Source organism: Bos indicus, chromosome 9 (genome assembly GCF_029378745.1).
Source record: "Bos indicus isolate NIAB-ARS_2022 breed Sahiwal x Tharparkar chromosome 9, NIAB-ARS_B.indTharparkar_mat_pri_1.0, whole genome shotgun sequence".
NCBI lineage: Eukaryota > Metazoa > Chordata > Mammalia > Artiodactyla > Bovidae > Bos > Bos indicus.
In genome coordinates, this window is record NC_091768.1 from 91,538,380 (window position 1) to 92,691,812 (window position 1,153,433).

Here is a 1,153,433-nt window from a genome sequence, read left to right on the forward strand (position 1 = left end):
GCCTCCAAACTCACCCACATGATTGTTGGTTCGATTCAGTTTCTCAAGGGCAATAGGATTGATGACCTCGATTCAGTGCCAGCTGTTACCCCGTAGGTCTCCCTTCAGTCAGTTCAGGACATGGCGGCTGGCCTTATCAGAGCAAATAAGTGAGAGTGAAGGAGGATGGGAATGAGGAGTCCAGCTCCTCTTAAATCCCCATGTGTCACCTTTTAGACCTGATCACAGGCAATTATGAAGGCTCTCCCTGGAAGGTTTCATAGGGATACTGCCTTCCCCACCCCAGACTTGGTGACAGCAGGACCTCACAGGATCTGAGGGGAGTGGTGGTCAAAGTCCCAGGCTCCCTGTCAGTCCTGCTCTGTGGCTTAGTTACATTCCAGAGTCATTTTACCTGAGGCCTTGGGGCAGGGTTCTCTTCTGGGGCCTCTGCTAGAGGCCTCCTTATGAAGGGAGGTAGGGAAATCCCCATTACTCAGTTAGGACCAGTCTATTCCTGGCCCTCCTCCCACAGACCTGCTTGCACCTCAGGGGCCATAAAACTGCCAAGTCTTTCCTTTGGGGATGGCAAACAGATGGGGAAACAATGGAAACAGTGACAGACTTTATTTTCTTGGGCTCCAAGATCACTGTGAACAGTGACTGCAGCCTTTAAATTAAAAGACACTTGCTCCTTGGAAGAAAAGCTATGACAAACCAAGACAGCATATTAAAAAGCAGAGACATGACTTTGCCAACAAAAGTCCATTTGTCAAAGCCGTGGTTTTTCCAGTAGTCATGTATGGAAGTGAGAGTTGGACCATAAAGAAGGCTGAGCACTGAAGAACTGAAGCTTTTGAACTGTGGTGTTGGAGAAGACTCTTGAGAGTCCCTTGGACTGCAAGGAAATCAAACTAGGCAATCCTAAAGGAAATCAGTCCTGAATGTTCATTGGAAGGACTGATGCTGAAGCTGAAGTTCCAATACTTTGGCCATCTGATGCAAAGAATTGACTCATTGGAAAAGACCCTGATGCTGGGAAAGATTGAAGGGGGGAGGAGAAGGGGACAACAGAGGATGAGATAGTTGGATGGCATCACCGACTCAGTAGACATGAGTTGAGCAAACTTCTGGAAATGGTGAAGGACAGGGAAGCCTGGCGTGCTGCAGTCAATGGGGTTGCAAAGAGTCAGACACAACTGAGCAAGCGAACCACAGCACATCAGTCCCAACCCTCCCCATGCCCCTTCCTAAACCTTCCTCCAGTTGTAAACTCACCTGTGCCTTCACAGTGAGTGACCTTTCCTTTGTGGCTTGTTACTCCAACCCCTGACAACTCAGCTCTCCCTTGCCCAGCTCAGTGGACCTTCTGACAGAAAGAGACTGTGAACAAGACAGAAGTCACAATCTTTTGTAACCTTTTCTCAGAAGTGATATCCTAATACTTTGTCACATTCTGCTTGTTAGAAGCTAAATTCTTGATCCAATCTACACTCTAGGGGACAGAACTCTATAAAGCATGCGTTCCAGGAGGTGGGGCTCACACAGGTTGTTCCTGTCCATCCAAATATTAACAAAAGGGAAGACTCACCTAAAGATATAATCTTCAGTATAGTCATACCAATAAGGGAAAATCTGAGACTTTCACCCAGGCAGTAAATCAGCCTGCAGCCCACTCCAGTCATTACCAAGATTACACTGCTCAGACCTGGACACCTAATGATCTTCATGATTCCATCTCCAAGAAACAAAGTACCACATAAGAACATCATAAATGACACTATAAAAGTAGCCTAGAATCTGGAAAGTGGCTGAAGCAATTTCAGTGGGAAAAAAAAAAAGTATAACTTTTTACCTAACCACAGGCATGAGAAAACCTCAACACAAGCCCAGAGTTGGACCTTTCTGTAAGTTTATATGGGTTTATATAATCACCTTAATCATTTGTCCCATTAGGATCAGAACTCCCTGACACCTGGCCCTTCTCCTCTTAAGGGTCAATGAATCTGCTCCTTCCAAGGATGACAAGGCAGAGTTTTATTGCATGGAGCCCCCACCAACCCCACCAGACACAAAAGCAGGTCACTCCTTCCATCTTCCTTTGTGAACACGAACTACTTAGACCAGCACAAACAGAGGGTCTGTTTCCTAGTCCACAGCCACTGGGGATGAGGAGAGAAGGGTCATTCTGGGAGGAGAAGTAAATAATTCTAAGACCTAAATTGACTTTGGATCTTCCTCATGTGAAGAGGTGCTGATAACAGCTGACAGAGACCAGTGTCACTGGATTAAGGGCAACATTCTCAAAAGCAAAGTGGAAATCCTCTGTAAGGCATGGTTTGTGTCTCTGTTTTTTCAGAAGTTATTTAATTTATTGATTAAACATAGTCTGCATTCCAACACCTCCCATACCTCACCATCCAATGTCAATAAAAACTGCATTAAAAATAAATAAGTGTTGAAGGAATGAAGAAAGAGAATATATAACCAAGTTACTACCTCATTCAAAGCTTTGCCTTTGAGGAATAAATAAAGTTTGAAAACTAGTTCAGTTTCTGGTCTCAGACATCCTTTCATTTCTTTATATTAATTTCATGAGATGATAAAAATTAAATCAAATCTGTGGAGGAGTGACGGGATTATAAGAAGACGCTGTACATTTTGACCAGGGATACAATGAAAGTTCTCCCAGTGGCTTCTTGCTTTAGAAACATCTGTTTCTAGGCAGTTCTGCCTCATCTTTTCCCTGTGCTGAGTTGTCCTCTCGTGCTTTGCATCAGGCAACAGCAGTGCAAAAGTAACAGATGATATGGAAAGTATTTAGTCACATCAGTAGCAGGACCTTGTTTCTCATCAGGCTTTAAATGCCATCTTCAAAGACATCCTCAAAGGGCATGCAATTTACAACTGTGGGGACAGGATTGAAGCTACTTAAATCCTCCAAGCATAATCACCTGATTTATAGAAGTGGAATCCTCTAGTCCTTCCAATTCAAGATGGGTTTATCACAGATTTCTTTTTTTTTTTTTTTTTTGCCCCTTTCCCTCCTTCCCAAGACTCCATTAAAATGATAGGAAAAGTAGAAAAAACATATAAGCCCATACTACTACTTCTGCAGAAGCAGAAATGGAGGAAGAGCATTAGAGCTTGAAAGATCTCAACAAATTTCTGGAAGATGGGATGACGGAGGAGGGGAAAGAGATGAAGGAGGGCAGGGGAGTCACAGAATTCCATCCGTGAGTAGGACACCATGGTGAAGAAACAGGTCATCTGTGATGCAGAATGCCTGAGAGCATCAAAACTCAGAAAGCCAAGAGAAGGCGGAACATCTAAGTAAGCAAGGAGGATGAAAATTGGAAGATTCGTTGAAAATCTCTAAGAACCTAGCCTTCTCCCATACCCCTCTGCCAAATACCTCTATCGGCCCAGCCTTTACATATCAAGTACACACAGTCCTCCAGGCAGCATTTCACTCTACCCTGAGCAATATCATGAGGGATTCTTCTTTTAAAAAATTTAAAGTTATACAGAGAATACAGACCATATGTGCATATGGGTGCTTCAGAGGGAAAGCACCACATTCTGGAATGACAGTGTCACTCAGGATGTGCTGAGGCATACCATATCACCTTTTTGGGTAAACAAGAAATGTGAAGAAGAAGGGAAAATGATCTTCTGATAGGTATTCTTACAGATATTTATGAAGATGGTATATCCATAAAAAAATAAAAGGCTGTTGCTGCTGCTGCTCCTGCTGCTAAGTCGCTTCAGTCGTGTCCGACTCTGTGCGACCCCATAGACGGCAGCCCACTAGGCTTCTCTGTCCCTGGGATTCTCCAGGCAAGAGTACTGGAGTGGGGTGCCATTGCCTTCTCCAAAAGGAGTAGAGTACTGGAGTGGGGTGCCATTTCCTTCTCCAGTGCATGAAAGTGAAAAGTGAAAGTGAAGTCACTCAGTCGTGCCCGACTCTTGGCAACCACATGGACTGCAGCCTACCAGGCTCCACCGTCCATGGGATTTTCCAGGCAACAGTACTGGAGTGGGGTGCCATTGCCTTCTCCAAAAGGCTGTTAAGAAACATAAATAATCTGAGAACAAGAAAGAACCCCTCAGTTCAGTTCAGTTCAGTCGCTCAGTCGTGTCCGACTCTTGGCGACCCTGTGAATTGCACCACCCCAGGCCTCCCTGTCCATCACCAACTCCCGGACTTCACTCAGACTCACGTCCATCGAATCAGTGATGCCATCCAGCCATCTAATCCTCTGTCGTCCCTTCTCCTCCTGCCCCCAATCCCTCCAAGTATCACGGTCTTTTCCAATGAGTCAACTCTTCACATGAGGTGGCCAAAGTACTGGAGTTTCAGCTTTAGCATCATTCCTTCCAAAGAAATCACAGAGCTGATGTCTTTCAGAATGGACTGGTTGGATCTCCTTGCAGTCCAAGGGACTCTCAAGAGTCTTCTCCAACACCACAGTTCAAAAGCATCAATTCTTCGGCGCTCAGCCTTCTTCACAGTCCAACTCTCACATCCATACATGACCACAGGAAAAACTATAGCCTTGACTAGACGAACCTTTGTTGGCAAAGTAATATCTCTGCTTTTCAATATGCTATCTAGGTTGGTCATAACTTTCCTTCCAAGGAGTAAGCGTCTTTTAATTTCATGGCTGCAGTCACCATCTGTCGTGATTTTGGAGCCCAGAAAAATGAAGTCTGACACTGTTTCCACTGTTTCCCCCTCTATTTCCCAGGAAGTGATGGGATGGGATGCCATGATCTTCATTTTCTGAATGTTGAACTTTAAGCCAGCTTTTTCACTCTCCACTTCCACTTTCATCAAGAGGCTTTTTCGTTCCTCTTCACTTTCTGCCATTAAGGGTAGTGTCATCTGCATATCTGAGGTTATTGATATTTCTCCCGGCAATCTATTATAAATATGACTGCAAAATAAAGATTTTAATGGAAGGCTTGGATGATAAATTCAAGTAAATCTTTCAGGAAATGTTACTCAATGACTTCATCAAAGAAATAGCATGAAAGATTTCCAATAAGTGAGGTTCAAGAGTATTTGGATTAAAAAGCCTCATTGAGGGCCCAGGAGAAAGTTTCAACTCACAATCAAATTCCCAAACATAAAAAAGAGAAAATCCTAAAATCTCCCAAGTAGAAAAAAAAACAAGTTACTTCCACAGAAACTAGAAACAGAAGGGTTCCAGACTTCTCTGGAAGTAGAACTGAGGGTTAGAAGGCAAGTGAGTAAAACCTCTGAAGTTCTGCAGTATCTTAATTTTACACTATTTTCATTCATTCATACGATCAGCAAACATCTTGGTGCACCATTCCAATGGTTACAGCAGGGATTGAATGATAGAACGCTGCCGTCAGGAGCCTTCCAATCAGGATGGTGTGCTCTCTACACAAAATAAGCCACATCCAGCCTGGATGGAAAGGGAGTTTGGGGGAGAATGGAGACATGTATATGTATGGTTGACTCCATTTGCTGTCCACCTAAAATGATCACAACATTGTTAATTGGCTATACTCCAACACAAAATAAAAAGTTAAGGTTAAAAAAATAAGCCACATCTAATGCATTAGGTAGTAATAAGTGCTAAGAAGGAAAAAGAAAAAGCAGGTTAAGAAATTTTAAAACAGAAAAAAAAGCAGAGACATTACTTTACTGACGAAGGTCCGTCTAGTCAAAGCTATAGTTCTTCCAGTAGTCATGTATGGATGTGAGAGTTGGACCATAAAGAAAGCTGAGGATCAAAGAATTGATGCTTTTGAACTGTGGTGTTGGAGAAGACTCTTGAGAGTCCCTTGGACTGCAAGGAGATCCAACCAGTCCATCCAAAAGGAAATCAGTCCTACATATTCACTGGAAGGACTGATGCTGAAGCTGTAACTCCAATACTTTGGCCACCTGATGTGAAAAGCCAACTCATTGGAGAAGACCCTGATGATGGGAAAGATTGAAGGGAGGATGAGAAGGAGACGACAGAGGATGAGATGGTTGGATGGCATCACTGACTCGATGAACATGAGTTTGAGTAATCTCCGGGAGTTGGTGATGGACAGAGAAGCCTGGCATGCTGCAGTCCATGGGGTAGCAAAGAGTCGAACATGACTGAGTGACTGAACTGAACTGAAGAAATACATAGGATACAGGGAGAGAATCAGGCTAAAAATTAGATGAGGTGTCCGGGGAAGAACTCACAAAGAAGATGACCTCTGGGTAAAGATCTGAAAGAAGTGGAGAGAACCAAGAGACATCTGAGGAAAGAGAATGACTGGAAGAGGGAAGGACAGATGCAGAAGTCCAGAGACCCTGAAGCCTGAGTGATGATAGGTGAGAGGACTAGCCAGGAGGTGAGTTTGACCAGAGTAGAGGAAAAGCATTCAGGAAAGTGAAGGAAGGCCATCCAGAGTTATGGTTTGATTGCATCAAGTCAGTGAGAACTTGGCTTCTGACTCTGACCACCTAACTAGCAATCAGCAAGCTTTGTCTGTAAAGAGTTAAATAGTAAATATTTAGGTAATAAATGGTCACAGATCACTATTCACCTCTGCTGCAGCCTGAAGGCAGCCATAGACATATATCAAAGAATGAACAAGACTGTGTTACAATAAAACTTTATTTATGGTCACCAGAATTTGAATTGCATATCATTTTCACGTGTTACAAAATATTCTTATTCGTTTGATTTTTTTTTCATTCATTTAAGAATGTCAAACACTATCCTAACTTCTGAGCTGTACAAAAACTGGACAGCAGCTATGTTTGGCCCATGGCAGAAGCTTGTTGATCCTGAACTAAGCTATCAATTAAGCATGAAGGCAGAACGTGCCTATTTTCAGACCCAGAAAGGGTGACTCAGAAAGATGACCTCCCACAACCCTTTCCTAGGAAGTTCTTTGGTGAGGTATCCTGGCAAATGGGGGGAGTAAACCAGACAACGAAGAGGTAGAATCCAGGAAAGAGAAGACCAAGCTAGCAATGGAGTGAAAAGAAGTGATGAAGTGGCTGATGTAGACAGCAATGCATCAGACAAGCAAGGGGGGAAATATCTTCAAAAGCAAACTTTCTGGGAGAAAAAAATGGAATCACAGATTGTGGTACTATCCTTGAAAATATGGAGTAAGCTAAGGGTCAGTAGAGAATTGAAAATACAAATTGAAAAAGTAATTAGAATACATCAAAAATAAAAACAGTGAAAGAACTGAACGTTGATTACTCTATATAATTTGGCTGTAAAATAAGCAATACTTATATAGTCATGACAATGCAATATTCACAGCAGATTTCCAACACTGAGAATAAAGGTATTGAGAAAATATAAAATTAGGAAAAACAGTAAATAAGCCTTGATAATATAAAAGTTAAAACATGCTAGGCTATACAAAACAACAGCCACTAACTATTGAAATATAATTTCAGTAACTAAGATGAAATGAAATTTAAAACTCCAGTTCCTCGGTCACACTAGCTGCATTTCAAGTGCTCAAGATGACTTGCCAGTTGCTACCAGGCTGGACAGCACAAGTATGGAACATCTCCACTAATGCAGAAAGAGCCACTGGAGAATTTGGGAAGTGGAAGGAGAGCTTTGAGGTACTAACTATGTGAAGAGTCAGGAGATGCTACATAGGCATCTTTACAAAGTGTAAGCATATTGTTTAAAAAGGTCACCCAAGTTATAGCAGAAACTAACACAATATTATAAAACTATTTCTTTCCAATAAAAAAAATGGGGGGGGAAATGGGTGAACCTAGAGCCTATTATACAGATAAGGGAAGTCACAAAGAGAAAAACAAATATTGTATATTAATGCATATATATGGAATCTAGAAAGATGGTACTGGTGAATCTATTTGCAGGGCAGCAATGGAGATGCAGACAGAGAGAATGGACTTATGGACAAGGGTGGGGGAGGAAGAAGAGGGTGAGATGAATGGAGAGGGTATCGTGGAAGCTTATACACCACCATATGTAAAACAGATAGCCAGTGGAAATTTGCTATATGACTCAGGGAACTCAAACTGGCCTCTGTAACAACCTACAGAGTGGTTGGGAAAGCGTAGGAGGTGGGAGGGAGGCTCAAGAAGGAGCGGACACATATACACCTATGGCTAATTCATGTTGATGTGTGGCAGAAAGCAAACCAATATTGTAAAACAATTAGCCTTCAATTAAAAATAAATAAAATTTTTTTAATGCATCTAAAACGCACACACCAAAAAAAGGAGCAGGAGGAAGTCACCCAAGTAACCAACACTAAAGCACTGAAGATGGAGATTGTATTATCATGGGATGAGGAAGGTGTTCTCAAGTGAGCCAAACCCTCACCTCTTGTCCTCTGAGGTCAAAAGGTAACATTTGAAATTGACAGCAACAACAAAAAGACCAAGAACATGGTGTAAAGAAATCACAAGAAGAATTCAAAACAGAAGAGCTAAGTGGGAAGCCTATCCTCAGGTTGGAGTGGAGAGGGCTGACACAGAGGGCAAGTGCTGTCCCTTAGCTCCGCTTGACTGATCCCTCAGCCAGACCTAGCTACCATCCTTCAAGGTTCAGCCCACGAGTCATTTCCTCAGGGAAGCATTCCCCATCTTTCAGACTGAGCTATTCCCTCCTCGTTGCTCTCACAGCATTCTGTACAAAATCTCGAATTATGTTTTATTATAATTATGTTTATAAGCACATGTGACATGTGTCTTCTCAAGTCCTGGTCCTTAGAAAGGCCCCCATTCTGGTTTAACACTCACCCTTTCAAAATTCTCAGTAATCCTCAGACAAGGGTTCCCCTGCTCTCACTTTGAACTAGGACCTGCAAACTGTGCAGCTGCCCTGTTTGGAAGTTTTCTTCCTAACTGGACTGTCAGCTCTTCGAAAGCAGGGATGGATTACTGTTTTTTAAAATTGTATCCCCATAAACTAGCATAAGGCCCTCAGTAAATCACCATTCTCATAACTGATATTTATGCGTATTTTACTGGTGAGGGCTATAATTTTATACTCTAAGATCCAAGAACATAATCTATCTTTCAGGAAAGCTGTGATTTGTAGTATGCCAGGGGTCACCCTAACACCATCCATAAAACATCTCTGACTCTTTCTTGGGCGGCTGAAATGCCATAATTACAGGTTTATTCCTATCTTTTTAAGACGTTTCCTTCTCTTCACTGTCAATCCCTCTGGGAGGGCAGCTTTTAAGCTCCACTAGTGAACCTGAACCAGTATGAATTTGTTAGATCCTTTCAGTTCAGACAGAAACAACCCTATTCCAAAAGCAGGCAAATCATTTCAAGATCACATTTTGAACACAACCCTCAGCTGTGTTACTGATTTAGGGCCATGTTGGTAAAACATATATACAAATAACTCAACTTTCTGAACCTCAGCCACTGCATATCAGTTAAGTGTGATACATAAAAATACATCAATATTCAAGATTCCAAAAAAAAAATACATCCATCTAAAACATATGCCATCATCTCTAATTTCTGCCTGACCTGAAATATTTTTTCAACCTTTTCCACTAGTCAATATAATTACCCTTACTTTATTTATTATTTATTACTATTATATACTATTCAAGATTGAAGGCAGGAGAAGGGGGCAGCAGAGGATAACATGGTTAGACAGCATCTCTGACTCAACGGAGATGAGTTTGAGAAAACTCCAGGAGATGGTGAAGGACAGGGGAGCCTGGCATGCTGCAGTCCATGGGGTCACGAAGAGTCAGACACAACTTAGAGGCTGAACAACAGCAGCGAACAGTATCTGACTCTGTGACCCTAGCCCACGAGGCTCCTCTGTCCATGGAATTCTCCAGGCAGGAATCCTGCAGTGTGTTGCCATTTCCTTCTCCAAAGGATCTTCCCAACCCAGGGATGGAACCCAAGTCTGCAGTGTCTCCCGCATTGCTAGGCAGATTCTTTACCACTGGGCCACCTGGGAAGCCCAGTTTACGAACAGATATTCATAGAGATGAATAGTATATTTTCACCTGAGTCTAGAAACAAAGTATTTTTGGCATGGCTTTAATATACTTTAAAGTATCATCACTTCCGAATGTATCCTATAAATCTCTTTCATTTAGAAGTTTATAAAGAACAAGTTACCATTTCAGAAAATCACAATAGCACTGGAAGGCTGGCTTATGGAATCAGTCTTTTGTACACTTGTGTTAGTAGCCATCAGGTTACACAGATTTGACATACGTATGAGGATACAGTGAGTTAGGTGTTCTTCAAAAGCCAGATATCCTTTCAAATGTCAACAATACTCAGTTGAATATCTTGCTTAAATAAAAACTTACTCCTTATGAATCGGAGTAAGGGTCTGACTATTTCATTTGTTTTGCTAATGTGATCATGTCTGAGCATTCATATATTAAAATATAAATTATTTTATTATAAACTACTTTTATTTCCTCCTTATATCTCACCGAGGACATTATGAGGTAACAGAGAGCTTATTGTGTGCCATATGTATTTTAAGAGCTGTACATATGACTCACTTGTGATCCTCACAATAACCCTTTGAGATGGGTATTCTTACCCCCATCTCATAGAGGAGAAACTAAAGCACAGAGAGGTCAGGTAACTTGCCCAAGGTCCCATGGCAGACACTGGATTTGAACCTGAGCAAGCTGGCTCTAGGCCTCCTGCCCTTAGTCAAATTACTGTACTGTGTTGCATGGTTTGTTTGTTTAAGTTTAAAGGTAAATAAGGATTTCCTGGTGGCTCAGATGGTGAAGAATCTGCCTACAATGCAGGTGACCTGGGTTTGATCCCTGGGTCGGGAAAATCCCCTGGAGAAGGGAATGGCAACCCACTCCAGTATTCTTGCCTGGAGAATCCCATGGACAGAGGAGCCTGGCGGGCTACAGTCCATGGGGTCTCAAAGAGTCGAACACAATTGAGCAACTAACACACACACAGGATTTTTTTTTAAGCTTATAAGTATGCTGTATCATTTATGAATCTCATTCCAAGCTAGTAAAGAGGACATTTCTACATATTTTTATCAAGAAAAGGAAAGCATTGAGCTGGGTAAGGAGGAGAATCAGTGGCACAGTTGATAATTGAAGCTGATGAGAAAGAAAAGTAACAAATAAAAGCAGAAGGACAGCTGGAACTGGGCACAGCTCACCTGCCAAGCCAAGGGGTGTGGGGTAAGTTGTATAGAAGGATCCCAGCCTCCTTGAATAAAAACCATCCTGAATATAATGTAATTTCTTAATATTCTATTATTTTTCTCTGCAGAAATCTTCTCCTTGTTAAAATAAGGAAGATTTTGAAAGGCATGGATTTTTTTTAACTATAAACCCCAATATACAATGCGTATCTAATGATCAAGTAATGTTGGTTGAATTATTTATATGTAAAAGCTCGGTGCTTGGCCTCTCTCTCTCTTTCTCTCCCAATCCTCAGTCACTTGCTTAATAGGAAAATCAGTAGCTCCAACCTGATTCCTTTGGAGTCTTCCTCTTAGCCAGCAAAGATCCCCATATCAGTCTCACCTAATGGGTTGTTTTATCAGCTTTCAGAAACCCCTATGCTTGTGAATTAAAAGTTTAAAATAACCATTCCCTGTTTCGGTGAATGAATTGGTAAATGGGGCAATTTTAGCCTTTTAGCAAGCTGCTGACAAATCCCATGGAGTCTGCAATGCTATTGGTTGAGAACCTTATAAACCATCTTTGAATCAAGCAGTAATCAATAAGAAGAAGACCATGCCTAGGTGAGACACAACATCTCAGCCATACTTATCTTACTCAGTTTTGAGGACAGGACAAAACCAATATTCTGTAGGTGAGGCCAGGGCCCACCCAAGGCACACAGTAGCTGGTTGGCGAAGCAGGCCTTTGACAAGTGAGGGTCGCATCTCTCAGCCACAAATGCTTCTCCCGAAGGACTCCTTCTAACACTTCTGAGTACTCTTTACCCATCTCCTACATTTCCAGCCATGATTATGGCTCAGAGGCTCAGCGCCACTGGATTTTCCATGCCATGTATGAGTGCCATCCATCAGCAGACAGTCTGGAGCCTGCAAGGATGGACAGTGGTGGAGGCAGGGTAAGAGACTCTCACAAAACAGATGATCAAAAAATTTGACATACAAGCAATGGGGTAGGTGCTGGAAATATTTTTAAACATATATCTGTGGCAAGTTTTCTAGTATACATTGTTGAATTTTCAAGATGTTACTAGCAACTAGAGACAGTATAGAATGAAGACAGAAGTGTTGAAGAACAAAGTTTCGTCTAGACATAGGACTTACTGATAGTTTCTTCAAAACCTACAAGTCCAAAAATTCATGATACAGTAAATTGAAGTACTTCTATGATAATAATTCACTCTACACTATAAATTTCTAGAAGCCAAGGCCAGTCTCTTCTTCACTGATATATCTCACAATGCTCAGCACGTAGCAGACACTCCATAAATATTTGTTGAAAAAATGAAGGAAAAGAGGGACGAAGGAAAGAAACAATGTAAGTGGACGCGTCAGTTTTCCATTGCTCTTTTTTTGAATTTTTTCATGTGTTCCATTTTTAAAGTCTTCATTGAATTTATTACACTATTGCTTCTGTTTTATGTTTTGTTTTTTTGACCTTGAGGCACGTTGCAGCCCCATGGACTGTAGCCCACCAGGCTCCTCTGCCCATGGAATTTTCCAGGTAAGAATACTGGAGTGGCTTGCCATTTCCTACTCCAGGGGATCTTCCAGACTCAGGGATTAAACCCGTGTCTCTTGCATCTCCTGCACTGGCCGGAGGATTCTTTACCACTAACACCACCTGGGAAGCCCATTTTAAAGTCTTTATTGAATTTATTACAACACTACTTCTGCTTTATGTTCTGGTCTTTTGGCCCCGAGACATGTGGGATCTTACTTCCCTACCCAGGGATTGACCTCACACCCCCTGCATTAGAAAGCAAAGTCTCAACCACTAGACCACCAGGGAAGTCCCTCCCATTGCTTTTGTAACAAATCACCGGAAACTCAGAGACTTAAAGCATCACAGCCCTATTACTGTCCTACAGCTGTGAAGGACAGAAGTTCCAGACTGTCTGTCAGGGCTGGACTCCTTCTGGAGGCTCTAAGGAGAGCCACTTCTTTGCTTTTTCCACCTCTAAAGGCTGCCTTCACTTTCGGCCCACTGTCCCCATATCACTCCAACCTCCGCTTCTGTTGTCAAATCACCTCTTGCTCTGACCTTCCGACCTCCCTTTTGTAAGGACCCTGTGACTGCACCGGGCCCACTAGGATAATCCAAAATAATCTCACCATCTCAAGATCCTTAACTTAATCATGTTTGCAACGTCCCTTTGCCAGGTGAAATAACATATTCATAGACTACTTCCCAGGTATGCTAGTAGTAAAGAACCCGCCTGCTAATGCAGGAGACATAAAATGATATGTGCACTGATCCCTGGGTCGGGGAGATCTCCTTCCTGGAGCAGGGAATGGCAACTCACTCCAGTATTCTTGCCTGGAGAATCCCATGAACCTCTAGAGAAGCCTGGCAGGCTACAGTTCATAGTGTCTCAAAGAGTTGGACATGACTGAAGCAACTTGGCACACACAAGGATTAGAATATGGACATTACTGGGCAACTCAGACAGTAAAGAATCTGCGGTTTCAATTCCTGAGTCAGGAAGGAAATGGCAACTGACTCCAGTATTTTCCAGCTGGGAAATCCATGGACAGAGGAGCCTGGCGGGCTACAGTCCATGGGGTCGCAAAGAGTTGGATACATCTAGCAACTAAACAACAGCAAGCCAAAGCAAGAGAGACACTAGATTTTTGTTTTCCAGATCCCTATCTATCCTCAGGAGTAAATCACCAAATTTTATTATTTTAATCTCCTTCCAGCTCTGCCAACCACCTCATTCCACGTGCAGCTCTCATCCTCGGCAGAGCTGTGATACCTTTCCAACCAACCCCCTCACCTCTAATGGGTCTCGCCAAGTCATCCTCCCTGATTCAAGTAACCCCTTAAAGACACACATCTGTCCCTCCCCAGGAGTTGCATATAACACCAAAGAAATATTTGCTGAAATAGTTGTTGAATATAACTAACTGGTGATAATAGATACTGATTTGAAAAAAAAAAAAAATTCTTTGAAAACCAGATCCTATCATCTGGAATCTGCCACTTCTTTATTATTTTGATTTTGTGTGTGTGTGTGTGTGTGTGTGTGTGTGTGTTCGATCAGAGTGCAGTTTTTTTTTTTAATTTATTTATTTTAATTGGAGGCTAATTACTTTACAATATTGTATTGGTTTTGCCATACATTAACATGAATCCACCACGGGTGTACACGTGTTCCCAATCCTGAACCCCCCTCCCACCTCCCTCCCCATACCATCCCTCTGGGTCATCCCAGTGCACCAGCCCCAAGCAACCTGTGTCCTGCATCGAACCTGGACTGGTGATTCGTTTCTTATATGATATTATACATGTTTCAATGCCATTTTCCCAAATCATCCCACCCTCTCCCTCTCCCACAGTCCAAAAGACTGTTCTATACATCTGTGTCTTTTTTGCTGTCTCGCATACAGGGTGGATTTCACATGTTTCATTCTATAAGGAAGCCTGTCACTGGTCTATTAGTTTGTATGTAATTCACATGAGTGGATACTGCATATTTATACCATCAGATTTCCACGATCCAGATGAATCACAGGAGTCTGTGATCGACTCCTCAGGCAGGTCTGATCACTGCCACCATGTGGCAAATGCTGTCATTGAATCAGCGAGCCAGACACAGCAGCCTCTCAATCTTCCCATTAAGCCTTTGAAGCATAAGGAAGGTGGTGAAATATGTCTCAGACCTTCACCGGTCATGAGCTGAGACTTAGAATAGCAATTTGTGGGGTTTTTATATCACAGTAGGAAAAAAGATGTAAAAATTCTTTTGAGTGTCACCATAGAAATCAGTTTTTTCCTTCTGTTTTCCACATTCAACCTTGCAAAACACAGTAATGCCTCATTTTTTCTTGATATTAAAGGGAATATGACAAACTAGAAGGTTATTTTCAAGGTAACTTGTTTGTGTCTTCAAGAATTATTTTGACAATTTAACCATCTATAATGTTCTAACTTCGCTGTCACAGAAGTTAGAATAACATGATGTGTCTGTTTCCCTTGGTGCAGCCATGAAAAGCCAGTCACTGCTTGGAGGGCTGGCTCCTGCTATTATTGTTCAGCTGCCCAGTCATGTCCGATTCTTTGTGATCTCATGTACTTCAGCATGTCAGACTCCTCTCCCAGAGTTTGCTTCACCATCTCCCAGAGTTTGCTCAAATTCATGTCCAGCGAGTCAGTGATGCCATCCAACCATCTCATCCTCTGTCGTCCCCTTCTCCTGCCCTCAATCTTTCCCATAATCGGGACCTTTTCCAGTGAGTCAGCTCTTTGAATCAAGTGGTCAAAATATTGCAGGTTTAACTTCAGCAACAGTCCTTCTGATGAATATTCAGGGTTGATTTCCTTTAGGATTGACTGGTTGGATTTCCTTGCAGTCCAAAGGACTCTCAAGAGTTCTTCTCCAGCACCATAGATGAAAAGTGTCAGTGCTTTGGGGTTCAGCCTTTTTTATGATCCAACTCTCACATCCATACATGACTACTGGAAAAACCATAGCTTTGACTATATGGATCTTTGTTGGCCGAGTGATACCTCTGCTTTTTAATATGCTGTCTAGGTTTGTTGTAGCTTTCCTTCCAAGAGGCAAGTGTCTTTTAATTTCATGCCTGTAACATTGTAAATTCACCAACGTCCAGGATCAGGCCCATCCTTATGACAAAGAAACTCCACTTTGTGCTTGCCTTGGGATTTTCCTGGACACAAGGATGCTGACTCACCTCAACCAAGTCACACACAAAAATGTGAAAGCAGATTTATGCATTTGTTTGAGGAAAGAAATGCAACACATGACTTTAACCTAATTTTTCTTTTCTGTACCTGCAACAGGGATTGGGGTTCAGGGCAGGAGGAAAGAAGAGGGGGACACAAAGATGCCCCCCTAACAGAGAGAAGCAGGGAGCTGGGTTCCAAAGGCATTTTTCCTCCTATTCTAGTTCCCGTAGCGTAGCAATCTGTTCCCCTATTCCTGAGATAAATTACAAGAATCTCTGATCCTTGAAAACAAAAGAATGAGCTAAAAATAGTATCAATATTAAACCCGAAAGTCATTAGTGGGGATGTCTTGGTTTGCTTTTTTAAGTTTGGAGCACTGATCATTTTTTAATCATTGTTTTGCTATTTATCTCTAGATCTACCACAAAATAATAACTAGATTGTAAGATGTACAATTTATGCTATGTAAAATAGATTTGTATTATCTGAGTTTATGATTAATTATCATATATGTCCCATGAATGCTTTTTAAAAGGTCAGTTCTTTGTACTGTAAATAATTTACATCTATTATTTCTACTTTCAAATTATGTCATGCTTTTTAAACCTTTATTTACTTTGTCTGCTTGATCTGTCAAAGACTGAGGGACATTTGTTAACTTTGATGACATCGGGTATTTGTCAATTTCTTCTTATATATCCAGTAGATGTTGTATAATATGTTTCAGGTTCATGTACTTGGGATAGCATAGGTTTTTGAGTATTATGTCTTCCTTGTAGACTGTATCTTTCATCTAAAATGACATTCTGTCTTACCCAATGCTTTTGCCTTGAAATTTATCTTATCCGAAACTAATACCGTCATTACCCATTTTCTTGGGTCTGTTTTCTAATCTTTGCCCACCTTTTTTTTTCCCTGCACCTCTAAGTAATTTCATTTTAGGTGTTTTTTGTTGTTCATAGGATATTGTCTGATGCTTTGTAGAAACATACTTTAAGACTTTATGTCTGCTTCTGTTTCTTAAAACTGCTGTACCTACTCTTCTGTCAGCTTGTTTTATCCTTTATGCTCCTTTGTGTTTCATTAATGGTCCAGAGCCCAGGGCTAGAGCATGTGACTAGGCCTAAGCCAATCAGAGACTTCCTTGTGATCTGAGCAGGTCCAGTCAGCCAGCTTCCAGCATTTGCACAGGAGTTCTTGGAAAGAGAAGCTCTTTCATGCTGAACTTAAGTTTGCTAAGATGTGAGATTACAGTCACTATGGCCACCTTGCTGGAATGAAAACGGAGCCAACACAATAGAAAAATAGTTGAAAGGTAGAAAGAAATGAGTGTCAGAGGTTTTGTTCAAACACCCAAATTCAGTTATACTTGAGGAAAACTCTACCTCTAGTTTCTTCCTTCAACAGAATTTTCCTGCAAAGACAGAAATGTCTCATGATTTACAGTGTCCAGGATGGCAGCCACTAACCTCACCGTGACTATTCCACACCAGGAACTGAGATCCTACAGGCCGCAAGACCAAAAGAAACAAAGAAGAAGAAGCATCTTGACTACATTCACAGAATTAGTGGCAATGCCAAACTAGTGGCCAGGTGTCCTAGAATCTATTACTGTGGTCTGAATATATGAGCTGGGAGAGAAAGTGAAAGTGTTGGTCACTCATTGGTGTCTGACTCTGTGACCCCATGGACTACATGTAGCCCACCAGGCTCCTCTGTCCATGGATTCTCCAGGAAAGAATACTGGAGTGGGTGGCCACTCCCTTCTCCAGGGGATCGTCATGACCCAGAGATTGAACTCTGGTCTCCTGCACTGCAGATTCTTCACCCATATGAGTCACCAAGAACTTTGCGAGCTGAGATATGCAGTCATTAATTAACAAGGCAGCACTGAGGAACTAAAAATTAAGATTCTGTATTTGATCTGTGGACTTCTGACTTTTCTCTTCCGTTTTTTCCTTGGTTGTGGCCACTGGCATCAATCTAAACAACAGTCTTTGGAGGGAAATTATCTCTAATTATTACAAATATAAACAAATTGGTCTTATTATGTTTTCACCTATAAAGCTGATGTGCCAACTGTTTTTTAAAATATGGTTAGGAATCCTGTTCAGAAAACTTTAAATGATTCTGATTCCTCTTTTAGATCAAATATTTCTTCCGACATCTAAAATTACAGGATGGAAAATATGATTCTTGAAAAGAAGAGTTCTGGAATAGCCCCTCTAAGCTACTTAGAAGTATCTGATGCAAAGAACTGCTAATACATGCATACAGATGGGCCTAGTATCAGAATCACAACATGGTTCATTTTTCTTTTTATACAGGCACTGTCCATTATTTTTTGCCTTTGCCTTTCTCTTTTTTGAGTGCCTGGAGAATCCCAGGGATGAGGGAGCCTGATGGGTTGCCATCCATGGGGTCGCCAAGAGTCGGACATGACTGAAGTGACTTAGCAGAGATTTTTTTTTAATATTTATAACAACATTGTGGTATATTTAGATTATAATTCTTGGTAAAATGCCACCCCTCAATTATGTTTGAAACACAGCTATTAACTCAGGGAATTTCAGGAAATTTCTGAAGCCCAAAATATTCACTTACAACTTCTCAATCATTATGCTGTTACTGCCTTCCCTCTCTTTCTCTCTCTGCTCAGTCGTGTCTGACTCTCTGTGACCCTTTCAACTGCAGTCCACCAGGCCCCTCTGTCCATGGGATTCTCCAGGCAAGAATACTGGAGTGGGTTGCCATGCCCTCCTCCAGGGGATCTTCCTGACCCAGGGACTGAACCAGTGTCTTCTGCGTCTCCTGCACTACAGGCAGATTCTTTACCACAATATGTTCCGAACAGGTTCTTCACACCCAGGAAATCTAGGTAGCCACAAACATTGAAACAAGGTAAAATATAGCTGAGTCTTTTTTTTTTTTTTTTTAACGTGGCATTTCTGATTTAAATTTCTGCAGACCCAAGTAAAGTGGAGGAGATTTTCACATGTTGATTGTAATTGGGAGAAAAAATTGAACATCAGAGCCAAACCAGTTAGATTTAGGGCTCACACTATGACAGCCAGAGAGCAGAGAAGCATGAGAAACCCCAGAGACTGGATATTGAAAAGACTATTCTCCCCTACAAGTTGGGCAAAAAAACCACCCAGGGCTTAACATCATTCAACTCTCAAGTCAGCGATTTCTACAGTGAAAACTTTCATAGAAAAGTTCCACCGTTTATCATCAGTATCCTAGCTGTGGGGCAGATCTAACCCTGTTTGTTTTCCTACAGAGCTGACTGTGGCTCTAATCTCTGCTGGAGACAGAGATGGCAGCTCACTCCAGTATTCTTGCCTGGAGAACCCCATGGACAGAGGAGCCCGGCGGGCTGTAATCCATAGGCTGCAAAGAGTTGGACATGGCTGAAGTGACTTAGCACGCACACATGCTAAGCTCTGCATTTCATGGAGAAAATTCCAGGGCATCTTCCTGCAGGCTCACTGTTCTCAGCCTTGCATGACCCCCTGGGCCATGCTGCTCTGATATCCTTCCAGACAGCAAGCAGGGACAGAGAAGGAACCAAACGCGTGACTAAGCTCACAAAACATACCCCAAGCACCACCACTGAGCCAGACAGAACTCCAGTTCCCATCAAAGGCTGCGCAAGCCCCCTGGATCTGAGCAGCCAACACCAGACAGCCCTCCTGCAGAGTGGTCCAAGCATCTCTCTCTGGAATCTGCACATTTTGCTCCTGGCGGGAATTCACAGAAAAACCCTCACAGGCACTGGGAGAAGGAAAACAAAGCCAGAAAACCCTGGCTCTGTTTGAAAAACTGAGTCCAAACTAAGACTATAACTATAAGGCTGTGACTGGCAGCAAAGTGCATCTAAGAGTAAGTTAACATGAAGTTGAATGTGGAATTCAGGGTCACATCTGTAAGGGACACCTCAGTTTTTAAAATTATGAGCATGGGGGAAAATGCTACTGGGATCATTTGTGACCCAGAAAAAGAAGCCTGAAGAAATGGGCCTAAGGCCATACTACCCTGAACGCGCCTGATCTCATCTGATCCCAGAAGTTAAGCAGGGTAGGCCCTGGTTAGTATTTGGATGGAAGGAGAAATGGTGTCAGAGATTAACTTAACAGCAGCGATAGCATTTTATAAATAAACTTAAAATTTTGTATTAAGATGATAACATGTGCTTGCATGCTAAGTCGCTTCTGTCATGTCCACTCTTTGCGACCCTGTAGACTGTAGCCAGCCAGGGGTCTCTGTCCAGGGGGAGTCTCCAGGCAAGAACACTGGAGTGGGTTGCCATGCCCTCATCCAGGGGATCTTCCCGATCCAGGGGATCGAACCTGTGTCTCCTGTACTGTGGGTGGATTATTTACCGCTGAGCCACCAGGGAAGCCCCAAGGTGATAATATATGTGGTTTTATTGTGTTAATATGATTTTCCTTATCAAAAAGTAAGAAATAAAACACATCCAGATAAAGAAATTTTACATATACACAAAATTATATAATGCAACAGTTCCAATATGCCTAAACTTCTATGTTTTAATTAGATGACACCAGATGTGCAATTACATGGCACAAATAGCAGGTTACTGAAGTGTATTAACTGCGGGCGACTGCATAAACTTCACGGCTAGGCTTTCCGTCCCCTAATCACTACGTAACTAGCAGGCACACACCAAGAGCAGTGATCTGACTTCTACCACAGTCTTATCAATGAGGGTCACTGTGCATCTGTTGTTATTCAGATCACACAGAGCCAGCAAGGTGTGTACCAAAGTGGACAGTGAAATGTGCAAACGCTAAAGTGCAGCAAAGAAATAAGAAGGAATAAGGCTGGAAGTCAATTTCCAAGCAAATGCAGGGTTAGAGAAGAAAGAGTCGATCATAGGAACATAGATGTGGCCTTGGTTCCTGAGACTTCAGACATGCAGCCAGAAGATTAAGGAGGATGAAGTTAGTCACGATGAGTGAGGACGCAGCTGAGACGCAAAACAGGGAAGCAAAGTGATGTAGGCAGAAAACAACGGCAATTGAAAGAACTCTGAGAGCTATTCCTCATTAACACACAAAGGATAAAATGCTGAGAGTTGCTTCAAATTTTAAAAGGAGTATAACAATTCTTTAAGACGGAGAAAAGATCCAAAGAAGGCAAGCCGTACAAACTATTCTTGACATAGCTTTTACAAAGAAATAAAATATTTTCATTCTCAATCTTTCTAACATTTGAAATTACTGGGTACTAAATATAAATATATATGTACCATACATACATACATCAATTTTACAATTTTTTTCGTTTCTCTATAGTCCGAGGGAAGCCACGGGACTTCCCTGGTGGCCCAGACAGTAAAGAATCTGCCTACAGTGCAGGAGACCCAGGTTCAATCCCTGGGTTGGGAAGATCTCCTGGAGAAGGGAATAGCAACCCACTCCAGTATCCTTGCCTGGAGAATCCCATGGACAGAGGAACCTGGCAGGCTACAGTCCACGGGGTCCCAAAGAATTGGACATGATTGAGCAATCAATTGACAACATCAATATATTCATAACTTACAGAAAGGGAGCGTTTGATGTTCTGACAAATAAATTTGAGAGTTCACAGAAGAATTATAACTTTGCCCCTTGATTATTAAGATCACTTTGCAATGTGTCGGTCTACAAGATCGTACCTATGGTCCTGCACAAAGCAAGAACTGTCTACCCTATTGTAAATGGGAAAGTAAATTGCTCTTTTTGCCCAAGGCATTGATGCGTATGCTCTTGATGAGAATTCCGAAAGCAACATCACCTCCTGCCTACCTTGCATTGCCACATGTTCTCCCAAAAAGAAAAAAATAAATGGTCAGCAACATCATCCTTCCTCCAGATCAACAAAAACACACTGTTAGAGTGAAAACTCAATGCCCTTTTTCAGGGATCATCATCCTTATTTCACATATAAAGAAAACTATTTCAGTAACCACCCCTGGGTGACCATCTGCTATTCAAAGACAGATTGCTAAAACTTGGGGTGCCCCCCACCTCAAGCATCTTTCCCCATAACAAGCTGAATATACCTGGAATGTAGCTGCCATCTTCATGCCCATTCTTAGCCTCAAAATAAGGGATGTGCATGAATTTCTCCCCTCAGTCTAGTCTCACATATTACACTTTCACATATGCTGTTTCTATGCTGAATGCCAGCTGCTCACTCGAACACCTCTTTCTCTGATGGCCCAGATAGTCACAGAGTCATTTCCCCTCTAGAATGTCTGCCCTGCCCCCACTGTCCAATTGCCTCACTCAGAGGTCTGTCTGTTTATCTTTACAGCCTTAGCCTCTGCCACAGCCTAGCCAGTAGTACATGCCCAGTAAAATCTATTTTGAATAAATGAATGGATGACTGAGTCCTCAAGTCTCACCTCAGACAACACCTCCTCCGAGAAGCCTTCCCACCTCCTCCACCAAGTGGACCATGGACCAGCCCTCTCCTCGCCTCTGCAGCTCGTACTTCCATATCTTTGTACTCATCAATGCTTTGTCATCAAAAATGAGTTAAAATCATTGCATCTCTCCTGCATCCTCAATATCTCAGATAAAGTTCAAACTCCTTAGTTGACATTCTTCGTTTATTTCATTCTTTCACTCAACAAGGATGTTATCAGTCATTGGATGTGTCAGGAATAGGTTAAAGGTGATCTCAGAGTCAGCTGTTTGAACTAGCTGACAGATACACAAACAAATAATTACGGCCCAGTTCAGGGAGTGCAGTGTCAGAGATCTGCCCAGTGTATTTTAAAAACAGAGGGAGGGACATCTAATCCATCTTGAGAATGAATGGGAAGCACATGTATTTCCCTGAGAAGCAAGTGCTTGTTCAGTTCAGTTCAGTCGTTCAGTTGTGTCTGACTCTTTGTGACCCCATGGACTGGAGCACTCCAGTCTTCCCTGCCCATCACCAACTTCCGGAGCTTGCTCAGACTGATGCCACCCAACCGTCTTATCCTCTGTCATCCCCTTCTCCTCCTGCCTTCAATCTTCCCCAGCATCAGGGTCTTCTCCAATGAGTCAGTTCTTCGTATCAGTACGTAAAGTAGTGGAGCTTTAGCTCCAGTGAATATTCATCTTCCAATGATTATTCAGGACTGATTTCCTTTAGGATTGACTGGTTTGACCTCCTTGCAGTCCAAGGGACTCTCAGGAGTCTTCTCCAACACCACAGTTCAAAAGCATCAATTCTTCCGCGCTCAGCTTTCTTTATGGTCCTACTCTCACATCCATACATGACCACAGGAAAAACCATAGCTTTGACTAGACGGACCTGTGTCAGCAGAGCAATGTCTCTCCTTTTTAATATGCTGTCTAGGTTGGTCATAGCTTTTCTTCCAAGGAGCAAACATCTTTTAATTTCAAGGCTGAAGTCACCATCTGCAGTAATTTTGGAGCCCAAAAAAATAAAGTCTGTCACTGTTTCCGCTGTTTTCCCATCTATTTCCCATGAAAAGATGGGACCAGATGCCATGATCTTAGTTTTATGAATGTTGAATTTTAAGCCAACTTTTTCACTCTCCTCTTTCAGTCTCTTGAAGAGGCTCTTTAGGTCTTCTTCACTTTCTACCACAAGGGTGGTGTCATCTGCATATCTGAGGTTACTGATATTTCTCCCAGCAATCTTGATTCCAGCTTGTGCTTCATCCAATCCAGCATTTCGCATAATGTACTCTGCATATAAGTTAAATAAGCAGGATGACAATAGACAGCCTTGACATACTCCTTTCCCAATTTGGAACCAGTCGTTGTTCCATGTCCAGTTCTAACTGTTGCTTCTTGGCCTGCACACAGGTTTCTCAAGAGGCAGGTAAGGTGGTCTGGTACTCCCGTCTCTTTAAGAATTTTCCTCAGTCTGTTGTGATCCACACAGTCAAAGGCTTTGGCATAGTCAATAATGCAGAAGTAGATGTTTTTCTGGAACTCTCTTGCTTTTTCAATGATCCAACGGATGTTGGCAATTTGATCTCAGGTTCCTCTGCCTTTTCTAAATCTTGCTTTAACATCTGGAAGTTCTCAGTTCACGTACTGTTGAAGCCTGGCTTGGAGAATTTTGAGCATTACTTTACTAGCATGTGAGATGAGTGTTATTGTGCAGTAGTTTGAGCATTCTTTGGCATTGCCTTTCTTTGGAATTGGAATGAAAACTGACCTTTTCCAGTCCTGTGGTTCTTGTTTGTGGGGACAGGTAAGGGAGGCATTTTATTTGGTTTAAATAAAAATGGTACACAATTACATGTGCAAACTCTAGGTAACTAATGATGTAAATGAAAACACAATCCATGCTGCAATTTAAAAGCTAGACTATCACAATATCCTTGAAGCTACCTGTGTGTTCTTACTTGATCCTCTCTCCTTTCTTTCCTTCAGGCCTCTGCCAAAGAGGGTGTGTGTTTGCTTTTGCTAAGAGCTGAGTGATGACTTGGGGCCACCTTTGCCTCCTCTGTGTCCTACTGGGTGAGACTCTGTGTTATACAGACAAGGCTTAGGCTCCACATGTCAGGACTAATGTAAGAGTTTGCCCTCAGGAACACTTCCTTGTCCATTCTCCTCATTCTGAGCTCACGCATCATTACAAATATTCCAGAGCCTTATAAAATATCTTCACGATGATGAATGCAAGATTTATTTGTTGTGTAGCAAGAGGGTTCTTCGTAGTAGCTAGGGGCCCAAACTGTTATGAGTGGAAGTCTGTGGTTTCATAATTCTAGGCTCTGGTCTTGCAATGGAATCTCCCTTCCTGGCTATATTCTAAGGAAGGATTACAACAAATCCTATTTCAAATTCTACTACCCCTTAAAAGCGTTATTATCTATGACAGTTTCGAATAGTTGGTAGTAGTTACCGGAAATTCTGTCTTGAAGGAGTTTGGATTGTTTTTTCTAAGCCCCTCAGGAATGCATGTTCAATTTCTACCGTGAGTAGGCATGCAATGAGTGACATCCCACCAAGAATTCAGCCTTGACAGCCTCAGTTGACAGCCTCTGCATTTTTCAGATGAATGTATGTTGGTTGGTATTTCACTCTTCAAGGATTAGTTTTTGATTACCTAAATCTACCTTCAGAGCCCAAGTTACTAATGAGATTGTAAGAATTTAAAAACCAAATGTCTTCTCTCCCTGTGCTGTGCTTAGTTGCTGCTCAGTCATGTCCGACTCTCTGTGACCCCATAGACTGTAGCCTGCCAGGCTCCTTTGTCCATGGGGATTCTCCAGGCAAGAATACTGGAGTGGGTTGCTGTGCCCTCCTCTAGAGGATCCCAACTCAGGGATTGAACCTAGGTTCTCCATATTGCAGGTGGATTCTTTACCATCTGAGCCACCAAGGAAGCCCAAGAACACTGGAGTGTACTGGGGTGGGTAGGCTATCCCTTCTCTGGGGGATCTTCCCAACCCAGGAATTGAAGTGGGGTCTCCTGCATTGCAGGTGGAGTCTTTACTAGCTGAGCTACCAGGGAAGTCCCTTCTCTCCCTACCCCATTTCTTATTTCATCCTTCACTCACTCAAGCCCTGCTGTAACTCATGCACTGCTTACAAAGCAGGCTTCTCAAACTCAAGAGCTTTGCATCCCCTTGATTTTTAAAATCCTAGTAAAAATTATGCAGTGAAGAAACACTTTTTATCTGAACTTGTGTCTCATCTCAGGTCCTATTCTCATTATTCTTAATGACTGACTCTAATTTCTAGCTCATAATCATCACTTAGTATCTGTTATCCATTGCTGTAGAACAAATCCTCTAAAATATAACAGTTTGGAAAAGCCATAACCATTTATTTTCTCATCCTGTTTATATTAGTCAGAAATCTGGGGATGAGCAGTTGAGGGACTCCAGATCTCATGTGGGGTTACCATCACAGTGTCAGCTGGGGCTGTGGTCATCTGAAGACTTGACTGGCCAGAGGATCCACCTCCTAACTGGCCCACTCTCATGGCTGGTGAGTCAGTGCTGAGTGCTGCTGGGAACCTCAGTTTCTCAGCACGTGGTCCTCTCTGTAACAGGACTGCTTGAGTATCCTCACAACATGGCAGCTGGCTTCCCCCAGGTTGAGTGGTCCAAGAGAGAAGAAGGTGGAAGCGTCCTCATCTCCAATGACCTACCTCAAAAACCACAAGCTGTCCTTTCCACTATATCACTATTGCTATCACAGGTCCTCTCTTTTCAGGGTGGGAGGAAATTACACATGGGGTTCAACACTTAGTGATGGAGATCACTGGAGGTCTCCCTTAGGCTGCCTACCAAGCCTGGCAAATATTTTTCCTGTAAAAGGGATTTAAAACCAAAGATCCACAAAACCTGAAGCTTGCTAACTTGTAAACTACTCCAGTATGCTGCATAAAGAGCAGAAAGAAAGCTGTTACATTTTCTGTGCAAAAGATGATGACTTTACATTTTTGCAAGAAACCTCATAGCTTTGGGGCTTATCTTATCACCTACATCTTTCTGAGATTCCAGAAATGAAATTACATTTCATGACTAAAGACTGAGGAGCAGCCAAGTTGACAGAAACAATAGGATCATGGCAGAAAGTTGTTATTGGAAGGTTCCTAAGTATGTCTCTTGAGAGTTTTGGGGGGTTGGTTATTTTTCCACAGAATAATAAGTTCCATTCAATGAAAAAAAAAAATAGTCTTGCCCTTGTACTTCTGACAGTAACCGTAATTGTGGAATCATGGCCGACTCCATTTCTTTGTCTTGTTTTGCTTTCAGGAATTCTTGATAGGCTAGCACCTGCAGGGATTTTGGAATTTCCTTGCCTTAGTCTAAGGAGGTGGGAAGTCCTAAACCTAATTATAAAACAATGTTAGCCTTGTTACTGCTCGGTTAGCAAGCCAGAAATCTGCCAAAGTTCCACAAAGCAGTGGTTATAAAATATTTACATAAAACTGCAATTGCCAAACCCATAAAGAAGCGGTGGATCTTTCCACAAGGCACATCAACATTACTAATATCTTCTGAGCCCCTCCTCCTCCTGAATAATCAAATTCAAGAGATGTGTATGAAGCTACCACCAGAATGTGTCAGACAATTTTCTAGAATTCCAGGAGATAATAAGAAAGTTAAGACTTGCCTGCCCTTCAGGAGCCAACACATCACAGCTCAGTGTGGGAAACTCCTTTGACCTCGTGATGTGTGTTCATGATGTCCCCTCCCTTATCCACTTGTAAGAAGACATAAAATCTGGTGATATGGGAATTTAAGGACACCTCTGCCTTACTCTTGTATTCTATGCACCATGCCCCTCACTGTTCCTGGGAACAGCACACCTGGAGAGGGCTGGCTCTAGAAATATTTTTCCCTCCAAATTTTAGATGTTTGGAATCTGATTTTGTTTAAATCTTCCCCAAATCTGCTCAACATCTATTGTGAGCCTGTTTGAGCATTACTTTCAGATTTTAGACTTTTCGTCTTGCCAGTGTTTTGGTTTTATGATATAACAGTATCCAGAAGCAAGTCTCAGCCCCTGGTGATTTACACAGGAGGGTAGGTCCAGGGCTCCCCCACAGTCTTGTCTGCAAGGAACGCTGTCCAAGTGACAGAGAATGACAACCTTCTAGGGAAAGGAGAGTATGAGTGGCAGGAACAATGTCTTTCCAAATAGACTCTTTAGGTGGCTCAATGGTAAAGAATCTGCCTGCCAATGCAGGAGATGCAGGAGACACGGGTTCAATCCAGATGGCTCAGTGGTAAAGAATCTGCCTGCCAATGCAGGAGACGCAGGAGACACAGGTTCAATCCCTGGGTTGGGAAGACCCCTTGGAAGATGAAACACCAAATAAACTCTTCAGGATACATACATCCTAGGAACTTTCTTCTTTTCTTGAGGAAGGAAAATAATCCTACCCCATCCAAACTAAAGACTCACTCAAATGCTTAATCCTGTTTATATGCATCTACTTCCCTCCATTTATCTAGCTCTCAGAATTCTTTGAAAAGAAAAATGCACAATGAAAAAGCAGCTAAGTTTATGGAACAGAGCTCTGCGTCTTTTCCATCTTGCAATATCTACATTTCTTAAAAACGGCATCTTTCTTCTTTGAAATATAATTGACATATGCCCTTATATTAGTTTTAGGTGTACAACGTGAGTCAGTATTTGTATGTATTATGAAACCATCACCACAGTAAGTCTAGTTAACACTCATCACCAACATAATTACAACATTTTTTTTCTCGAGAACTTTTCTGGGGGGCTCCAGAATTTCCCTGGTGGCTCAGATGGTAAAGTATCTGCCTGCAATGTGGGAGACCAGAGTTCAATCACTGGGTCAGGAAGATTTCCTGGAGAAGAAAATGGCAACCCACTCGAGTATTCTTGCTTGGAAAATTCCATGGATGGAGAAGCCTGGTAGGCTACAGTCCATGGGGCTGCAAAGAGTCTAACATGACTGAGTGACTTCACTCTCTCTCTCAAGAGCTTTTAAGATCTACATTCTTAGCAACTTTTAAATATGCAGTATAAGATTACTAACTATAGCTGTCATTAAATCCCAAGACTTACCTATTTTATAACTGAAAACTTGCGCCTTTTGATTCCCTTCACCCATTTTGCTCACCCTCAACTCTCCACCTCTGGGAACCACTGAATCTGTTCTCTACGTTTATCAGCTTGAGTTGTTTTTTGGTTTGTGTTATTTTAAGATTCTACATATAAGTGAGATCATATGGTATTTGCCAAATATACCTTGCTGCATTGCAGACTAGCAATCCCCAAACCTTCCATTTAAAACTAATTTTAAAGTCCTTATCATCATTGTTGTTAAGTCTCTCAGTCATGTCCGACTCTTTGGCCCCATGGACTGCAGCAAGCCAGGCTTCCCTGTCCATCACCATCTCCTGGAGCTTGCTCAAACTCATGTCCATTGAGTAGATGATGCCATCCAACCATCTCATCTTCAGCCGCTTCCATCTTTTGCCTTCAATCTTTCCCAGTACCAGGGTCACAAAGATTCATAAGAAATTATCAGCATCCCGCCCTCCTGTGTCCCTCCTCCCTAACAAAGAGCACATGTTTCAGACATCATCCTTCCACCTGTTTGTCCCCAGGATCAAACATGGTAACAACCGTCCCCTGAAGCCCAAAGGCAAGGTCCCCCTGGGGAGTGCTTCCCTTTTGAAATTGGACCAAGTCACTAAAACCTAAAATTTTAAAGGGGGAAAAAAAAGTCTCCTGACAAATATGGCAATTATCAAAACATGGAGAGTAAGGTACTTCTTGAATGATTAAAAATGTGTTTAGCCCTGGAGAACTGCCCTGTAAGTGTGTCAGACGCTTTCTGCTTGTCCCTTCAGTTCTACCCTGCGCTCCCTCGAACCTCCTACCAATGCCAAGAGCCAAGGAAGCTGCTCTCCATGGATCACTCCATCACTAGGGCTCTTCAGCCCTCTGGCTTCTGTTTGGGTCCTGCCAATCAGGGGGGAACTGACAGAAGGAGAGAAAGGTCAGGATTCATTTTCTCCCCTCTCTTTCTCTCTCTCTCTCCATCCACCTCCTCTGCACTGGCAGAGATCTTCTACCAAAGGTCATGGCTCCTGATGGGTATCCCCTACTCCAGCTGCCACATTCTCCCTGGGTTCCGGGGACCTGCCCCTCCCCTAACCCTCCATCCTCTTGCTGAGTCTGGGATGCTTCACCACCCCTTCTGGAATCTCTGCATCTACTGGCACTTCTGCAAATCACCCATTCATGAGACTCACCCGTGACCCTTTCAAGGGTGCCATCTGTTTCCTGCAATGACCATGACCAGCACTGGGCATCAATGACTTTTTTAGCCTTTGTATCAATACATCAAGTAGTCCACTCTCTTCCAAAGGAGAGTAAGTTAGAAAAGAATAAGCCAACCGCAGGGTGCACAGCTTTACATAACTCATGAAATAACGAAGGCACTGCTGCAAAGAAAATGAAAGAAAGCTGTTTCACTGTGTACATTACGAATCGAGGCAGTAGGAAAGGAATGTTAAGAAAAGTAGGAATGTTTGCCATGTTCAGGGTCCATGATAACCATGGATTGTTGCCTGTTGAAGGCATGTGAGTAATTCACAACAGACTTGAACGTGCACATGCAACAATTCTTGAGTTTTTAATGAAACATAAGAACCTGGCAAGCAGTGGAAATTAGGAACATATGTATTCGATTACTTTATTAGGCCTTATTTAATGACAAATATTTTCTATAATCAAATGTACATTCTTTTTTTAACATTGGGTGGGGGGTTTAGGAGAGAATGGATAAACGTATATGTATGGCTGAGTCCCTTTGCTGTTCACCAGAAACTACCATAACATTGTCAACTGGCTACATCCCAATAAAAAAAAATTGAAACTTTGGGAAACAATAAAATAATAAAATTAAATGAAAAAAAAAGAAAGAATAGCTCATGAATAAAACTGGTCAGAGACATAATAGTTGAATTTTTACCAGATATTTGACCCCTTTTGTCCCCCAAATAGGTTTAAATTAGCTTTTTAAAATAACCAACCAATTTCCTGGATGTAAGGAAGAGTAAGGGATTCTCAGAATTGAAAAGCAGCTGCTATTCTCTTTCGAACAGAAAAACACACATACTCAGAAACACAGGATTGAATTAAGCATCATTTAGCCTTTGATTCTTTGTACATCATCATTACCATCATTGTCCTCTTACTTTTTAGATTTTATTTTAAAAATAATAAAATGAATACCTACAGACCCACTATCCTAACCAAGGACTAGCATATGACTGATGAGTCACAAAATCCAACCCAGCTGGGCTCCTGGAGTCCCTTGTCCAGGGCCAGTCAGGGCAGAGCGTCTCCTTAACCACTGACCATGGCCAACCAGGCCAACCTCCTGCATATCCAGCTATTCTTGCCCTTTGTGGACTCAGGTGAAAGGCTACACTGCATGGCATGGGGGCTGGCATTTTGAGCACTCACTAAAGAGAAGTAGGTGACACAACAAAAAAGTACACGGACTTCCCACAGGCTGCCCTGACCCAGAAGATAAATCCTCCCTTCAGCCTCCCCCTTTAGAGATTCCAGATGAGCCTCACTGAGTGGAGCATAGTTGCCTGGAGACCTGCTGTGTGTCTTCTGGGGTAATCTGAGAAGTGACTGTGGGTATCTCTTTGTGTTTTAGTCTGCTCAGGATGCCTTAACAAAGTCCCACAGACTGGGCAACTTACGCAGCAGGAATTTATTGTCTCACAGTTCTGGAGCCCAGGAGTCTGAGATAAGGATGTCAGCGGGGTTGTTTTTTACTGAGGTCTCACCCCTTGGCTTGTAGACGGCCACCTTCTCCCTATGTCTTCACATGGTCCTTTCTCTGTGCACATACATGTCTGTGTCCAAATTCCCTCTTATAAGGACACAACACTGAGGGACCCAAGTAGGGTCATCCTACTTGGACCCTAACTGAGTAAGACCTCATTATTTCTTTGAAGATCTGATCCCCAAATCTAGTTCTGTTCTAAGATACTGGGGTCAGGACTTCAATACATGAATTTGTGGCGGAGACACAATTCAGCCCATAACACTGTGTTGCTTCACATCTTCTGCCTCCCTTCCTTTTCTTCTCACTCCAGTTGCCCTGAGCTTTAACTTGCAATTAAAGCATCAATACTTTCATCCTTGACTCCAGAGAGAGCTGAGTTAATACGAGAATTCATTATGTACATCTGCCAGTGGGTTCCTTCATTTCCTATGCTCTTGCCATCCCACAAAAGATAATCAACAGCTCAAACTAAATATTTTCATCCCCTCTCTTTTCTCTCTTCACTTATACATTATGTCTAAATAATATTTTCTTTGGTGTTGCCTGTCTTAGAATATGATAAGGAATGTTACACTATATGCTGCATTCTGGTACTTACTTTTTCCACTCAACATTACATTGATAAAATTCATCTCTTTGATGTGAACAGCTATCATTCATTCATTTTCACTGGCTGCAGACTGTTCCATTTTAAGAATAAGCCACAGTATAAACATTTTTTGCTGATGGACATCAGCTGGTGGTTCTGTAAACAAAGGCAGGTGGCCAAGCAAGCACGAACAGACCTTTTAGAGACCATGTGCTGAGGACCCTCAGGAAAAGCAGCAGAAGGAATGTGGGTCCTGCTGTCAGTTTCATGGAGAGCAGCAGACAGAGGTCCGACAGAGCCCACCCTCGGTCTCTGGAAGAGAGTCCTTAGATCTGTGGGCTTTCAAGCTTCATCTTTAAGGAAGCAGCAGGCCCTCCCTTGGCGTGATCAGGGTGCAGGATTGCAGCTGAGCCGCAGAGTTGCTCCCTTACCATCAGTGGTCAGGGAAGAACCCACCGTCCGTTCCCCTGGTAGACCCAGCTAAGTAGGTTCGAAGCCTTGCACATGATCAGATTTTACTGCCCTAAATGACAGGTCATAGTTAGCTTCTGTGGAGCTCTGCAGGAGCCCACCTCCTTTACTGGGATAAGAGCTTAGGAGGAATCAAGCTTTGACCTGTTAGTATTTATGTCTCCTGCGTGCATGTTTAGTCGCTCAGTCGTGTCTCTTTTGCAATCCAACTCCATGGAGTGTAGGCTCTCTGTCCATGAGATTCTCCAGATAAGACACTGGAGTGGGTTGCCTATCCCTCCTCCAGGGGATCTTCCCAACCCAGGGATCGAACCCAGGTCTCTGGAGTCTCCTGCATTGGCAAGTGGATTCTTAACCACTGAGCCACCTGGGAAGCCCATTCACATCTCAAGTAGTTAGCATTTGTTCTCCAGCATATATTCCCAGGAGTGAAACTGCTAGATCGACAGTATGAGCATTCACTGCTAAGTCAACCTCGTACCAGCCATGATCCTCTGAGTACATCCCCCTAGCATGTCTCAGTTACTCCATTTCTGATAATCAGTTAGATACGGAAGACTATCTCCCTGTGGTTTTGACTTAGACTTCCCTGATGAATAATGAGTAGCTTTTCACGTGCATGTGGATGATTTGCAGGGTTTTGTGTGAAATGTTTTTTGCTCATTTTTGTACTGATTTGTCTTTCTCTAACCAATTTGTAAGGATTATTCATATACTCTAGACTAATCTTTAAGATTTGCTATCTTCCCTCAATTTTTTATTTATTTTTGGCCAAGTTGTGTGGCATGTGGAATCTTAGTCCCTTGACCAGGGATCACATCTGTAGCCCCTGCTTTGGAAGCACAGAGTCTTAACCACTGGACCTCCAGGGAAGTCTCAATGTTGTCTTTTATAGTTGGCCTTTTTATTGTCTTATATAAGAAATCCTTCCCTATCTCAATGTCATAAAAATATATAAACCTAAAAATGATGTGTGGACCAAAGACTAAATAATAACAGAAATTTTAAATTAGTTGGAATTAAATGGTAATGAAAACATTACACACCAAACCTTGTAAAATGTAGCAAAAGTAATGCTTCGAAGGAAATTTATAGCCTTGAGTGTTAACATTAGACAAGAAAAATCATATATTAATGAACTAAGTATCCAACTTAGGGAACATGGCAGAGACCATTAGTTCTCACCAATATCCCTTTCCGAACCTCCCTTGTAGTAAGGTGGCCACGACTGTCATTTCTAGGCCAACATAGTTAACTACTCAGTTTCACTTTCTCATGTCTCATACCCCGGTCTACCAGATGGATAATGCCAGGGAAAGCTTGAAGCCCCAAGTTGGAAAAACCAGAGACAGAAGTGTGGCCTGAGTCCCTGAGTCATTGGTTGGAGCAGGGCCATGGTAGAGTGTTTTCCATCCTGGAACACCCACCATGGACTTTGCATGTGAGAAAATATAAACTCTTCGTGTGTTAAGTCAGTGAGATATTGACGGTGTTACGGTATGAATCTAAAACAAGAAATTAAAAAAAAAAAAAAAAAAACAGCAAAACCCAAAGGAAATGGAAGGAGAAAATAAAAAAGCAAAGAGCAATGAAATGGAAAACAAAGAATCATCAAACTCAGCAGAGGAACAACTGTTCTTTCCTGAGCCTTAGAAAAGCCATCAGGTAATTGATTGCCCAACCCTGGCCTTGGACCCCTTGTCAAACGTGTTTCCATCTCTCCACACTATTCGAAAGAACACACTGAGAGCCGACATATATGAAACTGAATGGGCCGGAGTACTTGTTTCTTGTTCTTCCAATTGGCAAATAAATGTGCTATGTTTTCTCAATGTGGGAAGAAAGAGTTGAGGTGGACTGAGCAGACAGAGCAAATCCGAGGAACAGAGGTGGCCAGGGTTTGAACTGCATCAAGAAATCACAAAGGAAAAAAGCAGAAAAAGAGGCCAAAAGTAGAGGGTGAAGGTGAGGAAAAGGCAAGAAGAAGAAAGGCAAGCAGAGCAGGAAGCAGGGTTTCCTGGGGCACTCAGGGCAAGGGCTCCCCATGCAAGGAGAAGAGACAGAGTAGGTTCTGTCATTTGAGTGCACAAAGTATTTGCCACTGCCAAGAAGAGGATCCAATCCCACTTCCCATGTAATAAGCATAGTCCACATTTTCAGCTAATTCAACAAGAGCACTTTTGATCAAAGTGAAGAAAAGAAAAGTGAAAGTGAAAGTCTCTCAGTCGTGTCTGACTCTTTGCGACCCTGTGGACAGTTCATGGAATTCTCCAGGCCAGAATACTAGAGTTGGTAGCCTTTCCCTTCTCCAGGGGATCTTCCCAACTCAAAGTACATAGCTGTATTCATCGGCGCAAGCAGCCCTCCAGAGGCCCAGGCATCAGCACCATCACTAATTTTGGTCTGGAAAGGAGTTTACCTAATCATCTGATACTTCTTCCTTTTTAACTTTATTGTTGGTCTTTGAGCTACATCCTAGTGGAATGTCTCCTGCTACCTGTCATCCGTTTGGAGAGTCAGATTCCAGGAGGGAGCAGATTTTCTGCTTGTCTTCATACATCAACAGAGTAGATTTCCACAGGCTCAGGTGAGTCCCGTGTAGCCTCAAGCAGAGGACATTATTTTAAAGCTAGACTTTCAGGTCTGAAGACGGTATGGGCAGCATTTGCTGGTTGTCTCTAAAACACAGCAACAATATTCTCAGTAATTCTATCACTGAATCTCCTAGGATGAACTTCTAGACAGAATTCCACTGTCTCATCAACAGCTTTAATATTTATACACTTGATTTTCTCAGGTCAAACTACTCTCCTTTGACCAAACCTCACAACTGAAATTGTCCTCCATCTTGCCTGAATTTCTAAGAAGGTCCCCAACTCCCCACTACTAATTTTCCTATGGTTAATTTGAAACTGCCTGTACAATTCTTAAATGAGTCCTCTGTAGACTTCTGCAAGTGCTTACATTCTCAGCAGTTACTGTAATCCTGTAAGCAAAGGAGCTATTGCTGACAGCCTAGGTTTATTCTTCCTATAAATATGATGAAGTTCTGACACCTGGTATAATGTTTTCCTTTGGAATGAGAGCTTATGTCATGAAATTCTATATGTAGTAGTATGCAAAAAAATCTTAATATAAAATCTTTTTTCTCACCTAAAACTTCAATATTTTTTTAAATTTTTTCCCAACTGTACAGTCATTAATTTTACCATCTAGTTACTTCAATAATATTGACTCTACCTACCATGTGAGTTAAAGGGACCCTGCTTTAGGAAGGTTCATAATCCAAGCTGGAGAGCCAAACATTTAATAGGAGGAGTCAATGCTACAGAAAAACAGCAGAGACCAGTGAATTCTGTCCAGAGCAAGTTCAAGGAAGGCCTCATAGCAATGACCTTGGGAGTCACCTTGGGGGCTGGACCTAGAAGGACGAGTCCATCCTCAGGATGAAAACCCAGAAGGAAGTGCTAAGTCAGGGGTTTCAGGAATAGCATTAACTAAAAAAAACTAGTTGTTAACTAACACACAAACAAAAGCTTACACCCTGATCATTTGTATTTTATGTTATCTAAAGAGTAGCATTCAATTAACATCCATGAATGCCCTCTGGGCATGGTGGGTTCAATGACATTCCTTCCTTGAGGAGAAATCTGAAAAAAAGCAATAGCACTTTCAAGTAAAATACAGTATTCTAAACAAGACTGGCTTAAATATTTTTCTATTTATTAAACTGTCACAAGAGCTAAAAAGAGAAGTAAATATTGAAAGGTCTGGGTTAATTTCTTTTCTTCTCCAAAAATCAGGTTCCAGGGTGTTTGTTCTGTTTTGTTTTGTGTGCTTTTTTCTTTGTGTGTTAATTGCTCATCTGAGCTAAATAGCCATGGCCAACCCTTGCTTATCCTTGGCAGTGCCATGAGCATTATAATGTAAAAATGCCAGTTTAGTCATTCACCCATAATCGTCTCCCTTCTTCCTAGGAATTAAACAGATTATTTTCTAGGAAATAAACAGATAAGTAAAGTCAAATTTGAGGGTCATCTTTGGATGTTCAGGGCAATAGGGATGAGAGATCCACAGAGGCAGACAGTCATTACAAAGTGGAACTAACACAGGACACAGAACAGAGTTGAGTTTTGCCAGAAAGTAAAAAGAAACAAACATGATCTCTGATCTTGGGGCATCTGTAATCTACTAGATCAAATCAAACTGACTGCTGGCTCTGTAGGTTTTTATTCTAATATGGCCAAATAGTCACGACTCATATGATTCTGCTTAACAGGTGAGTGAGACAAACACGAGGATGGGCAGGAATGGAGCTGCAATGTCTGTATTAGCTGAACATCTATCTCTTGGTCTGTGTGCTCACTGATACATTTCATGCGTCCAGATGGTTGACAAGCAAAATGCCAAAAAAAAGAAAAGAAAGTAAGCCTAACAACCATTTTCTAGTTCCCCTTGACCCTCTCAAGGAATCTCTTTCCCTATGTCTCCCTGGACCTACCAGAGCATTAGTTGGGAGTAGCACGTGAGGACAATCCTTTTCACCTCCTACAGAGGCAGCACAGTCTCTTAGTTTTACATGTATGAAGGAGTCCTTTTTCATGAGACTTCAACACAGAAATCATTCCACGTGATTCCCTTTTTTTTTCTAATTATATGAAACCCAGAAATAAATTTAGGGTGCTGCTTCAAACCAGGGATGGGAGGCAAAAGTCATTCAGTCAACTAGGAGATGGGGAAATGCTCAGATTTCCTTTATTTTATACATTATTCTGTTGAAGAAAGGTGGGGGGGGAGGTGCGGTTAAAGAGAAAATATGCTGATAAATCAAGCCAATATTAAAATAATACTCTATTATTCAACGTGCATCCAATCATAAACTTTTATCATTTTTTTAGTTTTGACCCATCCAAAACTTCTGAATAATTGAGATCTGTACCAGTAAAAGCCACATTTCCAGGCTGCAGACTACCTAGCAGCCTTCTAACAGTGTGGCCATAGCATAATTTTGCTGGTTATGGACAAAAGCCTATTGACCAGCTCTGAATGCCTTATTTAACTAGAGGTTAGGATAGAGCACGGAGAAGGCAACGCACCCCACTCCAGTACTCTTTCCTGGAAAATCCCATGGATGGAGGAGCCTGGTAGGCTGCAGTCCATGGGGTCGCTAAGACTCAGACACGACTGAGCGACTTCACTTTCACTTTTCACTTTCATGCCTTGGAGAAGGAAATGGCAACCCACTCCAGTATTCTTGCCTGGAGAATCCCAGGGACAGGGGAGCCTGGTGGGCTGCCATCTAAGGGGTCGCACAGAGTCGGACACGACTAAAGCAACTTAGCAGCAGCAGCAGCAGGATAGAGCAAGGAGCTTCCCAGGTGGTTCAGTGGTAAAGATTGCACCTACCAATGCAGGAGACAGGTTCAATCCCTCAGTCTGGAAGATTCTCTGGAGAAGGAAATGGCATCCCACTCCAGTATTCTTGAATGGAAAATTCCATGGACAGAGGAGCCTGGTGGGCTACAGTCCACAGGGTCAAAAAGAGTCAGACATAACTGAGCATGCATGCAAGATGGAGCAAACACTGCTACTTGTGTTCCAACAAGAGTGGACATCTCCTAAGTGCTGGGTGCTGGAGGATCCTACAGGCCTTAGGAACACTATCTCATTTAATTCCCGTAAGCCTATGAATGAGATTCTATTTTTATCCCCACTTCATAGATAACTGAGGAGCAGAGAGATAAGTAACTTGTTTTGTGTCACAGAGCTTGTAAATGCTTCAGTGAGGCAGCTGGATTATCTAACTTTAAAAGCTGAGCCCTCAACTGCTTCTAACTACTGGATGCCAGCTTCCAAAGGTCAGCGACTTCTAAATTAACACTAATTCCTAAAATCCCTCCATTCTTACCCTGGCATGACCTCAGCTGGAAGGACACAGAAGTGCAGATGAGTAAGAAAACAGAACCCCACACTCACAAAATTAAAATGGACAATTTCTTACTTCAGACAAAATATTACTTTATATTAAAAGTTCATTTTTAAAGTCCTTCCTGTTTTCTTAAGATAAATCAAAATGTTCACCCAGAGATATGTCAAAATGTTGAAGGATCATCCTCAAATCCAGTCTTCGTCATCCAAAAAATAAAGTCAAATGGAAAATCCCTTTCAGTGGGTCTAGACAATGAAAGAACAAGGGAAAAAATACGATTTTTTTTATCCTCTGATGTTTTCTCTCCTTTTAATCATTCCTTTGCAAACATTTGAGGATTTACAATGCTCCTGGCAAGGGGAGAGAAAATGATAAGACTATCAATATCCCTGGATTTGAGGGGGTGATGGAGTCCTTCTTTTTAAAACACCTTTGAGGTTGATTTCTTAATTTTCTCCTACAGCTTCAGTTTCACAACTTTTCTGAGAAACAAGAAGCTTGGGAAAGGAGAGCATGTGTAATATTCAGCTGCAAGCATGACATGAAGACCTCGGGCTGGGAATTGCCTTTCTCTGCACAGTGACTCCAGGGCGGTCGGATCCAGGAAAGAGTGAGGATTAACATCCTCTTCTTCAGGTGTTTCCTCACATGTTTTAACCCCTGCCGGCTGTTGTAAACTGGCATCCCATGAACAGTAAATGTTTGACTTAGAAGATGTGCTTCATAAACACTGCCACAGAGTTTTACCACACGCTGAGGAACGACCGGGTTACATCCAGAATCTAGACCTTAAAAGCTCAACCCCAGGTGCATTTCTAGGTAAGGGGAGCCCCAAAGGTTCTGAAATACTGTCTGTGACAGCCTGTTGACAGAGTGACATTATTTTGTTGCTTATAGACAACTCTTACCGCTTCTATTTCCAAAATCAATAGGTCATAGGACACCGTTTCAGGACTTTTGTAGTAGGAAAAAACTCTCTTAGAAGAAACAAGAAAAAATTCTCTCTTTATCTGTTTCTCTGTCTCTCTCTTACACACACACACACACACACAAAGGGTTTGGGACAGGCCTCAAGTTCCTAAAACTAGAGAAATACATGACCCTCCAGTAAATTCAAATTTGATGTAATCATTTTTTCCTTTACTTCTCTTTGCCAAACCTCAGTCACACACCAGAACACTTCTAGCAACAATTCTGGCCCCAAATAAAAAAAATCCCTAAGTCAAAACTTAGCATTTGAGAAATTTCCAGAGAATTATAATTTTTACAATAAGATTAATAATTTTTTTTCTAATCTCAAATTCTACAGTTTATATAATCTACTTTATGAGTCCCTTTGTGAAATGAAAGTGTCTAAGTCGACCCCACAGACTGTAGCCCGCCAGATTCCTCTGTTGATGGCATTCTCCAGGCAAGAAGACTGGAGTAGGTTGCTATTTCCTTCTCCAGGGGATCTTCCCCACCCAGGAATCGAACCCAAGTCTCTTGCAATGCAGGCAGATTCCCTACCAACTGAGCTATGAGGGAAGCCCTATGAGTCCCTTTCAGTTCAGTTCAGTTCAGTTCAGTCGCTCAGTCGTGTCCGACTCTTTGCGACCCCATGAATCGCAGCACGCCAGGCCTCCCTGTCCATCACCATCTCCCGGAGTTCACTCAGACTCACGTCCATCGAGTCGGTGATGCCCTTTAGGTATCAGTAAACTTGCATTAAAGTCCTCCTGGGCTTGATTCGTCACACAAGGTCTTCCACATATGTGAAAAAACATCAGAAACGTCAGCTTTGTATGATCTTTACCGTCCGAGCCATCAGGGAAGCCCTGCTTTGCATACTCTTTAAGCCAGTTTTTCATCAGCAGATTTTTAAATACTCACCTTCCGGGTGATTAGCATGAACATATTTTTGAAAATAACACAAGAAGGAGGGCCTTGGGTCCTGGAGGATACCAGCTGGCATCACGGTGCAGAAACTTAAGTGCCACAAAGCAGAAGCTGCTGAAGGAGTTGGACTTCCCTGAACTGGGAGGTCAGGGATCACAACCTCCACGAGCTGCGTGTGTCGCGACGATGTCGCTGCAGCTGCGAGAGAACTACACGCTCCAAGCCGCGAGGTGGGGCGGGTCGCGAGCTTTGCACGGCGCCTGCGCAATCCTCGGCGCCTGCGCAATCCTCGGCGCCTGCGCAATCCTCGGCGCCTGACCCATTTTGAGTGCTTCTGCTGCCGGCTTCGTGCCCGCACGGGTCGGTGGAACCGTGCGATGTCCTCACGGCCTCGACCCTCTGCCCTGCCCAGTGTGCTCCTCAAGCTGCGCGTGACACAAGCACCTCCAGGCCACCGTGGCATTCCTGGAGCAGGGCCACGTGTGCGTGGGCCGCCACGTGGTCACTGACCCTTGTCTCGCGCAGCCTGGAGGGATTTCGTGTCCCCTGGGCCGACTCGTGTGAAACGTGCTGGACTATAATGACGACCTCGATCCAAAAGCTTAGAGGGTCTTCCCTCTCCAGGCCTACATGTTACAGATGGAGAAGCTGAGCTCCGCGAAGCCTGAGGTTCTGTGACGGCGCTCTCCCCGAAAAATGGGGTGTCAGCCAGTGGTCGGGTCTGAACAACTTGGCTCCTCAGCAACAGATCACACACGGAACCAAAGGGTACGCCCCTTTCCCACGAAATTTTCTTAGCCTTTGGCGATTGGTAATTAAATTACTGCCTTAAGAGACAATGGGAAGCGGTTTTGTACTGCACCGGGGAATTGTTAACATTCTTACAGCAGAAATACTGAAGTGTGAAAGTGAGGACTTTGGAGGGGGGGGGGGGGGGGGGAGGGGGGGGGTGTGCAGGGCATAAGCGGTCCCCCAGTTTTCATTTCCTTGTAGCAGGACAGTTTGGTTTAATTTATTTAACTCGACTTCTTGCTCTTGTTCATGATTAAGCTGTGTACAGATGCTAGAGAGTTTGGTCTCAAGTTTTCATAGACTGGGTGAGATTTTAGTGTTCAGAGTTCTTTCTTTTGTTTAAAGGAATGCTCTCCTAATGCTAGTAAATAGCCTAACTGCCTTATAAGTAGAAAACACACACACACACACACACAAGCAGGGGAACTACAAAGGTGAATGAAATCAAATGTCAGTGAAAGTGAAAGTTGCTCAGTCCTGTCCAACTCTTTGAAACCCCATGGACTATACAGTCTATGGAATTCTCCAGGCCAGAATACTGGAGTGAGTAGCCTTTCCGTTCTCCAGGGGATCTTCCCAACCCAAGGATCGAACCCGAGTCTCTTGCATTGCAGGCAGATTCTTTACCATCAGGGAAGCCCTCAAATGTCATTGGCCAACCCCATACCAAGAGGAGGTTTTTCCTTTTCAAGGTGCCCACCTTCCGTATAACCTCCAAGGAAGAATTGGGCAGAAGTCTCATCCCAAAGCAAACCATGCAGTGATTCTGTTCATAAGGGTGGAAGCAAAATGTGATCAATGTCTGGTGGCTCAGACAGTAAAGAATCTGCCTGCAATGCAGGAGACCTGGGTTCAATCCCTGGTCGGGAAGATCCCCTGTAGAAGGAATTGGCTACCCACTCCAGTATTCTTGCCTAGAGAATTCCAAGGATAGAGGAGTTTGGCGGGCTACAGTCCATGGGCTCACAGAGTCAGACACGACTGAGTGAGTTAACACTCTCTGCAAGTACTAACCACATATTCAACAGGTGGAAACAGCCACATTAGGCCTGCATGGTCATTCCATTTATGCCTGTGGTGGCAAAAAAGCAATATGCTCAAGTGTCAGAGATTTACTTATACCAGCTCTTTAGGGGGATGAAAAGGTAAGTATAAATACCTCTAAGAGTTCTCTGAGGGCTAATAAACTGAAATGTGGGAATACTGATGGTCTTCAGGCCAGGAGGCAACTGCTTTACTTTCAGGGAGGAAAAACAAAATGATAGTAAACCCCCACAAAACAGATACATTCAGTTTGGTGGAGAGAGACGTAGAGAGAGAAAGTCCCCATCTTAGGACTTCAGGGAACAGTCTGAGAAACACCAGTCTAATACAGCTACTTGAGTTGCGCACTGAAAATTCACTTGAGGATGGTCATTTGATCACAAAGGGCATTCAGTCCACAGCAAAGGAGCTGACCTGCAGCTAAGACCGCCACAGCCACTGAACTCATGACTCAGGGGATCTAAAGCTCCCCTAAAGCTAAGGAGTGAGAGGAAGAGTCGTCCCCTGCCCCCACTGTCTGGGCTTAAAGCCAGCCAAGCCAACATACAAAGGCCGGGCCTAGCGCTTCCCCTTTGCCACAGTCCTCCCATCACCCGTCCCCTAATTACCAGACACCCCCCCCCACTCTGCCCCTACACTGTGCTGTCAAGCACCCGTGAATCACGCACTCCACGCCTCTTCTTCCTTCCATTTGCCAAACCCCGTAACCCCCGTGAAACGGCTATATCTTCACTGCAGTTCCCTTGGGGGTTGGGTGACACCAAAACAGGCTGACTGAATTCATTCACACAAATACACAAGTGGTTGCCAGTTCCCTGAAGCTCACCAACTCCCTCAATCGCATCTAAAGGAAGATGTTTGCTAACTCCAAGAAATCTCTGATTTCAGGCAGTTCAGCAAAGTAGACAATTCAAGACAAATACCAGCTTTGTCCAGGGGTACAGCTCAGAAAAGTCCCCAAATGTAAACTCCACACATGCCCCCTCCATGTCCCCATTTCTAATCCATACAATTCTAAAATTGCTTCAGAGGGTTTATTTTTTTCTTTTTTAACAATAATGCCCACGGTGGCAACAGCCATGGTGGTCACTGGTAAACCTGAAAACATCTTGAACACTTTTTCATTAGCTTCCTGTAGGACACCAAACAGAAATATACCAATTACATGTGACTAAGGTAAGAAAAATATACAACTATATTTAAAACACTTAAATTAACAAGATAGTACTTTTCATTCTAACAAAGTATCATACATTCAGTTTAAACAAGAGTTAATACAGACACACTTTTCCAAAATACCATATGCTAGTTGAAAATGAGTGACCGTGAGATTTTTCCAAGAGGTTTCTAATTAGCAAAATGTACAATTTTGAAGAACTGTCCATTCTTTTCTGGAAGATAGTCACTGAACAGGTTAAAATGCAAATTGATGTCTCTCTCATAAACCTAAGTATGCTTGCTTCATTTTTCTGAATGAGACTTTGGCTGTCAGCAAGTCTATTATAGCTTCTTTTCCCTTAAAGACAATAATATACACCATTAACAATGACACCCCTTACAAATAACCATAAACTTTGTGTGTAGTAAGCCCTATCTAAATGTTTTCACGTGTTTCTGTATTAACTGACCTACACTGATTGTTATGCAAACTGCGTTAAACAAGTGTAACAGGCCTACATTTATACCTCTGCTCTGAAAGAACATCAGATGCTGCCCACGTGTTATTTCAAGGTCAAGGCTGCTACACGTTTGCATGTGGTACAAAACAAAACTTTTCTCCACTGGCTTTTTCAGGTGAAGAGGTTGGACCAAAATCCAACACATCTGTGTGACAGCGGCCACCAATTGTAGTTCGACCCTCAAAACGAACAATGGCCTGTTCTCTGTAATGATCATACCATTCCTGGCCAAGGCTCTGCTTTACAGAATGTGTCTCTGTGTTCTGACTCTTAAGGAAGCAAAAAAAAAAAAAAAGGTGGGGGCGGGGGGGCAGACTCTCCCCATTTCTCTCCTTTGGCCGCCACAAGTCAGCATCTGATCTAAGATTCTCTGGATTTATTCCCATCCAATGACTTCAAAATTCCAAGAAGTGCAATACACAACTTTCCAAAAAAGAAACCCACGAAATTGCAAAAGATGGCTACATAATACTGTGAATGAGAATCACAACAAGATTGCCAACCGAGGAAACAAGGCACTTGGTAGCAGGAGTCCAGGAGGCCCCAGGGAGCGTGGGGCTCAGTGAGTCAACAATTTCAGGCGAGTCAACCAGCTGACCAGCAGGGATGGTTCTGGAGACGAGGACTTGGCGGCCGAGGAGCCGGCTTTCTTTTTGGTCCCTTCTTCCGGGAACGGAATCGTGGCGCTGCTGTGGAGATCCGAAGTGATGTAGCACCTGCTGCCTCGGATGTAGTCTGCGCCTCGGACCAGCTGCCTCTCGGTCCCGGGCCTTGAGAAGCGGTACGTGGGCGAGGAGCTTTCTTCGAGGATGGGAGGGATACGCTCGTTACTGAAATACCGGCAGAGGGCATCCTCACCTGTTATCGGATAAAGCCCACAAGCGGTCCATTAAAATAACCATCATCCGCACACCCGCTGCTCAGACTTGCCCTGCTTCTGAAACAGACACCGCACCCTGCCTTCCACTCACGGATGGGCTACCAGGTCCCCCAGGCGGCTGGGCCCATCCCGCAGGGCTTTGAGAAAGCAGAAATGGAAGACATTCACACTTCAGGCTGCTTTTCTATCTGAGAGGTAACACGGGGGCAGAGAAGAATCAGTGAGCCTGCCCTTTTTAATCAGTATAGGATTTTCATAATTTCACTTGAGATCAAAAAACAAAATCTTGTAATGCTGTCACTCCTTCCACACCTGTGCTTGTTCAATACCTGCACCCTGGAGCACCGGCCCTTGGAACCACGGTTCTTACGCAGGAGCATCCCTCAGGGGCATTCAGGAAGGTGGGGTGCCTTTGCTTGTCACCCTGACTGCAGGGCAGGCACTCTCCACCTTTAATGGGTGGGGTTCAAAGATTCTACTGCTCTGCAAGGCTTGGGACATTTCTGGAGAAGAAAGAATGATCCTACCCTAAAAGTCAGCCCCCCTGGGCTGGGGAGCAGGGCCGGGGAGGTAAACGTAAAATACAGGGTACGCTGGCAGCATGCAGCCTTCTTTTGATCAAGAAGTTCCACTTCTAAAAATGTATGAAGATTGGGACTTCCCTGGTTAGGGAACTAAACTCCCCTGGTTAGACTCTGCTCTTCCACTGCAGGGGTCACAGGTTCAATCCCTGGTTAGGGAACTAAAATCCCACATGCTGTGAGATTCAGCCAAAAAAAAAAAAACATAGGAAGATCTATGTACAAGGTGTTTCTTGAAGCATTATTTACAATTGAGAGGAAAAAAACAGAAATAACCTAAATGTCCAACCATAGCAGACTGAATAAGTGGTTCAAATGGTAAAGAATCTGCCTGCAATGCAGGAGGCACAAGTTCAATCCCTGGGTCAGGAAGATCCCCTAGAGAAGGAATTGGTAACCGACTCCAGTATTCTTGCCTGGGAAATCCCATGGATAGAGGAGACTGGTGAGCTACAGTCCATGGGGTCATAGAAGAGTTGCACAGGACTTTGCAAATAAACCACCTACATTGATGAAAGTGAAAGAGTAGAGTGTAAAAGTTGGCTTAAAGCTCAACATTCAGAAAACGAAGATCATGGCATCTGTTCCCATCACTTCATGGGAAATAGATGGGGAAACAGTGGAAACAGTGTCAGACTTTATTTTTCTGGGCTCCAAAATCACTGCAGATGGTGATTGCAGCCATGAAATTAAAAGCTTACTCCTTGGAAGGAAAGTTATGACCAACCTAGATAGCATATTCAAAAGCAGAGATATTACTTTGCCAACAAAGGTCTGTCTAGTCAAGGCTATGGTTTTTCCAATGGTCATGTATGGATGTGAGAGTTGGACTGTGAAGAAAGCTGAGCACTGAAGAATTGATGCTTTTGAACTGTGGTGTTGGAGAAGACTCTTGCAAGTCCCTTGGACTGCAAGGAAATCGAACCAGTCCATCCTAAAGGAGATCAGTCCTGGGTGTTCATTGGAAGGACTGATGCTGAGGCTGAAACTCCAATACTGTGGCCACCTCATGCAAAGACTTGACTCACTGGAAAAGACCCTGATGCTGGGAGGGATTGGGGGCAGGAGGAGAAGGGGACGACAGAGGATGAGATGGCTGGATGGCATCACCGACTCGATGCACATGAGTTTGGGTGAACTCCGGGAGTTGGTGATGGATAGGGAGGCCTGGCGTGCTGTGATTCATGGGGTCGCAAAGAGTAGGACACGACTGAGCAACTGAACTGAACTGAACTGATTGCCGTAAGACAGATTACTAACGCAATTATTACAAAAAATGCACGTGTTCCTCTTACATAGTATTTCTGAACATCTATCTATTCCATTTTGCATATTTTTCCTAAGTGTATAATATGTAAATACAGAAACAATTAGAAGATATACAGAACACTCAGAGTGATTATTTCTAGGTTGGGGAAGCAGATTACAGGAAGTTTTCTTATATTTTTTATTTGTTTTGCTTTTGTAATCAAAGGGGGAAAAAGTTACTTTTAAAAAGCGCCCGTAGGAGTCTATTCATATGAAATGCCTTAAATAGGTAAATCAAGAGATAGAAAGTAGATTTTTGGTTGCCAGGAGCTGAAGGAGGTGGGAATGAGGAATGACTGCTTACAGGGTTTTCTTGTTGAAGTGACAGAATATTCTGGAATTAGTACAACTCTATGAATATACTGAAACCCACTGAATTGTACATTTTAACAGGGTGAGCTTTATGGTATGTGAGTTGTCTCTCCAAAAAAAGGTCATGTTCTGTTTTGTTTTGTTTTCCTGAAGTATCCATTATTTTATGCAGATAACTTTCCTTCTAAAATGATAACACCAGGAAAATGTGGAAGGTGGGATAGAGGTCAGGTATCTTTCCATTTTCCCAACCTCACACTCCCCACCCCTACACCCCGTATCTCAAATATTAAAAGACTACATCTGGGGCGTCAAAGCCTAAAAAAGACTGGCAACAAGGCTGTGGACATCTCAGATCTAAACAAAGGACTGCCCTGCCCCCTGCTGTCTGCTCCACAGATTTTCCATGTCAGCTAAGGGTGTCTTGGACCTCAGATGGCATCTTCTTCCTTTTTCCAATTTAGTATCATCCAGGTAATTCAGCTACTTAGGTGACAAACTTTACCAAGTCCCAGGGAAATGTCAGGGGTTGAGCACTTTGGCAGTTGAGGCACCAGAATTTATTTCTTCTTCCTTTTCCTATCTCAGGCCAACCTGCTGTCTATCTTTTCAACAGCTCTTTGTTCTAGCACTGCAAAATCAATGTTAGGCTGTCTTGACAATCAAACGTAATCTGGGTCAACATTTCCCTTAAGAGAAGCATCATCATCAGTAACTTGGAATAGAGTGTAAATTAAACACAAGTTTCTTTTCCAATAGTAATTATTCTCTAATATAAGGACGGGGAAGAAAAAAAGCTACGCCTGTCCATCAAAAATAAGACAGACTCCAATAATGAAAAGCTAAAAATTGAGGATGGGATTGTTTAATGAATAAGGTATTTCTACTTGTTTAGAAATTGGACCATCGATGTCTACAGCCGGTGTAAAGCACACGAAACTAATTAGGAGATTTACAAGCACTAACTAGGATTCACTGATTCAATGGACCTGAGTTTGAGCAAACTCCCGGAGACCGTGAAGGACAGGGAAGCCTGGTGTGCTGCCATCCATGGGGTTGCACAGAGTCAGACATGACTGGGCAGCTGAACAAAGACATAGGTAGAAACTTAGAGGCCTTCAGCAGCCCTGATGTAGATGAGAAGATGACTTCTGTGGTCACTGACCACACTTAGGAAGAGGCCCGAGATGAAGGCCTGGGCTTTACGTTTGGTGCTTTTCCGTTTGCTTAAACTTACTTTTCCTCCCATGACCTCGAGGTCTAGCAAAAGGGTCCACGATGCCCATCCAGCTCGCGTCCGCAGGCATTGACAGAGGCCGGGGCTTGCCTTCAGAGGAAGGGGAAGAAAAAGGAGAAGTTGAGAGTTTCTGGACTCCAGAGAACCCTTTATTTAGAACTAGACCATCCCGCACCCCAACACCACACTCACTGCAACGTAAGCAAAACCTAAAGTAAGGAAAAAGTGTTTTAAAGCGGTGGGTTTCCTCAGCACGCCATGAGGACAGAGGCGTGCTGAACTTGAGTCTGTGGGTCCCCGGAGCAAAACAACTGCAAGTTGAAATGCAGGCACTGAAAGTTAAAACCGTAACATGATCTCACCCCACTGGGCCTGGATGCCAGGCGGTGTGATGACTCAACCAGCCTTGGCTTTGGAGAGATGAATAAAGGTCTCATACTTGGAATTTCATTGAGGTTTATGTTTTCCTCAGATTACCCTGCAAGTCTGCCAAATTCATCCAACAGTCCCAAATAAGGAAGGGGGAGGGGAAGAGGACAAACACCCCGCAGCGTACCGTAAGATGGCGTTTTCTCTCTCATCTTTGCCGGCAGAATGTTGGTTTCCACGGAATAGCCAGGCAGCTGATCAGAATCCGCGATGGTGAATCTCCGTCTCCGGCTTTCCTGGTCCAGGAAGGAATTGGGGGACTCGGAACCCTTAGGACCAGGCTGTGGCTGTTTACATTTACTGAATCCGTAAACAGAACCCCCATTCTCTTCCCTGCAGGATGGAAGGCAATAATTAAGTTGCTTACAAAGATCCTCTCAAACAAAAGAATTATGAGGCATACTATTGCCAGCACACAGAAGACAACTTAAATTCTCCTTTTCCTCTGGAGGAAAGAGCAATACTTTTTCAAGCACAGCTGCTTCTCAAATACATAAAGATCCTATTAAATAAAAGTAAATATCATGATCCTACTAAATAAGGGGAAATGAGACTTTTTCGTATATGTAGTTTAAAGGATACAAATATACCTTTGAAAAGCTAGCTCTGGTTTCCCTGTACACCTATCCTATAGTAGAACTGGATCTCCTGTTTACTACAGACACCACAAGTGAAGATATAACCAAACCTTTTTTCTCATGCCAAGATTAGTATCTTTGCCAAGATCAAGCAAAGAAGACACTTGAAGTATGGCAGTTGTTAGATTTGAAAATGATGTCAAAAACTACAAAGGGGCCTTTATAGTGACCAATGGAAACTGTCTATTTTCTGAACTAAGTACAGAAAATCAGCAAAAATTGGACCACTGCCTGCAACTTAATTCTTTCTGAATGCCAGCTTATACTAAGACTTATAAAATTAATTTTAGTTGAGTCCAAGTTACCAGCTGGTTAACTTTTTTGCATTTAGTAAATTCCATTAGGGGATCATTGCAAAACAACTATATAAATACAGAGTCTACTAAGTCCAAACAGTCTAAAGATCAGCCTGGCCTACTGGTATTCCCAGTGAGTCTGCTACTTGTACCCACCCTGACTGCCACCATGAATCTGTCTCCTTCTATACTTTTAAACCTGGAATACAGCTTCCCCATTTGCAACGCTTTCCACACTCACCGCTTGTCCTCTGTGACCATTTGCATGTTTCATTCCTAATAAAATATGCTTTATTAATGGTGTCTTTCAATATGTATGTGTCCCCACATGTCTTCTCCAAATACATTAAGAGCCCCAGTTCCCTCTTGCCCTTACTATGTGCATACTCTTTTTCTTGCCATGGCTCTTGTGACCCCCTCGCTGAGACTCAGGCAAGAATATTCAGGATTAGGGGTGTTGGGGTGATCCTCCCTACAGTTTCTGATAGAACAGTTCACATGCTGGTCATCAAAGCAACAAACAGCTCCTTATAGTTTTAAACGCACTTAAGATCCAACAACCACAGGAACCCTTGTCTGTGAATACGGGGAAGAGTCTTATCTACCAACCGGAATGCCCTGATCACTGAGGTCACTGCTCCACCTGCTGTAATAAGTTCTGGGCAAACCAAGACTCAAGGAGGAGGATAATCATGTTACTTCTTTTTTGTGCCCAGGAAAGAAACACAGTGGATGCAAAGAGTTCAGCTTAAAACAAAAACAAATGAAAAACTCCAATATAAAGTGAAACATCACTACAGGTTCAGTCCAGACTTCTATCTTATGAAATATTACAGCATGATTACGTATTTCTCAATTTATTCTTGAACAGTTGACTAAGACACTGGCAGTTCTCTAGGGGCAAGAACTACATCTGTTTTGCATAAGATGGTAAATCAGGCCCAACTCTCAGGAAATATATGTTGAATAAATGAGCCAGATTCTCTAGTTTTACTAGCATATGTAAATATGTCAGATGGTATAAATAAGCCTGTATTTCATACCTCAATCACCCCCTATATAACATCTGGCATGACCATCCTCACTTCACCATAAACATTTAAAATAGCCATTAAGAAAGCAATGATCTTTAAGAATTCATAATAGATAAATACACATAAACACATATGGATGCACAAATACAGGCCATTCACACCTGTTTTCACGTTTTTTAACTCCTATGAAGAACACGTGTCTCTCTCAACAAGATAAAACTAACTTTGATCTTGCAGAAATATTTATTATCTTCCTCCCCAGAGTTAAGTTTACCATGTAGTTAATGAAACTTCAGCTTCAGAGAACCCCCAAACAGCCCATTCCACTGCCCAGTGAAGAATGAAAATGACATGACCCAAAAGCACATGCTTTAAGGACCACCCTCCTCCCCATCAAACTGTCTGACTATCTGGATCTATCCCTACACTTCCCCTTTAAGAATTACACTTCCGTCCCCCAGTTTTTCTGAGATATAATTGACATATAATGTCATATTCATTTCAGATGTGCAACATAATGATTTATGTATATATTGCAAAATGATCACCACAATAAGCTTAGGTAACATCCATCACCCCACACAATGACTAATTCCTTCTTTCTCCTGATGAGAACTTTTAAGATCTAGTCCCTTTGCAACTTTGAAGATACACAACACAGTATTGTTAACAGTCACCATGCTGTTGACCCCAACAGTCCATTCCCAGGACTCAGCCTGTAACTGGAAGTCTGTACTTTTCTGAACCCTTCACCCATTCCTGACCCCCACACTCAGGTCGACGCTTTCTGACAGTGGATTCGGGCCTCAGCCTCCTCTTGAGATGCTCGTGGTCTTCCCACCACCAGCAGCATCCCCAGGCCCAGGAGACGAGCACACCACGAAAATGGGCACGGACTTACCGGGGCGAGTAGGGAACACTTGGTGGAGGAGGAATATAAAGATCCAGGATGGCTGGCTTCTCCTTCTTCAGCGAGGCATCCATCGTGCTGTCCGGGGACTGGGTGGTCGTGGTGGGAGGTGAGGTCTGAAAGGGAGCAAGCGTAAAAGCTTGGAGGTTAACTCAGAGATCGTTCTCCACAAAACCAACCCCAGCCTCTGGGTAAACAGGGTCCTGGGTCATTTGCGTGTCTGCAGCTACTAGCAACATTCAACATATATTCTTCTTTGAGACACTTACAATCTCTTTGTTTCTTGATATGGTTGATTTACAATGTTGTCTTAGTTTCAGGTGTACAGCAAAGGGATTCAGTTATACGCATGTATGTATGTGTAACTGAATATATTTCTTTTCAGATGCTTTTCCATTATAGGCTATTACAAGATATTGAATATCGCTCCCTGTGCTACACAGTAGGTCCTGTTGGTTATTTTATGTATATTAGTGTGTATGTGTTTAATCCCAAGTTACTAATTTATCCCTCCTGCCCTTCCCCCTTTGGTGACCATAAATTCATTTTCTGCCTGTGAGTTTACGTTCTGTAAATAAGTGCATTTGTATCATTTTTAGACTCCAGATTAAGTGAAATCATATGATATGTGTCTGACTTACTTCACTTAGTACGACACTCTCGAGGTCCGTCCATGTTGCTGCAATGGCATTAGTTTATTGTTGCCTATGACTAATGTCCCATGGTATGTATAAACCATTTACCAAGAGTTTTGAAAGGCTAGATGCATTGTGAGAATCCGAGGCCTGGGAGTCAGGTAACCAGGAGGTTAGAATTCTGGCTCTGAGCAAAGCACCTAAACTCCCAATCCTCGGCTTCCTCCTCTGAAAAGCAATCATACTGACAGCACCTCTCACGGAGGGCTGCGGTGAGGACAGAATGAGTTAGTTCACACTGATCACTGACAGCACTGCCACTGACTAGGAGTGTGGCCTCGGAACTCGGACTCTCTGGGTGCAATCCTGGTTATACCTCTGATTCGCTGTGTGTCTCCAGGCAAATCACGCAACTTCTCTGTGCCTTATCTACAGAATGGGCATAAACAGGAACAAGCATAAAACTCCCATGGACAGAGGAGACTGGCAGGCTACAGTCCACAGGGCCACAAAGAGTCGGACACGACTCAGTGACTGAGTGTGCACGCACACACATGCACACGCACACACACACGCACACACACGCACACACGGTAGCAACAAAGGGCAGCTGTGAGAATTAGGTAACACATGTAACGGGCTTTAGCACAGGCTCATCACACAGTAAGTACACAACCTTATGCTGTTTGAGTATTCACGAGCTAATTTTTTAAATTTAAAATTCACATGGCTTCATTTTAATCGTGTTATTGGTCTCAGGGGACCTATTTTTTTTTTAAATCTTGTGAGACCTTCAATCGTATCTCTCCTATAGTCTAACAGTGACGATCAGCCCTTTCTGGTTGGTAAAAGAACAGTGAGAAGGCCATGGCAACCCACTCCAAAATTTTTGCCTGGGAAATCCATGGACAGAGGAGCCTGGCGGGCTACAGTCCATGAAGTTGCAAAGAGTCGGACATGACTTGGCAACTAAACAATAACAAAAGGAACAACAGCAAGGAAATCTGAGTCAAGGCACGAAGATATGTGGGGAAGGCCAGGGGGAAGCACCATGTGAGAACTGCGCTAGGCCCTGGGGAGACAGAGAGAGACACCGAAGCCCTGTCTGGCCCAGGTGATGATTGCTGGAGACCCTCCCAGAAGTGAGAGTGTGAAATGGAGTCTGAGGCTTGGCAGGATGGGAGTAGCAGTGCTCACAGAGCGACGGCACCATTTGGGGGAGGACGTTGAGGCTCAGGGAAACAGACTCCCCAAGCATATACAGAGAGCCTGTGAGCTCTCTGCACCAAGGAATGGATCCACACCTCAGCCTGACCATCTTAGACAACATCTGAAGACACGGGGCCCAGGACCCAGGCTCTCCACAAACAGAAGTAGAAGGAAATGGGCATTTCCATAGAGCGGGTATTTCCCTAAACTCCAACACTGATCGTTACTTCTAAATCAATAACCTTCGTTTACCAGGGTGGTGGCCTAAAAACAGAGCACTGAATACCTTTCTAGTAATAACATTAACGATACGGACAAGAACTAGAGATGCTCCCTCCCAGCAGAGGTGGGCACCCAGGCATACAGACCCCTGAAGAACAACACAGAGGGCAAAACCCAGGATGGGGGCTGAGAAAGTGTACAGAGTACTGGTCTACCAGAGTTCTTGTTCTGAGAAAATCGTGGACTCAGTGCCAGGATACTAAGCTATAAAATGGCCTCTGAATTTTGTTTTTGGCTGCATCAAGTCTTAGCGGAGGCACAAGGGGTCTTTGCTGCAGTGTGCGGGCTTCTCTCTAGTTGTGCTCATGGACACACAGGCTCCAGAGTGTTTGGGTTCTGTAGTTTGTGACACATAGGCTCTTGAGTTGGTATTCTTGCCTGGGAAATCCCATGGGCAGAGGGGCCCCGCGGGCTATGGTCCATGGGGTTCCAAAGAGTTAGACGTGACTTAGCGATTAAACTGAAGAAGGCAATGGCAACCCACTCCTGTATTTTTGCCTGGAGAATCCTGTAGGCAGAGGAGCCTGGTGGGCTGCTGTCCATAAGGTTGCACAGAGTCAGTCACGACTGAAGCAACTTAGCATGCATGCATTGGAGAAGGAAATGGCGACCCAGTCCAGCATTCTTGCCTGGAGAATCCCAGGGACAGAGGAGCCTGGTGGGCTGCCATCTATGGGGTCACACAGAGTCGGACACGACTGAAGCGACTTAGCATGCATGCATACACTGGAGAAGGAAATGGCAACCCACTCCAGTATTCTTGGCTGGAGAATCCCAGGGACCGAGAAGCCTGGTGGGCTGCCGTCTATGGGGTCGCACAGAGTTGGACACAACTGAAGCAACTTAGCAGCAGCAGCAGCAGGCTCTTGAGTTGAGGGCTTGGTTTTCCTGTGGCATGTGGGATCTTAGTTCCCCAACCAGGGATCAAACCTGGGTCCCCTGCGTTGGAAGGCAGATTCTCAACCCCTGGACCTCCAGAGAAGTCCCCAGCATCTGCATTTTGATGGCTGTGCTCTAGCTGGGTTGGAAGTGAAGCTACATGTTTCATTCCTCACCTTCATCTCTTCCCCCAAACTGCACAGTGAGTGGAACCTGGCAGGAAGGTAGACAAAGGAAAAAGGAAGCATGTCCCTTTTTAAGTGAATTTCCAGAGGTCAAGGAACTGACTCTAGCCTATACTTAGAAATAATGTTCGCTTTCCTTCTGAACACATCCACCTGATTTTTCCTCTGTCATTTCAAACTCAGTGATGATCAGAAGACCTGCGTTCTCTGCTTCCTAGATGGTTCTCTTCTGATTGTGTGATTTCTGTCACTGGTATCACCACGCAAGGTCACTGCCACATTTCACATCTGCTTCTCACTTTCCCTGCCTGCCTACCTCTAACCCAAAGACTTTTCTAAAGGTTACTATGAATAATTAGAATTGAGATTTAGAAAATACTAACTACTTGTCTGAGGTCTCACAGCTAAGATGAGTCAGAGATTGGATTTGAATGCAAGGAGTTCAGTTCTGGACCCCCTTCCTCTGTTTTGTGAGTCCTCTTGATACTTCTTCCAAAGGATCTCTTGAGTTAGTCTTTCACAGAATCGCCCCTGTCCCAGCCTCACCCAGAAGCCAGGTGGCTCAGTGGTAAAGAGCCTCCTGCCAGTGCAGGAGATGAAAGTTCGACTCCTGGGTCAGGAAGAAACCTGGAGAAGGAAATTGCATCACCCTCCAGTATTCTTGCTTGTGAAATCCATGGACAGAGGAGCCTGGTGAGCGATAGTCCATGGGGGTCACAAGAGTCAGACATGACTTAGCAACTAAAAATCAAAAACAACAAAAGACATGTAGCACCTCCCACCTGCTGTTTCAAGTTTAGATAGTGTCATGGGCTAAACTGTGTCCCCGGAGCCCCCAGTAGCTCAGAATGTGACTGTACTTGCAGTCTTTAAAGATACGCTTAATTTAAAATAAGGTCACATGAGTGGGCCCTAATCCAGTCTGACTGGTATCCCTGTAAGAAGAAGTGATTAGGACACAGACATACAGAGCAAGCTCCAATACTCTGGCCACTTAATGTGAACAGCCAACTCATTGGAAATGATCCTGACACTGGGAAAGACTGAGGGCAGGAGGAGAAGGGGGCAACAGAGGATGAGCTGGTTGGATGGCATCATCGACTCAATGAACATGAGTTTGAGCCAACTCTGGGAGATAGTAAAGGACAGGGAAGCCTGGAGTGCTGCAGTCCATGGGGTTGCAAAGAGTCAGGCACGACTTAGCGACTGAATAACAACATACAGAGCAAAGACCACATGAAGACACAAGGAGAAGATGGCCATCTGCAAGCCAAGGAAAGAGACGTCACAAGAAGCCAACCTTGCTCTCAGATCGCCAGCCCCCAGACTTCTGAAGGAATACACTTCATTTCAGTGACCTGGTCACTGGTACTTGGTTATGGCGGCCCTAGCAAACCAACCCAGACATTAGTGTAAAAACCAACTGTCAACCTGTTGACATTACCTGCGGGATGAGGTCCATGCTCCCTAGCCTAGAACTCTATACCCACCTGTCCAGCCCAGCCCACTGGTCCAGCTTTCTCTCCCACCCCCTGCCTGAGAGTCTGGTCTACTTATTCGTGCCGGAGAGCTGTGATGTTCACCCAGAGCCCCTCTGGTTAGTCAGTGAACCCAGCTGCTGCGAGTATCTATTGCTAAAAGCTCACAGTCACCCCCTGCTCCGTAGAATTGCTCTCAGCCGACAGCAGACACCCCTGCGTATAGCTGCCAGAGCCTGTGTTGTGTGGTTACACCTGGGTAACAGCCCAAGACTAGACTCTACCTGAGACAGCACCTTTCGGGCTTCCCCTCCTTCGTCTGCCTCCCTCCCTCCTTGCCAAGTTTTACGGGAAGTACCTGCCCTAAATCATTTCACAAGAACGTCTGCCACACTCTCTGCCTCCAGGAAATCCTATCTGGGCACCACCCGCCCTGACGGCAGTGTATCCTCCCTTGGTGGCTGTGTGAACAGCATTCATCTACTCCACCAAGAGCCTCCCATCTGCCTACAAAATCCCATCGAGTTTTCCAGGCTCCCACCTTCTCGGAAGAGGCGCTTTCGCTCACCTATTCATGCCCATCACCCCTTCCTCAGAACCCAACATTCACCCCCCTACACCAAGGAGCTGGCAGAGCTGGCTGGCGGGAAGCCCTCCATCAACTACCGATGGTAAAGTAAGACCTCTTCTGTGTTAAGTAACACATTCTGAGAAATCCAGAAGTATTGAAAGACAGTGCCCTGTGTGCTGAGTGATGCAAGCAGAACAACAGGGAAGGCTGGCGAGCTGCAGTCCATGCAGTCGCAAAGAGTCGGACACGACTGAGCAACTGAACTGAACCGAAGCAAACAGAAGCTGCTGGAGTGTGATTGATACGTTCCCTTTTTATTTAAGAAGTGGCTTTAATTATGTGCCCCTCCTGGCTCCACTGTCCACATCCTGTTCTTTATTTTTATGGGTCCCCTGCCCCGCTAAGGTACACACGCAGACAGATTTCCAGCGCTCTGTGCATCACGAAACAGCCATTGATAGTGTGAGGTACTGCCGTTCCTTCCATTTGAAGATGGACAGTAAAATCACAGAGAGTTACACATAAGTGGCAATCTCAATCTTATAAAAGAGCTTTAAAGTGTGCTGCTTTTCTTTCATGGTTTAGAAATTAAACACAAAGAACTGATGATATAAGGAGAGGGTTGGTGGGGTGCATGTCCACCCAAGTGTAAGCAGTAAGGAGTGCATTGTCTGTAGAGAATTCAAATAATAAAACTAAAAGCCAATAGGCTTTTTATTCTCATCCAAGACTACTAAATCTAACAAAGGAGTGACGGAGCTCCCTGCCTGGTGGGTGGGTCTCACAGTCCCTACCCCTGCCTGGATAAACCGATGTTGAGGACTCTACCCCAGGCGGTCTCAGAGCAGTGTTCAAACTGGATTCCTTTATGGGAGTGTGTGTTTGAAACGGTAGAGGAGAAGGGCCAGAAGGGCCAGAAGTCTGCCACCGTCTGCAGCGATGACAGACAGTTGCCGCAAGCAGCTACCCAGCACCTGAAATGTGGCTGGTGAGACAGAGGAACTGAAGCTTTCCTTTTAATTATTGAAACAGTCACAGGTGGCTAGTGGCTGCCATATTAGTCAGCGCAAATCCAGCAAGTCTGCTCTCATGTACGCAGGATTATTGGATGGGCTTCCCAGGTGGCACAGTGGTAAAGAATCTACCTGCCAATGCAGGAGATGGGGGTTCGGTCCCTGGGTCGGGAAGATCCCCTGGAGGAGAAAATGGCAACCTGCTCCAGTATTCCTGCCTGGGAAATCCAATTGACAGAGAAGACTGGCAGGTTACAGTCTATGGAGTTGCAGAGTTGGACTCGACTGAGCAACTGAGCACCTGTACATACGGGATTATAGAATAATTATCCGTTCACAGATAATCCATACACTCCCGAAACCAATCAAACTGTAACCTTTTTTTTTTTTTTAGACAACTCAGGTATTATACATTGTTCCTGCACCAATGTCAAAGAAAGGCTTTCAACCAATAACAGTACCTGCACCAGAGGCGGCTTCCACCGTAGGTTTTTCAGGGGGGCAGGAGTGAAGTTGAAGGAACTCGTGGGGCGCTTCTTAAGCAGTAACACAACTCCAGTAGGATTCTCTCTCAACTTTCTCACCAGATTTTTTAGCTGCCATCCCACCTTCAAAGAAAGATAGTGAGGAGAGGGGACTTACTCATGAATAATGAAAACTCAAGCCTATTTGAGTTCAAGGAATTCAAATTTCCTTGAATTCATCTCAAGGAAATCAGCTATGAGCAAATAGGCAGATACAAATCTGTTCATTCTAGCACTGCTTAAAATTATGGAAAGCTGGATATAAACTGCAAATTTTTTAAATGCAAGCAAAATGGTTTAGAAGTTTTAGAAGGGGAAGATGAAGTCTGAAGCTTCAACGAACAAACTCACCACAGTTTGCTGATTAACCTGAATGACTTCATCACCAGCATGAATCTTCTGAGATCTGTCTGCAGGAGACTGTTAGAGACAAACAGAGAGAGACCTGTCTTATTTTTTAAGCCTCCTTTTTCTTTCTGCTTCTATTTCGTCTCCCTTCTTTCTTCTACACAAAACAAGCAATGGGAAAACAATTTTCTCAAGAACAGTTATACAGTGTGCTGGAGATTCCTAAAACTACACAGCCTGTAGAACTTGGCATGTGAATACACGTGTTATCTCCAGTGGTTTGTTACAACAGATAATCTGTCAGTAGGAACAGCCAAGGTTCATCTAACCTACCATGAAGAGTGGGACGCACTGTCCACCTAACAGGCTGATCAAAGCCACTGGTTCATCTAAAAAGTACCTTCCCTATATTCCTGTCAAAATTAATCTTGTAAAAGCTGACCAACTGCTTAACATGTAAAGATGGTCACTGTAACTCTGTCACATAATTGCTTTTTATGTGATTATTAAAACTAACTCTTTATTTTACTCAAACTTGTTTTACATGTTATCATCACATTGCTAAAATAGAAAGATAGTGAAAACAGAAGATATTTAGAAAAAATTTAAATTTTTTTTGTCTTCAGGTTGAATTCTAAATGGATGCATTTTCACAGTATCAAAACAAAGTCCAGACTTCGTGTGCTTCAAATAACAATTTGCTACAAATTTGCAAATATCTGTGTATGTGTATATATATATATATATATATATATATATATATATATCTCCCCACATATGTGTGTATAGGCAGATAAATATATGTAATCTATTTGTCAAATATTTTCTCATGGTTTCTTGTTCATTTAATCAAATTGTAACTCAATGTGTAAGAAATTTCATACGATTTTAAAATATGTTTAAAAAATTCTGCCAACAAACTTTACAGATATCATTAGGCTTATTTTATGGAGTTTTGAGGAAATTGACATTCAGTGGTAAATAACTCAGTTATGGACACACAGTAAGTGAAAGATGCAGAATATAACTTTATGCTTATTAGGTGGTTTTTAACATGAAAGTAATACCTTAAAAATTTTCCCCTGATAAATTGTAACTATATGTCGAAGTATTATTTCATCTTAAAGGGAATCTGTGCCATAATTTCTTCTCAACTTTTTTTCTCTCATTAATACCTTTTACAGACTAAACATTTTGACAAAGAATTTGAAAAGTATTTTAGGATAAGTGTAATGTCTAATCCTACCTAGAAGTATAGGTTTATTATCATTATTTAATTGCAAAAACAATAAATTCATGGAATAAAATAAAACAGAATTATGCAAAAAAAAAGATACTTCATATGATCAAAAGAGAAGGAAAGGATGAAACTTTGATTTCAAATTCTAATCAACTGTTATTGAAGCCAGAATGTTTTATTTTGTGACTTATATAACTGAATCTTCAAGCAATTTACAACCATCCTTTATAAATAGCACCTTTGAACACAGTGATGGGGGTAGCAACTAAACTCAAGACACCCTTGCTGAACTTTCTCACTCAGCTGTTGTGATAGGCTCAACAAGAAATGAGCAGGGAAAAGAAAAGAAATGAGCGAGTAGCACTAAACTATCGGAGAAGGCAATGGCACCCCACTCCAGTACTCTTGCCTGGAAAATCCCATGGACGGAGGAGCCTGGTAGGCTGCAGTCCCTGGGGTCGCAAGGAGTCGGACATGACTGAAACGACTTAGCAGCAGCAGCAGCATTAAACTGTAGAAACAATCTCTTGGATTCTGGGCCAACACAAGGCACAGGTAACTAGGCCAGCTACTTTTGAAAACATTTAACTTGCCACCGTGACTACCGGCTGTGCCTCACCCGTGAGACCAGCATCGTGGGTACCACGGGGAGATGGTCTGTCTCCAATCCCCTGCTCCTGAGGCACTTCTTAAACAAACAAATGTGTCAATGCTCCTTTCTTGCCCCTGGTGTCAGATGCCGAACCCATGGTTACAGGTCAACTTTAGCAAGTCTGATCATAATCAGTCCAGTCCCAGTTAATCTTCCTGGGCTGGGGATTCATCTAAGGTAAGCGTCACTTTCTAAAAGATAGCCTTGAAGCCAGAAAGTCCCTGTTTACAGATAAGCAATCTTAAAAAAAAAAAAAAAAAAGTCCCAGTGTCCTGAACTGACTTCCATTCCTAAGGATCTTCACATATTCATTTCTCCAATGTCCTACCAAGTGATTAAGCGTTGTGCTTGGCAGAACACTGGTAAAGAGAGAGCCTGATACCAAAATTCTTCCTAGGGTAGTTGCTCTTGATGATCTTCACCGTGTGCTGGACTACTGAAAAATGATGCTTGATCTAGCCTACTGCAGAAGAGTGATGCCCTGGAGAAGAATGCATCCATTCTTCAGAGGCTCATCTATTTCCCAACTCATGTCAGGGGTAGGGAAGAGGAGTAGGGCTAAGATCCCATCAGACTTCTGTCAAGGTCCTGAGCAACATCAAAAAAAGAAGATAGACAATCACCAGATCCTGTTTGTCTGATCTTGGAATGATCCTGACTTCTCAGGTAACCTCAAAAAAAAAAAAAGGACTAAAGGCCTGAGATGACCTGCTGGCATTGCTGGCATTGCGTCAACTGGAGTCCAAGATAGAGGAGTGTGGAGACAATTCACATGAGAAAGAAGTTGGTGAATTCTGTCCACTCTAACCCTCCAACACCAGGCTTTTATAAAAACATTCTGACTCTAAAATCATAGCAACCTTCAGTGATAGACAGAAAGCTGTCCTGGAACTGGCATTTTCTACTGGCATTTAACATTTAAGTGTAAAATATCCAGCACTAAGTATAAAATATTCAGATCAAGTCCTTGAGAAGTGGGCTCTTACCTAACTCCCCACTGTCATCGACAAGAATTACAGAGTATGTAGCATATTCCAGACAATGAACATAAGGTGACTGCAAGAATGAGGGACATTTTCCAGCAGATTACCAGACGGAATAAGACCAGTTTCCCCTTCTCTGATTTTGAACAAGAAGGAAACCATTTCTCTCTAGGATGACTTAGGTACCATCCTACGTGGAGGCACTAGGAGCAGCCACATCCAGGTAAATCCTGAATCTCTCACCCAGTCCTAAGAGTCTGGTAGGAATTCTACGGAATGTATCAGTAGACATTTGATTTGATTCAAAGCTGGTTTTCTTTAGCTTACAGTGCGTGGGGGGAAAGCAGGCTAGGGATGAGGTAGACAGTGAAAGGAAGTAACATTATAGTGTTCTATATGTTTATCCAAGATTGAAATTGGTTCAAAGACCTGACTGAGTCTGGAACTGCACAGGTCTGGGTTGTTAATGCAATCACCAAATTACTAGATGCAAAACTTCAACTGTTTAAAAGCTAAAATAGGACTTTCCTGGTGGTGCAGTGAATAAAAATCTGCCTGCCAATACAAGGGACATGGGTTCAATTCCTGGTCTGGGAAGATTCCACAACTAAGCCCTAGTGCTGCAACTACCGAAGCCGGCATGCCTAGAGCCCCGCTCTGCAACAAGGGAAGCCACCAAAATGAGAAGCTGGAGCAGCCAGCGAAGAGTAGCCCCGCTCACCACAGCTAGAGAAAGCCCGTGCAAAGCAACGAAGACCCAGTGCAGCCAAAAACAAAATAAATAAAATGTAAAAACTGAAGTGACATTCACCATCCCTCTGAATCTATCCAGCTTCAGAACAATGTACTGAGTGGTACATGAGCATATTCATGTCATGGTGCTGCTAAATACACAAAGTCTCTGACAAGGATGAGGGAGGAACATTTGTTGTGATTTTTTTTTGCACCGGCCCCAGCCTAAAAGGAGAGGATCCTAGGCCATTTTTGCCTCTCGGGTGCCATGGTATAAAAATTCCCAGTGGTCTGAGTGCTCTCACTGTAACTCAACAAACAATGCTTAAAGACACTACCAGCTTCCACTGACTTGTCTGCCAGAACCACACAACTTATTTGTAATTCATTGAATGCCTTACAGTGCCACTTTCTTTCTTATTATAAAAATCAAATGTGTCACAAACTCTCATCAAAGATCATGCCATTTTATTTTATCAACAGACCTAGCAGCTGAAGCTCAAACTTCGACACATATTTCCATCAGATCAGAAAAGTATTTCCCTGGTGGCTCAGTGGTAAAGAATCTGCCCACCAGTGAGGAGACCCAGGTTCAATCCCTAGGTCAGGAAGATCCCCTGGCGAAGGAATCTGCAACCCACTCCAACATTCTTGCCTGGAGAATTCCATGGACAGAGGAGCCTAGAGGGCTATAGTCCATGGGGTCGACAAGAGTCCGACATGACTCAGCGACTAAAACAACAACGATGAACAAAAGTAGTCACCAAGTTTCTTGTGTCTTGAATTACATCCTCTTGTCTTATTTGATTAAATAGCAATTAATTCCATAGACACATGCTATTTTTACACAGATGCAGAGAAGTTTTTCTGACATTTCAAGCTCTGTATCAATGTCATTCAAAAGCTAGCTGTATTGTAGGTGGCATAAAGAAAGCATTCAATTAGCTCTACTTTTCACAAATTCAAAATGTTTGAGGAACTAAGGGAAAACCTTTTATGTAGCAGAATTTTCTAAAGGATGATAACAGAGTACAAGTTCCTCACAACAGAAATGGCCCTGCTTTTTCTATTCAAATGATTAAGGGGGGAAAAACTAAATTTCAGTATCATGCAAGTATTATGAAATACAGCTCTATAAAAAGAAACTTCGTCATGCAAAAACCCGAAAATAGTTGCTTTGGTGACACATATAAATTCCACTTTAAAAAAAAAACACTATATTTAACACATATGGTCACCAATTCCAGCTCTTATAAGAGTGATTCTCAACAACAAAGAGATCACTGCTTTTGTATTTATGGGTTAACACTTCCAAGAGCGCAAAAAAAATAACACAGGATGGCAAAAGCTGGGCAAAATGTGTGAATGAGAGCAATAAAGGACAATTTAAATAATACATTGATGACAGCTGGTGATGAGCAGCACACTAGCAACAGAAATAAACAAAACAGGCGCCCACACTCCCTTACAGATAATAGAACAACATACACATAGTTAAATGAAAGGAATAGGGACGCTGTCAAATCTGCTTGAAGGTACAATAGCTTTTGCATTAAATGGATATGCACTTACATTTTCTGTGGTTCCAGTAATCACGTGCAATCCATCATAGGTCGATTTGATGTACATACCCTAGAGTGAGTCACAAACATATTAACTCATTACTCCAACGTTTAGAAACAGAGCCACAAGTGAGACTTAGACTTGACAAAACATTAAAGGCAGTCATTTCTGAACACCCCTCATTCTTCAGCCTTCTGAAACACTGTAAAACGAGATCCAAAGAGCAGTGAAGGGGAACTAACCAAATACTAGTGAAGGAGATCAGAAACGAGATCTCTTTGATATTATAATTTGTGTACCAGGCACACAGAATTTTGCTCTATGTCTGAGGACTCAGAAGGAATGTTCTCAGATCTGCTGCATGAATGAGGCAGTTCAAACAAGGCCGGTCCTCTCCCGACCATCTCTCTGTGTAGTGACACAATATATTCACTTAATTTGGTCTCAGCAGTCACTGCACGGTGACTTATTCAAGCCACGAACAACCAAACCAGGATGTAAGAGCAGAGACTGCTCAGGAACACAATATAAGAAATAAATTAGAAACAGGCATTCCTGCATTTTAAGGGAGGCATAAATATTAATACACTCCATCCTTAAATGCCCAGTGGGCAAACTCAGAGGTGAACGCAGAGCCTGGAAGAAATATCTCTGCAGTTTGAGGCACTTTGTATTATTTTTAAAAAATGTTTATTAAACTTTTATAAGACGGGGAAAGAGCAAAAGGTAGAGAGAGCAAAGAGTGGTTGCTCACCCTGGTACCAATGCTGTAATAACACAGAACCTCCTCAGGAGTCATTTTGACAGTGAACTTGCCCTGCTCAGCAATCTACAAGCCTCTGGGGATGAGTATCTCACCCAACACTAACACCTTCGTTTCTGCCCAGGCTCTCTGTTCCTGCTATTCACTATCAGAGTAATCAGCCTCTCCCTCTGCATGGTATTCCTCTTCACAGAGCTTTGCTTGGGTAACTTCACCATTTGGAACGGCAACTCCACTTCTGCCCACTCGGGCACTTCTCCACTTCAATATGTGGATAAGCCCACCTCCAGGAAGCCTTCCATGTTTACTTCAGTATAACCAATCATTTACTTTGAATTGGAGCAGTCTCGGTATATACATTTCTCCTTACCAAGAATGTGGACCTAGGTGCTGATCTAGGTATCCACCTGCAGACTCTCGGGGCCTGTTACTACAGAGCTCATACATTATGTCTAAAACATTTCTGAACTTTTTTAAAACCATCATTTCTTTCAACCTGTCTCTTCTCACATAAAGCCTAAGTGCTAATAGAGACGTCATAGCAGACGTTGTTTCCTACCCAGAGACCATCTTTACTTTGTGGAAATGTGCTCTATCTCCTTGTATTGCTAAGACCTAAAAATAAAACTGTTAAGACAATTCCTCAAGACACGAGTTTACAGTTTTAAAACTGTATTTATTTTTATACTTTGAAGACGCTTTGATATAAAACATATCAACAGTTCAAGATGGCAAATTCTTAACCGCATAATGGAAATCAGTCTAATTCTACTATTCAGAATTCTAGTGAAAGCAATATGGAATTATTGTTTTTAAAAAAACACAGCAACTTTAATAAAACAATGATGCTATCCAAAAATAAACAAATGCTGTTAGACGCCTTACCAAACCTTCCCCAGGTTTAATGTTTGGTAGGTGAACTTCTTCCAGACACGCACACTGGCTCATTACAGGATCCGTGGTAGATCGGATGGTCTTGTCACAGATGCCATTTAAAACCTTGACCTAGAGTTGGAGAGGCAAATAGAGGTCAATCATTAACCAAGTTTATCTCCGGCTGAATTCTTTTTTAAAATGCACTTCACTGATCATCCTTAGCTCTGGCCGTAACACTGTGATAAAACCACCCAGTCCACGTGGCACGTGGCTTCCATATTTGCAACGTGTAGAATAGTGCCATGAGTCCAGCTTTGCTTTAAAAGTGCAGCTTTTAGATTAACTTATTTACAGCCACTGAAGTGCACAGGCTGGGCGGAAACCCCCTTTCAGCAGCTAAAGAGAACCATGTATTCCCAGCCATCTCTGCGTTTTTTTAAGAATGGCTCACATTCTCTGCATACCAACTACTGACAACATAAAAAAATAATCATCTTGTCCTGCACCTTTTTTGAAAAATGCATTTCATATTTTAAAATAGTTTTAAGGACTTCCCTGATGGTCCACTGGTTAAGACTATGTGCTTCCAATGTGGGGGGTGTGGGTTCGATCCCTGGTCAGGAACTAAGATTCCACATGTCACTGGAGTGGTACAGCCAAAATATTAAGTAAGTAAATAAAATTAAAGCTGTTTTCATTTTAGAGAAAAAATAAGCAGAAATTACAGAGTTCCATCTATTTTCTTTTCCATCTCAACAGTTTCTAACACAGCTATATTATTATAATGGTTAATAATAAGATACTATTAACATCAGGACTTCCCTGGTGGCTCAGACAGTAAAGCGTCTTGCTTACAATGCAGGAGACCTGAGTTCGATCCCTGGGTTGGGGAGATCCTCTGGAGAAGGCAATGGCACCCCACTCCAGTACTCTAGCCTGGAAAATCCCATGGACAGAGGAGCATGGTAGGCTACAGTCCCCAGGGTCGCAAAGAATCAGACACAACTGAGCGACTTCACTTTCACTTTCATTAACATCTTGCATTAGTATGGTGTATTTGTTACAACTGATCAAGCAACAGTGACACATTATTGTTAACTAAGTTCCATAGTTTACATTAGAATTCACTCTTTAGGGTGTACAGTTCTACAGGTTTTGATAGATGCACAATGTCATATATTCACCATCACAGTGTCATAGAGAATAGCTTCACTACCCTAAAAATTCCCTCAGTTCCACCCACCTGTCTGTCCCTCCTCCCCCAGGATAAACCCCTAGCAATTACTGATCATTTTATTTTCTCCATAGGTTCTCTTTTTCTAAAATCTCATATGGTTAGAATCATACAGCATATAGATTTTGGATTTTCAGATCAGCTTCTTTCACTTGGTCATATGCATTTCAGGGCCCTCCATATCTTTCCATGGCTCGATAGCTCGTTTCTTTCTATTGCTGAATAATATTCCATTGTCTGGATGTTCCAGGTTGTTTATCCAGTCACATACTGAAGGACACCTTGGCTACTTCCTAGTTTGGGCAGTCATGATTAAAGTGGCTAGAACAGTCCATGCAGCTTTTGGTGAATATTAGTTTCTTTCATTTGGGTAAACACCTAGGTGGATAACTGCTGGTTTGTAGGGTAACAGAATGCTTAGCTTTGTAAGGAAAAAAAATGCCACAACGTCTTCCAGTGCGGCTGCACCATTTTGCATTCCCACCAGCAATGAACGAGAGTTCCTCTTGCTCTACATTGGTGTCATCACGAGGTAGAGTTTAGTTACCCTATTAAGTGTGTAGTGGTACCTCACTGTTATTTTAATTTGAAATTCCTTAATGAAATGTGATGCTGAATATCTTTTCATATACTTACCTGCCAACCGGTATATCTTTTATCATGAGGTGTTTGTTCGGATCTTTCACCTGCTTTTTAATTAGGTTGTTTGCTTTCTTATTATTGAGTTTTGAAGAGTTCTTTGTGCATTTTGCACATAAGTTCTTTATCTGATGTGTGTTCTGAGAACAACTTCTCCCAGTCTGCGCCTTGTCTTTTTGTTCTCTTAACATTGCATTGATGGAGCAGAGATATTAATTTTAATGCAGTCTACCTTACCCATTTTTCTCTCATGGATCACACTTTTTTATTTTTTCACTCCTGAGTTTCCCAGTGGACTCAAACATCCAGATGTGCTCTCTAGCTGGGATTGGCTCCATCCTTCATTAGTAAAAAGAGTCAACAAGTTGATCTATCCATAATCCAAGGCATTCTTTTTTTTTTTTCAAGCAGACTATTCTAATCTTCTTATTTGTTTTTATTTATTTATATTTTGGTTGTGCTGGGTCTTTGTTGCTGCATGAGCTGGACCTTTCTCTAGTTGCAGTGAGAGGGGGGTGCTCTCCAGTTGCATTGCGAAGGCTTCTAACTGTAGCGATTTCTCTTGTTGCAGAGCATGGGCTCTGGGGTATGCAGGCTTCAGCACTTGCAACGCATGGGCTCAGTAGTTTCAGTGTCTGGACTCTAGAGCACAGGCTCAGTAGTGTGGTGTGTGGGATCTTCTCGGATAAGTGATATATCCCAAGTCCCCTGAGTTGGCAAGTGGATTCTTATCCACTGCACCACCAGGGAAGCCCATGGATCACACTTTTCACATCATATCTAAAAACTCATCATCAAACCCAAGGTCAGCAAGATTTTCTCCTGTTGCTGCTAAGTCGCTTCAGTCGTGTCCAACTCTGTGCGACCCCAGAGACAGCAGCCCACCAGGCTCCCCTGTCCCTGGGATTCTCCAGGCAAGAACACTGGAGTGGGTTGCCATTTCCTTTTCCAATGCATGAAAGTGAAAAGTGAAAGTGAAGTCGCTCAGTCATGTCCGACTCTTAGCGACCCCATGGACTGTAGCCTACCAGGCTCCTCCATCCATGGGATTTTCCAGGCAAGAGTACTGAAGTGGGGTGCCATTGCCTTCTCCTTTCTCCTGTTATTTCTAGGCATTTTATAGTTTTGCATTTTACATTTAGGTCTGTGAGCTTTACAGTGACCACTCACATTCTCTGAACACCAAACACTGACCAGATAAAATTACTGTAGAGACATGAGGATCCCTATTAAGTGGTCTCCATGTAGAAATCCTAGTGGCTACGTGTGGTTATTTCTCCCAATCCCAGATTCATCTAACCTTTCAAAATTAAACAACCAAAGAAATCAGGATTTTATAAAGAGTGATGTTTTTCTTCTAAGGGGGAAGAATCTAAGAAGTGACACTCTTTGCATGCCTCCAATGTGTTTAACCTCCCTATTTATGGAAAATATATTTATAGCGGTTTCATTGCTAAATTCCTCAACATCAGTAGGAAGAAGGCCTTATCAAAAGAGCACAGGCTGGCTTATGTCAAAAGGAGGAAGTGATGATGAATAGTTACAAAATGCTCTTTAAACAGTCACAGTACATCCCCCTTCCATCATAAGATTTTTGCCAAGATTTTTTTTAATTAAAAAAAAAAAGTGAAATTTGCACATCAGTTTAACCCTGAGAGCTGACAGTTAGCTATCTAAATATAATTATACCTTGAAGAAGTGTTGGGGGGAGCAAAGCAGAGACCCTAATATACCCAATTTAGTTGGTCTTGTTGTTAAATAACTTGTATTCTTGCCTTTCTACCTAAATTAAGAGATTCATATCCTAAAAGTCAGTATTTCAAAGCATATCCCGAAATACCTAACCACAATACATTTACTTTAATTAATGTGATTCCCACTGTTTTGGGAAAAGGAATTTTACAGTAACTTTTAGAAGGTATACTTACTACAGCCAAAACTTTATCCTCCATTTCTGCTACAAGGCAATCCTAAAGGAAGAAAGAAGAAAATTAAGCTATAAGAGATAAAAACTTTCAGATACAATTGGCTTAGCTTGCTAGCTATTTCCTGGGACCCAAGGAGGTCCCTGACACACACACCCCCGACCCTGCAGCCTGTAGTCCTGAACTTCAGGGAAGAGAAGACTTCGAAAAGAGGGCAGACATTAGATTCCTCCTAAGACTCTACTGTCTCCAGATCCAGGATGCTAATCATCCAAGGAACCCATCTGACCAATTATTTAATCAGAAAGCCTATAGAAATCACCTGAACTAAACTCTACCCACTGTCCAGACTGTACAGAGAGTAGGAAGCCAGAAGTCAGAGTCCAGGAAAGTTGATGATGGTTCTCAAACCTGACCCCAGGCTGAGTTAGCACTGAGCCAACAAGCCGGGAGCCTTTAGTTCTGGGCCTGCCCATAAGAATAGCTTTCAAATAAGGGTTTGAGTAAACTTAGCCACAAAGTTTATTTTAAGCACCACTGAGATTAAATCAGATATTTCAGTCCTTAACGGATGAAAGAGGCTCAACAAAACATTCATTAACACGCTGCCAAAAAAGTGGTCTTGAAGTATGCTATTGATGACATTAAATAATGGGCCGGAATGCAAAGCATTGTTTACTCAGCTTAAGAACAAAAGACTCAGAACCCTATGAACCCAGTTAGCTGATTATAGGAATCACCATTGTCCTGACTGAAAGCAGCCAAAGTGAAACTGACAACGTGAAACTCTCCGTTAACCTTCTAGAACAGGATCTACAGCAGAAGAGCTCAAGCTACGCAGCACTGTGCATGCCGAACAAGAGGGAGACCAGTGAGGTCCTGAGAGTTTATCTGGCACCACTGCCCGCCAGTGATGAGAGATGGTGGTTCGCTCCCCAGTCTGGATGATCCCCTGGAGAAGGAAATGGGAACCCACTCCAGTATTCTTGCCCCATGGACAGAGGAGCCTGGCAGGTTACAGTCCATGGAGTTGCAAAGAGTCAGACACGACTGAAGCAGTTCAGCACCCAGCATGCACTAAATATAATCCCAAACTGCGGCACCCTAAAGAAAATTCAAAGTATTTCATGTACGGGAAGGACACTCATCAACTCTGTTGGAATGATCAAAGATTTTTGCTTCAGTCAAAATGTCCTTTTAGGTCATTTTTTTCTGCCACTGGGAATAGGGGTTAAGATGTACAGCATTCTACCCTATGATTTTATAATCAGATTTTAGTGCTTTCTGAAAATTTTGTTTAATTTTCTCTACTAGATAAAAATGTGGGAGATCATAGTCACTTTACTGCTCTTAAAATTTACACTGACTCTCAGGCAAAGAGCAGCCTGGAGAGAAAATACTTAAAAAAAGAAATTCAGGAGTATGTTTTTGCACATGTGAGTCTGATGTAAATTCAAACTCCAGGAGCAACTTCTGTAAAATATGAGTGATGACAGCCCAAAAATGTGCTTTTCATCCTCCATCTTGTGCACGAAACCAAACCATCAAATACCATGACGACCCCTCCCCTAATTCAAACCAGCTGAAGGACAGAAATATTAAGTAAATGTCAACTTGAGCAAAACAGAATATTTACAAGGTCTTGTTCCGGAAATAAAACTAATGGTTTGTGTCTATGATTTTTCATTTTGTATATGTGTGTGCACGGTCGTGTCTGACTCTTTGCACCTCTGTTGACTGTAGCCCACCAGGATCCTCTGTCCCTGGGATTGTCCAGGCAAGAACACTGGAGTGGGTAGCCATGCCCTCCTTGAGGGGATCTTCCTGACCCAGGGATCGAACCCGTAAGTCTTACATCTCCTGCGTAGGCAGGCGGGCTCTTTACCACTGGCACCACCTGGGTAGCCCAGCATTACAAATCCCCAAATAACAGGAGGACTGTCATCCTGGTGAGGCAGAGAGCTCCTCTCCATACACCGGGGCCCAGACATCAAGGTGCATGTGTGACCTCGTGGTTCCTCACATTTGATTCTTTGACGGATCCAAAGAGCCACCAAGAAAGAAAACGGGCTCCCGTGGTGATGGAGCCAAGTTGGGTGAGGGGTGCTCCTGCATCCCCGAACCATCCAAGGCAGTGTGTGAAAGGGCGCGCTTTTTACCTTCCGCCCTCGGGGACGTGGGTTCCCACACCCATTCCTACCGGGAGGAAGCAGCTGCAGGCCTGACTTCATGCTGTTTGGCATGAAGGCAACGGAATGGAAAAGAGAAGCGCTGGAACCAAGTCAGGCCCTCGGGGCTCCGACAGCAGGGCTGAGGTCTGTCACATCCCTTGGTCAAGTGGATGAGCCGAGCCCCAGTTAAGGATAGCATCCGCTCCCCTCCCTCCTTATTCTCCCTTCTTACTGACTGAGGAGCCTTGGAAGATGGGTTTAACCTCTCCACACCTGAGCCTCCTCCTCTGCAAAGCCAGGAGGAGAACAGCTATCTCAGAGAATTGTTGAGAATTAAATGTGATAAGACACGTCAAGTGGGGTAGTCCACAGCTGAGACCCAACCAATAAAAGGCCCAATAAATGGTCCCCTGGCTCTCCGTTCTCTGGGGATGGTCCTCTCTCCTTCTCTGTTTCCTGGGCTCTCTAGGACTTCCCTGGTGGCTCACATGGTAAAGCGTCTGCTTAGAATGCAGGAGACCCAGATTCAATCCCTGGGTCAGGAAGATCTCCTGGAGAAGGAAATGGCAACCCACTCCAGTATTCTTGCCTGGAAAATCCCATGGATGGAGGAGCCTGGTGGGCTACAGTCCATGGGGTCACAGAGAGTTGGACATGATGAGCATCTTCACTTTCTAGGGCTCATTCCCCCATTTCGTTCTACACTGGGACCCAGCGACTGCCCTGACATTTTGTCCCTCGCCAGCACAACACGTGTTCACGTCCTCACAAAGAGGAGAGAAGGAAGATAGAGGTCAGAAGGCCTTCCCACCACAGGAGGCTTCCGCTGAAATACAGCCTGAAAACTGGATGGAAGGTCTCTCCGTGGACTCGGGTGGGGTGGCTGGGGACTCCAGCCCAAGCAGGCTTAAAAGAAGTGTGCAACAGGACTGAATCACTTTGCTACACACCTGAAACTAACATGACATGACAGATCAACTGCACTTCAATTAAAAAAAGAAAAGAAAAAAATTACTGAATACGCACACACAAAAGAAGTGTGCCGTTTCCCTGCAGGCGAAAAAAACAACTCTCTATCCTTCCAATCAGGAGAGACGCCCACTGTCATGGGAGGGAAGGATGCAGAGAAAGTTACAAGAGGACAGGAAAGAGGCAGCATGTGGAACAGAGGAACAAGAAAAGGGACAAACGCCTCTCTTCACAGACAGGAACACCAAAATAAAGACTCCAGGAGAACGTGTCCCTTGTCACTAGAAATAATAGAGACCCAGCTTTTACTCCTTCAATTCCCCAGGAAGAAAAAGCAATAAATGGAAAAGGCAGGCTTCTTCCTAAAGAGTCAAAAGATTCTCTGCCAAGAAGTTCTGAGAAAAACTGCACGTCCCCCAGTTGTGAGAGGGTGTGAAATCCCTGGCAAGGTGAGCCTTGCGGCTGCCATGACACCTCCCGTGGAAAAAGACAGTCCACACATCCTTCCACTGTGCACGCAAATTTTACCATTTGCCAAAGCACCTATGCGCTCTAATCTCTACAGAAAACACATGTTCCTCAGGAGCTAAACATGTTTTTTCAACCCAAGTTCATAAAATGGCATTCCATTTTATGATGTATATATTTATACATATATATATGTGTATATATATACATTTATATATATATAAATGTATATATTTTATACATTTCCAGTCTTAATCTGTAACAATTGTTCAAATTTCAATAAGCTAGAAAATACCAGAAATACTAACATATGTGGTAACTTGGTCTCCTTCTTAAGCCAACAAGTTTGGTTCCAGAAAACTGGTACCAGAAAAGACTTTTATATTTCCTACTATAGGTTATTATTTCTTAAGTAGACATTGTGCTTTTCATATATCTTCTTTAATCTGCATAATCTTTTTGAGGTAGATTTACTATGTTTTAAATATTTTATATTTCTCTTCTAGATCCATTCTTACATGAATACATAAACATGATCACATACATGCTTTTTTGTAAATGACAAAATGTTTTCTTGTTTTTAGCTTGACTCATACATCATTCTCTCTCCACTTTTCTCCCTGCCAAAGTAAACCCAACTTTTCTTCCAAATTTCCCACTGTATTTAGATATTTCTTTGTATATAGGTTTTCAGATGTATATGTGTATTACAAATACACATACATTTTAAAATGTGTCTTCATATTACACTTTCTTCCTCCTTTGTTCTTATTCCACAATAAATTGTAGAAATTGAAGCAAATCATCTGGTAAGGTAATTGTTAGTATTCCCAATTAACACATGGGAAAATTGAGGTTCATAAGTTTTAAGTGAATTGTCCAAAGTCCCAGGGCTAATTAATGGTAGAGGGAGAATTTGAACCCACAGCTATCTATCTCTGAAGCATATGCTCAATGCGTACCAATGGGAAAACAAAATAAACACAAAAACAATACCTCTTGTGTCCCTTAAGTCTGGGTTAAATTTTTCATGTTAAGAAGTAAATTCTCATCAGCTTATTTGTCAAAAGCATTATCTCATTCATTTCAACACACATTTAGAAAGCGCCAATAATCATGGACCAGGCATCACATGGCCCCAGTGAACAAGGCCAAACGCAATGAGTGGGTACCCTTCTGAACAGGATCTGTACACCTGGGCACCCTCCACCAGAAATGCCAGGACATGATGGCTACATAATGAATACAGCATGACTGGTATCCGATTTTTTGTCAAAATTACTTTATACACCATAAAGAAAGAGCTGAAACTCAGCATCTCTCTATTGCTCTGGGCACTTTTCTAAAAACATGGCCTCAAAAGCATATGATGAAGTCACACATGCCTCAAGTTCAAGGGCCGCTCAGGACTGGACCCGAAACAACAGCCAAACTTCACTCTTCATGTTCCAGGAACAGTCAGAAAGCACGTGGCTTTTCAGAACTGCATCATTTTATGGCGTGGTTGGAACTGAGGAAAGGATGTTCTTTACTCTGCCAAATCAGCAGTGAGAACAAACGTGCAATCTCAGAATATCTGAACCAAGTGGGACATGAAAAAAGAACAAGCTCTTCCTTACATTTTTATGGCTTCAACTCAATTTAAGAATAATTTCACAAGAGTCTGCTACGTGCCAGTTAATATCTTCCTGGCCTTCACTAAGGTTTGAAAGTCTGGCCAATGAATGGTGCGTGAAACGTGTCACTTCCAAACCAGAACATCTGTCAGTGTGAAAATCACCCAGGTTCTCTATCCCTCTGCCCTGGGGAAAAACAACGTGAGATTCTGTCAGCCTACATCCTGAAGTGAGGAGAGCTGAAGCAGATCTCCCAGCTGACCCATATACACGTAGATAATCCAGGAATAAGTTGCTGAGGTGTGAGGGATGCTTGTTACTGCATCATCACTGACTGGTAAATCCAACTACCACAGCTCAAACCAAAAAGAAAATTAAGAAGCAGATACAATAACACTGCAGATGGTGACTGCAGCCATGAAATTAAAAGATGCTTACTCCTTGGAAGGAAAGTTATGACCAACCTAGATAGCATATTCAAAAGCAGAGACATTACTTTGCCAACAAAGGTCCCTCTAGTCAAGGCTATGGTTTTTCCTGTGGTCATGTATGGATGTGAGAGTTGACTGTGAAGAAGGCTGAGCACCAAAGAATTGATGCTTTTGAACTGTGGTGTTGGAGAAGACTCTTGAGAGTCCCTTGGACTACAAGGAGATCCAACCAGTCCATTCTGAAGGAGATCAGCCCTGGGATTTCTTTGGAAGGAATGGTGCTAAAGCTGAAACTCCAGTACTTTGGCCACCTCATGTGAAGAGTTGACTCATTGGAAAAGACTCTGATGCTGGGAGGGATTGGGGGCAGGAGGAGAAGGGGACGACAGAGGATGAGATGGCTGGATGGCATCACCGACTCAATGGACGTGAGTCTGAGTGAACTCCAGGAGTTGGTGATGGACAGGGAGGCCTGGCGTGCTGCGATTCATGGGGTCACAGAGTCGGACACGACTGAGCGACTGAACTGAACTGAACTGAACAATAACATACTCAGAACAAAGATTAGGGTGAAATGTTGTTACTCCAGAATTTCTATTTTTTAAAAATTTAGTGTTCTAACATTTTAGAGAAAGCACAGGATTATTAGGTCAACTGTTTTGAAACAAAAGAAGGCAATCTTTGATGTAAAGGCCACTGGTCATTCTTTACAGAAACTATCTGTATAACACATCTAATTTAAAGCCTTTCATCTCTCCCTAGCTCTGATGGGGAATAGGGGGGAAGAAGGAGAGAAATACAGACTGGTACTTCATACCTGAATGTAAATCCTTTGAAGAAAAGGGAAAAGGAAAAAACTTTTAGAAAACAACAGTGATGCACTGACCTTCTGGACTGTAGTGGTCAGGTCCAAGCAAAGCTGAATAATTTTATTCTTCGTCACTGAGAAATCAGTGATCCCTGTAAATGGAGCCCTAGAAAGCAATAAAAATTCTCTTTAAAAAAAAAGTGAAAACACTGAAGCCACCAGGATCCCACACCGTGTATTAACAACCACAATATACAACAAGCCAGTTTAAATTGTTATGTAAGTTTCCTCCTAAGTAACACACAATATAGGAATCTGAATAGCAAAGAGACAGAGAAGTTCTAGATTAAAACCCAACCAAAAATGAGCCAAGGGAATGAACATCCCTTCAAAAGTCAACTAATAGCCTTCATGGAACCAGATAATCAGTAATGTTTAACCTCAGTAAAGCTCAAGTCTTCTCTAAGCTGAGGTTAATCGTTCCTGCTACTCACCTTCTCCAAAACTTCCAAAGGGACCCTAAAATGGACCCCGAACTCCTGAGGCAAAGGACAGACTTCTACGTGCCTCAGACCTCCTTTCACAGGACAGTAAAGCACACCATCACTTACCTGTCTAGCCAAGCTAACAAGGCCTTGGCAGCACCTATGAGCTCCACCACAGAAGTCAGGAACTCATTGGGGGGCTTGTGGGAGGTGTTCCCATCATAAGCTGGACTTTTCCTCCTGCTGCTTATGTAATTCTGTAAATTGTGGGAGGACGCTCGCAGTTTCAAAACCAAGTTCTTCATATTGTCAGTTTCAAGGCCATAATTCTGGAAAACAAAATCAAAGGGAAAAATTCAAAACAATCAACAATGTCCAAACTCTCATAATAACTCAAAACCCACTGAGTCACTTGAACAACTCCTATGTCAGCCACAAAACCCTACATGATTTACCCGCAGTATTGATCTCACCCACATGAGCCACACCAGCCTTCCCTCCGTTACTTCCATAGCCTACTCTTGCCTTAGGAACTTTATTCTCGATAGTTTCTCTTCCCAAAATGCTTCTCCCACAAATTTTGTCAAAGACAGCTCTTTCTTATCACTTCCATCTTGGGTGTTCAGTTGCTTAGTCATATCCAACTCTTGGTAACCCCATGGACTGTAGCCTGCCAGGCTCCTCTATCCATGGGATTCCCAGGCAAGAATACTGGAGTGAATTGTCATTTCCTTATCCAGGGAATCTTCCAGACCCAGGGATGAAACCTACATCTCCTAAGCATCCCCTGCACTGCAGGCAGATTCTTTACCACTAAGCCACCAGGGAAGGCCATTAACATCCTAATTAGCTCAAATATGCCCTCCTCTTCAAAGCTTCCAGGACCATCTAGAGCAGGTTCTCAACCTGGACCCTACTGACATTTAAAATCTAATAATTCTCTGCTTGGATGGTAAGGTAGGATTCCTATAGCCATAGAATGTTTAGCTGGCCTCCACTTGTTAAAATCGGTAGTATCCCTTCTCCAGTTGTGACAAACAAAAATGTCTCCAGATATTGCCAAGTTTCTCCTGAGGTCACTCTCTAGCCCATCACCTCTCCGTCATCTCTAGACCACCTTGTTCACTGTCTTCCTCACTCAGATACATGGTCCACCAGAGCTTGGCTCTGCATACATCCCTCAGAACTGCTCTTCCAGGACAGCAGACATAAAGCAGTCAGTGAGTAGATAAATGTCCATCAAATGAAACTCACGCAGAAACACAGCAGCACTGTCGAAACACCAGTTCACCTGAAAGGTCATTTCTGTCCCATGAGCTTCTAATCTCTGTTCCCTCTGAACAACGTTCAACCTATGTGGGTGCTTTTAAAAAATTCATTGTGTATGACAATATTGCCCTAGACTACTCCTTTCTCTGCAAGGAGATCAAACCAGTCCACCCTCAAGGAAATCAACCCTGCCTATTCATTGGAAGGACTGTCGCTGAAGCTGAAGCTCCAATACTTTGGCCACGTGATGCAAAGAGCCGCCTCATTGGAATCTAATGCTGGGAAAGATTGAAGGCAAAAGGAGAAGGGCACAGCAGAGGATGAGATGGTTGGATGGCATCACCGACTCAATGGACATGAATCTGAGAAAACTCCTGGAGACAGTGATGGACAGGAAAGCCTGGCATGCTGCAGTCCATGGAGTCGCAAAGAGCTGGATAAGACTGCGTGACTGAACAACTCCCTTCCAGATAAAGAACAAATCCCAAGAAACAACATGAAATTTGAGACAACCTTAGGGGGGAGGGATGAATTTCAGTATTTCATGTACATGTCCTAAATTGGTGTTCCATCACTCTTTAACAAAAATAAATAAATAAATATCTCTGGGGTATATTAAACTATGTCAATAGCATCCCAAAGCAAGAATGTGGTACCATGTAAAATTTGGTCATAATATATGGCCAACACTATCGAACATGTTATGCCAGAAACTGGGCTAAGTGCTTGGCAAACATTATCACAGGCAAACGGCTTATGAAGGTGGAAGTGGTATTATCTATATTCTGCAGGTAAGCAGACTGTGGCACAGGGACATTAAATAAATTCTCCGAAGGTACACAGCTAATCCGTGGAGGCGGTAGAATCTAACCAAGGTGATCTGCATCAAGGTACAAGCTTTGGATCCCAAAGCCATATATCCCCACTTCATTACCCCCTGTCCAAGAAAGGGCAAAGTGATGAGACAGAAAACAGGATGGATACGGGACAAGGAAAAAGAAGAGTGGCCAGTCACCCCGGATCCAGCCCAAACTTAACCTCTCTGAGTTCTATCCTGACCTGCTCCATTCCCTGTGATATGTTAGAAGCTTCCTTGACAGGCTTCGGCCATCCGGAACCTCACCCTTCTGGAAGGCCAGCAGATTTTCTTTGGATCTAACTGCTGCTTCTGTCCCCCCTGTATCTAGCCTGTCTTTTCGCCCCTCCTCTGTTACCGCCTTCATTTCTTTTTTTTTTTCCACTTTTTTATTTTTTAAATTATGAAAGCATGACAACATTTACAGGAGACTTGGAAAACACAGAACAAAGTTACATATAGTTCCTCTATATATTATGATTATATTTTAAGTAGTAAAATAAGATTTTTTTTAGTTGGAGTTTCAATTTCAAAGTCTTAAAAATTAATAGAATTAATATACTGAAAAGTAGAAGGATATAGTAGACCTGAAAAGCACCATGAACCAATTCAACATAATTAAGATTTATACAATTTTCACACAACAGTAGGATACAAATTCCATTCTAGCTACCATAGACTATAAACCAGGAGACAGACACTGGAACATATCCAGGGACATTAAATAAGGTACAAAAAGTTCATGGTCTTAAGGTATTGAAATTATACAGTCTTTTTCTCTTACAGCCCTCATTTCTAATGTCTCCAGGAGGGGTGAGCAATGGCCCCAAGTCAAGATACATAAAGTATAAATATACCAGGGAGTCTGTGAGAACTTTTTCTTTTGGCAAAATGAGCAATAGCAAATAGTAACAGTAACAAAAGACAATACCCTGAATGAAAACATTTCTAACTCTAATTAGATTTTATGTGAAGTTTAAATTTATGTGGCATCTTACTTCTTAGTAAAATTTTTAAAAAAATTTTAATTTAGATAGAGGGAATTCCCTGGTGGTCCAGTAATTAGAACTCCATGCTCCCACTATAGGGAGCATGGGCTCAGTCCCTGGTCAGGGAACTAAGATAAGATTCTGCATGCCACACAGCGCAGCCAAAAAAAATAAAAGAATTTAGATAGAAAAAAATTAAGAACAAATATAAAGACAAAAACTCTTCAGCTGCATTAACTGAAAACTCTTTGCAAGTTTTTACAAAAATCTAAATTTCGTAACAGAAATGAGTCTTCTGTATCAACAGGAATGTTCCATCTAAACCTTACATTCATCCATTCTTTTTTTTCACTGTCATTTTCTGGAAACCAAAACATGTCATCGTCCTTTAATAGAGAAGACGGAAATAAAAACATGGATTTTCACCGTGGCTTTTGAAATTCAGAGAATCAAAGACTCACAACTGAATGGATAAACAGCCACCTGACGCAGCCTGTTTGAAGGACCTGTGACTATGATTAAAAGGAACTGTCCCCTTATTCAGTTAATTACTCAGCCTGCCAACTTATGGCAGGAGTTCTGAACTAAGAGCAGGAAGCTCGGCTTTCTATGGCTAGTGTCACCATGAATTACTTAGAACCTTTATTACTGTACAGTATTTATTACTGTACAGCATTTATTTCTTTAATTCAAAGAGGATTAAATGCATTTTAGTGTTACAGAAAATTTTAAACCTCAATCTTCTATTAAGCAACCAGTTTTAATATTAAAGGAGGAATGTAGCTTGTTAACTGGTTCTTTTCATTTCCACTGAGATGAAAATTGTTTTTCATTTCCCACAAATCATGGGACTAGAAGGATGAACAGATGTAGTATGACAGATTATAATTCTATTTTAAAGGTACTTTAGATATTTTAATAGGCTTTATTAAGGTATACTTTATGATCCATAATATTTACTAATCTTAAATGCACAACACAGTCACTTTTAACAAATGTATAACAAACAATTATAGAACACTTGCATCACTCCCAAACATCCTTCACACCACTTTACACTTTCCCTAACCCCTCGTCCCCAGCAACTTCTGATGTTCTTCCTGTCAGTCACTATAGTTCTGCTTTTTTTACATAGATTATGATTTTAAGAAGCAGTAAAGAAGGAACAAAGGAAGAAAGGAAAATGCCTTCCCCTTCCACCCTATTCCACAATAAGAAAACAAGAAACTGATTATATTAGTTCCAAAGAGCTACTGTAGAAACATAATCAGGAAAGGATTATTGACTTAAGTGCCCCACAAACAGAGTAAATGAATAATTTCCCAGACCAGATTTGATCATTTTCACTAACCTTTTCCTTAACGTCTATCTCCTTCAGAAACTGCTTAATTGAAGATAAGGTATCGAGAAGGTACAAACTAAGAAATGAAATGAATCTCCAGAAATTTAGACATGTACTAAACACTTTCCACCAAGATCCCACTTCATTAGAAGCTATCCATCAGGGGTCATTTCATGGTCTGGCCAGAGAAACAATAGATGAGACAGGGAGAAAGAGGCAGTCCGCTCTTCTGGTGTCATTAATTGCACACATTTTCGCTATGGACAAATCTTGCACATCTTCTCTTCTACTTTCTTTTCCCATTCATAAGCAAGACCAAGGTAAACACAACAGCCAGCAAAGATTCCTCTTCTTGAGTGATTTCTCCCACAAAAAGGATATTTGGTGGGAGGGCGGGCGGTAATTCTCTGGTGGTCCAGTGGTTAAGAATCTGCTTTGCAATGCAGGGGACGTGGGTTCAATCCCTGGTTGGGGAACTAGCCTCCCACGTCTCAGAGCAATTAATTAAGCCCACTCACCACAACTAGAGTCCATGCACCCCAGTGAAAGACCCCACATGACACAAGAATCCTGCATGCCGCAACTAAGACCCCATGCACCAAAGAAATGAATACATATTGAAGCTTTAAAACATTGTTTTAAACTGTTTTGCTGAATGGTAAATGATGAATGATGGGTCATCTCTGGGGTACACAAGTGCACAGAAGCCCCCTGGGCAGGTAGACACATCACAGGTATTTCGTTTTAAGCACATATGTAGATGGCATCACTTGATATGTGTATGACTTCCAACTCTGTTCACTTTCCTCAGCCTACTCCAACCTTAAAAATATATCTGTCCCTCTCTTGGTCTTCAGGAAACTAGGGTCTGGTTGATCTGGAAAGGAAATGGGTTTTACAGTTATATTAGTACCTTCTTATTCTTCATCCCACCCTAGAGATGAATGCTGTCCAACAGAACCTTCTGCAATGATGAAAATGTTCTCCAGCTGCACTGTCCAAATATGGTAGCCACTGGCCACAAGTACCTACCGAGCACTTGGAATGTAGCTGTGCGACTGAGCAACTGAATGTTACTCTTTCGTTTTAATTCATTTTCATTTAAACGGTCACATGTAGCAGCTACTGGACAAAAGCAGTTCTACAGCCTGTCCCAGTCACCCCCTGCCCCAGATAAGAGGGAGGAAAAGCTGGATTCTGAACTCAGTCCTGAGAAGTGGTCTTGGTTCTGCCTCAGAAAACAAGTCTCTCTCCTAAGCCACTCTAGCCAGCTAAGGCCAGTGTTCACAAAAGGGAGTTCTCCTTGTTCTGTATCCAGAACCAGAACCAGTGGCCCATCTGTTTGCTGGTTTCGGGATCTTAATAGCAGTTCCTTACTTTAGGTTCAATAGATTCTATCTGCCCTTTTCTTTCCAAAACTTTCCAGTGTTTTTGTTTTTTCCTCCCTCTCTTGCTTCTAATTCTACTCATTTCCTGTCCATCATAAAATCAACATCCACTAAACTGTTTACATAGAAATGTCTCTCATAATACCAGGGACAATTGCAAATACATATTAACTGTCCCAGGGATGGACTAGTTAAGGCAAAGAAGTTATTTAAATATAAGCTTATTAAATATACTCTTGTTTAAATATACAAAGATCTATATGGTGTAAATGGATTAAACATGGTATTGATATAATAAACAGATGTATTATAATAAGAATATTTTAAAAGGAGATTATAGCCAGGCTAAAGATATTTTACTGAATGCTCGAAAACCCTCCCTGACTCAAAATAGGCACATTCATTTAAGACCCTTCCATGACCCTCCTGTCAAATGCATTCACTGGCACTCTGCTACACGAAACATGCCCAGAAAGAGTCTGAGGTCAAAACTTTGTCTACAAAGGAAATTAGAAGGAAATTGTAGGAGATAAAACACAGCTTTAGGTTCTGGCATTTCTCCAGCTTTGTTCACTTTAGTCTAATATTTTAAGAGGTAGAGAAGGGAGGGGAAGCAGAGAGGCAGCTGTTATGTTAATTATCCTGCTTGATGTCCACAATGTGCCTGTAGTCCATCCTGCCTCCTCTCCTTCCATCTTGTGGATTTCAAAGTAATTTACCTGCCCTCCAAGCCCTACCGCAAAGCCAAAGAGATGATCTGAAACAGCAGAAAAAGACCAAAAAGCAATATTCCCAGAAAGCGCAACATGAGTAAACTCAAACATGTCTTACTGGATGAAACACGTAAGTTTTAATCATAAACAGGACTAGGACATCTTCTGGGCAGCGCAAAACACCTACGTGTTACTACACAGCTAAATGCTGGTTCTGCTGCCGTACTCTGTGGGGCAGGGAGGAAGTCTCCCCGACCCCGAACTCCCGCCCCCATCCCTCTGACCTCTCTTTGCCCAGATACACATGATCCTGTGTGATGAGCAGCTGTGTCTAAAAGCTCGCACCAGGCTCTAGAGAAGCAGACTGGCATGCTAGTACGGAGGATGGACACCTTGATCGAGCTGCTCAGCACTGTCCTGGGGCCATGGCCACTTCCAGAACCAAGCCAGAAGGCCATGTAGCAGCTGGACCCATCCAGGAAGAACCAGGCTACTTTCCCCAGGGATTGAAGTCAAAGACAATCTCCCTGCTGCTCCTGACGCAGCCCCACGCATGAAGCCCCCAAGGTGTGAGGACCACAGGGGGGCCCACCTTGGGGTGGATTGACTCCCTGATTGGTGGATGCTGGACAGGTCACCGGCTGAAGAAGGGAGGCTGGGGCCCATCTCCTACTGAGGCTCCAAACGGGAAATTGATCACCCCTGTCCCATATGCCCTCAGCAAAAACCTCCTCACTCTGCTGCTACAGAGTGTAGGCTTTCACATCTAAGGGAGTGTCACTGCACAAATGGGGAAAACAGACACTGCGGTCTCCCTGGAGGTCACAGAGCCAAGAGTGTGCAGCAGAGCCTGGATTAAAATGCAAAACCCTGCCTCCCAGGCCAGCGCTCACACCACTTGGCCACAGCGTGTCCCTGGTGGCAGCTCATTCATCAACCACAATTTCCCCCGTTACTTTCCTAAACAAGTGTAGGGCATCTCAGAGCAGAAGACAAGGCTCTGTCCATTTTAAGAAGAACACGCAGAATGCAGCAAGTGTTATGTAATCAACGGGACGCAGACTGCCAATGGCAAGCAATCGGCAGCACATTTTTTCCCACCATTCTCAGTGATGTAATTGTATATGCCCTTGGCTCAGGTTCACAGCAGAGCAGTCTGAATGCTGCCGACTTTGTCCAAAGCAAGACAGTTAAGGAAATGGCATCCTTTGCATGGCACCACAATTGACGTGGATCCCACCCTATGCCAGCCAGTTTATAAGCACGATGCCCTTGGAGGTGGTTTTAGCCCACGCCTAAAAGAGCTATAAATACTCGCCACATCACAGATGCAATGAAGAGTCAGAACCTGGCCAGATTTAACTCACTCATGTTCAAGCCAAAACTCAGTCAACTGCGAAATGTAACTAAGTTCACATTTCTTTTTCCCCATCCAGCTGCCATTTCATAGGCTGAATATTTCAAGCACCAGCATCAGTTATTAAACTATCAAAAATATCTGTAAAATATAAAAATGATTTTTACGTAACAAAAACAGACCAAAAAAATCAAACCCCATTTGTCATTTCAATGGAGAAGATGACATGTTCATTCAGGACCATCTTCATCTTTTTATTCTTTATAAAAGATAGGAAAATAAAATGAATACAGAATTTTTTCCATAAAAGGAAAACTTTTTCTGTAAAGGCCAAGAGAGCAAATATTTTCAGCTTTAAGTGGATACACTGTTCCTGAAACAACTACCCAACTCTACCACAGTAACATAAAAGTAGTCACAGATAACACTTAAATGAATGGGCATGGCTGTGTCCCAATAAAACTTTATTTACAAAAATAGACAGCAGGCCAGATTGAAGGTTCAGGCTATTGTTTGCCAGCTCTTCCTAGAAAATTATTTCTTTTCTTCCCTTCTGATATTATCTTCAGCTCATGCTCTACTTCAGCGGATCATTAAGAAAATGATGACAAGCAAGATAGCAAAACCAAGGAGACTTAAAAGGTGAGACCCTTAAAAAACCATCATCGCAGTACAGATCACCTTTTCCTGAACTAACCAGTGCACAGAGAAGGTCGACAGCCTCCAGCACAAGTTCCTGGTGTCCAATGCGTGTGACACCCAGCTCCTCGAGATCCTGGTGGGAAATCTGTAGCAGCTGCTCTCCGTTAATCTTCTCTCGTTCAAACTTGTGGACATACTGCTGCAGGCAATCATCTAAGCCTACCGAGAAAGCAAAACAATCCATTATTGTCATTTTGTTCCCTTACTCCAAAAAATGCCCACATTTAAATCAACCTCAGGAATCACCGGTTACGCTCCATTATTTGATGGTCCACACAATCAAGTGTGTTCTCATCTTCTTAAACAAGTTTTAAATCTAAATTTTAAATTTAAATCACAGCTTAAATTTCCAGATGGATCCCACAATTTTGACAGTTATCTTTCCATTCCCTTTTAGCTAGAAGAATAAACACTAACCCCTGGTGGTTTGAAAAGCTAGTTATCTGTGCTACACATACATTTGTCTGTTGGCTAAGCAGTCTTTCTCTGGAACATCAGCCCTCTCCCAGCCCATGTGATTCCAGTGGACATGCCAATGAAGATGCTCTGCCACAGTGATTGGTCACACTATTCTATCCACCAGACAGTAATAGGTTCAGGGATGAACATGTGATTCAAGCAGAACCAATCAAAATCTCCCCTGAGATTTGATATGTGAACAAACGAAAACAAAGTCTCTCTCTTCTTTTCCAATTAGAAGTCATAAAGATACAGTCTTAGGGATTTTGGGAGTCACTTTTCTGATTTGGTTTTTTTTTTTTAATAAATCCATTTGAGGCAAAGAAGATGCCCCAGTAATATCCTACGTGTCCCTGGATCTAATCCTGTTTAAAGATACTTCTAACCCCAGAATATTTTTACTTATATCAAAATAAATTTCCGTTTTAGCTTAAGCTTATCTGTGTTGAATTTCTGTCCCTTGCAAATGAAAAGTTTTGATGAATACAGAACCCAGAGGAGAAGCTTTCAGGAGTGGAGCCAGACAAAGACAATGTTCAATGGGTTCACTTATGGGAATTTTTCCAGGTCAAATACTATGGCCAACAGGGCTGTATTTTAATATTCTTATACAATGATTGAAATAGGTAAGCCCAATAGAACTTGGGATTCTTTATTCCTTTATAGAGAACTCTCTTGTCAATATGTTTTAATGGTTTTACTAGCATATTTCACTCTAAATCAGTTTATCTATTCAAGCCTAATAAAAGCCACCTGAGTGTTTTAAAAGACTAGATTTATATAAATTCAATCCCACACAAAGGAGGAAAACTCAATTTAACCTGAAAAAGTATGTGGAAGGCATGTTGCTCTCCCCTCCCCCGCTAAACACACACACACACACACACACACACACACACACACACAAACTTCATTTACCCCTCCCGAAAGCTATGTGGGTACTCTGAACCAGGAAAGTAGACATAGGTCTGGCACTTACTTTTGGCAATACTAGAGTCCACGAATCTCAAAATCTAGAGTCCATTTAGCACTCAAAATGTGTTAAGTGATATCTCTGTCCCACTATTTTGAAAGTTTTTAAAGGGGCAAAAACTTTCACCATTTGCCTCCTGATAAGATGTAGAAAGAGAAACAGATGCTAACAAGTATGAAAGGAGAAATTAACAATAACACAATAATAGTGGGAGACTTTAATACCCCACTCACACCTATGGATAGATCAACTAAACAGAAAATTAACAAGGAAAAAAAAAAAAAAGAGGTGTGTAAGGCAACTGGAAATTTAAACATCACTGGATATTTGATGATATTAAGAATTTATTCTTAAAAAAAAAAAAAGAAAGAAACCAATATTCATTGCAATACTATTTACAATAGCCAAGAAATGAAAGCATGAATAAAGAAGATGTGGTACATGTATACAATGAAATATTACTCAACATTAAAAGGAGTGAAATAATGCCATTTGCAGCAACATGGATAGACCTAAACATGATCATACTAAGTGAACAAAGTCAGAGAAAGACAAATACATATGATATCACATATGTGAAATCTTAAAAAATGATATAAATGAACTTATTTACAAAACGGACAGACCCAAAGACATAGAAAACAAACTTATGGTTCCCAAAGAGGAAAGAGGGAGAGGGATAAATTAGGGATATTAGATTAATAGATACACTCCTATATATAAATCAGAAAAGCAACAAAGTCCTACTGTATAGCACAGGGAACTCTACTCAGTATTCTGTAATAACCTATAAGGGAAAGAATCTGAAAATAATATGTGTAACTGAATCATTTTGGTGTATACCTGAAACTAAAGAACACTGTGAATCAATTATATTTCAATTAAAAAAAAAAAAAAAAAGAAATACAGAGGACCATAAGAGACCACCGTGAGCAACTATAGGTGATAAAATGCACAACCTGAAAGAAATGGATGAAATTTTGGAGTGGTACAATCTTCCAAGACTAAACTAAGAAGAAACTGAAAATATGAACAGATCAATCACAAGCACTGACATTGAAACTGTAATTTAAAAACTCCTGACAAACATGCATCCAGGACATGATATATTCTCAGTTAAATTCTATCGAACATTAGAGAAGAGTAAACACCTATCCTTCTGAAACTTCCAAAAAACTGTAGAGGAAGGAAAACTTCCAAACTCATTCTTAGGCCACCATCACCCTGATGCCAAAACCAGCCAAAGATGTCACAAAAACAGTTAATTATAAGCCAATATCACTAATGAACATAGATTCAAAAATCCTCAACAAAATTCTACCAATCTGAAATCAACAGTACACTAAAAAGATCATACACCATGATCATGCAGGATTCATCTCAGGGATACAAGTATTTTTAAATATCTGCGAATCCATGTGATACACCACATCAGTAAATTGAAGAATATAAATCATATGATCATCTCAATGCATGCAGAAAAATCTTCTGACAAAATTCAGCACCAATTTATGATAAAAATTCCAGAAAGCAGGCATAAAGGGAATATACCTCAACATAATACAGGTAATATATAAGAAACCTATAGCTAGCATCTTACTCAATGGAGAGAAGTTGAAAGAACTTCCTCTAAGATCAGGAACAAGACAAAGACATCTACTCTCACCACTTTTATTCAATAGAGTTTTGGAAATCCTAGCGAAAGCAATCAGAAAAGAAAAAGAAGTATAGGGAATATAGATTGGAAAAAAAAGAAGTTAAACTGTCACTATTTGCAGATAACATGATACTATACATACATCTTTAGAAATACTAAAGATATTACAAGAAAACTACTAAAACTTATCAATGAATTTGGTAAAGTTGCAGGTTACAAAATTAATACACAGAAAGCTGTTGCATTTTTATACATTAACAACAAAAGATCAGAAAGAGAAACTCAAGAAACAATTCCATTTACCATCACATCAAAAAGAATAAAATACCTAAGAATAAAAAAAATAAAAATAAAAAAAAGAGAGAAACAGTCCTATTAACTATTTGGGACTTATATCTCTGAAGCAGAGATTAAGAAAAAATTAATTTTATGGTAACAAGTTACTATGGTAACTAGTAGTAACTAGTCTAACCCACCCTCCCTGAAGAGACATCTGTCTAACAGAGGGGTTCTGTCACACAGCAGCGAGGTTGTGGCAACTATATAAACCCACCTCCACTTTGATGGCCTCGGGGGCCTCCATTGCATGTGAGTCGAGCAGGTAGTGGAGGCCACACCAGCCAGCAGGTATCGAGGGTCACCGTCCAGGGTACCCAGGGCGGTCTGCAAGGGGGCAGAGTCTATCTGCAGGGCACAACAGTGATAGTCCTAGAGACAAGGAGAGCCTCCTTACAACTCCATTCCCATTTCATGGATGACTAGATCAAGGCTCATGGAGATTCTGTACCTTGTCCACGGTGACATAGCTGGTACCATGCCAAGAGGATGATTTTGTTAGCCATTTTCTTCAGCCCAATAGAGAAGAAAAGAGCTCAAATTCAAATCAAGGTTTGTTGACACAAGCCCCAATCCTTTTGCATTCTACCCAGCAAACATGGGACTATAAAAATTCCTCTCCAAGCTTGCCCCTAAATAAGGAGTAAGGTCTAATCACAGCTATTAAAACAGAAGCATGGAAACCCAGGGGTCCTGAGAAGGTACTTCACATTTCATTGACCCCAAAACTGGGAAAGTATGAACAAAAGACTAATCACTGTGAATTTTACCCTAAATTACTTAGCCACTTTTAAGCCAGATTGATTCAATATCTTATACCCTCCCCTCCTTCAGAATGTTCTCTTTCCTTGCCTGCACTTAAGCTTTAAATAGATGTTTAGGACAATTATATTAAACATTTAAACCCTGTTACAGCTGAATCAATCTTCCCAAGATACATATGTTGAAGTTCTAATCAGCAGTACCTCAGAACATTACTGAACTTGGAGGTAATGTTTTTAAAGAGTTGATTAAGTCAAACGAGGTCATATGGGTGAGCCCAAACCCAATATGAAGGAGGAAATGGAAACTAACTCCAATATTCTTGCCTGGAAAATCCTATGAACAGAGGAGCCTGGTGGGCTACAGTTCATGAGGTCACAAAGAGTCGGACACGACTGAGCGACTGAGCACACAAACCCAGTATGACTGGTGTTCTTATGAGAAAAGGAGACATACGTACCCAGAGAAGAGCATGTGAAGACATATAGGGGAAGGTCTCTACAAGCCAGGAAGAGAGGCCTCAGAAGAAACCATCTCTGCGAATACTATGATCTCAGACTTCTGGCCTCCAGAATTTGGAGAAATTAAATTCCTGTTGTTTCAGCCACCCAGTCTGTGGGGCTATGTTATGACAGCTCTAACAAACCAACACAAACCTAAGGATACTTTACTTCATGTTCACCCACACGTGATAAACTTTTTCCTAAAATAAGCAAGGCCCAGTGACCAACAGAATTACGATTCATGTTTACTGTGCCAAGCAAGTTATTTGCTCAAAATAGGAGAATGAGACCGGCTCACGTGACTTCTCATGTGGAGAATAAACTAGTCCATTACACTTAAAGTGCAGGACCACACGCACCACAGGTGTTCACAAAACTCCATCCTTTAATAGTAAGTAGAAAGAAAGATGAGGCCAGGTTTCTCTTTTAACTGTGAAAAGTTCCACTGAAGAAACAAGATTTCAGAAATAGCTTCAGAGCATTAAGTAAATATTTTGGACACAAAGAAGAAGGCTGATATGGGAGATGTAAAGACGTTTCTGGATAGGACGAGAGAGAAGTGAAGAAAAGAGCAGAACATTTGCCTGCGAAAGGTCCAGCATCTCCTGGAGGATTCAGAGGACTATAAATGATTTGACCTCGACTAATCAAAAGATCCCCAAGATGTAGTAGAATTACCAAGTAGAAACACCATGTGATTACCTGCCCAAATACAGAATCTAGAGCGACTTAAAGACTCCCCACTGTAGAAGCAATTTAAATGCCCATCAAAAGACAAATGGATAAAGATGTGATGCACACACACACACACACACACACACACACACGCACTGGGATATTCAGTTCAGTTCAGTTCAGTCGCTCATTCATGTCCGACTCTTTGCGACCCCATGAATTGCAGCACGCCAGGCCTCCCTGTCCATCACCAACTCCTGGAGTTCACTCAAACTCATGTCCATCGAGTCGGTGATGCCATCCAGCCATCTCATCCTCTGGCATCCCCTTCTCCTCCTGCCCCCAATCCCTCCCAGCATCAGGGTCTTTTCCAATGAGTCAACTCTTTGCATGAGGTGGCCAAAGTACTGGACTTTCAGCTTTAGCATCAGTCCTTCCAAAGAACACCCAGGGCTGATCTCCTTTAGAATGGACTGGTTGGATCTCCTTGCAGTCCAAGGGACTCTCAAGAGTCTTCTCCAGCACCACAGTTCAAAAGCATCAATTCTTTGGCGCTCAGCTTTCTATATAGTCCAACTCTCACATCCATACATGACCACTGGAAAAACCATAGCCTTGACTAGACAGACCTTTGTTGGCAAAGTAATGTCTCTGCTTTGAATATGCTATGTAGGTTGGTCATAACTTTCCTTCCAAGGAGTAAGCGTCCTTTAATTTCATGGCTGTAATCACCATCTGCAGTGATTTTGGAGCCCCCAAAAATAAAGTCAGACACTGTTTCCACTCTTTCCCCTTACTCAGCCATAAAAAAGAATGAAACAATGTCATCTGCAGCAACATGGATGAACTTAGAGATACTAAATGAAGTTAAGTCAGAGAAAAGCAAATAAATAATATCACTTATATGTAGAATAAAAAAAAAGATACGATGAACATTGAAAGAGACTCATGAAGAAAACAAACTTACAGTTACCAAAGGGGAAGGGATAAATTAAGAATTTGGGATTAATAGACACAGTACTATAAATAAATAACCAAGAAGGACTTACTGTATAGCACAGGGAACTATATTCAATATCTTATGATAACCTACAATGGAAAAGACTCTGGAAAGGAATAGAAAAATACATATATATGTATAACTGAATCACTTTCCTGCATACTCGAGACTAACACACCATTGTAAATCAACTATACCTCAATAAAAAACTTCAAAAATAAAAAGACTTTCCCCTCAAGGGACACATATATTGAATATGCTATGTTTTAAATAGTATTGTCTCCAGTTTTATTATTCCAATACATCATGGCCTATTGTTCAGTTATCCTATTGTTTAGAATACAATTAAACATTCACAAACAGCCAAATCAAACTATTATGCAGTCCCACAAAGGAGGGGAAAATCCCCAATTTAAAATGAACCAGTTTTAGAATTTGTAATACACCTTGCACTTTAACTTATTTGTCAAATGTATCTATTTACCAGTTCTTTGCTTCAAGGAACTTACAGAAAGTCTAGCAGAGCTGAGAGAAAGACATAATTACACAAAATTAGATTAAAGACTATTCCATTTATACAAATTAAATTAAACACACAATTCAATGTGAAAAGAACCACGAAGGAAAAGGATAGGGTTCCCACAGAATGGAAGCCGCAGGGAGAGACACCCAGACTCCCCCCATTCTTAAACCTGCAAATAATCCTACACTCTCAAAGAAATCCCAAAGGCAAAAAGGAAAAAAACAAACATCTCATGATTTTTAAAAATACTGTTCTCTGATTTATGTCAGAAAAGCCAAGAGGGCAGCGGTTAAGAGCCCGAGTCCAATCTCCATCCACTTCCTGCTAACTGGGTACCTAGAACAAGTAGCCCAGTTGGCTCACTTGTAAAACAGAGATAATAACACTACCTACCACCCAACTCTATGCTTCTGGAATTACTGTTCTTTGTCACCCCGTTTTGTCAAGGTTTGTTGGCCTTAAGTTTAAAGCTGGTTGATACCTGGTTTAGGTACAGCTGTCTGAGTTCCGGCAGTAACACCATGTTTGAAACACAGGGTGTCCTGAGTTTTAACTCAGTTAAAGGACTGAGGAATACTTTTTGCTTTATCAGACAAGCCCTTGACCCACTGGCCTTTCTTAATGAGTCAAAAGAACAACCAGTGTCTCTAGAAGGAGAAAGGGAGGTGATTCTGTTGCTGACCACGGTGTTTGGCCTCCTTAATCAATAGAAATTGATAAGAGATCAGACAAGAAATTCAGGAAAAGGCTTTACTGGGGCCCCTGTTGCAGCAAGGGGAGCAAAAACAGGTAACATGTCCCCTTACTCCCTCCCCGAGGCGGGCAAGCTGGTTCCTTATATGGAGGGAGGGTAGGGGCGGGTCCAGGGCTGGTTTGGTGGGGAGGCTTAGCGGTTTGCCCAGCACTTTGGTGCTCCTGTGTGCTGGGGGCAAGTGCAGTACCCTGTTTTGCTCCCAGCTCTTCAGAAGTGGCAGTTGGGAGTTTTCGGTCTTTTTGTATCTTACTGTCCCTAACTTGCCCCAATTGGGCATGCACATGCTTAGTTTTGTCCCTTCTAGCTTCTTTGTATTCTGTTGCTCCAGGAGATGTTTGTCCAAGCACTGCAGCAAAGGGTCCCGGGTCCCAGCCTGGCTCAGCCCCAGGGACAGCCTGAGACAAAAGGGCACAGCCAGCCTTTGTACCTGCCGATGGAAGCACAGTTCCTCCCCTCAACGTGGAAGAAGCCGGTTTCCTCCCAAGCCATCCTCTTTCTCCCCATCATAATATCCCGTATCCACTCTAAGGAGAGAAACTACAGCCATGACTTCTCTTTTTCGGCTCAAGATCCTCTGTCTTCCCCTACTGATCTGAAAAGCAAGAAAAGCAGAATGAACTGCACACTGAAGGTAACCCAAGCACAAGCTAACTATTACAAGGGGTGAACTGATGCTTTTAACCTAATCATGACCAAATCTAAGAGAAATACAGTATCACATCTCATGTTAATGAATAGTCACACATTAAACAGGTATTTGTTTTGTGATTTTTAAAAAAAAATATTTCTTACCCCTTTGGAAATGCCTATTTCTTAAACTGGGGCTTCCCAGGTGGTACTAGTGGTAAAGAATCCACCTGCCAATGCGGGAGAAGAGGGTTCCATCCTTGAGTCAGGAAGATCCCCTGGAGGATGGCATGGTAACTCACTCCGGATTTCTAGCCTGGAGAAGCCCCATGGACAGAGGAGCCTGATGGGCTACAGTCCATAGGGTCCCAAAGAGTTGGATATGACTGAAGCAACTCAGCACACTTCTTATATTGAAGGCAAAAGGAGAAGGAGGCGGGAAAGGATGAGGTGGTTAGACAGCATCACTGACTCAATGAACATGAATCTGAGCAAACTCCAGGAGACAGCAGAGGATGGAGGGGCTGGCGTGCTACAGTCCATGTGGTCCCAAAGAGTCAGGAACAACTTAGCAACTGAACAGTAAATTTCTTATATTAGGTTTCATAATATGCACACTAGTCCAGCAGAATGTGTGCATTGCTTATAGTTAAGTATCCATGTATTGCTGATGCGTGCCCTGGGAAAGCACCATCAAAAATCTCAAAGCTACAGGGGCTTTCCAGGAGGGCCAGTGGTGCTTCCACTGCAGGGGGCACAGGCCAATTCCTGGCTGGGGAACCTAAGACCCCGCATGCTGTCCACTGTGATAAAAAAAGGAAAAACAAAAAGCCTGAAAGCCACAGATCTCTACAGTGATGCCTCCCAGGTTCTTTTAACTAATCTAAAACTCAAAACAATTCAAACCTGAACTCCTCATCTTTCTCATCAAGCCTGCTTCTCCCCCACTTTGATCATTTTGGTCAATGACTCCAAGACTTACAGAGTTGTCCAAGCTAGAAAGTGGGAGCCATCCCCCTCCTCCTCCTCCAGATTCTTCCTCCCCAGGACTTCCAGTCTTCAGGCCTTTGCATTCTCGCCCTCTCAATGTTGAGTTGAGAGGGCCTCCACCAGAGCCCTCCATCTCATCTCATTGTCACAGCTGCCTGGGTGTCTACACTCATCTAGAAACTGGTTGCCCTGTGCAGTCCCTTCTTCCCCTTAGTTCAGCCTCCACAATCCCTGAGCAAAAACCATCCTCTGCTTAACAGATCCAAATCCGTGAGCTTAGCAGGGCATTCCAAGACTTTCAGGAACTGTCCTCTTCCAAACACCTCTACAATCCTACTTTTCTATAATATTCCTCCTTCTGCTGATGATGGAGAAAACACCCTGAGTTTCTCTGAAAGGAACAAAGGTGTAACTCAGAGACTGGCAAATACAACTGATGGGCCAAATCCAGCCCACTGCTCCGTTTGGGAGGTAAAGTTTCATGGGAACACAGCCACGCTCTTTTGTTTACATATTGTCTCTGGCTGCTTTCGAGATACAGTAACAGAACTGAGTAGTTGAGACAGAGACCAAATGCCTCCAAGGCCTAAAATATTTACTCTCTGGCCTTTGACAGAAAAGGTGCGCCAAGCCTTGGTATAACCAACAGCAGCAACGAGTAAGTAGTTCTGAGGGATGATAAATCTGCCAACTGGAAAAACAAACAAGACTGGGAATGAGGTGACTCTGATTCCTTTCTTTTTGTATTTTTAGAAGAATCACTTGATATAATTACACCGAATTAAAAAGCAGGAAAAAAAAATGTTATCTCCCTTCCTCTCACCCCAAAAAAGTCCTGAACATGTTTTAGGAGACACTTTACAATTTTTTTTTAATAATTTTATTTTTATTTATCTGGCTGCACCAAATCTTAGTTGTGGCACGGGGAATCTTGAGTCTTCACTGCAGCGTGTGGGATCTAGCTCCCTGACCTAGAGATCAGGAACCCCTGCATTGGGAGCGTGAAGTATTAACCACTGGACCACCAGGGAAGTCCAGACCTCTTACAATTTCTATCCACTTTATATACAACAAAATTCACCCCTTTTCAGTTTACAAGTCAATGAATTTTGACAAATACATACAGCCATGTAATGACACCTCAATCATGATGTGAACATTTCTATCACCCCAAACAGTTGCCTTGGGCCCTTTTGCTGGGTCAATTCTTTCTCCATGGCCCCTGGTAACCAATGCCTAATGGTTAAGGTTATGCCTAAGGTTCCCTTCTAATGAAGGGAACCTGGTTTCTCACCTGGCTTTGGTCCCTGTCCTGCCATGCACAACACTAGCAAAATCACTTTATTTCCAGTTGTTGGGCCCCTCGTGTGAACTAACAGACTTCCATTAAGACTGATACCCCCACACACTTTTTACTCACTTCTTTGATTTTCTCAGTCATCCTACTAGGCTTCTGGTTAAATATAATTTGAAAAAAGAGGACCAGAACTAAAGATAATGTCTGAAAAGAACTCTCAGGGGTGGGAGAGAGGTTCAAGTAGGAGGGGATACATGTACACACATGGCTCTTGTACAGCAGAAACTAATACAGCATCATAAACCAATTATCCTCCAATTAAAAATAAACTTAAAAAATAATAAATTTTTAAAAAGCTCTCTCAGTACTTTTCAGATCTAAAAGTCTACACTTCTCCACTTAGTACTGATACCTGCACTTAGAGTTGCAGAGTATAAAAAAGGAAATAAATTGCTCAGGAACTGGAATCCCAAACCTCCTTAGAGCCAAAGACAATCATCAAAATGAAAGAATCTGGTCTTGAGAAAAATTCCATCAGGGTTTCTGCCCTCATTAGAGCTGTGAGTATACGAAGTCATGCCCAAGGCTGCCGCCGCCTTGAAAGCAGAAGCTGCTTAAAATCCAAACACATCCAAAGATGCAGCCACAGGGATACTAGAAGCTCAACTGCGAACCAACAAAGCCTCTTCACTATGTTCACGGGATGGAGCAGCTTATTTTGAGGAGGAGGGACACTCTGCTGACTATCTAGGGTGGGGAGGAGGCGGGCAGGTACCAAGCTGAAAAAATAGAAATACCGAAGACAAAATAAAAGTCTGTGCTTTTCTGTTTACAATAGCTAGGGCATGGAAGCAACCTAGATGTCCATCGGCAGACAAATGGATAAGAAAGTTGTAGTACATATACACAATGGAATATTACTCAGCTATTAAAAAGAATGCATTTGAGTCAGTTCTAATGAGGTGGATGAAACTGGAGCCTTTTATACAGAGTGAAGTAAGTCAGTAAGAAAAACACCAATACAGTACATTAACGCATATATATGGAATTTAGAAAGATGGTAACGATGACCCTATATGCAAGACAGCAAAAGAGACACAGATGTAAAGAACAGACTTTTGGACTCTGTTGGGACTCTTTTGGACTTCTCTGTGGGAGAAGGCGAGGGTGTGATGATTTGAGAGAATAGCATTGAAACATGTATAGTACCATATGTGAAACAGATCACCAGTCCAAGTTCAACGCATGAAATAGGACACGCAAAGCCGGTGCACTGGGACAACCCAGAGGGATGGGATGGGGAGGGAGGTAGGGGGTGGGGGGATTTAGGACAGGAGGACACGTGTACACCTGTGGCTGATTCATGCAGATGTATGGCAAAAACCACCACAATATTGTGAAGTAATTAGCCTCCAATTAAAATAAATAAATTATTATTTTTTAAAGTCTGTGCTTTTAAACATTTAGGAGAGGCTGGTCTACACATCATGGAAGAGCTGCAAAAGAATGTAGCTTTGATGTCTTATGGAGAAGCAACCAAAGTTTCTAAAGCAAACCAAGTTTCTTGCTAGTAACCAACCTCTTCTAAGACTTACATCACTCTGAGGACATCAGAAGATGGAACCAAATAGCCAGCCAACTCCTTGGGTTTTACTATATACATGGATTTATGACTGAAACAAAACTTGGAAATAGCAAATATATCCATGCCAGGATAATTTAAGAAAGTGAAAATAGGAGTTCAAGGATTCAAGTTACCCAGAAAACAACAGTCAGATGAGCTGCCTTCATTTGAGGTTTATGAACTAGGAAAGAATGCAACTCAACTGAAGACTTTCACCAGGAAACTCTGGCTTCCAAGATGCAGGTCTGGCAACTCCTCCCCTGTCCCCTCCCCTGTCTGAAGTTGTGTCAGACTCTGCACAACTTCTGATGCTGTGAAAGGGCAGCCTGCTATGCCCCCAGCATCCTGAGTCCAGCCTCAAAGGGGAGACCAGAGTGGGGACAGGGGAAAGGACAGAAGTTACTGTTGTCTGAAACCATCGTTTGGGGAAGATATTTATACTGCTCTAAATCACTGAAAAAGCACTGACATGCGAATCAGAATCAACCAAAGAACTGATGGTCTACAGGGATGATGAAAATTCAGAATGTAATAAGAGCTCAGCATTGCATTCCCCTTCCCTTGCCCCCAACCCCCAAAAGTATGATAAACTTGAAAGATAACACCGAGGGCAGGAAAGAAATTCAACAGTGATGTAGACGTCTGCAGCTCTGTGTGTGCGTACACAGACATATAACCGTTGTTATTAAACAAAGACAGCAAGGCAAGTGTTCAGATGCTAAAAACAAAAAAAAAAAATTGTGAAGATGAACACAAAGCAAGCCACAATACTCTGGGGTAAAAGAAATGTGAACTTTCCAAGGCCGGTGTTGTAATTCAGTAACCAAACCGCTGTATCCAATTCTGGAACCATGGACCGAGACGGGAGGGAGGGGGGGCAACACGTGAAAGATGAGAAAAGAATTTACTGTCCTTTGCCCAGTGAATTATACTCTCCCCCACCCCCAGCACAGTTTATTTTTCCAAAACTATAAATTAGATTTGGTCTAAAAACCAAACATTGGCTAAAAACTATTGTCACTGGCAAGCTTACCCTGAACCCAGTTTCCTGGACACACAGCAAGTTCAAGTTCATGGTGCTACAGACAAGCCACTCAAGAGTGTGGACCAGGTGGTGGCCACAGGAGCAACCTGGAAGCTGCACTCATTGCTTGAGTGTCAATACCACCCAGGAGCACGTTCTACCTTGAGGAGATGAACACGCAACACAGTCACCTCCAGTTTGCCTGAGTCCATTGAGATATCCATGGAAAAACTACAGTCTGTCCGATCCTCTGGGACTCCCAGGTGGTGCAATGGTAAAGTAATCTGCCTGCCAATGCAGGAGACACAGGAGACATGGCTTCGATCCCTGGTTCAGGAAGATCCCCTGGAGGAGGAAATGGCAACCCACTCCAGTATTCTTGCCTGGAGAGTCCCATGGACAGAGGAGCCTGGTGGGCTACAGTCCACAGGGCTGCAAAGAATTGGACATGACTGAGCAACTGAGCACATGTACACACACAGTCACACACACATGTGAGCCATGTGAAAGGACAGTATGGAAGCCTGTATGAGATTGGAAGACCTGAGGGTTTTGTTACCCTCCAGAGTTCTTCGCCTCCTTCAACAGAAATTGATCAAAGGCCAGGCAAGAAATTCAGGCAAGGCCTTATCCCCCCTGCTTCAGCAGGGGGAGTGAGAACAAGCACCAGGGTGAGAATGGGGTGTGTCCAGGGGTCGGGCTGGAAGGAAGACAGGGGGCTTGACAACCCCTTAGGTGGTGTTGAGGGCGGGGGGCATGCGCAGTATCTGCTTTTGTTCCTGACCGCCTACTTTCACTCTGGACTCTTCAAAAGGGGCAGTTGGATTTCTTGGTCTCTTTGTATCTTCTTGTCCATAATTTGGCCCAATTGCTCAAGCATGTAGTTATTTTTAGTCCCATACAGTTTCTTTGTATTTTGTTGCTGGAGGAGAGGTGTGTCCAGATGCAAACGTTGCAGCAAGGGGTCCCAGGTCCCAGCCTGTCTCAGTTTGATGCAAGAAGCTGACAATATCAGCAGCTGATGAAAGGGATGTTCACATATAAGGAGAGTGGAGAAAGGCCCGCACAGCTGCAAAGTTGGTGACAGATGCCTAGGACAATGGAGCGGGTTTGTCAGGCGGCATCAATCTTTTTTTAATAACAGCTTTATTGAACTAGCATGTACAGAACCTACAATTCACCTATATAGAGTGTACAATTCAATGAGTTCCGATATATTCCGCAACCATAACCACAACCAAATTTACATTTTCAATCCTACCACCCCCAAAAAAAAACCTCTGGACCCTTAAAGTATTTACTGCCCATTTCACCACCCCACCCCCACTAGTAGGCCAAATGAACCTACTTTCTGTCTCTCTGGCTATAATGGAGTCTAGATATTGCACATAAATCGGGTCATATATGATTCTTGGTGCTTGACACCTTTCACGTAGACTAACATTCTCAACGCTCACTAAAACCTTCTCAACACACAGTTTAAACGTTACTCCCTTGCTCCAAGTCCTGCTGGCTCCCATGGCACCTGGGGTAAAATCTGCAACCAGCAAAGTTCAGACTGGTCTGTCTGGGTCCTGCCCGCCTCTCCAACTTCATGTCCTGCATTATCCTCCTCAGACCACCATGCTCGACATGGAGGATATTTGGTCCTTTCTACCTCAACACCTGTCCCCATGATGCTCCTTGAACCTGGAATCCGGATTCCTCCTCACCCCTCATCTCAGCTCAGATATCACATTACAGGGAGACCCCTGGAAGGTCTCCACTGAACATCACCATTGTTCATCACCGTATGTCCTGTCTGCTTCCTTCCTAGGACTTAGCGAGCCTGTGAGCACCTCTTTGTTCATTAGTCTGCATTTGCCTCTCTCTCTAAAACATGAGGCCCGTGCATGCTTCTGTTGATGGCCCACCTCAGATACTGGCTGGATAAAATAGAAAACAGAAAAGAAATCCTGGCTGAGGTTGAAGACCCCAACTCCGAAGGGGTGAATGGTGAAGGCTGTAGGAGCCCACCTCCCTCCATCTGCCATCCTCCTCTGAGGGACGCCCTCTGGCTCTCACCTCCTCATCTTTCTTTCTGGAACCCCCTCAGACCAGAGCTGTGGACATTCCTGATATTCCTGATGGGAAAACCCAAACAGAAGGTCCTAGCCCTTGCAGCTGTGATGTAGCAGGGGAAGAATCTTCTGGGTTCTTTCACACAAAATCCCCACAAGTTTTCCATAATCGTGGCTTGAGAAAATGTCCACTCTGGTTTCCTGAAGGATTAAAGTGACACTTTCTCCTCATTCTCCAGAAAAATCCCAATTTTCACTACTCTCTGGTAAAACATGAAACGTCCCACGTCCTGTGCTACTGAGTGGCACTGATCTCATAGTCGTCAGCCTGCAAAGTCACTTTTGTGTTGTGCGGAGTGAAGAGCATGCAGGCCTGTGACTCCAGGTCTCAGGAGCTGGGCGACCTCCAGCAGATTGTGTCGTCCATCCCTCAGCATGCAAAGGCAGGGGCTGAGAAGCTGGCCCTGTGTCAGAAAAGCACCACATTCCTACAAGTCTCTAGTCTTTTGTTTTTGTCCTCAGGGCATGGCTTACAGGATCTCAGTTCCCCAACCTGGGATCGAACCCAAGCCCACAGCAATGTACACGCCAAGTTCTAACCACTGAACTGCCAGAGAATCCCCATACAATTCCGTAATCTTGGGGCTTTCCTGGTGGCTCAGACAGTGAGGAATCTGCCTACAGGGGACCCAGGTTTGATCCCTGGGTCAGGAAGAGCCCCTGGAGAAGGTAATGGCAACCCATTCCAGTATTCTTGCCTGGAGAATCCCATGGACAGAGGAGCCTGGCAGGCTAAACTACATGGAGTCCCATGGATCTTAGGTCACCAGCTCCTTCTTCCCATCCTCAAATTAGTAAAACACCACCATCATCCAACCCCCTGTTAAAAGAAAGGGCAAGGGCTCAAATACCAAAGCCAGTCCAGTCAGTCAGTTCGATCACTCAGTCATGTCCAACTCTTTGTGACCCCATGGACCGCAGCACCCCAGGCCTCCCTGTCCATCACCAACTCCTGGAGTTTACTCAAACTCATGTCCATTGAGTCGGTGATGCCATCCAGCCATCTCATCCTCTGTCGTCCCCTTCTCCTCCTGCCCTCAATCTTTCCTAGCATCAGGGTCTTTTCAAAGGAGTCAGCTCTTCACATCAGGTGGCCAAAGTATTGGAGTTGCAGCTTCAACATCAGTCCTTCCAAAGAACATTCAGGACTGATCTCCTTTAGGATGGACTGGTTGGATCTCCTTGCAGTCCAAGGGACTCTCAAGAGTCTTCTCCAACACCACAGTTCAAAAGCATCAATTCTTCTGCGCTCAGCTTTCTTTATAGTCCAACTCTCACATCCATATATGACTACAGCTCCCATCCAAAGGACAGGCAGTTAGCACTATTAATACACAGTAACTAACATGGGGAAAAGAGTACTTTGTAATACCTTATAAGATCATATGGGCTTCCCTGATAGCTCAGTTGGTAAAGAATCCACCTGCAATGCAGGAAACCCCAGTTCGATTCCTGGGTCAGGATGATCCCCTGGAGAAGGGAATGGCAACCCACTCCAGTATTCTTGCCTAGAGAATTCCATGGACTGTATGTATAGTCCATAAGGTCACAAAGAGTCGGACACAACTGAGCAACTTTCACTTTCACAAGATCATAAGGACCAGAATGAAGGCGGAATTGTAAAGTGTATACTCCTTGCCTTTGTTTTGTATATAATTTAAGGACTGGCCCTGTGCTGGCTCAGTGAGGACTCGTTCAGGACTCAGTGTAACCCACCTCCCTGGATCTACTCCCCACTCATGAAGCCGGGCCAGCCATGCCCACTCTGTTGATGTCTCATTTCCTAACAACACTCTAAGACACAAGTGAGACAAATTTGTACTTTTATCCTAAGAAATTTTAAGTCTTTTCTAGCTCTCCCATTTTTTAAAGTGACTCTGGAAACCAGCCTTTTAGGCCAGTGATGACCATAAGAGGGTAGCAATACACCAATAAAAATGACTGCCTTTAAAGAATTAAATATCTGTAGGATTCACCAAACTCAGAACACCTATATTTCTCAGATAACTTTTCAAAACCTTGAACTTAAGAAAGGCAAGCTATCTCTTTCTGAGATCAAATAAAAATAGGGAAGATCAGGCAGTATACTTCAAGTTTTCTGCATGCCATTAGCATCCCAGAAAAAGACAAAGGCAAAGAGAGTAAATACAACAAAAACAAAGAGAAAGAAAGAGAAGGGGAAAATGAGAAGCAGCTGTCAGTACAGGGCAACACTTAATTGTATATCCTAAGGGCGACAGAGAAAAAAAAAAGGTATGCACCCCAGTGTTCATAGCAGCACTGTTTACAACAGCCAAGACATAGAAATAACCTAAATGTCCATCAACAGAGGAACGGGTAAGGAAATACGGTATACATATACAATGGAATATTACTCAGCCATAAAAAAGAACAAAATAATGCCATTTGCAGCAACATGGATGGATGTAGAGACTGTCATACTATGAAGTAAGTCAGACAGAGCAACACAAATATCATACGGTATCACTTACATGTGGACTCTAAAAAAGTGATACAGAGCACCGGGTTGAGCCCCCTGTGCTGTACAGCAACCTGCCGTTAGCCATTTATTTTACATGTGATAACGTGTGTGTTTCGGTGCTACTCTCTCCTTCCCCTGCTGTGTCCAGAGTCCGCTGTCTATGTCTCCATCCCTATTCCTGCCCTGCAAGGAGGTTCATCAGCACCACTTTTCTAGATTCCACCGTGACAACCTAGAGCAGTAGGATGGGTGGGGGTTGGGGGGAAGGTTCAAGAGAGGGGGACATACATACACTTATGGCTAATTCACACTGTTGTACGGCAGAAGCCAACACAATATGGTAAAGCAATTATTCTCCAATTAAAAATAATTTTTTTAAAAAACTGATACATTTCTCCAAAGAAGACATACAGATGGCTAACAAACACATGAAAAGATGCTCAACATCACTCATTATCAGAGAAATGCAAAGCAAAACCACTATGAGGTACCATTTCATGCCAGTCAGAATGGCTGCGATCCATAAGTCTACAAGCAATAAATGCTGGAGAGGGTGTGGAAAAAAGGGAAGCCTCTTACACTGTTGGTGGGAATGCAAACTAGTACAGCCACTATGGAGAACAGTGTGGAGATTCCTTAAAAAACTGGAAATAGAACTGCCTTATGACCCAGCAATCCCACTGCTGAGCATACACACTGAGGAAACCAGAAGGGAAAGAGACACGTGTACCCCAATGTTCATCGCAGCACTGTTTATAATAGCCAGGACATGGAAGCAACCTAGATGCCCATCAGCAGATGAATGGATAAGAAAGCAGTGGTACATATACACAATGGAGTATTACTCAGCCATTAAAAAGAATACATTTGAATCAGTTCTAATGAGATGGATGAAACTGGAATACAGAGTGAAGTAAGCCAGAAAGAAAAACACCAATACAGTATACTAATGCATATATATGGAATTTAGAAAGATGGTAACAATAACCCTGTGTACGAGACAGCAAAAGAGACACTGATGTATAGATCAGTCTTATGGACTCTGTGGGAGAGGGAGAGGGTGGGGACATTTGGGAGAATAGCATTGAAACATGTATAATATCATGTATGAAACGAGTCGCCAGTCCAGGTTCGATGCACGATACTGGATGCTCGGGGCTGGTGCACTGGGACGACCCAGAGGGAGGGTAGGGGGAGGGAGGAGGGAGGAGGGTTCAGGATGGGGAACACAGGTATACCTGTGGCGGATTCATTTCGATATTTGGCAAAACTAATACAATATTGTAAAGTTTAAAAATAAAATAAAATTTAAAAAAAAAACTGATACAAATGAATTGATTTACAAAACAGAAATAGACTCATGGACATAAAAATCAAATTTACGGTTACTAAGGGGGACACTGTAAATTTGATTTTTATGTCCATGAGTCTATGTCTGTCTGTGGGGTCGCACAGAGTTGGACACGACTGAAGCGACTTAGCAGCACCAGCAAAGGGGAAAGGCGGGTGGGGAGGGTAAATTAGTTGAGGATTAACAGATACACACAAGTACGTATAAAACAGATAAACAGCAAGGGCCTACTGCATAGCATGGGGATATATTCAGTGTCTTGTAGTAACCAATAATGGAAAAGAGTTTGAAAAAGAACAGAAGTTTATTTATATATGTATAACCGAATCACTTCTCTGCACACCTGAAACTAACATAACGCTGTAAATTGACTATACTCCAATTTAAAAAATCAGCCAAGTAAACCACAGGGATGGGGAGAGGGGGGAGCCTGTGTATGTTGCACTTTCTAAGCAGAGAACAGCTCAGTTCGCTGGACTCCTGTATGGACTTGCATCTACCACAGAATCAGAAACAAAGAGAAGCACCTGCCCTCCAGAAGCACGGGCAAGCACGAGCAAGGATGGTGCAAAAACTGGGGAACAGCACAAAAGTGGAGAGCTCTACCGCAGTCTGGGACCCAGGCTCTGTTCTCAGGGCAAGACTGGAGAACTCCCAGGAAGAAACCCTAGTGGGGAAGAAGAGGAAGAGGGAGAAAGATGTCCTGAGCTGTTGTCTTGCACTTGCATTTTCTTACAACACCAAGAAAATGTAGGGGTGCTGCTCCATGAACAAGAGTTAACTCAAAGAGAAAAGCAGGACAGGGAGGCAAGCAGGCAGGCTCAGTGAGTTCCCTCCATACAAACGCGGGCCACTCCAAGAGCACATTTGTAAGCCCAACAGAGTTAGCCAAGGAATCCAACTTAACACAATCCTATCTATACAGTACTGCACTGTAACAGGTTTATAATAATTTTCACCTAAATAATACAGAAAGAACAAACAACCAGAAAAAAATAAAGAAGACATTTTTAATCTTACAGTCCAGCACAACAGCTGGCATACAGGGGCTGGCATCGAGTGAACAGACAAGAAGAGTTACTGCCTGGAGGAGAGACAGGAGGCGGGAGATGTTAGAGCTGAAGGATCATCAGCGACAGAGAGCAAGTTGCATCTCACTCGTGCCTGACATTGATGGCACAGTTCTGGTTCCTTGCTGGATTCAATTCTATCTGCCCCCTGGAAAACACGATCAGGTGATGTCTGGGTAGCCCTGCACTCTATCCAGTCATCGCTGCCATTGTTTACTGTACAATAAAGTACACAAAAGCACAACCACTTGCCGAGGATGTACGTATGTAACAGACACGTGACCTGACTTACATGATTGAACTTGCAAACGCACGTCCACATCTTTGACAGTTTGCAACTTGAAGGTGCATATATAGGGGACTTGGGCTTTCCTGGTGGCTCAGACAGTAAAGACTCCGCCTGCAATGTGGGAGACCTGGATTCGATCCCTGGGTTGGGAAGATCTCCTGGAGGAAGGCATGGCAACCCACGCCAGTATTCAGTATTCTTGCCTGGAGAATCCCCATGGACAAATGTGCCTGGCAGGCTACAGTCCATGGGGTCGCAAAGAGTCAGACACGACTGGGAAACTAAGCGCGCGCACGCACACACACACACACACACACACACACACACACACACTCTTGGGGACGTACGGTCCTGGAAAGTAAAGAGAGAGCTGAGGCTTTGAGAAAGAGGAACTTCAGATTCGATGGCTACTCTGTTTCCACTGAGAGCCCCCAAAAAGCCTTGACAATCATCATGGAGACCAGACCTTAAAGACAACAATGGCTACTGAAATCCTTTTCAGGGGACCTCCTACCTCATCCTCCCCAAATCCCACCGCACCACCACTACCCCCTGCCCAGAAGCTCACAGTATTTGACTCCAATCACCTCTATCCTTTCATCAGCCTGTTTCTTATTTTAGAAAAGCACGGTACTACCAACAAAACACGGGCTTCCCTGGTGGCTCAGATGGTAAAGAATCTGCCTGCAATATAAGAGACCCAGGTTTGATGCCTGCGTCGGGAAGATACCCTGGAGAAGGGAATGGCACCCCACTCCAGTACTCTTGCCTGGAGAATTTCGTGAACAGAGGCACCTCATGTGCTGAGATCACAGAGTTGGCTACGACTGAGTGACTATCACACATACACACCAACAAAACACAAGCTTTCTGCTCGTAAGTCCTGAACGAGTGACATTTTCCTCAGAACAATGAGTTCATTCTATCTGAGCCAACTTTGATCTATTCATTTAGCATCAACTATTTGCTGCCTGGGGCTTCCCTGGTGGCTCAGATGGTAAAGAATCTCCCTGAAATGAGGGAGACCTGGGTTCAATCTCTGGGTTGGGAAGATCCCCTGGAGGAGGGCATGGCAACCTACTCCAGTATTCTTGCTTGGAGAATCCCTATGGACAGAAGAGCCGGGAGGGCCACAGTTCATGGGGTTGCAAAGAGTTGGACACAGTTGAGCGACTAAGCACAGCATAGCACATTCACTAGCACTGATGTATAGAGGGTTTGCAAATGCCTTCAGCGTGCAGGGGTTTTGGGGGTGGGGTGTAGTCTCATGAAATATATGGTCAACAGGTGGTCCTGATGAGGGCCAGCAACTGGAGACGTCACCTTCTTCCACAGTCATCATGACAACTGTTCAGTCACCCAAGCAAAATCCATTGGTCAGATTCCTAAGAGGGAACCGCTTCAAGTGATTTCATAAAAGGCTTATGCCTGATGGGAAAATCACACCTCCAGATTATCTTTCTATTGAAAACATATTTAATTTGAAATTGATTTTTATAATTGTTTATTATTTATTCATTGATACTATATAGCATCAGATCAGATCAGATCAGTCGCTCAGTCGTGTCCGACTCTTTGCGACCCCATGAATCGCAGCACACCAGGCCTCCCTGTCCATCACCAATGCCCGGAGTCCACTGAGACTCATGTCCATCGAGTCAGTGATGCCATCCAGCCATCTCATCCTCCGTCGTCCCCTTCTCCTCTTGCCCCCAATCCCTCCCAGCATCAGAGTCTTGATGCTTTTGAACTGTGGTGTTGGAGAAGACTCTTGAGGGTCCCTTGGACTGCAAGGAGATCCAACCAGTCCATTCTGAAGGAGATCAGCCCTGGGATTTCTTTGGAAGGAATGATGCTGGGGCTGAAGCTCCAGTACTTTGGCCACCTCATGCAAAGAGCTGACTCATTGGAAAAGACTACATAGCATACCATGTGTGTATATCTATAGATACACATGTAGATACACACACATAAGTGACATCATATAGAGAGATATACACACATACACACACATATGTGTGCGTGCTCAGTCACTTCAGCTGTGTGAGACTCTTTACGAGTTGGTATGTAGGTGTATACTTCAGTCACTTTCTACTTTTTCGCAGTATAGATATACACACAGTATATCTGGCAGTATAGATATACCCAGAAGACCAGAACAGTGGTCTGTCTCAGAACAGCGGCTCAGAATCTGCTTCCTAGAAGAGCACAGGAATGCTGAGGGTCTGCATTACACCCCATGTTCTATAGTCTTCTGCCAGATCTTTACCCAGCTGACTTTCTCAGGTCCTTCTGATCTCAACTTGATGTCACTTCTCAGAGAGGTCCTCCCTGACCACCTAATCTTTAAAAGTCCAGAGACGTGTCCCAGTCACTTCTATCTTACCATCTTATTTTCTTCTGAAGACATCACTCTGAAAGTGCCTGCTTTACTAGCTAATGGCCTCCCGTCAGTCTCCTCCCTCTAAACCATCTAAAGCCTAGGAGTTGGAGTCCTTATCTATCTTATCACCTGCATGACTCCACCTCCGAGAACATTTTTGCTCCTACGAGGCACTCAGTAACTGTCAAATGAATGAAGAATGCATGGATCCACATGCTCCAAACAAAACATGAGGAAAGAACGGAGAGACGAAACACAGCAGGCATAGAGTCAGACAACCCAGCTTAAAATCCAGCTTGACTCTGCCATGTGTCCAGGGCCAACTATTTAACTTTTAGACTTCAGTTAGCTTTGAACTAATACAACAGAAAGTATTGAGCTTGAGAGTACTTTGCAAATTATGAATTATTCTATCACTGTTATGAAAGACATCTTGAGTGAATATTTGTAGTGGCCCCAATGAAAAGGTTCATGAGAATATATCTGTAAATGAGTTAATCTGGCAAGAGAGAACTTTTCTCATCTTCTGAATTAAACACATTTTAATTAAAAATTTTAAAAGTGTAAAATTCAGTGATATTTAGTCTATTCAAAAGGTTGTGTGACCACCATCTAATTTGAGAACATTTCCATCACCCAAAAAAAAAATCCCACACACACTGGCAACCACTCTCCACCCTCCCTCTACCCAAATCCTGCAGTCACTAATCTATACTCTGACTCTATGGATATGCCTTTTCTGGACAGTTCTTATAAATAGAACCCTACAAGATGTAGCCTTCTGTGTCTGGCTTATTTCACTTAGCACGTTTCCAAGGTTCATGCATGTTGCAGCATGCATCAATACTTCATTCCTCTTTATGGTTGAATAATAACCCATGGTATGGATATACTGTATATTATCTTTAATTGATTCAGCAGTTGATGGACAAACGGGTTGTTTCTACTTTTTGGCCATAATGAATAATGCTGTCGTGAGCATTCATGCACAGGTGTCTACCTGAGCATATGCTTTCAAACCTCTTGAGTATATACCTAGGAGTGGAATTATTGAGTCATACCATGACTCTATATTTTAACTTTTTGAGAAATTGCCAAAATATGTCCCAAAGGAATTGCACCATTTTTCATTCTTACACTGAATTTATGAGGGTTTTAGTTTCTCCATATCTTCACCAACACTTAGTATTATCCATCTTGTTTTAGAGTCAAACTAGTCAGTGTGGTGTAATATTTTATTGTGTTATCAGATTTTAACATCCAAATTATTAATAAGTCCTCCAACACAGAATACAAATGCCAAATAGCAGGAAAAAGCCCAGATGATACCAAGGCAATGTTTCCTAACTTCAGTCATTCAAGAACCACCTTAATGATTTTGTCAACCCTGGGTGCCATTTCTACTATTTCATACTTCATTTTTTAAAAGTCAGTTCACTTTTCACTTCATTTTTTAAAAAGTCTGTAAATCACTACTATAAACTAGTATCACTTGCCACAAGCAGAAAGTATCATAAACATTATAAGGAAAACAAAAAGCAAAGTTAGCTAGCTATTAATCTCCGAGGGCTTGCTTCTTCATGTTAAAAGAGAACTTGCAAGGAACGGGTGTTGAAGAAAGGCTAGCTACAAAGACAGTTCCCTTGACCTGTCAGACTCTAAAATCATCTCTAAGACTATCATGAGCTCCTCACTTTGGAAAAGTCTACTGCAACTTTTCAGGAAATACCTCTCCTGAAAGAGGTCAGGAAATGAGTCCCATCACGATGATTAGATTGGAGGGGTGTTAAAAGACTGCTCCCTAACAGCTGTCATATTTCGGTAGCCTGTTACACTTGGTTGAGGGGTGTCCCTTCTCTGTGTTAACGAACTTCATTCAAATTTCCAATAAGTTGGCCCATACTCCAGCTGCAAGCACCTGGCCCTCCAAGTTCCAACAAAAACAACTTTCCGAGCAAACAGACGTAATGCGAATTAGAACTAAAGAGCATCTGCCCCTGGGCAGACAAGTCCAGACAGCGCGACCAGTAATGTGACAAAGTGCCTGGAAGAGCCTGACTGACGGCGCTGGCCCCGAGTGCAATGAAAACACACGCCTGATTGCACTCAGGTACACTCAACCTCCCTCTCCCAGCCCGACACATGCACTATTTACGCACAAGTGAGATAAAAACAGTCAATGACAGCATATCCAGGCACCTCCAGGTTTGAACACTAATTATCATCCGTCATCATCCAAGCTTCCCAGAACACTAAATTGCATCTTACTTTAAGAGGAAACGAAGGAGCAGTCCATCTGAAGGTTTCCTCTGCCTCTTTGGGTACTCCGATTCACCCCTCAGATCTCAGTTGAAACATCTCTTCCAGTGGGAATATTTTCTTGGCCCTCAATACTGAATCCCCTTAGCACGCATCTCCCAGCACCTTCACTTGCCCCTCGTGACACATCTCGCTTTATCATTTAATATTTGCATGCTGGTGTCTGTCTCCCCAGCAGGATGAGCTCCAGGAGGACAGGAAGCAGGTTGGTTTTGTACATCATTATTCCCGCCACGGTTCAGCCAGTTCTTGGCACAAAGGAGGTGTTCGAGGATTATTTGTTGAATGAATGAGTTCAAACAATGTCAAAATTTTGCTATACAGTATAAGGCTTGCCTATGTTTACAAACATAAGGGGGAAAAGCAGAAGCAGTGATAGATTTTATTTTCTTCGGCTCCCAAATCACTGCAGACGGTGAATGCAATCATGAAATTAAGACACTTGCTCCTTGGAAGGAAAGTCAGGACAAACCTTGACAGTGTATTAAAAACCAGAAACATCACTTTGCCGACAAAGGCACGTAAAGTCAAAGCTATGGTTTTTCCATTAGTCATGTATGGATATGAGAGTTGGACTATAAAGAAAGCTGAGCACCAAAGAATTCATACTTTTGAACTGTGGTGCTGGTGAAGACTCTTAAGGATCCCTTGGACTGCAAGGAGATCCAACCAGTCAATCCTAAAGGAAATAAGTCCTGAATATTCATTAGAAGGACTGATGCTGAAGCTGAAGCTCCAATACTTTGGCCAACTGATGCGAAGAGTTGACTTACTAGAAAAGACACTGATGCTGGGAAAGACTGAAGGCTTCCAGGATAAGAGGGTGGCAGAGGATGAGATGGTTAGATGGCATCACTGACTCAATGGACATGAATTTGAGCAAACTCTGGGAGATACTGACTGACAGGGAAGCCTGGGTGGGCTGTAGTCCATGGGGTCGCAAAGAGCTGGACACGACTTAGTGACTGAACAACAACAACGTTTACAATGACCATCAAAACTGTGTTTCAAAAAGACCAAAGGGCTCAGGACAGATGTTCTTCAACTTCCTAGCATTTCCTGCTACTGGACTGCAATCCAGTTCTTTCCATACAATAGAAGCCTCTCTTTCTTTCACGTAACTTCCAAACAATGAAATTAGGACTGGAGTCTATCAATGAGCCTTTATGGGGACCTGTTGGTCAGTGGTGGAGGAACTGGCGACCAGGGAGGGGAAAAAAGGCACAAAAACTAAAATTTACAGAACGTTTACAATGTGTCACATACTTTCTTTAATATACAAAAAAATCCTTTTTATCACATGAGACAACTGAGACTTGTAAAATGTAGTAACTTGCTCAGTCACACAGCTAATAAATGGTCAAAAAGAAGCAAGTGTCTGGTTCTCTGTGAGCTGAAGAAGTTACGTAAGTGCCAGGTAGATGATGCAAACTGTGTGTGTGCTCAGTCGCTCAGTCGTGTCTGACTCTTTGAGACCCCAGAGACTGCAGCCCACCAGACTCTTCTGTCCATGGGATTTTCCAGGCAAGAATACTGGAGTGAGCTGCTATCTCCTCCAGGGGATCTTCCCGATCCCAGGACGGAACCCACATCTTCTGCACCTCCTGCACTGGCAGGCGGATTCTTGACCACTGCGCCACCTGGGAAGCCCAGTGCAAGTTGGAAAAGGCCTGAAAGAACAGACGAAAATGAGCTGAAAGAGGCAGAGGAGGGCACTTAATACAACTGCTTATAAGAGCTAATAGGTACGGACCCTTTTCCATATGCCAGGCACAGAACTAAAGCATCTGGCACACGTTATTTCACTGGTTCATCATATCAGCTTTATGCAGTGGCATTACTATTATTCCCCTTTTATGGAGTACAACTGTGGCTTCAGAGAAGTGGCCTGACCAAGGTGAGACAGTGGGTACAATGTCTGAGAGCTGAATCTGGTTGTACGAGTTCAGGTCAGAGCACTAACCCCTTCCTGAACTTCCTACCATGATACTGGGAGAGAACGGTGTGAACTAGGGCCCAGAGGAGGGAGGAGGAAGTCATGCAGTGAGTGCCTTCAGCGGTGTCTACTGTTTGTCAGGACACGGCATGGAGCATAGTGAGCAGAGATGAATCGCATGGATCCTGCTCCCTAGGAGTTTATTTGGAAGGAAGACAGTAAAGGTCTTAAGGCAGGTTTTAAGGCAGGTCTTAAAAGTGTAGGGTCTGGAGCCAAGTTGCCTGGGTTCAAACACTGACTAAGTTGTGCAAAGTTGAGGGCTGAAATAAAGAAAATGGTCTAAGTCCTTAATACATACCTGGCTCACAAGCAGCATAAATCAATGTGAGCTATTATTACTCTAAGAGCTAATGAAAAGCAAAATTAGATGGAAAAGGTATGGCTACACCAAAGGACTGTGGAAGGACGGAGGTGTTCAGTGAAATCTAAAGGATGCAAGCTGGACAGACTGACCAAAGTCAGAAAGCTTCTGAGAAATCCATTCGTGACCCGATGTGAGCCCAGCACAGATGGAGACAGTAACATCACAAGAGAAAGACATTAGCTTCGCTATAGATGTCATATGAGGAGGCTTACCTGGTGGTCCAGTGGCTAAGACTCCATGCTCCCAATGCAGGGGGCCTGGGTTCTACCCCGAGGTGGGGGGCCTAGATCCCACATGCTGCAATTTAAAAAGTTCACAAGCTGCCACTAGGACCCAATAGAGCCAAATAAATAAATATTTTTTTAAAAGAAGAAGAAATGTCACATGAAAGGCAAAAATTAACCAAAGATGACACCAAGGGTTTGAGCTGGGTTAACTTGTAAGAACTCAAACTCTAAGGAGAAGGGGGTGACAGAGGACAAGATGGTTGGCTGGCATCACCGACTCAATGGACATGAGCTTGAACAAACTCTGGGAGATTGTGAAAGACAGGGAAGCCTGGCGTGCTACCGTCCTTGGGGTCACAAAGAGTTGACTACAACTGAGTGACTGAACAAGCAGATTAAAAAAAGAAAAAAAATCCCACCACAGAAAAGGGCAAATGGGAAAGACCTGATATGAGAGAGGAGACGTTTAGAAGACGACGTAATGCATTTTGTCCCGCACCGACTGAGTTGACTGCACCTACAAGGGAGTCAGCAAGTGGGCACAGCCTGTGGGCATCAGGAAGCTGCAGCGCAGGGCCCCGAGGAAGGGCTAGCCCAAGGAAACGAATAATGACTAAGCACATACTGTGCTTCTGTGGTGCACAGTCAAATATAAGGCTCGTACTCTTCTGAAGAGTCCACAGACCAATCTTATTATCTCCCTTCCTCTTACAAGGAAGCTGATATTACAGGGATGAAGAAAGCTGCTGAAGGGGACGCAGCTGGAGAGTTGTAGAACTGGTCTTGGGACCAGTTCATCCAACTCCAGAACCCATTGTCTTTCCACTGGGAGGCTCAAAGAGAGAAGCCTTCTTCTTGAGCAGAACAGAGTCATGACACACACCTGGCCTTTCGACACCCCTCCCCTCCCCATCCTAGCCCTCTCCTCCTCTGGGCCAGCCCTCCCACTCCTGTGATTCAGCAACAGCACTCAAATCATCAAGATCCAGCAGTAACCCTCCTGGGAGAATGGACACAGGTATATGTGTACCTTCGCTGACCACCTCAAATTATCACAAGGTTGTAATCAGCAATGTCGTTGTTCAGTCGCTAAGTCGGACTCTTTGTTATCCCATAGACTGCAGCATGTCAGGCCTCCCTGTCTTTCACTATCTCCTGGAGTTTTCTATACTTCCATATAAAATAAAAAGTAAAACAAAAAAAACCCTCCCACTCCATGCAGGTTTCACAAACCACTCCCCGTGCAACGTGGACATGATCACCTCCCTCTGACTCCCGTGGCCCTCGCTGTTAACGCCACCCTCCAGGCACATGCAGACAAGCTTTAATTAGGTATGCTGACCTGGTCACTATGCACCACCCTGTTGATGGACATGGCCGATTGGCTGCCGAGCCTTATTCAGGGCTCTTCCTTCCCCTTGGCTCCATCTGAGTTGTCTTGTCAAGCTTCTGGAGACACGTCTCCTGTTCAGCCCTGGTCTTTCTAGGGGTACACCACACTGCTGCGTCCCCTTTCAACGTCCAAGAGCTGCAGTTGTTTATTCTCCACTACTTGCTCTTCCAAACTAGGGTTTAAATCTCTAGGAAGAAGGCACTTCCTGTGTTGTGTTGTTCGCAGTGCCTTATGTATGGTAGATGCCCAGAAAGTCATCAGAGATGATGACAACCTTTAGTACAGAAACACTTCAGTGACCTCATCTCACACACCTTCGACCTAAAGGAAGCAATGGGTTCTCTGGACAAACACTGTAAGAGGCTTGGGCATTTTTCTTTCCCTTTGCAAACCCAGTGTCGATACAGTGGAAGAGATAATATTATAATCTTTTTTTTTTCAGATATAGATTATTTGTTAGGAAAACTTGAAAAATAAAAAATGAGTCCTCTTTCTTTGAAATGTTAAAGCTATGATAAAGTCAGGACTTCCCTGGCTGTCCAGTGGTTAAAATTCTGTGTTTTCAAAGCAGTGGGTACAGGTTCAATCCCTGGTCGGGGAACGAAGATTCCACACGCCTTGTGGCATGGCCAAAAAAATAAAAATAAATGAATAAAATAAAATAGATAAGCAACGAGGATTTAGTGTATATCACAGCTATATTTTTTTAAGGATATGAGAAAGTCTGTGCAATAAAATCCACTCACTTGACCTATCCAGGTCTTCTGAGACGGAGCCCCACACACAGCCTATTTACTCTCATTTTACAAAGCAAATGAGCTATCTTGTCTCCCAGGCTTCAAGAGGAAGGTTGAATTAATTCAAGAAAGGCACACGTGGGTATGCTGCTGGGAGCACCCACTACCTAAAAAACAAGGATGGTAACTCTGAAAACCTGGCATTCTGGAGTCATTTGTCAGGACTCACAAGTGGCCAATATGTTGTTGTTGTTCAGTCACTAAGTCATGTCTGACTCTGCAACCCCATGGACTGCGGTATGCCAGGCCTTTCTGTCCCTCACTATGTCCCAGAGTTTGCCCAAGTTCATGTCCATTGGGTCAGTGATGCCATCCAACCATCTCATCCTCTGTAGCTCCCTTCTCCTCCTGCCTTCAATCTTTCCCAGCAGCAGGGTCTTTTCCAATGAGTCAGTTCTTCACCTCAGGTGGCCAAAGGATTGGAGCTTCAGCTCCAGCATCAGTCCTTCCAGTGAATATTCAGCCAATCAATTATCATTACAATAACCATGTGCCTCAATCATGGTGCAAAAATTCCTTCTTTCCCAAGAAAGGAATGCTGAATACACTCTGCTTATGAACACAAGAAAGTAAGTAATTTTAGGAAAATTTTCATCCAAAGTTGAAGAAAAAAATAAACATCCAGATCTTAAAGTGATGAAGTTATGTTACCAGGAAAAGTTATATATGGGGAACTGTTCACTCCTTCCTCAAGTCCAGTCAACAGGATGATACATCATATTAATGCTCTCAGAAGAACTGCAGAATGTCCTCTCTCTTGTTTTTTAACTTTCCAGACAATCTAACTGCAAGACACAAATAGCTATGAGGTCAGCTGTCTTGAAACTACTAAACCTATCTTTACATAAAGAATCCATTTCATATTAAAGCATTCAAGGCATTTCAAAGAAAGATAATTCATTAAGATTTCTCAAATGTATCATGGAAGTATAAATAAATGAAATAAATGATCACCATATTCTGACATCAACCTATTTTTATTTTTATTTATTTATTTGGCTGCCCCAGGGTCTTAGTTGTGGCATGTATGATCCAGTTCCCTGACCAGGGATCGAACCCAGGCCCCCTGCATTGGGAGCCTGAAGTCTTAGTCACTGGACCACCAGGGAAGCCCTCAAACCTATTTTTACATAAAGAATTCATTTCACATCAAAGCATTCATGCATTTCAAAGAAAGATGCTTCAGTGAAGTATCAATAAAGAAAGAAAGTGATTACCATACTACTGTGATTATTATCATATTAGTGTGATTAAAGTGATTATCATTATCATATTATGACATCAGGACATCTATTGGAATGTTCAGGCAGCTACTGGGTTGTAAAGGAGGAAAAAGAAAATTCTTGGAGCTTCTCTGTAACATTTATTAAAGTTTCAAAACATCTGCTGTAGAATGAGATCAATACTGTGGGTGTTAAGTCACTTCAGTTGCGTCCAACTCTTTGTGACCCTAGGGACTGTAGCCTGCCAGGCTCCTCTATCCATGGGTTCTCCAGGCAAGAATACTGGAGTGGGTTGCCATTTCCTCCTTCAGGAGATCCCGACTCAGGGATCGAACCCACGTCTCTTGAGCTTCCTGCACTGGCAGGCGAGTTCTTTACCACTAGTACCACCAACTGATAATTAACCAGGGCAGCAAAAGCTGGGCCCCATCCAAGGCAGCCGAGGAGCAGGATCACGGCTTCCTTCCCTTGCCCTCCGTATGCACCAAGGAGCTTCCTTCCTCACCTGTCATCAGCTGGACGTGACATTCACACTGCTCTTCCCAACACCCCGGTCACTTGTGTGACCCCACCCCACTCCTGGTCAGCATCTTCAGTGGTTCTCCAGCACTCAGAGGATGAAGTTCAAACTCTGTAACATCACTGGTGTCGGCACTGGGGACAGCCATCCATCCACACAGGAGGAAGCCCCTGCTCTCCTGGGGTCTCCATTTGAACAATGGGGCACAGGCAACAAACACACCAGCCTATGAGAGGTCAGCGGGTAAGAGCTGGGATGAAGGCAGGGAAAGGAAATCAGATAGGTACTAATCAGAGAAGGCCTCTCACGTGAGGGGAGCAAAGTCCAGAAGGCAACAGCAAGACCCTGTGACCTACAAAGGCCTTTGGAAGTAAGCCCTCAGGCTTCCTGACCAGGCCCCTCCCCTGCCTGCTGCCTCCCGCATCAGGCAGCTCAGGCCTCCCAGAGCTGGAGTTCCTTCTCCTAACACATCCTGCTGCTTCCTACGTTCATGCCTTCACATTTGCTCTCCTTCTGCCTGCAATGCCTCCCACACTCCTATGTGATCTGGCAAATTCTTCCCCATCTTCTGAGATTCACCTGAAGCTTCCCTTCCTTTATGAGGTCGTCTCTGGACACCAGCCACCCACCACCTCCCACCCCAGTAGAGTTCATCACTCCTAACTTCCTGCCATCTGGACGAGGTATTCTGACTCATGCCTCTGACTCCTGAGTAAAAGGGGCTTCTCTGATGGCTCAGATGGTAAAGAATCCACCTGCAACTCAGGAGGTGCGGGTTCAATCCCTGGATGGGGAATATCCCCTGGAGAAGGGAATGGCAACCCGCTCCAGTATTCTTGCCTGGAGAATCCCACGGACAGAGGAGCCTGGCAGGCTATAGTCCATGGGGTTACAAGAGTCAGATGCAAACTTAGCAATGAAACTGCCACCACCACCACTTAAAGGCCAAAATGACACTCATCCATACACTGCCAGCACCTGGCCCTTGGAGACAGCAGTACCTTAGGGACTCAGTGAATGAATGAATGAAATGTATGTCCTCCTTTAAGACTGTCATCTTTGAAAAGGTCTGCCCGTGAGCAAAGCATAAATCCACCAATACCCTTTTATTTAAAACTGTCTTTGTAAAACTGACTTATTTTTTCCCCTGAAAGCTGCATGCTTTAACAGTCTTTGGGGGGTTTTCCTCCCATAAAATGATCTTGACACCTCGCCATGCGTCATGGCACATGAAGCAGTTATAAATCTGCAGTTGGAAAAACAGTCTGCTGTGAAGGACGCGCCCCTATGTGCCAAGACACTTTACAAGGATTGCTAACGACGCGACGAGAATGTGGCGTTGGACCCAATGAGAGCAGCTAATCCTTTCTTTCATAGCCTGGAATCCTTCCTTATCACAAAACTTTCTTTTTCAGGAGGATCAAAACACACTCTTTTTCTGGTTTTTTCTCTTTGTACAACTAAACTCTGGACCTGTAACAACTCAGGCTATACCTTCCCCATCCTCATGGTACCCAAGCAGTTGAAGGAGAAGGCAAAAAAAAAAAAAAAAAAAACAGCAGAGACCAAGACACAAGACATATGGGGCTTGATAAAAAAGACAGATTTTAGGGTAAAAAAACTTCTTCCATCAGTGCAGATTTCTCTACCACTATTTTAGCTTCCACTTTGTTTTCAGGGTTGGACACATCAGAGTTTTAGAAAGGAGGGCCTCCTGTTTTGGGGTAAGGATGCCGGATCCAAGGCCAGATCGCACGAAGACCAGCCTAAGCCACACTGCCAGCTGTCCCGCTCAAGCCCAGACTGGAATTCTGAAACTGAAGACCCTTTAAAAATAACAATGGAAAACAACTCAGCGGCTGTATCCCAACTCAAGCACAGAAGAAAGAGGGAGGAGAAATCGTTTCCATATTTCACATAAACACAGATCTTACTGCGGCCGCGAGGAATGCATGAGTCAAACCAGGGCTGACAGTGATCACCACACAAATCGAGCCCCCTGCGAAAGATTAATAGGAAGATGTGCAATTCAGAACTGTGACGGCTTTGTGAAATGGTCGTGTTCACGTGTTGCAAAATGGCTTTTTAAATAACCCAGTGTCTTTTTTCTGTGGAATTCTATCGTCTTTGGTCTGGAGGAAGCACCTGGAAGAGACTTACAAATGTAAAATTTGTGCCAAAGTCATAATTTGAGGTTGTGTGCTTGCAACTTACTGTAACTCTATATGGTAGGTTCCCCCACCCCCACATGCCTTCACACTGTGGTTAAAATTAGTTCTTCCCTTGAACAGACCTGGGGTTTACTGCACTGCAGTGGTCAGGCTGGGGGAGCAACAGAGGGAGACAGATGGCGGGATGGCTGCAACTCCAGGAGGGTGATTTTTAAAGAAATGAACTTTCGTTTTGTTGACTGTAAATCACAGAGAGTTATCCCTGATGAATGACAACCAAGCACCAGAATGTCCAGGGCCGGGGCCATCTCATTTAAGGACAGGGGAGTATGAAAGACAAAGAAAGAAATCACAAGTTCAATTTCTGGATCTTTCTGTATTCGTAACATAAGCTGGGCACTCACTCCCAGGGTCTGATTAATCCTCAGAAGAACGCTATGATGTATTATTATCTCCATCTTCTTTCTTCTCTCTCTTTTTTCAATTGGAGGAAAGTTGCTTTACAATGTTGTGTTGGTTTCTGCCATACTAGAAATCAGTCAGTCATAATTATACATATAATCAGTTATAAATATATACATATATCTCCTCTCCCTTTTGAGCCTCCTCCCCTCCCGCAGCCCACCCCTCCAGGTCATCACAGAGCAACCAAGATGTCCATCGACAGATGAATGGATAAAGAAGATGTGGTACATATATACCATGCAACGTCGCAGGCAGGCATGCTCAGTTGCTTCAGTTGTGTCCAACTCTGCGACCCTATGGACCATAGCCTGCCAGGCTCCTCTGTCCATGGGATTCTCCAGGCAAGAATGCTGGACTGAGTTGCCATGCCCTCCTCCAGAGGAATCTTCCCGACCCAGGGATCGAAACTGCATCTCCTGCGGCTCCTGCATTGCAAGCAGATTCTTTACTGCTGAGCCACCACGGAAACCCCACAATGGAATGCTACTCAGCCACAAAAGGAGCTGATCTGAGGCAGCTGTAGTGAGGTGGATGAACCTAGAGCCTCTACTACAGAGAGAAGTAAGTCAGAAAGAGAAAAACAAATATATGTTGAACACATATACATGGAATCTAGAAAAACGATACTGATGAACCTAGTTTCAGGGAAGCAACGGAGAGGCAGATGAAGAGAACGGACTTATTATCCCCATTTAAAAACATATACGTATTTGTTTAATTTTGGCTGCATCAGATCTTAGTTGCGGTGTGTGGGCTTCTCTCTGGTTGAGGCTCCCAGGCTCAGTAGCTTAGTCATTCTGAGACATGTGGGATCCTAGCTCCCTGACCAGGGATCAAACCTGTGTCCCCTGCAGTGGACGGTGGATTCTTAACCACTGGACCACCAGGGAAGTCCTTATTAGCCCCACTGGCACATGAGGAAGCACGCTCTGAAGGGCTCCACGTGTAAGGTTATCCCCCCAGGAAGCACCGGAGTGATAACTCCACACAGGGTTTTCCATTCCGCCCAACGCTGGCTCAGCCTTCTCCCTCCCTCCCTGTGGTGTGACCTCCCCGGGCAAGTACTGCCCTCAAGTGTGGGAGGATCACAAGAGCAGGAAGGATCCAGGCAAACAGAGCTGTCTCCCTGATTGGTCCTTCATGTGATCAAACTGGCTGATGCTTCATTAAGCAAAGGAAGGCAATGGGTGACAAAGAACAACACACGAGCCTGTTCCTCTCATCCACTGTGACATGACACCACAGAGCTGCAAAGCTGACGGAATACCACACTCCTAACCTCTTTATCTCCCACCAACCCCAATTTCCTTGAAAACCAGAGTAAAATAGTTAACTATGCACGTTCCCTTACAGCTAGAAATTAGGATTTCTTTATAAAGCCACCACATGGCCCCACATGGTCAAGAAATGTGAAGGTCACTGCAGTGCTTATTTGATAATAGCTAATTCCAGTAAAAGATCTAAGTAACTGTCCCATGAAAGTCCACCTCTCTTCTAGAATGTTCCCTTTAAGGCAGCAACTGGCCACATGAAATATGAGAGACTGATGCCGTCAAGAAAACAGATGAGGAAAATAGGCACCCATTGCCATGTGTCCTCTGTAATGCATCAGCGTCTTGGACTTTGTGATTTTACGCATGCCCATGTTGTTATTTTTACAAGAGGCCTGATGACCATGTTCTGGTCACTTTCAAAGCACTGAAGAAAAAGAATGACAGCAGGTGGCTGGCAAATTGTCAAGCCGAGCAGGCATCTTCCCCCTTTGTCTAAACAACATGCACAGAGGTCATAATGACAGCATTCCAACAGCTCCTGGGACAATTGCTGCTGTACTTTGGGGAACGGCCACAAATGCCCACAGTCTGTTTGGGTTTGGCAAGCTCAAATGAACAATTTTAGCAAGAGGTCATCAACTGCTTCCCATGATGTCAGCAGCCCATGAATGTATCATAACAATGACTGGTCCCATTTCCCCTTCCAAAGGTTTCCCTCTCATCATTTCTGGGTCCCAGTTCGCTGGGTTATAATTCAAAGTTCCCTTGTCCCTTGGGTCAACTTCTCTTAAATAAGCTCTGCAAAATTATGAAGCACGCTTTGAGGAAAGAGTCAAGTCCCACATTCTCTCGATGAAGTCAGAGATCTTAAAGACTGTATCGGCCATCTCTCACTTTAATATGATTCTGGCAAGAAAAGACCAACTGTGTGCTTAAAACCAAGCTGGTGTCACAGTAATAAACTCTCACAGCAGGAGATCAGTTTTCCCGTCAGGCTGACCCAAGATATTTTGCCAGGTGCCAGCCCGTCTGCCATAAAACATCCTGAATCCTTGTTGGGCACCAACATATAAGCCACCACAACCTCCTGTTCCTAAAAGACACCCAGATCTCTATACCTCCATTCCCAAGTTCCTGACAAAGTTAATTAAGTTTGATTGTATAAACAAATTACTTCTAAAATGGATTATCTAAATAGAGTGACAGACCTTTAAAACAGTATGAAATGTGAAAAAAAAAAAAAAAAGAAAACATGGATCAGATTCAAACTATATGTAAATCCATTTACATAAATGAAAATAATTATACATGAACCTGTATAAACATGTATGTAAACGTCTAGGAAGGATTCTAGAAGGTGCTCACACCCAACTCTGACAAAGGAAAAGGGTTTAGCACAAAGGTGGAAGTTAGATATACTTTTTAATTATCTGGTGTGTGAGCTTAGTCTCTCAGTCGTGTCTGACTCTTTGTAAACCTCTGCACTGTAGCCTGCCAGGCTCCTCTGTCCATGGGATTTCCCAGGCAAGAATACTGGAGTGGGTAGCCATTCCCTTCTCCAGGGGATCTTCCCAACCCAGGGATGGAACCCAGGTCTCCTGCATTGCAGGTGGATCCTTTACCATCTGAGCCACCAGAGAAACCCTAATTATCGAGAGTCAGCTTGTTTAAATTTTTTTACAAGGAAACATTTCTGTGTTATTGGATGAATAAAAATAAAAGCTGCAAGCAACAGAAAGACAATGGGGGGAGGGGGTAAACAGACAAAAACAAGCCACATTCCACAGCTCCCAGTGTTTAATCAGAAAGGACTTCGCATGAATATTCTCGTGATGACCACGCTGCTCCATGAGGCTGCATTTCTGGCTGCCACGTTAGGAGCAGCTGTTTCCTATCACCCGTTATCTGTTTCCTCCAAAGCCATGAAAACTGAAAGGCAACGGTGTCTGGTTCCAAAAGCTGAACGTGTAAACCTGAATCCACACCTTCACCCACCGGCCTCCTGGAGGAAGGGCAGGAAGGCTCTGGACACAACCTGCTGCCTTTCTGAGTCCAAAGCCAAGCACTGTTCCTGAACCTTCTTCCCTGATGACACCGGAGCCACAGAGCCCCCAGGGACCCGGCAGTCCACACTCGCCACCGCCTCTCCCGGGCACACCAACCGTCCTATTCAAAGACACTTCACGTTCTTTAGCCCAAAAGGAAACTCAGTCACTGATGAACTTTCCATATCTCTCTCCATTCTGAAACCGACTGGAGGAAGTGAACAATGTGAGTACCACCTAGAGACGTCTGCAGGCGGCCGTGGTCCCACCCCCAGTTCATCCTCCAGTGCCGCCAATGGACTGCTATTTAGTTCCCCAAAATCTTCACCTAGAAGACTCCATCCTCAACCTCCATCTGGCCGGCAAACTCCCCTTTATCCTTTAAAACCTTCACAAACAACTGTCTCCTAAACACACGCACACACACACACACACACACACACACACACACACAATGCATTCTCTGCTTCTCTGTACAGCTTCTGGACCTGTAAACACCTGTAAATCACTGAATGCACTGCACCATATGGTATAATAATCAGTATTGCCACCTCCCTGCTAGACGGAAAGCTCCTCCCCACTGGACCCCCCGTAAGCCCACACTCAGTCTGCATCACAGATGGTTAACCAGGCTCACTGCCCTTGACTGCAATACAGACGGGCAAGTGACGTTCCACACCACTGCTGGTAGGTGGGACCTACAAGGTTATCAATTTTATAGGATTTGTGGGTAGAGGGCAATTAGGGTAAGGTTGTGGAAATACTATAATCAGAAACATCCAGAACTGGGAATCCAGAGAATTCCCTTTCTAGTCTAGGTCCTGCCGTTACATCTTAGCCATGGGACTCTCTGGGCCACAGTTTCTTTAGCTTTAAAATGAAACAACTTATTTATTCAAAAGAACATGTATTTGGACTGCATGACCTATGGTTATTGCCAACCCTCAATATTAGACAGCAATGGGGAAAAACAAACATGAAAATCAGAGTGCTGGAAGCACGGTAGTACATGTACGTGCTAAATCACTTCAGTTGAGTCCGACTCTGCGATTCTATGGACTGTAGCCCTCCAGCCTCCTCTGTCCATGGAATTTCCCAGGCAAAAATACTGCAGTGGGTTACTGTGCCCTCCTCCAGGGGATCTTCCTGACCCAGGGATCGAACCTGCATCTTCTGTGACTCCAGCACTGCAGGCGGATCCTTTACCGTGGAGCCACCAGGGATGCCCACTGGAACCATAACCCTAGGGAAAAAAAATACCCTTTTCTTTATACTCCCAGCTTTCCTGGTGGCTCAGGAGTAAAGAATCCACCTGCCAATGCAGGAGACGCAGGAGATGCAGGAGATGCGGGTTCAATCCCTGGGTTGGAAAGATACCCTAGAGAAGGAAATAGCAGCCCACTCCAGTATTCTTGGACAGAGGAGAAATTCCATGGACAGAGGAGCCTCAAGAGCTACAGTCCATGGGGTCGAAAAATCAGACACGATTGAGCGACTGAACACACACGTTCTCAAGGGGGAAAGGGCCTGATACAGATTTATCTGGTTTTAAGAGAACTCGTCTACATTCATCACTGCTGAAACCCTGTTCTGGAAGCAAGTAGAAATGGACTAAAACAAAAAGCACTCCCTCCACTCAAAGATGCCTGACAGAAAGTACTCTACCCATAGATAGGCAAGTGAGGTCAACTCCAAGCTTTCTCTTTAGCCCCCTGTGCCTTCCTAAGAAACATCAGGGATGGGTCTTGCCCATAAGTCCAGGTCTGCTCCAGCATGGTCCACCTCACTCCAGGTACCTACCTGCAAAGATGCCTCTTTGAGATCCATGGGGACTGTTCTTTCTCCCTCTGCACGGGTAACCCTAAAAATCCTTTGAAAAGTTTGCAACTTTCTGTGGTTCTCAAACTGAGGGAATCAACCCTGGGGACTAAAGAACACAAGCAATCACCATGCTGACAGCTATTCCCACAGTGCTTACAGGAGCACATCTTACGAAATAACTCCTTGGCTCCCAAGAAGAAACTGGGCCGGTTTCCTTAATTGGGGCTTGGCGAGACGGAGCACCTTCCATGTGCGGCTAATGGAGGTAGTTGATGACAGAAGACGATTAGTCAGTGGAATACACACTACGGCAGGGACACACCCAGGGATTACTGTCACACCCACCGGTTATCAAATGCCACAGCAGAGCAGGCAGTGGAGTAAGTCGTGGACTTCAATCGTGATAAAACAGAAAATACGAACTGAAAGGGCCCGTCGCCGGTGACAGCCTTTCTTCTGACTTTTGTGACCATATCCTACAGATTGCTATTGGAAGCTCTTAAGCCTCCCAACAAACGTTGGTGGAATAACTAGGGAGAAAGATTCATAAATCGCCCTACCTTAAAGTTTCAGAGGCAGAACTGGCATCTCCCATTTTCAGTGCCACCTGATATCAACACGCTCCCCAAGGGGTGTGTGGGCCAGTTTCTCTCTTCACCATTCTCCTCACTGAGTTGCAATTTACCATTTGTCAAAAGCAGAGTATGTGTTCATGCACGCATGCTAAGTCGCTTCAGTCATGTTCGACTCTTTGCGACCCTCTGCACTGTAGCCCGCCAGGCTCCTCTGTCCATGGAATTCTCCAGTCAAGAATACTGGAGTGGGTTGCCATTTCCTCCTCCAGGGGATCTTCCCAATCCAGGGATTGAACCTGAGTCTCCTGTGGCTCCTGCATTGCAGGTGGATTCTTTATCACTGAGCCACAGGGAAATTCTCTCAGAAATGTGAAAAATGTTTTCTCCAGGATATCCCTGTCACGTATGTAACAAAACAAGGGCTAGAGTATTTTTAAAGCACTGACTATATGCCATAGAGTTTATTTCATCATTTATTGTGGGAAATACTTTACCAGCATTATCTCACTGAATCCTCAACATAAACCCTAAGAGTTTACTAACAGCGTGATCCCAAACTTAAAAATAAGTTAGTTGAAGGATCTCTCAGGCGGTCCCAGCGGTGAAGATTCTGAGCTCCCAATGCAGGGGACATGGGTTCGATGCCTGGTCTGGTAACTAAGATTCCAGATGCCACGTGGTGTGGCCATGAAAACTAGAACAAACTAAAAATAAAAATAAGCTAGTTGACTAAACAAGGCAAAAAACTGGTGAACATCACACATCTCGTAAGTGACTGGTAGAGGATCCAGACGTAAGCAGCCCTCCCTGGTCTTAACCACCATGTATCGCTGGAGCAGCCACAAGTGTTTTTAGGATGAGAAATGGCCCAAACACAAACACACAAATTTAGACAATCATAACAGACAGAAAAGAGGGAGGCTATGAATGGGTACACGAATACATTTTCTCTCCGGGCAAACTCCTTAAAACAGTTATTCCTCTACCACAGGCAATTACTTACAGAGTAAACACATTCCATTGACAGCCATGATTTTTAAAAGCTGACTCCAACTTTGTTAGATTTTACCTTCTCCCCCATCCAAGTGCTGACCAAAGAGCTTTATTGCACAGGCAGGCCCTCATTTGAGTAGAAAAACACCACGCCTGACCACCTCAAGTGCAAATGTTAATCCTGTCATGGGGCTTTGGAATGAAACTGTGTTGTTATTTTTTAAAAGAGAAAAAGAATATTAACTGCATGAAACAAAAAACAAAACAACTCTACTCTTCACATCTCACTGCAACAATGTCACTTTCATTATACTTTTGGATCTATAAAAAGCAAACAAAACCAACAATTATAACAAGGTCTATGAATGAAGTCTGCTTTTACAAGAAAAATAGCCTAGCTATGTTTTTATAACATTATAGTTATCACCTATCCAAGTCTATGCCCCAACCAGTAACGCTGAAGAAGCTGAAGTTGAACGGTTCTATGAAGACCTACAAGACCTTTTAGAACTAACACCCAAAAAAGATGTCCTTTTCATTATAGGGGACTGGAATGCAAAAGTAGGAAGTCAAGAAACACCTGAAGTAACAGGTAAATTTGGCCTTGGAATACGGAATGAAGCAGGGCTAATAGAGTTTTGCCAAGAAAATGCACTGGTCATAACAAACACCCTCTTCCAACAACACAAGAGAAGACTCTATACATGGACATCACCAGATGGTCAACGACGAAGTCAGATTGATTATATTCTTTGCAGCCAAAGACGGAGAAGCTCTATACAATCAGCAAAAACAAGACCAGGAGCTGACTGTGGCTCAGATCATGAGCTCCTTATTGCCAAATTCAGACTTAAATTGAAGAAAGTAGGGAAAACCACTAGACCATTAAGGTATGACCTAGATCAAATCCCTTATGATTATACAGTGGAAGTGAGAAATAGATTTAAGGGCCTAGATCTGATACATAGAGTGCCTGATGAACTATGGAATGAGGTTCGTGACATTGTACAGGAGACAGGGATCAAGACCATTCCCATGGAAAAGAACTGCAAAAAAGCAAAATGGCTGTCTGGGGAGACCTTATAAATAGCTGTGAAAAGAAGAAAAGCGAAAAGCAAAGGAGAAAAGGAAAGATATAAACATCTGAATGCAGAGTTCCAAAGAATAGCAAGAAGAGATAAGAAAGCCTTCTTCAGCGATCAACGCAAAGAAATAGAGGAAAACAACAGAATGGGAAAGACTAGAGATCTCTTCAAGAAAATCAGAGATACCAAAAGAATATTTCATGCAAAGATGGGCTCGATAAAGGACAGAAATGGTATGGACCTAACAGAAGCAGAAGATATTAAGAAGAGATGGCAGGAATACACAGAAGAACTGTACTAAAAAGATCTTCACGACCCAGATAATCACGATGGTGTGATCACTGACCTAGAGCCAGACATCCTGGAATGTGAAGTCAAGTGGGCCTTAGAAAGCATCACTACAAACAAAGCTAGTGGAGGTGATGGAATTCCAGTTGAGCTATTCCAAATCCTGAAAGATGATGCTGCGAAAGTGCTACACTCAATATGCCAGCAAATTTGGAAAACTCAGCAGTGGCCACAGGACTGGAAAAGGTCCGTTTTCATTCCAATCCCAAAGAAAGGCAATGCCAAAGAATGCTCAAACTACCACACAATTGCACTCATCTCACACGCTAGTAAAGTAATGCTCAAAATTCTCCAAGCCTGGCTTCAGCAATATGTGAACTGTGAACTTCCTGATGTTCAAGCTGGTTTTAGAAAAGACAGAGGAACCAGAGATCAAATTGCCAACATCCGCTGGATCATGGAAAAAGCAAGAGAGTTCCAGAAAAACATCTATTTCTGCTTTATTGACTATGCCAAAGCCTTTGACGGTGTGGATCACAATAAACTGTGGAAAGTTCTGCAAGAGATGGGAATACCAGACCACCTGATCTGCCTCTTGAGAAATTTGTATGCAGGTCAGGAAGCAACAGTTAGAATTGGACATGGAACAACAGATTGGTTCCAAATAGGAAAAGGAGTCCGTCAAGGCTGTATATTGTCACCCTGTTTATTTAACTTATATGCAGAGTACATCATGAGAAACGCTGGACTGGAAGAACACAAGCTGGAATCAAGATTGCCGGGAGAAATATCAATAACCTCAGATATGCAGATGACACCACCCTTATGGCAGAAAGTAAATAGGAACTCAAAAGCCTCTTGATGAAGGTGAAAGTGGAAAGTGAAAAAGTTGGCTTAAAGCTCAACATTCAGAAAACGAAGATCATGGCATCTGGTCCCATCACTTCATGGGAAATAGATGGGGAAACAGTGGAAACAGTGTCAGACTTTATTTTTCTGGGCTCCAAAATCACTGTAGATGGTGACTGCAGCCATGAAATTAAAAGACGCTTACTCTTTGGAAGGAAAGATATGACCAACCTAGATAGCATATTCAAAAGCAGAGATATTACTTTGACAACAAAGGTTTGTCTAGTCAAGGCTATGGTTTTTCCTGTGGTCATGTATATGAGAGTTGAACTGTGAAGAAGGTTGAGTGCCGAAGAATTGATGCTTTTGAACTGTGGTGTTGGAGAAGACTCTTGAGAGTCCCTTGGACTGCAAGGAGATCCAACCTGTCCATTCTGAAGGAGATGAGCCCTGGGATTTCTTTGGAAGGAATGATGCTAAAGCTGAAACTCCAGTACTTTGGCCACCTCATGGGAAGAGTTGACTCATCGGAAAAGACTCTGATGCTGGGAGGGATTGGGGGCAAGAGGAGAAGGGGACGACAGAGGATGAGATGGCTGGATGGCATCACTGACTCGATGGACGTTGAGTCTGAGTGAACTCCGGGAGTTGGTGATGGACTGGGAGGCCTGGCGTGCTGCGATTCATGGGGTCGCAAAGAGTCAGACATGACTGAGCGACTGATCTGATCTCATCTGATCCCTTCTCCATCGGATCTTCCCCATCCAGGAATGGAACTAGGGTCTCCTGCATTGCAGACAGATTTTTTTTTTTTTACCAACTGAGCTATCAGGGAAGCATAGTTACCAGCAAGAATGATAATTACCTTCATGGCGATGGTTTAGTTGCTAAGTCATGTCCAACTCTGCCACCCAATGGAGCCCACCAGGCTCCTCTGTCCATGGGATTTCCCAGGCAAGAATACTGGAGTGGATTGCCATTTCCTTCTCCAGAGGATCTTCCTGACCCAGGGGTTGAACTCACATCTCCTGCACTGTAGGCAGATTCGTTACGGCTGAGCCACCTGGGAAGCCCAATTACCTTCCTTAACCCATAAGACTGTTTTCAGATATTCTGATGACAATTATGTCATTACAAAAGATTGATTTCACTGCATTTACCACTTCCAGGAAGCCTACCACAGCTACTTTTAATGAGAGAGCTTTTCCTTAGTTCCTTTGCGTTCTCCCTGAATTTCTATGGTTGCTTCTAGGCATTTGTACTTTTCTTTTCTTTTGTCATTAGTCATAATGGTCATAAATGTTCCTTTTCTCCTTGATTCGTTATAACATGATTTTAGAAGCTGGAATTTCTATAGCAGAACTGGAACATTACATACTATCTCAAGGTAACTAGTTTTAAAACAGAAAATAGGAAAAAGGTATCTATATACATGCTACCTTAATAAAATGCTTTTTTAATTTTTATTTTATATTGAAGTGTAAGTGATTAACAATGTCTTATTAGTTTCAGGTGTTCAACAAAGTGATTCAGTTTTGCATACGCAAGTATCTGTTTTCAAATTCTTTTCCCATTTAGGTTATTACGAAATATTGAGCAGAGTTCCAGTGCTATACAGCAGCTAATAAAATACTTTTGCAATATCCATTCTAAGGCTTTTTTTTTTTAAGACGAAGGAGAAACAGGAACACCTTCAGTGATGCAAAAAGAATTGATATTACAGAACTTCCAATTGCTAAAACATATAGTGAACGATGTGAAATTGATTACAGTAAAAGCTGTAAAGATCTTCGAAGAGATCCCCATACTCAGAAATCAAAGGGAAGCAGGCAGGGAGGATAGAAGCAGAAAAACTGGCTGGGATTTTTAAGTGGTAACTATTAAAAACTAAAATTTTACCTTGTTAAATTATTTTTAAAACCACATTCCACTGAATGATCACTGTGGACTGTTGAAGATGGAAGCTTTCCCAGAACTGGGTATATGTTTAACCCTGGGAATGATGTGGCCACATCCACCACCCAGAACAATGCAGAGCAGGAGGAAGGGCAGCCACGCCCTGCAGAGGTGGGTCCCCATTTGTTGTTCTTCACCCTACCATAATCAAGTCCCATTAGTTTTAAGTATAATCTGCGTGTCCTTCCAGAGTTCAGGACCTCAGAAATGAATACCCATGCAGCCGCTTCTGGTAGAGCCAGTGTGATTCATCTGGGCTTGCATCTGAAATGTTCGTAGTATGTACTGTTAAGGTTTCAGTGATCAACTGCACCAAACTAAAACTGTAATCGGGAGTAGGGGACAGTATTTCTTACATGCTCCAGCATACTTTTGGGTTGCAGGGATGGGGAGACTTGCAAACCCTTGGATGATATTTATGGCCACTTCTTTTTTTTCAAGGTTTTACTGTAAAAAAAAAAAAACTTTTTATTTTATATTGGACTATAATCGAAAACCAGTGTAATAGTTTCAGGTGTGTGTGTGCATGCTGAGTCACTTAAGTCGTATCTGACTCTTTGTGACCCCATGGACTGTAGCCCGCCAGGCTCCTCTGTCCATGGGATTTTCCAGACAAGAATACTGGAGTGCGTGGCCATGCCCTCCTCCAGGGGATCCTCCTGACCCAGGGATTGAAACCACGTCTCTTGCATCTTCTGCGTTGGCAGGCAGGTTTTTTACTACTAGTGCCACCTGGGAAGCCCCAGGTTTCAGGTGCACAGCACAGCAGGTCATCCATACACACACAAGTATCCATTTTCCCCCAAAACTCTTCTCCCACCCAGGCGGTCACATTATGACCACTTCTAGAGCGTAAATTCCTACAAATAACTCTGCTCTTGCTTTAGCTCACCCACTAGAGTGAAAACTCTGACTCACATAAAGACTACATTATATCAGAGCTAGGACGGATCGTTAATCATTAATCAGCCACGGGCAGCAGACTGCAGGTGATAACACACTGAACACCCACAGCTTGAGGTGTGACCTCCAGGCCACACCCCCTTAGCCTCACTTCCTCCTGCTCCCCGGCCCCCTCCTCCTCCTCAGACGCCTTTCCCCTCCAATCCTCACCACCTCCTCCCCTCTCCCACTGCCTTGCTGCCCAACTCCTATCTCTTTTTTCAATCAAGTCAATGTTTTAATAACTTCTTTTTTTTTTAATGAAGAGTTATGTTCCCTTGTGCTATAAAAGTCTGGTCTATTTCACATTTACAGATCAAAGGAAATAAATACCCAGGAAGTCAAGTTAATTTTTGTACAAAGGCTTTAACTGCTATTTCTCCTTGAGATTCAAGGGTTTCCCGTACATTTCGTGTGTGCTCAGTCATGTCCAACTCTTTGCAACCCCACAGACTGCAGCACGCCAGGCTTCCCTGTCCTTCATCATCTCCCGGAACTGACTCAAACTCATGTCCATCGAGTCGGTGATGCCACCCAACCATCTCATCCTCTGTCATCCCCTTCTCCTGCCTTCAGTCTTTCCCAGTATCAGGTCTTTTCAAATGAGTTGGCCCTTCGCATCAGGTGGCCAAAGGATTGGAGCTTCAGCTTCAGCACCGGTCCTTCCAAAGAATATTCAGGATTGATTTCCTTTAGGATTGACTGGTTTGATCCCCGTGCAATCCAAGGGACTCTCAAGAGTCTTCTCCAACAGCACAGTTTGAAAGCATCAATTCTTTGGAGCTCAGCTTTCTTTATGGTCCAACTCTCACATCCATGCATGACTACTGGAAAAACCACAGCTTTGACTAGACAGACCTTTGTCGGCAAAGTAACCTCTCTGCTCTCTAATATGCTGTCTAGGTTTGCCATAGCTTTTCTTTCAAGGAGCAAGCATCATTTAATTTCATGGCTGCACTCACCATCTGCAATGATTTGGACCCCAAGAAAATAAACTCTGTCACAGTTTCCATTGTTTCCCCATCTACTTGACACACTTCCTCCCAAAGGAAGGCCACTCCAAGACATAAAGTCCTCCATTGTCTTCCACCTGCTCAGAAGCATAAACAGGTCGCTGGGGACGCAGCCCACGTCACACACACCACTCCTCCAGGCTCATCTCTCGCCACACCATCTCTGGACAGACCCAACACAATCAAGTTCTTTCAGTTGCAAGTAAATGCCATGCCTCACTGGTCGCCCAGTTTTCTCCCAAATCTTCTCTTTCCCCTCCTCTCTTTCCTCTCCTCCCTCCTCTAGGCCTGGCTACCTTCTGCTCACCCTACAGGTCTGGACTTCAATGTGGTTTCCTCCAAGAGCCATCCACGCTGTGCCCATTCAAATACTCGATTACTCCTCTGCACTCCTAGGATGGCCTGGAGCTGAAGTGCCTATGGGCTTGCCTGTAAACTCCACTCAACAGAAGATGCCAAAGACACAGGGACCCCATCACTGCACCTACTAGAGACAAAGGATAGGTGCTTGATGAATGTTTGATGATTTACATTTAAAGTTGACTGGTTTATCTCTATTTGCACCAGTTCTCCTGCTAACAAATGGCTTCCACCTCCAGGCTGTAATAAACGTCATTTATACATGATTTCAGGACTTCCCTGGTGGCTCAGACAGTAAAGCGTCTGCCTACAACACAGGAGACCCAGGTTCAATCCCGGGTTCAGGACGATTTCCTGGAAAAGGAAATGGCAACCCACTCCAGTATTCTTGCTTGAAACATCCCATGGATGGAGGAGCCTGTGCGGCTACAGTCCATGGGGTCGCAAAGAGTCAGACACGACTGAGCGACTTAGCTTTCACTTTCATACATGATTTCACTGCATTCAAAACATTCATAAAAATCTTATATGAAGGTGAGTATCACCAACAAGGGATTCTTCTGAGGTCTTGGGTCCATCCATAACAAATATTTTCTACCTAAGTGGGTAAACTATGGAATAACACAAAACTATGGAATAACAAAAAATAACACAAAAATATGGAAAAACTTGAGGGATTCCCAGGAGGAACAGTGGTAAAGAATCCACCTGCCAATGCAGGTGATGCAAGAGACACAGATTCCGTCCCCGGGGAGGAGATCCCCTGGAGGAGGAAATCGCTACCCACTCCAGTCTTCTTGTCTGGAAAATTCCATAGACAGAGAAGCCTGGCAGGCTACAGTCCTTGGGGCCACAAAGAGTCAGACACAATTGAGCACGCATGCATGAAGCAGAGAGAGAGTTTCTGTGGAATAACTCTTCTCTATAGAAGCCACTGGTCCATAGTCATTCAGTGAATGAATAGCTTTGTTAGTATTAAAAGTTAAGAGACTCCATAATCTACAGTGTTCTGTTACCCAGTTCAGGGAGGGCAAAACATGTCTTAATTCATCAAATATCTAGTTACCAAGCAGTCACCTATTCCAAAAAATGGTTACAGATTTTAAACAATTAAAATGCATTCAGCCCTTAAGTCATACTCAGACTAAAACAGTGCTGTATTCATTTGGGAAGTCACTTTAACACTGCGTGGTCTCTCGGGACATCAATGCCTCTTCTTCCATTTGCTCTTGAGTTTATTCAGGCTTTTGCATCCATCAACCAACCAAAACTGTCAAGTTCACCAATATCTCCCACACACTAAATACTCTGGTCAACTTTCAGTCTCCCCTTATTGGCCCAGCAGCAGTACTGGGCCCAGCTGATCACTCTGTCCTGTACGTCACCCATCCACACACACACAAATGTCCTTCTATTTGCTGGCAGCAACTTGCTGGTTGCTCAACTCCTCCAGACTGGTTAAGGTGGGGATACCCTAGATTTCTTCTTTTCTCTTGTCTCCCTCTGCCCGCTCACTGGGTGATATCATCCAGCCTCAGAGATTTTAACACCACATCATATACCCCTGCTGCTGCTGCTGCTAAGTTACTTCAGTTGTGTCCGACTCTGTGCGACCCCATAGATGGCAGCCCACCAGGCTCTTCTGTCCACAGGATTCTCTAGGCAAGAATACTGGAGTGGGTTGCCATTTCCTTCTCCGATGTATACCCCAGTGGCCACCAAATGTTTTTCTAGTCCCAAGCTCCCCCATTAATGCACACACACTCATCCAACCACGGGCTTCATTCAGCAAACCAGTAAGCACTGGATATTTCAAATCCGGATATTCCCTTAACCACCTCCTCCCACATTCTCCCACCTCTCTGTGGACAGCAACTCTGTCCTTCCAACTCCCCAGACCAAAAACATCATGGGTATTCTCTCATACCACCACTCGATTTCTTGGTAAACCCACTGGCCTTTCACAACACCCAGGATATGGCCACCTCTTGCAGAGGGGCCACAGCTACCACTGGGTCCCAGCATCACCTTTCAGATGATTATTGCCCCAGTGTCTTTTTTTAGTATTATTATTTGGGGGCCATGCTAGGTCTTTGTTGCTGCATGGGCTTTTCTCTAGTTGCAGAGAGCAGGGGCTACTCTCTGGCTGCAGTGAGAGGGCCTCTCATTGCAGTGGCATCTCTTGTTGCAGAGCACGGACTCCAGGGTGCACGGGCTTCAGGAGTTGTGCCTCCCAAGCTCTAGAGCACAGGCTCAACAGTTGTGGTGCACAGGCTTAGTTGCTCCACAGCGTGTGGGATCTTCCCAGACCAGGAATGGAACCCGTGTCTCCTGTAATGGCAGGTGGATTCTTTATCACTGATCCACTAGGGAAGCCCACCCCAGTGTCTTAAGTAGCTCCCTGATCCCCGCACTTGCTCACTTCTGTCGACTCAACACAGCAACCACTGTAACCTTAAAAACATACATCTGATATCACTCTTTGGCTCCAAACCCTCCAAAGGCTCCTCAAACACCAAATTAAAGCCAAAGCATACACAACGATCCCTAAGGCTCTGCACGATGTGGGCCCCGCTCTCCTCTGACCTCATCTCCTGCTGCTCTCCTCCTGGCTCCCTCTGCTCGAGACACCCTGGCCTCCTTGCTCCCTCCACATGCCAGGACCTGGCCCGTCTCAGAGCATCTTCCCTCTGCCAAGAACATTCTTTCACCTGTTTAGCTGAGGTGCCCTCCCAAAGCTTTCCCCTGGTCATCCCAGCGAACGCTGCATCCCTGACTTCCCCTGCATCCACCTGTGGGCCTGGCCAGCAGCATGTGCCACACCCACATGCTACAAGTTTTACTTACTGTCTATCTGCCCATTAGAACGTCCGCTCCGGGAAGACAGGAACTACACTTTCTTCTCTTCGCTGCTGGACCCTCAGCTCTCAGAACAGCACCTGTACAGGGTAGGCACTCGATACAAATCTGCTGAATGACTGCCCGGTGACTAGCTACCCTCACCAAGCCTGGTGCATGTGCCAGCTAACAGGGCACTCGAGTTAATAGATGGAAAAGTTAAATGCAAAAGAGTTAGGGTTGTATTTCTCTTAACATGGCCTAGTGACACTACTTCATCCAAAACTTCATTTCCAGAGCTACACTTAATGTGAAAGACATGTGGCGTCATTTCAGAATACCAGGTAGGGCAGCTAGTATTTAAAAGTCACAGTTGAGAAATGAGTAGATTTTAAGAGAAATGTCAGGTGTGCAGAATACCAGGCGAGATGTTGTAAGAAAGATCGCCCATCATTTTATGGTGGTGTTAGTCGCTCAGTCATGTTCCACTCTTTGTGATCCCATGGATTGTAACCCACTAGGCTTCTCTGTCCAGAAGGATTCTCCAGGCAAGGATACTGGAGTGGGTTGTCATTCCCTTCTCCGGGAGATCTTCCCAACCCAGGAATCGAACTTGGGTCTCCCACATTGCAGGCAGATTCTTTACCATCTGAGCCACCAGGGAAGCCCCATCGTATTATAGTGGTTCCTGTTAAGTAAAGAATCTATTAGCTTTACCTGAAACTCACAGAAAAGATCATATTATTTCTAAGGGTTGGTAAAGCCAATGACGAATAAGAAAACAGGTCATGGCACGCCTGTGGAGGACAGACCTGTCATCCCCTTGAGTGCCAGGCCCTGGACAAGACCTACACACCCTTGGCGCTTTTCCAGCCGCTGTAATGCAAAGGAGCCACTAATCTCAGGGAACCGGCTCCTCAACCCACACAGGAATGGCAGCCAGAAACGCTGATCTCACTAAGCGTTGAACAAGACTGAAGGGATTACTCTAAGATGCCTTTTCTGCACTGAGCGCTGACTGTGTATCTCCACCGACATGCTGTCCTGTAGGACTCTCATCTTCTCTACTTCACTTCGTGTGCCATGTCTTAGACTGCGCCGTACTGAAATAATTCAGGGTGTCAAATTCATGTGTATTGCATCATTTCACACTCAAGGTGGAGGACCTAAATTTCCACTAACACTCTCCTATTTTAACACATTCTGTGTGCCAATCTGCATGATATTTACACCTCATTAAAACATGAGACGATCAGAGTGCCGCCGTGAGAGAGGGCACTCTGTTTTCCAGAGTGTTTGAATCATGCGAGATGCTGGTCCCGTGCAAAAGATGTCTCCTCCACAAACCAGAACGGCTTTTGAGGGTGGTCCCTGTAAGGTGCGCTCACTCCCAAACCCACAAAGCAGCTCTTCCCCAGAATTCCAGAGACTCCAGGGTGGCACTGCCATGCTAAGGCAGGGAGACACAAATGGTCCCCTTCTCTCCATCTCCAAGAGCAACCTTGCCAAGGCTTCAGGACCGCTCATGGGCCATGCCTCTCTCAGCAGCCCTTCCTCCCACCCCCCACAAGACCCCTGCTCTTACACAGGCCTCTTTAACTCTCTCCAAGAGGCCAGATCAAATGCCTCCTGGAGCTGGTCTCAGACTCCAACCACTCCTCCATCCAAAGCCCACCCCCACCCGGCAACATCCCACAGTTCTGCCAGCAATATGCCTTCTTTCAAACCCCTGTATTACTTCTCCATTATCCACTGAATTAAGAACAAACTTCCTAAAGGCCAGTGGCTCTCAAACTGTCGTTTATAATTGGTCTTTCTGTTCCTCGCATGAAGCAGAGGAACTAGTACCAAAAAGGAAATCTATATATTTTTTTCATTTTAAATTTTCAAAAAGAATAAATAGTAGAAATAAACACTTAATGAAAGTTTAACAAAAGATGATCCATGATGAATATGTGTATATATTTTTATAAATACAGCCTGTATACTTACATTTATGTGTGTGTGTTTATACACACATACATACACTGTTCATTTACAAATGGACTGTTTATTTACAAAGCAAGCTAGGACACTGAAATACCCTGAAATCTTTGTCGTGAAGTTTTGTGGACTGCATTTTGGGGTGAGTACTGCCCCAGCGTGAGCACTGACTACTGCTTTCCCTGTCTGTCTCCCAATTCAGCACACCGGGAAGACAGAAAGACCTTGAGTAGACTGGTAAATTTTCAAACACGACCACAAAAGCCCACAGAGAAGTTAGGAGCAAATGCCTTATTTCAGGGTGTATGTTTTATTTTATACATAAAATCTTACTGTACAGACAGAAACACTTTCTGTCAGGCACCAATACCACAAACCCAGTGGCAAAGTAAACTCAATCAAGAGAAGCCAAATTCCTGTTTTCACACTAAAGAGTAACTACTCCATGGTCTGCTGGGTTCATCAAGGCATTGGTATTTCTGGCTTAATAATACTTGTAGGGAATTACATATTACAATACTAGAAATAAGAGAATTCATAAAGTAGCAACACGAAATTAAAGATAACAGATTTGCTAAATCATGAATGGACCACTATGCAGCTAAGTGTATTCACATCTTATACGTCTTTTTCTCACTAAGACCATTAACATCTGACCACAACTGTCCACAGGCTTCCCAGATGGCTCAGCAGTAAAGAATCCACCTCCCAATGGAGGAGACATGGGTTCAATCCCTGGGTAGGGAAGATCCCCTGGAGTAGGAAAAGGCAACCCACTTCAGTATTCTTGTGTGCAAAGTTCCATAGACAGAGGAGCCTGGAGGGCTATAGTCCATGGGATCACAAAAGAGTCGGACACAACTGAGTGACTGAGTAGGCACCACAGCTATCTGCAGGAGAATCAACACACTAGCCCATAGCCCATGCCAAAAAAAAAAAATGTTGACAGATTCCTAAAAACTGGAAAATGACACAATAAAGCCAGACAGCCAGCTTCATTCGAAAACAAAAAGAACAACAAAAAAATCAGAAGATTCTGGAAAGTGTAGGTTCATGGTCAGCAGAGACTGAGTAGCACATGTATCTTGGGGTTTGCCACAGTCTCCACCACTCCCTATTGCTCACTTGCCCCCACATTTCAATCTCTGACATTGCCTCCAGGCCCCTGTAGGCATCTAAGTCTGCAACTCTTGTTGCAAGTCTCAGCACCACCCCTGGTCCTCAGGGTTCACTTCTGTAGCAGTTTTTTACTTCTGGATTCTCTGGGCCTTTGTCAACTGCAGGAGGGGGCTCTCAAACTGCACTGACTCATGTCCATGGACTAAAACAAAAGAGCTTTTCACCTTGGACTGCAACATGTTTGCCACTGTTTTCTGCTTTTTCTTTACCTCCCTGCCCTTTACAACTGCACGGCTTGTTCAAAACCAGCCCGCTCAATGAAAAAGAAAAACTATCCTCTCTCCCTCAAAGTGGAATGGGGGAGGAGGTGTCACATTCTGCTCCTGCCTGAGCACCAGGCCTGGAAATCCCATACAAAAACCTAAACAGGTGCTGCCTGGCCATAAAACATTCCCCTCATTCTGTGTTTTCCTGGGGCTGAACACTCACCTGGGTGAGTTACACAACCAAAGGATCCCCTGGGCCTGGGGTGGTGCAACTAGCTAGGAGCCCAGAGGTGCAAAGGCTTTGACCCTTCCCTGCCTACTCTGTGGAAAGGATGCTTACAGACCTCGTTGCCTTGACGCACCTACCGAAATACGTAACAATGGTCCCTGCTAGAAAAGTTCTCTTTCCTAATCAACCATGATGTACTAGCTGAAAACCAACTGGAGACAAGAATTATGGAGGATGGTCTGACATACATCATTTATGGTTCCACACGAGTGGTAAACATCGGTGGTTCTCAAATTTTAGCCGGCACCAGAATCACGGACAGATTGGTTAAAACAGAGCTTCCTGCATTCCACACCCAGAGTCTCTGAAACTGTGGGTCTCAGATAGGGCCTGAGAATTTACATGTCCAAGTTCTGATGTTGAAAAGGGAAGGCGAATGGATAAGCAACCAGGCCCTACTATATAGCACTGGAAATTATACTCAATATCCTGTAATAAACCTGAATGGAAAAGAATATGAAAAAATGTGTATATAGATACACCTGAGTCACTCTGCTGTACAGCAGAAATTTGCAAATCAACTATACGTCATTAAATTTTTTAAAAAAACCTTACGCTTAATTAAATTAAAACAGGATCCAGCTTTTAAATATATACACTTGTTTAAAACAAAAAGTAGATTGCAGTTTGTAAACACTAAAAAAGAAAAAAAAAAAAGAAAGTTCAAGAGCAGTGGTGACAAGACATTGATCCACATTATGCCTACTTCTTGTAAATGTCAGGAACCACAGACAATTGTCACAGATTTACAGGTGTTCATTAAGTATCCCAACTAAGTGGCCCAGTGGTAAAGATTCTGCTGGCCAAGCAGGAGACCCAGGTTCGACCCCTGGGTTGGGAAAATACCCTGGAGTAGTAAATGGAAACCCATTCCAGTATTCTTGCCTGGGAAATCCCATGGACAGAGAAGCCTGGTGGGCGACAGTCCATGGGGTCCCAAAGAGTCGGACACGACTGAGTGACTAAGCACAAGTAAGAACTAGTGTTTCTCCACTTCCAAAAAGAGTCTTTCTTTGCATATCAGTTTTAGATGAGATTCTTAAACCTGGCTGAGGGGTTCAGTTTGGTCATTCAGTCAAGTCTGACTCTTTGTGACCCCATGGACCACAGCATGCCAGGCCTCCTTGTTCATCACCAACTCCCAGAGTTTACTCAAACTCATGTCCATTGAGTCGGTGATGCCATCCAACCATCTCATCCTCTGTCATCCCCCTCTTCTCCAGCTTTCAATCTTTCCCAGCATCAGGGTCTTTTCCAATGAGTCAGTTCTTTGCATCAGGTGGCCAAAGAATTAGAGTTACAGCTTCAACATCAGTCCTTCCAATGAATATTCAGGACTGATTTCCTTTAGGATGGACTGGTTAGATCTCCTTGCAGTCCAAGGGACTCTCAAGAGTCTTCTCCAACACCACAGTTCAAAAGCATCAGTTCTTTGGTGCTCAGCTTTCTTTATAGTCCAACTCTCACATCCATACATGACTACTGGAAAAATCATAGCTTTGACTAGACGATCCTTGTTGGCAAAGTAATGTTTCTGCTTTTTAATATGCTATCTAGGTTGGTCATAACTTTCCTTCCAAGGAGTAAGTGTCTTTTAATTTCATGGCTGCACTAACCATCTGCAGTGATTTTGGAGCCCAGAAAAATAAAGTCTCTCACTGTTTCCACTGTTTCCCCATCTATTTCCCATGAAGTGATGGGACCAGATGCCATGATCTTAGTTTTCTGAATGTTGAGTTTTTTGTTTTTTTTTTTTGTTTTTTTTTATGCTTTCAATTTTTCACCATTGAGGATAATGTTTGCTGTGGGTTTGTCATATATAGCTTTTATTATGTTGAGGTATGTTCCTTCTATTCCTGCTTTCTGGAGAGTTTTTATCATAAATGGGTGTTGAATTTTGTCAAAGGCTTTCTCTGCATCTATTGAGATAATCATATGGTTTTTGTTTTTCAATTTGTTAATGTGGTGTATTACATTGATTGATTTGCGGATATTGAAGAATGCTTGCATCCCTGGGATAAAGCCCACTTGGTCATGGTGTATGATCTTTTTAATATGTTGTTGGATTCTGATTGCTAGAATTTTGTTAAGGATTTTTGCATCTATGTTCATCAGTGATATTGGCCTGTAGTTTTCTTTTTTTGTGGGATCTTTGTCAGGTTTTGGTATTAGGGTGATGGTGGCCTCATAGAATGAGTTTGGAAGTTTACCTTCCTCTGCAATTTTCTGGAAGAGTTTGAGCAGGATAGGTGTTAGCTCTTCTCTAAATTTTTGGTAGAATTCAGCTGTGAAGCCGTCTGGACCTGGGCTTTTGTTTGCTGGAAGATTTTTGATTACAGTTTCAATTTGTGCTTGTGATGGGTCTGTTAAGGTTTTCTATTTCTTCCTGATCGAGTTTTGGAAAGTTGTACTTTCCTAAGAATTTGTCCATTTCTTCCTCGTTGTCCATTTTATTGGCATATAATTGTTGATAATAGTCTCTTATGATCCTTTGTATTTCTGTGTTGTCTGTTGTGATCTCTCCATTTTCGTTTCTAATTTTATTGATTTGATTTTTCTCCCTTTGTTTCTTGATGAGTCTGGCTAATGGTTTGTCAATTTTATTTATCCTTTCAAAGAACCAGCTTTTGGCTTTGTTGATTTTTGCTATGGTCTCTTTTGTTTCTTTTGCATTTATTTCTGCTCTAATTTTTAAGATTTCTTTCCTTCTACTAACCCTGGGGTTCTTCATTTCTTCCTTTTCTAGTTGCTTTAGGTGTAAACGTAAATGGGTTGAATGCCCCACCCAAAAGACAAAGACTGGCTGAATGGATACAAAAACAAGACCCCTACATATGTTGTCTACAGGAGACCCACCTCAAAACAGGGGACACATACAGACTGAAAGTGAAGGGCTGGAAAAAGATTTTCCATGCAAATAGGGACCAAAAGAAAGCAGGAGTAGCAATACTCATATCAGATAAAATAGACTTTAAAACAAAGACTGTGAAAAGAGACAAAGAAGGTCACTACATAATGATCAAAGGATCAATCCAAGAAGAAGATATAACAATTATAAATATATATGCACCCAACATGGGAGCACCGCAGTATGTAAGACAAATGCTAACAAGTATGAAAGGAGAAATTAACAATAACACAATAATAGTGGGAGACTTTAATACCCCACTCACACCTATGGATAGATCAACTAAACAGAAAATTAACAAGGAAACACAAACTTTAAACGATACAATAGACCAGTTAGACCTAATTGATATCTATAGGACATTTCATCCCAAAACAATGAATTTCACCTTTTTCTCAAGCGCACATGGAACCTTCTCCAGGAGAGATCACATCCTGGGCCATAAAGCTAGCCTTGGTAAATTCAAAAAAATAGAAATCATTCCAAGCATCTTTTCTGACCACAACGCAGTAAAATTAGATCTCAATTACAGGAGAAAAACTGAATGTTGAGTTTTAAGCCAACTTTTTCACTCTCCTTTCACTTTCATCAAGAGGCTCTTTAGTTCTTCTTCACTTTCTGCCATAAAAGTGGTGTCATCTGCATATCTGAGGTTACTGATATTTCTCCTGGCAATCTTGATTCCAGCTTGTGCTTCATCCAGCCCAGCGTTTCTCATGATGTACTCTGCATGTAAGTTAAATAAGCAGGGTGACAATATACAGCCTTGACGGACTCCTTTCCCTATCTGGAACCGGTCTGTTGTTCCATGTCCCGTTCTAACTGTTGCTTCCTGACCTACATACAAGTTTCTCAAGAGGCAGGTCAGGTGGTCTGGTATTCCCATCTCTTTCAGAATTTTCCACTGTTTGTTGTGATCCACACAGTCAAAGGCTTTGGCATAGTCAATAAAGCAGAAATAGATGTTTTTCTGGAACTCTCTTGCTTTTTCCATGATCCAGCAGATGTTGGCAATTTGATCTCCAGTTCCTCTGCCTTTTCTAAATCCAGCTTCAACATATGGAAGTTCCACAGTTCACGTATTGTTGAAGTCTGGCTTGGAGAATATTGAGCGTTACTTCACTAGCGTGTGAGATGAGTGCAATTGTGCAGTAGGTTGAGCAACAGTATGAAAATGCCTAGGGGTGCTTGTAACCAAATCACTTCATACCATCTACCTCTGGATGTCTTACCAGCAAGGAGTATTTGTGTTTTTTATTTAATACTTATTACCAACAATTTTAGCTTCTGGTGTAGACAGTCATTTCATAAACTCTACTCACAGCTGTGTCATCTGCTCACAGCGAGTTTAAGACTCCAGTTGAAATCCATGCTAAGATGGTGCTGACGATATCAATGACGCTTCGTGACGTCTGGTCCCACTCTACATCGTGAGCTAGTTCTCCTGTTTCAAAGGTCATATTCCAGGTAGACTTTTGACTTGATTCTCTCCAAGACATGGTAATATAAAATTACTCTGAGAACACAAAAGTCTGTTCAATTAACATAGGTTAAAGTTAGAAACACATAAACACACACTTACTCACGTACACACACATCCACTCCTAAACCCCAAACTTCTGAATTTCCCCTCTGCTGCAAATCTCTGAAAATAGGAAATAGAATATTTCCTTTCACTAAAAGGTCTTCCTCAGGAAGGCATGATTCATATGGTCATGCTCACCGCCTTTTCTGACTGATGACACATAGGGGGGGTTTCCTCTAAAAGCCTGAGAGATACCCTCCTTAAAGGGGTGGGGCTGACATCAGGTGTGTGAGGTAAAGCTTCTAGGTTATTCTAATATAAACCTGTGCTGCTGTGCTAAGTCACTTCCTTCGGGTCCAACTCATTGTGACGCTATGGACCACAGCCCGCCAGGCTCCTGTGTCCGTGGAATTCTCCAGGCAAGAATACTGGAGTGGGTTGCCATTCCCGTCTCCAGGGGATCTCCCCAATAGAGAGAGCAAACCCACGTCTCTTATGTCTTCTGCACTGGCAGGTGGATTCTTTACCATTAGTACCAACTGGAAAGCCCCAGTATAAACTTGTGCTGTGCTGTGCTGTGCTTAGTAGCTCAGCCATGTCCGATTCTGTGTGACCCCCTTGGACTGTAGCCCACCAAGCTCCTCTGTTCATGGGATTCTGCAGGCAAGAATACTGGAGTGGGTTGCTGTGCCCTTCTCCAGGGGATCTTCCCAACCCAGGGATCAAACCTATGTCTCCTGCATTACAGGCGGATTCTTTACCATCTAAGCCACCAGGGAAGCCCAAGAATACTGGAGTGGGTAGCCTACCCCTTGTCCAGGAGATCTTCCTGACTCAGGGATCCAACTGGGGTCTCCTGCATTGCAGGTGGATTCTTTACCAGCTGAGCTACCAGGGAAGCCTCAGTATAAGCCTACTGACCTTCAGTTCTCTCCCACTCACTCCTTCACTGTTGGTAAGTGATGCATTGCAGTTTTTTTTTTTTTAATGTGTTCAACTCTCACCTGTTGAAAATTTCTCAAAATACCATCTGCTTAATCAAAAATATGGTGACTCAATTTTCTAAAGTAAAATTATGATAGTCTTTTGGTGGAGCAAAATATTTTCCATTAGATCTATTGATCAGCTTCCTTTGACTCAACTATTTTCAAGTTTTCATACAAAAAGCTTTCTGATTTTTTACAACCTACTGAATTTTAAGGAACTGTTTTGCTCTAGTAAACACAACTGCCTCTGCCCTCCTGATCCCAGGTTAAAAACTGTTCAGTCATTTGATGTCAAAGAAAACAAACTAGGCTAAGTCCACTTTCACAAAAACCCTATTCATAGATGGATAAACAGCCTCAGAAACTGTAGCTCCCAGCAAAATGTGCCAGAAGAAAACAATGACGTGAACGAAGCATGTGAACGCAGAGAGTAGCCCTGCACCTCCCTTTTAAATGACAGGAGAGTAATCAGGATGCGGGGAGCGGAGGGGAGCTCTTAACCCTGGCAGAGAAAGGAGAAAAAAAAAGAATCTACATCCCAGCTTCAAAGATAATTTTTAAATTATCCAGATGTGATGTTACCAGTGAACCAACGGTACCTAGACCTTGGCTTCTCAGATGCTGGAGTCACTAATACCTTCACCTAAGACAGTAATAACGTTATCTCCAGAATATCGCAGTGCCTTCCAGCGGGCCTCCCTAAACTCATTCTGCCTCGAGAATCCAGATACGATCATGTCACTCCACTGCCTTCCATAGTAACTAGAAAATATTGCAAACGACTAAGACCTGTAAGACCCTCCATGATCTGACTGCTGTGTCTCTCTCTCACCCCAATCCCATCCAGCACAGCCCCACTGTCCTTGCTCTTCATGACTCCACCGTGCTTCCACTCCTCAAAGGCTCCAAGCTCACCTCAGGGCCTTTGCACTGGCTGTTCCTTGGCCTACAATGGTCCTCCCCCTAATTTTCCAGTGACTGGTTCCTTCTTGCCTTTCATACCCAAGTATCGTGTTCTCAGAGGGAGACATCATCCAAAGAAGCCTACCAACCAGTCATGCTCCTTCACCTCTCTGCTTCACTCTCTTCTTAGCGCTGATCACGACTGGATATTTTCTTGTTCATCTGCTTTGTTCAGAGAAGGCAATGGCAAGCCACTCCAGTACTCTTGCCTGGAGATCCCCAGGGACGGGGGAGCCTGGTGGGCTGCCGTCTATGGGGTCGCACAGAGTCGGGCACAACAGAAGCGACTCAGCAGCAGCAGCACCTGCTTTGTTTGGGTGGTGGTTTTGTTACTGTTGTTTGTCATCCCTACTTCCACCCCATTAAAGCAGGCACCCAGCTGGACCCCCGCACCTAAAACACAGATGGACCTCCAGCACCTGGAACTGGAGGTGTAAGTTCCACAATGCCTGGAGCTTAATAGGTCCTCAGCAATCAGCTGCTGAACGAAAAAAAATTCTCTTTTTACTCAGCACGGAATTTGACATCAAGGAAAGTGTTCTTCCTGAGCTCTCTCCAAGAGAGCCACGACTAAACCTTTCCATGGTACCACCTTCCTACAGGACATGTGCTCAATTGTTCAGTCATGACCAACTCTTTGCAACCCCTTGGATTGTAGCCCACCAGGCTCATCTGTCCACAGGATTTTCCAGACAAGAATACTGGAGTGAGTTGCCACTTCCTCCTCCAAGGGATCTTCCCGACCCAGGGATCGAACCTGCACCTCCTGTGTCCCTGCATTGGCACATAGATTCTTTACCACTAAGCCCCCTGGGAAGCCCCCTACAGGACACACAAGGTCCCCAAAGGAAGTGAGAGAAAAGTGCCCAAGGAAATAACAAGGAGAAGGCAGAGAAAGAAGTTAACTCACCACCTGTCTATCAACACAGAGGAGGATGGAACTGTCATAAATTATTAGTAAGCATGAAAGGTGACGATCAGTCACAACAGAATAAAATATTTAAGCAATAATAACCCAATTATAGTACACATTAACTTGGGGGTTCAGATGGTAAAAGCATCTGCGTACAATGTGAGAGACCTGGGTTCAATCCCTGGGTCGGGAAGATCCCCTGGAGAAGGAAATGGCAACCTACTCCAGTATTCTTGCCTGGAAAATCCCATGGACGGATGGAGGAGCCTGTTAGGCTATAGTCCACGGGGTCGCAAAGAGTCAGACAGGACTGAATGACTTCACTTTCACTATTATGAATTAATCAGTAACAAGTTTGTGAACACATATACGCCATAGATTATGCAAAATGCTTTCCTTACATTACATGTTTTTAACTCTAACAAAAACACTGAGTTAATTAGCAGTCCCATTTCACAGATAAGAAAACTCAGGCAAGCTTCGGGAAGATAAGATACTTAACCAAGTTTTCAAATCAGTTACTGTCAAATACAGAATCTGAATCCAGCTCTATTTTATTCCAAACCATGCATATTATTCACCAGGCCTGATCTCTCCCATAGCAGTTACAATGAAAAAGCTGTGAAGAATCAAAGGCAAGCAGAAAATGAAGCCATAAAAATCACAGGTGCTGTTGAAGAAAGTTAAATGTATGGATGGATGGATGGATGTGGTTCCATCAAATAGAAATGTTAATTGTAGCAGACAAAAAAAAAAAAAAAAAAAACTATCATATGACACTCAAAATAAAATAAAAATCAGATTAAGAGAATCAAAAAGTGAAATGATTCATTCCATTACAGAGCTGCATTCTGAAACATTACAACACAGTCAGCAAACTACAATAAAAATAAGTAACTGGCAAGAAGTGTCTCAAATGCTTAAAGGTCAGGTCCCAAATATGTAGGGTTCTGCTCAAGGTGTGAAATAAAGAAAGAAGGAAAGAGAAAGAAAAGGAATGCATCCCAAGAGCGGAAACCCTGAAGGGATCCTCAGGAAATACAAAAGTCCAAAGTTCTTTGAAGTTGCCCCTCCCATCACTTGTTGATGGAGAGAGAATGGAAAGCACCATCTTGACCAGAGGAGGCATAGGGGCTGCACAGAACAAGAGAACAAGAAGTCTGTGGGGTCTGGCCTTCTGACCTGGGACAACTCATTTCATGTCCGAAGCCTCTCTCCTCATCTGTGGTAGAGGGATACCTTCACTGTGCCCCTCTGGGGCTTGTACAAATGTCAGATGAGCACAAATATGGAAAAGCTTGGGTAAATAAAACCTGCTTGAAAGCCCCGCTAATGGCTAAACCCGGGGTGAAAACCCCAGAAACCTCATGAAATGAGAGCAAAGAGGAAAAAGAGGTGAGAACACGGATGTCCCAGAGCTGGAACACAACAAGCTAGGAATGGACAAACATCGAGGTGGTGACACAGAAGCAGCGAGACAGAAAAGAGGAGCGCCGCAGCTTTCCGCAATGATGTGATTGCAGAAGGGCGGCGTGCAGGTGCTGTGCGAAGTCTCCACCGTCACAGAGCTCAGACACCCGCCCTCGATGAGCTTCCAAATTTTGAGACCTGCCCTGAAATGACATTCAGTGTCATTTACCAGCAACAAAGAAGTCTCCCTTCAGAATCATCTAAGTTCGGTGAACCTGGTTCAGTAGCAAACGTTACGGCCCAGTGATTGGCTAAAAGGCCATCTCATCCTCCTGAGTCCACTTGAGGATCTTAAGAGCACACTTCAACCATACACACCCACGGCCACCCCACGACGCCCCCCAAAAGAAAATTAGGAAAAAAAATGTTGTTATGAGAACGCTTCATGTCCCAAGAAATATGGAAGAAAGCTCAAGAGAAATGTCTATTCAGTTTGCGGAGAAACACCTGATGCTGTTGCTAGGTGGCGCTTATAAACATAAACACACACCCTAAGATTGCTTTTCTGCTTTAATTAGTGGCCAAGTCAAGCACCCTGAAGTTAAGTGTCATCCCTGGGGAACTTAAATGAAACAGATGGAGCCCAAGTCCGATCAGACCAGCAGGACCTACCAGCGAAGGGAGAAATTGCGTTTGCAGTGGCTGCTAGAACAGAGCTCTCCGGCGGCATTGAGCACAGGGATCACCAGGGCCTCTTGTTAAAATGCAGATTCTGAGTCAGCAGGCTTGTAGCTTCTGCATCTCTAACAAGCTCCCGGGTGATGCGGGTGCCACAAGTCTTGGACTAGGCGCCAGACAGGAGTCCACAGTCCAAAGCAAGAGCCAGTCCTAACGCCATGGTCAGTGGAAGTCCAGTTACTGCAAGGAAACAGTTGAGAAAACACAACTGAAACTTATTTACCCAAAGAAAGTGCATGACGTTGGCGAGAAGCACCTATTATCACACGGCCAACTAAGAATCTTCCCCTGATTAGTGATGTTGAGCATCTCTTCATATACTTGCTGGCATCTGTGTGTGTGTTGTCACTTTTTATTATTTCTGCATTTTAGTATTTTTAAAAGAAATTTGCCTAAGATGAATTAATAGTCTTTCATATGCTTTTTTCTAATATTTTTAAGGTTACTCTTCTTAATTAAGCTTTAGCTACACCTAGAATTTACTTTGCACATAGGAGGCAACAGTATTGTTATGAGTATAAAATGTAGAGAATTTCATAAAATATCAACTTAGAAAAAGCCAGTGGGGGAGGGGGCAAGAAACAAGAACCTTCTTAACAGCTACAAGTCCCACCCCGGGTCCTCTGCGTGCCTGGCAGAGACATCTCCACGACACCGACTGGTGTCCCTGAATGGCAAGAATCAACGTTTTGACAGACAAGGCAGCTCAGAGAGAACAATTTATGTCCTGGAGCTATAGGATAAAAGAGGAGAGGAAGCAATAAAAACAAGGAGTAGTAATATAAGAGCTTATATAAGCTCATACAGGCAGAGGAGATACCAGGATACAAACCCAGAGTCTGATTCCACAGCCCCTGCTCTCTCTGTTCCAATACCTGGTATAAGCCACAGAAGTAATGAAATAATGGAGCATCACCGCCTATCAGCATGGGACCAAACACTCCCTCTCTCTGCTTTAGTTTCTTTGTCTTTACTAAGGGCTAATAATGGTTTATACCCCTCTCTGGGTTTTCTGAGGATGAAATGAAGAAGCCTAAATGAAGTATGTGGCCGACTGTCTGATACATAATAAATGAAGTATGTGGCCCACCGTCTGATACATAATAAATGCTTCAATGAATGTTTTTCTACTATTATGATTAAGAAAACTCTATGGCTGGAATCCAGGAGATAGAACTGGCAAGAAATTGGAATAAAGCAAAGAGTTCTTGACCCACGGCCAAATGGTAGACCTACAGCTGCCAAAAGAAAAGGACCTTCGTTTTTCAGCAACCCTAGAGGCTAAAGGAAGAAGAACAGCTAACCGGAACCAGGATGACAAAGAGCCTGGGATCCTGACAGCACCACAAAGCCCCCATGAAGTCCTAAATTCCCTATCCCCAGACTTCTTTTACAAGGAAAACCAAAACTCATTTGGTTAGTCCACCAAAAACTGGGTTTTCTGTTACACACAGTTGACCTTTTTTTGCCTGATACGTACTGTAAAAGCTCATTTGCTTTGCAAAATCCTTTACCAAATCATCTGGAAGGCATGGTGCCATGAAACGATGAATAGATATGACTTACAAATAACTTTCCTGACACATACAGAATACGGAAAATAAGACACACACAGCAGATGAGTCTTCCGCATTAACACACGACAGAGAACTCATGATGGGGCTTCTGATGGTCTCCTCATCAGCGTGGTAAAGATGCTGCCAGTCCTCTACAGGTGACCCTGGGAAGAACCTCCTGAGAAGATAGAAGGAAACAAAGCCAACCCGTCTGTGGTCAAACACTTCTCAGCTATGGTCAGGATACTTAACTTGCCTGTGCCTCAGTGTTCTCAATTGCAAAATGGAAATGACAGCTCCTGCCTCAAAGGGTGCTTACGTATTTAAGTGAGCTAACACAAGTACAATGCTTAGACCTGCGCTAACACTCACTGAGGATCTACTAATATTATGCTACAGTTTCCCTGGTGGCTCAGAAGGTAAAGAACCTGCCTGCAATGCGGAAGACTCAGGTTCGATCCCTGGGTTGGGAAGATCCCCTGGACAAGGGAATGGTAACCCACGTCAATATTCTTGCCTGGAGAATTCCATGGACAGAGGAGCCTGGGGGACTACAGTCCATGGGTGTGCAAAGAGTCAGACACGACTGAGCGACTAACACTTTCGTTTCATTTCACTTCACTACTAATATTGCAACACTGGTGGTGGTAGTGCTAGCGATTAACAAATAAAAATAGTAACAATAATAAAAACCAGATGAATTACTTCATTCTGTAGACATCAACCTTTTTCCTAGTGTATGCGTCTGCCTAATAACATCAGCATGAAAGCAAGCTGTAGATTGTGGTTGGATTTAGACAGTTTTAAATCTAAGGCTTTCTCCAGTGCTCACCATCACTGCCGCCACACTCATACGATGCCAAGAGTGGTAAAGTCTACACGAAGAGCTGCTTATCAGTAGGATGTATTTATAAAATGGGGGTTGGGTAGAAAGGTTAACAAAGACAGCTAAAAATAGTCCTATAAGCAAACAAGTTTGCATAAGCCAACAGTTCATTAAAAAGTCAATACTTTCACATCATGACTCTTGAGAAATATTCAAGTAATGTGTCACACAATTTGGGAGAATGTAGCCTCTTGTCTAAGAGTTGGCTACACACTTGCTCTTTTTATCTTTTCTAGATTCTAACAGGGAAAGTATCCGGGTAGTTCTATGGGGCTGCACCTAAGGGTCTAAAGGGCACAAGCATTTTGTATAAAGTTGCCACGTAGTAGCCACAGGTATGTACCCTAATCAGCACCCAATGCTCCAGACATCAAGACACTGAAAACTGAACCACCCATAACTGCTCTTGCAGGCCAATAGGAAACTTTCCCCCAGTGAAAGCAGTCTCAACTAAGTCACAATGTCAAGGCAGCAGGATCCCAAAAGCAGTTTAATCTGCTCTGCCTTTTAAATGCTAAACAAGCATAACAGATTGTGAATTTACACTTCTCTCCCAATCCCAAGGGGGATCAAAAAAAAAAAAAAAAGACAAAAATCTTGAGAGTGTGAAGACCTCCAAAATCCCCCTGTGTGCCTGTTACTGCTTTTCTGGTTGTACATTATCAGGTAGGCTGGCAACTGCTCAGGAAAGCCAAAGACTGGTAAGTTTAACCCTTTCTTTCACTCCGGAGCAACACTGTCCACGGAAATACAATGGGAGCTGCAGAAGTCAGCCACTTGTGTAACTTCACATTTTTCAGGAGCCACCTTTCAGAGGGTAAACATACACAGTCAAAACACTATCAACATGCAATGACTATAAAAAAAAACTAGTGATGAGATAGCTTATATGCTGTTTTCACCCTAGTATGTATTTCACACTTACAGCACAGGGCATCGGACCAGCCATATGTCAAGAGCCCAAGGCCCATGAGTGACTACTGGCTACCATATTAGACAGAGCAGCTCTCCAGATCAAAAACTGATGTCTTCAGTTTTTTAGGTTGCTTCTCTGATGGACACAATGGTAAAACAGATCAACCAACTCAGACCAGGCAAGTCGCTAGACAAGGGACCTAGTAGTATCTTGGATGGGGGAACACATCCCATTTCAAAATAGCATCTGGGTCTCTACAGATTTTATGTTTTATATCAAGCACGGACATTGTTAGTTACACATTACTCCACATAGAAGTATTTGGTGTTTTCATCTTCGCTTTAAATAAGAGCCCCCAAAACTTTGGTCCCTGGACAAACCTCTTTTCAGGAGAGAGTGTATCCTGTCCCTTCTCCCAGAATGAATGGTCAGACATGCCCCCCACTGACACCCCACATCTCCCACAAGTCTGGGACACCCCATTGCACATGGTCTGTGTGTACTCGGCAGGCAGGAGAGATGAGATGCAGAGATGACCGGGGTTGGAGATGCTGCAGCCATGGGTGAGACAGAAAGATGACCTGATCTTACCCACATTACCTACCTCTCAGGCTTACGGATGACCAAGGGCAATAACAGAGACAGAGCTCTTAGCCAACTGTAAAGCGCTACACAATTCTAGTTATTATTATTGAGAAAGGACACCATTCCTCACCTGAAAGAGCAGATAGAAGAAAGAAAACAAAATAGTAACTTGACACAGAGAGATGCTGAGCTGGGCGGGGGGTGTGGAACCCACGAAAACACGGGTTGTTCTTGGCGGACCCGTTCTCTTGAAGGGTTCATAGAGGCTGGAGGAACCTCTATCACTTTTGCTTCGAAATCGTGGGAGGCACCTAACAGTAAGAGTGCCAGCTCAGAGTCCAAGCCCCCAGCCTTGGTCCAGCACCCGCGGCCTCTCCAACCCACGGCCTGTCCTCGTCCCCAAAAACGGCGTAACTCAGGATAATGGTTCCAAGCAGACTTCTTCCCAGGGTTTAAATGTGGCCTAAGACTGCGGCGCCAGCGCGGGGTACTGGCGCCTTCCCGGAGCAAAAGTCACCGAGTCCCGGGGAGTCTGGCTCCAGGCTTCTCGCCGGCGCGAACGCCTCAGTGTTGGCTCCGGTGCTGCCCTGGCTCCGGTGCTGCCCTGTCTCCTTCTCCAACAAAAACAGAGGCTCGCCGGGCCGCCGGAGTCTCCCTGTACCTGTCCAACCGCCTCTTCATGCTGCGAACTGCTCTGGGCAGGCGGCGTTTTTACGAGGTCCGAGGGGAGTCACCCACACAAAGGCGCCTTGTGCTTCTGCGCTCCCGGGTGGGTACCCGGGCCTCCGGGCACCGCACCCGGGTAGGGCAGGGCGGGCGCCCCGGCCCGATATCCGCGCCCCCAACCCTCATCCTCCATTCAGAGGCCACCCGTACCCCCCGGGTTTAAAGATGAGGCTCCCCTCGGCTGGCCACAACCCTCACCCCCGAAAGCGGGCACCAGAGTGACAGGCGCAGAGAAGTTTGCAGGCTCACCGCGCTGTGCTCTCAAAGCTTCTCGCGGGCAGAGGGGCTGAGCGCCACCCCCCACCCCGGATCCCAGCTCCCCGCCGGCCCGATCCCCCGGGCTGGAGACGCCGGGGTACCCCCAGGCTCGCTCACCTCTAGTCCAGTCCACCACTTGCTTGGGGCTCCACTTGGTCACCGGTTCCATCTTGGAGGGCCGGGAACCCAGCGGAGCTGGAGTCGGCGGTGAAGTCCTGCTGCCCTCCCGGGAGGGCGCGCCCCGCGGCCGGTCCCCGCGCCCGAGCGCCCTGTCAAGGCTGCATGGCCGCCGCCGTCAGCGGGGCATCCCAGCGCGGCGCGGCCCGGGCGGCGCGGCCCGCTCCCCGGCGCACGGGACAGCGGCGCGGCTCCTCCTCCGGCTGCCACCGTCCGGCTGCAGCTCCTCCTCCTCGTCCCCCGCGGCCGCCGCCGCCGCCGGGACTCCAGACACAGCTGCCGCTCCTAGGCTACGGCCGCTGCGGGAACGCGGGGCAGGGAGTCCAGATTCCCCCGGGCTCAGTTCCGAGCGCGGGACCTTTCCTCCGCCCCTCTGCGCCCCCGGGCCGGGACCGCTGCCTCCGGTTCTCTGGCCGCACGCTCGGCTCCCAGTCCAGCTCCTCCTCTGGGCGGCTGAGCTCTCCGAGGTCCCCGATCCTCGTGCGCTGGCGTCCCGAGCCTTCCCGCCCGCAGGTCCCACCTCCTGCTCCTCCCCGGAGGGCCGCACCGGGGCGGGGAGGAGCGCAGAGCCAGCGCGCTCGGGTTACAAAGTTCCAGCTCCCGGTGGTGAGCGCGGAATAAAAGAGGGGGCGGGGCCGGACACCCGGCGAAACTCGTGGGAGGGGGCGGGGCTGCCCCGGTCGGCCGACTCCGGTTACTTTCGCCCTGGAAACCTGCGTTCGCTCACCCGGAGAGGTCCCTGCCGACTTTCCTTTTAAGGGGGCGCATTGTAGATGCGCGTGCATCCTGGAGAGCCCGTTGGGCTTGGGGGAGGCCAGGGTCTTATTTAGTACCTGTTCAGTTTGTCTGACTGTGAGCAGCAACACAATGAAAAATAATAAAGTCAAAAACTAAAGTTCAGATCTCCGTGTTTCAGTGTTTTGCGTCAATATTGCTCTGCGATCCCGACCTCCTCCTTTCACATTTCTTTAGGAAAAAATATTTTATTTATATCTTGGATGACATTGTGGCAATTTAACTCACTGCTCTTCTGTAAATTTATTTAAGTATGGTTGATCTGCTGCTGCTGCTGCTGCTGCTGCTGCTGCTGCTGCTGCTGCTAAGTCGCTTCAGTCGTGTCCAACTCTGTGCGACCCCGTAGACGGCAGCCCACCAGGCTCCCCCGTCCCTGGGATTCTCCAGGCAAGAATACTGGAGTGGGTTGCCATTTCCTTCTCCAATGCATGAAAGCGAAAAGTGAAAGTGAAGTCGCTCAGTCGTGTCCGACTCTTGGCGACCCCATGGACTGCAGCCCGCCATGCTCCTCCATCCATGGGACTTTCCAGGCAAGAGTACTGGAGTGGGGTACCATTGCCTTCTCTACCATGTGTTAATTTCTGCTGTGTGGTGCCATGGTAAAGAACATGCCTGCCAATACAGGAGACACAGGAGACTCTGGTTCAATTCCTGGGTGGGGAAGAGTCTCTGGAGGAGTAAATGGCAACCCACTCCAGTATTCTTGCCTGAAAAATTCCATGGACAGAGGAGTCTCGCTAGGTATAGTCCATGGGGTTGTACATTCTTTTTCATATTCTTTTCCACTATAGTTAATCCCAGGACGTTGAATATAGATCTCTGTGCTACACAGTAGACTCTTGCTTACCCCTTCTATGTATAATAGTTTGCATCTGCTAACCCCAAACTCCCAGTCTATTCCTCTTTCACCTCCTCACACCTGGGCAACCATAAGTCTCTGTCTGTAACTCCTCTTTTAACGCTGTTGCAATATTTCAACTTCGCAACTAAAATGAATCATAATAACCTGGTAGCGTTTAGCGTTCTATATTGCTGTATTGTAATACTCATCTTTGCGAAGCGAGCTAATGCTCATTTGAATTAGTCATCAATCGTGAAGGGAAAGTTGTTAGCCAGCTCTTTAAAAAAAAAAAAAAAAAAAAAGCCTGTGCACAGTTTCAGCGACTGACAGAGGGCCCTTTTACTTTCACGGACTCTGTCTGAGGCCAGAGTTAACCCGGAACTGGAAGTCCTAAATTGGAATATCTACCTCTCCTCCCTCAAGTCCCACTGCACCGCCCCCCACCCCAGTCCCTGTGTTCTCCACCTCCCACTCACAGAGATTCTTTGGCATTTAGTGATTCTTACCTTCAATTGCATTATTCATTCACGTCTTCCCCTTGGAGACTGGTAACTCCTTGTGGGGAAGGGGGGCAGAACTTACCTGATATTATATAGCGCTTTTCTCCTCTCCCTCTTCCTATCACTTGGCTGGTGGCACCTAGCAGGTGCTGGTGTTTATCCATTCACTTAATATGTATCTGTGAATGCCTCCTCGGTGCCAACCAGCCACTGCATTCATGAACTATCTGTTGAATTGGTGACATGTACTATTTATACAGGTCTGCTTTAATGCACGTGTTGGAAGGATGACTAACAGAAGGCCTACGCTTCTGTTGTATGGTATGATGAGCTGGAGTCCCCAAGAAGAAAAAACATATTTGGAAAAGTGAAACATCAGACCCACCTTCCATGCAACTTACCTATAGGACAGAGAAGCCATAACAACACCGATATGCAGTTATCAAATATAGTGATTTTTGTTGTTGTTGTTTGAGCAAGAGTTACCGGTAGACCAGGAAACTTGGTAAAGGCAATGACAAAATTCCAAATCGAGTAGTTGTCTTTCAAAAAAAAATGACTTTTTAAAATTAATAACATCAGTTATTAACCATCTTTTCTTTATGGCAACAGATAAGGAGGCTCTCAACATTTGTCACTGAATTCACTGGAAAATGTAACCAATCTTATCCACAGCTTTATTTACAATAATCACTGAATTTTGTGACTTCTTTTAGTCATGATTAGCATGACCACACAATTTATCTCCAAACCAAGATATTCCTGAATCTGAAAGGGGATTTATCAGTACTTAAGATGGAATAACATGAATTAACTAAGCCATATGGTCCCTGTAATTATGAAGAAAACGTCAAATGATTTTACCATAGCGTCCTACTTGTTGTTTTCACAGTGTTTTCAAACTCGTTTGCATTTGTCACTACCAGAGAGTTAAAAGCTAAAATTCTGAGAGTCAAACAAGAGTTTGCAAAATTTCATCCCACACATTATCTGTGTGTTGATGATAAATACATCATTGCTGAAAAGGAAGGCCATGTGAAGATCTCTAACCCGGAAGACCAATTAACTACCTAAATGAATTAGCGTTCTGTTTACACTTCAAGTCCTGAAGGCTAATTGCTATTTAAATAAGGCCTTCTACCTTAATTACAGCTGTTAGCATGTGAAAGTTTGAGGGAGGCCTGCCTTTCTATCTGAAATGCAGACTTGAAGATGTCCAGTCACTAATGGCAGATAATAAAGGCAGAATCTTAGGTAAATAACTTTGGAAATTAAAGTGGATACAAAACGATCATTTATAAATGTGCCAATTTTTCTTCTCTGCTTGCTATAATCTTCACCATTCTATTACACTGTGCTTGCATGCACATTACCAAACAGCAGCCAGGCTAGATTCTTGAGAAGTAGAATTTCTCACCGGCAGCTTGATGTTTACCGCAATCCCTGACACAGAACAAAGAGCTAAATAGATCCTTTTTTTAATTGAATTTGTAGAACTGATACTAGAGCCCAGGCTCCCTAGATTTCTCTTTTCAGCGCCTTTATTTTTCTGCCTTGGGGTCGCCTTACACACATAGGTCATTTATTCAGTCAATGAGATATTTACTCTGTATTAGTAAAGCACAAAACTAGGCACAGAAACAAATGCCAAGTAGCCTTTGTCAGTTCAGTTCAGTCGCTCAGTCGTGTCCGACTCTTTGCGACCCCATGGACTGCAGGCTTCCCTGTCCAGGCTTCCTTGTCCATCATCCACTCCCGGACCTTGCTCAGACTCATGTACATTGAGTCAGTGATGCCATCCAACCATCCCATCCTCTGTTGTCCCCTTCTCCTCCTACCTTCAATCTTTCCCAGCATCAGGGTCTTTTCCAATGAGTCAGTTCTTCACAGCCTTTGTAGAATAAAGATATCATGTGATTTTCAGAGGGGGGAGTTTCTTCTCTAATCTTTAATCAGAGGAAAGTACCCTGCTTGACCCAAAGAGTTCTAAGGATCAATACGATATGAACATTTTTGACCTAGTCCATACATTATTAATTTTTTGAGAACTAGAGATGAAACAATTTGTGTTAGTAGTTATTACCATAATTTAGTTGATAAACACAAGAGAAGCAAAATAAGCAACCTGTGCAAATTAATCTGTAAAGACCCAGGCCCCTCCCCCAATCCAAAGCAATGCTTTCCAGAATGAGAGACAAAAAGTAATAAAGTGAGCTTCTCCAGTCTACTCTATGTCACAATTTACAATCCTTCTTTTGATTCATTTTTTCCTATCACATTGGTTTTTTTTTATTATTTTCAGAACATTTGAAATTACTTAATATTCTCTGCACATATAATTGTCTCATTATATCTCTTATGTTATCTTTCATCTTGAGAGATCCCAAACCATTCTTCAAAATGCTGCCTGGGAAGTATTCTACTTGGTTTGCATTGAGCATTCTTATCTGTGGCATGACCTCACTGCAAAGTCATTGGTTAAGTAAATTATCCAAGCTGTTGATGATCTTGTCTGTCAGTCAGTTCCATTTGGTCTGAACTTCACACCACAATCATGCAGTTACCCTCCTAAATATTCCAAGTTTCCTATCAGATATTTCAAGTAGGAAAGTCCTCCAACTTTTTTTGTTTTGTGTTTTTAGTTCTCACAAGGGCTGCCCTACTTATCCATATTCTTCTGATCAGTTACATTAACTCCTCCTACAGTAGGAAAGTTGATATTTGGCTTTCTTTTACTGAGCCCTATTTGTAACTCAGATCAATTTTGATTGGATAAATGTTCAGAAACCTCATCTTTTGAAATCAGAGTTGCAGAAATTGGTGACATTTTTCTAACACAAAAGAGAAGTGTTGACACTGTTAAATCCTCTTTTCCAGGACTTAGAGCTGTATTTTGAAAGAATTGTTACATGAGGCCATACTCAGAAAAAAAGTTCTTTATGTGCAACTATTAAATTAGCCATTAGGGGAGCTTGCTATAGACCAAGAAGAAACACTCAATCTTACACATTCCCCCACAAAATTTAATGCTACTTTTCCTTCCAGCTCTCAAGCCACCAAGAGTCCAGAAGGGAACCAAATGCCATTTGTATTAGTTGCTCTTGCAGTTTCCATTTAACTTTGTGAGACTCATCATCTCTGAACATGAAAATACAATGCCAAGAGTTTCAGATCCAGTGATTTCTGTTTCAAACACAAGTTCCCTCTTGATGATAACAGACAAAAGCTTAGGGTGAAAAAATACTTTTGTTTGTCATAATAAAACTTAAAAATAAAACTATAATTAAACAAACCAAGTAAAAACGTTTCTTTATATTTTTTAAATTGAGGTATAGTTGATTTACAATGTTTCAGGAATACAGCAAAGTGATTCAATTGTATGCACATATATTTGTATCTATATATTCTTTTCCAGATTCTTTTCCATTTTAGCTTATTATAAGATATTGAATATAATTCCCTGTGCTATATAGTCGGTCCTTATTGGTTTATATACAGTAATGTGTATACTAGTGTGTATACTATATACTATATACAGTGTGTGTACTATATAGTATATGTGTATAGTAGACCCATTTTATATATAGCAGTGTGTATCTATTAATCTCTTCCTAATTTATGCCTCTCCCCACCCCTCTTTCCCTTTGGATAACCATAGTTTGTCTTCTATGTCTCTGAGTCTCTTCTGCTTTGTAAATAAGTTAATTTGTGTCATTCTTTTAGATTCCACATATTAGTGATATCATGTGGTATGTTTCTTTCTCTGTCTGATTTATTTCACTTAGTATGATAATCTCTAGGTCTGTCCATCTTGCTATAAATGGCATTATTTCATTCTTTTTTACTGCTGTACAATATTTATTGTACATGTATACCACATCTTCTTTGTCCATTCATCTGTCAGTGGGCATTTATGTGGCTTCCTTGTCTTGGCTATCATAAACACTGCTGCTAAGAACATTGGGGTGCATATATCTTTCCTATTAATGTTTTGTCTTTTCTGGATATATGCCCGGGAATGGGATTGCTGGATCCCACTGGTAACTCTATTTTAGTTTTTCAGGGATCCTCCATATTGTTCTCCATAGCAAACCAAGTAAACTTTTAATGTTAGATATAAAACACAGATTTGAGAATCATAAACACACTATGCCACAATTTCACAAAAATCTCTAAAGTGTTAACAGGAAGGACATACAAGTAATTGTTTACTTACTATCTTATGTTTTCCTAAGTTGACTTTGGCATAACAGCGATATTTTATAATGTCATTTTACATCAAATAGAAATATAAATCCAAGTGCTCAGACTATAATTAAGCAGCTTTAATGAACTTTGAGTTCATTAAAGAAGTTTGCTGTTTCATTATATAGCTACAATTGCACACCAAAGAGGAAAATTTCTTCTAGTTGTAACCTATCAGAATATTTAAATTCTTCAGGCTCTGCTATTCAACACACCCAGATTTTCACTAAACGCACGTTTATGCCTTCTATTCGGGATCTTTTTTGAGGATCTGTAATGGGACCCTATCCCTTAATTTTCCACAACCAGGCCTTGTATTTGGAAATACTGTAGTCATTGGGGATGGAGGAAAGGTAGAAATAAAAGGAACATGTTAGAAAAGCAGGAAGTGTTTCAGGCTACTTCAGCATCAAAAGGGAAAGGATGAAAATTAATACCAATCAGTGTTTTCCTGGAGGGAATCAGATGATTCCACAGGATTTTAAGAGCACTCCCAAAGATCTAATTGAACAGGAAAACTCACACTTGCTGCCAAAAAGTCAGTAAAATGGTTGCTAAACCCACAACCAGCTCACAAATGCTAGCAACAATAATTGTTTTACAGTAATCATTTTACAGTATGCATGCCACTCTGGGGGAAAAAAAGAACCTCCCAGATCAAATCTCTTTTTCCATTTGAGTTCCGTATAAGTTTTGCTTCGAGTTACAAAGGAATGAGGTTGTATTTGTTCATTTTTCATGTTCTTTCCCTTCTTCTGGGTTTGGTCCCAGTGAAAGAGCTGTGGGGTGGGGGTGGGGGCTGATTCCAGAAGCTAAAGGAACCTCAGTTTAAGGGCCAACAGAAAGCCCTTTGCTGCTCGAGCTTGTGATGCCTGGGTCCTGGAAAATCCTTGGTGTTTGTAGGAAAGAAACAAAGGAAGGACCCGCATCACACCAGAGAGGCCTCACCTCTGTCCTGCTCCAAAGAATGTCCACTGTGGACGCCAGCTAGGTGGAGCAAGAGATAAGAACAGGAGAAATACGATGCTGGCCTCATGTGTGAGGACCCAGGCAACACGGTCAGGAGGCAGGGTTTGCCTGCCGTCTGCATCGCCTCTGCTTCCAAGGCCACCTCCTCCCACCGTGTGCCCATGTCCTGTGGTTAAAATAACCTCATCTCTACTAAGGTGCTGGCCCAGGATGGTCTTATTCTTAGTGAATCCACATCTTGAAGGGAAATTCTTTGAGATCCTAACTGACTTGATCACCCCAGTCCTGAAGCAGTCTATAAGCCACCCTGTAACCTTGAGCAAGCCAGCTTCTCTGGGCTTATGTATTGAAGATTTAGGTCTAAAGGAACTTTGGGGATCCTTCTAGCTTCTAAATTCTCTTTTCTCGGACTTCCCTGTGGCCCACCTTCCCATGCGGGGAACCCAGGTTTGATCTCTGGTCTGGGAACTAAGATCCCACTTGCCGTGGGGCAACAAACCCATGCACCACAACAGAGAAGCTTCCATGGCACAGTGAAGAGCCAGCACAGAAGAAGAGATGAGAGGGACCCCTGGACCGACCAGTGCCCACATGCCCCTGCATGTCCGGGTGCAGCATCTACCTCCCGCCACCGTCATCACCATGCCCAAGAGAAAGGTTGAAAGTAATGCTACACGAGATTAAAGCCAAGGTGAAAGACGAACACAGAGAAGATCTGCAAGGTTATCTGCTAAACCTGTTCCTCCAAAGCCAGAACCCAAGCCTGCAAAGGCCCCTGCAAAGGAGGGAGAGAAGAGACCCAAAGGAAAAAAGAAGAAAGCTGATGCTGGCAGGGATGAGAATAACCCTGCAGAAGATGGAGTTGACAAAACAGACCAGGCACAGAAAGCTGAAGGTGCTGGAGATGCCAAGTGAAGGGTGTGCATTTTTGTTAACTGTGTACTTCCGGTGACTGTACAACTGGAAATATGATTTTTTATGAAGTTTTATAAAAATGCAGAATTTTTTCAAGCTCTGTTGTTAGCACAAAGATCACTTCATTGTTGTTTTGGGGGTTGTGGGGGTGGGGGAAGGATACATGTCACTAACGGAGCATCTTCAAGGCTGGGTTGACATGGGGGGAGAAACATCTTTCCCATCTAGCTTTGAGAGACTTCTTGATTCCCAGGAAGGAGGGATTCCCTGATGTTGGCACACATTAGCCACCTTGGCACATGCGCCTGGTGGTATGGAAAAGCTAGAGTTAGCTGTTATGTCCTCTTCTTCCACTCTACTTCAGCACAGACTTGACTCCCCTAACCCCAGAGACCTGTGGAACCTGACCCCCCCCAAAATTGGTTGCCAGTATGTCAGGCAATTTGGACTTTCCAGTGTCAGCACTGAGATGGCATTCTTCGAAAGAGCGGGGGTTCCTTTTTTAGACTGTGGCTCCTCGGATTGATACCTCCCCCATTTTCATTCCCGTTTCCTGAAAGGCAGGGTCAGCTTGTGAAAAGCTGTTAAACAACATGCGAAATGTGAACTGTCAGCCCTCACTCTACACTTTCCCTGTTCAGAGCATCGCACGAAGACTTTACTGGGTTTCATGGTGGCTTTCTGATTTTGGTGGTCCATTGAAAAAGGGAGTTTGAAAGTTGTATGCTGTTAACGATTGCCCATGTCCTGCCTGAAATACCATGATTGTTTATGAAAAGTATCTTTAATAGAGCTAGATACAGTTTGGCTTGGGGGGAAAAAAAGGCCCAGAGCAGACAAAAAAAATTTTTTTTTAATTTTGTTTAAATCATCAAAATTCTCTTTCCTAATGCTGCAGTATCAATTAGTCGGCAGATGAGAGGGAGGGCAGTTTGGCATGAGGAACCTGACACCCTGTTTCCTGGCTTCTATAAATCTGGACGACTCATCGTGATTGTGTAAACTGACTTGCTGACACTGAGTTTCAAAATAAGATATGAAGTAGTGATAAGAGGAGAAACAGAGGAGATTCAGTATTCTGTACATTGTTTATAGATTTTAACTCGGAGTGGAGATAGAAAAGTGAAAGAGGAGAGTGAAAAAGTTGGCTTAAAACTCAACATTCAGAAAACTAAGATCATGGCATCCAGTCGCATCACTTCATGGCAAATAGGTGGGTAAACAATGGAAACAATAAGAGACTTTATCTTTGGGGCTCCAAAATCACTGCAGATGGTGACTGCAGTCATGAAATTAAAACACGCTTGCTCCTTGGAAGAAAAGCTATGACCAACCTCAGTTCAGTTCAGTTCAGTCGCTCAGTCATGCTTGACCCTTTGCGACCCCATGAATCGCAGCACGCCAGGCCTCCCTGTCCATCACCAACTCCCAGAGTTCACTCAAACTCACGTCCATCAAGTCAGTGATGCCATCCAGCCATCTCATTCTCTGTCATTCCCTTCTCCTCTTGCCCCCAATCCCTCCCAGCATCAGAGTATTTTCCAATGAGTAAACTCTTCGCATGAGCTGGCCAAAGTACTGGAGTTTCAGCTTTAGCATCATTCCTTCCAAAGAACACCCAGGACTGATCTCCTTTAGAATGGACTGGTTGGATCTCCTTGCAGTCCAAGGGACTCTCAAGAGTCTTCTCCAACACCACAGTTCAAAAGCATCAATTCTTCGGCACTCAGCTTTCTATATAGTCCAACTCTCACATCCATACATGACCACTGGAAAAACCATAGCCTTGACTAGATGGACCTTTGTTGGCAAAGTAATATCTCTGCTTTTGAATATGCTATCTAGGTTAGTCACAACTTTCCTTCCAAGGAGTAAGCGTCTTTTAATTTCATGGCTGCAGTCAACATCTGCAGTGATCTTGGAGCCCAAAAAAATAAAATCTGACACTGTTTCCACTGTTCCCCCATCTATTTCCCATGAAGTGATGGGACCAGATGCCATGATCTTCGTTTTCTGAATGTTGAGCTTTAAGCCAACTTTTTCACTCTCCTCTTTCACTTTCATCAAGAGGCTTTTGAGTTCCTCTTCACTTTCTGCCATAAGGGTGGTGTCATCTGCATATCTGAGGTTATTGATATTTCTCCTGGCAATCTTGATTCTATCTTGTGCTTCTTCCAGTCCAGAGTTTCTCATGATGTACTCTGCGTATAAGTTAAATAAGCAGGGTGACAGTATACAGCCTTGATGACAGCATATTAAAAAGCAAAGACATTACTTTGCCAACAAAGGTCTGTCTAGACAAGGCTATGGTTTTTCCAGTGGTCGTGCATGGATGTGAGAGTTGGACTATAAAGAAAGCTGAGCGCCGAAGAATTGATGCTTTTTGGTGGTGTTGGAGAAGACTCTTGAGAGTCCCTTAGATTGCTAGGAGATCCAACCAGTCCATCCTAAAGGAAATCAGTCCTAAATATTCATTGGAAGGACTGATGCTGAAGCTGCAACTCCAATACTTTGGCAACCTGATGCAAAGAACTGACTCACTAGAAAAGACCCTGATGCTGGGAAAGATTGAAGGTGGGACGAGAAGGGGATGACAGAGGAGGAGATGGTTGGATGGCATCACTGACTCAGTGGACATGAGTTTGAGTAAGCTCCGGGAATTGGTGATGGACAGGGAAGCCTGGGGTGCTGCAGTCTATGGGGTCACAGAATCAGATATGACTGAGCAACTGAACTGACTGACTGGAGATACGCTGTTTGTCAGGATGAAGTTTGTGAGAAGCTATCACAAATGTAATGATACAAATCATGCTTTTCTTGTTAAATTAGGGTCTCATTTGTGCAAGTATCAAAATAAAATAAATATTAAATGCACAGAAAAGTACTTACTACTATCAGATGCCCACTCTGGCCTCACCTTGAGGGTCTGGCTCCCCATGAAATAAATCACCTGGTGTGAAGGGAGTTACCCCAGTTTCATTTAGGACCCAAACTGCTGCCTTACTTCCTGCCCATTCACCCTATCTTCTTCCCAGCCCAGGAGGTCCCACAGGCAAACACTGTTTGAATTATGATTTCAATGGATTTTTTTTTTTTTACAATTCCTATTCTATTTAATTCTGTGGCTCTTGTTTCTTTTTCTTTCTCCCTCTCAGATGAAAACATATCCACACAATAGCCTCTAATTAAATTACTGTTTTATAAAATGTAAAAATCCAAAAATCAGTGGTTGGGTTTCTTCAGGAAAAAAGTGATGTACTGGAAGTTTCTAGAACTAGCTCTGACCACATCCCTTCACCAAGTAATGATTCATGAAATCATTCCATCTCTCTGGGGTCAGAATCAAACCCTCTACAAAGTCTCTTCCAGCTCTGGGTCATCATGAATTTAACCATTGCAACACTGTATAACGTTATTTAAAAACAAACATAAGTACTACATCTGAGGATTGCTTCATCTAATTCAAAAGAACCCTGGATCCAACTATGGCTTTATTCAGCACTTGTTTCCCGGCCCCCCACCCCCCACCCCCAAGGAACCATCTAACCTGAGTGAGAAGTCAGGGTTCTTTTGGGGGAGGGCAGGAGGCTATGCCAAGTCTTGGTTACTTTGCACGGGTTTTCTCTAGCTGCAGTGCATGCGCTTTTCATTGTGATGGCTTCTCTTGTTGTGGAGCACGGGCTCTAGGCATGCAAGCTTCAGTAGTTGTGGCTCATGGGCTCTAGAGCTCAAGCTCAGCAGTTGTGGCACACGGGCTTGGTTGCTCCACAGCATGTGGGATCTTAGTTCCCCAACCAGGATTCCAACTGGTGTCCCCTGCATTGCAAGGCAGATTCTTAACTACTGAACCACCCAGGGAGCTCCCCCAACCCTTAATATGGTTCATCATTTTGCTCTCAGCCTTTCCAGGTGTCGAAAGTGGTAAAGAACCCGCCTGCCAATGCAGGAGAGGTCAGAGGTGCAGTTTCAATTCCTGGATAGGAAAGACCCCCTGCAAAAAGGCATGGCCACGCACTCCAGTATTCTTGTCTGAAAAATCCCATGGACAGAGGAGCCTGGAGGGCTACAGTCCATAGGGTTGCAAAGAGTTGGACACGACCGAAGTGACTTAGCATGCCTACATATGTAAACTAGTATGTTTTTCTGAAACAAATAGCTTCCATCCTTCTCTACAATTAGAAATGTCTCAGATATTCAAGACAGTAAACTCCCACCAATACAGGGGGAGAAAAACTGCCTCTTTTGTTCCCCCTCTCCTCAGCACCTGACTCCATCAGTAGCTTCTTCTATCTGGGGCAGGATCTAGAAGTAGGGATGAAATCTTCACATAAATGATAAAGTCTGAAATTTGATCATCTTTTATTTGTTTTTCTCCTTCTGATGGCACTTGTTTCTGCCGTTATTTGTCGTAAAAGTGGGAAGAATTCAAAGAATGGTGCTATTTTCAGTTACTAATTAATCCACTAAGAAACTTAAGAGCATTCTTCCCTTCTGAGAAAAGGAGGCTTTAAACAGTTGACAAGACTCTTTTATCTTTAAAGGTCCAAAGGCTAAATCATTGTCCATCTCCAATAGAGCTGCTGTACTTTTAAAGACTCACTAAAGGCTTCCCATGGAAGACTGCCCAAAGGGGAAGTCCAGTCACAGAGAAAAGTTAAGCTTGATGAATTCCAAATTTATCATTTCAAGTCATTAAGAGATAAGCCCTGGAACTGTCGCCACACACGGGCCACAAAGGGGTGCCTCTCATCTGTTCCAATCAAAATACAAATATTATACCACGTAGCCAGAGAATTACCCATGCTTCTCTATATGTTATTTGCATCCTCTGAGCAACCATACACAATCTCTCACCAGGTTTCTAAGCTAAAGTGTTCAGTTCAGTTCAGTTCAGTCGCTCAGTCGTGTCCGACTCTTTGTGACCCCATGAATCGCAGCACGCCAGGCCTCCCTGTTCATCACCAACTCCCAGAATTGACTCAAACTCACGTCCATCTAGTCGGTGATGCCATCCAGCCATCTCATCCTCTGTCGTCCCCTTCTCCTCCTGCCCCCAATCCCTCCCAGCATCAGAGTCTTTTCCAATGAGTCAACTCTTCACATGAGGTGGCCAAAGTCCTGGAGTTTCAGCTTTAGCATCATTCCTTCCAAAGAAATCCCAGGGCTGATCTCCTTCAGAATGGACTGGTTGGATCTCCTTGTAGTCCAAGGGACTCTCAAGAGTCTTCTCCAACACCACACTTCAAAAGCATCAATTCTTCAGCACTCAGCTTTCTCCACAGTCCAACTCTCACATCCATACATGACCACTGGAAAAACCATAGCCTTGACTAGATGGACCTTTGTTGTCAAAGTAATGTCTCTGCTTTTGAATATGCTATCTAGGTTAGTCATAACTTTCCTTCCAAGGAGCAAGCTAAAGTGTAGCTGACCACAATTTTAAATTGTCGTCTCATGGTACAGCATTTATGGTTAGACAAGTTTATGTGGGTTCTATGTAGGAGTTATGTTTCCATAGACTTTATTTTTTTAATTAATTCATTTATTTGGGGCTGCTCTGGGTCTTTGCGACTACATGAGGCCTTTCTCTAGTTGTGACAATCGGGGGCTACTCTCCTGTTGCAGAGCACGTGCTCTTGACGTTCGGGTTCCATTACTTGAGGCACACAGGTTTCATTCCTCCGAGGCATGGCTTGTGGGATCTTCCCAGACCAGGGATCACACCTGTGTCCCCTGCACTGACAGGCGGATTCTCAACCACTGTGCTAGGGAAGTCCATGTTTCATAGACTTTAGATGCCCCACCAAAAGTAACTTATTTGAGAACCAAAGGGGATTTTAGTTTACTCTTGGGCCATGCAGCTCCAGTCTTCCAGTCATTTAGACAAATCATGTTCAATACAAATGTGGAGTAATATAAATAACCTTAAATTCATCAACTAATTCCAGAAATGAAAAAAAAAAAATCTAGAGTATTTTCACCTGTGGAACCCTAGACAGTGTTGACAGCATAGTAACAAAACAGCCAAAACAGTAAGAAAAAGGTAAAGTTCAGGAAACCTAAATTTTCAATGATTTTTTTTTGTCTAAAAATGATAGTAATAAACAATTTTTAAAAACCAACAGCTGCAAAATAAGGCACAACAAGGCATTATATACTGACAATGCATATTTAAAACGGCATAATTCATTATGGAATAGCTCTGTAACATATTTAATTTGCTTAATTTGCTCTTCAATGTATCTAGGTAATTATGGTGGTTTTTAAAAAATGTACAAATTCTTAATACTACCCCTTTAAATGATAAACCCTAATTCTCCCTCCTTGAGTGAGTGACTCTCTTCTAACAGAATATGGCAGAGGTGATAATGTGTTATTTTGAGACCATGGCACTTTAAGGACATGTGGCTTCTGCCTCTTCCTCTTAGATCAGCCTCAATGGGGGATCTCCGTGTTGCGACGACCCCCAAGCCCTGCAGAGGGTCTACGTGGTCAGGAATTGAGGCAGCCTGCAGTCAAAGACCAGCACCAATTTGCCAGCCCTGGGAGCTTCCTTGGAAGGAGTTCTTCATGCCCAATTCACCTTCAGATAACTCCAGCCTTGGTCAGTATCTTTATCATGACCTCATGAGAGACTCTGGGCTGAACCATTACCTAAGCTAGTCCTGGATCCTGACTCATGGCAAGAGGGTAAGATAACCTTTAAATTATCAGCTAATTTAGGGTTAAGCTCTGTAGCAATAGATAACTCATACAGAATATTTAAACCATTTCTACACAGACTTCTTTCACATATACAGTGTGTAACTATCTCAAACTTTATTAATTTGCCCACTGTCAAACCCCTCTCAGCAGAATATAAGCTGCATGGAAGCAGAAAATTCTATTATGTGCTGTGCACTTACAGTGAAAAACAGTGTATGGCACAGAGTGGGTCCTCAATATATATTTCTCGAGTGCACAGTTCATTTGATGAATTTGTCATAATCTCTATCCAATGAAGAGTGCAGGATTTTAAAAAAATGTTTTCAACTGCTGTTTCATCAGTAGTAAACTTAACTGTGGGCTTCCCAATTTAGTTTGGGAAGGTGGTGCAGTGGTAAAGAATCCGCTTGCCAATGAAGCAGATGCAGGAGACATGGGTTTGATCCCTGGGTCAGGAAGATCCCCTGGAGGAGGGCATGGCAACCCACTCCAGCATTCTTGTCTAGAAAATTACATAGACAGAAGAGCCTGGGGAGGTACAGCCCATGGGGTCTCACAGAGTCAGACACGGCTGAGAGACAGAACACACACACACTAAATAAATATCAGCAAAGGTGCTAAATGGTAATAATATTTATACTAAATATGGAATAACCTTTCTAATGTTCAGATAATTTTTATTTTATAGGCATAATATCTGTGAAGTCTATCTGTTGACAAAAGGAACAGGCTCAACTGGAGATAAATTCTATAATCTTTCCACATAATGTTAACCAACAAATAAGTATGAGAAGAGAGTTTAAAGAAACAAACGAAAACCAAAATAGTAACACACATGCACACCACACCCTAGAATCCAGTGTGGGAGAATGGACTAAAAGTTCTCTAGGTCATGTGATTAACTCTATTGATAACTTGAAAAGGCTGAGAGGCTGTAACATTACACAATGTGGTAAGTCTTCTCAGAACCAAAATAAATAGTACAGTGTTCATTTTCAACAATTACAAAGCAGCTGCTTTCCTGAGTTTACTACAGACTCAGAAAAATCCATTGGCTTTCTCCATTTCAACAGCTTTCCTATTTGCATCTAAAGACCCATCTAGTCAATCTAATTATTTTCCACTTGTGTCCAGCTAAATCTTTCTCTATTAAATTAACTCTTTATTAAAGTTGTACAATTTCTCTGTGCTCTTCCATGGCACTCATTGTGCCATTTTCTTTTTTTTATACTCACTAGACATAAAAGAGATGCTTAGTAAATGACTATGCTACATTTTTACCCTTCGGGTCTAAGACAGCTTTAAAAAGTCTATGCTTTATCTTATCATTAATTCATGAAGGAGGTGAGATTCTACCACCAGCCCCTACTGCTCTAAGTAATTTATTAAATGAAATAAGATTTTTTTAATTAAATAATCTTTTCTAAGAGGAAATAAAACCCACTCCCTGAAATGTTATTGTAATAGACAGGATTATCACACTAGTCTTCTGTTAGGCAATTGGAGAAATTGTATATTGATTAATTCAATTTCCTGACTGAATTATGTAACAGAAATGGAAACTATAGAAGCTTGGCAATATCAAAAATACATAAACACCACTGCAGTATTCTTGCCTGGAAAATCCCATGGACAGAGGAGCCTGGTGGGCTACAGTCCATAGGGTTGCAAAGAGTCAGACATGACTAAAGAGACTTAGAAAGCAGCAAAATGCAAATATAAGTATCTAGAAATCCTCTTTAAGATAAATAAGTAACATATAGTCATCAGTTTTTAGGTAATCTGGTATTGGCAAAAAGATATGGATTAGCAGTCTGAGGACTGGTTTGTTCAAGTACACGAGTGACTGGGCTCCGTCACTAATTGGCTATGAAGTGAAGTGGCTCAGTCTTGTCTGACTCTTTGCAACCCCATGGATTGTAGCCTACCACACTTCTCCGTCCATGGGATTTTCCAGGCAAGACTACTGGAGTGGGTTGCCATTTCCTTCTCCAGGGGATCTTCCAGACCCAGGGATCAAACCCAGGTCTCCCGCGTTGTAGGCAGACGCTTTACCGTCTGAGCCACCAGCTATGGGACCCTGATAAAACCTTTACCTCTCTGCCTTTATTGACAAATAGGAATCTATCATACAAGAACCACCCTGATGATTAAATGCTAAAGGTGCTTCATCAACCATAAAGCACTGCACAAACGTCAGTCATCTCTTGCACTGGAAGCTCCAGAGCCTGGTGTGAGACCTGACACAGAGCTAGAATTCAAAATTCACAGAGCTAAATGAGTAACTGATGAGCTGTGTGATCTCAGGCAACAAAAATCTGTCCTCCTCCTCTACTTCCTCCTCCTCCTCCCGTGATATCATTGTCACCCTTGTTCACTGCAGTACAGTCATACTGTCCTTTTTCCTGTCTTCCTAAACAGCAAGCTGCCCCCTGCCTCGGGGCCTTTGCACCTGCTGTTTCCTCTGCCTGGATCACTCTTCCCCAGCTCTTTGCACGGCCACTCCATTCTCATCAGTCAGGTCTTAAGCCAAATGTCATTTATTCAGAAGCTTTCTCTTACCACCGTGACTAATGTTCCTCTCCTATCATTCACCCAATATATATTCCTGTTTTATTTTCTCTACCTGTTGACATATTACATTGTCCTTCATATAATAAAAAAACACTCTACTAGGGAAAAAAAATACATAAACATTTCAGGAGAAAACTTTAATGCCAGGTCTTGTATGAGTTGTTCAAGCTAAAACCAAATTGTCTTACACATCTTGAAATAAACAATCTTAGAAAATAAAGAGAAAAAGAACCAACAGAGAAAAACAGTGGCATGCAAATCAGTTAGTTACATAAAAAGTAACTAAATAGTGAGATTCTTCCTTTAATAGAAAAATAACAATTGATTCTTTACTAATTATTGGTGCCAGAGGAAATAATGAAAATTGTTTTATGATCTTGTGTTGGGAAGAAGAGGGAGTGAGTTGAGGGGTGTGTAGGTAACCAGAGTGGTTCCTGGATGGGTATGGTCAGGAGACAACCACAGCTCTCTGTTGGTCAATTATTTTGGAAATGCAAACACCAATAAACATCATGAGCCGGGTGGAAACAGCTCTCAAATAACCATAATATTAGGGGGAAGGAAAATAATGGTAAAGACAGAATAAGATGATAAAATTCAGCATCACAAGTAATCTGATGTATGAACACTACTATCTATACATAGTATAGATATGGACAGAGGAACCTGGCGGGTTAGTGTCCACGGGGTCACAAAAAGCTGGACACAACTGAACGGGCACACACACACACATTCATAAAATAGATAACTAATAAGAACCCATTGTATAGCACAGGGAACTCTACTCAATACTCTGTAATGACCTATGTGGGAAAAGATTCTTTAAAAAAGTGGATGTGTGTATATGTATAGCTGATTGACTTTGCTATACAGTAGAAACTAACACACTGTAAACCAACTATACTCCAATAATATTTTTTTTAAAGTAACCTGAACTTGGCCTCCTCGCCTTCCTCCCCCGCCCCCTGAGTGCTGTCTTTCTCCCTCATCACCCACATTCCCAGATGGCACTGCTCAGCCTCCTGTGTGCCAGGCCCTGTGTTGGCTTGGGCACCCAGCAGTCAACCAAACAAACAAAAATCTCTGTATTCTTGGGGCTTACTCTTTAATGTGGAGGAAACAAACTAGATAAAATACATAAGAAAAAAAAATGTCTATATAGGACAATTCAATGTTATTTTTTCACATTAAACAAATACCTTTCAATGAAATTTTAAAATGGGGTGCAGGGGAAATCTGTGATAGTGACCTACATACTTACCCTTCCCACAGAATTATCCTTCCCAAAGAACTAAGAACTTCAGTATCTGTGTCCCAACCATCCTCGTCATGGGTTGAGGGCTGCTCCCCGGGGAGTGTTAGTTCCCTGGCACAGAGCAGGCTCCTTTAGCCAGAGATAACCTGCCGGCCAAGGGAGGTAGATGCTGGCAGTAGCTCATAGACCCAGCTTGCTCTGGAATGGCAAAGGCCAGAGGAAAAGGTGGGGCAGAGTTTGGTACAGTTTATAATTACATATTGGAGAAGGAAATGGCAACTCACTCCGGTACTCTTGCCTGGAAAATCCCATGGACAGAGAAGCCTACCTAGTAGGCTACAGTTCGTGGGGTCACAAAGAGTTGGACACAACTGAGTAACTTCACTTTATAATTACATATGCTACATTACAGAGTACATTGTTCACAGGCACATTTCCCACTGGGCCCCTGTGGTCTTCCTCTGTATAGGTCCGGGACCTTCCTCTGCTAAGAAGACTTGGCCACATGGAACCTATAGACCCTTCTGGGCCATGCTCCATGGAATCCCAGGATTTCTGTCTGATAAGGGTAAATCACGTCCTTCAAACAAAAAGCAAGATGGGATCCTAATCCCCAGTACCACAGAATGTGCCCTCATTCAGAGACTGGGTCTTTACGTAGATGAGTTAAAATGATGCCATTAGATATTTACATGTTTGTTTTATTTGTTTGGCTGCGCTGTGTGGCATGCAGGATCTTAGTTCCCTTACCAGGGACTGAGCCCATGCCCTTGCAATGGAAGCACCAAGTCTTAGCTACCAGACCACGAGGAAAATACCAAAATGACATCTTTAGACTGGACTCTACTCTAATACGACTGGTGCTCTTATTTAAAAAAAAAAAAAAACAGGAAATTTGAGTACAGAAGCAAACCCAAGTAGAGAAGAGATGATGCAAAGACACCCAGGGACAAGATGGCCATCTACAAGCCAGGAGGAGGGGCCTCCCAGCCCTCAGAAGGAACCAATTTTGCCAACATCTTGATTCAGACTCCAAGCCTCCAGAACTACGAGGCAATAAGTTTGTGTTGTGTAAGCTGCCCAGTACCCAACATATCCAAATGGTACTTTGTTATACCACCTTTTAGTTTAGGAAAATGTGTGAAAGTCGCTCAGTTGTGTCCAACTCATTGTGACCCCATGGGCTATACAGTCCATGGAATTCTCCAAGCCAGAATACTGGAGTGGGTAGCCTTTCCCCTCTCCAGGGGATTTTCCCAACCCAGGGATCAAACCCAGGTCTCCCACATTGCAGGCAGATTCTTTACCAGCTGAGCCACAAGGGAAGCCCTTAAGAAAATAATACCGCCCCAATAGACCCAAGTCTGCGGTCAGTGCCTGTGCAAAGCTCTTCCTCGAGCCCATCTTCCCAAGTGTGGAGAGGCTGCCAGCGTGCTCCATCAAGTTGTAAAGTGGGCTATGTGTAGGGGGTGGAGATAAAGTTTGGGTATCCACATACTCACAGCGTTAGCCTGTAGGTGACAATAAAACAAAGCCAAACCCTGAGAGATTCCCCAAGCAGTTAGATTTCAGCTCTTTCTTTTTAAGGGATCTAATCACAAAACTAGATTCAAATAATAATTCTGTTCTCAATATTAATTATTATATATAATTTAAGAGCAATGGACAAAGGCAGAAACCATAATAGAAGCATTTAGGCTAAAAAAGATCTTCACGACCCAGATAATCACGATGGTATGATCACTGACCTAGAGCCAGACATCCTGGAATGTAAGTCAAGTGGGCCTTAGAAAGCATCACTACGAACAAAGCTAGTGGAGATGATGGAATTCCAGTGGAGCTATTTCAAATCCTGAAAGATGATGCTGTGAACGTGCTGCACTCAATAAGCCAGCAAATTTGGAAAACTCGGCAGTGGCCACAGGACTGGAAAAGGTCCGTTTTCATTCCAATCCCAAAGAAAGGCAATGCCAAAGAATGCTCAAACTACTGCACAATTGCACGCATGTTACACGCTAGCAAAGTAATGCTCAAAATTCTCCAAGCCAGGCTTCAGCAATACGTGAACCATGAACTTCCTGATGTTCAAGCTGGTTTTAGAAAAGGTAGAGGAACCAGAGATCAAATTGCCAACATCCTCTGGATCATGGAAAAAGCCAGAGAGTTCCAGAAAAACATCTATTTCTGCTTTATTGACTATGCCAAAGCCTTTGACTGTGTGGATCACAACAAACTGTGGAAAATTCTTCAAGAGATGGGAATACCAGACCACCTGGTCTGCCTCTTGAGAAATTTGTATGCAGGTTAGGAAGCAACAGTTAGAACTGGACATGGAACAACAGACTGGTTCCAAATAGGAAAAGGAGTACATCAAGGCTGTATATTGTCACCCTGCTTATTTGACTTCTATGCAGAGTACATCATGAGAAACGCTGGACTGGAAGAAACACAAGCTGGAATCAAGATTGCCGGGAGAAATATCAATAACCTCAGATATGCAGATGACACCACCCTTATGGCAGAAAGTGAAGAGGAACTAAAAAGCCTCTTGATGAAAGTGAAAGAGGAGAGTGAAAAAGTTGGCTTAAAGCTCAACATTCAGAAAACAAAGATCATGGCATCTGGTCCCATCACTTCATGGGAAATAGATGGGGAACAGTGGAAAGAGTGTCAGACTTTATTTTTTGGGGCCCCAAAATCACTGCAGATGGTGACTGCAGCCATGAAATTAAAAGACACTTACTCCTTGGAAGGAAAGTTATGACCAACCTAGACAGCATATTGAAAAGCAGAGACATTACTTTGCCAACAAAGGTTCGTCTAGTCAAGGCTATGGTTTTTCCAGTGGTCATGTATGGATGTGAAATGGACTGTGAAGAAGGCTGGGCGCCGAAGAAGTGATGCCTTTGAACTGTGGTATTTGAGAAGACTCTTGAGAGTCCCTTGGACTGCAAGAAGATCCAACCAGTCCATTCTGAAGGAGATCAGCCCTGGGATTTCTTTGGAAGGAATGATGCTAAAGCTGAAACTCCAGTACTTTGGCCACCTCATATGAAGAGTTGATTCATTGGAAAAGACTTTGATGCTGGGAGGGATTTGGGGCAGGAGGAGAAGGGGACGACAGAGGATGAGATGGCTGTATGGCATCACCGACTCGATGGACGTGAGTCTGGGTGAACTCCGGGAGTTGGTGATGGACATGGAGGCCTGGCATGCTGCGATTCATTGGGTCGCAAAGAGTCGCACACGACTGAGTGACTGAACTGAACTGAATGGGTTGAAACGTGTCTGCCTAAAAGGTACACTGAAGTCCTAACCCCTGGTACCTTGAATGTGACTTTACTTGAGAACTGGGTCTTTGCAGATGTCATCAAGTTAAGATGAGGTCATTAGGGCAGGCTGTAATTCAATATGACTGTTGTCCTTTTAAGGTAAGAAGACACAGAGAGACAGAGACATAAACCAGGAAGATCATGTAACAATGGACCTAGAAATTGGAGTGACACAGATAGAAGTTAAGGGACTCAAGGACTGCTGGCAAATATCAGAAGCTAGAAGAGGCAATGAAGGATTCTCCCCTACAGGTTTCAGAGAGAGCATGGCCCTGCCAGCACTTTGATTTCAGACTTCCAGCTTAAGAGCAAGTTCAGTTCAGTTCAGTTGCTCAGTTGTGTCTGACTCTTTGTGACCCCATGAATCGCAGCACACCAGGACTCCTTGTCCATCACCAACTCCCAGAGTTCACTCAAACTCACGTTCATCGAGTCGGTGATGCCATCCAGCCATCTCATCCTCTGTCGTCCCGTTCTCCTCCTGCCCCCAATCCCTCCCAGCATCAGAGTCTTTTCCAATGAGTCAACTCTTCACATGAGGTGGCCAAAGTACTGGAGTTTCAGCCTCAGCATCAGTCCTTCCAAAGAACACCCAGGGCTGATCTCCTTTAGGATGGACTGGTTGGATCTCCTTGCAGTCCAAGGGACTCTCAAGAGTCTTCTCCAACACCACAGTTCAAAAGCATCAATTCTTTGGCACTCAGCTTTCTTCACAGTCTAACTCTCATATCCATACATGACCACTGGAAAAACCATAGCCTTGACTAGACGGACCTTTGTTGGCAAAGTAATGTCTCTGCTTTTCAATATGCTATCTAGGTTGGTCATAACTTTCCTTCCAAGGAGTAAGCATCTTTTAATTTCATGGCTGCAGTCACCATCTTCAGTGATTTTGGAGCCCCCAAAAATAAAGTCTGACACTGTTTCAACTGTTTCCCCATCTATTTCCCATGAAGTGATGGGACTGGATGCCATGATCTTCGTTTTCTGAATGTTGAGCTTTAAGTCAACTTTTTCACTCTCCACTTTCACCTTCATCAAGAGGCTTTTGAGTTCCTCTTCACTTTCTGCCATAAGGGTGGTGTCATCTGTATATCTGAGGTTATTGATATTTCTCCCTGCAATCTTGATTCCAGCTTGTGCTTCTTCCAGCCCAGCGTTTCTCATGATGTACTCTACATAGAAGTTAAATAAGCAAGGTGACAATATACAATCTTGAGGTACTCCTTTTCCTATTTGGAACCAGTCTGTTGTTCCATGTCCAGTTCTAACTATTGCTTCCTGACCTGCATTTAGGTTTCTCAAGAGTCAGGTCAGGTGGTCTGGTATTCCCATCTCTTGAAGAATTTTCCACAGTTTATTGTGATCCACACCGTCAAAGGCTTTGGCATAGTCAATAAAGCAGAAATAGATGTTTTTCTGGAACTCGCTTGCATTTTCCATGATCCAGAGGATGTTGGCAATCTGATCTCTGGTTCCTCTGCCTTTCTAAAACCAGCTTGAATATCTGGAAGTTCACGGTTCACATATTGCTGAAGCCTGGCTAGGAGAATTTTGAACATTACTTTACTAGCGTGTGAGATGAGTGCAATTGTGCAGTAGTTTGAGCATTCTTTGGCATTGCCTTTCTTTGGGATTGGAATGAAAACGGACCTTTTCCAATCCTGTGGCCACTGCTGAGTTTTCCAAATTTGCTGGCTTATTGAGTGCAGCACTTTCACAGCATCATCTTTCAGGATTTGAAATAGCTCAACTGGAATTCCATCACCTCCACTAGCTTTGTTTGTAGTGATGCTTTCTAAGGCCCACTTCACTTCACATTCCAGGATGTCTGGCTCTAGATGAGTGATCATACCATCATGATTATCTTGGTCAACACCGAAATCAGATTGATTATATTCTTTGCAGGCAAAGATGGAGAAGCTCTATACAGTCAGCAAAAACAAGACCAGGAGCTGACTCTGGCTCAGACCATGAACTCCTTATTGCCAAATTCAGACTTAAATTGAAGAAAGTAGGCTAGTACTTCATACTTTTGTTTCAGCAGCCCTAGTAAACTAACAGAAGAATCTTTCGTGGGTCATCATTTCACCTAATAGGAAATGGCCAGCCAGTGAAATGAAAAGATTTGCCAGAGCTCCCACAGCACAAGCAAGACTAGAAGAACCCAGAGTTTCTGACTCTTTTTCTAGTCTTGCATGAACTTACTGCCTCCAATTCAAGCATAAGAATTCATTCATTCACTCACTTCACAAATATTTATTAAGCACCTACCAAGTGACAGCCATTAGTATAGACAAGGACATACACTGGTCCAGAGAAAGTTTTTTTTTTCCCCCATGCCGTGTTTAGAAGCCCTGGGGAAAATAGATGACAATTAATACAGATAATCATAATAAAAAAACAATTACAAGAAAATGTAGCAAATGTATATAAAAATTCAGTATTCTGGTAAGGGAAACAAAAAGTGAAAGAATGAAAACAAAAAATTAACAATAATAAGATATTTTCGCAAAACGAAAAAATTGAAGAAGGAAATTAAGTCCAATATTCTTGCACCCATTTTGCTGAAAATTAAGTTAGACTAAACTGTTATAAATTTACAATGACAAGACCAACAGTCTTCAACAGGAGGTGATTTTCACCCCCAGAGGACATTTGGTAAAATCCAGAGATATCTGTGATCATCGTGGCTAAGGGCGTGCCATGGCACCCAGCAGGTTGGACCAAGGAAGCTGCTAACCACCTGACAATGCACAGAACAGCCCCCGACAACATTGAATTAGTTATCCACTCAAAACGTCAGTGGTGCTCAGGCTTAGAAACTGAACTAGACTAAAATAAAGGCTATTTTCTCAGCTATACTTCTTAAGCTTACCACCACCTCGTTATTGAAAAGGACCTAAAGATCGATATCTGAACCCATTATAAACCCATAAGAATTTAAGAAAGGTCTATAGGAAAAGTATATATTTCTCATTTCAAACTCAATAAATCCTTCTGTCTTCCCAGTAATTTCATAGCTATTATTTTATACATGTGTCTGGACTGGGTGAACTCATAACAGTTGCTACCAAGATTCTGGCAAACTCTAATATGTATCACCCTTTAGAGGGTGCTGTCTCAACCAAAGCCATCTCTGCTAGGGGACCCCATGTATTTCACTTGTATCAAGAATCTGCTTCTCACATAAATCTGTGCATTATTGAGATAGGCATGTTCAGATTTGTTGCTGCTGCTGCTGCTGCTGCTGCTAAGTCGCTTCAGTCATGTCCGACTCTGTGCAACCCCATTCCTGGGATTCTCCAGGCAAGAATACTGAAGTGGGTTGCCATTTCCTTCTCCGATGCATGAAAGTGAAAATTCAGGCACCAAGAACTAGCAGATGAAGCTTAGACACTTGTGAAGTGACCATCAAGGAGCCAACCCCAAAAAATTGGATGTGAGGAATGCAGAAAATAATCATATAGATATTAGGTTAAGTAGGAATGCATTAATACAGTACAGGAATGAACATACACAGAGGGACTTCCCTGGTGGTCCAGTGGTTAAGAATCCACCTTGAAATGCAAGGAGGCAAGTTCCACCCCTGGTTAGGGAACTAAGATCCCACAAGCTGCGGAGCAACTAAGCTTTGGCACTGCAGCTACTGAGCCCACTCACCACAACTAGAGAGTTTGTGCATCACGACGAAGGTTCTGCATGCCGCAACTAAGACCCAATGCAGCCAAATAAATACATAAATTAAACAAAAAGAGAATATATACGGAATCAAAATCAGAGGAGCGGGAACTTACAAATTTAGCCTAGTTGAGCAAGAATAATCAGGAAATTAAAAGTTTACTAAAAATAGATAGCTCCAAATCCCATACAGGAATAACAGGGCAGAATGAAGCACATTCAAGCATAGCACAGGCAAAAGGCAAGTTCAGACTGCTTGCCTGAGAGCTAGAGATTCTGCCTCAGAGTTAAGCAACCCTGGACTGATGAGCCAGGCCCAGCTTAAGCGTGACCAAGGACAGGAGTGAAACATAAGATGTATGGTCATGCACGAACAATATTAAGCATAAAGATAAGAAGATGTAGTCAAAAGTGATAGAATAATCTAGAATTTTGTAAATAATTTTGTATTTATTTATTTTTGTTTTTGTCTGTGCTGGGTCTTCGGTGCTGGGTAGGCTTTTCTCTAGTTGCAGTGAGCAGGGGCTACTTTCTAGTTGTGGTGTGAGGGTTTCTCTTATTGTGGAGCATGGGATCCAGGGCTCATGGGCTCAGTTGCAGTTCAAGAGCTCCAGAGCACAAATTCAATAGGTGTGACGCTCAGGCTTAGCCGCTCCACAGCACTCGGGATTTTCTTGGACCTGGGATCGAACCCTAGCTTCCCACATTGACAGGCAGATTCTTTACCACTGAACCACCAGGGAAGCCCAATCTAGACTTTTTAACAAGTCTTCAATGAGCTGATCATGATTGCAATTATATTATCATAATTGTCTAATGAAACTTCAGAATCACCCAATAAAAGGAAAATTAAAGAATGATTAGCAACTTTCAAAATAAGTCTTTGATTCATAAAGTGATGATGATTATGATTAGCAATATGTAAAACATACGCTTCGATGGGCCAAGGATAAGATATTATTTTTACTTTCTCATTTAATAATCACAGTAGTCTTATGAGGTAGATACTAGCAGTAACTTCAACTTTCAGGTTAAAAAACTTGGTAAGAAACAGGTCAAGTAACTAGGTCAAAGTTGTGTGGCTTCCTGGTAGCTCAGACAGTTAAGAATCTGCCTGTAATACAGGAGATCAAGGTTTGATCCCTGGGTTAGGAAGATTCCCCTGGAGAAGGAGATGGCAATCACTCTCAGACTTTGTGTGGGTAATAAATGGTAGACTAAGGTTCTAAGTTGAAGGAGATCAAAACAGTCAATCCTAAAGGAAATCAGTCTTGAATATTCATTGCAAGGACTGATGCTGAAGCTGAAACTTCAATATTTTGGCCACCTGATGCGAAGAACTGACTCATTGGAAAAGACCCTGATGCTGGGAAAGATTGAAGGCAGGAGGAGAAGGGGATGACAGAAGATAAGATGGTTGGGTGGCATCACTGACTATATGAACATGAGTTTGGGCAAGCTCTGGGAGTTGGTGAAGGACAGGGAAGCCTGGCGTGCTGCAGTCCATGGGGTCGAGAATAGTGGGACATGACTGAGTGACTGAACTGAACTGAACTGAAGGTTCTAAGTTAAATCTTTCTCATTCTAAAGGTTTTGTTGTTTTTTCCTTTTGTTATTAGCTACATCTTTTAATTGAGAAACTATTACATGCATCTGGTTAAAAAATGGTGGGGACTTCCCTGGTGGGCCAGTGGTAAAAAGACTCTGTGCTTCCACTGCAGGGGGCACAGATTCAATCCCTGGTCAGGGAACAAAGATCCCCCCCATGCCACATGGCATGGACAAAAAAAATTTTAATAAAAAACAAATCATGAACCATAAATGGGAGGTTTGTGTGTTTGTGTGTGTGCGTGTGCACTCAGTCATATTCAACTCTTTGAGACCGCATGGACTGTAGCCGGCCACACTGCTCTGTCCATGGCATTTCCCTAGCAAGAATATTGGAGCGTGTCACCATTTCCTACTCCAAGGGATTTTCCTGACCTAGGGATTGAACTTGTGTCTCCTACATTGGCAGGTGGATTCTTTACCACTGTGCCACCTGGGAAGTCCATAAATAGGAGGTAATCATGCTTTTCTACTCCAAGATTCTGTTCCCTAGGCATCACGCCAAAAAGAACCACTATTCCTAGTTTTTTATATATTCTTCTAGAAAGTCTATGAAAGTCTCTCTTCCTCACTCTTTACTTTTAACACAAAGGGGAGCACATAGTGCTCTGCACCTTGTAAAGCAATTTTTCTTAACCATTGCATTATGCTGTTTACTGCCAAGCATCAGGATTTTCTGAGAGCATGTAAATGATGAAATTCACACACACACACAAAAAAGGAAATCCTCAAATGCAGTCATGGAAAGGCACCGTACAAGCACACCTGTGGATAGCTAACATTTTGAAGGGGTTTACGGATGACTGTCAGACTTTACTTTTTTGGGCTCCAAAATCACTGCAGATGGTGACTGCAGCCATGAAATTAAAAGACGCTTACTCCTTGGAAGGAAAGTTATGACCAATCTAGATAGCATATTGAAAAGCAGAGACATTATTTTGACAACAAAGGTCCGTGTAGTCAAGGCTATGGTTTTTCCAGTGGTCATGTATGGATGTGAGAGTTGGACTGTGAAGAAGGCTGAGCGCCAAAGAATTGATGCCTTTGAACTGTAGTGTTGGAGAAGACTCTTGAGAGTCCCTTGGACTGCAAGGAGATCCAACCAGTCCATTCTGAAGGAGACCAGCCCTGGGATTTCTTTGGAAAGAATGATGCTAAAGCTGAAACTCCAGTACTTTGGCCACCTCATGCGAAGAGTTGACTCATCGGAAAAGACTCTGATGCTGGGAGGGATTGGGGGCAGGAGAAGGGGACGACAGAGAATGAGATGGCTGGATGGCATCACTGACTTGATGGACGTGAGTCTGGGTGAGCTCTGGGAGTTGGTGATGGACAGGGAGGCCTGGTGTGCTGCGATTCATGGGGTCGCAAAGAGTCGGAAATGACTGAGCGACTGAACTGAACTGAACTGTACCTATTAGAAATAGCCTCTTAGGTTCTTCTAAGCCTTATCATGGTGGTTGAGTGTAGCTGTTATCAAAGTGTGGTTTGGAGACTATCATGGTCCCAAGACCCTCCTGGTGTTTCATGAAGTCAAACCATTTTCATAATAAAACAAAGTTATTTGGGCTTTTTGCAGTGGAATTTTCCAGAGGCTACATGATGTGTGATATTGCAACACATTGAAGCAGAAGCAGATATGAGAATTCAGCTGTCTTTTTAATTTATTTATTTTTAATTGAAGGATAATTGCTTTACAGTATCAACTGCCTTCTATTAAAGCAAATAGTGAAGTCATTTGCCAGAGTGTAAAACAATGCTGTTCTCACAAACTCTTTTGGTCTGGTATATTTTTTTATTAAAAAATAATGTTGCTTCAGTTAACATTATCATCGCTACTTTAAATGAATTATAAATAAACATATCACAATTTTCTCAGTTTTAATTTCCATTATGGGTAAACATTGGTGATCTTCCTGACTTCCCTGGTGGTCTAGTGGCTAAAATTCCTTGCCCCCAATGCAGGGAGCCTGGGTTCAATCCCTGGTTGGGAAAATAGATTCTACATGCCACAACAAAGATTGAAGATTCTGTGTGCTGCCACTAAGACCTAGCATAGCCAAATAAATAAATTAAGATATTAATAAACTTATTTTTTAATTGGTAGTTACATCCCATAAAAAAAACACATAAAAAGATCCCAAGACTAAAGAGTTTGAGAACCACTGATTTGGTCATTTAGAGACTTGCTTGTACCTTATAAGTAACATAAACCTCTCTCAACTTAGAGAAAAATGATCTGAACGTGAAATTCAGAAGGCAAGCTTAAAAAGCAAGAGAAAAGTCTTTAAGAGCAACTATTCCCCAGCTGTGAAGAGTGGGCTGAGAATATTTTGCCATCTAAAATCAACAGATTTTTTAAATCTCATTTAAAAATTAAATGAACTTTTTTTCTTATTTTAGAATTAGAAAAGCGTAGGATTAGCAGGGCAGCAGTTCAATATTTAATAAGCTATGGTGGAATGTTTTATACATGGAAGAAGGCTTCCTAAGATGACTCATAGATGCAACAGGCCAGATGTCAGCACAGTTGAGGATTTTTACGGTTCCTTCAAATTCAGAAGGATAAACAGAATGTGATAACATGATTCGAATGAAAACTGTAGGAAACAATCTCCAAAAATAGGGTAGTCTTTTTTTCATGGTTTGAAAATTGCAGTTAATAATCCTTGCTGAGATGAAAAAGTGGACCCGCCTCCGAGGGCCCAGTCTCCCTTTGTTACGGTTCTCCACGACTGCACAGAGATGCAAATGAACTGAGGCCAGGGCAACAAGAGGGGAGGGGAAGACAGGAATTTCCTTCTCAGGTCTCCACCTTCCCTTTTCTTTCCCTGCGCCTCACAGCATCTCCTCTAAGCCCCCCACTTCATGAGCCAGGGTTCTGGCTCAACCACCAGCTAGTTACAGGATGGCTGCTCTCTGAGTCCAAATGAATTGTTTAAAAATAGGTATAATTGAAATTTCTTAAGAGAGTAGACTTTATTTTCTTGAGCTCCAAAATCACTGCAGACAGTGATTGCAGCCATGAAATTAAAGACACTTGGCTCCTTGGAAGAAAAGCTACGCCAAGCCTTCAGTTCAGTTCAGTCACTCAGTCATGATTGACTCTTTGCGACCCCATGGACTGCAGCACACCAGGCTTTCCTGTCCATCACCAACTCCCGGAGCTTGCTCATACAGAAGCAGAGACATCGCTTTGCTGACAAAGGTACATCTCATCAAAGCTATGGTTTTTCCAGGAGTCATATGTGAGAGTTGGACCATAGAGAAGGCTGAGCATCAAAGAACTGATGCTTTCAAACTGTGGTGCTGGTGAAAACTATTGAGAGTCCCTTGGACAGCAAAGAGATCAAACCAGTCAATCCTAAAGGAAATCAATCCTGAATGTTCATTGGAAGGACTGATGCTGAAGGCGAAGCTCCAATACTTTGGCCATATCTTTGGTGAAGAGCTGATTCATTGGAAAAGACCATGATGCTGGGAAAGACTGAGGGCAAGAGGAGAAGGGGGCAACAGAGGATGAGATGATCGGAGGGCATCAGTGACTCAATGGACATGAGTATGACCAAACCCTGGGTGACAGTGGACAGGGAAGCCTGACCTGCTGCAGTCCACGGGGTCTACTAACCAACAAAAACCAAGACAGTAGAACTTAAATGTTCTCACCGAGGAAAAAGAAAGATAAATATGTAAAGTGATAAACCTGTTAATTAACCAAATGGGGGAATTCCTTCACAATATTATGTTGCTGTTTAATTACTAAGTAGTGTCTGACTCTTTGCGACTCCATGGACCATAGCCCACCAGGTTTCTCTGTCCATGGGATTTCCCAGGCAAGAATACTGGAATGAGTTGACATTTCCTTCTCCAAGGGCTCTTTCCAACTCAGGGATTCAATCTGCATTTCCTGCACTGATAGGCAGATTCTTTACCACTGAGCCACCTGGGAATCCCTCACAATATATAAAAGTATATCAAATTATTGAGATGTACGGTTTAAATATCTTACAATTTTATATGTCTGTTATACCTCAATGAAGTTTACATTTTTAAAATTATTTTTAAATGGGAACAACAGTTATGCTTATCTGAAAACACTGGTTTTATAGTTCCAGACCCAACTGGCATGTTATTACTGGGTTGGCCCAAAAAGGTTGTTTGGGTTTTTCCATAATATTCTAGGGGGAAATGGACAAACTTTTTGGCCAACCTGCTGTCATTAACCTCCTTAAATTCAGTCCATGTAGAATATTCGCACTAGGCATGCAACATGGGGGTGTCAGAGACACTATGTGAGTCCTAATGGGAGATGGGTGAGAAGTCTGTGGCTTCAGATCGGGGTGGGGGATGGTGTTGAGCAGAGGGTGAATAAGGTGCTTATGAGGATTCTGGGGATTCAAGGATTCTGGGGAGCCAGGCTTCAGTCTCAAAATGGGCCCTCTTATTCCTATATGACTGTCCTTGAACTTCGGCTTCCTTCCCTATTATATCAGGTTGTTACTTTCTTACTCACCCTTTTATGATGGATTATTATCTTCTGGCTCACCCACCATAGAGTCCACAGGCCTCGTGCTCACCCCTTGGTTTCGGGGTCAGGAGGCGTGGTGTAAGGGCCCCCTAGTAACGGGTAGTGCAGCAGGATGGAGGAGGCTGGGGGAGGGTCCGAGTGTACAGGCAGGATGTTGGCTGGGGGAGACAGAAGGGATGCTGTAGAAGGCAAGGGGTCCCAAGTACTCCGTGAATAAATGTGGTTGGAGTTGGTGCTGATGATGACAAAAAGGAATGCCAGGTTTTACGGAGAACATTCTGGGCTGATTACAAATACACCAAAGAAGCAATTAAAAACCTCTGCTTTTTATTTAATAAAAAATTATTATTTTAGTAATTTATGTAAGATGCTAACCATCGCTGCTTGCTTACCATGTGTCTCTGCGGTGATTATATTTCTTGCTGGGCATATGCGAGCACACCTGTGTTGTTTTCTTTGACAATAGAGCTCAGCTGCATCTGGGTGTTCACGGGTCACCATGCGGTGTGCTCATCGGTTCCCGGTCCTGAGCAAGACAATGAAGGCCATAAAACACCGAATGAGCCTGCAGGGTGGTCACAGAGGCAGCTGTGTGTGTGTGTGTGTGTGTGTGTGTGTGTGTGTGTGTGTGTGTGCGCGCGCGCCCCTTCTTCTCTGTGTCTTCCATCTCTCCCTTTTATTGACTTGCTTTAGTTTGAAGAAGAGAAAAGGTTGGCAAGTCCTGAAAACTTGCCCACAATAACTGTGTCTCGGGTAGTGATTTAAGAGTTCTTTTAATGGTAGCAGCAAACTAAAACATTCAGACAAAAGGTCCTTGTGTGATTTTTCATCTATAAAAGAATTTGGAGAGACTGTCCTGATTTTATATTCCTTATTTGTTTTGCAATTTTTCATGCTATTGAAATAAATGACTAATTGGCACAAAATAAATTTTATCTTTTTTAGAAGGTATATACTTACAATGACCTTACTATTTTTTGTAAATCATCTTCCAGGAAGAAAAAAAAAAAAAACCAGTGATGAGAAACATTCTCCCCCTAATAATTTATTAAACATGTTAAAAGCCAAGGAGAAATGCAAAAATAAATAAAACTCTAGCCCTGATTTCAGAAGTATTACAACATAGTACCAGGGTCAAACACCCGCGGATACTGTAATTGTGATATAAGGAGACACTGTGGCCTTTTCCCTTATAGCAATGCACTAGGAAACTGCAGAACAAAAAGCTTATGTTTTCATTAAAGTTTTAGGTTAAAAAAAAAAGAAGAGGAGGGCAAACAATGCTTAATTACAATATGTGATCAAAATCTGCTGAACAGATTTAGCAATAATCATGATAATTTTTTAAGCACTAAATCCTATATTAAGAAGCTCATCAGTGAAATGAGAGGGTTTTGTTTTGTTTTGTAGTATGTGTCTATTTGTCAATTTGTTTTTAGTTTTTAAATACTAAATTCCTTCCCCAGCCACACATTCCTTGATGCCATTATCAAGTACGGTGGACTCGCTTTACTAACTGTAGCATTTAGATCACAGCAAAGATTGCAAGAGACACAGGTTTGATCCCTGGGTCTGGAATGTCCCCTGGAGTAGGAAATGGCAACCTGCTCCAGTATTCTCGCCTAGAGAAGCCCATGGACCGAGGAGCCTGGTGGGCTAGAGTCCACGTGGTCACAAAGAGCCGGACACAGCTGAGACACACACAAGCAAAGCAGAAGCTGAGATTTTTGTGATCAAGTCAGGTGCAAACCTTGAACATAATGTGAGAGTTTATGGGAAAGCAAACCTGAGACTCAGAATGCTTACAGGGGCGAGAGAGATTCAGGCACGTTGGCAAGAAGTAATCATGAGCAGAGCTGGGCCTGTACAACCTGTATCCTGGTAGCAGTGAGGATAGGGCTTTGGGAAACTGAGAAATGACTAACTATACCAAACAGCTTTAGTAAAAGTTTCTCCAATTTTTTCCCATTGCAACTATTCAGGTCTGCACCTCCTGGGATCATATAAGGACCCCAGAGACCAGCATTCATAGCTCTAGAGTATGAAGCCAGAAGAGGCTCTGAACGTGTGACTGGAGAACCAGAAAGGGGGAAAACTATTAGGATCTATTTCGTTATAGAGTAAATTGAATTTATTTAAAATCTTAGAAAAGAAGGAGAGAAAGAAAGCGCCTAGCTACAGTATATGACAAGAAATGGTCCCTTGAAAGTGACTCAGTCGTGTCCGACTCTTTGTGACCGCATGGACTATACAGTCCCTGGAATTCTCCAGGCCAGAATACTGGAGTGGGTAGCCTTTCCCTTCTCCAGGGGATCTTCCCAACCCAGGGATCGAACTCAGGTCTCCTGCATTGCAAGCAGATTCTTTACCAGCTGAGCCACAAGGGAAGCCCAAGAATACTAGAATGGGTAACCTATCCTTTCTCCAGGGGATCTTCCCAACCCAGGAACTGAACTGAGGTCTCCTGCATTGCAGGCGGATTCTTTACCAACTGAGCTATCAGGGAAGCCCCTGTACTCATTATTATTAATTTAACATGTATAAGATGCCACCAAAAACATTTTAATTTAGTGTATTATTTTCTTTATTTAAATGTAAAAATAGGCACAAGGGGCTGTACAGACTAAGTGAATTTTCAGCACACAAAGATTGTTACCAATCAGATCTTTGTCTGCTCTGTAAAGAATTAGTTTTGCTTTATACAGAGAAGCCATGCTGAGCCTCTGCTATAGAGACAGCAAACACTGGCATTCCAGTATTAACCGAACAGTGGTGAAAATGCCTCCACTATTTAAACACAAAGCAGATTGTTGATACTTGGTGCCTTCACCAAGTGTTAGGACTAAAAAAAGAGACTCACATCCCAGATATACATATAATATTTTTTAGGTATGATAGTGAAAACCATAAACCATTAGGTAGACATTGTATGCTTGTAGTAATGTTCTTAACAATACCGACTTTTACTTTAGCTATTTCCAACAATGCACTCTTGAAAAACTATGTTGGTTAAAAACCCAGCCATGATTCTTTTACAAAAAGTTCCTAATGTCAGTCTGCTAAGAAGAAGAATGTGCCACCTCGCAGCTGCCACTCTCTTCTCCCCAGGATTCTCCTCTCTTTTAGGGATGTCATCGAGACGTCTCCTGGTATTTAAACAGCCAGGTTGAGAGCGCCCAAACTAGCAGACCTGGTAATGATTCCGTTTGCCTCCATGTTTTGGAAGCATCTGTAGAGCATCATAATCTTCTGAGAAACTTTGCAAAATGTCCCAACTATAGATCTCCAACTACAGGGGATCTGTTTAAAAATCTGCACATATTTATTTACCTGGCTGCGCCAGGTCTTGGTTCTGGCACACAGGATCTTCAGTCTTCATCGCAGCACCTGGAATCTCCTTTGTTTCGGCCGGTGGGATCTAGTTCCCTGACCAGGGATCACACCTGGGCCTCCTGCATTAGGAATGTGGAGTCTTAGCCACTGGACCACCCGGGAAATCCCCAACTACAAGTGATCTTACAACAGCTGCAGAAGTTTTTGGGTGCTTTTGTGCTGATTAATGTTCCAAGTTTGATTGTTATTAGCTAGAGTCGGTAAATCTGAGGAAAGAATTGATTGGCTTATGGCCCAGTCTCTGATCTCTATTTTGTTATCCCATAAGGTATTGCATTTCTGAAATGTGAATTCTTTCATATCTTCTGGAACTCTGGAATAAGGGGAACTTTAGATCAAGAAAGGCACAACCTGCTACTATGATCACAACTAACAGAAAGGATCTACAAGTGAGCCCCAGAGTCAAAGCACCTGCCCAAGCTACCATCAGGGGCAGGAGAAAACACTCCCGCCGAACACACTTTAAAGAAGAGGAAAACAAAGCTCTATTTTGGAATTTACGCTGCGCTCAGTGTACTGATTTTCATTGGTTTTTTTTTTTTTTTTTTTTGCCTTACCGTGAGACTTGTGGGATTTTAATTCCCTGACCAGGGACTGAACCTCAGCCCTCGGCAGTCAAAGTACTGAGTCCTAACCACTGGACCACCAGGGAATTCCCTTCATTGTTTTTGAATGAAGCAAATAGGCCAGGCATAAAATTAAATTTTCTCATGATGGCCAAATTGTGTCCACTTGAAATACATAGGAATTAATGTCTCCATATACAATATTTTGGAGAAATAAATTCAATTCAAAACGACTCTCCTTAATCCCAAAGACTGGGAACACAGTTAAGCTAAACCAAAGAGTTTGGCTAAGGCTGTGCATTCACTTTACATATTCTCCTCAGGCCTAGGTCTCTTTCTTGGTTTTTAGGGATCTCTTTTCAACTAGGGTGACACTTCCTCATGATCGTGAAGCCAGAGACCACATCTTACTCATCTACAGCGATGACACTCATTTTATATGGCACAAAGTGCTATGCAATCATTCTTAATAACTTTTTATTAAATGAATTTCTTTAGTCACTTTTAAAATGAATCTTATTTATTCTTAATACGTTTTCTTGAGGGCTTGTCAGTCAAAAATCTTATGTGCTGTTTTTGTCCCATTTCACAGCTGAGGAAACTGAGGCTCAAAGAGGCTGAGTAATAAAAGCAAGGTCCCACGGGAAGAGTTGGGCCTGAATTCACAGTGATACAGAGGCTGTGCTCTTAATAACTTTACTGTATGCCTATTTCCTACTGGTTTGCTCAATTAAAAATACATAGAGGGATGGCAGAGCCTGGTGGGCTGCCGTCTATGGGGTCGCACAGAGTTGGACACGACTGAAGCGACTTAGCAGCAGCAGCAGTAGCAGAGTTCCTGCCACGTGCCAAACTCTGTCCCAGACGTTAGAGACAGAGCAACGACCAGACAGAGCAGGCCTGGACTGTTATGGAGCTTACACTCCAGGGATATGGGAAGAAGGGGGAAGGAGAGAGAGATGGGGGAGTGGAGCTCCCCAGTCACACAGGAACTCCGTGTTTACGCACTTACAAAGTGCCAGACTGTTTTCCAAAGGGGCTGCATCACTTTGCATCCCTTCAACAAAGTATGTGGGTTCCAATTTCTCTACATTCTCACCAGCATTTGTTATTATCTGACTTCCAAAAAATAACCATAATGAACCTCATTTTTAAACTGATATATTTACTTCTGAAACAAAATCACAGATAGTGTCACAAATCACCCAGATTAGGGGGAAAAGAGGGAGCTTCCCTGGTGGTCCAGTGGTTGAGACTCCACGCTTCCACTATAAGGGGCACAGGTTCAATTCCTAGTCGGGAAACGAAGATCCCACATGCTGCACACTGCAGCCAAAAAATAGAGAAAAAAAAGGAAGGAAGGAAGGAAGAAATTCTTGAATTCCGGAGCCCTGGTGAAGCCGGACACCGTCTCGCAGAGCTTCTCCGTGCTATGTGGGGCTACGCGGCTCAGCACTCGGTGTTCAGGAGGCCCACCGGCTATCTGCAGGCAGGTTTCCCAGATGGTCTTTAAAGGATCAATCAGGCTACCTTTCAACACAAGACCCTTTCTCACACAACTTGCTCCCTGCTGAGTCTGTGAAAAACCAAGTAAAACACGGCCTGTTATACAGCCAACAGAAAGCCAACTGGGAAGTATAGGTTCATTTTCTTTCTTTCCTTTGCATTTGTGTTTTATAAGGGTCATATCTCATTAGGACAAAAGCAGATCAATAGTGTATTCGATCTTTACCAGAAAAAGCAAGTCACCTCTTTTTAAGCGGCTTACATCAGACTTGAGGTTGTTTTAAAAGACATAAAAAATAAATTATTTTATTTATGGGGTGTATTTTTACACCTAAAAGTGCAACTTTTACCTTTTAAAAGACATGTTCCAACTCTTGGGAATATTTTAAAAGCTGGCCTAAGACAGTGTTTGAACAGTGTGTCCATTTGGCAATTACATTACATATGGTACAAAATGTACTATCTAAAACCTCAGCATAGCAACCTCAGCCAACATATATTCCTGCAAGAAGATGCTGCAATTTGTAATAGGCATGAAAACTTAGTACACATTTGGACTTCCCCATTTCTCTTTGTTATGATTAAAGAACTGCCAAACTCAATAGAACAACCAACAGTATTTGTACTAAAATTTGAGAAAGAAGTGGAGTGGGATTAAAACCATGACTTCATGCTCTTTTAACTCTGAAAAAACATCAATAAAATGTAACTGAAAATTCTTACCCTCAGAATTCTTTAGATAGAAGTTACATAAAATTCTTATTTCCTGGTTTTTCACTTCGTGCTTTGATCTTATAACTGTCTTTTCTTGTCGGGAACTCCCACTGACTCTAATTTAAATAAATAAGGTTTGTTATGAGCTTGGCTTCCTTGGGCAGGCACCCCTGAGAAGTGTGTGCTCAGTACCTATAGTACAGTCATTCCTTCCACAATTTTCTTTTGCCACTTACATAAAACATCTCACGCTCCTTTTCCTACAACATTTGTGACTTTCAAAATAATACTATTTTAAAATCATACTGAATATAACTTGTATCTTTCACTTGAAGACCTCACAAAACTTAATTTCTCATACGAATAAAATCTCTCCCTGCCCTTGTTTTCCAAGTGCCATGAATGTATAAACTTTTGTTTGTTGAGAAAGTTAAGGTAAGAAGGTTAAGAATTTTTCATGCAGGATCTATAGTGGAAAAGATCCCCAAAAAGAATATATATGTATATATAAAACTGAATCACTTTGCTTACACTTGAAAGCAATACAATGTTATAAACTAACTATACTTCAATGTAAAAACTGGTTAAAAAGAAAAAAGAAAATCACACTGACTTCAGCAGGGCATTGGGGAGCTTTTTGCCCTGATGGGAAAATCTTAATACCTTGCTTTTGGTGGTGATTACACGCATGAATATATTTGTCACAGCTCACTATTTCCTTAAGATTCATGCATTTCACTGCATATAAATTATACCTCAATAAAGATTTAAAAAAAAAAAGAATGCTTTTGTGCAGGAAAAGACCTTTAAAATTATCTCTAAGCCACTAGTTTTCAAAATGTGGTTCTCAGACGACCTGCAAACCTATCAGAAAGGCAAATTCTTGTGCCTCACCTGGACCTATCGAATCAGAAGCTTGGGGACTGAGCCTACACAGCTAGTTTTGAACACATTCTCCAGCTGATGCATGGTAAAGCTTTGAATCACTGATGTAGGTTAGCGCCCCCCCGCCTTTTTTTTTTAACAATTGAGGCATCTAAGCCTAAAATCATTAATGTCAAAATTGGGATTCAATTCCAAATCTCTTTCGGGCTTCAAGGTGTGAAACATAGCAAGGCGAATCTCATCTGCATTTCCCCCTGATAACTGCTTAGTTAGCTCCCTTTGGTTCAGAGTTGTGAGTTCCAAAAAGGCTGGACTTAGCAAAGAGAACTCGGTGCTAATTGCTTTCAAAATCCTGCCCAGCCCGCCTTATTCTTCCTACCTCCACTTACATGATTTGTGGGCTAATGTGGAGAACATTGAATCTGGAGGCCTGAGTTCAAAGCTGGCTCCAGGGCTACCACTAAAAACTAAACATCTTCAGACAAATCACCTCGTTCTTCTGCTTCCATCTTTATAAAAATAGGAGAGTTGTATTAGATCATATTAGAATTAAAGATTCTCCATACCTCAGAAATTTCATGATTCTCTGATCTGGACTTCCAAATTTTCTCCCCATCATCATGCTTGATGGGGGAAAAAAATATCCATTTCCTGGTGGCCAGAAAATCTAAATCCCCAGTGCTGTTACTTCATATTTACCCTCCATCCTAAGCCTATGTTCTTTAAAATAACATATAGGCTAGGGAATTCCCTGGCGGTCCAGTGGTTAGCACTCCATACTCTAATGGCCGGGACATGGGTTCAATCTCTGGTCAGGGAATTCCCACAAGCTGTGTGGTGCAGCCAAAAAATAAAAAAACTAATATGTTGTCTTGTTCAAATATCAAACTACATTTTGTTGTGATCACTAAAGCAGAATTTAAAGCCTAAATTATAAAACCATCAAGAGAAAACAATTGCCCAAAAGCAATGGCTATTTTAACTTTTCCAAGAGTGGAAATTTAACTTGCATAGAAATTTAGTCGAATATAATATTTGCATCATTTCCATTGAGAATTTGATCACAGTCCAAAGACAGCAAGAAAATTGTAAAAATACTTAAAGCAAATAGTGTTATAATATAAATTAAAGCATTGGTAATTGGCAAAGGCAGCTGCTTTTCAGTCATGTGGTGGCATATGTTTACAGACTTGATATTCAGTGCATAGATGCTATTTATTATATGTGTTTAGTCGCTCAGTCACGTTTGACCCTTCGTGACCCTTTGGACTGTAGCCCACCAGGCTCCTTTATCCAAGCAATTTTCCAGGCAAGAATACTGGAGTGGCTTGCTGTTCCCTTCTCCAGGGGATCTTCCCATCCCACAGACCGAACCTATGTTTCCTATGTCTCTTGCACTGCAGGTGGATTCTTTATCCACTGAGCCACTGAGGAAGCCAGATGCTATTCTATAGCTACATAAGACAACATACAACTTCAGTTAAAACTGAAGAGGAATAGTCCAGAAAGTGGAGCCACTTGGCCTGCCAAAAGGAGTCACAGCAGCAGTGAAGGGATCTAGATGGTACAAGGATTGCAATTACATTCAACTCTGGTCAGATTTTCAAACCAACATCTGAAATATTGATGTAAATTTCTTAGACTTAATATCAGGGAGCCTCATTAATAAACCCCGTGCAGTGTCTTTCCATCTCTTCTCATGACTCTCCTAATAATAGCCATTTAACAGGAAAAGGTCACTTTCTAAGAAAAGTCAAAGACAGCTACTTGTGTGAAGATCGTCCTTCTACTGATCAGCAATAGATGTGTGTGTGTGTGTGTGTTAGTTGCTCAGTCAAGTTAAACTCTTTGAGACCCCATAAACCATAGCCCTCCAGGCTCCTCTGTCCATGGAATTCTCCAGACAAGTATACTGGAATGTGTTGCCATTTCCTTCACCAAGGTATCTTCCCAACCCAGGGATTGAATCCAGGTCACCTGCATTGCGGGCAGATTCTTTACTGTCTGAGCCACCAGGTAAGTCCCAGCAATAGATACTGCCTCCTAACTTAAATGCAAGTCTAAAGCCATAAATATATTCTGGATTTTTAATTTCTGTGTAAGAAAACTTTTTTAAGGATAAGAACCTTAACAGTTAGCTACCAAAATAAAGATGCTGCTAACTTCCAAACTAAATTTGCAAGTACGTGAGAAAAAGGAAGAGAAAGAAAAATAACAGTACTTCAGGAAATTTCACAGGTTATTTCATTAAAACAAGCAACAGCAGTTTATAGAAAAGAAACATTATGAAATCAGTATCACAAAGGATTAAATTAACTTCTTTTATTAACAGCTACATGAAAATACTTGTATATTTTATTTTTTATATAAAGAAAACAAGACATGCAAAAGAAGTTTAATTCACGTAATGACTTCAAAGACAGTGGACATTAGGAAAATAAAAGCATAGTATTTGAATGGTGAAGTTACCTATTTTTGTTGAGCAAGGAAAACTAGTTACAAAGAAAAATAGCACAAAGTTTAAGTAATTTTTTAGGATAGGAGTATTATAGACATATTCTATGCTTTCAATTATGTTTTCAAATTGCAAAAAAAAAAGAATGAACTGGGTATTTAAATCCATCAAAAATATATCTTAATTGGATCTTCTACCATATAAACTGTATAGCAAAACATTACGTATCAATGGCTACTCCTCAGGTTCTTACTGGATGTAACCAAATCGCATAGCTCTTCCCAGGTAGCTCAGCGGTAAAGAATCTGCCTCCAACGCAGGAGACTTGGGTTCGACCCCTGGGTGGGGAATAGCCCCTGGAGGAGGAAATGGCAACCCACTCCAGTCTTCTTGCTTGGGAAACTCCATGAACAGAGGAGCCTGGCAGGCTACAGTTCAAAGGGTTGAAGAGTCAGACACGATTGAGCGACTGATCAGGCACGACACACATATGGATGGGACCTAGATGTAAACTGGCATGGCCACCGTCAGCATCACCAAGGCCATCCTTTCCAAGGTGAGGTCCTGTTTCCAGGTACGAGTCTTCAGGTTGGACCAGACTCAGGTCAGCTTGGGGGATGAGCAGGGAGCCCCTCCCAAACATGTCCCCGGCCAGCTCTCTTGGGTACTGCTTTCCTGTCAAGTCTTATGATTGTAATATGACTTCTGTTGTTCTTGGAATCAGTACAGAGAGACTTCACTTTTGGATACAACTGTTGGCTTATAAAAATACTTCCAGGGAAAAAAACATCACTCAACCACAGAGCAACAAGAACCTTAGCAACCGTAGCAGTTCCTGACCCCCCCTTGGCCTCCTCCCCAGCAGCTTTCTAAATGTTATCATTCTCCTCCTGGCCCCATCCTGCTCCTCCCTCCAGGCCCTCACTCTCAGAGAAGTCCCTCAAGTGGTTCTACAGGACAATACTGTTCATAGGGGAAGAAGCCCTTCAGCTCCTTCTGCCCTGTTTCAGCATCTTTCTCCCCTGTATACAATCTACTGGCTACCTGTCTGCTATGGTGCCAGGCATTATGCCAAGCCCTTAGCACTTGAAAGCCGAATTACCCAAGGGTAATTCTCTAATCTGTTGACTTCCCTGGTGGCTCAGACAGTAAAGCATCTGTCTACAATGTGGGAGACCTGGGTTTGATCCCTGGGTTGGGAAGATCCCCTGGAGAAGGAAATGGCAATCCACTCCAGGACTATTGACTGGAAAATCCCATGGACAGAGGATGCTGGTAGGCTACAGCCCATGGAGTTGCAAAGAGTCAGACACGACTGAGTGACAATTACAAAAAAAGACTCAGAGAAGTTCAGGAATTCACCAGAGTTTCTTCATTTATGTATCCCTCCTCTAAGTCTAAAAAGAAGCATCCCATTGTTGTTAGACCTCTGTTGCATAATTGCAATTTGCTAGAGCTTCCCTACTCTACACTTGATTATAGAGTGCCTGATGAACTATGGACTGAGGTTTGTGACATTGTACAGGAGACAGGGATCAAGACCATCCCCATGGAAAAGAAATGCAAAAAAAGCAAAATGACTGTCTGGGGAGGCCTTACAAATAGCTGCGAAAAGAAGGGAAGTGAAAAGCAAAGGAGAAAAGGAAAGATATAAGCATCTGAATGCAGAGTTCCAAAGAATAGCAAGAAGAGATAAGAAAGCCTTCCTCATTGATCAATGCAAAGAAGTAGAGGAAAACAACAGAATGGGAAAGACTAGAGACCTCTTCAAGAAAATTAGAGACACCAAGGGAACATTTCATGCAAAGATGGGCTCGATAAAGGACAGAAATTGTAGGGACCTAACAGAAGCAGAGGATATTAAGAAGAGGTGGCAAGAATACACAGAAGAACTGTACAAAAAAGGGCTTCACAACCCAGATAATCACGATGGTGTGATCACTCACTTAGAGCCAGACATCCTGGAATGTGAAGTCAAGTGGGCCTTAGAAAGCATCACTACGAACAAAGCTAGTGGAGGTGATGGAATTCCAGTTGAACTCTTTCAAATCCTGAAAGATGATGCTGCACTCAATATGCCAGCAAATTTGGGAAACTCAGCAGTGGCCACAGGACTGGAAAAGGTCAGTTTTCATTCCAATCCCAAAGAAAGCCAATGCCAAAGAATGCTCAAACTACCACACAGTTGCATTCATCTCACACGCTAGTAAAGTAATGCTCAAAATTCTCCAAGCCAGGCTTCAGCAATATGTGAACTGTGAACTTTCTCATGTTCAAGCCGGTTTTAGAAAAGGCAGAGGAACCAGAGATCAAATTGCCAACATCCGCTGGATCATCGAAAAAGCAAGAGAGTCCCAGAAAAACATCTATTTCTGCTTTATTGACTATGCCAAAGCCTTTGACTGTGTGGATCACAATAAACTGTGGAAAATTCTTCAAGAGATGGGGATACCAGACCACCTGACCTGCCTCTTGAGAAACCTATATGCAGGTCAGGAAGCAACAGTTAGAATTGGACATGGAACAACAGACTGGTTCCAAATTGGGAAAGGAGAATGTCAGGACTGTATATTGTCACCCTGCTTATTTAACTTCTCTGCAGAGTACATCATGAGAAATGTTGGGCTGGAAGAAGCACAAGCTGGAATCAAGATTGCCAGGAGAAATATCAATAACCTCAGATATGCAGATGACACCACCCTTATGGCAGAAAGTGAAGAAGAACTAAAGAGCCTCTTGATGAAAGTGAAAGAGGAGAGTGAAAAAGTTGGCTTACAGCTCAACATTCAAAAAACGAAGATCATGACATCTGGTCCTATCACTTCATGGGATATAGATGGGGAAACAGTGGAAACAGTGTCAGACTTTATTTTGGGGGGTCCAAAATCACTGCAGATGGTGACTGCAGCCATGAAATTAAAAGACGCTTACTCCTTAGAGGGAAAGTTATGACCAAACTAGATAGCATAGTCAAAAGCAGAGACATTACTTTGCCAACAAAGGTCCGTCTAGTCAAGGCTATGGTTTTCTCAGTAGTCATGTATGGATGTGAGAGTTGGACTGTGAAGAAGCTGAGCGCTGAATAACTGATGCTTTTGAACTGTGGTGTTGGAGAAGACTCTTGAGAGTCCCTTGGACTGCAAGGAGATCCAACCGGTCCATTCTAAAGGATGTTTAGAATCCTGGGATTTCTTTGGAAGGAATGGTGGTAAAGCTGAAACTCCAGTACTTTGGCCACCTCATGCGAAGAGCTGACTCATTGGAAAAGACTCTGATGCTGGGAGGGATTGGGGGCAGGAGGACAAGGGGACGACAGAGGATGGGATGGCTGTATGGCATCACCGACTCGATGGACGTGAGTTTGGGTGAACTCTGGGAGTTGGTGATAGACAGGGAGGCCTGGCGTGCTGCAATTCATGGGGTTGCAAAGAGTTGAACACGACTGAGCGACTAAACTGAACTGAACTGAGAGCTTCCCTGGTGGCTCAGATGGTAAAGTATCTGCCTGCAAGGCAGGAGACCTGGGTTCAGTCCCTGGGTTGGGAAGATCTCCTGGAGAAGGAAATGGCAACCCACTCCAATATTCTTGCCTGGAGAATCCCAGGGACAGAGGAGCCTGGTAGGCTACAGTCCATGGGGTCGCAAAGAGTCAGACATGACTAAGCGACTTCACTTCACTTCACTTCTTCAAGAGAGTAGAATAGAAATGTTCTCATCAGAACCCCCACCCCCGCAATAAGTAAATAAGTGAGGTGATGGCTGTGTTAACTCCATGGGGGGATATCTTTCACCATATATACACCTATCGAATTATCACATTGTGCACCTGAAGAACCTTACTTATATTTGTTCATTATATACCTCAACAAAGCTAGTCGGGCGGGGCGGGGAAGTTTTTAAATAAAATAAAACAGGACTTCCCTGATTAAGAATCTGCCTTCCAACTCAGGGGACATGGATTCGATCCCTGCCCTGGGGAGAGTCCACATGCCGAGAAGCAACTAAGCCCAGGTGCCACAACTCCTGCATGCTGCAAGGGTCCACATGCTGCAGCTACTGAAGCCCACCTGCCTGGAGCCTGTGCTCCGCAACAAAGAAGCCACGGCAATAAGCCCAGCCACCGAAACTGGAGAGTAGACCCCGCTCCCTGCAACTAGAGAAAACCTGCGCTCAGCATCGAAGACCAGATGGCCGAAAGGAAATAAATAAAATTATAGGGAAAAAAAAACAAAGCATCTCTATTATACACACACACACAAACACACCTGTGAATGCACACCCATGCCTCCCACCTCCTCTGGGGGCTTTATCGATTACTCCATCTGTGAGGATAAATTTTAATGTGTCAACTTGATTATGCTGAGGGATGCCCACATAGCTGGGAAAACGTTATTTTTGGGTGTGTGTGAGTGAGGCTGATTATCCAACAGTCCTTGCTGCTGCTAAGTCACTTCAGTCATGTCTGACTCTGTGCGACCCCACAGACGGCAGCCCACCAGGCTCCCCCGTCCCTGGGATTCTCCAGGCAAGAACACTGGAGTGGGTTGCCATTTCCTTCTCCACTGCATGAAAGTGAAGTCACTCAGTCGTGTCAGACTCTTCACGACCCCATGGACTGCAGCCTACCAGGCTCCTCCATCGTTGGGATTTTCTAGGCAAGAGTACTGGAGTGGCTTGCCATTGCCTTCTCCGAACAGTACTTGAATCTGTGTAAAGAGGAAAGACATGCACGTCCAGGTAAGGACGGCACCCTCAGCCTCCCAGGGGCCCCTAGAGAGCAGAAGCAGAAGGAAGGTGAATCTCCGCTCACTGCCACCCTCAGCACATCAGCGCTGCTGTTTCTCCAGCCTTCGGGCTCTGGGCCTTAAACCAGCCCATGGGCTGGGACAGAACCCCACCTCTGACTTTCCCCGGTCTCCTGATGGCCTTCCATTCCAAAATGTCCTAAATGCCACCACTTGGCAACATCCTGGTGCCCAAAACCTGGGCCTGGTCCAGACCGGGCACTCAGGCCTCACCCACCATGCCTGCCTCCTAAGGGTTCTCACTGCCACGTCTCCTGTCCCAGTACTGGGGGAAACACACTGACTGGAATCACCTACCCTGGCCAAGCACCATAGTAACCATTCATGTGAGTTATTTTATGACAGGAGAACCTAGTAAGGAGCACGGAACTAAAAAGCCAGCGCCACCCCAAAGAGTTCAGGAAAGGTCAAAAGGAGACACCATGTGTCCTACCACCTCCCAGAATCCTTCTGGCTGGAATCTATCTTGTCTGAGCAAGGCGTGCACCACCAGGAAGGACCCTGAGTCAGAGTGATCGGTCAGAAGCAGCAACCCGGAAACTAATCCCGTGTGTGCATGCTAAGTCGCTTCACGGGTGTCCGACTCTGTGAGACACTATGGTGGGCCGAAGCCTGGCAGGCTCCTCTGTCAGTGGGATTCTCCAGGCAAGAATGCCGGCGTGGGTTGCCATGCCCCCCTCCAGGGGATCTTCCTGACCTAAAGATGGAACCCACGTCTCTGACATCTCCTGCATTGGTAGGCAGGTTCTTTACCGCTGGCACCACTTGGGAAACCCAAGAACTGAAGCCACGTGGCTGCGCAGTCCTCCTGGGTTCCCTTACCGTGTTACTCTCTGCCCAGGTCTTCCTTCCCAATGAAGTCTGTTGCTTTGGCGGCACCTGTGTCTCCTCGGATAATTCATTTCTGAGTTAGACAAGAGCCCCCTCTTGGGCCCTGGAAGGGGTCCCCCTACCTGCAATACCAACAGACTCTTTCCATCAATAGCCAACAAGGAAAAACAATCCATCCTCTCTCTATTTCAAACCTCCAGTCATTTTCTACTGAAATTCAAACAAAAGCCAAACACTTTGTTTTGACTAGCTGACCCTGCCTGGGTTTTCACCTCCCCTCCTGTAGCCCTGCTCCTGCTTGTCCTTCCTTCTCTTCCACCCACCTCCCCGTCACCCCCAATCCCCTCCCCCCACTCCCTGGCTGCTCACCTGGATGCCTGGGTGCTGCCCCTCCCCCTCATCCCAGCCTCGGCATCCGCAGGGGTCCTAGCCTCTGGACAAAGGGCTCCTCTCCCACATCACCCGCCTTGTAGGTTGTTTATGCTGCTGCTGCTGCTGCTGCTGCAGCTAAGTCGCTTCAGTCGTGTCCGACTCTGTGCAACCCCATAGACGGCAGCCCACCAGGCTTCCCTGTCCCTGGGATTCTCCAGGCAAGAACACTGGAGTGGGTTGCCATTTCCTTCTCCAATGCATGAAAGTGAAAAGTGAAAGTGAAGTTGCTCAGTCATGTCTGACTCTAGCGACCCCATGGACTGCAGCCTACCAGGCTCCTCCGTCCATGGGATTTTCCAGGCAAAAGTACTGGAGTGGGGTGCCATTGCCTTCTCCAAGGTTGTTTATAACCTTCCCCAAATCTGAAAATGTTTTCACATGTTCAGAGCATGTATCTGTCTCCCCCACTGGAATGGGGCCCCTAAGGGCAGGGTTTTGTTGTACTGCTCCATGCCCCCTCACCCAGTAACAGTATCTGACACAGGAAAGCTAGTCCATAAATATTCACTGCAAAAATCACATTCGATCCATTGCCTTATCCTCTCAGTTTACACTTATGCTCTTGTTTCTTTTCCGAAGACATTCTGCCTCCCAATATGCATTCCACAGATCCCCACTGCTTTCCTGAATGCATGCTAAGTCACTTCAGTTGTGTCCAACTCTTTGTGACCCCATCGACTGTAGCCTGCCAGGCTCCTCTGTCCATGGGATTCTCCAGGCAAGAATACTGGAGTGGGTTGCCACTCCCTTCTCCAGGGGATCTTCCCGACCCAGGGATCAAACTCGCGTCTCTTTCTGTCTGCTGCATTGGCAAGTGGGCTCTTTGCCACTAGCGCCACCTAAGAAGCCCAGTGCTTTCCTGCATTTCACCCCAAATTGTCTTGAAGGAAGCTCTTCCCTTCCAGCCAGCCCTCAGCTGCTGTGGCTTTACCCCGATCCCATCACTTTGTTAAAACTGCATGAAGGAGAAGAGGGTGTCAGAGGGTGAGATGGCTGGGTGGCATCACCAATGCAATGCACGTGAAGTTGGGCAAATTCCGGGAGATGGTGAGGGACAGGGAGGCCTGGCATGCTGCAGGATCCCAAAGGGTCAGACACGATTGGGCGACTGAACAACAACAACAAACCTTCCTGGGGGCAAAATCCAGTGACCTCTCCCAAATTGGCAAGCCGCCAACGACTTTGCAGCCTTTGTCTTTTCATCTTTGTATCCCCGGAGCCTAATTCCCCGCCAGGCACAGGAAGAGCGCTTAATTGTTGTTGAATGAATTAATAATTAATTAACTAATTTGACCCAGGTTGTCACAGACCAATTCCTGCCTTCCACAACTTTGTCTTGCTTTCTCCCAACTGAACACTTTACGAGCAACATTCTTCTTTCTCAGTCTTTTTTACTGGTTGTCTCCTCCATCGTCAATATATATTCTTCTTATTGTCCGAAATGGAGTTTTAATCATGTTTCCCGTTTCAGATCCATTCTAATCTCGAGTGTGTTAGCAGCAGCCTCACCCAGTCAGTCGCCCAAATTTGGAGCCTCAGAACATCGCCCTCAGTTTTCTCCAGACTTTGTAAAACATTCAGAGCAGAAGAAAGGGGGGGAAATGAGAAAGGGGAACTGAGAATTGTACGTTGTACTCTTCTTCGTGCTTTACAAATACCAACAGTGAGTGGACTATTTCACACATTCCAACGGGGATGTGCAGAAAAAAATGTAATTTCTTTACACTGGTCTTTTTCATAAGTCTGGTTAATAAAAAAATAAATTCAGTTAATGTTCACATCTGTTAAAAGCATAGCTCAATGCAGTAATTGAAATAGCACGTGTAGGAATGCCAAGTCTCTCTTTGGAAAAGATACTTAAGACGCCTGCCCGTCTCCCGCTTCTTTCTTGAAGTGTTCTGGGTGAACAGAAGCAGAGGTATGGGACAGAGGTGTCTCTGAGGTTTGGGGGAGATACTGGGATTCCCCGATCCACACAGCATCATCCAGAGTTCCTCCGCATCCCAGGTGCTGGTGGGACCCGTGGTCGGGTCCTCTGGGCCTGGCCAGGACCAGACGTGGCTACCCCACCTCGTCCTGGGCTCCTGCCGCCACCTTCTCTGACCCGAGTGCCCTGGGCTCCCAGCCCCACAGCAGATTGCCCTGTTGCACCTCAGCACCCCAGGCTGACTTAGCTTCACCCTCACACAAAAAGGAGGCTGAACCTCAAAAAGTACCCACCCTACTGTATTTTTTCGAGGCCATACACCACAGTGGCTATGGCAATAGCTCCCCAACTTGCCCTCAGTGTAACCCACTGGTTTCATGGGTCCCTACCCTCTCAGAGGAGCTTCCCTAGTGGCTCAGACAGTAAAGAATCCTCCTGAAATGCTGGAGACCTGGATTCGATCCCTGGGTTGGGAAGATCCCCCGCAGAAGGGAATGGCTACCCACTCCAGTATTCTTGCCTGAAGATTTCCATGGACAGAGGAGCCTGGTGGGCTACAGTCCCTGGGGTCGCAAAGAGTTGGACATGACTGAGCGATTAACATTTCCACTTTCACCCTCTCAGAAGCTTGGGACTGACATCTGTCTCTCCTCCCTCTCCTTACCCTTCACACAGGTGGATCCTGAGACAGCAGGCAGCCCGTCTGTCTGATAAGACATCAATCAAAACAGGAGTTATCTGCTGACTCTTCCTTAACTCTGCCCTCCCAAGTGGCCCTGGGAAGCCTGGTGAACTCAAGACTCCTCTTCAGTCCACTCAGCTAAAACTCATCATGATCCCAGCTTTTCCAGCTAACAGTCAGTGGACCTGGTTTCAAAACACCTTTTTTTTTTTTTTAAAAAGGCCAGAGTTTATTTCTATTTAAATCATTAAAATATCCAAGTCCCAAGGATTTCCAGGTTTAAGATGATATTACAGTCAGGTGGCAACCGTTGGTTGTTTTTCTTTCTAAAGCCTTACAAGGATCCTGAGCAATTCTCCTCCTTGAAAATTTTTCTTGTGTGAAAGCTGATACCTTGTTTGCTTCACACAAGTACATCAGTCCAGTGAGGATGAAAAACACAATGCCGGTAGCAATCATTGTTGTTACCAGGGCGAAGGGTGGATGATCAGAGGACAAAGTGATGAAAACACCGCCGAGTAGCAGTGCTAACGTCACAGCGTATGACAAATAGAAGCACAACCAGCATCTACGCGAGACCTCTTCTTGCGAGATTCTTTGAAACCAGGTCCACTGACTGTTAGCTGGAAAAGCTGGGATCATGATGAGTTTTAGCTGAGTGGACTGAAGAGGAGTCTTGAGTTCACCAGGCTTCCCAGGGCCACTTGGGAGGGCAGAACTCTAGGTCTCCCTTCTCCTCCCCATGCTCCCCAGGACCAGAAAACAGGTGGACTTTCCTCGTACTTTGCACCATCCTGTCCTCCTCTTTCTGACTCCATCTACAGTTGAGGTAGGAATCTCTCCTCTACACTGTGGGAGAGTTCTGTAAGCTCATTTCTCCAAGCTTAGTTAGTTGTTGGTATGCTAAAAAAAAAAAAAGGCATTAAAAGAATTTGGAAAATATTTTCTCAAGATAGCCTGGCAAGTCTGATATAAATTAAAGCTGATGAAGCAAACTTAATCTGGCCAGCTAAAGGAATTTTGATTGATTGTAAAGGCAATATGAAGAGCCACTGACTGTTATAAACATGATTATATTTTCTTTTAAAGGTCACTTTGGCTGCAATGTAGAAAGCGGATTAGATGCTAGTGCTTTCCAGATTTTGTACCCATGACACTCGTGGAAAATAGTAATACTATAAGGCACAATGAGGGAACAGAAAGAGGTCACTCTAGGCCCTGCCGTGAGAGATGAAGAGATGAACACACCTGGAGTCTATTCATGGTTACACATTGATAAAGCAGGAAGTACAAGTCTGGAAGGTTCAAAGCAGTTAAAAGACAATTGCCATATGATCCAGCAGTCCATTCCTGGGCATATACTCTGAGAAAACTCAAATTTGCAAAGATACAGGTACCCCTATGTTCATAGCAGCACTATTTGCAATAGCCAAGACATGGAAACAAACTAAATATCCACTGACAGATGAATGGATAAAGAAGATATGGTACACATATACAGTGGAGTATTACACAGCCATAAAGAAGAATGGAATAATGCCATTTGCAGCAACATGGATAGATCTAGACAGGATCATACCAAGTGAAGTAAGTCAAACAGAGAAAGACAAATACCATATAATACCAAATATGTGGGAATCTAAAAAAGTGATGCAATTGAACCTCCTTATAAAAGTAAAACAGACTCACAGCCATAGAAAACAAACTTATGGTTACCAAAGGGGAAAGGACAGGAGGGATAAATTAGGAGTTTGGGATTAGCAGATGCAAACAACTATATATAAAATAAAAACAACAAGGTCCCACTGTATGGCATAAAGAGTTACATTCAATATCTTGTAATAAAATATAATGAAAAAGAATCTGAAAAAGAATATATATATCATATATGTATGAATAAATTAATATATATATGTATATATTATTGTTGTTATTCTGTAGTTAAGTCGTGTCTAATTCTTTGCAACCCCATGAACTGTAGCCTGCCAGGCTCCTCTGTCCATGGGGATTTCCCAGGCAAAAATACTAGAGTGGGGTGCCATTTCCTTCTCCAGAGAATCTTCCTGGATCAAGGATCAAAACTGTGTCTCCTGCATTGGCAGGTGTCAACCATATGGCTTCCCTCAGTGGTGAAGAATTATGTATACATATGGGCTTCCCTGGAGGCTCAGATGGTAAAGAATCTGCCAGCAATGTGGGAGACCTGGGTTTGATTGCAGGTTGGAAAGGTCCCCTGGAGGAAGGCATATCAACCGACCCCAGTATTCCTGCCTGGAGAATCCCCATGGACAGAGGAGTCTGGCAGGCTGCAGTCCATGGGGTCACAAAGAGTCAGACATGACTGAGCCACTAAGCACAGCACATTATTTTTGTGCTTATATATATGCTGAATATATATATGTATGTATATATATGTGTGTATGTATTTATATGTATACATGTGTACATATATGTATATATGTATGTGTATACATGTGTGTACATATATATACATATGTGTGAGTGCTGAATATATATATATGCTGAATCACTATGTTGTACACCTGAAACTAACACATTATAAATCAACTACACTTCAATTTTTTTTAAAAAAAGGCAATTGGAACAATTAATGCAAGAGATAATCATTTAAGTTTCAGACAGTTCTCAAAGTAAAACAAACAGGAAATTCAGTACTTTCATAAGTGGATGAAAGTTGGAAGAGAAACTTAGATTTCTAAATGAAATTTAACAGTTCATACACCAAAATGGCTTCGAACAGCATATAATCCTAGGCTATTAGATAGCAACTGACAAGATTAGTGGAGATGATGAAGAAAGGGGGGGAAAAGAGAGAGAAATGATATAAACAGTAGTTGTTTATGGCAGTGATGATTTGGGATAAAATGAATGGATTTGAGGGATACTATTAATACTATTAGTACTATTAATACCATTAGTACTATTAATTATTAGATGGAGGGCTTCCCCGGTGGCTCAGAGGTAGACTCTGCCTGCATTGCAGGAGAGACAGGTTCAATTCTTGGGTAGGGAAGATCCCCTGGAGGAGAAAATGGCAACCCACTCCAATATTCTCGCCTGGAAAATCCCATGGACAGAGAAGCCTGGTGACTCATAATCCATGGGGGTCGAAAGAGTTGGACACGACTTAGCTACTAAACCACCACCACCGATTAGATTATAAAAAGACATTGTGTCTGATTGAACAGCTAAATAAAAATGGCACCTATTAATGGAGGTTAGGAGTTTCCAAAGCAATGGGGAGCATGTTGTTGTTCTTGCAAAGTCTTAAGTAAGGAAGGTATTAATTACTATGGGGCAAAGGAGTTGCTGCTAACAAAGACCCTAGAGGTAATGTTACCCAACTTGTCCATATTGTAAATAATAAGATTTCTTATTGTTTACTGAGGACCTCCTACTTTTTAGGCAATAACTCGGTTGCACAACAGGTATCGTGGCATTAATTCACAGGAAACTCTATGAGGTAGTTGTTTTTATTTAAGAAGTAGTGGAATCCCTGAGAGAGTCCAAGGGTAACTTGCCTGGACGATTCAGAAATTCATTCCCAGAGCCAAGGTTCAGACCTGATCTCTCTGCCACCCAAACCACTCGTTGGTCCCCTTATCCTACATGATTTATTTTTAGAAGTTGCAAATCTACATATGTTTTATCACTTCTAAAATGCTCCCATTTTCTGCATAAAGTCATAGAGACAGTTCAAAGTGAGCCAGGATAAGACCCAGAGTTCTGCCTGCCCTTCAAGTTTCTGTCCTGGCCCTGTGCCTTTTGCTTCCTGAGCAAAAAGGAACGTTGGAAAAAATGAGACGGTTTTGTTTGTGACACATGGAGACTCAACATTTAACCCACAGCCACACAATTATCTCTAGACCCTCCCCACGGCCATCGTGTTACCATGCCAAGGCTCTCTGCAGAGACAGGAGTTCTAGGCATCAGCCACCCCCTTTTGTCACAGAATCCCATTTAGTGGTGTCAAGAGTATCAGAGGCAGATAAAGAATGGGGAAAGGTGGGCCACTTCAAATTTTCCCCTGATCCAGTTCACATATAGACAACTGCTTCATTGAGTCCAATTCTAGGAGCTCCAGTATGGGGGAGTGAGAGGGTTGGCTGCACCACGTGGCATGCCAGATCCTAGTTCCCCGACCAGGGAACCAATGCCCCTGCAGTGGAAGCCCAAAGTCTTAACCCCTAGATCGCCTGGGAAATCCAGGAAGCCCAGTTTGAAGACTTTGAAAATGATCTGCATTTAATTTGATTTAAACCTGACATCTTTCCCTCTCACGGTGAAAGACACAAGATAACGCTCTCCCTTATTAAGGATGCAAGCTGTACTACCCATGTGGCCAAATGCCCAAAGGAGAATAATGTCACTTCTCTGTTCAACCTAACCATGCCCTAGCCCAAGGGAATGACTCCTTCTACTCATGATAAAAAGTCACAGTTTTGCACCTGGGTTAAGCTATGCTCATCTGATATGATTTCACTTTTGAACCATGACATTTTCTAACACCTTACGTTCATGCCAACTTAAGCGGCTTAATGGTGTATGTTGTTGGTGTAAACAATGCCAAGCTTAGCACCAGCACTGTCGAATTCCTTAGATACCTCAGCACAATTAAGAGAACTAAGTTGCAAGGTAATTACATAGTCTGGATTAATGCGTAATCTTGGAGCCCAGTAATACCCACCGCAGGCAAGCAGGAACTCTGTTTTGTTACTGCGATGGGGGGAGGTGAGAAGTCAGAGGGGTCAGAGGTCGCTGATCTGAGCAGGCTGCAGTGAGGAGTTGGTGTTTTGGTAACAGGACATCTAACACTCCTGAATTCTTCAGCTGCAGCTGGAATGCCCTGGGAAACGCATTCCATCCGAGGCCTGGCACAATACTGAAAGGGTTTTTCCAACAGAAGAGAGGAGACAAGCATCCTTATAAAACTTATTCTAGGGTTTAAACTGGCAACTGTTCCTGTAACTCTCACTACTTATTTTCTGGGGAAGAGAAAGGATTTTTTTTATTTGTCTTTCTTTCATATGGACAAAAAAAAAAAAAAAGCTCTACAAATATTTGCTATCCCTGACCAGGTACAAGGACAGCAAATCAGAGTAAAAATTTGGTTATAATGTTCTGATGGAAGTGTTTTCCATTTTGCTACATGTAATGACTCTGTAGAGGACAGGGTAAATAAACCACATTCCCCACATTTAAAAGCAGGGTTGAGGGACTTCCCTGGTGGCCCAATGTCTAAGACTGTGCTCTCAAGGCAGGGGACCCAGGTTCGATCCGTGGTCAGGGAACTAGATCCCATACGCTGCAGCTAAAGATCCTCCATGATGCAACTAAGACCCAGTGCAGCCAAATAAATTAATTAAAAAAAAAAAAAGGCAGGGTTGATGTGAGGGAGAAAACAATTACCTATATACAAAGCAGATTATCAGCTATTCAGAATAACTGTCTGGAAATTTACATCTTTGTGCCCCATTAGAACTTTTAGGAGCCTGGGGAAGAAAGTGTCCACAGACTGGTAGGTTACGAGTGGACAGGCCCACGGGTGACCTGCAGTGAGTGTGCTCCAGAGACTGACCAGGTTTCATGAGCTTGCCCCCTTTGTGGCCTCCCTGTGTGCCTACCCTGTGTGGCACTCTGTGTGGTCACTCTGACCACACCTGGCACGGCCAAATGGGGTAATCTTGGAAAGGGCTGCCTCCTTCCTGATGCTTCAGGGGACTGGGTGGCGGGGGGAGGCACAGATGTCTCCCTCAATTCACCCAAGCTCCCTGCATTCTCCTGTGCTCAGGGTCTAGCTACAACTCAGGATGAGCAATCGTGGAAATGACCCGAGAACTCAGACTGTCAGATGTGGAGAAAAGGCATTTTGAAATCCTGGGATAAGTTTAAAGCCAAACATGTGCTGTGCTCAGCCACTTCAGTCGTGTCTGAATCTTTGCGACCCCGTGGACTGTAGCCCACCAGGCTCCTCTGTCCATGGGATTTTCCAGGCAAGAACACTGGAGCGGGTTGCCATTTCTTTCTCCTGGGGATCTTCCCAACCCAGGGATCGAACTTGCAGCCCCTGCGGCTCCTGTATTGCAGGCAGAATCTTTAGCACTGAGCCACCAGGGAAGGTCAAAACTCAGACCCAGTTCACATATTCACCAGAACAAGCTGCAGGCAAGAACCAAGGAAACATGTCAGGAGACTGGTTTTGTCCTTTTCTGATTTCCTTATTTACCAGCTTCACTGCACTCATGTTTATAGTTATTTGTTCCTTCGTGACCGCTAGGTAGCTCCTGCTTATCTCCCCAAGTTCACCTCTTGCTCTGGGCACACTGCTGTTGTTCAGTCACTAAGTCGTGTCAACTCTTTGCAACCCCATGGACTGCAGCACACCAGGCTTCCCTGTCCATCACCATCTGCCAGAGTTTGCTCAAACTCATGTCCATTGAGTCAATGATGCTTTTCCCAGCATCACGGTCTTTTCCAATGAGTCGGCTCTTCATATCAGGTGGCCAAAGGATTGGAGCTTCAGCTTCAGCATCGGTCCTTTCAGTGAATATTCAGAGTTGATTTCCTCAAGGACTGACTAGTTCAATCTCCTCGCAAGGGCATACTGAACTGTTTGCAAATTCTCAAACACTCTCCTCTTCCCCTTCCTGTCCCCAGGGCATCCTCACTTGTTCAACTCTGAAATTAGCGTTCACTCTCTGCCACCAAGATGGGGGGACATTACTCCTTCAGTGCTCTGTGCTTCATGGACCAACCATGTTAAATTACACGTCTTTCTGTCGTTTAACAAAAAGCTCCATGAATTACAGGGACAGACAAAAAAGCTGTCCTTTTCATTATAGGGGACTGGAATGCAAAAGTAGGAAGTCAAGAAACACCTGGAGTAACAGGTAAATTTGGCCTGGGAGTACAGAATGAAGCAGGGCAAAGGCTAATAGAGTTTTGCCAAGAGAACACACTGGTCATAGCAAACACCCTCTTCCAACAACACAAGAGAAGACTACACATGGACATCACCAGATCGTCAACACCAAAATCAGACTGATTATATTCTTTGTAGCCAAAGATGAAGAAGCTGTATACAGTCAGCAAAAACAAGATCAGGAGCTGACTGTGGCACAGATCATGAACTCCTTATGGCCAAATTCAAACTTAAATTGAAGAAAGTAGGGGAAACCGCTAGATCATTCAGGTATGACCTAAATCAAATCCCTTACTATTAAACAGTGGAAGTGAGAAATAGATTCAAGGGAATAGATCTGATACACAGAGTACCTGAAGAACTATGGACAGAGGTTCGTGACATTGTACAGGAGACAGGGATCAAGATTATCCCCAAGAAAAAGAAATGCAAAAAAGCAAAATGGCTGTCTGAGGAGGCCTTACAAATAGCTGTGAAAAGTAGAGAAATGAAAAGCAAAGGAGAAAAGGAAAGATATACCCATTTGAATGCAGAGTTCCAAAGAATAGCAAGGAGAGATAAGATCAGTGCAAAGAAATAAAGGAAAACAATAGAATGGGAAAGACTAGAGATCTCTTCAAGAAAATTAGAGATACCAAGGGAACATTTCATGCAAAGGTGGGCACAATAAAGGACAGAAATGGGATGGACCTAACAGAAGCAGAAGATATTAAGAAGAGGTGGCAAAAATACACAGAAGAACTATACAAAAAAGATCTTCATGACCCAGATAATCACGATGGTATGATCACTCACTTAGAGCCAGACATCCTGGAATGTGAAGTCAAGTGGGCCTTAGGAAGCATCACTACGAACAAAGCTAGTGGAGGTGATGGAATTCCAGTGGAACTATTTCAAATCCTAAAAGATGATGCTGTGCAAGTGCTGCACTCAATATGCCAGCAAATTTGGGAAACTCAGCAGTGGCCACAGGACTGGAAAAGGTCCGTTTTCATTCCAATCCCAAAGAAAGCCAATGCCAAAGAACGTTCACACTACCGCACAGTTGCACTCATCTCACATGCTAGTAAAGTAATGCTCAAAATTCTCCAAACCAGACTTCAACAATAGGTGAACTGTGAACTTCCAGATGTTCAAGCTGGTTTTAGAAAAGGCAGAGGAACCAGAGATCAAATTGCCAACAACCCTTGGATCATATAAAAAGCAAGGGAGTTCCTGAAAAACATCTACTTCTGCTTTATTGACTATGCCAAAAAAGCCTTTGACTGTGTGGATCACAACAAACTGTGGAAAATTCTTCAAGAGATGGGGATACCAGACCACCTGACCTGCCTCTTGAGAAACCTGTATGCAGGTCAGGAAGCAACAGTTAGAACTGGACATGGAAAAACAGACTGGTTCCAAATTGGGAAAGGAGAACGTCAGGGCTGTATATTGTCACCCTGCTTATTTAACTTATATGCAGAGTACCAGATGAGAAATGCTGGGCTGGATGAAGCACAAGCTGGAATCAAGACTGCTGGGAGAAATATCAATAGCCTCAGATATGCAGATGACACCACCCTTATGGCAGAAAGTGAAGAAGAACTAAAGAGTCTCTTGATGAAAGTGAAAGAGGAGAGTGAAAAAGTTGGCCTAAAGCTCAACATTCAGAAAACCGAGATCATGGCATTTGGTCCCATCACTTCATGGCAAATAGATGTGGAAACAGTGGAAACAGTGACAGACTTTATTTGGAGTGTGGGGTGGGGGGGGGGGGGGCTCCAAGATCACTGCAGATGGTGATTGCAGCCATGAAATTAAAAGACGCTTATTCCTTGGAAGAAAAGCTATGACCAACCTAGACAGCGTATTAAAAAGCAGAGACATTACTTTGCCAACAAAGGTCCATCTAGTCAAAGCTATGGTTTTTCCAGTAGTCATGTATGGATATGCTGAGCACAGAAGAATTGATGCTTTTGAACTGTGGTGTTGGAGAAGATTCTTGAGAGTCCCATGGACCGCAAGATCAAACCAGTCAATCCTAAAAGGAAATCGGTCCTGAACATTGAAAAAACTGATGCAGAAGCTGAAACTCCAGTTCTTTGGCCATCTGATGCAAAGAACTGACTCATTTGAAAAGTCCTTGATGCTGGGAAAGGTTGAAGGTGGGAGGAGAAGGAGAAGACAGAGGATGAGATGGTTGGATGGCTTCACTGACTCAATGGACATGAGTTTGGGTAGGCTCCAGGAGTTGGTGATGGACATGGAAGCCTAGCATGCTGCAGTCTATGGGGTCACAAAGAGTCGGACACAACTGAGCAACTGAACTGAACTGGACTGATACATATATATATAAAGAGTATTTGCTTTTGTGAGTGAGCAGATGGAGTTCTTCCTTGTGATCTGCAGTTTGTAGATGACATGAGCATGGGAGGCCTGTAGGTCAAGACCACCATGTCCCCTGTGCTGAAAGTGGTGAAAACAAAATTCTCAAGATCTTCTCTGGAAAAGAAGGTATTGCTCCCCATTGTTCTAAAGGAGAAAGACTGGAAGGTGTGTCTGGTCTTACAAATGGCTACAAGAGTTTCCAACAATTCTCTCCCCTCCTCCTTACCTCTCTATCTCTCTCTGTCTCTTCCCATATCTTATCTCTGCCCTGGATAAAGTAGGCAGCTTTCTCCAAAGATTAAGAGAAACAGGAACAATCACCAGAAACAATGAACTTGCATCCTGCCAACTTCCCAGGGAAAGCCATCTTCTTGTCTTGGTCCTGGTTTGTGTCCCGCATAGAGCCTCTTGCGGCTTGGGTCACGTGCTTCCCTGCATTTATTGCTGAGTCCTCAGTTTTCTAAATAATTCACCCCTCTCCTTCCATTCCCACCCCATCCCTTGTGTTCGCTGTTCTCTCAATAGTTAGGATAACTATTGATTGGTCCTCTAATTTCCTTTCCTCTTCCCTTTCTTTATTTCTTCCTTTTTTTTCCTTCTGTTTTCTATCCCAGTGTCTTTTTTACTTTGGGGAAGTTTTCTCAACTTCATTTTTCTTACCTTCTATTTAATTTTTTAGGAATGCCATCTTTGTTTTAATACCCAGGAGTCTCTTTCTTGTTCTCTGAATGATACTTTTTTTTTTTAAGTTTTCTCTTTTTTATAAGAACTTTGTCTCTCATCCTCTCCAAGTATATTAACTGACAGTGATTGGTTTATTTCTTTGCTTGTTTTCATGTTTCCTTCTGCTCTTTTTCCAAGTTGTCTTTATCTGGGATCACTCCTGTGTCTTAAAGACTGTCCTCAGATGCCTGGCCATCCCTGGCTGTCTGTTTATATTTGGGTATAAAACACTCAAATGCCTCTTAAAGGTTCTGAATGTTGCTGGACTTACAAATAGGGCGACTGTGATGGTTAATTTTATATGTCAATTGGCTGGGCCATAGGGTGCCCAATATTTGGTCAGTTATTATTCTGTGTATTTCTTAAGGGTGTCTTGGCATGTGATTAACATTTAAATGGATAAAATGAGTAAAGCAGACTGCCCTCCCTCATGTGGGTGGGCATCACTGACTCAGTTGAAGGCCTGCTTAGAACAAAAAGCTGACCTTACTCAGAATAAGAAGATTTCTGCTGCCTGACTACTTGCAAGGGGGTACATTGTTTTCTTCGAACTTCAGGGAGTCTTCAGCCTCAAACTGAAACATTACTTCTTCCTTTAAAAGTGTTTCAACCAGTTTCCAATCATCAGAGTTTAACCGCAGCCCCACCCAGCACCTCTACTTCCGGGTTGCTTCTGCCTCAAATTTCTGAGACTTCCTGGGGTCCTGCCATGGCAATTGGCTTGTTGCTGATTGGCTGCCACGTACCACCCCTGGCAGGTACTTAGAGTTCAGGGTTCTCTAGTCTGAGACATTTACACCTCGTCCATTCACAGTTCAGTTTCCAAAATCAGTTAGAATCATTTACTGTTATCTCCTCTCTTCTTTCTATTTGGTTTTACGCTTTAAATTTTTTTCTTTACTATTATTTTAGTGGGGTTTTGAAAAAAAGCAGAGATGAAAACATGTATTAATCTTCTACATTTAAGCAGAATTTACGGGGTTATACCAACCTAGGTAGCATATTAAAAAGCAGAGACATTATTTTGCCAACAAAGGTCCATCTAGTCAAGGCTATGGTTTTTCCAGTGGTCATGTATGGATGTGAGAGTTGGACTGTGAAGAAGGCTGAGCACCAAAGAATTGATGCTTTTGAACTGTGGTGTTGGAGAAGACTCCTGAGAGTCCCTTGGACTGCAAGGAGATCCAACCAGTCCATTCTGAAGGAGATCAGCCCTGGGTGTTCTTTGGAAGGAATGATGCTAAAGCTGAAACTCCAGTACTTTGGCCACCTCATGCGAAGAGTTGACTCATTGGAAAAGACTCTGATGCTGGGAGGGATTGGGGGCAAGAGGAGAAGGGGACGACAGAGAATGAGATGGCTGGATGGCATCACTGACTTGATGGACGTGAGTCTGAGTGAACTCCGGGAGTTGGTGATGGACAGGGAGGCCTGGAGTGCTGCGATTCATGGGGTCGCAAAGAGACAGACACAACTGAGTGACTGAGCTGAACTGAACTGAACTGAATCACATACAGACGATTGTCCATGCACTGCTAATGAGTATGGGATTTCTTTTGAGGAGGATGAAATATTCTCAGATTGATTGTGGTTATGGTTGCACAACTCTGTAAATATACTAAAAACCACTGAATTTTATACTGCAAACAAGTGAATTGTATGGTATTTAAATTATATATCTATAAAGTCATTACAGTAAAAAAAAAAAAAAAACAAACAAACCAAGAAGGAAAGACTTCCTGTGTAGCTAAAGTCCTCAGTAATGACAAGAAGCAAAGCTGCATACACCACGTTCAAACATGGATCATGGACGAGTGAACAGATTAGTGGATCTATAAGAAAAGAAAGTGTAACGCAAAACCTTTTCTAAAATCCATTGTAATTCCTAAGAAAAGCACAGTAAGGCATCTCTATATTTTGTGACTGTAATACAAGACAAAAACTTGGGTTTGAAAATATGAACTCGAACAATAAATGAAATCAGGTGATTCAACAATAAATTCAATCCATCGATTTAAAAGATATAAAACTGAGGGTGCTTGAGTGGGTTCACTTTAGCTGCCTGTGTCCTAAACAGCTGTCAAAATAGCATTTGGGGGTGGGTACTTTTTCTGATAAATGTTATTGAGTGATATTTTCAGCTCTTTCTGTATACGCCAGCGGTTAGGTTTGTGGGGGGAAGCATCTTGTAATCTGAGGACATGTCAAAACCAGAAGGCAAGTTCATTTCATATTTCTGCATCAGTTAAACTGTTGCCAGGAAGTAGATGAGCGTCCAGGAAAATTTCAATCAGGTACCAGAAACCTACAGGGATAGCTTTGTGTTTCAGTAACCATTTTGTGGATACAATGAGGGGAAATAGCCCAACAGAAGAATAACATCTGGAGTGGTCCGAATGCACGACTCTAGACCTGGTCAGTTTAATGCCACCAGATGGATGATAGTATCATTTTAAAATACGTTTCTACTGAAGTGCCAAATGGGGTTGGACACAGTATTATTCTACGTGGCATGGAACATTTGCTCTCCTAACATCCTGGAAAGTGATATTTACTTTTTGGTTTGTGTTTTTATGACTGGCTGATACTATGTTCTTTGCGGGCCAAAACCTCATCTCCCAAGAAACAAAACAGGATCCCCCAAACCCAGCATTAAACAGGCCAGCTGGCCCTGAGTCTAGTGGAAATGAACTGAGAGACTCACATGACCTGGCTTCCAGCCGGTGGCACATTCACCACAGATGTGAGCTTACTGTGGTCATAAGGTCCCTGACCTTGAGTCTCCTCCTTTGTTAAACATGTGGAATCCAGGGTAAGGTCAAGGAGCCATAGAATAAGGTCTGCACATGTGATCTGTCAACAACACAGTGTTAGAAGTTATCATTTTAGGTGGACAGGAATATCGTATGTAGGAGAAAAAAAGAGGGGGCGAGAAACAGCAGGACCTGCCCAATAAAAAAAAATCTCACCTCTAATCCAAACCATTTTAGGGTAAAAGGGATACTTGGACATATTTCTTGGGAAAATTCTTGATGCCTGGTTGCTTTTAAATGTCTATTGGCCCTGATTCTCTCACACCATTTCAGACACACACATACAGAGGTCCCCCAAATGCAAGAGCCTCGTGTTGTTGTTCAGCTGCCAAGTCTTATCCAACTCATTGCGACCCCATGGACCACAGCACACCAGGCTTCCCTGTCCATCACCAGCTCCCAGAGTCTGCCCAAGTTCATGTCCATTGAATCGGTGATGCCATCCAACTATCTCATCCTCTGTCACCCCCTTTTCCTCCTGCCCTCAATCTTTCCCAGCATCAGGGTCTTTTCAAATGAGTCAGCTCTTCGCATCACGTGGCCAAAGTATTGGAGCTTCAGCTTCAGCATCAGTCCTTCCAATGAGTATTCATGGTTGATTTCCTTTAAGATGACTGGTTTGATCTCCTTGCTGAGAGAAGGCTCTCAAGAGTCTTCTTTAAAAGATGGTAATGATGACCCTATAGGCAAGACAGCAAAAGAGACACAGATGTAAAAAACAGACTTTTGGACTCCATGGGAGAAGGCAAGGGTGGGATGATTTGAGAGAATAGCGTTGAAACATGTATATTATCATATGTGAAATAGATTACTAGTCCAGATTCGATGCATGAGACAGGGTGCTCAGGGCTGGTGCACTGGGATGACCCTGAGGGATGGGATAAGGAGGGAGGTGGGAGGGGGGTTCAGGATGGGGAACACATGTACACCCATGGCTGATTCATGTCAATGTATGGCAAAAACCACCACAATACTGTAAAGTAATTAGCCTCCAATTAAAATAAATTTTTTAAAAAAGAGTCTTCTTTAGCACCACAATTTGAAGTTTGCCAGATAGTCCACACAAAAACCCTAATCTTTACAGATGTTTTGATGATGGCTGCAACAAGCAAATCAACTTACAGAAAATGCTGTAGGATATAATTTTGTTTACCCAGTTCTGAACAGCCTGACACTACCCACACTGTATATCCTCTGAGGAACTAAGGGGATTCTTGTTTGCTGAGAGTTTAGGTACCTCAGTCATGTGAGAAAGGGCTGCTTGAGTCAACAGTGGGTGTGGTGGGCAGGAGGGAGCTTCCCAAGCCTAGGGCTCATGGCTACTGAGTTTTGGATTAGGCTCAAGGTGACTGATTTTGAAGTCTGCAGAGACACAGAAAATGTTTGCTGTATTGATTATAATCATGGTCAACCAAGAACTATATTTATTTTGTATTTAATAACTAAAACCTAATACCTCCAACAGTAGGGGAACTGTTTCATTGATCGAACTGGCCCCTTGATAATATCCATTAGGAAACAGGAGAAATAATGGCATTGTTATATTCCGTATTTGGTGCAGGAGTCATGGATGAGTCAGTCAAACTGTAGATGGTTCATGGAATACAGGTGATCAGGGGGACCCCCAAAGGCCCCTTGATTTAAAGCATCAGTGCCCTCCTGGGAGAATCAGGCAGCCTGAATACAACGTTGGTGCAGGGGGGATGGGAGAGAAGGAGATCAGAAGAAGGTGACAAAATCGCATCATAAAATATTAGTAACAACATTGGAGATATTAATAATTGTCTATTGATAAATAATGTCATAATAATATTAATAACATATACTGAATAGAAGGTGACTTAGTGGCTAAGACTCCACACTCCCAGTGCAGGGAGCCTGGGTTCAATCCCTGGTCGGGGAACAAGATCCCATATGCTGCAACTGAGACCCAGAGCAGCCAAATAAATAAACGTGTGTGTGTTCTTAAAAGAGTTTAGAAAGGAATTACATTTTAAAAAATTAAAGATAACAAACAAGGACACTGGATACTGACGCTGCTCCTTCACCATCAAAGCTCAGTCTCCCACTGCCTGCTTTGCCACCTTCCCACGATTGCTACCTTTGACTTGAACAAGACTTCTACGAGATAAAAATGTCAGAAACAGGGACACGGGATTTCTCACCCGGTGTTATTTGGGAGTTTCCTTTAACCCTCTTTGGAATATTATAGGACTGTCTAGAAAAAGACCGTGTGGACTCACATCCCATCTTCCTCATTTCCACTCATTATTCAGATACTCAAGAGCAAGTCACTTAACTCACTCAAGCTTCATTTTCTTCATCTATAAAGAGGAGTCTGCACATTATAGTGCTCATCTTAGAGGGGGGTGTGTGTGTGTACATTAAATGACATATAACCCATTAGGCAAGTACTCGGTACATGTTCAGAGAAGGCAATGGCAACCCACTCCAGTACTTTTGCCTGGAAAATCCCATGGACGGAAGAGCCTGGTAGGCTGCAGTCCATGGGGTCGCTAGAGTCTGACACGACTGAGCAACTTCACTTTCACTTTTCACTTTCATGCATTGGAGAAGGAAATGGCAACCCACTCCAGTGTTCTTGCCTGGAGAATCCCAGGGACGGGGAAGCCTGGTGGGCTGCTGTCTATGGGGTCGCACAGAGTCAGACATGACTGAAGCGACTTAGCAGCAGCAGCAGCACATGTTAAGAGCTATTTTTTTTTTTTTTTTGAGTTATTATTGTTCTTGCCTTTACTAATGGGCTTTGTATTAAGGGATTATTTTTTTCAGGAAAAAAAATTAGAGTGTTCAGGGACATTTATGGTTTTCAAATTTAAAGACAAGTATCTTATTTGAGGGCTTATTAGCCTATTTTCTGTGAGTATGGTTTCAGTGTGTCTGCCCTCTGATGCCCTCTTGCAACACCTACCATCTTACTTGGGTTTCTCTTACCTTGGGTGTGGGGTATCTCTTCATGGCTGCTCCAGCAAAGCGCAGCCACTGCTCCTTACTTTGTCTGATTCAATGAAACTAAGCCATGGCCATGGGGCAACCCAAGACGGGCAGGTCATGGTGGAGAGATCTGACAGAATGTGGTCCACTGAAGAAGGGAATGGCAAACAACTTCAGTATCCTTGCCTTGAGAACCCCATGAACAGTGTGAAAAGGCAAAATGATAGGATACTGAAAGAGGAACTCCCCAGATCAGTAGGTGCCCAATATGCTACTGGACATCAGTGGAGAAATAACTCCAGAAAGAATGAAGGGATGGAGCCAAAGCAAAAACAATACCCAGCTGTGGATGTGACTGGTGATAGAAGCAAGGTCCAATGCTGTAAAGAGCAATATTGCATAGGAACCTGGAATGTCAGGTCCATGCATCAAGGCAAATTGGAATAGGTCAAACAAGAAATGGCAAGAGTGAATGTCGACATTCTAGGAATCAGTGAACTAAAATGGACTGGGATGGGTGAATTTAACTCAGATGACCATTATATCTACTACTGCAGGCAGGAATCCCTCAGAAGAAATGGAGTAGCCATCATGGTCAACAAAAGAGTCCAAAATGCAGTACTTGGATGCAATTTCAAAAGCAACAGAATGGTCTCTGTTCGTTTCCAAGGCAAACCATTCAATATCACAGTAATCCAAGTCTATGCCCCAACCAGTAACGCTGAAGAAGCTGAAGTTGGATGGTTCTATGAAGACCTACAAGACCTTTTAGAACTAACACCCAAAAAAGATGTCCTGTTCATTATAGGGGACTGGAATGCAAAAGTAGGAAGTCAAGAAACACCTGGAGTAACAGGCAAATTTGGCCTTGGAATACGGAATGAAGCAGGGCAAAGACTAATAGAGTTTTGCCAAGAAAATGCACTGGTCATAGCAAACACCCTCTTCCAACAACACAAGAGAAGACTCTACACATGGACATCACCAGATGGTCAGCACTGAAGTCAGATTGATAATATTCTTTGCAGCCAAAGGTGGAGAAGCTCTATACAGTCAACAAAAACAAGACCAGGAGCTGACTGTGGCTCAGATCATGAACTCCTTATTACCAAATTCAGACTTAAATTGAAGAAAGTAGGGAAAAGCACTAGACCATTCAGGTATGACCTAGATCAAATCCCTTATGATTATACAGTAGAAGTGAGAAATAGATTTAAGGGCCTAGATCTGATAGATAGAGTGCCTGATGAACTATGGACTGAGGTTCCTGACATTGTACAGGAGACAGGGATCAAGACCATCCCCATGGAAAAGAAATGCAAAAAAGCAAAATGGCTGTCTGGGGAGGCCTCACAAATAGCTGTGAAAAGAAGAGAAGCGAAAAGGAAAGATATAAGCATCTGAATGCAGAGTTCCAAAGAATGGAAAGAAGAGATAAGAAAGCCTTCCTCAGTGATCAATGCAAAGAAGTAGAGGAAAACAACAGAATGGGAAAGACTAGAGATCTCTTCAAGAAAATTAGAGACACTAAGGGAACATTTCATGCAAAGATGGGCTCGATAAAGGACAGAAATGGTATGGACCTAACAGAAGCAGAAGATATTAAGAAGAGGTGGCAAGAATACACAGAAGAACTGTACAAAAAAGATCTTCATGACCCAGATAATCACGATGGTGTGATCACTGATCTAGAGCCAGACATCCTGGAATGTGAAGTCAAGTAGGCCTTAGAAAGCATCACAACGAACAAAGCCAGTGGAGGTGATGGAATGCCAGTGGAGGTGATGGAATTCCAGTTGAGCTATTTCAAATCCTAAAAGATGATGCTGTGAAAGTGCTGCACTCAATAAGCCGCAAACTTGGAAAACTCAGCAGTGGCCACAGGACTGGAAAAGGTCAGTCTTCACTCCAATCCCAAAGAAAGGCAATGCCAAAGAATGCTCAAACTACCGCACAATTGCACTCATCTCACACGCTAGTAAAGTAATGCTCAAAATTCTCCAAGCCAGACTTCAACAATACATGAACTGTGAACTTCCAGATGTTCAAGCTGGTTTTAGAAAAGGCAGAGGAACCAGAGATCAAATTGCCAACATCCACTGGATCATGGAAAAAGCAAGCAAGTTCCAGAAAAACATCTATTTCTGCTTTACTGACTATGCCAAAGCCTTTGACTGTGTGGATCACAACAAACTGTGGAAAATTCTTCAAGAGATGGGAATCCCAGACCACCTGATCTGCCTCTTGAGAAATTTGTATGTGGGTCAGGAAGCAATAGTTAGAACTGGACATGGAACAACAGACTGGTTCCAAATAGGAAAAGGAGTACGTCAAGGCTGTTTATTGTCACCCTGCTTATTTAACTTATATGCAGAGTACATCATGAGAAACGCTGGACTGGGAGAAACACAAGCTGGAATCAAGATTGCTGGGAGAAATATCAATCACCTCAGATATGCAGATGACACCACCCTTATGGCAGAAAGTGAAGAGGAACTCAAAAGCCTCTTGATGAAAGTGAAAATGGAGAGTGAAAAAGTTTGCTTAAAGCTCAACATTCAGAAAACGAAGATCATGGCATCCGGTCCCATCACTTCCTGGGAAATAGATGGGGAAACAGTGGAAAGAGTGTCAGACTTTATTTTTTGGGGCTCCAAAATCACTGCAGATGGTGATTGCAGCCATGAAATTAAAAAACGCTTACTCCTTGGAAGGAAAGTTATGACCAACCTAGATAGCATATTCAAAAGCAGAGACATTACTTTGCCAACAAAGGTTTGTCTAGTCAGGGCTATGGTTTTTCCTGTGGTCATGTATGGATGTGAGAGTTGGACTGTGAAGAAGGCTGAGTGCCGAAGAATTGATGCTTTTGAACTGTGGTGTTGGAGAAGACTCTTGAGAGTCCCTTGGACTGCAAGGAGATCCAACCAGTCCATTCTGAAGGAGATGAGCCCTGGGATTTCTTTGGAAGGAATGATGCTAAAGCTGAAACTCCAGTACTTTGGCCAGCTCATGCGAAGAGTTGACTCACTGGAAAAGACTCTGATGCTGGGAGGGATTGGGGGCAGGAGGAGAAGGGGACGACGGAGGATGAGATGGCTGGATGGCATCACTGACTCGATGGACATGAGTCTGAGTGAACTCTGGGAGTTGGTGATGGACAGGGAGGCCTGGCGTGCTGTGATTCATGGGGTTGCAAAGAGTCGGACATGACTGAGCGACTGGACTGAACTGAACTAGCCTATTTAGAGCTTCACTGGTGCCTCAGATGGTAAAGAATCTGCCTGCAATACTGGAAACTCAGGTTCGATCCTTGAGTCAGGAAGATCCCCTGGAGGAGGACATGGCAACCCACCCAGTATTTTTGTGTGAGAATCCCATGGACAGAGGAGTCTGGTGGGCTACAGTCCACGGGGTTGAAAAGAGTTGGACATGACTGAGACAGACTAATACTTTCACTTTCATCCTGTTTAAAAAGGCGGGTAATTCAACATGAGCTTTGTCAAGAGAGCTCTGTATATCACACAATCAGCTTCTTGTTCACTGCTGCTCTTCAGTAAAAGTACACAAAGTCCTTAGAGACCTGATAATAAGTAAGAATTTTCACCAGCTTCTTCCTAAAGCTCCTTTTAATGACTGACTCAATATTTGGGTGGTCTTTCAACTGGCTGCCTTTGTTGTTTTTAAATCTTCTCTAGTTCTCAGTCTGGAATAAATGGGGAAATTTCTAAATCAGAACATTCGTTACACCAGTGTCCTTTCCTATTCTGATTTCAATAGTGAGATGTTATTATTCTAGACAAACCTTCTAGAAACTGAATACTGTTTCAAAATCTGCTTATTTATATTTTTCCTGGAACTTTCTGCAGCACGCTGCGTTCCGTAGGAAACATCTGTCTTCAGGGTTTTTATCACCGAGAGGCAGTTTAGCACAGGGCATGGCGGACCTGGGTGCAGGCAGATAACTCCCCCGCAGGGAGCAGCCCGCACACGTCCAGGGGCATCCACAGCCGTACCCTCTAGGGAACACTGGTGCTCATGGGCTGAGAACACACCAGGGTGTGGTCCAAGAGGAAATGACCCCAGAGACTCCAAAAAAGTGTCTCTTAGTGATAAGAGACTAGCCTGTTGCTAGGAAGGAGTCCTCAGTACTTCCATGATGTGGTGACATTGGGTACTCTTCTTAAAATGAGCTTGGGTCCTTTGAGGGATGTGTGCTTTGGAAAATTCTGACTAATCAGACTACTGACTTTCCACTAAGATCTCTCATTTTGATGGGACTCCTGTGTAAGAAATATGATTAAAATCTTTTCTTGTTCTTTGTTTGCTTAGACCTGACCTTCACGTATTGGACTAACAAGTGAAATCCACAATTTTTTAAGACCTGTAGTACCTTACAGAGGCCAAGGATTTAAGAGAAAAGGAAGAGTACAAAGACTGCTTCTGCTGCTGCTGCAAGTCTCTTCAGTCGTGTCCGACTCTGCGCGACCACGTAGATGGCAGCCCACCAGGCTCCCCCGTCCCTGGGATTCTCCAGGCAAGAACACTGGAGTGGGTTGCCATTTCCTTCTCCAGTGCCTGAAAGTGAAAAGTGAAAGTGAAGTCACTCAGTCATGTCCAACTCTTCGAGACCCCACGGACTGCAGCCCACCAGGCTCCTCTGTCCATGGGATTTTTCAGGCAAGAGTACTGGAGTGGGGTGCCATTGCCTTCTCTGTATTCAGAAGGCAAACCTTCCCAGATGGAGACCAATACTCATCAGATATTTTTTTACATCTATAGATGTTGTTAGTTTTTAATTGAATTGACTGATTAAAATTTCCCACTGTGATTGCCGTACATCCCTGATAATCTGGAGCAGTATTTGATAAAATAAAAAAATTAAATGAGCCTCTGCAGTTCTTTTTTTTTTTTTGGACGCACCACGTGGTACACGGGATCTTAGTCCCCTGAGTAGAACCCACGGTGCCTGGAGCGGAAGCACAGAGTCTAAACCAATGAACCGCCAGGGAAGTCCTCGAGCCTCTTCACTTCTAAAATGCTGTTACCAGCAGTGGCCTTTTGGAGCTGGCCCCACCACCGTCTCTTCCCCAAGCCACATTCTATGCATCCTATCAGAAGCTTGAAATCAACCTTGGCAGAAGTAGTTCTGCCATGGATATACGCATGATGCTGCAAATCAAGGCTTGCTCTTTCCCCAGACTGCCGGCTGTTAATGTTTCCAGGCACATCCCTGGTTGTAGGCCTCCTCTGTAAAGCTGAGGCCACGGGAAGCATGTCAACCACAGTGAGGCTGTGGAAACAGCTGAAACAAAGTTGTGTAAGATGTCAAGGATCACTTAGGATGTGGGAATCACCCTCTGCAATACCCAAGCTGCCTACTGAGCAACAACCACCAGAATGAGGGTTGGGTTATTTCTTCCCATTCTATGTATGTGTGTATAAGGTTGTTGTTGTTTTTTTTTTTTTTTTTTAAGCCTAAGGCTTGTCTTTTTTTTTTTTTTAATACAGAGAATCTGGCTAGTATTTTATTTTTTTATTTACTTATTTATTTGGCTGCATCAGGTCTCAGCTGTGGCACCTGGGATCTTTCCTTGCTGTGCTCATATTCTCTAGTTGCAGCCCACAGGCCCAGAGCATGCAGGATTAATTAGTTGTCACACATGGGCTTAGTTGTTCCATGACATGTGGATCTTAGTTCCCTGACCAAGGATTAAACCCACCTCCTGTGCATTGCAGGGCAGATTCTTAACCACTGGACCACTGGAGAAGTCCCAATCCTTGTCCTTTTATAGTTTTTCTTATTTGATTTCACATCTTGAATTTAGCTCATTTTTCAAGATACTTCAGTATTTTATTTGGCTTGTTATTCTGTGAGGCAACTTGTTAATCAGCCTAAGTTGAAGCATTTGGTACCTATAAAACCCAGTGTAAACAAACAAGATTGCTAATATTCATGCAAATTTGACAGAGTCACTTCTGAATCCCTGACACTCGTATTGAAGAGGACCGTGCCTTGGTTTGGGTTTTCCTGATGCAAAGATTTGAGGGCAAATAGTTTAAAAGATGACCCAAGGATGCCCCATGGGGTCACAAAGCATCGGACGTGATTGAGAGACTGAGCAACAGCAAGGACGCCAGAGCATGGAAGGCGGAGGAAACGCCATGAAGAGGGCTTCTGAGCTGCTCGCCGATGTGGACGCAGCCCTGCTGGAGACTCGGAGCAGCTCTGGAGAAGGGACTCGCTGTCCCTCTGAAGAAGGGCACCCTGGCACTTACCCCTGACTCCCTTCCTGGGGCTGGAGGATTGCCTCTGGGCTGTAACTCTCCCGTACTTCCAGGCTGTGAGGCAACTCCACACACAGTTTCTGAGAAAGCCTGATGCACAGAAACAGGGGACTCAGCCTGCAGGTGAAGTGAACCAGAGTCCACCTGCACAGAAATTCCACTCCCCCCATCCCACCCCCACCACAGCTATAGGCAGAGCTGGGCAGAAGGGTTGTGGCACAGCGTACCAGCAGTGTCTGCTGCTGATGGGATTGAAGGAGGCTTTTGTGAATTCAATAAATCTTAATTGAGTCATTTATTCATTGATTGGTGATGGTTTAGTCACTCAGTTGTGTCCAATTCTCTGTGACCCCATGGACTGTAGCCTGCCAGGCTCCTCTGTCCATGGGATTTCCCAGGCAAGAATACTGGAGTGGGTTGCCATTTTTTTTTCCAGGGCTTTCTTTCCCGACCCAGGAATCGAACCCAGGCCTCCTGCATTGCAGTTGTATTAATTGATTAGATCATCAAATATTTACTCAGCACCTACTATCTCCAGGCACAGTTTTAAGGACTACAGATTCAACAGGAAATAAAATAAGTCCCTTCCCTTGGTTAGCTTAGCAATCTAGTGAAGGAAGACAGACTTTTTTTGTAAGTAATAATATAACATATTATATCAGTCAGTGATTTGTGCTAGGAAAAGCAATTTTTAATTTAAAAAAAGCAAAGGATTCAGAAGTGATGGACTTGGGGGAGGGGCAGGGAGTGTCATTTTAGAAAGGGTGGTCAGGGAGGGCTCTTGAATAAGGGACATTTGAGCAGAATCTTGCATGAGATGAGAGAGGGGCATGCAGGCACAGTGGGGAGGAAGATGGCTTTCCAGGCAGAAGGAACAGTTGGCACAGATACCTGGAGTCAGGACCAAACCTGGTGTGTTAAAGAACTAGGGACCATTAAGTACAGGATTCAGGGCCAAACAAAAGAGAGATGCTCCCTGCCCATATGGAGCCTAGAGTCTATTGGGGGAAAGTGAAACTCACTCAGTCCTGTCCACCTCTTTGTGACCCCCATGGACTATACAGTCCGTGGAATTCTCCAGGCCAGAATATTTAAGTGGGTAGCTGTTTCCTTCTCTGGGGGATCTTCCCAACCCAGGGATCGAACCCAGGTCTCCCACATTGCAGGTGAATTTTTTACCAGCTAAGCCATATTGGGGGAGGCTGCCATTAACTTAAGAACAATGACACAGATGAAAGCAAATTTATACATTGTGGTCAAGGCATAATCAGACTTGTGTTTTTGAATGATTACTCTGGCTACTGAAAGGAGGTCTGAAGGGAGTCAGAACATGGAGTCCATCTACCATTTGATACTGTTCATGGTATTTGTGTTTGCTTCTCACTATCAATATTATCTGGACTAACTCTGGGTGTTTAGTGAAATTCATGACAATCTGCTTCATAGTGTGCTTTCTAGAAACATGTTGGTTTGTAAAATTTGAAACCACCTGTATCCTATCATCCAGCCCTGCACAGAGAAACTAAAAGGAATCTGAGCTTAAACTCAAAAGATAGTGATGATTTCCAATGCCATGCCAAAGAGTAACTAAAGATTCAAGATCCAGAATGATACAGTGAAAAGAATGTACTCTTGGATTTAAACCTACCTAGATTTCAATTCCAGGTCTAATAATTACTATGTAGATTTAAACAAACTGTTGTACCCTCTAAGCCTCATGGATAAAAGGGAGATAATAATGCCTACTCTGGAACATTATGGGCATTAAATCAGATCATGTGTATAAAACATCTGATTGACAATAGAATCTGGAAATGGATTATTATTTTATTATTATTGTATTGATGGAAGCATTACGATTTGTATACTTTTTTAAATCTAAACCAAAAAAAAAAGTATTAACATAGCACACACAGAATTGAAGTTTAGCAAACAAATAAACTAAAAGGAGCCTGTAAGTAGATCTGACACACCAGTTTAGTCCAATTAGCCTAAGATACATATTTACTATTCATGGGAAACCGCTGGTGGGTAGTGAGGAAGGGCTAACAGTAGGAAGTAAAAGTCAATAGCATGTTTATGACTTCTGGAAAAGCGTTTTTTCCAGATCTCTTGTTTGAGGACAGGTCGACTGACGATGAAACCCAGATGTTGAAGCCCCAGATCTAGGAGTAAGATTCTACAAGGTCCAGTCCCCAAAAGGGAAATAAATGCCTTTTGATGATCCAGCAAGAAATTCTTGTTAGCACAGGAACACATGCCTGCCATCTGTCAAGGGAGGCTGTCATCACGTTCCTGCCTCCCACACAGCGAGCAGGGCCATAATCATCTTTTACTGGCCAGCCGAGATCACAGGAGTAAGCATGCCCTCTTAGCCCCAGGACTGGCACCACCCTGCAAGGTAAGGAATTCACAGGGGTGTCTGGATCTCCTTCAGGTTGGCCAGTTTGTGGTAGCTACAAGGAACTACTTCCAACCCAGAGATGGAGGTCAGTCCTGGGCGGAAGCTCCCACAGCAATGAAGGAAGCTGGGTACCACATGCACCTACTTCTCTGTCTCTTGGGCATTGCTTAATCACATTTAGATCAGACCATAAGCAATGACTATAGATCCAAAAGGGACATGAAAACTGTGTGTTTTCAGTTTCAATACTCTGAAAAGAGTATTGAGAGCAAAAGTTTATAGTTGTTTGATCAGGAACAGCAGCAAAACATTACATTCAGATGTACTGGTCAGCACATTTCAGACCTTGGAGTCTTTCAACAGGCCCCCTGCCCTGCTCATCATCACTGGCCACAACAGCAATGCACACATGGATGGTGTGTGTAGGCACATGTGCATACGATGCTCTGCGGCTTACAACTCACTCTGACATACATTGCATTGTAATCCTTATATCAACTCATGAGCAAAGTTGTTATTGTCCTCATTTTAGGGTTGGAGTCATTGAGCCTCAGAAAACAATTAATTGGTTTTCCCCCAGGACCCATATGAAATAGATCTTGGGTCGGGCATTTGAACCTTGGGCTTCTAACAACAAGTTTTCTTTTTGTGGCTATACATTCCATAGAGTTGCAGATCCCAAATTTCCCATCACAGCCCCACGGTGGTATTGCAGCTACTTCACTGTCTGGAACATTGGATCTATAGTCATTGCTTACAGTCTAGTCTAAGTGTGATTAAGTACGATGCCCAAGAGACAGTGAAGGAGGTGTGTGTGGTACCCAGCTTTCCTTGGGGTTGGGGAGGGGGACAAAGTGCATTTTACATGAGGCCACATCAGAGAGTAAACCAGAGAATCCGTTCAAACAAGCCAAGCGGTCATCAATCCACAATTCAAATTTGCCAGATCTAAGGAATTGTGTTCTGAAAGTGGGATCCCAGCCAAACCAATAATTCTTCAAAAGCCAAGGTGATCCGGGGCAACTGGGTTCTGTGAGAGAGGAGTCTTTTTCCTCTTTCAGGAAAGCACCATGTGGATTGAGCAAGATTATTTTATAATCTCTTTGAATCTATTAATGTATTTGAAGCAAACATCAAAACTGGATTGGACACTCTGGTCTTCAGCTTTGGTTATGCACTTCTTCGGAGCCATGATTTTTTAAACATGGAATTTTTTTCAAAGATTTGGAAAGAAGCTTTTACTTCCATTTTGTAAACTCTAAAATTCTCATAACCTGTTTTACTAGTTAACGGGAAGTATGTGATGTGGAAACTCTGTCTTTAAATTTGAGGAATATGTGGGACTTCTTTGGGAGTCCAGTGGTTAAGAATTCACCTTGCAATGCAGGAGGTGCAGGTTAGATCCCTGGTTGGGGAACGAAGATCCCACATGCCACAGGGCAACTAAGCCTGCACAATGCAACTAGAGAAGAAACCGGCGTGCCACAATGGAGAGCTCATGAGCTGCAGCGAAGACCCAGCAGAGGCAAAAAACAAAAAAAGACACAGATTGTTAGATTGAAAATAGCAAGACCTAACTACAGTGCTGTCTATGAGAAAAGCACTTTAAAAAAAAAAACCTGCCAATGCAGGGGACACTGGTTTGATTCCTGGTCTGGTAAGTTCCCACATACCCAGGAGCAACTGAACCCATGTGCCACAGGTGGCTCACTGGTAAAGAATCCGCCTGCTAATGCAGGAGATGTAAGAGATACCAGTGCAATCCCTGGGTCAGGAGGCTCCCCTGGAGAAGCAAATGGCAACCCTTTCCAATATTCTTGCCTGGGAAATCTCTTGGACAGAGGAACCTGGTGGGCTACAGCCCATGGGGTGACAAAGAGCCGGACGTGACTTAGCGACTCAACAGCTTAAAGGTGGAATTATACAGTATTAGTGACTGGTTTGTTTCACTTAGCATAGTGTTCTCCAGGTTGATCCTCGCTGTCTCATATGTCAGAATTCCTTCCTTCTTTCCTTTTAGATTTTCTTTCATTGACTTATAAATCATAGTTTTCGTCTACTGTGGGATTGTTGTTTAGTTGACAACTGAACACTGTTTCAACTCCATGGTTTTCTACACTTGTTCTAATGTGAACTCATTGAAAGTTTTCTTGAAGTTCATTAGAAAACATACTAAGATATATTCATTTGTGCTCATGTACACATCATTGGGAGAGCTTGCTTTCTATAAAGAAAGATTTCTATTTATCCTGCCAAAATGTCCCATATTTGTACAGTAAGTTCAGTGTTTCTAGCCTATATCTATTATAGGTGTTAGACAAATTAATGATGAAACTTCTAACAATCATAGCCTGCAATTTGTCATCTGATATTTATCTGAATGGGATGATTTTAGTATGGGTACTTTTGAAGATGAAGAATAGACATTTTCTTTTGCTGCTTACAAAATTCAAAGATTAAGAAACAATTGAAAGTGTAATGGTAATAGGATAAAAGAAGCATTATTTGAGCTACAGTATTTTTTAAAATGAAGAAGATTTTTCATCAGGTTATAAATTCTCTAAAGGCAGAAACGCCATTCATTCAACAGAGATTTCTTGAGAGCCATTTCATGCCAGACCCATTTAATTGCTTGGAGTAAAATAATTTAATTCTAGAACCATAACCTTAATTTGTATCTAAGTCTAATGGTTTGCTTTTTTTTTTTTTTTTTACCTTATACCTCTTTCCTCAAAGGAAAGCTCACATAGAACTCCAATAAACCCAGTAGGTGTAAGTAAAACTGTGTCATTTGAGCAGGTACTATAGGATTCCAGAGCCCCAGGGTCCTTGTGCCCACTGCCTCCATCCCATGCGGAGGTCTCTAATAAGAGTACCCACAGTCACATCAAGGCTTTATAGTGCACAATTTGAAAACCATTGATCTATTTATCCCCTAGTTTACAGATAAGGAACTGAGAACTAAAGAGACAGAGGCCAAGAGATTCAGCTATCCAAGGCCAAACAGCAGATGAGTAATGAAATCGCCTAGAACACAGTCTCTGATGACAGAGGCTCATGGGATCATAGATGTAGCAGATCCTGGGTCTAAAGGGTTTCCAACTTCAAACCTGGCCAAAAGGAATCCAAGTTATATATAAGAGAGCAAGAATTTTTTTAATTAAAAAAAATGAGCTATTTTATATTTTGTATGGCATATCTGTTTACTCACTCTCATTTACAGATTTTTGTCATATTCATCAATTAGAATAGCTAATAAAAATGTGTTCAGTAAAGAGGTTTGTAAGAAATGAGTTTTAAAAAAACAAAGCTGGTATTTCATCTTGATATATGACTTGTTTGTAGTTAAATATAACATTTCTGTTTGGTTTCAGAGAAAATATACCAGATTTGTGGATTATAAGGATAGTTGGACATGTTTCCTATTTGGAGGTGAGTAAAGTTTTATCAGGCTGATCCTTAAGCTGAAACTCCAATATTTTGGCCACCTCATGAGACGAGTTGACTCATTGGAAAAGACTCTGATGCTGGGAGGGATTGGGGGCAGGAGGAGAAGGGGACGACAGAGGATGAGATGGCTGGATGCCATCACCGACTCAATGGACATGAGTTTGAGTGAACTCCAGGAGTTGGTGATGGACAGGGAGGCCTGGTGTGCTGCAATTCATGGGGTCGCAAGGAGTCAGACATGACTGAGCGACTGAACTGAACTGAACTGAAAGTTTTATCAAAATGTGAAAGTAATTTAAAATAATTTTTGTATGATATAATTAGAAATTTACTTTAAAATCATTACCATCTACTGAAACTTGCTCTATGTAGTAAGCTTTTAGTAAAATTTATATTATGCAGGCACATGAGCTAGAATTGCAATTATATGTAATCGACTTTGCCAATGTAACTGAAATGCGTAGCCTTACTGTATAATTTACAAATCTGTACACAATTAGTTCTGTGTGATCTTTTTGATCTCTTTTTACAATGCTATACTACTCTAAGTTATGTGAAATCCAAATGCCTATTACTAAGGTCATTTGTAGCTTAGTACATGTCTCTGCCACCCTTAATAAATCCATCCCTTTGCCATTCTGGCTCTTGGTTCAACTGATTAAGCAATAGCTCTAGTTAAGAGAGCCAAACTGGTTCTCTGCTTAGAAGAAATTATGTTCATCCTAATTATCTCCACTTTCTGTGTAATCCTCAACAGCCACCACTATCACACAAAGCATTGATTAAATATTTCTCTGTATATTTCATAAAGAAAAGCTTTACAAGTGCATATTTACTGCCTTCCAGAAAATAATACCTTAAATGGAATATATGTTAATAATCTGCCTGAACTTATCAATACTAGCCAAAACTTTAATGCCTCTAATTTACACTCAGATTACTTGGAATTTTAAACAACAATTCCAGAAAACCAAAAGCTTTTTGGCCATGTGTGTATATCATAGGGAAGGGACTTCCAACTCTCCTGTAACAGTTGATGTTATAACAATGTAAAAGGATTAAATAATTAGTAGAACTTCAATTTCTTTACCTTAGCCACACCCTGTTCAGTGATTTCAGTTACTCTTGGTATGGTCACTTTTGCATGGAGCCATCTAGGACTGGCTGGTTTGTTGTTGTTGTTCCGTCACTAGGTCATGTCCTACTCTTTTTGACCCATGAACTGCAGCATGCCAGACTTCCCTGTCCTTCACTATCTCCTGAAGTTTACTCAAACTCATGTCCATTGAGCCAGTGATGCCATCCAACCATCTCATCCTCTGTCGCCCTCTTCTCCTACCCTCAATTTTTCCCAGGATCATGGTCTTTTCCAATGAGTTGGCTCTTTGTATCAGGTGGCCAAAGTATTGGAACTTCAGTTTTAGCATCAGCCTTTCCAATCTGATTTCCTTTAGGATTGACTGATTTGATCTTCTTCAAGTCCGAGGGACTCTCAAGAGTCTTCTCCAGCACCACAATTTGAAAGCATCAATTCTTCAACAATCAGTCTTCTTTATGGTCCAACTCTCACATCCATACACGACTACTGGAAAAACTATAACTTTAACTAGATAGAACTTTGTCGGCAAAGTGATGTCTCTGCTTTTTAGTATGCTGTCATAGCTTTTCTTCCAAGGAGCAAGTGTCTTTTAATTTAATGACTGCAGTCACTGTTCACAGTGATTTTAGAGCACAAGAAAATAAAGTCTGTCACTGTTTCCATTTTTTCCACATCTATTTGCCATGAGGTGATGGGACTGGATGCCATGACCTTAGTTTTTTGAATGTTGAGCTTTAAGCCAGCTTTCTTACTCTTGTCTTTCACCTTCATCAAGAGGTTCTTTAGTTCCTCTTTGCTTTCTGCCATAAGGGTGGCCCTGGAATAAACCTTTCTCTGCTTCAAACTCCCATGTTTTAGTTTGTTTTCACTGTATGTCAGGCACGTGAACTTGGGTTTGGTAACAATCAAACTGCTTAACCTTGTCTTCTGCAATCAGAAATCAGGTTAGACTACCCTGCTTTCTGCTAACTTTCTAGTGTCATTAATTTAGGAAACATACAAACTTCAAGTCCTGATTCTCAGCTTTTGGAATAATATTTTTTTTAAGTTTACTACTTGAACATGTAATAACCACTAAGATTTCTGAAAGTTTAAAAACTAAATATATTTGAACTAATGATTAGTTTCTAATCATTTCTCCTCCATTCTTTTCAAACCCCTGCTACTTGGGATGATGTACTTCTTCAAAAATAAAGATGCTGTCCAACAATGTTCAGTGGTTTCTCAGTCAAAAAGGATACTGGAAAAATAAACCTTGCACTCTCATTAATAGCAGTTTGGAAGTAACACTTCCTACTCATTATAGTACCATCATTTTCCTTAAAAATGTGCAGTGAAATATGTGTTATTTCTCAGTTCCAAGAAAAAATGGAAACTGACATGAAATAAACAAGTAGCTAAAAACGAATCCAATATTGTGGGGTCAACAAAGCCTGTGTTATTTTGATCTGATGATAGCACCACTGCACTTAAATTCTATGCATCTGCTTCTATCAAATATGTTCACATATTTACTCTGAGGAAATGAGAAAGCAAAGCTGGCTCAAGAGCAGTTAAAGTAAACAGCATTGCACCTACTCTCGGCTGGAATCGTTTGCACACCTGTCCTTCCTGGAAATGTTTCAGCTGGTTGTTTTCTCAGGTTCATGTACAATTTTATTAGGTTTTGGAAACACCTACTCTGCGTCAACCGTGCCAGCCATTAGAGAGACAGACAGAAAACATTCAATACTCGATTCAGTCTTCTAGATGCTTGTTCATGTACGTCGGACACAAATATAAAACCTTATAACTGTTACTGAATCCAAGCTCATACTGCTCCTCACATGGTCAACACACCAGTAGATCAAAAGACAAGTTGTTGGGGCAAGAAACAGTAGCTTTATTCAGAAAGCCAGCAGACAGAGAAGATGATGAACTCGTGTCCCAAAGAGCCATATTCCCTGAGTTAGAATTTAGACCTCTTTTTCACTAAAAGGGTAGGAGGTGTGGATGGTTGCTGCAAGCATCTTGGTGCTGGTGTTCTTTGCTCTTGCAGCTGTCCACATTGGTCTGGTCACAATGTTCCTATAAACCTCCAGCAAGATGGAGTTATTCTCTGTTCTGCAACTTAATCTCTGTATAAATGGGAAAGTGTTATACCTTTAAAAGTCAGAACCTTGAGAATGGGCTTTCCTGGATATTTCAGGCTATAGACCACATTCTTAGCTTGTAGGAAAAACAATAGAATACAAAGGTCAGAGTAAAAAGAAACAGATTCAATATGGAGTCAGATTTGTTTTTCTGTCTATATAACTATAAGATAAGACAACACATAGGAATAGAGAGTTGCATGCATATTAAGGAAGCAGAGAAAAGGAATCCTAAAGTAACTAAGGGAGAATTAAGGAAAAGAATTAGGAAAGGCTTCCTGGAAACAGTGACCACTGAATGTTTAAAGAGGAGGAATGAATTAGAAGAAAAGACATTTTCTAAAAAAGAACATAGCAACAAAAAGGACTGAGAGATAAAGAGCTGTTCAAAGTCTCTAAAATCTTCTCTGTGGGACACAGGGTACTACAAGATGTTTAATATTGCTAGAATTTACAGTGTGAGTCAAGCAAGGATTGAGAGATGAAGCTAGCGAGATAAGCAAGACTAAAATCATACACAGCCTTGCACACCACCTTGTTTGGAAAAGGCTACATGTTAGGAAAAGCTGTTCAATACAATGTAATAAAAACTAATTATCATGGACTCATGAAAGCTTATCCAAGACACAGCCTGTCATTTTAATACCCAGGCAGGATATTAAATATACTTTCATATTAAAAATCTTTGTAACTCTCATCTCTGTGATGTTGCCATCTCCTCTTTCATTTCCAAATTCTAGCTACTTAGAGCAGCTGGCATTAGGCAATGGCAACTTTAAGAGTGTAGGAAAAGGAAGTACAAGCTATTTTTTAAAAATTGTAATTAAAAAATCAATAAAAGAAATAACCAAAAGAGTCCACTTAAATTTTGCTTTCTGAATTGCAAAGATCATGGTAGATTTAGGAAGCTTAATTGAAGAAAAGTCCTATTTGTCCTAACCAACTTTTTCTCTAAATATGAGAGGCTGAATATGCTGCCATTGTGCAAGGATTTGCTTATATATAACTCTGATGTTTCTCAGGACAAAGGAATAAGAAAAGATTCACCCTAAGCTCTTACAGGGAGTAATCAATCCTTGTCACTGGTGGCTGACTTGGTCCTTGAAATCTCTGAGTAATCCCTGCCTTCCTTTCTTCACCTCCACTGTCCACTTCTCTTTCCAGCTCCAAGTAAAGCAAGTTCACCAGATGGACTGAGATCTAGCCACCTTGGTCTGTATGCACATTGCTTTACTCCCCAGCACACAGAAAGGGTGACCTGGGCTCATCAATTTCTACTTTTAGAAAGTCAAAGAGTCTTCTAGGAGGGTGACCAGGAACAGTCCTAGTTTATGTCTTTGCTGCCAACATAGATACCAATCAATAGTGGCTTTTTTAACTCTCAATATTGTCTCTGGGTAATAAATTACATGGTCACCCTGCTTCTAATCAATTTCAGTAGGTGCTCAGCCTCTGCTTCTGAGCCTCTCCCTCATTTATTCCACACAACAGCTGATAGGATGAAATCCCATGAATTCTTGTGAAACATAATTTGAGCAGTGCCTTAGATTTATGGTCAAAAGCTTGATCTATAATTCACACATTCCAAGAACCTTCAGATCAATTATAGAATTATGTTTAATAAACATAAATCCTTGCTGCAGTCCTCTGAAAAATAAATGGGTAATTTTTTTCAAACACAAGGAAGGCCCATCTCCTCTGTTAGGCAGAGATGATCAAGAAAGCCTAAGCAAAGAGTTTAGAGAAAGCAGACCCAAGAGGAGGCCTTTGGAAGTGCCACTCATAAGGAGATGGCAGTTGCTCGTGGTGTAGGTCTTCCGACCTGGTGATCACCTGTGAACTGAGTGGGCAGCTTTTTCAAAATAATGTTTTCCATATGCTCTCTGGTCATTTGGAAGAGTTTGGTCAGCAGAGTTTCTGATTCTTTGGCTTCCTCTCTTTCTCTAACTTTTTACACAGTCTTTTTGTGAAATGGTGTTTCATTTGTTTCATTTTTTATAAACAATCTTGTTGAGCTATAATTGACATAGAACAGACTGCACGTGCTTAAATCGTATGATTTAATTAGTTTTGAGGTATGTTTGCTCCTATCAGGATGATGAACATCCTCATCGCCCCCCAAAGTATCCTCCCACTCCTTGGTAATTCTTCCCACCACCCCTCCCACACCCCAACTTGCATCCCCAGGCATTGCTTAAAAACTAATAGAAATAAGCCAGAGTTCACCATTTTTCCTGTAACTATGGGAGCCTGTGAGCCCTTTCACTTTGGCTTCTTAGGACTGAACTACAAGAATCTTCAAAGTCTCCTCGAGAGACTTTGGCTTAAAAACAAAACAAAAGAAACAAAAAAAATTTTTTAAGTGATTCTTTACAAATACTCTTTTAATTGCTTCATCTAAACCTTCTGACACTCTAAGGCTTTTTGCTAATCCATGTGCAATTTACACGACAATCTGCCTAGTTGTCTGGCATGCTTCACCTTCAAAAACAAATAAAATACAAGAAAATTCCAAGGAAGCGAAGAACGTATTTGGCCCATTTAGCAAGCATCGGGGGGAAAAAAGTATTTGCTTTAGCTTAAAGCCATTAAAAGCATTCTTTCCTATGGAAAAGGGAATGCCAGGAACAGCTAGACACTCAAATGGTCCAAGTTTTTGTTAAAAAGTGAGAGATGGCATTGCTAAAGGAAATACCCACTCAGACAATAGAAATAAGCCAGACTTTGCCATTTTTCCAGTAACTATGGGAGCCTGGGAGCCCTTTCACTTTGGCTTATTGGGACTGAACTACAACTGTCTTCAAAGTCCCCTCAAGCTCCCAATTTTAGTGTGTGTGACCTATTCAGGAATATTTTTGTCCAACAAAGGGCTCAGTTGGCTCAGATTTACCCTGGAAGGGGAAGAAGTATTCAGTACTCTCCTACCTGGTTCCCCTCTCATAGACTTTCTGTGTTCTGTTACGGTACAGCTCTTCTGGAATGTTGACTGATTGAAACAGAAAATGAATCTATTAAAAAAATGTTTAAGTGTTAGCTGAAGGGATGAGAACTATGTTGCAGAAGTGATCCCGGGAGAAGACATTCCACCCAGGGCGACCCATGACCTGGTCTCTTGCAGCGACCATTGAGTCACAGAGAGAACCTCGGATTCCAAGGTCTCCGTAACTGTGCCACCAGATCCCAGTTCAGTTTCCTAGTCCAGTGTCTCACAGCTTTTTCATGCCACAGCCCTACAGAAAATTGTATTTTTACAGTGCCTGGGGTACAACGAGGATGCTGTAGCCAGAGGTGATGTGTCCAAGAGCTTTGACACTTCCAGGGACTGAGGAACTCCCTGTCTCGGGCTTCCTATGACCTGTTCACAATCTATCGCTTTGCCACAGCTTGGTGGTTGAGAAGCTCTGCTCTAGGTAGATGCGTCTGCTTGGCTGAGTATAGGTCATATTCCCTAGGTGCAAAGGAGTCTGGGAAAGCAAGTGTCAACTGTCATCTTTTACTTCTATAATAAGGGGCAGGTTCTCACAAACTGAGGAATTCCTCAAATAGATGCAAGCAGTTAAGGGGTGGGCAGGGATGGGACATGTTGCCCAAAACCTATTCGTGTACACATAGCTATTTCAATGGACCCTGCCATGACCAATGGTGGGCACCCTACTTGGGCTTAGAGACCTCACTTTAAGAGGGTTTAATATCTCATGATCATGAGATCTGGCTGCCTCCCTGGAGCTACTCAAAATAGCAACCCTGGATTTAGTGAGCCCTTTCCTTCAAGGTTATAATGCTAAGCTGCAGACTATAAAAGAAATGCCCCCATGGACCCAGGTTCTGGAGCCCTTGCTTTAGAGAGTCCTGTTCTGGCCCGTCTCTAGCCACACCCCTTCTGTTCAGATACACTCACATGGGCGCGCACACACACACAAGACAAAATAAAGCAAAAACACTTGATTTCACCTAAGCACCCTTGAATATGTCCAACCTGAAGCCCAGAGAAACTTAACTGGAAGTCTCTGCGGTTCAAAGTTGCCTTTCAAGATTCCGTTCATACAAAGCAATGTTCCCAATGTCTGCCATTCAAGTTCCACATTCATTCCATATGGAATGCATGAACCACCTCACCCTGATGACACTTGGCCCAGTGACCTTTGCTCATAGGATGATGGGTCACTGCCTTCCAACCCTGACTTTCCCTGAAACACCATCTATTTCCTCTACACTGAGATCCTGGCACAGAACACCCTCCATCACCCAGACAAGATCCCCCCAACACACATGCCACAGAAAAGAATGGAGTCTGGTCTTAGTATGGTTCCTCAGAGAATGGCTGCATCACACACCAGGCATCGTGCCATCAGCTCCTTCTCGAAGAACTGCCTGTTATACCCATTCCTCACACTGCACTCTGTCCTGCTTTAAGTACTCTAACTAACTTTTTTTCTTTCGGCCACACTGAACAACTTGTGGGATCTTACTTACCTGACCAGAGATTGAACCCGGACCCTCAGCAGTGAGAGTGTAGAGTCCTAACCACTGGACCACCAGGGAATTCCTACAGTCCTTAAACTTCCAACTTTTCAAATGTATCTATTTCCACACTTTGATTTAACACCACGTGCTGCCCTTCTGGGCTTCCCAGGTGGCACAGTTGGTAAAGAACCCCTTGCCAGTGCAGGAGATGCAAGAGACACAGGTTTGATCCCTGTATCAGGAAGATCCTTTGAATAGGAAATGGCAACCTGCTCCAATACTCTTGCCTGGAAAATTCCATGGAGAGAGGAGCCTGGTGGTCTTCAGTCCTCAGGATCACAGTGACCACACATGCACACTATCCTTCTGGATACATCCTTGGCATCTCAATATTTAAAATCAGAGTTCACACCAGCTACTCTTCTCTGAACACCCTCTACAGACCCTCTGATCAATAGCAACCCTCTCCCATCCCTCCCTGATGGAAGTGTATTTCTCCAGTGTATTTCTCCAGTGTAACCCAGACCAGGAGGCAGGTACCAACCACCAGCCTTCACTCTTCCCTAGGCACAAAACTGATCATTTGTCTAAAACAGGAAAATCATTCCTGCAAAACTGTAGAGAATCAAAACCCTCTGAGTCACAGCTGTGCTGAACACTTCTCATACCAAACTTTAAAAAATCCCATTAGACACATAGCTTACACAAATTCACCTTTCAAATATAAGCTGTCACAATGAAGTTCACAGAAACAACAGTCCAGGGAGAATGTCATTATCTGCAGTTGAAGGTCTTAATCTGACTGGCGATGAGTGAAATTATCCACAAAGAGTAATTCTCCAGAGACAGCCTCTAGTGACCTGAGTTAAGCAGCCAAAGAGTCTTTTTTTTCCCCCCTGGTAGAAAAGCTAAACCTAAAAACTCCAATCACTGATGATTAAGGGCATGGCTCTTCTGAGCGATACCCAAAGGGATTCAAGGTTTATAGAGTTAAACAAACTGGCCCCCCAGGATCATCATTTCTCTGCTTTTCAACTGAAGCCTTCTGAAAGCTGCTAGCCATTCTTATCTAGGAACTCAAATTCTCCTGTAACACAGAGGCCACCTGAAAGCCGTGGAGGCTTTGGCCAGATCGATAAACCTGAAGCTCTTTGATGTTATCCAGAGGTGGGCACCTCCTCGCCCTTCCAGCTTTGTTCGCGCCACCAACCCTGCTTGTGGTTTCACCCCTCCTCTCCTCCTATTGAAACCCCAGCTCTTCTTCAAGGCCCAGCTCAGATTCCACACTATTCAGCAGTGATTTTCTCACAGCTGTGGGTTCTGATAGGGCTCGCTGCCCCTGCCGCTAATTTGGGATCTGTCCCGGATCGTGTTATGCTGCTGACTTTCAATGAAGTCAACTTTGTCCCTCCATTTCATTTCTTTGGAACTCTGGTATCTCTCGGCAGTCAGCCCTCTTTGTTCAGTGATATCAAGATAATTAGGGCTCCGTAAACTAATTTTGCCGTATATATCATGTCTATGTGGAATTTAAAATATGACACAAATGAACAGAAAAGACTCACAGACACTGAGAACTGACTTGTGGCTGCCAGGGGGAAGGGGACGCAGGAGACGGATGGGTGGGGAGCTTGAGATTAGCAGATGCAAACCGTTATATATAGGAGAGATAAAGTACAAGGTCCTATAGTATAGCACAGGGGACTATATTCAATATCTTGTTATATATCCCGATAGAAAAGAATATGAAAAAGAATGCGTATGTGCACAACGGGATCACTTTGCTGTACACCAGAAACGGACAGTCCACTGTAAATCAGCTCCATTTCAGTTTTTAAAAATTCATTTTGATTGATTGGAATAGAGTGTTAATGACATATAGGCTGATTTCTAAATATATCAAATTTTTATAAGGATTATTATAATGTTTAAGGACAAAGGTTTAAGCTGATGAGCTTCAAAGCAGTACAAGAGCCTCAAGTATCAAAGAAAGATTTAATTCAATGGATGGTATAGACATAAAGCAGAAATGGATACAGGCATTTGAGAAAGATTTTGAGAAACAAGATTTGAAATAAATTGGTTTGTTCAAATCCTACTCTTGGGTTTGGAAGGGCCTCATAATATGTTGGTCAGTTGGAACATCCTCAATCCTGGGTCTGGCTGAACTGGGACAGGAGTTAAGCCAAAGCAGTCTGAGCAGGTGTAGATGGACAAAAGCTCTAACTGTGGCCCACAAGAACCCGGGGTCTGAACACCAAGTTCAAGTTTCAAGATTAATCCAGAGAATGGAAAAGCAGAAGGAGGAAAGAATGTCATGTATTGAATAGTTTAAGGCAACTGTTTCAAAATTATAGCTGTTAACCAGCTATAAAATTCTGCCGAACCTCTCCATTATGATGCCTGGCACCATGACTTGGCAATAGAAGTGGAGAATTGATGTAACCGTACAAGACTGGGCAATGATTCTTAAGTGTTAACACTCAAAGAAGCAGAAAACTGTCTTTACTGGTACTCACATTCTCCCCATCTGTGAATATATTCCATCATTCATGTATTTCCTATACAGCCAGAACTCGCTTTTTCCTTGGTGTATCTCCAGAGTACAGTTTAGTGCCTGGAACGCAGGAGGCCCTCAGTAATAATATATTTAGCTCCAACCCTAAACTTAGCTGCCTTCTTCACAGTTGTATGTTCAGCACCTGAAACATGCCTGACTCACAGTAGACTCGATAAATATTCCTTGAATGAATAAGAATGAATGAATTGGTGAATGAATGCTTGCCCATGTGCCAGAGCTTCTCTAGGATGGGGAACGCACGATTTTTCTCTAGTAGGTTAAAGGAATTCAATAATCGTCATATATTTTATGGATGAGATGGATATACCATTAAATAGAGGTGAATGTGAAATGACCACTGAGTCATCTAAGACCAAATGCCCCCAGATGATCTAGGTCTAGTGCTATTAACAATTAAACAAAACACTATGCAGTCATCAGCTCATGGCAGACATTCACAGTCAACATTACTATTTAATATACAGGACAATCAAATTTTAGTCACAGAAAGGCTGGGCTAGTCATCATAGCTCACTCCCACAATATTAACAAGAACTAAACACTTCTCAGTAACAAACAGATGCCATGAGTCAGGCTGATAACCACCACCCCCAAGGACCTCCAGATCAACTATAAAAACACTTGCACTTCTCTTCACATCTGTATCACTGGTGAAAATTAACTTCCAATGCAGTTTATACCTTGACATAGACAACAGCCATTAACCTCACCTTCAGCACGCATGTATGTGCACATACGGTCATGCACACATTCACACAAGTGTGCACACACACACACCAATGTATCTCCTGAAGGCAGTCAAGTAGTACTTCTCTGAAAAAACATCAGCTTAAGGACTACTGAATTAAGATATATCAGTTAATTACTCACTTATTAATTCATTCACTTATTCTTTCTTCATTCATTAAACCATTATTGAGTCCCTTCTCTTGTCAAGTATATTTCTAGATAGTGGAGAAGATTCTAAGATAAAATTAAGATACCTTCCTTATCTTCAAGGAGACTGCAATCAGTTGGGAGAAAGAGACAATCAAAAACTCACTGTGGAGTGGGATCTGTGATCACACAGAGGACAGGAACCCACTTTTCCTGAGGGCATGCCCTGTGGGAGGCGCTTTTCTGAGGGTATATCATTCATTCTTACAACAATCTAATGAAGTAGGTATTATTACATTCATTTTCAAAGTTTCAAAAAGGAAACTTTGAAGAGTATTTGTTCATAGTCACACAGACACCAGAATTCAGAACCAGGATAACAGAAAGGATTCTAATCTAGTTGTATTTGACTCAAAATCTGATACCTGGAGTACTGCGGCATGGCCTCACTGAGCAGATGAAGCTTTAATCAAATATTGAAAGATGAAAATTCATTCACCAGGAAGGACTTGTGATTTGGTGAGGGGACAGTCCAGTGTAGGAACTGCATGTCTGGGGCCTCCAAGGAGGAAGACTAGTTACGGTCCAGCAAATAGACCCAGTGTAGCTGAAAAAAGGATCAGGTAAAAGATTGCACTTCATCTGGATCACCTCCCTACATTTCCTTGTTCCTTATGGAAGTTATTATTCTGGACCAAATATACCATCTCATCCTGCATAACGAATCTGAGTTTGCAAACTCGTGAGCATGGCTAGCCAAAGGAATTCTGTTTCCCTCCCTTCGCTGTCAGCTTAGATATGTTTATTTTTCATCACTACCTCTAACTCATTAACCTCACTGGGAGGAATTCAAGCTCATCAAAGGAGCATTACCAATATTTACGTCAGTTTTGAAACTTAATTTCTCAGTGTGAAGGAGGAAACAATACTGCTGTGGAATGTTTTCATTTCATGAGCACAGAATTTCTAAAATTGCTTCTCATTTGGGCTGTGGTTACAGAGATGGCCCTGTGTTTCCAAATAGTAAACACTTCCTCGGACTTCCTGAATAAGAAGATAAATAATAATGACTCTAACAAATTTCATTACAATGATCCATATTTTAAAACTCATTGTAGACGCTATGTAGTACATCCTAGGTGAAATAAGATCGATGAAGAAAATGATGATTCATCTGACAGTCTAGTTCCACCATATCCCCATCCCAGCGGCTGGGCCATCTCCAGCTACTTTCCACTTTCAGGTTGGGTGTTGATGGAGCCTGCAATGGCCTTAGCATTCCCGCACCTTTATTCAGCTCTCTCTCTTCACAGACTGTAAGCCCCCTGAGGGCAGGGTCTGCCCCCTTGTTACCGCCAGCATCTGTCATAATGCCTGATACACAGTAGGATCCTGGAATTTTTTAATATTTATTCATTTATTTGGCAGGACCAGCTCTTAGTTGCGGTATCATCCATCTTCGTTGTGGCATGCAGGATCTTTTGATTGCTGCATACAGAATCTTGAGTTATAGCATGCACACTCGAGTTGTGTCAAGTGTGTTCTCGTTCCCTGACCAAGCATCGAACCTGGGTCCCCTGTACTGACAGTACGGAGTCAGCCACTGGACCACCAGGAAAGTCCCAGATCCTGTCATTTTTTTTTGTTAAATGATTCAGTAAATTATCCCCAAGTGTCTCTTCTACCATTTGCTGGTGTTTGACAAAAAGTTATGTTAGTAACACATCGGAAGAATCTTATAGAGTAGTTAATTTAGGTCAACCTCCAAGAGGAAAAAGTCAGTTTTGATCAAGGGAGAATGAAAGAGAAACATGCTTGGACAAACTGTAAGACGTGACTACACCTGATTTCTACCTCCCTCTGCTTTTTACTGCATCATGAATAACACAGTCCTTTGTCTCTGACCCTGGAGTTTCATGTCTTCTGCCATTTATCTATAGAATTGTGACAGGCTAACTCACTAACTTGTAGGAGGGATAACACCTCAGACCCATCATAGTTCTTGACACTAGTTGGGAGCAGAGGCAGAAGGAGATGGCTGATACTCAGTGAAGTGAATGATTGTACTGATTTCCTTAGTGGCCTTTGCATTTTATTTTTTTGTGAATTAATTTATTGATTTTAATTGAAGGCTAATTACTTTACAATATTGTGGTGGTTTTTGCCATACATTGACATGAATCAGCCATGGGCGTACTTGTGTCCCACATCCTGAAGCCTCTCCCACCTCCCTCCCCATCCCATCCCTCAGGGTCGTCCCAGTGCACCAGCCCTGAGCACCCTGTCTCATGCATCAAACCTGGACTGGTCATCTAATTCACATATGGTAACATACATGTTTCAATGCTATTCTCTCAAATCATCCTACTCTCGCCTTCTCCCACAGAGTCGAAAAGTCTGTTCTTTACATCTGTGTCTATTTTGCTGTCTCACATATAGGGTCATCATTACCATCTTTCTAAATTCCATATATATGTGTTAATATACTATATTGGTGTTTTTCTTTCTAACTTACTTCACTTTGTATAATATGGCCTTTGCATTTTAAACAGGGGCTAGCTGAAGAGAGATCATTCTTATTAACCTTAAAAAAAGAGTCAAATAATGAAATTGCTATCAGGCTTCCCTGGTGGCTTAGTGGTAAAGAACCTACCTGCCAATGCAGGAGAATGTGGATTCAATCCCTGGGTCCGAAAGATCCCCTGGAAAAGGAAATGGCAACCCACTCCAGTATTCTTGCCTGGGAAATCCTATGGACAGAAGAGTACGTTGGGGTACTGACCATAGAATTGCAAAAGTGTTGGCACAACTTAGCAACTAAAGAACAACTGCACATTAAGAGGGTTGTTTGAGCATCCCTCAGGTGTAAGCATAACTTCATGCAAATGAATAGACTAGTTGTCATATAAGTCACCTAACCCTGATCTGGATGTCTCCCCACTGCTCACCTACTCTATCTGGAGAGAATCCATGCCCTGCCTCGAAGGTGAGGCCCTTAGCTTCAGTCTTCCTCCTGCAGCTGCCCAGCTCAGAGCCTAGAGGCTGCAGGACAGAAAAACAGAGCCGAGGAAGTCCTGTGCTTTCTGCGTCCTTTTCTGGGTCCCACTGCTGCTGCTAAGTCGCTTCAGTCATGTCTGACTCTGTGCGACCCCATAGACGGCAGCCCACCAGGCTCCACCGTCCCTGGGATTCTCCAGGCAACAACACTGGAGTGGGTTGCCATTTCCTTCTCCAATGCATGAAAGTGAGAAGTGAAAGTGAAGTCGCTCAGTCGTGTCTGACTCTTAGCGACCCCATGGACTGCAGCCCACCAGGCTCCTCCATCCATGGGGATTTTCCAGGCAAGAGTACTGGAGTGGGGTGCCATTGCCTTCTGGGTCCCACAACCACTGCTAAATGGCAAAATAGTGCTCCTTCCAGTCTCTCTCCCTTCCCTACACGTGTCCCTCCCCGCTTCAGCCAGAGCCGGGCAGGTGGGGCTGCAGAGCAGTGCTCCCTCCCCCAGCCCCTGTCCTCCTGCTAAAGCCCTCATCTGGGCCACTTTGAATTGCAGTTGTTTTCCCATCTCTGTTTCCCTTATCAAGTTGTTAGCTCTTAAGGACTCCACTTTACTTACCTCTTCTCAGTAAAGCTTAGTACAGCATTTCACTTGGGCAAGGCACTCTGTGACACAGACTGCATCACCTCAGACCTGGTCTTTATTGCTTTGGATCTGTGGCCATGCTGCACAGCTTGTGAGATTTTAGTTCCCCGACTGGGGATCAAACCATGCTCCTTCCCCTCCCCCCGCAACACACACACACACCCAGCAGCGAAAACACAGGAGTCCTAACCACTGGACCACCAGGGAATTTCCAAGCTACAGTTTACCATGACAACTACTGAGTTTACAGGAATAAACCTTCCGAGAAAACACTGGAAAGAACATAATAGCATTTGCAAGAAATGCATTAGCAGACATTCATCAGAGAAAAGAGAGGCTACAGCTGCCCAGAAAAGCCTGAAGAAGTCTGTGAAGGGCCGGAGTAGAAGAAAGTTACTTTGCCTTTTTCCCTAAGATGAAGCCAAGAGCCAACTTGTACTTGAGAGTGAGACCTCCCAGACGCCTCCTTCCTTTCGGCTAAGAGGAGCTGTCTAAGAAGCCAGTCTTCAATGTTTGTGTTTATTTTTCTCGCAAATCTAAACTCTGCTTTTTATCCTCTGGTTTTATCAGCTTTTCTCACTTTTGTCTTGTGTTTCTTTCTCCCAACAGAGGTAATGGTGAGGAAGCGTCCACATGAATCTTGCCTTGACTTCCCAATACCACCTCAATCTGGTATTGCAACAGCTTCCAAATTCCTTTGCTTCATTTTTATTCAGTGCTGCTTCTTCCATAGGTAGCAGTTTCTATTACAGCCATAAATCAGTCATTTGCAGATGGCCTGGCACCTTTTTCTTCATCATAAAATACCTTACACTAACAAGGTTAACATCATCCACTTGCTATTTTCACTGGGTGTATATATTTTAGCTCTGAGTCATAAGACAATAATATAGCCAGCAAAAGACACATTCCCTATGGCAGATGACAAAGAAGATTTTCAACGCAGATTTCATTGGGTTGAGCCAGCCCACTGCAGATACTAATAATCCCCTTTGGTAGACTATTTAAAGCCTATTTCTATGATTTTGAACCTGGAAAAAAAAATGGTAGAGTTAATCATTTTCTATCATTGAATTTTCCAAAAGAGAACACTGGAACTTGAATGTGAAATTTCCTGCCTGATGCTCGAAGCAAGGAAATGTCAGAGACAGGAGAGAAAGGCAGATATCTCCATTAAAAAAAAAAAAATATATATATATATATATATACACACACATACATACATACATATATTTGGCTGCACTGGGTCTTGGTTGCAGCACGTGGGATCTCTAGCTGTGAAACACAGGCTTAATTGCCCCACTGCATGTGGGATCTTAGTTCCCAGACCAGGGATGGAAACTCCATCCCCTGCATTAGAAGGCAGATTCTTGACCACTGGACCACCAGGGAAGTCCTCTCTTCATTTATAAACAAGTTGTTTCTGAGAAAACCAAAATGTTGTTCAGCAAAAATGTGTTATGAATGCTTTGCATTTAACAGGACTTCAATAAATATCATTTTACTGAGTACATGTTTCATGGTAAATGTTTAAAAAAAAATCACTGGTGACAAATCACTAAATGGAGAAGAGAAAAACCTTTTGCAGAAAAATTCCAAGTAATCTATAAGAAATTCTGTCCCCAGAGAGATGGAGCATAACTTCCTATTGCTTAAGTATGGGCTGCTCAAGAGTGACTTCCCTCCAAAGAGGACAACGGGGAAAGGCGCAGGGGAAACTAACAAATATGACCTCAGCCAGGATATCAAGGTCAACATCGACCACGGTGATAAGTCAGGTTGGTAGCAGGTACCTTGGATTTGATGTCATGAGAAGGATACTTCCTGTCTGTGCACTTCCTTGCCAAAAAACAACCCCCGGTCTAACCATGAGAAAAACATTAGATAAATCCCGATTGAAGGACCTTCTACAAAGCACCACACTAATACTTCTCCAAACTCTCTCAAACTAGGAAAATCTGAGAAACTGTTACAGCCAAGAAGAGTCTAAGAGGCATGACAAATCATCGCCACGTGCTCTTCGGATGGAGTCCTGGGACAGAACAAAGGCATTAGCTAGGGAGCTCCCTGGTGGTCTAGTGGTTTGGATTTGGTGCCTTTACTGCCAGGGTCTGGGTTCCTAGCATCGCATCACCGCCACCTCAACAGAATTAACACTGTTTGGTCCTACCTCAGCCCCTATTCTCTCCCTGATCACGAGGAGTTGTGTTTTTACGTGTTTATCTTTGTTTCCTGTATTAGCCTGTGAGCTGCTCTTGAAGGTGGGAGCTTGGTATCACCCATCTCCATCTCCATCTCCACTGTCATCTCTAGCTCCATCTTCATCTCTGCCACCTCCTGCAGAGATGCCAAGGCCCAGTAAGTGCCTGTTGAATGGAATGGAACCAAAGTGTAATTAATCCCAGGTCAGATGACATGTTTTTCTAATAGCCCCAGTGTTGGCAAATTTAAATGTTCTGAGGATGGACACATGATGAGAAAAAGACTAAAGCCGTTTAGCTCCTAGCTTGATGAACAAAGTGGGTAATTGGGCTGAACAATGCTATGTAATACAAACCCAGAAATATCTACAAATAATGAGATTAATGCCTTTATATATTTCATAAGGTAAATAGATGCAAAAGTCAGTCTTAATATTTTATAAATAACTAAATCTGTACCTACTACAAAAATGCTTATGTATGTATATAATAGAGTCTAGTTGTTGCAATAATTCATTCATTCATTCAACAGAGTACTTTTTAAAAAAGTAATAAGAAAAGCATTGTCTAGGTCTGAGATACTGCAAGAATGCATTAAGACCTGGTCTCTGACCTAAGGAACTCACATTCAAGGGTAGAATAACCAAACATCTACCTGGTTATCACTCAAGTCAGATTGTGATCAGTAACAAATAAAGATGTGATCAAAATATACTTTGGAAACTCAGATTCTGGAGTAGGTCCTTTTTAAAATTTTGGTAATAATTAAAGATTCTATCTGGTTTAACTTTTTTATTGAGGAGAACACTTAACATACAATCTACCCTCTTAACCAAGTTTTATGTGTACAATACAATCTTGTTGACCAGAGGTACAATGTTCTTTAGAAGTTGTTCATCTTGCTTAACTGAAAAGTTGTGCCAATTTATTAGTAACTCCCCATTGCCTCCTCTCTCATTAGTCCTTGATAACCACCATTCCATTGTTTGATTCTATAAATATGACTGTTTTAGTTAACTCATGTAAGTGGAATCATACAATGTTTATCTTTCTGTGATTGGCCTATTTCATTTAGCAAATGTTCTGAAGATTTATTCATGTTGTCACATATTGTAAAATTTTCTTTCTTAAGACTGAATAAGATTCCACTGTATTTATAACACATTTCCTTTTTTTTACTATAAATTTATTTATTTTAATTGGAGGCTAATTACTTTACAATATTGTATTGTTTTTGCCATACATCAACATGAATCCACCATGGGTGTACACGTGTTCCCCATCCTGAACCCCCCTCCCACCTCCCTCCCCATACCATCCCTCTGGGTCATCCCAGTGCACCAGCCCCAAGCAACCTGTGTCCTGCATCGAACCTGGACTGGTGATCCATTTCACATATGATAATATACATGTTTCAATGCCATTCTCCCAAACCATCCCACCCTCGCCCTCTCCCACAGAGTCCAAAAGACTGTTCTATACATCTGTGTCTCTTTTGCTGTCTCACATATAGGGTTATCGTTACCATCTTTCTAAATTACATATATATGTGTTAGTATACTGTATTGGTGTTTTTCTTTCTGGCTTACTTCACTCTGTATAATAGGCTCCAGTTTCATGCACCTCATTAGAACTAATTCAAATATATTCTTTTTAATGGCTGAGTAATATTCCATTGTGTATATGTACCACAGCTTTCTTATCCATTTGTCTGCTGATGGGCATCTAGGTTGCTTCCATGTCCTGGCTATTATGAACAGTGCTGCGATGCACACTGGGGCACACGTATAACACATTTTCTTTATCTATTCATCTATTAGTGGATGCTTAGGTTGTGCCCACATCTTGGCTATTGTGAGTAGTGCTGCAATGAACTTGAGAGCTGTGGGTTTTAGGAGGACTAGGAGAGCTTTCATTTTTTATGAGAGTAGTTCATTGACTAGGAGGATATTAAGGAAATACACCCAGTGAATTGTCATTCATCAGCCATCTTTGGCTCTGGATGTTTCGGGTGTAGGTGGTGTGGTATATGGTAGGAGATGGAACTAGAAAGGAAGATTTAGTCCAGATTGTGACAACATTTCAATGCTAGTATACGGTATCATTCAATTAATTAATAAATAAACAAAGCCATTGTAACTATCTAAGTTCAAGTCAACTAGTAGGCCTCTGTCTCAGGAAGAAGACTGTTGTTTGTATGGAGGATGATCAGGGTAAGGACAAGTCTAGAGAAGCATGAGAAGTAAAGACATTCTTTGAGGCCGATAATTCTCATACTAATGACCTCAAGACCCCTTTACCATCTTAAAAATTATTAGAGACCCCAAAGAGCTTTCCTTTATGAGAGTTATATGTATCTAAATACTACTGTATTATAAATTTAAGAGAATTCTTAAATACAAGAATACAAGCACTCATTCTGTTAGCCATCATAAACATGATATCATCATAGTTCCTGTAACTTCTGAAAACCTCCACTTTCTACTCCTCAAAAAATGAAAGTGAAAGAAGATATTAATATTTCATAATTGCAATGAAAGTATTTTGATCTCACAGCTCTTCTGCAGGGGTTTTGGGGGCCCCAGGGATCTTGAGAACCTACTTTGAGAACCCAAGGCACAGAAAGCGTGGATGAATAGAGCACAGACAGATAACACTTCAGAGGTGGACTCGGTGCGACTTGGGGACAGATTGAATTTCTGGTGGGGTTGAGTAGGGTGGTTTGGGAGCAAATGAAGGAGAGAAAAAAAGCTAGGACTTTTACTTGGAATACTGCATCGAAGTTGAGTCTCCCCATCCCCTTCACATTTAACAATTAATAGATAAACTGCAATAAATAAAATTTTTAAATGCACACATGCTTACGTAGTACTTTAATTTTTTAAAATCTTTCTCTTGAGATTCTGAAGCAAGCTTGTGACATCGACCCATGAGAATCTATGAATCTCTTCCTCCTACTGACTTAGTACCAAGTACAGTAAAGGTGAATGAATGGGCATTGACTAAACTAATTGAGTCTATTAAATAATTTTCTTAGCCCTCAGATGAAAAACATAAAAGTGCAAATGTTTGATCTTAAACAATGACTCACCTTTTAAATATTTATTGAAGTTATTTTCATAAGGGGACAGCCTTCAACACTGCCAGTCCAAGAACAATAGTGATAAACCAACTTTAAGAAACACCCATCCCTTAACTGTGCTTTTCTTTAAGTAGGGCATGTTCATTTAATTAGCTTTAATTTAAAGCCTAATTAATGAAGTTTCAACATAGAACAACAGGATAAAAGTCAACTTTTTCTTTCCCAAATTACTGAATCGGTCTCTGATGATTCTGACTGAACCTGAACTCCTTTTTTAAAATGTAATTTTTTAAATTGAAGTACAGTTGATTACAATGTGGCATTAGTTTCAAGTATACAGCAAAGTGATTTGGTTATACGTATATACATATATGGGCTTCCCTGGTGGCTCAGATGGTGAAGAATCCACCTGCAATGCAGGTTCGATCCCTGGGTTGTGAAGATCCCCTGGAAGAGGCATGGCAACCCACTCCAGTATTCTTGCCTGGAGAATCATGTGGCCAGAGGAGCCTGGCAGACTACAGTCCATGGGGTTGAAACGAGTCAGACACAACTGAGCAACGAAGCACAGCACAGCATATGCATGTGTATATCTATATTCTTTTCTCTATTCTTTTTCCGTTACAGTTTATCACAAATGTTGACTACAGTTCCCTGTGCTATACCATAAATTTAAAATAAAATTTTATAGCAGAATTTTTATGAAGCCCATTTTCAGTTAATCCTCCCCATATTCAGTTTCCCACCCCTCTTTTAGCCTATTAGCCTCAATAAGTGTGTTTGGTTTGGTATTTGACTCAATCAGCCACTTTAATCCATTTTTTTCTGTCCTCCAACTGTAGTGTTCCAACAAACCCAGATACACTCCCAGAATCCCATGCTATATCTTGTGATGTGGTATAGTAATTAACATGTTTTTAAAATTCAGAAAATTTTTTGCTCAGAACGTGTAGAGCCATTATGAGGCCTTAGGTCACGTACATCTAAGTCCTCCTCCAGCTTTCCATGGACCCTGCATGGACACAGACCCCTGTGTCCTGGGGGTCTCGTCACTCTGTGACCAGCTTATTCAAAGCACACTTCCGTGCCTTTCTTCATGCTGTCTCCTTCATCTCGTTGGCTTTTCCCTGCCCCTTATTTCTCTCCTTCAAGGGACAGTTCAACTGCTCCTTCCTCTGGAAAGCCTTTTCCACTCCTTCTGGCCTGGTCTAATCACTCACTTCCCCACAGTTCTTCTCTGGCAGTTTCACTGTCCTTTACCGCATGACTCATTTGGCTGTGGGCTGCTTTTATCCATAACATCCTCTGTATAATCAGCTCTTCAAAACTGTTGTTTGGATGGCATTGGACACCCAGCAAGGATAAGAGGAGATAAACGCAAACCTCGTGACTCAGCACATGTGTGGGAGTTTCCCCAAGTCCCTAGTCTGTATTTGATCTCTTTCCTTGTCTATAAGAAAAAGCATTCGCTGGGAGTCCCCTGTATGTTATTACAGACATATACATATATCTTTGACTACAGGGCATGCAGAATTTTAGCTCCCTTCCCAGGGATCCAACCCATGTCCCCCGCATGGAAGCACACAGTCCTAACTTCTGGACTGCCAGGGAATTCTTGTGTCATTATATTGTAAGACATTAAGACATTGTAAGACATCTCGTCATTAAATGATTAAATTTCCAATTCGCCTTCTCAGAGAGAAGATAAGATACTTTTAACTGGAGGGAAACCAGATTAGATGAGATCCAGAACGAGTGGGCTAAACATTGCCCTCCAAATCCTTTCTGTTTTGGCATTGCTCTCACCCTCTGTCTAAACTGTCCTGTACTTTGCTCTGTGAATGAACTTATGAGGTCTATTACTGACCCCAGGAACACAGCTCATCTGAACTCATCGCGGAGCTTAAGTTACTCCCCTAATCTGAACTGCCGTTTCATAATTCCTTCACTTCTCCCTTCAAGATCAAGTTCTTATGATTTTCCCTCCAAACTTCCTTGATTAGAATCAGAAAATGTTAGCAATTCTACTTCTATTGCTCACACTCTTTTTTTCTGGCCACTCAGCACAGCAAGTGGGATCTTAGTTCCCCAGCAGGGATGAAACCTGAGCCCTTTGCAGTGGGAGCTGGGAGTCTTAATCACTGGACTGAAGTCCAAATTACTCACACTCTTTATTATTATTATGATTTATTTTTCAATTGAAGGATAACTGCTTTACAGAATTGTGTTGGTTTCTGCCAAATATTAACATGAATCAGCCATAGGTATACATATGTCCCCTCCTTCATGAACCTCCCTCCCATCCCACTCCTCTAGGTTGATACAGAGCCCCTATAAACACAGAATTATATAATTCTGACAGCATATTCCCATGGGCTATTTTACACGTGGTAATGTATGTTTCCACGTTACTCTCTCCGTGCTCACACTCCTGACTGACAAATGGGAGACTGAGTCCAATTAGGTGAAGTCACTCACCTAAGAGTACACAACTGCCTTGGAATCGAAGTCTCTGGATTTATCATCCTCCTCACCATTCCCAACTCAATCATTTCTCACCTTGTTCTTTTCTCAGCAGCTATATCTGGTAGAGTTTCTTTTTATGTGGGATAAATACTTGGATTTCCACAAGCTGGTACTATTCTGGCCCTGGATTGTGGGGGTCAGTGTGATGCAGTGGAGAACACATGGCATTTGGAGTTAAACCCAGACTCCAAGCAGGCTCCATCAGACTCCAGGTATCAGACCTTGGGCAAGTGATGTAACTCTGAGCCTCGATTTCCTCATCAGTGAAGTAGAACTAAATGTGAGTAGGGCCCAGTATGGTGTCAGGACATTGGAGTAGCCATCCAAAGATCAACACCTACCAGAACCTGCAGTGGAGATGAGGGCAAATCCCTCATGATGGATGTCCTGGAGGTGCAGACCATAACCCTGTGGTCCCCTTTTGGTTCTAAACAGTTCCTTAACTCTGGGACCCAGGGTAATGTCTACTAACGCAAAACCCCAGCTTGTTTTCAAGAAGGGAAGTGTTTATGCTGCCTCTGCATAAGTCATCAGGAAAAACAACAGATAACCTTCCAAGGATGTGGTCCAGAGCATAAAAATAAAAAACTTCAGCTCTCTGCCAAAGTGACTTTGAAATATTCTTGAAGAGTCCAAAACGCTAAAGCCTGACCTCATGGTCAAGGGTGTCAACCTCCCAATGCAGCTCTTTTGATTCTCTTACCCTGACCAAGGGCCACGCTTCCTTCTTGACCGGATATGACATCCTGTAACCCTCGCCTCTGGGTCCCCGTGTGTGGAATTCAACTTTTTATGATTTTCAAGCAGAGCTAAGCACAAATGGTGCTTACTGAACCCTGTGCTGCAGTGTGTCATATGTCTACTTTTTTTTAGTTAATCCTTTTTATTTAAAAAGTAGAAAAAGAAACTTTAAGTGCTTCATGTTTTATGTGTTCAGGCTGGTTCAGAGACAGAAGAGACGAAATGACTGTCTCTTTGTTTAAATACCTTGCATACTCCAAATTGTACCATTAAACATGCATTTTATTTTGGCATTTAATAAAATAAATTATTATTTTTAAAGACATTCCTTTTAGTTTTTAATAAAATGGTGTCAAATGCTGTTTTTAATTCCAGCTATTGGTCACTTCCCTAAAGAGTTACAAAAGCAGTTTCAGAGATGGTGGACAATTTGATCAGGGCTTACCAGGTTCAGTGGCAAAGAATCTGCCTGCTTACGAAGGAGACACAGGAGACACGGGTTTAATCCCTGGATGGGGAAGATCCCCTGGAGAAGGAAATGGCAACCCACTCCAGTATGCTTGCCTGGAGAAATCTCATGGATAGAGGAGCCTGGTAGACTACAGTCCACGGGGTCACAAAGAATCAGACATGACGGAGCGACTAACACAATGAGGGACATTTATATAATTATATATGCCTTTATCCTAGAGGAGGAAATGGCAACCTAGTCCAGTATTCTTGCCTAAAGAAACCCTATGGACAGAGGAGCCTGGCCAGTTACAGTCCATGGGGTCACAAAGACTGAGCATGCACATACATGCACTTACAGTTAACATATAAATTTATGTAATTCATACAGTTAAAGGATTTCATAAAAAATTTTCATAAAATTGATAGTTGGTTGAATCCTAATTTTTTTTAATTTACAATGATTATAAAAAGCAATTAACTTCCTAACCCACTTAGGCAGGTGTGACAAAATCCAAAATGTTGTTTAGATTCACAGCAAGAACCAATGCTCCAAAGCAAAGAATTGAGGACCAAATGCAAGCCTGGTACCTGGCTCACATGATGGATGTTTCACATACACTTAACAATTGAAGACTTTTTTTTTTGCCTAAATGTACTTGATTGAAAGAATGACAGTGACTGAAAACTGAATGTCTTTTAAAAATATTTTTGAGACTTATGAAATTTTTGGATCCCAGAACACTCGGTAACTGTATCCCTCAGGCAATAGATGAAAGGGAGTTTTGGCCACAATCTGATGTTCAGCTAGCCATTGCAGATTCCAATGTGATCCCAACTCCATTTCCTGCCCAGAATGGATCCTGTCTGGTCCCAAGAGAATCCTTTGTATCTCTAAGAGCACCTTGAGAACAGGGCTAACCACTATACAAAATCATTTTTGAAATCCACAAAAATGTATCAACTTTTTTTAAGAGAAAATTTTGTGTTTGTTTTTAATTTATTTTCATTTGTTTGTTTATTTGGTTGCACTAGGTCTTACTGCAGCATGGGGGATCCTTAGTTGTGGCATGCAAACTCTTCATTGTCGCATGTGGGATCCAGTTCCCTGACCAGGGCGCGAACTCTGGCCCCTCGCATTGCGAGCTTGGGGCCCTAGCCACTGGACCACCAGGGAAGTCCCAAAAGTGTATCAACGTTTTATAACTGAACTCTTTGAAATTTTAGTTGATAGATTAATAAAGTGAAACAAGAAAGAGAAAGAAAATGCTGACATACTGGTCAATTATTCAAATAGAAACTATTTTTTATTCATAGGGTAAGTTGGAATTTTCCCTTTTTTCAGGAGAATTATTTTATAGCATGATCTTGATCCAAAATAATTGCATATAAATAGGACTTTAGGATAGAAAAACAAATTATATTCTTACCCACTGTAGATTTAGAGTGATAATGCTAACAACCAAAGGAAAATCTATTATGTAATTTTTCATGAAGAATGCAAGCAAACGACAGAAATTTCATTTATTCCAAGGAAATGCCAACCCACTCCAGTATTCTTGCCTAGGAAACCCCATGAACAGAGGGGTCTGGCAGACTACAGTCCATGGAATCACAAGAGTCAGACATGACTTAGTGACTAAACCACCATTACCACCATGAGTTCTAAAGATAAAACAAGCCATATTTTAAAATATGTACTTATAACTTAAACATCTGAAGAGACTGTGTATGCTTGCAGGAGTCAGTCCAGGAAAATATATCCTTTTTCCCAGTGAGGTTGCCATTATTTAAGCAATTTAGACAGCTTCTTTTAGAATTACCTCTGCAGACTACAGCATATTCTCCTAAAAGTTTTCAATGATGATAAATCTTTGCCTTTGGAGGTTGGATTTGACCTTCAAAAACAAGCAACACCTATTTTCAGACAACCCTGAGGAAAACTGAATAACAGACAATCACAGATGTGTGGTAATTTACAAGAACATTCATGCAGAGGAGAAGTTAAAAGAGAGGTGGTCACTATACTCTTACCTTCTACATCCTGGCCCTGCTGTCTATCTCTGCATGTCTCCATGATATTCTTTTCCCAGATGGATGTTAAAATCTGTTGAGTTTTCTGTATAGCCATAAAATTCACATCTCAGGATATAAATCAAATCATAGAATATGCTAATACCATGCTCAGCAGAAATCTTTCCATGATACTAGCTTCGAGTTTGACTCCTTGCAGCCGATGTGCTAGTCAATTCCATCACCATAAATCTTTATGGGACCAGGATGTGTGCTAAAAGTATGGACCCAGGGTTGAAATCCCTGTTCCAATACTTGATATAAAGGCCAATTGCTTAACCTCTCTGGGCTTCCACTTCAGTCAGTCCAGTCTCTCAGTCGTGCCCAACTCTTTGCAACCCCATGGACTACAGCACTTGGACAGGCTTCCCTGTCCATCACCAGCTCCTGGAACTTGCTCAAACTCATGTCCATAGAATCGGTGATTCCATCCAACCATCTAATCCTCTGTTGTCCCCTTCTCCTCCCACCTTCAATCTTTCCCAGCATCAGGGTCTTTTCAAATAAGTCAGTTCTTTGCATCAGGTGGCCAAAGTATTGGAGCTTCAGCTTCAGCATCAGTCCTTCCAATGAATATTCAGGATTGATTTCCTTTAAGATTGACTGGTTTGACCTCCTTGCAGTCCACTTAATCCTCTGTTAAATGGAGTTAATAATTGTACTTCCCTTATGTTGTTCTTCTACTGTGAAAGCCATAGCTTTTCTTGTGAAGATTAAGTAACTTAATATCGCTCAAGTGCACACAACAGTGCCTGCTGCAAAGTCAACACTAAATATTTGTTGTTGTTTAGTCGCTAAGTTGTGTCCGACTCTTTTGCGACCCCATGGATTGTAGCCTGCCAGGCTCCTCTGTCCATGGGATTTCCCAAGCAAAAATACCAAAGTGGTGTGCCATTTAAATATTAGTTATCATTATTTATGTGATGGCTATAATAGGCAAAGAATGAGAAGCTAGCCTTCAAAAACAAAACAGAAAAACCAACCCTTTTTTGACTCAAACACTATATACTCTTAATCCAAGTCAGAGGACCTTAAGAAAATCAGAAGTATATAGGGAATGACAGGCCTCTGAATATACAGGACACAGACAGCTGTTGAGAGGGAGGAACATTAGATGCCATGAAACTATAGATTGCAGTGTAATTTTCAATTCAGTTCAGTTGCTCAGTCATGACCGACTCTTTGCGACCCCATGGACTGCAGCACAGCAGGCCTCACTGTCCATCACCAACTCCCAGAGTTTACTCAAACTCATGTCCATTGAGTTGGTGATGCCATCCAACCATCTCATCCTCTGTTATCCCTTCTCCTCCTGCCTTCAATCTTTCCCAGCATCAGGGGCTTTTCAAATGAGTCAGCTCTTCACTCAGGTGGCCAGAGTATTGGAGTTTGGGTTCAACATCAGTCCTTCCAATGAACATTTAGGACTGATTTCCTTTAGGATGGACTGGTTAGATCTCCTTGCAGTCCAAGGGACTCTCAAGAGTCTTCTCCAACACCACGGTTCAAAAGCATCAATTCTTTGGCGCTCAGCTTTGTTTATAGTCCAACTCTCACATCCATACATGACCACTGGAAAAACCATAGCCTTGACTAGACAAGAGAAGACTCTACACATGGACATCACCAGATGGTCAACACTGAAATCAGATTGATTATATTCTTTACAGCCAAAGATGGAGAAGCTCTATACAGTCAGCAAAAACAAGACTGGGAGCTGACTGTGGCTCAGATCATGAACTCCTTATTACCAAATTCAGACTTAAATTGAAGAAAGTGGGGAAAAGCACTAGACCATTCAGGTATGACCTAAATCAAATCCCTTATGATTATACAGTGGAAGTGAGAAATAGATTTAAGGGCCTAGATCTGATAGACAGAGTGCCTGATGAACTATGGATGGAGTTTCGTGACATTATACAGGAGACAGGGATCAAGACCATCCCCAAGAAAAAGAAATGCAAAAAAGCAAAATGGCTGTCTGAGGAGGCCTTACAAATAGCTGTGAAAAGAAGAGAAGCCAAAAGCAAAGGAAAAAAGGAAAGATATATCCATTTGAATGCAGAGTTCCAAAGAATAGCAAGGAGAGATAAGAAAGCCTTCCTTAGTGATCAGTGGAAAGAAATAGGGGAAAACAATAGAATGGGAAAGACTACAGATCTCTTTAAGAAAATTAGAGATACCAAGGGAACATTTCATGCAAAGATGGGCTCAGTAAAGGACAGAAATGGTATGGACCTAACAGAAGCAGAAGATATTAAGAAGAGGTGGCAAGAATACACAAAAGAACTATACAAAAAAGATCTTCACGACCCAGATAATCACAATGGTGTGATCACTCACCTAGAGCCAGACATCCTGGAATGTGAAGTCAAGAGGGCCTTAGGAAGCATCACTACAAACAAAGCTAGTGGAGGTGATGGAATTCCAGTGGAGCTATTTCAAATCCTAAAAGATGATGCTGTGAAAGTACTGCACTCAATAAAACTCAGCAGTGGCCAAAGGACTAGAAAATGTCAGTTTAATTCCAATCCCAAAGAAAGGAAATGCCAAGGAATGCTCAAACTACCACACAAGTGTAATTTTAGGAACCTCTAAGGATATGTCATTACCACCATTTTCAGAAAGTGTGGGTCATGGGACTTCCCTGGTGGTCCAGTGGCTAAGAATCTGCCTGGCAATGCAGGGAACTCAGGTTCGATCCCTAGTCAGGGAACTAAGATCCCACATGCTGCCAAGCAACTAAGCCCAATCACTGCAACTCAAGAATCCATGCTCAAAAAAAAAAAAAAAAGAATCCATGCTCACAACAGAAAGATCCCCCAAGTTGCAACGAAGATCCTGTGTGCTGCAACTAAGACTGGAAGCAGCCAAATAAATAAATAAAAATAAATAGGCAATAAATGCTGGAGAGGGTGTGGAGAAAAGGGAACCCTCTTACATTGTTGGTGGGAATGCAAACTAGTACAGCCACTATGGAGAACGGTGTGGAGATTCCTTAAAAAACTGGAAATAGAACTGCCATACAACCCAGCAATTCCACTGCTGGGCATACACACCGAGGAAACCAGAATTGAAAGAGACACATGTACCCCAATGTTCATCACAGCACTGTTTACAATAGCCAGGACATGGAAGCAACCTAGATCTCCATCGGCAGATGAATGGATAAGAAAGCTGTGGTACATATACACAATGCAGTATTACTCAGCCATTAAAAAGAATACTTTTGAATCAGTTGAATCAATTCTAATGAGGTGGATGAAACTGGAGCCGATTATACGGAGTGAAGTAAGCCAGAAATAAAAACACCAATACAGTATACTAACGCATATATATGGAATTTAGAAAGATGGTAATGATAACCCTGTATGGGAGACAGCAAAAGAGCCACAGATATATAGAACAGTCTTTTGGATTCTGTGGGAAAAGGAGGGGGGGATGATTTGGGAGAATGGCATTGAAACATGTATAATATCATATAAGAAACGAATCGCCAGTCCAGGTTCGATGCAGGATACAGGATACTTGGGGCTGGTGCACTGGGATGAACCAGAGGGATGAAATGTGGGGGGGAGGTGGGAGTGGGGTTCAGGATTGGGAACACATGTACACCCATGGCGGATTCATGTTGATGTATAGCAAAACCACTACAATATTGTAAAGTAATTAGCCTCTAATTAAAATAAATACATTTAATTTTTTTTAAGTAAAAAAAAAATACGTAAACATTTTCATTTTATAAAAAAGGAAGTATTGGTCATTACACTGTATTTTATTGAATATAAGATGACACAGATGGAAATAAGCGTCTCTGTGTCAGAAATACTGATAAGAAAAACTGTGTACCTCAGAATCAGTGAAGAAATAACAGAGGTTCAGAAAAGGATATTGTGCCTGCCAGCTTCAGCGGATTCTTCCCCATTCTAGGTGGAACCCCAGCCCCGCAAGGGAAACAGTTGCAAACGTCAGGACTGAGCTCTGACTTCAGCAGTGAGAAGGGGGAGGCCCTCAAGGGAAGGCTATATTTTATACAAGGTGAAAAAAATTGCAGAAGAAAGTGGACATTTTTGAATGAGCATAAATTGTTCTACTGCAGGTGTTAAAATCTATGCAAGTAGATTCTGAAATTCAGATCTAAATTTCCACCTGTGGAAAGAGTACATTGTTCCAGTCGGATGTGACACAGCCACCTGAGAGGGAAACTTTCAAACTTCTCAAGCTTCTCTTCCATGTTGCCCTTGGTTTTCTGGTAGCTCCAGGTTTGCACGGCAACCAGGATTACTCTTCCCTGGGCAGGCTAGTCTTCATCTAACAGCACCAGAGCCCAGAGACCTGGTAAGTAGCATTCAGTTCAGTTCAGTTCAGTCACTCAGTCGTGTCTGACTCTTTGCAACCCCATGAATTGCAGCACGCCAGGCCTCCCTGTCCATCACCAACTCCCAGAGTTCACCCAGACTCTTGTCCATCGAGTCGATGATGCCATCCAGCCATCATCCCAATCCCTCCCATCATCAGAGTCTTTTCCAATGAGTCAACTCTTCACATAAGGTGGCCAAAGTATTGGAGTTTCAGCTTTAGCATCAGTCCTTTCAAAGAACACCCAGGACTGATCTCCTTTAGAATAGACTGGTTGGATCTCCTTGCAGTCCAAGGGAGTCTTAAGAGTCTTCTCCAACACCACAGTTCAAAAGCATCAATTCTTCAGCGCTCAGGTTAAATGAATGCAAATGTGTCAGGAGCCCCAAAGGCTCAGATCCCCTTTGTAACCAACTGTTTATATTCTGATTCAACAAATATTAATCAAAGCATCTGGACCACATGCAAGGTATTGTTTTAAAGATGGAGCCAGGTGCAGAGTATTTGGTCCTAAGGGACAAGAAAATGATTCAAATTTGGCATCCACCTGGAACTTCATTCCGTGCATGGAATGAAGGGAATGTGAACAGGGAGGGAGGTATTGGGGGGAAGAGGAGAGGGAGAGCTTGACATCTGTAAAAGGTCCAATTTTCCTAGTGTCTTACCCTTAAAAAGAACTTCACAGAAGTGTAAGGAAGCCTGCCTTCTGGTAATCCTTTGTGAAAGTGTTGGTCGCTCAGTCGTGTTCTACCCTTTTTGACCCCACGAACTGTAGCCCTCCAGGCTCCTTTGTCCATGGAATTCTCCAGGCAAGAATAGTGGAGTGAGTAGCCATTCCCTTCCTTGTAATCCATCACAAATTTGTAAGAAACTGAAAAAGTAGTTCCAAGTTTCTTTGCATCTCATTCTCCACTACCCTCACAAGCCTATGACTGTCTCATTTTAAAATACATACCACATTCCCTATATAAGAATGTGACTTTTTTTATATACATACCACATTCCCTATATAAGAATGTGACTTTGGGATCCATTTCCCCAGCTGGTTTGGAGGCATTTTGGGCATAAAGTTTAATCTTCTGAGCAAGTCTCTGAGTGAACCTACTGCTATTTTGCAGACGAATGGAGTATCATTCAAGGTTGATTCATTTCTTAGTATGACAACTAGAAGATGATCAGCAGCATAATTTATCATCATTATAAAATTAGGGTAGAAAAAAGGTAATCTATTTTATCCATTCAAAAATAGCTTCTTTGTAAACTATATCCATACATTCAATGGAATATTATTCAGCCATGAAAAAGAACACTTTTGAGTCAGTTCTAATGAAGTGGATGAACCTAGAGCCTACTATACAGAGTGAAGTAAGTCAGAAAGAGAAAAACAAATATCATATATTAACATATATATATGGTATCTAGAACGATGGTACAGACAAAATTATTTTCAGGGCAGCAATGGAGACACAGACATAGAGAACAGACTTATGGACATGGGGGTTTTGGGGAGAAGGAGAGGGCGGGATGCACGGAGGAAGTAAGGAAACATATATCACCATATGTAATTAGATAGCCAATGGGAATTTGCTGTAGGACTCAAACCAGGGATCCGGAACAACCTGTGGGGGGAGGTGGGGAGGGAGGTGGAAGGGAGGTTCAAGAGGAAGGAGACATATGTATACCTATGGATGATTCTTGTTGATGTTTGGCAGAGACCAACACAATACTGTAAAGCAGTTATCCTTCAATTAAAAATAAATTTAAAAACAGAAAAATAGCTTCTTTGTAGAACAATTAATAGTTATGTTTCTGTACTTTCACAAAATAATAGTATTGCTCTTTCAGCTCAGTTCAGTTCAGTTGCTCAGTTGTGTCAGACTCTTTTCACCCCCATGGACTGCAGCACACCAGGCTTTCCTGTCCATCACCAACTCCCAAAGCTTGCACAGACTCATGTCCATTGAGTCAGTGATGCCACCCAACTATCTCATTGTCAACCCCTTCTCCTCCTGCCTTCAATCTTTTCCAGCATCAGGGTCTTTTCCAGGGAGTCAATTCTTCATATCAGGTGGCCAAAGTATTGGAGTTTCACCTTCAGCATCAGTCCTTCCAATGAATATTCAGGACTGATTTCCTTTAGGGTGGACTGGTTGGATCTCCTTGCAGTCCAAGGGACTCTCAAGAGTCTTCTCCAACACCTCAGTTCAAAAGCATCAATTCTTTGGCACTCAGCTTTCTTTATAGTCCAACTCTCACATCCATACATGACCACTGGAAAAACCATAGCCTTGACTGCTGCTGCTACTTAGTCGCTTCAGTTGTGTCTGACTCTGTGGGACCCCATATACGGCAGCCCTCTAGGCTCCTCTGTCCCTGGGATTCTCCAGGCAAGAATACTGGAGTGGGTTACCATTTCCTTCTCTAATGCATGAATGAATGCTAAGTCGCTTCAGTTGTGTCTAACTCTGCATGTCCCTAGGAACAGCAGCCAACCAGTCTCCTCCGTCCACAGGATTCTCTAGGCAAGATTACTGGAGTGGGTTGCTATTTCCTTCTCCAATAGCCTTGACTAGATGGACCTTTGTTGACAAAGTAATGTCTCTGCTTTTTAATATGCTGTCTAGGTTGGTCATAACTCTTCTCCCAAGGAGCAAGCATCTTTTAATTTCATGGCCACTGTCACCATCTGCAGTGATTTTGGAGCCCAAGAAAATAAACTCTCTCACTGTTTCCATTGCTTCCCCATCTATTTGCCACGAAGTGATGGGACCGGATGCCATGATCTTCATTTTATGAATGTTGAGTTTTAAACCATCTTTTTCACTCTCCTCTTTACTTTCATCAAGAGGCTCTTTAGTTCTTCTTCACTTTCTGCCATAAGGGTGGTGTCATCTGAATATCTGAGGTTATTGATATTTCTCCTGGAAATCTTAATTCCAGTTTGTGCTTCATCCAGCCCGGCATCTCACATAAGGTACTCTGTATATAAGTTAAATAAGCAGGGTGACAATATACAGTCTTGCTCTTACCCTATTACAAATAATTTTAAATTGTTTAATGTCTTCCATTTATGAACTGGATCTAATGTTACTTGAATTAGATCACTGAACATCTGGGACTTGGAGATCTGATATTTATATAGAAATTTTTAGAAAGTAAGATTGGTGTTTATTGCATCAGGAATTGGCAGGCATCTATCAGGAGACTGTCTCATATAATCATTATCTAACTCAAAGTTTCCTTGATTTTTCCCCCATCTTATGTATTTTTAAAAGACAACCGTACAAAAAATAGAAATGAATATGCTTGGTTAAATTGTCTCTAGTCTTTTTTTTATAACTAACCTGTCGATGTCATTGTTAAAAGTTTTTGTTTCATGTTTTCCTCATTGGCAAACTGAGTAGTAACATATTCAGAGCCTGCCAGCTCTAATTTTTTTATTATCTCTCAAGTTTACTGACCTCATGGCAAAGAATTTGAAGTCTTCTCTACCACCCCCACACTTCCTGGTATTTTTCTGACATGCCTGAGTGCTAGGGTTTATGCCATTATGTCTGTGTATCTAAAAGATGGAAACGATGAAGCACATGACGTCATGTAAACTATGTAATTTTGACCTTTAAGTTTTCCTTCAGTATAAATCCTGGCCCAGGCTGCCAAGAGGTCTGACAAAGGTCAGCCTGGTTTTACTCTAAGTGGGTGAAACCGGAATTCCTTGGCCTTATAAATTCCTTTGGTCTCCACAAACATCTCCTCTTTTCTAACATCAAGTTCATATTCCATGTTTACTCAAATGTGTTTGGCCCACTAATACCTCTTTTAACGAGGATGCAGTTCTCTGCCAGAAGTCCCATTTGGATCATTTACTTTTCCTTTGTTGATCATATCAAGCATCATTACAAATAATAATACTGTAATCACATAGTTCTTTCCAGGAAATGTCATCTTGCTGATGGCATCTAAGACTGGATATTATTAAAAATCTGCTTTGTTTTTTCATCCTGACTGCACTGCACTTTAACACCCTTTGAAGAGAGACGACGTGGAGAGATTTTTCTGGCTTGCGATCAGCATTTCAGGTTGGTGGTCAGATGAAAGCTCTGTTAGAGTTCTTTCCAAGGATTTGTTGTGCACACTCAGATTTCTTGTTCTATGTTGACTCAACCTTTTTTTTTTTTTTTACAAGATACCTCTATAAAAACAGGTCACAGAAGCAGTTCAGAATTAAATAGAATTTTTTCATTCTTTTTTAAATTTTTGGAACATGCATAATCCAAGTGAGTTTATTATCCCTTAATGAGAAATTAATGCAAAATATGCCAAGCTTCATGCAAAAACTTTCCAAAAATCTCCATTCTGAAATAAAAGCATTTGCCTCAATCTTATGTTTGAAGAGTCTCCTGAATGAAAGAGTGGAACACAGCCGGTTTCGATGAACCATACAAAATCTGTCCAAAGCAGTATTTGTTTCCAACAGAACTTTGTGGAGCACACTTGTAAATCACTTCTCAAAAAAATGGCAAGAAGTGCTTCTTTGGCAGTAGGTAGACAGCAAGAAAAAAAGAGTCTTGGGGGATAAAAAGCACATATAATCTTAATATCAGGATCTATTTGGCTATAATCACAGAATACTCAATCAAAAATGACAAATAATATAAGAATTTCTGTTTCATTTAACCAGAAGTCTGTTAAAGGATTGCTAGCACTGCTTAACCATATCAGAGCCCTGAGTCGACAACATCTGTTGAGTTCATTCATTCGTTCATCCAAAATGCCTTTCAGTATTCTCTTGGCCTCCTAGGCACCCGATCATGGATCAGGAGAAGGTGGCACCTGGTGCCCTGGACCAGTACCTTGCAGGACTCCTGGGCTGATACAAACAAAAAGCAAGGTAGGTCCTTCACAGTTTCAAAGTTAGCTTCCTCTTCATCAGGAAAAGGCTCATATAAATGAAACCAAAGTAAAACAGTTTGACATAGTACTCAGACATTCATCTGATTGTCACAAACAATATCCATCTAGGTATGGGTTCTAACAAACTTAAGGTAGAAGGATTTTCCAGAAGGTTATTGAGTGGCTCACAAAACTGACTAGAGGTTTGGAGGACTACATTTGGAAAACAGGACAAAACCAAAGGAATTCACAACTGGGATCAAGTGAAAAGAACTGCTTGGTTGCCAAGCCACCACCAGACTCCAGGTACAAGACAGCCACTGTCAGATGGGTTCTGAGTTTCTGTTTGGTTGCCCTGTTGGCCCCTTCACAGTAAGAGTTCACGTCTGCTGTGAGTTTACATTCTGTGAAGTCTGTTCTAAGCAAGTTAACACTATCTCATTTAATTGTCCTGATAACACTTGGAAGAAAATAATTGTCCCATTTTATACGTGAAAACTAAGATCACGGCATCCAGTCCCATCACATCATGGCAACAGAAACAGTGAGAAACTTTATTTTCTTGGGCTCCAAAATTACTGCAGATGGTGACTGTAGCCATGAAATTAAAAGATGCTTGCTCCTTGGAAGAAAAGCTATGACCAACCTAGACAGCATACCAAAAAGCAGAGACATTACTTTACCAGCAAACATCTGTCTAATCAAAGCTATGATTTTTCCAGTAGTCACGTATGGATGTCAGAATTAGACCATAAAGAAAGCTGAGTGCTGAAGAATTGATGCTTTTGAACTGTGGTGTTGGAGAAGACTCTTGAGAATCCCTTGGACTGCAAGGAGATCAAACCAGTCAATCCAAGGAAATGAGTCCTGAATACTCATTGGAAGGACTGATGATGAAGTTGAAATGCCAATCCTTTGCCACCTGAGGCCAAGAGCTCACTCATTAGAAAAGACCCCGATGCTGGGCAAGATTGAAGGCAGGAGGAGAAGGGGATGACAGAGGATGAGATGGTTGGATGGCGTCACCGACTCAATGGACATGAGTTTGAGCAAGCTCCTGGAGTTGGTGATGTTGTGGGAGACCTGGTGTGCTACAGTACACGGGGTCTCAAAGAGTCTAACATGACTGAGTGACTGAACTGACTGACTGCCGGGTGAAGCTACTGAGGCTCACAGAGACTGGGCACCTTGCCTAAGATCCTCAAACCCAGGCAGGCCAGCTACACCACTTCATCTGTCTCTCAAAGTCTAAATAGCAACCTCTGAATTCCTGAGCCAGTGGCCTCTATCCTAACTGCCAGAAGTCAGGAGAAGCACATACATGAACTTTTTGGCTTCCTAAACTTACACATGGCTGATTGCTGATTTTCCAACATGTGAAGGCAGGTCAAATGCTGACAGGGAAAGTTTTACAAATATCACTCCAAAGACTACAGAGAGAAACATAAAAAGCAAAATAAGTGAAACATCCAAACTGGGAAGAAATATCCTAATTATTCTCAGATTGTAATTTTCTATGTTTAGCTATATTCTGCGTGCTTCTTTCTGCTTAAGAATACCTCAAGGGAAGAAGGAGGAGGGTTCAGGATGGGGAGCACGTGTATACCTGTGGCGGATTCATGTTGATATATGGCAAAACCAATACAATGTTGTAAAGTTAAAAAATAAAATAAAAAAGATACTCAATGTTTTGTTATGTTTATGGAAAGACAAATTGAAGTCATGTATGACACTCTTCCTTTCGGCTCTCTTTAAATTATTCCAAGATAATTCTGGTAAAAATAGCTATCTAGTTTGGCTATTCAAATCAATGGAGATAAAAGTGTCCTTATTCCATCCTACTTCTCAAATACCTAAATGATTTTCAAGAAATCATATATGCAAGCATGAGCTCAGAGATGATCTTATTAAACACAAAAGAAAGAACAATGAGCAAAACCAAAGAAGCTTATATGTTTATTCTCCCCTATATCTTTGGCTCTGGAGTGGAAGGAAAGAATGACCATTTTATGGAGGGAAAGTTAAGCCAGCCAAGTTGAGGTCATATTTTCTTTCTAAGAGACAGAGTTAAACAGCTGTGACCAGAACTTGCTTTTGTCTCTCTGCTTAGCATTTTTCCCTGAATCTATGGACTGTTTCCGTTTACATTCTAATACTAGCACAGAAATGACCCAAACTGTCAGTGTTCACACAGATCAACCCTATTTGTTTCCAAATATAGATAAAAAGAAATTGTGTTATTCCCAAATTACAGGCTGAATTTTTGTAACCAACATACAAGATATTGATGTGTTTTGATAGAAGAGATAGGGAATGCAAGAGATATCAAGGGAAATTTTAAACTCTTTAGAAAAATGGAGCCCTATTCCAAATCACAAGGACAAAATTTCAAAGCAAATGCTGTCTTCTTTGACAAAATTATATACATAGGTATCCAAAGTATATGTGTACTAAGTCACTCCAGTCGTGTTCAGCTCTTTGCGACTCCACTGACTGTAGCCAGCCAGGCTCCTCTGTCCATGGGATTCTCCGGGTAAGAATATTAGAGTGCGTTGTTATGTCCTCCTCCAGGGGATCTTCCCGACCCAGGGATCAAACCTGAGTCTCCTGTGGCTCCTGCACTGCTGCTGGATTATTTACCACTGAGCCACAAGGGAAGTCCCATCCTGAGTATATGCTGCTGCTGAGTCGCTTCAGTCACGTCCGACTCTGTGCGACCCCAGAGATGACAGCCCACCAGGCTCCCCTGTCCCTGGGATTCTCCAGGCAAGAACACTGGAGTGGGTTGCCATTTCCTTCTCCAATGCATGAAAGTGAAAAGTGAAAGTGAAGTCACTCAGTCGTGTCCGACTCCTAGTGACCCCATGGACTGCAGCCCACCAGCCTCCTCTGTCCATGGGGTTTTCCAGGCAAGAGTACTGGAGTGGGGTGCCATTGCCTTCTCCATCCTGAGTATATAAGTACTCAGTATTCTACTCACAGAAGAAAGTCTGCTTGGCAAAAATCCCAAATGTAAACTTACAAGAACATGTGCCACAGGAGCTGGCTTAGCTAAGTTAGGAACACAATTCAGAAAGAATTCTGCTTCATATTTTCCTTTTCCACATTTTGCAGACAATCTATCCTCAATTTCCTAAAATGTAATTACTCTCCACTTCATTAATAACAGATAAAGAGCAAGTTTTGAAATAAGTGACAAATAGTCTTTATTTGATTTTTTTTAAACCCATAGTTACCTTTAAAGGTCATTTTGATTTTAAGCCTAGAGCCAGTGACTTTTTGAGAAGTTTCCTGTTTTCTTTTTAGAAGAAAAACAACCAGCATGAATGATAAGAATTTGTGGTGAATTCTAAACATAAAGCCTTTGGCATTTAAATATTTCTACAGATTTTAGTTCTCACCACAGGACTCTTGGCCTTCAAAACTTCAATTCTTTTTATAATTCCACAAATATGAATTTCCCTGAATCTGCTTCTTGAGAGATTTCTAATAGCCAAAATGGGCAATTGACTTTATTGTTTGTCTAATCACATGGACAGTTAGGACAAAGGAATTTCATTCATATCTGACTGTTCCTAATATTTGTTTTTCATTTAGAAGGACAGATATTCTGGAGGGAAGTTTTTGGTGACTGGGAGAGACATAATGTTATTTCTATCTAAACTGACGTTCACTAAGAAAACTTCCTACCGAGTTAAACCAACCTATTATCCTTTTCCTGACAGGGATGTATTCTGAAAAGCCATGGTTACCTTCCACGAAGTTAAACTCAAAAGGTTAAAAATGTACTCAGAAAAACTCTAGTTTTTTTTAATAATTATAATCATTCATAAACTTAATCTATTTGTAGTTTAACAGGGAGCACTTTCTGTGGAAATACGTTCCATGAACTTATTCTTCACGTAGAAAAATCATTTTTGTTTGCCCTAAAATGACACAGTTGAGCTTTTCAAGCAGCCCCTAAATCTTTCTAATATTTGAAAACTTATTTCAAGTAATTTATTTACAAGGCAATACATTTTACGTTCTCTTAGGAAGATTGATGAATTAAATGATTTTTATTTTCTCTCCCTATTTTCTGTATTTTTATGTATTCTTATAAACCAACGGTCTGCCTTGGTGTCTCAGTGGTAAAGAATCCACGTACCAACGAGGGTGACACGGGTTCAATCCCTGGGTTGGGAAGATCCCCTGGAGGAGGAAATGGCAACCTACTCCAGTATTCTTGCCTGGAGAATTCCATGGACAGAGGAACCTGGTGGGCTTCAGTCCATGGGATCGCAAAAGAGTCAGACATGACTTAGCAACTAAAACAATAGCAAATACATCCATACATACTTTGTTTTAAGCCTAATAGCTAGTAATATGAAGTCTGTAGACCTGTTATCTGATCTTTTTGATCCTTGATTTCTTTCTTTTTTTTTTTTAATTTGACTGTGCCACTTGGAATCTTATTTCTCTGACCAGGGGTCAAACCCACAGCTGCTGCATTTGAAGCACAGCGTCCAGGGAAGTCCCCATCCTTGATTTTTTAATCAGCAAAATGAAAAGATTGGCTAGAGATGGTCTCTAAAGGAACTTACAATGGTTAAACTAAAGTTTCAATGAAAGCTTAAACTTATTCACAATATGAGTTCTACTTCAGTCCTACATTGGCTTGAAAAACAAACAAACCAACCAACAAACAAACAAACAAAAAATGCACAATGTTAAGAGCTGTAAGTTGAGTCTATTCAGTGTCTTAAGAAGGTCTACAGCCTAGGAGACAGCCTCTCAGAGAGCTTGGAGAAACTGTTCCAAAGAAGTAAGTGTAAGAGTCAGCATATGTGTGATTTTGGAGAAGCAGGTACATGCAACCAAGCACACCTCTAACAGGTTCCTACTAGTCACAAGTAACAGATACCTTTGTTCTTGCTGTTCAGTCGCTCAGTCGTGTTGACTCTTTGCAGCCCCATAGACTGTAGCACACCAGGGCTCCCTGTCTTTCCTAAGTATGGGAAGATGCAAGAAACCAGGTTCATGAACCATGTCTTATGAAAATATGTAACTTTTTGAAAGCCTGTTCTGCTGGTTTTCCCAGAGTACAGAATGCCTCATTCCTGATTTCTGTCCTGAATTCCTTTCAGGGTGTGTTGAAGGTCAACGACTGCTCTGGCTAATGACTTAATTCTTGTAGAACTAGGCGGCAGCAGTGACCTTCTTTAGCTAGCACACTGGAACAAAAACAGCAAACCCCAACCAAGGTTACTTGGGTAGACACAAATCCAAAATGTTTTACTTAATTGAATTATCCATTTTTACTTCAAATTCCTTAATTTTGTTCAGTGAAACTTAGCAAAATGATAGAGAACATTAACAATTTTTCTTCTGTCTTTGGCCCTGAAATCTGTATATTGAAATTTACTATATTTCCATGGTGGTATCCTTGCAATGCCCCCATTTAGGCAAAGTTGAAAGTTGCTGAAACTTTCTGATGATCTGGCTTACAAAATGACCTTTCACATGGAAAACATCCTAAACACATCAATTAAAATTACTTTACCTAATATGTTAAACACTGAGTCTTTTGCAAGAAATATTTATTTTGAGAAGTGCAGTTAAGTTCAACCTCAAATGATGCAAATTACATTTTTCCCACCATAATATTAAGATTTTTTCAGGATATAATGGAAAACAATGTTTATATGGTTTGCAATCTACTAGGTAGTGCTTTCAATATTTCATAACTTTCAAGGGCACACTGATTTATTTCTTACTAGATTCAAGATTTTTCCTTCTAAAAGACTTTGTTGGTTCTATAAACGTCACTTATATGATAACTAAATTCATGACAGTGGGCATATCAACAGCAAAGTAATCATTTGATATGGCAACAAATTTAAGTTAAAAGATCTCACAAATTATACCAAAATAAATTTCATGTGGATCAAAGAGTTAAATGTAACTGAAGAGAGAAAAAGTCTTAAAACACAGTGAAGGTCTTTTTAAATATGACTCAAATATAGAAACCAGTGAAGAGTTGCTAATTTTGGCTACATGAAAGTAATACTAATCTGGAAAATACTTGCAATTCTTGTCACTGACAAAGAGCTCATTTTCCTAATATATAAAGATATCCCAGAATCAATATGAAAAAAACAAAACAACAGAAAAATAGATTAAAAACATTACCAGATAGATCACAGAAAGAGAAATACAAATAGCTTTTTAGCATAGGGAAATATAGGCTATCTCACCTGAAGTAAAGGAAATGTTAATTCAGCTTTTGCTGTTGTTCAGTCACTAAGTCATGTCCAACTCCTTTCAACCCCAAGGTCTACAGCACACCAGGCTCCCCTGTCCTTCACTATCTCCCAGAGTCTGCTCAAACTCATGTCCATTGAGTTGGTGATGCTATTCAACCATCCCATTTTCTGTCACCCCCTTCTCCTACTGCCCTCAATCTTTCCCAGCATCAAGGTCTTTCCCAAGGAGTCAGCTCTTTGCATGATGTAGCCAAAATATTGGAGTTTCAGCTTCAGCATCAGTCCTTCCAATGAATATTCAGGGTTGATTCCCTTTAGGATTGACTTTTTTGATCTCCTATCCAAGGGACTCTCAAGGTCTTCAGCACCACAGTTCAAAAGCATCAATTCTTTGGCAGTCAGCCCTCTTTATGGCCTCACATCCATACATGACTACTGGAAAAACCATAGCTTTGACTATATGGGCCTTTCTTGTGAAAGTGATGTCTACTTTTTAATATGCTGCCTAGGTTTGTTTTAGTTTTCCTTCCAAAGAACAAGCATCTTCCAATTTCATGTCTGCAGAAATCATCCACAGTAATTTTGGACCCCAAGAAAATAAAATCTGTCACTATTTCTCCACTTTCTACCCTTCTATTGGCCATGAAGTGATGGGACTGGATGCTATGATATTAGTGTTTTGTTTTTGGTGTTTTTTTTTTTAGTAGAAAGTATTTTTATTTATTTATTATTTATTTATTGGAGGCTAATTATTATACAATATTGTATTGGTTTCGCCATACATTGACATGAATCCACCATGGGTGCACATGTGTTCCCCATCCTGAAGCCCCCTTCATGTTAAGTTTCAAGACAGCTTTTTCACTCTCCTCTTTCACTTTCATCAAGAGGCTCTTCACTTTCTGCCATAAGAGTGGTGTCATCTCATGATCCTCTACATAGAAAACCCTAAAGACACCACCAGAAAATTACTAGAGCTAATCAATGAATACAGTAAAGTTGCAGGATATAAAATTAATACACAGAAATCTCTTGCATTCCTATACACTAACAATGAGAAAACAGAGAAATTAAGGAAACAATTCCATTCACCATTGCAATGAAAAGAATAAAATACATAAGAATAAATCTACCTAAAGGAACAAAGATTTGGACACAGCTGAGCGAATTCACTCACTCACTCACTCAAAGAAACAAAAGATCTATATATAAAAAACTGTAAAACACTGGTGAAAGAAATCAAAGATAACACAATAGATGGAGAAATATACCATGTTCATGGATCAGAAGAATCAATATAGTGAAAATGAGTATACTACTCAAAGCAATCTATAGATTCAATACAATCCCTATCAAGCTACCAAAGGTATTTTTCACAGAACTAGAACAAATAAATTCACAATATGTATGGAAATACAAAAAACCTTGAATAGCCAAAGCAATCTTGAGAAAGAAGAATGGAACTGGAGGAATCAACCCACCTGACTTCAGACTATACTACAAAGCTACAGTCATCAAGCAGAACGGTACTGGCTCAAAGACAGACATATGGATCAATGGAACAAAATAGAAAGCCCAGAGATAAATCCACGCACCTATGGACACCTTATCTGTGACAAAGGAGGCAAAAATATACAATGGAGAAAAGACAATCTCTTTAACAAGTGGTGCTGGGGAAACTGGTCAACCACCTGTAAAAGAATGAAACTAGAACACTGTCTAACACCATACACAAAAATAAACTCAAAATGGATTAAAGATCTAAATGTAAGACCAGAAACTATACAACTCCTAGAGGAAAACATAGGTAAAACACTCTCTGACATAAATCACAGCAGGATCCTCTATGACCCACCTTCCAGAGTAATGGAAATAAAAGCAAAAATAAATAAATGGGATGTAATTAAACTTAAAAGCTTTTGCACAACACAGGAAACTAAAAGCAAGGTGAAAAGACAGCCTTCAGAATGGGAGGAAATAATAGCAAATGAAGCAACTGACAAAGAATTAATCTCAAAAATATATAAGCAGCTCATGCAGCTCAAGACCAGAAAAATAGAAGACCCAATCAAAAAATGGGCCAAAGAACTAAACAGACATTTCTCCAAAGAAGACATACAGATGGCTAACAAACAGGTGAAAAGATGCTCAATATTATCAGATCAGATCAGATCAGTCACTCAGTCCTGTCCGACTCTTTGCGACCCCATGAATAGCAGCACGCCAGGCCTCCCTGTCCATCACCAACTCCCAGAGTTCACTCAGACTCACGTCCATTGAGTCAGTGATGCCATCCAGCCATCTCATCCTCTGTCGTCCCCTTCTCCCCCTGCCCCCAATCCCTCCCACCATCAGAGTCTTTTCCAATGAGTCAACTCATGAGGTGGCCAAAGTACTGGAGTTTCAGCTTTAGCATCATTCCTTCCAAAGAAATCCCAGGGCTGATCTCCTTCAGAATGGACTGGTTGGATCTCCTTGCAGTCCAAGGGACTCTCAAGAGTCTTCTCCAACACCACAGTTCAAAAGCATCAATATTATCAGAGCAATGCAAATCAAAACCACAATGAGGTACCATCTCACTCTGGTCAGAAAGACTATCAAAAATTCTACAAACAATAAATTCTGGAGAGGGTGTGGACAAAAGGGAACCCTCTTACACTGTTGGTGGGAATGCAAACTAGAACAGCCACTATGGAGAACAGTGTGAAGATTCCTTAAAAAACTGGAAATAGAACTGCCATAAGACCCAGCAATACCACTGCTGGGCATACACCAAGCAAACCAGAATTGAAAGAGACACATGTACCCCAATGTTCATCGCAGCACTGTTTACAATAGCCAGGACATGGAAGCAACCTAGATCTCCATTGGCAGACGAATGGATAAGAAAGCTGTGGTACATAAACACAATGGAATATTACTCAGCTATTAAAAATAATCAGTTCTAACGAGGCGGATGAAACTGGAGCCTATTATACGGAGTGAAGTAAGTCAGAAAAAAGAACACCAATACAGTATATTAACACATATATATGGAATTTAGAAAGACGGTAACAATAACCTTATATGTGAGATAGCAAAAGAGACACAAAGAACAGACTTTCAGACTCTGTGGGATGATTTGAGAGAATAGCCTTGAAACATGTATATTACCATATGTGAAATAGATCACCAGTCCAAGTTTGATGCATGAAACAGGGCACTCAAAGCCGGTGCACTGGGACCACCCTGAGGGCTGGGATGGGGAGGCAGGTAGGAGGGGGTTCACGATGGGGGACACATGTACACCCATGGCTGATTCATGTCAATGTATGGCAAAAATCACTACAATGTGGTAAAGAAATTAGCCTCCAATTAAAATAAATTAATTAATTAAAAAAAGAGTGATATCTGCATAAATAAGGGTGTCAATATTTCTCCCAGCCAACTTGATCCCAGCCTGATTCATTCAGCACAGCATTTCTCATGATGTACTCTGCATATAAGTTAAATAAGCAGAGTGACAATATACAGCCCTGTTGTACTCCTTTCCTAATTTTTACCTGCCCATTGTTCCATGTCCTATTTGACCTATTGCTTCTTGACCCAAATACAGATTTCTCAGGAGGCATGTGAGGTGGTCTGGTACTCCCATATCTTTAAGAATTTTCCACAGTTTGTTGTGATCCACACAGTCAAAGGCTTTAGTGTAGTCAGTGAAGCAGAAGTAGATGTTTTTCTGGAATTCCCTTGCTCTCTCCATGAGCCAATGAATGTTGGCAGCTTGATCTCTGGTTCCTTTGCTTATTCAAAACTCAGTTTGTACATCTGAAAGTTCTCAGTTTATGTACTGCTGAAGTCTAGCTTGAAGGATTTTGAGCAGTATTTCGCTAGCATGTGAAATGAGAGCAATTGTACAGTAGTTTGAGTATTGTTTAGCATTGCCCTTCTTTGGGACTGAATTTGAAAAAAACACTTTTTTCCAGTCCTGTGGTCATTGCTGAGTTTTCCAAATTTGCTGACATATCGAGTGTAGCTATTTAAGCATCATTTTTAGGGTTTTAAGTAGCTCAGCTGGAATTCCATCACCTCTACTAGTTTTGTTTATAGTAATGCTTCCTGAGGCCCACTTGACTTCACATCCCAGGATGTCTGGCTCTAAGTGAGCAATTATACCATTGTGGTAATCTCAGTCATTAAGACCTTTCCTACACAGCTCTGTATATTCTTGTGACCTCTTCTTAATATCTTTTGCTTCTATTAGGTCTTTCCTTTTCTGTCCTTTATTGTGCCCATGCTTGCTTGAAATGTTCCCTTGATATCTCAGTTTTTCTGAAAAGATCTCTAGTTTTTCCCATTCTATTGTTTTCCTCTATTTCTTTGCATTGTTCATTTAAGAAGGCTTTCTAATCTCTCCTTGCTATTCTCTGGAACTCTGCATTCAGTTGGGTATATTGTTCCCTTTCTCCTTTGTCTTTCAACTTCTCTTCTTCACTCAGTGATTTGTAAAGCCTCCTCAGACAACCACTTTGCCTTCTTGCTATTCCATTTCTTGGAGGGTTTTTTTTCCCACAGTAGTAAATAAAATGGTCATCTGAATTAAATTCTCCCATTCCCATCCATTTTTAGTGCACTGATTCCTAAGATATGGATGTTCATTCTTGCTGTCTTCTGTTTGACCATGTCCAGTTTACCTTGATTCATGGACCTGATATTTCAGGTTCCTTTGCAACATTGTCTGTTACAGAACTGGACTTTACTTTCACACCAGACACATTCATAACTGAACATCATGTCTGTCTTGGCCCAGCTGCTTCTTTCTTTCTGGAAAGTGGAAGTGTTAATCGCTCAGTTGAGTCTGACTCTTTGTAACCCTATGGACTATAGCCCGCCAGGCTCCTCTGCCATGTAATTCTCCAGACAGGAATACGGGAGTGGGGTACCATTCCATTCTCCAGGGGATCTTCCCAACACAGGGATCAAACCCATGGCTCCTGCATTACAGGCGGATTCTTTACTGTCTGGAGTTATTTGTTATTGCCTTCCACTCTTCCCCAGTAGCATATTGGAAACTTTCTGACCTGGGGGAGTTCATCTTCTGGTATCAAGTCCTTTTGCCTTCTCATACTCTTCACAGGGTTCTCCTGGCAAGAACACTGGAGTGGGTTGCCAATTCCTGCTCCAATGTATCAAGTTGTGTCAGAACTTTTCACTATGACCTGTCCATCTTGGGTAACCCTGCCTGCCATGGCTCATAGCTTCATTGCATGACTCAGAATGAGTTATGCAAGCTCCTTCACCACAACAAGGCTGTGATCCATGAAGGACAATTCTAATTTTACTGAGATATTTTTTCCAATCTTGTCAGATTTGTCAAGATGAAAATTTTAATGATTCCATGTGTTAGTGCATACATGAACAATAGTGACTTAGTTGTACTTGATGTTTCCATGGAAGGAATTTAGTAGTGACTACTAATATTTAAAATATGCATACCCTTTAACCTAGCCAGTTAGACATACACACTCTACATATATATTCACACCTCTGTAAGATGATGTATTTTAGGCTATTTATTAATTACAGAAAGATATTAAATGACAAATGGCAGGCGTGCCATAAAAGTCAATCAAGGGTTGGTTGATTTGGGGGAATTTCTTGGCTGTCCAGTGGTTAGCACTCTGCACTTTCACTGCTGAGTGCTTGGATTCAATCCCAGGGGACTGCTGAGGGCTTGGATTCAATCCCAGGGGACTAAAGTCCCTCAAGCATGTGGGATCTTAGTTCGTTGACCAGGGATTGAACTCATGCCCCCTGCAGTGGAATGGTGAAGTCTTAACCACTAGACCACCAGGGAAGTCCTGAGAGTTGGCTGATTTAAAAAATTTGACACTCCCTGTGTTAGAATGGAATGCTTAAAGAATTATTTAGAGAAAGGATGAGGAAGCTCCTTATATTCTGAAGTGAAGCAAAAAAATCAAGATGTATTTTCAGATAAAAAAAAAAAGCAAAGTGCAGAATATCTTTTGGGTGAAAATGAAGGTGGGGGAACCGTACATGTAATTATTTGCATATGCAGTTTATCATTGGAAGGACATCCAAGAAAATGCTAATATACTCCTCTGAAGAGGGGAACTGCATGGATGGGGAACAATGTAAAGTGAAACTTTCCAAAAATTGGAGACCAGCTGAGTACTTATTGCTTGTATAGTACTGAAACCACACAACTCAGATGGGACTTGAATCCATGGCCCAGGACTCCAACCCTGCCAGAACCCAGGTTGGGACTTGAACTGTCTTCTAATTGAGATCACATACCTGGTGTCAGGACATAATGAAGCTTGAGTTCTTTATGTCTCATTATAGAAAGAATTCAGTCAGAGACTGAAATAGATAGATAAAAAGCAATAGATAAAAAGTGGATTTGTTTAGAGGGAAACACTCTCCACAGACTGACTGTGTGCCATCTCAGAAGATAAGAGGCCCCAAAATATGGCATGGTTAGTTTTTATGGGCTGGGTAATTTCATAGGCTAACCTTCCTCATATGAAAGTGAAAATGAAAATCACTCTGCTGCTGCTGCTGCTGCTGCTAAGTCGCTTCAGTCGTGTTCCGCTCTGTGCGACCCCATAGATGGCAGCCCATCAGGCTCCACTGTCCCTGGGATTCTCCAGGCAAGAACACTGGAGTGGGTTGCCATTTCCTTCTCCAGTGCATGAAAGTGAAAAATGAAAGTGAAGTTGCTCAGTCGTGTCTGACTCTTCGTGACCCCATAGACTGCAGCCTACCAGGCTCCTCTGTCCATGGGATTTTCCAGGCAAGAGCACTGGAGTGGGTGACATTGCCTTGACACGTCCAAATCTTTGCAACCCGATGGACTACACAGTCCATGGAATTCTCCAGGCCAGAATACTGGAGTGGATAGCCTTTCCCATCTCCAGGAGATCTTCCCAACCCAGGGATCAAACCCAGGTCTCCTGCATTGCAGGCAGATTCTTTACCAACTGACCTATCAGGGAAGCCATGTATGTATCTATGTGGGTTATTCCAACTAGTTTGCAGAAAGGGGTGAAGATTTCCATGAGTTGGGCCACTGCCAATACTCTGGCCTTTTGTCATGGCACGCCACGTTATGCTGTGTCATGTCTCAGGACTGTCATGGCACTGGTGGGTGTGTCAGTTAGCTCATGCGAGTCTATTTCAATGATCGTGTAATGAGGCTCAAGGTGCCCTGGAAGTTGAATCATTCACCACCTTGGACCTAGGTTTCTTCTAACCAGTTTATGTCATACCCTCAAGGGTTATGTCATTCTTTTAAAGGTTATGCCCTCTCCACTTCCCTCCTGTTTCAGAATCACCAGGCACTGTGACACAGGGAGAATCTCTGCCCTTATGAAGATCGTTGTTGTTGTTGTTGTTTAGTTCTCAGTCGTGTCCAATTCTTTGCAGCCCCATGAACTCCAGCACACCAGGCTTCCCTGTCCTTCACCATCTCCTGGAGCTTGCTCAAATTCATGTCCATTGAGTCAGTAACGCCATCCAACCATCTCATCCTCTGTCATCCCCTTCTTCTCCTGCCTTCAGTCTTTCAGAGCATCAGGATCTTTTCCCATAAGTCAGCTCTTCACATTAGGTGGCTTGAGCTACCTATTAGGTACTGGAGCTTGAGCTTCGGGATCAGTTCCTCCAATGAATATTCAGGATTGATTTCCTTTAGGATTGATTGGTTCGATCTCCTAAGTGTTTAGGGACTCTCAAGAGTCTTCTCCAACACCACAGTTCAAAAGCATCAATTCTTTGGCACTCAACCTTCTTTATGGTCCAACTTTCACATCCATACATGACTACTGGAAAAACCATAGCTTTGACTATGTGGACCTTTGTAAGCAGAGTAATGTCTCTGCTTTTTACACTGCATAAGATACAGTGTATTAAAAAGAGAAGGCTAGCAAATATATTAGAAAAATACTATGTATTTAGTTCAGTTCAGTCTCTCAGTCATGTCAGACCCTTTGTGACCCCATGAACCGCAGCACGCCAGGCCTCCCTGTCCATCACCAACTCCCGGAGTCCACCCAAACCCATGTCCAATGAGTTGGTGATGCCATCCAGCCATCTCATCCTCTGTCGTCCCCTTCTCCTCCTGCCCTCAATCTTTCCCAGCATCAGGGTCTTTTCAAATGAGTCAGCTCTTTGCATCAGGTGACCAAAGTATTGGAGTTTCAGCTTCAAAATCAATCCTACCAATGAACACCCAGGACCAATCTCCTTTAGGATGTACTAGTTGGATCTCCTTGCAGTAATGTCTCTGCTTTTTAATATGCTGTCTAGGTTGGTCATAGCTTTCCTTCCAAGGAATAAGCTTCTTTTAATTTCATGGCTACAATCACCATCTGCAGTGATTTTGGAGCCCAGAAAAATAAAGTCAGCCACTGTTTCCACTATTTCCCCATATATTTGCCATGAAGTGATGGGACCGGATGTCATGATCTTAGTTTTCTGAATGTTGAACTTTAAGCCAACTTTTTCACTCTCCTCTTTCACTTTCATCAAGAGGCTCTTTAGTTCTTCACTTTCTACCATAAGGGTGGTGTCATCTGCATATCTGAGGTTATTGATATTTCTCCTGGCAATCTTGATTCCAGCTTGTGCTTCCTCCAGCCCAGTGTTTCTCATGTATTAAACTACTTGTAAATGCAACTGATATGCAGAGAAGCTAGAGACAGAAACACTCAAGGAAAACATCTCTGTTGTCATAAAAGAGTCAATATTTCAGGCCAAGGTACTAGCTGAAAAATGTGGAGCCAGCCTACCTATGCCAGGAATTTGGCAACAACTACTCATACTTAAAATAGTGGGAATTGGTAATTTATTTCTTTTCTTCTTTCTTTCCTTTTCTTCCTTCCTTCCTTCTTTTCCTGGCCTGCTTCTGCCACTTTCTCCTCCTGCTCTTATTCTCCTTTCTCGTCCTCCATCTCCTTTTTCTTTTTCCTTCCCACAAATGGGGCTTTACCCATTCATATTTCATGGCCATGGGTTTTTCAAGCACTGTAAGAGAGGTGAGTACAGGCCAGCCTCCAGTGATCTTGCCAGCACTTTCCAGGGAATAGAATGAGATCTTTATTTTTTTTATGTTTTGAGTACATACTTATCCAATTGTCATGAGATCATTCTTATGTACCTAAAACATTGGATATGGCCAACTGCTACACACACTCACACACACACACACACTCACACTCACACATACACACATATATATATGTGGGCTTCCCAGGTGGCTCAGGGGTAAAGAATCCAACTGCCAATGCAAGAGATATCAGTTTGATCCCTGAGCTGGGAAGGTCCCCTGGAGGAGGAAATGTCAATCCACTCCAGTATCCTTGCCTGGAAAATCCCATGGACAGAGGAGCTTGGCAGGCTACAGTCTATGGAATCACACAACTGAGTGACTGAGAACACACACACATACACAAATACATAGTGAAAACAAATTAATTAAAAAGCAAGTATTAGGAAGTGTCCATATTTAATAACATCAAAATTATATTCACAGCAAACAAAAGTACAAGAGAAGCTTCTGTCTCTCCCACTCTTGTTCTGTCTCTCTCTCCCTCTGATAAGCTATTGTGAATGAGAAATTTAATTAAAATACGTGTATTTGGTATATGGAAGAGAAAGCAACACAGTTAAAACTTCACTGCTGGCTGTGATTCAGCAGGTTAGAGGAACCAAACTTCTGGGTTGTAGTCACTTTTCTCATCATAATATTTCTTCCATCTTCCCACGTCAATTCAGAATTGAAAGTTCCTAATAACTGTCCAAGTCTCCAACAGACATACACACAAACACAGCTTGCTTCCTACTCTGGAAGTCTTTCTGTGCCCTTGGCTGGAAAGAAGGCAGCAATCAAAGCATTTCCTTGAATAGGGGAAGCCAAGATAAATCTACTTATTCTGAGAAACAATAGAATTTCCACTAGGATCAAACTCCACAGAGCTGATTAGCATTTCTTTCATGCTAAGTATTTGGCTTAGATGTCAGGTCAGGGGTTAGTAGAGGTGAGTCCATTAGCCATTATAGCAAATAAGAACATTCACATTCAGCTTCCCTGGTGGCTCAGATGGTAAAGAATTCAACTGCAATGCAGGAGACTCAGGTTCTATCCCTGGGTTGGGAGGATGCCCTGTAGGAGGGCATGGCAACCCACTCCTGTATTCTTGCCTGGAGAATCCCCATGGACAGAGGAGCCTCACAGGCTACATGCCGTCCACGGGGCCACTAAGAGTCAGGCATGACTGAGCGACTAAGCACACCCACAATTCACATTCAATTAACTTGTGTTTTATTTCTTCAAATGCCCTTTCTCATTCTTAATGATCAGTATTATCTTATCTTGGGCCATATTTCTTGTTTAGTTCTTTCATTTTTCCAGTTTGACAGTAAGAGGCTTATCTATGACAATCAACAAGCCAGACCACCCACCAACAGCCAACTGGTAATATTTTGTTGTATTTTATGTTGTGTGCTTTAATCCATCTTTAGGAGAATTTATATTCTGTTAATGAAAAGACTGAAGTTCCTTGCTGTTTTTTCTGTTCAACATGTAATCTAAGTGGACTGGAAGAGGAATCTAAGAAAATACCAGAAGATGTAATCTGTTCTTGGGGATGGGGGGAGAGGAGAAGTTTAGATAAATAACTTTGTTTATGCATCCTGTACCAGGTAATTAAAGCTTTTATCTTCTTTTCCATGAAGACGGTACTTCAAACAGAACCAAGTGCAGTCTATCTGGGTTTGCTGTTCTTGTGGGTTCTGTGCGTTTCAGAATTATATCACATTTCCTGCATTTATATTTTTTCATCTTGAGTGTCTGTTCATTATTGTTCCCCTGGCCATCTAACCACAAGTACTCAACCTTAATATCAAACCTCTGATGCCAGCAGTTACCAGTGCTTCATTTTATCCTTCTTCATTCTCTTTTAGGACATTTATCTCTCATCCCCTTCTACCCTGGATTCATCTCTGTTGCCCAGGTCTCACATTCCTGACTTCAAAACCTGACCTCTTTATCTTCTGCTGACTTGCTTCACCTTTTTAACCAACCTCCAAATTCCTCTCTCGGTTTATAGACCTGTGCTTTCCTTTGATCTTTCGAACTCTACACACTTCCTTCATTTTTGGCATCCATTGTTACCTCCTGTGAGATCCCCCTCGGGCAGCTCTCATCGTTGGGCAATCAGGGAATCAGGAAATACCCATCTCAGGAACTTGTTTTGAAAGGAGCAGTCTACACTCACCTTTACACTGAAGTCTGTGTTCACTGAGATCCAGTATAAACATCATGTTCATTATTGTATCTCCAGCATCCTATACAATGTTGCACCTATTAGATTCTCAACCAAAAAATTACCCACTGAATGAATTTCAAACATAACAACAAAAGCTCTTTCTGCCTTTTGCCCACAGAGTTAAACCTATGATTCTAATTTGTTGATAAGATTCAGGTTACTGTCCCTGACATTTATTTTTCTGCTTTATGAACATAGCTACATTGGGTGGCACAAAATCAAACACAGTGGATTCCATGGATTCAACTAGACCTCATTAAATGACCTTCCATCAAGAAAACTGTCTGAAGGAAATCATAACACTCCTCTGAAGTTGCAATAAAATTCTAAGATTCCCAAATTAATAGCAAGTAAGAAAATGAGAAAAGGCTCAGAAAATTGGCTTAAAGATAATAAAAAAAATTTTAAATAAGATTCATAATTTATCTGGGAGGCTGTGAGAAGAACTATTATTTTCTTTCCCTAAAGCCTCTATTTCCTTAAACCAGCTTTCATAAGTTTCTAAACTATAGCACCAAACATTCCTTGTCTGAGACAAAGATGTGTAAGAAACTATATTGCTATGGAAAGAATTTTTATTATCCTTTCAGGAATGACTTGTCAAAGCAGCATCAGTTCAGTTCAGTTCAGTCGCTCAGTCGTGTCCAACTCTTTGTGACCCCATGAATAGCAGCATGCCAGGCCTCCCTGTCCATCAGCAGCTCCCAGAGTTTACTCAAACTCATGTCCATTGAGTCGGTGATGTCATCCAGCCATCTCATCCTCTGTAATCCCCTTCTCCTCCTGCCCCCAATCTCTCCCAGCATCAGAGTCTTTTCCAATGAGTCAACTCTTCGCAAGAGGTGGCCAAAGTATTGGAGTTTCAGCTTTAGCATCAGTCCTTCCAATGAACACCCAGGACTGATCTTTAGAACGGACTGTTGGATCTCCTTGCAGTCCAAGGGACTCTCAAGAGTCTTCTCCAACACCACAGTTCAAAAGCATCAATTCTTCGGCGCTCAGCTTTCTTCACTGTCCAACTCTCACATCCATACATGACCACTGGAAAAACCATAGCCTTGACTAGACAGACCTTTGTTGGCAAAGTAATGTCTCTGCTTTTGAATATGCTATCTAGGTTGGTCATAACTTTCCTTCCAAGGAGTAAGCGTCTTTTAATTTCATGGCTGCAATCACCATCTGCAGTGATTTTGGAGCCCAAAAAAGTAAAGTCTGACACTGTTTCCCCATCTATTTCCCATGAAGTGATGGGACCAGATGCCGTGATCTTAGATTTCTGAATGTTGAGCTTTAGGCCAACTTTTTCACTCTCCTCTTTCACTTTCATCAAGAGGCTGTTTAGTTCTTCTACATTTTCTGCCATAAGGGTGGTGTCATCTGCATATCTGAGGTTATTGATATTTCTCCCAGCAATCTTGATTCCAGCTTGTGCTTCTTCTAGTCCACCGTTTCTCATGATGTACTCTGCATATAAGTTAAATAAGCAGGGTGACAATAAACAGCCTTGACGTACTCCTTTTCCTATTTGGAACCAGTCTGTTGTTCCATGTCCAGTTCTAACTATTGCTTCCTGACCTGCATATAGGTTTCTCAAGAGGCAAGTCAGGTGGTCTGGTATCCCCATCTCTTTCAGAATTTTCCACAGTTTGTTGTGATCCACACAGTCAAAGGCTTTGGCATAGTCAATAAAGCAGAAATAGATGTTTTTTCTGGAACTTGCTTGCTTTTTCCATGATCCAGAGGATGTTGGCAATTTGATCTCTGGTTCCTCTGCCTTTTCTAAAACCAGCTTGAACATCTGGAAGTTCACGGTTCACATATTGCTGAAGCCTGGCTTGGAGAATTTTGAGCATTACTTTACTAGCATTTACTTTACTAGTGAGATGAGTGCAATTGTGCGGTAGTTTGAGCATTCTTTGGCATTGCCTTTCTTTGGGATTGGAATGAAAACGGACCTTTTCCAGTCCTGTGGCCACTGCTCAGTTTTCCAAATTTGCTGGCATATTGAGTGCAGCACTTTGCACAGCATCATCTTTCAGGATCTGAAATAGCTCAACTGGAATTCCATCACCTCTACTAGCTTTGTTCGTAGTGATGCTTTCTAAGGCCCACTTGACTTCACATTCTAGGATGTCTGGCTCTAGGTCAGTGACCACACCATCATGATTATCTGGGTTGTGAAGATCTTTTTTGTACAGTTCATCTGTGTATTCTTGCCACCTCTTCTTACTATCTTCTGCTTCTGTTAGGTCCATACCACTTCTGTCCTTTATCGAGCCCATCTTTGCATGAAATGTTCCCTTGGTATCTCTAATTTTCTTAAAGAGATCTCTAGTCTTTCCCATTCTGTTGTTTTCCTCTATTTCTTTGCATTGATTGCTGAGGAAGGCTTTCTTATCTCTTCTTGCTATTCTTTGGAACTCTGCATTCAGATGCTTATATCTTTCCTTTTCTCCTTTGCTTTTCGCTTCTCTTCTTTTCACAGCTATTTGTAAGGCCTCCCCAGACAGCCATTTTGCTTTTTTGCATTTCTTTTCCATGGGGATGGTCTTGATCCCTGTCTCCTGTACAATGTCACGAACCTCTGTCCATAGTTCTTTAGGCACTCTATCAGATCTAATCCCTTAAATCTATTTCTCACTTCCACTGTATAATCATAAGGGATTTGATTTAGGTCAGACCTGAATGGTCTAGTGGTTTTCCCGACTTTCTTCAATTTAAGTCTGAATTTGGCAATAAGGAGTTCACGATCTGAGCCACAGTCAGCTCCCAGTCTTGTTTTTGCTGACTGTATAGAGCTTCTCCATCTTTGGCTGCAAAGAATATAATCAATCTGATTTCGGTGTTGACCATCTGGTGATGTCCATATGTAGAGTCTTCTCTTGTGTTGTTGGAAGAGGGTATTTGCTATGACCAGTGCGTTCTCTTGGCAAAACTCTATTAGCCTTTGCCCTGCTTCATTCCTTACTTCAAGGCCAAATTTGCCTGTTGCTCCAGGTGTTTCTTGACTTTCTGCTTCTATAAAATTTACAGAGGAAAATATGTGGAAAAGTTTAAAATTGATATGTAAAATATATATACAGCTAAGTGCACAAATCTCATACAGGTTGATGAATTTTTAATTTGTATACACCCATGTGACTACACTAATCGCATAAAATTCCAGGACATTCCCAGGACTCCAAAAGACTCCCTCGGGCCCTTTCTCTGAAGTGTGTGTGTGCTCAGTTGTGTCCGACTCTTAGCAGCCCCATGGACTGTAGCCAAGCAGGTTCCTCTGTCCATGGAATTCTCCAGGCAAGAATACTGGAGAGGCTTGCTATTTCCTTCTCCAAGGGATCTTCCTGACCCAGGGATCGAACCCATGTCTTTTACAATGCAGGCAGATTCTTTACCACTGATGCCTCCTGGGAAGCCCTGTTCTCTGAAAAATGTTTCCCAAGACATTGAGTGGGCATTCTACTGAAGGAATTTTAGGGGATTTTCAACTTTCTTCTCTACACTGTTCTGTTGCTAGGGTTTTCTGTATTAGTATTACCTATATAATCAGAAAAACAACAACACCATTTTCCTTGTTGACTTTTGGAGCAGCAGAACTACTAAGGAACCAATCTCAAGGAAAGAGACTTGAGGCATCCCAGTTCCTGACACCAGCATTTACCTAGCTTTCATTATTTAACTATTATTTTTGTGCTTTTTTATATGTTCCTTTTTTTAAATTTTTTGCAGTCTGAAAGGTTACACTTCATTTACAGGTATTACAGATCATTGGCTTTAGTCCCTATGTTGTATGATACTTCCTTATAACCTTATACTCAGTAGTTCATACCTTCCACCCCTCAACTCCTTTCCTGCCTGTCCCCACTGATAACCATAGTCTGTTTTCTATACCTGTGAGTCTGTTTCTTCTTTAAGTATTCATTAATTTGTTTTATTTTTAGATTACATGTATAAGTGACATCAGCTTCCCAGGTGGCACTAACGGTAAAGAGTCCACCTGCCAATGCAGGAGACGCAAGATTTGCGGGTTCAATCCCTGGGTCAGGAAGACTCCCTGGAGTAGGAAATGCACCCCATTCCAGAATTCTTGCTTGGAAAATCCCATGGACAGAGGAGCCTGGTGGGCTACAGTCCATGGGGTCACAAAGAATCAGATATGACCAAGCAACAGAGCACAAGATCACAAAACTAAGTGATATCATACAGTATCTCTTTTGCATATTTCTTGCATTCCTTTTCTGATCTCTCCTTAAAACTTAGCAAAGCTTTCTTTTTAGTCTAACAATCTAATCTGTTCAACTGTTCAGGGCCATAGGGCCCTGGTTTCTGAGCCTCGCAGGAAGAACAGCACACTCCTGGACGCTGTGTGATGCTACAGACTGAATGTTTGTGTTTTCCAAAATTCATGTGTTAAATTCTAGCTCCCGATGTGATGGTTAGGGTTAGGTATTTGGAAGGCGGAGCTTTGGGAGGTTGATTAGGTCCTGTGGGCAGAGCCCCCATGAGGGAGATTAATGCCCTTTTACAGAGAACCCCGAAAATTGCCTTGCCCTTTGCAGCATGTGACAGGACAGCCCTTACCAGACATCAAATCTACTGGACACTTGACCTTGGACTTCCCAGCCTCCAAAACTGTAAAAAATAAATTCCTGTTCTTTATAAGCTACCCAGTTCGCGATTTCATGATAGCAGCCTGAACACACCAAGAAACGCGACCATTTGAAATCAAGGTAGAATAAGACCAATTAAGAAAGAGACGGAGTCAGAGAGAAAAACAATCAAAGTATAAGATAATTGCTGTGTGTGTGTTACTAGATCAGTCGTGTCCAACTCTTTGTGACCCCACGGACTGTAGCCCGCCAGGTTCCAGGGTCCATGGGATTCTCCAGGCAAAAATACTCAAGTGTGTAGCCATGCCCTTCCAGGGTATCTTCCCAACCCAGGGATCAAACTCTGGTCTCCTGCATTGCAGGTGGATTCTTTACCATCTGAGCCACCAGGGAAGCCAGATTTATTACTGACGAAAGCATATTGAAGGAGACAGCCTGGACCCATAACCACAATCAACTTCCTGGTGCCTATGGCCAGGAGTTCAGCTTATACTCCCACAAGCCCACCCTCTGCAAGCCAGCACCATCTTAAGGAAGGGCTGCATCAGATGAGAGATAACGCCAACAGCCACAGGACCCACGGCTCTGAGAGAGACAGGGAACCAAGGCACTGAGGACTCCGAGTTCTCTTCCAGTCTCATCAAGCAGATAAGTCATCAAGTGCAGGTGGATGACGGAAGAGCAGGTTCCTTCTAAGAAACTAGAGGGGAAGTTCTTCTTTATGGAAACAAAGATTTGGCCATATGGTCCCCTCAACTCTCTGCACACATGATTGACTGAATGATCCTTAAGGACTCCCTCAATCGAGATTCTGCGATTCCTAAGGAAAGAAACGTAGTCTTCCTTTTCGGTCTTCCACTATGTGCATGTCAGCCACTCGGTTGTGTCTGACTGTTTGCAACTCTGTGGACTGTAATCCCCCAGTCTCCTATGTCCATGGGATTCTCCAGACAAGAATACTGGAGTGGGTTGCCATTTCCTCATCCAGGGGAACTTCCCAATCCAGGGATCTAACCATCATCTCCTGCATTGGCAGGCAGATTCTTTACTGGCAAGCCACTGGGGAAGCCATCTTTCACTACAGGCTTTTTAGAGCAAGTTCTTCTCTGTTTACTTGGCTGTGTTGGGTCTTAGTTGCAGCATGTGGGATTTTCCTTGTGTCATGCAGTGTCTTTTCCTGCAGTGCACAGACTCCAGTTGTAACGTGGGGGCTCCAGAGCACATGGGTTTAGTAGCTGGGGTATGCGGGCTTATTTGTTCCATGGTACATGGCATCTTCATTTCCTGACCAGGGATCGAACCCACATCCCTTGCATTGCAAGGTGGATTCTTAACTACTAGACCACAGGGAAGTTCCTTAAGCAAGTGTATAAACAAGTAAACAAGCAATTTCAGGGAGTTAAAAAGAAACACTCAAGAACTTGTGGAGTCTTATATTCGGAGCACACCTTCAGCCATGCAGACGGCTGAAAGCCATCTGCATCTGAGAATACCTGCATTATTGAAAAGACAAAACAGAGAGAAACTAGTTTACCACTAACTGATCCCCTCTGTGTCTGAACGTCCAGACTCACCTTAATGTCATTGTCACAACCTGAAATGATGAGTCACCGAAGTGTCTCTGTCAAGTGCAGTTGGCAGTAGATTAAATGCTGAGGCTGAAAATCCCACCATGCCTGTTTTTGTAACCCATGAAACACATTCAATTTAGGACGCATTTCCGGAAAGGATTTTCTCAACTTTCCAGCTACTCTGCTAACTTAAAATTGGAACCAGCCTTCAGCTGAAGAGTATGAGGACCCTGAAAAGGAAACAATTCTTTTCTTCAAGTAAAAAACTACAGGGTGGGGTAGGAAAGGGAAAAGGTCACAAGATAATGACTTGCTTCCCCTTCAAAGATTTCTCAAAAAAACTCCAAAGTCGAAGTGTTAGTTGCTCAGTTGTGTCTGACTCTTTTCGACCCCATGAACAGTAGACCACCAGGCTCCTCTGTCCATGAGATTTCCCAGGCAAGAATACTGGAGTGGGTTGCCATTTCTTTTTCCACGGAATCGTCCCCACCCGGGGATTGAACCCAGGTCTCTTGCATGGCAGACTGATTCTTTACCACCTGAGCCACCAGGGAAGCCTCCCGCAAAACACTCCATGCATTTACTTATTTTGTAAGTTCATTTCATTTCACTGAAGTATAGCATGCCTGTAAGAACGTTCATAAGCCATGAGAGCTTGTTGCATGCTTTAGAATGAATACCTGTGTGTAACCAGCCCCAGATCAAGATCTAGAGCATCATCAACACTGCCAAAACTTCCCATGCCCTCTCCTGCCCATTACCATCCCCAAAAGGACCGCTATTCTGGCTTCTAACGCCATACAGTAATTTTGCCTAACTCTGAGCTTTGTGTAGTGGAATCAGACAGTATGTACTCTGCATTACTCTGTGTTACATTTGAGAGATTCAGTTGTGTAGTTACATGGAGTAATAATAGTAGTTCCTTCATTCTCATTGCTGTAGTTATAAATAAATAATATTTACTTTATTATTACAGTTTATTTATTTATTCTACTGCTGCTGGACATTTGGATGGCTCCAGTCTGGAGCTATTCTGAATAGTGCTACTCTGTGGATTCTAGCACATGTCTCTTGATGAGTATTGGTACACATTTCTGTTGGATTTATTCCAAGGAGTCAGGCATAGATTTATCAGAAAGACTCCATACCTGTTTCTGTAATTATTTAATAAGTTAACTTTATTTCACTGAAGTATAGCATACATGTAGGAAAGTTCACAAGCCTTGAGAGTTTGTTGTGTGTTTTAGAGTGAATGCTCACTAAGCTTGTGGCAACTTGTTACAGCAACAATTGGAAGCTCATGTAATAACCTTTTCATGTGTTTATTGCCTATATGAGTGAGTGGTGAAAGTCACACATTTGTGTCCAACTCTTTGCAATCCCATGGACTGTAGGCCACCAGGCTCCTCTGTCCTTGGAATTCTCCAGGCAAGAATACTGGAGTGGGTAGCCATTTCCTTCTCCTGGGTATCTTCCCAACCCAGGGATCGAAACTGGGTCTCCTGTATTGCAGGCAAATTCTTTTGTGCCACTAGGGAAGCCCCATATGTATTCCTTTTTTGGCCATGTGGATACGTTTTTTTATGAAGAGGCTATCTGGTTAAGTCCTTTGTCCATTTTTTTAAACTGTTTGTTTTGATTTGTGGGAATTCCTTATATATTCTGCATTCAAGATCTTTGTAAATTACAATACTTATTATGCTTTCTCTCACTTCATGGCTTATGTCTTTTATTCATTGCTAGATTTTGGTGAAACAAAGTTTCCAATTTTAATCATGTCCAACATATCTATCCTTTTCTTTTTGGTTACCCCTTTGGGGGAATTTTCAAGAACACTTTGCCTATAAGCTCCTGATGACATTTTTCAAGTTGTCTTCTATAAGCATTATCATTTTGACCCGTCTGGAATTGATATTTGGATAACACATAAAGAAGGGGTCCAAATCTACTTTTGTCCATTTAGATAACCACATGATCCAGCATCATTTACTAAAAATTCTGTCTTTTCCTTACTCGATCACAGTGACACCTTTGTCATATATCGGGAGTGTGTGTACATCAATTTCTGGACTTCCTTTCCCATTCTTTTGTTCTATTTACTCATCTTTGCACCTGTTCAGAAAAGATTTAACAAAACAGGCCTGGGGATGCTATTCTTTGAGAGGCCAGCATATAAGGTTGGTCGTTGACTGGAGTGTGGGAACTTAGATTTGGGGAGAGTTTCTATCACTCCCAGAAGTAAGGAGTGCCTCACTGTGTCAAAAATGTTTGTACCAACAGTATGGTTTTCTGTTATCTTTGTCTGTTTGCTTGGCTGCATCTGATCCTGCATGTGGCTCACAGGATCTTTTGCTGTGCTTCACGGGCCTGTCTCTAGCTGTGGAGCACGGGCTCAGTAGCTGCAGCACACAGGCTTAGTTGCCCCACTGTATGTGGGATCTTAGTTCCCCAATCAGGAATCGAACCCCCATGCCCTGCACTGGAAGGTAGATTGTAAGCCACTGGACCACCAGGGAAGTCTTCAAACGATACGGCTTAAGCTGAACCCTTCTAGGTGTTTGGAACTTGGGTGTATGCTTGGCAGAATATGCATGCATGACAAGCCCCCAATAAAACCCTGGGCAGTGGATCTCTGAAGGCTTCTGTGCAAGACGCCATCTCACACGTGTTGTCATCCTTTGCTGGGGGACTTAAATGTGACTCCACTAGGAGAAGACTTCTGGAAGCTTGCCCCGACTTCCTCTAGACTTCATCTCCTGTGCCTTTTCCCACATCTGATTTTGTTTATATCTTTATATGGGTATGTGATAAACCATACCCATGCTGAGTCATATGTGCGTCCCCTAAAAATCTTCAAACCTCAGGATGGTCTTGGGGACCCTTGATGCAGTGCAAACTACTACAGCTTTACAGTCATGATATCTAGTAACATAAGTTTGTCAAATTTGTTCTTCACTATGCTCTTAGCTATTTTTCACCCTTTGAATTTTTATATAAATTTAAAGATCAACTCAAAGTCCACAAAATTAAATGTGCAGTAATTTTTTTATTGGGATTTTATTTGACCTACAAATCTACTAGGGAGAATTGATATTTCTGCTATATTGAATCATTTACGTGATACAGTTACATCTTCTTTCATTTCCTCTAATTTTCTAAACAGCATTTTGTAGTTGCATTTTTTTTTAGGTAAAAATGTTTTTGTGCATCATTTATCAGATTTGTTATTATGAATTTGGTGGTCTTGATACTAATAAATCATATTTTAATGTCTATACTCTTTTTTGCTATTTTATAGAAATACAATGATTTTTATACATAGACTTTATATCCAACAGCTTAAATAAATTCATACATTAATTCTAATAGTTTAACCATAGAGCCTTTATCTGCTGTGTAAACAATCATGTCACCCATGGATAATAAGAGTTGTGTTTCTTCCTTTCTAATCATTGTTATGGACTGAATTATGTCCTTCCAAAATTTACATGCTGAGGAGGCCGCTGAGAACAGAGGGGGTCTGCCGGAAGCCGTGCGGCAGAACTGGAATGTTCCGGACAGAGGGCCTTTCACCCAAGCTGGACCCCGAGGAGATGAAATGAAAGATGTGCAAGGATGTGATCTCCACCAGATGCAAATTCCTCACCTGTGTGGCCCTGCTGCAAGTCACTCCTGTTATTGGACAGCATGTGAAGAGTGGGCATCATGGGTAAATGCATGATGCGAAGAGCCTGGTTACAGTTTCTGCTCCTATCTGTGAATGAATGGGCCCAGAAGGACGTAAGAGACTCTTTGAATGGATGTAAAAATTCTATTTGTTAAGAACAAGTTTGGCTCTGGTAACTGAACTTTATAACTAAAAGATAAGACAATTTGGGAAGTGTCAAGAGTCATTTTATGGTCATGGTACTCCATCATGGCTGTGATATTCAGCCTCTACGAAAGTTGGTGCAATTGTACATGATGTCAAACTCCATTTTCTAGCAAGCAATAATTATAACGGAAGGATATCTGCAATGGCACTGTCTTCTGAGTCATTTCTGTGTGCTTTTTCACTTCTGTCTGGAGTATATTTGTTGAAGAGTTCCTTTCCATTAGTTATGTTTTATGGCAGCCAGCGCACAACCGTGTCATTTAAGCACGAAATCATTAGTCTATATTTTTAATAAATGTACCAACTAAGGAAAATAGGGCTTTTGTTTTTCTTAACCCACTTTTTGCTGCAAACCAACCATCACTGGTGAGACTACTATAATCTTGTGATTATTACAAACTGCAGTAAATTGAGTTTGTCTTGTTTTGGACTGGAAAAAAAAATTTTTAGGAGCTGAAATCCTAACCACCAATACCTCAGAATGTGACCATATTTGGAGACAAGGCCTTTCAAGAGATAATTAAGTTAAAATGAGTAGCGCTGGAGAAGACTCCTGATAGTCCCTCGGACAGCAAGGAGATCAAACCAGCCAATCCAAATGAAATCAACTCTGAATATTCACTGGAAGGACAGATGCTAGTAGCTGAAGCTCCAATACTTTGGCCACCTGATACGAAGAGCCAACTCATTGGAAAAGACCCTGATGCTGGGAAAGATTGAAGGCAGGAGGAGAAGGGGGTGACAGAGGATGAGATGGTTGAATGGCATCCCTAACTCAATGGACATGAGTTTGAGCAAACTCAGGGAGATAGTGAAGGACAGAGAAGCCTGGCCTGTTGCAGTCCATGGGGTGACAAAGAGTTGGACACGAGTTATCTACTGAACAACAACAGAAGGGTGGACCCTTATTCAGAATGACTACTTCTTAGAAGAGCTTAGAACACATGTAGAGAGGAAAAATCATGTGAAGACAGGGAGAAGGTGGATGTCTACAAGCCAACCCTGCCAACACCTTGATCTTAGACTTCTAACCTCCATAAAAGCCACCCATGGAAAGCAAATGTGCACTTACATTGTGCTGTAATACGATAGCTTTAACTGAATGTATTGGGTTGTGAAATCATCACCACAATCTAGTTTTAGAACATTTCCATCACCCTAACAAGTTCCCTGGTGCCTGTTTACAGTCAAACCCCACTCCCACACTCAGTCTCAGGTAACCGCTGTCAAACCTATAGATTTTCCTTTTCTAAACATTTTTATATAAGTGGACTCATACAGTACATAGCCTTTTGCACCTTACCTTTTTAGCTTAGCATAACGTTTTTAGATATAATGTTCCTCAGTGCTATAGCATGTGTTGTTTTCTAGTCACTAAGTTGTGTCCGACTCTTTGTGACCCAGTGGATTGTAGCCTGTCAGGCTCCTCTGTCCATGGGATTTCCCAGATAAGAATACTGGAATGGGTTGCCATTTCCTTCTCCAGGGGATCTTCCCGAGCCAGGGATCAAACCCGAGTTTCCTGCATTGGCAGTCGGATATTTTACCACTGAGTCATCAAGGAAGTCCCCCTATACCAGGTAACAGTAATTTAGTCCTTTTTATTACTGAATTGCCTTTCATTGCATGGATATATTACATTTCCAGCAGGCACATAGAAAGATGCTTCATATCACTAATCATCAGAGAAGTGAAAATCAAATGAGTTATCACTTCACATTTGTCAGAATGACTATCATCAAAAAGACCACAGATAACAAATGTTAGAGAGGATGTGGAGAAAAGGAACCCTTACATACTGTTGGTAAGAATGTAAATTGGTATATTCACTGTGGAAAACAGTATGGTGATTCCTCAAAAAACTAAAAGTAGAATTACCATATGATCCAGCAATTCCACTCCAGGTTGTATATCCAGAGAAAATGGAAACATTCTAAAAATTCTAAAAGATATGTGCACCCCAGTGTACATCAGATCAGATCAGATCAGTCGCTCAGTCCTGTCCGACTCTTTGCGACCCCATGAATTGCAGCACGCCAGGTCTCCCTGTCCATCACCAACTCCCGGAGTTCACTCAGACTCACGTCCATCGTGTCAGTGATGCCATCCAGCCATCTCATCCTCTGTCGTCCCCTTCTCCTCTTGCCCCCAATCCCTCCCAGCATCAGAGTCTTTTCCAATGAGTCAACTCTTCGCATGAGGTGGCCAAAGTACTGGAGTTTCAGTTTTAGCATCATTACTTCCAAAGAAATCCCAGGGCTGATCTCCTTCAGAATGGACTGGTTGGATCTCCTTGCAGTCCAAGGGACTCTCAAGAGTCTTCTCCAACACCACAGTTCAAAAGCATCAATTCTTCGGCGCTCAGCCTTCTTCACAGTCCAACTCTCACATCCATACATGACCACAGGAAAAACCATAGCACTATTTACAACAGCCAAGAAATGGAAGCCACCTAAGTGTCCACCAGCGGGTGAATGGATAAAGATTTGATATATAGATATAGATGTACTGGAATACTGCTGCTACTGCTAAGTCGCTTCAGTCGTGTCCGACTCTGTGCGACCCCAGAGACGGCAGCCCACCAGGCTCCCCCGTCCCTGGGATTCTCCAGGCAAGAACACTGGAGGCGGTTGCCATTTCCTGGAATACAATTCAGCCCTAAAAAAGGAAATTTTGCCATTTGCAACATGGATGGACTTGGAGGGTGTTACGTGTAATCAGACGGAGAAAGACAGACACTACGTGATATCAGTCATATGTGGAATCTCTAAAAAAATCTAATGAATATAACAAAAAAGAAACAGACTCAGAGACATAGAGAACAAACCAGCGGTTACCAGCAGGGCAAGAGAAGGGTGAGGGACAATACAGGGATGGGGATTGAGAGGTACAAACTACTGTGCATAAAATAAACAAGCTACAAGAATACATTATAAACAGCACAGGGGTCACAGCCAATATTGTATGATGACTGCAAATGAAATATAGCTTTAAAAACTATGACTCAGTATTATTATATACCTGAAACCATTATATAATATTGTACATCAGCTAATACCTCAACTAAAAAACCACTGTATTACCATTCAATGTAAGTGCAGTCGGTGAATTTATACCTCAATAATACTGTAAGAAAAATAACCAACACAGGATTAGAGGTAGGGACATACCATTAAAATAAGATAGATGATGGGTAATGGTGTTTCGTTAGTCTATTCCTTCTACTTTTATGTACATTTGAAATTTGTCTAAGTTAAAGCATTAATAAAGGTAATGAGAGATTAAGCTAAAATTTCTTTATAAAGACATACTTTATTAAATACTTAATATAACTCAAAATATATTTACTTTTCAAACCATTCCATTAAATGTGGGAATATTTAAGAGAAACTTGGCCAAGGAGATGCAAATGACCAACATGTTAGCCAGATCTGTATTTATATGTTGCATCCAACATCCTTAACTGACTTAATACAACTCAAAAATCATGTCAAGAAACCATGAAGCTTAAAGAGACTTAGAGAAGTCATCATATGGCCTCTGCTTCTTAAAAAGTTTCACACAATAACGTTATCTTTTTAAGTATTCAGAGATACACATAGAAGAGTTATTCAAAATCCCTTTGGTATTTTATTAATTGTTGTTATTGTTGTTTAGTCACTAAGTCACATCAGACTCTTTGTGACCCCATGGACTGTAGCCCACCAGGCTCCTCTGTCCATGGAATGCTCCAGGCAAGAATACTGGAGTGGGTTGCCCTTTCCTCCTTTAAGGGATCTTCCCAACCCAAGGATCGAACCTGTGTCTCCTCCATTGGCAGGCGGATTCTTTACCACTGAGCCACCAAGGAAGCATTTTGTTAATAGGTCAACACAATCCAGCTGTGTTAATAAATACCTTGCTTTAATCTACTGACAGCCAAGTCAATAGAACTAAGTTGTGCACCCATTATATGTCTGGCTTTCAATAAAGAGAAGAGGCTCATATAGGAAAACTACTGAGAAATTAAACACATGTATTATTAGAGAGTTTTTAAGAGACTTTTTTCTGAAGCTATTATGATACTGGCTTGGCTCATGGGGCAAAGATACCTGAACCAGTGGTTGATAAGTGGAGAAAGGGATTTATTTTATTTATCTGAAGGGTTTGTCCTGGAATAGTTGGCAGTAAGATAGCACCATCTGTTGGAAAGATGCAATGTCAATCATCAGTTAAGCATTTTTGATACATGAAAAAAATGTTTGTCTTTCCAAAGTGCTTGATAAAGAACCATATTAGGATCAGAAGCCACAAGTTCAGTGGAACAAGTAATAAATTGCGTTTATATATCACATCCCCCATGGAAACAGTCTATTTGTGTAAGCTGGGCTGTTAAACGTACACAAAATATAAATTATTTTATACATAATAAATAACTATATATAATTCACGTATTGTTTATATATAATATACAAAGTCTTCATTAACTGTTGTAGCCTTGTAGATCTCTTTGAAAGTTACCACCTTTACTTCCTCCCACTTCTTTAAACTCTTAAACAATTCCACTTGTCACACAGAATCTGTTCCCCTGACTTCTTGGAAATTTCTGGTTTAGATAATTCCTACAAACCATGACCAGATTTGAAGGGACTCAATATTATTTTGCACAGTATATTAAAACCCTCTTTCCAAAACAAATTAAAACATAGACACTTCCATTGCAATACCAGTTCTTAGGAAAGATGATATGTTTATTTTGTATTTTGAACAAAATTCCTGGCCTATTACAATGCATCAAGATCTAAACACCAGAGTACCTGATCTTCCCACTTGAGTTCAGTAAGTAAAAGAAGGAAAGAAAATGCATTATCACTAGTCACAGTGATCTAGAAGTCCATCTTTTAGATCCAAATTCTCTCCTCAACCTTTCAAGGTCCCTGAAAACTCAGTGCTTCTAAAATCACTTTCTATGATAAAGATAGATAAAACTTGGGTAGTTCCAACCATGAACACAGAAAGTTCTCCAGTCATTTTCTGAATGATATTAACTATTATGCGAAAAACCTAGTAGCTTCTGTCCTTCAAATTTATGATTCCTAAGCTTATAATTAGTTTTGATAGGAAATGTTGTAGATGAGTCAAAGCGCATTTACTACAAAAAGTTCAGGCATCTTTCATATTGTAGAAACAATGTATGAAATCTTACAGATGCTATTTATAGTTTCTGGATCCAATTTGCTAACCGTTCTGTAACAGCTTGCAGTTGTGAACTTGCAGATGCTTGTAGATTCCTCTGTGCAGTTATCCACTTGATCCAGCTTAGGAAAAACCAGCTTGAAAGAGTCAAGGAAGAGTTGTCAAGGGGTGTAATTTAGCATGACCTACAAATGGAGACCTGGGGTGGGATGTCTTGTGATAATAGGAAAGACACAAAAATGCATGTCGAGTAGCCAACTCTTGCAAGAAAATCCTAACTCTAATCATTGATGTCAACCATCTGGAGCATATATCGTTCTCCCTTTGCTTGACAGATATTGCTACTCAGTAAGAACTGAGCCTTAATCTGACCTGAGAATCCAGTTCAACAAGTGCTAAAGAACTGTTGTGTCCAAAGTGGACAGATAAGGTGGTTTTTAATGGGGTAGGAAGAAAATATCAGATTGCTTATTTCTAGTTTTAATTTCTATTCTGTCAATGACTTTCAGCATATGCGATAGATAGTGTACGCGTTTAGTTGCTCAGTTGTGTCTGATTCTTTGCCCACCAGGGTCCTCTGTCCATGGAATTCTCCAGGAAAGAATACTGGAGTGGGTTACCATTCCCCTCTCCCAGAGCTCTTCCCAACCCAGGGATCAAACCCCAGTCTCTGCATTGCAGGCAGATTCTCTACCATCTGAGTTACCACGGAATAATTAAATATATATTGCATTTCTTACTCCAGAGGATCTTCCTGACTCAGGGATTGAACTCACGTCTCTTGAGTCTCCTGTATTGACAGGCAGATTCTTTCCAACTGCACCACCTAGGAAGCCTATAGGGATGTGAAAGTAAATAAGTTACATGTTTTGCCAATAGAAGGAAGAAATCAAAGAAGTTTGGAGTCTGCTATTTTAAGGTGCCATACCAATAAATTAAAATATTTATAGAAGAAAAATCTAGTTGCCATCACTACTCTAGAATCTCCCTAATATACTACCACATCTTCCACACACACACACAAAAAATATGGCTTACTACTTTACTTCCTGTTCAAAAAAAGAGCTTCCTTTCCCCTAAGCTCATGACCAACATCTAACGATTATGTTAACATTCCGTTTTTCTCCCAACCTTGAACCATACTTCTCATTTAGTTATTATAGCTATGAACAAGCATCTTGGAATAGTTCATTTTTCAGATAATTGTATCCTCAACATCACTAGGAAAAAAGATGTGATTTACCAGGGTCGCATCTATTTATCTGTGGAGTGTGATAGCCATTAGCACTATTTACCAGTATTTCCAGTTCTCTGCCTTCTGGACACAAGGCAGAACTGGACTTTCTGTTCTCGGTAACTATGGAGCCACACCACTGATCTGGCCAGTGGACTATGAGCAATGTCACTTTTCTAGAGCACTTGATTTTCAGTGTGAAATTTCCTGGGTTCTCTCTTTACCCTCCCCCCACCCCACCCCCACTGTCACAGTGACCTTCTCCATCGGCGTGAATATTTGAAGGACCACTGGAAGCGAAGTCCCTCTGCCAACCTACTAGAACATGAAACACAGGTGAGAAAGAAACCTTTGCTGTTTTCAGCCACTGAGATTCAGGGGTTGATTGTTACCAGAGCATGATCTGGTCTGCCCCCATGACAGCCTCAGAGATACCTGAAATTCCACTCAAAACCCAACAAGCCATAACTCAAAGTTTTGGTCAATAAGCTATTGTATATTACAAGAGATCTAGTCTTAATATAAAAACTACAGGAGGTTCTATCAATAAATCCCCAAAGAGACAAGTGGGTCCTACCTCTTCCTGTGGTTTGAAGGGAATTTCTCCCTTTCAAATTGCAAACAGGAGTCTTTGGTAGCAGGTGCCAGGTTGGTCTGCTCAGAGAGCAGCAAAGCAGGAAACTGTCCTGTTTGACCCCAACTTGGAATTTTCAACCTTGAGACCTCATGTCTCAAGGTGAGAGCAGATAAGATTTGCAGAATTTTCAGAACCGGTTCTTCTTCCGCATTTTTCCTTGATGTCACTTTACGTGAAAAGAGAATTAATCTGGTGAAATCAATTCCTCCCCCCAAAGCCCATCTCTATTTCACAGGGGATTAGTGTCTAAATATACTCTTGAGAGTCTCTTGGACTGCAAGGAGATCAAATCAGTCAAATCTGAAGGAAATCAGTCCTGAATAATTGAAAGGACTGATGCTGAAGCTGAAGCTCCAGTACTTTGGCCACCTGATGCAAAGAATTGACTCATTGGAAAAGAGCCTGATGCTGGGAAAGATTGAAGGCAGGAGGAGAAGGGGTCGACAGAGGATGAGACGGTTGGATGGCATCACTGACTCAATGGGCATGAGTTTGAGCAAACTCTGGGAGATAGTGAAGGACAGGGAAGTCTGTTGTGCTGCAGTCTATAGGGTTGCAAAGAGTTGGACATGACTGAGCAAGTGAACAACAGATATTCTCATATGGACTTTTCTGGTGGCTCAGCAGTAAAGAATCCACCTGCCAATGCAGGAGACATGAGTTTGGTCTCTGGGTCAGGAAGTTCTCCTGGAGAAGGAAATGGCAACCCACTCCAGTTCTCTTGCCTGGAGAATACCATGGACAGAGGAGCCTGGTGGGTTGCAAAGCCACAGGGTTGCAAAGAGTCAGACATGGCTTAGAGACTAAACAACAAGGCATATTCTCATGGTGTTTTATTTTCATCCTAGGTCACTATGTTTCTTTCACCCCAGGAGAAGAGGAAAGAAGAGATCTGTGCTAGGCTTTTCCCCAGAGTTTCACTTAGACATAGGAGGCAGAACCACACGGTGGGTGAGGACTGAACTCAGCACCTACGTGTTCAGGTCATAGCTCTGTCACTAGCTGTGTGGGTTCAGACGCCCACTTGTGTCCGACTCTTTGTGACCCCATGGACTACATCCGCCAGGCCCTTCTGTCCATGGGATTCTCCAGGCAAGAATACTGGAGTGGGTTGCCATTTCCTTCTCCAGGAGATCTTCCCAACCCAGGGATCAAACCCACATCTCTTATGCCTCCTGCATCGGCAGGTGTGTTTTTTACTACAAGCACCACCTGGAAGCCCAGCCAGCTATATGACTGCTGAAGTCTCTCAACCTCTATCGGACCATCTTGTCTTGTGAAAAAGCTACTCTTAAAAACATCTCTGCCTAGCTTTGAGACTTGTCAGTTTCTAAAGAGCCTTTACATCTGAAAACAAACAGTTGAGCTACATTATTGGAAGGATCATCTGTTTGTGGATATTTACTTTGTATCAACACAGATTTACCATCTTCTCTTAACATTTTAAGTGAAATTGTTCCTGACACTGCTCTATGGTTGCTAATGTTGTATTTCTCCTTTCTAACACTTCTCATCTCTGTCTACAGGGCCAGACATTCTGGTTTATCCCCTAAGCAGGAGAGGTTGGGTCAAGGCAAAATGGAAAGCTTCAAGCTCTCAGATGCCACCACCTCCTTCTTCTTCTGGGTACCTTCCTTTGTGCTCCGCTGTACTTAGTTGCTTCAGTCATGTCCGACTCTTTGAGACCCCATGGACTGAAGCCCACCAGGCTCCTCCATCCATGGAATTCTCCAGGGAAGAATACCAAACTGGGTTGCCATGCCCTCCTCCAGGGAATCTTCCTAACCCAGGGATTGAACCCAGGTCTCCCGCATTGTAGGTAGATTCTTTATTGTCTAAGCCACTGGGGAAGCCAAAGAATACTGGAGTGGGTAGCCTACCCCTTCTCCAGGGGATCTTCCTGACCCAGGAATCAAACCGGGGTCTCCCGGTTTGATTCATCGCAGGCGGATTCTTCACCAGCTAAGCTGCTAGGGAGCCCTCCTTTGCTTTGGTTCAGTTTCAGGTGCGGACAGTCACCTGAAGTTTTTCCTGTCTGTCCGTTGTCCTTACACCTTGGGATGTGACTTTCTGTATTTGCCCACTTGCCAGTCAGTTGACCTGACAGGATCACGTGTTAACGAAGCCTCTCCTGCCTCCAGGGTGGCATTCTGCCCCCAACTGCCTCACTAACAAGAAAAGCAATTCTGTGGTTCGGGTTTGGGAGCAGATGGAAGGGCAGAACAGTATTTGGAGAAAGGAGAATTTGAATCACATTCTTCAGATCACTGTGTTCACAGCCCATAAACAGGGGACACTGGCTAAGCCAGTTTGAGACATGAGCTGGAAGCCTGGGCCAGACCCAGGAAACAGGCAGGCGTCAAGCTCTGTACCAGTCACTGCTGGAAACAGAAAGAATAACCCCAGGGACTCCGAGAATGCAAAGGAAAATAGTGCTTCTTGTTTCTTTCTGTAAGAGATGGAAACTGTATCTTTGGTGTCTGCCTGCCAAAGGAAACTTCTGGAGTTTGCGCGGCTGGCCTTGAGCAGCAGAATGTCAAAGGAGTGAAGGGGATGCGCTTGTTTGATTTTTAAATGATCGCCACGGGCTGGTTAAGAATTCCTGGTTTTGTGATGCGGTGTCCTGCTGTCATTTGTTTTGTTTTTTAACGACGTGGAAAACGTGCCATTTTCAGGGAGGAGGGTCTGGATAATAGGGAGGTTCATGGAAAAGAAATCAAAACAAGATTGGAAACTCCCCGAATGTTCAAGCATCTCAAAGCACATGACCGCAGAAGCAGCGGCAGCTGAGGAATCAAGGCGGCCTTTCCCATGAATCATGTATTTCTTTGTGATCACAACAGCGCTTCCTGTCCGAGTCAACAGTGCATTCAGGGTGGAGTTCACAAGAAAATCTGTCTTAGTCACGAAATATCAGTTTTCAGCTCTTTAATACAGCCAGGCAACATCCCTGGAAGAATATTGTGTCCAGAGTTTGCCAAAAAGGTTTTTGAAGAAGTCTTGAATCTTATGTCCGGCACAGAAGGGGTTACAAAGTTATTAATAATTCAAGGCACGTCCCCTGCCCGGAAAGAGCTGTTGGAGGCCTTCTGGGAAGGGCGGCCCTACTGAGAACTGCGACGGGAGGATGAAGCGCAGAACCACAGCGAAAGGCATTGGGCCTGACGCGGTTTCAATAGCCCCCATTGAACCATCAGTCTCTCTGGAGCCAGACCCGCTGAGCGCATCCACTCTGCCTGCCGGTCCTCTGGTTTGCTTTCTCAGCAGACAAGGGCAGGATAGTTCAGCTGTCACTACAAATGGCTGGTCTCACAAGCATTTGCCTGCCTGGATGACAAAGTGGAAGCTGGGAGGGCTCCCTGCCCAAAATACCAGCCCCTCACCTATTATAGCATCTGAGATGCTATAGAGAGTTCTTCCGGTAGGCAGTGTGATGAAACAGAAAGAGCCTGGACTCCAATTTTAAGCAGACTCGAGCTCAAGCCTCAGCGCTTCTGCACACTACGGACCTTTAGCAGGCCACTTCTTCTGTGACCCCTTGTTTCCACATCTGTTACCTTAGGATAATGTATGTGAGAATGGTGAGACAAGAGGAACTTAAAATATACTATTTCCCTTTCTATCTTTTCTGAGTCTAATAGGGTAAACACGCCAGAGCTGAGTGACATCCTAAGCTCTTGCTGCTGCTGCTGCTGCTGCTAAGTCGCTTCAGTCGTATCCGACTCCATGCGACCCCATAGACGGCAGCCCATCAGGCTCCCCCATCCCTGGGATTCTCCAGGCAAGAACTCTGGAGTGGGTTGCCATTTCCTTCTCCAATGCATGAAAGTGAAAAGTGAAAGTGAAGTCACTCGGTGGTGTCCAACCCTCAGCGACCCCATGGACTGCAGCCTTCCAGGCTCCTCCGTCCATGGGGTTTTCCAGGCAAGAGTACGTTGTGGCAAATTGGAAGTCCCTGTAGGGAAATTACTTACTACCTTCAGCTGTTATCCACATACTGGTACTCTAACCACTCAAGGATGTAATACCTTTGGCAAAGATTTCTCTCTTGTGGTTTTTTCCCCCTTATTGTCATAATCTTCTCACTTCATTAGACCATCCTGGAGACCAAAGACTATCTCTTCTTCATTTTTGTTCCTGATGCATGGCATAGAACGTGCTCAATACGTGTCTGCTGGATGAATGAATACATGTATGGAAATGACTTCTAGGGAAAAGAGTCAAAGGGAGGCAATATTAGTTAAAGGAGAAAGGAACCCAGGACTAAGAAGAGGAAGGTGAGAAAGTCCCCAAACAAAACCTTTTTTTTTTTTTTTTTTTGCCTAATCTAAACTTTTATCCAGAATAAGAACTGCTGCTGCTTACTAAGTAAAACAGCTAGGACATGGAAGCAATCTAGATGTCTATCACCAGATGAATGGATAAGAAGTTGTGGTACATATACACAAGGGAATATTACTCAGCTATAAAAAGGAAGTCGTTTGAGTCTGTTCTAATGAGGTGGAGGAACCTAGAGCCTGTTATACAGAGCAAAGTAGGTCAGAAAGAGAAAGACAAATACTGTATATTAACACATATATATGGAATTTAGAAAGATGGTACTGACGATCCTACATGGAGGGCAGTAAAGGAGACACAGGGATAAAGAACAGCCTTTTGAACTCAGTGGGAGAAGGAAAGGATGGGATGATTTGAGAGAATAGCATTGAATCATATACATTACCATATGTAAAATAGATAGCCAGTGCGAGTTCGATGTATGATGCAGGGCACCCAACCCGGGGCTCTGTGACAACCTGAAGGGATGTAGGGGCAGGGGCGATTCAGGATGGAGGGACACATGTATGCCTATGTCAGATTCATGTTGATGTATGGCAAAACCATCACAATACTGTAAAGTAGTTATCCTCCAATTAAAAGTGTCTAAAAATTGCTGCTGCTGCTTTAAAGAGTAGTTATATCACTTCTCCAACTCCCCTCCCCCCAGACAACCCCCTGCAGGGTCACAGGTGCTGCTAAGTGTGATGATGATATGGTGGAACTGGACTAGGAAATCACCTTTTCTGAAAATGACTTTGGCAATTTTTGCAACTATTTTGCTGTTGATTTTAGGAAGCCTTTTAAGCTACACTTGCTTTCTAAGCCACACCTGCTTTCAATATCTTGACTACACTAAGTACAGAACAGGTTGCTGCTGCTAAGTCACTTCAGTCGTGTCCGATTCTGTGCGACCCCATAGACGGCAGCCCACCAGGCTCCCCCGTCCCTGGGATTCTCCAGGAAAGAACACTGGAGTGGGTTGCCATGTCCTTCTCCAATGCATGAAAGTGAAAAGTGAAAGTGAAGTCGCTCAGTGGTGTCCAACCCTCAGCAACCCCATGGACTGCGGCCCACCAGACTCCTCCATCCATGGGATTTTCCAGGCAAGAGCACTGGAGTGGGGTGCCATTGCTTTCTCCAACAGAACAGGTAGGACTTATTATAATACAAATCCAGGCTCCCTGGGGATGGGATGAGTGCCTAAGGGGGCGTGCAGCATCTCTCTCAGGCTTCATGAGCTGTCCCGCTGCCCCTGGGGCACCCAAAGGTGCATCAGTGCAGGCTGACCTGTGTCCTGTGTTGAGTGCCAGAGCCTCATTCTATTTCTGATGGTGACGGCCAGTCAGACATTACATCCCAAGACAAAACTTAAAACAAAGCTTCCCACCCGTCATCAGAATGATCTGTATCTCCACCTGAGTCACAGATCAATGTGGTCGTATTTTATAAACACGGCCATCTCATGGACATGCCCTGCATGCAGGAACTGGAACTGTGACTTCCCTCTCTGAGCACCACTTCACTTTAAAACTCAAGTGATGGGAGGCAGGATGGAATAGACTATGCGATGGAATCAGTACCCCTAAAGTCCGGGGACTTGAAAGCCCCAGAAGTTTATTTCTTACAACATACTCTGATGCCGGTTGCATGGCTCTCTCTCAAGGGGTGAATCAAGAACATATATATGCTATGGGACTTCCCATGTGGTCCAGTGGTTAAGAATCCATCTGCCAAGTCAGGGGCCACGGGTTCAGTCCCTGGTCCGGGAAGATTCCACATGCCGAGGGGCAACTAAGTCCAGCACCACAACTGCTGAAGCCCAGGTGCCTACAGCCTGTGAGCCTAGCTCCCGCTCGCTGCAACTAGAGAAAGCCTGGACAACAGACACCCAACACAGCCAAAAATAAATAAACAAATAGTGTAAGAGGAACATGTACTTTCTATACAAATTAGTGGTTTCAAGCTATCTCCTATTGATGCTTTTACAAACAATCCTGCATTTTCCAGAAGGGGAAGGGGGCAATAGGGAGGAAGAGGAGAATGGAAGCTAGATATCTCTGGGTAATTTTTATAAGTGACCTTTATTAAAAGTCTATGTAAAAAAAAAAAATCCTACAAAAATGACCATTGTCTCAGCGATGGAGTTAGCTTTGCTAACGAGGGAGAAGGCAGATGAACAATGGGTGAGCGAATATATTTGTGATTCAGTGTGTCAAGTCTTCATGGGAAGGTCATCTAGTGGTGACGCTAGGCGGCAGTTTGGACCTGGCAATGCAGTGAATGCGAAATTCAGCCCCCACCTTCCATCCTCAAGCCTCAGTGAAGATTGAGCGAGACTTCATGGAGGTCCACGCCCCACCTCATGTGGCTCAGTGGCCGTTAGCAATAAAGGTTTTTATTTATAATGAGAAAGAGCTGAAATATGGAAGGAAATGACAGAATGACAGGATTTCCTGTAAAGTGCATGCACAAAGCAATAATACACAAGGTACCTTTACAAACAGCTCTAATAAGTTTTACATAAACACCTGACATGACCTTCCGTGCGTCTGAATTTCTTCAGTTACAGTAACATCAGAGACAGAGGACAAAGCATTTACTCTAAATTTAAATTTACCATAGATTCAAATGATGTCCTAGTAATGGGAATCAGTGTATGAAAATCAATGCATACTTCATGTTTAGACACACTCAGAAACGGTAGGAACACACACAGGGGGAAGAGAGTACCAGTGCCCTGATCTCGTTTTCTTTGAAAATGTTACACTCAAGGAGCACCAGCAGACTGGTGCTCAGCAAACTGTAGACTTCATTAAGCAATTAAGAAATGCAAGTTGACAAATCAGCATTCCTAAATCGTCTGGGAATGACTTCACTGAGGTTTTCCCAAATAATTAACAAGCCCAACACTTTTTCCTTAAGAGCCAAGAACTCTGCAGTATTAAAGAATCATTTCATTAGTTGACTTTTTAAGATTCTCGGACGTCTCATTTATAAACGTATTTGTCTGTAAAACTCTTTTTGGTTCAGCTGCTAAGTCATGTCCCACTCTTTTTTTACGTGTAAAACATTTTAAGTTTAAATTATTTAATTTTTAGAAATAAAGGGGAGATAATCTCATTCCAGTCTTCACTCTCAAAGCTTTTTTTCTTCCTTTATATTAGTCAACTGATCGCTATCAAAGAAAGCAATTTCCTAAAACATTTTATTCTACTCTCAGATGATTTTCCAGTACTTTATCTGGAATAGATATCTTGCTGTTGCCTCAGCACCCACATCAGAGTGACTGGAAGGCAAGACATTGATGAAAGGGGCCAGGTGAGAATAAGGAGAAGGGTAAGCCTTAGGGTCTTGGTGTATCAGAATAACATGAATCGCTATTCAAAATGCATGTCCGGGGCTCACTCTCCGAGGTTCTAGTTCACTACAAAGCGCATGATGGGCACACATTTCTTCGCCACAGGGACTGTCCGAACACTCTGGGGTTCACCTCCTTCCGTGTGCAGAAGTAGCCAGCATTGCGCATGCCTCCATCAACGTCCCTCCTGGCCCCGCCTCTTTCCTCCCCACGTTTTCTATTCCCCTACATTTCCTTACTTATTTTCAGTTGATCTTGATAAATGATGTGCATCTTTATAAGAAGACTTGAATTCCTTTCATTGGATAATTTTTAAGTAAAAATTATTCAGTGCATAATTTTTAAGTAAGTGAATAAATAATAATGATGCTAGGCACGCTTTTCCCTAGGCAGAGTTTCTATTCGCTATTACAATTCTGTCCTTTCCATGACCGTTTGGGTCGTCATTACAAAATTCCACCCTTGTGGTTGCCTCCTCACACCCTCAACACTGTTCTCCGCAGAGCACCTCAGACTCGTCATTTATACTCAGAATAAACTTAAATCAACATACTACCCCTCCCACGGGTATTTGCTTTTTCTCTAATTGCAAACTAAGATGTACTACCTCGAATGGATTTTAGATATTGAGGCAATGGGCGAAAATAGAGAAAACCATCATGAACCAAAAGGTGTCTTCTCAAGATTGCAAAATAATTTCACCCACATAGGATTATTTTTGCTTGTGACTTTTTCTGATGTGGATCCTTTTTAAAGTCTTTATTGAATTTGTTACAATGTTGCTTCAGTTGATGTTCTAGCTTTTGGGCCAAAAGGCCTATGGGATCTTACTTCCCCAACCAGGGATTAAACTCTCAACCCCTGCATTGGAAGGCGAAGTCTTAGCCACTGGATCACCAGGGAAGTCCCACTTGTGATAGTTTAAAGCAAAATGCATTGTCATGTGGGTTCTATACCACTCACGCCATATACCCCTCTGTGTAATTCCAGCTGGACACCTCGAGAAGATAATGACAATATCTGAGGACCTACAGGGCAGGCGTCCAGTCCTAGCCCTCTCCAATGACTAATCACTTCATGGCGTTTTATCACTGCCCACCCAATAACCATACACATTAATCCAAGGCCATCCTTGTGACTGCACATTCACTCACAACAACCAGACTTCCTGTGATAGCCAGAACCACCCCATTCGTAGCGCTAGGATGTCTTCGTCTCCATGGAGTCTCCATCTAGGTGGTATGAGGTGACAAGCACAAACGTGAATCCCCCCTTTTGTAGAATGGCTCCCTCATCCTTGTGATGAGTCATCTGTCCTCCACTTATTCCTGCCAAAGAGATTGCTAAGAGATTATTTTATCACAGAATGATAGAAACTACAGGGACTGTCGTGTTGGAGAAGACTCTTGAGAGTCCCTTGCACTGCAAGGAGATCCAACCAGTCCATCCTAAAGGAGATCAGTCCTGAGTGTTCATTGGAAGGACTGATGTTGAAGCTGAAACACCAATACTTTGGCCACCTCATGCTGACTCACTTGAAAAGACCCTGATGCTGGGAAAGATTGAAGGCAGGAGGAGAAAGGGATGACAGAGGATGAGATGGTTGGATGGCATCACTGACTCAATGGACATGATTTTGGGTAAACTCTGGGAGTTGGTGATGGACAGGAAGGCCTGGCATGGTGCGGTCCAGGAGGTCGCAAAGAGTCGGACATGACTGAGCAACTGAACTGAACTGAACAGGGACTGTATTTATTCTTGTAATAAAAATGCTGACAGTTGTTGAGATTTTACTTCCTGTCCGGCAGTGTTCTCATCTCTCTGATGTAGGTACAGTCGTTCACATTTTAAGCCTGGGAAACCAAGTCACAGGAAAGTTAAATAACCTGCTCAGGGCCAAAAATTTAGAAAGTGACAAATCCTGTGTTTTAACCCTGGCTCTGACTCCAGAGCCTTTGCTCCAAACGACTAAATTATGTAGCTTTCAGTATAAAACGACACGTGAATGCAAAACGATAAATCCATAAAACAGGCTACAATCATTAAAATTGAATTCTGGTACATCTCTTCACAGGGAAAAGAACTGAACATCACTGATGAGTTTGAATATACTCAGTACTTACACTCTCACCCTTCTTCCTTCTAATTGCATATTGTCCAAATGATATTCTGAACCTTTACACATTCAATGACAAAGAACATTTCCAAGGCTTTCTCACTAGAGGTCACTCTCCTGTGGGGTATGGGTGTCTTATTCAATGTGTCCAGCAGGTGTCAGCAGAGTCCCACAGATCCTGAGGTTGCTTTTTTTCACCAAATACACTTCACTGACACTAAATAAAGCATCTCACTTCTGTAAAGAGAGATTATGCTGTTTATTCTTTTAATAAAGTTTGAACTTGGTTGTCAAGCTGTCTGTCTGTGTTAGTTGGTCAATCCTGTCTGACTCTGAAATCCCATGGACTGTAGCCCACCAGGCTCCTCTGTCCATTTGATTCTCCAGGCAAGAATACTGGAGTGCGTTGCCATTTCCTTCTCCAGGGGATCTTCCTGACCCAGGGATTGAACCCAGGTCTCCTGCATTGCAGGCAGATTCTTTATCATCTGAGCTATAGTCTACCCAAAACTCAAACACAACTCACTTATCTTCTGGCAACACAAAATAGGATATCTTGTTTGCAATCACAAGGTAATGGAGGGAAAGATAAGAGGGTTAATGGACAGGAATGACAGCTCAAGCTGGGTTCAAGGTTGTTTTCTCAATAGCTTTCACCAAAAACCACCCTACACCTCAGACCACAGACACAAATGAGCGCTCCAACATTTCCATTGTTCTCTCAACAAGGTGCTCCCAAGCGTCAGTTTGGGCTGCTGTAACCAAACACCATAGGCTTAACAACAGAATTTATTTCTCAGGGTTCTGGATACCAGGAAATTCAAGATCAAGTTGACAGCCAACTCAGTTCCTGGTAAGGACTCGTCCTGGCTTGTACACAGCCGCCTTCTTGATGCATTCTCACCCAAGAGAGAGAGGAAGAGAGCCCTCTGAAAGCTCTTCTTACTAGGGCACCGATCCTGTCCTGAAGGTCCTGCCCTCATAAACCTCATCTTTGTTGTTCAGTCGCCCAGTCATGTCTGACTCTTTGCGACCCCATGGACTGCAGCACGCCAGGCTTCCCTGTCCTTCACTATCTCCTGGAGCTTGCTCAAACTCATGTCTATTGAGTTGGTGATGCCATCCAACCATCTCATCCTCTGTCACCTCCTTCTCCTCTTGCCCTTAGTCTTTCCCAGAATTAGCGTCTTTTCTAATGAGTCAGTTCTTTGCATCACGTGGCCGAATGATTGGAGCTTTAGCTTCAGCATCAGTCCTTCCAATGAATATTCTGCCAAGGACCCATCTCCAAATACCGCCACATTGGAGACTAAGGCTTTAACATGTCAATGGGGGAAAGGGGAGAAGGGACACAATTCAGTCGATAGCACCAAGTTAAGTGGTCAGCAGAGGTGGTCAGTGCAGCCCAGGTTAAGTGAGGACTTGGCCGTGTCAGAGGAACCCAGAACGCAAGTTCACGGTCTTTTACACCATGTATGAAGGAGGCCAGGTCAGCCTGGAAGGACCAACCCTATTACCTTATAAGGAGCGTCTTGTGGCACCAAGTGCTTGCTTTCGAGTTCTAGCCCCATGCCTTCAGCATACCAACAGCAGCTCTACCCACACAGTTCCTCCTGGACTTGACTTGACATCTCTGGAGAGCTACCTCGGTTTACCACATCATATGCAGATGCAGCCTATAGTAGACATTCGTGAAGGTCCCTTGTCAACAGCCCCCGGAGTCTGGTGAATCTCACCCTATTCTATTTACCGCTCATTTCGTAAATAAATAAATATGACATTCCAAGAACAAAAGTCTCTCCAGTAAGGATGGGCATGGAGATAATCATTAACATCTTTTTTAAAAATTATGACAGCCTTTTAAATTATTATTTTATTACAATAAAAATATTTTATTTTTTATTATTATGACAGTTTTATTATTAAAACTTCTAGTCCCAGTTACGAAGACTCTTTTACCTGAGGTACTATCTACCCCAATTTATCAGTGCTGTGGCTTAGAAGAACCAAGTACTAAGAAAGACATGGCCAAAACAGTGAACAAGGGCTTCCATGGGTATGTTTACTCATTTTAGTTTTAAAAACATGAAGTATATGAAAACATATATCTATGAATCTTGAACTATTAAGATGAGAGAGGAGAAAGCCCTGAGGAAAAGTGGACTTTTTAGGCAGGCTGGGACATTGAGAATAGATCGTTCACAGGTAAAGGGTTAAAGGAACTGGAGAACTCACCCAAAAGACAGAACACATTTCTGGAATATTCCGTGCCCATCTTTTGAGTGACTTTTCAGAGACTATCTCTTTTGTTTGAACTGTCCTCTCTATTTATAAATCATATTCATCATTTAAGGTTAAGTTCAAATAGTTCTACCATTGTAAAATATTCCCCAACTGCCTCAATCACGGTCAAAATCAACAGCTCTGACCTCCTTCCATATATTTCACAATCAGCCATCAGGAAAGAGCTTGTCGAATTAAGTCACTCAAGGTAACTTGAGGCAGTGTGTGTAGTGCTGAGAAACACGGGCTCCAGAGCAGACTCTGGTGTTGATGCTTGCTTCTTCCACATTCTGATGCTCTAGACTTGTTCAGTCACTCAGTGGTGTCCGACTCTGCAACCCCATGGACTGCAGCACTCCAGGCTTCCCTGTCCATCACCATCTCCCGGAGTTTACTCAAACTCACGTCCATCGAGTCAGTGATGCCATCTAACCATCTCATCCTCTGTTGTCCCCTTCTGTTCCTGCCTTCAATCTTTCCCAGCATCAGGGTCTTTTCCAATGAGCTGGCTCTTACACATCGGGTGGCCAAAAGATTGGAGCTTCAGCTTCAGCATCAGTCCTTGCAATGAGTATTCAGGGTTGAATTCCTTTAGGATTGACTGGTTTGATCTTGCTGTGCAAGGGACTCTCAGTAGCCTTAGATATGTCATTAAACTTTGTCCTGACTTGTTTGATCATTCATAAATGGAAGTTACAGTATATTCATCCTATTAGGTTATTGGAAGAATAAAATGATATAAAATATGAAAAAAGAATAATGCCTGGCATAAAGCAGTCCTCAATAAATGTTAAGTTGTATTAGCTCACCTATTAGGTTAATTGGTCTTCACCATATATTATTAATAGAATCACCTGGGGAGCTTTTGAAAAAAATACTGATGCCCAGACTCCACCCAAGACATATTTTTTAAAAAAGATTTTGAATGTAGCAGCTCAGGTATTGATATGCTTTGGCCTCTCCAAGTAAGCAGCATGCCCTAGGTTTGGGAATCATTGCCTTATATTGTTACCATTGACAACAGAAACGACTCATCTTTGCATCTCCATCACTTGGGTTAACATTGCACATATGGAAGAAATCGATAATGTTTGTTGAACTGAACTAATATGAGAAGATCCAGAAGGACATCAAATCAAAAATATATCCTCAAGGCACCTCCCAAGACCTAGAAATGGTTTTACATGTCACTATTTCCCAAGGCCACACCTATGTACCCAGGAGTGGAAGGTTTACCAGAGTACGTTTAAGGACATTCAGGGAATAAGGAAGGGAGGGAAAACATTGATCAGGTGCAAAGTTTTCCATACCAAACCCAGAATTCACACTGATGGAATGCTAACAATTGTACGGCTAAGTTAAACCCTCATTTGGAGGGCTTCGGCATAGTAAAGATACTGTCCAGTCTCCGGAACTACTCACTAGTTGTCTCCTGATTCTTCCAGCGGGACTGGCTGTACCCCGAACAAGCAAAATGTTCTACCCCTGGGTGCAGGATGGCTGATAGAGCTAACTAGCTCAACAGAAAAATGCTGACTATTAAAGGAAAGACAAAGGACGTGGATTTTAGGAGCTGAAAACAAAATCACCCGGAGTTTTCCCTCAAGAATTTAGATGCTGTTAAGACTATTGAGGGAATCACAGGGGAATTTTTATACTGCTTCACAAAAGGTAGATGCTGGGAACCATGCAAACTGAAAGATAAAGGCTCAGATTGCTGAAATCAGGAGCTATTATGAGGTCCTCTTCTTTCTTGTGTGTCTGCTTTGCAATGGTTATTGTAACCACAAAGGAGACAGCATTTTGAATCACTTTGTTGTTTTTGAGTGTTCTTTCACCTGACTATCCCCAATTCAATAGAGCTCAGTTTTAGTAGTACAGAATTGTGCTAAAGATTTTCTTGGAATCAATCAAAAAGCATTTATTAAGTACCTAATACTCAAAGCACGGTACTAGATACTTCAGAGATTGGATTACATACATGATACAAGCTCTCAAGTGTTTCATAATATCAATAATTCAACTGCAAAATGGTTCAACTAACAACTCAGAGCTTGAACAGACTGTGATAATACATGTAGCACTTTGTGCTTACATGGCAATTTCTTTGGCTTCACGCTGAGGGAATTCCAGAGTGTCTCAAACCACGTACCACTTATTATAAGCCTGAAAACATATTTCAGTGGGAACACCGAAGACCATACACTTTTTTCCCCTCACCTAAAAGCTCTATTAACAGCTGGCCATGGATATGCCAACCAAGTGAGTAAATCAGATGACTGTACATGAACTGAGTGAAAGATTATTCCTAATAAACTGATGGAGAGCTATCGCATTATCATCTGCAGTGAAATAAACATCCAAGCTCTTTCACTCTTAACCCTGAGGCCTGTACCACCTTCTTGCCCCCGTGCAAACCTCTTCATTATCTTTATATGATCACCAGCCAGAGGCAGAAATCCAGACTTCCCTTCTAGAAAGTGAAAAGTATCAAGTGAAACTCTGGATGCTGTCATCTTCGGCATTTTCTTGTTTCCTCCTAAGTCTCTAAATGTAAGAGGCTGGAATCTGGGGACCTCAGATGGCACGATTTCTATTTAGTCATTACAGGGAAGAATTTCAGAGTAAGGAATAGGGAATGAACAATACAATTACTTGGCAATGAATCATTTTATTCAAATCTAAATCACGCTCATTGGGCGTTGCTGTCCTAACTTTCTTCAGTAATTTAAAATGTGTAGGAAGCCCACGTCTAGTATCTTCTAGCGACCTGTGGGTTCTTTGCTCTGCCTCAGGTTTAAATTGTAACTTAAATCATGGCTAATCAGCTCACCAATCTGGAGATGTGGGTGTATTCAAACTTGTTCGGGTCGATCCTTCCAGTAGCCATGACCTAGACTTTAACATAGACCATATATTCTCCTTTTAATCATCTGAGAGCACATCAAGGGGGCTCAGATCCACCTTCTCATTGTTGAAATCCCTTACATATTTGTTTCTGCCTTCTCCCATTTCTAACCTAAGTAGTATCTGCCTCTCCTTTTTCCTCTGATTTTCTTATGAGCTATGACTCAATTATAATTTACAAATGAAACTTTAAATACATTTGCATCTACTTGTGACTGCATATAATAATCAAGTCACAGAACATAGCAAAAAAAAAAAAACCACATTTACTTACAAGAGTAATTTTTAAACACATACACAGGGACATTCCTGGCAGTCCAATGGTTAAGACACTGCACTGTCGGTTCACAAGGCACAGGTTAGATTCTAATGGGGGAATTAAGATGCCACAATCCACACTGCTCAGTCTAAAAAAATAAGTAAATTTTAAAAATGTAAATACATACATATATATATATACACACATACATGCAGCAGTGGGGAAAAGAATCTGTCTTTTCAGTAAATGATGCTGGGTCAGTTAGGCAACTAAATGGAGCAATCAAAGTTTTCCATACCTCACACCGTTCACAAAAATTAATTCCAGGTGGATTATAGATCTAACTATGGAATACAAAGCAATAAAGTTACTAGAAGATAGCAGAGGAAAAAATTCATTACCTTGGGATAGAAAAATCTTTCTTAAACAGGATACAGAAAACACTTTCAATTGAGAAAAATGATAGAAAAATTATTTATTAAATAATTAAAATCAAATTAATAATTAAATTAATAATATTATTAAATAATTATTAATTAAGTTATTAATAATTAATTATTCTCCATAAGCGGTTTTATCCAAGGAAAGTATTTCTTAAAAATTTGGTCCTGAAATTGCCTGTAAAACATAAGCAAAAAACTTTCTGCATTTCTTTTTTTTAAACTTTTTAAAGGAACTTTTTAAAAGATTTTTTTCATGTGGATCATTTTTTAAAGTCTTTATTGACTTTGTTACAATATTGCTTCTGATTTATGTTTGGGTTTTTTGATCATGAGGTATGTAGGATCTTAGCTCCTTGACCAGGGATTGAACCCACGCCGCCTGAATTGGAAGCACAGTCTTCCCTGGACCAACAGGCAAAGCCCAATAGAATTCTATATTTGCGATGCAAAATACACTGCTGCTGCTGCTAAGTCGCTTCAGTCGTGTCTGACTCTGTGTGACCCCATAGACGACAGCCCACCAGGCTCCCCTGTCCCTGGGATTCTCCAGGCAAGAACACTGGAGTGGGTTGCCATTTCCTTCTCCAATGCATGAAAGTGAGAAGTGAAAGTGAAGTCGCTCAGTCATGTCCGACTCAGCGACCCCATGGACTGCAGCCCACCAGGCTCCTCCGTCCATGGGATTTTCCAGGCAAGAGTACTGGAGTGGGGTGCCATTGCCTAAATACACTAGCTGAATAATAGAAATGAAAATAATCTCTTTAGCCTCAATGCTCTGAAAGTCTACAGTGCTGTGTTTGCGTGTTGGCTTTTGCTGGCCCTCCCACGACTCCTATAAGTCTGAAGACGCACACTATCACTCTGGGAAGCTCTCCTTTCCTCGCCCCTGTTGTTTCTAGTCTCTTATTTCAGGTCCGTCTTGAACGTCCGGTACACGTTGTGGACCGCACAAGCCGCACAACGACAGACAACTCGCCTGTTGTTGGATCCGCTGCAATGATTCTCACCCTTACTTATTTTTTCCATCTGGTTTTACTCAACTTCCTGAGATTTCTCTTCAGCTTCCCCGCCCCCCACCCCACCCTCAGGTATTCCATAGCATTTTTGTTAAGAAAATCTTTCTTCTGATTGTCGCTTTTTCAGGGTATCTTTCCCTTGTGTTACAAACCTAGAATTTTAAAGAGATTAGTCATTAGAGAAAAATAAAATCATGTTCTAGTATGTTTCCTGTGTCCATTTGTTTAGTCTCAGATCAGTTTTCCTGCTTGCTATCTTGTTCTTCCTCATTCATTTCCATGATCTTGAGTCATCGTATTTAAGACTAGAGAACTGGAAAAGCTGATGGGATGTTCTGAATCTATGGCTGAGTCTGCCAACCGGCAGGTGTTGCTTAAAGATGGACACGGAGGAAGCCCCATGTTCCAGAATGCCAAAGGTGCCCTGATTTTGCCCAGACATTTCTTCTCCTCCAGATTGTGTCCACTTTATTTACTGTCTCCAGAAAAAAAAAAAAAAAGAAGACCCTCCATTATTCCTCACATTACTTTCGCTGCTGTTAGCATCCCCTACCGTGCATGGTGGGGTTTCCCTGGTGGCTCAGTTGGTAAAGAATTTGCCTGCGATGCAGGAGATCCAGGTTTGATTCCTGGCTTGGGAAAAGCCCCTGGAGAAAGGGATGGCAACCCAGTCCAGTATTTTTGCCTGGAGAATCCCATGGACAGAGGAGCCTGGTGGGCTGCAGTCCATGGGGTTGCAAAGAGTCAGACACAACCAAGTGACTAATACATACACACGCTGCGCATGGTGTCTGCAAATTCTGAGTGTCTGCAACGTTCAGCATGGCCAGTAGGCCGTCTTATGACAGCAATGTACATTGTTTTAGGCGATGGGCCACCTATTCTACATGATCAGCTGTTGTTTCACCTGTTTCCCATCTTACCTAATAGGTTAAAATCCTTGTCCATCTTTCCTCTCCTTTGCTGTGATGATTTTACACATTTTTTTCATTATTACAAGTTTTCACTGGGATGGAAGAAAGAAAAGTTAAAAGGCATGAGCTCAGCTCATCTACTTGAAACTGGAAATCTTGAAATTAATTTGAATATTAAAAGGAAATTTGTATCCCAAACTAGACTACATTATTTGTACATAATTAAGGTAACATGTTGGAACTTCCTAATTGATAACCCATCATGTAATGAGCACAAACAAATAGAATCTAAACTTTTTTCTGATTTTATGTAGAGAAGAATACCAGGAAATGAAAGTAGTGCCTGAAGAAGGGGGATCCATGAAGACACTGGGGAACTGCTCAGAAAATCAGGGCTGGAAAGACGGACAAACTGTCAGACAGCTCTCCTTAGGGTTGGCCTCACTGGTTTCCAATCCTATAATGACACCACACTTAGGGAAAATATTTTCATATGATTTTGGAAGTTTCTTTTTTTAATATGGAAAATATTATAGAGGTTCTTGGTTACCAGGGCACTTATGGATCACCAATGGTTTCTAATTTCCATTCATTCACAATCTATTTCTTGATGACTTCTTACTGTTGGACAAGTGCAACTAACTGCTCTAGATACCAAAAAGAGCAAGACCAATAAAAACCAAAAAACAAACAAATTCCCCCCTCACATTCTAGACCTATAATTGTTTTACAGTCTTATGGTAAAATGGAGAGATTAAAATAGACACATTTACCTCAAGACACGCCATGAGACCATGGAAGAGGAAGCTCCGGAAGTTTATCTTGAGATAAGGAAATAATTGTGGGCAACCCAGGTGGCTCCGGAGAAGGCAATGGCAGCTCCCACTCCAGTACTCTTGCCTGGAAAATCCCATGGACAGAGTCGGACATGACTGAGTGACTTCACTTTCACTTTTCACGTTCATGCATTGGAGAAGGAAATGGCAACCCACTCCAGTGTTCTTGCCTGGAGAATCCCAGGGACGGGGGAGCCTGGTAGGCTGCCGTCTGTGGGGTTGCACAGAGTCGGACATGACTGAAGCGACTTAGCAGCAGCAGCAGCAGCAGCAGGAGGTGGCTCAGTGATAAAGAATCCACCTGCTAATGCTGAAACTGCAAGAGACACGGATTCAATCCCTGGGTTGGAAAGATCCCTTTAGAGAAGGAAATAGCAACCCACTCCAGTATTCTTACCTGGAAAATTCCATGGACAGAGAAGCCTGGCCGGCTAGAGTCCATGTGGCTGCGAAGAGTTGGACACGACTGGGTGACTGAGCACACGCATGCACACACAAGGAAATAATTGTAGAGGCCATAATATTTCAGCCTAGACTTAGAAGAGCAGGAATCTGCAACATGTAAGCTGGGACGGACATACCAAGCAGCGCTGGAGAAACGCGATGTGCTGGCTGAGCACGTTACACTTGCAGACTTACAAGTGGTTTGATATTTCTGGAGCATGAAGTGTAACGAGAAGAATTCTATTTGGCACTACATATAGCAAATGCAAATTAGTGTGATATGGACCGTTGCTGTCACAAAAGTGTTTATAAAGTAGATTGTTATCAAGTGTATAAAAATACTTTGCAAATAGTACAGAAACCCTGGCATTTCCTCCTAAGCCAAACTCATATTTCAGCTTCTTTAAAATCTCCTTAGGTTATCTCTTAGTTTCTTCTATTAATAGCAAATTATCTGGCACAAAAACAGAAATACAGACCAATGGAACAAGATAGAAAGTCTGAAGATACATCCACTCACCTATGGACACCTTATCTTTGACAAAGGAGACAAAATATACAATGGAGAAAAGACAGTCTCTTCAACAAGTGGTGCTGGGTCAACTGGTCAACTATGTGTAAAAGAATGAAATTTAAAACTTCGTAACACCATACACAAAAATAAACTCAAAATGGATTAAAGACCTAAATATAAGACCAGAAACTATTATACTCTTAGAGGAAAACATAAGCAGAGCACTCTCTGACATAAATCACAGCAAGATCTTCTATAGCCCACCTACTAAAGTAAAGGAAATAAAAACAAAAATAAACAAATGGGATCTTATTAAACTTAAAAACTTTACACAACAAAGGAAATCATAAGCAAGGTGAAAAGACAATCCTCAGAATGGGAGAAAATAATAGCAAATCAAACAACAGACAAAGAGTTAATCTCCAAAATATACAAGGAGCTCATGCAGCTCAATACCAGAAAAACAAACAATTCAATCAAAAAGTGGACAGAAGACCTAAACAGACATTTCTGCGAAGAAGACATAATAAGCACATGAAAAGATGCTTAAAATTGCTCATTACTAGAGAAATGCAAAAAAAAAAAAATTACAATGAGGTATCATCTCACATCAGTAGAATGGGCATCATTAAAAAATCTACAAACATGAAGTGCAGAGAAAAGGGTCCCACCTTACACTCTTCGTGGGAATGCAAACTGATGCAAGCGCTATGGAGAACAATATGCAGATTCCTTTAAAAGCTAGGGATAAAACTACCATATGACCCAGCAATCCCACTACTGGGCATATACCCTGAGGAAACCAGAATTGTAAAAGATACATGTACCCCAATGTTCATTGCAGCTCTATTTATGATAGCTAGGACATGGAAGCAACCTAGATGCCCACCAGCAGATGAATGGATAAAGAAGTGGTCGTACATATGCACAATGGAATATTACTCAGCTATAAAAAGGAACACATTTGAGTCGATTCTAATGAGGTGGATGAACCTAGAATCTATCATACAGAGTGAAGTAAATCAGAAAGAGAAAGACAAATATCGTATATTAACACATTTAGAATCTAAAAGGATAGTACTGATGACCCTATGTGCAGGGCAGCAAAAAAGATAGAGACATAAAGAATAGACTTCTGGACTCAGTGGGAGAAGGAGAGGGTGGGATGACTTGAGAGAACAGCATTGAAACATAGACATTACCATATGTAGAACAGATAGCCAGTGGGAGTTAGACATATGACTCAGGGAGCCCAAAGCTGATGCTCTGTTACAATCTGGAAGGATGGGGTGGGGAGGGAGGTGGGAGGGGGGTTCAGGAGGGAGGGGTCACATGTATGCCTATGGCCAATCCATGTTGACATACGGCAAAGACCATCACAATATTGTAAAATAATTACAATATTAATATTAATATTAATCTATATATATAATATATATTATATATAGTTAATATATATAATTAATATAAATATATATAAATTATAATATATAAATATATATATTATATTTATATAATATAAATAAATAAAGTTTTTTAAAAAATAGCAAATCATATTGGTCAGGTTTTCTTCTCTCCTAGAAATGCAGTTTTCTCCTCCTCTTAAGAAATTCATTGACGCTAAAACTAACCGCTTATACACCCATCCTTTATCAGACAGTCAAGGGTGTATACCTATAAAACTTTGTAAACAGCTATTTATTGTGTCATTTTCATCAGATCAATGGCACATAGAGTGGTTGAACAGAACACTTAATTCTATTTCAAGCTGGCGAATAGGAGCTATATGTACCTTTAACATCTTACGAAACCAGAGGTAACTTCTATTTTCTCATTTTATACAGGGAACACATGAATTATGAAGATCAACAAATTCACAAAAAGACACCCAATAGTAAAGACTTTCAAAATAAAATGAAGTACCGGTACAACTCAAACTGAAGAAGACGCTTTAGTGTTAAACCAAGGTTCCATTCACTAAACTTTTTCTTTAAATATCAAAACTGATCATGTAATTTAAGATGTTTGACTCCAGTTTCAAAGGCCTCACTTTTCCATTTCACATTTCTGGCATACTTAAGTACTCATGGAGGATTTTTTAAAATTTATTCTTGAATTTGTTCTAACATTGTGCTTAAATATAGAATCTCTGGTGAGTAAGTATTTCACCACAGTTTACTCCTAAACAAGCCCATATGCCCTTTTTCATTTTTAACATTGAATCTGTATATATTTAGATTCTTTTCGTATCTAAATAAAAAGGAATGGTTTAAGCTAGAAAGTGTTTGTTCTTCACAAATACTTCTATTAGGGACCAATGTTGCAATTAGGGACTAATATTGCACATTAAAAAATTTTTTTGTTTTGTATTGGGGTACAGCTGATTAACAGACAATGTTATGATAGTTTCAGGTGAATAGCAAAGGGACTCAGCCATACACAGACACGTATTCATTTTCCCCCAAACTCCCCTCCCATCCAGGCTGCCATGTAATATTGAGCAGAGTTCCATGTGCTGTACAGTAGGTCTTTGTTGGTTATCCATTTTAAATGTAGCAGCGTGTACATGTCCATCCCAAACTTCCTAACTATCCCTTTCCCGCTTCCCTCCCCCACCCCCTTCCCAACTATAAGTTCATTCTCTAAATCCGTGAGTCTCTTTCTACATTTTAAGTAAGTCCAGAAAATCACATTTTAAAAAAACATTTCCCTTGGCAAAATCTTTACTGGATGATCCATTCAAATAACAGGAACTGGTAAATCATCTATCATCAGCATAATGTTCAGCATGGAAGAGTAAAAAGAATGAACATAAATATAATCCCTATGCATTAAGAGCAGGCTTCCCGGGTAGTTCAGCTGATAAAGAATTCGCCTGCAATGCTGGAGACCCGGGTTTGATTCCTGGGTCAGGAAGTTCCCCTGGAGAAGGGATAGGCTACCCACTCCAGTGAGTATTCTTGGGCTTCTCTGGTGGCTCAGACGGTAAAGAATCGGCCTGCAATGTGGGAGACCTGGGGTCGATCCCTGGATTGGGAAAATACCCTGGAGGAGGACATGGCAACCCACTCCAGTATTCTTGCCTGGAGAATCCCTGAGGACAGAGGAGCCTGGTGGGCTGCAGCCCACGGGGTCGCAAAGAGTGAGACATGACTGAGGAACTAAGCACGCACGTACATCTTCCTGAGGAGACAGACAGGTAACAATAAAAGGCTATCAATGATTCCAGGACAAAGGAAAGCGTGATATGTCAGTTTCCTAAACTTTCCAGTCAAAAGTATCTCCCGGAGGAAATTTCCAGAATCCTCCTCTGGAGAGCTTATTGATTAGGTCTCGGGAAGAGTCAAGTCGTCTGCATTTGTAAGAGCCAGATATTGACGATTGTTAAGATAAAAGCAAGAGCAAAGCAAGCTGCTATGCCCAATGAGTTTTCATGAAGACAATAAGCGCCCCACAGAAGCTGACAGGATGCTTTAATTAGGTTTGAGAGGTGGGACAGGTTGTGGATGTGCGCGCGCGCATGTGTATTTTAAGAAGTGTGCTAAATAACGTGGTTGGCTGGGGCAAGAGGACTCATTTATTTTAGAAGTAGCAATAATTAAAACAGGATTTTGTTCAGGCCAACATTTTTAATTTGAGTCAATAGATAATGCAAGGGTATTTGAGCAGAGGAGTGACGCGATGAAATCAGCTTTTTAGCGATATTAATACAACAGGGGCATTTAAGATAGGTGCCTGGTGAAAGCCAGGAGACCTAGCCATTCATTCCCATAGCAAGTATACATGGAACAACCAAATATTGTGAAATGCCCCAGGCTTAGTGGGTAGAATGCACAGCTGTAGGCCCCAACGGCCAGAACTACAGCACCAATTCTGTGAATTCTCTACGTTTAATCTTTTTTGTTCACTAAAATTTCCTTTTGTTGCCTGACTTAAGTTAGGACCATCCTAACGGCTTTCACTTCTGTATTTATGCTAATTTGCCTAGCTATTTGGAGTGGCTGCATTTGCAATTAAAATGTTTTATGTTGTTGTTAGAAAACTACTCTGGAAGTGAGATGAAAAACAAATTTGTTCCATCCAAAATACACTTTAAAGACTCTGAGGAAAAAAAACTAAATCCGTATTGATGGGTAGCCAGATCTTGAAATACAGAGAATAGGTAAGGAAACTGGTTTAATGCTAATAATGCACTTATCAGAACAAAAAGGAATCAATCAGTATTTATAATCATGACTAGTGAACTGAAAAAGATTTAAGTTTATAAGCCTGGTGAATCACATTCTGATTGGAGACTTGGTCTCTGGGATAGAGCTTAGTAAACATCAGGTATCTCACGCAGAACTTTTGAACTCAGTAAGAAGAGGCACCATCAGATACCAAAGTATTATTTGTGTAATGAGTTACTGTATCACACATGCCAACCTGTAAGAAATAGCAAATTTCTCCATTTTCTTTTAATCAATTTAAATCTCATCCTGAAAACCCCATCCCCACCCCATTAAATGATGGGAAATTTAATCTGAATTATCTTGCCTGGTCAGACTCAGAAGGTATTTATTTTCATTGGAGTATAATTGCTTTACGATGTATTAGTTTCTTCTGTACAGTGAAATGAATCAGCTATATGTGTACCCATATCCCCTCCCTCTTGGACCTCCCTCTCACCTCACCCCTCCATCCCACCCACCTCGGTCATTGCGGAGCACAGGACTGAGCTCCCTGTGCTACTGAGCACGTTCCCACTAGGTATCAGTTTTACACATGGTGGTTTATTTATGTCAAACCTAATCTCCCAATTTATCCCACCCTATCCTTCCTTCTTTGTGTCCACAGGTCCTCACTTTATGTCCGCATATCTATTCATGCCCTGGAACTAGGTTCACCTGCACCATTTTTCTAGATTTCCACATACATGCATTAATATGTGATGCGCGTTCATGCTCCCTCACTTGTGTCCAACTCTTTGCAACCCCAGGAACTATAGCCCACCGGGCTCCTCTATCCAGGGGATTATCGAGGGCAAGAATATTGGAGTGGGTTGCCATTTCTTCCTCCAAGGGATCTTCCTGACCCAGGGATCGAACCTGCATCTCCTGCATCGGCAGGCAGATTCTTTACCACTGAGCCATCTGGGAGGCCCAAGGTGTGGTACATATGTGCAATGGAATATTTCTCAACCATAAAAAGGAACAAAATTGGGTCATTTGTACAGATGGACCTAGAATTTGTCATACAGACTAAAGTCAGAAAGAAAACAAAGATGGTGTGTTAACACTTGTATGTCAGAAGGTATTGAGCGCTGAAGAATTGATGCTTTTGAACAGTGGTGTTGGAGAAAACTCTTGAGAGTCCCTTGGACTGCAAGGAGATCCAACCAGTCCATTCTGAAGGAGATCAGCCCTGGGATTTCTTTGGAAGGAATGATGGTAAACCTGAAACTCCAGTACTTTGGCCACCTCACGCGAAGAGTTGACTCATTGGAAAAGACTCTGATGCTGGGAGGGATTGAGGGCAGGAGGAGAAGGGGACGACAGAGGATGAGATGGCTGGATGGCATCACTGACTCGATGGATGTGAGTCTGAGTGAACTCCGGGAGTTGGTGATGGACAGGGAGGTCTGGCGTGCTGCAATTCATGGGGTCGCAAAGAGTCAGACATGATTGAGCGACTGAACTGAACTGATCTGATCTGATGCAACGGAGGTCGCAAATTGGTACCCACTGGCTTGGATTTAGTTCACTGGTGTGTTCTGTTGGCCTTCTAAGCATATATATTATAAATAAATAAAATTTGTAGATACTAAAATGTTTCTAAGTATCAATAGTTGCAAAAATTGACACAGGAAGTATTCATGTAAAATTTGTATTTGGGGCTTCTCTTACAAAGTCATAAGATCTCGCAATATTTGCAAACAGTTTTTGGCCACAACTGCCCAGAGGTGGAAAAACCCTATCCCTCTTACAAAGGGTATTTTTTTGTGTGATCGCCACAAACCCAGCCTCCTTCATTAGCTCACTCACAGTGCCTCAGTCATTGTTTTACCTCCAGACCCTTATAGGCATGAGATTTTTGCCACTGTGGCCTAGTGGGATTTTGGGGAGAAATGTGACCTGTGTTCCTTGACTAGGTGCTCTGAAAACAGGACCCTAATACATGAGAATTGTTTTTGAAATCTTTATGTTGTTAAACCACTGAAGTCAGCATGAGAAATGCCAGAATTGTATTGGGTCTCCCAATGTCTATTTTACAGTTTAGGATTTTTTTTAATTAAATGGAGAAGGGGCATATTGATGATTTTTCAGCACTAGGACAGTAAAAAAATCATGACAAGGACCCTAAGTTGGGATTCAGGAAATTTTCTTGCCCCAAGATTCTCAGGTATGTTGAATCAGAAATTATAGCCTATACAGTTGAAATCACTTGGAGTCCTTTGCCAGAGATCACAAATAAAATTAGTCCTGTGCCATGAACTCCCATATTCAGTGGTACGGGTATAAAAATACCCAAGGGTTGGTGGCAAGAAGCTCTTAATTTTGTTCTTCATTAATTGGGGTCAACGTGAAATATATATGAAACACCCAAAGCTATGCCTAATCCCTTTGATCTTAGCCTGTAGTCATATCTTCCCTCATATTTTAGTAAGATTTAAAGTTGCTTTTTGCTTCATGCCCAGACAAAGCAGCCTTCAGGGCACAATAATGAGTGGTAAGAACTGAAACAAGCTAAAATATGCAAAAATAGAAAACTTAAATTCACTATAGAACAAAACACATATTAAAGATTGCTCTCAAAATGAGATTAGCTAATATTAAAAGTAACTTTATTTTATTACTTTTATTAATTATTTTATTATTAAATGTATCTAAATTAATTTAAATTATTAAAACAAGAAGAAAAGAAGAAAAGAGGGAAGGGGAGAAGACTGAACAACTTATACTGAAATTGCTTGCCAGAAATGAAAGGGATTCAAAAGATTTTTCTTTCATGATTGATGTTGACCATTATAGAAGTGTTGATTAAGGACTGCTTTTGAAAAAAAAAAAAAGGTCACTAATGGTCAGAGAAGGTGGGAGGACTAGGGGATGACAGAGGATGAGATGGTTGGATGGCATCACCAACTCGATGGACATGAGTTTGAGTAAGCTCTGGAGTTGGTGATGGACAGGGAAGCCTGGTGTGCTGCAGTCCATTGGGTCACAAAGAGTCAGACACAACTGAGCAACTGAACTGAACTGAACTGAATGGTCAGAGACCTAAAAAAAGTATTATAGATATATTTAAAAGAGCAAGTACCCTACATCAGTAAGTTTTAAGTATTTTTGGAATATTTATAAAATGTTCTATCTTAAGCCATGAAGAGCCTCTCATGGTATAGGCCAACCTCCCAGTTCCAGAAATGATGGCAAACTCACTCAGCTTTAAAGGCAAATGGAGCATTAAGGCTAAGAGTATAACCAAGAAACAATTTCTAACGTCTTAAGAGATATGTAGCAATAATTGGTAAAATTACAGGGGAAGATTGGTAAATTGATAAACATAGCTGAGATTTTAACAGATCTTCTCAGAAATTTAATAACAAAGCATAGGAAAAGTAAGTGAAGACACAGATTCTTTAACATGATTAATAATTTCACATAGTTATATAACCAACCAGCAAACAAAACTTCTTTTGGAGCATACAGGAAACTTGGACCAAGTTCCGCAGAAGTATCTTCAGCAGGTCTTTGCCTACCTCTCACTGACAGACAGGTGTCTGAGGGCCACTCCCTAGCTGTACAAAGCTTATAAGCAGGCACTGGGATTTACCAGCCTCTGTTTGGTGCAGTGGTGAGGAATCCATCTGCCAGTGCAGGAGATGCAAGAGATGAAGGTTTGATCCCTGGGTTGAGAAGATCCCTACTAGCAGGAAATGACAACCCACTCCACTATTCTGGAAAATTCCATAGACAGAGGAGGCTGCCGGGCTACAGACCATGGGGTAGCAGAGTCAGACACGACTTAGCATGCATGTGCGTATGCACACACACACACACATTGGAAAGGCAGGTGGGAATGGAAATGTTATCAGCCAAACTTCAATGTCTGTCACACCTTAGTTATGTCTTGGACCTACCCTGACTTGAATGATCAAGAGTAACTGGATCTAAAAATTCACGTCCTAAGTGTTTACACGCAGAATTTCGAAGGCATTGCCTGCTAGCATCCAATCCATCTAATAGAAATGTTATATACGTCTCTTTCAAACTCTTTTGCAGTCGTCCTACTTTTTACTCTCTGGAAGCTTTTAGGATCTTTATATTTACTCATTTTCTAGCATTCTGAAATTGCGTGTGAATGTGTCTAGAAGTGAGCCTTTTAAAAATTCATCCTACTCAGTAATGATCCCTTTTAATCTGATGACTTGAATCCCTTTCCAATTCTAGAAGGTTTCTTCTATTATTTCTGTGACACATATTATCCATTTTCTTTTCCTGCCACTTTAATTAGTTCCATATGTTGGCTCTCCGAGATTGTCTTTCTGTCCTCTTTTTTTAAAAAATTGTATTCTTCATTCATGTGGCTGCGTTAGGTCTTAGCTGCACACACGGGATCTTTCGTTGCAGCACACTGGCTCTCCACTTGTGGCGCTTGGGCTCCAAAGCACACAGGCTTTAGTAGTTGCGGCTCGCGGGCTCAGTTGCTCCACAGCATGTAGGATCGTAGTTGCCTGACCAGGGATCGAACCTGCATCCCCTGCAAAGTGGATTCTTAACCACCGGATCACCAGGGAAGTTCCTCTCTTCTTTTTCTTGTTTCATAATTTTGGACTCTCTCTCATTTTTTAAAACTTCTATACCTATGGCCTTTCTACTCAAAGTGTGTTCATGGCCCAGCAGCATTGGCCTCACCTGGGAGCTTGTTAGAAATGTAAAGCTTCAGGTCTCACCTCAGAACTACCGAATTAGACTCTTTGCTAATAAGATCCCCGGGTGATTCTTATGCACGTTAATCCTTGAGAGGTACATGGGATAATTTTCAACTTTTATCTTCTAGTTCTGTTGAAATACTTTTATTGTCGCATTCCTATTATTAGTTAATAGTAGCTCCTTCTTGTAGTGTTTCTTTTTCAAAGCCTTCTGTTTTGTTTTATCTATATAATATTTCTGAGACTAATTATTTTATTTCAAGCCCTTTTTTGTTTCTTGAATTATCTATTTCCTCTGGGATTAATTTTTTCTTGTGTATGTTGATCTAGCTCATTCATGTGTTTTTTTTTTTCCCTGATAAATCTGTTGATCCTTGTTAGTTCCTTTATTGTTGTTGTCGTTTACAATATCAGTAAGTCGTATCCGACTCTTTGCGACCTCATGGACGGTAGCCCACCAGGCTCCTCTCCGTCCATGGGATTTTCTAGGCAAGAATACTGGAGCAGGTTGCCATTTCCTCCTCCAGAGTATCTTCCTGACCCAGGGATCAAACCTGCGTCTCCTGCATTGGCAGGTAGATTCTTGACCACTGAACCACCAGGGAAGCCCTAGTTGCCTTATATTTAAGGATAAAAGAGGTGATGGATTATTTCATCTCACGGGGTGAGTTTCTCCTTCTACTGCCTCCTGTTATGCCTCTTTCCCTAAATGGGAAGCTGTTATGTATTGGAGAGACATTTAGTGTGGCTGCTGTACTTCTTCTTTAGGGAGTCCAACCCAGTACTTATAGTGGAAAACATAGCCTTCAAACAATTTAATTTCCTTAGGTATCAGGATATTTTTTTTTTTTCTTTTGGTGATGCAGCCTCTGGCAGGTAAGGCAGAAAAGCTAGGAGTAGATTAGCACAACTCTTTCATATTTTCAGCCCCACTCTGCTTTCCTATTCTCTGATTCACAGATTCTGACTGGTCTCCTAACTACACAGCTACCCCACCTGAGGGGCTTCCTTGGTGGCTCAGCGGTAAAGAATCCCCCTTACAATGCAGGAGCTGCAGTTTCGATTCCTGGGTTGGGAAGATCCCTTGGAGGAGGGCATGGCAACCCACTCCAGTATTCTTGCCTGGAGAATCCCACAGACAGAGGAGCCTGGGGCTACAGTCCATAAGGTCACAAAGAGTCAGAATCGGCTGAAACAACTTAGCTCACACCCCAAAACCGAACTGCGGTTTGAGCTCCACTCACCCATTACGTTAAGACGCTTCTGTCCACTTTGGCCTTCCGGATTTGTTTGACATTTCCTATCTGCTGATAAATCCCCTCACCATTTCCCCTCTTACAGTGTTCATATGACTTTTTACAATTTCATAGTGAAATATCAGTGGAGTCTCTGAAGGAACATGAGGCAATTGCTCGTGTTCAGTCCATTATCTTGAGGCAGAGGTTTTCAAAGCACTCTGTGGTACTGTGCAGTATTTCAGTCATAAAAGGGAGGTCTTTAGCTGTAGGCTTAAAGCCATGGTACCCACCATGGAGTTGTACTTAAAGATGATTTCTGAAAAGAGTACTACAGCATTTAGAAGGAATGTCAAGCATCCCACGATGCTTTTGTAGACAAGATGATGTGACGTGGGTGGATCTGTATTCAGTGAAGTAATCAGAAAAGGCTGAAACAAGGGCTGAGAGACGGCTTTAAAGCTAAAGAGCAGACTGCTTAGTAATCAGACTTTTTTATATCATTATTGACATAATGACATTGAGAATGCACTGATTACATCCTTAGATAAAGTAAATGTAGAAGGCTAATAGATTTGACAGAATGACAGTCAAAAAGGTAGTAGGTTGAAATGATGGGCTTAATCCAGGAGAACAAAGTTTAATATAGACAAATGTAATGGCTGGAACTTGGCCCAGGAAACCAACCACACAGGAGTACAGTTTAAGAGCAACAAATGCAATGTGATACAGATGCTATAAATAGCAAATGGGATTTTAAGTCCGAATGGAAGTATAATAGAGGCCTTCCTAGGTCTGGTCTTCTCTGAGGTGGGCCATCCTTATTTGTAGTACTGTGTTGGGGGCCACTGTCGAGGAGGTAAACCACCCTCTGGAGCTGATCTGAGGACAAGGGTTTGGCTCGTGAGAGGATCATATGAAGAATGACTAAAAGAAGTGAGGAAAAGTATAGCTGTTTATGTCAAGTAAAAAGTGTGGCCGTTTTTTAAAACATTCTTTGAAGGATTACACTGTGTGAGAGGAGTAAAATCTATGGAGTGTGACTGTGGGTACAAGCCTGAGACAAATGGGTGAAAATTTTTATGGCAGCGTATTTGGGCTCAGTTTGAGACAGAACTTTATAGCAAGCAGAGCTGAAATCAAATGGACAATCAATCGGACTTCTCTACCACTGGCACTGTATGACTCCTTGTCAAATTCCACATAGGGGCCGAGCACTGGTGTATGTTTACACTCTTTTCAACTCTGAGATTTTATGAAGAATGGAAGGAAATACAGGAGGAGGAGGAGGAGGAAAGGAAATACAGGTTTGATGCTTTATTGAGTTAGAAATGAAAAAAAGTCAGCTTAACTATATCTCGACAATGAATCAGTACTTTATAAATTATGGCCTTGTTTTCAGAGAGGCCTAGGATTTCTCAGATCCCTTGCAAGGGAAGAAGGAATATAAAATGGTGATTAATCAGATTTGCTATCTGGTATATCAAAAATCAAAAAGGCTTGGGCTTCCAATGGAGCAGTTATCTTAACTGTTCTCCAAAATTTTCCCACTTTATGTGAATTAAATTTTTTTTTTTATTATTTCATTTTTCTTCGTCTGTGTCCCACAGCATGTGGGATCCTAGTTCCCCAAGCAGAGATCAAAGCCATGCCCCTCACATTGGAAGCATGGAGTCTTAACCACTAGACTGCTCGGGAAATCCCCACCTTCTGTCAATTTTAATTACTCGCTCCAGGCCTGTATTTAACATCATAAATCACCAAGAATTATTTGAGTATTACAAAGGTCAAGTTCCTTTTATGATTGATGTTGAAGTTTAATAAGAGAATCTTTAACCATTGTTATATTCTTGGTTATATGATAACTTCTAGGGATAGGTTTGTAAGAGTACTAATAATTAAGTTTTTTAATTCATTCAAATAATTAATGACCTCTTCACAGAAATTATAGTTTGAAGGATAATCTCTAAAAAGATAGTTTTACAGTATACATTTTACAAAATAATTCTGATGGGCTAGTTTAAAAGACTTAAGAAAGGTCACGGTCCCTTGCCTCCTTCTGTCCTACTTCTCTCCTTATCTGGTGGAAATTGCACGGTCACTGTTTCCGTATTCCCAAACACTTCATCCTCCGTTTTCTTGTCCTTCTGTTGCCTTGTGATTCCTTCTTGGTTAAATCACAACCCTGAATAAGTCCACCTCTTGCCTCCTCCGAGCCTCTACCCACGTGGTTGAATGTGGCTGAGAACTGAGCACAATTCTTACTGTGAATTACAGTCACTAGTCTTGAATAGGCCCTTCATGCCACCTGTTAGAAAGACCACGGTCCCCTTCTCCTCTTTGTATTCTTTTATTTTTGGCTGTGCTGGGTCTCCGTTGCTACATGTGGACTTGTCTCTAGCGACCAGGGGCTCCTCTTGAGTTGTGGTGCAGGGGCTTTTCTTGTTGCAGAGCACAGATTCTAGAGCTGAGGGCTTCAGGAGTTGTGGTGCACGACATTAGTTGCTCCTCTTCATGTGGGATCTTCCTGGACCAGGGATCGAACCTGTGTCCCCTGCATTGCAAGGCAGATTCTTAACCACTGGACCACCAGCAAAGTCCTTCCCTTCTCCTCTTAACACTGCCTTTCAGATCCTCATTCTGCCCAGCTTTCTATTTCACCTAGAAAACAGGAGACTGTCTACCCCAGCCTACCACTGCATCTACCCATCAAACTGCGTCTCGGCAGGACACTCTGCCTTGTCTCCTGCAACTATGGGTGAGCTGTTTGTGTTCCTAGCTGAAATCAATCCCTGAGGGCCTTTGAACTTGCCACTCCCTCTATCTGGAACATGAACTCCCTTCCTCACTTCATTAGAGTCTATACTAAAATATCATCGGGGGACTTGCCTGGTGGTCCAGTGGCTAAGACTCCATGTTCCCAATGTAGGGGGCCTGGTTCTGACCCCTGGTCAGGGAACTAGACTCCACACGCTGCAATTAAGAGTTCACATACCGCAACTAAAGATCCCGCATGAGGCAATGAAGAGGGAAGGTCCCATGTGCTGCAACTAAGACCCAGCATGGCCAAATTAATTAATTAATTAGAAAAAATATCAATAAGTCTATCATTTAGAATATCAGCCTCTATCCCCACCATCTGGTCTCATTCTCTGACTTATTTAGCACTAATCATCAAAAAATATGTCTATCTTATTTTGATTATTATCTATCTATACACAGAAGACTAAATTTAAAAAGGATGTCAGTTCCTTTTGAACTTATTTGTAAATTTAATAGGATCCCAATAAAAACATCTATGGATATGTATGAGAGTAGGTAAATGACTTCCAGTTTCATATATAAAAAGAATCAAGAAATAAGACAGTCAATCTTTTAAACAGAAGAGCAATAAGGTGGAACCAACATACCATGTAATGACATATAAAAGCCTAAAATATTAGAATAGTATTATGCTGTTCAGTAGCCAAGTCGTGTCCAACTCTTTGCTATCCCATGGACTGTAGCCCGACAGGCTCTTCTGTCCATGGGATTCTCTGGGCAAGAATACTGAAGTGGGTTGCCATTCCCTTCTCCAGGGGATCTTCCCAACCCAGGGATCAAACCCAGGTCTCCAGCATTGCAGGCAGATTCTTTACCATCTGAGCCACCAGAGAAGTCCATAGGCACACATACATACGTAATAAATCTGTAGGGGAAGATAGCAGGGACACAGTAAATGCTCATTAACTGAGTGGTTACTCGATGGATGGAGGGTGAGTGTTCGGGATGGAGGTTTCAGGATTTGGAATGCGCATAAACAGAAAGTGCATGCCAGAATCAATCGCAGGCCTGGGATGCTATCCTTAGAAAGACCTGCCTGCAAGTTTGACCTTGGCTGGTGTCTGGGAGGGTTAGATTTCATCTTGAGGGGAGGGGTTCCCACCACTGCCTGGTAAGAGTGGCTCACTGTGCCTAGACAATATGGTTTATCCCAGACACTTGCTTTCCATCCAGAAGTCTTGAATTTTGGTTTTCAATATATGCTGGGCAGAGGGAGCCTGCATGTCCAGTTCCCAGGGAAAACTCTTGGGGCTGAGTCTCTAATGAGCTTCCCTGGTAGGCAACATTTTATATGTGTTGTTACAACTCATTGTTGGAAGAGTTAATCACATCTATAAGACTCCCCTGGGAGTGGACTCTTAGAAGCTTGCAACTGGCTTCCTTGTGCCTTTTCTCTTTGCTGATTTTGTTTTGTATCCTTGCTCAACCACTCAGTCATGTCCAATCCTTTGTGACCCCATGCACTGCAGCCTACCAAGCTCCTCTGTCCATGGGAATTCCCAGGCAAGAATACTGGAGCGGATTGCCATTACCTCCTCCAGAGGATCTTCCTGACCGAGGGATCAAACCCACGTCTGTTGCATCTCCTGCAATTGCATGTGGGTTCTTTACTACTCTCACTTTGTTTACCACTAGTGTTACCTGGGAAGCCCCTTACACTGTAATAAATCATACTATGAAAATGACCATATTCTGAGTGTTTGAGTTCTCCTACTGCCAAGTTATTTCCGTCGTGTCCGACTCTGTGTGACCCCATAGACGGCAGCCCACCAGGATCCCCCCTCCCTGGGATGCTCCAGGCAAGAACACTGGAGTGGGTTGCCATTTCCTTCTCCAATGCACGAAAGTGAAAAGTGAAAGGGAAGTTGCTCAGTCGTGTCTGACCCTCAGTGACCCCATGGACTGCAGCCTTCCAGGCTCCTCCATCCATGGGATTTTCCAGGCAAGAGTACTGGAGTGGGGTGCCATTGCCTTCTGAGTTCTCCTAGCTAATACCAAAGCTAGGGTTGATTTTAGAAATCTCTTTCAGTGAGGGTTACACAGGTGTTCTTTCAAAAAATTCTTTAATATATTATAAATATTGTAATGTGAAAAGGTTAGTCGATTAGTCGTGTCTGACTCTTTGCAACTTCATGGACTGTAGCCCACCAGGCTCCTCTGTCCATGGACTTCTCCAGGCAAGAATACTGGAGTGGGTAGCCATTCCCTTCTCCAGGAGGTCTTCCTGACCCAGGGATCGCACCCTGGTCTCCTGGGTGTCAGGCAGATTCTTTACTATCTGAGCCACAAGAGAAGCCATAAATAATGTATGTATTTGCTGATTAATCAAAAGAAAACTAGAAGAAATATAGGAGTTACCCAAATAAAGAATAAATGTGATTGTGTAGAAAGCATTTCAGTAAAATGAAATAGCATGGCATTATCTAGAATCAAACCATAGAATATCTCATTCAAGGAGCTGGAATATAGACAGAGTAATCAGAGGAAATGGTGAAACTGGAGAAGTAACCAGAAGTAGCCATCGTTGTGACTTCCATGAAATGATCTTCCCAGTTCTCCCCAATCCCATCCTCCCTCCATGTACTGTTCCATCTCCTCCTAATTTTTATCTATTTTTAATATTGAGGCACATTTCCTCTCATATGGATCCCCCTTTTTTCCACTGCTATTTCTTGGAAAGACGATGAATTACGTTGATACCTTTGTTGAAAATAATAAACTGGACTTCCCTGGTAGCACAGTGAATAAGAATCTGCCTGCCAATGCAGGAGACACAGGTTCAATCCCCGATCCAGGGAGATCCCACATGCTGCAGAGCAACTGAGGCCCAGCACCGTAACTACTAAGCCCGAGAGCCCACGAGCTCTAGAGCCCACGAGCCGCAGCTGCTGAAGCCCATGTGCCCTGGAGCGCATGCCCTGCAACAAGAGAAGCCACGTCAGTGAGAAGCCCTGGTCACCGCAACCAGAAAAAGGCCCATGCGGCAATGAAGACCCGGAACAGCCAAAAGTAAATAAATAACTCTAAAAAAAAAGAATAAACTGTATATGTGTGGGAATATGTATATACAACATCTATTTCCAAATTTTCTAATCCCTTCTAGTGAAATATTGATATATAGATTTATACCACACTACCACATTGCCTTGAAGCTGTAGCTTTATAATAATATTTATTTATTTATTTTGGCCACACCAGACGACTTGTGGGATCTTAGTTCCCCAAGCAGGGATTGAACCTGGCCACAGCAGTGAAAGTTCCAAGGCCTAACCACTCTCAGGGAAATACCCTTCCTCTTTTTTAGATCATGTAGTAGCTGTCCTTCCAATTTTCCTTAAAATTGTTGTAGTATTCTAAATCCTTTTCATCTCCATATAATATTTGGAATCAGCCTGTCTATTTCTAGGGGAAAAAAGACCCTGCTTTTTTAGAAAAGTGCGTTGAACATTTAAAACATTTTGAGAACTGATATCTTAACAATACTACCTTCACTCCTTGAATGGGGTTATCACTCTTGGATTATAATTCAATAATATTTTATTTTGTGTAAACTGTTCCTGCTTTGGCATTGGGAACTCTCTCAGTTGGTTCCTGTGTTACTTGGATACACACCATCATTGTGTGTGCATGTGGGTGTGTATTTGTGTGTCTATAGTTTTTCCCAGCTTTTCAGTAAGGTTTCTCTGCTCTGGTTGATGAGAATTCAGTATCTCCTAGTTCCGCGAATTATTCAGCTTTGAGCTCCCAAAAGCTTTGCTTTGCCTGACCTTGTAGTGTTTTCTCTAGACACGTGTTGCTTTGTGTTCAGCCGAAACTCAAGGTGACCTTTATGTGAATTTCTGGAGCCCTTTCTGCACATAGCTCTCTCCTCTCGAGTATCCCGCCCTCCAAACTCCAGCCGCTTTTTGAAAACCTGAACTCCGTCTACTCAACTCAGTAAGACTCTCATGCTGTTTGGGCTCCTCATCCCCCCATTGTGGTTCAGAAAGAGCCACCAGGAAGAAACTAGAGGTATTGCTGGATAACTGTTTTAAAAAGATTAAAATATATTTATGTATTTGGCTGTGCCGGGCCTTAGACGCAGCAGTTGGGATTTCATCTCTGTTGCGGCATGCAGGACCTAGTTCCCTGATCAAGGATTGAACCCAGGACCCCTGCCTTGGTAGCAGTGTCTTATGCACTGGACCATCAGGGACATTCAGGATAATATTTTTACTATCCTTCTCTATTGCCCAATGTCTGAAAACAAGTGTTGCTTATATTTTGTACATCCTTTAGTTGTTACTATAAAAAGCCAAGTGTGGTTCCAATATTCCATTACAGCAGGAAGCACAACAGCCTCTACTGTTTGGGTTGCTATTTTACATGGTATATATTTCTGTAACTTATTACAGTTGCTAATATAATCCACATATGCACATATAGAAACACAATTGACTTAAACTATTATTAATTCTATAACTTATCTGGAGATGTTCTTAAAGTTTTCCATTCAGATAGTTATTTTAAAATAATATTTTTGTTTTTCTTTTCAGTTCTTAGAATTCTTATGTCTTTATCTTGCAGTGTTGGTTTGGGCTTCTGGGATAATGTAAACAGAAGTGGTAATAATGGGCATCCATTCCTATTCCTGGTTTTAAAAGGAATGATTAATATTAGCTTTAGCTACTGTTTTTAGATCCTGATTAAAATACAAGTTAAGGAAGTTGTCTTTTATAATTCCTTTGTGGTTTGTTTTGTGGTATGCTGAAAAAAGTGTCTCCTCCCCCCCAAGTTATATTTACTTCCTAATTGCTGGACCATGTGAATATCATCTGACGCAGCAAGAGTGAAAATTAATTTATATGGCAAAAGATGTGATTAAGGATCTTGACTGGAATTTATCTTGAATTATCAGGGTTGGCCCTAAAAGCAATCACATGTATCCTTAAAAGAAAGAGGGAGAGGGCGATTTTATAGACAGACACAGAGGAGGGGTCCACGTGAAGACACACTGAGGTCAGAATGATGTCACCATCAGTGAAAAAACACCATCAATGACAAAAGTCGTGAGAGGCAAGAACCAACCCTCCTCAAGAACCTGAGTGGAGCCTGACCCTACTGACGCTTAGGTCTTTTATTTACAGCCTTCAGAACTGTGAGAGAATTATTGCTTTAAGCCATGAAAATCAGGGTAATTTGTTATAGGAGCCATTGGAATCTAATGTTTTTATTTAATTGTGATACTGAATCACAGGCTTCCCAGGTGGCACTAAGTGGTATAGAATCTGCCTGCCAGGAGATGTAAGAACGTGGGTTGGGAAGATTCCCCTGGGGTAGGAAATGGCAACCCACTCCATTACTTTTGCCTGGAGAATCCCATGGACAGAGGAGCCTGGTGGGCTACAGTCCATAGGGTTGCAAAGAATCAGATACGACAGAAGCGACTTAGCACATTCAACTACCTCAAAGGTTTTTTTTTTTTTAATCCACTGGAACAAGCATATAGTTTTTCTCTTTTAATCTCTCAAAATGTGAATTACACTAATGAGATTCTCTGATGTTAAGCCATGTTAAACCAACCCCCCATTCCTACAATAAACCCAACTGGTTCATGATATATCAATATATGTGCAGGCATGTATGTTTCATCTGTCTTTTCTGCTGATTCTCATTCATGGTCTATAATTTTCAAATGTTGCCCCTAGAGTCTCTAGCTAGAAGAAACATAGCCCTGTTCAGTTCAGTTGCTCAGTTGTGTCCGACTTTGCGACTCCATGGACTGTAGCACCCAGGTTTCCCTGTCCATCACCAACTCCTGGAGCTTGCTCAAACTCATGTCCATCGAGTAGATGACACTCGCTGTAGACACCTTGATTTTAGCACAGTGAGACCCATCATTGACTTCTGACCTCTGGAACCGTAAGACAATAAATTTGTGTTATAAGCCTCGACCAAGTTTGCAGTAACTTGTCACAGCAGCAATGGGAAACAAATACACTCATTTGCCTTATGAATTCATTTGAAGGATTTCCTTGAGGCCTTAGAGGAAGGACCAGTCTTTCAACGAGGACTTGTGTTTCTTTCTCCTAGTCGTTTCGGGGCACTAGCCTGGAAATGCTTCAAACTACATTAAGGGCTTAAGGTAATGTGTTTTGAGCAAGTCCATGTAAAGGCTAAGCTATGTTATACTTTTCACTATTTTCTTTCTCTTTTTTTTGGCTGCACCATATGGCACTCAGGATCTTAGTTCCCCAACGAGGGATGGAACCTGTGCCCACTGTATGGAAAGCATGGAATCTCAACCACTGGACCACCAGGGAAGTCCCTCCTCTCTCTTCTCGCTCTGTTAGACAAGGAAAAATTTCTCAGAGTCCCTGGGTGGAGAAAGAGAGAGTGAGTTTACTTCTGTTTCACCCTAATCCTGAGTTGTCACTCTCTGCGGGTCCAGCTCAGTGTAGTGAGACCCTCCTCTTAGACTCCTCAACTTGGGGCCACCAGGCTTTGATTTCTGCCCCTTCTACCCCAGAAGGCTGTCAAAATCCAAAGTTCAAGTTTGCCCAGAATAGAAAATGCACCCAAGGCAAAAGCAATTTCAAGGTTCTTTCTGGTTCTCTTTCTTTAAGCCTTGTCCTGTTTGCAATGCTTTCAGAGTTTTTCTCACTTACCTTTCTTTTAACCAGCATTCACTGCGGTTTTTAGTGATGGGGCTGATCTGAATAACCTGGCCCAAAATATTCCTGGACACCTGTTAAAACTTTGTTTCTTCCGAATCTGTCAATTCCACCATCTAAACTTTTGGCTGGTCTGATTTTGCTGTCTTGTATTTCTGTTGGCTCCCACTCCTGATGTTCTGTTTTCCTGTTCATTCGTTTGTTCATTTAATTATAATCTCATTTTAAAAGACTTTATTAAATTTGTTACAATATTGCTTCTATTTTATATTTTGGTTTTATTTCTTTTATTTATTTTTTTTGGCTACAAGGTATGTGGGATCTTAGCTTCCCAACCAGGGATTAAAGCTGCAATCCCTGCATTGGAAGGCGAAAACTTCTGGACCACTGGACCATCAGAGAAGTCCCCATAGACCTGGGTTCAATCCCTGGGTCGGGAAGATCCCCTGGAGAAGGAAATGGCAACCCATTCCAGTATTCTTGCTTGGAAAGTCCCATGGACGGAGAAGCCTGTTAGGCTACACAGTCCGTGGGGTCACAAAGAGTCGGACAAGACTGAACGACTTCACTTTCACTTTGATTATCCTCAGTAAACCTGTATTTGTCAAACTTCTTGGAAGGTTACATTCATGTCACTTTCCCGCAGAAAAAAAGGACTGCTGTTGTGCTTTCAGTTGCCTGGAGGCAGGCCAACACAGTTCCGATTTAAAACAATTCCTTTGCTTGAGGTTTTTCACATTACCCAGGTATTACGAGTTAGACCACAAACATGCAAGAAGTTTGACTTGTGGTTATACATTCTCAGGGGAAGTTTTTTCCTCTCTTCACTCAGTTCCTGTTGATACAGATGCAGGAATGTCTGTGCTTTTCCCTCGTCCCTATAATTGTGTACAGTTATCAAAAGCAAAGTTTAGTGACTAGAGATTGGCAGAGCTCTACCATTACAGTGCTCATTAGTTTTCTAACTACAATGGTGTGAAACTAGAAATTAATTACATAAAGAAAACTGGAAAATTCATAAGTATGTGGAGATTAAACAACATGCTACTGAACAACCAATGGGTCACTATGTTTTATGTCTGAAACATATAATATTGTACATCAACTATTTCACAATTTATATACATGTCCCCCAAGTTCATCCATGTTGTTGCAAATAGCAGGATTTCCTTCTTTTTTTTTTTTTAAAATTTTTTTTGCATGTATATGCAAAGAATACCTAAAAAATAAAAAGAAGGAAATTCTGCTATTTGCAACAACATGGATGAACTTGGGGGACACTCTGAAGTGAAATAACCTAGACATAGAAAAAAATATGCAATCTTACTTATCTGTGAATTTTTTTTTTTTTAAAGTTAAACTCACAGTAACACAGAGTAGAATGGTTATTACCAAAGGCTGGGGATTGGGGGAGGGGGGAGAGGATACAAACTTTTAGTTACAAAAATGAATAGGTTCTGGAGATAGCATGATGACTGTAGTTAATAATATTGTAATACTATAGTATTAGTATTTATTAATTAATAGTGTATAATATAAATTATAATTAATATATTAATTATATATATAATATATATTAATATTATAATATAATAAAGTATAATTAATAGTGTATACTATAAATTACACTTGAAATTTGCTGAGAGTAAATCTCAGGTGTTTCCATTTCCCCAAAAAAGTGGTTTTTTTCCCCAAAAAGATAGCATGATGACTGTAGTTAATAATAATGTAATACTATAGTATTAGTATTTATTAATCAATAGTGTATACTATAAATTATAATTAATATATTGATTATATACATTAATGTAATAATATATATAATATATAATATTAATATTATAATAAAGTATAATTAATAGTGTATACTATAAATTATACTTGAAATTTGCTGAGAGTAAATCTCACGTGTTTCCATTTCCCCAAAAAAGTGGTTACTGTGGGAAGTGATGGATATGTTAATTAGCTTGATTGTGGCATGCATTTCACAATGTACATCTAAACCACCTTGAAACTTTAAATATATATAATTTTGTCAATTATGTCTCAAGCTGGGGTGCAGGAAAGACCTTATTTCCACATACAGCCACACTCTGAAGTACTGGGGGTTAGGTCTTCACATATGGATTTTGGGGAGACACAATATAGTGTATTAGTTAGTTAGTTCAGTCGCTCAGTCATGTCTGACTCTTTGCGACCCCATGAATCGCAGCACGCCAGGCCTCCCTGTCCATCACCAACTCCTGGAGTTCACTCAGACTCAGGTCCATTGAGTCAGTGATGCCATCCAGACATCTCATCCTCTGTCATCCCCTTCTCCTCCTGCCCCCAATCCCTCCCAGCATCAGAGTCTTTTCCAATGAGTCAACTCTTCGCATGAGGTGGCCAAAGTACTGGAGTTTCAGCTTTAGCATCATTCCTTCCAAAGAAATCCCAGGGCTGATCTCCTTCAGAATGGACTGGTTGGATTTCCTTGCAGTCCAAGGGACTCTCAAGAGTCTTCTCCAACACTACAGTTCAAAAGCATCAATTCTTTAGCGCTCAGCTTTCTTCACAGTGCAACTCTCACATCCATACATGACCACAGGAAAAACCATAGCCTTGACCAGACGGACCTTTATTGGCAAAGCAATGTCTCTGCTTTTCAATATGCTATCTAGGTTGGTCATAACTTTCCTTCCAAGGAGTAAGCATCTTTTAATTTCATGGCTGCAATCACCATCTGCAGTGATTTTGGAGCCCAGAAAAATAAAGTCTGACACTGTTTCCACTGTTTCCCCATCTATTTCCCATGAAGTGATGGGACCAGATGCCATGATCTTCGTTTTCTGAATGTTGAGTTCTAAGCCAACTTTCTCACTCTCCTCTTTCACCTTCATCAAGAGGCTTTTTAGTTCCTCTTCACTTTCTGCCATAAGGGTGGTATCATCTGCATATCTGAGGTTATTGATATTTCTCCCGGCAATCTTGATTCCAGCTTGTGCTTCTTCCAGTCCAGCATTTCTCATGATGTACTCTGCATGTAAGTTAAATAAGCAGGGTGACAATATACAGCCTTCACGGACTCCTTTTCCTATTTGGAACCAGTCTGTTGTTTCATGTCCAGTTCTAACTGTTGCTTCCTGACCTGCATACAAATTTCTCAAGAGGCAGGTCAGGTGGTCTGGTATTCCCATCTCTTTCAGAATTTTCCAGTTTATTGTGATCCACACAGTCAAAGGCTTTGGTATAGTCAATAAAGCAGAAATAGATGTTTTTCTGGAACTCTCTTGCTTTTTTGATGATCCAGCAGATGTTGGCAATTTGGTCTCTGGTTCCTCTGCCTTTTCTAAAACCAGCTTGAACATCTGGAAGTTCATGGTTCACGTATTGCTGAAGCCTGAAGCTAAGCTAAGCCTGAAGCTATATAGTGTATAACACTGGAAAAGGCAATGGCACCCCACTCCAGTACTCTTGCCTGGAGAATTCCATGGATGGAGAAGCCTAGTAAGCTGCAGTCCATGGGGTCGCACAGAGTCGGACACGACTGAAGTGACTTAGCAGCAGCAGCAGCAGCAGTGTATAACACCACCCAAAATTGATTTTTAAAATCTGCCTTGAAGGGCTTCCCCTGTGGCTCTGCCTGCCAATGCAGGAGACATGGGTTCAGTCTTTGATCCTTGAAGATCCTCCATGCTTGCTGAACAACTAAGTCCATGTGCTACAACTATTGAGTCTGTGCTCACCTGGGAACCCCAACTACTGAACATACACGCTGCAACTACGGAAGCCTGTTCACCTGGAGCCCATGCTCTGCAGCGAGAAGCCACCACCGTGAGAAGCCCACACACTGCAACCAGAGAGTAGCCCCACCGCTTGCGGCTGGAGAAAAGCCCACGCGGCAGCGAAGACTCAGCACAGCCAAGATAAACTAAAAACATTTCTTTTTTAAAGTGTCTTGAAACTTTTGGATTTAGATTAAAATCTATACAAATTAATATATAAGGAATAAAGTCAAATCGTCAGAAAGCCATGGTTTTGCTTGTCGTATTATAGGCTTTGAATTTAGCCAAAAGATATTAGCGTAAAAACAAAAGAGGTATCAGAGAGATGTTTGCAGTGTTATTCAACATGGTGTAGGAAAAAGAAAAACTGATGCTGGGGTATAAATCAGGGGGAAGGATATAAAAGTTCTAGTCACTAAAATTTTCTTTTTTACAACTTAATAATTCAAAGCAACTGTCAGATTATTAGTTTCCCAGGTACCTTGGTGTAGAAGACTTTGACCTGAATAGCTGACATGAGAATTCTAGTCACTTGAATGAGATAAATGATACAGCAAATTAATAGACTTGCATTCTGGGGGGCATACATCAGCGTCTTGTGTTTGGTTGTTGTTGGTTTGTCCATGAGGCTCTGATCTAATCTGGGTGAATTACATTGGGTTACTAGTCCACCAACATATGAGGAATACAATGGTCACAAGATATTGTCACCACGTGAAGCATTATTTGGACAGCCACCTTGATGCCACTTGTCATAATGCCTTCAATTTATAACAGCTGTTTGTACCAGGAAGTTAAACTGAGTCTAGGAATGTAAGGCAATGCCTTCTGGCCGATATAACTTCTTTCGTTACACCCTGAGTCTTCTCTCATTCTATTGCAACAAAATAATTTGGTCTCCTTTTCAATGATCTGAAATGAATGAAAATTTCTATAGTCAGAAAATTCCTGTCATTTCACAATAGCTGCATAAAACTTTAAGGCACGCAAAACAGCTTCCTCTCACCAGCAACTTGAAGTAGTGTCCATTTGGAAAGTCTGGGGAAACACTGAAGGATGTGTATGTGGGTTGGGCAAATATATTGGGTCAGGAGTGTGTCCAAGAAGTAAGAAAAGATTCATCGTGAACGAGAAAAAGACACAGATCTGTTGGTTTACTCATTGAGGAGCAAATGTTATGCTTAAATCAATATTCAAACTACAAAGCCTGAAAATCTAGAGGTTTTTTTTTAATCGTTGATCACTATTACTGACAATGTGTGATGTTTTACTTTTAGCTGTTTGAAGAACCACTTCTTTAACGCGCAATAAAACACACCTGCCAAAATCAAAATTTCTAAAAGTGAAACTGGTAGAAGTAAAATATTTACTATGTACCTTTAACATGTTGTGATTCTTTCAGGAAATATACTTGGTTTCAGTATCAAGTTTGGTGAGTTATTTTGGGTCCATCTAAAATAATAAGATTGGGAATTCCCGGTGGTCCAGTGGTTAGGACTTCATGCTTTCACTGTGTGGGTCTGGGTTCAATCCCTGGTTGGGAATAAGATTCCACAAAATGCATGGCACAGGCAAAAAGAATAAAAATAAAATGTATGTGTGTGTTAGTCTCTCAGTCATTTCTGGCTCTTTGTGACCCCATTGACTGTAGCCCACCAGGCTCCTCTGTCCATGGGACTTCCAGTTCCTTCTCCAGAGGATCGTCCCAACCCAGGGATCAAACCCAGCTCTCCTGCATTGCAGACAGATTCTTTACTGTCTGAGCCACCAAGGAAGCCCAAAAGATACAAATTACTGAATTACTGAAACCAGGCAAAAATATTTTTTAAAAAACCTTTGCCAACTCAGCACGCTAATATAACTATTTTTGTATCATTTTCAATCTTTGCATATATATTCTTAAAACTAAAATATATTAGTGATTTGATTCACATTCCTTTGTATTTAATAACATAAGTATTTAACATATGCATTTATCCTTTCCTATATTTCTAATCTTTTTCTAACCATTAAAATATTTTAAAAATTGTAATTAAATATCAATAACCTCAGATATGCAGATGACACCACCCTTATAGCAGAAAGTGAAGAGGAACTAAAGAGCCTCTTGATGAAAGTGGAAGAGGAGAGTGAAAAAGTTGGCTTAAAGCTCAACATTCAGAAAACTAAGACCATGGCATCTGGTCCCATCACTACACGGGAAATAGATGGGGAAACAGTGGAAACAGTGTCAGACTTTATTTTTTCGGGCTCCAAAATCACTGCAGATGGTGACTGCAGCCATGAAATTAAAAGACGCTTACTCCTTGGAAGGAAAGTTATGACCAACCTAGATAGCATATTCAAAAGCAGAGACATTACTTTGCCAACAAAGGTCCGTCTAGTCAAGGCTATGTGAGAGTTGGACTGTGAAGAAAGCTGAGTGCCAAAGAATTGATGCTTTTGAACTGTGGCGTTGGAGAATACTCTTGAGAGTCTCTTGGACTGCAAGGAGATCCAACCAGTCCATTCTAAAGGAGGTCAGTCCTGGGTGTTCATTGGAAGGACTGGTGCTGAAGCTGAAACTCCAATACTGTGGCCACCTCATGAGAAGAGTTGACTCATTGGAAAAGCCCCTGATGCTGGGAGGGACTAGGGGCAGGAAGAGAAGGGGACAACAGAGGATGAGATGGGTGGATGGCATCACCAACTCAATCGATGGACACGAGTCTGGGTGAACTCCGGGAGTTGGTGATGGACAGGGAGGCCTGGCGTGCTGCGATTCATGGGGTCACAAAGAGTCGGACACGACTGAGCGACTGAACTGAGCTGAACATAGTATTTACCATTTTAACTATTTTTAAGTGTACAGTCATATAACACTAAATATAAATACTTCATACTCTTGTGCAACCATCATCACCATTCATTTATAGAACTTTATCATCTTCCCAAAATGAACTCTATGCCCATCGAGTACTAATTCCCCATTTCTCCTCCTCTGGCAACCACCATTCTACTTTCTGCCTTCATGAATGTGACTATTCTAGGTACCCCATGTAAGTGGAATCATACAATATTTGCCTTTAAGTGAAATAAGCCAGAGGCAGATATTGTAGGATTCCAACTTATATGGGGTACCTAGAATAGTCTTCAAGTTTCATTCATGTTGTAGGGTACATCATTATTCCTTTCATGTTAAGGCTTAGTGATATTACATTGTATGCATATACCCTAGTCTGCTTTGTTTATATAAATGTATATACTTACATAAATGTATCTGGCAGTAGTGGCTTTCCTGGTGGCTCAGTGGTAAAGAATCTACCTGACAAAGCAGGAGACTTGGGTTTGATCCCTGGGTTGGGAAGATGCCCTGGAGATGGAAATGCCAACACACTCCAGTATCTTGCCTGGGAAATCCCATGAAGAGAGGAGACTGGTGGGCTATAGTCCATGACGTTGCAAAAGAGTTGGACACGACTTAGCAACTAAACAATGTCTGTCAATGGACACTGGGGGTGCTGCCGCCTTTTTCAGTTCTTTTGGATGAATACCAGGAGTGGAATAGCTGGAGCATAGGCTAATTCTATTAAAATTTTGAGGAACCATCCTGTTGTTTCTCATAGTCTCATCATTTTATTGGCTGTATAATATTCCATTTTGTTTCTATGCCCTAATACTAAACCACTCCAGAAGTGTTTCCTGAGGAATCTCAAGTTTTCATTTTCTCTGTTGGATGGAAGTTAGTTCTGGCTTAGACAATGCTTCAGATTTTTTTGCCCTAGTTTAAAAATAACTCATATACATACATTTTACTGAAACGGAGCAGGACCCTATGGTTCTTGCCCCCACCCCCCAGCCCCCAATGTCCTCTGCCTGTCTTTCATCTATGGAAACTTTAGTCAAAGAATATGTTTGATCAGAGACATGAGAACGTGCAAAAGAAAACCAAAAAAATAGAAAAACTGTCAAAGACCAAATAATAATAACATAGTCATTTCAGTTCAGTCGCTCAGTCATGTCCAACTCTTTGCAACTCCGTGGACTGTAGCATGCCAGGCCTCCCTGTCCATCACCAACTCCCAAAGTTTACTCAAACTCATGCCCACTGAGTCATTGATGCCATCCAACCACCTTATCCTCTGTCGTCCCCTTCTCCTCCTACCTTCAATCTTTCCCAGCATCAGGGTCTTTTAGCATAGTCAAAGACCTTTAGTTCCTTCTCAAGGGCTATCAATAATATTCTGAGCCATATCCAGTGAGCTGTCCTAAAAGTGATCCCCGTCCCCACTCTGCAAGGGTGAAGAAGTTAACTACATGATGATCAGACTGTACCTGAGACATAAGCTGCCACAGTTCCAAGAACTGGCCTCAAGGACATGGAAACAAACTGACCCTGGAACTGAAGAATTAACTGTACAATCAAGATGAGGGTGGTCAGACCATCAGTGATCAATCTGATGACTGTCAGAGCTGACTGTGCTGTTTCTGCATGTAGCCCACCCCACCCCCGGCTAGAAAAGCTCTTGCACAATTGATCGTCAGTGGAGAGAGCTGGCCTTTGAACACATGTCTGCCCTCCCTACTGGTTGCTGGTAACTGAAATAAAGCAAATCTTTCTTTCTACCAGCCTGGCCTGCTTACTGGCTTTTGAGTGGCAAGCAGCTGCCTCCCACCTTCTGGTAACATTACCCCTGATAGCTGATAACTGTTTTTGCTTACTGCCACCTCAAAATGACTCCCCTTCTCAAGGATGTGCCCCATTGATGGGAGTAAATCCTGTCTAGCTTGATCTCTGCTTTCCCATGTGGGGGCCACTAGCATATATTTAAACTTGAGTCAATTAGAGGGAAATAAAATTAAAAACTCATTTTCTCAGTCGCACCTGACATATTTCAAGTACATGACAGTCACAAGGAGCTTGTGCTACTGAATTGGGCATCATGGATACAGAACATTTCCACCATCTCAGAAAGCTCTATGGCGAGTGCTGCTCCAGACTGTTTTTGACTCTGACCACTTTGTTAGCTGAATCAGAGCCTATGAGTTACTCCCCCAAATGATTAAATCCTAGGAGAAAGGCCAATGTTAAACACATTCAGAAGAGAATACCATAAACTCTGGAATGTGAGTTTCAAAATTCACCACTGGGAATATCTCTTCCAGTGGCTGGACTACCCCTGCCTGCTGTTTCCCACGTCAAGTGTTCTTCAGAGTATGAATTCCTGGTCTTAAATTTGTTACTGATGGTCGCCTAATCCAAGCTGGGTCAATCCAGTTCCTTACTTTTCCCTTAAGGTATTTGGAACTGGGAGAGATTGTCAGTCAGGTGGTCCTCCAGCTGTTTAGAACTATAAATTTAGGAGAAACAGTCATATCCCACTATGTAAAACTGAGCTGGATATAGCAATGGAAAGAAAGCTCAAGCAGGTAAGCGGAGATTAAATTGCTTTGGACTTTCAAATTCTGGGTTCAGGTTCCTTTCTCAGGCCCATCAGCATCCATAACTTTGCGTTACAGGAGACAAGTCTGCATCCTAACAGTAAATTATTTAATGCTTAAGCTAGCTCCAACTGGCTTATTATCTGGGACCCAAGAGTCCTAACATACATGCATCCATAAACTACACACACAGGCATCGACATACAACACAGAGGTGTGCATAGTTGTACACAAACTTTGCATTAAGTCATCACACTGGGCTCCCAGACTACTTTTCCTTTTCCTACTTTTAACCTCCTTCTCACTCAAAGTGTGCTTAGGTTGTCCTCTGCTTTCTTAATTCTTTTCCTTCCCTTGATCAAAATATGCCTTCTGCAATTCTGGCTATGGAAGCTTTAGGAAATCAAGTCCTGTACTACTGTTAACAATGGATTTAAATCTTTTTTTTTTTTTAATGTAATTCTTCAGCTTGTATAGCACTTTAATCTCTCAGGCCTAAATAATTCAGTCAACATTCATCAACGACTGAATCGATAATCCCTCACAGGCCAGAGCAGCAAATGGTGAGTGTTAGGATCCCACGGGACCAGAACTGAGTGGGCACCTCTGCAAGTCCCAGCATGCTACTGCAGATGAACTATTAGGAGAAACCTCCTCTGGCAGGAGGGAAGAGGATGAGGAGTCAGGTAGTAAAGAACAGAGCAATAGCACCCGAGGGCAAAGGCACATCCCGTGGCCTAGGTAGGAAAGCGCTCAGTGTGGTCAAGCAACAAAGGAAACCAGAGTGGCCAGAGCAGACAGCAGGGGGAAAAGTAGTGTGAGCTGATAGGCAGGGCCTTTAAGCCAAGGTAACTGGATAAGATAAAACCTGAAGTGCAATGGGAAAGTCTTAAAAAAGATTTAAAACAGGGAGTGAGCTGATCTGATTTGGGTCTTAAAAAAGAATTACCCATTCTGGCTAGAGGAGGGATAGGGACCAGTTTAGGAGGCTACTGCAATTGTTGGCAAGAGATCACAACGGCTTAGCCTATGAGGATGGGAGGCAAAAGGAGCTCTGGAAAGTATCTGAGATTTTTTAAGGTGGAAATAGAAGCTCTTAAGAAGTTTTCCATTTTACCTTCTAAGTAGCCAGCGGCCATATTAAAGTTGTCAATGAAGAAGACTCATAAAAACTAGGCCCTACCAAGTGAAGAAGGGTCTGTCTCCCTGTTTCACAGGGCTCAGGGCTCAGCTCTTACCTTGATTCCAATAATCCTATAGAGAAAAATCCCGCAGTCATCTATCTCCCTTTCCTTTGACGAGCAGCAACTGCTGAAAAACGACTCCCAGCAAAACGACAGTGGTGTCTGGGGTTCACTGATACACACCTAACTTTTCATTTAAATGCTCACTTTTAATTTGGTATCGGTTATCTTACATCGCATCAAGTGACAGAGGAGGCATTTTGCTAGCAGCATCTCCTACTTCATCTAGAAAAACTGTATTCACCATCTGATTCTCAGCAACCTGGGGCAAAATTCCTTTAGAATAATTAACTGTTTATAGAGGACGGGTGCCCTTTCGCCTATGCAGATCTCGTGCGTTCTGGGCACCGCTTCCCGCCGCGCAGACAAATGCACTCATTGTCTGCACCACGCCAGTCCCCCCCGGATTTTATGCAGCGTGCATTTCCTGCACCGAGAAGCTGGCTGCAGGCGTGCTTCCCTCGTTCCCCTGCCCCCGCCCGAATCCCAAGCTTTTGTTTCTAAACGTTTTCTCCCGACGCTATTAAAAATGCTTGGGCACATCGTTCCCAAATAAGTGACCAACTAGGAAGTTTTCTGCCTATTAACCTCGAGGCCAACGTCCAGTAAAGTTTTGAAAAAATCAACTAAACCTCGTGTAAAGAGGCCAGTCCCTATGGAAACAACGGAAACGCGGATATTATTGCCTAAACTTGCCAGGAGGGCAGTGGGGGCGGGATTTGGGTTTTTCTTAACATCTACGCTTTGCAGTGGCTCTCTCCCCCTGCAAGGGCGCTCCAAGGGGCTGCAGCCCGCATTCCCGCAGCGGCGAGGAGGTGGTGTGTGGGGGGGACGCGGGGGTGGGGGTGGGTAGAGCTGAGCCCGGCCTCCCGGCGGCGACGCTCTGGCCCGCCCGCGCGCGCGCGCGCGCTCGATGGTTCCGCGCGGCGGCCCAGGCCCGCGCGGTCCCGACGCCAGGGGGCGCGCTGGCCGGCGCCGCGGATCTCCGAGCTGCGCGGCCCGACTCGCGTCCGCCATATTGGATGCCGCAGCCGCCGCTGCCAGCGCTTCCTCCTCCGTCTTCGCGGCGCGCCGCTGGTTCCTACGGGCCCCGAGCGGCGGGGAGGCGAAACAGGAGCCCGCCGGAGGAAAGAGGAAGGAGGGGGTGGAAAGAAGTCGGGGACCGGGGCTAGAGGGTGGAAGCCCGAGACCGAGCGGGGCGGAGAAGAGAAGGCGCCGCGGCCCGGCCCCTCCCCCCCCGTCCGCCGCCGCCGACCCGCCCCGGCAGCGCCTCTGTTCCCCTGCCCGGCGCTCCGCCTGCCCTAGCGGCCATGCCGGGGCCTCGCCGCCCCTAAGGGAGAGCCCTTCCCCACCAGTGCTTGCCTCGCCTTTTCCCTCGGGCCCGGGGGGGTCGCAGCGGCCCGGCCCCCCACCCCCCGTCCCCGCCGCCGTCGGCGCGCCCGCCCCCTCACACCCCCCACCCTCCTCGCGGCGCCGCCGCCGTCCCCGTCTCGCTCTCCCCACCCAGTGCAGTGGCCGCCGCCTCTTCCGCCGCCGGGCTCCGGGCCTCCGCACCGACAACATGGAGGCTGTGAAAACCTTCAATAGCGAGGTTGGTATTGCAGTCTTCGCCTCTCCTCTTCCCCTCCCCCGCTCCTGCCCACGCTCCCCACCCGACCTCCGACCCTCGACCCCCGGCCCAGGACAAGGCCCGCCGCGGGAGGACTGGGCACGGGCCCGCAGGGCTTTCTCCAGGGTGGGGCGAGCGGCTGCTGGCCGTGCCCGTGGGGGAGGGGTGTTTCTCGGTCCCGGCGCCCCTCCCCCGATCCCGGGGTGGTGGTGGGGGCGGGGGAGGTTCCGGTGTCTCCAGCACCTACTCCCGAGTGGCTGCGGGGGTGGAAGGGGAGGCCACCGGTTGGGCCCTCCCCCGGAGGCTCCCGACGGGTCTCTCTGCGGGTCAGTTCCGCCGAGGCCTGGCCCGCCCACCTCTTTTCCTGGGCCTGCGGGATTTTTAACTTGGAGGCCAGGCATCCCCACTTCAGGCCTTCCCCCGGTCCTTAATGAGGCAGGCACTGATGGGGGTAGTAGGGGGTGGGAAGTGGTGGAAAAGCACCTCCTGGGATGATCGTCTGTGGTCACATTGCAAGCAGTGTTTGTTTATAACCGAGATATTGTTGGCTAGGTAACCTGCCAACCGGGGACTTAAGCTTAAGGGGATGGTTGGTCGGGAGGCGAGGTTATTCTGCAAATTTCCCCTGTCTTTACCCCCCCCCCCCCAAACTCTTCTCATCATCACGACATAAAGCAACAGAGCTGTGCATGCCGAGAGGAAAGATGTGGGAGAGGCATTTCCCACGGGTTCCTTCACGTGTCATACATAAGGCTAGATTTTAAATAAGCAGCTGTCCAGTTTTCACTATTTGATTGAGTTTGCTAGTCTGAAGGGAGACACGTTTCGATAAAAATAGTCGTGTCCGACTCTGCGATCCCATGGGCTGCCAGGCTCTATCCAGTCAAGATTACTGGAATAGATAGTTATTTCGTTTTCCAGGGATCTTCCCCACCCAGGGATCAAACCCGGGTCTCCTGCATTGCAGGCAGCTTCTTTACTGTGTAGCCACCCTGGAAGCCCTAAAATATTTTAAAACCTTTTAAACACTCTAATGTGAATAGACTTAATTATGTTAAACATTTAACAAGTAGATGTCTACACAGCTTATCCGTACTTGTATGCCTTAGATACAAATATTTTAATATGATGTTAATTAGATTTGCATCAATTTTATGAACTTTTCATGTGGAGGCACTAATACTCTGTTCAGTATAGTCTAATAGTGATAGTCTAAACAATTCTTCTTTTCTTCTTCCCTCCTCCCTCCCTCCCTTCTATCCTTCCTTCCTTCTTTGGAGAATTAGCATTTGAGAAACTTAGAAGAGGCTAAAAGTTAGATCTAACAATCATGTGAATTAGACTTTCCATATTAAAGCAGATAGCTGTGACAGTTATATGAAAGAAAGCCTTTTTTTTTGAAAGGATTTTCATTTGAATACAAGGTTTTCTTTACTGCTTTTTGATAGAGATTAGAGTGTAAACTTCGGAATCTTTTCCATTTTATTTATGAATTTGTAGCTGATAATTTGGATCAAATTTATAAAATCTGCTTTCACTTGTCCTTAAAATCTGAAATAAAAAATAAGCATACTATATGAAATTTATTGTTGATAATTTCACAGCTCTGCAGGGGAGGGGGAAAAACAGGTCTGTGTAGCTTTTTTATTTGCTACATGTAGTGCTACAAGCACTAAGTAGTGGTCTTCATTTAAATTATATATAAAAAAGGTTTCTCCTGTTGCCTTCCAATTATTTGATGTACCCTAGACTTTTTTGATGGGTGTCTCCTGTTTATCTTGGGGGTTCCTAATATGTACCCTCCATTCTCAGCCCTCCCTGCCATGTGATAGATACAAACAAGTGGTTAGTACACTGTGGTTGATCACAATGGAGCAGGGAGGAGTAGAAATGTTACAGTTGGTTTTATTTATTTTACTGTTGACATGAAGGATAAGGAGCCTAATATTTACATGACTAGCTTGATGTTTCAGCTCTTTTCTCATCTAATCTTCACAAGAACTTGAGATTTGTAGTGGTATTCCCACTTTAGTTTATGTAACACTGTCTCCTTTCCCCGTATGTATTTTTTCCCCCTTATATATTTTCAAAGAACTTAAACCATCTTTTTACTCTCTTGTTTACTAGTATTATGCTCACACCTCTGAAAATGGGGTTGGCGCACAGCATAGTTATAGAATTGAGGAAGGGAAATATATTTTGAAGAAGATTCAGAAGAATGTACTTTTTAAGGGGGTTTAAACTCAAAATAGATAATTTTTTTTCCTGATTTTTGAAAAAAGTTTCTGTGAATATCTATGCTTGCTAGTATAGTAAAAATTTGTGGTTGAAAGTATATAGTGGGAAATAGTTCAGTAATATTTTTCCATTAAATCATATGTTACAAAGTGCAAAAATAAAGGAATCTGAATTACAGAATTAGGAGACAAGGATGTTTTAGAATGTTTCCTTAAAATTAATTTGGCTTTTAAAGGCATTTATCCTTGGGCTGAGCCCAACAAAACTTTCTCTGGCAAATTTAAAATTATCTTTGAAGCACTGAATTGTCAAATGCCACGTACTTGATAAGGCAACACAATTTATCTGTAAGCATAATGTTCAAAATATGAAATGCTTAGCTTTTATGACTTGCTTAAAAAAACAAGCGAACATTGGCTTGAAAACAGAAATGTGCCATGGATTTGTAAAGTTAAGAATATAGGTCTTTAATCTGAAAATTGTGGCTAAGTTTCGGTCCGAAAATCTGGTCTTATGCATAACGCTAGGAAGCAGTCATGATTGGCATGTCTTCCTGCCTGCCAGCCTTCCCTCCCCTTTTGTCAAAGGCGCTTTATGGCCTCCCCACCCCACTTTCACATTCACTGTCGGAGGATCTTTTTTTGTGTGTGGTAAATTCCTCTTAATTGTCATCAGTGAAATGAGATTGAGGCTCAGGAATTGATTAAGTGCCCTCTGTGCTGGTTTTGTTGGGAAACTTTAATTTCCAGTTAAGCATCATTGTGATGAAAGTTTAATCCCATGACCACTAATGTCAGTTCTGAAATGATGAAAGAATATTGTCCAGATTGAAATACAGGATTCCCTAAGGGTCAGTGCTTGACCCGAGCAGTTGACTCCAGAAGAGTTATCATCATTACAAGGTATCGCAGTTGCTGCTGCTCAGAGATGGTGGCGCTTACTTGTTAGGATCGTTTAGAGCCCTCACCTCGGTTGGAAGGGTCTCCTGTTCATCTTTTTAAATCTGTGTATTCACCTTAGGACCAGTTTATTACTGGAATGCAGCAGTTTTATACGTGAGTTGCATATCTGTACTCAGTCCTTAAGAATGCTTCTTTATGGAGGTCATTATGGTAGGTTTTTTTTTTTTAAAGAAGGAAAATACAAAATCAGTTCATAACCCTTTTCTTAGAAAATTATAATTTAATTGGCGAGGGCACTTTAGTAATATAGGAACTCTTAATATGTGGAAAATATAAGAATTATTACATTAAGAATATAAGAATCTGTTATGCTTGTGTGTGTAAAATTATTGCAGATTAATTTTTGGATTTACCTTGGTTCTTAAATTCTTTACTCATCTGTAGGATATCTAAATTATTAGTGTCTTTTGTTCTTAGGATCCTTTGGTTAGTCACATAGCTCACCCTTTAAACTGTCAGGTTGTAGACTTTCCAGAGTCAGTTTAACACCCAGTATATTTTCCTCTTCTCTGCCTTGTCTTTACACCAGTAGTGAAATCCCTTCTTTGTTTTATTCCATTTCCAAGTTTGTATCCAGGGTATTCGTTTGCCTATCTAGAGGACTTACAGTCTTTCCACCAGTATCTGGTAGTAGGCATGGGGTGGTAGAGGACAGTGGCAAAGGTAGTGGAAGTAATAAAAGCGTGTGAAATGTGATTTTATATTTTCCCCTTGCAGTTCAGGAAGGGGAAGTTATGTGAAGCAGCTATAGACCATTGCCTTTTTCTTTGATTTTCATGTATCAGGGAATATCTCTGTCTCTTCTGGTTTAACTTTCCAGTGGGAGTTTTGGTTAATTGTAACGATTAGAAGATTTTTTTGGTTTCTACTTTGTGAAAATCTCTTAAAGATGTAGCAGTCTTAGTATTAGAAAAGAAGCCTTCACTGCCCTCTCCCTGCCCCGGTGTTCAGGTTAGGGATCCTCAGCCTGGGCTTTGTTGGTCTTTTCCGCTGGATAATCGTTTGCTGTGAGGAGCTGATTTGTGCACTGCAGGCTGTTCAGCAGCAGCCCTGGTCTCTACCCACTAGAGTCCCTTGTTGTGACAACCAGAAATGGCTCCAGATAGTACCAGGTGTCCCTTGGGGGCCAAAGTCAACCGTGGTTGAGAATCACTGATTTAGGTCCCCTGTTAAACTGCCTTGAAACATTGTGTTTTTCCTTGTAATGATGACTACAGTTTTAAGTAATTAGGAGTAATTTCCCCCACCTTATAAGTTCCATGAGGACAGTGACCACATAATTTCATTGCTTCATATCCTTGGTACATAGCATAATGCCTTGGTATATGCTAAATAAAGATTCTCAAATGCATGGATTGATGATATAGTAGGCAGCTGAATGACTTGGACCAAGGCAGTTAACATTTTTGAACATTTGGTTTTCTCTGGTGTAAAATAAATGATATGAGATTTTTAGGTTTCCTATTAGTTGCAAGATTCACTGACTAAATATGAAATTAATACTTTGGAGGACTTAGTAGGTATAAGCATTGTTTTGAGGGTCATTTTATGAAATTGTAGGTTTATAGTAGTTTAGATGGAAAATTTAAAATAAAAACTCTGCTTACGATTCTTACTAAGGGGAGAGCAGGGAGGGGACTATTTCATTGAAAGTTCCAGTTAGGCTGAATCAGTCCTAAGTTTTATATTGTAATTATGGTATTTTCAAGCCCTTTATGCTTTGTTTTTTCATTTTAAAACAACATATGGTAAAAGTTTTTTTAATGAATAAAGTTAGAGTACAAGCATAATTGAGGTTGATAATGATTTGGGGGACTGTATGATTTGAGAGTGTTTTAGTCATTTTCAGGATTAAGCATAAAATTTTTTTGGCAACATTGAAATTCATGAGATATATATAGTTCAGTCATTTTTATTTTAGGCTAGCAGTGAGTTTGTTACAGTAATTTGATTGGCATTTGGGGGACAGTATTCCCCAGTCTTCTAAATAGTCATATTTTATGATCACTTGCTCCTCTTTTTTTAGAACTATAGTTGGCATAGAATTAATGCTGATATTGCTGCTTGTACATGAAATTTTAGGTATTTCTTTCTAGGGCCAGTTTTCCTGTACTGGACAACTGCTAACTCGTAATGGTATGAGAGAATGTAATCAACCTTGACCTTGAACACTGGCTGGGCTCCTGAACTCTTGAGTGAGCGCACTTTATCTGGTTTTGTTTTCTCAACATCTTTCTCTGCTCCTTTCTCTCAGGATTGTGCCTCTCTACTCCTGCTTGTACAGACTGCTTTCCAGCAGCATGGACACAAGAAGCATAGTAAGATGATTATAACCCACATAAGGCAGGCCCTTTGGAAAATGATGAGGTTTAAATTGGTAGTCAAATGATGTCTTGATTGTATGGGAAGTGCTTGGGAAGCAGAATGAAGTTGTCACTTAGAATATATTGGTAAGCTTAAAGCAAGCATGTAGGGAATGAGTTGAATTTCTTCACAAAAAATAGGTGAAGTGAAAAAAAAGTTGTGCTTACGAGTGAGCATCAATCATATCTAAACTCTTGTGCATTTACTTGCATTCTGCTCCACGTAATTTTTTGTAAAAGAAATATTACTTATGTGAGATGGGTGAATTGCTAATTTCTGAATTTGATGGTTGGAAATGAAATACATCTTATATTTTGAGGAAGTTCTTCAAACTATAAGATGATAACTGGCAGATACTCTGTAGTATTGGAGACACAAGACTAAATCAAATTTTGGATTTTCTAATTATAGAGGAGCAGATTTTGTTAGAGGTACTATTATAAGACATAAATGCCCGTGAGAAATGTTACCATGGCTTCTGATTCCTTGTCTGAGTTAGTTCTCTTAAGTTTGGTGGTAAACACGATGTGTTTGGTCTCTCTGATTTTGATTTTATGCGTTTATTTCATCTTTCTATTTCTGCTGTACCAGTTTCTGATACACCATATTTTAAACTCAAGGAAGAGTATGTAAATATGCTATCTACTATAGGTCAGGAGATACATTAGGAACTCTGACATTGCTGTAGTTAGTCAGAATGGGGAATAGAGATGATTTGTTCATGTTTTTAAAAAAAGTTTATGGCTTTTAATTCAATGTATGTTAAATTCATTAAGATAATTCTGCAACTTAGTATGATTTGTAGAGGCTGACTTGAAAGACCTAGGATTTGATTTATTTGTTTATTCATTTAACCAATACTTAATGAATACTTACTATTTACCAGGCACTTTTCTATCTGCTGAGGTACAGTTGTAAACAAGACTGGCAAAAAGCACACCGTCTTGGAGCTTATGCACTTGTCATCCTTTCTCTTTCACCTCATCAGCGTTGAGCGCAGTGCCCTTGCTGCAGAGCTGGTGCGGCTGCGCAGGCGTTACTGACTCCGGGCTTGCTTCTTTGCTAGGGCCGGGGTGGCTGCAGCACTTCTCTCTATGCTCAGTTCTGCCTGGTCTACTCTCAATATTTCACTTTTACAGAGTCCAGGTTGCTTGTCTACTGTTCAAAATAGAGATTGAGGGAGTAGACTTCTTAAACATGAATGTGATCTGATCTTTTCAACAATGGGGAAGGAAGACAAGCTACACTGTTCCATTTTATACTAATTTGCCTATCCTATTGAATCTCCATTTGGTATTTTGGAATCATAACTGTTTTTAGAAAGTATAGCTTTAGGGATATTTTCTTTTGTCATGATATATTAATTAGTCTCTGCAAATATTAAATAATTTTAAGTGGTGATCAAACCCTTATGAATTGGGGAGGATTGATTATTTTTATTTCTAAAACTTTTTCTTTAATTAAGTACATGAAAAAAATTTGGTGTCTCTTTCTCTTTTATGAACACTGTTTTCTGAATTTGATTTGATTCCTTGGGGCTGATTTGAGTAGCTTGTAAGTGCAGGATGAAAGTTTGGATTATGTATTTTATGATTTTGGAAACTTGGGAAATGATATAATGGTCTTTTTATTTTGGGTCATGGTATCTAAAAGATTGACCAGTACCCTTGACACTAATACAGGTTTTATGTCAACTGTATCTTATTTTTTTTTTTAAAAAGGTTGATAATGCCTTGGTTAATTACTTTCTTTAGTAATGTCTTGCTACTATAAAGTTTTATGGTTTAAAAAAGATACAGGTATTTGAATTTATTGAAATGGTAAGAAGAATGTTGGATAAGTTAAAAATTTTTCCAAACCAAAACACATAGCAAATGTCTAGTTTCTAAAACAGCCGCTTGCTGTGATGAAAAAAAAAAATGTCTGGCTTGGGTAATTTTAAAGTACTTTTTATTTACCAAACATTTAAAAAAGCGAACCACTTTATAATATATGGTGTTTTATATGTGCTTATTTTCCCCAGCCATTATTATGTTTCAGTGGGTCTTAGGATAAACTTGTGAGAAAGGTAGGATAGGTGCTGTCCTCATTTCACAAACGAGGACTCTGAGGCCGGCCAGTGTGACCTTCCCAAGGAAGCGCCGCTTGTGTTAGAGCCGAGACTGGAAGGACCAGGTCTCACTCAGCTCCTGGTTGAGATGTAAAGGACAGCCAGCTGTGTACAGGGGAGCCATCACTCGATCTTTCACAATTCTGTTTGCTGGTATGATGTCCAAATATAAATTAACGGTTCTTCCCCACTTTTTAAACTTTATTTGTACAACTTCAGATTTACAGAAGAGTTGCAAGAATGATAAAGAATTTTTATATACACTTCATCCTGATTTCACTATTTAGTACATGTAATCATATTTGCTTTCTTATTCTCTTTGCAGTGCACATAAATGACTTGTAAACCTTGTTTCTGAACATTTGGGGAGTAAATTGCAATTAATGCCTTTTATTTCTAAATATTAACTGTATTTTCTGAAAACAACCACAGTACAGGTATCAAAATCAGGAAGTTGATGCAGTTGTCTGCAGACCTTCAGATTTCACTAATTGTATCAGTTAAGTCTTGAGTAGAAAGGAAATCTAAATCACATCACACTTGTCTCTCTAGTGTCCTTTAATCTGGAGCAGTTGGTTATTTGTCTTTTATGCCCTTTGATGATTGATGAGAATGGGCCAGTTATTTTTAGAATTCCCTCAATCTGGAATTGTCCTCTGATGCTTCATGATTAGTTTCAGGTTAGGCGTTTTTGGCAGGAGTAATCCAAAAGAGATACTGTGTCCTCAGGAAGCGCATGACGTATCCCATTAAAAAGGATGTTAACTTTTTTCTGCAAGGTTTTTCTGTTGTAAAATGTCTTTTTTCCTTTTGTAACAAATATTTCTTTAAAAAATGGATTTATTTATTTTTGGCCATGCTGCAAGGCTTGCAGGATCTTACTTCCCTGACCAGGGATTGAACCTGTGCTCCCTGTAGTGGAAATGTGGAGTCCTAACCACTGAACTGTTAGGGAATTACCTGTAACAAATATCTTATGGGAAGTCATTTTTGAAACTATACAAATAGCTTGTTACTCATCAAACTTTCACCCTTTATTTTTTTAAGCATCCAATTCTTGCCTGAATCAGTACTCAGATGGTCATTTTCTGAGTCTATTGTTTAATTATCGGCCTCCTACAATAGCTGTTTCTTCTCCCCGTTTATGTATGTATGCATATCAGTATGAATTCAAAGATTATTTTTTATTCATTGGGGTCTTTTGATGGCACAGCTCCTTCACGCTGGCTCCTGTATCTTCAACATGTGCTCATCAGTTTTTGGGTATTCACTTCTTGTATAATAAGATATTCCCACCCCAACTCTAGAATCAGCCATTTCTCTGAGGAACCTTAGTTTCTTTTGGTGGTTATTGAGCTAGAAATTGTGTATTTGTTTGAACATGCTTATATATATATATATATACATATATATATATTATATCAATATACAAGAAATTTTTTTTGTCCATCTGTGTCTCTAAAATGCCATGAATTCATCCTGTCTCCAGTAACAGTCCAACACTGTTCACTGGTTCATTCTAGTCTTTCCCCTTTGCAGATTTGTAATTCCTTTTTCGGTAGTGAGAAAACACTAGTTTCCGTTGTCCACAATATATTTGTGTATTGTTTGATCCTAAAATACACAGAAAGTAGTTTCAGAGTTGCTAACCCATGTATCTCAAAACAAGCCTATTAACTACAATTGAGTATTTGTTCATCTTTTTTAGCCTGAGGGTATAAAGTCAAAATGCTGCGTTCAAAGTTGCTTGGTTAGTTTTTTCCCTCTTAATGTATTCTTGCTATTCCTTTGAAATATAATTTGGCTTCTTTTTTTCTTTTTCTGTTTGTATTCCATTTTGTTTTTTTATCCATTTTTATGTTTTAGTATGTAAAATATTAAATGTAAATCAACTGTAATCCTTCTTTACTTATTATCTTTGTCATTATAACCACTTATCCTCTGGTTAAAAAAAAAAAACAAAGGTCATTTCCTTGGTATTCTTCAAATCAAATAAGCTAATTTAGAGATTTAGACAATGGAGGTCTTAAGTGAAAGATGTTTCTGGTAACACAGATTTTCAGTTCATAGGTGAAAGTAAGTTAAAGCTTTCATTCTCTCTCTCTCTCTTTTTTTTTTTTTTAATTTTTTGCTGCACTGTCTAACATGCAGAATCTTAGCTCCCTAACCAGGGTTTGAACCCTTGCCCCATGCAGGGAAGCATGGGATCTTAATCACTGGACTATCAGGAAAGTCCCAACTTTGGTTTTCTTTTGAATGAAATCTCAATTCACAGGGTCAGTAGACTTTCTGTAGAGGGTCAGATGGTAAAAATTAGGTTTAATGGGCTGCTTAAGGTCTCTTTTGCATAATCTTGTTTTTTTCACAATTCTTTTAAAATGTAAACCAGTCTTGGCCTGAGGGGCTACAGAAATGGGCCCTGGGCCATAATTTTTATGACCCTGCTTTAATCTGAAACCTGAGAACTTGGTTAATAGTATACTATTTGCAAATCAGAATTATAATTGAGCTTTATAAGCCTTATTTTAACATCAAAAACAGAAACAAAATACTTTTAAAAGCTGCCTTAGTGAAAATATTTATTCAACATGGTTTTTTGAACACCTGCCACCATGTACACATGTGCAGACACTTACTCTAGGCTCTAGAGATGTAAGTGTACAAAACAGACCCAAAAAAAAAAAAAGCCTCCGCCCTCGTGGAATTTGTACTAAGTTTTGGTGTGTGGGTGTGTACTGGAAACGCATGTTTCTTATTTTTCCGCACGTAGTGAGATTGAGCAACTAAATTCTTTTTCATATTAACTGCAGAGCGAGCATTCTTTCTTGAAAACGTGACAAACAATGCAGCCAAAGGGGCAAACTTTGAAAAGCTTCGTTCCTTTCTTCTGATCTCCCATTTGTGACACTTTCATTATGTAGCTACACTGACTCATTAAAGGAAGAGAAGAGAAACCCCATTAACTGGGCACAGAACGCAGACCTCATTTAGTGATAAGGACACATGTATTCTCCTTGGCTTAGTGGTAAAGAATCCGTCTGCCAGTGCAGGAGATGCAGGTTCAATCCCTGGGTCAGGAAGATCCCCTGGAGGAGGAAATGGCAGCTCATGCCAGTGTTCTTGCCTGGGAAATCCTATGGACGGAGGAGCCTCCGTGGACTACAGTCCTTGGGACTGCAAAGAGTTGGACGCGACTGAGCATTCATGCAAACATGTACAATGGACTCTTAAGAAAATACTGTTTAAAAATATTACCCACAGTTGAGGGACTCTGAAAGTAGTTGGCTTGTGTAGTTTTCTTGAAATAGGAAGTTTCCTGATAATGCTAATGTGCATTTACCTAATAAAATCTTAAAAACTATATGCAGGTTATTTATCTTGTACCTGGCTAAATGTCAACCCCTTTGAATAAAAATCATCAAAGTGAGTTTTTTTTTCCATATTGCATGTTAGTTGCTGAAATGACTTCTTTCTCTGAGTAGTTTTTCTGTAAGCATTTAACAAGCCAGCAAGTGCCCTCCACCTTTAAATGCTTTATTGAGGTTTGTGTGTGAGTCGCTTAGTCATGTCCGACTCTGCAACAACATGGATTGGGGCCCTGCCAGGCTCCTCGGTCTGTGGGATTTTCCAGGCAAGAATACTGGAGTGGGTTGCCATTTCCTTCTCCAGGGGATCTTTCAGACTCCAGGATCTAATTTGGATCTCCCACATTGCAGGCAGGCTCTTTACTATCTGAGCCACAAGGGAAGATTATTGAGCTGTAATAGTGACTGCTTTTTGTTAGGATCCTTAGCATATTTGGCTTTTTTTTTTTTTAATATGCCATGTAACAATTTCTCTTATTGGACAGGAGTTTCTCAATCCCAGTTCATGTTCTTGTTCTGTCAGAGCACTCAGAACCTCTCATAGAGATCTATCTCTGCTTTGGTAGTTCAGATAGTTCAGTTCAGTCGCTGAGTCGTGTCTGACTCTTTGTGACCCCATGGACTGCAGCACGCCAGTCCTCTGTCTATCACCAACTACCGGAGTTTACTCAAACTCATGTCCATTGAGTTGGTGATGCCATCCAACCATCTCATCCTCTTTCGTCCCCTTCTCTCTCACCTTCAATCTTTCCCAGCATCAGGGTCTTTTCAAGTGAGTTACCTCTTCGCATCAGGTGGACAAAGTATTGGAACTTCAGCTTCAATATCAGTCCCTCCAGTGAACATTCAGAACTGATTTCCTTTAGGATGGACTGGTTGGATCTCCTTGCAGTCCAAGGGACTCTCAAGAGTCTTCTCCAGCACCACAGTTCAAAAGCATCAATTCATCGGGGCTCAGCTTTCTTCACAGTCCAACTCTCACATCCATACATGACCACTAGAAAAACCATAGCCTTGACTAGACGGACCTTTGTTGGCAAAGTAATGTCTCTGCTTTTTAATATGCTGTCTAGGTTGGTCATAACTTCTCTTCCAAGGAGTAAGCGTTTTTAATTTCATGGCTACAGTCACCATCTGCAGTGATTTTGGAGACCCCCAAAATAGTCTGCCACTGTTTCCCCATCTATTTGCCATGAAGTGATGGGAACGGATTCCATGATCCTTGTTTAAGTCAATTTTTTCACTCTTCTCTTTCACTTTCATCAAGAGGCTCTTTAGTTCTTCTTCATTTTCTGCCATAAGGGTGGTGTCATCTGCATATCTGAGGTTATTGATATTTCTCCTGGCAATCTTGATTCCAGCTTGTGCTTCATCCAGCCCAGCGTTTCTCATGATGTACTCTGCATGTAAGTTATATAAGCAGTGTGACAATTTACAGCCTTGACGTACTCCTTTTCCCATTTGGAACCAGTCTGTTGTTTCATGTCCAGTTCTAACTGTTGCTTCCTGACCTGCATGCAGGGTGTCTCAAGAGGCAGGTCAGGTGGTCTGGTATTCCCATCTCTTTCAGAATTTTCCACAGATTATTGTGATCCACAATAAAGGCTTTGGCATAGTCAATAAAGCAGTCAAAGGCTTTGGCATAGTCAGTAAAGCAGAAATAGATGTTTTTCTGGAACTTGCTTGCTTTTTCCAGGATCCAGCGGATCTTGGCAATTTGATCTCTGGTTCCTCTGCCTTTTCTAAAACCAGCTTGAACATCTGGAAGTTCACGGTTCACGTATTGCTGAAGCCTGGCTTAGAGAGTTTTGAGCATTACTTTACTAGCGTGTGACATGGGTGCAATTGTGCAGTAGTTTGAGCATTCTTTGGTATTGCTTTTCTTAGGGGTTGGAATGAAAACTGACCTTTTCCAGTCCTGTGGCCACTGCTGAGTTTTCCAAATTTGCTAGCATATTGAGTGCACCACTTACACAGCAGCATCTTTTAGAATTTGAAATAGCTCAGCTGGAATTCCGTCACCTCCGCAAGCTTTGTTCATAGTGATGCTTTCTAGGGCCCGCTTGACTTCACATTCCAGGATGTCTGGCTCTAGGTCAGTGATCACACTATTGTGATTATCTGGGTCATTAATATCTTTTTTGTATAGTTCTTCTGTGTATTCTTGCCACCTCTTCTTAACATCTGCTTCTGTTAGGTCTGTACTGTTTCTGTCCTTTATTGTACCCATCTTTGCATGAGATGTTCCCTTGGTGTATCTAATTTTCTTGAAGAGATCTCTAGTCTTTCCCATTCTATTGTTTTCCTCTATTTCTTTGCAGTGATCACTGAGGAATACTTTAGTATTCCTGCCTTGAGAACCCATGAACAGTATGAAAAGGCCTTGGTAGTGATTACAAGAAAAAGGGTTGTGACGAACTTAGCTGAAGACAATTAATATTCTAAAGGAGTTGCCCTAAAGGAGGCTACCACTACCGCAGTTTTGTTGCTAGTACAAAATTTCCCAGTCAGTACTTGGGTTGATTTGATCCTTTGCAAAAATCAAAAGATTAGCTATCTCAGACCTCTTAGAGCTGTTAAGCAGGGAGTAATTCCAAATAATTCTGTGAGTGCTTACTTTGTTTTGCTAGTCCTTCAAGATTGGAGGAGAAAGGGGCGACAGGATGAGATGGTTGGATGGCATCATCGATTGAATGGACATGAGTTTGAGTAAACTCCAGGAGATTGTGAAGGACAGGGAAGCCTGGCATGCTGCAGTCCATGGGGTTGCAGAGTCAGACATGACTGAGCGACAGAACAACAGGATTGTCAGACTAATTTTTTCATTCTATTTTAATTATAATACAGTTGTCAAATTGCTAGAACACAGTAATAACCCATGAAAGTTCTAATGTAACAGCAACTAGTGGTTGGAAGGAATACTAGAATGTAGTTGGCAGGTCCTTTGAGCTTTGTTATTTATGCGTGTTTGCCATCTATCAGGCATTGCAGAGTGGTTACCATGTTTATTACATCCTTTTTCTCAGCTCATATTTTAAAAGGGTTGGGGTTGTGAATGGATTATCACAAAGAATAAAGATAATATGAATCCTATGATACAAAGAGTAGTGGTGTAGACATTTGTAGTATGTGTACACTATTCTCTGTATATAATGTTGGACAGAGTATGAGACATGTATAAGGCAAAGTCAAAAGATCTTTTTCAGGGAAATGGGTAAGGATCTTCAGATGAAGGGTCTTTGTATATACAATGCCCGAGATTTCCTTTTTAATCAGGAGAATGGAGATTCTGAAGGGTTTTAAGGAAGAGTGTGGTGCCATGGCTTTGAGTTACAGGGTAGATAAGATGATGTGGTCCAGTTACAGTGATGGTAAATCAGGAGGAGCAAAACGTTTGAGGAGGAAGGTAATTTGGCAGGATGGGTCAGATGAGGGGGCATTTTTTTCCCACCTAGAATAAAAGAGTTGGGGTGGGGAGAATTGAAATCACCCATATATCTCAACCCCCAAAGACCACTGGTTTGTTAAATACAACAGTAGTTCCATGCATCTGGACAATTTGATGTCATCAGGGTGGAGGTGGATATAGGTCAAGTACTTAAAGAATAGGCTAGAGATGGAGATTAGGGGGAGATGATGAAGACAAAAAGGCTTAAGGCAAAATGTTGTAGACTCTTTTAGTCAGTTTTTGTTTGTTTTTTAGGCTTGACCTTTTCTATCATTTTGTGTTTGTGAATATAAGGACATCTTAAAGCAACTCTGCTTGGAATTTGCTTGATTTTAAATTCTGTTTATACAAGCATCTGATTCTTATATATAATTAAAAGTTAAGTAGTGAATTGTGTGAACTAGAAGTAAAGATTTAAATTTTGTTCAATGAGATTTTATTAGAATTCCTTAACATTGAGCCTACTCATATGATCACGTGTTTCATTAGCTCCTCTTGGTTACATAGTTTTTTATTTTAACCCTGTCTACAATAACCAGTTTATTGTGAGCATGGAATTGTGGTGAATTTAAATGCTATATTATTAGAAATAGAACCCAGTAAACTGAAGTTATTTTTATATATGTGTGTGTGTGTTTATACCTTTTGTTTTCTCCCATGGAGAATCATTTCTGTTCTCTGATTTTTAAAAATGAATTATATTTATTTTTGGCTGTGCTGGGTCTTTGTTGCTGTGCACAGGCCATCTCTAGTTGAAGCAAGTGGAGGCTACTACTCTTCCTTCACTGCACAGGCTTCTCACTGTGGTGACTTCTCCTTTTGTGGCACGTGGGCTCTGGGGCACGTGAGCTTCAGTAATTGCAGTGTGGGCTCTTTCTGGGCTCGGTGGTTGTGTTGCATGGATTTGGTTGCTCAACAACATGTGGAATCTTCCTGGATCAGGCATAGAACCCACATCTCCTGCATTGGCAGGTCTTATCAACTGTACCACTGGGAAAGTCCTGTTCTCTTTGATTTTAGAATGATGTAGCTAGAGACCCTTGGCTTCCCAGGTGGCACAGTGGTAAAGAATTTGCCTGCCAATGCAAGAGATGGGTTCAGTCCCTGGATCAGGAAGATCCCCTGGAGGAGGAAATGACAATACCCTCCAGTATTCTTGTCTGGAAAATTCCATGGACGGAGAAGCTTGGTGGAATACAGTCCACGGGGTTGCAGAGTCAGACGGGACTGAGCACAGCACCCAGCAGAGACCCTTACACTCATGTTACACATTTGTAGTTATCAGTTCTATGATTGGGTTCCTTGTTTACTTCCTTGTTAATGCTTCAACTTGATTTCCAGAAATTACAAGTTTTAGACCAGAAACACTTGTGATAGTATATCATTTAATAGATGGGTGAAGAATCAAGACCCAAAGATGATGAAATTTGTTGAGTCACAGCTTATGAGAGGCACATAGTTAGCAGCCAAATTAGAAGTTTCTGCTCTCTGTCTTGGTTCATTGTTTTCACTTTTTCAGTATAACTGAGTGAGATTTTTCTGTATGTTGTAGGTGGAGGCGGAATAGGAATTGGTGATTTGTAGTAAATTATTATTGCATTATGCTGAACTTGGACCAGAATGAGCAACAAACTCCTGGGCTGCTGCTTTCCTGCTCATAGAATAAGATGCCATAGGAAACCTGCATTCCTTGGCAAAGACGTATTATACAACAGGCAGTACACCCTCTGCAGAAAAGTGAAGGGAAAAAACCCTTTGAGTAACATGCCTTGTAGCTTCCTTGTAGGAGAAGGATACAGTTACTCTGTAAGCCTGTATTGGTAGCACGTTTTTGATTTTAATAATGTGACTACTCTGTAACTTCTTTCTTAATTTTTCACAGACTGCTGTTTAGAAAGCTGCTAGTACAGGTATTTTAAAGCACAACAATGCTACAAAATTAATAATAGCTGTTTTCAAAGTAGAGTCAGACAGGACTGAAGCAACTCAGCCTAGCAAGAAAACTGCCTTTTTTTTTTTTTTTTAAAAGAAACAAATCTGGGACCATTTAGTGTCATTGTGGATGTCTTTGCGGCCCTGGAAAGTATTTTAATATTGTAATATTTTGATAATGGGTAAAAGTTTTGGAAAATATGAGGTATAAAGAGCTAGATTATATTCGGCATATTTTCCAAGTTGGAGAAATACTTGAACAAAACTTTTGAATGTCAGACACTAACAAAATACAGACCATGATGTATTTTGGATCAGTGTTATTATTGGTCTTCATTTATAAGAGTTTCAGTGTTGTACTAAATCCAGCAAGGCTTTTAAGAGAATCAATTATTAAGTAGTTAATAGTATAATTTTGCACCAGATTGTATTTAAAGTATGTATGTCGCATACATACATGTATACATTTACCTTTATACACACACACATACATACATAGATGCCTATAGAAAATTCTGATAAGTAGCCTGTCAGCCTTTAGCAGTGGTTATTTCTTAGGAGAGAAGCAGGTGTTTAGGAGAATGAGAGTTTTCAATGTTTGGAATTTTTCACATTCCATGTTTATTGCCATGTTAGTTTTGTAATACTGCCTTCAAACCCAAAATATCTTGTGTCTTAGCTTTGGTGAGAAAGATGGAGTTGGTCTGTGATAATGTTAATTGACTTAAATCTTTTAGAGAAAGTGAGCTTCCTTGTTAAGGGTTGGACGACTTAAAACTTAGCTGTTATTTGATCAGTAGACATATAAGCTTCGTAATGTGTTGTCTTCAGATCTTCTTGGTTATCAGTTAGGTTGATGCTGTTACGTGGTTGTCTCCACAGTTGTCTACCATCAACTCCATGACTCAGTTGTGTATATCTAGTTGGTTGCTACCTGGTGGACTTTGCTTTATTTTGGAAACTGAATGTTGGGGGGTTAGCCAGAATAATTGGGTTTGAGACATGCTTCTGAAGCTTAATACCAGTTTGAATTTTGTTAGGTCAGTTACCATAAGTTTATATATCTATAAAGTGACAAAATGAGAATAATTAAATACTAATCTTACTGGGCCATTCTGAAGCTAAAAGCGATACAGTACATATGATCGTGCGTAAGAGTTAACAGCGTGCCATAGAAGTAAAAAGTAATTATTACCCTCCTTTATTACACTACTGCCTGTCTCTCTTTTTCAGTCTTTGTATTTGTTGCTCATATTTCAGAAATGATTTTACTCTAAGGCCTAGTATGCTTTTGGTCTATTCTTTTTCTGATATTTAGTTTTCATTATTTATTCTTCATCGCTTCAACTCTTAGCTCTTTAGGAAAGACTGTGTTTTTTGCTTTTCTCTGAATTCTTAGGGAATTTAGTCCCATATCTTCTGAGTACTGTGTGTACATAAAATGATACTGTTATCCCCCAATCTAAACTTCTCTTTCTTCTAAAACTTACTTTTAGATCTCCTCTTTATGTTAGTAGTAAAAATGTGTTCCTGACACTCAGACCTGAAAACTTGGATTTTTCATAGGTGCCTCTCTTTGATTTGTATCTTTTCAGTTGTGAAATTCTATGAATTACTTTTAAAAACACATTTTCTGTGCTTCCCTTCCTTTTTCTTCTTAGTACGAATACTTTAGTACAGGTTCTCATGGCTCTCTGCTTGGTTTAATTGGTTTTTAATGTATTATTCTTTGTTCTCTTCAGTTCATACAGTAGGAGTACATTTTTTTAGATTACTAAATTAATCTCAACAACTTAGCTTTTAATCACCTTGTATTTTGAGAAACCTTCTAGGTTCCTTTGCCTTCAAGTGTACAGATTTTATTTTCTTAATATATATATTTTACTGAAGTGTAGTTGATTTACAGTGTTTCAAGTGCACAGCAAGGTGATTCAGTTATTCAAATACACGTTATTTTTAAAATTATTTTCCGTCATGTTATTACAAGATATTGCCTGTATTTCCGTTTTATACAGTAAACCTTTGTTGCTTGTTGCATATCTGTTTTTTAATTAAAAATCTAGCATTCTACTCATACTGAGTCAAACAAGTAGAATCAAAAGTCATAATTTTTTTAGTTAGGCAAAAATTAATGTTTTCTAAAATACATATATTACACATATTTATATGTCCGTATCAGAGAAGGCAATGGCACCCCACTCCAGTACTCTTGCCTGGAAAATCCCATGGACGGAGGAGCCTGGTAGGCCACAGTCCATGGTGTCGTGAAGAGTCGGACACGACTGAGCGACTTCACTTTCACTTTTCACTTTCATGCATTGGAGAAGGAAATGGCAACCCACTCCAGTGTTCTTGCCTGGAGAATCCCAGGGACGGGGGAGCCTGATGGGCTGCCGTCTATGGGGTCGCAGAGTTGAACACGACTGAAGTAACTTAGCAGCAGCAGCATGTATCCATATACAAAAGCTTTTCTACTACACTTGATAAAATAAAGGTTTGAGAAAGAACATCAGAAAAGAAGGAGTTGGAAAATATTGGAAAAAAATTGGAAAACTTAATGAAATGGGAGCACTGAATATGAAATAGAAAAAGTGAAACAAACTAGGTAAAAGTAAAAGATCATCATACAGTTTAGTGGTTTTTAAACATGGCTGCTCATTGGAAACATATGGAGCTCTGGAGAGAGCTATACCTGGGCATCTGTATTTTTCAACAAATTTCAAGATAATTCTGGTATGCATCTGGATTTTAAAAAGTGATTACAGGTTTTTCTAGTAAATCATATAATTTTTCTATTGACCAGTCATGATACAGTAGTTTTAAGTAATAGTTGCATAATCACAGTAGTAAAAGATTTATCAGTTTTAAAAGTTTATCAGCTTTCACAGTCAAGAGCCGGACAAAAAATAAAAGATAATTACAATTACAAGCCATAATGGGAACATGATTAACTTAACAATGTAAAATAATTACATACAGTGTGAGGGGGGTCAAGCAGAGTGATGTGATAAATGAAAGAGCTTGTGCTGTGCTTAGATGCTCAGTGATGTCTTACTCTTTGCAACTCCATGGACTGTAGTGCGCCAGGCTCCTCCTCCAGGCAAAAATACTGGGGTGGGTTGCCATGCCTTCCTCCAGGGGATCTTCCCAACCCAGGGATCAAACCCAGGTCTCCCACATTGCAGTCAGATTCTTTTTACCATCTGAGCCACCAGGGAAGCCCGTGGAAAGTGCATACGTGCATATTTTTCATCCACCCAGCCAGTCTACATCTTTTGGTTGGTGCATTTAATCCATTTACCTGTAATTATCGATTTGTTGTTGTTGTTCACTCAGTCATGTTCCACTCTTTGCGACCCCATGGACTGCAGCACGCCAACCTTCCCTGTTCTTTACTATCTCCCAGAACTTGGTAAAACTCACGTGCATTGAGTTGGTGATGCCATCCAACCATCTCGTCCTCTGTCATCCCCTTCTCCTCCTACCTTCACTCTTTCCTGGCATCAGGGTCTTTTCCAGTGAATTGGCTCTTAGCATCAGATGGCCAAAGTATTGGAGCTTCGGCCTCAGCCTCAACATCAGTCCTTCCAATGAATATTCAGGACTGATTTCCTTTAGGATTGACTGGTTTGATCTCTTTTCAGTCCAATGGACTCTCAAGAGTCTTCTCCAACACCACAGTTCAGAAGCATCAGTTCTTCGGCGCTCAACTTTCTTTATGGTCCAACTCTCACATCCATACATAATTACAGGAAAAACCACAGCTTTGACTAGATGGACTTTGTCTGCAAAGTAATGTCCCTGCTTTTTAACACGCTGTCTAGGTTGGCCATAGCTTCTTTGATTTCATGGCTGGAGTCGCCATCTGTAGTGATTTTGGAGCCCAAGAAAATAAAGTCTGTCACTGTTTGCTTTTTTTCCCATCTCTTTGTCATGAAGTGATGGGACCTGATGCCACAGTCTTAGTTTTTTGAATGTTGAGTTTTAAGCCAGCTTTTTCACTTTCACGTTAATTAAGAGGCTTTTTAGTTCCTCTTGGGTTTCTGCCAGAATGGTGGTATCATCTGCATTTCTGAGGTTATTGATATTTCTCCCAGCAATCTTGATTCCAGCTTGTGCTGGAATCAATAAGGATGCTGGATGAATCTTCACTCCAGCTTCTGCATATAAGTTATATAAGCAGGGTGACAATATACAATCTTGACGTATTCCTTTCCCAATTTTGAACCGTATTATTGATATATATCCTATTTTCTTAATTGTTTTGGGTTTATTTTCTGTAGGTAGGTCTTTTCCTTCTCTTGTTTTTCTACCTAGAGACGTTCCTTTAGCTTTGTTGTAAAGCTGATTTGGTGGTGCTGAATTCTCTTAAATTTTCCTTGTCTGAAAAGCTTGATTTTTCCATCAAATCTGAAGGAAAGTTGCTGGGTAGAGTATTATTGGTTTTAGGTTATTTCCTTTCATCACTTTAAGTATATTATGTCATTCCCTTCTGGCTTGTAGAGTTTCTGTTGAGAAATCAGCTGATAGCCTGAGTGATGTTTCCTTGTGAAACCATTTACCAGGGATTGAGATTTGAACCCATGTGCTAGAACTCGAACCCAGCCGAAACCCAGTTTGGGACTCAAACCCACATGACTGGGACTCGAACCCAGCCAAAACCCACAGTACTTGGTTTCAGGACCTAATGAAGCTCAGGTTCTTAATGTCTCACCACAGAAACAATTAAATGAGAGAGAAAATGAAAGGTGAGAACTGGATTTTTTCAGATTAAGAGAGAAGCACACTCCACAGACAGTGTGGGCCATCTCAGAGGGTGGCCAGGAAATGTGGCGTGGTTAGTTTTTATAGGCTGAGTAATTTCATACTAATGAGCGGGAGGATTATTCCAACTGTTTTTGGGAAGGGGCGGAGATTTCCAGAATTTGGGCCACCGCCCACTCCTTGGTCTTTTAACAGTGCCTTGGAACTGTCATGGCACCTCTGAGTGTGTCATTTCACTTGCTGAATTGAGGATCAAGGTCTAGTTTTGTCTGCTATCTTCAGCTCAGTCATATCTGACTCTTTGCGATCCCATGGACTGCAATACCCCAGGCTTCCCTGTCCTTCACTATCTCCCAGAGCTTGCTCAAACTCATGTCCATCGAGTCAGTGATGCCATCCAACCATCTCATCCTCTGTCGTCCCCTTCTCCTCCTGCCTTCAGTCTTTCCCAGCATCAGGGTCTTTCCAGTGAGTCAGTTCTTTGCATCAGGTGGCCAAAGGATCGGAGCTGCAGTCTGCCATCTTGGTCCCGATCGATTCCAATCAGTTTATGTTCTGTCCTGGACTGTGTCATTCTTTGAAAAGCTGTGCTCTGCCCCTTTCCCTTTTGTTACACTTGCACATTATTTGTCATTTCCCCCTTGTTGCTTTTAATATTTTATCTCTGTCTTTAATTTTTGTCAGTTTGATTACTGTGTATCTTGGTGTGTTCCTCTTTTGGTTTATCCTTCCTGGGAGACTCTGCTTCCTGGATTTGGTTCACCATTTCCTTTCCCATGTTAGGGAAGTTTTCAGCTGTTACCTCTTCAAATATTTTCTCAGGTCCTTTCTCTCTTCTCTTTCTGGGACCCGTATAATGTAAATGTTGGTGTGTTTAATGTTGTCCCAGATGTCTCTTAGGCTGTCATTATTTCTTTTCATTCTTTTCTGTATATTCTGTCCTGTGGCAGTGATTTCTACCATTCTGTCCTCCAGGTCATTTATCTGTTCTTCTGCCTCAGTTATTCTGCTATGGATGCCTTCTAGTGTATTATTCGTCTTTATTATTCATCTCTGTATGGTTCTTTAATTCCTGTAGGTCTTTGGTGAACATTTCTTGCATCTTCTCAATCTTTGCCTCCATTCCTTTTCTGAGACCCAGAATTATCTTCATTATCATTATCCTGAATTCTTTTTCTGGAAGTTTGCCTGTCTCCATTTCATTTGATTGTTTTTCTGGGGTTTTATCTTGTCCCTTCATCTGGAACATAACTTTCTGCTTTTTCATCATGATTAACTTCCCGTAATATGGTTTTTGCTTCAGCCTCTGTGAGGCTGTGCAGATTCTTCTGTCTGCCTTCTGATGGATGAGGCTAAGAAGCTTGTGTAAGCTTGTTGACGGGAGGGACTGGCAATGGGAAAAACTATTTTTTGCTCTAGTGGGCAGGGCCTTGCTCAGTAAAACTTCACTCCAGTTATCTGCTGATGGGTTGGGTTGTTCTCCCTCCCTGGTAGTTGTTTGGCCCAAGATGACCCAGACTGTGGTAGGGTTAGGAACTCCAAGAGGATTTACGCCAAGGGAAACCTTTCTGGCCTCATCCCTGTGGCAGCCCCTACTGACCCTTGCCTCCAATAGGAGGCCCTCCAACACAGCAGGTAGTTTTGGTTCGGTCTCCTCTGGGTACACTGCTCCTTTCCTCTGGGTCTTGGTGCGTGCAAAATTTTGTTTGTGGCCATCAAGACTGGAGTCTCTTTCCTCCAGTCCTCTGAAAGTCCTATAATCAAATCCCACTGACCTTCAAGGTCAGATTCCCTGGGGATTCCCAGTCCCTTTTTTGAATCCCCAGGCCTGGAAGACTGGGATTCAGAACCTTCAGAACAGTGCTAGAACTTTTGTATTATTGTTCTCCAGTTTGTGGGTCACCCACCCGGTGGTTATGGGATTTGATTTTATCGTGATTGTGCTCCTCCTACCAACTCACTGCTGTTTCTTCTTTGTCTTTGGACCTGGGGTGTCTTTGATGGTTTCCCATGTCGTCCTGTTGATGGTCGTTCAACAGCTAATTGGAATTTTGGTGCTCTCAGAGGAGATGAGCGCACATCCTTCTACTCCACCATCTTGAACCAGAACTTGTACAGATTTTTAACTGTGGATTCAAGGTGTCCACTGAAAAGAGCACAATTTGAGAGTTGTGAGTTAAGTTTATCTGGGGCAAAATGATTGATTGCAGCCAGGGAGGCAGCACATCAGATAGCTCTGAGAGACTGCTCCAAAGAGGCAGTGGGAGGACCATCAATACATGAGGTTTTGGTGAAGGTTGAGTTCAGTACCGTTAAGCACTCGTTTTACAAAAGGTTTTCTGCTAGTTCCAGAGCATCAGATGTTACCATGAAGGGGTTTAGTGCTTTTCTAGGTATGAGGGGCCGAAAGGATTGAGATTATAATGTTCCTAGAAACTAAAGACACAGTGCGTCACTCCCCTGAATTCCCTCAGGGGATGTTGAGGGTCAGCAGCTGCAGCAGCACAGGGTTCAGTCTCTGCAGAGGCAGATGGCAAGTACCCTTGCTCAGCTGTTGGCAGTGTAATTGGTAAGTGCCAATTTGTAGCTGACAAAGGCTTTTTATAAGACCCTTATAAATAAGTTATTTACATGTAAATGTACTTATCATATTGGAGAAGGCAATGGCACCCCACTCCAGTACTCTTGCCTGGAAAATCCCATGGACGGAGGAGCCTGGTAGGCTGCAGTCCATGGGGTTGCTGAGAGTCAGACACGACTGAGCAACTTCACTTTCACTTTACACTTTCATGCATTGGAGAAGGAAATGGCAACCCACTCCAGTGTTCTTGCCTGGAGAATCCCAGGGACGGGGGAGCCTGGTAGGCTGCCGTCTGTGGGGTCGCACAGAGTCGGACATGACTGAAGCGACTTAGCAGCAGCAGCATACTTATCATATGCAATGCATATTTGCAAATGCTGTGAAATGGGAAGATTTACCATATCCAAAGCTATACAGTATATATTCCCATCCTTGTGTCTTATTTTTGGCACTTAGTGATCCTCCAGTAGGAAAGCACGCAGTCTGTTGAGATTTTAATGCATTCCCATTAGAAAATAGCCACTTCTTCAGTCCTTTGTGAACATTACTGCTTGTCAGGAGAGGTTTGTTGATGAATATGCTGTACATGTAAACCGTTTAGAAGCAGAATCATAGCTGTCACAGGCATGCTCTCTTTTCCAGTCCATTTCACTTCCATTTTCTTTTTTTTTTTTAATTTTATTTTATTTTTAAACTTTACAATATTGTATTAGTTTTGCCAAACGTCGAAATGAATCCGCCACAGATATACCTGTGTTCCCCATCCTGAACCCTCCTCCCTCCTCCCTCCCCATACCCTCCCTCTGGGTCGTCCCAGTGCGCCAGCCCCAAGCATCCAGTATCATGCATCGAACCTGGACTGGCGACTTGTCTCATACATGATATTATACATGTTTCAATGCCATTCTCCCAAATCTCCCCACCCTCTCCCTCTCCCACAGAGTCCATAAGACTTATCTATACATCAGTGTCTCTTTTGCTGTCTCGTACACAGGGTTATTGTTACCATCTTTCTAAATTCCACATATATTCGTCAGTATACTGTATTGGTGTTTTTCTTTCTGGCTTACTTCACTCTGTACAATCAGTTCCATTTTCTTTATTAAACCTTTTGTTATTTCTGACTACATTTCATTTGTCTGAATGCCCTTCCCAGTAGCATTTTTTATTTTGGCACTGAAATATATTCCCTGTGTTCTTATTTTCATGAGGCAAAGTCTTAAGGTTCTCATGGATCCCGCAGTTTCTGAATACTATTTTAGTAAGTTACTCTTTTTTAAAATGCATGTGGGAACATGAGAGGGGAAAAAATAAAGGTGCTCAGGCACTAATTGTTGACCTTACACAACTTTTTAATATATGCATTTCAAATTAGTGTCTCCAAAAAATTACCTGTGAGTCAGACACGACTGAGCAGCTGAACATCACCACCACATTTCAGAGACCTTTGAAATCATTAGTGAACTATCAGAGCTGACAATGGTAAATCTCAGAATATCGAGAATCTATTGTTGTTGTTCAGTCACTCAGTCGTGTCTGACTCTTTGTGGCCCCATGGACTGCAGCACACCAGGCTTCCCTGTCTTTTCACTATCTCCTGGAGTCTGCTCAAACTCATGTCCATTGAGTTGATGATCCATCCAACCATCTCATCCTCTGTCGCCCCCTTCTCCTCCTGCCCTCTATCTTTCCCAGCATCAGGTCTTTTCCATTGAGTCAGCTCTTGGCACAAGGTTACCAGAGTATTGGAGTTTCAGTCTCAGCATCACTCCTTCCAATGAATATTCAGGACTGATTTCCTTTAGGATTGACTGGTTTGATCTCCCTGCTGTCCAGCTGTCCAAGGGACTCTTCAAGAGTCCTCTCCAGCCACCACAGTTCTAAAGCACCAGTTCTTCAGTGCAGTATGCAGCCTTTTTTATTGTCCAGCTCTCACCTCCATACATGAATACTGGAAAAACCATAGCTTTGACTAGACGGACATTTGTAGGTGAAGTAATGTCTCTACTTTTTAATATGCTATCTAGGTTTGTCATAACTTTTCTTCCAAGGATGAAGCGTGTTTTAATTTCATGGCTGCAGTCACCATCTACAATTATTTTGAAGCCCAAGAAAAGAAAGTCTTACTGTTTCCATTGTTTCCTCATCTGTTTGCCAAGAAGTGATGGGACTGGATGCTATAATCTTAGTTTTTTAAATGTTGAGTTTTAAGCCAGCTTTTTCACTCTTCTCTTTCACCTTCAAGAGGCTCTTTAATTCTTCTTTGCTTTCTGCCATAAGGATGGTGTTGTATAATACTACAGCAATTGTGTGTCTATTACCCTCCCTTTCCACTGTAGTAGATTGTTAGATAGTTGGGGTGAAGGTCTTCATGTTACCTTTTATCCCCTCAAGAGCTTAATGTATTGTGCATATCTACAGTGGCTTATCAGTGGATATTGATTTAAGTCACTGATTAGCTTTGACCTGTTAATTGGTTCAGTTTGGCTTCATATTTCTCAGTTCTTTGTTTTAGTTGGTTTTACCTGGAAAAAACTTAGTGATCTGAGAAAGGTTATTTTGTGAGTGCTTATGATTAACTCTCAAAGTAAATTTGAAAATAAGTATACAAGGGTGATTATGATACATCAGTCATAAATTATGTTGGCGATTGTTTCAGAGACATTCTGCTTCTTTGAAATAATTCTTTATTTCCATGGATACTGGCATAGGGTTGTAGATACAGGGTTGCAAAGATTATTAAAAGTAAAGTTTGGGGGAATGGCGAGTTAAGAAATGTACACCATCAGTCTGGCCTTGGCATTCTGCTCCTTTGAGCCAAATAGATCTGTTGCATTCAGGTGCATTTAGATATGAAGAAGCTGGATACATTTCTTTTTCTAGCTGGAATTTGTTTACATGATTATCTTTAGAACCTAGTAAGCTAATTTATCATTTAAATCAGTTTCTATCTGACTGATGTGTGCAAGGAACTACTTTAGACATTGCAGAGGATATAAAAAAAGACTGATATTGGTAAGTGTTTATTGAGAATTTGTAGTATGTAATGTCATTGTTTTCTGAAGTGGATGGATGAATGGAGATATTGGGAAATGGACCAAACAGGAAACAGATTATGGGCAAAACAATTTTACATTGTGATTAAGTTGCCATGAAGAGAGTGAGCAGGGTGTATAACACTTACAGGAGGAGAAGGATCTGTGTCTATTTTGTCTGCACACATATATAAATACATACATAGCACTGTTGGCGGGGTATGGTTTTATTTTATTTATTTTTTAGGGTATGATTTTAGATACGAAAATTTCTCCCATTCCCATTCTTCTGATTACAACTAAGAAAAACAACTCTGAATTTTATACTTGTGTCTTTTGCATCTTTAGATCTTTGCTAATCTTTTAAAAAAAGAAAGAAAACAAAGATTGCCCTTTAAGCCTATCTTTTGGCAAGCTGAATTATCCAGAGAGAAGTTAATCATGTTTTATTTTCTGTATAATTAATTTTAGTATTACTTTCTACCTACAAGTGTGAGCTAGAGCAGTGCTTCTCAAAATTATTTTTTTTGCTGCAGCCCATTGTAAGAAATATAGTTTGTATCATGAGCCAGTAGTTACATATGTAAATATATAACAGGGAAAAAAATCTCATCAGGGATTAGTCATTGTGCTTTATTATTTTCCATTTTGTTCTGTTTTGTTTGAATTGGACTAGAATTACCTTGAGAACCTTTTTATTTAGTAGGTTAAATTATAACTTGAAGGAAAGTAAAAGATGAAGAAAAGATATATTCTATGGTGGAAGGAATGGTGTGAAATGGAAAAAGAAATGTGTGATAAGACTAAAAAATTGTCTATGTCGAATAAATCGTATTCAGTTTTTAGAAATTTTTCTGAACATTTTTCCTGGTCTTGTTTTTGCACTTCTTTTATTTATGAAGTTGCAATTATATAAAGTGAAAGTGAAGTTGCTGAGTTGTGTCCGACTCTTTGCGACCCCATGGACTGTAGCCTACCAGGCTCCTCCATCCATGGGATTTTCCAGGCAAGAGTGCTTAGTAAAATTTACAGCTATTGGATACAATGGTATACTATCATTTCCCTCAAGATATTGTATTTTTCACTTCTGACATTTTCATTTGGTTCTTTTTTGTAGTTTCTCATTCTTTGCTGAAAACATAGCATTTATTGGAAGAGTTTTCTCCTTTACCTTATTTGTAATGATTATAACTTCTTTAAAGTTCTTAGTGATAATTGCAACAGAAGCACTATCTTGTTGTTAGCATCTGTTGGTTATTTTTTTTCCCTTGATCAGTGTGGACAGATTTTCTGGGAGAGTGGGTGAGTGAGTGAGAGCGAGAGAGCGAGACAGAGTGTGTGTGTGTGTTTTGCTGTGTCAAATACATTTGGCTCATATACTGGATATTTTCAGTATTGTGTTACTTTATTCTCTGAAAAATGTTGATTTTTGTTTAGCAGACATTTAGGTTGGTTTGATTCAGGATGCAAGTTCTGTCTTGCCTTTTTCAGTTCAGTTCAGTCCCTCAGTCATGTCCCAACTCTTTGCTACCCCATGGACTGCAGCACGCCAGGCCTCACTGTCCATCACCAACTCCCAGAGTTTACTCAGACTCATGTCGATTGAGTCAGTGATGCCATCCAACCATCTCATCCTGTCGTCCCCTTCTCCTCTTGCCTTCAATCTTTCCCAGCATCAGGGTCTTTTCAGATGAGTCAGCTCTTCGCATCAGGTGGACAAAGTATTGGAGTTTCAGCTTCAACCTCAGGCCTTCCAATGAACATTCAGGACTCATTTCCTTGGATTGACTGGTTGGATCTCCTTGCAGTCCAAGGGACTCTCAAGAGTCTTCTCCAACACCACAGTTCAAAAGCATCAATTCTTCTGCGATCAGCTTTCTTTATAGTCCAGCTCTCACATCCATACATGACCACTGGAAAAACCATAGCCTTGACTAGACGGACCTTTTTGGCAAAGTACTATCTCTGCTTTTCAATATGCTATCTAGGTAGGTCATAACTTTCCTTCCAAGGAGTAAGCGGCTTTTAATTTCATGGCTGCAGTCTCCATCTGCAGTGATTTTGGAGCCCCCCCAAAATAAAGTCAGCCACTGTTTACCCCATCTATTTGCCATGAAGTGATGGGACCGGATGCCATGATCTTCGTTTTCTGAATGTTGAGCTTTAAGCAAACTTTTTCACTCTCCATTTTCACTTTCATCAAGAGGCTTTTTAGTTCCTCTTCACTTTCTGCCATAAGGGTGGTGTCATCTGCATATCTGAGGTGATTGATATTTCTCCCAGCAATCTTGATTCCAGCTTGTGCTTCTTCCAGTCCAGCGTTTCTCATGATGTACTCTGCATATAAGTTAAATAAGTAGAGTAACAATATACAGCCTTGACATACTCCTTTCCCTATTTGGAACCAGTCTGTTGTTCCATGTCCAGTTCTAACTGTTGCTTCCTGACTTGCGTACAGGTTTCTCAAGAGGCAGGTCAGGTGGTCTGGTATTCCCATCTCTTTCAGAATTTTCCACAGTTTATTGTGATCCACACAGTCAAAGGCTTTGACATGGCCAATAAAGCAGAAATAGATGTTTTTCTGGAACTCTCTTGCTTTTTCAATGATCGAATGTCAGTTCAGTTTTCAAAGCATTTCTTACGCTGTTTGGATGTGCTCAGCATTTGTGCCACTCAGTTGTCTGGGTTCTGGGTAGTGGTTTACATAGGTATTAATTCTCAAAGCCTTTTCACGGCTTCTTTGGGTCTGTTTCACGCAGGCGCATTTCGGATGAGTCCAGGACTTCAGTTGGTGCACAGATTCAGGGGCGCCCCTTCTCTAGTTCTCTCTGGGATTCCCCTTCTCTCTCCAGATCCCAGTGCATCCTTTTCCCTGTTCTCTGGCCAGAAAGTTAGCCTTCAGAGAGAAGTGACAAGAAAAAGAAAATGGTGTTTTTTGGGTAGTATGGGCCTTTTTTCCTGTCTGGAGATGGCTTTTCTCTTGGGTTTTTGGTGCTGAAGTGGCACCAGTGGCTCACCTTTAACACTTAGCAGGGCCTGGGAAGATCAGGGGGAGCAGGAGTTTTTCTTCCCTCACCCCAGCCTCCCCCCAGTAGCAGGGAAGATTCCTTTTACCTAGTCTTTTGGGTGGCTGAAGGGGATTTCCCTTCAGTGCTTTTGATTGTAGTATGGGCTTCCCTGGTGGCTCAGAGGGTAAAGCGTCTGCCCGCAATGCGGGAGACCTGGGTTCAATCCCTGGGTCAGGAAGATCCTGTGGAGAAGGCAGTGGCAACCCACTCCAGTACTTTTGCCTGGAACATCCCATGGATGGAGGAGCTTGGTAGGCTACAGTCCATGGGGTTGCAAAGAGTTGGACACAACTGAGCGACTTCACTTTTTGATTATAGTATTGTCTGCACCATTTGATAACGCCAGCTCTGGGATCAAAGCCAGAGACAACAGAGGAACACAGAAGACCGTGAAATTTACTTCAACATCCACACGCAGCTCCCTCCCCCGCTGTAACTAGTCATTATTCAAGTTTAACTCCAGTCGGTCTGGTGTCCCCTTTTCAGAGTTCTCGTGTAGCTAGTTACTTTTTTATATTAGTCTGTAGGGTTTACTTTTGACAGTAGGGGAGAGACACCACAGTTGCTTACTCCGTTTTGACTAACTCCTGTGTACTTTTTTAACTTAAACTTTTTATTTTGTACTGGAGTAGAGCCGATTGACAGTATTGTGGTAGTTTTAGGTGAACAGTGGAGGGACTCAGCCATGCATATGCATGTACCCATGCTCCCCCAACTCCCCTCCCATCCAGGCTGCCACAGAACATTGAGCAGAGTTCCGTGTACTATATGGTAGGTCCTTGTTGGTTATCCATTTTAAACATAGCAGTGTATATATATATTCATTGGGCTTTCCTGGTAGCTCAGTGGTAAAGAATCCACCTGTCAATGCAGGAGACCTGGGTTCGATCCCTGGATCAGGAAGATTCCCTGGAGGAGGAAATGGCAACCCACTCTAGTATTCTTGCCTGGGAATCCCATGGACAGAGAGGAGCCTGGAGGAGCCTACAGTTCTTGGGGTCGCAAAAGAGTCAGACGCAACTTAGCAACTAAATAACATGTCTATTATAAACTCCCTAACCATCCCTTCCCCACACCCCCCCACTGCAAACCCTAAGTTCCTTCTCTAAGTCTATGAGTCTTTTTCTGTTGGTAAGTTCATTTGTATCATTTCTTTTTAGATTCCACATGAAAGGGATGTCATAGGTTATTTCTCCTTCTCTTTTTTTTAAGAGTGTTTTTTAACCCCATTTATTCCAGGCACTTGGAAAGGTTGTATAAATTTGAATGTTGAATGAAAGGACCATGCAGATAAGTTCTTGTGGCCTGTATTTAGTTTTCTAAAGGATAACCTTTTGGGGGAGAGTTGATAGTTTTTCTTCGTTACTAATGCAGTGTTAAGTGTTCCTTTTTGACAGTATTCAGAACTGTAATATTAACCTTAGATGTCTGTCATGCTTGAGAAATGAGGTATTCTGCTTTCATGCATTGGAGAAGGAAATGGCAGCCCACTCCAGTGTTCTTGCCTGGAGAATCCCGGGGACGGCAGAGCCTGGTGGGCTGCCATCTGTGGGGTTGCACAGAGTCGGACACGACTAGCAGCAGCAGCAGCTTAATAATAAGCTAATTATTTATGTGAAACTGCTTGTAGCTGATAGTTAAAGATAATTATTATGAAGGATATAAACATTTGTGTTCGTTACAGTACTCTTGTTGGCACCTTTATATATATATATGACCAAATTCTGGCCCCGCCCCCCGCCATTTTTTAAACTAGAGAATTTCTCCTTCTCTCTCCAAAAGCTTGGTATATAGATTTGATCTTATTGGATAGATTTTTGCATAATTCAGATTTAAAAATTTTTAAATAGGCGTTTCCTTTTTATAATATCTTATAATTTAAAGGGATTCTGGTTTTGACATTCTGAGAAAGATGTACAATACTCTTCCCCATGTCACGTTGTTACCTTCATTGTTTACTCAACTATACTGTCCAAGGTGTGTCTGTTTGTTCATTGGAACGTTGTCCATCTCCAGAAGCAGCCCGGCAGTTCGTGAGAAGGGACTATATATACTTGCGCTCTATTGGACCCATAGTGCCTGGCATTAATTGAGTATCTTTGGAATGAGTGATGAATTGTTGGATTATGGGTGATTTCAGAGAAGGCAATGGCACCCCACTCCAGTACTCTTGCCTGGAAAATCCCATGGATGGGGGAGCCTGGTGGGCAGCAGTCCACGGGGTCGCTAAGAGTCAGACACGACTGAGCGACTTCACTTTCACTTTTCACTTTCATGAATTGGAGAAGGAAATGGCAACCCACTCCAGTGTTCTTGCCTGGAGAATCCCAGGGACGGGGGAGCCTGGTGGGCTGCCGTCTATGGGGTCACACAGAGTCAGACACAACTGAAATGACTTAGCAGCATGGGTGATGTGCATATTTTGCCGTCTACATGCTTTTTTTTGCATTTTTCAGTTTTTCCATTCTAAAATATTTTTATAACCAGAAAAAAAACTTATTAAGACTTTTTTTTAATATTATTTTTTATGTTCTCTCACTGGTTTTTAGATGTCACATCTCAGGTTTTGTGCTTTGATGTTTGCAATTATTTTAAGGGCCCCCCCCCTTTTTTTTTCTTCCTTTAAGATGCATTTGAAACTTTGTTCTGAAGTTGTCATAGTGTGTTAATGTTAGTCCCTCAGTCTTGTCCGACTCTTTGTGACCCCATGGACTGTAGCCCAACAGTCTTCTCTGTCTTTGGACTTATCCAGGCAGGAATACTGGGGTGGGTAACCATTCTCTTCTCCATTTGAACCACCAGGGAAGTTTCCATACTGTCACAGGATTCAGTATAAAATTGGGAGTGCTGCCTTGGTTAAAAGCCTGATGTGATGGTCCTCACAGAATCTGTGATATGTCTTTTACTTAGCCTTTGCTCTTTAAAACATTCTGTTTGCTCAAGAATATTGCTGCTTCAGTAGAAATTAACCCAAGTTTTTGGAGAGTTTTGTTTTACTTTTTACAGAGATATGCTTTCAGAACCTTAGGAAAAAGTCAATATTGTTCACATTATTCTTGCAGAATATGATTTTCTTCATGTTGAATCTACTACTGTTAGTCTAATGTTAGTGTTCTCTGGTCACATTTTGTTATGTCCTGTGTGTCTGATTTTATATGTCACTTTGTTACATGCTTCTGGTATCAAACTTTTTTTTTTTTTTTTGGTATCAAACATTTTTATGTTGTGTTCCAAACCAAAATTAATATGGAAGATTGTGTCATATAAAGAAAGGAGACCTTATATATTAGGGAGTGAGAAATTTTGGATATAGAGAATATATAATTTTTGATTTGTTGAGGCAGAATTTGTAATGAAGTGTATTGATTTTCAGGTATTAAAGTTGGTGAATATTATGCTCTTTAAAATGACTATCAGTGAAACTAGACTGTTACTCAACTTTTCATTCCTATATGCAGAATACTGAGTTTCTGTTTTTTAAAGTTATTTAGGAAAAGGCAGAGAAGTTTTTTATTTTGAAGTTATAGTTTCTGCTTTGAATTATAAAAATGATTTTTTTTGCAAAAATATTTATGTAAAGTAAAAAGTCTGTACAGTCAAGTTAGAAAACTTCAGATAATCACTCACAGCTTTCTTCTGCTTTATTCATTTTCTGTTGCTGTGTGACACATTGCCACAAATTCAGCTCGAGGCTTAAAGCACCATGTGTTTATTTCACAGTTTCCATGGATCAGAACCAGGTACGGGTTAGCTGGATCCTCTGCTTATGGTCTCAGCAGGGCGAGGTCAATGCGTCAGCAGGGTTGTGCTCTCATTTAAGATTTGTGCTCTCCTCTCCCCCGGTTCATTCACATTGTTGGGAATATGGTTTCTTAGCGTTGTAGATGGATCGAGGCCTCATTGTATTTGCTGGGTGGGGGTGGAGGAGTCCCTGAGTTCCTAGCAGCCACCCTCGGGTCCTGCTTGTCATGTAGCCTTCTCACGTGTGTATTCACATGGCCATAACGGGGCTAGTTCTCTGGTGTCTCTCGTGTGCATGTGCTAAGTCGCTTCAGTTGTGCCGGACTCTGTGTGACTTTATGGACTGTAGCCTGTCAGTCTCCTCTGTCCATGGGATTCTCTAGGCAAGAATACTGGAGTGGGTTGCCGTTTCCTCCTCCAGGGAATCTTCCTGACCCAGGGATTGAACCTGTGTCCCTTATGTCTCCTGGATCGGCAGGTGGGTTCTTTACCACCAGTGCCACTTAGGAGGCCCAGGAGTCTCTTCTTAGGAGGGCATAGTTCTGCTGGATGAGGACTTCACTCTCAAGACCACGTGCCTGTGTGCTTGCTCACTCGCTGAGCTGTGTCTGAGTCTCTGCGACCCTGTGGACTGTACCCCACCAGGCTCCTCTATCTGCGGGATTTCCCAGGGAAGAGTACGGGAGTGAGTTGCCGTTTCCTTCTCCAGGAGTTCTTCCTGACCCAGGGATCAAACCCTGCATCTCCTGCATTGGCAGGCGGATTCTGTACCACTGCATTGCCTGGGAAGCCCACCCCTCCATCAAGGCTGTTTCCAAGTACAGTTGACTTTAACAACATAGGTTTGAACTGTGAGGGTTCACTTACATGTGGAAATTTTTCAGTGGTAAATAGTACAGTACTACGCAACCTGTGGTTGGTTGAACCCATAGATGTAGGACCTTAGGTAGTAAGGACTGACTATAAGTTGTGTGTGGATTTTTGACCATGTGGAGGGTCATCATCCGTAACTCTTGGGTTGTTCAGTGGTCACTACACAGTCACACTAGGGGTTGGGACTTCAACATATGAGTTTTGGGGACAGATACACTCTGGAAGGCCAGGATTGGCCTTAGAATTAGAACAGGGTTGTATTAAAATATAATTGTTATATTTTTCAGAATAATGTATGCATGTAATTTTTTTTCAAGTACAAAAGAGATTTTATTGGAATCTCTTCCTTCTCATCCTATGGTGGATCTCCAAACAACTTCAGTTCTTCTGATAATGTTCATATCACTAACCAATAATTTTATATGTGTTTCTTTAATGTTCAGTTTTAGACATTATTTATTGACGTTTTGGATGAGGTGTTAGTTCATTGTGCTGCTCATGCTCTCTGAGTACCTTGATTTTAATGGATGAGACTCTGGATTTTTGCAGAGCAAGTTATTTCCCTCTTTGGCTGTATCTTGTGTATATTGTGGCTTGTGGTTTCCCCTTTGTTTCATCAGTTAACCAGTCCTCATCACGTTTCCACTTTCTGGAAGTAGGTGACAGCTTAACCTTTTCCCCTACTCGTAACACCTGTAAGAGATTATTCCTTTTTTACCGTGCCAGTAAGGGGAAGAAAAGGAAAAAGTGGTTAGCATGCTATCTTGGATCGAAAGTACTAAAATTGCGTCAGTTCCAGGAACTTCTGTGATTTCTGATTTCTAAGGGCATTTGAAGGATCCTGACTAGTATCCTCAAGGCCTAACGGACCACTGTTGGGAAGAATAAATTGGGTTGATTAACATCTTAGGTTCACACTTAAGTTTAATTCCTATTAGACCTAGAATCAGCAGTCTTGAAGCATAAGATTGATCTGTAAATGAGCAATACTTCACCCTAATTTGCTGGTTCTCTTGGATTTTTCATGTCATAAGTTTTTTGTTGCATTCTTTTCAGGGTCATAGTAGAATTCATTTACTATTGCTTAAATTGGAAAGGCACTAAACTTTTTGTAGTGAAGCGTTTGCTTGAAATAGCAAGCATGAAGTACAACATTTTGTTGAATTTTGGGTAATGAGCGTTACTCAGTACATAGATGAGGGAGCACCTGAATACACTTTGCAGGACATGAGATCGTTGTGTTTATTCAAAGGTAGACAAGTGAACGAAACTGTTTATAAGATTAAGAAATAAAATTGCCTGCTGTCTTGCCATTTCCACCACATCTGCAGTTAGCTTCCTCCATGAAGTCTTGAACCCCTCAAAGTCAAATACCATGAGGGTTGAAATCAACTTCTTTCAGACCCCTGTTAACATTGCTATGTTGACCCCTCCTATGAACCATGAGTGTTCTCAGTGGCACCAAGAATGGTGAATCCTTTCCAGTAGGTGTTCCGTTTACTTTGCCTAGAACCATTAGAGGAATCACTATCTGTTGCAGCTATAACCTTACTAGATATATTTCTTATTAAGACTTGAAAGTTGAAATGAATCCTTGGTCGAAAGTTGAAATGAATCCTTGATCTATGAGCTACAGAATGGATGTTGTGTTAGCAGTCATGTGAACACCAATCTCCATCAGAGCTCTGGCATGATCAGATGTGTTGTTGATGAGCAGTAATATCTTGAAAGGGTTTTTTTCCTGAGCAGTAGATCTCAACGATGGATTTAAAGTATTTTCAGTCAGCCACATTGTACATAGATGTGCTGTCATCCAAGTGTTGTTGTTCCAGTTAGAGAGCCCAGGCATAGAGGATTGAGCATGATCCTTCAAGGCGGTAGAATTTTCACAGGGTGGATGAGTATTGGCTTCTACTAGTCATTGGCTGCATTGGCCCCTTACCAGAGTGTCAGCCTGTCTTTTGAAACTTTGAAGGCAGGCATTGATTTCTCGTTAGCTATGAAAGTCTACCTGACTTCTTCCAGCTTAAGGCTGTTTTGTTTACACTGAAAATCTGTTGTTTATGGAGATTCCTTCATTAATTATTGAAGCTAGATCCTCTGCATAACTTGCTGCATCTTCTCCATCAGCATTTGGTGCTTCACTTGCGCTTTTATGTTGCGAGATGACTTCTTTGCTTAAATCTCATGAATCAGCTCTGCTAGCTTCACACTTCTGCAGCCTCCTCACCTCTCAGCCTTCAGAGAATTGAGCAGAGTAGAAACTTGCTCTGGCTTTGGCTTTCCGGAATGTGGCAGCTGGTTTACTCTTCTCTCCAGACTAAAACTTTCTCTGTATCCGCAGTAAGGCCACTTTGCTGGCTCATCATTTGTGTGTTCATTGGAGTCGCACTTAATGTCCTTCAAGAACTTTTCCTTTGCATTTACAGCTTAACTGGTGCAGGAGGCTTATTAGCATGTCCTCTTCACTAACTAACCCAGAGTTGCCACAGCCTTCAGTATGTCTGCAAAACACAGTGAAGTGAAAGATGCCTCTTATGTGATAGCAGCTGTGTAGCCTTCAAAGACTAAAATACGTGCTGTGCTGAACCCTGGCCTACTCAGTAGTGGACAACTTTAAAAGTCTTTGTTAGAAATAAGCTTTTTGGTGGGGTAGCCAGACAGCAACTAAGAAACTGTTTAGGTTAAAGATTCCTCAGGCCTTGATTAAAGTCATTAGAAACGGATTTGATTTGAAGTTATTTTCAGATCTAAAAATACTCATTTCATATGGTGCCTACAAGTGATAAAGTAGAAAATTTAAATGTTACTGATTCTTCAGTGTACCTGAAGGGAGTTGGAAAAACAAAAGAATACCTGAATTGGACTGAAAAGCCAGGCTGCTGTTTAGTATCTTTCCTGTGAATCAATAAGTCAATCTTTCCTGTGAATCAATAAGCCAAAGAAAGGGCAATACTGGGATGTTGTTAAATCTGAGTAAAGGCATTCTGTGAAGAATTAGATGACATGATCTATGCCTCTTCTCTGGTGATTAGATTTTAAGAAGAAGTGAGATTTTAGAGAATCTTGTTGGATAGTTAGTTGAAAGCATATGTATTAAGTGAACCTTTGAAAAGTACTTACTAATTGCTTAGTATTTCTCTAAGTAGTACTTTTAAGTTTTTGCAGTAGGTACATTTTTTAAAAGAGCGTCTCTGATAAGAGCTGACTTTTGACACTGTTGAAATGTTTTGTAAGTCTAAATTACATTTCCCCTACTTGGTTCTTCCCACCCCACCCCCAGCGCCTCCCTCCCTCCCAAAAAGAAGAAAGCTTTTGATCTGCTAGAATATGGACTAGTGCTTGATTGAAACTTTAGGGTGATTGAGACTTTAGGGCTTTACCACACAAAATGAAGTGAATTGTCAGCTCTGGGAAGACCTTGAGGCGTCTTCGTTGTCCCAGTAATATAAATTAGCGTGGAATGTCCCTTCAGGAACCTGAGGGAATAGGTGTTTGATGCACACTTGAATATTGTTCATTTAAATGGAAAATGCCTACCAAAGATAATTTTAATAATGGCTAACCCTGTTGAGTGATTTAAGTGTGTTTTAAAGCTTTATATGCAGTGTTTCTGTGAAATTAATATTTTTTCTATTTTGTAAATGAGAAAACTAAGGTTCAGAGGTTTGGCAGCTTGTAACATAGTTGGAATTCAAATTCAGGTGTTTCTGTGCAAAGCTTGTACAATCCTGTGTCTTATATGTATTTGTCCGCTTAAATTTATTCTTAACAAATTCTTATTCTCTATCAGACACTGAGGATAGAGTGGATAAAGGGAAACAAAGATGTAAGCAGAAAAGGCAGAGTTTCTGTTCTTAGAGCTTGTTTTCTAGTAGAGTAGTAGCAGCAGAAGTAGAGTGGTGCTCAGTCATGTCTGACTCTTTGCGACCCCCTGGATTGTAAACTGCCAGGCTCCTGACTGTCCATGGAATTATCCAGGCAGGAATACTGAAGTGGGTTGCCATTTCCTTTTCCAGGGGATCTTCCCAACCCAGGGATTAAACCCAGGGCTCCCACATTGCAGGTGGATTCTTTACCACTTAGGAGAGGGCAGGTCTGGATCTCAGATGGGCTGCAGTCTGTACCTGCCAACAATTTCTGGGAAATTGAACTTTGCTTTACACAGTTTACTGTAGATACTGCAGAACGTGTTCATGTTATTTTGCTCCTGGCGAGTTGACTTGCATGCAGTTAGATTTTATAAAACAGTCAAGTAGAAATTGAGGCCATGAGCATATTAAAATTTGGTGTGAGTTTAACAGAGGAGGCTTCTTAAAGGATATGATGAGATTGTGACCCTGGTTAGGATTACATCAACAAGTGGACACCTCTGTGGGAACTTAAAGGGAAAGATGTTTATATTTCTACCAGGGTTCATTTCAGCTTGCATAGTTCTTGGGGTACAGTTCACCTCTTACTGCTTAAACTCCTTTTAAAGGAACTTATATCATTTGTCTCATGATTGTCAGTCTTTGTCATCCTTTGGAACAGTCCTTTTAAAAATCAGATATTTGTTAAATAATCATACAAGTGTCACATAACTGTGATGAATGTTTCAAAGGTGAATGACAGTACAGTGAGGGTATAAAGGAGACAGTTCTGATTGGGCACATGTAGGGAAGGCTTTCCTCATTAGGAAAACCAGTGGGGATACCCTGGTTCTGTACCAAATAGAGGAAGGCTCTGTGGTAGGGAACTGAAAAAAGGCCATTGTGCCCAGGGCAAAGAGCTGGGGAAGGGCGCATGGCAGGAGATGAGACAGAAATTAAACCAGGCACGGGCATTGTTTACTTAGATTTTTGTTTGTGTAGCGAGTGGAAAATCATTGAACTTTTTAAGGTGGTAGAGGAGGTGGGTGAGTATCAGTCACCTGATCAGATCAGTTTTTGAAAAGATAGGCATGCTATCTCCATGTGAGAGCTGAAGGTAATTTGGATGTGGGTCATGGTGGTGGATGGAGGAAGAAGAGATAAATATGGGGAAAACTGGGTAAAATTCAGTAGAATTCAGTGATAAATAGGTTATAAGGGGTGCTGGAGCAAATACGTTAGAGGACTACCTAGTTGGTTAACCAGCTAAAGCTGTTTTGAATTGCTTTCATAGTCTGTTCCAGTTTTTTTTTTTGGCTGCGCTGGGTCTTTTTGGAGAGGGCTTTTCTCTTGTTTGGCGAGTGGGGCTGCTCTAGTTGCAGTGTGCAGGCTGCTCATTGCTGTTGTCTTGTTGGGGAGCACAAGGGCTTTAGCAGTTTGGGCTCGTGGGCTCAGTCATCGTGGGTCCTGGGCTTCTAGAGCGCAGGCTCAGTAGTTGTGGCGGACGGATTTAGTTGCTCGGCGGCATGTCACATCTTCCAGACCAGGGACTGAACCTGTGTCTCCTGCTTTGGCAGGCAGATTCTCTACCACTGAGCCACCAGGGAAGCCCTGTTCAGGTTGGTTTTTCAGGATCATGATGGCCAAAGCTTGGTCTCTCGACTTCTAGTTAATTGTAGTTAAATTCCTAGCATTACCTAGTACCCACTTTTCATCCAGATTTGTTTAAGCTTAGTTGTCTTTTGGTTAATTCCCCTACCTTGTCTTCAATTGTTTTCTCTCTAAGCAGTAGTATTCTTTGCTTATATGAGAAATTTTAAAACAAATTTTGGGGGGAATGGTGGGATTGTTGCTAAACATGAGGTCTCTTGACTTCTGAAAGCAATTATATGGAGACATCCTTCACATACCACACAATTAACCAATTGAAAGTGTGTAATTCAGTGGGTTTTGGTATGGTTGTGCAGTCTTCACCTCAGTCCATTTTAGAATATTTTCATCACCTGAAAAAGAAATGCTGTACTCATAATCATCACTCCTCATTTCTCCCCAACTGGCCCAGCTGTGGACAGTCCCCAGTAGATTTCTTTTTCTGGACATTTCATATAAATGCGTTTCTATAACGTGGTCTTTTAAGTGCGACTTTTTTAACTGAGCCTGTTTTCAAGGTTCATCTGTGCTGTAGCATGCATCAGTACCTCATTCCATTTTCATGGTTAATATTTCATTAATTCGGTAGAACACATTTTGCTTATTCATTCCTCATCTGATGGACATTTAGCTACTTTCCAATTTTTAAATGAATTTTTAATAATGCTGCAGTGACTGTGTACAACTTTTTATGGGAACATATATTTTCACATCTGTTGGGTATATACCTGGGAGTGGAATTGTTGCCTCATACTGCATATTATTATGTTTAATTTTTTTAAGAACTGTCAAACTGTTTTCCAAAGCTGCTGTACCATTTTGCATTCCATTAGGGATATGTCAGGGTTCCAATTTCTCTACATTCTTGCTAACACTTGTCTGTCTCTTTGATTATAAGCAAGTAAGTGTAAAGTGATAATCTCATAGTGGTTTTAATTTGTATTTGCTTGATGGCTAATGATGCTGAACTTGACTTTTAAAAGAAAAGCAGCACTTTTAATTTCACTGAGGATGTAAAAATAGAAATGTTTGGTAATTTCATGTAATTGCATAGAGACCATTAGTTTTACTGTGTTTAAAATTTGTTCTTTTTCATCAGTTGTATTCCCTGAATGACTACAAGCCACCCATTTCTAAAGCGAAAATGACCCAAATTACTAAGGCAGCCATCAAAGCTATAAAGGTGAGTAACACTTTTTACTCTGCTGTTTTCAAAAGGAAATACTCCACTAATATTTTGGAGGAAGGTTAATTTTTACAGATTATGTATTTTCTTCATCTTTACAAAGTTAGTACATGTTCCAAGGTTGGAAAAACACAAAAATGAAAATCTGTCACGTACATACCCTCCCAACTAGAGATAAACATTTAATATTTTCATAAATATTCTTACACAAACTTTGAAGCAGTCATTTTCCCTTTTCATAGGTAAGATTTTGGATTCAGGCACATTGTGGAGAATGTGTTTAACACTGTTATTTGTCACACTGACTTTATAGAATCTTGAAATACTAGTTAAGAAGAGTTTTCTAAATAAAACTTAATGTGTTGGTTTTTTTATCCTATTGATTATACTATAGATTTGAAAATGGACCTTTATGGAAAATAATTGGATTACATTGTACATAGGACATTTAAACTCTGGGAAGAGGCCACAGGTATTTAGCTGTTACTTTGACACAGTAGTTTTGAACCTGTGTTGACATATGGGTACTGCTACTGCTTTGTCGCTTCAGTCGTGTCCGACTCTCTGCGACCCTGAAGACGGCAGCCCACCAGGTCCCCCGTCCCTGGGATTCTCCAGGCACGAACACTGGAGTGGGTTGCCATTTCCTTCTCCAATGCATGAAAGTGAAAAGTGAAAGTGAAGTCGCTCAGTCGTGTCCAACTCTTAGCGACCCCATGGACTGCAGCCTACCGGGCTCCTCCATCCATGGGATTTTCCAGGCAAGGGTACTGGAGTGGGTCGGCATTGCCTTCTCTGTGACTTATGGATACTTCTGAAAATCTCAGACGATTGGACTGTCCAGAGAAATACACACATATAAAAAATTTTGCCTCAGAAGGTTGGACTGTTTCTAGAGAAATGCACATATGTACAAAATTGTGAATAGAAGTTCTTGGCTTTAGGGACCTTCTGAAGCTCAGCCATAGACACCTCTCCACAATGTCCTTGTCCCCAAAGCTAAGACTCCCTATTCTAGTCTGGTTGTTAAAAGTGAGTATGAGTGAGTGCTTATTTTTAATTAAGTAGATCTGCTGTAGATTTTCAGTGATATGTTTTTCTACTCTGTGTAAGAACATCAGCCATAACCAGAGGCACCATTATTTAAGTAAGTTACCTTTATTTTTTTGTTTTTGTTTGTGTTTTTAGCCTCACAGAGGAGCTTTTTGAATTTTGGTTCCTCAACCAGGGATCCAGCCCTCGGCTCCCAGCAGTGAAAGCGCTAAGTCCTACCCACTGAACTGCCAGGGAATTCCCTGGATAAGTTATCTTTGAATAACAGCATTATCTGTTAGATTTAACAGATGATTCTTCATAGACAGTCTCTATTAGGAGAAAATTTAGATAGTTGATTTTGCAGCATTCTAACGGCCAAACCTTAGTTTTCATACTTGTAATCAATGTCTAAACAGTATTAGAGTTCAAATGTAGAATATGAAAGAGAGATAAGGACAGTGAGCAATAAACACGTTTAACCTGGAGAATTTTCTTCAAAGAAGTGATTTTTCAGGGACTCTGATGAGTAATAGTTTCTTGTGCTTTCTTTTTGTTCTCCATCTTTGTGGTCTGATTTCTGTGTGATCCTGAGAGTGTGCAGCATACATATTATCATTTTTGTTCTGTTAAATGGTTGATGCATTTTTTTTTTTCCGAGTTTTCATTCTCGGAGTGGTTGATGCATTTTAATAAAAGCTTTTGTTGGACAGAATACTTTTTAATTCATGACCTTTAAGGAATAGGTATTAACATTGTTTACATTTTTCAGATGTTGGAAGTGTCTAAGAAAATTAATTTGCAACAGTCAGAATAAAAACAGCTAGATTTTAATTTTTCTCTTAGTCAAGAGAGAAAGCATGGTTTACAGTCTAAACATGGTTTACTGTACTATTTTGATTTACTGGTCTTAGTTTTTTTAATTTTGAAAAAATAAAAGCATGTTGCAAAATACAGTGAGCAGTACATAGCCGCTTAGCATTGCCAGGTATTAGCATCTTGGCTAGTATATCTAGTTAGTTCTCTGCATGTACACACAGACACACACACATACTTTGTCAGGTTTTTTTGACTGAGTCATTTGAGAACTCATTTCAGAATTCATTTAGAATAGTACATAATCCCTAAATACTAGAATTTTAATGTCCTAAAACAAAGAGATTTCATAGATCAGCAAAACACATCCCATGCAAGAAATTTTACTTTGATGCAACATTATTATCTAATATAATCTACACTTTGATTTATCAGTTGTCTAAATACTAACTTTAGTAGCTAATCCCTGCACTTGTGCATTTTCTGGATCCGGTCAAGATCCTGTCCTGTATTTGTCCTTTACCCAGCCTTTTGCTTTGTTTTTCTTTTGTTTTTCATTGACGTTTTTGAAGAGTTTAGACCAACGGTTTTGCAGTACTGCATTACTTTAAACTGAATTTGATGCATATATAAATTGATATTTGAACTGCCTTTTTCAGTTAAATGACACTGTGTTTCATGTTAAGGTAAGTCATTGGTTTTTTGTCAGTGTTAAGAGATGATTATTTTGATGGGTGTTTGTTACCATTGCACGCTGTCAACAAAACCTCTGATCACCTGTTATGGAAAAAGACCTATGTGAATAGAATCTTCGAATTAACATTTAGTAAGCTAACATTGGAAAAGGCAATGGCACCCAACTCCAGTACTCTTGCCTGGAAAATCCCATGGACGGAGGAGCCTGGTAGGCTGCAGTCCATGGGGTCGCTCAGTTGGACACGACTGAGCGACTTTACTTTCACTTTTTACTTTCATGCATTGGAGAAGGAAATAGCAACCCACTCCAGTATTCTTGCCCGGAGAATCCCAGGGACAGAGGAACCTAATGGGCTGCTGTCTGTGGGGTCACACAGAGTCAGACACGACTGAAGCGACTTAGCAGTAGCAGTAGCAGCAAGCTAACATGGCAGAAAGTGAAGAGGAACTAAAAAGCCTCTTGATGAAAGTGAAAGAGGAGAGTGAAAAGGTTGGCTTAAAGCTCAACATTCAGAGAACGAAGATCATGGCATCTGGTCCCATCACATCATGGGAAATAGATGGGGAAACAGTGGAAACAGTGTCAGACTTTATTTTTCTGGGCTCCAAAATCACTGCAGATGGTGACTGCAGCCATGCAATTAAAAGATGCTTACTCCTTGGAAGGAAAGTTATGACCAACCTAGAGAGCATATTCAAAAGCAGAGACATTACTTTGCCAACAAAGGTCCGTCTAGTCAAGGCTATGGTTTTTCCTGTGGTCATGTATGGATGTGAGAGTTGGACTGTGAAGAAAGCTGAGTGCCGAAGATTTGATGCTTTTGAACTGTGGTGTTGGAGAAGACTCTTGAGAGTCCCTTGGACTGCAAGGAGATCCAACCAGTCCATCCTAAAGGAGATCAGCCCTGGGTGTTCTTTGGAAGGAATGATGCTGAAGCTGAAACTCCAAGACTTTGGCCACCTCATGTGAAGAGTTGACTCATTGGAAAAGACTCTGATGCTGGGAAAGATTGGGGGCAGGAGGAGAAGGGGACAGCAGAGGATGAGATGGTTGGATGGCATCACCGACTTGATGGACATGAGTCTGAGCAAGCTTTGGGAGTTGGTGATGGACAGGGAGTCCTGGTGTGCTGCGATTCATGGGGTCACAAAGAGTCGAACACAACTGAGCGACTGAACTGAACTGAAGCTAACATTTAGTTTTAGTCTGAATTACAAATCATACATAAAGTAACTAGAAGTAAGAAGCTCTGGCAAGGTATTTTCCAGAAGAATTATTATTTAATAAAAACCACTCAGTGTGTAAATAACATTTTATATATTGATTTAAAATATTTAGTTATTTATAAAGTGCCTGATAACTTTTAAGTAGTTGTTTTGGCAGGTTTTTTTTTTTTGCTTAACTTTCTGTTGAGTAGACTGTTACTTTGCAGTAAGGAAACTGTATTGTAGATTTTGATTTGGTGAATATGATTAATGAGGGTTTCCTATGTTTTTTACTTTATAAATGTTGGATTTTATGCTGCAGTTGAATGGTCTTGTGTCTCAGTCTAAGTGGATGCGCCTTAAAAGCCTAAATTATGGGATCACACATATAAAACAAAGCACAATTGAGGCTAGTTTTTTAAACAAATATGTTGATTATGCGATTGCCACTGAGCTATTAGGTACAAATTCCAGATAGTTTTTGTTTAACCTATAATTTTTATTTTTTCATTTTCAAGTTTATTCATAGTGTTGTTTTATAAAACTTAAACATAAAGGGTTTTCTCAAAATTAATAAAAGCTCATTTCTGATTTTTAATCCATGTGCTCCCTTCTCTTCTGCTGAATTCATTTTGACTGATCCATTCAAACATTGTACATCTCTATATTTTGTTATATATACTTGCTAGCTTAATATTCTAGGAGAAGCAGAAGATAATGAAGTTGAAGGCAACTCCCTTGCATACATTTATTAATGTTCTTTATTTTCAGTTATTTGATTTTTCTATGGCAACCCACTCGAGTATTCTTGCCTGGAGGATCCCAGGGACTGGGAGCCTGGTGGGGTGCCGTCTATGGGGTCGCAGAGTCGGATACGACTGACGCAACTTAGCAGCACTAACCTAATTTAGCCAATAAAACGTTACTACAGGAGATCTTTACTTTTCCTTCCAGGAAGGAAGAGTGTATATCTACCAGTGGCCTACCACCGTATTTTGCATGTAACACACTTTGGGTATATTGACTGTATACCTGCTTCAAGGACCTTTACTGACCATAGCTGGTGCTCATGTTTATGTTTGTTTATGTTACGTTTATCTCAGAATTCATGATTAAAATTCATTGCTTTGTTGATAATGAATTTTGAAGATCTTTGAAGCTTTTTTAAACCGTAAATTTAGCAGGAAAGTTCTAATCAAACATTTAAAACCTCTTTTTTTTTCTTTTAGTTCTATAAACATGTGGTACAGAGTGTTGAGAAATTCATTCAGAAAGTAAGTATATAGTTTTCCATGTACATGCTAAAGTTCTGTAACTGTAGACTAACACCTTGTGCTATTCTCTTTTCAAATACCCAACTTTAAATTGTTTTGATGACTGTTCAAAAGTGATTCCATTTGTTTTAATTTCTAATTAAGAAATAAAATGAAACTGCCTTTCAAATAATTCTAAAAACGAAAGCTTTCAGGTAGATGTGTTTGTTAATTTGCATTGCCATAGTGAGCATCTGTTCCATGAAGAAAATATTTCAGTATGATTTTTTTAATGAAATTTTAGATTCATTGCTTTTTATATAGCCTTTAGAGAAATTCTCCTTATTCATTTCAAGCTTAATGCCTAGAGAGCAGTCTTCCTTGTAGATAAGATGTAGTAAATGTAGTAAAAATGCTAGCCGCTTTTCTTCTGCTGATTCATTTTGTTCATCCGTTAGGACAGTATGCATCTCTACTTCTTATTATTAGACCTGAAGTTCCATTTTCCAGGGTAAGCAGAGGGAGACAAAGTTGAAAACAGCTGTTTCTGCATACATTTAGTAATTTTTTTGGTAACCAAAGCCCAAGGTGGCTAGGTTATATTTCTTTGCCCCTTGTGATCAGTGCCTTATCTCTGCCGCTTTTTTTGGGCAGGAGTACCATAAGACTTAGGATTTGTAAAATGATACTGTAGGAAATCTGTCACTGAATTGAGGTTTAGTATTCTGCCCTTTGTTCACTTGCCTAGATGTGAGCAGAACCAGTGTGACAATCAGAGGTGAATCAAAGGACATAAATTGCAGTGTGTTTCTTGAGTGAAAATAGCTGACCGGAGGAGGGTGCGTGGATCAGAGTAGTGTTACTGCGTCTCCAAACTATCTGGATAATCTTGAATAAATCAGTTAACTTTTATTTGATTCAGCTTTTTTCCCCTCTTAATATCTTGTTTTCTCAAAACTTAAAGTGTTGATAAAACATATTTTGAGATGAACAGCTAGTGAATTGAAGCTTAAGGTATGGGGTAAAATAACAGGTATGCTGTATGACTAAGGTAAATCTAGCTGTAAGATAGAAATGTTGGTGGTTAGAAAGTTTCATTGTTATAAAACTTTAAAAAGATTCAAATGTCTAAACAGTGTGTCTTAAACTTTTTTTGTGCATAAGAAACTTGCACAGATTACCTAGGGATCTTGTTGAAATGCAGGTTCTGATTCCCTGAGGGTGGGTCATTTAGACTCTGGAAAACCAAAGCAGATCAGGCTCTGATTAAGTGTGTCCTGAGAGTTGTTCAGTCTCTCATTGGTATCCAACTCTGTGCGACCCTATGACTGCAGCACACCAGGCTTCCCTGAGAGTAGACCTTGTTAAAGCCCTGGATGCTCTGACTCTCTTGGAAAGGTTCCTTTTCCTCTCCTTCTGTTGGAAGCATGCAGTATTCACTTCAGAATTCGTTTGGTATCAGGTATAACTGTGTCCTGAGACAGCCCTCTTTTCTTACATGCTGCTGTCAGCATCATTTAGTGCTTTGTAAGTGCCACAATTAATTCAAAGTATAAAAAAATCCCTCATGATATTGGAGGCTTAGGAATTCTTGTGTTTTTGCTGATAGAACTTGAACAGTTGAAAAACATTTCAGATTTTTTTAGTCTTAATTCTTCTCTCAAGTTTCTAGTTGGTAACGTAACCAAGTTTACCAAATACTGTTCTTTTAAAGCTTTTCTACATTTAAATCATACATAAGTTTTTTTTTTTTTTTTTTTTTTTTGCCATTTTATGTGGCAGGCACATAAAAATACCTAGTGTTACCAGTGAAGGAAATTCCGTACTGTAACATCATAATATGGTGTTTCTAAAGGTTATTGTGAAAGAAGTGTTCATCTTTATAGCTTAATACTAAAACCCCTGACACTTTTGAAGCTTTGGAATCTTCATAGTAGGGAAGAAAGGCCCATTCATTGTGTTGTGTACTCATGATTCTTATGTACTGTGAGTTTATAATCAAGAATTTTTGTTATAAATCAAAGAAAAAGGTGTATTTGTTTTTTTTTTAAACTCACTACACTAATCGCTTTTATTACTTACCACTCAGTATTTAAAAACTCTTACCAGCAACTTAGCAATTTTATTTAGCCTTACTCTCAAGATAATCATTTCTATAAAATAATACATTAAATATGAGATTATTTTGTCTGTTTTTTCAGCATTGAGGAATAGATGACTTTTAACAAAGAAATGTGTTGGGTTTTCATTAAATTTAAACAATTTTTTTAGTGGATGTATTATTTGCCTGGCTAGGTAGATAATTATTTGCTTGTATACCACCTTATGACAGAAAGTGAAGAGGAACTAAAAAGCCTCTTGATGAAAGTGAAAGAGGAGAGTGAAAAAGTTAGCTTAAAGCTCAACATTTCAGAAAACTGAGAACATGGCATCTGGTCCCATCACTTCATGGGAAATAGATGGGGAAACAGTGTCAGACTTTCTTTTTTGGGCTCCAAAATCACTGCAGATGGTGATTGCAGCCATGAAATTAAAAGACGCTTACTCCTTGGAAGGAAAGTTATGACCAGCCTAGACAGCATATTCAAAAGCAGAGACATTACTTTGCCAACAGAGGTCCGTCTAGTCAAGGCTATGGTTTTTCCTGTGGTCATGTATGGATGTGAGAGTTGGACTGTGAAGAAAGCTGAGCGCCAAAGAATTGATGCTTTTGAACTGTGGTGTTGGAGAAGACTCTTGAGAGTCCCTTGGACTGCAAGGAGATCCAACTAGTCCATTCTAAAGGAGATCGGTCCTGGGTGTTCTTTGAAAGGACTGATGCTAAAGCTGAAGCTCCAATACTTTGGCCACCTCATGCAAAGAGTTGACTCATTGGAAAAGACTCTGATGCTGGGAGGGATTGGGGGCAGGAGGAGAAGAGGACGACAGAGGATGAGATGGCTGGATGGCGTCACCAACTTGATGGACATGAGTTTGAGTGAACTCCGGGAGTTGGTGATGGACAGGGAGTCCTGGTGTGCTGCACTTCATGGTGTCGCAAAGAGTCAGACGTGACTGAGTGACTGAACTGAACTGAACGGTAGTCAAAGGAAAATAAGTCAGATATATGAACTGAGGAACAAATATGCTAGATTTGGGGGGAACATCAGTGAAAACTATTTCAGACTTCTAAAACAATAACTTTGAACAGAGCAGACAGTTTTGAACCTTTGGTTGGTTAAACCTAAAACTTTAATGTCCACACATCAACATTACTGCCCTTTTATTAAATATTTCAAGTACTAAACAGCCAGAACCTTGCAATAGATACTTATAAATTGGTGGTATCAGTCTCTTCATTTTTTTAATAATGACCTTAAGAAGAAGGGATTTGAAGGAACAAGTGATGGATCATCTAGTCTTTTTGCAGAATGAAGTCACTCATTGTCTTGACTGAAAATACTGTTTAGAAACATGTATCTGTGTGTTGGAGGTGGATTGAAGATCCTTTACTCACTGGTCCTTGGGTCTAAGAAATTTTTCAAGAATGCAGTTTTGATTTAGTGCTATATATGATTTCTATGAAATGATTCTGGGTGAAATGCTTACCTAATTACACTCAAAATTTGAACCTGCTTTTAGCAGCCATAATTTCATTTTAATTAGTATGTATTTGGGAGGCAGGTTTTCTCATGCTTCTGGACATGGAAAAAATTGAAGCAGTGAAGTTGATGGTGAAGGGTTCTTCGTTGTGCTTAGGGAAGGTCCCAGAAGACTGTCATGTTCTTCAGACTATAAGAAGGATAAGAAACACTGATCAGTGAAGCAGCTAAAACATATTTTCGTAGGAAAGATTTTTAGAATCATAATGGTAGTGTCTTATCTTTCATATAGGTTTGCATTTGAGAAAAGTTTTAAAACTTCAGGCTCACTGTGTTTAGAATGTTGTAATTTGCCATTTGATTCCTTCCTTCATTCATATAGAGATCCTTTTCCTGTGTGTTTTTTGGATGAAGTCTAAGGCTTGTTGGCAGTAGTTTTTTACCAGAGCTTTTCTTTCTTGAATTCACTGCTTGAATTCACAAGTCATTAAACTATATATATATATATATTTAATTTTAACCACACCTTTTATTTGTTATTGTTCAAGCCAGTTACACAGGGCTGTTTTGGAACTTAGGTGATTGGCAGTTGAACTGAATATGTAGAGTAGCCAAAGTAGAGTCTTTCAAATGCCATTCCAGAGACAGATGGTGTGGAATGGTCAACCTCTGAGTGTTCATCACCTCAGTGTGAGCAGTGTGTTTGTGTTTTTATAGATTTATGGTGACATTTGTCTGTTGAGAATTTTAACCTTCTCATTTGCTTCCTTTCCCATTCTTCTTTTTTCATCAGTGTAAACCAGAATATAAGGTGCCTGGACTTTATGTTATTGACTCTATTGTACGACAATCTCGACATCAATTTGGTCAAGAAAAGGATGTGTTTGCACCCAGATTTAGTAATAACATCATTAGCACTTTCCAGAATTTATACCGTTGCCCTGGAGATGACAAGGTATGCTGCCTAAGTTGGTGAAGTAATTACCTTTTTGGTCTTAATAAGACTTTACATTATCATAATTTATCATTTTATATTACCATTTGTTATCCTGAATTTGAATAGTTATTGCACTGTCCATGTTTCTTTTTGTTATTAGACTTTTCTTAAACAGAATGAAAGATATAGTTGATTTTGCCACTTTTTAATTTATTAAAGCCATTGGTATTAAAGAAACTGGCTCTAATAAGCATTTTTAATTATCCTAAAATCTTATTTACTTACATGCACAACCAATTCATAATTTTGGTCATTTGACATTAGCTGATATGTACCTACTTAGTTGTCTGTGGAAAATGATTTTACCAAGTAATTAGTAGACCATAACTGCATATCAAAATTCCTTTGTTATGGAAGCGTTTTCTTAGTGCTGGAAACCGGGATAGTAGAAGGTTACATTTCTTGGATGCTGACTTGGAAATTTAGTGTCCTTATTCTGACAGACTTGATTGCAGTGTTGATTGTGTAGAAAAGTAAGAACAGGTGAAGACTTACTCTGAAGAAGAGCAACCAGACTTAAAAGCTTACCACAGATCTTTTACCTCCTCTCAAGTACAACAAGATTAGGTAGTTTTTATTTTTAATAACTGTTATACAGTCTGCAATCAGAACAAAGTCTTGTTAGAGTGGATCGATGTGGAGAAAACACGTTATTGTGTCAGGAGTTGTAAATTGTTCTTGGATATGCCTCTAAAGTCAGGTTTTTTCCTTCTGATTAACCTTGGTACGTTGATTCTTTGCAGGCAGAAAGAATGCTTCCAGTTTTAATGTGATCCATCATGATTGAGTCTTAAATACCTTAGAACGCCACCTAAAATAACTCATTTGAGATTTTATATAAACATTTTTGAAGTAACTTAGACACTTTGATTTAGGAATTTCACTAATTTGGACTTGGATTTATGTCAGTTACAATGAATAAGTCAGTCTTGAATTTGTAAACTTCATAATAATAATATTTGTCATTTATAATGAAGTTTAGTGTTTAGGGATTTTTTGATAATCAGAGTCGGAAAGATTATACTGATACTGTAATCTCAGTGCCTGAACTCCATTAAGTGCCCAAGAAGTATTTTAATCCATCCTTCCTGTCCATGGCCTGAGGAGCCTCTATGATATGACTGTTCTGAAGTTTTGAAAGCAAAAAAATAAAAATAATCGTTTTCTTTTTTCCTCTAGAGTAAAATAGTGAGAGTATTAAACTTATGGCAGAAGAATAATGTATTTAAGAGTGAGATTATTCAGCCTCTTCTGGATATGGCAGCAGGGATTCCTCCTCCAGTTGTCACACCTGTTCTGGCCAGTACTACTGCTGCTATGAGCAATACTCCAGGTATGTTGCTTTGAGAGAGATTTTCTGAGTGTTCTACTCATGCATTTCAGGCAATTATTCATATATGAAATAATAATTTGACAGTGCAGGATAATTTGTTTCACTTTAAGTAAATGAAAGGAAGTCTTAATTTGAAGGAAAAATAAAATCAGAAATTATATTTGTGTTTCATTCTTTTCAAAAAAATTAAAAAGCTAAGCTTTTAAAGTTCCTAGAAACATAACATAATCATCTTGGGAAGTTGGTATTTCAGTTAAATTTTTCCTGATATAGACTGTAATCTTCTAAACTTGCATATATATCAACTTGATATTCATAGTGAGCTAAGTGTACTTAATATATAAAGAGAACCCTGAAAAGATTTATTTAGTGGATCCAAGAATGAGTAATAATCTCAAAATCATGGAGGTTTTTTTGAGGTATTTAAATGACATTTGAATTTTTTTTTTTTTAACCACAGTCTAAGAATTATATTTGTTATCATTTTGATGTATGTTTATTTTGGAGTATGTACATATACATTTTGGAACAATAATAATTTTATGTACACTTTTATAATACTTTTTTCATCAGAGATTGAATATTTCCTTATGTCATTGAATTTTCTTCTTTAGTAAAGTATTTAATGATTTCCGAGGATTGTAAGCTCCTTTAAAATGGTAGCTTAGTTAATTGAAAATAAGTATGAAAAGCTCTTTTTGGTCATTTTTGTTGTTGCCATTTTGTTTTATTTAATGAACCTAATTCTGTAATGGTTTTTAAAGATGAAGACAGTAAAATTATATAAATTTGTACATATTTTTTAAAAGTGACAGAACAAATCTAATTTTCTACATCTTATTTATTTACTTACATATTTATTGGGGATGGGTTTGATGTCTTTCTAAAAGGAACTCCTGTGACACCTGTTACTCCAGCCAATGTGGTCCAAGGTTTACCTGATCCGTGGGTGTCTCAGATAACAAATACAGATACACTTGCAGCAGTAGCTCAGATCTTACAAAGTCCTCAAGGCCAACAGGTGAGCAGCTTTTTTTTGTTATGTCAACATGATTTAGAACTCATTGTTTTCCTAATGCATTGTTTGATTATGTACCACCTAAAGAGTGTTTTTTTTTTTAAGTTTTTTTAAAATGACCACCCTACATACAATACTTTGTAACTTGCTTTTTTAAATTTAATAGTGTATCATGTACATTTGTATCATTGAAGATTATTTTACAAATAATTCATTCTACACCAGAATAATTGATTTAGTTTAGCACATAGTTTTACCAAGCATTATTAGGTGCTATTGTTAATCCAGTAATGAGACTGGGAAGCCTTCTGCCTTGGAGAAGATAGCTTTCTGTTTAGGGGAGACAGACAATAAAGAAGTATAAAACATTATTTAGATAGAGATATATGACTTAAAGGGACTTCCCAGGTGGCGCTAGCAGTAAGGAACCTGCCTGCCTGCAATGCAGGAGATGTAATGAGATATAGGTTCGATCCCCGGGTTGGGAAGACCCCCTGGAATAGGAAATGCAACCCATGCCAGTGTTCTTGCCTGGAGAATCACATGGACAGAGGAGCCTGGCAGGCTACAGTCCATAGGGTTGCGCAGAGTCGGACACTACTGAAGCGACTTAGCACAGATGACTTAAAACGGCAGATCTTTAGAGTGACTAGGTTTGGAGGAAGGGGTCAGAGTTAGGGTAACCAAGAGAAAGCATCTTTGACAAAGTGACATTTGAAGAACCTGTTACGGCAGATATGAGATTGTCTTTCCTTAGCATCTGTGGTTTTTTGTTTGTTTGTTTTTAAGCTTATCCTTTAAACCCAGGTTAATTGTGATCTATATAGTAAAACTCCCCGAGCTGTCCTTCCCGCATGTTCACACATTTCAGCCTCCTGTCTTTGTTTAAATGCTAGCCCAGTAAGGCCTTCAGACAGCTATTTAAAACTGCAAATGCTGCCTTTCATCTGGTCTGCTCCCTTTCTTTGTCACCTGCCTTCTTTTCTTCCTAGCACCTAATATCTCATGTACCTTCCTCATTTGTTCCATTCACTGTCTCTTTCCACTGTAATGTATGCTGTACACGGGCAAGGGGTTTTTCTGTTTTGCTCACTCCTGTATTTTCAGTGTCTAGGTTATAGCAGGTATTCAGTATATTTTGTGAAACGAATGACTGATGTATAGAGGCATAACAATGTTGGGGTATAGAGAAGATATCTTAGAATTGAGTTTTCTAGAGGATAAGATAGTCTACGTATGTAAGTTACTAGTCATGACATTGAAGTGGTAAACCTAAGTGTGGGACCTGGGCTGAGAAGTGAAGGATTCATGTACTAAGCAGGGAGGAGTTGCCAGAGATTTTTATGTTGAAGTCACATGATCTGAAGAGTACTTGAATGGATGGGAAAAAGGAGAAATCTAGAGATAAGGAGTATATTTGTTGGTAACAATGATAATAGAAAGGCAGTAATACACATGTGAAAAATAGTACAGTTGTGGACTCTTTAAAAAGACAATCTTTAAACAAATGGAACCAGTTCATTTATTTAGCCTTAGATTGGATCCCGTTTCTACATTTTTGGGACAGCTGTGAAATCAAATTGAATATTAGATTAAATTGTAGAATTTACTAACTTTCTGTGATTATGATATTTTGAAAAGAACCCATAAAAGCAAATCTAATTTTAAAATGTATCTATTAAAAAGTGCTTTTGGCAGGAGAATCGGTATTCCAGAAAAATAGTACAAAGAGTCAAGGGGACACAGTAATCTGAGATGTGAAGTCAGAGTAGAGGAAGAAGTAGGACGCTGCAGCCTTCGAACCTGGGTGACGGAAAGGATACTGCTGTGGGGGCGTGGAGGGGGGTGCAGGTGTCAGGAGGAGCGTTTAGAAGGTGTGAAGACGTTTCCTTCCTTCCTTCTTTCCTCCCTATAATGCTCCATCTTTTAGTCACCCATCCTGTCTGGCTTGGAGCTGCTTTGGTGCAGTAGCTCAGCTATCATATACTTTTGTACTTTGTTTCCTATCACAATTAGTACTTTGTAGTAAATGTTGATTGATAGGTGGAGACTGGTTTGTTTTCCAATGTTCCTTTTTGGCGATAGGCAAGGAATTGTTTCACTACTGTCATCATGCATATTTTTATCTTCTCTCACTGTAAATTGAACTTAATACAGATGTCTTGTTTAGCAGTAGCTTTGCTATTTTTATATTCCAAACTGATAATTTTCAGATTTAACTTCGGTTTACATCTTAAGTAGAAAAGTAATTACTTGTGGGATATATGTAGGGCTTACTTACCTGAAATATCTTTAGGATTTTATTATTATTTCTATTTTTTAAGAGAGAAGGTGAATAGAGGGGGGACAAGGGTTGCTTTCAACTCTTATTGACACTATTTGTCTTTAATTTCCTTAGTTTCAGACTGCTCCAAGGGAAAGATTCCTTATTTTCTTTCCTCCTTTCAGGAATGTGTTGTCAGATGGTAAATTTGAATGATAGCAAAAGCAGTTGTTGTAAGTGCTTGTCGTTTTACATAGATTGAGTTCATTGAAGAAGGGAATGAAAAGCCTAGTGAAAAAAAAATTAAGTCTGCTTGTGATGAGTTTTTATTTTGTTGTTTGTTATGGTATGGTCATTTTATTTTGTTTAAAGTTCCTTGACTTTCCAGAAGTAAAGACAAACCTATTTAGAACTGTTCCATAGGGCACACACACAAATCTTATTTTAAAAATGAATTGTGTTGAGTCAGTATATATTTTTTCTTGGTCTCTAGACTGTAGAACGATAAATTTTATTGACTAAAAGTTTAGATGAGCATTCTTATGGGTAAAACCCAACACCTGTTTGTAACAATTTTCTTTTCTCTCCCCGCACCCCGCTGCAGCTTCAGCAGTTAATACAGACTTTACAGATACAGCAGCAGAAGCCTCAGCCCTCCATCCTGCAAGCCCTGGATGCTGGTCTTGTCGTCCAGCTGCAGGCTCTTACAGCACAGCTTACAGCAGCAGCTGCAGCAGCCAACACCCTTAATCCCCTAGAACAGGGGGTGTCTTTTAACAAGGTAGAAATTAGGATAACCAATCTGTTCTATATGAATAACTGAATTTTCTATACTATCATGTAGATTGCAATTATGTAAACTACATTTTACCGTAAAACTGTTTTATGTTCTAACATCCATTGTACTCTATAAGGGTTTTCCTGGTGGCTTAGACAGTAAAGAACCCACCTGCAGTGTGGGAGCCCTGGGTTCAATCCCTGAGGGTTGAGAAGATCCCCTGGAGAAGGAAATGGCAACCTTCTCCAGTATTCTTACTTGGAGAATCCCCATGGGCAGAGCAGCCTGGCAGGGTACAGTCCATGGGGTTGAAAAGAGTCGGTCGGACATGACTGAGCGACTAAACACAGCACTGTATAAGGGGCTTCCCAGATGGCTGCCAGTGTAGGTGACATAAGACGTGCAGGTTCATTCCCTGAATTGGGAAGATCCCCTGGAGGAGGGCATGGCAACCACTCGAGTACTCTTGCCTGGAGAATCCTATGGATAGAGGAGCTTGGCGGGCTACAGTCCATAGGGTTGCAAAGAGTCAGACATGACTTAAGCGACTTAGCACATGTGCATGTACTGTTATTAAGTAAATGTTACTTAATAACTTAACAATTATTAAGTAAATATTACTGTTTATTAAGAAATACATTTTACAAAAGATTCAAATTTCTGAAAGGAATTTAAGTAATTTTATAAATCCACTTGAAACATTTATTTTCTTTTGACTAAAGAAAACTAGTCAGTAAAATTGTATATTCACTATTGAGGCAAATGATTGTTTTTGAGCTGATTTTTATGGATGTTACAAATTAATTAATTATAGTGTCTAGCCTGTAATTTTAACCTGCTAAAAGTAAAATTGTAAAGTATGTGAAAGTTCAAAGGAAAGCTTCTTTATAAGTTGCTACTATAATATGATAAATTGAGATATAACTGGAAAGAATAGTGTTTTCAAAGTTGAAAATCTTGGCTGTTTAACTCGGGTGATATCCTCAGTATTCTTGCTGATTATAGGAATATTATCCCTTGGAAATGTTATCTATATTCTTTTTATTTCTGCTGTTATTTTCATAGAAATATAAATATTGATTTATTAGATTATATTACTTAGGCTTGTTTAGCCCACAGCTTTCAAAAAGCCTTTATATTGATCATTTAAAAGACAGTGGAGCATTCTGAGAGAACTGTACTAGTAGTAGATCTGTTGATTATAGTTCTGTAGATTATAGTTCTAGATTTTTTTTTTAATAAAATTGTTTTACATTTGACAAGCCACTCAATTATTTAAACCCTAATCTTCTCTTCTATAAAGTTAAAGTATTGGTAATTATCCTATGTGTTATGATTGTTCTGCTTCATAAGACAACGTCTGTCAGAATTCTTTGAAGAGAAGTAAAGGTCCATTCAAAATGTTTTTATAGTATAACAATAAACAATAAAATTATATGAAATAAACAGCATGTAACAATAAAATTATATGAAAGAAATAGTTACATTTTAAATGATAGAGATAAGTTAATGGAATGTCAATGATCTTTAGAATAGCATTTGTAACTTGTATTTGTGTAAAGTACTTTTAAATTTATCTCTTTCTCTCCCTCTTTTTTTTTTCCCCACTTAGAAGTTGATGGATAGGTTTGATTTTGGAGAAGATTCTGAGCATAGTGAAGAACCCAAAAAGGAAATTCCAGCTTCTCAACTGTAAGCGTTGCTATGTTTTTCTTCATAAACCATAACTTTTTTCTGTTATCTTTATAAATATTGCCATCTGAGCTACTCAGTATACTTTGAGCATTGTTTCAGGCTCTCACATAGGAAGATGGGGGAGTTGCTGCTTGTTGCCTCCCTATATTGTTTTGACTCTAAGAACTTTGCAGATAGTTGGGATATATAAAAATTCTTTACTGGAAAATTGATAAGTACTGATAAACTTGGTTGTAACATTTGCTGTTGATATAGTAAGCTTTAGGTTATTTAGCTCAGTTGAAATAGTAGGAGAAATAAGTTGCTTCTAGTGTCCATGGCTGCTTCTAGGAAGTATATAGTAAATTCTGGGAATGTATCAGACTGATTAGAAGTAAGGAACAGGGTTGTAGGGATTTTGTTTGTTAAAGAAATAGATTGTGAGTTTTGATTTAAATCAGTGATTCCCCTGCTTCCTCACCCGAAACAATTGTGCAGAGCCTTGGGTTCTGTGAGGGTTCAGGAGAGGACCAGTGGGAAGGAGGATGTTGGAGAGGAAGGTGGAAGGTGGGAGAATAGGAAAGAGGTGATGAGTGGGGAAAGCCTCTGGATGTCTTATTTCAGCAGTTATTAGTTTTCTATATTGTGATAATATATTAAAATATATATATATAAATGTAGTTATATGCTGATGATAAAGAGATTCTACTTGAAAAATTAAGAACTAATGTTTTAGACTACAAAGCATTTGAGATCATGTAGATCAGTGTCCTGAGCAATGTAAGAATCTCCTGTAACAGTCCTGATAGGTTTTTTAATCTGTTGTTTTAATGCCTCCTATGACAGAGTTAAGTAGTTGTTAATATACGGTTTGATCTTTTGTTACTGAATCCTACGGGATTTGCTTTCTACACACTGATCCATTTTGCTTTCTGAAGCAAGGAAGCAAATTTGCTCCATAATCTATTGAGACATAGCCATTCAGTATTTGAAGATAGGTATCATTCTTCCCCTTAGGTTTATTTGCTCCAGATGAAGTACACTTTTTTCCAACTGTTTCAAGACTTCTCACCATCCTGATTGCCCCTTTTGGGGTGCCCTCTTTTTTGTTCATGTCTTACCTTGTGGCACCCAGAATTCCAGGTGTATTCCAGGTGTGAATTTCCCAGAGTATAGTTAAATTATTATTTCCTCTTATCTAAACACTCTTTCTGTTAACATGCCTAATAATGTGAAAGCAGATTAGTTTTTTTTTAAGTGTATGATCAGTTTTGATTGTAGATTGCATATATACTGATTGATGGAACATTTTTCCCATTGTGTCATGGTTTATAAGTGTTTCATTAAGATTTTCTTAAAATGCTCTAATGTAAAAAGGTACTAATTTATAGACAGTAATAGCAGATTTTCATCAGAGTATGTCTAACATGTAGTCAATCTGTTGAAACTATTGAAGAAGTATATTTCTATTTCAACATATTAATGTTCCGAGTTACTCTGTTTTCTGTATTAATATTAAAAGTAAACGCTGTAATAGAGTATATTCCATTTGTTGGCATTTTGGGGTGTTTTTGAATATTCTTTTACTTTCATATTATCTTTATTGAGTTTTAAAATATATTAACACTTTTTTTTCATTGTAGTTCTCATGTTTCGGAATCTGTGAACAATTCCATCTTTCATCAGATAGCAGAACAATTGCAGCAGCAAAACCTTGAACATCTCAGACAGCAACTCCTGGAACAGCAGCAGCCTCAAAAGGTTGGTAACCCCACCTTGTGGTCTTTCTTGTTACTGCTGTCTGCTGTCTGTCACCTGGTGATTTTTCTTCAGCTGGTTGTTACTCGGAAGATGAGTCTTTTCAGGACCTTTACAGTTTTTGTTTGTTCTGTTTTTTTTTGTAATCTTGAAATGTGTTCTGGCAGCTTATATATCTGTTGAGAAATTATAGAAATTATTTTCAGTATACTGGAAGGAATTAGAGGACAGAAGACATGGTGGTGTTTCAGTATTACAGTGTGAAACTTTTCTTTCCTCTCAGTTACCTGTTAAGCAAGATCATGGTGATTTTGCTGTTGTTGTTGTTGATGATGACAAAGTAGGTTGCTATCTTTAATTAGACTCTTGGTAGATGGCAAGAGCTTTATTAGGCATGATTACAGTTAATGCTTATCAGATAGTTTTTTTACAGTTCATTTTTATCTTTCATTTGATCCTTTTCTTTAAAAAGGTATAGTTTCTTTGACCACATCTTTTATATGCTATCATATAGGTATTTTGAGTCTCATTTACACTGTAGGAAATTGAAGCTTAGTGAAATGAAGCATCCACTGTTAAAGTGCACTGCTAGTATGAAATACCTTCTGTCCTAAGACTCACCATTATTTTATATATACCCAAGAAGTTTAGAATATTTCTGAAGTATATGTAGGCTTCCCAGGTTGCACAGTGGTAAAGAGTCCACTTGCCGACGCAGGAGACACAAGAAATGGAGGTTCAGTCTCTGAGTCAGGAAGATTCACTGCTCCAGAATTCTTGCCTGGAAAATTCCATGGACAGAGAAGCCTGGCAAGCTACAGTCCATGGGGTTGCAAAGAGTCAAACAGAACTGAGTGAATGGACACACACACACACAAATTACATGTAACATTCCGTATAGTTTTAAGAATCTTCTAAATTTCAGGCATGATGAAATGTAAAGTTGTACCTTAGAATGGATAACATGTCAAATTATTGTGAAGCTAAGGTTAAATCCATTGCAAAGCCTGATTTTTCTCTATTTGAGAAATAGTTATGGATGTAAAACTCTTTACATTATGAGTTTCTGGGAATCTCATACTTCTTCTAATCAAATCTTTCTGGCGCTAATGAATTTAATACAATACCACAAATGTTTTTAAAGTATGAGCATTGTTAGACTGATGATACATCCAGAGAAGAACAGAGAAGCATTTTGCCTCAAGTAAGCTCTTCTCTAGTAGAGCATGTATATCTGTTTGATTACAAGGCAGGATACTGGTTTCGTAATAGAGGTATAAATGAAGGACTATGGGAATATGGAAGAGGGAAGATTAGTTTCGATAGCAAACCTTAGACGCTGTTAGGGTCTGACATTGTCCTTTCAATGCAAATGGTAATGGATTTTGTTGATATTTGTATGTTGGAACTTGTACCTGGAATCATGAGAATGAAATTCCATACCTTGTTTTGAAGAAATAATTCTGATAGAAGTAGGTGCATTATTTTATGTCAGGAAAATAAAATATATCTGCTTGAGAATTTAGGAACTTGAGGACAAAGAGTAAAAAACATTTGAATATTATTTAAAAGCACAAGTTGTGATTCAAGGAAAGGAAACAGATTGTCAGTGATATAAGAAACTTCAGAGCTATTACAGAGCCAAGAGGTAGTAGTAATGGACGTTTACTCACCTATAAATGTGACACCTTTGAATTTCCTTAGTTCTAATTTCATTTCAGAAGTTTTAGCAGAAACAATAAAATGAAGGTTTAACAGAAAAAGAAAAAAAAGAATTCTGGTCATAGTTGATTGCCTTATATATCATCTCCACAATTTTAGAAGGTATAGTAATAGAATCTCTTTGAAAGGAGTAAATGTTCTTAAAAGTTTCCTTGTTCAAAAATGGCAGTGAAGAAAAAAAGCAACTTTTCTTAGGCATAAGATGAATAGTGTTTAAAACCTATCACAAATTTAAAATTGAAGAGTAAACATCAACAGAGTAGCAGTTAAATTCAATCAGTTGTGTAATTGGCTCTACCAAACCAGTTATGTATTTAAGATGGGGTGGAATATGCAGAAAAGCTAAGTGTTTCTAGTCACCGCTAAGCTCAGTGTGGCTACCTGAAAGTTTCCATAGTCTCAGAGTGAAGAGGGTATTAGGATTGCTAGTGCTGCTCTGTTTCTCGCAGCCCTGACCACACTGGGGTAAGGGCTTGAAGTCTTTTGTCTAATGATGGAAGGCTGGTGGAAGACGGGAGAACTTTCTGAAACTGGTTGAATCATGAGGAACTAACAATCATGTCATAAAAGGAATGGTTTCTGTTGTCTTGAGTAGGTTAGAGTTGTGCTTTTGATAATTGTTTTATCAGATATCCAAAAGATGTCAGATAACTCAGAATGAAATGCTCATGATGAAAGTGATAAGACTAATAAAAGAACTTTAAACAAAGTGTTAGAAATAAAAAGATTAGAAAAGATTCAGCCAATTAATAATACAGCGCTATCAGTGGGATATCAGCAATATGTAACTTAACTTTGCTTCAGTAGTTTTGTACTGTTGTTTTTGGTCGTTGTCTTTTCCAACACTTTGCGACCCCATGGTCTGCAGCACACCAGGCTTCCCTGTCCTTCACCGTCTCCCGGAGTTTGCTCATATTCATGTCAGTTGAGTCAGTGATATTATCTAACCATCTTATCCTCCGTCGCCTGCTTCTCCTCTTGCGCTCAGTCTTTCCCAGCATCAGGGTCTTTTCCAGTGAGTTGACTCTTTGCATCAGGTGGCCATAGTATTGGAGCTTCAGCTTCAGCATCAATCCTTCCAGTGAATATCCAGGGTTGATTTCCTTTAGGATTGACTATCCAAGGGACTTCCAAGAATCTTCTCCAGCACCACAGTTTGAAAGCATCCATTCTTCGGCTCTCTGCTTGCTTTATGGTCCAACTGTCACATCCATACATGACTACTGGAAAAAACATAGCTTTGACTAGATGGACCTTTGTCAGCCAAGTGATGTGTCTGTTCTTTAATATGCTGTCTAGGTTTGTCATAGTTTTTCCTCCATAGCTTAGACCTTAGATGTAGTTAAGGGTCCAGTTGTCCTAATGCTAATTGCAAGATCATAAAATAAATTATAGTTGAATTTTATTGTAATTTTTAAATACAGTTTTATTTTTTGGCTGTCCTGGGGCTTCCTTGCTGCTTGGACTTTTCTCTGGTTGGGATGAGCTAGCTTCTCATTGCAGCAGCTTCCCTTGTTGCGGAGCAGAGGCTCTAGGACACTCGAGCTTCAGAAGTTGCAGCACATGGGCTCAGAAGTTGCTACTTCCCGGGCTCCAGAACACAGGCTAAATAGTTGTGGCGCACGTGGAATCTTCCTAGATAAGGGATCCAACCTGTGTCTCCTGCATTGGCAGGTAGATTCTTACCACTGAGCCACCTGGGAAGCTCTGTAGTTGAATTTTTAAAGTAAATTTTCTCTTTGTTCTTCATAAGATTTCAAAGAAAAAATAGAGTCATGAACCGCAGCCTTTTCAAATAGGTAAAACTGCTCAAAAAGAACCTCAGAATCTAACATTGGTTGCAGTGGATTCTGCTGGTTATACCAAGCAGACTATTACACAGAAAATCAGAGATGAAAGACAGAGGTGGGGTGGATGGTAGATGGGATGCTCCAGGTGGGTGGCGAGCTAAGAAGTACATTATGTGAGGGGTGTAGCAGTACTGAATTAGGGCCAAACAGTAGGGCTCGGGATAAAATGGAATATAGTCTTGCTGTGTTAAGAATTTTATTTTTATTGTACCACTTTGAAGGCTGGGACTGTGCTTAAAACACACTTTGATTTGTTCTCAAAAGTATACTAATTTACCAACTTTTTGGTCAATAGTGTGGAATAAAGCAGGCATTTAATTAACAAGTTTTTTAGCTTTAATTTATTTCTAAACCTTGAAAATGTTACTTGTCTTTGGGGAGCCTGTTCCTTCATAAATTAATACATTGGAATGGTTATTTTATGCTTTTTTGACTCAGTTTTTCTACTGCTTGCTTTTCTTTCAGTTTAAATGTCGTTAGAATAAGAGTAATTAAAAATTTTTTTATGAGATATAATTGACATAACATTGTGTGAGTTTAAGGTGAACAACATATTGATTTGATATGATTATATATTGAGATATGATTACCTCTATTGTTAGCTAACACCTCTATCTTGTCAAATAATTATTTCTTTTTTGCGATGAGAACAATTAAGATTTAGTCTCTTAGCAACTTTGAAATTTATAGTATTCTCTGTAATCACTGTACTATATTCCTTTTACACACAGAGACAAATTCATAGCAAGAGTAGCTTTGTTCTTCGTAATAGATTTGTAGGAAGGGAACAGTAGTTTGAGTTATCCTTTTCTGTTAATAATTATGATATTCAATAGTTCCCAACTTGTGTACTACCAGGGACTCTCTTTATTCATTTTTAGCACCCGTGAGATCATGTTTTAGGATGTTTAATTAGGGAGTCATTTTTTTTTTCCATAATAATCAATTTCTCAGTTTTAGTTAACATCATCAGTCAGTTCAGTTCAGTTGCTCAGTTGTGTCCGACTCTTTGCGACCCTATGAATCGCAGCACGCCAGGCCTCCCTATCCATCACCAACTCCTGGAGTTCACTCAAACTCATGTCCATCAAGGCGGTGATGCCATCCAGCCATCTCATCCTCTGTCATCCCCTCCTCCTCCTGCCCCCAATTCCTCCCAGCATCAGAGTCTTTTCCAGTGAGTCAACTCTTCTCATGAGGTGGCCAAAGTATTGGAGTTTCAGCTTTACCATCATTCCTTCCAAAGAACACTCAGTTCTTCGGAAGGAGCAGCAGCAGCAGCATATAAGCAGAGTCCCTGTATCAAGTTGCTGTAATTGTAGTCCCAGGTTGGGGGGTGGGGCGGGGATTTAAATTTGTTTTTTTCGTATAGTTAGGCTTCATTGCCTAACTTTTGTTTAGTCTTTCTAAAATGTTTTACATATCTGCTGCTGCTGCTGCTGCTGCTAAGTCGCTTCAGTTGCGTCCGACTCTGTGCAACCCCATAGATGGCAGCCCACCAGGCTCCTCCATCCATGGGATTTTCCAGGCAAGAGTACTGGAGTGGGGTGCCATTGCACCTCCTAATACTGTTTTGTGAATTCGTAGAAGTGGAGGTTGAAAAAGACCCAAGTTCTAAACTGATTTTACTGGATCAGTGATTTTGATATTCAGGTTTGAGCTTTGCTTTTGCTTGTGTATATATAGTGGGTGACTTAGTTCTTTATATATCATTCATGATACAGTCCCTTTATTCACGATAGTTTATCTTTCTCACAATGAAAAATTTTGTTTGGAGACTTTCTTAATCTTACCAGTCTCTTCTAGTGTTACAGTATCCCCCTTTATGGAGGTATTCTGTGCTTTCAAGTAAACTTGGATTTATACAAAAGAGCCATTTTAGATTGATCATTAAGGATGTAACAGAATTTTTTTGGTATTGGGTTTCTTTTTAAAAATTTGATTGTGATGTTTGCATGTAAATTTTCATTTATAATGTTATTCATTATTTCCCAATGCTTGTGTGTTTGTGTACATACTCAACAGGCAACTCCTCAGGATAGTCAAGAAGGAACATTTGGGTCAGAACATTCTGCATCACCGTCACAAGGGAGCAGTCAGCAGCATTTCCTTGAACCTGAAGCAAATTTGGATGATTCTATAGATATTCAGCAACAGGTAAAAAGTAAATGTTTCCTTGGGTCATAAAGTTCTAAAATTGATTTCAGAAAAAAGTCTTAAAATATGGTAATATTTTTTATTTTATGTAAAATAATATAAATGTGAATGTTTTTTCCTCCATGTTAAGCTGTTCATTGTAACCATTTTACTGTTAGGCATTAATGTTATTATGGTGAATATTTTGGGATGCAGAAATAATCAGTAAAAACTGAATCTCAACCAGGCATTTTGTTTGTGTTCCTTTGACTTTCAAGGATATGGATATAGATGAAGTGCAAGATGCAGTGGAAGAGGAGATCTTTGAACAGGAAGCAAAGAAAGTGGCTGTTCGTTCAAGATCAAGAACACACTCCCGATCTCGTTCAAGGTTCTGTAGTACTATTTAAAAATAGCTGTGTGCAAACTTTTAAAATGTTGGCTTTTTCTTTTTTTGCATCCTTTGTTTCTTTGCATCAAGGTAAAAGAAAATGTTTCTCTCAATATGTTTTGAGAGAAAAGAAAATGTTACTCTCAGTATGTTTGAGAGTAACATATTGTCTCATGAGAAAGTAGCTCAGAACTTCAAAAACCGAAAATATGTTCTGTTTTGTTTTCAGTTGGACATGTCTGTGGCTTTTTATTTGAATTATTTACATGAGTCACAGCAATATCGTGAGTCTTGGATTTGGGGTTATATATGGTTGCAGTTAATAATAATATGATGATAGTCAGCTTAGGACGTAATTGTCCCTGAACAGCAGTTAAATCACATGATAGAGGAATAGTATTAGAAATTCCATTGTTTTTTTTACATTCTGTTTCATCTTGTAATACCAAAAATGATCATGAAAATCAAACTATAAAAATTGTTTTTATTAACAGTAAGCATATCGGACTCTCAAAAAACATATCCTAGAAATGGTTTTCTCTGTGGGCTTAGCCATGTTAAGGCCCATTAATGTACATGCTCAATCAAATTTGAGTTAAGGTACATTATTCTTAATCTGGTAAATTTTCTTGTTTTTGTTTTGAACTGTCTTAAATATATGTTGTATTTGCTATAAATTAAAACTTTAAGTCATTAATCTGTAACATTTTTATGCTGTGTTTTCCACACATGAATGCCCCACGAAGTCTGAACAGTAAATGCTGGAAGAGGGACAGTATCTTTGATGTTTTTTTCAGTCATTTCTTGTGTGTTTTAAGAACTTCCTTGTATTTACTTGAAAGTTTCAGGAATTTATTTTCAAGAATTTCCTTGCAAGTGAGAGCTTGTCAGTTCATCTTTCTCTAAACTGACTTCTCTCCAGGGAATTACAGTGCTAGTCCTGAAAACATCTTTGTCTTAGCAAATTCTTTGTCTTTGCAACACAGGAGTATTTTGAATAGAGTTCAGTGGCATATGACTAATAGGAAAAAGGAAACAGTATTTCAGTATCACATTATAAAGTCAAGTACTATGAGATATTAGATGAAAACCTATAAACTGAATTGTTTAGTGGTCTACTGTTGAAAACACTGTTTCCTAATTTTAAGAATGCAACATCTTTGTCACCTAAAGAATCTGTTTTCTTTCATCCCTGTTCTTGACCTCTTGTTTGTAAATTAGACACTAAGAGAAAGTGAGGTCCTAACTAGATTCTCTTTCTCCTCTTCCTTGTATCACCCAGACTCAATAAGAATCATTGCAGACACACATCTGTGTCTAATGTGGACCTAAGCAGTATAGAGATTTAAGTGCATGTTTGATGCTTTAACATTGTCGTTAGTAAAATAAGCGTTTTTTTTGGTTACTGTTAGATCACCAAGAAAACGAAGGTCTAGGTCACGATCTGGTTCTCGAAAGCGTAAGCACAGAAAGCGATCACGCTCCCGCTCTAGAGAAAGAAAAAGGAAATCATCACGTTCATACTCAAGTGAAAGGAGAGCTAGAGAAAGGGAGAAAGAACGGCAGAAGAAGGGATTACCTCCAATTAGATCTAAAACATTAAGTGGTAAGTGATGTACTTTATGAGCTTTGGTTTCAGTAACATTGAGAAAATAGTTACCTGCTGTTAATACACAATCTGTCAACCTGATTTTTCAGACTGAGAAGTTGAAAACTGGTTTGGTTTTTGTAATGTGACAGAGGAGGAAGATAAGTAATAGGTTTCTACTCAAATACTAAAGTCATTGAGAGTTGATTTTTTTTTTTGATACTAGTTTAAAAATATGACTTGACTAATGATTTACAAAGCAGAATAGGCCTTGTATCTATAATGTTTCACTGACACCATGATTTCCACGTGTGGTGTCCTAACCAGTTTTGAACACCAGGTCTATAGGAGTAATTATTATGGGAAGCATGCCAATTTAAAGCTAATTATAAACTTGATCAGTACTCAAAGAGAGAGTTCTGTCGTAAAATCTTTCCCTCCTTTATAGTTAATCTATAATGTATGATTAGACCAAATTTGGTACTAGTGGGGGTTTGTTTTGGGAGAAACCTCCAGGAGAATTGACTTGACAGGCACGTGAAGTGTAGTAAAGTAAGTCATACTCAGTGTGGGATTCTGCCTAAACGATATTTAGAGGGGTATGACTTTTAGGGTAAACGAACAGGTTGCAGATGGGTGAAGTACATAAAGTGGAGCAAATTGTCATTCTTTGCCAAGAGCTGAGCACTGATCAGGTTATCTAATTTCTGAAGATCTCCAAATTCTTTCTGCCATGGAGATAGATGGGTAACTGGTACAGCTTACATTGCTGAAGCATCCTGGAAACCCAGGCATTTACATGGCATTTACATGGCATTTACGTGGCATTAAAGGTGACAGCATCTTCTTAGTACATTCCAGCAATCTGAACCAGCCTTGGCTGTCTTTCCAGAATCTTACCTGATTATGAGAACCAGTAGTAAATGATTAATAATGTTGGTGCTCGTAACCCTGATTCAAACATGAGGGTTGGGATCATGAGCGGAGGAGTGCAGATAACTTGTAGAAGCTAGCCAGCAAAGGTAGGAAACAGATTTGCTCTGAGGGCCTCCAGAAGGAGGGCAACTTGTTCACTGATTTTAGACCACCAGAGGTGTAGAAGACTACCTTTTTGTGTTTTAAGGTACTGATTTTGTGGTGTTTTGTTACAGTAGCAAAAGAAAACTAATACATTGCCCTTTGAGACTTCGGTTGAATGGACAGGTGAACTGCATGAGACCCAGAACAAACAGCAGGGAGAGAACAGTCTTTAGGATCTATTAACTGAATGATTCCCAAAGCTCTCTTAGGTCTGGAAGACATTCATGTTCTGACCAGCCAGAGTAGAGAGGCCTGATTGAAATCCACATTTAGTAGATATCTTGCAATGGTCATATTTTAATGTAGGGCTGAATTAGCTTTAGAGTAAAGCAGTAACCCAAAAGCTGGAGACTTTTTTTAAATAACCTTGACACAAATCCAAATATAATAAAACTCTGCAAATATATCAGCTGTAAGTATTTTTAAAATAAATGTTTTCGGGGAAAGGAGATGTTTCTGAAGGCATGAACAGTGCAGCCAAAAATAGGCCAGATGTGTCTCCTGTGTAGGACTTATTAAAGGGAGGTGGCTTCTGGCTTTTAGTATCCCTGGGTCTTTCATGGTAACAAGTTAAGTTCTGAATCAGCCTTTTCCTTTTTTTTTTTTTTTAATCTAATTATTCTTTTCTTAAGGGTAAGATACTGTTTTCATATTTAACTGTTCATTTCAGCACAGAAAGATACTTAAAAGGTTCCCAAATAGGACTGCAGTGAAAAGGGATTTTGAAACTTTGTTGCACATTAGAATCACCTACAGAATTTTTAAACTACCCCAGTTCCCAATTTTCTGTACCACGTATCTTGGATTATCTTTTAGAGTGTGTCTCAGATATCCACAAATGTGTGCTGTCAAGCTTGAGAATATGTGATAATAATGCAAGATGTTGTCTTGGCATAGATGTACATGGGTACCTGGCATTTTAGTTGATTTTAAACATAACAAATAAAAATATCAGTTAATAAGTATTTAAAATATGCTATCTTAAATTTTAATTTATTACTGTTCCTAGTGCTTTTCCTTAGCTACTTGAAAGAGTAACTTCTCTGCGATTTAGGTAATCTGTCTCTTCTGTCTTGGCAGTATGCAGTACTACTCTGTGGGTCGGTCAGGTGGACAAGAAGGCAACACAGCAGGATTTAACCAACCTGTTTGAAGAGTTTGGACAGATTGAGTCCATTAATGTAAGTATCAATTCTTAAATATAATAGTGTAGGGTTTGGAAAAATATAGGGAGTTTTTAGTCACTTTACATCTGCCTTTAATCACATTTTTGTGAGGATTATTTGACTCTGATCATTTTTGTGTTTATTCTCCTGCTGTCTCCATAATTAATTTTTCTTTTTTTAATGGAATTCTTAACAAAATATTTTTAGGGGCCTTACTACAGTGTGGTAGTACTTGATTGCTAAAAACATCAAATGAGTTAGCAGGAACCATATGTATGATCTGGTTTAATTCTTTTTTTCCCTTTTTTAATGAAAATGGAGAAACTGAGTTAGAATTATCATTATTTGCACCTGAGCATGTCGGTGATGGTGGAGACACAGCTGGACGGGAGGTCCCAGTCTTCTGCCAGCCTCCTTCCTCCCCTTCCCCACCTCGCCCTCTCAGAGCAAACCCCGAGGCAAGAGAACCTATGTGGCCTGAGCACAGTTCCCTCTCTCCTCAGTGTGATTCTTTCCCTGTACCCAGTCCCCTTCTTTGAATATTTTCTTCTTCCTGAAGGACTAGTGTTTCTCCTTGGAGCTAAAACTAAGCCATGAAATGTTTTGTAGTCATTTGTTTGAGGAGACTTCAATCCTGATTTTATTCACTGTTACTGTACATTAATGTCTTTTGGACATTTTTCATCATTATTTACCAGGAAATTAACTGGTTTTTCCTTTCTAGTCTTAGAGTTCTTACAGTCTCAATGTTCCTTATATGGCCAAATTTGACTTTCTGGTATAAGTAACAGCAGTGTTTATTTAAATTGAATTAGACCATTTTGAATTTTACTTTCAGTGGAGTGTGACCACATTGGAGCCTCACAGGAAGCTGGTTAATAATTATTCATATATTGTTACTTTACCAGGGAGGAACCTAAATGATTTGACTGAGTTACATGGATAGTAAATAACTGATTAGTTAATAAATAATAAATAATTGGTTGAATGTTTCAACTTAGGTATTTCAGATTCCTCTTTTTATACCATAAAAGTGTTGAAGGCTTCTCTTTTTGTCTTTTTAAATTTCACCTGTCAGAATTTAAGTAATCTTTCAGAGTTTGTAATCATGTAACCTCTCAAATTTTTTCCTGATTTTGTACTACGTTTAAACTAATGGTTCTCAGCTCTAGCTGCATATCAGACATGGGCTGACATTTGAAAAAATATGATGCCCATGATCAGTATCTTTAGATTCTTATCAAAGTGCCAAAATTACACGGGTGAATTTGATACAAAACCAGGAATCATTGCTCTGCACAGATCCTGAATCCAAGTGGCGTGCTGTATTTCACATTGTGTATGCCATGTCTAGGCTTTCTCGCACCACAGTCATTTGGACATCAGTGTGTCTCCCTCTTCTTCTGTCTTACCTTATAATAGTGTATTATTTACAAGTAATAGGCATTAAGTTATTTTGTGAAGTGAAGTGTACTAAATGGCTAGTGATAAAATCCAGGATTTGAAACACTGATGGAAGACTTAATAAACCTTTCAGTTGGTTTGGGGGGAATTTGAAGACTGAGAAGAGTCCATTAGATTTAGAATTTAGTAGGTCATTAGCTTGAAGAAAATATTTTTGGTGGTTTGGGGAGGGTTTGGATCTACATTGCGAAAGATGAAGAATTATGTAAGGGGTTAGATAAGCTTCTCTTTTGAGAAGTTTGGAATTAAGAGTTGATAGCAGCAGCAGCAGCAGCAGCTTGAGATATTAGCAAGACTGAGGGAAAGGTTATTTTCACAGCGAAAGCTTATGTGATGACTACTAATAAAGGGGTAGAAGACCTTGTAAGTTCTTTATAAACTGAAATACTCCATGTATTTTTCTGAATTAATACGTTAAAGATAATTTTATGATTTGGCAGTTCATAGAGTAGTTAAATGCTACAAAAATTGAGATCCTTATGGTGAGGCTATCTTCCTATTCATACTAAAATCTTTGGAAGTAGTTGGGCAAAGTAAAGTTTTATAAAATTGAAAAGCTTTCATTTTATTGTTGTAGATTTTGGACTTTAATATTAAAGATAAAATATTTTGGCCAAACAAAAATCCTTCTCACAATACCCAACATAACATTTGTAAAATTATAAATACTACTGTAAATAAATTACATGCTTCAAATATTCATTGTGTAGTGAAACTTTGATTGATATGTGATATTTAAGATTTCGTGTATATTAGGCTTAGAATGAGTCCCAGCTAGCTTCTGAACTTTTCTTTTTAAGTAATTGTATATGAATTGTACCAATAAACAGCCAGAGGAAGAAAGGGGGAAAATGATTCATCAGTAATCAATGTTCTGTTCTATTAAAACCATAAAATGCCAGAAATGACTTGCCCTCCTAATACCGTTTCTAAAGAAAAAAAATTTTTTAACAGATGATTCCTCCCAGAGGCTGTGCGTATGTCTGCATGGTTCATCGACAAGATGCATTTCGAGCTCTTCAGAAACTTAGTTCCGGGTCGTATAAAATTGGATCCAAGGTCATTAAGGTGAGACTGGGGGACACATGCTCTTGTTTTATTAGATTGTAGAATTCTGTTTCCTGTATTGGATCCTTTCTTAGCATTATGGGTAAACCTTGACAGAAATTTATTATTTCAGTATTATTAAAGTATAGAATTAGCTTGAGGTTAAACAACAACCAAACAAAACCTTATTCAAGCAGTTCTTTGAAATCGCACCTGCACAGTGCTCTTTAGTCGACCAGGACCCCATTTTATGAGCAGAGCTTTATCAGGCTTGTCTTTCATTCCTTTCTTGCCAGTGCTTCCTAATCCTAACCCAAAATTATACTATTGATGTCTCCTTTTTAACATCTTGTAATTCACATTTTATTTCTCCTATTTTGAAGATAATTTATTTTATCAATTTCTGTAACTGAATTAATAAATTTAAAATTACTTTCAAAGGAGTTAATACACCCATACTTTGTCCTTTTATGGCAGAGAGTTTCTCTTTGTAAGCTGAAGTGTCACTGGTCTCTTTCATGGAGTACCAAGATTTTGTTTAGCTAATTATCTAAGTATCTAATTGCTTAATTATAAGATTTTTTCTAAATAATTATATCTAAGTTGAGATTTTTATGGTGAAAAGTAGATTTGGATTATATTGAGGAATGTATTGTTTTAGGATCATACTAAGAAGTGTCAGAAAGTGAAGAGGAACTGAAAAGCCTCTTGATGAAAGTGGATGAGTGAAAAAGTTGGCTTAAAGCTCAACATTCAGAAAACTAAGATCATGGCATCTGGTCCCATCACTTCATAGGAAATAAATGGGGAAACAGTGGAAACAGTGTCAGACTTTATTCTTTCGGGCTCCAAAATCATTGCAGATGGTGATTGCAGCCATGAAATTAAAAGACGCTTACTCCTTGGAAGGAAAGTTATGACCAACCTAGATAACATATTCAAAAGCAGAGACATTACTTTGCCAACAAAGGTCTGTCTAGTCAAGGCTATGGTTTTTCCAGTGGTCATGTATGGATGTGAAAGTTGGACTGTGAAGAAGGCTGAGCGCCGAAGAATTGATGCTTTTGAACTGTGGTGTTGGAGAAGACTCCTGAGAGTCCCTTGGACTGCAAGGGGATCCAACCAGTCCATTCTGAAGGAGATCAGTCCTGGGTGTTCATTGGAAGGACTGATGCTGAAGCTGAAACTCGAATACTTTGGCCACCTCATGTGAAGAGTTGACTCATTGGAAAAGACTGATGCTGGGAGGGATTGTGGGCAGGAAGAAAAGAGGACGACAGAGGATGAGATGGTTGGATGGCATCACTGCCTCAATGGACATGAGTTTGAGTAAATTCTGGGAGTTGGTGATGGACAGGGAGGCCTGGCGTGCTGCGATTCATGGGGTCACAAAGAGTTGGACACGACTGAGCGGCTGAACTGAAGAAGTGGAAATAAACCCCATATTACAGACACCGTCACTGTCTAATGCAGGTTTCATTTTACAAACAAAATCAGGAAACACATGGGAAAAAATTCTTTGATTATTATTATTCCAGCAGTGATTTTTGTCCAGCTGATTTTTGAAACTAATTTTATTTGTATTTACATCATTAGCTTATAATTTTGTATGTTTTAGCTTTTTTTTTTAATAGTATAAATGCACTTTTTTTTTTCTTCTCTTATAGATTGCTTGGGCTTTAAACAAAGGTGTGAAAACAGAATACAAACAATTCTGGGATGTGGATCTTGGAGTTACGTATATACCATGGGAGAAAGTTAAAGTGGATGACTTGGAAGGTTTTGCAGAAGGAGGCATGATTGATCAGGAAACTGTAAATACTGGTAAGAACCCTATGGGGAGTTTTATTGTTTAAAAAGTACGCTGAAAGTGTAACTGCTAAACATTTTGCATGATGGGGTGAATTGTGTTATTTCCTGGATTTTTTCCCCCTTGCACACAAGTGGGGAAAAAAATGAACCATTACCCTGTTCCATGTATATGCTTACTGTGATCTATTCATAAGTGTCAAAGTGTAGTGTTCTAAAACTCTGAATGTAGCATTTCTTATGTATGCCTTTTTCTAAAGCTTCAGTCTTTGAGAGAGTTGTGAATATGGAGGCATCTTTAGACTAATTATTTTATTTACTTGAATTTAAATAAGAACTGGGGATTTAGGATGGTGTTTCTTTAAAAAAAATCTTCCAAGATTATAATATTTTGATTAGTATCTGTGTTGAGAATGGCAGGAATAGAACCTTGGTTTAGAGAGCTGTAGTTCAGATTGATGGAGCTCTATAAAGCTTATAACCAAGTGATAATCTGACCTGTTCTTTTTAAAAATTTGTCTTTTTAGTTTTAAAAAATTCACAGGATAATGGATACTTGGGAAAGAGTCGAAATATGATATACCTCATTTCTTGACATCTTAGCTCTTTACTAAAGTTAGCTTAATTTTAGGAGTAGTGTTTTTGTTCTCTGGCCAGTGCACATGTTTTCAAACACTTTTTTTCAGTTGTTGTATTCTTGCAATTTCCTTCTCTCTCTCATTTGGATAGCTGCTCTTCCAGAACATTTATTCATTCAAAGCATGTTTCAGTTCCTGCTGTGTGCCAGGCATGATTTTAGGAACTGTGATTATAGCAGGGAGATAGACAACAATCCTTCCTCTCAGAGTGCGCACTGTAGTACAGGGATGGACAGCAGTCCTTGGGCCAGATCTTACTGGCTGCCTGTTCTGTAAATGAAGTTTTATTGAAACATAACCATGGTCAGTTGTGTTTACCTATTGTATATGACTTTAAAATTCAACAACAGTTGAGTCATTGTAATGGAGAACACATGCCTGCACTGTCTAGAATACTTACAGCAAGAAGTGTTTGCCAACCCATGTTCTAGTGGGGAAAAATGGATAATAAACAAAGTAAATAAACTTAATAGTATTTCACTGTTGGTAAGCCCTAAGAAAAAACAGAGCAAGGGAGAGGCAGCATGATTGTGGTGCTTTTGCAGTTTTAAGTGAATGAAGAGGGTCTAGTGGAGCAGGTGATTTTCAGAGGGATGAGATGTGCAGCTTTCTGGGAAAGAGTGGTTCGTACAGAGAGAATGCAAAGTCTATTAAATGGTTACAAGAGCAGAATGGCTTGAGTATAGTGAGAAGTGAGTAGTAGGAGATGAAGTCAGAGAGGCAGAGTGGCAAGGTCATGTGAAGTCTTACTAGCATTTTGATTACTGATGGGTGTGCTCTAAGGGAGATGAAGAACCTTTAGAGGACCCGTTGGAGCTTCTTTGTGCTGCTTTTGCATTTTTCAGTATTTTCAGGAAGATTTTTCTATATTGGGTTAATGCTTTCCTTGTTGGCTCCCCTTGTACTTTGTGACAAAATATAGAATAAGGTTGGTTCCTCTTATATCAGGCAGCCTTGGAGATATGTCTCTTATTTCCCTTTTATGTGTTTTCTCTAGACTAAATATTTTAGCATCTTTGATTTGTGCCTCATTTCATGTTGTTTTGAACTCCTTAGTATCCTAATTGGATTTATCTCAGCAGAACCAAATAGTTTGTCCACAACACCTAGAGTTGTGGACACTTCTGGAAGATGAGCCGTGGTACAGGAAGGACCATTTGGACCTGGAGTAAATGTATTCATAGTAATAGAAAATGAAAAAGTGCATCCACTCAAAGGAAATCAATTTCAAATATTTTATTTAGAGTGGGAAACGGTGAAAAGCTCAGAACCTGTTAAAGAGACGGTCCAGACAACTCAGAGCCCACCTCCAGCTGAAAAGGAGACAGTGGTCACAACCCAGGCAGAGGTTTTCCCTCCACCTGTTGCTATGTTACAGGTTAGTGCTGGGTGTTTTTTTTAACTGTTCAAGGTGTTGTTTTACATTTCTGTTTTTACTCATTTTTTTATTTTATAAAACTTGGGAGAAATTGTGCAAAATAGATTAACATTAAAATATAAGTATTTTGAAAATTTTCATTTAGGTAAGAAGTAATTCATATTTAAATGTTTATTTACTGAACAAATTTATCGAGTGCCTGCTCTGTGACATTCACTGTTCAAGTCACCTGGGATAGGGGAGACCTCAGGGAAAGAAAACACGCATAAATCCCTACCCTTCTGGAGCATTTGTTCTCATTATGAGAGACAGAAACTAGGAAATTAGTAAGTTTATAAGATACTGTGCAAGGGAGAAGGTAGTATAAAACTATGATGTCAGGAGTGCCTCGGTAGGAGTTTAAAATTTAAAATAGGGTAGACTTTATTGAGAATGACATTTGAGCACCACTTACAGTTGCTGAGGCAGTTAATCATGTGGCTATCTCAAGAAAGCTTTGGAGGCAGAGGGAACAACCAGTGCAAAGGCCACAGCTGGGGACATTATGGGTGTGTTCCAGGAAAAACAAGTGAGCAAGAATAGTGAGTGAGAGGCAGCTTAGTGAAAGTGAGACTTCTTGGAGGACTTTGGTTTCACTCTCAGATGGGGGACCCCTTATTTTGAAGAAAGAAGTGACTCTATCTGGCTTTAAAGGATTGCGCTGGCAACTGATTTGAGAATAGAATAGTGGGCACTTATTAAAGCAGAGACAAGTTAAAAGACAATTGCAGCAATTCAGACAAGAGATGATGGTGGCTCGGACGAGACTGATGGCAGTGAAGTCAACAAGAGGCTGACAGATGCTAAGGCTGACAGATACTAAGTGTATTGTCATGGTATAACCAGTGCACATAATTGGATTTGAGTTGTGAGAAAGAACAGAGGCAAGGTTTTGGTCTGAGAAATTGGAGAGATGGAGTTACCATTACCTGAGAATGTGAGACTCTGGAAGTGTGGTTTTGGGAAGGACAGAGGGAGTTCAGTTTTGTGTGTGTGAAAGTTTGAACTGTCTTTCTGGACAACAAAATTGAGGTGTTGAATAGACCATTGATATAATGTGAACTTCAGGAGAGAGGTGGGCTTCCCTGCTGGCTCAGCTGGTAAAGAATCCACTTGCAATGTGGGAGACCTGGGTTCGATCCCTGGGTTGGGATGATCCCCTGGAGAAGGGAATGGCTACCCACTCCAGTATTCTGGCCTGGAGAATTCCATGGACTGTATAGTCCCTGGGGTCGCAAAGGGTCAGACATGACTGAGAGACTTTAACTTTTCTTCAGGAGAGAAGTACAGCCAGCCATGCCAAAATGCAGATAAATATTTGGGAATTATTGTACCTATTATGAGTAAAAGAATTTATGGTTAGGAGTAGAAAGCAAGTTAATGAGAAATTGCAGCCATTTTAAAGCTGATAGTGAGTGATGTGCTTCCTAATGGTGATTAGAGTGCATAACATAGTTAGGTGTTACAAACTTAGTGGGAGATGGCAGTTTAAAATTGAGCATGATATTCACTGTTGAGGAGGTGCCCATATTTTTGCATCACCTGACTATAAGGTAGATTTCACAATCTCCACATAGACTCTGTTGAAAAATACTGTCTTCTACTTCAAGTAGGTTTACTTGTAAGAATACAGAAAGAAAAAAAGCAACTTAATATGATGATGTTTTTACCTTTCTGTGAAACAGAAATCATTTACCTTGGTTGTCCTAAGATGTAATCGTTGCAGATGGATAACATGGTGCATGGACTTTTTTATTTTCTACCCCCAAGATTCCGGTAGCTCCAGCAGTGCCTGCAGTTAATTTAGTACCACCAACATTTCCTGTGTCAATGCCAGTTCCTCCTCCCGGCTTCAGTCCAATCCCTCCGCCTCCTTTTCTCCGAGCAAGTTTCAACCCTTCACAACCACCGCCTGGTAAGAATTCATTTTGTATATGAACTCTGTTGAGAATTCTGTCATTTAAATTGTTCTGTTTCGAAGTTCAAATGCTGTAAGAGCAGTGATTCTCAAACCAGAGCTTACATCCGAATCACCTGTAAGGTGTGTTGAAGCACAGATTGCTGGGCCGAGCCACCTTCTGAATCAGTGGAACTGAAGTGGGGCAGGACAGTTCCATTTCTAACAAGTTCCCAGCTGATGCTTGTTGTTCACAGACCACACTTAAGAAGCATTTGACAGAGAAAAGATTTAAATGAATCTTTTAAAATCATTGAAATACTTCAAAATAATTTAACATTTATGTTGAAGTTTTTTATATAGAAGTCTACAGTTATCACCCATTTGTCAGAAAGTATGCATCAAATATATATAGATTGAAAAAAGTGAAAGTGTTAGTTGCTCAACTGCGACCCCGTGGATTCTAGCCTGCCAGGCTCCTCTGTCCATGGAATTCTCCAGGCAAGTATACTGGAGTGGGTTGCCATTCCGTTCTCCAGGGGTTCTTCCCTACCCAGAGATTGAACCCAGGTCTCCTGCATTGCAGGCAGATTCTTTACCATCTGAGCCACTCTGGATCTAATAATATGTAGATTATTTCCAGTTTGACATTAGAAATTAAAGTATATCTTAAAGTGCTAATTGAATTTGTAGTAATTCTTTTGACCTAATTAATTTTGGTAAACAAAAAGGCCCTTAAATCATTGTTTCCATGTAAAAACTATGGATTACCTAACACATATCAATTAAATATGATTAGTTGCTTATATGTAAGAGATACAGAGAGCTTAGAGCTTTTTATTATTAGATCATGGGAGGTTTAGAAGAATAAGGGATCAAATGATATATGTTGTTTTTCAAAATTGTTTCTTTTTTTTGAACTTTATGAATTATTTGTATATTATGAAAAGAATGACTGAATTGATTTCTGTAATTTAAATCCTTAGCCATTGTTGAATACAGTTCCTAAAAACTGGAAACAAACCAAAAATTAAACTCATTGTCTGTTGTAATTTATCATGTAATGTAAAATTTTTAAATTATAGTTTAATATATAACTTGAAGTTGATGAAGATTTTAGTAAGAACTGTACCTTTTTATATTTTAAATATTAGAGAATTACTCATAAAATATCTTCTGTATTTGTCATTGAAAATTAAACTTAGATTTGTTTTCTCAGAAGAAATACATGGTATTTCAAAAACCATATACACGTTTGCATTCACTTGTTGAAAATCATATTTTTTTCCCCATTATTTTTAGCCACTTTTTCTAATGGAATATAATGATAGCTCTGTATTTTAAAAATACAGAGAAGCAGGTTTATAGTTGGATCATGTGATATTATTTTTATTAAGGTTTGTTTCAGTGCTAAAAACAGAATCTATATATATATCAGAGAGATACAGGAGCACATTTTACAGGTGACATTATTGCACATAATATTACAGCAGCTTGAAATACAGTGCTTAACTCCCCCTCATGCAGTCATCAAGCTAACATAGAAACAGACTGCCTGGCTTGAATTAATGTTTGATTTGAGAGTATCACAGCGCGTGCCACAGGATTTAGATGAATGAGTAAACAAATAGTATATGTTCATGACAGGGATCTCTGTGCTTTTACTTTTTAGCCTACTGAGTGTCAAATAAGGTTGTGTGTATAAAAATAATTATTTAAATGGAAAATATATTCATAAATATGAGGTTGTAGTAAGGATTATATAATGAATGTAGAATTTCATTTATAGCTATTGAAATCTTTGATTTAAAAGAAAGTAACTTTTTTGTTATTTTATTTTTGGTCTTTTTTTTCCCCCATGCAGGTTTCATGCCTCCTCCAGTTCCACCCCCTGTTGTACCACCACCTACTATCCCACCAGTAGTACCAACATGTGAGTTTTCTACATTAAAAATTATGTGTTGGTTCTCATTCCTGTGAATTATTAATTTTTTTATTCTGAAAGTTGTCAGATAGTTGCATTTTTTTGGTTTTTTGGGTTAAATGATTTCTGACAAATCAGCAGTATTCTATGACAGTCCAGATTTGCTCTATTGTATCAAGATTTTTTATAATTGTTTTATTTTAATCAAAAGTTCTCATTGTTTTTTTGTTTTGTTTTATGTATAAAATGTCTTAATCTGGAGCAGCTCCACCCACATTCCCTTTTTAAAAATCCTTCATGTCTTTGACTTGTTGAAAAGTAGTTCATTTTTATGTGCCTGTGTGCTCAGTAGCTTTAGTCGTGTCCAGCTCTTTTCAGCCCTATGGACTGTAGCCCACCAGGCTCCTCTCTCCAAGGGATTCTCCAGGCAACAGTCTGGAGTGGGTTGCCATACCCTGTTCCAGGGGCCTTTCTGACCCAGGGATTGAACCCCATCTCTTACATCTCCACATTGGCAGGCAGATTGTTTACCACCAGCAGCACCTTGGAATTCCTCCCTTCTCTATATAGGATCCCAAATAATGGATTTGGGTTTTTTGCTTCTTTGTGGTATCGAATTTGTTATTTTGTCTTCTTGAACCTCCTGCAGATAGAAAGTTTTTAGCACCATAGGCTTGTTTAGAACATGCTTCAACTTTTTTGGTAAGAAAACTTAACAAGTGGGGTTCTGTGGACTTGATATCACTTCACATCAAGAGCCATGCATGCAGTGCCTTCTTGTTCATGTTAAATGATGTCAGAATGGGTCAGAGCATTCAGATGGTGGAACCTGGTCATTAAAAGTCGCCTTTCACATTGTCGTCTGATGCTTTCATCCTTTGATTATTATTGCCAGAATCTACCTTTTATTAGTTGCAAAGTGATCTTCTAAATTTTATGATCCCTTCCACATTTCTTAGCAAGAATTTGTTCTGTAAATTATATTTCATTACCTTGAAGGACAGGAGACCCAGGGTAGATGCTAAATTCTTTACTGCAAGTGCCATCTTTCAGAGTAACGAATTCTATTATCCGTGATACCCAGTGGCTGAAGGTAGGGGAGAATTTCTCTTATTTCTTCTCTACTCCCTTCCCTCTATGTGTTCCCCCTGCGTTTTTAGTAACATGTATGGATTCATGGATTTATGCTTTCAAATAGTTAAATTCACTTTTCTTTTTGAAGTTGTTTGTTCATCTTTGTACAATGAGACCTTTCATGTTACTGCTCTATCCTTTTGGGATGACTGTTATCAGTTTTGGGGAGCTTCTTAGCTTTTTGGCATAATATTGGACCAAAGGACTTTATTGTAAAGAGAGTATATTATAGAGCCTACCTTTTGATATTGTAACTCATTTTTATTATATTTTTAAACTCCTTTTTCTCCTGGTGCTGTTAGACAACACGAGGATCCTTTTTATGTTACTGTTGATTAATTAGGAAGAACTGTTCATTTTTTCTGAAAATTAGAAAAATGTTCAGAAGCCATTTCTGAATTCACTGTTTACAGAGACTTATCCTACTTACTTAAGAGCCCCTCTACCAAGTTTACTTCTCCTTATTTTAATTATTTTGGAAAATCTGGGATCAATTAAAGGAAAAAAAGAAATACCATGTGTGCCAGATACTCACCTGATTGTTCACACTGTCTCATTTAATTCTCACAATTCCCATATGGGATCTCAGGTCATTTTTTCCCTGTTTTACAGCTTTGTTCTATGTTAACGGTTTGTCTAGGTAGTCTGGAGTTAAATGTGAGGATAAAACATTTTTTAGAATCCCAGAGTACATGACTAAATAGTGTTGTGACATAAATTTGACTAGAATTTCTAATTGTTCAATTGTAATTTTAATATTCCTCTAGCTTAGTTTTTAACATACACGTGACATATAAACAGGACATTTCTACCCATTCTTTAAAACGAAATCTTTGTACCTTTTTATTTGTAGTTCTAATCTGATGAGTTTCTAACCTCATTTGACGAAAAGTAGTGAATGTAAAAGACCCTAGTACTTAGAATTTCTAGAGAATTGGGCAGGTTTTCACTCTCATTTGTTCGTCTTTGTATTTACACCAATCATTTCTGTACATTTAGATAGTCGCGTACTGACATCCGTGAAAAATTACTAGGTTTTGTTTTCATTGATTCACTTTTGGCTGTGCTGGGTCTTCCTTCATTGCTGAATGAGCGTTTCTCTAGTTGTGGCAATACTCTCTAGTTCTCGTAGGTGGACTTCTTGTTGCAGTGGCATCTCTCGTTGCAGAGGACAGGCTCGCGGGCTGTAGAGCACAGGCTCAAATAGTTGTGGTGTACAGGCTTAGTTGCTCCATGGCATGTGGGATCTTCCTGGATCAGGGATTGAACCAGTGTCTCCTGCATTGGCAGGTGGATTCTTTACCATTGAGCCACGAGGGAAGCCCCATCTTTGAAAAATTATGATTTTAAGTGTGGGTCCTTCTCTACTAAATATTTCTAAAATATTTTTAGAAATTTCTTTTTTTTAGAACCTATTTTTTTAAAAGAGGTTTCTAAGTATAATTTAGCCTCTTCATGGTGTCTTATTTATCATTTTGAGTATCAGTTACTATATTTATAATGTGCTGGGTAATACAGTTCAGTTCAGTCACTTAGTCATGTCCAACTCTTTGCAACCTCACGGACTGCAGTGCGCCAGGTTTCCCTGTCTATCACCAACTCCCAGAGCTTGCTCAAACTCATGTCCATTGAGTTGGTGATGCCATCCAACCATCTCATCCTCTATTGTCCCCTTCTCCTCCTGACTTCAATCTTTCCCAGCATCAGCGTCTTTTCCAGTGATACAGAGATGCCATTAAATGAAACACTCAGGCTCCCAGAGGTTAGTTTTCATCATAAATGAAATAAAGGGACCAGAAGAGAATTCACATAATGTCATGTCAACTGAGCAGTCTCACCATATAATTGGGAGAAGAGGCTAGGAGGTGATTTAAAACTTCAAGACCAGTGTTCGTCATGCTTAATATTTTAACTTGGCACATTAATTGATTAGCTAATTAAATCTGAACTGTATATTCTCCTTCTTTAAACAGCTTTAGTGCAGCCGCCATTATCTATGACTCCAGAAACTGTGAAAGATGTTGGATTTGGTAGCCTTGTTTTACCAGGTGGTTCTGTTGCCAGCAGTCTTGCTACTGCCACTCTACCAGCTGGAAATGTTTTTAATCCTCCAACGAAACAAGCAGAGCCTGAAGAAAAAGTACCTCATCTTATTGATCACCAGATTTCTTCTGCAGAAAACACCAGATCAGGTAAAAAAAAAAAAAAGTAAAAAGAAATTCCCAGAAAGACATAGTTAAATCATAAGTACTACTTCTCTGTATTGGTGTTTAATTCTGAGGTGTCATGCATATGTAACCGATTCAGTGCATGGATATTGCAGCTTTTAAAAAAAGAAAAAAAAACACTGTCCCCTAAAATTTCTATTAAAAACAAATTTGGCATTCTATTCAGGATAGTATATATTTTGACACCTTTTTGTTAAGACTTCTCAGTTTTTTTGGCCTATTGGGACTTTTTTAATGTGTTGTTATCAAAATAAGATTGCACAAAATATGTATACCAACAGAAAGATTAAAACAAACCAAAGGTATAGCTTCTATCAGATATTCAGCTAGGTCTAGAAGATAAGTGTGTTGTTTGAAAGCGGCAAGTCTTTTTTCTTTTTAATGACATTACTGTTAGAAATGCTTTTGTTAAATAAAGGTGGAGGATTGATATAAAACCTGATGTTTTAGTTTAACTTAAAAAGATATTATATAAAGATTTTAGGTAAGAGGTCCACTTTGTTTTCATATTTAAATTTTACTATGTGTGGTATTTATAATTTTAGCTTTAATTTTTATTTAATATCTGGTATACCTTGATTCTTGGGGAGATACAAGTAGCTGACTACTGGAAATTATAGCATGAATAATTATAAATAAAGTAAGTCTTCTGTATACAAATGAGTTCTGTTCTGAGAGCACGTTTGTAAGTCCAACAAAAGTTAGCCTAGGTACCCAACCAGCACCATTGGCTACATAGTACTGTACTGTAATAGGTTTATAATACTTTGTACACAAATAATACATAAAAAGTAAACACTGAAAATGTTTTTAATCTTACAGTACAGTACCTTGAAAAGTACAATAGTACAGCATAACAGCTGGCCGACAGGGGCTGGCTTGAGTGAACAGGCAAGAAGCGTTACTGCCTAGAGGAGGATGGAGGGATAGTGCTGCCCTCTGTATGCAGCACTGGGCATTCAGGTACACGGGGGTGCATGCAGGTGACCATGCTAGACGTGTGAATGAACCTAGTGACTGGGCGTGAACACACGTTGACATCTTTGAAAGTTCCCACCTTAAAGGTTCGTATGTAGGGGACTGAAGTGTATCATTTCTTTTTCACACCAGGGTGATTGATTATGTTATTGTTTTCCTTTCCATTTTAGTGATTCCAAATGATATTTCAAGTGGCCCTGCGATTTTAGGACAGCCGCCAAATGTGACAAGCAATTCTGGAATTCTGGGAGTCCAAAGACCAAACGTATCCAGTAATAATGAAATTCTTGGAGTCCGGCCATCTAACGTTTCCAGTAGTTCTGGGATTATTGGACCCCAGCCACCAAATATTCTAAATAACTCTGGAATTTTGGGATTACAGCCACCAAATGTGTCAAGTAGTTCTGGACTTTTGGGAGTGCTCCCCCCAAATATGCCTAATAATTCCGGACTTATCGGAGTACAGCCACCTGGTATCCCAAGTACTTCTGGGCTTTTGGGAACACAACCACCAGCTGGGCCTCAAAACTTACCCCCTTTAAATCTTCCTAATCAAAGGATGCCTGCAATGCCAATGTTAGACATTCGTCCAGGACTGATCCCACAGACGCCTGGACCACGATTCCCTTTAATACAGCCTGGAATTCCACCCCAGCGGGGACTCCCTCCCCCAGCAGTACTTGATTCAGCTCTGCATCCACCACCCCGTGGTCCTTTTCCTCCAGGAGATATTTTTAGTCCACCTGAAAGACCTTTTCTAGTTCCTGGAAGACAAAATGTAGACAATGTTCCTAACCCAGAGAAAAGGATACCACTTGGGAATGATAACATTCAGCAGGAAGGTGACAGAGATTACCGGTTTCCTCCCATTGAACCCAGGGAAGCCATCAGTAGACCTCCCCCGGTGGATGTTAGGGATGTGGTTGGACGACCTGTTGATCCACGAGAAGGTCCTGGAAGGCCTCCGTTAGACGCTAGAGATCATTTTGGAAGACCTCCTGTAGATATCAGGGAGAATCTCGTGAGGCCAGGCATAGATCATCTTGGCCGAAGAGACCACTTTGGCTTTAATCCAGAGAAGCCCTGGGGGCCCAGAGATTTTGATGAGCGAGAGCATCGAGTTCTACCTGTCTATGGCGGTCCGAAAGGCTTACATGAAGAAAGAGGTAGATTTCGGTCTGGAAACTACCGGTTTGATCCTCGAAGTGGTCCTTGGAACAGAGGATTCGGACAAGAGGTTCACAGAGATTTTGATGACCGCAGAAGACCCTGGGAGAGGCAGAGGGACAGGGATGACAGAGATTTTGATTTCTGCAGAGAAATGAATGGGAATCGTCTTGGACGAGATAGAATTCAGAACACCTGGATCCCGCCTCCTCATGCTCGGGTTTTTGAGTTTTTTGAAGGGGCCACTTCTCAACGAAAAGGTGATAACGTGCCTCAGGTTAATGGTGAAAACACTGAGAGACACGCCCAGCCACCGCCTTTGCCAGCGCAGAGTGATCCTGAACTGTATGAGAAACTGGCCTCCTCAAGTGAGGTAAACAAGAAGAGTGACACAGTTGCTGATGTAGAGAGTGAACCAGTGGTAGAAAGCACAGAAACTGAGGGGACATAATCATCACTCAGTAGGTAAAAGATACATTTTGTAAAGTTGTCATCTCTCTGTAATAGATTAATGGCTGACCGGACCATAGTTGCTCACTTTCGTCCGCCAGAATTAAGTTAATCTGATGTTCATGTTCACCTTTCTCTTAAAATAATTGTACAACTGACTTGTATAGACATTGTTCTTAATATGAACATGGTAGGTAAACATTTTTTTATTTTTCTGATAAAATATAAATGTTGCCCCCTGATTCTTTTAACTTCAAGGAAACGAATAACAGCTTGTCAGAGACTTCCTATGGAAGAAAGAATTTTTTTTAGATACTACCATTAGGTTGGATATGGTAATAGATATATTTCAGAATAGCAAGTGATGGTATATCTTACCCATATCTTTAGGCTGCTGCAGAATTTTAAGGTAATAGACAAAGCTGTGATATTTTATGCAAAGACTGGCTCTAAATATTTGAGGAGCACAATACAGAGATTTTAAAAAGTGATTTTGTAAAATCTACACTCTGGTCTCTGTTTCTCCAAAGTAAGTGTTTGTCATTTGTTCCTCATACTGCAGTGAGTTCAAAAGAAAAAGAAAACAACATCAATATTAAAGTACGTTTCAATGTTGGGTGAACTTTGTTTTTAGATGCCAATAAAACTTCTTTGTTTGATAACAGTGTTCTAGGAATTGTATTTTTTTAACCTACAAATTCTTAAAACCATGAATCATTGGCAGCATGTGCTTAGTTGTTGCAGAAGTTTTCTATTACTCTTAGTAACAACAAAGAACCATGTGTGGAAAAAGCATGTACTTTGATATAAAAAAATCATGCAGTCTCATTAGTATATGTGTAATACCTGTGCATTTTTATTCTGTAAGTCATATGTAGATTTTTCTGTTTCTCTGTATGTCTGTTTCATGCACATACAGAGAAAAATAGAAAGTTGATAGTTCAGATAATAAAATATTCTTTAAAACTAGGTAGAAAATCAGAGAAATTTGGCTGACATTGCTCATAGTTACAGCTCCTAGCCTCTATGATGGTAAAATAAGAAATATTGTAAAGAGATAACACTGACAGTATGGCAGTTCTTTTTTAGTACAGTGAAGCATGAAGTCAGATTTAGCATGGAGCCGAATTTCACCTAAATGCTTGCATTGCTTTCTTTCACATTATATTTGCTATTCTGCATAGATAGTGCTTGTACTTACTGATACTTACTGGTCACTTGCCTAAAGTGAATTCCTTAATTGCACAAAATGTAGAGTTGTGGGTGTTGATGGATTTAAAAACATTCATTTGTATTCCAGAAACAGTGTGTCCATCATGGGTTTTGTAGGCTCTGGGTGACACTGTTTCAGATTAGCCTCCAAGGTAAACCCGAGTAGCAGAAAAATTGGGGATTAGTTTCCTGTTATATTTATTATTATTTGCTTTTGCATTTCATTTATTTGCTGATTGTTTCTCCTTTGGGTTTTACATATATACACACATATATAAAACCATTGGTGTTTTTTTGTTTCTAATGAAGGCTTTCATTTGGTCCTGTGAATAGTCATTTGTTTCCTCTTCCGATAATTCATCATTGGTTTTATCTAAAATTCTTCAGTTATGCTTGTCAAGCTTCCCCCAGAAATGATAGCCAGACACCAGCCATTTAAAATTGGGTGGTTTTGCTTACCTCTTGTGATCTAGAGATCCTTAAGGTTCCTCACCAGAAATATTCTTTTCTTCTTACATGTTCTGAAATAGAAATAGTATGTTATTTATTTTGTTTTTTTGGAAAAGTAGATGAGAATGGAAATCTGATGTTTATTTCTAAGGTCATTGAATTCAGTCCAGTAATTTGAGTTGGTTTCCTGTCATTTCCTTGGGGTAGTGGGGAGAACTGACACTGGTACAAAGTTTTAATGTTCTGGAAAGATTTGTCTTGCCCTTAAGGAAATTATATTAAGTGGAATTTCTTTCAAACTGCTCAGTACTTTGGTTGCATTTATCATTATTAAAATTGACATTGTATTAAGTAGCCACAAAAAAAGTGAGACTTTTCAGTGAATTTTGATCCCAAGCTTTTTTCACCCTTGGGCTTTCATGTGCAAACTTGAAAACAAAATGTGTACAAGTATTGCCCTGGCTTGAAGATTCTGATGGTGGAAGTTTGCTGATCAGCTGTCAGTACTGTTATCTTCGAGACCCATCTTGAAAGTGTGCGACACTCTTAAAACAGCTGAAAAACATTTATGTCTAGTTATGCTCACTTTATCTTTTATTGTCGTGTAATGTTTGAGTGAAAGGATAGTATTCATCCTGATACCAAATTTCCAAAACTGATACTTTCACTGTTTTTTTTAAGGTGATGGAGAGAAAAGTTAATTGTCTTACTTTGCTAAATTTGACTTAAGACCTATCACATTTTTGACCCTTTTGTTCACAGTACTGCTGTCACTAGAATGCTAGCAATTCGAAACGGGCAAGGAGTAACCTAAATATTTCAGTAAAATAGTTTGAACTGCCACAGGCAGTAATTACGTCAGACATGAGGTCACATAGTTTTTATTTGTGATAGAGAATGATACGGCTTCCTGTGGTGTTAGTAGATTGCAACATTAATAGATATTCATCTTTAAATTTTCGTCTTTAAACATTCCATTGAACATTGGCTTCTGTTAGCATGAATGCATATACTGCACTTTGATCATCTCTGTTGTAGGTAGAAACTTCTTTTAGAGCAGGTAGTCTTTATAGCTTATCATCAGTGAAATGTTACTTTAATTTTATTTCATTGTATAGGGTGGACAGAAGACTAGGAAAGCATTGTAAGATGGAATAGTATAAAGTTGCTTGTTTAAAACTCTGGAAATCACTTCCTATAATAATTAATGTAGTTATTATTTAAGCTATACATTCTTACCAGGGCAGTTTCCTTTGTTCTGATAATTTAGTTGCTTCCACAAATTTGTTGGCCATTTTTCACTCAAACAAAATACAGCTTTATGGAGTGACACATTTGGGATTGTTTTGGGAATGGGGCAGTTTCGTTACATTTAAAAAGAATAAGTTGCCTCTTTTAACTAGTTTTAAATAAACACTAGTTCATCAGATCTAAGGTGCCATTAATTGTAAGAAACACCATTCAAAAATTTAAAAATGCTCCCAATATGACATGTCAGTGATTATAAGATGCATTCGTAATTCAGGAATGTCAAATGTAAAACGGGTCTTAGAATCAAAGAAATACGGTATTTCTTTGGTATGTGTATATATATATATATGGAATATATATGTGTGTGTGTATATATATTCTTTTACTCATTAATGATTTAGGAAAATTTTTGATTTTTTTGTCATTGTATATATTTTAGATGGGCACAACATTTAGTGAAAAAATTTAACATTCAGTTAAAAATAACTTTGTTATACCTTATGTGCCTTCATCATTATTATTGGGTGCTATGTTAATAAAATGTTTTAAGGGCTTTTAACTCTTTCAAAGAAAAGCATTAACATATTACTCTTTAAATATAGGAGAGGAGAGCAAGTGTATGTTCATTTTTAAGATAGGCAAAATAAATTAAAATTATGTAAGCAATCTTAAATACTACAGTGTGGCAGAGAATTATAAATGTTTCCTTAATTGATAATGCTGTGGTTTTATAGGAAACATATTTTAAACCATAAGTAGGCTCTAAATAATTTATTTTCTACTAATGAAAAGTCAGGTTACTACATTTTTTAATGGGGGATTTAAAAACAAGATACCTTGATGCAAACTTTCTGGAACTAGAATTTAAAATTAATGGCCCAGATGGTTTTCTTTGGGGGGCATACTTTAAATAGAGGGCATGGGTACTGAAAGCTGTTTGAAATGCACTTTCTCTGTGGCTCTTAGCCAGGAAATGTGTGACAGAGTCGCCTGTGGAGCTCTTTGAAAATACGGGGTTGAGGGGTGGTCACTGCAGACTTACTAATGCAGAATCTCCTGGGGAGATACATGTTTATACACATACACAAAGACACACACACACCTTCCATGTATTACCACTTTAGATATGTTAAAATCTGTAAACACTTAATGTACCATACACTTGAGATTTTTAAGGTTTTGTTTTTTTTTTTTAAAGTAAAACAGTGATACAGAGTTTTTACTGTTTCAATAAAGTATATACTTAATTGTGGTAATTGGTATTGGCGGGTGAATAAAGTCCATCATCACAAATGTTTTACATTCGAGTTAATCTAAAAATGAACTATAGCAAGGGATGGAAGGAAGTATATAGGAGATGGTTTTATAAGAAGTATTTTTGACTCAACTGAAACCTTGGTATAGGATACCTCTAGATACCATGTAATTAAATGCTTTGCTTATAGAAAGTGCCCCTTTGGAACAAAAGTCCTGGTCTTATCAGGGAATAGGAGAAAGGTTTCTGGTAGGACTACTTAGACGTGGGTTGCACATCAAAAGCTAATGCGATCCAGTGCTTTGTTTTGGCATGAGCTTTGCTCATTTTTCTTCCCTCTATTCACCAGGAGGCTCTTTGCCTCGTATGGACACTTGGAATCACTCTGCCTTGTTCTAGTCAAAATGCAGAACAGATATTCCAAGTAATTTATAAAAAATACATGCAGGGTGTCACAGGGTGAAATGGTGCTCGTGGGCTAACTTTAGATTGTGTGAGAAGCATTAGGTGCTTCAGGCAGTAGGATGACCTACTGTCTGAGAAGCCAGAACCCTGGAGGTGGTGGAGTGCGCTCTTGGAACTCGTGACCTTGGGCCCTTAGTTCAGTGAGAATAGAGGGGTTCGTTTCATGAGCATATTGAACTTACACAGCAGTGGCAGGATGTAGAACTTGGCTGGCCTGTGATGCTTGTCCTTGCACCACTATCTCACATACACACCACACCCTTACACCAGCCACGGGCTGCTATCACTGTTTCGTCTTATTTTCTCTGCCTTTCTCAGAATTCTTATCCTTCTCATAGTGCCTCCCATCCTCCTTTTTAACCCATCATTCCAAGCAGAGACTATCAGTTTGGGTTTGTCTGTTGAAAGCAGTTTGCTGCTCCTTTGCTTAGTGATTTCTAAGGTCATTTCCAGCATTTAAATACCTTGAGTCATTAAGTTTTGTCTTCTGTAAAAGACTAGCTGAGGAAGCAGGCTGGACAGAGAGAAAGGCTAATAATATTGGAACACTTTTGAAGAGAACACAGTTCTTACTACCTTTAGGTTTTTGTAACTGGCTTTTAATGTTTCTAGATGTCTGTCTTTGGCCAAGTGATTGCATCTCTCTCAGCATCATTTCTTAACAGCTAGCCTGCAGGCTGTCTTGTTTTTTTTTTTAAGTTGATAATATTAGGTAATATTTAATAGATATATACCATGTGACAAGAACCGGGGTGATTTTATTAGCGTCATAATGTAATTCTCATTGACAGTCCAATGAGGTATTTGTTATTTTAATATCTCTTACAAAAGAGAGGCACAGATTTAATATCCTAAGATCTCACAGCTCGCAAATGTTTCAGCAAAGATTGAAACCCAAGTCTGTCAGATTAAAAACTTAACCACTTAATAAAGTGCCAGACACATGCGGCAGAGGCTCACCAACTATTAGTTCCTCTTCTCTTTAGAAAAGGCAGATAAATTTGGTGCAGAGGAATGTAAACTTGAACAGCCCTACCAGGCTTATCCTTAAGTAGGGAAAGGCTGCAGGGAAGCACTCAGCTGGTGTTTGCGTTGTTCAAGTGTCTGTGGCGCTTTCTTCTCTTCCAGCGGCTGAAGGTTCACTTCAGGTTCATTTGCTTAGATTCTGCTTTCAGGATTTGTTTTTTTCCTGAAGTGGTACCATAGCATAATATTGTTAACTTTTAAGTAACTTGCTACTCCAGAGGCAGGTTTGTATTGCATTGATATTTAAGATTTCTTTTTGAAAGCACCTTTTCCCACAAATTAAATAAAATTTCAAAACTTTTTTATTTTAATGTTTTAATGTATGTAAAGCAGAACCAGTGATAGGTTGCAAATTTATATTTTAGGTTGTGGCTTTGGCAGCTCCTTTCTGAACTGTGCCAGTTATACACTGTATATTTAGCCAAAACTTAGTACTCAGTTTTCTTGTGTATAAAACTCCTAATTAGGAATATTTTGTGACTTGAAATAAATGAAATATGTAAAGTTAGTTTTAGACATATATAGTAAGCGTTCAGTGTTAGTCTTTTATTCACTTGAATTCATGTAGTCTAGAGGTTAGCTGTTGTCTTTGGTAGCAGTGGATAATTTGCAGTTATTTTACTTTCTTAGAATATATATAACCTGATTCTAGGTTTTCTTCAAGTCACTAAATTTGGATTCTTGTGAGGTTTAATCCACAGCACGTCATGGTGCTGGTCTTTGATGACCTTTTCCAGGCTTTGCTCATGTGGTTCTAAACACTGTGGCCATATTACTGCCTGATGCACACATCAGGGGAACATGCTTACCATGTCTGTGAATTATTCTCCTATTTCTACTAATCTTGCCAAAGTTAATTACCATTTTGCTTATGTTATTATTTGAAATAAAAAGTTCTTGCTTTTGAACAATTGATTTTTAGTGACATGAGTCTTGTGTTTATTACTGAAGTCGGGTCAGTTGGCACATTAGTAAGGATATTAGTAAAATCAGAAGACTTGTACTAAAAAATAAAATAATCTTTGAAAGTACAAAAGATAACTTAGGTAAGAATTGTTCTTTCCTTCTCTGGTGATTGAAACTGCTTTGAGCTTTTTAGATAGGCGAGGGTAGCATTTACCATCCTATAAAACTCTGAGATAATCACAGCATATAGCACTGTGGTCATACCCACCACAGGAAAGATTTAGAGATTTCTAAGTAGTGAAGCTATTGGGGCTTCATGTAGAAAAGCTTTTTTTTTTTTTGTAGAATATGTATTTAACAATATATGAATTACAGCCTTTATTTTTTTTTAATCATATTACTTTCTGCATTGTTAGCCAAATAGTCTGTTGACCATATGTTAAAACTCCTTCTCATTACAGGGAGAAGGGTTTGAGAGTGGAGAGAGAAAAATTTTAACCTCTGTGTCATGGACATTCTGAATCATTTATCTTCAGAAACATACCATTCTGTAGGAGCCATTTCCCTTCTTTACAAATAAGCAAACTGAAGTCCCCAGTCACACAGCTTTTGATTTGTACAGGTATTTGAACTCAGGTTTTTGCTGACCAGGCAAAGCTGTGCTTTACTTTAAAAGATACTCTTGGACGTGTGCTAAGTCACTTTAGTTGCATCCAACTCTTCAAGACGCTATGGACTGTAGCCCCCTCAGGCTTCTCTGTCCATGAGATTCTCCAGTCAAGAATACTGGAGTTGGTTGCCATGCCCTCCTCCGGAGGACCTTCCCGACCCAGGGATCAAACCAACGTTACGTCTGCTGCATTGCACTTGGATTCTTTAGCACTAGCGCCACAGATTTTAATTTTAACACATGGTCTGTATAATGCCATAGAGCTGCTGTAACAACATACCAAAAAGTGTGTGACTTAGAACAACAGAAACGGAATCTCTAGATTCTGTTCTAGAGGCTAAAATCTGAAATCGAGCTGTTGGCAGGACTGTGCTCTCTCTGAACACTCTAGAGGAGAGCCTCTCTTGTCTCTTCCCAACTTGTGGAAGTTCTCAGCAGTCCTTGTCATTCTCAGCTTGTAGACGCATCACTTCAGTCTCTGCCTCTGTCGTCAAGTTGCTGTCTTCGATCACGTGTCTTCATATCACCTTCCTTTTATGTCTGTCTGTAAATTTTCTTCTTCAATTAGATACTAGTTATATTGGATTAGGGGCCCACCCTACTCCAGCATGACCTCTTCTTAACTAATGATATTTATAATGACTCTGTTTCCAAACAAGGTCCCATTCTGAGGTACTGGAGGTTGGAACTTACACATTTTGGGAGGACACATTTTGTTAACAGCCTATGACTGAATTCTGTGACTATTTAAGATCTAAGTAAATAAACCTTGGTGGCTCAGATGGTAAAGCATCTACTCCAATGCAGGAAACCCAAGTTCAATCCCTGGGTTGGGAAGATCCCCTGGAGAAGGGAATGCTACCCACTCCAGTTTTCTTGCCTGGAGAATTCCATGGACAGAGGAGCCTGGCAGGCTACAGTCCTTGATTTCCCAAAGAGTTGGAAACGACTGAGCGACTGACACTTCCACTTTCAAATAGACGTTGAATAGTTTAAAACATACTTAGGGAAAATAGTCATATTTTAGAGTGACGAAACACATCTTTATAGAATTTCATTGTTAAATATGATAGACACTGCCTAGCTTTTTAGGTGAATTTGTAATACCCATAATTTTATGTTTTTTAGTCATACTTGAACTAACATAACAAATCAGCAAAGAAGATCCAATAATATTAACATTATATAGCAAAGCATCTCCTGCAATTTTTTCTTGCACTTAAAATGATTCATGCTGACTTTTAAATATGAAGGTTTTTTTAGACTTTATTAAATATAGCTCACTGAAAATATGCAGTGTGTTTCATTTCTACTGTTTCTTTTTTATAGTATGTTAGTATTTTTTGTTTTGTCCAGATTTTCTGTTAAGCAAGCGATAATGACTATCATTTTGCTATTTCAGTGGTTTGTTAGAAATAGCTTTCTCATTTACCAAATAAGTTAGCAATTTGTTATTTTCATTTAGTAGTATAACCTTAATATATTTCTCTTTTTTTTCATATAATTATTCAGCAAAATCTTTGTTGAAAAACAGCTTTGTAGCTGACTGAATCCAAGTTGTCTGAATATATAGGTCTTTACTAAATAGGTCTTTTAACAGTGTTCCCTATGACTTGTGGACACTTGAACAGGCAATTCCCTGATTTTCATTTGAAGAGCACCAAAGCACTTAGAACACTGCCTGGCTTGTAGAGTACATTGGTGTTGGCTATTGTTATAATTGTCCAAAATGGCTGAGACTTTGTGCCTGTTAAGTCGCTTCAGTCATGTCTGACTCCGCAACGCTATGGACTGTAGCCTGCCAGGCTCCTCTGTCCGTGGGATTCTTCATTACAAGAATACTGGAGTGGGTTGCCATTTCCTCCTCCAGGAGAGCCGCTCAACCCAGGGAATCGAATTTCTTAACCTCTCCTGCATTGGAAAGCAGGATCTTTACCACTAGCACCACCTGAGAAACCCAATAGAGACTTTGGGGGCATGCAAATCAGTGGTTTATATTAATTGCAGATAATGAAGGGATAATTTATGCAGGTTTTGTGTTACAGCCCCATATCAGGGAGGGAATGGGTGAAGTTACAAGTTCTTGGAGCTTTAACGCTCCAGAGTTTTCCTGCCTCTAAAGCTTACTTAGTTATTCGAGCTGTATTTGTGTTTCTGGTCCAGTCTTGAAACACAGGAGGTCTGATTCACTAGGCCAGTGGCAGGCCTGCTGGCGCACCTGGCTCACCAATCAGGAAGTGATGGCGGTTTTCTAAGAACAGTTAGAAGGCTTCCTTTCTTTGGTGGTGGTTCTGTTGCTAAGTTCACGTGCGACTCTGTGACCCCACAGACTGCAGCACACTAGGTTTCTCTGCCCTTTCCCATCTCCCAGAGTTTGCTCAGATTCATGTCTGTTGAGTAGGTGATGCTGTCTAACCATCTCATCCTCTGCTGCCCTCTTATTTTGCCTTGAATCTTTCCCAGCATCAAAGTCTGTTCCAGTGAGTCAACTCTTTGCATCAGGTGGCCAAAGTACTGGAGCTTCATTTTCAGCATCTTTTGTTGATTGTCTAAATATGGGAAGGGATACAGAGACCAGGGAGAAACAGATAGACTAGAGTAGCCTTGGGGCAAGGTCCTGTTTGCCCATCAATACACACAACAGTATCTTCGAGCTATTCAGCAGATACTGAAACCCCTTCCAGGTGGGAGAAGTTAACAATGGTATGCAACCCACAAGCATGTAGAGCCCAGGCCAGTTAGACCTGTGTCCAGATAGGAAGAATTCAGTGGCTAAAAAGTGTTCCTGATTTTCTTATTCAATGAAGTAGAAACTCAAGTTTTAAGAGTAGATATTTTTTCATGAGACTTGAAAAAGGCTGATTAAGGTGAAAAAAAGATTTATACTTTTCCCATGAATGTATTCATACTAAAAAAATGTTGAGAATTCCTTGGCTGTCCAGTGGTTAACACTGTGCTTTCACTGCTGAGGGCAAGGGTTCGATCCCTGGTTGGACAACTAAGATCCCACAAGCCACACCATTCAGCCATTTGACCAAAAAAAAAAAAAAAAAAAGTTGTTAATTGTGGAAATAAACGAATTAGCTTCTTAAAAATTGTGTGTGACTCAATCCATTATATGGGGAAACCACATTTAGAAAAATGATTTGAAAACATTTCTATTAGACCTCTTTGTATAATACTGAGAATTTTAAAAACACGTTTAGTGTTATTTTATCCCAAATGAAGTCTGTCAAATAAAATTTGAGATCTCAAAAGAGATTATCTATTTGAGAGAAAGAAGTGAGGTTATTTTGGTCATTCATAGCAACCAGTTTAGGAAGACCTAGTAGGGATCTTGGTTTCGTTGGAAATCATGAAACGCCACCATAGCCATAGTTACCTGTACTTCCAAATGTAAAGCAGTAATTTAATTTCTCATCAGAGCTTTAAAAAAATAATAGCTAGACTCTTAAGAGGATAATGTAAAATTGAATTGTTGATGTAGAAAGTTCACCTTGGAATGCAGCAACCCCTTCATCTGTGTTACAGCCGTACTCTTTCCTTGCCACACGCTACACACATGCAGATCTAGGACTCACAGAGGTCTAAGGACGAAGTGTAGTTGTCACCAGGTTCACAGTTCAAAGCCTTTGTTGTAACTTGAGCTGTGTGTTAAATGCTCTCTTCATAACGTGACTCTTAGACTCTGAGCAAATAGAATCAGTAGTGTACGTTTTAGTTAATGGTAGATGCGGAGTGATTTCTAAACTAGTGTCAGTGTTCAAAGGGCTTCCTTCACACCGTATTTTTCATTTAACTGATAGTAAAAGTAGGGTATGTGGGAATGTTTATGGATGAACAAGAATTCTGATTCATGGGGGATTCGGCTGAGAAGCTATGGGAATAAAGGCACTGACTAGCCTTTAGATCTCATGAACCTCCAGGTGTGATTATTCTAATTCTCCAAGGATTGTAGAGTAGGGTATGGCCTTGACTGTTTCTAAAGCACTAAATATCAGATGGAAATTATTTTAAGAGTATATGGTGGTGGTTTAGTCGTGAAGTCCTGTCCGCCTCTTGTGATCTCGTGGACTGTAGCCTGTCAGGCTCCTCTGTCAGTGGGATTCTCCAGGCAAGAATACTGGAGTGGGTTGCCAATTCCTTCTCCAATTAAGAGTATACAGAAGTAGTATAACCAGGTCTTGAAAACTGTCATGACATCTAAGTTGAGAGAGTTGAATAAGGCTGACATTTTGTGATGACTTATTAAGCCCTTTCAAGGTGTGCGTTTCTAAATTTCTCCAAAGGAATACTTTGCTACTTTTCCCTTTGTTCCTAAAAGTTTAGATAGCTCTGTATTCCTTTTTGTAGCTCTAGTGGTTGGTGGTCTGGTGGAAAAAGAAAGTGAGTTATTGACTACTTACTCCTTGTTGTTGGGATTGTTGTCAGATACCTACTTTGGCACCTTAAACAAAGCACCTCTTCTGGCTGGACGTGGTGGAGCCAACTTGATTTTTAACAGTAATTTTTTTTTTTCCATTGCTCAATGAGTAGTCTTACTTTGCTTTTGTTTCTGTCTTGACTGTTTACAGTTTTAACATTTGGAAATGGTTTCCAATAATCTAATACAGCTTACAGTCTAACACAGTATACACACATAAATATATGCACAAGCATATGTGTATATATCAGACACCTTCTCAAAGAACCTTTTTTAGCAAGCCTTGTAGATTTTCTTTTGATCCTTTGTAATGGTACTTGAATATTCTTTCAGGAATCAGACAACTTAAAACCATTCCTTTTTCTGCTTTGAGTCACATCTGCTTATCAAACTTGTAGTTCCTAGGAATTAGATCTTTAAAGCTGGACACATCCTCATCAGATTCAACCCAGTCTTGAAAAAAAAAAAAAAGACTCCTTTAATTGCCCCAAGAAGAGGAAATTAATATGTGTGTGTGTCTGTCTGTGTGTGTGCATGCACACGCACATGCGTGCTTAGTCACTCAGTCGTGTCTAACTCTTTGGGATCCAGTGGACTGTAGCCCACCAGGCTCCTCTGTCCATAGGATTTTACTCAATACTACATGTATTCTCAGAGACCAAGAGTGAATAAGAGAACTGCCTTTAATTTTTAAAGCAGTAATATTTCTGATAGCTGGCTTAAAAAGAAAAAGCAGTAACTTTAAATGATTTTTGAGTTAATGATTCATCTTCTGGTTTACTATAACTTAATCAGTTCAGTTCAGTCGCTCAGTCATGTCTGACTCTGCAACCCCATGAACTGCAGCACACCAGGCCTCCCTGTCCATCACCAACTCCCAGAGTTCACTCAAACTCATGTCCATCAAATTCAGTGATGCCATCCAGCCATCTCATCCTCTGTCATCCCCTTCTCCTCCTGCCCCCAATCCCTCCCAGCATCAGAGTCTTTTCCAGTGAGTCAGCTCTTCGCATGAGGTGGCCAAAGTACTGGAGTTTCAACTTTAGCATCAGTCCTTCCAAAGAAATCCCAGGGCTAATCTCCTTTAGAATGGACTGGTTGGATATCCTTGTAGTCCAAGGGACTCTGAGTGAGTGAGTGAAGTCGCTCAGTCGTGTCCAACTCTTTGCGAACACGACTAAAATTATCAGGACTGTCCACTGCTCTCCATACCATCAGTACTGTGGTTCACTTTGTGGATTTTCTCCAGCTTCTTTGGACTAGCTGGTTCCAAATAATGCCAAAAGTTAATTGAGACTGAACGACTTCAGAGAGAAGACAGAGGAGTGAGAGGAATACAGCAGTGGGCACACATGTGCCCCTTCTTGGCCTTCTGACTTGTTTGATATTCACTGTTCTGCCAAAAAGAAACCTTTTATTTTTCTTTTTTGTTAATTTTCTGAAGGCTGTTTTATGGCTGTTCTTTAGGATGTTGTAACTTGTGAACCACCATTCTGAACTCCTTTTTATCAAACTGATAAATTCAGAGTAAAATACATGATTTCATTGAGCCATTGGTGCATAGCAAGGATTGATAGGAATAAGGACAGTATGTTTGACTCATCATGTATTTAGAGTTAGCATTTGAAACCCAAGCGGTAGACCTCTTGGGGTGATGATAAACATGCAAAAACCCCAGACATTTACATGGTTTTAGAATTTAGCCCAGGAAAGAGAACTTCACAGGTGCTCCTACACACAGTCTGATGTACACCCTTTGCGTGCTAAGTCGCTGCAGTTGTCTCTGACTCTGCGACCCTGTGGACTGTAGCCCGCCAGACTCCTCTGTCCATGGGATTCTCCAGGCAAGAATACTGGAGTGGGTTGCCATGCCCTCCTCCAGGGGATCTTCCCTACCCAGGGATTGAAGACTCATCTCTTAGTCTCCTGCATTGGCAGACGGGTTCTTTACCACCAGCATCACCACACCCTAGGGCCCTCTTTAACATTACAACTTATCCTAGTAGATGAGAACTGGTAGTGTTTTCAATGGTTCTTCCCACACCCCTCTGCTCTAAGCATTTTACAGTGTGGAATTCACTTCTGTTAACGGGATTGCTGAGGACTTAGCAGCCTTCTTGCTTCTGGCTTTCATGTATTCTTCTGATCTTAAAGCTTTCATTGTTAATTAAAAATCTGTGAAGCCCCAGGAGCAGGACTTGACGTATTTTAGAGTGCCTTTTTCCTGTAACTTGCACAATACAAAGAACCCTGAGTCTGGGAAAAGTTAGCGTTGTAATCCTCTTCAGTGACAGAATTTGTTACCGTGCATTGGTGCTCTAATTTTTATCTAGAGCAAGGTTAAAAAGTATGGAAGGTGTACCAGCATTTTCCTTTTTTCCTCAAAAGACACACATATTTAACAGGTACAACTATGACAGATACTGTTAATCTATCCAGGGAGTCTTTCCTGCTAAGCCGTGAGTTTTCCACTTCTCTCTCGGCAGCCACTGCTAGTCACGGTTGTTAGCGTTAGAACTGAAACCACTTCATTGTGGCACTGAAATATTTTAACATTGAAAACTATGTGCCTGACTTGGATAGTTACCCCAGGTCCTCTCAGTTCGCTGTGTGCGGTTTTTAGTTCTTAAGTGACATTGCATGATGTTACTTTCCATTGATTAACGCTGTTCAGATATTATTCTGTTTGTGGCCTCATTTGAGATACAGTCACATCTTGTATCATTTAGTCAATTAGCTGTTCTGTTGCTGAATTTTAAGTAGCTTACAACAAAAATAGTACTATAGATAAGATTATTGACTCTCTTGAATCTTAAAGTGTACAGTGAAGTTTTATCTGCTTAATGTTCCTCATGAAATAATTATTGATGCAGTAGCTTGCAGCAATAAATAGATGATAAGGGTTGTTTCATCAATAGCTGAGTTTTGAGCCAGGTATTGAAACCCTTAGATTTGTTAAATATAATTGAATTGTTTATATCTAGGCTGTTTTTTGAACGTCCTTACATTGCCTTTCTCAATTCTTAACACCTCTCAGCATGTTTCCAGATCATGTGCGCTTTTCATGTGTATTTGGAGGAATAAAAACATAACCTGACAGCTTTAGAGATAACCCTGATTGCTGTATGAACATGTTTGCCTCCAGTAAATGTTTTTGCTCACTTGGCTGTAGGCTTATGTACCATTTGTAGTCAGGTTTTGGGTGAAGTGCATGGGCTTTTCCATATGTTAATGCCCATTATCAGAGCTCATCATACAGAGACCTCAAATGTGCAGAAAGTGAAAGTGTTGGTTGCTCAGTCTTGTCCAACTCTTTGCAATCCCATGGCCTCTAGCCTGCCAGGCTCCTCTGTCCATGGAATCCTCCAGGCAAGAGCACTGGAGTGGGTTGCCATGCTGGGCTCCCTGATCTGTTTACCTTTCCCTGGCCCCCTATCTGATATCTGCCATATTCACCATGTGGTATGGCAATTTGATGTAATCTACAGTTCCTCGAGAGTGCTTTACAGCCTGTCTTGCTGTACCTTCTGCCTGAGTAGGAATGCCCATTTTCTCCACTCTGCAGACTCCTTTTTATCTCCAAGTCTCTGTACAAGGGCCACAGCTTCAGCCTTTTCTGCTTCCCCTGGGAAAGTAGCCCTTCTCTTCCGTAAGAGCTGAGATCAGATCTTATTTATCCTCCTAGTGAATTGCCTGCCTCATAATACACATTCAGTAAAAACTTCGTTGAAAGAATAAGTGAACGTTGAAAAGAAGTTAGAGTCAAAACAAAAAAAATCACTGAAATCTATAGTGAAATCAGTTCTCAGCTATACAAAGCCTTAGACCTGCAACTGCAGTAACACTCTTGGAAGCTTGGTAGAAACTCAGAATCCCTACTGACCAGCAGGTTCCCTCCCAGACCTGCTTACTCATCAGTTCCTTAGGTGATTTGTAGTAATTATAAAATTTGAGAAATAGGATTCTAGGTCATTTTTTCCCCCAAAAATGTGGGATTTCCTATGTTCAAACGGAATACATACATATATATATATATATATATATACACATACATACACACACACACATATATATATACATACACACACACATATATATACACACACACACACACACATATATGTGTGTGTGTGTGTGAGCTCAGTCATGTCGGACTCTTTGGGACCCCATGGGCTGTAGCCCACCAGGCTCCTTTGTCCATGGAATTCTCCAGGCAAAAATACTGGAGTGGATTGCCATGTCCTTCTCCAGGGGATCTTCCTGACCCAGGGTTTCCGGGTCTCCTGCACTGGAGGCAGATTCTTTACCATCTGAGCCACCAGGAAAGACTGTGTGTGTGTGTATATAATGTATAATATATATATAAATCTTGGGATGAGGGTGGGCCTATGGATGTACGGAATTGGATCAATTCCTTGATTCCTTTCGGCCCTTTCTGATTGGGAAGGGGGAGGTCCCAAAGTTTATCTTGGCCTCACTTTACCCTGTAGGTACTGGCAATGTGCCGCATAAGGAATGGATGTAATAAATTATGAAAGGCTTAAAAAAGAAAAGTCATTGGTAAATGAGATGAAAAGATTGAAAACTATCAAGGCTTTATTTAAACGTTACTGTAAGCAGTGTGACTCTGCTCTAAGATGAACACACAAAGGTGAATCGTGTTAAATAACACAATTTTGTGTAATAGGACTTCAGTTGTAGTATTAAATTTTTTATAGCATAATTTCCAAAAGTTTTGGGAAATCTGATAGTTTTGAATAATGGTTCTAAAAAGAAAAACCATGAAGGCTCAAAGTTAGATGTTTTGACCAGACATCTAAATTTCCGAGTTTCCTTGCCAGATTCTTTGAAACTGTTTTCAAAACTTTAAATGCTAAAATTTAAATTGGACTCTATTCAGAGCCCTCATCTGTGGATTTAAAGGAGGCTCTCTAAAGTTTTTAGAAGTCAGGTGTAGATTTCTTTGGAAGTTCGTTTTCCTTCATTGTTCTCCTCCTTCATTATAAATAACCCCAGTCTGTCTCACTTTTTAAAAGTTTCCAGAATATTAGTGGTGTGGCCCTTTTATGGAACATTGCCTCTCATTCAACATCTGCACTGTCCAACAAGGAAGTGCTTAGTCATATGTGGCTATTTAAGTTACTAAAAATTTAAAATTCTCTTGGCCAGTCACACCACCCACACTTAAAAATGTCCAGGAACCACGTGTGGCTGTGGCTCCCAAATTGGACAGCCAGAAAGTTCTGTTTTGTAGTGCTCTTCTAAAAAATGGTGATTGCTGATCGTAGTGGACCCAAAAAGTGGGCTCTTTATTTCCTTGAAGTTTTAAGAGAAAACTTTTAGACATCTTTAAAATGCTATTTCTGATAACAGACAACAATGTTGCATTAAATTAAATATATTCAGTATTCATTTAGAGTTTTCATACTGCAACTAGGGCTTCCCAGGTGGTGCTAGTGGTAAAGAATCCGCCTGCGAGTGTAGGAGGTGCTGCAGACGTGGGTTCGATTCCTGGGTCTGGAATATCCTCTGGAGAAAGAAATGGCAACCCACTCTAGTATTTTTGTCCGGGAAATCCCATGGACAGAGGAGCCTGGTAGGCTGCAGTCCATGGCGTTGCAAAGATTTGGACACAACTGAGCATGCACACATATACCCTTTACATTATTATTATGGCAGACACATCAACAGATATGCTGTGATTTTGAATAAACCAGCCAAAATAACAAAAAGGCTAAAAAGTTTCTCTACTGACTGCTTCTGGCAAATTTACAGTGAATAGAAGTAGTCAGTTATACAAACATTCCAGATTGATTTGCCAAGAACCAAACTATAAATCATCCCAGAAATTTCCACATGAGTGCTTATCAGGATCTTCCTTTTTTAAAAAAGTTCTGGAGCCCCCAAAATGATACTTCTTATTTGCTGATTTGTTTTTATAAAAGCAAATTGGGTTTATAGATATGTAAGTAAATGCCGAGTTCATTTTCATAGTATGAAATCTATTATTACTATTGTTGCCCCATTTAGTTTACTGTATAATTCCTGATATGAAGCCATATTCTCTAGAATATGGAGAGATAGCAACTGTAAGTAGTAAATGTAGTTGTAGGACTTATTCTGAGAGATTGGGAATCAGATAAAAATTGAAGAGAAAGTAAATAATCCCCTGTTGTTTAGTCGATAAGTCAGGTCCGACTTCTCTGTGATCCCATGGACTGTAGCCCGCCAGGCTCCTCTGTCCATGGGATTTTCCAGGCGAAAATACTGAAGTGGGTTGCCGTTTCCTTCTCCAGGGGATCTTCTCCAACCCAGGGATGGAACCCTTGTCTCCTGCATTGGCAGGCAGATTCTTTACTGTCTGAGCCACCAGGGAAGCCCCTTAATGCTTTTGAAAACAGCTTGAATGAAGATCATTGGCTGTATTTTTAAAACATGACAAAATTTAGAAGATTATGACTTTTACCCATGATAGCGGACAGAGGTGGCAGTTTTTAAAAAAAAAAAATACATGTGTAGCTGACCCTTGGAAAATCCCATGGACAGAGGAGCATGGTAGGCTGCAGTCCATGGGGTTGCTAAGAGTCGGATATGACTGAGCGTCTTCACTTTCACTTTTCACTTTCATGCGTTGGAGAAGGAAATGGCAACCCACTCCAGTGTTCTTGCCTGGAGAATCCCAGGGACGGGGGAGCCTGGTGGGCTGCCATCTATGGGGTCTCACAGGGTCGGACACGACTGAAGCAACGTAGCAGCAGCAGCAGCAGCTGACCCTTGAACAAAAAAAAGGGGTTTCCATACATTCAAAGATTTGTGTGTAACCTATAATAGGCTCCCCATATTTGCAGTGCCACACTGGTAGATTCACCCAACCTCAGGTCACACAGTACTGTGTTTATCTATTATTGCAAGAAATCTGAGTATAAATAGACCCGTGCAGTTCAAGGGTCAACTCTAGTTGCTTCCATATAGAAAGTTTGTATATAATTCTCATAGTGTTTATACTTTCTACATCTCCACTGAGGCAGTGAACTAATTAGAATTCAAAGAGGATCAAGAAGGGCAAGTTATTTCATCTCTCAGTCTAAGTTCTTTTGTGTACCAGAGCCAGTTGAATCTGCCTCAGGTGTTTACTTTGAGGTCTTAAAACGTAATGCTTGGTACTAATACAGGCTACAATATGGTTGAATCTGGAAAATACCCCGTGAGTGCACAGTTGCTCAGTTGTGTCTGACTCTTTGTAACCCCACAGACTGTAGCCCACCAGGCTCCTCTCCGTGGGATTTTCCCAGGCAAGAATACAGGAGTGGGTTGCCATTTCCTCCTCCAGGGGATCTTCCCAACCCAGGGATATTACTGTGTCTCTTGCATTTCCTGCATTGGCAGGCGGATTCTTTACCATTGAGCCAGCTGGGAAACCCCTTGGAAAATATTATGCTTAAGTAAAATAAGTCAGATGCAAAAGACCACATAGTGTATTTATTCTTGTGAAATGGCCAGAGCAGGCTAATCAGTAGAAACAGAAAGTGGATTAGTAGTTGCTAGTGGCTGAGGGGGAACGGAGGGTGACTACTGGTGGGTGCTAGTTTATTTTTGGAATGATGAAAATGTTCTAAAATTAGATAATGGTGATGGTTGCACAACTTTGTGAATATGCTTCAGACTACTGAATTGCCCACTTAAAAGGGTGAGTTTTATAGTCTGTGAATTATACCTCAGTAAGAAAACAAAAATCTGAAATGCATGTAAAGTGCATTATTAGCAGGACCTGAAACATACTCTAAAGAGTATCTGCTACTGTTACTAGGAACCATTTGTGAATTTGAAGAAAAATGCAGGAAATCTAGCAGGTATAACACTTAGCATTTTATTTTACTCCTAAAACATTTATAGGTGACTTAACCATTCAATAGTGTATTTTAATTTTTTTTGTCAGCAGTAATAGTATGTATAATGTGAAGGAGGTTTTTGCTAACACTAGATTCCAAATTCAGATGTTGTAACAACAGGAAAAAATTCCACATTTTAGTCAGTATTATTTCAACAGTTTTCTTAGTATAAGAATAAATGTCATTAAAATGGTAAAATTTAATATTCTGTGTATTTTATACCACAATTTAGAAGATGATAAATACCAAGCCTAATAATGATTTTTCTATCCTTGGATAGTCTCCATTTACCATGTTTATAGACCTATTCTTTTTATTAATTCAAAAAAGATAATCATAGAGATAAAAATCTTTAATGATGACAGATGGTATGTATCCTTAGTTTTGAAACTGTAAAACCAAAATCATTAGCAGCTAACACCTCATGATCATATATGCCAGGTACTGCATAGGGCACACAGGAAATAAACTCCTTACCTTAAATTCATCTCCAAGTGTTATATGATTAAAAAAAACAGATTCCGTGCTTTTGGTTCTGGGCCAGGGGGTGGGCGGGGAGGGAGCGCATAATGCCCTAACTTCTCCTATTAGTTGTAGTATCAGTATTAAGAACTTCTACAAGTAGAAAACTCTGACTTTCAGAGAAGAAGTATTATAAAACTTCATGTAATGCCAGAAATGGGAAAAAATCATTTTTGTTTTAAAAGACTCAGCTAAGAGGGGATTGAGGACACAGACAGTTTACTAAGTGAAGCTGTAGTGCCTACAAATACTCAGATTATCTTTGTGGTGATTTGCAGGTATTCCTTCAGGAAAACATGAAATTGTGGTAACTATTATCCGGTTGATTATATGACTGGTATTTTGTTTGAGTGGGAGTTGAGCGGGTTGGGATGGAGACAGTGAGAAATTCTTTCAGTGTTACTGCATTCAGGGAACTGGAAAGTCACCAGGGGACGGAAGGGTGTGGAACTCTACAGAGCAGCTGTAGTAGACGCTTCGCTATTTGGTGAAGGTGTTTGACATGCTGCAGCTAATCAGAAAAGGGATGCAGTGCAGACTGAAGTCACGGTAGTCAACCGTTCAGAGGCTGATAAGATGTAGAATCACCCCATGAGTCAGGTGACTTACGGTTTGGTTGCTTAAGTGAGACTGGGTTACGCAGAATCTTTAGCATCAGGAGCTGAGAGGTTCCTATTTCATCACTTAGCTTGTGGGGAACCACTTAGTATAGGTTCTCAAACTGAAAAATGGTCTGATGAAGTGGTGTTTCAGGAGAGGGTGATTTCGGTAGTCGCGTGTCGAGAAGGCGAATGGTAGTGGACAGACCTGAAGAGTCACTCCGCAGTGCCCCGTGTGGGTGCTGGTCACTGCTCTGTGACACAGAAATCTGGTCCCAGCAGAATTCTAAGTGCGTTGTCAGCTTTCTTTTTTTCACTTTTTCCTTTCACGACAATTTGCTGTTATTTATTAAGTTGGTAATTAACAAAAAAATTACTTTCGTAAGTGAATTTTATAAACAGAGCTTTCTTTGTCATATTTTCGTTGGACAAGGCTAATGATAAAATGGTAGGAAATTCATACTTTTGGACAGGGCTCACTGCTCAGTGGAGTCACAGTAAAGAAGGGACCACATGTCACTTTTTAAGGTCAGTGCTTCTCAAAATGTGGACCAAGGGTAACCTGAATTAGAACATCTGCAAGGATTGTTCAAAATGCAAACTAGCTCCTCCCAAGACCTATGCTATGCTATGCTAAGTCACTTCAGTCGTGTCCGACTCTCTGTGACCCCAGAGATGGCAGCCCACCAGGCTCCCCTGTCCCTGGGATTCTCCAGGCAAGAACACTGGAGTGGGTTGCCATTTCCTTTTCCAGTGCATGAAAGTGAAAAGAGAAAGTCGTGTCCGACTCCTAGCAACCCCATGGACTGTAGCCCACCAGGCTCCTCCATCCATGGGATTTTCCAGGCAAGTGTACTGGAGTGGGGTGCCATTGCCTTCTCCGTCCCAAGACCTAGCGGAGCTAAAAGCTTTGGGAACAGGTAGAGGAAACCTGCCTTTCAAACCAGCAATCCAGGTATATTAAAGGCATAACTAAATTTTGAGAACCACAGATTAAAGAATTGTAACTTTTTATGGAATTATTCTATCAGGTAGTCTTAGATTTCATTTCCTTCAGATCAGTTTCTGTCTTAATGGAACATTTCTCAGTAGACCAAGTTATGTGTGGCATCTTACTCTCAGCTGGAAGCTAAATGAACATTAAATAATCTAATTTGGGGGACACAGTTCTGCAGTTTTTCCTAGAGTGTAAGCAAGTTTTTGTTGCGTAGTAAAGCTAACAGTTCCCCCTTGGAAGGACTGACTGCTAGCAACATAAGCAGCCTTTCTGGTGTTGCTGGTGTCTGGTTTGTCAAAGCTCGTTAAATCAAATTCCTTTTCTATAATAATGTCAGTGTTACCAGTGTTTGGAGTTGAATGATTCCTATTCTACCTGTTAGATTGTTTACTTCAAAAGTGAAAAAGTGAAAGTGTTAGTCTCTCAGTTGGGTCCAACGTTTTGTGATCCCATGGAATGTAGGCCACCAGGTTTCTCTGTCCATGAGATTCTCCAGGCAAAAATAGTAGAGTGGGTAGCTATTCCCTTCTCCAAGGTATCTTCTCTTCCCAGAGATCGAACCCATCCTCTGTAATTATTAGGTTCCAACTTAGAGTGTGTTATAGTAACCACTGAATATGTATTCTTCAGTTCAGTTCAGTCGCTCGGTTGTGTCCAGCTCTTTGCGACCCCATGAATCGCAGCACGCCAGGCCTCCCTGTCCATCACCAACTCCTGGAGTTCACCCAAACTCATGTGCATCGAGTTGGTGATGCCATCCAGCCATCCCAGCATCAGGGTCTTTTCCAATATGTCAGCTCTTCACATCAGGTGGCCAAAGTATTGGAGTTTCAGCTTTAGCATCAGTCCTTCCAATGAACACCCTGGACTGATCTCCTTTAGGATGAACTGGTTGGATCTCCTTGCAGTCCAAGGGACTCTCAAGAGTCTTCTCCAGCACCATGGTTCAAAAGCATCAATTCTTCGGTGCTCAGCTTTCTTCACAGTCCAACTCTCACATCCATACATGACCACTGGAAAAACCATAGCCTTGACTAGACGGACCTTTGTTGGCAAAGTAATATCTCTGCTTTTGAATATGCTATCTAGGTTGGTCATAACTTTCCTTCCAAGGAGTAAGCGTCTTTTAATTTCGTGGCTGCAGTCACCATCTGCAGTGATTTTGGAGCCACTAAAAATAAAGTCTGACACTGTTTCCACTGTTCCTCCATCTATTTCCCATGAAGTGATGGGACCAGATGCTGTGATCTTAGTTTTCTGAATGTTGAGCTTTAAGCCAACTTTTTCACTCTCCTCTTTCATTTTCATCAAGAGGCTTTTTAGTTCCTCTTCACTTTCTACCATAATGGTGGTGTTATCTGCATATCTGAGGTTCTTGATATTTCTCCCGGCAGTCTTGATTCCAGCGTTTGCTTCCTCCAGCCCAGCGTTTCTCATGATGTACTCTGCATATAAGTTAAATAAGCAGGGTGACAATATACAGCCTTGATGTACTCTTTTTCCTATTTGGAACTAGTCTGTTGTTCCATGTCCAGTTCTAGCTGTTGCTTCCTGACCCTGTATACAGGTTTCTCAAGAGGCAGGTCAGGTGGTCTGCTCTGCCCTTCTCTTTCAGAATTTTCCACAGTTTATTGTGATCCACACAGTCAAAGGCTTTGGCATAGTCAATATGTATTCTTAAATTCTAGTAATTTAAATTGCCAGAGTTGGGGGAAAAATAAAAGGTTAAAGCAGGAATTCCAAAACATTGCCTCAGAAGTTACAGGAATAACTGAAATTAGCTTGCTGTTTGCTGGTAAAAATTTCAACAGTTGACCTTTTTTATTGCACGTGGCTTCTCTTTACCCTTATTGACCTCTGTTTACTATAAGTATGAATAAATCTGAACTATTATCATTTTATTACTTACTTGACTGAAAAGCAAATTAAACACTACTTGAGAAATACTACTAAGATAAGTGGATTTCTTTATGTTCATTTTTAGGTGGGTTTAGGTTTGGAACTAGAAATGTTTGTTTGTTCCCCATGAATGTAATACATAGTATGTTATTTTCCATTTTGGTTTCTGATAACATTGAAACTAAAATATTTCTTTCTAATGTGTCCAGGCAGATAGTCATCCTTATACTGGAACCTCTTATTTATAGTGTGAGAAGGAAGGAAGCAATTTATTTACTTATATTCTAATTAACCTGCAAAGTCTGAGAGTAGTATTTTAAGAAGATAGATATATCTTCTTAAATATAGCAATCACATGTTTTGCATTTTGGGTGGATCAGTTATCATCTCAGATGCAAGCGTGCATCCTGTCTTTTTTCCTGAGGGAAGCATTTTCACAAGGCAGATTTGTCCCTGACTGCCCCCCACCCCCACCCACACACACACCTTTTCTTCTCTATGTCTCCTATAATAATTTTTAATTTGGATTGTTTTCTGCTAGCCTAAAAATATGTTTTTTAAAGTAGGAAAAGGGGTTTTGTAGTTAAGTGTTTTGGGAGTCCGTCATAATACAGATTCATTGTATTATACATCGGACTATAGTAGAGACTACGGTGTTGTAGTTTGCAGCTTAGTTGTGTATTTAAATGAAGAGTAAGAAGCTGACCAGGTCCATGAAGGTGAGTGTTAGAGCTTCTCCATTAAAGGGCTAATCAATCAGTTTCCCTGGAGAAGGGAATAGCAACCCACTCCAGTAGTCTTGCCTGGAGAATCCCATGGACAGAGGAGCCTGGCGGGCTACACCCCATGGGGTTGCAAAGAGTTGAACACAACTGAGCAATGGCACCCCACTCCAGTACTCTTGCCTGGAGAATCCCATGGGCGGAGGAGCCTGGAAGGCTGCAGTCCATGGGGTCGCTAAGAGTCGGACACGGCTGAGCGACTTCACTTTCACTTTTCACTTTCATGCATTGGAGAAGGAAATGGCAACCCACTCCATTGTTCTTGCCTGGAGAATCCCAGGGACAGCAGAGCCTGGTGGGCTGCCGTCTATGGGGTCGCACAGAGTCGGACACGACTGAAGCGACTTAGCAGCAGCAGCAGCAGAGCAACTAACACACACAATCAGTTTCAACAAGAAGGGAGAATTTTGAAATTCCAATCAGTTGTCAAAAAAAAGTGCTCATGACACAGCGTTGCTGCTGCTGCTGCTGCTGCTGCTAAGTCGCTCGATGCAACCCCAGAGACGGTAGCCCACCAGGCTCCCCCATCCCTGGGATTCTCCACTGGAGTGGGTTGCCATTTCCTTCTCCAATGCATGAAAGTGAAAAGGGAAAGTGACATCATCGCTCAGTCGTGTCCGACTCCCAGCAACCCCATGGGCTGCCCCATGGACTAAAGCCTACCAGGCTCCTCCGTCCATGGGATTTTCCAGGCAAGAGTACTGGAGTGGGGTGCCATTGCCTTCTCCGGACACAGCGTTACTATACAGTAAAAAAAATGTCATTGCCATAGCAAAAATTAATTTTCAGTTTTTCCAGAGATCTTTTGATTTTTAAATCTACTGTGAGGTTACGTTGTGCTGTTAGTTATTAAGATAGAGGAACTATTCCCTGGTCAGAAATGAAGATGTCTCCATTTCAATTTGGTACTAGAGCAAGAGAGCTCCTAGCTGAATATAAAATATTTTAAACTCTTTAAAAGATAAATCTTCATTTCTTCAGGATTGTCAGGTCATTTGGCTGTTTATATGGTGCTGGTATACCCCTTTGGGTCATACCATCGTTTCTAATTTAAAGTTGGGTTGTTTTTTTTTTTTTTAATTTGAGAGGACTTAGCTTGGAGAGTTATTAACATTCCTCTCATTTTGTAAGCTTCAGCAGAATTTTGCCATTGCCAGATGAAGTGATGTTGAATTTGACTCTAATAAATAGTCATGAGGAGCAGATTTTTTAATCATTTGGTGATAAGCTTTGCCAGAAGATGAAGAATGTTTTAGTCTCCCGAGATGATAAATCTAAAAGTGGGCAAGTGAATTGACTTTAAAAATCAGAGTCACAAAAACACCTGCGTTGTAAACTTACTCTCATGCTGACGAAATTGACTGTTTTTTTAAGATCAGTAAGGACTCAGTGACAGGTTTGCTTTTGCTTCCATCGTGCACATGGTTTTCATACAGCTTCTAAGGGGCATGCACACACGTACACACGGACACTTGGGGAATTTAATCTGTTAAATACATAGTTAGCCTCCGGTGATGTTGTAAAATCAGTGAAGTTTGCCTTTTCCTATCTTTCTTTTTTTTGCTTTCCTCTGTTGATTTTTAAATTATCTAACCCTGAACCTTTCAAGAATTAAAAAAAAAAAGTTACTCTTCACACCCCTCAGTGAATTGTCAGTGTCGCAAGCACATTTGTATACAGAGCAAATCTCCCTTGACTAAAATGAATGACTAATGAATGATCAGCAGCTCACAAGTTCAAACTGCAGTTGCTGGTGATCACCAGACCTGCTTCATTCTCTCTTCGCGCACAGACAAGGGAGCATAAAGTATCTTTTAGCCACAAGTCTACCCAAGTTTTGTTTTCTTCCTCCTGGTTGCTTTCTCCAGTTAATCTCTACCTATCATGTGTGTGCGCGCTCCGTCGTGTCTGACTCTTTGCAACCCCATGGACGGTAGCCCACCAGGCTCCTCTATATCCATGGGATTTTCCAGGCAAGAATACTGGAGTGGGTTGCATTTCCTCCTCACAGGGATCTTCCTGACCCAGGGATCAAACCTGCATTTCCTGTATCTGCTGCACTGAAGGCAGATTCTCTACCTGTTGAGCCATCAGGGAAGCTCAAACCTCTACCTATACTAGTTGGTAAATTAAAAATTTGTATTGTGAAATTTCATACTAGGTAACATAGTTGCTTTTGTTGTTGCTTGGTTTTTTTTTTTTTTTCTTCCTACAATATTTTCAAAAAGCAAAGGAGGAAATGATCTCTCAGTTATGACATCTTGGAGCCTTCAAATTTGATCTACATTTAAAAGCAGTGTTTGGTGTTTCTGAATTGTGGTCGTTTTCAAAACCATTTTTACTGCCTTCTTAGTCCCCATAGAGAATTCTGTCCCGGGGGTAGAATCTGTCACAGAATTTACTGCAAGGACTTACACAAATTCTTCACGCTGTGTTACTGTGTTTACCATTCTGAAGTGTTTGCAGCAAAAGCTTCCTCAGGGTGAGGAGTATGGAGCACTGCTCACAACTTAATTCTTGGAGTGTTAACATTTGGAGCAAAGTGTTGAATAAAGCAAACAAACAAGGAAAACTTGTGAGGATAACTGTGGAAATAGGAAATATTTTATAAACCATTCTAACCAGGTGGCTCAGAGGTTAAAGTGTCTGCCTGCAATGTGGGAGACCTGGGTTCGATCCCTGGGTCAGGAAGATCCTGTGGAGAAGGAAATGGCAACCCACTCCAGTACTCTTGCCTGGAGAATCCCATGGACGGAGGAGCCTGGTGGGCTGCAGTCCACGGGGTCGCAAAGAGTCAGACATAACACTCCCACACTCAGTACCTCTCATGTAAAGGTTTATTTCCTTTTAGGAATACTGGTACATTACTGAATCGGGTTATTGGGTGTTTTGTTTTTGTTTTTTGTTTTTAATTTGACATTAGTTTATATAGATGAATGAATTTATTAGAGTATTCACTTGACAAAAAAGTTATGTATTATATGTCGTTTATTTTTTTTATTGTTGTGAAGATCTCTCACACTCCTGTTTTCATTCCACTCCTCACAGAACTGTGGTTGGGCTTTTGTCATTCAAAAGAGTATTTATTATTTTTTTCTATTTTTTGAATACTGCATCTTTATCATGAAAAATTCAACAAGTACAAAAGCATATGAAATAAAAAATATAAAATTAGTAAGCTAGCCAGTTGTATGTATCCTTCCAGACACTTGAGTGCAGGAAAGCATATCATTCTCTTTAATACATCTATAATACTCCAGTTTAGTTACCTGTAATTTAATTAACCAGTCTTCTGAGGAACGTTGCAGCCATCTCCTGTTTTTCTTTTAGTCTCAGCAGAGTTTTAAATGACCTTTCAGTACTCTCCTGAGGAATATTTCAGTTGTTTCTTGTTTCTCTCTTTTACACATGGTTTTGGTAGAGTTTTAAATGACTGTATTGCTTTTGGGGACATGCTGTTTTAGAGTACTGTCAAGACTTTAGTATTTACATAGAATTTTGTGACATAATGTTTATGATTTTGAAAACCATGAATCCTTTCAGTGAGTTAGAGCTACCTTTTAGGAAACTGCTTTTCTGTAGCGTCATTGGCTATCCTGATGTGAGTTAGCATTGTCCTGTAGGCTGAGAGCAGAGACTGTGACGGACTCACGATGGGTTTTCACTTCCTGCTTAGTCTTTCTCTACTAAAAATGACGCCTCCGTTCAGTCTGTAATTCCAGGCATCCATTCAGTATTTGATACCAGGGCATATTTTATGGGTATGATTGGTTGAACAGGAGGAGCATTACATGGTAGGAATTGCTTGAACAACTGTGTATATGGACAGATGTTGGTCCAGACGCATAATTTCCATCTAATCCCCCAAAGAAGAGAGGCAGCAGAAGCAGCCCTCTCAGGTGGCTGCAGGTACTGCTGTATGTGGTGGGGGTGTGGAGTTCTACAAAAGTCTTAGATAGCTTTTGAGGATAAACTTCATATTTAAAGACCAAATTATTTAAAATGTCTTTATAATTGTATGTAGCAATCCTCTTTTCCCACTAACTGCTAGTTCCTTAAAGCAAGAATAGTGCTGTGCGTGTGTTAGTCCCTCAGTTGTGTCAGACTGTTTGTACCCCCGTGGACTGTAGCCCACCAGGCTCCTCTGTCCTTGGAATTCTCCAGGAAAGAATACTGGAGTGGGTTGTCGTTCCTTTCTCCAGTGGATCTTCCCGACCCAGGGATCAAACCCAGGTTTCCTGCACTGCAGGCAGATTCTTGACCATGTGAGCCACCAGGGAAGCCCCAATAGTGCCATATTCACCTTTTTATTCTTGATTGTGCCTTAAACATGGACTACAACAAATACTGACTGATCAATTAATAAGTAGAAATAAGGAAGTATAGTGTACAAATATTTAAATCCTAGTTATCCAAGTTAAATAAAATGTCTTCATTTTTCCTAACCCATTCATTACTCTTACTTAAGCAATAGATAACATTTCTTGAAAAACAGCTCTCCATTTAATCTGTGTATATGTTTTGTGTAAAACCCAACTTACTCACCAGCCCTCAACTGTTTTTATTAAGCTCGGTTAAAAAGAAAGAATATGAGCAAGATTAGAGAAGTTGTATTTCCCTGTCATTGGAATAAAATTTGGTTTGCGAATTCATCACTGAAAAGTACCATTTTGAATTTTTTCCTGCTTCATTTTCTGCATTGGAAATTTATGGAAATGAAGTTTCAAGGAAATTGTTTCAGCCTACAAGAATTCATATTGGTTTTTTCAAATTCTTACTTTTGTATGAAGTTGTGTACAGTATTTCCATCATAATTGCATGTGTGCCTGTTACGTAACAAAGCATATTAAGGCTGCCTTTAAGGTCAAGTGCAATTGACCCTTGAACAACACGGAGCTTAGGGATGCCTACCTTCCCCACGTGTAACTTTCAGTTGCTTCTAGTTGGCTGAGGCTCTGTATCTAAGATTCAGTCAACCTTAGATTGTGTAGTTCTGTAGTATTTACTCTTGAAAAGAATGTGTGAAAATTCTGTGTATTAACTGAATCTGTCCAGTTCAAACCCGTATTGTTCAAGGATCAACTGTATTATTTGACATTTTTTCACATGTAGTAAAATTTTCTCATTGGAAGTTTTTATAAACTTAATAAGCCTGATCTATAACTAATTTTATTTCGGATAATCCTTGAGACTTAAAAGAAAAAAAAAAAGCTTCAAGTTTTATTTCGGAAACAACAAAGCAAAATAGTCATGGGAATGTGGGCCATGTAATATTTGACAGCTGAAAGTTTCAATTTCTTATCCTGTAATCGGTGCCTTTAATAACTTTTGGGTTTATTAGAGGTATTTCCAAGAAGTTATTTTTTTATAAGAGCTTTGATATCATGACACTTAAATTGTATTGCTATCACCAGCAGGGTTAATTTTTTAATGAAAATACTGTTTAGTTCTTTCCATTCTGTGATATTGTATATGTGGTCTGTTTTAATTGGAATGTTTAATACTAGTAGAGGAGGAAATTTCTTTTTTAATTAAAAATTTTAAAAGGTTCCCAAAGGATAAGTATTCTTAATTGTGCCTCTGAAAATGTACGGAGAAAATTGCCTTTCAAGATTCCGCATTCACACCAGCAGAGGCCACTGTGCACCCATGAGAGGAATGCAGTGCTCTGTTCTTGTGATGAGCTGGTCATCTTGGAACTAGGATTTACCAGTTGGCACTTCTGGGAACCTAAGCACATTCCTCCTTTCCCCTTCAAGTCACTTGCCTGTTATCTACGAGATGGTCCCTCGTTTTCCCCATGAAAGGAGCATATCCTGATGGTGTTTAGTGGAGTCCTGACACACCTTCCTGTCAGATGCTTGGGTACAACATCCACTAAATCACTAGAAAGTATGATTTCACAAAATCATGACATCTCTGAGTTTAAAGGAACTTTAGTATTCATCAGACGCAGCATCTATTTTAACATTTAATTTGCTAGTTGAAAATAGTCTGAAAACAATTATTTTCGGCTACAGTCATCTGCTAGTTAGTAGTATGGAACTTTACTTGTTAAAACTGCTCGTACCTTTACACCATTATGATGTTCTTATTACATAATGTTTCATTCCCTGTAAATAAGATAAACAGATTATTTCACAGGGGAATATTATTCTTAATGTTATTCCACAGATGTGTCTGCTCACTGTAACAGAGGAGAATTAAAGACTTAAAAAAAAAACTAGTTATCAGTCAGAGAACACCTTTAGCCTGTATACTGATCCAAGTCACTGTGAAGGTGGTCATAGCAGGTGATAAGGAGTCTTGTGAAAGGAGCAAGCGGGTAGGAATCAAGGATCACTTTGTAGACCTGTGTGACGAGGCCTCAGTTTATAGGATGTGAGAATATTGTTCTCGATGCTTTTACAGGTTCTTTTAGTGCTAACATTCTAGTTGTTCATGGTCAGTGTATACTGCAGTGGATCCTGGAGGGTGATCACCTTTCCTGACTCTTCCACTTGCCAGTTCTTAGGTTATCGTGTAGTTGCCCTCGCTGCCCCTCAGCTTCCTCGTCTATAAAGTGGGCTTCTTTTGACAGCAGCTGTAGTATGTAGTTATTAGGTTAATTGGTGTAAAGTACTTAGAATAGTAAGGACCTGCTGCTGCTGCTAAGTCACCTCAGTTGTGTCCAACTCTGTGCAACCCCATAGACAGCAGCCCCCTGGCTTCTCTGTCCCTGGGATTCTCCAGGCAAGAACACCGGAGTGGGTTGCCATTTCCTTCTCCAATGCATGAGAGTGAAAAGTGAAAGTGAAGTTGCTCAGTCGTGTCCCACTCTTAGCGACCCCATGAACCGCAGCCTTCCAGGCTCCTCCGTCCGTGGGATTTTCCAGGCAAGAGTACTGGAGTAGGGTGCCATTGCCTTCTCCAGTAAGGACCTAGAGCATAGTAAATGCTAAAGCGCTCAGTTTTTCTTCAGAGAACCCATGCTGTAATATGATAACTGAATTCTTGGACCTTACTCTGTTCTTAACTGCTCCCTGAGGCTCAAAATAAGAATTTATTCTGTGTTTTCTCTAATTGAAAGTGAATGTCACTCCATCACATCCAACTCTTTGGGACCCCATGTACTAAACAGTTCATGGAATTCTCCAGACAGGAATACTGGAGTGAGTAGCCTTTCCCTTCTCCAGGAGATCTTCCCAACCCAGGGATCAAACCCAGGTCGACCCACATTGTAGGCAGATTCTTTACCAGCTGAGCCACAAAGGAAACCCAAGAATACAGGAATGGGTAGCCTATCCCTTCTCCATTGGATCTTCCTGACCCAGGGTCAGGGTCAAACCAGGGTGGATTCTTTACGAACTGAGCTTTAGCCCTCAATTAATGGCATCTATATCAAGGAACTAGCCATCTATATAATTTCTAATGATTTAAGCTTTCTCCTTTGTTTTCTTTAAATTTGTTCTCATATTAATTTAGTGAGTTTCCTTCTTTTGATCCAGTATTTTGGTCTGGAATTTTTCTTGTGGTGTATATAGTCACATTTCAGTTGGTGTTTTAATGATTCAGGGCTTCACTTTTTAAATATTTAAATGTCCTAATTTCCTGAAAATCATAAGACACAAGTTTCTTTTAAACAGAATTTCTCTGTAACATTCATATGTTTACAGAATGTTTTTGTCAAAATCCATTATGTTGTTTATGAGGCATTTGTATTCAATCAATTTATTAAAAATTTTACAACTGTGATCTGACCATTTATCTGTTCAGATAAATCTATTAACTTTCCAATTCTTATATAATAAAAATATATACCCACATATCAGTTCTGAGTGAGGGAACCAGTATCTGGCACATAGATTTTTACAGGTAGAGATTTTTGATCTTGAAAGGTGAGACCAATAAATGGCACTACTGTAGGGGAGGAGTGGAAGAATTCCCTCCTAGATAGAAGGCCATAACTAGACTTTCTCCATTAACCCAAGAACCATCTATGTTTTTGAGCTTCCCAGGTGGCTTAGTGGTAAAGAATCCTCCTGTCAGTGCCGAGACACAGGAGACACGGATTCAGTCCCTAGATCGGGAAGATCCCCTGGAGAAGGAAATTGCAACCCACTCCAGTATTCCTGCCTGGAGAATCCCATGGATGGAGGAGCTAGAGGGTTACAGTCCACGGGGTTGCAACGACTAGGACACCACTGAGTACACCACAGACAGACAGACAGACAGACACACACACACACACACACACACACACACACACACACGCCACTGGAGGAGGAGGCAGCCTTCTTTCCTTACATTTCTTCCAGTGATATTGGCATCTGCTGTGTGTGATGAACTCAGTATGTTGAATTAATTTAATGGTAGGAGACAGAGGGAACTTTTGCCTGAAGATAACATGCTCTGTTTTGTTCAGTTACAAGCCTTTTTTTTTTTTTAAAGTAAAAGTAATCATTCTTTTTTTTTAAACATTTTCATGCATGAGTTTAATCCATAAGACTGTTATAGATACGTTTTAAGTTTCCTAATTTCTGTTAGTATTCCAGAATGACATGGTGTCAAGGTTTGTTTTGTGAACTATTCTTTTGTGGAAACTCAAGAAATAGCCAAGAATACTATTTAGGTCCCTTTTCATTATTATTTTTTCCTCACCATACTCTTTTCCTTCTATCCAGACCTATCATCCATGTGAAAGTTTAGCTCAGCAATTTTAAATTAGGGCATCAGGACGATGCAGAGGTGAAGAACATAACTCTGGAGCCAGCTTCTCCTTTTCCCCAGGTTATGTGACACTGAGCAGGTTACTCCATTTCCCCCTTCCTCATCTGTGTCAGAGGGTTTATGACGGCACTTCACAGGGCATGTGGCGTTTAGAGTAGGATTGGCACCTGGTGCATCCGTGCAGCTCTTATTTTCATTGTTATCCAGATCCTAGAGAAAAGGATTTTTTTCTTTTTCTTTTTTTGAGAAAAAGATTTTGAGACTGCAGACATTAGGAGTACCAGGCCCTCTTCACTCATAATTCATTCTTAAGAGAAAGTTTCCTGTAAAATATATGGAAATAACATGGGGCAGGGGTATGTTTAAGTCTCGCTCGCTTTGTCGCAGCATTTTGCCTTCAGACCATATATTTTTTACAAGACGTGTGTGATAACATGCTGGATATGAGATAAGGCCAATAAAAGCTCTAGCCTCTGCCATTTTGTCTTATTTATTCAAAAGCGGATAGCATGATTGTTCATAAAGATGTAGGAAAGAAGGGAGGTAAAAGGCAGCCGTTCAAGAAATAACCCAGCACCCAGAACTCAATGGGCATAGCGGTAAGAATACTCTTTGAGAGTATTACTCTCGAAGTTCATGCATTGTTTTTTACTCTGCCTGCAAAGGCAGAGGTGGAGACCTGTGTCTGCAGAGGGAAGGGAGGCTGCTGTGTGTAGAGGGAAGCCACATGGCCTTCAGAGATCCGGCTCTAGGGAGACCGGTGATGGGGAAGGAAATGATGAGCCAGAGCGTCACCTGCACCCGCAGGGAAGCTGGGGTCTGAAGCTGACTGCAGGTGACACGCCGCTCGGCTGCAGTGAAAGGTTCTGACAGGCTCCATGGGAACCTGGCATTCCTTTAGTGCAGTGCAGCTTGTCTTGCAGGCTGTGACGATGCAGCGTGTGGAGGTACAAATTCCGTTTGAGATTCTCAAAACAAACAGACCTTGGGACCTAGCAATTTCACGGGTCATAGATCAAAGAAAATTAGAGACGATCTAGTCTGTGAATGAGCATTTGGGTATGTGAAATTGAAGAGAACAGGAGGGAGTTGGGAAAGCATGTTTAATCTGCTTTGGGTCCTAATGCAAAAGTCTTCAAATATTCTCGACTGAGGGAAGGACTGTAGAATCTGATGATGTGCCAAGGATCGGGGTGGGCTTGGGATGACAGCCGTGTCTCTGCCGTGGTTTCTCATCCACAAAGCAGAGTGCAGGTACCAGGTGTTTAGAATGAGGATCCAATAACATCCCAGTCAGAATTCCTTGGAAGCTTGGGGAAACATAGAAAAACTTTTGTATATGAACGATGCTGTTTGTTGCCCTGCTAGAAACCATCTTCTCAAGTCTCTGGGAATTGAAGATAAAGGCTCCCCTTAGTTGAATTAAGAGAAAAGAGGCAGTAGAAATAGAGTTGCCAGGTTTTGCAAATAAAAATACAGGAAACCCAATTGAAATTTGAATTTCAGGCAAACAGTGAATGCTTTTTTTTCATATAGGTGCGGTATGTCTAAGATTCAGACTTAACTGGGCATCCTGTGTTTTTTGTTCCATCCCTAATTAATTAGATACGTAGAATCACAGCAGAGCCAAGACCCTGGCTGCAAGCTTGATGTCCTGGTATGTGTGGGGATTTCACTGGTGGTCTTGGTCTCCTTGGATTTTTCTAGATTCCTAGGAATAATGTCTCATTTCCTTTCTTCTTGCTCCTTCCTCCTCGTCCCCAGATGGGGAGTGTTGGGATGAGCACCTTGATCGCATTATTGAGCCATGTGTGTTTGTGAGTGTTACAATAGAACGTGCTGTGTGCTAAGTCACTTCAGTTGTGGCCAGCTGTTTGTGACGCCATAGATTGTAGCTCTCTAGGCTCCTCTGTCCATGAGATTCCCCAGGCAAGAATACTGGAGTGGGTTGCCATACCCTCCTTCAGGGCATCTTCCCGACCCAGGGATCGAACCCGCATCTCTTATGTCTCCTGTATTGGCAGGCAGGTATTGATCACTAATAGTAATGATTTTCCTATAGTGAAAACCTGCTATTCTAGACCTTTTACATAAATGATTTATTCTGCAAGAATATTATTTCACTTCGCAGATCAAATAAGCAATTCAGTCCAAGCTATGCAGCTAATTTGGGCAGAAGTTGGGTTCTAAAGCCAGCGGTGTGTGATGATAAATCCTGCGTCCTTCACAGCCTCTCTGTGTCCTTCGGGTCAGAATGATTCATAGCCAAATCTAGGCCAGAAAATTACCAAGAGCTCTTTTTGTGTTCCCCCGCTGTCTGTCGTGTGAACCCTCTTCGGAACCGTGTCCTGTGTGCTCAGAGGCCTTGCTCTGTCACGTGTCTCTTCACGTCTAGACTTGGTTCACTCCGTTTGCCTAAAATAGTGTTTCATCTTGGTAATTAAAAGAGCACACTTTGATCCCCGCAGGAATGTTTGGGATCTGTCCTCACGTCTGTAGAGATCAGCGGGAGATAAATGAATTCGTGGCAGGCATCACATGTGACAACCTGGAGAGAGGCATACAGGGGCCTGCAGCATCACGTGGGGCTGTGATCAGCATTTTATCGATTCGCTCTACACAGCTTCTAAATGAGTTCCATCCACTTAAAGGATGGAAATCCACGGTTGAAAGATATTTTATCAATCAGATTATGTTTTAAGTCATTTTTGTCTTCTTTCAGCTCTCACACACAGCCCCCTTCTCCATCTGATTTCACTTCTGCCATTTTCTCGGCGACAGAGATTTTAGAAGCATGACAGTTGGTCGACTATGAAATGTAGAGTCTATTTGTATTCACGATTATTAAGATCATTGATTTAAGTGTGACAAACTAATGTTCTATTCATTTACATGATCAGTACCTGCCCAGTGAGTTCTTCTAATCTAGCAAAGTTTCCATTTTTCTGGTGAATAAAGATTAAGTTTTGACCTAAGTGAATGTCAGGAGATTTTAGTTACAGGAATAAAACTCATTTGCAGCCTGACCAGCTTTCACCTCATGGGCCCACTTTTCCCTGGATAGCTTGACTCTTACCTGTGTGCTGTGTCCTGTAAAGACTTATCTTTGTCATCATTCGCAATTTTTAACCCACTTTTGACCGCTGAGTGTGACGTTTGGGGAATTGCTTTCATAATTGCTTTTGGGTTTTATTAGTCTATTAACCACATCTTTTATATATTTTAAGTTGAAGGCATTTGCATTCAAAATTTTTAAAATAAGAAATGGAGTGAATAAACAGTGATAAAAAGGATCCAGTTTTATTAAGTATATTTCAGTAACACTAGGCTAAGGGACATGGAAAATACTCAAATTCACTGAATTCATACAGTACTCCAGTAGAAACTCAAAATATAACCATTAATAGCAGTAAATTGAAATTCGTTTAATTTTGAAATCTAGTTAAAACATTTAAGTTAGGATATTTTGCGGAACACTTTTTTTAAAATGGAGAGAAGAAAAGAGTGGCTTGATTTCTTTGCCAGGCAAAGGGGGAACCCACAATAGGCTAGCAGAACCCATTTATATGTGGATTCTTAAGTAGAATTATGTTAAGTAATGATCATTGCTGTGACACAAATGATCAGGAGAGAGATTTTGCAAGATACTGACAGCAGAACAAGTGTAGGAATCCCACCACGTGAGCATGTTGGTAACTGTTCGTCACAGTCAGAGGTATTTGCCCGTGATCACTTTGCTGGGTCATGTCTGCCTACTGATTATTTGTTAGATAATTTCCACTGATTACCGTATTATCAATCTGGGAAATTATGGAGCCAGCTTTTTTGAGTTTGGTGTTATTGATATCCTTGAGCTGATTTTATTTAATCATATGATACTACTGGTATGCAGTTTGTTTTTTTTTTTATCTCTGGTACTTAGCAAAATGCCAGGCCATGCCTGGCTCTCAGTAAATATTCGTTGAGTTGAAATTAAATTGCCCGGCTGGGGTGTTCATGTTTATTACTTTTAACAGGGAAATAGAAAATATCCTTTATTTGTTTCACTTTACATGTTCCCCTTATTGTTAAGGAATATGGAAACAGAAAATTTGAGGTTCTAAAATGTTTTAGTGAACAACCAAGACAGGTAACATTTTTCGAAATATTACAAATAACAAAATTATTTGTATTTTTAAAATAAAATATTATTTTATTTTTCTCAAAAAGCATTTAAATGTACTCACCTCTTCGTATGTGTTGTTGCTTAGTTGCTAAGTCAAGTCCAATTCTTTTTCGACCCCATGGATTGTAGGGGTCCCCATTCGGCTTCTATGTCTATGGGATTTTTTGGGCAAGAATACTGGAGTGGGTTGCCATTTCCTCCTCCAGGGGATCTTCCAGACCCAGGAATCAAACTCAGGTCTCCTGCATTGACAGGTGTATTCTTTACCACTGAGCCACCAGGGAAGCCCAATGAACATCTATATACACTGCTGCTGCTAAGTCACTTCAGTCGTGTCCAACTCCGTGCGACCCCATAGATGGCAGCCCACCAGGCTCCCCGCCCCTGGGATTCTCCAGGCAAAAACACTGGAGTGGGGTGCCATTGCCTTCTCCAGCTATGTTTAAAATGGATAACCAACAAGGACCTACCATATAGTACACAGAACTCTGCTCAATGTTCTGTGGCAGGCTGGATGGCAGGGGAGTTGGGGGGAGCGTGGGTACATGCATATGTATGGCTGAGTCCCTCCACTGTTCACCTGAAACTATCACAATACTGTCAATTGGCTCTACTCCAGTACAAAATAAAAAGTTTAAATTTAAAAAGTACACAGGAGTTAGTCAAAACAGAGTAAGCAACTGTAGCCTCTCTCCCCCAGTGTCACAAGTAAACCCTACAGACTAATATAAAAAAGTAACTAGCAAAAAAAAAAAGTAACTAGCTACATGAGAACTCTGAAAAAGGGAACACCAGACCTACTGGAGTTAAACTTGAATAATGATCAGTTGGAAAAGACAATGGCACCCCAGTCCAGTACTCTTGCCTGGAAAATCCCATGGGTGGAGGAGCCTGGTGGGCTGCAGTCCATGGGGTCGTTAAGAGTCGGACACGACTGAGAGACTTCCCTTTCACTTTTCACTTTCATGCATTGGAGAAGGAAATGGAGACCCACTCCATTGTTCTTGCCTGGAGAATCCCAGGGACGGGGGAGCCTGGTGGGCTGCCATCTACGGGGTTGCACAGAGTTGGACACGACTGAGGCGACATAGCAGCAGCAGCAGCAGCAATCAGTTACAGTGGGGCAGGGAGCTGCGTGTGGATGTTAAAGTAAATTTCACAGTGTTTAGTGTTCCTCTGTTGTCTCTGGGCTTTGATCCTCTGGAAGAGGAAAGTGCAGATGGATTCTTTATCACTGAGCCACTAGGGAAGCCCCTCTTCATATATATATACATGTTTATTTTCATCAGTATCTTTTGCATTGTTTACCCATTTTTTTCCTGGTTTCCCAAAACACATACGATAGAATGCTCTAGGTAGTGTTATATAGTATAATGATAAATATTCTGCTCAGAAGGCAAAGCTTCCTGTCATTAAAAATTTGCTCTTATATATAAACTATATCTCAGATTTTAAAAACTTGCTCTTAAAAGCAAGAGTCATAGAATAGCATTAGCTTCATATTTGAACATTCCTTCAAGTGGTATTTTTGGACCCCGTAACAGTTAACATCTCTATTCTGTGACTGGGCACCTAAATCACATCCTGTGCCCAGTGACATAACAGTAAAATTTTATGACTAACAAACAGTATAGCTTTTTCATCCAAATATTAGCTAAAAGTCATCTCGCAGACTTGTCCACTGTATTCCACTTGTTTCACTGTATTTTTTTAAATAGAAGAAATCCCATTTTTTAAAATTTAAATGAGTAAAAAAAATAAGTAAAAATTTGAAGCATAACAAGTTTTTGATAGAATTTTTTTTCTCCCAAGAGTTATGCCTGTAAAACAAAAGTGAAAGTGAAGTCGCTCAGTCCTGTCCGATTCTTTGTGACCCCATAGGCTGTAGTCTACCAGGCTCCTCCATCCATGGAATTTTCCAGGCAAGAATACTGGAGTGGGTTGCCATTTCCTTCTCCAAGAGATCTTCCCAACCCAGGGATTGAACCCCCGTCTCTCCCGCATTGTAAAACAAAGTAACTGACTAAAAATAGGCCCACTGAGTATAAATAGAAAAGCATTTTAGAAAACTGTGTTTCTGCTCAGAAGTTTTACTTAGTAACTAACAACGTTGAGTCCAGTTCTCCTGTCTTGACTGTTAATCTTCCTAATAATTTAACTTCAATGAGGGGATTGTAGAGGGAAGTTTTGGGCTGAAAGGTTCTGGCCTAGGTATCTTACCTGATTACTGAGACAAGTATAAGGTTCTGTGGGGAAAATGTTGTAACAGAATTCTCTAAAAAATATTTTATACTTGCAGTCAAATGCAAATTGTTTTCTTCTTAAGCCGTCTTGTAGCAGTTCCCTTAGAATCTGCCAGTCTTCCCATCTTGTAACAGTTTTGCTCTGATGGTATCCTTGTCATGTTTAACTTTGCGTCAGAATTGCTCTAGTCCAAGATACATAGTTGGGAGTCACTTGGCCAAGCAGAGATTCTCTGTCCTCTTACTTAGTGTGACAGTATGCCTGGTTTGCCCCAGAGAACCTCAGCTCGTGCCTGCTGTCCCAGTGTATTGCTGGTGCTACTTTTCACTTTTCCATGGATGATAAATTCTGAATTCATCATGCTTTTAACTGTGATCTTGAATGAATACAATGCATTCATCACAAGTCACACAGCAGCACGTGAATTCTGAAAGATTTACGAGGGAGAGTGGGACTTGACAGAATTTGGCTCGTTAATCTCCCATGTCTGAAATGGAAGGAATAGCCACTTTGAGATGTGTTTGAGGAGGATTGATGCTAGATGGCTGAGGCCCCAGACTGGCTTCTAATCTTGAGTTGAACGTTGCTGTCACCAAACGTTGGCTGAGTCCCTGCTGTGTGCCCGGTGCCACGGGGAGCCTTGGGAATATGACAGAGACCTGGCTTATCCTCAAGGAACTGCCAGGAATTGCCCTGTTAGGTCCTGTCCAGCTCATGTAAACAGGTCACTGCAGAACTCGGCTTTCCCTTTGTAAACCACAGACGTAGGCTGTATGTGTGTAGTCGGCAGACTTTGTGATATTCCAGCCTCGTGGCCTCGTATGCTCTTTTATTGGCTCAGACATGCAATGTGGAGCTTCTGTGTGAAGAAACCCCTGTAGGAACTCGGGATCCCTGGGTCAGTTCGGCATCTGCAGCGCCTGAACTTGGGGTACTAGTATCATAGCAGTTCCTTCAGAGAGACGGTCAGAACGTCCCTGCTGAGAAACCCTGAGAACGAAACCAACTGATGATTTTACTTCCAGAACCATTTAAATCGAGTTCAGTTCACTTCAGTTCAGTTGCTCAGTCATGTCCGACTCTTTGTGACCCCATGAACTGCAGCACGCCAGGCCTCCGTGTCCAACTCCTGGAGTCCACCCAAACTCATGTCCATCGAGTTGATGATGCCATCCAACCATCTCATCCTCTCTCGTCCCCTTCTCCTCCTGCCCTCAATCTTTCCTAGCATCAGGGTCTTTTCCAGTGAGTCAGCTCTTTGCATCAGGTAGCCAAAGTATTGGAGTTTCAGCTTTAGCATCAGTCCTTCCAATGAACACCCAGGACTGATCTCCTTTAGGATGAACTGGTTGGATCTCCTTGCAGTCCAAGGGACTGTCAAGAGTCTTCTCCAACACCACAGTTCAAAAGTATCAGTTCTTCGGTGCTCAGCTTTCTTTTAGTCCAACTCTCACATCCGTACATGACCACAGGAAAAACCATAGCCTTGACTGGACAGACCTTTGTTGGCAAAGTAATGTCTCTGCTTTTGAATATGCTATCTAGGTTGGTCATAACTTTCCTTCCAAGGAGTAAGCGCCTTTTAATATCATGGCTGCAGTCACCATCTGCAGTGATTTTGGAGCCCAGAAAAATAAAGTCAGCCACTGTTTCCACTGTTTCCCCATCTATCTGCCATGAAGTGATGCGACCAGATGCCATGATCTTCGTTTTCTGAATGTTGAGCTTTAAGCCAACTTTTTCACTCTCCTCTTTCACTTTCATCAAGAGGCTCTTTAGTTCTTCCTCACTTTCTACCATAAGGGTGGTGTCATCTTCATATCTGAGGTTATTGATATTTCTCCCGGCAATCTTGATTCCAGCTTGTGCTTCATCCAGCCCAGCATTTCTCATCTGGTACTCTGCATTTAAGTTAAATAAGCAGGGTGACAATATACAGCCTTGACGTACTCCATTTCCTATTTGGAACCAGTCTGTTGTTTCATGTCCAGTTCTAACTGTTGCTTCCTGACCTGCATACAGGTTTCTCAAGAGGCAGGTCAGGTGGTCTGGTATGCCCGTCTCTTTCAGAATTTTCCACAGTTTATTGTGATCCACACAGTCAAAGGCTTTGGCGTAGTCAAGAAAGCAGAAATAGATGTTTTTCTGGAACTCTTGCTGTTGATGATCCATCAGATGTTGGCAATTTGATCTCTGGTTCCTCTGCCTTTTCTTAAATTGAGTACTTCTAAAAAAATCCTGACTTATTTATAAGTCTCTTATGCAGTACCTTCCACTGTTCCTAAACCCAACCACTAAAAACCAGGAAGTGAGGCATAGGGGCCCCTGAGTGGCCCAGGCTCTTGAGACAAGGTCTGTTTTGGAGGATTACGTAGACCTCGAAGGGCTAGGCTGGCGTGTGTGGCTTGGGCAGGCAGTCACGGTGGGTGTGGTCAGCCAAGTCTTCGTTTAGGGGGCATCGGGCTTCCTGCAAGTCAGGTGTGTGTGTGTAGGCAGGTTGAAGGGCAGGGCCCATGTGTCCAGACCAGCTGTGGTCTGCTTAAGTGCAGACAGCTTGCCTATGAAGCCCTTGTGTGACGTCAGGGAGTAAATTCAGGTTCCTATCTCATTCACAGCTATAAGAATCTCCATCCTCTGGTTGTCTGCTCCACAATGATTGCAGAGGTGAGGCTGACAGGTGTTCTACTAGATGAAGAAATTCCGCCCTAGTCCAGCAACGAGACCAGCCTCTGGTGTGGAGCTGACAGCAGCAGGCAGTGGCAGCTGGTAGCCATAAGGCAGAAAACACTTAGTGAAGAGCAAAAACCGGCCAAAGGTCATGCCCTGTATCCAAATATGCCACTGCAGACTGAGTCAAATTTATGTTTCATGTGCAATTATAGTTCTGGAAAAATACCTTGTGTGAAATATCTCATTTCTCAACACTGTAGATAACTGAGATTTAGTGTTTATTGTAGGCAAGTCATCTGTTTTCCCTCTAAGTTCTTATGTCTGAACACAACCATAAATTCACATTTAATCTGAAGTCTGGGGTTGGGAGGTATTGTTTTTGGTTGTTGTTTCATTTTTTTCTGGTTGATTTTCAAGGGACCAGCTTTCTTTCTTTTTTTTTTTTAATTTTAGGCATATGAGGGGTTACAGCTATGGCCTTGAATTTTTCTTGCGTATGTAGAACACTGAGGATCATTCTTTTTCCTCTCAGCCCCAAATGGCTTTCTGACTATATGCTGCTTTGTTGTTTTCATTTAAAAACACTTTGAAGTTCTTCCAGTGTAATGAAGAAAGTTTTCATTGTTGAATGAAAACAGTAGCAAGCCTGCTTTTATTTGAAACTAAGTGCAAAGGTTGTCCCGTGTAAAACTTGCAGGATTATGTCATTTTAAAAGCAAGGCTGATTTTGAGTGTTGATCTGATTCGAAGCCAGGATCTCGCATGAACACTGCTGAGACGGCGGGGAAGACACATGGCTTCTCCAAGCCCCGGTTCCCGTGTGTGGAACAGGTGAGCTGGTGATGGTGCCTTCCTCAGGGAGCCCTCTGGGAATTGTAGGACATAATATATGTCCAGTCTTAGCGCAGTGCCTGGCATGTTCTTGAGTGCTCGTGACTCATTCTTGTGTTTAGATGTTTCTTTCGAAGGCTCCTGTATGCTTTGTTGCTGTTGTTCGGTCGCTAAGCCCATGACTGACTCTTGGACTGCTCTGTGGACTGCAGCACGCCAGGCTTCTTTGTCCTCCACTATCCCCCAGAGTTTGCTCAAATTCAAATATAGACTTAAAAAATCCCTTTAAATAGCAGGCAGTGTGTGCCTGCAGGAATCCACCGCTGTTGCCAAGTCACGAGCTGACCCTGACTTGAGGAAGGACAGGAAGTAGAGCATCGCTGTGATGCCTTTGGACGCGGGGATCTGGGCCACAGGGAAAGCCGTGAGGTGTTCGGGAGAGTTCAGTGGGTGCCTGGGAAAATGCACATTCGATTACCTGGCCAAGGAAGAGCTTGGTTTTTCCTCTGAAGGATGAAAAACACTGAAGCACACTTGAGTTTTCCCTAGAAAAATCACTTCTGACCATCAGCAGTTCTGTCTGGAAGCAATCGTTCCCCCCGCCCCCCTGACTCCCATCCCCGCATACACACACTTAGGTCTTACATAGCTCTCTAACAGTTATTTGGGTGGATATTTCATTTTTCATTTTATGGCAGCCTTAGAGTGTGTATGCGTACGTTGTATGTATTTCTGTCTGAGGCGCCAACAGAAGGCATCTTGTATTTATTGGACTTGATGGTTCTTCAAGAATCTAAATGGGAAATGGGTGTGGGTTGCATGCTGACTTGTTTCCAAAGTCCACATAGCTCTGGTCCCCCGAGCAGGCTCTTAGGGATCAGCACCGCCCACCCTTAGTGGGGAGAGCCCTGGGCAGAAAGCAGTTTATTAAAGACACGTTTTTGGAAAGCCCTGAACATTCCTTATATTCCCCAAGGAAATTCTATTCAGAATGGCCAGTCTTCATTATACTTTGTTGAAAATATTCATCACCTATCATCGTAAGTGCTCAATTAGGTTGAATATTTATGTGCATTAAAACTTAGCCTTGACTCTATTTATCCAGTGTAAAGGGAGCACTGAGTAAACAGTCTCTTCGCTTCCACTCCACTGTGGAAAGGAAGCACCGTGCACGTTCGTGTTTGGGGGTGGGAAAGTCTGTCTCTTCTGCTCACGTGGTGTTGCACTTCCCTTGTGGAATGCAAACACCGGGCCCAGTGGAGCAGGGAGCAGGGTCCCCCTGGGGGTAGGAACCCAGGGCAGGTGATGTGGGTGGAGCCGGGAGAGTATCCGGGGAGGACTGCCGCTGGAAAGCGGTCCCCCTCACAGGAAAGGTGGGAACAGTGGGGTGAGGACCGACCGGAAGTGGATGCAGGTGTCCGTCAGGAGGTCATTGGGAGCCCGCGGGACAGTAAGCCTTGAGGGCAGGGCTGGAAGAGTGAGGGGAGCACGGGCCATGGATGTGTTCAGCGTCAGCCCGGAGACTTAGATGTGGCAGTGTCGGCTTTCTGTTCTAGCGGAAGGAGCCATTCCGGGGAAGGTTGGTGGTGAACTGACTGAGAATTCTCATTACTCCGCCTGCTTTTCAAGTGATAGTACTTTTTAGCCGTATGCTTCTAGTTTGGGGGAAGGAGTTAGTGTATAGTTTTAATTAGTAGTTTCCTGCCGGGCAGAGGTGGGAAGGTGGTCCGGTAACTGGGATAGAGGGGAAAGAGCGTCGGACGGTCAGGGTTTGAATCCTGGCTCTGACAACCTGCCTTACGCTGTATGCACACCCGAGACTGTCCTCCTCCTTGGGCCCGCCTTCACACCTGCCTCACGCTGCATCCGTACCCAAGAGGTACGTGTTCTCCTCCACGAGCCTGCCTTCACACCTGCCTTGGAGAACCGTGAGGCTCACAGGAGGCTTTGTGCTGGAGACAGGCCTGGCCTGTGCTCTGCTAGTGTTCCATCAGTGGTGTTGCCTGTGATGAGACCATCATCACCCAGGTTCTTCCATGTGGCCAGCATGTCAGCATTAACCCTGTGGTTTGTCTGATTGGGGTCACAAGGACAGAGAGCTGTCCTTTCCTGTGGCAGTAGAGCTTAGGGAGGCTCCCATCATGGCCAGCTGAAGCAGGCAGAGAGCATCCTCAGTGTTAAGGACTTCGTACGAAACCATTCACTCAGCACATAGACACTGAGTACCCGCCTCACACTGCAGCATTTCAGCAGACACACATGCTCCTGTAATGGTAAAAAGGCATATCCCAACTTGGACTTAAGAAACAGTGAAGGAGACCTCACATCTGTTCTGTGCTGCTGTGGTGTTAGAGAGCAACTTCACCTGCAGCAAATCTGACCAAAATGGTTGACGGTTTTTAGCAGCCTGTGTATATCTGGGCTCCTACAGTACCAGTGTCATGCTGAGAGCTGTAGGCATGTGACTGTCCCGAAGACCACCTGACCAGTGACCTACAATATCTGCCCTCCCCACCTCTCCCTAAAGCCACTTGTGCTGTCCACAGTGGCCTGGATCAGCGTGTAAAAGAGATACTCCTCACTTCCTGCTTTTTCTTTCCAAGAGGTTAATAACACACACCGTGCTTCCCATTTCCTCCGTCTTTCACTGCTTGTACTTGTGCTAATTGTAGTCATAGTCTCTTGTGTATACACATATTCTCTTTATCTTCTTCTCTGTGTTCTCTTTCCTATCCAAGGAAAGCAAAGAACATCCTGCTCAGCCTTCTAGGCATTCCCCCAAATAATTATTGAGATCTCATGCATGGCAATATACTGGCTTTAAAGCTGATACGAGGTTGAGTAAAACCTTACTCCCATATGCGCAAAATGGATAGCCCCATAGAGCTGATGATTTCTAAACCAGAAGCTCTAGGGCAAGGTAGAAAGCCAGTGCCAGAGTGTGAGGCTTTTTTCAATCATATTTTCAGTTTTCAAATGAAAAAACAAAACTGCATTAGTATAAACTTTCAGATGTTCTATGTTATCGTTCGAACTCGTACAGGAAAAGGAAAAGTTGTTAACTATACAGAATGAGTACGTGTTAGTCATCAGTTTGGCTTTAGGCTTTGTTTACTTATTTATTCACCCAACAGATAAGTGGGCGGCCAGGCCCTGCTGTCCTTTTAGAAGCTCTGAGTGTAGTAGTGACAGGAGGCAGGAAAGGACAGAAACCAAATATGTACCCTGTGCGTCTCATGTGACTTCACGGGATCCAGGTCTGATGGCTAAGGGGTTTATCTGAAAGGTGTCGTAAGGACCGTTCACCTCAGGACTTTTGACGAGGGTAGGGGCTGCGATTTTACAGACAGATGGGTGACTGGGGACAAGGGAGCCAGCCTCTGAAAACCACGTGAGCCGCTTTAGGAGGGTGAATGTTTGTAAAGTCCGATTCCAAGTTTGCCACGGGCAGAACACAAGGGAAATTGTGTAATTCTAAAACAGGGAATGATGTAAATATAATGTGATGTGGTTTTAAGTGTTTTTATGACTTTATCCAATAGGTTAGGAAAGATTAAAGGCAGGTTACCTATTACAGAGTCTCAGTTAAGCTTTTTTAGAAATGCAGACAAAACGTTTTTCAAGACATTCTGCTTATTAACCTTTTAGATGTGAAAGATTTATAAAAGGCAAAAACTACACTGATGCTTCATATAACCAAATCCCAGAAAAATCTTGGCTCTGGTTCTAAAAATCTTGAAATAAAAATGTTTTCTGGAACATTAATTGGAAGACAGCTTGCTATCACCAAATTGTTAGTCTGCGGTAGAAACTCAAAACCACGAACAGATGCACCCCACAGATTTTTAAAATATGGAATTATTTCAGCCAGCTGCCAAACCATTGATCTATATAGCTTTCTTAAGCTATGAAATATGCATCTAAATCTCCATAACTGTTCAACTGAGAAAAAGGCTTCCTCTTTATACTGTAAACATCTGATTCCCAAACGGCCTTGCCTTCACTAGAATTAAGCTGTTGGAATTAACTCAGAAGTTTATCTAAAAATAACTTAGATTAAATTCAGGTTTTAAAAATTAGAACTTAGGTTCTAGTCCTTGACTCTGTCAGTAACTGTGTATGTAACCTTGTATAGCTTTCTCAGCATGTCTACAAAATTTCCAGATTTCCTTTAAGTCCTCATTTCTGGTTTGTGTACTTGTGATCAGTATAATGCGCCTATAATCAATATATGTTGTTGGACTATATTTAGGAAAACTCCCAAGGATTTGCTTTAGTTAATGAAGTTACTAGGGCGTGGGAGCTCAGGTCCACTCTCTACCCATCTGGGTTAGTCCTCCTTGCTCCCATGTAGACGTTGAAAAGGGTGGGAGAAGTAAACAGAAGGCTTTTGAGAGTTAGACTCCACTTCTCGGCACACCTGCCAGTGAGCTCGGAGTGGGAGCTCCAAGGAAGCCAGCAACAGAGCCTCCCTGGACCAAGGGTGGTGGAGGGTGAAGCCCTGGCCTCTGCAGCAGGAGAGTGTGGTTCAGGCTGAGATACGTGATCACCCTGGGTGGAGTCCTCCTGCCCCACACGAATCTCACCGCGTCTGAAGTTTTAAATTCAGTTCCGGTTTCCACACATTGAGGGACACATTTTGAATGTGTCCCTTGGAGAATGACCCAGATTCGAGGGGCAGGGTATATGTCAGATGAGAGTTAATGGGCTTGTCCTGGAGAACATTTTGTTGGTTGTATGGCCACTGGCTTATGCGAAACGCAGTTGGAGGGTTGCTTACCCCTTGGCACAAACCTGGGCTTCCTGCCCTTGGAGATGTCCAAGAAGCAGCAGAAACATCAGGAGAGAGGCCCAGCCACTGGGGAGGCTGCTGGACACAGGCCATTTTCAGAGACTTTAGACAATTTGGGGGTCCAAGTGGACATCCGTCTGACGACATGTAAGACCCTCATAGGCTTGAGAGTCTGCTTCTGGTTCTCTCATACTTTCCTGTAGTTGTGGTCACCTGCAGTTGTGTGTGCCCGTTTCGAACTGTTGCTGTCAATGTGTGCTGTTCGAGAGTGTCTCCTCCTTGTTAGGAGTATGGCTCAAAGCTGAAAAGTCTGGGTTGTCTTGTATGAAAAGGACCTCAGTTTCAACCTGGTCCATTTCACGGGACCCATTGTTATCCTTCAGGGCGGTGGAACTCGACTGAAAGTCAGAGGGAGGTGCAGTGACCCTGCAGGGCCTCGTTATCTGTGCTTCTCAGTGCCAGGGAGCGGAGCGGTGCTTACAGGGTAAGGGAGCTGCGGTTTTCCCTTAATTCTTAAGCAAGTTATTAAGAAGAGATGTGTTCATATATTTTGAATTTTTTTTTTAAATGATTTATTGTAAATGTAAAAGGAAGACCTTCCTTAGAACTTTGGGTGCAAGCCAGAAGCCCAGTGTCCTTAACTCTGATGGCCGGCTCCCTAGTTCTGGACTCTGCTATGTGTCCCTGTCCTTTTGAACAGGGGAACGGATTCCAAAGCCATGGGAGCCTTGTCTCCAGCGTGTTCCCAAGTGGAGACAACAATCCGCCAGTTGCTCCGATGCAGAGTGTTGGTCCCCTTAGCGACCTTCTTCCTGGTTACACATTCCTCCCCACCCAAACTGGACATGCCCTTCAAACACCAGGGAGTTGTTTTCCTGGTCACAGATGCATTTTTAAAATTTTTATTTTCAGTACATTAAATTTACTCATAAAAACATTCTAAAACCGTACAAGTTTTCCTTTTTAACAAAGTATAATAAAACATAAAAACCCAAAGTGTAAGAAGACGTAAACCAGCAGGGCGTAAAAGTATCGCCTTGCTAGTTTTACACACTGATAACAGATGCACTTTCTTAACGCAGTCTGTCATCAAGGTTAACTGTTGACTTCCCCCAAATACACTGTAGATGCTCAGTTCAGTCGCTCAGTCGTGTCTGACTCTTTGCGACTCCATGAATCGCAGCATGCCAGGCCTCCCTGTCCATCACCAGCTCCCAGAGTTCCTTAAACAGAGCAGACGCTGTCTCCTCCATAACGTGGGGTGCTGGGTTCAGATGCTGTAAGTTTGCTCCAAAGGCTCTCGCTTTTCTGCACTAAGTGGCTGCAGAGTGCTTTGTTCTGGGAATGTTAGATGATCATGTCTCTGTCTTCCTCCCCTGCCCCTGCCACACACCCTCTCTCTCACTTTTCCATACTCCACATCCTCTCTAAACACACATTCCTCTCTGTACTGATTTAGAAATGGCCAGAAGAGCATCCTGTCTGAAACAGTGCCCATCCCTAGGCCCTGCGACTCTCTTTCTTCCTACCCCGCTTGCTTTAACAGCACATGTCTGTTCACTTGTCCATTCAGTTCTTCTTGAGGACTTCCCTGGTAGTCCAGTGGCTAAGACTCCCCGCTCCCAATGCAGGGGGCCTGGGTTCGATCCCTGGTCAGGGAACTGGATCCTACATGCTGCAACTAAAGATCCAGAGTGCTGCAGCTAAGATCTGGTATAGCCAAATAAATATGTTTCTTTTTTTTTTTTTTATCTCCCTCTCTGGATATGCAAGCTCCCTGAAGAGAGAGGCTGTGCTTTATTTACTGCCTCATCTCCACTTCTAGAGCATCCAAGGCCCATGGGAAGCTCAAAGTAATTCTCCGAGGGAGACAAAGGAGAGAACTTTTAAGGGGATTATTCTCAGCATCCTGACAGACATGCATTGTTATGGAGCCCACCTCGCTGTGGACCTGAAACAACCTGTTACGTCAGCTCAGCGTCTCTGAGGTCCCCACCCTCACTCCACTCCCTGGTAGGATGCCAGATAAGAAGCAGGATGCCCAGTTAAACTGAATTTGGGGTACACAAGAGATCTTAGTATAAATACATCCTGTGAAATATTTGGGATGTACGTATACTGAACATTACTTCTTGTGTATTTTCATTTGCTCCGTTTGACAACCATACCCCCTCATTCCCTGATATGTATTGATTTGCCTTAAGTCAGGCTGTTTCCATATTCTTCATGGTTTTCCTAAAAGAAATCGCCTCTAGTGTCAGCTTCCCCTGGTGATGGAGCACCGATGATGGAGCCGTGGTTCATTCAGAACCTTTCTTTGACTGAAATATGCATGAAGAGCGATACTCATGTGTGCAACCCACCCCCACCAACTTCTCCTCTCCCCCCTCACCCACTCTAAAAATCTTATTGAATATAAATGATAAGGACTGTTAGTAGGGAGAACTTTGAGTCCTTTCTGATTGATTGTTTAAAACAAGTAACTTGCAGATTTGGACTTAATTATTGTAACTCCACCTAAGAAATGACGTAGGTACGTCTCTTAGCTCACTGCAGATTTACTGTGAGGTTAAGGATGAATGGGCTAGAATTTCGTGTTAAAAAAGAGGATTGAGGAGTTTATTTTCTTTGAAAGGAAAAAAAAATCTTGGACTCAAAGAGGACCTTTCTGAAGTGCGAGAGATGGCTCAGTAAAAGCCCACCTACCTGCTAGGATGGATGTCCTTGATACTGAGATGACAGCTTCCTTTTTACATGTAACAAGACAAAACAGGACTCCGTCTAACCCCACTGGCAGGGCCATTGAAGTAGCTGAATGAAAAGCTTTTTGAAAACACGGAGGGCCACATAAACGAGAAACGAGAATATCTTTTCTCAGTTTATAGTCACCACCAAATGTTCAGTTGTTACTTAGCTGTAAAAATTGCCTGAGTAATTTAAGAAACAGCAGAGATTTATCAGCGGCCCGAGGCCAATTGAAATAAACCAAAAACAAAGAATATGCCTTAGTGCCCATTGGGATAGTTTTTAAATGTAATTTAAAGTAGTTTTTCAGAATGTAATTGAGTATTGATGTGAATTTTAAAAAAATAAGAAAAACCTCTAATATACTACCACAAACTATCAAAATGTCGCTCAGCTTCATTTCTTGTTCTGAAGAGATAAGTGAATAGACATTTATTTGGATCCTTCGGTTGCAGTCAGGTATCCATCGTTAGTGCTCTTTATGGAATTTATCTATGTTTGGCTGTGCTGGGTCTCCATTGCTACATGGGCTCTTCTCTAGTTGCAGCAAGCAGGCGGTGCTCTTTGTTGCGATGACTTCTGTTGTTGCAGAGCAGACTCTAGGGCTCACCGGCTTCAGTAGCTAAGGTGTGTGGGCTCGGTTGCTCCGAGGCATGTGAGATCTTCCCAGATGCGGAATCAAACCCGTGTCTCCGGCCCTGGCAAGCGGATTCTTCACCACTGAGCCACCAGGGAAGCCCCTATCGTTATCAGTGTTGAGACCCCTGAAGCGTGGTTACTTTGAGTATAAGGCAAATGAAAAAGTGGCACGTGACGCCCATCGTGTTACCTGGGACGTCCTGGTTTTACGTCTTTGTCCCCTGTGTTACGACCCTGTTCTGATGTGTTGGTGTAAGTCCAGCTACTACTCTGTAAACCTTGGACCACTTCTCTAGAGTGACATTCTGTTAAGCATCCTCAGAGACGTTCCAAGGAGTGGATTATAGAAATTAAAAAAAAAAAAAAATCGAAATTTGTCCTAGTTCCAGAAAGAAGGAAAGCCAGAAATTTTGACAAAATTTTTGGCAAGCAGATCTTCTCCAGATGATTGGCTCACATGTGCTTCGCTGGCATCACAAACCCAACCATGGGTCATCAGTGCAGAGAAAGGCTTTATCCGGCTGGGTTCATCTGACAGCCCGGCAGAAGTTTCCTGGCACTTGACCTGTACTTAAAGCCATCAGCCACCACACAGTCCCCTGTTGGGTTGAAATGCAGTCCTCTATGGAGGAAACATCCCAGGGAAGAGACTGGACTCATTAAGCGTGGGCTCCAGCTTACAGTAGCAACACGAGCTGAGGAGCTCACGGTCTCTAGGAGCTGACGGTCTCCAAGAGTTGATCGTTAGGTCCATGGCAGCTGCTGGAATGTCAAGAGAAGGACCAAGGCCCAGCCCCCACCTCACACCTGGCATGTGCCTGCACGCTCAGTCACTTAGTTGTGTCTGAGTCTTGCGACCCCATGGATTATAGCCCTTGAGGCTCCTCTGTCCGTGGGATTTCCCAGGCAAAGCGGGTTGCCAGTTCCTTCTCCAGGGGATCCTCCCAACCTAGGGATCGAACCTGTGTCTCTTGCATCTCCTGGGTTGGCACGTGGGTTCTTTACCACCAAGCCACCTGGGAAGCCCCAGCCCTGGGCACAGGTGACACAGACCTGCGTTTCTTCCCCTCCTTGCTGCCATGAGAAGGGTTTACAAACCCATGTTGGCTCCCTTGCCAGGGTTTATGAAGGCTTGCCAAGTTCAAGCAGTCATTGAAGGAGAAGAACAACTAATTAGGGCAAGGTTGTCCCAAAGAGACAGGGATATTTTCTCGGAAGTTGCCAGAGAGGATGCAGGTGTTTGGATGTGTTTCGTGGCGAGTGGTTTGAAAAGTAAGTAGTAATTTCTTTTGAAGATGTAAAGAGATAACTGAATTGCAAACTCATGAAATTGGCCGTCTCAAAACGGACATCGTTTTCTTGTTGTGTAATACTTTCTTATAAATAGTCGATAGTCAGGACTCTGCTCAGACTGTCCTGGGACCTGTTAGAGTTTGGTTTTTAGTCCCCCTGTCTCCCAGCCAAGCCACTTAGGCGAAGAACACTGAGCCCTGTCCTAACTTCAATCAGCTTTACTCTGCTTTGTATCCATCATTATCAGCAGGGCTGGCCAAGTGCCGTTGTTCTCGGGGGCCACAAGAGTTCATTTACTTTCATAGTTCCTTTACCCACTGTATACAAATGATAAATGGACCTACAACTTGGAAGTTTTCAGTGACCTCTTTCTCAGTGTATGTGTGATTAGGGGGAAAGGAGGGAGATACTTGAAGAGAAAGAGGTGATTTAGGATCAGCTTGTGTAAACCCTGATATTTGTATCGTGACTAACACTGGATGGAAGAGGTTATTTCATCTTGAATTATTATTTGTAGTGCAGATCAAGCTTTCCTTCAACACCCATTGTAATTGCAGGGAGAGATCCGTTCCCAGGGCAACATTTCAGTTTCCCAAAATGTGGTCTTGATGTTGACAAGAATCTGGCTCTTCAGAGGTCTTAAGAAATCTCGAAGGGCCTCAGACGTCAATCAGGAAGGTGGCCCCTGAGTTGACAGGAAGTGGGGTTCACTGTAGAGAGTTTCTTTCCAGGGAGTTCTCGTGCAGATCCAGAGGAGGTGGTATCTGGCACACCCCTCATTTAGCCTGACTCGTTGGTAGTGCTTAAAATTGTTTCAGCACAAGGCTTTCCAAACAAAAGCTGTATATATTAGGTTTGAGTCTTTTCAGACTCTGTCCATGGGGCAGAGGGCTGCAGGGTCCCCTCGGGGATGGGGAAAACCTGACTTCTATTCAGTTTTCTACTAGTACTGGTTTCTACTAGTCCATCTCACTTGACGGATCCTCATGGGGATGAGTTACAAGCTAACTCTGGGGTTCCTTGGTGCTAACATGTCTGGTTTGGGCTGTTCAGGCCAACTTATAGCATGTTATAATCTGTTGTTTCGCTAAGACACAGGTATGAACAGCCTTGACCCCAAGGCAGGTGGGTGGCCGTGTGTCTTAGGTGGTGAGTGGGCTCTGGGGACTGCAGTCACCGTTTCCCCGTTCAGCTTTTTTCTACTCATCACCGAATACCTGCCTTAGGGTAAATTATATACGATCATGAGGCTTGTAATTTGGGGGTTTGCTGAAATGTGCCATCACCAACGTCTGAGGTCTTCTGTGAAAAGGCCCAGAACTCGACAACTGGATGAAATGTGGATGCCATGGGTACCATTTTGTGAGACGAGTCCTGAGAGCGTCCATGTCACACTCCCTGGTGAGCACACGAGGGGTCTCTGGTGGGGTACACGTCAGCTCTCAAGCACTGCAGGTCAGGGACATCCTTATCCCAGATCCTGGGCTTCCGAGGAGTATGATTATGGAAAACCACACAGCTTTCAGATACAATCGCCTCCCTTTCTCCTGTGCTTTCGGATCTGCCCAGGCCAACACAAACGCTCCTGAGATTGTGCTGTGTATGTAGACAAAGAATGTCTATTAGTGGCTCATTATCTTGGGTCATGTTCAAAAATCTCTGTGAGCTTGTTAAAATAAGACACTGTGCCTTCCTGAAAACTGCTATTCTGTTAAAAGAAACCAAAAAAACCGACATGCAGTACAAGTGTCGTGTTTCTCCCTGACCTCAGAGTTGTGACTTGAGGCGCTGAGGGGAACCCAGGCCCAGGTTGGTGTAGGTTGGGTATGGACTAGCTGGTGGGGGTCTCAGTGGGTCCTCTCTGCTCTGGGGGTTGAATTGTAATGTGACCCAAGTTGTTGCCTTTCCTGCCACCTCTGTGGCGGTGGAGCCCCACTTCCTGTCTTTATCATTTTAAGAGCTCGTGAGAGAGAGATTGAAATGAAAATAGATGGATGTAACTGAGATAACCTATCAAAATAGGCATGAAAGCAGTTTCTAGTTGTTGTTTAGTTGCTAAGTTGTGTCCGACTCTTTGTGACCCCAAGGACTGTAGCCCACCAAGCTCCTCTGTCCATGGGATTCTCCAGGCAAGAATACTGGAGTGGGTAGCTAGTTCCTTCTCCAGGAGGATTTCCCAATTCAGGAATCGAACCCACGTCTCCTGCGTTGGCAGGTGAATTCTTCACTGCTGAGCCACCAGGGGAGCCCTAGTTTCCAGTTGCGTGCATGCATGCTAAGTCTCTTCAGTCATGTCTGACTCATTGCGACCCTGTGGACTGTAGCCCGTCAGGCTCTTCTGTCCGTGGGATTCTCCAGGCAAGAATACTGGAGTGGGTTGCCATGCCCTCCTGCAGGCGACTTTCTAGTTCAGTTCAGTTCAGTTGCTCAGTCGTGTCCAACTCTTTTCGACCCCATGAATTGCAGCTCGCCAGGCCTCCCTGTCCATCACCAACTCCCGGAGTTCACTCAAACTCATGTCCATTGAGTGGGTGATGCCATCCAGCCATCTCATCCTCTGTCGTCCCCTTTTCCTCCTGCCCCCAATCCCTCCCAGTATCAAGGGTCTTTTCCAATGAGTCAACTCTTCGCATGAGGTGGCCAAAGTACTGGAGTTTCAGCTTTAGCATCAGTCCTTCCAGTGAACACCCAGGACTGATCTCCTTTAAAATGGACTGGTTAGATCTCCTTGCAGTCCAAGGGACTCTCAAGAGTCTTCTCCAACACCACAGTTAAAGAGGATCAATTCTTCGGTGCTCAGCTTTCTTCACAGTCCAACTCTCACATCCATACATAGCCACTGGAAAAACCACAGCCTTGACTAGGCGGACCTTTGTTGGCAAAGTAATACCTCTGCTTTTGAGTATGTTATCTAGATTGGTCATAACTTTCCTTCCAAGGGGTAAGTGTCTTTTAATTTCTGGCTGTAATCACCATCTGCAGTGATTTTATGCCCCTCCAAATGCACATGAGGAGTAAAAGTCTTTTCTTCTTTCTTTAATTTTATTTCACTTTTCCTGGTGATGCTTTGAAATAGCCAATTCCTGATTTTAAATGTTAATTCTGGATAAGGAGATAAAGCATATAGAAAGTGAAGTGAAGTCACTCAGTCATGTCCGACTCTTTGAGACCCCATGGACTGTAGGCTACCAGGCTCCTCCGTGCATGGGATTTTCCAGGCAAGAGTACTGGAGTGGGTAGCCATTGCCTTCTCCAGATAGCATATGCATGCATGCAAAGTAAAGACCTCAGGGAGGGCAGCTGAGCCCACTCAGAGGGGCAGCCTATGTAGGAGGCCAGGCGGGGTCCCAGGTGTGTTTTTTCCAGCTGCCTCTCCCCTTCAACCTTGGGGCTGGGAGCTGGGTGTTCCTGTCCTGAGAATCTCCATGGTCACCTTTCCTGGGTTCGTATGTTTTGGCATCCAAGGAACGTGAGGGGCTCATCATGTCGTTGACTAAGTCACGTCAATTCACTTCCACTGGTCCAGTTTGCAAATTAAAACGAAGAAAAGCATCTGCTCAACTGAGTGGCCATCTAGTCTGTCCAATTGTCAGACAGCTGAGGGCACCAGATTGAATTTCCCTGAAGCAAAATGGATATGTGAAACTTGAAAATTTCTAAAATGGATGATTGTTCACTTTTCAAAAGTTCCTTTGCCCTATAAAAGATGAACAGGAGGATTTCTTTGAACAGCAGCTTCTTCCAGTACTCTAAAAATAAGATGTAATTAAGGTCCCATCTTTCTGGAGCATATGTGATACATAAAGCTGGCATGCTGGTAAAAAATGTTGAAAGTCTTTTAAAATTAACTTTTTCAATTAGTAGAATTTTTTATCTGATGGGTTCAATTTTGCTAGTAGATATATACCTATCTAGTAGATATAGTTTTTGCTCTGGACTGGGGGAGGGGAAGAATACATCCTACTAGTTTGAAGATGAAAAAGTTAACAGTGAGGGCGGTTGCATCATGTGACCTGCCGCTCATTAATCTCACAGTATCTCTTCTTGGGGAAAAAAATGTCAAAACCTTTTAACCTTTAAGCTAGCAGGAGTGATGTGTTGAGCAAGCTGTTGCATAAAATTCATAAGCATTTAGCGTCAGCCCCCAGCCTAAGGGCTTCCAAGGAGTTGAGCTGATTTTTGCCAACGGAATGAATGTCATAGGACGGTTTTATATAAGTTGTCTAGAATGATTGAAGGTTTAGCTGGTAGACATTATACTTCCAGGATGACTGTGTGGACTTCTTTCCCTTATGTTCATGCAGCCCTTCATTCAATGTTGAACGTCCATGGAGAAGCCCCAGGCCAAGGAGTCGAGATTTCACAGCAGCAAAGACAGGCCTTGGCCCCGCTCACCCGGAGCCCACACACCCGGCAGCGCACGGGCTCCTTTGACAGCCCTTTCTTTTCCTCTTTCTCCTTCCTCTGCTTGTTGTCTCTCCTACCCACTGTCCCAAAGCTCAGGGGGTCAAAGTGCAGACTTGTCACATGTAGGTTGTTAACACAATTTGGTTTTGTTTTTGTTGTAGCTCAGCAAGGGCATCAGCTTTGACTTGAAATATATGGAAGTCCTGATTCCTTGCTGTTTCTAATTTTTACTGGAGTATAGTAGCTTTACAATGTTGTGTTCGTTTCTGCCGGACAGCTAAGTGAAGTAGTATACGTGCCGATTCCTTGTTGGCTTGTGGTGATTCTGTTTGAGTAGGAGTGGCCCAGGGAGAGAGAAAGGTGTGGTGGGGAGAACATTGGGAGGTGGAGGAAAAAGGAGGCTAATTAATAATTTGGCTGATGGGAGCAGGTGGAGAAGGGAAGGGTCCTGACTTTGTCGTGGCCAGAGTAGCACGGAGCCTGGGGTAGAATCACTGCTGCCTCCATGAGCAAGGCGAAAGGGAGCAGGCCTCTTTCATTTACTTTTTCAGTCAATCACAGAGGTGCTCATAACCCAGACAAGGAGGGCGAAGGCGATGATTAGGCCAAGGCTCTGCCAGGGTTGTGGAACTGGGGGCCTCAGCCAATGGAGAAGCTTCCAGGGAGGCAGCCGTCAGGTAGAGTGTTTTCGATGGCTGCCTAAGCACCGTCAGGTGGAGAAGAGTGAAGAGCATTCCGCACAGAGGGGATGGCAGACGGCAGCCTGGTTCCCAGCGCCTGAGCATCGGTGAACATCTCTGCTCTCCGCTTGTGTTCCCGGGGTTCCCTGAGAACGTGGCTGGCAGAAGGGAGACTCCATGCCCTTCCTGCCCCTTCTGCGATGGACACTTCCAATGCAGTCCCGCATGCCCTCCCCACGGTTAGCCTGGCTGGTGGGCAGGAATCTCCATTTTACAGTTGAAACTCTCAGTAGCTAAGGAACTTGCCCAAGGATTGCATATTCAGTGGAGAGCAGCTTCAGAGCTTCCAGGGCAAGTGTCAGGTTCCAAAGGGCACACTTTAAACCAGAATTCTGAACCTCCTTGCCATAAACGAACTCTCTGGAGGGTTCTGCCAGACCCTGGGCCCAGGGACCCTGTGCCTCCCACCCGCCAGCTCCCAGGAAGTTGGATTTCAGCACTGTTTGCAACAGCTCAGTCCGTCTGTGATGGTGCAGAAATCTCTGTTATATTTGGATCATTCAAAAGTCTGTGTTATATTTGGGTCATTCATGCCAAGTGGCACAGTTTTTCCGGATTTAGTATCTGAGCGACTTGATTTAAATGAATGCGAGACATCGTGGGGTATACAGGGTATGGAAGACAGGAAACCTGAACATTGTCTAGACGCCCAGCCTTTGTGTGCCCCAGGCCAGTGTGAAGTCCCTGCGCTTCAGGTTTCTGATGTTCAAGGATTTTGTGCCCTGCCTTTCCCAGGGTCTGTTTTAGCGCTAATATGGTATATATGATCCTTCTTTCCATCACATTGGAATTAAGAAGCTTCTTTGGGGAATCCAAAAAATTTGTATGCATCGTATATGTGTGGGCATGACACATGAAGCAAAACGTGATCTCAGTTTAAGAGAGGAGCCTTGCATATCCCCCGTCATAGGAATGAACTTCTCTAGTAGGAAGGTTTTTTATTTTTATCTATCTTTTATTTTAATTATGCTTGGTTCTTGGGAAGACCTGACTTCATACTGTTCTACCCTAATAGGACGCGTGTGGCTCCACACATTTTTAGTAGGCTTTTAACTACAGAACAATGAAACATTTAGCAAATTATGGTAGAACATGTCTGCACACACTGCTCCTTTTAGATCTGTGCCAGCCATCCTGCTCCCATATGGGCTGACCAAGTGGATCAGCTGGACGAGGCAGATGGGGGCCTGGCATCCCTGAATAACTCTGGCACCTTCCCTTCAGCGTGGTAGGGCAGGCTGGCTGAGGTCTGGATCTGAGAGTGTTTTCAAAGGGCCTGGTTTTCTTGGTATTGCTCCATCTCCTCCTTATTTAGCCCACTGGTGGTTAAGCCATGAGTATCAGTGCCAGGACAGAGCACTTCCTGGGTAGGTTTTCTGTCCTGTGGTTTCACAATCGCGTGCCTCCTGCTTTGGGGGAGAACAGCAGACAGGACGGTGGATTCCAGTGTGCCAGCTTGGCTGATCACTGAGCTGCTCTGGTGAGAGCTTTACTGGGGGAAGAAATGAAGGCCTCAGAGCCTCTGTTATAGACGCTCTTTCTCAACTGTAATTTATAGAGAAGTGATTCTTCAGGCTGTAGGCAGGTTTCAGCTTGCTCCTGTTAGTAGGTCATTTGGAATCCTGTGTACTAAGTCACTTCAGTCGTGTCCAACTCTTTTGCAATCCTATGGGCTGCAGCCTGCCAGGCTCCTCTGTCCATGGCATTCTCTAGGCAAGAACACTGGATTGGGTTGCCATTTCCTTCTCCAGGGGATCTTCCCGACCCAGGGATCGAACCGGCATCTCTTAAAGTCTCCCGCGTTGGCAGGTGGGAGCACAGATCACATTTACTTAAGGAGGAAAAAATGGGAGATAGAACAGAAGCCTCAACACTGAAGTTGACCTAATTCCTGTTTCTCCGTGCCGTTGGCCCACCTGTGGTCATTCCTGCTTGTCCTTACCGCACCCCCCACCCTCATTCTGTGGCCCTGCATTCATGGAAGCCTGGCCCCTATTTCCAGAGCCAGGTTTCCATGAATAAGAAAGGGCGTGGCTGCTTTGGGAGCCCTGGGCCTCCCTGCAGGGCTGGTCCCTCTGCAGCCTCGTGACCCACGGGCCCTGGTACGGGGTGGCCATTCGCTGTGTGGAGCTCAGGTATGTGGGGGATGCATTCTGCATGAGGTATGAGTAGAAAGGCAAGTAATTGGGGGCGGCACACACGTAACTTCAAAGTCAGTCTCGGCCACTATGTAGCTGTGTTGTCTTTGAGAGGTTATTTCACTTCCTTGAACCTCATTTGCTAGTATGCATCATGGCATTAATGAGTTTGCCAGACTGTTTGCACAGATTGAGACCTGGACTTGGACTCACATATCCAAGGCCTGGACTTACATATGAAAGATCTCACTTGCCTATGTGAGTGACCTGCAACCCAGTGGGTTTCTGCTGGGTGAGGGTTGCCTCCCAGTCAGCTCACCTTCATTGTGCCCAGTTTATAAAAGATTGCATTTCAAAATTAAGGACAGTTGCAGCAAATGCATCATTTATGGCAGCTTGAGCTACAGAAGCTCAGATGGTAAAGAATCTGCCTGCAATGTAGGAGACCCAGGTTCGATCCCTGGGTTGGGAAGATCCCCTGGAGGAGGAAATGGCAGCCCACTCCAGCTCTCTTACCTGGAGAATCCCATGGACAGAGGAGCCTGGCGGGCTACAGTCCATGGGGTCACAAAGAGTCGGATACGACTGAGTGGCTGACACTACTAGGACTTTCACAGTGACCTTCCAGGTATAACTTACACCTCCAGGCACTGCTGTCTCTCAGTTTACTTACAAAAAAAAAGAAGATCTTTGCACCATATTCTCATTGAAAACTATGGTGCTTGGCCTCCTACTTTATGAAATTATAGCCAGTGTTAAGGGTGATCATGTAGCCCACTGGTAACTGTAAAGAGTGATCCCCAAACGAGCAAGAATGTGGTTCACAAAAACTCTCTGTTTAAGGAGTTTGGAGTAAGCGTACCTGCCTGCAGTGTCTCTTGGTTGTTGGTCTCTGGAGTGGCCGGTGTCTGTCTGTGTGACTAGGTTTTAGATGCAGGAGCTCGTTTTGGATTTGACACGTAAAGATGGGGCTGCATCGCACGCATAGACACTTCTGCCAGTGGGCACCGCAGCGGTGTGGCCGGGAAATGAGCGGGAACTGGGGAACCACAGATGCCAAGGCTCTGAGTTCTGGCTCTGCTATTTGCTGGCTGCTTTGTAAATGACACTGGGCAACGCGCTTCTCCCAACCCAGCTGCTTTGTGGAGGTGCTTCGATCTAGTTTGTAGGGTGTTGTTTATGAGACAGTCTATGAGGCGTAATTGTAGGAGCAGAAGAGATGAATAATAGATGAATAGTGCGTTCATCCGTGTCAGCGTTACCAGCCAGAGGCAGCACGTGGAGGAGAAAAGGCTGGTCCTCCTTCTACCCAGTGACTTGGTGACTCACATACCCGTGCAACGCCAAGCAGGTCCCTAACCCTCAAACTGCAGCCACCTCTCGTGTCAGCAGGGCTCCCCACCATGTGAAGGGGCTTTGAAAATTAAAGCGCTTTCCAAACATGAGCTCTGTGGCCATCCTCTGGTCTCTCTGTACTGTTCCTTGATGTTTCCTTTTTCATCTTGACCTTCACCAGTGGATGGATCGGGTTACAGGCTCTTGAAACGATTCTATCAGACGCTTATGATCTATGCTAACACATCCCAGAAATCCATGGTCGTGAAAATACTTGCCAGAACACCATAATAAATTTCACTCACTGTTTGTTTACTTCAAGTTTGTTTGTTAAGACAGAAATATTTATTTCTCTTACTTGGCAACAAAGAAACCCAGAAATTTAGTCTGTAGATGTATGTGCATGTGTTACTAGATCATTCTCATGGGTCTACACTGGACGATTTGAGGAATTTTGTGTCTTTTTCCCTTTTGCTTCCTATTGTGGGTCTCCGTGCCTTTTATTCTCCAAATGCTGATTTGCTCCAGATAGCAACCCTATTGTGTTACAATCTGGCAAATCTTACCCAGATTTAAGAACACAGCTCTGTCCCTTTAGAACTTGTAGCTTATTTTCATTGTCATTTTTCATTCTTGAGTAGCTTTTAAGTCAGTTTGAAGGATAAACTCATTAGCAAAATACTTGGAATACTCCAATAGATGATATCTCGATGCCAGTTTTGTGTGAATCATTCACACATTTCATAAAGTTGTATCTCCCCTTATGCCAAAGCCACAGTAGAAAGATTAAAAAAAAATTATTGAGCTATTTTTTGTCATGCATATAATGCCATGATGCCTTAATATATTTATATACATATATATTTATAATGTAATAATGACATACTGTAATAGTACTGTAATAGTATGAAATGATATAAACAGTTGTTTCAGCATCGTCTAAGTTTTACCAGCCACAAAGACACAAAGATCAAATCAAAATTGCTAAATACAGTCTTTCAATTACTGAAGCTTTTCATTTTGTTGCTAATAGCCCTAAATTTCCAAATATTGACCCTAATTTCTGGTTGAACCTAGGACAGCTGTGCAAGTCACAGTAAACTTTCCAGCCCCAATTCACTATTGTTTTAACAAGGCGTGGTAAGGTGATTTGCATGGTGGTTAAATGCATCAGTTTTAGGGTCAGACTTTCTGTGTCAGGGTCCCATGTCTGTTCACCAGTGTGGATATCTTTGTAAACCTATTTGACATATTTACTTAACTAGTCCAACTAATTGGATTTTAGGTTAGGTACTATGCTTCTGAGCTTCCCCAGTGGTTCAGTGGTAAAGAACCTGCCTGCCAATGTAGGAGACACAGGAGACAGTCCCTGGGTTGGAAAAATCCCAGTCCAGTATTCTTGTATTCCTTTTTTTTTTTAATATTTATTTAGCTGTATCAAGTCTTAGTGATGGCACTCAGGCTTAATTGCCCTGCAGCATGTGGAATCTTCCAGGAACAGAGATTGAAACTGCATTCCCCACATTGCAAGGATTCCTCACCACTGGGCCACCAGGGGAGTCCCACTCCAATATTCTTGCCTGGGAAATCCCATGGACAGAAGAGCCTGCAGGTTACAGTCCATGGGGCCACCAAGAGTCAGACATGACTGAGCAACTGCAACAATAACAACTATGCTCTTACAGAATACATGCATGTTGTTATATTTATTAATGATTTTTTTCAACTTTTACAAAGCTATGTCTTAATTTAAGAAAACCAATAGGTACCAAAAAAAAAAAAAAGACACTTCGTAGATTTTAAGACCGTAAATGATGTGGAAATGTGTATTTCCAGAATTTTACACCCCTCACATCACCATTTAGGAAGATTTAATTGACTGCAGATATTAACATATATGTTGAAAAATTCCCCAGTGGTTCATCGGGTTCTCATCACCAATCTAAACCAAGACGGTAGGCACCCCAGGCATAGATATTTTGAAGCCTACCCATTGCCCACAGACTGAAATGGTTCTGCCTGGTTCTGCTGTTTAAGGACCTGGGAGGGCAAGACCACATGGACCCACTCAAAGTTAGTTAGTGGCTTTCTCGTTAGACTGCATCCGTTGAAGTCCTCTTAGTCTACATGTGACAAAACTAAGGCCCAGCAAATTTAGGTGACCTTAGTTACTGGCAGAATCACGTCTGGAGCTTGGGCAAGCTGACCTCTGAGACAGGGTCTCTCCTAAACCATTCCCCTACGAGGAGAGAGCTGAACACCCTAGTTCTTCCTGCTCCACTGGAGAAAGACATGGCATTTTAGAGCACAGAAATTCATCAAACATTGAACCATGGGCTGTTTTATTCACTCCATCTCTTCTTTAGGAATTATCTTGGAAAAAAAAAATAGAAAAAGTTATTCCGTTGACCAGTGATGACCAGTTATTGTTCCTTCTGTCAACAGGCAAGATGATGAATGAAGTCCTGGCAGCTTCCAGTGTCCCAGGCCTTGTAGACATAAGTGAGACGTGCTTCAAAGTTCCCATGTGCACCACATCGGATCTTGTTTAAGGAAGCGTTAAAAGGAACCCACCGTTACTATTGAAGGCTCTGTGCTCTCAGACATTGTTTCTGATTGAATCCAGAGGTTGCAAGCATGCCTCCCTGTATTACCTGTTGGAGCAGGTTTAATTTTATAAATTTTAAACACAAACTCTATGAGTTTCTAGTCCATAATTGTTCTTTTTGAGGATCCACTCAGATGAACAGTATTGCATCTGTAAGAGATATGCACTTCCACAGGACCAGAATTTTTTTTGTTTTTTTTTTGGAATATAAATGGCAACAAGCTCCAGCTGTAGCATCATCCCGTACCAGTGATGAGAAGGACAGATTGCAAGGAAACTGTTCAGGGAGAAAATGTCATGTTGTGTTGGAACTACAGATTACTGGAACCATAGCTGTAGTAAACTAAGGCTTTTTTGCTTAAACACAACATGCAAAAACTGTGGTTCTTGACTGGTGGCTTTCATCCATCGTTATGAGTCATCTCCTTGGACACGCAAACGTTGAACTCTTCCGTTTTTATTAAAAAGGAAAAGAGATGCAGTTTGAGAAAATCCAGGTTCAATGTAGTCTTCCAGGTATCTCACCCCAGCTTTCGTGTCCTGATCTTATGAACAGCAGGTACCTGGTGGTAGGGGAGAAGCCTAGGGAGAGAGGAGGGAAGGGAGTCATCCCATTGTATCATAAACATACTTTATAAGTACGTTTTTTAATCACTTCTTATTCAGGCAGAGATTATAAAAATTTGTTGCAAGTATTCAGACCAGGTTCTGGGTTTTGGAAATTATCAGTGTTCACAATACCTGCAAGGGGTGGGGGGTTGAAAAAAAAACCCACAAACTCGAATATGAACACTCTTTACACTTAAAAGAATATTTTTATCATTCTTTTATTTGTTTTGGCTCTGTCACGAATTAAAGTGCTTGGAATGCTGTATCTGTGGTCTCTTGACATTTAATCAATGAGAACCTAACACTTTCACAGTATGCTGTCGCTTTGGACATTCATAATAAAAATTGAAACGGATTCTGGTCGGTAGTCGTTTATTTTGCTCTGTAGCTTAGTGCCTCTTCCGTGGTTCGTCTCTGCCTGTCATCCAAGCGCTTTGTGTGGCCGCATACCTTGACATAGATACACGTACATAGTAAGGCTTTGCCTGTCATCCGAGTGCTTTGTGTGGCCGCATACCTTGACATAGATACACGTACATAGTAAGGCTTTGCCTGTCATCCGAGTGCTTTGTGTGGCCGCATACCTTGACATAGATACACGTACATAGTAAGGCTTTCAGTCCATCAAATCACTGTTCTCTGTATTTTGACAATCACTCTCTCTTTGTTGAAAGGCTGGGATATTTTTGAATGCTAAGTTAGATTATGCATTCTACAACACAGATTAAAGGTAATTCTTGAGGACTCTTAGCTTTCTGCAGTTTCTGATTATACCACATTTTCTATTAAATGCATTATAATATATTTTGATATTTTCTGTTAAATAAGTAGGTAATTGGAGAAGGCTGTGGGCAATCCAGCTATGAGCTTTTCAGTCACATCTTGTTGGTTTGGCTCTGCCCCATGTGTTGTGTGTTAGAGTATATTTTTATGTATTCCATAATATTATAGTAAATTAAGAAACTCCAGTGAAACCCACACACGTGAGCCTGCGTAGAAGACTTAGACCTTGCCTGGCACTTTCACGGCATTTGATATGGAAATAAGAAGAAAAGGTCCCTTTCCTTTTTTTCTTTTGTAACTAAACCTGCAGTTGGCAGATACGCCATTCATCTGTCTCCCACCTACCATCATCCCCCCAGAAAGGAACAGCAAGGGTTGGGAGATAAATGTGGACGTTCTAGTGCATATTTGAGCGAATGACGTTGGGACTCTTCAATTAGGGGAAGGGAAACCTAGCAGGAGGTTCTGGGTTCTTTGCAGTGGGTGGGTGGCAGGAGAAGGAGTGGAATAGTGAACCAGCTTAAAAATAGGATCATTCCTTTAGACTGAGTTTTGTACAGTGTTCTCACTTAGCTGGAGGTGCATTTCTGTGATCAGGCGTCCATCCAGGACCCAGCTGTTACAAGAGTCGTCTTTTCTAAAGTCCCAAGACACTATAATAAGGTCAGAGGTTGATGCTTTTGTTCCATGGATGAATTCCCTTTTCCGAAGCCTCTACTACCCTCTCTCTTCTGAGCATCTGGACCTGCATCTTTCTTTGTGAATCAGCGTGAATATTTACCAGTCCGCACTGCAACCCTGCCTTCAGTCAGCGGCAAAGGGAAGCTTTCAAAAGTCACTGTTCTCTAGGGACCTAAGACATTTTGAGCTGGTTTTAAAGACAGTATTAGGTGACTTTGACAAACTGAAGCTATTCTGTATTTACACGATTAGAAAGAATCCTTGATGTGGGTTGTTTAGTTTTATCAGTAGATGCTGGATTCTCATGTGAATTCTAATACTCAGGTCTCGTTCAGATGAGACGGGTGGTCTTAAGCAATGTCTTTGTGGTTAATAAATTCTTCAGAAAGAGGAAAAAAAAAACCCTAAACGTCTGTTTCAGAATGGTTCCCTGCATGGGAATTACACATAGATGATTACTTATTTTCAAAGCAATCTGTGTTTTAAATGATTGAAGAACACAAGTAGTTAAGAAAGCAGTTGAGTTTGATGCTTTAGAAGAAAGCCTCTTTCTGGTCATTTTTAGTGATTTTTCCTAAATCTGCTATTTCTACATCCATTTGTTAAAATTGGGGAATATTCCACACTATTGTGGATGGCATCAAATCACATCATTTTTACGGCTGGAGTTTCCCTCGGGGGACCGCTTCACTATGACCAGGAGAGGAGCCTGGTGCAGTGTTTAGACTGGGCATATTTATTGTTTTATAGATTCTCACTGCACCTTCTGGTGTCTAGAAATGTTATGTTTACTTCTTTTATTTCTTCTGAGGTATACATCTCTTTCAAACATTTTTAAAAATACCATAGCAAATGAGTCTACCTGTGGGCTATCAGGAAATAAAATGAGGGACTTCCCTAAAGGTCCAATGATTAGGACTCCGAGCTTTCACTTCAAGGGCGCAGGTTCAATCCCTGGTTAGAGAACTAGACCCTCCAAACTGCACAGTGCAGTCAAAAAAAAATGAAGCTTATTTTCACGTTCTGGTGTTACTGAAAAAATAAATTATGTATTTTTTAATCCAAACATATACAAATCAAATATAAACGGTTTAGGAAAGAAAATTGTAAACTAGAAAATATATATATACACATTTAATTATCTAAACTGTTTATATACAGGCCCAAGTATAATAGTATATTTTCTAAAAAGATAATATGAATACAAATTTTTAAATCCACTGTACAATCCACAATCTAGAAGTAAGTGTGGCTGAGTCTAACAGCTTGTGTGGCTGGGAAAGAAATTGATACGCCTTTTAGAATTTTGCTTGGATAATCATGTGTGGGAAGATTATTACTGAGTAGAAGCAATTGCCATTCCAAAGATTTTTAAAAAATTATATGAAGACTGAGCCAAATTCTTATTTTATATGATCTTAAAGGATCCTTCCTGAAGAGTTGCATTAATATTTAAAAGTCTCCCACAAAATATCAAGCAAATGAAAAGCCACAGCAAACAAGACAGTCAGTGGTGGGCACCTCCCTCCTTCCCACCACATCATTCCTGCCCTTCCATTACAGACAGGAAAAAGAAATAAGCTAAGAAGGAAGAGGAAGTCATTTTCACCAGAAAATATCCATGTTACCCAGAGTTTTGCTGTGCCTGTGTAGATGTAAGCATGTGTACACACTTCACAGGCCTGGAGGCCAGGGCAGAGAGAACTGGATTCATCTAGACCACAGAGAAGTTAAACTTGCCAAGAGGAGGCCTGGCTGGGCAAGTTCAGGAGGCCCTGGGCAAGGAGACAAGCTAGGGTCCTGCCACGAGAGCTGGTGGGGAGACGTCTCCCCAGAAAACGACCAGCAGCTCCAGAGATGGAGGCCCCCACTTGTGTGCTTCGGCCAAACTGCAGCTGAAGCCCTACCTCCTTCACACTGTCTGACTCCAACTAAGTTGGCTTTTTACTAGAATGTTAGATGTGTGTGCCTGCTTAGTTGCTCAGTCATGCCCAACTCGTTTGCAACCCCATGAACAGTAGCCCACCACGTTCCTCTGTCCATGGGATTTCCCAGGCAAGAATACTGGAGCAGGTTGCCATTTCCTTCTCCAGGGGATCTTCCTGACCCAGAGATCGAACCTTAAAAGGATATTTTTATTTGCCAACGTCTCCTGCGTTGGCAGGCAGATTCTTCACCACTGAGCCACCTGGGAAGCCCAGAATGTTATACATTTGTCTCCAAATACGAATACTCCTTTGTGATCCAATGCGTATTTATTCAGTGCTCACAGAACTGATTAGTGATCAGAGGTGAAGGGATGAATGAAAATGACGCTTCTGCCCATCACTCGGATCTGCCAGTTAGGAAGGCAGGCAGGTGTGCATTGTCTGTTAAACAGAAGCTGAATGAAAAGGAGGCCCACGTGGGTGGGTTTCAGCCAAGAGTTTCCCTAAAAATGACCACTTTTTTTGTTAGCTCAACTTTGCACTGAAGAAGAAAGAAAACAGTTCTTACAATTTATCTTTTTCTGTTTTCTAGCCAGTGATAAGCTTATTGTTTATTTGGTTTTGAGAATCTTGGGTTTATATTTGCTTATAATAGTGAGCCATGCCTAGTCAGAAATATACTGTTTCTAAGGACTTACCTGATTTCTGTCGCCTGGCAGCAATGTTTAACGTTTTGGTTTGAGATTGAGATTTCACAAATAGGTTCTCCAGCTGGAGACTCCTCACAGCAGATCCTAAACACGATCATTCTTTTTTAAAATCCCTAAACTTTAGCAAAGAAAAGTGACACCATCCACGGATGCAGTCATTAAATTTGACCCAAGAAGTGGCAGGTTTCAGCTGTCAGTAGACGGGGCGAAAAACTCAAACTACTCTCAGTGACTTTGGCTTTACAAAGTGACAGAACTGACTATACAAAATGACCTTGAGAAAGTATACATAGAGCACGAGAAGCTGTTTCTGCATTCAAATTCAGAGTTTCTTGAGAGATCTCTCTTATTTCCAAAATATATGTATATTTCATGAAAGGAGGACAGACTATAATGAGAGGGTGGGTGGAGTACGTGGATTCTTCACCCACGTCTTCCCTGGAGGGGGTTTGATCTCCCTGGGCCATCTGAGCTGTACACAAACAACACGCCTGGCCTTCCGGGTCCTTGTCACCGTCAACAGACACACGGAAGTAAGTTGACTCAGAGTTCTCAGTCCAGTGAGAGCATGCTTAAGAAGATGTTGTTATTAAATACAAAAGAGGAAAACAAAACCAATAGCAAATCAGTGAATTGTGGATGCCATCCATCATTAGCTCACGTCTTTATCTGAGGCAGGAAAGTGAAAGTGTTAGTCACTCAGTCATCTCCGACTTTTTGCGACCCCAGGGACTGTAGCCCACCAGGTGCCGTCTGCCGCCCTCTTCTCTGTTTACAGTCCGACTAAAATTCCGCAGGATGCTTAACTGGGCCATCAAAATTTTCACACTGAGTTTCTGCAAGATGGTATCACAATAAGCTCTCATTTCCTAGCATAGTAGGGTATTGAGGCTTTTCCAATGAACCTCCTGTTTTTAAGGAATTTGAATGTATTTGTTAAATGTGCTGTGCTTAGTTGCTCAGTCATGCCCAACTCTTTGTGACCCCAGAGACTATAGCCTGCCAGGCTTCTCTGTCCGTGGGGATTCTCCATCCAAGAATACTGGAGTGGGTTGCCATGCCCTCCTCCAGGGGATCTTACTGACTCAGGGATGGAACTCGGGTCTCCTTCACACATATGCCCTACTGGCTATAACCCTACTGTCTTTGCTGATGCAAATGGCCAGCAGAGGGCTCACCTTACCAGTGATGCCAGCCACAGAGCCTGGTATACAGCCTGGTATACAGCTTCTAACATAAATAGAAAATAACAAAACAGTCACTCCCCTAAAAGCAAAAAGGAACCCCCCTTTAAAAGAAGAGTTTTACTTAGTGCATTTTTGTTCAGCCCTTACACATGGAGTCACTAAACACCAGCATCCCATTGGAGTTAGTTGTGCTTGCATTAAGAAAGCTTCTCCTCTTATCGAATCTCTTCCTTTGCCTGCAGAGAAGATTGTGTGTTTCCTTATCTTGTGTCTCCTCAGCTACTTTCAGTTCAGTCTTCACTTTGCTCCATCTTAGTCGTTGCTTGATTTTCATGTAGCTTATTTGGCACCTGTACTGGCAAGCCGAAGGTGCCCCCAGATGCTAACATGGCAGTTCCCAAACGTGTCTGCACTTTACAATCACCTGGGGGGCTTAAAAAAATTAGCTGAGGCCCGCAGCCATTCCTGAGATCTGATTTGTAGGGTGTGCCCTGGGCACTGGGAGTTTTAAAAAAGATCCCCAGGGGTTCCTACTGTGCAGACACGTTTGGGAACTGCTGGGCTACAGGGAAGGAAGGAAAGGATTGGTGAGCCGGAGCCTGAATCCGAGCCCTGACTCCTGTCTGTTGTGCGAGCTGGGGTAAGTTACCTAACCTCGCCCAGCCCTGACTTCCTCGTCTGCAGAGTGGAGATAATCATGCTGGTGATTTTCTCATCTGTGTAGTGAAAATATCATGTACGTTACACCATCAGTGACAACGCGCGTGATGTGTCTGGCACAGGAAATAGTAGCTGGCGTCATCTCTCCCAAGGGTAAAATAACGTTTAGTCCACTTCAAAGACAGTGAAACGCCCTGTGGATGATTAAGTGAGGTTGGCTTTATGAAAGTGAGAATAGGTAGGGTGACAGGCTCGCTGCCCTCACACTTGCCTTTTTTTTTTTTAACCCCCCACCACCCACAATTGAATTGTTCATCTGTTGCTAGCTTGTTGGAAAGAATGATGCAACCTTATACTCAGAGATAAGGCCATTGTGTTCGTCTATTTTCCCAGGATGGGGTGAGTCTCCCTAGAGTTTTGTGACTAGGATCTGCCCGGCAGATCAATCCGAGAAAAACTGGGAAGTGAATGTTTTTGGAAAGGCCAGCTGGACTCCCTGGGTTGGGTGGGCACATTCACTGATTAGAGCTGGCCCCGACGTGGTGGGAAGTAAGGGGGTGGGTCTGTCATTATGTCCCCACACCGTGCCTGTCAGCTCCTTGGTCCTCAGCGAGTTAGAGTCTAACCCCTGATTGTAATTTTTAATCTAAGAACTCTCTTCCACTCCTTCAATCTTTATTCACTTCTTTTTTGTTTTGCCTTCATCTCAAGAAAACAAAAATTAACTTCACAGAGAAAGTAAAGATCAATCATGTGAATGTATGGCAAAAACCACTACAATACTGTAAAGTTATTAGCCTCCAATTAAAATAAATAATTTACAAAAAAAAAAGAAAAGAACCGCAAACACAATGCCTATTGAGATGAACGTGGTTCCTGCATGCAGACCCCAGGGGCCGGAATGGGGCGGGGAGAGAAAGACTGTCTTATTTTGCCAGGTGGCCCCGGGGAGGTGGTCTTTGTGGAGGGAAGGGGAGGTGAGTGGTGTGCATTCCCCCGAGATAAAAATCAGAGGAAGATTGAATGTCAGAGCCCAAAGGAGCCTGAACAATCATCTGAACCCCAGGGGTCCCTAACTGGGAGCAGTCTGAAAGTATACCGGCATCATAGGCAGATGGAAATGTGTCTTTGATGGGGGCCATGGCTTTTCAGCAGATTTGCAAAGAGCTTGGTAACCCTCCAGTGTGAACCAATTTTACTAATAGGAGAATGGAAACAAAGAAAGCTGTTCAAAGCTCCCAGGCCATCACAGTGGGCACAGACTGGCCCATGGACACAGGTGGCCATCCTTCTCCCCCAGCTCCGTTCCCAGGTTTCACAGCAGGTTTTAAGCGTCATTGGTGGGGGGCGGGGGGTGTGCATGTGGTGGGGGGAATGTTTTAGCCACAGGTTCTGCTTGTTCCCCATTTAGTACAGCCCGAGCCAGCACCAATGTGATACACAATGAGGTTCCCACTTTCCTGTAACCAGGGACGTTGTGTCCCAAAGGCACTTAAGGAAGAAGTCAGGGCTGCTGGAGCTGCTGAAAGCCCCTATTTAACCTGCAGGAAAAGATTCGGTCTGGCTCAGAGTTTTAGCAGAAATCAGGCCTAAAGGAATTCAGCCCACAAATAGGGGGAAGTAGGTGTCTTGGTCTGTCCTGCTCCTATGGATAAAATAATACCATCGACTGGGGGGTTATAAACAACAGAAATGTATTTCTAACCGTTCAGGAGGCTGGGGAGTCTTAAGATCAAGGTGGTGGCAGGTTTGGTGTCTGATCAGGGTCATCTCGCTGAGCTCTCATGTGGGAAAAGGGAGAAGGCAGCTCTCTGGGGTTTCTTGTTCATTTGTAAGGGCTCCACACTCACAACCTCATCACCCCCCAAAGGGCCTCCATCACAATGGGGATTAGGTTTGTTTTTTAAAATGCCAATATCATTTTAATAGACATAAAGGTGAATTTATTTTTTTAATTATTTTTAATTGGAAGATGTGTGTTAGTCACTCAGTCCAACTCTTTGCAACCCCATGGACTGTAGTCTGTCTGGCTCTCCTGTCCATGGAATTCCCCAGGCAAGAATACTGGAGGGGGTTGCCATTCCCTTCTCCAGGGGATCTTTCTGACCCAGGGATCAAACCTGCATCTTCTGCATTGCAGGCAGATTCTTTACCGCCTGAGCTACCAGGGAAGCCCCAGTTGGAAGATCATTGCTTTATAGTGTTATGTTGGTTTCTGCCATACATCAGCGTGGCTCAACCGTAGGTATGTCTCCTCCCTCTTAAACCTCCCTCCTGCTTCCCACCCCATCCCACCCCTCCAGGTTTTCACAGAGCACCGGGTTTAAGCTCCCTGTGTCATACAGCAAATTCCCACCCGCTATTAATATAATCTATTAACATATAATTGATGTGATATAAAAATGTATATAATATCTATTTTACGTATGGTAATGTGTATGTTTCAATGCTACCCTCTCAATTCGCCCACCCTCTCCTTCCCCCCCATATATTAATGCACTTATATGGTATCTAGGAAGACGGCACTGATGAACCTATCTGCAGGGCTTAGGTCTGTAATTTATGAATTTGGGGGGATCCAAACGTGGTCAATCACAGTAGGCAAAGACCTACAAGAAAAGGGTGTTTCGTGTTTCCTTTTCCTTCTTTCATGTAGTTTCACGAGGGCTCCTTAGTCACACAGGTTTGGCAGGATGGAGCCGTCTGACACCTCTCTGTGGGGTTCTGTTAGACCAGATACCAGCAGGACTACCCGGTTATAGTAAGACTGTGGTTAGAGAGGAAATGTGAGCACACCGTCAGTACTCCCTTCTTGTGGTTGGAGCTGTAGGTGGGAGGATTTCATGGGATCCAGAGAATGCCTTGTGGGAAAGGCTTTGAGGGGACCCTGTGCCCCCCAGGAGAGAGTACAGCCTAGTGGTCAGCAATGCAGGCTCCGAAGTCGATTTTGCGGAGGTTGTAAATCCCAGCTCCCACATGCACTCGTGTTTAACTTATCTTCCTGTGGGCCCTCGCCTGTCTGTCAAATGGGAACAACTGTGCCTAACTTAATGGGACTATCTTGAGGACGAAATGGGAAAATGATTGAAAGTGGATTCTGGGTCTGACAGATCCCATCTGTTTATTCTGTTGAATGTATTCTGCATTGTAAGATTATATTGTCACTTTCAAATTATCTTGAAAACGAATACTTCTAACTACATGAGGAAGGAAATCAGGTCTGATCATTCAAGTTCCAAGTTGATGATGAAAATAGGAGACTCTTGAATGACCGCCTCCTATTTTACCTCTTATATCAGCTGCTGTGTCATATGATTGACCTCAAACTTCTTTTTCTTTCTTTTTAATATATGTATTTATTTGGCTACACTGGTTCTTAGATGCGGCATGTGGGATCAAGGTCCCCAATCAGGGATCAAACACAAGGCCCCTGCATTGGGAGCATGGAGTCTTAGCCCCTGGACCACCAGGGAAGTCCCTCAAACTTTTCCTGATTTGTTTTTTATTTTCTCAAGTCAAGAAAGAATATATGCTTGTTATAAATGATTCTAACCAGTACAGGAGCTTATAGACTAGTCCATATTTTTCTAAAACAGCTACTCATAAACTTTCTAGGTAGACTGGTCTGGCCCAGCCCTCCGTGTGGAAAAGCCTAGAAAATATCCTTGATGTGCATCATTTTTACACGTGCCTCCTGACCTAGCCGCATATCATGGTTTCCTTGTGACACATGTTTGAGGAGTTTTGCGCTCCAGGAAATAGTGTATCAACAGGATTACTTCCTGCTTTAGAACGTGTCATAGCCGCTCCAGCTGTGTTGAGCACAGGAAGCGGACTTTGACGGGAGAGGAAGACCTGTGCCCCAGTTGGGATGTGGAAGGAAGGAGCGGGGAGATGCAGAAAGCTCTGGGGCGTGGAGAGTTCTCATGGAGGCAGAGAATTTTGTGTTAGGTCGCTGGAGACAGTAGGAGCTGACTGGGAATGTGGTGGTGGGGACCGAGGCCAGGCTATCCCCAGAGAGGGCTGGGCTGCTCCTAGCACGACCTGAGCCTTGTACAGATACAGAGGGAGCCCCATTGCCTTGAGGATACACAGCACAGTGAGAGGAACCAGAGCTGGATTTCAGTCCTTGCTCACCCGGCACAGGTGCTCTTGTGCAGTGTGCAACGTGAGCAACTGTGCTCAGCAGCCCCAGGAGAGATGCGCGAATTCAGTCATTTCCACCCCCACCCCCCTAGTCAGGGAGAACAAGGGTAACCCTGAGGATCAGGATCCTGTTCGTTTAGGCCCAGGTTGTGGAAAGGATGTGGGAGGGTGGAGAAGGTGCTGGAAAGATGGAGAGGTTGTGGATCTTCCTGTCCAGAATCTGGAGAGCATCCCCTTCAAGCTTCTCCAGGGCTCTATGGACATTCATAGCCTCTGTCCCCGCCTTCCCAGCTGCCCTCGCACATTCTTTGTACGTTCAGGCCCTCCTCCCCTCCTCATTCGAAGTCCCCTCACTCCCTGAGCCCTGGGATCTTGATCTTGGCTGTGAATGGCCACAGAGTGACCTTCCACAGGTTGGGGCGGGAGAGGCTTGTCTGGAGCCCAGCAGAGGGAACACCGGTCTCAGCTTCCTGATGCCCAGCCTTGTGTTGGGGGCCCTCTGGGATGTTACGAGTAAATGAAGACAAGGAGCAGAGTTTGGGTCCCCGCCCCGCCCAGAGCAGCCTTCTCAGCCTCTGGTTCGGGGTACACCAGCTGTCAGTTTCCCAGGCTGCCTCTGTCTTTGATGCCTGCCTCCTCTTATGTGTCATCTCCCCTCTGTCTCTTATGAGGACTCTCGTCTTTAGATATAAAGCCCACCCAGATAATCCAGAATGATCCTATCTAGAAACCCTTAGCTTCCCTACAGCTGCAAAAACCCTTTTTGAAAATATGATCCCATTCAAGGGTTTCAGAGGTTAGGACATGGATGTATCTTTTGGGAGCTACCATTCAACCCATAGCAACCATGATCCCAAGCCTGCCTTTGGTCCTGATGTATTTCTTGTATTTTCCTTAGGTCGGCCACTGCCTTGACCCCTGCACTAGGTAGAATATGAAGTATTCTAGAATATCGCTTGAACGGTGCTAGGACACATTGACTGTGGAATAGAATTCCGTAGAAGGGGAGGGTCTAAGCTCAGGCCCAAGAAGTTGGTTTAAGGAAAACCTTAAATTTCTTGTTTTCCATCCTGGTTCCTAATCCAGACGACCTCCGTCTCTTACCTGAGTTACTACAGTACCTTCCTAACAGGCTTCCTGCCTCCAGCTTTGCCTCCTTCAATTTCCCTCCACACCACCGTCAAAGTAGTGATCCTTCCAAAATGTAAGTCTGACTGTGCAAAGACAAACACATCACACACGGAGACAACCCGCATGCCCGTTCCCATTGCTCGTAAGAATAAAGCCCGGATCCTTGACCTGCCCTGCACTGGCCGCCTTCCATCCCCCGACCCCAACCCCGAGCTTAAGCTGCACTGAGGTTCCCCAGCCTGCGAAGATGCTGTACCCCGGGCGCTGGGTTGAGGCTTGGAGGCTCATATTTTTATTTTGAAGGCTCCCAGCTTGTATCCTATCAAACATTAAAATGCACCCACGTGCCACATTGAATATTTTGGGGTGCAAAAAATATTTTAAAGGTTTTCATATTTCAAGTAATTTTGGAAAGGTTGGATTCTGAGTGACTCCTTTGAGTGCATCAGATTTCTCAGTCGTCTTGGGGAATCTGATCAAGCGAGATAATCTAAACCTGCACGTTGCTTTCCAGATACAGTTGAAGATTTATGACTGCTAGGCCCTAAGGCGGTTGCCAGAGTGCTTTGTTTCATTTGCATTTTATTAAACAGAAAAGTCAACTTGGCAGTTTCCTCGCATATTTGGGGGGACAGTATATTTTTTCAGGCCTCACCCCTTTCTCTAACCCTAGCCTGGCCACCTTCTGCTCCATCTTCAGATCTCGCCTTAAATGTTAGTGCCCTGCAGGGAGCCTTCCTGACCCTCCTTCTGGGTCAGTTCCCCCGTCCCATTGTCTCATAGCATGGAGTCACTTTCCTGCAGAGCACACCTCAGACTTTAATTTCAGGACTATCTGTGTGACCTGCTCTTCAGAGTGTCTTTCTAGCGCCAGACAGATGGTGAGTGCCACAGGTCAAAGGTCATGGCTGGCCTGTCCCCATCCCACCCGGCACCTACCTCGAATGGTGGTGACTCAAAAAAATTGTTAGCGTTCTTTTCCTTACGTGCCCAAACTGTCTGACCACACTCTGAGCATCCCTCTTGACCTTTTGTTACATTAGAAGAGAATCTGACACTATTCATGACCCTCTGGAGCGACTTAAAATGATCCTGTGTATGTGTGCTCAGTCGACTCTGTGACCCCATGGACTGTAGCCTGCCAGGCTCCTCTGTCCATGGGATTCTCCAGGCAAGAATACTGGAGTGGGCTGCCATGCCCTCCTCCATGGTATCTTCCTGCATCTCTTAATGAGGGGTCAAATCCACACTGGCAAGCGGGTTCTTCACCCCTCTCGCCACCTGGGAAGCCCCTAAGGGCACACAGCTTGAAAGTTCAAACCAGGGAGACGTGTGATCTAGAGGTTTATTCAGTCTCAACTGTCTGAACATGGACACTTCCGCAGAGAGAGTACACGTCCCTGGTCGTGGCAGATTGGTCACCGTTAGCCTGAACCCCAAGCCCGGGGCTGACTATCTTACAGAATTCTTGTTCATCCCCATCAGTCATCTCCTGTGAGCAATCCTGAGAGGCAGGGTGTGGAAGGGACGTGCCCTCTACACAGTGACTTGTGAGGCACGAGCTGTGTGCTGTCTGGGGAGGACTTAGCTCTGGACCTGGAGCACGGGAGCCTGTAGACCTTTGCGGCTGCGGTGCCCTTGGGCAGTTCATACGGAGAGTGCGTGCATGTCGGTTTAGTCAGGTTTTATCAGTGCCTGATACTCAGTCCCAAACGCACTGACATCACTTGGTACCTTGGCCTCTGTGTGGCCCAAATACATGCCAAGAGCCTTGGAAAGCCAGTAGAACTTCCCGTTTGTAATCTGGAGTCTAACCCTGTAAAACACGGTTCAGTCATCAGCCAAACTGCTTATTTTAACTGTTTCTAGAGAAAAAGCCAGGCTCTGTAAGTGATGTTACATAACCATGTCATCTCATTGAACGTTGAGAGTTTCACTGAGAGTATCTTCCTGGGGTCCTTCTGGGCCCAGCACGCTGGTCCTCCCCTTATAGAAACTGCTTCCACGTGTTCTCTGCTTCTCACTGATCAAGTTCCTACTAAGAGCTGCACTTGCCGTGTAAGAGAATAAAATGCTGAAATAAGCAAATGATTGCTTGTATTTTAGTCAGGGTTTGTAAGTTTAGATGGTCAAATTTATATACCCTGGTGATGGAAAGTTCTTTTTTATTTTTCAGTATTAAAAAGGCTCTGTATTATGGTGGGGCTATGTAAATAGTCTTTAAAACTATGGCCCTATTAATCTTACAAGTGTTAGTTACAGGTCAAGCAGTGGAAACTGTATAAATGTAAAAACAAACAAACAAAAATCTCCCCACATGTTCCCCTGGAGAGAGTGGTCTTGTTCTGGAGATGTTGGGAAGAGCAGCAGAGAGCTTCTGAAGGCAGGATGAGGTCAGTGATTGAATGTTGCTGTGCAGTTGCTCAGTCGCGTCCAACTCTTTGCGACCCCATGGACTGCAGCACGCCAGGCCTCCCTGTCTATCACCAACTCCCAGAGTTTACTCAAACTCATGTTCATTGAGTTGGTGATGCCATCCAACCATCTCATCCTCTGTGATCCCCTTCTCCTCCCGCCTTCAATCTTTCTCAGCATCAGAGTCTTTTCCAATGAGTCAGTTCTTCCCATCAGATGGCCAAAGTATACGAGTTTCAGCACCAGTCCTTCCAGTGAATATTCAGTGATTGGACAGAGGAACAAGAAGCATTGTGCTGCAGAGGAGAGTGATTATCCTGAAGGCAGAGGACAGGGTGGAGGGGAGTTAGGGACGAGCTGGGCTCTAAGCTGATCTCTGGCTTGCAGGTAGGGGTGGAATGGGATTCCGAGGTAAGGAAACCCAACAGTAAAGGCAGTGAGTAGCTCTCGGGTAGAGGATGGAGTCTGTGCACGGATGTGTTTAATGGGAGCCAATGGTCTGAGCCTAGAGGGTTGGGAACGCTGTACCAGGCAACCCCACATCTGCTCTCTTTGCCTGTAGGGCACATTTTGTTCATTTTAAGGTTTCAACAAATGTATTCACTTATTTAATAAGTCACATCTGTTATGGACCAGATGCTGTCTAGAACCAGAAATACAACAATGTCCAGAACAAAGTCCATGATTTCATAGCTCTTTTAATCTAGTAAAAAGAGATGGGTGACATTAATATAACATCTTGGGTTTTTACACAGAGATGAATTGGGGTGAGGAGGGCAGAATAGAAAGTGGGGGGCATGGCCAACACTTTACGTGTAGTGGTCAAAAGGATATAGGAAGCAAGCTATGGTTGACTAGCTGAAAAAAATTAATGAGAAAATGGGTTAAGTCGGATATTTGACACAATTGAGTCAGTTTCCATGGCTTATGGGTTTCTTTTTCCGTTGCCGCAAGAATATCTTAAACACATCACTGAGAGTTCAACTTTGGAAGAAGGGGAATAGTTATGACTTAAGTGCATTTCTGGGAAGTCTGTTGCTGTCCTGAGTGTTTATAAGTTGTAAGAGTTCTAGCTTTGGAGTCACCCGGACCCCCTGGAGGAGGAAATAGCAACCCACTCCAGTATTCTTGCCTGGAGAATCCTATGGACAGAGGAGCCTGGAGGGCCACATCCATAGCGTCACAAAGAGTTGGACACGACTGAAGGGATGAATGCAGACATGGTCTCAATTCCGTCTCTGCCACTGACTAGCTCTGTGACCAGGGACATGTGATTTAACCTTCATGAGCCTGTTTCTCTAAAATGGGGATAAATAAGATCCATACATACAAAGCACTCAGCTATGATAAAAGCCATTTCCAATAAATGTTGGTCCGTAACCATGGCAGCAGCTGTCCAGTGAGGGTAGTGCCCAAAGCAGGGGTTGCCCTGTATGTGTTTGTGTCCAGAAGTTACTTATATCCCCATGGTTGATCTATGGCCCCTTTCCTTGAGCAGCCGGGGGTCCTGATGAGGACAAAATATGAGCCTGACCTTTGCATTCCAACAATGCTCTTGACACACAGTCGAAGCTAAGTAGCCATTTGATGGAGAAGTGAATTATTGACGATAATGTAACCAAGCTGCTGCTGCTGCTGCTGCTAAGTCACTTCAGTCATGTCCAACTCTGTGCGACCCTATGGACAGCAGCCCTCCAGGCTCCTCTGTCCACAGGATTCTCTAGGCAAGGATACTGGAGTGGGTTGCCGTTTCCTTCTCCAAGAAAGGACCACAATGGAGAAAGTTATCTAGTAGGGAAAAATGTCTTATCAAAATCTCAGTAAATGAATTTCTTTTTTATCAACTCTGTTTCCCTAAATTTTTCATCATTGCTTCCAAATGGTTTTTCATCATTGCTTTCAAATGATTTTTTGTCATTGCTTTCAAATGAGTAGCATTTTTAAATGTTACTCTCCTTAATGTAATGAGAGTAACATTAAAAAGAAATAAGAATTAAGGATAATCAGTTTTTTGCTGGGAAGGATCGAAAGGCGGGAGGAGAAGGGGATGACAGAGGATGAGATGGTTGGATGGCATCATCGACTCAGTGGATGAGTTTGAGTAAGCTCTAGGAGTTGGTGAGGGACAGGGAGCCCTGGCGTGCTGCACTCCGTGGGGTCGCAAAGAGTCGGACACGACTGAGCAACTGAACTGAACTGAACTGAGCTCTGGATTTTAGTGGTAAAACATGCCCAGCATATTTGACCAAAATCCACCGTGTGGCAGAAGAAAGAGGCGAAAGACACCCTGCCTCTGTCTGGTTCATGGCCTCGGCCCCCACCTTTGCTGCTGGTCTAGTTGGGAATCTTTGAGGCAGAAGCATCAACCTCAGAGTTTTTAAACAATCACTAAGAGTTTTTAAACTTCCATGTAAAGGGCCCTTTCCTTTGAGATCCTTAGATGAGGGTGGCGTGGGAGCTCCACCTGTCTTATGATGATGACTTTTAAAGCCTCTGGGCCCAACTCTGGCATTGGGCATCAGGGGACAGATGCTGCCTAGGGTTACCCGGACCCCTGGCCTGAAAGCAAGGCAGGGAGGGGGACCTGATGGCACAGACAGGCCAGGCCTTGAGAGTGCCTCCTGTGGGCAGTCAAGGGAGCCAGACCGACTATTTCCTGCCCTTGTGGGGATGACTTAGGATCAGGCCAGCCAAGAGGAGTCGAGATCTTTTCACGCAAGTCAGGTCACTCTCAGCCATGTGTGACCAGGGCTGTGACAAGACTCTGGCATGCTGTGGGGGAAACAGTGCCTGCTTGTGAACCAGCCACCAGAGTGCTTGGATGAAATGTCAGAGGAAGGCAGCTCTTTTTCTTCCTCTCTCCATGCCTGCAGCGTGTTTCCCTTTTTCAGCACAACTGTTAGGAAGCGAGTGCACACAAAGTATGCATTTGAGGTGTCAGCAGCTCCTCTTTGCCAGAAAAGCCACGATCATTCCTCTCCTTGGACTGAACAAAGCCTGTGGGTAGGTAGGACTGAGGGAGAACACGGGTGTCTGTAATCGAAAGTGGTCATCTCTCAGTCGTATCCAACTCTTTGAGACCCTATGGACTTGCCCTGTAGCTCGCCAGGCTCCTCTGTCCATGGGATTCTCCAGGCAAGAATACCAGAGTGGGTTGCCATTCCCTTCGCCTAGGGGGTCTTTCTGAGCCAGGGATCGAACCTGGGTCTCCTGCATTGCAGGCAGATTCTTTATAGTCTGAGCCATCTTAAGGGGAGATTGAAAACCTTGCTTTTAGTCAACATCAAAAAAAATTTTTTTTTTTAACTTTTTTTAGATTTCACGTTTTCATTTACTCATCCCAGTACATAGAGAAATGTTTAGGAAGTAGGAGGTGGGCGGATGGAGGGGGATGGATATAAGCGGCCCTCGCTCAGAATCTTGGAGCGATCAGGGCCGGTCGTGTGAGCCGCAGCCAGGCTGGGTGGCATTTTCTTTTCACAGTCACTGGACTGTCATGCATTGGCCTCCTGTCAACTTTGATTTAAGAAGTTCCACCATCTTTAGAGAATCAGCATGTTACATTCCAGTAACAGAATGTAAATAAAGACGCATAGTGATTCAGTGTTAGTATTTTATGAACCCAAAGCGCTGGAGAGGTCACCAAAGCAAAATCCACCCTCCCCCATCCTCGTCCATATCATCCCCAGTGTTCTGAGGACACTGAGAAAGGCACACTCGTCAAATTCACGAGGACCTTGACTCAGCGAGACCCTTCAGAAGACTTCACTAAAAATCCAGATGACCTCTACTAGCTTATGAAATGTTCACCCGGAATGAAATTCTGTAGGATAAATGCCAGGTGATTGGTCACAGTGAAACCCTTCCCTTCCCTCTGCCCCCGCTTCCCCACCGAAGGAAAGGACGGGCAAGTGGCCAGCCAGAGGGGACTGTGGGACCCCTTGGGGTGGCTGACCCTGATAGGGATCAGCCTCCTGCAATCATAGGCTCAGGATGGAGGTCCCCAGGGTCGGGGTCTTCCAGTGAAAGAATGCATCCACCTCCCCTCCCACCCCTCACACATACCTGGCTAGTGACACACACAAGGAACAGCTCTTGTTTGTGGAGTAACTTCTGTGTGCCAGGCTCCACCCCAAGCCCTTTGGATACGTTTTCTCCCTTAATTCTCACAGCTTATCTAGCAAATATTCTCTCTGTGTGTGACAGCATTTAGAAAGATAAGGTAACTCACCCGTTTCTGCCTCCCTACCTATCTACCTGCTCCCCCCACCCACCAGGATCACCCAGACAGACCGAAAAAAATAAGTGGTGTCATTTCCCTGCTCAAAGCCCCAGTAGACCAGGAGCCAGGTGGAGGGGAGCAGGGCTTTCATGCACTCGGGCGAGTTCCCAGCCAGGATTAACCTACTTCCTCTCCTGAGATTCTTCAGCCATATATTTCAGCAACCTGGTAAAGAAAATGAAGAACGTGCTGTTGGTTTAAAAAAAAAAAAAAGTTCAAGCCCCATGAATCATAGGAAGCTCTTTATCATTCTGGGGCCTCCTGTTTCAGGATTGCTGGTAACTTGTCTCTTGAAGCTGCCTTGAGCAGACAGAAACGTAGCCCAGGAATTCCACCTCCGGCTTTAGACACAGCAGTTCTTGAGGCAAGTGCTCAGGGAGGTGGGAACAGGAAGCAAAGGTCTTCAGTGGGATGTCTGATCTCCTTCCTTTGGCAGGAAGGCTACCGGGGGAATGTTTCGCTAACACCAAGCGAGCTGAAAAGTAGAGAGTTAAAAGAGTTACTGGGGGAAGCAGGGAAGGGGCAGGACAAAATTCAAGTACCCAACAGGTTGATTATTCAGCCTTTGTGTGTGTGTGTGTTGCTCAGTCGTGTCCGACTCTTTGTGACCCCATGCAGTGTAGCCCGCCAGGGTCCTCTGTCCATGGAATTCTCCAGGCAAGAACACTGGAGTGGATTGTCATTTCCTCTTCCAGCGGATTTTCTGGATCCAGGAATCGATCCCTGGTCTCCTGAATTGGCGGGTAGATTCTTTACCTTCTGAACCATCAGGGAACTCCATTCAACCTCTAACAAATACTTATCAAGGCCCTGGGATAGTCATGAAGAAACAAGCACGCTTCTCACGTAGGACGTAGGTTCTGATGCATGAGCTATGTGCATGGTCTGCCTGTTCCAAGACAGAAAGCCACAAACAAGTGGCTAAGATCATTTCAGTTGTAACAAGTGCAATGTTGAAAGTCAGAGTCTGAGGGAGTTTAAGGGGCGGGGTGAGAGGGAATATAAAGTACTGACAATCACTTCAGCTGCCCTTCGAGGAAAAGATGGAAGAGGGCCCAGCGTGTTGGCTGGGAGACCAGCCCCAAGTCTCTCCCTGAGGTCAGGGAGACTGCAGGAGGATGAGAAAAGGAGAAATGAGAGAAGCGGGGGGTTCTGTATTTTTAGAGACAGCCTCAGTAGTACTTCTTAGTGGACTGGGGATGAGAGTGCGTGGTGGGGGTAGGGGAGCAAAAGGTATCTGTCTGCATAGACGTGGTGCCATTTTTCTAGTTGGGAAAAGTAGCCATCTAAGCAAAGGGGCCCTGGGGTGGCTGTATGGGGTCTTGGAGAGCCAGGGGGATGCAAAGCTGGGGAGCACTGAGGGGCCACTGGTCAGGGGTGATGTGCGTGAAAAGCAGGGGTGGGAGTTCGTGAGAGGGTTATTCAACTGCGGTAAGTTAGATAAGACCATCAGCATAGCGCCGGGAGCATCGTGATGACTCGGGAGCTGTTATTTCACTAGGAACAGGCCAAGTCCCTTGTAGAAGCCAGGAGAGGACAGGGGCGAGGCGGCAGGGTCATGTGTACCAAGGGTTGGTATTAGGGCTCAGCAGTGCCTGTCTTCTTAACCAGAAATTGAGGGTAATTCTACTTACTTGTTTCACAGGAGCTGAGCTGCAATCATGGAAAACTAATGTTTTAAAAAACAGAACTTGAGGTTTCCTGAGGGATGCTTTTAAACTCAGTCTGTTTTAACACACACTCATGTGTCAGCTCAGATGGTAAAGGGTCTGCCTGCAATGTGGGAGACCTGGGTTCGATCCCTGGGTTGGGAAGATCTCCTGGAGGAGGAAATGGCAACCCACTCCAGTATTCTTGCCTGGAAAAATCCCATGGCCGGAGGAGCCTGGCGGGCTGCAGTCCCTGGGGTCGCAAAGAATCGGACACGACTGAGCGCCTTCACTTTCATGTGTCCACACACACTCTCTTACCCCTTCTCGTGAGACCACATACACCTCCACGAGGTTCACTAACCATCCTAATGAAAATGGCTCAAAGCGGCCGTGACCTCGCAGAAACAAAGGCCAGAGCCGCCAGCTTTAAGGTGTGTGTCCCTGATTTTAAAAGCTGACGGCTTATCACCTTCCTTTCTCAGTTTTCCCTCGAGGACAAATCAAGACCTGAAAAGATGTCACAGTGGGGAAATTGGGAAATGCGACGCGTGGCTTCTGTTGTCACTTTGGGGGAACTTCCCAGACCTTCCTGGGTCCCAGGAGGCAGGTGGGAAAGTGCACAGCCTGCCCCCAGTTCCAGCCCATCCTTCACTGGGCAGGAAGCCCAGTCTGCCCCTAGACCCTGATCCCCAAGACCCCTGGAGCCGGGTGGGGTAGAGGAGTTGGGGTGCCCCACATGGGTGCTGCCGGAAGGTTCTGAGCATCTTCCTTGTACACCTGGTCCCCAAGTGAAGACTGCCACTGGGAGGCACTTTGCAAGGCCAGCCGGGCAGTTTAAAAAGAACTTTCACAAAACCCAAATGGCAATGCGGGCCTTTTCCAGATGTTCTTAGGATAGGACGCCATGTTCTTTCCCATCCAGTTAATGATAAAGGGGAAAAAGTAAATCCACATCCCCCAGGGGCCAAGGACACAGCAGTGATCGTCACAGGCACTGAAACAGCTTGTTTTATCACAGAACTCCTGGGTGACCATAAAAACGTGCCGACTCTGTACCGTATTCTGACTGTAGGTTTGATTAATTACACAAATCATGGTTTGTACTGTGTCAAACCACCTGACTCTCTGACTGCCCCTCCCCTTGGTCTTGAAATAAAATCAAGGCTCTACTTGAGTGTTCTATTGCTTCTCCTAGGGAGAAGGCAATGGCACCCCACTCCAGTACTCTTGCCTGGAAAATCCCATGGATGGAGGAGCCTGGTAGGCTGCCATCCATGGGGTTGCTAGAGTCGGACACGACTGAGTGACTTCACTTTCACTTTTCACTTTCATGCATTGGAGGAGGAAATGGCAACCGACTCCAGTGTTCTTGCCTGGAGAATCCCAGGGACGGCAGAGCCTGGTGGGCTGCCGTCTTTGGGGTCGCACAGAGTCAGACACGACTGAAGTGACTTAGCAGTAGCAGCAGCAGGGCTCAGGGTGCCCTGACTGACCCTGTTTGCACTGCTGAGCTGTGGCCCTGAGCCCCCCAGTGGGGGGTCTGTCCTGTGGGGACAAGGAGGCCGGGCTGCTTACAGAGTTGTGTCTATACTGTCCCCTGGACCTCCCTGACTCCTAACTCAGGGATCTTGTTTTCTCCCTCAGGCTTTCTCCAGCAATGACCTTTCCCCTACACATTCCGTTTACTCTGTTGGAAATGGAGATCCTTACCTCCAGGTCTCCTTTTCCTTCTCGTTTTCCTGAGACTGTTCAGATCTTATGGACTTTCTTGCCAGCTTCCCAGCTTTGTTTACTTTTGGAATCTATATGGGCAGAGGGGGAGACCAAAAACAGAAAAATAAACAAAAATAAGTAGGAGACCGATGAGTAAGTTCCCAAGAGTATTTCATTGGCGGCTACATTAGCAGAAGAGTATGCATGACCTCTGTTCTGTGCCAGGTTGGGAGGTGGAGGGAGTTAGAGGAGCTTCAGAGATTGCAGATAGAGTCTGTTCCTTCTCTGTCTCCATCATGTCAGGAAGTTCATTGCAGCTTCAGGAGGAGATACAGCACAATGCCCTTGTCGATCAATAGGTTTAGTTGAACCATGAAAATCAGGCAAGTGACTTAACTGACTCTTCCACTGAACTGACTGTCCAAGAATCTTATGTACACTGCCTTAAAGAAGTTCAGTGATTATTGTTTGAATTCAGCAGATCATGCCCCAAATGATAAAAAACCTAGGAAAAATACTTTTTTCTTAGCTAAAATAGGAAAGCAAGAAGCATCCTGGTGAGTTTTTAAATGGTATCCTGCCCTTCATTTGAGGGTCTTATAAACGTGGGTAACAGGGATGCTCAGCCCCCAAGCCTTTCCTGTGCACTGCGCCCTGTGCTGAGGGCCCTCCTGCTGCCCCCTGCTTTCTTCCCTTCACACCTCCCGGGTAGATTCTTTTATCACTCTCATTTTGCACATGGCCTGTTGTTGTTCAGCCACCAAGTCCTTTGTGATCCTGTGAACTGCAGCACTTGCCAATCCTTCACTATCTCCCAGAGTTTACTCAAACTCATGTCCGTTGAGTCAGTGATGCCATCCAACCATCTCATCCTCTGTCGCCCCCTTCTCCCTTTGTCCTCAATCTTTCCCAGCACCAGGGTCTTTTCTAATGAGTCTGCTCTTCGCATCAGATGGCCAAAGTATTGGAGCTTCAGTTTCAGCATCAATCCTTCCAATTCAGGACTGACTGGTTTGATCTCCTTGCTGTCCAGGGGATTCTCAAGAGTCTTCTCCAGTACCACAGAGATGGCTTTAAAAACTTCCCCCAGACTCACACAGCTGCTGAGTAGCCGAGTCAGTCTCTGTACCCTGGTCTCTCTGACTCAGCAGACGCACCCAAACCCATAGCCAGCACCCCTCTCTCTGGAGAAAGCTTTCCTTTCCGCAAGATAAGGAATAATATCTAAAACCAACAGCTAAAACCAGAACTCCAGAACCACGTTTATCTTTCTGATCGCTAGTGTATTTTATATTTAGGGCGTGCATTTAGTGAGGCACGGTGTTTATTTTTCTGCCGGAAGTTATATGGTCTTTTAGGAGATAGAATTACCTATAATGAGATATTTGCTTCCATAATTTAGCTGACATATCTTCTGGATTAATTTTATTAGCTCCTGAAGCTGAAACTGCTGCCAATTCATACAAAGGCAAAGTTTTCAACATCTTTATCAAGACGACCTCAAGAGGGCGCTCCTAGCAAGCCTTTGATTTATTGTTTTCCCAGGCCTGAAGCTTGATTTTAAAGCATATTTTCAGAGAATGGATTGCAATCCTGTATAAATAGAAAATTCATGGCAGAGACTCAAAAAAACACAAAACAGAAGTTCAGGAATTAGAATTTCTAGGTTGGTGGCAATGAAGATCCAGGGATTTAAATTTTATAAAAATTGTATCAAGAGAAATTAAAAACTTCTACAGTCTTTCAGAATGTAGAATCATAGCACTAGAAGAGATCTAAGAAAACAGGGAGATAAGGACTTGGGGGTGATGGGATGGTGGGGGCAAGATTCTCAACCCTCGTCAGCAACCGATAATGTAGTTTCACATACTGATACAATATCCTGAGTCAGAGGGCATCAGGGCATTTTAAAAATATATATTTACTTATTTATTTGGCTCTGCTGGGTCTTAGTTGTAGCATATGGGATCTACTTCCCTGACTAGGAATAGAACCAGAGTCCCCTGGATTGGGAGCGTAGAGTCTTAGCCACTGTACCACAGGGTAAATCCCATCAGGGTATTTGGTTTTATTCTCTATAAAGTTGTATTAGCACTTCCAAAGGAAATATAGTGAGGCATAGTTAAAAGACAAAGTAAATGAGAATGGAAATCTAAAAAAAAAATTTAATTATTCCAGAAAAAAAAATAAAGGAGGGGCAGTGCCTGGAAAATCCCATGGACAGAGGAGCCTGGAAGGCTGCAGTCCATGGGGTCGCTGAGGGTCGGACTCGACTGAGCGACTTCACTTTCATGCATTGGAGAAGGAAATGGCAACCCACTCCAGTGTTCTTGCCCGTAGAATCCCAGGGACGGGGGAGCCTGCTGGGCTGCCGTCTATGGGGTCGCACAGAGTCGGACACGACTGAAGTGACTTAGCAGCAATAGCAGTGGAATAAAAAAAAAAACCCAAAACACCCAGATGGGGCCAACAGAAAATAAATCAGAGCAGCAGACTTTAATCTAGTCACATCAGTTATGTATAGTAAATGTGACTGGACTAAATGCTCTAATTTAAAGGCAGAGCTTATTAAACTGGAGAAAAGAAGGACCCAAGGATATGCTGCCTTTAAGTATAAATGTAAGTAGATCAAAAGTGAAAAGATGGAGTTAGTATGTCTTACAAGCAGTATGCTTTAGAAAGCTGGAGTGGCCATATTAATATAAGATAGAGTAGATTTAAGGATGATGGATATTGCCTGAGATAAACGGGTGGATTCTCCTGGAACACATAACAATCATACATCTGTAAACGTCTAGTAATAGAGGTTAAGATATAAGAAACAAATATTGACAGAATTTAAGGCAGTAATAGACACATCTGCAATTACAGCTTTAGCATCTCTGTCAGTAACTGATAGAAGAATTCAACAAGAAAAGCATTTCCATTCATCTAGATTGGCCATCCACCAGGGACTGAGCTGGTGTCAGCTGATGGGTGCTCTGCTCACGATAGGTTTTTATTTAATTTTCTCAGCTAATGAAGAAGCAGCTGTTTCTGCATCCTCTGCTGCCCAGAGGACGTCTCGAGATGGATTGTAATTGCTGTGAGTGTGAACCTGAGGTCTTTACCTTGGCAAGTGGGCTCCCAAGGATTTCCTCATCACTCGTACGCTGGAGAGCAACCCTGTAGTCTAGACAGGATGCGTTTCTCGTGAACAGAGTAAATTACTTCTGCCCAAATAAGGCGAGGCCCCTTTTCTCTAAGGAGCATTTTGTAACTGCTCCAATACCAGGCTATCAGGGAAGCGGGCACCATCAAGGGTCCTCATGTTCCATGCTTGATTATGCTGATGAGTTTGGCATTGGAGTTTTACCTCGACAGCTAAATGACTCTTAAAGACTCATTCATTATCTTGCAGCCACTTCAAGCCCAGACTGTGTTGTGCCGGGAGCTGCTTAATAGGATTATTGCAAGACAAGGAGCAGTCTTGCTCTCAGGGCTCCAGGCTGATCCCTGTCTCACCCTATCGCTTACCAATTCTCAGCCTAGCCGTCTCCTAAGAAGAGAAATTTTCAATTTCCTGCAGTGATCGGAACTAACAGTTTTCCCAGCCTGCAGGAAAACACAGATTGAAAACTGTGGATATGCAATCAGGATAACAGAGGAGTTATTTAGGTTAAAGCATCTTGTGTTCCTGGATCACTTAAGATACATGTAGTTGTAAGTACTAGATTCCCTGGACTGGTCTGAAAGTAATTCTTATTTCGAATTTAAGTTTTTTGAGTTCAACTTAAGCTTTATTTCCTTATTTTCTAAATTAAGGGGAGTTAGCTTCCCTGATCGGAGAAGGCAATGGCACCCCACTCCAGTACTCTTGCCTGGAAAATCCCATGGACGGAGGAGCCTGGTAGGCTGCATTCCATGGGGTCGCTAAGAATCGGACACGACTGAGCGCCTTCACTTTCACTTTTGACTTTCATGCATTGGAGAAGGAAATGGCAACCCACTCTAGTGCTCTTGCCTGGAGAATCCCAGGGACGAGAGAGCCTGGTGGGCTGCCATCTATAGGGTCTCACAGAGTCGGACATGACTGAAGCGACTTAGCAGCAGCAGCAGCAGCAGCTTCCCAATGGCTCAGACAGTAAAGAATCTGCCTGCCAATACAGGAGACCAGGGGTCGATTTCTGGGTCAGGAAGATCCCCTGGAGAAGGGCAGGGCAACCCACTCCAGTATTCTTGCCTGGAGAATCCCCATGGACAGAAGAGCCTGGGGGGCTACAGTTCATAGGGTCGCAAAGAATGGGACACAACTGAGCAACTAACACACAGAATAGATCGGTCGTCCAGCTCTATGGTGGCAATAAGTGCATTCAACCTGAAGTTGAACTAAGAAGCCAAATGAAAGTACACATGTTTGGTGGTAGGCAGAAAATATCCTAGATCAAAATTTTTTCAAAAAATGGTTCAAATGAACCTGTTTACAGGGCAAGAATAGAGACTCAGACATAGAGAATGGATATGTGGACACTGAGTGGGAAGGGGAGGTGGGACGAATTGGGAGAGTGGCATTGACCTATCCTATGTACATTATTACCATGTGTAAAATAGACAGCTAGTGGGCAGGTGCTGTATAGGGCATAGACCTCAGCTCTGTGCTCTGGGATGACCTAGAGGGGCGGGAGTGGGTGGAGGTGGAAGGGAGGCCCAAGAGGAAGGGGATATGCATGTATACATAGAGCTGATTCCCTTCGTTGTATAGCAGAAGCCAACACAACACTGTAAAGCAGTTAGAGTCCAATAAATAAAAAATAATTTTGTCAGGCAAAGGAAAGTAGTCCTGCTGCTGCTGCTGCTAAGTCGCTTCAGTCGTGTCCGACTCTGTGCGACCCCATAGACGGCAGCCCACCAGGCTCCCCCGTCCCTGGGATTCTCCAGGCAAGAACACTGGAGTGGGTTGCCATTTCCTTCTCTAATGCATGAAAGTGAAAAGTGAAAGTGAAGTCGCTCAGTCGTGTCCGACTCTTAGCGACCCCATGGACTGCGGCCCACCAGGCTCCTCCGTCCATGGGATTTTCCAGGCAAGAGTGCTGGAGTCGGGTGCCATTGCCTTCTCTGAAAGTAGTCCTAAAATGTGTTTAATAAATAGGGAACTGGTTTCCAATGAGTTTTCATTTATAGACCAATAACATATATTATGTACAGTCTCACCCAGAGCAGGAAAAAGTCAGAAAGACATTAGGGATTAATCCATGGAAAAGAGATAAGACTGAGTATTCAGCCTAGTCTATGAATCATTCAATCCCTTTGCCCTGAGACGCTTGGGTTCCCAAGTCAATTCTTTTATTTTTAGAATCAAGATTGTGGTAAATGCAATATGCGTTTCTTTTGTACAGTAGTACATTTTGCATGCATTGTTCCTTCTATCTGGTTTCCTCAGATGGCTTAGTAACTCTACCTGATGCCAAAGAAAGCCTTTGAGTGCTCCTTCAGTCCTGGTTGGTCCCAGTGGTGGGTCCCCAAATAGAAAATGGCATTTTTTTCCATTTTGTCTTTAGTGAAAGAAACAGAACATGAAAGAAAGGCTTTTCACTCCAGTCTCTTAAAAGGCCCTACCGTTTCCCCCTAACTTTTATTGTCGTTTAGATAATAAGGGGGTAGGATGGGGTGGTTAATGGTATTGTTTCAGAAATATTCTGACAGATCATCTAAACTAGTTGCTTTTCTTCTAATGGTTTAAATGCATCTTCCAAAGAGGAGCAAGACATTTGGAGTCTATTTATTTTTATGTAATAGATGTAGGAAAGGGGGAAAAGGTGACAAACTGCTTTTACTTTTTCCTTTGAGCTCTTTAATGGAAAAAGAGCATAGGACTTGAGTCAAGTAGGTCACCAGTTATTAATTTAATCCTGTGCCCTTGGGCATGCAATTCCCTTCTGAGTCCGTCTCCTTGTCTCTAGATGGGAGGATGTGGGATATACACGGGAGAGGCTGACACAGTGAGAGGCCTCATGGATGGTCAGACAAGCCTGATTTACAAGTTTTCATTATAATCTGTCCGCTTGGTTATCCCTTCCCCTTGCTAATTTTTCTTTGCCCTAATTTCAGGCCATTATTCTTACTATGGCTACTTCCTACTTTGCTTTCTTTTATTTACTTTGGCAGATCAGCTATTGTGTTTTTCACTATCACGTAACCAAGCTTCATTTGATTTTATCATCATTTAAAAAATTGAAGTACAGACAGTTGATTTGCAATACTGTGTAAGTTTCAGGCCCAAAACATAGTGATCCGCCATTTTTAAAGGTTATATTCCGTTTATAGTTACTATAAAGCATTGGCTGTATCCCCTGTGCTGTGTCACACATCCTTGTAGCTTCTTCATCTTATACATAGCAGTTTGTACCTCCTAACCCCCTGTCCTTATCTGTCCCCTCCCCCTCCCTCTTGCTATTAGTAACCACTGGCTTGTTCTTTATGTCTGTGAGTCTGTTATTATATTCATTAGCTTGTTTTACTTTTCAGATTCTGCATATAAGGGATATTATTTCTTATTGTCTGCGTCTGACTTATTTTGCTTCATACAATACGCTCCAAATCCATCCATGCTGTTGCACATGGTAAAGTGTCATCCCTTTTTGTGACTGAGTGCTATCCCATTGTATGTGTGTGTACACCACATCTTCTTTATTGAGTCATCTGTCGATGGACACTTAGGTTGCTTCTGTATCTTGGCCACTGTAAATAATGCTGCTACGAACACTGAGAGGTGCATATATCTTTTAAGTTAACGTCTTAGTGTCACCAAGCTTTAAATATGAAATTCTTGTCTCCAAAACTATCTTTAAACATTTCACAATAGCCGTCCGATCACCTTCCTGTTTTAAGGGATGAATTCTTGGGACTTCCCTGGCCGTCCAGTAATTGGGACTCCATGCTTCCACGACAGGGGTCTGGGTTCAATCCCTGGTATGGGAACCAAGATTCTGCAAGCCACGTAGAGTAGCCCCCCTACCCCACCGGCAAAAGGATATATTCTCCACATTTATTCTGCAGTTTTCTAATCTTAACGTTCTGTGGGTTTGCATTTGGTACTGAGAACCCAGGATTTGGTCTCTGGTTAGGGCTTCCCTGGTGACTCAGATGGTAAAGCATCTGCCTGCAATGTGGGAGACCTGGGTTCGATCCCTGGGTTGGAAAAATCCCCTGGAAAAGGAAATGGCAACCCACTCCAGTATTCTTGCCTGGAAAATCCCATGGATGGAGGAGCCTCGTAGGCTACAGTTCATGGGATCACAGAGTCAGACATGACTGAGCGTCAACTTCACTATACTTTCCTTTGGGAACTTGACTAATGACCTAAGGACATTTCTTACCCCCTCTTTTCCCTGGGGGCGCTGGGTGCCTCTGACTTCATCTTGGGTTAGCAGGACTTCTGCCTCCAGCAACAAACTAACACTCACTGGATTCCAAAGCTCCTTTTTTTTTTTCTTCTAGCTCCAGATGAAGGTCTCTTTTCAAAGGATGTTAACACCTGATTTGTTGTAAGACATTCTGGAAAGTAGTCTTATCCTACACTGCTCTTACTCTCTAGTGTTTGAGGGTTGGTGGCCTAATTCTTCTTTTGAGGCCGTGTCTCACTGATGTAATTCTAAAACAATTTTAAACCCACAGATTAAGAACATGTGTTTCTTCATGTCACATGTTAAGAGAGACTTTAATTCATTCTGAAATCTATATTGAAGAGTGTCTTAAAGCAAAATTGCAACTTTACAGCTATATTAACTACAAATTGCATAGAGTCTGAGTTTAGTGATACAGAGACTCAAAGCCAACTAGAATTCTCCTTTGACAAAGGCCTCAAGCTTTTCATTGTTGTACAGGAGGGTAGGTGAAATGGGCCATGTGATAAGGTGGAAAGATATGTTTTCCTTCTCTGGTCTCAGTCTCAGAATGTCTGGAATGTTCTTCAAAGGTGGATCTGTCAGCATGACCTTTGCTGGCTCCTTCTTGAATCCCTTTATATTTTATCTACTATCTCTCGGGACACAAGTTTCATATTTTTATTATCTACAGTAACACAGTACTTCCTCTTTTTGTCCTAAAATTACCTCTTTCAAGCTTTAAGGAGTGCCCTCTGCCTTTAGGACTGGGAAGCAATGATTCCATCTGCATTTTCTCCCTTCAGTTCCACCCGATCCTGGAGGCTTTGATGGTATCTGCTGAGCCTTTGTTGTCAAGACAGAGAAAGCTAATTTGGGTTCAGAAAACAGAACAGTTTCAAAGGAGCCTACCTCCAAGAACCAAACAGTTTTTGAGCCAGGGTGCAGTGGTCCTCACTGTTGAAATGCAGGAACACATTGTGGTGACTGTTGACAAAGGGTTAAGCATCACAGACAGTCTTCGTAGAAGCAGAAAACAGGACTGATCCAAAACATATAACGTATACTCCAAAATAAGCCAGGCTCGCCCCTCTTAATGGGATCGCTACAGACATGCCAAATGCTACAGCTAGTCAATTGTATACATATGGTAAAACTTTTCATACCATTCAGTGTTTGCCACAATATGATTTTAATTACGTACAGATTGGGTAGCTGGAAGAAAGCACTGGAATTGAATAAAGTTAAACACAAGCCCTTTTATAAATGGCCCTGGTTTAGGTTAGAACGTATGCAAATGACCACCAGGGACGGTAGGAGGAGTGTGTGGTCTGGGACAGTCTCTGGGGACAGGACGTGACTCGTCTTCAAGCTGGGAACCTGGTTCGTCTGCAAGGAGAGAATTTACAGAACGGTGGTTATACTCCTTTTGAAGTCGGGACTTAACGCGAATGCTTGCGCCCTGTTACTCACATTCTTCCTGCCCCGGGACAGGGTTTGTCTCTACAAAAAGAAATTGCTGTCTGGGCAAACATCACCTTCAACTTGAAAGACTCTGGGGTTGGATACGGCAGAGATCAGTATTTTTGAAACTTTTTTTTCGTCTTCTTTCCTAATGGTACTTTTGTGGGCTGTGTTCTTTGTTTCTCTGAAGTCAATTTGACATAGCAAATTCAAAAGCAGTGCTGTTTACCTCATTCAAGAAAAGAAACAGGGGGCAATTTTGCTTGAGCCAGGCCTTGGCTGTGCAGAGGAGAAAACCGCGGGCTTTGGAATGTGCTTTCCTCAAACTTGAACAGCCTAGTTTTGGTTTTCCTCAGAACTTACCAGAAGAGCTTGGACTTACTGAATATCTTTTGGGTAAGCCGCTCTAAATTCCAGCTTCTCTTTTCTGAAATGAAGATACACCCTGTGCACCCCCCGCCCCACCCTACCCTGCAAAAGCCAACCTACTGAGGTTTCAGGACCCAAAACCTGGCCCCTCACAGACCCTGTCCACAGGGCTGTTGGACATCCCTGAGGAGAGAGGATAGAGTTAGTGTAATAGGGCTAAAAATGACACCTGACTTTTTGGGAGCCTCTTGGATGATATCAGACCATTCCAAGAATGGGCAAACCCGTATTCTGTGTCTTTGCTGGTGAGATGGGAGTACCAGGAATTGAACCTGTTGCAAGACGGGGGGCCCCTTCCAGGGCCCAAGAGTGGGCTTTTGTCTAACACTAGGAAATGGATTGTCTGAGGAGACACATGTGCTGGCAGAGCAAAAGGCTTTATTGGGAAGGGGCACCCGGGCGGAGAGAAGCGGGCTGAGGGAACCCAGGAGAACTGCTCTGCCACACGGCTCACAGTCTCTGGTTTTATGGTAATGGGTGAGTTTTCAGGTTGTCTCTGGCCAGTCATCTTGCTTGATATTTTTGGTCTTAGGGTCCTTCCTGGTGGTGCAGACCTCGTTCAGCCAAGATGGATTCCAGCACAAAGGGTGCTGGGACGTTGGTAGGACAATACTATTGGCTGGCATCTCCCCCTCCTCTTGGCTCCTCCTGAATTCTCCTGGTTAGTTTTCGGTGGCAGCACCTTGTTCCTTATCAGGACTTCCTGTTGTGAGACAACTCATGCATGGGGTTATCATTGTGCCTGGCCAAGGCAAGCGGTTTTGGTCAGTGGTTCCCTAACAAACCTATTATAGGAGCAGGGTGAGGCCTGGATCAGGCATGGAAAGGTCTTCTCCCCTAATACCCATGAAGAAGGAGGCAGAATGAAGGGAACCCCCAGGTCATGGGGAGAGGGGGATGGACTTCGGGATCCCTATTATTCGAGAGGAAACCACACCCCTCCAGCACTGCTTTTGGCCTTGCAAGCAGCAGTGATTTCCATATGCTCCCAGCCCCTGGGCTGATCAGGATGGTGGCCACGGCAGCCATGGGAAAAGACTGTCATGTGCCAGCCCCTTCTCTTTGTATCTGTGAATATTTGTATACAGATACTAATCTGTAGACATACACACTTGAGTTCTAGTTTTCTACTCTTTGGGCTTTGGTTCAGTAACTTTTCTTGGGAAAGTCACTGATTTTAGCCTAGAGGGAGTTTTGAGCTAATTAATTAATTAGCTAATTAAAGTTCTTTGGTAATAACTATCTATGGATTGAAATGTCTCACTCTGGGGAGAAAAGGCAGGGCTACCAGTGAACTAGACTTGACCTCTAGACTGTGAATTTCTTGAGGGCACCTTTCACATCTTACCCTCTTTTGTGGGATAAATGAAGACCAAGTGAATGACTCTAAAATTAATTAATTTCACTTCGTTGAAATGGACTTTGTTAATGGACCGTTTAATAACGCGTTCAGATATACAGAAACGACATCTGTAGTACAAGTACAGTCATATAAGTTAGTTCCTCCATGTTTAGGAAGGAAGAAAGGGGAGAGGGAAGAAGGAAGGTCATTTGTACTTAATTTCAAATACTGATTCCTCATTTCTTCTTTGATGTTTACTTCAGTGGCCTTAAAATATTGGCTCCCCAGATAAAGTTTACTGCATCTTGAAATCACTTCCATTCTTAGTTACCAAAATCAGAGGAAGCATAAATACTAGGGTTAGCTGCAGGGGATCTTTACTGCGCTGGGCAGCCCAAAAAATCAACCTTATTCCTAGAGTGATGCAGTCCTTTCCCAGCTGCTGCCCGACTCCATTCCCTGTTGAGACCACAGCCCTTGGTGGCCTTGGATGAGCTCAACCACAAAGGAACCATCCCCCACCCCCCAACACTAGGAAGTGGACAAGATCATAGGAGTGAGACAGGGGCTTGGGTAACACAGAGAGGGTGACTTCTTTAGGTGGGGTCTGGCTCAGGCCCTTCACTCTGGGGGCTGATATTCTCTGGCTGACCCTTTGCCACTCTGCATTTAGTTCTTAATCCACTTGTGTGCCCAGTGGTAGAGGAGGAGCTAGAAAAGCCACAACTCCTTGAAATATAGGGGCTGCCATCAACGTAGTAGGAAGCACAGTCATTTAAATGATGGTTGCAGTTTGTACAATGTAATACTTTGATAGAGTTGAGTTATAAACTAAGAAGCTGCTAAGTTGCTTCAGTCGTGTCCGACTCTGTGCGACCCCATAGACGGAAGCCCACCAGGCTCCCCCATCCCTGGGATTCTCCAGGCAAGAGCACTGGAGTGGGTTGCCATTTCCTTCTCCAATGCATGAAAGTGAAAAGTGACAGGGGAAGTTGCTCAGTCATGTCTGAGTCTTAGCGACCCCATGGACTGCAGCCCACCAGGCTCCTCCGCCCATGGGATTTTCCAGGCAAGAGTACTGGAGTAGAGACAGCCCTAAAAAAAACCTAACATTTATGCCTGAGAGTATCAGGGAAGGCTTTATGCAGGATCTTGAAGGATGAATAGGGGTTCACTTGGTAGAGACTCAGTGAGGGCATTCGAAGCTCTGCAGATAAAGTAAAGATATGCAGGTATCAAAAACGTGGCACATTTCTAAACAGCAAAAAGTTCAACGTGGTCAAAATACAGGAAAAATGGGTGAGTGGGGATTCACTGGATATGAGACTGTTGTACCAGATTGGGATCAAATTGCCATCAAAATGGTTGATTATAATTATATATATGTCTGTATCTCCTGCCCAAGTGTCTGCACCCTCAGATCAGGGATTAGGTTTTACTGACTTTCTTCAGACAAGGTTGGGTACTTCTGCGGTGATATGACTGTAAATTTACTGACTTTCCTCAGTCTTCCTGAATCTGACAGTGTTTTTAAAAGGGCCCCATGAATTTTCATTGAATGGATATTGGGTGATATTGGAAGTTATTTTAGCCTAGGCTGAGGAACTGGTCATATATCACAGTAATTTGTTTAGACTTTACCTCTTGGGGAATATAGAACCATTAAATAAGAATGATCTAAATCTGCAATCTGTGTTTGACAAAGTAATTCTGACTATAATGTGACAGATTCATTGAGAGAGACTGGATGTTGGAAGGCCAGTTATAAAACTACTGTAATGATCTGGAGGAAATATTAGAAGGTTTGGGAGGGTGGAAACTTGAGAGATATTTATAAGGTAGCATTGACAGTCCATTCTGAAGGAGATCAGCCCTGGGATTTCTTTGGAAGGAATGATGCTAAAGCTGAAACTCCAGTACTTTGGCCACCTCATGCGAAGAGTTGACTCATTGGAAAAGACTCTGATGCTGGGAGGGATTGGGGGAAGGAGGAGAAGGGGACGACAGAGGATGAGATGGCTGGATGGCATCACTGACCCGATGGACATGAGTCTGAGTGAACTCCGGGAGTTGGTGATGGACAGGGAGGCCTGGCGTGCTGCGATTCATGGGGTCGCAAAGAGTTGGACACGACTGAGCAACTGATCTGATCTGATCTGATGATTGACAGCTAACCCCAATTTTTGGTGACCAGTGGAATAGGAGGGGGAAAAACTGAAGATCACTGTTGACTCAAAACAAACTAAATCTGACTTTCAAGTGGATTTATACTCAAACATGAAAAGGAAAAGAATATCCTAATACTTGGGCACTGAATGTAATTAGCTTACTGATATCTATTTAGAATAATGAAATTAAGAGTTGACTAACCAATAAGATTTACATAGACATTGGAGAGAAGGAACTGATTTATATAGCATATGTAATATACATATTGGTTTTGTAACACACATAAGATGTAAATACACAAGTAAAGAGTGTGTTCTGATGTCATAAATATAATCAGGGCTGCCACGTGTGGTCTCACAGGTTGTGTACTGCACAAATCAAGGAAGTAGCACCAATAATCGGAGAAGGCAATGGCAACCCACTCCAGTGTTCTTGCTGGAGAATCCCAGGGACAGGGGAGCCTGGTGGGCTGCCGTCTCTGGGGTCACACAGAGTCAGACACGACTGAAGTGACTTAGCAGCAGCACCAATAATAGCAACAGGTCACCCTGCAAAGCTACTGTCATGTCCGTCTTGGCCTTCACCTCAACAGATTCAGAGACTGTAGCCACAAAAGAAGTTTAAGATGGGAACTTGATAGACTTGCAAGGTTTAATCATCTGATGGAGGCCCTTCTAGAGCTGGGTAATTAGTTAGTTAGATGTGTGTTAAATGAGAGAAGTTTTTCTCCTTTTAAAGGACTTAAGCTATGTTCTTATCTCGCCTTCTGACAGCAGTGGGAAAACCCAGCTGTTCGTACGTGGTGATGTTTTAAAGCCTCCTAGAATGTGATGTGTCCCACTCCACGGTGCTCAGTGTTTCTGAGTCTTGTTCATAATGAATGATGCAACATGACACGTGGATTCAGCCTTTAGAAGGGATAAACTCACGGAAGCAGATGAAGAAAGTACAGTCCTTTATATTCTTTCACAACAATCCAGTGTTGCTTTAAAATTGTTGTGGATTTTGCTCACATGCTTCAGGGGACATAGCTTCCAACGGTGGCAGGCCAGACTGTAGGTTAGGCTTGTCTCTGCTGTGACCTGGCTTGCCATGGCTGGGGTTTCTAAACCATCAGAGCAGTTCTCCGCGGCCAAGACTCAGTTTGGGGGAAGTGGGAGGCTCTGTAGAACATGTCAGAGAAGAGCATCCTCTTACAGGTCAGACTGCCTAGGGCTCCCAGAAAGCAGCCCAGACGACTGCGTCATACACAATCTCCAGATGCTTGGGCCCTTGGGACCCAGTTGTCAAACTGAGTTCTGGACCAGGGCCTGGGCAAGCGCAGGTAGGGTGTACAGCGGTGCCTGCTTTCCCGCACTTATTCATCTAATGGAAACATGTCAGGCTGCCTCCTCCAGGGCCCGGCATTTATTTTAAAGAACGTTAGAAAGGAAGCAGATCGCTTCCCATCTTCCTCCCTCTTTGGGCGTGTTTATTGTGATTGGAAATCATTCTCGGCCACGTGGTTGTGGCTTTCACCCCACTCTTTGTGCTCCTAGGTTAAACAGCCCTCTGTGCAAATAAACAGAAAAGGCGAGGGATTTTATTCAGCGACAGAAAAAGGAGCGAAGTGAGAGCCTGGAGAAGTGGGAGGGGAGGTCCGCGGGCTCGGGTCCTCTGCAGTGAGCGTTTTCCTCGCTCGGCTCGCTCGCGGAGCCAGGCCGGCGGCAGGGTAGAGGCCCTGGCGGGGAGCCCAGCCCCAGGTGTTGGGCAGGAAACCGGACTGCCGGCCCAAGGCTGTTGTTTGCTAGGACTTACTTGGGGCTTATCTTGAGTATTCCTGTTGCGGGGGCGGGGGGGCGGGGGGAGGAAATTTGGAGCTGCTCTCAACTTGATTAAAACCTGGAAGCAAGAAATAAAGCTGAAGAATTTGTGCAGTTTTGGATCACGTATATTTCAAAATTTCGTTCCAAAGCTCATAAAACCTCCAGCTGTTGGCACAACTGATGAGACTTATTTGCCATCAAAATTGTTTTGAACACATTCCTTTTTTATATATATCTTTTAAAACTTTTATTTATTTTTGGCGGCACTGGGTCCCTGTTGCTGCGTGCAGGGTTTCTCTAGTTGCGGGGAATGGGGACTACTCCCTAGTTGCGGTGAGCGGGCTTCTCTGCAGTAGCTCCTTGTGTTGCTGAGCTCAAGCTCTAGGGTGCACGGGCTTCAGTAGCTGCAGCTCTCGGGCTTAGCTGCCCCTTGGCATGTGGAATCGTCCCAGACCAGGGACTGAACGCATGTCCCCTGCATTGGCAGGCAGATTCTTAACCACTGGACCACCAGGAAGTCCCTGGACACATTCTTAGAAGGAGCCACATACAACCTAAGACCACTCAGTGACTGACACAGCATGCACTGCGTCAGAGCCCCTCAAAACTCGGCTTTTTGTGTCCGAGGGACCGTAGGCTTAAATTTTCATTCTTCTTGTCCTAGTAGACCTGGAAAAGACTATTTATTGTTAGTTAGTTCCCTATTTCAAGCCAATACACGCTTCATGAAAATCACTTTAAAAAGAAAAAGACTTCCACAGATACAGAAAGCCAGCACAAGTCAAGTGGATGGCTTAATGAATTACTGAGGTCAAAAAATAAAACCTGACTCCTGCCCCCTGCGGTCCCCATCTCAGACCCTCCTCTCCCCCAGGAATAACCTCTCTTCCAAACTTCTATGGTGACTGCTTTCCTGTGTCTAACTTTATTTCTTTAATTAAATGCTCTTTCTTTGTTGCTTTTGGTGCCCAATGTTATATGAAGCTCCCCAACCCAACAAGTCAGCCCCTTCATCACTCTTAGCTAAGGCAGCCTTGGGCCGGGAGGTCTTCTACCCAACCTTCTTTCTGGAACCATTCTCTATAGGCCCCTTCATAGTTCCGAGCCCCTTTGTATCCAAGGTTCCAGGCCAACTGTGTGGCTTGTAAGCCCCGCCTGCCCACCCGACAGAAGAAAATGAGATTCTCGTCTTCTGGCTTTGGCTTCTCAAAGGAGTACAAAGCCTTGAAAGCAATTGGCTCCATCAGCTGGGCACTTTCCAACCCTGACCACCTCCACCGAGGGTGCTCTATGCGCTCCGGAGGCCACACGTTGGCCTAGACCAGATCCCAGGTCTCCCCTGCTGGTACCTCCAGCCATGGTGCGCACAGCAAATGTGAGTTTCAGGAATGTGGCCCTGGCCCACCCCCTGGGAGCGGGCTGTGTGTTTAACTTTAAAAAGTTATTTTATATAAAATTATTATATAAAGTATTATATATTATTATATAAAAATTTTGTATTACAGTTATTTTATAGAAATAAATTTTTATTTTTGGCTGCACTGGGTCTTCTTGCTGCACACGAGCTTTCTCTAGTTGCAGCAAGAAGGGCTACTCTCTAGTTGCAGAATTTGGGCTTCTCACTGTGGTGGCCTCTCTCATTTAGGAGCACAAGCTCTAGAGTGCAGGCTTCAGTAAGTTGTGGCACACGGATTTAGTTGCTCCGTGGCATGTGGGATATTCCCAAAGCAGGGATTGAACCCATGTGCCCTGCATTGGCAGGCAGATTCTTAACCCCTGGACCACCAGGGGTGTCCCTGGGTTTAACTTTTAATAGTTTTATCACTCAATTATGCATCATCTCTAGACTCAAAAATTTGATCTTGCCTGTTTCAGTTCAGTTCAGTTGCTCAGTTGTGTCCGACTCTTTGCCACCCCATGGACTGCAACACGCCAGGCTTCCCTGTCCATCACCAACTGCCAGAGCCTGCTCAAACTCATGTCCATCGTGACAGTGATGCCATCCAACCATCTCATCCTCTGTCATCCCCTTCTTCTCCTGCCTTCATCTTTCCCATCATCAGAGTCTTTTCCAGTGAGTCAGCTCTTTGCATCAGGTGGCCAAAGTATTGGAGCTTCAGCTTCAGCATCAGTCCTTTCAGTGAATATTCAGGACTGATTTCCTTTAGGATTGACGGTTTGGATCTCCTTGCAGTCCAAGGGACTCTCAAGAGTCTTCTCCAACACCACAGTTCAAAAGCATCAGTTCTTTGGCACTCAGCTTTCTTTATAGTCCAAATCTCACATCCATACATGACTACTGGAAAAACGATACCTTTGACTTGATGGACCTTTTTTGGTAAATAATATCACTGCTTTTTAATATGCTGTCTAGGTTGGTCATAGCTTTTCTTCCAAGGAGCAAGCATCTTTTAATTTCATGGCTGCAGTCACCACCTGCAGTGATTTTGGAGCCCAATTTCATGGCTGCAGTCACCACCTGCAGTGATTTTGGAGCCCAAGAAATAAAGTCTTTCACTGTTCCATTGTTTCCCCATTTATTTGCCATGAAGTGATGGGACCAGATGCGATGATCTTAGGTTTCTGAATGTTGAGTTTTAAGCCAACTTTTTGACTCTCTTCTTTCACTTTCATCAAGAGGCTCTTTAGTTCTTCTTCACTTTCTGCCATAAGGGTGGTGTCATCTGCGTATCTGAGGTTATTGATATTTCTCCCGGCAATCTTGATTCCAGCTTGTGCTTCATCTAGCCTGGCATTTCTCATGATGTACTCTGCATAGAAGTTAAATAAGCAGGGTGACAATATACAGCCTTAACTTACTCCTTTCCCGATTTGGAATTAGTTTGTTGTCCCACGTCCAACAGTTCTAACTGTTGCTTCTTGACGTGCATACAGATTTCTCAGGAGGCAGGTCAGGTAGTCTGGTATTCCCATCTCTTTCAGAATTTTCCAGTTTGTTGTGATCCACACAGTCAAAGGCTTTAGCGTAGTCAATAAAGCAAAACTAGATGTTTTTCTGGAACTCTCTGGAGTTTTTGATGATCCAGTGGATGTTGACAATTTGATCTCTGGTTCCCTTGCCTTTTCTAAATCCAAAAATTTGATCTTGCCTGTTTAGAAGTGTTTAAAGTACCTTTTAATTATTTTAAAAACTACAGATGCTTCCTTTAACTCCTTAAAATTTACCTATTGAACGACATTTAAGTAGGACTTAAAGTATTTAAGCCAAATTATACTAGCAACACATTCAATTACCTTGTGTAAGCTATGATTTTAAGATTTTTTTTTTTTTTGCAAACACAGTGGTAATACCTAATTTTAATTGAAATGTGGTAAAACCTGAAAACAGACATAATTTAAAATGCTAAGAAGCCAGAAAGTTGCATTTGAATCTATACTAGTGGTTGAAAGGTTGAGGTTATCTGGGTAATGTACAGGGGAGCTTTTCATTTTCTGATACCATTGATCTTGTGATGTGTGCTTATATACAGGGTTCCAGGTGGTGCTAGTGGTAAAGAACCCACCTGCCAATGCAAGAGACATAAGAAAAGCAGGTTTGATCCCTGGGTCAGGAAGATCCCCTGGAGAACAGCATGGCAACCCACTCCAGTATTTTTGCCTGGAGAATCACATGGACAGAGGAGCCTGGTGGGCCACAGTCCAGAGGGTCTTAAAGAGTCGGACACAACTGAAGCAACTTAGCATGCGTGCGTGTGCTTATATAATCATTACATCACATAGCAAAAGTGAAAGTCGTCCAGTTGTGTCTGACTCTTTGTGACCTCATGGACTGTCCCTGGAATTCTCCAGGCCAGAATACTGGAGTGGGTAGCCTTTCCCTACTCCAGGGGATCTTCCCAACCCAGGGATCGAACCCAGGTCTCCTGTATATTGCAGGCGAAATCTTTACCAGCTGAGCCACCAGGGAAGCCCTATGTCACATATGATTATCTCTATTCTAGGCAAAGAATAGAAAAACAGCTATGGCTTTGTAAGAAAAGCCCCAAACCAAAATCACAAGCAAGCTTAGAAGTTAAAGTGACAGGATCTGCCTTTCAGTTCTGGTTCTGCCACCATGGAATGCTGGGCACGGCAACAGTCTCTCTGCGCCTGATTCTCACAGTCCATCCACACTTTTGTTATGAAAAATGATTTATTTATTAAACTCTCTACCTTATTATTAATCTTGATTCTGGAAAAAGTTAAATCTGAGTCTTTGGTGTGAAAAATAAAAAGGGGTGAAAAAAACATGTACTCCCAGGGTTCATCAAATATAATTTCATTTACTTGCGGGTACTAATATTTTGCATTTTTACCTGATAATAGTTTATTAGCGTTGGTAATAGTAACTAAAATGGCAGGTACTTGCAGACTAACTTTTAGTTCATGAGATGCTCTTTCTTATGAACTGTCTGTGTTTTTATAGAATAAAACCATCCCACACAAAGTATCTCTTCTGCTGTCATCGTATGCTTGTGTTCTCTCTTCAGCCGGCAGCGGAGAGGAACTTATTAAAGTCATAGGTGTTGAGTGAAAAAACATAAATTATAAACATCTAGTCATTATTTTTTTATACATTTCTGGAGTTGTTTATTTTGTATAATAGCCAATTCTTAAGTCTGTACCATGAAAAATATGAGTTAAATAATGGATAATTAATCTTTACATAATCTCATGGCATTGCTTCTTTAAAAAAAAAAAAAAAATGTAAAAACCAAGTCACCAGGATGACACCGAGAATTTAACTGCTGTCCTGAGCTGCCTTATTGCACAGTCACTTAAACCCACATGAGAGAGGTTTACAATATGAGTCACTCAGGTTCCTCTACAGGAAGATCATTTTTCTCTTGCCTTGAGTCCGTACTCAGATACCATGTGGCCATCTGGTGGATTGCCACAAATCCTGTATCTGTAAGCATAGTATCTAGGATACATCTGAAGGAAATGTATTAAAAGGAAAGAAAATTGAGTCACTGTTTTATCCTGATCAGGAAGGTGACAGTAACCTGTTGTCCCAAAGGAGGCACTATTCTTGAGAAAATTACAGGGGGATGGCGGGGGTTAAGAGGCCTCCCAGCAGTTCCCACAGTCTAGCAATCAGGCTAGATTTGGGTTCCATCTCCTTGAATCCCCTCTTCTGGCTCCATTGGCGTTACTGTGTCTTGTGTCTTCACAGGTGCCGTCTTCTTTCCCAGACTATGCAAGAGGGGGACTCTGCTCTGTTTTCCTTGCTAGTCCTAGAAAATTCACACCAGCCCTTCTCAAGCTCTTCCTAGCTCTGAGCGTTAGGTGTGAGCATTCCATCCTTAAGAGATGTGTCTTTCATGAGGAACCAAAATTGTCCCCAGCTTACTCTGGAACTAAGTGAAAATTAATCTGCGGGCAAACACTTCCTCTTGTTCACACTTACCATTCTGTATAGCCTTCTAACAGAGCACTTGTCACTTTGCTCTGTAATTTGAGAGCTTTCACATTTCCTCTCACCATCACCTACAAAAGAAAATGTATTTTCCATTGCAAACCATCACACACAGATGTGTGTGTGTGTGTGTGTGTGTGTATATATGTATATATATATATGATTGATACAGAGATATAGACACATATCCATGTGAGTTGCCTTACCTTGACTGCTCGCTCTCTGATATTTTCCATTCTGTGCTACTCTGTTCTACTTTGTTTGTTCATTTTTGTCTGCGCTGGGTCTTCATTGCTGTGTGGGGGCTTTCTCTGGTTGTAATGAGTGGGTGCTACTCTTCATTGCAGTGTTCGGGCTTCTCACCGTGGTGGCTTCTCTTGTTGCAGAGTGTGGACTCTGCAGGTGTGGTGTACAGACTTTCTGCATATGGGATCTTCCCAGACTAGGGATCGAATCTGGTTCCCCTGCATTGGCTGGCAGATTCTTAACCACTGGACTCCCAGGGAAGCCCCTATCTATTTATTCTGAGTGCTGATCAAGACCCATTAAACTGGTTTCATGATTCTGTCTGTTTGGGTCACACGTTGCTGTTGGAAGCACACAGTTCTGGTTAATGTGCCTGACACCCCTGGCCCCATCCCTGCTAGACTCTGATCTCCCTGTGGGCAGAAAGTGAAGCTTGTCCCTTCCTCTGCATACTGAACATCCACCTTGGTGCCTGGCAGGTAGCAGATGCTCAGGTTAATATTAGTTCCACCAAAGAACTCAGCCTCATTTGTAAAATCTGTGAAACGGAGAGGTGCCCAGGCATACCCGGGGGGCAGTTGTGAGAACAGAATGAGATCATATATTTAAAGCACAGAACATAGGGCCTAGTACCAACAGATGCTCAGTTAACACTTGCTTCTCTCTGATTTTCTAGAACTGGCTCTCCCTTTAATGGAGCATCGGAACTGTGCTGCACTTTAAGTATAATGAGATGTTTGAATTCCGTTAACCTAAGGCCTTCAGCCACTCGGGCATGCTGAGATTTTCCAAGATGCCATGAAGCCAGGGACGGATAGCCTTCAGGGAGCGCAGTTTCTTCTGGGGTTTAGCACAGGCCAGGCCTTGGCTGGAAATAGGGAAAGGTCACAGGGGTGAGTTGGTTTGCCATATTCTGTGTGTGCATGCTCAGTCGCTTCAGTCATGTCCGACCCTTTGGGACCCCATGGACTGTAGCCCCCCGAGGCTCCTCTGTCCATTGAATTCTACAGGCAAGAATACTGGAGTGGGTTGCGTTGCTCTCCTTCAGGGGATCTTCCAACCCAGGGATCAAACCCACATCTCTTATGTCCCCTGCATTGGCAGATGGGTTCTTTAGCATTAATGCCACCTGGGAATCCATTGCCATACCCTAGTGGGACTCATTTCTCCATAAAGAGTGGGATGAAATCATTATTAGAATTTCATGGCAAAAATGAAAGTGACTTCCACATTTAAAAAGACTATGCATTTAAAATCAACGTGAAATTTAGAGTATTTTGTAACTCAGAGGTCTTCATAAGAACTACTATATTAGAAAGACTACTCCTAAATAAAGTCTGATGTAGCAGAGAGGGAACTAGTGGGAGAACTTCTGGTTTGATCCACAGTATCTGGCCACCAGACTGTGAGTGGGACAGCCTCTCTGGATCTTATTTCTTCATCTATGAAAGGAAACCCCTCTCCATTCCCAAAATCCTGTGATTACAAATATGGGCTTTCAAATCCATTTTACATTCACTGGATCATATTAATCAACAGGGAGATAACATTTCACTTTTCTCAGCTGCAGAGTCTGAATCAGATACAGTGCCTGCAAGCTTTTCTCGATAATTGTTGCTTGCCACTCTCAGAAGTGCCGAACGGTGCTTAACTGACCTGATCACCAAAATGAAGTCAGATTATCTGTTATCTTCAGAGATAGAACTTCAAAAATCAGAATTTTGCATGCATCATCACAGTAATAGTTTGTTCTAAATTGTGTGTTACTTGGTCCATGAAATGTAACCTCTTCATTTAATGTGTTGTGAATTGATCATTCACATATGAGTAATGTAATGAGCCTGCTTGCTGTTTTCTTCTAGGACAGAATGACTCAGAAGATAATGGAGCTTTGAAGTCTAGCAGAATATGAAGTCTTCCCTCTTCTGGTTTAAATTTAAAAGGTCAGTAGTGAGTTTCTTTTGCTACCAGCTGGTACTTGCCCATCTTCCCCAGTTCTTAACAAGCAGGCTGTCCTGAAGTTAGCAGGGCGGTTAGGAAGGCCTTCGCTGCATCGGTATGGAAGTCAGGATTTTTTCAGATGTCTGGGAGTAAAATGCTTAGTGTGGAGAGGTTCGCAGCGCAGTTCTGTGCCACCAGCTCCCTAATACAGAGCTTCTCTTTTGTTTCTTCGCAGTACTACCCTCCCAGGTACCCCCCACCAAGGCTCTGATGCAAACGAAAATCAGATAATAAGTGACTCAGCTTGAAAGGTCAAGCTCCTCACCAGAAATGTCAAAAAGGACTCCGTTACCTTTGCTGTTTTCACAGTGAACAGAGTCAGCTTCCACAGGGCACCAGGGTGGTGGCACATTAGTTCTTAAATAAAGAGAAAAAGGAGTTGGTGTCAGAAGCGGTCTTTTTCTGACTCATTTGCTCTCCATTTTTTGCTCCTGTTTGGCTGATTATGTTAACCTTCTGCTCAGTCTCCATGCCCTATCTAATTTTGCCACTTTCCACCTAAAATTAAATGCATGTCCAACCCTGTCACTGCTCTGAGCAGCCCTCTATCTGATTAAACCCAGCCCCCCTGCCTGGCTTCCAAGGTTCTGTGGCCTGACATCCACCCCCATCCTCATCTCGCGATGCTCCTTCCTCACTCCTAGACCTGCTGGGTCCATGTCTTTGCTCTTGCCTGTTCTCTGTCTGACATTAAGCCTCCTCTTCCCCTGACTGCATTGTGAGACGCACTCAGGGATCAGCCCCTCTGAGCAGCCTTTTCGGGACCCCCACCCCCACCCCCATAGTGGGCAGCAGGCCTCTCCATGATCCCGTGATCCCTGCACACACACCTCCATACCTACACTCACCACTTCATGTCCATTTAACAGTTTTACTTTTCTCTCTCTCCTGCTGGAGGGAGAGAATTTTAAGTCATTATTGCTGAAAATTCGGGGACTCTCCAGCGAGATCAGATTTCTGAAAGATGTATAAAAACATAGAAAGAGAAGGATGAATAACCAAGGGTGAACATGAGAAGAGATTTAGGACAGCAGAAGCCTTAAATGAGCTTTGACTTGCAAAGATGCAAAAGCTGGTATTAATAGAAAAGACTTTGAAAACTATTTCTAGCCAAAAGAAGAGAGAATAGGGGCTAACAAGTCAGGCTGGAGAAATTGAGCATGATCAGGCCACTATCTTTGTAGATATCACAGGGGGCATTTTAATGAGCAAAAGCTGCTGGACCCCTCCAGCCCTGAGAGGTTGATTCTATAAAACAGGTTATTGATTCTATAAAAACAGATGTTGAAATTCTGTATGAGGTCCACACACATCCCAGGACGTGAGCTAGTAAGATAATTCTAGAGTTGGAAAGACAGCCTGCTGAAGAGTTAACAATAATTACTGCCTTTCACCTAAAATGTTGAAAGCAGCTTCTAGAGTTAGTGAGTTTGTCCCCAGGACACGGCTTACTCTCTGGGATGATCTGACTCGTCACGTGTGCACCATCGTTAGTGATAATGCTCTGCACTCAAACAGCCCCTTTCATCTGTGGATCCCAAAGATTTTTGCAAGCATCCATTAGTTCTCACACATAACTCTGAATTCGCCTGCACACTTGTGAAGTGGTTGTAAACAGTGTTACAACCCAGGCAAAGCCAGACCACTGTGACGGCATCTCCTGGGTGTCCAGTTGTTGCTGGCGGCTGAGATACCTCAATGAACTCCAACCTCCTCCCGCCACTGATGTCCGATCTTCTGACATTCAACTATCAAATAAGGTACGAAATTTGCAGGAGATTTCTCGACTTCTAATCAGCATATGAGTTTGAGAATGGTATATCCCGTCTGGCTTTGTCTTGTGTTCTGTCCCCCTACACAAACTCACACACAAAGGGAGAGCTGTCTGGAAGGTTCTGGGACAAGGTTGACCACTTTACTGTTGACTTGCCATCCGCCCTGCCCCCCCAGCCCATGGCCCACCAGCTCCAGATCCAGTTAACACTTAACACCATTTAACTAGTAACAGGGAATTCCTCTGGGGTTGGAGATGAAGGGAAAAGCTTACCTTCCACCCCCTGTGGTTCTGACTTTGACACATTTTAATAGTTAAAAGCTAAAGAAAACCTGATGCCTTCATTTCCTCTCCATCTGTCCCTTCATAACCCCCTACAGTCTAGCTTGCATCCTCTCCCCTCTTCTGAAGTCACTTTTTTAAAAGTCTTCAAGGACCTCCTCGTGGAATTCCACAAGGCATTTCTGGGGGTCGTTCCACTTGACCTCCCTGGTAATTCTACCCACCCTGCCCTCCTCCGAAGTCTCTTTCCTCTTGACCTCTGTGGCCCTGGGATCCCCACTTTCCTTTCCCCTCTCTGGTCATTTCTCTTTCCTGTTAGGAGGATATCCGTCATTCCTGTGGTCCCTGAGCATCTCTGAACCTCCTGTAGAATAACCCTTATCTCCCATGGGATAGAGACTGGAAAACCTCCCAGACTGGAAAACCCAGAGACCACGTTCTTTCCTCTCTTCCTCTGGTTTTCTATATCCAGTGGCTCCCGGAGGTCCTACCTTTTCTCTGAAGTAGTTCTTAGCACTCACTGCCTTCTTGGTTGGGCCCCAGCACCCAGAGCCTGGCTGCCCAGACTCTTTTGATCCTGTGCATTAACAAGATATGTTTGTACAATTCCCTCTTCCAGTTTTTGATGGTTTCCATATAATGTGCTGGACTGGGTGGCTTAAACAGTAGAATTTTATCTTCTCACAGTTCTGGAGGCCAGAAGTCCAAGATGAAGGTTCCATCAGGGGTTGGTTTCTGATGAGACTCTTCTGTCTTGTAGACGGCCACTTCCCTGTGTCCTCACATGGCCTCTTTGTGTTTGCAGAGAGAGACAGAGAGAAACAAGGAAGACAGAGAGAGAGGAAAGAGAGAGAAAGAGAGGCCTGGTGTCTATTCTTCTTTTCTTCTTTCTTCTATCAAAATCAGGGTGAACACTTATGACCCTATTTAATCTTTATTACCTCCTTAAGGACCCATCTCCAACTACAAGTCACATTGGAGCTTAGGACCTCAACATACAAATTTGGAGGTGATGCACAAGTCAGTCTATAGTATATATTTTTTCTATTACACTGGTATGTTTATATAAAATATACTCAAAAAAAAAAGATGAGAATTTAAAAAGCAAGTACAAATACAAACTCTGCTGTTTTCTCCCCATATCCCAGGGCATCACCTCAGTGTACCTGGGCTACATTCCCCCTGTTCAAAACTGCGGACCTGGGCAATGCCTGCAGTGTCCTGACGCTCAGTCCACGTCAGGCTTTCACATCGTCTTCCCATCCGGCTCAGCCTCTGTATCAGCCTTTGTGAAACACTGGTTCCTTCTCCTCCCCTCCCTCTGAGAGCACTGGTACCCTGGGTTGCCCAGGAGAGGCCAGGCCACTGCCAGCTTGAACCTCAGGGTCCTCCCCGTCCCAACACGACGTCTGCTTCAAGCCGTCGTTCCTCTCACCGCCTCCCTTGGAACGCGCTTCCTCCTCCTCTGCAGGTCCGGGGCCTCCAGCTCACATCCTCACCACGCTCCCCGTTCACTCCCACCTGTTCGTCTCTCCCTCCCTGAAGCTCCGTCCCATCCTCTGGTTCAGGGGCCCCAGCGGCTCAGCAGTGTTAACTTCCGCATTCACGGGCGCCATCTTTCCTCCTCGAATGGATTACAGGCTCCAAGAGCTCTTGGAGGCTTCTTGCAGGCTTCTTCCTCATTTCACGTCCTCCGCTGAGCACAGCCTCTGAGCTTGCCTCTGTCGCTGCCGTGCTTCTCTGGCCTTCCAGGGGTGGTGGTTGGGCAGAGACCACCGTGGAGGCCTTGGAAGCAGCAAGGCCATCTGACTTACTGATCGCGGGTATGCTTGTGGCCCAGATGTGTTTGGGGCAGACAGCTTAACACGATTGAGTTCCTAAACGTACTCCAGCTCAGCTTCTTGCCAATGGTATTTCCCAGAACTTGGTAATATAGTCTCCTAAAAATTTAATAGAAGAAAAGTTGGCTGCTTATTGAGAAGTGGACTCTTGACTGTCGACTCAGATTACCTGAAATGAATGTTGACAAATGCAAGATTTATTAGGAAAGCATCCCTCTGTTTAGTGCCCAGTGGGGTTCAGGACATGCGTGTAAATCATTCAGATAACAATATTTCTGGGTTGAGCACTTGGCATTCGCCCACCAGAAGTCACCTATAAATAGAGCACCTGTTCACAGATGGCAGAGCTGGGATGCTGGCAGTAAACACTCAGGAAAAGAATGGCTTTGAACTCTGAAAAGGCAGCAAGCCTGGAGCTGTTTCCAGATCTCGAATTCCCCTGTAAAACTCACCAGCTCATGCTGACCTGAGAATTTCAAACCAGTGCACTAAAGTGAAGATACCAACTCACTTCCTGAACTTTATCGCCCCATGGCTGCGATCCAGTTTCCAGATACGTATTCAGGGGCCATGCCATTACTGAGATGAACAGCCTTGGAGACCCTTTAGCTGAAACTCACTCTTCTCTGTGCCATGAATATGTGCTGGCTGCAGATTGGTTTCCTGATCCCCTTGTGGGTCCAATTGCTCTGCAAATTGAATTGTTTAAGGTTTAAACTATGTATTTTTCCCCCTCATCTACAAGGTGAACTTGGCAGACTCAGTGTGTGTCATAGTTGTGTTCAGAGTCCACAAGTCATTGCATAGTATGTGTTTCAAGTATGAGGTTGTTCAGGGTCCTGAACCAGGATTATCTCTCCAGCCTCTTTGAGTGATAGTTGGTTGCCAAGGATACTAACTGGCACTGTGGGTGACACCCACTTAATCTGCAGAGACCATGCAGGTAACCTTCAGACCACGTTGCTCAGATTAAAGTGTAGCTGTGGTTCTCCTCTAATGGTTCATTGTTGGATTTTCCTCTTGGTTTCTTTTTACTTTTGCATAGGAGCTACCTGTGTCTCTGATGTGGAAAGCAAAGGTCTGAGTTGGAAAGAGAGACGGACCTGGGAGAGGCCAGTGCTGGCCACAGAAATGTCTGCTTCATGAATATTTCTTTGAGATTTTTGAGCCTTTTCTTTTCACAAGAGACCCACAGAGAGGGATTTCCCTGACGATCCAGTAGTTAGGACTCTGTTCTTCCATGGCTTAGGGCTCCGGGTTCAGTCCTAGGTTGGGGAACTAAGATGCTGCATACTGTGAGGTGAGGCCAAAAAACATTTTTTTCTTTCAAATAAAAATTAAAAAATAAAAAGAGAGACCTGCAGAGAAAGAAGGAGGGCACAGGAGGGGAGAGAGGAAGGGAAAGATCAAGAAAAGAAGAAAGGAAAAGGAAGAAGGGAGAAAGAAAGCAGTCTCCCCATGGGTCCCGTGTGGTTTTGTGAACCCGCCTCTCTGAGCAGAGTTTAACTCGGGACACAGCCTCCCCTAGCAGCCTCCCTCCACTGTGGCTGCTGGCAGGGGCCACGGGGACATCACAGATGGCACTGGGGAAGGATGCAAGGGCCGGCCTTCTCCCTTCCCCGGGCGCTGGGCTGAGGCCCATGTGGGAATACCCACGTGGGTTGCCAAGTCAAGCATTTTCATGGCCTGAGTCACACAGACAAGAGTTTTACTCTGTGAACACAGACCAGGCGAATAAAGAACCAAACGCCAATCCCAGAAGGCAAGGAAATGATCATTAAGTGCCATTCTGTGCACTCAGGGTAATTGTCCATGCCACTCTTCGGTGGCTCTGTTCTGGGCAAGGGCAACGCACGCTTCCAAGGCCTTGTTGAGCATCAGGCCCCCTCACTGTTTTCTTTCAACCCGGCTTTGAAGCTGGACGGTGCAAACCAGGACGGAGTTTGGAAAGTCTGTGTTCATCGCTGGGGTTTAATTAAAATACACTGAGCCTTGCAAAAACTTGTGGTTTGGAGTAATGGAAACTTTAGGGAATCAGAAACAGAGACTGATCCATGGAAGAAAGGTCTGATTTTCTCCTCAAGCTTTGGGTTTCTTGCCATCCATTTCCTCCCAGACTTGTAGTTGACGCCTTCTTAAACATATGAATTATTTTTCTTTATTTTTTTTAAACATGTGAATAGTTTTTTAAAAATTTATTTTTAAATTGGAGTATAATTGCTTTACTTGTGTGTGTGCTAAGTCACTTTAGTCATGTCTGACTCCTTGCGACCCTATGGACCATAGCCCAGCAGGCACCTCTGTCCATGGGATTCTCCAGGCAAGAATAAGGGAGTGGTCGCCATGCCCTCCTTCAGGGATCTTCCCAGCCCAGGGATGGAACCCAAGTTTGTGTCTCCTGTGTTGGCGGGTGGGTTTTTTACCACTACCACCACCTGGGAAGCCCCATAATTGCTTTACAATGCTGTGCTTGTTTCTGCTGTTCAACAGTGTGAATCAGCCGTATGTATATATTATATCCCCTTCCTCTTGATGAATTATTTTTCCAGTAAGAGACCAACCAATTGTATTATCACAAGTAGTCACTTATACAGAAGAATTATGCAAATATTCATACTATTTCATATTCCCCTTCTGTTGGATTGATTTATAAATATATATTTATCACATACCTATTATGTGCAGAGCATGTGAGAGGTGCAAGGGGTACAATTGTGAGCGCCGCTGGACCAGCCTGGCCTCTTTCCTCATGGAGCTCCTGACAGCTTTCGGTGCCTCTTGGTCTTTCTATGTTAAGAGCATGGCATTTAGCTTGGTCTTGAGGAGTGAACTTGATATTCACAAAGTGTCAGTTAGTTAAGAAAATGAAATGACTTTGAATATAGACCTTGTCACCAACATACAGTTGTATATAACTGAATATATATCTCTAATAGTGATGACATAGCAGTGTTCTTCAAAGCACGATTTATACATGTTTCTCCCACATGTCAAACTTCATTTCAGCAGCTCTGTAAATCCGTCAGAGGGGGGCTTTCCATGGCTGTTGCTGAGAGGCGGGTCTTGACTGACCTCAGGCTCTTGAGAACGGTGCTTCTCAAAGTAATTTTTTGCATCCAAGTCACATGGATGTGTTTGTTAAAATTCAGATTCTTTAGCCTCACTCCAGATCCACAGAATTAGACTCTCAGGAGTTCAGGATCAGAAAGATGCATTTCTTTTCTTTTTTTTATTTTAATTTTTTTTAAACACCAAAAACATTTTCCATTGGGGTATAGCTAATTAACAATATTATAGTTTCAAGTGAACAGCGAAGGGACTCAGCCATACATATACATGTATCCATTCTCCCCCAAACCCCTGCTCCCATCCAGGTGGCACATAACATTGAGCCGAGTTCCATGTGCTATACAATAGGTCTTTGTTGGTTATCCATTTTAAATATAGCAGTGCGTACATGACCTTCCCAAACTCCCTATCTATCCCTTCCCCCTGGCAACCATTAAGTTCGTTCTCTAACTCTGAGAGTTTTAGAAATCCATTTCTAACAGGCATTGCCCCAGTCATTTTTGTGCAAAGTAAAGTTTTAAGAACATTATTTTCCTAGCATTCTTATCAAAATCAACGTAAAAGCAATCAGTGGATTGGTCAAACCAAAGAAACTCCATCCAATATTTGGGGGTGGGGAGCTGATATCAGGCAGGTCTATGATAAGTTTATTTAGCATCATATAGCCCCTCCCCCCAAAGCAATAAATAATAAAATGATACTCCTTACATTTAGCTGGCTATGCCTATGACCTTAGTCAAGTCATTTGATTTCTTGCTTTCCTCATCTGCAAAATGAGAAGCTGGTCTTCATGATCTTTAAGCACATTTTCTTTCTTCTTTTTTACTAATATCAACAAACTAAGTAGGTACCTGAAGCTGAAACTCCAATACTTTGGCCACCTGATGTAAAGAAATGACTCACTGGAAAACACTCTGATGCTGGGAAAGATTGCAGGCAGGAGGAGAAGGGGACGCCAGAGAATGAGATGGCTGGATGGCATCACTGACTGAATGGACATGGGTTTGAGCAAGCTCTGGTAGTTGGTGATGGACCAGAAGGCCTGGTGTGCTGCAGTCCGTGGGGTCACAAAGAGTCAGACATGACTGAGTGACTGAACAACAACAACAAAATAGGTGTCTGCAGTGGCGGCTAGTACTTTTACCCTTTCCCGTCCATGCACCCTCCCACGTGTGATGCAAATACTGGTCACCAGGAGATTAAAGGCAGAGACAAAGAAAAAGATTAGCACAGCAGAAACAGGTCAAGTAAGCGTTCAGACTCTAATTTTAATTGTTTTCTCTTGTCTTCCTTCTTCTACTGAATAATATTCTTTTTTCTTCTGTTATATAGTGATTGAATTCATCATCTTTAAGTCATTGATCCACTTATGTAATGCTTAAGGAGCATCCAGTATATTCCAGGACAAGGCTGTATGTTGAGCACGTGGACATGAACAGTCTGACCTCATATGGTTTTCCCTCTACTAAAATCAGTACATTTGAACCCAAATAGTTCATTGATACCTTTTCAATTTAAAGTTCCTTCTCCTGAAAGGATAATGTAGAAAAATTGTTAAAAACATAATGACCAAAAAACAAAAAAAGACAAGGGTATTTTTTTTTTGTTTTGAGCTATATCTAAGCTATGGTTTTTCCAGTGGTCATGTATAGATGTGAGAGTTGGACTGTGAAGAAAGCTGAGCACCAAAGAATTGATGCTTTTGAACTGTGGTTTTGGAGAAGACCCTTGAGAGTCCCTTGGACTGCAAGGAGATCCAACCAGTCCATTCTGAAGGAGATCAGCCCTGGGATTTCTTTGGAAGGAATGATGCTAAAACTGAAACTCCAGTACTTTGGCCACCTCATGCGAAGAGTTGACTCATTGTAAAAGACTCTGATGCTGGGAGGGATTGGGGGCAGGAGGAGAAGGGGACGACAGAGGGTGAGATGGCTGGATGGTATCACTGACTCGATGGACATGAGTCTGAGTGAACTCCGGGAGTTGGTGATGGACAGGGAGGCCTGGCGTGCTGCGATTCATGGGGTCGCAAAGAGTCGGACACAACTGAGCGACTAAACTGAATTGCTTACATTTGAAACTTAAATTTTTGAAAGACAAACCCTATACAGTCATATATTACTCCTGTCCATGTGAGTAAACAAACAAAACCCACAGTTGTATCATTGTATGTGCTGTCCCATCCTCTATAATGTTCCCTGGGAAGAAGGGAAGACAGGTGGGTTCTTTAAGGTTTTTGAATCTTTAGTGACAGAGGTGCTTATGCTCATTTTATATTAATAACACCTCCTATATAACAGATAATAACTGTATGCTGATTTGTTTTCTATTTTTGTTATCTTTCAGAGAATGGCAATAAATCTTTATAGAATGATAGATGAAGAACCTTCCTTTAAAAAGACTATTTCAAACTAATCTCCCCCTAATTATATTGGAAGGCTTTTCATGATAAAATTCCTGGAAGGGTCACTGAAGTGAAGTGAAAGTCGCTCGGTCGTGTCCGACTCTTCAGCCCCGTGGCCTGCAGCCCGCCAGGCTCCTCTGTCCATGCACTCCTAGAGGCAAGAGTACTGCAGTGGGTCACTGGAGTTCAGAAATTCTCCTCACTCCGTAGGTATGATTTAAATGTTTAAATTAAGAGTTAGTCGCTCAGTCATGTCTGACTCTTTGCAACCCCATGGACTGTAGCCCACCAGGCTCCTCCATCCATGGGATTTTCCAGGCAGGAATACTGCAGTGGGTAGCCCTTTCCTTCTCCAGAGGATCTTCCAAGCCCAGGGATCAGACCTGTGTCACCTGCATTACAGGTGGGTTCTTTACCATCTGAGCCACTAGCGAAGCCCTTCAACTAAGAGGGTACCTGGATTTATGAGCTTCTGCCTACATCTTGGATTTAAGAGGAAAAAGGGTATTTGCATTTATCTTTGTGATCTATTTTATATTCAGGAGAGGACTCTGTCATGAGGTTGCTTTCTTCAACTATTGGCCATTTCACACAATTTGAAGAGATTTCAAAAAATGTATCTTATTCAAGTGGAGTTGGTTGACAGTATTGCATTATGAACAGATTTTTAATTAAGGTTTATAGGTGAGTCACCATAAAAATGATGCAAACTTTCTCCCTCCACTCCTGCCCCTGGAGAAGCCACTGAAGGATGCTTCCCTTGTCTCGTGTGAAGAGACCACGGGTGTCGTAAGGCCCTTTCCCCTGACCTTAGATCTGAGAAGGGCCTTCTCTGCCATTCCTCCTCCTCAGTTTGGAAAGATCAAGTTTGGAAAGATCATTCCCCATCACTGAGATGCTCACCTGTCTTTATTGTGTTTTTCAAACAGGCAGGATTTATTAAGCAAGCAGCCTGCAGCCCACCCTCGAGACATGAGAGCAGATGAAGCCCAGTAGGACTGGTCTCATCTGTTTTTTGTTTTTTAATATATAATTTTATTTATTACTTTCTTTTACTTTTGGTTGTCCTGGGCCTTTGTTGCTGTGTGGGCCTTCTCTCCAGTTGCCGCGTGTGGGCTTCTCAATTGTGGTGACTTCCCTTGTTAGGAAGCGCGGGCTCCAGGGCACACAGGCTTCAGTGGGCTCAGTGGTTGCGGCTCACGGGCTCTAGAACACAGGCTCACTAAGTTGTGCTGCACACAGCTTAGTGGCCCCACCGCCTGTGGGATCTTCCCGGATCAGGGATTAAACCCGTGTCTCCTGCATTGGCAGGCGGATCCTTTACCACTGAGCCACCAGAGAACCGCCCTGCTCTCATCCGTCCTGAGGACTAAATGAAGACAACCGGAAGAATTGTATTGGCTTCTTTGTTTGCATCAAGTCGCACCCCAAGACCTTGCGGGGAGAGTTTGAGGTGTGCTAAACTGCACATCCTAAAGGAGATCAGTCCTGGGTGTTCATTGGAAGGACTGATGTTGAAGCTGATGCTTCAGCTTTGGCCACCTGATGCAAAGAGCTGACTCATTTGAAGACTCTGATGCTGGGAAAGATTGAGGGCAGGAGGAGAAGGGGACGACAGAGGATGAGAGGGTTGGATGGCATCCCCAACTCCACAGACATGGGTTTGGGTGAACTCCGGGAGTTGGTGACGGACAGGGAAGCCTGGCATGCTGCGGTTCATGGGTTTGCAAAGAGTCGGACACGACTGAGTGACTGAACTGAACTGAAACCACACATGTGACAGCCAGACAGAGGGGCAGGTCTCCTGTAGCGTTTTCCCCAGAAGGTCAGCAGAAACCTGAACTCATGGCGGCTTCAAGAGACAAGCTGTTGTGTCTCAGAGGAAGAAACAGCACAGCTTTCAGCCTCTCTGGGCCCCGAGATGCTGGGTGGGCAGCACCTGGGCTCACGGTGCTCCTGGTGCCCAGTATCACGCCTGCTTCCTGCCTCTGATTTCAGGCCTTTCAGAAAGCTTTCTGTGAAATGGAAATCCTGAGTGGTCTTTTCTGATGCTTTCTTCCTTTGTGGTAAAGAGCTAATTTCATATACTTGAGGAAGCTTTTTCCAAAGGGACTAAAACTGGGCTGCTGGAGAAAGAATCAAAACACATGTGCGGGAGACAGATGAGCATTTAGGTACTGGAAGACTGTGAACACTTCACACTCCACAGAGAAGGTCGGGGGCCCCGGCTCCAAGCCCTGTGCAGGGCACCTCTCAAAAGCTGGGGTGGGCCACTTCTTTTTACTTTGAAAATCACCTCCTGGTCTCCCCCATATCACAGTGGATAGTACAGCGCAGGGGACACAATTCGATCTCTAGTCTGGGAAGATCCCCCCGCCCAGGCCACAGAGCAACTAAGCCCGTGCACCCCAACTCCTGAGCCTGGACACCCGAGAACCCGTGCTCCACAACAAGCACGGCTGTGGGTGCCGGTGCCCTTCTACACCCCTCCGCCCCGGGACTGCGGCCCCACCGCAGCGCCACCCAGCTCTGCCACGTCTCCTTGCCAGGGAGTCAGGGTGGTGTGCCGACAGGTTTGTGTCTGGAAGCCTTCAGTCACTCGATTGTGACAAGTTCTTTTTTTTTTTTTAATTTTGTGTATTTATTTATACTGAAGTATCGTTGATTCGCGATGCTGTGTTAGTTTCCGGTGTCCAGTACCATGATTCAGCTACACATTTATACATGTATGTACCTGTAGTTTCTCTATTCTTTTCCATTATAGTTTATTGTCAGTCTCTCCATCGTGTCTGACTCTTTGTGACCCCACAGACTGTAGCCTGCTGGGCTCCTCTGCCCATGGGATTCTCCAGGCAAGAATACTGGAGTGGGTTGCCATGTCCTCCTCCAGGGGATCTTCCCAACCCAGGGATCAAACCCAGGTCTCCCACACCGCAGGCATGTTCTTTACTATCTGAGCCATCAGGGAAGCCCATTATCGTTTATTACAAGATAGAAAATATAATCCCCTGTGTTAGACAATAAATCCTTGTTGTTTATCTATTTTATGTGCATTTATTAATCCCTATACCTACTCTATCCCTCCTCTCCTTCCTCTTCCGTAACCATCAGTTTCTTTTCTCTATCTATGAGTCTGTTTCTGGGTTGTAAATAAGTTTATTTGTGTCAGTAAAAAAATTTTTTTTTGTATTTCTGTATTTGGCTACATCTGGTCTTAGTTGCTGCACGTGGGATCTTTAGTTGTGGCAAGTGGAATCTAGTGCCCTGACCAGGGACCAAATCCTGGCCCCCTGCATTGAGAGCTCAGGGTTGTAGCCACTGGACCCCTCGGGACGTCCCTGTATCATTTTTTTAGATTTCACGATTAAGGAATTTGATATATTTATCTCTCTCTCTCTCTGACGTACTCCACCTAGTATGATAATCTCTAGGTCCATTCATGTTGCTGCAAATGGCATTATTTCATTCTTTGTTTTTTATAGCTGAGTAGTATTCTATTGTGTATATATATCACAACTTCTCTATCCATTCCTCTGTTGATGGACACTTAGGTTATTTCCATGGAGTGTAACAAGTTCTTATATTAAAAATATTCAGCTAACCTAGAAATTGTGGAAAATTCTTAAAGAGATGGGAATACCAGACCACCTTACCTTCCTCCTGAGAAATCTGTATGCAGGTCAAGAAGCAACAATTAGAACTGGATATGGAACAACAGACTGGTCCCAAATTGGGAAAGGAGTACATCAAGGCTGCATATTGTCACCCTGCTTATTTAACTTATATGTAGAGTACATCATGAGAAATGCTAGGCTGGATGAAGCATAAGCTGGAATCAAGATTGCCGGGAGAAATATCAATATCTCAGATATGCAGGTGACACTACTTTTAATGGCAGAAAGTGAAGAGGAACTAAAAAGTCTCTTGATGAAACTGAAAGAGGAGAGTGAAAAACTTGGCTTAAAAACTCGACATTCAGAAAACTAAGATCATGGCATCTGGTCCCATCACTTCATGACAGATAGGGAAACAATGGAAACAGTGAGAGAGTTTATTTTCTTGGGCTCCAAAATCACTGCAGATGGTGATTGCAGCCATGAAATTAAAAGACGCTTACTCCTTGGGACAAAAGCTATGACAAACCTAGACAGCATATTAACAGAGACATTACTTTACCAACAAAGGTCCATCTAGTTAAAGCTATGGTTTTTCCAGTGGTCATGTATGGATGTGAGAGTTAGACCATAAAGAAAGCTGAGCACCAAAGAATCGATGCTTTTGAACTGTGGTGTTGGAGAAGACTCTTGAGAGTCCCTTGGACTGCAAGGAGATCCTAAAGGAAATCAGTCCTGAATATTCATTGGAAGGACTGATGCTGAAGCTGAAAGTCCAATACTTTGGGCACCTGATGCAAAGAACCAACTCATTGGAAAAGACCCTGATGCCAGGAAAGATTGAAGTCAGGAGGAGAAGGGGATGACACAGGATGAGATAGCTGGATGGCATCACCGATGTGATGGACATGAGTTTGAATGAACTCCAGGAGATGGTGATGGACAGGGAAGCCTGGCATGTTGTAGTCCATGGGGTCGCAGAGTCAGACACGACTGAGCGACTGAACTGACTGACCTAATTAAAACAAGCAAAGTCTGGAGCTGAGCTCAACTAGGTGAAGTGATTTGAGTGATCAACTTGAGCAGACCTTGCCTGAAGGCAAATATTACCTAGTCGAATTATTAGACCTAAAAAGCAATTCCAATCTTAATAAAGTTTATATCCCATTTAACACAAAGATGAAATGTACGAGGAGTGATAGCTCTACATTTCAGTGTCAGGAGTCTATCTGAGAAATGTTTGTTTTAATGATATTTTTATTACAGTTGCATAAATACAGCAAAATGCACTGAACATATGTTACAGTTTTGTGGGTTTACTCAAATAAACACACCTGTGTAACCACAGTCCTCTTTAAGAAACAGAACATAACCATAATATTTCCCTCCCTGCTGCCCTCCCCACCCTGACCCCCGACATAGTCACCACAAGTAACCGCTAGCCAGCCAATGCAGGAGATACAGGTTCAATCCCTGGGTCAGGAAGATCCCTTCGAGGAGGAAATGGCAATCCAGTCTAGCATTCTTGCCTGGAGAATCTGGTGGACTACAGTTCATGGGGTCACACAGAGTCGGACATGACTGAATGACTGAGCCATACACACACACACATTTTTGAACTTTACATCAATGGAACCACATAGTACCTAATAATTTATTTCTGCTGTCTTTCTCACAACGGTATGCTTGTAAGATTCTGGTAGGAATTGATTCCCTTACTGTGCTGTATAGTAATAATTATAGTAACTCCATAATATGAATATGCTATACTTGATGTAGCCTTTCTACTGTGGAGGGACATTTGAGTTGTTTCTCCTTTGGGCTCTTTCAAATAATGACTTCAGAAACATTTTTATACCAGTGGTGTGCACATTTAAGTGTACTTCCATTGAGTGTATACACTGGGGAAGAATTGTTGGGTCATGGCATCTATTCAGTTTTTGTGGTTACTGTCAAAAAGTTTTTCCAAAGTGACTATATGTATTTACACTCCCACAGGCAATTTATGAGATTCATACATATCCTTGCTAACACAATGTTGTCGTCTTTTTTGTTTTAGCCATTTGGAGGGTATGTGGTGGGGTCTCTTTGTGGTCTTATATATTATTTATTATTATTTCCCTGATGACTGAGGTGTAGCATCTTTTCTAAATGTTTATTAGCTTTTAGAACATCTTCTTTTATATAGTAACACTTCAATCTTTTGCCTATTTTTAAATTGCAATGAGGGCTTTTTTGAATTGATTCCTCAGAGTTTATCTGGGTGCCAGACCCTTATGGGGTCCATTATCACAGACACTTCTCTGACTGTTTTGGCAGTCAAAATGATGATGGGGAAACACCTCAAAGGGAAGAGGAATTCAAACGCTGGGCTCCTCTCTCCAGAATCCCCTTTCTCAGGGATTTTGGTTTAAGACTTCAGTGTCTGGGCAGCTTTTTGATGACTCCCAAGCAAAGAAGAGAAGCGAAAAGCAAAGGAGAAAAGGAAAGATATAAGCATCTGAATGCACAGTTCCAAAGAATAGCAAGAAGAGATAAGAAAGCCTTCCTCAGCGATCAATGCAAAGAAATAGAGGAAAACAACAGAATGGGAAAGACTAGAGATCTCTTCAAGAAAATTAAAGATACCAAGGGAACATTTCATGCAAAGATGGGCTCGATAAAGGACAGAAATAGTATGGACCTAACAGAAGCAGAAGATATTAAGAAGAGGTGGCAAGAATACACAGAAGAACTGTACAAAAAAGATCTGCACGACCCAGATAATCACGACGGTGTGATCACTGACCTAGAACCAGACATCCTGGAATGTGAAGTCAAGTGGGCCTTAGAAAGCATCACTACGAACAAAGCTAGTGGAGGTGATGGAATTCCAGTTGAGCTATTTCAAATCCTGAAAGATGATGCTGTGAAAGTGCTGCACTCAATATACCAGCAAATTTGGGAAACTCAGCAGTGGCCACAGGACTGGAAAAGGTCAGCTTTCATTCTAATCCCAAAGAAAGGCAATGCCAAAGAATGCTCAAATTACCGCACAATTGCACTCATCTCACACGCTAGTAAAGTAATGCTCAAAATTCTCCAAGCCAGGCTTCAGCAATACGTGAACCGTGAACTTCCTGATGTTCAAGCTGGTTTTAGAAAAGGCAGAGGAACCAGAGATCAAATCGCCAACATCCACTGAATCATGGAAAAAGGAAGAGGGTTCCAGAAAAACATCTATTTCTGCTTTATTGACTATACTAAAGCCTTTGACTGTGTGAATCACAATAACTGTGGAAAATTCTGGAAGAGATGGGAATACCAGACCACCTGTTCTGCCTCTTGAGAAATCTGTATGCAGGTCAGGAAGCAACAGTTAGAACTGGACATGAAACAACAGACTGGTTCCAAATAGGAAAAGGAGTATGTCAAGGCTGTATATTGTCACCCTGTTTATTGAACTTATATGCAGAGTACATCATGAGAAACGCTAGGCTGGAAGAAACACAAGCTGGAATCAAGATTGCCAGGAGAAATATCAATCACCTCAGATATGCAGATGACACCACCCTTATGGCAGAAAGTGAAGAGGAACTCAAAAGCCTCTTGATGAAAGTGAAAGTGGAGAGTGAAAAAGTTGGCTTAAAGCTCAACATTCAGAAAACAAAGATCATGGCATCCGGTCCCATCACTTCATGGGAAATAGATGGGGAAACAGCGGAAACAGTGTCAGACTTTATTTTTTGGGGCTCCAAAATCACTGCAGATGGTGACTGCAGCCATGAAATTAAAAGATGCTTACTCCTTGGAAGGAAAGTTATGACCAACCTAGATAGCATATTCAAAAGCAGAGACATTACTTTGCCAACAAAGGTCTGTCTAGTCAAGGCTATGGTTTTCCTGTGGTCATGTATGGATGTGAGAGTTGGACTGTGAAGAAGGCTGAGCGCCGAAGAATTGATGCTTTTGAACTGTGGTGTTGGAGAAGACTCTTGAGAGTCCCTTGGACTGCAAGGAGATCCAACCAGTCCATTCTGAAGGAGATCAGTCCTGGGATTTCTTTGGAGGGAATGATGCTGAAGCTGAAACTCCAGTACTTTGGCCACCTCATGTGAAGAGTTGACTCATTGGAAAAGACTCTGATTCTTTGAGGGATTGTGGGCAGGAGGAGAAGGGGACGACAGAGGATGAGATGGCTGGATGGCATCACTGACTTGATGGACGTGAGTCTGAGTGAACTCCGGGAGTTGGTGATGGACAGGGAGGCCTGGCGTGCTGCGATTCATGGGGTCGCAAAGAGTCGGAGACAACTGAGCGACTGAACTGAAGCATATGAGTGTGTGTGCATAAAGTTTCATCTGGATATCCTGCTAGCTTTATTTTTTTTTTTTTTGGCCATCACAAGGGCTGGTCTAGTATAAGCCGTTCCTTTATATTCTGAAGCCTAAGTCAAGGATGAGACTGTTGATTTGGGGGCAGTTCCGAAGGAAACTGTAGAATGAGAAGCATGTCTGGTGGCCTGAAGGCCAGCCCCAAGCACTGAGCAGAGACAGCCTTTCCTGGGCTGAGCTGGGATGAAGGGAGGATGTGCGGTGCTGGGTGAGGTTCTGCCCTCTGACCATCAGGCCTTGTCCTTGGGGATCTCAAAGTGTGTCCATCCAGTTCAGTCCACAGAAACTTTTGGAAGCCCCCTGCCAGTGAGTGGAACAGTGAACTGAAAATAAATAAATGAAGGCCAGTGCTAGACTGACAGAGGTCAGCTCTTCAGTCCCATGTGCCCCAGAGGTTCCAAGCGCGGTGGGGGGTGAGGGGGGAACCTTCCCAAATCTGTCTGTTCATCTTTGTGTCTGCAAGGCTTAGAGCCAGGCTGAAAACAGCCCCGCAGACAGGAGGCCTCCCAGTTGAGAGAAGGAGGACACAGCCTGTGGAGTCCTAACAATGCGGGCCCAGGGTGGGACAGGATGGCAGCATCTGCAACAAAGACCAAGGTCCACTAGGTCCAGGCAAGAGCGACCTGCGGAAGACTGGGGCCAGCATGCCTCACCCAGGCGGGCTCCAACCTGCTTCTCACCTGGCCTGACCCACGCCCAGCCTCCTCCAGAGAGAAGAGAAGGGATCAGAACAGGGAAAACTCTGAAACAGACAAAATATGGGAAGGTTTTTTAAACTGGAAGGGACTACATTTCTTGGGAGGGGTGAGATTTCCTTTTCCATGACTGTTCTGGATTGAATCACGTCTCCTTAAAAGGTATGTTGAAGGGCTGGTACCTACGAATGTGCCCTTATTGGAAAGAGAGTCTTTGCAGAGGTAGTCAAGCTGAGATGAGGTCATTAGAGGCGGCCCTAACCCAATATGACTGATGTCTCTTTAAGAAGAGGAGAAGAGGGGGAGTTCTCTGGTAGTCCAGGGGTTTGGACTCCAGGTTTCCACTGCAGAGGACGCAGGTTCCATCCCTGCTTGCTATGCTCAGTCACTCAGTTGTATCTGACTCTCTGCAGCTCCATGAACTGTAGCCCGCCAGGCTCCTCTGTCCATGAAATTTTCCAGGCAAGAACACTGGAGTGGGTTGCCATTTCCTACTCCAGGGGATCTTCCTGATCCAGGAATCGAACACTCGCCTCCTGCATTAGAAGGCAGACTCTTTACCATTCACTGAGCCACCTGGGAAGCCTGAATACGGTGGGGCAAAAAAAATAAAAAAATACAGGAGAACAGAGACAGAGATCCAATAAGAGACGCCGCATGATGACAGAGGCAGAGATGGGAGTGATGTATCTGCAAGCCAAGCAACTCTGAGGATTTCTGGAAACACCAGAAGCTACCAGTGTGAAAGAGATTCTCTCCTTGAGCCTTCACGGAGGCCTGGCCCTGTGGACACTCATTTCAGGCTTCCAGCCCCTAGAACCATGGGACGTAAGTTTCTGTTGTTAAAACCACCCAGTGTGTGGACATTTTCCCAGGGCAGCCCTCGGGAACGAATACAACTGCAAACTGGAAATAGGGGCTGGTACACCAAGTTGAGTCCAGTTACGGAAAAGGAAAGACATTAGGTTTCTGTATATGTCTTCACATTTTATATGGAACTCAGGCATTGAGCTCATATTATATTCCTTTCAAGGTTACCTTTCATGTTCCCTTTACATCTGGGCAGCCCTCATCTGCTTCTCTCCATGTGGGAATTCCCTGAGTTCATATTGCATCAGTTGCCCTCTGTGAAAGTGAAAGTCACTTAGTCGTGGGCGTCTCTTTACGACCCCATGGACTACACAGTCCATGGAATTCTCCAGGCCAGAATGCTGGAGTGGGTAGCCTTTCCCTTCTCCAGGGGATCTTCCCAAGCCAGGGATCAAACCCAGGTCTCCCGCATTGCAAGCGGATTCTTTACCAGCTGAGCCACCAGGGAGGCCCAAGCTCTACATCAGTACACAAGGCAACTGCCAGAAAGCTTTTGCTTTCCTGGTTCTTGTTTCATTAAGCTAGCCTGAATTGGCTTGAGTCAGAATTCACAGCAACTGAGGAAATATATACAGTTTACCACCAAGTATACTTTGCAGTTAAATAACAGCTCAGGTCAAGGTCTCACCAGGAAAGGAATTAGTGACAGCTACAGTGTTTTCTCATATAAATGTGTACCATCAGGGTGGACCTGTTGGGAGCATTGAAGAGCTCCAGGGAGGTCTCCTCAGTCAGATTGCCTCCTTGCTTCTACGAGTGTCTGTGATCCATTGGGTAGCATCATTCCTCTGCTTCTCGAAGGCATTATTAGGTTTACAATTAAAGTACAAATCTCTCCCAAGAAAGTTCACAGCTTAAGTTCTTAGCAACAGATGACCGTTATTGATTGTGTGATTTCTGGGATTGGGAAGAGATGAGGATGGAAGGAGGAAGGCCATGTCCTGCTTCCAGTATGCCCAAGGACAAGGTCATTGTAATCATCAAGAGCCAGTATTCAATGAGCATTCATGTCATGGTTGATGGTTTAGTCTCTAAGTCGTGTCCAACTCCTGCGACCCCATGGACTGTAGCCTGCCAGACTCCTCTGTCTATGGGATTCTCCAGGAAGAATACTGGAGTGGGCTGCCATTTCCTTCTCCAGGGGATCTTCCCAACCTAGGAATCGAACCCCGGTCTCCTGCACTGCAGGCAGATTCTTTACTGACTGAGCTATGAGGGAAGCCTCATCCATGTCATAATAATGACAGTTAGAAAGCATGAACTACATTTTCAAAACAGAAAGGAGTTCATGAATGGCTCGTAGACTTATGGCTTGTTCTTTGGCTTGCTTTCACAGGAGCTGGTAGACAGATAAGCTGACAGCAGGTCTCCACCACTGCCGTCGATCACTGCTGTGTTCACCTTGCCCTCGGGATGGTGCTGGGGAGACACAGAAGTCCCCCTAGTACTTCTTCAGGACGGCATGTTTCTCATTCCCTCATCATAATGAAAAGAAGATGGATTTCTCAACCACTTCCTCCTGGAGGAGGTAAATCTGGCATGTCTTTGGGTTTCTCTGCAAGCTGGTAGCCACGAGAACACTGCTGGTTAACAAGAGTCGTCAGGACTGGGTGCCTTTCTCAGTTAAATTTCAGGTCCATGTAGGACTCTGCACAAATTGATGCTATCCTGTTGTAGGAAATGGTACTTGAAGCAAGAAATTGTCGAAACCATGTGACAAATTAAGTCCCTCTATTTCAAAGAATCCAAAATTGCTTTATACGGACTTCCCTAATGGTCCTGTGGCTAAGACTCCATGCTCCCAATGCAGGGGACTCGGGTTCAATCACTGGTCAGGGAACTAGATCCCACATGCCACAACTAAGACCCAGCATAGCCAAATAAATAATAAATATTTTTGAAAACTTGCTTTGTAAGTTCTCTCATGGCCCTGGGGGCTGGGAGTGTATATTCAGATGATAAAGACATCTGTGAGGCAAGAGGAAAAACCCAGTCAGCTCCTGCACCAGCTTCTGCTGCTTCTCCTGTTCCAGAGGCTGCTTGTTCAAAACAAGCTGTCTGTTTTTATTAGGGAATTCCACAAGAGAAAGTGTGTTTGCTGAGACTCTCATTCCAATGACGTGAAATAATAATAAAATATGCAAACAGAGTTCCCATCCCTTGTTGGGAGAGGGGGAAGGAAGGTGGGAGTGAGCAGGGTATTCCAGAAGCATGAAGAGTAGACAACAACAAAGTTCTTTTTTTTTTCTTTCTTCTCCTTTAAAAAAAAAAAATGGTAAAATAGGAATGTTTTTAAAACTCTTAACCCAATAGCAGGGAAAAGACTTCATTAATCCTGTAACTTTGGGGAACCACTGCAGACGGTGGTGGTAGTTTTAAAATCTAGAAGAGAACACTGCAATGCCAAAATGATTGAAAAAAAAATTTTTTTTAATGGAGATGTATTCTTTACAGTATAAAGATACAGACCTAACTTGTTATAGAAAGGTTATACATAGTCCTATCAAAAACTATATCTGATTTAAAAGCCTGGCATGTGAATTTTAAAGCTTATGGCTTATTTAACCTTTCTTTTTTTTTTATTTTATTTTATTTTTTTTTATTTAACCTTTCTAATGAGAAAGTTTGGGTGAAAAACCAAACAGTAGCCATGAAGTCAGGGTATTATTGTCCCAATTAAATAATAAAGATTTATTAATTTATGTGTCTGTTAATTTAATAAGTATTTATGTAATGTGCTAGACAAAAGGCAGATGTTTTTCTGCATGACATAATTTCCTCATTCTATTACTAAAGTTTGTAAATTTCTTAAAAATGCATTGGAATGAAGCTGTTTAAAAGAATCAAATTGTCTATATGTATTGGCATGCCCATATGTTTATTTCATATCTATGTAAGTGTGCAGAGTATAGGGTGCATTTGATAAACATTTACTATAGTTGTTATAGGATACCCTAAGACTTTCTTTTTCTTCCTTTTGAGATATATTGGACCAAGGAGAAGTTGGCAAACATGTAAATCTGAGCTCAAGGTCATATTTTAGCTCATTTAATACCCTAGCTTTGAAACTGAAACCCACAAATTATATATCATCGTCAAATAGTAACTTTTAGTAACAAATTATATATCATCATCAAATAGTAACTTTTAATAACATAACAGTTAATGTGATTTATTCTCACTACTCACAGGTATGGGCTTCCCAGGCTCAAATGGTAAAGAACCCACCTGTCAGTATAGGACACCTGGCTTTGATCCCTGAGTCAGGAAGATCCCCTGGAGAAGGGCATGGCAACCCACTCTTGCCTGAGAAATCTCATGGACAGAGGAGCCTGGCGTGCCACAGTCCATGGGGTTGTAAAAGTGTTGGATATGACTTAGTGACTAAACAATAAACACCACCACCACACCTGTATACCTAATTGGATTTCATAGCTCCACTTATGAGGAGAAAGCTGCTAGTTCTAACATAATGGTGGAAATCCATTCTCTACGTAGTTTAAGTTCAAAACTCACTTCCCATGTGAAGATCTTGTCCGTATACCAGATGGCTCCATGCCAACAACCCTCAACTTCAGACGTGGCTTAAATTGTCTTAGCCCGTGAACGGAAGTTGATCTGTTTTTCCTCCCTTCCCAACTCACTCAGAACTGTGACATCCAAACTTCAAACCCCGAATACTTTCAATAATAATAATAATAATAAGCAGCACTTATATAACAGAAAGTTACGAAGACAGTGCTGTTGAGGGGCAAATGGAAATGACCCAACATAGTGAACAGGGCTGGGAGGAAGTACAAGGAATTCAGGAAGAGTCCAACTAGAGATCCTGCGACGAAGTCCAAGAACAAGTTTAATGGGACGAGGGAATTGAAAACATGGAACTCAGGGCCATAAAGGGGAACTGGAGAGAAAAGGCGTGCTCTTGTTTTGTATGTCTTGCATTTCATGGAAAGTTTATGGGTTCAGCAAACACATTTCCTTGGCTGAGGGCTCCAGTGAAAATAAAGGCTGGCTACATAACCATCTGTCACTCAAGAATTGACTGGACCTCTTTAAGGTATATAAGCATTAAAATTGATATTTTATGTTGATTCAGAAAATGCTTTTACATTTTCAGATATGCTTATCAGATTTCATAAGTTATGGAAAATGAAACAAACTTACAATAACATGAGTTTTATCAACGTAGAACAATCAGGGAATTCCCTGGTGGTCTGGTGGTTACAGTTCCATCCTTCCACTGCAGATGGTATGGGTTTGATCCCTGGTAAGGGAACTCAGATCCTGCATGCTGCACCACTAGGCCAAGAGAACAAGACAAAACCCAAAGCAACAAGATCAACAAAAACAGTCAATACCACAGGCATGTTTTTCCCCAAGGGTATGTCTTTTGAGGGGGAAGCCCAAGATTGCCCACATGTAAGTTACACGGAAGCCAGACCAGGGCGTTGGTAACTCGGGCTGATCACTCAAAGCTCACTCACAAATGTAGGAGTAGCATGCTTTCCAGGAAGCACTGAGGACCTCTGTCTCCTTTTTGGGGATACGGGGAGATGCTTTCCATCTCAGGGCTAGAGCAGAGACAGTGTCAGCCCTGGCCAAGACAGATCCTCTGCAGGATTAAATGTGTTTTTTTAGACCTGGAATCTTGAGCAACCTTCTAAACAAGCATTGACCTTTTATTATGGGGTAGTAAAATTACCTTTTGTTTTTTAACAAAGTAATCTTACCATTTTTTTCTTTCAAGAATAAATTAGTTCCAGTCTATACTTACTTGTCAGTGGGAAGGAAAAAATGGGTCAGATGAATCCAAGAGAAAGAAAAGTCCATCACCAGTGTGAGCGGGTGTGCCGCCCCACCCCACTACACATCAGACACACATGCAGCTGGTTTGCAGGCAGTGCAGGGTGGATCCAGATTATCAGAGTACACACAGCTTTTGGGAATTGTAATCAGGCCTAATGCCTTCTTTCTTTCAGGAGTTGGAAAAGTACTGTGAAGTGGCTCGTGCAAGCTCCTGGAACGGCTGAAAGAAACTATTTGCATTGGGCCAGTGATCTTCAGAAAGCAAGGCTGCAGCCTCCCTTGAAAAGGCTACCCGACCTCCACCCCCCCACCCCCACCCCTGACCCCCTGCCCTGGGAAATCTCGACTTTTCCAAACTTAGCCTGACCTACTGGCAACACACTGCCTGCAGTGCTGGAGACGCTGGGCTGGAGTCAGTGTGGTCTTTGTCTGTTTAGTGGGTCCTGGGGCGCTGGGAGGGAGGCTGTATGGAGCCTGTTAATTTGGGGCGTGAAGCAATAGAAAAGCTCTTAGAGGAAGTAACCATCGCTCGAATCCTCCTTCTTGCCCACAAACAGGCCGTAAAAGTGAATTTGAGCTCCGTGGAGACAGGTATTAAATGCAGCCGTTCTTGAGTGGTATTAACCATTGTGTGTGTGTCTAATGTCATTTCTGTAACCAGCGGGGCCCAGGCTGAGGCGGAGAGTTTACTTGGCAAAGAAGACTCTCTTCCCTTAGGTTCTGGGAAAGGGAGAAAAGAGAACAAAAAACTGCAACTTCCAAAACACACAGAAAAGTTCCAAAAGCTAGAAAGGTGTTTTAAGAAAACTCTTTCTGACATAGAACAGGGGAAGGATGACTTGTTTGTTGGAGCTGTCGACTCAATGTTGCTACCAGAAAGTCCAACGGAAGATTCTGGCAACAAATTTCAATTCTGCGAACACTGCTACACACCCTTTAGGTGCCAGAAAACATACAAAATCACTGGGGGTAAAAAGATGAATTGGGTTGATCCCTTCAAGAAAATTAGGTTTGAGTAATTTAAGTATGAAAAGTCTGCAAAAGAATATGACAGAAGAGTTTTCTCTTTCCTAGGGAGTGGGGTTATAGCTAATATTATTTTTAACTTTCTAGTAAATACTTGGATGCTATAACTGAAACATCTTGGTGGGGATGATATGAGTGGACAGTGAGAACACTGGGGCTTGCCTCTTTTTTTAAAACCAGGCTGTTCTGTTCTTTGCGGGGATTCAGTTTGAATACTTCTTTGCGAGTAGGTAGATTTGCTTTAATTGGGCCTTGGGTATTTCTAAAGGGAAGTGATCTTGCTTCTCATCGAAGATGATAACTTCCTGATGGTTTCCCAGGCCCCTGGCTCTCTCCCCTCAGCTTTCGTTGCTGATTGCACTCTATCTCACAAGAGTCCTGTCTCTGCCCAGTCTTTGCCAGCGGAATCTCAGCCAGGCCCTGGGTTAGACCTTCTTTCTCCCGGCCAGTTAGTTCTCTGTCTTCGTCTCCAGGTCCAAACAGTTCTGAACACTAGTCTCATATATTCTCCACATGCTCTTCCTCCAATTTCTTCTCCACCCCCCGCCCCACCCTCTACCCTCCAGCTACACTGGTGCTTAAAACCTTCAGAAGGTTCTCATTGTTCTAAGGATAAAATCCAAAATTCTTAACATGCCTACGAGAGCATGCGTGACTGGCTCTTCTTTGGCCTCCTCTCTGGTTGTTCTTTCTTTGGCCACCTCTTACATTGGAAAAGACTCATGCTGGGAGGGATTGAGGGCAGTAGGAGAAGGGGATGACAGAGGATGAGATAGATGGCTGGATGGCATCACTGACTCGATGGACGTGAGTCTGAGTGAACTCCGGGAGTTGGTGATGGACAGGGAGGCCTGGTGTGCTGCGATTCATGGGGTCGCAAAGAGTCAGACACGACTGAGCGACTGAACTGAACTGGTTGTTCTGTCCGTTCTCCCTTCCTTTCCGCCGGGCTCAGCTCTGTCCCACGTCAGAGCTTCAAATTAACCGCTCCCTTCACCTGGATTGATGGAGCCAACTCAGTCGTCCCTTAGAGCTGGATTAACTCATTATTCTATGCTCTGCATCTTAGCAGAGACACAAAAAGCAGTGTTTGTAGAATGATTTATTTACTATGCATCTCCCTCACATTGTAACGATGACATTGATTATATACCCACGACCTGCTACAGGGCCAAGTGCTAAGTAAATTCTCCATAAATGGATTAAAAGTCTCCATAAATGGATTAATAACTGAGAAGGTTTTAGTTCTGGAGGGTAAAATTTCTCTCCCTAACGATGTGAATGCTCACCTTTACTACAGACAGAACTTCATCTCTGCAGACTGATTATTTTTTTACTGAATGGAGTGGGACTAAGATTGAGACCTCTCTCGCTAGGCCCTGATAGCATTGCAGCCTGGATTCTGCTGGGGGTCCTGTTGGGGGGTTTGGGCCCAGGAGAGAGATGCTCTGGATGGTTTCACATCTTTGGGATCATTAGTTGGTTTCAGTTCTTTTATTTTCCCCTTCTGCAATTCCCTTTCTGTTGCCCCAAAATGTCTGTTCAATTTTGTTGACCCTCTCAATGTGGTCACAGCTGTGGTGTGAGAAGCTGGGCGAGGAAGCTAGCCTCCCCCTTGTAAAGCCATAGGAGAAAATGCTGAGCCAACTTGCAGCGGAGGGAGTGGGAGTCAGGAACAAAACGTCAGGCCGAGGGGAGAAAGGGCAGTAGGGTGGGATTCGGAGAGATAACAGTGGCCACCGGGAATGTGCGGGCATGTGTGGGGAGGGGAAACCAGACAAGGCCTGGACTCTGCTGAGGTTACATAGTGTGCCCGTCACTGTCAGCTCCAAATTCTGCTGAGGTTACATAGTGTGCCCGTCACTGTCAGCTCCAAACTCACCCTTTACGCCTTCTTTGCAAAAAGGGGTCTGGGCCTTTTGCGTAGCTTTCTCTGCCAGCTGGCTTGTGGTTTAGCGTTATCAGTGCAGGGTGTCGGGGAGGCCTTGTGAGAGGGCACAACTCTGCCTGTTGGTTGCTGTGACCTCTCTTGACTGGTTCCTGCAGTACCAGGGTTCTGCAGCGCCAGGTGGCATCCAGTGACCACGGGCTCCTTCTGACACCTCTTTTGGGTAGTTTTTGCAGGGAAGTGCTTTTCCATAAGACACTTCCTTTTGAACAGCTTCCCCACACCCAAGGGGGTCGATATTCAGTAAGTTTTAGGGGGTGGATTTCCAGCAAGTCGCACTGGCATGAGACCACAGTGATTTCCCTACACTCGGTGAGCCAGAGCCACCTTCTCCCAGCAGGGTCTGGGCTCAGGCTGGGAAAGAGGAAGGCTCTATCACAGTCCCAAGGGTTGCGGCTGCCTAAGAAAATATTTATATCTGCTGTCCCTATTCTGAGTTCTCTTTACTTCTAACTAATCAACCCTTCATTGCTCCAAATCCTGTCATATAGTTAATAATTTGCTTTTCCTATTTATTAGCCTGCACAGGACCTTTAGTTGTGGAATGCGAATGCTTCATTTGGCATGTGGGATCTAGTTGCCTGACGGGGGATCGAACCTGGGCCCCCTGCATTGAGAACACAGAGTCTTAGCCACTGGACCACCATGGAAGTCCCATTAATTCTTTATATTAAACTTCTACTGCTTAATTACTGTGTGGTTTCTCTTTCCTGATTAGACCCAGACTGGAACACATAGGTTGGGGCTCAAATTCTGATTATCCTGGGAAGGTGTCTCTTGAAGGGGGGTTGTGGGGAGGAGTTGGAGACATTTGGGTTACATGTACTTTCCCAAGTCTGCAGTAATCAGAAAAAAAATTTTTTTGGAAAAAGTGTGAAAAAACATGACACAAGAAGCCAGGGTGACAAGCATGTAAAGATCCCAGGGTCATAGGCCTGTGCTAAGATGATGCTTGAGTTGGGAACTGGAGAGTGAGTGGGGTGGGAGATGTTTCCCCGGGCAGAGTCACGTGAGCCCCAGTGGAGACAGGACCAGGGAGGGTCTATGCAGGGAAGAGGGGTCCATGTGAGCAGAGCCTGTGGCAGTTGAAAATGGACAGCCAGGTGTGTCTGAGAGCAGGAAGTCCTTGGGACCTCATTTAAAAGTTGCAGCTGTGTGTGGGAAGGTTGCTTCCACCTGTCTTTAAGCCTGGCGCCAGCTGGCAGAAGCTTCCTTGAAGATCTCCGACCCTCTCCAGCTTTCTGGAGTTTAACTGAGGAAGGGCCCTGGCTGGTGTGCCCTGAAATTCATGTCTGGGTTTGTGCACAAGGCCACACTTCTTGTCTGCCTGCTCCCAGCTAACCACTGGTGGAGACACGGGTATTAAGGCAGGTGGGTGCCAAGGAGAACTGGGCCCCCTGGGATGGGTCACTTTGGAGTAGGACTCGCCCACAATCTTCCGGAGGCTGCCAGGAGGTCAGGACGGTTGCTGCTGTCTCCTTAACTGGGGTCAGACTTGCAGGACGCCTGCCTCTCCGGGATCCCTTCACATTTCATCCCACCGCCATCCCCCCTAAGCAAATCCTTCAGTATCTACCCCTGCCTTGGTGCCTGCTTTTTGAAGGACCCACACTAGTACACGGACTAAATCTTCCCCCTTCCTTCTCTCTCCGGGACAGCCTTTGTAAAGGCAGAGACACCGATCATGGCAACAAAGCCTTCATTCCTGGTTCTCCCGAGCGTCCTACCCCTTTCTCCATCACCCCGGCCCTCTGGATTCCTCAGGTTTCTCTAATAAACTCTACAGCTTTCACCTGGAAGGTCCGAATTCTCCTGAACCCCCGCCCCCGCCCCCCCCGCCCCCCTCCCCTCGTCTCCTCCCTCTCGCTCTTTTGGGAAGGTTAGGAGACTAGCAGTCTCTCCTGTCTGCACGGGGCTTCGGATACCGCCTGCTCCTGCCCTCAGTGGTACCCAAGTTAGCACTTTCCCTCTCTTGGCTCTATGGGGAAGGAACTGGATCTTAACGCTTCGCATCCTCCGAGCAGGCAGAGCACGGAGTTCACAGGAAGGCGCTTACTCGAAGCTCGCGGAGTTCTCGCTGCTGATTAGTTGGGGACGTCCTAGAAAGAAAGGGCAGTAGGCGATCGCGAGGTACGGGGGCGGGAGCGGGTGAAGGAGGGTCGGGGGGCTGGTTTGGTGGGCGCAGCTGCGGATGCGCGCCGGCCTGGGGCTGAGGTGGGGGCTTTTGCTGGGGAGATGGTGGGGGGTGGGCTGGGCTGGGCTGGGCGGCGGGGGCGGGGAGGAGGCGGGCCCAGCGGCCCCGGAGGAAGGTGCGGCTCCTCTCGCCACCAAAGGCGCTGCGCGCGGGGCGAGGGGTAGTCGCGGCTGCCGGAGGCTGAGCGCCCGCGCGTGGACGAAGTGACCCCGGCAACTTCTCCAACTCGGCCGGCGCCGCCCTGCGCGCACACGGGACCCCGGGGGAACGGCCGTGTCGCCGATCGGGGGCCCGGGCGGCTGTCGGGCTCTCCACCCAGGTAAGGGGGGCGATGGGGAGGGGTGGCGTGGGGGCGAGTCCAGACGCCCGGGGCTCGGGGCGGGCGGCCCACCGCCTCGGCTTTGTTCCCCGCGCCCTCCTCCGCCTGCCCCGGGCAGGGAGCCCAGGGTGGCGGCTGCGGTCGCCTAGCCGGCGGTGCCCGGAGCACCGGGAGCGGCGCCCTGGCGCGCCCGGGACCCCGCGCAGGCTGGCGGCGCGGAGGAAACGCTTTCCCGACCCCCGCGGTAGGGCGTCGGGGCCTCGGGGGTGAGGCGGCCCAGCGCCCGGAAGGTCCTGGGAGAGCGGCCCCCCGCGCCCACGGCTCGGATCTCCGAACTCAGGGTCCCCCGAGCCCCGGGGCCGCCGGGCGGAAGGGCTGGAGTCCCGCCGCCGCGCCCCCGCCCGGCTCCGCTCCGAGGGGCCCAGGTGCCAAGTTTCTGGGAAAACCGACACGTCGTGTCGCAAACGGATCATATTTACCAAAAACAGTTTGGAAAGAAAAGAGGCCATTCTTCCAACAATTGACGGCCGGGCCGCCGCCGCAAAGGTGAGGGGGGTACGATTGCACCGGGGTCGTTTCTCTTTAAGACACGGTGAAACTTAATATGTTGAGCTTCCCTGTGCTTAACTTTTTAAAATAGCAAAGTGGGGTAACTTTACTTAACTAGGGGGAGGGGAGTCGGCTTGGTCCTGAAGATCATTCCCTTCGCGTTGCTTCTGCGGAGGCCCCGGAGAGGCTGCCTGGTGACAGTTGTAATCTACGCAGCCTTGGGTCGCGATAAGACCTTTATTCACCACGTGGCCAAGGTCTTGGGGTTCTCTTCTCATGCTCATTCAATCCGTTCTACCTCCCCTTCCTCAAAGGCCGCTGAAAAATTATTTTAACCGACAGCACCTGGTTATCTCCAATCCCTCTCAGATAGATTTAAGCTGGAGGGTGGCTAATAAGTCCTTAAGTCTTCCTAGTCTTACAGGTGCTATACATATTTCAGCCCTAGGCTCTCAATAAAATTTCAATTTCTGGTCTTATCATTTGAGCATAACCAATAGATCTTGTGTACATACACACTTACAAAACATTGGTGTTCTTTGAGGTTTTTTTATGTTCTAAAAATGTAGTATTAAGATTGGTGCAGTTCTAAAAGCAAACTTCTTTTCCATTGACCTTTACCTGTTCAGTTTATAGGATGAAACTTCTTACTTTGGAATCAGAGTCCCTAATTATCTTGTGATTGGTAAATGTTAAAAACAGGGCAAGGTATAATTGAAGAGTTTATTATGTATAGTGGCAAAAGGAGCCCCTAATGGTGTCGGAATCAATTTCAGCACCTTAATTTGCCTATGTATAAGATGCTTCATCATCTCACTCTCTCTCTCTCACACACACACACACACACACACACACACACACACGTCTCTCCCTCCCTCACACACACACACACACACCTCTCTCCCTCCCTCTCCCCTTATACCCACACACAGACTCATCAGACGCTTTCCAAGTTGTCGTTTCCAGACCACTGTCTGGAATGAATGAGCATTCTGTTTATACTGTGCTCACTCCATTCATCCATCTGTTGATTACCCACACGTCCGTCATGTGTCAGTCACATCCCTTCTCGGGCAGGCTGTCCTCCCTCCTCCTTGCTGGGCAGTTAAGCTCTTTCTTCTCTAGTAGTCAGTATCTCTATTAGAACAGCTTGTTTTTTGTGACACCTCTGGCCACGCACATGTGCATGCATGTTAGCTGCTCAGTTGTGTCTGACTCTTTGCAACCTCATTAACGGTAGCCTCTCAGGCTCCTCTGTCCATGGAATTCTCCAGGCAAGAATACTGGAGTGGGTTGCCATTTCCTATTCTAGGGGTCTTCCTGACCCAGGGATCGAACCCAGGTCTCTTGCATTGCAGGCAGATTCTTTACTGTCTGAACCAACAGGGAAGTGACCTTGTAAAATTGTGTGAGTTGTTCACTGTATGAGGTCATCCTGTCCAATGGGCAAGTGGAGGCTGAAATCCAATTTGCACACTACTTCCCAAGCCTCTGGTGCCTGCCTCTCCACTGGAAGAAGTCACTTTCTTTAATTTATCTGAACGTCCAGGGTGGGCTAGCTGTGGCCCTACTTCACCCTCTCTCCACTACTAAACTCAGCACCCACCATGGAGACTGACTGGCCAGGAGCTCAGTTAAGTCTCCTTAAATGAGAGAAAAGAAAGCATCTCTACAGACATCTAGGAAGCGGGAGTTTGGGGGCAGATTTCTCATATAAGTCAGGATATAGGAATGGGCTTTAGTTTGCTCTGATGTCTGGCTCTTCAAGTGATTCTTAGAAGTCTTCTTGATTACAGGGGAGAATCTGGGGGAATGAATTCACACGTGAGCATCAAAGATGTGTGCCAGCACGTGGTGGGCCTCCTCAACTGACTCCCTTTCAAGGCAATAAGTATCCATCTAATCATGATGTGCTGAGAGAGAGTACAGGACTCTTAAAAGTAAGGCTATAAAGAGCTCGGCTCACATGAACATGTGTTAGTACATTGGATGAAGTGCCATGTTGTACATAAGCACTACAGTCATCTTAAAGTGACATATCACAGAGTTGAAAGAAGGAAGAAACAAGGCTTTGAATCAGATTTATTTAAATTCTCCGATTGAGATCAGCATTTAGGGTTGCAATTTGCATGCGAAAAAATGGAGTTTGTATGTGGGACAGTTTGCAAACTCAGTTGGCTGTAAGATTCTTAAAAATGCTCCAAATTTGTGTGGTGTTAAAAACTTCTAACCATTTGTGGGCAATCTGGAGATATTTTTCAAGCTAAAGTCAATATGTGGATCATCTCACCAAGATTTATAAAATTGTGTAAAATCATATCCCGTTACATATCAAAAGAACTTGAGAATCATATAGAATCCTGGAATCTCTAGAATTCATTGCATAGAACTTTAAAGACAATATGGACCAGTTTCCCCGTTTTATAGGTAAGGAAAGTTAGGACTAGGAGCCTGTCCCAGGTCATAGAGCTCAGCTAGGGGCACAGCCAAGACAGGCGCTCAGGTTTTCTGGCTCTCAGTTCATTGCTTTATTGATTCAAGTGCTCTTTGTATTCGAGCTTCTATATCTTCCAGTATTGGCTTCAGTTGGGAGATCTTAAAGGCATAGACTAATTATTATAGCTCAGGGAAAGGGAGGATTCCCATCACCAAACACAATGCCTTGTTGAAGTTAGGCAGGTGATACATGTTTGCTGGATGATGAATGGACGAGCTAGTTGAAAGCTTGCTTATTTAAAGTAATTATTTGATATAGCACAGACTGAAGTCCTTTGGAATCCATTATAGTGGAATTTGGCCCACGTGTTTGTGTTTCTTAAATTCAATAACAGTGTTGGATAAACTTGATGGAGGAGATGGGTAGGAATTGCTTTCTATAAAAGAAGCCAGAACTCCTGACCCAAGAGGCATCAGTAGAAAAAGTAAGGGTTTGGAATCAGTAGGTCTGTCCACCAACTAGCCTTCTTTGTGATAACCTTGAACATCACCAACCTCAGTTTCTTTCTGGAACCTCCTGAGTCTCAGAGTTGGTAGCAGGGGCAAGTGAGCTCACACATATGAACCCATTTTGCAAACTTTGGAACACTGAGGAGTAAGAAGAGTTAGAATCGACGGCAGGAGGTGCTTCCTAGGCACTGTGCTGAGCTCTCTGTCCATCACCCAGTTTATTCCTCCAGTAGAACAGCAAGGCTCTTGTGTAGTGAGGAAGAAACCGAAGCCTAAACAGCTACCCTACTACTCTCCCCATGAGATAAGTATTTGGTGACCCCTGAAATGCTTCCCAGGTGGCGCTAGTGGTAAAGAACCAGCCTGTCCATGTGGGAGATGTAAGAGATGTGAGTTCAAAATTCCTGAGTTGGGAAGATCCCCTGGAGGAGGGCATGGCAACCCCGCCCAGTATTCTTGCCCAGAGCCCCATGGAAAGAGGAGCCTGGTGGGCTACAGTCAGTGGGGTTGCAGAGAGTCAGAAACGACTGAGAGACTTAGCACTGATGCACATAGTAATGGTTACTTTGGGTTTAGGATTCCCTGGTGGCTCAGACAGTCAAGAATCTGCCTGCAATGCAGAAGACCTGGGTTCAATCCCTGGGTCAGGAAGACCCCCTGGAGAAGGGAATGGCGACCCACCCCAGTATTCTTGCCTGGAAAATTCCCTGGACAGAGGAGCCTGGCAGGCTAGAGTTTGTGGGGGTCACAAAGAGCTGAACATGACTAAGCAACTAACACAAGCACAAAATGTATTGAGTATTTTTAGTCTCTGAAGGCCAGTAAGAGAACTGCACATCGGAAAGAAAGGCAAGTGATGGAAAAGCAAGTGTGGCGAGTGGATTTAAGAAAACCAGACTGGCAGAAAAATGATCAGTCATAACTGGGTATATGGTCACAGGCAGTGTAAGGTGGTGGAAACGCAAGGGGACAGAGTCCTGAGATTTGAAGGGGGGTAGGATGGACTTGGCAGGTAAGAGTGCAGGGGGCAGTGCATTCAGCTAAGAACCATCACAGACCTCGCATCACAGCCTCAGCAATGCAGGAGGAGAAGGTTGGGGGCCTGCAGGGGACCCCTCACCCAGGTTCACACAGGAAGTCACACTGCTGAGATTTGAGCCTGGGTGTCCGACTGTGTGTTCCTTCTTCTTGCCCGCCCTCTCTCAACTGTTCACGTGCCTGTAATGGTAAAGGAATCGAGGATTTTTAATAAAAACAGTGTAGAATCTGAAAGCTTTTATGAGTTCAGAGTTTTAAGAAAGAACAAAAAGTGCCCTATCTGAAGCCCTCTCAACAGACTGAGGCCAGTAGATGCAGGCTGGTGCCCGAGAAGGTTCCTTGCCAGGACCGTCTAATGTATTTCCTATCTTGGACTTGGTCTGGTCTGGGATCCAGCCCGCTCCTCTCTGGGCGTCCTGTCCAGCTGGAAATGGGTCTGCTTTGTTTCCAGTTAGGAGGTTTGCAGATTGAGGAACAGAATCTGGGCTGCAGCTTTCATTGTGTTGCAGGTGGCGTTGGGTTACAAGGTTTCTTTTAAATCCACCGGTTACATTTCTGAGCTTGTCTCTTGGACATGGTTCTTTAAGAGTTCCCACTACTAAGTGACTTTTTGCATTGGGAATAGGGTGAGAAACTAGAATTTTGGATTTTGGCATCCATAGTTTGGGAAATGGCATAGTAAATAAGCTTGGAAAGCTTCTCAAACTGGTAAAAGTTAAGGATTTCCAAAATCCTTTAAAGAGTCTTCATGGTGATGAATTTTTGTGCAACATTTTGTTGTTTTTTAAATTCAAAATAGCTTTTTGTCTTGTGAAAAGTGTTCTCTGTGTTAGGATTTTCATCTACAAGGAAGGTAACAGTAGTGCTTTCTTCATAGAAGATTATTTGGAGAACTGAGAAATTGATGAAGTAATTAACATAGGGTGCTTAGAACCCTGCCTGCCAGGATGCGAGTTCAGGAAGCGTTAGTTCTTCCTTCCCTGTGGATGGGATCAGCTTTATCAAATGATGTAAAACGAGGATGATGAGCATGGAGCTGTGAGTTGGGCTGCAAAGTGGAGTTCACAGTCCACTCGTTTTCCATGAGTTTACCTCTCTCTGTCCTTCCCTCTGATGCTTCTTCCCTGTTTGGCCAATGATTCCTCATCATTCACTGAGACTCAGCAAAGCGTTTTCTCGGAGCACTATGCACTCTGTCTTGTGCTTCCAGGCACTTTGTCTGTATGTGGTCTGTATCAGCTGAGGCGTTCATTGTGGGATATTTAGTTGTGGGTGACTTCTCCATCACATGGGGAGGGCTTACTTACTTTTCGTACCTCTTCCAGAGCCAACATGGTGCCTTGAAAGGCCGTTCTTAAATGGTGGTTGATAGAATGCATGAAGTGTCCATTAAAATTGTTCTCATATTTCTTCATGTTTGACATTATACCATGATTATGAAGTTGAGTGATCCTTTGCCGAATATTTGACTCTCTAAGTGGACTTTATGAATAATAAAGTGCTAAAAAACAGTAGTTTTCTCCATCTTAAGTGTGCAATAGTAACAACATCATTATACTGTGTATTAATCTAGACCCTTGTCTGGAATACACTTTTTACTCATTTTGCAACTTGGCTAAATATTGGAGGGCCTTAGATTCTTCAAGGAGAAAATAAAATTTTTCTCCAGTGATTGCCAGTGTCTTCTATCAGCGGAGGTGTCAAATTCCTCTCATGGACTTTCCTCTTCAGGAGGAAGTGCTAGGAGATGGTTGATAGAATAATAGTCATATTTACCCTCACCACTATGGCTAGCCATGAGACTGATTTAAAATGGATTTTACTATGCTCTCAGAGAGTGTTTATACATATAAACAGAAACCAAGGAGGACCATATCTGGAATGTGCTGAAATGAATTAACTTATCAAGTGTGTTGGTGGCATTTGAACTTGGGGATCAGTACCTACCATATGAAGGCATGAAACCCTGATGAATGTTAGCCAAACCGGAACCGAGATACTTACTCATTAAACGGTTCCTTTTTGAACTTTCCCTCTGGAAGATCCTAATCATTCTATGGAACTGTAGTCATCGGTTGTAATTCTCCCTTCATGACTGTCTGTCGAACTTCTTGTTGGGAAGTGCACTGCATGTCATGTGGGGAAATTACTTCATTGTACATGAGATGTGGAAGATGAGAAATACCACAGAATGGATGCATTCATTATGTATACTTCCAACCCCCGAGAGCAGCTCACTTAAAAAAAAAAAAACTGTCTTCTGTATCAGAATTCTGTTGTTATAACTAGAGAGCACTGGTCTCCTCCAGGCCCCAGGCTCACCTCACATGTCATCCTTCTGAGGCTCTCCCTGGCCTTTTCCTAACACCTCATCTTTTCTTGAAATGTTACCACTCCGTCCTCACCATTTTTGGAATTCATCTTCCGAATGGCTGTGTTGCCAAACAGCGGTTGTATGTGTATCTGCATCCTTAATCCCTTCTCAGTTGGAGTCCTTATTAATAAAGTAAAAGTGATCAATCCATAAGGTTTACTTTTTGAAGTGTTCTGGAACATACATGACTTTTATCAATGCCTTCACTTTTCTCCATTCTGATAAACAACAAGGATTAACTGTTTGAAAGATACTTGTATGTGTTTGTTTGAACGATTCTTGTATTGTCCAGTCAGAGATGATAATCATACTATATTGAAAAAAAACTGGGGTTCTGGATTTTGGATAGATTTAAGAGCTCTGCATTTTGGGTAGTTTTGCCAAAAATAGCTGTGTGATCTTGAACAAAACAGGACATTCTCTCTGGGTTTCTGTTTCCTAATTTGCAACTTTGGTGGCCAGGGAAGTCACATTGGACTAAATGACTTTTTGAGATCCTTTCAGCTACAAAACTCAATGATTCTGTGCCGTGATAGGATATAAGAAAGCAGAAGAAAAATGTATAAAATTTTAAAAATAGTCCTTATATTATGCTATTATGCTCACTAGCATTTGGGCCTTTCTAGATGACGGGTAACCATCACCCTGCACTAGTAAGGAAGGCAAGATCTGTGAACCTGTTCGTCAAGAATATATATATCCAGAATGTGTAATTAGACATTGCTGACCCACTCCAGTACTCTTGCCTGGAAAACCCCATGGACGGAGGAGCCTGGTGGGCTGCAGTCCATGGGGTCACTAAGAGTCAGACATGACTGAGCAACTTCACTTTCACTTTCCTGCATTGGAGAAGGAAATGGCAACCCACTCCAGTGTTCTTGCCTGGAGAATCCCGGGGACAGGGGAGCCTGGTGGGCTGCCTTCTATGGGGTCGCACGGTTGGACATGACTGAAGTGACTTAGCAGGAGCAGCAGCAGCCATGTAGAATAGATGTAGCACAAAGTCCCCAGGTAGAATATAAGTAGGAGGTGTATACACTGGGTCAAGGTTAAGCTATATGAGAATGTTGATAAATGATGGCACTGCTGAGTCTTAGTAGGACAGACTGTGAAGAGAAGCCAGAAGAGACTTTAGAGAGAACGGTCAAGTCTTGTTACCGTCTCTTCCAGATGGAGAAAGACAGACAGGAGTTCTCAAGCTTGAGTTTGTATAAATACCCCTTTGGCAGTGCACGTTCCTGAAAGTCACTCTGAGATGATGTTTCTGGAAATTGAAGGTGCAGTTATTGAAGCACATTGAGCTGTGGCTGGTGGCTCTTTGATTGTACCTCGACAAACTCTGCCCTTCAGGGGAGATTTGTACTCTTAGGACAGTTGACTTGGAAAGGGAGCATGGAGAGCTGAACCCATGCTTTCCCTACATCTTTCTGCTGCAGGATTCTCATATGACATGACTTGTATAAGGCTGTGCGTACCTAACCATGTTGGTTAGTTTTTGCTAAGGTTGGGCAAGAGATTTGGAGATTATCCACAGAGAAATGCAGTACAGTTTTACTTATTTCAGATTGGATCTATGATGTGTGGTTTGCCGGGCGTTATGGTGGCTCAGTGGTAAAGGACCTGCCTGCCAGTGCAGGAGTTGCAGGTTCGATCCCTGGGTCAGGAAGATGGATCCCCTGGAGGAAGAAATGGCAACCTACTCCAGTATTCTTGCCTGAAAAATCCCAGGTAAAGGAGGAGCCTGGTGTCCATAGGGTTGCAAAAGAGTTGGACATGATGTGACTAAACGAAGGAAACAAATTTTTAGAAAGGAACTCAAGGGCTCTAAAGAAAAAAATTTGTTAATATATTAACTATAAGCATATTAATAGTAAGTGTGTTAATGATAAGATATTAATAATGAAAGGTAGGGAAAATTTCAGTCTACATAGACCCATCTAAATATTTTGTAATAACTATGAACAAGGAAGCATTTTTGCCTTTTCAGTAAGCCATTTTCTAAGAAATACTAATAGGCAGTGTTTTGCTTAGTTCCATTTCAGTTTTCTATGTAATTGGAATTTTTAGATGACCTGTCTTTAGAAATTTCAAGATGTCACTAAATCCAACTGTAATAAGTTCTACCTTGGCTGTTAGTCTAAATATGTGAGGAAATTGAGTCCAGAAGGATGTCAATGTTACTGGAGTTTTGGTGTATGTTGAGAGGAGAATGTCATTGCAATATGGCATTTTCTGAAAAGCTATCTGTCACAGAAGCTAAATTTTGATGGCTTGATAAATCTCATTAGTTAGAAAATTCACTAAAACTTGAATGATATATACAGAGCTGGCAGCCAGCACTTGGAATTTTCAGCAAATCAGTTAATGAGTAAATCTGAAAATAGATGGGCACATTCATATTTTATTGTCAACATTAAATAACAACCCATACAATCTTCCTGTGATCTAAAGAAAAACCTTTAAACATTTATGTGCAAAGTTGCTACAGTCATGTCTGACTTTTTGCGACCCCTTGGACTGTAGCCCACCAGGCTCCTCTGTCCATGGGATTCTTCAGGCAAGAATACTGGAGTGGGTTGCCATTTCCTTCTCCATTAAACATTTATAGAGTGCATTAAAATTTCTTGAATAATTTCAAAATATAAAAGTACATTTATATTTGTGTGGAATAGAAGAGATGACAAACTTTAAAAGAATATGTAAAAAGTAGCGATACAGTCATGAGGATTATACTTACATATGCATATTCAGAATGTCGGTCCCATATCACAAATTGTGCTGTATTCCTTTAATAGTTGTCATGTATCAGTAAGCATTCTAGAACAGAATAACCTTTAGAAATCTAATTCAACCCATGTTTCAGAAGAGAAATTTGGTGTTTTGGGAAAGTTAAATGACCTGCTTTAATTCCCCATCATAAGAAATGAATGGCAAGCAGAACAAGGTCTACCTCCCAGATTCTTTAGACCTTTTTCTCTGTCCTTAAAAATTAGAAGGACCTACTAGGAAGACTGCATCAAAAAGCCAGGAAATGTTTTAGATTTTCCATGAGAAAGGAAACTAAACCTCTGAATTTTTGGAATTAGCAAAGGCAATAACAACTTCTTGGCTTGTGTATTTTGTTGCAGTTGTTCAGCCGCTAATTCGTATCCCACTCTTCGCGACCTCATGGGCTGCAGCACGCCAGGCTTCCCTGTCCTGCACTACTTCCCACAGTTTGCTCAAATTCTTGTCCATTGAGGCAGTGATGCTATCTAACCATCTCATCCTCTGTTGCCCTCTTCTCCTTTTGCCTTCAGTCTTTGCCTGCATCAAGGTCATGTTCAAAGAGCTGATTCTTCACATCAGGTGGCCAGAGTACTGGAGCTTCATTTTCAGCACCAGTCCTTCCAGTGAACATTCAGGGTTGATTTTCCTTTCGCATTGACTGGTTTGATTTCCTTGCAGTCCAAGAGACTCCCGGGAGTCTTTTCCAGTACCACAGTTTGAAAGCATCAATTCGTTGGTGCCCAGGCTTTTTTATGGTCCAACTCACATCCATACATGACCACTGGAAGAACCATAGCTTTGACCATATGGACCTTTGCTGGCAAAATGATGTCTCTGCTTTTTATTACGCTGTCTAGGTTTGTCATAGCTTTTCTCCCAAGGAGCAAGCGTCTTTTAATTTCATGGTTGCAGTCACCATCCATGGTGATTTTGGAGCCCCCAAAAAATCTGTCACTGCTTCTACTTTTTCCCCATTTATTTGCCATTATATGATGGGACTGGATGCCATGATATTAGTTTTTGAATGTTGCGTTTTAAGCCAGCATTTTCATTCTCCTCTTTCACCCTCATCATGAGACTCTTCAGTTCCTCTTCACTTTTTGCCATTGGAGTGGTATCATCTGCATATCTGAGGTTGTTGATATTTCTGACAATCTAGAGCCTACTCAAAGGAATGTACAACTTTACATTGTACATGGAGAGGACAGCCTACAACTCAAGCTTATTTTGTGGGTTACAGCAGATTGTGTCATCTGCACAAAGATAAATAGGCCTTTTCCTAATGAAGTGTGAGTGGGAGATTTGAGGGTAGTACTATATACATTATTTGAGTTGAAAGGAATCTTAGTTTACTCCTTTATTTTCTGTCAGGGGGAAACATAGCTTTGTCCCAACTCTATGTTATAAATAGTGAAGTGAATCTTGCTCAGTTGTGTCTGACTCTTCGCAACCCCATGGACTATGGAATTTTCCAGGCTAGAATACTGGAGTGGGTAGCTGTTCCCTTCTCCTAGGGGATCTTCCCAAGCCAGGGATCAAACCCAGGTCTCCTGCACTGCAGGTGGATTCTTTACCAGCTGAGCCACCAGGGAAGCCCATGTTATGAATGACTATGATGTTTTTGTTAATAATTGTTTTAAAATGAAATAACATCTTTCAAGTCTATCAACTTGTATTATAAGCAAAATAATTATAAAGCGCATGTCCATGAAGTTCAAAATACTTTTTGGTTTTGATTATAGCCAAACTAATGGAAGAGGTTAGTAATGTGTCTATAAAGATGGTAGTTTGGGGCCTATGACTGATTTTCTGTTGGAAGACAGTGGGCCATGCTCCCAGACACACCCTCAATTTTAAGGGCAGCCTTGCAATGACAGCATCCAAGAAAAGAAACACTGAAAGTGAAACTCACTCAGTTGTGTCCGACTCTTTGCAACGCTATGGATTATGCAGTCCATGGAATTCTCTAGGCCAGAATACTGGAGTGGGTAGCCTTTCCCTTCTCCAGGGGATCTTCCCAACCCAGGGATCGAACCCAGGTCTCCTGCATTGCAGGTGGATTCTTTACTAGCTGAGCCACAAGGGAAACCCAAGAAAAGAAAACTTACTGTTTCTTTTTAAATAAATTTATCTTCCAGTGTAAGCATTGTCCATTTTTGATCAGTTTAACCATTTATTTTTGACTCTGCTGGGTCTTCGTTGCTGCGGGCCGGTTTTCTCTAGCTGTGGTGTGCAGGCTTCTCGCGGTGGTGCCTTCTCTTACTGCACAGCAGGGACTCTGAGTGCGGGCTTCTGTAGTTGTAGCCCATGGGCTTAGTCGCCCGGCGACATGTGGAATCTTCCTAGGCCATGGATTGAACCTGTGTCCTGTATATTGGTGGGCATCAGATTCTTCACCTCTGGACCTCCAGGGAAGTCCAAAACTTACCGTTTGGTCAAATAGAAAGCATGCTTAAATTGTGGTCTGAAGTCTGGTTTTCAAGTCTGTCTTCACTGAATTTGTATGTAAGCTTTGGCAAGTATAGCTAGATTTATGTGAACAGGTAGGACCTTGGGTAGAGTGGGAGTGGGGAGATGCTGCTAAGAGACGAAGAAGGTTCTACATATTACAGCATCATTATTGCAAGTGTGTGTGTGTGTGTGTTAGTCACTCAGTCATGTCCTACTCTTTGCGACCCCATGAACTGTAGCCTGCCAGGCTTCTCTGTCTATGGGAATCTCCAAGCAAGAATACTGGAGTGGATTGCCATTCCCTTCTCCAGAGGATCCTCCTGACCCAGAGATCAAACTCTGGTCTCCTGAATTGCAGACAGATTCTTTACCATTTGAGCTACAGGGAAGTCTTTCATTATTGCAAGGTATCCTGTTAATCCAAATGAATTAACAGAGGATGTGGCAATGTCTATGTTCTTTTTTTAAGCCAATCACACTATTCATATTATTCAAGAAATTAGCCAAAAAGCCCCTTCTCCCTTATGGAACACCCCTGTCTCCACCCTGCAAGCCTCTCTACGTTAGTGTATTCTTACTTTTCAAGATGAAGGTTCATCTAGTGAGTGCTTAGTAGGGACTAGTTGAAAATCTTTTCCTAAAGGAAAAAGGAAGTCCTAAAGGAAAACCAAGTAGCAGGTTCAATAGGTTGATTCTCACAGTGTCTCAGTTTTTGATGTTGAAGCTTCATGTAGTTTTTTATTTGGGATCCTTGAAAATTGTTAAAATAGCATTAAATTGAGATGTGGCTTATAATTGACAGCTAGCCAGCATGGCGGCTCTTCCCTGGTTTGTCGAAGGTCAGCGAGTTCACCCGGGGAGATGGCTGACCTGTGCCATGAACCATACAGAGAATGTGGTGAAATCAATTATCAAAGGCTGGGGCCCCTGCACTGGGAGCTCATCTTAATCACTGGACCATCAGGGAAGTCCTATGAGCAATAGTCTTATTCCTGCTTATTTGAAGGTATCCAAGCCAGGTTTTCCTGGAAAGAGCTGTCTCATAGTTTAATAATCTTCCTGTTTGGTCACTTTGCTTCTTCAGTCCTCTTTTCAGTGGATATTGGTCACTGACAGCCCAGGGTACCATGATCCTGGTTTTCTGGAAATAAGTTTCTTGGCACTGCTCCATCCTTTTGAGGTTTAATTTCTGAAATACTGGTAAATTCTGCCTTCTTGAATTATTCATTGAAAGCATTAAGACTTTTGACTGTGGATGTGTGTCTTATAGTGAGAAAAGAAATGTATAGCCTACACTGCTGCTGCTGCTGCTGCTAAGTCGCTTCAGTCGTGTCTGACTCTCTGCGACCCCATAGACGGCAGCCCACCAGGCTCCCCCGTCCCTGGGATTCTCCAGGCAAGAACACTGGAGTGGGTTGCCATTTCCTTCTCCAATGCATGAAAGTGAAAAGTGAAAGTCACTAGCAGTGAGTAAATACTTTCTCATGGCATCTTGACTTTTTCAGTGGGTGACTCTCCAGTTAGATTCAGCGTTTCTGGGGCAGTGGCTGAATGTTTACTGCGGTTAGGATGTTGGACTAGAATAAGAAGAGAAAGAGAATAATGGAAAAATATTGGGACTGCTCCAGGGTTCTCAAACTTTAGGGTATCAATATAACGTGGAGGGCTTGTTAAAACACAGATTGCTCAGCATCCCCTCGTGGTTGCTGGTTCAGTAGATCTGGGATCAGCCGGAGAATTTTCATTTCTAAGAAGTTCCCAGGGGATGATGCTTCTGTTGATCCTGGACCACATTTGGAGAACAGCTGCCCTGGAGATTCGGTGAATGGGGATGTAGCTCTGTGGATACCAGTCTGCTTCTCAGGGGCTCTGTTTTCCTATATCTGAGAAATGGTACAATATTTGTGGTTTTCAAGTATTTGAAATCAGAGGAGTCTTTTGTTCCAAACTACATATTGTGTGAAACTCCAAAATGCAAAAGAGAGAAACTGGAATTATGTTACAGCAGAGGTAGAGAATAAAAAGATTTGTGTATTTTGTGTATCTTTGGAGTGGAGAGGGGGGACAGCCCTGGGCTCTCTCTGAAGAACCTAAAACAGTGATAAATCCAATGGAAGAGATGATTTCTGAGGCTTCTGGCATTTGTCATTTTCCCTTTGATTGTGCATGCTCTTGAAACTGGAGACTATTACCTCAATAGCTGGACAAATCTGATCCAGAGACTTAACTGTAAGGTTGTGCCTGTGAGAGACTATGTTTAGTCTATATAAATAGGAATTGAGTCTGTATAAATAGGAATTTATATTGCCACTCAATTCTCATGGTACTATAAAAAAAAACAAAAAAAAAAACCCGAGCAGTTCATTTCAGGCAAGAAATGGGGAAATTCTAATGAAAAAGGAAATGGGTGGAGGGTCAGGGGACATGTCTTCCTGCCTTTGGTTTCAGCAGGAGTGTGTAATTCAGTTGAAAGGCTATTCTTGTAAGCCTGGCGGTCAAGCCTAAAATTGGATTTCCTAAGCTTTAGTGGAATCTTTCCTGGAAAATAGATAAAAAGGAGAATAGCAGTACCAACTTTTTAATCAAAGAATGAAACATCTCAGACATCACAGATGTCCAGAGAAGATGTCTGCCTATTGCTCTTGGTTTGTTTTGTCAGCTACTTTATGGAAGCCCTGAAACCAGCCTTAAGCAAAATTATTAATTAGTTTAAACTTGACTTTGGTACTCAATGAGTCCCTGTTCTGGGTTTCTTCAAACCTTTATTTTCTCTCTTCTTCTTTGGCTCATCCTCCTTATAAGAAAAAGTTTAGATATTAATAAAAAGAAGCAAAATGCCCATAAGTATGGAACAATCTCCGTGGTTTATTAAGTGAGAAATCCAGGTGCAGACACTGTAGAAGTGCTCAGCCTTTTGAAGGAAAGTGTTTTTCAGACAATGAATCACAGGTAGTGACCTCTGTTTGGTGGTGGATTTGTTTTTAATTCTAGTGATAGACTTAAAAAGATTCCAATACCTTTCTGACTTTTTTTTTTCTTTACTAAGACCCATATTCAGGCACACATGAGATGGAATGACATAGCCTAACATGGAATAGAAAGTGTCTAAATACATTGCATGTAGTAAGGATATTGTTTCTTGAAACTTGAGTTTGATACAGACCTGTATATACATGCACACTTTAGATGTATGTAGGATATGTATGCAATATCATATGGTATAGATAGGTAGAAAGATAGGAATATATGGTATATATTATATATATATATAGTATTAGTTAAACTTCTTCAGAAAGACAAAATCAATAGGAGATGTATATATGCAGAAAGAGTTTGTAGGAGGGAAATGGCTCATGTGATTATGGAGGCCGGCAAATCCAAAATCTCAATGCGGGCAGACAGCCTGGAGACTCAGGAGGGGTGATGATTCAGACAAAGTCTGAAGGCAGTCTGCTGGAGAATTCCCTCTTGATCTGACTGGTCTTTCTGTTCTAGTCAAGTCCTCAACGGATTGGATAAGGCCCACCCATATTACGGCGAGCAGTTTGTTTTATTCATGGTTCACTGATTTAAATGTTAGTCTCATTCTCAAACACCTTCCAGGTTGGCAAAATTAACCATCATGTAGATATAAGTCACAAGGCAAAATGTCTTACTTATCAAAGTTATACACAATATAACTATGGATATCTATATGGATATCTATATCTATATCTGTATGGATATCTATAAACAAATTTACACACACCCCACACAGGTGTGCGTGTGTGTGCGCATACAAGTATATCCATTCTAGGGATCTCTCTCTTCCTGTCTCTTGATATTCCTAGAAAGGTTGGTAGATAAATTAGGTAGGTAGATACAGATGGATGAATAGCTAGCTAGATACCCCTAGAATCTCTCTGAAGCAGAGGTTCTGAGTCTGGGGAGGAGTCTTTTTCATCACCTGGGGAGTTTTTCTATAATGAATATGTTGTGCTGCTACCTCTTCCTGCTTCTTTAAGAATAAATTCTAAAATGGTGGAGGGGAAGGAAGACGGGAAACAGCAAACTGTTTTTGAAAAAGTTTGGACTGAAGCAAAGAAAAGACTAGTGCTCTGAAAGTGGATTTCTAGGCGTCAGTAATCAGCTGGGAGGTGATGAGCTCTTGGGGGCTCTGGGCTGAGGTCCCTGAGATCTCAGGAGCTTGGATAGCCAGCCAGGGTACCTGATGCTCCTGCTGAGGTTTGCTTTGCTCTTCACCCTTTAGAAACAAGTGCCGCTTTACAACCCTCCACATTGACCAACACGTTGATGTTCCTACTAAGTGACTGAAAATACAGTTGACCCTTGAACTGCATGGGTTTGAACTGCACAGGTCCGTTTCTCTGCAGCTTGTTTTTCAATCAACGTGTACTACACTCTCCATGGCTGGTTGACTCTCTGGATGTGGAATCACAGGTGAAGGGCTGACTGTAAAGTTACACAGGAAGTTTGACTGTGTTGGGCTTGGTGCCCTTCACCCTCACACTGTTCAAGGCTCAACTGTGTATGTGATGATAATGCCTAAGGTTTCTGTAAGCCCGTGCTTGCTTCTGGGAGACCCACGACTCCCCTTCCGATGTTACTATTGTGTTACTGTAACAAATCTTGTGAAATGCCATAGACGTACCCTTTGAATCACACACAGGTGACCGGCTTTGTTCTAGATGGAGTTTCCCTAAAGATGGGGTCTGGGGGATCTGGGACATATGGTTATATACATAAATCGACAGGTTTTTCATTTTCTTAAGTCTGGGAAGGAGGTTAAAAAAATTAATTTGGGAGCAGTTCTTTTCAGGTCATGTTTCTGTTGGGACAGCACTGCATGACGCCCTTAGATACTGCAGGAACCACTCGATCTGTAAGACACGGCTGTCATTAAGGGATGAGAGTGTCCTTATGGAACTGACATTTGTTAGAAAACCTTTTGGACAGGTGATGGTTTAGTCTGTGCTCTCTCCCTTGATCATAGATAAAACTGGTGCATTCTGAGTGTCAACTTGAAATTCAGAGGAACCGAACAGAGATTGTATGACTTTTCAGATGTTCTTATAGTAAAATGGGTATGAAATATTTATTTTGAAAAATGTGGATGGTCGTCAGTCACTCCCAGGACTGGACTGAAATGGCCTATCTTCAGAGCAAACTTCCTTGGGTCATTTGATCTATCTTTCTCCTCAGAGGTGTGTCTGACAGTGGTTTGCCTTATGATGAGTATATTATTTAAACATGTGCTATGCATAAGCTTCGTTCCTTTGGGATCACCCTCGGTTTTTAATACCTTATCTGGCTCTCAGAAATCCATTTAATTACAAGCTATTTTGATATTTGGCCAAGTCACTAAAACCAGTGAACTCTCCTTGGGGAGACAGTAAATTTTTGATAGGCATGCCAGTAAAAATGGAATTCTTCTGCAAACAGACACTTCTTCAAGATTAGTCTCATAAATTTGTGGAGAAACTGGCAGCCTTGTGATATTTTCGGAGACGTTCTGGTGGGTACCAAATGGTGCATAGCTACCGTGTGCTTGGGAAATGTTAACAAGAGGCTCAGCTTTTCTGAATGTGTGTTTTGGCTTTTTGAGATAGCTTCTATGCAGGAAGAACCTTCTTTTAAAACCAAATGTAGACTCTGGACTTTCTCCAAGAGGGATATTGTAAATATATCAAAGCTGATACTGTACTGAATTTCTTTATACAAAGAAAAAAAAGGAGTGGTTCATAAATAATATATAGTGCTTGAATAGAGCCTGCAAATTCAAAGAGATCATCTTTTCTTCTGGCCAGCTTATTGCAAACATTTTTTGTTCAAGTCCTGTTTCTTCCTCCCCACACCCCAGCCCCCGTTTCATCCTGCTCACTTTACACTGTCCAGATTCTCACCTGGGCCTCGCTGCTTACCCTGTTCTTTACTGTGAGAGTCCACTGACGAAGGGGAAGTTCACAGAACAGGAAGAAAAGGAGAATTCTGCTTTGATCTTTGCCCCCTTTGAGATTTACACCGAATATACACCTAACACACACACATTTTTTCTGCCCTTATGTTAGGTGAGTATGAAGTGATACGAAGTTAAAGGCTTTCAGTCATGTCCGACTATTTGCGACCCCATGGGCTGTAGCCTGCCAGGTTCCTCTGTCCATGGGATTCTTCAGGCGACAATACTAGAGTGGGTAGCTGTTCCCTTTTCCCAGGGGATCTTCCCAACCCTTCCCACCTTGCTGTGCACCCGAAACAGTCTAAGTCAACTATGCTGTGTTGAGTCGCTCAGCCGTGTTCAACTCCTTACGAACCCATGGACTGCAGCTTGCCTGGCTCCTCTGTTCATGGGGATTCTCCAGGCAAGAATACTGGAGCAGGTTGCCTATTCCTTCGCCAGGGGAACTCTCCGACTCCAGGGATCAAACCAGGGTCTCCTGCCTTGCAGGTGGATTCTATACCAGCCGAGCTACCAGGGGAGCCCATAAGTCAACTATACGTCAATAAAATAGATATATTAAGGAAAAAATAATCCAAAGACGCTGTCCTTTCTGATCGATGGTAGTTTCAAAATATCTATGATTCTGCCATGCATGTGAGCGCGCTAAGTCACTTCAGTAGTGTCCAACTCTTGCAACCCTATGGACCATAGTCCACCAGGCTCCTCTGTCCACAGGATTCTCCAGGCAAGAATACTGGAGTGGGTTGCCATGCCCTTCCCAACCAGGGATCAGACCCAAATCTCTTATGTCTCCTGGATGGATATTTAATTTGTATTAAAAAGATAAAACTGTAGCCTAAGTTCTCAGAGAGCAGCACTCTCACACATGTCCACTAATAAGCCTCACAAGTGTCCTGTGCTATAAGTCACTTTTTACCTCTCATTTTGCCTCTTGCCGAATTTTTTCTGCGCAGAAACAGAACTGAAGCTCCTCAGAGCCTCTAGAATGCCAGCCACCTAGCCATTTCAAAACCATCTTAACCATCTGCCGACCTGCAAACCCCAGCTGCACTAGCGGAATGGGAGAGGCGTCTTATGCTCAGAGAAAGCCTGGGGCCACCAGCATGAAATGGGGAGTGCACCAAGGCCGAGCACAACTCAGCAGCCCTAGAGGGCTGTCCACACTCACCTGGCGGGAGAAGCTGGGCAGGGAGCTTACCTCTCTCCTCTCCATCTACCTGAATCAGAGCTCATTCAAAGGTCTCTCCTGTTATTTTAACATTTGAATAGATCAGGGACTCCAGTGTTGTGGTGTGAGATTTTAAGGTAGGGTGTGTGTGTGTTAGTTGCTCAGTCATGTCCAACTCTGCAACCTCATGGATTGTAGCCTGACAGGCTCCTCTGTCCATGAGATTCTCCAGGCAAGAATACTGGAATGGGCTGCCATGCCCTTTTCCAGGGGATCTTCCCGATCCAGGGATCGAACCTGGGTCTCCTGCATTGCATGCAGAGTCTCTACTATCTGACCCACCAGGGAAGCACTTTAAAGTTGCGGGGCGGGGGGGTGGGGGTGTATATATTTCCATGACAGCTTTGCAAACTGACCTGTGGTGAATTCTGTGAAATATCATTGTGTATATCATATTAATATTATAGAATCACGACTTCGAAAGCCTGGTTGATGAGTATGCTTTTGTTTTTTAACATCCCCCACTAACCTAACATGGTGACTCAGATGGTAAGGAATCCGCCTGCAAGGCAGGAGACCCTGGTCTGATCCCTGGCGAAGGAATAGGCAACCCGCTCCGGTATTCTTGCCTGGAGAATCCCCATGAACAGAGGAGCCAAGGCGAGCTGCAGTCCATGGGTTCATAAAGAGTTGGACACAGCTGAGCGACTCAACACAGCATAGTTGACTTAGAGTGTTTCGGGTGCATAGCAAGGTGATTCAGTTAAGAAAAAAAAGGTTTTCTGATCAAAGGAAAAGTGGGGAGGGGGAAAGAGACCACCATCTTCCTCATCCTTGAATAGATCAGCCGTTCCTCCTCCACATGGGGCTGGGGAGTTTTGTCCCTATGTGGTCAAGCTGGGATTGTCATAGTGCAATAAAAATGAGCCAAAAGGGGGTAACATATGCTAAAAATGGTAAGTCATCTCAGGTTTTAGTATGTCACCTTTCCTTATATTTCTGCTTTTAATGTGTGCAGAGGAGCGTGTCCTAGAAACCATTCATTCACTGAGCTCACTGGGCAGGGTGTGGGTTTCATGCCATCATTGTTTTCTTGTTGAGGGGGATGTCTCATACTTCTGTTGCATGACTTTGTGATGAAGAAAACCTGCTTTCTTGAGTGACCATTAATTCACAGGGGTCTCCCATACTATTTTCTTTACTTAGGATCCCCTAGTGGGATTAGCTATTTAATCACCTACTTTGTCCCTTTGCTCTGCACCGCCAAAGGTGTGTGCACGCCATAGGTAAGCCACAAAGCAGATCCTAAAAAACCTCTACAAATTCCCCATTGGCACAGAGTTTTCTGTCTTTTGCTTTAGAATGTGTGCCCGAGAGAGCTCTCTGTTCTGCACATGGCATGCCATGAGAGGTGGGAGGAGCTGAGGGAAGAGAAGAAAGCCCTGGTTGCTAACATTTCCTGCATCTCTTGTGTTGAGCACTGTGCTCGGGCTTTTAAAAATTCATGCTCCCCAGGACTATGTGGAAAGGCTATTGGAAATCCATACTGTAGAGGTGAAGAAGGCATAGAGCTGGGAGTGGGTCCTAGTCTGCCTGACTTCATACCTTTCCTCCTGATTCTTTCTTAGGAAGGGGGCAGGGTGAGCGCACATGTGCGTTTTACAAGCCATATGGAATTCTGAAGCGCCACTCGGCTCTGACAGCTGTTTAAATTATCTGGGACACTGCATCCAACATTAGCATGTATGATTGATTGTTGACAGTTCCCATCAGAAGAGGCTGGAGGCCTGGTCGCTGGAGCAGTGCTCACAGAATCTTTCCAAAGTGCTATAAGTGTGATTGAAACTTGGATTCTAGTCATTTTCGCTGGGCTGGAAAACACTGAAGATACTGTTCGGCAGACTTTTTTTTTTTAACAACTTAGGTGGAGCAGATCATTATTCTGTTCGCTTTGACACAAAGAATGTGGGGATCTTTTTTCATGTGCCAGAGTTCAGGAAATCCATTTTCACTAATCTCAGGCTATTCATATTCCATTTGTATTGACTTTTTTGCCCTTGAAAATTTGTTTCATCATCTCTTATCTCATTTCCTAGATGTATTAATATGTTTCATCTTTTAGTATTTGTACTCTCTGAGGTCACTGAGCTTATCTCTCTGTTTTTAAAAATCCTCAATTATTCAGGACAAAATTTAACTCATAAGCATCAACTGAAGGTTTATTAAGTAGTCATTTTCATTGTTTTTCAAATGGCTAGTCTAAACGTGAATTATTGTGCCAAATACTTTGAGTTTTGTCTCTTCAAGTTTCATTTAGTAAGTTTTATTTAGTTCACTCTAGTGAATTTTTTTTATACTATAGTATAATATAATAGAACTCTGCTCGCTTGCTGAGTTTTATTGCCAGCCATTTATGAATATCAAATTCATGAAACTCTATCATGAGACAGATGTGATTGTAAAATGATTCTATGGTATTAGGATAAATGTAGGATGTTCTTGACATGGTGGATGGTTTTCCTGTTCTGTCTTTGAAGTGAAAGTCGCTCAGTCGCGTCCAACTCTTTGTGACCCCATGGACTGTAGCCTGCCAGGCTCCACTGTCCATGGAATTCTCCAGGCAAGAATCCTGGAGTGGGTAGCCATTCCCTTCTCCAGGGTATCTTCCCAACCCAGGGATTGAACCCAGGTCTCCCACTTTGCAGGCGGATTCTTCAGTGTTTGAGCCACCGGAGCAGGCCTCTTCGTCTTCAGTTTGGGGCCTTGTGGAGTGTACCCATGCATCTTATTATAGTTCTGTCAGTTTATATTATGTTTCATTTACTTAGTTTCTTTTCCTAATATTTTTCCTCTTTAAAGCTGAGAGAGAGAGACATTTCCTTGGCAGTGCCAGGGCAGCAGAGGGAATTCCAGTAAGCATCTGTTGACTGTTTCTGTCCCTTCTCCACAAATTCTTCTCCTATCAGAAAAAGATCTTCCTCGAGGCTACCAGACTTTGCTCCTGTTGAGTTTGGAGTATAAGGGGTTGTCAGCAGAAAGGCTGGAGAGTAGACTGGAACAGAGCTTAGAAGATCGTGAGAATGTGGTAAGGTTGAGCTCAACTTAGTGAGCAGCTGGGGAGGTGTTGGCAGGGTCAGGGACCCCTGCTGAAACTACGGTCCTGATGATCTGAGGAGATTCTGTACCCACTGAATAAGAGAACAGAGAACTACCCAAACTAGGCACCTGCCTGGACATGGGAGCGAAGTGTCAGAAAGAGTCAACTATGATGTCCAGGTCTAGGTACCTGTGATGAAGATGGTGCTGCTAAGAGCATGGGGAGACGGGATGGGGGGAAAGTTGGGAGCAAGTCAAGGAGAGTTTGGAGACAGTCTTCCTGATTTTTGAAACTTTTGAGTTTTGAGGTGTCAGTAGGCACTGTGTCCCATGAACAGTTAGAAATATCCTCCAAAGAGTTAGAAATCTGGAGCTCCAGAGAGAGGTCTTGGGTGCGTTTGTCGATCTGGATTCAGCTTCTAGAAATAATGGCTAAACCCTGTGCAAGAATGAGGTTGTCAGGCAAGTACATGTGAAAAGAGAGGAGAAAATGACAGGGATGCAGCCTTGTTTGGGGTTTAATTTTTTGAGGGAAAAAGACTAGGAGACTAAGGTAGCTCAGAAATGCCCTCAGAGAGGGGAGTTAATTTCCTGAATGCCATGGACTGGGATGGGTGGTGAGGGAGAGTTTCTCAACTGTATGTATAGTAGATCGTCAGACTGGCAAACAGTTTTAAAGTGACACTATCTCTTGCTGGCAGACACGCTGGGGAAAGCCACTATGAAAAGAGTCTGGCAGAGTCTCTTAAAATGTAAAATGCACACAGCCTTTGACCCAGCAGTGCTTCCCCTGGGACTCCATCCCATAGAAGTAAAAGCAGCTGTGTGTAATTTGTTTGTACAAGAATATTTAATACAGCATTGTTTGTAGTGGCAAAGAACTGGAAGCTAAGTGGGTGCTTTCAACAAGGGGTGGTTGGATAAAACGAGGCGCGTCCATGCCTTGGGTTTCTGGACTACTCAGAAGGATTCCCACGAGAAAAGAAGAGGCAAAGCACCATGTATAATAGGATCCTGGTTGTGTCGGTTATAAAATGACTTAAAAAATCTTGTATATATGTTAACGCTGCTTGGGAAGAGAGAAGTTGACACTATGGGAGGTGGGTGGTGGTCAGTTGCTCACTCGTGTCCAACTCTTTGCGACCCCATGGACTACAGGGCGCCAGGCTTCTCTGTCCTTCACTATCTCTCACAGTTTGCTCATCTCATGTCCATTGAGTTGATGGTGCCATCCAACCATCTCATCCTCTGTTGCCCCCTTGTCCTCCTGCCCTCAATCTTTTCCAGCATCAGGGTCTTTTCCAATGACTCAGTTCTTTGCATCAGGTGGCCAAAGTATTGGAGCTTCAGCATCAGTCCTTCCGATGAATATTCAGGACTGATTTCCATTAGGATTGACTGGTTTGATTTCTTCGCTGTCCAAGGGACTCCCAAGAGTCTTCTCCAGCACAGTTCAAAAAGCATCAATTCTTTGGTGCTTAGCCATCTGTATGGCCCAACTGTCACATCCATACATAACCACTGGAAAAACCATAGCTTTGACTAGACGGACCTTTGTTGGCAAAGTGATGTCTCTGCTTTTTAATATGCTGTCTAGGTTTGTCATACTTTTTCTTCCAAGGAGCAAGTGTCTTTTAATTTCATGGCTGCAGTTGTCATCCGCAGTGATTTTGGAGCCCAAGAAGATTAAGTCTGTCACTGTTTCCATTTTTTCCTTATCACTTTGCCATAAAGTGATGGGACTGGAATCCATGCCACCTGGAGGTGGGTGGGAAGAAAATAAAGAACAGGACTACTTACAAAATATCTAAGATGAAACATCATGAAACATCACTTGTATGTATGTATAGACAGATACGGGAAGGATGGTCACCAGCATGTTATAGGTGAGTATCTCACGGTGTGGAGATTTTTTCTTTTTTGCTTTTTTCCTTATAACTTCTTCATGTTGCAAATCAATGAGAAAAGGCCATTGAATTTAGAGTTTAGAAATTGCTGGAAACTTTTCTGAGAGTAATTGGGAGTGGAAGCTCCATTTCTTGCTGTGAAGAGTAGTAACAAAGTAGGGATAGTACAGGTGTGATTTTTTTTAAAAAGAAATTTTGAAGGGGAAAAAATCTTTGGTGGCAAAAAAGAAAACTGGCAGCTTGAGAGGGTGACAGTGCTGAGAGAGGCTAGTGCAGTGCAGGGGAGATCCAGGCGAGTTTGGAAGCGGGTGCAGTGGAAGTGGAGGGGCTGAACTGAAGATGCCCTCCGGCGCGGATGGCGGTTCATCCGGGCCAGCAGCGCAGGCGGATAGCTGGGGGGCAGTGAGGACGTGACTCTGGGGCTGACTGGCAGGCAGGACCAGGTGAAGACAGCTTTGGAGGAAAGAAGTTGAGGGAAAGGGTTTTTGAAATACAGGAGACGGGGTTATTGGCCAAGCATCAGAAGCTTTTAGGGTGGTTTTGGATATTTTGATAGATGCAGAAGTTTGAAACAGCCTCTGTAGGAGATGCTAGAAAATTCATAACATGTCAAGAAAAAGAGTGGAAAGCTACAGGGGGTCTGTAGTAAAGTTAGAGAGCTGGACCCCTAGGTAGTCCCCTCCCTGACCTCCAATGCAGTAACATTTAAGGCAGTCTGCAGGGGCTCCGGCCAGTCCCAGGAGCAGGGGTTAAAAGTGTTTTAAAAAGCAGAGACATCACTTTGCTGACAAAAGCCCATATAGTCAAAACTATGATTTTTCCAGTCGTCGTGTATGGATGTGAGTTGGACCATAAAAAAGGCTAAGCACTGAAGAATGGATGCTTTCGAATTGTGATGCTGGAGAAGACTCTTGTGAGTCCCTGGGAGTGATCTCCCAAGGAGATCAAACCAGTCAATATGGGAGGAAATCAACCCTGACTATTCATTGGATGCTGAAGCTCCAATACTTTGGCCACTTGATTGGAAGACCCAACTCATTGGAAAAGACCTAGATGCTGGGATAGATTGAGGGCAAGAGGAGAAGGGGGTGGCAGAGGATGAGATGGTTGGATGGCATCACTGACGCATTGGGATGTGTTGGAACAAACTCCGGGAGACAGTGGAGGACAGAGGAGCCTGGCATGCTACAGTCTATGGGGTCATGAGGAGTCGTATGCAACTTAGCGACTGAACAGCAAAACAACAAGGAAAATTAAGGGGCCAAAGGACTTCCGGTTTGTTATGACATCATCGTGGGAATGACTGGGAATGAATAGTGTCCAAGTGATAGAGAAGAGGTGGTCAGCGGGGCCCCTTAGTAAGGGCCTGCGGGAGAGAGACCTTGGGAGGAAGGTTGGGGAGGGGAATCCCGAGAGTCTGAGGTCTTGGGTGTGGGGCAGTAGCTTCAGTGTTCGGTACAAGACTTGACTTCATGTCCTCTGTTCTATAACATCACCATCTTCCTTTCACTCCTGGACAGATAGAGTTCAAACCCTGCCTGACTGTTTAAACCCTGTCTTTAGGATTTCTCCTGAAGTCCTTGCTTTGACGTCATTGGTCTAGTCACTGCCTTCCAAAAACAAACAAACAAACCCCAAACCCACACCTGGGTGATTTGCCTCTGGGCATGTGTGTCTTCTTGCATGTGGCTGTTGAGCCCTGGATATGGCCAGTGCAGCTAAGCTGTTAAGTGCAAAATCCACACCCACTGAGTTCTGAGACCTTTGCACAAACTCAATTATAAGCTCATTAATAATTTTATGTTGTTTTCATGTTACCGTGACAGTAATGTGGGTATATTGGATTCCAATACATTATTTAAATTAATCTCATCTGTATCTTGCTTTACCAAAGTAGTCACTGGAAGAGTTACTTACACACATCAGTTCAGTCGCTCAGTCGTGTCCAACTCTTTGCGACCCCATGGACTGCAGCATTCCAGGCCTCCCTGTCCATCACCAACTCCTGGAGCCTATTCAAACTCATGTCCGTTGAGTCAGTGATGCCATCCAACTATCTCATCCTCTGTCATCCCCTTCTCCTCCCACCTTTAATCTTTCCTAGCATCAGGGTCTTCTCAAATGAGTCAGTTCTTTGCATCAGGTGGCCAAAGTATTGGAGTTTCAGCTTCAGCATCAGTCCTTCCAATGAATATTCAGGACTAATTTCCTTTAGGATGAACTGGTTGGATCTCCTTGCAGTCCAAGGGACTCTCAAGAGTCTTCTCCAACACAACAGTTCAAAAGCATCAATTCTTCAATGCTTAGCTTTCTTTATAGTCCAACTCTCACATCCATACATGACTGCTGGGAAAACCACAGCCTTGACTAGACAGACCATTGTTGACAAAGTAATATCTCTGCTTTTTAATATGCTGTCTAGGTTGGTCATAACTTTTCTTACAAGGAGTAAGCGGCTTTTAATTTCATGGCTGCAGTCACCATTTGCAGTGATTTTGGAGCCCCCCAAAATAAAGTCTGACACTGTTTTCATTGTTTCCCCATCTATTTGCCATAAAGTGATGAGACCAGATGCCATGATCTTAGTTTTCTGAAGGTTGAATTTTAAGCCAAGTTTTTCACTCTCCTCTTTCACTTTCATCAAGAGGCTCTTTACTTCTTCACTTTGTGCCATAAGGGTGGTGTCATCTGCATATCTGAGGTTACTGATATTTCTCCCAGCAATCTTGATTCCAGCTTGTGCTTCATCCAGTCCAGCATTTCTCATGATGTACTCTGCGTAGCTGACATCTGCATAGCTGACTTACATGCATAGATGACATTTTATTTCTATGAGTCACCCAGCTCTAGACAGGGGTAGATGGGGTTACCCTGAAAAGTGAATGTGAATGTGAAGTCACTCAGTCATGTCCGACTCTTTGTGACCCCATGGACTGTAGACTACCAGCTCCTCCATCCATGGGATTTTCCAGGCATGAATACTGGAGTGGGTTGCCATTTCCTTCTCCAGGAGATCTTCCCTGACCCAGGGATTTAACCTGGGTCTTCTGCATTGTAGGCAGACGCTTTATTGTCTGAGCCACCAGGGAAATCCTAGGGTTACCCTAGGTTGAAGCTTTCCTCGTTGTCATCCACTTCTCCATATCTTCATGTCTCAAGGCCAACTTCAGTCTCCTTTCTCATCTGTGACACTTAATGTCTTACCTCTTGTCACTTATTTCTAGCTTAGGTTGGGAATGTCCCAGGTTTCCAGTTTTGTATCTTTATTTGAAATCTGCTTGCAAGCATCTCTTATCTTGTTTCCTAGGAGATAAGATTGATATTGCCTTTACTGGACGGTAATCCCCTTGCAAGCAGGACTGATAAAATAAGTGTGGTTTTAAAATATGAGTAGTTTTTTCTTGCTTCTGGCTGTTTCTATTTTGGGGCTCTGTCCCTGTAAGGAGCTCAAAGTTTTGTTGAATGAGTAAATAGATAATACATCCACATTTCCACCAGTCTTAACAAAATACACATGTTAAATCCAAATGAGTCAGCCATGGGCATCACTGACTTTCAGATAGACCTGTGATTGAATCTAGAATGGTCATTCTTGCTCTGACCTTCACAAATTATTGAATTCTTTGTACCTTCGCATCCTTTGTAATTGAGGCACTGATACTTATCGCATACAGTTGCTTTGAGAAAAGTCCAAGTGCTGTGCTGTGTAAATGCTTAGTGGTGCCTAGTCCCTGTTACTAGGAAAGCTTGTTTGGAATGTTGAAATTGTGAGTGAAAGCTGCTGGTGAATTTACATGGACTTTCTCCTCTTGAGCTGGTAAAACTTATCTGTGGTGCCATGCATCATCTCTTGGCTGTGTTCTGATGGTGTTTTTGTTTGCCTGCTTTGTGATATTTCTGAATAGTGGCAATGGTTGAGGATCCCTCTGTCTTTGCCGGAAACACATGTTAATAGCATCCAAATTAGTAGATGACCGAGTAAATAAATATTTGCTGACTGAGTAATGAATGGATTGCTTTTAAGGGAGAATGTGTGTGCAGGTGACTTTTTTTTTTTTTTTTAAAGAAAAACTAAGTCCTTATAAATGATTTGTTGAATGAATGAAAGTGAAAAGTGAAATTGCTCAGTCGTGTCCAACTCTTTGTGACCCCATGGACTGTAGCCTACCAGGCCCTCTCTGTCCATGGGATTTTCCAGGCAAGAGTACCGGAGTGGGTTACCATTTCCTTCTCCAGGGATCTTCCCGACCCAGGGATCGAACCCGGGTCTCCCACATTGCAGGCAGATGCCTTATCCTCTGAGCCACCAGGGAAGACCGAATGAATGAGAAAATGAGAAAACAAGTGATTTAAATAAAATTGAAAATTAAGTAAGCAAAGTAAATGGAAAATGATGGAATGAAAGTCCTTCCTGGGAGAAGGTTGAAAACGATGGAGGTGGCCTGCCTTGAATATGCCATGGGCTCCAGAGGTACTCTTTCTCCCCAGATGTGACTTTCTCTGATATTTGGAGAGAATAGCAGACTGATAACTGGTTGGTCTGACTTCTTGCCTTGAGCCTCCTGACCAGCTGTGGAATCCTGGGGAAATGACTTAACCTTTCTGAGCCCCTGCTTCCTCGATTGCAGAGCAGGGCAGGCAGATTAGAGAAGTCAGCAAAGTGGATGGTCAGACATGGCTGGGAGTCTGACCCAGGGATTGAACCTGGTCTCCCGCTTTGCAGGCAGAAGCTTTGCCATCTGAGCCACCAGGAAAGCCCGTAGGTATTAACCTATGCTTTTTATTTTCTAGTTATGTTTATCGTCTAAGAATATATTTAAACAATTTCTACCAAAAAAAAAAAAACTGAACAGAGTTGGGCATGCTGTGTGATGCGTGTACCTGGCCAGTTCTTGAAGAGCTCATTGACCTCTGGAATCTTTAATGCTGAGGAGAGACATAAACAACCACCGAGCCTGAGCTGAGTTAGTGCAGCTTTCCCTCGCAGGGAAAACCACCTGGGGCTGTCTTGCAGAAGCAATACAATGTCTTTTGTTGTCAAATTCCTTGAGTTATGAGAAGTTAAAGCTTACTCTGATGGTAGAATATGGTTACTGCTTAAGTTTAAGCTCCCCTCAGTGACCTTGGAACTGAGTTGGTTTTTTCAGGCCTTACTGGGCTTACTTGTGTCATGTTCTGGGTTTGGTTTTGGCTCTGCAGCTGTGGATATGTATAAAGTGAATTCATTTCCATATCCATCTTAGGTTTCTTCATTTCTGGCTTCTGTTTTGAAGGAGTGGTTTTGCAAACAAAGGGATTGAGAGAGAAAAAGGAATCCAGTTTTTGCTCCTCACCCCCCCAAACCCCCGGCATATAAATTTATTTTGAGATCTGCATTCTTTTCCTCTTTGTTCAAGATGTCTGAATTTGACTTGGATTTACTTGCAGCTACTGCAGGAAATGGACTTTGGAGGAAAATCTGAGCCCAGGGGTGGATCTCAGCTAGAGATGCTGTCTGTACTTGGCACCTGGCACTCTTGAAGACAAATCTTAGCCTGGAATGAGGTCCGAGGTGCCACACTCTGCCAAGATGCAGAGTGTTGAGGGGTTGGTGTGAGGGATCTTTATGATTTAGAAGTGAAAGAATTCTTAGGAAAATGTGCAGTTGAGTAACTGAGAGTTATCTTTCCATCATAAGCCTGTGTTCTTTTCAGCTACTCCCGTCCAAGACCGCCTGGTTGGTGCGCAGGACCACGTGCAGGTAGAAATGGCGCCATGTCTGTGTATCCTCTGTTGCTCTTGCAGTGTGATGTGTTGGGCGACCTCCCAGCCTGAGAGCAACTAGAAGTGAATGGTCATAAGCAGCCAAGCAAAGATGAAGAGAGATTTGAAGTCAATAAAGGCAGGTGTTGGAGAGGGAAATGGCAACCCACTCCAGTATTCTTGCCTGGAGAATCCCATGGAGGGAGGAGCCTGGTGGGCTACAGTCCACGGGGTCATAAAGAGTCGGACACGACTGAGCGACTGAGCACACAGCACAAAGGCGGGTGTTACCCATCAGTCTTTGGAGGCCTTCTTTTGTGGGGACAGTTCTTGTTTTGCTATACACTTGGCAGTAGTGAGATTTGGCCAGCCTTCCTGGAAGGCAAAGCTCCTCGTGAACGTGAATAGTTTTGTGCTTTTGTTCATCACATCTAAAAGTCCTTAGTGAGGCCTGAGACTGTCCTGCTCCATAAACCACTTCCTGAGATGCAGACTGTTGGGTTGTGTGGTAATTTCTCTGGTCCTCACTTATCTTCATCTGAGAAATGAAAGGATAGGAGAAAGTATTTCCATGACTCTTCATCATCAGCAACATCCTCATCTCGTTGACTCGTAGGAATCTGCGATGCCGTTGTCTCAGTCCTGCCAGGAGGACATGAGCTTGGAGAGGGTGAGGAATTCAGCAGTGGGGCTGGGGTTTGACCCAGGCTAATTCCAGAGCACGTGTTCTTTGTACCACGCCAAGCTTTTGTTTCCTGGGTAGCTCAGCTGGTAAAGAATCCGCCTGCGATGCAGGACACCCTAGTTTGATTCCTGGGTTGGAAAGTTCCCCTGGAGAAGGGATAGGATACCCACTCCAGTATTCTTGGGCTTCCCTGGTGGCTCAGACGGTAAAGAATCTGCCTGCAATGTGGGAGATCTGGGTTCGATCCCTGGGTTGGGAAGATCCCCTGGAGGAGGGCATGACAACCCACTCCAGTATTCTTGCCTGGAGAATCCCATGGTCAGAGAAGCCTACTGGCCTACAGTCCATGAGATTGCTAAGAGTCGGACGTGACTGAATTGACTTAGCATGCACATGGGCTTTTGTGACCTTCAATTACATGATTCTGGGGAAATGACTTATTACTGTTTTCCTTTACTATGAGGTATAAGTGAAGAATGAAAAGTGAATTCTATATCTGTTTTCTGAGAATTGATAGACATCTAGAATAACTGCTTTTCTAACTGTTAGATTTAAGTACCAATATCTGAACCAGAGAATATAAGAGCTCACAGACATAAACCAACATGATATAATTTTTTAATCTCAGATTTTTCAGACCACAAATTTCCAGGAAGAGATTGTACATTTTTTTTGAGAGTATCATAAAAGCTGGGTTTAGGAATTGTCTTTAGGTGGCAGATGGATATGTTATGTTTGATCACTTTAATATTTTTGCTTTATAGGAAAGAATCCTATCCCTAAATTGCTGTTATATTTAGGTCTTCAGGGGTGGGATCTTATGAATTTGCTATTATAGTAGACCGAAATCTATATATAGGGGCATTCAAATTAAATGTGGTGTAAATCCATGCCTTTAAAAAAAGAAAGCAATTACTATGTTGGAAAGCCAAGCTATAAAAAGTAAGTGAAATCATAGGAGAGCCAAGACAGGATTTCATTTTACTAAGCCAGTGGCCCTGACTTTCTTTTCTCTCTGAGTCCTGCGGGGACAGAGTAGAGAATACAAATATTTCGGAATTAGGATCTTAGACCTTTATAGGTGGTCGAACCTTGGGGGGCTTCCTTGCTGGCCCTCACCCTGCAGATTAAGATGGATCTGGCAGGATGAAGGGCTCAGATACTCAGCTTGTACTTTGGTAAATGTCATTTTAGTTACCGAGCACCCCATAGAAACTTTTTTCTTTAAAAAGGCTATTTTTTATTTAATGTGTCTCAAACACATTGTAACACTTTGTTGTCAAATTAAAATTAATTTCCTGGACAGTGTATGCATCTTTAGCCACTGGAGCTAGATTCGTACCAGCCCATTTTACTGACCACATTTAAAAATCTCTTTCCAGTGCAAGTACACAAATGCATGTGGCCCCTTGCTCTTGCCTGCTTCCACCCCCACTCCCAAAGGAGAAAAGGGAGGGAGAAGAAAGACTTGGGGAGCCTTCTGAAAAGTACCTGGACCTTTCCCTGTTGGGTGGTTTGGAAGGCAGCCTCTTTGGCAGTTGTGAGAATGAAGGACATTGAGCATTAACTGGTCTGTACATTCTCAGTGATCCTGTCTCAGAATATAACCGGCTTCTTTTATAGGACTTTCCTCCACAGAGGCGCCTCGCAGCCCTGTTAGAGCTCTGATAACAATAGGTTGGATTTCCACCTGGGAACATAAGAGCTCCTATCCAGCATTTTGCTTTGTCCTCTGATGGTGCTCCATGGCCTTGGCTGGGTACTGGATGAAAAAGAGCCTCTAACGAGGGGAATACTTAAGACTGGGGGAAGCTGTCACATCACAAAAGTCTTTCCCTTGAGGACATGTTCCACATTTCAGATAATAAAAACCTTCATTTATTCCAAATGCAGATGATCTTGGCATCCTTTCTGACCTGCTTTCCCCAGGCTCTTCCCAAGCTTCGCATTAAGGACCATCATCCTTTTGTGATGGGAATTGATTATTTCTCACCATTCTCTGCCCCACCCCACCCCTCCCCGATCCTCTCTGGAGTAGAATATGACTTTTCCTTGCAGAATTCACTGTGGTTAACTGTTACACTCGAAAGGGAACAGACGAGTGCTGAGAGAGTACTGGAAGTGTTTTTGTAACAAAGAGGCTGCCCGCTGGAGGTGGAGGCGTCCAGGAAGGGCTGGTAGGCTTCACAGGACTGACTCAGCCATGACTCAGATGGCAGCCTGTGTGGCCCCTTGGCCCCAGTGCCAGTCTCTGCCAGTGGAGAGGTGTTATCTTGGCTGCTCCCGTGAGAACCTAAAGGTTAAAATGAACGACTATGATGCTGGCTTTGGTTTAAGTGTGCATTCGTCTCTCCTTAGGGACTTGGTAGGAAGCTCTTGGACTTCCCTGGTGGCTTAGACGGTAAAAGCGTCTGCCTGCAATGCGGGAGACCTGGGTTCGATCCCTGGGTTAGTAAGATGCCCCTGGAGAAGCCAATAGCACCCCACTCCAGTACTGTTGCCTGGAAAATCCCATGGATGGAGGAGCCTGGTGGGCTACAGTCCATGGGATCGCTAAGAGTTGGACACGAGTGAGCGACTTCACTTTCACTTTTCACTTTCATGCACTGGAGACGGAAATGGCAACCCACTCCAGTGTTCTTGCCTGGAGAATCCCAGGGACGGGGGAGCCTGGTGGCTGCCATCTATGGGGTCGCACGGAGTCGGACACGACTGAGGCAACTTAGCAGCAGCAGCAGCAGCAGTGTGCTGCTGGGTTTTCACTAGTGAAGCTATTTAATTCAGTAGAGAGTTGGGAAGAAAGCAATCTGGTTGTTCAAACATTGGTTGTTTTAATGCCTCTTTGTTTCCTTGAAATGCCACCTCATGTTTCTGAGTCTCCATACAAGTTTGTATCTATTTCTGGACTCTGAATGTTTCTGTTTGGTAGCAAGCTACTACGATTACGGTAAATTTATATCAATAGAATATTGTGCTGTCTGATAGGGCCAATACTCTCATGTTTGTTTTTTGTTTTTTTTCCTCAAAATATTTTTCTGGGCTATTCTTTACAAAATTAGTCATCCAGATGAACTTTAGGATGAACTTTAAAAAATCTATTTGTGATTGCTCTGCGTATATCGTAATTTCAGAGTTTGAGCTCTTGTGATTTGAATCTTCCTACCAAGACTGTCAGAATTTTTCAGGTCTTCTTTGTGCTCTTTAGTAAAAATTTAATAGGTTTTTATTATAGATATTATGCATTCCTACTAATTTACAATTATTTAGTAATTTTTGCTGGTGATGGAAAAGGATTTTTCCTCACTTTTTTTTTTTTTTTTAACACCTAATGACTTTAATATTAGGTATTATTGTTTTAAATGAATGAAAGTGACAGTCATTCAGTCATGTCTGACTCTTTGTGACCACATGGACTATATAGTTCATGGAATTCTTCAGGCCAGAATACTGGAGTGAGTAGCCTCTCCCTTCTCCAGGAGATGTTTCCAACCCAGGGATTGAACCCAGGTCTCCTGCAATGCAGGTGGATTATTTACTAGCTGAGCCACAGTAATTTCTAAATCTCTTCAACTTTAAATTCCAAGAAGGTAAATAGCAAGACACAGAAACTCCTTGGGGCCTCAGTTAATGACAAGGCCCTGGAGTTTGGGATCCTCTTGCCTTTTAAGTGGTTATTACTCATATGTAGAGCCTACTCATTTTGTCTCTTCACGGTATGGTCCTCTTATTGAACTTGCTTAATAATTTCAACACATTTTCATCTGACTATCTTGAATTTTCCAGACTATCATATCATTCATTAAAGTAGGAATAATAATCATTCCTCATTTCCCTGGTGGCTCAGGTGGTAAAGAGTCTGCCTTCAATGCAGAAGACCTGGGTTTGATCCCTGGGTTGGGAAGATCCCCTGGAGAAGGAAATAGCAACCCACTCCAGTATTTTTGCCTGGAAAAATCACATGGATGTAGGAACTTGGTGGGCTATGTTCATGGGGTCTCAGAATCGAACACGACTGAGCAACTCATTTCTCAATGGTTGCTTTAGGGTTCATGAAAGGAATTGGTAGCCTTTCTATCTTTTTCTATACTCAGGAACTGGATATAGCATAAAGATTTGCTGCTCTTTGAGAGTTTCTTCCTTATTGCCCATTAGAAGCAAATGGGGTCGAAGTGATTTTTATATTACTTTATAATAACTTTCTAAAGTTAGAGCTTGAGAAAAGGAAAGCAATGGGCTGGTAGCTGGAGAGGGATGATGAAAGATTGGGGATGGGATATGAGGCCGGTTCTGATCCAGAGGGAGAAGCTGGTAAATTGTTTCTAAGGAGCCTTTGGGAGACTGGTTGTAATATGCAAGTAGAGAGATGGTCCAGGAATAAGACCCGCCCCTCACCAGACCATCACCCTCTCCGGCAGTTCCCACTCCTCACCCCCCACCCCCCTGTCTGTCCAAACCCCTTCTGGCCCTTGAACTTCTTTGAATGTCATTTCACATAGAGGAGAAAATCCACAACATCTACTTTATGCCTCAGTTGCTTACAGCCAACTTGCGATGAATCTTAGGGTTTTTTCGTAGACAACAAAATAGAATATGAAGGTGTAAAAGTTAAAACTGAACCTTCTTCTGTAGGTAAGAACTTGATTTTTCAAAAGTCTTAGGATGACTGCTCAGATTTTGTTACTCTGACCCCTGAAGGTTCAGTTGGAGCAGGAGTGCTGACTAAGGCTCTGACCCTGGCCAGCGTGAGAAGAATTTAGGTGATGATCTCTGCTTTTGTCCTGCCTGCAAGCCCCAGGTCTCTGGGTACTGTCTGTCTGCTGCTCAGAGGCTGTCGGTGGAGGCCCTGGGCGCCACTGGGAATGCTCGCCATGATTTCATCTGATTCATCACGTGCTTGTGGAAAAATCTGTTAGCTAACTTGCCCTCATTTCTGTGGAATAATGCTCATTTGTAAGTCTTGGAAGAAAGCTATGTTTCTATAAGAGGGGAACATTAGATTTTGGATTCCACTATTCACAATGAGTGTTTTTGTTAAGTGTGGCCTTGAGTTTAGGGCTCAACCAGGGAGAGTCCAAGCTTCCAAATAATGAGATCAAACCTTTCATTTCAGTTTTTGGATCAAGATCCGTGCTGTCTCTTTTTAAAAGACCAGGGAAATAAGTCATCTCTGGTCTGGTCATGTTGTGCAGTAGACTGCCATAAGATTTAAAATGTGAGAATGCATTCATGGCTTTGGTAAAGTGAGTTCCCAGGAGGGTTTTGTCCTCCCCGACAGTTGTGATTTCTTTCTCATATGTGGCTAAGAGTTTTATTGATTTATTTAGCTACTTCTAAGGTCCTGTTTTTTTTTTTTTTTTTAATTAAAAGATAATCGCTTTACAATGTTGTGTTGGTTTTTGCCTGGACAGCGTGAATAAGCCATAGGTATACCAATGTCCCCTCCCTCTTAAACTTTCCCTCCTATCCCCTACTCAAGAGTTTTCATGAAATGCCAAACAATTGTATTCACAGGATACCTTGTTCTTACATATTTAACCCTTTGGCAGTGTGCTGGAAATTCTAGTGTGAAAATGCACATTCATAAATACTTCCTGTTGTTAACTAAGTTAGCTGATTATAGGTGGTACTTGATTGTTCTGTTGATTTCTTTGTTTTTGAATGCGTGTGTTAGGTATGTATTAGAATTAGTCAAGTCAAATCCAACTGCATTTTTGTAAATAATCTAATCACTGCTGCTGGTATGTTGAATCATTTTTTCTTACAATTTATCTCCAATTTTTAATTCGTTGTCTCAAGTTACAAAAGAGTTTTTGTTTTTGAAAATAAAGAGATGGTTCATCTGGATATGATTGTGACTCTCTAGCCTTTTAAAAGTAAGAACTGCATAGCATTTATTTAAATAAAAAGAATTAAATGTTTCAGATTTCTGTATCATAGACTTAACACAATATTATTAATTTGAATTCTCTAATTCACTTTTCTTTTGATGGAGTTGAGAGAAGGAAAGTTGCTAGGAGTAAATATCAATATATATTTATTAATAATGTTAGTGATCTATGAAAATTTATTTTAATTCATATTTTAAAAGAGTATGGGGAGATCAGGGGCTATATTAATTCAGATAGAAAGTTCACTGCTCTTATAAATCCTGGAGAAGACAGAAGAGTCTCTCAAAACATAGAATATATTTTATATATGTCATATTCTTTATAAAGAATATGAAATATACTTTATAGCCATAGAAGATCCATGCTGCTGCTGCTGCTGCTAAGTCGCGTCAGTCGTGTCCGACTTTGTGGGACCCCATAGATGGTAGCCCACCAGGCTCCCCCATCCCTGGGATTCTCCAGACAAGAACACTGGAATGGGTTGCCATTTCCTTCTCCAGTGCATGAAAGTGAAGTCGCTAAGTCGTGTCTGACTCTTAGCGACCCCATGGACTGCAGCCTACCAGGCTCCTCCGTCCATGGGATTTCCCAGGGAAGGTCCATGGAGTGGAGGGAAATGTGTGATTTAGTGAAATTTTGCTAATGTGAGAAAGGAAGTTATGTTCAGGTAGAACAATCTAAGCCATTTTGCTAAAATGTTTTCCAGTTCCTGTGTGTTTTTTCCTCGTACACATGTGTCTTAAACCTGTGTGAACCTGCTTTTCTGTGGACAGGAATTAAAGCTTGGAAAGATTGCACTGTGGTCCTTTCTTCACCACCCACTCACCATGTGGTCCATCAAATGGACCACTCAGTGGGTTGCCATCAGAAAAACGCAGATGCTGACAGTAATCTATGTCATGAGTGGCGTTAGTCATTAAATCTTCGTTTACACAAAAATGACATAAAATGGAGTATTGAGGCATTGGCCAAAATAATTTAGGGAGAATTCTTTGAGGATGAGAATTTTTTCCCTTCATCTCTGCATTTCTTTATCTCTTTGGGATGCAGGAGATTTTATTCTTAATCTTTGTTATATATGGACTAAAGAAATTTTTGACATAGAATCATTTCCCCTAAAATTTTCTGTCTTTGCATTTAAGAAAGCCTATGTGTTAAGTTATTGTTGTTTGAAATTCCAGAACTGGAGTGTATTTGCCTTTCCTCTTTGTGTTGGTCGTGTTGGCTGTCTTGCAGGTGTGGCTGTTACACTGTATCTTAAACACACATTTGGTCATGCCAGTTTTGATTGTACCTTGTGCCCAGGTCTTTTGGTTCCCTTACTGGGAATAGGCTAGTACAACTGGGTCCCATTTTGAGTACACACTGGTGGCCGCAGGACCTCTGGCACTGCCTAAGCCCTGCTTGAATGCAGCCCCAAGAGACCAAATATTGTGTTGTGACCACTGTGCCCCTTCTGTGACCTTTCAGGAATTGTGGCTAAGTTTTCTAATCCTTAGGGACTTTCTCATACACCAGGGGGTTCCCTGGTGGCTCAGAGGTTAAAGCGTCTGCCTTCAATGCAGGAGACCCAGGTTTGAGTCGTGGGTCGGGAAGATCCCCTGTAGAAGGAAATGGTAACCCACTCCAGTATTCTTGCCTGGAGAGTCCCATGGACAGAGAAGCCTGGTAGGCTACAGTCCATGAGGTCACAGTCAGTCAGACAGGACTGAGCAACTTCACTTTCTTTATACTACTACTAATTCCCTCAGGGCAACTGTCTTCTCTCTTCCAGGCAACAGTTAAAAAGATAAAATGTAGCCTTATGTTTCTGAGCAACCTTATCTTTGGCCTCTAGTATCTGTGGCTTAAAATATCCATTTTATTGTGCGAGACTCCCTAATCCTGTAATTTCCATAGCCCCTTGGTTCTGAAATCCAAAATAGAAGACCAGCAAGTGCTTCAAGTTTAAAGATAACAAGTTAAAGCATAGAAAGCCTTAACTTCTTATTCAAAACTGTGCCAGATATGAGTTATACTCAGAACAAGAAATTTTATGCAGAAGGTTGTTTCCATGCATCTTTCTCAGAGCAGCTCTGTCTACTTCTTTGAGTACTCTTTATCTCTTTTCTGCTCCTTTTTTGTTTTTAATTTTATTTATTTTATTTTTGAGCGTGCTGGGTCTTCATTGCATGCAGGTTTTTTATCTAGTTGCGGTGAGCGGGGGCTGCCCTCCAGGAGGGCTTCTCGTTGTGGTGGCTTCTCTTGTTGAGAGCATGGGCAAGGTTTCAATAGTTGTAGCTCCCGGGCTCTGTAGCACCGGCTCAATAGCTGTGGCACACGGGCTTAGATGCTCTGTGGCATGTTGGGTCTTCCCAGATCAGGGATTGAACCCGTGTCTCCTGCATTGGCAGGCAGATTCTTTACCACTAAACCACCAGGGAAGCTACCTCTTTTCTTCTCCTTGAAGCGTCTTCTGCCGTTGGCTTTAGGGTCAGCCCCTTTCTCCTGGCTTTCTTCTGTATTTGCTCATCATTCCTTTCCTGCTGCCTTCAGTTTGTCCTTCCAATTCTCACTGTCAAATTGACGTTCTCTGCAGGGAACCATCCCGTATCCTCTTCAGTGAATAAGCATGTTTTTGCCAAACTTCACCCACCATTTATGCATGTCATTATTGCCCAGTTAATACACCTCTAGTTAAGACTTCTCTTCTGGGTTCAGTGATTTTAGTTTCCAGCTGGATATCATTATTTGAATGTTTGCGACACTCCTATGCTTCCCTGGTGGCTCAGACAGTAAAAAATCTGCCTGCAATGTGGGAGACCTGGGTTCGATCCCTGGGTCAGGAAGATCCCTTGGAGAAGGGAATGGCAACCCACTCCAGTATTCTTGTTTGGAGAATTCCAGTCCATGGGGTCGCAAAGAGTCAGACACGACTGAGCAACTAACACGTTCACTTTTCACTTTCTTTTACACTCCTACAACTCAGTGTGTCAAAAAAAAAAAAAAAAGCCTTTTTTCTTTCAGAGTTCTTTCTTTTCATGGAGCTTCTGCTTCAGAGCGTAATGGAGTCTGAGAGTCCCATGTTTGAATTCTGCCTTAGTTAGTTAACCAATTTTTCCTCCCTTATCATATTGGCTAGCACCTACAAGAAGATAATGTTGCCTTGTTCCCGTTCTTGGGTAGAAAGCATTCAGTTTTCACCATTAAGTGTGATGTTATCTGTAAATGTTTTTGTATATGCTCTTCATTATGAAGACTTTTACATAAATTTAAAAACATTTTTATTAGCTAATTATGAATCAATATTTTTAATATTTAGAGAACCTCCACTGACAACAACAAAGCCAAAATCCACTGGAAGGAAATTTAAGGAAGTTTAAAATTGTATTTCAGTGAAACTGGCAGGGGTCAAAGAAACTGTCACCAATGAAGGAAAAAAGATAAAATATGGTTTGGAAGAAATGAGCCTATAATGCTGCTGCTGCTGCTAAGTCGCTTCACTCGTGTCCGACTCTGTGCGACCCCATAGACGGCCTCCTACCAGCCTCCTCTGTCCCTGGGATTCTCCAGGGAAGAACACTGGAGTGGGTTGACATTTCCTTCTCCAATGCATGAAAGTGAAAAGGGAAAGTGAAGTCGCTCAGTCCTGTCCGACTCTTAGTGACCCCATGGACTGTAGCCCACCAGGCTCCTTCGTCCATGGGATTTTCCAGGCAAGAGGACTGGAGTGGGGTGCCATTGCTTTCTCCGATAATAATAGGTGCTAATTCTTCATTTGCTGAATGGGTGTGCAAATGATGCAAATTTAATTTGGCTAACATTTTATTCTTTGCATTAAATCTTTCTGCTCATAATTTAAATAAATCAGGAGAGACAATAATTTTGGAATGTTGCAAATACTGTGTTATTCCTGTGTGCATGTATAAACAGCATCACTGGAATTGTAATATCTGAGAAATTTGGAGTTTAATTTAGCTCCCTTCTTTCATTATTAGGAAAATTAAACCGGATTTAGTCCCCAAAGAGGCCTCTGGGACAGCCTGAAAATTCTTGTCCTCATCAGAATCATATGTTAAAACGTGAATCTTGTTAATACAAATGACCATTCAGTGGACCGTGGTTAATTCTGGGACAAGGTCATATACACAGACCTTGCTTGATTGGTGTAGGTGACCTTTGGAAGGCTATGATGGTAGCAAGAATGTACTTTGTTAAAATAAGAACATTTTTGTAGTTAGAATTGTAATTTTCCTAGAACTTTAGAGCTTATGTTCAGTGTTTCTTAAATTGTTGATTATTATTATTATTTGTTTTTGTAAATTTATCTGGGCAGGTGAAAGAAAGAATAACTGTCTACAGAGTGTGCATTATTTAGGTCTTTTAGGTGGAAAGTTAAGGGAGATGATTAATTAGAATGTTAAAGATGCTCTAGAGTATACTATGTACTCAGCAAACTTTTATTAACACAATGCTGAATGAAAAAAAGTGTTGGCGGGTGGGCAGGGAATGACTTGTGTTGAAATATATAATTCTGTCCTTTTTTTTTCCCCCATCAAAAATGAGTTGGTCCCTGTTAGCCCTAAAATTCTTTGAGTTCTGAAATAAGAAATTATTAGTTGTTCAGGGCTTTATTCCAAGAGATTTGCTTTCATCCTTAAGCAAGACTTTGCTATAACTCTTTCCATTCCTTCTTGACCTAATTGTTATCTATAACTTTTCTCCATTAACTGTTTATTGTAAATATCGCTCACTTTTCTCGTGCAATAAAACACATATCTCAAATATCATGAGCCTTAATGATGAGCTTGGCACTATACATGGCATATATTGGGTTCTAAGTAAACTGAAGATTAACCATCTTTACTTTCCCCTTAGTCAAATAACTGCAATTATCTTTTTCCAATGATTGAAACTGTAATTTCTCTGGGTCTCTATTGTCCTAAAAAAAAATTTCAGCCCACTCTTGTTACCCACAACTAAATACTCTTTTCCCCTGATGTGGTAGGTCGGCACGAAGGAATAGTTTTCTCTGTGTTCTTCAGGATTTGTTTCTGAGTCCTTACTTCTGTATCCATTATGGTTCTGCATCTTTATCTGAGCTGTGGTTGGCTGGGTCTTTGTCGTCTATCCTGTTTTTTATGATACCTAGCTGGCCCAAAGGAATTCTTTGTTTCTCCATTTTTACTTTTAGGAACAAAAGAGCAGTCTTTTTCTCCAGTCATAGGGGAAAAGAGAAGCTTGGTTTGGAGAGTGTTCTCTCTTGCTGAATTACTAAGGGAAGGGCACATGGAAAACTTTTTCTTCAAATGTAAAGGGCACACATCGTAGTGGGGAGCTTGGTGCATTTTCCTAAAGTGAACATGGCCGTGTAATAGGGGTCCTAGTAAGTTCCAGAGAAGTCTCGAACTGCTCTGAGCTGCATTAAGCCTTCTTCCCTCCTCATCCTTCCGACTACCCACCTGTTGTGAGAAGCATTTCAGCCCCCTGATGCCCTCTGACCTGCCATCTGCCAGCTGGTTCTGTGTGGACCGGGTTTTGCCTGCCCTGCCCTGTCTCCTTTGTCCCTAAGATGAGAAGTTTGGCGTTTAAGAGACAGGCTCTTTGTTCTTATTGCCGCCTGCCTTTGAGTAGATGGCAGAAAGGGAGAGACAGAAAGCTGCGTTTCCACTTTGCCTTAAACAGTCTTCCCTTGTGGCCAACTGGAGATGCGATGCACGAGGCAGAGACAATGCTGAGTGGAACCCTGGCTGACTGCCTGTTTCCTTTGCTTTCTTCTCTGTTCAGTATAGCATTGAAGATGAGTCACATGGCAGTGTGAAAGTCAGAAGCTAGTGCGGAAAAAAAACAAACCATGTGATTTTTATGAGTAAGGTTAAAAAAGCCTAAATTAGACTTTAGAAATGTAGAGTAAATGGAAGTGTTATGAATGGTGGGAGGAGGGTTATATGGTCTCTAAGTGCAGAGGTCAGAAGGAAATGGACTAAGGGAAGAGGGATATAGGTTATGTTAAGAGGAACTTCCTGAGAGGGGCTCTGAGATATTGGAATGAGGAGTCACTGAGATTTTTTTTAGCTCTCTCCTGGATGGATGGGGCTGTGTGTCTATAGCTGCTGCTAAGTCACATCAGTGGTGTCCGACTCTGTGCCACCCCACAGATGGCAGCCCACCAGGCTCTGCCGTCCCTGGGATTCTCCAGGCAAGAACACTGGAGTGGGTTGCCATTTCCTTCTCCAATGCATGAAAATGAAAAGTGAAAGTGAAGTCGCTCAGTCGTGTCCGACTCTTAGCGACCCCATGGACTGTAGCCTACCAGGCTCCTCTGTCCAGGCAAAAGTACTGGAATGGGGTGCCATTGCCTTCTCTATAACAGCCACCAGCGAAGGTTGGAGTTGACCTTCTGATTTTCATTCTTTCATTTTAGGTGGTTTCCTAAATATGATTACAGATACCAGTACTTTTTTTTTTTTTTTTTTAACTGCCATTCATTTAATGAGAAGAAATGGATTATTCAGGTATTCTGGTATGGATTGGATATCTTTCAAAAGTGATATGCTAAATATTTTCAAACTAAGATATGAGTTTACATCCTAGCTTCCCTACTTAGCAGTTGCAGGACTTCAAAAAGAGGATTGTTGAGAATACTTAAGAGATATTATTTATGAAGGACTTTATAAATTGCACATTTGCTGCATGCTACAGTGGGCTCTTAGACTTTCGGGAGAATTTCCACGTGAGTGTTGACCTCACATCTTCTCTGCCTTCTCTTTGACTTCCAGACCTCCTTGTCTCTAGTGTCGCTTGGGGCAGTGGAGGAGAAGGATCTTGTTTATATTCTCCTGTTTGTTCTAATTTTCAGAGCTCCCCCCGCCCCTCCCGAAGATAGTGAAGGTGGGGAGGTGTGGGGAGGTTTTGCATTATTGGAAAGTAAAGTTGATTTTGAGAAAGTATAGGTTTAGAGAAGAAGGAGAGGTGGAAAACAAAGCTGGGAAACATAAACAGGCTGCCATGATCGTGTAGGTGTGGGGTGCATCAATAAAATCGATTTCAAATTTAATGTATATGTGTGTGTACATCATGTTCTGTAACTACTCAAAAATGTACTGATGGTTCTTCCATCCATCCCTCTGTGTGAGATGCATTTTTCAGAGCAGCAGAGCTTAGGGAAAGGCAGTTGCAAGTAGCTTCCTGGAAGGTGTTGAAGATAAAAATTTGGTCTGTTTTTCTCTTAATGTAAGTAATGAGAAGAAATGTAAGCCTTTTTGATTTGACTCATTGCCTTTGTTAAATTAAGTCTGTATGTTGCATTTAGGGAAGGACCATGGATTCTCCAACTGTTTTGGTGGAGGGTAGTAGGTCAGGCTGAGTGCTGTGCTTCTTCTGCACCAAACACCACCCTGACCCCTTACAAACTCTTACTCCCTGACCCCTTTACAAACGGTGAGCAAGGCCCCCAGGCTCTCTGGGCCGGCCTGGCCAGGGCCCTGCCTTAGGCCTGGCCAGCTGCACGCTCGTCTCTGTTGCCAGGGCACTGACTCAGGAGCTGGATGGCCAACTGGGGCCCCTATGACCCCGACTCACTTGCTGCTGTGAGTTGGGAGCGATGGCGCGGGTCTCGGGGCCCACCTCGGTCCACCTTCTGGAGGCCTGACCCTGGTGCTGCTGGGTCTCCTTCAGCGGTTTGTCCCCGGCCGCCTAGATTGTGATCTTGGTCTCAATGCCAAAACAAGCTGCTTCTGCCTTGGCTAGATGATCAGATCTGTTTTCAGTGACCTTATCACATTTTGTGTCCTAAAGTGTGGCCTATCGGAAGTAAGTTTTGTTTTCACTGATGGTGTTGACAACATAAATGTTTTCTCTCTGTTCTGGAGCCTGAAATTCTAAGATCAAGGAGCTGGCAGGGCCGGCTTCATCTGAGGCTCTCCCTGGTATGCTCCATCCTCACATGGTCCTCCCTCTGTATGGGCGCAGCCTGGTGTGTGTCTGTGTATCCTGATCTCTTCTCACTGTTCTTCTTTTTCTCCTTTGAATCAACTTTTATTAAATTCAGTTCTTTGTTTGCAACATTCACACAACATAAGTTAACTATTCAGTTCCGCAAGATAAAGAGTATTTCAAAGGCAGAAATGTAAATTTGCACACTGAAAGAAATATAAGCCTTGTATTTTGATAATGTTTTAAAAGGGCAACTATTATTGTTGTTGTTCAGTCGCCAAGTCCTGTCCCACTATCTGCGATCCCATGGACTGCAGGACGCCAGACTTCCCTGTCCTACACCATCTCCCAGAGTTTGCTCAAACTCATGTGCATTGAGTCAGTGATACCATCCAACCATCTCATCGTCTGTCGTCCCCTTCTCCCTCCTTCAGTCTTTCCCAGCATAAGGATCTCTTCTAATGAGCTGGCTTCTTGCATTAGGTGGCCAAAGTATTGGAGTTTGGCATCGGTCCTTCTAATGAAAATTCAGGACTGATTTCCTTTAGGATGAACTTGTTTGATCTCCTTGCAGCCCCAGGGACTCTCAAGAGTCTTCTCCAACACCATGATTCAAAAGCTTCCAGTTCTTTGGTGCTCAGCCTTCTTCTTTATGGTCCAATTCTCACATCCGTTCATGACTACTGGAAAAACCATAGCCCTGACTATTCAGACCTTTGTCGGCAAAGTGATGTCTCTGCTTTTTAATACACTACATTTGTCATAGTTTTTCTTCCAAGGAGCAAGGGTCTTTTAATTTCATGACTGCAGTCACCATCCTCAGGGGTTTTGAAGCCCAAGAAAATAAAAGTCTGTCACTATTTCTATTGCTTTCCCATTTATTTGCCATGAAGGGATGGGACCAGATGCTGTGATCTTCATTTTTTGAATGTTGAGTTTTAAGCCAGCTTTTTCACTCTACTCTTTCACTTTCATCAAGAGGCCCTTTAGTTCCTCTTCACTTCCTGCCATTAGGGTGGTACTATCTGTATATCTGAGGTTGTCGATGTTTCTCCTGGCAATCTTGATTCCAGCCTATGAGTCATCCAACCTGGCATTTCACATGATCTACTCTGCATATAACTTAAATAAGCAGAGTGATAGTGTACAGTCTTGACATACTCCTTTCCCAGTTTGGAACCAATCTGGTTCCATGACTGGTTCTAACTGCTGCTTCCTGACCTGCATCCAGGTTTCTCAAGAAGCAGGTCAGGTGGTCTGCTCCCGTCTCTTGAAGAATTTTCCACAGTTTGTTTTGATTCACACAGTCAAAGGTTATTGGGTAGTCAATGAAGCAGAAGCAGATGTTTTTCTGGAATACTTCTCTTTCTTTTTCTATGATTATTTTTCTACTGCTGTGTAGCAAATGGCTAGTTCTTCTCACAGTTTCTGTGAGTCTGGTGTCATAGCCCAGGGTCTCTGGGAGGCTTTTGCTCCAGTCTGTTGGCCAGAGATGCTGCCATCTCAGAGTTCAACTGGGAGAGGACCCATTTCCAAGTTTACTTGCATGGTTGATGGCAATTAGAATCATACTTTAAATGATGTAGGAAATCTATCTCTATTTAGAGATCTTGATATGAAGTGTAGACTTCTTTTGTGTAAATCTGCAGTTTGATATTGGAACTTGCTCAAAGATGGCTGTACTTTAAAAGAAACACACACCCAATTTTATCGAGGTATACTTTGTTGTTGTTGAGTCGCTAAGTTGTGTCCACCTCTTTTGCAAACCTGTGGACGATAGACTGTCATGTTCCTATTTCCAAGAAATTTTCCAGGCCAGGCAAGGATACTGGAGTGAGTTGACAACTCCTTCTCCAAGGAGTCTTCCTGACCCAGGGATCGAACCCCCATCTCCTGCTTGGCAGGTGGATTCTTTACCACAGAAGCTCTAGGGTTTGAAATGTATGGGTATACTTAAAAAAATATGGTTTTAATTCTGATCTTACTGAAGCCAATGAGAAGAAAAAACTGCTCCCAACTACTTACTCTCATGTAATTACAGCCGTTATTATATCATAGCATTCTTTACCTGAATAGAGTGTCTTGATTCCTAAGTATTTTGTATTTGTCAAGCTAAGTTCTGAAAAAATTGACTCATTTTGATCGGTAGAATTTAGAGCATGGATTTTCAAACTGTGCTTCTCTGGAAAGAAAGTGGCACTCAAACAGGACCAGGCTGTTTCTCCGTCCTTTCCTCATGTACTCATTACACAAGCTTCAGTTTCACATACTGTCATGGTACACATTTACAGAGTGTCATGGTACACGCTTACAAAGATATATATTTATAGGGAAATATAATCTACACATATAACATACATAATCTATTATCATATGTAAAACTTTATGTATAGACTGCATAGAATCCTCTGTTACGTATTACATATATGTAGTAGAAGTACAGTTAGTTGCTCCTTCATGTCCAACTCTTTGTGACCCCATGGACTGTAGCCTGCCAGGCTCCTCTGTCCATGAAAGACAAGCACACTGGAGTGGGTTGCTAGTCCTTTCTCCAGGGCATCTTCTCAACCCAGGGACTGAACTTTGGTCTCCTGCATTGCAGGCAGATTCTTTATGGTTTGAACCACTGCTGCTGCTGCTAAGTTTCTTCAGTCGTGTCCAACCCTGTGTGACCCCACAGACGGCAGCCCACCAGGCTCCACCGTCCCTGCGATTCTCCAGGCAAGAACAGGAGTGGGTTGCCATTTCCTTCTCCAATGCATGAAAGTGAAAAGTGAAATGCAAGTCGCTCAGTCGTGTCCAACTCTTTGCGACCCCATGGACTGCAGCCTACCAGGCTCCTCCATCCATGGGATTTTCCAGGCAAGAGTACTGGAGTGGGGTGCCATTGCCTTCTCCGTTGAACCACTGGGGAAACCCCATTTTACATATACTATTTTCTACAATTATCTAAATAAAATACATAATCTATTATATAATCTATTATCTAGTTCTCCTATATATGATGTATGATCTATTATATGTGATATAAAATCTATTATGTATAATCTTCTACTACAGATAATGTCAATATATGTATAATATTCCTATCTGAAATATAAGCTGATGGGAAGCAGATGTCATAAATCACTCTCATACCCTGTAGCACCCAGAACAGTAAGTTTTTTTTCCCTCAGCAAATACTTAGAAGTTTGATTGCAGTTGATTTGGGGATGGACACTGTGTTTCTCAGCTATAGGTGACTGGGGGAAATGGGATGCAGGTTCTCCTGGGCTTAGTGATGCCCAAAGGCAGCCAGGCCACCGTGCACCCCGGGTCACCCCATCTACGACTCGGGGGCACTGCTCACATTTGCTTCTGCTGAACCCCTCTGACCCACACGGAAGGATTAGAGAGCATGAAGTGGGCATAAGGTGACGAGAAGGTTCTTGTTTGTTCAGTCACCTCGGCTGCAGTTCCCTCCTGGGCTGGTCCTGGACGTGAGGACCTCCTGCTGGGCTGTGTGTGGCGGCCTGCTCTTCACTAGACGTGCCTCTGTCCCCTGACTGTGATGAGATTGGAACAGAGCACCGTGACTGGTGTTTCTGTAGGTTGTGTAGTTACTTTCCCTTGATAAAAAAGCCTTGATTTTGATGCCTGAGCTGTCTGGCTTTATTAAAATTTCCCTTCTGTTTTCTGGAAAACCCTTCATGATGCTGCTTCTAAGTGGGTCTAATGGTCATTTCTTGGCTCTTTGGGAGCCCAGGTGGAGGTTGTCCAGGCTGGGCATGGAGCTTAGGACGGTCCAGGTCATTAGAGAAAGGCTTGGGAAGAACGAGATGAAGAGCTGTAGGCAGCCATAGTAGGTGATGTCTTAGTTTGGGCTGTGACCCAAATGCCATAACTAGGTGACCTAAACATGTATTTCATAAAGCTCCAAAGGCCTGAAAGTTGAAGATCAAAGCACCAACAGATTCCAAGTCTGGTGAGAGCCTGCTTCCTGGTCCATAGACTGCGGTCTCCTCACTGTCCTCAGGTGAGGGTGAGAGTTATCTGGACTTTTATAAGTGTACTAATTCCATTTGTAAGGGCTCCATCCTCATCACCTATCCACATGTCAAAGGCCCGGATTTCTAATACCATCATCTTGGGGTTAGCGTTTCAACATATGAGTTGGAGGGGCCCTCAAACATTCATTCATAAATTTGCCCTCGTCCCTTCCCCAAAGTCATGTCCTTCTTGTCCGCATAATATACTCATTCATCCCAACAGTTTCTGAAGTTTTCACTCTTTTCAGCATCAGCTTTAAAGTCTAAGTCCAAAATCTCATCTGAACAGCATGTAAATCAGATACGAGTGAGACTCAGGTACCATTTTATGCAGAGCAAATTCCTCTTCAGCTGTGAGTCTGTGAAACCAAATGAATTATGTGTTTTTCAGACATAATGGTGTCACAGGCAAAGGGTAGACATTCCCGTTCTAAAGGAGAAATAGGAAAGAAGAAAAGGGTAACAAGTCCCATGTCATCATGTCATAACAGTTCAACCTTAAGGCTGGGGAGTAATCCTCTTTGACTTGATGCTCTGCCTCCCAGGTGCAGTGGCTGTCTGTTGGGGCCCCTCTCTTGTGGTGATTCTCTGCCCCCAAGGTGGCTCTCTGCTGGGGCCCTCAGGTTCTCCTGGGTTGAGATGGCTGCCCCGTGGCTCCATTCAGCCCTGTCCCTTGATATATAGGTGGAGGCATATATGGTATGCTTGTGTGCTCAGTCGTCTCAGATTCTTTGTGACCCCATGGACTGTAGCCCACCAGGTTCCTCTGTCCATGGGATTTCCAAGGCAAGAATACTGGAGTGGGTTGCCATTTCCTCCTCCAGGGGATCTTCCTGGCATAGGGATTGAACTCATGTCTTTTGTATCTCCTGCTTTGGCAGGCGAATTCTTTACCATTGCATCACCTGGGAAGCCCCCATAGGTGGAGGAGACCATGTTTTCCTCTCCCACCCTGGGCCCCTGCTCTCAGGACCTGGGGATCTCTGAATTGTCTTTGAGGTTGTGCTTCCACTGTCTTGATAGGGTCAATACTAGAATCTCCTTATCAAAGGGTGACTTGACCTTCCCTCAGTGCTCTCACTTTTTGCAGTATAGATCGACTGAGAGACTTTGTGCCCTCCAAGAATCTGTTTCCCCCAGTCCTGTGGAAGTTCTCTAATCAAATCCTGCTGTCTTTCAGAGTCAGATTCCCTTGGGATTCCTAGTTCCTTTGCCAAATACCCAGGTTCGGAAGTCTGATGTGGGGCCTAGAATGTTTGCAACAGTGTGAGAACTTCTTTGGTATTCTTGTTCTTCAGTTTGTGGGTCGCCCACCTGGTGGGTGTGGGATTTGATTTTAATGTGATCTTGCCCTTCCTGCCACCTCATTGTGGCTTCTGCTTTGTCCTTGGATGTGGGGTATCTTTTTCTTGGTGGGTTCCAGCATCCTCCTGTTGATGGTTTTTCAGCAGCTAGTTGCGATTTTGGTGTTCTCACAGGAGAAGATGAGTGCATGTCCTTCCCTGATGGTCTAGGGGCTAAGACTGCCAGTACAGAAAGCCCAGGTTTTGATCACTGGTTAGGGAACTAGATCTCATATGCTGCCATGAGAATTGGCATGGCACAACCAAAACAGGATTCTACCTGCCGCAACTAAGACCCGGTGCAGTCAAATCAGTGAATAATAAATAAAAGAAAATACATTGGTAGGAGGAGAATTTTCCAACTCTCTAAGTCCTTCTTCCTTTTCTTGTTTAACAATTCCATGGAAGTCTTTTACCTCTTGCATTTTACTGTAAACCATCAGGAGCAGTCAAGATGTACCTTCAATCATTTACTTAGAAATCACTCTAGCTAAATGTCCAATTTTGTTGCTCCCAAATTCAACCATGAAACACTGGAACAGGAGCACAGTTTATCCAAGTTCTTTGTCCTTTTATGATAAGGATTGTCTTTTCCTCATCTCTGTCTGAGACCACATCAGATTGCCTTTTACTGTTCATATTTCCACCAGCATTCTGTTTGTGATAACTTAAGTAGTCTCTAGGAAGATGGGATCTGCCTGTCTTGGTCTTGAGGAGTGGCAGTGGGAGGTGGGGAGGGAGGCAAGAATGCTGGAGTGGTTTGCCATTCCCTCCTCTAGGAAAGATTGAAGACAAAAGGAAAAGAGGGTGGCAGGGGATGAGATGGTCAGATAGCATCACACTCAGTGGACATGGATTTGAGCCAATTCCAGGAGAGTGTGAAGGACAGAGAAACCTGGTGTGCTGCAGTCCATGGGGTCACAAAGAGTGAAACACGGCTTAGTGACTGAGCAACAACTGTACAGAGGACTCAAGGATGGGCAAATGGCCATTAAGCACATAAAAAGATGCTCAACATCACTGGTTACTAGGGAAATGCAAATCAAAACCACAGTGAGATACCTCTTCACACCCATCAAGATAGTATTACCAAAAAAATCCCCCCAAATCAAAAACAGAAAGCCAGAAAACAGTAAGTGTTGGCGAAGATATGGAGAATTTTGTATCCTTGTACACTGTTGCTGGACTTCCCTGGTGGCTCAGATGGTAAAGCGTCTGTCTACAATGTGGGAGACCTGGGTTCGATCCCTGGGTCGGGAAGATTCCCTGGAGAAGGCAATGGCAACCCACGCCAGTACTCTTCCTGGAAAATCCCATGGACGGAGGAGCTTGGTGAAGGCTACTGTCCATGGGGTCGCAAAGAGTCGTGCACGACTGAGCGACTTCACTTTCTTTCACTTTCACACTGTTGCTGGAAATGTAAAATGATGCAGTTGCTATAGAGTAGCATTATTGTGGAGTAGAGTTACTATATCATCCAGCAACTCCACTTCTCAGTATATACCCAAAAGACTTGAGAGCAGGGATTCAGACAAGTATTTTTGTGTCCACATTCATAGCAGTGTTATTCACAATAGCTGAAAGGTGGAAGCAAACCAACTGTCCATGGGCAGATAAATGAATAAACAACATGTGGTGTATACAGACAGTGGAGTTTTATTCCACCTTAAAAAAGAAGAAAATTCTGACGTTTGCTACAACATGAATGCACCTTGAAGACATTATGCTCAGTAAATTAAGCCAGTCACAAGACAGATACTGTTTAATTTCACACACTTGCATGCCTGTGCTGTGTGTGTGTTAAGTTGCACAGTCGTGTTCAACTCTTTGCAACCCCATGGACTGTAGCCAGCTCAGCTCCTCTGTCCATGGCATTCTCCAGGCAAGAATACTGGAGTTTGATCCCAACCAGGGATCAAACCTGTGTCTCCTGCCTTGGCTGTTGGATTCTTTACCACTGAGCCACCTGGGAGGCCCCATGAGGTACCTTGAGTTGTCAGATTCATAGAGACAGAAAGTATTGGGTTGGCCCCAAAAGTTTGTAAGTTGAAGTGAGTTCTGGCAGTTGGTGGTGACGATTGCTCAACAGAGTACATGTGCTTAATGCCATTAAGCTATATTTTAATAATGGTTAAAATGGCAAATTTTATGTTGTGTATGATTTACCACCATTTAAAAAATTCATTGGAAAAAAAAGCCATGTCCCCCGTACGCTGTTTACCATGGGGAGTTAAACTGACATATACTGAGTTTTCAATTTAAGAATAATGTTCAGGTCAGTTCTATGAGAAAGTTGAGATCACCAGAATTTCGTTTTCATCCACTTTAGCAATAATCAAGTCTCCCTCTTTTCTCTGCCCTCCTCCCTATCTGAGAAATAAGGCTGTTCTTGAGGTCAGCCTGGGCCCCGTCTGGAAGGTGAAGTCCTGACGGCCATAGTGGAGTCCTGAGTAGTGTGCTGCTTTGTGTGTGTGTGTGTCTAACATTTGCAGAAGCTGTTGGATAAAGAGGTGAAGGCTGAAGAGGAGAGGGGTTGTAGGTCTGGGAGAATCCAGGTTTTGTTGGATATGAAGCTCATACAATTTGGTATTCTCCTTAAAAAAGAAGATGAAAAGATCTTTCTTCCAAAACTTGTACAAGAGTACTGGTAAACATGTGTTGGGGCCTGTCCCAGGATTTTAGAAGGAGCCCTGAAGCTTAAGCATCGTTAATTTAATGTAACTTGTCTTTGTTGAGGAATAGAGTAGAGAGTGTCCAGAGCAAACCACTCACCACCTCTGACCTTTATCCTCGGAAGCAAAAAGATTTGGCAAGACGTGTCACATCCAGAAGACGGACAAGTAATTAGAAAGCCCCTAGGGATGGAAAAGGGTTTATTCCATTTAAACTCACTCTGGTCCACATTTACTTTAAGCATCTTCCCAGATAACCGTTTCTACTGTAATTTACCATGACAAAGTGACCTTTGACCAAAATCAATTAACTTTTAATTTCTCGCCTAGACTGTTGCCTGATAAAATTTTAGAAGCACTTTCTGAGGAATTGGATAAAATTTCCATGATAATTATGACCTTGAGGTAGTCTTGTGTCAAAAAAGATGCATACTCTTCTTTGGCTAATTCCTTTCTCATCTTTCCCCCAACTCTGATTAGTCTCCGTATCTGTTTCGGACTTAGATAAATACTTCATCAATCAGAGATTAGAAGAATCTCATTACCTCTGGGAATTCCTCAGTGCCACTCAGGCCTTTAATGAAGCTGTTAGGAGCCTTTGTCATTGAAAGCAGGGCTTAAGTGACCAGATGGACTCCTTGGAAGCAACTTGTACAAATGTCAGGCGAGAAGACTTTTAATGAGGCTTAACATGTGCAGCGGAAGGCAGAGTGGGTCCTGAGTTTCTTCTTGTTGAGTTCTATCACCTTCAGTAATAGCCTAATTTCTTCTTTTTGTAGGAGAAATGGAACTTTCAGAAGTAAAACGATATGAGTTTATTCCATATCAAGAAAGCGAAAATGAAAGCAAAAAATCACAGCATGCTTCACACTTTCTTTTGTGGCAGGACGCATTATCCTGAGGGAGTGCAGACCTTGTACTGCCAAACAGGGTAAGGGCAACCGCCATCCAGGCTTCTCAACTTGGCCAGATCCCTGATTTTCAGATGTAGATTTCAGGGTCCAGATTGCTCATTGTCCAAATGCCAGTTGGGCACTGGGATGGATTTGCCAGATTCATTTTCACTTCTTAGACAAAGCTGGAATTTGAATCTGAAATTAAAGGTGAAAAACAAGGTCTCTAAATCAATCAAACCCCATTATCATTCGAGTGGGGCTTTTATACTGTTTCCGGCCTTTTGAATAATAGAAAACTGTTGGCAAAAAAATCGTCCCTCCCCTTCCCTGGAGACTTCGGGGAAACTTTATAAAACTTCATGTTAGTCATGAATCGAAGGCTGCTTTGCATTATTTTGATCTCTGAAAAGATGAAAGGAGGAGGAGCTCCAAATCTGTTGAGAATAGCCGTTCTTTCCATGGGTTTGAATGTAGCCAGATTATTTTTGGCTTTATCCTAGTATTCCAAAGAAAAGGGTGTGGTTGAAAAAAAAGGTATTGAGAATTTGTAAAACAAAGAGGAACTTTGTATTGTTCTGAGTTTTTTTGTTTTTTTTTTTTGTTTTTTTTTTTTTGGTCATGCCTCGTGGCTTAGGGGAATCTTAGCTCCCTGACCCAAGATTAAACCCGGGCTGTTTGCAATGAAAGCACAGAGTCCTAACCACTAGACCACCAGGGAATTAATTCCCTATTCTGAGTTTTAGTGTGATCAGTGAAAAAAAAGGAAGAAATTTTTAAAAGAAATAATGCCAGCTAAAAAATAGTTTTCATGTTCATTTCACAGCTTTGGTCATGACTGTTTTCATATGCATGCCTAAAATGTATAGGCTTCATTACTACCAAATAGTTGGTTTGTAGGCATTCTCTCATCTAAATGATGCTGAAAACTCAGCTCCTTTGTACAGTGGTGCCAAATCAAATAGTGGGGTTTTTGAGTGAAGTAGAGAAGGCAATGGCACCCCACTCCAGTACTCTTGCCTGGAAAATCCCATGGTCGGGGGAGCCTGGTGGGCTGCAGTCCATGGGGTCGCTAAGAGTCGGACGTGACTGGGCAACTTCGCTTTCACTTTTCACTTTCATGCATTGGAGAAGGAAATGGCCACCCACTCCAGTGTTCTTGCCTGGAGAATCCCATGGTCGGGGGAGCCTGGTGGGCTGCAGTCCATGGGGTCGCTAAGAGTCGGACATGACTGGGCAACTTCGCTTTCATTTTTCACTTTCATGCATTGGAGAAGGAAATGGCCACCCACTCCAGTGTTCTTGCCTGGAGAATCCCAGGGACGGGGGAGCCTGATGGGCTGCCATCTATGGGGTCGCACAGAGTCGGACATGACTGAAGTGACTTAGCAGCAGCAGCAGCAGAAAAGGATAGCTTTATTACTTTGCCAAGCAAAGGGGGCCACAGTAGACTATCCCCTCAAAACCACGTGTCTTTCCTTGGAGAAGACAGCAAGAAGTTTTATGGTAATTGTTCAAAGAGAGGGTGATCAGCTGGTGGACATTCTTCTGCTGGGTTGGTGATGAGGTTAAGTCGGAGTCAGCATCATCAACCTTCAGGTCCAACTGGTCTGGGGTCTCCATGCTTGTGCGCAGCATACCATCATTAAGTTAATCATTAACGTCTCCCACCTGGAGGGGGTTTCAGCATTTGCAAAACAGCTCAAAGATAAAGGCTGTTCTTGACTGTTTCACCCTCTTCTCACATTCCCTCCCTTCCCTAATTAACTGTTTGAATCTGCCCATTGGAATTCGGGAAAGGTCATGGAGGCTCAGTGAAGGCTGTTCCCTATGATCAAAGAAATGAGGGACACAGGAGGGCTTTGTGCCCAGGAGCCCCAGAGGCCCCCTGTATGGTATCATAAATTCTTGTAACCCTTCGGTGAAAGTAAGAACAATAAGGTTGGTTTTAAAATTAACTTCTTCACACTTTTCCCTTCTTCATCTGAGACAGATCCATATTGCCTGTGTGATGTTAGTTCCAATTAGGGCAGTTTGGAAACTTTTATTTTTAGTGTGAGAGAAAAAGTAGCTTGCTTTGAAATAAATTAACAGATAGACTCGGTTGAAACAGTTTTGTATGGGAAATGCGTTCCCTCACCCTGGCAAATTGGCCAGAAGCCAGCGTTTACAGCTTTATTCTGTTTCTTTCTTTTTTTTCCCTAACTTTTTATCTACAGCGTTTGTTCATTGAGGGAGAGGAAAGCCTTTTCCTGTGGTTCCCCCACCCGTCCTGTTGCAGGCGGTTGCCCGGCCCCCATCCCCCTGCCCTCCAGGGCTTGGTCCACTTGCACGGCACTTGGGCCTCTCAGCTCTTTTATTAGCAATTGCCTCCTCAGCAGGGTTGAATGCAGGCAGGATCCCACTGGTCATCCTATGTCAGGGGGGAGCTTAAGGATGTAGTACTTCCCTGGTGGCTCAGATGGTAAAGAATCTGTCTGCAATGCAAAAGACCCGGCTTCCATCCCTGAATTGGGAAGATTCCCTGGAGGAGGGCATGGCAACCCACTCCAGTATTCTTACCTGGAGAATCCCACAGTCAGAGGAGCCTGGTGGGCTACAGTCCATGGGATCGCAAAGAGTCGGACATGACTAAGACTTAAGGATGTCTCTGACGTTTTTAGCTCACTCATCCCGTAGTTACATTAAACACTGGTGACTGTATTCGGGTTCTTCCCCTGCATGATTTTATTTCCACCTCATAACATTATGGAGGAAGCATTGTCATCTACATGATCAGATGAGGAAGGCGTGACTCTGGCAGGAGAGAGACCTACCCAGAGTAACATGGACAAAAAGGGGGCGGAAAGTGGGTTTAAAACCAGGTTCTGCTGACTGCTCTCCCCACGTCCTCTGCTGCCTTCATAGAGCTGGAGGGGCTTTTAGAGACCTTCTTGTCCAGTGGTCTCAGCACTGGCAGTACAAGAGAGCCACCTGGAGAATTTAAAATGAAGACACCATTGGGCTCGTCCCTGGCTGGCTAGATGGAGTCTCTGGAGGTGGATCTCAAAGTGGGCGGGGTGGGGGGGGCTCCTGGGGTGATTGTGCTATGCAGGTCTCGCTGCTCTAGTCCAACTCCCTCGGCTTTCTCGGAGGAACCTGAAGCCCAGCAATTTCTCCTTGCTCTAGTTTGCAAGGAGGGAGGGCTCTTTGCCCTGTCTGTAGTCTAGAACTGCAAGGGAGACGGGCTGGAGAATGCGAGTGTGAGGAATTGGCTCACACATTGTTCTCCAGGGTTTCTGCTCTTCTCAGAGCTTCCCCTGGGAACCCCGTGCCTCTCTGGGATGGAGAGGGGGATGTGTGGACTCTGACTCTGCAGGACAGTCCCCTCTTCTGTGTGGCAGATCCCCCCCCCGCCGACCCCCAACCAGCCCTGCCTCCATTGCCACTGGCGTTTGGATTTGTTGCTATGGCTTATTCTTGTTGGAAACGCAACATGAGCTAGCGATGGCTCTCAGACTTGTAGGGGGTCTGTGAGATGCATCTCGAGAGAGATTTTCTGGTCAGACTTGTGAAGTCGTGGGGTGAGCAGGGGAGATGGGGAGATGGCGGGGGTGCTGAGCTCCCGATGGGTCTGGGGTCGGGATACCCAGGTTCTTCTCTCCTTTGTCGCCCATCCACCTCCTACCTGTGCTGTTTGTCCTTCTCAGGGTTCCTTGTCCCAGGTTTGCCCAGGAGGCAGCAGTGAGTGGCTGTCCAGCCCCCAAAGGTCTTTCTGTGCCCCACTCCAACCTGAGCTTAGTGAGGGCAAGAAGTCCCAGCCACCTCACCTCCTCCTCCTCCTCCTCTTCTGTCTTTTCAGCCCGGCCCCGAGGCCCAGTGATTGAAAACACAGCGGGTAAAGAGAGTGGACGGTGAAGGAAAGCACTCAGTCTTGTGAGGCAGAGAGGAGAGGGGTGTCGGCACACAGACGCTCTTGGTGCCTTCTCGTTCAGGCAGCGAGGGAAACAGAAGCAACCGGCAGATGAGCACTGTTAAACACAAACCCAGTGCTACCAGTTGAGTCACATAGAACTGGACGGGAGACATGGGCATTAGGTGGGCCAAGCCGGCATGCTTGAAAAATTCTCACTGGGGGGACTTCCTGGTGGTCCAGTGGTTAAGAATCCACCTTGCAGAGCAGAGGACACAGGTTTGATCCTGGTCGGGGAACTAAGTTCCCACGTGAGGAGAAGCAACTAAGCCTGCACAATGAGAGAGTCCATGCTCTGCAAATGGAGATCCCAAGTGCCACAGCCGAGACCCGACACAGCCAAATAAGTAAAAAAAAATAATTCTGATTTTTGTGGTTTGCTGCTGTCCGTTGTGATGAGAGAGATTGTTGGAGCAGATCATGCACAGAGAAGAAAAGAGCAAATGAATGAACAAGGCTGCGAGGAAAAAAGTGGGACCCAGACGGGAGGAGGAAGACGTAGGAGAAGGGAGGATGTGAGCACAGGTGAGTTTGGGACAAGGGAGTCAGAAAACAGCACCATGAGGCAGGGTCAGAGGCGGTAACCAGAGCCACAAGGGAGCCTGGAAGGCCCGCACGTCTCTGTGGGAGATTGGCTGTATTGCTCCAGAGTATTTTTACAAGGTGATATAAACGGTGCAACAAACAAACAGGCGTGCCTGAACAGAAAGTGCTCCGAAACGCTCCATCCACTCGTTGAGGGAGCCCCCGGCGCCTTGTCTGAGCCCCAGACACACCTGTGAACTCCAAACGGGGCCTTTTATCACCTTGACCTTGGAGACCCTGGCCTTGGACGCCAGGGCTGCTTTTCTGCCTGGGGAACCCAGAGAGAGGTTTCCAGGGTGGAGTCTGGGAAGGGAGTGCGTTTTCAGGTCGTTCGTTTCATACCTAGATTTTGTCGAACTCTTAAAAAAGAAATCAAAAAGATAATGGGAAATGGCCTGGTTTAGTCTCTGTGTTTTCCTGATTTACACCTACTTTAGTTGCCAAGCTTGTTCATTAGCGACGGGTCATTAGTGCTGTAATTACTAGATTTGTCTGTGGCTGGAAAGTTCGTCTGACTTTACTTGCAGTTGAATCTTGGCGTGTCTGTTGTGTTGGCAGCAGCTAACCTTGTTTAGAGTGTGTGTTTTAACCGCCTGTTCTGACCTTCTGTTTTATAATTGGTGCACTGATCAGAATAGTTCTCATTTGAAGCAATAACTGTCCTTAAAAAACAACACGAATTAAAAAAATCTGGTATAAACATATGTTTGGAAAGGAAATTTGAAAGATTGATTTCTGGACAAACAAGATGCTTTCATTTCAATTTTTTTCTTAAATTACAAAAAATTCGAGTTTGCCTGAAAATTATGTGGTAGTTGTAGGAAAATATTTGTTTTAAATATATATCATGATAAGAGAAATGACACTATGATGAGTGTCTGATTTAGGCAAAAGCTAAGTCGTTTTTTTGAACTGTGGTGTTGGAGAAGACTCTTGAGAGTCCCTTGGACTGCAAGGAGATCCAGCTAGTCCATCTTAAAGGAAATCAGTCCTGAATATTCATTGGAAGGACTGATGCTGAAGCTGAAACTCCAGTACTTTGGCCACCTGATTCAAAGAACCGACTCAATTGGAAAAGACCCTGATGCTGGGAAAGATTGAAGGCTGGAGGAGAAGGGGATGGCAGAGGATGAGATGGTTGGATGGCATCACCGATGTGATGGACGTGAGTTTGAGCAAGCTCTGAGAGTTGGTGATGGACAGGGAAGCCTGGAATGCTGCAGTCCATGGGGTTGCATAGAGTTGGACACGACTGAGTGACTGAACTGAAGTTTTTGGTAGTTTTAGTAATGTTACACTTTCTCAACATACTGCTTCATTCTCTGTAACTGAAGCAAATGTTCGCCAGTGGAGAATAAGAAAACTGGGGATTTTGGATTCAAAGACAATCTGGACGGAAGACCCCAGCGAGGGTATAAATACACAACCAGGAGGGAGAGCTGTCTAGAGGCTCCATGCCCCCAGGAGGAGACCCCATCGGGACTCCTCTACTGGTCCTGGTTTGCTATATTTCATCTTTTTACCAATTCAAGTTAGGTTTTATTCTCCACATTTATTTTACTTAGGGAAGGAAAGCATCTCAGGAACTTGCCCAAGGGCAGAAATGCACTATTAGTAACCAGTAAGCCAGGAAGGAGACCCGAGTCCACCTGGTTCCAAAGCACATGTTCTTTCTACTAAACCATTGTTTCCTGGATGTCTCCTGGCAAGGTGTTCTTGGCCTAGAATGCCCTCGTTTCAGTGATGGGTCTTTTCTATCAGATGTTTTCTGAAATCTTACCTCTTTCAAAGACTTTAGCAAAGCAATTTAAAATGAGATGGTAGTTTCCCCCCTGCTGTTCTATTTAAAGGTGTAGTTCTCACAGCTTATTTAGCAGTTGCCGCCGTGGAAAGTGCATTTACTTTTTTAACTTGTCACCTGTGGCTCACGCAGGAAAGGAGAGATAGGAGGGATGAGGGGAGGAGGTGTGTGGGGAAAGATTAGTGCTCCTCTACATGAAAAACTAAGATGCACACAGATGCAGGATGTGGTTTGAACTCCTCTGTCTATTATGGTGACTTTACTTGTACCATTAAAAATAATACCAGTGATTGATTTTACAAGACAATATTTCACATTAACATGCCATTTGTAATGATACACAAGCTACTCGATCTATTGATTAGTCACAGATAGAACTTTTACATACTCTGTCTCCTGACTCCGCTTAACAAATATTAAGTTTTTGAAGGATTATGGGATTGATTGTGTGATATGTAACATGGGAATATCTCTATCCTCCTTGACCTGCCTAGCCACAAATTCTATGACAAAAGTCAATCTTAGGAAAATAGTTCGTAAGGTCCGTTAAGTGCGGGACTGCTTGTTGGCTCTTATAGATTTAGTATCTGTCAGAATAGAGTCGAGACTATCCTGCTATTACTTCAAATTCTTTTCAATCTTCTGTACCTTTTATGGTATAATGAAAATGGGTTGTTACCATGACATTGGGCATCCAAAGTACTGAAACTTTAAGGAGATATTGTTTACATTTAGAAAGTTCAGTTGATAAGAATGCAATATATTTATCAAGATAACTACTCTGAAGCTTGCATACAAAGAGGGAGAGAGAACACAAAAATGGTAAAATGATGATACTTGGAGAAACTGGGTATCTGGATGAGGGGTGTGTGGGAGTTCTTTAACTGTTCTTACAACTTTTTTTTGTTTTTTTGAGCCATGCTGTGTGGCATGCAGGATCTTAGCTCTCCAATCAAGAATCAAACTCTTAATATGCTTATCTGAGAAAAATCATTGTGTAAAGAGACAGAAAATTTTGGGTTGATAATGAACCCCAGAGAAGGCAATGGCACCCCACTCCAGTACTGTTGCCTGGAAAATCCCATGGATGGAGGAGCCTGGTAGGCTGCAGTCTTGGGGTCGCTAAGAGTCGGACACGACTGAATGACTTCCCTTTCACTTTTCACTTTCATGCATTGGAGAAGGAAATGGCAACCCACTCCAGTGTTCTTGCCTGGAGAATCCCAGGGATGGGGGAGCCTGGTGGGCTGCCATCTGTGGGGTCGCACAGAGTCGGACACGACTGAAATGACTTAGCAGCAGCAGCAATGAATGAACCCATTAGAGAGAAAATGTTAGAGAATTGAGCCTATATGGCCATAAAAGCTAATCAAAACGAACTGTGTTCTTCCAGTCTCTCTATTTCACCAGTTGTTGAGTCAAACAATCCTTTGGATTTTTCCTGTACGCCCTGACTAGTTCTGATGGAGCTCCATGTTACTGCTTTCCTGGGTCCTGTTTGTTCATACCTGCCTTTCCCTATATCTCAGTCCTACCCTTTTATGAAAATTTTCATGACTCTTCAGTTTCTTTGCACTTTAATGACAATGTCAAGATACCATCCCCTCACCTCTTGATTGGCTTTTGTTTTCTTTTAATAAACTTTTTGTTATGGGACGGTTTTAGATTTACAGAATTATTGCGAAGATGGTATAGAGAGTTCCTGTATACCCCACACCCATTTTCAACACCTTTCACTGTTATGGTGTATTTTTTTTTTTTATAACAAATGAAACAATATTGATACATTACTAACATCACTCCCCCTAGTCAGAATTTCTGTTTTTCCCTAATGTCCTTTTTCTATTTTAGGATCCCACACAGGATACCACTTTACATTTTTGTCATCACGTCTCATTAGCCTCCTCTTAGCTGTGACAGTTTTTTCTGACTTGACTTGTTTTCAATGGCCTTGACAGTTTGGAGGAGTTCTAGTCAGATGCAATGGCACCCCACTCCAGTACTCTTGCCTGGAAAATCCCATGGACAGAGGAGCCTGGTAGGCTGCCGTCCATGGGGTCGCTAAGAGTCGGACACGACTGAGCGACTTCCCTTTCACTTTTCACTTTCATGCATTGGAGAAGGAAATGGCAACCCACTCCAGTGTTCTTGCCTGGAGAATCTCAGGGATGGGGGAGCCTGGTGGGATGCCATCTTATGGGGTCACACAGAGTTGGGCACTGCTGAAGCGACTTAGCGGCAGCAGCAGTCAGATGTTTTAGAAAATGTTTCTTAATTTTCTGATTAGACTGGGTTCATGTGTTTTGGGGAAGAAGATTACAGAGATAAGAGGCCATAATTATCACATGCTATTGTACATACTATCAATATGACTTTTCACTGTTCTTGTTAACCTTGACCATCTGGCTTGAAGTAGTATTTGGCAGCTTTCTCCACTGGAAAGTTACTCCTTTTCCCTCTCTCTTTTCAAACTATACTCTTTGGAAGAAAGTTACTTTACATAGCCTTGCCTTAAAGTGTGGGAGTTATGCTCCACTTCCTAGGGGTCAAATGATCTACATAAATTCTTTTAATTCTGCATGGGAGAGTTTCTGTTTTCTTACATTTACTTATTCATTCAATCATTTATATCAGTATGGATTCATGTATATTTATTTCATACTTTAGGTTATAATCCAATACTACTTTATTTTGTTGCTTAAATTATTCCAGATGTGGCCGTTGGAAATGCTTTTAGTGGGCTTTTATATTCCTACGACACACCCTCATCATGGTGAATTTTCCTTGTACCAGATCTAGAATTGGCCATTTCTCTAAGAAGCCCTGGTTTCTTGGCATTAGAAATCAAGACCCGGGTGCTGGATGTGCGTACTGCTACTGGGGTACTATTACTTCTTTATATGTATTTTAAAGTTTATGTTCTGGTCCTCCAACTAGATGAGTTTTTCAACCTGTCACATTTCAGACCAGTTAAGATAGAATTTCTGAGTGTAGGGCTTGGGTATTAATATATTGTTAACATTCCCCAGGTGATTTTAATGTGTAGCCAGAGAAGCAATTCTAGCCTGTAAAACCCTTGAAGATAAAGACTATTAATATGTGAAATAGATATTGCATAAATGTTTATTACTGTTAATAAGTAATTACTAACTTTGGTTCAGTTGCTCAGTCATGTCGACTCTTTGTGACCCCATGGACTGCAGCATGCTAGGATTCCCTGTCCATCACCAACTCCCAGAGCTTGCTCAAACTCATGTCTATCGAGTCTGTGATGCCATCCAACCATCTCATCCTCTTTCGTCCCCTTCTCCTCCTGCCCTCAATCTTTCCGAGCATCAGGGTCTTTTCTAATGAGTCAGTTCTTTGCATCAGGTGGCCTAAGTCTTGGAGTTTCAGCTTCAGCATCAGTCCTTCCAATGAATATTCAGGTCTGATTTCCTTTAGGATTGACTGGTTTGATCTCCTTGCAGTCCAAGGGACTCTCAAGAGTCTTCTCTAACATCACAGTTCAAAAGCATCAATTCTTCGGACCACAGTTTCTTTGTGGTCCAACTCTCACATCTATACATGACTACTGGAAAAACCATAACTTAGAAAATAATTAAATATATTCTAATTAATAATTAATAATCATGTAGGAAAAAAATCACCTACTAGGCACTATACCGGAGAAGGCAATAGCACCCCACTCCAGTACTCTTGCCTGGAAAATCCCATGGATGGAGGAGTCTGGAAGGCTGCAGTCCATGGGGTCGATGAGGGTCGGACACGACTGAGCGACTTCACTTTGACTTTTCACTTTCATGCACTGGAGAAGGAAATGGCAGCCCACTCTAGTGTTCTTGCCTGGAGAATCCCAGGGACAGGGAAGCCTGCTGGGCTGCTGTCTATGGGGTCTAGCAAGTCAGACACGACTGAAGTGACTTAGCAGCAGCAGCAGCAGGCACTATACAGATCACTGAAATAAAAGTGTTAGTCATTGACATTGATAAAAGTGACAGCAATTGATATTGTTACTGAAAACATACTATATGCAAGCACTAAGCTAATCACCTTATGTGTACTATTTCATTAAGTGCTCAAACAATTTATTGTCCTAGATCTGTTTTACCAATGTGCACAACCACTCCAATAGTTTTGCCCAGAGAATGGCTAACCACTCCAGTGTTTTTGCCTGGAGAATCCATGGGCAGATGATTCTGGATGGTTACAGTCCATGGAGTTACAAATAGTTGGACACAACTGAGCGGTTTTTGTTTCCAAGTCCAGACTCTCTTTGCTCGCCCCAGAATGGGCCAATGAATCTGAGAGACAATATGTTGAGTCACGGAAGAGACGTCATTCGGGGAGCTGGCTGACGGAGAAGATGATGGCAGGCTAACACCTCAAAACAACCATCTTCTCAGGGTCTGGATGCCAGGTTCTTTGATAAATCAGAGATGCAGGGCAGGGCAGGGGAGGTGAGGAAGCAAAGGCCATTTATCTTGCACACATCTCCTAGAATGGCAAGCCTCAGGCAGAGGATGTGTTAATTTCTTCCTGCCGTCTACAGTGGACAGGGTTCTGAACAAAGGCAGTTTAGTTTAACAGTCAGGCAGAGGGGCAGGATTCTCTGAGGCTGGCCCTTCTGTATGGTTATAATAGCAAAAGCAAGGAAAAGCAAGTCAAACGGTTCCAACATGGAGTCAGAATTGGCTTCTTCTCTGCAACACTTTCACTCACTCACACACTCACATGCAAAATGGAGAGGAAGAAGATATTTCAGGCAGCCATGCTCTGAAATTAACATTGATACAGTACTATAATTAAATGAGAGACATTTTCCCACTAATACTTGTTTTCTGTTCCAAGATCCAGTTCAGGACTGTACCTTCCATTTAGTTGTCATGGCTCTTAGTGTTCCCCAGTCTATGACTGTTTCTTGGTTTTTCCTTGTTTTTTTAATGACTTTGACATTTTTGGTGAGTAATGATCAAGAATCTCATGGAACCTCCCTCCCTCTGTGTTGGCCTGATTTTTTTTTTTCATATTAGACTGAGGTCATGGATTTTGGGCAGAATAGCTTAAAGGTGATGATGTTCCCTTTTCTTTGCATCATTTTAGGGACACATGATGTCAATGTGATTTATACTTTGATCACTTGTTTAAAGTCATGTCAGCCAGCTTTCTCCATAGTGTAATAATTATCTTTTACTTTCTGTATTCTGTTAGAAGCAAGTTATCATGTCCAGCTCCTGTCAAGGGGAGGGGATTTAGCTCCACCTTCTGGAGGGAGGAGTATCAATTGATTTGTGGTCATATCTGCAAGTTAGCACAGTGTTTAATAAATTTGGCGTGATGTACTTTGAGGCATTGAAAATCCCTGTTTCTCTATAGCATCACTTACTGCCCACTGCGTTTAGTATTTATCTACCCTGAGCCGAATGCATGTGCAGTTCTACTGAAGATTTTTCATATCCCTCATTCTTGTAATTCTTTTGTCAGGAAGATTTGTTCCTTCTCTGTTTGTTATTCAGTTACTATGTTGGTATGGACTCATAGTCATTTACTTTATTCTTTGGGTTATAACCGAATACTGTCATTATTGTTCAAATTGTTCCAGATATGGGGACTGAAAACTCTTTCAGCTTGGCTCCTGTTCCCTTTTGGCGTTCTGGCTCTATAGGATATGCCTGGTTCATCTGCGGTGTTCCCTACTCCAGCTCAGAATTTTAGTTGAGAATGGCATTTAGAAACCAAGACCTGGGTACTGAGTGTGCTCATTGCTAGGGGATGTCACTACTTTTCTTGGGCACTCTCAATGAACAGAGCTAGGAAATAAGTGTTTACATACTAATCCATATAGATATCTGTATTTCTTTCTCCATCTTAAACATGAGTTCATACTGATATCACAGAATCTACATGCATGTCTGTATTTGTTTTTATAGCTATTTGCCTGTTTATGTACATCTATAATCCAGAAATACAAGGTTCATTTTATTCTTTTCCCTTTCCTTCTTCTTGGTTTCTGTTTTTGACAGTGAAAATCCTGGCTTCCCTTTCACAGTTTATGTATGAATCTGTTCAGTCCTAGTTTATGTATAGTTGCAGAATTGCCAACTGGCTCTCCTGAGAGCAACAGATTCAACAATCACAACACAGTGTTTAGTGTTTATGTACTTTTAAAAAAATCTCGCCATGAGCTTATAGCGTCAGGTGGAATACTAGGCTCCAGAGTTACTCAGAGCAGCTCCTTTCCCCTACCCGCTGCAGTGAAGTTGTGTCACCCATTGATTCCTTTCTTACAGTCTTCAAGTCATCCTGAGATCCACTGACACCCTGGTCGATTTTTTGAAAATATTGCATAAGAGTTTATTTCACTCTTTGTGATGTAGTTGTATGTGTGTGTTTGAAAGTCACTCAGTTGAGTTGTGCCCAACTCTTTGTGATGCCATGGACTGTAGCCTGCCAGGCTCCTCTGTCCATGGAATTCTCCAGATCAGAATACTGGCGTGGGTTGCCATTCCCTTCTCCAGGGCATCTTTTCAACCCAGGGACTGAACCTGGGTCTCCTGCATTGGAGGCAGATTCCTTACCATCTGAGCCACCAGGGAAGCCCAGTGTAGTTGTATGGGTTCTGACAAAGGCATAGGGTCGTATGTCCACCACCCTCGTGTCATAATGAACGGTTCCATCATCCTGAAACTCTGTGTGGTCCCCTACTCCCTGGCAACATTTGATTCTCCTTCTAGAATTTTGTGTTTTCTTGAATGTCATATAAACAGGGCTATAAAATACACAGCTCTTTTCTTGGAGAGGGTCTGGCTGCTTTAACCACTGTTGAATTTTCCAAATTTGCTGGCATATTGAACACAGCACTTTAATAGCATCATCTCTTAGGATTTGAAATAGCTTAGCTGGAATTCCATCACTTCCACTCGCTTTGTTTGTGGTAATGCTTCCAAAAGCCCACTTGACTTCACACTCCAAGATGCCCAGATCTAGGTGAGTGACAACACTATCGTGATTGTCTGGGTCATTAAGACTTTTTTGTATAGTTCTGTGTATTCTTGCCACTTAATCTCTTCTGTTTCTGTTAGGTCCTTATCATTTGTATCCTTTGTTGCGCTCATCCTTGCGTGAAATGTTCACTTGATATCTCCAGTTTTGTTGAAGAGATCTCTAGTCTTTTCTGTTGTTTTCCACTACTACTTTGCATTGTTCATTTAAGAAGGTCTGCTTACTTCTGCTCAATACTCTCTGAAACTCTGCTGTCGATTGGGTATACCTTGCCTTTTCTCCTTTGCCTTTCACTTCTCTTCTTTCCTCGGCTATTTGTAAGGCCTCCTCAGACAACCACTTTGTGTTCTTTTGTTTCTTTTTCTTTGGGATGGCTTTGGTCACCATATAAAGGGGGTTACATGGCAGATGTGTGTTTAGCTTTATAAGAAACTGTGCAACTGTTCCAAACTGGCCATCACTTTGCATCCCTACGGCTCCATATCCTGACCAGCTTTTGTGTTATTCGTTAGTTTTACTTTTTGAAAATTTTAGCCACTTTCTTAGTATACAGTAATATCTCCTGATGGCTTTAATTTGCATTTCCTGAATGACTAATAGTGAGCCTCTCTTCATGTGCTTATTTGCCATCTATGTATCTTTTTTGGTGAGGTGTCTGTTCAAGTCTTTTTCTCATTTAAAAAAACTGGGTTGTTTAGTGTTTGGTTTTGACAACTTTTTGTACATATTTTGGAGACAAATTCTTTATTGGATATGTGATCTGCAAATATTTTCTTCCACTCTGAGATTTGTAACTTTTTTTTTTTCTTAAGAGAATAACTGGTTCAGATTTAGTGGCAAGGCAACATAATTTAATAAAGGGTAATGATTCAAGACTTAGAAATGCAGTAACAGCCTCTCTGCATCAAATTTAAGTGATACTTTGAATACTTTTTTTTTCTGCAGTCAACTAAAAAGCATTGTTTTAGCAGTTGATCATATTGTGGTTGACCTGTTTTCTGTTTGCTTATACCACAGCTGTAATGTGACCCCTAGGATGGAGGCAGTGTGTGGGTGTGTGTGCACATCTGTGTATGAAGGGGAACAATCGTATGTACATTTCTTGAAATATATCTTGATCTGAATGATAGTTTCATGAGTATATACATATGTAAAATTTGTGGAGAGGTGCACTTAAGGTTTGTGCCCTTCAATGCATGCAGGTTATAACTGAATAAAAAATAAACAATGTAGATGTGGATATGATGTGGAGAGGTCTTGGGTAAAGGGGTAAGTGAAAGACAAAATGATGTAGAAATGGTGGATAAATACAAACAGCAAAAATATTTATTATCTGGAATACCGAACAACTGTCCTTGGAAGATAGACGCTTAGAAGGAAAATAATAGACTAGCCTCATGCATAAAGGCTAGATATCCTACAGGCTGGAAAATGGATTATTTTCTCTTGATAATGTGAATAAGTAGCTTAGTGTCCTGGTTGTAGGATTTTAATAATGATCTACAAATTTACCTGTACATTTTTAAAAATACTTTGTGTTGTGCCGATTTGGTAATTCCTGAGTTCCTTAGCCAGTGTGGGAATATTGATAACGTTGGTGAGTGTTAGGATCACATAATGTGAGATACAGTACCGTACTTTTAAGAACTAAGCCTGAAACTTGTCTAGCTTTTACAGCCTTAAGACATGAAAATCACATAATTCAGAGAAAAGCGTATCGTCTCATGAACATTGCTGAAACATTAAACCCAGAGTTTATGTATCTGGCTTGCCTATGCTCTAATTGTGAATTGTGACTATATTTTGGGCTGGGATTTGAAGAGCTGACTTCCTCAGAACTTTCCATTTGGCCCGGAACCAAATGCAGCATAAGAGCTGGCAGATACCACAGAGAAGCCCTGGTTCTGGAATTTTATTCCTGAGTCGAGACTTGATTTCTTTGTTTCTCAATGGGGGCAAACTGCTTTTGAGTAACTCCAGGTGGAGGCTTGACAGGGTTCGAACATTAAAGCTGAGTTCCATAATTATACTTCATGGCCAGTGTAATTAATAACTTGTGTGCGAGCATATTGAAAGTAAACAAAACATTCTTCTGTTAGGTTCTTTATTTCTCCCCAAGTCTAGTTTCTATCACGGTGAAGATAAACATCTCATTTTCCTTCCCTTCTCCATCTTATACCCCCTACTTCTTCGCCTCTAACTCCTTTTCCTCCAACCCTCCCCTCTCCAGAGCCCAGCTCAGTTCAGTTCAGTAACTCAGTCATGTCTGACTCTTTGAGACCCCATGGACTGCAGCACGCCAGGCTTCCCTGTCCAGGCACACCAACTCCCGGAGCCTACTCAAACTCATGTCCATTGTGTCGGTGATGCCATCCAACCATCTCATCCTCTGTCGTCCCCTTCTCCTCCTGCCTTTGGACTGGCAAAATTAATTTTGTTCATAGACACACAATTAAACCATTTCTTTCTAATTCTTCTTATATTGCAACAATGCAAATTCTGGTACTACACATAACCCTGTGCAAATAATTGTCTATTTCCTTTCTCTTGCACTTGTGTGACCTTCTTATTTTCAAGGGAGAATAACCTTTTTTTTTTTTTTTTGGTAATACAAAAGCAGAACTTCCCTTTCACGCATTCAAGTGCAAATTTATATTTGAAGTCAAATAATGATCTAGTGCGAAGGAGAAACAGCTTCTTTCTTGGCGTGGTGACTCTGGCTTGAAATCTGGGCAGGAGCAGGCGCTAAGCGGATTTGGCAGCTGGTCAGGCTGCTAATTTGTGTTTATAACCTGGCCCCCTAAGGCCAACCCGGTATGGGTGATGTGGAGACAAGTTACTGGATGTGTGTCTGACAGTCCTGCTGCTGTCCTTTAGGCGGGGGAGCATTAAACTTTGGAAACCCCAGCTGCTCTCTGAAGGGGTTCCAGAGTATTGAGCTATCTCGTGGCATCCATCGTGGGTTCTGGGCCCTTGGGAGGAGGATGCCTCCCTGCAGCCTCCATGCCCGCCATCACTTTCAGCCTCACCGTGAAGATGCCACTGTTTCCAGTTCTGAGCTTCTCTGTCAGGCTCCTGTTTACATATTTTGTTGGTATTTGTTGTTCACTGGTCACATCACATCAAACATGAGACCGTGAAGGCCTCGAGCATGGGCAGAAATCAAAGCGGTGCGGTGCGCCTAGGCCCTGCCAGAGCCCGGAGCTTTTCCTCCGTGCGACGCTGCCGTGTGTGCCTGTGCGGACTTACAGAGGGGACCCACCAGGGATGCTCTGGGTGGACAGGCTTCAATATTTGATGGGACTTCTGCATATTTCTGGTGTGTCTTTCCTGTTTGGCCCTGGGTTTCCTTTAGTTTTTATCCTTTGTAATAGACTTTGATTTCAGAAATGGGAAGCAAGCCCAGATTGTAACAATAGACTCAGAAAAAAATATTTGGTGAAATTCTTCTTTGCATACCTTCCTGAGGCCTAATGGTTACACTGAAGTAGAACATTTTTTTGGTTAGTTCTTTACCAGTATTTCCATTTATGATCTTCCCAGCCTGCTGGAGCTGCAGAGTTCTCAGAAAAGGACGCCCACTGTGTCTTAGGATGCGCTGCCACACCATACGACTCCAGTTAGCCGGGCCAGGGGAAAACCCAGTTGGACTGTGGGAACTCCCTCGAGGCTCTAGATCTGGCACAGAGGTTAGTTTCTGCCTTGTTCACAGGCAGCAGTGTGACGTCTTGATGTCGAAGTTTGCATTGTCAGTTGTTCTTAGAGACCTCTGGCTATCCCACAGCGGGGATTTTAAAGCTCCCAGGCTCTTGCCTGGGGTGGATACCCTGTTGTCCACAGCGTCGACCTTGGTAACTCACCCTCCTTCCCTGTTCCACTCTCCCTGCTCCCTCTCATTCCTTCTTTCCGAGTGACCTCCATGATGACCCAGCTCAAGTCCTGCTCTTAGGCTCTGTTTCAGAAACACCAAACTAAGATAGTGGCAAGACTTGTTAGTCTCTGCCTGCCTTTGAGTTTAGAGTGAAGTACAAGAGAGATACCTTGATTAATCATACATTGATTAATCATGTAAGTAAAAATATACTATCTCAACTGTAGAACGTTCTTTGAGGAACAAAGTATTTAATTCGTTGCAAGGTGGGCCTGACCTAGCCTTGAGGATCAGGAAAGGTAGTAATTAGGCTGGGTGTGGAGTTGGGAATAGGAAAGATCCCCCACTTCAAGCAAGGAGTGGGGTGTGCAAAGGCCTGAGGTAGGAGGCAGTGTGCTGCAGTGTCAGGAGTGAGGGGGTGAGGGTCACCCTTGTAAGCCGTTGCAGAGCCTAATGAGGATCTTGGTTTTCATCCAAGAGCAGGGGGAAGACTCCAAAGGGGTTTTAAAGGTAGATTCAGGGAAGCTAGTGGGGAGGCTGTTGCATTAGCCTAGGAGAGAGTTTTGGTGTTGTGGACTGAATGGCAGCAGAGGAGATGGAGGGAGGTGGAAGCACTGGGAAAATACTGAGGAGGAGCCATCAGCAGGCCTTGGAGGGGAGCAGTGGGTGAAGGAGTATTGAGCTCTGATTGCCTGGTGGAAGTGGCAGGTAGACTTTCTGGAGCTTGGAAGACGGGTCTGTGTTGGGTGCTTAATATACACTGACCATCTAATCATCTCAGCCCTGAGGTAGGAAATCTCAGTCCTGATTAAGAAAGTGGGGGAGGCAAGATGTGAATCCAGGACTGCCCTTCCTTGGAGAGCACTGTTCTCTTCTTCTGACTTCGCAGTTGCAAGCTACTCTATTTTGGTTCCATTTTCCCCTTTAGGAAATTTTGTGAGTGAGAAGAATCTGCCTAGTATCTTACCATCCTTTATAGCCACTTTATAGCTATTAGTAAACATTATAGCCTGATTTTCTATTGTTTGATTCAAGTTCAATCAGAGAAGAACTAGAGCTCCATTCAGTTCAGTTCAGTCCACTTTAGTTGCTCAGTTGTGTCCAACTCTTTGCGACCCCATGAATTGCAGCACGCCAGGCCTCCCTGTTCATCATCATCTCCCAGAGTTCACTCAAACTCACGTCCACCGAGTTGGTGATGCCATCGAGCCATCTCATCCTCTGTCGTCCCCTTCTCCTCCTGCCCCCAATCCCTCCCAGCATCAGAGTCTTTTCCAGTGAGTCAACTCTTTGCATGAAGTGGCCAAAGTCCTGGAGTTTCAGCTTTAGCATCAGTCCTTCCAAAGAACACCCAGGGCTGATCTCCTTCAGAATGGACTGGTTGGATCTCCTTGCAGTCCAAGGGACTCTCAAGAGTCTTCTCCAACACCACAGTTCAAAAGCATCAATTCTTTGGTGCTCAGCTTTCTTCACAGTCCAACTCTCACATCCATACATGACTACTGGAAAAACCATAGCCTTGACTAGACGGACCTTTGTTGGCAAAGTAATGTCTCTGCTTTTCAATATGCTATCTAGGTTGTTCATGACTTGTGTCTCACTCTTTGTGACCTCATGGACTGTAGCATGCCAGGCTTCCCTGTCCATCAACTCCTGGAGGCTACTCAAACTCATGTCCATTGAGTCGGTGATGCCATCCAACCATCTTATCCTCTGTTGTCCCCTTCTCTTCCTGTCCTCAATCTTTCCCAGCATCAGAGTCTTTTCAAATGAGTTAGCACTTCTCATCAGCTTTCTTGATAGTCCGGCTCTCACATCCATACATGACTACTGGAAAAACAATAGCCTTGACTAGATGGACCTTTGGTCGGCAAACTAATGTCTCTGCTTTTTAATATGCTGTCTAGGTTGGTCATGGATTTTCATCCAAGGAATAAGCATCTTTTAATTTCATGGCTGCAATCACCATCTGCTGTGATCTTGGAACCCCCACCCCACCCCACCCCCCGCCAAAATAAAGTCAGCCACTGTTTCCACTGTTACCCCATCTATTTGCCATGAAGTGATGGGACTGGATGCCATGATTTTAGTTTTCTGAATGTTGAGCTTTAAGCCAACTTTTTCACTCTCCTCTTTCACTTTCATCAAGAGACTCTTTAGTTCTTCACTTTCTGCCATAAGGGTGGTGTCATCTGCATATCTGAGGCTATTGATATTTCTCCCGGAAACCTTGATTCCAGCTTGAGCTTCATCCAGCCCAGCGTTTCTCATGATGTACTCTGCATATGAGTTAAATAAGCAGGGTGACAGTATACAACCCATTTGTCCTCCTTTCCCAATTTGGAACCAGTCCATGTCCAGTTCTAACTGTTGCTTCTTGACCTGAATACAGATTTCTCAGGAGGCAGGTCAGATGGTCTGTTATAACCATCTCTTGAAGAATTTTCCAGTTTGTTGTGATCCACACTGTCAAAGGCTTTGGCATAGTCAATAAAGCAGAAGTAGATGCTCCATTCAGTGGAAGATGATAATGGCGCAGTTTGTGCCTTATGACCCAGCAATCCCACTGCTGGGCATACACACTGAGGAAACCAGAATTGAAAGAGACACGTGTACCCCAATGTTCATCACAGCACTGTTTATAATAGCCAGGACATGGAAGCAACCTAGATGTCCATCAGCAGATGAATGGATAAGAAAGCTGTGGTACATATACATAATGGAGTATTACTCAGCCATTAAAAAGAATACATTTGAATCAGTTTTAATGAGGTGAATGAAACTGGAGCCTATTATACAGAGTAAAGTAAGCCAGAAAGAAAAACACCAATACAGTATACTAACGCATATATATGGAATTTAGAAAGATGGTAACAATAACCCTGTATGTGAGACAGCAAAAGAGACAGTGATGTATAGAACAGTCTTTTGGACTCTGTGGGAGAGGGAGAGGGTGGGATGATTTGGGAGAATGGCATTGAAATATGTATAATATCATATATGGAACGAGTCGCCAGTCCAGGTTCGATGCACGATACTGGATGCTTGGGGCTAGTGCACTGGGACGACCCAGAGGGATGGTATGGGGAGGGAGGAGGGTTCAGGATGGGGAACACATGTATACCTGTGGTGGATTCATTTTGATATATGGCAAAACCAATACAATATTGTAAAGTTAAAGAAAATAAACAAAAAAACAGAAAAATAATGGCGCAGTTTGGGGGAAATAGTTATCAAAGATTATGTAAATTAGCATATATTTGCATATAATCTTTGTAACCACCTGTGCCTGTTTGAAGTTTAGACACAAAAAGAAAATAAGAAATGTACATAACAAAGAATTATGTTGTAAAAGCATAGAAAGAGATTGGCCTGTGTAGTTGTACACAGTAATTTTAGTATAGAAGAGACATCCTATTTTACATTAATCTTGTGTATAGCAGCTAAAATATATTAGAAAAATAAAACAAGTGCAGATGATTTGCTTTGTTATCGCTTCCCACTATGATTTAAGTAAAGAAAATTGAAACAACAGAGACATTGAAGAAATTGTCTTGCTGTTTTCTAACTGCCCTGTGAGTTCTGCCACCAATGTGTTGTCCGGAGTTTGCTGTTTGGACAGTTCTTTCTTAAGTTGAAATTTGGCTTACTGTAGTTCTTAAAAAAAAAAAAAAAAGCCTATAACCATGTAGTCAGTATTCATTGAAACGTGTTTCTGGTAAGCATATTCTTCCTGACTTGAAGGCAGTACCTCAGGAATTTCTTTAAGATGAGTTAAACAGGGAAATGATAAATAACAAAGGGCAAAAGGTCTTAAAAACACTAGGGCAAATTGATTGTCTTACTCTTTAAAGGGAAATTTATGTTGGGATGATGATGTCCTGAGGTGGGGGTGGAGACTCAGTTCCCAAGAAATCACCTTTATTCATTTGTCTTCACTATGAGCTTTGTGGTTCAGCTTGGCCTTTGAAACATATAAGAAATATTTTCTGAACGTGAGTTTATGTGCTATAGAAATGAATTGGGATGCCCTGGCTTTTCAGACAACTTGGGGACATATTTGCATCTAATCTTCAAAAAGATGGGGAGACTGTTGTGTCAGAAATAACTGGATGTATAGATGATAGGAAGAAAGTGGAAGCATTTCAGAATGGATTTATACCTTAGGACAGCTATCTGCTGGAACTTGACTGTTTGTTAGTTTGTTCATTCAGCAGATACTCTGTGTTCATGTCACTTTTTTTTTTTAAGTAAGTCAGAATCCAAGATTCTTTTTTCATTTAAAAACTTGTTTATTTTTGGCTGTGCTGGGTCTTCCTTGCTGGTTTTCTCTGGTTGTAGTGAGGGGGTGTGGGCTTCTGGTGGCTTCCCTTGTTTCAGAGCACAGACTCTTGGCACGTGGGCCTCAGCAGTTGCAGCGCGTGGGCTCAGTAGATGTGGTAGACAGGTTTAGATGCCCTGTGGCATGTGGGATCTTCCCAGACGTGGGATCGAACCCATGACCCTTGCATTGGCAGGAGGATTCTTATCCACTCGCCCACCAGGGAACCCCTCATGTAGTGTTCACCATGCCCTGTGTTAGGTGATGCTGTGGTAAGAACAGACAGCTCAGAGTTTGTGCCCTAGTAGAACAGATAGGCATATGAGCAAAGAATTTGTGTAGTGTGATAAGTGCTTAAACAGAGATTTGTACAATATGCAGTGATGCATCTGAAAGGAAAGATTTATTAGCCCTTGTCTGTGATGTTAGGGAAGACATCTCAGAAGAACCATGTAGGCTGATTTTGAGAATGAGAAATGTGCTGAACAGTCACAGGAGAGGGGAGCACTCTGGTTGCAGGAAAGGCGCTTAGGCATGGAGAATATAGGATGTCATGGGCCCTGAGGAGTCTGCATTGGCGACTGGCAGGACAGAAGCTGGAAGCAGCGGTTGAGTTTCGTGTGCCCAAAGAAGTTTGGGGTTTTTAATTGTAATGGATGAAGCGTCTCAGAATCTGATTTTTGCTTTAGAGTTTTCTTCTGACTACTGGAGAAGACATTTGTGGATGGAGGAGGCCTGGAGTATTCCTGTAGGAAACAGGAGGGTCATCTGGAGTATATATGAATGCAGAACATCAGAGAGGAAACACACATGGAAGAGACACGAGGGAAGCAAAGGGCTTACTGAGACCTGCATGTGCTAACTGAGGGAGGGGCCTGGCAAGCCTAGGGTGGCTGATGGGTTGCATCTGGTGAGACTGGCCTGCTGGAGGGGCTGTTACCTCAGCTTGGGCACCCAGACCCAGGTAACTTGGGTGCAGCGCAGGCCTGGAGCAATGAATAGCTGTTGTTTGGGTCATACTGAGTTTGAAATAGCACATCCAGTAAGTCCCTCAGTGTGTCTGGAGCTGAGACGAGCCATCTCTTCCATTTAAGCTGGAGAAGGAGACTCGGTGTTGATCCGTGAGAGCGGAAGCCATGACGTCATCAGAAAGAAGATCAAAGGTGAGGAGATGAAGACTCAGCCTGGGACTGAGGAACATCCAGGGAGGTGGGTGGAGGTGGAGGAGCTCAAGGAAAAGGCAGAGAATTGAAATTGAGCAGGGGAGTCAATACAGCAGAGGATGGAGGGTCCAGAAGTTTCTAACAGAGTGTTTCTTACAGATTCCGTGGTAAATGAACAAAATCCATATTCCCTATTAGGAACTAAACCTTTTTGATACCTCTCATAAGGTGATATTGGTTATGCCTAAAGTTTGTCACTAAAATTTAGAAGTTAAAGGACTTTAGAAAGACCCTGTAGTAGATTGTATTATCCGTTTTTGGTTCTACATGGTCCTTTTCCTATTTCCGATTGGCTCCTTTCATAGAAGGGCCTAAACTATAGCCAAGCCCCATTGTGTAACTGATAGTATACACGTTTCCATTCCAGTTCAGCTTCTGTAGCCACTCTGTGTACTTAAGCTGGATTCCCAAGAGCAAGAGGGTGAGGCTCAAGGCCACACCCAGTGTGGCACCTGAGGGAAAATTAGAATCGAAGGGTCGCTGGTCTCTGCCTGCAGTGAGCAGCCCTACCTCCCGATGATTAAAAGTCCATCATCAATTCCACCTCAAAGGTAACCTTTTCCCACCTGCGGTCAACGCCCTTGGCAGAATTCTGAATCTCCTCGCAGGGCATGTGTGGGAGTGCTTCCCAGCAAATACTCATCAGCACCTTTCATCTCCAGAGATGAAAGATTTTCAGACACCAGAAATCCCTGCCAAGTCCTTTGGGGCTAGTAGGTAGAAAACACAAAGTGATTTTGGACAGAGGAAGAGACTTATGTTTTTCCCAAAGCAACTTGTTAGTTGATCCACCTAGAACCAAAATACTAATTTAAGTGTCTGAAAGACGACCCACTGCAGGTGCCACCCTGTATGGAGGAAACCATCAAGACACCAGGTCCTATGCAGATCTTATTCCTTCATGTCCCATCAGCAACTGATACTATTATCGACTCTCTGATGTGGATAGAAGGGTTCTAACTGGAAGACAATGCCTAATGATAGACTTAGTCATGAGCTCCTCTCTATAACAGAGTTAATTTACTTCTGAAGTTAGTCTTTTGTAAAATAGTTAATGTACCATGACTGTATAGCATCTGGAAAAGGTTTAAGCATATCTGGCTCAGCAGACATGAGTTTGAGCAAACCCCGGGAGATGGTGAAGGACAGGGAAGCCTGGCGTGCTGCAGTCTATGGGGTTGCAAAGAGTTGGACACAACTTAGCGACTAAACAACAACAAAAAATCTTAAACGTTGAGTCTGTTGATATGTTTTATTTAATTTTTTTTCCAAAGTATTACCAATACATCTTTTTAGAATTTTTACATTTTTATTGAAATGTCGATTTACAATGTTGTGTTTCAGATGTACATCAAAATTATTCAGTTATACATATATATATGTATCTACTTTTTAAATTCTTTTCCATTATAGGTTATTATGAGATATTGAGTGTAGTTCCGTGTGCTACACAGTAGGCTCTTGTTGGTATGATACACCTTTTCTTGTATGTTAAGTGCTTCCGAAGGGACTAAGGAGTTGGTGATAGGAAGCCTGGCGTACTGCAGTCCATGGGGTGGCAAAGAGTTGAACACGACTGAGTGACTGAACTGAAGGGACTAAGACTGTTACTGCTTAAACTGTGATTGATGTACTTTTCTATCTTGAGGACTGATCCCAGGGCTGGTTAAAATGTTATTCCAATCTTAGAGGATTGTCAGTAGAGCTGGAGATGGATCCCCAGTGTCCATCTCATGAGCAGGGCCTTGGGGAGTGGAGGATGGAGTGGGTATCTGGTAAAATGACAGAGATGCTTTGGATCTCAGCAGTCTAGACAGGGATGCTAGAACAGCCGCAGCTCTGGATGCGGACAGCAGGGTGCCTGCAGGATATGGAGCAGAGCACACAGGCTCGGGGATGTGATTCCAGCTCCTCCCAGATTGCCCTCTGCTCCTACTGTGGGGAGGGAAGGAGTGGTGCCTGCAGGAAATGGAGCAGAGCACAGGCTCGGGGATGTGATTCCAGCTCCTCCCAGATTGCCCTGTGCTCCTACTGTGGGGAGGGAAGGAGTGGAAGGTAGTAAGGCAAGACTGAGTTGATAAAGAACCTTCTGGGTTATTTATACAGAAGATTTTCAAGAGCATGCTTACTGCATTAGAAATATTTTTTAACGATGTCAAGGCCTGTTATAGCAACAAGATGAGACGTAAGCTAAATAGAATATTGGCTTTTTTGTGTCACTACATTAGAACTAAAAAAAAAAAAAAAAATCCAGCAACCAACTGTTGAAGAAAACTTTCATCTTTGTCTTTGTCTTTTTGTTTCCTTGGGAGTTGAGACTGTAATGACTCTACCTCTTCTTTCCTTTCCTAATGTCAGTTGGGGTCCCTAGGGTTTCACCTGAAGTGAGAACAAGACTTGATAATGGAATTCATCATAAAATGCTGGTGAAGGAGAGAATACAGATAATAGTGGGGCCAGGAGAGGCAGGACACCTGAGGCATTAGAAGTGAGGTGGAGAGCAAGGCTGGGCGGCAGCCAGCAGTTTAGGTTCCAGCCAGAAGGAGGTATGTTTTAAAAAAATTTATTCTGGACGGTGCCCAGTCTGTGTTGCTTTGTGTGGGCTATCTCTAGTTGCGGTGCCCAGCCTTCTCTCTGCGGTTGGCTTTTCTTGTTGTGGAGCCCAGGCTTCGAAGCTTGGGCTCAGTAGTTGTGACACAAGGGCTTAGTCGCCCTGAGGCGTGTGGGATCTTCCTGGACCAGGAATTGAACCCGTGTCCCTTGTGTTGGCAGGCAGATTCTTAGCCACTGGACCACCACAGAAGTCTTGGAAGGAGTTATTCATTGTAGTTGGGTTGAGTTTTGAGGCCTGGGCAGTGGCATTCCTATGGGTGGTCTAAGAGGTAGAAGGGGAATGGAACATTCATTATGGGCCCTGAAATTTTGATTCAAATTATATTCCTAGACTGTGTCCCTGTAAATGTGTTTCACATGGTGAAAACCCGTACATGTGTATGTCATCATCCTCTGTCCAACCCTCCCCACGTATAGCCCTCTTCTAATTGACATTTTCGTTGTTCATCCACATGAAAAGAACAGGTAATAAAATACCTGTGGGAAATAATGTTGCTGATTCCATGCTGAAGTAATTATAATTAAATGTCTGCAGTACCTCCAGTCTAAGGAAATTCTGTGATTATGGTTGTTCAGGGATGTACAGATAGTTTAGAGCTGATAACTGTAATTTGTTGCTAATTGGACTCTGATTCGGTCCTGGGAGAGAAGGTGGAGCTTGATTGCTGGATGGTTGGCCATAGAAGAGCAAAATTAGGAGAAGAGCATAGCTACGCCCTCAGTCACATCCACCTGCTGAGAATTTGAAATTCATATCCTTTCCCCAAATCCTTGTTATCTTGCATACCCAGAATTCACATTTAATAAATTTGCCATAATTTATGCTCATTTCTCAACAATCCCCATAGATTATTGTACATTGGGCCCGAAGGACCAGAAGGTGATTATTCTATAAACTCCGAATGTGTGCTGAGCCCCTTTCGTGGTGATGGATAATTATTTCTAAAGAAGAGAAGCCCTGTAGGGCTCAGTCTTGCACTAAACTCAGACACAGACCTGCAATTACCTGCCTGTTCAGAGGCTGCCTTGCTGGTCTGGGGTTGGAGAAGGCCTCTCTGCCCTAATTATTTACTCTTGATTTTAGAACATTGTGAAAATAGTTTCAGAATATTACCATTGATATTGAAACACAATAATCACCAAGTCAAATTGTGCCAGTTTCTTAATTGACATTTTCCTTTTGATTTTTAATTTACCCACTTACTCAGTTCCTGGAGAGAGACTTCTTTTTAAATGTTTTACAGTATTTGTTAGTAACGGACATTGAGGCCTGGCCTTGGTATTACTGAGTCATCTCGCTAGCCTTGTGCTTGGTAAAAATAATTCAAAGTTTTTTTTTATTCACGCTGCTCCCTTGGACAAGTCTACATTTCTTTCTGTATCCTAGAAACTGGGACAAGAAGAATTAACATCTAATATTTAACATTTATTGACTTGGACTAAGCCCCGTGTCAGGTAATTGAAAGATGTACTTTCTTATTGCTTTTGCAACAGTCCCGGGAGGTGGGATCATCACCTCCATCTTGCATGGAGGGGAATCACATATGGAGAGGTCGATAAATGACCCCAAGTCAGGGATTACGGAGGGGTTTGCTCCTGACTCCAGCCTTCTTGTGAATGAACGCTCTTGTATTTGACAAACACTTTAGGATTTCCCTGTGAATTTTCGTCATCATGTGCTACAGTTACTGCTTGTTCCACACTGGTGGATGGTGCTGGGCTAGTGCCGGTGGGTGGCTGGCTTGTGACGTCTGCTGCTGTCTCATCACGAAAGGGCAGGTGGCAGCCTGGACTTGGAGGAGCTCCATGCTCACCTGCCTGTCTGTCCACCTTCACTCCATGCTATGCTTCATCACACTGGATGCTGCTCTGTGTCTTGTGTCTCCGGCCTCCTGGTTTCTCTGTCCTTCATCTGTGCTGTCGTCCTTATAACAGTGCAGGGCCTCCCTGGTTCCACGTCCAAGTCAGACAGTCCTTGAAGTCCGGGTCCCTAGGCAAGGCTGTCTTGCTCTACGCAGCCTGGTGTCATGTCCTTCTTGTCCGAGCTGCTCCCCAGTGGTATCTGGTGATGCTCTGGGGGGTGTCACCCCTGGATGGTCTTCCTTGATCCCCACCTGCTCTCATCTGGGGATGCAGGGTCCGCTGTTATCTTTGAAAACAGATGCTCTGCAACCTCCAAACATTTTTAAAAAGGTCTGTAGTTTCTCTTGTAGAGGTTAATGTTTTTGGTTTTTTTCCTTTTTTTTGGTTTTGTTTTACGTGTGCTTGTTTGCTTCTCCTTTTAAGCTGGACTCCAACTCTTTCTTCCTCTAGTTTGGCTTGCTGATCTGAGTGGCTTTGCTTCTGAGAATGCCTGTTTTGGATAGATTTAATGGATTTTGGTTTTCTTTGGTGATTTTTCCTTTACTTTTTAAACCAAAGGAAGTTTCTGGCATTCTTCACAGTGTCGTCTTGCTCCCATCCCAGATGGGCAGGTTATCCTGCCCCTTTATATGATGTATGAGGGCTTTGCTGTCCTTTCTCCCCTACTAACTCTAGGCCCTTGGATAGGTGGTGCTGGGTCTGATTCATCTTTGGTTCATTCATGGCACCCTGAATCACACTTTGCGGCTATTGGGACTTAACTGTTACTGAAGGTGAATGAGTTCTTTGTCAGCTACAGTCGGTCCATCCACAATCATCCAGATGGCCTCCACTCCACACTGTGTTAAGTTCCTTTTGTACGAGGTGGTTGCCTGACTGTCTCTAGGTGCCTATGACACCTAGGGTTGTGTCATAAAGGGGGTGTGAGCCCACCCTGATGCTGAATGTAATTTGTGATGCACAGATGCCGTGGTTTTGGGGGGTGATTAGGGCTTCCCTGATAGCTCAGTTGGTAAAGAATCTGCCTGCAATGTGGGAGACCTGGGTTCGATCCCTGGGTTGGGAAGATCCCCTAGAGAAGGGAAAGGCTACCCACTCCAGTATTCTGGCCTGGAGAATTCCATGGCCTTACCATGGGGTCACAAAGAGTTGGACACGACTAAGCGACTTTTTCACTTTCAGGGCCTGTTACCTTGCAGTTATCTCTTGAAGAAAGTCGCTCTCCACGTGACCGTCAGGCAACTGGATGAAGGTCATCACTTCGTCTAGAAGCCAAAATCCAGTGATGGCTCTAAGACAACGGTGCTAAATCAGTTTCTGTTGCCTTAGCAACAAGTGGGCTGGGATGCTTGGTAGCGTCTTCTCATGAGCCACCCCTGTGGGCTTCCGTAGCATCTGCCCCTCTGGACCATGATCGTCTCTACACTGAGTGGTGGCTGGTGGCCTGTTTGTTCACAGGCTGGTGAGACTGTCTGTAGGCTTTCGATCACCATCGTACTCCCGACACTTAGCGTGGTACCTCGAACACAAGTGCTGTTCATCAGATACTTCCTGAATTGAATTAACTTAATAAAGGTCTTGCACATAGGCATTCAAGGTATAATGTGCCAACTTTTGCATCCTTGGGTTTTGTCCCTGGAAACATGAACTTTGTGGGAATCCCGGGGAACACTTATTCTAACCAGGGACCAGATTGGCTGACAGGGTCACCACCCTGGGGAATACAGTGACCCCAGAGGGATATGCCTTGTCCTTCTTCTAGCTGCTTTTTGGTTTTGTTTGTTTGTTTTTGGTGTTTCACATGAGCTGTTTTATAAATAACAAGGGACTTGCGGTGACTTGGTGCATGGTAAGCGCTGTGCTCCGTGGGTGCAGAAGTCTGCCATTTGAGGAAGACTGACTGAAACTTCCATTTTCAATGTAATCAGCCATCCCTTTGTCAGGAGGATGGATTCTCTAACAAGCTATAGCCCCTGGGCGGCGGTACCTGCTGCTTTTGTTAAGGGCGGCATTCGACTGCATGGGTTCTCTGTGTGGGAACAGTTGTTCATGTCAGTGTGAGAAACTGGTGACAACTGTCACTTAGTGAAGGTCTCCAGCACACCCCTCCTCCCGCCTTGGAGTGGGAGTCACACAGGGGTTTTGTTCATTATGGCTCTGAAGTCTCTGTGGGCCCAAGAGACACAGGTCAGAAATAATTCCCCTGTGACGGACATGCTGCTGGGCTCGGCCAGGGTCACACGAGGAGTTCACGGAGACAGGAGTTCCCTTCACTCCAGGACCCTTTCTGCCTCTTGGGAAACCTCCCATGGGCTGTATTGTTTTAGCACAAACGCCAGGCAGAGACTGATTCGATAAGCTGCCTCGCTGATAGATAGCAAGGCCAAAGGAAACCCGGAAACTTGCAGACGTGAGTGTAGTCAGAGAGATGGTGGTTACAAAGCGGATTTAATTTGAAGAAGTCATGAGTTTTTCAGCGGGGGACTTCTCTAGGGGTCTAGTGATTAAGAATCCACCTACCAGTGCAGGGGCCACAGGTTTGATCAGTAGCCTGGGAAGATCCCACGTGCTGCGGAGCCCATGCACCGCAACTGTTGAGCCCACACTCCACAACAAGAGAAGCTGCCACTCGAGAAGCCCACACACCGCAATAAGAGAGTAGCCCCCGATCGCTGCAACTAGAGAGAGATCTCGTGCAGCAACAAAGACCCAACACAGCCAAACATAAATGAATAAAATTATATATATAATAAATATTAATATGCATGCACGCATGCTAAGTCACTTCAGTTGTGTCCGACTCTGTGCTACCCCATAGATGGCAGCCCACCAGGCTCCTCTGTCCATGGGATTCTCCAGGCAAGAATCCTGGAGTGGGTTGCCATTTCCTTCTCCAAATATAAATATATAAAGGAAATTTCTCAGCAAGAAATGTACTCTTCTTACCAAGCTGGGCAGCAGGCAGCCTATTCCCAGGGCATGGTGAAGTAGTCATCTCTTTCTTCCCCAGCACTTTCTCCTTGCCCTGGTTGGCCCAGCAGTGAAAGTTTTATAAACACTGGGCACTGTGCACTTAGGCCAGGGCTTGACCACAGACTTCTCGATTGATGAATGCTGTAGCCATTCTTTAGATGTGGGCCCCTCCCTTTTTTTTTTTTTTTTTTAACTGATACAGCTGAAGGTTCAACTACATTCAGCTTCTAGGGAAGGCATGAGGCCAGCTTTTCATCATAAAATTCAAGAGAGAAAAGTGTAAGCCATATTCATTTAAATTAAAATGATGTCATGGTGGCAAGCAGGCAGCTCAGGGACTCTAGGATAGCAGGATTTCATGCTGAAAGAGCGTGAGTGGATCTGCTGATGGACAGTTCTGTCCACACAGGCTGCCTACGTTTGGTCATCGGTAATTAGCATACTGTGTGTAACTAATAATATAGAATCACTAGAGTTTTATGGTAGGTGTGATCTACCCAGCAGTGCCTAGAATCGCACAGACTACACACAGCACCTCTCAGACCTTTCTGGAGTTGCAGGAGATTGTGATACCTGTCCCATTGTTGACTCATCTGAAAACATGACACTCACGGGCAGCTGAATCCAGTCTACGCTGTTGAGAGCTTATCCACTTATCGAAGGTAGTTGAGGTCCACCCAGCTAAATCAAAGTGAACTGTTCGTGTGGCCCTGGAATTCGTACAGAAAGGGAAAAAGGTCAGGCGGGGACCCTGGGATCGAAGGAAGAGTGCTTTGGTGACCGCTGGTTTGTCACTGTGACAAAACCAGTGTCGTCCGTTCTGGGACCAGAACTGAGGCAGTTGTTTGGGGATCTGAGCTCTTGTCCAAGTTCCTTCCCATGCTCTGAGTGACAGGTCTGATTTATCCTTTCTAGGCCTCTCTTTCTTCCATCTGCAAAGTGAACAGAGTTTAAACTGATGTACTCTGAATTTAAGCATCCTATAATCCTGCCTTAAATCATTTCAATCCAAAATGATTAGTAATTAATCAGGATATAAAGAGAAACAGAACCAACAGGCTTCATTTGCTGTGTGTGTGTGTGTTTAGTTGCTCAGTCGTGTCCGATTCTTTGCGACCCCGTGGACTATAGCCCACCAGGGATTTTTCAGGCAAGAATACTGAAGCAGGTTGCCATTTCCTGCTCTGGGGGATCTTCTGACACAGGGATTGAATCTGTGTCTCTTCAGGAGTGAAAAATCTGATCAAGAGATTTGAAGTTCTGTACTTCTGTTCCTCAGTCTGTCCAGATGTTACCAGATCACAGACCCTGGGCTCAGGGTTTTGACTCTGGGAGAAGGGCTGCTTTATTTGGAGCACTTTAATCTCTCTGGTTGTCTTACTGTGACTGGTGCAGGCCTGTAGGATTTGGTTTCAGCATGTCCTTCTGTAAGTGATGAATACTGTTACTACTGTGACAATGTTAACGATTCTCATGCTGACACCACCAGTGGATGCTAGAATTCACAGTGTGATTTTCGAGCCTGCTGCTGCTCTGATGAAGCACCCATCTCTCTCTCTCTCTCTCTCTCTCTCATAGATATATACATATATGTATCAGTTCAGTTCATTTGCTCAGTCATGTCCAACTCTTTGAAACCCCATAGACTGTAGCATGCCAGGCTTCCTGTCCATCACCAACTCCTGGAGCTTGCTCAAACTCAATGTCCATAGAGTTGGTGATGCCATCCAACCATCTCATCCTCTTTCGTCCCCTTCTCCTCCTGCCCTCAATCTTTCCCAGCATCAGAGTCTTTTCCAATGGGTCAGTTCTTCGCATCAGGTGGCCAAAGTATTGGAGTTTCAGCTTCAGCATCAGTCCTTCCAATGAACACCCAGGACTGATCTCCTTTAGGATGGACTGGTTGGATCTCCTTGCAGTCCAAGGGACTCTCAAGGGTCTTCTCCAACACCGCAGTTCAAAAGCATCAATTCTTCTGTGCTCAGCTTTCTTTATAGTCCAACTCTCACATCCATAAGTATACACACACACACACACACACACACACACACACACACACACATATATACACACACCTTTATGTCAATTTTAAGGAATTGTTTCACCCGATTGGGAGAGTTGGCAAGTCTGAAATCCACAGGGCAGGCCAACTGTCTGGAATTTTAGGCAAAAATTGATGTTGCAGCCATGGGTCCAAAGTTCAGCATGACAGGAGCCCGGAAACCCAGGCTGGGTTTCCATGTTGCAGTTTGGAGGCAAAATTCCTTCTTCAGGAAACCCCTGTCTTTGCTTTAACACATTCAACTGATTGGCTGAGGCCCTCCCACCTTATGGAAGATAATCTGTTTTACTCAAAGTCTGTTGATTTCCGTGTTGATTCCACCTAAAAAATGACCTTTACAGCAACGTCTAGACTGATATTTGAACAGACATCTGGGTACCATAGCCTAGTTGAGCGGACCCATACTGTTAACTATTACAGAAGTCAAACTGTAAACTTTTTATTTGTAATCTCAGTCATGGCTATGAACTAGAAAAAAACACTAGTCTGAAATTAAATCATGTTGTCTTAGTATAATGTGTCAGTTCTTGCATTGAACCATTCGTTGGGTGTTATTAAGCACCCATGTGTAAGGCACTGTGCTTTAGAGCAGGAAAACAAAGACAAGCCCTTTACTTTCAAAGCAGTCAGTATCTACTCCAGAGGACAGACAGACGAAAAAAGAGATGATTGCAACGTGGTTGTCTGTACTAGAGCAGTGAGGTGAGGTAGGGGGTGGTCTTGGCAGGAGAAAGGTAGATCAGGGAAGGCTCCGTGGAAGAGGAGACACTTAAGCTCGATCTTGAGGGGTAATTCCGAGTTCTCCAGGGAGACATTCCCAGCAGGACACAATGTATGCAAAGGTGTAGGCAGTAAAAGGCTATCACACTCATGAAATGGCCAAGTATTCAGAATGTTTGGAGACTTCTGTCACATAGTAGGTGCTTGAGACTCAGTATCTGTTGTTATCATCGAAAAAAATTAAGGTGTGGCAGGTGTTATATTTTATAGTTTCCTGGTTAGGAAATAACCATCACTATCAGGCCATCAGTAAGGTATGATGATTCTCGGCCTTTAAAAATTGTCAGTATAATGTATTTAGATGGAGTCTATCAAAACTTGTTTAATTTTCCATTCTACCTAAAAATATTTTCTTGTCCAAACTGGATTAATTACAAAGAGAATTAGAAGTTTATGTCTAGGATTTATCTTATAAGGTAGGGACTCTAGACCAAGTCTATTGTTTAGGTTTCTAAGATTTTTCTCTGAACCAGTGATGTCACCTTGAGCGAATCAGTCTACTTCTTCAAGCTTTAAATTCTCCTCTTTAGAGAAGGGAGTTGGGCTGGTTTTTAAAGGTCCGCCATAGGCAATTCTATGATCTCTAAAAGGAAATTGTTATCTCCACTGTGCCTGGTTATACAGGCGTATTTCTGCAGCATAAATCGTTGATAACCACACCTTTCTCAATAGTTACTGGTTGCAATGCAAGTCTCACCACTTTGAATATTACACATTTTTCAACCACTTTATTAAGTATTTTCTCTGTGTGTATGTAGAATAACCCTGCAAAGTAGATATCATTTCCATTTTATGGTTGAAGAAAACAGAGGCTCAGACAACTTTAATAATGTCACTCAGGTGGTCATGGGGAAGTTAGGGGTTGAACTCTTACCCTTTGGCACCAAAGTCTGCATTCTTTATCAAGGATTGTGAACTGTGAGCCGTGGTATACGGTTATTACTATAAGAGAGTGTCTTGTGTATATAGCAGGGGTGAAATGATGTTTTGTAAAAAGACAAGTCTCCACCTGAAACTTACAATGTTGTAAATCAACTATAGGTCATTAAAAAAAAAAAGTCTCATTCTCTGAAAGCCATCTGTGCAACATTTTAAATGGTGAAAGAAAAGAGGTACTTTTTGGTATGTTGACCAACAGGGCCATGAGTTCTAATGTCACTGTGCAGCATTTCAACCATAGGAAGAAAATACTATTTCCATTATAGGAGAAGAGCCAGAAGCCACCTGCTGAATAAGTAACAAAACTCTGATCCTTTGACTCCATGCCCTTGCATGCAGCTTCTGCCCACAGTCCATGATAATTCCTCTAGACAACTGCTGCTTCTTGGGGTCTTGGCTACTCCCTCTGTCTGGGGGATCATTTCACTAACTTTGAAACAGCATTCAGGTCTCAACTTAGTTGCCGTCTTGAAAGGCCATTTCTTGGTCTTCCAGTTTACATTAGACACTTGTCCCTCACAAGCTCGTCATCCTGTTTTATGTCTCTGTTACTCTAGGATATTTTTCCTTGTTTATTTACCTGTTTGTTTGACTGATTCCTCCCATCTGAGTAAAGCTCAGTGAGAGCAGAGACTTTTGCTCTTCTTTACTGCTCTAGCCTCAGCATGTGGAGTAGCGGCCTATTCTGTCTCTTTAACCATCCATCCAACCATCTCCCCTCACTTCTCTTCCTCCCTCCTTCCTTCCCCACTTTTCCCCTCCCTCCATATATCTGTCTATAAAATGGTTTGGCTTTATATTTATAGGATGAAGCAGTATAGCTGCTTCTCCAATTAGAATGTGGGAAGACCCTCACATTTCCTTTATAGTTAACCACTTAATAGCTGGGGCTTCCCTGGTGGCTCAGTAGTAAAGAATCAAGAATCTGCCTGAAATGCAGGAGACATGGGTTCGATCCCTGGTTTGGGAAGATTCCCTGGAGGAGGGAATAGCAACCCACTCTAGTATTGCTTGGAGAATCTCATGGACAGAAAAGCCTGGCAGGCTACAGGTCATAGGGTCACCAAGAGTTGGATACAACCGAAGCAACGGAGCACACACACACTTAATACTTGTGTTTTTCTCAGATGCTCCCTTTTTGTATTAAGTCCAAGATAGGGCAGAATGCTGAGAAATTGAGCTTTAGTTATAAAACTCTGATTTTTGAAAACTTGTTTCTCACCACCTATTTTTTTGTTTTGCTTTGTTTATCTTGCCAGGGTTCTGTGCCTGAATTACAAAGACAGCTCTTCAGCCAGCTCATTCCAGATGAATGAATGATTACGTGAAGTGTGGTCTACACTTCCTCTGGGGGTAAGTTCAAGGCCCTTGTACATCTCGAGAGCGATAAGGTCTGGTGGTGTTTATGTGCCTGTTTCCCATGTCGCTCTATTAACTGCTCTTTGTGTGCAGACCTGAGCAGGGAAAGCTGGTGTGCATTCCTTTAGTGGCTGGTGGCCAAGGTTTCTGCAAGCAGCGGGCACCAAATCTGAGTGGCTTTTTACAAATGCCCCTTAATTTGATGTGCTGACTGATCCTGTCTCTGTGGAAAAGCGTATGTCCATCTTTGCTGAGAGTTTAGGTAGAGAAGCTGAAGTCAGGGAAGTCTGAACTCCAAACCAACTAGGACCTCCTGCTGAAGAACAGATTGTGCATGCTAAGTAGCCTCAGTCATGTCCGACTCTTTGCAATACTATAGGCTGTAGCCCACCAGACTCCTCTGTCCATGGGATTCTCCAGGCAAGAATACTGAGTGGGTTGCCATGATTTTCCAACTGAGGGATCAAATCCATGTCTCTTACCTCTCCTACACTGGCAGGCAGGTTCTTTACCACTAGGACCACCTGGGAAGCCCTGAGAGCAGACTAGAGAGTATCATTTCTCATGGCAGTTGTAAGATCTGGACAGCTCAGAGGACTTGGGCACTGGGAAGCCACCGAGGAGAGGTCAGGTCTTACCCCCGGTGTTGAGGCTGTTTTCGTTCTGACTGGTGCATCTTACTAGTTGGTGTATTGGTTGTTGCAGGGTAAATGTTACAGCGGGAAATCTGAGCAGTTCCCAAAGCCCTGTTTGGAATGATTGCAGGTAGTTCCTTGGAAAGGTGTGCAGTGTCTGCAGTTCATGCTTGTTTTGGTAAAACACACACACAGGCAAAGCTCCCCAGGCTGAAGTCTGTCTCATCTCTCCTGGGCCCCTTTGTGCCTTGTGGGTCTCAACTCAGGGTGCTGCCTCCAGAGACTGTCCCCGAGCACCCAATATGTGGTGGCCACCCAGCCACCTGCTAAACTATTACTTTTTTATTTACTTTTATATTTACTGAAATGTTTTTTAAATTGAAGGGGGCTTCCCAGGTGGCTCAGTGGTAAAGAATCCGCCTGCCAAAGCAGGAGACGCGGGTTCGATCTGTGGGTCAGGATGTGTATGAACATGCTTAATCACCATCACTCCATGAGAAAAATGTTTTTCTTATTCCCATCTTACAGAAGAAACTGACCCAGGAAAGGTCAAAGGCAGGATTCAAAAGCTTAGGCCATGTCACTCCCCCAAAATCTAAACTTTAGGCTTTTCAAACAGGTGTCTTTCAGTCCTGGCTTTTGAACTTCGTGGAAACATAAGTGAAACACCCCTCCGAGGCTAAGTGGATATTCCTTCTGAATATTCTAATGTAGATGACACAAAGGCTGGTCAATACAAAGGTTACCAGCTGCTATTAAAATGTGTACCTTTAGTGTGTGCTGTATTTGTAAATAAACCCAGAAATGTTAGAAAACTTCCTGCTTGCAGGGAACATAGTGTAAAACGTGATAATTCTACGAAGGAGCATTTCACATTTTTAAAACAGTAAGAAGCAAATTGAATCTTCAAAATCTCCTCCAGAGCACAAATTTCTCACCATATGACACTAACTGTGCCTCTGGTGTCCTAGGCAAGTTGGTCGTGCAGACGGATGCCCCTCGAGACCTAGGATTTAGCCTTCCCAAGTCAGGGAGTCGGGACTGTTGCTTATGTGAAATTGTCTTCTTTGTGGTTTATCATTTACATCCAATATTGCAAAGTGGGGGGGCTTCTGGCTGGTTCTGGGCTGTGGATAAGCTCTGGTTGGCCTGCAAAATATGTCCCTGACAAGTATTTTCAGGTTATGTAAGTTAGCTGCTGACCTGTAAAAAGTGGAAAAATTTACATGAAAGCAGCATTTTCAGTGTTTCTTGAAAAGGAGTTTCGGCTGGCGCATCCCCAGGCTTCTGCATTCCCAGATGGCAGTGATGAGCTGGCCCTTCGGGATGGGTTGTCATGGGCCAGATGGCCACAGTCCCCGCTGCTGTGCACAGTCCCGAGGCACTGAGTGTCAATTGCCATTTTTCATTGACTTAAGTAGTTTTATTTCTAGTAGAACTGGGAGCAAAGTGAAAAAAGTGCAATCTACTTCTGTATCTGTAATGGAAAAATAGAAGATGTTTCTGGAGAGTTCCTTTTTTTTTTGGCCACACCTTGCAACATGTGGGATCTTAGTTCCCCAACCAGAGATCAAACCCGTGCCCTCTGAGTTGGAAGCAAAGTCTTAACCACTGGATGGCCAGGGAAGTTCCTAGAGCTTCTTATTTTAAGGAAAATAGAACAGAGCATTTGTGTGTGTGTGCTGAAGGATACTTGTACACATTTCATTTGCTGACAAATGGTTTCTGTTTCTTAAGAATGTAGCTCCCAGTCCTGCTTCACTCATACGTTTCAAACAGCCCTGTTAGGAGACTGATCCGTCCTCTGGACGGTAAAAAATTTCCTTCTGCATTCAGACACCATTCTTTTGCTTCATTTTAGGTCCTTTCTTTCGGCAGCAAATTCTCCCTCACCTTCCTTGAGCTCAGTTCTTGGGCCTCCTGGCTGGTGGACTGGGAACCGTCTATACACGCGTGGGGACTCGGGAAGTAGGTTCCATCCTGCCTTCGCCCCTGGGGCCCCAACGTTTCCCAGACTTCGTGGCACCAGAGAGGGCCTGTGGCCTCTTTTACTCTGAGTGGGGTGACGCAGACTGAAGCCTTTAGGACTGTCTTCCATGTGCATTTGATTTTTAGCGAAAAACATAATCTGGTGTTGTCCATCTGTTCTGTTTTACACGGTGGCTCTGGCTTCATTGTGAAGATGGTCTAAAAGGAGGGGGAGAGCCGGGAAGAACCGTGAACCTGACTGCTGCTGTTTGTAGGGTGACTGGGTAGAAGGGGGGTGTAGAATGCGTGTGCGGATAATGATGGAAAGGCTGAACTTAATTAGTGGAAGTTTTAGGATGACTCATCTGAAGTCCGGGGAAGGAGTTCTCATCTATCAATTGGTGACTTAACAGTGGAATGTGCTTTCTAATAGAGCTGGGAACTTCCCATCCCTCCGTGTATTTAGGGAGAAGGGAGGGGTCCATCTATCAGGATCCTGGAGACGGTTCTCAAATTGGAAGCGGGACCAGGACCAGGCTTGATAGATGGATGACCCCCAGGGTCTCTTCAAAAACTCAGATTCAATTATTCTGAGTTAAACTGATTAGGAACCTTTCAGCTAAAACAGTTTCACTTTAGTCCACGAAAAGAAAATATTGTGAGTGGAGTGAGAGGCAGAATTTAACACTTTTTAATTACATTGAGTTCTGGGCAGATTACTTGTATTTTCTTAACTTCCAACATAACCCTTCAAAAATGTTGTAAACAGATGTGTCTAGTGATTAGTATTTATAAGACAGGATTTTACAAGCATAGTTCCTATTAATAAATGATTTTTTTCTACTAAAATTTTTTATTTTAATAATACCTTATCTGAAACTCATTTTGTAGTTTTATTTCCATTGGTAGCATGATTTTTAATACACATTTTGTCATTTATATAAAATATTACCTGTTAGTTGTTACAAAGTATTCTATTTAGTTTCAAAACTTAGGATTTGGGGGAATTCCCTGGTTGCCCAATGGTTAGGACTCCATGCTGTCACTGCCAAGGGTCTAGGTTCAATTCCTGGTCAGAGAACTAAGGTCCAGCAAGCTGAGCACTGCAATCAAAAAGAGGGAAAAAAAAAAATTAACTCCCAAAATTTAGAATTTTATACATTGTCAATAATTATTAAACATCAAAGTGTATTTAATTTGGATATGGGGACTCAGAGAAAAAAGATCCTTTAAAGGAAAGCTTTTTTAAAGAATTTGCTCTAAATCTTAATTTTTATGTCACTTAATATTTGCTCATTCTTAAAGTAACTAACTGCTCATTTGGTTAAATTGTTAGGGCTTAATTGTTATGAAATGTAAGGTATTACTTGGATTTCATAAATATTTACACTGTAAAATCTTTCATTTTCATGATAACTATCTTTATTAATTTTATTTTTTTTGCACATTTGATGCCTTCAAAACACTTAGAAAAAGATTGTTTTGTGAAATTTAGATGTTCTGTGGTTTTAAAGCAACCACATATCATGTTAGTATTGCATCTTGAATTATCTTAACATTGACTGTAGATTTTGTAGGCACCTCCAGTTTGCTTTTGAAAAACTTGAAAGTTAATTTTGCTCTCTATTTTGTCCTCATTTTGTAAATACTAAGTTTTTCATTGATTTACAGGAACACTGTTGTCTTCTTAATCCACACTTGTGAAGTTGTGGTTTTAAAGCAACACTTTACCATGCTAGCATTGCATTTGGAATTGTCTTAGAGTTGACTGTTGACTTGAAAGGTGCATGACCGTGGGCTGTTCACGCATCTCTGTGAGGCTAAGGCAGCCTGGAATATGCAATGCTACAGGAGAACAGCTGGACAGTTTCAAGTACAATCTCTCTGGAAGATGTGCTTGGTGGGCATTTATAATGTGTGAATGGCTTATTTTAAATGGGTTTTAGAGTCTTCTGACACAAATATGTAGACTGCACTGGATGCTCCTTTTTAAAAAAGTTTTTATTTTTATTTTATCTGTTTGTTTGTTTATTGACTGTACTGTGCAGCTGGCAGGATCTTAGTTCCCTGACCTGGGATTGAACCCCGGGCCCTCAGCAGTGAAAGTGTGGAGTCCTAACCCTTGGACTGCGGGGGAATTTCCAATGTTCTTTTCTTTGCCTGTTCACCCCCACTGCCATCATCATCATCACTCCATTCACTCACTCACTCATTCACTGACTCAATGGATATTTATTGATTTATTAGGTATTCACCATGTGCCAGGTACTTTTTATAGTACTAGATGTAACAGTAGGCACTTCGCAAGATCTCTGCTCTGCATTCTCTGGAAGGTCTTGTATTACACAGTCTGCACGTATTATTTTACTTAATCCTGACAACAGCCCAGTGAGGTAGGTAGTAGTATCTCCCTTTCGCAGATTGAGAAGCTGAAAAGTGATGAGTCTCGTGTCACGCCGCAGGGTCTGAGGTCAAGGAAGAGGGACCCTAAGGTCTGGGGCCTGAGCTGCTTTGCTGGCGCCTGGGAGCAGTGGCTGGGTTGCAGAGGAGTTCCATGTGTCAGTTGTGTGGGTCTCCCGTGTCCCATGTGGGAGGGAAACCTTTCAAACTGTGGGAGTTTGGATATGAAGGCCAGCCACGTACAGTTTCACTCAGCTCTGGGCTAATTCAGTTGCGTTTGGTTTTAGAAACAGACTTGTTAAGATTTTTGCCTTTTGATGAAATGGGGAGGAAGGCCACCTCAGGTGGATTTTATTTGGATTTATTTGGATTTTAGGGTTTTCACATGAATATTTTGCATGTTTCCTTTTCTTCTGGTGTGGCCTTCATCTAGGACATTTTTGCAAAGGCATCGCTCAATTCCGTGTCTTTTCAGCCCATGTTATTTGAAATACTGCTTTTCCATCATGACGAAGGAGCAGACTGAAAGCTCTTTTAGCACGTTAGCGTATGGTGGAGGTTTTCCTCATTTGTGTTATTTCCTCAAAGGTGGATGTTTCTATTTCTGAGAGATTCTTCTATCTTTTCGGAGAAGGCAATGGCACCCCACTCCAGTACTCTTGCCTGGAAAATCCCATGGACGGAGGAGCCTGGAAGGCTGCGGTCCATGGGGTCGCTGAGGCTCGGACACGACTGAGCGACTTCACTTTCACTTTTCACTTGCATGCATTGGAGAAGGAAATGGCAACCCACTCCAGTGTTCTTGCCTGGAGAATCCCAGGGACGGCAGAGCCTGGTGGACTGCCGTCTATGGGGTCGCACAGAGTTGGACACGACTGAAGTGACTTAGCAGCAGCAGCGTTCTATCTTTTGCGATCCTGTTTGGATAAAAGTAATTTATGTTTTTAGTCTTTATTATTACTACTATACATGTGTGTGTGTGTTTACTCATGTGTGCATAGTCATGTCTGACTCTTTGCGACCCTAAGGACTGTAGTGCACCAGGCTCCTCTGTCCATCGAACTTTCCAGTCAAGATTACTGGAGTGGGTTGCCACAAGCCCGCATCTCTTAAGTCTCCTGCATTGGCAGGCAGATTCTTTATCAACTGTACCTCCTGGGAAGGCAGTATGTGTGTATGTGTGTATATGCTTTTTTTTTAAACCAGGTGAAGCCCTTAGAATTGACTACAGATTATTAATAAAAAATGATGCTTGATGGGATATTCTTTCTGTATCATTGTGTGTTTGATGTCAGAAGTGAAGAATATGGCAGGAATTGAGTGTCTTGATTTTTAAGTGAAGAGGTTATTTCTGAGAGTTCATATTCCTTTTTTTTGTTCCTGACTTTCTTTTATTGTTGTTATTATTATTTTAATTTATTGGAAGTGTAGACACATGTTGTGTTAATTTCTGTCACAGAACAAAGTGAATCAGTCATATGTATTCATGTATCCCCTCTCTCCTGGATTGCCCCTGTCCCAGCATACTCCTTTTAAAATTGTATTCTTAATGTCAGTTTTTCTGTAACTACTTATAGATTAACTACTTATATCTTTTTATGTTTTTATTCTAGATAGACATTATTATCCACCCCATTTTATGGTGAGGGTAATGGGATTTCAGTTCAGTTCAGTCACTCAGTCGTGTTCAACTCTTTGTGACCCCATGGACTGCAGCACGCCAGGCCTCCCTGTCCATCACCAACTCCCGGAGCTTGCTTAGACCTATGTCCATTGAGTCAGTGATGCCATCCAACCATCTCATCCTCTGTTGTCCCCTTCTTCTCCTCCTGCCTTCAATCTTTTCTAGCATCAGGGTCTTTAGAAGGCTTCTAAGTCACGAAGAGGTGAATTTCTAACTCATGTCTCCTGTGAAATCTGAGATATTTCCACTACATTTTATGTTTATTAAACATTTCTTATTAGCTGAAAGTTTGTTCCCTTTTACCAACCTCTCCTATTTCTCCTTCCTCCATCCTGGCAACCATCTTTCTACTTTGTGAGTGTGTTTGTGTCACTTCTTCTAACCTTTTATTAGAAATATCTGCAAAAATACAGAAAAGTTCAAAGAATTGTATAGTGAATAGTAAACCTAGACAGCATATTAAAAAGCAGAAACCTAGAGACATTACTTTGCCGACAAAGGTGCGTCTAGTCAAACCTATGGTTTTTCCATTGGTCATGTATGGATGTGAGAGTTGGACCATAAAGAAAGCTGAGCACCAAAGAATTGATGCTTTTGAGCTATGGTGTTGGAGAAGCCTCTTGAGAGTCCCGTGGACTGCAAGGAGATCCAACCAGTCCATCCTTAAGGAGATCAGTCCTGGGTGTTCATTGGAAGGACTGATGCTGAAGCTGAAACTCCAATACTTTGGCCACCTGATGCAAAGAACTGACTCACTGGAAAAGACCCTGATGCTGGGAAGGATTGAAGGCAGGAGGAGAAGGGGACAACAGAGGATGAGATGGTTGGATGGCATCACCAATTCGATGGATGTGAGTTTGAGCAAGCTCTGGGAGTTGGTGATGGACAGGGAAGCCTGGCGTGCCGCAGTCCATGGGGTCTCGAAGAGTTGGACATGCCTGAGTGACTGAACTGAATAGACCCATAACTTGAATTCTACTCTGTAATTGTTACAATTTTGCTATATTTGCTTTTACATGTGTCATTTTGCACTGTGTGTTTGCAGACAGAATATTTCTTTAGTAATTTACATAATGCTCAGATCTTTGCCAAGGAATTCAGTTTTAATGATTATTAATGCATATATCCTGTTACATTATAATATTATGTCAGAATGAAGCATTAGAAAGATAAAGTCTAGGTTTTATGATGTGGAAATAATGCTGGGTTTTGTAATTTTGGGATGAAGTACTAAACTGAGAATATTTTGCTGTAGTTGGACGAAGTCTAAGGAACTTGAAAAATCTAACATAGTTTCAAACCCCAAGTGACTCTATAAATTCATAGAACAAAAGTTACTTGGGTGACCTCAGTGATAAAAAATGGAATCAGACAATGCAAACCCATTGGAAGTGTCTGAGGAATGTTGGAGATAAGTCAGTCTTCTGAGCAGTTCTGACTCGGAGTGATCTGTGTGTATACAGAATATCAAAAGGTCAGAATTGCCTTAATAGGGATACAAAAATATTTCCTTGGAATTACTTGTTCTTCTGATAAGTTTTCCACCTCAGAAACATATTCGTTCTGATGTAATTCCCTTTCTCTCCTTTGTATCAAGGAGTAGTTGTTCTGTCTCAGGGTTGTTTGGAAGAAACATGCTTGTTTTCTGTTGGCTGATACTTTATTTTTTGGGTAACAGAAATGATGGTGCTGGGTCTAAAGGAATAGGAGCTCAGTGACTTAAACTGCACCCTTCTTTTGTATTTATCTAGACTTTTTTTTTTAATACAGACACAGGTCAAATGAACATTTTGGGAATTCCCATGTTTTCTGTTATATGACTTGGCTTCCGTGGCAACCTTCTGACTTCAGTCCCAGGGCTTGTGGTTACTTGGGTGGCAGGTCTTGGTGTGGCCTTAAGCGAGTCACTTGAAGCCTTGTTTCTGATGAGGGGCTTGGAGACGGGAATTTTTTATTCTTATTTCTCCACCAGCACTAAAAATTCCTTGGTTCTGTGTTCACTAATACAAATTTTTGTGGAGGTTAGATGGCTTTTTATAACTATTGGGCTATTGACGTTTTGTGATGGCTCTTATTATGTGTCAACTAAGGTTAGAAAATTTATCTTCAAACGTGTATGAACTACATGGAAACTGTGTGGAAACAGAATTCAGTTTGCGTGTGTGTGAGTGTGTACCTGGGTGTGTTGATGTATGTATGTGTACATAAATACTCATTTTTTCATGCAAGATGAGGAATTAAAAGCTTGTGTGTCTAAAGCAGAATCTTGTCTTTAGTATTACTTAAAAATCTTGTCTGCTGCATGTATGGATCCACTCATATTTTTTTAAAACAGGTCTTTTTAAAACAAATTTTTGCTTTTTAAAAAATATTTATTTGGCTCTACTGGGCCTTCGTTGTGGCACACGGGATGTTTGGTCTTTAGTTGTGACGTGTAGAATCTTATATGCAACTTGTAGGATCTGGTTCCCCAATCAGTGATCGAACCAGGGCCCCTGTTTGGGATGGTCACCCACTGGGTGACCACTTAGCCACTGAGTCACCGGTGAAGTCCTTCATTCACATTTTTCATGAGAAGTGCTTTCTGAAAAAAACTGTTGTCATGTGTTTGTCCAGAATAACTGGGAAACCTCTGCTTAAACTGTTTTCTTCTATGAACTATAATTTCGAAGATTGAAACTTAAAATGGAAAATCTTACTGCAGAGATGGAATCTTATTCTCTCATTCAGCACCCCCTCCCCAATACCTCACCTTATCTTTTGGGGATCTTGAAATGGGGGGTCTTTTTTCAAAAGCTACAGCAAGACTTCAAAACCTGTGAAACTCTGGTTTAACACTTTTTTTTTTAAGGGCAGTTAAATGCATTTTTTTTTTTGGAGAAAATAGCCACCTTTTGGAATAACAGGGACTTCTAGTGTAAGGCTCTGTAGTTTTCAGCTCTCTGGAAAACGAAGTAACTCCAGCAAGGCACAGAGAGTGCACACCCTCTATTTTGCAAATCACAAAATGATTTTGAACGGCTGCTCTTGAGGCAGGGTTTTTATGGCCGACATTCCAGCTGTGGTTTTGGAGACAGAATGTTTACTACCGCTCAAACACCAGGATGGTAGGTGTATATTCTTCCTGCCAAGGGGCTTAAAAAAGCAGCTGAGGCACCCTTCGAGTGAGTAAACCTTTATTCAGCAAACTGGGGAGCCGCGTTCCTATGGAACTTTGGTGGTAATTCTGGAATGCGGAGCCCACAGCAGCGTAGTCATGGGCGAGCCCGGCGGCTCCAGGCCTGATGGCAGGCTGTTCTGGCTAATCGCTGCCGGCAGCCCATGGAAAACCACTTTCTGGTTAAGCCTGCATCATACTCTTCCACCAATGGAAAAAATTGAACATGATGAGGGTGTGTAGCTAGCAGACAAAAATATATCCAGCATTGCACAGAATCTGTTTTTAGCTCTTAACAGCCGAGCATTTGAAGTGTTAGAACGTTGTTTCCTGCCTTACCATGGGCAGAAAGAAGAGGGAGTCTGTGGATGTATAGAGAGACCCTAATTAAAAGAGCCTGAGAAGCACTGGCTACATCCAGAGTTCTGGCAAAGGTAAGGCTATAAATGTTCATTTCCCCCCTTTTGCAGTTGAGGCTTCATTTTATGCGTGAGAGATCAGCGTTTCTTGAAATATTCCTTTTTATTTCATTGGGTGCTGTACTTGGGCAGCCCACGTTGGTAGGCACAAGGGAACAGGCCCTTTCAAGCTGGAGTGTGTGGCTGCTTTCACTCACCTATTGGTGATTGATGGCAGTTTCCCTACCTGTTTTACTACTGAACTCTCCCAAAGTGGATGGGTATATGCTGTAGGGATTTCTTTTTTCTGGTATGTCAAGGAAGTTCCATTTCTCAGTCTGATCACGTTAAAGCATTAATGGCCATGACCTTATCTTTACCAGTTACTTCTTTGAGGGCCCAGAAAGAAATGAAAAGTGTGCAGAGATTATATTTTACAGTTTCCTGGTTATTACATAACTTTATCAGGCCTTACTTTGGAGCTGAGTAAGCTCTTTCATTGAAGAATTTCTTTTCAAACTTGTAATTGGATGTTCACTCTTTATTCATGTTTATCCTTAACTTTTCCTCAAACTTTCTGAAAAAGAAATAGAATCCCTTGTAATCTGTGTGTGTTGGGAGGGGAACCTTATTGTAAGTAGAAGACTGATTCATGTCATAATCCCTCCAAGGTGGCTCATTCATCGGGCATTTGTCTGAGCTCTGAATTTATCAGCAGCGCTGGAGGGATGGATTCGGCAGAGTACCTCTCTCAGCTTTACGTTAATTTGGGCAAGCGTGTAATTCTCAGAAAATTGGTAGGTGGAGAGACAGAAATAGGAAGCTTTATTGAAGTCACTGTAAATTTGGAAGGTTATTTATAGAATTTCTGAAAAGTCAGTATGCTGCAGAACAGCGACTGGAGTTTTCCCTAACTCGTTTTCATCATTTCACCATGGCCCTCTGTCCATCACACTCAGGAATTCTAAAGTTTTATACTTTCAGTAGAATGAGATAGTGCTATGAGTTATTTCAGGGAGGGTAATGTGTGGGCCTCTTCAGTGGGTGTCTTCCTTTATAGAGAAGTGTTTGGGGGCTGGAGGAATGTGAGTGTTGCCCAGGTAGGTTAGAATTAATAGGGACGTTGGTAGAAACGTAGTAATAAAGGTTTTATTTATTACGCTTCCTTTGCATGTAGAAAGTGAAGCTTTGGCAGGGCTGGCAACCATTCAGAGCGGGGAAGAAGGAAGCCCCAGCTGCCGTCTTGTGTAGTCACATTAACACTTGTCAGCCCCTTGATTTTCACCAGAGCTTGTAGACAGAAGCTGAAGTCTGTTGAAGAGCCTTCTGACTCTAATCCATACCGACGTGGTGTTTTGAAGGCAAGCAGATAACACCTTCCTTTCGGTACTTTTAGTGCAGGGGGAGTGACTCACAAAGCCGCCTTCTTACCCCAGGCCTGGTCTGGGAGGCTTGGAAGTGCAAGATAAGGGCTGGGCTCCTTGCCAAGAGATTATCCTTCCGAAGTGGTCCTTCACTTAACCACTAAGTAGAATAGATGATGCTGTCTTGGTGGTCCAAGATTGTGCTTGAGAAGAGCCATGTTGCCCTTTTCCAGAAATCTGAAGTTGGTGCAGGGCCCTACAGCCTCTTCCTACAACAGCTTTTGAATGGATGTGGGAACAATACAGAGAGAAACTCACACTCCTTAAATATCTGTGGGGGGAGGGCACTTTTCTGTGTCTGTCTGTGTGCCTCCAGGTTTAGCCCACTTTGTAAGATTAATTTATGTAGGGAAAACAAATAAATATGAGCTGAGATTCCTTAGCTCAACTGTTAAAGAAAAAGCATTTTCTTTTGACGGAACATTCAGAACAAGGTCTCTTTGGACACATTCAACTGGAAAAAAAATTTCTATTAAGCCCTTAAAAATGTATTTATTGGTTGCTCTGGGTCCTTGTTGCTGTGTGCAGGCGTAATCTGGCTGCGGCGAGTGGGGACTGCTCTTCACTCTGGTGCGTGGGCTTCTCATCTTGGTGACTTTTGTTGCGGAGCACAGGCTCAGTAGCCGTGGGGCATGGGCTTAGTTGCTCATGACACGTGGAATCTTCCTAGTGAGTGAGTGAGTGAAGTCGCTCAGTCATGTCCGATTTTTCACGACCCCATGGACCGCAGCCTACCATGCTCCTCTGTCCATGGGATTTTCCAGGCAAGAGTACTGGAGTGGGTTGCCATGTCCTTCTCCAGAGGATCTTCCTGACCAGGGATCAAATCCATGTCCCCTCCCTTGGCAAGTGGATTCTTATTCACTGTACTATCTGAGATGTCGTGGTTGTATTTTTTAGTTTTTAGTGATAATTTGTGTTTGTCCTTTGAAATTGTGTACCTTAAATAAAGGCCAAGGTAAAAATGGCTTTGCTAGAAAGACATAAAAAAAAAAGGATTAAGGTATGGAATCAGAGAAACAGCAATAATAAAAGAGGCAGGGAAAATAAAGTAGATAAACCTGAATTTTTGACTCTTGAAAAGTACTAAGCACTATGTTTGTAGTAGTTTGGATTTTAGTGATGGTGTGTTGAGTGTCTTTTGATTATTCAGTTCCATGTTAGATGGACTCCCAAATGCTAGGAGGTGTTAATGTCAGTGTCTCAAGGACTATATCTCAGACTCTAATGTTAGCTATTTATAGTCTGTGGTGTTGTGGAACTGAAAAGGGCCTTAGGCAGTTTTTCAAATGGGAAAGCTGAAAACCTACAAAACTGAAATGACTTGTCCAGAGTTACCGAGATAGTTAGTTGCGGAGCTGAGATGCGATACCAGTTGTCTTGTTGATCTTTCTTTATACTATCTGCTTATTTAATTGGGAATATTTTGGCTCATCCTAGTGGTGCAGTGGTAAAGAATCCACCTGCCAATGCAGGAGATGCAAGAGACAGTGATTCAGTCCTTGGGTTGGGAAAATCCCCTGGAGGAGGAAATGGCAGTCCACTCCAGTATTCTTGCCTGAAAAATCCCATGGGCAGAGGAACCTGGTGGACTACAGTCCATGGAGTCACAAGAGTCAGGCATGACTGAGCATGCAGCACGCACACATTCATAGCTCATCTTGATATCTTTATAAACTGATAGAGACATGTATACATACATATATGTACACATACACATATCCATCTGTTTTCCCCCTTCACTTCCTTCCTGTCTCTCTCTGACTTACATACCTATTTACTTACCTACTTACCAAACCAGACAAGCTTAAAGCTATAGTCAAAGACAAGACAAAGACTTGTTTTTCTTGGATCCTAATCAAGTTCAGAGCCATACACTCAGTCAGTGGTCATCATTCCCATTAACTATTGCCAGAGAGTTTTTGGTGCCCACATATTAACCTGTGCGATAAGGCAGCTTTGGCTAGACTTCACCTGTCAGTCTGTTCCTGTTTTGGCCTTAGATTAAGATGTTTTTTTTCCATGATCCCATTCTGGTATGAGACTGCCGTTTTCCTTAGTTCTGGGCCTGACAAGAGAGGCTCTGGAGGGGAACAGAAGACAGCAGATGGACTCTCGCTTTGGTGCCAAGGTAATGTAAGGCCGCTTCGGAAAAATAAACTTTACGTGTGAAGTGATAGACCAGGTTATCATTTCGTCCTAGGAAAGGGATGTGGCCAGTGCCTCAGATAGTGTCAGGAAGAAGTCGGTCCAGGGCGTTCCTAAACCTTAAAGATAGGTTTGGAGATCCTGGGTATCTTTAGGACAACACTGGAAAGTGATAATGGTCCCCATCCTGTTTTTGTACTTGACCGTGACACATCTCTCATTGCAGAATTGTTAGAGTAGGATTGCTGAGATGGAAAGAGCTCAAGGGATATGTGGAGGGTAGGGGCTGGGAAGGACAAAAGCTAAAAAGCCATATCATTCGAGCCCCTGAAGAGAAACTGAGTGGATAGACTTGTTTTCAAGTCGTCTGTGGCCACTTGTGGAAGGTGGAGTGACAAGTGAAAAGAAGCATTGTTCACAGACAGTCATAAATAAGCCAGGAAAATCCATGATATCAAGAGGTCATAGCGAGTAAAGAACTCCATGAAAGCAGACACACATTCACAGAACAACACACACAGACACACACACACACTGTCACATACATGTATCTGCATATATATTCTGTTGACAGTTGATAGGATGGTCACAAATGGATCAAAAGTTAAGTACAAAACAGGAAACCCCCAAACTCAGAAGTAACTGCAACCTGGCGAAAACCTTCATGATAAATCGTCAGAGTTCCTTACTAGAGTTGATGCCCTTTTGTCCTGGTGCCTTATCTCACGTGTGTATTATCAGTGGTTCTCAGATGCTTTCCTGAAGTCTAATAGTGGAGGGTCATGGCTCCACGGTCCATTCCCCTTCTGGTGCCTGAGCAGTCCTGGGAGGAAGCCTCCTTCCCCTTTGGCTGATGAAGGACCGCGCAGGTCTCCCCTCTCTCCTGCCACAGCTGATTCTCTGCAGTCACCCCCATTCACGTGCTGGGGTTTCTCCTGAAGACAGACAGACACCCACCCACCCTACCCACCCACCCACGCTCTTTAGGATTCCTAGCAACCACGGGGTTCTCTGCTCTTCATGGTAGAACTCCTGGCCAAGTTGTCTCTATTCACCATCTTCAATTTCATGGACCTCACCTTCAGACTCATGTCAACCCAGGTTTCTCCACCTGGACCTGCTCAGGTCAGGTTCACTGAGAGCCTCCACGTTGCTAACTTCAGAAGGGCTCTGTTCTCAGTCCTTATTACGTGAACCATCAAATGCTCACAGTCTCCTCCCTGAAAAGCCTTTTTTCAATGGGGCTTTGTGGGCAACATATTTTCTTGGTTTCCTAATTTTTTTTTAAATGTTTTATTGGTGGACAATTGCTTTACAGTATTGTGCTGGTTTCTGCCACATATCAACATGAATCAGCCACTGGCATACATATATCCCCTCCCTCTGGAACCTCCCTCCCATCTCCCACTGCATCCCACCCCTCTAGGTTGTCTCAGAGCCCTGGTTTGAGTTCCTGAGTCATGCAGCAAATTCCCACTGGCTATCTATCTTACACATGGTAGTGTGTATGCTTCCATGCTTCTGTCTCAATTCATCCCGCCTTCTCCTTGGTTTCCTCTTAACTGGATTCACTGACTTCTGTTCCTCCTGATTTCTTGGCCTTTTGGTCCTGGGGCGCTTTGGCTCTTCTCTTCCCTTGGTTTACTTATCCCCTCGGGGAGCTCATCCACTGTGTGTTTATCAGGCATCCCCACATGGTGAGAGCAGGTTTGCACCCAGGCCCATCTCTTCCTACAATTCTGGGCTCCTAAAGCCCAGTGTTCACTCAGCGTTGGCACTTGAACATCCAGGGGGCATCTCCCACCCGAGACATGTGGAACACACCTCCTCGTCTTTCTTCTAAGGGAGGGAGAGACTGTCTTCCCCATTCTGGGAGCTTAGACTGAAGATCAAATCGTGGTGTCGTTTCTGACTGTACCACTCACTCCCATCCACCTGGGCCTCCCATTGGCTCTCCTTTCACCTGTCTCTAGACTCCCCACCGGAGTCTGACCCCCCATCACCTCTCATCTGCAAGACCCTCCCAGCCCGACAGGCCCCGGCTTCCCCCTTGCTGCCTGCAGTCCAGATCAGCCTCTTGAAATATACCCCATGAGGAGGCACCTCTATTCACAGCCCTCTATTAGAAAATTTCCATCTCAATGTGAAAGCCAGAGTCCTTACAGTGTCCCTTAGGGCTGGACCCTGTGGCTCCTTGTCCCCTTTCTGACCCCTCCTGCTCCAGCCATGCTGGCTTGCTGCACGTTCACCACTCTGGGCATTTGCACCTCTGTCTTCTGTTTCCGCAAAATCACTGTGGATGGTGACTGCAGCCATGAAATTAAAAGATGCTTGCTCCTTGGAAGGAAAGTTATGACCAACCTAGACAGCATATTAAAAAGCAGAGACATTACTTTGTCAACAAAGGTCCGTCTAGTCAAGGCTATGGTTTTTCTAGAAGTCGTGTATGGATGTGGCAGTTGGACTATAAAGAAAGCTGAGTGCTGAAGAATTGATGCTTTTGAACTGTGGTGTTGGAGAAGACTCTTGAGAGTCCCTTGGACTGCAAGGAGATCCAACCAGTCCATCCTAAAGGAGATCACTCCTGGGTGTTCATTGGAGGGACCAATGTTGAAGCTGAAACTCCAGTACTTTGGCCACCTCATGTGAAGAGTTGACTCATTTGAAAAGACCCTGATGCTGGGAAAGATTGAGGGCAGGAGGAGAAGGGGACGACAGAGGATGAGATGATTGGATGGCATCACCGACTCAATGGACATGGGTTTGGGTGGACTCCGGGAGTTGGTGATAGACAGGGAGGCCTGGCGTGCTGCGGTTCATGGGATTGCAAAGAGTCGGACACGACTGAGTGACTGAACTGAACTTCTGTTTCCAGTGTTCTTTCTTTCCCCAGAATCTGCACAGTCTCCTTCTCCTGCAAGTCCTCACTTAATGTCACAGCCATGAGGTCTTTTCTGCTCTCCTTTCTGAACCTATAGCTCCCCTCCCCCCACATTACCTGGTTTCCCCCATCACCCTTTATTTTTTTGCCCTGAAGGAGGAAATGACAACCCACTCCAGTGTTCTTGCCTGGAGAATCCCGTGGATAGAGGAACCTGGCAGGCTAGAGTCCATGGGGCCATAAAGAGTTGGATACAACTGAGTGTCTGAGCACGCACTTACTCACCTTATAACTTATTTACTGTCATGGTTTATTGTTTAGTCTCCCCACTATAATATAAGCTCCATAAAAGGGATATTTTTGGGGGAGGAGATGTGTTTATTGCTATATTCCAGGGCGTAGAACAGTTCTAGCACAGACTAGGTGCTCAGGAAACACTGATCACATTATGGAAATGTATCCTACTTAAGATACCTGATGATGTAACTAAAGCACCTAAGTATGCTAAATACCATGGAGCCCTTGTATTTTATCTGAAAATGTAAATTTCATATTTTACTTCATGATCTATGTTTTTTTTATTATGGCAGCAACGTTTAGAATACTTAGCACTGGATGAAATGGAAGCTTCGGGAAGATTCCCCCTTGATTATTCTAGGTACCGCTCCCCAAACCCCGCCACCCAACCAACACACATACATTGTCTTGGTTGTCATGTCCCACCCCACAGCCTTCAGGAGGCATATTCTAAGTTATAATTGGTATTTAGAATAATGACCATGCACCTTACACTATCAAGAAAAGAAAATTCTCATTTGTGAAGTGTTCTCGGTAAGCAGTAGCATATAATAAGTACATTTGAACCTTCCAGCTCCTTAGTTAACATTTCAGTTCTTCATTTCATTCTCATGTCCCGATCCCCAACTGCGGAAGCCTCTGCTGCCTGGAGAAAGGGTACTCATGCATGCATGCTAAGTCACTTCAGTCGTGTCTGACTCTGTGCGACCCCATAGACGGCAGCCCACCAGGCTCCGCCGTCCCTGGGATTCTCCAGGCAAGAATACTGGAGTGGGTTGCCATTTCCTTCTCCAGGGGTACCCATAGGGAAAGGTATTTATGAAAGGGACATGAGTCACAACCATTCTTCTTATAAGAGGAGCCTGAAAGTTAAGTTGGACGTTTTAAAAAAAGATATGGAGGGACTTCCCTGGTGGTCCAGTGGTTAAGACTCCATGCCCCCAAGGCAGGGGGCCCGGATTTGATCCTACACGTTGCAACTAAGAGCTGGCACAGCTAAATCAATAATAAGTAAATATTAAAAGATATAGGATATTTTCATATTTCAAAAGTAAGGAAAATTTAAAATTGGTAGAAATACATCTATGCGACCCCATGGACTGTAGCCCCCTAGGCTCCTCTGTCCATGGAATTCTCCAGGCAAGAATACTAGAGTGAGTTGCCATGCCCTCCTCTAGGGGATCTTCCCTACCCAGGGATTGAACCCAGGTCTGCCGCATTGCAGGCGGATTCTTTACCATCTGAGGCACCAGGGAAGCAACAAAAATGAAAGAAATCCAGAATTTCCTACCTTTGGATTCTTACCTGTGCTCCTTAGGGATCTTGGTCAAAGTATTTAATCCATGGAGGCTAACACTCCCTTTCCTGTAAATCAAGGATGGTTATGTCAGCTGTTGGGCTCTTGTGCCCTGGGGAGCCCTGACACACAGAAGCTCAGGACATGTTAAACTCTCCCCCTTCTGTCTGTACACCCATCTCCTTGAGGTGACAAATGTTCTCAATTCCTGTAAATTATAAAAGGTAAGTTATCAGTGCTAATATTAGTCCTTTTTTTCCCTCCCCTGAAAGTTTCTGTAATGTTACTAGCTAAAATCGTACCAGGTTTGTTTTGAATAATGCATGTTCTATGGAAAAGTTCAGCAGTGATTGGCTGAATTATACGTTCAAGCCCAAGAACAACTTATATTGTGACTTTCAGATACAGACTTTAACAGAAATGAATGCTTCAATCAGGCTGTAAGCCGGATGGGAGTAAAATAGTTACACATTTATGAGGGTGAGAAAAGCCCCTGTTTAAATGAGGGGAAAACCGTGTGGATTAAGCCTGTTCATTTTTTTAACTTAAATGGAACAGTAATATAATGAAGAAACACTTTGCCAAGAATAACCTGGTACAGTCACCAAGGTATATTTCGGTCACAGAACGTGACTGAGGTTCAGGCTCACGATGCCTGCTTCTGATTTACGGAAGCACGTGCCGCACAGACAAGTCTCGGAGTCAGTGAGAGGCTGTGTGTTTACAGACTGCGGTTCTGATGCCTGCTCTTCTGTTTTCATCTTGGTTTGAATCTTGGGAGGTGCCTGCCCGTGTCTGAACTCGCTGGTTGTAGAATGGCTCGTGTTCCTTGCAGTTAAAACAGAGAGGTTATTTGAAAGTCATGCGAACCACTTTGAATCCCATATTCATAAAAATTCCAAGAGAGGGTTATTTAAAAGTCGTGTTAACCATTTTGAGTCGTGAGCATCTTTGTTTCCGGCTGTCACCAAAGCAGTACTAGGTCTGCAGAGATCAGGCTCCTGACTGACTTTTGGATGAGACTTGTACACTTGGGGGACAAATGCAGAGTGGAATTCAACATTTGGTACTAAAAAAGAAAAAGAGAAATATCCATGGTACCGAGCAAAAAGAGCATGGATGGAAATGCGTGAGATGCATTTTGATAATTTCTGAAAGAAAAATAAGAAAAAAGGTTTATCTTTAGATGGATTAGACTATATTATTATAGTCTATATAATATGTAGACTATGTTATTTTAGGCTATATTCTGTAAATTTTTCTGGAAAAGGTGATTAAAAAAAAGAAACACACCCTGAAATACTTGCAGTTTCTGTGAAGGCTCAGATGTAGCTGGGCCTCTCAATTCACTGACATTCCAGAAACATACCAGTAATATTTGTGGGACTGTTGGGCTCACCACACCTCTCAGAAACTCAATGCCGTTAACGTGGTTGGGAACTTGCTTATTGATTCTACAAATGTTTTCATGTTAATTTTTGCATCCCCTTCCTACACAAGCTCATAAGGCTTCTGGGGAAGCGTTCAGATCATAAGTGGCTGTTCTTTCTCTCCAGTGCCCGGTCCATGGGGGGCTTGGGGGATGTATAGGTGTGTGCAAAAATTCACACTGAACTGGTGAGTGGAGCTCTTCTTTTACTTCAGTTCCCCAAGTTTCTGTCAAGACTAAGAACATTTTCTTTTTTTGCCAACTCTGCCTCCCACATGAATATTTGAGCTATTGCTTGCTGGGGACACCTTCCGAGGTGGTGTCCCAAAGTGTCCCTAGGAGATGGCTCACATGTGATGCTTCTGGGGACGGGGTAGGGGGAGGGCACGAAGGTGAAGGTGATGGCAGTGACCAGCAAGATTTCGCCCAGCCTCCTCACTCTCATCCCACCTCTTCCTCTTATCTCTTGCTTCTCATCCCTCGCAACATTGTCCCTGACACTTGTGCCCAGTCCTTGCTGCCCCGTCACCTTTCCTGAACAAGCTGGGGACTTTCTTGTCCACTTGTTGATTCGGTCACTTGCGGATTCAGTAGGTGGCCCTGGAGTGCCCATGTCTTTGGATGTGCCCTTTCCTATTCCTTGGATCGTCCTTCTCTTTCTTCATTCAGCAGAATCCCACACATCCTCTAGACCCAGTTCTTCATCTGACTTTTTTAATGGGGTCATTTTTAACTTTCATAGGAAGGATTTGAATGTCCAATGAGGGTTTGTCTTAATTTGTGGCCTGCAGAAAGGTGAAGGCCTCACGTGTGGCACATGCTTGACAGAGAGTCCTTTTCTCTTTTGATCTTCTTCTCTCAGGCTGAAATGTTTCCCTTGGGTGATAATTTGTTGGACGCTTCGAGACTCTCTAGACCTGGGTTGCTATCGGATCTTATTAGAATGGATGTGTCATTCTGATGAAATTACCACTTGGCAGTTTTATGAATCATTGTTTTTGAGCTTTTTTTTAACCATTACTCAAGGAGATGTAAATTTAATTCACAACCCAGTGTATAGGCAAACATAAGCACGCAAAAAACTTTAATGTCATAGGACAATTTTTACCCTTACTGGGATGTAACCCTCTTACCCGCCCCCCGCCAAAATTCCTTGCTCCATTTCCATCCTATTCATTTAAAAATACTGGTATCAAATCATTGCATAAATGTCATGACCCAACAATGGTTCATGAACCCTTGGACAAACACTTCTGTTAGCAATGCTGCAGATGTTAATTTTTTCTTTTTTTATAAAAATGGGTGTGAGCGTTGAGACACTACTTGTGATAAATTGGCTTACTAAGGTGATGAACTGTGCAAAAAGCTGGGCTGTTGTCTCTGTGGAATTTATTGCTTTTCCTTTACTGAATACCAGCCATGCTTGTCTTCTGAGGTCCTATTCCGGGCATCCCTTGCTGCAGATTGGTTTGTCTTTTCATCTGTTAATATGCATTTGGAAGGAGCCCCATAGAATTGAAATAGACCCAGTGGGACTCCACAATGGATGCTTAGCTTTCGAGGCCTTAGGAACAGTCTGCATTCTGTCCACTTTTTAAGGATTACTCTCCCCAAGCACTATTCCTATGGAGATCAGGTGTTCCTTTCGCTTGCGTCTTCATACTGATTGGGGTCAAATTTTCTTAAGATTAGGAATGAGTTCCTTCCGGTCCTGTTACCCGTGCATTCGGAGTGCAGCTCATGGACTGAAGAGGGCAGACGCCAGTCTGGGCCGTACTGACAGAGTTCGTTAGGGTTAGGTCCTTAGTTCAGTGCTGTGGTTTTAGATGTTTAGGCATAGTTGTTCTTCAGTTTCAGTGTTTTTAATGAGACAGGCAATAAAAGTTTAAGGCCGGGTTTCTCAACCTCAACACCAATGATGTATGGAGCCAACTAATTCTTTATTGTGGAAACTGTCCTTGCCTTATAAGATGTTTAGTAGCATCTCTGAACACTGCCCACTAGAGCCAGTGCCCTAGTGTGATAACCAAAGATGTGTTTTGAGATTGCCAAATGTCCCCTGGGGACCAAAGTCGCAGTGGTTGAGATCAGCTGGGTAAACACGATGCCAATTGTTCAGTGAGCACTTAGGTTATTTTCTTACATTTTCTAATATGTAATATAGGTACATGACTTGTGTCATTGCCTTTTTTGACATTTGACACATTTGACAAATTAGTTTTATGTGCTGTAACTATTGGGGAATTGATCAAATTCAGATAAATACTAAGACTGGAAGTTGAAAAATTCCAAGTTTGTGTGTGTATATATCTATACATATATAATGTATTAACAGTTAACAAAATGTTTGAAACAGCTGGCTGTTATAATATTGATATTATAATGCACCAAGTTAAATTTATAACTAAAAATTAATAATAGTACTGTGTATTAGTGTTGCATTTCACAGTTTTTTTGGGTGGTTTCACATGTATTTCTACATTCAATTCTCAACTCACGGAGTAGGTATGACAGCTATTTTTATCCTTAAGCTGCAGATGGGGAAAATGAGATGCAGAAAGCACAAGTAATTCACCCTGAAACTCACATGCTGTTTAAGAACTGGAAGCAGGGCTTAAACTCAAGTTCTGTGACACAAACCAGTCTGGGATTCTGAGGCTTGTCTCCTTAATGAGTCAAGCTCCCCCTGGCCCCACAGCCCCCACCCCTAAATAAAGGGAACTAAGTAGATATTGTTAGGGTTAATGGTGCATCCTTATCTTTTATTTTTCCAGCTCTTATCAGTATCTGAAATGTTTGCCTTGTCCAGTGATGGGGTTCCTCTTTCATTATAAAAAATCTTTCTGAAATTATATAGGAAGCCTTGTTGATATCTCATGGTTGGGAGAACTTGAGCTCGCCTTAACCGCCTCACCCAGCCATAAATCTGGCTTTTGTGCAGAGTCCCCACGCCTCTGTTCTGCTTGCTACATCAGTTAGCCCCCAGCCCTCCTCACAGCACCATCTGGTCCCCTGGGGTCGCCCTTGACTTCCCTGTGGTCGCTCCATCTGGGCAGTCGGTGCTGGCGGAGACAAAGCACGGCTGGAGGAGTTTAGTTCCCTTTGCTCTGAACTCTATACTATGGGAAAGTGGAGACGCTGGCATTTTTGATGCATCAGTTCAAGACCAAGCTCAAGGCAAATGAAGAAAAGGTAAAGCTTGAATTTCCTCCTAAAAGATGATTTACTGTGAGATTCAGTAGGTCATGGGGGTTGCTGGGATTCTGATGACATACTTGTGAAATTCCTCCACATTGCTGGGCGTTTCTGGGGTGGTAATGGATTACAATTTTAAAAAGTTAGTTTAAGTTAGGTGTTTGGGGTTAATATATATGCACTATTATATATAAAATAGATAATCAACAAGGTACTGAATAGCAGAGGGAATTATACTCAATATTTTGTAATAACCTATAAGGGAAAAGAATCTGAAAAAGAATATATGTGTATCATATGTATATATATACATGAATATATATTCACATATATACACACATTCATGTATATAAACATTCATGTATATATACATGTATATATACGTGAATATACATACACATATATATGAATCATGTGAATCATGTATATGTATATATGAATCACATGTACTTTGCTGTACACCTGAACTCACTCAACATTGTAAATCAATTATACTTCAATTTAAAAAAAGAAACGAAAAAAGTTCCATTCTTATTTGTGATTTTAGCTTAAAAAGCTACATAGCACATTCATAAGGTTGGGGATTGGAAGGGAATGCAGGCAACAAAATACAAAGGCTTTTTTTTCAGGTTCATGAGATTGTGATTAATTTTTTAAAATCCCAGTATTTTATGATAATTATAAAAAAATAATTGTAGAAATAAATGTATCCACAGCATAGGATATTTGTGAAGTACACACAGCCTTAGCACCATCTCATTTCATTCCTAAGAAACTTAAAATTTCTCCTGGCCAGCTGTGGGCCTTATGGAACCTGAGTATACCTGATATGTATTTCTGCAGATTATGTACTCAATGTGCATGTTTTTATCTACAGGGGGCTTTTAACTATTTCTTTTCCTTTTAAAAAAATGTCTCAGGAAATCTGTCATTTTGATATTGTCAGCCAGCTTTCTATCAATCAATTTTTTTTTAACTTGGATACCATAAAGTGCTTTTAGTAAAGGATTTCAGAGACTCAGGGTTGCAGAAAATCTGACTTGTTTATTCTCTTGCCTTCAGACAAAAGTCCCAGCTGAAACTTGACAGATAAATATCTGTTCAATTTGCTAAACTCCTCAGGGACAGTTCTAAAGTTGTCCTCTGAGATTACTCTTCCTTGTCAATAAATTCCTAGTAAATATTAGATAAATTCTTCTTGCCACAGTTGAGGGCTGTTTTCTTTCTGCAGGAGTGATTGGCTGGGGATGTTGAACAGCTGGTCAGCATCACCCACGTGTCATAATGTATGTCATATCCACCTTTGGGGTTTTCTCTAGGCAGGACTGTGTTCATTCTTGAGACATGGCCTCATGGGTTTATATATCAATCTTTCAGCCAGTTCCTGTTAGGGTGATTCCTGCTCATAGTCTGTGCCCAAATCAGTCTTCTTACATGTGAAGCTGCTGTCATTCAACAGGTATCATTTAAATGCTTCTGTGAGCTCAAGATGCAGACCTTAGCAGATCGAACCTTGGAAAGGACAGGGTCCGGGGCTGTGTGTTTTGAAATAGGACATGAAATCTTAAATTAAGCTATTTAACTTTAGAAGGAGTCAGACAAGGTGAGGTTACAATCTGCCACAGGGGCATAAGCTTCCAAGCTCAAGCCATTCTGCACCTTTGAACCCCTCCTCCCCAAACTCCACCATCTCTGTGTGTCCTTGAGTGGCCAACACAGCGGGCCCCTCTCCCAGTGGCAGCTTTGTGCCCATGGGTTGAGGGGCTTGAGTGGTGCTGTGTGTGCGCGTCTTCGGGCATGTGACCCTCCGATCAGAAGGGCCTGACAAAGAGTCGCTGGGAGACTTTCACCTGTGGGTCATCACCAGACCTTGGTATTGAGGAAAGCAAGCACAAAGGCTCACTCCCTTCAGCTTGTGGTGGGAGCGGCAGCTGGAAGCTTCTCTGACTTTTAGCTTCTACTAAAATGTAGCTGAGAAAAGACAACGTAGGTATTGAACTTTAAAGAGGTAGGGTGCTGCTGTTCCAGCTCCCATGTCACATGTGTCATGGGTAACTCACTCAGTGGCTCTTCCGCCTTTTAGATGTTCGGGAGAGCTGCCCATGGAAAGATGTGATCAGTAGTGGGCTGGGTACCACTCTAACCTCATTGGTTAGAGATGCTGGCTTCAGTCTTTATAGACTCACATGAGCGGTTAGATTTCCTGCTGATGCCTAAGTGGGAAGTCTTTTTGACTTTTTTTTTTTAATTTAAATTGTGTGTGTGTGGATCATCCTAGGTAGACTTGTGTCTTTGGATTTATTGGGGATACTTATGTCTTGTACCCAGAGAAGGCGATGGCACCCTACTCCAGTACTCTTGCCTGGAAAGTCCCATGGACAGAGGAGCCTGGTAGGCTGCAGTCCATGGGGTCGCCAAGAGTCAGACACGACTGAGCAACTTCACTTTCACTTTTCACTTTCATGCATTGGAGAAGGAAATGGCAACCCACTCCAGTGTTCTTGCCTGGAGAATCCCAGGGACGGAGGGGCCTGGTGGGCTGCTGTCTATGGGGTCGCACAGAGTCAGACACAACTGAAGCAACTTAGCAGCATGTCCTGTACCAGTGCTCTGTGAATTTTAGAAGTGACCATCAAACCATCCAAAGAGGCTATACAAGTGGCTAACAAGCCATGAAAAGATGTTCAACATCACTAATCATCAGAGAAGTGTAAATCAAAGCCACAGTAAGATATCATCTCACACTATAGGATGGCCACTATATTAAAAAAAAAAAACAAATAGGAAATCACAAGTGTTCCTGAGGATGCAGAGAAAAATTAGAACCTATACTCCATTGATAGGAATGTAAAATGGTGCGGCTGCTATGGGAAACAGTATGGTGGGTCCTCAGAAAAATGAACAATGGAAAAATCATATGATCAAGCAATTCCACTTCTGAGTATATACCTCAAAGAATTGCAGGCAGGGTCTCAAAGAGATACGTGTACACCTGTGTTCTTAGCAGCATTACTCACAATAGACAAGAGGTGGAAAGCAGTTTCTAAGGGTCTGTTTACAGATAAATGGATAAACAGAATGTGAATAATGGAATATTATGCAGCCTTAAAAAGGAAGGAAATTTTGACACATGCTACAACACAAAGGAGCCTTGAAGACATTACGCTAAACGAAAAAAGCCAATGATAAATGTCAAATCCGGTGCGATTCCACTTGCATGGTGTACCTAGAGCAGTCAAATTCGTTAGACAAAAGAGAATGGTTGTTACCAGCGGCTGGGGAGATGGAGGAGAGAGTGAGGTGAGGAGTTTAATGCAAGAGGTTTAGTTTTGCAAGATGAAAAGAGTTCGGGAGACGAATTGCATAACAGTGTGAACATACTTCACACTACTGTCTGACCACTTAAAAATGGTTCAGATGGTAAATGTTATGTGCATTGTACTGCAATTACAAATATAGTTTGTTTGTTTTAAAGAGGAAAAAGGTCACTATTGAGCCCTCACTGCTTTGCTCTCTCTGTCTGCAGAGAAAATAAAGGCTTTGTGTCCCGGCCGTGAACACAGCCAGATGGCAGCACCCCCATCTTTCCCTCAAAGGTGGGCTTCCTGCCGCTGGCCTCTTGCAGCGGGGCCCACGCATGTGCTGGAGAAAACCTTTTTCATCTCATCTCTGGGGTTGGCATCTCTGACACGTGTTATTTTAGCCAAGGGCTATTTCTCTGTGATTCTACATTTTGGGTTTTGTTTTCGCTGCTTCATCAGCTGAGGAACAGTGACCTGTTGTTGCCGTGCCGGGACGCTGCTCCTGTGATCTTGCCAGGGCGGCGGGTCTGGGAGTTGTTTTCCGAGCGGTGGTGACAGACGAGCTGTGACTCAGGGCAGCACGCTCACCTGCTCTCCCCCGAAACAAAGGCATGCGTTTGCCTGAGGACAGAGTGAAAGGCCTTTCGCAAGGTTGCTGGGGGCGGTCCTGGCTTCCTTCACATCTTCCAGACAACCCTGATGAATCACACAGCTCACAGATGTGCCGTTTATTATTTTCACAGCGATTCTGGACACCCATTGTTTCTCCACGTAATTTACGGCAAGCCTTCCTTTTGACTTTTGGGGGGACCGGGTGTAAAGTGCTTGACAGAGTTTTCTCCTGTTTCTTGTTTTTCAGGATCCTTTCATGGATCCACTGCCTGGACTTCCTAACCACGCTGCCTTGCTCCTGGGACCCTGTCAAGTCGACTGACCATTAATCTCCCTCAGTGCACAAACCAGACTGCAGGTGAGTCCGGCCCGTGGGAGCTGTGGTTCCTGTCCAGTGCCACGGCTGTGTTAGTAAGGGTTTAATTATTTGTTGCCATTATTTGTGTTTTAAACTGAGCTTGATCATTGCCTCCAAAGAAATGTCAGCCCTTTTGACTTCTGTGGCTGTACATTCTTACATATAAAAGAATGGAAATTAAAAACCAACTTCATGTATTAGAAGTAGGTAACCCACTCCAGTATTCTTGCCTGGAGAATCCCATGGACAGAGGAGGCTGGCGGGCTACATACAGTCCATGGGGTCGCAAGAGTTGGACACAACTGATTGACTAAACCTAACCTCATATATCAGAAACATAACTGGAAGCATCATTTCTGACTTGCCTCAAACACTGATACATTGGTTAGAATAAAAAAAACAAAACTGAGGAGGTGGGGTGGTTTGGATCATCCCCTGGAATTTTGCTTAACTAACAGACTCTCTAAACAAATTGGAGTTTTAAAGGAAATCAATAGAATCTAAGTTTGGGTATGTTTTTTTTTTTTTTGGATGCTCACATTCTTTTTTTTTTTAAAATTAAAAAAATTTAAATATTTCTTTCTAGGATGCTCACATTCTAACAAGTCAGCTTCAGACTTTTATCAGTTTCTAAAGTGAGGACCCTTAAAGTCTTTAGAAAAGCACGAGAGATTAGTTTCATTAAAATGTTTTTCTGTTCCAAAGGAGAGCTTTTATTTTCTCCCTCTGTTTTTCACCTCAGCCTAGTTTTTGAGAACATTTAGTCTTTATCCTTTGAGGTATGCTATTCTGTGTGACAAATGAAAGCTCCAACACAGTGCAGTACCCGGAGTCATATTACCACAAACATGGTCATTTTTCAGCAGTAACCACTTATATTGGAGTGCAATATGAGCTCTTTCAGTCGTTCATGTATAAAGGAAAGGTGCCTCTGTGGTCACTGAAAAATCAGTGTATTGCAGTGACAGAGTAAAGGGATTTTCTCATTTTGCTCTTTAGAATCATTGATTCAAAACCTCCCAACACCCAGCCTATAGGAGGTCTCTGTCTTAAGCTGATTGCTATGCCTGTTCGGTTTCTGAATTAACATCAGACAACAGATAATGTGCTTAAACTCACTAGCACAGGAATGTGCAGTGCTGTCTACTTGGCTGATGACCTGCAATGCAGAAGGAGAACCAATTCCGCAAGTCACGCTTGTCCCTACGTCTCTGAGTTGTGTCAGGCCCAGAAAGAGGTTGCTTGGTTCCTCTGTCACCTGAACATAGCTTGTAGAAAGTTCTGTCCTAGTGGAATGTAGTTTAGGTCATGACTCTTACTGACACTGCTGTTCTTAATTCAGGTGACGATGGGAAACTCCGAGAGTCAGTACACCCTACAAGGACCTAAAAATCATAGCAATACTATTACTGGTGCTAAACAAAAGCCTTGCTCCCTGAAAATCCGTGGCCTTCATGCCAAGGATGACAAGTCATTGCACGGATGGGGTCATGGAAGCAGCGGAGCGGGGTACAAGTCCAGGTCGTTGGCCCGAAGCTGCCTTTCTCACTTTAAGAGCAATCAGCCTTACGCATCCCGACCAGGGGGCCCCACGTGCAAAGCCTCCAAAGGCAGTGCCTACGCCAAGCATAGGACAGGTGCCGCAGGGTCAGATTTCCAGGGCACCGATGCCGCTTTCTCGCCCGAGAACGGCTTCCACTATGTCGGACGCCCGCCCGAGGAGAACCACTCGGCTTCGAGGGACTGCCGCAATGGGCACCTTCTCAACTGCTACGGCGGGAACGAGAGCATCGCATCCACCCCGCCTGGCGAGGACCGCAAGAGCCCCCGGGTGCTCATCAAGACGCTGGGCAAGCTGGACGGGTGCCTGCGGGTAGAGTTCCACAGCGGCGCCGCGCCCCCGGGGGCCTCCCCATCGGGCGGCCCGGTGCAGCTGCTGCGCTACTCGGCCGGTTCCGCGCCCAGCCCCCGCGCCTCCCCGGCAGCCGCCGCGCGCCCCCGCTCCAGCAAGGGCAGCTCGCTCAGCTCCGAGTCCTCCTGGTACGACTCGCCCTGGGGCCCGGCCGGCGAGGTCAGTGAGGCTGAGGGCTCCTTCGTGGCGCCAGACACGCCTGAGCCCGGCCTCCACACTGGCTTCCCGACCAGGGATGCTCCAAAGCCTTTCAGCCAAAGCGCCTCCCTCTCATCCCTCCGGGACCCCTACCCCAACGCCTCCCTTGGGAGCCTGGCCCCCGCGGCCCTGCGGCTTTCCGATGACTACATGGGCACCCGCGCCAGCCTCAGTGCCCGCGTCTCCTTCGCCTCCGACATGGACGTGCCGGCCCGCGTGGAGCGCGGGGAGCCCGGGCAGTTCGCGTCCTTCACCCTCCCTTGCCGCAAGTCCAGGGCCCTGGGCGAGGAGTCCTCCAAGAAGGACACCCTGAAAGCCAGGATGCGCCGCATCAGCGACTGGACGGGAAGCCTCTCCAGAAAGAAAAGAAGACTCCAGGTGAGTCAGGCTGGAGTGCCGGGAGAGATGCTCTTCGATTGGTTTTCTATCTGCAAAACGGGAAGGCTAGCAGAAGGTACTGCAGAGAGCATTCTGAGACTTAGATGAGCTGCTGAGAGTGGTTAGCCTAAGACTTGGCACTCCTTGTTTTCGGGTGTGTGTGTGCGTGTCTGTATGTGTGTGTATCTGTGTGTGGTGTGTGTGTGTGTGTGTGTGTTTTCCTTTTGCTTCAGACATGCATTTTCACTCTGAACCCTCCACTCCAGTCATTCCCATTCTGTCCAATCTTGTGCCTCCTGGATTCTGGAGTAAAATCCACAGGCCTCATCCAAGACCTAGTCAAACTGTTCTTAGAAAGAACAGCCTAAGGGAGACTCCCCAGTGAATTGGTTATCTGAGTACTCAGCTAAAACTCATTCTCAAAGCCTAGAACGAAAGGAAGAGAGAGAAGCTGTTGTCGTTTTGGGATGAGTAGCCTTCCTGGATGAGTAGCCTTCCTGAACTCGATATTACTTTAGGGAGATTAAAATTCCTATTGTTCATTGAGTACAATGGGGAAAAAAAATGGGTATAATCTTACCACCTCCTCATGGGGACAGCTAACGGTGTTGAAAACATCTTGACCTGAGCACATGGAATCACAAAAACACAATGTTGATGAAACAAGAATCATGATGGTGACAGTAATACTTTTAATGGGCGTATAAAGTTTGAACAGGGGAGACAAAATGACTTCAGTGCCAGCGAGGAAAGTAAGACTTTGCCCTCTTTGGTAATGAGAGGCGATTGCTAGGTATTTTTAATTGCTCTTTTGTATTGTTTGTTTTTGTGTGTTTTTGCTTTTAATTATTTATAGAAAGGAGAAAGTATATATATACATATTTTAACTCACCTTAAGTCATATTGTTGAAGGAAATTTAAGTGACTTTGGGAATTTGTTGAAGGAAATTTAAGTGACTTTAGGAATTTGTCTCTAGTAGAGTGACATTTTGACCATCCTTCCCTGAGCAGATTGTTTCAGATCTGTAAAATTTGCCATTAGTTACTTCCTTCCTAGGCACAAAGTCCAAGCCCCCTGCCCCAATATTTTCCTTTGTCCCTTTCTTCCTCCTCTCAGGAGGAGACTAAGGATAGATGATCAGTGTCCTGTTACAGAACTCTTCATATCCCTGAGTGCAGTAATTTGCTTCCTCCTGACTCATTACTTGTTCAGGTCAAACCATTAAGTAGTAAAGATTTCTTTGACCTTTCTCTCAGCTGCCAAGTACACTTGACAACTGACAGCAATCAAACGTAAAGGGAAAGATAGCTCCTACTTTCTGGGGACCCGCAGTCCTATGCAGACAACTTTCTCATCTTCTTGATGCAAGTGCTGTGTTGTCGACTTGTGTTCAGCACTCATCTCCCGGGACCCCTGAGCCTGTTCCTCCACATCTCTCATTTGCATAGAGCATGTTCTCTTCTGTGTGTGTGGCCTGGCTTATACATGGTCAGTTCCCATTCAGTTCGAAAGCAGACCTTTGCCACTGTGGACTGACCACATTCCATCCTATGCAGACCCCTGCCGCCCAGCCACCCCTGGGAAGTGAAGCTCCTTCAAGTCTGGATCATCCAAGACTTAACTGGATGATTTGTAAGTCCATGGAGTTAAGAACAGAATGGTTACAAGATCAAAGAGCCCGAATCTGAAAGGACTTCCCCTCATCTGGGCTTCCCAGGTGGCACTAGTGGTAAAGAGTCCGCCTGCCAATGTAGGAGATGCAGGGTTGATCCCTGGGTCAGGAAGATCCCCTGGAGGAGGAATGGCAACCCACTCCAGTATCCATGGGCAGAGGAGCCTGGTGGGCTGCAGCCCACAGGGTTGCAAAGAATCGATTTAGCATGCACACGGACCCTCTCATTTTAAAATGAAGAAACTAATGTTAAAGGAGTTTGACGATTTATGGCTAGTTAGTGGACATGACTGAAGTGACTTAGCAGCAGCAGCAGCAGTGGAGAAGCTGGGGCCAAAGCCATTTGTGCTAAAGCTCAGATGTGTGTCTTTTCCACTTGGCTGCATGGCCAAGGTACTCTTGGTACTCTAGTAATTTCGTGGGGGTTATTGAACATTAACATAACAAATTATCTTGGATTTTTAAAAAGTGGCCTACAAAGGCAGCTTTTTGCCTTTTGCTTGTGTCCGATTTTGATAATTTATAAAGGTGAACAACGTTTTGGTAGGTGTGCCACTTCCACTGGCCTTGCCTTTGTTTTCCTTCGTTCTCTTTTTTTATTTTCCAGCTGGGTTTTGTCTTTGGCCATACTGTGTAGCTGGTGGGATCTCAGTTCCCTGACCAGGGATCGAACCTGGGCCACTGGGGGACTCCTGCCTTCGCTTTTCTTTTACAATTGAAGGTGAAGACAAAGTTTGGGTCTTTAAAAATACAGTCAGTGGGTAGGAGCAGCAAAGTGTGTGACAGTGTACCATAGTTAAGGTACCAAATGCTTATTCTCTTACACAGACTTCTGTATGCCAGTACAGCTAAGACTCAGAAGGTCTTCCCATGATGGGCAGACATATTTGTTTTGACTTCTAAAAAAAAGTGATGTGAAAAGAGCCATCCTTTCTTTAGAGGGTTTTCAACCACTCTGGGGAGTTACAGCCTGAAAGCAAATTCATCAGTGAAGATACTTAGTAGCTGAAAAAGGATATTCAAACATAGAGGGTGGGGGGATGGGTGTGCAGGAGGAGAGCGTGTGTTTGAAGCTGGTGGACGACTTGTAGCGATGCAGCTGTTCTGAGACGGGTCCTTGGTAAACTTTCCATCCTGTGAGTCAGGTGGGCCAGGTTACACCGAGGGAACAAAAGCCCTCAGTTCTCCGAGGTTGAGCACAAATCAGTCTGCGTCGTTCTCAAGCTGCAACTCTGTTCTGCATTGATCCCCTCTGGGCCCCCAGGTCCATGGAGTAGTTTCCCTCCAGGACACCCCAAGCCTCCGGGACAGAGGGAGAAGAAACCTATTGATGGTTTTTGAAGCGCCCGCTCAGAAGCCACGCCTTTCACATCTGTTCGCGTTTATTGGGCAAAGCGGGTCACGAGACCACGCCGAACTCCAAGGGATGGGGGTTGGGAGCAGGGAATGGTCTTGCCAGGGGCCCTAGGGGTGAGTCCTGACCACTGCTGCAGAGTTTCTTAGCGAGAGTCAGGACACAGAGACCCCGGCTTTCTGACCCTCTTCATTTTAGACTCTTGCTGCCCCTTGAGGGCCCCACAGTCCCAGGGAATTTCTGCAGAGGACCAGTGGGCTTTACTATGAAAAGAAGGACAGTGGCATGTGAAGAACAACACGGTGAATTTGGTGCTTTTTCCCATAAAGTGAGGAATGGAGATGAGTTTTCTTTTAGCTCCCAAGGAATTTAGTGACGTCTCTTGAGTTCCTCTTCACTCTGCTGTAATGCTATAATGTCAAGTTATGGTACCTGTCATTTATGATTATCTGATGCAGATAGGAATGAAAATTAGACTTCTTTATGTACATGACTAACACAGCACCTTAGCGTCACACACACAGCACAGTGATCAGGAAATCCAGCTGAATCTCCCACATTCCTTCCTTCCTATTAACCTGAAAATGAGTCACTAGCTATTAGGATTCTAGATAGAAAGCTTTACACATTTGTTACAGACCAGGGAAATTGATATCTGTGTATATGCATCAGTTATAAATGCTAAAATATGTGATCTTTTCTCCATTTTTCAAGGAGGAAAATTTGTCTTTTGCTCTGGTTGAACAGTTAAAAGTTAGCACTATGACTTAAGTCTACCTCTTGTGAGAACCAATGTCAGGAGGGCTGACAAGTTACACTTCGGTTTGACACTTGATGCTTTTCTCTGGCAGGTCTCTGCTGGGTTTGAAACACCCCATCACAGCTCTTGCTGGCTATCAGAGGCAATCCCAGTGTCCTGGGGCTATGAGTCAGAGAGTCCTATTCATAGCTGAAATAATGTCAATATGAGCTAAATGAGAAATATTCCTTCATCTCCTAGGAACGTTTGAAGAGCAACACAGTGACAATTGAGGGGGAAAAAAAAAAAAAAAAAACAACCCTTAAACTATTTTGAAAGTTTCCTGTCCAAGTGACTCACCATAGCTGGCTTATTTGCTCAGTTCTTGCATAAGCATCAGGGTATAAATAAATCTGACTATGGGATATCGTATAAACACAGTGGAAGATAATATTTTCATTAGTAATAGCTATGTTTGGGGCTCAGTTGTTTGTAGCCCTTGGGTATTTAGAAGCACTTGTCTAATTGATGATTTTCCTACAAAAGATACCAGGTAATTGCTGCTTGATTTCCGGATGAAATTTCTGGAAAGAAAACCCCTCCAAACAGGGCAATATTCACCATAAAGTCTTTAGTCAGTGGTCCTTGACCTCATTTTCCCTCCTCTTTATTTTAATGGAGAAGGAAATCTAATTGAAAATTCACTAGCCTGTGAGTTAGAGTGTGTTAAGAGTCTCTGCAGAATTACCTTAACCTAAGCTGTAAATTTGAAATGTCAGAGTCTTTTAAGTCATAAATCAAGCTTACTTTCTTTATTTTTTAAAAGATTTGTTTGTTTATTTATTTTTGGCTACATCGGGTCTTGGTTGCCGCACTCAGGATCTTGGTTACATGCAGGATCTTTCACGGTGGGCTCCTCTTCAGCTGAGGCATGTGGAATCTCCAGTTGTGGCTTGTGGGCTTCGTTACCTCTTGACATGTGGGCTTCCCAGATGGTGCTAGTGGTAAAGAACCCACCTGCCAATGCAGAACAGGTAAGAAAAGCAGATTTGATCCCTGGGTCAGGAAGATCCCCTGGAGGAGGGCACGGCAACCCACTCCAGTATTCTTGCCTGGGGAATCCCATGGACAGAGGAGCCTGGCTACGGTCCATGGGATCACGAAGAGTTGGACACGACTGAGGTAACTTAGCATGCAGCATGCACATGTGGGATCTTAGTTCCCTGGCCAGGGATTGAACCTGCATCCCTTGCACTGGAAGGCAGATTCTTAACCATTGGACCACCAGGGAAGTCCTCCTAAGCTCACTCTCTGCTCAGAAATTTACTTACTGCTATTGACCAATGAATGGCCTCTATGCAAGTTATTCTTCTTAAATGGCTAGACCTCTAGTCTAGGTGTTAGAGGAAACCTTCTTGTTTTCAGCTCTGTGCACGGCCAGTTCAGTATTCAGTGCGTGTTGTCTTAAGTAGGGCAGTGGTTATTAGATAAACCTAATTTTATTTAGAAATGCTTATGTCTCATTTTGTGTCAGAATAAATATTAAAGAATCTTGCTTTGGTATTCCCAGTGCTTGGAATAAAATGAGTGCTCAAATAAAACAATGGGAATGAGTAAACAGTATATTCTTTTCATGAAAAAATTCCCAAATTAAGTAAAATATATTAGTTATGAAATAACTACAGTGAAATAGCTATGTTTCTTAACAAGAACCCTTTGTGGATAAGGAGCCCAGGTGCATGGTTTTTACTATCCAAAGAGGGAAAATATTAATATGATGCTAACGATCTTAATGTCTAGACCTGAGCAGGGGTTCAGAAGCTGCAACTGTTCACTGTGGGGAGTGGAAGAAACGTTTATATATAATAACACCCTCCTTGACCCTGAAATTAGTGCTTCTCCTGTTTAGCTTAAAAATGATCCAGAAAGAAAACAAGACTGCAAGAACATGAATTCTTTCCTGGAAGATCCTGATTCATAGTTAGCCAAGAAATTAGCCAGAAATCTTCACTAGTATGTTTTGAATATACTAACTCATTTTTTGATGCCAAGTGTGGGTTAGATTTAGGATGTGTGCATGCTAAGTTGCTTCAGTTGTGACCAACTCTTTGCCACCCTATGGACTGTAGCCCACCAGGCTCCTCTGTCTAAAGGATTCTCCAGGTGAGAATACTGGAGTGGGTTGCCATTTCCTCCTCCAGAGGATCTTCCTGACCCAGGGATCAAACCTGTGTCTCTTACATCTCCTGGCAGGCAGGTTCTTTACCAATAGTGCCATCTGGGAAGCCCTAGATTTAGGATGCTCAGGAATGATTGGTTTACACTTTTTAAGCATTGACTCCCCTGCCTATACACTGGTTTGGACTGTATTGTCTCTATGATTCTTTCTGGTTTGCAGACTTGCTGCATTAAAAAAAATTTGCTTTGCAGCATTTCTATTAGCGAGCCACACTATTATATTTGTGCATATTTGTGCATATTATATTATATGCACGCCATGTGGGGGAAGAGGTGCTTTGGCTATACATAACCTCTGATGGGTGGTCATCTGCGTTGCTCACAGGAGCCGAGGTCCAAGGAGGGCAGTGACTACTTTGACAGCCGTTCGGATGGGCTGAACGTGGACACGCAAGGGCCCTCCCAAGGGTCTGTGTCCCTGTGGTCAGGGGGCTCTGCTCAGATCCTGTCCCATAGAAGTGAATCTGCTCATGCGATCGGCAGCGACCCCCTCCAGCAGAACATTTATGAGAATTTCATGCGAGAGCTGGAGATGAGCAGGACCAACACGGAGAACCTCGAGACGTCCACGGAGACGGCCGAGTCCAGCAGCGAGTCGCTCAGCTCTTTGGAGCAACTGGACCTGCTCTTTGAGAAGGAACAAGGGGTGGTGCGCAAAGCCGGGTGGCTCTTCTTCAAACCCCTCGTCACTCTGCAGAAGGAAAGGAAGCTGGAACTGGTGGCCCGGAGGAAATGGAAGCAGTATTGGGTGACACTTAAAGGTATGTGGTCTTCACCACCCAGGGGGTCCCAGGAGTTCTTTCCTCTGCTCTCCTCTTTCCTAGGAAATGTCAGCGAGTCCAGGCTGGACTGGAGTTCATGTGCAGGCATCTGATCCAGAACCGTCCAGCCTGCTTTCCTAAAATACCTTCTCAAACCTGTATAATATGTTCACTTAACAGTCGTATGCATCTTTCATTCTACTGAGTGATGATTGAATGTAACAACTATTGCTTATTATTTTATAGGGGTTTCCGTACCACTCTTTAATACTTGTCCTGCATTTGGGGGATGGGAGGGGAGCCCCGGATAAGTAACCAGGTGTAGTTGAGTTATTTGGAACGTTGAGCATGGATTGTGCACATGTTCAGAACCCCAGAGAGGCAGTCCTCCCCAGCTTGTACAGTGAAGAGTTTCATCCGCATCATTTGGTTTGTGTCACCCCACGTTGATGAGCTAAGAGTGTCTTATTGTCATCACAAACATGTGCTTTGTTTTTGTTTTGTTTTGTTTTTCTGATGCAGAAGAAATAGGAGAAAGCCTTTGCTTTGTGAGGATGATAAAAGTTTTTCACAAGCCTTACCGTTTAAAAATTATAATTGCCTCTCTCATTGTGGATGGATAGATTATTTGATGCGATCTGAGGCTTTGAGTCAGCATCGCGTTGACTGATATAGATGTGAACGCCGAGCAACCCCACAGACCCGGGCATTTCTGCACAGCTGTCCTGAGACTCTTTGTCAGAGGAACCTGGTGTGGTTCCTCAGTAGCAGCTGGCACCCTTCCTTGTCATGGGAGAAGGCAGAAACGGGGGTCACGCTGGACAAAGTGCAGGTGAAAGGCCCAGAGCTATCTGCAGTGCTCCCCATATTTAGAAATTGTGAGTTTTGGGGAGCTGGCATCAACTCATTACCCAGCACCCTCTGGGAAAGGGACACGGAGAAGCCATCTCTTCTCTAGGTAACACCTTCCCCCAGCAAACTGGAGGTTTTATGCAAGTTGAGACCCGGAATCCCTCACAGATGCAGCCCTCTTTTCCAGTTCTCGATTGGATCCTCGTGGTATCTTGTGGCTCAGGAAGGCAAAGGGCGACCCCCTGGGGGAGGCGGGGTCTTCTGTGGGAGGACGGAAGAGATTTGGAAAGCTGGAATAATGGATTGGATCCAGCAAGATAACATTTTTAAGGGATAAGTTGATGCTTTTAAGGTTTAATGATCAAAGAACTACCCAAGTGCGGGAGAGGGAGGTGTGTCTCTAGAGCATGTCAGACACTTTTCTTCAACGTGAAGTTTGTTTACTAAAATGGGTGCTTTGGGACACTGAAAGCAGGATGCTTTCCCTGCTTGCCTTGTGGCTTTGAAAGCCCCAGAGCACACCCCATGGGGTGGTGGTGGTGTGCGTTTGTGTGTCCATATCCTGCTTCGAGAAGCACAGCCATCGGTGACACCGAGGGGCTGTAGAGCTGTGCAGTATGGAAGATGACAACGATTTAGCAACATTTAACCTGGAGGACTGAGAACTGGGGTGACCGTGAGTATAGTGGTCTTCGGGAAGAGACACTGAGTTTATTCTGGTTTATCAAGGTTGGGACAGGACTAATAGGTAGAAGACAAGCTGATGGTGAATTAGTATAAAAAATACACGAAGGGAAAACCCAAAAACCTAGTGCTTTCCAGAGTTTGTGCTCCCGGAGATGTTTGTAGTGCCAGGTGCTTGGAGGCCCCTGGGGAGGTGTGGGCAGGTGTCATTTAAGGTTGAAAGAGGACGTCTCTAGAACACTGTCTCCCATCCTGGCAGCTGTCCAGGGAACCTCTGGCTGCTGGCTTCAGGGGCACAGATTGTCCTGACTTGTCTCTGACCTTTGTAAGATCCATGGGCCTGCCCGGGCCCTTGCTTGTTAAGCATTTGAAGCCCCGTGGATAAAGGATGCTCTCTGGGTGACAGTGTTATAAAGCACACATCCCTTTGTTTCCTTGGCAGCCCAAGAAAGGGTTGGCATGAAGATGTTTTTTTCCCTCCATCATAACCTATCCCATGTGCTTTTCTATGCCTCTTTCCTCTGGGAATTCAGTATTGATGAGTTCAGCTTTCTTGGCTTAGAATCCAAGCTGTAATATTTGGGCTTAACTGTTTGATTTAATTGGCTTAACTGTTTGATTTAATTGTAGTTAAAAACATATATATATATATATATAGGTATACACACACACACACACACACACATATACATTTAAGCAGAGTTTTAAAATTATCCTTGAAGTGTCTCTGTAAATAAAGTCGAAGCAGTGCTTTTAAGAGAGCAGCTATCAGCCAACCATCTGGTTGCCCACCTACACTGAATGTCTAGGTATGCTAATGGCACACATGTTTTTTAGGGTTTGGAGGATGTAATAAAACTTTAACAAGGGTGATTCTGCTTTCCAGCTGTCTTTTCCAATGAGTGGATTTACGCGTGGTTCACAGGGGACTTCCCGGGCAGAATGTTGGCAGGGCGGATATACTGTCCCTCAGAATGCACAATACGTGGGATGCTAAGGCTGGCAGCATCTTGGTATCTGCCCGAAATGAATTTTACTTCCTCTAGATAGAATGATTCAAGCCCCGGCCACTGGGAGCTCAGTGTTAAGGGAACCATTGCAAAGAATTTGGACTAGGGTGGAGCTGGCACCGCTACCCTGGTCCTCAGGACCCCGGGTCATGGGATGTTGTATGTGCAGCGGTAGCATCAGTCAGACGTTTCCTGATGGAAAGATGGGAGGATTATTTCTAAGTACATCAGTGGCTGGAACAAAGGACTGGCTCAGGCCTGCAGCAGTGGCTCAGGCCATAAACCTCATGCCCCTTCCCCTTATTCTAAGAGGCTCTCACAGCCTCTGCCTTTGGATGCGGGTTGATTGTGGGAGGAGAGATTGCTCAGTGCCCCACTCAGAGTACTCAGAGATCAGAGAGTACCGGGGAGGGAGAAAGCGCTGCCTCAGGGATGCCATCCCCGGGGGCAGAGCTGGGGTCGTGCACTTTTTTTCTCCTGATTTCTATGCTGTGCTGGGTTCCATTGTAAACTTGTGTGACCATGTTTCCCTCATGTCCCTTCTTCTCGTTCCTTTCCTACATGGGTCCTCAGGACCTGTGACAGGGGCCGTACTGTGCTTTTCTCTTTCACAGGATGCACGCTGCTGTTTTACGAGACCTACGGGAAGAATTCTATGGATCAGAGCAGTGCCCCCCGCTGTGCCCTCTTTGCAGAAGACAGCATAGTGCAGTCTGTCCCGGAACATCCCAAGAAGGAAAATGTCTTCTGCCTCAGCAACTCCTTCGGGGATGTCTACCTATTCCAGGTACCGCTGAGCTTTCTAAATGGAGGGTGTGGGGGGGGGAGGAGGGAGGGAGAGGGTGGGAAGATTTGGGAGAATGGCATTGAAACATGTGAAACGTCATGTATGAAATGAGATGCCAGTCCAGGTTCAATGCACGATGCTGGATGCTTGGGGCTGGTGCACTGGGACGACCCAGAGGGATGGTGTGGGGAGGGAGGAGGGTTCAGGATGGGGAACACATGTATACTAATTAAATAATTTTCTATTAAAGGAAAAAATAAATAAATAAATAAATGGAGGGTGGAGGCGAGATCTCATGTCCTGTTAGGACGAGAAGGATCCGAATTAAGAGGCATGACTTAGCAATAAAATAGAGTAAAAGCCGTTAAACTTTGGGTTAAAGTTTAAGCAAGAGAACTGGCCTCTGCTGACTGCCAGGCACCATGGGGCTATCACCATTCAGTCATTCACCCAGCAAGCATTTCTTGGGTGCCTCTGTGCCTGCATGTGTGCTAAGTCGATTCAGTCATGTCCGACTCTTTGAGACCCCATGAGGTGTATCCCGCCAGGCTCCTCTGTCCATGGGATTCTCCAGACAAGAGTACAAGAGTACTGGAGTGGGTTGCCGCGCCCTCTTCCAGGGGATCTTCCTGACGTAGGGATCAAACCCGTGTCTCTTACATCTCCTTCATTGGCAGGCAGGTTCTTTACCACTAATGCCATCTGGGAAGCCCCGTATTTCCAATATTCCACTCAAATTCTCAGTATTTACAGACAACTGTTTTAATATTATTGTGCCCTCCCGGAAAAGTTCTTTTATTATAGTTTTTCGTAAATGAGTCCATACCATGGATGTAATTTCATATCCAGGTTTCAAAATGTAGCATTTTGCTCCTAACATTTCCTCGTCTTATTAAAATTATGAAGGTAGCCTGCTTTTTTAGAGAGCGACGAGATGTACACTGCATGAATATACTGTTTTTTTCTTTTTTTGTATTTTTGTTACTCTCGCTGCTGGTGAACAGCTTGATTCTGGTTTGTCTTCCCATCCTATCTGGGGCCATGTGACACCCTTGATGCTCTCACAGGCCCCCTGGAGTCACGGAAGCCTGCAGATCTGTGTTGAGTGTGTTTTTTAAACTTAAACAGTTTTTTATGAAGTGGAGGTATTTGGGGGTTTTACACATCCAAGCCCAGGCTGCCACTTGGGAGAACACTTTTGTGGAGAAACAGTTCCAAATCGCTTCTCCCTCCCTACCCCCCGTCCCCTCTGTGTTTAGGCCACCAGCCAGACAGACCTGGAGAACTGGGTCACCGCCATCCACTCGGCCTGCGCATCCCTCTTCGCAAAGAAACACGGCAAAGAGGACACTGTCCGGCTGCTGAAGAACCAGACCAGAAACCTCCTCCAGAAGATAGACATGGACAGCAAGATGAAGAAGATGGCAGAGTTGCAGCTGTCCGTGGTGAGCGACCCAAAGAACAGGAAGGCCATAGAGAACCAGGTACAGATGACCTATGAGTGTCTCCTCCCGTTACTCACCTCCCTGGCGGCAAACTCAGATGTGGGAGCTGGTTCTTACACTTCCGGCGGAAATAGTTTCTGTGGTCTCTTGGTTCAAGTACTTAAGTGGCTGCACTTTTGTCATATGGGAAATACGATCTGCTTTGGTGGCTGTATAGGTATAGTGGAACATTTTATGACCAGATCTTGTTTCCTCGTATTGAGGAGCTCCTGCTTGCCTAGCTGATTCTGTGAATATTGTCACGTTTGGAACAAAATTTGTATAATAAAACTACTGGAAGATGAGACAGGTATGATTCTAATACAGAGGATGGCTTCAAAAACGGTAGTCTGGTTGTTGTTCAATTGCTATGTCGTGTCTGATTCTTTGCAACCTCACGACCTGCAACACATAAGCTTTCTTGTGTTTCGCTATCTCCCGGAGTTTGCGCAAACTCATGTCCATTGAACGTGTTGGTGATGCTATCCAACTATCTCCTCCTCTGTCACCCCCTTTTCCTCCTGCCCTCAATCTTTCCCAGCATCAGGGTCTTTTCCAGTGAGTTGGCTCCTTGCATCAGGGGGCCAAAGTCAGTATCAGTCTTTCCAATGAATGTTCAGGGTTGATTTCCTTTAGGATTGACTGGTTTGATGTCCTTGCTGTCCAAGGGACTCTCAAGGGTCTTCTCCAGCACCACAGTGAGAAAGCACTGGTTCTTTGGTGCTCAGCCTTCAGTGGTTTGGTATAACACAGCTATTCCTGTATCCGTGGCTTTGGGGGAAAAACACTATTTTTTTGGCTTGTTTTTTCTAACAGATGAGGTGCTAAAGAAAATGCTTTCTTTGGCCTGTTTCCACATTCATCTAGTAATTAGGCAGCTACTGTCTATGCTGCTTGCATTTTACAGGACGGGAAGCAGCTTAGTGTCAGTCTTCCTTTGCTCAGACGACCTGAACACTTAGACAAGTGTCAGTGAATCTCTTCAGTCAGGTTCCCTGGGAAACACACTGAGAGATTTGCATGTGAGGAGTTTTATTAGGAATGCTCTCAGGAGTAAGGGAGTGAAGTGAAGTCGCTCAGTCGTGTCCGACTCTTTGCGACCCTGTGAACTGTAGCCTACCAGGCTTCTCTGTCCATGGGATTCTCCAGGCAAGAATACTGGAGTGGGTTGCCATTACCTTCTCCAGTGGATCTTCCCGACCCAGGGATCAAATGTGGGTCTCCCGCATTGCAGGCAGATGCTTTACCCTCTGAGCTATCAGGGAATTAAGGAGAGACTCTGGTTCTGAATTGTGCGGAGCTGGTTCCACAGGGGGCTTAGCAGCTGGGATGGCCATTCAGAGTTGCTTGCTTCTAGTGGGGCATGCCATGACAACTGATCAAGGTAGCTGCCGTCAGAGGGGGCTGATTCCCAAAGAGAGACCTATTTGTGAGCCATGAGCAGCTAAGGGGAAGAATGCCTTTGTCTTCAAAGGGGAATCAGGTGGTACACAACAGTATCTACTACAGTCCCCTTCAAAATCAGTGTCCAGTGATTTGGGAACTTGAAGAGGGATAGGCTGAAGATGGGTTGGCGTGTGCCTGAATCTTTCGTCCTTTTCACTTTGTAAATTATTATAGAGAGACTAGGTTCTTTTAAAAAAAATTCCATGGCAACACAACAATTTAGATTCCCCATAGAAATAATTTTGTCTGCAGCATTTGACTTAAATCACAAATAGTCTTCTCTCTGTGTCTGAATATTTAACCTTGCTTAGAATTTTTTTTCTGTCTGCATATACATGAAGAACTTAGAATGTGTGGAAAGAAATTCCTAGCTGTAAATAAGAAACTGATGAAAGGCTTGCATTCAAATGATATATTTGTGACACATTAAGAATTTGGAATCTGTCAGTTGGCAATAGTAAAATAACCAAGTAATTCCCATCTCCTGCCCCCTCATCAAGTGTTTCTAAATGACAGTGCAGTTGAATGGATTTTCTGGTGAGACCTGGATCTGTCTTTGCTTCTCTTTTTCTGGTATCTTGTGTTGTCTTTCTCCCTACCCAATCCTTCCCTCTCACTGTTTGTCCATCTGGCCTGGCGTGCTGCGATTCATGGGGTCGCAAAGAGTCGGACACGACTGAGCGACTGATCTGATCTGAACAGATGCCTATAGCTTCAACAAATAAACATAATTTTAAAATACAGATCCCGTTTCTAAGAAATGTATCATTTAGTTAGAAAGCAGGCCTCATAAGCATGAAACTGATGAATATTCTAGAATGATGTAGATTAGGGCATAGTCATCAGATGCTGTGAGGGATCATGGGTTGAGCTTGTGCTGTAATTTTGAGGAGGTGGAGGAAACTTCCTGGAAGAATAGGGCCTTAAAAAATTGGCAAGAGATGTGTAAGTATGAAAGCCAAACCCTATTGGGAAGAGAGTGTAGTACATGGTAGGCAATTTGGTAGTCTAGTTGACCCTTGAGTAACACCAGGGTTATGGGCTCTGACCCTCTGGCAGTCGAAAAGCCACATGTAACTTATAGTTGGCCCTCTGTTTTCAACTAACCACAGTCATATAGTACTGTAGTATTTACTTAAAATCTGTGTGTAAGTGGACGCGTGCAGTTCACATCCTTATTGTTCAAGGGTCACGTGTAGGAGTAACAGAGTGGGGCTTGGGTCTCCTGAGCACACGGGAGCTGAGATGTGGGCTGGGAAGGGATGAAGAGATGGAGGTTTGGTGGGGCAGGGACTGGTGTAGCTTTTTCAGGGTCTGTGAGATAACACTGGGAGGTAAGCCTCTAGACCTAAGGGAGGAACATGCGTTTTAAAATTGTGATGAAAGCATGGTGAATGCATCCTCTTTGGAAGATTAATCTGGCAGTGGCTTGGATAGGGGTAAGAATGACCCTGGTCTGCGTGTGCAGCTGTGAAGGTCTGGACCAGAGTAACACGACAGAAGTTTAACAATTTTTATGGAAGATGTTTCTCCCAATGCATCATTTTTGATAATTTTATAGAGTATTAAAGATAGTTTCCTATGCACCTGAATTGAAATGTTCCTCAAACAGACAATTGATTTATAGTGTGGCATGTGGGATCTTAGTTCCCCAGTCAGGGATTGAACCTGTGCCCCCTGCAGTGGAAAGTCTTAACCCCTGGATTGTCAAGGAAGTTCCAAAATATGCTCTTTATTTAAAGAGTGACAGCTCGCAAACTACAAACTAGAACATATTGATAGTTTTGCCAAGGAACTGAAAAGGAAGTTGAAGCCGCCAAGGAGAACCGTGGGAGTGGACGGTTTTGGGGGTTTTGACAAGGCCGCATCTGCGGGGGACAGACACATCTCTGCCCTTGGCCACTTCATTCCCAGAGCCTGGCCCGGCTCCTGTCTGGGAAGAGATCTGGCCTGCGGGCAGGCCCTGACCTCTCAGCTTTCTGTCTGGGGCAGGCAGGGATGTGATGCTGTAACGCAATTCACACGACAAGCGGAAAGGCCTGAGGAGGAGGAGAAAGGTTTTCTTCATGTTTTCTCCACACCATGTCTCCCTCGTGGTCCTGAATTTCCAGGATCCAAAAGCCACGGTAGTCTGTCTGTCATCAGAGATGCTGCTCGTGGGCTCAAGTGCCAGAGTTAGAATCTCATACTGATTGTAGTGGGAGAAGGTGTGGTTTTAACTGGCTCACTAACATTTAAAGCCATACTTTAGTCTCCTGGACACCCAACTTGGAGTTTTCAGGTCCTTATGTGTTGTCAAATGTTTAGGTCAGGGAGAGGAAAGGGAAATTGGGCAACATTGAGCTGGTCCTGGCCCTTTTTTTTTTTTTTTTGGCTTCTTGTTTTCTTTCTCTGTTTATGGCCACAAGAAGTCCAAGCAAACATTTTTTTTTAATTTGAATTTTCATTAATTTTTAAAATTTTCATTAATTAAAACTAAATTTTCATTAATTTTTTTCATTGTTGGTAAATGCTTCATTTATGATGTCAAAATTGGTGCTGTTTTTTTCTTGGGAGAGGGGAATTACTTTCATATGCCCCCCTACACAGATCCAAGGGTCTCTGGTGGTTGGATGGCCCAGAGAGGAACTCTTTTAAAGAATTAGGGTAATTATAACTTGTGACCAATGTGCATTCTTTGGCAGAATCATTGCATGAGTATTTAAAGCACTGCGCTAATACTACTGATTTTTCATTTTGGTTTTCCCCTCTCCCACCCCCCTCCCCCTTGCTCGCACCCCTTCCCCCACACCCTTCCCTTGATCCCCTCCCCTGCACACAATCACCTTCTCATATTATGCTGCTGAATTTCTGGTAAGAAACAATTGGGTTGATCTTTAGGCATTCCACCTGAAAATATTCTCCGTACCAGAGCCACAGTTTTTAAGGTTGTAATGTATTCATGTTTTCCCAGAGGGCTTTGCGGCAGGTAACGTGAGCTACATTCGCTGTGCCCACTGTTCTTAACTCACTTGCCAGATGGTTGTAAAGAAAGCTATTTTTCTCTATACTTGCAGACACAGAGTATGAAGCATTAAGCGGGGGGGAAGCAGGCACATGCTTAGGATTACTTTTATGAGATGGTTTTGGACTAGAGAATGTTCTATGACATATAAAGGCAAAGGTATTTACAAATCAAATCAATAAGAACATGATCTCCTAAATATCCCAGAAGTATATAGTTTTCTCTAAAGTGCCTTTTAAAAACATCTTTAAAAGAGCAGTGCTTTATCAATTACCATTGAAAACTCTCAACCTCACTCTATTTTATTTTACATACAAGGAAATAATTTATTTACGCAGCACTTTCCCCCAGAGATCCGAAGAACCCCAGAACTAGTCAACTTGTTGCCTAATGAGAGCTGAACTGAGAGAGTACATTACATCATGCGAGATAAAGTCTCTGGAACAGGTTTTCTTTGAAGAGCTTTGGTTGGAGGAGCTCCTTGTCGATTCCCTTTTCAGATAAAGTCGCTATTGCAGTAATAACAGCCGAGTGTCAAGCCGTCATGTGGGGACATGCTTGGCTTAGAAGAGACCATCATGTGCTCTTGTCCCCAGGCCTTCTGGGGACTGTGGGGCAGGATGACACCACTTGCATTTGGGCATGTCCAATTGGGAGCAGACTGTCCACAGGGCAGTTCCCTTTGAAGTTCTGAGGGAGGAAGAGCTGTAAATTAAGTCCATTAGTACTTGATTTTCCTTTCCATTTATTATTTTAAACAAGTGAACAAAACAAGTGAATAAAACCTCCCCACCCTAAGGCGATCTTGGCCTCTTCCCAGATGGCTCCCTCTCCCCATTCTGACTCTCTCTGGGCCTTTCTCACCTCCTGGGGTCAGTTAGGAGCAGGGAGGTGATGCCCTGAAGGAGCAAACTGTCAGCTGGTGGGATTGGGACTGCACTGGGTTTTGTGAACCATGGGCTCTGTTTTCAATATTTACTTAGTTTTTTTATTTAAAAATATTTATTTATTTATGGCTGGGCTGGGTCTTCACTGCCATGCAGGCTTTGCTCTGGTTGCAGAGCAGGGCCTACTCTCTAGTTGCGGTGCAAGGCCTTCTCAGCGTGGTGGCTTCTCTCGTTGCAGGAGCACATGGGCTCAGTAGTTGCGGCTCACAGGCTCGAGAGCACAAGCTCAGTAGCTGTGGCACACGGGCTTAGTTGCTTTGCAATGTGTGGTATCTTCCTAGACCAGGGATCGAACCTATGTCTCCTGCATCCGCAGGCAGACTTTTCACCATTAAGCCACTAGGCAAGCCCTTGTGTAAAGTTTTAAAATAAAAAAGAGGATGGATTGAGCTCAGACCACTGGAAACTGCAGTGAAGGGAACAAAAGGAACAAAAGCTTGAGGGAAATATGATCTAGGGCACGTGGGTGGAAGCAGAACGGGGAACAGAGCATTGGAGTATTTGTGAAGGGGGTTTGAGGGAGACAAGGCCAGATTACCAGGGGCTAGGCAGGACAAGGCATCCTGCAGCAGGCCGGAGGGGGTGGCACGTACAGGAGGTGCTGAGGATGGGAAGTTCACATTCAGTTAGTTCAGACTCCGGGCCAGGTGAGCGTGCAAACTGGGAATTTGAAGAAGATGCTGTCTTTGCCCTCAGGGTGCTCCTAGTCAAGCAGGCTGATAGACAGCTAAGCACATAATTTTGACATAATAGAATGAATTGGGAGTAGATGATATTCCAGAGTGTTGTGAAAGACACATGGGGAGTTCAGCCTCATATGTAGTCAGGGAGGACTTCCTGGAGGAGTGATGCTCGAATTGCTTCTCAAAGAATGAGGAGTTAATCAGGAGAGGAATAGCAAAGGGAATTCCAGGCCAGGGGTTGGCGTGAGCCAAGGCAGAGTGCTCTGAAATGATGCGGTCATCCTGGCAGTTTGAATTTTCAGCACATGATGGGTAGGTTGTGAGAGGTGAGGTGTAGCAGAACTGTCTTCTCTCTTCTCTCTAAGGCTGCAGGTTTTGCCCTTCCTCAGGTGCTTGGGCCACACAAGGCCAGAGTGGTTTGCATCTAACAAGAGAATCTGACCATCGGATTCCTGGGATTAAAAATCGTGCAGTGGCTCCCTGTTGCTTACAAGATAAAGTCTCTGATGACAGCTCCCCTCCTTGACCTTTAGCTGCAACGTCAAGCTTCCTGTGGGTTCCACTTCTTTCTTTGGATTTTCCCTCAGGCAGAGAGGACCCACGTGGACCACATGCCTGCTTGCAGACTGCCCCGTCCCCTCCCCCATCATTGGACTCATCCTTGCCTGTCTGTGATGAAGGGTTTAGCTCTTCCCAGGAGCTGCCCTTGACCGCCCTCCCCACCCCTCCATCAGGGACCTACTATGCTCCGATAATTCTCAGGGTCGCTCTTTATCTCACACACTGTTTTGTAATTATCCCTTTGCGTATAAGGTCATTCCTAGAATGAAATAAGAGCTCCTAAGGGATGAGTAACTGCCCCTCCCCACCATCTGTTTCCCTGGTACTTGGTTCCAGGTAGATCGTGGACACTCCTGTGTTTCCTTCCCTCTTCCCTGGGCTGGTCCCCACCTCAGCCCCTCACCAGCTCCTGCTCCTTTGCTTGGGGCTTCACTCTTACATTCACCAGTGAGCATCTCCTTTCCTGTTTCACTCTTCATCCTCATGGTTTCCAAGGCTACCACTCAGGACTCCTCAGGCCAGGATTCTGTGTGATTCTACAGTCACTCCACATGGTCAGGTTGTCTGTATCACCCATCTGATGGATGAGTGTGTAGACGCTGGGACAGATGCAGGAAACGGTCCAATGTCATCACACAGTGTCAAGTTGTCCGAGCTTGAACACAAATCCTCACTTCTAATGGGATCCAGCCTCGCAAAAAGATTTGTGAATCAGATTGTGCTTTGCTCACTAAGGAACCAGGTGATGCACAGTTTTGTGTCAAGTAGAAATTAATCTTTAATTTGCTTGTTTTCTTAACTTGAATGTTTGAGCTTGATATGATGGGAAATATATTTATTATGAATGCATTTGGCAAATGAATTTGATGGCATGTGAACATCTCAAAGGGAAAAATAAAACATAACCAATATTCTAAACCAGTAGCTGGTTGCTCTAACTACCAGTTAACTCCAGTGTTTTCTGTGTTACTAGCTGGGTTCTTCTGTGGAGGTCGGTTTTAGTGCTTGGAAAATATTGTATGGGAGGTTTTCAACTTACTCTGCCAAAAAAGGAAAAACTAATTATCTTTTAGGACCAATTTAGAAATGGACAAATGACTGAATACTGTGATCAAATGGCCAAATGGTAGAAAATATTTTTCTAGGAGTGTTGGGTGTGGCAGGAATGTACTTGTCATCTTTTTAATGCATCACTTATTCATCTGTTATTTTTAGCATTAGCCTTCATCTCCTTTCCCTCCCACTTTCTAGAGTGGACCATAGCCTTTCTGAGCTCATTAAATAAATATAGATATATTAGCCATAAAGAGGAAATTTTTGCATTGTGTTTGTATCAGTGCTAAATAATGGGAGTTTTCCTCAATTTTTTTTATTAATAATTTTTCTTTTACAAATGAAAGATAAAACTTCCTTTGCATTCATATTAATTTTGTGTTTTGTGCTAAGAAATGAAAGCTCAAGCTACATAGCAGTTGAGTTTTAATTTTCATGTCCAGATGAAATAAAAAAATGTCTAGGCACAATTCTCAGTAGAATGTAGAAAGAAGGGGGGAAACTGTCTTGGTTTAAGGGAACTGATTTGGGGCATTTTCATTTTTGATCATATTAGGAAAAAATCTCTAGAAATTCCCTGATAAATGTGAGATTGGATGATATTACTGTTTTCATAATGATGAAGACATTTTCTGAGGTAGCATGTATGATAGATACAAAACTGTCTTCTGTTTCTCTCTTTCGTTTAAAAAGAATGTATCTTTATCTCATTGTTTGCAGGATAAAGGGATAAAATACATGTTTTCCTTTTAGTTAATGTTACGTTGAATTTGGGCCAAACTTGAATATCAAGGCTGATAGGAAATTGAGAGGCAAGATGTTCACCCAAATGAGAGAGCAGATAGTCTTACAGCTTCTCTATAGAACACCTGGGAATTTGTGGGGAGAAATGTGATTGATGATTAGATGAAAATTTAAATGAAAGTTGCAAAGTAATTACTAGACAGTGTACAACACCAGCCTTATGAGCAAGAAGACCTGGGCTCGGGGGCTGTGTTCCAAGTGCTCTGTGGAAGCCTGTTCCCACGTGTTGTTCCCATTAGGATCAGCTTTGGGCCTTGGCCAGCCTGGAAGGGCAGCATATTGTGTGACCCTGGTCAAGTCACCTCCTTCCTGAGCCTCAGTGTCCTCTGCTGAGGAATGACGGCCTGGCAGCCCTCACTGCCTGTGTCCACTGGCATTCCCGGTATTACAAGATCTGTATTGAGCTCGTGGGTCTGGTGTTTGTACTTCTCTCTTCTTTCCAATTAACCCAAGCACCTGAATCCATGTCCTTACCAGACTTTTACCTGCATATTCTCCCATGTCCTTCTCTACAACTGTGGTGAGTCTATGGAAAGAAAAATCATTGTTACTTATCCAACCTCAGATCCTCATTTAACTTCTCTGACTGATTCTGTCCATAAAGAACCATGACCTTTAAAACAAGATAAATATTGTCCTTACACATGCACTAGATGTGTGACTAATGATGGCTAACTCTGCCACAGAGCACTTTGGGAATGAAGGCGGTATTAGTCAGGGTTCCCCAGAGAAACAGGACCAATACGATGTGTAAAAAATATATTCATAAAGAGAGTCATTATAAGGAATTGGCTCGTGTGAGTATGGAGATGGGCAGGTCCCAAGGTCTGCAGTGAGTCAGCCCGCTACAGACCTAGGAGAGTGGACAGTGTGGTTTGCATCTGAAGCCTGGCAGGCCTGAGACCCAGGATGAGCCAATATTTCAGTTCTAGTCATCAAAAGCCAGGAAAAAAGCTGACACCCCAGTTTGGAGGCCCATCACGGAGGAGGAATTCTCCCTTGCTTGGGGAAGGTCAGACCTTTTGTTCTAGCCAGGCCTTCAACTGATTGGATGAGGCCCACCCACATGAGGGAGGGCAGTCTGCTTTACTCAGTCTATCCACTTAAGTGTTAAACTCATCCCTAAACTCTCTCATAGAAACACCCAGATTAGTGCTTGACCACACATCTGGGCACCTTGTGGCCCAGTCAAGTGGATGCATAGAATTAACCATTACAAAGGATGACGGCAGGAAACATCATTGAAATGGAAGTAAAGTCCCTTCTCAATTGCATTTTCTACTAAGTTCAGATTAAAAATGCTCTCCATAATGTGCAGTATTGATTGAGATACTAGGTCTCTTGAAACATAGTCACATATATTAACAAAATTCTTGATCTTTGTAGGATCTGCTTTGGGCTATTGGAGTCTCCCAGCCCCTTCTTTCTTTCAACAAGCCTAAGCATCAGAATCCATATTCCTCCTATGAACTTACCTGCATTTTGTCCCAGGGTTTTGAGCAGAGAGGTCTGGGTGTGCTCAAGATTACAAAATGTTTCTGACGGAATTTGGAGGTTCCCTGTGTATTGTTTAGGATGGAGCTGTCTTTTCTTTCCAGTAATGCTTTGATGTATAGTCATTTAAATACATTCAGTGATGCCTTTTAAAAAAAGCTTTGTAAACTGCAGAAGTCAGTGATAATATGAGATTGTCACCTTCCCTGATCTAAAGTGTTTGGCCTGGACCTGGGTTTTATTTTATTTGCTATTTTGTCTTTTTGTTCCTCTGTGGATGCTGTGGGCTTCTGTATTGTCTGGTACCCAATAACTCACTGGTTTCTTTGACTTTCATACCTCCGCTCTCTCCAGAATGCCTAAAAAGTATCTCATTAGCTGTTTCACATGGAGTTATAAATGAGAGATAGGCTTGAATACATTACCCAACCGAGAAATATCTGCATGTTATTAAAAGACAAAAGAATGTGCCTACAAGTGTGGATTTTCAGGTATTAGCTTGTAAAGATATTTGTGAGACAGAACTGGGAGTATAGTTTTTTCTGGGTATTATAGTTTCCAGTCGATGTAGTTTGTGGTTACATAATACCCATCCATTACTGCTGGAATCTAGAATTCTCTAATATAAGACTACAGAGAGATTTGCTGTTCAATTTGATCTGCCATGTTAATCTGAAACAGTGGTCCTCACTCAGGCTGGGCACCAGAATTGCTACAGATGCTTTTAAATTAAATGTCTGCTTTCCTGGACCTCATACCTAATGAGTAGGCTCATCAGGTAAAAACCTGGGGATTTTCGTTTTTAAAAGCCATCAGGTCATACTGGTATTGATTCAAGGCTGACGTCAGTGGGCTATTACATCACTAGCAAGGTCATACAGTGTCTTCAGTGAAGTTAGATTAGAGATTGAGGTTTTTCAGTGCACTCTGGGAGATTTTGTTGTTTTGCTGACAAACTATGATAAATCAACAAATTACTTGTTTAGATCTTGTAGCCATCATATTTCTTTCATGTAGAAAGGTGTGCAGTGATCTTCCTAAGAAACAGATACAGAGAACTTAGAGGGACTCTAAAGAGCACCCAGAATTTGTTCTGCCTTTCTCTGGAGAGAGATGAGGGAAACAGAGTGTTCATTGTCAGAGATCCTTCAAAATATCATTTATCCAGGATCAGGGATTGACCTGGAAAGTGTACTGTGAAAGGTTAGGATCTATTTGGGTGCAAAGCTCGGCAAAACAGGAGATGCAGTTGCTGCAAATGAAATGACACAGTTCTCATGGGAAATAGTTGTTAAGTCTTCACTACAGACCTTCCCTTGAATTTCGAGATTCCTCTGAACATTCTGTGAAGCCCAACTTCTTGTTCTGTTCTGAATCTCTGTGTTGGCAACTTTCTAGAGCCTTTCTTTGCCTATTCGTTTATGTCTAAATGAAGATAATGCTTACATATAATATACTTTGACATCCTTGGAAGAAAGGAGAGTGGCCCCCAGAGTTTTTATTTCTTTACCAATTTATGAATTCACTTTTGAAGAATACATAGAAAGTTTTATATTGTAAATAATTATATATGTCTTAAATTAAAAAAAAAATTTTTTTTTGGCTGTGCTGAGTCGTCACTGACGCACAGGCCTTTTTTTTTTTTCTCTCTCGTTGTGGAGAGTGAGGGCACGTCTGTAGTTGGGATACATGAGCTTCTGATTGTGGTGACTTCTCTTGTTTCAGGGCACAGATTCCAGGGTGCGTGGGCTTTAGTAATTATTCCCAGGCTCAATAGCTGTGGCATATGGGTTTTTGTTGCTCCGAGGCATATGGGGTCTTTCCAGATTAGGGATTGAACCTGTGTCTCCTGAACTGTCAGGCAACTTCTTTACCACTGAGCCACCAGGGAAGCCCTGTGTTAGTCACTCAGTCGTGTCCGACTCTTTGCGATCCCATGGACTGTAGCCCGCCAGGCTTCTCTGTCCATGGAGATTTTCCAGGCAAGAATACTGGAGTGGGTTGCCATTTCCTCCTCCAGGGAAGCCCTATAAGTGTCTTAATAAAGCTGTATAGACGGTGATTCTTCCCCAGAATACTTAAAGTAGGAGTAAAAGCTCTGTTTGTCCTTATGCCTGAAGTTCATCTGTTTTTTCTTGTTTCGTGAGTCATTCTGAGAATGTACAGAAATGTGCAGACACTGCCTCCATTCATCCCGCATCTGTTTGTGTGCAATTCGGTTATTCTGGTTTAAGATCAGAGGCTGTGAATGTAAATGTAACAAAGTGAAGTAACTGACTTAGAGTTGGGCATCCTGCCTTAAGCCAGCATGGTTTTCAGCGCTGGAGTTCTCCAAAGGTCGTGCCCCGGCACTGTATCGGGACCACTGATTTGGTTTTGTCTTTGGCCATCCTGAGGAAGTACAGTGCTATCTGACCCCATTGGTTTTGGCAGGAGGGCTTGAGATGGGGCAAGGAGGGAAGGCTCATTTGAGCCATGCAACACCAGCTAAAATGATTTTTTTCCTTAAAGTTGCTGAAAGGGGTCACATTTTCAATTTGACCTGTGAAAACACTTCATTTTTATTTAAATTAATCCTATTCTTGATTAAACAGATCCAGCAATGGGAGCAGAACCTGGAGAAGTTTCACATGGATCTGTTCAGGATGCGCTGCTATCTGGCCAGCCTGCAGGGCGGGGAGTTGCCGAACCCCAAGAGCCTCCTTGCTGCCGCCAGCCGCCCCTCCAAGCTGGCCCTGGGCCGGCTGGGCATCTTGTCAGTTTCCTCTTTCCATGCTCTGGTAAGTTTCCAAGGAAGGCGGTTCGGCGGCATGCAGGGAGCGCTGCGGAAGCTCACCTTTCTCCAGCTGGTTGACACTGGGCTCTGCTGTGACTTAACCCAGTAACTGACCAGGGCCACCCAGGGACCCGGTGCTGGGGGAGGGAGGGTTGGCTTCCTGCTGTAGAGTGTCAGCTTCTCTGCTGCTCGTTCGTGGAATCCAGCTTCCCAGGTGGTGCAATGGGAAGAATCTGCCTGTAAAACAGGAGACACAGGAGATGCAGGTTCAATCCCTGGGTCGGGAAGATCCCCTGGAGAAGGAAATGGCAACCCACTCCAGTATTCTTGCCTGGGAAATCCCGTGAATGGAGGAGCCAGGGGGTCCTGGGGGTCACAAAGAGTCGGACACAATTGAGCATGCAAGCAAGTACCCAGCTACTAAATATTCCCGTCTGCGTCTGCCCTTCTGTCTGTCCCACCTCGTACAGTCAGAAGGGTGGAATCCCTGAGGAACAGCGACAGTGGTGTGAAGAATTGAAGGGCTGATTGAAGGTGTTTTGATCTGTTCTGCCGAGAGTTCCCCTGGGTTTTGTGAGATTGTTTCTGCGTGGGTGGCTTCTGTGGATAGCATTGGCTCAGTCTGGAGTCTGAAGGTGATTCTGCCAACCCTACTGCCCACCCTGGAGAGATGTGACTGTGGTAGCTAGACTTACGTTATCTCGATAAGAGATCTCTGGTGAATGTGCCTCTGCTATGTCAGACTTGGAATAACTCTGGGGACTGCTCAGAACACCTGGCGGCTCAGATGGTAGAAAACCTGCCTGCAGTGAGGGAGGCCTGGGTTCGATCTCTGGGTCGGGAAGATCCCCTGGAGGAGGAAATGGCAACCCACTCCAGTATTCTTGCCTGGACAATTCCATGGCCAGAGGAACCTAGAGGGCTACAGTCCATGGGGTTGCAAAGAGCAGCTGATCAACTAACATTTATAGCAAGCAGGGCTTATTCATGTTAGGACATAACGCACTTTATGATGTTTCTAAACTGTGTTTTAAATCAGGTGTGTTCTAGAGACGACTCTGCCCTTCGGAAAAGAACTCTCTCGCTGACTCAGCGGGGAAGACACAAGAAGGGGTTGTTTTCTTCATTAAAAGGCCTGGACACACTTGCAAGAAAAGGGAAGGAGAAAAGACCGTCTATAACTCAGGTGAGTTGCTCAGCATGGGAGGGACAATAGACCAAGTGGGAAATCCCTGATATGCTGTGAATCATAAATGTTCACCAGCCTTCACAATGAGATCAAAGTTGCTTCAAAGGGATGCAGTCTCAGCATTAACTGTTTTTCCCCAAAAGAAAACACTCAAGTTGCTCACTCTCTTTTTTGGCACTCCCAAAGAGGTATTCACACCCTACATCTGCAGTGCGTGGGAACGCAAAGGTAAGGCTCATCAGAAAAGCATCTGCACTTGTCATTGCCCTTAAGTAATTGTCATAGATTTTCTGTTATAATCAACATGGAAAATTAATAATAGAATAACAGCAACTGAACTCTGTTGATAGTGCCGGACGCTTTGCTGACTTCATCTATATGACACGAAGTAGGCGTTGTGTCATCACTTATCACAGATGAGAAGGCAGAGACAGGGAGAGGTGAGGTCACTTCCTTTCCTTGTTCCTGAGGCAGCTGAGAGTCAAGGCTGGGGCTTGGTCTACCTAGATCCTCCAGCACTGGATCACTGTTGCTGCCTATTATCCTAGAAAGAGGATGAGCGGCTATTTAAACATGCCAAATAAAAATAGCCTGAGCACATATTGTTGAAAGGTGGCCCATGGATAGTGAATTGTTTTGGGAATGTTTTGATTACTCATGTCTGAAATATTTCCTAATGCTGCTAATACAGTATGTGATAACGGTTTTTACGTTGCTGAGTGGTATGTTTTAGGATTATTATTTTTTGTAAGACTCTTGGAAAGATAAATTATCACAAAATGAGCTGTTCGTTTAAGTGAATGGGGAAAATGTGATGAAGTCCAAGGAAGTTCTTGTTTTTATTTCTGACAGCTGTTATTCTGAATATGCTGGCAGAGAGAGTCATGTTTTATGAACTTTATTCTCTAATTTTATATAGATATACACATTTAACTTGTGAAACAGTTTCATGAAACAGGTGAATACCAGGGAGAGAATCAACTTCTATGACTTATCTATAACCCTAAAGCAATAAAGGTGGAAGTGGTAGGGAGTGGATTGGTTGATTGAAAGCAAAAATACATGCAGTCCTTTACTTGGCCACTATTTTTGTATGCTCACAATCAGAAAGGATATCATGTTTAAAAATTGTGATTCTATTTGTACTTCAATTGTGAAATTAATCATTTGTTGGTTATAAATGAAAACATTTCTTCATTATAGATTATGGTTAAAATCACTGCAGATAGTGATTGCATCCATGAAGTTAAAAGACGCTCACTCCTTGGAAGGAAAGTTATGACCAACCTAGATAGCATATTCAAAAGCAGAGACATTACTTTGCCAGCAAAGGTCCATCTAGTCAAGGCTATGGTTTTTCCAGTGGTCATGTATGGATGTGAGAGTTGGACTGTGAAGAAAGCTGAGCATGGAAGAATTGATGCTTTTGAACTGTGGTGTTGGAGAAGACTCTTGAGAGTCCCTTGGACTGCAAGGAGATCCAACCAGTCCATTCTAAAGGAGATCAGTTCTGGTTGTTCTTTGGAAGGACTGATGCTGAAGCTGAAACTCCAATACTTCGGCCACCTCATGTGATGAGTTGATTCATTGGAAAAGACACTGATGCTGGGAGGGATTGGGAGCAGGAGGAAAAGGGGACGACAGAGGATGAGATGGCTGGATGGCATCACCGACTTAATGGACATGAGTTTGGGCGAACTCCGGGAGTTGGTGATGGACAGGGAGGCCTGGCATGCTGCAGTTCATGGGGTCGCAAGGAGTCAGACATGACTGAGCAACTGAACTGATACACCGTTAGCTAATGCTGGGCTCATCTTTTTGAATTCAAGTTCTATGAAGTTTAAATAATGTCTTTAGACAAATTCTCATTTTAATCAAGACAGCAAATTCTATATAATTAAATGACAATAAGTATCTTGGTAATTTGCTTATAAAATGTTGATGTTTAGCTAATTTGATATAAGCCTAATATAGTCTTTACCCCATCATATATGGTAAATGTCCTTAATGTAAAATTTTATGAAGCAAAAGCATTTGCTTGAACATTTTTGTTTTAAAAAGATATGAAGCTAGTTGTAGTGTTGGTATTTATATAACTCCAGGATGTCTGGCTGTAGGGGAGCGATCACACCATCGTGGTTGTTTGGGTCAGTAAGACTTTTTTGTACAGTTTTTCTGTGTAATTCTTGCCACCTCTGCTTAATATCTGTTTCTGTTAGGTCCATACCCTTTCTGACCTTTATTGTGCCCGTCTTTGCATGAAATGTTCCCTTGGCATTTATAATTTCCTTGAAGAAATATCTACTTTTTCCCATTCTATTGTTTTCCTCTATTTCTTTGCATTGTTCACTTAAGGCTTTAAAAAAAATTTTTTTGTAATTGGAGGATAATTACAATATTGTGATGGTTTTTGCCATACGTTGACATGAATCAGCCATAGGTGCAAATGTGTCCCCTGCCTTGAATCTCTTCGCACCTCCCTCCCCACCTCATCCCTCTGAGTTGTCCCAGAGCACAGGCTTTGAGTGCCCTGCTTCATGCACTGAGCTTGCACTGGTCATCTATTTTATATATGGTAATATACATGTTTCAGTGCTAGTCTCTCAAATCTTTCTTATTTCTCCTTGCTGTTCTTTGGAACTCTGCATTCAGAAGGGTATATATTTTCTTTTCTCCTTTGCTTTTCACTTCTCTTCTTTTCAAAGCTATTTGTAAGGCCTCCTCAGACAATCATTTTACCATTTTGCATTTCTTCTTCTTGGGGATGGTTTTGATCACTGCCTCCTGTGCAGTATTAGGAAATGTACAATGTAAAGTCAGTGGGCCTTAGGAAGCATTACTACAAACAAAGCTAGTGGAGGCGATGGAATTACAGCTGAGTTATTTCAAATCCTAAAAGATGATGCTGTTAAAGACTTGCGCTCAATATGCCAGCAAATTTGGAAATTCAGCAATGGCCACAAGACTGGAAAAGAACAGTTTTCATTCCAATTCCAAAGAAGGACAATGCCAAAGAATATTCAAACTACCACACAATTGCATTATTTCACATGCTAGAAAGGTCATGCTTAAAATTCTCCAAGCCAGGCTTCAACGGTACATGAACCGAGAACTTCCGTACATAAAAACTGGATTTAGAAAAGGCAGAGGAACCGGAGATCAAATTGCCAACATCTGTGGGATCATAGGAAAAGCAAGGGGAATTTCAGGAGAACATCTGCTTCATTGACTGCCCGAAGAGCCTTTGACTATGTGGATCACAACAGACTCTGGAAAACTCTTTAAAGAGATGGGAATACCAGAGCACCTTACCTGCCTCTTGAGAAACCTGTATGCATGACAAGAAGCAACAGTTAGAATGGACATGGAACAATGAACTGGTTCCAAATTGGGAAAGGGGTACGTCAAGACTGTATATTGTCACCCTGCTTATTTAACTTAAATGCAGAGTACATCACGCGAAATGCAAAACTGGAGGAAGCACAAGCTGGAAACAAGATTGCCGGGAGAAATATCAATAACCTGAGACATGCCCGTGATACCATCCTTATGGCAGAAAGTGAGGAGGAACTAAAGAGCCTCTTGATGAAGGTGAAAGAGAAGAGTGAAAAAACTGGCTTAAAACTCAACATTCAAATACTTAAATCACAGCAACTGGCCCCATCACTGCATGGCAAATAGATGAGGAAACAGTGGAAACAATGACAGACTTTATTTTCTTGGGCTCCAAAATCACTGCAGATGGTGACTGCAGCCATGAAATTAAAAGACACTTGCTCCTTGGAAGAAAAGCTCTGACAAAGGTACACAACATATTATAAAGCTGACAAAGGTCAGTATAGTCAAAGCTATGGTTTTTCTAGTAGTCATATATGGATGTGAGAGTTGGACAATAAAGAAGGCTGAGCGCTTCTTTCAGAAGAATTGATGCTTTTGAACTGTGGTTTTGGAGAAGACTCTTGAGAGTCCCTTTGGACTGCAAGGAGATCAAACCAGTCAATCCTAAAGGAAACCAACCCTGAGCATTCACTGGGAGTACTGATGCTGTAGCTGAAGTTTCAATACTTGGCCGCTTGATGCAAAGAGCTGATTCATTGGAAAAGACCCTGATGCTGGGAAAGATTGAGGGCAGTAGGAGAAAGAGGGTGACAAAGGATGAGATGGTTGGATGACATCACTGACTCAATGGACATGAGTTTGAGCAAATGCTGGCAGATAGTGATGGACAAGGAAGCCTGGCGTGCTGCAGTTTATTGCAAAGAGTTGGGCATGAACTGAGCGACTGAACAACGAATTTACATAACTGAATGCAGTTGATATTGTGTGTGCTAATTTGCTTCAGTTGTGTCCTACTCTTTGCAACCCTATGGACTGTAGCCTGCTAGGCTCCTCTGTCTATGGGATTCTCCAGGGAAGAATACTGGAGTGGGTTGCCATGCCCTTCTCCAGGGAATCTTTCTGACCCAGGGATCGAACTGAGCCTTGTGTGTCTCCTGCCTTGGCAGGCAGGTTCTTTACCACTAGTACTGCCTGGGCTGAGAGCTGATGTACTTGGTATAAATGTTTAAATGGCCTATTCTTTAATGTTTAGTATTCCACTATAAAATCTAGAAGATAAAAATTGGAAAAAGAAATTATTCCTAGTTCCTCTACCCAGACACAACCATGTTTAATATTAGCTCTATTTCTTCCTAATATTTTTTCTATGCACATTTAAAAAATAGTTATAAACTTGATTTTGGTGGCTTTGCCAACTCTGATTTCTGCATCTTCAGAAATGTGTAAGTAAAGTAAAGTAAAAAGTTGCTCAGTCGTATCCGACTTTTTGTGACCCCTTGGACTATAGCCTACCAGGCTCCTCCATCCATGGGATTCTCCAGGCAAGGATACTGGAGTGGGTTGCCATTTCCTTCTCCAGGGGAGAAGTTATTGCTGCTGCTAAGTCACTTCGGTAGTGTCCGACTCTGTGCGACCCCATAGACAGCAGCCCACCAGGCTCCCCCATCCCTGGGATTCTCCAGGCGAGAACACTGTAGTGGGTTGCCATTTCCTTCTCCAATGCATGAAAGTGAAAGTGAAGTTGCTCAGTCATGTCCGACTCTTAGCGACCCCATGGACTGCAGCCTACTAGGCTCCTCCATCCATGGGATTTTCCAGGCAAGAGTACTGGAGTGGGGTGCCATTGCCTTCTCCAACATCAAGAAGATCTAGGATGACCTGAACAATATGTATCATAGAAAAGTAATATATATAACCATATGGGAAGGAAAAAAAAGCAAGTTTAATCTAAGTTAAAACTTTAGATGTAGTAGAGTCGTAAATAATACACATTGTGATAGGAAGATCTTGTCAAATGTTATAGAACTTAAATTTTTAAATACTGAGAAAGTAACTGCCAAACGAATATTGCAGAGCCACTTCATTAGTCTTTTTTTCTCCTGCTGTCTATCAGATATTCGATTCCAGTGGCAGCCATGGATTTTCCGGAACTCAGCTACCTCAAAGCTCCAATAACTCCAGTGAGGTAAGCGAGGTTGCAGACAGCAGCCGTCTTATTTTCCTTGGATGACAGAAATGCTAAGTTAAATGGGGCATGCTTAATCTTTATCTGAACCTGTTGAAAATAATCTTTACCTGAACCTGTTGAAAATAAATTTGGAGCTCAAATGGTGCCGAGTAGGTAAAAGGTGTTTTCAGAATGCCAGTTATTTTTGAAGGTGTCTTAAACTAATGATAACTCCATCTTCAAAGTGGTATCAGTCAGGTCAGTTGCTCAGTCGTGTCAATTCTTTCAGCCCCCTGGACTGCAACATGCCAGGCTTCCCTGTCCGTCACCATCTCCCGGAGCTTACTCAAACTCACGTCCATTGATTGAGTTGGTGATGCCATCCAACCATCTCATCCTTTGTCATCCGCTTCTCCTCCCACCTTCAATCTTTCCCAGCATCAGGGTCTTTTCAAATGAGTCATTTCTTTGCATCAAATGGCCAAAGTATTGGTGTTTCAGCTTCAGCATCAGTCCTTCCCATGAATATAGCTAGATTGAAGTGGTATATAGCTAGACTGAAGTCAAAATAGCAACTTTTATTTATCCCTGTTCCTCGGGTAGTACTTACTGTCATCAGTATTCCTCGGGTAGTACTTACTGTCATCAGAGTTTAGTGGATCTCTGCGTTTTCCTCTCAGAGTGTCAGGGGTCTTCACACACACAGTGCTTCACACTGTGAATCAGCAGCCTTTGGTGCCTTCAGTAGAGCTGAGCACAGGGGCTCCGTCTAGTCCCCAGGACAGTTTCTGACTAAGCAAAGCCCAGAACCATTGCTGGATGGAATTCTGAGGTGGGTGAAGGTGGTCTGGGTGAGCTCACGCCTCTTCTTTGTGTCTTTTTCAAATCCACACCTTCCAATTAAAGCTGTCTTTTGTGTTACTATTTCTCTTATCTCCTTCCTCACTAAATCATTGTATCTTGGGGTTTTATGTCCAATAACCCTCTAAACTATTTGTTGAGGCTCCAACCTGATTTTAAGGGCTTAGACACAATTTAATGTGTTTTTACAGAAGTAGGCAATATTACATAACAAATTAATTGGGGTAATTCAGTGAATTGGCGATAGTTTGAAAGACCTGAGGAATGGCGGAGTGTTTAAGACCCTGTGATGGGTCTGGAGGGAGGTAAATGAGGAAATTTCTGGTGATCTTAAAATATACTCCATAGACAGCCACCTCTTCCGCCTCCATGGGAAGTGGACCCAACTGTGGGTAGTGAGCAGGGGCTCAGTTCCATGGTTATTGTTGAACCACCCCTCATAGTTAAGCCCTGCCCATGGTGTCCTGAGATGGGGTAGAGAACCTCTGCTCAAAACCCTGCCCTCACCTCCCATACTCACAGCACAGGGGCTGCCAGAGGGCAGGTCAAGTGAGCTAGGGTGGCTATTCCAGGAGGCCAGGTCATGGGCACTGCTCCTGGCTGGTCTTCTTTTGCTGCATGTGTGCTAAGTGGCTTCAGTCATGTCTGACTTTTTGTGACCCTATGGACTGTAGCCCGCCAGGATCCTCTGTCCATGGGATTCTCCAGGCAAGAATACTGGAGTGGGTTGCCATGCCCTCTTCCGGGGGATCTTCCTGACCCAGGGATCAAACCTGCAATCTCTCATGTCTTCTGCGTTGGCAGATGGGTTCTTTTCCACTAGCGCCACCTGATTTGACTAAGTGGAACTCTGAGGAAGCCACATCCAAACCTTCCTCTTTATAGATCATACCATCAAAATGGTAGACTTTTCATAATAAATGATTTCCATTCTCTGCCCTGTTATTTCTATATACACTCAGAGCTTTTTTCAAAATCCAGATCAAATTACACAGTCGACGAGACATTTTACTTGATTAAAAAAATTGTTTGCGAGAAGTTGGACCCGACTTAGCGACTGAACAGCAACAGCATCAAATTATATCATTATTATTTGCTTGCTTCTTATTCTCTTTTACTGTTAGTCATCCCACCAAGTACACATGTCATATCTCCCAGGCAAGTTTATGACTAGGACCTTTGATTATGTGTTGGGCTTCCCTGGTAGCTCAGCTGGTAAAGAATCCCCCTGTAACGCAGGAGACCTAGGTTCAATCCCTGGGTTGAGAAGGTCCGCTGGAGAAGGAAAAGGCTACCCACTCCAGTATTCTTGGGCTTCCCTGGTGGCTCAGCTGGTAAAGAATCTACCTGCAATGCGGGAGACCTGGGTTCGATCCCTGAGTCGGGAAGATCCACTGGAGAAGGGAAAGGCTACCCACTCCAGTATTCCGGCCTGGAGAATTGCAAAGAGTGAGACACAACTGAGCTGCTTTCACTTTCACTTTTGACTATGTGTATATTCTTAACCCATGACCCACTGCTAAGGATATAGTATTGCTTAGTAAATTTGCTTATTACTTGTCTGTATTAGATGTAGCCCTTTAATGGTTGAGAAGAACTGTTTGATCTGCAATAAAAGCCACATGGTTTTAAGGTTATATCTCTTCCAGCATTGTGATAATTTAAATTTCCTACTTTGAGAGTTTAGAAATTGTATCATCAAAACACTTTCTATTAACAGAACTTACGTTGAACACTGAAAATAAATTTTGGTAGTCATTAATGATTAGAATTAAGCTTAGTCTTATTTAAATTGGGTTCAAGTGACCAAATCATCTTCTTGTGATTTAATTAACAAGCCCCATTGGTGCTATAACCAGTGAGAGGAAAGTATTATTGCATTTGCTATTATTTTTTTTTAAAGCATGTATATTTAAACATTTATCCCTATTTGTTTTAACTAAACATTGCTTCTGGATAGCAACAGTGAAGAAATTCCTTTGACATAGAGGGCTATTTTAATGGCGTGTCAATTATTTCTGTCCTGTAGTACTCAGATAACTAGGTTTAAATTGAGTAGCAGACAGAATGAAGGGTATTTGATTTTTTTTTTAATATCTCTGGGACTTAAGATTCTGCCTGTAGCTGGTTGAATAATTAATATTTCATTCCACTCGTTTTTTTTTCCTGCTAACCATTCTTGGAGAATATTTATAACTTGCACAAACCATCTATTTGTGAATAGTGTGTTATGTCCACCAGTGTAACACAGAAAGGCAGTCATTCCTGAGTGCTGGGAGGGAGGAGGGTCACGGGTATTTAAAAATATTCCATTCTAATCGGTGCATCGTGTAACAGTCCAACTGTGAGTCACCCTAATTTGAAATCTGTTAATGTTGGAATCCAGCCAGTCTTATTTGAGCGGTTTTTTTAAAGGACACTTTGGCCCGCCAAAAAAAGTGAAAGCTTTTCATAGGGTACTTCTTGGTGAGTAATAATACGTCTCAGTCAGAGTTTGAAGGGATGTGTTTGTTATGGAGATAGTGACAACAAATCCCCCGCTGAGGCTCTGGAAGGGAGCTACCCCAGAAGCATCATTGCAGATACCCTGGCGCCCTGGGCCTTGGCTCTCACTCCTGGAAAATTGGCCTGGGGTGTCCCAACTTTCTGTGGCAGTGAGTGAATGAAGCATTGTCACACTAGTCCTGAGCTCCAAACTGGGGGGGGGGGAAATGCTAATTTTTTTTTTTTTTTTAATGGAAACTATGAATGAAACCGCTTACTCTTGACCATCACTCTGGTCTGTTTAAATAGAACGTTTAGTCTGGAGCCATACACAACTGTCGTACGTGCACAGATGGATGGTACATAGATAGGTCTTTGTTTCCCTTTCATATCAACTGATGTTTGGGCATCCACCCAAGAAGGGAATGAACACCTCCTCCTCTGTGACATGTTGCTGCTGTTAAGACAGCCAAGAGCACGAACGTCTTTTGTGCTCTTCCCTCATCTCACTTGCTAATAGACCTTCCTTTTATCAGCAACTGTGGTGTGGGCCCGTTTTGTGATGGCCAGATTGTGATTTTGCCACTCACTTCCCTTCAGAGATCCAAGTAGTAATTACGAGCCATTTGATCCAAAAGCATCTGCTGTGAGAGCCCTCGGAGTTTCAATTTTCTCTCCTTGAGGCACACTGAGCAGAAGTAATTTGACATGTGCTTCCAAGGCCATTAATGTGATGGTAATAAGAAATGCTTCTGTAGAAGCTGCCCTACCTGGAGGGCGGAAGTGATTTGCACACCTTAACGGAAGTGGCCATGGCTGCAGTTCAGTGATGTTACCCTTTGGTGGATGGCCACTCAGCACCGGGCCACATGGTGGTCTGGGCACCAGTAGTCACCACGGTTCCCTTGGGTTTTGGAGCAAGGGGTGATTCTCATTCGGTTTTTTATAGTGGCCACTGTTGAATTACAGTGGTCAAGCCTTTATTTAGTCGTGTCTGACTCTTTGCGACCCCATGGACTGCAGCTTAGCCTGCCAGGCCTCTCTGTCCCTCACCATCTCCCAAAGTTTGCCCAAGTTCATGTCCGTTGCATCAGTGACGCCATCCAGCCATTTCATCCTCTATCGCCCTCTTCTCCTCCTGCCTTCAATATTTCCCAGCATCAGGGACTTCTCCAGTGAGTCAGCTCTTCTCATCAGGTGGCCAAAGTATTGGAGCTTCAGCATCAGTCCTTCCAATGAGTGTTCAGAGTTGATTTCCCTTAAGATTGACTGGTTTGATCTCCTTGCTGTCCAAGGGACTTTCAGGAGTCTTCTCCAGCACCACAGTTCAAAGGCATCAATTCTTTGGTACTCTGTCTTCTTTACCATCCAATTCTCACAACCATACATGACCACTGGGAAGTCCATAGCCTTGACCTTTGTCAGCAGAATCATGTCTCTGCTTTTCAGCACACTGTCGAGGTTTGTCATAGCTTTCATGTCTAGAAGCAGTCTTCTGATTTCAGGGCTGCAGTCACCATCCACGGTGATTTGACTTGACTTGATTTGCTGGCCAAGCCTAGTATGGTGTAATTCCATAATCCACACCGAACTTCAAAAGTGATCTTCTACATTGTTGATGGCCCTTTACAGTTTATGTAGTCCCTTCAAATGCCCTTTCTCATGCCAGTCTCCTGATTTCTCTGTGGGGCTGGTGTGCTTCAGCCCCTTGTAAATGTGAGGAAATTGAAGCCCAGAGACATGAGCTAACCAGCCCTGACAAGGCTGGGATTTGACCCAGATTATCTGTTTATTGTATTTTTGCTTGTTTGTCTGTCTCCTCTGAGAACTGGAAACCTTGAACTGGTTGACTGGAAGCTAATTTTGTGGGGAGGGAGGGATGGAGCGGGTGAAGGGGTATATGATAGTCTTGACAGGGGTAGCCAGCCAAGGACTTCTGGGTGGGGGTTTAAAAGATTAACGTAGCATCTTTAAGGATAAGCAGAGAAAAGGGTTTTCCAGACACGTCAAGTTGCTGGGCTTGTTTTCATGATTCTCTATTCCTTTTATGAAAAAGAAGGTAAGAGAATATCTTATCTGACTCACTGAAAATGAAGCGTGTGATTTCAGTGTAGATAACAGTGACCCTTAAAAGGATCAATCCAGTTTTTTTTTTCCCCATGTAGGCAAGTCTTCCAACAGCCTAGGAGATGTATAAGCACCAAGTAGTCTTTTCTTTCTCTACTTCTAATGAATCACTTCTGCATCCTTGGCATTCTTTTTGAATAGCCATATTTCACCTTTCTTTAATTTCTTAAACTTCTAGGCTGTGTGTATGTTACACATAGGAAAAAAACTACACGTAAATTTTCACTCTAGGATCTCTTGAGAGAATCTGAACCTCCCCTAGCCTTGGTGTTGATAGACCTCGATCATTCAGTTGACTTTAGGTCAGCAGTGTAGACTCAGGGAATGTTTCCTCAGAGCACATGTAGGCACAAAACCTTGTTTAATTGAATAGAATGTGAATGTTTCTTTGGTCCTTCGTCGTATCTTCTCATTTGCCTGCATAGTTTTCTCTAGCCTAGAATTTCTCCATAGTAATCCTCTTTTAGTTTTTCTTCTTGAAACTCTAGAGAGGCTTAAGAACTTAACACTGTGGAAACAGATTCTACATAAGACAATGAAAATGGGCAGCTCTTACCCTACAAGCCCATACGTGACTGAATTTCTCATTGCATCCAGTTCAACACCCATGGATTAGGTATGTTCTTGGTGCAGGATACACTGTGTGAAAGGCTAAAGGATACACCATGTGAAGGGCTGAAGGATATACACTGTGTGAAGGGCTGAAGGACACACTGTGTGAAGGGCTGAAGGATACAGACTGTGTGAAGGGCTGAAGGGTATACACTGTGTGAAGGGCTGAAGGACACACTGTGAGGAGGCCTGAAGGATACACTGTGTGAAGGGCTGAAGGATACAGACTGTGTGAAGGGCTGAAGGATACACTGTGAGGAGGCCTGAAGGATACACTCTGTGAAGGGCTGAAGGATACACTGTGTGAAGGGCTGAAGGATACACTCTGTGAAGGGCTGAAGGATACACTCTGAAGGGCTGAAGGATACACTGTGTGAAGGGCTGAAGGACACACTGTGAGGAGGCCTGAAGGATACACTGTGTGAAGGGCTGAAGGATACAGACTGTGTGAAGGGCTGAAGGATACACTGTGTGAAGGGCTGAAGGATACACACTGTGTGAAGGGCTGAAGGATACACTGTGTGAAGGGCTGAAGGATACAGACTGTGAAGGGCTGAAGGATACACTGTGAGGAGGCCTGAAGAATACACTGTTTGAAGGGCTGAAGGATACACTGTGTGAAGGGCTGAAGGATACAGACTGTGTGAAGGGCTGAGGGATACACTGTGAGGAGGGCTGAGGGATACAGACTGTGTGAAGGGCTGAAGGATACAGACTGTGTGAAGGGCTGAAGGATACACTGTGAGGAGGCCTGAAGGATACAGACTGTGTGGAGGGCTGAAGGATACACTGTGAAGGGCTGAAGGATACACTGTGAGGAGGCCTGAAGGATACAGACTGTGTGGAGGGCTGAAGGATACACTGTGTGAAGGGCTGAAGGATACACTGTGAGGAGGCCTGAAGGATACAGACTGTGTGAAGGGCTGAAGGATACACTGTGAGGAGGCCTGAAGGATACACTGTGTGAAGGGCTGAAGGATACACTGTGTGAAGGGCTGAAGGATACACTGTGAGGAGGCCTGAAGGATACACTGTGTGAAGGGCTGAAGGATACACTGTGTGAAGGGCTGAGGATACACTGTGTGAAGGGCTGAAGGATACAGACTGTGAGGAGGCCTGAAGGATACACTGTGAGGAGGCCTGAAGGATACACTGTGTGAAGGGCTGAAGGATACACTGTGTGAAGGGCTGAAGGATACACTGTGAGGAGGCCTGAAGGATACAGACTGTGTGAAGGGCTGAAGGACACACTGTGTGAAGGGCTGAAGGATACACTGTGTGAAGGGTTGAAGGATACACTGTGTGAAGGGCTGAAGGATACAGACTGTGTGAAAGGCTGAAGGAAACACTGTGTGAAGGGCTGAAGGATACACTGTGAGGAGGCCTGAAGGATACACTGTGAGGAGGCCTGAAGGATACACTGTGTGAAGGGCTGAAGGACACACTGTGTGAAGGCCTGAAGGAGACACTGTGTGAAGGGCTGAAGGATACACTGTGTGAAGGGCTGAAGGATACAGACTGTGTGAAGGGCTGAAGGACACACTGTGTGAAGGGCTGAAAGATACACTGTGTGAAGGGTTGAAGGATACACTGTGTGAAGGGCTGAAGGATACAGACTGTGTGAAAGGCTGAAGGAAACACTGTGTGAAGGGCTGAAGGATACACTGTGAGGAGGCCTGAAGGATACACTGTGAGGAGGCCTGAAGGATACACTGTGTGAAGGGCTGAAGGACACACTGTGTGAAGGCCTGAAGGACACACTGTGTGAAGGGCTGAAGGAGACTGAGAATGAGAAAGACAGCATCTCTGCTGTCATTCATTCATCTCAGCACCTGGGGGACCTAAGAACAGCCTGGAAATGCCTATCAAGCTGGCTGGACTTCACTGCAGGGACATCAGAGTGTAGACACATCTAACTGAGTGGAATTGGTATTGGGGGAGGGCATGGGAGACTTCCTAAGAAAGAGGGTAGCACTTGAAATAAGGTTGAAGAATATATGTGAATTCAGGACAGGAGCTCTGGGGAGGGTAAAGCAGGCGAAAGAAGTGGAGGTCACCCGGGTCTGGAGGCAGGAGAGTGCTCATGTGGGGAGTTGGGGGAGCCGGAACATGGTGTGCCTCGTGGAGTAACCAAAAGGAATCAGACAGCTGGCCCTTGTCCCTTTTGTGAGAGGTGACTAACTGCCAGGCTGATGTTCCTATAGAGCAGTGGTGGGAGCCCAGGCTCACACTGGGGTCCAGGGTTCAAATTCCCACAGTATGTCAGTCGTAGCTCTATGTGGGAGCTGGGGCAAGTTTCTAGAATTTTCTGAGCCCCCCTCTTTTCACTGTTAGAGAGTTGGGACAGCGCCTGCCTCAGAGGGCTGTGAGTGGTGAGTGAACTGGCGAGGAGTTGTGAGGTCTCTCTGGATGAGGGGAGGGTAGTTGTGGATTTGCGTTCCCGTGTCCCTCCCTCGCTTGTCATCCTCCATCAGGTTTTCCCGGCTCTGCTCTGAAAGTACAGCCCTGAATTGCTGTGCAGCAGCAGTCAGCATGGGCTCACGTCCCCTGGTCCTGGCTCCTTGTGGTTTCTTACTCCACAGTGACCTCTGCCGGGGTTTTGGTTTGATTCTGAGCATGCATTGTTGGAGAGGCGGGGCCTGTGCCTTTGAGCCCGTACCTGCTCGTTGCTGATGCCCCTGGTTGAAATTCCTGCTTAGGTGGACGGAAGTGCCTGAGGCTTAACCTCAGAAGAAAATGGGACCCACGTGAGATGTGACCCTGCAGGGGACACAGGGGTCCGTGCTGCTTGCCTGAGTCCTTGGCTCTGGGCATCTGCTTCTCTCTCTCTCTTGCTCGCTGTCTTTTTCTTTGGCAAGTGTGTTCATGTGCATTCTGGGCTGTGACCATCTTTTCAGGAAAATATACAGGAAGTGACAGAGCCAGAAATGTCACTTCAAAGATGAGTACCACATTTAAAAAGACAGCACAGGAAAATTGATTCTTCCCTTTGCCTAAATCTGTTTTTGTTTTTTTTTAATTACTGTACATATTCTAGTATTTTAATCCTATGGTGTAGGGGAATCTTGGAGAAGGGCATGGCAACCCACTTCAGTATTCTTACCTGGAGAATCCCATGGACAGAGGAGCCTGGTGGGCTGTAGTCCATGGGGTTGTGAAGAGTCGGACACGACTGAAGCGACTTAGTACATAGGGGAATATTGTGTGTGTATGTGCGTGTGTTTTAAATGCATGAAATTCAAAGTAAAAAACCTGTCATTGACAACTCTCATGTATGATAGGTGGGGTATACGTGATGTATTGATGATGAATCTGTGTGTAACATTTTCTGGTGTGTGAGGTGTTTTCACATATATGATTTCTTTTCACAAAATTTGTATTATTGATTGGTGAACTTAAACAATTGTGTTGTATTAATAACATCCCTGTTTACAAAATAGGAGGTGAGGTTGAACACAGGAAATGCCCTGCTCTACTGCTTCTTAAGTGGTGTGACTTGAACCTCAGTCTTTTGATTTCAAATCCTCAAGTCTTGTCTTTACTACCAGACTAATATGAGAGCCTAACCAGAAGGGAACATTTCTGAGTTGCTTAATATTTAATGTTAACTATTTTTATTTATGAATCATAGAAGAACATATTAGCATGAGGTCATGGAGTTACTGTGAGGGTGAAGTTTAGGAAACAAAGCTTCCTTGGGAAAACCTTCTGAAACATGGTATGTTTGGGGATGATTTCTGAATGAGTGTCTAGCTGAAGATGGAAAAACACTTAGTCCAGGATTAGGGGGTAATTTTTAAAAACAAGTAGAAAGAAGAGAAACATGCTTGGATTAAGTGCAGTTCATGGTTAGTATGCAGGCAGGCGTCAGAGGCCATGGCCGAGTGTATCTGAAATTCACTGGGATCGTGGCTTAGACATAGACTTCATGGAGTTCCTGATCATCTGGACAATTCTAGAGCAGTAAGAGTGGGTACTGAGCAGCCCTTCTTTGACTGCATTGTGCTAACTTGGGCTAAGAGGCAAAGTGGCTAGAACACAGGAGGAGGAGTTGATGGACTCCAGTCAGCCTCCCAAGGCGTCAGTTGCGTGTGGGTTAAACAAATGAGGAAACTCCAGGCTTGTCTGCCCCAGAGGGTCATGAGAAGCCCTAGATGTGAGGAGCGCAAAAGTGCTAACTCTAAACTCAGGGGCATTTTCCCACGGCCTCCCTCATTTGCTCGTCAAGCCCACCCTTTCTTTTGGGACCTCAAAACAGGTGGATGACCTGCTACACTTATACGGGTCAGCAGTGGATGGCGTTCCCCGAGACGGCACGTGGGAGAGCCAGGTTGACGTTCACTTTCCGGATCGTCAAGTCGTGACTGTGATGGTCAAGCCGGAAACCAGGGTAGAAGATGTTCTGACTCTGGCCTGCAAGGTAGTGGATTTTGCTGTAGAAATACACTTCTGAATGGGATAATCATTAATGTTGCCCTCCTTTGCCTGCTTAATTTGGGTGGTGTTGAAGACCTCACTTTCTACAGGAAGGAACAAATTTGTTAATTAACATATTCATTATAGCATTCTCTTTCTCCATGTTTTAGAGGAATAAGTTGAGTCATGGCCCAATGCCTTCATGAAGAACTTCAGCTATTTTACTGAAATTCTGTATATACACCTTTGTATCTGGGATAATTATGAAGTCTCTTTTGTTATTTAAGGTACTTATAGATGGTATTCTGTGAGAAAGTGGCATGAACTTTGCGGTGGTTTGATTTGATGCTAGTTTTATCAAGTTTCTCCGGATTAAATGAGTCACTCAATACCACTCACAGTTGCTTCATGGAGATTGTTATGAGATGGTGTTTCATTCATTATTCAAACTGGGTTTTATTTCTGAGAAGAAAGTTTATGATATATTTTCAAGAGAGCCCTCTGAGATCCATGAAACCGACTCAGCAGCATCAGATAATATGCTTTCAGACCACCAGATGGCGCAGTAGAGCTGAAATATTTTTAAGTTTTCAGAGAAAATGCAAACATATGAAATGGTTAAAAAACTGTCGAGTTTGGTAGCTCTTTACCACAAATGCTTATTAGATAATCTTTCATTTTAGTCCTCCTTTTTCACTTTGACTTACGCCCTAGGATTCCAGATATTTGTATATGCAGCTTATACTGTTAATGAATTTAATTTTCTTTTGCTCCATTATGTCAGGTGATTATTCAGGCAGTCAATAATATTATTCAGTAACAATAATATCAAGTTGGTAAATATTCTGATAGAGGAGGTCAGATGTAGTGGGTGAGTTAGATCCAGTTAGAACATAGGCTTGAGATAATTTCTCATTGTTGAAAATGTGTCTGAGACAGAATGTGTGGGTGTATATATATATTTATGTGTCTGTATATATATTTATATATACCTTTTCCTTGTGAAAAATGGTTGGAACAGGAAATCGTAATTCTGAAGTCTGCAGAGTATGAGATGGTTGACATTTCACAAATTAGTAACAGGAAACAATTTAAATTTAGGTACCTGTCTATTAAAAGAGAGCAGTTCTGACCACCATCACTGCTTCAAAATACATCTCTTGCTTTTAGTGATAAGTGGTATCATTTAGAGAAAATCTTCTTAAAAATAATTTCCCTTTTTTCTTTTTTGCACACTGAAACTTGAGCTCTTGTATATACTTAAACTCAGCATATTATAGAAGATATTTTTAAAAGAAATTTCCACTTTTATTTTTAGTGAACAATGGTGCATTTAGAAAGAACATTTAACATCTGAATAGCTGTCTTTTTCTCCCTAGATGAGGCAGTTGGAACCCAGCCATTATGGCCTACAACTTCGGAAGTTAGTGGACGAGAACGTTGAGTACTGTATTCCTGCACCCTACGAATATATGCAGGACCAGGTGAGTGTTCTTCGGCTTTGGTAAGGGACCGATCCATGGGCCAAGGAAACCCATCCATGGCCCCTTAATTTAAAAAAATAGTGTCATTCGGGGGAAAAAATTCTGTTTAAATTGTCATTTAGCTTGGAAACAATCAAAATAAATTTGCAAGATACTGTGACTTCAGATCCTCTGATTTTGCGGGTCTTCCCTTTTGTAGGTTTATGATGAGATAGAAGTCTTTCCACTAAGCGTGTATGATGTGCAGCTGACAAAGACCGGGGGTGTGTCTGACTTCGGTAAGGAGGAGGAACGTACTCAGCAGAGAACCGTCTGGTCCATCCTTGCCTGGTTTGCCCCAGTATCTTTGGACCTAATATTCTTTTCTTCCCATTTTCAGAAACTATGACAAGAGATTCTGAGCTTCCTTTCTCTTCCCTCATGCCTATTAATTTATATTAGCAGACTAAAAATATATGTATTATTATTGGGGGGAAATGCCAAAACACTTAAGAGGAACGAATGTAAAAACCGAAGGGAAACTTGAAGTGATGGTGATAACAACCACGCAATGAGTTTATTGTGTGCTGGGCACAGTTCTTAGCTGATTAACGTATGATTCATGTAACAGTTCTTTCATCTCCGCCTCTTTGTCTTAGCGCTTCACCTGCCTGAACTGGCCCCCATTTTTCCCCTCCCTTACTCCCTTCTTTCTGAGTGTATAAATCCAACTTGTCCTTCAAAGGCTGACTAAAGGTCTCACTTCCTTGAAGAAACCTTACCCATTGCTTTACCTTCAGTTTAATAATTAAGGGTCAGTATTATCCATATCACTTCATAATATTTAATTCTTGCATTTCTGTTCATCTGTGTTTAAACTTGGCTCTTTATAAACTGTGCTCGTGTCTTAAAGTTCCTTCCTGTCTCTTGCTTTGTCTTGTTCCAGAGAAACTTGATAATTAGATGATGGTGCTTGTGGTTTAGTCTTGTATCGGACTCTTGTGATCCCATGGACTGTAGCCTGCCAGTTAATGATCAGTAGATATCTCCATAGAAAGACTATTTCTTGTTAGATATATTGATATAATTATTTCCCTTAAAATGACACAACCTGATCGTAATATGTTAAAAATTTCCTTTTTATGATTTGTTGGGGTTTTTTGGTAAAATGATGTTCCTTGTTTCTAAATTTTATGGCATCTGTCTGGCCCCAGATGTTATGTTGGTTTTCCTCTCAAGGCCTCTGAGCATTTTGTCTATGTTTCTGTTGGTCTCGCTCTATTCTCCAAGGTCTCCTTTGGTCAGTCTTCTTTGCATTTGAATGACTGATGGGAGATACTTGGAAAAATACCCTTTGGTGACCATAATCTCCCAGGCTCTGTGTGAGGCACAGAAGAAATAAGGGACATGCCTTTCTTCCTGCTGTCAAAGACCTCCCAGGATTATGGGACCAAGACATGAAAATGTGTATTCCCACCGTGGAATCACAGATGAGGGCACTTTTGGAGGATGGAGGGAGACACATTCAGAGAAGGGCCATCTCACCTGGGTGTCCCATGCAATCCTATTTAGGGCAAGAAGTATCCACTCAAGTATTTTTCCACCTGCTCAAAGTGCCTAGCTCCATACAGAGTTGTTTCTTAACAAATATTATATTGAAGTGAACTTAATTTATTTTAATAAGACTTTTTTGATCTCAATTAAAAAAAAAAAAATTAAATTGTGGCAAAATACACATAATATAGGGCTTCCCTGGTGGCTCACATGATAAAGAATCTGCCTGCAATGCGGGAGATCCAGGTTTGATCCCTGGGTTGGGAAGATCCCCTGGGGAAAGGGAATGGGTGGCTACTCATTCACTTCATGGCAAATGAGGAAACAGTGGAAACTGTGACAGACTTTGTTTTGGGGAGCTCCAAAATCACTGCAGATGGGGACTGCAGCCATGAAATTAAAAGACACGTGCTCCTTGGAAGAAAAGGTATGACAAACCTAGAGAGCATATTAAAAAGCAGAGACATCACTTCACTGACAAAAGTCCATCTAGTCAAAGCTAAGGTTTTTCCTGTAGTCATGTATAGATGTGAGAGTTGGACCCTAAAGAAGGCTGAGCACCGAAGAGTTGATGCTTTCTATCCATGGTGCTGGAGAAGACTCTTGAGAGTTCTTTGGACAGCAAGGAGATCAAACCAATCAATCCTAAAGGAAATCAGTCCTGAATATTCATTGAAAGTGCTGATGCTGAAGCTCCAATACTTTGACCACTTGATGCAAAGTCTACTCATTGCAAAAGACCCTGCTGCTGGGAAAGATTGAAGGCAGGAGGAGAAGGGGTGACAGAGGATGAGATGGTTGGATGGCATCACTGAGTTTGAACAAACTCCGGCAGATGGTGAAGGACAGGGAAGCCTGGCATGCTGGAGTCCGTGGAGTTGCAGAGTTGGACATGACTTAGTGACTGAAAATCAACACCACGTATCATAATTTCCCTTCATAGCAGTTAAGACAGGTTAAAATGACAACTCAGCGCCATTAAATACATTCATACTGTTGTGCAACCATTAACATCACCTAGTTCCAGAAATGTTTTTATCTTGCAAAACCGGGACTCTTGTAAAACAGTAACTTCCCATTCTCTCCTCTTCCACAGCCTCTGGCAACCACTCTTTTATTTTCTGTCTCTTTAAATCTGACTGCTCTAGTACCTCAGAGAAGTGGAATCCTGTAGTCCTTTGTCTACTGGGGCTGACTTTTTCATGTAGCATAAAGTCCTAAACCTTTAGATCTGATACACTCTCCCCCTTTTCTGCCCTTCCTAGATATCTGTGCTTTCAAAATAGCTGTCGTTTAGCCTTTCTACATACCCTGCTTATGTATAATGTCGGGAATATGTAGATGGTCAAGGAAATACTTAGTGTCAGGAACTTAGTCTTGTTTCCTCCTTTTATTTTTCTTCCTAGGGTTTGCAGTGACTGCTCAGGTGGACGAGCACCAGCATCTCAGCCGCATCTTTATAAGTGACGTCCTCCCTGACGGCCTGGCGTATGGGGAAGGTCCGTGTGGCAGGCGGTATCTCTCTTCTCTCTTAATTCTGTGCAGTGCAGTCTGGCTAGTGAAATTTGCTCATGATTTTGTCAGAAAACAGTTTCTCCTAGAATTTTAAAGAAAGTGATTTTGAATGCCAAGGCATATGTACACACACACACACACACACACACACACACGTATATGGGTATACAGTGAGAGAGTTTGTGCGTGTGGTTTTGAAAGAGACAGTATATATACAGAGTACCTGTGCACGTGTCCAGGTAGATGGAGAAAGAGACGGTGAGGGCCAGCCAGGCAGGCAGACACACCAAAGGTTATTTCCCAGCACGTTGAACATCACTTAGAGGACTAATTAAATTGAGTGACTCTTAAACTATTTCTTCTAATGCTAGTCTTGAGAGAGTTGAAATTTGTTATCAGTGGAATCTGATTACTACAGGGTTTGTTGCTATCTTTGAAGGTAGCAACAGAAGAGCCCTTGAGAACACTAAGCGGGTCAAATTTGCAATCGTCTTTCATCTTAAAATATTCCTCTCAGTCATCTCTCTCTCTTCTTCCTCTGTGTCCCCTTCCTCCTCCTCAGGGTTGAGAAAGGGCAATGAAATCATGACCTTAAATGGGGAAGCCGTGTCTGATCTTGACCTCAAGCAGATGGAGGCTCTGTTTTCTGAGAAGAGTGTCGGGCTCACTCTGATTGCCAGGCCACCAGACACAAAAGCGACTCTGTGTTCTTCCTGGTCAGACAGTGACCTGTTCTCCCGGGACCAGAAGGGTCTGCTGCCCCCTCCTAACCAGTCCCAACTTCTGGAGGAATTCCTGGATCACTTTAAAAAGGATACGGCAAATGGTAAGGTTCTGTTATTTCTCCCTTTCTTCACGGCTGGTATCACCAGATAATATTTTTAGGCTGTGTTTGCTTGCAAACTGAGATTATTTAGCTCTGTTCAAAGAATATTTTCTCATTTCTTAGGGGAAGAACACAGATGCCAAGCAAACTGATTTGATACAGAATTCCATGCATTTTAGTAATTATAACACTTTTAGTGAAAATAGAAAATAATTGTTCTTGCACAAAGTAATATTCCTTAAAATTACAGTCTTAAAAAAAAAATCACCCATGATATTTAGTGTCGTAATTATTTGGTTATTCAGGGAGACAAAAGCCAACATAAATGCCGAAGTTGATTTTTCTGTTTAGTTGAGTGTAAGGCAAAAGCATTTTGCAGTCATTTATTGGGTTTTAAGAACAGTTCATGCAATTCAGTTCTTAATCTGTTTGGTTGAGTACTACTTTTTCAATAAATGGCAAATTTTTCACATAGGTCATGAATTTTAAAATTTTGTAATTTTTTCATTTTTTGAAAATGAAAAAATTGTATGCCAGTTTACTTTTTTAAAGGTGAGATTTCCATTTGAGGCAGTTATTTGAAGGTTTGACTTCCTGGGCCTATTATTGGTACACATTTCGTATTTTTACAGTCTGGTAAATGAGAGACTCCAGCTCACACTGAAAGCCCGTGGTCCCTTCTGTACCTGGGAGGGAGCCTGCCAAGCCCCCGCAGGCGACTGAGCATGACAAGCACATGCAGTCATTTTTATTCTTAATTACAATCATAACAGATTTCTAATGGAAATCTCTGCATGATCACCAAAAATGAATAAAAAAACACAGAAGTTGTTAAGATCGATTTAATTATAAAGCAGGTTTATTAGGTCATTTTGGTATTAAAACATCAGATGGTAAGATTTGTGATTCAATAAGGTATATGCTGCCTTTTCCTCCTCTCTAGAGATTTCCCTCCAATTTAAAATGCCATTACATTGACTATTGGCATATAAAAGTCAGTGTCATAAAACCAAAAATGTGATGGAGCTAATTAATTACCTGGTTATCTTAGGGATGCCATTCAAGTCCCCCTGGGCTGCTTTACAGGCCTGTGTTCCACACAAGACATGGTGTGTCCATTCGTTGGACTCATTATTCTTGAGGGATACATTCACGGCCTGTTATCTCTCTCTGTATTTTATCATAATAAGAAATCACTGCGGAGTCTATGATAACTTTTGGTACTTGCCGGAATGGATTTCTACAGAAAGCAGCAAAAGAGGCCAAATTGACTCCTTTTTTCCCCCTCCCCTACCAGTTGAAAATCAAGCAGGTCAGTTAATCTTGTTTTTTTACTTTTTCTTTTGGTGCAAGGATACAGCATAAGAAGAGGGCTTGGATATGTTAGGTGGTCGTTAAGTACCTGCCTAGGGACCCCTTCTTACAGGCTACAGCTGTGTAACTAAGGACACCCATGTCTGTGTGCACAGGTGCCTTAGCTTAGTCAGACTGTTGTTGTTCAGTCGCTCAGTCCTGTCCGACTCTGCAACCCCATGGACTGCAGCATGCCAGGCTTCCCTGTCCTTCACCATCTCCCGGAGTTTACTCCGACTCATGTCCATTGAGTCGGTGATGCCATCCAACCGTCTCATCCTCTGTGACCCCCCTTCTCCTGCCCTCATCTTTCCCAGTATCAGGGTCTTTTCCAATGAGTCGGCTCTTCACATCAGGTACCGAGTGCTGAAGCTTCTGCCTCAGCATCCGTCCTTCCAGTGAGTGTCCAGACTGTGGCAGTGCTTGTCGGTCTTGCTCCAGGTGCCCCCGCGGCTGCAGCGTATATCTCTCCTTATCCTTCCTTGGATGGTTTATCACCACCCTGTTTCCTGGTGAGACTGTGCTCCTTGGGGCTGAGACTGCTCCCCAGGGATCCTCTGTCTTTCCCCTCCACTGCTCCACAGTAATGCGCTTGTGTTGGAGACAAAACAGCCATGAGGGGCTGCTTTCCCAAAGGCTTGGCAAATATGGAATTTATTCCCCCACCCCCATCAATTTCTGATTTTTTTAAATTGAATTACAGTGGATTTACAATACTGTGTTGGCAAAGTGACTCAGTCATATACATACGTACCTTCTTTCTTATGTTCTTTTCCTTTATGGTTTATCACAGGATGCTGAGTATAGCGCCCTGAGCTGTTTGTTGATTATCCATCCTATGTATGGTAGTGGGGGCATCTGCTAATCCCAGACTCCCAATCCATCCCTCCTCCACCACCCTTCCCCCTTGGTTTATTGTCTTTTTTGAAGTAGCTGTGTAGCCTGTGAAGAAAGTTAAATGCCTGTGAGTGAATGTCTCCAAGGGAAGCCTGTCTGTTTTGAAGGTTGGGGGAGAAGAAATTAAGGGAGGGGAGAGAGGAGGAAAAAGAGGCAACTTGTTAGCTGAGCCTGACATGAGAAGTCGTGTTTGTGGAAATGTAAGGTGGGGGTGGTGTGGTGATCAGGGTGGGGGAGTGGGGTGGGGGTGATGATGGGGGTGGGGTGGGTGTGATGGGGGTGATGGGGTGGGGGTGATGGGGTGGGGGTGGGGTAATGGGGGATGGGGTAGGGGTGGTGGGGATGATGGAGGTAGGGGTGATGGTGATGGTGGGGGTGATGGGGTGATGGGGGTGGGGTGGGGGTGGGCTGAGTGGCTAGGTGACAGGCACTCAGGCTTTGAGTCCCACCCCATCTGGGCTTGAGTTTGGGCCTGCCCTTTACAGGTTATGTGACCTTGGGGGCAGCGCTCAGCCAGGGAGGGGTGGACGTCGGTGGATGATACCCCAGCCTCCCTGTCCACTGCTGAGACGGTTCTGGGGTGCGCCCCACAGTTCTTCCAGATACAAGGGCAGTCGGTTTCTTATCTCACGCCTTTCACACGCTTTCTGCCCTCTCGCTGGCCGCTGTCCCTCACTTGGGCTTCCTGGGATCACCTTCTAGATAAGCTTCTGTACCCACAACTTGGCTTGGGCTCTGCGTCTGGGGGAGCTCAAATGAGGACTCTGAACCTGGATTCCTCATCTGGACGACGAGGCTTATTTTGGCCCATGGGGCTGCCGTGAGCCTGAGCCAGTCTGAGTCTCTGCACCTCCAGCCCGGCTCCTTGGGGGCAGGAAGTCTGAACACGGGGGTCTCCCATCCCCTTCCCCACCGTGAGCTCGCTGTCTCGTTACAGGTTACCTTGACTTGCCTTGGTGATGAATTAGGAAACAGTAGTCCCATTTTTTATGCTTAAGTTTTTAAATTACACACATAAAGTAATTTAAATGATTTTGAAAAACAATTTTTCATACAACTTTGAGTGTTACTGAAGAGTGGTCGTTTCAGAGTCTGCCTTTCCCTAAATTTCGCTTGCTCCCAGCGCTGCCAGAGGCAGCCTGGCACTCAAAGGAAACTGTTTTGTTTCCCCAAGAAACCAGTCTTTTGCTTGTTAATAAAAACCACACAGCGGGCTCTCTGGAAGGGAAGACCTGCCTTTGTTTTTGTTAATGGAAACTGAAAGAACATCAGAAAGTGGAGGAAGAAGTCTCCCTAAGCAACTGTTCTGGGTATATTTTAACTGTCTGGGCTGAATATTCACTGAACCTTTCTGGGTACTTGAAATACGGGAGGCCCTGGGGTAAGCAACGTGAGTTCAGAACTTCCTGTCTACTTGAGGTGTGATTCAGGTATCCAGAATATATGTACTAAATTTAGCTTTAGTCTCTTGATCAGGTTTGAGCTGGGGAAAAAAATAAAAAACCTTCTTTATATATATATATATAGGCTTCCCAAGTGGGCAGTAGTGGTAGAGAACCTGCCTGGCAACACAGGACACATACAAGATATGGATTTGATCCCGGGGTTGGGAATATTGCCTTGGAGGAGGGCATGGCAACCCTGTCCAGTATTCCTGCCTGGAGAATCCCATAGACAGAGGAGCCTGGGCTACGGTACATAGGGTTGCAAAGGTCAGACACGACTGAAGTGACTTGGCATGCATATGTACATGAGACTGTCCCATGAAAGTTGGGAAATAATAGAGTTTCTGTTCAGGTTTCATGCTTTTCTAGAAAAGAAGCATCCTGGTGGCCTTCTTGACACTCATGATGTGTATAGTGTTTAGGGAAGTGGTTCTCAGACTTAACAGTGTTTAAGACTCACTTTAAGACCTTGTGGAAATTCAAATTCCTGGGTCCTGTGGCCAGAGAGCCCCCTTCAGGCTGGACCAGGGCTCGCTCACACTGCCAAGGCCAGTGGCCTGAAGGATGTGGTCTGCTCCCCAGCAGTACGACCCCCTCCTTTCCTGAACCCCTCTGTGCCCAGGTCTTGAGGATTAAATGAGATAAATGTATATAAAGTTCCCCAAAATGACTACACTTGTACCTGTGTGTTGGTATTCTCATTCGGGGATCCCATGCCCCCAGCCCCGAGCCAGTCCTCAGCGCACTCAGGAGGCAGCAGACTGGTTTGTTAGTTCCCCTTATTGGGTCTCAGCTCACCCTTGGGAGACAGTCCTCAATCAGTGGATTGATACACTGAGAACTAGAGAACTTCCATCAGTCACTGGCTTTGCTGTGATATTCCCATGATGCTGTGAAGAGTGGAATGGGCAGGGATACCCTGAGAAGTGTTGGGTGCTCAGTACTAAGTTCCGTTGTATCCTTAGGGTTGAATGACTGTTTGATTCCTGCCGGTAAGGGTTTGAATTTTTGTTCTGGTTATCCACAGTAGAGGGGGAGAGAGAGAGAAGAAATGTCTAGAGGCTGTTTTTGACTTGAACAGTAATATCATCTGGAAAGACTTCTTATACAGAGAATTAGTTTTACCGCTGGAATTCCCCAGATAAGTCACTGTTATTTTTGAGCCAACAAGGCCACCATTGAAGTCATCGGACATGCCAGCCCTGTTGATACTGGCTTCCTGTTATTGCTGTTTCTGATTTATATTGAAAAGTCCCTTTTCCAGTGTATGCCATCTTTTGAAACATTTCAGTAGCTTTTAAGAGTGTCTTATTGGGCATAGACTTCCTGAATAAAGTCTTTATGTAAACATTGAATTTGATGTGGCATTCATGTATTCTCCATCTATAAACAGCTATTCATTTGGCCTCATTAGGGTTGGGGTATATTTAACAGGAGACAAAATAGAAAAGACCTATGTTCCTCCTTCCATGTAGATAATGTCAACCCAGCCAATGCTTCTCACAGGATGATGAAGCTAATTGCAGCCTGAGGCTCTTTTTTTAATTCCCCACCCTACTTTGAATCAGTCCCTTTTTAAATTGCTGTATAAGTAGTGTAGACTGTCAAGCTACCAGAAGCCACTTAGATGCAAATTTGCTCTTTGGAATGAATTGCCCCTGGGAATGTATGTATCCGTTATACAGCTTTCCACCAGGGGAAGAATTATAGAGCCAGCTCTGATGTGGCAAACCCGCTTATTTCCTGTTTATGACAGTGAGGGCATTTCGGCTTCCATAGACTGGTTTAGGATGACTAACAACATTGAGCTCAGAAAATGCCCTGTTTGTGTGTGAAAATACTATTACCAGGTCTGTCTGGCTGACACCCCAGATACCCAGATGTCAGAACAAAGTCAAGTTTCTAAAGATGGTGGGTGCATGTAAAAATTTTCTTAAAAATCTGAGTGGGAAGTACTGATTTTACCAGGACACAGAGAACTTTGGTCTCCGAGTTCATAGTTTCTTCCAATGGTGCTGAAGACAGTTTTCAGTTTTATTAGCGGGAGTGAGCAATGTAGCTTTCTGTTAGCAGTAAGTAGGGTCCTTGGGTGCTAATCTCCTTATAAAGCCTAATGTTGTTGGGGAATTTGTTTTCATTTTCCCATATCCATTCATTTGTTTATTCACTTGTTTATTTAACAAATAAACAATAACATAAAACATTGCAGGTATATAACAGTGAGTCAGACATTATTTTCTACCCTCAAGGCGCTTATAGTTGAAGAGAAAAAGTACAATACTTTTAGATAATAGTTCACGTTAAAAAAAAAAAAGCTTTTCAATGAAGAGACTTAGAGGTCCAGTTCAGAGGTAGAATTCCGAACACTGATCTTCTGTTAATTTTGAGCAAAGGAATCCAAAGAGAGAGGTGTGAGGACTGGAGGAAGGTGAGTGTTTGGTCTGAGTGCCAAACTCAGATGGGTCAGATGGGCATTTTGTGGACTGGGAGGTGTGTGGTGGGAGCTGGGAGGGCGTTCCATAGAGTGTGTGGCCTGGGACACAGCCCAGAGCAGAGGCCACCTGGCTCTGTGCGAATGGGAAATAACATTGTAAAGTCTATTGGGACCAGATTGTATACAACCCTGAATTCCTGGAATTTATAACAAATATATCATGGCAAGTAAGTGGAGAAAGGAGCAAGTATTGGCCTTACTTTTCCCTGCCTTACAGAAAATACAGAGCGTTTGTCTGGTCACTTAAGGAGCACCAAAGTGTGGCTTGAAATCCTTCCAGAGTAGATACTCTTACCTTCTGCATATTGGCTTTATTATTTCACTCTTAGAGCTTCGTTCCTTTGGCTTGCACAGTGTTGTTTTTAATGATCAGAAGTCCCTTGTAAAATACAGACTCAAATACATGTTTTGGGGGGAAAGAAAGAACAAGTGAATTACTGTTGGTTCCTATAAAAGCAAAGTACTCCTCAGCACTGTAATGCTATGTCCACTAATGGTGTGGTCCTCGCAGATCCCCTTCAGAGGTTTGACTAGCCTGGCATCAGGACAGCTGGGGGTGAGGAGGTGCCTGTAGCCCTGAGGATGAGGCAATGTTGGAGCTGAGGGAGAAGCTGGTAAATTAAATTTGCCAGCATTTTGAGTAGAACCAGTCCTATTTTCTCTCTCCTAACATGGTATGCAAATTCATTTTTCAGGTTAAAATCTACAGAATTTCTCTAAAGAACAGGGCATGTAATTTCTGTTAGATATGTCACTTTTAAAATAGCCATTTGAGACTTTGGAATGACTGGATCAAATGCAGTCACCTGTGCATGTAGAGTGAGCCAGATCTCTGTGAGGCAGCAGTTCTGTGAAGCTGTTAGCTATTATCGGAAAGAGGAAACATTATATAGCCGGTTACACACGAGGGGAAAAAAAGGTCTGACCCTTCCTGTGGATGTTACAAGTACTGATTGCCAAATGGTGCTTGTCTGCATTTCCAGTTTTGTTCCCCTTCTTTGCAAATGAATTATGTTCCTGACTTAATTCTTCCCCAGGGAGGAATTGGACTCAGGAAGAACCAAGTATGGACATCTCGTTTTTAGCTCTTACTTCTAGAGACAGCTCTGTCATGGCTATATCTTTAGTTTTTCAGATCTTTAATACATATATGGGCATGGTGTGAAATTCCAGCAGGATAAAAAGTTAAACTGTGATAGGTAAGTCCCTCTAAGCTGTTTAGAAATGGTAGTTAAGAGCAAGTAGCCAGACTTGCTCAAGCCTTGACTCCAGGCTTACCCATTTATTAACTGGATGGATTTGGTTGTGCAAGTCACTTACGCTGTCTATGCTGAGTTTTTAACAATGGTAAAATAGTCTAGTCTGTTTTTATGGGCTCAATGAACTAATAGCTGGAAACAATGAGACTGTGCCTGGCCATGTCATGTAGACATCAGCATGTAGATGTTAGTTAAGCAAGTAAGAGAAATTTCTCCCACTCTGTCCTTGGCCACCCAGTTTCTCTCCCAAAGTAATCACTGTCCCTTGTGTCTTTCTCATCCTGGCCTGGAGACTCTTAAATGTTGGGGGACATGGTGGGGTAATTTTCTTCTTGGTTTTTACTTCATACATGTTGGGATAGACAGAATAATAGGCCCCCTTGGAATGTCTACCTCTGGATCCTGTGAATAGGGCAAAAGGAGCTTACCTGGCAAAAGGGACTTCAGAGGTGTGATTCAGTTAAGGGTCTGGAGATGGGGGGATTATCCTGGATTGTTTGGATGAGTCTGAAGTCATCACAGGGTCTTTGTAACAGCAGGTGGAGAGTCAGAAGTAGAGATGTGAGGACATCAGCAGAGGTTGAAGTGATGCGAGCTTGTGAGCCGAGGAATGCAGGAGGCTTCTGGAAGTTGGAAAAGGCCTGGAAACACTCTCCCCTTGAACCTGCCGGTGGAATGCAGCCCCGCTGTGACCAAGTTCAGTTTCCTGGCCTCCAGAACACCAAGATGATGCATGGTGTTTATGTGCCAAGCACTGTGTTCGCTGGCAGAGAGACAAAAATAAAGAACCACAGCTCCCATGGGGTGGGCAGCTCCAGCCTTCATGCTTGGCTTTGGGCATATTCTAATTCCTCATCTTCTAATGCCTCTAAAAGTGAAGGATTGGATGAGACAGTTTAGCATTTTTTCGTTTTCAAAAATTCAGTTATTTAATATGATTAAAGCACCAAGTTAAACAATTATAGGAATGTGCATTTATCACACAAGCTTATGAAGCGAAAAAAGCGAAGTAATGGATCAAGCATTCCATTTGGTTTTGCAACAAATCTCATTAAATTACGTCTTTAAATAGAATCAGGTCTTGACTGCTGGAGAGAAGGTGTTCGTTAAGGCTTCGTCATAATAGCAGGCTGTCTCAAACATAAAGATCACCAAGAACCTTAAGAGCACTAATTACCCCTTACATCACCCTATGTAGCAGAGATGTGTTATTAGTGTTTTTCTTTCACAGCTGGGTAAGTCAAGGCACAGAGACACATTAAGTTGCTGGTAACTTGGACAAGGTCACAGTCAGTGACCTTGGGCGAGAACTGTTTCTTCTTGTTTTTCCCTTCCATGTAGGGGAACAGGATTTTAACCACTTTTTCCCCCCCTTTTAAATATTCCTCTATTAACACACATGGAGTAAAACCCAATAATAATATATCCTGCAGTAAAGCAAATTTAGGTGTAATTGGATTGATAACGGCCCTTGCCTCCTTATCTGGGTTTTTTTCTGGGGGCTGGGGCTTGCAATTAGGAATTAACTGCCTTGTGATCATTTGGGGCTTGTTTAGTGCAAGGAAAGCTTGATGGTTTAGTAATCATCTTACTAATCTTTGTTCTTACACTTTTCTTCCTTCCTTCCTATTTCTCCCTCTCCCTCTCTTTCTCTATAATTCACATTGATTTTCATTCACCTTGTAGCAATGCAAGCGTATATTTCGTGTGACTCGGTTCTTTGAAACCTACTTATGGTGGCATTTTCCTGTAACTAATTTCTCTCCTGTAAAATCTGCACTGACATTTTTACCTTTTAAAAAAGTTAAGTATAATTCATATACCATAAAAGTCACCTCTGAAAGTGTACAAATCACTGGTTTTTAGTATATTGACGAAGTTCTGCAACTGTCACCACTATCTAATTTCAGAACATTTTCATCACCACAAAAAAAAAAATGGAAAGAAAAGAAACTCTTGTGCCCATCAGCAGTCTCCCCTCCTCTCTGCTCCTCCCAGCCCTCGACAATTGCTTCTCTGCTTTCTGTTTCCATGGACTTGCCTGTTCAGCTGTTTCACAGAAATGGATTGTACAATATGTAGCCTGTTGTGTCTGCCTTTTGTTTAGCATGATGTTTTCTAGCTTTATCCATGTTGTTGCATGAAGCACTCATCCTTTTTATGGCTGAATAATGCTCTTTGTAAACCCTCTTTAATCCTACCGTACAGTAGGAGGTGATCTTCAGGTTTCCTTTTTCTTACAGCACATCCCCCAGTAGAAACTTTTGAGTAATTTGTTGCTAGGATTCTTCTTCAGGGTCTTTAAGTTTGTAAATTATTTATTTATGGCTGCCCCGGGTCTTCGCTGCTTTGCTTGGGCTTTCTCTAGTCGCAGCAAGTGGGGGCTGCTTGCCAGTTGCTCAGGCCTCTCACTGGGTGGCTTCTCGTTGCAGAGCACAAGCTCTGGGCACTCAGGTTTCAGTAGTTGAAGGGTACGTGGGCGTTGTTGCCCCGTGGCATGTGGAATCTCCCCAGACTAGAGATCAGACCCGTGTTACCTGCCTTGGACTTCTTAACCACTGGGGAAGTCCTCAGGGTCTTGAATAGAATTCCAGCTAAATAGCTTGTCAGGGTTTTGAACTTACATACTTCTTTATCAAAGTTCTTTAAGTATCAGAAATGCAGTGGTGTATGTTACATGCCTCTGAATATAACTGGGACATCTGGGTGGTCCTCCCAGCTCTGCAGGGATCAGGTTCTGGTGGAACAAAAGCTTTGGCTGAACATCCTGTTGCCATGGACTTTGTACTTTCCACCAAGGACCCAGATAATGTGCCATGGAAGGCCCCCCTCCCTCCCCCCCAGCCAGAGCCTCCTGGAGCACCAGAGCATGGGCACACCTGTGTTCCTTCGCCCTCCTCCAGGAAGGCCTCCGAAGCCACCCCATTGTAATGTGCATGGAGGTGGCCTGCAGCACATGCCTGCCTTGGAAACACCCGCCACAGTCCTGTTCCTCTAAATGTCCTTTCAGATGCTGAGAATATTTATCACAAGATAAGTGAATCAAATCATGGCAGCCTGCTATTAAGAAACATTTAGTACCAGTATTTACTTCTCTCTGTTTATCGCCAGAGACCTTGCATTGTCAAGAACGTCACCAATTGGAATGACCTGAGGTCAAGTGCACTTGGAAGATTTGTGAAATTGCATTTTTCTGGATGGCATTTCTGTTATGATAGAATTTCCTTCTCTACAAGCTTAATGATGATATTCAAACTGCTGCCTTGAATTTCCTTGACACAAGAATAATAACAATAAAGAAATGTAGAGTCCCAGATACCTTCTGAAAAGTAGATTATTTTTTATCTTTGTCAGAAGAACATAAAGTAATAGTGATCTGTTTGTTAATGGTGCAGGTTAGGACTTGACTAGCCTTTGAATATAGTCAACAAATATAGCTATTTTTTCTCTCACTGTATAGTCCTTCTGTTTTTTATTTAAATAGTTTGATTTCATTGTCTTTCACTGATCGATGACAATTAATATTTGCCTGAATGACAGTGCACATCAATATCATTAATGAAAGATGTCGCAAACCATTGCATTTTTAAGTAAAAGCATGACCAAAATGTAGGGAAATCTGAGTTAATTAAAAATGATGAATGGTATACAAAGCCTGCAAGTTGAAATTAAAAAGTGAGAGACGTTAAGCTTTTCTGTGCAAATGAAGTCGATGCTCAATGTGTGTTGGAAACGTTAGTTTAGAATTTTATATAGTGGGTGAAGCTTGGAGAACTGAAAAAATATTGTAATTTTGAATTTACGAAATGCTGTTTCCTTCTACGGGCAGCCTTCATTTACCAAAATCTTTACCTTTTCCTAAAATGGTAGGTACTCATGGTGTTTTAAATAACAAGATACGGGATAAGATGAAGATAAGATGAAGGAATTGGATACTTTTTAAGATTCTTTTCAGATGTAAAATTCATTGATTCTTTATAAGCTGTTCATTTATGAAATTACAGAGTAGAAATTCTGAGAAACTGAATAAATTGAGTAGATTAAGAATATAATTGACACGAGCTGTATACCTGACAAGATCGAGCACATTATGGGTGGTGTGGCTCTAGACCAAATTGTGTTGCCTGAACGTAACTACAGTTGGCCCTCTTTACTTGTAAGTTCTGAATCCTCGGATTTAATCAACCGTGAATGGAAAATAACTATTCTGTGCTGTAAAGGACTTGAACATCCTCGAATTTGATTTCCCTGAGGGTCCTAGAACTGGCCCCCCTCTGATACTGAGGGATGAATGTAGAGATAAAACTGTTAACTGTCAAGGATGTACAGCTTTCATGCCACAGGAGATTCTGTGGTTGAAAACTTGATTAAACCATTTATTATTTACTTGTAACTTCTTTGATATTATTTTTTAGATTTTTCTTTCCATCATCTTCATAGAAGATTATCGTTCTGTAGTTTTCAACTCAGAGCAAGTCGAAGGGCTAATGATTAATCAGACAAGACATTTTTTATCCCAAGACGAAAATCCCAGTTAAATATTCTACATTATTTATCAGAGTGCTGTCCTTTAAATTGCTCTAGTGCGTGTATGTCCTCTTTCTTAAGGAAGTGAGGAGCTAGCATGCCCTTTGCACTGGCTGTGAACTGTGTGGTTTTTGGTATAGGTGGTATTCTCTGATGTCACTGACCCTCCCAGAGGTGAAGTTGAAGTCCCAGGCATCGAGAGAGGCAGGGGCAGTTCTCAGCCATCAAGGCGCTGCCCATCAGTGATATTTTGTAAGCGTATGGGTCTGTTTTTGGTTTTCATATGAACTGGAGGAAGGTGCTTTTTACTGCTTGGGGTTGTGGTACAGGATGTCCTGCCTGTTCAGATCAGCCGCTACCTCTGCAGAGATGAGCTCCTGGACATTCACATGGTGAGAACCACATGAACCAGGTCCATTTTACAAACGGACACAGATTATTTCTTCCCCACGGCTATAGGGTACTGTGCTGCTGCTGCTAAGTCGCTTCAGTCGTGTCTGACTCTGTGTGACCCCATAGACGGTAGCCCACCAGGTTCCCCCATCCCTGGGATTCTCCAGGCAAGAACACTGTAGTGGGTTGACATTTCCTTCTCCAGTGCATGAAAGTGAAAAGTGAAAGTGAAGTCGCTCAGTCATGTCCGACCCTCAGCGACCCCATGTACTGCAGCCTTCCAGGCTCCTCCATCCATGGGATTTTCCAGGCAAGAGTACTGGAGTGGGGTGCCATTGCCTTCTCCGTAGGGTACTGTGGGTACTTTGAATTTTCTAGGAGTGCAACACCTCAGTACATCAAGGGAAGTTTGATCTTTGTTTTGTTCAGAACTTTGTCAAGAGTTTTTGCCCGCTTGGAAAAATCAGGTCCATGGGATTCTCCAGGCAAGAATACTGGAGCGGTTTGCCATGCCCTCCCCCAGGGGATCTTCCCGACCCAAGGATGGAACCTCCGTCTCTTATATCTCCTGCATTGACAAGTGGGTTCTTTACCACTAGCACCGCCTAGGAAGCCCAAGGCCCCACATGCCATGGGGCAACTAAACCCCCATGCCACAGCTAGAGGCATCTAGTTGGCAGTGCCCTACAGGCATTTAAATCTCCACCAAGACATGCTGCCATTGGTCTTTGATGAAGTGGAGACGTTCCCTGTGAATCTCTGTGGGCAGGCTTCTCACAGCTTCATCACAGCTGCTAGAGTGGTTGTGTCCAAGCATTTACATATTGAGACATGTATTTAAACAAAAGTGTGTTACTTTCCATTAATTTTTTTCCCTTGTGGTGGATGTTTTTATTTTTTCAATTTCACTGGGTGGCATGGGGCTTAGTTGCCCCGTGGCATGTGGGGCCTTGGGCTTCCCAGGTGTTGCTAGTGGTAAAGAACGCGCTTGCCAATGCAGGAGACAGAAGAGACGCAAGTTCCATTGCTGGATCGGGACGATCCCCTGGAGGAGGACGTGGCAAACCACTCTAGTATTCTTGCCTGGAGAATCCCATGGATAGAGGAGCCTGGCAGGCTGTAGTCCATGGGGTCACACGGAGCTGGATGCAACTAAAGTGACTTAGCATGCACACACGCATGTGGGATCTTAGTTCCCCAAGCAGGGATCGCACCCGCATTCCCTGCGTTGGAAGGAAGATTCTTAACCACTGGACCACCAGGGAATTTCCTTTGTTGCTGTTATTGGCCTTGCTGAGTAGCTTCTGGGATCTTAGTCCCTGACCAGGAATTGAACCCACACCCTTGGGCAGTGGAAACAGAGTCCTAACCACTGAGCCACCAGGGAATTACTTCTTATGTTGCTGTTAAGGCATTTATTATTTTTTTGTGAAATTAGATGTGGGGGTAGCCTATGTTAGAGAATTTTATTTCAATATAGTAAAAGTATGTATCATCAAAAGGGGGGCTTTGGAGCTTGAGAAATGAGAATCAGTATATAATATGCTTTCAAGCACAAAAAGCACATTTTTGAAATAATTCCCATCCTCATTGCTTATCCTTTCAATCTCCTTCAAATCACTCCTCAGCCCACAAACCAAAGCAGAGCTTGTCCTGATGCTATGACTACCATTAATTCTTTTTTTTTTTTTTTTTTAAGTCTTATTGTATTAAATAGGGGAAAACAAATGTTCTCCTCTCATGTGAGTTTATTTCTGGCCTTGGGATTGATATAATACTGAGTTTTTAACTCGATTCCTCTTAGAGTTGCTGTTCCTGAGAATGCAGGCGGCCTGCTCAGACTTTCTGGATCTCTCTTTTCTGGGAACCAGCTGAGGTCTGGGCAGAGCACCTCGCCCACCCTCCTACAGCCGGGAGCCGCCGGGTGTCTCTGGGCGCTGCTGACAGCCACCTGGGTGGGTGTCAGAGACTGGGAGGAACTTGTTGCCTGGTTGGGTAAGGAGGAGGCAGCCGGCAAGACCAGGCTGGTGGGGAGGCATCAGTCATATGAGCCGACATCCTGGTTGCTGGCTGAGCAGAGTGAAGGTTCCTGGAGGGAGTAAGCAGCCAGAGAGATTGGCAGGGCCACCCCCGCCCCGCCAAGACCTCCAAGCCCTCCTCCTGGCCCCCAGTATTACCTGTTTCATGAGAGTCCCCTTTGTGCACATCAGAGTTAGTACCCAGATAGCCTATTGCTTCTTATGGGCCCAGGGGAAATGAATGTCCAAGCTCACACTCCTGCATATTAACTGTTCAACTCAATTTGGAAGTGACGGAAATATAAACTTGGAATTTAGATTACAGGCCGAGTGGGCGAAGTGACCTTAACTTTAACATTTATTCTGATGTTTCTGTTTTTTTAAATAATGTATGTATTTGGCTGTGCTGGGTCTTCATCGCTGCACAGTCTCTTCTCTAGCTGCAGCGAGTGGGGCTACTCTGTAGTTGCGGTGCATGAGCTTCTCACGGCTGTGTCTCCTCTCATTGTGGAGCACAGGCTCGAGAGTGCTCAGGCTGCAGTAGTTGCGGCACGTAGGCTCAGTGGTTGCGGTTCTTGGACTCTAGAACAGAGGCTCAGTAATTGTGGCGCACAAGCTTAGTTGCTCTACAGCATGTGGAGTCTTCCTGGACCAGGGATCAAACCCCTGTCTCCTGCATTGGCAGCTGGACTCTTCACCATTGAGCCACCAGGGAAGCCCTAACATTTCTGATTTTAAGTAAGTACCCAGGATGTTATTGAACACAGGTGTTTGCCCTTTATTATAAAGAGTTTGGGGTTGCCAGTTACTTGGCTGACTGTGTTACCTGTGGGGTCTGTACTGATGCTCAGAACTGGAAGATACTGAGTTTCCAGGGGTCTCATACCTGAAGTCCCATGTTTCCCTCAGTCCCCCACAGACACGATAGAGAGTGCAAGAAAGCAGGGGACAGTCAACTCCTGGTATAGCCTGCCCAGGATGTCATTACTCTCTAAAAATGTGTGTTTTTAAGAGAGAGAGGTCTGGGGCTGGGCTCGTGTGCCACACGGACATAGGGCCTGGTGCCCCACGAACGTGCAGTGCCCATCTGACCAGGCAGTGAATAAATGGAATTCGTGGTCCACACGGAGGAATGGAGCCTAAGACTTGAGACATCTCTGCTCACCATTGAGCAGAAGCTCGTGTCAGCCAATTAGATGTTGTTGTTTAGTCACTAAGTCATGTCTGACTCTTTGCGACCCCATGGACTGCAGCATGCCAAGCTTCTCTGTCCTTCACTATCTCCCGGAATTTGCACAAACTCACGTCCGTTCAGTCAGTCATGCCATCCAACCATCTCATCCTCTTTTGTCCTCTTCTCCTCCTGCCTTCAATATCTCCCAGCATCAGGGTCTTTTCCAATGGGTCGGCTCCTTCTCATCAGGTGGCCAAAATATTGGAGCTTCAGCATCAGTCCTTCCAATGAATAGTCAGGGTCGATTTCCTTTAGGAATGACTGGTTTGATCTCCTTGCTGTCCAAGGGACTCTCAAGAGGCTTCTCCAGCACCAGATGTTAGATATTTTGAATTGCTAGACCTCACCCCAAATTATTAATTTCCATAGGGAATAAGGTGAGAAAAACAAAAGAGTGTATTTACCGGTTATAAATAAATGTCTTGACTTGAGTTTGCAACTTGGTTATCTTTCATTATTTACAACCACAGTGGCTAAGGACTCCTGTGCGTCTGAACATCTGTTCTGCAGCGGCAGAGCCTGGGGTGGGCAGGAAGCACGTGCCTGGGGTTCTGTGATAGGGATCCAGTGATCCAACTCAGTGTCAAGGGGGCAGGACCGCATGGAGGCTCTCCAAAGGTGGGGAGCCCATTTTTGGCTGGGAGGGGAAGGATATATTTACTCACTTTAGCAGCTGGTGCTCAGGCCGTGGGCAGAGTGTAAGTGGGGCTATACACAGGCGTTTGGCACCCAGGACAGGATGTCAGCGCAGTGCCTGTTTAAAACCACTTTGTAAATCAGCATTCGAATTGTACCGGCCTACACTTCTTTTTAGCCGGTCTGCTCTTCTTCCAGAACCTACTTTGTTCTCATTTCTCCTCTAGTCAGAATACCAAGGGCATGCTGCTTTTTTTTTTTTTTCTTTTTACAGACAGGGACCAAGGTTCAGTTGAAATCCAAGGCTCCTGGACCCAGATCCAAGGTGGAGGACACTTGTCAAGCTGGGCTTCCTTGTGCTTTGTCACCTCCAGGACAGAGCTGGCTCATTGTCGGGGGGCTGGTGAAAGAGTCAGTCACCCCAGAGAGTCTGTGGATCCAGATACCAGTCACCCTCTTGCAATTTGGGCAGCAGAACAGCTCCAAGACTTCCTGTCTTGGCAGAGCTGTGTCCTCCTCTGGGATCCCAGGGTCCAGCCTTGGTGGGAACTGGATCCTGTGATCCTTCCTGTTCAGGTCTTGCCTCAGAGAGGATGCCAGCTGCACCCAGGGGCTCCATGCAATTAAGTGGCACCTCTCTGATTCATAGTAAAGCCTTTTGTCCTGGGATGGGCTGGCTTTGGAGAGGAAGGGCATGAAATATGTTCTGTTAGCAGGTAAGCACTTTGCCTTTGTAAGAGATAAAAGGTGGTTCTGGGAGTTTCCAGCATCTAAGTTCCAAAATTTTGTGAATATGTTGAAGAGATGACTCAGAACTCAAACTTGGCACCCGCTTTTGACATCAGCCGTGTTATTTTCTCCAGCATCCATCTGGCGCCTCGGGGCTCCAAGGCTCCTTGTGGCCGTGATGTCTCTGAGATCTTCAGGGGACTTGAGGTCACCTTCATCTTTGTGTCCCCAGAACTTAGTGCGTACCTGACACAGAGTAGGTGCTATAGAAATCATCATCATGGATAAATGTGTTGATTGCGTGTCCTGTATTTAATACAACTCTTTGGAAATATTGGAGCTTTTTATTTTTAAGATAAAGGCAGACATAAAGCAAATTTGACTCTGTTGCCTAGGTAATGTACATTTTTATCTCATGGCGTCTGTGACATTGCTCTTGATTCCCTTGTACTTCTCTGTGACTTCTCTCTAGAGTTCTCCTCCCCTGTGCACAGTGGCTTGGTGGTTCCAGGGTTCTCTCCTTGGTCCTGTTCTTGTCCCACTCTGCACATTCTCCCCGGGGAGCACCATCCATCCCTGTGGCTTCAGGGCCAAGTGCATGATGATGGCTCCAAAGCCGCATTCCTGTGCAGACCTTTCTTGCACTACCAGACACCTGGGTGTGTTGCGATGGATGGTCCACGTGCATCTCAGGTTCAGCTCTGGCAAAGCCAATCTTGGGTTGCCCACTCCTGCCCCATCCTGTACCCATCCACCCTGTCACCTGAGACATGAAAGCCACACTCTGCCTTCATGCCTTCCTTGTCTGCATATCCTTTCATGAAATAGGTGGCAAAGAGGAGACCCGTGGAGTTGACTTGCACAGACTCTCTGTTCACTTGACTTCCATGTGTTCATGCTATTCTGCATTCATTTGGATCCTTCTTCCTCGTTCCCTCTCTGTTGCTGTGACTTCTGGCCTGTTTTTCTGCCCAAGTCCCGCCTTCCATTCAATTCCTCTACCCTTGGGCTACCTTCCCCTCCCTGGCCCCCACTATCCCCTCTTAAGACTTTGCTGAGGTGTCTGCTTTGCTCTGAATGCTGTTAGGGCCCCAGGGAGAATTAACTTCCTCCCAGAGTGGCCCTACTCGGCTGTGTGGCTTCTTCTCACGTCATCTCTGGTAGTTTGCTGTGCTTGTTTTCTGTCTCCCGCCTCCGGCATCAGAAGCACATCCTGAGAGCAGGGACTGCGTCTCATCATCTTTGTATATCCAGCACCTTGCACAGTGCCTGGAAAAGGGCCTGTTCTCAGAAAGTGCGTGTTGAATGCATGGATGGAGAGGTGCGTTTGTGCTGAATACAGTAGGAATGTGGCCTGTTTTCGCTTGGTTGGTCTTCCTTACACAGAGGTGCGTGTATCAGCCTCAGTGGTGGAGGACCAGTGGTGCATCACGTTTGGTCTAGAGTCTGACCTTGCTTCTCACGTGGTCAGCCTGTTGGCGAGTGGACTGTTCTCTGGTGCGGTGTTAGGGGCCTGGAGAGGTGAGTTCGGTATCCCCATCTGTCGTTGCTTCCTAAAATTTGCTCGGGGATGGCTCATGCTTTTGTGATCAGCACTGCATTATGGGGCTAACTTACTCTACAGCCAACAACAATGAAGTGTGGCTTAGACAATGTGGTCCTTTTCTGGGTGGAGTTGGGGTGTTAGAAGAAGTAAAAGAAAGAAGAAATAAGAGCTCTAGAATTCTGTAGACCATTAAGACATTTTCTTTAGGTCTCCTCTTGTGTAGTGATTGGTAATGTCAGCCTGGATCTTGGACCAGCATTTCTGTCCATGAGTTCCATCAACCTCCTAGGGCTCCCATAGCTTCTAAAGGTCTACTAGAGCCCACTGTCTTTGCCCCCCACATGCTGGATGGTTTGCCAGCGTCTATCCCTGTCTTTTATGCCTAGATCAACTCAGACAGGTATGAGTTTTATGGCTTGTTATAGTTAACTGGAATCAGAAACCATATGGTTTTGCCTACTTGAGGGGAAAGTCTACTAAATACAAAAATTAGAATGAAAACCTGTGTGTGGTTTTGATAGAAGGTGGTCATTTCATCTTTCTTGAGTTTAATTTGAGAACCCCTGGAAAGAACTGTTGAAAATAGTGTACATGTATAAGTGCAGATTGGAAAACCACATGCTCTGCTTAACCTTTTATATCATTTCTTAACCTTTTATATTATTTCTTAACCCTGACTCTGGAAGTTAAGAAGATTTGCTGTTCCTCTTGGGACTTTCGATTTACATTGCAGTTGTGGTTGATGCCAGAAAAAGAACAATTATGCTTGCAAATGAGCAGGTTGTGGGTTGTAATAAGAATCTATGGTGCTACATCCCTGGTTTACCCAGTTATCCTTTACCATCACTTAGCCAAAAATAAAGGGAAGTGAGCAACACTTTATATAAAGTACTTAGTGAAGTTTGCACAACAGTCAAGTTTGACAAAATCAGCCAGGCATTTAAGTTATTGTTTTGATTGGTCATTGGCCTTCTTTGAGCAAACAGTCAGATGATGCTGCTTCCATTAGCCAGGGCCCAGGTCTATTTCAGAAGCCCAGCTGTGCATATGCTAACTACTGTATCACTGAGGACCATGATGTCCTGCCTTCTAGGTTTTCATTTTTTCCTTTGCTCTCTTTGTCTATCTGAGCCTTTAAGCTAGTCACTACCATTCTGTGCAGATGGCCAAACTCGCCTATGTTTTTGTCACTTTTCATGCAGATTTCAGCAACGTCCCCGATGTCACAACTGGCCTGAAAAGGAGTCAGACTGATGGCACACTGGATCAGGTTTCCCACAGGGAGAAGAAGGAGCAGACATTCAGGGTAAGACTGTCCCAAATCCTAAAGAAGGACATAGCAGGCAGGTGTTAATTCCTGCCTGCACCTGAGGTGGGGGAAAAAAAGATGGAGTTATCCTACCCCTAGGTCCAATGGCCAACACACTTTTTTTCTTTTTTTTTTTAAAGAAAATAGTTTCCTTCTTTATTGAAAGTGAAGTTCTAGTAGGAATCCTTGACTCTGAAGAGCAGGGCAAATGTGGCCATTCATACATTAGGGTGGTTTGACAAGGAGAATCTGTGTTCAGGTATTCTGAAGGTCACATAAAATGACTAAAATTTTCCTTTACTACTTTTATTTTGCTGAAGGTTATTTTAAGGATGTTGTCTTTTTGTTGTGGTAAAATACACAAAACATATGATGGTTTCCGGTCATAGCCATTTTGAAGTGTATGTCAGTGGCATTAAGTGCATTCACGGTGTAGTGTAAGCCATCACCATTTCCAGATCTTTTTCATCCTGCCAGGTAGAAACCCTGTACCTGTTAGACAATAACTGCCTATTGATACCACCCCCTCATCCCATGGTAACCCCCATTATACTTTCTCATTTGCCTGTTCTGGTTATCGCATAGAAGTGTGGTCATATAATATTTGTCCTTTTGTTTCTGCGTAATGTTTCTGAGGTTCCTCCGTGTGGTAGCCTGTATCAGAACGTTACTCCTTTTATGGCCAATTAATATTCCATTGTATGTATATACTACATTTTGTTTATCCACTCATCTACTGATTGGATCACCGTTAGACTGTTGTGAGTAATGCTGCAGTGACACCACCATACAAATATCTGTTTCAAAGCTTGTTTTCACTCCTTTTGGGTATGCCACTCGGAGTGGAATTGCTGGGTCATGTGGTAGTTCTCTGTTTAGCTTTCTGCGGAGCAGTCCGACTGTTGAGCTCAGACCACTCTGCACCCGTTTCCTGTTCCTACCAGCAATGTACGACGGCTCCTATTTCTCCACATCCTCACCAATGCTTGTCACATTCCTTTCCTGCGTTTTTAACTGTTCTTAGCTCTCCAGAGAAGACAGTGACAACCCACTCCAGCACTCTTGCCTGGAAAATCCCATGGACAGAGGATCCTGGTGGGCTGCAGTCCATGGGGTCTCAAAGAGTCAGACACGACTGAGCGACTTCACTTTCACTTTTCACTTTCATGCATTGGAGAAGGAAATGGCAACCCACTCCAGTGTTCTTGCCTGGAGAATCCCAGGGATGGCGGAGCCTGGTGGGCTGCCGTCTATGGGGTCGCACAGTTGGACACGACTGAAGCAACTTAGCAGCAGCAGCAGTCAGCTTTCCTTTCAGGAGTGGTCTGTCTGACATGATGTCTTTTAGTACAGAGTCCAGTTTTAACTGACTTTGAGATTATTCATGTTTTTTCTCTCTCACTTTCATCTTAAATACAAAGCAAGAAGGAGGAAATATAAACCATCACAGGCATTTGAATAAAATATATAGCCTGGCCACACCCCGGTTGGGTTTCAACTAATGCTGCCAGGAGCTGGTCCCTTCGTCATGGCCAGTGGCACAGCCTCGGGTGACTGGTGGCCTTCGTAGTGGGGCTGGGGGGATGGGGTTAGAGCTTACCAGCTTCAGGGCCGATTCTGGTGGCTCCTGGCACCTGGTCCTTACCTCTCTTCCCTGTTTTTCTTTCTCACCCCCTGAATTCCTCTTCCTACCCCATTCCCTATCCACTTCCTCCAAAATCTCCCTTCTCTTTCTTCCCAATTCCTCATGCAAACCAATTCCTAAACTGCTTTCACTGGTCTGGTTATACCCAGGAGGCAATTTCTTTTACTAAACTGAAGTCATACAGATTTTTAGTCTTTCTGCTCTGTTCCAACTCCGGTTGGTTATTTACTTTTGGGGATCCAGTGTTACAGCTCAAATTTGTCATGCATGTGTATGTATGAAGCAGTGGATCCTAGAGCATCAAATGGATGTGTTTGGCTTGCATTGTCTTAAATTTAAAGAAAAATTAATTTATACTTGGCTGTGCTGTGTCTTGGTTGCTGCATGTGGGCTTTCTCTAGCTGTGGCCAGTAGGGACTACTCTTTATTGTGGTGCCTGGGCTTCTCCTTGCCGTAGCTTCTTCTTGCGGAGCTGGGGCTCTAGGCACATGGGCTTAAGTAGTTGCAGTATAGGGGCTCAGTCTTCCCAGACCAGGGATCGAACCTGTGTCCCCTGTGTTGGCAGAAAGATTCTCATCCATTGTACCTCTGGGGAAATTTCTCTTAAATTTTTTAAACAAGGCAAATGCTAAGGAAACCCTCAAGAAGCTAGGCTGTCTAAGATCGTGTGCCTGGGGGCACTGGCACAGGGTGGCAGCCTGGGGGTGGGGGAGAGTCATTGATGCCATTAGGGATAATGGTTTCCTCTCTGCTATAATCTGTTTGAGTTCCATGTTACAGTTCTTAAGAAGGAAATGCTTTTCCAAGTTTTATGTTAAGATTCAGTCAAATAAATCTGCAGAAAGTTACCATGTTGAGGCTATTTCCATTTCTATTACTTAACAGCACTTATCATAACTAAGCAAAGGTTTATAAAATGAGCATCGGGGCATCAGTTAGAAACTTAGAAGAGGAGTGAAAGATGCAGTTCAGCTTGAAATTGGAGCCCTCTGAGCTCATTTTCATTTTGCTAAAATGGTTCAAGGATAAAGCGAAGGAATGCCAAGGAATACAGAAGAAAGAAATATTAAAAAAGAATATTAGCATGTTAAGCACTTGCCGTCAAATTCCTCTCAAGTCTAGAGCAGTTATCATCTCATCTTTTTCAAATCTGAAGATATCTACCAATAATAATGGATGTCAGTACATTTTTAAAACATTCTGGCAAATGCATTGCAGCTACTGAGTTTACATATTCTTTGTTCCTTGGCAGAGAAGAATCTGTGATCATCAGAAGTGATCACTGCGATGGATGGTAGTGAAAAGGAGGTTTTGAGCTGAAGAATTAAAAAATAAAATTTCTGTTATTTTTAGCCGCCTAGGAAACAGTGGGTTACATCCAACAGCAATGCTTGTCTGTTTTTCAAATGGTGATCTGGGAGTTCGATGATGCGTGCCCAGTGTCTGATGGCCCTAGCAATGTCCCCTGGTGCCCACAGGAGGTGGTCACTCCCCAGAGGGGAGACCTCCTTGTTTCCTGGGCTTCCCACACTGGCCCATTAGCCCTCTCGGGGGTCATTAACTTCTGTACAGATAAGACCCTGGTGGAACCTGGGCTGTTGGGGGTATTTTACTCACCGTATACTAGATTTGAGAATAAGGAATAATTTCCCTTGAAAATCAAACGCAGCCTGGCTTGATGAAGCGCAGCTGTAAGTAGGGCTTTTGACAGCCCCGCAATTTCTGCAAATGGGTTATAATTGATTGCCTTCTTTCTCCTCAAGGGTGCCTATTACTGTCACGGCTCTTTGTGTGCCCCGTCACCCTCCCCTGTGTGGGGGCCTCCCCCCCCACCGCCCCCCAGTATTGTTAGCAATTAGCTCGCACTATTATAACAGTTTGGAGTTTGAAAGGAATAAACAGTTTCTTTGGGGGGTGAGGGGGTTGAAGGAGTTTCTGGTTTGTTCTGGGAACTTGAGGTGTGTGAAGCGGTCCCCACAGAAGGGCTGCTGGTGAGGTTTGCTGCCTCTGAGCTGGCTGGGAAGATGCAGCACTGGTGGGTGGTAGTTCTACCGTCTCCCTATGTGTCCTGACCTGGCACCTTTCCAGAGCCAGCGGGCTCAGGGCGTGAGGTGGAAATCCGCAGCCACCCCCACCCCCCCGGCTGCCTTGGAGGAAGAGCTTGGTGGCGCTAGGATGCCCTTGTGAATGTGACTTGAAAGAGCAGTTTGGGATTTTTTTTCCCCCTCCGCCTGGGATGAGAGTGAGAGAGAACGCTTGTCATACTCACTTCCCAACAGCCGACTGTAGATGGAATCGTTGCTCCCAGAGGGAGCAGATTTCTCTGAACTTTTCCTGTCTAAGTACAGCACGTAAGTAAACCGAGGGATCTGATTCTCAGGCATGTGGGTTCCGGATCCAAACGCAGGCATGCGTGCGTGGTTTTCTTTTCTCTGTCTTGAAAGTTCATTTTTCCTCTGAAATGTTTCAAGGCGGTTAGGCAGAGAAGATAAGCCTTTCTTTCCAGAAGGATCCTGGCAGTACTCTCCAAGCACTCTTTATAGCTCAGGTTAAGAGAATCCTCAGATAGTCGTTATTTGGTGGCATTATCAATTTGTCCTCTCTCTTTCCAGGGTCGCATAGGTCTCTAAATGGATGTCTGAAATACTAGTCCTGTCTTTTTGAAATATAAAGAAATCAGAAAGAACTAGGGAAATTTTGAATATTTGCTCTGTAAAAGATGTTTGAAAAGAGAGAAGGATAATTTGAAGACAGTAAATAATTTTAGGCTTTGTCAAATTTTCTTGGAGCATTGTGCATACTTGTATTGGGCTTAATGCTTTGAAAGAAAACCCACAAGACTGAAACCTGTTTTCTACAAGGTAAGCAGCGTTATTACTTTCATTGTTCATGATTAAGTAATCTTTTTCAGCTTTTTAGAATAATTTTATGTAATCACCTAGGGCAGCTTTGGCAGTGATTATTTTTGCAGTTTGTAGGCGTTGTTTTGGTAGAACAGCGAGCTTTGAGAATCTGGAGACATAGAGCCTTGACAACTGTGTGTTGTGCTCTTTGCAATTTAATCGCTTTAGTTTGTATTGTGTCCTGTTTAGTTTTTCAAGGTAGAAAAAGGGCCATGCACTGATGATTAGGTTTTGGTACCCGGCATGATCTTAACTTGCATTTAGTATTTAATGCCTGCTCACCCATTTAGCTTAACCTTTTGAGTTTCTCACATGGTTTGCTTTTAAGAGCTTGCATTTCTCTAAGAAGCTAAAGGAAAAGGATTCGTGGGTCACATGATTTGTTTTCCAGCATTTTAAATTATATGTCTTTTTTACCTTTCTCTGAGTAGCCTGTGTTATTTCAGGATCTCCTGGTTGTAAGATGCTTTGGTTAAAAAGTCAAGCGCAAGTAGAACTTATTTATAAATAGTCTTTCCACATGGCTGCTATTCAATAGATTAATATAATCGTGATCCTTTTTCAGAAACTAAACACACCAATGTCTAAATGCATGCCATCTGACATAATTCTTAAAGGATGAACAGAGAGGTAGCATCTTTGAAACAAACTGGTCCCTGAGAAATGAATTGGGGTCTGATTAGTGAGACAGTTATTTTTTTGCAGAGATTCAGTTCCAGGTAGACAGGCAGTGGTACAATGGAAAGAACTCTTCATTTCATTGTAAGAAACTGGAATTTGTGTTCTGAGCCACCAGGCTTTAACCACTGTGTACCCTGGGGCAAGGTACCCAGCCTTTCTAATAAGCCTGTGTGTCTTCATCTGTAAGTAAAAATAACAGTAGTCCTAAACCTGTGTTGCAGAAAGGATCTTAGATGACTGGAAGCCCAGACATGAGGGATTATTGGGCGAGCAGTCCCCCTCCCCAACCGGTTCATATATTTGCATGTTCTGAATGCTTTTCCATTCTACTCATCTAATGCGAGACAGTCACCAGGCTGCCTCCCGAGTCTTCCTGAAGTTAGTGTCTGTGGTCAAAGCCTGCTGAGCTGTCCCATGAGATAAAAAAGAATGGGAAACCAAGGGCCTTGACCCTTGAGTCCTCTTAGCTCTTTGTCACCTGCATGGAGACAGAACCTGCCCATCTTTAGCTTAATTTTCTTAGGTAGAGTATTTTGAATTGATGACCTTTTCTAAAGGGTTGTTCAAGTGACTGAATAAAAATGGTGTATGTTAGGTTTGCCTTTATCCTTAGCAGGCGTGAGCTGTGAGTGTGAGATGCTTAGAGGGTCTCGTAGACTGTTCGCTCTTTGCAAGAGAAGCATCGCTTCAGGGTAGAGGGAGGCGCCGAGGACACAGAGGACTCAGGCTGAGAAGGATCAAAGTTGAGTTGAGTTTCCCATCAGCCCTCAAGCACATCATTCTGCATTTCTAACACCTGCTTCCTTTCAGCAGGCACTTGGTGGCAAGTTGGTGAACTCGTTTGAAATGACTGGGGTTCATTTTCATTGGCTTCTGCAAGGCCGTTTGATCTCTTTGTAGTTTGTTGGATTTTTTTGTGGGGGAATTTCCCATTTTCCTAGCTTCAGGATATTAGCCCCCCACTTTTCTTGGTCTGTCCTTGATCATTCGGGCTGATATGCCCGGGAGATGCTGAGTCTCTGCTGGGAGTGGCTGGAAGGGACATAGCTGACCCTTTGTGGCCACGGATCATTCATACTCTCTGTCCCGCTGGGTTCGATGCCACCCACAGTGTCAAAGGAGAGAAGGCAAGGAAGAAAGGTAACCAGATCTCAGTGCTAGGGCGATGCTTAGGCACAGGGCATCACCCAGTGATGATGCCCATGAGCTGGGCAGTGTCATGCCCAGAGCGGGCTGCTGTCTGGCCCAGTCTGGGACAGGAGGGCATGTCCAGTGGGCGAAGAAATCTCACTGGTGGTGGCCTCTCCCTTTCCATCCCTGCGGCCATGGGCTGGGGTCCTCAAGGGGTCCGTGTCAGGAACACATCCCTGGACAGAGCCCCTTGGCCAGTGGCAGTCACAGCTGGCTGAGCTGTGGGCCACCTGGAACCAGAGACTCCTTTCGGCTGGGGGATGCCCAACAAGTGCCCAGCGGCCCAAACGCCTTGCTGGGAACCTGGGCTGGGATGGGGGGCCCACCAGATGCTGCAAGCTGGCTGGGGGGTACTTCATGACCCTGGGGCCCTGTGCACACAGGGGAGGTGAGGCGCCACGTGCAGGCAGCAGGGTGTGTGGGGCCCCCAAAGACATGGATCTCAGCTCGGGGAGTCCTGGGGCCACCCCTGCTTTCCTGGTTCCATATATGAGGTGGGGACCCTGAGCCCCAGCGGAGCTGCAGGTGCAGGCTTCCTCCAGCTGCTCCCCCTTGTGCCCTTGCGTTGTTGAGGGCGCTCCTGTGGGCACTCTGACTCAGTTTCCCTCTGGGCCTCCCTTTGCTCCTCTGCTGTCCCCCAGCCTCCCCTTCCTCCCACCTGTCCCCTGCTTTCTCCCTCCCCTCCAGGCTCTCCATTTCATCCTGTTTTTTTTTTTTTTTTTTTTTTTCTGGAAAGAAGTAAAAGGTGTCACGGTGAGGCATCTGCAGTCACACAAGGAGGACGAGAGAGGAGGGGCTGGGGTGGCGGCGGCTGAGTCACCCGCGGGCGGGCCTGCCAGGTGGATGTGGCTCTGGATCCACGGGCTGACGGGGTGATGACACACGCGGCCTCACACTGCAGGGTAATGACTCACAGGAGAGCGACTTGAAGACGCCCCAGGGCCCAGCCACCCAGAGTTGACCCTGACGACAGAGGCCGCAGGGACGGGCGGCCTGGTCTTAGGCTCGTGACCGACCAGCCACCCTGGATTCTGTTCCGGGCACCTCCTTCCTTGTCCTGCCCTTTGGAACAGCAGGGCCATGGTTTTGCTCCCGTGTTCTCCACGGTGAGATTGCAGAGGGCTGTGTTGGTCCTTCCGAGGCAGACAGAGTAGCCCGCTGGCCACCCCCACCTCGGGGGGGTGGACAGGGCGCTCGGCCTGCTCCTCGAGGTCTCTCCCTTGAGCCTGGTGCCTGGACGAGTCCAGGAGGGCTGTGACAAGTTCCCTGTGTTTGTGCTGGTTGAGGAGGGGCCATGCGCTTTTGGATACGGTCGTGGGAGAAGTTGTAGCAGTTGTAGCCTCCCTGAAGCTCGCAGCCTCATCCTCCTTGGCGTTTAGCTACTTTTCTCCATCTTTACTTTCTTTCTCGGTCTCCCAGATTGGACAAGGACTTACGGAGACTTGAGTATAGCTTTGGTGTTTGGAGAGAAGGGAGGGAGTCTGAGTTTCTCAGGCCAACCCCTAACCTCCGTAAACAGCGCTGGTAGGCTCCCAGCGGAAGCCTCCTGGACATGGGGTGGCCTTACGCTGAAGTCCCTTTGTTCTCGGACCGGTCATCTCATGCCTGCATCTGTGCAGCTGAGGGGCGGGTCTGTCCGTCTTGGCGGCCCATCCTGGCTCCGGGCGTCTGTAGTCCCTGACACCCATCCCAGTCTTTCTGTCCAAACATGTGACCTAAAGTGGTCTTTTGTTTGACAGTCTTTTCTTCTCATGAAGACAGAAAGCCGCTTAAAAGAAAAAGAAGTTTTAGAAGAATCCACTTAGACTGAATACTGGGGACTTAATGGTCTTGTACACAGTTATTGATGTTATTTAAGGTAATGGTAAGTGAAGGTGGGGGGGTCGTCAGAGACTTTATTCCCGTATCCGCTCTAAGCTTTCCCTCTCTTACTTTGTTTAGGAAATTATTTAGAGCAGACCATTGGAGAATCTGCTGAAAGCTATCAATTCAGTTCAGTCACTCAGTTGTGTCCAATCTTTGTGACCCCATGAAGCAGCACACCAGGTCTCCCTGTCCATCACCAACTCCTGGACTTCACTCAAACTCACGTCCATCGAGTCGGTGATGCCATCCAGCCATCTGATCGTCTGTCGTCCCCTTTTCCTCCTGCCCCCAATCCCTCCCAGCATCAGAGTCTTTTCCAATGAGTCAATATAGACACTTAGAAAATTGCGTCTTAGAAAAATGCATATCATACAGATACATATGTAAAAAGTCACCCATGATTCTAGGGAGCTCCTTGATCTTACGACATTTATCTGTGGATTCCCCACTTAGGAACTGATGAACTCTGGGTTCGTGATTCTATTTATTGATATATTTGGGGTTTTCATGGCTGCTTGGGCTCTCCTCTAGTTACAGCAAGAGGAGGCTACTCTTCATTGTGGGGCACGGGCTTCTCACTCCGGTGGCTTCTCTTACTGTGGAGCACCAGGTCTAGGGCGCTCTGGCTCCACTAGCTATGACCCGTGGCCTTAATTGTCCCACAGCAAGTGGAATCTTCCCAGACTAGGGATCGAACCTATGTCTCCTGCATGGCAGACTGGTTCTTTACCACTGAGCTACCAGGGAAGCCCTCGGAGTAACATCTGAATCATCTAGCTTGTCTTGACTTAATACGGTGAACATTACAGAATCAAACATCAAGTACCTACAATAAGACAAGCACTGTGTTTGTGTCGTCAAGTGGCACTTGAAATTTGTTTTCGTCTTCAAGCCAGATAGGTTGTGTGGGGCTGGCTCTCAGTGCTCTAGTGTTTCAATGTGTTAAGAGACTGAGGAGCATCGGATGAATGACCGCCCCTCCCTGGATTGCACGCATCGCTAGGTTGAGGCGAGGAGACCACGTTGATGGTGGTGGGTGGATGTTGCTAGATGCCCACCAGCTGTAATGTTGTGTGCTGGGTGTCGGAGCATTTCAAAAAGTTTTATTTTCTGTAATTAGTGGGGAAAAAAGTGAAGTTGGGGGGGACAAGCATTTAAATTTTGATTCCAAAGCAGAATTGTGTGAGACTCATTTTTGTAAAATGAATAGCTGTCTGGAGGGGCTAGGAGGCAGTGGTTTGAATGCTCAGTTTTAGGGGGGGGATCAGGCGGCTCGTGTGTGTCTCTTTCGAGAACATCACCCCGGCCACTTCTGCATCAGCAGGGGAGCTGGTCACAACTGCTGCGTTCTCCTTCCTTTTCTTTTGAAGGAATAACAGCCGCAATTATCATCTAATTTTGACTGGCCACTGTTTGGGCACCGGGGATCTTGATCCATCTTATCTTTAATATCTGCCAGGCGTGGGGGTATCATCACACTGATTCTTCATCCCTTTACTGAAATCTCCTTCACAAAGGTGCTCTCAGCTGTTAGCTCTTGCTGAGAGCTCTGAGCTAGGCCTTTACTTGTTCTGTGTGCGTGGAGATGGTTGAATGAACACTCTGATTGTGCCGGGTCAGGGACAGTGTATTTGAGTCTCAGTGCTTTTTCGTGTCTTTCATCACTCATAGCAGATTTCTCACCTTTGGATAAAAGTCCCAGCCCCACGGCGTCACCTCTTTCACTCTAAAGAAAAAAAAAAGGTTCTGAGAAATTGTTTCGAATCATTTGGCGATTTCCCCCGTGCTGTCTTCTTTGATAGGATTTCTTTGCCACATCCTTGGGGCTGGGCGGCTGAAGGCATAGAGGTCAGGGGCTGGGGAGGGACTCTGCCTGGGATCCCTTCACACAAGCAGATATTTGTGTCTTTGGCATCTTCCATCCCAGGTTCCTAACTGCTGAGAGCAAAGATGGGATTATTAATTTTGTAAACCAGTCTCCTGCTTTTCTTGATAATCGCATGAGGAACATGGCAGCAGAAAATGTATGTGTCATATAAGATGTTAACGTCAGAGGAAAGGGAATGAAAGATATACAGAAACTGTCCTTGACAGCTCTTTGGTAAATCTCATGCTTGTTGTTGTTTAGCCTCTAGTTGTTTCTGACTCTTTGCGACCCCGTGGACCTTTGTCCATGGGATTTCCCAGGCAAGTGTATTGGAGTGGGTCACCATTTCCTTCTCCAGAGGATCTTCCCGGCCCAGGGTTTGAACCTGCATCTCCTAAATTGGCAGGTGGGTTCTTTAGTACTGAGCCACCAGGGAAGCCCAAATCTCACATTATTTCAAAGTGAAAATATATTAAATGTCCAAAAAATATATTTGTCACTAATAACGGAGCCAGAAGAAAACCGGAGGTATGTTTTTACAGATGCCCTCGATTCTTTCCGTCTTTTCTCCCTCACGTTCTTTTGTACATCACCACCTTCTTCTCCCTCTTCTTGTTTGTTCAGCCTCCAGTGCCTCCCTCGGTCCCATGACTCACTTTCCTTCACACCCTTGAATCCTTGGCCGTCACCTAAGTTCTCTAGTGTTTGCAGAAGACAGATGTCAGATGAGAAAACTCTTTGAGCAATTGCTTAAGAAGTCCTGGCCTGGCATTGCACTGGCTGGGGGTTTCATGCCAACTGCTTAGAAGCTACCAGTGTTGCATAGCTTGAGGAGTCCTGCTGTCTTCCTCCTCTCAAGCTGTTTTGAGCTGGCTTTGGAGACTAGAATCCATTTCCTTCTCAGTTCAGCAACCATAAGATAAAGGACAGTCAGATGAGAAGCCTGTCCCAACCCCCACATGGCCTGGGGGCTCTGGGCATCCGGGTGGGTCCAGGCATCCTCTGCTCGCCTCTTAGTAGTTTTGCGAGACGCGAGACGTTGAATGTCATGATTTTATAGACGATTTTCCAAGATGGAAAGACTGATGATCAAATCAGTAATCTCAGGTGAGACTTAAAAACAGTTTTCTATGTCTGAGGCTTTTAAAAAAAGTTTTATTATTGAAGGATAGTTGATTTACTGTGCTGTGTGAGTTTCAGGTATACCACAGAGTGAGTGAGTTATACAGAAATGTTTTATATTTACATTGAATAATAGTCACGCCGTCTCTGTCTCTTGCTTTTGCATGAGTGTCTGTCTGTCTGTACGCCCCTTCCCTGTGTCACCTGTTCTCCTCACCCCAGGGAAGCATGGCTTTGGTTACTTTGTATTTACCAGCTTGTATTTTCTAGAAGTTTGATCAGAATTGCTAAACCATTTGTTAACATGGACATCGTCCCAGTTTATGTGTTATTACTTCATTTCTGTTACTTAGGGCTAGATTTTTGAGATGAAAGTGTAGTCGCTCAGTTGTGTCCGACTCTTTGGGATCACATGGACTCTAGCCCAGCAGGCTCCTCTGTCCATGGAATTCTCTAGGCAGTAATACTGAAGTGGATTGCCATGGCCTGCTCCAGGGGATCCTCCTGACCCAGGGTTCCAACCTGGGTCTCCTGCACTGCAGGCAGATACTCTACCATCTGAGCTATAAGGGATTTTAGGCATAGGTTGGTGCTAAAGTCTCAGATAAATGTGTATGAGGTGGGCACTGTTCCATATGAGATGACTATTTTGAGACCCTGTTAATAAGAAGCAATCCAGAGTAATGTAACAGACTGGATGATCACATTGCTAAAACCCAGCAAAAAAAATTTAAACTACAAGTAAGAGGAGAAGGCAATGGCACCCCACTCCAGTACACTTGCCTGGAAAATCCCATGGATGGAGGAGCCTGGTAGGCTGCAGTCCATGGGGTCGCTGAGGGTCGGACACGACTGAGCGACTTCACTTTCACTTTTCACTTCCATGCATTGGAGAAGGAAATGGCAACCCACTCCAGTGTTCTTGCCTGGAGAATCCCAGGGACGGGGGAGCCTGGTGGGCTGCCGTCTATGGGGTCGCACAGAGTCCGACACGACTGAAGCGACTTAGCAGCAGCAGCAAGAGGCCACAGAAGTGTGTACCTGTGTGCACTCAAGACAGATGGTTCTATCATTACTTGTGCCCAATCAAGGTTATCAGGATTTTAACAAATACTTTGATTTTTTTTTTTTACATTTTTATTACTTTTTTCGCCCCAAGTGTACAACTTTTTGGAAACCAAATTCCAAGCGTTATTTTCAGGCAAACATTAGAACTGAAAATCTAGGCCTTTTTATGCAAAAGGGGATGCAGCAGGTTTCAGACAAATTCTAGCACCTGGACCCTCTCTCCGTAAGTCCCTACCCATGTTCATGAGTGAGTGTGGGGTGTCCTGGATGATGAAACCTCGTGGAGTCGCTGTCATTGGAAGTCAGTGTCAGAAGGCACCGGCCTTCGTGCGGGACGGGGGGCATATGGGGAGGGGGCGGGCTGCGCCTCCTGAAGCTGCAGTGGGGCCACCTCGGTTTGCTGTGCATCTGTGTCAGCTCTGATGGACACAGCAAGATTGTCAGTGATGAAGTGGAAATGCCCAGAGAAGGTCTTTAGGATTCATAATTTGCACCAAATTCAGGCAAGAAAGTGGTTCCTTCATTCCCCCAAATCAGCTCACTGCCCCTTTGCCTGTCCCGATCGGAGCAGCCACGGCTCGGTTCCTCCTGGAGAAGGTTACAGCGTTCTGCATGTCTCAGGCTCCTCCCTCCGCTGAGTGTTGCCGTCACTGTCAGTTGGATCTGATCATCCCTGGGGCCAAGGCTATTCCAACCACATGTTTGCAGTTCACATTAGGAGGGTGGGATATATAAGAAAAATAAGGAGATTCCCTATCAGAATTCCATCCCCTGCTGAGCTCATTTGAAGAGCAGAGGTGATCTCTTGCTCTTGCAGGGGGAGACAGGAGGTAGATTTGAGTGCCGGAGACTAGCTCCATCTCCCCGGTCCGTGGGCTTTAGGAAAACCACTTTACCCCGAGTCCTTATATCCTTATTTGCTAAAAATAATAATAATAATAATAATAAGATTATATTTCCATGACAGGTTCATGGAAGTGAAATGACTTTGCGAACTGCCCTCGGCATGCGATAACTTGGCTCTTCGTGTCACTGTGAATTTTATACACAGCATCTCATTGAGACCCCTTTTCTCTGCAGCAGCCCTACTGGATAGATATCATGAGCCCCTTTTACTCTGAGAGAACTGAGATGGGAGAAGTTAGTTGAAGGTCCAGTTAGTGGGGGCCAGCGTTCATACCCAGCTCTGTCATTTTCTAAAGCCTGTTCTTTCTACCACACCCAGTAAGGGGAATGGTGCTGATTAGAGATGAAAGGGGAAAACCAGATAAATTAACAGTGCCTTTAAATACAAGAGATTTAAAAGCAGAGCAACTCTCTTTGTTCAGTTGCAGGTATGACATTAGAAATCCGGACACAACTTTTTAGTTCTTTGGCTTAATTTACAAACATGGTTAAGCAGCGTAGATGTGTTATTTTTGATATTGTTTTTGATTTTGGCTTTTAAACACTATTTCATAGAGTTATAATGAAATTCCCATAGTTGTTAATGTCAGCAAATTTGAAATCTGTTGCAGAAGAGTTCTCAAGTCCCAGAATTCCAAGTACTAGTATCTGATATTTGCATCTGACTAGTAATTAGTTTGATAATTTTTTATCAAATTAAAAAATTTGTGCGGTTTTGTACTAGGGGCAGGCCATATGTGAATATTTTTACCTCCAAAAATTATTTCAGTAGATACAGTTCATGTTTTAAAATCTGCCACTGTATGATAACCTTAACATTAAAATCATACAGTATAAAAAGTAGATACTGGTCTTTAGGAAAACATCTTTAAAAGTATATCGTGAAGGTGTAAGTAAGTACAGAGAGAAGACCACTTATATCTAAACAGAAACCCTCTTCTCTCCCAGGGCTGGTTCGGTGATTTCTTCCTGAATCTTCAGTGCCTTGATAGCTGAGAGTTCCTACCCTGGGTATATCTGCATAAAGCAGAGAGTCTAGTGAGTTATTTTCATCAGTAAAGCCTAGAGAACATTTCTCCAGTAATTTGTAACTTTGCTGATCTGAACATACCTTTTCATGTTGGATTTTTCCATTGGAGCTCACTCCTTGTAGAGTTTATGTAGACCCAAAATAAAACCCATCCTCAAAGGGTTGAAAGAAACAGTTTATTTGTAAATAAACAATAAATGCAATAAATTGCTTCTCCTTTATTTGCTATTTTTCCTGCTGTCTTTCTTTGGTGTTGGGAGAAACATTGCAGGAAAAAACGGTGCTCTTGTCTATCTTGTGGATTCCTACAAAAATATTTCCTGAGATAAAATTATCATATGGCAACAGTAATGATATTTAATAAAAGGACTAGTTGGGACATTGGCGGGGTAACATGAATTAAAAGCAATGAAGTGCATGGAACTTCCCTGGTGGTCCAGTGGTTAAGAACGGTGGTCCCTTCTTCTACTGCAGGGGCCACTGGTTCAATCCCTGGTCAGGGAACTAAGAGTCCACATGGCACACGGTGTGGTTAAAAAAAAAAATTAAAAAAAGAGCAGTGAAGGGCAGATTACAAGATGATGGTATTGGTCCTTGCTCTGTGAAGTCCCCCAGCCCCCCCACTTCCCTACAGATAAGAGGGGTCTGTAAGAGTGTGGAGGCCCAAGAAGGTAGACCAGGCTAACCAGTTAGAGCCAGCTAAGATGTAACACTACGATAGGAAGCTGATCTAAGATGCCTAAGGAATGTCACCAGGGAACTGTAATAGGAGCAACTGAATTGTAGCTTCCTGACCATCTTAGAATGGCTCCTAGGCCTTGGTCTGCAGCTGGGAAGCAGGTATTTCCCAGCTTTTTGTTTTTCTAGGTGAGGCAACCAGGGACCCATGTGGATTCCAACTAGAAATCCACAGAGCTTGGCTGGGGGACAGTCCAGGCTGGGTAGCTGGGCAGAGCTGTCCGCGGCAGTGAGACCCAGCCTGAGCTGTTGAACAGCAGTGTGCAGGGTCCCCTTCCAGATTCAGCTGTGTCATCCTCAGTCTTCTGTTTATAGTAGAGACTCTGCCTGCCCAGGAAACTAGAGGCTAACAAAGATTTGTCAAAGCTCTAGTCTGTCCAGAATTGGATTACAACTGGTGGTGTTATTGACACATTTTCTCTTTAAATACAGCGACAAAGTTAGAAAAATATCTCAGTACGTTCTTGGACTGTGTAGCACTTAAAGACCTTTGCTGCAAAAAATGCTCAGTAATATAGTATCAGTGGCCAGGAATAAAGTTAGAGACACAACTCTTGAATAGAAATGTTGGGTTTGGAAAAATCATCGGTAAGCAAAACCAACTAGAATAATAGTGTTCAATGAAAACGTTAACCACTAGAGGGAGAGTTACTGTAAATATACAAGTTTAAATGAATTTATGTGATTATCAGAACAAAAGTGAGAGAAAATAAAGGGAAGAGAATTAAGAGGGAGCTAAGACCTGAGATAAATACCTCTGGTTGGGAACGTGGGCGAGGGTAGTGTTGATGGATAAGTCATAGGCAAGTGTGTGTGTTCCCAAAAAATGAGTTGAAAGATAGGGGTTGAGAGACTTCTTGAGTTAGACTAACATATTTAGAATGAATGTTAAGTGGTAAAGTCATAGAAAGAAATGAAATATAGGCTTTAATGCCCCAAGTCACAGGAAAAGCAGACTGAATTCTCCCATCCATCAAAAAGCCACACAAAAGAAAGCAAAGATTGTTAAAGAGAATCTGAGTCATTTTTCCAAGCCTGGATCTGAGCCAGGTGAGCACGCAGGTGTTGTTCCCTTGGTTTTTGACACAGTTGAAAGCATATTATACAAGACAGTTTATATCTTATGGGAATTAAGGTGCTATTTGGAGTCTCCAGAAAATTGCCATGTAGAAGTCATTTAAAAAATATACATTTTAGTTTACTCACTAAAAATTTAGAATAAAGTTTGAGAGGATTTTTTTCAAGTTTGAATTCAGACCTAATTTCAGAAGAGGAGTCTTCCTCCTTTGGATTCATCTCTCTATATCAGGGATTGGCAGACTTTTCCCGTCAAGGGCCAGGTAGTAAGTAAGTTAGGCTCTGGCAGCCACTGATCTCTGCATCTCAGTGTATAAGCAGCGATTGACCATAGGCCAATGAAGGAGCAAGGCTGAGTGCTAATAAAATTGTATCCTCAGCGGCAGCGAGCAGGGTGGGTTTGGCCTGAAGGTTTGCTGACCCCTGCATCTGTTTGGTTCAGAGTGAGGTCGTTGCAGTCTCTTTGCAGTCAAGCCCCTGACATATGAATGACTTTCTTTCCAAGAGCATCTTAAATCCAACAGAGTTAGTCTAGGTACCCAACTAACACACTTGGCTATATAATACTGGACTATAATAAATGGCAACCCACTCCAGTAGTCTTGCCTGGAGAATCCCATGGACAGAGGAGCCTGGCAGGCTACAGTTCATAGGGCTGCAGAGTCTGACACGACTGAAGTGAAATAGCATGCAGTCTACTATAATAGGCTTATAATACCTTTCACCCAAATCATGCATAAAAAAACAAACACAAAAAGTAAAGCATTTTTAATCTTACAGGACAGTACCTTGAAAAGTTCAGCAATACAGTACAATGGCTGGTCAACAGGGGCTGGCACCGAGTGAACAGGCAAGAAGAGTTACTGACTGCTGGAGGGAGAGGATGTGGGAGATGGTAGAGCTGAAGGATCGTCAGCAATAGGAGACGGAGGGCCGGCTGCAGTGTCACTCACAGGGGACGCCGATGGCACAGGCTCTGGTTCCTTGGCCGGAAATAGATGCATGTTCGCCTCTTTGAATGTCTTAGCTGGGAGGTTCGTATGTAGGAGACTTTACCATCTTTGCACTCAGAAGTTAAGGAAAATTTCTGGCTTCCATGCATCTTCCTTGATGGACAAGTTTAACTATGTATCAGAAGTAAGCCTTATCTCTCTGGGTGAGAAATGGAAATGAGAGAATGCAGTACTTGGCATATAATCTATTGGATAGGATGAACCGTTTTTTTTTTTTTTTTTTGGTAAATTACTGGGTGGGCCAAAAAGTCTGTTTAGGCTTTCCAAAATTTTTTGGCCAACCCAATACGTAAGCGATATTGAAACACCCAATATTTTATGTGAAAGAAGTGCTTGGTTGTGTCGAAATGCTGCCCTGGCCCTTGAAGCATCCTTGGCTGAGACAGCGTGCATCTTTTTCGTTTCTGAATTCAGATCAAACTCCAGTTTTAAATAAGGAAACCAAGCAGAAGGCAGGCAGCCGGCCTGTTTCACAAAGGCTCTGGATCAGCAGCTCCCTCCCCGAGGGGGTGACTCTGGCCTGGGAGCCCCATAGCCACACGCGGGGCGCTTCCCCACCTCCGGGCGGGGGATCGGACCTGCCTTTCCCGGGGTGTGCCGCCTGAGGACAGGCCCTTACCGCTGGGTACACACGTGCCACGCAGACGCGCTCTGCCTTCTCAAAGGCTGCTCTTCCCGCTGGTCGGCCACTCCCTCTCTCCCTCCGATCTTTGAAGGTGAAGTTCATCTCCTCTGCCCACTTGTTAAAGCGGCTGCCCAGCCTACTGGCCCTCCATAGCCTCCCTGGTTTGGTTTTCTCCTGGCTTCCCTGGTGGCTAAGATGGTAAGGAATCTGCGTACCATGATGGAGATCCAGGTTCAATCCCTGGGTCAGGAAGATCCCTTGGAGAAGGGAACAGCTACCCACTCCAGTGTTCTTGCCCGGAGAATCCCATGGACAGAAGAACCTGGTGGGCTACAGTCCATGGGGTCACAAAAGAGTCAGACACGACTGAGTGACTAACACTTTCAACTTCTGGTTTTCTTCAGGGCCCTCCGCCTCTGTCCAGACGCTGTGGGTGCCACTTTTTGTCATCTGTAGAGTCCTTGTCACCTCTCTCTGCCCTTCCTCTTGTGTGAAGGTCAGGGTTTTCCTCTGTTGTGTTCAGGCTTCATCTCCAGCACCTAGAGCCAAGCGTGGCATGGAGGAGGAGCTCAGTAAAAAGTTAACAAATAAGCCATTTGATTTTTCTGGTCTTCCCTTCAGGGAACTCAGAGGAAGTTTCTCCTCCTACCTTTGTAAAAATAACAGAACTTAGAAAGTTAAACTGCCTGTGCCTGATAGAACTCTTTGGAGGCCCTCTGCATCCCTTGCCCTCTGTTAAGTATTTTCACAACCTTAAAATGACCTCATGGAATCCTCTGAACGACCCTGTGAAACACGACCCCTGATTTACAGGTGTGCAAAACTGCATCAGGGAGGAGTTAATCAGTGCTGGGGATGGCTGTGCCCATGGTGGTCACCCAGGGCCTATGGGTTTAAGGCTCCAGTCTTGGAAGAAGTAACTGTCTCAGAAAGCATTGCCCAGAGCGTATGCTGAGGCCCTTGGTGGGAGCTTCCCACTCAAGTAGGGCTGAGCTCAGGTGACCCTCTCTGAGCCATCATAGCCCCTCACCTTGCTGCCTGCTGTAGGGTGTGTGCCCAGGAGGTGGCAGGGTTGGCCTGGGGGCCACGTCAGGACCCCTTGCACACACTCCAAGTGGGTCTCCTCTGCCCCCCGGTCCCTGACAGCAAGGCCCCCACCTCTGGCTCCTGCCACATCCCATGTGACCTGACTTGGCCGTGGGCCACGGCTGGACTGGCCTTCAGTTCCTGGCACCCTCCCCAGCCCTGAACTTCGCTTAGCGTGGGTAACTTTGTTTCCCTTGAGGTCATCCTGATCTCCACCTTGGCCTTCCCTGACCTTGCTCTGACCAGAGAAGGCCGCCCCATTCTGTTCCCATAGACCCCACGCCGTTGGGTACCAATTGCTCTTGACTGATTCACTCCCAGATTGTCTTCCCAGCTGATCTCTGGGCACCCTGAGTTCAGGGACTGTGTCAGTCTTTCCATCACCGTGTCCTCCTAGAAACGGAACGCTCTTCAGCCCGCGTCTGCCTTACATCACTTTTTTAAAGCATCAGGAAAGGATTCCATTAAAAAATTTCTTTAAAAAATTAAACCACTTTTAGAAAATGAGAAAATATAGATAAGACAGAAATTAAGTTGAAATGCGGTGTTAACCACTGAATTTATGACCTGAGTGTGTGGTTAATCACTCAGTTGTGTCCAACTCTTTGCGACCCCATGGATTGTAGCCCGCCAGGCTCCTCTGTCCATGGGATTCTCCAGGCAAGAGTACTGGAGTGGGTTGCCATTTCCTTCTCCATCATGACCTATATTTTTCCATTAAAAATATCCACACATGGATGTTTATATGTGGTGCTCCGTTGCTCAGTCGTGTCCGATTCTGTGCCCCATGGACTGCAGCCTACAAGGCTCCTCTGTCCGTGAAATTTTCCAGGCAAGAATACTGGAGTGGATTGCCATGTAGTAGATATACATAAAAGTTACTTTATTTTTTTTTTAATTTTATTTTATTTTTAAACTTTACATAATTGTATTAGTTTTGCCAAATATCAAAATGAATCCACCACAGGTATACATGTGTTCCCCATCCTGAACCCTCCTCCCTCCTCCCTAAAAGTTACTTTAAAAAATGCAGACTGACTTCTTCCCTTTCCAGTAAATCATGTCCTCTTTTGGTTTACAGATGCCAGTCCCTCCCATCATTGGTAACTGCTGCATAGATTTCGTTGCATTTTTGCACCATTATTTATTTAGGTTAATTCTTTTACCTTTCAGTATAAATCAACACTCATCTGACATACTTACATTTAATTTTATGTTTTTCCTTTGCATTCTGCCTTTGGAAATAGAACTATCTGGTCTAAAAAATAAAGGTTGTGAGCATTTTCTTATCCTTTTTGTATCATTTTGAGGGAAGTACGAGAAAATCGCAGGTCGTTTCTCTAGAGTTTTTAATCCAAGGATCGTATCACTATAAAGTGAATGTGCTGTGCTCAGTCGCTTCAGTCATGTCTGACTCTTTGGGACCCCTTGGACCCTAGCCCGCCAGGCTCCTCTGTCCATGGGGTTCTCCAGGAAGGAATACTGGAGTGGGTTGCCATGCCCTCCTCCAGGGGATCTTCCTGATCCAGGGATCGGACCCACGTCACGTCTGCTTTGGCAAGCAGGTTCTTTACCATTAATGCCACCTGGGAAACCCCATAAAGTGAATGATTGTCCCCAAATATAAAAATAATCGTCTCACTTGACTCTGCACAGTGCTGAATACACCCCTCTTCTCCCCTTCCTCTCTCGCCCTCTGCTGAGACCCTCCCTAGGCTAGACTGGACTGGACTGCCCTCGCTCCTGCCTGTGGGCCCTGCCAGCCGCCTCTGAGCGTGGAGCAGAGTGTAGCCCTGGAATCCTGAGCTGGCAGAGGTGGGGCGGCACAGGATGTCTGTGGTTGGACCTGCCCGTGGGGGACCCAGCTCACCTGGGGTCCGTCGTCTGACTCTGTCCCTCAGCGTTGCTTCTGGGTTCCCTCTGAGAGCATTTGGGATTAGTGTCAGAGCTTTCTGTAAGTTAGAGACTTCAGTGGATTAAAGCGTGAATTGAAAAGTCCTCTGTACTATTTTTGGATTTTTTTTTTCTACCAAGGGGAGCATTTCTGATTTAACTGATTTGCTGGGCTGGGACAGTTGACTCCCTAGCTGCACTCTGAGATGATTTACTAATGCGACCACCCATGCTCCAGACAGTGAACCGGGACATCTGTTTGAGTGCATTGAGCATGCACCACTCAGCCATGCCTCTCCAGACCTCGACTGTACCCGAGGACCCCTGGTGACTTACCCAGGGCTGACAGCTTTTTGTTTTTTCCAACATTCTTTCCAGGGACTGTAGAAGAACCTCTGGTTCTCCTGCTTAGTGTTCTGGTAGGATGAGACTCTCCCTGGAGGAGGGCATGGCAACCCACTCCAGCATTCTTGCCTGGAGAATCCCACAGACAGAGGAGCCTGGTGGGCTACAGTCTATAGCGTTGCAAAGAGTTGGACACAACTGAAGCGACTTAGCAGGCAGGCAGGATGAGACTCTGTGGGCGTGACTCAGACTAGGATTTAGGTCCACGTCAGTGGCCCAGCATAGAGCTGATCTGTACGGCTGGAGGGAGAGGTGGACGTGGGTGGCAGCTGGGGGTCTGCCACGTTGATCACATTGTGTGTGACCAGTTAACCAGTTAAGCAGCGTGAGGTGTCCTCCCGTTTAGGAGCAGGTTGACTGTGTCTGTTACCGATTCCCCCTGAAGTTAACGTCCTTTTCCTCTGAACCAGGCCTTCAAAAGTGAAGCACACTGCAAGTGTTGTCATTCACCTTGGAGCACTTCCCTGTGAACTATTCCCCAAATTACGTAGCACCTTTAGACCTTTTTTCTTTGGCTGGAAGTGTTTTTGGAGTCTTAAGTCATACAAACAGGTGCCTTTGACAAACGAGTTTGTGGTACCTGAAGCCTCTAAATGAGGACAGGATTGAAACCTGAGCCCAGAAAGGTGGGGTGGAGCTCAGCTGATGGCAAGGCACAGGGTAGTGAAATTTCATGGAGTTCAGTCCTAAAGGAGATCAGTCCTGAACATTCAGTGGAAGAACTGATGTGGAAGCTGAAGCTCCAATACTTTGGCCACCTGATGTGAAGAGCCAACTCATTGGAGAAGACCCTGATGCTGGGAAAGATTGAGGGCAGGAGGAGAAGGGGATGATAGAGGATGAGATGGTTGGATGGCATCACCAACTTGATGGACATGTTTGTGCAAACTCCGGGAGATAGTGAAGGAAAAGGAAGCCTGGTGTGCTGCAGTAGACGGGGTCATAAAACACGACTGACTTAGTGACTGAACAACAAAACGAAACCACAGCCATTGTCCTGGAATAATGTCCTGGAATAACTGCATAATGTGATGTACTTATTCCATCTTAGGTTCCAAAACCCACAGGGAAATGGAGAAGCCTCAGGTAGTAATGTCTTCAAACAAGGGCAAAGCAGACATCAGAGTGGTTATGCTCCGGGGTTGGGGGGGTGGGGGCGGGAGCTGATCTTAACTAATCCAGGCCAGGAGGAGCACTGGTGCGTCGGATGAAAAGCACTGAGCTGGATCAAGGTTAAAAAGGGCACCTCTGGGATTCAAGCTTGTTTGAGAAAGAGGCTTCAGCCCTGCCTTCCTCCAAAGAGAATCTAGGGGCAGGGCACTTCATTACCCTGAGCGATTTTATTGCCACTCCCAAGAAATGGGGCTCCTCAAAAAAAAAAAAAACACATCACACAGCTAATCCAGGATAGCAAGTGTCCTTATTCACACACTGAAGACCCAAAACCAAGGATAACTGTTTTAGCTGTCTCCCCTCCCCAATTTTATCAAGGTATAGTTGACAATTAAAAATTATATATATGTAAGGTATACAACTGGATTTGATATGTGATGATTATCACAGCCAAATTAACACACCCGTCACCTCACATAGTTACTCTTTTGTTTTTGTTGCAAACACAGAAGAGTGACTTAATTGAGAGGTCCTGACTGAGGTGTTCCTTATCTGTGTGTATGTCTTAGCACTGTGTCGTGTCCGACTCTTTGTGACCCCATGGACTGTAGCCCACCAGGCTCTTCTGTCCAGGAAATTCTCCAGGCAAGAATATTGGAGTGGGTCGCCACTCACTTTTCTAATTCCTTATTTATATTTGCTGTTTAGTGCTCAGTCGTGTCTGACACTTTGTGACCTCATCGTCTGTCCATGGAATTCTCTAGGCAAGAATACTGGAGGGGGTTGCCATTTCCTTCTCCAGGGGATCTTCCAGACCCAGGGATTGAGCCCCGTTCTTCCACTTTACAGACAGACTCTTTACCATTTCTTTCAAGCAGGGATCAGCTTACTGAAACCTTAAAAACCTGAAAAGAAACTTTTTTGGGGGGTCAATATCACTACCTTTTTAAACAACATAGTTTTAGAGGGAACTTTTCATTAAGTTTTAAAAGTGAATTCATAAACAAAAGATCAGTTTCATGCTCTCTTATAAAAGGCAAGGCCCCTGATGAACCCAAGGTTCTCAGCACTGATCACTGTTGTTCAGTTGCTCAGTCGTGTCTGACTGTTTTGTGACCCCATTGTCTGTAGCCCTCCAGGCTCCTCTGTCCATGGGATTTCCCAGCCAAGACTACTGGAGTGGGCTGCCATTTGCTACTCCACGGCATCCTCCCAACCGAGTCTCCTGCATTGGCAGGCAGATTCTTTACCACTGAGCCACCAGGGAAGGTCTTATTGATCACTCTGAACTGGAGAATACTAGTGAAGTGAAGTGAAAGTCGCTCAGTCGTGTCCAACGTTTGTGACCCCATGGACTCTAGAGTCCATGGCATTCTCCAGGCCAGAATACTGGAGTGGGTAGCCTTTCCCTTCTCCAGGGGATCTTCCCAACCCAGGGATCTAACCCAGGTCTCCCGCATTGCAGGTGGCTTCTTTACAAGCTGAGTCACAAGGGAAGCCCAAGAATACTGGAGTGGGTAGCCTATCCCTTCTCCAGCAGATCTTCCCAACCCAGGAATCAAACCAGGGTCTCCTGCATTGCAGGCAGATTCTTTACCAGCTGAGTTATCAGGGAAGCCCCAGAGAATACTAGAGTGAGTTTCAAAGTCCAGTGTTGTTTTTGTTCTGAACAAGCACACACTGTCCAGCTGCTGAATCCACATGCACACTCAGCCCTGATGTGTGAACATCTGTCCCTACTTTCAAGGCAGAATTCCTAGGGGTGGAGGGGAGTGGGGACCAGCCTACCAGAAATCACAGTTGTGTGCAGATGTGGGGGAGCAGAGGCGACCTCTGGAGGGCTGTGGCTGCATCCTGGGCACGCCTGGGGTGTGTTCGGATTCTCCTGGGGCCAGGAGAGCCCTGACTGCATGGTGGGCAGAGGCTACCGGAGGAGCAAGTCTGTTTTGCCCATGATCTGCCTGCTACTCCGGGAGCGATCAGCACTGTGCAGACAGCTCTAGAGGATGCGGGTCCTGTGCCATCAAGGTCTTGTCCCCCACCCCCCACCCTTCAGCTGTCGTCTCGTGTGTCACACGGTAAAGACTCAATGCCCGTGAGTTCCACGAGAACCCCTCACCCCCCTGCATACACCAAGTGCTCAACAAATGTGAGTTCCCTTTCCTCCTTGGCCTGACTGGCAATTGGAGGGGTCACTTGATGGGTGAGGTGTAATGCTGCTTCTCTTTCATCATTAAGGAAATTGAAGACAGAAATGTTTTATCCCCGATGCTTGGAGGACTCAGGGCAGAGCCAGGGCTAGAACTCAGCTCCTCTCCATCTTGTCTGAGCTTCCTACCTCCATTACCACGTGTACATGTGAAAATACCCCAACTGGAGTAGTCACTCTTTCTAGAAACTGCTCATCAAATTCACCCAGAATCCTACCTTTTAACAGTTTGATTTTATAATTGTTGCTAAGAACAGAGGAAGTGAAATATAACCAACCAGGAGACTCTTTCAGAACAATCTACAAACACAGTTATAGTGATCCTTCCTCTTTTAGTGGCTCAGCCTCCTTTTGATCCCAGATAATTCTCCTAGCCTTCCCCTTGTTCAGTTGCTAAGTTGTGTCTGACTCTTGATGACCCCAAGGACTGCAGCATGCTAGGCTTCCCTGTCCTTCACAATCTCCCAGAGTTTGCTCAAATCCATGTTCATTGAGTCAGTGATGCCATCCAATCATCTAATCCTTTGTCGTCCCCTTCTCCTCCTGCCCTCAGTCTTTGCCAGCATCAGGGTCTTTTCCAATGAGTTGGCTCTTCACATCAGGTAGCCAAAGTACTGAAGCTTTAGCATCAATCCTTCCAATGAATATTCAGGACTGATTTCCTTTAGGATTGGCTGATTTGATCTCCTTGCTGGCCAAGGGATTCTCAAGAGTCTTCTCCAGCACCACAGTTTGAAAGCATCAGTTCTTTGGCCCTGAGCCTTCTTGATGGTCCAACTCACATCCGTACATGACTTCCCTAGACAATACCTGAGGTGACTTTGTAGCACTTCATTGTGGTATCTTCAGAAGTACATTTTCTATGAAACTCTCAGCTAACATTTGCTTTTCCAACTTAGACTCACCAGAAGTATTCTTAAAATGAATTCTGATTTTCTAAGATGGCAAGATACTTTATTTTTAAAATCTCGTTATTTTAACACTGCATTGTTAGGTGTGAGTTTCGACATCCCAGCAAGGAAAGCTGCAATCTCACCAGCTGCCATTTCACTTATGGTGCATTTTGTCAGATCTTATTTTATACAGTATATGCGAGCTATTAATGTGGATTCTACAGCCCCCAAAACTGTTATTTTTCAGGGTTGCAAAATTGTATTGTCAGAGCTTGTGGTGCAAATAACAGTATAGAGATTTCAAATAAGTGAACTTGAGAGTCTCAGTATTATTATCTTGGGCTGTTTAGCTGTTAGTGGAGCCAGACGCAGAACACCAGGGTCACAGGTTTGATCTGTTTCCTCTTATCTGTGAGCTCGGTCCACACATGCTTTACATGGCCATCCTTCAGTGCAGAGCCTTGGGGCGGCATGATCCTCCCAGGAACTGCAAGCAGAAGGCTCGCTCTACTAATGGGTAGACCAGTAGTTCTCATGCAAGCCACACATCAGCATCACTTGAGGAGCTTTTAAAAAATACTCCTACCTGGGGCCCCAAATATTTGGATTCCTTTGGTCCAGCCATGAGTATTTCTTATGTGCTGTGCTAAGTCACTTCAGTCGTGTCCAACTCTGTGCGACCCTATGGACTTTACAGCCCGCCAGGCTCCTCTGTGCATGAAATTCTCCAGGCAGGAATACTGGAGTGGGTTGCCATCTCCTTTTGAAAACTGCCTTTTGGCTGCATTGCTCTGTTTGGCTTTTGCTGTGTCGTTAGGCTTCTAGGGCATGACCGAACAGTTAGGAGTTTCTTCAGTAACCTTGAGATCTGGTTGTTTCAAACATGATATGAGACATTTTGAGAGATCAAGTTGCATTCTAATCAATGCCTTAAGATCCACATCTGTTTTCTTTTTCTTTTAAAATTGATTTTGAATTGGAGGATAATTTCTTTGCAATATTGTATTGGCATCTGCCATACAGCAACATGAATCAGCCCTAAGTATACATATGTCGCCCCGCTCTTGAATCTCCCTCCCACCCCCTACTCCATCTTACCCTTCTAGGTCATCACAGAGTACAGGACTGGGCTGCTTGTGTTTTACAGCATCTTCCCTTCAGCCGTCTGTTTTATATATGTTAATGTGTGTGTCTCAATGCTCCTCTCTCAGTTCATCCCACCCTCTCCTTCCCCCGCTGTGCCCACACGTCTGTGCTCTGTATCTGCATCTCTATTCCTGCCCTGCAAATAGGTTTATGAATACCGTTTTGCTAGTCTGTTTCCTTGTTCTTTCAAAGTTTACCCTGAATGTGAACATCTTCTGACAGGTGTTGCCAGCAATATGCTTGTGTTACAGTTAAGGACAGAAACAAGGGGTGCTGTGTATATCCAAGGAGACTCGTTAGTGCTTACACGTGCTTGAACTGTTTTAGAAGTGAATTACTTCAGATGTGTCGGTGTGTCTGGTTGGAGGCTTAGTATCTGCCACTTGGTTCATTTAACTTTTGCACCAAGATTCATGTCAAAATACGAGAGAAGTGATTACTTGAAAGAGGCCAGCAGTCTGGGCGTTCTCCTCGTAGACATCTGAGGGGGCCTCGCTTTCACCCCCACCTTGAGTTGGGTTCTACGTTACTGGGCTCCATCTTCCTCGTGCCTTTGGCTTGTTCTCTGGTTCTCCCTTGGAACATGCTCCTTCCAGGAGCATTTACAATCTGCTCTTCACTGACGCCTTCCAGACAGCCTGTTTCAACGTGGCGCTCTCATTCATTTCACGGATGTCACATTTCTCGTTTGTTCCACACAAGCTTGTGCTGGCTCCCAGTCTGCCGCAGGCTGAGCTTCGGCATTTCTTACCTTGGCGAGTCTTGTCTTCCTGTGCAGGGGGTGCTTTCTATTTCTCTGGAGACAGAGCAGGTCCTAGGTTGGTTCCCACTGGATTTAGTTGAAAGTCTAGCCAGAAGATCAGTGTTGTGTGTCAATGTTGATTGTCTTATTTCCATCATATAAAGACACTGTTTTGGGGGGAGGTGGGTGTAGAATAGGGAAGCAGAGCAGAAGGGAGGGCAGGTGTCCTGCTGTTACTTTGAGCCACTTCAGCGGGTCAGGTGACAGTTTTCATAACAAATTGGCCACTGACGTTGACCTGTATGCTTGTGTGAGTTGTTAGCGTTCTGAAATATCCAAGCAAAGAAAATGAACTCAGTGAGAATGAAGAGGGGCTTCCGACGGGTTCACCTTTTTACCTGAGACAGTGATGGAGATTAGGCATGGAGACGTCTAGCTGAAGAAAGCAGTTTTAGTTGAGCTGTTAAGGATGGGTGGATATTGACCACGCATATTAGGACTAAGCTGCTTTGTTACTCAGTACCTACATCAGTGCCAACAGAGGTGGTCTCAACACCGAGCCCTTGCGGGTGATGAGAAAGAAAGGCAGGCTCCTGCCCTTGACTAGTTGCCAGGCTGGCAGGTGGTAAATTGGGCTGGATCTTGTGTGTTGCAGGAATGGAAAGAAAGAGAAGTAAAAGAGAGATTTTGTGTGTAATCTGATGATGCTCCAGGCAGGTGGTGGCAAAAAGGAAGAGACATATTTGAGAATTTAAACCACTAGCTTCTGGCAGGAATATACAAATGGGTTCTCCCAGAGAAGGCTTTGCATGCTGAGCTTAAACCCAAGCAGGAACTTTTATAGAAGGCTGTTCATCCTCACAGACATTCCAACTCCTCCATGTCTTTTAATCTGTGTGATTCTCTTCCCGCATCCTGGAATGAGAAGCCTTTCTTCCCCCATGTCCTGAGTTCGGCACGTGGCTGCTTCCTGCTGAGAACATGCTCAAGGTTCCCTCCTCCCTGAAGGTTCCCATGGACCTCAGCAGGCTTTGCTGTATTGCTTTCTTCCCACCTGTGCCCTCTGGTGGGCTCTGTGCCCCATCGGAATAGGGACATTATCTTTCCTACATGACCTGACCTCTACTCCCATTCCTAGCAGAAGCAGCAGCTCACACTTTAACAACTCACATTGGGACTTGGCTCAAGGCTACATAACTCCAAGGGGGGATTTGTGGGGAGCACTCCAAGCTCCCTGTGATCCAGCCTTCCTGACACTGCTGTCCCTTTCCTGGGTCTCCCAGGGCTGTTTAGTGTGGGTGACTGAGCTCCGTTCCATCAACCATGGAGGGGACAGAGTGGACCAAAGGAGTCTGTCTGCATGGTGCTCTCACAGAGCCTTGACCTTGATTGTAGAGCAGAGGGTTAGCTCAGTGCTTTATTCTCTAGTCTCAACACTAAAGAAGTGTCTGTCACACAGCTTCTGTGAAAGTGGAAAAGTGTCATGGGTAAGTACTGAACAAGTGTAAGTTTGTATCTTCACGACTGGAACCTTGAGTGGTAGCCAGCAGGGTTTGAGATGACCGAAGCTGGATGCCCCCGATCAATGTCCTGTGAGACTCCCAAGAGGGCACTGGGCGAAGAGAGCCCCCGTGTCCTTGGTGGGTGGCAGGTAATGATGGAGAACGTCCTGTGCCTCTTGTTCCCTCCCAGAGTGCTGAGCAGATCACTGCGCTGTGTAGGAATTTTAACGACACCCAGGCCAACGGCATGGAAGGGCCAAGGGAGGGTCAGGACCCTGCTCCAAGGCCACTGGCTCGCCACCTCTCTGATGCAGATCGCCTCCGGAAAGTCATCCAGGAGCTCATGGACACAGAGAAGTCCTATGTGAAGGTAACAGAAGATGCCGTCCTGATTCCCTGCTCCCCTCTTGTGATGGCCAGCTGTATGTTGGCAGGGGCTCCTGGCTGTATTTACCCGGGACCCTGCCACTCACCAGGGAGATGCCTGCTCCTTGAAGTGGCAAATTGCTGCCGGGGAGGGCGAGAGGGTGGAGGAGCTGAGCGGGCTTGCAGAATTTAGAATCCCCGCTCATTCTGTTACCAAGGTAGCGTTCACTATGGAAACAGATGTTCTAGTTTGTCATTTGCAATCTGTGGGAAGGGAACCTGCACTGGTTTAGGGAAAGGGGGACGGAGATCACTTTAGGTGATGAGGAACCAGGGAGCAGTGTGTTCGCAAGCGGCTGCTGGCATGGGCCCCAGAGGACAGGCATCACCGTGCAGGCCAGAGCCCCACAGGGGAGGCACTGGGCATCACTTGGGCATCCCCAGCCACCACACAGAGCAGCGGCTGGGCCTTTCACAACCCAGGGAGATCATTTATTTATCTCAGGGGCTCCAGTTAGTAGTTTGGGAAACATTTTACAAAAAAATGCGGGTGCCTGAGAAGACAGAGTTCTTTTGCTTGAAGTATTTGCTGAAACGATTTTAAACTCGCTTCCTCGGCCACTTGCTGGCAGCAGAGAGGCGCAGAATCCAGGCCTGGCCTTGCCTCCACCTGCCGGCGTGGCCTTGGGCGGCCCCCTCCGAGCCCCTCATGGGGTCTGAGACCAGGGGCATTCTTGTCCCAGGTCTAACACGCTGAGTTCTGAATTAGGCTTTGGCACATGTGCCAGCGTGCACACACACGCTCTCACCTTTCTGCACAGACATATCTGAGCTTCTGCCATTTATTAACATCACTATCATTTTATCTGAACTTTGCCAGAGCCTCACCCAGGGCCTTTGGGAGAACGAACGAGGCAGCCTGGGAGAAGCGCAGGGGACAAAGGAGAGCGGCAGAGATGGCAGTTTCACGGCCTTTCCTGCCATGTCTCATTCTGCATCGAATGGGGGGAGATGAAGTGCATGTCCAGGGAGTTGACAGTGGCCATGCCCAGCAGGGCGGGCACTGTGGCCACTTGATGATGTTTGAGGAGCGCCCACCCGCAGGGCCGAGGGCACAGTTGAGAGTGGAATCCAAGCCCCTTTTTATTCCTGTTGTTGTCGTTATATTTAACTGCTAGAGCACTGGATCCAGGAGGGTCACTGCATCGTGACGCTAGTCTGGGACCGAAATGGATGCTGTGGGCCAAGCGAATAAAAAGGGCGGCTCTCCTTTCTTTCTGCGAGAACCCCGCCTGTCGTCTCCCCTGGGCCCCCGTGTTGCAGCTCAGGGCGGCCGGCCTCAGTGTGTCACTGCTCATGGGCACGAGTGACCTCGGCCCACCACCGCCTCTGATGAAAGACCCAGCACCTGGTACCTACTGTGATTCGTGCGTGTGCACGTTATTTTTTAACTTCTTTTTGTTGCTGACATTGAACATGGACTTCTACTTGTCCTGTAACCTGCACCTCTGCACTTGACTTGGAGTTTGCAGCGCTCATGTGTTCCCTGAGAGACGCTCCAGGAACTTGCCCACCTCTCTCTGCTCTGAAGCAGCTGCTGTGGGGTTCTTGGAGGCTGGTTAGACCAGGGCTGTTTGATTGTGAAACCCTCAGGGTCACTTGCTCCCAGGACCTGCACCACAAGGTTCTGGAGGCTTCTAACCTTAGCAAGCTCTCCAGAACTGGATTTCTCGATTGTAAGAGGAGTCAGATGTAGTCACCTACTTCTAATACTCTGTGACTCAAAATTCTTCAGAATCACTGAACAAGAAAAAAAAAATCTTTCCCATCTCTAGAGAGGCCTGGCGTGCTGCGATTCATGGGGTTGCAAAGAGTCGGACATGACTGAGCAACTGAACTGAACTGAACTTGGCTTCAAATTATTAAAAACAAAACAAAACTTATCTAAAGAGTTTTGTAAATACATCAACTCCCACTATTCTGTGCTGTCAGAGCCCAGGTTTAGTGAAGACTCAAAGATGGCCTAGATGGTAAACATCATGATGTTCATCTCTGGAAAATTTTTCTTGCACTTGAGTTTGGGAGTTTGAAATTCTGATAATGCGTGAAGCTGAAGAGCTCCCAAGACCTCGTCCTGTCCTCCTCAGCTCAGCTGTCCACGCTGGAGCCGTCGCCCGGCTCCCTGAGGCAGAGGAGGAAGCCGGGTAGGCCGGCAGACATGGGCACGCCTGACAGAAGTTCCTGGCCAAACCTCAGTTCTCTGCAGGGAAAGGAGTGTTCCTGCTGGAGCAGCTGAAAGATCCTGGCTCTGCCAGTAAAACATTCAAATACGCAGAGTAGGTGATCGAGCCATAAAGAAAAATGTGGAATGCAGACGCTGATTGTATTGTGCTGTTAACCTCTTTGAATTAGGTGAGCAAGGAACCACCAGCTTCAGGGCCAAGTCTCTCAACCAGACATAAGCGTCATTGTTCTTAATACCAGTGCAAGGTGCGGCCAGAGCAATGCTTGGGTGTTTTGGAGACTCACGGGTTAAAGACTGTCATCTTTTGTCTTTCAGGATCTGAGCTGCCTCTTCGACTTATATTTGGAGCCACTTCAGAGTGAGACCTTTCTTACCCAAGATGAGGTAAATAACTTCCTTCACTCAGTCCACCGACCCACAGGTTAGTCTCTGCTTGCCTTTAGTTCAGGGGTCACCCAACTCCTGGGCCATGGTACCGGTACTGGTCCACGGCCTGTTAGGAACTGGGCCACACAGCAGGAGTGAGCAGCAGGTGAGCGAGTGAAGTTTCGTCCGTATTGACAGCCACTTCCCGTTGCTTGCATTACCGCCTGAGCTCCGCCTCCTGAAGGATGAGTGGGGCATTCGATTCTCATAGACATGAGAACCCTACTGTGAACTGCGCATGCAAGAGATTGAGATTGTTCACGCCTTGTGAGAATCATCCTGGAACCATCCCCTCCCTTCCACCCCTGGCTGTGCAAAAATTGTCTCCCGTGAAATTGGTCCCCCCAAAAGGCTGGGGACTGTAGTAGACCTCCTAGATTTTATCTAGTGGTCCCAAAGGAACTAGAGACTTAGGGATCTTCAGAGAGACCTAGGCGTGGCCTCCTGCAGAGCTGTTTATGTGGCTTCTGTCCCCTGAAGCACAGTGGCAGCAGTTAAGAGCGACTGTGCCCTATTTGTAGTAGAAGGTGTGACCCAAATTACCTTTTAATATGTGACTTTTTAGTGTTAACTCACAGTTATTAATTCTTTCTTACTGACTTCCATTCCCCGCCAACCCCACACCCCACCCCTCAATTTGAATTCTGAAAACTTGACATCCCCTTAAAAACGTATTCTAGAATTACAGGGACCAGAGATGTATATGACCCTCTGTGTATGAACTCTGTCCCCTCATGAATACGCTGTCTTCTTTAAAGGATTTACTTCTGTCTCCTTCTTGGTGAATGACTGTGGTTCGTTTGTACATCTGGGAGTTCAGAGCGGTGTCTAGATCTTCATCGCTAACACCCTCTTTTCAAATCCTGGTCTTCACTCAGATGGAGTCACTTTTTGGAAGCTTGCCAGAGATGCTTGAATTTCAAAAGGTGTTTCTCGAGACCCTGGAGGATGGGATTTCAGCGTCGTCGGACTTTAACATACTTGAAACCCCCTCGCAGTTCAGAGTAAGTATTGTAGATGTAGGTTTAAAGCAAATAGAGGTGGGTACGGTGCAGAGTTCTCCCCTGGAAGAGAAAGCAGTGCCCCTCGACTGTTGAAAAGATAAGTTCTGTGTTGCCATTCCTCTGGCAGGTGGCAAAAAAAGGCTCTGCTTTTCCCTCGAGTAAATGCTCTGGGAATCAGGTGTCTGGGCAGTCCAGCTTTTATGGAGTCTGCCTGCTGTTGACAAGTCCGGGCTCCCTATTCAGCTCTGCCCAAGGCTCTGCAGGGCAAGTGCTGCTGAGGAAGGAGCACCTCCTGCATCTGATTCTGCATCTCTGTGGTCATGTGACTTTGGGAGGAGAGCACAGGTTTTCACTTGTTGCAAGAGAGCATCCTTTTCTATGGAGCCCTGTCTCCAAGCAGGCATTGGTGACTGGCAAGAGGACTCCCCTGTGGCTCAGACGGTGAAGAGTCTGCCTGCGATGCAGGAGACCCAGGTTTGATCCCTAGGTCGGGAAGATCCTCTGGAGGAGGAAATGGCAATCCACTCCAGTATTCTTGCCTGGAAAATCCCACAGACGGAGGAGCCTGGGGGGCTATAGTCAGTCCATGGGGTCACAAAAAGTCGGACATGACTGGAGCCGCTTCATTTTTTTTTCCATGAGGTCCTTCTAGGGAGGGAAAGGCAGAAGACAGTAGAAAGGGACTAAGGAAATACACGGCGAGCATCATTTGTCCTAAGTAAGGCAGAGCTGGCTTTATTAATGAGCCTCTCAGATTATTATATCCTGTCATGTCGGATGTATTTTTTTAGATAGAACTTTCTTTCTTGTCCTTGCCTGCACACTGTGTCAAGAGGCTCTGCTGCCAGAAACTTCTCAGTCAGACTGAAGATCTACTAGAGGCATGCCTGGGCTGTCGTCCATCAGCTGGGCAAATGGCGCTCCCTGGCTTCAGTCAATGCCTTCCTGAAGCACAGTGCCCTGGTGTCTGAAAGATGAATACCGTGGAGACAGCAAAGCGGTCAGATGCCAAGCTGAGCCAGCAGACATCGAATGAACCACGTCTGATGTAACTTTCCCTCTCTTTCTAGAAACTGCTGTTTTCCCTCGGAGGCTCTTTCCTTTATTATGCGGACCACTTTAAACTGTATAGCGGATTCTGTGCTAATCATATTAAAGTACAGAAGGTTCTAGAGCGAGGTAAGTGGCTCACGTTTTATAGCTATACTTTTGAAATTGTTAGAGTAAATTTGTATTCATTAAGGATAAGTGTGATTTTAATGGGGTGTGCTCCATTGTTGGCCTTGAAATGAACAAACATTAGAGGGGGAGGTTCCAAACTTATCTCAGTTTTCTGGTAACAGTGAATGTGTGTGCCTTAGAGCCGAGATGTTGCTTGGCTATCACTTTGCTGTTAAATTACATCTGCATTCTTTTTTCACCAACTCTTTTTTCCTTGCTCTAAAAACTTTTAACCAACCATATAAGCCCCTGGAGGGAGTAGAAAGAGATGTATGGTGTTTTCTTTCTTGTTAACCTTTTTCTTAAGCCTGAGGATCCACTGCAAAAAACCACCACGAGATAACTACTACTAAACTCACAGGACGTGTGTTAACTAAAATGAAAACCTCTTAAGTGAAGCTGGTTTTTATCACAGCCCCTAGCTTGTCACTGAAGTACCTTTTCTCTCTCTGCATTGTTATCCTCTTATTTTATTTGACTGACTTTAAGCGAAGACTTTTACATTTTTGAAGTCCAAGTAGACAGCGGTAGCAAACCCGTCTCGCTCTTCCCCTTCATGTCAACAGCAAACGTTACTCTTGGAGCTGGAGAGATGCCTGAATTTTGGCCCCTGACTTGCAGTGGGTCAGCTTGGGCCAGACGGTCAGTGCACTGATCCTCCTGGGTTTTCAGTGGCCAGCCAGCCCGTCATCTCAGCCTGGGAAGTCTATCCAGAGATTTGATGGCCGCAGTGACCTTCTTCATGTGTAGGATATTGGAGGGAGTGTGTGTGTCATAGTCACCATCATCAAGTCAACAACCCTATGTCCAAGCTATTCCTGTAATACCTGTTGATGAAAATAATAAACAGACAATAACAGGAATAGGAGAAAGTTTTATTTGAGCCAAACTGAGTAGGGTCTCAAACAGCCAGACATGACCGAGCACAAGGAGCCTAGCCCAGAAGACAGCTTCTGTGATTACTCTCTCAGGGTGTGCTCCAGAGAAGCAGGGCTGCCAGCAGTTTTCTGTCTTGTCAGAACAAAGAATATCAAATAAGTCAAGAATACATTCCTTCAAGGTTCCAAGAAAACCAGATTGGCACGTACAGAGCCAGTCAGTATGGCCTTGGCACCTGGGAAGGGAGTTTTATCATGGAAGGAGGACCCACATTGGTGTCCCAGGTTGGGAGGCATTTAATCTTTATTTTTAACACAGATCATCTTTACTTCTGGTCAGTGCACCCTTTTCTTTAATAATTAAAGAAGATGCACAATGTCTGTTTGATAGTTCACAAACAGGCTGTTTTCGTTGGTATAAAATTCAAGTTAACTCAGGTATAAGCCAGGATGACTTCCCCACACATTTCTTTTATTATTCCCTGAACCAGAAATGCTTAAATGTTATTACCAAAAGCTTCTTTCAGTCATCACATAACTCATTAGGCATGGGATTAGAATTCTCAAATTTGTCTCTCTCAGAAGATAGGTTTCTATCTCGTTCTTCGGAATTCTCATTTCTGGTGGCAGAGATGAGAGGACGCCTTTAAGCTCAAGGTCATGAGCAGCAGTAATGCAGTCTGCATGGAGACCGTCAAACAGAAACAGGTCCCCAGGGGTTGCTCCTGTTCTGCGCGGGTCCTATAGAGGAAGGCATCTTATGAAAATATATGTCATCCTAGTTAAGGTCATCTGAACTGTCTCCAGGAAAGGTCACCAGGCTACCTGCATTCTCTCAAGTGTACTTGCAGATCCTTTAGGATCTGAACCCACTGACTCTTGAACTCATAATATAAAATTCCCGGGAGAAAGAAATGATTCCCGCGAGAGGTGAATGCTGCCTTTGGAGTTAAGGTTGCCCTCGTGTGCTTACTCTTGTGAAGATCTGCCACCTGTCTGGAAGCCAGTGAATCAGGGCTGTTGTCCGTGACAGTGGCAAGCGTTTGAGAGGCTTTTGTATTGGAACGTTTTTAGTTGTGTCAACAGGATAGGAGCAGCCAAGCTGCATTTCAAGTCCCTTTTCTCTCTCATCAAATGCTTCCTAATGGCGTTGCCATGAAGAATCGAGTGTGTGCTTCCATATGTCTATTTCAGAACCGGGGAGTGGTCTCTCTGTGGTGTCACGAGGGTGTGGAGGGTTCCTTCAGATACTGCGAGTGTTCAGTCACGTCCACGGATGCAGTTCTGCCCTTTAGTTTAAAACCCAGAACTTCATAGCATCTTAGAATAGGCTCAAGTTGAAAAATGGAGTCTTAGAGTGCTACCCTCTAGATGAAGTCTTAGAGGTTAACAAGACACAGCCCAAATCTATCTTGTCTAGTTCTTTAAACCAGAGACAACTACTTTCCTCTGAGGAATGCCTTCTTGGCAGTATAATAAACTAAAAGCATACAGATGGTTTACTCAGTTCCTTGTCGCAGAGATGAACGGTCATCTCACCATCCACGCTGTCTCGTAGCCATTTTCAAAATGGTACTGCACCTCCTACAAGTTGTATTTTGCCTTTTGTATAAAACCCCAAATAAAGGTTTGTCTTCCTTCAAATTGGCTGAATTCCAGCGGCTGGTGGACCAGTGCCAGCATGTGGAATCCAAAGCAACAGCTGAGGTGTCCACAAGCACTCTGAAACATTAAATGCACTTGGGCTCACGAGTGGACCTTCATGACACTGCACAGAGACAGGGTTTTCACTGCCCAGGGGGGTCTGAATCTGGTGGAAGGCATAGACTGCTCGGAGCTGTGGAGATGGAAGCTGCAGTGCTTGTCAACTTATTTTTAAAGGAAAAGGAAAAAAAAAAAGATCTCGCTTTAAAAATAGCCCTTAAGTGTACAGAGTAAGTAGCAATCTGTCCTAGGTCAGTGGAAAAAAAAAATACTGGTTTGTTTTGCTCTATGAATTTTGTGAATGGTATGGTGTAGGTTCTAAAATGTCTTGTAGGTCTTCATAGAACCATTCAACTTCAGCTTCTTCAGCGTTACTGGTTGGGGCATAGACTTGGATTACTGTGATATTGAATGGTTTGCTTGGAAATGAACAGAGATCATTCTGTTGTTTTTGATCTCCATTCTGAAGGAGATCAGCCCTGGGATTTCTTTGGAAGGAATGATGCTAAAGCTGAAACTCCAGTACTTTGGCCACCTCATTCGAAGAGTTGACTCATTGGAAAAGACTCTGACGCTGGGAGGGATTGGGGGCAGGAGAAGGGGACAACAGAGGATGAGATGGCTGGACGGCATGACTGACTCGATGGACGTGAGTCTGAGTGAACTCCGGGAGTTGGTAATGGACAGGGAGGCCTGGCGTGCTGCGATTCATGGGGTCACAAAGAGTCAGACATGACTGAGCGACTGAACTGAACTGAACTGATGGTGTAGGTTTGGATAGTACTGTTTTGTGGCTTTATGAATTATTTGGTATAGACGCTGAAAAAGTGAGTTTCAATCTGTCTTGTGGGTCTGCAGGTGAACGTGCCTTTAAAGTCAGACTCCATTGCATTTTGACTCCATGTTCTTCTTTGGTCTGTGGCTGGGGCCCTTCTGGCAGCCCAGCAAGCTCCCTTTGTTTGTGGGATTCGTCACCAAGCGATGATGCTGAGTCCTTGTTGACAGCGGGTGCATGACCCACTGGTGCAGGTGGTTTTTTCCTGGAAGGATGTCATTAGGAGGGCTGTAGCAGTGGATCATCTGTAATTCCATTAAAACCTAAAGGAAGTGGAATTTACATCATCCTGCTGTGCTCTTCTAAGGGTCTTTTAATCCATCTGCTTGCAGCTAAAACTGATAAAGCCTTTAAGGCTTTTCTGGATGCCCGGAACCCCACCAAGCAGCACTCCTCCACGCTGGAGTCTTACCTCATCAAGCCAGTTCAGAGGGTGCTCAAGTACCCGCTGCTGCTCAAGGAGCTGGTGTCCCTGACGGACCACGAGAGCGAGGAGCACTATCATCTGACGGGTAAGAAGCGGGGGCCGAGGGGGGACCTGACAGCTGCCTGGTGTCACATTCGGAATGCTTCTCAGCATCGTGATTATTCACCTTTAGGTACCATTTAGTGTGTGCAAATAGCTAGGCATTATGGCCACCCCTGTAGATGGGCACAGCATTTCCAATTATCTCATTGGAATAGCCCTTTGGAGGGACGATTCCATTTTCAAAGAACATAATTTAAGCTCAGGGAGTTGAAATAAATTGCTTCAGGTCACGTGTCTAACAAATAGTGCTGCCAGGACCTGTGCCCGGGCCTGTTCCCCCACAACTTTGTGAGGTTCTGTGTTGTTTACTGATCCATTCTGCTGTGTGAGGCTCCACCTTGTGGACAGCTGCGAGTGGAGACTGAACTCCCAAGGACAGATGAAGCTTTACCAGCTGACGCCGATGTGTCGTCTTCGTAACCTCAGAAATGATCAGCCTAAGTTTGTCAAATACACAGGGCCCCTCACTTTGATAGTAATTAGAGTGGAAGGACTGATGCTGAAGCTCCAATCCTTTGGCCACCTGATGAGAAGAGCTGACTCATTGGAAAAGACCCTGATGCTGGGAAAGATTGAAGGCAGGAGGAGAAGGGGATGACTGAGGATGAGATGGTTGGATGGCATCACCAACTCAACAGACACGAGCTTGAGCAATCTGCAGGAGATAGTAAAAGATTGGGAAGCCTAGCGTGCTGCAGTCCACGGGGTTTCAGAGTCTGGTACGACTTAGTAACTGAACAGCAATGAGTATCCCTTAAAGAGATGCTGTTTGGAGAGTAAAAGGGATTTGTTCTCCATGTGTCAGAACTAGGAGATCCAGTTAAGCTGCACATAATAAGCACATGGAGAGGGAAACAAACTTACTAGTAAATATTAGTATTACTGAATAGCAAACAGTGCAGTGTAAATGAAACGGTTTTTCTGTGACAAGCATATTGTATCATAAGTAATAAGGATAAACTTTTTGGTTTGAAAGTTAAAACTTATAAATGATACAAATTATGATTAGGATTCAATTGCTGTGTGAATAGTTCACTTTGCACTGAGGTGGTCTTTAAAAGGGGTCTGTTAAAAAAAATTGCCTGCTTAAAGTCCCTCTTCTAAAGATGGAATTAAAATCCTGAATCAGAAGAACAAGATATGAAAAATAGTGAGTTTGGAGGTGACTTGAAACTTTGCTTTTTGACCTTGACAAAAATCACTTTGTCCCTCACATGCCCATGTATAAAGTTCAAATTAACACCAAACATAAATGCAAACAGTTGCTCTGGAAAGGGGATATTTATGGAGGCTTTTGTAAGTTCTTGTTCAAGAACTGTCATTGATCACTATTCCAGTTAAGTGGTCCGGGAGGAGGGCAAAATTTAAGAGCAGGTATCCTATGGCTAATCAGCCTTGGGTTTAATTCTGGCTCCTCCTCATGTCTGGCAAAAACCCCCTTTGCACCTGAATTTTCTCATCTGTAAAATGGGATCAATAATAGGTCCTATTCTGATTGCACTGCTGTGGGGATTAAATGAGATGCCTCATGTAAATCACCTAGGAGAATATGCCAGATAGAAAGTGCTCAATAGGTGGGAGCTGTTATTATTAGTGATGCTTTTTACTTGTACTCTGCCTCATTTCAAGGAGAATTTGAGGTGGAAGATAATTTTGCTGTTCTTCATTATAACTAGATTACCATAGGCTATTTAAGCCCTATCTGAATGATGCTACTGTTAGTTAAGAACTGGTCTCGAATTCTGGCTTGAATCTTAAGGTTTTTTTTATTATTGCTGTTGGGTAGGATTTCAAACAAATCAAAACTGTAAAACAAATTATGACTGCCTATCTTGCAGAAGCACTAAAGGCAATGGAAAAAGTAGCCAGCCACATCAATGAGATGCAGAAGATATATGAAGATTATGGGACCGTATTTGACCAGCTTGTAGCAGAGCAGAGTGGAACAGAGAAGGAGGTCAGTAGGACTTTCGGATTCCGAGAGGCTGAATGCCTGTGACCGTGGGTCTGGAGGTGACCTCCAGGAGAAATTGCCTAAAATTTTCTTTTTGATCCTAATGCTTATTATAAGATTTAGATGTAAATATAACATAAAATTGACTGCATTGGCCTAAAGGCGTAATCATCTGTTCTGTTAATAACTACTGTACCCAAAGAACTAGTTCTTAGCTCGTATCTGTACCTCTTCCTCCTCTTCCTGTGGAGCGTGAGGTCAGGACAAATCCCAGAGGCTAGACTATAAATGGAGAGCTGGGGCTGTGGGAGGGGAGGGGAGGGATAAAGGCAGTGGGAGTCAGCGTGTGGGAAGAGAATTGAAGGCTTTTCCTTTTTTCCCTTTTCTAACCTCAAGTATTGGTGGCTACCTCCTTACTTATAAAAGCAGTTTAAGTGGAATTTGACAATTTCCCTACTTTTCTTCTCTGGCTGGATTACCAAATTTAGCATCTCTAGCTTTAAAAAGTCTACACATAAGGAGCAATGTAGTTTAAGTAGAAAAAGTCAAGAACAGGAAACGTTTTTTTTTTTTTTAAATTACAGTCAGTTTCAATGTTGGTACCTCTTTTATTAGCAGGCCTCATGTGGTTTCAAAGGCACTTGGGATGAACTTTGACCCTGGGGTGGGAGGAATGTCATCCCACAGGTCACAGTGTGTGTGCCTTGGGGCAAAATGCCTTCACCTTTATTTTTCAGTGTGGTGCTTAGCTCATGTTTTCAAACCTGCTATTTAAGGCCCTGTGTTCATGGGAACCATAAAAATGGAACATACTTGAGTTTTAGCAATGACCATATGTGTGTGATCCCTCTCTCCTGAGCCACCCCCGCCCCCCGCCCCTGGATTTCCATGTCTCCTTGATCTTGTTTTTACCATTCAGGTCACAGAACTTTCAATGGGGGAGCTTCTGATGCACTCTACAGTGTCCTGGTTGAATCCATTTCTGTCTCTAGGAAAAGCCAGAAAGGACCTTGAACTCACAGTATTTGGTTAGTATTCCATTCACAAGAATGTAAACTTGAGGGGCTGGCAAGAATGAAGAACCTCCTAAACCCACAAACTCCTGATTTCCAGAAGGACTTAGAGTCACTGCGCTAATGGCTTTGACTTCACGTGGGCAGCTTCCAGCTCTTTAGAAGCCTTGCCCTGTACACACACGACCTTCTCCTCCCTTCTGCTGCTTGGTTTGGTGGATCTGGCCAAGTGTTACAGGAACAGAGCTCCTGGGTCTATTTTTGAAATCTGCCATCTTAGTTTGCTGCACTTCAAAATGTCTTAATTCCCACTGAAAGCTGGGAGAGGGGGCATAGACTGTGTGTTCTCATTGAGATGAACCCCATGTCTTCAGCTTCTGATAAAACACGAATTCAAAAAACAAAATGCCAGGATCTCATTCAAACAATAGCTTTTAAATAAGCAAGTACTTGTGCATGATTCAAATATGAACAGAAGGAAGTACTATTTATTCTCCCGTGTGTCAGCATTGTGGAATCTTGAAGAGCTTTGTTCTATTAAAATACTCAGCTTCAGTTCAATGTTAGGAGAGTGTGTATTAAATAATGACATTTCTTTCTCTTCTCTTTAGTTTTTAAGAGAGCTGTCATATTGGTTTATAAAGAAAACTGCAAACTGAAAAAGAAATTGGTAAGACATGAATTAACTTTCGTTAAAGCAAACTTTTTGAACTGTACCTTCCTGTTACTGAACTGGGAAGCCTGCTAAGGACCAAGGCCTGGCCAACTGATGTGGCTTATTCCTGGGGTAACTGAGCAAATCAGATACTTGGGGTATTTCTTATTCTCCCCATCAAAGCTGTCTGTCTGAAAAGATGGACACAAATACCCGTGCTGGGGGCCTACCTAGAAAAGCAGCTTTTCTGTCTCTAAAAATGACCCATGTCTGTTCCATAGAAGTCAGTCTATATAATTTTGGTTTCTCTTTAGAGGTGGTAACATGAGATCATAGAAGGCTTGCTTGTCATTATTGCTTAGAAGCCTAGGACTTCTGCTCCCCAAACCACAACGCTGCCCTGTCCGCAGCCCATCGAGAGCTTCCTCAGAGTTGGGGCTCACCTGACCCGATTCCCTTCTGTACCCCGAGCCCCACACAGCAGCGCGTCTGCACCAGGGAGAGCGCCCAGTTCCCGCCTTGCGCACATGTACCCTGGGAGCCAGCTTGCTCTAACCTGCTCTTGGGGGGTTTTCACCTTACAGCCCTCAAATTCCCGGCCTGCACACAGCAATGCTGACCTGGATCCGTTTAAGTTCCGCTGGTTGATCCCCATATCCGCGCTTCAAGTCAGACTGGGAAATACAGCAGGTAATGGTTGCATGTTGTACAAATGCCAGAAAAAAAAGACATCTTCAGGGAATTTTCAAACTATGGAATGAAAAAGTAGGAGGAAAGAACCTGGGGATAATTTCTGGTATTTTACAGGCAAGGAAAATGAGGACGAGAGAGTGCTGTGATGTCTCTTTACAGGCTTTGAAGGAAGTAAATGCTAGAGGATGACTTTTCTTTGCTAAATACTTCTCTTCATTGTTTTCAACATTTTCCTAATATCTAACATTTCTAGTTATTCTAATAATTTTAGGGTAGTATCCATCCCTAAAATTTGTTAAAGAAACACAGGTCCACAAATTTTTACAAAATTTGAAATACCAGAAAATTCCTTAAGATTCAGCAGTATTACAAGTGATACAGAAAAAAATTTTCCATGCAAAATGTTCAGAGATCCTTCTAGAATAACCCTGTTCCGGTGCCAGTGCCACTGCTGATGGAAAAGACCACCAGGTTGAGGCCCGCGGTGACGGTCTGGGTCCCTGTTCGGTTTTTGCGGGAAGTACTCACGTTTCCGGAACCATGACTGAGTGTGGTGCTGGCTGCCTTTACCTAAAGTGCCTGAGCACACTCCTTCCAAGGGATGAGGCTGAAAAATGGGGTTCACTTACCTCTTTCCCAGAGATGGGATCCAGAGGTAGGGCAGAAGCACCAAGGTGGATGGGAAATGTCAGCACGAAATGTACAAAAAGTAACTAAAACATATTTAACTTTTTTAACTATTGTGGAAGTCATACACAGAATTGAGCCCCAGAAGAAAATGAGGAGAGTCAGAATTGGGAATACTGAACTCTTTAGATTGTGGGTTTAAAGTTTCATGGGTGTCCTTTATCACAGCATCTTTGGCAGAGTTGCAGCCCCTGGTTTCTTTTTACACAGGGACAGAAAATAATTCCTTATGGGAGCTGATCCACACCAAGTCAGAAATAGAAGGACGGCCAGAGACCATCTTTCAGTTGTGCTGCAGGTATTACTCCCTTCCAAAAATGAAAGCCAATGGGAATAAGATAGAATGATAGTCTCTTAAAAATGGGTTTATTTTTAGTGCCCTCTTGAATTTTGATGACTTCAGAATCACACCCACCCTCTCCAAACTGGCAACTGCAGCTCTAGTAGAATAATACATTGATTAAATATACATCCAAATCTTAGTGCCTGCAGGAAGTTCAAGAACCATCAATCCTCACTCCTTTTGTAAGCGACAAGAGGCCGCGGCATACAGAGGCTGGGCAACTTGCTGTCAGTCTGCCCTCATGTACCACGGGAGGGCAGGAGACAAGGGCAAGCTGGGTGAGACAGCAGAAACAACCAGTGTTTTCTCTCCCCTCTAGTGACAATGAAAGCAAAACCAACATCGTCAAGGTGATTCGATCTATTCTGAGGGAAAATTTCAGGCGTCACATAAAGTGTGAATTACCCTTGGAGAAAACATGTAAGGATCGCCTGGTACCCCTTAAGAACCGCGTTCCTGTCTCAGCCAAATTAGGTGAGAACTTGTCTAGCCTTGGGTGTACTCAGGAGAATATGATAAACTTCTCTGCAAGCATGTATGCTCTTAGAACAGGGCAGCCAGTCATCACTTTGTAAATGATCTGCAGTAGCTTTCTAAGCTGTAAACCAGACCCCAACACACAGGATGGAATGAGGTGGTCACTGCCATGCTATTTCTTTTAAGAAACCTAAAACATGCCTCTCCCCACTTTGTAAAGCACAACCACCCCCAACCCTTGTCTCCACTGGCTGACAGTCTACACTTACCATCTTCTCTCGTCCACTGAAATGTACCGGAGTCGAGGGACTTGTTTCTGCTCATTGTCATGTTCCAGTGCTCGCAACAGTGCAAAGCCTCTAGAGAAGGTCAATTCTAAGTGAATAAAGGTCAAAAAGTCGAATATACCCACTCTCAGTAAACCCACTGTATAGATAAACTTTCTGCCTGTTTTTTTAAACTTTCAGCTTTCTATATAACTGTTTCGTTAATATCATTGATCTAGTTTTTAGTCTTGCAAAATGTATCTCTCATTTTTGGTAGTTTGACCACTTCAGATTTACCATATATTTTCTGTTTTTTCCTCCACTGGCAAAATAAGCTACAGCCATCAAAAATATACTATTGTCTGCAGAAACACAATTGAACTCCCCCTCTTCCTTTCAACCCAAGAGAAAGGAGTTAAACACAAATACACGTGTGTGCAACTCAATATTCTTGTTAAATCTCAAAGTTGATGAGAAATCCAACAGACAGTTCTCATGAGAAAAAGAGCATTTTCCAATCTTTACCTGAGCAACAATGGAAATAAACAGGTGAGAAGGTGGGCAGAGAAATAATGTAATCTTAGTTCTGAAACTACAAAGTACTTTAGTAAAAGAAAGGAACCTAGATTTTATTAGCCACTAACTGTTAAATTTATTCATTAGCAAAATAAGAATCCTAGCCCTTATGACACTTTATAACTTATGCTATCTCAGTAATTAAGTTCTGATAACTTATCATCCAAAAATGCCAAATTCCCCAACTTAAAATTTCAACTACACATAAGTAAAAAATGTCCATATTTGCAGTATCTACATTTTTTTTTTTGCTCAAGTCCCAGGACAGTTAGTAATTTAAGTGAGATGAAAAAATTTTAATTAAGATGTTAACTCTCATAACCTCCAAGGCCAACGTTACACATTGTGGAAACAGTTCCTCTGTCATAAGGGAACGTGTGCTTTTCTCGTTGCAGCTTCATCCAGGTCCTTAAAAGTCCTTAAGAATTCCTCCAGCAGCGAGTGGCCGGGGGAGCCGGGCAAGGGCAGCTCCCTGGACTCGGACGAGGGCAGCCTGAGCAGCAGCACCCAGAGCAGCGGCTGCCCCCCTGCCGGAAGGGGGCAGGATACCCAGCAGCACCCCCACGCGGGCCTGGCCGACTTCTCCGACAGTCTCATCAAAGAGAGCGACATTCTGAGCGACGACGAGGACGACTACCCCCAGGCTCGGAGGCAGGGCAGCCCCACCAAAGACATCGAGATCCAGTTCCAGAGACTGAGGATCTCTGAGGACCCCGATGCTCACCCGGCTGAAGAGCCGCCCAGCAAGGACGGGCAGCCCAAGCTGGTGCGGGGGCACTTCTGCGCCATCAAACGCAAGGCCAACAGCACCAAGCGGGACAGGGGCACCCTGCTGAAGGCGCAGACGCGTCACCAGTCCCTGGACAGTCATCCTGGAAACGCCAACCTTGATCTCAGCTCTGTCCTTGAGCGAGAATTCAGCGTCCAGAGCTTAACATCGGTTGTCAACGAAGAGTGCTTTTATGAAACAGAGAGCCATGGAAAGTCCTAGCACAGACCAACCCAGATACGGCTTACATTGCTGGTTTCACTTTTAAACTGGTGGCAAAATGAAAATTGCAGAAACACTATTCATTATTAGGTTTTGTGCAGGATACATTTTCCCACAAATAGTTGTAAAGACTTAAGTTATTTTAATTTATTGTGGATCAGAAAACTAGCTTAAACTGGTCAGAATTTGTAAATTACTTAGTTTATATCCCTTTTGAGCAGGTATCAAAATGATTTAGAATCCTTAAGATGAATGCATTCTAATTTATGTAGAAAAAGGTGGGGAAGTTGTGATTAATAGCTTTTAAAAGGTCATTTTTTCTCCAATACTTTCAGCTATTAGGTTTCACTTTATTTAAAGCATATTTAAATTATTTTAATGTGGGTTAGGGGTACAATGTGCAGATACTTCATTTTTGTAAGGTTGTAATAGATGCTGTTTATACTAAACATGTCACATCTATGCAGTATATATATGTATATTAAAGCTTGTACTCTATCTTACTTGATATTTATTCTCTTTACCAAGCTGTAAAAGGGGAGTAAGTCACAGTTGTGAGCACACATGAGAAGTTCAGCACCTGGCAGGCTGGCAGCCCCTTGAGTAGCAGCTACAGTCTGCAGCTCTGCTTGTCGTCATCTTTTTTTGACTTTTGCCTGAGTTCTTCTCTGAAATTGTAAGCAAAGAGGTGTGGGTCTTCATCACACATTTTTCGGTACACATCGCAGAGGCTCTTAAAATGTGAGACAGTGAGTTGGGTAGGTCGGAGAGTTGGGTCCACATCTGCCAACTCTAACAGTTTTCCCGTGCTTTCTAATCGCCGAGCTTCAGGGAATAACATTCTGAAAGAAGAGGAAAAAAATCAGAATTTCATTTTAATTCTACAAACGATGCTGCTCCTTCTCTCCTCCTTTGAAAACGGCATGGTTCCAACAACATTAGGGAGTGGAAGAAGAGCCTCTGCAGAGACCTGCGGGCCCCAAGCCCGTGGAGGAGGCTCTGCTTACACCACCGGCAACAGGTATGAACCACCACTGAGGGCAGAGCTAATCTGACCACGTGAGAAGAGAGTTCTAAAGCCAAATCAGTACGTGCATCTCTAAGGGAAATTTATCATATGCTCAGCTGCATTCTCAGAGAAATACAAGTTTGTGCCTCACATTTTAAATATAAAAATTGCGTATTATTTCTGGTGCATTTTTGATTCTCTGTCACTTGAATTTACCAGCCTAAAGTTAGAAAACATGTGAAAATAGAAAGTTATTTTCCTCTTTAAGATAACTGAAGCATCTTTAAAATTGACTCAAGTATAAACTGTAAATTTCATCTATCAATCAGATTATTGTTTTAAAATGAATAGTGACACTGACTGAAATATTGCAAAGCTACACCTGGATTCTGTTTTCTTCTCTCAAGTCTCAGAGGTTCAACAGAACTTGTCTCAAAGGGCTTGGAAGACGTCGTGGCAAGAGACGACAGAGTTTTCTTACAGGCTGATGGTCTTCTCAACTAGGAATGCCAGGTCCCCACATTTTCAGGGTGAGTTGACTGCGTTCAGTTTCATGGCAAGCAGGGGTCTGATCATAATTTCTGTGATCTGAGACTGCCGTGTGGTGTGATGTGACTGAGGGTCACCAAAAAGTCAAAGACGGTCACAAGACTTGGTCCATCTCGGCACAGGGGACGGCGTTGTGATGTGAAAGGAGCTCATTACTTAGCTGCGGGTTGTCTTGGAGATGCCAGGGCCAACTCTGGGCTCAGGCCAGTTCCAGGACTGCTACACGTAGGATGTACTTCTGTGATTTTTTTTTCCCTCCCTGACCCTGTGTGACCTCCAGCTTGCGTCCAACTTGTGGCAGTGCATCCTGGCTGTGGCGGGGGCGGGGGGAGGGGGGCGCGGGGAGCTGGGGTGAACCAGAAGGGTGCCTTCACTTATTGGTACCAGGACAGCCAGCAGCATCACCAACTAGAGAAGTAGTAGCATGAACACTGGCCTAACTCCAACGGCAGGCTGGGGATTCTACCTGTCCTGTCAGATCCTCAAGGGTGGGTCTGTGGATTCCAATGGTTTCAGGAGGCAGCTGTCCAGCTGGGCCTGAAGTAATTTCACATGCTAAGGGGACTCTTCATAGAACCAGAATGAGAGAACTGAAATGGAGCTAGCTAATCGTAGAAAATAATGTGTTCCAAGTCGCTTCAGTCATGTCTGACTCTCTGCAACCCCATGGACTGGAGCCTGCCAGGCTCCTCTGTCCATGGGATTCTCTAGGCAAGAATACTGGAGTGGGCTGCCATGCCCTCCTCCAGGGAATCCTTCTGGCCCAGGGCTCGAACCTATGTCTCTCTACATCTGCATTGGCAGGCAGGTTCTTTACCACTAGCGCCACCTGGGAAGCCCTAGAAAATAGTATGTGCCTCTAAAGCTAAACTGATGTAAAGAACTACAGTTGACTGTATTAGGTGGATATCTTAAAAACACACATTTGCTTTCCTGCCTCCTTAGACTATGTTGGGCCTAGTCACATGTTTTCCTGACTGTCACTGGCTATCAAGCATCACTGGTGACCTTGAGGCCTTTCAGGCTCACACACAGGAGCTCTCTGTTAATAAAAACAGATACACACGGATCTCACGGATACGCCAGACGTTTTTCTGGCTACTCAGAAGTTATCTTTGCTTCCTAATTTTAAACATGTCCTTAAAATCTTCAAGATATAGCAACCTGATGGAAAGAGGGTATTAAAAAACCCACTTAGTGTGTGATAGGAGATACACATATTTGGTCTGTGTCCTGAGACAGAGCTTCTAAAATCTTTGGAATTTCCTGTGTAAGGGGTGACAGGAACATCGTTTGTTATTCATAACAAGCCCCTTTTGATCATATCTGAATTCTGTGCGAATGAGGTGATTCTTGGTGGCCCCTGGAAAGCATCAGGCTAGGGGACTCAATTATATGACTGAAGGATGCACCTACCACTGCTCGTCTGAGGAGGGAAGAGCTGGAAAACTGAGCTTGATCGCCAGTGGCCAATGCTTTACTCAGTCCTGCTTGGGTAATGAACTTCATAAAACCCCCAAATAATAGGGTTAGGAGAGCTTCAAGGCTGGTGGACACACGAGGTGCTGGGAAGGAAGAAACCTCGAGAGGGCATCCCGCCCCCAAACCATGTCTTGGACCTCTCCTCCAACTTTGGCAGTTCCTGAGTTATAGCTTTTAAAACCAATACATGAAAGTAAGTGTACTATGAGCCATTCTAGCAGATTGCTGAGGCTGAAGATGGACGAGATCATGGAAACTGCCGATTTACAGCCAGTCAGAAAATATCAGCAGCAACCTGGGACTTGCCACTAGTGTCTGCGTTAATGCCAGGCAGTGAGTTATCAGACTTGAATTAAATTGCACGACACCCAGGTGGTGGTCGGAGAATTAGGGAATCTTCTCGCGTTGGAGAAAACACCACATGTGTAGTGGCAGAAGTGTCAAGAGTAACAACAGCTCAGATGGTTTGAGTCCTGAGTGAAATGATGACCGCCCAGTACAGCCTCACTGCAAACTGTGTGATGTCAGTTTTAGTTTGTACTTACGACCAAACCAAACAGAACCTCCCGGTGGCATATGCGGTTAAGACAACGTTTTGCTTTCTCCTCAGTGGCTGTTAAGTTTGTTCATCACAGGATCTGAACTAAGAGTAATATTTACGGCAGTTTGAACAACTGTAAAAACATCAGTTCCTAATCTTGGAAGGTGATTGAGGAGTTTGTAAAAAGTGCTACCAAGCAGGAAAAAGCATTCTTACCCGAGCCCTCGATGGCAGTATTTCCTTCGGAACTGAAAGGCATTCTGAACCACCTTCTCCACCAGCTTGAAGGGCTGCTCGATCCTGGGCCGGGTCAGGGGGGTGAAGTGCACCACCCCCGAGTCCACCTTCATTGTCAGAACACACACAGGATTTTACTGCCTGCTATAGTACATTAAACGGTTTATCTTCGTACAGCACAGGAGGATGGATCAGCAGGAGCACGGCAGATCTCCTCCAGGCATGTAAGATGCTACACTCGCCTCTGAGCTGCCGCAGGGAACTCCCAGTTGGCTGTATCTGTTCTGTAACGGCAGCCACTAGGCCTGTGCTTAATAGTCACTTAATTTTAGAATGTGGTTTTACAATGGCCATTTAAGATTAATCCAGGTAATCTTTAAAGTCTGTAGGCAGGTAACAGCATAAGAATATTTAGCTTTTGAATGAGTAAAAAATAAGCTGCAGCAGAAGTTCCGAGTGTAAGTCTGGACTTCAAAAGCCTGAGACATGGGAGCTGGGCCCCCAGGGACTACTCAGCACTGAACTCCCCATAAAGGGAATCAATTAAGACACCAATTATTTCAGATATAGATACTGATTAATCAGCTGGATTGAATTTATGCTCGTCTGCACGGCCACATAACTTTCTGCTAACAACTTTAAACGTCCCACGAGGCAAAGGCAGGAACCAAATGTAATGGAAACCACCAAAAATACTACTGTTTAAGTGTTAAGCTACTACCAGCTGTTGAGATTCTTTATCAGAAAATAAAAATATCCCTATTCTAAAAATGGACTCACAGTGGTTCACAAGGATATATTCAAAACAACACTAGAAAAATACTGAAAGTAAAGACTAGGAGAGGAAATGGAGTCAAAGCAGCTATGACACACACACAAGCCTGACACAGATGTGGTCTGGGAAATGGGAAGTCTACTCGTAATTTACAAAAGCTTCAGGCTCTAAGGGATTATTGCTAAACCTGCTCCTTAGAACATCATACACTCTAAAGTCCAACAATTTATGAAGTGTGGGCCGTATCACTACTTGTCAAAAGGAACCCTATGTTTTAAAACTCAAAGGGGTTATCGCATTCTCTCGGGAGGACATGCTCCTAAATATCCTTGCAGCTGCAAAATTATTCCTTCAAATGGGCCTGTAATATATAAGGCAACTTTTGTTTGTTTTTAGGTTGGAGGAAAAGTATTTGCACGTGATGTGAGGATGTTTGGATAAGAAAGACCCAAGAAGACCAACCTGGATGGGCTTTCAGAGGCGCCAGAAGGGTTTCTCCTGCTAGGTGGGGTCTGAGCTGCCTGGAACCGCCCCGCTGACCTCCCCCATCCCTGAGGCTGGCAAATGCTGAGAATGTTCTAAGCTGGAGAGTGAAAGCTGGCAATGGAGAGACTTTGCACCTGAAAATGCTCCCTAAAATGTCCATCTTCTGACTGTTTTAGTGACGATTATACACTTTGGGTGGAACAGTTATTCTCCCACTGCAGAGTGACTATCTCAATGTGCTTATTAAATTTGAATAGTTTTTTCAAGTTGTGCTCTGTGTGTTTCTCCAAGTTCACTAACAAGCACTTCCTAAGTTCTTGTTTTAGTGAACTTCCAAGTTCACTTTTAGCACTTTCAGCTAAAAGGCCAGGACTTTCCTTAGAGCTTCACAAAAACACCACGAAACAGGATCCAGGCGCCCCAGAGGGCCTGTGGTCAACACAGAGGAGAGAGGCACGGGACAGCACATGGGACTGGGGATCAAGTGAACTCAACTGTTCTAGACCGTTCTCTCAACTTTGCCCACCCCTTTCTCCCACCTGTGCTCACTGGCATTCCTGTCCTGACCGCTCATTCTGCCAACCCTCTATGACTCAGCCCCTTGAATCCTTTCCATCCAATCCTTCCAAATTAGTTCTGAAAGGATTCTTCCAGTCAGCAGCCTGCCAGTCTCCAGAGAAAATAATTTTTTATTAAACTGAGATAAAATTAAACCCTACCCAACCCTAAACCCACAAAATATTATCAAAACTCTAATGTTCAAATACTATTAAGACCAAAGGCACGAAAACAGGGATAGATGCATTCTCCTTCCAGTAAGAAACTGCCACTCCTAGAATCCTTGGATTTAAAAATTTGGCCTCATCTTTATTTGCCTGATTTTATGTCCGACTCTGTGCAACCCCATAGACGGCAGCCCACCAGGCTCCCCTGTCCCTAGGATTCTCCAGGCAAGAACACTGGACTGGGTTGCCATTTCCTTCTCCAATGCATGAAAGTGAAAAGTGAAAGTGAAGTCGCTCAGTCGTGTCCGACTCTTAGTGGCCCCATGGACTGCAGCCTACCAGGCTCCTCCATCCATGGGATTTTCCAGGCAAGAGTACTGGAGTGGGGTGCCACTGCCTTCTCTGTTTGAGATATAGCTAGTATTTACAAATACAGGCAACGTCTGTTTTTTATTTTTTAAAAAGTTTAAAACCCTGTATAAATATAGCAGCACTCCATATAAACTGTAGCAGTAGACTTCTAAAGTTTGAATTTAACTCTGATACCCAGTTAAGTTGGCTAATAGTATGTTTCAGATAAAAGGAAATCTCCACTCACAATCAAATACAGTCACTGTTTAGCAGAGGATCACAGAAAACTCAGGCAAAAAGGCTCTTCGGGGAACGTGTCCTGCTTCTCTGGGAGACCTACACCACCCTCTTTTCTACACCTGCCTCCAAACACACTTCTCGAATCATGCTGTAGGATGGAGCCCATTTTCTGTAGAACCACAGGGAAGCTACTTGGTAACTATGGTAATAGATTCAAAAATGCTTTTTACTTATAAATGAATGCTTATTTAAAATTACAACCATTAAATTTCCTTGCCTGAGTTTTAAGTCTGTTAAAGGGTTTGATTCCAAAAAAGAAGTCAGTGCATGGGCACTAGACGCAGCTAAAACTCCTGGATGAAACGCCGCCGTCCCGTTCCGAAATCAGCCGGTCAGTGTACTAAAACGACCTACTGAAACTTCAAACTAGAGCGTTTACAACGGTAAATATTTGCCTCTCCAACCCACCGCAAGGTCAATGCTGCACAAAGTGGAGGTTCTGCTTCTCAACATGAGCAGGCTGGAGGCCAGCGTGTCTAGGACGTGACTGGTTATGAGCTCAGAGCAGCACTTTGGCCTCACGGGAGAACTGGGGTAAGAAGCTATTAAATCTCAGACATTGCCAGCTCAGATCCTGAATCAACACGGTCCAGGGAACACTGAAGACTGTACAGCCCTGTTTCTTTGAGATGATCATCATAACATGTCAAAGAGCTCAATAACTACCCCCACGGAAAGGTACAGATAGAATATTGGCCATTATCTAAGAAAAGGTCTTCAACAGCTCCCATGGTGTTCAGGACCATTAAAGGATAAGCCACTGGAGAGGAAAAACGCTTAGGAAGTTACAGTTCACTTAGCCAAGATATGACCACAACTGGGAGAGGATGGAAGGAGTGATGCGAACAAAGGATGACTACAGGGAATAATGAGGCTCCAGAAACAACACAGGGATTCAACCTTCAAGGGAGGACTGTCTCAGATTCGTGTAGACGGCATGAAGGGTCCAGAGATCCTGAGGTAGGAGAGTCACGTTCGGCATCAGGTGAAATCAGAGTAGGGTGAGCGCCCTGAGGATGCTTGGTTCCTCCCTAACCAGTGCTGGCTCACTCCCTCAGGGTTCCCACGCCCACGTCTCCATCAGAACGTCCTGGGCCCTGCGGCTGCATCTGCCCCCAAGAAGGGGAGCGGTCACAGTCACTACTGCCTGTGATAGTATAGTTAAGCAGCTTGGAGAATGCCAGAGTGTTTTCCCTCTCTTTTCCTTCTTAGAATGATACAAAAAGAACAGATTTTAAACAGTCACAGTGTTTACTCTGGGAGCATAAGCATGTAAGAAGAGTGAGCGAGCTGAGGGCACGATAAGAAATAAGTCCAAGAGGCAGCCAAAGTGAGGGCAGAGGATGGAGAGGGCTTTTTACTGGGTATATCATGTAAATAAAAGTATGTATGTAAATTAGGCCTACCAGCAACAAGACATATGAGGGTTTCTTGGTCCCAAGGATGGGAACAATTTTGGGGAGATGAACGCTTGATTTTAAACAAATACAAGACGGACACCCAAAAAAGATGTCCTTTTCATTAGAGGGGACTGGAATGCAAAAGTAGGAAGTCAAGAAACACCTGGAGTAACAGGCAAATTTGGCCTTGGAATACGGAATGAAGCAGGGCAAAGACTAATAGAGTTTTGCCAAGAAAATGCACTGGTCATAACAAACACCCTCTTCCAATAACACAAGAGAAGACTCTATACATGGACATCACCAGATGGTCAACACCGAAATCAGATTGATTATATTCTTTGCAGCCAAAGATGGAGAAGCTCTATATAGTCAGCAAAAACAAGACCAAGAGCTGACTGTGGCTCAGATCATGAACTCCTTATTGCCAAATTCAGACTGAAATTGAAGAAAGTAGGGAAAACCACTAGACCATTCAGGTATGACCTAAATCAAATCCCTTATGATTATACAGTGGAAGTGAGAAATAGATTTAAGGGCCTAGATCTGATAGAGTGCCTGATGAACTATGGAATGAGGTTCATGACATTGTACAGGAGATAGGGATCAAGACCATCCCCATGGAAAAGAAATGCAAAAAAGCAAAATGGCTGTCTGGGGAGGCCTTACAAATAGCTGTGAAAAGAAGAGAAGAGAAAAGCAAAGGAGAAAAGGAAAGATATAAGCATCTGAATGCAGAGTTCCAAAGAATAGCAAGAAGAGATAAGAAAGCCTTCTTCAGCGATCAATGCAAAGAAATAGAGGAGAACAACAGAATGGGAAAGACTAGAGATCTCTTCAAGAAAATTAGAGATACCAAGGGAACATTTCATGCAAAGATGGGCTCGATAAAGGACAGAAATGGTATGGATCTGCAGAAGATATTAAGAAGTGGCAAGAATACACAGAAGAACTGTACAAAACAGAGCTTCATAACCCAGATAATCACGATGGTGTGATCACTGACCTAGAGCCAGACATCCTGGAATGTGAAGTCAAGTGGGCCTTAGAAAGCATCACCACGAACAAAACTAGTGGAGGTGATGGAATTCCAGTTGAACTATTTCAAATCCTGAAAGATGATGCTGTGAAAGTGCTGCACTCAATATGCCAGCAAATTTGGAAAACTCAGCAGTGGCCACAGGACTGGAAAAGGTCAATTTTCATTCCAATCCCAAAGAAAGGCAATGCCAAAGAATGCTCAAACTACTGCACAATTGCAGTCATCCCACACACTAGTAAAGTAATGCTCAAAATTCTCCAAGCCAGGCTTCAGCAATACGTGAACCGTGAACTTCCACTTCCTCATGTTCAAGCTGGTTTTAGAAAAGGCAGAGGAACCAGAGATCAAATTGCCAACATCCGCTGGATCATGGAAAAAGCAAGAGAGTTCCAGAAAAGCATCTATTTCTGCTTTATTCACTATGCCAAAGCCTTTGACTGTGTGGATCACAATAAACTGTGGGAAATTCTGAAAGAGATGGGAATCCCAGACCACCTGATCTGCCTCTTGAGAAATTTGTATGCAGGTCAGGAAGCAACAGTTAGAGCTGGACATGGAACAACAGACTGGTTCCAAATAGGAAAAGGAGTACGTCAAGGCTGTATATTGTCACCCTGCTTATTTAACTTCTATGCAGAGTACATCATGAGAAACGCTGGACTGGAAGAAGCACAAGCTGGAATCAAGATTGCCGGGAGAAATATCAGTAACCTCAGATATGCAGATGACACCACCCTATGGCAGAAAATGAAGAGGAACTAAAAAGCCTCTTGATCAAAGTGAAAGCGGAGAGTGAAAAAGTTGGCTTAAAGCTCAACATTCAGAAAACTAATATCATAGCATCTGGTCCCATCACTTCATGGGAAATAGATGGGGAAACAGTGTCAGACTTTATTTGTTGGGGCTCCAAAATCACTGCAGATTGTGACTGCAGCCATGAAATTAAAAGACGCTTACTCCTTGGAAGGAAAGTTATGACCAACCTAGATAGCATATTCAAAAGCAGAGACATTACTTTGCCAACAAAGGTCCGTCTAGTCAAGGCTATGGTTTTTCCTGTGGTCATGTATGGATGTGAGAGTTGGACTGTGAAGAAGGCCGAGTGCCGAAGAATTGATGCTTTTGAACTGTGGTGTTGGAGAAGACTCTTGAGAGTCCCTTGGACTGCAAGGAGATCCAACCAGTCCATTCTGAAGGAGATCAGCCCTGGGATTTCTTTGGAAGGAATGATGCTGAAGCTGAAACTCCAGTACTTTGGCCACCTCATGAGAAGAGTTGACTCATTGGCAAAGACCCTGATGCTGGGAGGGATTGGCGGCAGGAGGAGAAGGGGACGACGGAGGATGAGATGGCTGGATGGCATCACTGACTCGATGGATGTGAGTCTGGGTGAACTCCGAGAGTTGGTGATGGACAGGGAGGCCTGGTGTGCTGCGATTCATGGGGTCGCAGAGAGTCGAACATGACTGAGCGACTGAACTGAACTGAACTGACAAGAGGCACAAGAATGCACAAATACTGGATTAGGATATTCTGTTATACTTGGAGGTACTGAATGATCATAGGGAAAACACCTTTCTAAAACCACAACCTTTTCCACAAACCATGACTTTAGTGATTGTGTAACAGTGGCCCCTGGAGGTATCTGGGGACAGAGGAGGTTCCTGCTTGGGGCAGGGCTCTTGCAGCAGAGGGGGCTGCGACCAGGGCCTGACCTCTGGTTTTGTTTCATGGCTCCAGAGAAACTTGAGCACCTCTGAATCAGTCAGCTCCCCGGGGGGTGGCTTCAATCTATACAAACTCACCAGGTAGTCAATAATTGCTGCTGCTATAAATATTACCATTACTATACTGAGAAGATGGATAAATGAACATGGATGCAAATCTACTAACTCATAATGAGTCACAACTGTCAAAGAGACATGCAAGCTGACTCGTCAGTACATTCCCTTCCCAAGAAAACTACCTAAGGTGCAAGCTCTTATGCTGAGAAGGCTTGCGGAGGCACGGAGCAGGAACAAGCTCATGCAGATGCTGTCGCCACGGTCACTGGTGCTCAGCCCGAGGGCCTGGCCACTCATGGGCACAGGTACAGGGTGATGGATTCTCCCAGGCCCTGTGCTCTCAGCACCCAGACCCGCTCTCCTTTGGCGGAGGTGCCCTCTAACTGTTCACGCTGTCCTGCTCTTCCTACTTCTGACTTGAAAGACAGTCTGTCTTTGTAAAGACGAATTCCATAGCTACTGGATCTCTTCCTTCATATGCTGATTTTACCGGTTTAACTCACGGAGTTTTGGGGGACCTCCTATGAATGTAACCAGAGGTATAACAATAAATAAAGAGAAATGATGGAAACTGATGTAAGCTCTCTATTTGGCAACATCACAAAGTCCACACGAACCCACCCAGGACAGCAGAGCGTGGGCCAGGACTGGGCCAGGACTGAAACGCAGGAGACCCAGTGGGCAGAGAGGGAGAAGCACAAGGCAGGCAGGCAAAGGCGGGGAGGAGGAGGGGCGGTGAGCCGAGAGCCAGGCTGGGACAAGGGGCGCTCAGGCCACAACCTGACACACTACCAGCAAGTGAGGATGTTTTTAAAAAAATGTCCTGGTTTTCAAAATAACATGCAAAGCGAACAACAGGTGTACAGGTTGATTACAGGTTGATCTCCAGGTGTCACTGCAAAATCCAAAGACTGCCTTAATATTCTAAAATAATGTGATAAAGACATAGAAAGCAAATCCTCAAGATCCTTTCACATGAAGACATTAAAAGGAGCAACAAAATGTTGGAAAAATAAGGTAGTAAGTAACAGAGAAATGGCAGTGTAGGCCACATCAGAAATACGTGTTTGTCGCACAGAGCCGTGGAGCCAGGTGGCCTCATTAGACGTTCGGGAGCACACAGTAACCAGAGAACAGCCATCTTCATTTAAACAGTCCTCACTGTAATCGACTAGTCTACAAACCACCAATTCTAAAGGATCAAGTGTTCAGGGCAGCCTAAAGCATTATTTTAAATAAAATGACCATAAAGGCGGAGGAAAATAAAGCAGTGATTGTGCTCATAGCTGATACTGTTAATACTCCATGATGGAGTCAAGAAGAGAAACATTTTTAGGATTAAGTCAGTCGCTTTAAATCCGTGGGACTGGAACAGGTAAATTATCTTAATCTTAACCTAAACTTAAATTATTTTTTAAGGTTGAAGAGAAAATAAATGAGAAAAGACACACAAAAAAATCAGAACCTCAACTTTCCATTGGAATTAAGTGGGCAGCATTTTAAACACACAGGGACTGGGCATCATCCCCGACAACAGAGCTGAGGGCCCCGGGGCAGGGCCTGGGCCCCAAGGCTTTTCTAAAGCGAGATGATGCTCGTGTGTGGGCAGAAGTGAGAGACGCTGGTCTGGAGAACCGCCTCCCCCAAAGGCTTGGTATCGCTATTTCTTCTCCAACATTCAGTCAAACTACTGATTCTTTAAACAAAAGCTTGTCTGAATATCCAGAATACTGTCACTGAGAACAATACACCAAGGGAATCACATGTCATTTTTTCTTAAAAAACAGATAAATGAAAACATTTTAAAGAAAACAGTTGGGTCTGCTGAGTCACTTGTGGACTTGGCATGAATGAGAAGCAAATGTTTCTATTTCAGGCTACAGAGGTGTCAGGGTTCATTCATTTCCAGAGCTTAACCTAGACCACCACAGAAAGGAGCGACTCCTATTATGAGACTTGAAAACACATTCTGTTCTAAATGGGACAGGGCAGGGCTGTGTGTACAGAGCTTCAAAAATCACAGTATTCTGGGCCTGAATCCCACATTCCTGCTACTTACTCATATTATGGGCCTTATGTAACTTCTCAGGAGTTTAGTCTTCTCACCTCTAAAAATGAGACGATTTCTTCTCTCTCATAGACTTGGTTTAAGAATTAAATACCAGGACTTCCCTGGTGGTACAGTGGATGGGATCCTGCCTGCCAATCCAGGGGACACAGGTTTGATCCCTGGTCCGGGAAAATTCCACATGCCGCTGAGCAACTGGGCTCGTGTGCCACAACCAGTGAAACTCACACACGTAAAGCCCGTGCTCCACATCAAGAGAAGCCAACTCAACGAGAAGCCCCCGCTCACTGAAACTGGAGAAAGCCCATGCAGCAAAGACCCAGCGCGGCCAGATATAAAAGATGTTAAATAAATACCACATTACCTCAGATAGTACTGAAGAACTGCAAAATTAACAAAATGACAGTCTCATTTAAAAATTACACTTTTAATCATGTAAAGGTAATGTATTATTGTTATTTTATATACTCAAAATCAGTTTCTGAACTCATTCAACAAATATCTGTCGCACCTTGAAAATAAGCCAGGCACCATTCCTGGCACAGCACTGGCAATTAACAGGATAGCAGGAAGTCCTTGCCCTTGTGAGGTTTACATTCTAGAGGTCTTAAGCCAGAGTAAGCAGGGGAGGGGCTCAGAGGTGGTAGGTTTCTTGATTTATTTTCAAGTTTTGGAACAAAAGAATTTGTTGACTGAATGGATATTGGGTATTGAAACAAAGGATTCTTTTAAGATCCAGGGATGCGTCTGCTGTTAACAGATACTGGGAAAGTGGGGAGGATCGCTGTGGGGAAGATCAGGAGTTCAGTCCTGTCCCTGACAGATCTGAGACGCCTATCAGTGAGTCACGTCGCCAGCTGGATATACAAAACTTGGGTGTTCAGTGGGGAAGGGCTGGAAAGAGAGATGTACTAAGATAAACAAAGATAAGGTTTACCTAGGGAAGCCTCTGGACTTAAAAAGATTTCTCTGTACTCTCTACATTGGCAGTGGATAATTATGTCAATGAATTAATTTCCCTGAGATTCCCTGGTGGCTCAGATGGTAAAGCGTCTGCCTGCAATGCGGGAGACCCGGGTTCGATCCCTGGGTGGGGAAGATCTCCTGGAGACGGAAATGGCAACCCAGTCCAGTACTCTTGCCTGGAGAATCCCACGGACAGAGGAGCCTGGTAGGCTATAGTCCATGGGGTTGCAAAGAGTCCGGCACGACTGAGTGACTTCACTTTCACTTTCTATGCACTTTTACTTTCTAGCTCTTTTTCCTTGGGCCTCACTGTGCGGCTTGTGGGATCTTAGTTCCCCAACCAGGGATCGAACCGGCCATGTCAGTGAGAGCACCACATCCTAACCTCTGGACCACCAGGGAAGTCCCTCTGGCTCTTTCTTTATAGAAGAAATTCTGCCTTGTGTTAAAGGTCTATAGTTAATCAAAGTTATTTACATTTCAGAAGTTTGCCTTTTAAAACCAGGTGGTTAAGGGACTTCCCGGGTGGTCCAGGGGTTAAGATTCTGTGCTTTCTTTCAATGCAGGGGGTGAGGTTTTGATCGCTGGCTAGGGAACTAAGATTCCAAGACAGTGAGGTGTGGCTGTGGGGTGGGAGAACAGGCAGTTAATACATTATAGGATAAGTGTACTCATCAAGACAGAAAAAAAACCCAAAAAGTTCTTGAAAACACTAAAGTACAGGGACTTCCCTGGTGGTCCAGTGGTTAAGAATCTGCCTGCGAGTGAAGGGGACACAGGTCTGATCTCTGGCCCGGGAAGGTCCCACATGCTGCGGAGCAACTAAGCCCAGGTGCCACGACTACTGACGCCTGCGTGCCCTAGAGCCCATGTGCTCCACAAGAGAAGCCACTGCGATGAGAAGCCCTAGCGCCACGACCAAGAGTAGCCCCCACCTGCCACAACTAGAGAAAGCCCACGCTCAGCAACAAAGACGCAGTGCGGCCAAAACTAAATAAATTACTTAAAAAAAAAAACAAAAAAAACCCAACAACGCAAGGTACATTAAAGCATGCTTAAGCCATTTATCCTCAGGAGGCTGTGTTATGCTGGAGGCCAGAGCAGGGAGCAGTCACCGGCCCCTCCCTCCACCGGCCCCCAGTCAGCCTCAGCACAGGTGAGCGTGCACACCACCAACCACACGGGGAGCGGAACAAGCCGAGACACTGAAGGCATCTGGGGGACTCCTGACACAGCAGTGACAGCAATGCTGGGAGTGTCAGTGCCTGAGATTCAGCTCTACTCCATCCAGTACTTACACAAAGAACTGCTTATATATCTCATGAAATAAAAGAAGGAAGTTACGTTTATGTATCAGAATTACAACACTATGGCTAAAAAACAAAGGCAAAGACATTCGACTTCAAAGAGGAGGAAACAATACGTATCGTGCTAAATGCCAGACTTAGAGAAGATTAAAACCAACCAACAAAAAACTGAGAAAGAAACAGATAACTGAAACATGCCTTTTTATTAGTCACTGCTTTTTAAAGAAATGAATAACATCTAACATGGCTATTAGCAGTAGTAAAAATTTAAACATCCAACCACACGTAAAATTATCTTCCGTTCTCATAATGGTTATAAACACACAGCCTGTAGAATTAAAATTACTGAGGTAGAAAAAAATGAGAACCCAAAGTAGATGAAGATGAAATATGTCTGTACCATTATTCATGGTTCAGCACCTCAGTGTTTGCTTTTGGTTTCATCTAAAATGTTTCACCACATTATTTCGATGCAATTTCTTTACAACATTTTCTAAAATCTATTAAGTGATACTTTAGAAATCTTTCTCAGTGTAAAGGCTAACAGAAGAAAATTCAGGATACCCACCTCTTACCCTTCCTAGAAAAACACTTGTAGGTTTACTGATCAGATTCTAGTCATCAGCTGGTACTGGATTTTCTTTTTACTTTTATCAAAATATATATGTTTAAACCTGTCTTTTGAATTTTTAGTCTGAAAGCTACCAATTTTGTAAATCTTGATTTCACACAAGTCAGAAGCACCAGGATAAAAACAAAGTCTCACTGAACTATCATTTGCAAAGCACAATCTAGTTAAAAATATTTCAGACCACATTGTTTAATTGGGGACATTAAGTAATAAACTGTATCTCCCAACATAGATAAAAATTCAAAAATAAATTATAACTATGGACTAAAACATAATATTAAAAGAAAAGAAAGTCTTGCTGTCAGCACCCAAATAATTCGTCCTCTGTATATTGTGACACAAGAGCATTTTCAGCTTTCAGGTTTCGACAAATCCTGTTTTAACAACAACTCCCTCCCTTCCCCGCCTCTCTTGTCTTAATTCTCCCACAGCTCAAAAAATGAGATGGAGAACCTGGTATTTATCTTCTAGCACCATCAGCAGTTTTCACCTCTCCAGATTTCTGTGTTGCTCGTTGCTATCTGCAAGTTAACTTGGTGGAGTTTTATCATTAATATTCAGAAGCTGTGAACTGAGCCTCATGAATGTGGTGTCTCCTCATCAGACCTTGTTGGGGTTCAACTGAAGGCGACTGACAGAAGAGAGTTAAGATACTGAAGGCTGCTGACAAAAGGTATGGAAAATGAGGAGCTTCCATAATGCTTGGGGATCTAAATATAGACCTTCGTGTATAACTTGGTTTAAATTATAAGTTGTAAAGCTGTTTTTAAATGCTAGATTTGATATAAATAAATCTTGTCTGGAAAACTGACTTTACATTTTCATGAAATCCAGTTCAGAATTTCTTTGGGAAATAGCTCATGAATTTAACATTATAGGTTCTGTTCTATATGCAGCAGATTTTGGAAGCACGAGCGCGCTATTTAGAACTAAGTTTTCACATGTGACCTCTCTGCTTTTGCCTACTTTCACAGTATTTCACCACCACAACCACTGAAACAAAGTATTCCTTTATTCTCTATGAGACAGAAATATGAAAGAACAGGCCACAAACTGTACCATGCTTATGGCTGGAGACAGAGAGGAAAGATTTCACAGCAATAGCTAAGATGCCAGTATATTTTATGAAAGGAAAAGAGTGACCTTCATTTTGGAGAATGAATTCTAAGCTTTTTATGCAGAGGAAAGCACTTAAGAGTCCAACATTCACTAGTAAGTGAGCACTGTGCTAACTTAATGCAGTGTCATATTGTTTATACTGATTTTGGCCGTCTGTAATTTATCACTGCCAGCACTTGTTAATTAAGATGAACAGGCTGTCTGCAAGTCTGAGATACACTGTAATTTATAAAATGTATTGGTTAATGGGAAGAAAAGAGTTATAATTGGGAAGCTGAGCACAGACTGCACAGACTGATCAACACATAAAGGTTACTCAACCAAAGTGAAAAAAAAAAAAAAAGAAATGAGATGCTGATAGGGAATGCTAACAGCAGTCTCACTCTTAAAGAATCCCTTAAGCTGAGAGTGGTCTGAGAAGGCAGCACCTGAGTGAGCTGGCTGGAGTCTGAAATGCTAGAACTCAAACCTGAAAACAGCTGTTATGAAACTACAGACATGTGCTTTACTTTTTTTTTCTAGAAACCATAACTTTTATTTTGGTCTCAGATATGAAAAGAAATTTGGAAAACAGAGAAAGAATGAACTGTAGGATGGAAGGCAAAGCCGAGGTACTCTGATGCTACTGACTCTAAGAATTCAAAATCTCAGAGAAATATCCTGAAACGGTAGAATTTACATTTTAAGATTATGAACAAAAATAGAACAATCGAATTCAGACAGCCCAGGATTTAACCTCTTGGGGAATCAATGTTATTATAACTATACTGAACTATACAACTATATTCGCGGGAACACAGGCATGGAGTCGCATTACCGTAGATATCTCACAAAAGCCAGACATGATGGACCTCGGTGAGTCTCTGAAGCTAAGCCATTTGCTCGTTTGCCTTATTACTTCCCTCTGGAGTCTCTCTCTCTCTCGGTGAGAAAGGGAGTGAGGGAAGTTGACCATTAACGGTGGTTTTTGCCTCCAGATGCAGTAGCATTGTCCCTGCTTCCCACGGGAAGCACACACGAGGATTTCACCAGGAATTACTGTGGTAGGCAGAGGCGGACAGGGTGAGGACGCTGAGAGGGGCAGAAGCGGGAAGTGGGCACTGCCGATCTACTGCTAAGGCGATCTACCACCTAAGTGTCCTAATCTGAAACAATGGTGATGGCCAAGATTATAGACCTATGGTTTCCTTCACCTTTAAGAGTCTATGAAAATGAATGGAATAGGCCTAAGGAAGGAAGAGGGAAAAAAACAGGGAAAAAAACACCATTAAATATTGGTGCCATTAAATATCAACTGTCACATGACATAAAATTTAAAAATACTAATAACAATGTCAGTTATAGTTTACTGAGTACCTTCCACAGGTTAGATAACTTCACTACTGTATGTACCTCCATGATACAGACACTATAATCCTCCCACCTTCCAGAAGAGGATATGAGGCACAGCGGGGTTCTGGAAAGCCAGGATGTGACCCAGGTATCTTATTAGATTCAGAGCTCATACTGCCTTGTGTGAAACAGATATGAATCATCATACAGCCATTCTAACACATCATTCAAAAGTTAATTAGGAAATGCACAAAAGTCAGTATTGCTGTATTTCAGAAACTATTATATTTTCCTCAAAGAAGGCAATAAATATTGTCAGATTAAAACACAGCAAGCACTATCTTTTCTCTCTTATAAAAAGAAAGGGAGGGTGGGTGCAAAGAAAAGTGTGAATTATTTTTCTTACTTTCTCAAATACAAATGATGTGGTTACTTCTGCTTTGTACTTTCAAGATCCTATGTCACTACTTCTGAATCATTTAGAATAACCGGTTTTGCAGCAGACTTCATTTGGGTCAGGGAACGGTTCTGGTCCCCACTAGAAAGGATCTCACATTCTTAAAAGCAAAAGACACTGGCTCAGTTGTTTCAGTTTTGAATAACTTATACCTGAAGGGAGGCAATGGCATACCTTGCTGCTAAGTCGCTTCAGTCGTGTCCGACTCTGTGTGACCCCATAGACAGCAGCCCACCAGGCTCCCCCGTCCCTGGGATTCTCCAGGCAAGAACACTGGAGTGGGTTGCCATTTCCTTCTCCACTGCATGAAAGTGAAGTCGCTCAGTCGTGTCCGACTCTTAGCGACCCCATGGACTGCAGCCTACCAGGCTCTCCGTCCATAGGATTTTCCAGGCACGAGTACTGGAGTGGGGTGCGATTGCCTTCTCCGAATGGCATGCCTTAGGTAAAGATTTTCCAAATTGGAAATCAGAGATATCATGCTAGTGAGTTTGAGTTCCTTCTATTACTTTCTTCTCCTTCTTTAACAATTCACTTGGGCCATGTGAATGGCATGAAGAGTGTTTAACAGATTTTTAAAATAATCATTTTTCAGTACTGAAAATTTTTCTAATATATATTTATAAATCAATTTTAACAGATGGGTTTAAACTATTCTTATTACTAATAGGGTATTTTAATTAGAAATAACATTTTTAAAACCTGTCATACTATTAAAATCCTTTATCACCTATCCTACGGCTGGAATTCAATGCCTAAATTTCCTAACAAGGTACAGGCCTACCCTATAGACAACTTCAGCAGGGTTTAAATTTTAAGTAAAACTACTATATATAAAATAACTGACAAGAACCTACTGTATAGCACAGGGAATGCTACTCAATATTCTGTAATGACTTACAGAGAATAGAATCCAAAAAAGAGTGGACATACGTATAACTGATTGACTTTGCTGTACAGCAGAAGCTGTAACATGTTATAAATTAATTACACTCCAATAAACACTTTTTAAAATTTTAAGTCAAGAAACAAAGTGGACATCTCCTTCCTTGACTCCATGCACCAAGCACCACCTGACCAAAATCACTGAGGAAACGGCAGCCCCGGGGGCCTGGTGTGAGCTTCTCTCCTGGGAAGCGGTGACCTCGTCCCCTGTGGAGGCCTCGTCAGGTGTGTCTCAGTTTTCACTGTTCACAGAAGTCTTTGTCCTTTCTTTCAGTCCTGATCTTGTCTTCTTTCCCCAGCCTTTTGTTACTTGGTTTTCTACTGTGCAGAAATAGCTACAATTCTGACCGAGAGCCGTCAGGGTTTTCTGGGAGGACAGAGGTCGCAGCGACGTCATGGCCACAGCGGGTGTCCAGCTCCTGGCTTTCGCCCTGGCCTTATCTGGGGTCTCTGGAGTCCTCGCGGCCACACTGCTACCCAACTGGAAGGTGAACATGGATGCGGGCTCCAACATCATCACGACCATCGAGCGGCTGGAAGGGCTGTGGATGGACTGCACGTGGTACAGCACCGGGATGTTCAGCTGCACTCTGAAGTACTCCGTCCTGGCCCTCCCCAGCCACGAGCAGGCTGCGAGGGCCGCCATGATCCTGGCCTGCATCCTGTCTGCAGTGGGGATCTGCACTTCCACAGTGGGGATGGAGTGCACTCGCTTAGGAGGGGACCCGGAAACCAAGAGGCATGCCTGTTTTGCTGGAGGAGTTTGTTTCCTGTCTGCAGGGACCTCTGGTTTAATACCAACTGTGTGGTACACAAAGGAGATCATTGCAAACTTTCTGGACTTGACGGTTCCACAAAGCAACAAACATGAGCCTGGAGGAGCTGTCTACCTTGGAATCATTTCGGCCGTGCTGCTGGTGATCTCCGGCATGATCTTCTGCACATCCTGTCTGAAGAAGAATTCGGGAGCTTTGCTCCACCCATGCAAGCAGCCGCCCGTCTCCACCGCACAGCCAGAGGACAGTTCGGCATACAGCCTGAAGGACTATGTGTGAAGAACTGTGTGATGCACGTGGAATTTTTAGGTGCCTGCTGTGACTTTTGTCTTTAAATACCAGAATTGTGCTTAACTTTCTCTACAAAGAATGTGAAATACTTTAAAAATGAAGTTTTTCAAAATGCTAGATTTTGTGTATATCTGTTTTACATTACTTTCCCATTATTATCATGTTTTACCTGAAGATTTATAAAAGAAACCGGTTCTGATTATATTAATAAGGCAATTATTTTACAGCCTTTTCTTCTTAAAGATAAACTGTTGATACATCTTACTGCTGCTGCTAAGTCACTTCAGTCGTGTCCGACTCTGTGCAACCCCATAGACAGCAGCCCACCAGGCTCCCCCTTCCCTGGGGTTCTCCAGGCAAGAGCACTGGAGTGGGCTGCCATTACATCTTACTAACCGGTATTTAATTGGACTTCATAAAAGAACTAAGTATAAAAAGCACCTTGTCCTGGTGTTAATTCAGGTATCATCTGCTTTTGCTATCTCTGCCTGACGACAGTAACTTACTTCTGTTTTCAAGCTCCATTGTATGACTGCACCTTACGCACAGAAGATGTCCACTTGTTTCAGAGGCGGCCCAAACCTCGAGTCCCCATCCACTGTGGCCTCCCGGCAGAGGACATTTTTTACACTTTAGGAAATATAATCTCCATACAATATGGCATTCAAAGATTAGGTGGAAATAAAGGAAATTGGTAAATGCTACCACAGCAAAGCAAAATCAAACTAAACCCAAACTGAAATCTCTAGGACTTTTAAAGCATTATGTATAAGCTAAGTGAAAACAAGAAGAATCTGTTTTAAAATGCTTATGAACTGCCCTCTTGTGGCTGCTAACAAGAGGACTCTCCAGATTAGGTTCATTTACCTCTAGCATTTTTGATTTGCCCCTATCATTTAATATCACACTGATTAGTATTTGAATGCTAAAGGTTACTTTCAAGTTGTCATTTTTTCTTAAGTTTGATTCATGTTAAAAACGTTTTTACAAATGAGGTGCTTCAATTAATGGTTATGAAAATGTTTTAAAGAATAAAGAATGCTTTAAAAGTTAGATTATCTTGTATGTAATTCAAATATTTAAAGAAAATAAAAACTGGATTTTCCAATGTGCAAAAGAAACACCGCACACAGCTGTTTCTAATTATTCATTTAAGCTTAGTTATTGTTCATAACATAATGGTAAAGGGGGAAAGGCTACTTCATTATGCATTAATAGTGGGAAGTTATCTTTTATGTGAATAAATAAGTTTGAATTGTGCATATGAAGTACAGACTAAAATATTTTACAGCTGTTTTATTTGATAGGTCATTCTCTCCTGTATCATCATCAAAGATCTAAAATAAAGATATGACTTCACATGGGTATTAGGAATGCATTTATGTATATATTCCTTTTGAGTGGTCAAAATATCTTCTAAGCAAATGTCATCTGTATTTTTAGCTATATGACTTGAGAATATACTAACTTTATTGACTTTAAAGGATTTCCATCATAGCGTGTAATTTTGCAAAATTTGTTGCATATTTCTGTTTACCTCCAACAATTTTGTTCATTTCATTGTGTTTTATAAATAAAATGTATCATCTGCAAAAAAGCAATTTTGTTTCCTCCCTGGATTTATATTTATTGCTTATTTTACTCTTGAGTACATATGAAAGCATAACTAATTAAGTTGAATTATAATTAAGCATAATTAAAATGGATTATAATTGTAAATACTTTTTTTTCTATTCAACACTTGTTTTATCTGATTTTTAAGGAGGACAATGCTGGTATTTTTCTAATTATAAAACTGACTTTTAATTTACACGTTTTTCTTTTAGACTCATCCACTTCCAAAAAGCATTTGAGACAATTTAAAATAAAACTGCTGGCCCAATAAATACAAAAACCAAAAGATAAAGAAGACAGGCTAAAATCACAAAGAAAAGGAAGACAGGAATAATCCTGGTTTACAGTTGTTAAAGCAATTAAATATGAACTTTAGTTTTGAACTTCCCAGGTAACCAGGTCAGAGAAGGCCACATAAGGAATGTGACAGCTTTGTCTAGTGGCAGAAACCAGAGCTGTGGGTGGCACCATACCCCTAACTCCGCTCCCCCAGCTGTTGTGGGTACTGGATGCTAATGGCTCATGGATCAGGGGCTGACTCTACTGAAGGTCAGGGCACCACTGCTTCCAGGAGGTGGAGTCAGACTGACTGACAGTGGTACATCAAGGTACTCCCCTGTATCTTCTGTAGACTCATCCATTGACTAAGCTTAAGATTATTTTACCAGAGGTTGAGGCCTCAAGAGCTGCGGGCAAGTGCAGCTGAAAGCCTCTAAACTGCTGTTGTTATCAAAGGTCACGTGTGGATGCCCCAAAGTGCTGACCTTTATGTCAGGGGTGTAACATCTTTAATTCATCTAAGATTGTACTGACACAATTTTATGCTTTCAATCTGTACTATGTTAGGGTGTTACTTGCTCCATATACCATACTTCTAAATAGACAAGATATAAATTATACGTCTTAAAAGTTATAATCCACATTACTTTATTAGGATATTACAACTAGTCCATAAATAATTGTTTATAACCATAACAGTAAGCGTCTTAATGAAAGTGAAAGAGAAGAGTAAAAAAGTTGGCTTAAAACTCAACATTCAGAAAACTAAGATCATGGCATCCGGTCCCATCACTTCATGGCAAACAGATGGGGAAAGTGACAGACTTTATTTTTTGGGCTCCAAAATCACTGCAGATGGTGACTGAAGACATGAAATTAAAAGACCCTTGCTCCTTGGAAGAAAAGCTATGACCAACCTAGACAGCATATTAAAAAGCAGAGGCATTACTTTGCCAACAAAGGTTCGTCTAGTCAAAGCTCAGGCTTTTCCAGTAGTCATGTATAGATGCGAGAGTTGGACTATAAAGAAAGCTGAGCGCCAAAGAATTGATGCATTTGAACTGTTGTGTTGGAGAAGACTCTTGAAGAGTCCCTTGGACTTCAGGTAGATCAAGCCAGTCCATCCTAAAGGAAATCAATCCTGAACATTCAAGGGAAGGCTGATGCTGAAGCTGAAATTCCAAAACTCTGGCCACCTGAAGTGAAGAACTGACTCACTGGAAAAGACTCTGATGCTGGGAAAGATTGAGGGCAGGAGGAGAAGCGGGCGACGGAGGATGAGATGGTTGGATGGCATCACCGACTCAATGGACATGAGTTTGAGCAAGCTCCAGGAGTTGGGGATGGACAGGGAGGCCTGGCGTGCTGCAGCTCATGGGGTCACAAAGAGTCGGACACGACTAAGTGACTGAACTGATAACAGTAAGATCTACCTTTAACTGTCTCCTTGTGTGAGCTACTCCTGTTAGGCACTGCATCTCGATTATTTCTATTCCTCACCAACAACACTAAGCGTGACATTACTACCCTATTTGATGTATTAAAACTCAGCCTATTAACATGACCAAGTTCTCAGAACTAGGAGCACTGGAATTCCAGGAGGACCAGCTGACTTGAAAGCACTTCTAGCTCTTCTACCAGTGTCTCTGTCACATCAATCAGAAGGGCCTGCTGCAATTCTCAGATTGTATCTAAGTGTCTTTTCTGCTACCTTGGAGTATAGGACAGTGATGTGGAAAGGATGTTAAAGCAGCAGATCCACAACCACAATTTATAACAGAAAAAAGGTGACATAAAATTTTGAGGGAATAGCTAATGGCTCAGGATTTCTCACACTTGAGTACGGCAGTCTCTCAGTATCTGTGGGGCACTGGTTCTAGGACCCCCATGGATTCCAAAAATCAAAGGACACTCAAGTAAGTCCCTTATACAATGTGGCACAGCATTCGCACAGATCCTACATACATCCTCCCAAATACTTTCAATCATCTCCGATTACTTATAATACCTAATACAAAGTAAATGGTATGTAAATAGATGACAATAAGTGGCAAATTCAAGCTTTCCTTTTTGGAATGTTCTGGAATTTTTTTCTATTTTTAATCTGGGTGTTGACTAAGTCTACCAATGTGGAACCATGGATATGGAGACTGACGACAACGTGCAGTCTAATTGAAAAAAATTACTGTGGAACCCCAGAAATGTATGGATTCTCAGGGGTTTTCAGATGCCAGCTTGAGAGACTTAAACTAATCTTATGTTCTCATGGAAGCATTTTTCAACTGTGAATCTGTACTGCAAAAGAGATTTTGTCTTCTAATTGGTAAAATAATGTTATTAACTCAGTGAAAGAAAAATACAAAATTATAAAAAATTCTAACTTAAAAATCCATTTACTACAAATTGTAAGAAAAATTAGAATAGACAGATTAGTCTAATTTTAAGAACCTAAGAGATTGTGTTTTCTGTAAATAGAAAAGAATTTGGGGTTCAAACTTTGGGGACTGCGCTAGAGAAGTTAATGAGAGGGAAGAGTCTGGCAAGAGTGAGCCAGGTGTAGCTGTAATAGGTTTACAGCAGTGAAAGTTCTGTCATTAAAGCTTGATTTTGATTAAGTTAGTTAAAGACTGATTATTAGAAGGGTTAATCGATTCTCGCAGGAAAAATCCTAAGATGGTTGTAAGTAAGCCTTTCTTGTTATATCAAAAGAATTTCTCCAAATCTAATTCTTAGAATTTGATTAAGAACACGTATTGAATTTTAGTAAATTTCTTCTGAGCATATACAGAGAATTAACCTCCCCCTTTCAACTCTTTCAGGAATCTGCCTGCACCTCTATTTTAGCACTGAGCATATTTTGTCTGTGTTGTGCTTGAGACGTTCTCTTCTTCTGTTTAGAAGGATTTAGCCAGCAGGACCGCCATATACTGTTATTTTTTATCAATTCTGTAAAAACTCTTCCCCTTTCTTATGAAAACGAATTCTTAAAGATTTGCTCAATGTTAACAATCAGTCAAATATTTTCTGGCTTTCCTCAGAGTACTCCTGATTTGCCCTAATATGGTAAAACTACTTTAGAGAAGTAGCATATTCTTTTACAACTAAAATTTAATCATTTGTTTCCTTTATAATAATACATTCTCTCTCCCTTGATTACCATTTGCTTAGGTTACAAATAAATTACCTACATGTATTATTTATAACACAATAAAAACTAAGCAAAGAAAACTTCTGCATGCTTAGTTTGCCAAAAAAGCAAACATCCTCAGTGGGGGAAAAAACAATCAAAGACACAGCTAGCTATTTTACAAATAATACTTTCATAAGGCCTTAGTCCTGGAGGGGAAAGTACTTTTAGTTAACTACGTGCGTGTTCAGTCACTCAGTTGTGTCTGACTCTTTGCGACCCCATAGATTGCAGCCTACCAGGTTCCTCTATGGAATTTTCCAGGCAAGAATACTGGAGTGGGTTGCCATTTCCTTCTCCAGGGGATCTTCCTGAGTCAGGGGTCGAGCCCAGGTCTTCTGCATTGGCAGGTGGATTCTTCACCACTAAGTCACCTGCGAAGTGCTTTAATAAACTACATGTGGATCTTATCCTTTTAAATAAAAGACAAAGTTGATAATAACCTCCAAACACCATCAATTACTCTCAACTAGGTAACTAAAACAAAGAAAAACCTTCCAGTAAAATACTCTAATACCCACTCTAAGAAACCTCTGGTAAAAAGCCTGAAGATTCTGGATGACAATGATAACCACCAATATAAAAGCCTAAAGTAAAGATCTTGGTTCCTGATATAACTGGGTCTTATACTATTGAAAGTCTTGTACACACACATATATATGCCTTATAAGAAGAGAGAAAGCTCTATGGTGACTTGGTCTTCATTACAGTGGCCACCTGTTCTAGGGCAAAAAATCCCTGAGAGCACCAATGTGTTAAATCTGATGAGCCAAAAGGTATCTTCAAACAAATTCTGTCTAGGATCTAAAAGGATCTATTATTTTGGAAGAAGTTATTTACAATGTCTGAAAGCTTGACATGCTGAAGGAAGGTAATACTGAGTTTGATTAAGAAAAAGATGACAATTAAGTCTGCTATAAAAGTGGAAGACGGACTGAATTCCTAAAGGCCCCGGAAAGCTTGGGTAACTGTGACTGACGTGGCAGAGGAAGTAGAAGCTGGCAGCAAAGGCCACGGAGATGCCTCAGGTCATGATTCAGTAGGTACAAACAGGTCGAATGCTACTGGTCAGGGGCTCCATTCTAAACCAATAACATACACCTACACCTAAATCTAAAAACCACATAACACAATTTTTCATGATATCTACTTATATCAGTGAATGTCAAAGAATCCAAAGGAAGCTTTGCAAGACTTTATACTTGCGTTTCAACAAGAAGAAAACTGCTCCTCACTAGCTGTGAACTCCTGAAGGGAGATGTCTGATTTGTCATTCCTGTTACCACCACCTCTCTGCCTAGCTTAGGGCTTTTCATGCAGTTGGGGCTCAGTGTACCTTCAATGAAGAAATAAGATTTTATACTACATGTATGTCCTGTAGTAATTCATCCAGCAGTGGTTTTGTTAAACTAGACACTGGCTTATTGGTTTGTATTTCTGGCAAAGAAGCTTTGTTTCTGTACTTAGCTTTTATTCTACTGTGATTAGCATATAATAGTCAGAGCCTAGTTTAATATCCAACTATTTTTCCACAGATGACTCATCACAAGCAAAGCTGTCAAAACAAAGTTTCTCCAAAAAGTGGGGGAAATCATTACAAATAAAAAACATTTGGATTCTGAGAGTGGCATCAGCACCTTGGCAGCAATGAGCCGCTTCTTTCAGTCCTCTCACTTACAGCTCATCATTCGCACCAGACCAACCAGCAGACTTTCTGCGCTGCACAAAGGAGACAGGATCCTGGAGGGGGCTTTGGGCCCAAAGATGGTGGTGAGCCGACCCTACCCCCAGTGACTGATGGGGGCAGGGCTGGGGCAAGCAAAACTGGAGACTGAAATCCATGGCGGACATGCAGGGCACTGAGAACTTGTGGAGGTCAGCCAGTCAAAGGGAGAACCAGGCACGCCACTGGAGCACAACAGAGACCAGCCTGGGGGCGAGGAGGAGGAACTCAAGGAGTCAGTCCCTCTCCCTGCCTAGGGCTGAGTTTTCATCAGGACAGTGAGAACTTGCCTCACAGAGGAGATGGAAAGAGAAAGGGGCGAGTGGCTGACTGCCCAGCTGTACAGGTTACAACTGGAGGGACCTGATTCTCTCCAGCAGCATCTGGATTTTTGAGAAACCTCTATGACTGAGGGGAGGGAGAGGAAAGGGAACGAGGCAGATGAGTATAACAGAGGGCAGGGAAGGTACTGTTACCTGCTGTCTGCCTTGGACCCCTGGAAGCATCCCCACTTGAGGGTGTCCTCACTGGGCTGTGAGCATGCAAAGCCTCCAGCACTGAGCCCAAACCTCCCTCCACTCTGCCACCAGCTTTTCCTACAGCACTTTTTTTTTTTTTTAAAAACACTCCCCACCACTGCCCCCCATCCAGAGTGTAGCCCCAAAACCAGATCAGAAACAGACACCAAAAACCTGAGCTACAGAGCCACCGTCTGGAAAACAAGGGTTTCTATTACGTTTACCAAAGTAAACAAGTAAGTGTATTACTTTAAAAGCAACGGCAGAGGCACATTCCAGTCAAACACAATGAAAATCAGGGTAATACGGTATCACAAAAAGAAAATGATTGTTCTCCAGTAACTAAACTCAAAGGCACAGGATACTGTAATCTAACTTATAAAGAACTGAAAATAGCTGTTATGATGAAACTCAATGGGCCACAAGTAAACTCAGAGCTTTCCCCTGGTGGCTCAGATGGTAAAGAATCTGCCTGTAATGCAGGAGAACCAGGTTCGATCCCTGGGTTGGAAAGATGCCCTGGAGAAGGAAACGGCAATCCATTCCAGTATTCTTGCCTGGAGAACTCCATGGACAGAGGAGCCTGGGGGGCCTACATCCAATGGGGTCACAATGAGTCAGTGACTGAGTGACTGACACTTTCACTTTCAAACTCAGAAAGGCAATTTGATGAACTCAAGAATAAAATTAATGAACAGAATGAGGTCTTTACCAAAGAGACTGAAATTTTAAAAAATAACCCAATTCTGGAGCTGAAAAATTCAATGAATGAGATGAAAAATACATTAGAAAGCTTAAGAAAGGGCAGATCAGACTGAAAAATACATTAGAAAGCTTAAGAAAGGGCAGATAAGACTGAAGAAGGAATTAGGAACTTGAAAGACGGGAATTTAGGAATGACTCAGGAGTGAGATAAAATTTTTAAAAGTGAAGAAACCCTGAGACCTATCAGGTATGAGGAGAAAGCCAAATATAAGAATAATTGATCTATGTTGAGGAGAAGAGAGCAGAGGGTATATTTAGAAAAATAATTGCTGACAGCTTCTCAAACCTGGGGAAAGAACCTAGCATACATGTCCAAGAAGCTAAAAGAACATCCTATCACCTCAATACAAAAGACCTTATCCAAGATACATTATAATGAAACTGTCAAAAATCAATGATAGAGAAAGAATCTTAACGGCATGGGGTGGGGGCATGGGGAGGAAGTAACCTACAAAGAAACTCTCTCTGAGCTAACAGCAGATTTCTCAGCAGAAATATTACAGGCCAGGAGAGAGTGGAATGACATATTCAAAGTGTTAAAAGATAAAAATCGCCAGCCAATTATCTGTCAAAGTTATCCTTCAAATATGAAGAAGAAATAAAGGCTTTCCCAGAAAACAAAAACTGAGGGAGTTCACACCACTATACCTCCTTGAAAGAAATGGTAAAAGGAATTCTTCAAACTGAAATAAGAATACATTATTTACTGACAATAAAAGTTCACAATACCCTGGAAAAGGTGAAAAATAGTCAGAATTAGAAAACTTTAACCCTATTAGAATGGTATGTTAACCACTTACTTATAGCATAAAGGCTTAAGGAAAGCTATTACAATTTCTCAATGAATTCACAGCACTAAAAGAGATAAATTGTGATAAAGATATATAAGTGGAAGAGTAAAAGGGTAGAATCTTTATAGACAAATAAAGATAAGGTGATATCAGCATAAGAAGAACCATTTTATTTCTGAGATTTTTTTAGGTAAGCCATATGTTAAACACAAAGCCAAACTCTAGAGTCATGAAAGATAGAAAAGGAAAGATTGAGTAAATGACTATGGAAACCCACCACATTAGAAAGATAGACAGACACAGAGAGGGAAAAAACAGTGTGATACAAAATAACCAGAAGGCATAAGGAAGAGAGCAGTGGTAAATCCTCTGTCAATAATCTAATATAAATGAACTGAATTCACCAATCAAAAGACACACAATGACTAGATGGATTAAAAAACAAAAAAAAACAAACCAACACTGCTCATGAAATACAAATCAAAACCACAATGAGGTATCATCTCACACTGGTCAGAATGGGCATCATCAAAAAGTCTACAAACAATAAATGCTGGAGAGGGTGAGGAGAAAAGGGAATCCTTGTACACTGTTGGTGGGAATGCAAACTGATACAACCACTATGGAGAACAGTATGGAGATTCTTAAAAAACCAGGAATAAAACTACAATAGAAACCAGCAATCCCACTACTGGGCACATACCCCCAGGAAACCAGAACTGAAGAAGATACCCAATGTTAACTGCAGCACTATGTACAACAGCTAGGACATGGAAGCAACCTAGATGTCCATTAGCAGATGACTGGATAAGGAAGTTGTGGTACACATACCCAATGGAATACTACTCAGCTATAAAAAAGAAAGGCATTTGAGTCAGTTCTAATGAGGTGGATGAACCTAGAGCCTATTATACTGAGTGAAGTCCGAAAGAGAAAGACAAATACCATATATTAACGCATATATATGTAATCTAGAAAGACGGTACCGAAAATCCTATGTACAGGGCAGCAAAGGAGACACAGACATAAAGAAAAGAATTTTGGACTCAGCAGGAGGAGGGGAGGGTGGGATGATTTGAGAAAAAAGAAACACATACCTTATCACAGGTGAAACAGGTAACCAGTGCGAGTTTGATGTATGAAGCAGGGCACCCAAAGCTGGTGCTCCATGACAACACAGGGGAGAGGGTGGGGACAGGCGAGGGAGGGAGGGTTCATGGATACCCACAGCCAATTCACACTGACGTATGGCAGAACCATCACAGTAAAGTAATTATCCTCCAATTGAAATTAAAACAACAACAACAACAACTATATGCTACCTACAAGAAGCTCACTTCAACTCTAAAGACACACATAGGCTCAAAGTGTAGGGTTGGAAGTTGAAATCAAAAGAAAAGGGGCCGAGCCATTTGTGTATCAGATAAGAGAGACTTCAAGCCAAAAACTGGTTAACAAGAGACAAACAAGGTTGTTACATAATGATAAAAGGGTCACTACATCTTTAAAATACTACAGTAGTAAATATATATACACTCAACATTGGAGTACTTTAATATATTAAGCAAATCCTAAGGGAGAAATAGATGACAACGCAGTTAAGAGTAACAAACTTCAATATGCCACTGTCAGCAACAGACAGATCATCCAGACAGAAAATCAACAATGAAATTGTTGGAATTAAATCGTACTCTAGAGTAAATGGACTTAAGCATATAAAGAACATTCCACACAACAGCAGAGAATACACATTCTTCAAATGCACACGGGACATTTTCTAGTATAGATCATGATAAGGCACAAATCTCAGAAAATTAAAGATGGAAATCACACCTATTATCTTTTCTGACCACAATGGTATTGAAAGTAGAAATCAACAAGAGGAAAGCTGGAAAATCTACAAATATGTGGAAACTAAATAACAGACTTCTGAACAACCAACTGGTCAAAGAAGAAGTCAAAAGAGAAATAAATCTCACATAATAAATGAAAATACAACATATTGAAAAACTATAGAATGTAGCAAAAGCAGTTCTGAGATGTTTACAGCAATACATACATATATTAAGAACTTAAAAAAATCTCAAACAACCTAACTTTATACCTCAAGAAATTAGAAAAAGAACAAGGTTAGCAGAAGGAAATAAAGACCAGAGTGGAAATAAATGGAGTTTATTGAAAAATAAAAAAGCAAAACCAAAAGCTGGTTCTTTGAAAAATTAAAAGTGACAAACCTTTAGCCAGACTAAGAAAAAAGAAGACTCAGAATCAGAAATGAAAAAGGAGACATTACAACTGAGACTAAAGAAACACACAGGAACAGACAAGACAACCATGAACAAATTATATGCCAACAAATGAGACAACTCAGAGGAAACGGATACGTTCTTAGAAACACACAACCAACCAAGGCTGAATAAGGAAGAAACAGAAAATCTGAACAGACCAATGGCAAGCAGAAATTGAATCAGTAATCAAAAGCCTCCCAACACAGAAAACCCCAGGACCAGACGGCTTAACTAAAAAATTCTACCGTTCAAAGAAGAATTAAAATCAATCCTTCTCAAACACTTCCGAAAAACTGTGGAGGAGGGGATATTTCCAAACTCATTCTATGAAAACAGCATTTACCTGAAAACAAGGCCAGATAAGGCTACCACAAGAAAACTGTAGACCAATATCCCTAATGAATACAGATGAAAAATTCTCACCAAATATTAGCAAACCAAATTTGAGAACACAAAAGGATTATATACCATGATGATGTGGGACTCATTCCTGGGATGTAAAGATGATTCAACATATGCTAATCAATAAATGTAACACATGACACATCAATTAAATGAAAGAAAATCATGTGATGATCTCACTAGATGCAGAAAAGGCAGTGGACAAAATACAACTTCAAGATGAAAACATTTATAGTAATGATAATACCACCATCAGGGTAACACATATAAACCTAGATGTTTGGTCATTCTGTTTAAGGAGAAGAAAAATCAGATTAAGAGCTAACTATCCACTCAGAAAAATTAGAGACACCAAGGGAACATTTCATGCAAAGATGGGCTCAATACAGGACAAAAATGGTATGGACCTAACAGAAGCAGAAGATATTAAGAAAAGGTGGCAAGAATACACAGAAGAACTATACAAAAAAGATCTTCACGACCCAGATAATCATGATGGTATGATCACTCACCTAGAGCCAGACATCCTGGAATGTGAAGTCAAAGTGGGCCTTAGGAAGCATCACTATGAACAAAGCCAGCAGAGGTGATGGAATTCCAGTTGAGCTATTTCAAATCCTAAAAGATGATGCTGTGAAAGTGCTGCACTCAATATGCCAGCAAATTTGGAAAACTCAGCAGTGGCCACAGGATTGGAAAAGGTCAGTTTTCATTCCAATCCCAAGGAAAGGTAAAGCCAAAGAGTGTTCAAACTACTGCACAATTCTCCAGGCAGGCTTCAATGGTATGAGAACCGTGAACTTCCAGATGTTCAAGCTGGTTTTAGAAAAGGCAGAGGAACCAGAGATCAAATTGCCAACATCCACTGGATCACCGAAAAAGCAACAGAGTTCCAGAAAAACATCTATTTCTGCTTTATTGACTATGCCAAAACCTTTGACTGTGTGGATCACAACAAACTGGAAAATTCTGAAAGAGATGGGAATACCAGACCACCTGATCTGCCTCCTGAGAAATCTGTATGCAGATCAGAAAGCAACAGTTAGAACTGGACATGGAACAACAGACTGGTTCCAAATAGGAAAAGGAGTTCGTCAAGGCTGTATATTGTTACCCTGCTTATTTAACTTACATGCAGAGCACATCTTGAGAAACGCTGGGCTGGATGAAGCACAAGCTGGAATCAAGATTGCTGGGCGAATTATCAATAACCTCAGATATGCAGATAATACCACCCTTAAGGCAGAAAACAAAGAACTAAAGAGCCTCTTGAAGAAAGTGAAAGAGGAGAGTGAAAGAGTGGCTTAAAGCTCAACATTCAGAAAACTAAGATCATGGTATCCAGTCCCATCACTTCATGGCAAATAGATGGGGAAACAGTGGCAACAGTGGCTGACTTTATTTTTTGGGGCTCCAAAATCACTGCAGATGGTTGACTGCAGCCATGAAATTCAAAGACACTTACTCCTTGGAAGGAAAGTTATGACCAACCTAGACAGCATATTAAAAAGCAGAGACATTACTTCTCCAACAAAGGTCCGTCTAGTCAAGGCTATGGTTTTTCCAGTAGTCATATATGGATGTGAGTGTTGGACTATAAAGAAGCTGAGCACCGAAGAATTGATGCTTTTGAAGTATGGTGTTGGCGAAGACTCTTGAGAGTCCCTTGGACTGCAAGGAGATCCAACCAGTTCATCCTAAAGGAAATCAGTCCTGAATATTCATTGGAAGGGCTGATGTTGAAGCTGAAACTCGAATACTTTGGCCACCTCATGTGAAGAGCTGACTTACTGGAAAAGACCCCGATGCTGGAAAAGATTGAAGGTGGAAGGAGAAGGGGATGACAGAGGATGAGATAGTTGGATGGCATCACTGACTCAACGGACATGAGTTTAACTAAACTCTGGGAGTTGGTGATGGACAGGGAGGCCTTACGTGCTGCAGTCCATGGGGTCGCAAAGAGTTAGATGCGACTGACCGACTGAACTGAACTGATCCACCACTGTGATTTTTATGGTTTTAGGAGAGGGAAGGAAAAAGTTATGGTACAGTTTGCATAGAAGATCAGATTCTAGAGATAATTTTCTATGACACATCCTCACACATCCTAGTCCTAGTATACTATACTGTTTAAAACAAATAATCAGAAACTCACCTCTGGTTTGGGCACAAAAGCCTGACCTGGAATTGTCAAGATGTGCTGAACGTCGCAGAGGTACTGGGCCATGATGGAGAGGCGACTTCGCTGTTTGCTTCCAGTAGTAGCTGTAAGTCTCTGCGGAAGGACCAAGAGGAATTTTGGCAAAAAACTCATTCATCATCTATGAACACAGGTACATTGTTTTGAGGTAAATTTTAAAAGCATGGGCTATCTATCTAACATGATACATAGCCAACACGGGGAACATTTTCCTTCGACACTAACTGAGGTACATCTATGAAGTATGAGTTATACACACAATGCACTTAAAAGAAATCAAATTAGAAAATTTCCCTACCACTGGCTATTGGGATTTTCAAGGTAGAAGATACTGTATGAAACAAGTAATCCATAAATATAGACAGGTGAAAACAGCAAGAATAATGAATTCAAGACGCTTTAGTTTTATGAACTACCCCAAAGTCTCAATGAACATTTCCAATGGTATGTCCTTTATTTAAATGTAATACAACCATGAATATTTAGAACTCTTGAATTGGCTGATTTTGAGAACTTTTTTTTTTAAACAAAAAACTTATTTTCTTTTAAGCACCCAAACATTTTTATTTTAAAAGTAGACATATGTGAATTAACTCATAAATATATACAATTCAATCAACATCCCCAAAGGATTTTTAAAAAGAACTTTAAATTCCATATAAACATTATATGAAAAAGTAAAGGGCCAAGAATACCCCAGGGCACTCCAGAAGAACGTCAACAATGCGGGGCAGGGGGCTGCTCTGTGGAGGTGACACGGGGGCATTCACCTTGCCAGATATCAAAATTAAGGCAGGATCATATTGTTAGAGGCACAAATATACCCATGGAACAAAAACCTCAGAGACCCAAGCACATGTGGACTGCTAGAGGGAGGAGGATGGATCATTTGGTGACTGTGGTATAAGCAGGAATCGACAAAGAGGACTGTGTAGGCCCATATCTTATCAACCAAAAATAAATTCCAAGTGAATTAACAGTAAGTGAAAACTAAAATTTAAAAATTTTATGAGTAAATATCTATGACTCCCATGGCAGGAAGACTTTAATAATGCAAAAGCAGTAGTCACAAAAGACTGATATATATTGTTCTACTTAAGAACTTTTTGTATAATGAAAACACTATAAAGATAGGTCACAGACTGAGAGAAGGTATTTGAAACTCTTATGTGACAAAGGATTTGCTGCTGCGTCGCTTCAGTCGTGTCTGACTCTGTGTGACCCCATAGACAGCAGCCCACCAGGCTTCTCGTCCCTGGGATTCTCCAGGCAAGAACACTGGAGTGGGTTGCCATTTCCTTCTCCAATGTATGAAAGTGAAAAGTGAAAGTGAAGTTGCTCAGTCGTGTCCGACTCTAGCGACCCCATGGACTGCAGCCTACCAGGCTCCTCTGTTCATGGGATTTTCTAGGCAAAAGAACTGGAGTGGGGTGCCATTGCCTTCTCCGGACAAAGGATTAGTGCTCAGAATATAGAAGAAACTCCTACAGATCAATAATCAAAAGATAAACTAATAGAAAATACGAAGAGAAACATTGTAGCAACCCAAACGAACTATAATCATAAACTAAGCTCAAGTAAATTACAGATCAGGGATATGCATATTAAAACCATTTTAGATACAATTTCGTATTTCATGAAATAAAACTTACACACAGAGAAACGACTTAACAGAACCTAGTACTGGGGAGTATATGGAGCAATAGGAATTCTCATATGCTACTAGTGAGTGGGAACTGGTACAAGCATTTTGGACTATAATCTGGCAATATACAGTAAAGTTAAAGTTGAGTAAACTGCTGTAATCCGTCAGGTTTACCTTTATGACTATATTCTAGAGACCTGCTTCGCAGGAGATATTTATAAGGATATTCACTGCAACACTGTATGTAGTATCCAAAAAACAAAGATCCATCAATAGGTGAATGAATAATTAAACTGTGGTAATTCTGACAATGGACTAAATAATATTTACAATGAATAACAAGGGTTTCCAACATAAATCCCCAAATAGAGCAAATAACTGACAGAAGACAGGTACAGTGTGACTGCACTCACAGGAAAACGTCAAAAGATTATTTATCGTTTACTCTCCATGTGCATGTGTGTATCTATCTATATCTGCAGAGCAAGCAAAACATATTCATGGCAATACTGAGTATCGATTTTTAGACAGGTCAATTCACAGGAGGGAAAAAGGGGTTCCAAACATATTTATAATGTTTTATTTCTTAAAAAAGATATGAAAAATATGGTATGTTAGACAAAGCTGAGTGAGGCATAAAATAATTCTACACTTATTTTTCTAAAATGAGGAGATAGCAATGGCACTCTACTCCAGTACTCTTGCCTGGAAAATCCCATGGACAGAGGAGCCTGGTAGGCTGCAGTCCATGAGGTCGCCAAGAGTCGGATGTGACTGAGCGACTTCACTTTCACTTTTCACTTTCACGCATTGCAGAAGGAAATGGCAACCCATTCCAGTGTTCTTGCCTGGAGAATCCCAGGGATGGGGGAGCCTAGTGGGCTGCCGTCTATGGGGTCGCACAGAGTCGGACACGACTGAAGTGACTTACAGTTACAGTTTTCTAAAATGCATCCTGTTCCTAGAGCTCCCTGGACCTCTTCAGAATGACACAGAGTCAACATTGCAGATAGCAATGATTACTGGAATAATCCTGGGCCAAGTGTGCCTGTGGCATGCCTTACTACTCAACAGTCAGAGTTGGAGTGATTCTTTAAGTTCTATTTACTGGGCTGGGTGGTCTCCTTCCTGTTTCAGTGTGTGTGTTAACCTCTAATAGTCCCTTTTACTTTGCTGCTTCTAACCAACCGTGGGCATGAAAACCATGTAATTTGACTTGTAAAAGCTTTTCCTTTAGTAAGATTTAAACACAGGCTTTAATATGAGATGCTGAGAAAATTTCCTATAGGCAAAGCTAACTGTAGATTTTATAGTACATTTTGTTACTCAGAAACCAGACCTCATCTCAGCCTTTTTTACTTAAATTTACCTGGCTCTTGTCTCTATTTGGACAGTTAAAATTACTGGGAAGTTAATTTCAGACAAGTGATACAGCATATACAACAAAATCAATTCTTTCTTAGTAAAACCAAGAATTGTACATATTCTCAAGCAAGTAACAAAAAATAGAAGTACATATTTAAGTTAAAGAATAATCTCATGGATCAAATGGTCAAAAATATTTCTAGCTCTTCATAAAGGAAAATAAGAAACTTAATTTTACCAACGCCATTAAGATTCAAATTTTCTAAAATGCATTGTATAAACTGGCACAATTCAAAGCAGTTGCGCAAAACTAAAATCTAGCATGAACGTAATCATAAAATTAGAAAATAAACCAAAAGAAATGCCTGGACTTAAATTTTTTCATCCTGGATTTTCTTCCAGTATTTTACTTTACATCTGAAAAGTATGTCCCCATTGATAAAAGGAAGAGAATTTAAAAATCACTTTAACCAAAAGCAAAACAGAGAGGCATGGAGGGAAACCTAATTCGCTATAAAGACACATTAAAGTATATTTCACTGAAGAGTGGTATGTATCCACTTCTGCCAGAAGAAAGGAGTATCCTGACCCATGAATGTTACCCTCCTATCTCTGGGCTTCCCTGGTGGCCAGTGCGGGAGATGACGGTTCCATCTCTGGGCTGGGAAGATCCGCTGGAGGAGGGCATGACAAGCCACTCCAGTATTCTTGCCTGGGAAATTCCATGGACAGAGGAGCCTGGTGGGCTACGGTCCATGGACGCAGACATGGACTCAGTGACTGAACAACAACAATCCCATCTTTGCAACAAATACACAAAGGCTTTGGAGATGAAAACATGTCAATCTCATAACGTAGAAGAAAGCAGCACAAATACCTGTCCCTCATTTATTAAGGAAGAATTCAATCCACAGACCAGAAAGCTCTGCAAAAGACTTCATTAAACGCTAGCCTAAGAGTTCAATGTTTGATCCAACCACTCAAACATTTGATGTTTCTTTGATATATTACCGGTAAAGCTATGAAAATTCAAACACCGTTACAAGATATATTTGAAGAGCAGAAGTTCAAGGAACCAAACCAGGTAATTTTTCAGTAAAAGGAAACCTCTAACCCTTGAGCTTTTAAAAAATTCTGATTGAGTGTAAGAAAAACAAGGGGTCAACGAATTCACAAGAACAGTTTTGTTTTTTTTCTATTCATGTAAAATAATTTTAAGTAGAAAAATTAGACTTATGCTTGAGAAACCACAGAGCCAAATATCAGGGACAATGAGACTAGATAATTTATGGGAAGGCAATTCCCTTAACCAGCCATGGTCCCCTGGAGATGGTAGATGAAGAGGTTGATGCTGGACCCAGAAAGAAAAGACTGCAGATGCAGTCACACAAAGAACTGGAACATCATAATTTCAGCAGAAAACATGACCTCTGTTCAGGTTCAGTTTTCCCTGCAGCTAGCTCCACGACCTTCGGAAGACGTTAAACTGCGTTGAGTCTTAGTTTCACCACCTGTAGTGTGAGGTTAGATGAGATTTGTTAAGCTCTCATTTACTGCTACACAGTCTGATTCTATTTTATGAGCTGCAACTTTCAAGTGTCTACAAGCCCCTTAATGTGTATGAGCTGAATTCTTACATCTACACCCTGTCGTCTTAGAGAGAAAGGAACAAGACAAACATGCTCGTTTCTGCCCTGTAACTCACAAAGCAAGCCAAGCAAATCTTCTAAGTGCTTTCTGTGGCTAAAATTCAAAATGCAAATATGACAGTGTCAAGAACAAAGAGAGGGAAAATAGGAGAATGCGGCTATATAGTCTTCCACTGAAACTCTCACTTGCAAAAATGTGAAAATCAGTCAGAGGACCAGTGTTATCTACACTTTTAAAGCATTCCATAAATTATAGACTGAATATAAACTCTTCTCAATATTCAAACTAAAATTTAACTAAAATCAACTTTTTGTTAGAGAAAAATAACTGCATATGGTAAACTGGAAACAACACTATTATTAACAACAAGTGACAATGAGTCACTGAAAATGTTACTCCACCTCTTCAGCCTCTGTTCCTTTGCTCTTTCCCCCAAAAGAATGAGTATTTTTGCATTTCTATTGTGCTACTGAAGAGCAGAAATACCGTAATAATTGTATCAGCTGAGGAAAATAACCCAAGGACAAATTCAAAAGTTGAGAAAAGCAACAAAGAGAACTATCAGCGTGGCCTCAGTTCAAAGCAACAGAAAAGCACCAATAAGAGTCACAAGATGACTAGGGTCTCAGGACAAAAAGGATGTCCTCTTAAGAGTTTCTAACAAACACAAAAGTGTTCTACATTTTCGTGATGGATGCTATGGCCCAATACTCTAAAACGGAAATTTTCAACTTTGGTGGTTTTGACATCTTGGGCTAGTTAGTGCTGAGTTGTTCTTTGCTACGGGGACTGTCCTGTGCACTGAAGGACGTTTACCAGCTGCCCTGAACTCTATCCACTGGGTGCCAGAAGCACCCCCAGCTGGGACAACCCCAAGTGTCCCGGGAGTGAGGGATGGGGCAAAACTGCTGTTGAAAACCAGCACCTCTGGAAGGGAACGTGGAGACAGAGGGATGGATGCAAGAAAAAATTTCTTATAATACATTCATAAATTATTCGAGAGGAAGATACTGGAAGAGTTGAACTAAGGTAGTCATCCAGTGTCTACTTTCAGAGCAATTCTGATATTAAGTTGTATTGCTTTATTTTTTTTACAGAAACAACCATGAAGCTGACTAAAATACACAAAACAACAGGTTTTCTCAACTGGACACGATGCAGTAAGGGACTGTGATCACTGCCAGAAGAGAAAGGAGGTAAGTCTCGGGACTGCCCAGCTTACAGCTGCAGCACAAGGAGAGCAAAGAAACAGAGGCCAGAGAAGACCTGGAGTTCAGGAGACAGGCTGATGTTCTGGGAGGCCGAGGCAGCTAGAATCCGTGGGGCAGGCTGCTGGAGAAGTGGAACACAGAGCTGGAGAGGTCTTAGGGAAAGGAGGTAGAGACAGGAAGGCAGTGAGTGGAGACACACTCTCTTTCAAGTCTTTGGCAGAGCAAGGATCTGCAAGGGGTGTATGAGGTTAACTCCTCAAGGCTAGGAAGGCTGGACAAAGTACCACTGGAAAGCTGTCGGACAAAATGGAGCTCATACAGGGCTGGAAATAGTCTGCATTCCCAACAGCTAAAGTAAAGAGCCCATGAAATACACAGGACACAGGGTGGTTCCTCAGAAACACCATGGCTTAGTAGTAGGACTTAGCCCCCGATCAAAGGCTGCTTTGGACCCATCATAACAAAGCTTGAAAGGCAAACCTCAAACCAATTTGTAAGTACTTTATCTACGTGCCAGAACAAAACCCACTACTCAACCCTATACAACAAAATCTGACCCTTAACAACACTGGGAAAAAAAAAAAAACAAGCCTCACAATAGTCACTATTGTAACAAAAATTACCAGGCTTGAAAAGCAGAAAAATGGGACCCAGAACAAAGAGGGTGGGAAACATCAACTGGTAAACTAGTACAGAAATGACAGAGGCAGTGGAATTAGTAGGCAAAGATCTTAAAATAGCTATTACAAATATTATACATATGTATAAGGATGCCAAGAACAGCATAAACATGAGAAAAAGGGAAGATAGAATAAGACTCAAACGGAACTTTTAGAGATAAAAGTACAGAATCTGAAATGGAAAATACAATTATCAACAGATTAGACACTGCAGAAAAGAGTGGTAAATTTGAAGTGGCAAGCCTTATGTCCCAGCACTGCCACCCTGAGGTCTGTACCCTAGAGTAATCTCATCTATGTGTACTAGCCTAGATCATCATAAGAATGGTTGTGACTGTTTGTAATAATGAAACACTGAAACTAATGTGGGGTCCCCAAACAGGAAGACAGACAGAGAAGCCTGACAGACCAACAGTCAGTGGATAGTAAATAGCTGTATAAATAAGCTACAGCTAAGGACAATATGAGCACATCAGGATAAAAAGAATATACACTGTATGAACCCATTTGTATAAAGTTGAAAAATGGACAAAACTGAAATATATTATTATACAGGTAAGAATCTGATAAACTATGTAGGGAATAATAAATTGCAAATGCATGGTATAGATTATCCTGGTAATAGATGGAAAACAGGAGATGCAATCAGAAAGAGGCATACAAGAGGGTGTCAGAGATGTTAGTAATCTAATTATTAACTTAACTTTAATTGGATTTAAAGATTTAATGGGATTAAAGACTTTAGTTGGATTAAAGATTTACTGAGCATGACCATGCCCACCAGAACAAGACCCGTTTTCCAAACCATAGCTAGTACCTCCCATTGGGAAGCTTCCACGAGCCTCTTGCCCTCATCCATCAGAGGGCAGACAGAATGAAAACCACAATCACAGAAAACTTATCAAAATGATCACATGGACCACAGCTTTGTGCAACTTACTGAAACTTTGAGCCACTCTGTGTAGGGGGCCACCCAGATGGACAGGTCATGGTGGAGAGTTCTGACAAAAAGTGGTCCACTGGAGAAGGAAACAGCAAACCACCTTGGCATTCTCACCTTGAGAACCCCATGAAGAATATGAAAAGGCAAAAAGGTATGGCACTGAAAGAAGAACCCCTTAGGTCAGTAGGTGTCCAATATGCTACTAGAGAAGAGCAGAGAAATAACTCCAGAAGGAATGAAGAGGCTGAGCCAAAGGGGAAACGACGCCCAGCTGTGGATGTGGCTGGTGGTGAAAGTAATGTCCGATGCTGTAAACGAGAGTACTCCATAGGAACCTGGAACGCTAGGTCCATGAATCAAGGTAAACCAGATATGGTCAAACAGGAGATGGCAAGAGGGAACATCAACATTTTAGGAATCAGTGAACTAAAATGGATGTGAACAGGTAAATTTAATTCAGATGACCATTGTATCTATCACTGTGGGCAAGAACCCCTTAAAAGAAATGGGAGTAGCCCTCACAGTCAATGAAAGAATCTGAAATGCAGTACCTGAATGCGATCTCAAATATGACAGAATGATCTTTCATTTCCTTCATCAGAAGAATCAGAAATAATCCTTCATTTCTAAGGCAAACAATTCAATATTATAGTAATCAAGTCTATGCCCCAACTACTAATGCCAAAGAAGCTGAAGGGTTCTATGAAGACCTACAAGATCTTCTAGAACTAACACCAAAAAAAGATGTCATTTTTATCACAGGGGGACTAGAATGCAAAAGTAGGAAGTCAAGAGACACCTGGAATAACAGGCAAGTTTGGCCTTGGAGTACAAAATGAAGCAGGGCAAAAGTTAACAATTTTGCCAAGAGAACACACTGGTCACAGCAAATACCGTCTTTCAACAACATAAGAGACGACGCTATACATGGACATCGCTAGATGGTCAATACCACAGTGAAGAGGACCACGGAGGGCGAGATGGTTGGATGGCATCACCGATTCAATGGACACGAGTCTGAGCAGACTCCAGGAGATTGTGAAGGACAGGGAAGCCTGGTGAGCTCCAGTCCATGGGGTTGCAAAGAGTCAGATGCAATTGAACAACAACAGTTTGACTTGGGTGGTGGGGATTCGGCTGCTCTTTTGATTAAGCCATACACACACAAAGCCGTGAATATACATGACACACTCTTCTATATTCATATGTCATAAAAAAGAACTGCTTATAGCCTGCAGATTCCCTCCTTAAACCTCTTTGCTTCAAAAACTGCTTTCACTGCTCTGAGGGTTTACTTTTTAGAGACAAACTTGGAACACTCCAATCATGAGAATGCCTAGCAGGCTTATGTGAGCCAAAGTCTATATACTGAATAATGAGACACCAAACCCCCTTACCTTTCTCAACTCCAAACTGATAATATTCTTTTTATTTTGTTCTGGTAATTTGATCTTGTGATAAAACAACCATAAAAAGTTAAAACTTACCTCTGCCACTTCCTTTTGAAAAGTCAACATCATCCGGGTTCTACCATATGCAAATGGTCCATTTCTTTGAGAAACATTTTCAAGCCATTTGATAATCAGTGGAGTTGATACACTAAAAGGCAGATTTCCAATAATATGTACATTTGGAGGATCTGGTTGGCATAAGAAAAAACTTGGTATGATTATTTCATAAATGTATTATGAATACAATTTTAGTTAAGAGTAAAATCAAACTGGCTATTAATAGCATCAAACAAAAGCATACAAAAAGATAACGGCTGAGTATTTTTCAGTCCGTTTATTCTTCAGAAGCAATGTTTGCTCACAATCAGCTTTGAATTAAAGGGAAAAAACCCCACCTAATTAGTATTCAGTTAAAGTCCCCAGGTTTTGGCTTAGGAAAACGTGAAAAAGAACTGGTTTGAGGGAAAAGATCATTTAGCCTTGGACATGAGGTCAAAGTTCTTGTGGGACACCAGAGAATCTGTCAGATGCCCACAAAGGGGGATACAGGCTGGACATGAAAATTGTGTATAATATTTATGTGATAAGTGAAGTCATGGTAGGAGAAACAAGATTTAAGATGTGGGTGGAAAAATAACCACCAGCAAAGTCAGAGAAAGCTCAAAACAAGGTGAAAGGAAGAATAGGTGGGCCTGGTATCAGGGAAAACAGAAGCAGAGAAATCTTTTAGTGAGAGTAACAGTTTAACACTGGGAAACAGAGAAGGTTTGCGGCAGGCAGTTAGGTGGGTCATCCCTGTTGTCTGTGGCTGGCTGGGCAGGGCAGAAAACTGAAGATGGTCACTGAGAAGAGCCAGTTGGAAGGGGGAGACGGGCAGAGCCAGCCACTCTGAAGGAGCCTGGTGTGGAGCAGTGAGAGACTCAAGGGCAGCTGTGGAGGCACCCCCAAATCGCTTCTCCAACTGCTCTGAGGGGGGTTTATGGGCAAGAAACACTTCTGTGTGTTCCAAGGAGCTGGCACATAGCAGGTACCCAATAAACTGTCCATGAATGAAGAGTGCCTTGGAAGGTTACTGAATGTAAAAGACAGAGGAAATAAAGTCAAAAGAAAGGGGGGGTATGGCTTTGTTCACCAAAACACTTCTTTCACCATTGGGAAAACACTTTCTAGCTCATTCCATCTTTATATGGTATCATGAAAATGGCAAGTTTATATGAACAGACCCCAAAATATTTGAAAAATATTGGTATCAGATAAATTTGGATGAAGAGAAAGCAATTTGATTTTTATTTTGGAAGAAAGTGGAAAAGCAGAAAAAATTGCAATGCACCTTACCTATTTAATTATCTAATTTAATATACGTATATAATAAATATTTACAATGTATGACAAATAATACAAATATTTGTAATTAAATAATTACAAAAGAAAATAAGAAAACCAACCCAAAGACACTTACCATCCTCCCACTGTCTTTTGAGACTTTCTGGAAAAGCCCTTTCTATCTTAAACGTCAAGACATCTCCATGAACAATTCTCAGTTTTCCAGGTGCTGCATCAGAAAGCATCTAGTTTACAAAAAGGGCAATAAAATGAGCTCATACGCTTTAGAGAACAGTGGAATTCATTTTTTCTCTGGCAAATCTGTGCATCATTAAATTAATATGAAAAGTCAGAGACTAAGAATGATCGTTAACGAACTAATAGCATGCTGCGTCCACTGCAACAGACATCTGTGGTGTTCGACTTCAACACAAGAATGACTGGGAATGGCGGCAGATGATAGTATAACAACAACAACAGCCTATTAACATCACAAATATTGACATAATTTTGACCCTCAAGATGGCTTGTATTTCGGTATAGATTTGGCAAACACTGAACTCCTGCATTTTTAAACTGGAGACTAGTCTCCCAAGGCAATAGAAATAAAAACAAAAATAAACAAATGGGATCTAATTAAACTTACAACCTTTTGCACAGCAAAGGAAATCATAAACAAAAATACAACCTATAGAATGGAAGAAAATATATGCAAACAATGCAACTGACAGGGCTTAATTTCCAAAATATACAAACAGCTCATACAACTCAACAACAAAAAATCCTATCAAAAATGGGCAAAGGAACTAAATAGACATTTCGACAAAGACAAACAGATGGCCAAAAGGCACAAGAAAAGATGCTCAATATTGCTAATCATTAGAGAAACACAAAACTACAATGGGTACCACTTCACACTGCTCAGAATACCCATCATTAAAAAGTCCATAAATAACAATCGCTGGAGAGGGTGTGGAGAAAAGGGAACCTTCTACACAGTAGGTGGGAATGTAAGTTGGTGCAGTCACTGTGGAAAACAGTACGGAGGTACCTTAGAAAATTAAAAACAGAATTACCAAATGATCCAGCAAACCCACTCCTGGACACATACCCAGATAAAACTATAATTCAAAAAGATACCTGTATGCAGGTCAGGAAGCAACAGTTAGAACTGGACATGGAACAACAGACTGGTTCCAAATAGGAAAAGGAGTACGTCAAGGCTGTATATTGTCACCCTGCTTATTTAACTTATATGCAGAGTACATCATGAGAAACGCTGGCCTGGAGGAAGCACAAGCTGGAATCAAGATTGCCAGGAGAAATATCAATAACCTCAGATATGCAGACTACACCACCCTTATGGCAGAAAGTGAAGAACTAAAGAGCCTCTTGATGAAAGTGAAAGAGGACAGTGAAAAAGTTGGCTTAAAGCTCAACATTCAGAAAACTAAGATCATGGCATCCAGTCCCATCACTTCATGGCAAATAGATGGGAAACAGTGGCTGACTTTATTTTTCTGGGCTCCAAAATCACTGCAGGTGGTGATTGCAGCCATGAAATTAAAAGACGCTTACTTCTTGGAAGTTATGACCAACCTAGACAGCATATTAAAAAGCAGAAACATTACTTTGTCAACAAAGGTCCGTCTAGTCAAGGCTATGGTTTTTCCAGTGGTCACATATGGATGTGAGAGTTGGACTATAAAGAAAGCCGAGTGCCAAAGAATTGATGCTTTTGAACTGTGGTGTTGGAGAAGATTCTTGAGAGTCCCTTGGACTGCAAGGAGATCCAACCAGTCCATCCTAAAGGAGATCAGTCCTGGGTGTTCATTGGAAGGACTGATGTTGAAGCTGAAACTCCAATATTTTGGCCACTTGATGCAAAGAGCTGACTCATTTGAAAAGACCCTGATGCTGGGAAAGATTGAGGGGGCAGGAGGAGAAAGGGACAACAGAAGATGAGATGGTTGGATGGCATCGCTGACTTGATGGACATGGGTTTGGGTGGACTCTGGGAGTTGGTGATGGACAGGGAGGCCTGGCGTGCTGCAGTTCATGGGGTCACAAAGAATCAGATATGACTGAGCAACTGAACTGAGCATGTCCCCTAATGTTTTTAGTGGCAGTATTCACATTACCAAGATGTGAAACAACCTGACGTCCATCGACAAATGAATGGATAAAGATGTGATACATATGTACAATGGAATATCGTTGTTCAGTCACTAAGTCTGACTCTTTGTGATCCCACTGACTGCAGTCTGCAGGCTCCTCTGTCCATTGGGTTCTCCAGGCAAGAATACCAGAGTAGGCTGCCATTTCCTTCTCTACAATGGAATATTACTCAGCTATTAAAAAAGAAGGAAACAATGCCATTTGCAGTAACATGGATGCGACTAGAGATTATCAATATGAAGCAAAATAAGTCAGAAACAGAAAGGCAAATATCATATGATATCACAAATATACATGGAATCTAAAAAACAACACAAATGCATTTACCTATGAAACAGAAACAGAATCATGGATGAGTCAGAGAACAGACTGCTGGCTGCCAGGGAGGAGGAGGTTCGGGAAGGACCAAGTAGGAGGCTGGGGTTAGCAGATATAAGCTTGTATATATAGGATGAATAAACAAGATCCTACTATATAGCACTGGAGAAGAAAATGGCAACCCACTCCAGTATTCTTACCTGGGAAATCCCATGGACAGAGAAGTCTACCAGGCTATAGTTCATGGGGTCACAAAAGAGTCGGATGCGACTTGGTGACCAAACAACCATAAAGCACAGAGACCTATATTCAATGTTCTACAAAAAACCATAATGGAACAGCAGAAATCAAAACAGTAGAAGGCAACTATATGTCAATAAAAAAATTAACAAACAGAAACTAAAGACATAACGAAATACTGAGAATTAGGAGAAATCAAATGAAAGATGAACTTAATTTAACTAAATCTTTATATCTTAAGTACATACAAAGGATTGATTCTACGTATTACCAAGATCTTTAACTAAATCTGCGAGTAGAGTCAACCAGGCAGAAAAGTTATATGTCACTGCCAAGCTATACGTGGCACTCTGAGACACTCTCTTGACCAGAGTGCTCCTGAAGTAATTCTGATCCATAGGCACTTTCAACCTAATGAATTATCCTGCATGTTTTAACAAAAGCTACTTCCTGGCCAATTTCTACCTTCCACTCTTTGTTGTCCTTCCTTTCTTCAGTTTTTCTGAGTGAAAAAGAGAAGTACTTCTTTCCTTTATCTTTTTTTCCCTCCTTCTCATCCACCTTAACATCACACCTTAAGAAATGCTCTCATAGTACTGACGTGTTGGCACCTAACTAAAAGGAGGCTTACAGGTAAGCCATCTATAAATGTGAATGTGTTAAGTGCCCTAGACTCAAAACCAAACTTGATTCTTAAAGTCCTTAATAAAAAACCAACAGCCAGTTGCAACCCATGAGCTTATAAAGTTAACATGCAAGAGAGTAAAATCAATGAAAACAAGCACATCTAAAGAACAGTGTGGGGAAGACATAGGGGGTTTGGTACCGACATGTACACACTGCAATATTTAAAGTGGACAACCACAAGGTCCCCCTACTGTAGAGCACAGGGAACTTTGCTCAATGTTACTGGCAGCCTGGATGGGAGGGAGTCGGGGAAAATGGATACGTGTATAAGTATATGTATGGCTGAGTCCCTTTGCTATCCACCTGAAACTATTATTGTTATTGGCTATTCTCCAATATAAAATAAAAAGTTAAAAAAATAAAGTAGGTTACAAAAGGAAGAAAAGAAGAGGTGACCCTCTTCCCATATTAAATCTCAGTTCAGGGAACTCAGAGAACCTTGGCTCCAATTCAACGAACTTTTGCCCTTAGCATCCCCCGGATCATCTTCTCATCCTATCTCTCCTCTGACTAATTCAGGCAACTGAGGAAGGATGAAAGCACCATCACAAAAGCCATGGAGGAGACATGGACCAAGGCACCTAGCTGTAGATCACTCACATCTCTGGGTCAACAATGTGCCTTGCACATGCTTCTTTATAGCGTTGTGTATTATAATCATGGATATACAGGTTTCTTTCCCCTGTAACAACAGAGGCCCCTTAAGGGCACCTGTTTCTTATCTACTTCAATATCCCCTGCGGCTGCAACCATACACAGTAGGTGCTTTATATGTATTTGACAAGTGAATGAATAAATGTATGATCAAATGGCATTCAGTTTTCTATGATGCTGGAAAACTCCTCTCCTAGCCTACAATATTCGGGGCCCCTAAAATTTGAAAGGTTCAGAAACTTGCAAAGACTTACTTCACTGATAAGTCAATTATACATGTGATGTTGGAGAAATGCGTAGCTGAAATGCATATGCTGATTAAAGGCTAAACATTTTAAGTTATGGGAATCATCTAGTTTGATCTGTTTAGCCACGGTAGTTTAGCAAAAATAATTGTGTACCTCTGATATTAATGTACTTATGGATTATTTTAAGTTGCCATGATTTGCTAAAACTTACCTGATGAGTTCCAGACAAACTTAGAAAATATAATAACTTAGACATATTACAAAAAAAGGGGGATCTCGCTCTATAGGACAGGCTTTTACCGTATAAAAATTGTATTTAATGGCAGCATTTACCATCAATGAAGAACATTAAATTTTCTTCTGTAATTATGCTTCACATAATTAAAACAAAACAAATAAGCATACCAAAAATAAAGAGGCAGAATTAAAAGCTTATGTTTCACAATGTCAATATATAGAAAGTAACGAGTAATTAAGGCTAAAATAAAACAAGGTAAATTTGGCTCTGTGGCATTAATTACATGCTCTGATAACTTCAACCATGTTTGAAATATTATTTTCCACCTTGACACATGCAGCTACATACCAGGAAACTGGTAAAAATACACATTTACCTTCCTTTCCCAAGTTTAAAGTGCTAGTTTTTTGGATTCCCCTTCTGGTTTATGTGTCAGTCAATGACACACCAGGTCCTCCTGTTCTTTAAGAGGTCTACTTTTTCCAGGACAGCTCTGCAGCTCGAGCTTTCCCCTTCCCACTCCCCACTGCAGAAGGAATGAATGCTGCTGTTCACAGGTTTATGTGAAGGCCCTGAGCAATTATGGAGGCCAAAAAAAAAAAGTTGTACAAACAGAAATGACAGTATAATTATGGACAGAAGCCATTTCAACACCTAACAATAATCAGCAACGACACAGAAAGACCCCGTAACCCACGAAGAGAAGAAAATGTCCGCATTATCATAATGATACTAGGGGAATGACGAAAGGGCGGGACAGATCACTATTACAGCCCTCAGGAACAACACTGGAGCCTGTTACACCTCAGAACTCTGGGAGTGTTGCCTCATATTGACCTCAAAGGCACCACCGATGATCCATGCAGGCACTAATGATAGCCAAATGAGTAATTTTATAGACACTCAAATTGTTCTACCATTTTCAATCCTGTATTTTCCCAAAACGAGACATAAGCAGGCTTTGAGTAAAAAGCATTCATTAAATAAGGCTGTAAAAGAAGAAAACCAAACTGTGATAAAGGAAGCATACAAAGTATGTAGATTGTGAGAGCTTTACATTGTACCAATCCTAGAGATGTCAGATCCTGAAGCCAACATACTGAACTATATCATTTTTACTCAGTGTTGGAAGTAATTACAGCCAGTTTCCAAGACACTACATGTGCTTTTCTGGTATTAAGTTCTATAAAGGGTACAAGGAAGAAACAGAGAATGCCTTTGATAAAACTAAGAAAACAAATGCAGAAGTGTTCTTCACAGTCACCTAAAAAATCTCTCTCCTCTTACAAGTCAAGTACTTAGTGAATGCTGTCCTGCATGTGTGTGTCACGGGGTGGGGGGTGGGTGGGGGTGGAGGGGAAGCTATAGTCTTAACTAGGTAGTTTGCTGGTGATCTAATTTGATGAGGAAAGAATCTGTGCAATTTCTAGAACCTATGCCCATTTATAAATCCCTTCAGTGCAAAAAACTAACAGCCATTTGATATGTTTTACGCCACCTTCTCACGGTGACTTCCCTGGTGGCTCAGACAGTAAAGCGTCTGCCTACAATGCAGGAGACCCAGGTTCGATCCCTGGGTCGGGTCGATCCTTCCAGGCAGTACTCTTGCCTGGAAAATCCCATAGATGGAGGAATGTGGTGGGCTACAGTCCATGGGATTGCAGAGAGTCCGACACAACTGAGCGACTTCACTTTCACTTTTTCATGGTGAGGGGCTCATGACAGCCAACACTGCACAGTGGGCTAAGCAGTCATCACACAGCCCGGTAATACTGCCTTCTTTCTAACCTGCCACAGACTGCCTTTTCATACTGTTCATGGGGTTCTTGAGGCAAGGATACTGAAGTGATTTGCCACTCCCTTTTCCAGTGGACCACGTTTTTTAAGATTTCTCCACCATGACCCGTCCGTTTTGGGAGGCCCTGTATGGCATGGCTTATAGCTTCATTGGGTTACACAAGGCTATGATCCATGTGACCATTTTGGTTAGCTTGCTGTGACTGTGGTTTTCATTCTGGAGGTTGTGGGATTGTACTTCTTGCTTCTTCTGTCTGCCCTCTGATGGATGAGGATAAAAGGCTTGTACAAGCTTCCTGAGGGACTGGCTGTGAGGAAAACTGGGTCTTGCTCTGGCAGGCAGGGCCATGCTCGCTAAATATTTAATTTTCTGCTGATGGGTGGGGCTGTGCACCCTGCCTTTAGAGGCAGTCCAGTTCTAGAGCTTACAGGCTCTATGGTAGGGCTAAAGGTGACTTCCAAAAGGACTTATACCAATATGGACCTCCCAGGACGGCTTCTGCCAGTGCTCCTGCTGACCCGTGCCTCCACAGGAGACCCTCAAACACAGGCAGGTCTGGCTCAGTCTCTCACGGGGTTAACTGCTCCTTTCCCCTGGGACCCAGTGTGTACAAGGTTTTGAATGTACCCTCCAAGAGTCTGTTTTCCCTAGTCCTGTGGAAGTTCTATAATCAAATCCCATAGACCTGCAAAGTCAGATTCCCTGGGGATTCCCATTCCCTTTGCCACATGCCCAGGTTGGGAAGCCTGATGTGGGGCCTAGAACATTCGCAACAGTCTAAGAACTTCTTTGGTATTATTGTTCTCTAGTTTGTGGGTTGGAGGTTCATAAAAATGTAAGGAGGTTATAACAAAAACCATCCCCCCAAAAAAGAAATGCAAGTAGTCAAAAGTGGTTATATGAGATAGCTTTTGGCTGTGCTTTGCTGGAGCAACTGTGAAGAGATACCCCACGCCCAAGGTAAGAGAAACCCAAGTAAGACGGTAGGTGTTGCAAGAGGGCATCAGAGGGCAAACACACTGAAACCATACTCACAGAAAACTAGTCAATCTAATCACACTAGGACCACAGCCTTGTCTAACTCAATGAAACTAAGCCATACCCATGGGGCAACCCAAGATGGGCGGGTCTTAGTGGACAGATCTGACAGAACGTGGTCTGCTGGAGAAGGGAATGGCAAATCACTTCAGTATTCTTGCCTTGAGAACCCCATGAACACTATGAAAAGGCAAAATGATAGGATACTGAAAGAGAAACTCCCCAGGTCAGTAGGTGCCCAATATGCTACTAGAGATCAGTGGAGAAATGACTCCAGAAAGAATGAAGGGATGGAGCCAAAGCAAAAAGAATACCCAGCTGAGGATGTGACTGGTGATAGAAGCAAGGTCTGAAGCTGTAAAGAGCAATATTGCATAGGAACCTGGAATGTCAGGTCCATGAATCGAGGCAAATTGGAAGTGGTCAAACAAGAGATGGCAAGAGTGAATGTCGACATTCTAGGAATCAGCGAACTGAAATGGACTGGAATGGGTGAATTTAACTCAGATGACCATTATATCTACTACTGTGGGCAGGAATTCCTCAGAAGAAATGGAGTGACCGTCATGGTCAACAAGGGAGTCCGAAATGCAGTACTTGGATGCAATCTCAAAAACGACAGAACGATCTCTGTTCATTTCCAAGGCAAACCATTCAATATCACAGTAATCCAAGTCTATTCCCCAACCAGTAATGCTGAAGAAGCTGAAGTTGAACGGTTCTATGAAGACCTACAAGACCTTTTAGAACTAACACCCCAAAAAGATGTCCTTTTCATTATAGGGGACTGGAATGCAAAAGTAGGAAGTCAAGAAACACCTGGAGTAATAGGCAAATTTGGCCTTGGAATACAGAATGAAGCAGGGCAAAGACTAATAGAGTTTTGCCAAGAAAATGCACTGGTCATAACAAACACCCTCTTCCAACAACACAAGAGAAGACTCTATACATGGACATCACCAGATGGTCAACACCGAAATCAGATTGATTATATTCTTTGCAGAGAAAGATAGAGAAGCTCTATATAGTCAGCAAAAACAAGACCAGGAGCTGACTGTGGCTCAGACCATGAACTCCTTATTGCCAAATTCAGACTGAAATTGAAGAAAGTAGGGAAAACCACTAGACCATTCAGGTATGACCTAAATCAAATCCCTTATGATTATACAGTGGAAGTGAGAAATAGATTTAAGGGCCTAGATCTGATAGAATGCCTGATGAACGATGGAATGAGGTTTGTGACACTGTACAGGAGATAGGGATCAAGACCACCCCCAAGGAAAAGAAATGCAAAAAAGCAAAATGGCTGTCTGGGGAGGCCTTACAAATAGCTGTGAAAAGAAGAGAAGCGAAAAGCAAAGGAAAAAAGGAAAGATATAAACATCTGAATGCAAAGTTCCAAAGAATAGCAAGAAGAGATAAGAAAGCCTTCTTCAGCGATCAATGCAAAGAAATAGAGGAAAACAACAGAATGGGAAAGACTAGGGATCTCTTCAAGAAAATTAGAGATACCAAGGGAACATTTCATGCAAAGACTGGCTCGATAAAGGACAGAAATGGTATGGACCTAACAGAAGCAGAAGATATTAAGAAGAGATGGCAAGAATACACAGAAGAACTGTATAAAAAAGATCTTCACGACCCAGATAATCACGATGGTGTCATCACTGACCTAGAGCCAGACATCCTGGAATGTGAAGTTAAGTGGGCCTTAGAAAGCATCACTACGAACAAAGCTAGTGGAGGTGATGGAATTCCAGTTGAGCTATTCCAAATCCTGAAAGATGATGCTGTGAAAGTGCTGCACTCAATATGCAAGCAAATTTGGAAAACTCAGCAGTGGCCACAGGACTGGAAAAGGTCAGTTTTCATTCCAATCCCAAAGAAAGGCAATGCCAAAGAATGCTCAAACTACTGCACAATTGCACTCATCTCACACGCTAGTAAAGTAATGCTCAAAATTCTCCAAGCCAGGCTTCAGCAATATGTGAACCGTGAACTTCCAGATGTTCAAGCTGGTTTTAGAAAAGGCAGAGGAACCAGAGATCCAATTGCCAACATCCGCTGGATCATGGATAAAGCAAGAGAGTTCCAGAAAAACATCTATTTCTGCTTTACTGACTATGCCAAGGCCTTTGACTGTGTGGATCACAATAAACTGGAAAATTCTGAAAGAGATGGGAATACCAGACCACCTGATCTGCCTCTTGAGAAATCTGTATGCAGGTCAGGAAGCAACAGTTAGAACTGGGCATGGAACAACAGACTGGTTCCAAATAGGAAAAGGAGTTCGTCAAGGCTGTATATTGTCACCCTGCTTATTTAACTTCTATGCAGAATACATCATGAGAAACGTTGGACTGGAAGAAACACAAGCTGGAATCAAGATTGCCAGGAGAAATATCAATCACCTCAGATATGCAGATGACACCACCCTTATGGCAGAAAGTGAAGAGGAACTCAAAAGCCTCTTGATGAAAGTGAAAGTGGAAAGTGAAAAAGTTGGCTTAAAGCTCAACATTCAGAAGACGAAGATCATGGCATCTGGTCCCATCACTTCATGGCAAATAGATGGGGAAACAGTGGAAACAGTGTCAGACTTTAGTTTCCTGGGCTCCAAAATCACTACAGATGGTGACTGCAGCCATGAAATTAAAAGACGCTTACTCCTTGGAAGGAAAGTTATGACCAACCTAGACAGCATATTCAAAAGCAGAGACATTACTTTGCTAACAAAGGTTCGTCTAGTCAAGGCTATGGATTTTCCAGTGGTCATGTATGGATGTGAGAGTTAGACTGTGACGAAGGCTGAGCACCGAAGAATTGAAGCTTTTGAACTGTGGTGTTGGAGAAGACTCTTGAGAGTCCCTTGGACTGCAAGGAGATCCAACCAGTCCATTCTGAAGGAGATCAGCCCTGGGACTTCTTTGGAAGGAATGATATTAAAGCTGAAACTCCAGTACTTTGGCCACCTCATGCGAAGAGTTGACTCATTGGAGAAGACTGATGCTGGGAGGGATTGGGGGCAAGAAGAGAAGGGGACGACAGAGGATGAGATGGCTGGATGGCATCACTGACTCGATGGATATGAGTCTGAGTGAACTCCGGTTGGTGATGGACAGGGAGGCCTGGCGTGCTGCGATTCATGGGGTAGTGAAGAGTCGGACACGACTGAGCAACTGATCTGATCTTACAAATAGCTGAGAAGAGAAAGGCAAAGGAGAAAGGGAAAGACATATTCAAATGAATGCAGAGTTCCAGAGAATAACAAGGAGAGATAAGAAAGCCTTCCTCAGTGATCAATGCAAAGAAATAGAGGAAAACAACAGAATGGGAAAGACTAGAGACCTCAAGAGAATTGGAGATACCAAGGAACGTTTCACGAAAAGATGGGCACAATGAAGGACAGAAACAGCATGGATCTTATAGAAGCAGGAGATATTAAAGACAAGGTGGCAAGAATACACAGAAGAACTATACAATAAAGGTCTTAATGACCCAGATAACCATAATGATGTGATCACTTACCTAGAGTCAGATATCCTGGAATGTGAAGTCAAGAAGCCCTTAGGAAACATTACTACAAACAAGTTAGTGGAAGTGACAGAATTCCAATTGAGCTATGTCAAATCCTAAAAGATGATGCTGTTTAAGTGCTGCACTCAATATGCCAGCAAATTTGGAAAACTCAGAGGTGGCCCTGGACAAGGAAATGGCAGCCCACTCCAGTCTTCCTGCCTGGAAAATCCCATGGAGAGACGAGCCTGGTGGGCTACAGTCCACCATGGGGATGCAAAGAGTTGCACATGACTGCGAGACTGAGCACTGCCGTGGCCACAGGACTGAAAAAGGCCAGCTTTCATTCCAGTCCCAAAAAGGCAATGCTGAAGATGTTCAAACTACCACACAATTGCACTCATTTCACATGGCAGCAAGGTCATCCTCAAAATCCTTCAAGCTAGACTTCAACAGTACATGAACCGAGACCTTCCAGATGTACAAGCTTGATTTAGAAAAGGCAGAGGTGCCAGAGATCAAATTGCCAACATCCACTGGATCACAGAGAAAGCAAGGGAATTCCAGAAAAACATCTACTTCTGCTTCACTGACTACACTAAAGCCTTTGATGTGTGGATCACAAACTGTGGAAAATTCTTAAAGAGATGGGAATACCAGACCACTTTACCTGCCTCCTAAGAAATCTGTATGCAGGTCAAGAAGCAACAGTTAGAATCGGACAGGGATGTTTATTTACCTTTTATGCAGAGTATATCATGTGAAATGTCAGGTGGATGAATCACAAGCTGGAATTAAGACTGCCTGGAAAGGTATCAATAACCTCAGATATGCAAAACCACCCTTACGGCAGAAAGCAAAGAGAAACTAAAGAGCCTCTTGATGAAAGTGTAAGAGAAGAATGAAAAAGCTGGCTTAAAACTCAACATTCAAAAAACAAAGATCATGGCATCCAGTCCCATCATTTCATGGTGAATCAGATCAGTTCTTGGGGGAAAAAGAGGAAATGGGCAGATTTTATTTTCTTAGGCTTCAACATGACTGCAGCTGTGAAATTAAAAGATGCTTATTCCTTGGAAGAAAAGCTATGACAAACCTAGAGAGCATATTAAAAAGCAGAGACAACATTTTGCTGAGAAAGGTCCATACAGTCAAAGCTATGTTATCTTCCAGTCATCATGTACATATGAGAGAGTTGGACCATAAAGACGACTGAGCACAGAAGAACTGAATTTTTTTCAAACTATGGTGCTGGAGAAGACTCTTTGAGAGTCCCTGGACAGCAAGGATATCAAACCAGTCAATCCTAAAGGAAACCAAGCCTGAATATTCACTGAAAGACTGATACTGAAGCTCCAATACTTTGGTCATCTGATGCGAAGAGGTGACTCATCAGGGAAAAGACCCTGATGCTAGGAAAGATTGGGGACAGGAAGAGAAGGGGATGACAGAGGATGAGACGGTTGGATGCCATCACTGAGTCAATAGACATGAGCCTGGGCAAACTCTGGGAGATAGTGAAGGACAAGGAAGCCTGGCGTGCTGCAGTTCATGGGGTCGCAAAGAGTTAGACACAACTGAGCGACTAAACAACAAACAATAAGAACAAGTACAGTAGAAACCCACTCAGACTCACCAAGTGATTAGATATTTGATTTAGTAAATTTTCTACTCAATCCGGGGTTTTCCTTGGTGGTTCACATGTAAAGAATCTGCCTGCAGTGCAGGAGACCCAGGTTCGATCCCTGTGGGAAGATCCCCTGGAGTACGTAATGGCAACCCACTCCAGAATTCCTAACTGGAGAACTCCATGAACAGAGGAGCCTGGTGAGCTGCAGTCCACTGGTCACTTAAGAGTCAGACACCACTGAGCAACTAAGACTTTTTCTATTCAACCAATGTAACTCCTTTAATTGTCAACATTTCTTAAAAATAAACTTATAGAATTCTTGATGACCTGGATCACTGTTGACTATAGAGTAACGGCCTCAATAGCTATGGACCCCTCCCTATTGTGCTTTCGCTTCTTGTAGCTCTTCTGCCACAGTAATAACTGTTACTTCTTGCTGTAGTCAGTGGGTCTGCTTCCAGCATTCTCTGTACTTACTTGTAGTGGACTAGGAGATCACTTTGGCTGTGAATCAGCTTTTGCTAACTGACTGAGTGTTGTCCATGTTATGATTAACTGTGGTCATAGCTGTATCAAGTAAGTTACATGTATACGTATGTAGTCATCACAACAGGAAGTCCTATTTAAAATTTGCTATAAAGAATTTCAAACATTTACTACCTCTGATTAAAAACAAGTCCTGTTGTTAGGATGACCAGATTACTTTATATCTCCCTTTGCAAGAAGATGGGGAAGGGGAAGAATTGTAAGAGCAGCCATTTACTGACTATGGGCAACAGACCAATCTCTTTACATAAATTTCTATCCTTATAATAACCACAAAAGAAAACTAACATTCCCATGCTGCAGATGAGAAAGCTGAAGCTAAAAAAGGTTCAAAGGCAAGCCCAGGGTCACAAAGCTAGTAAGTGCCATATATGATATCTGAAAACCAATCTATTTGATTCTCAATCCCATGAAGTCTACATTGCCTATCAAGTAGAAATACTGTTTTCAGTTCAGTTGCTCAGTCATGTCCGACTCTTTGCGACCCCATGAATTGCAGCACACCAGGCCTCCCTGTCCATCACCAACTCCCGGAGTTCACTCAGACTCACGTCCATCGAGTCAGTGATGCCATCCAGCCATCTCATCCTCTGTCGTCCCCTTCTCCTCCTGCCCCCAATCCCTCCCAGCATCAGTCTTCTCCAATGAGTCAACTCTTCGCATGAGGTGGCCAAAGTACTGGAATTTCAGCTTTAGCATCAATCCTTCCAAAGAAATCCCAGGGCTGATCCAGGAAGCTCTCACTGGGCCATGGGCAAGAAACATGAAGAAAAGGACACCAAGGCACATCATGATGAAAAGACTCAAAGCCAATGATATAGAAAAAATCATCAGCTATAAAAAGGGACACATTCCAGTCAGTTCTAATGAGGTGGATGAACCTGGAGCCTATTATACAGAGTGAAGTAAGTCAAGTATCATATACTAAAGCATATATATGGAATCTAAAAAGACAGTACTGATGAACCCGTTTGCAGGGCAGCAAAGGAGACACAGACACTGAGAACACACTCACACAGACGTGGGAAGGAAGCAGAGGGTGAGCTGTACGGACAGTACCCTGGAAACACACATCACTGTATGTGACACGCACAGCCATTTTGCTGTATGACTCAGGGAACTCAACCTGGGGTTCTATAACCACCTAGGGAGGTAGGATGGGGAGGGAGGTGCAAGAGGGAGGGGACATACGTATACCTATGGCTGATTCGTGCTGATGTTTGGCCAAAACCAACATAATACTGTAAAGCAATTATCCTTAAATTACAAATAAAATTATAAAAAAAAGAAAAAATCATAAAAACAGCCCAAGAAAAAAGACAGAAGCAAAGAACAGATTTGTCAGAAACAACATAAGTAATAAGATAGCAGAGCAACATCTGAAGAGTACTGGAGAAAAACTCCAAAACCTGACAGCATGTTTTTAAACACATTTAAACCATAACAATCCTATGAGCAAACTGAGGCACAGTGAGAGTTTCCTGCCCAGTCATATGAATAGTAAACGGTAGAGCCAGACATCAAACACAGGTCATCTGACGCTAAGAGTCTGTTCTTTACTACAAAAATCACACTACAATGCTTTCACGTATTAAACACGTTTTCTTACATTACAACATGCTAACAGTGAAAAACCTGTATGTTATCACTATGTTCTTTTCCCTAGGCTGCCTCGTGATAATATTTTAAGAACTTGAATTAAGCTACAAATGACATACTTCCAGCTAGCAGACATTTTATAAATTATTACAATTTCTTTAAAAAGTAATTCTATTAGCTTAGATATCACTAAAATGGAATCCTTAAAATAGACCACTCTTTCTGCTTTTACTCAGTTTTATGATTAATTTAGCACCTCTAAAAGAACGTGGTTTTACATATTGAAACATTCTTTACAAGAAAAAGAAGTCTATTTGATATTTTAGTACCCAACATTTCTTTTTAAGGCAAATTCCTTTCCTGCATATGCGACACTAAAAATTAATTTTACTTCTTCTACAGAAACAGAAGTCAAATATATACTTCCTGCACAGCAATTTACCTTGAAATCAACCTTCATATTTAGGGAAAAAGCACATAACTTTGATAATTAATGATACCCAATTATTCGGTTTCACCATTAAATAACACATTTATTTAATCAGCTAATTAGATATCTACAGAGTCAACCTTTCTATCTCCATGTGAAACGTTACCAAACATCTGGTATGCACCAGGCACTCTTAGATGCTGTGGAGATACAGCAGGGAACAAAACAGACAAAAACATCTACCCTCATGGCACTTAACATTCCAGAGGGGTGAAGAAGTGTTAAGTTGCTCAGCTGTGTCTGACTCTTTGCAACTCTGTGGACTGTAGCCAAACCAGGCTTCTCTGTCTATGGGGTTTTCCAGGCAAGACTTCTGGAGAGGGGAGCCATTCCCTTCTCCAGAGGATCTTTCCTACCCAGGGATCGAACCCCGGTCTCCTGCATCGTCAGGAGGATTCTTTACTTTCTGAGCCACGAGGGAAGACCTCAAAGATGTGAGACTGACAACAAATAAGAACATGCAGTGGGTCAGATAATAATAAATCTCATGAGACAAATAAAACAAGGCAGAAGTTAGGAGTGCAGGGATATGGGAGGGGCAGTGAAAAGAGTGTGGCTGTCTATTGGTCTGTCTTCAAAACATCTTTCGTTGAGATCAGAGAGGAGGATATGTAAATTAGGCTGGTGATGCGAAATGTGATTCACCTGCCTGCCTAATAAGAAAAAATTACACATAATAGAGGGTGAGATTTAGGGTTAAGACATCCCTTTAAGATGAAAAGAAGTCACAAGTGTCTTCTCTATGCCTGCAGAAAGGCCAGATGAATAAACCTGCAGGGAACTGTGTAATGTTATTCAGTTTCTTTTTATCATCTTATGCTCCCACCAAAAATAACACTGTTTCCACCTCCAACTGATACACCATTCTGGAAAGAAACTGGTTCAGAGCAAAAATCACTATTAAATTCCATATTTAATCAAGGAATATTGCACTATGTGCTGCTGCTAAGTCACTTCAGTCGTGTCCGACTCTGTGCGACCCCATGGATGGCAGCCCACCAGGCTCCCCCGTCCCTGGGATTCTCCAGGCAAGAACAGTGGAGTGGGTTGCCATTTCCTTCTCCACTGCATGAAAGTGCATTGCACCACGTAATAATCCCCAAATAAAGTTATAAATCTGAAACCAATTCTATCAAGGCTGGCAAAATTAGGTGGAACTAAATATATAATTTTTTTAAAGCATAAAGGCTGGATATAGCAAAATAATGAGAAGAAAACTCACTGGGTTCTAAAAATATCCAGAGGCATAAACACAAGCTCTAGATTTTCTCAAATTTTCTCAAACTGTTCTGGCAGAAATTAAACATTTATCCATTAATATACGTAAAAGTTTTAGAATGCACTAATTTTAAACTGATTTGTCCTCCTATATGAAAATAACAATGTAGCTAATTTTATTATTCTATTGGACTCACTAAATAAATTGCTACTCTTATGAACCAAAGGCTAAGGACTCTCTTAAAGTTTCAGAATTACAGAGGAGTCAAACAAAGGCCCTTAAGCCATTAGGTATAAGTGCCCCGATGAAGAATCCCTTTATAAGATCCCTTATATAATCTGTTCCACTGTATTATACTGTTTTAAAAATTTAACTTTCTCCTCATTTTTAAATCCACCTGCCTCCCTCAATTCTTATCTGTTTTAGTTCTCTTCTAGAGAAGATCAAAACAAACTGATCCTCCCCACCACAGCTTTGGAGAGGCAGCTATGAATCCCCTCACTCAAGGCTTCTCTCCCACTGAAATACAACCAGTTTCTTCAAACACTTCTCATAGGACATCACCTACTGTTCTAAAGATACATTTATCATTTCATTCCGGCTTCCCAGGTGGCTCAGTGGGAATCTGCCTGTAGGCGGATTTAGGAAATGTAGGCGACTCAGGTTTGATCCCTGGGTCAGGAAGATTTCCTGGAGAAGGAAATGGCAACTCACTCCAGTATTCTTGCCTGGGAAATCCCATGGACAGAGCAGCCTGGTGGGCTATAGTCCATGGGATTGCACAAAAGTTGGACATGACTTAGTGACTAAAGAAAAACAACGATCATTTTATTCAAACCTCATTTTAAACCTATGGCACAACTTAATTTTTTCACTTAAAAAATCCTTACACAAATGCCTAAGCTTAACAATTACTTTCTCTCAATGAGGCGTGTATCTTCTCTACCTTGTGCTTGTGGAAATGATTTTCTGAACTTAAAGGAGGTTCTCAGAAGCCATGCCAGTAACTGAGACATCGTTAGCATTTCTTAGTTTTACTTATTTTTGAAGGAATGGGGTACTATGGCATGCACAGCTATTAGTAGCCAAAAAGTCACACAATTAGCTTGCTTAGCATCAATGCATAAAGCTGGTTCATTCAAGCTTTGGCCAACAATTCATGTGAGAATGGTGATTAGAAATGCAGATTCCTAGACCACTCCTAGACCACTGTAATCAGAATCTCTGGAATGAGGCCTGGAGAACTGCAGTTTGAGGAGCAAACTGTAGAAGTCTTATATACCCTGAGGTTTAAGAATCGTGACCTGAAGATTTAAACTGGGTTTTTACCTCCTAAGTAAGGTACTTTCAGCAACTCACCTGTAATCCAGGAATAAATCGACTATCCTTTTCAACCACCAGAAGTTCAGCAACACCGGCATTGAGAATGGATCTTGTGATTCCCCCAGGCCCAGGGCCCACTTCATATACATAAGCATTTGTCAGATTGCCAGCTTTCCTTACAATTTTATCTAGAGAAAAGAAAGTTTGAATCAATTACCTTGGCAAATGTCAACATATGGAATTCAAAATGAAAAATAATCTACACAAATTCTTATCAGCATTACTTAACCAACTAATCTTTTATACATAGTATTTATCAGATTATTTAACTCAGCCTAAACCAATGTATAGTAGCCATTCAATAGTCTACCATATAACTGTTGAATTCTACCGGACCCTTAATAAAAATAGGATTACCATGACAAATTTCCTTAACTTAAATAAACATGGTATTTTCTGAGAGCTTCCTTGGTGGTGCAGTGGTAAAGAATCTGCCTGCCAATGCAGGAGATGCAAGAGACAAGGGTTCAATCTCTGGGTTGGGAAGATCCCCTGGAGAAGGAAATGGCAACCCATGCCAGTATTCTTGCCTGGAAAATCCCATGGACAGTGGAGCCTTGTAGACTACAGTCCACCAGAGATTCGGACACGACTAAGTGCACGTGCACGAAAGCATACGCACACACGGTATTTTTCACCTGTTTCTCTGCCAAACCAATCAATATAAGAAGTGATGGAAAAACACAAACCACTTCTCTACAGTTGTTGAATATCAATTATGTGAATAAGCAAGGCGAGCTTCCCATTCAGAATTTCCAACGTAGGAAGTTAGAAATTCAGAAGCAGAAAGTGCTGGCAGTATTCACTTTTATCTACAGACATCTAACTGGTGGTCAACGTGGCAATGGTACCAAGTTCCTAGCTAACAGGATTTGCAGAAATTGAGATTCTTGATTATTTTTAGGAAAAAGTTAAATTTAGGAGTGAAGGTTTTTTGAGCTTTGCAAACATGCAAGTTGATACAAGAAAATTAATTTTTTAATCAATCTAAGTTAGCAGACCTTAAGAAAGCACGGAAAAGCACATTACTGAGGATTCATTGCAACCAACCTTCTGGAAAAACAATGGACTAATCATATTGACTGAGATGTTAAAATCCAAGCAACTGGGCCTCTTGGGATGGTAGAAATTTAGCCACTGAAAACGTACTAAGCACTTTACACTGTTCACTGACAGTGTACAGTCTCATTTTTGCTTGTTATTGATAACCTACCTTTGTAAGCTTAGAGGCAAAAACAATCTCTCAATTATCCAAGAATAGTTTTCTCTTCAATGGGTGCCAGGAGAAAATGAGCATACACTGACCATGTTACAGGTGTTTAACATGCTTTCTCACAGCAAATCTTTACAACATATTAAGGAAGAACTGTGCTGTATGTGCTGTGCTAAGTCACTTCAGTAGCACCTGATTCTGCGATCCCATGGATTGCAGCCCACCAGGCTCCTCTGACCATGGACTTTTCCAGGCAAGAATACTGGAGTGCATTGCCATTCCCTTCTCCAGGGAATCTTCCTGACCCAGGGATTGAACCCATGTCTCTTATAAAGTCTCCTGATTTGGCAGGCAGGTGCTTTACGAGTAACGCCACCTGTGAAGCCCTAACTTAAGAATTACTACCCCATTTTGACTTCTCTGAACTTTTTTCTTCATCTATTATTTGAGTGAGGTTACCTGGAAAACAAATGGACGACACCAGCTCAGGTTTAAGTCCTAAAAGCCAACCCTTTCTCCACTAAAGAGCACTGTCTCTCAGAGGGAACAGAGAGGCTGCCTTAAGTGCAGATATTACAGAGTGATTTTAACAGTCTCTCTCTTTTTTTAAAATGGAAAGCTACGACAGTAGATAGGACAGTCTTTTCACCTTAAACTTTTCAGAAACATTCAAACACAAATGGATATCAAAGAGCACAGTCAATTCACTATGCCTGGGGTTCCATCTTGCTCTGTTCACACCTGAGCTTCTCACCTCACACAAGTACCTTATTTGTCTTCATTTTGGTTCCTGTAGAAGAGGGGACAATAGTATCTAGATTCTGGAATTGATTCCTGAAGGTGAATAAAGGCTCACATGAGAAAGGACATATGAAGGATTTTTTTTTCAATATAAAGACCTCTATTTTCAGTCCCCGGAACGGTGCCTTGTATCTAGAATGCAGCTAATGACTACCCGAAAAGGCTGGCTCTAGTTACTATTCAGTCACGGCGGACTCTTTGCGACCCGTGGACTGCAGCAGGCCAGGCTTCCCTGTCCATCACCAACTCCCGGAGCCCATTCAAACTCCATTGAGTCGGTGATGCCATCCAACCATCTCAGGACCAAAGAATTTTCGAGGTGGATGACCTTTTAATGCTCTTGTGGTAGAGCTCTCGTCCAATTAAATAAAAAAACTGAAAACAGGTTAAGTTTTTTTACCCCGTTACATCGCTACTGGCTTGCCCACGCTGCTACTCTAAGTTCAAGAAATAAAACCACCCATCCCTGCTGTTGGACTGTACTTCACAACTTTCGAAATATGTGATTTACTGACTCAGTTTCTTAAGAGGGGCCAAATAGAATGAAATATCAAAACCCCAGAAATGTTACGTACTCCAACTGTGAACTGCCATATTTCTAATAATCTTTTTCTTGCAGTATCATCTTTCAGAAAGACCAGCACGAAAAAACGCTGGTAGAGGTTAAACGACTATATATATATATTTGCAAAATTTATCCAACTCTGCGCTTCAAACAGGTGAATTTTTTTGTGTCTAAATTTTACTTCATAAAACGTGACTTAGGGAGTGGGAAAGCAAACTGACTAAAATGTAAGCTCCTTGGGGACAGACTTGGCCTTGTTCATTCACTCTCATATCCCACTTCAGCTCTAGTACAAAGGGGCTGGTTTCATGAGTGTTTACAGAATGAATATCTGCACCCTCGAGGGTGAGACTCAACAAGTAAACTTTTAAATATCGAACGCCATGAAATGGATACTCTTCCAACCTGTTTACCAATAAAGTCCCTGCAAGTTTAACTGCATAAAAAGCCAAATCAGTCAGCACGTGCATGTATTCCTTATTGGTAACACACCAAGATTTGGAATTCCACAAGCGCCTTTCAGGAGACGCGAAGCCTTCCAAAGCCAGTGTTTGCTCGGCGTCCGCACAGCCTGCCTTCCAAAGCCCACGGCAAACACCCCTCAGCAAACGACACACTCTACACACCCCCTGGGCGGTGGGGCTCCGGAGTTCTCTCAGAGCAAAGCGGCAGAAGGGTCTGACCTACGGCCACCGCACACCTTTGTGCCTGAACCCCGTCGCCCGCCCGCAGGGTCCGCGCGAAACCCCCTCGACCCCACTCCCCCAGGGACGCGAGGGAGACGCCGGGGAAACACTGATAAGCCACCTGTCAGCCTTAAGTCCAGAAGAAAATTCTGGGATAGCTGCTTCACGGCTTGCAGTCTAAACAACTTAATGATTTCTCGAATCGTGGGTAACGGGGGGAGACGGAAAGTGCCGAGCGTCCTGGAGGAAGCCATGAACCCTGAACTGGCTGTACAGATCCCACGCCGGACGTTCCTCCAAGGCTCCTCAAGTGAGGGCAGGGGGAGGAGCCTGGGAGAACTCTGGCCCACCTCCGAGCCTACGTGATTGGTTAGACGTACCCCGTCGGAAGCGAAGGACGCGAACAGGAAATCCAGGCGCACAGAAAGCGCATGCTCCCCGTCCTGCTAAGTGCAGGGCAGGCTGGGTAACCGCGCCGTGTTTGCACGTGAGGTGGGCGGAGGCCGGAGCGATGGCGGGGCGGGGAGAGGCGGGGCCTGGGCCTGAACGAGGAGGGGCGGACCCAAGGATTGATGAATGAAGTTCACCTGGTGGAGGATTTGTTTTGAGTTTGACTCCAAAGTGAAAGTCGCTTAGTCGTATCCGACTCTTTGCGATCCCATGGACTGCACAGTCCATGGAATTCTCCAGGCCAGAATACTGGACTGGGTAGCTGTTCCCTTCTCCAGGGGATCTTCCCAACCCAGGGATCGAACCCAGGTCTTCCGCTTGGCGGGCGGATTCCTTATCAGCTGAGCCGCAGGGAAGCCCTACCTGGCAGATGGGCGGTCCTAAAAGCGCCTCTGTGGAGGGTTGCGGGATAGCAGGTTGTTAACGGCAAAACTGTTGATTGGTAACAATTCTCTTATGGTGGATGTTTTTAGACTCTCAGCACAGCAGGTGTGGCATGGCAGGTTTCTAACTTCTCTTAGCCTTATTGTTATTTTAAAAAAAATCTGTTAAGTGAACGTAATGTTTGCTTTAAAGTTGTGGAACTGAGAGAGGTCGTCTGGTGTGTAAATCCAGAACGTAGTTCAAGTGCATGGTATATGGTAAAGCCGCTATCAAAGATGGCCGTTACTGCTATAATTACTTGCAGGTGAATGTGGCCCAGGGGGTTAAACGACATCTGCATATTTGCTGCTACTGCTAAGTCACTTCAGCCGTGTCCGATCCTGTGCGACCCCATAGACGGCAGCCCACCAGGCTCCCCCGTCCCTGGGATTCTCCAGGCAAGAACACTGGAGTGGGTTGCCATTTCCTTCTCCAATGCATGAAAGTGAAAAGTGAAAGTGAAGTCGCTCAGTCGTGTCCGATCTTCAGCGACCCCATGGACTGCAGCCTACGAGGCTTTGCTAGAGAGCCAGAACAGAACCCAACTCCTGTTCCTTCAAAATGTAGTCAGTGAGAAAAGCCGCTTTGTTTAGCGCTTTAGGCTTTGGGAAGCGTTTTCTGGTATATATCAAATACTTGGTTATACCGCCTTTCTAAAGATATTGTTTCCTCCACCCTAAACAGAAGTTAGCAATATTTATCCTATTTTTGAAAGTCTAGACTCAGAACCCTTATTTTCCGCAAGAGATAGGTGTTCATTCTCAGGTTATACTCATTGTTTTATTTACTCCTCCCAACAGTCCTATGTGGTGAGATTATCATCCTTAGTTTGTTGTTGTTTTAGTCTCTGAGGCATGTCCGATTCCTCTGTGACCCCATGGACTGTAAGCCTCCAGGATCCTCTGTCCATGAGATTCCCCAGGCAAGAATATTGGAGTGGGTTGACATTTCCTTCTCCAGAGGATCTTCCTGACCCAGGGATCCAACCTACCTCTCTTGTAAAGGTGGATTCTTTGCCACTGAGCCAACCCATCCTTATCCTTACTGTGAAGAAGTAGAGGGAGATGAGGTCATTTGAGTTAGAAGACTTTAATCTGAGTTATTTCTTTTCTGAGTTCCAATTTTGGCCACACCCCTCAAGTAATAGATTATTTTAAAGTTAATGATTTAATTAATGTATGTTCATTTTTATTTTTATGATGCTATTTAATATATAGATTCTGAATCTTGACTATAAACTTGTTTACTATTTTCATATGACTAAAATACAATTTAGTAAATACATTTCTATAGCTACAAAACCAAAACAAATGGTGTGTGATGTTAAATTACTGGTCTTAATGCAGACTGACAGGATTCTTTTATTTAAAGTTCAGCTTACCAAATATTATAGTGTGCCATGTAATGATTGAATTTTCTAATCAGTTTTCTGGATCCAGACTACCACCAAATCTTCATTTGGGGTTTTTGCCATTGTGGCTTGCCTTTCTCTTGGAGTAACATGAGAGCTATACTTTAAGTCAACCTGTAGCTGTTTTCATTAGCTTAGAAACAAAGGTCAAATTACTTGACAGTAATGCCGGCATGTTTCATTGAATACACTAAATCCTTTGACTATATGGATCACAACAAACTGTGGAAAATTCTTCAAGAGATGAGAATACCAGACACCTTACCTGTATGTGTGGCAAGAAGCAGCAGTTAGAACTAAACATGGAATGACAGACTGGTTCAAAATTGGAAAAGAAGTACGTCAAGGCTATATATTGTCACTCTGTTAATTTAACTGATGTGCAGAATACATCTTGAGAAATGCTGGGCTGAATGACTCACAAGCTAGGATCAAGATTTCTGGGAGAAGCATCAACAACCTCAGATATGCAGATGACACTACTCTGATAGCAAAAAGGGAATAGGAACTAAAGAGCCTCTTAGATGAAGGTGAAAGAGAAAAGTGAAAAAGCTAGCTTAAAACTCAACATTCAAAAAACTAAGATCATGGCATCTGGTCTCATCACTCCATGGTAAATAGATGGGGGAAAGTCAAAGCAGTGACCGATTTTATTTTCTTGAGTTCCAAAATCACTGCAGGCAGTAACTGCAGCCAGTACGTTAAAAGATGTTTGCTCCCTGAAAGAACAGCTATGACAAAGCTGGACAGCGTATTAAAAAGCAGAGACATCACTTTGCTGACAAAGGTCCGTATAGTCAAAGCTATGGTTTTTCCAGTAGTCATGTACGGGTGTGAGAATTGTACCATAAAGAAGGCTGCACCCTGAAGAATTGATGCTTTCGAATTGTGGTGCTGGAAAAGACCGTTGAGAGTCCCTGTACAGCAAGGGGGGGAATCAAACCAGTCAACTCTAAAGAAAACCCTGAATATTCACTGAAAGGACTGATGCTGAACCCTGAATATTCTTTGAAAGGACTGATGCTGAAACTGAAGCTCCATTACTTTGGCCACCTGATGTGAAGGCCGACTCATTGGAAGGGACCCTGATGCAGGGAAAGATTGAGGGCAAGAGGAGAAGGGGGTGACAGAGGATGAGATGATTGGATGGCGTGGTTGACTCAATGGGTATGAGCTTGAGCAAGCTCCAGGAGATAGTAAAGGACTGGGAAGCCTGGAGTGCTGCAGTTCATGGCATCGAAAAGAATCGGACACCACCTAGCAGCTGAACAATGACAACAATGCTGTCATGAGTGTGTATATATATGTGTGTGTGTGTGTGTGTGTGTGCAGTTAGAAGGAGAGTATTCAGATGCTTCAGAATATGCTCACATGAACTTTTAAAAGATTAACACCAACATAAAAAATAAAAACACAAAAGCAAAAGCACAGTTACACGGAGAATTGGTGGGTTCTTAAGAAACTCTCACATCTAAATACGAGAATTATTGTCTTACACCATGCTGTCTTCAGTAATCAGTATTTGAGAGTGGATGATCTTTTATTCTCAAAACAGTTACTTCAGTTAATTTTGATTTCAATTCTGTGCTGGAGGTTTACAAAGATATTCAATATATACTGCTCCCATGTTAGCAAGGGCACAGCTGAGTCCCGAACTCCAATCTTCTGACTCTGCAAGTCTCTCGAGGGAATGGCTACCCACTCCAATATTGTTGCCTGGAGAATCCCGTGGACAGCAGAGCCTAGCAGGCTAAAGTCCATAGGGTCGTGAAGAGTTGGACACGACTGAAATGACTTAGCATGCATGCATACATATGTTAAATAGTTGTTGAACTGAATTTTAAAAATTCCACCTTAAGAGACTCTTCCAAGTTTTTAAAAGTTATTGAGATCTAATTTTTATCACCATAAATATCTGATCCTCAGTCTTTTAATTTTCAGAAAATTATGCATAACTCCCTGCAAAGCCTGTGAAATCAGCAGGGGGTGTTTTAGTAGTGTATTTCACATATTAATGCAAACAGTTTTATCCCTTAAAAGAGAAGTATGCAGTTTCATCAGTTTTGGAGCTTTGAAGTATCTGCTTCATCTAGATATAAATTTTAATATGCTAAAATATTATAATTAATACAGAAATTCCTAGCCCCACCTATCAGTGGAGATGAAGAACTGCAAGTTCTAACCTAGTTTGTACTAAACTAAAATGCAGAATTCTAAACCTCATAAATCCCAGGATGGTTATATAGGAAAGCTACTTATTATTTTAGTATTTATGTTAATGAAAATACACAGGTGACTTTATTTGGTATAAGTAATTTAGTGTTTATTTATGGATGAAGTGCTAATTCTAAAAGGTTGTCATTTTACAGTTCCCCGAAAGAGACTTGAAAGCCACAAAGAGCAATATCTTCTCTGCTATGTGGGAATTTTCAGAGAAAATTAAATGTGGCTTGGAATTGCCAAACTGAACTTTATATAATGACTATTATGGTATATAAAGTGCCCTTTTCTGATAGTATTTTATAATTCCATGTAATATGACTCAATGCTCTAGAGAAATATTGAGACATATTTTGCTCTATTTATTTTTTTTAGTGACTGTTTGATGCCCACTGTTCACAAAGGAATCTAGTGACCTACCTAGAGGGAAGATGGAAATACATGATAATTCTGAGCAGAGAGACCAAATGCTTATTCCTTCAGGACAGAAGCAAAACAACTAGTGGCAAGCAACACAGGCTAATTGCTTGAGGGAACCATGTAAGAGTTACACTATTTAAATATATATATATTTTACATTTATATAAATATAATATTTATATATATTAAATTTATATTTATATTTAATTTCTATTTATATATATTTATATAATATATACACATTATATATGATATAATTTATATATATATAATATATATACTTATATATAATTTATATAATATATACACATATATATGATAATATGATATATTACCCTATTATATATATATTACATGGAATTATACATGGAATCATATTACATGGAATTATAAAATACTATCAGAAAAGGGTGCTTTATATACCATAATATAAAGTTCAGTTTGGCAATTCCAAGCCACATTTAATAATAGTGTAATATATATATAGTGTGTGTGTATATATATATATATATATATATATATATATATATGATATTTATCACCATTCCAGGCAGTGTCTGAGAGCCTGCTGACTCCCTGAAGATCTGTGAATTATTGTCAAGTATCCTAATAAAGTGGTGAGAACAGGCAACACTCACCACTTAGGATGACTCAGAGTAGGGGGTAGGATTTTTTCTGCAAAATAAAGCAGATCTTTTTGCAAATGAAGAAAAAGTTAACACATGCTAAAGGCATTGTAAAAATAATTAACCTCCACCTGCAATGCAGGAGCAGAGAAGGCAATGGCACCCCACTCCAGTACTCTTGCCTGGAAAATCCCATGGATGGAGGAGCCTGGTAGGCTGAAGTCCGTGGGGTCGCTAAGAATCGGACATGACTGAGTGACTTCACTTTCACTTTCCACTTTCATGCATTGGAGAAGGAAATGGCAACCCACTCCAGTGTTCTTGCCTGGAGAATCCCATGGATGGAGAAGCCTGGTAGGCTGCAGTCCATGGGGTCACACAGAGTCAGACATGACTGAAGTGACCTAGCAGCAGCAGCAGCAGCAATGCAGGAGACACAGAAAACAAGGGTTCAATCCCTATGTTGGAAAGATCCCCTGGAGGAGAGCATGGCAACTCATTCCAGCATTCTTGCCTGGAGAATCCCATGGACAGAGGAGCCTGGCGGGCTACAGTCCATAGCATCTCAAAGAGTTGGACATGACTGAAGTGAATGAGCACAACGCAGATTGTATCAATAGTTTATTAATTTAAAACTCCACATTCAATTGAAAAACAAAGGTTAAAAATAAAACTGTGACTGTGAGTACCTTTGCATCTAAGTCTTTCCCATGCATTTAAAAATCTATGTGGGAACAAATTGCTCTGTGAATGGGGAGACTCTATTCAACAAGTAAATGGATCTCCCTGGGCCTCTTGGTGACAGCTCCCTGGGCCTCTTGGTGACAGCCCCCTGTCCCTCAACAAAGAGACTATGAGGTGAACTAGATACTCAATCAAGCCATGTCTATGCCTTCTTTCTCTGTCCTAGATCCCCTGCCTTGCCCATCTCTAGCCCAAGCCCCAAAGACCAAAGTGGCTGTGCCTGTGGGCACACACCCAACCTGGGATTCGCATTCCTGCCAGTACAGGTTAGTAAGTTGTAACTCATTCACAGCGACGGGCTGCCTGTTCTCTAGTTGAGAAGGGCTAGGTGAAGACAACAGGAAGAAGGATAGGGAGGCTTGGTCAGAAGAGGAGGGCCAGTGCAGGTTATTTGGTGCCCTCTCATTTCCCTTGGGGCCCACTTGGAGCCCAGTGTCTTCAGACTGCTGTTGGATCTACCATATCCATCTATCATGCTATCCCCTCCCTCCCCTAAATCATCCAATTGTGGATTATCTGGGTGAGCCCAGTGTGACCCCAAAGGCCTTTAACAGTGGAAGAGGGAACAGAAAACCAGAGAAAGCACATGAGAAGGACTTAGTCGAATGTCGTTAACTTTGATGATGGAGGAAGAACGTCAAGAGCCGAGGGGGTAAAACCTTCAAGGTGTGGGGAGCCTCTAGGAGATGGAAAAGCAAGGCACAGCGTCCTTCCCTAGAGGCCCTGGAAAGGAACATAGTCCTGGCAACATCTTGATTTTAGGCTCCCCCCATTTCACCTTCCTGAACTACAGAAGCGGAAGACAAATTTATGTTCTGAGCCAACAAAGGTATGGTAAGTTGTTAACAACACAGAGACAGAACACCAATAGTTTCTTTATAACATGAGAATAGTAATAGATAGGGAGAAGGCAATAACACCCCACTCCAGTACTCTTGCCTGGAAAATCCCGTGGACGGAGGAGCCTGGTGGGCTGTAGTCCATGGGGTCGCTAAGAGTCGGACACGACTGAGCGAGTTCACTTTGACTTTTCACTTTCATGCATTGGAGAAGGAAATGGCAACCCACTCCAATGTTCTTGCCTGGAGAATCCCAGGGACGGGGGAGCCTGGTGGGCTGCAGTCTATGGGGTCACACAGAGTCGGACACGACTGAAGTGACTTAGCAGTAGCAGCAGTAATAGATAACATTGTGTTAGAAAAATTTTTGCAATATTAAGATATCATATATCATTATACCTCATATATCATATATCGTTATACCTCATAAAATAAGGCATGTATTGTGTGTGCTTAGTCAGTCATGTCTGGCTCTTTGTGACCCCATGGACTGTAGCCCACCTGGCTCCTCTGTCTATGGGATTCTCCAGGCAAGAATACTGGACTGGGTAACCATTCCCTTCTCCAAAGGATCTTCCCAATACAGGGATCAAACCTGGGTTTCCTATGTTTCAAGTGGATTCTTTACCATTTGAGCCACCAGGGAAGCCTGAGATAAGGCATGCTGCTGCTGCTAAGTTGCTGAATTCAGTCGTGTCCGACTCTGCTCGACCCCATAGACAGCAGCCCACCAGGCTCCACCATCCCTGGGATTCTCCAGGCAAGAACACTGGAGTGGGTTGCCATTTCCTTCTCCGGTGCATGAAAGTGAAAAGTGAAAATGAAGTCGCTCAGCCGTGTCCGACTCTTCGAGACCCCATGGACTGCAGCCCACCAGGCTCCTCCGTCCATGGGATTTTCCAGGCAAGAGTACTGGAGTGGGGTGCCACCGCCTTCTCCGAGATAAGGCATATAATGGACCAAATATAGTGCCCAATCCTATTGACATTCATCAATGTTAATACTCTTCCCCTTCTCTCTTTCTATCTGAATACACTCATAAGATCTATATCCAGTTGTATATAATCAACATACACGTTGTTAATACTCTTATGGTGTGTGCCTGTGAAGTCACTTCAGTCATGCCTGGCTCTTAGTGACCCTATGGACCATAGCCTGCCAGGCTCTTCTGTCCATGGGATTGAAGAATCCTGGCAAGAATACTGGAGTAGGTTGCCATTTTCTTCTCCAGGGGATCTTCCTGATCCAGGGATTGAACCCTCGTCTCTTAAATCTCCTGCATTGGCTGGTGGGTTTGTTACCACTAGTGCCACCTGGGAAGCTCCTTGTGGTACTGAAGTCAAAAAAACCATTAGAATGTAGTTCCCTTATTATTGTTGTAACATATGACAAAGTAAGCTCAGAGGATCACTTGCCCATTTATTATTCTATGGTGCTTCATGAAAGATGACTTTCCCTTCTGCAGATTTTTATTGGGCTTGGCTGTTGCATATTGACTTTTTATTCTGTCACTTCATTATTTAGAGACATTGACAGTGTTACCATCAGAGGATTGTCTTAAGGCTGGAATTACAAGTGTTACACCTGAAAACAAATGTGTCATTTGATCTTACTGTTACCCAGTTCAAAAAAGGTATTCCTTTTAGCCTATTCAGTACTCTGTTGTTCTTTTGGGGGAGGTGAAGGCAAAGAAGGGTGAGTGGTTCTAATTAGGCAAAAAGGTTTAGGAAACAGTTATGTTAAATCAAGTGGTAGTGTAAAACAAAATATTAAATTATCATTACAGACTGTTATATTGTGTTTTGAAATGTATACACATAATATTGTGCCTGAAATCCTATAATTGTAGACTATCTAAAACCAGTATGCTCATGAGTCTTACAAATGAGAGAGACAGTGGGGAGGAAAATGGGAGTGCTGGCTTAGGGCCATAATAACTACAATTGTTCATTTAAGTTGTATTGTGTTCATTATATTACATCGTGTCATTATGTTAACCATACCATATTTTATCACATGGTATCATATCATACTATAATTTATATATTGTATTTTGAGTCAATAAGCTTTTGTGGTTTCATTCCAGAATCCAATCATGACTATTGCTTCTGTTTAAAAAATGCCTCCCCAATTTTAGTGAATTTATAATCTGCTACAGATTTCCAAACTGAATTCTGCTGTTTCTGTCATTCTTATTCTCTTGTGCTTGAATCTGCAACCACTCAATGTTCCTTATACATACTTTTCAAACTTTTTAGGCCGAAGGCAATGGCACCCCACTCCAGTACTCTTGCCTGGAAAATCCCATGGATGGAGGAGCCTGGTGGGCTGTAGTCCATGGGGTCGCTAAGAGTCGGACATGACTGAGCGACTTCACTTTCACTTTTCACTTTCATCCATTGGAGAAGGAAATGGCAACCCACTCCAGTGTTCTTGCCTGGAGAAGCCCAGGGACCGGGGAGCCTGGTGGGCTGCAGTCTATGGGGTCACACAGAGTCGGTCATGACTGAAGTGACTTAGCAGCAGCAGCAGTGATTAGTGAGGAGAAGGCAATGGCAACCTACTCCAGTACTCTTGCCTGGAAAGTCCCATGGATGGAGGAGCCTGGTGGGCTGCAGTCCATGGGGTCGTGAAGAGTTGGACATGACTGAGCAACTTCCCTTTCCCTTTCCCTTTCATAGCAAAAATTCCTTTTATACTTTAACCCTATACACACCCCTTCATACACAGATGCTTCTTGAAACCCTTAATATAACTATGTGTGAGCCAATGTGTTTTCTAAATTAGTCTATTCTTTTTAAACCATTTCTTTTTTTTTTCTAAAATAATTGTTACAATATATTAGTTTCTGCTGCTCAGTGATGGATTCTGACCTGCAGGTTTTAACACACTGTCTTATTTTCTTTATGGTCCCTAAGCCTGAGAAATGGAACAGGCTCCAGTTTTCCGAGGTCTCTGTCAGTTTTCTTTCGTTCTCCTGTGATGACTGCCTCTGTAATTTATGTGACAGTTTTCTTTCTATGTTTTGGAAATGTCAGCAGGGTAGGTCACTATCACATATAGTAGATGGTAATTCCTTTCTTGAGTAAATGTATATACTCCTAACTTTATTGTGAAATGTAACGATCCATGACATATCAGAAAGATCATTTGCTGTTTTCCCACTCTCTTTACATGCATCGATTTGGGGACTCTCATGCTTCATACCCATTCCTAGCATATTCAGCAGACGTTAGAGCATCTTCCTTCTTTCCCTGGTAGGATTAAGGCCTGGTGTACTATATTCAGGCTTCCCAGGTGGCACTAGTGGTAAAGAACTTGCCTGCCAGTGCCAGCAACGTAAGAAACGCCAGCAGGGAAGATCTCTTGGAGGAGGGCATGGTAACCCACTCCAGTATTCTTGCCTGGAAAACTCCATGGACAGAAGAGCCTGACAGCCTACAAAGAGTCAGACACAACTGAGGGACTGAGCACGCATGCATACATGCATTACATTCGTTAGAGGAAACCTTGGGAAGATATGGAAGCTTATACAATTTGGGAGGCTCTCTGTAAGAAAAAGAATACAAAATTGGATACGAAAATCATTTTTTTGGAATAAGGAAAGAAATTATAAGTCATGACAAATAGCACAAACATCACAACATCTGGAAAAGTAATGTTTTTTATTAAATGTTTTATTAAATGTTTATTAAATGTTTTTTATTATTTTGTATTTTCATTACAAACTCGTTTGATAATTTTCCCCCAACATTTTGGGGAGCACACTCCTTGGTTGTTTTTTCATATGAGAATATTTTGAGATTATTTTCCACAGAGAGCATAGAAAGATAAATTTAGTATTTCCTCTACTCTGACTGATTAAAATTTGGTTTTTATTTTTGATAGTTTAGAAACATTTCTTTCAGCTTGAAGCTCATGATTGGCAATGGCACATAAGTTGTTAGGATTGTTGTCAAAGTTGGAAATTCTCTTTTAAGCTTTTGGTGTATATGATCTGTATGTTTTTAGGGCACTTCAGGGTTTTTTTTGGTACAGTGTCTAATTTTAAATACTTCAAATTTATGACACTCATTCACCAATTTGTCACGGGCATCCTCATTGTACTGATGTATCATGAGTTTATATTACAGTCATTGATGTCAGTTCAGTTCAGTTCAGTTCAGTCGCTCAGTCATGTCTGACTCTTTGCAACCCCGTGAATCGCAGCACGCCAGGCCTCCCTGTCCATCACCAACTCCCGGAGTTCACTCAGACTCACGTCCATCGAGTCAGTGATACCATCCAGCCATCTCATCCTCTGTCGTCCCCTTCTCCTGCCCACAATCCCTCCCAGCATCAGAGTCTTTTCCAATGAGTCAACTCTTCACATGAGGTAGCCAAAATACTGGAGTTTCAGCTTTAGCATCATTCCTTCCAAAGAAATCCCAGGACTGATCTCCTTCAGAATGGACTGGTTGAATCTCCTTGCAGTCCAAGGGACTCTCAAGAGTCTTCTCCAACACCACAGTTCAAAAGCATCAATTCTTCGGCACTCAGCTTTCTTCACAATCCAACTCTCACATCCATACATGACTACTGGAAAAACCATAGCCTTGACTAGACGGACCTTTGTTGGCAAAGTAATGTCTCTGCTTTTGAATATGCTGTCTAGGTTGGTCATAACTTTCCTTCCAAAGAGTAAGCATCTTTTAATTTCATGGCTGCAGTCACCATCTGCAGTGATTTTGGAGCCCAAAAAAGTAAAGTCTGTTTCCACTGTTTCCCCATCTATCTGCCATGAAGTGATGGGACCAGATGCCATGATCTTAGTTTTCTGAATGCTGAGCTTTAAGCCAACTTTTTCACTCTCCTCTTTCACTTTCATTAAGAGGCTTTTTAGTTCCTCTTCACTATCTGCCGTAAGGGTGGTGTCATCTGCATATCTGAGGTTATTGATGTCAGTATGTGGTGTCAAATAATCAAGATATTTAATTTTTTTCCAATGTATTCATATGATTCACTTCTCTTTATTAATTAGGTTATCAAATAGTTCATGAACCCGTTCCTTACTTCTACTCAATGTATTTATTCCTCTTAATAAATTACTGCATTTGATATGAATTTTTTTGGTTGCAATTCACTTCTTGATGTAAGAATAATTTTATTGACTTTATTGCTCCATTTATCACTCTACTGCTTGTTTCTTACCCATTAGTTTTTAGTCTAAATTTTCTTTCCATTCTTTAAATACATAAATTTAAAGATATGCTATGCTAAGTCACTTCAGTCGTGTCTGACTCTGTGCGACCCCAGAGACGGCAGCCTACCAGGCTCCTCTGTCCCTGGGATTCTCCAGGCAAGAACACTGGAGTGGGTTGCCAGATAGCAGAAAGCATATTCCATATTCACACAAACCAGGAGTCTATAATTTTGCATTTATTTTACTGAAATGTTCTAAATCATCTTTCCAAAGTTCAACTAAAATGTGTTCCTAGCTCAATTTCCACCTGCGTCAGACTCACAAAGTGGTCTCTGCCTCCAGATGTCACCTGGACAGAAACAGTTGTCTTAACTGTGGTTAAAATGCCCTACTTTTGCAAATTTTACAAAAACATACAACCATATGAGTATATTTCCAGTGACCCTCAAGCCTTGCAAGAGGCTTGTTCAAGTGAAGGCCCGTCACTTTAACTTCTCAAGCTTAATGGTTCATCTGCCCATGTGCAGGAGCGAGGGCCAGGCTGAACCACCTCCGGTGGACACGCTTTTTAGAGGATCACACTTATTCTATCACCAAGGCAGAAACCTGGCTTGGGTACAGTGTCAGCATTATGGCTGTATCACCTCAAGATCAGACCCTGAGGCAAAGCTCTGGATGCAGGTACTTTACCTGGGAGGTGATCCCAGGAGATACAGAGGAGGAAAGGGGAAACATGCAGTGGGAAATGGAGAAAAGTCACTAAACGTGGTTAGAGAGTAGTTTAATGCTAGGGCTCTAGGACAACCAGGCCTCAACCTCCCTGAGGACCCATTGAAAAACTTGGTGAAATCCAACTCAGAGCTTTCCCACCAGAAGCCGAGGAGGCACCCGAAAGCCCTAAGAACGGAGAACAGAAGAGGGGGTAGGGAGGGGAGAGCCGTCAGTCCGCCCAGCATCATAGCTGCAGGAAAACTCAGGAGGGTATGTGACACAGGCTGGGGCAAGAATGCGTAGCACCTGCCGCCCGATGCGGATTCCTCTTCCCCCTGAGAACCGAGGAACTCAGATTACTCAGAGTGATGAGGAATCTTCAGTGTTGTGGACCTTTCTACTTTTGTTACAATGACTCAAGTTAGATGGAAGGGAATTCAAAGACAATGAGCAGTTATCTCAGTTTACCAAAGAAAGTTCTCTAATCCAGGCAGTCAAACCTTAGAATCAAGACGTTCTGAGCTAGAGATAAGTCTTTTCCCTAAGTCAAAAGAGTATAGTTGGAATTTCTAATTACCTTCGCTCAAATTCATCACCTCCTAAATATAAACAAAAGTGGTAAAATATGTTTTCTATCTGTTCACAAGGAACAATTCATCCGCGAGAATGAAATTTGCCTTTTTCAAAAGGCTTCTCTGGGAGGTGGAGCTCAGCGGTTGCTCATGGGTGGCTCCAAGGTACAGAGATCGCCTGCCGATGTGGGAGACACCGGTTTGATCCCTGGTCAGGGAAGATCCCACATGCCTGCCTCAGAGCAAACAAGCCCATGTGCCACAACTACTGAGCCTGTGCTCCAGAGCCGGGGAACTGCAGCTACTGAAGTCCACGCACCCTAGAGCCTGTGCTCCACAGCGAAGGAACCACCGCAGTGAGAAGCCCCGGCACTGCAATAGAGAGCAGCCCTGGCTCACCACAGCCAGAGAAAGCCCGCAAAGCAATAAAGACCCAGCACAGTCAAAAATAAATAAAATTGTCAGAAAAGAAAGGGCTCCTCTGGTGTAGCCTTATTTATTTCGAAGAAGAAAAAATTTGAGTACTTTATTTTCAGATACTGTGGCCACCTCTTTAGAGTTATAATTTATGGGGGCAAAAAAAAAAAAAAAAAAAAAAAACCACAACATTTCAAATGGGGCTGGTCTAGTAGGAGGATGAATGCCAGGCTACGTATGATTAAAGCTGGGTTCTTGTACAAATCTGATCAGCTCTCTGAACCTTGAGAAGGCATTTTCTTTCTCCATGTCTCAGTTTCCCCATCTATATGATTTGTTGTTTAGTTGCTAAGTCGTGTCCAGTGCTTTTGCAATCCCATGGACACTAGCCTGCCAGGCTCCTCTGTCCATGGGATTTCCCAGGCAAGAATACTGGAGTGGGTTGCCATTGCCTTCTCCAGGCGATCTTCCTGACCCAGGGACCGAACCCTGTCTCCTGAATTGGCGGGTAGGTTCTTTACCACTGAGCCACCAGGGAAGCCATCTATCTACATGACAGAGGATTGGATTGGTTGACCCTGAAGTTCAATCCCAGTTTCAAGACATTGTCATTGAAAAAATGCAGACTACAGCATGTTATGAGACATCATGGCCTTGATCAAAGAAATTCATCTTTCTGACCTTCAGTTTTCTCATTTGAAGAGCATAGGAGCTGGATTAGTTATCTTTAAGGACACTTCTGCTGTGTATAATCCAATGAAATAAAAATGTGGGGCAAAATCTGAAAAGATGCACAGAAAGAAGCACACCCAGCCTGGCCACTTGGTGGTGATCTTGTTCCATGTTCCAGCCTTTTCCAATCGTGCCAAAGTTTGAGTTAACTAAGCATAGTGAAGATAGATTTTCCAAAGGATACTGAAATAAAATCAGGTCAGCAAAGAAAAAAAGAAAAAAACAACCCAGAATTATGGAGGAATGACAGTAAACAGCAATGCCAAATAAGGGACATAAAATCTCTATAGTCAAGGCAGTAAAAAACACAGAGGGGGATGTAAGAGTTGTGTTTTGGGTATTATTTAAAGGAATAGAGGGAGAGGAGCACATTGTAAATGTATATAGTTTTTGAAAAACATGGTTTAAAAGTTAACTCTAACATTTAAAGATTTAACTTGTAAAATAACCCAATACCTTCTAACTGCACCAGAAGATAAAAATCTAAACCTTCAAAATCTAAACCAAATGAGCGCTTTATTTCTTCTGTCTAAAGGAAACAAACACATAAGGGAGTTGTAATCCTGTTCCAGTATTTTAATATAAAAGGAATGAATCTACAAGTTTCGAGCTTTTCCATATTTTATTGGAGAATGTGATTCTATCGGGCTACCTGTTGTTTAATCACTAAGTCACGCCTGACTTTTTTGCAATCCCATGGACTGTAGCCCTTCAGGCTCCTCTGTCCATGGGATTTCCCAGCAAGAACTGGAGTGGGTTGCCATTTCCTTCTCCAGGGGTCTTTCCCACCCAGGAATTAAACATGCCTGTCCTGCATTTCAGGCAGATTATTTACCACTGAGCTGCCTGGGAAGCCCCATCAGGCTACCTAGCTTACCTTAAAAACCTTTGGGTGATTGCTCTGGGAGTTAATGAACTGGACCGGTATCTGCCGGGCTTCAAGTCAAGGTCCATTTCTGTGGAGATAATTGAGCATCGGTAGGAATGCAGGGAAGGATAAAGGCTTTCTGATCACAGCTCTGTCCACCTCTATCCCTAGAAAAGGTTTTATTCAAAAGAAGAACAATCTCCCCAGCATCAGTGAACATGAAAGGACTTGTGGAAGAGGGCAACAATGGAGAGATGGAGAAACTTGACTCTTGCCTAAATCCTCCTCCCTCCCAAATAGCGCACATTGTGTCTTGCACTGTAAGCCGAGAGATGATGGAAGGAGGAGGTCCAGCCCTGGCCTGCCATTTTCCACCACTGACCCCTCTGCCTGCCTTCTCCTCTGGTTTTCTTCTTATTCTCCTGGTGAGGTGGACATCAGTTTCTTCTGAAGGCTGAAGCATGGGCCTCGTGGCTCTGGTTGCCATGGTGGCTTCTTTTCTCCCCTTTCCTTTGATACATTAGCTATTAGCTTACATAATCCTCTCACAGGAGGATGTCCCTATTCAAAAGAAAAAAAAAAGTTAAATTGCTAAGTAACCTTTAACAATGAATAACATTCATTATGCATTTGCTTAATGATACAGAGGCATTGTTTGCTCTATTTCAGGTGATAAGAGCAGATCAAAGGCATCGAGACCAGAGTGTACTTTCGAAGAGCCAGTTGAGACTGTGTGGAAATAATGCTTAGCATTTATGTCGCACTTTAGACTCTCAAAGGATTCTACAATTATTAATTAATTATCCCACACAATAGCTCTAGGAGGAAGGTCAGTGTCATTAGCTCTATTTTACAGATGAAGAATCAGATAGCAGTTAAGTGATTCTCTCTGCCACCCCCCACCCCCCCGCAACATTTAAAGATCTCATGTCAAAGTAGACTCAGGGGTAGGGGGTGCAGGTAGATTATGAAGCGGCTGAAGGCTAAACATGCCAGAGCTACCCCTGGTGGGGGTTTCGCTTCCTTTGATCTATCTTTTGAAAACCCTCTGAACAGAATTATGTTCTGGGCTTGTGCACTGCTTCCTCATGGTTCCTCCTGTGTCTTGTCTTTTCTATTGAGTTTGCCAAAAACATCTTACAGATGTAAAATGCACCCATGTTGTTTTCTATGTAATTTCATTTCCCTTTCATTCATTCATTCATTCTGAACCTTAATCGGGTACTTAATGTAGTTGATATGGGCAGGAATAATGGAAATGGACAACAGCTGACTTTTCAAATGATTCCTGCTTTCAGGCAAACACACAGTTAGCAGACACTCGTTTCTGTTCATAAGGGCCACGGAGACAAAAGATCCTTGATATCTGGTCCTGTCCAGAATCTTTGGGCATGGTGGGAAGGAATCCCCCAAAAAGGGTACATATGTATACATATAGCTGATTCACTTTTCTGTACAGTAGAAACTAACACAACATTATAAAGCAACTATAATAAAAATTTAGAAAAAAGAAAAAAAAACCCCTTTGGGCATGGACTAAATAAGCTCGGATATTTTGGATAGGAAACAATTTCAAGGACCTTTGGTGTGGACCCAATGTCTTATGGACGTTTTGCACAGGACCAAAAGTCCTGCCGGGATACACACACACACACACACACACGCACACACACACACACACCCTCCTAGAGGACAATGGAGAAGGAAGTAGAGTCCCCCTTGTGGACAGAGGAAGGACTGTACTGAGGAGGAGTGGAGAGGCCTGTGTCTCCATATCACCTCTTGTGTCCTTGTCTTTTCTAGTCCAGCAGTAGGGCTCCTGAGGGATCCCAGGGGAGGGAAGATATAAATAAGGTGCCCTGAATATTGGTTACTTCACCTTTTTTTGCCTTGAGTGAGTGGTGAGTGAGTACGTGTTCAATTGTGTCCAACTCTTTGTAACCCCATGGACTGTAGTCCACTGGGCTCCTCTGTCCATGGGATTTTCCAGGCAAGAATACTGGAGTGGGAAGCCATTCCCTTCTCCAGGGGCTCTTCATGATTCAGGGATTGAACCCGTGTCTTCTGGGTCTCCTGCATTGTCAGGTGGATTCTTTACCACTGAGCCACCTGGGAAGTCCTTTTTGCCTTAGGCTAGGCCTTCTATTGGCTAATCTGATAAGCTCATATTCTGCAGTGTTTTAATTATTTGTGCGAATGACTTCCTATTTTTGTAGGACTACAAGCAGTTTGAAAATAGAGACTAATTCTCGTCGCTCATGTTATTGCAGGAAATAATGCGCTGAGTGCTTAGTGCTTTACAATGCTGCTTTTACTCAAGCCTCACAATGACTTTTGAGGTAGGTATTGTTATTATCCTTTTTTTAACAGTTGAGGAAAGAGACTAAGAAAATTTAAGTAATCTACTCAAAGCCACACGTTTCTTTCAGTCATTGTAAAGGAATTTAGTGAACTATGCTTTGTGCTAAGCACAAGAATCCAAACGGTGAGCAAAACAGACATGGTCATTCCCAATTTTTGACTTTCTGTCCACTGGGGAAGGCAGATGTTAATCAATTGGTAACTGTATGTGTGCGTGCGTGCATGCTAAGTTTCTTCAGTCCTGTCTGACTCTTTGTGACCCCATGGACTATAGGAGGCCAGACTCCTCTGTCCATGGGATTCTCTAGGCAAGAATACTGGAGTGGGTTGCCATTTCCTACTCCTCCAGGGGATCTGCCTAACCCAGGGATTGAACCTGCATCTCCTGTGTCTCCTGCATTGACAGGCAGATTCTTTACCACTGAGCCACCTGGGAAGCCCTCCTGTGATAAAGACCATGAAAGACAAACAAAAGGTTGAATATAGGAGAAACTAGCGAAGGGTAACTGATCTGATCAGCAGCCAATGTGGGGGTAGGGACAGATAAGGGGGAAAGGTCAAGGTCAGGAAGGCACGTCTGGAGGCTCTGATGCTTAAGGTGAGTTTTGAAAGGTAAATGGGTGTTAAGGAGGCCAAAGTGAACAGCTCGTGCAAAGGGGGAGGGTTGAGAACCTTTGAGAATCTGAACCAGGTCTGCTGAGTAGAAGAGGGGAGGTGTGTCAAGCAGGGAAGTTGACTGGGGAAGGAGGTGGGACCTGACCTTGAGTGACCTTGTAGGCTAGAGTAGAATTTGATGTTGAGGAATAATAGATATTCCAAGGTTGTAAGTAAATACCTGATTTTGATGAGATGAAAATGGGGAGAATAAATTGAAGAGGAGTCAGAATATAAAAAGGGAGATTGGAGAAGAGGGGTTACAGTAACTGGTGTGAGATGATGGTGAGACCAGGGTGACCGTGGTAGAGATGGTGAGGAAACAGGCTAGTTTGTGAGATATTTAGAAAATAACTTTATGGCTCTTAGAATGGTTGGGAAGAGGTGGGGTGGTGAGGGAAAGACTGATTCCCAGGGTCCTGGCTTGGACAAGTGAATGCCTGGAGAGGGATACTGGAGGGGACCAAGGGTTTGGTGGGTAGTTCTTGAGTAAGCGGCAGAGGCAGAATTGGAATCTAAATCTGCTTCTCATCAAACTGTGCTCTCTCCCCACACCAAGCACATGTTTTTGGAGATCCAGCGTTTGACTGCACTTCTGGCTTGTTCCTCGTGGTCAACTTCCATTGCCGTTGCTGTCACCTTCTGGAAGAACAGACTTCACCTTTGTGGTCCAGTTGGTGACGTCACTGAAAGAAGGGTCTAGTCAGGCAGGAACCCGAAGGAGGCCCTTTTTAAAGAAGGGAGATCTGCAATTTCCCAAACCCTGCAGTTCAGCAGTCTGGCTCTGTCTCAAAGTGTTAGAATTTGACTCTTGCCTTCGTAACTTGCTATCTCTGACACTGAGCAAATTATTTAAGATTTCTAAGCCTCTCTTTCCTCATGTGTGAAGAGGGAAAAATAATAGTATCTTCTCCATCGTAGTGCTGGAGGAATCAGGGCTGCTGCTAACTGACAGGGCATTTTGGCATAAATTAGAGACAGCTTTCTATTGTCAAGTAAAACATCTTTTTGAAGTTAGTATGTTATATATTTCCCATTAATTACAGTGATGCAAACATAAGATAATTGTGAATAAATAATAGAAATACAATTATTAAACATAATACATGATTTGAATTTTTAATCATAATAATTAGAAAATTAAATTTAAAAATAAGAGATAGGTAACAAGCCCCAAATTTTAATAGCAGTTAATTATGAAATTTCCATAGCAACAAATAAACAAGTGCTATAATGTAATTAGCAGATCATTACGTAGTAATGTCTAATTTATGTCAAGTTAGTGCTTACTTTGTACGTTATTAATGCTAAATTAATATTAGTGACTGCCTAGTTATTTGTATCATAATGAAAGTGCCTGTGTATTTAAAATAGGAACTCTGCAATCCCACTTGGTAGGAAAAACAGGGCAGAGTACATGAACTACAGTGTATTGCTGCTGATAGAAATTTTTTTTTTTGAGAATATATTTTGTCAGTTTTTTTTTCTTTTTTTAATTGAATGATAATTGCTTTACAGAATTTTGTGGTTTTCTGTCATATACCAACAAAATCAGCCATAGGTACATCCTTGTCCCCTCCCTCCCAAATCTCCCTCCCATCTCCCCCCCCATTCCACCATTCTAGATTGTCACAGACCCCCTCTTTGAGTTCCCTGAGTCATACAGCAAATTCCCATTGGCTGTCTATTTTATGTGTGATATTGTAAATTTCCATGTTACTCTGTCTGTACATGATGCTGATAGAGATTTTTAAAAAATGTTAAGATTCTAATCAGTTCTTCAGTGAGAAAAGCAACTTCTTATTTAGAAATACAGGTTATTTTGAATGTTGTTATATTATCAAGATATTGTAATAATCAAACATATTTTTATTTCATAAGTCTGATCAGAAAGTAATAATATACCAATCTTATTGAAGAAAGACTTTTTATAGTCATTTACCACAAAACTCATTCATCTCTGAAGTTAACAAAGTTATTATAAAAGTACAAAAAAAATTTACAGAATCATAAGATGGCTATGACGTGATAGTCTCCTTGAATATGCCACTTTTGTGCAGTGTGCAACCGAAACCACACGGGGAGTGGTTTGGGGCAGGCTTGCAAGAGATCATTTTAGAAAGTTTTTAGCATTCATAGGAACTATCCTACATAGAGCAGTCAGTGTTAGTTTTTAATTTTCAGTTGTTTAACCTACCACCTACCCAGTAGTTGAAGTGCTGTGGGATTAAAATCCTATTGCCCAAGACTTAGTTCTCTTTATGACTAGTGAGTGAGTGAGTGAGTGAGTGAAAGTCATTCAGTCATGTCCGATTCTTTGCGACCCCATGGACTATACAGTTCATGGAATTCTCTAGGCCAGAATACTGGAGTGAGTAGCCTTTCCCTTCTCCAGGGGATCTTCCCAACCCAGCAATCGAACCCAGGTCTCCCACATTGCAGGCAGATTCTTTATTAGCTTAACCACAAGGGAAGCCCAAGAATACTTGGGTAGCCTATCCCTCCTCCAGGGGATCTTCCTGACTTAGGAATCGAACCAGGGTCTCCTGCATTGCAGGCAGAATCTTCACCAGCTTAGACACAAGGGAAGCCCAAGAATACTGGAGTGGGTAGCCTATCCCTTCTCCAGGGGATCTTCCTGACTCAGGAATCGAACCAGAGTCTCCTGCATTGCAGGAAGATTCTTGACCAACTGAGCTATTAGGGAAGCCCTTTGACTAGTAGTGAATGCATATCATCAGTTTGGATACTGCCGTTTAAAGAGTGATGTTAACTAAATTGCATAAAAATTTGCTCAGTTGACTCCATCTCTTCCCTGCACCAGCACTGCATTTCAGCAGGTTTAACTGTAATTATGGACTGTGTGGTCTTTGTTATCAGCTGATCGCTTGGTCTCAGATTCACTACAGAGAAAAATTCACATTGTAGTTTGTTTCAACATTCTGCTTTAGTTCTCCTAATGGCAGCAGGCTGGGAAAGGAACCCCAATGCTGACTGCTAGAATATAAATAACCCGTAGCACCAGTAGGTATTCTATATATACAGGGATAGTCAAGGGAAAGAAGTGGGAGTTCTTTAATGCTCAGAGGTAAGTATATTTAAAGAAAACATAAAAATAGAACCTTGTGATGTGATTTAAAATGATTTAGGAGAAAAAAGGAGACAAAGGTATGGGAGAGATTTTTAGATAGAGAAGATTTAGCTAAAATGCTTCCATTATGATCAGGAGACTATGAAAATGGGAAGGAATGGAAGCAGCAGGAAGTGATGTGGGGAAGGTCAGGGGCACGGGTTTGGGAAGCAGTGCAGCAGATAAAGATGAAAACTGAAAGCTTAAATTTAAGGTTGAAAGCGTGAGAATGAGGTGAAAGCAGAGAAACAAGTTGAAGTCAATCATGACATTTCTACCCACTGAGGTGAGTGGTGTGGATCTGGGAGCTTCTGCAGGATGTTGAAAGAAACAGAACTAGTTGAAGAGAGACAAAGTTCCTCCATTTTGGTTTTATTTGCTTTATTTTTAAAAAGCTACTTTGTTTTAAAGACGGTGTCAGTATTTTCAAAGATCTTTGTATTTTTAAAGAAAAATATCATAGCAATTCAAAGCATCAATAGTTATATGGGGTTAATTACAGGCATATTTACAAGAAAGATAGACTTAAGAGAGAAAACAGTAGACCCAAAGTGAAGCAATAGGAAAAATCTTTTAAGAAAAGTAAGACGTGATTGCCATAATGAGTAACAAAACTGCTAGAGAAGCAGAGAGAGAGAGACTGGGAAACAATGAGAAGCCTAAACTCTGAGAAAGTGAAGTCACCAAGAACAGGAACATTTCTTATATTGTATATATGGATTTCCATACTTGTGTGTCTGTCTATATCGGTAAAATCAAGAATAATTAAGTCAGGTAAGGGCAAACATTTTCCTGCAAAGTAGTAAATATTCTATCACCTAAAAATATTTTAGGCTTTGTGCGCCATAAAGTGTCTGTTATACCTACTCAGCTTCCATTGTAGATGAAAAGCAGTCATGGAAACATGTCAACGGCTAAGGGTGTCTATGTTCCCAATAAAACTTTATTCACAAAAACAGATGCTGGGCTGGATTTGGCCTGTGAGTTATAGTGTATTGATCCCTGATCTAAGGAGTTTGATCCCCTCATTTCCAGATGAGATTTGGAAATCCAGAACATTTTGGGAAGCTACCCCAAGCATCACAACTCAGTAGTACGGAGTTCAAATGGGAAATAAGAAGTATTTAGGTATATGATTGGAGAAGGTGATGGCACCCCACTCCAGTATTTTTGCCTGGAAAATCCCATGGATGGAGGAGCCTGGTAGGCTGCAGTCCATGGGGTCGTGAAGAATAGGACACGACTAAGCGACTTCACTTTCACTTTTTACTTTCATGCATTGGAGAAGGAAATGGCAATCCATTCCAGTGCTCTTGCCTGGAGAATCCCAGGGATGGGGGAGCCTGGTGGGCTGCCGTCTATGGGGTCACACAGAGTCGGGCACAACTGAAGTGACTTAGCAGCCGCAGCAGCAGGTATATGATAATTTTGCAGAGATCCTAATCTTTTAAAGCAAAACAATACTCTGTTGCACTGAAATCAGGGCTCTCAGACATGTTTGAGTGCTTTGCTCTGGATGAATGAAGCTTCTAAGTAGCTCAGGCGTCTTACTTTTGAAGCAAATTCTTTCCCATGTTAATTATTTTGGCTAGATTATCCTTTAAGATCTATTGTATATAGCCACACCTTTAAAAACAGCATATAATTAACCTTAAAAGAAGATTAAAGTTTGCCATTTAAAACCAATTTTAGAAATAGGAAGCCCTGGTGACTCAGTGATAAAGAATCTGCCTGTCAATGCAGGAGACACTGGTTCAATCCCTGGTCTGGGAAGATCCTACCTGCCTTGAAGCCACTAGGCCCATGTGCCACAACTATTGAGCCTGTGCTCTAGAGCCCAAGATCCACGATTACTGAAACCTTCACACCCTAGAGCCCATGTCTGCAACAAGAGAATCCACTGCGTTGAGAAGCCCTCACATCGCAACTGGAGAAGGCAATGGCAACCCACTCCAGTACTCTTGCCTGGAAAATCCCATGGACGGAGGAGCCTGGTAGGCTGCTCTCCATGGAGTTGCTAAGAGTCGGACACAACTGAGTGACTTCACTTTCACTTTTCACTTTCACGCATTGGAGAAGGAAATGGCAATCCACTCCAGTGTTCTTGCCTGGAGAATCCCAGGGACGGGGGAGCCTGGTGGGCTGCCGTCTCTGGGGTCGCACAGAGTTGGACACGACTGAAGTGACTTAGCAGCAGCAGCAGCACATCACAACTAGAGGGTAGTCCCCACTCTTGGCAGCTACAGAAAAGTCTGTGCAGCAATGAAGACCCGGCATGGTCAAAAGTAAAAATAAAAATAAAAAATAAAAATGTTATTAAAAAAAAAAGAATAAGAATCCCATTAGATACCATCTAACCAAATGCCCTTTTGGCTCAGCTGGTAAAGAATTCGCTGGCAATGCGGGAGACCTGGGTTCGATCCCTGGGTTGGGAAGATCCCTTGGAGAAGGGAACGGCTACCCACTCCAGTATTCTGGCCAGGAGAATTCCATGGACTATATAGTCCATGGGGTCGCAAAGAGTCTGACACGACTGAGTGAATTTCACTTTCACTTTCAACCAAGTGCCTCATGAACTGCTGGGACTCAGAATCCTGCTTAACCCATTCAGGTCTCTGTTTACTCATTCAAGGGCATCTCCTTCTTCCCAGAAGTCAGCAGGTCCCTGACTGTGACAGTACCTGAGTCCAGCAGCAACCCATTTCCCCCCTGTTCTTGGTATCCAAGATGATCAGATGATGAACTGGTCAGATATGAGGTTCCTTCCTATGAGACTCTGTTCTTCCTTTCTTCTTTCTGAAGATCTTCCCCTAGCTGCCAGCCTAGCAGAAAGTAGAAGCCTCACTCCTGGGTTTAGTTTTAGCACTCAAAATCTGACCTTGGTCCTCAGGTCCCTGCTCTGATGAATGTTCCCAGAGCCCTGGCTTCCTCTAAGCTCCCACCACACACGTCTGGTCTGTATCCCTAATTGCTTTTTGCAGCTCTTGTTAAGTTCTGTTCCTCTCCATTGGGATTGGGGATTGCTTTGAACTTTACCTCTTTTTTCCAGACTTACCTTCTTGACTTTTGCTATCTTTATCCTCATCGTTTCTTATTATCCCTCCTGAACAATCCCGGTAGCCAAAATACAGAGCAGTTGCTTGCTGGAAACATTAGGGAGCAAAGCTCTGACATCAGGACTCTTCCATTGCCTGACTCAGAGTCTGAGCACTATGTTTGACCTTAGGACTGACTGGACATTTGATGTGCCCTGGTGATTGTGATTTGGTATATGTGTGTGTGTTAGTCACTCAGTCATGTCCTACCATTTGCGACCACATGGGCTGCAGCCCCCCAGGCTCCTTTGTCCATAGAAGTCTCCAGGCAATAACCTAGATAGAACCTAGTTCTCCTGCATTGTGGGCTTCCCTGATAGCTCAGTTGGTAAAGGATACCCTGGTTCAATTCCTGGGTCGGGAAGATCCCCTGGAGAAGGGATAGGCTACCTATTACAGCATTCTCGGGCTTCCCTTGTGGCTGATAAAGAATCTTCCATGCAATGTGGGAGACCTGGGTTTGATCCCTAGGTTAGGAAGATCCCCTGGAGAAGGGAAAGGCTACCCTCTCCAGTATTCTGGCCTGGAGAATTCATGGACCAACTGTATAGTCCATGGAGTCGCAAAGTCAGACACGACTGAGCGACTTTCACTTTCACTCCTGCATTGCAGGCAGATTCTTTACCGTCTGAGCCATTGGCTCATGTGACCATTGGCCCCGGTCAGCCCTGCCCTTCTAGGCTGAATCTGTATGGTTCACCTGTCAGCTGCAGGTAGCGTCTTGCCTCTTGGGGGAGGCGCAACAGCTATTCCAGGGAGCAAATAAACTCTAAGAGAAGGACTGAGGGACTTGTGCACTTAGGAACACGGCTTTGTGCCCTCATGTTTCCAGGGTGACCGCAGGTCCCAGTGTGCCTAGGGTCATCCCAGTTTATGTTGCTGTCCTGCCATCATTATCAACAAGGCCCCAATCACTGTCCCGATTTGGACAAAATCTTATATGGTAACCCTTCATTTCTCATCTGAAAAATATGGATAATATTGCCAAGCCTTTCTTTTCTTGCAGTATTGTTAAAAATAACCAAATGAGATTATATTTATGAAGGTATTTCAAAATGATTTAAAGAAAATCCTCTCTGGCAACTTGAGGTGCTGGTATTATTTTTTGTTGTCATCTGTTTTGGCTCTAATAGACTTATTAGTTCAATTTCATTTTCTTGGGTATGTTTTAGATTGTTGAGGTCATGAAACAAGTTATCTTCTGATTAGAAAGGTGTTATTACATATACAGTTCCATTAACAGTAAAAAAAATCTCATTTTTTCAAGTTAACACTTCATTTAAAAATACAATTGATTTTTTACAAAATAGAAATATGCTAGTGCTATAAATTTCCCCAACTATTCATGTTGGACTCTGATTAAAAAAGATATAGAAACAGAACTTTAAGCAAAAGATAAGCAATAAAGCACTCATTACTGCAATAATACAAATAAGAAAAAAAAAAAACTCCACAGAATATCTGAAGCTGTATATATTCTGTATGTGTGTGTATTTTTAGCTCAACTTAAGATATATAAACTTGATAAGTCTGCATTTGCCAGCATCTGGTGGTTCAGATGGTAAAGAATCCACCTGCAATGCAGGAGACCTGGGTTCAATCCCTGGGTTGGGAAGATTCCCTAGAAGGAGGGCTTGGCAACCCACTCCTTGTCTGGAGAATCCCCATGGACAGAGGAGCCTGGTTGGCTACAGTCTATGGGGTTGCAAAGAGCAACTAAGCCCAGCACATTAGTACTGAAATAGACACATATTTCTAAGCAAGAAAGGACAAAATTTGGGGTTGAATAACCAATAAAATGGTGAATCAGATCCTAAACACCTGAGAATTGACTGTCTTTTAAGTATTGACATTACTTGTTTTAGTTAAAACAGGCCAACAACCCACCTGTAATTAAACTCTGGCCTGACTATGCTGTTCTAAGTGTTGCCTCTGGTGCAATAATGTGTTTTCTCAAATGGGATTGTTCTTCTATTGCTGTTGATTCCTAAATGACCTGGTATTTCCTAAATAGGGAGAAAATGTGCTTATTTAAATGAAAGAATCCTTTCTTTCAGAGTCCAACAGTATCATTTGGTATGTGATCTATTTTGGGGCTTCTGATGATGCCTCCAGGCAATGAAGGAGTTAATGTTCCTCAGATGGACACTGTGGGTTCCTTCAAAGGGAGGAAAGCATTTATGGATTTCACAGGAGGATCCTTGTTTGCTCCATTAGCGTCCTTTGTCCTGACTGCTCACAGCAATTTTGTTTGAAAGTGGAGTAATGTCATCTGTACTAGAATGCCTCTGAAGTTGAAAACTGGTTACCTATATGTTCTGCTTGACAGGTGGCATTAAATTTTTTTAAAATATGAAACTTCATACAGAAATATAGAATTTTAGCTTCTCAAGAAATGGAATACTTCATGTCAATGAGTTGGCTGCAAGCTGAGCACCAAGAAGCTGTTCTAATGCTGCCCTCAGTGGATGCCTGGCATATTTGACAAACCCCTCTCCTCTGAGACTTCGATTTTTGAAGTCTTAATCTACATCTTAATTTATTAAACAAAGTATAAAGACTTCAGTTCAGTTCAGTTTAGTCACTCAGTCGTGTCTGACTCTTTGTGACCCCATGGACAGCAGCACGCCAGGCCTCCCTGTCCATCGTCAACTCTTGGAGTTTACTCAGACTCATGTCCATTGAGTCGGTGATGCCATCCAACCATCTCATCCTCTGTCGTCCCCTTCTCCTCCTGCCTTCAATATTTCCCACCATCATGGTCTTTTCCAAGGAGTCAATTCTTCGCATTAGGTGGCCAAAGGATTGGAGTTTCAGCTTCAGCATCAGTCATTCCAATGAATATTCAGGACTGACTTCCTTTAGGATGGATTGGTTGGATCTCCTTGCAGTCCAAGGGACTCTCAAGAGTCTTCTCCAACACCACAGTTCAAAAGCATCAATTCTTCAGCACTCAGCTTTCTTCACAGTCCAACTCTCACACCCATACATGACTACTGGAAAAACCATAGCTTTGACTAGACGGACCTTTGTTGGCAATGTAATGTCTCTGCTTTTGAATATGCTGTCTAGGTTGGTCATAGCTTTTCTTCCAAGGACCAAGTGTCTTTTAATTTCATGGCTGCAGTCACCATCTGCAGTGATTTTGGAGCCCCCCAAAAATATAGTCTGACATTGATTCTGCTGTCTCCCCATCTATTTGCCATGAAGTGATGGGAATAGATGCCATTATCTTAATTTTCTGAATGTTAAGCCTCAAGCCAACTTTTTCACTCTCCTCTTTCACTTTCATCAAGAGGCTCTTTAGTTCTTCGCTTTCTGCCATGAGGGTTTCATGCCAAACCCTGTTCAAGGAACTGAGTCAATATGTGTATGGTTCTTTACCCAAAAGTTCTTGTGGAATCTCTGAGATGTTCAAGGAAGGCATTCCATGGACGCATGAGATGGGATGTGTTACCTATTTCTGTCTTTGAAATTCATAATGGATTTTTGTTGTTCAGTTGCTAAATCATTTCCGATTCTTTGTGACCCCATGGACTGCAGCATGCCAGGCTTCCCTGTCCCTCATCATCTCCCAGAATTCACCAAAGTTCATGTCCATTGAATTGGCAATGCCATCCAACCATCTCATCCTCCTGCTGCCCTCTTCTATGCCTTCAATATTTTCATAATGCCTATTGGCATATAAAAGACTCTGAAAAGGCTTTCAGTAGAGAAACGTGTTGAATATTGCTTAACCATTGTTTATTTACTAAAAAATATGTATTTAAAGTAAAAACTGGGCTTTCCTCATGGTTCAGTGGTTAAGAATCTGGGGACACAGGATTCTTGTGCAACGCTGAGGACACAAGTTCAATCCCTGTTTAGGGAAAATCCCACATCCCAAGCAACTAAGTCCTTGGACAACAATAAAGACCCAGCACAGTCAAAAACAATTAAAAATAAATTACTTTCTTTAAAAAAGTAAGAGCTATTATTTCTACAAAGGCTGATTCTGGGGAACACACTTTAAAAAAGAGTGATCTGTAGCTTGGATTATAAATTGAAGGCTGTTAACATTTACATATTAATAAGTGTAGGGAATAAATTAGAAACTTGGGAAAGTCTCTAGCAAAAATATTCAAAGGGAAAAAATAACTGAATTAAAGACTATTTGTAACCTGAAATAAGGCTCATAAGATATAAAGACTCATGCCTTTTTTTCATAAAACACTAATATTGGATGTACTTTTTCCTTCTCTTTTTAAAAATTACCATTTGTATAGAGAAGTTTTTAAAATTCAGTCAATGTGGCAAGTAGGAAGAGTAAATAAATGTGAACTATTTTGAGGACTGATTCATTAATACATTCATGTATTTGTTTAACAAAACCAGTTCTTGTAGGTTTTACCTCCTGAATGTCTCCGGAATGCATACACTCCTCTCTAACTCACTGGTACCCTTATAGTAGCTACTCCTGTCACCCGTTTCAGGTCAACAGATCTGAAAGGTGTCCTCACTCTAATTCACTGTACACAGGACGAGCTATTAAAAATGTGAATCTGGAAAACTGAATGGCTTACAGTTGCTTTTGAAGATCAAACTTCTTAGGAGGTCTGCACAGACACACATACGTTGGGTCCAGCTCCCTCCAGCCTCCGGTAATCTGACCCTCTCACTCTTTTTCCGTGGTACACTCTCTCAGGCCTTTCGGTTCTTCAATGTGCACTCTCTCTTGCTCCAGGGCCTTTGCACATGTTTTTATTTGCCTGTAACTTTCTCCTCTCCCTCTTGACCCTCCCTCCCAAATTCTGCTGGGTTGGGAAGACCCCCTGAAAGGGAAATGGCAGCTCATGTTTTTGCCTGGGAAATCTCATGGATAGAGGAGCCTGGTGGGCTACAGTCTATGGGGTTGCAAAAGAGTTGGACACTACTTTAGCGACTAAACAACAACAATGTCCATTTACTAAACTCTCAGTTCAAATAGTGCTTCTTTCCTGACCCATCACCACCTCAGTCCTGCGATTATATAAGATTCCCCTGTTTCATCCTTTCATGCAGCACCTTCTACAGCTATCAGGTTTTGTAATTCATGCTTTTTATGATTATTTAATCAAAATTTGTCGCCTTTTGTTTACTAGTTTCCTAGCACCTGGCACAATGAGAAACATCCAGTAAATATAAATGAAAAGGTATGTGACAGAAGATAGAATTTTCATGCTTATTGGCAAAAGAAGTGGCAGAATCTACCTTTTGGAGATTTGAAAATAAACCAAGATTGTTTATAAGCTGGAACATTAATCCATATATTTTGACATAAACTTTTTTTTCTTTTCTTTCTGCTGGTGGAGGGGAGGGAGGTAGGATAAGACTAATGCAGCAGCAAAGAAAAACAGTTTTTTTTTTCCGGTGAAATAAGTAATGGTTTTCTGGATGGATAATTCTACATGCAGAAAATGATTGATTAAAACTTCCTGCAAGCTTGGGCTATGCAAATAAAGCAGGTGTCTATGTATATGCTGGGCTTGAATGCAGTCTTCAATTATATTTTGGAAAAATTGCCCTGGTTGAGCTTTGAATCATACTTCCACATCTGTCAATGTGTTCCAGTCACTACCCAAATAGGAAGCAGACATGGCCAACTAGGCCAAAAATGATAAAATAATATAAATAAATACAGTTTGGCTTCCCAGTATGGGGTGACTGTTCCAACTTACTTATTTCTGTTTCAATGAAAAACAAAGATAGAATGATCATGAAGGCATAAGTATTGCCTAACAAATCCCTTGGCGTCACCATAAATATGTGTTACATTAGCCGAAAGAATGAGTGAATGAGTGACTTTCACCAGGGAAAGCGATCTGAGGACCTTTTCCTATGATCTGTGGCACTTTTCCCTCAATACTATGGTGATCTTCTATAACCAAAATCGCTTTTGAGAGTTAGCTCCTCACTTACAACCTTCTAATACACCAGGATTTCTTTGAAAAACACTTTTTATGTAGCATTGAAGAGTGCCATAAAGAAGGCTGAGCGCCAAAGTATTGATGCTTTCAAATTATGGTGCTGGAGAGGACTCTTGAAAGTCCCTTGGACTGCAAAGAGATCAAACCAGTCAGTTCTAAAGGAAATCAGTCCTGAATATTCACTGGAAAGACTGAACCTGAAGCTCCAATACTTTGGCCACCTAATTTGAAGAGCCGACTCATTGGAAAAGACCCTGATGCTGGGAAAGACTGAAGGCAGCAGGAGAAGGGGGCGACAGAAGTTGAGATAGTTGGATGACATCACCGACTCGATGAACATGAGTTTGAGTAAACTCCAGGAGACAGTGAAGGACAGGGAAGCCTGGCGTGCTGCAGTCCCTGGGGTAGCAAAGAGTCAAACATGACCAGGTGACTGAGAGACAACAGAGTGCCCTAAGGAGCTCTTAAACAGTTGATGAGAAAGGATCCACTCTGTTGCATGGAATGTTTTACTTCTCAGGTAGGTCAGTGGATCAGTGTTTCTGGTCCATTTCAGCCTAACTGCATTCCATTTGCAGAATCACTTTTTTATGATCATCTTCTGATCTTTTATCCTCATAGGTCTCATTAAAAGTCTCCTCAAATCACTGAAGAGTGATTTCTAGCAATGGATTCAACAGCAAAAATTCATTCAGACTCTTGAACACGTTATCGCCTAGTTCCGCTTTATCTTACACAGCAACACAACAACAACAAAAACCCAGTTTGACCATTTAAATAGGAATTGATGAAAATAGCCAATGCTTAAGATGGATTCACATATAGCTGACAGTGTTTTTCAAAATTCATTTTTTTCATTGTAAGTAACATTTTCCAATTGACATATTTATTAAGCACCTTCGATGATTACCAAGATTCCTTCCAATTACAAGACATTCTATTATTCTTTTCTTATATAAACCATCTTCACTTGTGAGTCTGTGACCCTGATTTGTATGTGAATCTGAACTCAAACTCTGCTCGATTGAAGAGAATAATAATATCCATTTCCAGTAGCACAAGCTTAGAAAATGAGTCATATTATATAAATTAAATAATTGTATTCACTTTAGAAACTAATATTAATATTTTCACGTTTTAAAGTTAGGATAGTAACAGTACACCACTAGCTCTCTCAACAACTGGAATTCTTCAGATCTGAAGAAAGCAGATGTGAAAGGAAACCCTTTATTCTCAAACAAAGAAGAAACTTGATAGTATACATGACACCTTCAATAATTAACTCCATTAGTATGAACAACTCTTTAAAGTCCTATTTAAAATATTTCCCAATTTAATATATATTTTTAAAAGGACAAGTCTATGGTACTTATCTAATGGATTTCTTGGCCATTTAAAATGAACATAGACTGTATGTGTGCATGTGTGCCATTGCTTCAATCGTGTCCGATTCTGTGTGACCCTATGGACTGTAGCTCTCCAGGCTCCCCTGTCCATGGGATTCTTCAGGCAAGAAGACTGGATTGGGTTGCCATGCCCTTCTCCAAGGGGTCTTCCCAACTCAGGGATTGAACCAGCATTTCTTACATCTCCTGCGTTAGAATGTGGATTCTTTACCACTAGCGCCACCTGGGAAGCCCCCAAAGACAGCTTACTATGCCATAATTTTATTTATTTATTTTTATTTTTCACTTCTTTTTTTTTTTTGGCTGCACTGTGTGGCATGTGAGGTTTTAGTTCCAAGACCAGGGATTAAACCTGCACTCCCTGCTTTGGAAGCTCAGAGTCTTTACCACTGGACTGCCAGGGAAGTCCAACCATGTCATGATTTTGAATACATTTATTTAAAAATGCTATACTTAATACGCAACTTGAAAATCTCTGGGCTGACATAAAAAACATATTTGTCTAGTTCTGATTTGCTCTTCTGAAGCCTGGCCATACTTCTTGGCCTTGCTTTTCTGGCTCTCGAGTAAATGATGGAAAATTCCCCAGGTCTTAGGATTACTTCCTGCAATACAAACTCTATTTGTAACTATCCTTTGCAGTTGTATAATTTCAACTTTGAGACTGATATGCATCATTTTAAATTATTGCCTAGTGTCTAGGTTTATTTCTAGGTTTATCACAATATTTGCCTTATAAAGGGTAACCCTTAAAAGAACAAAAGCCTTTAAATTTAGTAGTAGGCTTTGTTAGATAGGAAGTAGATTTCATTATGAAAACAGTTGAAATGAATGGAGTTTTGGGGTCCTCATTCAAAAGGCCACTTAAGTGGCATTAGAATTCTACTTTAAGTGTGATTGTGTGTGCACATGCGTGTGTGTTTTCCATTCCCTAGTCTAATGTCCTCAAGCCCTGTTTGTTTTTTTTTCAAATTTTAAAACCCAACTAATGTCTTACTTTTTCAAAGACATCCTGAGTGAAGCTAAATTGTCTCCATCCACAGTGGTTCTGAAATCTCTCTCATTTAGGTGTCATAAGATGTTATGATTTAACTCTTCTTATCAGGAAGCAACAGTTAGAACTGGATATGGAACAACAGACTGGTTCCAAATAGGAAAAGGAGTATGTCAAGGCTGTATATTGTCACCCTGCTTATTTAACTTATATGCAGAGTACATCATGAGAAATGCTGGGCTGGAAGAAGCACAAGCTGGAATCAGGATTGCTGGGAGAAATATCGATAACCTCAGATGTGCAGATGACACACCACCTTTATGGCAGAAAGTGAAGAACTAAAGAGCCTCTTGATGAAAGTGAAAGAGAAGAGTGAAAAATTTGACTTAAAGCTCAACATTCAGAAAACTAAGATCATGGCATCCGGTCCTATCACTTCATGGCAAATAGATGGGGAAACAGTGGCTGACTTTATTTTTTGGGGCTCCACTGCAGATGCTGACTGCAGTCAGGAAATTAAAAGATGCTTGCTCCTTGGAAGAAAAGTTATGACCAACTTAGACAGCATATTAAAAAGCAGAGACATTACTTCTCCAACAAAGGTCCATCTAGTCAAGGCTATGGTTTTTCCAGTGGTCATGTATGGATGTGAAATTTGAATTGTAAAGAAAGCTGAGTGCTGAAGAATTGGTGCTTTGAACTGTAGTGTTGAAGACTCTTGAGAGTCCTTTGGACAGCAAGGAGATCCAACCAGTCCATCCTAAAGGAGATCAGTCCTAGGTGTTCTTTGGAAGGACTGATGCTGAAGCTGAAACTCCAATACTTTGGCCACCTGATGTGAAGAGCTGACTCATTTGAAAAGACCCTGATGCTGGGAAAGATTGAGGGCAGGAGGAGAAGGGGACAACAGAGGATGAGATGGTTGGGTGGCATCACCGACTTGATGAACATGAGTTTGGGTAAACTCCGGGAGTTGGTGATGGACAGGGAGGCCTGGTGTGCTGTGGTTCATAGGGTCGAAAAGAGTCAGACATGACTGAACGACTGAACTGAACTAAACTGATCTCATGACCTATATGGTTCTCTTTTTCTGGGATCATTAAAATAACCACTAGACTTCTCAAAGTTGATGTTAATGAAAGATAATCATTGTCTCACTCAACTGGCCAGGGTTAAAATGAGCTATTCTAGAAATGCTTTGCAAAGTTAAAAACTTTTACCATTTCCCTTTTCCCCTGCTAATGGGAAATAGGCCTGGTATGACCCCCTGATGAGTAGACTGTGGATCACAGGCATCTTGTCATTTTTGCTGGTAGGACAAAGGAGGAAGAGAAGTTTCCATATTAGGGTGGGACAGACATTTGGGAGCAGAGAATGTTTTTTTGTCATCAGAAGCCATAGACACATAGGCTTCTGAAAACTCCTGAAGCTCCACAGGTTCATCCATCCATTCATTCATTTATTCATTCAGTTCATTCATTCATTCCACAGAGACTTTTGGAATGCCTTCTCTGTGTCAGGTGATGGGATAAAAGACTGATTTGTGTGCCCTGGAGCTTTTACTTCAGGTTAGCTACTCTTGTTTTCCGATTTGTCTTGCTTCCTCTTTAAAGGGTCTCTCTGTTCTCTCTACCTGTGTTTGCCAGGTTCAAAGTGATTTCAATACATGCTTTTTATTGAAGATGATGTTTGCAAAAGGCTTTTAACATAATTTAGCTGTTGAAAATTTCTTATATAAGAGTCTCTCTTTTGCCAAAATCTGTTGTCTCCTTCCTTCCTTGGTCTCTTCTTTAATATCATTTAATTTCTTATACGACTGCTTGTCATTCCTTTTCTTATCTCCCTATCCCCTTGAATTCATTTTCTTCCTTGGCTAACTAAATAAAAATGCTTGGAGGATTTTTTTACCCCCATTTAAGAAAAATCTCTTTTATCTCTACATGACATTTTTCCTTTCTGATAGCTCTTTCATTTTAGTGCTTTTTTCTTTTGCCTTTTGTTTGGCATTGCTTTTTATTCCTGTGCTCAGTAAAGTCAGTTTTTTTTTTACACGTTCTTCCATTTCTTTTCAAATTGGCCTGTATCTGCTCTCAGTTTCTCTTTTTTTCTTCTCAATAAATGTCTTTTTCTCTGTCTGATGTCTTCCTCTTTCCTCTTCTTATTCCTCCTTCCTCTTTTTCCAAATGTTCCGGTATACCTTCATCTTTTTATTTTCCTCGATTATTTCCTTCTTCCTTTTTTTCAGTTCTTTTATTCTCACTTAGTATTTTAAAGGGAAGAACAATTTGGAAACTTTTGTTTTCTTTTCTTTTTTTTTACACTATTATCAGGAAACGGTACACATTTCCAGCCTGCCTTTCCAAGCACAGCAACAACACAGGGGAGGTGATGGGTTTGAGAACCTGCCCTCCCCAGTCCTGCAGTCAGAGCATCACAGAGCTGAAGAGGCAGCCAGGAACCCACACCTCAGCCTTTAGGCAAAAGTGCTCTTTCATCTCAAATATTGGAGAAGGAAATGGCAACCCACTCTAGTATTCTTGCCTGGAGAATCCCAGGGACAGGGCTGCCGTCTATGGAGTCGCACAGAGTTGGACACAACTGAAGCGACTTAGCAGCAGCAGCATCTCAAATATAGAGCTCTTTACTCCTTTCTGAGAAAGTACAGTTTACTACCTTTTTCAACTTTTCAAAGTACCTATGGCCTCCTTTTACCCAAGCTGAATGAAGCACGAGGGCCATCTCCATCGGATGAACAGGGCAGCTGAGGCAGAGTGAGGAAGCGTGTGTTTCCTGAGATCTCCCAGTCCTGCAGCAGCTCCATGGCACCTGGGGATGACCCAGAACGTGCTGTGGTCGAAGGCCTTACCCTCTAGATTCCGGGGGGCCTTTTCAGTACTTCTCCCTGCCTCTCCCAGCAAGGCAGGCGGTGCTTGTGGCTCTGCTTCGCCTCCTGCCTGTGCTTCTCTTCCTCTGCATCTTCTGAGGAGGAGGCTAATGATTCAGGTTGTTCTCCACCTGTGGATTGGGAGGCATTGCCCTGCAGCCTCACTCATCAAATTCCGGTCTGTCATCCTCTCGTCAGAAACGCCATAGAACGGATTCCTGACCTTTTGGCTGGAGGGAGGAGATGGGATTCAGAACCATGTGTTTTCCAAGTCCCTTCTCGAGGACCATGTAATTCATTCATTTTTGCTGTTTAGTCACTCAGTCGTGTCCGACCGGTAATTCTGTGTTGTGCATGGAAATACCTGTTGTTGAGATCTTTAAAAATGCACATCCCTCTTCAGATCAGATCAGATCAGATCATATCAGTCGCCCAGTCATGTCCGACTCTTTGCGACCCCATGAATCACAACACGCTAGGCCTCCCTGTCCATCACCAACTCCCGGAGTTCACATCCCTCTTACTCTTACTAAAATAGAAAATTCCTTTCATATTTTCTTTCCCTGTGTTCACTTTTCCTCTATTTCACAAATAATCATCCATAATTACATATGCTTGGATGTAGACTGTCGACAGTTCCCGGCCTTTTCTTCCCTAGGTCCTAACCCCTAATAATACAGATTTCAAGTTAGAATGAGAAGGCCCCATAGATAGGTTTCAGACTGCTTTCACCTTGGAGACTGAATACAGTAATGTAGAGGTAGCAAGGATCTGTTTTCACCTTTAAAAGGGGGAATATTTACCAATGATAAATTGTTTAGACTATAAAAATGTAATTTTCAGCTCTTAATTGTATCGACTTAGCGTGTTAACACTGGTTGCCTCAAAGGAAAACTGCACAGGATTGCCTAATGAAGGGGGTTTGGCAGCCCAGTATATTTTTGTGGCATGATCCTAACGTGGGAAGGAGTGATAAATGTGGTCCTTTGTTTTCAAAAGCTGAGGGACGCCTCACTGGAACTTATGCAGTGAGTGGTGGAATGGGTTTTAGAACGCAGGGGTGTTGACTCCTACTCAGGTGCTTCAGACTGAAAAACAGCGTTAATTTGTCCTCTCTTTCAACAAACATTGAATGAGTGCTTACTATAGGTCAGCTAGGTAGAAAATGGGAACACATAAGAACACATGAAGATACTCAGCCGAGCAGGAAGACAGCCCTGAAACTCAACAGAAAGTGACTCACGGTGGGTGACCCCACAGGGCTATGTGCTCTGCCGTAGTCAGCAGAGGGGCTGGGGGACCCTCAAACCTTAGCGTTACTGCTTTTATTGCCTACTTAGTGTCTGTGTGTTATACATGTCACATGTGCCTATTTCATGTTTATTTGTGTCTGTTAACTTAGGGTATTGAATTTCTCTATGATCAGCCCGGTTACTACTTTTAAACCTCTTACCCACAGTCGTATATTCCTTAGCTTGATGAGCACTCAGGTAATACTTCTTTGATAATAGGTGGTTTGTTCTTCTTTGAGCTGACAATCTCATCATAAATCCCTACTGAATCTCTGTTGAGATCTGTCCACTTTTCCAGATCCTTATTAACTTTAACCAAGATTTGAAAGTTGTGGAACATCCCCTACAAATTTAATTAGCATCTTCTCAGTTCACTTATGAGTGTAAAATGGAACCCCACCCAAGGCCAACACTGCGCCCTGCTCAAGTTCGTGCTCACCAGCTGGCTTTGTAAGGAGGCTCAGCTCACCCTAAAGCTCCCTAGAAAGTTTTTCTGAAGTCAAGGACAGCAAATAAAATTATTGTTAATTACATGTTTAATATCCATTATAGATACATTAACTTTTGGTCAAATTTATGGCAAGTTAGAGCTGTATTTTTATGTGATCAATGTACTTAATAGCAGGTTAGGGTTCTTTCATAATCACCATGCCTGTTCTATTTTTGTTCATTTATAAGACCTGGGGCCAAATTTTACTATTTCAAATGACTATAAAATTTTATTGTTGTGTCTTTTCCTTTATGACTTATTGTTGCTCATATCTATGATTTATTGGATTTAAGTCCTTGATCAAGAACACAACCCCTAATTACAAACTTGTTTCTAGGGGACAATACAATCTGCTTTTCAATTGTATGTTTTGCGATGAAGCTTTTTAGGAATTCTTTGTGGTGACAGTTGTGGATTTTTTACACTTAAAACTGCTTTCAGTTAAAATTCTCACCAAGGGCTTCTGACATAAAAAAATGATCATTACATTAAATAAACCAACCTAACTTCATTTTAAGAGAGATTTGTAAATCTTTTTTGTTTATATGCTTTAAGAACAGGGAGTCTAAAACCTTATTTTGTGTAGGAAATATTGAAGTGTTTTGATTTACTACAATGACCATTTAAAGGGAAAGGGAGAGGAATGATTTTAAAAGGGTGAGATAAGGAAGGACGTCCAAAGGAAAGAAAGAGGGTTTGCTAAAGGGGGTAAAAAATTGAAGAAATGCCTAGACCAAGGAAAGAAAGGTTAAGAAAAAGAGGCAGGCTGAGGAGCAGGATGAAGTAAACTAAACACAAGACCCTGTCGGTCACTGATCCCATTTTTCTTGTCTGCTTTGACAAGAAAGTAGTGAGCTAGTGATGAAAGTAGTGAACTAGTTCAGCGCTTTGAACTAGTGATGACCAGGGACTGCTGTGCTCAGACCTTCAGGGACACCTGAGGGTCTGGGTGGAACGACTCAAACCATCATTCTTCCCAGTGTCACCCAGTGGCAGCTGGGTGAGACTGAGGTGGGACCAGGTTCTCAATCAGTGAGGCTCTCACCCACTTTTCTCTAGCAAGGAAGCCACTGGAAGGATATTTTTTATAGGTACCAAACCCCTAACACTGTAAGTTCTGGAAGGTTGTTGGAATCCAGAGTCAGACAGAGATAGTTTCTACAAAGCCAATCCCCTTCATATAGCCTCCTGCAAGTCAAACTGCCCCCTTCCACAGACCCTGACCCCCCAAACATTGAGCAGAAGTCTTCCCAAATTATCCCACAACTGCCCAAGTGAGCGTGCTCATTCTTGTGTGAGCTGAGCTCAATCTCAACATAAATAAATACATGCCACTGGTTGTAGAGAATTGCTAATAACTGCCATTAGCATAACACTAAAATTTCACAAAAATTTTTTAGCTACGTTATCTTATGAATCCCTATAGCAACTTTGTAATGGATGCATTATAATTACTATTCCCATTTTACTGATAAATGAATAGGCTCAGATGCTGGGAAAGATTGAGGGTAAGAGGAGAAGGGGACGACAGAGGATGAGATGGTTGGATGGCATCACCAACTCAATGGACATGGGTTTGGGTGGACTCCAGGAGTTGGCGATGGACAGGGAGGCCTGGCATGCTGCAATTCATGGGGTTGCAAAGAGTCGTACATGACTGAGCAACTGAACTGAGCTGAATAGGCTCAGAAGGATTTGGAATAAAAAAAAAAAAAAGAAAAAACAAACAAAAAAACAGGCTTAAAGAGGTTAAATAACTTGCTTCATACCACACAGCCAGGAAGTAGCAGACAGACAATAAAACCCTCTGGTTCTAATTCTAGCAATGTTCCTATTACACCTTGAGAACTTTCCACTTACATTCAAAATAAATATTTGATAATATGTCACAGCAGAGATGGTGCAAATAGTTCTTTGAAGTGAGAAATACAGGGATTTCATTCTTCAAAAGGTTAATATTGAGTTGGCCAAAAAGTTTGCTCGGGTTTTTCTGTTAAATGTTCCATAAGATGGTTGTTCTACTGGAGACCCCTACAACTTTGTTCTTTTTTCATCTCAAACACACACATTCTTTCTTCCACTTTTGTCTCATGAGTGGAGTTCCATACGACCGTCTTCTGCCTTATACTGATAGATCTGACTTTGCCCTGAGTGTGCAGAGTGAAGAACCATTTATCTGTGATAGCTCTGTATTCCAACTATCCTGAGGATTCACTTTCAGTCTGAGATTGACTTCAGGTCACGAGTAGCTGAGAGCCATGGAGAGGAAAACTGGAGAACCTCCTTCCTAGATCACCAGAGCTACCAGCAGTAAGGTCCTACCATAAACGACTCTACAGGAAAGCCAAAATCAAATTAAATTTATATCCTTAGGTATCCCTCTCTTTTCTATTACACACCTATTTCTATTTCTTCCCGCATTTGGTTTTACTGTTGTATTTGTGTCATAAATGAATATCATTAGAAAAGTTGGTTTAGCAAATGTTAGCATCAACTACATTGATAATATCATTTATAACTCTGTGATTGAAAAAATGTTTTAGATTTGAGTGACATCAACTTTTACAACCACTAAGACATATATGTTATAGCCTACCCTGCAGAAAAATACACCATTATAATATATTGATAGTAATATATTAGCATACATGTTACATATATGTATTATACCAAAATATACCCAATTTATATCCAGAGAAGCTCATTATTCTAACATAAAACACTTGTACTTGGTATTGAGCTCTGAATTTTGTCCTACTGGGATGCAGGAATATCTGGATAGGGACTTCCCTGGTGGTCCAGTGGGTAAGATGCTGTGCTTCAGAAGCAGGGGGCCAGGGTTTGATCCCTCATCAGGGAACTAAATCCCACATGCTGCAACTAAGACCTGGCACAGCAAAAAAAAAGAATATCTGGATAGTTCTTTTTCACTATGATATGTTTGATATCAAGATTAGAAGAGGAAAGACAAAAAGAAGAAAACATGTTTCTTTTTGATGGTGAGTGTTTTGGTTCATTGTTCTTTGATTTACTATGTGGGTAGATGTGTGTATCCTCACTGGAGCTCCAGAACTATCTACCTGCCCCTGAGGATTGACAACACTGGGTACTCTTGTGGCCCAAGAGATAACAGGGGTTGGATACAGGATCTGTGCAATTGTCCTTGATAGATGGTAGGAAAGAGAACTGAAACTTGTGCCTTAAGTTACTCAAGGTTTCTGGGGAAGATTGGTGGTGAGCACAGCACAAAAAATGACTCTTAGAAGCATCGGACCTTGGAAGGGACAGGGGCAGATTTGGGAAGATGAAAATACAATACAGCTGGATGAGACACGCTGAGTCTACCTACATAGTTCAGGAAATCCCAGGTTGCAGGGAGTCAACATGCATTCAGAAAAGGATCTTCAACTAAGGGCCACATCCAATGGAAAGAGAAAGAAAACTAGGAAAATACAACTCAGCTAATCAGGGCAGATGAACACCCACCTGAAATTCATTTCTCTCATCTCTGCTTGTATTCTCCAGCAGGCACGCTCTTCCAAGGGGATTAGAATACCAGACCACCTGACCTGCCTCTTGAGAAACCTATATGCAGGTCAGGAAGCAACAATTAGAACTGGACATGAACAACAGACTGGTTCCAAATAGGAAAAGGAGTTCGTCAAGGCTGTATATTGTCACCCTGCTTATTTAACTTATATGCAGAGTACATCATGAGAAACGCTGGGCTGGAAGAAGCACAAGCTGGAATCAAGATTGCCGGGAGAAATATCAGTCACCTCAGATGTGCAGATGACACCACCCTTATGGCAGAAAGTGAAGAGGAACTAAAAAGCCTCTTGATGAAAGTGAAAGAGAAGACTGAAAAGGTTGACTTAAAGCTCAACATTCAGAAAACGAAGATCATGGTATCCGGTCCCATCACTTCATGGGAAATAGATGGGGAAACAGTGGAAACGGCGTCAGACTTTATTTTTTTGGGCTCTAAAATTACTGCAGATGGTGACTGCAGCCATGAAATTAAAAGACACTTACTCCTTGGAAGGAAAGTTATGATCAACCTAGACAGCATATTGAAAAGCAGAGACATTACTTTGCCAACAAAGGTCCGTCTAGTGTCAAGGCTATGGTTTTTCCAGTAGTCATGTATGGATGTGAGAGTTGGACTGTGAAGAAAGCTGAGTGCTGAAGAATTGATGCTTTTGAACTGTGGTGTTGGAGAAGACTCTTGAGAGTCCCTTGGACTGCAAGGAGATCCAACCAGTCCATTCTAAAGGGGATCAGCCCTGGGTGTTCTTTGGAAGGAATGATGCTAAAGCTGAAACTCCAGTACTTTGGCCACCTCATGTGAAGAGTTGACTCATTGGAAAAGACTCTGATGCTGGGAGGGATTGGGGCCAGGAGGAAAAGGGGATGATAGAGGTTGAGATGGCTGGATGGCATCACCGACTTGATGGACGTGAGTTTGGGTGAACTCCGGGAGCTGGTGATGGACAGGGAGGCCTGGCATGCTGCGATTCATGGGGTCGCAAAGAGTGACACGACTGAGCGACTGGATTGAACTGAATTGAGAAGAACAAAAAACTATTTAATGCCGGAAACAAATGCTTGGTTCTGAGTAACCAGGTCACCTCAAGACTCAGCCCTCAGTCCTCCACTCCCCCGTACACTTCCTGTTTGCCCCCATCTGCTCCTTTGCGGAAATACTAATAACTTCAGAGAGTGTGCCTCCTGCCTGGCGTGCAGCTCGCACCAGGCATGACTCCATGATATTTCCTTTGGATGGCTTCTGCTCATCACAAACTCCACATTGCAAGCTGACTCTGTTCAGTCCTGGCCGCACTTCCTCTTCTAGAAATATTTTCCTCTCTTTATTCACAGGGATACCGTGCTCCTGGCCACAAAAGCTTACAGTCTTCTTTGGGTCATTTTGCTCATTTGCGTATCCAGTCAATCTTGAAGTTCTGTCCAGTCTTCCTCAAATAACTTTTTTCTTTTTTTCTCTCCATTTCTACTGTTGATCCCTGCTGACTTGGATTACACTTCAATCTCTTAACAGTTTTCTCTATGACCTTGCTCACTCCATTTTGCCTACCTACTGATGCCAGGACATTATTCTTTAAACACTTAAAAAGATCATGTTGAAAAACTTCCAGAGACTTTATTTTGCCAATGGAATAATGACTGCATAAGACCACACATTTCATTAGGGACACAGTTTATGGCTGGAGCCCAGGATTTTTAAACCTCAGTTCCAGTACATTTTTTACTAAAATATATACACTGAGTCCTAAGAATTCCAGCAAGAATGCATTATCTGTCCTATTTTCTCCCAAACTGCTTTAGTTTTTTTGTACTTTGTTTCAATCTGAATCTGTCTTAATTCTTTTCAGAAGTAGGAGGGATGTTAAAATTTAAGTAAAACAAAACAAATATTGGTCAAAATAAAATTCCTGCATTCATAGACAGCCAAAACTACATCAAACAGGTGGACCCACCCCTTCTTTTTTTCAGAGACAAGTTATACTGAATTTGGTTTCACATGTCCATTCCTGATGATTTCTGACTGGGGATTCTCTCTTCATTGACCCCTGCTTTCCAGAGAGAGAGCGTCTATTCTGAACGCTCAAGCTGGAGCTAGCTCTTGGTGCTGAGCTCTGACTCTTGTCCTATTGGGATTCAAGAATATCTGGATGGTTCAATATCTCACCATTGTAGAAGAATGGAATTCCATCTATCCAAGGAAGGTTGGCTAAAATCTCATCTTAACAAATTTCAGATTGAACTTAGGAACTTCTAACAAAATTATTTATAAATTCTTCACTTGGCCTTAAGAAACCTCCTGCAAGGAGCCTGTAGCAGGGGGATTGGCTAGCAAAAGCAGGGAACTGCAAGGATAGGAACTCTAGAGCTGGGACCTCACAGACACTTGGGGAAGATGCTCTCCCCAAATCCTAAAGCAGAGCTACACTGGGCTCAGTCTTCTGAGAGCCAAAGACCTTATATAGCCCATCTTGGACATAATAGTTGTCTTAACTATTAGTGGACTTATTTCTTATGCCACTCACTTATAACAAATGAGAAACCAGTTCAATATACAAAGCCCTTATTTGGCAATTTTCATCTTCAGTGCACTTTCCAAATGTTAACCAATTAATCTGCTTGACAGTGCTCCACTTAACAGTGGTACATGTTTTATGTTCATAAGCTCTTTGATATTTCATTTCTGGGTCTTTTTTTCCTGTCTTCTTCCAAGGCCAAAGTAGTGAGGTTCTTTGCTCATGTGGTACCTGTTCTCTTTTTACAACCTAGATGCCCTCATGGTGGTAGATGATCAAGTGAGAAGAAGAGATGAGGACGTCGGAAGGAGAGAAAGAGGGAAAGAGCCTCACTCTTATGAATATCAGAAATGCCACCCAGCGAAAGACCCTCCTTCAGGGAGCCGCTGCCTCTGATGGCGCCACCAGGATTCCCCTAGCTCCTGAGTGGTCAGCAAGTATTTAGTGCGTGCCTACCGTGTGCCAGGCCCCTGTTCTAAGGCCTAGGCATAGAGCAGCAAACAAGAGCTCCGTCTTTGCCCTCCTGGAGCCCCAATATGAGAAACTTAGAGATCTACCTTGCATATCTCCCTCAGGCAGTTTCATAACTTTGTCTTCTTCTTCTATGGCATTTCTCAGGGAAATGAACTCCTCACATTTATTTTTCATGGAGTAAACACAACTTAATTAATTCTAAAGCTTTCTTTTGCAAGCCTCAATACCTACTCCCAGGAATTAGTGTCTGAATCTGCACCCTTACCCTCTAGATAACTAGTTCTGGAGATTTTAGGGTTATGAACACTGTTAAGAATCTGATGATAACTATGCATCTAATCAACAGAAGGAACATATATGTGTCATAAACATATACTCTCTCTCTGTCTATATATATATATATATATGTGTGTGTGTGTGTGTTTCCCTGGTGGCTCAGTGGTAAAGAAGCTGCCCACCAATGCAGGAGACCAGATTCAATCCTTAGGTCAGGAAGATCCCCTGGAGAAGGAAATGGCAGCCAACTCCAGTATTCTTGCCAAGAAAATTCCATGGACAGAGGAGCCGCATGGGCTACAGTCCAAGGGGTCACAGGGAACTCTATACAACTGAGTGACTGAGCATGCATGCATATACATACAAATATACACATATATAAATGTGCATGCCATGCTAAAGCCCATGCACTCCAGGTTAAAAAGCATGATCTAATCTAGCAATATTACTATTTTAAATATTTCATTTTATTTAGATTTCAGCTACCACAATTAGATTTTACACTTTGGAGAATGCCAGTTATAATCATCACTGCTTCTCATAGGCAAGTGTTTCCACTTCTTTGACCTTTTAGAGCATTTTAAAAAAATGAAGTATGGTTGATTTATAGTACTGTATTAGTTTCAGGTGTACAATATAGTGATTCAAAATTTTTATAGACTATATTTAATTTACAGTTATTATAAAATAGTGGCTATATTCCTGTGCTGTTCGATATATCATTGTAACTTATTTATTTTATTCATAGTATATACCTCTTAATTCCCTACCCCTATCTTGCTTTGATTATTTATTATTTTAGCTTTTATTAGGGCAGGACTAAAAATGCACAGAGCTGTGGATATACTGTTCTTTCTGAGAATATAATATTGGCTTCTGCATCATTTTAAATCTTTTAGTTGAATCTGTACATTGTCTTTAAGGTATAGTCTATAATGATGGCATGCTCCATGTTCTAGATGGTGATTAAAACTGTGGAATCCATCATTTTTCTAGGATAATTGGTCTTACAGTCCCCTGAATATATTCTCTTACACTTGCATATAAGGAGTTTCATCTGCCAGTTTTCTGCTCCCATATGCAGTCTTGTGAAAATTCCAGTTTCCCTTGCATAAATGGTATAATATTTCATTATTAAAAAGAACTTAGTGTCATGTGCAAACCTGAGGATTTTACTGTAAACAGTCTCTTGTTAACATCTTAGCATTCATTTGTGAGTTGGTACAATTTAAAAAATATTTTTCCTTTCCCCTTTCTCCTTTTTTTGGAGCCAGTGTCAGTTCTCTTCTAAGATAAAACAGTTAATTAAATTCTGTGTTCGGTCCCAAATAATTTATGGCAGAATATCAACAGTGGACTTTTCTGGTTAGCTGGATTATGGATGATTTTAATTGAATTCATTTTGCTTCTCTATTTTCCACATTTTCTACAAAGAATATATATTGCTTTTGTAATTAGAAATAATAAACAGGCAGTTTTTCATGGAATTGTAACCCACCCGGGCTTACTGAGCATTTAAATAGAGGACATTTCCCACATGCTTCCTTCAAAATATTAGGCAGGTGTAGTCTCGCTTTCATAAACTGTCTTGCCTTACTCTGTAGATTGTCTTATTCTTAAATGTACAGTGAATCGTATCCTTCGGTCTTTACTTGTAAATGCTTGTCACATTAGCAGCCCACTAGTCCTCCATTAAATTGGCCTGTCTACACAAGTTTCAATGGATCCCAAATTTCACCCTTGAATGTCTTCTAAACTCTTGGGTAGAGCCCATTTATTTCCAGTGATTACTCAAGTTCAGGAAAGAAAATTGTGACAAAATGCATTATTGATTCAGCCACGACATCTAGTTTATTTATTGCTATTTGATTTTGTACTTGTGACTGATCTGCTTCAGAAGTTAATTTAGGAGTGAGACTGTCACTAATGCTTTCCTTTATAAGCTGATTCATTCTTCTATCTCCTTTTCAGACCTGCATGGACTTTTTATACTGTGATCATCAATCAATTGGTCTCATTGATTCTCCTGCTATCTCTCTGGCTCCCCTGTTTCTAACAAGTATTTTAATACTGGGGTTGAATCCTCAGATACGTGCCCTGGTTCTTTTTGAGCTTAAAACATTTTTTCTGCCATATATTATGCATATATATTGTGTTTTTTTTTCTGCTATTTATTATGTCACTTATATTTTTCTATTCAGGCACATTTATTTTCCATATGATGCCTTTAAAACAATATATTTTTTATTTTTAAACTTCATTTAGATTGCAGGTTATATAGAAATAAGCTGTGGGTTGGATTTGGCCTACAGGCTGTAATCTGATCTGCCAAAGTCTTATCTAGATATTTAAGTATGATATTTTCTACCCCCGGTGATTCTATCATATTTCCTTGGTCCATAAATTCCTGCAACTTGTTTTCATTTAAGAGGCCCTAAAGTACAAAGCCACATCCCCTCCTGTGTGCCTGCACCATATCCTTCCTAGACAGAGTTTTTGTTTGGCAGCAGGAGGCTATCTGGTTCCTTCTTTGCTAATTACATCATATCTCTCATTTGCTGTCAACGTAGTTCCTTCTGGCCATTTGGTCTTATAAGTCTTTATTGTTTATTTGAAACGGTTTTGCATGCTGAATTGATCTTTCACCACTTCTCCCATCCACTAGTTCTTAGATTACACCATCCTTTTTTATTATCCTTATTTTTCTCAGATATGTTCTCCACTTCCTCCTTGATTGCTTTATTTGAATCTTGGATAATTCAAGTATGTTTTCAGCCATTTCCCTCTCTATTATTTAATTTTAAACTTTCTGAAATTTGAAAAGTATTCTTAACAGTCTGATGCTATTTTACCTCAGATACTAGCCCATTATTTATTTATTATTTTTTTTCCTGTGTGGATTCTGACTTTCCAAAAGATATCCTGGTTCTTGGTGAATCTATAAATCTCTTTCTTATACCATTATTTTATCTATATGTTCTGGCTCTGGACGTCTGCTCTCTTGAAAATTCATCATAGAATCTACCTTACTTCAGGATATTGGACTGAAGCTGTTTGTTTTGTAACTTAAATTTGACTCAGGTGTGATTCAAATTGAGTCCCTACAACTATTATTATTAATTATTTATTGTCCCAAGAAATTGCAGCTCGTTTTACGAAGGTCACTGTAAGTGTTAGAGTGGGTATTTTAGTACATGGATCATGGCCAACACAATCTATTTTTGAGTCAGTGTCTAATCTACTAATGAAACTAGCTTCTGTCCATTCAGTTAGCATTCCTCATCCTGGAGAAGTTTGGTCAGGGCAAGACAACTCTGGAAATTTCTTAGGAATTGGATTCTAACTAAAGATCAACTTCTTTTCTCATAATTTAGATATTTTTATTTGGTGTGATGAAAATAGCATTGAAATAAGATTCAAGAGATTGGAATTTTTATTCTAGTTACATGAACTTAACTGGGTGAAACCAGTCTGGAGCTAAAGTTTCCTCAACTGAAAAATGAAGAATTTGTTGTAGTTGGCTTCCCAGTCTGTCTCCAGCATTCTGAGGCTCTGTAACAAACTGTGTATTAGGCATAATGATGTGCCTAAGTGGTATAAGAACTGGCACATAGAGATACGACCTTCAGGACCATGACACTTTCATGTGAAGTAGAATCTGAAGTTTTAATTGCTTAATTCTTTGATGGAAGATTTTTTTTCAGTGATTGTGAAAATGACTATGTCTGTCAGGACTATAACTTTGAACTTGGAAACTTGAACTTTGAAAATTGCTCCCTTGACTAGGTATGTGATGAATCTGAGGCACTGAACAGCAGAAAGCAGACTCTTCCCAAAATGAGAAATAATTAATTCTTCCAGGACCCAGAATTAATTACAAAATTTTACTACAGTAATATCAGTTTAAAAAATACAGGATTATTAGTTTCTGAACACTATTTCTAATTATGGTTTCGTGATATTCAGTGTATGCTAATTCAGTTCCAAAGTTCAAACTGGTTTTGACTTCTTATTCCCAGAGTCACACTTCATAAGAGAAACAACAATCCATCAGAAAAGATCTCTCTTTCCTCTGGGTCCTCAGACCCAGGATTTTGTTTCTTAATATAAAGCAAGGTGTTTATGTGGAAGAAATAAGACTTGAATTAAGTAAGGTTTCATTCGGTTTTTGTATTTGGTATCTCTGCTGGTAGAAATGAGATGATTAAGAAATATGATTTCTAGTTTATTTTAATATTAATGTACTTAATAATCCCAAATTCTACCCTTAATAAAAATAGAAAATATAGAATGTTTTCTTAATATGTCTTATGCACTGGACACATTTTGCTGGTAACCGGCAGCCTCTGACATATGTGTCATCTCCATGTACACCAGCAGTGCTACTGAAAACGCACAGTGGGTCTTCGGTTGAGACTTCATCTGTGATGTTGCGTATTGACGTTCATCTTCTGTTGATGGTTTTGCCTCCAGACTCCTGACAGCTTACTTTTGTTCTCTGAGTCCAGCTTTGGTCCCCCTTTTTGGGGTCTGATGCCTATGACCCAGGCCGATACCACACCCAGAGACTGGTGCAGACCGACAGGAGAGTGTTCTGATCTTACAAATTTAACTTTGAGCAAAGGAAACATGTTATGACACAGACGCTTTATCTGATATGGTGACTGCTAGATGCGAAAGTCAAGTAGAAAGAGGTGGTCTTCTGAATGTAAAGTTGCTTGGCTTATGTGCAGGGACGATTGTTGGGTGAATCACTGGGCAAATATCCATTCAAGGCATATACAAGTGATGATAAGAGGACAGAAAAGAAGCTACTTAAAATAATAAATATGATTTCACCTACAGGACGGACCTAGATTAGTCAAATTCATAAAGACAGAAAGTAAAATGGTGGCTGCAGGGGGTGGGGAACAGGAGGGAGTGAGGAACTATTTAATGGGGACAGAATTTCAGTTTTACAAGATGAAAGGGTTCTGGAGATGAATGATGGTGATTGTTGTACAATAATGTGAATTTACTAATAATCCTGAACTCTACCCTTAAAAGTAGCTAAGGTGATACAGTTTTTGTATATCTCACCACAATGAAAAATATTAAAAATCATTGTCTTTAGTTTATTTGGCTTTGGGTAGGTGTTTTCTGCTCTTATAAAAATCCATTCCTATAAAAATCCATTGTATCAATTCTTTTATCTTATGAACTTGGTGACTTATTCTCCTAGGAAATGGATCTCCTGATTGTTGAAATTATTAGGCAAGAAGGGGTGAGATGGTTACTGGAAGGGTGTCCAGTATGTCATAGACATTTCAACTTCAAGGTTAACTTTAGCATTTCCCCAAACCATAGAAAAAAATTAATTACCAAAGGACTTACTAATTCTATACTTGTAGCATATGGAACTTTGTTCTCTTTCTCTTTTTAATTTGAAATATTAAAATACCTGGGAAAACTAATAGCAATTTCCTATTTCATCAGCTTCATTCAGAATGTTCTCCATCTTAAAATGTCTTATAACTCATATAAAACTCATTTGCCCAGCTCTTTAAGTTTGATAGCTATTAATCACCAGTATAATGAACTTATTTAAAACGCATAGAACAGAAATCCCGAATCAACTGTATTTTCTCAAAATTCAGGTATTTCTGGGCACATCTGCATGACTCAGAGTGTAGAACATGTACCTAGTTATTTCAAGGACCGGAGAAGGAACCTGGAAAGTTAGAAGCTCAAGTTGTTTGGTCCAGGATGTTGGCATTTGAGGAAGTAGATACATAACACTCCTTTTCTCTTCCATTTGGTTTGAAACCAAATAATAAAGTGAAGTAAGGAGCTGGAGGAGAAAATAGTTCTGGGGGTGTTTTGTTGTTTGTTTTTTGTTGCTGGAGAACATGGCTTAGGAGCAGCAATGTGAACTTCCATCCTGAATCTCAGAATCAGACAAACACCCACCCAATCACAGGGAACATTGCAGGGTCCCTGTGTAGGCATAAAGCTTTTGTGGCAAGGCTTAGCACATTGAAGGCATACCACATGTGTTTTGTATCAGCAGAGGCTGTCCATGACTAGTGCCTATTCCCAAACTTGCCAATAAGATAACACAAGCCTCCTTCTTAAAGAAGAGTGAGTGAGGAAGTACAGGGTATCCAAACCCACCATTGTCCCTGCATGGGGAAGGTGAAGCTGGGGGAGGACCTTCTCTCTGCAGCTGCAGCACAGGGGGCTGATCAGTATCTTCAAAGCTGTTTCTGAATTGAGCCCAGCACTTGCCACACAGACTCTTCTCTGGTCCAGTTTCCAGTGACCAAAATCTAAAAATCGAGCCAAACAAAACAATGTGGGTTATTGAGAACACAGGCCTCAGCAACACTGGCTTTTGTGCTTAGGCAGGAACTGGTGGCTGCAGTCCACAATGACACCAGCAGTCTGGCCTTTGGGGGCAGCGGCCTTCATGGTAATGTTGGCAGACACATCAGTAGCAGCAGTGACAGCTGGAAATAATAACAAACAATAATCATTGGAAAAGCCAATATTAATAAGCCTATACTGTGTGCCAGGAATTCTGTTCAACAAGTCACAGGTATTGTATCATCCTTTCAGATTCTCTTTTTTTATGAAAATTTACATCCTAAAAAGTAGAGAGTCTGAATAAGGATCATCCATAAGCCCATCATCTACATTTTCTATATTTGCATCTGTTTTATTTTGGTGGAAGTAATTTAAGTTACAGATATCATGACACTACACTCTTAAGTACTTCAGTATGCACCTCCAAAATATAAGGACATTTTCTACATAACTGTAAATTATTATCATCCTTGACAATTCCCTAATATCTAAAACTTAGTGTATATTCAAATTTCCCCAGTTCTTTCCCATAAATAACTTTATAGCTCTTTTGTTTAAATCAGAATTAAATTGTCACACTTACTATATTTCTTTAAATATCTCTTGATCTAGAAAAATCCTCCCATCCTCCATTTCATTTTATTTATTTATTTTTACAGTTCAACATTGCTTTTCTTTTTTTAACAATCATGACTCTGGCTTGAAGAGACCAGGTCCATTATCTTTAAAATGTCCCTCCTTCTGTATGTGTCTGATTGTTTCTGTGGTGCCATCTAACCTATTCTCTATGCCCTGTATGGAAAGACCCAATCAGATTTACGTTAAACATTCTGGCAAGAATACGTCATAGGTGTCGTTGTGTATTTCATTTTAATTACAATGGGTGGTAGCTAATTTCTGGTTGGTGCACCGTGAGTGATACTAAAATTTATCACTGGGTTAAGGTGGTAACAATCTGATCTTCCTACGGAGGCATTTATCATCTGAGCCTCACAACTGTGGTCATTTTACAAATTTGACTGGCATCTGAATGGTAGAATGGGACCCCAGATTCTGTGCTTCAATCCCTCTTATCCTGCCTCCTATCAGCCATGTCTTTAGCTCAGGTCAGAGGCGTGATCTTTTACAAGTAATACATTGTCACCACAGTGAGCTGGCACAAGAAGAGAGGAAAACGGCTGAGAATCCAGACCCATCTGATACAAATTTATAAGTGCAAAATCAGAAAAAAAAAAAGTGTACACTGGAATCAGAAATTTAAAGTTTTTGCTTACATTCCTACTCTTAGGTTATTTTGGCCTGGAAAAACATGGGTAGACAAAACCAAGTGTGCTAGTAATTACTTTCCTCCCCTTTATGGTATAGACGAGAGAGTGAGTGGGTCACCAGCTACTGCCAGATAAAGGATGCTGGCACAGCCTGCCTCAGGCTGTTTGTGAAGTGTTGTTTCCCTATTTGATGGTAAGCCCTCTGAGATCAGGCTTAGGTCTTTTGTCTTTAAGCAATGATATTTATGTGGAAAGAAGCTGGTCTTTGGAGTCAGACCTAATTAACCTTGAATGTGGGTAATTGTCTCCATGTGTTGTGTGACCACGTGCAGATGGTTCAATCTTTGAGTTGAAGTTTCATTGCCAGAAAGATGGGATCATGATACATGCTTCACCGATTTTGCTATAAAATCCATTCATTCATCCATTCATTGAACAGATGTTTACTGAGCATGTTCTATCTGCCAAGCCCAGAACGAGGAAAAGAGGATAGAGTATTGATTATAAGATAAGATCCCTGCTCTTGTGGAAATTCTATGTTGAGATGTGATAACAAGTGAAACATTCAGCATCATCCCATGGTTCTAGCACAGAGTGACGCTCAGAGCTGATTATTTTCTTTGCCTTCCTCTGAGCCGTACTCAGTGCCCAGCACTGCACTGGCCCACACCATTCAGGGCAAGGGGTGGGCTGGGGGGAGTCAATTATGACTTGAATTGACAAGGAAAACATCCAGAGGCTCCTCTACACTGCTGAGAGTGGGACGTGGAGACAAAGGCCTCTGCTAGCTCAGTTCTGTGGTCCAGAGTGTAGCTTTGACATGGAGAAAGTCGTAGAAATAAGGAAATTGAGACTTCCTAATTGAGTGTGTTAGGAAAAGAAGGTAAAATATATATCATCTATGTAAATAAAATGTTAATATAGAGATAAATACACATACTCACAGACATTCTGGAGAGAGTGGCTAAATTCCTAGAACATTTCCCACTAGACCCTAATAGCTCAGATGGTCAAGAATCTGCCTACAATGCAGGAGACCCCAGTTCGATTCCTGGGTCAGGAAGATCTGCTGGGGAAGGGATAGGCTATCCACTCCAGTATTCTTGGGCTTCCCTGTGGCTCAACTGGTAAGGAATCTGCCTGCGATGTGGGAGACCTGGGTTTGATCCTTGGGTTGGGAAGATCCCCTAGAGAAGGGAAAGGCTACCCACTCCAGTATTCTGGCCTGGAGAATTCTATGGGCTGTATAGTCCACAGGGTCGCAAAGAGTCAGACACGACTGACTTTTACTTCACTTCACTTCCTATTAGAATCTGAATCATTGCAGCAACTCACTTGAAATCCACACCTTCTCCCTACAATTTTAATTCTCTCTTTAGAAGTGTTTTTCCTGCCCAACTGGACTATAGTCTCCTTGCAGACAGCATTGCTGTCTTACACATCATTTTGCCCAACTCAGCAGCTGCAGGCATAATTCATGCTCAGGGAGTACTTAGACCCACGTCATAATACAGGATTAACTATTCCAAGGAGGCGAGGGTCTGGTCAGCATGTCATTGGTTTCAGATGGATATGTGACTTTAACATAAGCCTGCATGGTTCTTTGAGACTCTGCATTTTGGCCACTGTTACTATTCCACACCTCCAAGCGTTTTCTGCTAAAGAAGCTGACTGAGCAAACCCATGGAGATATTTTTCATTTCCTTTGATGGAGCATAATGCCTTCGTATATAAACACAATAACACAGTCATCACATATGCACTTACATTATTGTAGCGGCTGTGTACTCAGCAACACTCTCGGCCAGGCAAGGAGCCCAGGCGTTTTATTTTCCATTCTGATCTAAATTATGTTCATAATAAAAGAGTTTTCAATCAAGGTAAATACAATTTCATCCCAGCCTAACATCTAGATTCCTGCTCTCTCTCAGTCTCTCTCTCCCTCACTTTTTTTTCCCCTTTAATTCTAGGTCACTCACCCTGCCACGTGGGAGATTCTCCTCTGGTGGGGATAACAGCCTGCCTCCTCAATGAACTATAACAACAGCTCTAAATGCATCTCCTGTAACATACCTCTGTGATTTGCAAAAGTGGGAATAAATCAAAGCCGGGAAGAGATGCCACGTTAAGCCAGAAGCTAAATGTTACATCATGTAGCGCGAGGCTAGGGGAAGAGAGAACCTGCTTTTTCCTGGCAGCACAATATCTTTGTGCTTGTTACCTCCACCACAGCCCCATTAAAACAATCATTTGGAATCTGCGGGAAATTGTCACCTCTTTCTTTCCTGCCATGGCAGCTGGTACTGGAGGTTGCAGACAAAGCTCATTCCCTTCAAGGTTCTTAACACACACGCGAAAAGGAAAATGAAGCTTAATTTGTTAAAAAAAAGAAAAAAAAGTGTCAGCTTACCCTCAGGCTCAGCGCAGGCACCAGGGGAAAGAAAAAAAAAACAAAGATAAATGCCTCGAGGTGAACTGGCACCAACTCTAATTCTCCACTCACTCGGCTGCTCTTCTGTATGTATCACATTAATCATGCCGGATGGAGAGACATTTCCAAAACTTAAGCAATTTTCAAACCAAGATGCACCATTAAGGAAAAATACAATAGCATGACTTTATTTTGGGATGCTTTCTTTGTACCAGCAGTGAATCTCAAAAATGTGCTGCAGATGTTAGTACAAATAATGACTACCTGGGTGGGGATAGGAGGGAGAGGCGGGAGGAAATTGACAAATGTAAGAAGAGGAAAGGCAACTGCCCTCCCTTTTCTCTTCCTGTGACCTTCCCCAGGTCACAGGAGCTGGGCTGGGTCTTGCCATTCACTGACATCTGCCCTGGTTCTTGGACCGAATCAGACAAGAGACGGGCTGAATATTGCAGCTTCCCAGAGCCCTGTGACGTCTCTGGGCTCCCATGTGCTTCACTGCTGAGACCTGAGCGCTGTTTTGGTTCTCACCACCTTGCCATCCTCAAGTGAGTCCAGGTATCTCTGCTTCTGACACCCAATCCTGCAGCCACTGCCCTGGTTGCTAGGTTTGAAGCTTCCTGTTGATGACACTTGTCATCCTCAATCCAATGTGCTACCCATCTGGGTTTTCCACTACCTTGGTCTACTTTCCTTCCCTGGATGTGTCTATCTCTTGGAAGTCTTAATGTCCACTGTTGCCTGACCTATGGCCCTTCTTTGGGCATGACTCTTGTCTTCTTGCCTAGCTGCTCTTTGTAGACTGAGCCTGCCTTCTAGCTTGCTATCTGCTGTAGTTTTAGAGGTTTGTGCCAGATCTTGTCTCATATTTTCTTTCCATATTGTGTTTTTGCCATACTCTGATCCTTACTTCAAAATTTAAAGAGAGTAAGTGACTAGAAGCAGAGTGGAAGGTCCTAGAACTCGATGTGACAGTAGCTATGTGATGGTGGCTAAGACAGAGCATTTGGAGGATTAGCAAATGACATCCTTGTGAACTGGAGGTGTGTCTTCTTAAAAATCCAAATCTCACATGACTGAGCAAGTGATCATGTGTGTTGGGAGATGGCAGTGATGGGAGACATTGAGTGTCTGGGTCTCTTTCATCACAGACTTTTGGAAATTTTATAGACAGTTATTGTCGAGATGAAAGCCAAGCTTCCTTGACACAGGCACAATGATGAATTGAACATGCTTTCCTGGGTTCCAGAAAACCAAGTTTTTTCAAACCCTCACTTTTAATATATGGGACAAGTGTATAAACCCTGAAGAAGGATGAACCTGGGAACCTACTGTCCATCCATTGAGGACAATCCATACATCCCTTGATAACTTGAGGAGTCATCCCTTGCTTAGCAGAGAAAAAAAAATCTACCAAGAAAGTTTTAATATTATAAAATATGTCAAGTGCATGAAAAATTACAGTTTATGTAATACACATTAAAAATCCAATTTAAGCAATAAATATAACCAAGATTATTGAGGTCCTTCCTTGTTTTCCTATTATCAGAAATAATTAGTGTTCTGAGTTTGGATGTGTAATTTAATTTCTGTACATTTACATCTATCTGATTATGTGTGTATATGAGTAAATAATATTGTTTTGTATGTTTTTTAATCTTGTTGAATAGTTCCTCACTATATCTATTCTTCAATAACTTTTTTTCCCTCAATATGATTGTGAGGCTTATTCATGTTCTAATTCTGGCATCAGCAAACTATGGCCCATAGGCCAAATCTAGTTGGTGTTTGTTTTTATACACCCCTTGAGAAATCACAAAATAGTGGATATATTTCCCTTTTCTGAATAATATATCCTTGTTGCTTGCCTATTTTATACATAGTACTTTGCATCTTTTAATCCCATAACCCTATCTTGTGATCTTGTATGTTTTTAGGTCAAACTCCAACACGAGTCTCACAGAACAAAATCAGGGTGTTGGCAAGGCTATGTTCCCTTCTGAAGGCTCTGAGGAGAATCTGTATCCTTGTCTCTCCCAGCTTCTAGGGGAGGCCCACATCCTTTGGCTTGCAGCCCCTTCCTCCTTCAAAGCCATCCATCACATTCCAACTTCCGCTTCTTGACTCTGACCTTTCTGTCTCCCTCTTCTACTTTTAAACTCCCTATGATAAAATGTGGCCTGTCCAGGTAATCTAAGATGATCTTCCCATTTCAAGAGGATCATCTCAAGGCAACCATCATTCCATTTAGAATTTTAATTGCCCTTTGCCAAAACACCTCACAAGTTCCAGGGATTAAGATGTGGACATTTTCAGGTCCTTATCTTACTTACCACAAGTCATCTAGTGAGCTTTTTCTTCAGTTATTATATTTTTAAATTCTGAAATTTGCATTGGGTTCTTTTTGTATCTTTTATGTCTTTGCTGAGATTATTTATTCTTCCATTTGTTTCAGAGTGATTGCAGTTGCCTGTTGGATCCTTTTGATGATAGCTGCTTTAAAATTCTTGTTAGATAATTCCAACATTTGTGTCATCTTGGTGTTGGCATCTGTTGATTTTCTTTTCTCATTTGAGTTGAGATTTTCCTAGCTCTCCGTATGACAAAAATTTTGGATTGTGTCCTGCACATTTTGAGTATAATGTTATGACACTCTGGTTCTTATTTAGATCTTCTATTTTAGCTGGCAGTTAACAGGTTTAGGTTCAGAACACACAGCCTGGCCCACTTCTGTGGTTTGTGGTTCCAATATCAATTTAGTTTTTAAAGCCTTTGCAATTCTATTCTGGTATGCTTCATGTGTGCGACCTAGAGGCTGATGTGAAACCTGGATGATATTCCTCACCAGAGTTCAAATCTCAAGTCATCTGCTGTTGTTTCTGGTTGGTTTTACATATTGACCTCTTGGGAATTTTCCCAGGACTTCATACATAGATTTTTTTAAAAAAGTGAACAGATCCCCATTGGAGAAAGGTCCTAACTTTAATTGTTTTTACGGTTTTATTTTTTTGATGTGGACCATTTCTAAAGTCTTTATTGAATTTGTTATAATGTTGCTTTTATTGTTTTTATGGTTTTGAGCCTTGAGGCATGTGGGATCTTAGCCCCCTGACCAGGAATCAAACTTGTACCTTCTGCATTGGAAGATGAAGTCTTAACCACTGGTCCAGCAGGGAAGTCCCTTGTATATAGACTTACAAATCCTTTTCTTCAGCATTCTTAGTTCTATAATACTCCCCTTCCCACCCTCTTCCCAGACCCTTCCTCTCAACCTTTCCTAGATTTTTGTTTAGGATAGGACAAGAATACTTGACAAGTCCCCACCACACAGTCTCAAGGTGGGGGTGAGACAGTAGAGAAGGAGCACCCCCATTCATGTTAGTGTGAGAAGGAAGTGGTTGATAGAGTTCTATGATTTTCTTTGTAAAGTTTTCATATATTTTGCTAGGATCATTTGTGGGTACCACATATTGTTGATTATAGTCCTACACTGCAAACATTTTTTAAAAATTTGAATTTTGAGGTAAATTGGCTTGAGATTTGGAGGAAATGGCACAAGACTGTTGTATAAAAAATGTAATGGTGACAGTCCTTTCCTTAGTTGGCATAATTAGTTAAATCAGTAAACTGAGACTGGATCATTACTGAGCTGTTTTCTTTAAGATCAATTAGGAAGTTTTGAAGGTGTTTGAAATTGATAAAGAATTCTTAAAATAGCTTTTCTTTTGTTCAGAGGGACAGAACTGAGAAAAAGCAACTTAGAGATGCAGAATTCTTATAATAATTTGATAGGGAAAACAATTTCAGAATTGAAGAAAAGAAAAAGAAAAGAGAAAAAAATCCAGCATAATAATTACTGCTGTGTCTAAGAAAACTTTCTATTATTTGGTAATGAGATGATCTATGTAGATGAAACACATAACTAGGATGCCAGCCATCTCTTAGTGAAGGGACAGACTAGTTACCCTGATGAGCAGTCCTTTGTTTTTGCCTATTTGTGGATCAGATTTGCTATACAGATTGCCTGAAGTTGGACTACCTATAAGCATTCACTTGGAAGTTTCTATTGTACATATCCAAGGTCACCAAAGCTTGACATATGCTTTAGTGAACTATTTTTAGGAATATGTAGAAGAAAGAAGATGATGAAACAGTGGTTTGGGATAGGGATTTGAGGGGACTGGTGAGAAAAAGAGAAGAATTAAAGATAACTCTGATGTATTTAGTGTTTTTATTATAGGTATTTTGGTAGATGATGGTGACATTCAGTTCAGTCGCTCAGTTGTGTCTGACTCTTTGTGACCCCAAGGACTGTAGCATGCCAGGCTTCCCTGTCCTTCACCAACTCCCAGAGCTTACTCAAATTCATGTGCATCGAGTCGGTGATGCCACCGAACCATCTCATCCTCTGTCATCCCCTTCTCATCCCGCCTTCAATCTTTCCCAGTATCAGAGTCTTTTCCAATAGTCATTTCTTTGAATCAGGTGGCCAAAGTATTGCAGTTTCAGCTTCAGCATCAGTCCTTCCAATGAATATTCAGGACTGATGTCCTTTAGGATAGACTGGTTGGATCTCCTTGCAGTTCAAGGGACTCTCAAGAGTCTTCTCCAATACCACAGTTCAAAGCATCCATGCTTTGGTGCTCAGCTTTCTTTATAGTCCAACTCTCACATCCATACATGACTACTGGAAAAACCATAGCTTTGACTAGATGGACCTTTGTTGGCAAAGTAATGCCTCTGCTTTTTAATATGCTGTCTAGGTTGGTCATAGCTTTTCTTCTAAGAAGCAAGTGTCTTTTAATTTCATGGCTGCAGTCAGCATCTGCAGTGATTTTGGAGCCCCCCAAAATAAGGTCTGTTAATGTTTCCATTGTTTCCCCATCTATTTGCCATCAAGTGATGGGACAGGATGCCATGATCTTAGTTTTCTGAAAGTTGAGTTTTAAGCCAACTTTTTTACTCTCCTCTTTCACTTACTTCAAGAGGCTCTTTAGTTCTTCTCATTCTGCCATAAGGGTGGTGTCATCTGCATATCTGAGGTTATTGATATTTCTCCCAGCAATCTTGATTCCAGCTTTTGCTTCATCTGGCCAGGCATGTCTTATGATGTACTCATAATAAGTTAAACAAAGAGGGTGACAGTATACAGCCTTGATATACTCCTTTCCTGATTTGGAACCAGTCTGTTGTTTCATGTCCAAGTCTAACTGTTGCTTCTTGACCTGCATACAGATTTCTCAGTACTGAAACAAAAAACAACAACAACAAAAACGGAGGAATAGCAGGTTTATGAGGAGAAAAAGAGTCTGGTTGTGGATATGTAAAATTTGAGATGCTTATTATATTTTGGTGGTGGAGTAAGCAGTTGTATATATCAGACTGGAATCCAGAGGAGAAATATATGCTGGAGTTTTAGATCTGGAACTCATTGGTTCAAAATCATGGAAATGTGTGCTTCCAGTCAAGAGTAAAGGGTAGACATGTGAAGACAAGAACTGTGACCAAGCCCTAGGACACTCTGACATTTTAAAGTTGAACAGAGGAGCCTGAGAAGAAAACTAAGGGTCAGTATGACATCAGAGTCAAAAGAAGGGAGAAGGAGTCAACTGTTTTAGTTGCTGCTAACAATAAAAAAGAGTTGAATTTCATGTTTTGGAGATACACACTTTGAAAATAGTTATAGTTGTGGAGATAACAATAAATTGGAGATAACAATAAATTAAGAGACACCATTGCGGGCAATTAACCATGGAGAGTAGACTGATATTGCAATGGACACACAAACATTCGTCAATAGACAAAATAAAGGAAAAATATCATCTAATAAGTTTTAAAAACCTGTGGACAAGAAAAGGCACCAGAACTTCCCTGGTGGTACTGTGGATCAGAATTCCTCTGCCAATGTAGGGGATAGGAGTTTGATCCCTGGTCCAGAAAGATCTCCACACACTGTGTGTATCACAAATACTGATGCATCATGCTCAGAGCCCGAGAGCCTGAGAGTAGCTGCAGCTACTGAGTCTATGTGCTGCTACTACTGAAGCTTGCCTGCTTAGAGCCTGTGCTCTACAGCAAGAGAAGCCACTGCACACCATAACCAGAGAGTAGCCCCCACTCGCCACAATTAGAGAAAGCCCACATACAGCAATGAAGGCCCAGGCAATGAAAAATAATCAATAAGTGAAATATTTATTTTTATACATGTGAACAGCTTATTCAGATTCATAAATAATTCCAAAATCTTAAAAGTAGGAAGTAAACATCTGGTCTGATGACTGAACAACTTTAAAGGCCATAAATACACATCCCAGGGTCATCAGCATGAGATTTTTTTCTGGGAAGATGGCTCTGTCTGGAAAGTAATATACAAACAAGGTAGGAAATGAATGTGGCTTAATTTAGTTGTGTTGCTGCATTTAACTCACCTGATGGAAGCATATTTATTGTTTAGTGGTTAGCAGAACGGCAGCACGTTGATCTGTTCTTTTGATTACATTCAGTTCTATAACCATATAGAAGCTAAGCTAGTAGCCTATGGCTGAAATATGTCAGCCATATTTCTTGAGATTTTGATCAGCATTGTTATTATTTTAAGATCTATCTATCTCTCTATTTCTCCATCTCTTTCTCTGTCAACTTTCTATCATCTACCTACTCATGTCTACTTTGTGTCACTCTTTTTAAAAAAAAAATTTATTTATTTTAATTGGAGGATAATTACAATACTGTGATGGCCTCAGCCATAGATCAACATGAAACGGCCATGGGCATACATGTGACCCCTCCCTCCTGAACCCCCCTCCTATGTTCCTCCCCAGCCCTCCAGGTAGTCACAGAGTACCTACCGGCTTTGGGTTCCCTGCAGCATGCATCAAACTCCCACTGGCTATCTGTTTTACATATGATAACGTATATGTTTCGATACTATTCTCCCAAATCATCCCACCGTCTTCTCCCACCGAGTCCAAAAGTCTGTTCTTTATGTCTCTGTCTGGTTTGTTGCTCTGCATGTAGGAGTGTCAGTATGATCTTTCTAGATTTCAGATATATGCATTAATACATGATATTTGTCTTTCTCTTTCTGACTTCACTCTGTATAATAGGCTCTAGGTTCATTCACCTCATTAGAACTGACTTAAATGCATTCCTTTTTATAGCTGAGTAATATTCCATTGTGTATAGTACCGCAACTTCCTTATCTATTCATCTGCTGATGAACATATCTAGGTTGCTTCCATGTCCTAGCTATTGTAAATAGTGCTTCACTGAACACTGGGGTACAAGTGTCTTTTTCAATTATGATTTCCTCAGGGTATATGCCCAGTAGAAGGATTGCTGGGTCATATGGTAGTTTTATTCCTAGTTTTTAAAGGAATCTCCATATTGTTCTCCAGAGTGGTTGTATCAGTTTGCATTCCCACCAACAGTGCAAGAGGGTTCCCTTTTCTATGCACCCTCTCCAGCATTTACTGTTTGTAGACTCTTTGGTGATGGTCATTCTGACTGGTGTGAGATGATACTGAGAGAGTTGATTCTTAGGTACGTTGATAAGGTGTTGGGGGACCTCAAGGAGGGAGGGGTCCAGGGCTCTCAAGGAGGAGAAAGGGACAAACATTTTTTTCCTACATTCCTTAGTCTTAGTCACATAAGACTTTTCTTTAAGACCAGAGCTAATGATTATGCAACAAAACAACTGTCTTGCTCAAGGGTATGTTTTTCCTTAAGCTCTGTACTAATGATTATATGATAACAATGTATCTTGCTTGAGGACATGTTTCTCCTTAGTCAGGAACCTTCTAACTAATCTTGTTGTATTAGAATGTATGTTGTGGGAGTGGGTCTGGTAGTGAGGGGGGCATTCTCCATCCCTCTTCTGATGTCTGTGTCAGAGGTTTTCTCTGTTCTTCTTCACTGGAATAAAACTTTTCCACATAAAAGCTCTGAGTAATCAAGCCTGGTCCCTGATCCAGAAGCTAAATCTTCTTTGGAGATCATGAATCCGATATTGTTCACCCTAAGCTATCAATACCTCACGGTAATTTTGATTTGCATTTCTCTGATAATGAGCATGTGTTTATTAGCCAACTGTATGACTTTGGTGAAATGTCTATTCAGGTATTCTGCCCACTTTTTGGTTGGGTTATCTGTTTTTCTGGTATTGAACTGCATGAGCTACTTGTATATTTTAGAAATTAATTCTTTGGCAGTTGTTTCATTTGCTATTATTTTCTTCCATTCTGAAGGCTGTCTTTTCATCTTGCTTATAGTTTCCTTCGTTGTGCAAAAACTTTTAAGTTTAATTAGGTCCCATTTGCTTGTTTTTGTTTTTATTTCCACTACTCTAGAAGGTGGGTCATAGAGGATCTTGCTGTGATTTATGTCAGAGAGTTTTCTGCCTATGTTTTCCTCTAAGAGTTTTATAGTTTCTGGTCTTACATTTAGGTCTTTAATCCACTTTATTTTTGTATATGGTCTTAGGAAGTGTTCTAATTTCATTCTTTCACATATAGTTGACCAGTTTTTCCAGCACAACTTGCTGAAGGGACTCTTTTCTCTACTGTATATTTTTGCTTCCTTTGTCAAAGATAAGATGTCCACAGGTGTGTGGATTTATCTCTGGGCTTTCTATCTTGTTCCATTGGTCTATATTTCTATTTCTGTACCAGTACCATACTGTTTTGATCTTTATAGTAAAATAAAAATCTAAAAAAAAAAGCACAGAGAATTCTGAAGCAGAAAGGAGATCAGTGGTTTGACTCGAATTCTACCTTGCTCTACTCCTCTGAAGCTCCATTCTGAGTCATTCTTTTGTTTGAATATATCTGTTATTTTGCCTTCACTTTTTTTTTTGGTCTCCACTTTTGCCCAATAACTTCACTAAGCACAAAAATCTCAATTTATAGTTATGTCCTTCAGCACATTGAAGATATAACTTCATTATCATTTGGTCTCTACTTCTGCTTCTGAGAAGGCAGCTGTCAAATTTATTGTTGTTTATTTGTAAGTAATTTAGTGTTATCTTTCTGGTTACTTTACGATCTTAGGTTTTACAATGATGCTTCTGGATGCTGAATTTCCTTTTCTCTTTCTTCTCTTCTCCTTCTGTTCTGTTCTTCTTTCTTTCTTCTCCTTTTTTCTTTCTTTCTTCTCTTTTCCTTTTCACATTTTTTTTTTTTTTTTTTGCTTCTTCTTGCTTATATATTCTTCTAGGTAAACTTTAGCATATCTAGTATTTCAAAAAGTTTTAAAGAGAATTTAAATTTTGATTGTAATTTTATTTAATCTATTAATTAACTTGGAACAAATCAATATTTTTGGTATGCTTAATATTCCTATTTAGGAACATGTTATTTCTACCAAATTAAAAATGTCTCTTTGTAAATGTTTGCTAATTATCAAATCACCTTACATAATTCTTGTCAGATAAGTTTATGTTTGCTATATCTTTGTTTCTATTTTGAATAGACAATATCCTTTTTAAAAAAACCTGTATTTTCTATTTGATTATTGCTGCATTAAAGAAATCTACTGATTTTTTTTCATATTTTTACTATTGAGATAGGTCGGATTCTACATGGTGTTTAAAGAAATAACCTAAAGCTCAAAACTAAAAATGGATGCAAACAGGAAAGATTTTTTCAAATGCAGGAAAATCTTTTTTTAAAATTTTTCTATGTTTTGAACAATTTTAGGTTTATAACAAAATTAAAAGAAATCTACAGAGACTGAAACCTATTTTTAATGACAAGTATATTTATTAGACAAGTTTAGTTGACTAGAGAGTACATTTTATTTACAAATAGACAGGAAAAGAAAAGTAAGAATTGAATATAATCAAGAGAAAATATTTTAATATATTTATTTTCCTGCTAAAGTTTAGATAAACATATTTGACTACAGAAATGCCTAGTTGTAAAGGCTAATCAAACTTAAATGGGGAAATAAATAGACAGAAAGATTTGGTGTACTAAAATTTGTAGAATTTGGATGATATTCTCCAAGGAATAATTAAAGATACTAATAAATTACAATGCAGAGTTAGTAGAAATAATTTTTGAGACATCAGCATATACCTAACTTTTCCCCTAGAATATAGTTAAGTGTATACCCTAGAATTTACAGAATCAGCATTATTATTTGAGGATAAAGTAAAACAAATGATCAATTTACAATTTAGAAATACTTGGAAGAGCTTAAGTGGCTGCCTAACTTTGTAGAAACAAATCAGGTCAGACCAATTAAATTCTATTCTATGGCAGAATGGCCACCTAAAAAGATAAGAAGCATTTGTAAAACATAATCTGTTTTAATTTCAATAAATGTTTTTGTTTCATTGTATATGATATCTTATTTTTAAGCTAAGACAGTATAGGGCGATGTGCCATTCTCAATGGTTAGTTATCTTTAACGTGTTCCCAACTGGGTGCTCATATTAACAGGCAGTAACAAAAATTCATCATGGAGTCCTTGATCTTGAATCTAAAGAATCTTAGAATCTAAAGAACTTGAATCTAAAGAAAGGAGTCTAAACTTGAACACTGAACAAAAGATTTGAGATAAACTGAGCTAAATATTAGTATTAGTATCTGGTGACAGACTTAAAAACAATATTGAAATATTAGAAAGAAAAATTCTAAAAAAAGAATTGATACCAGTAGAGAAAACTATACAATATGAAAAGTATTTTTTGAACATTTTTGGGATAAAACAGTTGCATGGCATGGAAATACTGGCTCAATAAGAGTATAAAATTAAAAAAAAAAATCCAGTATGTTTGTGGGGTAGAAGTTGAGCTGAGGTGTAAGTATCAAGATAACCATAGATCAAAATGTGATAGTAACAAAAAGTACTTATTAAAAGAGAGAAAGAAAGAAATGTGGAAGGAAAGGAAGAAAGAGATGCAAACAGAATTTAGTTGTATTGAAAAGCATATGGCATCCAAGCTCTAAAAAAAATCACTCTTTTATACACTACTAGTCATGCTTAGATTAGAATGTTACATCTCATTTTAGTCAACACATTTTAAAAGGATGTGAAGAATGAAAATGGATTTGAAGAAGGGCAACAAGAATGATTGAAGTGCTAGGGTATATATCCTTGGATGAAAAGTTAAGAGTTCAGTATTGTTTGGACTAGAAAAGGGATAGGTAAAGGATGGTTTTATTATCATTTTCAAGTTAGAAAGGATTTTTGTGAAAGATAACCCCCATTGGTGATTTCTCAGATCTATAGAGGATGAAAAAAGCACAAAGGAGCTTAAGTTTAAAGCAGAAAAGATCAGGTTTGGATACAAGGCAGATGTCTCTGCCATCAGGGAGATGAAATTTGAAATGACTTCTAAAGGAGGCTATGAGCCAAGCAGCCATGCCGGTCTCCATTTGGGCGTATTGTTAAGCATGAAAACAAGCTTGGGAAAGATGACCTATATCAGGGCTCAGCAAACTACTGCCTACAAGTCAAATCTGGCCCACCACCCATTTTTGGACAACCCATGAGCTAAGAATGTCTTACATTTTAAAATTGTTGAGAACAAATCAAAAGAAGAATATTTTATGACAGAAGAAAATTATATGAAATTTGGTTTCACTGTCCATAAATAAAGTTTTGCTGGAACTCAGCCACCTCCATTTGTTAAGATACAGGGGCTACTTTGGTGCTTGCAACGGCAGAGTTGAGTAGTTGCAACTGAGACCATACGGTCCACAAAATCTAAAATAATTATTATCTGGCACTTTTGGGGAAAAGTTTCCTGACGCTTGACCTATATGATTGTAGCCACTTATACAACATGTGGATTTTTTTTTTTCCCTCCGAAGTCTAGAAGCTTTCTCTGTTGTAATAGAAGTGAACCCCCCTGGGGTCAGCGGATGAATATACGCGGCACATTTTTTGAAGTATCTTTGAGAGAGCTTTGGGTCCGCAGAAGAACACGCCGATGTTGCTGCTGCGGTGGAGGTGAGACAAGAAGAGAATATGTTACACAGGGCAAGGCCAGCCAGCAGCCAAGACAGAAGGGTACAGTTAGCGAGTAGCCGCGGTTGTGACTTTACATATTTTTCTCCACCCACTTTCTTTTTTCCTTGAAATCTTTTCTCCTACTTTTAGCACCATGTTCTCTCACAGGTTCCCAGAATCCTGTTAAGCTCTGTATCACAAGATGCTGTGGGATATAGATAGGTGATGTAAAGAAGGTTGAGGTTGGCAGGTGCCATGATGACAGATGAAGGCGTTTCATTATAGAGGTGATATTGGGTGGAATTTTGGTCGTGACCTTGATTAGCATTCTCTTGGATTGCTGACTACAATGTCACCTCCCTGAGAGCAAGAACCTGGTCTGTCTTACTCATCTCTGTAATCCTGGGTAGACAACCAATATTTGTTTGCTGAAGAAATGAATAAATGGCTCTGTTCCCTATTATCTGCATGGTCTTGAGCAAGACTATGAACCTCAATCTCAATATGAGTTGAACTAAGATTATAGTGACTACTTGGTATGTTTTATCCAAAGCAAAATGAGATAATGCATTCCAAAAGGTTTAAAAAGTGTTAGTTATTGCTATTTTTCAACTCTGCCTATTCATAGTTAAGATCATCTATACAAAAGTTCTAGCAACGTTTGCTTACTTCTCCTGCTGGAATTACTTTAATTTTCAAAGAAGGCCAAAAAAAAGAGTTGGAAAGGAAAATCACATGGCTGAAAATGAGGTCACCTCAAAGTTGTCCTCTCTAACTATGGTATTTCAGAATAATGTCCCAGGGCTGCTCCAATCTCTTGAAAACACAACTGCTGGCTCTCCTTATATATAATGAGTTAGCACCAGGATTCAGGTTGTCTCTGAAAAGTGGGAGTGGCCAGTCTCTACAGGGACTTATAGAAACCGCGATTTCCCTTATCTTGCATTGTACTATTCCTTGTAACATTTTCTAATCTCTGGCACAAGCTTAATTAGAGGGTTGGAGTCTGGGTCAAAAGTCCTCATACTTTGCTAGGCATAAGATTATCTAGGCAGATTATTAAAACAGAGTCTCAGGCTCGAATCCAAGGAGTCATTTTTAGCAAGCCTCCCAGGAGCTATTAAAGCACATGGGCCCCATGAGCTACCCTCTGAGAAACACTGTCTTAGAAACACTTCAGGACCAGCCCTCCGCACCACCTTTACCTCCTCATATCGTGTTTGTTGCGGAACTCCTCTATAACCTCATTCTTCTTAGCTCGTGTGTTAACATGATTCTCTGCCATGTACTGAATCCACATTTAATTATGTGATCCTGAACAATAATAGCCATGGTAGGAATGGATGGTTCAACGACATTTCAAACTCTAGCTTCAAAGGAACTTATCAAGTGGATTCGTTGTAAATGACAATATGTTTAAAATGTTTAAATATTATTTTTAAAGAGATTATTCCTATGGCTAAATTCGAGAAAACACTTTTTCAGGAAACATTTCCCACTGAAAAAAATATGAGTTTATGACTTAATGAAGTAATTTAAAGGTGTTTATGGGCTTCCCTAGTGGCTCAGACAATAAAGACTCTACTTTCAATGCAAGAGACCTGAATTCCATCCCTGGATTGGGACGATCCCCTGGAGAAGGGAATGGCAACCCACTCCGGTATTCTTGCCTTAAGAATTTCATGGACAGGGAGCCTGGTGGGCTAAAGTTCATGGGGTCTCAAAGAGTCAGACACGACTGAGCAACTAACACACATGGAAATATCAGCCAATGGTTGAGAGCTGTTGATTCATCACTTCATTGATGGGCATGTTAATTAGCTTCCCAAAGTCCTCCTTTGGGGACTTTGTCCATGGTGACAGTTCTATACCAAACTCCTAAGTGCCTCTGTGAGGGTTAGATCAGACTTAGCACATAGTGAGCTGTCAAGAATGGTTAGCTTACATTACAACCTACATTATGTCTTCCTGCTCCATGAAGCTGACCACAGGATGTGTGTGTGATGTGCGCTGTTAACCGAGCAGTGATTACAGACTTCCTGGATCAGCACTCTTGCACTAGGATTTTTTTTTTAATCTGAAGTGTTCATCTTTTTTTTTTCTTAGTTTTTTTACTTTGTATTGGGGTATAGCTGGCTATAATGTTGTCATAGTTTCAGATGAACAGTGAAGGGGCTCAGCCATACATATACATGTGTCCATTCTCCCCGGTACTCCCCTCCCGCCCAGGCTTGTACTAGGTTTTTTGAGTTCTGGACTGCCGCAGTTTGAATGATAGATGGGTCAGGCAAAAGCCTTCCCCTTGAGGAGTCTGATGCCCAGAGGCAACCTTGCATCTCTGTTCAAAGACACTGTTATGGGTGGTGATATTTTTCCATTAGTGTAGGTGTCACCAAAGAGGTTGCCCACTGGTCCATTCCCAACAGGCTACGATTGCCCTTTCGTTTGCAGCCGCGTGTGACTGTTTGCAGATCGTGAAGATGCTCTTTGATGCTCTGCCTTTAAGACTCCATTTCAAAGGATTCTGATTGCTGGCTGCCAGGTGTACCCCTGGTGTCCCCAGCAGTTCACAGCTACCCTGCCTCTTTTGAAGCTGCGGCTATAACACTGCACAGCTGAGTACACATGTTTCTGTATTTATGTAACTGTCATGGTTATGTAATCTCCAAAAAGTCTCACAAAGGCCCTTCATCACCTACCTTCCACGAAGGCAGAAAGGCCAGTCCTTCCTTAGCTCTCTGTGCATTATGGGCCCCACACATGGCATTCTTTTGTGTGCCTTTCTTCCCTGCCTCGGCGTTTGTAATTTCAACTATGGAGCTTTCTCATCACGAAGCCTCACTGGGAAGCAAGGAGCCAAGAGGCCTCACAAAGTAGAAAAGGCACTGATGTGGCAGCGTTTTTTTTTTTTTTTTTTCTTTTATGAGGCAGTGGACAAGTGCAACAGAACCTTAATGGGGTTGCTAAAGAAAAAACATTCTTCTATAAAGTTTAATTACCCACGAATGCTCAGAATGAAAAAAAAAAAGATTCTCTGTAAAAGAAGTATAAAAACACAAGGCATTATTCTTCAGTTTACAGCCTGCAAGTTGCAGAGTTTGCACACACGGGAGGCATTGGATTGGGGACAACATTAGCAGCATTGATCAGTCTGGGCATCTGACTTTGATGGGGAAAGGACAAATTTTACACAAGCTGCAGAGATGGTTAACATTAACAGCATTTTTAGCTCTGATAAACAATAAAGAAAATTTTCTTCGTCCCCTCTTATTTGCTAAATGACTATTGTGCTCATTTTTTTTGTGGGCTTGATGCATTTTTCAAAACAATTTGGTGATGCCATGCATGAAAGGCAGCCAAAATGTCACTCCCCGGGAGGTTTCTGGCCAGCAGATATATGGGGGAGCGAGGGTAATCCCACCACCTTGCTCTCTTCCCAGGTTCTCCCATCTTGAGCCCTGCTCTCTTTAAATTGCATGTTTGTTTTTATGTGTTGGCTCTTATGCTTGGTAAGTTATAACCCTATAGGGGCAGACCCTAAACCCCATTTAAAAAAAATCAAATTACTTTATGCCCTGAGTGCACTCTGCAAATAAAATCGATAAACAGAAGCTTCCTGTGGATTTATGGAGGCTTAGAAAGACAATGAGAACGACAAGCTCACTATCAGACAATGGACTCACTATCAGACTTCTATTTAATCTTTTCTAGAGAATGCTTTTCATTAGAGAAGCCTCCAAATAATTCATCTCATAATTACATTTTGTACACCTTCCTTTTTGTAACCTGAGATGATAACTGCGTTGGGCATTTTTTTTTTTTAAACGCGCCTCCCGATTATTTGTAGCAGCTTCCTCTGCTACTTTTCGTTGAGACCTAATTACTCGGGGGTTGATTAGGGGCTACAGGCATCCCTAACGGTGTTTGCACGTGGCTGACACACTTCCCTAGCTCTTCCCACCAACTCCATCCTCTTTGGTGAGTCAGCACTCTTGTCCCAGATTCCTCATCCTTCTCATGGTCCCTTCACTAGCTAAAGCTGGTGACTGGACTTGGCTCTTGGCTCTGAGGAGCACAAAGTTGCTGCCTCTGAGAGCATCATGGTTACAAATGTGTGTTGTTGTTTTGTGTTCGCTCAGTCATGTTCAACTCTTTGCAACCCCATGGACTGTAGCCCACCAGGCTTCTCTGTCCATGGAATTTTCCAGGTAAGAATACTGGAGTGGGTTTCCATTTCCTTCTCCAGGGGATCTTCCTGACCCAGGGATCAAACCTGCATTTCTTGGGTCTCCTGCATTGGCAGGCAGATTCTTTACCACTGCGCCACCTGGGAAGCCCCTCATGATTAAAATAGGGGAGAGAAATGAAAGCAACTGACTTGTAGTATTGGATCCCCATGGCAGAGCTATGTTTCTGCCAATTGGGTCCTCTCCTTCCTCTGATAAAACTTTGAAAACATACACCTCACACAGAAATACATCACACAGAAATATCCTAATATTTTTGCTGTATCACCTGATGCGAAGACCTGACTCATTTGAAAAGACCCTGATGTTGGGAAAGATTGAAGGCAGGAGGAGAAGGGGACGACAGAGGATGAGATGGTTGGATGGCATCACTGACTCAATGGACATGGGTTTGGGTGGACTCCGAGAGTTGGTGATGGACAGGGAGGCCTGGCGTGCTGCGGTTCATGGGGTCATAAAGAGTTGGACACTCCTCAGCGACTGAACTGAACTGAATGCTTCAATAGATAACTCCCAAAGAGAACTGAAGAATAATGATAAATTTACCTTGTGCTCACCCACCTCCCTAATCCCACCTCCCACAAATGGAATAGTTCCACCAATTTTCCGTGAATCTTCCCTTGATCTTAACAGGAGGACTGGATGTCTTCTGATGGAAAGACATTATTTATGTATGCTAACAATACCCAGTCATAAGATTATGGTGGCTTTCTTCTTCTCTTGAAGCTATAATATGTTTTGTGTGGAATTTCTACCAAAGTCTACTTCTTTGAATATTCTGAGCAATTTAGTCATATAAGGAGTATTTAGGATATCCTTTTAGACAGACAGACTTGTGTGCTATAATCAGAATGTTAATTTCTCAAAAATATTATTCAAAAACATTTTGTGCATCAGATCAGATCAGATCAGTCGCTCAATAGTGTCCGACTCTTTGCGACCCCATGAATCGCAGCACGCCAGGCCTCCCTGTCCATCACCAACTCCCAGAGTTCACTGAGACTCACGTCCATCGAGTCAGTGATGCCATCCAGCCATCTCATCCTCTGTCGTCCCCTTCTCCTCCTGCCCCCAATTCCTCCCAGCATCAGAGTCTTTTCAATGAGTCAACTCTTCACATGAGGTGGCCAAAATACTGGAGTTTCAGCTTTAGCACCATTCCTTCCAAAGAAATCCCAGGGCTGATCTCCTTCAGAATGGACTGGTTGGATCTCCTTGCAGTCCAAGGGACTCTCAAGAGTCTTCTCCAACACCACAGTTCAAAAGCATCAATTCTTTGGCGCTCAGCCTTCTTCACAGTCCAACTCTCACATCCATTCATGACCACAGGAAAAACCATAGCCTTGACTAGACGGACCTTTGTTGGCAAAGTAATGTCTCTGCTTTTGAATATGCTATCTAGGTTTGTACATATGTACACACAAATGAGAATCGGGAGGGTGTGCACACAAGCAAATGTGGCTCCAGGTGGACACATTTACTCAATTTAGTGGAAAGGTATTTTTACATTTCTGAAAACAATGGGTGGTCTAAAATGCATTCAGGTAGCATGGATCAGAAGCTCCCAGTCATATGGTAAGTTGGCATCTTTCTTCACTTTGGGGTTGTACTGTTCTAACAAATGGTAGTATTCTTCTATTCTTTATTTTTTCTTCCAGAGAAAAGAAACACTTCTACTGAAGCAATGAAAAAATGGTCAGATCTTCTAAGTTTTTAATCATAATTAATTGCATAAAGTTTTACGCCTACAAGGCATGGTGAAGTTATTAGTAGATAAGTCAAAAGTGGCAAACTATAAATATTATGTGAAAAGTAAGATCAAAAATTGAAGTCTTATGGAGTATCATTTTATTCAATTAATTAAAAACAACAGACCTACAAATCCAGAAGGTTGAGCACACACATAATATGTGTTTATCAAAAAGTAGCTAGATGTGATAAAGATATATTTATTTTCATTCTGTCTACCTTCTTGGAAACAATTTCCTGATTTTCTGAATATTTGCCTAAAGCTTGGCATCACAATAACATCTACAAATAATGATATGTAGCTCCCATTTTTGTATAAGACATGCATTTCTAAAGATTAATAAGACACAGATATAAGTGTGTGTATTTAATTAACATTTATATTTTAATGAAGAGAATAGTTTCCATTGTGAGTTTAGAGTAGTTTTCTGTGCTTGTCTGACTTAAGCAACGGACAGCAATAGTTCCATGAATGTCAGTTTGGCCATGTCAGTAAAAGACTTACTTTTTCCATGTCCACTTATTATTTGTTGATCTTCTTTTAAAATTATACTTGTGCTTTTGTTATACAGCTGATACAATTATGAAAATTAATTGCACATAAAAACAACAGAGTATGCTTCCCTATTTTCTACTTTCTGTCTTTGATCTCTTTAAAATTTTTTCTTTCCCTTTTCTTATTTGTATTCATTTTGATGCCCATCAATTTGTTTCTCTATTACTGTTATTTTTGCAATTTTCTGCTTCCTTTATAGCTTGCACTGTTCTCTTTGATCTGCTTCCCTTCAAGCTTTATTTTTGGTGCTGTTTTTCATGTTCTGTAAAAAAATATTTTTGCCCCTCTTCCCTTTATTCTTTTGATTTAACTCCTTCTTCTTAGAACAAGAACAGACTCCTGCTTTAAATGAACAGGTAAATGTTTTTAAAAGAGTAAGCCCTAAGAATACTCCGCTTTGCACAGATGAATGGAAATGGTTGAGAGCCTACTTCAAAGACCCTCAAGAACAAAGAACCTTTTCTGAGGCCATGAACAAATCCACCAATTCTTTCTGGCCCATCTTTGCCAAAAGATATGAGCTAATGACAGGACAGACCTGTCTTGTATGAGTAGCCAATGAGGCTTGGGAACAAACATCTCCTTGACATAATTGGGGGGGAAACATACTGTTTATCTCTTTAATAACCACCTTGAGGAAAATTAATGTGACTTTGTTCTTTGTGCAGGACAATAATTGAATTGTGTGTTTTATTTATAACTTGGCAAAGGCCAGGATATTGAAATACTTCTTAATATTAGATTTTCTTGTTTAAAAATTAGATTCTATTGGCATTCTCTTTCTGTGATGTCTTCATTAAAAGCTTCATTAAACATAAATCTTCTTTTACACAGCAGAAAACAAAATTACTTTAAGGAGGTCATTTAAAAAGTCTTTTGGAAGAGTAGTGCTAAGCCTTCTACTGGTGACTTGTCTTTTCCCAGGAATCTGGCATTCCATGAATAAAAGGATAATTGAGCTTTCCTAACCAGTGAATCCCAAAGGAAATCAACCCTAAATGTTCACTGGAGGGACTGATGCTGAATCTGAAGCTTCAATACTTTGGCCACTTGATGTGAAGAGCCAACTCATTGGAAAAGACCATGATGCTGGGAAAGATTGAGGGCAGGAGGAGAAGGGGATGACAGAGGATGAGATGGATGGCATCACCAACTCAATGGACGTGAATGTGAACAAACTCTAGGAGGCAGTGAAGGACAGAGAAGCCTGGTGGGCTACAGTCCTTGCAGTGGCAAGGAGTAGGACATGACTTAGTGACTGGACAATAGCAGCAGCAACAGTGACGCATGTCTAATGTTAATTACATTGATAGTTGAAGTTGTATAATAAGTTGCGGTGTTAGAGAGTCTAAGGTTGTTACAGATACACTATTTTTAGAATTATAGAGGCTTGATTCAGTGACATCCAAACCTTGGTTTTGTTTTTTTGTTTTTTGGTTTTTTTAAACTTTGGAAGAGATGAAGTCTTCTGTTGAGAAGAGAGAGTTTCCATAAGTCTTGTGCTGAAAAATTCAACTGGGCTTTAAGTACATGTATATACTATACTTCGATTATGGCTTTTGAAAAGGAATGAGCACATGGTTCCCAAGGCAATGAGAAAAGTGACAGCTATATGATTTTCCCACTTTCAAAATGTTCCCTACTCCTCACTCCCTGCAAAATCAGACAGACTCAATTCTCAGCACAATGCAATGTGATTTTGGAGGTAGAGTTTGTGCAAACACAGTTCTACCCTCCATCTCTTGATGCTGTGTTTCTGGTTTACACCTTTCTGAGGGAAGGGAGATAATTAAATGGTTTGTTCTGAAAGGTCTTCTAACTGGGATGTAAACTTCATATGTAACACAAATAAACAAATACAGTGTGAAGCATCAATAAGGGACAATCAAAGCTATGGTTTTTCCAATAGTAATGTATAGAAGTGAGAGTTGGACCATAAAGTTGGAGCACTGAAGAACTGATGCTTTTGAACTTTGGTGTTGGAGAAGACTCTCCAGAGTCCCTTGGACAGCAAGGAGATCAAACCAGTCAATCCTAAAGGAAGTCAACTCTGAATATTCATTGGAAGGACTGATGCTGAAGCTGAATCTCCAATACTTTGCCACCTGATGCGAAGAACCAATTTATTGGAAAAGACCCTGATGCTGGGAAAGATTGAAAGAGAAGTGGGCAGCAAGAGGAGAAGAGGGCAGCAGAGGATGAGATGGTTAGAGAGCATCACTCACTCGATGGACATGAATTTGAGCAAACTCTGGGAGATGGGGAGGACAGAAGAACCTAGTATGCTACAGTCCAAGGAGTCACAGAGAGTCAAACATGACTTAACAATTGAACAACAACAAAAACAGCACAGAAAAGAGCAGTCTTATCTATAAAAGCTTAAAGACAAAGATACACATGTCCCTGTCAAAAGCCTACAGTGTGGGAATGTTAGTTCCAAGATAATTGAAAACTGAGTGTAAAACATTTATCAGATGAATAATTTTTTTTCCAAAGGAAGAACATAGCAACCTGATCCATGGCCTCCTGGATCATGCCAGGAACAGTGTCTGCAGTCTCAGGGCCTTGGTACATGCTGCCCTTTTGCTTTTTCCAAGTTGCCCACATGGCACACTTGCCAGCTCCTTACCTCCTTCAGGTCTTTCCTCAAAAGTGGAAACTATTCTTTAAACAAAAGCAATATTAGGACATGCTACTTCCAAGACCTGTAGATGATGTGGGTTCAGAACAATGACCGATTTAGACAATATATATAAATAACAACAAAATCTTTGTATTAGTGCTTTGTACTTCACCAAGTTTTTCAACATACTATGCATTTTTAAATTATGAAAATAAAAATGTGAATGTATAGAATCATGCATGTTTTACGTTTGGCCCCAAAAGCTCAAACAAACTCCCTTGTTTGTCACATAGTCAGTATCTTCCAGAATCAGAAAACACAGCCTTCACTCTTGTCTTATGATCTGAAAGCAAATGCTCTTCCTCTTCTACGATGAAGTTTATCATATAGTAGTCATACTTAAGTGTTTTTTATTAAAACTCATCTCACACACTAGCAAAGTAATGCTCAAAATTCTCCACGCTAGGCTTCAACAGTATGTGAACCATGAACTTCCAGATGTTCAAGCTGGATTTAGAAAAAGCAGAGGAACCAGAGATCAAATTGCCAACATCTGTTGGATCATTGAAAAAGCAAGAGAGTTCCAGAAAAACATCTACTGTGCCTCATTGACTATGCCAAAGCCTTTGACTGTGTGGATCACAGAAAACTGTAAAATTCTTAAAGAGATGGGAATACCAGACCACCTTACCTGCCTCCTGAGAAATCTATATTCAGGTCAAGAAGCAACAGTTAGAACTTGACATGGAACAAGAGACTGGTTCCAAATCAGGAAAGGAGTATGTCAACGCTGTATTGTCACCCTGCTTATTTAACTTACATGCAGAGTACATCATGCGAAATGCTGGGCTGGACAAAGCAGAAGCTGGAGTCAAGATTGCTGGGAGAAATATCAGTAACCTCAGATACACAGATGACACCACCTTTATGGCAGAAAGTGAAGAAGAACTGAAGAGCCTCTTGATGAAAGTGAAAGAAGATAATGAAAAAGCTGAGACATTACCTTGCCAACAAAAGTCCATCTAGTCAAAGCTATGGTTTTTCCAGTAGTCATGTATGGATGTGAGAGTTGGACTACAAAGAAAGCTGAGCAACAAAGAATGGATGCTTTTAAACTGTGGTGTTGGAGAAGACTCTTGAGAGTCCCCTGGACTGCAAGGAGATCAAACCAGTCCATCTTAAAGGAGATCAGTCCTGAATATTCATTGGAAGGACTGATGCTGAAGCTGGAACTCCAATACTTTGGCCACCTGATACGAAGAACTGACTCATTGGAAAAGAACCTGGGAAAAGATGCTTGGAAAGGTTGAAGGCAGAAGGAGAAGGGGACAACAGAGGATGAGATGGTTGAATGGCATCACTGACTCAATGGACATGAGTTTAGCAAGCTCTGGGAGTTGGTGATGGACAGGGATGTCTGGTGTGCTGCAGTCCATGGGGTTGCAGGGAGTCGGACACAACTGAGAGACTGAACTGAACTGAGTTGAACTAATAGTTGATAATGATAGCAGCTAACACTGAACTCAGAGCAGTGTTTTAGGCCCTTTAAAATTCACACAGTTAATCCTCACAGAAGCCTAGGAGGTAAACAGTTTTACTATTTGCAGTTTACGGAGAAGGGGATAGTCAGAGCCAAGTTAAATAATCTGTTCAAGGTAAATTGGTATTAATGATGGAGCCAGGATTTACAATCAGGTTCTCAGACTTCTAAATTCCTGCTTGGTTTTAGAATATTTTTTTCTGCTTTGCAAGATATGCTTTAGGTACAGTTTACAGTTTGGCATAAGTGAATTCTCCAGTTGAGTAATCACAGATCAATTGTGTTTACCCAAGATTTCTTGAAGGCATGGGCAGTTTAAGAAATACCATCTTCTGGACCTAGAGATTATCATGCTAGGTGAAGTAAGTCAGAAAGAGAAAGACAAATACCATATGTTAGCATTTGTATGTAAAACCTAAAATACGACACAAATGAACATACCTATGAAACAGGAACAACTCACAGATGCAGAGAACAGATTTCTGGTTGCCAAAGAGTAGGAAGATGGGGAATGGAAGGTTTGCTAGTTAGGGATTAGCAGATGCAAACTAGTATATGTGTAGTATGAATAAACCACAAGGTCCTACTCTATGGTACAGGGAACTATATTTAGTAGCCTGTGACAATCCATAATGGAAAAGATTATGAAACAGAATGTATATATATAACTGAGACACTTTGCTATACAGCAGAAACTAACACAACATTGTGCATCAACTGTACTCCAATAACAATTAATTTAAAAAATAAATAAAGATAAGTATAATCCCTAAATTTTTTTCAGCTCTATTTCTTTTGGCCCACAAATAATCCATCCTAAAAATCTAATGCAAAGACATAGTAGAGGCTGGTTTGGTAAGTAAATAAATAAATCAAAATTAAAAAGGGATACCATCTTCAATTGAGTTTACGTATTAAAAATTTTAGGGCTTCCCTGGTAGCTCAGTGGTAAAGAATCCACCTGCTAATGCAGGTGACGTGGGTTTGATCCCTGGATTGGGAAGATCCCCTGGAGAAGGAAATGGCAACCCACTCCAGTATTCTTGCCTGGGAAATGCCATGGACAGAGAGCTACAGTCTACGGGGTTGTCAAAGATTCAGATCTGACTTAGCGACTAAACAACAACAATGGAAATTTCAATGCAGTTGACACTTGCCAGATGTTGTAAGATGGTCATGCATAGGTTTGTGCTTCCTGAAATATCCCACGATTACTTTTTCTAAGGTCAATGTTTTACCTCTAAACAAGAGGCCCACTGCTGTGGATTAACTGGTTTGTGCTCGAGAGCTGCTATCCATTCCCACAGTGATGGAGACTGTGTCTCTCCTGGAGGCTCCCAAGAGGCAGAGGAGAGAGAGCTGCTCACCTGGGGTGACTGAAGGCGACCTGCTGGAACTCATGATTCCAGTTGGGTCTTCCATAGTAGGTTTTCTGCCTTAATCCTGTAATCACATCAGCATTTTCATCCCAATGTAAAGCTATGTGAAAGGCCTAAAGTAAAAATTGTGGTATCAGATGGGTGTTCAGAGGGGGAAAAAAAATCTTTAATAAATAAGGATGATGTAATTATGCTCATTTGTAGATTTAACACACAATTATTTTTTATGGGAAATTCTTTGTATTCCACCTGGGCACTATTGAAACAAAGTGCCTTCTATGTGGTTGACATGCAGAAATGCGAGCCTGGAAAGATTTTTCTTGAGAGGATGCAGGTAATATAGTGAAAAAGGGTAAGGGAAAGCAGACACTAAGCTACCTTTTTCCTGCCAAATTTCTCAAAAACTAATCTATAGCTCTGCCCCTGTTCACTTCACAGTAAACCTTAGGGATCTGAGAAGGGCCCTGATGGATTAAAGTGATAGAAAATGCCTAGAGTGAAGCTGGATTTTACAGTTAGATTTGCCTTTTGGAGTGAAACGATCTGTGTTCAAGTTCAAATGCTAGGAGGATGTTGAGTTTGGCAGGCAGAGCAGGTTGCCAGACCTAGTAAGGGGCAAGATTAGAGCTCTGTGGCCAACAGTTTGCCTTTAAATTGCACAAAAGCACCCAGGCATCAAGCAGTTGATAAGTAAGAGCCTGGGGCATAGCCATGCCTCGTGATGAGTTTATAAATTACTATCATCTGTTTCAGCCCATGCTGAACTCCGATAGGTAAGAAGGATTCTTGCTTCCTAACTCCTGAGATCTGTGTTTGCTTTGCCCAGGCCCCTCCAAAACTCTTGAGCTCATGGGTTTTACCCTTGGGTACTTCATTTGTTCAATTCCTCTGACCAGTTGGAGTAGCAGCACTGTAGGGCCCAACTCTTACCCCATGATCCTGCAAGACTGGATTCCCTAGCATGTTTCTCATCAGTCTAGAAAGCAGACAGGGATAAGGAGGCTGGGCCCTAACAAGCCAGTAGATGATGGAGACTTTGGTGGAGACACAGAAATCCAGGCTGCAGGGAGATGCCATTAGGCAAGTCTGAGCCCAGGTAGCAGGGCTACTGTAGGAGTTGAGCTTGGGAAGAGGACTTCAGGCAAGAGAGGGAAAACTGGCAAACATCAGGAAGTGCCCTCTTCTTAGGCAGGTTTAGACAGAGAGTAAAGCATAAAATAGAAGACAAGGGTTCAAGGCTAAGAACAGAAGTGGTAGTTGAGGACTGAGTCTTGGAAACTGGCAGAAGCCCCGTTATTAGAACTGGAATTCAAGGTCAGAGTTGTATCGGCCTCCAGATTAGAATGGAATTTTTGTGTCCCCACAGCCCTTTTGCTAACCCTAGAGGAAACTGGTTCCAGCCGTGGGTGGAAGAAGAAGCCAGGGACAGTCGATTCCCTTTTTGATGAAGTGCCAAATCTAATGAGCAACTCAGGCCTTATTCTTCTTGGCTTCTCTACCATGTGGCCAAGCACTGCTTCTTGATTCTATTTTCATTACAAAATCCTAGTTCTTCTACTTCTCTCTTGTTCTTGTTCTGATTGAAGAAACAGTAATTGTTATTTTGTTATCCTATTCCCCTGTCTCCATATGGGAAGACTGCCTTCCCAGTCTCTAGCTTAGCTCTCTGAATCTCTTTCAGACCACTACTCCCCAAAGAACTTCCATTTTCACAACCCAATTAGCATCACCTACATAGGTGAATCAAACTTTCTCTCCCAAACTGTCATCTTCCTACCTGAGTAGAGGACTGCATCTTAAACTCCCCAAACATATTTCTGTGTAGAATTCTTCCTGTACCTTCAAATGGGCCATCCTAGCTAAAAATGAATTATTACACTTTCCAAATAATTTGTGACATCAAGTTACTTCCACCTACAATTGTTAAGTGATTGCCCTAGGCAGGCAGAATGTTATGAATCTGAATACAAAGAAGAAAGAGAGAAGGTCTCTGCTCTGTGAGGAACTGGTCATTGGAGGAAGGGACAGACCATGTGCACAATTGTGCTTAGTCATTTCAGTAGTGTCCGACTCTTTGTGACCCCATGGAGTGTAGCCGCCTCCCCTCTTCCGCAGCCTCCTCTGTCCACGGGGATTCTCCAGGTAAGAATATGGGAGTGGGTTGTCATGCCCTCCTCCAGGGAATCTTCCCAACCCAGCGATGGAACCCAGGTCTTCCGCATTGCAGGCGGCTTCTTTACCAGCTTAGCCCCCAGGGAAGCCCGTGTGCACAAATACTATGATCTGAACCACCCGCAGTGAACTGGAGACCTAAGTTAACTTCAAATAATTTTAACTAAGAGAACTGGGGAAGGGAACTTTGTGGGAACTGGGCTTTAAAGGATGATTCCATGCAGTAGGCCGCAGGAGAGACAGACAGGTGGTGCTAGTGATAAAGAATCTGCCTGCCAATGCAGGAGACTCAAGGGACGTGGGTTCGATCCCTGACGGGGGAAGATCCCCTGGAGAAGGGAATGGCAACCCACTCTAGTATTCTTGCCTGGAGAATCCCATGGACAGAGGAGCCTGGCAGGCTATAGTCCCTGGGGTCTCAAAGGGTCAGACATGACTGAGGCACTTTAACATCGCATTGAAGGGAAAGGAAAGAGTGTGAGGGGAGATGGAAGCAAGAAAGTCCTTGGTGTGATTGGAGAACACACACTTTTTGGTGGCTCTGGGGCCAGTGGCAAATGACAGGAATTGTATAGAACAAGGGGGTTGCTGTCAGGTCAGGGTCAGGGGGTGCCTGGAGGTATTTGCTAAGTTTGGGTATTGTTCAATAGAAAAAAGAGGTTTTTTTCATTTCCGACCATAATACTCTTCAGCTACCAATCACTGATGTTCAACATTTGGAATTATATTTGCTCCATATTTCTCTTCCCAATGTTCAATTAATCTCCAAACACTGTTGATTTGCCCTTCATAATACCTTTTCCATCTGTCCCTTCTGTTCTTGTCATTCTGCCACTTTGAGGTTGTTGAATTCAGTTTAACAATTGGCTGTTTCTAAAACAGCCTCTTGATTCCTGACTGACAGCATGTACCAATTATTTTGTCCTGAAATTTAAGCATCTCAAGAATTTCCAACATGTCATGGCAAAAATTTAAGAACGTGTCGATTTTAGTTTACTATTTTCAGAAGAAAAGTATCTCTTACAGTGTACTTTTGGAAGTGGCAGCCATGCGATGGGGCAGAGCTGTGTTGTCACAGAATCAAACAGAGCCTGCATCTTGCACCTTCCAAATGACCGGGATTGCCTAGGTGGACACTCAAAATCAATCCACCATAGAAGCAGAAGAGCAAGCACCGGACCAGAAAGCAGAAGACAAAGGCTGTGTTTGCACTTCACCAAACGGATCACTAGTCAAAAATCCCACTTGAAAGAAAAGTGTTTTTCTGGAAAATATAATTTACATTATTTAATTCATGAAGGTGTTTCGAGTCTAGTTCCCAAGAAATCTCTATTTCAAAGTACCCCAGAGGAATAAATATTTAAGGCTGACTGCAAATAAGACCCTATAAAAACATTTAGCAACTGAATTTCAAGCAAAATCTTATTCATTTTCAGAAACACAGAGTCAAATTACAGTGATATTCTATAGGGCCAAAGTGTGTGTGTGTGTGTGTGTGTGAGAGAGAGAGAGAGAGAGAGACAAAGAATCAGGAGTGCATTCATTTGTAAATTTAGTGACTAATGCAAATCTCTGGCTCAAACATGCTTTCCTTAAATATCTACAGTAACTGTCACAGAAGTGCTGATTAGGACATAAATGTCATAGCCTAGTAATCACTTCATCACATTACTGTTGGCTTCCACATTAACGAAGTTTCAGCCTTAATAGTATTGAATAATAACTGCTACATTTTAAATGTTTTCTAACTTCCCTCATAGCTCAGTTGGTAAAGAATCTGCCTACAATGCAGGAGATCTGGGTTGGGAAGATCCTCTGGAAAAGGAAATGACAACCCATTCCAGTATTCTCACCTGGAGAATCCCATGGACAGAGGAGCAGGCTATAGTCCATGGGATCGCAAGAGCTAGACATGACTTAGAGACTAAACCACCACTACAGTAATCACTTCATCACTTCGTTGTTAGCTTTCACATTAGAGAAGTTAGAAAACATTTAAAATGTAGCAGTTATCATTCAATACTATTAGCACTGAAACACTACAATAGTGCAATATTTTGATATATAGTACATTACTTTTGGTAAACCTAACTTTAATATAGCGTACCCACTCCAGTGTTCTTGCCTGGAGAATCCCAGGGACAGAGGAGCCTGGTGGGCTGCCGTCTATGGGGTCGCACAGAGTCGGACATGACTGAAGCGACTTAGCAGCAGCAGCAATACGTATTAATGGACAAGGCAGAACATCTGTTCTAACAGAAGATCATTTTGATCTTAGGTGTATAAACATACATGCAAGCAATTTCTAAGAATGCCTTAAGAAAAATAAATCTCTAGATAAATCATATATTCATATTTATTTTCTGTAGGAACAATTATTTTTTGTAGGAACTCACAAGTTTTACAATACAAAATGCTGAATGTCAACATCTGCGAATTTTTTCTGTTTGAACAGCTCAAAGCATAGAATTAGAACCAATTGAGAGCTCAGGACAATAGAGCTAATCCACAATGTCTGCTTGACAATACTAAATTTCAAAGGCAATTTCCAATGACGTAATTTTTCTTGAGTTTCCAAACTTGGAATCTTCTCACCTTGATCAAGTTCTTTTCTAATCTCCTTTTCTATTCCTTTTATTGCTATAATGTGAATAGCTCTACTCTGGCTTTATTTTATTCTCCTCTTTTCTTTTAAAGAACATAAAAACAATACTTTCAGGCTACCTGATAATCGTAGAGCTTACTACTGAAATTATTCATCTTTGCTCTATCATAACACAAATTAGATAATATTGCCCATTCTGAATCTTATCAATACCTGGTTTTCATCCCAGCCAGTAAGGAATATATGATAACTCAGAAAGTGAGCTTTCCCTTGCTCACTCATCTTTGTTTCCAGTGCGAGTAAGAGATCAGCAAACCACTCAAAGGCTCCTGGATCTCTGCAAATCCAATAGAAATACACCTGTCAAGAGAGAGAGCAAGAAAACAGATTGGTCTATCTTTTCACGACATGCCAATAATCACAGACTACTTAGCCTCCATTAAATTATTTGAGTCCAAATGGGCACTTCTACAAAATAACATGCTTCTCTCTGCCAGTGAACAGTTACACTGTGATTTCTTTAGAGAACACTCACCTTGTGTTTGAAAAGGCCCAGAATGAATTCAGAGTCAGGCGCCTGTGGGTTGTTGCCGGTTTCTCTGGATGAGGATCAATTTACCCCATTCTTACATATGTGCTGAGTCTGAACGAGGTTAATAATCATAACTAGCTGTGCCTTTCACTGCTTCATAAAGGGGGATAAACCATTAGACCAATCCTATTCATCTTTACTTGTGGTCTAAGTTCTGGATTTAGACCTTCTTCTCCAGAGACACAAAGGCTTGTTCACTAATTGACTTCACCAGTCATGACCTCTAGAGGGTGAAGATTATGGTAACTGCAGAATCAACCTTGCAGACCAGAAGTTTGCTCTCAACCAGACATATTAGTGTCCAAGGAGGCTGGTGGGTGGCGGCAGTGGTCTTGTGTCAACTGCTATAATGAAATGATGTTGAAGAACATTTTTTCTTTCTTTAACTCTCTGTATTTAGCAAAGGGCGTGTGACAGGTAGCAGTTTGAGTTTGCTAAAACCAAGGCTCAGCCTTGTACTTTGGGTTTCAGATAATTATATCTAGAAGAAACCATAGGAGATAGGTCTATTAATTCTCCTATTTTTCTCACACTCCTACCCACTACTGCCTACTGCTCTTTGCTGCACCCCCTCCCCAAAGAGATGCTGCTTAACAAGATAGAGGAGAGGGCCAGCCTGATCTCCACCAGGAAATATCGCCTCCAATAGCCAGTGTTCTCGCCCTCCCCTCCCTGCATCTCACCATCATCACATTATGAAACTTCCAGACAAGATTTAATTAGCAGATCATATTCATGAGGAAAAGAAAAATCACAGAATGTGTTTCAAGGCTAAGCATCTTGCCTATTCTCTCCAGGTCTGTGCAGGAATTTATTAAATTAATAGTCAGGAACAAAAGTTCAGAGCCTCCCTATTTGTTGGACAGTTGCTGCTTGGAAGGGCACTTGGAATCTTAACCTCAGGACAAACAGTAGCTCCTAGGCGTGTTCCCCCCTCCCAGCCCAAGACGAGCTTCTTCTCATTTTTGTCTCAGTCCACCGGCCCCTCTGGTGATCGTTCATCTACCAATGCCTACTCTATGTCAAGAGTGTTCTTGGCTCTGGAACTAGAAGAGCAGACAAAAGAGCCAATAATTCCCTGTCCTCGTGGAGTATGCATTTTAGAGGGAGAAAAATATGATGGTGATAAGTGAATAAGTGAAATATAGGCCACATCAGAGGGTGATTGGTCCTACAGAGAAACGAAGACAGGCTGGAACATCCTGCGGTATTAAGTCAAGGACAGGGGACATTTGAGCCCGGCCATGGAGGAAGTTGAAGGGTTGGGAGAGCAACAGAGTACAGAGGTCCAGGGCAGGAGCTCTTGGGTGGGCGGGGGGTGGGGGTAAAGTGAGGCTGCTGGAGGCAGCAAGAGGTGAGGTCTGAGGGGGAGGCAGGAGGTGCAGGCGGGGGGCTGTAGGGCCATCTTGACTTTTACTCTGAGTCACAGGGCAAGACACTGCAGGCTGCTCAGGGGGGAAGACGTCATCTGAGGAAGGGCCCGGGAAGGACCACTCTGGCGGCATCTTGAGGATGGACTGGGGGGTGTATGGGGGCGAGGGAGCGGAAGGAAGGGAGAATGGAGGCCGGGAAGCTGACTTTATGTCCTATGAGGCTGATACTGCTATCTTCTTTCCACTTTGTGAGGTGCCTCATTTAAATTATTATTTCCAAACCTCGGCCCCCAGCCTTTGGCTCACTGGGCTCCCCATGGAAACGAAAACCCTGACTGAATTTAATGCCATTCTCATCTATGATCCTTCTCCTCCCTGCCCCCTGGTAGGTTGTTTTATCTGAGAACATTAATGGTGGCATTTGGTATAAAACAAACATCATTGACGTATTTTCTACTATTTTCACTCTTTAAGAAACATGCTAAAAATATACTCATCTAGGAAATAAACAAAAGTATCATTTAAAAAAAAAGAGAACTTCTCATTTCAAATCCAGTTCCAATCACCCTTACTTGAAAAACAGTCACATCTCAGCTTCCTCCACTTACTGACCCTTATTCTTTCAAACAGAAATCATTCCTGTCCTTGCTTTTTTGTGGCTTAGCTGTGTGTCAGTGTTCTGAGGGTTTGCCAAGCCTTTTATACTTTTTTGCTTCCTTGTAATGGCTTTGTGTGTTTTTCCCTCTGTAATTGACTCATCGGTGACACTGGGCGGCTTTGGTGCAGGAGGCAATGGAAGGGCACTGAATGGGCCCAGGAGAAGTGCTTCAGGCAGAGAAAGGAGAAGACGGACTTTGAACGGAGGCAAAGCGTATTTACTTTGCTTCCCTTTCATCTTTCTAATGTTGAGGGACGCTCGCTGTGAAGGGACAAACGGTCCCACCTCTGCATTTCCTCCCGTAGGAAGGGTCTGGTCAACGCTAGAACAAATGTCCCAAACAATAGGCTGCACGTCTGTGATCTGTGCTTCCCAACCCTCACCCCGCCCCAGTCTCCAAAAATAAAACCACCCTAAAATCAGTTACCCGAATAAAGCACGGCTTTCAGGATTCTACAGTGAATAACAGAGGCCTAAAATACCTCAGGTAACTTTAAAAGGTTTTGTTACACAGAAAGTCGTCCTCGGTAAAATGATGAAAGTTCTGAACTTTTGTAGTAATGAAGTTCTTTCTTTTACAGGACTCAGCCCACACATTTCTGTGGACCTAACGGATCCCCAGACGTGATAGGGGACGGCTCCAGGATGGTGTCACAGAGTTGGGGAACTCTGTGCGCATGTGGCCTGTCACAGGCCTCTGCTTCCACTTTGTTCCCGGCGTGAGCCACCAGACAAACTCCGTTGCAGCCAATCTTGGGGTGCCTGGGTCCCAGCTCCAGCCCATCCCCAGCTTCCCTGCAGCCTGGGCTTCTCTTTAAGAGTGTTTGACCCAGGTCATCTGGACCCAGTGGGAAATGGCCCTGTGCTATTTTTGGATACACAATTCTAGAAAATGTATTAAGGAAAGCTACTTGTCTATTTTACTACCAGAGCTCCAGACTCTTCCATCAGAGGTTCTCGTGCCATGGCCTGGTTAGTTACTCACAGACACGGAACACGGCAGAGGACACACCCTCAAATACAACCTTTAGACCCAAATCGATTTCCTGAGGGTGGAATGGGGCTAAAAATTATCTATCTATGACCCAGGATCCCTCCAAGGGGCTTTTTCCTTTCCAAGAAAGGAAACTAAACATGGTAACCAAACATTGTGAACCCGGGAGTCCTGCAAGCTGCCCTGTTTCCTGACTTCACTACCTTCAAGCTGTGTAACTGGGAGCAGATTATGTAATTTGAGCCTAGATGATCACATACTAAAATGGCAAAAACAACAACAACAACAAAACACCCAAACAAAAACACTGAACAATAATTCACAAGATTATTTTGAAGATGAAAGGGTAGGTTTCACGGAAGCATTTAGCTCTAAGTCTAATGGATACAGTAAGTGCTCTGCCGTGTGAGATGTGAGCTGAGATACTGCCTCCATCTCAATAGCATCCGGCCTAGCTTACGGAATGAATACCACATGATGATATTAGAGAGCAAAGGGGTCATCTGCCTTACTTAGGGGTCTGTGTCCCCACCGTCACTCCTGAATTATAAAGATGGTGGTCATCCACAGGAAGTGAAACCAAATTTTATCTCCAGCACCAGTCTCAAAACCTCAGCAGTGCTCATCATCACGCAGTTCTGAAAGAGGAACCCATTCACTAGTGAAACGTGCCTCAGGCTCCACGTGCTCAACACACAGTAAGGTGATTTATAGGGCACTGGGTTGACCTCCTACCCCAGGAGGCCAGGGGAATTGCACTGTGAACTTGCCTCCTCCTGGGCAGCACCCTATGTTCCCCACTGCTGTGGACTGACTGTCTCTCTCCCAAATTCATGTGTTGAAAGCTTAACCCAATGTGATAATTGTGTGGCCCTTAAGAGGTGGCTAGATTTAGATGAGGTCAGGAGGGTGGGCCCCCGTGATGGGATTAGTGCCCTCATAGGAAGAGGAAGAGACCTGAGCTCCCTTTCTCTGTCATGTGAGGACACAGTAAGAAGGTGGTCATCTGCAAGCCAGGAAGAGTCCTCCCAGAACCCCATCACCCTGGGCTCTGATTTCAGACTTCCAGCAAAATCCCGATCATCCTGGACTTTGATTTCAGGCTCCCAGCCTCCAGACATGTGAGAAACGTTTGTTGTTTTAAGCCACTTAGCCTTGGTGTTTTGTTATAGTAATCTGAGCTAACATTCCACACTTCATGAAATATTAACAGAACTGGTAGAAGCTCCAATGGAGGAGGGTGATGGAGACTTTCCATGGAGGAACTCATGACTGTTTTTCAAAAAGAGAACTATTGTCTCTGAAAAGATAAAGACTGAGACTGATATTTAGAAAACATAATACCTCCTCAATAAATGGTAACTATTATTGTCCTGGTTTTTATTTTGTGGTTTCTTTCGCCAAGGTCGTCCTGGATGAAGACAATAGCAAACAGATTTTGAAGCAACTCGTTTTTATTGAGAAGCTTCCCTAACGTGGCTTCCACATCAAGTTTTAAAGAAGTAAAGTTTTAAGATTGTTTTTCCCATTATCCATTATAAGACTAAGACCGGCCTTTGTTAATCATGTTAGCCCTTGAAAGCGAAAGTGTTAGTTGCTCAGTTGTGTCCGACTCTGTGACCTCATGAACTGTAGCCCACCAGGCTCCTCTGTCTGTGGGATTTTCCAGGAAAGGATACTGGAGTGGGTAATCATTCCCTTCTCCAGGGGCTCTTCCTGACCCAGGGATCGGACCCAGGTTTCCCGCAGTGCAGGCAGATTCTTTACCATCTGAGCCAACAGGGAAGCCCATAAGAGTTTTTCTGAAAGCCATTACTGTTATTGTTAACTGTTTCATGGCCATGCTGCTGCTTTGCCTTGTGAATGGGGACTGAACTTCATTGTGCCTCAGTTTGTTCTAATACTTGTTAGACAACCAAAATGTTCATTAATACTAGAATGATTAAATCAATTGTGAGACAGTTATACTACAGAATTCACTGAAGGCACTAAATAAAATAAAATCAATAAATAGGCATTGACACCTGAAGGAGCTCCAGGCCATGTTAGAATGAGAAACAGAAACATAAATTGCGCATCTTTCTCTCTCTCCTTCCTTCCCCAACCCCACATCCCTATTGTAATACTATAAAAAATAAACATATGTGTGTAGGTGTGTATGTGTACACAAATGTGCAGGAAAGGAACGGAATAAAAGGTGCTCGACTGTTTCAGATGAGAACCCTGGAGAGTCAAGTGGTTAGTTTGGGAAGGAAGGTGAATAAAGGGAGATTTTTGGTTTTTTCAAATCGCTAAACCAATTTATTTTTAAGCAGAAATGAGTTTTTAAAAAACCAGCTAAATGAAGATGATGTGTTTCATCTTAAGGGTTCCCAGAACAGTGTACTTTCCTCTCTTTAAAGCCATACTTACATTTGTTTTTTAAAAATTGAAGTACATATATATATCTATGTACTCCTGGAGAAGGAAATAGCAACCCACTGCAGTATTCCAGTATTCTTGCCTGGAGAATCCCATGGACAGAGGAGCCTAAGAGGCTACAGTTCATGGGGTCACAAAGAATTGGACATGACTGAGCAACTAACACACACACACACACACACACATATGTATATATATATTTTGGATTCTTTTCCATTATGGTTTATCTAAGGATAATGACTGAATATAGTTCTCCATGCTATACAGTAGGACCTTGTTTTTTATCCATTCTATATGTAATAGCTTACATCTGCTAACCTCTCAAATCCTAGTTCAGTCCAGCTCTCCTCCAACTCCCTTGGCAACCACTGATCTGTTCTGAAGGGGGAGGTTTTTTTTTTTTTTTTTTGAAGGGAGATTTTTCAGTGAGTATTTTCTTTGAATCTTTTACAGTAACCCTGTAGTCATGTATAGCTTGTGTGGTTAATAAACCAAGATATTAAAAATATTAATACTGGTCACTTCCCCCACAGGGCAGTGGAGAAGGCTTCTGGGGAACTGGACTCTTTTGAGGCTGCCTAGTGAAAGATGAGATGCACGTGTGTCTCCTGGAGATGCAAGCTGGCTTCGTGCTCCCTGGTTCAATTTATCAGAACACTCAGCAGTTCTCAGAGATGATCAATTCCAGGAGTAGCCAGAGCACCAGGGTGAGGGAAAGTGAAAGTAAATAATTTCTCAAGCTAAACAGATTAAATTAAATGCATTTTTCATTCATTAGAAAAGGGAGCAGGCCCTCCTTTGTTTTATTAATATATTTAAGGAGAGTATGGATTTTTGCCTTTCTTGGCCTCTTTGCCTTGTTCCCACTGGCCCATGCTGTCTTTTTATTTGAATTATCTGTTTATTATATTAGGTTAAGAACCCAAAGGCCATTTTGCATGGGACACACTATAAATACCCATTATCACAGTTATGTATTATTGAGCTGATGAAGGAAGACAATTTATGAAGAGATTAGATTATCTCAGTTTTTCTAGAATCTATTTTATTATCATCTGAAGATTACATATGCACTTAAGAAAATGAACCACATCCTTCCGTTGGCCGTCCTCTCGCCTGACTGCACGGATGTGATACCAGGAAAACCAAATGTAGAGGCCAAAGCATTTATGTCAGCACTTGCCCCCTCCCTCCCTGTTTGTACACACCTATTCCATTCATCATTTTGACAGTTTGTACAAGCAAACTGTCCTAATTTTTTTCAAGAGCTCTTTTCACAAATTGAGTGTGATGTAGAATTAATCATCCCAGTTGGGCAGGAGTTGGGGGGCGTCTACTGCCAAGGGGCATTTTTACCCTCAGCTTCCTCCATATTGTATCACAGAGACTTCCTAGCCGCTTACACCCCCTTCCCTCATTCCCTCATCCTATAGGAGCACTGCGTTCTCATCTGCCTCCAACTAAGTGAAGTTGGCTCTTACTGTCGGGTTGAAAATATTCCTTTAATATATTACAACTTTTACCCATTTTCTTCACAGCAGAGCATCATTATACTTATTGCTATTTTGCTTCCTTGGGACGTCTCCTCATAATCACATCTCTCTCTTCCTCTGCCCGTTCTTCCCACTATTTTAAATAAAAAACATAGCAGGAAAGAAATTTGAAAAATCCCAGCATCAAACAAAAAGTGCTACCTATGACCAAAGAAGAAGCAGGAGTTCTACTGGCTATTCTCTCACATTTTACTTAGAAGTGTTCTGGAATAGTGTATCAGAGGAGAAGGATAAAGAGATGCAGCTTGCAATGGTCACAACTAAAATAGCATTCGTGCAAATTTTTGACTATAGACTTGCAACACAAGGCTTCTATGTAAAAAAAGTCTGCTTTTATGCCAACCGGTGTTTTACACAAAAAAGAAGAAAATCTCCACCAATCACATTTAATTATTTAAGCTTAAAATTTCAGCTTTACATCTCTCTGCTGTTTTTTCCCCTTTCCTTGTTGCAAAACAGAACACTGAAAACTATGGCCCAGATCTATAATTGTGAAGATGTAGTTAGATAAGAATGCACTGCTTTGCTCTGCTGCACTCAAAAAATTATAGAGATGCTGACAGTTTAGTGGAAGGAGTAGTATTTATATCTCAAAGGCATGTGGGTGGCCCTGATGAATATTAGTTACATAAGCCTAATGATAGCTGTATTCAAACAAACACAGCATTGCTTTAAAACAGAGCAATTTCCTAAACTTTTCTCAAGCATGCAGATTTTGAGGAAGTAGATCTCAAGTGTTATTTTCAGTTTAAACTTTCAATAGCATGAAACCTCACTTCTTTCCTAAAAGAGCTTTGAAATCAAAAGCACAGTCTCCTATCCTGATCCAGTAGCTAGCCAGGTAGGGACTTTGGACCAGTCACTTGCCACTCTAAGTATTGTCAGATGCCAAGCTGAGAGGTTGAACCCTTCAGTTGCTTTTAGCTTCTTTTCTCCCATATACTACAACCTCTACATTGATTTTCAGCGGATTGTCTCAATATTACCCTCAACTTTTATAAGTCATGAAACAATTGTGTTTTATTTCCAATTCCATGGTTTCTATTCTTTGGAATAAAGATCAAAGTTCCTGTTTTATGGTTTCATGATCACTCCTTTGCCTTCCCACTGAAACAGCCTTAAGAAAATCCGTAAACAAAACCCATAAACGGAGCCCATGAGTAATAATGGAATGGTGAGTGAGGAGACAGTATTAAGATTTTGTGGGATCCTATAAGGACTTTAAGATTCTGTGGATTCTTAGAAGAATTTTTTCTATTTATGATAAAATAATCAGAATGCATTATTTTAATTATAAAGTTACTAAACATTTTGTTTAAATAAAAAAATTATTCTCAGTAACCTAGAATTTTACAGAAAATTGTGAAGAAGGCATTTTTTAATTTTGGGGGGCATGTAGACACTTATTTACTCATTGGTTTATTTAAAATTTATAGTGTGTATGCATGTATAAATATATATATGTGTATATGTGTACATATATACACACATATCTAATTATGAAGACATCCAGAGGAGACACACTCAAGGACTTCAGAATCTGTTAAGGGAAATAAGGTAATTTGTGAACCTTAATACAAAAAGGAAAGATAAATCATATAAAAGGGGAGCAGAGGGGTAATGGATGTTGAGAGAAGGGTCTGGCGTTGCGAGTCTGATACGAGGACGGGGTAGGCTTTTCATGTCAGCATGAGAGGGCCTGGCATGAAGTTGCTGTTGTTCAGTCGCTCAGTCACATCTGACTCCTTGTGACTCCATGGACTGCAGCACAACAGGCCTCACTGTCTTTCACCATCTCCCAGAGCTTGCTCAAACTCATGTTCATTGATCTGGTGATGCCATCCAACCATCTTATCCTCTGCAGTCCCCTTCTCCTCCTGCCTTCAATCTTTCCCAGCATCAGGGTCTTTTCCAATGAGTCAGCTCTGCATCAGGTGGCCAAAGTATTGGAACTTCAGCTTCAGCATCAGTCCTTCCAATGAATATTCAGAGTTGATTCCCTTTAGGATTGACTGGTTTGATATCTTTGCAGTCTAAGGAGCTCTCAAAAGTCTTATCCAACGCCACAGTTCAAAAGCATCAATTCTTTGGCACCCAGCCTTCTTTATGGTCTGACTCTCACATTATACATAACTATTGGAAAACCATAGCTTTGCCTATGGCACATAGTAGAGGCTGAATAAATACTCATTGAGTGAATAAGTGAATGCAAGTGAGACATACAATCCCATCACGTTCTGCATGTGAAGCATAATATGACCTTTAGTGTTATGAGAACAATGAAGCAATGAGCCTTCTGAATAAATCAGTTTGACTTGGTAGACAGTAAGAGCAAAGAGTTTACAGAGATGGAAATCAGCATAAACAATAACAAAGCTTTGCAGTGGGGTTCACATGTGTAAACAGTATCTGTTTTGCTTGCTTTATGCCCTAGGCTGAGTGTTTGTGCCCCCTCCCCCAAATTCAAATGTTGAAACCTACCCCCCGCCCCCACCCCCCGCTCCCATTTGGAGGTGAGGACTTTGGGAGGTGATTAGGTCAGGAGGGTGGAGCCCTCTTGAATGACATTAGTGCCTATCAGTGTCCAAGAAACTCCCTTGCCCACTTCTGCAGTGGGAAGTTAGAGCTAGAAGATAACCTTTCATAAACCAGGAACTGGGCTCTCATCAGGCACCAAGTCTGTCAATGTGTTAACTTTGGACTTCCCAGCCTCCAGAACTGTGAGAAATACATTTCTGTTGCTTAAAGCCACCCCACCTATGGCATTTTGTTATAGAAGGTCAAACAGAGCAAGACACTTAGTTAAACTTAACTGTGGTATAAAGAGAAGAAGATGGGATTTAATAGCTTAAGAAGAAAAGTTATGACCAACCTAGATAGCATATTGAAAAGCAGAAACATTACTTTGCCAACAAAGGTCCGTCTAGTCAAGGCTATGGTTTTTCCAGTGGTCATATATGGATGTGAGAGTTGGATTGTGAAGAAAGCTGAGTGCCGAAGAATTGATGCTTTTGAACTGTGGTGTTGGAGAAGACTCTTGAGAGTCCCTTGGGCCGCAAGGAGATCTAACCAGGAGATCAGCTCTGGGATTTCTTTGGAAGGAATGATGCTAAAGCTGAAACTCCAGGACTTTGGCCACCTCATGCGAAGAGTTGACTCATTGGAGAAGACTCTGATGCTGGGAGGGATTGGGGGCAGGAGGAAAAGGGGACGACAGAGGATGAGATGGCTGGATGGCATCACCGACCTGATGGACGTGAGTTTGAGTGAATTCCAGAAGTTGGTGATGGACAGGGAGGCCTGACATGCTGCGATTCATGGGGTCGCAAAGAGTTGGACACAAGTGAGTGACTGAACTGAACTGAACTGACCTAAGAAGAACCAGGATTCAAGCTTTTATTCTGTTATTGACTAGCTTTCTGTGCTTCTGCTTTCTCATTGGTAATCTGAGGACAGTACTCATCTGAAAGAGGTATTATAATTTTCTCATCTGTAAAATGGAATGAAAGTGTAAGTCCCTGTTACTCCCTGCCTTCTAGAAGTAAGAGATTGTTGAACCTAGGCTATTAGTATTAGTAGTAGTACTAGTAATCTAGTAATGACAAACCTAGACAGCATATTAAAAAGCAGAGACATTACTTTGTCAACAAAGTTCTGTATAGTCAAAGCTATGTTTTTTTCCCAGTAGTTATGTATGGGGCTTCCCTTATTGCTCAGCTGGTAAAGAATCCACCTGCATTGTGGGAGACCTGGGTTTGATCCCTGGGTTGGGAGATCCTTGGAGAAGGTAAAGGCTTCCCACTCCAGTATTCTGGCCTGGAGAATTCCATGGACTATAGGGATCACAAAATGTCAGACATGACTGAGAGACTTTCACGTATGGCTGTGAAAGTTGGACCATAAAGAAGGCTGAGTACTAAAGAATTGATGCTTTTGAACTGTGGTTTTGGAGAAGACTCTTGACAGTCCGTTGGACTGCAAGGAGATCCAACCAGTCAATCCTAAAGGAAACCAACTCTGAATATTCATTGGAAGGACTGATGCTGAAGCTGAAGTTCCAATACTTTGGCCACTTGATGAGAAGAGTTGACTCACTGGAAAAGACCTTAATGCTGGGAAAGATTGAAGGCAGGAGGAGAAGGGGATGATGAAGGATAAGATGGTTATGTGGCATCACTGATTCAATGGACATGAGTTTGAGCAAACTCTGGGAGATAGTGAAGGACACGGAAGCCTGGCATGCTGCAGTCCATGGGGTCACAATGAGTCAGACACAACTGAATGACTGACATGAACTAGTAATCTTTTTATATGTCTGGCAGATATAGTACACATTTAATATAATTTTATAGCTATTTGCAGGCTTCCCTGGTAGCTCAGCTGGTAAAGAATCTGCCTACAATGCAGGAGATCCCAGTTTGATTCTTGGGTCAGGAAGATCCCCTGGAGAAGGGGTAGGCTACCCCACTCCAGTATTCTTGGGCTTCCCTGTTGTCTCAAACAGAAAAGAATCCACCTGCAATGCAGGAGACCTGGATTCAATCCCTGGGTTGGGAAGATCCCCTGGAGAAGGGAACTGCTACAGTACAGGAACTGCACGCCAGTATTCTTGCCTGTAGAATTCCATGGACAGAGGAGCCTGGTGGGCTACAGTCCATGGGGTCGCAAACAGCTGGACATGACTGAGTGACCATCACTTTCTTTTCATACACATTTACAATGAAATATTTCTACATCATTTATTTGTCTTATTTGTTACTAAAACTATCTGGTTGAATATATAATCTTATTTCTCTGTTGTGTGGATCAGGAAATAGCTCAGAGAGGTGAACTGATGCACTGATGCTTCTGGTGAGGGTGGAATCAAGCTGAGGTAGATTCTCTGGCCAGGAATTCCACGGTCTTCCTACAATACGGCAGGTGGCAGTCATGTTTACCATGTACTGTGTATGTCAAACCAGAGAGCCAGATGGACTTGAGTTTGAATGCTGGTATTATCTTTCATTAGCAGTGTGTTTTCAGGAAAGTGAGTGTAGTCTCTTCAAAGCTTTGGAGTCCTTTGGAAAACAGAGATTATGCTACCTACTTTCTAAGGTTGCTGGGACGATTATAAAAATAGAACGAGAAAGCATTTGTCAAGCGCCTGTCACTTGGAAACTCATGAGATGGGAGCTTATTTTACTTTAACTTCTTAGTTGAGAATTTGCCACCTCCAGATATCTTCCAGTCTGGCTTTTCCCCAGTGCTTCAGAGTGCCATTTCTTTCTTTTTTAAATTTTAATTGGAGGCTAATTACTTTACAATATTGTGGTGGTTTTGCCATATATTCATATGAATCAGCCATGGGTGTACATATGTTCCCTGTCCTGACCCTCGCTCCCACCTCCCTCCCCATCCCATCTCTCAGGGTCATCCCAGTGCACCAGCCCTGAACACCCTGTCTCATGTATCAAACCTGGACTGGTGATCTATTTCACATATGATAATATACATGTTTCAATGCTATTCTCTCAAATCATCCTATACTCGCCTTCTCCCACAGAGTCCTAAAGTTTGTTCTTTACATCTGTGTCTCTTTTGCTGTCTCACATATAGGGTCATTGTTACCATCTTTCTAAGTTCCATATATATGTGTTAATATACTGTATTGGTGTTTTTCTTTCTGACTTACTTCATTCTGTATAATAGGCTCCAGTTTCATCCACCTCATTAGAACTGATTCAATTGCATTCTTTTTAATAGCTGAGTAATATTCCATTGTGTATATGTACCACAGCTTTCTCATCCATCTATCTGCTGATGGACATCTAGGTTGCTTCCATGTCCTGGCTATTATAAACAGTGCTGCGATGAACATTGGGGTACCATGTGTCTCTTTCAATTCTGGTTTACTCAGTGTGTATCCCCAGCAGTGGGATTGCTGGGTCGTATCGGAGAAGGCAATTGCAACCCACTCCAGTACTCTTGCCTGGAAAATCCCATGGATGGAGGAGCCTGGTAGGCTGTAGTCCATGGGGTCGCTAAGAGTCGGGCATGACTGAGTGACTTTACTTTCACTTTTCACTTTCATGCATTGGAGAAGGAAATGGCAAGCCACTCCAGTGTTCTTGCCTGGAGAATCCCATGGACAGAGGAGCCTAGTGGGCTGCCGTCTATGGGGTTGCACAGAGTTGGACACGACTGAAGTGACTTAGCAGCAGCAGCAGCATGGCAGTTCTATTTCCAGTTTTTAAAGGAATCTCCATGCTGTTCTCCATATTGAGAGTGCCATTTCTTAAAGATGGGAAGTGAAGAAAATTTCCATGGGTAAATATGCTTGAGAAGGGTGGGTGAAACAAAACTGAATGATGTTCTTTTTTACAGAACTTATTTAATAGGCGAATAGAAGATGTGACTCGTCTAAAGAGGGATTTATCATAGCATTTCTGGAATCCTTTGGCTACAGAATTCTCTTCAGTGGACCCCATTATATGAAGACATGGAGACACGCTGACCTAATCAAGCCTCTTCCTTGGATAGATGAGGAAACTACAGCCAAAGTGTCAACCAGAGAAGTGGCAGGGTAAGGACCAGAACCAAGTTCATCAGGCGTCCTGGGTCCTCCGGAGTTGACACCATTCAACTTGACATCCCTTTCTCTGGCTGCTCCAGTGTCTGTTGCTAACCCTAAGAGGGTTCAGGTGAGAAATGGAAAAAGGGAGGAAGGGAACTATGGAGGAAGTTAGTCTGAGAACATTCAAGAAATGACAAAAGAGAGACTTGGATTTGGATGACAACAACCAGCAAGCAGACAAATGAATCCCCACTGTGCCATTTTTGCTTCTCAATTAAGACTCTGAGTCTACGAGATGAAGATATTGAATCATACCCTTAAACCACAGTAACAAGCCCAAGAGTCAAAGCCTGCCTGTTAATATTACTCACTGCAGCCCAGTCACATAGCCGTTTGCAGCCTGTCCATATTTTACTGACATGAGCAATTACATGTCCTGTAACGGCAATGAAGCAATAAAATTTATGTCTTGTCATCTTTAACAAGATTAGACATAACCCTTCTCATAAATGTAATACTGAATGGAGATTTTTAAGAACATAAGTATAGTTAAGGATCCTTGAGTTTATCCCTCATAGTTAATTAAAACCCTCCCCAGGAATCAGCAGATGATAGATAGAAGGATGTTGAACTTTTGAATTCATGGAAGGGTGAGCTGATGATTTTTTTCCATACCTTGTTCAGCTTGCACTGTGTTTGTGCCTCACAACATTGGTACCAGATAGATTTCAGAAGAGCTGCAAAGGGAGTGACCCCTATTCCCGCAGCAATGCACATGCTCACTCGATAGTGAAATACATCAGTCAGTGCAGCTCCGAACGGCCCATCCACAGCCAGCCTGCAATCACAAAGTGCGCGGTTTGACTTTCAGATTACTCTACTCTTAAAAACAAAGCCATCCTAAACCAGTGCTTTGGATAGGATGTGTTGGCATAAGTGTGCGGGGAGGTTAGCTCTGTGCTCGAGAATGCCTTGTTTGAACACACAGAGTGTAGAGATATGGTGGCCAGCCTCACAGCACAGCTCCTTTTACAGTTCTTAGAAGCTTATTTTGCATCACGAAGACTGATAAAAGATGCCTTTTCTTTATTCTTTTCTCTCCCCAGCTGCCATAAGGGGAAAAAGAAGAAGTATCAAGGTGGTTTAGAAGGCTTATCTCTCCTTTTGCTAATGTAACTCCCCCCTGTTTTTATTTATTCCATCCCACTTCTTAGTATGTTTATATAATTTTAGTCTAATGGAAGCTATTCATTTGGAATAAATATAATTTTGGAATAATTTGTCAGTTATGTTGAATTTCTAAAACTCATTATTTTAGATTATGCGAACTTAAAAATCTGTGATAATCAGGCCAGGGGCAGGTAGGTGGTCTTTGTGTAGGCAAATTTTTTCTTTGTAAGAATAATGCATATTCATTGAATAAATATAATTGTCTTTTTGTGAGCTTGGTCGCTCAGTTGTGTCCAACTCTTTGCAACCCCATGGACTGTAGCCCACCAGGCTCTTCTGTCCATGAGAGTCTCCAGGCAAGAATACTGGAATGGGTTAGCCATTCCCTTCTCCTGAGGATCTTCCTGATCCAGGGATCAAATCCACATTTCTTGCACTGCAGACAGATTCTTTACCATCTGAGCAATCGGGGAGCCCGTAATTGTCTTTAATAGGGTCCTAAATGGACTGACCCCCCTGGATTCTACTTCATCTCTCATGACCAGTTCTCACACTGGTTTTTCTTTTGTTTCTTAGGGAACACAGGACCCTCTTTGGCCGTGGAGCCTCTGCCCATGATAATCCAACTAATCACTTGGAAAACTCTGCCCCGAGTTCTCCTCTATCTTCTTATGTAGTTCACAGTTATCCTCCCATAATATCTCAGTAATCATTTCCCTGGGGAAGTCTTCATGGATCCCTGAGACTAGGTTAAATACCGTATTAGATGGTTTATAACACCATGTATCTATCCCCTGGTTCTATGATCACCTACAAGACTTTCTAGAACTAACACCCAAAAAAGATGTCCTTTTCCTCATAGGGGACCGGAATGCAAAAGTAGGAAGTCAAAAAACACCTGGAGTAACAGGAAAGTTTGGCCTTGGAGTACAGAATGAAGCTGGGCAAAGGTTATCAGAATTTTGCCAAGAGAACGCACTGGTCATAGCAAACACCCTCTTCCAACAATACGAGAGATGACTCTACACATGGACATCACCAGATGGTCAATACTGAAATCAGATTGATTATATCCTTTGCAGCCAAAGATGGAGAAGCTCTATATAGTCAGAAAAAACAAGACCAGGAGCTGACTGTGGCTCAGATCATGAACTCCTTATTGCCAAATTCAGACTTAAATTGAAGAAAGCAGAGAAAACCACTAGACCATTCAGGTATGACCTAAATCAAATCCCTTACAATTTTACAGTGGAAATGACAGATAGATTCAAGGGATTAGATCTGATGGACAGAGTACCTGAAGAACTGGATGGAGGTTCATGACATGGTACAGGAGACAGGGATCAAGACCAAACACAAGGAAAAGAAATGCAAAAAGGCAAAATGGATGTCTGAGGAGGCCTTACAAATAGCTGAGAAAAGAAGAGAAGCTAAAGGCAAAGGAGAAAAGGAAAGATATATCTATCTAAATGCAGAGTTGTGAAGAATAGCAAGGAGAGATAAAACAGACTTCCTCAGTGATCAATGCAAAGAAATAGAGGAAAGCAATAGTATGGGAAAGACTAGAGATCTCTTCAAGAAAATTAGAGATACCAAGGGAACATTTCATGCAAAGATGGGCTCGATAAAGGACAGAAATGGTACAGACCTAACAGAAGCAGCAGAGATTAAGGAGAGGTGGCAAAAATACACGGAAGAACTATACAAAAAAGATCTTAGTGACCCAGATAACTGCAATGGTGTGATCACTCACCTAGTGAGCCAGACATCCTGGAATTCAAAGTCAAGTGGGCCTTAGGAAGCATCACTATGAGCAAAGCTAGTGGAGGTGATGGAATTCCAACTGAGTTATTTCAAATCCTAAAAGATGATGCTGTGAAAGCACTGCACTCAATATGCAAGCAAATTTGGAAAACTCAGCAGTGGTCACAAGACTGGGAAAACGTCAGTTTTAATTCCAATCCCAAAGAAAGGCAACGCCAAAAAATGTTCAAACTACCACACAGTTGCACTCATCTCACATGTGAGCAAAGTAATGCTCAAAATTCTCCAGACTAGGCTTCAACAGTTTGTGAACCAAGAACTTCCAGATGTTCAAGCTGGATTTTAAAAAGACAGAGGAACCAGAGGTCAAATTGCCAGCATCTGTTGGATCATCGAAAAAGCAAGAGAGTTCCAGAAAAGCATCTACTTCTGCTTTATTGACTACGCTAAAGCCTTTGACTCTGTGGATCACCACAAACTGTGGAAAATTCTTTAAGAAATGGGAATACCAGACCTGAAAAATCTGTATTCAGGTCAAGAAGCAACAGTTAGAACTGGACATGGAACAACAGACTGGTTGAAAATCCAGATTTGAAAATCAGGAAAGGAGTATGTCAAGGCTATATATTGTCACTCTGCTGATTTAACTTATATGCAGAGTACATCATGAGAAATGTTGGGCTGGATGAAGCACAAGTTGGAATCAAGATTGCCAGGAGAAATATCATTAACTCAGATATGCAGATGACACCACCCTTATGGCAGAAAGCAAAGAGGAACTAAAGAGCCTCTTGATGAAAGTGAAAGAGGAGAGTGAAAAAGCTGGCTTAAAACTGAATATTCAAAAAATGAAGATCATGGCATCTGGTCCCATCCCTTCATGGCAAATAGATGTGGAAACAATGGAAACAGTGACAGATTTTATTTTCTTGGGCTCCAAAATCACTGCAGATGGTGACTGCAACCATGAAATTAAAAGACGCTTGCTCCTTACAAGAAAAGCTATGACCAACCTAGACAGCATATTAAAAGCAGAGACATTACTTTGCCAACAAAGGTCCGTCTAATCAACAATATGGTTTTTCTGTAGTCATGTATGGATGTGACAGTTGGACCATAAGGAAAGCTGAAGGCTGAAGAATTGGTGCATTTGAACTGTTGTGTTGGAGAAGATTCTTGAGAATCCCTTGGACTGCAAGGAGATCAAATCAGTCCATCCTAAAGGAAATCAGTCCTGAATATTCATTGGAAGGACTGATGTTAAAGCTGAAGCTTCAATACTTTGCTCACCTGATGTGAATTGATGCATTAGAAAACACGCTGATGCTGGGAAAGATTGAAGGCAGGAGGAGAAGCGCATGACAGAGTGTGAGATGGTGGATGCGTCACAGACTCGATGGACGTGAGTTTGAGCAAATTCAGGGGGTTGTTGATAGACAGGGAAACCTGGTGTGCTGCAGTCCATTGCATTGCGAATAGTCGGACATAACTGAGTGACTGAACTGAACTGATCTCTCCTCTGCAGTCCTCATCATTCGTGTAATTTTAAAGCTGTTTTGGGTGGTGTGTGTGTGTGTGTGTGTGTGTGTGTGTGTGTGTGTGTGTGTGTTTGCGGCACCACGCAGCATGTGGGGTCTTTGTTCCCTACGTGTGTGTCTGACTCTGTGACCCCATGGACTGTAGCCCTCCAGGTTCCTCTGTCCATAGGATTTCCTAGGCAAGAATAGTGAAGTGGGTTGCCATTTCCTTCTCCAGGGGGTCTTCCTGACTCAGGGATTGAACCCGAGTCTCCTGTGTCTCCTGCATTGGCAGGTGGGTTTGGTGTGTGTGCACGACTTGATTTGCACCTGTTTGGTCACTAGACTGTAAGTTCTGAGGAGGGAGGGGCCGTATCTGTCTTAGCCCACCACTGCAAGCCAGCACCTTACAAGGCGTGGATTGTTCAATAACAATTTGTTGAGTAGATTGTGAATGTTTAAAATACTTCAATCAACAGAATGTATTAAATAACCTCAACTATTCCAAAAGCACACATTTACATACGAACAAAGCTATGCTAATTAAAAAGCTTCTAAGTTATTCATAATCATTCCCTAAGGAGTGTCTATTGAAGGCACCCGGGGTTGGCCCATTTGGGCTTACTATGTGTTCATGAAAGTTCAATTGGGTTTATTTTAAAATATTCCATATACCAAACCTCCTCATAATTCAAATTAACTCTCCTCAAATTAATATTAATTAATAAGGCTTTTATTACATATTGATGTATGGAAATAGAAGAATAAAAATAAAAAGGCCTTAATCAGAAAGGGTTTGTATCTCAGCCCATGGTAGATTCTTTTGTAAATAATTAGATAAAGGGAATTGAGAGAGAGAGAAAAACAGAAACTGTCCACAACTAAAACGTCTTATGGTTATTTTTATACTTCATTGTATTTGGGATTTATTTGACACTGATGATAAAAGATAACAATTAAACCCAAAGAAGAATTGTGTCATAATTCGTAGAAATGCACAATAAATACATTTCTACATAAAACTGAGAATCTAAGCTGGAGCAGCGGGAGGAAATATTAGATCCCATCTCCCTGCTGATACAGTGATCCCTCCTTTCACATTCCTGATTGCTGATTACTTTCCCACGTGAAATTGCAGAGCCCCATGTTCCATCAAGGGGCTGGTCTAGTTTTTCCTCCTGTCTCACTGGGATCTGCCTTCTGACAACTCACGGGCTTTTACCTTCCTGAGAAACACAAACCAGGTCTTTCCCCGTCCCTGCGTCTCGAGCCTTTAACCAGCCGAATCTAGCCCTCACGACACTCTGATGGTTCTTTTTGTGGACCAAAACACCTCCGTTTCTCTCAACGTTGAACTGGCTGCCTTTGCACAAATTCTTGTTTATCAAGTTCACTCAGGTACTTCCTGTCTGATGTAGATCCAGTTTCTGATAACATCTTAGAAACAAGTTCCCTCTCCAGCAGTCACATCACACTGTCCCTATTGCTTCTCATCAGCATCGCCCATCAGCCTTCGGTCTTGTCTCTGAACCCAAGACCTTTTTTATCTACATTGCCCTCCCTTTCTCATCAGCACGTTCATTGTCATCTCTGTGGTAGATGACCTTTCTTATTTTGCTAATAGTGAGGGTAGCTAACTGTTTTTTTTTTTTTTTTTTTTACTATGCATTATGCAAAGAGCATCATACTGACTATCATATTTAATCCTCAACAGAACCTATGTTCTATTATTATCATTTTCATCTTACAGAGGAGGAAACTGAGGCAGGTGTTACATACATCCTCCAAGATCACATGCAAAATTAGGCTTTGAACCCAGGTTGTCAAATGCCGAGGCCCTTGGCTTTGGGTTGTAGATATAAGTTGCTGAGAACTCTAGTACCAATGTCGAGAAATTCCTCCATTTTACCTCAGAAGGCAAAGTCTTTTATTCGTTTATTTATTTTTATTGAAGTATAGGTGATTAATATTGTTTCAGGTGTACAGCAAAGCAATTCTGTGATCCATACATATGTTAGTGTTAGTGACTCAGTCACGTCCAGCTCTGCGACCTCATGGACTGCAGCCCACCAGGTTCCTCTGTCCATGGCATTCTCCAGGCAAGAATACTGGAGTGGGTTGCCATTTCCTCCTCCAGGGGATCTTGCCGACCTAAGGATTGAACCCTGGTCTCCCTCAAGTGGGCAGATTCTTCACCATCTGAGCCATATATCTATTGTTTTCCTGATTCTTTTCCATTACAGGTTATTGCAAGGTACTGATTAGAGTTCCCTGTGCTACACAGCAGACCCTTGTAATCTTTTTTATATATAGTAGTGTATATCTGTTAATGTGAAAATTTTAAAAAAGAGGTCTTGTTCTCTCTTTTTCCTGAGTTTAGAGGAAGAGTTTTCTTCCTCTTCACGAGGCTGTGCTTCTCCTCTTGGACTCCTTAGTCACTGCTTGTCTCAGAGATTCCTGGGGTTGTATTACATTCTTTCTGTGCCCAAAGCAGTGAAAAATTATGATTTTCTCAAATTTCTTCACAATGTATATCCCAACATTTTTTGTCTGTGTCCCTGTTTTACTGGAGCCCTAAACATAGGCTTTGAGTTCTTATTGGGTAATCCTGTAGCAAGAGGGGGAATCAATTTTAAGCCATTGATTACTAAGAGGAACCAAGGCGTGGTGACTATACTAAACTCTGTTGCATACTGAGGCTTTTCTAAATAGGGTGTTGTTTTGGACTGACTTGTCCAACCACAAACTATGACAGCAAAAAGTGCACAGTGCTGCGTTAGGCATCACAAGTGGCTTGTAATTCGCCAAAGTGATGTTTTAGACCCGGGAAAGCAAAACGTTTCCTGTTCCTGGATCATGACCTGCCTTTATTGATCATTTGATTTTTAAAGAAATGTACTTGTTCGTACTCAAATTTTAAAAATGGTTTCAAATTTACCATCTAGAATTAAGATACTGCAGAAGCTCTCAGCATGTTGATGCACTAAAGGACCTTGCTTTTTATAATATGGTAACTTATACATAAAAAAGAAATGGGCTCCCACCTTGGCAGGCTCCAGGGCTCCTTCAGGGGCTGTCCTTCTACTCCAAAGGCCTTACATAGAGCTTCTGTCCAGTCTCCAGCTGCCCGGATGTGCACACTGAAGAAGTCCTCCTGGGGAGCGGAGGTGAGGGTGAAGGGGTGCCACTCCAGCGTGGATATGGATGGGCACTGGATCAACACATACTGCCCTGGTGCCATTTTAAAGTCACGCTTTTTCATGCAAAGTTCTAGCACTCCAGATGGATGGCTTACCACCTAAATCACAGCAAGAGAGTCATTGGTTCTTTCACTTAGGTTAAATAATAAGACAATGGCCTTCATCCCATCAAAGCTTTTTCAATTTTTATATCAACTCTTTTGAGGTGTAATTGACATAGACCATTAATTATGAGTTTCCAAGGATCATTGCCACAACTTTCATGTCTGAGTTGGCAACTTCAGCCAGAAAGACATTAATCTTCTTCAGGGGCTAGGCCAGAAATTTGTGCGGCTGCATCAGGGGCAAAGTAATGTCTAGCACATGATTTTTTGTCTCAGTGACCATGTTTTCGGTAGCACAGTTAATTTCAGGCTGGTTAATTTCAAGAGAATATAAGCTAGCATTTCATCCATAGCACATAATTAGCCTTAAAGTTATTGAAATAGCCACAGAATTAACTTCATGTTGTTTTAAGATGTAGGTCTAGTTTGTTACCATTTTCAATGATGTGTATCTTTTCTTTATCCTTTGTGAACTAACCCTGGTATTTCTTCATTCTAAGTATGAAACAATCTTCAAACTCTGAAATGTTTTGTTGGTTTGGTTTGGTGTTATTCAAACCTTGTCCAGTCTCCTACTTAGGCTCTGTGTTTTAGATGTAAGAAAGCATGATGCAAAATCTATTGCTTTGTAAAGTGCTCTATAACTTGCTACTTATCAGAGACAAAGAATTAATTTTCCTCCTTAGACATATCTCTTTTTTCCAGGCTCCCATGTCTTCTTTTTTGACAGGAGTTATATGGGACCAAAATCTAGTGTCTGGATCCTGTGACAGTACTTTTCCATTCAGAAGAGAATTTCACAGCATTTTAATCATTAGTTTCTCCTCTCCCTACTGATCTCGTTCTGATTCAGCTGTTAAATGGTCTCCCTAGTAACAGCTTGAGTAGATTTCCAGAAGTTTTACGGTCTGGCTTTTGATACAGCTTGATATTCTTTGGTGCTTAACTTAAAAACAGCAACACAGAAGCAGCTTAAAACAGAAATATGAAGGAATTTCTGTGCATTTGCTTTCGTGAAGACAGTTAAAGAGATAGAGTATTCTGTTAATATTGTATTAGCAAAGCTGCATGGGTTTGGTTAGCAGAGAATTTCTTCTAAGACATTAAAACATCCGAGGGGAGATTTTGGGGTAAATTTTCAGTCTCCCAGGCATGTGTTCATTTTTTATTCATTCATTCATTTAGTCAACAAATGCTTTTTGAATGTATATTCTATTCCAGACTTATTCTAGGACTGGGGATATAGTATATAATATGAAGCCAAAAAAAGTCCTCACTCTCAAGTAGCATATATCTTAGCTGGGGTAGAGAAGATTTTATTTTATTGCAAATAATAACATATATAAGAAATGTATTTGGAGATGACACATGCTATGAAGAAAGTAAAACAACACAATATGTTGCAGAATGACACGGGAGTTCTACTCTTATTAATCAAAAGCAGAGTTATTATTACACTACTATTATTGCCAGGGCTTTCCTGGTGGCTCAGATAGTAAAGAACCTGCCTGCAATGTAAGAGACACAGGTTCCATCCCTGGGTTGCTAAGGAAATGGAGAAGGAAATGGCAGTCCACTCCAGTATTCTTACCTGGAGAATTCTGTGGACAGAGGAGTCTGGCGGGCTATAGTCCATGGTGTCTCAGAGTCAGACATGACCGAGTGACTAACAATTTCACACTTTCGCTTTTACTGCTTGGGCATGTATTTTTGACCTATCTGCTGAGACCTTCCTCCAGCTCAAGGTAAAAATTGGGGAGCAAGGATGAGATATGTCAAGATTGGAAAACACTACCTTCTTGCCTTCACTCACTAGGGCAAGTCCCCTTCCTCTCCATTTTGAACTCCCCCCCAGTGCCCCTTCTCCATCTAAACCCAAGGGCAACTGTTCCCCCATCTTCTGCTCAGCAGTTCCAAATGTGAGTGTGTGTACTTGAAAATACATATACATTATTTTTGTGTTTGCAATGTCCATGTTTTTATGTGGTGGAGGAAGCGATTATACTCTAAGACACTGTGATCCATGTAAAGCATACTCAGCCCTCCTGCCTTTTCCCCTAGAGGACACCAAAATAAAGGGAAATACAGATGATTCCAGGGCTGTAGTATAACCTTTATCAGAATTCTGTGTACCAGTCGGGAGCCCTGATCCCTGTCTTCAGTAAAATTAGTCTCACTAAAAGATGCACAGGATACAAGCAATTATTAGAACAGAAGATGAGCCTCTAAATTACACACGGTTCTGCAATAAAAATGGCAAATTAAAAACTTGGGCCAATAAAAAATTTTCATCTACACTCAGGTTTTTATTCAGACATAAACCTACATGCATACCTTGGTAATGATAACTTCTTGCTGAAATCGCCAGAACCTAATTATTCTTTCACATGCATACAAGACCATGGGGCCTAAAACCCATTTCCAAGCCTGCAGAGAGCGGCAAAGAGAGAAGAAAAGGAAATGAAAATGGAATCCAAATATTTTCAATTTGAACCAATCAATATATAACGCGACGGGGTTTAGACATTTTCCTTTAACTTTGGGCCAGTTACCAACAACAAAGATGTCTCCTTGTATTAAATACTATAACATTCAATTATGCCTTGAAGTCTACAAGCTTATTTAAGAGATTAAACTCTTCTGTATTGGTTTTTATGCTTACTTGATCAATGATGCCTTTATGTAATTAGAAATAATTGAATTTGCAAAGAAATAGAAAGTAGATTGATGTTTATGTTATATATGATAGGGTCATAAATGCTCCCAAACTCAACCAAAGTCAAAGGCTTACAAACTACATTACTGAGTCAATACAGGACATGAGAAATTCAACAAAAAACATTTCAAATAGTAATTTTGGGGGCCAAGAATGCATCATAACTTTGCGGGTCTGCCTAAAACAACTCACACTCTCACACCACGCATGCACCCATGTACTCACACACACATATACACACTTTCACACACATGGGCATAGTCTGTGTCATCTGAAATAAAGCAAAGTTAGTTTCACAGTATTGTAAATCTAGATTAACAGAATCAGAACAAAAGCCTCAATACTTGTCTGGAGAATTGTGACAGGGAACATTTCCATTCTGTGTTAGCCTTTGCTGAGTATAATCTGCTGTATTAAGGTTCCACGGGGCTACCCTTGTACCAGGGGTTGGGTTACAACCTAAGGTGTCTGCTTCCTTAAAAGAGAAGGAATGGGAACTTAAAAATTTTGAAGATTTAATCTTCAAATTTAATCAAACAACCTTCTGAGGCATATGATATTCTCTTTATTTTGCAGAAGAGGGGACTGCGGCTCAACAAGATGACACAAATTGTCCAGGTCACAAAGGTGATAAACAAGGTTCACAGTGAAGATGTGAACCCAGATGGCCTTGACTACCCAGCCTTTGCTCTTCCCAAGTAATCGTGCTTCTTTCTGTTCAATGAAGAACAGACACTTGATTCACACTAGAGACTCATTAATTCATTGAATTTTAGGATGATCAAGGTTCTTGGAAATCTAGCCTAGTTCTTTTAAAGAAGAAAAAGCAACATTCCAAGAATGGGTATAAATTGTCAGGGACACGGGGTGAGGTCGCAGAGAGCCAGGAGTAGAACCCAAGCCTTCTCCTCATTTCCCTCAGTTCTCTCCCTGGAATTCTAAATCCACTGGACCTTACTCTTAGAATCCTATCTTAATAGCAATAAGGGCGTCCCTTTCTCCTGAACACGGATATTCACTAAACCTTCACCGACCGACTCCTCATCTTCCTTGTTCATTACTCCCCTGCTCATTAGCCTTCTCTGTCTTGTCTGTCTGTTGGCAGGTCACAAGCCCTTCAGCATTATTTTTGCTTTTGTTGTCTTTCTTGTTTCTTCGAAGCTCTTTTGTTTATTTCTAGGTCTGTTTGCATGGCACCTCTTCTCACCTACATCAACCTTCTGTGCTTTTTCCCTGGGAGCCTCTTGTTTGCCTGATAAAGGCTCCATTTATGGAGGCAACACAAAGCAATTTGACCCACTTATTCTTTTCTGCCTCAGTGGGATTCAGCAACGTGTTCAGAACAGCCCAGAGAATAAAACCTTTTGTCCACCTATGCTGTGGGTGAGGCAGGCATGATGATCAGAGTAAGGGAAAAAGGCCGGAAGGGATAGACACGAAGGATGGGGTTGGACCAAAGCAGTGAGTCCGTAGGTCTCTTATGCTTGAATGAACCAGAAAGTATTTTGAGAATAAGCTTGGATATTTACAGAAAAGAGAGCAAGGATGCAATTCTTTCTGTATGAGCTTAGAGAGAGATTTGCAAAAAACACTCCCATGGTCTCTATGTATTTTTACAAATAATCTTCCACACCCATTTTAGAAAGTTTGAGACATCACACACTTCATTTTGTTGGTGTCAAGTCAATCATGGTCTCTGCTTTTTCCATGTTGATAAAATGGAATGGATTATTTTTCTTTGTACGGTTAGTCAGGAAGGTGAATGTAAGCTATTAATCCTCACCTCTACCTCTGTCTAGTATATAAATTGCTCCAGGAGGAGAAAGCCTAGTTTAGTTATACTGTGATATTCTTGGAGCCCTTGGAAATTAGAGATGGAGGAGAAGATGGCCAGAGATGAATATTCAAAGATATATTTCCCAACAGGGGTGACCAGGATAGGCAAGAGCGAGTGAAAACAAGAAACAGCCAGAGCAGGAGGGACGTGTGATGGGGTGAGTCTTGGAATGGGTCTCAGAAGACCTGGATTCTGGTCTTGGGATTACCCTCCCTTATCCTATGCCTTTAGGAAAATCTTGGGCTCTTTTATGCTCAACTTTTCTGCCTTATAAAATGGGAGCGTCAAAGGAAGTTATTATTTGGGTTCCCTCCAAGCTCTTAAATGTTTCAATTTTGCTCACAGAGGTGAGTACAATGTTGGGGGCATATACTTGTGGATAGCAGCAGAGAGCTGGCAAAATGAGGAGTGGGAAAAGGCCAGATATTCAAAATGAATGCTGAAGAGCATAGAGGTGAAAGTTCACAGCCAGAGAGTGAGAAGCTCTGGCTCCTTGATGTGATTTTGCTTGGAATGCCCTCTGTGACCATAGGTAAGAAATGAAAACTCCTTGGATCTCAATTTTTCCATCTAATAAATAAAGGGCCAGGGCTATTTAGTATCTAAGTTTCTTTAATGTTAAGAGACTCTGTGGTTTTTAGCTTTATATTTTCTTCTCTAAAAAATACTGAAAAAGTCACGGTACAGTGAGTATTTTATGGTAGAAATAAAACCATGTTGATTTAAAAGCTGCAGTACTAAAACCTGTTTCCTCCACTTTCACTCCTGGTTTTTCATTCCTACCAGAAAATAAGAACATGCTGGCTTTGATTTGATTTTATGTGTGTGTTTATGAATGGTCTCTTTTTCGAGACAATAGGATTTCCAGGGGGTGGGAACCACATCCTTGAATCTTGCATCTAGCGCAGTGCCAAGTATATAACAGCCACTTGGCAAGAGTTTGCTGAATTTACTCTACCTGAGTTAGAGCTTTTCCCTATACTGTTGACATCATGCTTTAGTAATTAAAAAGTGCCAGACATTATCATTATTATTTGTTAAAGCTGCAGTTAAATGAAATAGGCTAAGGAAGACCAGGTATCTTTTGAGATGGATGGCGTGAGGAATTCTAGAGTATGGAGTCTTGCAGCATGTGTCTGTGAGTTTGGGAAGAAAGAGAGAAAAGTAGGGGAAAAGGGGATTGTGAAATAATAATATAATTGGTTCCTTTGAGCAGTTCAGTTCGTAGAGGTGATGCATGCAGCACCATCGGCTTTGGGAGGAGAGGGAGAGTAGGTGCACCCCTAAAGGTGAACTGATAAATATTCTCTTGAGAAAAGCACCATGAAAATGCACTGAGTCAAGAGAGGCAGAGAGGACGCGATGGAGGCCTGAGAAGACAGGGAAGGGGTGGCGCGGTGAGGCGCAGGAACCCTTCCTTGTCCTTGGGATGCCTTTTGGATTCGGTGTCTCTCAGACAACAGAAAGAATATTGTGCAGCTCAGCCAAGCGGTAATTGCACAGCCCACACACGCTTCGAATCAGGATCCATTAAAAATAATGGGCAAGAGTGACAACACGAGTTTGGGTGTGCAAGGAGGTAAAGCAGGGGAGAGTGAACAGAGAGGTGGGTACGTGCCCCCTTCTCATGATAATTAATGTCAGCAAACGCTGCTGGGAGCAGGCTCTAGTCTGTATTCATGAGGTGTGGGAGAGGATTGATTTTTTTATGGAGACACTGTAGCTGAACATTTGAGAGAGGCATTCATGTTCCTCATTAATATGCAGGCTGGGTAGTGGCTCCCGATAGTTGAGTTTAAGACAGAGACAATCTATACTGGCCATTAAAAGAACCACAGTCTAATGGGCACATCTATTCCACTTCTCTTGGTTTTAAACATTCCTCCTAGCAGTTTTCATCCTTAAAATCCAGTGCTTAATTAAATGAGTTGAAGATTTTTGAAAAAGTCAATCATTATATTCTTCATATGCTGATGACTTAATTTCCTGAATCCTCACCATTTATATACTATTATCCCATTTTTAAATATCTTTTGGCTTCCCAGGTGGCTCAGGGGTAAAGAATCTGCCTGCTAATTCAGGAGATTCAAGGGATGCAGGTTCAATCCTTGGGAGGCGGGGAAGATCCCCTGGAGAAGGGAATAACAACCCACTCCAGTGTTCTTGCCTGGGAAATCCCATAGACAGAGGAGCCTGGTGGCTATAGCCCATAGAGTCGCAAAAGAGTCAGACATGACTGAGCACAACCATGCACTTTTTTGTCCCTTGTTTCCTCCTTGTTTTAATCTGCTGGCTTCATTCACTTTCTTTTACACATTACCCAGCTGTCCCAAGGTTTGCATTGTTCTGAGACACATGATAAGACCGAAGAAAATTGTTATTTCTATTTATCTATGCCATCAATTGGGAGAAGGAAATGGCAACCCACTCCAGTATTCTTCCCTAGAGAATCCCGTGGACAGAGGAACCTGATGGGCTGCTGTCCATGGGGTCGCAGAGTGGGACACGACTCAAGCGACTTAGCATGCATGAATGCATTGGGGAAGGAAATGGTGACCCACTCCAGTATTCTTGCCTGGAGAATCTCAGGGACAGAGGAGCCTGGTGGGCTGCCATCTATGGGGTCACAGAGTTGGACACGACTGAAGTGACTTAGCAGCAGCAGCAGCAGCATGTCATCAACTGTCATCCTGACAGCATACCCAGGAAATCTTACTTTTGAGATTTTGGACACTATTATCTACTCTAATTAAGTCTATTTTGGTCTAATATTGTCATTATTTCAGGAATAGAAGCTTAATTAGAACAGGAAGTAAATGTATGTACTTTCAATTTCTTTCTGTCTCGTAAGTTGTGGAAAGAAAGAAGGCAAGCTTGCAAAGGTGGCCTGATTCTCACTTGGGCACTGCCTGACATTCATTGAGAAGGGATGCTCTTAGTCCTCAGGATGGAGTGGGCAGTCGCCCAGGGCATCAGGGAGCCGACTGTGCGGAGAGCAGAGGGTGGCTAGCCCACCGCTTTCTGACTCCTCCAGAGACAGGGCTGTGCGTGCGGGGCTCTGAATCCCATGCTCTCAGACATCCATATTTAAATGTAAGTGGAAGAACACGTTTCAAAAAGAACAGAGTGCTTTTGGCAGGGGATCTCTTTTGAAATTATCCATAACTCGAGTCCTCCATTAGCACTCTTAATAAAGAGTTGGCTTTGTCTCGTGGTGACACGGGGCTGTTCTTTTTTTCAAGCATGTAAAAGCTCTAGCTATTTTAACTGTGGCGACAGCTATTTTTAAAAGCTCCTGGGCTCGTTCTTACCGAAGGTTCCTTGCCAGAAAATTGAGGCACGGGGCACCGGACCTGCCACTCCTCCGGGTGGTCTCTGCAGAGGGTGATGTTGTGCAGCAGGAGACTCTCAGGGGTTTGGCCTCGAACAATCCGGCTTGTTATTAAAAAAAATAATAATAAAGCCCTCAGATTCGAAAGTGATTTTGTGCCTTGTGATTGCCACGGATACATAGACTATGACGGACTCTACAATAACACTTTCACTGTCTTGCAATCTGGGCTGGGGTGCATTTCCCTGAGCTTCTTTAAAAATAGGAATTTAAGAAGCTTCAAGCAACTTTGAAGAGCCCAGAAAAGAAGTGCCCCTCGGTGGTATCCTGTGTTAAATTGAAAGTGTCTACATTAGAGAATTCATAATGAAGGAAATTGTTTGAACACATCCTTTTGTAGACTGTTGAATCTAATTAGGTTACATCTTGTCCTGATTGCTGATTCGGGCTAATTGGCTAACTGTACTATTTGGGTCTTTTGTGAATTTATTGAACTTCTTCCCTTCCTGGTTTGTTTCTGAGCACCTTCAAGTTGTCAAGTGAAGAAGTCAAAAGAAGTGCCTTGAATAATGGTATGTGTTCCCCCAGTGACCCAGAGCAGGCTTAGTATTTGACGGGGTCCAGAAAGGTCGATGTAAAATGTGCCTTTTAAGATGATATTGTTGAATTGGAGACTGAAAGAAGAAGTTGGCCTTCGTGAATGGAGCACTGGATCAAGAGTCCTGTGATCCTCCTATATTAGATTTCCTACACATGCGGTATCAACTGACCCCGGACAATTTGCTTCGGGGCAAATTCCTTCCTTTATCTACTGGTGCACGGGCTGTGACGCGTGGGGTACTGAGGTCATACAACCTAGGCGTTGCTCACTTCCTAGGTGTTTTGAGTAAAATACATGGGTTTATTTTTTGAGGAACATGGTCCTTGCAGAGAAAGCTTAGCATCACATGAAGCTTTAGTGTGTGCTTCGCATCACACTAGGCTGCTCAGGTCCTGGGTAGCCTGTGGAGTAACACAGCCGCTTTTGCCTGGGAGGAGGGTGCAGCAACGCCCTTGGAAGTGGCCTGGAGAACTGCCGTCCTGGCCTCTGTCCTAGTCTGTTCTATGGAAGTCATCCAAACTTGGTAACATCCCTTTGAGTTAGATGAGCAAAACTATCTGTGAATCTCCCATGAGCAAACGATGCCCAGACATAGGAAGAGTGAATAAAATAGACGCCAGATGAAAAGAATCTGTAAATTTTAACACCTTCCTTCTCAGGCCTCAGACAATTCTTCTTGTATCCCAAGGGACCTCAGAACATTTCTCAAATGCAGTAAGCATCTTTTTAAAAAATTTTAAACTTTTTATGTCTTCATCCATGCCATCCCATAATAAGAAGATTAGTGGGCTTTAACACATTGCAATAATCCTACTTTACTTGGCATTTTTGTATAGAATTTGCAAATTACTTTTTGCTGTAAACAGTAGCTGTAGAATACTTCAAGCTGAGAAGATTAAATGAGGCCCTTATCCCAAAATAAGCCTTTCAACTAAGTTAAAATGACTAAAAAAAAAAAATTTCATCTTGTGAAATGTTATTTGGATATTAAAAAATATCTCCAGTGAAACACTGCCCATTGAAATCCTCTTGTGCTCCTACAATGCACCATGGAGTGAATGCGGAGGAGGAAGGATCAGGGCGATGCATGCATAATTTTTGTGAAGAGGTCTTCTAGACGCACGTGAATTATGAAGAGCTCTCAAGTGAACTCCAGGGGTTAACACTCTGGCATCGGCAGAAGAGCTCAGAGAGAAAGGAAGGCCTGACAGCCTTTGGGGTGGAAGGCTTGGGGACTACATACCACACACCCCATCCCCCAAATACAGTCAGGGTGAAGGATGACACATTCAGGAGAGTCAAGTGCAGCTATTTTAAAGTTAAAAGAGGCTAGAAAGCCCTTAGCCAAGCAGCAGCATCAACGTGAACATTGACAACTAGGTTTCCAAAGACTAGCCGAGGGATGGCTAGTTGATTTAGGGTTAAATATGCTGCCGGGGGCAATTTTCCCTTCTGTGTTTGTGTGTTGGACAAGCTAATGGATGATGGGGAAGCTCTTAACCAGGCAGAGCCAGTGGAAGGCACACAGCCCCCTTGCAAGAAGGGGAGGCTAAGATTGGGGGTACATCTAGGATGGGGTGGGAGGTTGGAGGAGGCGGCTGACTTGCTGGGAGGTGCAAACTGAGAAGAACTGCCAGAGGGCCCCACATGGGACCCAGAGTCACCACGAGGTGGGTGACCTTTTCGGCCGGCCATCCGGTCTCCATCGCCGTGTGCTTGCCCTTCCAGACCTGGGCAGAAACAGAGCCCACCTCTGAGACCAGCCCCCTGCACTCAACAGCTACTAGGGCAGGAGAATGGGTGCAGGACAGAGTATCCAGCGAGCGTGGGTAGCAGAAGAGGAGCTTCTGGCAAGCCATGCAGGGCTTTGCAGTATCACCAATCACATTCTCACAAGTGTCGAGGAATGTTTTATTCATGTAAGTAGAGACTGATCTCCAGGGCTTGTTACCACTAAAGGGTGGGTTGTCTGAAAGCCAGTGTCTTGCATCTGACTCTGTCATTTACTTGTCCTTGGATTTTGAGTGAATCACTTAACCCTCTGAGCATCTATTTCCTCCTTATGAAATGGGAATACTGGCGCCGTCTTCATTGGACAGGACTGTTGTTGGGGTCAAACTGATTATCTGCTTATATGAATGTGCTTTAAAATTTTAACGTGGGAAAAAAACATCAATTTATGAAATAATTAATATGGGACAAACTAGTTTGTTGTTGTTGTTCAGTCATGTTTGACTCTTTGTGACCTTGTGGACTGCAGCACTCCACGCTTTCCTATCCATCACCATCTCCCAGAGTTGCTCAAATGCATGTCCATTGAGTCAGTGACACCATCCAACCATCTTATCCTCTGCCGTCCCCTTCTCCTCCCAATCTTTCCCAGCATCAGGGTCTTCACCAATGCATTGTTTTTTTTCACACAAGGTGGCCAAAGTATTGGAGCTTCAGTTTCAGCATCAGTCCTTCCAATGAATATTCAGGACTGATTTCTTTTAGGATTGATTGATTTGATCTCCTTGCTGTCCAAGGGACTCTCAAGAGTCTTCTCCAACACCACAGTTCAAAAGCATTAATTCTTTGATGCTTAGCCTTCTTTATGGTCCAACTATCACATCCACACATGACTACTGTAAAAACAATAGCCTTGATTATTTGGACCTTTGTTGGCAAAGTAATGTCTTTGCTTTTTAATATGCTGTCTAGGTTGGTCATAGCTTTTCTTCCAAGGAGCAAGCTTTAATTTCATGGTTGCAGTCACCATCTGCAGTGATTTTGGAGCCCAAGAAAACAAAGTCTGACACTGTTTCCCCATCTATTTGCCATGATGTGATGGGACCAGATACCAGGATCTTAGTTTTTTTAGTGTTGAGTTTTAAGCCAGCCTTTTTACTCTCCTCTTTCACTTTCATCAAGAGGCTCTTTAGTTCTTCACTTTCTGCCATAAGGATGGTGTCATCTGCATATCTGAGGTTATTGATATTTCTCCCGACAATCTTGATTCCAGCTTGTGCTTCATCGCACAAGCATGATGTACTCTGCATATAAGTTAAATAAGCAGGGTGACAATATATAGCCTTGATGTACTCCTTCCCCAATTTGGAACCGGTCTGTTGTTCCATGTCCAGTTCTAACTGTTGCTTCTTGACCTGCATACAGATTTCTCAGGAAGCAGGTAAGGCAGTCTGGTATTCCCATTTCTTTCAGAATTTTCCACAGTTTATTATGATCCACAGTCAAAGGCTTTAGCATTCTCAATGAAGTAGAAGTTGATGTTTTTCTGAAATTCTCTTTTGACTTTTCTGTGATCCGGCGAATGTTGCTAATTTGATCTCTGGTTCCTCTACTTTTTCTAAATCCAGCTTGAACATTTGAAAGCTCTTGGTTCATGTACTGTTGAAGCCTAGCCTGGAGGATTTTGAGCATTACTTTACTAGTGTGTGAAATGAGTGCAATTGTGCAGTAGTTTGAACATTTTTTGGCATTGCCCTTCTTTGGAATTGGAATGAAAACTGACCTTTTCCAGTCCTGTTGCCACTGCTGAGTTTTCCAAATTTGCTGACATATTGAATGCAACACTTTCACAGCATCATCTTTTAGTATTTAAAACAGCTCAAATGGAATTCCATCACCTCCACTAGCTTTGTTCGTGGTGATGCTTCCTAAGGCCCTCTTGACTTTGCACTCCAGGATGTCTGGCTCTAGGTGAGTGCTCAACCATCATGATTATCCAGGTCATTAAGATATTTTTTTTGTATAGTTCTATGTATTCTTGCCACCTCTTCTTAATTTCTGCTGCTTCTGATAGGTCCATACCATTTCTGTCCTTTATTGTGCCATCTTTGCATGAAATGCCCCCTTGGTATCTTTAATTTTCTTGAAGAGATCTCTAGTATTTCCCATTCTATTGTTTTCCTCTATTTCTTTGCACTGATCACTGAGGAGGGTTTTCTTATCTCTCCTTGCTATTCTTTGGAACTCTGCATTCAGATTATATCTTATCTTTCCTTTTCTCCTTTGCCTTTCACTCTCTTCTTTTCTCAGCTATTTGTACAGCTACTCAGACAACCATTTTGCCTTTTTGCATTTATTTTTCTTGGGGATGGTTTTCATCACTGCCTCCTGCACAATTCTGGTAACATGTAAAGACTTAAAAACATTATCTTTGAAGGTCCTATATTTCAGATGATGCTACTCTAGCTTCCTGATGAAAGAATTAAGAATATCAGGTGGGTGTTGAATGCCAGAACAGCATTTTATGGGATGTTTGAGCAAAAAGGAATCCTAGATGCCAGATGGGGAAACTGAGGTTCAAAAAATTGAAATGGCTTGCAAGTGGTCACTCTGGTGACTAGTGGCACAGCCTAGATCAGGTTGGTCATCTCACACTCTGTCCCTCCACCACACGGGGTTTCCTAATGGATTATTTTAGTCCAGCAAAAGTAAAATCTGAGTATCAAAAATATATATCCCAAGGATTCCCATATAAATTGGATTGTGGAAATAGATTCTAAATAAAATATAGATCTATTGTTATCCAGCTTTCATTAAAATTCCCATATACCTGTCAAAATTTCCCAACAGAATTGGTTAGAAAAAATGAAGTCCTTAACCATCTATATTGCTTTTTTTTCCAGCATAACTAAAAAATTCACTATGTTTGGCATAGTGAATTTGCTTTTTCATACGTTCTCTGCGTCCATCTGTCCTGCATGTCATGCTCCTCCATCCAAAAGACTTTCTAGACTATTCTGAGATTCACAGAGATAAAATCTTACTCACTGAGTGTCAAAGGGACTCACCCCGCTCCGTGGATAGCCAGACCGATAAAGAAGATGATGAAAACATGGTGCGTATACCAGAACAATTCATAGGACACCTGCCGGATGAACTCGGTGGAAGAGGTCATGATCAAGATCAAAGCCAGAGAGATCAATAGGCCAGTAATGCCTGCGATTGTAGTTAGCAACTCAGTGATTGTGTTCTAAAAGAAACAAACACCATCACATTAATGACTCAGTTCTGTTTTTCCATTTTAGGATCAACATTTGAGAATCCAAACAGGGAGCAATACACAATGTACTAGTCAGAAGCACATTAACCTTGGGAAGGGTCCCCATACACTTCTAACAAGGCACTTCTTATCCTTTCCTCTGCCACCGGAGGGTGGAATTCACTATGCTCAAATTTTGTCCAATGTCATTTTGTTAACTATTTTTTTCCCCATCTGTATAAATCAGCCAGCATGCCAAAGTTGATGATGTTGAATTGTAATTAGGACAATATATGAAAATGCATTTTAGGATACAATACTGCAAAAAAAAACCCGAGTTTCAAGTTTTTAATTTTTAAAATAAAAATGAGACTCACCATGCTTAATTGCATCTTAACATTAATAAACACTTTTCTGGAGAGGTCCCTCAGGGGCATCCCTAATAAAGCAGCTGCACACTCTGTTCCCCTGGCAGTTATTCCTTGCTCTCGATTTTTAATTGGAAGGACCATGACTTGCATTTCTTTCATGCCACCTCATGAGGCTTGGAATACGGCTTTGTAAATCCTAGGTGATCAATAAAGATACAGCTATTCTTATTAGATAGACCCTGCCACAAGGCCAGAATTCTGACCTGTTAGTGTAGAGGATGGTTAAACAGCTTTTCAGAATATGAATCATACAACATTTTGTTTTATTGGGAGTTTGCCATATTCTGGTCAAGTCATTAGTATTCACACACTGTGTTTCTATCTTTGAGACAACTATGAGCTCCATAAATGCACACTGTATTTTTTGTCAGTAAAATCTCATTGATTTGGGCCGCTTTGAGATCTTGAGGTAATTTAAACAGGGACTTCTCTGTTGTTTACTTTTTCCTTTGTAGAGCAAACAGTGGAAATAAAACTGAAAGGGTTATGTCTAAAACATTTAAAAGACCTTTTTTTTTTTTTTTTTTCCCACTGTACTCAGGCATTTTAGAAATCCATTGATATCACATGGTGTGCTAATTTCAAATCATTCTTCTTTGCTTATTAAAGCAAATCCCCACTTCCCTCTTCTTGTGACATATTTATAGACTGGTTTGAGTTGCAAGGGATCATCTAAAACAATTCCTCTGTGTCTCATTAGAAATGCTCTATAATGTACATGTTGTGTTATGGGTACCCATCTTTCTCTAAATATCCTAGATTAGAAGGTTTCTTGACCTTAATTAGTACTTACATAGTATATTGCCTTTAAAATTTTGAAATAGCCATATGGGGAGTAGCTTAATCATGTTTAATTTGCTTCAAATTACTTTAAAAGTATTTGTAATAAATACAAGTTATTGTATAGTCTCTTCAAAATCTTGAGATTTATTCTTGGTTATGTATCACAACAGATTTCCCAGAGTCTTAATGGGGGACAGAGTTAACCCCAGTAGGTGCCCAGATAAATCCTGCAGCTCCAGTAAGTACACCAAAGGCCTTCCATTCCCATAGGCTTAGGGCCTCTGTAGCTTCTAATTGTTGTCAGCTAAGAAAATGTAGCTCTACTAGATCAATGGCCTGATTTTCAAAATCACTGTAGGATAATTAGAAGACATGACATGGAAGAATTTCCCCAGAAAGAGACTTTGAATATTGCTTCTTCAAGTAAGGCTAATGGGCAAAAGGGTCACTTAAAGAGATGGCCCAGACAGTACTGGAGGAATTTCCATTTTGGAGAGTATTGTCTTAGGCTCTTCTTGGACAATACAGATTTTTGATCTTGGTCAACATGCAGCATACATTTTCCAATATGATAGGCAGTACATGGCAAAAGTTTAGATCAACCAGGAAAACAGGCAGGAGGTGAATTAAAGGAAAGAAATGTCTTTTTAGGAGGATTTCTGAGGCTACACATTGGGTTTTCTTTTTGTTTCTTATATGTACACACAACTAATTAGCATTAATGATGTCACTGGCCATGCAGGTCTCATTATGGAATTTGCTGCTCTGTCCAGCATCAGATTTGGCAAACTAGCTAGTCATTTGTGTGCCAAAAATGACACAGGAAAAGCAATCCAGAAAACAATTTGCAAACTGAAAATAAAGACATCCAATTCATCATCCCTGAATTTAGATGGCACTTCACATTCTTTATGATTCTAATATTGGCAAAAAATATCTAATCATGAGCTACTTTAAAAACTTAAAGTAAGGTTTAATAGGTTATTTCATTCCTTGTTTAGGTGTATTTATTTATTTATTTTTGCTATAAACTAATTAAGTGGCATCAAATTTTCTTGCTCATAACCTCTTAGCAATGATGATGGCAGAAGAAAAAGAACTTCTTTTAAAAGGTGAAATTGATGTTACCATTTGGCAGAAACTGGCTCTCTAGCTTTTAAAAAATTTTTATCAAAAGCTTTTGAAATACAGGATTCCTTATAAAGGGATCATAAAAGGAAGGATTTAGGGGATGAGAAAGGAGGTAATATGCAAGAACTCACTGTGTGGAAGGTCCGGATGGGGTTGAGGTAGGTCTCGTTCGGGGTGTCACCAAGTTTGGAAAGTGCAGCCACGAGTCCCTCTGCCTCTGGCGACTGGCTCCAGTAGTAGTGCTCCAGGTTAAACAAATGCGCCACGACGTGGATGGCTGCGGGCAGGGGACGCCGCGGAACAGGCACCATGTTAATTCCTTCCTTTGCGCTTACTTCCCTGGTGGCTCAGACAGCAAAGTGTCTGGCTGCAGTGCAGGAGACCGGGATTCAATCCCTGGGTTGGAAAGGTCCCCTGGAGAAGGAAATGGTAACCCACTCTAGCACTCTTGCCTGGAAAATTCCATGGATGGAGGAGCCTGGTGGACTACAGTCCATGGGGTTGCAAAGAGTCAGACACGACTGAGTGGCTTCACCCACTCATGGGTAGGGGACGACACGGAACACGAACCATGTTAATTTCTTCCTTTGAGGTTACTCAAAAACTCAATGTCTATCTGGTCAAGTTTCTCTGTTCTGGTTTTTGTAACCTCCAAGCAAGATTAATCTGTGCATCTTTCCTAGTGTCTTGAATGAAGTGAACTGAATACTTTTGAAGATACTGTATGATTCAGCACATTCATGTTTTTTAAAAATTTGGCTGTGCAACCCATCACCATATTCATTTTAACTATATTAAGACATAAAGTAAATTTCAATTCACCATAATTTAATTATAAATATATAATCATTCTGGAAATAGAATAGGTATTATGATATACAAGCTAGTTATATATATATTCCACCCAATACATATATATAAGAAGATAGACATACACACACATCTCTTATTTCCCAAGAAATCAGAAAGTATTTTTCTAGAATACTGTATGTCAAACACACATATATATGCATATAACATATGATATAGATACCAGAAGAGACAGTGGTGTTTTTGTTCTCTTTCAGACATTACATGTTTTATTCTTACTTTATACATTTTAGTGTATATATATGTATATATACACATACACATATATGTACACATACACACATATACTTACATGTGTTATTCCCAGTGGACCAAAATAAATATTTATGAAACTAAACCTCTCAGTATATTCTTAAGAAGAAACTTTAGTTTTCTAATTCTGGGAATTGGTGATGTCTAAATTCCAAGTGAAGAGAATAAGCTCAGATCACAGAATCCTCTGGCCTAAGGAGTCTATGCCCACTGCTACTTTCTTGTCTTCTGAAATCTGTGGGCATGCCAGCAGCCACAACATTCAGACGAGAATATCCTGAGGCTCTTCCTGCCAATGGGAGCCCTGCTGGGTGGCCAGTTGATACTCGCCATTGAGATCACATTCAAGTGTGAAATGAGAACTCATTACCAAGAAGATAGGTAATTTCCAAGTTGACATCCCACCCCCCCACCCCCGCATCCACAGTGAAAAGTCACAGAGGCTGCTACTATTCTAAGTCTCTACAGTTGTGGGTGAGTTCTGGGGTCACCGTGGTTGTACACTGTGAGTTGAGGTTTGGTTGTTATTTAGTAGCTCAGTCATGTCCGACTCTTTGTGACCCCATGGACTGTAGCCCACCAGGCTCCTCTCTCCATGGAATTTCCCGGGCAAGAATACTGGAGTGGGTGAGGGGAGTGAGGGAAAAGGAAACAGCAGGAGTTTCTGTGAAGTTGGTGGCCTTTGGTTCTAGTAGCAGATATATTTAGAAACGTCATCTCCTATTTGTCCTCTTCTCTCTGTCATCTGAGTTCCATTTAACAGAGCCATTCCCTTTTTTGCCCTGCAAAGCAGTCTTCCTGTTTTAAGACCCAATTCAAAAGTTGTTTTCTCAAGCATTCTTCAGTTCCACAGTCACGGATGGTGCCTTGATTACATTTCGCAGATATTATGGTTCTGATGATCTTTTACCTGCGTTGCTTGATGGATTTTGACCCCCCAAGACTTGATCATCTTGAAATCTCAACACCTGTCACTTGCTTAGCACCAGCCTATCTTTAGTAAGGGCTTCCCTGATGGCTCAGTGGTAAAGAATATGCCTGCCAATGGGGGAGACAGAGGAGACTCAGGTTCAGTCCGTGGGTGAGGAAGATCCCCTGGAGAAGGGCATGGCAACCCACTCCAGTATTCTTACCTGCAGAATCTCATGGACAGAGGAGCCTGGTGGGTTACAGTCCATGGAGTAACAAAGAGTCAGACACAACTGAAGCGACTGAGCATGAACGTCCTTAGTGATGATTGCAGAGTGAGATTACAGAAAGGGAGAAAGGTCCAGAGAGACAATCTATGTGCAGTTAGAGTAGCATTTTCTCTGCTAATATGTATTTTTGCACTTCTACAGGCTTTAAGTTGGAAATCAATTCAACTATACTTTTGGTTGAAGCTTTTACTTAGGAATGCAAAGCATGTGAGTGTTTCTGAGTCTATGATGTTGACTATCTCCTTAAGGATTCAGTGAGGTGAGCACCCAAGAGGTAGTGTCTTTCCTTAAATGTTCTATTTGTCAACATATGCGGCTGTGTCCCTGAAGGGGCTGCCTTGTTTGGTCTCAGCATCCATGGAGCTAGAAAAGCTTACCCGGCAGCAGTCTCTTGCAATATGTCGTATATAAAAAGGAAACTATTTTCTTAGTTCCACATAGACATTGTCTAGTATTTTTTAATAGCTGTTTTCTAACAATTATCTTAAAGTTTTGAAAAACAAGTAATCTTTTTCCTAGCTAACATATACTGAATACTTATTATACTCCAAATGCTGTTATTAATTCTTTAGGCATATGATCTCATGTAATCCTCATATACTAGTCTTATTTCCATTTTACAGATAAGTGTTTAATAAATTAAGAGTGGTCCATTGATGGAAAAGGTAGGATAAAACTGCCTATGCCAGAGCCTGATCTTTTGACCTTTAAGTTATATTGCTTCTTTTCTCTAATCAATAATGGCTATACTTTACTGAAGATGAATTTCTCCTAAGGGCTTAGCTAGACTCTTTGAATAGCTCACTTGGTGTCTTTAATCTAGAGTCAAAGAGCTCCTACGACTGATGACTGATCATTGTCTTTGGAGTCTTCTTTGTAGGTGGGTGTGAATCCTCTGTCTGCATTTTATCCCTCTCCCTCACACCTCTGCTCATGCCTCTCTTCCATTCTCCCTCTGTGGACTAAAGCACACCAGAGAGAGAGGAGTTATTCCCATTTTACAGAAATAGACACTGAGCTTCAAGCCCCAAATTAAGTAATGTATTTACCATTACATAACCTACATGTGATGGTCAGAAAAGGAACACTGGGTAAAATCTAGGTCGTTTATAGTCTACATCTATAGCTTCTTTCTCCCATGTAATGAGCTGTTGGTCACAATCTACTTTCTATTAGGTTGATTTCCACATGAACTTGCCACTGATAAACTAAATTTAAGTACATTTATTGAATGAGCAAAGATATTGAGCTCTTCATCTATTCCTATTGCCAGGTTTCCCATAACAAGTCTGAAGAAATTAATGAGGTAGAGTATGAAAACCCAAGATGCTTTTCACAAGGTAGCTCTTTAGGGAATGTATTGAAAGCTATTCTTTCCATTTTTTCTAAGTACTTTAAAATTCGCATCTTAAATGTTTCATTTCTCCAGCTATCTCCATGTCGTTTTATTTTCAGGTGGTACAGTGAGAATCCACCTGCCAATGCAGGAAATGCAAGAGACACCGGTTTGAACCTGGAGAAGGAAATGGCAACCCACTCCAGTATTCTTGCCTGGAATATACCATAGACAGAGTAGCCTGGGGGGCTACAGTGCATGTGATCATAAAGCATCAGACACGATTGATCACAGCACAGCCGCGGTGGGGCCTGTGCGCACCCTCAGCTCCTCAGTCACGCCTGACTCTTTGTGACCCCACGGACTGTAGCCCGCCAGGCTCCTCTGTCCATGGGATCTTCCAGGCTAGAATTCTGGAGCCAGTTGCAATTTCTCCAGGGGATCTTCCTGACCCAGGGATTGAACCTGCATCTCCTGCATCTTCTGCACTGGCAGGTGGATCCTTTACCACTGAGCTACCTGGGGATCCATTTTCTCCTAGATTGTACCCTGATTTTATTGTGATGTTGCCTTGGAACCAAAGGTATTCCAGCTACCAAATCCAGGGTTGCTGGGACTTGATAGATATCAGGGGAGAGATGGATTTTGTTCTTTTTCGGACATTATATTTTCTATTCTTCCATTTATACATTTTAGTTATTTTAATATGAATAGCTGTGCTATCTATGTTTACAGTGACAGTTGCTTCAAGTATATGATAAAATAGTGACACGCTTTTATTTTTTCTTTCTTAGTCATCAAAATCATGTTACTAGATTTGGTATGAGCATGTGGGAGAAAGAATACTGAAGAGGATATGTCTCAGTTACTTAACTTCTTTTAGTCCCTGTTTTCTCATCTGTAAAAGGGGTGGGTTGAACTAAACCATGATATCTAGGCTCCCTTCCAGCTGTCTGGCTCCTATGTCTCCATTTGAAGTTAATTGGGAACATTTGTCATCTGAAAGGGAGCTGCAGTCCAATACAAGAGCAAACATGAAACTTACCGTTTTAAAACATTTTAAAAATCAACACGGTCTTAAAGGAGCTTCTTCAGTCTTACAGCAAATCCAGTGTCACCAGCTACATGGGCTCTCTCCTCATGGTATTTCAGGGGACCTTCTACCAATCGCTTGGAAGGTCCCAAGGTACACATTTGCAGAACTAACTCGAGTTCCATGCTAAAAAATGCTATGGCTCAGTCTTTCCATTATTTTTTCTTACAAAAATATTTTTTACAGTTAAAAAAGAGCTGCAATCTTGGACACACTACAAATGCACATTTAATTGCTGTGTGAACTTTGGAGTTCAACTAAGGAGCTTTTATTGAAGAGTGAACAGAAAAAAAATTCATAAAGGCTACAATTAGAGCCAGTTGCCCTGAGAAAGTTCCTTTTTCTCCCTTCTTTCCTTCTTTTTCTTTTTCAGGAGATCAAAGGGAGCGTAATTGAGGGAGAATCTTGGAAGTGTGGTCAGTTCTATGCTATCTCTCTGCCTGCCTGTCAGTGATAACAGTCATTTTGAAGTTAGTCACCTCCTAATTAAGCAGCCTTTAGAAAGAAGGACCCAGGGACAAATTCTGGCTGTGTTTCTTGCAGCCAGAATTTGGCCCCAAACTTTCAAATTTGTGGTCTTATTTCTGCAAGAATATACATATTCTCTGGCACTCTGTGCATGCCAATCATTTGAAAATCACATTAAATTGTGTGAGGCAAGACAGGGGAGACGCCTACTTGGAACTCTCCATGCCTCAAGCAGAACTAGATCAGTAGCCATCCCTTTGGGATCAGGTCTGAAAGCATTTGGGCCTCTGGGATTGTTCTCTGTGGTGGCGCCTCCAAATCATTTTTTTCTCAGCGTCCCGATTCTGAGGTCACTTCTCTCAACCTGTCTCTATTGTGTCTCTTGAGGTTTACAAACTAATCAACGCATCAGGAGCTGCCTGTGGGTCATTATCCACCCCTAGAACCTAGCAGATGCCAACTGCAGGGACAGACAGAGCTGCCAGGGTCACTATTCACAGCCCCTTGGAAGGAAGCTTGGGCTTAAAGTACTACTATTCAATTGGAAGGGTCTTCAAGGTCTACTGTGGGCCAGAGTCCAGAAAGATCTGCATTAACAAGAACAGAGAGGCTGCAAAACTACGATTTTTATACCAGGGAGGTTATGGAGCTCTGAAAATGATTTATTAGTGGTTGAAGAAGGCTCCGGCAGCTCTTATCGTAGGCAAGCAAGCAGGAAGGCAGGAAGCCAAAAGAAGAGTTCCTGTCACTGCATTTTCGGTGATGCCCTTGATCATAGATACCATTGTTTGCCTCTTCCCTCCTCCTCCCCAGCCTGCTTTCACCAGGCTCTAATTACCTCCTTTAATGATTTGACCAATTAAAGCCTGCAGTTCAACTTATAGGGGAACGGATGAGAAATTAGAGGCTGGCACGCAAACTTCGACGAGGATGCACTTCTTCCAAGGTTACACACCTCTATTAAGCCAGTCGGCTATTTGAAAAGCAGCATAATGGGCGATGCTAATAAAGCAAGCACGGGGACATTTTCAGCAGCTCCCAAGTGAATACACCAGAAGGACAAAATGGGAAAAGCAAAGGTATATCTATGAAACCAGGGCTTAGCATTTTTCTCCTCCTAAAAGCACAGTTGCCAGCCGCGTTTCTTCGTCAATGTGAAATGTAATAATTGCTTTGTCAGGGTTTGGGAGAAGCAGAGCGCTCTCTCTCCACCCTCCTGCCTCTGCCTGGAATGGAAACAACTGCTGGGCTGCTGGTTGCCATGGCGGTGGGAGATGAGGAGCCTCTGCTCTCAAAAGCAGTCAGACCCTGCTGGCACAGCCCCGGGAGACGTTTGGGAGCCTGGCAAACAGTGGGGATTCAAGGAGAAGAGGGCCAGGGAGAAGACTTCATTCTCTCCAGGGATTTGTGAGGGAAAGCGGGAGAACAGGCATCCTGCTTTGTCTTGTCATAGCAGAATGTGAATTAATTATCGTGGATGACTGGCATCATTTTGAGTCTCTTTGCTGCCCGCACACTATCTTTTGTCCACCCCAAAACACTCCCGGTTCCTTGGCAACTCCTGAACGCTTACATCTAGCACCTTGTCCCAAGAAATCCCTCGATCTATCTCTTTTTTCCTGCTGGCCAACTTTCCTACTCATCCTCAGGTTTGACCAGATTTATTGAGGTTGTGTGCCGCAACCAGGAGAGGGAAGAGGCATAAGGCACAGTCTCACATTTTAAGGTGATCAGAATCTGAGAAATTGTACTGTGTGGTAGGAGGGGTGCCTGGGGCCCAGAGATAAGGAAGCCCAACAGCCCAGATCTGGCAGCTCAGGGAGAAGCTGGCTAAGCATGGAGCCCTGGATATGGTGACAATTTATCCAGTGAAGAAGGAGAGAGCAAGCATTTCAGACAGAGCCAATAGCAAGGGCAGATGCACAGCCTGCTCAGGGACCACCAGAAGCTAGAAAAAGGCAAGGGGGTGTGGTGAAGGATGAGCTGGTGTGCAGGGGGCGGGACTTGGTGGTGGGAGCCTGCCCACCAGGCTACGCTTGATCTGATTCTCTTTGCAGTGGCAGCAGTGAGGGACTTGAAGTCTGTAGGTTTCTAAGAGATCCACTCCTGACACCTAGTCTGCACATCTCATAAGAATGGATAGATTGTGTTATTGGTGTGTTTTTTTGTTTTTAATTCCACGGAGTAGAACATAAGGAACTTATCTGAGATCACACAACCCATCAGTAGCAGGGGTATAAAATAACTTGGTCATCTGCTTCTAGTCAACTGCTGTCCCTGTGAATTATGCTCCATCCTGAAATCATTACTGACTGTACCAGTTTCAGGAGGTTATATATAGTTCCTATCATGGTATCTTGAGCACAGGAGGCAGATATTCAACACGCATCACTGATATATATATATACACACATACATACATACTATTGATATATGATTCTGCATGAAGAAATATACATACTCAAAGGTTTAAGGAGAAAAAAATCATTGCATAACACATATTTTCCTTTATTCTTTGATTCCTTTTCTGACATGTTTTGATGCTCTGGGGTTTTTTTGTTCCTTCTCTCTATTATATCTTTATAACTTTCTCTTAGAGTCCAATTCTGCCTTAAAGCTATTGCAGAGTGAGCATTCTTCCTGACATTGTAGTGTGTTTTATCTCCTCTTTTAAAACAGAATTAAAGGTTCTTAGGCTTTAAAGGAAGCCTAGAGTTTCCTTGAATTCCTTCTCTGAAGCACTTTCCAAGATGCAGTCTGGATTCCACTAGAACAGCTCCCCCAACAGGGAACTCAGCCCTCTCAGGGGACCCTCATTCTAATTTTAGATAATTTTCAAGGTCTGGCAAAGGCTTCCATTTCTGAGCTTAAATCTGCTTCCCTGAGTCTTCATTCCTTCCTGTATTTACTCATTCATCAAAGATTATTGGCATCTACATATACTCTGCACCATTGCAGGCCTTGGAACACAAAGATGAATTAGCCCTGCTCTTTGTCCTCCAAACTTTGGTTTTCTCTAGGACATGCTGTAGATTTACCCTTAATTCTTAACAAATGCCGAAGAACTTTTCCAAACATTTCCTGGGTTGGCTTAATCTGGCATTGAAGACAGCCGGTAGGGAGCTCTCCCTGCTTGTCTTAGCACACACCCAAAATTGTGCTAATTGGCACCGGGGCACCGTCTGTCATGTCTTGTTGCTTAATTAAATCTACATTTGTTTTGAATGTTCTTTTTATTCTGCTATTTTTTATGCATGAGAGGATAAAAACAAAAGAGAAAAACATTTTATAGTTAAATTAGTTTGAGGAAAACAGTCCTGAATCATAACTCTTTATTGTTCAGATAGCCTTTTATTTCAATGTCTTTGTTGTCCAACAAAACCACAAGCCAATTGGTTGTTGCCCCTCTTCATTTCTTCCTGATCAGAGTTTAACCTTGACCTTGGATGCTAATTTCTAGTGCTTTTATCTTGAACTCTCTTGTTTTCTAATTCAAGAAATGGTGATAACAATTTATATGGCTATAAAGCTTCAGATCTTTTCAAGATCCTTTTATATCCACTAGCTCAATACTATTCAAAACCTCGTTCACATGATCTTGCTTTTCTCCTTTTTATTGCCCATGATACCAGTTGATAGTCATTTTCCCATGACTGAATGGGATTTTGAGTATAGGTCAATTTTATTTCTGATGTGAATTATATTGAATAACAAAGTGCTTATTTTTCAAGTGGGTCTTTACCACGGTATTATCAACAAGCTTAATTATTCAGAAATGAAAATGAAGTTTCATAAACTTTTCCTTGACAAATTGAAGGCTTGGTAAAGAAGAGAAGGCATGAATGTAAATTAGAAACTTAAAAATCCATTTGTATTAAGGTTTGCATGGTCAGATGGAAGACAAAGATTTCTTTCACCTAAGGGTGAGTCTTTGGCAGGGAAGGAATAAACAAAACTATTAAATGAATGTGCAGTATTATAAAATTAATCAGATAATTAATAATAAGCACTTACTTGCATTAATGACTATTCCATAGGCAACCAGTTTGTGGAATTTGAGATTTTTGTCTAATTGCCTCCTCCACGGTCCTCTGAAGCACTAGAGTAACAAAAATTAGAAAGTCTTATTCAGGGAAAATCATAGCAATAGCAGTGTCATGAGAGTTAAGAGAGCAAGACTCAGGCTCTGCCTCTAAATTACTAAAGGTGGGCCTACCTGAGACAAAAATTAGTGGCCATTAATTAGTCAAACAGGCAAAATCAAATGGTTATTACTAGCTTTGCTGAAATTCCAACTCAATAAAAGTGATTGAGTTAGTAGTTCCCTGGCTACAAGTCAAAACTCTAGAATAAACCTGCTAATAATCATGCACTGGCTAATTTAGAAAATGAAGATGATAACCATCATCCTCAGTGATGTGGTTTAAGTGGTCTATAAATTATTCCTTATTACACAAAGAAAGGCTGTATATTCATCTACATCTAAATATTCATAACATTATGAAGATTGTATGATAAAGTATTTAGTCTGGAAGGGTTATTGAGGTCTCATTTTTCTGTACAGTGCGCTATTCTGTTTGGCAGGAAACACAGGTAAGTACTCAACGCAGTGAAATCTACATAATTAGGAAATGCCCCATTGTGTCTGCTAGGGGTTAAAATTTACATATTAAAATCTATGTACACTAATTGTGTTTTCCTGGGCTGAAAACTCAGAGAGACGCTTCTTTAGTGGCATTTGACTCATCTACGTATCTATTTCCTTTTAATCAGAAATGGTAATAGTTCAAGCTGTTATAATGCTTCCATCTTCATGAGTCAGGTCAATCTTATTAGCCTTTCTTTTCCGATGAAGCAGATGCATCAGGGGAAGGTTGAGCAATGAGTCCAATGTCATGTAAGGTGTCAATGGCAAAAGGAAAACACAAATCAAGTGTACCAATTTCCGATTTTCAGTTTTAGGCATTGTGTCCTCTCTACAAAGAAGCATATGTCAATCTAAACAGGATTATTGGGAATTTCATAGTGAAGTACATCTTTGTTTTCAATAGCACTTATATTAATAGATCATAACAACGGAAATTATTTCAATAACTTAGTACTTACAGCACTTGTCCCTCTCATGAATGAAATAAGGTTTCGACTGACGGGTAATAGAATTAGCATGCAGTTAAAATTCAGGCACACTGCAGATGCGCGAGCCCAAGCCAGGGTAGACTGTCCATGTATAAAGACATAAGAAAGAGATACAGTGAAACAGGGAAGCTGGGGGAAATAGAATGCATTTTGTTTTCTGAAATGATAATTAATGCATAGTACCCAAATCTACTTACACCCAGAATAACTCGTGTATAAAGGAAAGACTCTTCCTCTTCATACCAATAGAATGTGTCGATAAACAGATATAAATTCACTCCCAGCCATGAGAGCTAGAGCAGAATGGAAAAAAGGGCCAGTCAATACTGTCTTCAACCTTTCCTTCTTCTCAAAATCATTTGGGGTTCTTGGGGTCTTTTTTTTTTAAGTGAAATGAAAAGCTTTTCAATATCAATCAGAATCATTCCATATACTTATTTCTTATAGGTTAGTTTTGTAACAGTTATCAGCATGTTAAGAAATTGTTAACTTTATTAAAAAAGATTTGAAATACATAGGGGTATACTTTAAGGAATTTAATGAAAAAATACAGAACCCTCCTAATCAACATTGCTATAATCTTTCAAGTCAGTGATGTCAAGAAGGAGGAAACCCTTAAAAATCAACTCAGAAAATACTTTAGAAAAATTCCAATGTCATAGTCTAATTCAAACACTTCCTTCGATTTACAGAAACATTCATACCTGATGCAAATGGAAACCACTTGACTTTAAAAATAATGATTTGCATGATTCTGCAAGAGTAAATTAAGATTTACCAAGGTGTATCTACTGAATGTTTTCTAACAAGTTTTAGTCTTTTAAGCCGGGCAATACTTCACGTTACTTAGTATTCCTATACAAGTTATCTGAAGAATCAAGGTATGCAGTGTATATGTTTAGAGCTGAATAACAAAAATGATACTTACTACTAATATGATGGAGAGACTCTCATTCAAAATCCAGCATCCCATCATGACAGCCTTGCTCGTTTGCAGTTAGCAAATTATTTTTTTCATTCAGCTCAGCCTGGTTGTTGTATCCTTAGCAAGGGCTTTTTTGCTATGTTATTTTATCTTTTTGTCTTAGGAAGCACCTACTGGGAGCAGCTCTCGAGGAATTTCTAATTAAGGACTTCTTGCCAAAGGCACATCTCCAAGTTGACATGCCTCATGACCTGGGTGAAAACAAGGCAAGTCTCTGTCTAATGATTCCTTTCTTCAAAGATTTCACAAGAAAAGAAGGCTCGTTTTATTAAATTAGCCTGATGTACTTTATACCCCATTCATTTTCTACATGATTGCAGTCAGGATGATAATAAGTCCTTATGTAAATTTGAAAAATAACCTAACTGCTGAAGGCTGGATACAGCAAAACATTTTAATAGAGTTTTTGCCACGTTCTTTATTTTAGTTTCTTCACTTCCTTTCTTCCTCTTTGGAAAAAGCTTTTTATAGAAAACATAGAATGATGGGTAAATAAATATAAGTTAATCTTTCAGAAGATGATGAAGAAAACCAGAGAAGAATCTCTAAAAAAAAACACAGATGGAGGAACTTTCATAAACTTAAAATGTGGGTGGGACTTCCCTGGTGGTCCGGTGGTTAAGACGTCATGCTCCCAATGCAGGGGACCCAGTTCTGATTCCTGGTTCAGGGAACTAGATGCTGCATGCCGCAACTAAGACCTGATGTAGCCAAATAAGTAAATATTTTAAAAATATGTAACTATAAAGAATGAAGGAGACAGTTGTGGGATTACAGAATAAATTGTATTTTTTCCCCTGTAATCCCACTTGGTGTACCCATGAGGTCAGTGAGAATATTCTTTCATACTTTAGTGATCCAAGGAGTGGCTGTCTGGGCCTGGTCCATTCTCTGATTTTGTGTAAGTTACAGTTATTAAATGGGGCTTCCCAGGAGGTGTGGCGGTAAAGAATCTGCCTGCCAATGCGGGAGATGCAAGAGACGTGGGTTTGATCCCTGGGTTGGGAAGATCCCCTGGAGTAGGAAATGGCAATCCATTCCAGTATTGTTGCCTGGAAAATTCCATGGACAGAGGATCCTGGAGGGCTACAGTGTTCGGGGTTGCAAAGAATCAGGCACAACTCAGCGACTGAGCACACAGACACATGGTTATTAAATGCAGTGACTGCGACTGCTCTGCTTTTGAATATGCTGTCTAGGTTGCTCATAACTTTCCTTCCAAGGAGTAAGCATCTTTTAATTTCATGGCTGCAATCACCATCTGCAGTGATTTTGGAGCCCAGAAAAATAAAGTCTGACACTGTTTCCACTGTTTCCCCATCTATTTCCCATGAAGTGATGGGACCAGATGCCATGATCTTCGTTTTCTGAATGTTGAGCTTTAAGCCAACTTTTTCCCTCTCCACTTTCACCTTCATCAAGAGGCTTTTGAGTTCCTCTTCACTTTCTGCCATAAGGGTGGTGTCATCTGCATATCTGAGGTGATTGATATTTCTCCCAGCAATCTTGATTCCAGCTTGTGTTTCTTCCAGCCCAGCGTTTCTCATGATGTACTCTGCATATAAGTTAAATAAGCAGGGTGACAGTATACAGTCTTGATGTACTCCTTTTCCTATTTGGAACCAGTCTGTTGTTCCATGTCCAGTTCTAACTGTTGCTTCCTGACCTGCATATAGGTTTCAGGTCAGGTGGTTTGGTTTTCCCATCTCTTACAGAATTTTCCACAGTTTATTGTGATCCACACAATCAAAGGCTTTGGCATAGTCAATAAAGCAGAAATAGATGTTTTTCTGGAACTCTCTTGCTTTTTTGATGATCCAGCAGATGTTGGCAATTTGATCTCTGGTTCCTCTGCCTTTTCTAAAACCAGCTTGAACATCAGGAAGTTCACGGTTCACGTATGGCTGAAGCCTGGCTTGGAGAATTTTGAGCATTACTTTACTAGTGTGTGAGATGAGTGCAATTGTGCAGTAGTTTGAGCATTTTAATATATGAAATACAGATATTTTGGCAGATTAACCCGAGGTAAGAGCGCAGTTAGTGAAATATCCTCAGTAGCTTTTTTAACAGTGAGGCATATAAAGATGTAAAGTCTTCATATTCATTTCTTTAAGCCAATAATCTTCCATGATGAAATGATTTGTTATTTCTGAAGTGTTTAGGATTTACATATCTTAGAGGCATTATTCAGTTGGGTTATAAAAATTAATTCAGAAAGACTACCTCCAGAATTTTATACTATCTTCTCTATTTTAGATTCAGTGAGTGTGAGACAGAGCTGGAATTTTCTAGCCTTCTGTATTCTTCACACGGCGTTACAAATGAGAGGCATATATTGCTGAATAATAATGTGTGGTCACATTTCTGTTGTTGTTAATTGCCTAGACTATTTCTAGTGCTATAATAAAAATAAAATTTAAAAGTTTAGAAAATTTAGAAACAACACTGCATCTTTGCATGTTCTATTCTTATTTCTAAAATGTGATGTGTTTGTTCCTCATCTTGACACTCATGCAGAGACACTATGTGTTAAATCTATTATTCATTCATAGCGTAAAAGACGGTTCATAGTTGTGTTATAAGAGTATAAATCATGACAGCTTCTGCATTTTTCTCCACAGATTTTATTTTTGTAGAACTTACCATGTTTAGTTTACTCATATTAAAAAATACGTGACTTTCAAATTATATTCAGTTTATTCAGAGCTCAGCACTATTGTACAATTGATGGACATGCTTTTTCTTCTCAAATTCTGTATATTCATATATAAGAATAATCTGTTGACACCACTGGTTGGTTTACAATATTGGAATTAGATTTTATAAAACACAAAATATCGTATCTTATATCACACACACACAAGTTCAACTCAGTCCAGCCTCTGCACTCCCCAGAAGTCCTCAGTTTTGAGAAATATGATATTGTGATTTCTCTCTTTATTTTTGATTTATCTAGGGAAATTTGAGGATGCCTATCCAGCCCCCAGTGGCTGCCTTAGTTTTTACTGCAATGAAGAGATTTGTGCAGATCAGAATTTAAATCAAAGCAATCTGAATCATTTCCTAAGAATTCAGGTCAACTGAATGGAGTTGCATCTAAAGAGAGGAAATTGTACAAAATCTACTAAAATGATATGAATGCTCAGCATTCAATCTAGCTTCATCTAATTGTTCTTTGTTGCTAATAAGTTGTGCTCATTTCATTTCTCAGGATTTTCTCAAAAAAAAAATCAAGTGAAGTTTGTTCTGTGTGTTTCTAAGGCAGATATAGTCCTTCTAATTAAATGGATACACCCACTGGTTCTTCCAGCTCAACACAAAATATGTGGATTTTTTTCCCTTGTAAAGATGACCAGTAACAGACTTTCTGTAGTGGAGAAAGTAGGAAGGAAACCAAACAGATATGTTTACAAAGGCAGGTTAATTGCGTGTATATAAAACAGAAACTCCATACTACCCACACTACATTTCTGGACTAGATTTACTCCATTATATTTTTTGTTCTTTTTAGTTTCTTAGTTGAACAGTTGACCCAACAAAAAAACACTTTGATCCTCAAGGGCAAGATTGATCATCCAGTAGCTTTTTTGCTGCTGCATACTAAAATCTAAGTTCCCTGTAGACATAGCAGAGTTCACAGTGCATAAAAATAGCATTGCCAAATTTCTAAACATTAGACATGTTTTTACCCCTTTTCCTAAAAGCAAAAGTGAAAAGAGATGAAAAAAGTAAATTAAAAACTATAGACACATATAGTATCAGATATTTATATAGTTATTTTGAGGAGCATTTGTTGTAAAAATTATGAAACTCTGTTAGATAAATCATATGTTGAATGAATTCATTTTTTAAAGAAAAAGTAGAACAAAAGAAAAGAGTTCAGAAAGGCCATGCATTGAAATATACCTGATTTTTAAAATAAAATTAAATTAAATATATCACCAACATCTTGCCGTTTGCTGAATTAAGTATATTGTATTTTTGTTTTAGGAAAGGTTGTGCTCTCTGAATATTGTATAAAAATAGCTTATTTCACAAACTTATATTGGCATTAGTCGGTTCAAACCTTTTTTCCCCACTTAGGCATAATTTATTCATCCAAGTCTCCCAGTTTCAAATGAAGGCTAACTGAGACCACAGCACTCATCACATGATGCTCGGCTCAGAGGGTGTTAGAGTTTGGGTTCCACTATTTAGAAGCTTACAGGGTAGCAGGGAAGTGGCAGGACATGTGTGGCAGTAAAGTAATCATTTAAAGGTGAGTACATTCTGGAGTGGCCGAGATTGTCCACCTGGGGGCCACTGAAGCACAAAGAGATCTTGCTAAAGGATTTACTGTAGGGAGAATGCTCTCTACATGGGGATCAAACTGACTTTTGTCAAAAATTACATGGCATGAAGAAGAAAAGGAGGAAAATAAGTTTGAATTTCTGTGTCTCTCAAAGGGTCAATTGAATCAGCTCCCAAAACATCAAACAGCAAGGAAAAACGACTCCTGCTTCCAATCTTCTTCCTGCAGTCACTTCTGATGCGGTCTGCTAAGCCCAGAGGGCTTTGTGCTTTGTTTGGTGTCCATTTTCCTGCCTTCATCTTTCTCATTGCTCACGTAAGTTTGCAGCACGTTTCATCTTTACATTTATGGAGTCACCTAAAATCTTTTTGAGAGTTATTTAGAAAGCTACTTCTTACAGGGCACTGATGCTGATAGCCTCAGGACCACAGTTCAAAAGTGAGCAGAGAGACTAACTCATCATTTCTTATCCCCAAACCAAGTGGCACAGTTCAAAGTCTCCTGTTTTGCCAATTTTAACTTTTTGGTTTTAGGAATCTGGTGAAAGTCAGAATTATCATGCTTTTTATATTTTATATCATGCCCAGCATACACAGAAATGTAATAAATATTAAATAACAAACACAGAAATACATTCATTTCTCTGCTTCTTAAAACATAAGACAGTTCTATACAAATCCATACACAGATACATTTGCAGGATTTTCGAGCAGTGTTTTCCCTTAAAGTTTAAAACTGAGAGGAAAGTTTTCCTGTCTAGGTTGTGAATTATTTAACTTCTGAGTTTAGGAAAATTTAAAGTTTAAGAAGGCTAGTCTGGAAATCCCTTCTTTGCATATCCAAGCTGTTCATCTCTCAAAAGTCAAAGTGGATGCCAGAATTCCATAGATTTCATTTTTCAAGATGAACATTCATATTTGAACATATTTCAAAGCAGATGGTTTACAGTTCATGTATTTGTTGCTGTTTTCCTGCCACAACAACTAAATATTGAAGACACATATTTGTGATGAGGAGAGCACTTCCAAACCGTCTCTCCCGCTGCTCTCTCACACTGCGTGCTCTAATCCCCTGTGTGCTGCAGGGAAAGGCGCTGAGGAATGAAGCAGTGAATTACATCCATTTGATTTAATAGACAGCAGAGGGGTGCAATAACATAAAACAAGCTTCCTAAAAATAAATACTTTTTTTTTGTAGCAGTCATGAATTTTCTGGTAGCAAATAAGAAATCAAATGAACACGTATTGAAATATTCTGTTTTCATGATCCATTTAGATGAACTGGAAAGTTTTAAGCCCTCTACTATCTTATAAGGCAGTTTGCCAAACTGTGGGACTGTTTGATCACAGTTAAGAAAGAAGAGGAAAATCAAATGAAGGTTTAGTTTTTTTTTTTAAAGTAAAGCCATCAGATAAGAAAGTATCAGCTGGAGAAAGCATTGGATGTTTGTACTGGAGGATGCCAATGTCCCTCAACAGGCTCAGTGATCTCTCTTCCAGGATGAAATGATGTGCTGCTCGTTTGTCATCTCATTTGCAATTTGCTATTATTCTACTCAACCATCAATGTTTGCATTCTTACAACTCTGAAGATTCATTTTGTTGACAAAGGGTTCAGTTAGGAATTGGAACCAAAATAATACAAGCTTTTGAAAAATGGAAAATAGAAGAAAGAATTGTAAGCACAGAAAAGAGTAGGTTCGCTTGCTACTTTAACAAAATCTCTGTGACTATTCAATAACCACTAACTAAGAAACTGACAAAAAGGGAAAAACCTGTCCACAGTTATCATGACCATCATCCAGCAACACAGGACATGCACACACAAAGACTTAGGAATACCTTTTTAGGAGACGGTTTGTAGAGCTTCACACTAAGAATCGAAATTGCCTAGATTCATCTGGAGTCTCGCCCCACTACCAGTACCCCACAGCAGCTGTGGTCAGGTCCTGTGGCCTTTCTGGGGGCCAGGCACGTCCACCAGCATGCCACAGGAGCCATAGGTAGTCCCTGCATCTGGTCCAGGGGCCAGCCTTGCCTAGGTATCATCAAAAATATAAAATGAGATGGAGGGGGAGTAAAAAGATAAAACTATGGAATTTAATTTTTTTAAAGTTTGTAAAAACGGCAGTAAATACATACATATCAACACTTACTTGAGAAGTACATAAACTAAATTTGGCAATCAAAAACAGAATGGCTGAATGGAGTTTTCCAAAAAGATCAATCTATATGTTGCCTACAAGAGACTCACTTTAGAAAGAAGAACAGACAGACAGGAAGTGAGGGGATAGAAAGAGATATTTCATGCAAAAGGTAATGAAAAGAGAGCTGGAGTAGTTATATTAGACAAAACAGACTTTGAGGCAAAGGCTGTAATAAAACACAAAGAAGAGCATTACATAATGACAAAGGGGTCAATCTAGCAAGAAGATATACACTTGAAATGTATGCATCCAACAGATGAGTACCAAGAAATATAAAACAAATATTAATGGACTTAAAGGGAAAAATTGAAAGCAATACAACAATGGTAGGGTACTCTAATATCCCACTTACAACAATGGATAGGTCATCCAGACAGAAAATCAATAAGAAAACATTGGACTTAAATACCACATTAGAGCAGATGAATTTATAATAGATTTATGTAGAACATTCCATCCAAAAGCAGCAGAATATACATTCTTGAATTCATACAGAATGTTCTACAGGATCAGATCAGATCAGATCAGTCGCTCAGTCGTGGCCGACTCTTTGCGACCCCAAGAATCACAGCACACCTGGCCTCCCTGTCCATCACCAACTCCCGGAGTTCACTCAGACTCACATCCATCGAGTCAGTGATGCCATCCAGCCATCTCATCCTCTGTCGTCCCCTTCTCCTCCTGCACCCAATCCCTCCCAGCATCAGAGTCTTTTCCAATAAGTCAACTCTTCGCATGAGGTGGCCAAAGTACTGGAGTTTCAGCTTTAGCATCATTCCTTCCAAAGAAATCCTAGAGCCGATCTCCTTCAGAATGGACTGGTTGGATCTCCTTGCAATCCAAGGGACTCTCAAGAGTCTTCTCCAACACCACAGTTCAAAAGCATCAATTCTTCAGCTCTCAGCCTTCTTCACAGTCCAACTCTCACATCCATACATGACCACAGGAAAAACCATAGCCTTGACTAGACGAACCTTTGTTGGCAAAGTAATGTCTCTGCTTTTGAATATGCTATCTAGGTTGGTCATAACTTTCCTTCCAAGGAGTAAGCATCTTTTAATTTCATGGCTGCAATCACCATCTGTAGTGATTTTGGAGCCCAGAAAAATAAAGTCTGACACTGTTTCCACTGTTTCCCTATCTATTTGCCATGAAGTGATGGGACCAGATGCCATGATCTTCGTTTTCTGAATGTTGAGCTTTAAGCCAACTTTTTCACCTCCACTTTCACTTTCACCAGGAGGCTTTTTAGTTCCTCTTCACTTTCTGCCATAAGGGTGGTGTCATCTGCATATCTGAGGTGATTGATATTTCTCCTGGCAATCTTGATTCCAGCTTGTGCTTCTTCCAGTCCAGCATTTCTCATGATGTACTCTGCATATAAGTTAAATAAACAGGGTGACAATATACAGCCTTGACGAACTCCTTTTCCTATTTGGAACCAGTCTGTTATTCCATGTCCAGCTCTAACTGTTGCTTCCTGACCTGCATACAAATTTCTCAAGAGGCAGATCAGGTGGTCTGGGATTCCCATCTCTTTCAGAATTTTCCACAATTTATTGTGATCCACACAGTCAAAGGCTTTGGCATAGTCAATAAAGCAGAAATAGATGTTTTCCTGGAACTCTCTTGCTTTTTCTATGATCCAGTGGATGTTGGCAATTTGATCTCTGGTTCCTCTGCCTTTTCTAAAACCAGCTTGAACATCTGGAAGTTCACGGTTCACATATTGCTGAAGCCTGGCTTGGAGAATTTTGAGCATTACTTTACTAGCGTGTGAGATGAGTGCAATTGTGCAGTAGTTTGAGCATTCTTTGGCATTGCCTTTCTTTGGGATTGGAATGAAAACTGCCATTTTCCAGTCCTGTGGCCACTGCTGAGTTTTCCAAATTTGCTTGCATATTGAGTGCAGCACTTTCACAGCATCATCTTTCAGGATTTGGAATAGCTCAACTGGAATTCCATCATCTCCACTAGCTTTGTTCGTAGTGATGCTTTCTAAGGCCCACTTGACTTCACATTCCAGGATGTCTGGCTCTGGGTCAGTGATCACACCATCGTGATTATCTGGGTCATGAAGATCTTTTTTGTACAGTTCTTCTGTGTATTCTTGCCATCTCTTCTTAATATCTTCTGCTTCTGTTAGGTCCATACCATTTCTGTCCTTTATCGAGCTCATCTTTGCATAAAATGTTCCTTTGGTATCTCTGATTTTCTTGAAGAGATCCCTAGTCTTTCCCATTCTATTGTTTTCCTCTATTTCTTTGCATTGATTGCTGAAGAAGGCTTTCTTATCTCTTCTTTGGAACTCTGCATTCAGATGTTTATATCTTTCCTTTTCTCCTTTGCTTTTCGCTTCTCTTCTTTTCACAGCTATTTGTAAGGCCTCCCCATTCAGCCATTTTGCTTTTTTGCATTTCTTTTCTATGGGAATAGTCTTGATCTCTGTCTCCTGTACAATGTCACGAACCTCGTTCCATAGTTCATCAGGCACTCTATGTATCAGATCTAGGCCCTTAAATCTATTTCTCACTTCCACTGTATAATCATAAGGGATTTGATTTAGGTCATACCTGAATGGTCTAGTGGTTTTCCCTACTTTCTTCAATTTAAGTCTGAATTTGGCAATAAGGAGTTCATGATCTGAGCCACAGTCAGCTCCTGGTCTTGTTTTTGCTGACTATACAGCTTCTCCATCTTTGGCTGCAAAGAATATAATCAATCTGATTTTGGTGTTGACCATCTGGTGATGTCCATGTATAGAGTCTTCTCTTGTGTTGTTGGAAGAGGCTGTTTGTTATGACCAGTGCATTTTCTTGGCAAAACTCTATTAGTCTTTGTCCTGCTTCATTCCGTATTCCAAGGCCAAATTTGCCTGTTACTCTAGGTGTTTCTTGACTTCCTACTTTTGCATTCCAGTCCCCTCTAATGAAAAGGACATCTTTTTTGGGTGTTAGTTCTAAAAGGTCTTGTAGGTCTTCATAGAACCGTTCAACTTCAGCTTCTTCAGCATTACTGGTTGGGGAATAGACTTGGATTACTGTGATATTGAATGGTTTGCCTTGGAAATGAACAGAGATCATTCTGTCGTTTTGAGATTGCATCCAAGTACTGCATTTCGGACTCTTGTTGACCATGATGGCTACTCCATTTCTTCTGAGGGATTCCTGCCCACAGTAGTAGATATAATGGTCATGTGAGTTAAATTCACCCATTCCAGTCCATTTCAGTTCGCTGATTCCTAGAATGTCGACATTCACTCTTGCCATTTCTTGTTTGACCACTTCCAATTTGCCTTGATTCATGGACCTGACATTCCAGGTTCCTATGCAATATTGCTCTTTACAGCATCGGACCTTGCTTCTATCACCAGACCCATCCACAGCTGGGTATTCTTTTTGCTTTGGCTCAATCCCTTCATTCTTTCTGGAGTTATTTCTCCACTGATCTCCAGTAGCATATTGGGCACCTACTGACCTGGGGAGTTCCTCTTTCAGTATCCTATCATTTTGCCTTTTCATACTGTTCATGGGGTTCTCAAGGTAAGAATACTGCAGTGGTTTGCCATTCCCTTCTCCAGTGGACCACATTCTGTCAAATCTCTCCACCATGACCCACCGGTCTTGGGTTGCCCCACGGGCATGGCTTAGTTTCATTGAGTTAGACAAGGCTATGGTCCTAGTGTGATTAGATTGACTAGTTTTCTGTGAGTATGGTTTCAGTGTGTTTGCCCTCTGATGCCCTCTTGCAACACCTACCATCTTACTTGGGTTTCTCTTACCTTGGGCATGGGGTATCTTTTCACAGCTGCTCCAGCAAAGCGCAGCCATTGCTTCTTACCTTGAACGAGGGGTATCTCCTTACCGCCGCCCTTCCTGACCTTCAATGTGGGATAGCTCCTCTAGGCCCTCCTAGATAACACATTAGTTCACAAAACTGGTCTCAGTAAATTCAAGAAGACTGAAATCATATCAAACATCTTTTCTCAATACAATGGCACGAAACTGGAAATGGATCACAAGAAAAATATGGGAAAAGCCACAAAAATACAGAAACTAAATAATGTGCTACTGAAAAACCACTGGGTCATCAAAGAAGGATTTTAAAAATACTTAGAGACAAATGAAAACAGAAACACAAAATACCAAAAACTATGAGATGCAGCAAAAATGCTTCTAAGAAGGTAGTTAATAACAGTATCAGCCTACCTCAAGAAATAGGAAAAATCTTAAATAAGAAATTTCACTTTATACCAAGAGGAAGTAGAAAATAAAGAACAAATGAAACTCCAAATTAGTATAAGGAAGGAAATACAATCAGAGTGAAATAGAGACTGAAAAAGCAATAGGAAAGATCAATGAAACTAACAGCTTGTTCTTTGAAAAGATAAATGAAATTGAAAAACCTTTAGCCAGACTAAGAAAAAAAAGAGAGCAGACTTAAATAAATAAAATCAGAAATGAAAGAATAGACATTATGGCAGAACCCACAGAAGTAGAAAGGATCATAAGAGACTATAAGAACAATTATACACCAACAAATTGTATAGCAAATAAAAGAAATGGCTTAGTTCCTAGAGATATACACTCTCCCCAGACTGTATCAAGAACAAACAGAAAATTTGAATAGACAGTTACTAAAACAGCAATCAAAGATGTCCCAAGAAAGAAAAGCCCAGGGCCAAACAACTTCATTGGCAAATTCTACAAAATATTTGAAGTTTAATACCTATCCTTATCAAACTCTTCCAAAATGTTGAAGAGGGGAGAAAACTTTCAGACACATTTTACAAAATCAACATTACTCTGATACCAAAACCAGATGAAGATATTATGAAAGAAGAAATTATAGGCCAATACCACTGCACATGGTGACTGCAGCTGTGAAATTAAAAGGTGCTTGCTCCTTGGAAGAAAAGCTATGACCAGCCTAGATAGCATATTTAAAAGCAGAGACATTACTTTGCCAACAGAGGTCTGTCTAGTCAAAACTGTGGTTTTTCCAGTAGTCATGTATGGATGTGGTAGTTGGACTATAAAGCTGAATGCTGAAGAATTGATGCTTTTTTGACCTGTGGTATTAAAGAAGACTCTTGAAAGTCTCTTGGATTGCAAGGAGATCAAACCAGTCAATCCTAAAGAAAATCAGTCCTGAATATTCATTGGAAGGACTGATGCTGAAGCTGAAACTCCAATACTTTGGCCACCTGATGCGAAGAACTCACTGGAAAAGATGCTGATGCTGGGAAAGATCGAAGGCGGGAGAAGAAGGGGATGACAGAGGATGAGATGGTTGGATGGCATTACTGACTCATTGGACATGAGTTTGAGCAAGCTTCAAGAGTTGGTGATAGACAGGGAAGCCTGGGGTGTTGCAGTTCATGGGGTTGCAAAGAGTCGGACATGACTGAGTGACTAAATGGAACTAATTCTTGATATACATGCAAAAATCTTCAACAAAATATTAGCAAATCAGATCCAACAATACAGTAAGAAAATCATACACTATGAAATCCTGACATTAGTGACAACACGGATAAAAGTTAAAGATATTTGGCTAAGTCAAGTAAGTAAGACAGAGAAAGACAAATACTGTGATTTCATTCATACATGGAATCTAAAAATAAATGAGCAAACAAAATAAAACAAAAACAGATACAGAGAACAGATTCATGGTTATCACAGGGGGGCAAGCTAATGGGTGGGGGGAGTCAGCTGTGAGGTAACTAGACTGTGGTGGTGATCATTTTGTAGTGTGTACAGATATATTATCATATTTCACAACCAAAATTCATGTACTCAAAATATTGCTTAACATCCTAATACTCAAGAACTGAGGGGACTCATAGGGATCAAATAGAGCAATACTCTCATTTTATGAAGGAGAAAACAGAAACAAGGAGCTTAAGCAACTAATTTAAAGTAATATTGCAGGTTAGTAGAAAAACAGAACTAGAGTCCAGGTGCTCAAGTCCACTGGCTCTTCCATTACATCACTTATTACACTCAGGTTTTTGCATTTTTCCAGGCTACAGTATAGAAAGGTGAAAGAATTAGCAAAAAGCTTCAACGAGTTCATTGCAAGAGCCTGGATCCTAGACAATGCAGCCTGGAAATGCTATTGCTGCTGCTGCTAAGTCACTTCAGTTGTGTCCGACTCTATGCAACCCCATAGACGTCAGCCCACCAGGCTCCGCCGTCCCTGGGGTTCTCCAGGCAAGGACACCGCAGTGGGTTGCCATTTCCTTCTCCAATGCATGAAAGTGAAAAGTGAAAGTGAAGTCGCTCTGTCCTGTCTGACTCTTCGCGACCCCATGGACTGCAGCCTACCAGGCTCCTCTGTCCATGGAATTTTCCAGGCAAGAGTACTGGAGTGGGGTGCCATTGCCTTCTTTGGCTTAATGGCTCAGTTGTGTCCAACTCTGGACCGTAATCCAATGGACTGTGGCCTGCCAGGCTCCTCTGTCTGAGGGATTTCCCAGGAAGTAATATTGGAGTGGGGTATCACTTCCTACTCCAGGGAATCCTCCCAACCCAGATATCTGGGAAGCCTGGAAGTGCTAATAGGGAAGGTGTATTTACTCTGCAAAAGCCCCGAGAATGGATATTTCCAGAGACCTTCCCAGGTGCCAGGCATTTCATACACTGTGATACTTAATCCTGCAGACATATGAGGGTGGTAAAGGCATTCTTTCTGGAAAAGGAGGAGGCAATGAGACTCAGAAAACATCCTAAGATCTCCTAGTTGGTAAACGTGGCTGAGCTGCGCATGCCCAACCCCAGTCCTGTGATCTACCTGTTAGACTATGTTACCTTGGAGACCAATACACAGATGCACTTCCTAAACCACCAATGAAAGCTTCCCCTATGTGCACGGATGCTTCTGTCTGACTGGTGTCCACAGCTAGATGCATTTTACGATGGTCTGCCTAATTGAACCAATAAAGAAAAAAAAATTATTCGGAATGACCACAGCCATTAAGCTGTGTTTTAGACACATGGAAAGATGGGGTCGGTCATCTAGTGCTCCTCTGACCCACCTCACTGATAACATAGCTCTTGAGAGAGCGTGAATTTCGTGTCAAAGTTTAAAAGTTTATACTTAAAGCCTAAATTTTCCTGGGAAGAGTACAACCGAATAGGACAATATCCTAAAGTGCTTTGTTACTTGTAGATGATTTAAAAGTAAAATCTATTTTTTCCATTGTGATATTTTTAGCAATACTTTTGGCCATGTAGAGAAAACAAGATAGTTACTCAGGGACTTCCCTGATGGTCCAGTGGTTAAGACTCTGTGCTTTCACTGCAGGGGGCACAGGTTCAATCCCTGGTCAGGGAACTAAGGTTCCACAGGCCATGTGGGGTGGCCAAACAAAAATAATTGCTCGGAATCCATGTCAGAGTGCTTTTTAAAAGATGGATCTTCGGTAAGAACAATGAATTCTTTAGAGTATGTTGAAAATCAGTATACTGGTCCATTGTCACTTTTGATGTCTGGTTCTTCTCCTTTCTACGTGGCCTCAGTCATCCCAGCTGATTTCAGTGTCAACTGAAGCTGCAGGTGCCACAGTGCTGCAGTCTCTACTATAACTATTCCATTTTTCAGTTTAAAGTCCCTTCCAGGAGGTAAGACCAATGGATCCAGTATCCTGACTGCACGTCATTTGATTGATTGATGCTAGTTGTGAATAAATCCATCTTCCCTTTGTACTTTATCCTTTTTATAACCCAACTCCAATTTTCCCTCCTTACCCCATCCTGTGTTAGCAGTACAAACTTTCAGATACCTTCCTGATATTTCCCCAGGTGGAGCTACCTCAGCCATAGATATTTCATCTGTAATTAACATTTACATAATTTGCAAGTGCTTTTCTTGGTATGATATTATTGTCTTAAGAAAGAGGATTTGTTGTCAAGGTGACCAAGAAGGTGCAACGTACAATATGGATTTTCTCGAAACTGCTTTGTTAGACTCTGACTCTGTTTAGAAGGTTTTGTCAGATGACTGCAAAGTACCCGATGGTGGCTTGACATCTTCTGAATTTTCTGCCTCTTCGCATTGCTTAGGTAGGCCCTGACCACCTATCCATTTCCCCTAAAGTTTACTAACACAGCAGTTTTTCCAACCAACCTTGATTCTACTTCCACTAAATTCAATCTCCTCACTGGTCACACTCAGCAATCACATCTCATACATTTCAGGCTCCAAAGCGTACAAAGTAAAACCGGAGGAAGGAAAAACAGAGGAGATTAGAGGTAAGGCTCAAGGGGTAAGAAGTTTTTTGCAAAACTAAATCCACACTGTTCTTTATTATTTTTAGATCATACAGATTTTTGAGGATGGGCAAGAAGTAGAGAAATAGAGCTTTTAAAAGGTGCTGAAAGGAAAAAAGAATAGATATTGTGATGTAGAGGCACCAGGGCTATCTTTAAATATTTCATCATTCTCCTCCTGTTTATTCTTCCATTCATCCCTCATTTGATAAGTTATCGTGTGCTGGGTCCTGGGTGCCAAGAGGAATAAGAAATAAGCTGATTTCAAGAAAGTATAGCGCGGCAAACCAGCTGTCAGTTCATGTCATTTGATTCTGGCTCTGATTCTTAATCTGCCCCCACTTCCTTCCAGTCCCTCACTACATGCCTTTACTATATTTTACTTGCATTTTTGCAACATTTTGCTTCCACCCCAGTGCTGCAACCAAAGTAGCTACTTTGCTAAAGCAGACAGAACAAGTCCTAACTCTGCTTATGTGTCTGAAATGACCCCCGCAAGAGGCTGGTCCCCAGCTCCCCTTCTAGCTTTGCCTCTTTCTGTGTCTCAGTATTCTCCATGATCCAGCCACACCTGACTCCACCAGCACATCTGTATTATTTTGTTTGTGCTTTCTGGAATGTTCTTCTTTCTCTTTTCTGTCTGGTGTTAATCAGGTGTCTTCAGAGAAACAGAACCAGTAGAATACACACACACACACACACACCAGCTATTTATTTATTTTAAGGACTTGTCTCACACTATTATAGGAGCTGGCAAGTTTTCAATTGTGCTGTAGGCTGGAAAGTCAGGAGAGGGTTGTAGTCTGGAGTCCAAAGTACACAGGGGAGCAGACTGAACACCCAGGCAGGGTTTCTTATTTTTTATACTTCAGTCTTGAGGAAAATTTATTCTATTTTGGGAAACCTCAGCCTTTGCTCTCAATACTTTCAGCTGATTGGACAAGGCCCACCCACATTGTGGAGGGTAATCTGCTTTACTCAAAGTCTACTGATTTAAATGTTAAGTACATCTTAAAAAATACCTTCATAGCAGCATGTAGACTGGAGTTTGACCAAACAGCTTTGTCACAGCTTAGTGAAGTTGACACATAAAATTAACCATCACATGCCTCAAACCTTCACCTCTTTGAAAGATTAGTTCAAATAAGACCTCTGATGGAAGCTTTCTTACCTTGGCATAGTTTAGCCAGGTGTAGCCTGGTGCTAAAAGGAGTTGTAGATCAGGGATCGATATTGGCACCAGGGGGCAGCAATCTGTTCATTTTCCCAGCTAAGGAGGCGTGGTTCTCCAAGGAGTTTGCCTTCTGACATGTGCCTTAAACAGTGAACTGAAATTCAACAGGAAGAAAGAGATAAGAGTTTTCTAGGCAAGGGGAGCAGCCAGTTCAAAGACAGAATCACAAAATCACACAGCTGTGAGGGAGCAGCAAGCAAGTATCGGGGTGGAGACTAGAGAGCTAGGCCAGACCCAGATCACAGAGGGGCTTTTTTAATTTCCTGGGGCTGCTGTAACAAACTACCACAAGTTGGAAGTTTAAACCACAAAAAGTTGTCCTGCGCTGCTGGTGGCTGACACCTTCCTCTCTCCTTAGCTTGAAGCTGCGTGATTCCAACCTCAGCCTCCATCTTCACTCAGCCTTCTTCTCTCTGTGTGTCTTTGTCGTCTCCTTTTCTGTCTCTTATGAAGACAGCCCATCTTCATATTTAAAAGGCCCATCCTATCCAGGATAATCTCATCTCAGATGTGTGTGCATGCTCAGTCGTTCAGTCGTGTGTACTCTTTTGTGACTGCATGTACTGTAGCTCCCCAGGCTCCTCTGTCCATGGCGTTTTCCTGACAAGGAAACTGGAGAGGGTTGCCATTTCCTCCTCCAGGGTATCTTCCCAACCCAGGGATCGAACCCATGTCTCCTGCATAGGCAGGCGGATTCTTTACTGATGAGCCACCTGGGAAGCCCCAATCTCATCTCAGATACTTCCCTTTATTATACCAGCGAAGACGCTTATTCCAAATCAAGTCACATTCTGACATTCCAGGTGGACCTATCCTTTGGGGAGACACAATTTAATCCACTATAGCCTTGTGGGAAAAATGACAGATGTGGATCTGAGCCTGCATTCAAGGACCACAGATTCAGGTTTCAGGTGGTTAACATCAGTGAGTGGGGGCCGAGGTGCCTGCTGTGACCAGCCTCATCTGAGAGGAGCAGCCGCTGCTCAGCTCCTGAAGGAATGTGGGCCAACACTGTCACATCACTTCAAGTTTTGAAGAAAACTCAGATTTCTAGAATTTTACCTAAAATCTCATTTTAAAATTTGGAAACAAATCGAAGTGAAAACAAAACCAAGACTGACATCACAGTATGAGTGCAAGAAATGAGTCTGTTGCCTGGGGATGGCCCATGGATGCTTGGTTTACAAGAGTCACTGTAATAGATGATCAGCCCCATAGAAGTGTGAAACACAGCGAGCAGGGTACAGGCCCCAGGTGGCTTCACGAGAAGACAATCTTGGTGTCAGAGTGGAGGATGGATCAGAGGGACTGAGTCTCAAAGCCAGAAGGCAAAGTAGGAGGTCATTGCAGTAGGCCAGGAGAGGCTACCGGAGAAGGCAATGGCACCCCACTCCAGTACTCTTGCCTGGAAAATCCCATGGATGGAGGAGCCTGGTGGGCTGCAGTCCATGGGGTCACTAGGAGTTGGACACAACTGAGCGACTTTACTTTCACTTTTCACTTTCATGCATTGGAGAAGGAAATGGCAACCCACTCCAGTGTTCTTGCCTGGAGAATCCCAGGGACGAGGGAGCCTAGTGGGCTGCTGTCTATTTTGTCACACAGAGTTGGACACGACTGAAGCGACTTAGCAGCAGTAGCAGCAGCAGGAGAGGCTACATTCAGTTAACTCAAGGATTGGCAGTCTAAATGCACCACTGAGGCTCTATGAACACTTATTGAATGATCCAGAAATTAGCTGGCACTTAAAATAACTAGGATGTATGAAATAGTAAAACCCAAGGAGACAAAAATGTTTTCCTATAGAGTTAAAATATCAAAGAACTCTTTTTTCTCTTTTTTAAGAACTAGATCTATCGACAACCATTCTGCTTTCATTTTCAAATGAAAAATATAACCGCATACACAACTAATTAAATTAATATAGCTTATTATGACAAAAATAATTTTCTTTTAACTTTGTGGACAGCACCACATTTTATATTAAGCTGCTAATACTCATAACCATATGATATCAAAATCAGCCAAGCTTGAAAAATTATTGTCTCTGACATTCCCCATGATCAAAGCAACCCCAATTATAATATTATATTAACCAAGCTAAAAAATAGGATTACAATTTCTAACCTTTCTGAATGGTAATTAGTCATCTAACTATGTATCCACATTTATTTGATATATTTGCATAGTTAATTAATTATGATTTATTTAAAAGTATTCCATTTGTAAAACTTTGCTCTCCTTAGCCTACAAATCAAATTGTCAAGGGATAAATTTAATTTTAAAATATCTTTTAAAAATCGTGTTAAGATATGTTTAAGTCATAGGAAAAGAAAGTGCTAAAAATATGTGATTTTTCTCTTTTGAAAAAATTAAACTTTTAAGAAGAGATGGGGCTGAGTTTGAGGAAGCTAATAACTTAAATGCAAATGAAGTCTCCTTCCGAACAATTGAGTAAATGATGAACTAGAAAATACAGTGTCCCTAAACAGTGCTGGGTGTACACCCAAAGAGAAAGCTTTCAAATCTTTAGGATCTATTAGGCTGTAGTACATCAGTGCATGAGTTAAATTACATGATCTCGAACACTCAGAGAGACGCATCCCCACTGAGTCACTCAAGGTGAATCAAGGTCAAACTACTACAGAGCATAGATTAAAAGGTTAAAAACCATTTAAAATGAGTACCACAAATTAAAATGGATGTGTACCTACATGAACTTAACTGACCAGGTGAAAAATTCAATTATTCAGTTGTTTATAAATATCAAAATATCTGGATGGAGAAAGCTTCCAGATTTGACCTGGATTTTCTGGACTGTGTGAATGTATCTGTACAAGTTTAATTTCTGGGACTTCTGATCAAGGCTGTGGCATCCACAGATGCAGAGAACTCCACTACTACTTATAATGCACAGAAATTGTCACCAAAACTACTCCTAAATATTAACAAAGAAATTTACGATGAAAATAGAAAACTTCAGGTAGCAAAATGAAGTGGCACAGTAAGCAAAGAAGTGGGACGCAGGTTCCAGTGTGGAAACTCACCTCAGGACCTACAGGTCAGGAAAGAGGCCCCACGCACACCCAAGAGATGATCCAGGCTCCCTTCCCAGAGGAAGAAGCTGTGACATCACTATTCTATCAATAAGAACTGAAAGATCTTTGCTTGTAATCCTGGAAGACCAGTTCATACCTTACTGTGGGAGGAAACAATTGCCTTGAGAGTGGAACCTGAATTTGTGCTGAAAGGCAATAAAACATGGAGCCATGAATTAATATAAACACGGTTCATAAACAGGGAAACTTTTAGGATCTTGGTAGAGACACTGAAAAATGTTTCACGGAAAGTAGAACTCAATTTTTGGGTTTCCCTTAAGACTGAGAGATAAACTTTCATAGGGAAATTTCTAATACAGTCAAGGTTTTGTACAAAGCAAGACAATCCACAGACATTAAATTAGTTACCATCTCAATTATTAGGAATAAAGGAGCAATAGCTACATAAAGAGAAATTATTCCAGCTTATTTTTAAAAGTAATTGAACTACATCTGAGGCATTATCTGTAAAGACTAAAAGAACTAAAATATACTTTTAGCAGTAATATTACTGTAAGACTGTTGTGTCCATTGAAGGATAAAGAAAATGAATATTTATATTTGAGTCATTGAGAACCAAGGATTTCAATGTGGGAAAAAATGATACAGATATGAGCTCAATGAGGCTAAGTAGAAACTCTATAATTATGGATTTGAACTAGAAATAGTTCAAATGTAAAGTTCAGTACAAAGTCTTGATAGATTTATCTACTTCTTGTCCAGTCACCGAGTCATGTCCAACTCTTTGGGACCCCATGAGCCGCAGCATGCCAGGCTTTTCTGTCCTTCACTGTCTCCCAGAATTTGCTCAAACTCATGTCCATTGAATCAGTGATGCCACCCAATCGTCTCATCCTCTGCTTCCCCCTTCTTCTCTTGCCCTCAGTCTCTCCCAGCATCAGGATCTTTTCCAATGAGTCAGCTCTTCACTATGCTAGTAACACACACACACACACACACACACACCAAAAAGCAAAAACAGTCATGAGGGTGGGAAGGGTCCAAATAGCAATGGGCAATGAACATCTCTTGGTTCAGGTTGTGGTTTTAAATACCATTCACTAAACAAAGAAGCCACAAATCCATGGATAAGTGCTTAGGTTCTGGAACAGGAAGTTTTTAAGAGCCCGGACTACCTTGTCATACCCGAAATCAAGGGAATTATCAAAGACTCTAAGTTACATGTCAAAGCGACTTAAAAGCCGAGTTGAGAAAGTTCCCACAGGTCAGAGATGGGACACTTTGAAGACCAAGAAAGACAGCAGCATATCAAATATTTCTAAATGCATGGGTTCGTGAAGGTATTAAAAGGAAGCACTTCCTTTGTCATCTTTTGAAGCGGTTGGGGCACCAACTCATTTGAAAACTCTTAAATAAAAGAAAAAAGTCAAATATTTTTACATTCTTATCCTTTCTGTTTGAACTGTACCTGGGGTAACCAAATAATTGATGAAGAAAATTTCTGTCTCTAGGAGGATTGGTTTCAAGCTTATGAATACAAAAGGAATAATAATATTAAAACAGTTATTTGGAAATTCAACTTGAGTGAATTTAGGCAATTTTAGGACTTCCCAAGTGGCACTAGTGGTAAAGACCCGCCTGCAAATGCAGGAGACAGAAGAGACATGGGTTCAGGAAGATCCCCTGGAGAAGGGTATGGCAACCCACTCCAGCATCCCTGCCTGGAGAATTCCATGGACAGAGGAGCCTAGTGGGCTAGAGTGTCACAAAGAGCTGGACAAAACTGAAATGACTTAGCACATAGCACAGGCATTTTTATCACTAGCTGGTAACATCAAAAAAAGAAATTCAACCAGGCATTATGAATCTCTTCATGGTATATAACATTATAAAATATTTTTGCCAAACAAAATAATGAATATGATCAGGTTTCTAGGTCTAACTACCAATTTTCAGGAAATGGTATATAGAAGAGTATTTAAAATAGTAAATAATTGCATGAATTAATAAAAGATAAGTAAAACAACATAATAAAGATAAAACTGAAGCAATGAACCCAACAACAGTTTAAAAAAAATGGGAATAGTATGAATAACTAAAATTTAAAGTATCAGAGAATAGTATGAATGACTAAAATAGATAAACATATGACTTTCAAGAAAAATATACATTGGTGCAATGTACTCAAGGAGAAACAGAAGACTGAGTAGAAAAATAATTATTAAAGAAATGGATTAAAAGCCAAAATCCTACCCTGTCCTTTCCCAGGGCAGTGATAAGACAAAGGCCTGGGAAGTTTTAGAAGAAAGTGTTATGGAAACTTTACAAGTGCTCTCTCTTTTATAAAAGCAATTTTATGCTAGTATAATCTTGATAATCAAACAACAAAATAAATTATAGACATACCTTATTTTGAAATGATGTAAAAATACTAAGTAAAATATTAGAAAATTGACTATCCGGGTTATAGAAAAAATTGTTAGGACCAACTATGGTTTATTTAAGGAATTCAATAATTTTTTTTAAAAGATTAGACATCTCTAAATATTATTCACAGTACTAATAAATTCAGATTAAAGCCAATATAACTGTCTCAATGATTAGAGAAAAATTATTTTAGAAAAATTATTCTATAAAAGTCCTTTATGATGAAAGCTCTTATTAAGCTACGAACATGAAATAGAGTTCTTAAGCTAAAGGAGGGCATCTAAAAAAAAGTTATAATGATCCTCACACTTACATAACTTAAAAGAATTTCCATTAATGTGCTTTATAAAACAAGGATGGTCATTATAGTCATCCAACCTTGTTCTCATGGAACTAACCAACAAGATAATAAAAGAAATAGAGACATCCCTGGAGGTCCAGCGGTTAAAACTCCAGGCTTCCACAGGGACATGGGTTCGATACCTGGTCAGGGAACATGCCATTCAGTGCTGCCACCTAAAATAATAATAATAATAAATAAATAGATGAATAAATTCTTATTAAAAAAGGTAATAAAGAAATCAACTACAATTTACAGGATTATAAAGAAGAAGGCAGACTGCAAATGATGATCTACATATGTGATCCAAGAGAACCAACTGACAGAATATTACAGCTATTAATATAAAAGATTTTAGGAACGTTAGTATATAAAAATTAACACAGAGAACTCATAGATTTTCTATTTCTAAAATATAATCGATTTTAAAACCCTATTCACGGTGGCAATGAAATTTGTGAGGTAGCCAGGAACAAATTTAGCAAAAGATATGTTCAATTGTTATGAAGAAATTTTACTCTGTTGCAGAACATTGAAATAGATTTAAAGTAATAAATATATCGTTTTCATGAATGAGAAGACTCACAATAATGAAGATACCATTTCCCTACCAAATAAAATTTGAAATTGAATGCAGTTGGAATTAAAATCCCATCACTAAGTTTTTAGAGTTTGTGAAGGAGATTCAAAGCTTAAAATGGAAGAAAAAAAAAATTGAAAACGAAGTGAAGTGAAGTGAAAGTCGCTGAGTTGTGTCTGACTCTTTGCAACTATAGAGTCCATGGAATTTGAAAACTATCTAAGATAATTCTAAAAACAAAATTAAACAATGGAAATAGGCACAAACAAAGGAAAGATAACTATTCTATAAGGTACCAAGATAATATAAAGCTTAATTTAAAATATGGTGTAATATAAAGCAATATAAAATGATATGCTTTTTGAATAAGAAAAAAATTGCTGAATAGTACAGAATATAATGTCTAATGGCAGATTTGTCTTATGTGGGAACTTATGTGAAAGGTGATATTACAACTCAGTGGGCAGAAAATAGACTGTTAATATGTGATAAGGCAATAAATGGCTCTCAGTATGGAAAAAATAGACGTGACTCCCTTTCTCACCATATTACATACAAATGAATTCTGTGTGGATTAAATGCCTAAAAGAGAAAACCAAAAATTTGAAACTAGTAGAAGAAAATACAGGTGGTAGTTTTATCAACTGAGAATAAAAAAATGGATGTCTTAACCAAGGAGATTTATACATTTGACCACATCACAATTAAAGCTCTAATTTATGCAGTAATAAACACAAACCTGTAGTTAAAGGTATGTGAAAACTGAAAAAAATTTAACATATATTAATTATATATTATATATATAATTTATTGTTTTATTATTTATGTTTATCATTATACATAATATAATAATGATATATAATATATATATTATATATAATAGTGGCTTTCCTGGTGGCTCAGATGGTAAAGCATCTGCCTGCAATGCAGGAGACCCAGGTTCAATCCCTGAGTCAGGAAGATACCCTGGAGAAGGAAATGGCAACCCACTTCAGTACTCTTGCCTGGAAAATCCCACGGACAGACAAACCTGATAGGTTACAATCCATGGGGTCGCAAAGAGTTGGACATGACTGAGCAACTTCACTTTATTTAATGATATATAATTAATATCTTTAATATAAGGAAGATAGGAGGAAATTCTAGAAATCTATAAGAAAGAGAAAACTCTCTAGAAAACTAAACACATGAAATTGGACAGCTATGAGAAGAGGAAATTAAATTGGTTAAAACACCAATAAAAGGAAATCTAGCTTTATTAATAATTGGAGAAATACAAACTGAAGAAACAAAGTACCATTTCTGGCTCATTTGATTTGCAAAAATTAAAATGCCAGAGTCTATTGAGTTGGCATTAAGGAAAAGGAACTCCTCCAAACTGATAATTCTTAAAACCACCCTGAAAAGCCATCGAGTAGTACATAGTCATCTGGAATATTTTTACACTATACCTAGCAACTCTGCTAGGTACCTGCTTTAAAGAAACTCTCAGTCATGTATCTAAGAAGATATGTACAAGAAGTTTGTTGCAGCTTTTTTTTTTTTAAAGGATTAAAATATAAACTATCTCATGTCTACAACTAGGAGAATGTATGCTGCTGCTGCTAAGTCGTGTGACCCCATAGATGGCAGCCCACCAGGCTCCTCCGTCCCTGGGATTCTCCAGGCAAGAACACTGGAGTGGGTTTTCCGTTTCCTTCTCCAATGCATGCATGCATGCTAAGACGCTTCAGTCGTGTCTGACTCTATGCGACCCTATGGTCAGCAGCCCACCAGGTTCCTCTGTCGACAGGATTCTCCAGGCAAGAATACTGGAGTGGGTTGCCATTTCCTCCTCCAAGAGAACATATAAAAGGCACTTAATTCTGAACTATGTTCGCTATTATAATTCTGGGTATTATCTTTATGATTCTTAATGGCATTCATCTCTTGCCCTGAGTTTTGTCATTGATTTAGGGTACAAAATTTTGTGACCTCCCCATCCTCAGTGATTTTCTGTGATTGCATTTCTGTATGTTTTTATGGATGCTTGACTAGGAAAAAAATGGACCAGATATTTAAAATAACAAAGCTTGGTTTTGGAGGATGGCCCTCAATAACAAATGAAAACTCAGGAGAAAGAAGAAACTTAGAGCTGAATGGAAGAGGATGTGACTGAAGAAGGCTTTGGGGTGGTGAGTGATTGGAGTTCATGGGACCTGGAGAATATGAAGGGGGCTGTGAACCAGTTTAAAAACCAGACGCTGTATCCGTCCAGTACTAAGTTCTAGGTCAAATTTTCTGGCTGAAATTAAAAAAATGATTGAGCAAATATTTTATTAAAAAATGTTATCTTCATTAAAATATTTTTATAAGCATACACAGCCTTTTTAATACAGTCTTGTTGTTGACTTTGGGGCATGGATGCTATGAGACTATCTTCTTCTTTTATGATTATATGTTAATTACATATTCTGATTACATTACACAGCAATTACATATTCCCTTGCTTCAGCCTTTCCAAAGGCAGTGGTTTAGATGATCTTGAAGTAGTCTTTCATAAATTATCACTTAATAAAAGAAAAGACGCGTAGCCAATTATAATTAAGTGTTCAAGAGCTAACATTTTTTTTTTTTTCTTTGTGAAAATAAGTTCTGGGAAATTTGTGCAGCCTCGTGTTCTGAGAGACTAAAAAACCTGATAGCAACTGAAAAATGACATTGTTAAATAAATGAGGTGCAAAATTTGATTTACCTAATATTGTTACAGTCTGGTGGGGAAAATCCACAATATTCTTCATCCTGTCACTTACAAATTAAAAAAGTATCCATTGTTTACTTAGTCCTAAAGTGCTGTGGCTGTTAGCACAGTTGTAGAAGCTGGGGTTGGCCCAAGCGGTTCCATGTTGGGGCACATGTGAGTACTGCACGCCTGAACACACATGCTAACATATTTATGTCTACTTCTGGAGGACAGGTGTGATTTCTGTGTGTGTGCCATGACATGAATATTAGTTACAATGAGTTACAGTTTAAGGTGCCTGGTGATACTCTTCTGCTCACCTCTCTTGAATAGTTTACAAACTTTCACTTATGTGCAAATTTAGGACTCTCTATCATGCAGATCATTTCGGAGAAAATTTTAAACTTTTGGTAATTGCTCTACTAAATCATTATTTAGGTTTATGTCACTGCATCCATTCGGTTTTGGGTCACTTAGGAAGGTGGAATAGAAGGGCCATTCAGGTTCAGGTTTAGTTTAAGCAAAATTAATTATCTGTCTAGTGGTTTATCTGGATTGTGTTGGACCTGTTAATTAAATTTCAGCAGTATAGAGTTAGCCAAGTAAATGATGGAGGGATAATTTTGGAAACGGACAATATGGTATTCCTGAATATTCTAGTAGAACCCTCAGGAGAGTTAGTGTGGTTAGTCTTAAGTTTTCACTTCTGGTTTTTAGCTTTTGTCTGTATAGTCACAGAAATGAATTATTTGATTATTCTGTGATGCCAGCCACAGTGCTTTTGTGTGGGCTACCCGGGTGGCTCAGAGGGTAAAGCGTCTGCCTGCAATGCGGGAGGCCCAGGTTCAATCCCTAGGTCAGGAAGATCCCCTGGAGAAGGAAATGGCAACCCACTCCAGTATCCTTGCCTGGAAAATCCATGGACAGAGAAGCCTGGTAGGCTACAGTCCATGGGGTCGCAAAGAGTTGGACACAACTGAGCGACTTCACTTGGTTACTTGGTTGAGCAGGTTAGGCATACAGGGAACCAGATTCAACAGACTGAGTTCCTGTGAATCCTGGCTTTGCTCTCACCAGCTGGCTAACATTGGGTAAAATTCCAACCTTCCTGAGCCTCAGTTTCCACAGCCACACAATGGGATGATCATCACACTCATAAGGTGATTCCAAGGATACATTAAGATAGTATACATCAATTCCTGGGCACGGTGCAGTGTAAATGCATAAAACATAATAGTTAGTGTTACTCAAAGTCCCTGCTGTGTAACAGGATTTTCTGCTCACATCTTTCATGAGATAACCAGGAGGCTTGTAATTGGTTTCTTGCTTGTTGCCCACTTAAACCTGGCTGCAAATTCGAATCACTTTTGAAGCTTTAAAACAATATCAATGTCGTATTTACTTCAAAATCATTTGGATAAGAATTTTGGCACTTGGCCTGGGTGTCATTTTTTTTCTTAAATTATCCTGAAATGATTCTAAATAGGAGCCAGGGTTGAAAGCCACTGACCAATGAAGTCTTTCTGAAAAAAAAAAAATTCAACTTCTGGCTGAGTGGAGATGCAGGAGTGGGAATAGAGGGATTTATCTCTTCATTTTTATCAAGAAGCACCTAGAAATATAGCCCATAACCCTGCTTCCATTTTCTCACTTCCCATTTTCTTTTGTAGCTGTTGTGGTTAGGTTTCTACCCTCACCAGGGCACACATTACTGTTGGCTTTCTCGTTGCAGGGTCTGCTTACTTATGTGGTTGACAACATCTTCCTTCCTTGCGTCTTCCTCCTTGTCTTTAATATCAGTCTTGTCTGTTCCCATTCAATTTCTCCTGATTGGTCTTTCTAATTTCCTTCATGGACTCTTCTTCCTTTGTCTATCCCTATCAATACCAGATGCTGATAATCCCAAAGGTTTTATTCTTGACCCTCTTCCCTCCTCAAGCTTCATGTTCTCCATCAGCAATCTCAACCATGCCCATGGTTTCACCCTAATGGTGATGAACTCCAAACCATTTCTCATTCAGAACTTTGTCCTGAACTCTAGACATTGAATTACCAAGTTTGCTGTTGTTTTTGTGACGCATGTAGAATAGTTCCTAGCACATAGGATGGACTTACTTATTTTTAAAATTAAATTAATCTACCAATGGATGGCCTATAAGGTTAGTACCAGACTAAGAGATTTGGATTTCATCCTGGATGCAATGAGAAATCACTGGAAATTTTTAAAGCAGCAAACTGAAATGATGACATATGGTTTTTTTGGAAAGATTCACTCTAGCCATATTTCAAGAGGTGGAAAACAGAGGAGACAGATCATAAAAAAGATGAGATAAGAAGATGGCAAAACTGATATTCATTGAGTTGATACAATGTGCCAGGTAAACAGTACTGAGCTATATACTTTACATGTATTATCTTATTCAATGCATATACTAGCCTTGAAACAGGTTTTATTGTCCTGTTCACTTCTCTAATAGGAAAACTGAGGATTAGAGAGGGATGTAATACTTTGCATGGCAGCATTAAGTGAGTTACATTGGAGCATGAATCTAAGAAAAATATTGCATAGCTGGGAACTATGGAGATGGAGGTGAAACTTTTGGAGATGGAGGTGAAAGGGAGAACACATATTCAAATGGGAACAGAATTTGGTGCCATTAACTAAGGGCTGATATGGAAGGGGAGGATGGTGGTTCATCTCTATGTTGCCATCTTGAGCACATCCATTGGTCTCGGTAGACTTATGGACCCAAAGCTTCCATCCCATTAAATTATCTGCTCCTAGGCAGATCTCATCATTTCATATAAATTTGCATTTGACATTTTTGGATTTACTATCCCCTGCTTTCACTTTGATGTGATCAATTCTTTCCTCTATTTATTCAAGTAATATACATCATGCCCACACTTCAAGATTGGTATCTCAAGTTTTGCCTCTTCCATGTCACTTAAAAATTAATTTTAGCCCAAACAAAATCTCCATTCCTTAAAGTGTATTACCTGCATCCAAAAATTTAGGCAGTGATCAGGGGTGGTAGAACCAAATGTTTAAGTGTATGAATTTAGGAGTGAGAAAGACCATTGATTCAAATTAATTGCTGATGACTTTGGCAAATTATTTAACTGTTCTTTATTATTAACTGTTTTGGGCTGAGCTTTCTTAGCTATAAAACAAGTATTTCAATGGCATGAATATAAAGTACTGTGTGTGTATAAATTACAGTGAACATTAAATAAAGTAATGCATGTATAATGCTTGGCCCCTTGACCGACACATAGTAAGCACTTACTAAATACTGGCTAATATTGCCTTTATCATTAAATGCTTATATTTATCTCTATGTTCTCCCAGTGTTCTGTTTTACACTTGCATGCTCTGGCTTCCCAGGAACAATATAATTATCTCAAGGGCAGGAAAGTGTTCAACACATCTGGCAAATTACTAAATAGTCAATAAATGCTGAATGAATGTATGATTGCACAACTTCTTTTGCTTTTCTTTCAGTGTTTAGCATAATATCAGACCATGCTAAATACTTAATAAACACTATTTGAGTATTTTAAAATTACTATTCAAAAACAATGAACAGTATGATCTTAATTAAATATAAATCCAAGTACACTGTAACCAGAGGAATTTTCTCTAAGTTTCATAGCAGCAGAACATTATGATGATGTCCTTTCTTGGTATCACTTGTATCTGTGTGAATATCTTCATCGAGAATTTCACATTTTCTTTGTATATGTGTCATTGTGGGGACTACAAGGATGGAGCCTGTTAGTTTATGAAGAGGATACAGCAGAATTCATTCCTGTCTCCTCTCTTCCTTCCTTCTTTCTTCCTTCCCTCCTGCTCTCCCTCCCTTCCACCACTCTTTTCATCTCTCCCTCTTTTCTTCCTTTCTTCATTCCTCAAATGGATATCACACGCCTACTGTTTTCAAGATACGTGCCAGCACTGGAAATCCAAAGAGGAATATGAAGATTCAAAGAGGAAGAAGACTCAGTCATCATCTCAAGGAGCTTATAATTAGGCAGAGGGGGAGATAGACAGTAAATAGATAATACAGACCAATAAGAAGAAAACAGGGTTATGGGGCAAACCTGAGGATCGCAAACTTAAGGTTCATCACACCATTTCCTGTCATCTTAGATGTATCCAAGACACAATTGAGCACACTAAGTGAATGTGGAAACACATAACTGTGACCCTCAGTCTAGAAGACATAGTGCAAAATTAGGCTGCAGCATCTTTTCTGACATTACGTATTTGATTTCATTGATACATAGAACACAATTACTTGAAACACATGTCCACAAAAGTCCATAAAAATCAAGTGATCTTTCAGTATATAACAAAGGTAAAGGGTTACTGTCATCACTCTATGAATCACCTCATTATCAATATTTTAGATTTTTGAAGTAAAATAATGCCATCAGGTAATTAAGCCATTCTTTGGTTTTTAATACCAATGTTTCATAGGTAGGACTCCAGAGTATTTCCGGATATCATTCTTCACTTCATAACTACATTGATATAAATAGTTCTCTTCACAGGAGGGGTGACTGTGGGTGGTGACATTTGTCACTCTGATATTAACTTAAAGCATAGCACAAATGGATAAATATAGAGGTAGCAAGACAAAAATTACAAAATGTATAACAACATTTCATTTGTATGTTACAATTCATGGTCCACCATATTTACTTCATATTTGATGCTTTAATTTGTGACATTAAACAAATGTCCCCATAAATTCATAAATATGTTTCATAATGTTATTGCTAGGGAATACTTCACAATGTATCGGACTTGTTACAAATGAACAGCTACATATGTCTTGTGTTGTCATCCATGTGACAAGCTACAAACTTGGTATCACTACAGTAGCCATTTATGGGAAATAGAATAATTATGCCTCTGTTGTAAATTACAAGAAGATTTCTCATTGGAACCATAGGCTATTAATAAGAGTTGCACTCATTACAGATTTATCAGGTTTGCATTTCTGCTGTGAGTTGGCATTTATGTATTTGTAAATTCATTTGCATAAGAAATTGAGAGCAATTGATGAGTCTAATGGAAGAAGAGCTTTCAAATCTTGTGAAGTTGTTTGTCTTGTGAAGATAGACCAGTCCTAAATCTTGCCCAAGTCAGAGTCTTAATGAGTTTCCCTTGGACTCCTTCTGTGCAAAGGCTCTAGAACAAGATTGCCAGGATCTGAACCTTGACCTATCTTTGGATAGCAATAAGATTTTTTTTTTTTAAATATATATGTAAATATATATTTGAGCAGAGAAGTGTTTATTGCAGTACCAAGCAAGGGTAACAGGGGGCTCTTGCTCAAACTCCCTGAATTCCCCAGCAATATGATCTTGATCAAGTTGATCAAGTTCTCTTTGACCTTCTCTTTCTTCAGCTGCATACTGGAATAATAAATACTATCCACCTTGTAGCTTTGTGCTAAAAATTAAATGGGGGAAAAAAATGGCCCTTTACAAGGGCTTGGCACACAATAGGTGCTCCATAAATTTTAACTACTGGCACACCATGGGTGCTCAATTAATTTTAAATACACATACATTTTAATTTTAAAAATGGAGATATAATTGATACATAACATTAGATTAGTTTTAGGTATAAAACCTAATGGTTTATTGCATGTATTTATTGTGGAATGCTTTCCACAATAATTTTAGTAAACATTCATCATCAGACAAGAGTTTGAATTTTTTTCTCATGATAAGAACTTTTCAGACTCACTCCCTTAGCAAGTTTCAAATATACAATGCAATATTGGTAGCTATCATCACCACGCTATGCCCGGCACCCTCAGGGCATCGCATAGCTGGGAGTTTGTACCTTTGACCACCTTCACCCATTTTGCCGGATCCTGACCCTTCCTCTGGCAATCACTAATCTGTTCTCTGTGTCTAGGAATTCTATTTTTTTTTAAAGTTCCACATGTAAGTGAGATTATACAAGGATTTGTCTTTGTCTGCCTGACCTGTTTCGCATAGCATAATGTTTCAAGATCCACTCCTCATGCTGTCACAAATAGCAGAGTTTTCTTCTTTTTATGGTCGAATATATACGTATACATACTACATTCTCTTTGTCCATTTATTTGTCAGTGGACACTGAGGTTGTTTCCACGTCTTGGCTATTATAAGTTAGGTTGCAATTAACACGGAAGGGCAGATACCTCTTTGAGACAATGATCTCTTTTCCTTTAGATAAATACCCAGAAGTTGAATTGTTGGGCCACATGGTAGGTCTATTTTCAGTTTTTGGAGGAATCTCCATACTATTTTTCATAGTGATGCACCAATTTACATTTCCACGAACAGTGCAACCTTATAATCTTTAACAGTGATATAAATACAATGATTGGATTTGACCTCTTGATGCTCATTCTGGTAGTCTTAATCACATCCTTAGGTTTAAAATGAAAATTTATTTGTCTAATAGAGTAATTTGATGGTATAGAGGTGAACGCTCTGATTAGTTTTATAAAAATGTCTCAAGAGATGGCAAGTAATTTCATACACACACAACAGCTTTGATTTTCTGTGATCATGTAGACATGAGATGGTCTGGTGGAAAGCATATTGTCGTAGAAGACAGTTCTGCATCTTTATGTAATCTCTTTTTTTCAAGCAGCTTTGTGATAATCCACTTACCCACTCAGATATGTCCAGTATAAAATAAGGGTACTAGACTAGTTTATCTTTCATGGTTCCTTTAGTCTCTGACGTCTTGTGAACTAAGAAATGTGTTAGAAAATCCAGGTAGATTTGCAGTTGCAGAAAGCCCATATTTGTGGAAGTTTTCTTTTCTACGGTGGTGTAATGGTATATTTGCACTAACTGGTTTTTATCCATACATTTGCAGCATTACTTATTTCAGGAGAGTTAAGAAAATCCTTCATACCAGAAATAGTCAAAATTAGAGCTTACTTAAAATAATTAAATAACAGTTCTGTGTTTTGCCATTGTGTTTATATTTAGGATAAAATAGCTACATAATCTATATAATAATTTGAAACTAACGATGGTTGAATCACCTAATACTCCTTGATACCAATGCAAATTAATTTGAAATTTAACTCCATTTGTTGGAGCCCTAGCATCTCCAGGCACTTGTATTAGATCTCCTCCAGGAAATAATTTAAAAACATTCTAACATCAAATCCTTCTTGACTTTGGGGACGACATCTCAAAGTGCAAGAATTTTTCATATTGGATCATAAATCTACTCCATAGGAATTTGATCTCCTTAGATTCTAGCTTTTGCCGTGTGCTTCTAAAAACAATTATACTAATAAACAATGTCTAAGCAGGGGACGAACTGAAGTAGCAAGTACATTAGATGTCAAAACAGGATTTTTTTTCTTGTCAAAGAGGGAGACACCTCTCTGGCATTCACCATTATGAAACACAAGATTAATGCAGTTCTCAATAAGAAGGCTAAGTGCATAAACTAAAAAAGCACAGCCATTATCCATCTCAATGGATATGCCTCCCACTTATGAATCCCAAGAATACATAAAAAATACATGATGTTATTAGGTGGTGGAAGCTGGCAATATATTGTCCATAACTTATTTATATAAGGCCGTCCTGAGAAGAAGTGTTTAACTCTGCTGGCTGGGCAGATAGGAGCTGGAACTTGAGCCGCTGTTTACTGAGAGTCAGAGGGGAGCCAACAAGCTCTCCTTGAAAACAGATGAAACGCAAGGCGTCTTAACACTTCTGTCCTTATCTTCTGGACCAGTTCTCAGTTTTCTTTTAAGCTTCTACTGATCTCGCAAAACAAGGGTCCTCTTACTTTGTCTAAATATTGCTCTCAGTTGCTTATCTCATTAGTGGATTTATTACAGTAATAAATGCCACTTAAATTAGGCTGCAGCCAATCATGGAGTTATTTCACGGGAGGACCACCATCCCAGTTAATGTAGTTTGTGGCCTGGTTTGTGTTTCCATGGGACTAGGATGGCTTGGATTTCCCCAGTCAGGGGTCTCTAGAGAGGGCATCTCTTAGCAATAGGTTGTACAGTCACGTAGGGAGGTCCACTGGCCTCCGTATGAAATTTAATAGAAACAAATTTCAGCTGTAGGAAGGGAACTTTTGAATCTGGATGTTCTGAGATCCTGGGCCCCTAACAGACAGAAAGCCACGGCCACTTGTGGGACGTGAATTCATTCGGTCATTGCGACAATTCATGGTGACAGCCTCTGTTGTCTGTGTCTACATTCTGAAGACTGTCTCCATGACGACCTTTCAAGTTTGTCTAGAGGAAACCACTTTCACCATTTTTTCCCCCAAAGAGAAAATGTATTCCTTTCAAAATAAAGACTTTAATCAAATAGTGAATTGAATTTTTATTTAAGTGATCAAAACAATGAGTGAGTGAGGCCAAAATTGTGTTTATAAAAATTGCTGTGTTTCTCTGGAGAACCAGACTCAGAGCTGACTCTCAGTGTTCATCCCTCTTTCGGTGGAGACTCAAAGACTTCCCCATCAGGACTTAAGAGGCTGTCATTGAACTTGAACCATGCAAATGCTCTCCCAATATATTTGGTAGAGATGGCACATGTCATTTAAGGTCATCAATTTATAGGGAAGTTAGATCATCTTTTTGCCTGGGATACTACACAATTGATTTCTCAAAGGTCACCAATGAACTCCTTCAAGTGAACTGAATTTAAAATTTAGTTTAACCTTAAAGCACATTGCAGTTCAATGGTCTAAATCGGAGATTGACAACTAAAATTCTGAACCCTGCTTCTCTGGTATATTGGTGACAGGAGTGACTTCATGGATGCCCAGTGTTAGCAATGGGCTGAAAACTCTTGCTCTTGATCATGTGTTCTTTCCTTGTACATGATGTAGGATATATTTATATACATGTAAATAAGCCTGGAGAATTTTAAGGTTATTGGATTTCATAACTTAGTGTAACGTATTCTAATCAGCTAATTAGAATACGGTTTCCCTGCTGAGTCTGGTTGCACTAGGGTAGGCAATCTTAACCAAGAGTACGCAGATGAAGCATCTATTTATGAATCCATGGGTGCAGACCCCATCCAGAGAAATTCTAATTTAGACTTAGGACACTGGAAAGTATCTATATATTTTATTTTAATTTATTTTATTGAAGTATAGTTGAACTGCAATGTTGTTATTAATTTTTGTTGTACAGCAAAGTGATTCAGCTACACTAATACATATATGTATATCCACATTCTTTTTTATATTTTTTTCTATTCTGGTTTATCACAGGATATTGGATCTAGTTCTCTGTGCTATACAGTAGGATCTTGTTCTTTCTTCATCCTATATATAATAGTATCTGTGAATCCCAAACTCCCAAATTATCTCCCTCTACCCGGCAACCACAAGTCTGTTCTCTGTCTGTGAGGCTCTTTCTGGTTAGTTCATTTGCGTTGTGATTTAGATTCCACATATAAGTGATATCATATGGTATCTGTCTTTCTCTTTCTGATTTACTTCACTTAGTATCATAATATCTAGGTTCATCCATATTGCTGCCATTTCATTCTTTTTTAGTTGCATTAAATGCATTTAATTGCATTTCGTTCTTCATTCATGGCATTATTTCATTCCTTTTTAAGGGCTAAGTAGTATGGAACATATATTTTTGACCACATTCCCTGGTGATTAAAAAAGCAAACAATAGAACCACACACATATAGGTACATATGTATATAAACTTATGCATACACTTAAATAGGTATCTTTCGCCTAACAATATACTGTGGAAGTCAGACAGTATCAATACACATTGTCAGTTTATTCTTTTTGATGGTTGCTCTGACTCATTAACTTGAAGCACATTTTAAGTGCTAGTTTCTTTACTTCTTTGTGCCTCAATTTATTTTTTATAATCAGTAAAGTGAGAGTAAATAGCACCTGCCCTACAATGTTTTAAGGATTAAATGTGTTAATATACATAAAAGCCTTAGAAGTATATCTGGAAGCTAAGAGGCATGATAAAGGAGTTTGATATTATCATCACTATTATTTTTAACCACAATCTGACAGTATTTTTAAGACGTATTTAAATGTCTAAAGAGAGTTTGTTGTGTCTTCCCATAATGGCAATTGTGTAAGTATCAGATAACTTTTCCCAAACTTTTGTATGAGGTTCCATTTCGAATTTAATTTTAAATGGACTAACGGAAGAATTAGGTGGACAATGGGAGGATTACACGTCCCCTAGGAGGCAGGAGAACTTGGTTCTCATTTCAATCTGCTGCTGGAAGTGTGTGACTTTGGACAAGTCAGAGAGAAATCCTGGGACTGAAGTTCTTCACGGAGAAAATGAAGGTGTTGGAAGAAGTGATCTCTAAGGTTTCAACAGCATAAACTGTGACTTGGTGTCATGGAAACAAAGAGAGGGTGGGCACGTGCAGTCTAAGTTTTCCCCAGACTGTAAGCCCTGAAGGAAGGTAGCTCACGCCTTATCCAGAGTGAAAGTCACAATGCCTATAGTGCAACACTTTGCTCAGAGTAAATGTTCAAAACATTCTGTTGAAAAAACTGTTTAATAAAGGATAATCAAAATGCAAAATGAATATCAGATACAAAGTGAGTCTTCATATCCATTTCTTCTTTCTTCAAAAAAATTTTTTGGAACTTCTCAGGTGGCGTTGGTGGTAAAGAATCTGCCTGCCAATGCAGGAGACATTAGAGATGAGGGTTTGACCCCTGGGTCGGGATGATTCCCCTGGAGGCAGGCATGGCAGCCCACTCCAGTATTCTTGCTTGGAGAATCGCAAGGATGAGGTGCCTGGAGGACTACACTCCACAGGTCTCAGAGAGTCAGACATGACTGAAGAGACTGAGCATGCAGTGCTCACATGCATATGAAAATGGAATCACTTTGCTGCACATCTGAAACATTGTAAATCAACTAAATTTCAATTTTAAAAAAGAATTCATACCTACTTATTTTTTTCAACTGATTATCTGAGTTCCTCTGTAGGAGTCTCTCTAGAAATTTGACTGAAATGTATTTCTTATCTTTCTTTTCTTTTTTTAAAATTTATTTATTTTAATTAGAGGCTAATTACTTTACAATATTGTATTGGTTTTTCCATACATCAACATGAATCCGCCACAGGTGTACACGTGTTCCCCATCCTGAACCCCCCTCCCACCTCCCTCCCCATACCATCCCTCTGGGTCATCCCAGTGCACCAGCCCCAAGCATCCTGTATCCTGCATCAAACCTGGACTGGCGATTCATTTCTTATATGATATTATACATGTTTCAATGCCATTCTCCCAAATCATCCCCCCCTCCCTCTCCCACAGAGTCCAAAAGACTGTTCCATACATCTGTGTCTCTTTTGCTGTCTCGCATACAGGGTTATCATTACCATCTTTCTAAATTCCATATATATGCATTAGTATACTGTATTCAGAGAAGGCAATGGCACCCCACTCCAGTACTCTTGCCTGGAAAATCCCATGGATGGAGGAGCCTGGTAGGCTGCAGTCCATGGGGTTGCTAAGAGTTGGACACGACTGAGCGACTTCACTTTCACTTTTCATTTTCATGCATTGGAGAAGGAAATGGCAACCCACTCCAGTATTCTTGCCTGGAGAATTCCAGGGACGGGGGAGCCTGTTGGGCTGCTGTCTATGGGGTCGCACAGAGTCGGACACGACTGAAGTGATTTAGCAGCAGCAGCAGCAGTATACTGTATTGGCGTTTTTTTTTTCTGGCTTACTTCACTCTGTATAATAGGCTCCAGTTTCAACCACCTCATTAAAACTGATTCAAATGTATTCTTTTTAATGGCTGAGTAATACTCCATTGTGTATATGTACCACAGCTTTCTTATCCATTCATCTGCTGATGGACATCTAGGTTGCTTCCATGTCCTGGCTATTATAAACAGTGCTGCGATGAACATTGGGGTACACGTGTCTCTTTCAATTCTGGTTTCCTCGGTGTGTATGCCCAGCAGTGGGATTGCTGGGTCGTATGGCAGTTCTATTTCCAGTTTTTTAAGGAATCTCCACACTGTTCTCCATAGTGGCTGTACTAGTTTGCATTCTCACCAACAGACTAAGAGGGTTCCCTTTTCTCCACATCCTCCCCAGCATTTATTGCTTGTAGACTTTTGGATCACAGCCATTCTGACTGGCATGAAATGGTACCTCACAGTGGTTTTGATTTGCATTTCTCTGATAATGAGTGATGTTGAGCATCTTTTCATGTCTTTGTTAGCCATCTTTATGTCTTCTTTGGAGAAATGTCTATTTAGTTCTTTGGCCCATTTTTTGATTGGGTCATTTATTTTTCTGGAGTTGAGCTGTAGGAGTTGCTTGTATATTTTTGAGATTAGTTGTTTGTCAGTTGCATCATTTGCTATTATTTTCTCCCATTCTGAAGGCTGTCTTTTCACCTTGCTTATAGTTTCTTTTGTTGTGCAGAAGCTTTTAATTTTAATTAGATCCTATTTGTTTATTTTTGCTTTTATTTCCAATATTCTGGGAGGTGGGTCATAGAGGATCCTGCTGTGATTTATGTCGGAGAGTGTTTTGCCTATGTTCTCCTCTAAGAGTTTTATAGTTTCTGGTCTTATGTTTATATCTTTAATCCATTTTGAGTTTATTTTTGTGTATGGTGTTAGAAAGTGTTCTAGTTTCATTCTGTTACAAGTGGTTGACCAGTTTTCCCAGCACCACTTGTTAAAGAGATTGTCTTTAATCCATTATATGCCTCCTTTGTCAAAGATAAGGTGTCCATAGGTGCTTGGGTTTATCTCTGGGCTTTCTATTTTGTTCCATTGATCTACATTTCTGTCTTTGTGCCAGTACCATACTGTCTTGATGACTGTGGCTTTGTAGTACAGCCTGAAGTCAGGCAGGTTCCATTCTTCTTTCTCAAGATTGCTTTGGCTATTCGAGGTTTTTTGTATTTCCATACAGATTGTGAAATTATTTGTTCTAGCTCTGTGAAAAATACCGTTGGTAGCTTGATAGGGATTGCATTGAATCTATAGATTGCTTTGGGTAGTATACTCATTTTCACTATATTGATTCTTCCAATCCATGAACATGGTATATTTCTCCATCTATTAGTGTCCTCTTTGATTTCTTTCACCAGTGTTTTATAGTTTTCTATATATAGGTCTTTAGTTTCTTTAGGTAGATATATTCCTAAGTATTTTATTCTTTTTATTGCAATGGTGAATGGGATTGTTTCCTTAATTTCTCTTTTTATTTTCTCATTATTAGTGTATAGGAATTCAAGGGATTCCTGTGTGTTGATTTTATATCCTGCAACTTTACTATATTCATTGATTAGCTATAGTAATTTTCTGGTGGAGTCTTTAGGGTTTTCTATGTAGAGGATCATGTCATCTGCAAACAGTGAGAGTTTTACTTCTTCTTTTCCAATTTGGATTCCTTTTATTTCTTTTTCTGCTCTGATTGCTGTGGCCAAAACTTCCAAAACTATGTTGAATAGTAATGGTGAAAGTGGGCACCCTTGTCTTGTTCCTGACTTTAGAGGAAATGCTTTCAATTTTTCACCATTGAGGATAATGTTTGCTGTGGGTTTGTCATATATAGCTTTTATTATGTTGAGGTATGTTCCTTCTATTCCTGCTTTCTGGAGAGTTTTTGTCATAAATGGATGTTGAATTTTGTCAAAGGCTTTCTCTGCATCTATTGAGATAATCATATGTCTTTTATTTTTCAATTTGTTGATGTGGTGTATTACATTGATTGATCTGTGGATATTGAAGAATCTTTGCATCCCTGGATAAAGCCCACTTGGTCATGGTGTATGATCTTTTTAATGTGTTGTTGGATTCTGATTGCTAGAATTTTGTTAAGGATTTTTGCATTTAATTTCGTCAGTGATATTGGCCTGTAGTTTTCTTTTTTTGTGGGATCTTTGTCAGGTTTTGGCATTAGGGTGATGGTGGCCTCATAGAATGAGTTTGGAAGTTTACCTTCCTCTGCAATTTTCTGGAAGAGTTTGAGTAGGCTAGATGTTAGCTTTTCTCTAAATTTTTGGTAGAATTCAGCTGTGAAGCCATCTGGACCTGGGCTTTTGTTTGCCGGAAGATTTCTGATTACAGTTTCAATTTCCATGCTTGTGATGGGTCTGTTAAGATTTTCTATTTCTTCCTGGTCCAGTTTTGGAAAGTTGTACTTTTCTAAGAATTTGTCCATTTCTTCCACGTTGTCCATTTTATTGGCATATAATTGCTGATAGTAGTCTCTTATGATCCTTTGTATTTCTGTGTTGTCTGTTGTGATCTCTCCATTTTCATTTCTAATTTTATTGATTTGATTTTTCTCCCTTTGTTTCTTGATGAGTCTGGCTAATGGTTTGTCAATTTTATTTATCCTTTCAAAGAACCAGCTTTTGGCTTTGTTGATTTTTGCTATGGTCTCCTTTATTTCTTTTGCATTTATTTCTGCCCTAATTTTTAAGATTTCTTTCCTTCTACTAACCCTGGGGTTCTTCATTTCTTCCTTTTCTAGTTGCTTTAGGTGTAGAGATAGGTTATTTATTTGACTTTTTTCTTGTTTCTTGAGGTGTGCCTGTATTGCTATGAACTTTCCCCTTAGCACTGCTTTTATAGTGTCCCATAGGTTTGGGGTTGTTGTGTTTTCATTTTCATTCATTTCTATGCATATTTTGAGTTCTTTTTTGATTTCCTCTGTGATTTGTTGGTTATTCAGCAGCATGTTGTTCAGCCTCCATATGTTGGAATTTTTAATAGTTTTTCTCCTGTGATTGAGATCTAATCTTACTGCATTGTGGTCAGAAAAGATGCTTGCAATGATTTCAATTTTTTTGAATTTACCAAGACTAGATTTATGGCCCAGAATGTGATCTATCCTGGAGAAGGTTACCTGTGTGCTTGAGAAAAAGGTGAAATTCATTGTTTTGGGGTGAAATGTCTTATAGATATCAATTAGGTCTAACTGGTCTATTGTATCATTTAAAGTTTGTGTTTCCTTGTTAATTTCTGTTTAGTTGATCTATCCATAGGTGTGAGTGGGGTATTAAAGTCTCCCACTATTATTGTGTTATTGTTAATTTCCCCTTTCATACTTGTTAGCATTTGTCTTACATATTGCAGTGCTCCGATGTTGGGTGCATATATATTTATAATTGTTATATCTTCTTCTTGGATTGATCCTTTGACCATTATGTAGTGCCCTTCTTTGTCTCTTTTCACAGTCTTTGTTTTAAAGTCTATTTTATCTGATATGAGTATTGCTACTCCTGCTTTCTTTTGGTCCCTATTTGCATGGAAAATCTTTTTCCTGCCCTTCACTTTCAGTCTGTATGTGTCCCCTGTTTTGAGGTGGGTCTCTTGTAGACAACATATGTAGGGGTCTTGTTTTTGTATCCATTCAGCCAGTCTTTGTCTTTTGGTTGGGGCATTCAACCCATTTATGTTTAAGGTAATTATTGATAAGTATGATCCCATTGCCATTTACTTTATTGTTTTGGGTTCGAGTTTATACACCATTTTTGTGTCTCCTATCTAGAGACTATCCTTTAGCATTTGTTGGAGAGCTGGTTTGGTGGTGCTGAATTCTCTCAGCTTTTGCTTGTCTGTAAAGCTTTTGATTTCTCCTTCATATTTGAATGAGATCCTTGCTGGGTACAGTGATCTGGGCTGTAGATTATTTTCTTTCATCACTTTAAGTATGTCTTGCCATTCCCTCCTGGCCTGAAGAGTTTCTATTGAAATATCAGCTGTTATCCTTATGGGAATCCCCTTGTGTGTTATTTGTTGTTTTTCCCTTGCTGCTTTTAATATTTGTTCTTTGTGTTTGATCTTTGTTAATTTGATTAATATGTGTCTTGGGGTGTTTTGCCTTGGGTTTATCCTGTTTGGGACTCTCTGGGTTTCTTGGACTTAGGTGATTATTTTCTTCCCCATTTTAGGGAAGTTTTCCACTATTATCTCCTCAAGTATTTTCTCATGGTCTTTCTTTTTGTCTTCTTCTTCTGGGAGTCCTATAATTCGAATGTTGGAGCATTTAACACTGTCCTGGAGGTCTCTGAGATTGTCCTCATTTCTTTTAATTCGTTTTTCTTTTTTCCTCTCTGATTCATTTATTTCTACCATTCTGTCTTCTACTTCACTAATCCTATCTTCTGCCTCTGTTATTCTACTATTTGTTGCCTCCAGAGTGTTTTTGATCTCATTTATTGCATTATTCATTATATATTGACTCTTTTTTATTTCTTCTAGGTCCTTGTTAAACCTTTCTTGCATCTTCTCAATCCTTGTCTCCAGGCTATTTATCTGTGATTCCATTTTGATTTCAAGATTTTGGATCATTTTCACTATCATTATTTGGAATTCTTTATCAGATAAATTCCCTATCTCTTCCTCTTTTGTTTGGTTTTGTGGGCATTTATCCTGTTCCTTTACCTGCTGGGTATTCCTCTGTCTCTTCATCTTGTTTATATTGCTGAGTTTGGGGTGGCCTTTCTGTATTCTGGCAGTTTGTGGAGTTCTCTTTATTACGGAGTTTCCTCACTGTGGGTGGGGTTGTACAGGTGGCTTGTCAAGGTTTCTTGGTTAGGGAAGCTTGTTTCGGTGTTCTGGTGGGTGGAGCTGGATTTCTTCTCTCTGGAGTGCAATGAAGTGTCTAGTAATGAGTTATGAGATGTCAGTGGTTTTGGAGTAACTTTGGGCAGCCTGTATGTTGAAGCTCAGGGCTGTGTTCCTTGTTGCTGGAGAATTTGTGTGGTATGTCTTGCTCTGGAACTTGTTGGCCCTTGGGTGGTGCTTGGTTTCAGTGTAGGTATGGAGGCGTTTGATGAGCTCCTATTGATTAATGTTCCCTGGAGTCAGGAGTTCTCTGATGTTCTCAGGATTTGGACTTAAGTCTCTTGCTTCTGGTTTTCAGTTTTATTTTTACAGTAGTCTCAAGACTTCTCCTTATATATAGCACCATTGATAAAACATCTAGGTTAAAGATGAAAAGTTTCTCCACAGTGAGGTGGAGTGAACCTCCCAGAGAGGTTCACAGAGTTACATGGAGAAGAGAAGAGGGAGGAGGGAGTTAGAGTTGACCCAAATGAGATGAGGTGGAATCAAAAGAGGAGGGTGCAAGCTATCCAGTAATCACTTCCTTATGTGTGCTCCACAGTCTGGACCGCTCAAAGATGTTCATGGAGTTATACAGAGAAGAGAAGAGGGAGGAAGGAGACAGAGGTGGCCAGGAGGATCAAAGGGGGGAATGAAAAGGAGAGAGACAGATCCAGCCAGTAATCAGTTCCCTAAGTGTTCTCCACTGTCTGGAACACACAGAGATTCATAGAGTTGGGTAGAAAAGAGAAGGGGGAAGGAGGAAACAGGGGTGACCTGGTGGAGAAAAAGAAGAATCCAAAGGGGGAGAGAGCAATCAAGTCAGTAATCTCGCTCCCAAGTAAAAATGGGTACTGAAGATTGTGTTCTTAAAGGTACAAAATTGATAACAAATACCAAAAAGGAAATATTAAAATTCTGGAGTATAGTTTGGATTTTCAAATATACAATATTAAAGAAAAGAAGAAGAAGAAGAAAAAAGTCACACAAATTACTTTAAAAAAGATATGAAGTTTGCTTTAAAAAATAGTCTTTTTTTTTTTGAAAAGTAATAGTAGGTTATAAAAATGAAAATTAAAGGAGTAATAGAGGACTTAAAAATTAAAAAAAGTTAAAAAAAAGAAAAAAGAAAAAAAGAACAGAATGATCTTAAAAATAGTAAAAATATATCTAGGACTTTCTCTGGTATTGTTGTGGGCAGTGTGGGGTCAGTTCATTTTCAGATAGTTCCTTGGTCCGGCTTATATTTCTCAAGATCTATAGGCCCCTTCCTATGTAGTCAGTACTAACTACAGGGTTTTAATCTATTGCACCTGTCACTTCCAAGGTGGTTCCCTCGGTTTTAGCATCTTCTGTTTGCTGGTCTCTTCAGTGTCTGATTTCTGCCCTGACACAAGGAGGGTGGTGGTGGACGCTTTTTTTTTTTTTTTTTTTAGGCTCACTTGTTCAGTCGCGCTGTGGGGAGGGAGGGATGCTGCAAACAAACGCCCACACTGGGCCTGCCCCCGCTCACTGCACGTGCACCCTCCCTGCCCACATAGCTCAGGCTCTAGGTTCCTCTGCAGGTAACCGTTGGAGGCCGGCCCCAGGCTGCATGCACCTCCCAGGTCTAAGCCTCTCAGGTTCAGGCACTCGGGTAGTCCTCGGAGGCGCAGACTCCGTTGGGTCTGTCTTTTGTGCCCTTCCCAGCTCCAAGCAGCTCAGGTGATGAGGTGTTTGGCGATCGCGGTCACTGTGACTTATCGCCTCCCCCGTCCCTGCTGCTCGGTTTTCTGGGTGTACAACAGGCACACCTTCTCAGGCGGATGATGACTCTCCAGAACCCCAAGAAGTCTTAGTTAGCAAAGAAGCCTGCTTGCGGTTAGGCAGGTAATGTCTCTCTGGGGCTGCGATTGCCCCCTTCCAGCTCTGGCTGCCTGTCACGAGAGGGGGATGGTCTGCAGCCGGCTAGTTCTGTTCAGCCCTTTGTTCTGTGCACGGGCCTGGCGGCGTCTTAAGCATGGTAGCTATCCCACAGTCTGATTTGCTAGCCCAAATTACTTCGCTCTGATTATCCTCGGGGCATTCAGGCCTGATCCTTACTCTAAGCAATGCAGCCCGCACCTCCCTGCCCAGCCCCTGCTTGCTAGTGGTGGGTGCAGGTGTCTGCGCTGCTTCTCCGCTGGGGGAGTGACCATTGGGCTCATAATCTGTGGGTTTTAATTGTTTACTTATTTTTCCTCCCTATTATGTTGCCCTCTGTGCTTCCAAGGCTCGCCACAGACTCGGCAGTGAGAGTGTTTCCTGGTGTTTGGAAACTTCTCTCTTTTTAACACTCCCTTCCCGGGACGGAGCTCCGTCCCTCCCTCTTTGTCTCTTTTTTTGTTTTTTATATTTTTCCTACCTCCTTTCAAAGACAATGGGCTGCTTTTCTGGGTGCCTGATGTCCTCTGCCGGCGTTCACAAGTTGTTTTGTGGAATATACTCAGCGTTTAAATGTTCTTTGGATGAATTTGTGGGGGAGAAAGTGGTCTCCCCGTCCTATTCCTCTGCCATCTTAGGACCACCTCTCCTATCTTATCTTTAAACAGCAGAAAAAAAAAATTAAATCTATTTCATTTTATTCTTGGCACATCAGTGCATATCTGTTTCTATTACCACATTAAAATAGCCTAAGTGAACCACTGACAGTTGTGAAATGCTCTGTCTAGAATACTTTGTTAAACTAAAGGATGGAAGATCTCATGGAACAAATGCCATGTGTACTTAGTGTGTACAAGGACAGCACATCTGAAAAGCAGGTCTCCTCTTAGGAAAGAGATTTAAATGTAGCAGCAAAGGACCTACGGACCATTAATTAGAGTGATCCTTTTCACGTGATGAATGAGGATAAGTTTTTATAAAGCAGCACAATTGGATGCAGTTGCATTATACGTTTATAAATTAGGATTTGTCACTGATTGGAAAAGAGCCCAAAGGTGTTGGAGGGTAAGAAACGGGCCCCTCAAATCCATTAGCCTTACTTTCTTTGATGATTTTCAGTCACTATTTCCAAAGATTCTGAGGCATGTGTGTTTCTTTGTACTTAGAAGTCTCAGAAATAGAATTAATTTTTTCATACTGTGGTATGGATTTTTAAAATGCCAAGTTTCATTTAATTAAACAATGGAACCAAACCACACTTCTTAATCAGAAATATTGTGGGGGGCAAAGTTTGGAAAGCCAATAAATTATAATAAATAATGGTGAGTTTTAATATAAAACTCACTGAAAGATGCAACAGGTCAACCAATCTATGAACCTCTGGAGGGTAACAAGACAGTAAAGTTGACATTGCACGGTATTTGACATACTGTGGTATTTGACGTACAGTGAATCATTATTTACATTTTATCCAAAAACATTTACCTGAGAAAAGGTCATGACGTTAAATTTGGAGACATTTACAGCAATTGCCAAATGTTTACTATCTACATGAATGTCATGCTTCTCAGTCAAAAGCAGGTTGATGTGCTAAATGTCAATTATTTCAACTTGTTTGATGGTAGCACAGATTGCCAAGCAACATAAAAAGGGGTTTAATAAATATTATATACACTGCTAACCATTCATCTTGCCTAGCAGGGGCTGGCGTTTTGCATATAGAGGATTTATGACCAGCAACAGCTCAGGACATTAAAACTCAATTATTGCAGCCCTGGATGGCGGCACCATCATTAGCTTTTGGAAGCTGTACCTTGTCTCTTCTGTTTCTGCTGTCATTTTTGCGAAGGGATCTGGGAGAACGGAATTATTTCAGGAAATAGCCCTTTGATGTTTTCTTTGTGTTTTCCTGTCCTTTCCAGAATTAGCAGCAAAGGAAGATTACCTAGAGTTATGTTGCTGGGAAATGGACCTATTCCATTTTTCTCACTGATTACAAGAAACAGTGGTATTCTGCAGCGACTCTAAGAACTTTAAGACAAGAGCACAGAAATGTTAAAAGGAATGAAGGGCATCAGTGGAATACAATGTTGTGACAGAGCCCAGCAAAGAATGAAACATAAAAGAGTTTACAGGATGGTTTAACAGTACTAAAACTTGATGTGAGCAAGTGATGAGCATGTTCATTTTCTTCTAACAGTAACACACACACACACACACACACACACATATATAACGGAGGATTTAGTGATTCAATCACAAAAATGCCTTGGATCTAGTGCCTGAGGTCAAGATTCTAAAACACTGGTCTTGGGCCTGAAATGAACATGTGTATGTGCCATTTATATATCTATTTTGTGTTTCTTTTTCATTGGAATCTGAGTTTATGAATAAGCTTGAGTTACTAGCTTAAGCTTGATGCCACCTGATAAGCACCAAATGCCACGGGACTCAAACACAGAACTAGGTGCTGGTGTAAGATGTTATTATAGGCAGGTAGGAAGATGATAAAATCATGCAAGCTGGGTTGTATGTAAGTACCACAAAAAAGTAATAAAGCCAATTCCCTGAATGTTTAGAAGGAAGTGTTAGGAGCAGTATAAAAGAACCCTTAAGAGAAGCATTACTGTCTGAAGGGCAGGAGAATATATTCCTTTGGAAACAAGTAGCAAAGGGCAATGGCATCCCACTCCAGTACTCTTGCCTGGAAAATCCCATGGACGGAGGAGCCTGGTAGGCTCCAGTCCATGGGGTTGCTAAGAGTTGGGCAAGACTGAGCGACTTCACTTTCACTTTTCACTTTCATGCATTGGAGAAGGAAATGGAAACCCGCTCCAGTGTTCTTGCCTGGAGAATCCCAGGGACGGTGGAACCTGATGGGCTGCCGTCTATGGGGTTGTACAGAGTTGGACACGACTGAAGCAACTTAGCAGCAGCAAAAGGCATTTCAGGCGGAAAGGACATCAAGGGCTGGTGTGAAAGTGTCTGTGTATCTGAAAGTTAAAGTGTTAGTCACTCAGTCATCTCTGACTCTTCATAATCCCATGGAGTTTGTATCAGGCTCCTCTGTCCATGGAATTCTCCAGGCAAGATTACTGGAATGGGTTGCTGTTCCCTTCTCCAGGGGAATCTTCTCAACCCAGGGATTGAACCCGGGTCTCCTGCATTGTAGGCAGATTCTTTACCTCCTGAGCCACCATGAAAGGTAGGTCCAATGATGAATTCTGCCTAAGTCAGAGGATTTGTGAAGGGAATGTGGGAGATCAGCCCAGAAAAGCAGGAGAAGCCTGACTCATGAAGAATCTATAAGACCTGGTTAGAATTTGACTTTTATTCTGGAAGCAAATGGAACCGGGTTTCTTTGAGGTGAGAGCTGACCTGGCAAAGATTAATACCTGTGGCGGATTCATTTTGATATTTGGCAAAACTAATACAATATTGTAAAGTTTAAAAATAAAATAAAATTAAAATAAAAAAAAAACAGAAAACAAAAAAAAAAAAAAAAAAAAGAAGGGTCAGGAGAATCCAAATGCCTTCATGGGAGGAACAGAAAAAGGTGAGGAGAGGGTTTTGAATTGGGAAGGACAGGGAGACATACTGGTGTATTTTAGTGCCATGCTGGCAAAGGTAACCACAGGATGCTTCCTTCCTGGGAGACCTTTAACTTCTTATCAGTCAGAGTCCTGCTGAACTAATGGGTATCTCCATCCACAGAATGAAGAGATTTCTAGGAATCTAGAATTCCTAGATTAGAGGGTAGAGATACAGTCAAGACTTTCTTCCCTTGAATATATGAGTAATCAGGGGAGAATGCTCATGGTAAGCTTCTTACTTTCCAGGTGTAAACGCAATTCAGCTGAGCTGATTTACAGCTTATGCCAGAAGTGTTGAGTCATCTCCCCAAACAAATAACATAAGCAGTTCTATCAAAGTTGAAATGGAGGTTTATTCCAGAACCTGAAGCACATTACTATTACTCTCCAGCACTGAGCCCTAGGCTAGACAAATGGTTTACATTTAAAAGGATCAAAATTCCTTCCCAAAGCTCAGGATCTCACTCCTTTCAAACTACCGGGTCATCTGATATTTCCAACATCCTGTACTTATTTGTGATAAATATTGGTGGTCTCAGGCTTCCAGGTGGCTCAGGAGGTAAAGAATCTGCCTGCCAATGCAAGAGACACGTGAGACACGGGTTCAATCCCTGGTTTAGGAAGATCCCCTGGAGAAGGAAGTGGCAACTCACTTCAGTATTCTTGCCTAGAAAATCCCGTGGACAGAGGAACCTGGCGGGCTTTATAGTCCATGGGGTCTCAAAGAATTAGACACTACTGAATGACTGAGCATGCATGACTTGGTGGTCTCTTATAAAATGATGTAATCAGAAAAGGCTAAATCATTCTGTCATATTGACTTGTTAGTTCATATTCACATATTAGATTTTTAACCACCTAGTAAGGACTTAAGGCGGAGAAGGCAATGGCACCCCACTCCAGTACTCTTGCCTGGAAAATCCCATGGATGGAGGAGTCTGGTAGGCTGCAGTCCATGGGGTTGCTAGGAGTCGGACACGACTGAGCAACTTCACTTTCACTTTTCACTTTCATGCATTGGAGAAGGAAATGGCAACCCACTCCAGTGTTCTTGCCTGAAGAATCCCAGGGACAGGGGAGCCTGGTGGGCTGCCGTCTCTGGCGTTACACAGAGTCGGACGTGACTGAAGCGACTTAGCAGCAGCAGCAGCAGCAAGGACTTAAGGAGAATATAGGTAAATGATGGGGAAAATGTAAAGGAAGGGCTCTTCAGGGAGAACATGCAGGATACACTGACCAAAACAAGGCACATGGAAGATGGAAACTCAGGAAGAAACACTTGGATGCTTTCTTTGTGTTTTTCCCCGTGATAAGTAAATAGGTAAGCAAATTGCTTACTTCATAGTTAAATTTAATGTGTGCCCTCTTACCTGACCTTAGCTAGAGTCTTGGGGATATTCAATGAGCTTGAAACTTGTTTTCAATACTTGATTGGCTGCATATGTGAAGAGTAGATTTCTGTTTATTGCCAAAAGCATAGACAGTAGTTGGAAGCTATAATTTTTTTTCTCCCCACCAGAACAGCAACAACAAAAGAACAAAAAATACATCTCATCTGGGCAAAGAAAAAGTTACTTCACAAGGTACTAAATTACATGAGGGCTGAGTAGCCATTGGGGGTATTCTTATTGGTCTTCTGGGAGAATGAGATTTAGATATTAATTAGGCGGCCAGACTAAGGATGGTCTTTAAAATTCCTTCCAACTTTGCGATCTTCTGCCAGAAAAGTGCTGGGGACGATAAAGAGATCATATTAAGCATTTAATCCTGAAAAAGGTGGCTAAAATAACTCACTATGCTTTATATGTCTTAGCTAAGTGATAAATTGGAGAGATGCAATAACTCTTGACTGCCATCTGAAGGGTAAGAAGAAGGGTAGGATTATATATAGTGCCAAGAGGAAGTATAACGAGAAATAATACTGTGAAATTTACTAAAGGAAACTGGAGGATCTGAATTAGAAACATTTTTTCAAATTAGAGCTTCAAAATCTAATGTGTTTTGGCACCATCTCCCAAGGGCAGCCACAGAAGCCCCTTTGAAGAGCTGTGCACAGCCTTGGTTGGAACGATTTAAGCATCATGCCCTTTAGAAAATAAAAAGCCTTTTCTGGAGGACAGGGAGGGGGAAGGATCGTACAATTTCTTTTCAACACAAAGTATTCTGCGATGTGATGATTTCTCCTTAGGTTTGTCCCCCACAGACCATTTCTTCTGTCAACAGGCTGCAGGCAGACTCAGGCTTCCTTGTATCTGACATATGCAGGCTGCATATTAACAAACAATGGTAGGGAACACCTGAAACGGTTTGCAAACCTGCTCGCCTGTGGTCATGGGAGCAGCTACCTCTTGGGATAGCTTTCTGCTATCCATCCTTTTGGAAAATGGTTTGGGAAGCCCAGGCCGCTCTGTCTAACAAATCCCTCCTTTTTCTCCTGAGCTAGCAGTTCAGACATTTTGCCTGGGGACCATCAGCCCAGCAGAGGTGGGGGGATGGGAAGCACACCGTTTCCCAACCTGGTTGGAGTTTGTACTGCCTAAACATTCCTGAATATTGCAGCCTATTTACCTTACTGATTTTCTTCCCTCCCTCCTAGGATTGAATTTTCTCCTAACTCCTTGGGCAAATCTACCCTCCATCCTTACCTTTCTTTTCTTAATCGAAATGCCACACTTTCTTTTCATTAAAATAAGTCAGTTCAGTTCAGTTCAGTTGATCAGTCACATGTGACTCTTTGTGACTCCATGGACTGCAGTATGCCAGGCTTCCCTGTCCATCACCAACTCCCAGAGCTTGCTCAGACTCACGTTCATTGAGTCAGTGACACCATCCAACCATTTTGTCCTCTGTCATCCCCTTCTCTTCCCACCTTCAATCTTTCCCAGCATCAGGGTCTTTTCAAATGAGTCAGTTCTTCACATCTTCAGCTTCAGCATCAGTCCTTCCAATGAATATTCAGGACTGATTACCCTCAGGATGGACTGATTGGATCTTCTTGCTGTCCAAGGGACTCTCAAGAGTCTCCTCCAACACCACAGTTCAAAAGCATTAATTCTTCAGTGCTCAGCTTTCTTTATAGTTCAACTCTCACATCTACACATGACTACTGGAAGAACCATAGTTTGACTAGATGGACCTTTGTTGGCAAAGTAATGTCTCTGCTTTTTAATATGCTGTCTAGGTTGGTCACAACTTTTCTTCTGAGGAGCAAGCATCTTTTAATTTCATGGCTGCAGTCATCATCTGCAGTAATTTTGGAGCCCAAAAAAATAAAGTCTCTCACTGTTTTCACTGTTTCCCCATCTATTTGCCATGAAGTGACAGGACTGGATGCCATGATCTTCGTTTTCTGAATGTTGAGCTTTAAGCCAACTTTTTCACTCTCCTCTTTCACTTTCATCAAGAGGCTCTTTAGTTCTTTGCTTTCTACCATCAGGGTGGTGTCATCTGCATATCTGAGGTTATTGATATTTCTCTTGGCAATCTTGATTCTAGCTTGTGCATCATCCAGCCCAGCATTTCTCATGATGTATTCTGCATACAAGTTAAATAAGCAGGGTGACAGTATACAGCTTTGACGTACTCCTTTCCCAGTTTGGAACTAGTTTGTTATTCCACATCCAGTTCTAGCTGTTGCTTCTTGACCTGCATACAGATTTCTCAGGAGGCAGTCAGGTGGTCTGGTATTCCCATCTCTTTAAGCATTTTCCACAGTTTGTTGTGATCAAAGGTTTTGGGATAGTCAATAAAGCAGAAGTAGATGTTTTTCTGGAACTCTCTTGCTTTTTCAATGATCCAACAGATGTTGACAATTTGATCTCTGGTTCCTCTGCCTTTTCTAAAACCAGCTTGAACATCTGGAAGTTCACGGTTCATGTACTGTTGAAGCCTGGCTTGGAGAATTTGGGGCATTACTTTGTTAGCATGTGAGATGAGTGCAATTGTGCGGTAGTTTGAGCATTCTCTGGCATTGCCTTTCTTTGGGATTGGAATGAAAACTGCCATTTTCCAGTCCTGTGGCCACTGCTGAGTTTTCAAAATTTGCTGGCATATTGAGTGCAGCACTTTCACAGCATCATGTTTTAGGATTTGAAATAGCTCAACTGGAATTCTATCACCAATGCTAGCTATGTTCGTAGTGATGCTCCCTAAGGCCCACTTGACTTCACATTCCAGGATGTCTGTTTTTAGGTGAGTGATCACAGCATCGTGGTTATCTGGGTCATAAAGATCTTTTTTGTACAGTTCTTCTGTGTATTCTTGCCACTTCTTCTTAATATCATCTGCTTCTGTTAGGTCCCTACCATTTCTGTCCTTTATTGAGCCCATCTTTGCATGAAATGTTCCCTTGGTGTCTCTAATTTTCTTGAAGAGATCTCTAGTCTTTCCCATTCTATTGTCTTCCTCTATTTCTTTGCATTGATCACTGAGGAAGGCTTTCCTATCTCTCCTTGCTATTCTTTGGAGCTCTGCATTCAAATGGATATTTTTTTCTTTTCTCCTTTGCCTTTCATTTCTCTTCTTTTCTTAGCTATTTATAAGGCCTCCTCAGACAGCCATTTTGACTCTTTGCATTTCTTTTTCTTGGGGGTGGTCTCGCCTCCTGTACAATGCTTCGAACCTCTGCCTATATTTCTTCAGGCACTCTGTCTATCAGATCTAATCCCTTGAATCTATTGTCACTTCCACTGTATAGTCGGAAAGGATTTGATTTAGGTCATACCTGAATGGTCAGTACTATGTGTAAAACAGATAGCTAGTGCAAATTTGATGTATAACACAGAGAGCTCAGCCTGGTGCTCTGTGACAATCTAGAGGGTTGGGATGGGCTGTGGGGGGGTTGGAAGGGAAGTTCAAGAGGGAGGGGATATATATATATATATGGTTGAAATTGATGTTGTATAGCAGATACCCAGAATATTGTAAAGCAATTATTCTCCGATTAAAAATTTAAAATAATAATAATAAGGATGAACTTCCATAAGATATTTAAACAGTAGAGAAGAGTATTTTCACTTATGTCGGGGGTGATAGGGAAATCTTAGGGCTTCCCTGATGGCTCAGTGGGTAAAGAATCCGCCTGCAATGCAGGAGACACAGGAGATGCAGGCTCAATCCCTAAGTCGGGAAGATCCCTAGGAGAAGAAAATCGCAACCCACTCCAATATTCTTGCCTGGAGAATCTCATGGTCAGAGGAGCCTGGTGGGTTACAATCCACAGAGTTGCAAAGAGTCGGATTTCACAAGACTGAGCAACAGAAGCAGAGGAACTCATAACAAGTTACACGCTAGATATAAGTAATTCTTATGGATCTATTAAAATGTTTTTGTTTCCTAAAAATAAATAAATAAATAAAATAACTAGGTACTAACTTGGAATATTTGAGTAATATCAGGAACAAATAACCCCAAGTCTTTGTTAGAGCTGTAGGATTTTTCTGGCTGTATAACCTAGTTGTAAAATCTTTAGCAAAATCACTTAAACACTTTAAATCTCAGTTTCTTCATTTGCACACTGAAGATGATCTATTTTTCTCAGAGACTACCATGGGGATCAAAAGTGATAACATATGTATATGTATATCTTGGTGACAATGTTCTATGTTAATGTTCCTGTTAACTAACAGTAAAATGGGCTTCCCTAGTAGCTCAAATGGTAAAGAATCTGACTGCAGTGCAGGAGACCTGGATTTGATCCCTGGGTCAGAAAGATCCCCTGGAGAAGGGAATGACAATCCACTCTATTATTCTTGCCTGGAAAATTCCATGGAGAGACCACGGAGTCACAAAAGCACAACTGAGCAACTAAACAACAACAACAAAACAGTAAAATAGACAAATCTTTCTTCCATCCATTGTGTATACAAAGACCTCTTCTAGTATAGCTATGTGTTCTAACAAGATTTAAGTTCTGAAAGAGGGAAAGAATATTTATTACACATGTTTTAAACCTATAAAAATCTTCAGGTGGCTATGAGCATGCTTTATGGCTGGGAGAAAGAGCCTGGGAGAAGAAAGAAAGAAAGAAAGAAAGAAGCTGGGAGATTTGTTCTGTTCTTTGGTAGACTAGAATGAGAAGAAATCCAGATTCTACACAGCTGGTGGAAAGGGAAATGGACAGCACAGGTCCATAGACAGGTGAACAAGAGGAAAAGGAAAAATATAGGGGCTGGTTTTACACTTAAGAGTCTCTGGGTTTTCTCTGAGAGAAGTTATCATGGGCTAATTGTATTCAAATGCATATGTTGACACCTTAACCCCTAGTACCTCAGACTGTGACAATTTGGAGACAGAGTCTTTAAATGTTAAAACTAAACTGAGGTCATTAGTGTAGGCTCTAATCTAATATGGTTCAGTGGTAAAGAATCCGCCTGCCAATGCCAAAGAAATAGGAGATGTGGATTCACTCCCTGTGTCAGGAAGATCCCCAGGAGAAGGAAATGTCAACCCAGTCCAGTATTCCTGGAAAATTCCATGGACAGAGGAGCCTGGCAGGCTATAGTCCATGGGGTCATAGAGTCAGATGCGACTGAGGGACTGAGCACAGTCTAATATGACAGGTATTTTTATAAGAAGGAACTTGGACACAGACTCATAGAGAAAATCATGTAAAGACATGGGGAGAAGACAGTTATCTGCAAGTCAAGGAGAGAGGTCTTGGAAGAAATCAACTGTGTTGACACCCTTGATGTTATCTCCTGCACTGTGAGAAAATAAATTTTTATTGTTTAAGTCTCCCAGTCTGTGGCAACAGCCCTAGCAAAGTAATCCAGAAGTCTCGGAATGTTGTAGCTCCCCATTCCCTGGCTGCATGAACCCCTTTCCACTCTCAAGAGTCAGTCATCACCAAAGGTATGGAATCTGCAGTCTGTCTTCTTCTTGGTCAGCTGAATGCCTGATGGAAGTGTGCTTCTCATACTTTAGGTTGTAACAATGGAAAAGATTTCCCTTTGAACTAGCACCCTCTGCCCGTGTTGTTTAGTCCTACAAGTCTATAAGGACAGCACTGTGCTCTAGGTACATCATGATAGACCGGGAGTTGACGATGTACAGCTTTCTGCTCCAGTCTGGTCTGCTGCCTATTTTTATAAACAAAGTTTTGTTGGAACACAGGCACATTAATTTGTTTATGTATTGTCTGTGACTGCTTTTGCTACAATGGTGGGACTGTTATAATAGTTGTAACAGAGGACAGATAGCCTGCAAAGTCTGACATATTTGATATTTGATCTTTTAACAAAAAGAAATGTTGACCACTGCTGTTGACTGAAGAGGCTTCTTGTGCCTAAGTCCCTGGCCATTATGGATGTCTAGGTTTCTGGAGGTAGGAAAAAAGTGTATAAGCCACAGAATTTGCTATACAGCCAAAGAGCATTTGTAAATCAGGGACTGCATATTTTGCCTTCAGCAACCACTCCTTGGGTGACTTTCTCCAGTATCTTTTGGCATGTTGTCTTCATTTCCATGTTCATGATCATTTGCTCATTCAGCTCAAACAATATGTAATAAACTGATTTTCAGTAAAAGTTATTTATTCAACACTTATAAATTAACTTCTTATGGACTATCTTATACTTTAACCAGGTACTATGTATAGATGTGGGAGTTGGACTGTGAAGAAAGCTGAGCACCAAAGAATTGATGCTTTTGAACTGTGGTGTTGGAGAAGACTCTTGAGAGTCCCTTGGGCTGCAAGGAGATCCAACAAATCCATTCTGAAGGAGATCAGCCCTGGTATTTCTTTGGAAGGAATGATGCTAAAGCTGAAACTCCAGTACTTTGGCCACCTCATGCGAAGAGTTGACTCATTGGAAAAGACTATGATGCTGGGAGGGATTGGGGGCAAGAGGAGAAGGGGACGACAGAGGATGAGATGGCTGGATGGCATCACTGACTCAATGGACGTGAGCCTGAGTGAACTCCGGGAGTTGGTGATGGACAGGGAGGCCAGGCGTGCTGCGATTCATGGGGTCGCAAAGAGTTGGACACGACTGAGCAACTGAACTGAACTGTGGGAGATTCAGAGTCAACAGAAAACAGAATTCATAGCTTTGAAGAACATTTGTACATGATTCAAAATGCTTGGTCAGTAGGCACAGTGATAGTTAACTTATGAAACTGATTGTAAAAACAAATTAATGAAAGGAATGCAGAACATATGACTGCAAACCGTGAAACAGAGGCTTAATATTGTTAAAATGGCAATACTTCCCCAATGGATTTACTGATTGAACACAATTTTGTATCAAAATTCTAGCTGCTTTTTTGTGTGTTTGTAAAAACTGATAAGGTGATTCTAAAATCTGTGGGATCTCAAGGGGGCCAGAAGAGCAAAATCTATCCTGAAAAAGAAGAAGTAACAGGGCTCACATTTCCCAATTTTGAATCTTACTACAGAGCTACACTAATCACAGCACTGTGGTACTTGCAAATAAAAATAAACATAGATCAATAAGATATAATTCAGGGTTAAGAAATAAACCAACACATTTATGGTGAATTGATTTTTGACAAATTTCAAGATAATTCAACAGGGAAAGAAATAGTATTTTCAACAAACGATACCATCAAAGAAATGAAAAGACAACCCACAGAAAGGGAGAAAATATTTCAAAATCATGTATCTTATAAAATATTTGTATCTAGAATATATTAAGAACTGTTACAACTCAATAATAGAAAAGATAGTCCAATTGATATATGGATAAAGTATTAGAATAGACAGTTATCAAATAAGATACAATAAATGGCTAAATATCACAGGAAATGAAGATCAACATAATAGTTAATTGTGAAAATACAAATTAAAATCACAATGAGATATTATTAAGTATCAACTAGCATGGCTATAAGAAAGAAGATACGCACAAGTATGGGAGGATGTGTAGGATATTGCTGGTGGGAATGTGACACTGTTCAGCCACTTTGGGAAACAGTTTGGTGAGCCCTCAAATGTTAATCGTACCATGTGATCCATTATTTACAGTATATATCTAAGAGAAATGAAAACATACATCCACAGAAAGACCTGTGAGATGAATGATTATAGAGGCATTATTCATAGTGACCAAAGAGTGGAAATAACCCAAATGTCCATCAACTGATAAATGGATAAATAACATGTGATATATTCATAGAGTGGAATATTATTCAGCCATAAAAAGGAATGGTAAATTGATACATACTTCAGTGTGCATGAACCTTGAAACATCATGCTAAGTGAAAAAAAATCATAAAAGATATGATTCCATATATTTATCAAATATCCAAGATGTGTACTCAGTTGCTTCAGTTGGGTTTGACTCTTTGTGACCCCATAGACTGTAGCTCACCAAGTTCCTCTGTCCATGGGATTATACAGGCAAGAATACTGGAGTGGGTTGCCATTTCCTTCTCCAGGGGGATCTTACTGATCCAGGGATCAAACCCATGTCTCCTGTGGCTCCTACATTGCAGGCAGTATCTTTATTTCTGAGCCACCTGGAGAGCCCAACAACTATCCCAGATAAGCAAATCTATTGATACAGAAAGAAGATCAATGGTTACCAGTGGCTGGGGAAAGGAAGAATGCTGAAAAGACTTTTAATGGATTTCTTTCTGGACTGACAGAAATGTTCTAAGCAAATTATGAGTGATGGCTGTACAACTCTGAATACACAAAAACCATTTAAAAAACTCTTTAAATGGGTGATTTGGAGTATGTGAATTATAGCTCAATAATCTTGTTAAAATATGAGACAGGAAGAATCAGACAGTGGTAGGTACTTAATAAATATTGATTGAACGATTTTTCAAGAAGAAGCAGACTTCAACAGCTGGATTATATGTGATAATAAATGTTCCAAAAAATGCCATATCAATGAGTTGTCATAGGACCATGGGAAATTCCCCTTGCTGGAGGACTTTTTCAAATCAGGGAAGTTTTAATCCACTTGAGATTATATTGTCCTTCTTAAAAAAGAGGATATATTACATGATATTTAGTCCTTAAGCTCTGCTTTGAGTTTGCCCTTTACAGATGTCTGGGTACAATTTAAAAATAAATGTTGACTCGATAAAAAATATTTCCCCTCAATTTTTCTGATACTTCTTTATTGGGGACCATACACTGTAGTGAGATACCATGTATGCTTATTATCAGAATGAAAATTCTCCCGGTGGGAGCTCAGTGCTTCCTACCACGTTCTGCTGTCCAGGACATTTTCTACAGCGGCACCAGCATCTTTCCTATTATAGTTCTGTTGTTGATATAAGAAGACAGAAAATAGACTCTTCTGTTTCTGAGGTTTATTTTTGAAAAGAGGTAGTTGGTAATTTGTTATTACTAGTCAATGTACCTTAATATTAAATGAAAGGTTAGAGAGAAGCCATGTGAAGTGTTAAGACCTTGTTAATGATCCTAAAAAGCATTCCCTCCCCAGGAGCACTGACACAGAGTTACCAAATAAATAATTGGGATCTTTGCAAACCACTCACTGTATCCCAGAGAGATCCTGCCTCTCTTTTCAGTTCTTTAGTACTAATCTTGTGTTGTTAATAAAGATAACTTTCTGTGAGTTAACTAATGGTCAGTTATATTACGATCTCCCCAAAGCACAGGCTACAACACTCCAATTCTACTGTTTAGATTGTTAAAGGATTTTATTCTCAGAGAAAAGTTAGCTTCCCTCGTTCAAAGGAATGAGAAAGATCATTTTAGAAGGATTAGGTCATTTACTGGGCAAGATGCAAATACTAACCTATGTGCTTCACTAACCTACAGTGACCACATGTGCAAACGCCTAAAAGAATAACTCAAAGGAAGCTTTCCAACCTTCACTGTCAGCCTGGTAGCATTGACACTGTGGTCACAGTGGAAGAGTTAAATAAATTCAGGAGAGACATATTTATTTAAACTCTCTGAGAATGATATTGTTATTCTCTTTTGTTACTGAATAATTGAAAAGGTATCAAATAGCAAAGTTTCAATTATTCATCGAGTTATTTCATTTACTAGATAAATGTCCGTAGGCAAATAAATGACACTGGAATTAAAAACTGGCAACATCTCCATAGGTTTGCTTATCAGATCATCACTGCTTGAATCCTCAAATATAAAAGCTTCAGAAAAATTGTCCATTGGAGTTATAGGGGGAGTTTAGTGTTGCATTAATTTCTATTTCTGTCATAACAAATTACCACAAATTGAGCACTTAAAAATATACCCACTTATTATCACACAGTTCTAAAGATCAACATTTCTAGATATAGATTAGCTTAGCTGAGTCTTCAGCTTAAAGGATCTTAAGGCAGAGATCAACGTGATGGCAGAGTCATACTCATTTCTGAAGGTTCTGGGGGTGAATCTACTTCTAATCTCATTCCAGTCGTTGGCTGAATTCAGTTCCATGTGGTTATAGGACTGAGGTCTCCATTCTCTTGCTGACGGTCAGCAAAGGTCTTTGCCCCCAGCTGGTCTTTTCTCCTAGAGGCTGGCCACATTCCTGCTGTAATGCCCCTCCAACAACAAATAGTCGAGTCCCTCTCATGCTTCACACCTCCCTGACTTTTTTACTATTGTATCTTTCCTGTCTCTAGCTGGAAAAGTAATCTGTCCACTTTCAGGGATTTTAGTGATTAGACTGGTTCACCCAAACAATCCAGAATAATCTCCCCATTTTCAAGTTTGTAACCTTGACTGTATCTGAAAGGTTTCTTTTGCCATGTATTGCAACTTATTTTTAAAGGTTTGGAGGATTGAGGCATGGATATTTATGGGATTATTCTTCTGCCTATCACAGTATTGGATAATAAGACCCAGAATTTCATCATACAAAACTTTGGGGGTTTTGGTCCTAGAAGAATAAAATGGAGACAATGGTATAGGAACAACTTGTAGATGCTAACCATGAATGTAGACAGCAGGATCTTATTTCTCTCATTCTAGAGCATTTATTTTCCTGTAATGTTCTGCTTGAAGCTTGTCCTTATCCCAAGGTACCTACCCTTCAAATCCTTTCTTTCATTCTACAATTTCAAGCATGAAGTATGTATTCTGATCATGCCAGGGCAACCAAAATAAGATGTACTAGAATTTACACATGGAACTATTTTAGCTTTTTATTTTTTTGCAGACCTATAAAATAAACTTGTCCTGACTCTTCTAGATTCTACCTTCCTATCTTCCTTTTCCGTTTGTAAACCATAACCTGTGTAGAAGTACAGCTGGACCATGAAAACAAAATCACCATGTCCTGAAATTCTGCCTCTATCATATTCATTCTGACTTTTCATTGTGTCTTACATTGATCGTCTCTGGGAACCAATGCTATATATTTGATTCTCTTGATAAGACTAAGCCTTCTTACTACTCCGTCTTGTGTTCTTCAATCTTCCACTGACATCTTCAAACTTTTATTGCTGTTATATGGGAAGATATCCATCAGTGTAAATGTTAAAGCTTCAAGAACTATGAAAAGTCTGAGCCTTTATCCTATTTGCAAGCTAATAAGTTACTGTCACAGTTTCATGGATGCTTACTGAAGGCATGAGACACCTGGGTCAGAGGCAAAGGATATTATTACTCATGGCACAGCAGGAAGCATGAACTTCGTGTTCACAATGTTTATCTCGCACCAGGAAGCCCATTCATGATGTGGAATAGCCCAGGTGGACAATCCAGTGCAGTGGGTTCATCTCATGGCTGAGAAGCTCTGAGCGTTTAAATGAAGCTCAGGGACAAAACTTTTAAAGGAATAACTCTTTTGAAGGGAACTGCTAACAAACCTGCCCAACACTTGTCCAGAGTCCTGTACCCCAGAGGGAGACCTGGTATCTTCCAAGACTGTTTGCTATATGGTTGTCCTTCAAAAGAGAGTTCTGAAAAAACTGTCCGTGCCTCTGGTCATAAGACACACAGAAATAGGAAAGATCCATGGAGAATTGTCTTCTAACAACTGATTAGTGCTTAAAAACTGTCCCTTTGCAGATAAGTGGGTATGCCTATCTAATATAAAGCAGACTGGCTTTGCCGAAGTTTAGAAAATGTTAGAGCCATTCATAATTAACTAAACTATATACATACAAATAGCTGAGTAAAGAAGAGAAGCTAAAAAGCAAAGGAGAAAAGGAAAGATATACCCATCTGAATGCAGAGTTCCAAAGAATAGCAAGGAGAGAAAAGAAACCGTTCCTCAGTGATCAATGCAAAGAAACAAAGGAAAACAGTAGAATGGGAATGACTAGAGATCTCTTCAAGAAAATTGGAGATCCAAGGGAATATTTCATGCAGAAATGGGCACAATAAAGGACAGAAATGGTATGGGCCTAACAGAAGCAGAAGATATTAAGAAGAGGTGGCAAGAATATACAGAAGAACCATACAAAAAAGATCTTTATGACCCAGACAACCATGATGGTGTGATCACTCACCTAAAAACAGATATCCTGGAATGTGAAGTCAAGTGGGCCTTACAGAGCACCACAACAAACTAAGCTAGTATATATAGGTGATGGAATTCCAGTTGAGCTATTTCAAATCCTAAAAGATGATGCTGTGAAAGTGCTGTGCTCAATATCCAAGCAAATCTGGAAAACTCAGCAGTCATCACAGGACTGGATAAGGGCAGTTTTCATTCCAGCCCCTAAGAAAGGCAATGCCAAAGAATGCTCAAACTACCACACAGCTGCACTCATCTCACATGCTAACAAAGTGATGCTCAAAATTCTCCAAGCCAGGCTTCAACAGTACATGAAGCATGAACCTCCAGATGTCCAAGCTGGATTTAGAAAAGGCAGAGAAACCAGAGATCAAATTACCAACATCCACTGGATCATTGAAAAAGTGAGAAAGTTCCAGAAAAATATCTACTTCTGCTTTATTGACTATGCCAAAACCTTTGACTGTGTGGATCACAACAAACTGTGGAAAATTCTTCAAAATATGGGAATACCAGACCACTTGACCTGCCTCCTGAGAAATCTGTATGAAGATTGAGAAGCAATAGTTAGAACCAGACCTATTAGAACTATTAGTTCTAACTAGTAGTTAGAACTAGAATAGTTAGCAATAGTTAGGATGTGGAACAATAGACTGGTTCTAAATTGGAAAAGGAGTTCGTCAAGGCTGCATATTGTCACCCTGCTTATTTAACTTATATGCAGAGTACATCATGTGAAATGGTGGGTGGGGTGGAGGAAGTACAAGCTGGAGTTGCCGGGAGAAATATCAATAACCTCAGATATGCAACGACATCACCCTTATGGCAGAAAGTGAAGAACTAAAGAGCCCCTTGATGAAAGTGAAAGAGGACAGTGAAAAAGTTGGCTTAAAACTCAACATTCAGAAAATGAAGATCATGGCATCCAGTCCCATCACTTCATGGTAAATAGATGGGCAAACAGTGGAAACAGTGAGAGACTTTATTTTGGGGAGCTGCAAAATCACTGCAGATGGTGACTGCAGCCATGAAATTAAAAGATGCTTGCTCCTTGGAAGAAAAGTTATGACCAACCTAGACAGCATATAATAAAGCAGAGACATTACTTTGCCAACAAAGGTCTGTCTAGTCAAAGCTATGGTTTTTCCAGTGGTCATGTATGGATGTGAGAGTTGGACTATAAAGAAAGCTGAGCGCTGAAGAATTGATGCTTTTGAACTGTGGTGTTGGAGAAGATTCCTGAGAGTCCCTTGGACTGCAAGGAGATCCAACCAGTCCATCCTAAAGGAAATGTCCTGAATATTCATTGAAAGGACTGATGCTGAAGCTGAAACTCCAATACTTTGGCCACCTGATGCGAAGAACTGACTCATTTGAAAAGGCCCTGATGCTGGGAAAGATTGAGGGCAGGAGGAGAAGGGGATGACAGAGGATGAGATGGTTGGATGACATCACTGACTTGATGGACATGAGTTTGAGTGAACTCTGGGAGTTGGTGATGGACAGGGAAGCCTGGCATGCTGCAGTCCATGGGGTGGCAAAGAGTCAGACGTGACTGAATGACTAAACTGAGCTGATGCATACATTTTATAATTATTTACCTATTGAAAATTGCATGAACATTCCCAAGAGACTGTTAAAAAACAAGAAACAAGTAATTATTTATTTCTGAAATTTATGAAGAAGAACTAATAAGACAACATACCCATTAAAAGACTAAATGAGATGCAGCTTAGAGAACTGTGCTCTCACATGTGTAAGAATTTCTCTGGGAAAATAAGTACCATTTAGGTCATCTTTCCCAAAGTTTGTTTTTCAGATATGAACTCCAGAAGCTGATCCTGGATAAAAGATTTCATAGTCAGGTACGTGTAACTTTCTCCAGTAAGAATGCCCATGCAGATTAGTATATTAAAGGTTCTGAGATATCCTGATATGAGAAAGTATTGGTTTCATTTTGTTTAATTCAATATTATTGAGCTTGGTTTGATAATGAACTCATGGTGTGTGTGTGTGCGTGCGTGTGTGTGCGTGTGTGTGTGTGTGTGTGTGTTTGTCCAAGACAAACCTTCTGCAGAGCATACTCGAGGTGTTGCCAATTTAAAGTGATTAAGATTTACCAGGTTCTCTTTTCTCATTCAGCATAGGCTATTTAAAATCTGGAAGCATACCTTTGAATTTGATTTATTCTGCACATTGCACATTCAAACACTATATTTTTATTGAGCTTGATTATCTGGAAATGTCATTAACTTATTCTCAGTGTCCTTCTGCTTTCTCTGATCTATTTATAAGGTCAGTCCCTGAAGTCTAATTTTCATATTGATGAGGAAAAGTGCTTAATGCTACAGGATTGATTACAATGAATTTGAAAGCCAAGTAGAGGAAATCTATTCCCATCAATGAATTTGTTTTTCAAATTTTTGCAAAATAGTCTAGAACTGAAACTGCAAAAGGGTAAACATGATGGTATCCCAAAGCTATTTTCATTACAACTATATGTGAAAAGTAACAACTTACTGGTTTAAAAAATTAGAATGCTCTAAATGAAGTGAATTCAAATGAAGTACTAAAAGTAGTAAATATTGAGATTTAAGTAGATCCATCAAACCACTTAATAAATCATAATGAAGGGAAACATCCAATATGTCTATTATGGCTGATTCCCTTTGCTGTACAGCAAAAACTAGCACAGCATTATAAACCAACTATATTCTGATAGAAATTAATTATAAAAGAGATAAGCACTCATGTGTGTTCTTTACACTTCTAAAATATATCTTAAAAACCATAAGTTAGTTATTATAAAGTCTTCTAATTTTAATATAAATATATTTATAACTTGAAATTCTTTTGACATAGTTAATCTCAGATTTAAATAGCTTTGTTTTCCCCCTTTTCAATACAAGATAAAACACACACCAGGACATACAATAATAGGAAAAAGATAGCAACATCATTTCATATAGAATTTTTAATAAATGAGGATGGCTTCTTTTTATTATATTTCCTTCCATATTTTTAAAGAATAAGCTTTATTAATGAATAATTAAGCAGTAAATTTAATCAATTTTGATGTATAATTTTGGCAAATGTATACTGCTGCATAAACATCACCTCAATCAAAATATAAAACATTTTTATCATCCCTAAAACCCCCCTATGACCTTTGCATTCTGTCTCTCCTTGGCTTTAGATTCTGGAAACTTCTGATTTTTCTATAACATTATGCTTGTCTTTGTCATACAGCATGTAGTTCTCTATGTCTGACTTCTTTCAGTTGCATCATTCATTTAAGAATCATCATTCAATTCTAGCAGTATTTTTTATGACTAGGTAATAGTGCCCTGCAGAGACATTATTTTACCAGCAAAGGTCTATCTAGTCAAAGCTTTGGTTTTTCCAGTAGTCATGTACAGATGTGAGAGTTCGACTATAAAGAAAGCTGAATACTGAAGAATTGATGCTTTTGGACTATGGTGTTGGAGAAGACTCCTGAGAGTCCCTTGGACTGCAAGGAGATCCAACCAGTCCATCATCTTAAAGGAAATCAGTCCTGAATATTCATTGAAAGGACTGATGCTGAGGCTGACACGCCAATACTTTGGCCACCTGATGTGAAGAGTTGACTCATTTGAAAAGACCTGGTGCTGGGAAAGATTGAGGGCATGAGGAGAAGGGGACGACAGAGGATGAGATGGTTGGATGACATCACTGACTTGATGGACATGAGTTTGAGTGAACTCCGGGAGTTGGTGATGGACAGGGAGGCCTGATGTGCTGCGATTCATGGGGTCGCAAAGAGTCGGACACGACTGAGCGACAGAACTGAACTTAATAGTGCCCTGTACAGTTATACTGTTTGTTCATTCATTCTTTACTTGCAGCACATTTGATTTGTTTACAGTTTGGAGCTATTATAAATAAAATTGCTATGAACCTTCAGATACAGTTTTGCATGATATATATTTTCATTATCTTAAATGAATATGTAGGAGTGGGATTTCTGGGTAGTATGGTAAAAGAACTTTTAGCGTTTGTAAGAAGCTGCCAAACTGTTTTCCATAGTGGCTATATCATTTTATTCATACATTGAAGCAGTGTATGAAAGTTCAGTTAATTCACAGCCTCTACAACATTTGGTTGGGTCAGTCTTTAGTATTAGCCAATATAATGGGCATCAGTAGCATTTGTACTTCTCTGGTGACTGATGACGTTGATGATCTACTTATGTGCTTATTTGCCATTTGTATATTTTCTTTCAGGAAGTGTTTTGCCCAGTCTTTAATGGACTATCTTCTTTTCAAATTAGCAGTCATTTTGATATTCTGGGTACAAGTCCTTTACCAGATACATGATTTGAAAATATTTCCTTCCAGTGTGGTCTACCTTCTTTACAGTGTATTTTGTAGTGTTTTTTGTAGATTTCTTTTTATCACATTGAGCAACTATTTTTCTTTTCATAGTTCATGAACTGTTTTTGTTATGAGTTTTGTTGAATTATTTTCAAATTCTCTTTCCATGTCTATTGAAATAACCAGATAGTTTTTCTTTTTTAATGTCTTAATATGATAAATTACACTGATTTTTTTCAGTTTTTTATCTTATACTGGAGTATAGTTGGTTAACAATGTAGTGTTCGTTTCAGGTGTACAGCAGAGTGATTCAGTTATACACATGCGTGAATGTATTCTTTTTCGAATTCTTTCCCCACATAGGTCATTACAGAGTATTGAAGAGGATTCCCTGTGCTATACAGTAGGTCCTTGTTCATTTACTTTAAATATAGTAGTGTGTACACTACATTGACTATTTTTATTTAAATTTATTTATTTTTTATTTATTTTTTATTCATTGAGTGATAGTTTTATTTTATTTTTTTTAATTTTATTTTTAAACTTTACATAATTGTATTAGTTTTGCCAAATATCAAAATGGATCTGCCACAGGTATACATGTGTTCCCCACATGTATTTATTTTTTATTGAAGGATAATTGCTTCACAGAATTTTGTTGTTTTCTGTCAAACCTCAACATGAATCAGCCATAGGTATACATATATCCCCTCCCTTTTGAAACTGCCTCCCATCTCCCTCCCCATCCCACCCCTCTAGGTTGATACAGAGCCCTGTTTGAATTTCCTGAGCCATACAGCAAATTCCCATCGGCTATATATTTTACATATTGTAATGTAAGTTTCCATGTTTCTCTTTCTATACATCTCACCCTCTCTTCCCCTCTCCCCGTGTCCATAAGTCTATTCTCTATGTCTTTTTCTCCATTGCTGCCCTGTAAATAAATTCTTCAGTACCATTTTTCTAGATTACGTATATATGTGTTAGAATATATTTATCTTTCTCTTTCTGACTTACTTCACTCTGTATAATAGGTTCTAGGTTCATCCACCTCATTAGAACTGACTCAAATCATTCCTTTTTATGGCTGAGTAATATTCCATTGTATATACGTACCATAATTATTTTATCCATTCATCTGTTGATGGACATTTATGCTGTTTCCGTGTTCTAGCTATTGTAAATAATGCTGCAATGAGCAATGGGATACATGTGTCTTTTTCAATTTTGATTTCCTCAGGGTATATGCCTAGGAGTGGGATTGCTGGGTCATATGGTGGTTTTATTCCTCGTTTTTTACATTGACTTTTGAATGTTGCATTCCTGAAACAAATCCCACTTGGTCATGGTACATTGTCTTTTTATATATGGCTGGCTTTGTTTTGCTAATATTTTGTTAAAACATTTTATCTCTATGTTTGTGAAAGATCTTCAACTGTAGTTTTCTTTTCCCTGTAAAGCTTTTTTTCTTGTTTTGGCATCAGGATATTGTTTCTGTGTAGCTCCATCTTCTCCAATGCTCTGTCCTGTGGATTTTAGACAATCTGGCTTAGACAATCAAACTGCAAACCTGATATCCTCAGCTCAGTGACAACTTTGGCCTCTTTTTGTTTTCTCCCTCACTGTTTTTGGTCCTGGTATCTGTCCCCAGGCAGTAAACAAAGACAATTTTAAGATTTACTTCATTTTCTCCTTCTCTTAGGAACCACTGACTTATAATGCCAGTTGTCCACTCTTTGGAAACATTCATTTCATATACATTGTCTGGTTTTCTGGTTGTGGATACTTGTGGATAACAGGCAGCAATTTTCATAGCAGTTAATTCTTCATGAGTGAAATCTTCATCCTGCTTTCCTTACTCTGTAGATACAGAAGTTGTCCACGTAAAATTTCAGAGCCATTTTGTATGTGAGTGAATGATGTTGACCTTGGAAATTAGTCCCCACTGTGGAAGAATGACCTCCATCTTCTCTTCCTAAACTTCATTCTCCAAACCATAATCCTTTCTCATGAAAGAATTTTCTATTGAATTGAATTTGCATTTTTTAGCTGGAGTTGTTTAGGAAATAGAAAAAAGTTTCCTGAAATGTTATTAATCTGTTCTTCACTAGGTTGATTTTGGTATCTTCAAGGATATGTTCTTGCCAGTTTTGAAGGAGACTTTAAAACTTTTTTTCCTGCATTTACAAAGTATCAGTTCAGTTCAGTTCAGTCACTCAGTCGTGTCCGACTCTTTGGGACCCCATGAATCACAGCACACCAGGCCTCCCTGTCCATCACCAACTCCCGGAGTTCACTCAGACTCAGGTCCATCGAGTCAGTGATGCCATCCAGCCATCTCATCCTCTGTCTTCCCCTTCTCCTCCTGCCCCCAATCCCTCCCAGCATCAGAGTCTTTTCCAATGAGTCAACTCTTCGCATGAGGTGGCCAAAGTACTAGAGTTTCAGCTTTAGCATCATTCCTTCCAAAGAAATCCCAGGGCTGATCTCCTTCAGAATGGACTGGTTGGATCTCCAAGGGACTCTCAAGAGTCTTCTCCAACACCACAGTTCAAAAGCATCAATTCTTCGGCGCTCAGCTTTCTTCACAGTCCAACTCTCACATCCATACATGACCACAGGAAAAACCATAGCCTTGACTAGATGGACCTTTGTCGGCAAAGTAATGTCTCTGCTTTTCAATATGCTATCTAGGTTGGTCATAACTTTCCTTCCAAGGAGTAAGCATCTTTTAATTTCATGGCTGCAGTCACCATCTGCAGTGATTTTGGAGCCCAGAAAAATAAAGTCTGACACTGTTTCCACTGTTTCCCCATCTATTTCCCATGAAATGATGGGACCAGATGCCATGATCTTCGTTTTCTGAATGTTGAGCTTTAAGCCAACTTTTTCACTCTCCACTTTCACTTTCATCAAGAGGCTTTTTAGTTCTTCTTCACTTTCTGCCATAAGGGTGGTGTCATCTGCATATCTGAGGTTATTGATATTTCTCCTGGCAATCTTGATTCCAGCTTGTGCTTCTTCCAGCCCAGTGTTTCTCATGATGTACTCTGCATATAAGTTAAATAAGCAGGGTGACAATATATAGCCTTGATGTACTCCTTTTCCTATTTGGAACCAGTCTGTTGTTCCATGTCCATTTCTAACTGTTGCCCCCTGACCTGCATATAGGTTTCTCAAGAGGCAGGTCAGGTGGTCTGGTATTCCCATCTCTTTCAGAATTTTCCACAGTTTATTGTGACCCACACAGTCAAAGGCTTTGGCCTAGTCAATAAAGCAGAAATAGATGTTTTTCTGGAACTCTCTTGCTTTTTCCATGATCCAGTGGATGTTGGCAATTTGATCTCTATGGTTACATATTTTAAAAAATGCTCATATAGTCCTTTATTGGGGCTGGAGAATACATGAAATAAATTGGAAACATGAAAAGGGATAAATTGACTAACTATCAAAATCACCCATGTATAAAAACAACTTACTCTCTTCCTTGGCCTTGAAAATGAACCTGGGACACATTTTGTGAAGAAAAAGAAGGGACAATCGATATAGGAACAGGAAGAGGAAAATCACAGCTAGAGAAATCTAGGACGGACAGGATCTGTATCTTCTGTGATAGAGCGTTTGACATCCTCCACAGGGGTCAAAAGTTGACATGGGGCCTATAGGGAGGGGTGGGGAGTTTCCCAGCCTTCTCATGCTGCTGCATCTCAGTCCTTTGTGCAAACTTCTAGGTACTTCTTCTCAGGTATGGCAGACAGAAGGTTCTGAATTGAATTCTCTTTTCTTTTCAGTGAGGAGATCTCATTGATGGGAGAATTGTGGATTTCGTTAGTGACAATGCAACCCAACCTGTTGGAAGACAGCATTTTTTTCTAGAAAAATAACCAGCCAGCACCATCAGATTCCTGCCTAGAAGAGTGCAAGCAGGCTTTTCAAAGGTGCTTCCACACTGCTTGCGCTTTGTAAATCAACATTTGCAGTTTGGCTTGAGGAAAAAGCTACTAAAACATGCTCACTGGAAAAGCTCTTCTGAAACTCTCCCTTTTCACAGTCATTTCAAGAATGACGCCTAATGATTTTGGCATCAAGGATATTCAATTATTTTCATATTATACTTCAAGAAGAAAGAGTAAATATGCTCATTTTTCTGTATAAGTGAAGGGTGCCCAGTCGTGTCCGACTCTTTGCGATCCCATGGACTATTCACTCCATGGAATTCTCCAGGCCAGAATACTGGAGTAGGTAGCCTTTCCCTTCTCCAGGGGATCTTCCCAACCCAGGGATCGAACCCACGTCTCCTGCATTGCAGGTGGATTCTTTACCCACTGAGCCACAAGGGATAAAGTATCCTTATTTTTGTATCTCACAGAGATGTGCTTAGACTGCCCTTTGGCATATTGTGTAGAGCAGCTACACAGCTTCCTTGCTAAAACCTTCTGTTTTGGCTTTCTCATCTGTCACTGGAGGACCCAAAGGTCCTATGAGCTGCTGCCAAGGGATTGGTTGGTTGCACTTCATGGGGCCTCAGATGAAAATGTCAGTCATTAGACATAGAAAGCTGACATAGTCAAATGCCTAGTCACTGCAGTTTAACCAGTAAACACAAGCTATGTGATCTTCTAGGTGACATGCTGTTATAGCTTGAGGCTGGGGACACAAAGATGAATAATATAAATGTCTTATTCTTGTAGAGCTTACCATGCATTCATTCACATGATATTCAGATTAATATCAATACAGTGGGTTATGTGCCAAGATCAAGGTCAAGAGAACCACAGGAGCAACAAGGAGAGGTGTGGTCTCATGGAGCAAGGAGATGCCCAGCTCAAGTCCCTCCAGAATCTTCACACAAGTAATGCTTACATTGTGTGACGTAACTACTATGGAGGGAAAGGTCTAAAATTCAGTATAATGAATCATCTATCTTTGCAATTCTCCAGCACAGGAACTGGGATGTCAGAGAAGGCTTGCAGTCATGGATTTGCTGGAGTAATACTGTGACTGTTGTTGCTGCTGCTAAGTTGCTTCAGTCGTGTCTGACTCTGTGCAACTGCATAGACAGTTGGTTAGTTGCTAAGTCATGTCCAACTCTTTTGTGACCCTAACATATGGTAGCCTGCCAGGTTCCTCTGTTCATGGGTTTTCCCAGGTGAGAATACTGGAGTGGGTTGCCTTTCCTACTCTAGGGGATTTTTCCCAACCCACGGATTGAACCTGCATCTCCTGTGTTGGCAGGCAGATTCTTTACCTCTGAGTCACCGAGGCTACCACTGTAACTGTAAGTACAATAACAGGTTTTAGACAACATCAGTTTCACTGGAAAGTCTCTAAAGGCTACTGGACCAAACTTTGTAAACAAAGACTTTGGAAAGAATTATAATCATATTCTTCTTTTAAAGTTAACAAACTACTACTGTTCATTTGATTGTACTACCCATATATTTAAATACTTTTTCTTGACATTTGTACCAATGATTTCATACCTGAATTTCAGTGCAACTGATTATATCAAGTTTTTTTGTGAGAACAAACATCTTTCTTCTGATGAAAGTGTCTATAAGGTTTTACCCAGTAATAAATTAACTTTGAGCAGTCACATTTATAAGTGACCCTCCTCAAGGCTTGAGACCTATAGCTATTTTTCATTTTTCTGAGAAAGCACTTGGAATCCCATGCACTGGAGTTCCATGCATTCTTACTTCTGCATGGTTGGTGCTCTAGCTAGGGAGTGAGTCTAGATGACTTTCCTAAATCTGAATATTGCTTTGTTTTTCTCTACCTGTTACAATATTCAAGGCGACTCTTTGGAGCAATTGAAGATATCATTTATGTTTGATTTTCAGATATAACTCTCTTCTATAGAAAACTTTATAAGGTATGTTGAAGTGAAAGTAAAATGAAAGTGTTAGTCATTCAGCTATGTCTGACTCTTTGTGACCCCATGAACTGTAGCCCACCAGGCTCCTCTGTCCATCTTCCTGACCCATTGGCAGGCAGACTCTCCACCTTCTGAGCCACCAGGGAAGACCCATTATGTGTCCATAACAATGTCCAAACATCGAAAACGGTGCATGATTTTGGCTTTCTTCCTCTTCCAAGTGCCTACAAGGTTGATTGGAAACAATGCACCCTACATGTGAATTTTGACATTCCCACAGATGCTCTGCTAACCTGTACTGTTGCATATGGAAATCGAATGTGCCAGCTAGCAGCCACTTGCATCTCCCCGAAGTTAATGCCTTTAGTAGGAGCTGCTGTGCTGTTAGAGATGGCTCTAAGTTATGGGACCAGACTCCACAAACCAGTGTCTAATCTATCTTGCAGTTAAGTGTATAGCAACAAGATGGTACTGCCTAGCTTGATATGTTAAATGCCTTGCATAGGTGGTGTTACAGTTCTACTCTAAATAAAGCAATCAATCAATATTTCTTCTCTGCTTACATTCCAATCTTCAGAACTGCTTGTTACGCTAGCTAGATGGATTTACTTAGAGCGGTGAAAGGCATTCAGCAAGTCCATCCAATTTCTTGATTTATTTGCTATTGATGCATAAAATAAGCTTGTCTGTGAAATAGCCAGGTTGAAATTGCTGTTCTCATGCATTTTCATTGTTATTATTTGGCTAGACTGACTCTTGAGGGTCAAATTAAAACTCATTCATCCAGAGCTACATGAATGACAATAGATAGCTTCTTAAGTTAAAATAAGTACTAGTACTATATTTGAATAAAACTGTTGAAGAATCACAGTTAGGATCTGAATTTACCAAATATTCTAAAAGCTAAAAAGAAAGTATTTATATGAACTGGTTGTTTTAGAAACCTGCTTGGAATTTAACATCTAGATTTTATTGTCACTAAAAGTGTAAAAGAAATAAGCCATAAATCTAAGAACTCAGCAGCATATGTAGAATTTTCTAGCACCAATGATAATAATAACCGTGATATGTATATTTTGTATTGCCTTTCAGTTGATAAAAGATTTTCACAGGTATCATGTCTTCTGATATCATATCTCAAGATATTTAAAAAATTAACTATTGTCAACTTGTTTGTAGACTGGGTAACTTAAAAATTTTTAGAGACAGGCAGCTATTATTTAGAAACACTTTGAGTCCCACCTGCCTTTCCAATTTTTAATAATGCAAAGTTCTTTGGAAAACATCATAGATGTCTTTTTTTTTTTATAGAAATTTTTTTTTGCTAAAAGAAACCATATTTAGTCAAAACTTCTTCCAAAATAGATGTTTCAAGATTTTGATTCCTAGCACTTAAAAAGCATATTTTCTATTGTGTAGAGCTTAGAAACAATTCTAGTTTAAGGCCTTTGTTTGGAGAAGGAAATGGCAACCCACTCCAGTATTCTTCCTGGGAGAATTCCATGGACAGAGGAATCTGGTAGGCTACAATTCATGGGATTACAAAAGAGTTTGACAGGACTGAGCGACTAACATCCACACACAAGGCCTTTATTGTTTGCATGAGTAAATTAAGACTTACAAAGTTAAGTGACTTGCTCAAGGTCACACATTTACTTTCAGCTGACATCAGAAACCTCATTTTATTACTCTTAGTCTCCTATTTGTTTTCAAAATAGTAGATCTCCTTAAATAGTGCCATAGTTTCTAAACAGGATTTTATAGTGCACAGCAAGTCTTAAGAGGTAAGACATGCTATGCTAAATATTTCATGTAAATCATTACTTCCTTTCGCCAATGGTGACTCTTGTTTTCCTTCTCTTCTATTTCTCTCTTCTTCTCTTTATAATCTTTTGCATCACTGAGCAATTTGCTATGCTGGTTGCACTGTTCAGTTTCCTTAAAACAGGGGAAAGTATTTTGGGAGTCAGCTGAATTAAGCTTTGTATGTATTTTTTCAAAAGTTGGTGCAGAACTTTAGATTTTAGAATTTTAGATAATAACTTGTTGAATTAGAAGTGCTTTTGTTATGCACTGCTCTTCCCAAATTTTCCAGACTTGGGTTCCCCAGGTTTGCCTATGTCCTTCACATATACCACCATGTCCTGGCAGAAAGGGAATAATATACTGACTTAGAGACATTTGAGTCTTCAAATACTTATACATGCTTTGCACCCACTAGTTTAAGGCATTTTGTTCTTCTAGGTTTAAACAATCTGATCCATAAGAGTTGAAATCTCAACAGCCTCCTCTGTTTTGGTACTCAAAATTAAATATGGCATAAGACGAGGACTGTCACTGAAAATAAATTGCAGCGTTAGGCAAGGAGGTTTGGTGTCCCTCATTGGGAGCTGAATGCAAGATTGCCTTCTTGGCTTCAAGGAAACTGAGTGGATCCCAAGAAGCTTAAACTGACTAGTGAATGGTAGTGCAGGATCTGGTCTTATTTTTCTGTTAGGTATGCATCGGCCAAAAGTAGTTTGTCCAAGATGATAACGATGATTTTTCAATTAAATCATGAGTTTTCAATTAAATAATGATTTTTCAACTAAATAGGTCATTTGATTATTTTTAAAAATATGCTTTTCATCTCAATGGGCTGAATAATGCACCTTAGTTTTCCACAGGAATCAAATGAACTTCACTTAATGGTACTGCTGCTGCTGCTAAGTCGCTTCAGTCATGTCCGACTCTGTTCGACCCCATAGACGGAAGCCCACCAGGCTCCCCTGTCCCTGGGATTCTCCAGGCAAGAACACTGGAGTGGGTTGCCCTTTCCTTCTCCAATGCATGAAGGTGAAAAGTGAAAGTGAAGTCATTCAGTCGTGTCCGACTCTTAGCGACCTCATGGACTTCAGCCTACCAGGCTCCTCCGTCCATGGGATTTTCCAGACAAGAGTACTGGAGTTGGGTGCCATTGACAATTCTAATATGATGACTGTTACATTAATTTCTTCATTTCTTCACATAGAAATGTGCCACTTCTAAGGCCACCAGACAGAAGAGACAGGTGACAAGGATAGCCAATGGGATCCACACCGCTGACTCCTCTTTGGAAGTTTTTCTTGTCATTTCTTCCTTTTAATCTAAACATTCTTCCTGGACCCTCAAACACTATTTCTTTCCTACATCTGAATAATGCTTAACAAGAGTATTTTCTTGTATTGTTGTATTTTTTTTTCTAGGAAAAAATATATTGTGTTTTTTTTTTAATTTAAGAATTTAAATTTAACTTAAGAATTTGGATACTATTATATTTTATCTAGAAAAAAATTCTTTTTGTTTAAGAATTTTGATCAGGAACATGAGCTATTCTACATATTCTGTTTCCTTTGGCAATAAAATTAAGTCTGGAGTGAAAGAATCTGCAGCATGTCTATTTGTCAGTGTAACGTACTGAGTAGCACACTTTAAACTTTTAAGCATATACATTTTAAAAAGATTTCCCTATAAATAGCTAATGGGGAAAATCTTAATGTATGAAAGCTCTGAGTCATCTATCTCACCCACCACCTCTGTCACAAGAGAGGGAATAGAATTTGTCATCAGGGTTCAGCTTGTGGGGCGTTTTCTTCCTGAATTTGAAAATGGTTGTAGGTGTACTGCAAACATGGTTTACATACACTAAGCGGCTTGCATCTAAGGAACATGATTTGTTTGTTATAGTTTAGAAAAAATACTTGAGTAATTAAAATAATAAATGAGGATTACCACTGAAAAATTTTGAGAACTCTAGATGCGTCATTTTCGGTCCAACTGTTTAACACTGTCTTTCTACAAGTGGACACAAGTGTCCCAGACCAAGGTACGGATCATGCTTCTGTTACCTAATGATCAGATAACATCTCTCTTCTTTGAGATGAAAATGAAATAAACTTGAACAACCACACATGCCTATAAAAGTGAGTGAGGGTGGGAGGGCAGGGGGACTTAAATTTTTATGGGCAAATTTGATTCTCTTTTGCCTTGGCTGAGGTATTATTCACTCATTAGCTCACAGCTATTCCCACATCTCTGTCCTGCTGTTGATGCAAAGAGGGAACATGTGTTCTTTCCCATGATTCTCTATCAATTCTAGAGCAATGTTAATACAGATTAAGCACATAATTTAGGACTTTTACTAGTGGTTTTTGGTTTGCCTTGGTGGAATCCATCATTTCACTACTATAATAAATAACATAACATTGTTTATTACTTAGTCCTTAACTTTTATTAACCAAAGTTATTTTCTTCAGCTTATTTTTATATAAACTTAAAAATAACTAATTAGTGCATGTGTTAATTTTTTTAAGAGCATGGAAGGGTAGACACTGAAGTGATTTTCATACCAGATCCCCAGTTATCCTCATCAGAAATACTGTTAATGATTTGTGTAGTCTTCTGTGACATTTTTGTATACATATACAAGCTTATGTATGTATCTCAATTCCTTTTTATAAATAAAATAGTATGTCTTCTTTTTTCATCCTTTTTCTTTCAGCCTACCTATGCCATTGAATTTGAAGTAAATTTCCTGTAAGCAGCATGTAGTTAAATCATTTAAAACAATTCCGTTTGCCAATTTCTGCTTTCCAGTTGGCATATTTGAACCATTTATGATACGTTAACCTTAACTCTAACAATTATTTATTTTCTGTTTATTTCCAGTTTCTCATTCTTCTTTTTTTTCTCCCTCTTGACTTCCTGTGGGTTACTTGAAAATGTTTTAAAGATTCCACCTTGATGTAGTTTTAGTATTTTTGAGTAATTCGCTTTGCATAGTTTTCTTGGCTGCTCTGGGTATGACAATACACATACTTTATCACTGACTACTGTATCAGCATTTTGCTGCTTCCAGCTAAGTGTGGAAACTTTACTTCCATTAACCCTTTACCTTCTCCACTTTAAATACTGTCTTAAGTACTAGATGGTGTTATAATTTTAATTTTAGTCACAGCACATATTTTCGAAAACTCATGTGGAGAAGGCACATACAATACACTGTATTGTATTCTTTTTCTCGCCGTTTTTTCTTCCTTCTTCATGGCATGAAAGCTTTCTTCTTCATGTCATTTCTGTTCTATGAACTTCCTTTGGCTGTTCTTTAAGGTCAGCCATGGAGCTCCAACAGGTCTTGAAGGGGTGGAAGAAATATCACTTGGTATGTCACCTGTCTTGAGTCTCTGGGTGAGACAGTGACGTCTCTGGCTTTTGGAGACAGCGAAGGCTGCCTGGGGGCGAGTGCTTGTGGTGGAATCCACTTTGTGGGTGTCCAGTGCCCTATAAGCGGTGTCTCTGAGTGGAAGAGGGGGGTCCCAGGACCATCAAGGAAGGAGAATGTTTCCCCAGGTAACCTGTTTTCAATGGGGCTTTGATCCATCCCTTGTGGATTACCTGGACACCTTCTGTTGTTAGTTTTGGGGGTTGGGAAGTGCAACCATGTGGCCTTCTGTTGGGCAAGAGATTGTAAGATGCCCAGACATAATGCTGTTTCTTCAATCATTGTTGTTCGGTTGCTCAGTCCTGTCTGACTCTTTGCAACCCCATGGACTGCAGCATGCCAGGCCTCCCTGTCCTTCACCATCTCCTGGAGTTTGTTCAAACTCATGTCCATTGAGTCAATGATGCCATCCAACCATTTCATCCTCTGTTACCCCTTTGGTTGTGGGCTTCTTAAATCAGTTTACCTTCCTCCCTCCTCCTTTGAGAGCTCTCCTTGATTTTCTCCTGCACTATTTCCAGTGTTTATTGTTATCCTCCAGAGGGAGAAGTAGGGAGAGATGAGTCTATACCAGTTAACTTGTTTGGACAGAAGTCCCTCTTGTTAGCTTTTTAAAGGTAGGATTGCCAGGTTCATAGATATGTTTAAGCCACCACAGACCAAGGGCTTTCTCACTGGCCATGGTTGCCCCAGATAACCCCTGGACTCTTGACTTCCCTACTCCATCCCTATCTTGCTCCCATTCTCATCCAGGTTTTCCAGTGAATCAGAGATTTCCAATTATGCAGAGAACTCTACTCTCTCCTGTACCTCTGCTTTAAGTCCTTTTGTCTATCTCACACCCATCAATGGGCTCAGTTGAACAAACGAGCCTTCTACTCTTTTGAGAAGAGACCCAGGGCAAGGGATAGACCCCGTCACAGTAGGCTTTGTCCTTTGAAGGCACTCACTGTTTTAAATAGCATCTCCAATCACCCCATGTGGTTAACACTTATGTAGATGGAACATTTTTGCTTCACCTTTTGACCAAAGCTTGTGATCTCCTTAAAAGTTGAAATTATGTTTCTAGCACCAAGCAGAGTGCTGAGCACAGAGAGGGTCTGTAATAAATGTGTGTTAAGTGTAGGAAGAAAAGGCAGGCTCTTAGAGTCTTTCTTCCATGGTGCGAATAGGTTCAGCATGACGATAAAAGGTCTGGAGAGACTCTGAAAGGTCAATGAGTCCGTCTTTCTGCTTCTGCCCAAGAGCACGTATCAGATAACTAGGTAGCCAGTCTGATTTTAAGCACTTTACAAGAAAAGACAACTATAGTTTCCTCTAGTAATCCTTGCAGTGTTTAATAACTCTCATTGTCAGCCAGATTTTCTTTCCATCTAGCCTAAGTCTCCCCAGCTGTGTTCTGAAACCCTAGCAGGTAGCAACTGTGAGTGATAATTACAGTACTGCATATTCAGTGAGGCCAAAAATGGGGTCATGGCTGAACCAGAACATTCTCGAGGTCTTTTCTGCTGTTTGTGCTGGGTGTGCTGTGCTCTGCTAAGTCTCTTCCGTCGTGTCCCACTCTTTGTGACCCCATGGACCACAGCCCACCAGGCTCCTCGGTCCATGGGATTCTCCAGGCAAGAATACTGGAGTGGGCTGCCATTTCCTCCTCCAGGGGATCTTCTGACCCAGGGACGGAACCACACCTCTTGCATCTCCTGCATTGGCAGGTAAGTTCTTTACCACTAGAGCCACCTGGGAAGCCCTTCTGCCGTGTTTATTTCCATGTTTACTATGCTGACTGGCTGAGCAGAGATATGCACAGAAAAAAATGATATAATAAATTTGTTTAGAAAGATTTTTCTGTAAAATTATTATCAAAGGATATTATTATTAGTAAGGGATAAAACTAATAAGAAATCAAGGAAATGGGCAGTGTTTTTCATAAAGTGAATTTAAAGGTCATTTTAGTGCTGAATTATACTAACTTTAAATGTATTTACGCTTTTGCTCAGTAGTCTTTGTGTCTTTCTCATATTAATTTCCCAATTATTTCAGAAGAAAGCTCATCATATTCCTGTAGCCCCATTCCACTTACTCCTTTCAGTGGTAAAGAATTTGCCTGTTAATGCAGCAGCCACAGGTTTGATCCCTGGGTGGGGAAGAACCCTTGGAGAAGGAAATGCCACTGTACTCCAGCATTATTGCCTGGGAAATCCCAAGGACAGAGGAGCTTGGCAGGCTCCGTAGGATCGACAAAGAGTTGGATATGACTTAGAGACTAAACAACACCAACAAATGTCATTTATATTAACTCTGATTAAGCTATGTACTCAAAATAAAATAATGACCAACAACTTGTGAAATCCAGTGACCTCTTGCCAGTGTTCTTACTTTTGTGTTTTCTTGAATATTTAATGCTATTTGGCACCCCTACCCCTTTCCCAAGTCATTCTCTTGTCTTTGGCTTCTGTACTAATGCATTTGACTGTGACCACTCCTCTTATTAGCCTTTCATGGCTCTTTTCTCTTCCCATTCCTAAGTATACAATTTTCCTGAAGCTAAGTCCTTGGCTCTGTCTTTCTTTATACTTTCTTCCATAACACATTCCTTGGGCCCTCAATGTGTCCCACCTATTTCACTCCAATACACATAGGGTTCAACCTATTACAATGTCCTTCCCACCCACAGAGCATGTGCTTCAATATTCAGGCAAATCACATTGACCTTAACAACTCTTAAAGAATAAGTCATTTTTTTCTCCTCAGTATTCAATTTGATGTGTCATAGCCAAAATCATTTTGTCTAGAGCTATGATGATATAAGGCCCATAAATTATGTTTTGTTATTTGAACAAGGAAGTCGGACCTTGAAAGTGCCAAATTCAAAGGTCTATGAGTCTTCTTTGTACTGTAGATGGATGAATTTGCTGTTTTCTGATACACTCAAATCTATGCCAACTTATATTTCTGATCAGTCAATTAGGAAAATAACTCTTTGACTTTGCTTCCTTTTGGAACCCTGCATGATTCAGTCAATGACTTCAGGAAGCCCCTCATATTAGAGAAAATTCAAAGGGCCCGGAAGCACATGAAAAGATGCTCAATAGCATTATTTATCATGAGAATTCCACAAACCCAAAGGATTAGGACTTTCCTGGTAGTCCAGTGGTTAAGAATCTGCCTGCCAATGCAGGAGACATAGGTTTGATCCCTGGTCCAGAAAGATTCCACATGCTGTGGAGCAAATAAGCCCGTGTGCCACAACTACCGAGCCTGCACGCTGTAGCTACTGAAATTCCGTGTGCACCAGAGCCCGCGTTCCACAGCAGAAGAAGCCACTGTAATAGAAGGGTGTGCGTCACAGCTAGAGAGCAGCGCCAGCTTACCTCAAGTAGAGAACAGCCTGTGCAAAGCAACAAGATTCAGCATAGCCAAAAATAAATAAAATTATGCATATATATACATGATTATGTATATATATGTCTACATATGTTTATATATATATTTAATCATATATATATATATATATATATATATATATATATATATATATATATATATATATATATATAGCTTTGTCTGGGGTTGTTACTGTGAATCTTAAAGTCTCACAGTAACAACCCCAGACTGAGCATCAGTGATTCATGCTTGCAACAGAAAGAGAGCTTGAACTATATTGCACTAATAAAATAATGATTTCTTCCCATAATATAATCATGGTGTTTCAATGAGTGAACAATGATCCAAGGGCCTGCTAAAGTCACTTTTTGCCTTGACCTAATTTGTGTGGATGGTTTCTTTCCCGTTTAGGGGAACAGGCCTTTTGTTAGCGTGTTTGAAAACATTGTTACTTGAAAAAAAAAAAAAAAGAAAACATTGTTACTTGAAGTGTAATCTGTGGGCCTCCAGCATCAGCACCACATGGGACTTGTTAGAAATGCAGAATCTGTCCCAATACTGGTCCACTGAACAAAAAACTTGCATTAAAAAAAAAACCCTCAGGTGATATGTGGGCGCTTTCAATTTTGAAAACATTCTCAGGTCTTACGTCCATTTTTTCTAAATTTCACTTATTGATACTTCAATCTAGTAACCTTCCTTCCTTACTTATATTTTCTTTTTTCCTTTCTTTCTATGTTTTTGAGAGAACCTCACCCAATCACATATGTTTAGTTGAGTTCAGGACTTCTTGGTCACACTGAGTAGTGTTAATATCAGTCAGGTCATGTTTAAATGATCTGAATGCAAACCAGTGAGAAACTATTTCTAATTCCTGATTGACTAATTTGGTAAGCCAGCTCTGAGTATGTTCTCTTTTTCTCTCATTTTCTCTCTCTCTATCACACACACACACATACTGCCAATGGGCACATGAAAGTCCAGTTTTCTGGTCCCAAGTAGAGAGCTAGTTAAACATTACATGTCTGAGATACTCTTATTTGACACAGTAATTTCAGGAGCCTGAATGTCAAGAATAGAAATGGAATAAAATAAAATAAAATAAAATTCCATTTAAAATAGAAATAAAATTCTATTGCTAGATTACCTGGTTTAGGAAAATTGTTTCTCAATACACCACTGTTCTTGCAGTGATATCTTATCCAGCAAGAGATATGTTTGATCAAATACACAACTACAACTCAACATACTGAAGTGAAACTCAAAGATAAGTCTTGGGATAACCTTGTTTCCACCTTCCTCAGTGGCTCAGGGGTAAAGAATCTATTTGCCAAGGCAGGAGAGGCAGGTTTGATCCCTGGGTCAGGAAGATCCCCTGGAGGAGGAAAGGACTACCCATTCCAATATTCTTGCCTGGAGAATCCCGTGGACAGAGGAGCATGGTGGGCTACAGTCCATGGGGTCTCAGAAGACTTGGATATGACTTAGTGACTAAACAATGACAATAAAACAAGGTTGTTTATATAGAAGGAGCAAAATGTCATTGATAATTGACTATTAAGCACATCCTTTTTTGTCTGTATCTGTGAGAAGAACATCTTAGGGGAAATTCAAAGCACTAACAGTGCTCAAGCCTTGCTTCTCTCCACATCCTAAGGCCCTGAGCTTGTACACTGAGCTGGAGGCTGAAATGAAGTAAGGTTTCTCCTCTAGGGGATGAGTTAAAAATAATTCACTGTGTTCAGGCCCAGCAGTCTTTAGGGAGAGACATCTGTACTGACTGCAGATTCAAACATCACAGAGGAAGTGACCCTTCCATCATCAGGGATTGACTGGTTTCCTGACTGCACTTCAAGACCTTGGTTAGAAGTCATAGAAGGTTTCTAAAAAATAATCAGGACATTTAATCAGAACCTGGGGATACTGTATGGAAATTCTTTCAATATGACTATTTATTCCTTTGCTCATTTATGTATTTATTCAATAAGTAATTATTAAGGGCCTCTTATCTTTTTGGCATTCTTCTACATACTAAGTTTATAGCAGTGATCAAAACAGACAAAGATACCTGACATCTATGGTGTAATAACTTTCTAGTGGGAAGTCATTGGAGGTGTGACAGGATTTAGCTTATAGCTTAAGAACATCCCTCTGGCTGATTTGTTGAAAATAGATTTATAATGTGTTTATTGAATAGAATGGACTGATGAACTACCACAAATAGCAATGTGAGACTTTATCCATGAACATCAAGTCTATGAGTATAGATTCTCAGATCCTATTTGCTTAAGACGCTAGGACAACTTATTTTGAAAACTTTTTGGTTTAATACATATGTTAAAGATAAAGACAAGGAAACTCTTCTCCAGAAAGCATTATTTAAATCTTATTTTCGGTGGCAAACTCGTCTTCATGTAGGGTAGCTTCAGGTCAAATATCTGGGATAAACTACTGTAAAATACTATAAAAAACTTATAACTGTAGTGACTATTGAAGATCTCCTGACACTATCAGGTTTTTATTAAAAATTTTGGTTTTGATCTCTTCATACATTAACTTGCATGAGAAATGGATTTGGGGATTAAACAAAAAGAAGCTAGCATTTGTTGATAGCATATTATGTGGCAGACACTTTACGTACATCCTTTTATTCAATCCTCATGTCAACAATGTACAGTGCAGCAGATATCATTATTCCCAATTCAAGAATGTGGGCAATGAGCTCACTGCTGCTGCTGCTAAGTCGCTTCAGTCGTGTCCGAGTCTGTGTGACCCCATAGACGGCAGCTCACCAGGCTCCGCTGTCCCTGGGATTCTCCAGGCAAGAACACTGGAGTGGGTTGCCATTTCCTGCTCCAATGCATGAAAGTGAAAAGTGAAAGTGAAGTTGCTCAGTCGTTCCCGACTCTTAGCGACCCCATGTACTGCAGCCTACCAGGCTCCTCCATCTGTGGATTTTCCAGGCAAGAGTACTGGAGTGGGTTGCCATTGCCTTCTCCAAATGAGCTCACAGTGGTTACGAATTTTCCCACTACCCACACCTTGATAGTGGCAGGAGCAGGATTGGGAGGCCTGAGCTGTCTTCTGACCGAATTATACTACATCATCGAAGGTTGCCGCATCAACACAGCCCACTGCCGTCTAGTGGGAGCACTGCTATGTGATTACTCACCATCGAGAAACCATTTCAAACTAATTAAGTGTATAGATTTAGGACTGTTGGAATCTTTAAAATTCTGTGATTCAGGCATCTAAACAGCCTCCATCTTGAACTGCTTGCTATCCCATATTCCCATCAAGAGACTGGCTGGCACAGTTGATATTTGATAGGGCGACATAGCAGTTGGCCATTCGGATGCCAGTAACAAAAGAAAAGGCAGGTGTTGACAAAGCTACTGTTGTTGTTGTTCCGCTGCTCAGTCGTGTCTGACTCTTTGAGACCCCATGGACAGCAGCATACCAGGCTTCCCTGTCCTTCACCATCTCCCAGAGCTTGCTCAAACTCATGTCCATTGAGTCAGTGATGCCATCCAACCATCTCATCCTCTGTCATCCCCTTCTCCTCCTGCCTTCAATCTTTCCCAGCATCAGGGTCTTTTCTAACGAGTTGGCTATTTGCATCAGGTGGCCAAAGGATTGGAGCTTCAGCTTCAGCATCAGTTCTTCCAATGAATATTCAGAATTGATTTCCTTTAGGATTGACAAGGTTATAGGAATATTGAAACCCTTGTGCACCATTTGTGGGAATGTAAATGTTGCATCCATTATGTAAAATAGTATAGAGGCTCCTCAAAAAAATTAAAAATAGAAATACCAAGTGACCCAGAAATCCCACTTCTGGGTATATATTCAAAACAATTCAAAGCAAGATTTTAGGGAGATATTTGCATTATCAAGTTCATTGGGGTATTATTCATAATAGCCAAGAGGTAAAAGCAACTTAAATGTCCATTAATAGATAAATGGGTTAAGGAAATGTAGTATATACATATACTTAAAATGAAAGAGGAGAGTGAAAAAGCTCTGGCTTAAAACTCAACATTCAGATAACTAAGATCATGGCATCCAGTCCCATCACTTCATGGCAAATAGATGAGGAAACAATGGAAACAATGACAGACTTTACTTTCTTGGGCTCCAAAATCACTGCAGATGGTGACTGCAGCCATGAAATTAAAAGACGCTTGCTTCTGCTGCTGCTGCTAAGTCGCTTCAGTCGTGTCCGACTCTGTGAGACCCCATAGACGGCAGCCCACCAGGCTCCCCCATCCCTGGGATTCTCCAGGCAAGAACACTGGAGTGGATTGCCATTTCCTTCTCCAGTGCATGAAAGTGAAAAGTGAAAGTGAAGTTGCTCAGTCGTGCCCGACTCCTAGTGACCCCATGGACTGCAGCCTACCAGGCTCCTCCATCCATGGGATTTTCCAGGCAAGAGTGCTGGAGTGGGGTGCCATTGCCTTCATCACTATTAACCATTATATTTTTACTTTGTATTTTATTGTGAATGAACTTGAACCTTGTTATGTGTTTAACCAAATGAAATTTCTGGACTTGTAGACCTTATTCACAAGGTCGAGCAAGCCTCTAAAACTGTCACTGGGAGGCTTTCACTCATGTGCAGTTGCCCACTGAAGCATTTCTTAAATGCATAAAAACTGTCCTTAAATGCAGAAGGAATGAATGAGAACTCGTGAAGGGATTTGGGAGTGTATCTCAAAGAGGTCACAACAGGCATGATATTCCTTTGCAGCTTCATGTTTTATCTTGTTCATAACAGGTCTGCATTTTTAAAGATAAAAGGATAATTTTAAAATCACTTACTAGTCAAAGTCCTTAACTTTTCTTTCTCACATCTTTGAATAAAATTAATACTCAAGGTGAATGTACTATCTTTTATCCTGTAACTTTGAAACCCCTTGAATTCCTAAAACCGCATATGATACAAGAGATAAATTTAGAGCTGAAAGTAAACTTCCATATAACCTTTCTCAATCTTTCATTTTCCATGGAACAAAAGTTAGGTACAGGAAAGTTTAACCAAGATGACCCAGGACAGAATTTGTTTCTGGAGTCCTGTCTGTTTTGTTCCTCGGCTCATTCTTTGGTCCTGTCTCCTAATGAATCGCACCAGGAGGTTGGAGCAGATGATCCCCAGGTTCCTTTTCAGTTCTGTTATTTTGTTTCTGTGTTTCTGAAACAAGGACCGTGTTGGGCTTCAATAATGTAAGTAAAGTTTAAAAAATACTGGATGACAATGAATGCTCTGAAGATGTCCAAAATTTTATACTGTGAACACTGGTCCAGGTATGTATATTTCACAAGATATTAATGTTCCTGTGTATACACTGTACACAAGCCTGTGTGAAAATTCACATTTTCATTTCAACATTCTGTCATTTCTATTTCCACTTCAGAATGTATGTGTCACAGCAAAAGATACTGATAGGGTATATGATTTCTATATACCAGGTCCTGGAAATATATCTAGGTCTCTACTATCCTTCAGGCAGTGCTATCAGATAGAAAGAATTTCATGTGTTGATGTGAATGCTCAGTATGGCTCAGTGCCATGTTGCCAGCCATTAGCCTCGAGTGGCTATTGGAGAACTGAATTTTGAGTTTTATTTAACTTTAATTAATTAAAATTTAAGTTACACACATGGCTACTGATGACTGAACTGCCCAATCTCAGAATCTTATCACAGAAGAAAAACACAGAAGCCCAAGGAATGAGGGGATCAACTTTCAAACCAGAGATACAAAGAAGTTTTAGGTAAGGGAGGCTCTTTTATAGCAGGGCTTTCAGGAATATAATCACTGTTAACCATATGAAAACTATCTCTCATCAGAGGAAAACTTTTTATCCTTTTCTTAAAGAAAAGACAATTAAATGACTGTTGTAAAATCAACTTCCCTAAAAAGAGGGGGGAAAAAAAAAAACACAAGTGAACACTACTGCCATCTTGTGGATTCTGGCTGCTGGGACAGTTCAGATTCTGAGAACATTTGCTCTCTGAGGAGCTGAGTTACGCGATTGAGGCAGTGTTCACGAGAACCTTGAAGTTGCACCTTTTGAATGGGTTTGAGGTGAATTCTAGTCACAGGGCATCAAAGAATACCTGCATGACACGAATCAATTTTAGAAAAACTTTTAGCCTTGAAAGACTGATAGAGTTTGGGTAACTATCTAAATTCAGTAACTGAGTCTTAAAAAAAAAAATTGTTGGCTCTTATTTTGCTTCATTTCTACAATAAGCCATTAAAAAAATCACCCAGTGTCCTCCTTTACTTCTTCAAATATCCAGGAAAAGGAGATACAATCACGTAGTTAGTTTTCAGGATTCTTGAATCAAAATAAAAATATATCTCTGTGTATGTTTCTGTTTTAAATTTCTAAAAATGTGTCTGAATGTCATCCATGCTCTATTTGCTTACCCAAACACACACGTGCACACATAACCTTGCAGTGATTTTCCTTTCTCTTATTCCATATTCTTTGCATTAAAAGAATTTTAGGAACCTTTAAGGCAGGAATTCTGTCCTTGCTAACATGGTGCTGGTCAAATATTGCTTATAATTTGCATTTATTAACTGATTTATTTCCTGGATCTCCTTTTACTAAGGCTCTCACAGATCTTCCCTTGGTACAAATGAGAATATGGGTATTGCTTTTATTCTAGACAGTGCTTATCTCACAGAGTAAAGATTAATAAAATAAAAATGGTCTTGTGCTTCATCTAAATTATTTCATCTGATTGATGACATGGCATTTATAATTTTATTGCTACTTCTGTCTTGGGTATTCCTTTGGAAAAGGTGTATGGATTCATTACATATTCTAATGTATTGTCTATAGTTTATAAGATAAAGTCAAGCATGTATCTGCTGATAATTTTTAAGTTGACCTGTCTTTATACTTAGAAATGTCTCTTAATAGTAGGCTTCCCTGGTGGCTCAGATGGTAAAGATTCTCCTGCAATGCAGGATCCCTGGGTCTGGAAGATACCCTGGAAAAGGAGATGGCAACCTACTCCAGTAATCTTACCTGGAGAATTCCATGGACAGAGGAGCCTGGCAGGCTACTTGGGGTTGCAAAGAGTCAGGCATGACTGAGCAACTATCACTCACTGATGGGGATGAGGAGAAATAATCCTGAATGTATAATTATGACAGGTATGGGAAAGAACACAGGTGAATTTGCATATTTTATTCATTTTCATTTGGCTCTGGAATGGGACTAATGTATGGCATTGGAGACATCTTTTTAAATAAAGTACCAAAAATTAGCTTAATTTTTTAAAAAATTTGACAATATCAAATTGACACATTAGGTCATTCTATAAACTTGAATTCAAAGGGAAGGGGAAAAGAGGGAAAGGAAGAAATGAAAATAGATGGAAAACCTTGAATTCAGAATTCTGGAAATTTGATCGAGGACATAATAATCATGTACATTAATATATACACGAGGCAGAGACTGAAGAGAAGAGGGCAGGGAACATGGGCACTTAAGGACCTCAGGCATCAGAAGATCATTTGTTTCCAAAAGAAGAACTATTTGATGTCATAAAGTGGAACAGGGAGACTATATTCTGTTCTGGCTTCCTTGGTAGCTCAGTGGGTAAAGAATCTGCCTTCAGTTCAGGAGACCTGGGTTTGATCCCTGGGCCAGGAAGATTCCTTGGAGAAGGAAATGGCAAACCACTCCAGTATCCTTGCCTGAAAAATCCCACTGAAGAGAGGAGCCTGGTGGGCTGCAGTCCATGGGATTGCACAGAGTTGGGCACGACTGAGTGACTAATACTTTCTATTCTGTTCTATAGAAAGAAGTAACAGGATTTTGAATCTATCATGATGAACAAAAAGTACAGCGTGTGCTCTGTGTCGGTGTCAGTCATTCAGTTGTGTCTGACTCGCTCAGTCGCTCTGTGTGTGACCTGGATTGAGCCCAGGTCTCCTGTACTGGAGGCAGAATCTTTACCATCTGAGCCATCAGGGAAGCCTACAATGTGCTGTAAAAGATGCAAATACTGAGACTGTGGCAGCAGGCCCAGTAGAGCTACATTAGGTCATTTCAACGAACTGGTGGAATCTGTAATGATTCCACTAGTAGCTCCAGCTCTAATAATAGACCCGGGCATTTCAGTCAACTAGTGGAGTCAGAAGCGGAAAAGTTTCCTGAATCACTGACTTAAAAAGAGAAAGGAAGGCTTACCTTTCAGTGGAATAGGTAAAAATCGGAGAACATATAGGTACCTAAGAAACTGGGAAATCAGAGACAAATCAAGTATAATTCCCAAGGAATAGAAAAGACAGCACTATCAAAGCTATTAAAGCTGAAAAATAATAAAAATGAACATATGAAAACCAGGAGCACTTCAAATGAAAGAAGACGGAGCTTCCCTTGCCTAATTTCCATTTTCAACAATAAATTTATTGACCAAATGTAGGTCAAAGAAGTAACAGTAGCAGATTTTGAAGATTTATACATGAGGAACTTCAGAGGAACATAACATCCTGGGAGATGTTCATGAAAGAGGATTCAAATGTTAGGATGTACACATTCAATTTTCCTTCTGGAATTTAAGTAAAAAATTTTAAGGGCAATAAGGAAAAGTTATGTAAGTTTAAAGGGAAAAAAACCCAAAATTAATATGTCTCTTTCTGGCATTATAGCAGACGAGATAATCTAAAAACTCACCTGTAGCTAAATCTAGAAATGCAGGATGAAATATAACAAAAATCCTTGAAATTTAAAGATAGGCTACAAAGGGAGCAAGATATCGGAACCAAAAAGGAAGAGGGGATGAGAGCCTCTGTTGTGAGTTGTGTGAGCTGAAACAGTACAACTCTGGAGTATTTGATTTTGATAGAAATACTCATATAAAGAGAAATTGGGGCTTAGCAAGGAAGAGAGGAAGAATTGATATAGCTTACAGCTTCATAAAGCCAAGATTCTCAAAGGGCTACATACTCAGTGAAAAGGAATCTTAGAAAATTTCTGCATATCAGCTGGGGAAAATGACAAAAATAATTGGGTGTCTCAGCCTTGATTCAGGGAATTGACAAGCGCAGATACACCCTCAGCATAATTTGAGGGCTAAATTTATGTGGCCAGAATTGTCTGGAAATTTTTAAATTGAGAGTAACATAAAATTATCCTAGGCTATTGATAGCTCTGGGGCTCCTAGTAGAGAAAAAATGTCACTAGGAATACTTTTATAACCCAGATCATAAAAGGTTTCGTTAATAAAAACCCTATCTTCCAAATAACAGGCTTATAATACAATATTTCAAATCTCAGGATCAAAATTCAGCATATATATTATAAAATAAAGAAATTAAATGTAAAAATTTCAGATAACATAATTTCAGTATGACATATAATATAAATATGTTTGATGTGCATAAATACTGATTCTGCTAGAAAACTGAACCAATGTTATGTCATGCATGTTTAATTGTGTCTGACTCTTTGCAACCCCTCCAGGCTCCTCCATCCATGGTATTTTCCAGGCAAGAATACTGGAATGGGTTGCCATTTCCTCATCCAGGAGAACTTCCTGATGCAGGGATTGAACCTGCATCTCCTGTCTCCTGCATTGGCAGCAGATTCTTTACCACTGAGCCACCAAGGACACTAATAGATTTTCATAAAATTAAAAATATAGCCTTCAAAATGAAAAATCTAGTAGACAGGTTGAACAACTGAACATAGAATTAGTGAACCATAAGATATATTTGAAGGAATTGTGCAATTTTCATCATGAAGAAACATAGAGAGGAAAATATGAAAAGTTAAGAGACATGGAGAACAGAATGACAAGGTTCAACATAGTAAATAGCAGATGCATTAAGAGGAACTATGAAGATGTAGAAAAGGTGATATTTAAAGGTACCACGTAAAAGATTTTCCAGAACTTTTAAAAGACATGAATTTTTATTCTTTTTAAATTTCACTGAAGTATGATTGCCTTGCAGTGTTTTTTTTAATTTCTCAGTTCAGTTCAGTTGCTGAGTCATGTCCAACTCTTTGTGACCCCATGGACTGCAGCAGCATGCCAGGCTTCCATGTCTATCACCAATCTCTGGAGCTTTCTCAAACTCATGTCCATCGAGTTGATGATCTATCCAACCATTTCATCCTCTGTCATCCCCTTCTCCTCCTGCTTTCAATCTTTCCCAGCATCAGGGTCTTTTCCAATGACTCAGTTCTTTGCATCAGGTGGCCAAAGTATTGGAGCTTCAGCATCAGTCCTTCCAATGAATATTCAGGACTGAATATTCCCCTCCTCTTTGTCAACCACAAGTCTGTTCTCTATGTCTATAAGTCTGTTTTTCTTTCACAGATACGTTCAATTGTGTCATATTTTAGATTTCACATATAGGTAATATCATATGGTATTTGTCTTTCTCTTTCTGACTTACTTAGCTTATATTGATAATCTCTAAATCCATCCATGTTGTAAATGGCATTATTTTATTCTTTTTTATGGCAGAGTAATATTCCATTGTCTATATATGCCACATCTTCTTTATCCATTCATCTGTTGATGGACATTTAGATTTTTTCCTTGTCTTGGCTATTGTAAATAGTGCTGCAATGAACATATGGGTGCATGTATCTTTTTGAATTATAGCTTTCTCTGGGTATATGCCCAGGAGTGAGATTGCTGGATCATGCAGTAACTTTATTTTTAGTTTTTTGAGGAAACTTCATACTGTTTTCCACAGTACTTTCACTAATTTACAAATCTACCAACAATGTATGAGGGTTCCCTTTTCTCTACACTCTCTCCAGTGTTTATTATTTATGGACTTCTTAATGATGGCCATTCTGACTGGCATGAGGTGCTACTTCATTGTTGTTTTGATTTGCATTTCTCTAATAATTAGCTATGATGAGCATCTTTTCATGAGCCTATTGACCATTTGTGGGCTTCCCTGGTGGCTCAGTGGTAAAGAATCTGCCTGCCAATGCAGGGGACAGTGCAGGGTTGATCCCTGGGTTAGAAAGATCCACTGGAGAAAGGAATGACAACCCATTCCAGTATTCTTGCCTGGGAAATCCCATGGGCAAAAGAGTCTGGCATTCTACTGTCCATGGGATTGCAAAAGAGTCGGACATGACTTGGTGACTAAACAACAACAATTGACCATATGTAGAAAGACGTGAATTCTTAGATTTAGTGAACACAATTAATTCATGGTAGGATAAAGAAAATTTCATATATAAAAGTATTTAATGGAAAAACAGAGCACCAAAAAATAATTGCTACCAATTAATAAAAATCAGGTTGTCTGCACACTTTCCAACTGCAACAAAAGTAAGCAGGAAACAAGCAAATAAGATCTGAAGGAGTTTTGAGAAATAATCTTCAACTAGATTTCTATACCCAGATCAACTATGATTTAAAGATGGGAGATAAATAAGGGCATTTTCAAATAAAATATATTGAGAGAGTTTACCAATTATGAAATGATACAGAAAGAACTATCAAAGAATGAAGTACAGGAAGAAGAGTTGTGAACTTACAGGATACAAGAAGAAATGATTATCCAGCAAAATGCAAATATAGGAAATCTAAATATGATGGTGATGATGTCATTGATAATGATGATGGTGCAACTGATTTAGAGGATATAAACACAAACTTTAAACTTCAGAGGATATAAACACAAACTTTAAACTTCAGAGGAAAACACTTAACATAAAAGGCATAGGATTAGCATTAAAGCTTTCTCTAGGGTCTTATATTGTCTGTGAAGAGTGTAGGGCAAACTGATTAACTTTAGACATTATTATTTATTTAACACTTACTATTGAACTAAAAAGCCTCTTGATGAAAGTGAAAGTGGAGAGTGAAAATGTTGGCTTAAAGCTCAACATTCAGAAAACGAAGATCACGGCATCCGGTCCCATCACTTCATGGGAAATAGATGGGGAAACAGTGGAAATAGTGTCAGACTTTATTTTTGGGGGCTCCAAAATCACTGTAGATGGTGATTGCAGCCATGAAATTAAAAGACGCTTACTCCTTGGAAGAAAAGGTATGACCAACCTAGGTAGCATATTGAAAAGAAGAGATATTACTTTGCCAACAAAGGTCCATCTAGTCAGGCTATGGTTTTTCCAGTAGTCATGTATGGATGTGAGAGTTGGACTATAAAGAAAGCTGAGCGCAGAAGAATTGATGTTTTTAAACTGTGGTGTTGGAGAAGACTCTTGAGAGTCCCTTGGACTGCAAGGAGATCCAACCAGTCCATCCTAAAGGACATCAGTCCTGGGTGTTCATTGGAAGGACTGATGTTGAAGCTGAAACTCCAGTACTTTGGCCACCTCATGCGAAGAGTTGACTCATTGGAAAAGACTCTGATGCTGGGAGGGATTGGGGGCAGGAGGAGAAGGAGATGACAGAGGATGAGATGGCTGGATGGCATCACTGACTCGATGGACATGAGTCTGAGTGAACTCCGGGAGTTGGTGATGGACAGGGAGGCCTGGTGTGCTGTGATTCATGGAGTCGCAAAGAGTTGGACACGACTGAGCAACTGAACTGAACTGATTGTCTATATTAAAATTTAAAGGGCTAACAATAAAGAAAAATATGATGCAAGAAAATATAATGTATATATAGTATATTAAATATACATATACATTATATTTCTTTTATATTCTCTTATACTTGCATAAAATAACCATTTTTACCTAAAAAATAAAATCTACTTCTGTAATAAAGAAGACTGATATCACAGAAAAGTAAAGACATGAGGAATATGCTGCATTTGTTTATACAGTCATTATTTTATTACTTTATCTTTTTCTACTTAGGATTGCTTCTTAAAACTGGGAATGTTTCATTATATATCCAAAATAACATTATCATATATTGCAAATTTCTCAATATCTCTTGATACTCATACAAAAAATCCTTGAGTTGATATTTCTTCCTAAATAGAATCCTGTTTTGTCTCTCTTATGAAGGCACAATGTTCCTTTGGTATCAAAGAGATATTCAGCTCCTCACTAACATTTACTTAATGTTAGCAACAATTGATGGAGAAGTCAATGGCACCCCACTCCAGTACTCTTGTCTGGAAAATCCCACGGACAGAGGAGCCTGGTAGGCTGCAGTCAATGGGGTCGCTAGGAGTCGGACACGACTGAGCGACTTCATTTTCACTTTTCACTTTCATGCATTGGAGAAGGAAATGGCAACCCACTCCAGTGTTCTTACCTGGAGAATCCCAGGGACGGGGATCCTGGTGGGCTGCAGTCTACGGGGTCGCACAGAGTCGGACACAATTCAAGAGACTTAGCAGCAGCAGCAGCAGCAACAATTGATAATCTTTTTATGAATCAATTAAGGCTGTAAAGTGGTGATTCTCTAATTCTATCTTTGTTCTAAATATATTACCTGGCATTTTCTATAAGGTGGACCTTTTTAATATTTTATTTGTTTCATCAATTGAGACTATTTGGTTACCCTAAAATAAGATTCTTATTTGAAAGACAGAGTAAATAGTTTCTGCCCTTTAGTTAACATTTTTCAAAGCAAGGAATTACTTTAAGAGTGGCCTCAATTGACCACAAATGATTTTTTTGGCTTTCTCTTTTTTTAGTATCATTATAAACAGATGGATTTCCATAAATGCCAAGTGGTTCAATCAATTACAATCATTATATTTTCATTCTCTAATTGACATAATTCTGGCCATAGAAGAGCTCCATTAGGTTGGCTCCTGTGTCCTTTGACATACCCCATTAATCTTGAAAATGTTCTTGCCTTTTTGGCAGGACAAGATATTCCAGGCTTGTGTAGTACCTTCTTCACTCAGACCTGTACTCAGTCATTTCCTCAAGGGCCCTTGTTTCTTTTAGTCATGAATTATATTAAGGATGAGAATCTGAACAATGATTCATTATTGGTGTGACAACATCCTTCTAGGCCATTGGAGTGAACAATATGATGCATCAGCAGCCTTATTTTACCTTTTCACCTTCTAGTCCCCTTTTCTCTCTTTTTTTTTCCCCCTTTTCTCTTTTTTTCCCCCTCCTTTGCTGTGCTAATTCTACACTGTTAAATAAAAGTTATGTTCTTTATCCACCAATATTCTCTACTATATCAGTGATCATAGTAAATGTAAAAAGACAAAAATTGCCAGTTAGAATGAGGAGAATCTCTCAAAAAGTCACAGACCCACTAATTACAAGCAATATATCTAAAACATAATTACAAAGAATGAGAGTAAAGGAGATTAAAAAATACACGCAGGGAAAACACTAACCATGAAAAAGGCACAGTGGCTGTATTAATATCATAACAATCGATTTAAGGCAAAAATTTTATTAGGAATAATGAGGACTGTTACATAATACAAGAGCAATAAATCTTGCACAAACTATAACAATTCTGCAATTGTATGTATATAGTTACATAGCCTCAAATTTCATAATGTAAAATTGTTAGCATTATGTATCTGGAATGTTCTTACATGTAAAGCAAAAGCTTAATATAGCCATAGAAGTTGAAACAAAACAGCGGGCAAGCTTTTTGTCTAGTGGATATATATGGAACCTTGTAGTCCAAAGTTTCAGGATGTATTTCCAAGAATACATGGAATAAGTGCAAAACTATCACTCACTGGGATGCAAAATAGTATCGTCAAAACCAAAGAGCCAATATAGGGTCCACATTCTCTGACCAATAAAGTTGGGACTCAGAATCAAAATGACAAGATAATAAAATGTGTCTTTCTAAATAACTCAGAAACAAAAAATTAATGAAAATATTACATATCAAAACTTGTGGGATGCAATTCAATTAGCTCTCAGAAGGACAGGTACAACCTCTAAATATGTCTTTAGAAAGACTGAAAATTAAAGAACCAAGCAGACAACTCAAGAAGTTAGACAAAAAAACAGCAGGGTATGTGCAAAGAAAGCAGAAGGAAAAAATAATAAATTCCCCAAATTAATTAATTAAATAGAAAACAAAGTTTAATGAACAGCATTGATAGAAGTAAAAACCCTTCCTTTAAAAAGAAGAACATCATAGAAAACCCTGTGGGGTTAAATACCTAAATGTAAGATTGGATGCTATAAAACTCTTAGAGGAAAACATAGGCACAACACTCTCTGACATAAATCACAGCAATATTTTTCTAGATCCATCTCTTTGAGTAATGGAAACAAAAGCAAAAATTAACAAATGAGACCTAATTAAACTTAAAAAGTTTTGCAGAGCAAAGGAAATCATAAACAAAACAGAAAGACAACCTAGGAGATGGGAGACAATATTTGCCAATGATGCAACTGACAAGGAATTCATATATATAAACAACTCATGCAACTCAATATCAAAGAAAGAAACAAACAGCCCGATTGAGAAAGTGAGCAGAAGACCTAAATAGATACTTCTCCAAAGAAGACATATCGATAGTCAACAGGCATATGAAAAAATGCTCAGCATCACTAATTATTAGAGAAATGTAAGTCAAAACTACCATGAGGTATCACTTCACACCAGTCAGAATGCTAAGATCACTTCACACCAGTCAGAATGCTAAGTACTAAATCGCCGCAGTTGTGTCCGACTCTTTGCAAGTTGGACCAACCCCATGGGCTATAGCTCACCAGGCTCCTCTGTTCATGGTATTCTCCAGGCAAGAATACTGGAGTGGGTTGTCATGCCTTTCCCCACCAGTCAGAACGGCCATCATCAGAAAGTCTTTAATAAATGCTGGAGAGAGTGTAGAGAAAAGGGAATCCTCCTACATGGGTAGGAACATAAACTGGTATAGCCACTATGGAGAACACTATGAAGGTTCCTCCAAAAACTAAAAATAGAGTTGCCATACGATCCAGCAATCTCTTTCCTGGGCATATGTCCAGAAAAAAATGAAAAACTCTGATTTCAAAAGATACATACATCCCAATGTTCATGACAGCACTATTTACAATAGGCAACGCACGGAAGCAGCCAAAATGCTGAAAGACTGAGGAATGGATAAAGATGTGGTGTATGTACACAATAAGTATCACTCAGCCATTAAAAAGAATGAAATAATGCCATTTGCAGCAACACAGATGAACCTAGAGATTATCATGCTAAGTGAAGTAAGACAGAGACAGATATAATATATCTCTTACATGTGTATTCTTAAAAAAATTATACAGATGAAGTTATTTACAAAACAGAATCACAGGCAAAGAAAGAACTTACAGCTACCAAAGGGGAAAAGGCAGGAGGGATAAATTAGGAGTTTGGGATTGATAGATACACATTGCTGTTGTTGTTCAGTCCCTAAGTTGTGTCCAACTCTTTCGCAACCCCATGGACTGTAGCCCACCAGGCTCCTCTGTCCATAGGATTTCTCAGGCAAGAATATTGGAGTGGGTTGCCATTTCCTTCTCCAGGGGATCTTCCTGACCCGGGGATCAATCCTGTGGCTCCTTTGCCACTGAGCCACCAGAGAAGCCCCCAGATACACATTACTGTATATAAAATAGACAAATAAGGATCGACTATATAGCACAAGGGACTATATTAAATATTTTATAATATCTTCTAGTGAAAAATAATATGAAAAAGACATATACATGTTTATGTGAATATATTACAGGAATCACTTTGCTGAACACCCGAAACTAATACAGTATTATAAATCAACTGTATCTCAATTGGAAAAAAAAAGAAAGAAAACCTTGCTGGTAAGGCTGATCAAGAGGAAAAAAAAGAAGAAAAATAACAAAACAAAAACTATTAGGAATGACGAAGGGCATGTGACCAGAACTCCCGTAGAAGATAATCCCCGTGTATCTTGCTTCCAAGCTGTGTTTTCCATGAGCACAGAGTGCTTATGCAGTGCTGAATGGGCATTCAACGATATTTGCTGAGCAATTGTTAAATATATGGACCAGGCAAATGTCCTCGACAGTTGTGACATCTTAATCACTAATTAATGGACAAAGCAATTTATTAGTTTTTTGTTTTCATGACAGGAGACAGCTGAGGGGGAGAGAAGTTTTCTAAGGAATGTGTGGCAATTTAGGGGAAACTTAGGATAGGACTGAGGGAGAAATAGGGCAATGAAGTCATAAGGCCAAATAGAAGTCAACCTCTGCATGCCTGTAAGTTAATGAGCACTCACTAGCTTTGGGGAGATTTCACCCTAAAGTTGAATGTTAAGGAGTTTTCAGAGGTTTGATCACACTTTTAAGGTAGTAGGCTCACAGTTTAACTTTTAAAAATTAAATTCACAACAAAGAGAGACATTTTAAATGACATAGCTCTACATGAACACAGAGATAAAAGCCCTCCACAGGACTAGGTGCTCAGTACACTGTATCCAGCAAAGGTTTCAAGAGGGGGAAACCCTGCCAATGAATACATGCGACTTCAAATAAATTATTATTGAAGGATATTCCCTAAAGACATTTTTTTTCCTTTCCCTAATTATTTGAAGTGTTGTCAAGTTCCAGCAAAAAGAACATGAAAAGGAAACGCTGAATAACACACACAGTATACATATTTATAACACTTCCAAAAATATATACTCATTTTGGACTCTGACATATTAATACTCAATGCCTCCTTTATTGTTTATTTCTGGAAACAGATGTGGTATTAAATGAGTATTTATTTGAATATGATCTTACTGTTCATTGCAAATTTTATGTAAGAGAATCAAACATTATTTGATTGTTCTCTGAGGAGACTGGTCCTTATCTAGCTTTGATTAAGACAAATCTGGATACATGTTTTTGTCAAGTGGTCAGAGAGTTAAACCTTAATGTGAAAAGTTCCCTGTTTTAATTGTTAGGTTCAGGAGATAGTACAGGATGGGAAGAAGGATGCATGTTCCAAATTATTAATAGAAAAAAAGACTTCAGTCATTAAAGACATTTCTTCTCTTGATGTTCTGACATTAATTGTCAAGTGATTGGCTCCTGGTGTTGTAGGCATAGGAACTGAGAAAAGCAAAGTTATTGTTGCTCTCAACTCTCTCATAAGATTTTTGGTTGTGGAATTAGGTGGTGGGAGGGCCACAAGTGAAGGCCAACAATTAAAATTTCACAGACTTTCTTTCAGTTAAGTAAAATTTGCATCTTGCACAAATTAATTGGACTTTTATAACAGATGGAGCCAGATCTAGGGTCAGCGGAAAGAAAGTTTTCAGTTGATTGATGAGACTTGATGAAAACGTCTTACCTCCTTTAAAGAATACAAGAATTTTACAGAGATAATTCAAGTCCATCCATGAGCACAGGCATCATGGTGAAAATATATTAGGACCAATTCAGTGTCTGTTTTGAATCAGCCCAGCTAACACTTTTCCAATAGGAAGGTTTTTTTTTTTTTTCTCTCAATTGTGTTGGCTAAGGGACAGCACTGAGGACGTGGACTTCTCTCACTAAGCATAGCTGGGTGCATCGTACCATTTACAGACAGTTATTTCAGCTTTGTGAGATAAGAATCTCAAAGTGGGATCTGGGAATAGACTTCATGATCTCTATTAAAAAACATTACACCCAACCAACCACCACATGAGGTAATGTAAAAATCTCATCGTTTGAATGAGTTAAATTTGTATAAAATTTTGTTAGAAAGTATCTTAGGCAATCTAGCTATTTCTTTTTAAGAGATGCAATTTTTTTTATATATATATATATATGATTCAAGGAAAACAACTTTACATGCTTCTCAAAGATTGAAAAGACTGAAGATAGATGCAATTTCAGACACCTGTAGACACATTTTTCTGAACATTTTTCTGACGTACCTACTCAGTTTGTTGTCCTTTGGTGACCTGCATTGTGGGCTGCAACTCACAGCAGTGGTTGAATATACATTTGTCATTGAAGGGACTAAAAAATCCCCAAAGTGTTCCTGGCCTGGGTATAATAAAACAGACAGCTGAACTCGAACTGACTGAAATGCTGTCTAGCCTACAGCTACAGGCAAAGTTAAGGACACGAGCATGGCAATGCTTATAAATTGACTGAGCTATTACCACTGGCTCCATGGAGTGTCCACCATCCTTGTATGTGACTTCCTGAACTTGAGGTTATCCTGAGAAAGATCTTCACCAGGAAGAGCTTAACAGTCCAAAAGATCTTCCCCAAATCAGCAGCATAAACTGTGCATTTATACACGTTCTGAGTATGTGTTTTTTTGTGTGTGTGCACATGCATACACACAGAGACATAATGACTATGGAAAATGAACGTCTAAGGGCAAAAAACGAATAATGATAGTTCTTTGTATTGACTCATTTAATAGAATCTTCAAGTTCCAGTGTGTGGGAGGCATTTGTAATCCAGAATAAGGGTTAAATGTCTGTATTTGCATCTGAGAATGGAAATTAGGCTCTGCCAGAAACACAATGAACAGCATCAGTTTCTCATCTGTAAAAGTGCACAGGATATGCTAGCAATCTCTCCAAAGCCATCTGTACTGAGTCTCTCATGACAGGGCATCACCCTGAGAAACAAGCAAGGTAGCTGCTATTATTGATTTCCAAGGCTTGATCGCAGTGCATGGGGCTTGAAGTCCAGTGTCATTTATAGATGTGACCATGAAGCAATGTGATTAGATGCCAGTTTGATTTCAGAAATCCTCATAGATCTGCCTCCCAACCCTGTAAGGACAACTCTCTGTCATTCCAAGTCCCTTGCATTTACGTTCATGTAAAAGATGCTCAAGCAATGAAATAAGGAATGAATATGAATACACAGGCCCAGGCAGAGTCCTGTTTCTATTGGTCTTAAGTTGAAAAGAGAGGGAAGGTCTGTTGAAAACAGAACAGGAAAGATAAATTAGTACGTAATGAATCATAGTACTCAGCTGGTTAATTTAAGACACTTTTCATGGTATCCTATTGGATAGCGAGCAAATTGCCCTTGTTCTTGTCTAAGAGAATCACATAAGGACTGAGAACATGACTCATGTCCGAGGAGAGACATGAGACCATGGCTTAGGCGGAGGAAAAGGGAAGATCTCAACCTCATAAGATAAAGTGTGTGAGCTGGTGGTCGGACTTCTCACAGAGTGTATATTTCAAGTCTAAACTAATATTCTAGCACATTTCATAAGCCCGAATGACAACCGGGGAAGAGAATTAGAAACCGGATAAAAGTCATACAGCATCCTCACTTGAAATATGGTTACTGAAGATGTTTTCAAAGAAGAATTCCCCTCCCCTACCCCGGGGGCCACTGACCCTTTTCTCCTTACCTCTTCCTTAAATCAGAAGGAGAGAGGGTGCGGGGATTTTTTTCTTACAACATTAAACATTGTTTATTTCTATAGTTGCCTCTCTAATTAGTCATTTGCACAGTTTACATGCAAATAAAGTAACGATACAGGTTTATGTGTGAACCGCTTGTACTTGTCCCTGTAAGTGATTACAGCTAATTTTGGTAAATAATTTATATTGCACTTGGAGGCATAAAATGAATTTACAAATGAGAAAAAAATTAAAACAATTGTTTCACACCCTCTGACATTTCTTCACATCTTGAATCTGAAGGTTTTTATCTCCCTGGTTGGCCTTAATTATCCTGGTGTTGTAGTAATTCTTTTAGAAGTGATTATCAGAAAATCATCTTCTTGCTTTTCATCATATTGATGACACTGAAAATAGTTTTTACCATTACGCTTTTATAGGCTACATTATTACAGTTGGTCTTGAAAATATCTTATTATTGTGCATGCAACTTGGCAATTGAATTTAACATTAGTAAGGATAATTCAGCCATTTGCTTCAATTTTGGAGACATAACTGATCAAATACTCTGTTCCTCTGCATTTCCCATGTGAAATGAAACTCCTTTGGAGTATGTAAGGCATTTCTTATTGGATTACTATTATTATTTTTTAATGGCAAGATTAGCATTTTAGTCACACATGTCAACTTCAGGACCACGGAGAACAAGCAGCTGATGACTGGCCCATGGCATGACCTGGACATATGCATTTCAGACAATGAGTGCACCGCCCCTTCCTATGTTATACACATCATTCCCCTCCCCACTTCTCATCCAGTTTTATTGAGAAATAATTGGCATAGAGGACTCTAAGTTTAAGGTGTGCAGCATAATGATTTGACTTGTACCATGAAATGATACAATGAAATGATACATGAAATGATACATGAAATGATACATTGGCACCCCACTCCAGTACTCTTGCCTGGAAAACCCCATGGATGGAGGAGCCTGGTAGGCTGCGGTCCATGGGGTCGCTAGGAGTCGAACATGACTGAGCGACTTCACTTTCACTTTTCACTTTCATGCATTGGAGAAGGAAATGGCAACCCACTCCAGTATTCTTGCCTGGAAAATCCCAGGGACAGAGGAGTTTAGTGGGCTGCAGTCTATGGGGTCGCACAGAGTCAGACATGACAGAAGCAATTTAGCAGCAGCAGCATGAAATGATTACTGCAAAAGGTTTAGTGAACATTCACCATCTCATGTAAATACAAAAGTTAAAGAAATAGAAAAAAGATACTTTTTTCCCCTATGATAAGAACTCTTAGAATCTGCTCTCTTAAAAGCTTTCATATACAACGTACAGCAGTGTTAATTATATTCATTACCTTGTACATTACATTCCCAGTACTTACTTACCTTTTAACTGGAAGGTTGTACCCTTTCACTAGTTTCCTCCAATTCCTCTCCACCCACTCCCTGCCTCTGGGAACCACACATCTGATCTCTTTTTCTGTGTGTGTTTGTTTGCTTTTGAAGTATAATTGACCCACAATGCTGTGTTCGTTTCTGGTATACAATAGTGATTTGGTATTTCTATTTAAAAATGATCACCTAGGTTTTGCTCTTGGATTATTTTTATTCCTGTTTGTTTATTTAGTTTTGGCTGTACTGGGTCTTGGTTGCTGCAAATGGGCTTTCTCTATCTGTGGCGAGCAGGGGCTACTCTCTCGTCGTGGTGCACGGGTTTTTCCACTGTTGTTTTTGGTGGCTTCTCTCTTTTGTGGAGCACAGGGCATGCGGGCTGCAGGGGTTGTGGTGCACAGGCTCAGTTGCCCCATGGCATGGGGCATCTTCTTGGCTCAGGGGTTGAATCCACGTTCCCTGCATCGGCAGGCAAATTCTTAGTCACTGGACCTCCAGGGAAGGCTTAGTGCTTGGATTTTTAACATAGAGATTCAAACACAGGCTTTACTTTCGTGAAAACTATTAATGATCCAACAACTATTAGAGAATGTCTGTTATGTACGAAGTCTAAGCAAGTTCTTGGAGATATACATATGGTTAAGAGCCCTACTTTTAGGAACCTCAAAATCTAGAGGAAAAGTCAACATGTTAACAAACACTTCATATATGATTATATGCCAGCTGTAATAGAGTTCATCATAAGAGGTACTGGCAGTGGAGTGGAAAAGTAAGCACACTGCCAAGAAGACTGACTAGGGGCAATGCTCTGGAACCAGTCTCCTGGGATCTGAATCTTAACTCTGCCCTTTGCTAGCTGTGTGACAGATCTGCTTATAAATGAGGCACAAATAATAGCACACAACATATAGAGCTATCGTAAGGAAAAAGTGAGATGATATTTAAAAAATAGGATAAGACATCATAGAGCACTGGTAATAATATGTGCTTTGAAAGTGTCTGTTTAATTAATTCTGCTAGAGAGTTGGAAGTTAGGTACAGAAATCTTCACAGAGGTGATGTATTAATTGAACCTTGAGGAATGGGTGGGGATTTGTCATTGTAGATAAGGGGACTGATCAGATGGGCAGCTTTTGAGGGTGCCATTCTACATGGGGTGCTAAAACATCATTTGAAAATTAAAAGATGGTGCAATTGTATTTATTGAAGCTCCTCCCAGGGAGAGCACTGACTGTAGTCATAAGGAATGAGATGAAAAGACGGTTGGAGTAGAGGAGGGGGACTCCCAAGGGCTATGCTTATATTACAGCAGATGGTCACTAAGTGGCTTCCTGGGAGATGGGTCTGCTTAATTGCTTGATGGTTATTAGGATGAGTTCTTACCCCACAATGCTTTCAGTCTTTTCTCTAGATTACTATTAATTTGACACAGTGCTTCTTGCTAACTTGCCTTGAAATGACGTTATATGTTCTCCTATGGCAGGGATGCATAAGGGTGGGGCAAGAAACCTCCCAAGAGTAGCAGGCAGTGATGACGGGAGAACAGATGGGACCATAGTGTGAAGGGCCTCAGACATATGCTAAGAGTCTGGACTTAATTCTTGAGGCAATGAGTAGCCATTGATGGCATACAAGCTGGGGATGATATAAACAGATTCAAATTTTAGTAAGATGGCTCTGGTTACAAGGGGAGACAAGGAAATACTACAGGAGGCATTTGAAATCATCCAGGAGCTAGAGGATGAACATCTGAAATAAGTGAGTCATTGTGGATGGAAAGGGATTAGACTCAAAAATAAAGAGAGGACAGCAGCTATAGAATTTGGTGACCAAAGAGATGCAGAAGGTGCTTATTTTATTATTGTTATTACTATTTGCATATTTATTGTAAAAAAGAAAAGATTCCTAAGCATGTTACAGAGTCCTGCCAAATCAAATTTGAGTATATGTATTGGAATCAGGAGCAGCTACCACCATGTCAGAGCAGCCAGGGCACTTGGGTGTTCTGAGGGATGCACATTTCCTGAAAGAAATCAAATCAATGATGGACTATTGTCATTGTGAAATGTAATTAATTATAAAGATAATTATTAATAAATGATATGTGTGTGCTTTCAAAGAATAAATAATCAATGCAACCTCCTTCAGCACAAAAGATGTCAATGTACAAACACAAAAGACTGTAATACAAAACTTTGTTCTTTTTTTTTTTTTTGCTTCAGTTATGTTAAAGTTTCCTTCAGAATTTTATTTATGTCTGTCACTCTCTATGACTGCTAGTGAGTTCTCTTGTCATCTTCTCTGAAAGGAATTTGACAGAAGTCTACATATCCTTTGAACTTTAAAACCCTTGGCTTTACAGTAGCTTAATTAAGGATTCTTTAGCTTAACTAGGTTATATATATATATCTTTGTTCAGTCCTAATTGGGCTCTGAGCCAGTCTCTTAGCATTTCTTGACTAACATTTCTGACATTTTTTTTTATTGCCACTTCATTGTAATTTCTCCCAGCCTTCCTTTCTTATCCTAAAAGAAGAAGGAATTCTGCCTTCAATAGATTTCATGCAGGAAAGACTGGAACTTCTTTATTACATAAACTACATAATCCTGCATGCAACAGAGATTTTATTAAACTCAAAACACTAATAGAAAACATGCATACTGTCGTGATTAGAGCAATGAAATAATGGCAGCCCTAACACCCAGAATGTATAGAGAACTTCTTTGTAGAGCTTTTTCAGTGCTCAGAGGACCCACATGGTGGTGCCACCTGGCTCAGGCTGAAAGAGAAGAGCCCACACTTTTTAAACTGCTGCTCTTCAAGAATGAATCCCACAGGGAAAACTTGCAAATATAGAAACACTGCTTCAAGCAGCCCCTGCGTTTCAGTAGATCCCAGGAAAATTATCCTCTCAGATAAAAAAAAAAAGATACAGAAGAAAGGCTAATAATGTTTATTCTGTGCATGTGCTTAGCCGCTCACTCATGTCTGACTCTGCGATCCCATGGACCGTAGCCCACCTGGCTCCTCGGTCCATGGGATTCTCTAGGCAAGAATACTGGAGTGGGTTGCCATGCCTTCCTCCAGGGGAGCTTCCTGACCCAGGAATCAAACTCAGATCTCCAGCACTGCAGGCATATTCTTTACCGTCGGGCCACCAGTGAAGCCGTGATAATGTTTACTGACCAGCACTTATTGTGCGTGATGTACTTCCCTACTGTGTGTGATGTGTAATTCCCATGGCAAATCTACAAGGTGGATGCTATTCTCCCTACTTTACAGTTGAGGAAACTGAGGTTTCCAGGGGGTTAATGCACTCGAGATCATCAGCTGGTAAGCAGTAGAATCTGGGTTCAGTCCTTTGACATGATGCAGAAGCCCTTGTTCCTCCTACTGGCCCATCCTCTGTTTTTAATTGAATTTTGCTTTGATTTTTTAGAATTTAGTTTGTAAATATTAAATATTTAATATGTCAATATTAACCACACATACATTTTCAGTATGTGATTATGGGAAATATTCACATTTTAATGACTCCTCTCCTTAAAAAGTTTTTTATAAGTTGATTGCATGAGACTTGAAGCAGGTTTTGCAAAGTAAATGGGAGACAGAAATGGGGTTAGATTCCAAGACTAACCCCCTGCTAATCTCTAGCCTGGGATCCAATCAAGGGGCCAGTTGGGATAGTAATTAAACCTACTCCAGTACTCTTGCCTGGAAAATTCCCTGGGCTACAATCCACGGGGTCACAAAGAGTCAGACACAACTGAATGACTTCAATTTCACTTTAAAGAGAACTCAAAAAAAAAAAAAAAAAGTGCTCTGGTTCTGACAGAAGAAGAGTATTTAAGAAAGGACAAAGATGGAAGAGAGTGTCCCCTGCCCCAGGTTGGGTTTCCAGCCTTGTTGGGGAAGTTACGATTGTAGCCAATGGGTGGTGTGGAAATTCACTGGATTGCCCCAGCCAGAGCTGATCCAGTCCCTGGGAAACCAGGAAGCAATCTTGTGAGAGTGTAGAGAATCCCAGTGGGCAACAGTCCACAGGTTGCAAAGAGTCGGATACAACTGAAGTGACTTAGCATGAATGCACAGGGCGCTGTGAGTCTGGGGTGTGAGTGCGCTGCAGATGGTGGTGGGTATTCAGAAGGGTCAGAGTGCTATTGTGGGCACCAGCCAAGAACGTGTGGTGAGTGCCCCGGGATGACTAGAGGAAGGTGGTCACTGGACTCAGGCCAGGGATGTGGTGTCATCAAAGGATGACTGTGAGTAGTGAGATAGAATAGCCCTGGACGTCTCACACAGACCCACAACACTGTTGAAGCAACAACAGTAGTAACGATAATAAACAGCACACAGAACCAGGACAGGGAGCCACTTCTTTCAATATCCCCTTTACTGACAAAGCCTCACAACATGCTCACTGTGAAAGGAGAAATGCTGGCAGTCTAGCCCGGCAGCACAGTGCAGGTAGTGAGGAGTGAATCTGGACCTCGGAGGCGATAAATTGACAGGTGGCCCATTTTTAATCAGGGGAGTACATTCTTATTCTCAAACCATCAATTGGGTTGGCCAAAAAGTTCTTTTGAGTTTTTTCCATAGCATCTCAGTTTCCTCCTTATCCATGTATACAGTAAACTTTTTCCTCAGTGAAAGTAATTTCACACTTAAACCAATTAAGAAAAAGCAAATAAATTTAAATAATTTTTACTAATTGTAAATGGCTGATTATATATCATCATCCCCCAATGTGTCAGTTTTTTTCCTCTTTCTTTTTTTCTTTTTTTACTGCTATGTTGCCAGCGCAGCACCTGGCATTTGGTAGGTTTCAATCAATGTTCATTGAATGAATGAGTCCTAGAAATATTTACATGTGCAAAGAAGAGGTATTAACAAATACTGATAATTGCCAAGTGGTAGAAATTTAGATAGTGAAAATGAGTGAAGTGAGAAAGGAGGTATTGCAGGACATATAGCATTGGTAAGGAGTGATTTTCGGACAAGTAAGTAAATGATCTGTTTCATTCATAGCTGGAGGATGGGCACTGGGTAAATGCCCTACCTATAGCTTCCTCCCTTCTTCAGTTTTGAAATTACAGATTCACTAGACCCTCTAAACAGTTTCATTAAGTGTTTCTAAATAGAGAGAGGAGATAGATGGAGCCTCTGCACTTGGGGTTATAAGCAGGAGCAGTAGGAATTATTTTCTTGATTAGGATTAATTTTAATTGGAGAATTGTCCTCATTAGCAGAAATGAACAAGTGTTTTATTGAAGATGTGTGAAAAATCTAGTTCATATTGATAGTTTTGGCTTTTTTTTCTCCTTGTCACTTAAAAGTGATTTAAATTTTGTTATTGCCAAGGGAATCAGCAAGCCTCAGATGTATAGTCTATTTAAGTGTCTGTCTATTTATTAATTTATTTATGATACTCCACCTTTTTCAAAAAGTGATTTAAAGCAAACATAATTAAACCACATAAAAGATTAATTAAAAGTCCAGAAAGAAGGATTAGAAACACATAAAAGAAGGGGGGAAAAATCTATAACCCAAATTAGAATAATACAGTTACTGTGGAGAATGAAATTGTAGGGTGCCATATGTTGGGTGCCTAAAATATTTGTTTAGTCAGAAAAATAATTGATTTGAGATCTAAATATCCAGAATCAGCCTCTCACTTTGCCATATGCTAGCTCAATGGCCTTGGCAATCTCTTTCTAGAGTCTCAATTTTTTCATCTGTAAAACAAAGGTAGTATTGATGTTACTATGATGATTATGAGTTTTCATACGTGTACATGTTTTGCAAAGATACTTACACATCTGAAATGTTACTATGAGAGAAACAATAGCCATATGCTCGTCATATTAAATATGTGAGTAATAAAATTGGCATTAATCAGCGAGCGATTTGGGGCTTCCTTGCTGACTCAGCAGTATAGAATCCATCTGCCAGTGCTGGAGACACAGGTTTAATCCCTGGGCCAGGAAGATCACCTGGAGAAGAAAATGGCAACCCGCTCCAGTATTATTGCCTGGGGATTCTGTCTGGGGTCTCATCTCTTTTTTCTCCTCATGGTCTCCCTGTGTGGTTACAGCAACACCTTTGATGTCATCACAGTCTCTTGTGCTCAAGGCTTGGGGCCTCTCTCTGGGATTCCCACCTGCCCACCATATATCCAACTAAGACAGTTCCCACTGCATGTCTCACAGGCAGCTCAGATTCAACATTTATCAAACTCATTATTTTAATCTTCAAACTTCCCCTCCAACAAAACTGACCTCAGTAGTAAAATCCAGCATTTGGGGACTCATTCTTGACATTCCCCTGTTCCTCACTTGTCCCTCATTTCCAGTCAATTATCAAGTTTTTTTCATTTCATTCTCTCCCCTGAACATCTCTCAATTCAGTCTCCTCTCTCCATTCTCACTCCTGCTACCACAGTTCATCATCACTCTTCGCCCTGATTATGTTTACTAGGTCATCAAACTACAACTCTAGGCTTCCTCATTCCTGTCCAGTATTCAGCCCAGAGGATTATTCTAAAACCCAGATCTGGTTCTCCTACCCATCCTTCAGTCTCAGTATGCAAGTCACTTGTTTTGAAAAGACTTGTCTGTTTGCCAGTGGATTAGATATGAAAAGTGTGACTCATTCATGGGAAGTATTTTTTAAAAACATTGAAATGGATCCTACCTAATAAAGGAATGTGCTAAAGCCCTCTTTATGAGTTAGGCCTGTTGAAAATACAAAAGGACCTTATATCAGAGTTAGTAAAAGTTATTAAATATCTTACAAAATAAACATTCTTGAAACCACAGAGGAATCATGCTGCTTTTCTAGCACTGAATTCTAATTCCATCTCCACCTCTTTAAGTCCATCTTAAACTTTCACTATTTCTACTTAGAACCATCAAATCACTTGCCACCATCACTGAGGAGAATCTCTTGACCACTGGTAAATTGTTACCAGATTATTCTGTCTTCTTCCTCCTGGCTTGCTTTCACTGTGCAGTTGTGTTTTTTTTAAGTTATTTTGCACGGTATGATAAATCTCTATTTCAGGCCTGAAGCCTTGATTATATCTCTCAGTTCTTTCCAACTCTTTCGGGAAGTCCCACTGTCTTCTGAATCAAATATAGTCTTCTAATAATAGCCTTGAAAGTTTTCCATTACACAGGCTCCTTCTCCAGGCCAGCTCTTATAGAGTTGTAAATCAGCTGTGGCAGTCTACCTCTCCATGGCTCTCCTTCTCTTCTAAGTCCCCAACATACAAAAAGCAGCCTTAAATCAGCAGTGCTAGCATTAATTTGTATCAGAATCATTTACCTACTCAAAGAAACTTCTTCCTATTGAACGTTTTTCTTTTGCAATCTACAGTAGTATTCTCCAATACCTTAACAGTATCCTTAACTCATTAGAGAATCATATTTATTTGAATACACTCTTCATGTTGGTCATATTTTCCTGCCTTAGAAAATCCTTTAGAATAGGAATAATTTCTCTGTCTATTTCTACATACTGTGGAATCCTAAGGGCTTAGAAATGGCACTATTTGCTCCATGGGGCCTCAGTAAATATTTGCTGATTTAGTGATTAATCTATGTGTTTGTAACTGATTGAGGCTTGTATGTGGGAAGAATGAGATATCCAGATTCTTCTCCAAGTGCCAGTTGTTATTTAGGAATGGAGTGCAAATATAATTGAATTTGTGTTATAAAGATTTTGAATATATTCAAATCCTTGGAAGCTACATCTCATAAAACCTAGGAAAAGGGAATTTAGACATAAATTAATATTAAGAAATAAAAGTCAGTTATGACTGAATATATCCATTTGAAATATTTAAAGAGTATCTTATATATTAGAAATACAAAGAAATATTTGGAACTTTTTCATCATTGGTCACACCAATTTTTGATACAAAGAGGGACTTTATGATATCGGTCACATGATGGCCTTTGAAGATTGTAAACGATTTGCGGCCAATTCTGATAAAACTTCTTGAAATATCACCCTGAGCTACTCACTTGTGATGATTTGTAGAAATTTAATGGCTTTCATCAATTCAGTTTTTCAAAAATTTCTAGTCACTCCGTAAAGACATATTGTGGTGGGTAGAATTCTGAAGATGTCAACTCCAGATTCCCACCTCTTGGCTTTTCAGTCAAACAGTAAGTAGATGCTATTGTGAAGGTAATTTCCAATGGAATTAAGGTCACCTATTAGCTGATCTGTGACCGGCGCACTAAGCACCGCCAAGAGGAGCAACCCCACGTCCGAGGTCAGGGGCAGAAGCTGGGAGGACCCCATGCCCAAAGGGCGGTGGCCAAGAGGAGTTACCCCATGTCCGAGGTCAGGGGTAGTGGTGGAGAGTGCCAGACTGCAACCACACAGGAAAGGCAGAGAGGAGCTACCCCATGTCCGAGGTCAGGGGGGGGCGACCGAGAGGACATACCCCATCCCCCTAAGCCCGAGGCCAGGGGCAGCGGGAGGGAGGAGCTACCCCATGCCCCTAAGCCCAAGGCCAGGGGCAGCGGCCGGGAGGAACAACCCATGTCCAAGGAGCCGTGGCTGCGCGGGCACAGGAGGGCCTTGAGGAGCTATCCCACGTTGAAGGTCAGGAAGAGTGGCGGTGAGGACATACCCCTTGTCCAAGGTAAGGAGCAATGGCTGCGCTTTGCTGGAGCAGCCGTGAAGAGATATCCCATGCCCAAGGTAAGAGAAACCCAAGTAAGATGGTAGGTGTTGCAAGAGGGCATCAGAGGGCAGACACACTGAAACCATACTCACAGAAAACTAGTCAATCTAATCACACTAGGACCACAGCCTTGTCTAACTGAATAAAACTAAGCCATGCTCGTGGGGAAACCCTAGATGGGCGGGTCATGGTGGAGAGATCTGACAGAATGTGGTCCACTGGAGAAGGGAATGGCAAACCACTTCAGTATTCTTGCCTTGAGAACCCCATGAACAGTATGAAAAGGCAAAATGATAGGGTACTGAAAGAGAAACTCCCCAGGTCACTAGGTGCCCAATATGCTACTGGAGATCAGTGGAGAAATAACTCCAGAAAGAATGAAGGGATGGAGCCAAAGCAAAAAGAATACCCAGCTGTGGATGTGTCTGGTGATAGAAGCCAAGGTCCGATGCTGTAAAGAGCAATATTGCATAGGAACCTGGAGTGTCAGGTCCATGAATCAAGGCAAATTGGAAGTCGTCAAACAAGACATGGCAAGAGTGAACGTTGACATTCTAGGAATCAGCGAACTTAAATGGACTGGAATGGGTGAATTTAACTCAGATGACCGTTATATCTACTACTGTGGGCAGGAATCCCTCAGAAGAAATGGAGTGGCCATCATGGTCAACAAAAGAGTCCGAAATGCAGTACTTGGATGCAATCTCAAAAACGACAGAATGTTCTCTGTTCGTTTCCAAGGCAAACCATTCAATATCACAGTAATTCAAGTCTATGCCCCAACCAGTAATGCTGAAGAAGCTGAAGTTGAACGGTTCTATGAAGACCTACAAGACCTTTTAGAACTAACACCCAAAAAAGATGTCGGTTTCCTTATAGGGGACTGGAATGCAAAAGTAGGAAGTCAAGAAATACCTGGAGTAACAGGCAAAATTTGGCCTTGGAATGTGGAATGAAGCAGGGCAAAGACTAATAGAGTTTTGCCTAGAAAATGCACTGGTCATAACAAACACCCTCTTCCAACAATACAGGAGAAGACTCTATACATGGACATCACCAGATGGTCAACATCGAAATCAGATTGATTATATTCTTTGCAGCCAAAGATGGAGAAGCTCTATACAGTCAGCAAAAACAAGACCAGGAGCTGACTGTGGCTCAGACCATGAACTCCTTATTGCCAAATTCAGACTTAAATTGAAGAAAGTAGGGAAAACCACTAGACCATTCAGATATGACCTAAATCAAATCCCTTATGATTATACAGTGGAAGTGAGAAATAGATTTAAGGGCCTAGATCTGATAGATAGAGTGCCTGATGAACTATGGACAGAGGTTCATGACATTGTACAGGAGACAGGGATCAATACCATCCCCATGGAAAAGAAATGCAAAAAAGCAAAAGGCTGTTGGGGGAGGCTTTACAAATAGCTGTGAAAAGAAGAGAAGTGAAAAGCAAAGGAGAAAAGGAAAGACATAAACATCTGAATGCAGAGTTCCGAAGAATAGCAAGAAGAGATAAGAAAGCCTTCTTCAGCGATCAATGCAAAGAAATAGAGGAAAACAACAGAATGGGAAAGACTAGAGATCTCTTCAAGAAAATCAGAGATACCAAAGGAACATTTCATGCAAAGATGGGCTCAATAAAGGACAGAAATGGTATGGACCTAACAGAAGCAGAAGATATTAAGAAGAGATGGCAAGAATACACAGAAGAACTGTACAAAAAAGATCTTCATGACTCAGATAATCATGATGGTGTGATCACCTGGAATCCTAGACATCCTGGAATGTGAAGTCAAGTGGGCCTTAGAAAGTATCACTATGAACAAAGCTAGTGGAGGTGATAGAATTCCAGCTGAGCTATTCCAAATCCTGAAAGATGATGCTGTGAAAGTGCTGCACTCAATATGCCAGCAAATTTGGACAACTCAGCAGTGGCCACAGGACTGGAAAAGGTCAGTTTTCATTCCAATCCCAAAGAAAGGCAATGCCAAAGAATGCTCAAACTACCGCACAATTGCACTCATCTCACACGCTAGTAAAGTGATGCTCAAAATTCTCCAAGCCAGGCTTCAGCCATACGTGAACCGTGAACTTCCTGATGTTCAAGCTGGCTTTAGGAAAGGCAGAGGAACCAGAGATCAAATTGCCAACATCCGCTGGATCATGGAAAAAGCAAGAGAGTTCCAGAAAAACATCTATTTCTGTTTTCTTGACTATGCCAAAGCCTTTGACTGTGTGGATCACAATAAACTGTGGAAAATTCTGAAAGAGATGGGAATCCCAGACCACCTGATCTGCCTCTTGAGAAATTTGTATGCAGGTCAGGAAGCAACAGTTAGAACTGGACATGGAACAACAGACTGATTCCAAATAGGAAAGGGAGTACGTCAAGGCTGTATATTGTCACCCTGTTTATTTAACTTATATGCAGAGTACATCATGAGAAACGCTGGACTGGGAGAAACACAAGCTGGAATCAAGATTGCCAGGAGAAATATCAATCATCTCAGATATGCAGATGACACCACCCTTATGGCAGAAAGTGAAGAGGAACTCAAAAGCCTCCTGATGAAAGTGAAAGTGGAGAGTGAAAAAGTTGGCTTAAAACTCAACATTCAGAAAATGAAGATCATGGCATCCGGTCCCATCACTTCATGGGAAATAGATGGGGAAACAGTGGAAATAAGTGTCAGACTTTATTTTTCTGGGCTCCAAAATCACTGCAGATGGTGACTGCAGCCATGAAATTAAATGACGCTTACTCCTTGGAAGAAAAGTTATGACCAACCTAGATAGCATATTGAAAAGCAGAGACATTACTTTGCCAACAAAGGTTCGTCTAGTCAAGGCTATGGTTTTTCCTGTGGTCATGTATGGATGTGAGAGTTGGACTGTGAAGAAGGCTGAGCGCCAAAGAATTAATGCTTTTGAACTGTGGTGTTGGAGAAGACTCTTCAGAGTCCCTTGGAATGCAAGGAGATCCAACCAGTCCATTCTGAAGGAGATCAGCCCTGGGATTTCTTTGGAAGGAATGATACTAAAGCTGAAACTCCAGTACTTTGGCCACCTCATGGGAAGAATTGACTCACTGGAAAAGACTTTGATGCTGGGAGGGACTGGGGGCAAGAGGAGAAGGGGACGACAGAGGATGAGATGGCTGGATGGCATCATTGACTCGATGGACGTGAGTCTCAGTGAACTCCGGGAGTTGGTGATGGACAGGGAGGCCTGGCGTGCTGCAATTCATGGGATCGCAAAGAGTCGGACACGACTGAGTGACTGATCTGATCTGATTCGCTGATCTTAAGAGAATAGTTCCAAGGAGGCCCAATAAAATCACGTGAATCTTTAAAAGTAGAAAAAGGAGGAAGAAGAGAGAGTAAGCCAGAGAGAGATTAAGCAGAGGAGGAATGCAGAAATTCTAAGCATGTGATGAATTCTACTCACTGTTTCTGCTTTTGAGGTGTAGGGGGTTAAGTGTAAAATATGGAGGAGGCCTCTAGAAGCTCAGAGTGATTTCTAGCTCACTGCCGGCAAGGAAACCAGGTACTTCAGTCCTACAACCCCAAGGAACTGCATTCTGCCCACCTCCAGAATCAGCACAGAAGCTTACTTTTTCCAGAGCATCCCAATAAGAGACTAGCCAGCCAACACTTTGATTTTGGCCTTGTGAAACCTGGGGTAGAGAAATCATCCACGCCAACCCAGACGTCTAACTTTATAACTATGAGACAACAGATGGGTGTTAATTTAAACTGCTAAATTTGTAGTAACTTGTTAGAGCAGCAGTAGAATACTAATACACATATCAAAGACAAACAAAGATTATTGTACTATTTCCGGATTTTAGGAGAAATTTTAACTTATTTTGGGTGGGGCCCTTCCAGGGAACATCCTGAAATTCACAGTGCTCTATGGGTGACTGCTTCAAGGTTTGCTTCAAACCACTGTGATAGAGCAAAACATGACTTTAATTCAAGATTACCCTGGGCCTCCCTGGAGAATACAGGCTCCATTCTCTTAAGATCAGCTGATATGTGATCTTAATTCCATTGGAAAGTGCCTTCGCAGTAGCACCTACTTACTGTTTGATTGAATAGCCAGAGGTGGGAATCTTGAATGGACATCTTCAGAATTCCACCTACCACAATATGTCTTTAGTGGGTAACTGGAAATTTTTGAAAAACTGGAGTGATAAAAGCCATTAAATTTCTATAAAGCCTAACAAATGAGTAGCTCAGAGTGATTATTTCATTTAGAAAGATTTGTGCAAATTAAAGCCAGTAAGACCTTATTTTGATGGAAGTTGCCCCTGTAGAACATTATTTGTAATGCACTATTTGTGGTAGTATTCAAATTCTACCTCAGCAGTAAAATGACCATGTGTTACATATTTATGTGGTAGGACCTGAAAAAGAGTCAAATGAAATTTTCCTATCCTGAGAAAAACATTTTTTTCATTAGCTTATCTGAAAATTTAAACTTTAGAAATCAGGTATTAAATAGAGATCATGGCATCTGGTCCCATCACTTCATGGGAAATAGATGGGGAAACAGTGGAAACAGTGTCAGATTTTATTTTTGGGGGCTCCAAAATCACTGCAGATGGTGACTGCAGCCATGAAATTAAAAGATGCTTACTCCTTGGAAGGAATGTTTTGATCAACCTAGATAGCATATTGAAAAGCAGAGACATTACTTTGCCAACAAAAGTCCATCTAATTAAGGCTATGGTTTTTCCAGTGGTCATGTATGGATGTGAGAGTTGGACTGTGAAGAAAGCTGAGTGCAGAAGAATTGATGCTTTTGAACTGTGGTGTTGGAGAAGACTCTTGAGAGTCCCTTGGACTGCAAGGAGATCCAACCAGTCCATTCTAAAGGAGATCAGTCCTGGGTGTTCATTGGAAGGACTGATGCTAATGCTGAAACTTCAATACTTTGGCCACTTCATGCGAAGGGTTGACTCATTGGAAAAGACTCTGATGCTGGGAGGAGAAGGGGACGACAGAGGATGAGATGGCTGGATGGCATCACTGACTCGATGGATGTGAGTCTGAGTGAACTCCGGAAGTTGGTGATGGACAGGGAGGCCTGGTGTGCTGTGATTCATGGGGTGGCAAAGAACTGGACACAACTGAGCGACTGAAATGAACTGAACTGAACTGATTAAATAGAGTTGTTACAATGTTACCTTAAAGAAGTAATACTTCATCAAAATGCCTTTGTATAGTTCCTTGTTGTTCTTCAGTCACTAAGTTGGTCTGTTTCCTTGCCTACATGTCTGACCCCATGAACTACAGCACACCAGGCTTCCCTGTCCTTCACTATCTGGGATTTGCTCAAACTCACATTCCACTGGGTCAGTGATGCTGTCTAACCATTTCATCCTCTGTTGCCCCCTTCTCCTCCCACCTTCAATCTTTCCCAGCATCAGGGTCTTTTCCAATGAGTCAGCTCTTCACATCAGGTAGCCAAAGTATGGAGCTTCAGCTTTAGCATCAGTCCTTCCAATGCATATTCAGTTGATTTCCTTTAGGACTGACTGGTTTGATTTCCTTGCTGTCATAATTTACAAAGCACTTTTACATATGTTACTTAATTACCTCATTATGGCAGTTTTATGAGATGGATGGGGTGAGTGGGGTAGATAATTTTTTCCTCACAGCACTTTTTAATCCCCATCTTGTTACCAGCACCTTTATTTCCTTATGGGGAATTGCCTTCTTCCCTGCTGGCTGCTCTGGGTTAGGACCCTGAATCAGGTATGTGGCTCTCTGCCAGCCAAGTAGGCATGAGATACCTTCGCGTCCCCACATGATTTTGCTCCCTTTCTGGAATATGCTGATTGAAAGCAGTTGATACTCATGTTCATGAAGGCACAGACCTGCCACTCTGCTGTACCCACAGATGGAGCTGCCCTGGGGTGCTCAGCTCCAGCCCCCAGGGGCTTCCTTCACACTTCTGGCTTTCTAGCTTGATCTTCAGATCCAAAGATTTTTGAGCTTTGTTTTTAAAGACTTTTTTTTTGTAATGTGGACCATTTTTTAAGTCTTTATTGAATTTGTTGCAATATTGCTTTTGTTTCATGTTTTATTTTTTTTGGCCATGAGGCTCCCTGACTAGGGATTGAACCCTCACCCCCTGCATTGGGAGGTGAAGTGTCCACCCTGGGCCACCAGAAAAGTCCCCTGTGAGCTCTTAGTATCCTTTCAATAATTCTCTTTTGCTCAGCATATCCAGAGCTGGTCAAACTGCCCTTGTCTTGTATGTCGTGTTCCCCCTTCTTTAAAATGATTTTGAAGGCTATTCAGTGTTATATAAAGAGCACTAGACTGGAAGTTAGGAGATCCAGACTCTAGCCCTGACTTTCCATTTAATTAGCTACAGATAAGGCTGTTTCTAGGGTGGGGGAACCACCCAAAACATTAAAAATTAGGCTAAAATACCTTCTCAGTTTCTTACAGGCTGAGATAATCAGGCTGTTGGGAGCACTAAAAGCAAGGAAAAGAAATTCTGCTAAATTAAACCCAACAAACATTTATTTAAGACCAATTTAAAAAACATTTAGAAAGAGGAGATAGGAAGAGAGAAAGACTTTGGAAAAAAACAGGATACGCTGCTTGGTAAGAGGTTTAGCTCTGAAACAAAAGCGGGACTTCTGACCCTGGGGTTTGCAAAATGGGTGCTAAAGAATAGGATTAACATGGCAAGTCTTCTCAGTGGTCCTTCATAACAATTTCCAGGGAGACAATTTCTGAGTACTTGTCTATTTCTAAATAGACACTTTCTATTTATATTAAAATCGATGCAAGTTTCATAATATAAAATTTGAATATATTTGAAGATAAAATATGTTTCAAAGATAATTTATTATTGTGACTACATCTTAGAATGTTACTGTAGGTGTCCTGGCTGTCTCTTACTGAACACACCAGTGGGAGAGTTTGAAAATTACTGAAAATGGAAAACAAAGGAGAAAGTTAATTATCAAATGTTGTGGGCATGGCTTAGGCAACATTGGCTATCTGCCCAGTTTAAGAAGGAAGGAGAATGCATTAGTAGAAGAAAAGAATAAATGGTTAAATACAGTTCTGATTTTCAGGAAAGAGTAGACATACATGCCATAAATATATGCAAATCATCTTAGCACCAGGGTCATCAAAGTGTTTTTCTGCTGCTTTGGACTTCTTACCTTTCATTTTTGACATCATTGAATGTTTCATTTTTGCCTAAAAAATTTAGTTTCCTTTTGTATTAGTAAGAAATGCATACTCAGGGAGCAACTCCATCAATACGAATTGTTGAAAGAAGTTATTTCTCCTCCACTTTTCCAATTTTGCCCTCAGGGAGAAGATGGCCATTATTTGGCTGTGTGGAATTTCGGTTATCTTTGTTTCTGAACTCTTTATTCTAATTGTTTGACAGTTGATTTTATAAGATTTTTATATCATTGTCAAATGTGATATTTGTCAATTGTCATATTTATCAATTTGTCAATTGTGATATTTGTTCTTCCCTTCTGATATTTCTGTCTTTTTAGTTTTTTTTTTCTCTTGTAGAAACTTCAGTGTAAGGAATTGCTGGGCACAGCTATAGTCTTTTCTTTAACTGGAGTCCTAATGTTTTGTGATATAGCATATTTATGGTAGGAAATGTACTGATTTGAGAAGTTGTCTCTATTTTTCCTTGATTTAGAAAACATTAAAAAATATGGGAAATTTCTGTCGCTTAAAAATTTGTTAGAATTCTACCATAAAGCTATCCACTCCTAGTTGTTCCAGTGGTCGTATCTTTATCTGTGGTTTTAATTCCTTCTGTAGAGATGGTCCATGCCAGATTTTATTCTTGGAGCTATTTTGAGAAACTTCTTTAAGTTGCTTACAAATTTATTAATATACATTTGTTCTTATAAATAAACTTCTTCACATAGTTTCCCTTTTCATTCTCAATTTTCTTTGTGCTTTTGAAAAAAAAAAGTATTGTGCTTACTAGTTTTTTTTTTAAAGGCATTTTTTATAACTTTTTACTGGGGGAAAATTCCAAACATATACAAATGTAGAAAAAATGGTTACTAATACAACATATCTATCATTCAGGTTCAACAATTATCAACATAGGCCATCTTTTCTCATTCATACCTCTCTCCAAATCCCCTTACCATACCCCCCAGATTATTTTAAGCAAATTCTAGACATCACATCAGGTCGAATATAAATATTTGTATAAATATTTCAGTTTATATCTCTAAACAATATTTACATTGAAAAGTACATAGCAGCAATACTATTACACCTAAATATTGATGTAAGAATTTATTACTGTCAGATATTAATAATGTTCATGTTTGCATAGTATCTTGAATGCACGTGTACACATACACTTCTTGAATTAGGATTCAAATAAATTTATTGCAACTGTTTGAATATATGTTAAATCTTTAATCTACAGATTCTCTTTCTTTTCTTTTTCTGCAGCTTGTTCATTAAACAACCTACACGATTTGTCTGATAGAGTTTCTCACATTTTAAATTTTGCTGACTATGTTCTCATATCACATTTCTCTGTCCCTTTAAATCCTGTAAGTTGTAGTAAGACCTATGAGCTTGATGAGACTCAGTTTTTTTATTTATTAAATTTTGGCAAGCCTATTTCAGAGTGTGGAGAAGGCAATGGCACCCCACTCCAGAACTCTTGCCTGGAAAATCCCACGGACGGAGGAGCCTGGTAGGCTGAAGTCCATGGGGTCGCTAAGAGTCGGACATGACTGAGCGACTTCACTTTCTCTTTTCACTTTCATGCATTGGAGAAGGAAATGGCAACCCACTCCGGTGTTCTTGCCTGGAGAATCCCAGGGATGGGGAAGCCTGGTGGGCTGCCATCTATGGGGTCACACAGAGTCAGACACAACTGAAGTGACTTAGCATTAGCATTTCAGAGTGTGTGTTCTTCCATCAGTACTATCTCGTCTCTTTTTAAAAATTTATTTACTTATAATTGAAAGATAACTACAACAGTTTGTTGGTTTCTGCTGTACATCAACATGGACCTTCTCTTTATGTGATGTTGTCAGTTACTGATCACAGTTGGTGATTCCTGTGTAATCTAATTCCCATAGGCTCTGAGGTTATATCCTAGAGGACAAGCAGGATAAATATTTGATGCTTCCTCTTTGTTTACTAGTTTTCAAAATAATGAATTTGTAAATGTGTTTAATGAGTTTTTAAAAATATCATTATAAGTTCATAGATTTAAACATATTTGTGTTTCAATTGATTGCAGTTGTTATTATTGATGTTCCAATCGACTCACTTTTAACCAGAGGGAGCTTAACCAGGTGGGATTCTACATCTTCCCATGACCCTGGTACATGTCCTCATCTTGTACATTTTCTGCCCCTTACTTGGAATCAGCTACTTGTTCAGGAAATCCTGGTTCTTTTTAGTGAGAAACACACTTAAGGATCACAGTCTTGGTGGTAGGGATGTTCTCTGCTACTGCGTTGGTGATTATTTCCAGGGTCCTTTAGTGGCAAGAACTAGAAAATGTTTTTTAAAATAAATTCATCATGAGTTTATAATGATACTTTGAAGTTAAATTTTAAATACTTGGTTTCAAAATCAAAACTGAAAAAAAGATATTAAAGGAGATAAAAGTCAGTATATAGCTACATTCCTTATAATCATTATTTATCCTTAATTTTGGCTTCCCAGGTGGCTTAGTGGTGAAGAATCCACCCGCCAATGCAGGAGATGCAGGTTTTACCCCTGGGTCAGGAAGATCAACTGGAGAAGGAAATGGCAAACCATTCTAGTATTCTTGTCTGGGAATCCCAGGGACAGAGGATCCTGGCAGGCTACAGTCTTTGAGGTTGCAGAAGAACTGGACACAACTTAGTGACTAAACAACAACAAGCCTTAATTTTACAGATTTTAACATATATTATCAAAGTCTGATGTTTTCCATATAAGTGATTTGGCTTTTTTGCCTGGACACCCAGACAGGTGTGTGTGTTTATTTTTTTCCTTCTGTTTTTCTGCCTGTGTGTCTTTCTGATTGTTTTGCTAGAATGTCTTGATGTTGGTCATTTGGGCCAATCTTCAAAGACATGTGGTGGCTCTTTAATATACAGCTTTAAATCATCTTTTGTTTCTGAAAACTTTTCTTGAATTAGTTTTACTGTTAGTTTTGGTCTTTGGGGACTCTTATTATATGTATGTTAGCTTTGATTTACCCATAGCCCAAATCCATCCATTTCTTTCAAGTCCTATTTATCTCTCTCATATCTTTCAGGTTTAAAGAATTTCCTCTTTTCCATCTCTTTTTCTTAAGACATTATCTATTATGTTTACTAGCTCATATATTCTTTCTAGTTTTTTCTTCACTTATGATATGACTTAAAGAAAATTTAAAAATTCTTTCATGATTTATGTCACCTTTTTATAACACTATTTCCTCAATATCCTCATTGGTGAATTTTTTTTCTAATTTGGATTTATATTGTTCTTTCATAGCATCTGACATAGCTTGTGCTAACATATGAGGTTCCAGTTTTATCTGTAGGATTTGCCTTTGACATGTTTGCATTGCTTATAAAGGTATTATTCTGTTCCCTTTCTTCCTTTTGCTTATAGAAACTTTCTGTGGCATTTGACTGATTCTTTTCTGTTCCTCATTTATTATATAACATAGATATTCTTTTCCTTATAGAAGGGAGATGGGGATGTGAGCAAGGATAAATGTTTTATCTTTTTTTTTTAACCTTCACAGCTCTGGAAATTTTCTTTAAAAAATGGTGAGAAAAATTGCCTCATGTTTTCTGAGCTCTGCTTTCATTGCTTTCCTTCCCAGCTTTTTATGGACTTTTTTCTTTTTTTTTGAATATGTTTGCCTGGCTCAATTTGGATTCTACTCCCAGCAAATTCTCTTCAGTATAAGGCTTCATCTTGAAACGGAGCTAGTTTAGAGTCTAAATGGTTCCATACCGTGAGACCTCTGGTTTCATAGTTCTTCGCACACACTTGTGAGTAGATCCTACAGATCACCTCTGATTTCTACTGCTGTTCTCAGGTTGCCATGTGAAGCTTTTACAGGGAGTGTGTCCCGGCTTTGGGGAACTGTAAGAGCCCTGGTGATGTGTCCGCTGCTTCCTCCTGCACAGATGCACTTGCATTCTCGCTGCTAGTGTTTTGTCTTTGTTGCTTGTATTTAGGGATTCATCGGTTAACTTATTACCCAGCTTGATACATTTTAGGTTTTGTTCTGTTTTCATGGTGGTTTTTGGAGATCAAAAGACAGAGTTTCTCCCAATATCATATCTTCCATCCAGTTCTGGGCTTTATCGATCAATTTTATTTTTTTTCTATTTTTGTCTTTAATAATTCATTCACACACACTTAATCACTTATCTGGTATAGATCCCTGTATTCCAAGTTATAAGAGTCTGGAGATACTATCCTTTGTCTTCTTACACTGCTGATAGGAAAACATTTGTATCTGATTTCAAAAATTTTCTTTCTTACAGCATTTAAGATTTTTCTGTCCATTCATAATAACCCCAAATTCAGTGATGATACACCTAGGGTATGTGCGTGCCTGTGTGTTCTCAGATTCTACTCAAGACTAGAGGAACTGCTTTAATCTAAGGATTTTTATTCTTCTGTAACTGGGGAAATATTCTCCATTATTTCTTAGAATTTTTATCCTCCATTCTTTCTATTTTTCTCTTTCAGAAATCGTATGGGTCAGGACTTCTGGGCCTTGCTCCTTGTCCCTTGCCTCATACTTTATAATATAATTTTAACCTTTTAATCCTTTTATTTGACATTCTGAAATAACTTTTTCGTCCCTGTCTTTCAACTCAATTATTTTTCTTTTTAACTGATTTTTTTTAACTATTGAACTTAATTGAATTTTATTTTCTTAAAAAGAAATTTGATTTATTTTACTTGATTTTTAAAAAAAAATAAATAAAAATAAACAGTCTCACAAATGTGAGGCTCTTAAATGTAGCTATAAAATGTACTCATATTACATGTAGAATCTAATGGAACTTTACATGTGGAAAAAGCCATCTACTGAGATCAAGATTACACAGAACATTTCCAGCTACACCAGAAGGCTCCTTATGTCCTTAATAGTAAATTATTCTTAATCTCTGAACATAAATGCAGTTCTGACTTTGCCTGGTCTTAAACATCACATAAGTGGAATCATATAGCACATAATCTGTGTTTGGTTTATTATGCACAACATTACTTTTCTGAAAACCATCTATGTTTTGGCATGTAGCAGTAGCTTAATTTTTTATTTGCTGAACTGAGTGCTATTGTTGGTGAACGTCATGAACATTTGGATTATTTAATATTTCCAGATTTTTACTTTAATGAATAAAGATGCATTTTTATGCAGTATACACAATAAAGATGTGTATGAAGATTCTCATGCAGACTTTTGTTTAATGTTCTTGGTTCTTTGTGTGTCTTTTGTTTCTCTCTCAAAACTGAAGGAAAAAAACAAATATTCCGAAAGTCTTACAAAATTTTATTATGTACCTTTAGTATGAACTTCTTTTTTCTTTGTATTGGAAAGATATTTAAGTTGTGCAGGAAGATTTCTTTAGCACTTTTTACCCCCCTGCATTTTTCTCTATTTATTTCTAGAATGTCTACTGATAGAAGTTTTGAATTCATTGATGTGATCATCTAATTTTCAGTTTTTCTAGTTTATTATCTACATATGTCTTTTTGTTTTCCTTTATGGCAGATTTCCAAAACCTTATTTTTATCTTACTGTTGAAATTTATTTTCAGTGTATTTTCAATCTCCAAGGGTGTTTTTTTGTTGTTTTCTTCCATTTCTTAGAGAAATGTGGGAAACAAGGATTAAGTTCTACTGTAACTTAGAATTTCACTTGGTCCTTCTGTTTTGCTCTTCAGTCTTCAACACCATTCTTTGCCATGTGTGGTATATGGGAGTCTGTTTCTCTCTGAGTTTGTTTCATTGAATTTTAGTGGCTTCTGTTCCTTTGTGCCCATGTATGGTGGAAAGGAGTTGTCTCTGAATGTGCAGAATGAGGGGATACTTAGGAATCTTGTTATTTAGTTGCTCATTTGTATCTGACTTTTTGCAACTCTATGGACTGTAGCCCATAAGGCTCCTCTGTCCATGGGATTTCCCTGGCAAGGATATTGGAGTGGATTGCCATTTCCTACTCCAGGGGATCTTCCTGACCCAGGTATTGAACCCTCGTCTCCCATGTCTCCTGCATTGCAGGCAGATTCTTTATCACTGCACCACCTGGGAAGCCCACTTAGGAGTCTAATTATACCATATATACTCTTATAACTAGAATCCCGGGCTTATCAGACAGGCATCATCTCTACCCTGTTCAATTCCCAGCTCTTCCCCTCCCTGACTTCTCAGATTCCTGTGGGGTCTATTGACACCTTTCTCATTGATATTCCAGTTTGTAAGCTCTTGGGTTATAGATTCTTAGGTTTTACTAAGTCATCTACTTTTTGTCTTCCAAATGACAGCTTTACTTACTGTTTTGTCTTCTCTTATTTTCTTGGTTCTTATAGTTTTATAGCTTTTTATACCTTTAGCTGTATTTTGTTGAGTTTCTCTGAGGGAGAAGAGATGGAAGTATGTGGTCCCAGACATATTTCAAAATATGTATCTGTATTTTTCTAGCCTATGATCAATTGCTTTGATATCATCCGTTTTTCTATCTTCAAATTTATTTTTGTGAATTTATATATTATTTTGTGGTTTCTTGTAAATCTTTTTTGGTTGGTGGCTATATTTGAAGTAAGATTTTACATTCAGAGTAAAGGGCTTGATTGTGAGAACCTGGACAAGGAAATGATGATCTCTAATAATCAACATGCACTTACTAAATAAAATTTCTATCCAATCAAGTTTATTTTATTCTTTTGACAGTGCAATACCTATGTCAAAATTTTCTGTTTCTGACAAAACTGTAGTATTCTTTTTATTATAAATATTGAAACCAAGAATTGAGAACTTGTTAATTTTAATTTTCAATTCTATGCATTTAGCACAAAAATTATTTTGAATCAGATGAGCAGAAGAGTTATTACTATTGTGGAGAGAAGAGTGCATTCTTGCACATGGAACATTTATACCTCACGAACACAAGTAAATCAGGACAGATTTATGTTCGAGACTTTGCAATAAATATGTTCCTACAGAGTTGAGTTTTGTCATAATCAATTGATGATTAGAGAAAACTCTCAGTGGAAGACAATAGGGTGGCCATTCATTAAAACAGCTCACAGTAATACGTCTTCTTAAGAAATCACACAAAGCCTGAGAATGTTTCTTTTTCATTCTTTCCATGTAAACGTCCTCTTATTGTTTGAGAATTACTGTTGAATCTCTAGAGATTTCAAAGAAAATGTTGAAAAACTATTCTGAATGAACAGCGGACTGAATACCTGAGTGAACTTGTGCAAACCACATCAAATTTGAACATCATGAAATTTCCTGATATGCAAAGGAGTTGGATAGTGTTTGATAACTGTAACAAACTTACCTCTTAGTTTTGTAGGGTTTTTTTTTTCCCTAAATTTTAATTGTTATTAAATAAACTTTAGAATTATCTTTGTCCAAATTTATGCAACCAAATTAATGCTAGTAAAATGTTTCAAAGAGACTAGGTTATATGTGTCTTTTCAAATTCTTTTTTTTTTCCTGATATGAAAAATTTATAATTCCCTTACAAAACAATTTGAGAGAAAACTGTAGTTACGGTGCATTTATGAGGCTTTTAAAAATTAGTTTATTAGCTGTTTTATAACTCATAACTTTTCATGTAGATAGGTCTGGTTTATATTTTTAGGATGTGGAATTAGTTACTTTAAATTTAAACCTTGGGTTCTCATCTGAAAAATTGGAAGGTTTGTGGTTGAAATGAAATACTGTAAGCCAATTATTTAGCTCAGTATTTAGAACTCAGTGATGTTATTATTTCTCTAGTTATTATAACTTTATAAGACCTAATAAAGCTTGGAAATATATGTTACTAGTAGAACGAGAACAACACTCTGCTCCTAATGAAGAAAATGAGAAGTAATATTTAGAAATATGGAATGATTAAATCAGAATACTTTGGGAATTCTGGGAAGTTTTACAAACTATTCAATTTTAGGAGTAAAATGGGTTAAGACAAGTTTCATGTCATTATACAGATTTTATTAGCTACCAATATACAGAATATTATAAAATTACCAATGTAAAATTATTTTATACCATTCATTATTTACTTTTCAGGAACATTAAAAACATACACAAGTATCTTACAGTTTTATTATCTAATGGATATTTAAATAGATTAACAAATTATGGTCTGATAGATAACAGGAAGAAATTGCCAAAAAAAAATTGTTTTATGAGTCATAAAATTTTCAGCCTGGAATTTATTAAGCAGGTTTATTTTCACTTGTTCTTATACATTTCTTTCATCAGGTTACTGACAAGTCCCTCTCTTTCAGCTATGTTGTCTCTGGTTGCAAATAACAGGAAACCTGAGTAAAAACAAAAAGCAGAAAGAAATTCTTTCCTCACATAAGGAATCCTGATGGTAGAGCAGTTCCAGGATCCATGAATTTTTGTTTAGATCCTTCAACATCCCAGTGATGTTTAGGCCAAGAAGGGGTGAGTTCTGTGTTAGGCATTTCTTTCTTTCTTTCTTTTTTTTAATTGGAATATGCTGGCTTTACAATGTTGTGTTAGTTTCTTCTGTACAGCAAAGTGAATCAACCACGTGTATACATATATTCTTTCCCTCTTCAACCTCCCTCCCATCCCCCCATCCCCCACTCTAGGTCATCAAAGAACAATGTGCTGAGCTCCCTGTGCTATACAGCAGGTTCCTGCTATCTGTTTTACAAACGGTGGTGTATATATGTCAGTTCTACTCCTTCAATTTGTCCACCCTCTCCTTCCTCCGCTGTGTTCACAAGTCTGTTCTGTAGGTCTGTGCCTCTATTCCTGCCCTCCAAATAGGCTCATCAATACCATTTTTCTTTTTTCTTTTTTTAAAAATTTTATTTTATTTTTAAACTTTACAATATTGTACTGGTTTTGCCAAATATTGAAATGAATCCACCACAGGCATATATGTGTTCCCCATCCTGAACCCTTGTCCCTCCTCCCTCCCCATACCATCCCTCTGGGTTGTCCCAGTGCACCAGCCCCAAGCATCCAGTATCGTACATCAAACCTGGACGGGCGACTCGTTTCTTACATGATATTCTACATGTTTCAGTGTCATTCTCCCAAATCTTCCCACCCTCTCCCTCTCCCACAGAGTCCATAAAACTGTTCTATACATCAGTGTCTCTTTTGCTATCTCGTATACAGGGTTATTGTTACCAGCTTTCTAAATTCCATATATATGCATTAGTATACTGTATTGGTGTTTTTCTTTCTGGCTTACTTCACTCTGTATAATAGGCTCCAGTTTCATCCACCTCATTAGAACTGATTCAAATGTATTCTTTTTAATGGTTGAGTAATACTCCATTGTGTTTATGTACCACAGCTTTCTTATCCATTCATCTGCTGATGAACATCTAGGTTGCTTCCATGTCCTGGCTATTATAAACAGTGCTGCAATGAACATTGGGGTACACGTGTCTCTTTCTGTTCTGGTTTCCTCAGTGTGTATGCCCAGCAGTGGGATTGCTGGATCATAAGGCAGTTCTGTTTCCAGTTTTTTAAGGGATCTCCACACTGTTCTCCATAGTGGCTGTACTAGTTTGCATTCCCACCAACAGTGTAAGAGAGTTCCCTTCTCTCCACACCCTCTCCAGCATTTATTGCTTGTAGACTTTTGGATCGCAGCCGTTCTGACTGGCGTGAAATGGTACCTCATAGTGGTTTTGATTTGCATTTCTCTGATAATGAGTGATGTTGAGCATCTTTTCATGTGTTTGTTAGCCATCTGTATGTCTTCTTTGGAGAAATGTCTATTTAGTTCTTTGGCCCATTTTTTGATTGGGTCACTTATTTTTCTGGAACTGAGCTGCAGGAGTTGCTTGTATATTTTTGAGATTAGTTGTTTGTCTGTTGCTTCCTTTGCTATTATTTTCTCCTATTTTGAAGGCTGTCATTTCACCTTGCTAATAGTTTCCTTTGTTGTGCAGAAGCTTTTAAGTTTAATTAGGTCCCATTTGTTTATTTTTGCTTTTATTTCCAATATTCTGGGAGGTGGGTCATAGAGGATCCTGCTGTGATTTACGTTGGAGAGTGTTTTGCCTATGTTCTCCTCTAGGAGTTTTATAGTTTCTGGTCTTATGTTTAGATCTTTGATCCATTTTGAGTTTATTTTTGTGTATGGTGTTAGAAAGTGTTCTAGTTCCATTCTTTTACAAGTGGTTGACCAGTTTTCCCAGCACCACTTGTTAAAGAGATTGTCTTTAATCCATTGTATATTCTTGCCTCCTTTGTCAAAGATAAGGTGTCCATACGTGCACGGATTTATCTCTGGGCTTTCTATTTTGTTCCATTGATCTATATTTCTGTCTTTGTGCCAGTACCATACTGTCTTGATGACTGTGGCTTTGTAGTAGAGCCTGAAGTCAGGTGGGTTGATTCCTCAAGTTCCATTCTTCTTTATCAAGATAGCTTTGGCTATTTGAGGTTTTTTGTATTTCCATACAAATTGTGAAATTATTTGTTCTAGCTCTGTGAAAAATACCGTTGGTAGCTTGATAGGGATTGCATTGAATCTATAAATTGCTTTGGGTAGTATACTCATTTTCACCAAATTGATTCTTCCAATCCATGAACATGGTATATTTCTCCATCTATTAGTGTCCTCTTTGATTTCTTTCACCAGTGTTTTATAGTTTTCTATATATAGGTCTTTAGTTTCTTTAGGTAGATATATTCCTAAGTATTTTATTCTTTCCATTGCAATGGTGAATGGGATTGTTTCCTTAATTTCTCTTTTTATTTTCTCATTATTAGTGTATAGGAATGCAAGGGATTCCTGTGTGTTGATTTTATATCCTGCAACTTTACTATATTCATTGATTAGCTCTAGTAATTTTCTGGTGGAGTCTTTAGGGTTTTCTATGTAGAGGATCATGTCATCTGCAAACAGTGAGAGTTTTACTTCTTCTTTTCCAGTTTGGATTCCTTTTATTTCTTTTTCTGCTCTGATTGCTGTGGCCAAAACTTTCAAAACTATGCTGAATAGTAATGGTGAAAGTGGGCATCTTTGTTTTGTTCCTGACTTTAGGGGAAATGCTTTCAATTTTCCACCATTGAGGATAATGTTTGCTGTGGGTTTGTCATATATAGCTTTTATTATGTTGAGGTATGTTCCTTCTATTCCTGCTTTCTGGAGAGTTTTTGTCATAAATGGATGTTGAATTTTGTCAAAGGCTTTCTCTACATCTATTGAGATAATCATACGTCTTTTATTTTTCAATTTGTTGATGTGGTGTATTACATTGATTGATCTGTGGATATTGAAGAATCTTTGTATCCCTGGATAAAGCCCACTTGGTTGTGGTGTATGATCTTTTTAATGTGTTGTTGGATTCTGATTGCTAGAATTTTGTTAAGGATTTTTGCATCTAATTTCATCAGTGATATTGGCCTGTAGTTTTCTTTTTTTGTGGGATCTTTGTCAGGTTTTGGGATTAGGGTGATGGTGGCCTCATAGAATGAGTTTGAAAGTTTACCTTCCTCTGCAATTTTCTGGAAGAGTTTGAGTAGGATAGGTGTTAGCTCTTTTCTAAATTTTTGGTAGAATTCAGCTGTGAAGCCATCTGGACCTGGGCTTTTGTTTGCTGGAAGATTTTTGATTACAGTTTCAATTTCCATGCTTGTGATGAGTCTGTTAAGATTTTCTGTTTCTTCCTGGTCCAGTTTTGGAAAGTTGTACTTTTCTAAGAATTTGTCCATTTCTTCCACGTTGTCCATTTTATTGGCATATAATTGCTGATAGTAGTCTCTTATGATCCTTTGTATTTCTGTGTTGTCTGTTGTGATCTCTCCATTTTCATTTCTAATTTTATTGATTTGATTTTTCTCCCTTTGTTTCTTGATGAGTCTGGCTAATGGTTTGTCAATTTTATTTATCCTTTCAAAGAACCAGCTTTTGGCTTTGTTGATTTTTGCTATGGTCTCCTTTGTTTCTTTTGCATTTATTTCTGCCCTAATTTTTAAGATTTCTTTCCTTCTACTAATCCTGGGGTTCTTCATTTCTTCCTTTTCTAGTTGCTTTAGGTGTAGGGTTAGGTTATTTATTTGACTTTTTTCTTGTTTCTTGAGGTATGCCTGTATTGCTATGAACTTTCCCCTTAGGACTGCTTTTACAGTGTCCCACAGGTTTGGGGTTGTTGTGTTTTCATTTTCATTTGTTTCTATGCAAATTTTGATTTCTTTTTTGATTTCTTCTGTGATTTGTTGGTTATTCAGCAGCGTGTTGTTCAGCCTCCATATGTTGGAATTTTTAATAGTTTTTCTTCTGTAATTGAGATCTAATCTTACTGCATTGTGGTCAGAGAAGATGCTTGGAATGATTTCTATTTTTTTGAATTTACCAAGGCTAGATTTATGGCCCAGGATGTGATCTATCCTGGAGAAGGTTCCATGTGCACTTGAGAAAAAGGTGAAATTCATTGTTTTGGGATGAAATGTCCTATAGATATCAATTAGGTCTAACTGGTCTATTGTATCATTTAAAGTTTGTGTTTCCTTGTTAATTTCTGTTTAGTTGATCTATCCATAGGTGTGAGTGGGGTATTAAAGTCTCCCACTATTATTGTGTTATTGTTAATTTCTCCTTTCATACTTGTTAGCATTTGTCTTACATATTGCAGTGCTCCGATGTTGGGTGCATATATATTTATAATTGTTATATCTTCTTCTTGGATTTATCCTTTGATCATTATGTAGTGACCGTCTTTGTCTCTTTTCACTACTTTTGTTTTAAAGTCTATTTTATCTGATATGAGTATTGCTACTCCTGCTTTCTTTTGGTCCCAATTTGCATGGAAAATCTTTTTCCAGCCCTTCACTTTCAGTCTGTATGTGTCCCCTGTTTTGAGGTGGGTCTCTTGTAGACAACATATGTAGGGGTCTTGTTTTTGTATCCATTCAGCCAGTCTTTGTCTTTTGGTTGGGGCATTCAACCCATTTATGTTTAAGGTAATTACTGATAAGTATGATCCTACTGCCATTTACTTTATTGTTTTGGGTTCGAATTTTATACCATTTTTGTGTTTCCTGTCTAGAGAATATCCTTTAGCATTTGTTGGAGAGCTGGTTTGGTGGTGCTGAATTCTCTCAGCTTTTGCTTGTCTGTAAAGCTTTTGACTTCTCCTTCATATTTGAATGAGATCCTTGCTGGGTACAATAATCTGGGCTGTAGGTTATTTTCTTCCATCACTTTAAGTATGTCTTGCCATTCCCTCCTGGCCTGAAGAGTTTCTATTGAAAGATCAGCTGTTATCCTTATGGGAATTCCCTTGTGTGTTATTTGTTGTTTTTCCCTTGCTGCTTTTAATATTTGTTCTTTGTGTTTGATCTTTGTTAATTTGATTAACATGTGTCTTGGGGTGTTTTGCCTTGGGTTTGGGACTCTCTGGGTTACTTGGACTTGAGTGATTATTTCCTTCCCCATTTTAGGGAAGTTTTCAACTATTATCTCCTCAAGTATTTTCTCATGGTCTTTCTTTTTGTCTTCTTCTGGGACCCCTATGATTTGAATGTTGTAGCGTTTAATATTGTCCTGGAGTTCTCTGAGATTGTCCTCATTTCTTTTAATTCATTTTTCTTTTTTCCTCTCTGATTCATTTATTTCTACCATTCTATCTTCTAATTCACGAATCCTATCTTCTGCTGTTATTCTGTTATTCTACTATTCGTTGCCTCCAGAGTGTTTTTGATCTCATTTATTGCATTATTCATTATATATTGACTCTTTTTTATTTCTTCTAGGTCCTTGTTAAACCTTTCTTGCATCTTCTCAATCCTTGTCTCCAGGCTATTTATCTGTGATTCCATTTTGATTTCAAGATTTTGGATCAATTTCACTATCATTATTTGGAATTCTTTATCAGGTAGATTCCCTATCTCTTCCTCTTTTGTTTGGTTTTGTGGGCATTTATCCTGTTCCTTTATCTGCTGGGTATTCCTCTGTCTCTTCATCTTGTTTAAATTGCTGAGTTTGGGGTGTCCTTTCTGTATTCTGGCAGTTTGTGGAGTTCTCTTTATTGTGGCGTTTCCTCACTGTGTGTGGGTTTGTACAGGTGGCTTGTCAAGGTTTCTTGGTTAGGGAAGCTTGTATTGGTGTTCTGGTGGGTGGAGCTGTATTTCTTCTCTCTGGAGTGCAATGAAGTGTTCAGTAATGAGTTATGAGATGTCTGTGGTTTTGGGGTGACTTTGGGCAGCCTGTATCTTGGAGCTCAGGGCTGTGTTCCTTTGTTGCTGGAGAATTTGCTTGGTGTGTCTTGCCCTGGAACTTGTTGGCCCTTGTGTGGTGCTTGGTTTCAGTGTAGGTATGGAGGCGTTTGATGAGCTCCTGTCAATTAATGTTCCCTGGAGTCAGGAGTTCCCTGGAGTCAGGGTTTGGACTTAAGCCTCCTGCTTCCAGTTATCGGTCCTATTTTTACAGTCATTTCAAAACTTCTCCTTCTATATAGCACCATTGATAAAACATCTACGTTAAAGATGAAAAGTTTCTCCACCGTGAGGGTCACCCAGAGAGGTTCACAGTGTTACATGGAGAAGAGAAGAGGGAGGAGGGAGTTAGAGGTGATCTGAGTGAGATGAGGTGGAATCAATAGAGGAGAGAGTGGGCTATCCAGTAATCACTTCCTCATGTGCACTCCACAACTGGACTGCTCAGAGATGTTCACGGAGTTATAGAGAGAAGAGAAGAAGGAGGAAGGAGACAGAGGTGGCCAGGAGGATAAAAGGGGGGAATGAAAAGGAGGGAGACAGATCCAGCCAGTAATCAGTTCCCTAAGTGTTCTCCACCATCTGGAACACACAGAAATTCACAGAGTTGGGTAGAGTAGAGAGGGGTTAGGGAGGAGACACAGGCGACCTGGTGGAGAAAAAGGAGAGTCCAGAGGGAGAGAGAGCATTCAAGCCAGTAATCTCGCTCCCTAGTGAAAAATGAGTACTGAAGATTGGGTTCTTAAAGGTACAAAATTGGTAACAAATACATAAAAGCAGAAATTAAAAATCTAGAGTAGAGTTTGGAATTTCCAAAATACAATGTGAAAGAAAAGAAGAAGGAAAAGAAAGAGAGAAAACAAACAAAGTCACAAAAATTATAAAGAAAATATAGGTACAAAATTGATAACAAATACCAAAAAGCAAAAGTTAAAAATCTAGGGTAGAGTTTGGAATTTCAAAAGTACAATGTTAAAAAAAAGAAGGAGAAAAAGAAGAGAGAAAAAACAAAAACAAACAAAGTCGCAAAAATTATAAAGAAAGTATAGGTACAAATTTGATAACAAATACCAAAAAGCATAAATTAAAAATCTAGAGTAGAGTTAGTTTGGAATTTCAGATATACAATGTTATATAAAAGAAGAGAAAGAAAGAGAGAAAAAAAAAGTCACAAAAATTATATTAAAAAATGTATAGGTACAAAATTGATAACAAATACCAAAAAGCTAAAATTAAAAATCTAGAGTAGAGTTTGGAATTTCAAAAATGCAATGTGAAAGAAAAGAAAAAAAAAAGTCAAAAAAATTATAAAAAAAAAATACATGAAGTTTGCTTTTAAAAAAATAGGTTTTTTTTTTTTTTTTTTTGCTAAGTAATAGTAGGTTATAAAAGTGAAAATGAAAGGAATAATAGAGGACTTAAAATTCTTTAAAATATTTAAAAAAAAAGAAAGAAAGAAAGAATGATCCTAAAAATAGTAAAAATATATCTAGGACTTTCTCTAGTTTTGTTGTGGGTATTGTGGGTTCAGTTCATTTTCGGCTAATTCCTTGGTCCGACTTATATTTCTCAAGATCTATAGGCCCCTTCCTGTGTAGTCGGTACTAACCACAGGGTTTTAATCTATTGCCTGTAGCTTCCAAGGCGGTTCCCTCTGTTATAGATTCTTCTGTTTGCTGGTTTCTTCAGTGTCTGGTTTCCGCCCTGACACAAAGGGGACGGTGGAGGACACTTTTTTTTTTAGGCTCACTTGTTCAGTCGCACTGTGGGGTGGGAGGGACGCTGCAAACAAATAACACTGGCGTGCGCTCGCAGTGCCTCAGCCACACTGGGTCTGCCCCTGCTCACGGCGCGTGTAGCCTCCCTGCCCACACTGCTCAGGCTCTAGGTTGCTCCGCCGGGAACTATCCGTGGCCGGCCCTGGGCTGCTTGCACCTCCCAGGTCCAAGCCGCTCAGGTTCAGGCACTTGGGTAGTCCTCAGAGGCGCAGACTCGGTCGGGCCTGCGTTTTGTGCCCTTCCCAGGTCCGAGCAGCTCAGGTGATGAGGTGTTTGGCGAGTGCGATTGCTGCGACTTATCACCTCCCCGCCATTCGGTTATCTAGGTGTACAACCGGCACACCTTCTCAGGCGGATGTTGACTGTCCAGACCTCCAAGAAGTCTTAGTTAGCAAAGAAGCCTGCTTACAGTTTTATAGATAATGTCTCTCTGGGGCTGCGATTGCCCCCTTCCGGCTCTGGCTGCCTGTCACCAGAGGGGGATGGTCTGCAGCCAGCTATCTCTGTTCAGTCCTTTGTTCTGTGCGCGGGCCTGGCGGTGTCTTAGGTTAGGGCTGGCTTTTCGGTGGTAGATATCCCACAGTCTGGTTTGCTAGCCCAAATTACTTCGCTCAGATAGTGCTCAGGGTATTCAGGCCAGATCCTTATTCTAAGTGATGCAGCCTGTGCCACGCCTCCCTGCCCAGCCCCGCTTGCTAGTGGTGTGTGCAGGCGTCTGCGCTGCTTCTCTGCTGGGGGAGTTACCATAGGGCTCGTAATCTGTGGTTTTTAATTGTTTATTTTTCTCCCTGTTATGTTGCCCTCTGTGCTTCCAAGGCTCGGCACAGATTCGGCAGTGAGAAGGTTTCCTGGTGTTTGGAAACTTCTCTCTTTTTAACAGTCCCTTCCCGGGATGGAACTTCATCCCTCCCTCTTTTGTCCCTTTTTTTCCTTTTATATTTTTTCCTACCTCCTTTCAAAGACTTGGGTTGCTTTTCTGGGTGCCTGATGTCCTCTGCTGGCATTCAGAAGTTGTTTTGTGGAATTTACTCGGCATTTAAATGTTCTTTTGATGAATTTGTTGGGGAGAAAGTGTTCTCCCTGTCCTACTCCTCCGCCACCTTAGCTCCTCCCCCAATACCATTTTTCTAGATTCCACATATATCATGTGATACTCGCTTTTTTCTTTTTAACTTCATTCTGTATGACAGGCTCTAGGTTTATCTACATCACTACATTTCTTTGTTAACCACTTGTTCAGGAGCACTGGTCCTGGCACATGCTCATACCTTTGTCTAACTAGTCAGGAACAAAGAAAACAGTGGTGGACTTAATATTATTTCTTGCCTGAGTCTTGAGAGTGGCCCATGAAATGCAAGAGTACCAGATACCTGAACAAAACAAGCTCTGTTGAGACGAAGAAGGGAATAACTAGGATTCTGCCATAGGGCTGTAGAAATACTTAGAAGTGAACCTTGGTTGTCTGATTCTTAAATTGTTTCCAGTTTCCAGATCAGAGTCTTCTCCTGGTCCCTTTTTTTCTTAAGGTGCCTGGACTCCTTTCCCTCATATCCTTGATTTCTCTCTCCTCCTCTCTCCACTCCTTCTCCACCATCCCTTCCCAGAAGCAAAAGTAATCTGTTTTCATGTAAAATAGCTTACCCATAATGCCTTGTTGGCTTGGTACTTTCCAATAGGGTCTCACTTTTCCCTTTTGGAAATTCATCAAGATGTATTCCCAAACAAAAACAGAATGTTTCCTAAAAAAGTACTCAGTGAGAGTTGGTATAGTAATTCACTCTTCTCATTCTTTACACAGTGGATTAACATAAGAATAGAATGAGAAATTTCATTTAAAAAATTATTAGAAATCTTTATAACTGTAGTAGTTAGGATTCTCCATATAAATAGTATCATATACTGGATGTATGTATGAGAATTGGCTCACATGGTTACGGAGGCTGGGAATTTCCAAGATCTACAGGGTGAGGTGCCCATTGGGAACCTGGGCGGTGGAGGCTGATGATGTAAGGTCCAGTCTGAGTCTGAAGGCCTGGGAACAGGAGAGCTGATGATGTAGTTTTGGTCCCAAGGCCAGTAGCCTCAAGACACAGGAAGAGCTCATGTTTCAGTTCCAGACTGAAGGCAAGAAGAATCTCATGTTCTAGTTTGAAGGCTGTCAGGAATGTCAGGAAGAATTTTTTTTTTTTAACTTTGGGAGTGGGGAGGTCAACCTTTTTGTTTAATTCAGCTCTTTAATTAAATGAGGCCTATACACAGTAGGGAGGAGAAGGCAACGGCAACCCACTCCAGTGTTCTTGCCTGGAGAATCTCAAGGATGGAGGAGCCTGGTGGGCTGCAGTCCATGAGGTCACTAAGGGTCGGACACGACTGAGTGACTTCACTTTCGCTTTCATGCATTGGAGAAGGAAATGGCAACCCACTCCAGTGTTCTTGCATGGAGAATCCCAGGGATGGGGGAGCCTGGTGGGAGGCCATCTATGGGGTCGCACAGAGTTGGACACGACTGAAGTGACTTAGCAGCATACACAGTAGGGAGGACAATGTGCTTTACTCTCTACTGACTTTAATGTGAATCTCACATCATGTTTGACCAAATATCTGGATACTCTATGGTCCAGTCCAGTTGACACATAACAATAACCATCACAGCAATAACCTATTGGTTGTAAGAATTCAGAGACCTGAAAGAAAAATGAAGGACTATTCCAATCTTCTTACCTTGAATGTCACTGTCCAAGGAGCAGGCATGTCATGGTTAAGGTTAATCTTGAGTCATGGTTAAGGTTTCTGGTACTGTGGGAAGCCAGCCTATCCAGATTCTACTTTTCCTTCAGTCTTCTTCTCCCAGAAATGCCTTCTCTGACTTTCTGGATAAGGTCAGTCTCCTAAATATTCTAACAGCTTCACATAGTAGTTGTAATGCAGTGTTAGTCACTCAGCCCTGTCTGACTCTTTGCAACCAGGCTCTTCTGTTGATGGAGTTCTGCAGGCAAGAATACTGGAGTGGGTAGCCATTCCCTTCTCCAGGAAATCTTTATGAGTCAGGGATCAAACACAGGTCTCCTGCATTGCAGGCAGATTCTTTACCATCTGGGCCACCAGGGAAGCCCCAACCATATCACATATATATTCTTTATTCTATAAAGCTTTCGTCTATTTTTAATCAAATAATCACAAACAAATGATGAAAAATATCACTCCTGGTATATTTAATATCACAATTTCAATGCTAGGAATATCTGGTGCATGTTAAACACTGCATGAGTGCCTGCATGCTAAGTTGCTCAGCTGTATCTGACTCTTTGGGACCCGATGGACCATAACCCACCAGGCTCCTCTGTCCGTGGGGTTCTCCAGGAAGAATAGTGGAATGGGTTGCCATGCCTTCCTCCGTGGGATCTTCCTAACCTAAGGATGGAACCCACATCTCTTGCATCTCCTGCATTGGGAGGTAGATTCTTTACCACTATCACCACCTGGGAAGCTTCAAACACTGCATAGGTATCTGCTAAATAAATAAATGAGTAAAACAAAGAGTTGTCTGAGGTAGCAGACACTAGTGCCTATCTAAGAAACCAGTGGTGAGCCCAAACTGGCATCTTCTGATTGGGAAAAAAAGTTATCCATGGAAACTATAAGATTAAACAGAAGTATTAGCAAGGCAGAAGTTAAGTGATGTTGCTTCCATATCACATATGAGGGTTGGTAGAATATTTAGATGGAGATGGATTTGCAGCCAGCAGTTGGTCATGAAGAATTTGAGTAATGAAGGCAGAGAGATGGATTGGAGGAGGTTTGTGGTCATCTAGGAGAGACTGGAGGAAGATCTGTATAGGAGCTAGGAAGAAATGTCTGTATCAAGAGAATGGGAGGATGAAGATATGTCAGTGGAAGAGGATGAGGAAGTATAATCAGAGACCTATAGAGAGAACTAGGAATTTTAAAACCAGGAAAGGAAAGGGGAAGAAGGTATAAATGAAGTGGAATAGAGTTACAGCTTAAAAGGCAGCAAAAAAAACAAAAGTCAAGGAGAGAGTGTCCTGAGAAAAGGCTTTCAGGATGGCAGCTATCTCTGTGGCTCCTGAGAGCAGAGCAGTGGTAAGGTAGATTGCAAAGGATTTAGGAGGAGCTAGGAAAATAGCAAGTGTGACCACGTCATTTGAATATGATGGTAATAAACAAAGTGAAAGATTGTGTGAAAACCAAAGGCATCTCCTTGAAGAAGTAAGAAATTTTTAGATAGAAAAGGTGAATATGTCAGTCCATGGAAAGGAAAAGTGAAAATGTTAGTCACTTAGTCATGTCCAACTCTTTGCAACCCCATGGACTATAGCCTGTCAGGCTCTTCTGTCCCTGGGATTCTCAAGGCAAGAATATTGGACTGGGTTGCCATGCCCTTCTCCAGGGAATCTTCCTGACTCAGGGATCAAAATGGGGTCTCCCGTACTGCAGGCAGATTCTTCACTGTCTGAGCCACCAGGGAAGCCCCCATGTAAGGGAAGGATGCAATAAATTGAAGCTAAACATAGTTCTTACAAATAAAGTATTTTGATGTATTAAGAATCTTACTTTTTCAGGCCTTGTTTGTGTTTTATGGAAGATGAGAATACCTGAACAAGTCTCCTTTTCATCTCCGCTGCCTTCTTTGTAACAAATCAACCATGTCAGTTCAGCTTGTAAAATGGTTTTCCCTCTTGCCCAGAATCGGTGACCTTGAGATAATTTCAATTGATATTTTCTTTAACCTCATGTTGTTTGTGGTAGTAGGATTATTCTGTGTTCATTCTCAAACTCATTTCTTTTTTCATAAATTCTTGGGACTAAAAAATATCATAGGAAGGCAAGACAAGTCACGGTGCTCAGGGAAGGAGATTTCTCAGAGCTCTGGCCTCTTCCCATGTTTCCCATTGTTCTACTGTGGCCCACCCTTTGCTCGGACGCTGGTGGCATTCCTCCATTACCGTGCTCTTTCCAATCTTCTGACCCAATTCAGAGTGATCATTGTGTTAACCAACCAAGATCTTTGATCAAGAGAGACACTAAGGAGTTGTCGCTTTAATGTATTAATAGTTCTTTTTCTCCTAAGAAATTTGTGGAATAGAGATAATTTTGGAACGTGTGCCCTTGTAACCTCAAGACCTAAATTCAGCAAGTTCTAACCTGTCCGGTACCCAGGGTTCTCTGATCTCCTCTCTAGATGTAAGGTGATTGGTTTTCCCCTTTTCTTTCTCCCCTATGTTTCTCACTGTAAATAAAATTCCTTTTGCCTTTCTTTCTGAACCATTGATTTAAGTCCTTCACAAAATTTTAACTTAAAACCATCCTTGGGGTATTCAGTGAATGGCCTTTGAAGTAGTTTGGTAATTCTGAATTTTGTGGGAGTAGATTTTATTCAAATAAAAATGGTTTGCTGTTCTTTTATTGTGCTTCTGAAAAAAGTTATTAGACTTAAAATTCAATGGATCCATGCAATAGCCTGCCTAAGGCCTGAATTTTCTTCAGTTGGTCTTTTCTAAAGTGAATTACAGGAATGAGTTCTGTGTTAGCCTCTGCTTTGGTGTGCCGGTAGGTAAGACAGTTACTGGAACTCTTCTGATTTTTGTTATATGTTAAGATACAGACAAAATAAAGCTTTGGGGGAGTATTAAGTGTTTCAAATATGAACACTTAAACAACAAACTACCACAAAATCATAAATAAATTGCAAGAAAGTCAGTCTCCTGGAGAAGAAAGTTGGCTCTAAAGTTCTTGGTGGGAGCAAGGGAGAAGTGAACAAACATATGTGCCTTATGCTCCAGAAACTTTTTTTCTCCTTACAATATGTGTAGGATATGATACACAAGACGGATGTAAGACTGTTTCAATGCCCCTCACAATCGTGGCCTCCTTGATTCTCAGCAATTATGTTGGTGTCATATGTTTTACCCATTTTAGTATTTACTTGATTTTATTATAACTGTATCCCTTTGTTATTACAATATTTGTATATTGAAATTGCTAGCTGTATGACTTTTCTGTAACAGGTATTAAAAGCAATTTTAATTATTGTTATAAAAATATTTCCTGAACTACTTCTCAAAGCCTTATTCATAATTCTTTAAGATTAGAGTGACCAGGAAATGCTGGTCCAGGAAAAGACACCAGGTCCATATCACACCAAAAAAGCTTATAGGATTGTGTATATTTATATAGTGAAGAGAAATCTATGGATACGTATTGACATGCAGAATAAAATACAGCCTGATAGTGACTTTGGTAGGAAAGCAACTAGTTTAAGATTATAAAATTTTCTCTAGTTTAATATTAACCAGGAAAAAATATGTTAGGTTTCATTTCTGGTATCTCACACTGTGTTGATTTGAAGAATTAGATGCAAGTAAGAATGAAAAGTTAGCTACTTATATTAGAGCTATGGGGAGAATTGTGCCCCCCAGAAAAGAGAGCCTGGAGTCCTAACCTCCAGTACCTCAGAATGGGGCCTTAATTGGAGATCGTCTTTATAGGGGTAATCAAGTCAGGTGGTGGTAGTGGTAAAGAATCAGCCTGCCAACACAGGAGACCTAAGAGACGCAAGTTTGATCCCTGGGTTGGAAACGCGAGTTTCCCCCAAGAGGAGAAAATGGCAACCCACTCCAATAATCTTGCCTGGAAAATCCCATGGACAGAGGAGCCCGGTGGGCTACAGTCCACAGGGTGGCAAAGTGTCAGACACGACTCAGCGACACAGCACACACGTTTAAAATGAGGGCATGAGAGTGGGCCCTAATCCAGTAAGATCAGTGTTCTTATGAAAGGAAAAACTTTGGCTACAAACACACATTCTTCGTGTGGCACTGTGAGGCTTGGAATTCACATGAAAACTGGAGTTCAGGGAACTTCCAGAAGCCAGGAGACATGCCTAGAACACACCCTTCCCTAGGTGCTTCAGAGGGAGCCTGGCTCTGCCGTACCTTGATCTCAGACTTCTCGCTTCCAGAACTATAAGAAAACAGGTTTGTTGTTAAGCCACTCAGTTGTGGGACTCTGTTACTGCAGTCTTGCAAACCCATACAATTAGGGTGGGTAACATCAGATAGCATAACATGTAAGCCTGCAAATTTCATGCATAGATGTGGTAGAAACTTGTTTCTTTCTCATGCAGATGTTAATGACTTTGACTGCAGGACAGCCTTCCCCACAGATGTTCAACGGCCCGACTTCTTCCTATGCTAAGGCCTCATGGTTCCCAGAACCTTGAGCCTTTTGCTGGATCCTCTAAATGGGGCTAATCTAAAGAACCCACCTGCCAATGTAGGAGATGTAAAGAGACTTGGGTTTGAATCTGTGGTCAGGAAGATCCCCTGGAGTAGGGCATGGAAACCCACTCCAGTATTCTTGACTGGAGAATTCCTCGGGAAAAGGAGCCTGGAGGGCTATAGTCCATAGCATTGCAAAGAGTCGGACCTGACTGAAGCGACTTAGCTCGCCTCCACTGTATCCAAACAACTGAGGTGGGGATGGAAGAGTATAGGAGGGAGGAAGCTTATATTTCATCTAGAACAGAAGAACATGATCCTAAGAGTTTACCTTGGAGCTCAGAAATGTATTAGTAATGCAAAAACATTATCAACAAACAATGTTGAGATGTTTTAAAGCACTTGAAGTGCTTTACATGTAACAGCATATTTGTTTTATCTAACTGTAAGTAGTTGGTACTATTATTAACTTCATTTATAATAAAGAAACCAAGGATCAGAGAGAAACTTGTCCAAGATCACACAGGTGACAGCAGAATCTGTCTTTAACTCCTGCACTGTGGTGTCTCCATAACACATACCAATGTCCTTATGAGTATTTACAGGGTCCTCAGTCATGCCTGCCTGTGGTCATCATTCAAACTAAAGTGAATGAATTCAGCCTTGGGAATAGCAGCTGGAATACCATCTCATGGGGAAGATGACATTTGAAGACCCTCAGGAGAGGAGGAAGGGGCACAAGACAGAACCTTTGTTCACAGGCATGCTTTGCCTCAAAACACTTGAGCAGCCCAGCGATTTGTTTTTAGAGTTTCCACCTTTCCTTTTACCCTCCTCCTTTTCTCTCCTTGTCATTTCCAATTTTTATTGAAGTTCCCAAAGCCTTTCTTCTCCTGCCCTCCACCATCTGAAAGAGTAAAAATCTCCACTGTGCTATTTTGTGAAATTCATCCTTATTTGGTCTATTAACCCCTTCGAGTAATTGCACATCTAGGTTTTTCTAATTTAGAAATAGATTTGGCTGCAGATAAGAGTAACCCCCTCAGGGAAGCTCCTATCTTCTTTAAGTTTCTTTGATTTCTCTTTGCTATAAAGACTGGAGGTAGGCACTTAGGGCTGCTTTGAAGGCTCTACTCCATGAAAACCTCAGGCAGCCTGGTTCCTTTTCTCTCATTCCTCTGCTGTGTGTGGCCATTTCCAAGGGCATGTCCTGTGCCAGACAGCCACTCTGAGTCCAGCTGGCACATATGCATCCCAGCCAGCAGCAAAGAGGGAAGAGGAGGGGAGGACAAACCTCTATTTCAGGACCTTTCTGTAGTTACCCACTTCACATGTAATCATATTGTCCAGAACTTGGTCAAATGGCCATTCCTAAAGCGAGGCCCCCAGCTAAAAACTAGGGGTTCCATTATAGCAGGAAAATGAAGAGAATCAAGTAGATATTGGGGGATAAATAACTGTCTCTGCCACAGGCTTAAAAATTCTAACTGTGGAATCAAAATTTATTGTTCTGCTAAAGAAATATCAGGCGTTGCTTTGGAAGAACGCACTGTCTATAAGTTGCCTTATGCTTAGCTCTGACTCATGGCTGCACTTAAAGTGGAACTTAGGATTCATCTTCTCATGCTGTGGAGGTTTAGGTTTAGTTAATAGGACCGATCGTTTTTTCTTTTTTTCTCTTTAAGTACTGTTTGTTGTTGCTGTTCAGTCCCTAAGTCATGTCTGACTCTTTGTGACCCCATGGACTGGAGCCCACCAGGCTCCTCTGTCCATGGGATTTCCCAGGCAAGAATATTAGGTTGGGTTGCTTTTTCCTTCTCCAGGGGATCTTCCCGACCCAGAAATCGAAACTGTGTCTCCTGCATTGGCAGGCATCTTCTTTATTCTTTACTACTGAGCCACCAGGGATGCCCAACATTAAGTACTCTTACATTCCTGCAAAGATTCTCAGGTTTGCAGATGTAAGGGTCTTTCCTATTTGTCTTTTCCAAGCCTGTACCACCACCTCCATCCTACATAAGCCCACCTCCCCTCACTGCCCAGGAAGACTGGTGCTTGAAAGGCATTTCCATCATTCCTGTAGTGCAGTGTTTACTCAGGTTAGAAAGTCAAAGGAAAACATCTAAGCCATACCTGGGAGGTCCATGGTGGCAGTTAGAAGTGGGAAAGCAGCTCACAAGCTTAGGTCCACAATGATGTGTTCTATGTCATGCTCACTGTCACAATATTTTCATTACTTTATCCCCCATCTTTATGCTTTTTTTCTGCTCTTTTCATTAATAAGATTTATATATCACCCTAGGTGTGAGTAATATGCACTGAGGACGTAATTAGCATATCAATATAAGGTAATTTGTCTGACCAGTGAATACTGAATCTTAACTGATATGGAAATGAGGAATGTTTATTTATTTATTTTTTTGCCTTTTCCTGAAGAATACGAATTAAAATAAATTTCAAGTTGCGTGATCCTTGGCCACTGTTTTCTCTGGAGACCCATTATCTTTATTAGTATGAGTTATAACATTTGTATAAATGTATTTTGTTTATACAAATTATCCTATATATCTGTGAAGCAAAAGGAAAAAAAATTAAATTCTCTTAAAAGACACAAAGGGAGACAGAATTCATTATTGAAAATTTTGTTTCATTACAGGATTTTGATATATCTAATTGTCTGGTTGTGAGTATAAAATAGGTCATTTATAAAATAGGCCAAAATAATGCCCACAGAATGTGAAGAGGGAAGAGAATGTTTTCAGTTTAATAAAGTTAACATCTGGACACTAAATAGAAGTGCTGTTTTTACCAGGGATTTTTTTTTTTTTCTTGCAGGAAAATAATGCCAAGTTGTTTAGCTCTGATACACTCACACTGACTATTCTAATTGCAAAATGAGTCGTGGTTGCAATGTTCCTGTTGGATATATAAACCGAATGGACCTTCTGAGTAAAAGCTGAGCCAAAACAATAAACCACTGATGTGAATGTTTTAACCAGTGGCTTTATTTTGTTTGCATAATTGAGAAAAATAGAATATGTCTCTTTAATGACAATTTATTTTGGTTATTTCATCAGACTCTTTAATATATATTTTTGTTATCTCGGTTATACTGGATTCTTTTTGTTCAGGACAAGGTAGATAATAGGTATTTTCCAACATGAGTAATTTGCATGCAATAAACTGCATATATATGTGTGTGTATATATATATATATTATTTTTAATTATACGAGTTCCAGTTGCTCCCTCTATCTGCCTTTACTATGTGTTCTCAGACTTTTAGCTTTAAAGAGTATTGTATTTTGATTTGAATTTATATTTTCCTGATAACTAATAATACTGAATATCTTTTCATGTGTTTCTTGACTATTCCTGTATTGCCTTTAGGGGCATGTCTTATTTTTTGTTCATTTTTAAAAAAACTAGTCTGATTAATTTATTACTGAATGTAAGTGTTCTTTGTTCTACATGTTTTCTAAATAATTTCTCCAATACTGTGGCTTGACTGTTTGATGGTGTCATTTATTTGAAGATCAAAAGCTTTTAATTTTGATGAGGTTGAATTTTCAGAAAATCTTTTATGGAATTCATGACCTAAGAAATTTTTACCTATCCAGAGGTCACAAAGATCTTCTCCCATGTTTCTTGTAGAAGTTTCATATTAGGTTTTAGATTTAGGTCTATGACCTATGTTAAATTGATTTTTATGCATCGTGGGAAGTAAAGTTCAATTGCTAATTGTAAAGATATGAGTTATCCAGTCATTCAAGTGCCATTGAATGAAAAGACTCTCCTTTCTCCATTGAATTGCTTTGGCAATTTTACCAAAAATTAATTGACTATACATGTGGATATACTTTTGCATTCTTTATTGAATTTTATTATCTGTTCATATGTTTACTGATTCTAAGCTGTTTTATTTTTGGGGGCTCCAAAATCACTGCAGATGGTGATTGCAGCCATGAAATTAAAAGATGCTTACTCCTTGGAACAAAAGTTTTGACCAACCTAGATAGCATATTGAAAAGCAGAGACATTACTTTGCCAACAAAGGTCCGTCTAGTCAAGGCTATGGTTTTTCCTGTGGTCATGTATGGATGTGAGAGTTGGACTGTGAAGAAGGCTGAGCGCCGAAGAATTGATGCTTTTGAACTGTGGTGTTGAAGAAGACTCTTGAGAGTCCCTTGGACTGCAAGGAGAGCCAACCAGTCCATTCTGAAGGAGATTAGCCCTGGGATTTCTTTGGAAGGAATGGTGCTGAAGCTGAAACTCCAGTCCTTTGGCCACCTCATGCGAAGAGTTGACTCATTGGAAAAGACTCTGATGCTGGGAGGGACTGGGGGCAGGAGGAGAAGGGGATGACAGAGGATGAGGTGGCTGGATGGCATCACTGACTTGATAGACGTGAGTCTGAGTGAACTCTGGGAGTTGGTGATGGACAGGGAGGCCTGGTGTGCTGCAATTCATGGGGTCGCAAAGAGTCAGACATGACTGAGCAACTGAACTGAACTGAACTAAGCTGTCTTAATTATTATAGCAAAAACTTTTTTTTTATAGTAGTAAGTCTTCCAACTTTGTTCTTCTTTTAAATAATTCCCTAGGCTATACTAGGTTCTTTTATTGTCATATATACTTAAAAAATTAGTTGAACAACTACTACAAAATAAAGCATTAATTAAAATTGTGTTAAAGTCATAGATCAGTTTTCTTATAACTAGCATCTTAATGATATTGGATTTTCCAGCCATCAGTTCAGTTGCTCAGTTATGTCCAACTCTTTGTGATCCCATGGACTGCAGCATGCCAGGCTTCCCTGTCCATCAGCAACTCCCAGAGCTTGCTCAAACTCATGTCCATCAAGTTGATGATGATATCCAATCCTTCCATCCTCTGTTGTCCCCTTCTCCTCCTGCCTTCCATCTCTCCCACCAGCATGGTCTTTTCCAATGAGTCAGTTCTTCGCATCAAGTGGCCAAAGTATTGGAGTTTCAGCTTCAGCATCAGTCCCTCCAATGATTTTTCAGGACTGATTTCCTTTAGGATTGACTGGTGTGATCTCCATACTGTCCAAGGGACTCTCAGAAGTCTTCTCCAACACCACAGTTCAAAAGCATCAATTCTTTGGTCCTCAGCTTTCTTTATGGTTCAATTCTGACATCCATGCATGATTATTGGAAAAACCATAGCTTTGACTAGATGGACCTTTGTCAGTAAAGTAATCTCTCTGCTTTTTAATATGCTGCCTAGGTTGATCATAACTTTTCTTCCAAGGAGCAAGTGTCTTTTAATTTCATAGCTGCAGTCACCGTCTGTGGTGATTTTGGAGCCCAAGAAAATAAAGTCTATCACTGTTTCCCCATCTATTTGCCATGAAGTGATGGGATCAGATGCCATGATCTTCATTTTTTGAATGTTGAGTTTTATGCCAACTTTTTCACTCTCCTCTTTCACCTTCATCAAGAGGCTCTTTATTTCCTCTTCATTTTCTGACGTAAAGGTGATGTCACCTGTATATCTGAAGTTATTGATATGTCTCCTGGCAATCTTGATTCCATCTTGTGCTTCATCCACCCCAGCATTTTTCATGATGTACTCTGCGTATAAGTTAAATAACCAGGGTGACAATATACATCCCTGATGTAGTCCTTTCCCAATTTGGAACCAGTCCATTGTTGCATGTCCAGTTCTAACTGTTGCTTCTTGACCTGCGTACAGATTTCTCAGGAGGCAGGTAAGGTGGTCTGGTATTCCTATCTCTTGAAGAATTTTCCACAGTTCGTTGTGATCCACACAGTCAAAGGCTTTAGCATACACAATAAAGAAGTAGATGGTCTTCTGGAATTCCCTTGCTTTTTTGATGATCCAACAGATGTTGGCAATTTGATCTCTGGTTCCTCTGCCTTTTCTAAATCCAGCTTGACTATCTGAAAGTTCTCGGTTCACGTATTGTTGAAGCCTGGCTTGGAGGATTTTGAGCATTACTTTACTAGCGGGTGAGGTGAGTGCAATTGTGTGGTAGTTTGAGCATTCTTTGGCATTGCCTTTGCCTGGGATTGGAATGAAAACTGACCTTTTCCAGTCCTTTGGCTACTGCTGAGTTTTCCAAATTTGCTGGCATTTTGAGTGTGGCACTTTCACAGCATCATCTTTTAGGATTTGAAATAGCTCAAATGGAATTCCATCACCTTCATTATCTTTGTTTGCAGTGATGCTTCCTAAGACCCATTTGACTTCTCACTCCATGGTGTCTAATCCACGAACGTGTTCTATTTATCCACTTAGGTGTACAAGAGATTTGTAGATTCACTGAGATTTTTGCAAACAAGCATTTTATTTTCCCCTTCTGATTGAAATACCTTATAGTTCTGTTTTTTTGCCTTACTACAATAGCTAAGACTTCAATTATAAAGTTAATTAGAAGTGGTGAATATAGCAGTGTTGCCTTAATGATTTTAGGGGAAAATGTTTCAATATTTTCCCATTAATTATGATATTAGCTATGTATTTTTAAGTTGATTGATGAAAATCTTTCTATTTCCAGTTTGCTAAAAATTTTAATTGTGAATGTGTTAAATTCCATCAGCTACTTTTTTTGCATCTACTGAAATTATTTGAGGTTTCTCTTTTGCTATTTCAATAGACTAAATTACATGTTTAAATGTTCAACCAGCCTTGAATTCCTGTGATAAAGCATACTTAGTAGCAATGCATTACATATATAGATTCTATTTGCTAATATTTTGCAAAGAATTTTTACATCTGAGTTTTATAAAATTTAGGGTTTATAGACCAGAAAATAGCCCAGTTTGTCAATATTTCTTCCCTCTTTTTTAACAATATATAAGGTGAGTATAATTTTTTTCCTTGAATGTCTGATAGAGTTCACCAGCAAAACTATTCTATTGTCATTGCTGAAATATTTTTTGATAACAAATTCAATTTCTTAATTGATGTAAGGATATTAAAATTTCCTGTTTTGTTTTTTGTCATGGCATTTTTCAAGGCATTTATCCTTTTAATCTAAGCTGTCAGATATTGAAAAATTCCTTATTTAGTATTAGTAAGATCTAAATTGATCCTTTTTTTATTCCTGATATTAGTAATTAGAGAGCTTTTTGAACTATATTTTCATATTCAAAATATATCTCTTATTGGAAATATTTTCTGGTGGGTGGTGATTTTGCTTTTGAATCCACTGTGACAATCTCTGACTTGTAATTAGAGTGTTTGTATTATTGCCATTTAATATAATTATTTATATGCTTAGATGATATTTTCCATTTAATTTTTTCTGCTTATATCCTTTGCTTTTATTGTTTTTATGTTCCCCCTTTCTTTCTTAAAATTTTGTATATTAGACTTTTTTAGTTTTTTTAAAATATAAACTTTTATGTTTTAGACTTTCTTTTTATATATCAACTTATATATTGTTATACCTCTTTGACATACTATCTATATATTTTTACAGGTTCTTAAATTTTTTTTTGGAGAAAACAGTATAATACATAGTCTTTCTCAGATTACTTAGAGTTAGTATTGCATCATTTAATGTAAAATTAGAAAGCTTGCAATTATATAGATCTCAAGGTAATGGCACCCCACTCCAGTACTCCTGCCTGGAAAATCCCATGGATGGAGGAGCCTGGAAGGCTGCAGTCCATGGGGTCACTGAGGGTTGGACACGACTGAGCAACTTCACTTTCACTTCAATATGTATACAATGACAATGTTTGTTTGTGGTAAAATATTACTACAGCAAACATTGAAAACATCACAAAACAATGCTTTAATTTTTATTTTAAAAAGCTATATGTATTTTGTGGAAATTGAGAAAAATCAGTCAGATATTTACCAAGCATTTCCAATGCTTCTATTTTTTTCCCTGAAGACCAGATTTTTCTCTGCAAACTTTTCTTTGAGCCTAAAGTAGTGCGTGAAGTATTTCTTATAGTGAGATCTGCCTTTGAAATATTTGGTTGGCTTTTATCTTCAAATTCCTTTTCTTCACCTTCATTTCTAAGGATATTTTTCACTTGGCATAGAATTTTTCATTGACAACTTAAAAAAAAATTCAGTTCTTTAAATACATTGTTCCACTGTCTCTAGTTTCCATGGTTTCTAATGAGGAATCTCTGATTATTTGCACTGTGGTTCCACTGTAAGCATTGCATCTTTTCTTCTTCTGACTAATTTCAAGTTTCTTTCCTTATCTTTGGTGTTTTGCATTTTGAACTTTGATATAAATAGGCATTTTTTCTTTGAATTTTCCTTTTTGGGGAATTTTCTGACCTTCTTTGAATATATAAATTTAAAACATTCACGTAACCTGGGAGGTGTTTGGATATTTTAAATTTAAACATCTTTTTCCTGCCCTATTTTCCTTTCTTTTCTTCTGAGGTAGAACTGGTATCTAGAGCAACTCTCCCCAGCTGCTTGTGGTGGACAGAAATGGCCAACGAAACAAATTCCTTTTGTTGCGGCATTCCGCCTAGGGTGGGCTGTGTTAGAGGGTCTCACGTAGGGTAGTATGAGGGATGCCCTATCTTTGGGCTTCCCAGGTGGCTCTAGTGGTAAAGAACCTGCCTGCCAATGCAGGCAACATAAGAGTCGCGGGTTTAATCCCTGGGTCAGGAAGATACCATAGAGGAGAGCACGGGAACCCACCCCAGTACTCTTACCTGGAAAATCCTGTGGACAGAGGAACCTGGCAGGCTATAGTCCATGTGGTCGGAAAGAGTGGGACATGACCGAAGTGACTTAGCACATACTCATTATCTTATTCTGCATTGATCACATCTTTACATTGTCCAGGTATAAGTTCCAGAAATAAAGGAAAATGTGGAAAACTTTAAGAAAATTTAGAATAACCTGTGACAACTGAAAAATACAGAAAAAGAAGGTACTGCTTATAAGTCAGAAGCATGGGCTATTTAGCCTGGACAGAGAATAGTCCCTGAAGGAAAGGAAACAATGCAGGCTGACCCAGAGGATGGGGTCCAGGTGTGTGCTCAGGCTTCTCTAAAGGTGGCAACTAAATGGTGCTGGAAGGATTTTTTCATGCTATGTGCATCCATCCCTGGACTGGATCATGAAAAGATCTTGTAAACAAAATTCTTTTACCAAGAATTGAAAAATAGAACAGTATTCTGTGTGTAATAGTTTATATACAGTCCCTACAGAGGATGTAGGTGCTGACTCTTTTGATCTCTCAAGGTCCCTTTCAACCCTATCATTCTATAATTCTATAATTAATTAGTGAATGAGAGGATCATTTAATTAGTGTTACAATTAAATCTGCCTGAGGAACGCTTATATCCCTGGCCTTCCTGAAAAAGCTGTAGATGTGGTTTCCTTGAAAAGACCCTTTTGGGAAGTAGTTAGAGGTAGTC

General features: G+C 41.9%; 7 protein-coding genes, 1 long non-coding RNA gene, 2 other non-coding genes and 1 pseudogene across 38 annotated transcripts; 6 read left to right on the top strand and 5 right to left on the bottom strand.

The window, feature by feature from the left end:
- Window positions 1-42,875: 42,875 nt before the first annotated feature.
- CNKSR3 (CNKSR family member 3) lies at window positions 42,876-153,643 on the bottom strand. 4 transcript variants are annotated; one of them, XM_070796416.1, is made up of 13 exons: window positions 153,012-153,643; window positions 84,450-84,613; window positions 75,965-76,167; window positions 75,432-75,519; window positions 68,894-68,935; window positions 65,102-65,221; window positions 63,463-63,522; window positions 58,287-58,355; window positions 57,873-58,019; window positions 51,151-51,275; window positions 48,409-48,614; window positions 47,853-47,942; window positions 42,876-44,304 (listed from the first exon to the last, which is right to left on the bottom strand). In XM_070796416.1, exons 1-13 carry the CDS (start codon window positions 153,061-153,063, stop codon window positions 44,120-44,122), a joined length of 1,551 nt encoding a protein of 516 aa, XP_070652517.1. In that variant the 5' UTR covers window positions 153,064-153,643; the 3' UTR covers window positions 42,876-44,119. The 4 variants fall into 4 exon arrangements, with proteins under 4 accessions (XP_070652517.1, XP_019823176.1, XP_070652514.1 ...); XM_019967617.2 differs by having other exon boundaries at window positions 42,876-44,392; window positions 153,012-153,641; XM_070796413.1 differs by lacking the exon at window positions 153,012-153,643 and adding an exon at window positions 147,902-152,930 and having other exon boundaries at window positions 42,876-44,392.
- A 7,420-nt stretch (window positions 153,644-161,063) lies between these two features.
- On the top strand, window positions 161,064-161,361 carry LOC109563674 (non-histone chromosomal protein HMG-17 pseudogene; annotated as a pseudogene).
- A 147,418-nt stretch (window positions 161,362-308,779) lies between these two features.
- Window positions 308,780-320,342, bottom strand: LOC139184975 (uncharacterized). The gene is made up of 5 exons (XR_011568536.1): window positions 319,807-320,342; window positions 319,347-319,473; window positions 318,583-318,665; window positions 316,216-316,348; window positions 308,780-313,743 (listed from the first exon to the last, which is right to left on the bottom strand). It is a non-coding gene; the product is annotated as an uncharacterized lncRNA (long non-coding RNA).
- Window positions 320,343-351,313: 30,971 nt separating this feature from the next.
- On the top strand, window positions 351,314-572,872 carry SCAF8 (SR-related CTD associated factor 8). Of its 19 annotated transcripts, XR_011568547.1 has the most exons (26): window positions 351,314-352,006; window positions 393,106-393,189; window positions 398,172-398,216; window positions 402,570-402,731; window positions 403,953-404,106; window positions 404,997-405,127; window positions 407,992-408,168; window positions 409,778-409,857; window positions 411,483-411,600; window positions 417,195-417,326; window positions 417,584-417,696; window positions 419,109-419,302; window positions 421,445-421,545; window positions 423,949-424,062; window positions 425,709-425,865; window positions 427,733-427,866; window positions 429,676-429,820; window positions 431,667-431,735; window positions 434,834-435,052; window positions 436,237-437,698; window positions 544,154-544,370; window positions 545,340-545,420; window positions 546,919-547,238; window positions 553,292-553,691; window positions 565,737-565,928; window positions 569,383-572,872. XR_011568547.1 is itself a non-coding variant. In XM_070796435.1 (21 exons), exons 1-21 carry the CDS (start codon window positions 351,438-351,440, stop codon window positions 437,682-437,684), a joined length of 4,044 nt encoding a protein of 1,347 aa, XP_070652536.1. In that variant the 5' UTR covers window positions 351,422-351,437; the 3' UTR covers window positions 437,685-444,263. The 19 variants fall into 19 exon arrangements, 5 of the variants coding, with proteins under 5 accessions (XP_070652531.1, XP_070652533.1, XP_070652536.1 ...); XR_011568540.1 differs by lacking the exons at window positions 544,154-544,370; window positions 553,292-553,691 and adding an exon at window positions 501,183-513,253; XR_011568538.1 differs by lacking the exons at window positions 544,154-544,370; window positions 546,919-547,238; window positions 553,292-553,691 and adding exons at window positions 501,183-513,253; window positions 554,791-555,058.
- A 1,349-nt stretch (window positions 572,873-574,221) lies between these two features.
- LOC139184856 (proline-rich protein 2-like) lies at window positions 574,222-575,169 on the bottom strand. Its single transcript, XM_070795645.1, has one exon. It carries the CDS (start codon window positions 575,167-575,169, stop codon window positions 574,222-574,224), a length of 948 nt encoding a protein of 315 aa, XP_070651746.1.
- On the top strand, window positions 574,518-810,807 carry TIAM2 (TIAM Rac1 associated GEF 2). Of its 8 annotated transcripts, XM_070796426.1 has the most exons (31): window positions 641,056-641,443; window positions 650,745-650,813; window positions 663,363-663,456; window positions 690,537-690,647; window positions 691,990-693,135; window positions 699,465-699,900; window positions 703,061-703,233; window positions 704,493-704,717; window positions 717,304-717,489; window positions 718,525-718,671; window positions 724,127-724,198; window positions 734,523-734,684; window positions 736,060-736,164; window positions 736,364-736,442; window positions 739,104-739,196; window positions 739,775-740,038; window positions 759,772-759,875; window positions 788,790-788,969; window positions 791,526-791,594; window positions 792,515-792,640; window positions 793,711-793,819; window positions 797,611-797,790; window positions 799,646-799,764; window positions 800,681-800,789; window positions 801,386-801,444; window positions 802,014-802,119; window positions 803,020-803,107; window positions 803,472-803,626; window positions 804,867-806,483; window positions 806,879-807,001; window positions 810,452-810,807. In XM_070796426.1, exons 5-29 carry the CDS (start codon window positions 691,996-691,998, stop codon window positions 805,460-805,462), a joined length of 5,082 nt encoding a protein of 1,693 aa, XP_070652527.1. In that variant the 5' UTR covers window positions 641,056-641,443; window positions 650,745-650,813; window positions 663,363-663,456; window positions 690,537-690,647; window positions 691,990-691,995; the 3' UTR covers window positions 805,463-806,483; window positions 806,879-807,001; window positions 810,452-810,807. The 8 variants fall into 8 exon arrangements, with proteins under 8 accessions (XP_070652529.1, XP_019823184.2, XP_019823181.2 ...); XM_019967622.2 differs by lacking the exons at window positions 641,056-641,443; window positions 650,745-650,813 and adding an exon at window positions 574,523-574,696; XM_019967623.2 differs by lacking the exon at window positions 641,056-641,443 and having other exon boundaries at window positions 650,151-650,813.
- Window positions 804,328-871,451, bottom strand: TFB1M (transcription factor B1, mitochondrial). The gene is made up of 8 exons (XM_070796436.1): window positions 871,239-871,451; window positions 867,829-867,980; window positions 850,207-850,315; window positions 848,784-848,935; window positions 839,758-839,877; window positions 809,260-809,387; window positions 806,043-806,304; window positions 804,328-805,509 (listed from the first exon to the last, which is right to left on the bottom strand). The coding sequence occupies exons 1-7, from the start codon at window positions 871,369-871,371 to the stop codon at window positions 806,073-806,075; spliced, it is 1,026 nt and encodes a 341-aa protein (XP_070652537.1). The 5' UTR covers window positions 871,372-871,451; the 3' UTR covers window positions 804,328-805,509; window positions 806,043-806,072.
- CLDN20 (claudin 20) lies at window positions 825,333-826,088 on the top strand. The gene has a single exon (XM_019967630.2). It carries the CDS (start codon window positions 825,364-825,366, stop codon window positions 826,021-826,023), a length of 660 nt encoding a protein of 219 aa, XP_019823189.2. The 5' UTR covers window positions 825,333-825,363; the 3' UTR covers window positions 826,024-826,088.
- Window positions 871,452-937,653: 66,202 nt separating the features above from the next.
- On the bottom strand, window positions 937,654-1,003,711 carry NOX3 (NADPH oxidase 3). The gene is made up of 13 exons (XM_019967005.2): window positions 1,003,664-1,003,711; window positions 1,002,933-1,003,028; window positions 1,002,706-1,002,816; window positions 1,001,614-1,001,698; window positions 992,513-992,658; window positions 989,846-990,027; window positions 984,426-984,549; window positions 978,896-978,988; window positions 976,302-976,555; window positions 969,482-969,644; window positions 954,876-955,022; window positions 949,874-949,998; window positions 937,654-937,780 (listed from the first exon to the last, which is right to left on the bottom strand). Exons 1-13 carry the CDS (start codon window positions 1,003,709-1,003,711, stop codon window positions 937,654-937,656), a joined length of 1,701 nt encoding a protein of 566 aa, XP_019822564.2.
- A 13,771-nt stretch (window positions 1,003,712-1,017,482) lies between these two features.
- On the top strand, window positions 1,017,483-1,017,555 carry TRNAE-UUC (transfer RNA glutamic acid (anticodon UUC)). Its single transcript has one exon. It is a non-coding gene; the product is annotated as a tRNA-Glu (tRNA).
- Window positions 1,017,556-1,027,018: 9,463 nt separating this feature from the next.
- Window positions 1,027,019-1,027,091, top strand: TRNAC-GCA (transfer RNA cysteine (anticodon GCA)). Its single transcript has one exon. It is a non-coding gene; the product is annotated as a tRNA-Cys (tRNA).
- Window positions 1,027,092-1,153,433: the final 126,342 nt, after the last annotated feature.

What these genes read in the sequence shown, in the direction of transcription:
- CLDN20 (XM_019967630.2), top strand. Translation starts at nt 825,364, where the DNA reads ATGGCCACAGCGGGTGTCCAGCTCCTGGCTTTCGCCCTGGCCTTATCT.
- SCAF8 (XM_070796430.1), top strand. Translation starts at nt 351,329, where the DNA reads ATGGTTCCGCGCGGCGGCCCAGGCCCGCGCGGTCCCGACGCCAGGGGG. An exon ending in CACCTGTTGCTATGTTACAG is followed by an intron (nt 427,867 to 429,675) that starts GTTAGTGCTGGG and finishes TCTACCCCCAAG; the next exon opens with ATTCCGGTAGCTCCAGCAGT. An exon ending in CCCTTCACAACCACCGCCTG is followed by an intron (nt 429,821 to 431,666) that starts GTAAGAATTCAT and finishes TCCCCCATGCAG; the next exon opens with GTTTCATGCCTCCTCCAGTT.
- NOX3 (XM_019967005.2), bottom strand. Translation starts at nt 1,003,711, where the DNA reads ATGATGGGATGCTGGATTTTGAATGAGAGTCTCTCCATCATATTAGTA. An exon ending in TCATGAGAGGGACAAGTGCT is followed by an intron (nt 1,001,699 to 1,002,705) that starts GTAAGTACTAAG and finishes TTGTTACTCTAG; the next exon opens with TGCTTCAGAGGACCGTGGAG. An exon ending in AAGAAGTTATCATTACCAAG is followed by an intron (nt 976,556 to 978,895) that starts GTATGCATGTAG and finishes GCTGTGATTTAG; the next exon opens with GTGGTAAGCCATCCATCTGG.
- CNKSR3 (XM_070796413.1), bottom strand. Translation starts at nt 147,959, where the DNA reads ATGCCGCCGGAGAGCTCTGTTCTAGCAGCCACTGCAAACGCAATTTCT. An exon ending in TTGTTAGCTTGGCTAGACAG is followed by an intron (nt 75,520 to 75,964) that starts GTAAGTGATGGT and finishes ATTGCTTTCTAG; the next exon opens with GGCTCCATTTACAGGGATCA. An exon ending in AGAGAAAACGCCATCTTACG is followed by an intron (nt 47,943 to 48,408) that starts GTACGCTGCGGG and finishes CTTCCTCTGAAG; the next exon opens with GCAAGCCCCGGCCTCTGTCA.
- TFB1M (XM_070796436.1), bottom strand. Translation starts at nt 871,371, where the DNA reads ATGGCTTCCTCCAGGACGCTCGGCACTTTCCGTCTCCCCCCGTTACCC. An exon ending in GATTTATTCCTGGATTACAG is followed by an intron (nt 850,316 to 867,828) that starts GTGAGTTGCTGA and finishes TTTGTAAACTAG; the next exon opens with ATGCTTTCTGATGCAGCACC. An exon ending in TACTGCCATCGAGGGCTCGG is followed by an intron (nt 806,305 to 809,259) that starts GTAAGAATGCTT and finishes CTCTTCTTTCAG; the next exon opens with AATGTTATTCCCTGAAGCTC.
- TIAM2 (XM_019967622.2), top strand. Translation starts at nt 691,996, where the DNA reads ATGGGAAACTCCGAGAGTCAGTACACCCTACAAGGACCTAAAAATCAT. An exon ending in GCAAACTGAAAAAGAAATTG is followed by an intron (nt 801,445 to 802,013) that starts GTAAGACATGAA and finishes TTCACCTTACAG; the next exon opens with CCCTCAAATTCCCGGCCTGC. An exon ending in TCCTGTCTCAGCCAAATTAG is followed by an intron (nt 803,627 to 804,866) that starts GTGAGAACTTGT and finishes TTCTCGTTGCAG; the next exon opens with CTTCATCCAGGTCCTTAAAA.
- LOC139184856 (XM_070795645.1), bottom strand. Translation starts at nt 575,169, where the DNA reads ATGATCCGTTTGCGACACGACGTGTCGGTTTTCCCAGAAACTTGGCAC.